The sequence below is a fragment of the Microtus pennsylvanicus genome, chromosome 4, assembly GCF_037038515.1.
Source record: "Microtus pennsylvanicus isolate mMicPen1 chromosome 4, mMicPen1.hap1, whole genome shotgun sequence".
In the NCBI taxonomy this organism is placed as follows: domain Eukaryota; kingdom Metazoa; phylum Chordata; class Mammalia; order Rodentia; family Cricetidae; genus Microtus; species Microtus pennsylvanicus.
The window spans coordinates 107,639,237-108,747,831 of NC_134582.1; the positions used below are offsets into that span (position 1 = coordinate 107,639,237).

Consider the following 1,108,595-nt stretch of genomic DNA (forward strand, 5'->3'; position numbering starts at 1 on the left):
AATGACCATAAAAGGCTTATGTGACAGCAAATATATGAGAAATAAAGGGATTCTAGTTTTAAATTTTTCCTTTTTAATAATGAAAACAGGTGAATCTTTACCCCTAAATTTTGGTTCTTTGACTTTTTTTTATCTTTCTATAAAAGAACCTATTTGTGGTCCTTAGTCATTTCTTTCCTTACTGATCTTTAAGAGGGCTTTGGATTATAGAAAAATAAGTCTTTGTGCAGCATATTATTAAATACTTTTCTTATACCAAGAAGTATAGACTTCTTTGTCTACACACACAGACACACACAGACACACACACACACACACACACACACACACACACACACATCATGTCCAGCACATCCTACACACACAGACTCACATCATGTCCAGCATTTAGTTCTAAGACATAAGTGAAGAATCCATGTTTTGCCACTAATTTTCATTTCTAAGTGGCATTTATTTTCTGTTTCATTGTTTCAAAAACTCTTGGATACGTAAACAGGAAGTGTTAAGGTATTATCAATTAAAACACACAGCAAACAACTTTCTCAACCTCTTCCTCATATGCAAAGTTAGGACGCTGGGAACTGTATGGAAGATTTTTGAGGCTATGTGCGAGCCAAGGTTGGATTGTCTGTTATTGACCCCTAATGTGCACCTATCATGCAACAGCAGCTTTGGAAAGGTGCATTGTATAAATAAGATATGACTGTCTGTGTTTTGAAACCTGTCAGCTTTTTCCAATATGCTTTTGATTAGTTTATTTCTGGACTCGGTACACAAAGGTCTAGCAATCGTTCAGGCATAGCCATGGGTTTAAGCAATTAATTTTAATTGGATTTGACCAACTTTAACTCTTCTAGAACATCAAGGTACTAAATTAAGGTGAGGGGTTGTAAATTGTTTTTTCTTTTCCTTCAGGAAGAACATTAGACTTTCTAATATTTTGCTAACAGTAGTAAGCTGCTACAAAGAAAACTCTCTTAACTGCAGCTTGGATGTTCACACACTTAACTTCTTCCTTACTTAATAATGTATATTTTCAGCAGTTAGATGCATAAGGAAATCCTGCTCAGACACTACGCACAGTTAAGGCAGAACAAATACAAGCCAGAGAAGTTACTAAATACCAAACAAGATGGAGAAAATGATTCTGTCTAGTTTGGGGTTGGAGCTGCTATCATTTAGAATCATGTGAGAGAGAACTCATGTGGGTTCTGGTGAGACACTGATGAGAGACGTGGTTATGTTTCCTTGACACGGGAATTCCTTTAAGCTGAGAACATGTAATTCATTTTTTTTCTCAGTATCTATCACAAAATGGTAAGTCCTAATTACAGTGATGAAGAGACACATCCAAACTTGAGGCACTTATGTCTTAGAAAACAGGCATGAGTTAAAGAAACACAGATGTACACATGAAACAAAATAGATCGTAGAAGTGGATAGTAGCTTTCTGACTAAAACAATTGCAGTTACTACAAGAGCATTTTGATTGTAAACAGGCAAGAGAGAATATGGCAATCTTCTTGCCAATTTCATTTTAGTTTTGATTCGTGGATTCTTCAATCACCATTTATTGAATACCTGTTTGATTCCAGGAGTTATATGCCCTCAGATGGTTCTCATTCAAGTGCAGGGCTCCTAGTGCACTGACTGTCACAATAGGGAAATGATTGGGATAGACATTCCCAAGATGTAACTGTGACCTGGGTCAGAAAGGCTTACCAGAAAGGGAAAAATAGATTTTCATTGTTCATTGTGAATCATCTGGAACTTAGCAGCAGGAAGACCCAACTCTAAAAATGGAATGAGATTTTCCCTGGCTATATTGGCTCTATAAAAATGAGGATGTGTGCTGGGAATGCAGACACCAACGAGTTTGGTCAAAGAGTAGAGAGCATCTCAAAGGCTTGACTGTTCATATTTTGCAGGTAAGTCTGGGTTCAGATTGAAGTCGATTTATTTAATATATATACCTTTAGGGCATCTTTAGTGTGCCATTTCTATGCTAGGCAGTGGAGGCAGATAGGCAGATAAGGCCGATGTAGCCCCAGCCTTACAATCTCATAGTCAGCGTTCAAAGAAAGACTAGAAAGAGTTTGACAAACTCATTGAGAGCGAGTGGAAATCAAGGAATAGTTGTGGGAAAAGGATGATGAGGGTGAATGCAGATTTGATTTTGGATATCTGGAATCTCAGCAGATAACAAAGAAAAGGCCATTGCGGAAGAGACAATTCTCTCAGGTCATCGACAACTCAAGCCTGGGCTCCAGTACCAGAACTCTCACCTAGGGCGCAAAGGATGGTTGCTCAGGTGCTACAGCAGACGAGGTAGTGTGTGTGTGTGTGTGTGTTTGTGTGTATGTGTGTGCGCGCGTGCATATGTGTGTGTGTGGAGGGTGGGAAGGACTTCTACTCCCCCTTTGAAGATACCTGGTTTCCTGTAAGAGAACCTAGCAGCCTGTTCTACTTTCTCAAGAAGAGCTCAGGCTTTCTCTGCAGACTTCTATCCCTCCCTGAACTCTCTGTTGAAAGAACTGTCTGTTCCCCACTGTTTATTTACTAGCCTTCGCCGCCCCCCTGCACCCCGTGCTCCCCCACTGTCATTTGCGTCTCTATTACCTGCCACATTTGTTGGAATACTGATCTACATAATTCCTCCTACATCAATAATTTTTGCCTGAAATAAAGAAAAAGAATTATTCTTTAGATGCTAAGAGACTTTAGGAGAAGTCTGTTTATGAAATAGGAATATCTGTCCTGCATGCTGATAATAGTAAAAAGAGATAACAGGGCAGGTACCTGATAATGTACCCAGATCAGCATCCTGGTAATGCAGTGAGTTCTCAAGAAATGCTCCTTGAAGATGCCTGAGTGGGTGAACGGCTGTGTAGACTCATTAGTATGGGGGACATTGGCACACTTGTGTAAGCTTTCTGAAAATTAAGCCCTTCAGTGTATTTCCTTGTCACTGAAGCTAGAGCTGTCTCTGGCTCTGAGCAGCCACCACTCTGAATATGCTCCAGTTTGTGCTAAACACGGGGAGGCTGGGTTCACGTCCTACTCACCACTTTCAGACTCAACTTATAGGAAAAACTATAATTTTGGCCCTGTAAAACTTGATTTGAATTGGAGAGATTAGTAGGAATTCAAGCATACACACATGTGCACACACGAAAGATGGACAGAAACATAGCGTGTCGTTTTGTGTGTCCTTGTGCATTGCTCCTCGGCACTCCGCTGAGAAGGATTAGAAGCAACAAGACCCTAGGAGTCAAGGACATTTTTAAGTGTCCAGATCTTATCTTCTAAATATCATTGTCCAACAATAAAACCAGAGTCTCTTGATATAAATGGCTTATTCCATGGTTGTGGATGGAAAAAAAATACATGGCAAGCTATGCCTGGCTGAGAAACCCAGAGGGAAAGAAAGAGCCTATAGAAAGGAGAAGGCATGTAATGGGATATGGGAGCTCCAAAGAGTTCCAGATGATGGTGAGAGTAGAAAAGCTGAGCCATAAAACAGGCAATCCCGAGTTAGACTGTAACATAGCTTGTCAAATACAAATACACCAGCCTACACTTAAAAATAAACAACTTTCTGAATATCTTTGAGGAGGATATATTTCTTTGCAGAAGAATCCCAATCAATGTAAGCAAAACCTTTATTCCACAAGACTCGGCTTGGTCCTCCCTGGTCACCTTGAGTATAGGCCAAGCTGACTTCTAAATAATAAAATAAGAAGAACAGGGAAATAATGACCATATAGTGGGTGCACCTGGCCAACAACACCTATCTAAGTGATTCAGGTTGATCTTATAGATGGTCATAAGGCATAATGCACCCCAAATAGGAGTCTAAAGAAGGACATTTCTTATTTGCTATTTTCTAAAAAAATATACTATAACCCTGCCTCCCAAAAGAAAAATATTAAATATACACTTTTTTTGAGTGAGCTGCATGTTACAGATGTCAAGGTTATGAAAAACAAGGAAAGACTAAGAAGTTGTCATTGACCAAAGGACACTACGGAGATGTGAAGAGTCTTAGTCACGGTTCTATTGCAGTGCAGAGACACCATGGTCAAGGCAAGCCTTATAAAAGAAAGCATTTCAATCACTCAAACAATTTCAATGACTTAGTCTATTATCATCATGATGGGGCACATGCTTGCACTAAGGTCTAGGACAGTAGCTGAGAACTACATCCTCATCTACAGGCCAAGGGAAAGAGTGACACTGAACCGGCTTGAGCTTTTGGAAGCTCAAAGCCAACCCCCAGTGAAACACTCCCTCCAATAAGGTCACACCTGCTTCCACAAGGCCACAAAGCTTAGTCCTTCTAATCTGTTGAAATAGTGCCTCTACCTGGTGACTAAGTATTCAAATATATGAGCCTATGGTGGATCATTCTTATTCAAACCACCATAGAACTAAATGGAATGTGTACGAAAAGCAGGTGCTAGGATAGGATGCTAGTGATAAAACTAATGATACCTTTAATTAAGCCTGGAGTTCAGTTAAGAGTCATGCAAATAAAATAGTTTAATGGCACTTCCTTTAGCTCTGACTAAATGATGCTATGCCTATGCTAGGGATACTAAACTCAGGTGAGGGGTTTATCCTCTGTGTTGTTCTAGTAACTTTTCTGTAAATCTGATATTGTTACTGGAAATTTTGGGAAGACCCACCTGGGATGCCATACATTATCAAGAAAACTGAGGATTTTTTTTTATCTTGTTAATCAAAGAATTTGAGAACTGATTTAGAAAGAAGCGTTGGAACAATTTTGTTAGAATTTAAAAGGAAAAGCTTAGGGCAGGCGAATTGTAAGTCTCAGTGGCTGCCTGGAGGAGGGAGATGGAGACCAGGAAGAGATAAAGCCCTGCCATTTGAGTTAGCCATGGGGGCTGCATAAGCAAACAGGCAGTCTGAAATGAAGCCAAAGGGAACTTCAGAGAAAACAGGAGGAAGCCCACAGTGTCTGGAAAAGCACGCCTACACTTTGGCAAGTATCCAAATGAAGGAAAAAGAAACAAAAATATTAAATTTCTGAGTAATTCAGAAAATTGGCAGACTTAATCCAGCCCTGGCTGCAGCTCTGTGAGGGACTGCATGAGATGTGGAGTTTCTGGGAAGAAGATGCTTATTATCTCCTTGAAGGGACAATTATTCCTCCCATCTCGCCTTAGCATGACTTACTGCCAATCAACCTTCCTGTGAATATTCTCTTTAACCAGGTGCTTGACCAGCTTAGCTGGGTTAATGCTGATGTTTTGGGTAGCTTGACTTGTTAGAGCTCTATCCAGACCAGAAAAAATAACTTTTCCTTATTGGACCTCCAGAGAGCTCGAATCCTGGCTACTGTAACAAAATTGCTGAAAAGTAAAAAGTTCATTAAGAGAAGAAGAGCTTGGGGAAGAGTAGATATTAACATCTGAAAGTAGCATGAGCTCACAAGCTAAGGGCAGCATTGTGAGCAGAAGAGCAACATCACCTGCACAGGATAGAAGCGACTGAAGAGTATCAGAAAGACTTCTACTTTTGACCTTGAGGTTTTAGCCCTAGCTCTGTGCAAACTAAGAACCTGAATTAGAAGAGATGACAGATTTTTTTTTACATAAAATAAAGTCCTAAAACAACGTGTTTATTTGCCAGCCACACAAGAAATTATCACATGTCACTTCCATTCACTTAAAGTGCAGACCAACTTCTTCCCAGAACCATGCATGTCAGCTTCCTGTGACCCTGATCTCAGAATGCCCTGTGCACCACACATGCATTCTCTCGGTGTCAGAGGGCTTCTGGCTCCTATGGAACTGGACTCACCATGGAAGCTTCTTTGAAGTCTGCCTGCTCCCTAAGACAGTGCTCTTCCTCCTAGCAGGTTTCTGGATGCCTGAGAGAACGAGAAGGACCTAGCTCCACAGAGGTGTACACTATCTGAACATGATTTCCTTTCAATGTGTGTGGGAGGGGCACCAGTCTTGCATGTGCATTTGAGATTCTGGTATAAGGAAGATGTCTACAGCACAGTTATAATTGAGAGTGGTCTGCTAATGGCTACAGAGTCTGCTGGGAATTTCAGGACTGGGGGGCCAGGGGATGAAGTTGGGCAAGAGAGAGCTAGAGTTGAATTTTAGTCTGTAAGCTGTGGTGTAAGGCAATGTGTACAATGAGGCTTTGTGCACATAAACATATACACCAGCTCCAGTCATTCTTCTGTCTTGTATGCAAAGAGAAGGGTGAGGAAATGCACCCCTTCCCTAAAGACTATTTGTGTGCACTCTTTGCAGTGCAGACCTGCACATTTTACTTCTCCCTTTTCTTGCTTCCCCGACCCTCATTTATACCCATACTGTTTCCCATATGCTTACATCCTAATAAGGAAATTCATGTAACCTTACTATCTTAGCATATAAAATGTAGACAACAATATCACCTCAACAATATTAACTGAATTAATATATATGAAGCACTTTGGTCAGTCATTAGCACATTGTAAGTTATAGTTGGTCTATGATGATGGTTGAGAGGATAATTAGCATCTCACGGGGGAGAGTTGGGAATTGTTTTATAGAGAAGATGGAAGTTCAGAGGAGCTTGCAATGCATATGCTGTACATACCACTCAGCATCCTTAGTTTCATCACCTAAGACTCTCAGGGTACTTACATGAGCTACAGTGGGCAGAGTTGTCTAACACAGAGCCAGTTTATAATGCAGGGCTGAGTATCTTATACATACATACAAATATGGGTGTTTGGTGGACATAGTGACATATGAAAACACCGTAGCCCCAAATGTTAGCAACAAGGTATGGTAGTGTGTAGGTGTTCCTTCATAGGTGATTGGGAGGTATAGTCACAGAAAAGATGAAAATTCAAGATCCAGAATTCAATTTCTGCTGACTGCATATTCGTTTTCTACCAATAATGAAATAGAAAATTTAGAGTTCTAACCATTGTAAGCCGAGGATCATCTGTTCTGAGTAATTCCACCAACACGAAATTCAAGAGGAAAATTTTATATGAAAGAACTGATTCGTGGTGGCATTTCAGAGTAGTGGCTATTTTGAGGCATTCACGGGTTTGTCATAGGTAAACCTAGGGGGCTGAAGATGTATTTGCATTTCCATATGAGTGACTTGAACTCCATGGGAATAAAAAATGGTCTTGTATGCTTAAAAATATATATTCTAAATATAATTTTGAATAACAAAAATAAAAATGAACAAACAAATAAACAACAAAACCCAAACAACAACAACAAGCTGACACATGATCAGAAGTTTAAGAAATGACTGCGGTGTAATCTAGTTTTAAAATGAAGTAAATATTTAATGCTACTTCTTCCTGGTGATAGGATTCTAGCTGGGTGTTTTGGAAACACTCAAAGCAGCCTCAAAAACCCACTGGGTGGTGGGGACACCAAACACATCTCTGAGGGGAGAGGCAGGAATGCCAATCCTTTTTATTGCAGCTCATTCCTGGAGTAGTGACTGGAAGCGATTTACTACCCTCTCTAGTGTTCCACTTTCTCCATGGGAGCAAGAGTTCCTAATGGAGCCCGTGCCTTATGATTGCATAGACAACTAGATAAAATGAAGACTAACCTCTCCCCCCAGAGTCTGGAAGAGGGACTCAGGACACACCACTTACTGCCGTTAAGGAAAGCTCAAGGCAGAGAGCCCTGAATCTGGAGAAACCACCTCACCTTTCTGGATTGTGTGCAGAGATAGAGACTGGTAATGGGCATTTAGGGAAGAGGGAGAAGGTCTGGAGCAGTCTGGGGATAGTGAAGAAAGTTGCTGAGGCCGCTGCAGAGGCAGGGGTTCAGGCTGCCCAGCAGCTCAGGGTGTCAGTGAGAGGAAGCTGAACACCTCCAGATGAAATCCTCTCTGCTCCCTCCCAGCCCAAGAGCGCTGTTGAAATGTTCCCAAGTTGGCATCTGAAAAGGGAGTGAGTGCTGGCATGTGAAAAACCCACGGTTCAAATATCAGCATCGCAACGGAAAGAGGGAGGTCAAAGCGGGGAGATAAAAAAGTGAAATCTGGTGTGTAGGCTACCTGCAGAGTTTGCTTAAACCATCAGGCATGGCTGAGCACTGGGTGGCCAGCTTTGGATATGGTGCAAATATAGCATGATGCTTGTGGCTGTTATTAAAACCCAAACCATCTGCTGGCATGATTTAAATCAGGAATGTCCCCAAAGCCTTGTCGGTTGAAAGCTTTGTCCCCAAGGAAAGGTTCAGAGATGAAGCTTTGGGGAAGTGACTGAGCCACGGGACAGTGACCTCATCAACGAGTCCACCTATTGATGAACTCATAATTTGATAGGCTACTGCTGAGTGATGAACATCCACGAGGCAGGCTCTAGTTGAAAGAAGTGGGTCTTTGGAGGAGTAAACCTTCCTCCTGGCCCCTGCCCTCTGCTTCTGTGTCACCCTAAGAGCTGCTTTGTACCCTCCCCCATACAATTGCATCTTGACATCTTGCCCTATCACAAGCCAAGTGATCATGGTTTGAAACCTTTGAACATGAGCCCAGCTGAACCTTTCCTAATTCTAAATTCCTCTCTGGGGCCTTTTGTCATGATGATGATAGACGGACTAACATGTTTGCCTTCCTACACAGGGACAGAGTTCCTTCCGATATCAGGTAGTAATTATGATGAGACATTATCCACATGTCATTTGACCACTGGAATTCTTTTCACTTAAAATTAACTTTTCTATAAATCAGTGGAATCTACAGCTTCTTGGGAGGAATTAGAGAAATTTCAGTGACAGTCAATTACTGAAGAAGCATGAAATACGTCCCCTGTGCACTTGTCTCCATTTTTCCTCTCAAGAAGACAGGTTTGTGATATTTAATATCTTGTATGTGTACATTTCTCCATCTCTCTTTCTCTCCCCCTCCAAATCTCTTCCTCTTTCTCCCTCTCTCTCCCTTCCCTTCTCCGTGTGTGTGAGTGTGTGTGTGTGTGTGTGTGTGTGTGTGTGTGTGTGTTAGCGATGGGGTGAGCAGAGGTCAACCTTAGGTTTCTCCCCTCAGATGCTGTCCGCATTGTTTATTTTGAGACAGGGTCTCTGTGTGGACAGATTTTATGTCACGATGATAGAAAGTAGGAGCTTATTGAAAGAAAGAATCTTAATTGAGAAAAATATCTCTATAGGATTGGCCTGCTGGCAGATCGATGGCATTATCTTGACTGATGTCCAGACCACTGTGGGCAGTACCACCCTGGGCAGGTGGGGAGAAAGCCAGGAAGCAGCATTCCTCCATTGCATCTGCTTCAGTTCTTGCCTCTAGGCTCCTGCCTTGAGTTTCTACTGTGAATTTTTGGGATGTTGTACTGCAAACTTTACGATAAAATAAATCCACTTCTTCCCAAGTTTCTTTCGTTCTTTGTCGTAGCAAGAGAAACCACAACAATTTCTCACTGGCCTGGAAGTCACTGACGAGGCTAGCTGAGCAGCAAGCTCCAGGAGCAAGGATAACAAATCTGGACCATCAGGCCTAGCTTTATACATGGGTCCTGGGGGTCGAAACTCAGGTCCTCATTCTTGTGTGCCAAGTGCTTTAGCAACTGAGCCATCTCCCCAACCCCCGATATTTAATATTTTTAGGCATAAAATTAATATACATTGGCTAAGTCACAAAGTATTATAGGTGACTTCATTCAAACATAAATAAAATATTTTAAAACCCAAACCTGTTATTAATGCATAGACTCATAATTCAAAGGAAAGGGGTAAAGAATTATTTGAATAGGAAGCTCGTGAAAATCAATACTGTGAGCCTTAGTTTAATACTGTACTCTGATCTACAATGTGTGGATAGAATTATGTCAACATTTATAGTCTTGTCTGACCACAATCCAACTAAACGTTGCCTAAAATGATATGATACAAGAGATTCTTAAAAACCATCTCAAATAATCACGATACTGACAATAATCTAACTAGATATCATTTTAGCCATATTTTAATGTATTATAGGTGTATGTGCATTGTAGGTATTGTGCTAATCATTGTATATATATTTTCTTGCTTTACTTAGAAAGCTTTGGGAGGGTGGTATTTTATTATACTCATCTGGCACAAAAATAAACATATAGATCAATAGTATAGAACAGTGTGCCCAGAAATATGTCTACAGAACAATAGCTGAATGATTTTTGATAAATAATCGAAAAATATACACTGGAGAAGTTAGCATCTTTACCAAATCGTTCTGAGAAATCTGGGCATCAACATTTGGAGGAATAAAACTTGGTTCCTATATACCCCTGAGAAAACCCTAACTATATATGAATCAAATTCTTCAGTGTAAGACTTGATACCCTGAAGTGGCTAGAGGAAAGAGTAGAAGATGAGCTTCAATATGTATGTACAGGTAAAAATTTTCTGAATAGAACTCTGGTAGCATAGTAAAAAGCAAACTTGCCAGATGAAACCAAAAAGTTTCTTCATAACGAAGGGCATTGTTAGTGAAGATGCAGCTCAAAGAAGAAATTATTTGTCACTTATACCTTTAATAGAGGATTAGTAGCCAGAATATACTGGAGGAAAAAAAACTCTTTAGAAAGCCCAATTTCAAAAGAATATGGAACTAAAGAGTTCTCGAAAGAAATTACAAACCCTGGGAAACATTCTAAAAAGTGTTCAGCATCCCTTGGCACCAAGGAACTGCAGGTTAAAACTACTTTAAGCTTCCATCTCATCCCAATCAGAACAAAAGGCCAAGGATACAAGTGGCAACAAATGTTGTCATGGATTCGAAGAAAAGGGAACCCTGATGCACTGCTGGTGGGACTGTAAACAGGCGCATCCACTTTGGATATCACTCTAAAGGTTCCTCAGAACACCAGAACTGGATCTACCATGTGACTCAATCATAACTCTCTTGGACATCTACTCGAAGGACTGTATACCCTACCACAGAGACACCTGCACATCCACGTTCATTGCAGCTCCATTCACAATAGCTAGGGAAGAGAATCATTCTAGATATCCATCAGGTGAAGAATGGAGAGTGGGAACGTGGTACATACATGCACAGAATCTTATTCAGCTATAATGAAAATTATATTATAAAATTTACAGGAAAAGTTATACTGAGTGAAGGTAACCCAGCTCACAAAGATAAGTACAGCATGATTTCCTTCATAATGCAGATTCCAGCATTGACTCTATAGTTTCCAGTTCACAAACCACTGAGCAAATGAAGCTGGGTCTCCCTTTATAACATTTCCACAGGGCCTAAAGCCTACTGGAAAGTGACATTCAGAGCAGAACCCACTCACCTGGGGAAGGGGGTAGAGATGACACTGTGATTGGGCAGCATCCTGCTTGCAAAATTCCAGAGCATGGCACACCACATCAGCATTCATAGCTTCACCGAGTCTGGTGGAAAATGGAGCAAAGCAAAAGCTATTAAGATCTCTCAGGCATCAAGGAGCAGAAGCACTATCAAAGGAAGTTAAATCCCCAGAACGGATTCTGATGCCCTCACAACCCAGCCTTAGAGCTTCACCCAGCTCAGCTACTGCATTGTGTTTTCTAGCAATACTCATCCCTCCTGCCTCTTGCATAAGGTCCCGAGGACAGGGAGGAACACAATCCCTGAGCTATGAGTTTGCCTCTCAGAAGAACATGTAAGAAGCCACGAAAACAATCAGGAAAAGAAAAAAAGAAAGGATATGATTAGATGGGAATAGTATGTTGAAATTTATTGGATTTAATAGAAAAACTACTTTACTATATAAACATTTATTCCCTTAAAATTATTTTCTTAGATACAACCCAAATCATATATCTTTTTCTTATGGAAGAAAAATATTACTCTGATGTGCTTCTTTTATGGAGAAATCTATAAGAACAGGAGTCTTCAAATACTGTGGCTGTGACTAGATTCGAAGGAGCTAAAACAGCATGCGATGGCTCATCTTCTTTGTCAAGTTTAGTATACTTAAAATGATCTAGGAGAAGCATCCTTCATAAGGGCATCACAGAGAGGTTGAACCTCATTGGTACTGGCTGATGGGCTATTGGTCCAGACTTAATGAGAGAAGAGAAAGGAGGGAGCTTTCTGAGCTCTCTCTCTCTCTCTCTCTCTCTCTCTCTCTCTCTCTCTCTCTCTCTCTCTCTCTCTCTCTCAGCTTTTTGAACACTGAAATCACCCCCTCCTTTATTAACTGACAATGCAGGTGACCCTGACTTACGTTTTCACCAAAGCAATCAACTTCCCTCAAATCATGAGCCCAACAATTACTTTCCCTTTTAGTTTCTTCTTGCCAGGTATTTGGTCAGAGCAGTGAGAAAGTGGCTAATGCGGACAGTTGTTACTGAGAGTTCACTACTGTGACTTCCTGACTGCATGGTGCATAGGCCTTCTGAGCTCGTTTACAGAAGAAATGGAGAAGAGATTAGAGCTGGAAACAGAATAATGAGTAATTCTTACAAGAGTTCATAAGACAATACTGTACACAGAAAGCATAGTGAGTCAGAAAGTATTCTATTTATATGGTTTATACAGAGGAATAAATAAGAACTACCTGAACCTAGGTTAAAGGTCATTTCTAGTATATTATGCCAACTAACCTGCCTTTATTTTGTTCATCCCCTAAAACTCTGAGTGAGGCTGAATTCAAAAGTCATGAAATACATTGTTTGGTGAAGGAGATGTCATTATTCTATTTAGACTGTGACATGATTATTGCTGCCTGCATTTAGTGAGGTTTAGAGTTCAAAGCAGAATGCTATGAAAAATATTTGGATTGGCAAACATGCAAAAATTTGTGGTTGGCGACAAGGTGGTTGTGAGCAAAGCCTCTTTAGTTCTTAGATTAGCACTATTGAAAATAAGCTGTGAGTTTCATAGTGACAACAGGAGAGGAATCAGAATCCCATATATTAAAAGCTCCAGGGCATAGCAGTGCAAATTCATTTAAAAGGAAGGCGTCTGAAAATATAGAGACTTTAGGTTACATGATGGAAAGAAAGGCAAGTCAGGGAAGTATTTCTTTAGGTCCAGCCATCAACTTCGGGGCTGCTGCATCTGTGGTGCAGGGGAGCTGGCTGCATTTTAAATTGGCCGCCAAACTTGGCATTGCTCACATGCACAACATAAGAGCTAATCTGCTGACACCTTGGTCTTGTGCTCCAAGCCTTCAGATCTCTGAGTGGTAAGCTTCTGTTGTTTCCAAAATTTCCAGTGTCAGGTAGTTTGTTACAAAAGTTCAGACAGATCAGACACTGATGGTGAGTTTAAAGGGAATGTCTTATTTCTCAGGTTCTCTGTCTTTACAGAATCCTATGGCTATGGCTGTGGGTAGGAAATGCAATTGCTACATAATTAGTTCAGGAATTATTGAGAACTGACTAGTATGAGATAAAAGAAGAAATGGCCTCCAGGTCAGGAAATCCATTTCATATCGGAAGGCAGCTATTCAAGTAAAATTAAATCAAGAGGTTGTCATTTTGAGGGCAAGGCAACTTCAAGCTGCTTCTGACTGTTTAAAACAAGCTGCAAGAGGAGGATGCATGTAAGGAGAGATCCCCAGCAGCATGGAGCTGATGATGGGGTGCTGGTCCTGACGGGGTGCTGGCACTGATGATGGGATACTAGTTCTGACTGGGTGCTGGTCCTGACGGGGTGCTGGTCCTGATGGGGTGCTGGTCCTGACGGGGTGCTGGTCCTGACAGGTTGCTGCTCTGACAGGGTGCTTACACTAATACAGCCCTGGAGCTGACAGGGTGCTGGTGAGAGGAGGGTGCTGGCAATGACAGGGTGCTAGACCTTTATGGAGAAACAAGTGGTGGGCAGAATCATTCATTGCATCTGTCTTACTTCAAAACAGTCCAATCTCCATCCACCTCTGCTTCTTTCCTTCCTCTACCTCCTTTCCATCCTTCTTTCTTTGACATATAGTCAGGATTTTTCTGAATACCTGGAATTACACACAAAATGAGTCAAATGTTGTCCTAGGCTTTTGAAAGCTGTTGATTTAGCAGGGACTCAAAAGTAGAGAGGTAATTAAATTGTAAACAAATGTCTTAAGTGCTATTGTAAAGGTTTGCACAGCATACTGTTGTGCACATATGGAAACGTGTGTGTATGTGTGTGTGCCAATTTGCTTGGATGTGGTACAAGTGGAATATCCATATTAGCTTGGAGAGGATCAGGGAAGCTTTCAGAAGAGGTGACCTGTATATGAGCTCCAAAGAAGTAGGGTAATGTGTCTGGATGCAGGTTTAATATGTATGAAACACAGGAAAAAACTGTCAAAATATTTAGGCAAAACCTGCCTGTAGTGCAAGAAAAACACCGTGGAATGTGCTGAGATATGGCAAGGGACGGATTTGCAAGGGCCACCAGGACCAGTTCATGAAAAGTCTGTGGATGGGGCCAGGAGTCCTGAGGAGGAAGTGTAGATTTTGAAGAATGTTATTAAAAAGGAATGCCACAGTTAGCTTTGCATTTAAAGACACTATTTTTTTTCTGTATTGGAAGATTTTGATTTTAATTAAAACTTGCAAGTCCATAGGCCTGACTTCAGTTCATAGGCCATGACAATACTTGTGGTTTAAGGTAAAGGATAGGGTCCCTGCCACAGTCAGAATCCAGAATAAACCATTTCTGTAATAGGTAAGTTCAGTACTAATAGACACTTGTACGCGTGAGGAGCACAGATCTGTATGACTCTAAACATCTGCCTTTAAACCTCTCTGGCTCTAGGCTACACTATTTTAGATGGTGACAATGTCTTTTAAGCTTCACCACTATATACCCAACTTTTGGGCTAAGCACAATTTATTATAGGAATATTGAGAAGAGCACTATATACAAGGAGGGATCCAGAGGAAAACCTGCATCGCCATTAGTTGTAGGACACATGAACAATACCCTAGAGATACAATTCAGCATCACATGGCCCAAGTGAGTGTGCTACAGTTCACACTTCAGTGGCACAAATGAAATGATAGATAAAATGTGGCACCATGTTGAAAGCTAAAAATATATATTTTGCAAGACTGTACATAATGCATACTATATATGTATATATGTTTTTATTATTATTCTATGTAGGGTGTGTCATGGCTCAGATATGGAGGTGAGAAGACAGCTTTGTGGAAGAAGTTCTCTCCTTCAACCTTTACGTGGGTCCCAGAACTTGGGTGGCCTGGATAAGCCATCTTGCTGGCAATATATATATAAAATATAGAGAGCTATATATTCATATATGGTATAAGTACATGGAGGGAAGGATGAATACAGAACCTAGGATGTCCATGGGGTTGTAAAAGATAAAACGGAGCAACTATAAGGTTAGACTCAGTTGATCATCATGGTCCTAAAGTTTGTTTGTGGGCGTGGGTCTGGGTGCTTGTATAACTCAAAGGAACTGAGTAAATAACTAAGACATAAACATAAGACCACCAAGCATGGATGTAAGCCTGGCAGAAATTAAACTATTCTAAAGAAGCAACTTGTGTCCCCCAATCTGACTATCAGACTATTAAAAAATGGATCCCAACAATGGGAATTCCTCCAAAACTCTCCTACTGGGAGAAGAGGACTGAAAGCCTGCTTCCATTCAGAGGGAAATCTTGTTTCCTGGGGCAGAGAATATGACTCATCTTATCCAATGCTGCAAAGAGTGGTCAAAACAGAAGGAAGAGAATAAGAAAGAAAAAAAAAAACAGATCATCATAGAGGGGCTAGGAGAAAATAGGTTAGAAAACCTGGAGGACACAGGGTTGGAGGCCATTGGAACAGAGCAGGGCCAGTACTGAGAGCTCAGAGACAGATCAGTTACCACGTCAGTGGATAGCGTAGGGTTATTTGTTGTTGGTGTCTGTAATTCCTGCATGGAAGGTTCTTGGAGAGAAAGGAGTCAGATTTTCACCCTGTGCTTTTAGAGAAGCCTCTACTGGAATAACAGCATTAGGAGCTGATGTCAGAATCTAGTGTCAGCTTCCCTCTATCAATGGTGACAAAAAGAGCAGGGCCAGCCCTTCTCCAATGAGAAGAAAGCTGCTCTCTGCCCTGTGCTAGCAACTGAGTCAGATTCCCATGTCATACTCACAGTTTGATGATGTCTGGTCCAAACATCTGAACCAAGAAATAGCAGGTGGTTTTCAAGAAGAGTTTTTCTAAGAAAAAAAGGTGAATAGAATATTCTTAATTATCATAGTTTAAAACATGTGTTAGTGTTTATAAATAATATTAAGACTGAGTGAGTAACAATTAATTTAAGTACTAGTTTCAAGGTTGGTAATTTCAAAGTTACTGTGGCTTTAAAATTTCATATCTAGGAGTTGGAGCAATGGCTCAGAGGTTAAGGGCACTGGTTACACTTCCAGAGGACTTGGGTTCAGTTCCCAGAATCCACATTGTGACTAGCAACCGTGTGTAGGGCCAAATCCAGGGGATCGGATGCCCACTTCTGGACTCCTCAAACATCAGGTACAGAGTGGTCCACAGACACGCACATAGGCAAAATACTCAAACCCATAAAAAATAATCTTTCCTATTAAAGATTCTGCAGATGATTGAAGAGCATTGGTTTGCTATAAAATTATAGATTTCATATTCTTTTCTTACATCAAGACATATCAGAATGGTAAAGAGTCCAAGAATAAGAATGTAAAAACATAGATTTCAGAAATAAGAATGTAGAAATAAATATAAAGTTGTATGCCTAGAAGAATGAGAACAGACTGTTGGTAGCTTTCTCAGCAGCTTAAAGATTAACTACAAATATGGGTTTCTCCGCTTTACAATCCATAGCTCTATTTACAAGGCTGAAGCATCTCTCTGCAAACTGAGAGCCTAACGCCCCAGCCATCCTTGATTAACACAGATATGAGCTGAGTCAACTTTTAGAAGACAGATATATGACCTCTAGGTTAGGCATTATCCCTGCTATGTGAAACTGGCAGCATCAAAGGGGAGAGCAGTAAACACCACCTGGAAGTACTAAGGAAGACAATAGATTAAGTACAAACAGTAGTTTAACTGAAAAACTCTCTTAATAAAGATTGTAAAGCATGGCAATCTGTATCTGAGTTTTACCTCGAGATTGTAAAAAACTCTTTGTGTAGACCCAATGCTTGATGCCCCTACTATAAAAAGGTGGCTTCAGAAACCGACCTTCACCATAGCCTTACAAAATCCATCTCTGGCTGTGGTCTCAGTTAGCTGATAAGCTTTTTGTGCCCCATGGAGAATTTTTTTTTTCCTGGAATCTGGTTTCTGGAATAAAGTTTGCTTTGGTTTATTTGACTTTGATGGTCTGTCCCCATCTTTGCATAACCCCCGTGGACCCAACAAATGGTTAGATGAAATGGGATCTCTTTTCTTGACTGACAAGCTTATCGAGAAAGAAATTAGGGAAACTCCCTTTTACAATAGCCTCAGAAAATAAGAAGTCTTGAGATAGCTCTAGCCGAGCAAGTACATAATTTGCATAATAAAAACTTTAAGACCCAGAAGAAATGAATTGAAGAATACACTAGAAGATGGAAATACCTCTTTTCCTTGGTAGGATCGGTAGGAATAATATTGTGAAAATGGCCAGTCTATCAAAAACAATCTACAGATTCAATTCAATTCTCATAAAAATTTCCAGCACAATTCTTCAAAGAGATTGAAGGAAAAAAAACTTCACTTTCATATGAAAATACAAAAAAACAAAGGATAGCTAAAACAGCCTTGAATAACAAAAGAACTGCTGGAGGTGTCACTCTCTCAATTCCAATTGTAGAGCTATGGTAATTTTTTTTAAAAAAAATGCCTGGTATTAGCATAAAAACAGACACATTGATCAATGGAATTGAATTAAAGACCAACATGTAATTCCACACACTCATACACACCTGATTTTTAATAAGCAAAAACATCACATAGGAGAAAAGATGGCATCATCAGCAAACGATGATGATAAAACAGGAGCTGCATGTGGAAAAATGGAAATCTTACATGTATCGCCTTACACAAAAATCACCCAGATGGATCAAGGACCTCAACATAAAAACCTGCTAGAAGAGAAAGTAGGAAATAGGCTTGGGCTCGTTGGTCCAGCAAAGGACTTTCTTAACAGGACATTGATACCACAGACATTAAATCCAACAATTAAAAGGTAGAACCTTGTGAAGCTAAAAGCTTTGTGTGCACCAAATGACAACATCATTAGAGCAAAGTGTCAACTCATAGAATGGGGAAAATCTTTGCTAATTACTCATCTGATAGAGGATTAATATCTAGAAAATATAAAGAACTCAAACTCTGCACATCAAGAAAATAAATAACTTAGTTTATAAATGGGGTATAGAACTAAACAGGGTTCTCAAAAATTTAAACACAAATGACTGTAAAACAAAAAAAAATCTTCAATATCTTTAGCCATGAGGAAAAGGCAAATTTAACCCACTTTGAGATCTCTTCTTGTTCTAGTCAGAATGGCTAAGATCAACAAAACAAATGACAGCTCGTGATGGTTAGGATGACGGGAAAGAAGAACACTTGTTCATTGCTGGTAGGAGTGCGAGCTGGCAAAACCACTATGGAAATCAGTGTGGAGGTTATTTAAAAACCTGAAAATTGATATACCGTAAGCCCAGCTATACCAAAGTGTATACCAAGAGGGGCAATATTCCAAAAAGACTTTGCATCTTGATACAGAAATAGCTGTTCACCCATATTCAGTGTTGCTCTATTCATAATAGCCAGAAATTGGAAGCAGTCTAGCTGTCCATCAACTGGTGAACGGATGCTGAAAATGTGATACATTTACACAATAGTATATTATTCAGCTACTAAGAAAAATTAGATTATTAAATTTTGAGATAAGGGATGGAACTAGAAACACTTATCTTGAGTGATGCAACTTAAACCCCCCAAAAGATAAATATTGGATATTGTATTTTATATGTGGATGTCAGCTTTTAAACTTTGGATGTGTGTATTTCAGTTTGAATAATCACAGAGGTTAGGTAGCTAGCAAGGGACCAAAAGGAAGGAGGGGATATTCCAAGGGAAGGGTAATAGAGTATAGTGCTATAAATAGGTGAAGGGGGAACTAGATTAGGAGGATTAAACAGCAAGGGGAATGGAGGACAGGACAAAAGAGGAAATATGGAGAGGGACCAACATTAAACCTTTTCTGAAAAGCCACACGGGAATCTACGACTGCAGAAACTTCCTAAATTATTTCCATATTTGAAAGGAAGGTAAAGGGAGTCACTGTATAGCAGGACAGATGGAGCCCCAACTAAACATCTTATGCCACCAAGTAAAATTTCCAGTGACATTTACATTTTGTTGAGTTGTTGGCCAAAGGGGTCCCATAGATTCTCCTCCAAACACCACAGGCTATTTCCAAGGTTATTGGTTATGCTCCATAACCTGATGGTAAGACTCGATCGGTGAAACAGCAATTCACCTATGCCACCAAACATGGAGAAGTTGAGCTGGCCCCCAATGAAAAGCTTAACTCTTACTTTGGTGTAGGAAAAGAGAGAAGGGGGTAATCAATTTATCTCAGCGAAGAAACCTGTGGCCTACAACAGTGACCTGCCTGCAGGACACACTGATGCAATGTGACACAAATGACACAAATTTTGAGGGACTAGTCAGCCACCTTTTAAAAAACTGGATTTAAAGCCCATTCCATGATATAAAACCACTACATGGTAGATGAAGTCAACATTACATAGAACACAGGCATGGGGGAAGCCAGTGTTACTATTGTGCTAAATACATGTAGAAATAAAAAGACACCTAGGGACTTATCGCTATACACATTGAGTAGAGCACGGTTTGAGGAGGCTACTCATTTATTTCCTGACTGCCCAGACCCAAAATACACAGAAACTGTATTAATTGTAATACTGCTTGGCCAATATCTTAAGCTTATTTCTAACTAATTTTTACATCTTAAATTAACCCATTTTTATTATTCCGTATTTTACCATGAGGCTTGTGGCGTACCTGCACAGGCGCGCAGGGGTGTCTTTGTCCTCTGGCGGCTACATGGCATCTCTTTGACTCCTCCTACTCTCTCTCTATATCTCTATATTTCGGTCTGGCTTTGTTCTGCCCTGCTGTAAGCCAAGGCAGCTTTATTAATTAACCAATAAAAGCGACACATATACAGACGCACCTCCCACATCAGAGCACCACGCAATACTCATGAATGAAACTTCTTGCAATAGATGGGCATTAACTCAGAGACCCACAACTTGACAACAGGCAGAGGGTGAGAGAACTGGAACACTCAGCCCTGAATGAGATGGTTTTCTCAAACCCCTCCCCTCATCTATGAGGTGGCAGAAAGACTGTAGGAGCCAGAGGTGGTGGGTGACTCTGAGGAAACTGTCTTCCAGGGACAACAGGACTGATATACATAGGAACGTGCAGAGACTGTGAAAGCACCCAGGCCTGCACAGATTCAAGACAGACCAAATCACAGCAAGAGAAGGGGAAGTAGAAACAAAGTCTCAACCTTAACCGAAAAGCTATTTGCAATTGATACCTGCTGGGGAAAAGAATATCAATTTCCTCCAGAGGAGTGTCGCTGGGCAGTTTAACTACTGGAAAGTTTAACCAGAAATAGTTTCTCAATACAAAACAGACATTACATTGTGTATGTGTGTGTGTGTGTGTGTGGTGTGTTTGTGTGTGTACCTATGAGTGTGTATGTGCACATTTTGTTTTGTCATTTTTAAAAAAATCATATTGATTTTCTTTTTATAAGTTTGTCTTAATTTTGTTTTTTGAACTGTTTTGTAGTTTTAACTATTTTGTTTTGTTTTGAGAAAGAACATGTAATTGCATGGGTAGTAAAGCATCAAGAATCTGTGAGGAGTTGGAGAAGAAGAAATAAGAAGATCAAAATGTACTGTATGAAAAAACTAAAGAAAAATTTTAAAAGATATCTTTAGGAGTTAAAAAAAAATCATGGCTTGTATTCCTTTTCTTACTCATTTAAGGGAAGAGTTCAACTCCTTTTTTTTTCTTCTGGTTTTTCAAGACAGGGTTTTTTTTTTTTTTTTTTTTTGATTTTCGAGACAGGGTTTCTCTATAGCTTTTGGTTCCTGTCCTGGAACTAGCTCTGTAGATCAGGCAGGCCTCAAACTCACAGAGATCCTCCTGCCTCTGCCTCCCGAGTGCTAGGATTAAAGGCGTGTGCCACCACCGCCTGGCCAAGACAGGGTTTCTCAGTCTGTCTTGGAACTAGCTCTTGTAGACCAGGTTGGTCTTGAACCCTCTCATAAAGGTGATGCTGAATAGAATGAATGTCTAAGAACACAGACAATGCATACACATGCCTATTAAGAAAATATTAAAATCTCTGTGCTGGCTGTTTTTTTTTAAACAACTTGACACATTAGAATCATTTTACAGGAGGGACCCACAACTGAGAAAATGCCTCCATCATATTTGCCTTTTATGGACCTCTGTAGCACATTATCTCAATTAATGTTCGATGTATGTGTCAGTTTGGGTTTTACTGCTATGAAGAGACACCATGACCATGTCAACTCTTATAAAGCAAACCATTTAATTGGGGCTGGCTTACAGTTTCAGAGGATCAGTCTATTATCATGGTGGCATGTAGGCAGATGTGTGGTACTGGAGAAGTAGCTGAGAATTCCATATCTGGATCAGCAGGCAGAAGGAAGTGAATGTCACACTAGATTTGACTGTGCATTTGAGACCTCAAAGTCTGCTCCCTACCTCCTCCAAGAAAGCCGCACCTGCTCCAACAAGGCTGTGCCTCCTAATCATGTCATTCCCTATTAGCCCGTGGGGGTATTTTTATGCAAACCATCACAGCGTGTTAGAGTACAGATTATTGTGTGTGGTACCACCCCTGAGCAGGTGTTCTTGTGGTATATAAGAAAGCAGACTGAGGAAACCATGGGAAGCAAGGCAATGTTACTCCATGGCTTCTGCTGCAGTTCCTGACTTCAGGTTCCTAAAGTGAGTTGCTACCATGACTTCCTTTGTTGATTAGCTGTGATATGAAACAATAAATCAAATCAATCCTTTCTTCCTGCATTGTTTTGCACATATTGGTTAATTGCAGCAATAGAAACTCCTCCTGACTTCTGGAAATACAGAGAAGTTTGGTGGATGGGTCCATCTCACCATGTAACATGTTAACTCCATTTCTCTGCCTTGTGGCTCTACCGTGGAACCCTAGTAGCTAAACTTAGATCTATAGACAGGGTGGCTGCCCTTGGAAGAAATGGAACCCTGGCAGAAAATTTTATCTTGCCAAACTGGATCTACAACTTCAATAATCCTAGTTCATTTCCAAAATAATCCTAATTCATCTGCAGAAATTTATCAACTGATTCTAACCACCATATGAACCAGAGTAGGTTTTTTTAAAAAAAATCTTTAAAAGAAAAACAAAGAAGACTCAGACTTCCCAATTTGAAACCTACAAAACTACAGTAGCAAAAATAATGTTGTATTAGAATGGGAGCCATGTGGGCAAATGGAATAGAATTAAAGACTGGAAACCCTGAACACAATTATGGTCAAGGCATTAGTGTGCCAAGACAATTTCAGTGAGGAAATTTGACAAATGACACTGCAGGACCCAGGGCAGTGAGGCTACACATGAGACCCAGGCAGCACCAGGTTCCAGGAAAAGTCCTAAGCTGGCACCACCCTGGAACAGACCATCCAAAGGAGATTCCTAACGTGCCAACCATGGTAGTTAGGATCACCTGCCAGCACACACCCATTGCTTTTCACCAGGACACCCCTAGACAAATGTCAGCCAGTCGGGAGTCCTGAACCTTAAAAATCCCTTACACCTACCTTTGCTACTGTAAAAACCCAACTCCAGCTGAGCTTGGGGCTCACAGACCATTCCAATATATTGGACACACAGAGAGTCTGAGTTTGCATACTTGTGTAAGTGTAATGATTTCTGCCACATAAGGCTGATACTTCTGGGTTCTGCAGCCATGAACGTGCAGAGGTGCCTGAATGTTAAAAGGCCCTGCATGATCCATGTGTGCTCATGCGTGGTTACATCCACAATGACTCAGCTAAACCCTTGTGCGCAGGCGTGAGCCCATCATTTGCGTCATCTGCTTATGACATAGTCATACCAAACCCCTGTGCACATGTGCTAGGCAGCTTTTAAAAAGCTGGATTCTCTCTCTCTCTCTCTCTCTCTCTCTCTCTCTCTCTCTCTCTCTCTCTCTCTCTCTCTCTCTCTCTGCACACCGATTCCCCAGGCCTGTAACACCCCCTCTAATAAACTCCTAGGTGGGTTTGTAGCTGTTCCATGTTTCCTTCTCTCTCATGCCAGGTAATTTTAGTAAGAATAAAGGTTCTTTGCTTTCACATACAGGACTTGGATCTCCTAGTTGGTTTTGAGGGGACTCTGTGATCTGGGCATAACAATATTTCAAAAACTGACAGCTTGTAGGTGGATAATCATGGGCTCTTTTGGGTTGAAGGAGTCTACAATTTTCTGTTTTAGAAAACATAAGTTCATGAAGATGCAAGGAGTTTATAATTAATTTTCCCCACTCTGAGACTGCCTTATCTTGGAGTCATGGTGGCTGTTTTGGCGAAATTTTAAATCAGATAAAATTGTTCGTTTTGGGGAAATTTTAAATCAGATAAAATTATTCATTCTCTAGGTACATTGTAAGAGAATCAGAAACTCCCAGGAACTGTGAGAATGATCCCCCTAAAGCAGTCCTCAGAGAATTCACTCCCTGGACAATGATCAGCTAATATAATTAGTACCAGTTCTTTGATTTATTGCTTCTTACAGTGGAAACTCTTTGTCAGCACAACCTCTCTCAATTCTTATCTATCTGTTCTGCCAACTAAATGTCTTTTCCTTGCCTTCAGAGGCTTTGCCCTCCCCCGACGTGTGCATCCCGACTTCCCGGATGCAAGAGTTACAAGTGTCCATTTTCAAACCTATTTCTTTCTCTGTACATGAAAGAAGGAAAGAGTCTGTCCTTGAAAACTTCTTCAATGACCCAGGGTCTGTGTGACAAGCCTCTCTTCCTATCCAGGTTCTTTAATGTCTTGGCAGGGTTTAGAGCTGACATCCCTCAGATTACCAGCTAACAGCAGTTTAGGGCAGTAACAGAAAGGCTGATCAAGAAAAGGGAAAGGATCCTTGACTCCGTTCTCTTGCTGATGTGAGTGAAATGGTCAGAAGGCTTTAAAATTTCTCAGATGGATCCCAAAGTTGATTGATAGTAATGTTTGTCTGGGAAACAAAAAAGAAAGTTGAAGTTCTCTTGTCCTCGTTGACTCTAATGTCATGACAAGTATTAGTTACAGGAGTTTGGTAACACTCAAGGATCTGCGTTTAACTGTTATCAGAGATCCATACACTTGAAAACTAATAAATGGACACACTGTTGCACTGTCTTTGGAGGCTAATTTTGTTTAATGAACAATTTAAGAATAATCAAGAACGGGTAGGTGAGCTGAATATAAATGGAATGGAAGTTTCTGGATGATTATTTAATATGTAATTTGATAATAAAGATAAATAGTGTAATGATCTGTCCTGTTTCTTTAAGAGAAAAGCCATGCCCACTTCCTCCCCCTTCCACCAAGGCAAGCTGATCTTCAGCTTCCAGTCTGAGTCCCTCCTTTTTCTGTCTCTCTCCCAGAGAGGTCTCTCTCTCTCTGCTCTTCCCCCTTCTCCCCTTCCCTTCCACAACCCACCAAATAAATATCCAATTTCACTCTGCATGGCGTCCCTATCCATCTTGGTCTCTCACCCACCATACACCTTCCTTCCTAGGACCTGGCTGCCTTTGTGGACCACAATGGCCTCAGGACCCACTGCCCACTGCCACCACTCGGGGACCTGCAGCATGGCTTGCCGTGGCCTCGTGGCCCTCTGCCCATTGCTGCCATTCAGAGACCTACAGCGTTTCTGCTGCTGCACCCCTTGGGGGAACCTCAGCATTTCATTTAAACCATTACAAATAGTACAATTAAAAATACGGCAAGCATATGACTATGCGGTTTTCTAGTAGTACACAAATATGCAACAAATGCTTCAAGGGGAAAATATGCTTGTCTATATCCAAACCTAAGTGAGATACAGTCCCTCCTACTTAGTGCTAAATAAAAAGTGATGATAAGTGTTGAAAGTGAATAACAATTAAAAGTTTCAAACAGTAGCAGAATGTGAAATGGTGCAGCTTCTCTGGTAAATTGTCTCAAGGTTCCTCAAATTATTTAGCTTAGAGTTGAGACAATTTAACCAGGATCCAGAAATTCTACTCCTACATGGAAACCAGAGAGAACTGAGAATACATATTCAACCATCAATAAGCAGCTTTGTTTATTCCAGTCCCTCAAGTGTTCATTAACTAACAGGCTGATAAACACAATGCTGATGTCTATACAGTGGAATACTATTCAGATATAAAAAGAAATGAAGCTCTGTTGCAAGTGATATGAACTTAGTAAGTAAGACACGCTCAAAGTTATGCAAAAAAACCCACTGTGCCACTGTCAAAATATCAAAAGGATATTGACCACAAAAGACTGAACATTGTATTATTCAGTTTATATAAAATATCTATAACAGAGAAATGTAAAAGACAGGAAGTAGATGAATGGGTTTTAAGGATCGGGAGGATGGGTATTGGAGCATGATAGCTAAGGGACATGTAGTTTATGGTTGTAGTAGTTTGAACAAGAATGGCTCCCATATTTGATGCTAAATCACCAGGAAGTCAGCTGTCTGATAAGGATTACAAGGATTAGCAGGTGTGGCCTTGTTGAAGTAGGCATGGCTTTGTTGCAGAAAATGTGTCACTGGGGGTGGACTTTGAGGTTTCAAATGCTCATTACAAGCCCTGTCTGTATGTCTGTCAGTCTGTCTGCCTGCCTGCCTCTCCATTCCCCCCCCCCCCGCCCTTCTGCTTCCTGACTGTAGATCAGGATGCAGAGCTCACAGCTACTGCTCTGGTGCCATCCCTGTATGCTGGACTAACCTTCTGAAACTGTAAGCTAGCACCCCATTAAAGACTGCTTTTAATAAGCATTGCCTTGGCCATGATGTCTCTTCTTAGCAATTGAACAATAACTAAAACACTGGTGTAATGAAAACACTCGAAACAATGGTGATAGATGACATCTCTGAACATATGGAAAGCCACTGTGGTTCCATTATTAACCAGTGACTTGTGATACATGTGAATTTTAAACCAATAAAATGGTCAAACTCTGCTGTTCCCCCCTGTCCATGGTCCTCCTATTGAGGGTTACTATTGCGGAGAGGGTTAAAATACTCAGAAGTCACCTAACTCAAGAGACTTGGATTCCAGCATCAGCTCACTGAACTCAGACCTCAGGGAAGTGCCTTATCTTCCACAGGCTTTGTCTTCTTTATCTGAAAAGGTGGCCAAGCCAGTCATTGTGGGGCATACCTTTAATCCCAGGGTTCAGGAGGCAGACACAGGTGGGTCTCTGGATTTGAGGCTAGCCTCTTCTACTTCACGAATTCCAGAGCAGACAGGGCTACATAGAAAAACACTGCCTCAAAAAACAAAAGTAAAAGAATAAAAATAAATAAAAGAAACTGTGGTCATGTTGGTTGGTTGGTTTCACTGTAGCATTGCATGGTTAAAGGAGGTTTTAAAGAGAGGGTCATAATTAAGTGAGGTGGAAGGCGGTTTGGAAATGTTTAAAGTCATGCTAATGTTGAAGTAGCTTAGCCTGGAGCACAGCAATTTAAAAAGCAACATTACTGTGTTCTTTGATTAACTTGCATTACTGGCTGAGAGGCAGAGAAAACCCATCTTCCTTGGGTTTGATGAGAAGCACTGTGAGTATGTTTCTATGATTGTTTTGCTCCACTCAAAGTGAACCACTGCAGGGCTCTCATTCAGAGCATCCCCTTCTGAGGAATCTCTTTCTTCACCTGGATTCCTTGATGCTGACTCAGGAGGGTGGAGCCGTGGTGGATGTGAGAAAAGAAAGGATCCTCCCAGAGATAAAGTATATGCTCAGCATGGGAGAATATGGAGCAGAAATATGCAAAACCTCTGGTAAAGAGATAGATGTACCTGGAGGGCTACGATGAGATGGTACTTCAAGTGTCATTACAGCCAAAGTAGTGACCAGCCTAGGCCTAGAAGTTTTGATAGGAAACTGTGATTCTAATGCGTCCCTATAAGTTCTGTGACAGGAAGTTACTCCTCATACCATAATGTTGGAATCTAGAGACTTGCTCCTAGAGATGGATAAATGTCACGTTATGGGATGACACAGCAGGAAGTATGACATTTGACTCCTGCACTTGGACTTTGGGCATCCAGGACGTCAAGATAAGTACATTTCTATTCATTATAGTCTGTACTGTTTTGTTTTAGTACCACCAGATATGGAGGATGCTTTAGGTAAATGCTGTGAGGTAGGTGTGTGTGTGTGTGTGTGTATGTGTGTGTGTACACAGTGTGTTTTACTGGAACCCAAATTCAGGGCTCTGTGCATGCTAGGCAAGTTTTTCTATCACTGACCTACATTCCCAGCTCTGAAGAAGATCTGAAGCAGAACCTTTCCTATTAGATCATGCTTGTGATCTACAGGTGCAAGAATATCCCTGCAGATCTAGGGAGTGAAGACTGGAATAGAATATCTTGTCAATAAAAGAAAACACAGCCATTCCATAGCGCAAAGAAGAGTTTGCAAAGGATCCCTGGGCAGCCCTCAGGTATGCGGGCTAGCACATGTGTATTTGCAGTTGAAACCTCAGCTATTCCCATATGCAAGTCATGTAAGGTGGCTGTCAATTCCTTGCTTTCCAGACTCTTCTGAGCTGATGGGTGTCTTTACCTGCATTTACTTTGTAATCAGGAACACCAAGGGCGAGAGAGCCCAAGACCACAGCAGTAGTCAACAATTTAGCTAAAACTACAGAGATTTTACTCCATAGGCCAATGCTGTTCATAATGTTCATTTCAATCTGCTGAGGGCATTTTATTTGACACACTACCTACCTCAAGCAGAGCAGGTATTGTTAAACACTGTTAATGAGTACCTTGAAGCACAGACAACAGTTAACCACATTAACTAGCTCTGTGGCTTCATATTCCAGGATGCATACGCTGCTTTGCTCTTTTTAAGGCTAGATGCGTTCTTAACTATCATATTTAATGGAGATAGGATTTCTGAACGGGCGACCAGGGAAGTGACGTTCTGGTATGACACTCAGAACATGTGATTTTGTTGACTGCTAACCACAATGACTCCATATCATTTCCCCATTGATGATTCTGAGATTATTCTAAAGTGTTTACTAATGAGAACCATATGTGAAAGCTCAGGTGGAAGGGAAGGCCAGAAAGACATTGCCCTGTTTGAAACATCAGTTTGTTTGGGTATTGAAGGCTGAAATCTACCCAGACATCATTCTCTAGAGTGCAGCTCACAGGCTGTGTCTGCTAAGGCAAGGGATTTTGTGTTTGTTTAGCTTTAGGGGCAAAGAGAATACTTAGAAATCATTTTTAATAAATGTGTGTTTACATGCATAATTTCATCTTTGTCTATTCCTCCTGCTTCTGGATTATCACACAGAAGTCAGTATTAGATCCAAGGCAATACTATGGGCTGGGCATATTATGTTTTCTAGGAGAAGTCTTAGCTAGGAGATAGTCTTTTCGTTATTCCATACATTCTGCGCAGGTTTTTTACAGTCACTGAATCAGAATAGAATGTCACAACTGTCTTTAAGTCTGTCAAGAGGTGTGACGATTTGAGCTGAACAGCATGCTGGTTTCCATACCAAAGTCCCCAAATTTCCTGATAATATCAAAAAGACCCCCAACACCTTTTTCAATCACTGGAGTTGCCCCACTTGAGTAGGAAACACACCCTAGAAACCCTGTTGTCTGCTCTACTTCCCCTGTGCCAGACCAGGTTCCCAATCAGTAGGCGTTCCCTTTCTGTCCTTTGGGCAACATAACTTCCTTGGAAAAAGAAAATGAAAACTCAAGATGCAAATGGTCCATATGACACTGAGACAGTTGCATGGAAGGAGCAAGTGGCAGGGCAGGTTTAGTGACAACTGTGACCCCCTACAAAGTCCTCCTTTGGAAAATGGTAGTAATGTTTCCCTCTTTAGCCCAGAGATGTGAAACGTGTCACTATAACCAATGTGTGCAGAGAGATCCTCACTCAGCTCTCAGTGTTGGAGGCTAAGATGAGGTGGCTTCATTTGTTCATTTCTGTCTCCTTTCTGCAGAAGAGAACAGTAAAGGGGAGTCAGCACTTGCACGGGAGGCCAGAAGCAGAGTAGGAGGGGCTTTTGCAAAAACTTGCTTCTTTAAAAAGTGTTTAGATTGTTTCTCTCTCTCTCTCCGTCTCTTTTCTCTGTCTGTCTCTGTCTCTCTCTTTCGTGTGTGTGTGTGTGTGTGTGTGTGTGAGAGAGAGAGAGAGAGAGAGAGAGAGAGAGAGAGAGAGAGAGAGAGAGAATATGGGGGTGCATGACATGAGGGGGACACAGGTACCACAGTTCACATGTGAGGTCAGGATAACTCCATAATATTTATGTGGGTTCTGGGGGTTCAACCGGGTCATCAGGCTGTGCTGCAAGCACACCCAGTGCACAGTTTCCTTGGCTCCCACGAGAGTTTTTTTTTACTGTGTAGAGACAATGCCTAAGCATGTTGCACAGGACCTTCACCTTCCAAATAGTTGATACCTCAGGTATGTGCTAAAATGCCTGGCATATCTGTTCTTTTTTCTAACAACCTTTTCTGAGGTGCAAATTATCTCCATAATCTCAGCACTAGTCCCTTCTTACCAGGGTGATACCCACAGCTGTATCACCTATGTTAGACTATGACACAAAAAATGTACCACCACACTGGAGACAAAGCCTCCAGTACATGAATCTTTGGGGGGACATATTCAAACCATACCCAAACTGTAGAAGTGAGACTTTTTGACAGATTCTGAATGTCAACTAACAAGGAAGGGTATAAATCAAAGACATAAGATGTTTCCATGATAAAAAAAAAAAAACATTGAGGAATTGTCTTAATGGATATAGGTTTTTAAAACATAATACAGAATGAAAACAGGATGCTGTAAAGGAACGCATAACTATTGATGTAAAGTTAAAACCTTAGCAAGGGACAATACTAGAAAGGTAGCCAGGAAGCAGTGGTGCTTTGGAATCTCTTTGACACCTCCCACCAAGGCTAGCAAAGTCCAGGGAAAACAGTTAAAACAGCTTGAGGAACCCCATGAACATGGCACAGTGTTATGCAAAGACGGTTCGTCAGCATTTGTGCCAAAAGAGAGCCCAGAGGTGTCAGGGGCTGACTCCAAAGCTGAATGAGTCAGCCAGAAGATGGCAACTGAGCCCAGGAATTTTGCCCACAGCACTTAAAGTCAGAAGGATTCATGAAAATGAAATTTGAAATTTATGCCCTGGCAATGCTGAAGCATGCATGTGCAGCCTGTATATGGCGGTTCTGTTGAACTAGTCCAAACTGGGTTTCATGGTCTAAGTTGATGAGGATGCCTGACCAAGGTTTCTTCCTCAGGAGGGCACCAAATCTCATTACAGATGGTAGGGAGCCATCACGTGGTTGCTGGGAATCGAGCTCAGGACCTTTGGAAGAACAGGCAGTGCTTTTAACCCCTGAGCTATCTCTCCAGCCCCAGGAGGATTAAGGAGTTAGATAAAGGAGTTAGAATAATCTGATACCCATAAACTCTGAGAAGTGGACCCCCATATCCCTTGTGAGCACTGCCCATGATCAGGGGAAACTGCTGGTTTGCTTAAAAATACAGATGAAGGAAGCTCCTGGTGAAAGTGGGCAGGGGAAAGATGTAGAAAATCTGAGCAGCAAGCAACCTGTACTTTAAACACTGCACAAAAGCAACAAAGACAGCGCTATGAGCATTCAGAAACTCTATTTCGTGCATTTCCTTTTCAGAGTTTTAAAGACTAATTTCACAAAAAAAAAAAAAAATTAAGCAACAGAAATGTATCTAGGTCAACTCCCATACAAAGCTATTACAAGGAAAAAAAAGGAATAACATTCCTACAGATCATAAAACCACATTAGAAACCACGACAAAAGAAAAGATTAAAGCAGAGTTTCCAAATGAGAGAAGTTGTTAATAAAATGATATAAGACATGAAAAGAGAGAAAAAAAATTCATGTTAGAAAAAGCTCGGATACGGGATAAAAGAAATCAAGAAAGACTAGAAATCATAAAGGAAATGAAGTTTAACAATAACAAATACAGAACAAATGGAAACAGCAGACGGGGCCTTCAGAGAATTCGGAGGTGAAAGGAGGAAGATGTTTAGTGCTAAGACACAAAGACGGTGTGGGTTACAGTCCATGAGAGCTCTGGCCAGTGTACATGGGGTCCTGGGTTCCGCCACAGCACTCAGCACACCCACACAAAGAGAGACAGAAAAGGACTCAAAGGGGAGGTAAAGTGTCAGACAGACAATGAAGATTCGATATATGGATTAAAAAAAAGAAACCCAAACCAAGGAAATGGAAGAAATAAAAAGTCTTTCCTTCAGTTAGGAAATGTATATACTTGAACACACTGCTTGCCTGAGAACATGAACATTCAGTGATGAAGTCTGAAACATGTTCTGTTTAGATCACTAAATTTCACAGAAAACAAAAAGAAAAATATCTTTTGAAATGATTGTCAAACAGAACAAGTGACTTTTAAGGGAAGAAAAAACTAGATCCAAATTAACCTTCTAACTTATTTTCATTTTAAAAAATATTTATTCATTTTATTTTATGTGTATAAGTGTTTTGCTTCCATGTATGAATGTGTACAATGTGTGAGTCTGGTGTCCAGGGAGGTTAGGAGAGGGCCTTAGAGCCCCTGGAATTGGAGTTACAGGCTATTATGAGCTGCCTAATACCAGTTCTGAGAACCAAACCTGGATCCTCTGCAAGAGCAGCAAGTGTTCTTAACTGCTGAGCCATCTTTCCAGTCCCACACTAGACTTTTTAGCAATTAGGAGTTTCATGGAAAGAACTTGTATACCAAAGAATTTTTGGAGTGTGTGTATGTATTTGTGTGTATGTACGTGTGTGTATGTACGTGTGTACATGTGTGTACATGTGTGTGTATGTACATGTGTGCGTGCGTGTGTGTATGTACATTGGGACACACATCCATGCACATGCCTGGAAGCCAGAGGAAGACACCTGGTGTCCTACTCTATCGCTCTCCATTTTATTCCTTTGAGGCAGGGTTTTCCATCAGTCTTGATGCCAGACTGGCAGCCAGCAAGCTCCAGTGATCCTCCTGTTCCCACATCTCCACTCTCATAGTCCTGAAGTCACAGTGAGTGTAACATTTTGTGTGTTTATTAGGGTTTTGAACGGAGACTTGTAGCAATTGCTCCTACCTACTCTGCTATCTCCAGAGACCCACAAAGATTTATATCCACAAAACCTATGGCTTTCAAGTCTAAAGTTTGCAAACAGCCTGTTATGAACATGCAAGAATTCAGGGGCCAATTTCCCTAAGGATGCTTCCTGAGGAATGAGCTTCAGGCATCAGTTCCGCTAGAGGGACAGCCATAAGAGAGGTGGGGTGGACATGAGCCACGCAGCTGGTGACTGGAGAGGTATTTCAAACAACGGCATTGTGCTCAGATCATATAGGTCAATGTTTCTAAAAGGTGGAGAAACGGGAAAACTATATGCAAAAACCAATCTTAATTGCTCTCAACAAACGTGAACTGCATGAAATAAGAAATGGGAAATATACTGGAACTGATACTGTGGACTGTGAGTGTGTGGTAAGGGGCAGTGAATGGGAAGTTATGGGCTATGTAGTTCTAGCCATCACTTTGACAATAAGGACTTTACAGGAAAGAAAGAGACACCAACTAAGAAACAAAATCAATTAAGAAAAATAGTTGTAGTTTTGGATTTGAATTGAAAGCGGCACCATGAACTCATTAGATTTATATTAAACATTATACATGTTAAGTGTATACGCATGTGTTTTTTTAAATCCCTGTCCACAGATGAGACTGAGATAAACTGACCATTAATATAATCAGGATTACCAAGTGCCCAGACTTTAGTTATAATGTAGGAATTGTCACTAAAAAGGCCCTCTTAGATTTCTAAGAAAAATGATTGATTTCAAGCCCCAGGAGTGAACAAGACATGGCTGGAATACCTGGCTAGTCCAGCTACTGAGAAAGCTGCTAGGGTGATTTGAGCTCATCATCAAACTGAAAAGGAGGTTCTGACCTTCTGGTCAAAGAAGGGGTTATTTGTGCTTCAGTAGGATAATGGTTGCAATTGACTGAAATCTCTCAGTTATGTTTAAATCATGACTCTGTAGCATTTTAAAGAAAATGATTGCTTTTTCAATCTCTTTAAATTGCTGCTAAGTAAAGAATAAAGCATATGTCTTGGTTTTTCAAATTGAACTAGGTACTATAGGAAAATATTCAAATAAGATAATGAGGAAATAGGTTAAATATACTTCAATTAATGAATGATACCAATGGTATACCTCCCAATAAGTTGATACTTCTCACCCCCATGAAGCATCAATAGTTGTTAGAATTACATAACGGGCACAGAGAGGCAGGGAGGGAGTGAGTGAGGAAGGGAGAAAGGGAGAGAGAGAGAGAGAGGAAAGAGAGAGAGAGAGAGAGAGAGAGAGAGAGAGAGAGAGAGAGAGAGAGAGAACCTTGTATCATTTTGCCAAAGGAATCAAGTTGGCAAATTGGGAGTGTCCAAGCTCTGGACTTAGGTTCCAATTCTGAGAAATCACAGAACTTAGAAGAAACATGTTCTGTTACACCACAGGTATACAAGAAGTCAGAAAATCCTGTGAGAAGAAAAGGCTGTGGAAAGAGTTACAGGACAAAATTCATAGCTAAGTTATATGGGAAATGAAAAGATGAAAAGTTAAGTTATAGATAGTAAAAGACCTGGGAGACACACCAGAAATGTAAAACAAGAAGATAGTTATGATAAAAGTGAACAAAATCATAAAGTAACATTTACTGCAAAGTTAGACGTTTTCCTTTGGGTGGACGTGGACACGTGACGAGGACCTCTGGGAAAGCTATTTATCTGCTTTTGCTGACCTGGGTTCTTTACGGAGGAGGTTACCTTTCAAAATGAAAAGTTATACGCTCACTTTTTGTGGTTTCCACAACTGTTTTTGTTTTACCAGAAATTGTTTTAAAAGTTGCTAACAAAATAACTACAACTTACTTCCAGATCCAGTTGAGCAAATATGTAAATGTGAAATCCTGTAAAACAATATTCATTAAGCTCATTTCTCCTTCTAGGGAGTTGGTGGAAAATGGAACTGGGGCAGACAAAGCCAGAAGGTGTTTCTAGTTTATCTGCTATGATTTAATTTCTCTAAAGACTTAATATAAATAGATTGAGATCTTAACAATGATCCATCCGAGACATTACAAACAGGTGTGTGTATACTATTCTCTTGTAGTCTTTCTTTTTGAGTTCTAAATATTTTATCTTGTAAGTTCATATATTGAACAATGCAATTTTCAGAAAATGATTTTTTTTTGCTACTGACATGGGGTAGCATATAAATCAAAGACACAATCACTCTCAGGCTGGATAACATACTTAATAGTGTCAGCCTTCCTGGAGAATTAGTTTCTACCAGGAGAAGGAAAATTTGACTCTCAAATACATAACTATGTACACAGAAAACAGAGCAAATATTTTCTTTCTGCCGAATCTGAAAAACAAATACAGAGCTTTCTCAAACACCCATCAGCTCCGTGGATTGCATAATGGGTGAGAAAGTTAACTGAGATCCAGGTGAAATGGAAGGGGTGTCTCTGATATCTTCCTATTTGGGGTGTTGAGATCAGAAATCCTCCCAGCCTAATGTCTATATTAGTAGGACTCTGTGTGTCTGTGAATGTGTGCACGATAAAGAAGAATTATTCATTAACTTCTTAATATCTAAGATGATTATCATCAGGTGGGGAAAGTCATTGTTATTGTGATATGCTAGTGGTCATTGGCCTTTCAACATTTTCTCCCTATATGGCCTCAGTGATGTCTGCCATGGGAGAGAATGTCATACAGAAACTCCCTGGAGTTGACATTTTATTTCAGTCTCTATCTATAAACACCATGAGAATATGAATCTAAGGAAAGCACAAGCAAATCTCCCCCATCCCATAAGTCTTAGCAGGGTGCAATCTCCATCTTGGTAATTCACAGAAGAGAAGAGAAGCAAGACACGGAGTATCAGGGATCAGGGCCCTTGCAGATTTACCAGGCAGGTAGCTGCACAGTCTCTCCATTGCCACCTGGACCGAAGAGTTGTGAACTTGTGCCAGCTGTTCAATCACAGACACCACCAGCACACACCCTGCAGGGAGGAGAAGAGCATGTTAGCAGGTTACAAGGGGGCTGGAGGGGCTAGGGAAGGAAGGTAGAAAGACTGGGTCCTAAAGAACACCAGCGGAGGCAGAAAACTTCCCTTGCTTTTGCCCTTAAACATCTATAGCATACATAAATGCACTGGGATTTACAGTCAAACGAGAAGTGAGATGAGAAGACTGGGCTGAGGGCTCAGAAAGCCGGGGTTGTCAGAGTAGCTTCACCACTTGTGAGCTATGTGACTTGGGGGAAGTAATTAATCTGGCTTAAACCCCAGAGAAATTAAGAGAAAGAGATGATATTTAAATAAGATAGGGTGAGGAACGTTGTAGTAGTTAGCTCAATTTGGAAAATAACCAGGTTAGCTAAAAGCTAAAAAAAATCATATTTTTATTTATTATAAGGGGGAACTCGTGAAACAGGAATGAGAAGTCCAAGCTCAGCTGCGCTGTGAGGGAGCCACAGAGAGAGGGCACCTGGGCCATGTGCTGTTTTTCTCCGGGTCCCAGAAAGCCACCCCCTTACTTGGCCCCACCTCTTGAAGATAATTGGTTTGCAAAGATTCCCCATCAGAAAGTTGTACACAATCCATAGGTACTAGCTTCTCAAATCTCCAGTTTGTTCTCTGCAGTAGGTGTCTTTTTTAGTGGTAGATCATTTCTGTCCCACATCATTGTGGCCTGGGACCTAAAGACAGATTTCTAAATTTCAAATAGTAGTGGAAATTTCCCAGAAGACCTAGGATTGAGTCCTGACTTTACAGCCTTGGACTCAACATCCTCTTTTTTTTTTTTTTTAACATCTTCCCTTTTTAAGCTTTGGTTTCCTTAACAAGCAGGAAGTAAGATTTTTCTACAGTGCAAGTGTGATGATTAATTGGGATGACGATACAACTGAGTGTGCCTTCAGAATACAAGTCCCTGGGAAACATCTCAGGCTAGAGAGCTCACAGCGAAAAGTATGAACCCAATATGGGTGTCCAGAAGAAATCTTGAGCACGTTAGGAATATATTCTTTCCCTTACTTTGGTACAGGATATGTAGACTCCCAAGATTGCTAAGCTCACGTTTATCGAAGCTTCTATTTCTTGCCTCAATCTACCAAGCTGCTGAAGGAGTTCAAACATTATTTTCCTATAAGGAAGAGACTCTTTCTTTATAGAAAAGTATTGTCTTGACCCAAGATCTGTAAGTGGTGAGAAGATGCAGACTTCAGTCTCTTAGGAAAAGTGGGCACTACTTAGCAGATTTTTTTGCTGCAGAGTTCCACCTGAAGAAGCTAATTAGAAGGGAGACTGAGAAAATCAGCAAGCAGGAGCCCTCAATTTATATACTAGTGTCATTAAAGCCAAATTCCCACCATGGACCCTGCAAGACAGTGAGCAATGCCATTGGGCATTTCTAGACAGAAAGAAATAAAACCTTCTATAAAACTAGAGAATGCCATGAAGAAATGAGAGATGGCCACCTATCTAGATACTTAAGTGCCTGGTAGCACTCTGCTTCCTTTGGCTGGGGAGATGGTGCTCACTAGACATGAGTACTGAGACCTTTGCAGCCGTCATCTTCCTGGGCCGACAGCACCTACTTGCTGGTGTGTTTAGTAGCATCAACCATCAAGTCTGATTGACTATATCTTTTAAATGAAGAGACAGCCTTTGAGGGTTTTCTTACATTGCCATGAATTCAATAGCTGATGCCGATTAACATTCTATGGCCTAAAAAGCATTTTCATGTGTATTCGTTCTGTTTTTAAAATATAAATCCAATGCAATCTCATTTTAGAGAACAGTGAAGACATGAAACAGGATAGCAAGGTGAGAGGCCACTCAGCTTATTTGTTTCCCTTGAGACAAACAGCAGATTCTTTCAGAAATGTGCAGAACATGCAGCTCCTAATCAAACCAGCATGTGCTGGCGAGCAGCCAGGGAGGCTCTGAAGTCACTTCTTGCATCAGGTCATCAGTGAGCTGTCGTGATTGGTGTCCAGAAATGACTCAAAAGGTAGTGAACATGGGGATTTGGAAGTGACATAAAAGGCTTGGTGCTATCGCCAAGCAGAGATTCCATTGGGAATTACGTTCAATATTCAGACCATTAACTATTATGATTCTGGATACCTTAAATACAAAGGAATTTCATATTACCCCACATATAATTCGCTATAGTTTTCATAAAAATCATTTTCATTCTGAATCCCCAAGTAAACACAAAGAAGCATGGGAGATTTTCATGACTGAAGTAGACTATGGGTACTTAAAACTTAGTTCTAGACCCACAGTGAGAATGGGTTTATATTTATCAAAGGAATAAGGCTAAAACCATCTTGATTTGACAGGATTTTCTTGTTAAAAATAAGATGATAAAGGAGCATAAAAAGTTTTGTGAGTTGTAAGCTCATTTTAGTCCCCCGTCAATGGTCACTCTTTACCCACTCAAAATCTCCTACAAAATCCTTTTGAAACTTTATCTTCTCTATCTAATCAGTATGCTTATCACTGTCTTCCCTCATCTCAGAACTCTCTACAGACATCTCCCTTATCTGTGACAGGTGAATTCTAGAACCCACGTAGGTACCAAAATCTGCAGTTGCTCAAGACCCTCAACCTATATACACTCTCCTAGATCCTCTAAGTCACCTCTCAATTACTTATAACAGCTAACATGATAGTATAAGTTGCAAATAGTTGTTATACTGTATTGTTCAGGGAATAATGAAAAGAGAAAAAAATCTGTACATGTTCAAAACAGACACCTATAACACATTTTGCTCAGAGGTTGGTTGAATACATAGTTCTGGGAGCCATTGACATAAAGACCCACTGTACTAACAACCTTGGACTGGCACTCCATACTGCTCTGATATCAGCTTCCAGAGTTGATAAGAGCAGAGTCAATCATGTCTTTCTTCCAGTCCAGGGACAGCACCGTGCGAGAGCACCGCACTTGTTTACTAAGAGAGAGTGAAGAAAACAGTCTTAGTGGAAGGAACTGCCTCTCCAAGAAGATGTGCCTCAGAAAACTATGTCAGGATATTGGTGGCTAGAGAAACTTGCTCATGGGGTCTCTCTTTTCTCCAAGTATTGGGCAAGCATGGGAGGGAAGATGACAAAAATCTTTAAATAGTTTCTCCCAAATCAGAGGAGTCTTGTGACATTGCCTTTAACAAAGGAAGCATGCATCCAACCAAAGACACTTGTTCTAGGCAAGAAAATGCTAGAACTTGATGGGGACCCCAGATAAACAGTGTAGTCTCTAGTAGTGTTATCCTCGTCTATGGGGCATTCCCAATATACTTCCCAAATTTCTAACGATGCAAATTAGCACCCAAGGATACCTGAGAGGCTACTTTGCCGAGGCCACGCAGAGCAGAAGGGGAAAAAACCTTTTCAGCAGAGACACATACAACCTGAAAGAGTATGGTGGATTTCTCCACATTTCCTATAATTTAGTGAGGGGCAAATTTTCTTTCTCCTTCCTACTTAAAAATCATAGTTTGTTATAAATTAATGGCCTAATAGACAGGCTAGGATGCAAGGTGTGGAAAGCAAACATTCATTCAGATCAGCAGGAATGTTGGGAGAACATGGGACACAAAGGGGTGCTTCTTGGAATTTGATTTTAAGAATGTCCATTTCAGGGGAGCCATGGGTTGGGAAATCCACACCAACACTTATTTGCATTTGTTTTAAGCCACAGCTTAAAAGGCTGCATACAAAGTGCCCTGGGCTCCGCGGAAACCAGCCAACTTCTTTGTAGTACAGGTACAGGCTTTCCTTTCGACTCTGACTCAAAGAAATCCCATCAAAGACTCGTGATGGTTCCAGTCCCTTAGCACTGCTGGCTAAAATTGGAAAAATCATTAGGTAGACACAAAGGAGCCAGGCCCCAGTGATAGGGAGAGGAAAGATAAAGAATGAGAAAAGCCAGTTGTCGCTGAAGACCAGGTGAACCCTCCCACTCTCACCACTTTGCCTAGTGAAGAGTTGTGATCAAAAGGACCCCACAGATGTGCAGGTAATGGGGTGTGGAACACTGAACACCCTGGCTGGGAAGAGCTTTGATGTAGGGGTCCATCTTCACCTCCCTCCAGCAGGTTGCACTCCCTTGCAGTTGAATTGTTAATTTAGGGTCTGTGGTGAAATGTGTGTTGGCCTTCTCCAGCAGCAGTAATGGAGGGATCCTATAGTCTAATAAGAGCTTTCCCTGCCTTGACAAGCTAACAATTGTTTTCCTGGGAGAGACGGGTGCTGAGTAATTCCTTCCATTACAGATTACTTTCTGGTCTCTGATAAGAGGCCCGGTTTTGCTGAGGAGTTTGTTCAAGCTGTTGTTGAAATAAGAAATGTGGACAGGGCAAAGCTACGCGTTTTACTCTGTGGTCCAATCTAAGACTTCATATATAGAAAATCCCTTCTTACCTGGAGTCTGAACACAGTGACTGTCATAGAAGCAGACACCCCTCATCTAGTGGGGAGAGACGCAAATGGGCCTGAGTACAAGCGGCCACAGGGCCCCACTTCTAGCCAGGGACCTCAGCAGACCGCGCACTGTGGCCTGGAATCTTGCCTGTGTGGTACATTAAAAATGCCGACCAGGTCAGCCTTTCTTTTCGAGGGGTGGAACTTAGTTTACAGCCCGTTAAGTCTGTCCATGTGACTTGCTTTGGCAAATAGAATGTTCAAGAAGTGACAGTGGCTTGGGATGAAACCCGTGCCTCAAGAGGCTTTGTGATGTTTAGTGACATTTGACCAAAGGTACAGCCAGGAATGTGAGCTAACATGCTCGAGGGAAATTAAGGCACCTTAGCCTTAAGCATGTCAGCTACCAGTTTATGAACGAGACCATTCTGGATCATCCATTCCTGCCATTTCCCCATCTGCCAGGTGTGCTGGAGTGGACCCAGGGTCTTTCGGTAGCAGTCATTCAATAGGACCCGTCCCACAGAACCCTGAGCAAGCAAATGACCCTGTGTGAGTGGGGGTGTTTGTAACAGAGCTGCAGGGATACAGTGATAACAGCAAATGCCACCGAACATGGTGCCTGCCGCAGGAACACATTTAACAAATGTTCCTTCCGCTCTTCTGAAGCAGCCACAGGGGACAGACAGACAGACAGACATACTTTTCATGAACACTTCTGAAATCAAAGTTCAGAATTTTGTCTGTGAAAAACGTGCAGTATTACTAACGCTTTTCCTTTTCTAGGGCGGAATTCACTTTTGTTGCAGGTAACTACTGTTTTTCTACATTTGGTAGATTCTAAGGCTCTGTGTCCTAACTGCCACTTGAAGTGGTGCTTTTGATGAGAAAATACTCAGCAAGTCCCAAACTGCCAGCTGTGCCAAGTACACTGGAAACAAGAGAGCACCGTATGAGGTAGTTACTAGTGAAAATGTGAGCTTGGGGGCAAGCAGAGGCCAAGGAAGGCAACGAGAAGAGGTTGAGCTGCTGTGGGACATAAAGTAATGCTGTACCCAAGTCACCACATACTGAAAGTGAGCCGTGGGGCTGAAGAGCTGGATGAGCCATAAAGAGCACTGGCTTCTCTCCAGAGGACCAGATTCAATTCCTAGCACCCACATGGCAGCTCACAACTGTCTGTAATTCCAGTTCCAAGGGATCTGACACCCCACACAGACATACATTAAGGCAAAAACACCAATGCACATGAAATAAAAATAAATAAAAGATATTTTTTTAAAAAATGGTGATTCATGAAAAATTGAAGTTAAGATAGCCCTCAACATCAACCTCTGTCCATACCATCAACCCCCTTACTTAAGCAACACATACAAGTTAGCACCTCCAGGATGTGCTCAGAGGCTGGAGAATAGGTGAGCGGGACAAGGTTATGTATCTACATTTGTAAAATCATATTCTGTTAACTTCTTTCTTGGTGATGTCTGTTGGATTTGACTTTGGGGCAAAACATAATACAAGCGATGTATTCCTTCCTCTTCTATAAAATTGCATTTATTAGAATTATTTTTAATCTTAGTATTTTACGGAACGCACTAGTGAAACCCCCCGGCCTTTGAGATTTCCTGTGTGTGGTTGACTAGTGTCCCCCCAGTGTGTACTCTTCCAAGGGGTCAGTAGAATGTTTTAAAGCCTGGGGGGTGAGAAAAAGGAGTGTGGTCCCAGGTGAGAATCCACGCTGGGAGAAAGGAGACGTGAAAGAGACTGAGGCGCTTCAGTCCTTGAGTAAACTACATTTTATTGGGTAATAAGAATTACTATGTAGATGTCAATTTAATTAGTTGCAAAGTATGTGATTTGGGACAGATTGTAAATACAGCAGTAGAACAGTGAAGGTAATTCCTCACGTGGATGTAAATAAATATGAACACCAGTGATCTGTTCCTATGCACGTTCACTCAAAAAGTACACAACCAAGCTCTCCTTTTAACTCGCTGTTGATAATTCTTTAGCTGGAATATTTTTCAATGACAGCTCTATTTCATTCAGTTCTTTTTCCACCATATATTTAATACCAATGTAATATATTTAGTGGTGAAAACCTAATTGATCACATTGTTTTAATTTTCACATTAAAATTTTCTAAAAATTGAAATAAAAATGAAAATTTAATAAGTATGACTCTAGTAAATTCTAGATAGGGTTTCTATATTAATAAAGCTAACATGTAAGCAGAATGCATTCCCAATATAAAAGAAATTATTGAATAATAAGGCAATTTTTTTTTTTTTGTTTTTCGAGACAAGGTTTCTCTGTGGTTTTGGAGGCTGTCCTGGAACTAGCTCTTGTAGACCAGGCTGGCCTCGAACTCACAGAGATCTGCCTGCCTCTGCCTCCCGAGTACTGGGATTAAAGGCATGTGCCACCACCGCCTGGCGGCAAATTTTTTATAATTGTATATCTTAATGAAATTGTTAGGTATTCTAAATTAATACCGATATCTGTTAATGAATATAACATATCTATGTAGAGACAAAATTCAGCATAACTTTTGTTGGTGTGGTTTTTTAACACATGCAAGTGCAGAGAAAGATATTTCGTAAGTAGACGAGAATAGTGATATTTTCATATTGAAACATCACTCAGTTCTTTGAACTTACTCAGAGTTAAATATCAAAAATCTAGAATGAGCTCTAATCAAAAATTACTTGAAATGATCTATAACCTGGCAGCCTTATTGTTTCCTCTAGTTTTCCTGAAATAACTAAAAACTAATTGACTTGAAAAACTGTTGCTAATCAATGGAGTCTTTCACTTTTCTGGTTTTTGATAAATATACCTCTAAATTAATTAACATTTACCTTTTAATTATACTTGCTATATTTTACTCACATCTGTTAAAACTAAAAATTTAGGAAAGTGAACATTTCTATTTTTTAATTCATTTTTGTCTCTATGACTTTAACCAATGTTTTTTGTGTGTGATGGGGCTGGTGAGGGTGGAAATCCTGCCTGACTCTTGATCTTGGAAGGAAACCATATTAAATCTGCAGTGAACAGTGGGGTTCTCATAGGTGTCTTTTTTCAGGTTGGGGGAGGCCATTTCCTTTCTTTTACAATTTGTTGAGATATCTTAACAGAGTTTGTCAAATAATTCACATTTCTGCTTGGTTGATAATGCAATTATACCCTTTATTTTGCTAATTTGGTGCACTCCATGAATCAACATTCAGATCATAAGTCAGCCATGCATTTCTAGCAAAGACACCATTTGGTCATAAGGTACCATTTATTTAATTCTATGTTGCTGAATTTATATGGTGGGTGTTTTAAGAGATTTTAAGTTTATGTTTATGTAGCAATGTTCTGTTAAAATCTTTCTTGTGGTATCTGTCTGGATTTAACACTAAGGCAAAATATAACACAAATTGGAATATAGTCCTTTCTCTTATTTTATGACAGGAGTTGCATTTCACTGGAATTGTTTCTTTCTTAATATTTTATGGGACTCAATAGTGAAAAGAGCTCACCATGAGATTTCATAAACTTGACTGACGTCCCCTAAATGCAGGTCCTTCTTGGAATTTGATCATATGCCTTGTTTGAAAATGGGATATTGCTATTGTAATAAGTAGAGATGAGGTGTGCTAGAATAGAGTAGGCCCATAATCAATATAGCAAGTGCTCTCACCAAAAGAGGCAACCACACAAAAAGAAGGGAAAGCCACGTGACTATGAATGCAGGGGTTACACATCTATAAGATAAAGAACAAGATGTCATGTTGCAACCCCAGAAGCCAGGAGACAAGTATAGATGACTTCAGACCTTCAACCTCCAAAACTGTTGGAGAACCCATTTCTGTACTTGTAGCACACACAATCATGGTTGTTTTGTTTTGTTTGCAGTTTAAGAACACTAATACAACTTCTAATTATTAATTTAATTTCTTGACTTGATATAGGTCTATTCAGTCCTTTTATTTCTTCTTAAGTTAATTTTCAGTATTTTGGTCTTTTTTTTTCCTTTTTCTTTTTCTTTCTTTCTTTTTTTTTCACAATTTTCTCATCATGTCTTAATTCTTGATTTTCATGACACAAAATTGTCCATAATGTTCTATTACAATCATTTTAATTTCTTTTGGATATACAATGATGCTTTCTGTTGAGCTTTTTAAAATCATGTTTATTCATTTTAACAGGTAAGTTCCTTTAAGAGTTCATTGGTTTTGTTTGTCTTCTCCAAGAACAGCATTTGATTTTCATTAGTGTACTTGTTTTCATTTTATTAATTTTTATTTTGATGTTTATTTTCCTTCTTCTACTTAGTTTGTGTTTGAAATATTGCTTCTCTAAATTCTTGAAGTTGAATGCAGGTTAATGACTTTAGATTTTTCTTCTAAATAAATTTATACATTTCTCTCTAAACATGACTCGATTGGCATAATATATATGCAAATAATATAATACTACATCAAATAAAAGACTATATATAATTTTCTTTACAATTCTGTCACGATTTCTTATATTTTAAGGATTTTATTAATTTCACATACATAAGAACAATACAATATACAATAGTAATATATAACAACTTATCTTTGGTTGGTATAATAGTGTCATTATCATTACAAAAGAAGCCTCTGCTTTTATACTTTTCTATAGCTTAAGGCATATTCTGTATCATAAATTAAGAAGTCTTATAGTTACTCTTTCGGTGTCAAATCTTTTCTCATCCTTTTATTTTCAACCTATTTATGCCTTTAAATCTAGGCATGTCTCTAGTATGCAGAATCGAATTGGATGTTACTTTAGAAAAAACAACCTAGTTCTGATTATCTTCACTTTTTAATGGTAGGTGTGGTCCCCACAGAGAATGCCAACTATAAGATTTCTAGCTGTGTAAGTGTGTGTGTGTGTGTGTGTGTGTGTGTGTGTGGTGTGTGTGTAAACAAGTGTCTTTCAGTATTACTTTCTTCCTGGTGACATTTTTAGTAGTGTTTTACCAGAATATTTCCATTCTCAGTGGGCCCTGAATAATAATGTGCAGCTCCAATCTATCATAATTTATACCACGCTAATAGCACTTTAATTAGCACAAAGTTTACAGCTTTGCTTCTGTGCTGTTTTATTTCTTCCTCTCTCCTTTGAGCTAATTCTCTCATAATGTAGACAAAACAATACAGTGTTTTAATTACTGTTTTAAGCATTCTCGCTCAACATACTCAGAAAAGTATTTGTGTGCATAAATATATCTTCTTTTCATATGTACCATAACCTGAGCTTTCTGTCTCTCTTCCTATGACTCTAAGTTACCATGTATTGTATTTTCTTTCTGCTTAAAGAACTTCTCTTTTAGTTCTTTTTTATTTTAATATGTGTGTGTGCATGTACATGTATGTGTATATACATATGTATACAAGCATGTATGTGTGTATGAATGCTCTAATATATGTGAACATATGTAAGAAGATGAATATGTGTATGCATCTGTGAACTCCCACATGCAGAGGTCAAAGGTTGACTTCTGATATTTACTTTGACGATGCTTCTTCTTATATACTGAGGTAGGGTCTTTCACGTGAACCTAAAGCCTAAGAATTTGGCTAGTAGAGGCAATCGATTTGTCCTGAGGATCCCTTATCTCTGTCTTTCAAGTGGAGCCTAGAGGCAGGCCACCACACATGCCCACTCTTTACAAGGGCAGTAAAGACTGAATTATGGGCCTAACACTTGTGCAGCAAGAGCTTGCTCACTAGGTCATCTTTCCAGCCCTTACAGCACTTATTTTTTTAAGAGATTTATTTTATTTTATGTGTATAGATGTTTTGCCTGCATGCATGGGTGTGCATTGTGTGCATGGCTGGTGTCTATATGGTTGTGAGCCACCATGTGGGTGCTAGAAATTAAACTTGGGCCCTCTGCAGGAACAGTAAGTACTCTTAACCACTGAGTCATTTTTTCAGCTCTCTGCTTGTACTTCTTATATTACAAATTTACTAGCAATGCATCAGGAAATGTGTTTATATTTTATGCTCACTTTTAAGTTATAGTTTAATATGGCATAGAATCTGGGTTAATAGCTTTTTGTCCCCTCTCAGCACCTTCTGTCATTCTACTCCTCTGCCTCCATCCACACGCTATAAATTAAACGGTATGAATTACTTATACTGTTTTCCTGTAGGGGATATGTCATATTTCTGTTGTTGTGTTCAAGGGCTTCAAACGGTATTTGTTTTCAGGATACTGGCTATGAAGTGCCAAGATCTGCTCTGTATTTATTCTGTGTGAAGTTTAAGAGTCTTCGATCAGTAGGTTAATATTTTCCCTCAGTTTTGAAGCAGTGTTAATATTTAGTTTTTTATGCAGTTTTACAAGCTTTTTCTTCCTCTCCTCTTAGAACACTCATTTCATAGGTACTGAGATATAGGACATTGTAGCACATGTTTCCGAGGCTTGGCTCATTTTCTTCAAGTCAAGTTCTCCTCCAGCTTTGTTTTGGGTCATATCCATTGATTGGTGTTCTAGCTCATGGACCTTTCTTCTGTGAATTCTAATCTGCCCAGCCTATCTAGTGAATTATTACTGATTTTCAAGTCTAGACTTCTCATTTGGCCCCTTATTATCATCCTGTGTGTCTGTTCAAAGTCTATTTGCTGAGCATTGGCAAAATACTTTCAATGTGATTGCATTTGAAGTCGTTGCCAAAGCTAGTCGAAGATAAGGTAATTAGCCTTCAGACCTGTAGCCTTCCTGTCTCTCCATCGTCCTGCACTTCTAATCAAGCAGTCTCTGCAGACACAGCCTCTTTCCAGGAGATTTTGTTCAAGCTTTGGTAACTGGAAAACAGCTTATCAACAAAAGGCTATGGCATTGGAACAATTTGTTTTTCTTTTCAAATTTGCATGGTGAAGTTTTTGAGTAAAAGCTTAAATATAAAAGTTTCCAAAACTAAAAAAAACAATCCCATAAAACATTCAAGAATCCCAACAGTAAAACTCACCAAGACAGAAACCATTCTCTAATCACGACCGGCCACATGTGCATAGCTTTTCATGTCTATTCGAGGAACGACTTTGGGCATGCTCTACGGATCCTCTTATGATATTATCACAGTATTCAGTTTGGTGGCCTTTGCCCTTTTTAGCGTTTTAATGCTTTTTCATCAGAATTATAAGGCTTTTGTTCCTGGTGTAGTCCTCTGAGAGAAGGTTGGTGTATTTGATGCCTCTTTGCTCTGTTGTATCACGATAACAAATGGATTTGTGTATGGAATTGGGATGCTAACCAATTTACTTGGAGTAACTCTATTTTCTGGAGTGGGCCTGAAATACTCAACAAATCCTTTTAAATGTCGAGTTTTCTCTAGGTGGTGCTGGACAGAAAATAAAGCAGTGTGTTGCTGACTTCTTATGCTAAGCAGCAGCCTCTAGTCACTGACAGATGGTAGCTAGTAAGCAAAGGGGCCCTGATTCTACTAATGGGAGGGTGGAATACTGTCAAAAGCCACTGAAAGCTGGGTCCTAAATGGGAGCTCAGCCCTGCGGTGGTTTGAATGAGAATGCTCCCTCTCCTCCAGGAGGCTCATAGATATATTGAGTGTTTGGTAGCAAGGATTAGGAAGTGTGGCTTCCTTAGAGGAGGCGTGTCACAGGTGGCCTTTGATGTGTCAAAAGCCCATACCAGACCCAGTAGCTCCCTTTCTCTCTGCCTTCTGTTTGCAGATCAGAATGCAAGCTGTCAGCTACTGCTCCGGCTCCCTGCCTCCCTGCCTGCTGTCATGTTCCCTGCCCTGATGGTCACGACTCACCCCGTGAAACTGTAAACAGGTCTCCAATTAAATGCTGTCTTTTATAAATTGCTATGGCCACAATGTCTCTGCACAGCAATAGAATGGGTTCTAAGACATGACCCCTCTGACACCTCAGTTTCAACCTTTTCAATCCGTAGCAAAGAACCCAATTACATTATGTCCAGATGTCTGATGTACAGAAACTATGAGACAGCGAGCATGTGCAACTTTGAGCTTGTTAGCGGAGAACAATTTATTACACTGCACATCTGTAGAAAGCCATGCACCATGAAGTCATCTTATCCATTTTTAAAGTTTCTTAGTGTATGTCCGCTGGACACAGTACTGTGCTGTGTCAGTACATTTTCCTATCCCAGCCTGTCTACAGAGGTCAGGGGAAAATTGGATAAATCAGTTCTCTCTTTGCAGCATGTGGGGCCTGAGGCTCAAACTGCAGGCTGCCTGCCTTGGGGCAGGGAGTCTTTTTGAAACATCTTCTCCCCACTGTTTCTGCAGAGTGCCATGGGGAGATTGCCAGCGTCTATATTCTCTTTGCAGCTGCCACGCAAGGTTTCCGTGTTCCCCTCACCTCAGTTCCTTTTCTTTTTAAAGCATTGCTACTGAGAGTCCATTAAGGACTTTCTGAGACTCTGTCTTAAGTGTGGCTCTCTTCACTTCCTCTCACTGGGATGGGGAAGCTCCATAGACTGCGGCAATCCCTCCAGGGTAGACTGTAGATCTGTGAAGTCACTTTGTTACTCTAGATTTGCTTAGTACAAAACTACAAGTTTAACCACCACCCACCTCTGTAGGCAGCTGGTACTCCAATTGTTCGCTTTATTTCCTAGGAACTCAGGATGCTGTATCTGCGTGTCATTCCCATCTTCAGGAAACGGCTGTGACATTTCTTTGGAGAGGATCTGTCCTTTAGACCCTCTCCGATTTCCACAAGCTGTACTTTTACATGTCATTGTTCCGTTTCCTTGGACTCTGCATTGCAGTAAGTCTCATTTCAGAACTTTTGGAACACAATTTCAGTATATTTCTTTCTTGATATTCAGGTTTGGATCATCACAACCTTTTTGAGTACTTGTGGTGTGCCAAGACAATGCTAAGTCTATCTCTGCCGTGGTATCATTTCCTTACCCCGTGTCATTCTCATCTTGTTGGGTAGGAAGGTACAGAGGGTTAAGTGACACCCTGAGGCCACATATGTCGAGTGGCAGAGTCGAGGTTCATCCTTCTAAGAGTCTGGACTTTCTACCCTTTGCTCTTCCTATTGCACGCATGTGAATAGCTAGAAAATTCAGTAAAGTTCTGGACAGAAAATACAGACCACGAGTGACCTCACAATTCAGAGAGAACTGTGTGATTGCTGCAAACCGGCATTCCTATGTTCATTCTTTCTGGGAAGGTCTATTGAGAGAGACTGGCACATTATAACTTCATGGGGATTTCATTTAATACTGTGCAACGTTTTCATTCCTTCCTCTTTCCTGCACAACACTCATAAAAAGGAAAAGAAAGTATTATTAATTTTTCCCTAAAGAATAAGATGCTGCCACCACTTTTTAAAGCCCTGCTCACTCCATGACCTTGTCCCAAAGCCACAGACACTTCCTTCCTCTGTTGTGTCTCTCTGGTTTTTGTTTTCAAGACTTTGAACCCAGGATACTACAGAAAAAGAAAGTAGACAGGATGTAGGCAGCTCAAATGATCAGTAAGCTTCCATTTGTATAAAGACTGGACTAAATTCAATGATAATTTCAAAGTAAAGACAGAACACTATGGGGAGAAGAATACACAAGATTACTAAAGTGAGGGATGAATGCAGAGTGGCACCCTGGAACCAGGGTGTGCTCTGGCTAAACCCTGAGGGTCTGTAAGTCCTTGAACAGCATGTGAGAGGCAGAACAGCAGTGGGGGGAGCGGGCACAGGATTGCTGTGAGATGGCCCTGTGAGATAGCCCTGTGAACTCTAGAGCCTTGGGCCTTGGGAAGAGGAGAACCCATGATACCCAAAAGGAGCATAGGAGGCAAACACTTTCTGCTGCCCATAGAAGAGGTGTCTGCAAACTATTGCCCAGTCAGTTACAGAGAAACAGAGACTGAAGAACTAACAACTCAATAAATTGTCAATAAAGAGAATATAGACAATCTTAGCCTGTAAATCATTCTGTACTGAAACTGATGTTTTAGGGAATGGAACCTGGCTTATTACTGATTCTATGACCTCTGGAAGGGTGAGGCACAGTCCAGTGTGTACTTGTCCAGAGGGCAGGTGGAAAGTGTGAATGACAGGAAATTCCTGCAGCTTGCTCTGACTCAGAGTGAAGTCAAGACCTGTGTTCTCGGGACTAATGTTCAGTTCTCCCAGTGCAAGGCTCCTGGTTGGAAGCTAAGGTTGCTTGCTATTGGTGTGCGGGGTGGGGGGTGATGTTGCTCCATAGCCTGACACCTGTGGTGGCTCTTTTTGGAGAATCTGCTCAGTTGTAACAAAGCCACTCCTCCGGGAACTGTATCTGTGCCTAGGGCTTTCTCTCTCTTGCTTCTCTATTCAGTGGTGTGACGACAGCCTGGGTTCTCTCCAGAGCATGAAACCAGGATTGGCAACCAGATGGCGCGCCCAGGAATCTGTGAGGTGTACCACCACACAGACCTGACCAAAGGGCAGAGAGCAACCAAACCAGCTCATCTGCAGGACACAAGCACCGAGAAGATGCCCAGGTGACTGGCATTCACCATTTCCTGACACCTGGCTTGATTTTTAGCATCCACTGTTTCTCTGACTTTTGATTCTAAACTTCATCTCTGGGGTTATCCTAAGAGAGTTTCCTCCTTTTCAGGCCCATCTTAACTCAATTAGATTCCTTTATTCATTTGGGGGCCGTGGGAACTGAATCTAGGGCTCCACACCTTCCAACCGTGCACGCTGCTTCTGAGCCTGTCTTAGGACCAATCCAATTCCTCTAACTTGCAGTCTAAGTGGGCATTACATGGCTGGTTGCCATATGCTGCTTAGGGATTCGGTGTCTGGGAAATTAGGTAAAGGGATACACATATAGAAACTAGAGTGATTCACTGACAATGGCAACTTGGAAGTATGGTTATTACTCTATTACCTCAGAAGCACAAGAGACAAAATTAAAAAAGGGGACTCACTACAAAGAAGTTATTCTAGAGGGGACATGGTTATAAAAGTGAAGAAAAACCCACAGAATAGGAAAAAAATATTAGTAGTATAGATTTGACATGGTATCTCCATCTGGGAATATATACATATGTGTGTGTGTGTGTGTGTGTGTATTAAAAACTGAAAAAAAAAAACGCCAATGAAATCATGAAATTTGGAGGTAAATGGAAGAGCTAGAATATGTTGTACTGAGTGCAGTAACTCAAACCCAGAAAGATAAACACTGCATTTCGTATTTGTGGTTTTTAGCTCCAGATGTGTAGAGGTGAATATGAAGTAGAGAATAGCCACTGGAACTAGAAAATAAAAAGGGACCAAGAGGGGAGGAGCCATAGAGTGGGGAACAGCAGGACAGAGATACTATGAAGTCAGAAATGGAAATATGGGGGGGCTATTATCATGGAGGGGATGGAGGATAATACAGAAGGAGGTGGGAGGGAGAACAGATAAAAACACTAAGGATCCTCAAAAAACACATAGAGTCATTATTTTATATTTACCTAAAATTACATCTGTTACAAATATGTGCAGAGTACATGTAATTTTTTTAAGAGTTGGGGAGCTGCAGAAAAATGGCTACAGAACAGGAGATATGTCAGAACAACTGTGATGTTTAAATGCTCATGTTCATGAAAATGGAGGCACTCCGTCCATTGAGCACTATTATATACAGAAAGCAAGAACTACTTCCACTGTGGGGAGGCATCTATGAACGTTTGAGTTCCTGTGAAGCTTTGTTACTTATTTGATTTTAGTTAAAGCAGGGACACACTTCCTTGGCCAGGAAGGGTTTTGTGTTGAGACTGTAGATGATGACTACAAAGATGAATTCTCCTGCTGTGTTGGACTGTGGACATCCACCTGCTTACTCTCTTGCTCCACACAGTTTCATTGCCCTGGGTTCCTGAGAGGTGAGGAATCTGCTGCAGCCTTTGAGATAACTGAAATTACCCTCTTACACTGGTCATCTTTCAATAAGAAAATTTCTAAAATTATGAAATTATTTCTTTAATTTATTTATTTTGATTTTATGTGCATTGGTGTATGTTTGTGTGAGAGTGTTTGGTCCCTTGGAACTGAAATCAAAGGCAATTTTCAGCCACCCTGTGGGGACTAGGAATGGATTCAAGGTCCTCTGGAAGGGTAATCAATGCTCTAAAATGCTGAGTCATCTCTCTAGCACCAAAACACCATCATGTCTGCCACCTTCTGGGGACTTTGTGAATAGATGGCGTTTAGTTGCCTACTGTTGCTCTGGCTGGCCTCCTGACCCTTGTGGCTCCACCTCCAGCAATGCAGTGTGCAGGCAGGGTGTGTTTAAGTCACACTCAGTGCCGACATTTCTTCAGTGAGAGGAATTTTAATCTTTACCAATCTCTAGATTTTTCTCTAAAATGGGTAGTAACTTCCCTGAAGACAGACACTTTAAAAATTCTTGTTATTTACCTTTGTATTCTTGGTTCAGAACCCAGAGCCTGCCATTTGTTTGCCATTCAGGAACCATGTAAGGAACTAGTGTGTTGAGCAGCTTGAAGGGACGCTTTCTCCGTGAGGGTTTAAAGTTTTTATGGGAAAGTTGTTAGGGTGTTAGCAGCAAGGCCGGACCAGCGGGATGCTGCCAGCATAACCAATCACCTCCTCCACGAAGCTCTCCCCACAACCATGAGCTGAAGTGACTTTACCTCACTACTTCTAAAGACATTTCTCAGATGTCCTATGAGCAAAAAGAGCCCGGGAACAACTTTTGGAAATATTCAGTCTCTTCTTTGCTTCTTTGACTATTGATCTGAGGCATCACAGTGATCCCAAGTCTCTTGCCTACATCATATAAAGACACCTCAATAAGAATAAGCGCCCCCCTTTTGGGAGAAGGTCACACCTAGGGGCTGTTTTGTGGGAACTTGTGCTCCCTCACTTTTCCCCCCCAAGAATACTCTACAATCAACTTCTGCACAAAATTGTCTCTGTCTACTTCCTTTAAGGAAGCAGCTTCAAGCAGCAAGACACCAGCCAACATGGACCACTTTCACACCTGAGTATACAGGCCTCAGTTAAATATTAATCACATAAATAAATACCTTACACCTACGTTCTTTGTTATCATGACAAAGGTGAGTAAGTCACCCAGCAAACTTTGCCAGAAGTTCTGAGTTATACCAGATAGTTGAATGGCAGGAGTTTCCAGAATGGAACCAGGAAAAATGGAAAGCTTCAAGCTCTCATCATTTGGAATCCTCTCTCTGGGATTGCAGTCATACAGCAAGTCATCCCCTCCTGGGACCCCTGAGAGTAGATGCTCTGAGGGATGTTCCTAGATGAACCACACTTCTAACTATCCTCCACCTCCAGGGCACTAAACACGAGAATGAAGCTCTCTTAGTTTCAGACCCATCGATCCACCATTTCCATATCTCCCATCAACTCCGTTACTCCTACACGGCACAGGAAATTACCATCAAGCTCTGCCCAAATTCCTTACCCATAAAATCTTGCTACAACAAATTATTATTATTTTCAATTGCTCTGCAACAGTAGAGATGCAGAGCAAATTCCTGGAATTCTCTTAACACAGTTTCCAACTCCCCATAGACTTCCTGGGGACCACGCAGGGAAGGAAACAGAAACCTTATGTCCATTCTGATGTGACAACCTGAGGATCTCAGGGTAGATTGCCGAACCAAACCCAGAAAGTCCATTTGTAGCCACCCTGGAAATGGAACTAACTCTCAGGAGCTTTTCCCCAGTTATTCTGTTTGACAGGCTTGCAAATTTGCTGGCAGGAAAAGGAATTGGCAGTATGTTGTGATTTTAGGAAGGCAAAGACTGGATGGAGTGACCCACCTCACCTCCTAGACTTGGTAGGAGAGCAAAGTCTGCATGGAGATGACCCCCCACACACACACCTCCTAGACCCGGTAGGAAGGCAAAGTCTGCATGGAGATGACCCCACACACACCTCCTAGACCCGGTAGGAAGGCAAAGACTGCATGGAGATGACCCCCCACACACACACCTCCTAGACCCGGTAGGAAGGCAAAGTCTGCATGGAGATGACCCCACACACACCTCCTAGACCCAGTAGGAAGGCAAAGACTGCATGGAGATGACCCCCCCACACACCTCCTAGACCCGGTAGGAAGGCAAAGTCTGCATGGAGATGACCCCCCCCACACCTCCTAGACCCGGTAGGAAGGCAAAGTCTGCATGGAGATGACTCCCCCCCCCCCCACACACACACCTCCTAGACCCGGTAGGAAGGCAAAGACTGCATGGAGATGACTCCCCCCCCCCCACACACACACCTCCTAGACCCGGTAGGAAGGCAAAGACTGCATGGAGATGACCCCCCCCACACACACCTCCTAGACCCGGTAGGAAGGCAAAGACTGCATGGAGATGACCCCCCCCACACACACACCTCCTAGACCCGGTAGGAAGGCAAAGACTGCATGGAGATGACCCCCCCCACACACACCTCCTAGACCCGGTAGGAAGGCAAAGTCTGCATGGAGATGACCCCACACACACCTCCTAGACCCGGTAGGAAGGCAAAGACTGCATGGAGATGACCCCCCCCACACACACCTCCTAGACCCGGTAGGAAGGCAAAGTCTGCATGGAGATGACCCCCCACACACCTCCTAGACCCGGTAGGAAGGCAAAGACTGCATGGAGATGACCCCCCACACACCTCCTAGTCCCGGTAGGAAGGCAAAGACTGCATGGAGATGACCCCCCCACACACCTCCTAGACCCGGTAGGAAGGCAAAGACTGCATGGAGATGACCGCCACCCCCTCCCCCATACACTCTCCTGTTTCCAAAGGAACCAGTGAACCTTGTTCCTTGGGTTTTATTTTTAAAGGAGTATTTGGATCTAGAGATGAGTTCCCTAATGTGCATAATATGATCATGGCTTTGGTAAAACACAACTAATTCAGACTTTTTAATATTGCCTCTTCACAGAATTCCTAAGTGTCAGAACTTGTGCCCAGGTTGTCTGTGTGTAGTACTTGACTATCACACTTATCCCTAGGGTTCTTTTTGTTTAAGATTCCATACTGTTTGCAGAGTAATCGTTTCTAATTGAATCTATATGGCTCAATCACCCATGCCATCTCAGTTCCCTCTACTGTTACAAGCTCCATGTATACTATGAATTTGGAAGGTGTCATAGTTAGGCTTTCTATTGCTGTGATGAAACACAGTGACCAAAAGCAACTTGGAAAGGGTTTATTTCAGCTAATACTTCCAGGTTAAGAGCCCATCCCTGAGTGGAGTCTTGGTAAGAGCCCATCAGGAACCTGGAGTCAGGAGCTGATGCAGAGGCCATGGACATGGAGGAGTGCTTCTTTCTGGCTTGCTCCTCATTCCTGGCTCAGCTTGCTTTCTTATGGAACCCAGGACTACCAGTTCAGGAAAGGAATTACCCATAGTAGGCTGGTCCCTCCCCCATCAATCCATAATTAATAAAATGCCCTACAGGCTTTCCAATCTTACAGCAGCATTTTCTTAATTGAGGTTCCCTCCTCTCAGATGGTTTTGTGACAAGGTGACATAAAACTAGCCGGAACCAAAGTCCTCGCCTTATTTCTTACTATACTCAGAAGACACAAAGCAAATACAAAGAGAAATTGAAAATAAAATGTTCCTATAAAGGAGAAGTAACTAGGTTATATCTCAGCCAGTGTCCAGAGTTTCTCCTGGGCCACTAATAGGTAGATTCCCAAAAGAATGAAGGAAGCTGAGGAGGCTGAGTCCTCCTAGTATACAGATGTCACATACATGGATGCATGATCTTAGTTCTCACAGTTCCCCTGTGAAGTACACATCATTAGCCCTGTCCATTAAGAAGGACACAGGGGTAGGGAGAGGGCTTGGTAAGAGCCAATGAAAGATTAGCAGCAGGAGGAGGAAGGGGATAGACATCTAACCCAGATGTCTGAGGTCAGAGCCATGAAAAGAACTGAGAATTTAAGACTGTTAGGAAAGCCGATCCAAAAGAAAACCTGTCCAATAACAGAAAAGAAAAAAAAAACATTTTGCTTGTTTACTTTTGAGACAGGGTCTCAATATGTAGCCCAGGCTAGCCTCCATCCGGTGAGCCTCCTGCCTCTTTCGGTTGAGTGCTAGGAATACATGTAAGTACATACCATCACATCTAACCTTGAGGGTGAGGGATTATCGTGCAAGCAAAGTATCAGACTTCATTGTTATGAACACATAGAAAAAATTAAAATGTACATACCTACACAGCTGTGACTATCAGAGTAGCTGGCACCTGGCTGGTTCTCATAGGGTACAGAGGCCAAAGATTGGGAGAGCAGAAGAAGAAACAGAGGGGTGGCCTTGAGAACTTTCCAAGAAGACTTCATCCTGAGATGTATACCAGGAGCCGTTGTCTTGTCCACAAGATCACTCTTCTTCTCAACCCTCCTCGACCTCTCTAGAGTTACCACCTCCGAAATGCACACTGCCATAAATACACTTTGCAGCAAGTGTGCTGCAACACGTGTGTGTGTGTGTGTGTGTGCTCGCACACACACACACACACACACACACACACACACACAGCTGGATATTTTGAGAACTCTGAGAGAGACTCAGATGTCCAAGGCTGGCAAGAGCTGGAGAAGTCCTTGGTGGGCAGTCCCTCTGAGCAAAGACTTCAGGAAAAAAATACCCAAGTTGCACAGTGACAGCAACAGCCCTTCCGGCCTCTGGCTGAAGTCAGTGACCATAAACCACATGGACCTTGAGGTTTGCCCAGAGTACTCTGTTCAGTTGGAAGAGAGAGGCCCTTCCCCTTTCATTCTTGCAAAACAAAGCCAAATGAAAACTAAAACCGAAGAAGAAAATACCACACCACATGCACACAGTCCTTCAGCAACCTGATTGGCAGCACCCACATAGCGAAGAAGTTGCAGCTGTAACGCAGAATACTTACGGCTACAATATGTAATCAGAATTATATTTAAACTTATTTCACTTTCCTTTCAATGATTGCATGCTTGAGGGTGGACTCCTTGCTTGGTCAGAGAACCTTCTGGTTGAGTGGTGACTCTCCTCTGACAAAGAGAGACTATTGCTTCCCGGGCCCAGCTTTCTGAAAGCCTTCCATTTGGTATGCAGAAGACAATGGGCTGTCAGCAAGCCTAGATTTTAAATCTAATAAGAAAAAAGGTGTGAGTTTGTATTTACTTGCCTGGGCAGGGGCATCATTTTCCCTCAGCATTTCAAGATGTGTTTGCTTCCCACCTACTGGGGACTGGTTCACTTTTGAGAGACTGATTTTTCTGCTTTGACTTTGAGAATCTGGCACCATTTTTTCCGGGGAAAGCAATCTGAAAATGGAGAGGGCTTTAAAATAAAAGACACCTAATCTGAATGCCTTGATATTTGTTTTCTTAAATAGGTTACACCAAAATTATATGCAGCACTCAGACAAGCTCAGATGTTAAATTACCCAAGTTCAGACAAGAGTAGAAGGTCGTATAGACTGTCCCTTCCTGCTTGGGGTCTGAGAAAAACTTATTACAGACTTAGGATCATGGGAGTTGCTTAAATTGGTTAGCACTTTTTGCTTAATAACATTTGGTTATACTGATCCCCACTCCACATGCACTCTGCCTGGACACACAAGCTTGCCCCCTTCTCAGCCTCAAGTCCCTTCTGAGGACAAATAGCGCTGCCTACTGAATGGTGATTTGACCTTGTGCAGGTCTGTCACTAGGCCAAGGTGCTGCTGCGTTTGGTCCCTGACCTTGTGGTCAAGAGAAGCTTTAAATAGAACGATAAGGTGACTGAAAATGAAGGCTCATGCTTGACTGTCACGTCGACCTTTACGTGAGGAGTGCATTAGCCAAGTGAGTCAACTTTCTTCCTCCAGTTTCTTCAGCTGCCAGCGGTAATGGTGGTATTGCCTTACAAGGTTATAACACAGAATCAGGTGATGTTGAACCCAAGGCACCATGCCAGGCAAGAAGTAAGTGCATAGTAAATTAAAGCTCTGGCTATTACCCCGGTAACGATGCAACCACATCTGTGGCCCAGGCTCAGCTTAGAGAGAATTGTCAGGCTGCATGGTAGTTGCAGGGCATTATGTAACGTTTGGGGGAAATTTGAACACAAAAGGGCAGAATTTATTGAACATATTTTTTTTTTTTTGGCTGGGCCAGTAAAACCTCAAGAGTGCACGATCAATTCTGTCTGACCCAGAGACTGAAGAAATATTTCAGAAAAGCATCTGGAACAGTCTCGAGGTGGTCTCACTGCACAGCTGCAAGCAAGCATGGAGAACCTCGGGGTCAGGATCTGTGCAAGTGGTATGTGCTTCATCATCTATGTGTGATCCAGTCCACTCCACCCACAGCCAGCCCGGGGGCTGGGAGCTTTGAAAACATCTGAAACACCTAGGCTTTGGGTTGGGCCAGTAAGTGACCCTGACTTAGTCCTACAGAAGTGAGCAAGTACCTAGCCCTCTCACTGGTGACATGCCTCTGCTAGAAAAGGAGTTAGGATGCTTTTTCTTCAGAGGGCTATGGGAGGGTAGTACCTACTAAAAACAGGTAGTGAATAAATGGCCGTGCTCTTCACACTTGACAGCTGACTTCTGAGTGGGCAGTGCCAAAGGAACACAGGAAAGGCAGGCGATGCTGACGGCTGACACTGGAAGCGACACATACATGCACACACCACCACTAACAAAACCTCAGTGGTCCCCAGCACACAAGTGTGAGCTCTCAGACTGGCAGCATCGTTTCCCATCATCAGGTACTGAATACAAATGACCTGTATCTCTAATTAACCTGGTGAGAAGCCACCCGCAGTCTGTAAGAGCTGGTGGCCCCGTGTGATGTCCCCTGAGGAGCCCTGCTATCAGATGCTCCCATTTTGATTTTCTCAAAAATCTGTTCTTGAGAATGAGATTTCTTCTTGCAGTACTTGTTCTCTCTGCTCCTTGAGCTCAGATGCAAACTTCGCCCTTTCTCGTTGCAGCAGCAAGCTGGGGATTTGTGATCCTGAAAACTGCACCCGTGGTTCAGGCTTGTTGGTTATGAATCCCTTTCTGATTACTTCTGACCTGCATTGGCCTCCACCTCTCATTCACAGCAATTTCTTCACCAAGAAAAAAAGAAGTAGAAAAAGATGTAAATAAGAAAAGAAGGCATAGAAGCTGGGTTGCTACAAGGCGCTCCTCACTCCATTGTCTCTCTCTGTGCTCGGGTTCATACCGCCCTCTCCTAGGTCTGGCTCCAAACTTGTTCATGCTGACTGGCTAGACCCAGGCCCCCTGTAGACAGCTCTTCTCCTAGTCAGAGCCCCATTCTATATACCATGTATGATCTGCTCGAGAACTGGCAAATTATTTCTGACAATGAAACACGTGGTCTTTCTGAAAGATCTCCAGAGGTTGGATAGAGAAACTCATATCATTATCATCGCTTCACCATTTAGTAATGATGCACCCTGAAAACAGCAATCTATTTAACCATAGAGATGTAGTTATTCATATTTTATGTGTAAGAGTGTGTGCCTGAGTGTATGTATGTATACCACATGTAGGCCAGAAAAGGGCGTTGGGTCCCCTAGAATTTCAGATAGCTGTTATCCAGCAGATGTGTGTGCTGGGAACCAAACTTGGTCCTCTGCTGGGGCAGCAAATGCTTTTAATCCCAGAGTCATCTTTCCAGCCCTTTATTTAACTATCAAATGCCACTTATGCTAACATTAAGATTATGAGGATTAAGAGACTGTAATTTTAAAAAAAACACATTTTAATGCTAGATAAATATAATGCTACCAACAAAGATTGACAAAGATCGGAGGTGATATCCATGCTAGCTTCCAGGTGTGGTCATCACACACTGTATACACATATTGAAATGTCACATGGTATTCCGTAAAAATGTGCAATTGCTATGGATCGATTAAAAAATTCCTCATTTATAAAATGTAGAGCTGACAATGAATCAACATTTTTGTTCTCCAGTGATATGCTGAATGTAATATTTTACTTGCATATTAACTCAGAAAATTTCATAATCCTTGGTTTAGTAATACAGGCACAAAACCCACAATGTTTCATAGGGATTCAGAAAACCTAAGAGAAATATGTTTTCAGTAAGTGGGAGTGATCTTCATGCTTGAAAGATGAGTTCTTATTTCTGAGTTCACGGGATGTCAACTGGCAGGAATTGTGGAGACCAGGGCAATCCACTCCTACGAGTCACACCAGTGGCTTACAGGGAAAAGCCAACTACCAGGAATGAGCCAGGGCTTCTCAGCGCCTTGTGAATGAGCAGTAGACTGCAGCATCTGCAAACTAGCCAGTGGGATTTGTGCTCCTGATACTCCTGCCCCGCCCTCCAATTTATAACTCACAGGCTCATTCACTTTGAGATTCTAGAGTTTTAGAAAAGGAGATGCATCTACTAAAATAATGGAGGTTTTGTGATGCTTTTGATCAGTTTTTAAAAATATATACATCCAAGGGAACTGGAGGCACGGTTCAGTGGGTAAGAGTGTTTACTATGAATGCAAGAGGACCTGAGTTCAAATCCTTAGCACTTACATGAAAACTGGGTATAATTATGCATTCCTGGAGCCCTAGCATTGGGACACAGATGAAGGTAACCAGCTAACTCTGGGAGCTTGACGACAGGCCTACCTAGCTAAAAGCAAGGGGAGAGTATGGAGGTTCAGCTTCAGTGAGAGATGTACCTCAAAAGCTGAGGTGCAGAGAAGACACCTAAGTAGAGCTGAGGTAGAGGAGAGGAGAGCAAGGATGGAGGAGGATACACTGGGGTGCTGTTGGCTAGACAGACATGGGGTGGTGTTGGGAGGTTGAGTGGCAAAGACCAGTGCTATCAGGAATCTGATGGATTTGTGATGTTCCTGTGCACATGGTAGAGAGAGGACGAGGTGCCCAGGCTTTGTGGAAGGAGATCCATGAGTGGCTGAGTTTCCTTTTCAGAACGGAGCAAGACAGAGCTAAGAGAGACTGGCAGAAGCAAGTATAGAGGTGGGCAAGGCATGCAGACACAGGCTTCACGGACTCACAAGTTATCAGAGGAGGACTTGAGATTCTCATATGTGACAAAGGCTAGGTGGATTTAAACCATCTTCTCCTGGCTTTCAGAGCTATACAGTCAAGTGTGAATGCTCATAGCCAAATAAAACAAATACAGCTTTACTAAGAATGGAGTTCATTCAATTCTCTTTAGATGAAGGAATCCAAAGGTCATCCTACTATCCTAGGACTGGCTTTTACCTTCAGGAGTAGCCCACAGGTTTAAATGACTGCTAGAACCTCAGCCACCACGTTTAGGCTACCAGAAGGAAGCAGAGTAAAAGGCAAGCGTCTTGTTCCCTTAGCAGAAAAATCTCCTTTATCATTTCTGCTTGCATTTCATTAGCAATACCTAGTTACAAAGCATGCTGGGAAATGGAGTTAAATGTTCTCTCAAAACTGCTAGAGAAATAGGCATGAGTAGTCTCTAGACTGTGGGCAATGTGGTCAGCAAAACACACAGTTAATAAAAGCTCAGAGACAGATATTGGGGTTGAACCTGAAGACCAGAAAAGCAAAGCAGCCAGTCACTGGGTCTTACTTCGATCTCAGTCCGAAAAATGGCGATCCTGCCTCCAGGAATCTCAGAATGAGACTGAGCCTGAGAGCTGTCTCCTCCTGTTTTATAAATCATCTTTTGTTCTGGGATTAAAGGTGTGCACCACTGGGATTAAAGGCATGCACCGCCTGGTTTCTATGGCAACTAGTGTGACTGCTGGGACTAAAGGTGTGTGTCACCACTACCTGGTCTGTAAGGCTGACCAGTGGGTCTGTTTTACTCTCTGATCTTCAGGCAAGCTTTATTTATTAAAATACAAATGAAATATCACTACAATCAAGCTTTGAAAAATGTAGTATTGGTACTGAACTGTATTATATAAGCCATATGTAAGTGTATTATCTTTTATTACAAGTTTTAGGAAGGTGGATAGAAACATAGTTTTGCCTATTTTTATACTGACTTTTTTTTTGATGGGCAGTTAGAGATGCTCCCTGGAAGCATTTTAACCCACATCCTGGGTTGTTCACAGAAATGAAGCTGTCAAAAGCCCAGAGGAAAATCTCAGTTGAGGCTCACCAGGGTGGGGCCATGTGTGTAAGTAGGCTCCTATCATACTGGGAGTTTGCAGCTACATTTCAAGAACTAAAACTACAGATTAGCTACATCCATCCTGATGCTATGATCACAGAGGAAGCTGGAAATTAAGGAAAACAACCTAACCAGGCAGTGGTGGCACATGCCTTTAATCCCAGCACTCGGGCGGCAGAGGCAGGTGAATCTCCGTGAGTTCGAGGCCAGCCTGGTCTACAAGAGCTAGTTCCAGGACAGGCTCCAAAGCTACAGAGAAACCCTGTCTCGAAAAACAAACCAAAAAAAAAAAAAAAGGTGCAGAAATCACGCCTTTGTCTGAGCTTTTCACCAGCGTTTCCACTGGGAGGAAAAGTTGAAGGAAGTGGGGGTAGGGGCGATACATTCATAGATTTGGGGAAGTGGATATCCAGTACAAAGATCTCCCCACATGACCTCCTGCTGAGATAAACACAGGCTTAAAGAAAGAAAGCCGCAGGAATGCAGCTAAAGATGAAAAGGAGTGGAAGAAGCAATGGGCGTCTTAGCCTGAAGGACACATCACGGCAGTCTATTATTTAAGACCTCCAAGCTCTCCGGTGCCCATCACAGCAGGAGTAAAGGTCTTACACGGTCTTGCAGATCCGTGTCATCTGGAGCCAGTTTGTGCCTTCACTCATGTTTCTGGTCACAGTTCTCTTGTGCATTGCATTCTGGTCATGCTGAATTATGTTTGATGCCCCATGACCAAGTAGCTGTGCCCTGCTGCCTTTGCATGTGCTACCAATTGCTGTGGTAGCCCTCTGCGGGTCTGCAGCCCGCTCCTTTCCCTTCAAAGTCACCCTTCTTAGAAGAGCTCCCTGTCTTCTACCCAGCCTACTTAGCTCCAGTGCTGGTGTTCCCCAGAACCGCTCCTGCAGTGCGGGTCACCATCCACAGAGTATATACTCTACTCCTGGCAGACACCCAGGGAATATTAGTGGGAAAAATGGGTAAAACAGAACAAAATAGAAGAATGTGTAGTACATATTACCATCAGCAAAGAAGGGAAAGAGGTTTTTAAGGTATTCTTGGGAGAATTGGATAAAAGAAAAGCATTTGAGGCTGTCGTGTGGGCCTCAGTACTAAAGGTTGGTGTCCACGATGAGAAGAGAGGTCAGCACTGGAGAGAGTAAGGGCTAACGCTGAAGAGGGACTCTGGGGCAGTCCCAGAACTGGGCAGAAAGAAAAGAGGAAGCCAGAGGGCAGCGCCTCAAGGTTGTAAGGTCCCAACTTACATAATTTCCTCCAGTTCTGTCGAACGTTTTGTATCAAGATGGCAAAGTTTATTCCTTTAAAGACTTGTGCCTGCCCCATTCAGGGCGCGTGAAGGACACCCCGTGACACTTTGCTGAGCCCAGATCCTCCGAACCAGCTGCTTCTGGAGTGGGAAGACAGCCCACAGCCTGCTAGTCAGGAGAGAGAAGAAAGGGTGGCCTCTATGTGTACCCCTCCAGCCACAGGCTTCTTTCAGCAAGGGCATGTCTCTATGGCAGTTGCTGGACTCTGCTGCATCATGCCTTGACGTGAGAGTCACGTGTGCTGCGGAGAACAGCTAACCTGGACCTGTTCGACAGAGCTGCCTGGGAGAGGCCGTGACCTGCACCCTGCTGGAAGGGAAGGAAGTCTGTTTGAGCGGGCCGTGCTCTTCTTTTCCAGCCACTCTCAAAAGAGAACTTGAAAAAGTGACCGTCGTCTACTATGGTTTTCCAACATGCTTGTTAAGGAAAATCAAAAAGGGTAGGAGGTTCTGTGTGAGAGCCAAAGTTACATTTTAAGTTTTAATTACTATGCCCGAGAGATCCGTGAAACAAAAATATCTCTGATCTGTGAGCCCCTTTCCCATGGACAGACAGTTCGTGAAATGCTGGAGGCTGTTGCTCATGGGAGATAACAAGCCACATGTTTTTCACTCCCCTGAACATGTTTGACCCATCTGCAGTGGATGAGCTTGATCACTTGTGGATGAGAGGTTCACAGGCAGGAAATACGTCAGGATGTATGTTTGCTCCTGATTGGATGTAGGCAGGAAAGGCATCAGGATGTATGCTTGCCCCTGATTGGACCTGATGGGAAGTACTTAAGCCACTGCAAATCCTGATTCAGGGCTCTTTTCTGGAAACCCAGAGAGGCACCTGGCCAGAGGCCATCTACCTGGCTGGTATTTCATTAAAGCTTGCTTCAAATTTGGCTTTAAATTGTGGTAGTGATCTTATTCTCAACCGGTGGGATTAGCATTTGATCAGAAGAATAGTGTTTCAGTAGTGAAAAGGGTTTGATGGAAACTGAATCCAAATTCAAGATACATATCAAAGACTTGTATTTGTCTTGAGACATTTAATTACTATTAGTATTGTTTGCTCAGGATGGAACCAAGGGCCTTGTGCTTGCTTGGCAAGTACTCTGCTACTCCTACATTTCTAGCCTTGTGCTAGGGCACTTAAAAGAGAGTAAGGGAGCATTAACTTTATTCATTTCAATTAAACCAATCCTAAAACACAGGCGACGTCTAGCAACCAGAGGTGACCTTGTGTGTCCTAAAGAGATAAGCCAGACTCAGTGAAGAACTGTGTGTACACGATCTCCAAAGACAAGCATTGTCAAGCGGGTCTCTTCATAGTACTGCTACTGCTTGTCATTACTTCAGTAGGACCAGGAAGGAAGGGAGGAAGCTCACACAGTCACGTGACCAGGGCTGTTGCCTTAGGGTTTCTATTGCTGGGAAGAGACACCACAACCCTGGTAACTTTCATAAATGAAAACATTTAATTAGGGCAGGCTTATAGCCCATTGTCATCATGGTGAGAAGCATGGCAACATGCAGGTAGACATGGTGCTGGAGAGGTAGCTGAGAGTTCTACATCTGGATTTGCAGGCAGTACAGAAGAGAGAGATACTGGGCCTGGCTTGAACCTCAAAGCCCACTCCCAGTGACATACTTCCTCCAACAAGGCTACTTCTCCTAATAGTGCAGCTCCCTAAGGGCCTATAGAGGCCATTTTTATTCAAACTACCATGGCTGTTAAATGTGTTGTACCTAGAGAGGAAACTGACTGTCACCTATAAATGCACAATGGGGTTAATGTCCTACCCTAAGTTGGCAAGTGAAGCATTTGCCTTGACTCCATCCTCTCCAGAGCTCAGGGAGGTCATGACTCCAGAATCAAGTTGGTAGTTTGAAGCAAGTGCAGACTACTGCAGAAAGAGATGGCAGAGAGTTTGAGGTGACTGTCTGGGGCCAGAGGACAGAAGCCCTCTTCTTGCTTCTCCAACTGGAGGCAATCTGCTGTGTCCTTTCATGTTCCTTCAAGTGCTCTCACTTCCTGCTCTTTCCAAAGGACCATTATGGAATAAATATTTAGCAAGAGGATGTAAAAGTAAGATAAATTGTTGGATGAATGGAAATCACATGCCAAATTAGAATCAGAATAAAATAAACCTTTTCTTTCTACATGGCTATTAGATTTCACAATTTGAAAAATCATTCTTGGTGATATGCCTTGCTAAAACAATCACCAAATTGTTTCCTCTTTTACTTCTATATACTTAGGCATTATTCTGGGATTTTGTCGCTAGGCAAAGGTCAACATTTTGGTTAGCCTCACCCATTAGTCAGAGATAGAAAAAGGCAGCCCCAGGCCCTTATCTGATTTTCCCCAAAGCAGGAAAGTATGTTACCTATTCATGCTGCAGAGGTCTGAAATGATCAGTCTCTTTGCAGGGAGATCCTGCCTGCTGGTTTAGCATCTGGGTATGGCTGCTTAAGCTCCTGCCAAACAGGTCCAATCCTCTTGTTAGGTCTCTGCTACCATCTCTCCTCCTCTCTTATCAAGCTAGAAGGACGACCCTCTACCTCGTGTTGCTGAAGTCTCATTGAAGGAGCCGAAATTCTCAAAATAAATCTTCCTGCACACCTGTCTTTGAATGTGTTATACTTTGCCTTCTGTTAATGTGACAAGCATCACATGTATGTCTCTGAAAGCAATTTGGAGGAAAGGGTTTATTTAGCTTATAGGTGCCGGTCCTTCACCGAGAGAAGCCAAGGCCAGAACTCAAGGTAAGAGCTTGAAGCAGAAACTGTAGAGGAATGTTTTGCTTACTTCCTCCCTCTCTAGCTTTCTTATACAACTCAGAAAGTCCTGCATAGGGATGGTACCACCCTCAGTGGGCTGGGCCCTCCTACACCAATTAGCAATTTATTTATTTACTTATCTTTTTATTTATTTAAAAAGAAAACAATCTTTTTTTAATTTTACACACCAATCCCAGTTCTCACTCCCTCCCCTCCTCCCCTTCCCTCCACCTCACCCCTCCCACCTCACCCCCTATCCACTCCTCAGAGAGGGTAAGGTACATTACTTTGGGGAAGATCCAAGGCCCTCCCTACTATATCTAGGCTGATCAAGGTATCCATCCAAAGAGAATAGGTTCCAAAAAAGCCAGTACATGCAGTAGGGATAAATCCTGGTGCTACTGCCAATGGCCATGCAGTCTGCCCCAGCCATGCAACTGTCAACCGACTCAGAGGAACTAGTTTGGACCTATCTAAGAGCAAGGGAGATATTTCCATTTTTTGGTATCTTCTTCAATTTCTTTTTTTCAAAGACTTAAAGTTCTTGTCAAAAAGGTCTTTCACTTGTTTGGTTAGTGTTATTTTTGTTATTTGTGGCTATTGTGAAGGTTGATGTTTCTGTGATTTTTTTCTCAGCTTTTATATCATTTGTATGTCGGATGGCTACTGATTTTTTTTGAGTTGATCTTGTATCCTGCCACATTACTGAAGGTATTTATCAGCTGTCAAAGTTCCCCAGTAGAGTTTTTGGGGTCATTTATGTATGCTATCATGCCATCTACAAATCTTCCTTTCCAATTTGAATCCCCTTGATCCTTTTGTTGTCTTATTACTTGAAGTCAGAACTTCAAGAACTATGTTAAATAGATATGGAAAGAGTGGACAGGCTTGTCTTGTTCCTGATTGTAGTGGGATCACTTTGAATCTCTCTCCATTTATTTTGATGTTGGTTGTCGGTTTGCTGTATATTGCTTTTATTATGATTAGATACTTTCCTTGCATCCCTGATCTCTCCAAGTCCTTTATCATGAAGGGTTGTTTGATTTTGTCGAATGCTTTTTCAGCATTTAATGAGATGATCATATGTTTTTTCTTTCAGTTTATTCATATGGTAGATTACATTGATAGCTTTTCATATGTTGAACCATCCCTGCATCTCTGGGATGAAGCCAACTTGATCATGGTTTTTGGTTTTTTTTTTTTTTTGTCGTTGTTGTTTTGTTTGTTTTTTGATGTGTTCTTGGATTCAGTTTGCCAGTATTTTATTTAGTATTTTTGCATCTATGTTCATGGTGAGACTGGTCTGTAATTATCTTTCCTGGTTAAGTCTGTGGGTAGTTTTGGTATCAGGGTAACTGTAGCCTGTTTCTATTATGTGGAACACTTTGAGGAGCATAGGTATTAGCTTGTCTTTGAAGTTCTGGTAGAATTCGGCACCGAAACTATCCAGCCCTGGATTTTTATTGGTTGTGAGGCTTTTGATGACAGCTTCTATGTCCTTGCAGGCTACAGGTCTATTTAAATTGTCTGCCTGGTCTTGATTTAATTTTGTGGTACCTATCCAGAAAATTGTCCATTCCTTTTATATTTTTTAATTTTGTGAAATACAGGTTGTTGTAGTATGACCTTATTTAATATGACCTCTGGATTTCCTTATGTAATATGACCTCTGGATTTCCTCAGTGTTATGTCCCCCTTTTCATTTCTGATTTTGTTAATTTGGATGTTTTCTTTCTGCCTTTTGATTGGTTGGATAAGGGTTTGTCTATCTGTTGATTTTCTCAAAGAATCAGCTCTTTGTTTCATTGATTCTTTGTATTGTTTTTTTTTTTTGTTTTGTTTTGTTTTGAAATTTGGACTAGCTGAACATAGCGGACAATGAGGAAGAATGGGAACTCAAGAACAATCGCAGTGGGTTTTTGATCCTACTGCACGTACTGGCTTTGGGGGAGCCTAGGCAGTTTGGATGCTCACCTTACTAGACCTGGATAGAGGTGGGCAGTCCTTGGGCTTCCCACAGGTCAGGGAACCCTGATTGCTCTTTGGGCTGATGAGGGAGGGGGACTTGATCGGGGGAGGAGGAGGGAAATGGGAGGCGGTGGCGGGGAGGAGGCAGAAATCCTTAATAAATAAACAAATTAAAAAAAAGATTTTGTTGATTTCAGCCCTCGATTTGATTATTTCCTGTCTTCTACTCCTCCTGGGTGAGTCTACTTCTTTTTGTTCTAGAGCTTTCAGGTGTGCTGTTAAGTCACTAGTGTGAACTCTCTCCACTTTCTTTATGTGGGCACTTAGGTTTGGATATGTTGTGCCTTCATTTTCGTTGAATTCTGGGAAGTCTTTAATTTCTTTCTTTATTTCTTCCTTGACTCAGAGGTGGTTCAATAGAGCACTGTTTAATTTCCATGTGTTTGTAGGTTTTCTGAAATTAGTGTTGCTGTTCAATTTTAATTTTAAACCATGGTGATCCAACAAGATAAAGGGGGTTACTTCAATTTTTTTTTTGTATCTGTTGAGGTTTGCTTGGTTACTGAGTATGTGGTCAATTTTAGAGAAGGTTCCATGAGGTGCTGAGAAGAAGTTGTATTCTTTTGTGTTTGGATGGAATGTTCTGTAGATGTCTGTTAATTGCATTTGAGTCATTATATCTGTTAGTTCTCTTATTTCTCACTAAGGTTTCTGTCTGGTTGACCTGTCCATTGGGGAGAGTAGGGTGTTGAAGTCTCCTACTATTAGTGTATGGGGGTTTGATGTGCAATTTAAGCATTAGTAATGTTTCTTTTACTTATGTGTGTGCTCTTGTAATAGGGGTATAGATGTTCAGGATTAAGACTTAATCTTGATGGATTGTTTCTGTTATGAGTATAAAGTTTCCTCCTCACCTCTTTTGATTGATTTTAGTTGAAGTCTATTTCGTTAGCTATTAGGATAGCTACACCCACTTGTTTCTTAGGTCCATTTGATTGGAAAATCTTTCTCCAACCCTTAACTCTGAAGTAATGTCTGTCTTTGAGGTTGAGGTATGTTTCTTATATATAGCAGAAGGCTGGATCCTGCTTTTGTACCCATTCTGTTAGCCTATGTCTCTTTTAGGTGAATTGAGTCCATTGATATTAAGAGATATTAATGACCAGTGATTGTTAATTCCTGTTATTTTTTGGTTGTAGTGTGTGTGTGTTTCCCTTCTTTGAGTTTTGTTGGTGTGAAGTTACCTGTTGCCTGTGTTTTTGTGGGTGCAATTAGCTTCCTTGGGTTGGTGTTTTCCTTCTAGTACTTTCTGTAGGGCCAGATTTGTGGATAGACATTGTTTAAATATGGTTTTGTCATGGAATATCTTCTTTACTCCATCGATGGTGATTGAAAGCTTTGCTGGGTATAATAATCTTGGTTTGTATCCAAGTCTCTTAGTGTCTGCAGCACATCTGCCCAGGACCTTCTTACTTTCATGATTTCCATTGAGAAGTCAAGTGTAATTCTGATAGGTCTACCTTTATATGTTACTTGACCTTTTTGCTTTGCTCTTAATATTCTTTCTTTATTTTGTATGTTTTGTGTTTTGATTATTATATGGTGAGGGGACTTTTTTGATCCAGTCTATTTGGTGTTCTATAAGATTCATTTACCTTCATAGAGATATCCATCTTTAGGTTGGGAAAGTTTTTTCTATGATTTTGTTAAATATATTTTCTGTGCCTTTGAGCTGAAGTTCTTCTCCTTCTTCTATTCCTATTATTCTTAGGTTTGGTTTTTTTCATGGTGTCCCAGATTTCCTGGATGTTTTGTGTTAAGAATTTGTTGGATTTGATGTTTTCTTTGACCAATGAATCTATTTTCTCTATAGTTTCTTCAATCCCTGAGATTCTTTCTTCCAATTCTTGCATTCTGTTTGTTATGCTTACCTCTGTAGTTCCTGTTTTTTTTTTTTTTTACCAGATTTTCCATATCCAGAATTCTCTTAGTTTGTGTTTTCCTTATTGCCTCTAATTCAGACTCCAAGTCTTGAACTGTTTGTCTCACCTGTTTTATTATTTATTCTTGGTTTCCTCGGGTTTCTTTGAGAGATATATTAATTTCTTCCAATTTTATTTGTCTTATCCTCCATTTCTTTAAGGGATTTTTTTATTTCCTCTTTAAAGGTTTCTATCATCTTCATAAAGTTACACTTAGTATTGTTTTCTTCTGCTTCTCCTAGATTAGGATGATCAAGTCGTCCTGATGTATGACCACTGTGTTCTGGTGTTACCATGCTGATTTTTAGGTTGTTGCATGAATGCTTGCATTGGCACCTACTCATCTCTCCCTTCATTTTATGCTGGCAGTGTCTTTGTGTCTTGGTCTAATCCTTGCAGTTGTTGTCTGTGTCATGGGAACTGTTCTTGGTCTGCTCTGTACTGTCATTGTCAGTGTCTCAGGGGTTTTGAAGCAGCCTACCTGCAGGAAACTTACCTGTTGGCTGGCTATACCAGTCGAGGCAGGTGGGGGAGGGGCTCAGGGTTTCACCCCAGTATGGAAGGCCTAGAGAGTGGCATATCCCACTGGGTGGCTGGTCATTCACCTCTTGGTCCTCTCTGTATAGTAGCAGGCTGTGTTTCAGAGTTCCACTGAGGTTGTGGGGAGATCATCAGTTAGCAATTTTTAAAAATGCCCCACAGATATGATTACAAGGCAGTCTGATCAAAGTAATTCTTCACTGAGACTCCTTCAGATAATGCTGGGCTGTGTCAAATCGACAGCTGACAGCTGATGCTAACTAGCAGAACGTGTTATTTATTGCCTGCAACTCAGTTAAACTTATCTCTTAGGCCGGACCTTCCCCATTATTGATGTCTTGTGAAATAATCCCTGACTCTCTGTACCCTTTGGATCTGGACTGATTATTTTCCCAATAATGTCCCACCACGATAGCGTGTTGAGGTCAAAGGGGACAATCTCCCCTTTGTGCACATGGCTTCTGATCTTTTCCAGCTTACTGGTCTGCACAGCTGAAGTCCAGGTGCTTTTGCAGCTGATACCATCTGAATTAGAACGTCCCAAATGCTGACATCACTCAAGGGAGACTAATTTGGAATTTGTTGTAAAGCCTGTGAAGTCCGTTGTTTTGCTTATGACCGGGTGACTAATCCTCACACCAACGGCAGCTGCCATGCTTTCTCTGATTAAGAATGACTGTCCTCAGACCCTCATCCGTCCATCTTCAGCAACTTGACTCTTGGCGAACTGTTCCCTAGAGCACCTGGCCCCGCCCTCAGTGCTTTGCTCAGGACTCTCAGAGTGCCCTTCCCTGCCGAAGCCATGCTCTGCTCCATGATCTGTGCCTTTATGACTTCGCTCTCCATTGCTCATGCCTAAAGAGAATGGTTCATCCTATCTGGTGCTCCAGAGAGTAGAAGACCCCTTCCTGCAAGCTAAGCAATGTGAGTAAAACACCAACCGGAACTTCACTTCAGCTATCTGAGGAGACTTCTCTCCCCTAATCAGTTAAAGAATGCCTATGGTTTCATCCTTAAAATAGAAAGTCTTATTTGGGGTTTAAAAAATTTACTGACACTCTTTGATGTGAGTAATTGCTTAGAAAAAACAAAAACAAACAAACACCCTGAAGATTGGAAGGCCGCTTCTTGGAGGTGGGCTACGTGAAGATTCACGTGTAGAAGCGATCCACACCAGCTTACACCAAGTAAATCTGAACAGCCTTCAGAGTTCAGTGTTGGAGAAGTCAGACACCTGTGGACAATGTGCTTGCAGGCCCCTGTGTAGGGAACTGGAATATTCTCAACCACTGGCAACAGACTTTTCACCCTGTCATTGACAACTCAAGACGTAGACATTTTGTTCCCGCCAAGTCCTGCATTGTTAGGTTAGGAATAAAAAGAGCCAGATACTGGCCTTTCTTCCTCAGTTTCTTCCATATGAGATTTTTTTTCATGTAAATTCTAGGGAATTGTACGTTGAAACAGTCAAAATGTTTCAGTGAACAGCTTTTAGACATTCAGTATTAAAACTATTATGAATAAAACTTATATGCGGTGGAACTATCCTTTTCTACACTGTGAATCTGTGTGAATATCATTAGTTAATAAAAGCTGACAGGCCAGTAGCTGGCAGGAACTTAGGTGGGAAAACCAAACTGAGAATGATGGGAAGGAGGGTAGGGTAAGGGGAGAAACCAGCCAGCTGCTGAGCAGGCAGGATGGGTAAAAGATTAGGTAACAAGCCATGAGCCATGTGGAAAAGCATAAATAAAAATATGGGTTAATATGGTAAAGTGTAAGCGTTAGGCAATAATAAGTCTGAGCTATCAGATGAGCATTTATAATTATATAAGCCTCTGTGTGGTAATTTGGGAAGCAGCTACTGGGTATTTGGGACTAGGCATTCGGGATAGGAATTTACACTTATAATTTTTACACTTAAAATTTTGTCTTCAATGTCAGTATATATTTTTCAATATCACATATTATATATAATATATATAATATCTATCTTACTAATGGAAAAACAAATGCAAAGTCAGGCCTAACTTCATTAGCTTAACTGTCTTCCTAGTGGGCTAGAAAGCAGTGTTGATTCATTCACCCAGTGCACACTTGTTGATTGTCTCCAGGCAGACACTGTAACAGACATGAAAGTTAAGAACATTTGCATAGCTTTCTGCCATTCCTGCTGACTTGCAGCACCATCTGGCAAACTGATTTATTTAAATATAGTTAACTCACTTTTGCATTTTGTCACTATTTAGCCACATGATCAGAGCTGACATTTACATTAAAAACCCAACCTGGGGACTCTCAGGAGCCCACTGCTGCAGTAAACAGAAAGTTGAATTTGAACTGCGATATCTTTTGCTGTGGTTGAGGCTAACCTCCAGCACCTATGTACAGAATAATCCCTGTGTTGATGGCAGCATGTGCCAGAATAAAACAAAACAATCTCTTACAAAAACCTAACCACAGTGCTTTTTATCTGCTCCTAATGATCCACAAAAAATCTTCTTTTTTAGAGTCATAAACCTCTTAGACAATATTGTGAAAACTATCCTTCTTCTTTCTGGAAAAAATGGACATAATATAAGCACATTAAATTTTAAAGTAATTTTCAAATTATTCTTTGACCATTTCATATATATATACACACACACACACACACACACACATATATATATATATATATAATGGTACCTAAACATTATACTCATTTATTAAATTTTGACCATATTCACACCATATCCCCTTTTTTCTCTTCTTCCTACTCTCTCTGGAGGCCTCCTGTCCTAGTTAGGGTTTCTATTGCTGCAACAAAACACCACAACCAAAAAGCAAAGAGGGGAGAAATGGGTTTATTTGGCTTCATTTCCACATTGCTGTTCATCACGGAGGGAAGTCAGGACAGGAACTCAAACAGGGCAGGAACCGGGAGGCAGGAGCTGATGCAGAGACTGTAGATGGATGCTGCTTACTGAGTTGTTTCCCATGGCTTGCTCAGTCCACCTTTTTATAGAACCCAGGACCAGCAACCCAGGGATAGCACCACCCACCATAGGCTCGACCCTTCCTTATTGATCACTAAATAATAAATTGCTTTAGAGCTGGATCTTACAGAGGCATTTCCTCAACTGAGGCTCCCTCCTCTGATGACTCTTACTTAAGTCAAGTTGACAAAAAAAAAAAAACAGCTTTCTTTCAACACATTCTGTCTCCTATGTTTGTGTCTTTTTAAAAAATATAACCTATAAAGTTTACTTGCTTACAAGTGTATGGCTGTATGGTTATTTACTGGGTTGTGGTCAACTTGACAGTGGCTATGCCACTGAAGTAAAATTATTCCCCTTCTCCCACAAGTTACTACCTGCCATAGCTTCTCAGCTTCACCTATTCATCCCCCATCCTCGATGGAATGTGGATGGACTTAGTCTCATGTAGGTAACCACAGCTCTGGGAGTTCACAAGCGCAGCGGCCACGTTCTATGTGGAAGACAGCTTTCTGCATCACTCCTCCCTCTCCTCTGATCCTTACACTCTTTCTCCCTCCTCTTCTGGGATGTTCCTGAGATCTGGGGTGATTTAGGGCTGAGCACTCAACAGTCACTTCTCAGCATTTGACCAGTTATGAGTGCATTAACTCTGACCACTGAAAAGAGAAACATTCCTAACCAAGGCTGAGTGCAGTACTAATTGAAGGCTTACATTAAATATTGAGAAGGCTGACGCTGGAGAGATGGCTCAGCAGTTAAGAGCACTGGCTGCTCTTCCAGAGGCCCCGAGTTCAATTCCCAGCACCCACACGGTGACTCACAATCATCTATAATGTGATCTGGTGCCCTCTTCTCTTCTGTCTGAACCCCTCTTCTGTCTGATCCCCTCTTCTGTCTAGCATGCATTCATGCAGATAGAGAACTCATATACATAAAATACATAAATAAATCTTTAAAAATGTTTAGAAGGCAATTGACAACATGTCTGACTAGTAAAACAACAGCTGCATGCTCTCCTATAGTCTATGACTTCCCCAGCATGGGTTCTTGACCAGATTTATAGTACCAGGCATGAATGAATTTATCACTGAGGAATATGATTCAAAACGAGTCAGAAAACTTTTGGTTACTCCTGCAATGATCATGTACTGTTTTAATCATAGACATTTTGCCTGGTGGGTAAATACTGCAGCATTCTAGCATTTGGGGTCAACCAATTGAGTAAGCCCAGAGATGATTTTTCTTCCTTAGTGGCCTGACATAGTGAAAGCTACCAGCAAGGAAAACTTGTTCATTTCTGGTTTGCTTTTATTTCTTGCAACCAAAGTTATACGTAAATTTTAAAAATCTTGTAATTTAATTGTTTGTGAATCTCACCCAGCCAAGAACAATTGGCCTGGAATATTTTTCTTTTTTTACGTACCCGTTCTCTATGTCACAGATGTGAAAATTCCATGAATGAAGTTCCTCTCTTTAAAGTTAGTAATTTGGGTGAAGACATTGTGTAAAATCCCTGGCATGCTATTAGGTGCTGGAACATATCCTTCTTGTTGAGCAAGATCTCCAGAGAGCAGCTCTTGGTGACAGCTGTGTTGATGAGATGACTTGGTGTGGGGGAACTGCAACCCAAGTGCTGCTTTTTTGTGGTTTTTTGTTTTAGCAAGTTAGATGCCTGGCAGTTGTGCTCACTTCGTTTCTTCCTTCCAGTTTGTGGCAACAAACCCATGTTCCTTTGCATATTTATTTCATATATTTGACATGCTCTTTTGTGCAAGTTTGTTTTCCTCTTTTTTTTTTTTTGAGAAAATCTGATAAAGGCAGGTAGCTGCCCACCACTGTAGGTTGTCTCAGTTCTCATGGTTGTAGGTGGGATGCTTTCTGAGAGTAGAATGGTGACTTTGATTAAGAATTGGCTACGGAAATTATTGGTCAATGTGGGAATGACTGTGGAATGGCTCTCCAAAGATATTCATATACTAACCTGGAATCTGAAAAAAAAAACTCACTTAGCAGGCCAAAGGCATTTATGTATTGATTTTAGATTACTTTGTCTTAAACTCAGGAGACTATCCTGGAACTTTCAAATTCAGTTGTATTATTTCAGAAGTTGTGGGAATCAAACACAGGACCTCGTGTATTCTAGGTAGGAGCTCTAGCATTTAGCCATATTATGGAAGAGAGGCAGAAGAACCACAGTATGAGTAGGCGATGTGACCAGGAAAACAGAGCTTGGAGAAGCATGGAGAGGCAGGTGCTGTGGGTCAAGAGCATGGGCAGCCTCTGAAAGCTGGAAAAGCCGAGTGGTCCTTCTCTAAATCTCCCAGGAGAACATAGATCTGCCAATATCTTGATTTAGGTCTACAAGAACAAGACCCTCTTGTATTTCAGACATCGAGATACATAAGGTAATAAGTTGCATTTTAGCATAATTTTGTAATTTATTATAATAAAAACAGAACATTAATATGGCCAGTAATGATCTAATTCTGAAAGAATGAAAGGTTAAATTAGAAGTAAGATTAAATGTGCAGGCTAACTGATCAGTATCATTACCTCATTTCATGGATGAAGAGACTAGGATCAGCCTGATTAACCTGCGAGAGCACAGAGGCAGGATTCAGACCCACATATATATGATTCTCAAACCTGTTCATTACCCACTGGGCATCGGGTTCCCTCACCCTAGCCTGGCTGCTACATGGGTCATGTCAATTATCAATTAGTATTAACTAGTAAGTGAATGCGGAAAGAAAGAGTGGAGAAATTGCTATCAAAAAGCTACATTGATCTTAATATATGCCTAACCAATGGCAGAATCCAACAAAGCTTTCATGGTGACTTTTGATAATACGTATTATTCAATCCCAATACAAGTGTTTCCTTCATGCGAGCTGTCTACTGATGAGAGACTTCTATCATTAGCGGGCAATGAGGAAGTCACATCTCATTAGCCTAAGCAGTTGGGTAGTTTGTAGAATTTCTGAGCCCAGTACACGTGGAGACAAAAACAGGTGTCTAGAATGAATGAAACCCTGTAAGTGGAGTCTCCTGATCAAACTCATGAGTAATGGAGAAGGAGAAGATTCCTGCCAGAAGCCTACAAGACAGACAGGAACACAGAGCCAGGAAAGGCCGCTCAGCTCACAGGATGGTAATCACGAAGAGATCCAAAGAGGATGGCTTGGTTACTCAGTGGGGAGCATGGATGTGAGGGTCTCCTAATACATAAGATCAAGCCACAGAAGCCTGCAACCTTTCCCAGGTGTGCTGCTTGCAAGTTATAGAACCATTGATTCAGGAAAACCTAAATCTCAGTGGAAAAATGATACATAAACTCATGGATTCTAAGAACAGAGAGACCATTAGGTCCTAACAGAGGCACAAGACTAGAACAGTATGGTGCTTAATCTATCATGAATGATGACAGCAGCAGTTTACAGACTGGGGTCCTGGGCTGAAGAAAAATGAGAAACAGAGCAACAGTGTTCTCTTCCTGATTGACACAATGGAATCATCTGTTTCATGCGTCTGCTGCTCCAGTTAGAGCCACGCTTGCAAGCACATCTCCTCTGTGATGATGGACCACACTCTCAAACTGTGAGCCCAAATGACGCCTTCTTTCCGAACTTTCTTTTGTCGGGTATTTTATCATGGCCATGGAAAAGTAACTAATACAGGAAATCAGCACCATGGAGTGGAACTTCTTTGTGATAAACCTCACTGTGTGGCTCATAAACCTTCGGGGCGCCTTTGAGAAAGGAATTTTGAAGAATTTGAAGCTGTGGACTAGAGAAGCCTTGAATGCTGTAAACAGATTGTAAAGGCCATTCTGGTAGGAATTTGAAACACCAGAATTGTAAACAAAAGGCAGCCAATGGAGGCCCTGATTGATGAGGTTTTAGAGGAGAACAAGGACTCTTTAGGACTCAGCTAGAGACTGTTTAGGTTATATTCTAGTGAGGAAATTGGTTGGACTTACTTTGACGATGTCTTGAAGATTGGATTGAAGCTAAATTCAAAAGTAATGGACTAAGTTGTTGGCAGTGGAAGTGTCAAGAAAAATAACATTCAGGCTGGTGATATGGTTATTGCTCACTCTTCTTGGTCAACGTTACAATGAGAAGAAACAAAAGCATATGAAAATGGACAGTTTAAGTTTTAAAGGTGTTTGAGCAATTTTAAAGTTGCAGACAGAGCCAAGTGCAGAGAAAGCGGATGTAATTACTGAAAAGGATTAGCATTCACTGGGTAATGATTTCCTCTTACAGTGATGTTTTGTTTGTGTTGCCTGAAGCTTCAGAGTTCAGAGCTAAGTCACTAGAGGTCAGGGAGTGGTGGCACACACCTTTAATCCCAGCAGCCACACTAGCTATAGAGACTGGGTGGTGGTGGTGCATGCCTTGAATGCTAGCACTGGAGAGGACTATAAGGCAGGATGAGACAGGAACTCGCTCTCTTTTCAGTCTGAAGATTTCACAGAGGTAAGAGCTCTCTAGTGTTGGCTGCTTTGCTTCTCTGATCTTACAGTTTAAAATCCAGTATTGTCTCTGGTTTTTACTAGTCATGCTACATCCTCTGAATTGAAACATCCAGTCCTGGCAGGAGAAGGGGAGGCAAATAAGACCCAGGAAGTACACAAAGTTCACAAGGTCCAGGAATTTAGTGAAACCCACAAAATCCACAAGGTCCTTTTCTAAGGTTGTACAATCATTTGCCAGTTGCTGAGGATAGAAGGTACTCAGACAAGCTATTAGCTATCTGCAAGTCCTGCTGGGAGATGCAGGGATTCAGCCCTCACGAGTTATCACCTATGCTTGGGTGAGGTCTCCAGTGCTACAACTTTCTTTGAGTCATCCGTGCTCCTGTAGGTAATCCCTCACCCGTGCTCTGAATGTGAGTCCAATAAACTCACTGGTTTGCCAATTTAGACTTTGGTAGAATCATGACTCTGGTCTATTATTAATGTCATATCTGGGTAAACAAACATTTGTTCAGGTTTCCCTGGGGGAAAATCACACAAGAACATTAAAAGGGACACTTTGTTGTCTGTACTGGGACAATAATAAAGATTCCTCAAGGGCAAGCATAGCACCTTTCAAAGGCTCTTACTTGTGAAAATACAAATCTACTTGACAGTAGAGAAAATGCTGCTGAAGGGGTTCCCTGACCAAAAACAACAGCGTGGGAAATATTATTTTATATTCAGAGGTCAACATGACTGCAGTGAAAGGGAACCAGAAAGCATTCTGAGATAAGCAGAAAATAGCCTTGTGGTTTTGCAGGCATGCAAAATGTACAGGATTCATGTAGGAGACAGAGGCTCACAGAGGCCTGGACTAAGGTTTCAGGAAGCCACTGAGGCCAGGAAATGAGCAGCAGAGTTGTCTTCCCTGCAGGGAGCCCCTGAGAGCTCTCTGCCCAAATGGGTGAAAGTGAAGCCTAAATTGCAATGGCGACCCCAAGGATATTGGAGCTGTCAGGACCCAAAGAGGTCTGCTGAGGCAGCTGTAGTCACAGGGTGCGGTTGGCTCGAGAGAATACCATACCTACTGCAGGCAGCAGGACTGGAGAGGCAAGCCTAGAGTGTGGTATTTGCTCTGCTTGGCTCAGTATCTGTCTAGTCTGATCTTTTATTGCTCATTCTGCCCTTCCCTTTTGTGAACGGGCTCACAGTTAGTGCCTCTCAGGAGACACTTTGTACTTTTGAGCAGTGTTGAAACTGTTAGACGGTGGGTGCTTTTGAAATTAGACTAAAAGCATTTTTTATTATGAGATGGCCTATGAGAGACCGTGGGAGCAGAGTGAGACATAAAGGTTTAAGGATGATATATTTGACTGCTATTGGGTATACTTGTGAGAGTTGATCTTCATTGTCAGCCTAATTGAATTTTAGAAACACCTAGGAGACACACCTCTGGGCATGCCCACCTGAATATTTCCAGAGAGGTGTAACTGAGAAAACTCCCCAGTGCAAACGTGGGGGACACCAGGGGTTCTGGACTTCAGGGACAAAGAGAAAAGTGAGTTGTGCACAAATATTCATCTCTTCCTGCTTCCTGACAGTGGGCGCGATGTGAATAGCCTCGTGTTGCTGTCCCAGGCCCTGAACAGACCCTTCCTTCCTTAACTTGATTTTTCCAAATGCTTCGTCACAGCAGTGAGCAAAACAAGCAATTCAAAGCAAGTCCTCTGTGTTTCCCCAGAACTTCTGTTCTGTTTGTCCTGATAAACTTTGGAACAACCACAGTTCTCTGGTGCTGGGGGCCACAGCACCTCATAAGCTTACACGTCTCAGAGTCAGCGTTTCTCGTCTCATTTTAAATTTCTCCTGAAGAGATGGGTTAGTCTCTCCTACACTGGCCAACTCTAGACAGGAGAAGAGGGAGTCAAGACTACAAGACGGCTCTCAACAGAAACCCTGTAGGAGGGAGGGAGGACATCTGGGCTGTGAGTAAGGCAGTCTGGCCTCCTCCCCGAGGCTGCTCAAAAGGGCTGGGATTCTCCCCAGAGCGTTGAACAAGTTCTAGAGAGAAAGGAGAAGTGGAAGAAATCCGGGACCTTCTTCATCTTGTACTTGAACTTGGGAGAGCAGAGTCAGCAGACTCTTGGATGGTTAGTCAAGAAACAGAGCTGCTGGAAACAGCTTGACTCACTGGGCACATTTCTGTCACTCTTTCACCATATTACAGTAAAGAAATTAAGGGAAAATGGAAAGAATAAGGCAACAGAGATTACTCAAAAGCCAAAAATTGGTTAACCATTGTACTGAGATTTCACATCAGGTGACTGTACTGATTTCTCCTCATCTTAATGAGTCTTAGGGAAAAAATTATATTATTTTAATGTAGTTTTAATTGCTTTATTTTCAGGTCAGCTCGAGAAGTTTGTTATGATATTAAATTATTCATTGCTATAAGAAACACATGTAAATAGAAGCGGAGACGAAGTCCAGTGTAACATTTAAAGACTTTAGGGGAGGAGAAAGGAGAAGGTGAGAACAAAGAGAAAGGGATAAGTGGCTTTAAAAAAACATGGTTTTGATCCTTTCCAGAATTATGAAATTGCAGAGAGATGACCTCAGTTGTCCTAGGCAGTTTGACACTCATCCACATCCTTCAGCCTAGACCATCTAGAATGTTCCTGTGCTCCACAAAGTTAGGTCTATGTACATAGCTGCAAGGCACACTGCACGCTGAGGGAGCTCTGGGCAGCCAAAGGAAGGATTAGGCAAGTGGTATACAATAAGGCTTGGTGGTTTGGTGTATGTTGGTCAGATTTTGTAAATTGGGGACTTTCTGGAAAGCAGGGGACCTTGTTTTTGAGACAACGAGATGTGTGCAGTTGCCCCTGGGTCAACTGCTCTGACGTCTTATCGTGGGACACATCTGTCTGAAAAGGCTGACATTCAAGGACTTGAAGATTTAGATTGCTTGTAGTGCCCACCTTGGTATGGTCTGCACAATTTTCTGTTTTGTGAGTGAGTGGCACTCCTATTTTCTAAACTGTAACTTCTGCTTCATCAAGCCCTTATTCTCAGCTCCCACTGTCCCTCTCCTCCAGGCTAGCTGCCAAAAGTCTTTTTTTTTATTTAGTCACCTTTTCTAGTTCTGTGTAGCCATGGTCATTTTGCTAAAATCACACATGTATAGCACAAATAGACCTACATTCAAACAACCTCCTTCTGTAGTTTGCTCATATAAAAGCTTCTAGCACTCAGTAAGTCATCTTATTATTGCCTAAGAAGATCTAAACTGGAGTGATGTGTGGCAGATGTTCTTTGCTCCAACAAACGACTCAGCTCAACAGATGACAGAATATGGAGCATATCGTGAGTTCAGAGGATCATTCCCTCTATCCTTCCATCCAGGCTCTTCTGGAAGTCTGAACAGGACGCCAGCATGGCAGGCTGCTTCGTGGGTGTGTGTCCTGTGGAGGGCGAGTCACATAAGAGAACATCAGAAAGATACTACCACACACCCATTGCCAGGATGGCTACTCTAAAAAGACAAAAATAACAGCTACTGGGAAGGACATGAAGAAATTGGAGCCACTATAAACTTTGAGAGGGAATGGAATGCTATGCAGCTGCTACTGGAAACAGTGTGGCTGCTCTTCAAAACTATGAGAAAAACTGGCACAGAGCCAAACAGCACCATTCTGCGTATACCCAGAAAAACAGAGGTGCGATCTCAGAGAGATACACATTCACAGTAATAGTTACTAATTCCACTATTCAACAGCCACAGTAGACAAAACAAGTGTCCATTGATCTTGACTAGATGAAGTGTAGAATAATCACACGGGGGAATTCCAGCCACTTTAACAAGAGAATGGGTGTCTTACAGCATATATGCACCTCAAGGACAGAGTGCCAAGGGATATAAGCTAGTCACAATGGACAAATGTATGCATTCACATACCAGGGGTCTCACATGACCAGTAGATTCCTAGGCAGATGCAATGGTGGTTGCCAGGGCCCAGTGAGAAATCTTTCCGGAAATGACTCCTTTTGGAGAATAGAAACTTGTTTCACAAGTTCCCGAGAAATGCTTGCTTTTATCTAATAGACATTCCAGAATGATTTCTACAGTCCAGTTTGAATTTATGGATACACAGACTACCTGAGACCTAAGAATTACTTTGCTGTTGCTGTAATAAGATATCACGGGCAAAACAACTTAAAGAAGAAAGGGTTTATTCTAACTTACAGTTCCGGAGGAAGAGAGTCCATCGTGATAGGAAAGCAATAGTTTGGCAACAGGAATAAGAAGCTGGCTTATCACATATTCAGTCACACACAGGAAGCAGAGAGGGCACAGGAAGTAAGGTGTGGTTATAAAGCCTGCCTGTAGTGACATACTTCTTCCTATAAGGCTACCCCCTAAGGGTTCTACAAGCTCCCTAAAGACTACCAACCAGGTAGCAAGTGTTTAACTATGTGAATCTAAAGGGACATGTCCCGTTCAAAACATAATGATAGTTATATACTATCTAAAGAAAATGAAGTCAGTATGTCAACAAGATACCTGTACTTCCATGTCCATTGCACCATCAATCATAAGGTCCAAGGTATGACAAAAACCTAAATGTCCATCACTGAATAAATATCTAAAGGGAATGTGGTAGATATACTCCATGTCATACTAGTCAGCCTTTTTAAGGGGAGAAGCCTGTTGTTTATGGCAGCATGGATGTATCTAAAGGACACAAAGCTAAGCAAGCATCATGGCAAATTCTACACGATGTCATGCATGGAATTTAACAAAGTTAAGCTCAGATGCGTAAGGAGTAGGATGGTGGTTACCAAGAACTAAGGCAGAGGGAGGGAATGTTGATCACAGAGTACAGGAGTTTGTATAGATGAGAACAGATTCTTACAGAAAAATATTAGTCAGCAAGAGACTATCATTTATTTCAAACTGACTAGAATGAATTTCCAATTTCCCCATGACAAAAAAAGACTAGGTGAGAGAAGTGTTTGGTGCATTGCTTTAATCTTTATACTTTTATACCACGTATCAAAATACCACAATATGTCATATCAATATATATAATTATGGCTTGCCAATCACAAAGAATATTCGTACTGTTATGATTATGCTGGCCTTCCCTGTCTGTACCCTGTCTCTTTAAGAGACTAGCTATGCCCACTTCCAATCTCTCCCTTCCCTGCCAAGGCAAACTGTCTCTGTCTGCTTGGTATATTCTGTTTCCCACCCTTACGAACCACGCACCAAGGTCACTTGAGCAGTAAGTCTTACAAATACTTTTTTTCTTTTTTTGTTTTTCGAGACATGGTTTCTCTGTATAACTTTAGTGCCTGTCCTGGAACTAGCTCTGTAGACCAGGCTGGCCTTGAATTCACAGAGATCTGCCTGCCTCTGCCTCCTGAGTGTTGGGATTAAAAGCCTGCACCACCACCATCCAACTACAAATACTTCTTTAAAAACAAAAATAAAAATTGAAACAAGTATACATGTTTAACTTTGTTAGCTTGTACTGATATCAAGTGAAAATCTTCATACTTCTGACAGGAAACAAAGGATCTTCAGTGAAGATTTTAGACAGGCTACAGTTTTTCCAGTAACATGGACTGAGAAGTAAGGTCATAAATTGCACCTTCCCAGTGGTTCTCAGCCTTCCTAATGCTGCATGCAACCTTTTAATACAGTTCCTCATAGTGCGATGACTCCTAAATATGAAATTATTTTTCTTGCTACTTCATAAGTGTAATTTTGCTACTGTTATGAATCATAATATAAATATCTGTTTCCAGTGGTTTTAGATGACCTCTGTGAAAGGGTTGTTTGACCCCCCCCCAAAGTGAGCCACAAATTGAGAACCACTGTTCTAGGTTACTTGAGCTCTTCTGTGCCCGTGAGCAGAGCCAGGTGGAAGTGAGCCTGTGTTAAGAGCAACTAAAAAGTCTGTATCAGCTGATGAATCCAAGCTTTGATACTAATGTTGTTCTTACTTCGTGATTCTCCTTAGCATTGTTTCTTTGAAGCCTTTCCTCCTTGCTTTTGGATAAATAAATTGCTTTCATGTTATATTTACAGCTTCAGTTAGCTTGCAAACTATAAACTTTTTATTATTTGTTTACTGGTTTATGGGAGGCGAGACCTTTCAACCTCAAGAATGTTGAGATTTTGTGAGCTGTGAGGGCTGCAGTGTGCTCTGTAGGATGAGTGCCACCTTCTGCCTCTACCCAGTAAATGCCCTCTGCAGTCTCACTACGCCCACCTCCCACCACTAAGTGTGACATTTCAAAATGTTCCTTGGGGAGCAAACATGCCCTTGGTGGAGAACTATTGATCTACAGATTGTGATGTGTATTAATTTCTAATTATGTCACTTTTCATCTGATAGAAGGACATTGTACATTACTAACCCAATTTAGCTCCTCTTTCCTCTTGTTCTAGCCTCCCAAGGGCATTCATTAAATTTTACATTATATCAGACGCTTTACATGTAACTGCTATACATCATGTATAATATAGTGATTTTATACAATCCTCACTGAGGTTAACCTTAATTCAGTTTCTTATACCTTTATTAATATGATTCCTATGGAATCATTTTTACTCTCCCTGAAGGTATTTTGTTTTGATGTATGTGAACTTGCTTATGTCGAATCTTCCCAGGTTTTGCATATTCACCAACACTATTTTCATCTCTATGTTGAAGGAAATATTCTGTTGTCAGTTATTTTCTTTGAGCTCTTTAATGATATTGTCCCACTGTGTTCTGAATTCCAGTTTCTGCTAAAATACAACTACAGACTAGTTATAATTTATTTGGATGCAATGCCTATTTTATTCTCTGAAAACTTTGAAGATGTTTTTTGGTTTTGTTTATTGTTTTCTGTGCCTATGGTTTCCCTCACCCACGGTTTATTTGTCCATGTACGGGACCTTTTTTCTTTTGTTTTGTTATCAATCCTACACAGTGGTTCCTGAACTTCGTGAACCTGTTTTAGGTTTTTTTTTTTTTTTAAATTATTAGCTTTGAGAAATGGTTTTGACGGTGTCCTCAAATATTGTATCTTCCCATTCTTATTCTTTAGTTTTAGACATCAATTGCACATTTCATGTTCTTTTTTTTCCCTATTTTTTATTTCCATCCCCCCCCTCACTGCCTCCTTTTCCATTTAGATATTTTCTGCTGACCAACTTCCTGGTATCTGCTTCCTTTTTCGGTGTCTGCTATGTGAATAAATTTGTCTTCTGAACTCGTATTAGAATTTCCATTTTTTTTATTATTTTCTTTTATTTTTTTTTCCTTTATTTTACATTCCAGACATGGTTCTCCTTCTTACCCCTTCTTATGCCTCCTTCCCTCCAGCCCACCCCCCATCTACTCCTCCCAAAGAGTAAGTGCTCCCATGGGAAGTCAACAAAGTCTGGCACATTAAATTAATGCAGGACCAAGCCCATCTCCTCTGCATTAAGACTGAGCATGGCATCCCACCAAAGGGAATGGGCTCCAATAAGCTAGCTCATGCACCAGGGATAGATTTTGGTCCTACTATCAGGGGTCCCTCAGATAGTCTAAGCTTCACCACAGTCTCCTACATATGGAGGGTCTCGTTCGGTCCCATGGAGGCTCCACAGCTGTCGGTCTAGAGTTCATGAGTTTCCCCAAGCTTGGTTCAGTGTCTCTGTAGATTTCTCCTTCATGATCTTGACCTCCCTTGCTCATATATTCCCTCCTCCCTATCTTTGATTGGATTCCCAGAGCTCGGCCAGGGGTTTGGTTGTGGATCTCTGCATCTGTTTCCGTCAGTTGCTGGATGAAGACTCTCTGATGATAGTTGGGGTATTCACCAATCTGATTACAGGCTGGGTAAATGAACAGTAATACAGATGCAAGCATAAAGAACAGAATTTAAGAGTCTCCATTTCTTAGTCCTAGAATTTCCACTTGAATTTGCCTGGACATTCTGGCATTGTAATGAAACTCTCCATACTTAATTTGCTTTGTTTTCTTTTTACAGTTAACTACCTTAAAGGGGGGCTGGAGAGATGGCTCAGAGGTTAAGAACACTGATTGTTCTTCCAGAGGTCCTGAGTTCAAGTCCCAGCAACCACATGGTGGCTCATAACCATCTGTAATGAAATCTGGTGCCCTCTTCTGGCCTGCAGGCATACATGCAGACAGAACACTGTAAACAAAAATAAATAAATAAATCTTTAAAAAAAAAACTACCTTAAAAGTTATACTTAGTAATTTATATACTTACAGTATTCTGTTGTTATTCTGTTTGCTGGACTTTTTAATCTCTTAAATTGCACTAATTTCTTCCTGTTTCTTGTCATATTTGCTAGGTGTTACACTAATATTGAACTGTATTAAAATAGAAAATAGTGGGTATCTGTGTGCTGCTTTTCGTCTGGATGAGACTGTTCTTCAGTTGTCAGTTGAGGAGATGGCCTCTGCTGGTTAGTTGGGACTGCTGAGGTTGGTTCTCACTTGCTGGCTGTATCCTTTGAGAGTTTCGAAGAGAAGCCAAGAACTTCATCAAGGCCCCTCATTTGTGTCTTTAACACATCTTTTTTCTCTCTCTCTGGAGCCTTTCAAATGGAAACTTCTGCTGAATATTTGTTCTCCCAGCAGTCACTTTCTGCTTACATAGTCTCACAATCTAAGGACAGTCAGTGTCTTGAGGAATGTTTTTGTTCAGAAAGGCTTTTCCTCATCCAGAGTCAAGGAAACTCAGCTTCTTTAGTGTCTCTCTGATGTCTTCTGGTGACCTGCTGCTTTCTTCTGCTTAGCCTTTGTAGTTACTTTCAGTGGAAGTTCATCAGGTACCAAGCACTCTGTCATAGGCAGCAATGGAAGTCCTACCGTACTTATTTTGTAATTGAATCAATATATTAGACTTAAAAATGCAAGAATTTTTTTGTAAAAAGGGACAATATTTTATGTCATTTGTATGCATGTTTTTGTCTGCCTTCAAATTTCTGAGTTATGCTGTATATAGCAAAATGTGCAGACCTTAAATTTACAGTTTGATAAGCTTTGACAGATGTGTATACTTATGTAAATATGCCATTTTAATTTTAAAGGCATTTTCTTTGTATTAATTAACCTAATCAAAACTAAACAGTTTTGACATCATAGTCAAAATTCATAAATCAAAAGCTGTTTTCATACATTGGATTTTACACTGTTTACTTAAGCAACTGTGAATTACCATTTTAATATACATTTCCAAACGTAGCTTTTGGGAGGAGATTAAACGTTTTCTAAATTTAAGCCAGTTTCTTACTTTGTTTTTAAATTAAGTTTCTCAAATCGCTACTTTCAGTAATAAATAACTCTCAGTCTGGAAATTTTGTTTATTTTTAAACTGCTTTTTTATCACATAGTAAATCATTTTATTGTTCAAAGATTAAAAATAAAACTAGACAGAATGTCCTCCACTAAGTCTACTCTCAACAAGTCTATTCTGAATGTAAACAATATTTACAACTCAATATATGCTTCCTGATACTTTATACATTTCATTTTTAAAATAAAAATACTATTCATAAGTGTGAATAAATTATTTTCTCTTAAAAATTTTCAGTAATAATTTCCCTCTTATCTACAATTACATCTCTCTTTAAAATGAGAATTTCAGCATAAAGAATCTTACATGAAGGATCTTTTCTTTGACAGTGCCCTAGTTTTGAAAATGTGGATTATTTCCAGTAATTTGGTTGTATATTCCCAAACTGAAAAAAAAAATAAACTAAACCATAAAACCTGCTTCTACTGCTTCTTAAGATTTATGTCTGTAGATTGCTTAGCTAAGGTTATGAATGCTTATCTTTTAAATCATTAATGTTGTACCTTGTCAAAAATTTGAAGTATGGATTCATATAATCATGTGTTATCTCCTCAACCTGTTCAGATGGTCAATCATCTGATTGATTTTTAAAAATTTTTAAATAGGCTTGTTTCCATATAATAAACTAGATCTGGCTATGCTATAGGATCCTCTTTACATACTGTTGAATATAATTTGATAAGAATTTCATGAATTGTATATCTGTAACCTTGACTGATACTGAGTCTGTGTGGGTTTTTTTTTCTTTTTGTGAGCTTGTTTTATCTGAGTATTATAATCACAAACACTTCTGAGGACTTTTTATTTTTACATGTGAAGATTCTTATGAGAAATCTTCACCAGTTTGTACTTTTTAGCCTGTAGAAAAGGTTTTATTTTCTTCTTCATTTCATCAACACACTTAGACAGTATTCCATGATTTCTGTCTTTTCTGTGGAGGTTGGGTCTTTTTCTCCTTTTTGCCTCATATGTATGTAGATATACCCATTTCTAGAGGTCTGAATACCTGCTCACACCCTCCGTGCACTTTGGATGTTCGTGGTGTTCATTTGTCAGAGCTTTCTCTATGAAAGCCCATGCTCACTGAGGATGCCATCTCCTGACTGTCATCTGTTTTTTGGGCATATTTGGGGTTACAGCTCTGGACCTCAAGCTTTAACAGGCTAAAGGGCTTAGGAGGCTGAAGTTGAAGAGTTAAGTCTCAGGCCAGGCCACTTATGGGCTGGCTGCTTACACAAAGGACTGGGGAACTTCTTACAAACAGAAAAGATTTTGATTCTAGGACAGTCAGGACTGTTTCACAGAGAAACCCTGTCTAGAAAAACAGACAAACAAACAAACAAGATTTTGAAACCCACAGGAGGTGGAGCCTTCAGGTTCTGCTGGCTGATATGAGGTAGGTGAGAGAAAAGTGTGATATACCTGGATCATGTCCAGAAGCCTGGCCTAGGGCAGTGTGTTGTCTCCTGGTGCCTCATAATAAGCATGAATCTCCAAGTTAAAACTGCGGACCACAGTTCCTGATACTGGGGGGACTGTCCAGTGAAAACCAAAACAAATTTTAAAAAATCAAAATGAACTCACAGCCAGACCCCATTCGAACGCTCTCTTCAATGCCCTTTGGACATCTGTGCCTGATTGCACAGTTAATTTTAATGACTTTAGTTGTTCTGTTTCTCAAGAACCTGAAGAACCCCCAAAGCATGAAGGTCACTATTGAGCCACTCTCTGTGTCTGGTAAAGAGCTGGGACTTTCCTATGACTCTTGTCTTTTTACCTTCCCTCTTTTGGGGTTTGTGTGACCCTCCTGACTGAGGGGTTTGTAGTTGGTTGAGTTCCTCGTGATTTCAACAAGCGGCATTCGTGCCTTTGCTGTTGTCAACAATGGATAAGGCAGCTTTGAGCCTGGGCTGAATGGTGCAGACCCTAGGGAGGAAACACTCTGATTGACACCGGCGTTAGACCTGTGGCCACACAGGCACCGTAGGTACTCCATAGCACCCAGCTTAGAGTTAGTGGGCAAGAGAACCTGCTAGGTATGAAGCAAACAAAGGCAGGGCTGTCATGGCGCCAGAGTGACTGAAGTGATGCCAGGAATGGTCCTGAGCAGAAAACCTTGCGGAAAATTCAGAACAAAAATCACCTCTCAATTCTATTGTTCCCAATCCTCGGAGCTATTAAAATGTTCACGTTTGACTAATTTCACAAATCATTAATCAGCCGCCATGGACTCTATAGAGCTTGTGGCCACATTAGAGCCCCCCAAGCAATTAAAATTCCTCCCTCCCATGTAGCAAGGTCTGTCAACATGGCTCGAAATCTGAAGTGGCTGGTCTATGTAGGCTAAGCTGCTGCATCGGGGCTTTCTCTGAAATGCCTGAGATACATGCATGTGTTGCTTCTCAATTTTCTTTTCTCGCTCTGCAAAAATGCTGAAGGTCCTACATGTTTTAATCAAACTGTCCTGGGTCCTTTGGAGTCAGGGCATGAAGTCCTTTCTTTTTATTTATATTTAAACATTATCATACACCTTATTTAGGCCTTACCTCACCAAACTTAGATAATTCCAAGATGAATGAACTGAGCCCTTGCCCAGGAGAAGCCAATGGCAGGTCTATCATAATGTACGAATTCATACCCTTGTTGCTACACAACTGCATCCACTGAGCATCTTCTATGAGGCCACAAAAAGGATGCCCATAAGTGCGCTGAAGCATCACATGGGATTTTGCAGAACTGTCCATAGGGCTTGCAGCAGTAGTCAAGACTGTGGGGATGCTGGGAAATGGAGAACAGTGTGCACAGAGGCACAGCGGGATCCTGAGGTAGCGACTGGAGCTGAAGATTCCTGGCAAGAAAGAGCAGAGGTGAGCCTGGCTGTGAGGAAAGTAGTGGGTTAAGAAGAGGCCATGACACGTGTGTGTATTTTCTTGTAAAGGAAAGCAGGGCTTTGGGGTCATAGCGAGATGTAGGACATGACTAGGGCATGGGATAGGGAACTTGTGCTGGGGAATTTAAGTTCTCAACCTTAGATTCCGTTCCATTATTAACATCAGATGATTCTGCAGTCTCTTTAAGGAAGTGGGTTCTGTAGCCAACCAAGGCACAGGTCTGGGACTTTGTTTGCACTTACACACACAGGGTGGACACTCATGAGAACTAATAGTGGGGCAGATATAACTCATTTAAATATGATCCACAAGGCTTCGTGATGCTCTTTTATTTTGTTGACATCTTACTGCATTGACTTTTTAGAAGTTATTTTTTTGAAAGTTTTTTTTTCATTTTACATACCAACTACACAGTTCCTCCTTTTTCCTTCCCCTCCTCATGCTCCCTCTTCTCCCTACCACCCCCTTCCCCCATCCACACCTCAGAAAGGATAAGGCTTCCTATGAGGAGTTAACAAAGTCTGGCATATCAAGTTGAGGCAGAGCCAAAATCCTCCCACTTTATCTAGGCTGAGCAGGGTATCCCTCTATAGGGAATGGGCTCCAAAAAAAGCCAGTTCATACACTAGGGGTAAATTCTGGTCCCTTTACAGTGGCCCCACAGACCACCCAAGCCACAGAACTGTCACTCACATTCAGAGGGCCTAGTTAGGTCCTATGCAGGTTCCCCAGCTGTCAGTCCAAAGTCATTGAGCTCCCACTAGCTTGGGTCAACTGTCTCTGTGGGTTTCCTATCATGATCTTGATGCCTTTGCTCATATAACCCCTCCTCCTTCTCTTCGACTGGACTTCTGAAACTTGGCCCAGTGCTTCGCTGTGGATCTCTGCATCTGCTTCCATCAGTTACCAGATAAAGGCTCTATGATAATAATTAGGATGGTCATCAATCTGATTACTGGGGAAGGCTAGTTCAGGCACCTTTTCCACTATTGGTTTGAGTTTTATCTGGGATCATCCTTGTGGATTCCTGGGAATTTTCCTAGAACCAGGTTTCTCCCTAATCCCATAATGGCTCCCTCTATCAAGGTATCTCTTTCTTTGCTCTCCCTCTCTGTCCCTCCCCCAACCATCCCATTCTCTCATGTTCTCTTCTCTATCCCCTTCACTCCCTCCCCAGATGCTCCCAATTTACTCTGAAGATCTTATCTATTTCCTTTTTCTGGGCGTATCCATGCATGTCTCTCTTAGGGTCCTCCTTGTTATCTAACTTCTCAGGGATTATGAATAGTAGCCTGGTTATCATTTGCTTTACTTCTAATATCCACTTATGAGTGAGTACATACCATGTTTGTCTTTCTTGGTCTGGGTTACCTCACTCAGGATGGTTTTTTCTAGTTCCATCCATTTGCCTGAAAATTTCAAAATGTCATTGATTTTTACCTCTGAGTAATACTCCATTGTGTAAATGTACCACATTTTCTTTATCCATTCTTCAGTTGAGGGGCATCTAAGTTAGTTCCATATTCTGGTTGTTATGAATAATGCTGCTATGAATATAGTTGAGCAAATGTCCTTGTGATATGACTGTGCATCCTTTGGGTATATTTGCAAGAATGGTATTGCTGGGTCTTGAGGTAGATTCACTCCCAATTTTCTGAGAAACTGTCATACTGATTTCCAAAGTGACTGTGTCAGTTTGCACTCCTACCAGCAGTGGAGAATGTTTTCCCACATCCTCTCCAGCATAAGCTGTCACCAGTGGTTTTGATCTTAGCCATTCTGACAGGTGTAAGATGGTATCTCAGAGTCCTTTTGTTTTGCATTTCTCTGATGACTAAGGATGTTGAACAATTCTTTAAGTGTACTTCAGCCATTTAATATTCTTTTGTTGAGAATTCTGTTTAGATTTGTACCCCATTTTTTAAATGGGACTATTTGTTATTTTGATATCTAGTTTCTTGAGTTCTTTTTATATTTTGGAGATCAGTTTTCTGTCAGATGTGGGGTTGGTAAAGATCTTTTCCCATTCTGTAGGTTGCCATTTTGTCTTATTTACTATATCCTTTGTCTTACAGAAGCTTCTCAGTTTCAGGAGGTCCCATTTATTAAGTGTTATTCTCAGTGTCTGTGCTATTGGGGTTATATTTAGGAAGTGGTCTCCTGTGCCAATACGTCAAGGCTACTCTCCACTTTCTCTTCCATCAGGTTCATTGTAACTGGATTTATATTGAAATCTTTGATCTACTTGGACTTGAGTTTGGTGCTTGGTAATAGATATGGATCTGTTTGCCTTCTTCTACGTGTTGACATCCAGTTATGCCAGCACCATTTGTTGAAGATGCTTTCTATTTTCCATTGTACAATTTTGGCTTCTTTGTCAAAAATCAGGTGTTCATGGGTGTGTGGATTAATGTCAAGGTCTTCTACTCTGTTGTAGGTTGAGTGGTAGGCTGCATCCTGCCGCCCAGCTAGCTTAATCCCCCCAAAAAACCACAGAGAAATTGTATTAATTTAATTACTGTCTGGCCCATTATGTCTAGCCTCTTCTTGGCCAACACTCACATCCTGATCTAATGCATTTCTGTTAGTCTATGTATCACCATGAGGTCGTGGCTTACCGGAAAGATTCAGCATCTCTGACCTGGCAACTTCATGGCAGCTTTCTCTGTCTGCCTTCCTCCTCCCAGCATTCAGTTCTGTCTTCCCTGCCCACCTGAGTTCCACCAATGAAACTAAACACAAATAACCAATGAAAGCAACACAAATACAGAAGGACCTCCTACACTACTACTCAATTTCATTGATCCACATGTCATTTTTAAGCCAGTACCAAGTATCACCATTCCTGACTTCAAGCTATACTATAGAACTATAATAACAAAAACATCTTGGTATTGGCATAAAAACTGCATCGAATTGTGAAGCCTTTTCAGCCATAATTCACAGTAAGAAACACACTCTATGCCTAATCCAGACCCCATATACTAATTCCACTGAGAACTACAGTTATACTATGATATCCCATTATATTTTAGTTATCTAAAATTGCTAGTCACTGGCCGTCCTAAATTGATTTCATGCCCTATGCTAGATTGAAAGTTCTTCCCTTCCATGTAGTTGAGGGGAAGATGTAGCTGAAAGCATGAGATTATAGCAATGGGGAGATGGTGGATGTGCTCACGGAGGAGGGCAGTGTGGCCCAGAGAAAACTATTGTACTCACAGAGAGACAAAAGGAGCAAGAGGACATCACTAAGAAAGGGAAATATTCTGCCCTAAATTAAAAACAAAAACAAAAACTGATGTCTAGTAAAAGTATAAAACAGTATTGATGAAACTGCTACATGAAAGATTTTGAAATAATAATAAATACTCCTTAAAATTGTTGAGTAATAAAACAAGTCTAGGTAGCCCGGAACTCAGTATATAGCTGTCTTAATTAGGGTTATTATTGCTGCAAAGAAATACCATGACAAAAGCAATTTGGGGTAAGGTGGGAGGAGGGTTTATTTGCCTTACCCTTCCATATCACAATCCATGATTAAAGGAAGTCAGAATAAGAACTCAAGCAGGGTAGGAACCTGGAGCCAGGAGCTGATGCAGAGGCCATGGATGGGTGCTGCTTACTGGCTTGCTCCCCATTACTTGCTCAGTCTTCTTTCTTATAGAACCCAGGACTGCCAGTCCAAGGGTATCCCCACCCATAATGAGCAGGACCCTCCCTCAAGAATCACTAATTAAGAAAATGCCCTACAGGCCTGCCCACATCCAGATTTCATGGTGGCATTTTCTCAAATGAGATTTCCTCTTTGACGATTCTAGCTTCTATCAAGTTGATATAAAACTAGTGAGTACTGTAGCCTGTGCCCTTTGTAGAATGGGTTTCAAGTCCAATCAGAAAGTGGTTTGTTACTCCCATGACATTTATGCCAGTGTCACACCATTGGACATATCTTGCCGGACCTGTCATTGTAGGTCACAGATTTCACAGCTTGGTAAGACTGTAGCATGCATAGCACTTTCCTGCCTTGTGGAAGCTCACTAATAGTGCTGTAGCTCCTGTGTGAGCACCAGCTTGATTTCCCCATGTTCTATGAGTCAAGGGTGTGCTGTGTTCAGATATAGGGTCTTACTGCCAAGTTCTGGAAGGTAATTGAGAGAACTGACAATAGATGGTACTGTTTGTGACCTATGGGACTTTATTGACTAATGATTTCAAAGGAAGTAATCAGTTCTTGGTGCTGAAGTTTATATTTGTTAGTCATGTCTAGTAGGGGCATTGTTGCCTTGTTACAGGGTAATTCCATTTAACCTTTTTTAATACATGCATATGAATATATTTTAAGAACATTCTGGAGGCTGGAGGGGTGACTCAGAAGTTAAGAGCATTGACTATTTTTCCAGAGGTCCTGAATTCAATTCCTAGAAACCACATGGTGGCTCATAACCATCTATAATGAGATCTGATGCCCTCTTCTGGCATGCAGGCAATCATGAAGACAGAAAACTGTATTACTGTTTTGCTCAAAAACAAAGAAAACTGAACAGACAAGCTTCAGCTTCCAGAAGGAGAAGAAACCAGGGCAACAGTGACGCTGGCTCCCAGTCTGTTACCATGACCCAGTTTGCCTGCAGGGTCAAGTGGCCCCAGAGTCCACCTTTATCCTGCAGTGCCCGTGCTCCCAGGCATAGGGCTATTGGGTTCTAGGGGGAGGTTTAAAGGTAAAGCGTGCCCTACTCTGGAGTTCAGGGATATTGCCATTGGACTGAAACCTGGCAATGGCTTTAATAGCAATGCCCAGGAGCCAGCCAGACACCCCCTGGAGGAGCCACATGCTGCCCAGCCATATTCACTGCCATGCCTGACATCTTGTAACTTGATCAGGTTTCATAAAGCAAACAAAGAACCCAGGCTGAGCAAGCCACTGGGGAGCAAACAAATAAGCAGCAACTCCTCTATAGCCTCTGCAACTCTTTCTCCCTTGAGTTCCTGACCTGGCTTCTCTAGATGATGAATTATAAACTGTAAAACAAAATAATACCATTACTTCCCATGTTGCTTTTGGGGGTGTTTTATCACAGTAATAGGAACCATACCTAAACTAAAAATTGGTACCAAGTCATAGAGTATTGCTGTGACAGACCTGACCATCATCTGTTTTGGGGAGTATCATGGTGGCATTTGAAATTTGGGATGGAAAATCTACTAAGAGCACAAATCTTAATGAGTTGGTCTACAGGGGCTTGGAAGGCAATGCTGAGAGCAATGTGCATGACAGAGGCTGGACTTGTGACGTTTCAGAGATAAACAAGTACTCTTCTATGGCCATTTGTGTAATACTCTGAATTAAGAAGTTGTGGTTCTGGTCTGCTGGGGATGAATAATTGGCTACAATTAACAAGAGACCAGCACCACTGAAGTAAAAATCATTATATTGCTGGAAAAATTGGTGCTGATTTTTGAGGGATGGAGATTCAGCTCTGATTAAAGGGCAGACCTGTGCCATTAAGGTTCAAAGGAGCTAATGCCTGCCCCCACCAATATTTTGGCCTGTACATGGATCAAAACAAAGTTTTTATAAGGTTCCAAGATTATTTAACTCTTTTTACCTATGAAACATGACACTTCTTTTTCATATGTCAACACATGCCTGTGGTTTGATGATGCTTAAAAGGTCATTGAAAACACCCATATGAAGACATACATGTTTATGTCAATGTGGAGTGTTTTGAGAACTATAGAAGTCTTGACATACAATGATTCAGACTCAATCTCTACATAATAGACAATAAATAATAGTTTGGTTTCTATTATTATTATTATTGAGAACTCTCCAGAGAAGACTATTCAGACATGGTTTACAGCCAATGAAACATCTTTAATCCAGTTGGCTGAGACTACACTCAGGCATTCAGGACTTAAGTGTAGCACCAATAATTTAGAGAAAGGTATTTTTTAATGGCAAAAAATCACATCCTGTTATCTTATTCAAAAGCTGGAATGGGAGGTTTTGTGCAAGCAAACACCTTAACAGAAGCCAAGATAAGCTGTTAGCTGTAGTTGGGAGTTGCATAAGCAGGCAGTTGAACAGAAGCCAAGATAAGTTACTTAGGGAATCTTGACTTCAAATTCATAGAGAAAGGTTGGGTAGTTTTCCATGAGGCTTTCCATCATGGAGATCAAATTCTAGTCAAATCTAAGATGGCCTCAGGAAGAATACAAAATGGAGGTACCTCTGCACCGTCTTGCCCTGCCACAGTATCCATGTGCCCAATAGGACCCTGACTTTCTCTTAAATTCCTTCTAGAGGAAGTTTAGAGTCACAGAGAAAATTTGCTTCTTGTTCCGGTGAAATCTTCATGTGTGATTCTTCCCTTCTTAGAACACTTTGTGGGAAGGGCTTAGATATGGTTTCTCTTCATGTTCAACATGAAGACCATGGTTAATAATAGAGTGATATACTCAGGTTTTCTGCTTCATGAGAAGAATGATCTTGCCAAAATTGAAATAGACAATATGTGAGGTGATCTGTCAATTTATTTCACTATGTTAATATTTATGTACATAAATATACATGTATCTCATAGAATTGTGTCTATATTAAATATGTACAATAAATTTATTGAAAAGATGAGAATACCTGACAAAAGTAACAAATAAAGGGCTCACATTGTGGGTTTGAACTCCCTGCAATGCTGGAAAATCTCAGGACTGAGAGCCATTTCTTTGAAAAGTGCTCATCAGGAAGGACAGGGATGGCCTCTCTGCAGCCTTAATAGGAGGTTAGAGTTCTAACTTTCACGATTGACAGCTCAGAAACATAGCTTCCTGAGAGCATTTCCAATCACCAACCTATTGTGATATCTCACTTCCCCCTACACCGAGCCTCTGCTTGTCCTGGCTCTATTCATTCAGTCTGCCCTTTAATAAGGCCAAGCATCCCATGGAACATCCATGTGGAGCTCAGTGTTTTCCCTACATTAGTAGTTCCTTAATAAAATGTTTCCCCATTTTACCCAGTGTCTAGTTGTGTTAGATAAAATTGTCTTAGACAATAGGCACACACATTTGTATTTCAATATGTGTGGCATAAACTTGACTTTAATGAAGATCAAAAAAGAGAGCTAACACCCACATAGGGATGTGAAACGACTTATGAGGGTGCCATATGAAGGATGTCAGGTTACAAAGAACTAGGGAAAAGAAATATACAAACGATGATGATTAAATTCTTTAAGGAAATAAGCCAGCTTGTTTTTAGGAAAATAATCAATTAGTAGTCATTCTAGGAGGAAGTAATTCTTCCACTAGTAAGTGGGAAATGGTTTCTATTTTCAAAAGCTATCCAAGAGGGATATGAGGTAAATGGAAACAGGCTGAATCCACAAGAAGAAGCAGGCAGTGAGGCTTGAAAGAGGGCAGAAGGTTGGGAAAAAGTACCCAGTGACAGATTGGACCAAGGACACTAAATAGCAGAGATCAATCACTCAGTTTGAAGCTCACTACTGTGAGCTTGGAATCCTCACCCCAAATCTGAGAGCTGTAACCTGTCTGCCAGTATCCCTGCTTCTGGATATAGTTTTTGTCCCTCATGAGCCAGAGGCATGACTCAGCACTGAGTCACATCCCCTCAAAGGAAATTTGCCTCACAAATCACCTTCAGTTTCAGTGGAAGAGGGTGAAAACTACTTGGTATTGCACAGTCTCTTTTAATCCCTCCTCAGCAACTCCCTCTTTACAGACCTCACTTACATACTGGACCTGTTGCTAACAAAGCTGTGTAGACTTTTCCTGGCCATACATAAAGAAGTATCCACTCATCTCGGACAGGGCTCAAATTACAGATGAAAGAACAATTCTATCAAACTCCAATGTGGTGACTTAGCTTATTTGCAGTAGTATTGGGTAATGGGTTACTTACTGGAGCATGGATGACTCAAATATAGCTGCGTCACTGAAAAGCCCATACCAGAACTGGTGATGACTTACGAAAGTTGCAACCCTAAAGCTCTCTGATGTTTTTCATGAATCTCCAAAAATTCGGGAGTCTCCTCTCCACAGCAGTCTTACTGCTTATGTGGCCATAGTAAAGGAGAACCCTTGTAAATCTGGTAAGTTTCAGGACTTCCTAAGACTTGTGGATTGTTTACTTTCTGTGCTGACTAGTTTTTGTTTTTTTCTTCGGCAAACTCTTGAGAAATTGTCTTTGTCATACTGGCTAGTGGGGCATTTTCTTAGTTGGGGTTTGTTGTGTGAAGGTACAGACCACTGTAAGTGATGCCCAATTCTTGGGCAAGTTGATCTGAGCTGTATAAGAAATGTAGCTGAGAAAACCAGGTCTCAGACCAATAAATAGTATTTCTCCATGGGCTCTGCTACAATTCCTGCCTCCAAGTTTCTGCCCCAACTTCTCTTAGTGACTGGACTGTGGCCTGGGAATTGTGAGATGATATCAATCCTTTCCCTCCCAAGGTGCTTTTGGTCAGTGTTTTATCATTGCAAAAGAAAGAAAAGTAGGACACTTCTGAAATTTTCATTAGATCACTTACAAGGTCGATGGTTCAGTTCAATTCAGGGGAAGTTGCTACACAACATAGTAGAGAGACATCCTTCCCCATGATAACTGTACCTTCTATAACCTGTGCAGTCACACAGAGACCCTCACTCAAGAGGCACTACATGAGATATAGTGATGTAACTATACTCTCTTAGAAGTATGAATAATTTTGATTTTCATACTTGAGACTCATGGGATGCTGAAGAATGTGCAGTAGCATGGAGGACGCATGTAATATGAGTATGTTGTTCTTTTTCTTCTTATCCTCAGAGAGTTTGTAATACATCACCAGCATAGACTGCCAGGGGCTCAATTTGTGGGAGTTTAGCAAGAATCAAAGTGAGGCAAAAGAAGAATGTTACAGTGACCACTGAATAAACAAAGCACCCACAATTCCACTTTCCATTCACATCTGAGCTTGGATTCAACACAGAAGAAAGTCAGCAATACTCTAAGAAACACTAGTGACCAACATCCTTTTAAGTCTTTCTAGATTCCAGATGTTAGTGAGCAGAGGAGAGCCTTTTATTTATATTTCAGTCTTTGAAATCAAATGCCAAGGAAGGCTCCATCTTGCTGAAGGAAACCTGAGTTACAACTTTATCATAACTCCCAGAAGTGTGTTGTTAGAAATTAGTTCCTGAACATAATATAACTTCAGTTATTCTTGAGGCGGAGTCAACCAACAATAATCCTTATTATCTGCAGGTGGCTCTCTTTCATATGGTGATAGAAGATTCTAGATGGCTTCCTTCCCCAGGCCTTTACTCTATGGGTATTCTGTTAAGTTTTAGGACTTCCTGGTTCTTGTAATCTAGGAGAAGATCTTGGAGGATCTGGGTTGGGAGGTTCATGTGGGTTATACAGTACTGCTGCTCACATTATGTGGACTAGAACTCAGTCACATGGCCACACCAACAGCTAAGGGGTCTTGAAACATAGTCTTTTCTGTGTGTCCTAGAAAATGAAATGGGTTAGATGAACACCAGTCATTGAAGAGGAGAATATCCAAGCAGTTCCACTGGAGAGAGCAGTGTGGGAAAGTATATAAAGTGAAGGATTTTATGGTGTAGGCAGGGAGCTATGTGTTACTTTTGTCAGAATACTGTTTGAAAGGAGGGGTTTCAGATGAATGTCAACCATATAGTGCTCAGTGTAGACAGAGACTGCTCGTTTGTTTCTCGGCCACCCAGACCCAAAATAATCATACAGAAACTATATTAATTACAACACTGTTTTTACAGTGGCTCAGGTATATTCTTGACTAACTCATATCTTAAATTAACCCATTTCTATTAATCTATGTATTGCCACAGGGCTGTAGCCTACTGGTAAGGTTTTCCAGCATCTTTCTCCTTTGGCAGCTACATGGCATCTCTCTGACTCTGCCTACTCTCTCTATATATATTTTTTCCAATGGGGCTATATTCTGCCATGCTACAGGCCAAAGCAGCTTCTTTATTAACCAATGGTAATAAAACATATTCACAGAATACAGAGGGGAATCCCACATCAACTCAGTACCCATCTCTAGTATGGGGTCAGCAATGTCTGAAGCATTTCATGAAAAAGAGTAAAATAAGAGCATTCACAAGTTGATAAGGATGTCTTACTCGGCAACTGACCACATATAGGAGGGGGTTCCATGGGATTATAACAGAGCTGGGAATTCCTGTCCCCCAGTGATACCACACAGCTGTCCCAGCACAACATCCCACCAAAGGGTCAGAGATAATTGTAGAAACAAACTTATCATGCTACCGGTTGCAGGGAAGTGTTGCATAGCACCTAACAGTGGGTAATGATTATAAGCAGCTCTGTTTATGTTTCTCTGCTGTACTTTCTGTCGTTATTTTAGAATATACTCCTACTTATTAAAGGATGATGGTAAAAACAGTCTTTTGTTCTATGCTCCTGGCAGCCTCACGTATCTAATGCTTGCCATACCTCTTGATTGCCTCAAAGGTCCCCATTGAGTGACTAAGTAAGCCATTCGCATTAGTTTCAGTGCTATTATGCCCACATACTAAAACTATCTAACACAATTCTCAGATTGCAGCTTCATCTTAAAAGACACTTGGACATATTTATGAGTTTTTATAGTTGTGGGGGTGGAGAGTTTCCCTCTTCGCTTTCTGCCTTCAAAGACAGGGAGTGGGAGCAGAGAAGAGGAGCCTTAGCATACAGGGCAGACTGCAGTCAAGCCACAGTGCCCTGTATCAGCACACATTCTAACAGCTCAGCCCTGCAGACACTCCATCTTGGAGCTGGCACTCTAGTTGTTAAGAATTAGCAGGCAATGATGTGTTCATTATGATCATCTCTTTATATGCACAGGCAGATGTGGCTTTTGTGACTGGACAGAAAAGGGCAGCAGGATTCGCACTTTAACTAATGCCCGGCAGGCATGTTAATAACCTAACTATTTGTCCAGGCACACTCACCCTGTCAATGGATTCCACTGTATTGTTTAATCTCTTTATGATGCCTAAAGAAAGAGCACAGAGCCTTCTACTGAAACAGTGGCATCCTCCTGGGAGTGTAACTCATGGCCAGTGTTAGGTGGATTAAAGGGTAAAGGAAACAGCCATCTGCATTAACTAAGTCTAGCCAAGGAAATTGTTTCTGTCTGCCCAGACTTGACAAATCAATTGAGCTATTGCATCATTCCTCGGCTTTCCTGAAAGCAAGGGTGTCAGTTTTCTGCAGAAATGTGTTCCCACATTGAACCTGAGCAATTGACAGGAGGTTATCAGCTGATAGAAGAGGAGAGAACTTTGCTTCAGCATCCCTTCGCAGATGAAATAGCTAGAACTCAAGCTACAGGGAGGAACTAAATTTTACACTAGCTTGCCTTGTTTTGTCATCTGCCCTTGCTATTCTTTGTAGTGCACTGCAAGTGGACACTAGCTAATGCCACCATCCAAACTGTCTGAAAACTCTATGTTTCTGAATTTCTATCCCTGCCCTCCTCATACCACAGACCAAGTGTCCTAAAGCCCAGTGAACAGACAGTCTGTACCTTCACAGGCACTGGCTTCCTGTCTAACAGTTCCCAACAAAAAGGAAAAATGTGGCGCCCTTTGTTTCAAAGGAGGAAAAAAAATGTATCATTAAATTTTCACAATAGAGCTATTTTTTTCTTCTATAATTTATGTTGGGTCTTGTTGATGCTTTTGAAAATTTTGTTTGTTTAATATTATTCAAAAGTAAAGAAAAATTAAACTTTTCCACTGTTATTTGAGTTTTTACTATTTGTATTTGTTTTGTGTAATAAATCTTTAAATGTAATTATAATATGTAAATACAAAGATGAAAACATGTTTAAGAATGAAATATCCATAATCACAATTCAAGTTCCCGAGCATATGCCTGCACAGATTCCTCTTTCCCTGATGCAGTGCACAACAGAAACAAAGAAAAACCTCTGGTCTTATTTTGCTTCTTAAAAAGCATATGCTCCACCAACACCAAAAACCCAGTTGCTGACAAGGAAGGCAAGACTGAAAAGAAAGATAACTCTTCTCTTGTCCCCTTCATTTTGAAGTCATCATTTTTTAGTATATGGTCATCTACTGCAGAAAAATAAGGATGGTGGGAAAAGTGTTTGGTACAATCCCTTAGCTGCTCATATTTCTTAGAGGTCCGTTGCCTTCTTTCTCTTTCATAGCAAGCTCGGAGTGGAAGAGGGAGCATGCTCCCCAGAGACTCTCTACACGTCATCTACTCAGCTGGAGACACAGCACTCACTTGTGTCTGCTGAGCTCCCAGGCTGTGGGTCCTCTAGGTGTCTCTGCTCATGGTGCATAAATCTCAAAAGGCTTTATGCTGACTTGGAAAACAGTACACTCTGCTGATTGCCCATGTTCCAGTGTACCACTGGGTTTGCAAAAACATAAGTTGAGAGAAAAGTTCTAAAATTTTCAGGATGGCTATAGCAGAGCATGATGCAAAATGTGAATCGTCCTGAGCTTGGCTCTTGGCTGTCTGCCTGTTAAGTCAGCCTTGCTGGTGGAGTATGCCCAGATAGAAAGGGGCGTCATGCAGAGTCATTCCTGTCAGATTGGTTTTCCTACCACAAATATTGGGAGCTGTAGTTACGGTGTCAATATATCTTACATTACCTGAGCTCATTCTCAAACTCTTCTGCATACATTAAATGCACTAGTGATTAACTCTGAGTCATCAATGATGCATCTGTGTTGCACTGGGGAGAGAAATAGCAGTACTTCACCCTTGGGGTGATCTAACCAAGAGAGAATCAAGATTTAAACTCTCTACTTCATGCTCCCTATGTCTTCTGTCATCCATGTATCAGTTGTCTGAGTCTGAATCTGTGCCTGGCATAAGGCTGTCTTGTGAATCTGTCCCTGTGTCTGTATATGTGTGTGTGATTGTGTGTGTCTGTCCCTATCAAAGGACTTTGCTTTGTATTTATTGAACAGCACAGAAAGCATTACACGGGGAAGGAATGAGGGATAGTTTACAGAAATATTTAACAGTTTTACAAGGGTTTAAGTCATTGACTCCAACTGACCCTAAGTGACCCAGATAACAAACAGTACTACAAACATCATGCTTATCCATATCTATGAACACAACATTTATGGCAGATACTTATTTTAAAAGATTATTTTCAACCTCTGTATTTGCTGCTTTCAGCAAAATGATACACATGCATTGTTATGGGTCGGGGCACTGAAGAGTATATACTATAAGATTACAGCTATGTATTAGCTTAGTTTGTAAAAGCTCATTATATGGGACATACAAGATAAGTAACATTGACTGTTACACTGTTCTCTTCAAAAGCAGGTTAAACAAAAAGCCTGAATTCCCAGTAAGATAGTGGTCTTAATTTGAAGTGTCATCACGATGTATGTTACCTCTGGCTGTGAGGTCTAGCAAAAGTTCCATTCCCTTAGCATGTAAGTGATATTTTTTTTATCACAATGCATTGCCATATTGTTGGATCTTGTAGATACAATGAAATATAAGGAAGAAATATAGCCTATAGTTATGACACTGCTAACTTAAATATCATTATGCTCATATTTTAGAAGATCATTCACATGATTTTGATATTAATTTCACTGAAGACCTGGTGAAAATCCCTAATCTGGCATTACCAGTGAATGATGTAGTCTGTTTCAAACAGTCTTTGGTCTCTGAGGTCAAATTTTGTTCCTGTTTCACAGCAGTCACTGGCAGACTAACCATCCTTTAATTAAGACCACATATCCCCCCTCTGTTCCTTTTGCATATTGGTTCATTTTCCAGGACCCAATAGTTAAACATACTTTGCTTATGGGAGCTAAGATTTTATGAGACCATAAAGTAGAATTAATTCTTGGGCAGGAGTTGGTGGAGGGGAAACTTTCAGGCTAATAGACAATCACATATATAATATTATTGGTATTCGACATGATTCTGATTATCTCAAGAAAAAGGAAATGTTTCAGGAGGTGGGTAGCTCAATAAATTGAATAAAAGGACTACCAAACAGACTTTTAAAAGTCTAGGCACACTTAATTATTTGGTAGTGCCCTTCCATTGTCTGCTAAAGTGTGTGCATGAGTCGGTGTGTATGAGAGAAAAGAGAGAGAGAGAGAGAGAGAGAGAGAGAGAGAGAGAGAGAGAGAGAGAATGAGTGTTATAATTCTGATGACCTGCCCTGTCACCTGAGTACCCTATCTCTTTAAGAGACAGACTCTGTCCACTCCCAATCTCTTCCCTCCCAGGAGGCAAGCTGATCTCATGCCTCTTCTCCTCCTCTTTGTGCTCTGTCTGTTCTTCTGAACAGGCAGCATCTTCCTTCTCCTCCTCTCCCCTCTCCCCTTTCCTCTCTTTCTGTTTCCCTCTGTCCCTCCTTCTCTCTTTCTCTCTCCCCTCCATAACTCCCCTACCTTTATACCCTTCCCAATACCCACTAAATAAACTCTATACCCAAGCTCTCTCAGCATGGAGCATCTGTCTGTCTCCCACCTGCCTTGGCCTCCAGTAACCTGCTCTATAAATCATAACAATGAGTTGAGCCATAGGTTTAGTTTGGGGATGTCATGGTGTGGAAGTGGCTGTTGGTTGATTTAATGACGCCACACTTAATGGAAGAATTTTGACATTCCCTCTTTTATATTAAAAGTAGATTTTTTTCATACAATATATTTAGATTACAGTTTCCCCTCTCCCAACTTCCTCCCCCGCTTCCCCATTTACCTCAATCCACACCCTTTCTCTCTCTCTTAGAATACAAATAACATATACATACATATATTTAAAATAAATTAAGAAAAATACAAACAAACAAGAATAGGACAAAATAAATAGAGAAAGAAAAGCAAAGAAAAGCAGAAGCATTATGGATGCTGAGGCTCACTCATTTGCCCACACAGAAAAGCTGTAAAAATAAAGTCAGAAACTATGATATCTAAGCAAAGGATTTAGTAAGGTAAAGAAAGAAGCTGCTCAAAGCATTGTGAGACAAAAGTGTCCAAAAATACCACTACCTTTGTGTGGTGTTGGCCCTCTACTGCTCAGCGTGGGGCCTTCTCTTTAGTGTGATTTATATATCTACCGAGACTCCATTGCAGAAGAGGAATTTTTCCTTTGTGAACAGTTCACTTGGAGATAGCTTCTGGGTTAGGGTTGGACCTTATGTCTGCTTCCCTCTCAGCACTGGGACCCCATCTAAGGCCCTTGTTTTTTGCTAGACTGCTGTAACAAGACAGAACACACTGGGCTGCTTAAAGCACAGCTATTGCTTTGCTCAGCATCAGACTTGGCAGTTTGCTTTCCTCCGTGCAGGCAGCCAGCTGCCTTCTCACTCATCTGGCATGGCCTGTTCTCTATGCCTGTCCCTGCTGTATAAGGGCATCACCTATAACGAATCAGAGTTCCACTCTCACTAGCTCGTTTAAAGGCCCCACCTCCACAAGAGATGTGGTAACCTATGAATCAGGAAGGGGCACAATTCAATCCATAATGCTTCCTAGGCAAGGTATGTCATTATCTTGAAATGAAGAGAAAGACTTGCCAGGCAGGCCAGAGCGTAGGTGCCTTTTATCTTATCCCCAGAGTTGTCATGGTGAACACAAGGGTGCTTGGCTCACCTGTGTCCTTACGTTCCTGGCATCCTTTGGTTTTGGTGGCATATGTATATTCAGGTTGCGAGAGCGAACTGCAGGACTTCTTTTCCATTGGTTCCCCATGTATACCCCTCCCCACTCTGCCAGCTGAGCAAAGGGGAAGGAGATATGGAGAGAGAGAACCCTGGGAAGCAGAGAGCCAGGGAGATGCCAGGGAGACACTGAAGAGATCCCACATGTGGTACAGAGTAGAGGAAACCAAGCCATGTGACAGCATGTAGATTAATAAAAGCATGTTAGCTTAAGTTAAAAAACTAGGAGGACAAGCTAAGCTGAAGGCCAAGCTTTCATAGTTACTAGTAACTCTCCATGTCAAGGGCAGTGTGACAAGGAAGCTTGCTGCAACCTGGTCTAACCCTCAAAAGTATGCCTCCTGCCAGTATTTCCTACAGTGAGATCTGTGTTCTCAAATATCCCTCAAGACAGTGTTATCAGCTGGGGACAAAGTGTTCCAAACATGGCTTCTAAGGGGGCATTTCCTACTCAAGCCTAATAGAATAGAAAGGTGTTTTGTTTTACTCCGTCCTTGTGCTCTGTTTACTTGTACACTCCCCCTGGATGTAGTGAGAACTGATAATCACAGGCAACAGAGTGTGAGAAGACGCTCCAGCAATGGGAAGTGTGAGTTCACTTTTACACTCCCCCTGGATGTAGTGAGAACTGATAAACACAGGCAGCAGAGTGTGAGAAGACACTCCAGCAATGGGAAGTGTGAGTTCACTTTTACACTCTCCCTGGATGTAGTGAGAACTGATAAACACAGGCAGCAGAGTGTGAGAAGACGCTCCAGCAATGGGAAGTGTGAGTTCACTTTTACACTCCCCCTGGATGTAGTGAGAACTGATAAACACAGGCAGCAGAGTGTGAGAAGACACTCCAGCAATGGGAAGTGTGAGTTCACCTGGCGTTGTTTACAGCCATTGGCTTCTATGCCTCTATGGAGAAAACGTTTATGCCACATGCAATTTGTCCTCATGGTTATAGACAGCTTGAGCTCATGAGAACTTCACTCAGGCGACCTTTCTTAAATCTCAGGGTGTAAAGTGATGCTCTGAGTAACGCTGACTGTTGCTTGAGACTTCAGTGTTTCTCATTTCTAGGCTCCTTTCTCCCAGGTTCAACTGCCATTCTAGAGACATAAACAGTAGAGTCCTCCTGCAGTTCCCTATGCTGGGGATGAGGATTGTAACTGCGCAAAGACCCAAACAGAAGTTCTGAGATGATAAACCCAAAGCCGTGTGGAGTCTCTAGAGACACTGGAAGGATTAGTCCACCATCAGAGACCAGAGAAAGGCAAGGACAATTATTCCAACCACAACCCAACTCCACTGTTTGGCTGCTACAAAAGGCAGATGGGTCTCAGAGTAATTGTGGATTCTCACAGGCTTAACTAGGTGATTACAGCGATCACAGCTGTGGTTTTGCATATAATATTGTCATTGGAGCAAATGAAAACCCACTTTTGTCACCTGGTCTTCAGCTATTGGTTTGGGAACAGTCTCAAAAAACAGGCAGGAAATGTGGCTCTCAGCCCCACTGGTGTTTGTTCAACAAACCACAATCACAGTGGCCAAAGATACAAAAAAAACGGGTTGGACATGAACTTTTTCTCCTCGCAGCCATTTGGCCAGAGCTGCAGCTGACTTCCCAGCATTCCAATAGTTGAGGACAACTGCAGGTCCCTAATAAAGTTCTGTCCCCTCAAGTGGGGCAATCCGTGTTCATGGAAAGAAATAGTAACATAAGTATACATGTGTCTTCTATCCTTAAAATTCTTTTTCTTAAGTTCAATGTTTCCTTTAAAATTTGTGTGTGTGTTTGTATGTGTGTATGTGATGTGATGTGTGTGTGTTGCATGAGGGTGCCCATAAAGACCCGAAGAGGGTGTTTAGTCCCCTGAACCTGGAGTTACTATTAGTTGTGAGCTGTCATGAGGGTACTGGGAACTAAAGACGTCTGGTATTCTGCAAGGGTCACAAGCACTGTTAACCTTTGAGCCACTTCTCCAGCCCCATGTCAGAATTCTTAGACAAGTATTTCTTCTTGTGAACCTGCAAATGCGTTATCCTTTGACATCTATTGCAGGATGTAATGATCATCTAAGCCTCTGATGTGGTGGGGTAGGTCGTGACAATGTTTTTTTGCTTTTAGCACTAACTGTTCTTTTCTGGCTCCCATAAACCTTATAAACTGTATGAGCAGCCAACATCTGGTACCATCTTCCTTGGAAATGGAGTACCAGGTTTATAATCCAAGGGAAATAAGAGTGCCTGGGCTCATGTTTGATTTCCTAAGAGTTAAGCCTACCTTTAGGTCATTTTGAGGCTCCTCACATCTCTAAACTAACAAGCAGTCTGATAGTCTCTATTTTGGCTAAGCTGGTTAATACAGTGAAGTTGTATTATGAATAATGCTGTAAGTCAGTAGCCAACAGAAATACTTGTTTAAAGAAGCCAGGCTCATCAATATACCAGAAAAATAGGTTGCTGAAGATAAAGGTACATTTCATTATCTGTGATTTCTCCTTAAAAGAATCAGAGGGCAAACATCTGAAGATTTAGAAACAGAAGTTACTCTACCCCATCTCTTTCAAGAACAGCTTCTGCCAAGATGATCTTTCATCCTGGCACTCAGTATTTGGAATCTGTAAGGCTTTCATAGTCATCTCTGTAATTTGTTTCTCATATTCTACATAATCTTTATTCATAGTCACATCAGGGTTTGATGATTGTCCCATAAAGCAAACACAAGCCAAGAATCATATATGCTTCAGTCAAGACTAAAACAATTGCCAAAGTATTTTGCTATTTGCCACACTTTTCTACTGTGGTCTATTTCAGGATTCTTTAAACACCATGATGCTGCACTAACGGTATGTTGACTTGACATTAACAAAAGTTTCCACCAAATTCTCTATCCCACTGTGTCTCTCGGTTATGCTATGGTTGCAGTTCAATAATGTCAAAACCATAGGGTCAGGAGTGGTAAAGCTGTAGTATCAAGGCAATGATGTGATTGGATTGCTGTGTTGTTGTTTTTTTCTTCCATTGCCAGAGCCAGAGGGGAAGAGGGAAGTCCAGCTGTCCTTTTTCTGAGAATAAAGAATGACATCCAGGAAACCCACAAAGCCACGCTAGAAATCAAGGGCAAAATAGATCTATCATTGCAGCAGCTGAAACTGACCCTCAGCTGCAGGCTCTAGCTGCAGGAGGGCTAGTGTCAGTTTTGAGGTGGAGATATCCAGTTCAACTTTGCTCTGTTTGGTCAGATCTAGGTGAAACAGCTATGGATTTCAAATGGTCTTCACTGGTTCTTCTCTTCCTCCAAAGGCAGTGTTGCTGATAGATTATAGCTTTAATAAAGAGTAGAATGCCTCTCCAGCACCTATGAGCTGTGGGATTGTTGTAGGTTTCTGTTGCTTCAATAAACACAAAGACCAGAAGCAACCTGGGAAGGAAAGTTTATTGGCTTATGTATTCCAGGTTACAGCCCACTTCAGCAAGCTCAGGCAGGAACTCAGGGAGGGCAGGAACCTGAAGGCAGGAACTCAAACAAAGGCCATGAAGGAGTGTTGCTACTTGTTTGGTCCCCTGGCTTACTCAGCCTGTTTTCTTATACAACTCAGGACTACCCGCCCTCCAACATCAATCATTAATCAACAAATATGCCCTACAGACCTTCCTACAGGCAACCTAATGGATGCATCCTTTCAGCTGAGGTTATTGTCAATCTCCGTGTCTATGCTACTGGTGTTATATTCAGGAAAGTTGTCTCCTGTGTCAATGTATTCAGTGCTATTTCACACTTTTTCTTTTATCAAGTTCAGTGCAACTGGATTTATGTTGAGGTCTTTGATCCATTTGGACTTGGATTTTGTGCAAGGTGATAGATATGGATCTATTTTCATTCTTCTACAGGTTGACTTCCAGTTATGCCAGCACCATTTGTTAAAGATGCTTTCTTTCTTCCATTGTATACTTTTAGCTCCTTTGTCGAAAATCAGGTGTTCAAGGGTTTGTGGATTAATATCTGGGTCTTCTGTTCAATTCCATTGGTCGACTTCTCTGTTTTTATGCCAATACCAAGCTGTTTTCATTACTGTAGCTCTGTAATAGAGTTTGAAGTCAGGGACGGTAATGCCTCCAGAAGTTCCTTTATTTTATAAGATTGTTTTGGCTATCCTGGGTTTTTTGTTTTTCAATATAAAGTTGATTATTGTTTTCTCAAGGTCTGTGAAGAATTTTGTTGGGATTTTAATGGGGATTGTGTTGAATTTATAGATTTCCTTTGGTAGAATTGCCACTTTTACTATGTTGATCCTCCCAATCCAAGAGCATGGGAGATCCTTCCATTTTTCTGGTGTCCTCTTCAATTTCTTTTTTCAATGCTTCAAAGTTCTTGTCAAATAGATCACCCATCCCCAAACTGCCTAGCTTGATTTAACCTACTAAGAGGCTTTTTGCCAAAACCCTGCCACAATGGAGCTATTGAGCAGCAACTTGGCAATTTCCCGGGCTCATGCACTCTTCCACTCCACTGCTTTCTCTGCTGTGACGACTTTTGCAGCAACTTCCAGTTTGTGTTCTCTGCTCACGAGCTCTGCGCTCCTTGATATTCTGGCCACCAAAAAACTCTCTGCATGTACAGAATTGATTTAATTGCTCTAAATTCGTCAAGCAATGCATATTTGTCAGTATTTAACCAGACACCAATGTGAGAAACCAAAGTGGAGCTAAACAGTTCTGTAACGCCACTAACCTCACGACACCTGATGGCCAATAAATATTATTACACCTACAACAATTTACTAAAATATAGTTAACATAATTATAAATATATTTCACATTATATAATTATATTAACTATATAATTTATAATTGTAATTACTATAAATTATGTGCAATTAATATATAAGTATGGATATACTTATATTAAATATAAATAAATTAATAAATTTGAAAGTTATACAGTTGCAGACAATATTATCATTCAAGTATTTAATAACCTTTTTTCTTATACTATAGATGATAGTCTGAAAAGTTTATAAGGTTTTTCTGGTACATCCATTTATTGGATATTGGAACTTAGCTTTGTTTTTCATATTGTATCCTTAAGAAAATGGTTTGATAACAGGGCTAAGAATGAGGCACTTTTAGAAGTTGCACAGTCTTTACAGACTAATAATGAACAGCTAACTGACAGGATTAATACCACCAAAAATAATACGTGCTTATTCTATAACCAAATGCCACTACCTGCAGGGAGTAACCCAAAGGATACTCCAAGGAATGAAATCTGGTAGATGGATGTCCTCCACTTTACAGATTTTGGAAAATTAAAATATGTACACCATACCATTGATACTTATTCAGGTTTTCAATGAGCAACTGCTTTGAGCTCAGAAAAGGCTAATTCAGTAACCATGCATTTGTTAGAAGTTATGACCATCTTGGGTATACCTGCACAAATAAAGACAGATAATGGTCCAGCATATGTCTCTAAGAAAATGAAACAGTTTTTTGCTTATTATAATATTAAGCATATTACAGGTATACCACACAATCCTACAGGTCAGGCAATTATAGAAAGATCAAATTAAACTATAAAGGATATGTTAAACAAACAGAAAGGGAAATACCCCCAGATACAGTTTGTATAATGCTTTATTGACCTTGAATTTTCTTAACACTAATGAGAAAGGAACAATGGAAGCAGAGAGACATTGAAGAATAGAAAAACTTTCTGAATTAAATCAACCAGTGTATTTCAAGGATGTGTTGACTTCACAATGGAAACCAGGAGATGTTCTCCATAGGAGAAGAAAAACTATGGGTACCATCAAAATTAATAAAGATTTGGTTTGTGGAAGCAAGAGTGGCCAGCAGCAGTCCCCATCCACATCCTCACAGCACTCTGTTTCAGAGCAAAGATAGGGCATCATATTCTACATCTCAGTGTGTCAAAGTAGATCTGTTTTCTTATTCAAGGGACAAGGCACCAATCAGCAGCCACTCTCTGAGGTGTTTCTTTAACCAGGAGGAGGGACTCTATGTCTGGCCCTCTCAAGATCATATGATTGGGATGGGGGGTGCCTATGTCTTTAAAGGGGAGGGATAAAGAAAGGATTCCTGACAGCAAAACAGAGCAGAAGAAGAGTCCAGCGATTTGCCAACTGCCCAGCTATTCTGATTGTCACAAATAAGCCAAGTTCTGATTCAAAGATAGAGAAATGTTTTTTCCTGAATTTTCACAAGATTTTATTCTTCACAGTAAAGAGATTATTCCCTAAAATTCATGTGATTTAATATCCCTAAAAGCTTTTATATAAAAATAAGTTAGAACTTGTGAGAGAAAGTATTTGTCAGACCACACATCCTGATTTAGAGCTCAGAAAATGTGGTCCTTGTCATAGGTAACGACAGCAGGCCACGGGCAGCTGGGTGCCTGTCATCCTTCCACCTGCCCACCTACAGGGCTCTGTTTCTTGGCAGGGAAGCCAGCCTGCTTGAGCACTCATGAATATATATTTAATGGTGCAACATTTATATGATGCCAAGGAGACTCTGAAATGACTAAATTTAAAATAAATCTTAATACCTACAGCAGAAAAGGGACGTGGAAGGAAAATGGAGAATCCTGTGTGAGTTGAGAAGACACAGTGCAAAAAAGCTCAGACCGTGTACATCAGGACTCTTGTGCTCTCCCTCTATTCCATGAGGACAGGTTACAGCCGTTGCAGACTTCCAGCTTAAGGAAGGAGAAAATGGAAAGAGATGCACCACACCATTTCAGATTAGGCAAATAAAGTGCAGACTCTACCTTGCTATTGTCACCTACCTGAAGGAACCAACAGGAAACAGAGTGAATTGGACACAGGGGGACAGTCTGACACAGTGTGAGAGGAAGAGCTGATTAGGTTTTAATTGGGCATCATGTAACATCATTTAAACATTACCTTTAAATCAATGTGATGTCACTAATAAGTGACGGATTTAGAACTGGGGGAGTGACTCAGTGAATATAAAATACTGCATTCATGTGAAGACCTGGGTTCAAGTTCTCAAAAACCACATAAGGCTGGGCACAGAAGTTCCAGGCTAAAGTCCCATTCTTCCCAGGCAAGATGAGAGGTGGAAACAGAAGAATCACTGTATAGCCTGGAAAATACACTGGTTTAGAACTGAAAAGAGAGCCTGTCTCAAACAAGGCAAGGACTGACACTTTAGGTTGTTCTTTGCCCTTCACATGTATGCACTCTATGTGACTGCACTCACACACATACATTACACACACACACACACACACACACACGCATACATTACACACACACACACACACACACACACCACTCACTCACACAAGATGACTAATTTAAAAGTTACAAAATCTAGCACCAGAAAGAATAATACATTAGAGTAACGCCAGACTGAGAAGTGGGGGCCCATGTAAGAAGATACGTTTTGTTATAATGCTGGCTCTTAGAAAATTGAAGAGAAAGAAAAATTCAATGAAATTGAAAACTCTTTGGGAAGTCCAAGTGGCTTTGTGTTTGCCTTCCTGTGGAGTTGGTGGTAGGAAGAACAGTTGTGGGGGGATTCTAATATTCCTGATCAAGAGCGAACAGAGTGGCATTCACCAGGACATCAAATGCACATAGGAACAGAAGTGCTGTACAAAGGGGAAATCTACAGAGTCCGTCAGTGCTACCCCTTTGAGCTCTAGAGAAGCCTCTTCTTGAGATACCGACAGGAAAGTACCCACTGTGATAGTTGTCCTTGCAACAGTGAGAGGCAAGAGAGCTCTGAGGAACAGATAATTGAGGTGGTACTGTGGAATGAAGAGATAATCCAGGCAGAAAACACAGAGTCACTTCTAGTAATAGGAAATAAATAAGATAGAGTCGTCCATGGAAGCAAAGTTAGGAAAGAGTTTTTTTTTTAATTTATTTATTTATTAAGGATTTCTGCCTTCTCCCTGTCACCACTTCCCATTTCCCTCCCCCTCCCCCGATCAAGTCCCCCTCCCTCATCAGCCCAAAGAGCAATCAGGGTTCCCTGACCTGTGGGAAGTCCAAGGACCACCCACCTCCATCCAGGTCTAGAAAGGTGAGCATCCAAATTGCCTAGGCTCCCTCAAAGCCAGTACGTGCAGTAGGATCAAAAACCCATTGCCATTGTTCTTGAGTTCTCAGTAGTCCTCATTTGTCCACTATGTTCAGCAAGTCCGGTTTTATCCCATGCGTTTTCAGACCCAGGCCAGCTGGCCTTGGTGAATTCCCAATAGAACATCCCCATTGTCTCAGTGTGTGGGTGCACCCCTCGCGGTCCTGAGTTCCTTGCTCAGGACCGAGCTAGGAAAGAGTTTTAAAACAATTTGCGCTACACTGTCAAATGATGATGCAAAGGAAAACTAGACAAGTACTGTAGACTCTTCTGTGAAGCTCCGTGTTCAGGGCACAAGAGTTGGCATGGTGAGAGGAGTCCCAACAGTGTTAGACCTGGATAAATGGAGGCAAGGGATGCACACAGTGCTCTGGGCATCTGGCCACAGGTTGCTTTATTTATTTTAATAGGAAAGTATTAAAGATAAATGAGAGCAGAGAACACTTGCTGAAGGAAACAAGCAGAAAGAAGAATTGAATGAGACTCTGGGTCCAGGGAAAGGAAATAATTCAGTGGCAGAGACAGTCTCATTGACTCCAAACATGACTTTTCCCTTTGGGAGATGTAGAAACAACGCCAGAGAAGAGCAGGAAAATCATCCCAAAGGTTAGACTCAGCCAACCAAAGACAGGAAGGCAAAGCTAGAATCTGCTGTAAGACACAAACTAACACTTACAAGGTCTGGAAAACTCTTAATCATAAGAACAAAAAATACAATATGAGTTGACTTAGAGACAATGAAATTAGTTTCCTGCAGGTACAGCATGTCTTTTTTTAAAAAAAAAATTTAATTGATTTTATTGAGCTATACATTTTTTTGTGCTCCCCTCCTTTCTTCTCCCCTCCCCTTCAATCCTCTCCCATGGTCCACATGCTCCCAATTTACTCAGGAGATCTTGTCTCTTTCTACTTCCCATGAAATTAGATCCATGTATGTCTCTCTTAGAGTCCTCGTTGTTGTCTAGGTTCTCTGTGATTGTGATTTGTAGACTGTTTTTCTTTGCTTTATGGCTAAAAGTCACTTATGAGTGAGTACATATGATATTTGTCTTTCTGGGTCTGGGTTACCTCACTCAATATGATGTTTTCTAGCTCCATCCATTTGCCTGAAAATTTCAAGCTGTCATTATTTTTTCTGCTGTGTAGTACTCCATTGTATAAATTACAACATTTTCTTTATCCATTCTTTGGTCAAGGAGCATTTAAGTTGTTTCCAGGTTCTGGCTATGACAAACAATGCTACTATGAACATAGTTGAGCACATGTCTTTGTGATACAATTGGTATATCCAAAAGTGGTATTACATGGTCTTGAGGAAGGTTGTTTCCTAATTTTCTGAGAAATCACCATACTGATATTCAAAGGGGCTGTACCAGTCTGCACTCCCACCAGAAATGTAGGAGTGTTCACTTTGCCCCACATCCTCTCCAGCATAAGTTGTCATCAGTGTTTTTGAGCTTGGCCATTCTTACAGGTATAAGATAGAATCTCAGAGTTGTTTTGATTTGCATTTCTCTGATGACCAAGGATGTTGAACATTTCCTTAAATGTCTTTGAGTCATTTTAGATTCCTCTGTTGAGAGTTCTCTGTTTAGGTCTGTACCCTATTTTTTTTATTGGATTGTTTGTTCTTTTGATGACCAATTTCTTGAGTTCTTTGTATATTTTGGAAATCAGCCCTCTGTTTGATGTAGGGTTGGTGAAGATCTTTTCCCATTCTGTAGGCTGTCATTTTGTCTTGTTGACCATGTCCTTCGCTTTACAGAAGTTTCTCAGTTTCAGGAGGTCCCATTTATTAATTGTTTCTCTCAGTATTTGTGCTACTAATATTATGTTTAGGAAGTGGTTTTCTGTGCCAATGTGTTCAAGTGCACTTTTCACTTTCTCTTCTCTGAGTTTCAGTGTGGTTGATTTTATGTTGAGGTCTTTAATCCAATTGAACTTGAGTTTTGTGCATGGTGATAGTTATGGATCTATTTTCATTTTTCTATATGTTGATATACAGTTATGCCAGCACCATTTGTTGAAGATGCTTTCCTTTTTCCATTTTATATTTTTCTGCTTGTCAAAAGGAAGGTGTTCATAGATTAGTATCTGGGTCTTCGATTAGGTTCCATTGGTCCTCCTGTCTGTTTTTATGCCAATACCAGGCTGTTTTCAGTACTATAGCTCTGTAGTAGTGTTTGAAGTCAGGGATTGTGATGCCTCCAGAATTTCCTTTATTGTATAGGATTATTTTGGTTATCCTGGGTTTTTTGCTTTTCCATATGAAGTTGAGTACCGTTCTTTCAAGGTCTGTGAAGAATTTTTCTGGGCATTGCATTGAATCGGTAGGTTGCTTTTGATAAGATTGCCATTTTTACTATGACAATTCTACCTACCTAAGAGTATGGGAGATGTTTCCATTTTCTGGTGTCTTCTTCAATTTCTTTCTTCAAAGATTTGAAGTTCTTGTCATACAAGTCTTCCACTTGTTTGGTTAGAGTTACTCCAACATATTTTATGCTATTTGTGGCTAATTGTAAATAAAGGGTGATGTTTCTCTGATTTCTTTCTCAGCCCATTTATCATCTACATACAGGAGGGCTACTGATTTTTTTAAGCTAATCTTGTATCCTGATACATTACTGAAAGTATTTAGGAGTTGTAGAAGTTCCTTGGTAGAATTTTTGGGGTCGCTTATGTAAACTATCATATCATCAGCAAATAGAGTTTGACTTCTTCTTTTCTGATTTGTATCCCTTGATCTCCTTTTGTTGTTTTATTGTTCTAGATAACACCCCAAGAACTATATTAAATAGATATGGAGAGAGAGAATGGACAACCTTGTCTTGTTCCTGATTTCAGTGGGATCGCTTAGAGTTTCTCTCCATTTAGTTTGATGTTGGCTCTTATCTTGTGGTCAGCCAGTCTGTCTTACCAGCTATGAAAAGATTCATTGCTATTTCTCTCTCTCTCTGTCTCTCTCTCTCCTTCTATGTGTGTATGTGTGTTAAAAAATGAAAATTAAAACAAACAAAAATTTAATAAGACAATAAGTGCCAAAAACAAAACAAAATGTTTCCTTGGCGTCATCTGTAGTCTCTGGCTGCTACTATCTTTTTGCTTTCTCTTCCACACAGATCCTGAGCCTTGATGGGAGGGCTTTGATGAAGTCATTTTATTTCTATGCTCCTTTAGTAGAATAATAGTAGATTTTCTTCTCAGCCTATGACCAGTCTACTCATAGGTTCTTGACCATATGAAGTTGCATGGCTATGGAGGAAAAAAGGACTTTAGATGAGTTAGGGGAAGGGGAAAACATGATAAAAATATATTATATGAAAAAAATCAATATAAAAACATGGAGTTTGTTTTGTGTTGACCAACTACTCCTGGGCACGGGGCCTGCCTGGGAGTGTGTTTGTTATACCCAGTGACATTCCATTGAGGAAAATTTATTTTCCCTTTGCCAGCAAGCATCAAATCCAAATAGCTTCTAGATTAGAGGTAGAACCATGTGTCCACTTCCCTCTCTCAATGCTGATTCCATCTGATTTAACTTATGCAGGTCCTATGTGTGCTGCCACGGTCTCTATGAGGTCCTGTGTACATTGGTCCTTCTGGGTCTGGAAGACACTGTTTCCTTGAAATCATCTACCACCTTTGGTTCTCACAATCTTTCTGCTCCTCTTCAACATAGATCCCTGAGCCTTGAAGAGAAGGGTTTGATATAGAATCCCATTTAGGACTATGCACTCCAAAGTCTTTTAGTCTATCTGTTGTCCGTGTGGGTCTCTGTGTTAATCCCTATCTACTGCAAAAAGAAGCTTCTACTATGAGGGCTGAGTGATAAGATAATCCATTGTTACAGTAATATATCATCGGGACTCATTTTATATTGTCATGTTCCTTTAGTAGGAAAACAGTATGCTTTCTCTTAGGCTCATGACTTATTTTGTCCTAAGTTCTTGGTCACATGAAGTTAGATGGGTAAGGAGGTAGGAAGGACCTAGGAGGAGTTGGAGGCGAGGGAGGATCATGCTCAAGATATATTATATGAAAAAAAACTAAAATAAAAAAGACTCAAAACTTCTTTTAAAAGGATGGACTGAAAGAGAATCATTTGCATTCTCCCATCCCTCAGTGCCTCCTCAGGTGTGTTGTGCAGTAAATCACAGTCTCTCTGACTAGGGTCTGTTCCCGTGTCTGTGCCCCTTTCAAGTGTGTTCTGCAGTAAATCATGGCGCTCTCTGACTAGGGTCTGCTCCCAGTTCGTGCACCTTGATTTTCTAATTCTCTGAGCTCCAACTCGGCTGCTAAATCATTTCCCTGGGGAGCTTTTAGACATCTGCATCCCGGCTTCATTATGCTCTTTCCTTATATCAATGGTCTGTGCATCTCAGATTGTGCCTTATGGTACCCAGCTAACTAATGCATGGTTCTGAAAGTGTAAATATAAATACGCATAACAAAGTGCATTGGAAAGGAGCCACAGATTTTATCTGCCTAAAAGCTGCAGGTCCATCAGTATGCTCGACACTGAACCTGTAAAGATGAATTAGCACTGGCTCCCGCAGGCCAAGGGATGCATGGAAGTGTCCCTCAGCACAAAACTTGATTCAGTGTTGGTGTTCTGAGGCTATCTGGCTTTCTGTGTGCTCCCACGCAGCCATTACTATCAAATGAGAGAAACAGGCATAATAAACTATGACGAAAGAAAGGAAGGGGAGCTAGACATGTGAAGGGGCAGAGCCTGACAGTCACCACAGCAAGAATAGGCAGAAGCCCAGCCACCATGGGCTCCAGCCCTGCACTACAGAGCATGTTTTGCTGAGTCATTTTTAGCGGGTTGTTTTGTTCTTTGTTTGTTTATTTTTGTTTGTTTGTTTGTTGTCTTAAGATTGCAATGTAAGATTATGAGCTGACAGATTTCCCAAGACGAAACCCACTTTCTTTCTGTTCGTCTCCCCTCTGTCATTTCTTTTGGTATGTTTATACATTCTACGTTTTTTGTTTTTTGGGTTTTTTTTTAAATATGAGGTATTATGTTTCTAGTTTTTAGATTTATTAATTTTTTTTACTTCCCTTACCTAGGTTTCTTAGTTTGAGGCACATTGCTTACACATTCTCTTTTTCTTCACTAGTATAGTTATCAGCTTCTGCGCCAACCCTTGACTAACTCCTGTGTATGGATAATTTGAGGGTCCGTCTCCCCTGATAATGCTTTTTTTCTTGAGAATGTATCCTTTCCTTTGGTTATTTGCATGTTTTTAATAACTTTGCATTGCATACTAGACACTGTGACTATAAAATTATGGAGACTCTATGGTTTGTTATTAGCTTCAACAGGAAATCATTAACTGAAATCCCTACTTCTTTGGGGTGACTGCTGTTTCCCATCCAGCCATCTTTTCTCTGCACCTGAGTTCCTTCTCATTGACACTGTGTATATGTGGCTCATGGGTCAGCCAGAGCCAAGGGCTCTGAATTCAGGATGCTCTCTGACCCTTGGAGCATCCTAGCTCTTCCCAGGAGCTTTGGTTTAGATCTAGTTTCTTGTTCCTCAGACCAGCAGGATTGTGATTTCTTTCTACCAGTGTCCTGCCACACCGTGGACCACATTGAACATAGACTGTGAATGAAATACAATTTCTCTTTCTCTGCTCTCCCAAATCTGCTCATTTTGCTCCTTCTAAATGACTTAAAGGGGCTGCTTTTAGTATTTTGTCCAAAACTTATCCTTACTATACTCAGAAAAAAATCAATGAAGTCTTTATCGGCAAAAAAGAAAATCTCACATTAACATGAAGTTTATTTGAACCAGGATTCAGCATAATGAAAGAGGGGGCAGAGTGAGTAAGGGACCCAGCATACCTAATCTTAGCATCTTCCAGCCTTCCTCTCACAGTTCCATAGCAGCAGGCTTGGACGTTTTCCTCTCACAGTTTCTATGAGCCGGCTCGGACTTTCTTCTCTTACCGCGGAGAAGACTGAGCTGCACAGAAGGTTAATTTGGTAAATCTCACATAACTAGGATGTGTGGAGTACCCGAATGGAAGAGCACCGCTCTCCAAATTTACTTCGCTTCCTTGGCACCACACTGCATGCCACTCTTTACAAATCCATAAAAGCATCAGGCTAAATTGGGATTTTTTTTCTTAAAATATAGAATTGAAACTTTTCCAGTGAAAATTATATTACTGAATAGTAGTCAAGCTGCTTTGGCCAAATCTTTAAAACTTCTTATTGTAAGTTTTCCTGTTGCACTAGGAAGAAATAGTTAAAATCCTATACGTGTAAGATTTAATTAAGCCAAGAAAGCAGGAAACCAAAAAAATATGGGAAATAAAATTTGCATTTCTTCATTATGGAAATAAAACTGAAACACAGAAGGAGGAGCAAGGCTAAAAAATTTTTTCAAGTACCACCTCACACATTCCCTTCCCACGGAAACACTGTAGGGATCTCCTTCTCGGATGTGCTCACCAACACGCATAATGACAATGGTTCCAGACTTTACTATGCTTCTCTTAAAATCTATGTGCACTTTGCCTTTCTCTCTGGGCCTCTGAAAAGAAATCAAGAGAGTACTGCATCTCATGTAGACAGGAAACATTAAAGAGGATAGAATGTCTCTTGTGGTACTGAGACAATGACAACTCAAAATTGTCAAGTCTCTTGTTTTGTAAAGAATACACCATTGATCATGGTGATCAAGGAGCATCCAGGGAAGTTAGAAACAAGCGGTGTTCCAGCTCTTCAGGAGGAATGGAGCAACCTGGAAGACATTGTCACCTCCACTATCTTCAGGGCTCAACTTTGGTCACTTTTGCTTCTCTGCCCACCAATGTGGTTTGGACACAGACAGTGTCTCCTGGAGTCTCATGTACTAAATGCTTGGTTGATAAGATTATACCATTGGGAGATGTGGAACATTTAGGAGGTGGAGTCTAGTGAGAGGTCTTTACGTCACTAAAAGCGTGCCCTCCAAAACAATGTGGGATCCTTGTCTTTTCCTGCTTCTTGGCTCATGATGTTGGTGTTTTACTCCAGCATATGCTCCTGCCATGATTCCCAATGTTTATAAGTGGTCCAAAGCAATGGGGCCTCTCTGTCTTGAACTAAACCTCTGAAGAGGTTACCAAACCTTTTCTCCTTGTGAGTGAATAGCCTCACATGCTTACAGCGGCACAAAGCTGCCTGATGTAGCTTCATTCTTTTCTGCTTTCAAGTATTTCTCTGCAGATCTTTGTGTCTTGTGGCAACTGGAGATTTTGCTGAGAACTTAGCCGTTAGGATTCCTGCCTTTCCACGTTAATTCCACAAATAAGAGAAATGATGCTATTACCAGATGCCACTTAATGCTGCAGAATACAGGGAATGGCTCCTTGCTATTAGAAAAATCCAGCTTCAGTAGAGGCACTAGATTGGAGAGATGGTTCAACCTCTTAAGATTCAGTAACTACTGAAATCCCAGTATCTTCATGCAGTCACAACTAACTCTCAGACATAAGGAAGGCAGGCACAGCTTGCAGCCCTTGCATTGAAAAGATTCAGGCTTGATATCTACTATATGCTACTTACTGTTCCAGGTCTGTGGCATGAAAAAGTCATGTCTAGTTTGGATTCAAGCCTGAGGGTAGGGATCCGTTACTCTTTACACTGTAACCTGAACACTTCCCACAGCTTTAAATACGTAGAAGGTACTTGATAAATACATATTTTTGAAATATATGTGTCTTTGGTGTGCTTTGAACTGAAATTTCCAGAATTTTTAATTGCCCTAATTGTCACTCAAAAGGCAACATTTATTAATGTTTCCAACATAGCCACTCTGAATCTCAGGCCAGAAGTGGAGATGGTATTTTCTTCAGTGACTCTCTAGATCACTGAGCTGTGATCACATTAATGTGGCAAGACTACAAAACTTATAATGACCTATGGATTTCTTGGGCAGAACCTCATGACAGCATGAATAATGCAGTGGGGACAGCAGCCAAATGCATATTCACTCTCAGTCCTGGTTACGAACTGTCACATGATTTCAAAGGCGTGTGGTTCTTAGGCCAGTGTGAAAAAGTCAGAAGAGTTCGTATCTCCCTTCTCGCTGTTGCTAGTATTCCTGAGGAAAAGGAGCATTGCAGATAATGTTAACTTATAACTAAGGATTCCATGATTAATGCTGCATAATGTGGGGAACAGATTCTTTCTGCTAGAACAATACAGCTTCAACAGAGGCACTGGGTTGGAGAGATGGTCCCATCCCTTAAGATTCAGTAACTACTCAAGCCCCGGTATTTTGATGCCATCACGACTAACTCTCAGGCATAGGAAGGCAAGGAAAGCTTGTGGTCATTGCACTGAGAAGAATCAGGCATGGCAAGGATTCTGCTGATGAAACTGAGAGGAGCTAAAAAGACATCTTCTAAAATATCATTTTAAATGAGGAATTCTAGAAAGAATCTGTATCTCTAATAACAGGGAGTTGGGTAGACAAGCTATGAAAAATTCATACAATCAAAAGCTTTTCAGAAGTAATAAATGCTATGTAGAGATGGGCAATTACCTGGAAAGATATTAAAACACATTGTTAAATGAAAACAATGAGTTATAAATGTGTATTTGAGTAGCTCTTGCCTGGAAAATACCCCGGCTCATCTCCTCTCCTGCTAGATTATCAGTCACTCGTCAACTTAGGGCTACACAGAGAACTGCACAGCCTGGCTAGCTCACTGTGCAAAGGTTATGAGGCATTTTAGGTTTATTTCTCTTTTTTTCTTTTCTTCAAGTTTTTGATATTGTTGCTGTTGGGTGTGTCTTACTTTTAGAGAAAGAAAAAACAGGATGAATAATAATGAGCTAGTATTAGGTGGAGAAAGACAAGGCCAATGGCTGGGGGAAGAACTTCCGTTCTGACCCCCAGAGTCACCTTCAAAGTGACTTGGCAAAGCTACAGTAGTTCAAGCCTGTGTCTTAACAGGTTTGGCTATTAGTTGTCTTTAAGCTGCCTTGCAATATAAACCAAAGCATGCCTATGTCTGAGCCCTGCTCAGACCCCCGCCTTCTATATTCAAGGAGCCACAATACAAATATATATATATATATATATATATATATATATATATATTGCTTCTCCTGATGAGTGGGGCCACAGATGTACAAATTTTATGAATGGTTGATTGGTACTATTTTACTATATAATGTGTGTGTACCTGTAACACACTTCCCTATAATACATGTACAAGCTAGGAGTTAACTGTCATTTATTAATGATCCTGATAGTTTTTTGACACTTAGATATGTTTTTTTTAGCTCTGCTAGCTGCCTTATTATGCATATTACATAGAAGTGGATGTGTACGGTCATATAATATTTCCAAGTAAAATTTCAGTAACTGAGACTTCGCTGTTTGAGAGCTTCCTTGTGTGTTTACAACTTTAATATATAAACAGCATATTCAGAGTTGCTTCAAAGCTAGTTCTCCTTGAGGTAAATCACTGTTCATGACTCAGTGGGTCTCAGTGGCAAAGGTACAAATAAAACTCATTTGGTTTAGCTAAAGATTTTAATCGAAGATGGGATGCTGAGGCATGAAAAGGACTAAAGATAACATTCCCGAACTGAGGGGAAGGTGACGCCCAGGAGAAGGGTCACCCAAGGTCACAGGCAGCCTAAAGTCCAAGAGCTCAGGGGAACAGAAGCAGGTAGGTAGCTGATGGATCTGTCTTTCTCCCCTCCAGCTTCTCCTGCTTAAGTCCAGTTGAAAAGCCCCAGGAAGTGCTCCAGCGGGGTGCAAAGCCCCAGGACTAGGAGAGTGGGGAGGTAAAACAGAATGGACACGGGTGCTGAGCGGGGAACAAAGAATGAGAAGACGGGCGTGTTCAGCTTATTCACGCGTGGATCTTTTTCAAGTGATGGCTCTGTCCCAGACACTAAGCAGAGATAGGCTTAACTCAAGAAGTGCTGCTTGGGCTTTGTAAGATCACTCAGGCACAGCCATCAGGGCAGCTTCCTTTCTGGAGACTTCTGTTTACAGCTTTTCGATAGTGGCCGCTCTGTGCGGGTTGGACTGCCAGTGAGGTTGACTACATCTCGCGTTTGCTTGCTGTTCTGCATAATGGAGCTCTCTGAAAAGCCTGACCTATAGAAGGGCAGCACTTTTGGTAATTAAACCTGGGATAAAAACACAGTTGTGTTTTAGAATATGACGTAAGGGAGTTTTCTCGGTTCTTTGTTGGCTTTAAAGGAAAAGGGCAAAAAAGGCACAACCCAGGAGAGGCGACAGGAGGCAGGAACAAAAGCAAAGGGCTCCCCACTGTCACACTCAGCTGCCCGAGGAGTTCCCCTAGATACTTAGGGACCTGGATTCAGAGCAAGCACAGAGGAGACTCTCAGGACTACCCTGTTGATGAAGCAGAGGTAAGGTTTAATAAAGACATTTTAATATAGGTTTGAGTACAAGGTCAAAGGAAGGGGTCAGCACTCAAAATGAAAGAGACACAGCAGAGTGTAGGTATGTGACTCTTCATTAACAAGGGGCGCACAAATCAAGACATACATGTGGGTGCGGACTGATTGCTTTTAACAATTGTCAGATGCAGGATTTGGGTCAGGTTTGATGTTACTGTCTTTACAGGTTGCTAAGAAACTTAAATGAGAGTCCCGGACAAGACTATAACTGATAAGACTCCCAAGATGTGCGGAGGCAAGCTATTTTCACTGTGAACATTAATGCTTCTGCCTATAATTCACAGGTATGTGTGAATTAGGGGGGAGACATGACCCTGCCCCAGGTTGTGTGATTTCAGGCCTTGAACCTGGTTCACTCCTGTTCTAACCTAAGTGTATGTGGAAGGAATATAAACTCTGCGCTGGTAGCCTTATAGCAAATGATGCCGCTCGTAAAGGAACTTGCTTCTTTGCTGGTGAGCCGTTTTACCCAGACTCCCAGGTGAGAGTATCCTTTTCTCCTGTCTCAATATCTGCCTGTTCTCTCTGCCTTGCCCCCTCTATGATGACGAACAGATGGCACAAATCAAATTCCCTCAAGATTAGACAAGTTCAGTCTGTAACTTTCCCTGAGACTGAGTTTCAGAACTACCCTGTGTCCTTGAGTTGCAATGACAATGACGTTGCATTGCTAATCCCAGGCTTAAGGTCTTGCTCTCTCCCCAGCTGTGATGATCTATAAACAAATAAAGCACTACTTAATGAAGAGAAATGCCAGCAGATATTTCAGAAGCATTCAAGTTTAGAAAATCGCTTTTACAATGTGAATAAATTAAATATGTCTTATTAATCTTTCTTAAAGCTATTTATTAAACATTTGGTTTCTTGTGACATGATAAAGAGGTACAGCAGGATGATATTAAGAAGTCGCTGGGAGAAGACCTCTCCTTGACTTACTTTTCTTTTTTTAAAATTTTTATTTATTTATTTATTTATTTTGACTTACTTTTCCAAAGAACTTCTAGATGTTGAAAATACATTATTTTCTTGCCATATCTAATCATTGATCATTTGTAATGCGGCAAATCCAAATGAGGAATTAAGTTTCAATTTATTTGAACTAATTTTAATTTAAATTAATTTTGGACAGCACACCCTTACAGAGTCTTCAATGTTCCCATTTGGAGCAGAAAATCCAGTCCACTTTCTAGAGCAAGATTTTTAAAAATATTTATTTGATAATTTCATACATGTATATAAAAAATTTCAGACATTTCCATTCCCTATTACCCTCCCTTATCCCATCTTTGTCCTGCTGAAACCCTTTCCCAGCAAGTTCTACTCTGTCTTAGTTACTGTTCTATTGCTGGGAAGATTCCATGACCAAGACAGCTTATAAAAGAAACCATTTAACTGGGGGATTCCTAACAATTTCATAGAGTTAGTCCATGATCATCATGTCAGCGAGCATGGCAACAGACAGAAAGGTATAGTACTAGGGTATATAGCTGAGAACTTACATCTGAACCATATGCAGGAAAGAGAAAGAGAGACAGAGAGAGAGAGAGAGACAGAGAGACAGAGAGTGTCATGGGCTTTGGAAACCTCAAAGCCTACCCCAATGACATAACTCCTCCAAAAAGCCCATACCATCTAATCTTTCCTGAACAGTTCCAGCAACTGGGAACCAAACATTACAATACATGAGCCGATGGGACACATTCTCATTCACACCACCAAATTCTACTCCCTGGCCTCTTTAGGCTTGGTAGCCATATCACGATGCAAAGTACATTTAATCCAACATAAAACAAACAAACAAAAAACCACAGTCCTTCAAAGTCTCTTTTGAGACTCAAGAAAATCCTTAACTATAATCTATTATAAAAATAAAAATCAAATCACATACCTCCAATATGCAATGGAACAAACTGTATCTAACTATTCTAAAAGGGAAGAGAAGGGACACATCAAGGAAATACAGTATCAAAGCAAGACCAAAACCCAGCAGGGCAAACTCTAAATCCTGACTTAATTGGCTCCTTGGATCTCTTAGTCCATCCAGTTTTGTTGATCACAACACACTTGTCTTTTCTGCTAGTTCTACATCCTGTCTGCATTTCTCCTTGACAGGTATCCCACAACTCTGGCATCTCCAGCATTTTGGGGTCTCCAACACAATCCAGGCTTCACCTTCACAGTTTCACACAATGATCTCTCAAGACCTCCATGCAGGGATTCCCTGTCACATGCCTGGCCTTTGCAATTTTTTTTAACCATCTAGGAATGTTCAACAACCCTCTTACTCCAGTATCCTTGACTTTAAAGCTAGAACCACGTGGCTGAAGCTGCCTAGTTCCTCTGCTTAGTTGACCTGGAACCTGGTCCATTGTGGAATATTACTTTAACTGTGTAAAGGTGTGTTACATTTGTTTATGCTTTGGACTATTACTTTGACTGTATAAAAGTATGTTTATGCTGCATTTGTTTAATTATGTAAAGATGTATTGCTTTTGTTTCATCTTGCCTGCCTAAGGCACCTGATTGGTCTAATAAAATGCTGAACAGTCGGTAGCTAGGTGGGAGAGGGGTAGGTAGGGATGGCAGGCAGAGAGAATAAGTAGGAGGAGAAATCTAGGCTCAATAAAGAAGAAGGAGAAGAGAATGAGGGAGAAAGAGAGAGACATGCCTAGGGCTAGAAGCCGGGCAACTGCCACTCAACCAGACATTGGAAAAAGCAGGAAACTAATGTACAGAAAGAAAGGTAAAAAGCCCCAAGACAAAACATAGATCAATAGAAACAGGTTAATTTAAGTTAAAAGAGCTAGCCAGAAATGGGCCTAAGCCAGGCCAAGCATTCATAACTAATAAGTTTCTGCATCATGAGTCAAGAGCTGGTTGGTGACTCAAAAGAAAAAGGTTGATACACTGGTTCACTCATGACTTACACTGATATAGCTTTGACTTGCTGATGGTTTCCTTTATTGAATTATCTGGGTTAGGGACTTGCCCTGAGGGCTCCATTTCTTTTATTCCATTTTGAAACAGGCCTTTCTTTAAACATTTTATTTCTTTGAGCAAAGGAGTTGACTCCAACAATACATTTCTTGGTTCTCCTTTCCTCCTCAAACTGTGTATTTCATATTTCTCCTTGCTCAGCTTGCTCCTTTTCATTACAGATCTGCACAACAGGGATCACTAATAGCCACACAGCAGAGTCATCATTATGCTACCGTGAGATCTCCTCTGCTAATGACATCAGTCTATCAGATTTGTTTGATTTAGCCTCTAATAGATTTTTTTTTTTGACAAGAGCAGAAAGCAGCCACATTTTCTGCCAAAGTATCACAAGAATGTTCTCTAGTGTTCCTCCCCTCAGAAACCTCTGGAGCTGAGCGGCTACAGTTCATATTGTTCCCCACAGTACTGTCTTCCAGGCTTCTTCTAGGACTCCCCATTAAGCCCCACTTATAATGTTCAACCACTTTCCTAGTCCAAAGTCCCAGAGTCTTCTCTATGTCCTGCAATCAAAATCTGTGATATCTTCCATCAGACCACAGTTAACCTGCAAGCTCCACCTGCTGAAGGATCAGGAAACTTCCTGGAATGCTGGGTATTGTAGTGCTATGGTAGCAGCGTGGTTTTGTCCTTAAAAGTCCCCATAACACATGTCTTGGGGCAACTTGCTAGGAATTCCAGGGAGTGGTCCTGACCAAAGTCCATCCTGTCAGTATTTAATTAAAGCTTGTGGGATAACCATTCTGTATGCTGTGAAAATGTTTTATAACCATTGGTTAATAAAGAAGCCGCTTTGGCCTATAGGAAGGCAGAATAAAACCAGGTGGAAAATAATAAAAACAGAGATACAGGGAGAAGTGCAGAGGAAGAGGAGATGCCAACAAGCTGTTGGAGCAACAAGATATACTAGAGAACATGAAGCCATGTGGCAAAATGTAGATCAATAGAAATGGGTTCATTTAAGTTTTAAGAACTAGTTAGCAATAAGCCTGAGCTATAGGTCAAGCAATTTGTAATTAATATATGTTTCTTGTGATTTTTTGGGACTGGGTGGCCAGGGAACAAAAGCACTGACTCTGTTCACAAAAGCTTGCTTCAAATTTGACTCAAAATTGTAGAACTTGTTTTTTCCTTACAATTCTCAGGATTAACACTTTAGCAATAAGAATTTGCCCATTTGTTCTGATGGATAACCAAGAGAAGTGGTGATAATCTATCATTTGGGAATTTTTTTTTCAAGACTGGCACTATTGACATTTGGTGGTGCCTGAGCATTAGAGGACGTGGAAGCATTCCTGGCCTCTCCCTAATGAATGGCAACTACCAGCCTCTTTACCCTAGTTGAACCAATGAATCCAGACATTGCCACATATCTATCATCTGGAGGGTAACTTGCCCCAGGTTTATAGTTACTTCTCTTTGTTCTTTACAATATTTTTCTAGAAATTAGCCAGAGACCAGGTTCCTTTCCAAGTGTATCCATTAGATGAAATTATTAGGAATTTGTTGTCAGCAGCCAAGTAAGGTAGATGCAAGCAAGGGCAGACTCCCACATTAACATATGTTCAAAGTGCCCTGCCTTTTGGTTTGCACTAAATCTAAATTCTTCTCCTTCTCCTCCTCCTTTCCCTCCTCCTCCACCTTACATTTCTCCTCCTAAGTCATGTGACTGAAAGTGTTCCTTTTGCTTTTGAACATCTTCTCCATGACATTAAGATAAGCATGGTCCATTCCCTCCAACACAGTGCATTCACAATCTTCTCTTCTTGAACTATAACCCTAAACTGAGAATATTCAGCAATATATATCGTATCATAGCGTGAGCATGCTTAGGAATGCATACCGAGCTACAGTGTGCTTTCTAATATGAATATACCTGGTCTTTGAATTAAAATCTTCAAACTTATTTTGTCCCAGGAGGACACTGCTTTAAAAATAACTCCTGTGTTCTCCTTGTCTGCTGTAGGTAAGAAATCTTTATCAATTATTTATATTCTGGTTGTACTTATTGGCTTTTTGCTCATTAAAAGGAGACCCATTGAGCTTAGATACAGTATCCATGCATTTTATGTCTGTGATTCCCTTGCCAGTCTTTGTGGTGAGTTTGGTAAGGTCTCGGAGGGTTGCAGGAATGGGTTCTTATTCTCTGTGGATTTAAAGAATAAGAAAGCAGTAAAGGGAAGGTCTCAAAACTCAACTTAGTTTTATTGAAAGTAAGAATAAATAAATATAAACACACATACATACACAATGAGAGAGAGAGAGAGTGCACACGTGCAAAACACACCAAGACAGTCTTCCAAATTGGGAAGGGGATATGGACCTCAAATTTCAAGTTTGTCTGGCAAAGCCAAAACTTTTTTATACTTGGTGATGAAATTAATTCTCTTTCCCCTAGGACTTATGGTATGGAGAATTCTCCTAGAGTTGATGGTTTTGACAGTCACAGAGGACACAGAGGATTGAACAATACACACACACACACACACACACACACACACACAGAGAGAGAGAGAGAGAGAGAGAGAGAGAGAGAGAGAGAGAGAGAGAGAGAGAATTAGTGGTTAAGAAGGACATTTACTGGGGGTAAGGAAACACACATGCAATAGACACACAGAGAAAAAAGATCTTCCATTAAGCAAAAGGGTACTTGACTTGAGAAGTCAAAAAATTCAGTCTCTTTTCTAGAGCCTTTAAAGCCTCTAATGAGTTTTCATCTTCTAAGTTAGGGCTAGCCAAGATGACTGATTGACCCACAGCTGTTCTCTGGCATGTCCAAAGCAGACCTTGAACTTACTGAGCCAGTCCATCAGCAGGGGGCCTGCTGGTGGGAAACAAAAGCCTAAAATGCCTCTGTCAGGTTTTTAACTCAAATCAGGAGGGTGAGGAAGAAGTCAGTCATCTTGGTGACTCATCACCTTAGTTACCTAGTCATGACCCCTTTCCTATCTGTCTGCCTCCAAGGCAGCTCCCACCACAGTCCTCCATGGGGGAGATTTGAAAGTCTCATCAAACAATTTCTTAATGGGAAAAAGCCACCAAGTCTTTGTTTTGGTGAGGGAGAAGCACCGAGATGGCCATTTTAGATGTGTAAGTGAAGAAAACTCTAACCCACCTAGAGCCTGTTTCCCTGTCTCCACTAAGGAGCTGTCTGCCTCCTGGCCCCTCGTTTGAGCTTGTAATAACACTGGCAAACTATTTGCTACAGAACTAGGTGGAACTAATCTAGTCTGATGAAAGTGTTCTGAGTTCTGAAATGAGAGAAATGGGGTTCATTTCCCAACTTTGTCAAAAACTAGCTGTGAGGATTTGCAAGTTGATTAGTGTTGTTTCTCAGCATTCCTACCTATAACAAGAGTGATTACAGTAAAGAGATACTTGGGTTAAATACGGCAACATCTAAAAATGCTTGCCTTTATAGCAACAACAATAATGATAATAATAACAACACACTACCCTTTCATTATCTTAATTATTATTAAATATGATTTTTGATAATTTGATTTGATAGGCACAATATGGTGATGCTCACATAGACAGTAACTTGTGCCCGAGGCAGTCTTGGTGAGTGAGAGGAGAGAACTGTATACAGAGAAAGAGTCCCACACAAATAATTCCATGCTTTTATCATGTGTCTTGAGACCCCAAGCACATTGTACTGTCTAGTTTTATGTCAACTGGATGCAGGCTTTAGTCATTTTGTAAGAATAAAGATCAACTGAGAAAATACTTTCACTAGATTGGCATGTGGGAATGCCTGTGGTACATTTTCTTAACTGATGATTGATGTGGGAGGTTCCAGCCCACTATGGCCGGTACCACTACTGGACTGGTGGACCTAGGTGTTATAAGAAAGCAAGCTGAACAAGCCATGGGGAGAAAGCCAGTAAGCATCACTCTTCCATGGCCTCTCTATTAAATTCCTGCCCTAACTATCCTCAGTGATGGAGTGTGACCTCAGAGTTGTAAGATGACATAAACCCTTCCCTTCCCAAGTTGTTATTGGTTGTGGTATTTTGTCACAGCAATAAAAACCCCAACCAACTAAGATACAAGTTGATGACAAAAGTGGATATTGCTGTCACAGACCTGGCTATGTTTGGGGAGGATTGCGGAAGGACTTTGGGACTTTGGGCTAGAAAAACGATTGAGTGTTTAGAGATTAATGGGCTGTAGCAGAAACTTTTAAGATGAGATGCTGAGAGCAATTCACATGAGGGAGGCCTGGTTTGTGATGTTTCAGATGGCTGTTTGGGAGTCTTTTAAAAACCTGCAGAAAAGTAATTCCTGTCATATTTTGAGTTAAAACCTACTGAAGTAAATTCTTTGCTTTGCTGGGACAATTAATGGTTGTCTGAGATGGAGAACTTAGGTAAGAAGAAACTTGCATCATTTAGGTGAAATATTCTGGGAGTATTTCCTCAGGGTCGGCAAACCAAATCTTTGATCCAGAGGGGGTCAGGTCTGCATCTAATGCTAACAGCTGAACTTGGTGATGTGTGAGAATCACCTAAGTGGTGCTTGTTTAGAAGGCAGGGAGAGGTCATAGAGAGCAGGTGAGACTTGACACTGTGGAATCCTGAAAAGAGGTTGGGAGGGGCCACCGTTGAAGAAACAACCATAACTGCAGTAGAAGGTCCGTGATTGAAAGGGTCATGGAGAAAAGTTGAAGCTTAGCACCGTCTGGCAGTACAGGAGTCCCTGAAGAAAGCCCAGGAGAGACTGTTGTTGAAGAAGTCCAGTTGCAGAGGTTCCAGCATTTTGGAGAAGACAGTACCATTAGACAATCATGAAAGACAGCAGTAGCCATTATGTGGAGCTGGGCTGGGCCTAGAAGATGAGCTGCATGTGCTGTAAGTGGTAGAATCAGAGAAGGGGATTTGTTGAGGCCTTTGGAGCCTAGAGGATCAAGAATGATGCTCATATGTCTGTTGGAGTTCTGTTTTGCTTTGACTTGATTGGGACTGTACCCCGGTTCTTCTTTCTTTGGGTAAGAGGGTAGAGACTTTGGAATTTTTGAAACTGAAGTTTTACAGAGATTTGGAGATTTTAGAGAGACAACAATATTTTAGAGACTATTTTAGACACTTTGGATATTTTAAACGGTCTTGAACTTTGAACATTTTAAAGAGACTGAATGTTTAAAGTGTTTGAATTTGTAAAGACTGTGGGACTTTTAAAAGTTGGAATGCCTTCTTGGAAATAATAAGAAAGGAAAGGTTATGGCTTAATAGTGATGATTTTGTGTGTCAAGTAGACAAAGGGTCAATTGTGCTGGGTAGTTTTACATCAAATTGGAGCAAAACAGAATAAATTGGGAAGATGGTACTTGAACTGAGAAAATGTCCCCACCAGGTTGGCCTGTAGGCAAGACAGTGGTGCTGATTCTTGATTATGGATGTGGGAAAGACAAGCTCACTATGGTTCGTGCCACCCCTGGGCTGGTGGTTCTGGTGGCTATACAAAAGTAGGTTGAGCAAGCCGCGGAAGTAAGCCAGGAAGCTGTGTTTCACTATAGCTTCTGAATCAGCTCCTCACTCCAGGTTCCTGCTTTGTTTGAGTTCCTGTGCAGACAGTGATGACTGTGCTGTACAATTGTAATATGAAATGAACCCTTGTTCCCAAACTTTCTTTTGGTCATGGTGTTTTATCACAGCAATAAAACCCCTAAGCTACATGGGGGATTTTATATGATAATCATGAATTTACACAACCATAAAGAGATAGCTAAAGGAGAGGTAGGACATGCAGAGAAGCCGTCATCTAGGATCTGGGTCTGAAATGCTAAATCCAGGAGTTCCTAAGGAGACCACACAACTTCTGAAGACCCATGTGCTCTGGTACCTAGATACCATGCTCAATCTACTTTCTTATAGCCTCCTCAGCAGGATAACAACCCCTGTTCCTTTTCATCGCTACCTAGGTGGAACAGGTAGAGATGTCAAGTTCATATAGGAGAAAGTCATCCAGCCACCAGACTATAGGTAGGAAGATGGTGTGTGGGAAAAGCAGTAGCACAGAGGCATCCTTCATTACCTGTGGTTCCAGATGACATTTTTTTTTACCTCTTGGATTCTTTGTCTATCAGTATTGAACAAAGTAATAGTCATTAAATGTTTCTCATGTCATCAGAAGCACAGTGAACGCTTAGTTAATATTGTCCATGCACTTCTAGTTATAAACAGGGAACAACTACTGAAATTTGTAATTGTATAACAACTGGACATATTTATAGGAAATACATTATGTTTCAATACATGAAATGTTTTGATATATGTACATTATAATGTATACATATTTCAATACAGACAGATTTATGTTTGATGGCTACCTGTTCTGCAAGCTCTTGAATGTTTCCATACAAATGGCTTTGGTAGAGCTGAAATTTCTTGATGTCCCTTAATGCCCTTACTTCTCTTATTCCACAATAGCTAAGTCTTATGATGGCACAAGTGAAGACATTTCTGCCCTTCTGAGCCTGGGCATGGTGATCTCTTCTAGCTATTAGTGGAGAGATGATGCCAACATGTCCAGGTCTCGCCTGTTATAGGACACAGGTCTGTGTCACTCTTCCACTGTCTCCTTCTTGATGGCTGCAATGGGACATGTTGCTGAGAACTGTTTTAGATCACAGGTTGACAGCTATGATGAAAGCCTGTTGAGAAAAACATCAGGTAGAACTGGGCTCCTCTTCCCACTGGACCGAAGCTTCAGACAGGATTACATGGGCTCACACCATGAGGCAAAGAGAAATAAGCTGTATCTGCTTGCACCCTCCCCCCACATCTATTTTGCTGCACAGCAGCTTGGCTTGCCTTCTAATTTGTGCCGTTGCATTCAGAACCTCCTACATAATTCCCCAATTATGCTATTAAGGCATCTTCTTGGAGGGGTGTGAAAGTGAGCTTGAGGCAGATTTCAAGTCAGAAAGGCCAGGATCACACACAGCTGGCTAATTTTAGTCTGAAAGACAGGACTTGGAAGCGGTGGATGAGCCCAACAAGGGTAAGGCTGGGGAGAGGCCTGAGTGTCAGGCAGCAGCTGAGATATTCCCCTGGGAAAGCAGGTGTCCCCGTAGAGAGCGGCTAACCTGCCCCAGTTGGCAGGAAGGCTGATGAGAAATGCTTCAGATGCAAGAGGCAGTGACATTTCTTGGCTTTCATGGGCACTGCTAGTATTAAAGGCAAACAAAGGTGACGGATGCAGCAATACTTCCCACAGCCAGGCTGGGGTGATCATTTGTGTTTAGCAGACCTGCACATGTGCTTTCATCGATAATCATAATTTAAAGATCCTAAGCTATAAAAGCATCATGGTGAAATATCGTTCTGCCTTCAGTGCAGGGCTGGCCTCACAGGCACAAGGAACTAGAAGGCACTGCCCCCGTTGTGAGGGTCCCAGCATGCATGCTGACTGCAGCGTTGACGACATCACAAACTCATCAGTTGTACAGACGTCCTTTCTGTGGACTGTGAGACACGATGAATTATTTGTCTTTGTACTTTCTGCTCTTAGGAGAGCCAATAAATATTTAAATGAACCTAGTCCAGCCTCTTCACTTTGTAGTGAATCGTTCAAAGTCAGAATTAATTAATAGTAGGGAAAATGCTACTGCTTGTTTGTCTTGTAAGATGAAAGGTTTATTTTTCCTAGGCCCCAGATAGTAAAGCAAACTGTATATTAGGAGTCTTGTAACCCAGGTCTACATAAACACACAGAGATAAAACACATAAATATATGCATAAAACACGTGAGTAGATATAGAAAAGCACACCAGGAAATACAGAACTTATATAGCCTATGCACACAACACACACAAACAAATATAATGTTACATATTAAAACTTCATGTGACTGAGGAGTAATTGCTTGAAATTTAAAGCAGTCCTGAATATGGCTTGCGTAAACAGATGGCATATACTCATACTAAGGATTGTTTGGGACGGGGAGATGGCTCAGTCAGTCAAACAATTGCTGCACAGGGATGAGGATCTGAGTTCAAATCTCCAGCACTGACATAAAAAGCCTATAATTCCAGCACTTCAGTGGTATATATAGGCAAAAGGGCCCCAGGATTTGTTAGCCAACCAGTCTCGTTGATCAGTGAGCTCCAGGTTCAGAGAGAGCTGTATCCAGAAATCATAAGGTAGAGAAGAAATTAAGGAAGACACCTGGTGTCAAACTCTAGCCTCTACATGTACTTACCTGCATACACATATAGAAACACACATGCACACATGTACATAAAGCTCACATGAACACACATAGCATTATTGGGTGATTATTACATGAAGTTTTAGTTTAGCCATGCATCTGCATTTTTATTTGCTAAATTTGCTAACTTTTATATAAACACACATCCAAAGATCAGCAGAAAATTTATTTATGAACTCCTATGTAGACATACATACAAAATCAAAGTGTAGATTTGTCTAACAGATTCTGCCATTACCAAAGTCGTCATTAGAATATCAGTTCCTTTTTCATCTCAGAGAGCCGGGAAGATTCCAGGGTGGAATGAGGGATGTAGAGGATGATGTGCTTTGAAAGTGATGCAAAACTCTGAGTCTCTGTTCACTGTGGCCCTGAGTGGTAGAGGGAAAGAGCCCAGTTCTGCAGTGACATGAATAGTTGCTCTATCGAAGATACTTTCCCCAACACCCACACTCACGCACGCACGCTCACACACACATACGCATCACAGCATCTGCAATTACAAGCATTAATAGGAACTCCAATTCCTCCACGTAGTTTTGTAAAGAGATTCAGATTCCATCCAGCAAGGAGCTTTATTCCCTAAAAACCAGATGTAAAGTTTACAACTACTCTTGGTAGTAAACAATGCAGAACCAATGGATGAATCTGTGTGTGTGTGTGTGTGTGTGTGTGTGTAGAATACAGCACATATTCTATAGGAATTCATTATGTCTGTTTATGTTAAAACAGAAACAACAATTTAATCATACCTGCAAGGCTGAAAACCCAGTAGTTGCTCCATTCACAAGGCTAGGTACCTCATCAGTCCCATTGTGGCACTGAAAACCTGGAAGGTCCCTGGAAAGCTGATGGTTCTTACTCTGGGATGGAAACCTGGAAGCACTTGTTCCATCACCAAAAAAAGCAGCAGCAAGAGGGAAGGTTAAATGAGCAGAGAGGGTATTGTCCTATCTTCTTTCTCCCATATTCTTTTATCTGGGCTGCTACCAGAAGGTGCAACCCAGAGTCAAGGTAGGTCTTCCCAATCAATTAAGACAATCAGGATAGTGTTCCTGATGAGACTCCCTACTCACGTGATTCTAATTTGTAGTGAGCTGGCATTAAAATCAACCATAATAGATGTAGTATTCTAGTTTAATATTCTACCTCTCTTTATGGTGCCAGCAACTCCTAACTTAGAAATCTTCTGTGGATTCTTGGCTTTGCTTTCTTTACTGTCCCTTACCTCGTGATCATTACACATCTACCAATATCCATTGAGAGCATGGCAAAACTTCATAGACATGATTTCGCTAAGCTGCTTATGGCCAATGGCCACTCTTGGCCTCTCACCATCTCTCACCTGGATGTTGACATCATTTCTATTGCCTCACTCCAAATCTATCAAATAATTCATCTTCTGAGAAGTTTCCAGAATGATGCCCTTCAACATCAGAACTCAAACTGCGGCTCCCATCTTCTTACCTCTGGCGGTCAGCCTGGTCTCACCTGAATGAATTATTTTTCCCACCAACACCCAGCCTCTTCCATAGCTCTTCCTTTCTCACACCATTCTCTATGCATGAAGCATTCTCCTCCTCCACTGACTAGTGAATTAATTATCCTTCAGATCTACTTCAAATATACTCTCCGACCTCATCTCTCACTGCCTTCCACTCATGTGGAATTAATCACTCCTCCTCTGTGCACCCATGACATTTTGCATAAAATGCTTTCTCTCTTATCATTATGGTTATTTATTGACGTTTGCAAGCCTCTCAACAAACTTGTGAGCTCTACTGGGGCAGGGTTAACTCTTATTCTTATGTATAGACTGTCTAGACTCCAATTATTCAAGACAGTGCATGCCACTTAGAAAGTGATATTGTTAGAAGAATGTTAGTGCTGGCATTTTGCACTAGGGGTTTTCAATCAAAGAGATCAGTATTCAAATCCAGAAAAAAATCTACTTACTAGCTCTAAATTTGTAATTATTCTGTGGTAGGAGGAAGAATCCTATCACAACTTTATTTCTGGAGGCTGAAAATATATTGCATGTATGTTAGAGAAAAATAATAATCAGTCAACTATGGGTCATGCCCCCTCCACTCAACAATTTTTTTCTGTCTTTGGTGACCATCTAACAGTCTTAGGGTCTCCAATGTGCTAGGGTGTTATGAAAAATAGTTTTTATGTTAACTCAACACAAGCTAAAGTCATCTGAGAGGAGAGAACCTCAATTGAGAAAATGCTTCCATAAGACTGGGCTGTAGGCAAGCCTGTAGGGCATTTTCTGAATTAGTAATTGATGTGAACAGCATCGCATTTTGGGTGGTGCCAACTCTGGGTTGATGTTCCTGGGTTTTATAAGAAAGTAGACTAAGAAAGCCTTGAAGAGCAAGCCAGTAAGCAACCTTCTTCCATGGTTTCTGTATCAGCTTCTGCCTCAAAGTTCCTTCCATGTTTGAATTCCTATTCTGACTTCTTCTGGTGATAGACAGTGATGTGGAAATATGTGTCAAATAAAATTTATCCTCCCCAGTTTGTTTTTGGTTGCAGTATTTCATCGCTGCATTAGTGATCCTCATTAAGACAAGTTGGTACCAGGAGTTGGTACCAGGTGTTGCAGTGACAGACCTGAGCATGTTTAGGGAGGACTGTGGAGGGACTTTGGAACTTTGGGTGAGAAGAGCCACAGAGTGTTGAGAGTTCAGAGGGCTATTTTGTTGAAGACAAAAATGTTGAGAACAGTTGATGGAGGCCAGGTTTGTGAAATTTCAGAGGGAAGCAAGTGGAAGAATTCCATTTTCTGGCCAGCTGGGGCTGAAGAATTAGCTGTGATTAACAAGAGATAAGAACTACTATAGTAAAACCTTTGTTTTACTAAGACAATTGATACTGGTTAGCTGGAAATGAGAAATTAGAGATTATTACGAAGAGATCATCACCATTTAGGCTAAATCTTCTGAGAAGTGTTCCTGAGAGTCCCCACATGGAGGCTGCATTCCGGAGGTTTCCAAGATTGTCTCCCCACATTGGCAGCTGAATGCGATAGTATAAGAGTCATCCAGGTGGTACTGGCTTTGAAGGCATGAAGGAGTCATGAAGAACAGCTAAGTTTTGGCACTGTGGGAGTCCAGGAGAGTCCATTGGTGAATGTGCAGCCTCAGTAGCAGTTGAAGGTCTAGGATTGAAGTGGTCAGGCAGGGAAGTTGAGGCTTGGTACCACAAAGAGAGCCTAGGAGAGGCTATAGACGAAAGTGAAGCCCAGTTGCAGCAGAAGACCCCAGCATTGTAGGGATGCCAGGGCCATGAGATGACCACCAAGAACAGCAGCAGCAGTGGAGTAGATCCAGACAGAGCCTAGAAGACAAGCTGTGTGTGCTGCAGAGGGAAGAGCCCTAGAGAGATGACCCAAGTCCTTTGGAGGAGCCCTGAATATTAAGACTTCTTGATATTGCACATTGAATTATTTACATTATTGGAAATTTGGTTTTGCTTTGATCTCATTGTGACTGTGCCCTGGTTCTTTTTTCTTAAAGTAAGAAAGTATTTTTAACCTAACTTTTATTTTTACAGGAGTACACAGTTGAAAGGTTTTGAACTTTTAAAAAGAGATTTTAGATTTTGAAAGAGACTGGATACTTTAAAGGGACTGGCCTTTTAGTGTGCTTGAGTTTTTACAATATGTAATGACCATGGGACTCTTAAAGTTTTTAATGTGGCATGTTAAGGACAAATAAGAAAAGTCAGGTTGTAATTTAACAGTGATGTGTTTGTGTATCAAACTGACAAGCAATCAATTGTGCTAGGTAGTTTTTTATGTTAATTTGACACAATCTAAAGTCGTTTGAGGGGAGGGAACTTCAATTAAGAAGATGTATCCGTAAGATTGGGCTATAGATATTGATGGTGCCCTTTGTGGCCTCTATATGATGTTGAAGGTAAATTGATGGTCACTGAATATACCATGCACTTTTGACACAGGACCCAGTGTATCTAATGTGGGATGGGTATAAGAATATGTATATTTTTGTATGTATAGGCAAATATACATACACATAGCATATCATGTATATTTACATATTGTATTGTTATATTATATATATAATACATATACATAATACATATAATATTTTTATACATAACATATATAAAAATTCTTGACTCTACACATATCCTAACTGTATATATTATGTATATAATATGGAATATGCATATAATACTGTATATGATATGATATAGATCATATACACATAAAGACAATCTGTTATGGCTATATAATGATACCTATATGCACATGTTTTCAGGGCAATTGGTGTGCTCATCTCTGGGAAAGGCTATTCTCCTGCTCTTGGATCTCCTTAGCTGTCTGTAATACCTAGTTTAGAGTTAAGGTCTCATGAGATTTCCATGTTTGTATGGCTTTTGGTGTCATACTTTTTCAGGTCATGTCTGGGCAGCTATGTCAGTTCACATTTATCTTCGGAAATTACTAGGAGACACAATCTCACAGCAAACTCGCTGTTTCTCTTGCTCTCAATGCCCTGACCCTTTGTGCAATAACTCCTGTGCCATAGGTATAGGAGCTGTGTTGGACATGTATTAGTTGGGACTTGGCTCTGCAACTCTGCAGTTCGATTGGTTGTAGTTTTCTGTAATGGTTTCTGTCAGTTGCAAAGGGAAGTTTCCCTGATGAGAAGTAAAAACTACAATTATCTTTTCTCATCTTGTATACTCACTCATATGTTGATCGATATCTATGCTGAGTCCATAGCTTGGCTTTTGTAATAGCGCTGCAGTAGACAAGTCTATGCAAGTACCTCTGTGTGTGCTGACTTAGATTCCTTCAGGTACACAGTCAGTATGGGACAGCTGCATCATATGGTGGGTTCCACAGTCATATTCTGTTTGTTCACTTGTTTGTTTGTTTGCTTGCTTAAAAAATATCTCACCATGTTATTCTGGTCTATGTATGTGTGTATCTTAGTCTGGCCTCAATTGCCGGGGTTACAGGCATGCACCACCTCAAAGAGAGAAAGCTTTCTGAGAAACTCCCATACTGATTTTCAAGCTTTATTCTTAGACATATCAAATCTAAACTTTGGATTGTGGGCACACTTACATCCCTCTCAGATCCTAGCATACAGAATTATGACTGCACGTCTGGAAGATGTCTTCAACACATGGATGGATAATCATATAAACTTGTAACTCATGGAATGAAAAGTGATTCTCAGTAATTTTTCTTCTGTGATCATTTTACTGGTTGAAATATGTCCTTTGTCTCAAGAAAGTTTAGAGTTTTGCATATGACATGCAACAAAACTCACATAATAAGAAAGGAACATGAAGTCATAATTTCAGTGAGAGATATTGTGAAACTTGAATAATAATGGGCCACATTATTACCATAGTTACCATTGCTCCACAGAAACTGAAATATGTGTACAGGGAAATAAGCTAGATTCCATTAGCCAGTTTACCCATCATGTACTTGAAATACACTTTCAGTGTTTTGTCTTAATATGACTTCTGAGATTAAAAGTCTTTGTCAAAGTCAATGCTAACAGAAAACATAAACATCTTGAAAGATCTATTTCATCACAGTTTGCGAAGTAGGTGATGCTTTAAAAATAAATTCCTGGCTCTACACATACTCTAGCTTGTAACTACACAAGCACACCATGTGCCAACCTTTACACATGGCTATGACGGCCTCAGGCATTCATATTATGATAAAGCTCACAAAAAGCTTAACTGAATGTTTAGTGGTGTGGTCAGCTGCCACTCCACCAGTTTGTCCGTCTTCTGATAGAGTCATAGAAATCACTGTTCATTCTGAGTTTTGCATCTTTTCTGATGATCTGTCCCAGTCTTATTTGGAGGTAGGTGCCATGGAAACAAGAAAAAGAACAAAGGAAACAAGAAAAAGAAGCAATAAGGGAAATGGGAGGGACAATTGGGCAGGAAGGGGTAACTGTATGCTATGCTCACACTTGGAAAATGTTAGCACCGGAAGCTCTTCTTAGTGGAGCAGTATGTCAGTTGCTTTGCTGTGACAACATACATTACAGGAATAGTGTAAGAGAGAAAGAATTGATTTTGACTCCTTATTATTTTTGTCCATCATAGCAGAGAAAGCACTGTGGAAAATAGTTCATAGTGGTGGGAATATGTGGTAAGGGTTCCTCACATCTTGGTGAATTAGAAATGGAACCAGATACAGGTCTGGGCTTAACCCTGCTCTTTGTAACCTACTTCCAGCATCCCCAGAGAGTGACACCAGATAGAGATCAGGTATTAGAGCCCATGAACCTGTGGGGATCATTTCAGAGTCAAGCCATAACACACAGAAAGGAAGATGTGGTCTTTAACCTGTAGGATGACTGTGTTCACCACTGTATTAGTTATTTTATGTTGCCGTGGCAGTACATCATGTCCCAAAGGGACTAGTGGACAACAGGGTTTATTTTGACTTAGAGTTCCAGAGGGAAATTCCATAAACGCAGGGGAGGCAAGGCAAGCGGCAGAAGCAGGAAGCTGGGATGATTACATCTTCAACCACACTCAGGAAGCACAGTGAACTGGGAGTAGGATGAGGCTATAAATTCTATTTTTAAAAAACATAATTTCTCCGTTGATTCTTTGGGAATTTCACATCAGGTACCCTAATTCTACTCACCTTCCAGTCCTCCCATATTCTCTCCTCATCCCTGCAGTAGCCTCCAAAAGAAAATTTTAAAAAAGCAAAAGAAAACAAAACAAGCAAATAAACAAAAACAAGGACAAAAGTCAGGCAGTGGTGGCACACACCTTTAATCCCAGCACTCGGGAGGCAGAGGCAGGCGGATCTCTGTGAGTTCGAGGCCAGCCTAGTCTACATCAATGGCCCTTGGACACATGTGTGGGCACTGGCATCCTTGTGACCATTGGTGGCAACACGGACTATTGACAGCCACACAGATCCTGGCTATGGTAGGACCAGGGACCCAGACATGCCCCTTGGCAGCAGCCCAGCCTGGATATCACCACAGCCCCAGGTGGCAAGTAGACCCTCCCCCATCAGCCTACACCTCAGCCCTCATTTCTTTTTCTCCGCCTCTTCCCACAGCACACGATCCATTCTGCTTCTCGTTCTCTCACTTCTCCACCCATATTTGCTCCTCATAAAGGGACCCAGCTGCTAGATGTCTTCCTGCTAGTCACTCCTTGAGGGTCCTGGCTACCCTGTGCCCATCCAGCCCCTTTCCTGAGCAGAACTGCTGAGGCTATACATTCTTAAAGTCCATTCTCAGTGGCGTACTTCCTCCATCAAGGCTCCACACCCAAAAGGTTCCGAAACATTCAAAACAGCCCTGCCAACTGGAGACCAAGTGTTCCACTATGTGAGCCTATGGGGGTGGGGGTTCCATTCAAACAACCACAATCGTGTGTGTGTGTGTGTGTGTGTGTGTGTGTGTGTGTGTGTGTCTGAATGGGAGCTGGGGAAGTGTTAAATGATTTGACACAGTGGTACAACCAGCAATAGATTCAAGGAAGGATGCCAGGCCTGTCTGAAGTGCAAAGTCTTTTGTATATAAACACATAGCAAATGTCAGCTGGGTAACTGGACAATGAGCAATCACAAGCATCTACGTTGCAGTATGGGGGGCTAGAGTAGGAGGGGATGATTCCATGGGACAGTGGCTTCACTCACTGTGGTTCTGTGCATGTGGTTCTGTGTGAGTCTGCAAGAAGAGATGATGGCCAATTGTGGGAGGAAACAGAAAGTCTCGGAAACGGAGTCATGACTTGTACTTCTGTTTACCTGCCTCTTTCACTTAACACACACATTTCAACCAGAATGCGATGGTTCTGTACCACCAAGTATATGGCATTGCTGGTTAAGTCTCAGCTCCAACTTCCCAGCAGACCTTCCCTGCTGGTTTCATGTAGTATGAGGTTGGGGTAAGAAGCCTTGCTGAAGCAGAGATCCCGTGTCTCGGCTCACATTTGTGTGTTACAGCTACTATTACTATTATCACACAGGTAAGAAATATATGTGGAAAGGTATAAATAAGCTCAACAATTCAGAAAAGATGAGCAAATCAACAATAGTGTATTATAGAACTTAAAATGGCTTAAAATACAGGAAAGAAGATGGTTGCTGGCAGCTCTTTCCCTAGGACTTCCAGAGTTAGTCAGTTTCCAGTGAGGACATTAAAATTCTGAATAGCACAGTAAGTCCGGTATGTATATATCACTTTTTCATTAACAAACAAGAGTTTAGTCCTGAAAAACCTAAAACAAAAACACACGGGAGATTCAAAACTTTTTATACTATTTGTTTTGGGTTTTATTTTGTATGTATGCGTGAGTCAGAAGTCAGCTTAAAGGAGTCCATTACCCACTCCACCATGTGATGCTAGAAACTGAACTAAGGTCATCCAGCTTGTCATTAAGTTCCCTTACCTGCTGAACCTTCTTGCTGGCCCACGATTATTTTAAACAAAAGGTGAATTACCACTGTGCCACTTTTAGTCATCATCTCTGAGATTTGATGATGCTAGGTTCAGGTTTGTGTGTGTAACTCTCCGAATCTACTCCTACAAGCATGTTACAAAAAAGGATATTTTCTTATGCCCTCCAGAATATAGTTTCTTTAGACAGGTTTAATATATTTCTGATTAAATCTTGGGTTCAGAATTTTACTTCTTTGTTATATTTTCCAACAGGCTGTGATGGTATTGTCTATTTGCAGAGAGGCTACATATTTTTATTATTACCCATAACTGCCATACCAAATTCTCCCATTTCTGTTGATGACTATGGGTCTCCCAAAGTGTGTGGGTCATTGTAGTTTATAAAAATAATGGCTATTTCACTTCAATAATCAATTTATACTTATTTTTTTCTATCAAGTCACATTATCCTGCACTTTCAGAACAAGGTTTGCTATCAGAGGTCATTGTGGGGGTGGGAGGGGGGCATATGGCCCATGATTAACTTTGGTAGTTGCCCCTATTGTTTTAGTGTTAAATATGATATCCAGAATTTCTTTTTAATCACATGACCTGGATAGATGATGATTTTGTATTTTTTTCAATTTATCAAAAATTTACATAAAGAATGAATATTGACATCTGGAGAGACCCCAGTTGGGTAAAGTCCTTTCTGGGCAAGCATGGGGACCCATGTTTAAATCCTCAGAACGTCATGTAAATCTAGGTGTGGTAGCACGCACCTGATCCGGAACCCTAGTGTTTCTGTAGCAAGAGGGGAGGCAAAGAAAGACCAAAACCTCAAAAACTCACAGGTCAGCTAGTTTGTACTGCAGTAGTAAATCAAACAGAGACCCTGTTTCAAAAAATGAGGAGGGGGTGAAGAACGATGCTCGAGGTTGTTCTCTGGCTTCCACACATGCACGTCAACACGCAAGCACCTGCACTCTGTACACATCACACATGCCCACAGAATTTTAGAGAGACGACAGGCTGGCACAGTGGCCATGAGGTAAGGGCTCTTGTCCAAGTGCTGATGACCTGACTTTGACCCACGGGACCTAAATTGCATACTGGGAGAAGATAACATGCCCTGCAAGCTGTCCTCTGACAATGCTCATGGTCATACTCACAAGTGGACACACACTCACAACAGTTAAACGAATAACTGTAAAAGAATAAATGCTGAACTTTTTCCAAATGTCTTTGGAGATCTAACTGAAATCATTATATGCCCCTCCCATGATCTGTTTATAATTTATAATAAAATCACATTAATGTTTCAATTAGAAAATAATTTTAACGTATACTGCAGAGTAATGTGGTGGTGAATATCTGATACGGAATCAGAAATGGAAATGGGGATGGAATCACAGGTGGAGAAGGCCATCCCTTCAGAATATCGGCCGTAGAAGGAGAGGTAATTGGAAGGAGAACATTACCAAGGTGTGGAGAACCATTAATATGGCTCCTTATTTGAAATACCATTGAATTTTTTTGTTATAGTTACTAAAGCAAACGCTTCACCATAGTGAAAAGATGAATAGGGCAGTCAAATTTCTTAGAGACTGCAGTCTGACAGGATGGAGGGAAATTTTTCAGTTTTTCCTGTTAATGTTTGCTTCGTGCCTGCAATGTGATTGATTTTAGAGAAGGCTCCATGCGACCCTGAGAAGATCATCTCTTCCTTATCTGTTGATCTAAGTATAATTTAGCTTTAAGATTTCTTGGCTGATTTCTTTGCTAGATCTACCTAGATGTGCTAGACCACATGTGGCCTTCTGGTCTTGTGGCTTATTTTGTATTGTCAATATTGTTATTGTCTTCTTTGTCTTAAATCCCCACCAGAATGATTAATAGAGTAAACATCTCTGTTACTACCCAGAGTTCCTTTCTTAAGGAATTGTTCTTCTCCCTACTACAAAGGATGCTGCTGATCCCCAGATAAGGGGGATTCAGGCCTGAAGCAGCTCACTCGAGAGCTGGTACTCAGGAAGCAGAGATGAGCAGTGACTGTAACTGAGAACACCACTTCCAGCATCCCAGAGAAAAGGCTGACAAGCTCTCAAGGCTGAGCCCCGACTATCCTTTCATGATTCTTTCACGTATTCTTGTGGGAACATTGGAGTCTCTCGATGGATAGTTCATGTGGAATTGTGACAACCTGTGAATGTATTTCCAGATCGGCATTTCCGTTAACTAGTTAGGTGCAGTTAAGGGAAACATTCTATTTGTTTATTTATGCCTTGCTCCTTTAATAAAGAAAACATGAAATGATATGAATTTCCCTCTAAGGACACTTGTCACTAGAAAGTATTATAATTAATATTTCCAAGGTAGTTTGTAGCTACAATTGTTTTATTCTTTAATTCTGGTTATTTTGTAGAAATAATTTTTAGTTCCCCAACCTCAAAAGAAGACTTGTTAAATTTAATTTTCCTCAGAGTTTTTTTTTTTCCTGGCTCCATTATCAGTACTTAGCACACTGCTTGGCGAACAAGAGCTTCTCTTAAGTATTGGATGAATACACGAATCAGACAGAATGGATCTCGTAGGATTTCACAGAATTTCAACTTTTAAGCTTGTTAATGTTGTATTAGTGACCCGCTTTTGCAAATGTTTCAGAAATAATTTTAAAAGAGCCAATTTTGGTATGACAAACAGCCCCATCTTTATTTTCTTGAGCAGAACAGTGTTTCAGAACCTCTAACTTGGTATGTGTTTTTGCCTTTTTGATCTTTAAGTTTATGAAGAAAACTATTTAAAAATCTTCAATCGTGTTTTAAATCTTGCTAAATAAAAGTGAGACATGATTTCTCTGAGCTAGAATCTACCTTGGGTCTTCTGAAAGCAGTAAGATGGGCGTCTGGCAGCCTCAAAACACTGAATGCAAACAGTACAAGCTTCAACATTTAGCTGCTATCAAAAGTGATTTCATCCCTCTGCTAAGGAAAAGAGAGAAAGAGAGAGAGTCAGTCTGCGGATTTTCGTTTGTTTTCTTGCTGCTACCATGAGTCTCACAGTTTTATGTTATTCTGGTTTCCTTGAATTCAAGGAATGGTGATAAGGGGTTTGTCTTGGCAGAAGGATTCTGGGGTCAGTGACCTCTACCAGGTGGCTGTCTCTGAGGGAGTGTATCCTGCTCCTTTTTACTGTTCCTCCTGACGTGGAGCTAGAGTGCCCAAGGATACTCCCAAGTCACATGCTCTTACATTTGAAATACTTAGGGACAACCTTGATTTGTTTGTTTGTTCTTTGTCTCCAGAAGAAACATTAAACAGCAAGCAAGCATCATTTCCAGACACAGAGAGAGTACTCAAAGGAGTTTTGCATGCATTTCATGGTCTCCCTGGGAAGCAGTATGAGGCTTGGAAAAGCTACTACAGTTTATTAATTCCATTTGTTTTCAAGGAGAATGGTAGGGTTTTATTTTGTTGTTGTTTTTTTTTTCATGGCAATGCTAAGGAGCCTAGCCAACAAAAAAAGGTTTACCAGTGTTTTCCCATAGCTATCACAATCATAAGTGTTTGTTTGTCATGTTCTCTTTAACCTTATTTCTGTGACTATTATTTTACATGTAAAGTGGGTGCCTGCTATGTTTCTACTGTAAATTATACTTTTATCCGTTTTAAAAATAAACTCTTTATTCTTTGCTTTTGCATCAGATTCTACATATTTGTGCCTCACAGTCAATCTCCGACTCAGTCTTCTATACAAAACTTCCTGGTTGTTTGCTATTAGATGTGTTTCATGTCAAAACATATCTTATATGATCTAATGACCTTCATCTGGAGTAGAGAATGTAGTCTGTGCTCGGCCTGTGCCCTCCTTCATGTTCTTTCCAGTGAATGTAACCTTTTCTTTTCCACAGTAATAGGTGCTTCTCGGTCTTGATACACATTAATATGTTTTATTCCATCTTTTTATTTTAGCCTTGTCAAAAGTTAAAACTCTTTCTTCTGTAAATTGAATGTTCTATTTCTGGCTTATGAATTTCATCTTCTGTCTGTTACTCATTTTCTTGTTAAAAAGTATGAACCATGCATCTTTCTTCTTTATGAAGTATTGTTTTTGTTTTAACTAAAATGATGTTTTTTAATGGGAACCTGATATGGTTAGAATTACACTACACACACACACACACACACACACACACACACACACACGCACACACACACACACACACATTCATGGGTCATCCTGAACTGGAAAGTTACAAAATAACAAAGGTAACCGTAGGTAGAGGCTGTTTTAGAACCTGGGGAGCCAGATTACTTCTTCCTGCCCTCCCACTGGTGCCCACCCCTGAGCCCATCTTGCCAAGGCACAGAAGCCTCTGTCCCCCACCACCACCCTGCTCCACACAGAGGACCCGCAGTCCCCACTTCAGCCCTGGCAGCTCCCCTGATCATACCCTGCTTTTCTACATCAATCGTCTCCATAGTTACCCCACATATGAGATCCTTCTGGTCCCCTTCCTTGGCTATCTAGTTTAGAAGCTTTACAAGGGGTTGAATTTATTTATACAAGAGCAGTTCATGTTCTAACACGAAGGATTCAGACATTTCTAGGACTCGGTTCATGGCTGTCCGCCACCTCCACTAGAGAATCTTTCCCAGCCACCACCACCACCATGCTACCTTCTCCACAGCCTCCACAGCTGTGAGTCCTCCTTGCCCTCAGCTTCCACAACCATTTCCACCACATGACTGAAGTCAGCCCTGCAGGTAACAAATGAAACCTCGATAGGATTCCCAGAGAATTCTTTACTATCAAACTACTTAGCACCGTTAGCAGAAGGTGGGTCATCTAATGTGATTGTTACCTCACCCTTCCACCTGACAGTTTCCTGTCTGTATGCAAATTAATCACAGGCTGTCCAGTATGCTTATTTGTCTTAGTAATTCCAATCTGTCAGACATAATCAACCACAGATTCAATTTTAACATCTTACCGAAACCTTGCACAAAGATGGTGTTGTCTGAATTATCCTGTTTGCAATTGTGATTTGATCCTTGATCCGGAGTCCCCCCAAATTTATTGAAACCATCCCAGTTACTTCTGCCCATGCCACCTCCACTTCCACAGTCTTTGCGTTCATAGCCGCCACTGCTGCGGTTGTAACCACCTCCCTAATCCCTGTCACGACCCCCACTGTACTGACGGGGTCCCCTGTAGCCACCACACACTATTACTCTGGTCCTCATTGCCATAACTACCACTGCCACCAGAGACAGAGAGGTCGCAGCTGCCTCCGCCACTTCCTTCCACTGCAACTGCTGCTCTTGGTTCTGCTATCCACAACCCCGACAGAGGTTAGAGGAGCTTTGCTGCCGTTCTTGGTTTTGTTGCTGCCCACTATAGGCAGATTGTTGTCCATATTGCCTCCACTCCGGGACTGCCCATAGCCTCTGCTCTGAGAACTGCCGCTAGAACTTTCCGGAGGGGCTGCTAGGAGCTGGCTGTGGCCATAGGAAGGGTAGGGGACTGCTGCCCATAAGAAGATTGAGGAACTCTGGCTGCTGCTATAGCCTTCAGTGGAACCTTGTCCCAAGAGGCTGACTATCACAGCTCGTGTTCTATGCTTGTCCGTTTGAACCATAGCTGCTCTGATGGGCAATAACCATTATAACTCTACTGGCTACAAGGCTAACTGCGCTATTGGGAATAGCCCTCCCCAGGCTGGGTAGGACAGGATGCACAACTTTGAACTACTTGCTGGGTTTAGTTGTTTGAAGCCACACGTGTGCACACACACTCGGGCCACTGAGATACAAAATTCCAGAGGACTGTGAGCCAGCACAACAAGAACCAAGCTGCGAAGCATCTTGGCTATAACTTAACTATTTCTTTAGAAGTGGGTTGGTTCATGCTCCTGGTTATAGTCAATCTCTCAATTATCCTTATTTGCATTTTGAATTCCTTCCTTTATTCTATTGATTAGTAATTTTTTTCAGTGTGCAAATAATTGTTTCTAAAAGCTACTGTGTTGATAATGTGCCATTTTTGAGAAATTTGGTTGATATAATGATTCTTTTGGAATTATTGAAATCTGTTTTATAGCCCAAGAAGATGGTTTTTGAAAATATATTATGGATGATTTTAATAATTGTAACTCACAACAGCTAGCAAGCTTGAGATATGAGGTTATTAGGGACATTAATTTTTAAAATCCATTGTAATTTATTTTTCTATATCAAAGTATTCTATTAGATGCTTTACTTTAAATCAACTCCTGTTTCTAATAGGTTCTTCAATATTTTAATATTCTGTGATCTTGGATAGATTCAACATCACTGAAGACTATTTTATATTATTAAGCAACTCTTTATCCCATTTGGCACTTTTCTTTCAGTTTTATTTGATGATATATTATTATATTATTATTGCCATTCCTATTCTGTTTTTGTGTTTAGTGAACCTTCATTAACCTCATCATTTTGTTTGCTTGTTTTATATTTCCCTTTCCTTCCATCTTATTACTTTTAATTTTCCTCAATTTTGAGTTTCTAAAAAATAATCACATATAATTGTGGTTTACGTAACTAAGATGCAGTTTTTATTTCTAATGTTTCAAATTCATTTATTTGTATTCATTTCATTGATCTCATTCTGATCTTGTCATTTCATTTTATACTTTTAAATATTTCCATTATCTTGACTACTTTATTTTCCTTTTTAGCTTTTTATTGATTCTTTGTGTGAAACATTTATCTAATTATTTTTATCAATAAAAACTCGAGAGTCAGATATCAGGGTGAGAACTTGAGTGATCAGAGAAGCAGTGACCTCCTCTCTCTCATTCTCAGATCAAAAAGGGCAAAGGCCCTCTCTCAGCCCTGCCCTACCTCTTCCCCATGTCTATCTGCCCACAGTCCTACAAAACTTCTTTGCTTAATTTTGTCAGCTAATAGCCCTCTGATTCAAAACAAGCCCATTGGCAGTCTTGGGAGCATCAGAAGGCAATCAAAATATCACGCTTGTTAATTTCACATCATGCACCCTTATCTCATGCATCTCCCCATCCTTCTATATCACTCTCTGCCCTTGCAACCTCCCCCAACAAAGAAAACAAAACAAAAATAAAATAAAATAATGAAGCTGGAGAGATGGTTCATTTAAGAGTTTAAGAGCCCTGACTGCTCTTCCAGTGGTCCCGAGTTCAATTCCCGGCAACCACGTGGTGGCTCACAACCACCTATAATGAAATCTGGCGCCCTCTTCATGCAGGCAGAGCACTATACCTAATAAATAAATAAAATCTTAAAAAGCAAATAAATGAAAACAGTCTCGTACTTGTCACCCAGTACCCCCCTTTGCCTACACAGCTTTGCTTGCAAATGTTCATCGCACTGGGTCATTGGTCTGGTTCGAGGCCTCTGGCTTCTGCTACACCATCAATACTGGGTCCCCACGGGACTCTCCTCGGGTATCCTGTTCTCACCCTGTGTCATGAAGACCTTGCAGCTTTGTTTTAACCGGCCTGCCTCCTTCACATGCTCCAGCAGTTTTTAGATGGGGTAGATGTTGGGGTGAACCCACTCAGCCCTAGGCCTCGGAGGTAGCTGAGTTGGTCAGCCCACCTGTTCTCCTGCTCCCACGCCACCAGGGTCAGCTCCCCAGCTTTGCCCAGCTGAGGAGTGGAACCAGTTATCCTGTCTGTGACTGTCGGCAAGGGGTGGGACCAGCTCTTCATTGCTCACCCCTTGGGGAGCAGCGCGCTCTTGTACCCACACCACCAAGGTCAGCTTTCCAGGACTGCCCTAAGAGGAGCAGTGCTGGGTCACCCGAGTGCCAAAGACAACAAGGAGCCGGGTCCTCTCTCATCCATCATGTCCTCAGGGCTGGTTCTTTCATGCCCATTACTCCAGAGCCAGCTCTCCCATACTGCACAGGCAAGGACCAGGGTAGCTAGCCCACACCAGGGGCATTTGGTGGTAACATGCGTCACAGACAACAACCCAGATCCCTTTTGCTGCAGGGCCGTGGACCCAAACATAGCCCTTGGTGGCAGCACAGACCTCAGGTGTCAGCGCTGGCTACTCACATCAGGCTGTTCCTCACCACCCTGGCATCTCCCCTTCCACCTCTTTTCATAGTGTTCAAACCATTCTGCTTGTCTTTCTATACCTTCTCTCCATGATGTCCTTGCTCTTCTTAGTGGTACCCAGTCCATCTGCTCCAAGTGGCTGTGGATGGCGATCCTCTCCAGAATCTGCATTTAAGTTGGTCTCCACGGCAACTTCTCTATAAGGTGCCAGGCATTCTTTTTTGGCACTGAGTCAATTCTACTTATTATTATTGCCTCTCTGGAGTTTGTCTTCCCCAGCTGACTCCAAACTTCATGAGAGCAGGAAACTGCATCTGTCGCGTTCCCCAACACAGGTAAACACCCGTCAAGGCCTCCATTTCTGCCTCTCTCAGTAGAGCCCACCATTCCATTTTCCTAACTTTCCCACCTCTCCTTCACGTCTTTGTTCTGTGTAGTGGTGTTCGGCATTGCCACCTTGGGGTCCTTGATGGTCTCTGACTTTTTTTTTCTTTTTATAATATTGACAAATTGTTCTGATGCTTTCCCCCAAATTTTTAGAAATTAAGTTTTCATTTGTCAATGATAATATTAAAGCTGGGAAAATTTCTTGTGTCTTTTAAATGTCTTTAAAAGTACAGGGAATTTAATAAACCCATACTTCTATCTTCCTCCCTTCTACCTACATTTCAATTCTCTGCATGTTTTACTAATAAACACTGGACATTCCATTTGGTTCGGTAATAGCAGTGATTCATTTTATGTTGTGAACATTAACTTTACTTTAAAACTAATGAATTAATTATTCAATCAAATTTTACTTCAATTTAACATCAGTTGCTTATACTAATGTGCTGCTCCATCAGTACCACTATTAATTCTGTATCTGCTGTGGTTTGGATGTGTTTTCTCCCCACAGTGCTGCATTCATGCTCAAAGATGGATGCCCAGTGTGGGGGTCCTCAAGTGGGGAACCTTTAAGATGTAGGGTCTATTAACTGAGGTTTATGTCCTGCCCGGTCCTGCAGCCATTTAACCCAGAGAAATACACAGAGGTCTACTACATTAATTATAATCTGGTTGGCCTATTAGCTCAGGCTTTTTATTAACTCATATCTTAAATCTTAACCTAGAATTTAGCTGTTCATGTTGGCTCCATTCTGTTAACAGAGGTTTCTGTCCCTCCCTGGTCCTGTAGCTGTTCAGTCTCAAAGAAACACACAGAGGTCTATATTAATCATAAACTGGTTCACCTATTAGCTCAGGCTTCTTATTGATTCTTTCTTGCATCTTAAATTAGCCCATTATTCTTTTCTGAGCTATCCATGTGGCTTGGTACCTTTTTCAGCAAGGCATTCTAATCTTGCTCCTTCTGTGTCTGGGTGACGACTACAGACTGTGTCTTCCCTCTTCTCAGAATTCTCATTGCCCTGCCTCTACTTCCTGCCTGGTCGACCCACATATACTTCCTGCCTGCTACTGGCCAATCAGTATTTTATTAAAATACAAGTGATAGGGTACAGACCATTGTCCCACAGCAAGGGTCTACTAACTCAGAAAGATAAGACCCACATGCTCCCTCTCATATGCATGGCGTGTGTGTGTGTGTGTGTGTGTGTGTGTGTGTGTGTGTGTGTGTGTGAATGCGGGTAAAGCCTAAAAGAACAAGAAAGGAGACCAAGAGGGTAACAAACGGTGAGGAGGAAGAAGGGAGTGTGCAGGAAGACACATAGGATATGAGAGAAGGAATGAGACTTGGGGGGATAAAAGAGGAGTTTAGGGTTAGTAGAAGGGTGGGCGAGAAGAGAACTCTACTAAAAAACAATTTGTTCAAAAGTACCACGATGACATACAACACTGTGAAACTTGATTTAAAACAAATAACAAAAAACAAGTGAGTCTAATGGAATAGAATGAGGTCATTAGGAGTTCTGCTTTCAAGAGGAGTTTTATCTCAGCACCTACATTGCAGCTCAAATGCCTTTGTAACTCCAGGCCCGGAGAATCTGATGCCTTCTCCTGGCCTTAAAGGGCACTGCTCACATGTGGTATACAGGTATATATGTAGATAAAATGCTTAAACATTTGAATAGATCTTTAATACAGTTCTGTGGATGAACGAGTCCTCAGGAAAGTGTGCTGTTAGCAAACAGGACCATTGCATGAATTTAACTTTGTCCGCAGTTGTTTTCCTTCATGTTAGTCTACCATAGCCAAACAGAATCTTCCCAGGAGCCAAATTAATGAGAACATCTGATTTGGAGCCGTCCTACCCCAAACTCTGATCCAAGCAAGCCTTCTTCATAAAGTACCAGTTTCATACACCATTTTTTTGAATTTTAATTTTTGATTTTGTTTTGCTACAACAGAAGGCAGAGTTAGTTTCATATTGAGTACATCATCCTTTCAATGCTTTAAACAGTTTTTATTAAGGCAAAGTATGTGGTATGTGTGTGGGAAATGTTTAATTCTTATATGTATCAGCCTTTCCTGGTATTCTTTTGTGATCCTTCCATAATGGTATTTTCTCCTCAAATGTGATGGCTATTCCTTTAAATTTTGGCACTGGGTATCTTTTTTTTTTTTTTTAATTCTCCTGTCAAAAGAACTAATTTATATTTAGAAAAATCTTAATTTTAATCTATGGATAGCTAAAAGATTTTCTTTTATGTCTTTTGTGCTTGCCTTGTAAATGGAGGGACTGGAATTCAATCCCCAGAAACCATATTTTAAAATGTGGGTTTTTATTTACTATTCCAGTGTTAAGAAACAGAGATAGGCAGGTCCTTGGGGCTTGCTTTCTGGTCAGTCTAATTTACTTGGAGAACTCCAGGTCAGTGAGAGACCTTGCCTGAGGAATAAGATGAATAAAAATGACACACAAGATTGGTGTCTGGTCTCTATATACATATGCAAACAGATGTATGCCCACTTGCCCATTCTTGTGTCTCCACATATATACATACACAACCACACACACACACACACACACACTTGGGGGGGGTAGAGGCATGTTGTTCTTTTCTTTTATCTGAGCATTCACACACATAAAATAAATATATGCTTTTGTTTTTCTATTATTTGTAAGTAAACTTACTGCTCCTACTATTTGTGCAATTTTGGCTTTCTTTATTCAGCAATAGATCATGAAGGTCTTTCCCTGCTAGCTTAGGTTTCCTGGGAAACAGCAGCTGAGAGGGAGATTTGTATGTGTGACTCATTGGCCCTGCTATTTAGAATAACATCTGTGGAAGGTAATGGAAACATCATTTCATCAGAAAGACAAGACCAATCACAAGGCTGCCACCAAAGGGACTTGAGCCACCTTATGGAGTTGGTGGATGTCTTCAGACTTATTTTAAATGAACACAAGTAGTTGTTTATTACTATTTGGAATTTAGGATGATTGTGAACTACTGGTGGGAAAGGGCCATGAATTCATACAAGACAACCCCTTAGCCAATGTCTGTTTGGGGACCTCAATAGAAAGCCTCCTGTAAAGCGGGGAGATCATTCTTTCCTGAAAGGACACATAAAGAAGAGCACCCCAGCACCCACAGATCTCATGGTACGAGATTCAGACATGATAATTTTTATGGTCTACTATTCACAAATAAATGAATACTGTGTCATTTTAGCTGCCTGTGTGGAACAGAGTATCAGTGAATAGAACACTTGTGATCGCTTGGGTGCCATACTACAATAAGAAAAATATTATATGAATATTTTCAAATGTATCAAAAGATTATGTTGAATGTTACGGTAGACTATCTGGATAAAGTCCTAGAATTATGTATTGATTCAGCCTCTATTTTGAATACAATGAAGATTTGCTCATTCTAGAAGCCAGTTTTAGTCACTTTGATTCTGTAGTTCTATCTCCTTTTAGTTCCTCAAAGTGACCAGTTCAGGTATCTGTCCTCTACCATATCTGCTGGCACGATTTCTGTCTGTGACAGCTGACTAGCTTGGCTCACCCCACTGATCAACATGCTCTACACAGACTGTAGGGATGCCAGTGGGGTCACCTGTCAGTCAGTGTGACTCTGTGGACCTTTGCTAGTTTGCTTTATTCACTAGGAAAGGCTGTAGAAGGCTGTAGACCTACAGTCCCTTGCTTTTTCTTTCTTCTTTGATCCCTTCTGGGTGGCTGGACAGATGTATCTCAGACAACTTACCTTCTTTTGCTTTCAAGGCACATAACTGCCTTCTCACCAATCCATAGGTGATGTGCTACTTTTGCTGTTTCATTATTTTGTTAATGGACCCCGACTCTTACCTGGTTGACACACCTGAGCCTAAATTTTTCTTAGACCTCATAGAGATAATGATCATCGTGGTAGAAACAAACAAGATGTCTAAGACAAGAGTCGTAGTAACGTCTGCCAGTAAAACAAGCTTCCTCAGAGGGAACACAGTCATGGTTGAACACTCAGACACTAAGCTATCCACTATGATAAAGAAAATCCCATCAAGAATATACTATAAAATAAAGAATATAGTGTAAATATCCATAACTATCAGTAGCATCACCAAGAATAAAAAGATGGCAAGGATAGAGCAAAAGAACAACAATAATCAAGACTTTGTCAATACTTAAGAAATATTTCCCTTTGTTTTTGTTTGATATATTTTGAAGCAATCTCAGACTTTCTGTCAATATTACCCTAAACATTGAAGTCTGTGTGTCTTAACTAAAAAGGGAGTTTTTTACATTATCACCATGCCACCATCACACCTAGCAAACTTGACAAAAGATTGTTGGTATCAGAAAATATTCAAAGTTCTGATCTGGCTTCTCTGAGTATTTCTAAAAGTGTCTTTTGCCTTGGTTTGCTGATCTTCCATGTTGTTCTAGACCAGAGTGGTCGCACACTCCTCCAGCCTTTTGCTTTATGATAGCTCAGAAATGTCTGAACTCAGCTTTGCATCCTTTTGTAGACTAGCTTGTCACCCTCCTCACCTGTACCTTCTATAAGTGGTTTGCTTTAAAGGATCACATAGATTTCATTTTACCACTTTGGGCCAATCCATCAGAGGTGGAGCTGTATGCTTCCCACTGGGCCACATCAAGAAGCAGAGCATCTGGATGGGTGGCTTTGTTTTGAATGTCACTTTGGAGATGTTCCTGCTCTGGCTAACACAATGGTTTTACTGCTGAAGCTCTTGCCAGTCCTAGCTTGCCCTTCACAGAGTCTTTTTTCTCTAATGATGACAGCCATTGCCCACCATCACTCAAATCAGCTCATATACACAAAACTCCACTAACCCAAGTTTTCGTGGTTAAGTAATCTTTTTGCTTATTGTCTGAATCACTTTTCCGAGTTACAGAAGTCTCTTCAGTCCAGTAAGATGCTGAATATGTTTTTTTTAAATATATTATTTGTATTTGGTCTTTGTTAGCTTCTTGTATTGGAAAGATTTTCATTGATTCCTTCTATAAAGTTCTTTTTTAAATAAAGAAATGTATTGAATGATAACTGTGGTTTTTTTTAATTTGCTTACCTAGACAAAGATGAATCTTTCTTCTTGGGCTTCAGTCTTACATAATAAATGGACAAATGTGGCAGGGACAAGAGTTATCATTAGAAAGTGAGTACAGTAGGCTTAAATTATTTGCAGGCTGAGGGTTTCCAGTCCAGACAGACTGTGGGAACAGCCCTGGCTTCTGACTCCTCACCACTGAGACTGTGAGAGCTACAGGGTTTGCGGGAGGGTTAGGGTGGGATTGAGGTGGGTGTGAGGTCACCCTATCCACTAGCCAGACTATTTCCTAATATTTATTTCTTTGTCGTCAAAATTAGGTAAGGGAGGGACTTAAACACAAGGTCCTTCTTAAACCTTTTTAAGTTCTTCAGTTTAGACAAGGAAATATTGTGTGTGCAAATACAGGATGATCTGTGAGCTGTGTCTATGACTGCAAGGCCATGTGGTGCTACAGCTAGAACATGTGTCAAAGGAACAGAAGCATCTGGAGTACAGCAAGTTCTGCGGCTACCTTAGCCATTTAAATGCCTTCTAAAACATTCACCTCTTCATTTTCCCCATCTTTTTCCCATTCCGGGCTCTGCTGGACTACTTCAGATTCTGTCTCCATTTCAGCAAAATGAACTTCCACTGTGGAACAGAGTCTTCTTAATTGCTTTATGTATTTCCATTCCTCACCAAGCTCCAAAATCTTTAGAAGTTCTATTATACCAAAAGACAGCATCCTCTGAGAGGGATCAGGAGGCTCACTTCTTGGTTCCTCCCTGTCTCTTTCTCTGTAGTGTCTAAGCACCTGGTAAGTAATTCCCTTTTCACTAGGTTGTTTTTTGGCACTGGAGACCAAATCGCAAAACTAAAGTTTGCCAGGAAGTGTTCTACAATTTATGTAAAACTATAGCCCCAAACATCCTCTTATACAATATGAATTGTCACTGGGCGGTGGTAGAGCACTCCTTTAATCCCAGCACTCGGGAGGCAGAGGCAGGCAGATCTCTGTGAGTTCGAGGCTAGCCTGGTCTACAAGAGCTAGTTCCAGGACAGGCTCCAAAGCCACAGAGAATCCCTGTCTCGAAAAGAAAAAGAAAGAAAGAAAGAAAGAAAGAAAGAAAGAAAGAAAGAAAGAAAGAAAGAAAGAAAGAAAGAAAGAAAGAAAGAAAGAATATGAACTGTCTATTTCCAAAGAATCCAAGATGTGGATTCTTTTTTCATATTAATAATCAATACATGCTGTGAGCTAAGAGACAATTTTTTAATCTACCTATGTAATAAGACATTTTTGAACCATTCATGCGAATGAAACACAGATCTCACCAGGGCAAATTGACTTCCTACTCGCCTCTGTCAGAACAGTGCCTGGAAAATGTTCTGCTTTGGGTCTTTGCTCTCATGGGGACCCATCCTATACATTTCAACTCTGATACTGACTTCAAAAAGTTTCATCATTATATGACTTCATGATATAAATGTGACTGGTGGGTACACAAATCAAGAAGTTGTGTGGTGTGCCCACCCTGCGCTCCATCAAATCTGGGCATGCACAAACCCCCAAGAAGGAGATATCTGCAAGGAAGCCATTTAAAACTCTAGCTGGAGGGTGAACTTGAGAAGTGGAAACTGCATGGTCTTGGCATCAATCTTGCTTCCCTGATTCCAGCTTTGCTGAGTTTCTGCCTTCTCATTTATAGAGTGATAATAACAATATTGCTCTGGGTGTTACAGAAGAGCCACAAGTAAAGGCTCACCCAAATCTCCACAATGTAGTAGCTTTCACATTTCTCATTTGCAAATCATTTGTTCAAGTCTATTTTCCCACTGTGAAACTGGCTCACAAGAGTCCCTACATAAGTACGGGATGAGGATGTACTTTGAGGACCCCACATTCCTGTGTTGATGCTGTGACTAGCCTGTGAGGCAGGTATTTTACTATTGCTGTACAACTGAATGGAGACCCTCCACACACAACCTCTTCAGGGGCCACTCCAGCAAAGGGGTTCATTTCTTTTGGTGAACAGACACACAGAGACATGCAAGGAGGGGGAGAGCTGTAGACGAAGCAGTCTCTGGTGCCACGCTGGTCTGGAGAAATGGGGGTGGTCTACATAGGATTGAAAATCTGATGTGGTTTGTTTGGGAAGCATGTTTGGTCTTCTCTGGCTGTTCTGAGGTGGGAGGCAACTGAGGCAGCTGGCCTGTCATGTGCATCAACTATAAAGGCTGAGCTTTGACTTTCCTGGGTTGGTAGTCAGGGAGCTGGAGAGTCAGCATTCCCCTGTCGTATTTAGTCTGGCCGCACACATTTTGTTTTTCACTCACTGTAATGCCTTGGGCTGTTTGTGCCTCAGTTCCCTGTGCTGTAATAGTAAGGATGACAGACTATGCTGACAATGACATCAGACCTAGTGTTCCAACCATAGGACAGCAGCTGTTCCTGACTGACCTGGTCCTCCACTGCCTTTCCCTGCTGAATGTAGGAGCCACATCAAGTGGCTTTTCCCCCTCAGCCTTCCATCCCCTCATGAAGAAGGCAATTAGGAAAACAGCAACAGCAAAACAAACGCCAGTTCTCTGACAGAGCCTTTACAAGAACCAAGGAGAGAAAAGTTGTAAAGTGTCTGGCACAGACAAGACATACTGAATATGGATTTTATGGGATTTTTTTTTTGAGAGAACACACACACACTTTGTAAAGAAAAGCTATATATGAAAGTCCAGGAACTCGTGCTTGGACATGTAGTTGATAATTTGTGTCACCATATCTTGCCGTTGCCGTTTGCTTTTGACAAGGAGCTTGGAGATATTTGCCTGGAACGTCTTCTAGGCAGCTCTCCTTTGAGTACGGAGCTTGGCTGGATCTACTCCCTACTAATTATAGGAAAGTGTCTGAAGCCTTGCGCGTTATTACTCCAAATCATTTTCATTGAGATTGCTACAGCTTCAAGTCCTTTCTGCTGTTTCCCTTCTCCTGGCGACCCCCGCAGTGGCATCTGCCTCCTATTTACAGAGCCAAGCCCACGGAGTGTTAGCTGCTCTGATTAATCAGAAATTGCCATAGAAGGATAGACTCTCTCCCTCCCATCCTTGAACACAACAGTGCAGTTTTTTATATTCAGCTCATGTCCCCCAAATTAAACCATTTGGCCTTCACAGTCGGGATATTTCAGGCCCCTTCAGAAGCTGATACCGTGCCTGATGGCATTCCTGGTGAGGTGTGGCTTCCTGAATTATGTTGGGGAGTGAATGACCCGAACCCAATTTTGAAGAAGCATAGACCGAAGGAAGAGTTGGAATGCAGGTGTCTTTGAAGCAGCACTAGCTCGGAAGGTTAGAGCCATCTGGGGAATGAGGTCTGCAACCCAGCATGTTGTTCAGAGCAGAGACCTGCTTCTGGCACTGCACACACCTGCCATGCGCACTGTGGGTGGGCTGCAACCTTGGAGAGGACATCGTTCAGTCACTGGTTGTACACTGTTTCAAAGGAATAACCAATACAAGGTGTGCTGGCACAACTCCAGCCATCTCAAGAGCAGAATGATTTTTTTGCTAATAAACATCCAACCAACCAGTGTAATGACTCCACAGTTGTAATTCATAAGAGCTCAGGGAATAGATTTAACTGAAGTTACTGTCAAAACTCTGGTCTTAGAAACAAGATACAGAGATCATGCCTCTGAACCCCAGTCTCTTCAGTTCAGATGTTCCTCAACTCCTTGTCCTCTCTGTCCTTAAGGTGACCGGGTGGGATGCTGAGTGAAGAGTTCGGATGTTCTCCCATATCTTGTCATCTCCATCCTTAAGGGGGCGAGGCAGGATGCTGAGTGGGGAGGGGACTTTGAGTTGTGCCTGGCTGTGCACCTGAGGCTATTCCACAGTTTTTTAATCATCTCATTTGTTACAGTCTGTGGGATTTAGAGCCTAGGTTTCACTATGAACAACTCTCTAAGCCTGTGGGTGGTGGCACACTGGCCTTGAGGGATTGAACCGACCAACCATCAGGAAGGGAAATAATGTGTTTTCTCTTTTGTGTTCTCTATTTCTCGCCATGACCCAAAATTAGCTCTCCTCAGTCATTCAGCAGTCAAGTGGAAGGATTTAAAGCCAGACCTATTTGTTTCCAAAGCAACTACATCTCTTAACTACGTCACATGGAACTGAGGACTCTGAAAAGACATACTCAGTCTGCTCCAAATCAAACAAAATCAAATCACTTAAACTCTTGGCTAACGTCAGAGCAAAGAATTTTTACACCATAACAAGTTTTTGGTGTAAAAATTCAGATGCTTTGTTGTAAGGAGGCTGCTTGTTTGTTTCTAGCTACTTGGCTCTGAAATAATCACATAGAAACTGTATTATTTAAATCACTGCTTGGCCCATTAGCTCTAGCTTCTTAACAGCTAGCTCTTCCTCATAAATTTAACCCATCTTCATTAATCTGTGTATCGCCACATGGCTGTGGCTTACTGGCTAAAGTATGGGCATCTCTCTCCAGAGGGGCTACATGACTTCCCTCTGTAGCCCCTTCTTCCTCCCAGTTTTCAGTTTAGTTTTCCTCACCTAGCTCTGTTTCCTTATAGCTCTGCTATAGGCCCAAAGCAGTTCCTTTATTAACCAATGATATTCACAACATACAGAGGGGAATCCCTCATCACCTCCCCTTTTCTGTTTAAATAAAAAAGGAAGGTTTTAACTTTAACATAGTAAGATTACATATAACAAAACAGGTATCGAGCAATAATTACAGTTACAACATTTATATCTACTTTATCTTTTATCATAACTAAGGAAAACTGTAACTATAAATTCTTCAACTCCATCAAAGACTTCAGAAGGATATACTATTACCTAAGTAAACAGGAAGTACACTGTAAGCAACTTCCAGAACTCTAGAATTGACAGAGACATCTCGCTGCCTGGACAGTCACCCAAAGTTCTTCTGTACCATTGGTGCATCCATCTTCAGCCTAAAGCTCCATGGTATCCAGCCGACTTTTCCATGAAGCAGGAAATTTCAAGGACAGTTCTGCCTATATTGGCAGTTTGTCAATCACTTTTTCTCTGTATCCTGAAGAGTGTCTGGCAGGCTCTTTCATGTAGCAGGAACCCTGAAGGATCGTCTCACCTTTAGGCAAGTTCAGCAGTCATTTTTCTGTAGGTCCTGCATGTCCAGTTCATCAAGTAGTCCAGGCAAGAGCAGTTTCTTGCCCAAATGGCTAACTAACTCCATAAGGAGAGTCTTCAGTGCCTATCATCCTCTTGAAGAAGCTTGGTGCTGCCAGGAGCAGATGTGTCTCATTGTCATTAAAAGTCCCAAGTTCTTAAAACATTTTAAATGCCATATTCTAAAGGTCTCTAAAAGATTTGAAGAATATCTAACTAACTGGAATATATCTCTGTACATCTAGAAAATCTAACTAACATGACTACAAACTTGACTATTATAGATGATTATCTATTAACCTATATTTCTTAATTATATTATATGTGTATGTATTTTGGATTTCTGAGACAGGGCTTCTCTGTAGTTTTTGGTGCCTGTCCTGGAACTAGCTCTTGTAGACCAGGCTAGCCCCAAACTCCCAGAGATCTGCCTGCCTCTGCCTCCTGAGTGCTGAGATTAAAGGTGTGTGCCACCACCGCCCAGATACCTTACATTTTTAAAAGAGCTGAACAAACATAGTTCCTTAATCAAGAGCAGAAATATACATGTAAGAAAATTGACCTTAAATTTGTAACAATAAATCAAGGTCCATACCAATGCAAAGTATCCATCTCTATAGCATATCCCCTTTAAATATAAAAAAACATTTATAAATAATATTTGGGAATATGGGCATAGTTCTCTCCAATTTGCTTCCTGCTTTTTGTTGGGCAAGGTAATTTTTGGAAATGTTCACAGCAACATTCTTTTAGAAGGTCTTGGTCCATCAAACCACATTAATCTGGGAAGATTTCACAGGTTTTCATCATCTGTGGAAACAAAAGAACCTCTTTTCCAAAGCAACATATCCCTTGGTCCATATTTTGAAATCAAGATACCTTTAAAGTATATATGTTGGTTTAACTTAGCAATCCCCACAATCAAATGTCTCTCTTCAGTCCAAAAAATTCAATAAAACTCAATAATATACATAATCCAGAGTCTCTGTGAATTTTCCATATTTACATGGCTTATTTTCCTTTACTCCTTTTTATCTATGACTATCTGTACTCTGTCTCTTTGAAGACTGTGTTTCATTTTTTATAAACTATTTACTTTTTTTTTATAACTCTCTATACTCTTTTTCTTCTCTCCCCTAAGCCTACGTTGATTTACCCAACACTGTGACCCATTTAGAGGTCTTTTCCACCTGTCATTATTGTGTATCTGTAACTATTTACTGACCAGAAGCACTTCTTAAAATGGTAAGTACTTAAGAATCTAAGCTGAGGCATTACTAGGGTATATGTGGCACTGCCTGCTCATCCTGCCTAGCCCAGCATGGTGAAGCTGCTCTTTACTTCCGAGACCCTTGCACCATGCCCCATCTCTAGGAACATAGCCAGTCCATGCTGCCACCAAGCAATCCATGGCACATTGCTCACAAACCTCATTCAAATGTTCAGTCTCTTGAAAGAGACAGAGGTTGTACTGGCGCATAACCCAGAAAGCATGGCTTTTTTTCTGCTGCCACTGAGTCAGGAAAACCTCTCTTAAAGAAGATGCAGCATGCCACCAGCAAACAGCAAGAAGCTGTGTTAAACTCTGTATTTTTGCATCTAGAATTCCTTTTCAAGACCTCTCAGGTTTTAAATCAATTTTAGTTGGCCACGTGGGTGACAATCTGTTGCAGGAAGCTGCTAGTGTGGTCTCAGCAGCTCAGGCCCAAAATAAGCACACAGAAACTATATTATTTAAATTACTGCTTGGCCCACTAGCTCTAGCTTCTTATCGGCTAGCTCTTGCATATTAATTTAACCCATTTCTATTAATCTGTGTCGCGATGTGACTGTGGCTTATCAGCTAAAGTTCCAGCATCTGTCTCCAGCAGATTACATGGCTTCTCTCTGACTCTGCCCTTCTTTCCCCTAGCATTCACTTCAGATTTCCCCACCTAGCTCTGTTCCCCTATAGCTCTGCTATAGGCCCAAAGTAGTTCCTTTATTAACCAATGATACTCACAGCATTTAGAGTGAAATCCCACATCAATACTTTTGCAAAGAGATCTGCTACTGAAGGAAGGCCATCAAGTTGTCCCCAAATTGGTTTACAAATATAAGTTTATGAGAGAAAAACCAGTTCCATAATTTTGAACAAAGCTTTAATTAAATATCAGTCAGAATGATGGACTCTGGCCAAATCTGCTCCTGCGTTCCTAGGAAATGGCTACAAGTCACATTTTGCTTACAAAGGGCAAAACCATAGGGCCACTATATTTCCTATCACGTCCAGTCAGAGGCAAGTATAGATCCTGATGTAGTTTGTGTCCACATACCTCTCACACATGTGATCAAGCATTTCCAGTGCAAATGGGTCAAACGAATATAAAACAAACAGGAACTTAATCTTCACTGCAAATAGAACTCTTAACCTGCAAAGTATTGGTCTCACAGTCCCACCTCCAAACTCCAAACCTTGATCTCGGACATGACAGAAACAACTACTTATGGGCTCTAGAGTGGCCAGTCCCTTCATGTAAATGTCCCTCTCCACAAATCCACATGGATTATTCCTTTATCACCTTTAAATATACATTTAAACCTTGACTTGATTTTTATAAAAGGTTTTTATATTTATTTTCATGCTGTGTGTGTGCACACTCATGTCCATGCATATGGATGCATGTGTGTAGGTATGCATGTGTGAGGCAGTGTGAATGTGGAGGTCAGGAGACAACTTGCAGGAATCATTTCTCTTTATCACATGAGTACCAGGAATTGAGCTTGGATCTTCATGCTTGGAGGCAAGCCTTTTTACCTCCTGAGCCACGTATCAGCCCTTCCATATAATTTCTATGCCCATTGGCTATACCCAAATATAGTATCAAAGACGACTTTCTTGACCTCCTTATCTTACTTCTCCCACTCCACACACATGATGGTTTATATTATTCTATTATTTCCTGTGGCACCTTCTAAAGCAAAAATTCTTATTTGTTATGCTAACAGATTATCATCTCTCTCTTTCATTAAACAAGAAACCCCCAAAGGAAAGGATTTTAGTCTATTTGCTCACTTTACATACTTCATGTATCCCATACAATACCTGACACATAGTAGATGATCCAATATTTAATGAATTGATTTAGTAAATACATTGACACAGTCTTTGGGATTGCTCTCAGGTTATATCTTGTTACTGTCATAAGCCATGACATTTAGTCAGGAGATGCCTCACTCACAAAACTGGACTAGAGGACAGGTAGTTTGAAAACATGAGAAGTAGCCTGTGGATTTTGTATAAACTGACCACATGACTGCCAACTTGGTTCAGTTAGGAGAGGTGGGACCCTTGGGAAGGGGTCCATTTGTGCCCCTCCTGGTTTCCAGCCCCATATGTATAAACTGACATTATCACTCCATATTATGGTTAAGGGGAAGGTTTATACTGTGGAGAGGGAGGGAGAGAGGAAGAGAGAGAGAATAGTTAGTGGCATCTGGAAGAATCCGGAATATAAAGAAAAAGAAGTAGACTGAACATGGTCATCAGACTGGACATGGCCAGGGCTGTCTATGAGAGAGGGAAGAACAGCAGGAGATGAATAACGACAACATAGCAGAGAAGCAGGGTCATAACAGTGTTGAGGGGGAGAGAGAGAAAGAGAATCATGAAAATAATAGAGGCTTATGAAAAAGAAACTGTTGGGGAGGGAAATGAGTGAGTTATAGACGTTTAGGGTAGAAGAGGAGGTGAGAAGAACATGGGCTCTGAAATGTATAGCAGGTACTTGGGATACTGAGGGATTGTGGAGACCAGAATGTGCTTTGGTATACTAATAGGCGCCACAGATACCCATGTGTCCCATCTGCCAGTGAAAAGGGAAATGACTCATTTTGGCAGAGGGAAACTGACTTCACGAGTTCTTGAGGAATGCTGGTTTTTATCTATCTGCCAGAAATTTTCCAATAGTCATGGCTGAGTCCATTTCTGGATAGATGGACCACATTTTGGAGTTTGGAGAATTGGAATTTCCTGTTTTATTTGTGCCTTACAAATTCAGTGTTCTTGTTTGTTTTTGTTTTTGAGGTTATTTTTGCCTGATTCTTTTCTTTGTTTGCTTTTTTTGCAAGTACAACTTTAGATCTCAGAAGGATTAGAAAATGTATCTTTGGGAGTCCATCTAAAACACTAGAAAGAACAAATTTCTGCATCAGACATAATAAATCCAAAGCCCAATTTACACACAAGTTGTGTGATGTCATATCAGCAACAAAACCTCAGCTTTCCTATGTCACTATCTAGTAGTTTCCAAACAATATTCAGTGAGAAAATGGATCTGATAGCTGCTCCTTTAAAGACAGAGTTCAGGGCTGGAGAGACAGTTTGGCTTTTAAGAGTGTTTATAACACTCTATTGAACTCTTTAATTTTCTTCCTATAATTTTAATTGACACATACCATTTGTACTTAGAGTGCCAGAGGATCTGGCATCTACAGCAGGCAGCACCACTACCTACAACTTCAGATTCAGGGGATACAAAGACTTCTTTCTTCTGACCTCGACAGATTCCTGCACACACATGACATACATAGATATACACACAGATACACAAATGCAAATATAATAAAATTTTATTAAAAATTAAAAGTGAATACCATGAATATCTACATCTAGAGAAATTTGGATTGAACAAAATGACACAGGTTTCTTTATCTAGAGGAGGTCTCAGGGGGCATTAATACATTTTTCCATGCTGTGCTCAATTGATATGGTGCAGTATTTCCCATTTGTAATTGACAAAAGAAAATGTTTTGTGGAACCACTATATTTATTGATTCACCATTTGAAAACTATTTTTAATAGTTTTATAAACTGCTGTTACATTATTTAAATGTTTGTTTTCATTTTTGACACAGAGCACGAGGATCTATTTTTAAAAAATAAACATCTAAAGAAAAAAAGTCAAGCTTTGTCTAGTGACAAAGGCCTTCAATCCCAGTTACTTGGGAGGCTGAAGCAGGAGAATTTAATTTTTTTTTAACTTGGCAAAGAAGAGGTTTATTTGTTTATGCTTTATTCATCATCAGAGGCATTCAGGACAGGAACTCAAACAGGGTAGGAACCTGGAGACAGGAGCTGGTGCAGAAGCCATGAAGGGTGCTGCTTACTGGCTTGCTTCTCATGGCTTGCTCAGCCCACTTTCTTACAGCACCCAGGAATGTCAGCCCAGGTCTGCTCCCTCAAAGGTCCCAGATGGACACACACAGAGGTGTCTGGATCCTGCCTCTACCCTTGTAGGTCCCAGACTCATGCCTGGACCCGCAGAGGTCTCTGGCTCTGGCCCACTTCCTCAGCGATTGTTACCCTGTATCTGCTCCTGTGGAGTTTGCTGTCTCAGGTCTGCTCTGGCCTAAGTCACTGGCTCAGTCCTGCTTCTGCAAATGTCCCTAGTATGGATGTGCTCCTGCTCCTGAGGAGTTCACCACCCCAGGCCTGCTGAAGCCCAGGTTGCTGGCTCAGTACTTGAGAATTTAAAATTTAAGGCTTGCCTGTGCTACTAGTGAGTTCAAGATCAACCTGGACAATTTAATGACATCCTATCTCAAAATTAAACATGGAAGAGGGATGGGGATGTATCTCAGTGCCATAGTACCTAAGTGAACTAGGGTCAATTGCCCAATAGTGTTATAAGCAAACAAACCTCATAGATGTTGGAATGTACCAAGGGTTTTGTGTAAGGGGGAATTGGAAAGACGTTGGTTAATGAGTAAAAAGTATCAGTTAGACAGGAGTAAACTCTTGTGATCTGTTGAACCACAGTGACTACATTTAGTAACACTCTATTGCACTCTTTAGTTTTCTTCCTTATAATTTTAATTAATTATAACACTCATACTGCTGGAGAGAAGGGATTTCTGGTGTTTTCACTACAAAACATGTGGTAAAAGTATAAATAATATAAAGCAATGCCTATTTTAATTTTCTGAATTTGTCTCTGCCACAATATATATAGTTCAAAATAGCATTTTTAAAGTAAAGAAAAAACAAAGGAAAAAAGAAAAAGTAATTTTTACAACTACTAAATAATTGGAAATCTTTAACCAAGGAGGAACACAACATTCATTTTTTAAACTCTATTTATTACCTGGAAATGTACCCCAAAAGCACATGTAATTTATTCTTAAAATTCTAATAAGGATAAATAATAGGCTGTTTTGATCAGCTAAATTGACAAATCATTATCAAAATTGAACAAAAAGCAGAGCCAATACAGAAGTTACTAAAAGTATAAAAGAAAGCAGTGATAGTATTCAGAGTAATATGAGGAAAAAAAGATTACAAGAGAATATCATGAACACTTTTAAGGATTATAGAAGATTGTGAACAAGTCTATGCCAAAGAGTAAAATTGCTCTGGAGAAATGGACAATACACAGACTTACAAAGAAGACAGGAAAAACTGTGCGTGGATCTAAATGATCCAGTCCTAATAAACATTCTAAAGAGAACAGAATTTTATTTGTAATTTAAAGACTTCCCACAGAGCAAAGGCAGGGTCTGCAGGGTCTCTCACAGGTCCTGATGTAGAATCAAAGAAAAGGTGACTGCAGTTCTAGCACTGCTCCAAAGATAAAGACAGGAACACTTACTACTCATTCTATTTATCTAGAATTGCACTGGTACCCAACACCGATGCTATAATAAGAAAATAAAATGACAATCTAGTATCCTTCATGGATTTAAATACAAAATACGAGTAAATCAAATTTGGTAGTGTATTAACAAGACTTAGGCTTATGACAAAATGCTAATTCTTCCAATGACACCAGGATAATCAAGACCAATGTGATACACTACATTAGTAAAATAGAAAAATCCATATAAAAAGAATTTGAAAAATACAGACTTCTTGCATTAAAAAAAGGAAAAAGAGCCACTAAACAAATTAGAAATAGAAGAGCAAATCCTCGTTTTAGATGACATGATCTCATATACAGAAAGCTCTAAAGGGGCAATAATAATAACAAATTGAAGGTACTGGAAAGATGGCTCAGTGGGTAGAACACTTGTCACATGAGGTGGACACCTGATTTCAAATTTTCTGAACCCACATGAAGCCAGACTCATCTGTACACATCTGGAACCCTGGGCTTCTCCAATGAGACCAGAGACTAGAGAACAAGGGAGATTCATGGGCCAGCAACAGCGGCTTTGTCAGGAGCAAACAGTAGCAGGGACAGCAAGGGGGCAGGCAGGGCTTATTAGGGTTAAAGACAGACTGAAAAGAGAGCACAGTTTCCCCATCTTTCACATTATATCTCTACACTTCATCCTCCTATTTATGTTCCCCATCTCCACTTTCCACTAAATCAACACTACTACTGCTTTCTTGTGTTCTTTATTCTCTTTCTTCATACTCATACCCTCAATAATTAATACACTGGTATACATAATACTGCTGTTGCTCATTTACTCCCTAACATGACTAGGTACATAACAAATGATTTGGTAATAAGGTATTTGGTACATAAAGAGTTTTGCAGCTGAGTATTGCTCCATTTTTATAGTTAGTCTACTTCTTGATAGTGACTGTTATTCAGATAGTATTCTACTCTTTTTTAATTTTGATTAATTCTTTGGGAATTTCACATAATACACCAGGTTCACACTTTTTTCTCAGTCTTTCCATGTCTGTCCCCCACCTCTGTGACCCCCCATACACAAAATAAAAAAGAAAAATTAATAAAAATAAAATCAAGTCCAATTTGTGATGTCTATGTATGCACTGGAGTATGATCAAACTCTCAGTGGCTTTCCCCTTAAACAGAACTGAGTCATTCCCCTCCTGTACCCACACCAGAAGTCATCAACTGAGGAGAGCTAACATCATCATCCTTATCACACTTTTTAAGAGTTCTTTTCTACTCTTAGGAGGAAGGATAAGGCTAGGGCCTGGTGCCCTGGTAAATAGTCAACAGAAAATGATTTGCTGAACCCACTACATCCTAGTCCATCCTTCACATTACAAACATTTCCACTGGATATGCTGACAAATAAAAAGGAAACCAACTCATGATCCAGCTCCAGATATGCACATCCCAAAGTGAAAGCACGTATACCACAAAAAGCCAAGATAACACATAGCATCCCAAAATGACCAATCGCACATTAACAGTGCAAACTGAGTGTCTTAGATGAAATTCCAGACAAAAAGTTCCAAAGAATCATGAAGAAAATCAAAGAGAAAAAATCCTAAAGACACAATCAAAGAGCTTAATAAAAGAGGAAATAAAAAAGTCAATGCCTGATATGAAAATGGAGTTTAATTAAGAAACAGATAGGGAAGAAGATACAAACTGAAATCTGGAAATAAAATCTTAATGAGTTAAGCACAAATCTCAGTGAAAACTCACCAATATAATAACTCAGGTAAAAGACAGAATATGAGGGTTTAAAAGCAAGATAGGGGAACTGGAGCATTCAGCCCAAGACAAAATAAATTATTAAGTACATATGGATGGAATATGCTAGATGTTTGACACATCTTGAAAAGATACAGTCTAAAACTGATGAACATTGACTAGAACACCAAACATATAGGACTGGAAAAAGACATTCCCATACCACTTTATAATTAAGACACTAAATATTAAAGAAGAAAAAGCAACCAAAGCAGTGTATTGAAAGTTGCAAGAAAGAAAACATGGAGTCATATATCAAGACAGACCCATCAAAATAAACAATGACTTCTCAGCAGAAACTTTAAAAGCCAGAAGAGCTTAAAACAATGTACTTTAAGTTTTAAAAGACTCCAACTACCAACCCAGGCTATTTTGTGCAACTGTCTACCATGACTGAAGGAAAAAGAAAGAACTTTGATCAATAAAAGCAGACTTAAGTAATTTATGAAGCCTGCTCTATGGTGAATACTGGAAGAATTCTTCAGGTTGAAAAATAAAAATAAACACATCCAAAAGACTACAGAGAAAAAAAAACAACAAGAGAGTCTAGAAGGACAAACAAGGATTAAGAAAACACCAGACACTACATCAACAAAATGACTTCCAATAATAACTCTGAATATTAGTGGTCTTAATTTGTCAATAAAGAGATACAGACCAGCTGTTGACTGAGGTTTTCTGTCCTGCCCAGTTCCTGCAGTTGTTAAGTCCCAAAGAAATCACACAGAGGTCTACATTAATCATAAACTAATTAGCCTATTAGCTCAGCCTTCTTATTAACTCTTAACTTACATTAGCCCATTATTCTTGTCTGTGTTAGCCACATGGCTCAGTACCTTTTTCAGTGGCATACTCACAGCTTGCTTCTTCTGTGTCTGGACAGGATTGCAGAGGGAGATTCCCTCTTCCCAGAATTCTTTTGTTCTCATTGACCCACCTCTACTTCCTGTCTGGTTGTCCTGCCTATACTTCCTTCCTGGCTACTGGCTAATCATCATTTATTTAAAACATAATTGACAGAATATAGACAATTGTTCTACACCAACCAGCCGACTGTATCAAAAAGCAGGATCCCCCTATTTGTTACCTTTGAGAAACACATCTCACCATTAAAGAGAATATCTTATAGTAAAAGAAAGAAAAATGTATTTCAAATGGGATTAGAAAACAAAGTGGGCATCACCACAATATCTGACAAAACAGATTTTTAAAAAGTTGTTTAGAAGAAATAAAGAAACTCACTTTGCATTGACAGGGAACAGCCACCAAAAAGACAGTATAATTAAAAATAGATGCTCACCTATCACAGGTGCACTCAATTTGATAAAACCAACACTTCTAGATGCAAAGTCAGATTGATCCAACACAGTAATGGGTAATTTTAATGTCTGATTCTAACCCATAGACAGATCATCATGACAAAAATAAACCGCAAAACATTGGATTAAGAGGCATAATATCAATTGCCCTTAAAACCACACAATGTTCTATTCACACTCTACAGAATACGCATTCTTCTCAGCAGCCTTAGTGCTTTCTCTAAAGGAGATTATATAATAGGACAGAAAGCAAGTCTCAACAAACAAAAGGAAATTGAAATAACTTCTAATATCCTGTCTGAACCACACACACACAGTATAATTTCATGATCGATGGGATAATTTACAAAGCAAAAAATGGTTGCTATTTTCTAATGCCAGCGCCACCTTTCAATTGCAGAAGTCTAGCCCAGGGTCCATACCGTGCCTGGCTCAGAGCCTGCTTCCTGCAAATCCATAGGGGATAAAGTGGCCAGGAAAACAACAGGTTACAAGAGCCGGTCTCAAGCTCTACCAACCTGTGTGCTAATCCCTGCCACAATTATGCCAAAAGATAACCAGTTCATATGCTGAATATGTGGAGAACATGCTTAAGAATCCACAAGGAGGGAAACATTTCATTCTCAAAAAAACACATTTCCCCTTCCCATTCTTCTTGTTATCAGTGGTTCTGAATGTTCAAGTTTTGCTGTGATGAAACACTATAAAGGAAAGAAACTTGGGACAAAAAGGATTTGTCAGGCTTATGCTTCCACATTCGTTGCTGAAGGAAGCCAAGAGCAGGAACTTGGAAGCAGAGGCCAAAAAGGATTTGTGCTTATGGCTACTTCCTCATGGCTTATTCATTCTGATTTATTATAGAATCCAGTATCACCATCCCACTGGTGGCATCACCCACAATGTGTTGTGCCCTTTCGCATGGCTCACTAACTAGGAAAATGCTCTACATGCTCGCCTACATCCGATATTATGGAGCAAATTTCTAAGTGAAGTTGCCTCCTCCCGGACTACTCTAGTTAGTGGGGACTCGTCATAAACAAGCCAGCACAATGGACCTCTTCTACCAAGTGGTATTGAAATAGCCATTTGTGGATGCTTCCCTGGGGAAAACTATTTTTCCACTCTCAGCATTCCTGGGTTGTCCTTAGTTCTTTGCCTAGAGTTGAGGCCTAGTGAGCATTCCCCTATCCGTATTAGCACGTCTGTTAGTGTCATTCTTTTTCAGGTCGTGTTTAGGCAGTCACAGTGGTGAGACTCATGGGTGTAGCTTTTGGCATTCCTAGGAGACACAATCTCAAAGCTAACTGCACATACGAACATATGGTATTTGTAAGGTAGCTTTCAGAGGCTCTGATAGTCCCTATTGTCCTGTGGATCTCTTGGATCTCTTGCTCCAGACGAAGCTGCATTTACGGCCATGCCTTAGAGAGGCCACCCCTGAGATAAATGACATTTCCTGCATAACAACACAAGTGAGCCCTCAACTGAGTCCTGAAGTAACCATAGATTCTTAAGAGATGACAATTCCTCTGACCAGAATCGCCTGTGAGACTCAGAGAGAGCAGGGAGCTAGACACCAAAAATACCAAACCCACAAAAACTGAGAAAAGAAATGATTGTTTTCACCTGCTAAGTTTTAGAGTAATTTACACATGCTATTAGACAACTCATAAGTCATTCCAGTTCCACTGTAGAAACGTCTGTCTTCAGAACTTGTAATATAGCAATGCATGCATCAATTAAAAGTGTATTACTTATATTCTAAAATATAGGTCATTAATTTTCAACCATATTCTTATTTCCTCCTTATTTCCGCAAACATCTAATCACCAACAGTCTCTGCCCCTGCTTCAGGCTTCAAGAACAGGGTGACAAACAGGTGACGAAGTCCACACTTTGTGCAGGGTTCAGACAGACTGCATGCTCAGGGATGACACGAACTTAGTGGTAAATTCCATAGAATAAATAAATGCTTGGTCTGCATGGAGGTAACTAGTTGTGAGACTAACACAAGGTAGCATCTCTCCTACGCGGGTCAGAAGGCCGCTGTGAGGAACGGCACTGGAGCTGAGATCTGAGGTGGAAGAGTTTGCCATGAGAGCTCCATGCATAAGCATCAGGGCGAGGCCCTCAGTTGGCAAAGCGGACCAGAAGGAAGCTCTTCCAAGTAGCTACCAGGGCAACTCTGTGACTCCTTCCCAGCACTCCCAGGACCCTGGTGGTCAGGTGAGCAGCTGTGCCCTCCACGTGGCACCCTTTTCTCTCAGGACACTGGTGGTCAGGTGAGCAGCTGTCCCCTCCACGTGGCACCCTTTTCTCTCAGGACACTGGTGGTCAGGTGAGCAGCTGTCCCCTCCACGTGGCACCCTTTTCTCTCAGGACCCTGGTGGTCAGGTGAGCAGCTGTCCCCTCCACGTGGCACTCATTTCAGCCTCGCCACTCCTCTTCTGTTCCTTTCAACATTGCTCACCCTTTTTGAAAAGTAACAGAAAATACTCTTGCAAATTAATTTGTTGACATGTTGCATGGTCTAGGAAAAATGTATTGGGTAATATTTGACAAATTCTTAATTCTTCTTAAGTGACAGTTTTTAATAAGCCTGCCTTATTATCTCTGCGCCTTATCTACCAGTTTCTCCCCAATCTTAAGAAAGCCATGCCTCTGTACTGCTTAGCTTATGTCTCGCAGCAACTAATTTAGAGGAGATCGTGCTTTACATTGCACGTTGCAGCACAATGGTGGAGTCAATCACTGCTGTCAATTTGATGTCTGTACCGTGTGTACTGGGGTGAGCTATGGAAAGCATTGTGACCCTTGAATAGGCGGTGACATGCATGCAAGTCCTGTTTCATACGACAGTATAAAGCCATTGAAGAACTGGTTAATTTCTATTTCCTGTCCCCTGGACTCCCTACAACATAAATTATGATGCTGTATGTGTCACCAGATTGGTAATTGAAAAAACACTTGGCATCTTCCAATGGGGAGATAAATCTAGCCGAGCTCTGCTGAACTGCCCTTCCCAGAAAGCTCCTTGCTCCCGTCTGGCCCAGTTACAAACTGAGTCATGAAGTGTGATTTCTCCTTCTACGAAGAGACAGAGATTAATGAGTCAAAACTAATTGCTGCCACAAAGAGGACGCTTTCCAGCTGGAAGGGAAGTCGAGACATAACGAGGATGCTAGTTGAACTGACTCTAAATCACATTGTCTTAAACATAATGACTATCAGAGAGGATTCTGCAAAGATCCAAGGGGTGCTGACATACTGTGTGAAATGAGATAGGTATTTTCTCTTTTTCCCTCAGGACATCTTTAGTTCATTGTGTGCCCCTCTTGATCTGATCACAGAACTACATTTACTTATAGAATGATTAAAAAAATAATCAACAGTTCAATATCAAAATAACAATCTCATGATCTGAAGAATTTTCTTAAATGCAATATTTTTGAAATCATTAATCATAATAGGAAAACTGGTGAACTATGTTACATTCAAATTGAAGATCATTTCAAAAGATACTATTAAGGGAATAAAGGGGGAGTATATATATAGCATATATACTCCCGCAAAGAATCAGATCTGGGACATAAGAAATTCTAAAAATTAAATTAGAATAAACAGACTTGTAGAAATGTGAAGAAAAGATTAAATGCACATCCCAGAAATGATGGGCTCCTAATGGCCAATAGTTCTGTGAAAATGTGCTGAACTTTAAATAGTTACTAGGTAATACTCTCAAACTGTATTCTGAGAGTAGGAGATTTACCCTAGAATGTCTAACATGAAATAGCCAGACGGTCTTTTGTGCTGGTGATGAGGGAAGGAACTGTAGCAAGTACGCACTGCTGGGAAGAAAGTCATTCTCCTTTTGAAGATTATCTATTAATATCTATTTAACTGAGCATGTGAATACACCAACGGCCAATGATTTTACTCCCAGACAAACACGAAAAATGTGTATATAGTCACTGAGAAACCTATAGAAGAATTTACGGTGACCACATTAACAATACCTAAAAGTGGAAACCCAAATATTCATCAAGAGTTGATTATGAAACTCTGGTGTGCACAATGGAAAACCAGAGAACACAAAATGGAAGCAACTACAAGAAACCAATAATAACCTCGCAGACATGGAACAGAGTAGAAAAACTGAGTACAAAAGACGACAAATTCTGTGGCTCCATCTGTAAAAGATGTTGAAAGGGGCAAGACTGACTTTAGCATAGAAGAGGTTGTAGTTGAAGAAAAACTAGAGACTAAAAGAGGATTCTAAGTCTCTGAGTATTCTGGTGATATCCTGTTGCTTGGTTTGGGTGCTGGTGACTCTCTTGGCTAGAGTTCTTCAAGAGATGAATTTATGATTGACATCCTTTTCTGCATGAATTCTATACTTTAAAACTTCTACTAAAATACTCATTGCTGGAGAGATGGTTTAGTGCTTAAGAGCACTTGCTTCTCTTGAAGAGGACCCAGGTCCTGTTCCCAACCTCCATACGGCAGTTATTCATAACTCATTTCCAGGGGCTCTTAATGCTCTTCTCTGGCCTCTGCTTGTGATATGTCTACATACTCACAGGCAAATAAATACACACACACTCATACATGAGGAAAGCAAATAATTTTTTAAAATTTCTCAGGCTAGGGACATAGCTTGTGGAGGGCTTGTTTAGCATGCCTGCAGCCCTGGGACTGCTCCCCAGCTCATGAACTGGGACATGGCAGCAATGACTATTGTCCTTGCACCCTTGAAGAGGAGCAGGAGGATCAAAATTTCAAGACCATTCTTAGCTTCCTAAGAAGTTTGAAGCCACACCTATCCCTCTCCTACCTAACTATTGGCCATTCAGCTCTTGATTAGACCAATCAGGTGTGTTAGACAGGCAAAGTATAGCTTCATAGAGTTAATCAAATGCAACATAGAAGAATGTAACACATCTTTGTATCATGAAACAAATGCTCCACAGCATAAACAAATGTAGCATATCTTTAACTAATATTCCACAACAGTAAAAGTCTTTCCTGGTGCTAGAGTATTTGCATTCAAGGGCTCTCCTTTCCACAATACCAAGACATGGATTCCTTATTTGTTAGGCTACCTAGATCATATGAACTAGATAGTACAGGTTTATTGCATATCCTGTCTCAGTAATCATCACCTTTTCACTGAGCATGGCTTTGTCACCTAAATCTTTGTAGACCAGCAGTGAGTAAACACATTTAAACATACTAAGCCAGTATGGTTTAGTTAAGCCAATTTTTATATACATTATATAGTATTAAAGCTCTGATGTTTTTAATAGTGTCCACAAATTCATGTCTATTTCAGAATACTTGTCTACAATAGGCCATTCATCAGGAAAAAGCCAATATGTGTCTTCTTAACGGACATGAATCAAGGATCTTAAGGTTGTTTGTGTTTTCACACCTAGTGATTCATTTGTGCTGTTTAGCCAGGTAAATTCCAAGTGGGTGCTTTATCCCTGTGAAACAAACGTGTGCAAAGGACAAGAGAGGAAGTATCTCCATACAGGTACTCACTGAACACAGATATGACCATAGGCACAGAATCTGGGGTGTCAGCTTCCCTCTTTCTCCAAACCTTCCTGGGGAACAGAGAAGTACTGAGTTATAAAACTCAGTCAATCTAACAAAGACTAGATTGTTGCTCTGTTGCTCATCGTAAGGCACGTTCCTCTGTCTCATTCCTTTTCTTCTCTCACCTCTCCTCATCTTTACTTATCCTCGGTGTCAGAGCCTGACTCTGGATAATATCCTTAGACAGAACACTGATCCGTGTATGGCCTTGACCAATGGAAATCAACTGGGGAGTTCTGGTCTGGAAACCTCTCTCTAAATGGTATGGGGCTGTATACAAAGGTGTTGAAAGTGGGACAATGAAAGCTATTGGGTTGTTAAAACAAGGCCACCCTCACTCACTTTCCCCACCAAGTTCTCTCCAAAATGTCTACATTATCCTGTAGGGATGCAAGTGTGCAGAAAGGAGGGGTGAGGAAGAAAAACTGGGCCACCTTGCCTCTCCTTGATTAGCTTCCAATTCTTTGAAGAGGAACGTGGCAAGCCAGAACAGGTGTTTTTCCTTTAGTGACACTCCACAGAATTAGCTACTGTCTTAATGTAGCAGAAGACAGCTTCCGTGTTTAGAATCTGTATTCTATAGCGCGTTCTTTCTGTCTTAGAGTCTAAAGAGGTTCAGCCATCACAGAAACATCTATAAGGATGCATAATAACACTTGAAATGATTTCCTAATGATTTCCTATTAGAAAAAGTAGCAGAGACTTGTCACTCCTGACCCTAAATCCTGTTCCCCAGAGCAGTCATTCATGATAACTTCAATACTTTTACAGTTGTATAGAAGACTGGGTAGACATGTGTAAGTACAATAGAGTGATTGTTCTCAAACTTTAGATCTTTCAGTCCTAAGAGGCTTGTCTAACGTGCAAATGGAGCATGGAGCACTAGGTTTTAGGTTTGACAGACATAATGATGAGATGTTTCGCAGACCAGTTTCCCAGCTGCCGAAGGAGCTGTCCCTGTTTCTTATTTCCTGGGATACGTGTCTTGTGGTTCCTTTCCCATAATTAACAGGGTTGGTTTTCATAACCAGCAGAATATGGCAGATGCAGTGAGTGTCACTTCTACTCAATACCTTCTAGATCATAAAAGTTATCGAAGCTTCTATACTGTGTGCCCTGGACCTCTCTCCTGACAATCAAAGTCAGCTGTCATGCCCTAGGGACACCCAGGAATTTTATAGATCCCGATTGAAAGAAACTGAGGTTTCCCACCAACAGCAAGCACGGGTTGTCAGTCTTGTGAATGAGTCGTGTAGGAGGCTGTTCCTGGACCCCAGACTGTTCCATGGTTGAAGGCAAAACCAGTGAAACGAAGGTGTGCCAAGGACAGGATAGGAAGTATGGAGACAGGCGCTCACTGTACACAGATGTGGTTATCTTAGGGGTGGTCTTCAGCTCCCCCTACATTGCTGACCCACAGAAACTGTGAAACAGCAAATGTGGTCATTTGGGGGAGGGTAATATTATAAACCAGGAAAACACTACTCTGAAACATATCAGTGGTCCCCCCAGGCTGCTTTCAAAACAGTCCAATGCCTCCCACTGGAACACAGATTGACACTGCAGATGGTCTAAGGCAGCATCCAATACTATAAAAGGCTGGAGTTTCACTTGCAAATGTTAAGAATACTAAACATTAACACTCTAGAGAGATGACTTCTTGCTTCTACTATCCATGCTATAGTTAGACATAGGTCTCCTCATAACCCTCAATGGTTTTCTTAAAACATTTTAAGAAAATAAAATTGTTTGTGATTCTTGGGATGCACCCAGGGCCTCCTCCATGCTCAGCAAGTTCTGTACCACTGGGCTATACCCATTGTACAAGTTTGCTTTTAGGTCAACAACAGGACAAATACATTCACGTAAGTAATCCACTGCACACTGCATCTCCCACCTGATCTCTGTCTCATATATGAGAGGACTGGGGTTCAGAGACACCTGTATATTTTAGATACAGCTTTTGTTATCGCTTTTGATTTGCTACTGTGTCCACAGACCTCAGTGGGAGATGGCATAGGTCACTCTCCACTGGAATACTCTCTATGCATACAGCAATCACATGGATGAGAATCAGTTTTGAATACTTGCTGAGTGCCAGGCACAGTGATGAACTCTGGGAAGATTTTGGTAGGGCAGTGAACATGGACTGTGCTTCTGCAAAGCACGTAGATTAATTTTTAATAGTTTGTCTTGTAACATTGAAGTGGGAAAGCAGTAACCAAGAAATGGGACTCCTTATTTTAATAGCTTTTTTCTTTCTGTCTTTTCTAAAGACACGGACTCAGGTGAAGGAGGAATCTGGAAAGGGTTGGGGAACATGAAATAATATAACAAAAAGGTATGAAATTCTCAAAGAATAAATAAAACTGAAAATATAGAAGGTTGAAGAGTGAATGAAGACATAATTTAGTGAGAAGACACCCTCAAGCAGAAAAAAATTGTCAAACACCAATTAATCAAAAATTACATCAAAAGGATAAAATTCATTTAAATGACATATAGCAAAAAGCATTTTCAATTTGAAATAGTAAAAACAATCACGACGATGATGAAAGTCACAAGAAAACAAGCTACTGTTTGCCATGGACACTTTTGAGCATGAATGGTTCTTTGTGGATTCGGACTGAGGTCCTCCACACCGAGTGCTGAGGTCAAGCTACAGTACAGCCTCTTTACCAGAACTTAAAGGTGGTCCTACCAGTATAGAGCCTAAACCAGTAGCTTTCCATGCTCCCTACTCCCTACATGGCTAAACATCTTATTGTCGGCTTGCTATTTCTTCTTAGATTCTTCTATGGCTAGGGTTTGGTTTGTCTGCAAAGGTCTGTAGGCTGAGAGCTTGCTCTCTGTGGTGGTGCGGAAAGGAAGCACCTTTAAAAGGTGGTGAAATTACTGGGTGCGAGCGAGGACAGATTACGAAACACATAACGAAACACACTTTAAGAGTTTATTGGGAGCCAGGTGGTGGTGGCGCATGCCTTTAATCCCAGCACTCGGGAGGCAGAGACAGGTGGATCTCTGTGAGTTCGAGGCCAGCCTGGTCTACAAGAGATCCAGGAACCAAAAGCTACGGAGAAACCCTGTCTCGAAAAATAAAAAAAAACAAATTAAAAAAAAAGAGTTTATTGGGAGAAAGACATGTGGGCAAGCCTGAGGAAGTTGACTTAAAAAGACAGCTTGGAGCGGGTGTGTCCAGCTTTTAAAGGCTACCTAGTGCATGCACATAGACGCTTACATAGCTGTGCCATGCGTAGATCACATGACCATGCTGCACGCAGGTCTTGTAGGGCTTGACTGCCCTGGGTAAATTGCCTGAGCGCTTGATGGTGCGTGGCGGCCCTCGAACCCGGAATTGCTAGTGCTTGGGGTGACTAGACATTTTGCCAAAGCTCTGGGTGATGGAAACGTTAACAGGTGGGACCTGTGACCCTGGGCCCACCCTGTGCTTTCCCACTTGATCTAACTTGGCACAGTCATGGACCACAACCTCATTTTACATAGTAGAAGGGGACAGTCCAACTCCTCCACTGGTTAACATGAGTCTGCAGCGACCAGGCTTGGCAATTCCTGTCTTGGGTTAACACATGTTTTATTCAAAGAAAGACTGAGACAGAGTGAAAGGCTTTAGGCCAAGAGGCTATTTAATAATCCATGGCAATCCCTCCCTGCCTCTATACCGCCGCAATGGAGCAGAGCAAGCCATATATTATTTTTATTAATACAGGAGAATTCCAGTCAAGGGACCGCAGGCCATGGCCTGGGAACCTTTTCTCTCACTAATCTGATTAGATGCTCAATCTTCTGTTGCTATTTTGATCCTGGCCAGCACTGAGATACATGGGATTTCAGGGCTCTTGAGAGACACAGTGGGGCTTTCCTTGCTTCAAGGCGTTTTGAGCTTAGCATGCTGAAAACTGACAGTTCCGGAGGGGTTTACCAAGGTGGGAAAAAAGATGCCTCTGCAGAGACTTCTGACAGCAGGCTCTGAGTCTGGCATTCCTGGGGAAATCACTGGTGCTTGTGTGAAAGCAGCTTCAAGTGGATGCCTCGCTGACAGTAATCAGATTTAAAATTAGCCCTAATGCGCCTTCATCAAGGAAGACTTAATTGCCGAGCCCAATCAGTACGCAACATACTCCAATGACAATTTTGCTGACAGTGTAATTCTAAACAAACTGGAGGGTTTCAACATGTGGGTAAAATCTGGTCTGTGGAAGCACTGAGTTTTTGGTGTCACAGAAGCCTGCCTCCTTTTAAACCCATTTCCTCATGCTCTAGGATCTGATTTATAGATGGTACGTCTAGAAGTCGTGGGTGATTTCTACCTCCCGGCAGCATCTTTCTGGGTGGACAGGCCATTGGAGCAGAAGGGACTCTGGTGCTTACCTGCTGTGTCTTGGGCAAGCACTCACCTTCTCCGAGCGTCAGGTTTCTGACTTTTAATGAAAGGGAATAAGGTTGACCTTCAGAGGTTGTCAAAAGGACTAAGTTAGAAGCTAAGCTCCATCTGTCCTTCCTGTCTTTCCAGCCCCAGAGACAGCTGTGTCTCTGAGCTGTAACATTCTCAAACACGCTGCCGAAACACCTATCATTCGCATGGCTTGCTTGTCTAGTTTAGTGGCTCTCGACTTGAGGTGATTTTTGTCTCCACAGGGACAAGCAAAAATGTGGGGAGCTACTTTTTCACAACTAGGGAAAAGGAGGAAATACTATTGGCATGGTGGGTAGAGAGCCTGGATGCTGCCAATCACCCTCAAAGTACTGGTCACCATCCACATCAGTGTTACCTGGTCATAAATGAGCATCAGTGCTGAAGCTGAGAAAGTTGTTCTGAAGAGGCCGAATACTGTAATCCCCATGTTCCCTGAATTAAGGCACATGCTTTCTATAATTCCCTTTCTTGTTTTTCAGTTAGCTTGTTCTGTTTTTCTGTTTGTTTTTATTGTTGTTTTTGAGAGAACACAAAATAGTCTCAACATCACCATTTTAATGCCTCCACTTCCTCAACTGAAGGGATTGTAGGAATGCACCACCCTGTTCATTTTATCTTCCATTCTAGCTCTCTCTCTCTCTCTCTCTCTCTCTCTCTCTCTCTCTCTCTCTCCCTCCCTCCCTCTCTCTCTCTCCCCTCTCTTTCTTTCTTTTTAAAGAAGGTTATGGAGAAATAAATGGGATTGCAGAGAGCACACCTTATCAAGTGTCTTATCCTCTTTTCTGTTGTTGTTGTTGTGCAATACTCTGACAAAGCAGCTGAAGGAAGAGAAGGGTTATTTGGCTCACAGTTCCAGATCACAGTCCATCATGGCAGGGAGGCCATGGTAACAGGGACTTGAGAGAACTGTCACATTCTATTCATGGTCAAGGGTAGAGAGGAATGGATTAACGCAGGCACCCCAGTGCTCAGCTCTTCCTTCTCATTCAGTCCAGAGTCCAGCCCATAAAATCGTGTGGCCCATTTCTAGGTGAGTCTTCCCGCCTAATTAACCTGATTAAAAAAACTCCTCACAACATGTCCAGAGACCGACCTAGCCTGAGCAACTCCCCACTGAGACTCCTTTTCCAGGTAATTTTATGTGTGTCAAGTGGAAAATCAGGATGAACCATCAAGGAAACATAAAGGAGACAGATAGAAATTCAGTCTCAATTCAGGTTTCTAGACCCACTCTTTCTTCCCTTTCTATGCCAAATGGAGGCATGCCCTGCAGCATCTCAGCTCCTTTTGGTTCGAAGCATTTCAGTCAGCTTCCCCTCATGGAATACATGGGCTACTCTTTTCATGTGTTAGTACTCAGCATTGAAACACGAGACATGTTGCATGTGAAGGTGTGATCTCTAAGTACGTTTTCAGAAGAGCCTGGTGCCACGGTCTTGTGAAAAGAGATCTAGAGGGAGATCGCTGGGTCGTTACTGTGAACCCCAGGACATTTGGTTAAACAGGGCAGTTATGTGACTTACCCTCCCTGGGGGATGCATTTAAGTTTGTGATTCAAAAATGTATAAATATAGACTATATTCTCAATTGTATATGCCAATGTGGGGAATAAATGAAAATATCAGTGATAGTTATCATCTTGATTACAAGTAATTTTTCTATGGTATATGTTTTTAGATTCTCCAAATTTTTGAGTTTTTTAAGACATATTAAGATGCAATGGGGATTGTTTCGAAAAGAATTAAAGAGTCATCTTTCCCATAACTTCTTGGATCTTACATTCTGAAGATTTCTCCTCAAAAGTGGCACATTAAGTGTTGGCAAGCTGCTGCTAAGAGATAAATTGCTCTCCTGCCTCCCCAGCTGGGAGCCACATCTGGGCAGCAGTTGCTTCGATAATGACTTTATTTGTGATAGATGGATTCTTGCTTTACAGATGCTGAAATAACTTGGTCCAAATGAAACTGTATGTTTGAGTGTTTATGTCTCCTTTCTCCTCTCACAGCAGGTGCCAGGATAGGTGGCTGTGGGACAAGGAAGGAGAGTGACAGGACATTGTTTTCCTCTTCACGCAGGCAAAGTCAGTCAGCCATGGGCTCCTGGAGAGCCCGCCGCATGGATGACCAACCCACAGCAGCAATGCGCCCAGCAGCACGCATGGCTGAGGGTGAGGCCTGCTCCCACCCCTTGTGCCTTTTTACTTTGTGTTTTGTCATGGTAACATGACACTCTAGTCCAGAGAAAGACTTTTCTCACCTGAAACAGAGCTGCTAGTGTGCAATGGAGGGAATGCAGGGAAGCAGTTAAGAACCCTGTACAATCTTTGCCACAGGGGAGTGATTAGACAGCATTTACTCTATTTTGAAATTATAAATTCTCTATCTATCTATCTATCTATCTATCTATCTATCTATCTATCTATCTATCTATCTATCTATCATCTATCTATCTATCTATCTATCATCTATCTATCTATCTATCTATCATTTGTCTATCTGCCTATCATCTATCCATCTACCTATCAATCACCTATGAGTAGTTTACTTTTAACTATGTGTATATGTGTGTGAGTATGTGCAGATGAGAATGAATTCAGGTGCACAAGGATGCCAGAGGCATCAGAGACCCTTGGAGTTGGAATCCCCGGCAATGTGAACCATCTGACACATGTACTTACTCTGCAAGAGCAGCAAGTGCTTGTAACAGTATGTTAACAGGCATATAGCTTTGAATCTAACCCACTAAGAAAGCATTCCCTCAAGTTTTCATAGACTACGGTGATCCCAAAGACAATAAAGAGGCATCTAAAGAAGTTACTCAGGATTGACAGAACTCACAGAAGAACCAGGAAGAGTTGGGAGAATAGGATATATCAAGATTTACAGGAGATAGTGAGAACAATGAGAAAATTCGCTTAAAATTTCTGACCAATAGAGGACATTATAAAACATAACAATGGGTGAAAATGTTTGGAGGACTGATCCAACTGGACACATCCCAGGTCAGAGGGTGAGCAGATGAGGCATGGAGCCAAGGGATCTTCATTGGGGTCCCTTTCTCTTCCCATTAAAGAATTAGGGAAAAATATTGAGTTCCATGAGTAGCAGTGGAGAAATTTCAATGACTGCAAACAGGAACAGATAGACTCAGCAGTTTAAAACAAAACAAAACAACAACAATAAACAAAAAATGGCTTTTAGTGGGGGTGATGAAACTTATGTGCAACATAGATACACAGAGAAAAAAACCTTCTGCAAAGCAGAGCAAGGATCTGGGAAGCTGAAGAACCCAGTCTCTCCCTGAGGGCTGGGCTTTTTAAGTTTCTGAATTTCTAGTTTAGGGTTGGTCAGTTTGAAGACAGAGAGAATGACTAATTGACTGCCAATTGCTGTGGAACACGTTGAGCCAGGCCATCAGCAGGGAGCCTATGGCCAGGAGAAAAACCCACCAGGGGGTCTCAGATCTGGAGGGAAGGAAGAAGGTGGCAGTTCACCATCTTTATTACCTAACCATAGCCCCTCTTCCTATCTGATTATCAGGGGCTCTAACTCCTAGTCCTTAAAGAGACTCCAATAAGGACTGAATGAACCCAGGCACACTGGAGTTCAAAGCATGCCTTAGAGGCTTTTTACAAAGAGGCTAATGGATCTAAAGATAAGGGACTCCACTAACAAAGTGAAGTGCTCTGTTTCTCCTGCCCTAGAGAAATACAAGGCTCCAGAGTTAGAATATTAACTCCCCACCCTCAGAGGATGCCCTAAACCATGGATAACAACAAATTATATATGTGTTATGTTGTTTCCTATACATATAAACTCAATTTATAAATTATGCCCACTAAAACAGCCACAATAATAAAATACAATGATTCTAACAACATACCATAATGAAATTGCCAGCATCACTAGTCTTGCATTTTGTGGCCATAATTAAGTAAAATAAGTGTTACTTGAATACAAGCCCTAGGTTATTGACTGTGGCAGTCACTCTGATCTTTGGGATGTTTACTGCCTGACAGAGGGGCTGGTGTTTACAGCATAGCTGTGCTAAACATAGGGACAGTTACATTTCGGGTTGGTGTGGAGGAATGGTGTGAGATTTTATCATGCTCACAGAAGAAATTGCAATATTAAATTCATGAATTTTTACAATATGCAATTTTACATTTACTACTATTGACCACAGGTAACCAGAGCCACACAATGTAAATTGCGGAGAGGGAACCATCCTTTCCATCAAAGACAAAAGAGCACAGTGCCTTCTACCAGACAACCAGTGAATAGTAGCTACTTGTACTCATGGCAGACAGAGCTCAACAGCCACCAGAGTCCCAGATCCAGCAAAGGTGAGCTGTGTAGATCTTACAACTATTTTTTGAAGCAGAAGGAGTTCCTTGTAGCCGCTATCTATGTTGTCTTTGCTGGTTCTGTACAATGTTTGCACATTTACTCAGTTTGTGTATTTAGTTTTGTCTCTGCAGGTTGAGCCACTGATCCTGGTTTTCCAGGTCACTTCCCAAGCCTGACCCCCCTGTTCTACACATGGCACTATGATGCTGTGTACAGGAAGTTGGGTATAAGGTTTGGATTGGGAATTCATGGTGGAAAGCAGGAATAGAATTTGATCTTATTCTCAAATTCACAGGAACCTCAAAGTGGACATGTACTTGACTTTGGGCATTGGAAGGTCTAACTGAAAGTATTTAATGTGCATTATTTATTGAATATTTATTACATGTCAAACATAATCCACTGAAATGAATAAATATGGAATAATATAATCATTAAATATTTTGTTATTTTTAAAGGACTGCACAAAAATTTAATGTAATATTTTGATATTTGAGACTTTCATGGTATTTATTTTGATCATATTACCACTCCTCCCAGACCCACTCACACCTCCTATTTCGTGTCCTCTTTTTCTTTTAAGTAACCTATCAAGTCCAATGTGTGGTATTTATGGTTGAACTACCAAGGACCACATACGCTTTAAGGAAATTAGCTTTCCCTAACCCTAAAACCATCAATTTAAAGGTTGACTTGTGCCCTTAGGGACTTGGTTCAGTGAAAGTTACTGGTGTAATGAATGTGCTTATGTCCTTGTTTATATTTGGATTAGTCTATAATAAAGGGAACATTTTGGTGACTACTTGAGTCTTGGGGGCCATGCTGTTGGGTCCACAGGGGGTCATGCTAAGATGGGGACAGACCACCAAAGTCTAATAAGCTAGAAGCAGACTTTATTCCAGAAAAAAATAAAAAAATTAACAAAATAAATCTCCATGGGGCAAAAAAGCTTATCAGCTAGCGGAGACCACAGCCAGAGATGGACTTGTAAGGCTGTGGCAAAGGCCGGTTTATGAACTTCTCCTTTTATAGCAAGCATTAGGCAATAACAAAAGAATTTTTACAATCTCAAGGTAAAACTCAGATACAAATTGTCCTTCTTTGCAATGTCTATTAACAGGGTTTTTCAGTTAAACTAGTGTTTGTTCTTAATCTATTGTCTTCCCTGGCATTCCTTGATAGTGTTTACCGAGGCCCCGCACCTCCCAGTTTCGCATAGCAGGGAAGAGTATGGGATACTATAAAACCAAAAAGTCAAAAGTCACATATATCCCATCATTTAAAAGTTAGCTCAACATACATCAATTTCTGATCATGGGTGACTGGGGGGGGGGGGTAACTAAAAGCCGATCCTCAGTTTGCAGAGCCACCCTAAGTTTGTAGAGAGCCACTCAGCCCGGCAAACAGAGCTATGGTTTGTAAAGCCGAGTAACCCTCTGTTAATAGTTAATCCTCAAGCTGTTGAGAAAGCTGTTGACAGTCTACTCTCATTCTCCTAGGCTTACAACTTTATGTTTTTTATTTTTATTTTTGGAATCTACATTTCCATAGTTTTATTTTTGGACTCTTCAATGGTTCTAGCAAAGACTGACTTGAGAATAATTTTTTTGTAGGTGGATGGTAGTTTAAATTAATGATGACTAAGAGTCTATTAAACATCATTATCCATATTGGCAGGAGTCCTCTTTGCTAATGAAAACTTTGAGACATCTGGCACAGACAAATGAGGAGTGTAAAGAGGGGTGCAGCTGCCCACAGGCTACAGGAGGGACTGATCAGAGAGGTAGGATGAGTAAAAGATGGCAGAACTGAGGTCAACTAAACTTAAGGGGACCTAAGTGATTGCCAACCGTAAGTCGTAGTCAGGAGTCCTGAGGATTGGGAAGTAGCATGAAGCAGGATGAGTGACTGCAGAGGAATGGTGAGGTGTGGAAGAGGATTTGATTTTTTTCTTTTGTTGTATTTTTTTCATTTATTGAAAATAGTTTTTATGTACAATATACTGATTTGGCGCTCTTCCCCCCTATTTCTCTCAGTTCCTCCTCACTTCCTTGTACCTGGCCTTTTCTTTTGAACCGCAAACCAGATCCCAAGTCATGACACAGAGGCTTAATAGTTTTGAATGCTCAACTTAGCTTAGGCACATTTGTGGCTAGCTCTTTTAATTAAATTAACCTGTTTCTCTTTATCTTATTACCTTACTTACTTCTGTATATCTTTTTTCACTGCTTTATTTTTATGTCTGGCTGGTTGGCAGCTTCCTGCTTCTGACTCTGGGGATCACCCTCATTCTCTCATCCTTCTTCCCTTGTCCCTCCATTTTTTGAACCCAGAGTTCTCCTCCTATTTATTCTCTCTGCCTGTTAGTTCCACCTATCATTTTCTGCCTAGCTATTGAACATTCAGCTCTTTATTAGACCAATCAGGTGTCTTTGGCATGCAAGGTGAAACAGATGCAACACATCTTTACATATTTAAACACACATCCTTACATCTTTAAACAATTATAGCATAAACAAAAGTAACACACCTTTACATAGTTAAAGTAATATTCCACAGCCTAAACAAATATAGCACATCTTTGCCTATTTAACACCTCAATAACTTTGCCTAGTAAAGATACTTCTGTAAGCATCTCCCTTCCTATCTGGATCCACACCCTTTCTGAAAGAGGAGTTTAAAATGCAACTCTCTAGAAAGTCTGGAAAGTTGGCTTGGTGATAAGAGTGCTTGCTGCACAGTCATGAGGACCTGAGTTCAGATCCCAGTGCCCACTTAAAAGAATAAACCTGAACAAAGCTATCAATGCAGGCTTGTAACCCCAAAACTGCAGGGGAGACATGAGGCTCTCCGGGGTTTACTCTCCACCAACAGCCAAGCTCCAAATTCAATGAGAGACCCTGTCTCAAAGGGAAAAAGGTAGAGAGTGATGGGGCAGGACATTCAACATCCTTCTCTGGTCTCCACAAACATAGACATGTTTAAAAACTAAGTTTGCTATTATTGTGATTATTGTGTGCATGTGTCTTGTGTGTGTCTGTGTGTGCCATGGTGTACGTGTGCTCAGAGGACACTTTTAGGAGTTAATTCTTTATGTGTGTGTGTGTGTGTGTAATGCATTCTGATTACTCTCCTCCATACCCTTACTAGTGCCCTTTCTTGTTGATGGGAGTGGGTTCCTTGTTTGTCCTGGCTGCCCAGCTAGCTTACACCTGAAATAATCACACAGAAACCTTATTAATCAAATTACTGCCCGGCCCATTATCTCTAGCCTCTTACTGGCTGTCACATCTTGATTTAACCCATTTCTATTAATATGTATATATCACAAGGTCGTGGCTTACCGGGAAAGATTCAGTATGTCTGATTCTGGCAGCTCCATGGCGATTCTCTGACTCTGCTTTCTTCCTCCCAGAATTCAGTTCTGCCCTATCAGGCCTAGCAATTTCTTTATTGATTAACCAATGAAAGCAACACATAAACAGAAGGACCTCCTATACCACTTTCTTCCCCACAAATCTTTTCCTATATTCACTACTTTTTGTCTTGTTTTTGCTCACTGAACTTAACACGCACCATCTGTGTGACTATGAGTTGAAACTATCCACTAAATCCTGCTGGCTTCACTAATGGAAACCCAGCTAGACTTGCCCACCATTAAAGATTCTTCTGCTGGAGCAATGAGCCAAATAAACTCTTCTACAATTTACCTTTACCACTACAACAAAAAACAATTAACAGCGTTTTTCCCTGGTCATCTGACAGGCAAACCTTGTTTGTCATTCTTATTCTTTCAGGCCAGCCTTCTCCCAGATGGAGGCAGTCCCCTCACATGCATTGTACCAGCTCAGCAGGTGCACATCGTGGTCATTTTAGGCATGCACTGCACAGTCTTGTTTCTATTTCCAGATTGCTAGGACAGGCAATTTGAAACCATAGCCTCATGTTATGGGCACTATGGACAAGTGACTGGCCATGGAAATTCCATGGAATTTTGCACTATTTGTCCCATGACCTTGTTCCATGCCAATGACCTGTCTTCTAGCTTTGGCAGCAGCACATGCATTTGTGAACCTTTCTAGGGCCAAGCTTTCCTGCTGGTTCTACTTTTGAGATTCCTTTCCTCAGTCTCTTATGGATCACTTTGGATCACCTTGAACTCATTCAAGGGCTCATGTAGTCCCTCTGGAGAACCTACTTGCTTGCTTTCTCAAAGGGCCAATGGATACATCCTTCACTCTGTGAAGCTGAGTAACAAACATGACCTGCTAAGAGGTATCTATTGATTGGGTATTTTAATAGAATGCCTTCTCCCAACATTGGTGCTTGGGAAAGGCATTTCCTTATGAGTATAATGTTGTTTAAAAACAGGAGAGCAATATACTGCAATCTGCTTCCTCATTTATTCTGGCTTCCAAGAAGACCAGATTTAGGTTTAGTACTCAATAGAGTGACTATCCTTATATCCTCTTATATCTGTTTTTTTTTCATTTTTTTTTTATTGAGAAAAGGAAAAAAAACAAGTTTCCGCCTCCTCCCAGCTTCCCATTTCCCCCCCCTCCTCCCACCCTTTTCCCCCTCCCCCTACTCCTCTTCCCCTCCTTCTCCAGTCCAAAGAGCAGTCAGGGTTCCCTGCCCTGTCCTTTCTTTCCTCTGAGTGTGTTCTGATTTTTTTTAATTAAAAATAAGCATTGTGCTTGAAGTGATCATTTTACTTACACAGTCCCACTGAGAAGAAACGAAATTACATTTAAAAATTAAATCTAATTTTATTTGTGTATAGGATTATGCCATCCATCCTTTTCTCCTGGACTTATTTTAAATTGTGGTTTTATTGTTTTATCCCAGATCTTTTATTTAATATATAGAGTTTTAATTTTCCAGTTTTTTTCTCTCTCCCTCTAATTCTTCTCAAATGAGCTGGATTGCTCGAAACATATGAATAGTGATAAAGATCCTAAACTCAGAAGGTTGAGAGTAACAAAAGAGAAAGAATGGGGGTAAAAGGGTGGGAAGGGAGATGGGGGAACCTACTTTTTGAGCACGGACAGTTTGCAGACATTCATTTATACTCCCAAGTGATGAGATTCCCATTTTGGAAACTAGTAAGAGGCTCACAGTGGTTAAGTAGCTTAACCCAAATTTTATTTTTCTTTTTGCAGAAGTTCAACAAATACAACAATCTCATTATCTCACTTCATTGTCCTTTCCTAAAATCTCCCATTCTGCCTTGCCTCTTGGTTTTAGCCATTGGCCTGGTCCTGTTATCTGCTTCCTCGTGTGTTATTTCTGAAGCCCAGGAGTCATCTGTACCTTCCCTCCCTCGCTCGCTGCTTAATTAGTCTCTGCTCCCAGCTCACACTGCCTCTTCGATGACTTCATCCCCCTCCATTTTCCAAGTGTAGATTTGAAAGTCTGGGCCCCGAAGGTTCTTGCTTGGGACTACCTCAATAGCATCTTTGCTGTTATGTCTGCTTCCAATTTCTTCTACTCCAGTCTATCCTGGGCATAGCTGTTTTTTCGTATTTCCGAATCCCAAAACAGACAACACTCTTAGAGTATTTTATTTTGTCCTCAAGTTAAAGTCCCCTGCCACCTCTCTCCATGAATTCTCCATCCATGACTTTATTCTGCTACAGCAGCAGTTCTCAACCTGGGGGCCGCGACCCTTTCAGGGGTCAACTATCAAATAGCCTGCATGTCAGATGTTTACATTATGATTCGTAACACTAGCAAAACTACAGTTACGAAGTTACAATGAAATAATTTTATGGTTGGGGACATCTCAGCATGAGGAACTGTATTAAAGGGCTGCAGCATTAGGAAGGGTGAGAACCATTGCTCTTCAGTGTTAGAGACTTTCGCCTCTGTGTGTACCCTATCTGCCAGTCAAGAGAGGCTTGACTGATTCCTGAGTGGTCACAGGTGTTCCTACCTCCTGCCTCTACACTCTTTGTTTTACCTGGATGGTTCATTTATTCAATGGTGAGTATCTCTACTCTTTTAAGACCCAACTAAATTTTCTGCCACTCATTTTCCATTACCACAGTGTTTGCTTTTATTTTTTATCTTTTGTAATTTTTTTTGAGGAAAAGTTTCACTGTGTAATCCAGGCTTATGTTGAATGTGAGATTCTTCTGCTCAAATTATTGGTGTGTGCTCCTCATCTCTGTAGCCCTGGCTGGTCTGGAACTCACTATGTAGACCAGACTAGGTTTGATCTCACAGAGATCGGCCTGGCTGCCCAAGCGCTGGGATTAGAGATGTGCCCTACCATGACTCACCTGATCTCACTTGCTGCACTGGGCTGAGGCTTTCTGATTTTATGTGACAAAATGACTTACAAAAATGTTTCATTGCTAACTGGAAGATTTGCACATGAGTTCACAGAACATTTAGCACTGCACATTTTTGGTTCAAGTAACCATTGGTTTTCTCTGCTCTTAAAATATCAGCAAATTTAGATTAATCGGACTTCACGCCAAACAGGTTTTTTTGTTTTTTGTTTTTTTTTTGCTTTTTTTCTGCATTAAAGGGACCATGCTTGCTTGGGCTAGAAGAACCCAACTGGAGGTACTGGGCTCACTATGTGTGAGAAAGGCCTTGAGCAGCTTCAAGAGAGGTGAGGTGGGTGAATATGAGTGACAACCGTTTGCCACCTTGCCACAAAATAAATACAGAGCAATGACAGCTTAATCTCAGGATGCCGTCGATGTGTGAAGAGGTGTATCCTTAGCATATACAAAAAAGAAATGACAGCTTGTTGGGGAAACCTGCACTCCCATTTACCGCAGCAGGATTCGCAAAGGCTAGGCGATGCGGAGTGAGTGTGGTATGTGTAGGCAATGGGATATTATGCATTCATAAAAAGACAAAATACAGCCACTTTCAACATCATGGGTGGGACTGGAAGACAGCAAATGAAATCAGGTCAAGTACAGAAAATGAAAGCCCCCATGAAATCCGGAGCTGCCGAGAGAAGAATAGTGAGTACAGACTGCGGGCTGGAGAGAGCAGAACATGGAGCAGAGAATGTATGGGCCAGCGGGCACAATGACAGTGGTGACAAGGGAGGGATACATTCTGAGGTTCTGCAGCACAGTCATGTGGATGCAGCTCACAAGGTGCTGCACATCTCAAGTTCTCCAGAAGGGATTTCACTTTACAGTGTATTGAATATGGAGATAAAAGGTTACAGCAAGGGAGAGGGTTTATCTTTACCCGGTGTACACGTGGATCAAAACACTGTATTGTACAACAAATATGTAAAATTATTAGTGGCAATGGAAAAGAAAAATTCTATTACTGGAACAAAGTAGGAATACCATAAGGGGATGAATTCTTCTCAGCCAGGCCATAGGACAGATGGATCTCTTAAACCTCCAAATAAAAAGTGGTATGCCTCTATTGACTTTCTTTTACCTAACATCACACAGCAGGTAGGACAACAGATGATCCTGGCAGGAAGGATGTGTGTGTTAATAACATCCGAGCCTAAAGATGAAAGAAATGTCAACCTGACACTCAGGTGTGGGCACTCTGGTGTAAAGAATGACCCCTGTGAATGACTATAGATTTTGTAATTTATGGCATGCTCTGGACCATGTCATTTGAGCCCAGGCCAATCTGTAATTGACCATTTTGACAGCCATAAAGAGCAGTTGCCTGCATGTGTCTACAGCTTGGCTGCCAGCTCAGAGTGGCTTAGCTGCAATGTACTGAATTCTGTCATCTTTCCCAGCCTTTAGAGTTTGTGATCCGTAGGACCCTTGCAGGGGAGCTAGCTGACCTAGGAAGAATTTTCTATTGGGCATTGACCATTAACTTATTAGCTCACTGTTAGACTTACTTGGTTTTGGTTTAACTGATTTCAGGAGTGTGGGCTTGCATTCTTTTCCCATTGTTAAACGTGTTCCCCTCAGTGTCAGTAGCATCTTTAATTGGACTGACTCTATAAACCACGAACTGGTAAGGAGGAAATAATGGGAAAGTGTGTTGAGGAGGCAGCAATGCAAAGTGAACAGATCCTACCTATGTAGAGTGAGTCTCATTTCCTTGGTGAGTTGGGGTGTGCTTCCTAGAAAGGATATGGGTTGTGCTTAGAGCCAATGATCAATGCACCTTCCCAAACGAACACCCACTCACATAGCCCAGTTCAGAAGTCTGGAGGGGCTGATTAGTTTTGCATCTCTAACAAGCTCCCAGGTGATGCTAAAGACTGAGTAGCAAGCACCCACATTATTAAATCAAAACGCCAGCTCCCCAACTCGTCACATTTAATTTTATTCCACAGCATGTTGAAGGGAATGTTATTCTCAGGAAGATGTTTGGGATTAAAATAATTAAAAACAAACTGGAAAGTACACACATTTATGTATCTCTTCTTTTCATTAAATATATATCTGTTCGGCAAAAAAATGTTAGACTCTTTTATACAAAAACAAAGCCAAAGACAAAACAAAACAAAAGAATCCCAAACCCTCGTAAATTGTAAAGACCTAGAATAATTACAACGATGTAAACTTGGATGTCTGACAGCTTGACTACCCTGGAGAACCCGGGTCGTAGCAGGAGCCCCAAAGACAAGGTGACATGGAACCGTTGGATAGCAACAGCCAGCTGCCTTAGAGGCTGTTAGGTTTAGTCTATTTGAGATGGTGCAGGATTACTAACTTCATTTGTGCTTTCTGCTAAGGGGCTGCTGGGAGCTTGAAGAAATGAAGAAGGCAGGTCTGGGCTGGGGTAATAAGGAGAGGAGGCCCAAGACTAGATAGTGTGACAGAGAGGTTGGTCATGGTCATGGTCACAGTGCAGACAAGGAGCAGGCATGGGCTCTGTGGACTGTCTGGGAGACCTGGTGCTGCAGAGGACTGGAATGAGGCTGCTGCTGCTACACACGGAACCAAAGTGGACCAGAGCAAGGTCAAGGCCAGGAAGGGAGAGAGAGGAGATGCGAAAGCAATCTCAACTCACAGAGAGCTGATGATGTGAGTTGACCCTAGAAAGAAGGGGTAGGAGGTGGCGGCCTTTGGTCTTCTTGTCCAGTAACAGAGCTATTTTACCCAATTCCGGCCTTAGGCATTTTTCATGGTTTAGTAAGCAAATTTGGGGCAGCATGGGGCTAATTGGATTTCCTACTCCAGGCAAGAAGGAAGAAGGGCAGAAGGACATGGCCACATCAGGTTAGAATGAGAAGATTATTGACTTCCTTACTAGTGGTGGTTTTTGCTCATGACCCACCAGTGTGCGGTAGCAGTGGAGTGATCTGAAATACTGAGTCAGGAAGTAGATTCAAGGAGATGGTAAGAAGCCAAAAAAGAAAAAAAAGCTAGGGCTAAAAATGAGGCCAAAGGAAGGGTTGACCTGCAGCTTCCCACCACCAAAGAATGGTCCCAACATGTGGGTGTGTTTGCGCTCCTCTCTGCTCATAGCTAGATCTTCCAGTTTAGGAGGAATGTGTCCAGGCCCAGCCACTTCAATTACAGTCATAGACAAAGTCATAGTTGCTGGGCTCCTTGGGGATGGGTGGAGGAGCATCCGGGATCTGGATGTTTTCCAGGTCCAACAGGCGGAGCTTGATCTCCATGCTCAGCAGGGTGTCTAGGTCATTCCGCGTCAGGTCGCTCATCATGTCCTTCCCAAGCAGCGCGTTCAGCCCATCTGTCCAGATGCAATACTGGTGGGAAAGAAGGTGACAATGAACATCACCGAGGACAATTACAGGCCCAGCAGTTACTGGAACTAAGTACACGATATATGCCAGACTGTCTACGTGTTCATCTCATGCCCATAGCCTCTCTATGAAGCAGAGACTTCTATTCGCGTACGTTTTTAAAGCTAAGAGAACAAAAGCACAGAGGAATGAAGTGATGTAGGAGGAAATGGAATGAGTAGGATTGTAACTCAGGCAACTCAACTCCCAAAGCTTGTTCTTACAAGAATGTTTCCTTATGGACACAAAAAATCGAATTCTCTTGACTATGCAATAGGATAGCTCTCTGTAAGACACATGTAAAATGTATACCAATATGTCTGCACTTAGCAGCACATCATTCTTGATACCCATTATAGTTCCCTGTTTAGTATCTAATGCCTTCCTACCATGTCTAATAGTTAAGCATAGACACTGGCAACTCAGTTTCATTGTGGAGCCAAGGTAGCCTTCGTACTTCTTAGCAAAACAGAACTAGAAATTGGCCTTCAGTTGCCCACTGTTTGATAACCAAAATGGCTAACATCATCTGTTATCTTGGGAAGATATAGGTTGACTGCCTGTCAGGACCTCCTGTATCTGGATCTCTAGTGCCCGGGGTTCGAGTGGTTGATCCCTGCGGACATCATCTTGCTTGGAAAACACTCTGGAGTACATTACTAAGGTTTTCTTCTTTCTCTTTACAAAATGAATGCCAGTCTTTGCCTCTTCAGCAGACTATAAAATTCTGGGGAGAAGGAACCATGTCTCATTTATCTGAAGACCTACATTAATCTTGGCAGATTCCCCTTCAGAAAGTAGAGTTCTGCTCTAACTTCAAAAGAGAACCATTGGTGCTTGCAGAAAGAGCCAAGATTTCAAAACAAACAAAACAAAACCAAAACCAAAAAAAACTGCCTGTATATTGGTTGCTGCTCATTCACCTGATAGGTGGTCCCTGGTCCTACACAGGAGTCTATGCCGATAATTGTCCTGTTTCTTGCCGGCTTGGAATTCTTCCTAATATTGATTTGCTATAAATTCCATCCTTTCCTGTATTCACTGGGTCAAGTTAAAATTCCAGATAGTGACGAGACAAAATGCTAGATGGTTACTTAGGCTGTGCCCGCTATGTGATGCAGCATTTCAACAGAAGCAATAGATGCTACAACCGCTGTGTGTGATGTGATGAAGAGTCTGCCACTATGCACGTCAATGACATTGAGGTGAGCCATGCCCAGGGAGCAGCAGTAAGCTGTGAAGACTTCTTTCTACCTCAGCTGTGTGACCCCAGACTCCAGTGTGGTGCTAAAACACTTCCGGAAGCACCTGTGTGCTCATGAATATCTCAGTCATTTTCTGACCATTTCCAACCAGCTATCTGCTCGCAAAAAAGGAGAGAAATAGGGACCTACTTCCCAGCCTGGAGAGAACCAATTCTGCCAGTCGGGGTGAAGAGACTTTCTTTATAAGAGCTTCTCAGGCCATTCTGACAAACACCCAGGTGTGGGTACCATTGAGTGCTGTGCTCCAGAAGGCCTTCACAGCTCTAGCAGCATGTCACAGTGATCCTTAAGTCCTGGGACTATTGTCCCTTGAACAAAGCTTTCCCAGCCTTGGCCACCTTCCTGGTACAGATTAACCCACAGGAACATTGCTTTTTGAGAAGCAGCAGGCAATGACCTTTTCATCAAAAATTACATTGACCGATAAAGAAAAATCTGGTACTACTGAATTTGAGTTGGATTTCCCAGCACTATTTCATGATATATTTTATGGTAAAAAAAAAAAAAACCCTCACCTTTAGCTCTATTTTCCAAAAAGCCTAAAAATTATAACCAAATTGTAATAATTTTATCTTTTTTTTTACCAAGATTGTGGTGGCCAATTACTAATTCCTATTAAAAGTAACTAGGCTTGACAGAGAAAAGGCAGGAAACATACAAGGTGAACCTGGACTATCTTGTCCTACTAGAAAGCCAGAAAGTCATCAAAGAAATGGAGCCATGTTGTTAAGAGTCGTAAGACAACTTAGGGTAACCAAGATACTAATACAGACAACAATAACATCGAAAGACACAAAAGATCTTTCAATTTTGACTTCAAAATGATACTCAAACATCAAACAAACCCTCTTGATCTTCTTTAGGAAATGCTTATTATCTTCAAAATTTACAAAGAAATCAAGTATTTGTCCTGCCATCATGCATTCCAATTTTAGGATGCAAAATGTTATTGAGACCTGATTCTCTGCATATATTTCACTAATAAATAAAAATGGGGTGGTAGAATTGAGACATAGCCTTTTGCAAACTCTAGTGAATCCAAGAATTAGGCATCAATCATCTGTGGATGCTAAATTTGAAAACAGAGGCAAGACAACCAGAAAGAAAGCGCCACGGATATTATTTAAAAGCTGAGTTTGAAAAGTCTTAGGCTTCTGACTAGAAGTATCAACAAGACACTTGGGGAAGAGTGATACTGTAATGATGCTGCTGCTTGGGGTAGATGGACCATCCATCTTTCACAGATGTCGACATCCTACTCCCAGGACTCTGGGCAATCTTAGGCTACGTGGGAAAATCGAGGCTGTTGCCAGCTGACCATAAGAGAGAGATTATTTTAGATTATCTAGGTGATCCAATGTAATTCCAAGGGCCCTTAATGTCAGAGAGAAGGAAGGGTCAAAAGAGAGTAAGATAATGGATTTCACCATGGAACAGGAAGTGAGAATGATTTGAGGAGAGAACTCAAGTTGTCATTGATGAAACTGATGGGGGCCAAGGATGTAGGTGGTCTCTGAAGTAGAAAAAAGGTAAGGACACAAGTCTCCCTCTGAGAGAGAGAATGCAGCCTGCTGCCTCCTTGATACCAGCCCAGGGAGACTGCTGTCCTGTAAAATGACTATAAATCTGTACTCTATTTAATGGGGGCAGGTGCGGAGAGTTGCAGGGTACCTATAATTATTCTGTGTAATTGCAAATGTGCGTGTACACATGTGTGTGTGCATGCATCTGTGTAGCAGTTAAAGAGGAAGAGAAAAAGCCTTTGTGTATGTGTGTTGTGTGTGTGTGAGTGTAGTAGTTAAGGAGGAAGAAAGAGCCTGTGTGTGTGTGTACCACTTTGTGTCTTTGTGTGGGTAGCAGTTAAAGAGCAAGAGAGACAGCCTTTATGTGTGTGTGTGTTGTGTGTATAACAGTTAAAGAGGAAGAGATAGAGCCTCTGTGTGTGTGTGCATGTGTGTAGCAGTTAAAGAGCAAGAGAGCCTTTGTGTGTGTGTTATGTGTGTGTGTGTATGTGTGTACCACAGGATGGAAGTGTCAGTCCTCATCTAGTTCTTTGTTAGAGACGGTCACTATTTTGTGGTTCACTGCTGTGCACACCGGGCTGGTGCCCCATGAACTTCTGAGGATTTTCCTCCTCCCATCGTACCACAGAAGCCCTAGACGTGTGCTACGGTGCCTGACTTTTGCATGGGTCCTAGGTATTGGAACTCAGGTCCTTACACTTGCACAGCAAAGACTTTGCCCACCAAGCTATCCTTCAGGTAACCCCTGTTACCATCCATTCATTGCCAAGTATTCAGTTTTGGGAGGCCTCTTTCCCGCTATTTGATAAGTGATGCATATGTAACAGAATGTTCTTCTATTTTATGTAGCAATTATGAGAAGAAAATGATTTTGAAGAAATTGGAAGTGCTCACGAGCATATAGAATCTACAAGAAGTGGTAGCTATGTTAAAACACACACACACACACTTTTGGCAATCCCAAGCATTTCTCCATATCTGGAATTAATACACATGCTGGGGAAAATAGCTTGGAACTGACTTAAGTAACAGCCCAACTTCTTCTATTTTTGGTCGTTTTCTATGTCTCTTATATATCTTGGCTATGTTGGCCTGTTATAACCGCAACTTTATTTAAAAACAGAAATGAGAGGCTATGTATCTATTTTCAGACAGATGAAGACAAAGTCTTACCCTTCTGCAAACTAAATGTCAAATGACACAATTATATTTAAGCACCATTCTAAATGCAGGATTTGTGTCTAATCTTTCCTCTTTCTTTGGGGTGGATAATTTTATTCAAAACCTTCAAACCATTGAAAACCAGACGCTAAATACCTTTTAAATGAACTGACTCTCCTCAGGGAAATGAGAACAAAAGTCAGATTCTATTAAAATGTTCCTTTCCTTCTAACAGCTGTTTGTGCAGTTACATGCAAAACAAAAATTTGAATGGTATTACCTAAAAATAAAGTTTCAAGCGTGATGCTGGGGTCTAATTTACAAGAGAAAAAGTTAAATCAACCATAACTGCTACTTTATTTTACAAATGCATTTTTCCTAGACTTATGCTAAATATTTTAAATATAGCTGACAGTGTGCTTCAAGAAGAGGAACAAATTATACATATAACAAGATGTCAAAAAGGAATAAAAGCATCTTGGAAATAAAATTCCAACAGTAGAGACGGCCCTGAACCTCTTAAAATAGCTTGAAGAGACTTGGTGGAGAAGCTACTTCATCAGATGGTCCACGAATAGAGACACCATTTTATCTGGGGAAGCTCTAGAGCAAAGATTAAATATTCAATGTGCATCAAAGCCCTAGCCAGGGCCGCCTCTTCCTCCGGATTAGTTAAGCCCTTGCTGAGCCTGAGTCATTTGCACATCAGTTTTCTTTATGACCATCCTCCAGTTTAGACTCTGAACTGTGTTAAAGGAGAACTATTAGGAAAGACTGGCACTTTCAGGAGGTGGCCCCACTGGAAAGAGTTCGGCATTTGGAGGGCATATCTACATAGGGGATACTGAGACACTGGCCCTTTCCCCTTTCCCTGCCTCCCTGTCGCCATGAAGCAAGCAGGTTCCCCCTCCATGTGCACTCATCTAAACGCAACTCAGCGCAGACTCAAACCTCAGAAAATAGAGGTCCAATGTAATCTGTTATTCCAAGTGACGTCTGGCATTTTGTTACAGCAAAGCTGGATAAGACACAAGCTGGTAAGAATTCTGAGCTGTGGTAGCTGGTGGTTGTCTAGGTTTCTGCTCCATGTGGATAGACACCCTTTTATTCATGATTTCCTCAAACAGTATTCAATGAGAAGTGGCATTTCTTTCTTGCTAGAACCTTTCCTTCTTATTTTTCTCTCACAAATTAACCCGTTACCAAGACCCCTTACCTCATGCTTGTCAGGCGCAATAAAATTCAGTTGGCAATTTGAGTCATACAATATGGAGAAAGCAAGCTCAAGCACCTCCTGTGAGAGAACAGAGAAAACAGCGCAGTAAACAAAACGGGAGCTCTTAATATTACAGATGGTTGAGCTTAAACATGGAACACGACTCGTCTTCTGTTGGTATTAGAAGAGCATCCATGAGGCTGGTGGGAGAAGAGGATGCATTTCTCCAGGTTTCCAGTATGAATCGTCCTCTGGATTCAGCACAGGCCTGCATGAATCATCTCACTCTCATAAGAAGACATCAAGCCTTATCATTGCCTTTTGATGGGCAGGGTTTTGAGAGACGGCTGGCACCTGGCCAGCGCTGTGTATCTCCCTCTTTAACAGCACTGAGGGCTAATCAACCTTAGCCACTCCCACCAGACACCTCCATTGGACGAAATATAGATGCTATTCCAGAGGCAATGAGACTTCTGGGTAAATTCCTCTCTTGATACCTATCCTTGGATCTTTGTACCGCCATAAACAAAGGACATAAGAATCCAAGATGTATCCACTAGAGGCTGTAGGATATGGAAGAGGAGCGTAGAGGCCAGCGTTAGAAGACAGGCTCAGTCACTGATGTGCACTTGCTCAATGGGCCAGACCAAAGGTTCCAAGAATTAAAGGACACTTTCTTTCTTTCTTTCTTTTGTGTGGATAAATTTGGACGAAACACCTAGTATCTTATCAAATACATATGTTATACTAAAAAACACTTCTTAGAGTGGGTGTCATACCCATATAGGGTAGCACAGTCACTCCAGTAGTTTGAGAAGTTGGCAGAGTGAATGAAGTGTCTGGAAGGTAACAATCAATAGCCCATATCAGAAGCCCTCAGTTCCTAACCTGGACGGGAAGGGTCAAATGTATGCATACCAGCACTCTGCACCGTGGTAATGCATGGTCTTGCGTATTTTCTTTGCACCTTTGCTGGCACCACCGATTGTGACCTTTGCCCTTTTATGATCTGGGAGCAGCTCTGCTGAGAAACTGAGCATAAAGCATTTTTTCTTTAGGAAGCCAGACCTCTCCACATCATTCTCCACCTTGATTGTGTGTGAGAGGATTTGCCTTTGGCAAATGACTCACATCACAATGCCTCAGAAAGAATATTTCAGATGAATTAAAGAATTCTTCCAAAAGAAATCCCCAAAGACCTTGTGTTAGCTGGACCCACTCTGAACGCAGCCTCCTGTCAAGCTCTTCTGGCTCTCCTGGAATTCTCCATCTGGCTCACCTTCAGTTGTCCTCTCACGAGGAGGGGACAGCTCTGCTTTGAGCCCAGACAGCCATGCATCTCACATTCAAAGGGTCCCCTCACTCTGCCAGAAATAGAAACCCTAGAGGAAAAGGATGCTGAATCATGGATGCACATCTGCATAAACTCCTCTCTTCATTTCTTATTCACTTTCTTCCTCAGCCCTCCATTCAGCCTTCAGCGGTGTTATGCAATAATAAAGCACATTTTCCATCGAGTTTGGCACCTGTTTCGATAACAATTTCTAGGCCTTTAAATTTATAATCAAAATGGCAGTAGTCATACTAGTGGTACCATAAGTTGGTGTCATCTTTAAAAAAAAAAATCAATGAAACAACACATATCGGCAACCGTGAATCCCACTCTTGGGAGTATTTTTAAAATTACCCAAGCAAGCCAAAGTTATATGTTATTTCTTGTAAGGAAGTTATGAGAAATTAAATCTCTCCTGCTCCTTTGGGTATTAAGGAAATCACAAATAGTAAGATAATTATGAAGGAGGATCTGATGTTACGTGAACAAAGGCAGGAGAAATGTGTCTATTGATCACAGTTGTGGTAATGGGTAGCCATTTATTAGGAGGACTCTGACTCATATGTGAACGTGAGGATGGAAAGGGGGGGCTTTGTTCTGAAACTCCAGCTACAAGGATGTCCCTTCGCAAATAACAGGACAATGTGAATTGCACCAAGGTCTCTCTGCTCAACCCTGTGTAGCAACTGTGACAACAGCTGGTGTGAGCAGCACACAGCCAACACGCATGCCCTTGCCCAGGTGCTGAAGCCACTGGCGACCAGGGAGTTGGAGCTGAGATGTGCAGAAATCAAGAAGGCACACAGGAAGGGACACAGTGACCTTGGGCTTTGCCCTCCTTTGGCATGCATATACTTGTCAGGACATGAAGGATCTGAGCTGTCACGACCTAGATTCCTGATAAATACAGGCAGGAAATGGGAAATTCGTGAGGATGTCAATTCCCACTCTAATCTCACCAGGGCTGCCTGGGAGGGGTGGGAGGAATTAATTCTCTGAACTGCGTGCCTGCGTGAAAGGGTGCTATCATTTTTAATGGGTTTTATTGACATCTCTGGCTTGCTGTGAGTGAGTCATTGGTGAAGGTCAGCTCTCTGACACTTCCAAAAGGGAGGATGCAAAACTGGGAACAATGGCACCTCTTAGGCCAACTCTCCAGAAACTGCCACCTGTCCAAACTGCCCTTAAGGAAGATAGGCTCCAGGTGGCAGTTGAACAGGCTGTCACAGATCTGGGACAGTGTCCTGCTCTGAACCTCTCTCTCTCTCTCTCTCTCTCTCTCTCTCTCTCTCTCTCTCTCTCTCTCTCACACACACACACACACACACACACACACACACACACACACCACTCACAGATACCTAATGCATGGGAGTTTTGCTGTTCACCACTGAAGGTCTTCTGTTCCTTCTGGACTTATTAAGTGAAAAACTAGAGGTCATAGCAGCTCCTCTCCACCCAGCCCTGCTGAGGCACACTGCCCCGTTGCCTCGACTAGGAAGGCTTTGAACGGGCCTCGCTGTGGGGAGAGAGGGAATAGGATAGGAGATTGCTAAACATTTCCTCACCTGCTGAGGTCTCTGAACTCAGTACCTTGCACTTGGTTCTCTAACTCTGGGCGAGACATGCAGAGTCAGGAGACACTCGGAGAAATGGAGCCTTAGCATAAGGAGGCATCTGAATATGCATTTTCCCTGGGTAAATGATGGGCTGGCACTATGAGACAGAGATTTCTACAGTGTATCTTCAGTGTACAGAGTTGGCTGCCATTTTTATATTGCTTTGGGTAACTTAACACTGGCCGTTTCTCCCAGAGCTTCCATAACCAAGTGGGTTCTCCATCTACCCAGTCACATTAAGGGCTAAGTGTTTTCATGGAAGATACATGATACTGTTTGGCATGTGTGCGGATGTTAAGTACAACCATAGATGTAGTAGTAGATTTCCCAGCAGGTCATCCGCACACCCATGCACTTGACTTTCTAGTTTAAAAGGAAGAAAAGCTGCCTTTTATCTGTGCAGCACGGAGAGTTCCCTCTTCGCAAAGGTGAACCTCTCAACCCTTCTGTATTCTCGAGATCCCATCTCCGTATCTGTGTCCATGTGGTGACCTGGGTCTTCTCCTTTCTCTACTCCTCTTTCCTTCAGGCTACGGCATAACCAATTTTCTTTATCTTTTCAATTTGGGTTTTGTTGAGTTTTCTCCTGTTTTCAGTTTCATTATCTCTTCTCTAATTTCTATCCAATTATTTCTAATTAAATTTCTCTGCTTTTCTAGTGTTTTACGATAGGGACATTAATGATTTCAGGGTTTGCTTTTCTCCTAAATACTTACTATAATTGTCCTCATAAATGCCGCTTTCACTGCATCCCACAGAATTTATATTTTGAATTGTATATAGCTTGATACACATTATTTCTCTTATGACTTTAAATTATTGGTTGTTTGGAAGCATGTTGTTAAATTTCCAAACATTTGCATTCCCACTCTCATTCTGTTATTGATTTCTACTTTAAATGTACTGTGACCCAAGAATATGCTTTGTGAGATTATTGTTCTGAGAAAATAAAGCGTTTCATTTTTGTCATGGTGAAAACCAAACAAAAGATTTTATGGCCCAATGTGGATCTTAGTGGATATTTTTGTGAGCTCAAGAAGAACATGCATTGTGCTTCTGGCTGGATTATTCTATTGACAACAATCAGATCAAGTTGATTGATGGTGCTGATAAGAGACCCAGTAGGAATCTGATTGCCATCTTGCTTGATCTCTATTGGTTATTAAGGCAGTGCATCCTCAGCATTGAGGCCCCCTTTTGCTCTGAGTTTCCAGACTCATGTATTTTGATACTTCTTGTTAAGTTCACGTGTGTGTAAGGTAAGACTGCGGTGTCTTCTAGGAGAAACAGCTCCTTGATAATATCCTCTCAACTAAGGTCTGATCTCTGTAAGGTTAATAGAGACACCCCAGCTTTCTTTCGACTAGAATCGGTATGTCTTTCTCCATCGCATCACTTTAAACTTACACTGAAAGTGGAGTTCTTAGAGATAACATATAGTTCCTAATCTAACATAAAATTCATTTGTAGTTGCTGTGCATTCTCCATGTTCCTGTTGCCATGACAGCAGCTCAGAGATTGCTTCCCCAAATCAGTACCCTGCCACTGCCAGTGTCCACAAATAGGGTGCCACCTGAGGCCCTGTGGGCAAGAGGCCACAGCAGGATCTAATGATTCACAGAATGTCTGATGACAAAGCAACTTCTGTGTTCCCTGAATCAGATGAACTTTCCAGAGGAAAACGGACCATCCGTGAAGCACTGTCCAGCTGTGAAGACCTGAGGTATAACCACCATGGAGTTCCAGTTGTTAGCTTTATAACCACTCAGTGCTCCTCACACCCTGCTACCATCCAGATGTGGACATCCAGGGCAACATCTGCCTGGACACCCATCAGAATACATGGTCTGCCCTATATGAGGTCAGGACATTTTGTTCTCTATCTAGAACCTGTTAGAAGAACCCAGCACAGCCCTTTGCACACACATGCTGCCAAGCCCTGGAAACTCCCCAAAACTAAGGTGCCGGACCCCAGCGGGCCAGCCTCCCTCCCATGGTATCGCTGTTTTTCCTTAGGAAAAAAAAATAAGGCCAATCCTTTCCCTTATCTCTATATAGGTTTCTGCTTCTTGAGCTGTGGTGTTATTTCTGTTTTCTTTTTTTTTTTTCAAAATGAGTTTGCTTGAGCCTTTACAATGTATATTAAATAAGTACGCTTTGATCCATTTTTGTATAAACGGCAGTTTGAAAACTGTTGTCTCTTCATTGATGCACTTGGACTGTGCTGAAAGTTATCGGCGATGCACTTGATAGACACGAGCACGCTGGTGACACTAGCTGTCTGTTCTGTCCCTTCCCGCCCTCCCCTCCCTCTCCTCTTTTGCCTTCTTTTTAAATGTGAGCAGGGCAATAGTTTCTCTCTGCCTCTTCAATCTAGCTCCCATTCGTTCCACTTACCCAGTTGCTTTACCATGCAATAGACTCTCTACTACGATCTTCAGGAACACTCAGCAGTCTTTTGCATAGGTGATGAAAAGCTGATGTTTTTATTTTATTTTCACCTTTTCTTTCTCTGATACAACTCCCGCTTTTACCTCGATCTAAGTTTCTAGTCCATATCATTTCCATTCTGACAGAACCAATTCATTTAAACACCACTTGTAGAATGTCGACTTTTTCTATTTTAAATCATAGTTACAACTTTCCAATCCGACAAGCTCTACATCTGTGTCATTCTGAAAGAGGCGAATGATTTACACTACCTAACGAGAAAGCAGAGCTCTGATTCGGATGATCGCTCTGTTTCTGTAGGATGTCTTGCCCACCCCGCATTTTAGGGTAAGAGGAGGTATACTTCTAACTTCTTTTTTTGGGACATATTAGGTAACAGGAAACAAGAGCCAGGTCTTTAGACTGATAATTTATGTTAATAGAGCAAGACAATTGGGCTTTTTTTTCTTGCAGAATATATGTGTGGCATGTATTAGTATCTGTGTATGCATGAATGTTCACATGTTTGGGATCTATTGTATGTGCTTTCTGGTGTGTATGTACGTGTGTGCCTAAGCATCTGCATGCTCAAAGTTGATATGAGCTGTCTTCATGGATCACTTCCCACTTGACTTACTACCGCAGGGTCTCTCACGAAACTTGTCCCTTTGTTCAGCTTCTTAATGTGCGGAGGAGAGTGACAGCCCTCAGGACCCTCACAAACTGGGGCAAATGCAGGAAACGTCTCTGAAAGTATTTTACAGAATTCCCGTTTCCTAGTCAGCATGTTCAAACCCTGGTAGACTGCTCTACTGCCAGCCAGCCCTCCCAGGCTTCTGGGTTAGACTCTTGTGTTGTCAGTTTGTTCACATGACTTCCTGCTCAGTTCAAGTGCTACATACCCACAAACCTCTCTGGAGCTGAGCAGAGCCCGTGCTCTCTGAGACTTAAGAGCGAACACCTGACATGCGGAACATATGGCTCTCCCTGCTGGTGTTGAAGGAAGGCAGCCTCACAAGAGGCAAACCATGAAACCTAGGACTTGTTGCCACAGTTTATAGTGCTCTTTGGAGTCTAAGGACAACACAATCCTCATCTCTCTGACATGGAAACTCCCACAAGTGCTTTACAAGAGACCCCCCAGACTTTAGTGCCTCCAGCATCCCTCCATATTATGATGTTTGTCACTGGAGTACCTTTTTGGCTTGTGCTGGGGTGGGCTTAGCAATGAAGAAATGCACAAGGCCTTGAGTTGAATTGTATGTCTATGTCACAAGGAGCAAGGATCTTGCAATCAGCATCCTTGCCTGTATCTTTCCTTTCTGGCATCCTGAACAATACTCTCACAGGACTTTTGGTTTTCTTTGAGTATAGTCGTTGGGTAATGACCTTTTATCTTCATTTGGAATCAGAAAACAGGGACCACTTATGTTAATCCTGACTGTTAAGCAGAATATATGAGTTTTTAAAATTCCTTTTAGACACTGTTTTGAGAATCAAAGAAATAAACTATTGGTTCATGTGACATTTGGTACACAGATGTCTAGAGCAGCCAGGTAAATCTAGATTTGTTTTGTTTTAGAAAGACGATCTTGCTATGCATTCCAGGCTGGCTATGATTTTCTTGCATCATCCTCCTTTGGGCTAGGATATCAGGTGTATATCACCACACATAGCCAAATCTTTATTTTCCTTTTAATGGATGGTATATAAAATGCCAATGGGTAAAACAAAGAATTGGCTCCTTAATGCATCCCTCTGACCTAGAAACAGAGGACATTTTCTATCTTTCACGATTGTGTTCCCTCCCTGTTTCCTCATAAAACAATGTGGACCACCATGGTGAAAACTTGCGGTAAACTAGAAAGAGATGGAGAGAAATATTGCACTTAACAGACACCTAAGTATGTATTCCTGAGTACTGCTCTCCTTTGAGCTAAATTTGGATACTTAATAGTCGACTTCCTATGATGTTGAAGGATACAAGGCACTTAATATTTCATGACATTCTTTGAGTCAGAAGTCTGTCTTGGGCTTCACTGAGACTCTAGTGAAGCAATGTAGGGAGCAGGAATATCATGAAGCGGAGATGAGAAGAGGCCTAAAGAAGGGTTGACGGTGAGCAGAAGAGACTCATACAAAGACAGAGTGAGAACACTCACTGTAATTTCTAGGGTTGGAAGTAGATAGGAAGTAGAAGAACAAGAGAGAAGAGGCATTACAAAGGTGATCAGGCAGAGGGAGTGAGCGCGTTAAGACAGGAGAGCAATGGCTCAGGGAAGAGAAAGGGAGAGCCGAGATGTACAAGTCGATATACAATGCCCTTGGTTCCAGGGTGAACCCTCCAACACATGCATGTCCATTTCTGTGAGCGAAGGCTGGGATCACTATGATGGCCCACTGCATTGTACAGACAGCCATTTACAACGATCTAGAAATCATACCTTGTTTTGTTTAAGGGCACCTTTCTCTTTCATGTGAGGGCAGTCCTTTCCCGTCACCACCGCTTTGATATCTGCCACCGGCACTGCAATTCATAAAAACAATGAAAGTTATGACACCATTGAAAGCTTCAATGTCAATACAGGAACAAAGGTACTCATTGAGTCTGCTACCATGGTTGGCACTGCCCGAAGCCACTACAAAACAAAAAAGAAGCGAAGTGACAAGAGGAAGAGGTCAGGCAGCGTTCAGAGACTAGATACTCAAGCATACAATGTTCTGGTAAAAAGTATCTCTAGCATGCTAGTTCCATAAATATAATTTGGTTCACTAAAAATTAAAATGAGACCTACCATAGTGGTGCTGTTAGTGATGGTATTATAACAGATGTGGCATTAGGTAATAGTGGTTATGGCAATATAGACACTGTAAGGCTTTCTGTGTGCTAGGATCAATGCCAAAGGCTTCATATAGATTGATACCTCTAGCTAGCATTTGCATCTTTGTTGTTTGTTTCTGAGTGGTGGATAAGCAGAGCAAGTATATCTAGCCCAAATCACCTGTCTGACTCCACAGTTCGGAACTCGCCTCCAAAATTTCTCCCTTCCCCAAATCGTTAATTCTCATAACAATTCCTTAAGGTAGGTTTAGCTGTCCTTGTTCAACAGGCAATGGAAATAAACTCAACACAATAAAGGAGCCTTCCCTTTCCAATAGAGCCTTTGGAAAATAATGCAGTTAGATAGAACGATGTTATCTTAAGTCTTGCTTGGGAGTAGGAGGGAGATAAGAAGCAGAAAAAGCACCGCATTCAAAATACTCTTTAAGATCAAATGAGAGGGACAAGGACGAATCAGATGGTTCAGAACCTTGATTTAAAAAACAACACTAAGTTATCCATCCTTCTCCAATCCCAAATCTGCCAGCCCCACAAATAATTGTGAAGCCAGCTGCAGATGCTGGCAGACTTGGCTTTGCTGAAGGAGAGTTGGAAGCAATCAGTTCCCTACACTTCCTTAAAGGTGGACATAATGGCAGATTTCATAGTTTAAGCTTGTACATCCGCACTGAATAAACTGATTATAAGGTTGATAGTAAACAATGAAATTATAAATTTACAGAATATTAAAACACTAGATCAGGAGGGTCCCTTAAAAGCTAATGTCCCAGAATAACAAAAACGACTGAGAATTCTGCCTAAGTGTGATAATGTGCCCAGAGCTGTCAACCCAGAGAAGTGGGGAAGTGAGGAGCTCCTCCAGAGTCTCTGGAGGCTTCTCCATCATCTACTTCACAGCATCACTTCCTCCGTCATGTAGTCAGTCCATAGTTGTACTCAATTTTAGTATCAATTCCTGGCTTCTCTTTCTCCCTTCCGGGCACAAGGAAGACAATGCTTCCCAGCAACTTTGCAGTTAGCTGGGGTCTTGTGCTCTGGCCAATGAAATGTAAGAGGAAGTACCAAAAAGTCCCTGTCTGCCATTTCATTCTTCTGTGTTCCAGCATGCTGATACAGGTATATATGTAAATGGCTTGTGGCCGTAAGTGACTGGGGTCCTCCTTCATCACCATCACATGATGTGGGAGTGTCATATATCAATCTGTTGATTTCATTAGCTAAGCAATAAAGAAACTGCTAGGCCCATTGGATAGGCCCACCCTTAGGTGGGTGGAGTAAACAGAACAAAACGCTGGGAGGAAGAGGAAGTGAGGTCAGACTCCACAGCTCTCCTCTCGGGAGCAGAAGAGAGGCCATGCTCCGCTCTCCCAGGCAGGCGCACGCAATGAAGCAAGCCACCAGGTCAGACATGCTGAATCTTTCCCGGTAAGACCGGTGCTCACAGATTATTAGAGATGGGTTGATTGGGATATCAGAATTAGCCAGTAAGGGCTAGAGCTAAGGGCCAAGCAGTGATTAAAAGAATACAGTGTCTGTGTAATTATTTTGGGGCATAAGCTAGCCGAAGCCGGCGGCTGGGGTTTTTGGGGTCGCAGCCCCGCCGCCCCCCTATTACTACAATCACAGGTTAGAAGTCTTTTGCTGTGCTAAGACTCAGAGGTGTAGGGCTGCCTGCTCCTGTACCACAGCAGAGCAGTGTGGCCTCTCCTGACCGATTCAGCCCTATATCTCAGATGCCTTTTCTTTCTGACCCTCTCCTGACCTCCTCTGATTAAACACCTTGTAGGTGGGTGCTAAGATTCCTGAGCCTACCTTGAACACTGGCTTCAGGTCTCACAAGTCCATTTTCATAACCAAGGACTGGCCTTGCTGCCTACCTGGCTGATCTGTCTGCAGGGAGTATCTGAACACTAGGAGAAGCTGGTTGCATTTGCAATGGAGACACTGAAGGGAATTTTAAATCTAATTAGCAAGGCAATTTAAAATTCCTCTTAAAGCTTCATCAGGAGTTTGAATCACAAGTATATTGTAGAGAATCTTTTGTTATAAGATATGAAATGCTTAATGAACTCCACAGTGTCTATCCTCTGCAAAAGTAAGTTACCCCTCGGCTTTGAAAACATGTAGAATGGGACCAGGAAAATACAAAACTGCCATGGATCAGTCTTTTGAATCCTCAATGCAAAGGCTTCACAGAAGGGAATCTCTTTTCAATGGATATTGTGGCTGTACATATTTTATATTTAAATATCCATTGTCCTCTATCAGGGAGATAAGCTGCTGTGCCGCTCATGGGATTATGACTAAAATGAAAACACAAATTCTAAAAATACAGTCCCTTTGAAAAGCTGGTTTTTTTTTTCCTTTCTTTCTTTTCATAGCTTTTCTCTAGCTGCACTGGAGGATTAGACACGGGGAGAGCCATAACCAGTGTCTTCTGGTCCAGGGGCAGAAACCAAGGGCTCATGCTCACACCATGGGGAGGGAGCTCACAAGGGCTTCAAAGCCAAGCTAGCTTTTTGATTTGGTCTTTTGACATGGGAGAAAGATAAAGAAGTAGGGCAGAGAGCTGGGAGAAGCAGGAGGCCATCAGAGAAAGCACCCTTACTCTGGGGTACACCTTCACGTCTCATAATTACTCAGTTTAGGGAGGATTGGGGTGAATTGCCATTCACCACCATTTTGCATTCGAGAAGAACCCCTTACATGATATCACACAGCTAGCCAGGAACAGATCTGGTCTTAGTGCTCCATGCTCCCTTCCTAGGCCACCTTTGGGTTTGGAAGGTGTCAGTATCATAATGAAAACAGCCACGAATGTGGGCTTCACTCCAAGCACATTCAGGAAGCTCCTTGCTAGTATCTTAGAAGAGATTTTAATTATGATTTAAAGAAAAAATAATACTGAAAAACCAACGTGGCCACAGCGATGAGAACACTTCTAGCTTTGTTTTCCTGGGGTCAAGTCAAGGCAAAAACGTCTCCAGGAGGCAGCTCACTCTATGACTTTCGTACCTGTGTGCAGGTATCCTCCGTAGACGCTTCTGTGACAGGAGACAGGGTGGAGGCAGGTCACGCCAATAGTTAGTACAGAGCCTGCTCTCCCTAACCTAGCAAATCAGTCTCATAGCACTGAGTGAGGGTCCATTCTGTGCCTTTGTAACCAGAAACCAAGGCTTTGGGGGCTCATTCAGCCTCTTGTTCTACCACTTTAGGCTTAAGCTCTCAGAGTTCCAGACGATTTTTAGCTCAGGCAGGAAAATGGTAAAGTAAAATTGGCCGTGGAGCTGTTTGGCTGCCTGCAAACATCCTTATCTCACTGTTTACTAACCCATGACTGTCAACTAGCTATACTTAATGCTTCTCTACCTCGCTTTCCTTATCTATAAAATATGGATGAAATGCCCCTTCGGGATGTACAGCAGATAACTTGTGTAAGCTCTGAGCACCGAGCCTAGCATACATTATGCACTTAGCAAATGCCACCTGCCATTATTCCTATTACCAATAATCTGCATTAATTCTCTCAGTAGATGGAGGGACTGAAATTCTTCGCTGTGATTTCATGACCCAAATCCCCCACTTTCCCTGGCTGTCAGCTGCTAGCCTCATCCCCTATAAATAGGCTTAATCTTTGAGGAGGGCACTGGCCTGTGCTTTCCCCTGAGGTGGGGGTGAAGAACACTGGCCTAGATTCTTCCAAACTGAGGCCTTGAGGGGCCCCAAGCGTGGGTAGGGAGCAAATGAGTCTCGTGTTTAATGGGAGTGATGGTGACGACAGCCTGGAAGCCCTGAGAGGGAAGCAGAGTAAGAGGGGATGCGGGGAAATGTGGATTTTTCAAGGGCCCCGTTTCCTAGCAATTAGGAAGAATATGGAAAGCATTGGCTCAGCGCTTAAGGGAGAAGACAGCTAAGAAGAATCCTTCAGTCCTCACTAATACTAGCTGTTGTAGAAGGTCCAGTTGAACCATTTGACTCATCAATATCTTACTATTTAGCCCTGGTTAAGTCAAGGGTGGAAGATAATTCCCCCTGCCTCAGGAGAAGACAAAAATACACGGCAAGGCAATGACTCTTACCATTAATTAAGGGAAATGATCCTTTTCCTTTTTTTCTTTTATTGAAAATGGATTTTTTTCATAAGTTATATCTTGATTGCAGTTTCCCCTCCCTCTACATCTCCTATTTCCTCCTCTCTCCCCTCCCATCTTGATCCGTCCTCATTTTGTCTCTCATTAGAAAACAAACAGGCATCAAAGGAATAATAATGAAATAAAATAAAGTAAAACAAACACATAATAACAGAATAAAACAGATAGAAGCAAAAGCACCCAGAAAAAGATATAAGAAACAGATGTAGACACAGATTCACTCACTCACATACCCAAGAATCCCATCAAAACACAAACCCAGAAGCCACAATAGATATACAAAGAACCTATAGTGTAAACAAAAGATGAAATTGAAAAAGAAGAGAAAGGGAAAAGTCCTGACACAGCATTATGAGACAAGGAACCTTCAAAGATGCCAGTGAGGTCATTTCCTGTTGGCATCTATGGCTGGACACGCAGCCTACCCTTAAGAGTAGCTTGTTTCCCTAATGAGACTTCCTTGAAGAAAACTAAATTTTTATTTGCAAGTGTTTATCAGTTGGAGAGAGCTTCTGGGTTAGGGGTGGGGCATGCGTCCACTTCTCCTTTCATCTCTAGGGTCCTGTCTGGTGGGGAGCCATACAGGTCCTCGGCATGCTGCCTTCGTCTCTGTGAGTTCATATGTGCTTGGTTCTGGTGTGTTTAGAAGGCCTCATTTCCTTTGTGTTCTCTGGCTCTTACATTCTTTTCTTCTCCTCTTCTGCTGAATTCCCTGAGCTTTGAGGGGAGGAATTTGATGGAGACATCCCATTTAGGCCTGAGGTTTTCAATGTCTCTCACTCATTTTCTCTAGTGGAATACATTTTCTGCTTTTAACGGCCCAGGTAGAATGTAGAATTGGCACAGAAGGAAACACAGGTGTGTGTGCTTGAAGTTGCAAATTTAGTTTCTTAGGGCAGGGCAAGGCAGGGCAGGGCAGGGCAGGGCAGGGCAGGGCAGGGCAGGGCAGGGCTTTCCTAGACACAACTTTATTTCACTTTATTATATGAATATACCCCCTTCTCTGACCCCTACACAGATAGATACAATCTCACCAACCCACTCTCCCCAGACAAACACACACCCTAAAAATTATATAATTTCTACCTTTCTTTGCAAGGGATAAGGCGTGATACAGTCTTTGGAATTCTGCATCACCGGACTTTAAAGGTCACAGAGGAAATAGAGAGACAAGACTGTTGGAGGCGTCCACGGGAGGAGGACTGCTACCTTCTCCCAGATGTCAGCCCATGGCCATTACCAAAACCTGTGCGGAGAGTGGAGATTCACAGCTCTGGCTGCACTCATCTGGGACCACCCAAACCAGGTGGTCTCCTTGCATACCCAGCTGTCTGCTCAACTCTGGGGCTGTGGAGGTGAGGGGCCTTGTTCTGTGGGAAAGCCAAGTAACTGTCCTTTTATGGGGTTCAGGTGCTGGTCAACTGCTAGAATTTTCCCTAGGTGTAGGGCTGCTGGTTATCTAAGGAACTGGGTGCACTGTGCCTAACATTGACAAATTGCCAGTTACATGCCCATGTTCAAGTTGAGACGTGGATTATATATCTGTAGGTATGAGGACAAATTACACATTCAGTAAGAGGAGAACAGATTCTTTGGGTAGGCTCAGGAATATGGTGGATTCTTCAGCCAGGAGTCCTTTCTCCATCTCTTGGCCAGGCATAGAAGGGCCTGGGAGATGTCCTAGGCAGCTGCAGTTACTTTGGCCACCAGAAACTTCCAATGTTCTTCCAGATCACTGGCCATGAACACTTCCTAGCTCATGAGAGGAAAGAGAAAAAGGATACCAGAGTGTGTTCTTCACACAGCAAATTCAATGAGCAGAAAGGCCTGTCCTTAATTCTAAGATTAAGCCTTTCTTACTGTGTGAGAGTGTGTGTTTGTGTATAAGAGAGAGAGAGAGAGATTGAGATAAAAAAGAAGTGATACTAAAATCTTAGTTAAGGTTTAGTTTTTTAACATTCTTTCTTCCAAAAATCACAAGTTGACAACATATTTTCATCTTTTTTTAAAGAACCTTTTGGTGAAAGTCATGTACCATGGAGCCATATTCGGCAAGATCTACACTAACATCTGTAAAACTTGAGAGTGCACCAGAGCCACTTGGAGGCTCCAGTTCTCACAGCAGTGTTTCTGCTTTGTGAGGACTGAGTGAGGCCACTGGGGTTCCACTTTCTAAGGTCCACAGCTGGAGAAACACAGACCGGCATCAGGTGACAGGCTGATTCCGCCTTGTCAACTCTGACCATAGGGCTCTTAGCTTCATGAAGAAGACTAAGAGATAGTATTGGGGTGTGGATGGAACAACAGCCTGTGTTGGGGGAAAGCACAGCCTATGTTGGGGGTACAGCCTGTGTTGGGGGCACAGTCTGTGTTGGGGGGAACTGCCTGTGTTGGGGGAATAGCCTGAACTGGGGGCATAACCTGTGTTGTGGGGGCACAGCCTATGTTAGGGGAATAGCCTGTATTGGGGGCACAGCCTGTATTGGGGACACAGCCTGTGCTGGGGGGCACAGCCTGTATTGGGGACACAGCCTATGTTAGGGGAATAGCCTGTATTGGGGGCACAGTCTGTGTTGGGGGAATAGCCTGTATTGAGGGCACAGCCTGTATTGGGGACACAGCCTGTGCTGGGGGGCACAGCCTGTGTTGGGGAGGCACAGCCTGCAGCTGTGGTTTCAGATTACTTTTTCCTGCTGTGGGTATCAATAATGCATGCTGGGAAAGCAGTTCTTGTGTGGATGAGAATGAACCGTATGACACTACAAAGGCCAGACCGTCCCATTTTTAAACCGGAGGGAGAGAAAATGTTCTAGGCTTTCTGCCTGAGATGTCAGCACAGTCTGAAAGTGTCAGGAAGTTTCCCATTCATGGTTTATTTTTGCTTCCTGTGGTCTAGAGCTGTACAGCAGGCAATCCAGATTTGACTTTCACGGGCCCTGGGGTGATGGGAGGGCAGATGTGAGACAGCAGGTGGTCAGAGGTCAAAGGCAATGCCTGGGATATGCCTATCTAAACACAGCAGGATCGATGGAACTTCTGAAGGTTATTTAAGCATGTCATGATAGCTGGCCCTTGGTTGATTTCTCTGACTAGAGTGTTCTCCGAGGATATATTACTTCTGTCTCATTTCTCTTCCAAATTAATTCACCACCCTGGCATTTTCAATGCAGTTTTAATAATTTTTAGTCTCTCACACTGAGCTCTGAACCTTAGGTCTTAGTACCTGACTTAGTATTGGGTTAAAAGGATCTCACATGTTACTATCTCTTCAAAATCATGTGTTTAAACAAAGCAGATGGCAAAGGCTAATGGACAGAAATAATGCGTATCTTGGAAGACTACTGTGTTTCTAGAAAGCCACTTATCCTAAGTTCCCAAAATATCTGAGTGCTCAAAAGTAGTACTTGAGTCTTTCACTAACTCCACTTTGTAATTATAGGACACATTAAGTCATAGGTGGTAGAGGTTGTAAAAAAAAAAAACTATTTCACAGGCTATTCAAAATATAGTTGACAAATTCAGGCTTATATGTTTCTAGCTCCTTGAAACAGCCCTAGATACATACTATCTAAAGTAGACAGAAAAGGTGTGTGAGAATTCCTCTGACATTTGCCCTGCTCATCCATGAGCCTCAAATCCTTCCAGGCCGTGCACTTGATGGGAATGCTCAGGCTGAAATTCAGGGATGAGTCAAGTTCAAAGGTTCATTAAAGCCAAGCGTTCTCTGCATGGTACACCATGAATGAAACATAACCAACCAATCAAAGTTCAGGTGTGCTGTACCAGGAAGGGAGCCACTTACATTTGTCCTGCAGGGAATCATGGGGCACTTCTCCTTGGGGGCTCTCTTCCAAGTCACCATAATGTAAGACCTTGTGATTTGGTGAAAGCCGACAATACCAAAATTTGTCTGAGGAGAAAAACAGACGTTCACAGTGTTAATGATTCTAGCTTTGAAAAATATTGCCAGTGCTGTTAGTGCTACCTGGAGGAGAAAAATGACTCATTTGATTTTGGACCTTAAGACCGTAAGAAATCATGGGTTTTTAGTGTCCTGAATGGTAAACCCCCCTGATTTGGGCATTTTAGTATCACCCACTCTGCTCTGCAAACGTTGGTGACCGCAGGAGATATCAACAAACCTAATTCAATGACAAGGTATTTTCTAAGAGGTTCATCAGTGCCTGTAACCACCGACGGGGCTAGTTCTTAGCCACGGAAGCTGGGCAATGTAGGAGACGGGTGAAGAAGAACAGCTTTTGGGGCCTCGAGCTGCTTCCAATTTGATATCCAGCCTGCTGCCATCTTTAGTTGGTGCACACACCTGTTCCTTGGTGCTAACAGAGCACATCCACGATCTGTGCATGAGTTATCAGGACACGAGTGATACACACGGGGGTGGGATTCGTGATAAATCATCTGAATGATTCAGAATTTACGGAAAGAATGAAGGTATTCACACGCAGCCTCCTTCCTAACCACTTCAGAGTAGTGGCAGGATGGGAACGGCCGAAGCTTTAGTGTGGTTCTCACACTGCACTCCCACAATTTGACCCCCTCTGCCCTCAAATGTAATGAGAAAAGGTGAGCAAGACTACGGCAGGGGGAGGGAGGCACATAACACTTTTATAGACCTATAGATATACAGATTGGGAACTTGAACCATGACTGTGGTGTTTGGACAGATGCAAAGGCTCAGTTAGATGGTGGGTCCTCCAGAAAGGCTTCTTTGCTTACCATTATGAACTGAGCTTCTCTAGAAATTACTTGCACCATTAACATCATGGGCTGACATTTTGGTACATACATATTAGTCCTATTAATGTTCCCCATAGTAAGACCCAAGATAAGAAATCCAATGGAATGCTCCCTTGATGTTGGAAAAACTGGAAAATGAAGACTTAAGGAGACTTGGTTGAAGCACAGCAGGTGCACAGCATCTGTGCCCTACCAGCCTCTTGGCAGTTCATGCCCCTGGCTCACCCTATGGTCTTGGTCAAATCCCTTCAATACTGTCCCTGCAGTTCCAAATTACTTTGAAATGACTCTGATAAAATGGTCTCTGTGATTCTTGTCCCACTCATGTATAAAATAACTTAACACTGTTTAAAAAAATCCCTGATTGTTTCAAAACAAGGCAACCATGAACTTAAAGGACTCTGAACTGTGGTGAAAGCAAAAACAAACTATTGAAAAGGAAGAAGAAGATCATTTAATTATTAGGGCTTGCCAACATATCAAAAGTCATTTTATACATACAGCAATCACAGGTGGTTACGGAGCAGACTTTAAAGAGAGCGAAGCAAGTCATTCCCTCACTAATTCACAGCCATTCTAATAAGCTAATGGAAAATTACTGGGTTTCCATGAGAAGAATGCATGTGGGGGGGGGCTGAGATGGAATTTACAATAGGAATTATGAAGTCTGGAGGACATCGAGTGTTGTGCGCATCACAGAACATGACATAACAAGACATGGTGGTCCTCTCTGCACACAAGGAACGCATGGCCTACGGCCTGGTCTACACGGACTATGATGAGCACAGTTTGCTGTAAGGTATGCTCCCTGAGTGGATTTGGAGGCTAAGGGTGAGGGGAAGGAAGCCAGTGAGGTGTGACACTGGGATATTCAGCTTTTCTGTTGATTAAGATCTGTCTGTTCTTTAGAGGAATGACATCTTTGCATCCCGGAGCTATCCCATGACTCAGTGGTACTATGTGAAGCCAATGAGTCAATAATGGCGCAGTGATTATTTATATTCAATAAGGTCTGATGGGAAGAATTAAGAAAGTGAACTAGTTTAACACAATATGGAATGAACTGTACGATGTATATTCATCTATAAAATAGAGTAAATTTTAAATTGCTTCTTCCGTTTTCAGGATAAATTAGTTATCTAAAAGTATTTTCAATAAGTTGGCGATGCATCTACTACTCCTCCTCAAAAAATACAAGAAGCCATTAAGTAAGGGTAGACATGAGAGACTAAACTTGGACCCTCAATTCTCGGTGGCAGTAGAGAGTTGGACCACATAAATGCTTGTGTCCAGGGCTGGGAAGTAGAGACAAACACGATCTAGATAGGAATGGGGAATTTCTCTTGCTTACAGAATGCATTCTTACTCAACAAATCAATAGAGAGCAGTGACTAGCTCTTACTTATCCCTTGACAAAAACGACCACCTACGTTGGAAAGTTGGATGGAAGATTATTTAAAAGAAGCACACAAGTCTAACCTGGAACTATGGAAAGTTGGATGGACGCTTATTTAAAAGAAACACAATAGTCTTACCTGAAACTCTGGCTTGACTGTCTGCTTCACAATTAAAGACTGCTTCTTCCTTTCTGAGACTTAGGTTACCTTGAGCTACAGGACACCACCTTTTCCTGGTTTTCTTCCTACCCCTAGCTAGTTCTTCTCTTACTCTACACAAATTCCCCTTACTCTGTCCACTGCTACAATGGTCATGAGCAAAAAGGTCTGTGAATGCCTGATGGTAGCAATGTGTTATTGAGATTCTCAGCAAGTAAGAAGTTTTGGATGGATTAAAAAACAATGAAAAGGGGGCTGAAGAGGCTGAGAAGCTTGTCTTGATTTGTGACCAAATGTGAAGACGCTAAGGTAACATCTTTCTTCTGAGATGGAAGCTGCAGCCCTTTGGTTGATAGGCATCATGACGTGCATAATTCTGTCTCAAATGTTGGGCTTTGGAAGGGAGTGAATCTGCCCACGCCCACCAGTACAGCACACAGCACACCGACATCGGTATCAGTCAACAGCAGCAGCCTGATTTGTAGTTTTCTTTTGTGAGAAAAAAAATGTGCATTTTCCTTTTAAGACTCAGCATGATGCTATGAGTTCCTCAATCCCTTTGGGCAATAGAAGAGTGGATCTCGTCATTAAAAGCAATTAGCAAGAAGCAATGAGAACATTATCAAAGATTGTTTACTAGCATCTACAGAGGATGTGAGAGCTAATGTGGAGGCCTTGTAGTCAATACAAATTAGAATATATTAACAGTTGTCTTTCCAACTCCAAACTAGAAAATATGGAGGCAATTTTCCGCTTCAAGCTTTTCCTTTATTCTTATTCATACCGTCTTTTTGTCTTTCTCTCTTTTCTCCTTTCCTTTGTCATAGGTCCCTCTTTTCTTTCCTTCCTCCATCCTCCTTAGCCTTGTTAAGGATCGGAGGGAGTAGCTGGTTTCAGAGCCCATATTTTTGTTTCTTTTCTGTACTGTAATAAAACACCCTAACGAAAGCAACCTATGGTGGGTGGGAGAGCATCATTTGCTTTACATTTCCAAGTCACAATCCGTCATTGAGGAAAACCGATGGCTGGACGGGAATCATGGAGGAACCGCTGCAATGGCTTGTTCTCCGGCTTGCTCACAGGCTCATACTTAGGTACCTTTCTTACATTGCATGAGTCTACCTACTTTTCTCAGGGTGAGGGGAAGGAAGCCAGTGAGGTGTGACACTGGGATCTTCAGTTTTTCTGTTGATTAAGATCTGTCTGTTCTTTAGAGGAATAACATCTTTGCATCCTGGAGCTATCCCATGACTCAGTGGTACTATGTATAAGCAGCAGGATGGTGCTGCATATAGTGGGCTGAGCTCTCCTGTATCAATCAGGACAGACAACAGAGATGCCCATCGGTCAGTTTGATCTAGGTGATTCTCCGGGTGAGTCTATGTCAGGCTGACAGTTCATGCTAACTAGGACAGCCCATAAACCTGGGAAGAAGTCTAATTAAAGCTATTAATGTATTGCTATAAGCTAAAAATCACCGAGAAGTGAAATTATTATAACACTGTCCAACAGTCAAAGTGATGGGTATCTGTTTTATCCAATAAGAAAACAAATTAAATTTTTTTCTTCATTTGCCAACTTAGCCCCAGGTACGGTAATCATGCCTCTTGGTCTTTAGAGGAGACCAGGTCATTAAGTAATAGTTATTACTACTGGTGTGACATGCTGGATGTTACATGAGGGGTAGGAATTGAGTCTGATCAACTCTGCTTAGGAAACAGGGAACTTCCTGGTGTTGGGTGCAGAGTCATGTCTGGTAGCAGGCTCTGGGAATCCCTTGTCACAGAAGTTGGGAAGCATTTCCTAACCTATACTGTTAGAACACTGCTAGCAGAATGTTTGGTCTCTCTAAGATGCCCTAAACTAAACAAAACCATCATTGTGTTCAGAAAGTCCATATCTTGCCTAAGATTCAGCTTTCTGAATCAAAGAACAGTTCTGGACAGTGCCTGGAAAGGGAAAAGTCACTTTCCCAGTGATGAGATCCACAAGTTTCTCCGTTGGTTCAGGGAGGGGGATGGCAGCTGTGGGTGACCGTCAAGGCCGTTCTGCTTTCCAAACACTTCCCAACCCACTGGATGTTCTTCAAAGCCAGAGACTGTGTGTGGAGTTTGAATGCTGCCTCCTTAGAGGCGGTGTGTCCTTCCCTAGTTTGTGAGTCTAGAACTGTCACACACTCAGCAAGATCGCTGGTACAAATGGACACTGGGTGAACACAGACCTTGCTTACACACCTGGTCCTGGCACTCTGTGATAGCCTTGAGCAAAATAATGAATGGAAAGCTCTCTGTTCTTCACCTACAAAGAGATAGCCTTAACTTCATGAGTAATACATACATGAAGGATCCATCCTGCCTTCTCCACAGGGCTGGTTACCAGCACTGGTTCAGTCAGAGAACATGACCACCCCCTATTTACCCTTCCACCTGTTTGAAACGGCGCTCACTCATTATTTGGATCCACTGAACGCCTTTCTCAAAGTTCAACTGTTTTCTCTTATCCAAATGGAAATACCTGACTTTTTGCTAAGATGAGCTAATTAGGTTTCATGAAGCACCAAAAGAGAAATGTAATTAAAACAATAGAGAGAAACAGCTTGCTGCCCGGAAGGGTTGAGAAAGATGCAGCACCTGATCCATGCATTTGGCTCCAGGGTTCTGACAGGGTTACAAGACTTGTGTGAGGTACAAAGGCCTTGCTGACTGAAGTGGGAAGACATGTTATATCCAGCACAGAATTTTGAGATAACTCGGTCACGTTGGTACTTTAAGACAGGACGCTACCAAACATCTTTAGTGAGAAGCAAGCTTTATGTATCATATCTTGAAATGGTTCTATAGTGTTTAGCCCTGGGGTTATCAAGACTACTCAATGCAAGCAATTCTGAGAAAACTGAATTTCTAAAATGTAGAAAGTAGAGGGGAATGCTGAAGATTGCAGTGTCACAAAGCAATAATAGCTGTACCATAGACAACCTTTAAGAACGTATCTTGCTGTCCTCGTCAGGAATATGTGGGACGAGAAGCATGGTGGAGCCTTACATGTTGTCAGAACAGAAGGCAAGAAGCAGGCATGAGACATTCAATAGTGTGCTTCTTGGGTTTAAAAATTATATGCCAAGTAACTATAACCCCAAATAGTCATAAGAGTAGGCTTCAATGTTTGATAACCATCATACTAAGTGCTAACGGTAGTTTACTTAATCTTTGCAACTACCTACTTAATGTAGGAAATTGTACCATCCTTGTGTGACAGAAGCCGAAAAGAGTCCAGGTTGATGAGTAGGTTGCCAACAGCTACCCAGTCCGGAGTGGGGAGGCTGGAACTTAAGCCAGGTTAATATGCATCACATAATTTTCTGCCTCTTAGGGCTACTGTGGCCCAGACTTGTCATGTTTGCATCACTTGTGGATGAGACAGGAAGAGACAGGATGCAACTGCCAGGCATTCTGACAAAATGTAGCAAAGGAAAAGATGCTTTTCAAACTCCTCCCCTTCCAGTTCTATGAGCCTGGAAGCTCTCACATTTTCTCCTGTAAACCAATGACTCAATCAGCTCATCTGTGTCCTCTTCACTGTGAGATGAGTTGGAAGGCTGTGGTTCCTACACAGGGCGTACCAGACCTAATCTGTGATGAAGTCTCCTTGAATACGCATACACTTATAGTGGCAGTGATCAATTTCAAGCCCCAGCCTACTGCTAGGCTGGACGAAACTAAGTGCAGTGTTTTGATGAAGTGATGGGAAACTCAAGCAGTGCAGGCAGAGGGCCGGTAACCAGAGTTAACCCACAGGCTTTTCTGCTTGCAGAAGGAGAATCTTGTATTAAACTGGCCCCGCTCTGTCCAGATCTTTACTAACTCATCAGCTAGATACTAATGCTTTTGTTCATTATGATGTTCACCAACAATGAGGGCTAAATATTTTTTAAACAAGAATCTGTAATTATCTAGATACGAAGATTCTGGTAGAGTCAATGTATTTCAGCCTAGAAGGAGACATCAGATAGTGTAGTGGACTGGAAGGTTCAGTGTAATTGTAAGTACTAGGAGTCAGCGCTGAAGTGTCTCTGTGTGCTTTCCCCATTCTAAATACTTCTGTGTCTTTTGCCCAATCTCAAGTACAAGAAGAAAATGTTTTAAGTTATGTTTATGGGCCCATATATCTTGGATATTGATCTTCCAGAGACAATAAGGAGATGAGGTCATACAGCTAACCATCTGGCAAATAGTTCTCAGATCCAAGAGTGCTAGACTCCCATCTTGAAGGGTTTTCAGACATCAGATGTCTGCCTGAAGACACTAATGGGGCCAGCTGCAGAGACAAGAAGTTCATGACCAAGTCTTCTCTCTCCCAGACCTGTTTTTATTTTCTTTTTTAAACACAATTTTTCAGATGAACAGTGCTCCTATTGGCTCTGTTTCTAGGACCTACATTCCCAACTACCTTTATTTCTTGAAAAAGTCTTAGGAAACAGGTATGGATATTGATTAAAAACTGCTCGTCTATATACCCGGACAAGGGCAGCCAACCCTTAGCACTGTGGTATAATGTCTCACTTGGACCTGACGCCCAGCACAAGGAATGCAAAGAGCAATGGGACTGGGCTCATTCTTCAAGGGCTAGATTTAGAGGATGAGTTCTCTCTTCTTTTATAATGCAAACCTTTCTCAGTAGCAGGGCCAGCTAGCCTTTCACTGGTCTGTCCCCATGCTCTTCCCAGGCCTATACAAAGCTCTTTGTCAGGGATTCACATCCTCTCCAAAAGCCCCATACTTACTCCAGAAAGTTCTGCTTTTTGAAATCCTTCAGTGTAATTTTCAGTGGTAGCATCAACATATTTCAATTATTGAACACTCAGCACAGAGCAGCTAAAGCAAATGGCCAGAGAGATGGGCACAAACACAAATTGATTGCTATCATTAGTGGGTGAGCTTTGTATCCGAGCAAGGCATCCGCTGGGTTTCAGAACTACCTGCCAGAGTCGCCCCAGCTCATAACTAATATCTCTTCTTAGCACAGTTGTTAAGGCCTCTGCTTTTGCCCAGCTCTTTCTCAATTTCTTTACCCTTTCGCAAACCTTATTTCTCTGTTCTGCTTCCCAGCTGTTTTCTTCTAGGACAGTATGACATGAATACTTGGTGCAATCAGAATCGTGTCAAGAGAGCAAGAAACAATCAAAGCAGAGAAACAGCTGGGGCTGGTTCCTGTCTAGTGTGCCTAGCCTACCGGCACCTTTTTTTTGATTTGACATTTTGAGGTCAGAAATCAGAGACAATTCAGAAATCCATCTTGAAAGATTCTGAAAATGGATTCTATCTCATCTTAAATTGCCGCTGCTTACACCCCCCAGTGGGAACAGCATTGATATGGAAAGTTTGAGAGTACGGTCCACCTATACCGCAAGGACCAAGATCCAAGCAGACAGTGACAGTTTGCCTGTTGGTGCAAGAGCGTCATGCAAAGGAAGGATGTGGGTAAGGCGAGTAAAGGCACTTGTTGTGAAGGTCTAATGACTTGAGCTTAATTCCTTTAATTTACAGAGGCAGAAAAGGCTCACAAAAGTTGTCCTCAGACCTCTCTTTGTGCACCATGGAGTCTGTATACCTTCGCCCACACATAAATCATATAGACACAAGTACAATAAGGACAAACAAAACAGACACTTCAAAAGCAAAAACTAGAAGGAAGGGCCTGAAACTTTAGAGGACGAACCCTAGCTCTTCTGTAACTTTACAAGTTACTCAATCTGCAGGATCCCTGTTTCCTGCTGTGTGCAAATGTGCACCGTTACACTATATACTTCACAGGGCTACTCTGAGGATGAATTGCATCTATCCAGTTATGTGTGCTTCAACAATGGGGCTAGGTTCTGAGAAACGCATCCTTAGGTGATTCTGTCATGTGACTGTCACACAGTGCATTTAAACACAAAGCTCCTAGTGACCACCATTGTATGTGTGGTCCCCTGTTGACTGGTATGTGGCCCGTGGCTATGTGCGCATGCGTGAGTCACAGCATGTTTTGGCAATTGTCAGCACCGCCACTAGTAGCCTTGTAGCACCACATGGCAAAGAACAGATTTTTAGATCCACGGCTTTTCCGGTCATTTTGCACTTTGGTTCTCCCTACACATGAAACATGGTCTTACCTAGACTGCCATCCCGTCTCAAGCAAATGCTGTCCTTCAATGACACCATGCCTTTTGATTACCCAGAAGCAAGCTACTATCGTCTCAGCCGGTGTAGAGAGCTCCTAAACAGTACCTTGTCTCCGACGAGCGTTGAGTTTCCTAAAGCAGGTTCCTTCCACGAGGCGGTTCAGGCGCTGCTGTTTGATCAGCTCTAAGATTTCTGGCTGGATCTTCTCCTTTAGTTCCCTATTGGAGGACAAACACATCACATTCCACACCGCACCTAGAGAAACAGTCCCCGGTGGGTAGCACTGAGGGCTGATGGGCAGGGAGCCTGAGTGCCTGCTTTCAGGAACACCCTAGGACCTCACCAACTGGCACTTTAGAGAATCATTTAGAGATTTTTCTAAGTGCTGTTGGGAAAAATCTAGGCCAGGGTTCCCGGGAGAAACAACACTATCGAGACTCTGACATTTACAGACTATCCACAAAAGTAACAGCCAATTTTGTGATTTTTTTTTTTCTCTAGAACAAAGCCATCTGAGAAATCCCTTCTTTTACAAAGTCACAGATACAGCTTAGGCAAAACCCCAAGGAAACAAATTCCGTAGTTTCTCCCGTGTTGCAAAAAGCAAATCAAAATGGAAAAAAAAACCTACATCAATTTTGGGATGTGACCAAGTATGAATATTGGGTGATCATGCAATTGCTACATCCCAAACAAGGACCACCTTTTATTTTCTATTCCATCTGTCACAAATGAGAACCATAAGACTGTCCTATATTCCAGCCCACAGAGACTGGGATAATGATGGAATAAATTAGTATTATTTGTAACTTGTCTCAGGACAATAGACTGTCATTCAGTTTTAGATGAACCATGCTGCAAAGAGTCCACGATAGAGTGCAATGGTTTTCTAAACATTCAAGGAACTTTTACGCCACTATGAAGTTATATTAGCATTCTGGCATCTGAGGCTAGTAAAGTCAGAATAGTCTAGTCAAAGTTGTACAGGGAGCCACAGAGCTGAGCCCTCAGAGACCTGTTGAGAGTACCGTCTATAACAGAAGTCAGGAAACTTGGGTCCAGTTGAGGCTGTGTCTGTGACTCTTGTTTCACATGGCTCAGCTGAGTCCCAGTTTCCTAACTGGGAAGGGATTAGAACTCTGCCTGAGGAAATGCTATGGCTCCCGAAGGAGACAAGGCTAGCAGAAGTCTAGAAACACTGGCTGGCAAGGGAGGCATGACTGAATTTACCTTGGTGATCACTTTCTTTGGCCCAGCTAAACACTCCAAATGATCACTATGACCTCACTTAAGGCTCAATGGTGAGCTTTGATCTCAAGTCTGCCCTTGCTCCGGCCCTGGACAGGACACTTGTTCTCAGCTGCTCTGGTTTGCAGGTGGGCAAGGCACTTGTGATTGGCAAGTACCCAGAAGAGTGCATTGTGTAATTACACCTCACCTGATTTCACTTCTCGAAGACTAAAATTCATTTGGAGGATGAGTATTAAGGTCAACTTTTCCACCCTACAGATGAGGAAACTCCTCAGAAGGTTAAGTTTAGAGTATAGACTCCAATCTTATGCTAATGTGAACAAAAAATACATGGAAAACCTGTCTCAAAAAGAAAAGTGAGTCTTTAAAAAGATTAGTGAGTAGGGCAGGGCAGATGGCTCAGCAGTTGTGAACACTTGTTGCTCTTGCAGAGGACCCAGGTTTGGTTCCCAGCTCCCACCTGGTGACTCACAACTTTGTATAATTCCAGTTCCAGAGATCTGGTGCCCTCCTCTGGCCACGGTGGGCAGCAGGTATGCATATGGTGCATATACGCACATGCAGGCAAAGCAAATTATATAGAAAATGACTAAATGATTTAAAAACTTTTTCTTAAAAAAGAAAAAAGTAACATAAAAAGGATTCGGGTATCTAACAAGATGCTTTTGTACTGCACTAATAGGACAGTCAAACTTAAATTTCAATTTGATGTAATCACTGGATAGAGTTGTAGGAGATAGTCTGATTAGGTTAGTTGAGGTGGGTGGACCTGCCTACTCTGGCCGGTACCATCCCCTGGGGTGAGATTCTAGATTGTCTATTAAAAAACGTGAGCTCTGCACCAGCGTTCTTCATTCTCTGCCAAGCTTCCATTGCTGTAACTTTCCGGACACGCTGTTCATTATCCTCGAACCATGAGCAAACGAAGCCCTTTTCCCCTTAAGTTGCTTCTGTCAGAACATCCTGTCAAAGCCACAGGAGACGTCACTGGATAGCTGTGCACATCTGAGGCTGAGATGGCCTTGAGGGCCTGTGCGATATAGCAATGCTACACACACTAATGATACAGCGTGCAGAATCTGCAAGGCCTTCCTTCCGTGCACAGGCATCTGAGGTCTCAGCTCAGGATTTCAGATCACTATAACTCTACCAGTTCTCATCTTCTATAAAATAGACTCAGTGAATCAAGCTTTGATGAGCCCTGAAATGGAGAAGAGGCTGAGCACTGCATGGGCAGCTGCTCACGGCAATAAATTATTGCTTCTGATTTCTACATCTGGGTAATCGGGCAAAGAAGAAAAGATAACCTCTGGGGAGAGGAAGGGAGGAAGAGGTTTGGAACTCAACAATTTTGAGGATAGTTTTGATAGGTTAGGCTTAAGGTATTAAAATGCAGAGATGAGAATCATGAAGATGAAATTTTGAGAAATTCTAATGGATGTTTCATGATGTTTTGGGTAAAATTTGGATATACTTATCATCACACATGTCTTGACCAAATCCATTAGATGTACTAAAAGAAGTGAATCTTTTTTTCTCCACGAGAATTTATACAAGAGTCTGTCTCCCTTCTTAATGAAATTCTGAAGACTCCAAACATGATTGGACAAAGGGAAATTAAAAAGCCTTTTCAATACTATTTTTTGACTTCTTCTGTTTCCTTGCAACTAGACTTGGCTGCCATGTATTCATGACACCAAGAAATCCCAGACACCCTTACAATGTGTTTCTGTGACTGAGACATGACCTCTTAGGCATGCCAGGTAAGAAGACTCTAGCTGTAACCCTGCTCTGAAATATTTGACTTGTAGTCACTGAGGCTGGGGCCATGGTTTCACTGGCTGACATGTAAATGAAGGAGAAAGCTCAAAGGAGGGATGGTAAATGAGTTTGTGCAAAGCAGTTCAGCCTAGTACACTGGTTCTCGACCTTCTCATGCTGCGACCCTTACCACAGTTCCTCCTGTGATTTAACCCAAAATCATAAAATTATTTTCATTGCTATTTCATAACTGTAATTTTACAACTGTTATGAATTGTAAATAGCTGATATTTCTGATGACCTTAGGCAACCCCTGTGAGAGGGGTAGCAACTCACAGGGTGAGGACTGCTGGTCTAGTACCTTACTCCGGAAAACAATACTAATCCGGGCTCAACAAGGCCAGTGCAGTACACAGAAGACATTCAGAACCTCTAGACTCAAGTCACCTCTTAGCCTGGAGTCTACCCAGCTGAGTCACCACTCCCCATTGGTTTGGCAAATATTCTCTATAAAGCATCAGATAGTAAATGTTTTAGGCTTTGTGGGCTTCTAGACTTACAAAAAACTCAATGAATGTGGCTTAATTTTAATAAAATTCATTTGCAGAAATCAGGAGTGGGAAGATTTGGTTCAAAAACTACTACTCAAGAACCTCTAAACTAGGAGGGCCCTCCAGACGCTTCCGACTGAGTGACAACGGCACTTCCATGGAAACGGATCTTTTGCTGTCTCAGTTCTGGAGAATGTCAGGGCCCATTCCCTGGACTACTTCTGTTCCTTAACTAAACAGACCCGTGGCTTTCATTACCACTTTCATTCTGACAGCTCTCGAATTTGTATTTCCAACCTAGACCCACCTGCTGACCTCCAAACTCACCTGCCTGGCTGCCTCGCTGGGCATCCCATAGCCTGGCATATTCAGAGCTGAACTCCTGAGCCCTGGCCCACATCACTGCACCCCAAAGTGCTGCCCTTTAGTTGTTTGGGTCCCACATCCGGAGCCCATCTTGATTCTTCTCTTTATACAAGTACAACTACAGCCAATCCACCAGGAAATATCATCTCCTCTTCTCTCCAAAATATAATTAATGTAGAGCAAAAACTAATCTTCTTATCTCTTGCTTAAATTATTAAAATAGCCTCCTAACTGGCCTTCTTGCTTCCAAATGTGCCTGCTTAGAGTGTTTCCAACACAGAACTCCATGCTAGCCATCCCTGAAACCCCGAATGGCTTCCACCAAAGCCCCAGGTTCTAGATATGGTCGTAGGGTCACTTCCTGTTGCTGCTGTCCTCACTTGTTCTGATGCTGCCGCTTTACCTCCTGGTTAACTGAAAACTCAGATCGACTGTGACCGCAGGATGCTTTCACAACTAATCCTTCCTGCTTGGAGTGCCCTTTACCCAAATATCTACTCGGCATGCTCTCTGAATCCCTAATACAAGCTTCCTTCATATGTCATCATTATAACTAAAGGTATCTACTTTTACCATCTTTAAAAATATACTTTATTTCTTTTATCATGTCCTATGGAGACATTCTATCACCACTTAACTTTCTGTCACCTTACATATATTATATATATAATCACGCATGTATATTATCTATTTTCCCTCTCTAAGATTTAACACCACAGGGTTAGGGTTATATATGTTCTATTCATTGCTAAATCATAAGCATAAAGAACAATGACCAGCTTGTATCAGACATTGATAAATATTTGTCAGATGTTTGAACACTGAACATGGTATACTTATATAGACAAACCTACTGGAATAGGCTTTGAGTGCAGCAGTAGGCTGGCGGGCTGGTCTTTAGGAAAGCTGCCGCTGGTAATACGTATGTATCAGCTTTGTTTCTCACTCTTTAAGAAAACATTTTCTTTTTCATTTATTTCTCTTGTACATTCTTAGACAATGTGGGAAATATACAAATACACCAGCATCAGGGTTCCCATTTAGTATACTACTAAAGGCACAACTTGTTACATTCTGTGTTTTGTAATAAGAGTGATCATTTATTCAGTGCATATCATAAGCTGAGCATGTGCTGATCAGTTTCCTACACTATTGTTTTGGACCCTTGTAGTAGCTTAATGTTGTGAGGGCTTTCACTGTTTTCATTCCCCAGAGCAGGGAAACGCAGGCTTAGAAGGGACGATGCGACTTCTGCAGAAGGCACATCTGCAAAGGGCTGCACCGAAATTAGAACTGGTCTCAGAACTCCAGCTGCAGCACATTTTCCCTGCCTGTGTTACTGCTTTGCTGTTGTCTCTTCTCTTCTTCCAACTAAATGACCCACTTCTGGACTGTTTAAGCTGTTTATCTCTGTTAGCCTGTACCAATAACAAGGATGAATTTATCTTCTCTGTCAAGTGGCAAATCAAAAGCATGCCCTCTTTGAAATCGTTCATCAGAACCAGGACGTAAGCCAGGGCTGCTGTTCCCCAAACATTTCTTCACGTGGTGCTAACTTTTTCCTTCTTGGGATACATCACCATTTTTATCAAATGCAGTTGATGGAGTTTGTGCCAGCTGAGGTTTGCCACTGTGCGATGTGTGATATGCAGGCGGTCGTGGGAGGGACAGAGTGCTACGGAGTTGGAGAAGCTAGAAAGCCAGTGGAAGGCCACGTGATCAGCTGCAGCCGGGTTGCTGACTTTGTTTGCTGAGTAAAAGGTTTGAACTAGGCAGCCTTAATAGTTGCTTCTAGCTCTCCCACTCAGGCATCCTAACCACTGAGCTTGAATAGATGCAGTTCCTGGGTCTTTTTCAAAATCTAGGTGTGCTTCCTGTAACTGAATACCGAGCAATCTGAGATGAGTCCTCCCCACCCCCCAACTTTTTAAGATTGGATACTGAGGCACCTAATGCTTCTCAGCACCTTGGGATGAGCCTACCATGGAGGGATTGCCTATTATTTGTTAAACTAATAAAACAAAGAAAAAATTAGCATGCACGATCCTCCTCTTGGGTGACTTTGCTTATCATGAGTCACGCTGGAAACAGTTCCCACTCCCACAATGAGCTCCCGTCTAGAAGATCACAGTAACAGACAAAGCAGATACCCAGTGGACAGACCATTTCCGGCTTCCTGCCTGCTGGTTTCAGGGGGTGTGGCTACAGGCTGGCCCATCACCTGTCACCTCCTTGGTTTTCACAGTTATATATACACCAAAATTCCCGTGAGGCCTGGTGCTTTCTAGTCTCCTGGACAAGAGTGTTGCCAAAGTCACACCCGTGCAGGCATAGTCTTTCCACTGGCATTGTGTTTCCCCACTCAAGAAACATCAAGGCGAGAGTTTCTTGTAATAAAGGAAAAGGAAACTCCAGCACGGTGTCAGAGTCTTGCAAAGAAAGAAAGAAAGGCAGAGTAGGGTAGCATCCACCCTGGGCAGGGCTGAGAATGACGTTCTCCCCTGGGACAGTCACGGCCAAGCACTAAGAGTCAATGCTTTGCTGGAGTGGCAGCAATTTAGAACCACTTGGCCTTCACTTAATCGACTCTCCAATCCTCCATTTAGGTTTTAAGAATTGTCAAAAGCATAATAAAGCGTCCTTCTGTTTGCACATTTGTTGGGACTGCTGACTTAAAATCCAGCATTTTGTGAAGGTGGGGCCTAAAAGGGTGAGGTGCCACACTTCCTCCTCATAGATGAGAAACGGCTTCTCTCGGGCGCTAGCTGGTTGCTGCAACAACTCTGTTTTGGTATTTCTAACTACGACTATCTCCTGGCTGACAATCAAAAAAAAAAAAATCCCAGCTGGGTCTGTTATAAAAGCCATTATTAGATGTATTACGGTATGTCTTAGGGTTTACAGTGATGTGAACCCAGTCCCCTAGAAGCATTTTCTGTCCTCTGCGGATGAACTCCATGCCCACTGAAGTCTATAGCTTTAATGCAGTTTCTGGTGGTGTTTGGAAGCAAATCGTCCGTGTCACCACCTGGCTTTTCTAACCTGCTTAACTTACTTTCAGCATTGCACATGCAGAACCAGTCTGACGAAGCAGTAGCTGGGAGTTAAGGAGTTTCAAGGCCAGGTTCTTTCCTAGGCTACTTCCACCTCTTTGGGAATAACACGTGTGCCTACCTCAAGGATGTGAGGAAATGAACTAGAATAAAGCATACTTTGTGGATTGTCATCCATTAAAAAGTATCATGTATATGGAATAAAAAAAACACAGAGAGAGACACACACAGAAAGGAGAGAGAGAGAGAGAGAGAGAGAGAGAGAGAGAGAGAGAGAGAGAGAGAGAGAAAGAGAGAGAGAACAAATAGTAGTAGATAATGAATACGAAATCCCAGAAGTCACTGCTGGTCTTTTGATTACAGAGTAGGAATGAATAACTGGCAAGTCTCTTCCCTGCTTCCCACCTTACTCCTGTGTCCTTTTCTATAAAATATAAAAGCGATGAATCTAATCTGGTTCTTAGCAGAGAAAAACAGGTCAGGTCTCAGAAGAGATGATGCGAGCAAAGGAATTCTTGTTTCCCAGATTCAGAGCATTTTAGGGATGGAGATGTGTGAGGCTTTGAAAAGGTTGCCAGTGACATTTAATGCAAAGCCCTGTAAAGAGGCCCTGCTGTTTCCCCACTTGGAGCCCATTGGCTTACAGTCATAAAGGTGACAGGGGATGCTTGGAGGCCAATCGCTGGCCATCCCCTAAGGATACAGTGGGCTCGTCCCTTACCTCTACGGCTCTCACTGGAACTTATGCTATCTCAGGATTCTCAAGGCTTTAATGATTGGTGAGCCTCTCTCTGGATAGCATAACACTTGCAACTCAAAGGTGTGACATACAGTTTTATACGAGAAAACAGAAGACATCCCCTATACACACATCATTGTTTAGATTCTAAATGTGGAAGAAGTCAAGTGTATTTTAGCTACAGATCCTGAAGGATCATCTGAACAGCTGCCCCCACTCCACAAGTCCCAATCCAGGTAGTTACCAAAAGGCATCCCTTACGGGCTATCATTTTGGAAGGTCTTTTGCTGACTCAATGAGCTCGCCACTAGTCCTGCAGTTACATCACGAGATCACTAGGGGTCAGTAGCAGTGATGGAGGACAGAGGTGGGTAACTCACAAAATCGGGCGAGACTGGAAATCTTCCTGGTTCATCCTCTCAGACTGGCGGATTTTCAGGATTTCAGTGTAGCTCAGGTTCTGCAGTTTGCTCTTGAACTGGTCCAGGGAGCTAGGCTTGGTTGTCAGCGCTCTCATAACCTGCTCCTTCACCACCTGCATTACCTGTCAAAGAAAGGAGGGTCATTATACTCCCAGGCTAAACTTTCCATCTCAGAAAAGACTCCATGTCAAAAGCTCCTTACTCCCCCCCCCTCCCCCGCGCCCGTGCACAGTGTGACCTCTAGACCAAGTCTTGAGTGTGCTTTCCTAAAAGATAGACTTCCTTTTTGTAAAGCTCTATTTTCTCTTACGCTGTGGGAACCACACGGAAGAAAATGGACTGGGTTGGAGAGACAGGCAGGGGAGCGTGCCTGTTTGCTCTCTGTATTATGTGACAGGACTGACACAACCCTATAAACAGTACAAACACAAGAGTCAGAAAGGAGCAAAGGCCAAACCACAGCTAGAAGTCTGCATATTAATCGCTCCTTCCAGGAGAAAATTGCTGCGATGCAATTAACTGTGAGGTTTGGTTGGCACCGATGCAAATGGATGTGCATAGATACCCACACCTCCCGGACCTGAGTGTTCACACAGGTTATGCAATTGGAAGTGGGCATGTACTCTTTCTCTTTGAGTCAGCAACTAGACAGAGGGTTCGTTATATTAAAGCAGACATACAACATTGGAAACTTCAAGAGAAAGAAAGAGCATGGTAATTTATCCCTCTGGACAGGTCTAGTTCACAAGAGGCCATTAACCATTGCCTCTATTAACACAGATTCATCTTCAACAAAATACATAAAGCAAAAAAAAAAAAGGTCAGAGGATCCAAAGAGATCCAAAGGGCTTGTAACCTTACTGCTGCCTTCATCCTCCATTACAAATGAGAGCAAATGTCACTCTATACCGAGTATGTGCCAAGTCCCTGATGCCCTGAGAGACACTTTATACGGGTGTGTGCCACATCTCTTCCTTTACCACTTAAATCTACAAGCAAATATTACCAGCACTTCAACTCTGCAAAGACACTTAAGCTGCAGAACATTAAGAAACGAGTTTAACATTAATCACATACCAATCACAGAAACTGGGTATGTAGAAGAGCTGAAATTTGGTCTCAAGTTTGTAAACACTTTACCACTTCAGAGGCTACCCTTCCTTCCTTAGAGCTGTTTAGGAATTTAAAAAATATTTAAAAAACTAAATGTGTGTGTCTACTTTATGATGAATATGGTACTAAGTACTTTGATATGCACCATCTCATTTATTCCTCCCTCCAATAGAAAAGAATAGGACGTGAGTACTGTACACACAAAGGAACAGGAAAAATTGATGACTTGCGAGACATACACATCTAGAAGCATCCCAAGGGAGCGAGCGTGGTGGCTATACTACAGACTTGATGTTGAACAAATAGCACTCAGATACAGACTCTGCCTTCTGGGAACTAACAGTCTAATGAGAGATAGGGACAAGGCCCAGGATCATCAAGGAGGAATTGTAGAAAAGATGGATAGTGAGGCTGTGTTGGCAGGAAGAGACACTTTATTCCAGACATTGTTGATATCATCTTTAGAGGAAGAATGGGTGATCTATTGGTGTACACTCAGACATAGGACCCGGAACACCTCCACACATCAGCAGTTCTGAACCTGGGCTACAACTAAATCAGAACCAACTATCTAAGCATCACTTCGTGCTCCAAGGATAATGAGATAGGACACGTTCCAAATGACCTTTAGCTGCGTCTGCTTTTCTACTCAGGCAAGATTGTTAATTTGGGATGCTTGACAAGTTTTGAAATTCTAAACATTTCATGCCATGAAGCGTGATCAATGGCTAAATTTGGTCAGGACTGAATTATTGTGCTTTGCTCCCAGGGGCAACCCTCTTTCCATTTTGGAGCCTTGGAGTGCAGCCAGGGGGGTAACAGTTTCCCGTGTTATTTGCTCTTCTGGTAGATGGTTGGATGTACAAGAGAGAAAAAGGTATAAGGATTAAAATAAAGAAGTGATATTTTAAAAGGGACCAGAACAAAACTCAGAGTATGGAGCTGGCTACATTCCCCTTACTTTATAAATGAAAAACGAGAAGTTCAGAGAGTGAGGTGATTTGCCCCCTGCATGTTATTTAAGGAGGTATCCCAAGAGATGGCAATTTCCATATTATAGCTGCCTAGATCATGTGGTCCAAACTGACCAATCAGCACCCTTGTTCAGATTGTTCCAATTTAACCTGAGATACAGTCAAATCCTCGGTTTAGAGGATGATGGGAGATTGAGAGAATACAATACAATCAGGCAAAGACAGAAATGAGAGGGCGGGATAATGGTGGCTATCTTTCTTCAACCAGAACAACACCCTCTCTTTACATTTTGGTATTTTGGTACATGAATCAAATTCTACTTTCTTAAGTTGATATGAATGGGATTCTTGCCACCTGCAACAAGACTCCCCAAAAATATCTAGGAAAGTCTAAAAAGAATACCATCCTGTGGGTCTGAGGTAGCCCAGACAGAAGGAGAAAGAGAGAAGATGAAGAGAGTTGATGATACTACTTTAAAATAGGAAGATAGTTAGGCTGGAGAAATTAATTACTCAGTGATTAAGAACAATGGCTGCTCTTCCATGGGATTAGATTTGGTTCCCAGCACCTACATGGTGACACACAACCATCTGTGACCCCAGCTCTAAGGAACCTAATGTTCTTTGGATTCTGTGGGCACCAGCCATACAAGTGGTACATGAACATACTTGCAGGCAAAACCCCCATATGCATGAAGTAAAATTAAAATACAAAGAAAGAAATTGACTCTTAAATTCAACTTCCAATATATGCCATTGTTGAATTCTTGCTCGGAAACAATAATGGTCTCTTACCATACTCATGGACACGCTCTTAGTCATATCTGATGCCTAGAGTATCATTAATACCCTGGTGCAAGACTACTGACCCCACTGGATGGAAGAGTATCTAGCAGAAATGCCCCTTAAATGCTCCTTTCAATTTGCTAAAAAAAAAAAAAAAAAAAAAAAAAAAGAATAGAACTTTTCCTAAAAGGAGGCGGGTTGACTGCAGCCCTGCAGCCAGGAGGGAGAAAAGCAGCGGGTAGGAAGCTCACACCAGCAGCTGGCAGAGTCCACTTTCGCTTTGTGCTGGCCTTAGCGAGTTCTACTCTTCCTCTTTATGCCAAGAGAAGAAGAGGCCATGGGTAGCTTTCCGTTTGTTTTCTGTAAGATGACAAATATCAAGCAAACACCTCTCTGGGCCTTTGTAAATTAGTCTCTAGCTTCTGTAGTTTTTAATAATTAATGGTGTGAATTCTCAACGTGTCACGTATAAAGTAGGACATTTTCAGTCACCATTGTTGACTGTGTCTTCTTTGGAAAACATGGCACGGCTTGCGAGTTATTTGAAAAACCTTCAGATGATACGGCAGAAGTTTGAGCAAGTGAATGGTGAGATATTTTACCTAGGGTGCCCACACTGCCACAGACACTAAAGGGAACACACTCTTGGAATCTACACTTGTTGTTGGCATTGGTCTAGCATTCACGCGATGTCTGCAGTACGCGGGCAGTAGAGTATGGGAAGTTTTCCGAGCACATGCTGTGCTCTGTAAGGCCTTACGGAATAAAAGTGGGGGATTCCCATAAGACATCTATCTGTACTTCCCATGGAGAGAAGCTTTGGCTCCTTGGAAGACTGTTTAAAACACTGAACCAGACAGGCCTTGGGTCAGTCAGTCTAACTACTGTTCATTTAAATATGCTCCTGGGTTCTACTCCAAGAACTCCTTGTGTTCTAACCTAGTATCCCCAGGCCTTGTCTTTCTGTCTATAACCTTCTTACATCATCAGTCACTCTTTCGCCCATCAAATATTTTTTAAGCACCCTCTCAGGGCAAGGCGCCGAGGGACAGAGGGAGCCTTGTGCTAAATGAGCTCTCAGTCTACACTGGCCTCCTGGAAGAGACAGAGTGATGTCACAGCACAGCGAGGGCCCACACATTCATTCCACGAACACCAAGCCGATCTCAAGTGAGGTCAGCACAAGGACACCACACTAGGCCTTCGGCTATGGACTGAGAGGAGGCCACATGCAGACACGCTGTGGTAAAGGGAGGCCATTCTTGAGAGGAACAGCATGAGTGAAGCTTTGAAGGCAAAGGCAGCACTGCTGGATGTGGAGAAGCGGGTGCAGTGGTCTCCTTGGCAGTTTGCTAAGCAGTCCTAAGAGTCCTTCAGAGCCAGCGTTCACTGCAGAGTCTGGCTCCACCACCAGCAGCAGCAGCAGCTGGACTGGACAAAGGGCTTAGCCTCTCTGAATCTGTCTCCTTATCTCTTCAGCGGAGATATCACCTGTCCTAGCTGTCATTGCTGTGATGAAACACTATGACCAAAGCAAACTGAGGAGGGAACGGTTTTTCTGGCTTCTACATCCCTGTTCATCACTGAATGAAGACAGGACAGGAACTCAAACAGGGAAGGGACCTGGAGGCAGGAGCTGATGCAGAGGCCACGGAGGGGTGCTGCTTACTGGCTTGCTCTCCCTGACTTGTTCAACCTGTTTTCTTATAGAACTCAGGAGTACCAGCCGCACCTGGACTAGACTGGGTCCTCCCCTATCAACCACTAACTAAGAAAAGGCGCTGCAGGTGTGCCTTTAGCCCAACGTTATAGAGGAATTTTCTCTATTGTGGTTCCCTCCTCCCCGATGACTCCAGCCTGTGTTAAGTTGACATAAAGCTAGGCAGTGCATCATCTGTGGTCAGATTTAGGAGATGCTGAACACTGAGGGCGGTATATTATGAGGCTCCCTCTTTGTTAAAATGTGAAAGATAGCTTGCCTAGAAAATCTAATCTCCCTTCCAGCCTCCGGGCATGCACACCTCACGTGATGACTGTACGCATTCCCAGCACTTAGAGGGCAGCTCAGGATTATGTTCAGGCTGCTCTGCACAGAACTGGTTCTGACAGATTCCACGGGGTATTTTCATTAAACAGTGTGCCCACTCTCATCTTCTGCGCTTTCAAGGTTTTAGGTTTTTTTTTTTCTCACTCTTCTGCTCTCCATACTGCCCTGGCATGAGCACCATATATTCCTCTGGCATGAGGCCTGGCTGTGCAGGCTTACTGTAGATAAAGAGGGCCGCTCTGAAGTCACAGGGGCCTCTCACAATTTCACTGTCTCTGCCATTACAGCAGATGTATCAGAACCATTTCCTCCACTGATAAATGCAAAAATATTCTTCTCCATCTCACGAAGGATATGATTTCCTTTGGCAGCATTAACCACACTCTGTCTCTGTTTCTCCACTGTGGTCCTCACGGGGCTCTGAAACCCCTGCCTTTACCATATCTGTCTGAAGGAGCAAAACGGTCTAATCTGTAACCAAAAACCTGTCTGGGTTTGATGTGGGCAGTGAGGTCCTTGTCCCTCTTTCTCTTTTTTCATCACTTCATAGTCTAATAAATAATTGGCATCTATGTAGGTGGCACATTCTGTCAAGGAGCTAAGGATCATGAGTTGAGAAAATGAACAGTTTTCTGGAGACTAAGTCTTCCTGATGGCTTTACTATTTTTCAGTTAGAGTTCTGAGATCTCATTCATCCACAAGCAGAGGCCTGTTCTCTAGGGACCACACACCTGTACTCACGACTGTCAAGTAACCTCGATGGTGAATTCTGAACAGAGGATCATGAAACACGGAACCATTAGAGATTAGGAGGCTCCAGGCTTATTAAAGCTGGACGTTTGCTCTGGGACCAAAACTGTCAAGTGTAGTGTGGTGAGATGCTGACTCTGCCTCCTGCTAACATCACATCACTTGTACCAGCCCCTCCTAGGACCACTGTCCCCATACCTGTCCTGGTTTGTCCAGTAGGCTTTGAGCTTCAACTCCGTCCTTCCCGGCCTCTCTTCTTAACTGCCACCTCCTTTCAAAATGCAAAGCCAGGTCAATGCTCTTAGAGTGACTGAGCACTGCCTCTGGGGTGTTACTAATGTATATTACTGGCTGTGATAGTGTTGATTGTCAAGTGGACGGAGGTCTAGAATCACCAGGGAGATGGCCTTTCGGGCCTGTCTTTGGGGGATTATCTTGATTATTTTAATTAAGGTGGGATGACCTATCCATGAGGGTGGCACTAAACACCTAGGCAGAATATTCTGGACTGTGTAAGAGCGGAGAAAACGAGCTGAGCACTTGCATGCAGACACTGTTGCTCTCTGTTTCTGTATATGGGTGTAATGTGCCCCTGTCCTAGCGTACCTGTGACTTTTGGGGTCTGATGGGCTGCAACTTGGCTCTGGGAGCCAAAATAAACCTTTCTGCCCTAAATCTCTTTGGTTGCAGAACCGTACAGAAAGACCATCCCCTACAGCGCACTGTTTTCCTTGAGCCCGGCTCTTGAACTCCACGACATCACCACACCAAGAACCCCTCAGCACCTTGACTTTCACTCTTTTGCTTTCCTGACTGCTCTCTTTCCTCCTGCCATGGGGAACTTCCTTTTAATATCTGCTCTTCTTTTAGGTTCTGCCTTCAAAGACAGCATGTCTGATAGGCCTGCCCTCCTCCCACAAACTGAGATCCATTTCCCCATCGTGGTACTGCTTGTAACACAATGGAGAGCCCTTGTCTCCTTGGCTTACTACCCTCCAAAACCTGTGCAGCCCAGTCTTGCAGTAGCAACTGGGGAAAACATCTGTTTTTATTTATGTCTCAAAGGCTCATCGTGTGGTCAAAAGAACGAATCAGCCTCTAAAGTTAGGAGTTTCTAACCTTCACCGAAAAAATGGAGTTTAGGGTGATTTTTGTCTGACTCAGCCCTTGACTTTGCTTCTAGAATGTATCCCAGAAGTGGGTTCTATTTCTCCAGTTCCTTCAAGGATGCCAGTGTCCAGCTGGAGCTGAGGAAGGCAGCCTTGAGAAAAGAGGGTGCAGAAAAAATAGGTGAGAGGTCTGCCATGGCAGGGAAGGATGGCAGGGCTGCTCCCGCCCTCAGCATGCCTGTCTCCTGGGGCTTGTGGATGCCATCTGAGGACTTACCTACCAGTCCCCTAAAATGTGGATGCATCAGTGTTCTTGTCAAGGGTAGTCAGGTACCAAGAGCAATCAGCTATACCCAGGGAACTGGCTGCTCCTAGCCTCTTTGGGCAGGTTTCTCAGATGCCACTTTCAGTGGGATCATATCCTGTTTCCTGTGATGTCTCTCTCAACAGTAGCTATAGAGATCATGTTGAAGTCATCTGGCTATTTCAATCAAGGGTGTTTTAAATAAGGGCAGCCAACACTTTCCCAAGAAAGTGTTGGGCAGCAATCAGGGTTAGCACCCCAAAATTCTTGATTAGAGCAGGACAGCCATGTGTGTTTGTTAACCCTGAGCAGGGAAGCTTGCGACTGGCGGAGTCCAGGCAGGGCTCAGAGAGGGCAAGTGAGGGAGTATTAAAGGTGATTTTTCAAGTGTCCCCTGGGAACAAAGCAGATGGTGTCTACACTGAGAAAGGGAGAAGCTATTCAGCTCTTCCTGACTCTGCTTTTGTGCTTCTTCTAAAGCAGGGCAGCTTCAAGCATCCTGCCCATACAATCATTGTCCGGACAGAGATCTCGGAAGACCTTGGTGTTAGCCCCCGAAATAGCTCGTTATATAATGGCTGACCCTGCAGCGCCACGCAGCTGGCGATACAGAGTTCCAAGACCAAGGTGGGTAACATTGACAGCTGCTCCGCTCTTCCTGAGAAAGCCTTTTAATTTGAGGTTTAAGGCATTTTTATGGCCGGTAAAAATAGTAAACCTTTCAACCAGTGATTCATGCAAAAATCAATCAGCGCGAGGTTCACAGAAGAGCAGCAAACAGGGAAGCACATCTCCTCCCCGCCCTCGGCCTCTGCAGGAAGCCCATCCACAGCAGTCCCAGGACAGGGGAGGTGGGAACCACAGCCTTCTGGTTGCAGCTTGTCTTTGAGCCCAGTGAGAGCAGGGAGCAAGTAGCTGTGTGACAAAGCTCTCTGCCCCACTGAAACAGAGAGCCAAATTAACACGGGCAATCAGGCTAAATTTGCTGGTTAGCTAATTGACGGCCCCAGTGGGCAGCAGAAACCTGTTTTCACCAGCATCTGATAGAATCGGCCTCGGGCAAAGAGGGATCTGTACCAATCACGTTAGAGGGTGCCTTTTAGACCACAGCTTTAAATAAACTAACAGGTAAAGCAAAGCGGTCAAAGCCTATGAGTGTGTGTGGAGAGGGTAGGGGGTTCTTGTAGATTTTCCACTACTGGGATTGGGGTAAAAGGGCAGAATATTTTTAGTAACTACACTACATTTAGGTCCTCTAATGCCTGCTCACAACTCTCATCCACACACGGTCAGCACAGGGCCAAAGCAGTCTTCACAAAGCTTTCCGAATTTACAAAGCACACTCCCAGCTGGAAAGTCTGCTGACAGAGAGCTGCTGGGGGCTGGGGGCTGGGGACTGGGGGTTGGGGACTGGGGACTGGGGGTTGGGGACTGGGGGCTGGGGACTGGGGGCTGTTCTCTTTTAACTAAGGCTGTCTGATGATGGGGAAGGAGAAACAATGAGCTGGATTTGCTGAGATCCCTCAAGTTAGGAGAGGAAATTAACTGAAGTGGATTTTCCTTTTTGATTTTTATGTGCATGGGTGCATGGTATATGTGTGTGTGTGTGTGTGTGTGTGTGTGTGTGTGTGTGTGTGCGCACGTGGAGACCAGAGGTCACTGTCAGGTGTTCTCCTCAGTCTCTCTCCATGTTATTTGTTGAAACCTGTTTCTCCTTGAAACCAGCATTGAAGACTAGCCTACTCTGGCTGGCTAGTTATTTCCAGGGATCCGCTTGTGTCTGTCCCTACCCCCAGCCTTGGAGCCACCCACAAGGGTTGTTACATCCAGCTTCTTTTCCATGGGTGTTGGGGATTCAGGATCTCATGCTTGCTCAGGAGGCGTTTTCGTCCTGCCTCACCATCATCTCCTCAACTGCTCTTTGCACACAGTTGTGGGTTCTAAATACAAGATGATTAGAAACAACTAAGAAGTCACCCCCCCCCTTTTGGCTGGGGAATACACTGTATGCACGATGCCCCTCTCAACATTACAGCTGTGGGCAGAACATCCAAGATCCACCGCTCCCTTCTTCACTTCCTTCTCAAGGCCTGGAAAGGGAGTTAATGGCCACGGTGCTGCTCGCTCCTTTTGTATGTCTCCACAGCTGAAGGCTGGGGCTTCACTCAATTCATCTTTAGGCTCCTGACATCTTGTTGTCAATTTTATAAACATTTGTGGAGTGAACGGAGGAGAAGTAGAAGACAGTGGGCGCAGCTAAAACAGCCTCCCATGACGCTGGGATTCGTCACCATTAACAAGTAAATGAAGTGTCTCTGGTCTCATTTTGAGGGTTAAACCTGAAACTGTGCTACTTTAAATCTCTCGGCCTGCTTTGAATTCACTATTAAATAGTGACAAATGAAATGGGACAACCTGCCCCACTGGAAGGGAGATTTAATAAACTTTAAAAGCAGTCTGCTTAGACACGAACACGGGGGAAATGGAGTGGGAAAGAAAATGTCTGGCTTCACAAAGAGGCCAAGGCAAGGCTGCCCCAGCATCCTCCAGAAGGAGCTGGCATCCAACATGAGGATGCTCCTCTGCAGACAGATGGATGGTGGATGAGGGGCCCACTGGTCAGTATTCAGCTACACATATATTCACCCTCAGTGTCTGTGAGTGATTGTTTCCAGGCCCCTTGTGGATACTCAGATCTGAGAATCTGCATCTCTTACATAAGATGGCAGAGTTTTTGCAAACGCCTACCTGTATATTCCCCTATACTGTAACTCACTTGCAAATGAGTAGCTAATACAACATGAGTGCTGTTCAGTAGCTGCCCTGACAAACTGTTTATGGGACGCTGTATGTACTCTGCACAGAGACAACCCCAACCACAAACATTTTTGATTCCTTTGGGGATGACACATAGTGGACATGGGAAGCTGGCTGTCCTCACTATCCATCTCTAAATACGCCAGCCCCCCATTTCAGAAAACATGAGGCTGGTTGCAAAATAGTAAATGCTCTAGTCTTAGTTGGAACATTGAGAACACCATGATGTGTGATTCAATTTACAAATCCAGCTGATTCATCCTAAGAATAAATATACTTTGGTTTTCTAAAGTTTATCTAATAATAAGTCTTGCTTCCTGGGATTGGTGTTATGTGATTTGTCTGTTAGGTGGTTGTCTGGTGGTGCCTGCTGGGAAGAGATGCTCAAGAGGCAAAGCAAGAGCGTACATGTGCGAGGCGAGCCTGGGCCATGGAGGTAGAGCAACCAAGAGGACAAGCTGGAGGAGAATAATGTGATACTTATGTATGAAGTTCTCAAAAACAAACTTTTTAAAAAGAAACTTTGGAAATACAATCAATCCTGCCTCTGCTCCACTAATTTTTCTTATGCACCAAACACACGCTCAGCACCGGGTGAGGTACTGGCCATGTCAAGAACTGAATCTAGTGCCCACTCAGCAGGAGAAACCTGAGTGGAGAAGACGGTGCATAAACTAGGCGCAGGGACTTCAGAAAGTGCTACTGCGGATATGGATTCTTCATATAATTTAGGGGAAGGGAAATCAAAGTCAATTAAGCTAACATTGACTTCCTCACCAGAAGAGTTCCATTCTTACCCCAGGTTTCGCCAACTGCACTTCTCAGAGGACCCTGAGACGATTTATTCACTGCTCGTCTCTCCAGTAGGACCTTGACAGCTTCACAGGCAGAGACGATATCTCATTAGCCCTTTTTTTTTATCACCGCTGAATTTTAAAATCCCTCCCACCTAGAAAAATTCCCCCTTGGTCCAGTACATTGAAGGTCAACTGGATGATTTTTCTAGAGTTACATGAAAAAAAAATTGATTTCTGGCCAGTCTTTGTGAAGGCCACGGACAAATCCCTGTGATAGTCTTAAGCAGGAGGGAAGAAGGTTTATAGCAGGAGCAGTGATAGATTGACTCTGGTAAGCACACGGCCACACTGGCATCTTGCTGTATTTCTCCCAGATGGTTGGAATGGAGACATCTCATAAATCCCTAGGCCTTTTCTTTGCTTTTGCAGGTTATTATAGTGTCCCAGGGCAGAAGAACATTCTGCAAAGTAAAGTAATAGTGAGCCATTTATTATGTTTAAAGGAGAGCCTGCCATCCATTACAGCCACAGTGCGCAGACAATTAAAGTGGCGGAAGTGACTATGGAAAACGTGCTGTCACTTGGTGTCTGAACTCAAGGAGCACGTGGAGAGCTGAAATGGCTGTGTTCTCTTGGCTCAGTATTACACCACTCACAGCTAGGAAGCACACTGTCCCTGTGACTTCCAAAAATGCGCTGGGTCTGTCATGGTTTCCCCTCAAATGCAGTTGCTCTTTTTGTTGGTGCATCCAAATCAAGGAACAGCCCTGATGGCAATTATGTGACATGTACACCAGCATTCTTCTTTACCACGCCAGTGGTAGACATCAGTCATCGACGTCTCCACTTTTTCCTGTTGAACTAGGACGCTGTGTGTTGTATTCAGCAACTGAATCTCATGCACAAAGTCAAAACACTGGTTAATCTTAATGAACAGGACTGATCCATAACTTTGGATCAAATTTTCTTCAAGTTCCAATCTCTACTAAAATATCTTATTGATTAGTTAAAAATTATTAGAGCATGAGCTTGTATGCATTTTTATATGCTCATGAATATTGGTTGTTTGGTCTAATAACTAAGCAGTTATTAGCATGTTACATTAGCACAATCTTGGTCACTAAAGCTAACATACATATCTCTGGAAATGGTACAATATTTGGGGTAAAGAACACTCATAGGTCACATAACCAAGTAATCAGGAGAGGAAGAGGAATACCCCTGAATGAACAAAACCATGAGCAGACATTAGGCCAAGTTATAGACCTTCTAACACCTAGAACAACTATCTTTACATTTAAAAGTTCAACATTTTATAATGCTAGAAAAAAATAGAGGATATGTAAATTCTAAGAAATGGTTATACTTCACAGTTTTCACTGTCATTTGCTGGTTCCAGATAAGGTACTCTGGATAACAATGATGACAGTTAATACTGATTGTCGATTGATGAGACCTAGAATCAGCACAGATTAAAAAAAAACAAAAACAAAAACGGGGCATTTCTGGGACAGAATTTCTGGATTATAATTAGAGTGAAATTAAGTTTTTAAACATATATATATTTATATACCAAAGATAGTCTTGCTCCCTGTTCACTAAAAGACAGCTGGAATTTGAGGTTTCACAAAATAAAGTAAAGAAAAAGAGGAAAAAAATCCAACATCCTCTACAAAAGAAAAATTAATAAATAAATGAATAACAGAAATGAAAACCACCAAATAAAATGATTAGATCCAAAAGGATATAACCCATAGAGAGTCTAGCTACTCCTATGCTGCTTGAGAAGGACCGTGTGTGAGACAGGGTCTTGGAAAGCTGTGTCTCCCAGTGGTACCACAGCCGCCTTAGTGTAAGTACATTTGAGCATGTTCACAAAATGATAGGATCACCTAACTGCTTTCTCGGCAGTCATCCTTGCTGCTCATCAACACGTTACTCAAGAATCCATGTCGTGATAAATTTTGGTACGTTTTAAAGAAGAACAGTATCAAAGAAAGATGTTTTGTAAAAAGGCACACATCATGTAAAATGACAACTAGAGCAAGCTTCAGGAATAAATGCATGTCAAGCTACACTATGGCAGCTCTAAATTCTTTTCCTTCTTTGTATTTGTTCTTTGGTAATTTTGCACATGCTATAATGCATCTTGGTCACATCTGTGTCAACTCCTCTCCCCTCCTCCTTAATACAAACCTAAGCCAAGTATGTATCTTTGCTTGGACCTTGTTATGTATTTCATTCTTAACTAGAAAATACACTTTTAAACTGAGAGCAAATTCAATATCTACCCTTCTCTTCTATGTAACTTGACAATTATGTATATGCAAAGCATTTTGTGTTTTGTGTGTGAGGGTTGCATATGTACAGATGTACATATTGCTGAAAGTGTAGATGCCAGTGTAGTGCACGGTGAGAGGAGAACATAGCTGTCTCGCTGTCACCCTCCACTTTATTCCCTTGAGACGGGTTCTCTCATTGAACCTGAACTAAGGTTGATAGTCAGCAAGCCCCATGAATCCTCCTGTCTCTGCCCATTCCCCAGCACTGGGGTTATAGGTGTGCAAGCAGCCACACCTAGATTTTTGCAGTAGGTGACTGGGATTAAACTCAAATCCTCATGTGTACACACCGAGAGATCTTATCCACCAAGCCGACTTCCCAGCTCACAAACAAGACAAAACAAAACCAACCAACCAAACAAACAAAAACCTTCTTTGCCACTGGTAACAGCACAATGGCTGCTAACATTTACAGGCACCCACTCAACATACCCGTATACATAATGTGTACATGTAAGTGCATATCTTCATTATAATCCTCCCAAGTAGGAGGATTTTCCTCAGTTCTAGAAACAAAGTTTGGGTGGGTAGCAGGGAACTCAACTGAATCCTGTGAAGCCCGTGTCTTAAACTGTTACAGTATAAATGTTGAGCTTCAGTTGATATTGGAATACTAGAGTTGAAAGGAAAATCTGTTTCACTTTAACTCACAGTTAACAAATGCCTCTGTACTAAGTACAAGATTAGAGAGCAATACTGTAGCACAAATGACAAAAACCCAGAGACAGACATTGGGGTTCAAGCTGAAGACCAGAAAAGCAAAACAGCCAAGCCATTAGAGAAGTCTTACCTCTACCCAGGCTGAGTGACTGCAGACTGAACCCTGTTTCCTCCTGTCTTATATTCCCCTTTAGTGCTGGGATTAAAAGTGTGTGACTCCCTAGTACTGGGATTAAAGGCGTGAGCTACCACTACCAAATCTGTTTCTGCATTGATCCTGTATAGCCCAGGGTAGCCTTGATCTCACAGAGATCTGCCTCTGTCCCTCAAATCCTGGGATTAATGGTGTGTGACACCACTGCCTGACCTCTCGTGGCTTAGTTTTACCCTCTGATCTTCAGGCAAGCTTTATTTACTAAAACATAAATATAATATCCCTATATCATACACATCAAACAAGCTGGGTGGTGGTGGTGGCCTCTGAGTTCAAGGTCCTGGTGAGTTCCAGGGCAGCCAGAACCACACAGAGAAACCCTGGCTCAAAGCAACAATACACCAAACAAAAAAAGTAGCCATCATAAATAAAAGTCACACAACAGGATATTTTACTTTTGCCATTATTGTAAAGGCAGGCTCTTGGGATAAGCATGAGTATTTGACAAGAAAAAAAATTACAATTCAAGGTTTTTGTTTGGGGGTGTATGGGCAAACATGATTCCTACTTTGCAAAATGGTGTCTGCTGTTCCAATGTGCAGAACTACCCCTCCCAAAGTGCATACCTGAGTACCCTCAGGAGGGAAAGGGACGCCAAGCACAGAGGCGATGTGCTCTGGGACTACCATAGTGCTGAAGAGCTGCTAGCTAGTAGTAACCCATTCCTCTACTGATGTTGGGGGGCATGTTTCAAAGTGCTTGCTGGTATCATTCTATTAAAGGGACTTTTTTTCATTTATCTTTGTTATATATACAATGTCCCCCCCCCCAAGGATTTAATCTAAATGAGTAACTATGCTTCCCCAAAGCAGACTGAGGCCTCCAGAATGTTCAGGAAACATTGGAAAGCAGCACGAATATTCAATATTAGTAATAAATGAAAGCATGAGCTAGGAAACCAACAAGTGAAGAAATGAATGGGAGAGGGATGTAGAGTTGACGAGCGATGGGTGTCTCAACCTATTTAATTGCCTTTCTGCATGAACATTCTAGACATGGGGAAGGACACAAGTCACAGACAACTGTATCATATGCATAGATGCATGTGTATCTCTAATAAGTTGAGAATCCTGCAATTTGGGGCAGAATGCTAATTTAACATCAGGAGTCAGGCTGCAGCAACTGAGAGACAGAATTCTGTTACTTACTCAAAATCACATTCTAGAAAGTAGAAAAGCCTTGATGTGAACCTAAAGTTTACAACCTGCATGGTTCTTATTGTCTGCTGTGCAGGCACTGATGCAGAATGATCATGTGCTCTGTGGGTCAGAGGAGGAGCCTCGGCCAGCTGGACTGTCCAGAAAAGCTCTGTGAGGTTCCTGAAGCTGGGTTAGTCTTACTTCTTGAAGGAAGAGAGGTGGCTAGGGCTTCTTCTGACAAAAGGCTGCTGCTGGATCAGTCTGACTTTAGAAGAACATCCCGGGAAGTGTTGAGAGCCAGAGTTGGGTCAACTAGATTTGATTCCTGGCTCCCTCACTTACCGTCTGCGTGTTCTTGGAAAAATATCTGTTTCTCTCCACGTTCACAGTAAACTGGACGGTAGGGTATGGACCTTGCTTTGTTCCCCCCGTCTCCAAAATTAAAAGAGAGAAAATTGTCAAGAAGCTCTGAGAGTCTTGGGCACAAATGGTTGTTGCCTGTTTTTCATTTAGGAAGAAGCAGGCAATTGAAACTGGACCCTTGAACTAGCTACATGCAAAGATACAGTTTGATCTGAATCTTTGTTTTTTGTGGTTTTTCAAGACAGGGTTTCTTTGCAGCTTTGGAATCTGTCCTGGAATGAGCTCTTGTAGACCAGGCTGGCCTCGAACTCACAGAGATCCGCCTGCCTCTGCCTCTCGAGTGCTGGGATTAAAGGCGTGCGCCACCACTGCCCGACTTGATCTGAATCTTGCAGATGGTGGTGGAAAGGTAAAATATCCATGTAGAGGGATGAATGATAAAAGTCAAAGATCACTAGTGAAGGCCAGGCATGGTGCCCTGCGTACCACGTTTCAGTTTTCTCTGTTTTGCCCTTTTGCTAACAAGGCGTATCCTTACATATCTTTATGTTATTTCTGTACTTTCCCCACATGAGCTTGGTTTCCATATGGCTTATGATCTGAGTACCATTGACATGTCTGTTAGAAGCCCCACCTGCAGACAAGAGTGCATTTGTCTTCAGGAAATAAATAATCTTAAAGCCCTTTCTCCGGCATTGTCACTGGACTCAACACTAAACGGAGGAAGTTGTTTCTTCCAGAGACAAACATCAGCATTGTGATACAGAGAAAAGATGTCTAGTCTATAAAGTAAAATAACTTTTAGAAGCTTTGTGCCTAACTTGGGCTCATTCTCATTATGAAAAGAACAACATTTTCTGTACAATTTAGAAGTCATCATATCTCTTCCTGATGCCCTACCTAAATAACAGAAAGAGACAAAAAGGAGAATATTAAAGAAATGGATGTAAAAACAGCCTGGTACGTGCGAAGAGGAAAGCAGAAGGGAAAGGGAAAGAGATGAGAGAGGCGCTGTTGGCACAACCAGACCGTATCAAGGCAGTTGGATGTGGAGTGCAAGAGTAAAGAAAGGTACAGCTATAAACCATCGTGCTGTGTCAGACGATCTTTCCAAGTGTCTCAACAGAATTTTGATCTTTTCCGGTGCTCATTCTATGTGGCATGGCACCCTGTCTTGCTACTGGGGAGTGCCAAGTCTGCCAATCAATTTTGGGGCCAAGAGATACGACACAGGCCATTATACCAGCAAGATAAACTATTTGTGTAGATCAAGTGCATTTAACATACTTTTTAAATGGGGCCTCACTATGTTGCCCAGGGTAGATTCAAATTCTCGTCTTAAGTAACTCTCCTTCCTTCTGAGGAACTAGGATTATTGGCATACCCCACTGTGCCCAGCAACATTTACTTTTGACCTGTGATGTTTTCAACTTACCGTGGGTATCTCAGAAGATGGCCTCATCGTAAGTCAATGAACACCTGAACATCAACAATATGCTGAGTATCTACTACATAATTAGACTCCCAAACATGATCAACCATGGGCCAGGCTCTTCCCTACCTAGATAATAGGAAGTTATACTGGTATCTGAGAATGATCCCCTCTAGTGCAAAGCCCGCCTCCCCCTTGCTCCTCAGCCAACTTTCAGCGATTTGTCTTTGCGTAAGTGGGTTTCTAAGGTAGCTTTGCACACTGCTTGCTCATTGCACACCATTAATCAGTGCCAAACTTAGCAGGCTCCAGGCCCAGCTGAGAATACAGGCAGCTTGGCTCATCACCCCCACACCTCGCTAACAAACAAGAGTGATGACTGTTGGGTAAACACCTCCCAGAGAGTTCGAGTCGGCTAAATGAGTATTGCTTTAGATGTGACACCGAAGAAGACCGTATGATAAATGTTGATATCCAAGCTGGTTTAGACATACAGTAATTTTCCAATGTGCTGAACTCGCTGGCATTTACTTAGAGTGTTAAGCTGTGAGAGGGATGAAATTTGGGTCATTTAGTAGTAAAACCAGCAACTTCTGTGCTACTGAATACAGGTATTGGTGCTATAATAATCATCTTCGGGGAATGGAGCTGCCAGAGAGTTTGTTACAAGGGTTGTTAAAAGGGGACAAGAGAGATCGTGAACGCTAAGAGGGGCTCTTTGCTCTCTGTCTTCAGAGGAAGCACTCGGGTTTAGAAAGCATGGAACATCCTACTGCAGAGACATGAGGATCAGCCATGCGATGGCCTGAATGCCAACAGGGGCTGGCTGTGTAGAGGAAACCAAGAGATAGTCATGAAGCCACATACAAATGGATTTATTTTGAAATTCCTAGAGCATTCCCTATAGTCAGAGCTGTTCACAGATAAGTCTGATGGATGCTGCAGGGCATACGCTTCTCTGTGATGGACAGGAGAAAAGAGACGGTGAGAGGAGGAGAGGGGGTGCCAGCAGGAACTAGATGCCCATCCTCGTTCTCCCTTTATTTCTCCTATCTCTCCTGAGGCATGTTCGGTGATGGGCAGTAGAAACAGCATGACTGTAAAAGCAAGGAGATCTTTAGCAATTTCAAACTTCTGAACCTCTGCAAAAACTGAGGCGATCTCTACCTCACAGACCGGCGAAGAGTTAAATTAGACGATACAAGTGAAAGAACCCAAGTGTTTCCTGGCATACAGTATGTGCTTGATAAACATTAGGAAGTTTTTTGCCTTTGTTTTTCTATTTATGGCCTTTGTAACATTTACCATTCATAGAGCTCGTTTTATATATTTTAATTAAGCTGGGGAAGCATCCAAACTTCAAAGTTTATCTCTGAAACACTCAGCCACTGCTCAGAAGAGATACAGCCTTGGAAAAAAGACTAAAGTGCTCTAGTAAGGGACGGCGTAGCAAGCACATCATGGAGCTTGAGGTTTGCTTCTCTGCTATTGAATCACTGGTCTCCTTCGTTAGCCTGAACTCATTAAGGGACACCGAGTATACACAAGCACTCAGGAGACGGTAGATGACAGAATAATACTGCTATGTATGCATGGGGAGACCTTTGATTCAAAGGCAGCGGCTGCATTGGAGAAGAATGCCAATAAGGCATGTGCTTGGAAGAATCGAATAGAATTCATTTGGGGAAGACTTAAACAGGGCCTGTGGGAAAGGAGTTGAAACTTACATGTGAAAACTGCAGAATGTTTATATTCTTAGGACAACAAGACTGGATTGAAGTCTGATAGAGTTTGACCAACTTATGAGCAGAGGAGATAGTGGGAGATGAAGAGGGTGCACACCGGTGCTGCTGCCTTTATGGCAGAATTCCTGGATCCCCGCCTTGTTCAATGAACTGGCGAGAGCATATATAAGCTACTGAAAACCCAGAGAGCCTGAACATGTGCTCTCCCCCCAGCCTTGGAGGAAAGTCTCAGAGCACTTTGAATTGGGCAGAGAGTGGAGTGTGAGGACAAGGCTTTGAGTAGTGTGCCCATGAGGGAAAATGAATCTGTGCACTACAGCTTACAGGTATTGTCAGCTCCTCTGCCGACTTCTAATCATGGACTGTAGCGAGATACAACCCTGCCCCCATCAGGAGCAGCTGAGGAGGGTCCTTCACAGCCTTCCGACATAGATTTCAGCAGCTCAAAGATTGTTTGGAGCATGAAAACACCATGTCATGTTTTTAAACAAGGATTAATAATGAGGAGTTCTCCAAACAACTTGCAACTGTGCCACACTCTCTCAACGGGCACAAACATGTTTCTCCTCCACTAGGAGCTTCCAGGGGTCTAGAGGAAGCAGGCATAGAAGCTGGCTACCAGAGCCTCTTCTGAAGGAAAGGATGGGAAATCAGTTCACAGAGAAGTCTGTGCAGAGGAGAGCACATAAATCCAGCCCCTCTGATACCCATGCATATCACATGCATAGGCTGGGCCTGGGTGGATCCATGCAATAACCTATATACATTTGGATTTCAAAACCGATACTTGATTGTAAGTTGGGGACTTTTGCTTCTGACTTTGTTTACGTTGAATACAAAGGATAGAATCTACCTCCGAGTTAACAAGCTGAAATAAACAGTGCATATAAAAACTGCATGAGCTGGCATGAGCTAAAGGAATGCACATGTTTTATCCTCCATTGTATCAGAAACATTTGAGTAAACTGCCCTGTGGCATAAAATACAAGATCCTCACCATTCAAGCAGTGAAGAACAGCCAGCTTTTATTTAATAGAGAAGTTTCTTAGTACCAGTCCTAATAAAGTTCCTGTTCTAGTAGCTACTGTGCTTGCCTTGGGATGCTGATCGTAATCCATCCACACATGAAACCTTCTCAGCCCTGTACTTCAGTATCTCAATCATTTAAGACAGGAGGAGAGGATGACTTCAGACCTTGCTACATTCTGGTTAAGGTGTAAAGCAAAGATAACTCCAACTAGAAGTACGAAAAGAATGCATGAATGAAGCGAGGAGGTCAAACAGCAGCAGCAGCAGCAGAGCCGCAGCACAGCAGAGCAGAGGGCCGCAGGGCCATCTCCCAATCTTCCCATCCGAGACAAGCTAAAAATAGCACTGCCCTGTGTTGCCAACTCAAGAAATCAAAGCAGGAAAGATGCCGCCAGCTGAGTCATGGCAAGTGACCTCAGCGATAAGGAGGATGGATGGAGCTGTGGGTGACAGATGATGAGGCCGGAGGTGAGGACCGCATGGTTGGAAGGGATGGAGGAGTCGAGCAGATGCCTAGTGAGAGCCTGAGGGCTGACAAAGGGCTTCCTTCCTAAGGTGCAAGTACTTCAGTACAGTTCTCAGGAGGCGAGTTCACATGAGGCTTGTGCAGTCAGGAGCCAGCAGCTGAAACAGCACTGGGGTTGAAGCTGGAGACACTGGGGGTGGGGCACAGTGATGTTTTCCCGCTTCATCTTTGAGGCTTCATTCCCTCACTGTGACAACCCCTTCCTGGGAAGCCCTAAGGAAGCAACAAAATGAAGCACCTGACATGGCGGCTGCCCCAGAACAGCTGTTTGATAAATGGGTGGAGGTTTTCCTCCCAAGACCCATTTTACCCAAATCCTTTTGTGATATTTTTCCTTTCCAGTCACTTCCAGCCATAATGTCTTTGCGCAAGCAGAGGGATTAGAGGCCCATCTTCCACCATGCTCCTGAGGGCTAGCCTTCTGCCTCCTGCTGGGAGGGAGTGTGTGGTATTCAGCTTTAATTACAAGCCGTTTTTTGTCACAGCTATTAAAATGAGCCTGTCTTATGAGACTTTATAAATTTAAGTGATGCAACTGTTTTTTTCTATAGTAAAATACTATTTAAGTGTGTGTGTGTGTGTGTGTGCGCGCACGCGCGCGTCCACTTTCTACTAGGTAGCTTAGTTCTCTGATATACTACTTCTCAACCTCCCCCTGCCCCCGAGGTAGTAGGACTTTCTCTCAAATAGATTCATACAATAGTTAACAGTTAATACATCTAATACCCAAAGCCAATAAAGTAGCGTTTGTGTGGATGAGTTTCAGGAAGGGGGCTTACGTCCAGTTTCCTTTCTGGTCCTTCAGCTTCCCCACTTCTCTTGTATCTTTGAGGAACGCAGAGAGCTCCTTGGAGAAACATGGCATGCTGCCCCTACCTAGGAGCCATGCCATTCATACACTACCTCCACTTCCCTGGACAAAGCAAAAATACAACAGAGTATGGGCGTTTGTGCTACTTACGCAAAATGGCTCTATTTGGGTACAAATAGTAATTAGTTTAATGAAAGCCAGAGCTATAATTTCAACTAGCTTGGCTGTAATGCAATTTAAGATACTTTGCGAGAATTTAGGGGCAGAATGGAGAACTCAGTGGGACTGAATGAGAGGCTACAGGAAAAGTTTTGAGAGAACTCTGAGGAAAACTCAGGAAATATTTTCAGTACACACGATACATGATTGCTTTAAAAATGTTGTGAGTATCATGGTCTAAGTTGTAAATAGTTAATTATCGAGTTTCAAGTCATGCTACTGAGTGGCATGAAATAATAATTTCCTCATTTGCAATGAAAACCTCAATCCTTATTTGGAGTAGAAAATATTTCCTAAAAGTGATCCCAGAGTCACTGACCATGAAATATAAGAGTGACAGATCTGCCTGCTTGACATAGAAAGAATACTTGACAGAAAGAAGATGTCATTGATAAATTATCAAATTACAAATTAGGAGCTAATTATTGTATCACTTGAAACTAACATGGGATTTATACTGAGACTATTAAGAATTAAAAGTAGATAAAGAACACAAAGAACCAACTTACAAAAGGAATGTTAGATAAGAAAAATGTGAAAAGATGCCCCAAGTAGCAATCCAAGGAATGGAAACCAAAGTAATAAAATACCACTCTCAGCTAACAGAATGACCAAGGGTGTTTCATAGCAAGTACTGGTAGGAAGGTAAGGAGATGGGGCCTCTCACCTACTGCTTCCATTCTGGAAGCCAACCTGAAATTAAATAGGCTTATATCATGTGACCCAAGGATCTAACTCCTGGGCACATTGAAGAAATAATTTCACATAGATCCCCAAAGGTCACAAGACAAGGATATTAGTTGTGGAATTCTTTGTGGCATGAATGTTTATCAACCAGGGAAAAAATAAATTAAAATGGGATGTGTGTAGACAACGGGACATTAGGGCAGTACTGAAAGTCTACCCAGCAACACAGCCATTCCCAAGAACATAATAAAAAGTATTCCTGGGGCCAGGTGGTGGTGGTGCACACCTTTAATCCCAGCACTTGGGAGGCTGAGGCAGGTGGATTGCTGAGAGTTCAAGGCCAGCCTGGTCTACAGAGCTAGTTCCAGGATAGACTCCAAAGCTACAGAGAAACCCTGTCTCGAAAAACAAAAACAAAACAAAACAAAAAAAGTACTCTTGACTGTTGAGTAAGGGAAACAACAACAAAATAAAGGTGGGGGTCTGTGTGGACTTGTGCAAGCTCTAAGCTGAGACGTACTCACTCCTTATCTGAGAGCCAGGTGGTTCTTTAGACATTATGATTTTCTGTGAAGATTAAATGCCACGTAAGTCATTCCCTGGCAATATCAGGCCTATTCAACATGTATTGCTTCCCTACAGTTCTTAGGAGATATAAAAGGATGAAGGTTCCTTTTCTCTGTTTTGTAGATGAAAATATTAGCTCAAAAAAATGAGGAGCTTAGACCACATTCAGGTGTGTACATAGAGGACTGTTTTTTGTTTCTGTTTTTGTTTTTTTAAACCAGGGTGTTCATTTGCAGCAGTCAATGGTTTCTAAAAAGGATACGGACAGCCAGGCTTAGTCCTTCTACTCCCCCCAGCACGGGAAAAAGCAGACTGTCTACGTGGGATTTGGGGGTGGGATGGGAGTGGGACAGGAGTACGAGGGCCATGGCTAAGTCTGGGAGCGTGTCCATTTGGATATCAGCCACTCATGCTCTCTCAACTGCTGCTGTCAAAACCTTCAAGCTTTTTCTAAATTTGAGTGTCTCAAAAAGAAATTATTTTAAAGCACATGATGAGTGTATACAACACGATGCTCCGTCTGCCCTCCCCAAATACTTAGATTTTTAGAAAATAATGTTGTAGATGGGGCTATAAATGGCTACCTCCCACCAAACAAAGCAGACTTGCTTTAAAGGGGTGAGGGGAACTGTTTTTCCTTTGGCTTGCCTTTTATTAAGAGAGCTAATCTACAGCGGTGAGCAAACACGTCTCCGTTCTTCCAGGCAGCCAACACCCAGGCTAACAGAAAGTGCTTTATTCTGAGTTTGCACTGATCGTTCACAATAATGATAACTTGCACAAACTCAGCACTTTTCCTGGTAATAGCAAATTTCCAACAAGCAAAGGTGCACCTTCAGCTGGACAATAGAGAAGCCTAAGGGTGGGATGCTTCCTGTTGGCTGTCACTTTGCTTCATTGGTATCTGCCATGCAGGGAATATCAGCTAGGCTATTCCCTGCAGCCACAGACCCCGCAGCATTCAGCACATGCCAGTCCTTGTCACTGTTGTGCTGCATGGATGCCAAGAGACAACTGGATAAGTTCCTTAGGCAATGTCTCTGGACAGTGATTCAACCTCTGTGGCCTCTGCATCAGCTCCTAACTCCAGGTCCCTCCCCTGTTTGAGTTCCTGTCCTGACTTCATTCAGTGATGAACAGGGATGTAGAAGCCAGAAAAACCGTTCCCTCCTCAATTTGCTTTGGTCATAGTGTTTCATCACAGCAATGATAGCTAGGACAGGTGATATTTCTGCTGAAGAGACAAGGAGACAGATTCAGAGAGGCTAAGACTTTTGTCCAGCCCAGCTGCTGCTGCTGGTGGTGGAGCTCTCATCAGAACCTGAGACCTTCTTAAAACCCACCATCAGCTTATCTGTCCATGAAGTCAATGCCCATGCCAATAAATCCCTCACTGATCAACAAAGTCTCTTAATTCTATTAGGGAGTCAAAAATTTGTCCATTGACATCAACAGGCCTAGATTGTATGCTTTGGCTCTTCCCCTGGACATTCTGTTTCAGACTCCCAAGAACTTTCCATTCCAAGGACCAGACCTAGACTTCAGTTCTTTAGATTGACCAGTGACACCTAGCTCCTGCCTCTTCTGCCCTGGTTAATGTGCTCAATGGCCAACCCATAGGAATTGGGACCTAATACAGTTCTTTGTTAAGTAAATACATCAATAAAAATGAGTGACTGTGTAATGAAGTGAGTTATTTTTCATCTCCGAATGAGATCTGGGTTGATTGGATGCAGGATTATAGCCCAATGAAGCAGCCATCACCTGGCACTGCCTCCGGAGAGACAGGCGGAACCCATGGAGTTCCAAAGGATTCAGTGTTTCCCATTCAGCTGATTTGTGGACAATCAGAAGAACTTCTACAACGTCCCAAATAATAAGGTCTTTAAAATTTAACCAGAACATTGTCTCTGGTTATGTTACAAAATAGCATACCTCACCGGATACACTAGTTTATATATTTCTATAATAAAATTCATGTATATATGCAGATTTTAATGAATCTCAATTGATCATTATAGTTTTATCTATTTAAAACCTTGGCATAAAGCATTCGTACTAAATCACTTTTCAAAATGGCAACAACAGAAAAACAAAAGTTTTTCACAATTGTCCACTTAATTTTCTGCTGTCTGACTACCTTTCTCTTGTGGGATGCCCTTTGCTTGACTATCCCTTTAGCCTCTCTTTGTTTCATACACCTCCTAGGCTTCTAGAAGCACATTCAGCCCATCAGTGTGGGGCTCTCTATGGTCTGAAAGTTACTATCTTCCCCAAATAATATGCTGAAATCTACCCCCAATGTCACAGTGTGAAGACGTGCGGTCTTTAGAAGACAACTAGCGCTGTCATAGAAGAGACCCAAGGGAACTTGAAAACTGCTTCTGCCATGTGGAGAAGAACAAAGAAGATGACATTTGAAGAACAGAGAGTGAGCGTGGCCAGACTTCGAACTTGCTGGCTCCCTGAGAAGCAGGGGACCTGTAGTCAAGAACAAGCCAATAATAGGCTCACTGGATTGGACTTTTTTTTAAATTTTTTTTGTTAGAACTTGACTCTGCAAATAATTCACTTCTTGGTTTCAGCCATAAAACAGAGATAATCACAGTACCCTATTTAAAGGAGTGTGAAAATAGTATGATCTAATGTGTAGGCACTGGTGCTTTGACAGTAGAAGCAGCAGCAAACACAATGGCGATGGTTTTATTATTGTTACTTCTGTCTTTCTGAGTCTGTGAAACCTGCAAGAGTCTTTCTTGCAGTTGATTCAAAGTCAAGTGGTGGTGTTGATATTCTGCAAGCACTTGGTCACTAAATACGCAGCCCACCAGTGTACAAACAGGAAATCTATATGCCCAAAATGTTCTTCAGGGAGCTGGCGTAGGGCAGAATTCACCACTTAAGCCCCATTATTAAGCGTATAAACCTTTGAGATTGTCCACCAGATACGTCTCCGGAGAAAGGACTGCATCGGAGGTGTCTGCTAGGCTTCTGCTACTGGGCTGTGCTGATCAGTAAAGCCATATCACGTAGAGTAGCCGCCCTGCTCCCCACTGGCTCGATTACCAGTATCGAGAACGCTTTCCTTCTTGTGGAACTTATCCCAGACAACTGAAATTCCAACTATTCGCTATCTTCTAATTTAGGTATGAGGAAATTTTTATGAAAACAAAAGTACAATAAAGGCCGGGTGGTGGTGGCGCACGCCTTTAATCCCAGAACTTGGGAGGCAAAGGCAGGTGGATCTCTGAGTTAGAAGCCAGCCTGGTCTACAGAGCAAGTTCCAGGAACACAGCAAGTTCCAGGAAAGTGATAACTACACAGAAAAACCCCGTCTCAAAAAAAAAAAACTAAAGTAAAATAAACCAGTAAAAAGTTCAAATAATAATTAACAGGAGTCCAGTTGTCTCATTTAAAGCGATTCATGACAGAGACTTCATGAAGGATGCTGTTTTACAAAGCAAACCTAAAAATTCAATAGCTATCTTACTACGAACCCATTTTCTAGCAATCTGAAAATTCACAAAGTTCATGAAATTCTGTTATTTTATGTTATATCTTTAAATATTTTGGTATCTTTTTTCATTTTAACATTCATGTATTACTTATTTTAAAAAGTTCAATAGACAATGAAATTTCTTTTATCAGCCTCCTCCAACAGGCATTTAAAGAGCCGTTTTGCTTATTTTCTGGCTTTGGGGGAAATTTCAGCCCACATATTATTTTTCTCATTTTGGTCAATTTGTCATTATAATCAGTTTTATGCTTGGATAGGGGACTCTTTTGCTTATGAAAATTAAAAAATCATTCTCAAAATGACTTTACGAAGATGGAAAAAACTAAGATAGAGAAAAGAATGAATATCTCCATTTTATAAGTTAATTTGTCTTAACCATGAATCTGCTGTAGTTGGGGTGGAGTGTCTCTACAGGAAAGGGGCTAGGTTTCACGGAGGCATAAAAGCTTCTGCTTGGATGTTATACTTGGCTGCCCGCATCAACCAAGGTCTGAGAACTTCCTTCCCATCCATCTTCCACAATTGCTTTTAAACAAAAGGCAGCTTTGGCTCTAAAGCTTTCATTTAATGACATACTTCTATGGAAGGTTCTTGTGTCACTTTTCATTATACCTTATGCCATTATTAAAGATGATAATGACAAGAAATGACCACCATCAACACAGTGCGGCAGGATGAATAGTTAGGATGAATCCAAGGTGTATGTACCAGGGTACAGTGGTTAAGATTATCAATTTGGCAAGATCTATAATTACCTAAAAGAAGATTATGTGGGCCTGCTTAGGAAGGATTGCAAACATTAGGTCAACTGAGGGGGGAAAGCACTTCTCAAATGTAGTCAGCATCATCCCATGAGCTGGGGACCAGGCTGAATAAACAGGAGAAAGCAAAGTGGACAGTAGTGTTCATCTCTACTTCTTGATTGTGGGTCCAAAGTGACCAGCTGCCTCAAACTCCCGATGCTATTAAGTCCCTACAATGATTGACAGGAACCTTGGACACATAAACCCCTCCTGCTTTCAATTGTTTTTTGTCATCCACATATGTCCTCTCCCAATACAGTGTCTCCTCTTTCACTCCTTCAATACGTCATCTCCTTCAGCAGGTTGATCAGTCCCCAGCACAGGGTTCCCTAGCGCATGATTTGTGCACAAGCAATGTCAGATGAAGTATGAGTATTAGAAGTTTCCATTGCACTGTGAGCTCTTTGTGGTGGAATTGTAATGTTTCTACATCTCCGAGAGCCCATTAAATAAAGAATGAAAAGATATGCATTAATTCAATGAGATTCAAATTCCTAGGATAGAAGATGCCCTTATAGAACTAATGAGTTTGTTAATTTAGCAATGAGTGAAATTCTTTCGGAAAATGGGCCCATGTCCTGTGGGAGTATCATGTTTGCCAATGTTCCATTTTCATGGAAAAGAGTAAAGGAATAAGAGGAACTACAGCTCAAGCTGAGAGAAAACAGTTCCAAGATGCCAAGGTCACTGGGAAACTCTCAAAGCAGGCAATCGTGACAAACAACCCTTGGAGGCAGGGAGCAGTAGCAGAGAGCCTCATAGGGACTTGGGACTGGATAGAGGTCTCTGAGAATCAGGGGAAGTCTTTTCTAAATAGCAAATGTGAGTTACTTCTGTGACTCTGGGATCACGCCCCAGTCCAGTTCTCTAGGCAGAGAACAGCCACTCTGTGCCCAGATGAGAAGTTCCTAGAAGAGCAGCAACAAGCAGTTCCAGCATGTCAGGAGTCGCAGCAGTATAACATCAGCACTGGGCCCAGAGGCAGCACCCAAAAAGATGTGTAAATCAGGCTAAGAGTAAGTAGGAATTTGCCAGGCAGAAGGGAAGTGTGGGACTCTCTAGCTAAAGGTGAGAAAGAGCCTGGTAAGTCTGGAAATCGAAGTGGTTGCCCCCCACATCTGTCTGTGAGAAACAGGTCCTCAGGGGAGGCAGACAACAAGCCTATGAATCAGGCCCGGGCCTCACCACCCAGGCAAGGAGGAACACTCAGTGGCTCTCAGCAAGGAGTTATGCTGTCATCCCTGGAGCTGTGCGTTAGGATATTGCTCTGCTAAATATTTCTGGTTCCAGGCAGATTCTACTTCCAAATTCTAAATTTAGATCCCAGTCCTGGCCTTGACATTATGGCTTATTTTCCTAAGAAAATAGTCTCTCTTCTTTGTAGAAATATTGACGGGAAGTGGGGGTAGACTTGCATAGCCATAGTCTGGGAGCTGTCCACTAGGTACACTATGTGACAAGGGTACTCCTACCAGCAAGCCATGTCTCTCTGTTCTCCTAGGAGTCCAAATGCTGGGAAGGGGAATATCTGAAACAGCAGACCTGTGGTCAAATGTGGACGGATGGCTCTATACCCATGCCCACTCAAACGGCCTGGTTAAACCCGGTGGGCCACACAAACAAAAACAAAACTAAAGGGCACAAAACTGGCAGGGATCTGTTGAAAGGAGAGTGGGAGAGAAAAGAAGAGAAGGTATGTGTGCCCAGGTGTACGTGGGGGTGACCGTGACCAGAATGCATTACACCCATATATGAAATTGTCAAAGAATAAATGAACAAGAATAACAAACCACAGACTAGAACCACAGCGGCCTGAAGATGAGCGTAGCCTCTGGGCCCCATCTTTGAATACACACATAAACAAAGCCAGCAGAACACACTGAGTGGAAATGTGTTTCTACAGCTGAAGCAGCACATTTGGCCAACTTTCATTTAACGGGAATACAGTTAGTAAATACAATGCAAACACTTCCTGACAGATCGGTGCACACAACGCTTGCATGGGGGTGGAAGGAAGGGAGAATTCTTTCCCTGTGCTGGAGGCCAGCAGAAGACAGGGAACAGTACCCCCGAGGGAGGGGGCACAGGGGACTGGAAGAAAAGAGGACAAGGGAGACACCAGAGCATGAAGGCACGGCTGACAGCAGAAGGAAAGCAAGGCAGGAACTGCAGAAAAGGTCCAGTGTGCTGTGTCGAGGGTAGAACATCAGAGACCAAATGACTTTGAATTTAGGACAGGTGTTTCACCTAGGGACGATTCTGCCTCCAGAGGACACTTGAAAGTATGTGGTCCTCCTAGCTGAAAGTGGGGTGCTATTAGAATCTACCTGGCAGAGGTAAGAAATGCTATTTCACATCACAAGATGCACAAGCAGCCCCCCACCCCAGAGTGTCAACCCCCCATGTCAAGGGTGATAAGGCTGAGAACCTTGACGTCCTAGGAAGTCCCTGCCTATGCCCACCCCTGGCTGCACGAGTCTCCCTCCCCTGGCTGCCTCTGAAGACAACTGTCAGTGGATTATAAAAACACAGTCATGTCTAAAAATAAAACCATTTTTATACTTCAAGGAACAAACAGAGCGATCATTTCTTCGTGACTCTCGGAGTGCTTGAAGGTTTCCAGAGTCTGGGAAACCAAAGCCCTGCAATCTATACATAGCTCAGCCTCAGATCCACCACCCGTCCGCCTGTCCCCGCCCCCGAGGCTAGCTGCTGCACAAAAGATAAAACTTTAATTTATGAAAGGAGGCTATTCTCAGCATGAAATGGCAGAAACTTGCAGCGAAGGCTCTCTTCCTCATGAGCGGTGGCTCCCAGCTCATCTTTCCATCCCTCACATTTGGTTCCAAGGTTACCCCCACCTCATCATTTGAATCCTTCAGGGACCCAGTGCTGGACTTGAAAGCTCAGCATTTGATCCTTCCTTTCTTTCTTTCTTTCTTTTTTTTTTTTTGCTCTGACCCTTCCAGGTGATTGCTAAAGATAGGCTAGAAAATAAATTTTCTAACAAGAATTTTTTTTTTTAAAGCAAAAGGTCCGAATGGCATTAAGAACCCAGAACTAGCCTTGTGATTACATCAGACAAATCACCTACTGGTAATTTTCTTCTAACAACCATCTGTGAAGGCTGCTAGGATGCAACCAAATGTATTATTTAATGACAGTCTCTGGAAAATGAAACACTGAGCAATGGTGATGGAGGTGTCTCCCCTTCAGACCCTTCCTAAGGCTCTTCACCTGAGTGCAGCCCCAGCAGTGACCAGGAATTCCCAGCACAGACGAACACCAGGGGAACCCATCTCCACTATAGGCTTGACCCATTCCTTTCAACTTCTTCTTGGGTCCCCTTCATCTTCAGTCTTCTCTTTCCAGAACCCAACTGTGGGGTAATATTTTTACCTTCCTGTCCTCCTTTTCCTGAGTATGTTACATAAGAGAGATCCCAGCTGCCCAAGGAAAAGAGGTGGAGGGAGGGAGGGAAAGAGGGAGGGAAGAACTCCAGCTTCTGGACGCAGAGTCCATTCCCTTCTCTATACAAGCCCCTGTGCTCAGGACAAATGACACGAAGAATGGGACTGATTCTGCCTGACTCAGACAAGGTCACAAAAGGTGACAGGACTGGGGCACAGGTGACTGGACTGCCATTTCTCTACAGAGCACACCTGTGTATGTGCAGTGAGTGGCAGGGTTAGCCTTCTCCACAGATGCTGCGCACTACAGGGAAGACAAGCACTCACCACTGTGGTCGGAGTCCCAGGTTTTACCATTCTTACCTGCAGAACTTGCTTAGACTGTACCTAAGCTTTTGGTTGCTGAGTCTTTCCCCTTCTCTACAGAGCAGGGTGGCAGTTATGTGTTGGTTTCTAGATGCTCCAGGACACCTTCAATGACAGCTCTCCATGGCCTGACACCAGGGCTACCAGCCCACCCACTCACTGCCAACAACCAAGGCCTGCCCTTGTGGCTCTCAAGAGTAAGGCTAAATTTCCTATTTTCTCTATTAACTGGGAGCTGGCTGCCTATAACAACTTCACTGCTACCCCAGATCAGTGCATGACCTTCTGAATTTCTTCCCAACTCCTTGCCTGCAGACAGGGCAGGGCTCTGACAGCAAGGCTTGTCCTTCCCCTACTCAATCAATAAGACTTTAAGTCAACAGGAACTGTCAGGTGTAGAAGGCAATTACAGTAACATCAGCAATGTAAGGATGGCATTGGATGGCTGAAAAGCTAGCATCTGATAAGGATGATATAATATGCCATCTTCTCTTACCAGCCATCCAGGAAGCACTGACAAGAGATGCCAGAGGCAACAACATTCTGCCACCAACAGTGAAAGTTGACATCTATACCCAGTCCTGTTGACCTACTGTTGCTGGGTGACTAACAGTCACATCCAAGCAGCCCAAGCAGGCAATCTTCTGTCTAGCCTTCACACATCACAGTCCAGACTGGAAATATTAACGATAGTTTGAAATGAAGCTAGGGATTCCACCTATGGAGTCTGCTTGGAAATGCCCCGGGGAATCAGACAAGCCACAGGGAAAGGAGGGACCTTTCTCTTCCAGATGGAGTGTGAAAAGGAACTTTTCTGAATGTTTCAAAGCATACACACACTTAAGCACACAGGGATGATCGAGCTGAATCAGAACTGGGCAACCGAGAACAGCATAAGCATGTCAGCCATGGACAGCTGACATCTACAAACACTTGCTTCAGCCAGCCACTGGGTTAAAGGCTTTATGTATCCAAGTCGGGTATTTGAAAAAAACATAAAAGTTAAGAGTTTCACTCAAGGTGTGCTAGGAGCAGACAGGGAGCCCAGACGAGAGACAGGAGGTATTAAAACTTTGCCACTGTTTTGCTAGGAAACTGAAGACTAGGGTGAGGACTCCTGTTCATTCCCAGAATCTTGTGGCTGGTCACACCACTAGTCCTGTACCCCTCATCCATGAAGGGTTAGAGCCTGGCTTCATACCCCTTCCTGTGTGAATGAAAGGGATGGTGTGGTGTTGCCACCTCTTCCTAGGTACCCGGAGCTACTCCTGGAGCCACTCCTTCTGCCTTCCTGGGTCTGAGCAGATGAATGCATGCCAAGACACTGAGCATAAACTCTATGGTAGAATTAAAATGATCCTATAACTTACTAATGGACAACCATACCAGGACTCTCAGCCTCATATGGAAAATCCTCTAAGCACCATAAAGGTCCTACCTCTTCATGTTCAGCATGACCCATTGCAGGATGTTCATCTCCCAAAACACTTGTTGAATAAATGAACAATTACTGTTCAAGCAACAAGTGATTATTTTTTTAAGTCTTGAGAGTTGTTATACAAGAATAATATAAACACTGCTGGCAACATGTACAGGAACATGAAATATTAAAGTGTGTGATGTTCAGATCAGTTGTGATGATTTTCACAGGCTAGCTTTCATACAGTTAGCAATGAAGCTCCTGGGTTAGTTCTCTGGATTTGGGTCAGAGCTTTTCTGGCCAATGATTTGTGCCCAAAGTGTAAATAAGGAGGTTCATCAGCCTTGTACACCCTTTGGGAGTGATTGAGAAAATGAACAGTTTGCTGCTCTAAGAGATACAAGTGGCCTAATGAAATAATGCATCCCCACAAGGCCCCAAATCATGTTATTATATTGCTCATTTAGGTAGCATCCCTGCTGTGAGGAGATCTGAGCATCCCACAGCAAAGAGATGTGGGAAGCAGCCACTGCTGAGCAGTTCTAAGTTCTCTTTACATATAGTACAACTGAACTAACTTACTGTTCAGAATTGTCCAGCCCCAGGGCCACCTACCATTGACTGGAGAATAGCAATGCCCACTGGGTATGTCCAGAAACTCTAAGGTAGCTCTTTGAGGCTCAAGGCAGTTATGTTAATAAAATCAGTAACGGACCAATGTGAGAATAATTCAAAATCTATATTTTTTTTAGAATTACAGATTTGGTGAATTTTATCCCACATGCATATATTGTCGTATTTTAGGAGTTGTCATTTTAAGATGAAAAGAGTACAGTGTCTGGCTTCATGTAATTTCCCCCAAGTGAAAGCTGAGATTTCCCAACCTTTGAAGGTTTATTTCTCTTAGGCTGTCATTAAAATCATCTATGCCCATAATTCGCTGAGCTGCATTTAGCAGGAAGTCTCCCAATCACATGCTGTGCTGTGCTTGCTCCTGTGCTCCAGGGCATTGCTCCTCACAGCCCATAGAGAAGGCACTGACATATCCCAGAAGACAGGAGAAAGCCCTCCACAGAGCAGGCTCAGGCAAAGCATTTTTTAATGTTCTGCATTTAGAAACACCTCACTGATTTTTAAAATAAAATAAACTTAACTGGATTCTTCCCCCTCGATGAGCAAGTTTATCAAATCAACCAGGTCAGGTATGCAATTTCCATGTTTTCCAGTGAGGGAAACAGAAAAAGAAAAAAGAAAATAGTCGGAGCCCCCTTTTTCCTATGTAAAAAAGAAACTGTTCATGATGAGGGCGTGTAGGGAACTACCAGACCTGTGAAGAAGAATCACCAGCCTGAGCTCCATTGGGTCAGGCTCACTTTGTCTCTGTTGTTCTTTGAAAGTGGTGAGAATGGATTTAAGAATCTGGCTTTCCCATCGCACTTGATCAGCGAAGGGATTAGGTTTCGATAGTGTAGAATCTAGTATTAGTTTTCATTACTTCCCTATTTTTCCACCCTTGCTCTGTTCTTTGATTAACTGGGATACAAATTAAAATTAACCCAGAATTGGAAGTCAGTCAGCAAGAGGGAGCATGTGCTAAGAACCCTTTATTGCTTCTGAGATGGAATACAAAAAGTGCAAAAATTGAAATGTATTTGCCTTTAGTAGGGAATCTTGAAATGCACAAACATCAGGGATACAAAAGTCACTAATTCAAAGTTAAATGTTGTTTCCTCTAGCAGAGGTGGTGGTAGACATCAGGGAAGAGTCAGGTGCAGCATGGCTACGTTTCTCTGTGAGGTGCACTGCATGTGTTGCATGTACTTGCTAGTGCATGTACGCATGTGTCTATGTGGGTTTCAAGACCAGAAGTTGATATTAGATGTCTTTCAAAGATTGCCCTTCACTTTTGTGATGTGACATTCTCCTCTGTATGCTGTGAATACCTTTGGTTAATAAAGAAGCTGCTTTGGGCCTATTGGAGCACAGAATAGGGCAAGGTGGAAATTTCAAATAGATAGAGGAGGAGAGTAGGCAGAGTCAAAGAAAAGCCATGTAGCCACAGCAGGAGACAGATGCCGGATGCTAGACAGAACCTTACCAGTATGCCACAACCACATGGCGTTGCACAATTTAATAGAAATTGGTTAATTTAAGATGTAAGAGCTAGTTAGGGATACGCTAGAGTCATTGACCAAGCAGTGTTGCAATTAATATAGTTTCAGTGTGATTGTTTTGGGTCTGGGCAGCTGGGGAATGAACAAGCAGCCTCCAACTATGCCTTTGGTTTTTGAAACAGTCTCTCACTGAACCTGAGGTTCAACCATTCAGCTAGAAGAGCTGAACGAAGAACTTCAGGGCTCTGCCTGATTTCCCCACCCATCTCTGAGGCTAAATGCATACACTACTAAGGCTAGCTTTTTGTGTGGTTTCTGAGGATCTGAACTCAAGCCCTCAAGCTTACAGAACAGGCACTTTGTGAACTGAGCCATCACCCCAACCCCAAGGCTGTTTCTGTTAGGTGGAGAAGGCAAACTGAGAGCCATGTGAGAAGAGGCACAGAAAGCCAAGCAATCTTCTCTGCTCTTACATCTTATGGTCTCTTGGGTGTCTCTGAGGGGAGGGACCCTTGGAATCTCTTCGGCCTCATGTGTCAGGCTAGAAACACCCTCAGTGTTCCATTCAACACCAAGAGCTTGTGCTCAGTGCCTAGCACAGAAAAGGGTTTACAGAAGGTTGTCGGTGCAGCAGACGAATGGGAAATACCTGATCCACTCATCTGTGACAATGAACAAGAAAGAAATGCTTGCTTCAGCATCTGAAGCTGTAGTTAGAGAAAAGCCTCCCCAGGCTGCTGCTCCTCTCAAGGCTCAATTGTCCCAAAGAATCAGTTCTACCCCATTCTTTGCAGACACCAGTACTACAGTTTTTGAGATGTCAAGGTATCCTTTTCCTCAGTTAACTCCTTCCTCAAAGCAGCACCAGAACATACGAAGATAGAAAAGATCTATTATTCACCGATCCCTACCAGCGAAGACTACAGGACTTCAGGGTTCAGACTAGGAAAGACTGTATTCCAACCCTGCTTACAACACAAGCAAGCATAAGGCTTCCTTTGGTTTGAGTAGTAACACACAGCTTTCCTAACAACACCTGAAATCCTGGGACCTGCATTAGGCTGCATATATCCCAGCTTTAAACAATGGGGTTAAGTTACTTCTCCCTTTTAAAGCTCTGATTCTACTCAGAGATGTTCTGGAACACATCCTGACACCAAGGGAGACAGGCTGATCAAGTCAGGACTGTTCTAGGGCACATGCCCTGAGTGAATTTTTAGGTAGAATCTCATCTACAATCTTATGCCTATGCATAATTGGTTATACATTTGATTAAATCAGATGCATCATGGGAAAGGACACTGCAGTAGAGGACAGGTTATATAACCCAAACCTGTCAACAGAAGAGCCAGTCAGCAACCAGCTCCCCTTCTCTTGAGCCCCATAAAAGGAGACCCTCAGACAATAACTGGGACCTTTGTGTGTCCTTTCACTCATGTCGTCTGCTGCCTCACCTGGCAGTGTGTCTAAAATCTGTGCTTTCTCTTCACTCCTAGGAAAACTTCTTGCTGCTTTACTTCCCTGCTTCTGTGTCTCCCACTTTGAACAACAGGCTAAGAACCCGGTACAGTAACTACCTTGAAGACTTAAATATGACAATTAACAATTCCATAGACTTTCTTTCCCTTCCTTCCTGTTTTATTTGGTTGTTTTGTGAGACAGGGCTATATGTAGCTAAGGTAGACTTCAAATTTATTACATAACAACAGATGACCTTGACCTCCTGATCTGCCTGCCTCTGCCTCCCAAAAAGAGAAATTACCAGCCAGCTCGCACTTCCATCTTTGGTTTCACAACTTTCTACAGTGTGACAAGAGCCTTCCAAAAGACACCCTATGATCATTAGCTACTTTTCTCAACCCTGAAACAAAACAGAGTCAAAAGCCCCCCCCCCCTTTTTTTCTTTTTTGGCTCTTTTGAGACAGGGCTTCTCTGTAGCTTTGGAGCCTGTCCTGGAATTAGCTCTTGTAGACCAGATTAGCCTCGAACTCACAGAGATCCGCCTGCCTCTGCCTCCCAAGTGCTGAAATTAAAATAAAAATGTGCGCCACCACTGCCTGGCTTGACAGAAACAACTCAATGAAAGAAAAGTTATTTTGCCCTCAGTCTGTGGGGAGAACGCGTCTTAAGGAGAAATCGTGGGAGAGGGAGCCTGATACAGTCACACTGCACCTGCAAGTAGGAAGCAAAATGGTCATTGGGAGTAGTTAGTTCCATTCCAGCATTCTAGCTCATAAAATGGCAACACTCACACTTAGGAAGATCTCCCCATGTCAGTTAGCTCAATCTAGAAAGTTCTTTACAGACACATCTAGAAGTTTTGTCTCCATGGGGATTTTTAATGTCAAATTGATAATTAAAACTCATTACAGACAACAAAGCCTTTGGCCCATGTATGGGTAGGAAGGACAGGCTACTTTCTCCTAGAAAGATGTGATATTTCTTCGGTGAAGCTTTGCGGAGGCTCTAGGTCTACCCTCTTCTCTTAGTGCTTGAGTGTGGGGGTCTCTGCCAACCAAGCCTCCTAGTGAGAAATGAGCTACAAAATCTCAATTACATGAGAATTATTTTACAGGTGAGGTGTAAAAGCCCTTTGTGTTGGGGGTGCTCTAATGAGAGGCCTCTGGTGAACATGTGTCCGGGGCCAGAGAAAAGAGATAAAGACAAGAGTCTCTGGCAGAGTGGAAGAAGGCTCTGTGGGAACAGGCTCTTCTGAACACGTGGCAAAACCCAGAGGCTTGGGGTCTTCAGCAGAGCGGCAGGGGTCAGAGAACAGAATGCAGGAGCAGCTGGGTATTCTAGTCCTACGGGCGCATCCACAGGATTTCAAGTCTGTGCCTTGTCACGGCATTAGAAAGAGGCAGAAGGATTCCAAAGAGGTGATGTGAGCTGAGACCGTACAGGACCAAGGGGCAGGACTTCTTTGTCCCTTCCATCAGAATGGCAACACCTCACTTTTGATGCTTTGATCTCTGATATTTACTACGTTTCCTCTTTTTCTTTAAAGATAGGGCTTGGCAGTGGAAAGGTTTGACATGAATTGGATGGTAGTTGTGCTGGCAGGATCCCAGTGGCTTTGGTGGGTTGAAGATTGAAAAGAACCTTCTGTAAATGAAGTTTAGCATAATTGGAGATTGTACTAAAACCTGGAAATGTATGGTTGAGCACAAGCCCAAATGTGCAGAACTGATGAAGTCCTGAATAGGTGTGTGTTTGAGCATAGCCGTGTCCAGGACCCCAATGCCTCAGACCCATGGGAGTGGTCCAGAGAGCTCATGAAGCCTTACTGTGATCTGAGTACATATGTTAACAGTGTATGTAGAAACTATCAACCTCAGCTTCCTCCTCCTTCAGGAAGACTGTAGCCTGAGACTGTTCCCTTACAGAGAGACATCCTACAGAGATTAGCTAAACCAGCCTCCTTGTTCAGCTGTATATAATAAATCCACCTCTCCTCAATTCAGACGTATACAATGAACATACTAAGGTTCTACGCTGCTACCGAAGTTGGTGCCCTCAATCAGAAGAAGCACCATTCACTGAGCCCCAGCTTTTCTGTATGTGTTTCTATCCTTTCTTCATCCCCTCATCACCTCAGTTAGGTCAGTCCCTGAAGCCATGCAGAACACTGCAGTAGGCTGGATGAGCAAGGTTTCAGAGAAATTGGGCAAACAGGCCAAGGAACCCAAGAAGGTCAAGGCCAAAGGGGAGTCCAAAACAGCAGGCTTCCTTCTGGGCAAGCCAAGAACGAGGCTGGGATGAGGCTGGGAGCACTTTCTGAAGGGGCTCAGGAGTGACTGGGGAGGGGCTTTGGAAGAATGAAAACCTTCATCTTGGATTCAGAAGCCCTGCAGGTCAGGAAGGACATTAGAGTTGATAGTGTCCACCCTTGGTTTCACTCTCTTAAACTCATCTGACACCGTATCTGGCCTTCCAAGGCAAGTGGGAACTGTTAGTCATGCCTGGGAGGGCTCAGAGCTGTTTATTTCTGGCCCTTAGGAAGGTGATAAAATTAGGTTTCTTTCTGCTTAAGATGTAAATAACTGAAATGATTGAAATGGAAATGAAAACATGAACCTTTGATGACTGGAGATTGAAAAAAGCAATTAGTTTGAGGGCTAATAATAGGCAAGATTGATCCTTCCCTCCTTCCTTTCTTCCTTCTTTCCTATGGTTGGTCCTTCCTTCCTTCCTTCCTTCCTTCCTTCCTTCCTTCCTTCCTTCCTTCCTTCCTTCCTTCCTTCCTTCCTTCCTTCCTTTCTATAGTCTTTCCTCCCTCCCTTCCTCCTTGCTTCATCTTCTTAAGAGAGTAGAAACCCATAAAAGGGAACATCCTTGAAAACCTTGTGGGTTTTGCAATTCTCCTCTAGTGGTTACTAGAAAATGCCTCAGATAGCCAAGGGCCAAAGCAATTCTAAAAGAAGCATCTGGAAAAAGTTTAACTCTTCTTGGAGCCAAAAGCCAGGCTGTGCTGCTGCACAGGCTCCATTCTGAGGAGCCCAGCCTTGCTCTGGAGGACCTTACACAGCACTCAGCTGCTGCATATCCTGCCTCAGGAGTTGCAGTTACTCCTCTCAGATCCAAACAACCCAAGAAGGAGAGCCCCTCTTTCTTCATGCCACCTCTCCTGGAGTGCCAGCCTATCTGATGTCCTGAGCAAATGGTCCCATGGTTCTCTGGGAAATGTCTATGCTAGGGAGATCCTCCAGGCAGGGGCATCTCCTAATTCTTTCTCATCCCCCAGTGATTCTGCATTTCACACTGCGATCTTGTTGGGAAACACAACCAAGGGTTTGGATGATCAAGTCTCTAATAAGCTGTCACTGTGAAACCACTGCCCCAGTCATTTGAAGTGACTGGTCATTCTAGTACAGGATGAGGTGGCGACACACAGAAGAAAAGTGTCAAAAGCCATCTCTGTGAAGGTCAGAGGACACTTAGCAGCTGCATGCTTTTGCAAAGATGTGGCTGGTTCCCGGAATCTCGTGGATTTCATCTGTATGCTGAGCACTGCTGCTGCTGTTGGTGACTGGCCCTCTTCCTTTCTTGGAGAACACTTAAGTCCTGGAGTCAGAGTGGTGCCAACCCTTCAACCCCCATCTGCCATCTAGATGTAGACTGAACTGGTCTGCCGGTTCCTTTTCCTTTGATGGTATTTGTGTTTGATGTGTGAGTGAGTGTGCACAAATCTAGGTAAAGAAGACGTGAGGGTTGACTGGGTGATACCATGAAAGTTCTTGCTCCTTCTGGATCCTGCAGTAGCCCATCGGGTTGGGGAGGGGTGGTATGGAAGTGCCCCACACTGCTACCACTGCTTCCTAGCAGCGGGGTGATAAATCTGCAGCAAGGGAAGCACACTGCTAGCTGCAGGCCCTGAATCACAGCAGTGCTGAAGTCTACCCAGGATTGTATTAACACCCAAGTCCATCCTATTTTTGGCTTCTGCTTAATTAGCAAACGTGTATTTTTTTCTAGTTACAGACCACGTATTTTCTGTTAGTTGTAAATGGAGGCTCACGACATGACAATTACACCTGTTGTGATTTTGGTGAATGAAAAATTAACAATGAATTGCAGGCTGTGTGTGTTTAGCATAGGACTGAGCAAAAAGCAAACAACAGGACGTTTCTTCTTCTCACTAAAGTTTCTTTTTCTGGGCTTCATGACCTGACCTCAGCTGCGGGATCCTCCAGGGAATGTATTAAGGTTCTTCCCAGACTCTAGCATTACAAATGTTAGCATCATTCAGTAGAAGTCTTGAGGACTTGAAAGTTCTGAGGCCAGGGAGCAGAACTGGTCACTGCAGATGTAAATGGTGAAGATGAAGTCTCCTGACTATTTCAAAAACAGTGTCACATTCAAGGTGCTGGGGTCTAGGAGTCCTATGTCTCTTATGCAGAATATTACTCTACTCATACAAGTTTTGGGTTTTTAATGCAGTTCTGATCCTTGGCCCCAGCACCCTCAAGATCAAGGACTGCCAAAGGCTGCTAACAATTCATCAAAAGTTCCCAGGAGGCCAGGAAAGCCTTCCTGGTAGGGTGCAGAGGCCCTGTGGCCTTGCAGGCTCTGTGACTTTACACTTCTAGCTTCCAGACAGTGCAATGATACATGGTAAGCCACCTGTTATTTTAAGCCACCTCCCTCCTCCCCGTCCTCCACCCCCCTGGCACTCCATCACAGCAGTCCTAAAAAACCATCCCAAGTGCCAACTCAGAAACAATGGAATGAAACTGGGTGCCAAGCAGACAATTTAAACTGTGTGTCTTTATAGACATATTTAAAACTGCTACCAGGTGTCCTAACAGCAGCAATTTTGTGCCAGGCTGCTAAGGGGTCCAAGATTTCCTCTCCAATACACGCTGTGTGCATTGTTTAAAACACTCATCGTCTAAGTATCCTTTCTGCAGCTAAACACAGCTCCTACCGATCACGGTGTTACTCTCTCTGCTGCGGGAGCTGATTAGATGCACACCTGTTGTTCTCTGAGTCACTCTTAGGGTTCCATGGAATCCAAGCTGGAAAATACTTTCTTGAGGGACACAAATAATGGGTGCCTATCACCACATTCAAGAATGCAGCAGGGATTCTCGTAATTTAGCTGGCTTGCTTGAGTAAGAAACAGACACAGTTCTTTCTGTAAAATGTGTCGCCTGATGCCCAAGCTGACACTCCAAATGAACGTCAAGCTTCGGGAGTGTCCCACACTTCTGCTCCCGCCAGCTGTGATGTGATTCTTAGGAGTGTCTGTTGTCAAACGGGATTCTGACAGTTACACTTGTTGTTGTAATTATGTAACTTTGATTGCATGTTATATACAACGAGGAAATATGAATATGAAAGGGAAAAGCTCTTACTTGGATGAGCTTGCATGCTGTCAAAGGCGAGAGGGAAACAAGCTGCAGAAACCAAACCAAAACCATGACTGAACCAGCAATAGGTGGGTCAATCACAGACAGTTAGAAGATTCAGTATCTAGATTGTGCCGGAAATGTTCTAAACATTAGATTTCATGAAAGAAAGGGAGGGAGGGAGAGAGGAAAAGAGAGAGAGAGAGAGAGAGAGAGAGAGAGAGAGAGAGAGAGAGAGAGAGAGAGAGAGAAGGAAAGAGAGAAAGAAAATCTCCTAAACTGGAAATAACACATGCCATTTTAAGCAAAGTTTGATAGAATTAACAAACAATAATTAGGAAACCTAAGAAATGCCTTGGCCCCACTAAACAAACAAACAACTACCTTGTGACTGAATGTATATGCTTATATACTTTGCATTCAAACCAATTATTTAAAGACGTCACAATCCACAACCATTGTTCTGTGTTGAATATTGTTTGTTCCCTCTAAAACTTGTGCTGAAAATCAAATAATTTTAGTAGTTGGGAGTGCCTTGAGGGGTGGTTAGGTTTCCAGGGATTAAACCCTTCCATGTATGTGTTCTCACTTCACGTCCTGCAGTAGCTACTTTGAGAGTAGGTTGCAATGAGCTATCTCGTTTTCTGATTCCTACCATGTTATAAGATAATGTGGCATCTGCTTTGGGCTTGCCAGCCTCTAGGAGTGTGATGGCCCCAAATTCTTTCTTGCCGAGTGTTAGGTGTTCTGTTATAGCAACAAAAAGCAGACCAAGAATGTTGGTCAGCTTTTGACTAATGAGCTACAGGACTAAGATGAACAGACTCTCCCGCAGTTACTTCATTTCAGGCACTGTTCTTGAATAGGCAAGTGCCACATTTTATGCCTGCAGTCAAGAGTGGCAAGTTCCATGAGAGAGAGGATTCCTGTGCTGATGAGTTTCTGTCTCCTTGACACAAACCAGAATCGTTTGGGAAGAGAGAACCTCTATGGAAAAAAATGCCTCCATCAGACTAGCCTATGGTCAAATGCAGATGGGGCATATTTTTGATTATTAATTGATGTCAGAGGGCTCAACCTATTGTGGGTGGTGCCATAGCTGAGCAGGTGATCCTAGTCCACATAAGAAAGCAGGTTGAGTAAGCCATGGAGAGTAAGCAGGGAATATGTTCTTATTCATGGTCCCTGCTTCAGTTCCTCACCTGTCTTCCCTTCATGGCGGGCTCTAAGATGTAGCGAAAAATAAATCCTTTCCTCCTTCAGCTTCTTTCAGTCATGATGTTTATCATACAGCAGCAAGCTAGGACAGGGCTTAATTGTTTAGTTCAGTGATGTTACTTATAAAACTTCTGAGTCAAAACATCACAGACATTTTAGGGATGCAAACATGCAATTTTTTATCTATGTCATGAAATAAAGGAAAGCCACAAATCATCTTCTTAGGAATATAGGTATATATTTTGACACACCTTAGGCAGGAATTCCTGAAGGCTGTTTCGCTGTTGATAATGTCTACGGAGCGGCCCCTAATCCAACTTCTATTCTGGTTTGATTTCACTCACAGTGAAAAGCTCCATTTTCTGGACATTTTGCGGTAAGGTGGTAAGCGAAACATCTTGGCAGCCCTACACCATCATGCAGAAAGCCCCATGTGTATTTAGAATTCAGGGACTCCATCCCTCACAGGAGATCTCTCCACTCTCAGAACACACCCAAGAAAGACACAGAAGCAAGAATTCATTCTTCTAACTTTGCTGTTTCTGAGACCTGGAGCCTGGAGAACCAAATGGCTGGCCCGTGGTATCTGACTTAGCAATAGCTCAAAATTCATGTTTCACTTGCCACTATGCTACGTTTTCAACCAGGAGCAAACTAGGAACAAGAATCAAAATAGTAAATGTCTTCACTGCCCACTCTATCCTTAGAGCTGACGTGTGCCCAATAACACTAGCTGGCTTCACTTCTTGATTCTAGGGTGGTTACAGACAGAATCACAAGTGTGGACCATCAAGCCTCTGTAAATGGTAGGAATCTGGATTGGCATGTGTTGTTGGCATCCTTGCAACCCCATTAGCAGCTGGGCAAGTCGAGAGCAAACAGAAAATCATCTCCCAGTTCAGAAGCTGTGCTCCCTGGAGGGACTTTCTAAACAAGAACACTGCCTAAATTGGCAATTAACCCAAGCTTAACAAGGGTTGAGAGTCACAGTCGTTAGATGTGGTGAAACAACCTTAGACAAACAGGCCTAGGAAAGCGGTCCACAACCAGACCACCTGGGAGAAGTGATTGTTGTGTGGCTTCGAGTATTGACTACAGTGAGACTTGTGAAGAACAGAAAAGTTCTTCGAGTTCCTCTGAGGCCACACTTAGGGGTAATATTTATGTTCCTTTATCCGGAGGAGCATAATTTCTTGATTGGATGGGGAGCTGGGTGAATCAATGCCAGTTTGGAATACTGGTTTTGATACTTAGCAAGCTGTTATTTAGTTTGATAATGTCTCTGTTTCCTTAGAAAGCTAGGAGAAGGAATACCTACTTTGAAGCATTGTTGTGAATGAACTAATAATTCAAAATGACTAGCACAACGGTGCTGAATAAATACTGAGTTAATAATACAAATAATAATGGGAAATCAAATACAAGAAGCTCACTGACAGGTGATGCATCTGAATAGCTAGACACCATCTGAGTTTCCAACTCATGCCAAGTTCTGTACTAGGCACTGTGGAATCCCATAACATGGGTTTCTTTATCATATGCACATAATTATATGGTAGAAAATCATAAATGCACAAGGGCAGAGAGGTACATTAAAATATAGTAAGTGGTCAGAAGGGGAAAAAAACAATCCCTTTTTTCTTTTGCTGAGTGTGTGCTGGAGAGCAGTGCTGCAGATTGGATTCACGGCCTTGCATACTCCAGGCAAGGGTTCTCTCACTAGACACCCCCACCCATCCTGAGCATAGCTTCTACGTTTGTACTAGCACAGGTGTCAGAGTTGAGAACAGTTATGTTAGAATTCCTAACCTACATTTTCCAGAGAAGGTTCTGCACTATACCAAGCTACAATACGCTGAGAAAAGGGGATTGGGGAGGAAAGAACATTATGATCAGAACTTCTGAGACATCCTCTTCTGGAGGCTTACTATGCATGTCATCAACATACATAAGTCATATCCATTCAACTTCTGAAACTGAGCGCATCACAGTGGCCTTATGAAATGTTTGTCCTTTAACAGGTTAAGAGCTGTTAAATGAATGACTCACTTTCCAGTTCACCCTTGAAGATTGATGCCGTGATAACTGGCTCCATACTGATCAAAACCTAAAGCCAAACCCAAAACCTTCCCAGCATCTTAACATCCAGAAAAATTCATTTGCTCTTGGCGTCAGTCTAGTGACCACTTCTGGGTAAATGATCAAAAATGAGCTTCCTCTGAATTACTAGAACTTTCCATTTAGAAGAAACTACCCACTCTCCCAAAAGATCCTCCTGGTTTCTGTGAGAACACTCTAAGATGGGTCTCATGCCTCTCTTTTCATAGATAGCCCTTTCGAAACTCATCAAGATAAGCCAACCTTCCTAAGACCACACAGCGCAGGAGTTGAATTCTTTTTGCTAAGCTTCCCTGTTCACCCCAGCTCAGCTGTCTTGGGACACAACCATGTCAGTAAATCATCACCATGACTGGTTCCAGAAAGCAACAACTTGGGCACAAAGGTAAGTCAGCATCAATGTGCAATTGACATCACAAACCAATGACTAGTCACCATCGCAACGACAGCTACATGAAGCTGTTTTCTTCCGTTGTGAAAGTACAAGTATCTCAAAGCAGCCACTTGTTAAGTCAGAGTCTACACAGTGGCTCATGACCTGCTGGACACTGAACAAAGAGCTGCAGAGGCCACCAAGTTTGATTCACCATGGGGCCCCTCCTCTCTGCGACAGCTAGAAGGAAAATCCTCTTATACCGCAAAGAGTAGCATGTGACTTCTAAGAGTGTCTCAACTTTATCTGGAGAAAACAAAATGATTTTCCTGGAGCATGTCAACAAAGCTTAAAATAGAATTGATTCATAATTACAAGTGACAACCCTTGACATGTGGAAAGACGCAAAGCTGTGTTCTTTGTCTCAGGAGACAGGTGGGGGAAGCTGCTGGCCTCTGAGGAAGCTTACAACACAGCATGTGGATGGTAGGTGAGGTCCTCTCACTCACCTGAAAGATAGTGAGGGACAGCACCCCCTAGGAGCACCTGAGAAGGAAATTCAGGATCCACAGGTGGTATCTGGGTACCAGTGCACTGGGCCCCGTGCCAGCCTGCTGCCACTTTGAGGACTGTAGATTTTACATTTACAGGAAGCAGGTTGAGACAAATGACAAGATTTCATCCAGCTGAGGGAAGCCCTCACTTCGATGATGGGTTCACTATTGCTTCAGCCCAGAGGAATAGGAACTTGAGATCACACGAGGCTTTGCATGCTAATTAAGAGATATAATTCTCCCGCCAGGAAATGTTTTTGCTTTTGTGGAAAAACTCTCCCGGCCCACAGATCACTTCGTGACAAAAAGGAAGGCAGAATTCAGGAAAACCAGCAGCCATTACAGTGATCTTAGGAAGGAGACAAGAAGACATCAGGGCCAAAAGGACAAAAGGTGGTCATTACAGGAGGCCACTAATCGGCTTAGTTCAGGATGATTAAATTAGGGTTAAAGATGACTAATGAGAAACCTGCTCAGATAGTACCTGGCCCACAGTAGATACTGGATAAAAAACAAGAGCCTCCTGAGTGTCCCTGCAACAGAACCATCATGACCAATTACCTTGCCTTCAGAGTAGCAGCAAGCTGCCAGGAGCACAGTGCAGCGGGACCCAGACAGATGTGACCTGTGGAACCTGGATTTTCAACTCAGGTGCCCCTGGGCACCACTTTCCCTCACTGTATTTGAGCTCTGGCTTCTTCATCTGTATCAGAGGGTCACTATAACCACCTGCAGTGCCTAGAGGAACCTAAGCATACAAAGAAGATGGAAGAAAGTTACCAAAGTTATTGCTAGGCTTTGAATATTTATGTTTGTCCAAATTCCTATGTGAGAACTTAATTCCCATAGTATTAAGGGAGCCTTTAGTCTCACTGTAATTATAGGGACATTTGCATTTACAAGAAGGAGTCAGAAGTGTGCCCTAGTCCACTGGCCCTGGAATCTCTTATGCCATGTGAGGCTGTATGTAGCAAGAGGCATCATATTGGACAAGGAAAGCTAAGTCTTGAGGAGACACCAGACTTGCGGTTGAACTTTGTAGCCTCTAGAACTTTGAGAAATACATTTCTGTTTCTTATAAACTACCCAGACTGTGGAATTCTATTTTCGGAGAAGAAACTAAGCCAGTTATTCCATCATGTGCATTCTTTGTCATGAGAGGTTCTGAGGTTTTCACCAAACCTCTCTTCTATTTGTAAACACAGAAGGTGTTGTATAAACTCAGTCTTCCTTCCCCATCCCTTCTCTTAGGTTCTGCCTTAGCTACGGTGTTACGGGAGGTCCTCCCACTCCTCCAGCCTATCGCCGCTGAGATACCAGCCCCTTGGGGCGTGGTCTCTCTCCCTTTAAAAAAGCGGCCACTTCCCTCTCCTCTCTCTCTTCACTTCCTGCTCCGCCGGTGACTTGACTTCCTTCCTGGTTACGCAGAGGGCTGACAGTGATCTGTAAGTTTTTTCCCCTTTAAATAAATACCACCCTATTAATCATAATTCCAAACTGGTGTGGCATTGTTTATGACTTACGCCTTCATTTGGCGCCCAACGTTTGGTTTTAGAACCTCTCCCGGCTCGCAGCCGCGAGTTCGGCTTGGCGGCCGGAAGTTCGGCTTGGCGGCCGCAAGTTCGGCTTGGCGGGCGCTTGTTCGGCTTGGCGGGAGCCCTTGCTTCCTCAGCCGCTGCCTGTGGATTTAAACTCCACAGGCCCGCGTAGTCTCTGCCCGCGTGATTTGCTCTTTTCTGAGTCGTTTTCAAATCTCCCTTGCAAGCACAGCTCTTAAGTGGCGCGAACCAGAGCACGCGGTTGCTGAAAGCTGCAACCCCTCAGGGTGACTCTGTCACGTGGAGGCATAAGTAGCTTCCAGATTGCTCTTCTCTACCCCTGGATTCTAGGTTTCTGGTTCCATCTCTGGAATTGATTTAATTACATTTACTTTGTTGAGCAACTTACATTTTCCAGTTTTTAACAAATACTAGGCGGACTCTGAAACAGGACCGTGTTTTCGTCGAGACTTGGCAACAGCGCCACCTGCTGGATAATAGGTAATATGGCAGTTCTCGTTTCCAACGCGAATTTTACTGTTCTGGTTACCAATACAATGGGTTATATCATGCAAGGTTTATATGACTATGGGGATAACTTAATTTACTGGTTACTAGGTTTCAGTATTCTTTTGAATATTCTATCATTTAGGAAGATCATGGCACTCCTAAGAACCATACAATCTTTACTAGAAACTCATGCAGGTCAGGAGATTCAGGATTCAAAAGAGACAATAATAAAGACAATAATAAGAAGACTTGAAATGATTGAAGAAATGATTGGAGCTGGTGAACAGAGTAATAAGGCACAAGGACAGGATACAATGCCAACACCAGCTATTAGAACTGGATTATCCAAGGTTTTAGCGGCATACCCTATACTTAATTCTGACAAAGCGTCAACTTCTAAAGGCTCAAAGGGAGTCAGAGAAGCTAGATGGACGCCAATAGCAATGAATGATCTAAAAGAAATTAAGCAAGCTATTGTTAATTTTGGCTTGCACTCTGCATATGTAAAGGAAATGATAAGGACTTGGGCTTCTAATGCTAGAGCTACCCCCCATGATTTCCACCAGTTAGTGTCTGCAGTTTTAGATAATGGACCTTCCTTGATGTTTGGAATTTATTTCAGAGAAGAATCCAAACATATGGAACAGCAAGGAAGAGCAAAAGGTATTGAGGTTTCCCAAGATCAAATTCTTGGTGCAGGAGAATATGCTGATCCACAGGTCCAAGCTCTTTATGATGATGAAGTACTGTGTCTATGTCACCAAGCAGCTTTAAATGCTTGGAATAGGATACAAGATCCAGCAAAAAGGGTTGAATCATATACCAGAATTAGGCAGGGACAGAGAGAACCCTTTATTGACTTTTTGCAAAGATTAATTAAGGCTCTAGACATAGGGGTAACAGACCCAGAAGCTAGACGAATACTTCTTGAATCTCTAGCTTTTGAGAATGCAAACATAGAATGCAAAAAGATAATTGGGCCTTTAAAGTCTAGATCAGCACCTATGGATGAATGGATTCAGCATACGATGAATGTTGAGACGTTTAGCTATAACGATGAATCTTGGGTAGGAGAAGCGATTTCCACAGCAATGAGGAGACATCAAACTGCCAGGTGTTTTAATTGTGGTAAATTAGGACATCTGAAAAGGGATTGCAGGCACAGAATTTCTAGGAATATTATCTCCTCTGGGAATGACAAAGATAGGAGACCTAGGCCTTCAGGTATATGTAGGAGATGCGGTAAAGGCCGACATTGGTCCAATGAATGCAGGTCAACAACAGACAAACAAGGCAACCCGATACCGTCGGGAAACTCCTTGAGGGGCCTCTCGCAGGCCCCCAAGCCAACAGTGGCCCAGTCATTCCCAGTCACAGTGGAGAACGTGCCTCACCAAGAAAATTAAAAGCTCCAATTTCTGCTGTAAAAAGTAATACTGGTCTAAATGATGAAATCCATGTGGAGGATGAGTCAAAAAACCCAGTTGGACAGAGTAAACGTATATTTTGGCAGACTTCTATTAATGATCAAAGACCAAAGCTAAGAGTCTGTATAAATGGCACTTTTATTGAAGGCTTATTAGACACAGGTGCGGATGTAAGTATCATTACCCCAGAATCTTGGCATCCGAATTGGCCTCTTCAAGAGGTAGATGTTCAGTTCCTGGGAATTGGAACCCTATCTCGTGTAAAACAAAGCACAAGATGGGTTGAATGCATAGGGCCCGAAGGGCAAATAGGAAGACTAAGGCCATATATAGCCAATATTGCCATAAATTTATGGGGCCGTGACCTGCTACAGCAATGGAATACCCAGATTAACATTCCTGTAGTTCCAGGAACTCATAATTCTGGGAAGTATATGATGAGGTATTATGGAAAAAGGTCACTAGCCATTCAGGCTGTACAAGAACATACAGCAAATACCAAACCTTTAGAGGTACCAACAGCCCTACCTTTAAAATGGCTAACTGAGAAGCCAATATGGATCAAACAGTGGCCTCTAGCTGAAGATAAACTACAGGCATTGGAACAGCTGGTGCAGGAGCAACTAGATGCTCACCACATTGAAGAATCAACCAGCCCTTGGAATTCTCCTGTGTTTGTTGTAAAAAAGAAATCTGGTAAATGGAGAATGGTGACAGATCTAAGAGCTGTCAACAAAGTAATTCAACCTATGGGCTCACTACAATCTGGAATTCCTTTGCCTTCTCTGTTACCAAAAGGATGGCCTCTTATAGTTATTGATTTGAAAGATTGTTTTTTCACTATACCATTACAAGAAAAGGATAGAGAAAAATTTGCCTTTACAGTGCCTACTTATAATAATTCTCAGCCCAATAGGAGATATCAATGGACTGTCCTCCCACAGGGTATGCTCAATAGTCCTACACTGTGCCAATATTTTGTAAGTAAGCCATTGGAAATAATTCGTAAACAATTCCCCAAGTCCATTATTTATCATTACATGGATGACATCTTGTTATCTGATTCAAATAAAGATACTTTAGAAAGGATGTTTGAAGAAGTAAAGAAAGTCTTGCCTAGGTGGGGATTACAAATTGCCCCTGAAAAGATTCAAAGAGGAAATTCTATTAATTACCTAGGTTACAGAATAGGGTTAGAGAAAATTAAAACGCAAAAGGCACAAATTAGGAGAGACCGGTTAAAGACTCTTAATGACTTCCAAAGATTGTTAGGAGACATTTCCAGTCTACGACCAGCTGTTGGGATAACACCTGATCTAATAGTCCATTTAAACAAAACCTTAGATGGTGATAAAGATTTGAATAGTCCAAGAAAACTGACAGCTGAAGCAGAAAAGGAACTGACAATGATTGAGGAAAAATTACAGGAGGCACATGTGGATAGGGTGAACCCAAATCTTAGCTGCATCCTAGTCATATTGCCTTCCAGAATTTCTCCTACAGGGATTCTAATGCAGAGGGAAGATATTATTTTAGAGTGGATATTTATACCTAATAAACCAAGTAAAAAATTAAAAACTTATGTGGAAAAAGTCTCTGAATTAATTATAAAAGGTAAGCTGAGACTTCGTCAACTAGCAGGTATAGACCCAGCAGAAATTATAGTGCCTTTTACTACTGAAGAAATAAAAAAGTTATGGGAAGACAATGAACCGTGGCAAAGAGCTTGTGCTAATTTTTTGGGAGAAATTAATAGCAACTATCCCAAAAGTGGTAGACTTAACCTCATAAAAAGAACTTCTTGGATTCTTCCTAGAATTGTGCGTGATGCTCCAATAACTGGAGCCCGTACGTTCTATACTGATGCAAATAAATCAGGGAAAGCAGGTTACAAGTCAGATGAATTGAGTAAGGTGGAACAAAGCCCTTATAATTCTGTCCAGAAGGCAGAATTATATGCCATTCTTATGGTGCTAAGGGATTTTAAAGAACCTCTTAATATAGTTACAGATTCACAATATGCAGAAAGAGTTATCTTGCATATTGAAACCGCTGAATTTATACCAGATGACACAGAGTTGACTTCATTGTTTATCCAGGTACAAGACATAATCAGGAACAGGCTTTGTCCGATGTACATAACACACATCCGGTCCCATACAGGTCTGCCTGGTCCTCTAGCCCAAGGCAACGCTGAGATTGATCAATTATTGATTGGAAGTGTGTTGCAGGCCTCAGAATTTCATAAGAAGCATCATGTCAATAGTAAAGGCCTAAAGAAAGAATTTTCCATTACTTGGCAACAAGCTAAGGACATTATAAAGAGATGTCCTGCTTGTTCTTTCTATAATCAAACACCGTTGCCTGCAGGGAGTAACCCAAAGGGCACTAAGAGAAATGAAATCTGGCAGATGGATGTGTTCCACTTTATAGAATTTGGTAAATTAAAATATGTACACCACACCATAGACACGTATTCAGGTTTTCAATGGGCTACTGCCCTGAGCTCAGAAAAGGCTGATTCAGTAATCACACATTTATTGGAAGTTATGGCCATCATGGGTATACCTGCACAAATAAAGACAGATAATGGTCCAGCATATGTATCTAAGAAAATGAAACGCTTTTTTGATTATTATAATATAAAACACATTACAGGTATACCAAATAATCCTACAGGTCAGGCAGTTATAGAAAGATCAAATCGTACTATAAAGGATATGCTGAACAAACAGAAAGGGACCGAAAATACCCCCAGAAATAGATTACATAATGCTTTATTAACCTTGAATTTTCTTAACGCTAATGAGAAAGGAACGACAGCAGCAGAAAGACATTGGATAATGGAAAAGTCTGCTGAACTAAATCAACCGATTTATTTCAAAGATGTGCTGACCTCTCAGTGGAAGCCAGGAGATGTGCTACGTTGGGGAAGGGGTTTTGCTCTTGTTTCCACAGGAGAAGAAAAATTGTGGATACCATCAAAATTAATAAAGTTTCGATTTGAAGAAGAGAAACCTCTTGGAAAGGAGAAATGACAACTCATCCACAATGATGATATTCATACAGGTGGTAAGAAAAACATATAGAATGGGGGCAGGGTTCTGTTCTTATCGCCACAGGAAAACACTCATCTTTGAGAAATTCAAGGGACCCTGGATGTTTGGATACTGACAGATGGAAAAATACCTGCCCGATAGGAAATATCAAGAAAACTGAATGGGTTGTGTAAGTAATATTAAACCATATTTCTAAATTTATAAAGCTGGTTTTGAAGTTGGACTCTGGCTCAGTCCCTCTCCAATTCCAAGCTTGTTAGTAAGAGAAAAACCCAGAGTTTCTGGAGTTTCTGTCTCATGTCAAGAGCCATGATGTGGGACAGAAAGAAATATGAGTTTAGAAAACATCTTTGCTTTTCCTCATATTTATCACACTTTTCATTGAATATATCTATCATGTCTTTCATTGAATATATATACATATGTCTATATGATTAATGCTTAAGTTTCTCATAATGAACAATGAGTTTTTCCTGAAGTGACATTTGAAGTTTCCAGGAAGAAGATGGGGCCCCATAACAACAACTCCACCTGGTTGATATGACGTCATGATACTGATAGCGCTACAACAAGACCTGCTTTGGGTACCAGCTGCACAAGACAGTTCCAACTTGGTTAGCTGAAATGGTGCACATCTTATACAACATTTTGGCCAGACCTGCACAAAATACTCAGAGACTATTGGCAATTTTAAAAGACATTGATCTTGAAATTTAACCATCATTTTACTTTCACAGGATCCCCCAGAAAGAACGTCGCCCCCATGACAGCTGGAAGTAATTCTAGAGGACGACGTCCCCTCTCCCAGTAAAGTTTGCCCTTGGGTTTAGGGACATCATTTAGGGGTTGATTATAATTAGTATACGATTGAGGGTTGGGGGAGGAATTTTATAAGCTCAGGGATCATTTTGAAAAAAAAAAAGAGGGATGATGGGATAATAGATTTGTAATTGTGAGTTACTGTTTTTAGACAAATATATTGGTATAGATTCTTGTATATTGATACAAAGTTAAATTATATTGACTATTGGATGCATGCATGTTTCTACCTTGTTTAAAACATTTTTATGTATTGACATATATTGTATTGTATATATTTACCATATTGCTGTGTACATTTCTACCTCTGATTAAGATACTTATATAATGTTTGTGTATTGATATATATTTACCTACTGCAATGTATATTTGTACATTGTTTATATTTGGAGGTCATTGTCCTCATTTGTTTCACAGTTGTTTATTGTCTTAATCTTTAAGTTAGATAGATATTGAGAATTATATAGACTAATAGTCATCTAAGTTTGTCATTTATAATTAGACTAATCAGGTTCTTTAGATATATAGAGATTATACTCAGTATAGATAGATAGTCTTCAACTTCTTCAAAGAGCTGTAGAAAATGGCCTTTAATCTAACTCAGAGTTTTGTGGTAGTGAGACCCAATTGCTCCTGGCAACACCACTCTATTCCCGAGAGAATGTTGAGCACCAAAGACACTCCACCTGGAGCCTTTCCTTTTGGCAGAACTGGCCTTGGGGCAAAGAAATGCCCATACCTCAACCACTGACAAAGATACAGAGCATGCATCAATGGATAAAACAGGGCTGTCTTATCCTGCCAAGACAGGGTAAGATAGTTTTGAAAAGTTGCTTGCTTTTGAAAATGGTGTGTCAGTTATGTTAGGCCTTAGCCAAAGTTGGTTGCTTCAACGCTGCTAATGTGACTTTGGGTGATTGCCTAGGTAGCTAGTTGTCTCTGTGATTTGTTGCATGTTTTGGAAGTTGTTTTACTGAACTTCCTAATTAACCAGGTAACATTATTTCCCTTCTCAGATCTTCGATGGGGTTGAAGACTATATAGATGTAGTTACTTTTCTCTCATGACTTGGCCAAGTTATTTATTATACAAGACCTAAGCTAGTTAGAATAGGATATTTGTACTTATTGTATATAATTTCATAGTAGGTTTAGAACTCTCTTATTTAAACAAAAGGGGGAGGTGTTACGGGAGGTCCTCCCACTCCTCCAGCCTATCGCCGCTGAGATACCAGCCCCTTGGGGCGTGGTCTCTCTCCCTTTAAAAAAGCGGCCACTTCCCTCTCCTCTCTCTCTTCACTTCCTGCTCCGCCGGTGACTTGACTTCCTTCCTGGTTACGCAGAGGGCTGACAGTGATCTGTAAGTTTTTTCCCCTTTAAATAAATACCACCCTATTAATCATAATTCCAAACTGGTGTGGCATTGTTTATGACTTACGCCTTCACTACGGTACTGGGTATAGCACAAGGCTAATGGGTGTCCTCTTCCCATCTGTATCTTGATCTTCATGCTAAGCAGACTATTGCTTAATTGCTTGTATAACCAATTTTCATTCATTGACTTTTACCAATTTGAATGGATTTAGAATTCTATTTCTACCCTAGGTCCCAGAACACGAGTAAAGTGCAATTACTCTATATAAAATTTAGAGCAAATAACTGGAATATTTGCTTACCATCTTGAATAACTGAAGTACATGAGCTTCAGTTAAATAGCTCAACCACGTCTTATTCAATAAACACGGATAATACTTCGGTTTTCAGAATATCATGCACTCATTTTCCTCTACAATTTAAGAACTTATTTTTATACCTGCAGACGTTAATCGCTAGTCTGCCTAGCATAACTCATCTTGTCCTCTCTTCTGGGTCCTCAAGGGCTTCTTCTTGGCTCTGTGTGGAACCAGCACAAGGTTCCCTCTTAGGGAAGAAAGTAATATTGCACATAACACTTTATGAACATGGTAATATTTGTGATTCCACCATTTTCAAATGATCAAGAAGCTGCTTAGGAAGAATGAGAGTTAAAGTCTGTGGTGGAGACGAAGGGGCTGAGGGCAGGGCATTCTCAGTGCCACCTGACATAGTCACAAGCACATGTGAAACAGGACTCATGGTGTTCAAAAAATGTCACACATTAACAACTATTTACAGCTACCGTATGTGTTTACTTAATTATTTGTGCTTGGGATTTAACCCAGGGCAATGCTCTACCACTAAGCTACACACCACCTTTTCCCAATCTAAAGTTGGGCACACAAAGACAACATCATTTGCTATGAATCACTCTGTAGTGCACATCAGAGTGGAGATCTGAGCCTGGCATTGCAGTTCCTGCCTCCTTGTTGGCATTTCTGTTGTTATAGCACTTCTTGGCTCTGAAAAACTAAAGAGTTCAGTTATCACTACCTATATTATAAAAATGAAAATGTCAAAGAGAGTCAAACTTGACCAAAATCCAGCAGTTGACATTGAAGAATGCACACTTGCTAATGAAAGTGGCTTGATTTTAAAGTCCCACACACTTTTCACCATGCTACCAGGACCTCCTGTTACTATCTTCTTTATACATGTTTAGCGCATGGTGATTCCTGCTCTTCTATGCTTGAATCTTGTGTTGGATATTAAGCTCGAATTTTAACGTGAAGACTTCTCTAGTTGCTTCTTCAATATTTAAGCTATATTCCCTGATATCCAGGACTCACTAAAGCTACCACTTTCCCACACATATTTATCTGTTACTTGCTGGATGCCAAACACTGTAGAAAATGGTCAGGATGCACAAGGACATAACATGTGTGTGGTTTCCACAGCTTTAATGGAAAGAATAGGCCCTCGTGCACAGGAATGTGTCTTTCAAACAGGAGGTGCAAAGGATAATGAGGCTAGTCCCTGAACATGGAGCTACATCCAGCAAGTGAACCCCCAGCAGAAGAGCAAGAAACCATGCATTGTTTTGTTTTGTTTTGTTTTGTTTTTTTTGGTTTTTCGAGACAGGGTTTCTCTGTGGTTTTGGAGCCTGTCCTGGAACTAGCTCTTGTAGACCAGGCTGGTCTCGAACTCACAGAGATCCACCTGCCTCTGCCTCCCGAGTGCTGGGATTAAAGGCGTGTGCCACCACCGCCCGGTGAAACCATGCATTGTTGTACATGCAGTTTCCCAGGAGTGCAAACAGAGTGAGCTCTGAGAGTGAGAAAATGTTCTCTTGCTACACTCTCCAATGCCCAGTGTTGTCCTCCTCTCTTCTCGGTGTGGTTCTGGTGTAGGAGGTTCTTCTGTTTATGTGTTGCTTTCTTAGTTGAATAAAGAAACTGCCTTGGCCTTTTGATAGGGCAGAACTTAGATAGGTGGAGTAGACCGAAATGAATGCTGGGAAGAGGGGCAGTATGGCACATGCCATGGTTCTCCTGCCAGAGATGGATGCTGGTTAGACTCATGCCAGTAAGCTACAGTCAAGTGGCAATACACATTAGTGGAGATGGGTTAAACTAATATGTGAGAGTTAGCCAAATAGGAGGCTAGAGCTAATGGCCAGGCAGTGATTTAATTAATACAATTTCTGTGTGATTATTTCGAGTATAAACTAGCCGGGCAGGATGGAACAAGGGGCCCCGCTCCCTTCAACATGGTTTACTATTACTCCATTGTCCGTGGTGCCACTATTACTCCATTGTCCATGGTACCACTGTTACCCCATTTCCCGTGGTACCACCATTACCCTTTTGCCCATGGTTCTTTCCTACTCCAGTCCTCAGTACCACTTTGCTCTCAATATTCTGTCCACTGTGTCTGAATGTTCAGCGTCTACTGTCACCATGTATTTTTGCACAACACTGGTAGTGGACATTCTCTGGTTAGTACTGTTACATGGATGTCTCAAAACTCACTTGCATTGGACCTTGTCTACTTTATAAGGGGCTTGGGGGAGGGGCTTATGATAAAGTACTCCAGACTAAGGAGCCAAAGAAATAATCAGAAGCAGAAAATGAACAGTAAGGAGGGGTGAGTTATATAGCCCAAGTCAGAGACTGGCCTCAATAACAAATGGAGTATATACTTTAGCACCAGTCTGTGGGTCTCCTAGCAAGCTCACTCAGAGAGTGGCCATTTCACTCAGCATTATTCCAGCTTGGGGCTCCTAACACAGAAGTGCAGAATGCTTCTCTATTTTGCCACACTTCCCCCAGCTTTCCAGATGGAGTGACGTGGCCACTGGGCAAATATTCTCACTGGAATGACTCTCTGACATGAAGGGCTTCATACCCCGATGCATCCCTTGGGTTAGAGTCTTCTACCACGCACCACACACAATAGCTTGACATTCTTTTCAGAGTCTTTGAAAAGACTATTTTTAGCAATCCAGCCATATGGCGCACGGTCCACAATGACTATGTCTCGTTCCTCCTCGTTTTCTTTTCAGTAAGGTCGACTTTAATTAAAAGAGGCCAATAAATTCCCAGATCAGACAACTTCTCACTTTGACTGTAAGACCTGCAGAAGTGACATTTTTAAGAAACCCCTTTGGAACCAAGGAATGGAAGGCACTGGAGGGAGGTTTCAGAATGATTGATCTCTACCTGTCCCGTGTCTGCCCGCCATGTCCCGGGGGGCATGGGCAGTTGGCTGCATCACAGCAGAGGGGTCTTGGCTCCAGCAAGAGCCAAGCTAAGCTGACAGCTGTGCTTTTCTGCACTAAGCATCCTGGGAAAAGTCAACGCTTGGGCAGTCCTGCTGCCATCTGTGGAGTTTCTACGGCAGACGGGTTATTTATAGAAACTTGTTTGTGCAAAGCCAATATTTACCTGTCGAGGTTGTCAAAATTTACAATTCATCTGTGCCATTAGCCTGCAGTTTCCCTGTCAATAATGGAAATTTCCATCATCAGGAAGGGAGACCAGGGGCAGCCGGGAGGACTGCACTGCCCTCCCAGTAGGTGAGAGAATGAGTGGTATTAATGGCTGGAGGCTAAGTGCATCTGTCATTCCTGCGGCCACCGGACACTCCCACCAGACTGTGAAGATAAAAGGTCTCAGTGACACAAAAGTAGAATTCTCCCTATCACTTCTTGGGGCTAAATTGTCAAAGCCACCCTTGGGTAGGATGGTAATTCTGAGACACGGTTAGTTTTTCCAGACCTTCTAAAAGGAAACTGTCTATAATAAAAACAAGTGTCTATGATAAAAAGCCACTGTCTGAAGCCATCAGGATCCAATATTTTCCCCTACAAACAGCCACCCCATATACCTCTCTTGATTATGGCAGGAGTCTTTTGGGGTTCATTTTCTTCTGCATGACCCTGAAGAGCAGGTACAGAGCCCTGGGCCCTCCTTCCCTTCTCTTCACTTTCTGTCTCAATGATATAATCCATTCGAACGACTTAATTTTACCTAATTCCTGAATCTCTAAGTCAATTTTACTTTCTAGACTCTCCAGGTTTGCAAAAGAGAAATTCTCTGCTTGCATGCACCTAAAGTCTTTATATAAACAGAGACTTCATCTTCTGTCCTCCCAACCCTGGTTTGCTCTTGTTCCACCCATCTCCATTAGAGGCACAGATGTAAGCATTCCTTATCTGAAGTTCCCGGGACGTCAAGTTATTTGCATCTTGGACCATTTTCACGTACATAGTCAGATATTTTAAGGATGGGACCCAAGTCTAAACATATGTACCTTACACACATGTAATGAAGATAACTTTATACAATATGTTTAGGTAATCAGCATTTTTGGTTGTAACTTGCCACATGAAGTCGGGGTAAAGTTTTCCATTTATAACACGATATTGGTACTGAAATGTGTTGGAATTTGAAGCATGTTGAGTTTGTGGTTTTAGATTACAGAAGCTCAGTCTCCTCCAAAATTTGCTAAGAAATCACCTTCAATTTCTAAGTTATCCAGCTCAACTTCAATAACATGCAATCATTTGTTGACTCCATATTCTAACCCATTCTCATTTTTGGCCACTACTCTGATTTAGACCGTTTGATCTCCTTCTCAGACTTGGCAACAGACTCCTACCTTGGTCTCTTTTCAGCAATCCATGTTTTTAGCTAGAGAGGCATTGCTCAGAAGTGTAAATCTGAGCACATCTCTCCCAGGCTTAACGCTTTTCTTTGGTCCATTAGAGAAACGTTTCTATAATCCTTGGCTGAAGTCTCAATTCCACAGCACCTTCTAGGAAGCCCTTCCCGAGGTCTGGCTCAGTTCGCTCATACTCAGACCAGCGACCTGAAGGTATGGGCCCCTCCTTCGGCTTCCACAAGTTCACCATGCTTTATCGGCCTATAGACCTTGCGCCTCCTCCTCTCTGGGGAATCTTCTCATGGCCACTTCTGATTGGGGGGCGGGCATACCAAGTGTATTTACTAAAATAATACGGTAGAGTTTATGAAGGTGGATGTCAAACTACAGTGGATGAGTAAACACTTTCCATACAAAATGAACCTAGTGAAGCATTTTGATTTGCTATGTATGCCTAATTTCTATGATACAGTAGATGCTCAATAAGTGCAGCCTCAATAGACAAGAGAAACTTGATTTTATATGAAATAATTACTCATCTCAAGTCATGTTATAAACACTGTGGAGGACATATATTTTCTTCTTAAAACCATATGGTAAGAAAACCATGGGAGGAGACCTAGCTTCCCTGTACTGATGCAGAAGATGAGGGATACTAGGTCAACATTCAGCTCCAGACTTCACAGAACTGTGTACTGAATCCAGAGTCTGCGGACTAGATTCTGATACAAGAAAACAGCATATGGGAGTGCATCAGCTGCTTATTAGGGTCTTTGCATGCATTATCATTTTATCTTCCAAAGTGTCTGTCCTTTTACCTCCTTCTAAAGATAAAAAAACTAAACTTTCGAAAAATTAATACACTTCCTAAAAAGATGACTTTCTCTAAAAAAAAAAAGTTTCTACCATTAATTGAGCACTATGCGCCAGGGGGCTGTTTGGACCATTTTAGATGATTGTGTTTGCTCTCCTAGTAATCCTACAATTATCTCTTTCCTTTGAAGAACAAAATGAACTCAAACCCAGTACTCACTCTTCCCAAAGCTATATTCTTCACACCACATCAAGGTGAAAATGCACATGGATGGGGTTTAGACATGTTCCCACAATACTACAGTACCTCGAAGACACATTCTCTACACAAGGCTCTGCTCACTTACTTTGCATGTAAACTCTGTGCAAGTGCAAACACCATTTATTCCCTTATATCTCCCTGCCTCACCTTGCCTAGTGCCTTGCAAGCAAGAAAGGAGAGTCATAAACCATAACTGATTTCAGTGAGACTAAAACAAGCATGAGAATTACAGGTAGATTTGACCTTACTTCTTCATCTGCTCCCTGCGATGACAGGGCTAAAATATGTCATCGAGTACAGATGGATCCACTCTTGGTGGCAAATAATATCCTATATTTTGTGGATCTTTTTTTTTTCACAGGATCGCCCAGGGCACCTCAGCATTGGCACAGCAGACATTATGCCAGACAACTCTCTGTTGTGGGCTTCCAATGGCTAAGAGGATGTTAAAAGCAGCCCTAGCCTCGACCCACTGGATGTCAGTGACTTCCTTTCACCCAGCTGCAGTGAACAAGCTACATGAAGATAGTGCTAAATTTCCTACCCTCCCCTGTCATTTGAAAAGTGCTGGTCTAGCCTCAGGCCACTTACATAAACATCATAAGTATCTTTCTAAGGCAAATTCTCAAGGTTTTCTGGTCGAGCTAGATCAATTCCTCAGATAATTTTACCTTCTTTGCTTGGCTCCCTGACAACCCATTATCTTTGTCAGGTTTTGGGGGGGGAGGAGGGGAGTACAACTGTAAAACACAACCTCTTTATCTGGGAACTGATGTGGTTAACAATGAACAAAGAAGTACCATCAATAAGTGAGTCTGGAAAACTGGGAAGGACCAATGCGTGACTGACAGGCGTGAGAGACAAGGGGTTTTCTACAGCCTTAGGGTTGAGACTGAGGAACGGCATAGCCCCCACACAGCGTTGTGAGTTGTCATCCTACCTTCTCTGAGGGAGATGAGGAGTTCAAGATCTGTCCTCCCAGCTATTTCTTCCTGAAATTCCCTCTGGACAGCAGTGGAAGGTCACAAGGCAGCTTGCCATGGAGCAGATTCCTCTAGCTTCCTCCTTTTCTGTCACTGCTACATCTGCTTCTGGCTTTTGGCTGAGCCCCTACTGGATGTCTGGGCAGAGTTTACCTTAGAGGATTTCTCTCTCTTCTTTACTCTTTCTTTCCTAAGGTGAAGAATAGCCCTCAAGCGAGGCTGATGACACTTGACCCCTTGTCACTAGGAAGACAGCTGCTCTTCTGGCAGCACAGTTATGCAACTCGTCCTTGAGTTACCTGGCCTACTATGGTCTGGATCAGTTTCTTAGACGAACCATGCCTTTCGACGTCTTTGTCTTCTTTACCCTCTGTGGATAGTGCACGTTGGCACTTACATGACTTCCTCCTTCCCATCCCACAGGCACGGCCCAAATCAGTGATTTCCAGACTCATGTGGGCCCCAGAATCTCCTGGAGTGTCTAATGAGTCAAGACTTAAATTGATGGAAACAGGGTCTGAGAGTTCCAGAGAATGCTGGTAAGAATGGGTCTGGGACCACAGGATTCTCTGACCACATTACTTGAAATGGGATGACCCATATCTGATAAATTTTGTATCCTCCCTCCTTTGTCCCCTCGGAGCCCTTCTTACACTTGAGGACATATCTGCTTGTTTGGTTCTGCCTTTACATGTCCTCTCTGCTACAATGCGAGATGTATGGGTTAGAACTGTGTGTCTTTGACTTAGGGTTATGCCCTGGTGACTAGTTCAGAATCTGGCATATAACAGTCTATAAATATGCGCCGAAGAGTGGCTAATCGAAGGTTTAAAGACCAGAACACTGAAGTGCACTGAGCCTGAAGCTGTCTTTATGGAAAATGGGCAGTGAGTACGTTGAGAAGGAGCTGGCTGGGGACCAGGGGGCGAGGTCTGTTACCAGCAGGATATCCCTGGCTAGGTGGGGAGCACTGATGGATGAGAAGAGCTGTCCTACTGGGAAAGTCCTGCACACAGATGCTCAGCAACATGCTGAGGTCGTCTGCACCCCTGGGGGCTGCCATTTGGCTCAGCACCGAACACAAATCCTGAGATGCAGCTTCCAGACGGTCCAAGGATCTAAAAAGAAACCTGTCAAAAAGGCCATTGGAGGTCCTATAATTAAATGTTCTGCTTAATAACCTCTTAGTGATCTTTTCCTATACCCAGGGGGGGAATACAGCGCATGAGGAGGGAGGCGAGAGACCGAGAGAAGAAGAGCCAGAGACCAAAGTGATGGTGGCGTTTTAACAAATGCCACCGACAGCTCAAGGTGGGGAGAAGGGTGCTATGGAAGATGACACTAATTAATCGAGCTGTGTGGCCTGTGTGATACATTCCATACAGAGCTAACACCTGACCATCGAGCCTGGCTGTGAGGCCTGTGTGATACATTCCATACAGAGCTAACACCTGACCATCGAGCCTGGCTGTGAGGCCTGTGTGATACATTCCATACAGAGCTAACACCTGACCATCGAGCCTGGCTGTGAGGCCTGTGTGATACATTCCATACAGAGCTAACACCTGACCATCGAGCCTGGCTGTGAGGCCTGTGTGATACATTCCATACAGAGCTAACACCTGACCATCGAGCCTGGCTGTGAGGCCTGTGTGATACATTCCATACAGAGCTAACACCTGACCATCGAGCCTGGCTGTGAGGCCTGTGTGATACATTCCATACAGAGCTAACACCTGACCATCGAGCCTGGCTGTGAGGCCTGTGTGATACATTCCATACAGAGCTAACACCTGACCATCGAGCCTGGCTGTGAGGCCTGTGTGATACATTCCAAACAGAGCTAACACCTGACCATCGAGCCTGGCTGTGAGGCCTGTGTGATACATTCCATACAGAGCTAACACCTGACCATCGAGCCTGGCTGTGTGGCCTGTGTGATACATTCCATACAGAGCTAACACCTGACCATCGAGCCTGGCTGTGAGGCCTGTGTGATACATTCCATACAGAGCTAACACCTGACCATCGAGCCTGGCTGTGTGGCCTGTGTGATACATTCCATACAGAGCTAACACCTGACCATCGAGCCTGGCTGTGAGGCCTGTGTGATACATTCCATACAGAGCTAACACCTGACCAATAAGCAGCGGCCCCCATGTCATCAGTTTAACCTGCTGAAGCTCCCAGGTGAAGGTGACTGCAACATTCTGAGCAAGGGTCACAAGAAAGAAATCAGTCCAGACTCACTTGGGAAATAAATGAAAGGAAAGGCAAGTGTGCTAACTCTGAAAAAAGGAAATGTAACACATTCTCTTCCATCACAGAGTGAGTGTCTCCAGGTCTGCTTCCTTAAGAGAAATGCTACTTCCTGGGAACAGCAGAGGAGGAAAACCCACACAGAGGGCACAGGAACAGTGCCTGCCTTGACAGGGGACAAGTCTCTTTACTGCCCCTCAAGTATTTCTTGGGGTACCCACAGGCTAGTGTTCAAGCCTGAGGACATCTGAAAGACATGAAGTCAGGATGCAAGAGAATGCAGCTCTGTAGACATAAAGCAAGGTAGCCCACAAAGGCCTCAATTCTCCAGGAAACGTATTTTTAGTCCTTCAGCTAAAGAATAAAGGTCCTGGGCTGGAAAACTGGCTCCACAGAGAACGGTGCTTGCTGCCAAGGCTGACGATGTGAGTTCAATACCTGGGAGCTACAGAGCTGAGGTGAGAACCGAATTCTACCAGCTGTCTTCTGGACTTCACACACATACTATGGCACCTAAGGCCCCGCCAAAAATATTTTTAAAAAGAATCAGGGTCACACCTAACATAAGCTGTAAGGCATATTTGTTTATTATTAGAAAAGTACACTAAATTTGATAGACTATAGTATAGATAACCATAGTTTTAAATGATCTTTAATTCTACCACCCACATAAAGCTTTTTGGCATATATCTAAGAGTTTTTCTAAACATAGTTTTAGCATATAATATGTGTGTGTGTGTGTGTGTGTGTGTGTGTGTGTGTGCATGTTCATTCACCCTGCATTTATGGAAGGTCCAGAGGCCAACTTTGAGAGTCTTCTTCCTCTATAGACTTACACTTTTTTTTTTTAAGGCAGAGTCTCTCGCAGAACCAGATGCTCACTGTTTTGGCTTGACTAGCTGGCCAGCAGGATCTTTGCTTCTGCCTCCCGGTGCTAGACTACAGATATGTGCCACTATGTCCAGCTTTTATAAAAGGAAAAGATCTAAATGGCACAATTACATATTACCATTGTTATTCAGAAGCTAATACTATAGTTTCCTCTTCCCCAACATTTTGCTTTTTGGAGTTTCAGTGACCCATGGTCAGCCATTTCCCAAACATATTAAGTGAAAATTTTCTCAAGTAAATGACTTTATGTAGCATCTCTTATAGTATTCTATCAGAACTTTTTTATTTATTAGTTCTTGTTGTTCACCTCTTACTGTGTTTTACTTTGCAAATACAACTTTGTCACAGCTATGTAGATAGGAGATTAAAAGAAAGAACACAGAGCCGGTAGGGTTTGTTTTTGGGCATCCACCAGGGATGGTCATATATCCCCAACCATCATGAGGACTAAGAGTCTTCTAGCAAAATCCAACAGCTGCTTTGTGCTTTCAATCTCTTACCGAAAATTTGGTCCTTTCACTCTGACTCCAAAAAGAGCATCCCTAATACACAACTTCACGGGAAAACAGAGTTCATCATGGTCCGACCAGCAGATAACACACAGCAGATCACACAGCATACCCTGCACCCTGCCACACTGCTTCATCATCACAGCCATGCTACAAGCTACAGACGTCATCCCCACTTACAGTTGAAGAAACAGAGACTGGGAAAACAAGGCAATGGCCTGAGGTCACAGTACCACTGAGTATCATGATTAGGGTTCAAGCACTTTCTACTGCATCACAGCCATCCCTTGAGGCAGGAGAAGGGAGAAGGCAGAGGGAGGATGGGATGTTTGGGAAGGTAGAGTCAAAGGGATGAGAGTGCAGCTGGGTGTGGCAGCTCTGAACCTGACTGCTATTACTGCAAAGGCTCTCAAGCCAGAAGAACCACAGCTTTGATCCTTCACACAACACCCAATGTGAGTTTAAGGTTTATATCCCATTTTTATTTGGAGTAAAATGATATAACTAAAAATCAAACTGTAGTGTGTCTCAAAGACCCTAAAAAGCTACAAATGGGCATCTTAGCTTTCTCTCAGATGAGAGAAGGTTTTATTAATGGGTTGTTCTCCATGGCTTGCTCCCAGATGGGAACTTGACTAGAGTAACATTTATTCCTCCCTCTAGGAGTCTTAAATTTTTTCTGAGGCTAATAAGGTGTCATCTGTAAGACATTAGTACTCCTTTGAGTACTGTGGTAGTTTCAATGTAATTGGCCCCCATAATCTCACAGGAGAGCAACTATAAGGAGGTGTGGTCTTGTTGTAGTCTTGGAGAAGGTGTGTCACTGTCAAGGTGGGCTTTGAGGTCTCATGTATGCTCAGGATGTTGCCCAGTGTCTCAAACCACCCTCTGTTGCCTATAAGCCAATATGTAGGACACTTGCCAGCAAAGTCACCAGCACCTTGTCTTCCTGCACACCACATTAGTTACACCAAGGTGACAATGAACTGGACCTCTAAACATGTAAGTCATCACCTCATTTAAATGTTTTTCCTTTATAAGAGTTGCCATGATCATGGTGCCTCTTCACAGCAATAGAAACCCTAAGACAGGCAACATCAGTCATCTCAGATTGGGAACCAATAGTGATTTTAATCTCTTGGTGCAATCTCTAAATTCTTCTTTATCACAGCTTCCCTGAACAGGTTGTGGAATGAAATTGAGAAAGGTCCTCAAGCTTTGTCAACCAAAAACATCTGTTAACTGTGATGCTTGTAAAAAAAATGTCAAGTCCCTGGAACCACCTCTAGGCTTTTTGGCCCAGTAGAACTGCAATTGGGTTTAGGAATGTTCATGTTTAGCAAACATCCCTTGTTCACAATAGATGGACTATTTTAAAGAAATTGACCTAAAAGCCCCCACCCCCCTATGCTTCTGTTCCCCCTTCCAGGGTCCCACCCCATTGTTTCTGTCTTGGCTTCCCTTGGTGATGGATGGTAATCAAATAATGCCTCTCTCAAAATAAACCCTTCTTAGGTTTTTCCTTCAACCTTCTGCTTCTATTACTATACTACCCTACTGTTTTCTTTTTCTTTACTATATTTCATGGTCCCCACTCACCAAAGAATGGAAAATTCATTTTTTAGAAAAGACTCATCGTCACTGTATTACAGTTGGAAGAACACCACACTAAGCAGGTGTAAAGTCTTCTTTTATAGAAATACCCACCAGATAAATTAGACTCATTGTGAGAAAAGCTCCAATTCCATTATTAGTTCACAAGAACAACCTGATCCGTGAATGTCTCTCAGTACATAAGTAACAAAAGTGAATGTTCTCTATAACATTTTGGAAACAAAAACATCTTTTTATTCTCTCTAAATCTGTCAAAGGTAGTGTTCTAGGAACCTCAGTTAGAATTTTTTTTCAAGACTGATTGTAGCACAATGGTAGACAGCCTCCTAGGCACATACAGGGCATTTAGTTCAGTCCTTCACCCTACAACAAATGACTATAAAAAAATCATTCTGTATGTAATGACCCAAGTCCCTGGGAGACTTCTTTTTGGTCCCTTACAGATCTCAAAGGCTCCAAAGATGTCTTATTTGTGCTTCCATCTAATGCTCAGACTCTTTCCCCTTTGTAAATCTCTTCCTATGTCCTTGATCTTATTTCTATTGAAACTCAGATGATAAATATAAATTTCTATCCAAAATAGGTGAATTCTTAATTATCTATCAAAGTTCAGCAGTTCCAACACCTCCATTCTCTTTAAGTTTCAGCTCTTGTTTAGTGAGCCACCCCCACATTTTCTATTATAGAAGTCGAAGCTAACTCACCGACGTTGAGCATACACTTTCCTCAGCTGGACTATGTGTACAGTGCTGTGTGCACAGTGGTACCCAGGTCATATTTATTCATCTCAGTATCTGTTCTTTTTATGAAACCCTTATCTAGGGCATCCGGGTGGCTCTAAACATTCATTCTGGATCAGATCAGAATGCAATCTATATTTCTCTTCAAATTTTGAATTTGCCTTCTTTTCTGAAGGAAGATCATTAGGTCAGAAATTTTCAAAAACAAGGTCTTATTTTCTTGCAAATCTAAGAAGTAATTTTAGACCCAAATGCCATCAAATCAATCAATGTTTTCTATGTTTGTAAAGGACATTTTTGAAATATGAGATTATGTTTAGGAAAAAAAAAGGTCAACAAATCTCATTTCACAGCTCTAAAAGGCACCCGGGCATTCAGGAAAACTAATTACGTAATTACGTCTTTAAGATGGCCAAGCGAAGCTACCTCATGATGGACTATAATAGGAAAGTTTCTAGTAATGCTATGACAACAATGTAAACGATGAGTGGTGATTTACATTGACTGTCAAGTCCACAGGACCTAGCATCCACTCGGAGACAAGCCTCTGGGCTTGCCTCCACAAGACTATCTAGAATAGGTTAGCGTCTGAGCCCCCCCTGAAGGTAGGTGACATAATTCCCTGGATTTGCTTTCTGGACTGTGAAACAGGAGACCTGGCTGAGTAGCAGCTTGCAATGCCCCTTCCTTCTAGCCTGCAGACAGAACATGGCCAGTTTCTCAGGTTCTGGTTGCTGTGATTTCTGTCATGATGGATTTATCCCCTGAGCTGGGAGTCAAAATACATGCTTCTTCCCTTAAATTGTTTCAGGCAGGGTATCTTAGCATAGCTACAGGACAAGTCACTAAGACTTCATACTTTTCCTACATAAAAAAATATCAGTCAGCCAATTTGTTTTAAAGTGAATACTTTGGAATGGGAAAAGCAAGAAAGCAGAATTTATAATAATAATTTATAATAATAGTGAGTAAGTAGCAAGTGTCTATGGCTTTGGTTATAACACACACACAGAGTGTGGAATCATTATTACAAGCACGTGTCCTCCGCAAGTACTGCTTCACCAATAAACTAGGATTACCCTGCAGGAGAGATGCTCTGCTGGCAGTGAGAGCTTCCCAGTTCAGAGTGTTCAGTGGTGAGCAAAGAAAAATATTATTTCCAAGTTATGTTTCATGGTAATGGTGTAGAGTTCGCTCCAACTGTGATCTCCCTAAGAGACAGCCAAAGCTATTTCAGGACTGCCAGCCTTGAATCTGAGGAGAGGATATACCAGCTCTTTTATAATGTAAATGTGATGTGTTCTCCATGAAAACGGTGTTTGTTGAAGCTTTCAAGCATCCTAATAATTCTTAAACATATTTGGACAAAGAACCTATTCCATACATGACTTTTAATCTAAGGGAGGTAACAGCAACTCAAGGAGTGGTTTCTGAAAACTGTATGGCTGCCCTCAACAAAAGGACAGTATTGAAGCAAAAGGCCATCTCTGCTCCTCCTGCTAAACCCTTCCCAGTGTCCTCTCCAGAGGCTGCAGGCTGCGTAGCTGCGGCTGCAGCCACCCCTGTCCTTCTTCAACCCTTCCCACCTCATTACCAGAAGCAGTAGACGGAATTCCCAAGCAGCTGTTTGGCACAGAACATGTAACCCTCCAACCCAATCAGCTTGTCTCTCCTCTCACTCCTGTTTGCAATCAATGGTGGAGCAGGAGGCAGGACTCTACATGGCCCTTCCTACAGCAACCAGACGCTTACACACCCACAATCCCAGGGTCTCTGCTGATTCCCTGATCTAAGATCTTTCCTTCATTTCTCCTCCCAGAGTGTCCAGGGTGTCCTCTGGAAACCAGGATCTGCCATCAGTGGCTTCTACATCTTTTTTGTGTACTGGCCACTCTTTCTGGTCCTGATACAAGCCTGGGTGACTCTCCGGGGCATGGCTATTATTTCACTGTCTTCTCTGGTTTCCCTCCAACAGCCTAAGTATTACTCATCTTACTGTTTGTCTTTCTTGGTCTTCAGGGCTATGCCTCTACTGAAGTCTTCTATTCCCTAACTTTCTGTTCATTTCTTGCTCACTTTTCCATGAGAGAATACTGCCTTGCTCCTCCTACGCTCTTCCTCCTCTCCTGGCCATGTCACAGTTTTTTTGGAGATGTTCTTGCCCTTCTTTTTCCTCAGTTTTGTTCTTGGTAATTATAAAGAACTAAGATGTGAGTCTTCCAAATTTCTCAGTCTGTGACCTCCTTAATCAAATGATTCTGTCCTTTATAATTTCCTTTGTAGCTATTCACCATGGCTATCCATTATACCATAAACCTTGCCAGGAGAGTCATCACCAAAACTTTAACCACAGCCATACCCATGGCCTCTCTAAGCTACTCTTTCTGCATCTCCATTGAAAACATGTCTTTGAGCCAACAGGTTTTTGATACTATCCTTTCTTCCTTGTCAATCTGTCCACATCTCTGTCTTATAATCACCCCTTCATATTCATTTCCAAAGCCCCAGCACCCTTCCCACCATAGTTAGATAAACACTGATCTTGCTTGAACCCTGTTTTCTGTTTCTACTTACCTGAGCAGCTTTAATGCTTAGGAAGACAACGCAATGCATAACATTTCCGTTTTAAATTTATAACCTTAACTACCAGGAGGATTCTTAGTTTATCCAGAAGTTCTATTGTGTTTCCAAGTGGATTTGTTCTTTAGATTACTATGCTATGGCTTTTCTATTTACAGAGGTTTAAAGTCTCTCTGCCTTCCTCCTTAGTTTTCACAAGACAACTTTAATTCTCCTTTCACGAAGAAACTAAGACCAATTACAAGAGAACTCCTCTAATCAGGCAGTGTATTGGGGCTGAAACTGCTCTGATCATAGGCACCAAGGACTTCCATAAGACCGAATCTGATGCTTTATAATCTTCATTTCACAGTAGTGCTTAAGGTCTGGCTCCTACAGCTTCTCTTCTCTGAAGACAGATTTTCTATTTGTGTTGTTGTGTGCATAATTCTCACGCCCAGCCTCCCCTCTTCCATTTCTTTTTTAAATCAGATTCCTGTTCTCTAACTATTGAAGTACTCTGCAATTTCTTTTTGGGGCTCTACTCTGACATCTTTAGATGGTCTGATCTAAGGCAGGCTATGTGTAGACACCTCTTCCTAGGACTCTAATACATGTATTCCTCTGTGTTCTCCATATCTGCATTAGGATATCAATAGACATTTCATAGCCAATAGTTCCTAATTCAATTTTTTCTTCCTTCACTATTCCTCATCTCAATGAATAGTATCACTAAACCTAGTGTGCTACTGGACTTCATTCATTCTCCCCCACCCAGCTCCTCATCTATCATAACCAGACAGAATGTCTTGTCATATCTGCTCTTAGAAAGCATCAGCTATACCCATGAAGCCTCACTAACATGGCCGCCTAAACATGACCTAGACAAGGATGGCACCAATAAAAATGCTACTTTGGAAGGAACAAAATTCACAGAGGTCTCAACTCTACATAAAGAATTACAGGCGATGAGGAGGGTTGAAAGTGGAAGAGTTTTTCCTGGGGAAGAGCACTCCAAATGGGGAAGAGAGCATCCAATACCAAAAGGTCAGCCTTGAAAACATAAACATACGAGTCACATTGTAAGACTGTGTTTAGGAATACACACACACACACACACCACATTTGGAACAACTAAAGAAAAAGAGGCCATGCATTTGAAAGAGAACAACTGGGGTGTGGTGATATGTTGTTTGTGCTCTAACAAATAAAGCTTGCCTGAAGATCAGAGGGTGGAGCTAGCCACTAGTTAACCATAGAGGCCAGGCAGTGGTTGGTGGCACATACCTTCAGTCCCAGCATTTGGGAGGCAGAAGCTGGAAGATCAGAAGTTCAAGGCCACACTAGGCTACAGGAGATTTAAGATGTGTCTTCCATCTTTCAAAACTTCCCATGGCTCCCTACCTCAGGAAAAATGAAAGCAAATATCTTTTTACCATAGCTCATGAGGCCCTGCAAAGTCTGGCCCTTGGTTAATTTTCTCATCCAATTCCCTACAGTACTTTTTGTCCATTGTACCCCCAGGCAAATGACGGCTTGCTTTGAAGATTATTTTATATATTAGCTAAATGTTAAATTAAATGAAAGCTTTGCCGTGCTTTTCTTGATTTACCCTCAAGCGTATCTATCTCCCTCCCTGCACTCTCTCTCTCACTCTCTGCACAATATGCATATACCATTCCTGCATCCCGATGTGAGCAGATCCATGCAACAGTCCAGGCATGGAGGCCAGAGAACCTTGGTCCTTGCCATCCCTATCTGAGACAGAGTCTCTTTGTTGTTTTGTTGCTGAATACACCTGGCTGGCTAGGCCTGTAAGTTTCTGGGGATTCTCCTGTCTTTGCCTCCACCTCCCCACAAGACCTGAAGATTATAGACACTTGTGCTATGTCTGTTACATGGGTTCTGGGAATTAGAACTCAGGTCTTCATGCTTGTGTGACAAAAGTTTACCCACGCCCATCTCTGAAGGCCACCTGCTCCATTTGTTTTTATTATTTCTTTTATTTTTAAGATTATAATTACACCATTTCTTTCTTCCCTTTCCTCTCCCCAAACCCTCCCATATCCCCTTCCTTTCTGTCTTTCGAATCCATGGCCTCTTTTTTCATTAATTCTTGACACACACACACACACACACACACACACACACACACAGAATCAGAATCTGCTCAGTTTGTATAATGCTATTCTTATGTTCATTTTCAGGGCTGATCATCCGGTACTGGATAACTAATTGGCCTGCTCCTCCCTGTGGAAGACTGTTTCTCCTTCTTTAGCATCCCTGTTACCTGCAGCTCTTTGCATAGGGTTGAGGCACCGTGGGCCTTTCCTGTCTACTTAGGCATGTCTACTGCTGTTGTCCTTGTTCATCTCATGGTTAGGTGGTCATGTGGTTTATTTCAAATATTCTGGCTTTACTAGGAGACACACTCTCACAGCAAATCCCTGAATCATCTGGCTCTTACACTCTTTCCGCCCCTTTTTCTGCAATGTTCCCTGGGGCTTAGGTACAGAGGAGTTTTATAGATGCATCTGCTGGGTCTAGGCTCTTCCACAAGTCTTCATTCTGATTGGTTGAGATTTTCTGTAATGGCCTCTATTGTAAAGAGAAGTTTCCCCAGTGAGACCTCAAAGAAACATATAATAGTTCACATTTGGTTTCCTTTTGTACAACAGTTTGTTGGTATGTATGTACCGCCTTTCTTACAAGAATACAAAGAACTAGAACATGCCTGTACCTTTAGGCCAGCTTCCACAGCCTGATTCAGGCTAAGCCTCCCTGAAGTTCTTTCAGATAATCGATCTTTGCTGTGATGTGACACCTTATGGCACCTGGATCCTCCATGCTCCTTGTTATACCTGCTGTGTTCAACTAAATCATGCGATGCAAACGGTCCCACGACCTCTAACAGGTAATAAAACATCAGACCTTTCCTTTGTTATGGGGATTGGTCTGTTGGTTCCTTGTGTGTAGGGGACAGGGAATATGGGGGGCACCTGCTTAGGAGATGGCTCTGAAACACCCCCTCCCCAAAATTATAAGAGGCTCCTCTGATCTCCTGCTGCTGTCCCTCTCAAGCTTATCTGTCACTCAACCAACCTCTCTCATTCTCACTCTTAAGAAAGCTTCTCTCCTGGTTGGAAAGGGAAGCCTCATGCTTAGATCTCCATGACGTATTGTCTTGGAGCTCCTTTCGTTCTAATAAGCCTCACTCCTGAAGGAAATTATGAATTACATGTTAGCTTTCTTTCTGAATGAGTCACTAATAGTTTTTAGGCTTTTTTTTTTTTTAGAAAACCTGACATTTACATGTCTCAAAGGAAAACCCAGAACTTAATGCTTTAACAAAATTGATACAAAATAGCCCCTTGCTCCATACTATAAGGAATGCTTGCTCTAACAATGGTGGCAGCCAGTTGGACATGCAGGAATCTCTTAGAACACGCTTCCTTCTTCCACTACCTGTTTTACATTAGCAGGGAAGCACACGCACAAGTAAATGAAAATTTAGAAAAGGCCCTAACTTGGCAGGGAAAGCTTTACTACCTCAAAAATGGTGTCACTTAATTAAAATAGTCTTCCTAAATGGGAATGACCCTCTGATCTGTATACTTGCAAACGGGCTGGGTTTTGGGAGAATGTATTTGAAAGTTTTCCTAAAATAACCACACTGTGCTGGGTAATTTTAAGCTTTGGCTGGAGGAAGTTTCCCATCTGTAGCTGGCTCCTGCAACCTAGAGGGGACTCCAAGCAGATCAGCATGTCCTCAGTGCCCATTTGGGGACCCACAAGGGGCCCGAGATGCTGGCCCTAAAACCAATGAAGTGGTGTGAAAAATCCAGATTCCCAGACCTCATCCCATTGGCTTAACCAGAAATAATGGCCTGTGTGTCAACGTTAATGAATTTGAAGTTTATCTAGAAGGAAGTTTTTGAGCCATTGAAAACTTTGAGGCTGGGCTCACTATTATTAAATTAACATTAAGATGAGATATTGAAGATGTAGAGTTGAATGCAGAGATGCAGAGGTTTACAGGAGGCGCTAAAACCCAGAAGAGAGATCCTGCAGCGACCTGGAGAAGCTAACCAGGCCAGACAAGCATTGTGGGCAGAAGGCAGGCATGTATATGCGGGGCTTTCTGGGAGGCACAACACAAAGACTTTAGTGACTCCTGGTCATGGTATGTACTCAGTTAAGGGGAAGAATGAAATGCTACCCATGCTCTGGCCTAGGCTGCTCATCTAAGGAAACTGATGGATGGAAGCCTGGGTGGGAAGACAGGAAAAACAAATGAAAATGTAAAATTCATTGACTTGCTAAGTGCTGCGAGGTACCACACAGTGTCAAGTGTGAACAAAAGGATAGCTCGGCATTTCTACAGCTATAGTCAATCAGCAAAGGTCTCAAATAAAAGCCCTGGGAAGGACTGTGACTCCTAAGAGGTAGAATTAAACATCACTGCCCACTGTAGAACATAAAAGTGCTATAGAAATTTCTGGAAAAGTGGGAGGAACGGCCTTAAACAACGCTTGTTGCAGCATTGCACCTAGGTGGGAAGCTGGGCAATCTCTGTGTTCACTGTGAATACTGCTCCCAGGCCTGCTGGCGCACCAGCATAGCAGAGTTGCACAGCATCTCAGAGAAACTGAAACAGGGTGGCATACCCCATATGCAGTGCTCAAGAGAGCATGGACCAGAGGGTCTCAGGACGGTGGATCTTATGCATTTTCCTTTTGTTATATCTATATTTTGTCATTTCTACCCAGAACTTTTCCATATAAACACATACTTAAGTAGTTGTTTTTGTTTTGATAAGGTTGATTTGTCCTGGGCTCTTGACAGTGTCAAGTGTGAACTGAATTAGTATCAACTTCTTTATCTACCCCAAATGATGTCTCCGGGGAACCTAACAGACATGCTCCTGGGTACTAGGTGCTTAGTCCTGACTATAAAATACCCGCAAACTTGGCTAGCTGCTTTCTTTCCTCTCAACTTGCAATGCCCCCAGACTCATGCTTTTAAGTTACACCTGTGACAGAGAGAAAGTTTCACAAAAGCCCATCTCTAGCTACAGCAACAAGTCGTCTTGTATTTAGGTGGAGGACTCCTTGCAGGTGTCCTACAGGGACGTGAACCGCGAGAAGAGTTAAGAATGAAAACCCAGTGCAGATTGATTTTGTCAACCTGAATCAGACTTCATGTAGTCTAATATCAGGCGGTTTATTCCCAATGTATTTAAACTCAGTATAGTTTGGAAAAGGTTTGCAGGTGTAATACAATCCCCACTGCACAAGGAAGTGTAATTACTGTGAGACTCAACTCAGGGTACATGACATTACTTCCAAGAGGATGGGTTCTAGAGATAGGCTACCTGTACTGGCTTAAGAGTCCAAGGGTCTGACCTGGTCTCAGTCATACAGATCGTGTAAAGGTCATTTGTACTACTAGTCACCTCTGGTCCTGGTTGTGGAACTTGGGGGAGCCTCTGGCTATAAGGGTCATTTAGATTACTAGCCACCTCTGATCTTGGTTGTAAAAGCTTGATATGGCCTGACCCAACAGATAACAGATCACCAGGCTATTAATCATTTCCAGTTCTCAGCTTTGTGGATGAAAGAAAAGGTTTGCCATCTTTCTCATTGGAAAGACGATCCTGTGTGCTTAATATTCCTGGTTTCTCTCGTGATCTGTGGGTGCAAGGACCTTTGTACTCTGCTCCTGACATATTTATACCTCCTGCCTGTGTGGTTTTGGTGCATGTTCATTGTGTGTCCCGCTAAACTGCAAGCTCCCAGAAGGTAGAATTTATGTCCGATTAGGATTTGTTATCCCCAGTTTGCATATATTAAGTATTCAATATTCATAAAGAGAATTATTGATATCTCTTACATAAGGCCCAATGTAATACATTATATTTAGAATTTAGCACTAGGCATTTCTTCCCTCAAGAACACCCTGACTGTTTGATGAATCACAATTATGTAAGGCATCATTTTGCTTCCTTCTCCCCGCCCCCTTTCTTTCTTTCTACCTGGACTGTGAGGAACTACTTTTTAAAATCCTTAATTTGCACCATCTAAAGCATGCTACAGTTTTAAAGATATAACTGCCTTCCTTCTCCTTTACATGGCTTTGACTTCAACATAGGCCCTGTAGAGCAGTTACAGTAAACCCTTTTAGCCGTTGACAGGATAAGAATGCAACAAACTCTGTTCTATGTAGTTTAATACAACAAATAGAAATTAAAAGCTGATTTACAACAAATAAGACACAGTGAATTTCCATCACATATACCAGGTATTCCATCTCCTGGCCTGTGCCAACCCTTGAACCCAAGAATGGGATCTAGCTGCCTGGTCTACCTGATGGGACTGGATATCATCTAAAGACACAGCTTTTCTCTCTGACTCTCAAACTCGTGAAATCATGAATCCAAGAATTAGACTCTGCCCTGGAATCTCCAGCTGGGAGAAAAAGAGCTGCTACCCTGGAGGCAACAGCAGGAAGAACTTGTCTGCTGGAGGAAGAGATACAACTTGTTGGTTGCCCTTGTGGGAGAGACTGACCTTGTAGGGGAAACTTGGAGCTATAACAATGGTAGGTAGGGGAGAGTTGGAGATATAACGATAGGTGGAGGAAAACCTTGACAGGGCTGCTTAGTTCTACATGTCTCTTGCCTTCTATTTACCTTCATATCAGGATCCCAAAGATAGACTAGCCCCTTTGTGGATCTCTGTCTCTCTTTCCACTGTGGCCATACTGAAAAAATGACCCCTTTATGTTTTTCACTATGTGTTTGGCATTTTCAATTGGTTTATAGGAGACAGGTGGCCCAACCTGCCTGTTGGGACACAGGTTATGACCCTAAACCCTGTAGCAGTACGAGAACTTTCCTCCAAGAAACTTTCTAACACTTTCTCTCTGGAACATTTTTCCCCAAGCTTTCTACGTAGGCTCTCTTCTCTACATTTGAGTTTCTATGTCAGGTCTTTCCTGCCGATTCTCCCTAACTGGGATGTCCTGTGGGTCCCTTTCCATGCCCTTCATCTTCTTCAGAGGAGTGCCCACCTGCACCTCCACAAATTGCTGTGCTCTGATCAGGACAGGCATTGTCTTTCCTCTTCATTGCTTCATTCCCAGTGCTCAGAAGAGGGTCTGGCTTATCATAGGGCCGGAATAAATATTTGGGAAGGAGTGAACACTGAAGGCATTTCCTCCCAATTTGCAGAGTAAACTGTTCTCTTTAGCTTGCCTAAGGAGGGAAAAAGACAGGCACTAGGAAAACAGCCCAGCAGGGAAATCACTGGGATAGATATCCATCCTGGTTTCCATTTCAGTATAGAGTTCCACTCGATTTGAAATAAAGGTTTGACAGCGAAAATAAAATGTGAAAAGCAACGATCAACATAAATGATAGTCTGGGGGAGGGAATCACATCTCTAGTCAGTGATAAACATTGGCATTAAATTTCTATTAAAAACCCAATCCCAGTCCCTGGATGGTTCAGTCCATAAAGATGACAGTAGGAAGGTATGCGAGCAGAACCCATGTCATTTCATCAGCATCACCCATTAGATTATTCACAATGCTTAGAAGCAGCACACCTGCTTATATGATCTGGCTTTAACTGGAGACATGTGTATCTCCTCATGTACGGTATACCTGCTAGATACAATGCATACGCTTTTATGTCTTGATTGCCCCATTCTGCTTATGTTAGGGCTTCATTTTCCCCCCTTACAGAATCCCTTCAAAGAAAAATTCTGAAGGAAAAAAATGAATACATTTCATTTATTTTTAAACTCTGCCAAACCATCTCAGGCAGGCAATAGAAAGGAAAGAGGCAAGCGCGTGCTGTAATAGAGCTGTATTTTTTTTCCTGTAGGTCCGCCATTAATTCCCAGAACCTCTGGCTGCCTTCCTTTCAGAGTGCACCACCATTCAAACCTGACATTCCCTTGCCTCCTTTCAGCCATTCATTACGGTGGAAGTCATGCACCATGGCATTCTGCCAACCTGAATTTTAATGTCACTTCAACTCTAACTGACTGTAGACCTGGGAAGCCATTTGTGGAATGGGGATCAGCCCTGAATCTACGGTCGGCTAGACTATTCAGATTTTTGAATCCTTTGTTGTAATATGGACCACTAAGATCACAGACTTCCATGTGCCAGTCCTAAAAACGTGAATCTATATACTGATCCCCGAACGACACTGCTTCACATGACAAGGACTCTTCTGAGGCAGAGTCTGCAATGGAAAGGAACCGCCAGTCTGCGACTCCGCAGCATAAAGGCTCTTTCCTTCCTCCATCGCTAATGCTGGCGAACAGTCTCTACAACTTTACAAGAGAATGGCAAACGACTAGGGCAATGTGCTGACTTAATATGAGTTTTCTCCTCCTCCCTGAATGGATGATTAACACCAGCGAGTTGAGTTAACGTGCCATTGGACAGTTCTGAACAAAGAAGTGGTGGCAAGAGCTCACCGAAGACTACTGAGTAATCATGAAAAGAAAAAACTTGGACCAACGAAACAAATTATTCCACGAAAGGGACCAGAATAGAAACACCAGTTAGAATTAGGGCCAGTTTTATTTAAGGGACCCATTAACCATCTGGAAAACATGCTAAGCAGCATGTTGATTCAATCAGCAGGCTGTTTCGAGTGGGCTGACTGGCTGGCGACTGGAAAATCCAAGGTGATAAGGCTAAGAAACGTGCAGGGAGACTAATGAAGCAATGGCCCGGCCTGACAGGCTTCCCTGTGATCTACGCAGCCTCACTGATACACAGCAGGGTAAGATTCTTCATGAGATTTCACTCCATAGGGAACCAACACTAAGTTGGTTTATAGGAATACATCATCATCTTTCTTCTAGAGCATAATAGACAATTCAGATCATTAGATGACAACTTGGATATCTCATCACATGCATTATTATCTGAAAAGAAAATAAACATTTCTGGGTCATCATTGCGAGTCAGAATCCCATCAAGCATTGTTCACAAGTGACTCGATTTACCTGTCTGGCTTCACTTTTCTGTCCAGATTTTGGGGTAAGCTAGTCTAGGAGATTTCCTAAATGACCGCTAGGGGGAGTATTGGCCAAACTTTGCGCATCTGGAAAACAAGGGTGTTAAACCCCTCAGACTCATAGAAACCATGGCCGGACTAAAGAGGGAAAAGAAGCCCCTGTTCCTGGGTGGGTAATAACAAGCGATGTTTCCGGTACAGATCCATGGGTCTGATAATAAACGCTGATGGTCTTCTTCAGTTAATAACAGAAGAGTCATAAGGAAAACAAGGTGGTTTCCCAAAGCCCAGAGGTTGTGGATAGAGACTGTCTTAGCTCACATCTTTCCCAAACTCTCCCTCTCTGCCACACTCTTGCAGGGAATGGGAACCATACAAGCCACTGTGGGAACAAAGAGATTTAGTGACAACCCTAGCTTGAAATGCTGTGCACAATGCCTTCCACATGCTCTTTTCCTGCTAGTAAACCTCTCCTATTATTTTATACTAAATTTCCTCATTTGCTTTACCATCCACTGAAAACATAATTTAGGGGCTGGAGAGCTGGCAGTGGTTAAGAGCACTGGCTGCTCTTCAAGAAGACACAGATTTAATTCCTAGCACCCTCATGGCAGCTCACTACTGTCTGTATCTTCAGTTCTGGGGGATCTGTCGCCCTTTCCGGCCTCTACGTGTATCATCTGCATATGGTGCACAGACATGGATGCAGGCAAAACTCTATACACAAAAAATCTTATATAAATTATAATACTATTGAAAATATGAAATATGTAAAAAAAATAAGGAAGATGGTAAAGGTCACTTATGATCCCGACACTTAAAATATGTAAGCACTATGGTTTGGAGTCTTGAGATTTACTTCTGTGTTTATAATTCCATGGTTGTGTGTCTAAATGAAATGCTTGTATAGTTTTATTTCCAGTCACAGATTTAATATAATAGCATGCTCCAGGATCATCAGCTTTCTGAAATTCTTGTCTTAAGAAACATAACACGTATTCTACATTTGTGGACTTCTTGGGATAAGTTACTTGACTTAAACGTCAAAGAAAACTCAAGAAATTTGGAAGTTACTGCCATTTTCTGTAAGGCTGTATCGATCTAGATGTGAGCCAGCAAAGTAGGAGGCGACTCTACTAAACTGTGTATCGTTCAGGGCTGGTGAGAAGGTTCCGTGGGGAAAGGCGCTTGCATGCAGGCCTGACAACCTGAGTTTAATCTCCAGATCCCAAAAGGTAGCAGGATTGACCCATTTCCTAGGAATTATCACATATCCATATGTGTGCCACTGCATGAGAGTGGTTGCATTTTCCAAGCACCCTTGCATAGTGGCACCCAATATGTTCATTAATAATCTTTTAATCGCCTCTTATTTTTATAATTTCCATTGTAAATTACCAGTTATTTATGATTAGATAAATTGCCAATGTTTTTCATCTATATTGACTTATTTAAGAGGTGCAGTTCTTGGAGTTACCTACTGAATCAATTTTCTAATTTTCTTTTAAGAGGTTACTGCTATACCTCACCTGTTGCGTCTTTGAGGAGCTTTCATGGTTACTCCCTAACATGAATTCAATCTTAGTTCATTTTTTCAGACTTTCTAAAGATAATTTTAAAAACCAATGGCTTTAGGGCAATCAGTGCATGAGCTGAAGGCAGCCTTGGCTGCACACGTTAAGTTCTACCATATGATGTTTTCACTGTAACCATTTTTCAAATAGTCTCTAGTAGTGGTTTGTACTTTTTTGGCTCAACGACAACAACACAGAATCAACTTTAGCCAAGTAAGTCACACATTTTTTAAAAGCTGAGTGAATACTGAGGCATACTCTCAATGTTTGGTATCAACTCATTACTCGTTATGGACCTATTTGTGGACACTTATTTTTACCTTTTTTTTTTTTTTAAAGAATCTAATCCCAGAGGGCCTCACTTCTCTGCTCCATCTTGCATGCCATCAAGGACTCCAGGACAGCTGGTGTGATGCTATGTCAAGGAACAGGCAGGCAATTTTAATAATTTATTTATCTTTACTTTATGTGCATTGATGTTTTGCCTGAATATATGTCTGTATGAGGGTGCCAGATCCATTGGAACCGGAGTTACAGACAGGTGTGAGTTGCCATGTAGGTGCTGGGAACTAAACCCAGGTCCTCTGGAAGAGCAGTCAATGTGACCTTAACCACTGAGTCATCACTCCAACCTCTTGTGGACACTGATTAACTACACAAATATATTTTTGTAGTGCAATGCTGAAATCATTAATAAAGTCATCACAGCCATGTGTTTGTCTCCTTATAATTCCATTTTCACTGACATTTTGATGAAGATACAAGTAAAGATTCATTTTTATCTTGAAGCTTGCACCTCATAATCTATATAATGACTCTTGCTCTTAAGGCATTTGGGCTTTATGATATTCATATTACTCTTCCAATTTTCATTATTTTCATTTATTAGTTCAAGCTCTTCTCAAGACGATTACTGTGTGCAGCAAAGGACGATAATCACTGCTTTAAATAAGACCAAAGTAAATCCCTGCCTATGTTTCTCTGATAATTAAAGTCATGACTGAAAGACCTACTTTTAAAATGTATTTTTTTCTCTTTGTGTCAATACTTGAAGGGCTTTTGTTTTATATCAATATTTAAAAAATATTTTTCGAGAATTCACTTTGATGATTAAAAGTGTTAAAATGTTAGTACAGATTGAAAGTAAAAATGTATACAGACTAATATTGTTACAGTTTGTGTCCCCACCAAGGCATGGTTCCCAGACTGTGTTGCTACTGGGCCATGATGGAACCTGTAAGAGTTGAGGTCTTCTGAGAGGTCTTCAGGTCATGGGGTGTGGGATATGCCCCTGAAAGTGATGCTGGCACTCTGGCCTCTTCCTCCCTCCTACCACATCCCCCCTCTTTTGCCTTCCTGGTCATGAGGTGTTACGGTTTCATTTCTGTGGCTGTGATAAAATACCCTAAAAAAGCAACTTGGGAGATAAAAGGTTTATTTTAGTTCAAAGTTCCGGATTACAATCTATCACTGCAGGCAAGTCAAGGGCAGCAGGAGCCCGAGACAGCTGTTCACATTATATTTATATTCAAGAAGTAGAGAGGAATAAATTAATGCATGCAAGCTAGTAGACTTTTATACTGTCCTGGACCCAAGCCCAAAGAATAGTTCTATCTACCTTTAGGCTGGGTCTTCCTGCAATAATAAATGCAATGCAATCCACAGACATGCCCACAAGTCAAGCTGATCTAGACAACCCCTTATTAGACTCTCTTCTTGGGTGATTCTTAATCACAATTAAACTATGCATCATAAGAAGTGAGTAGATTGGATCTGTTTTGATAGTAACGTGGAAGACGCAGCCCAAAGGTGAATGGCGGCATTCCCTGGGTGTGGGTCCTGGAGTGCATGAAAAAGGAACCCCCTGCTGTGATGGCAGGCCCCACAGCAACAGGGCCAACTGACCACATACCTGAACCTTCCAAACTTTGGCTTTACAGCTATGGCCATCCAGGTACAAGGTAGCAGCCAGTCACACTTAAACCCAAGAGTTCAGGCTTAATCTAGACTGTTTTGCTGAGCCCTGCTCACAGGGAGGCTGGGAGGCAAGACCAATATGTCCTGATGGGCAGTAAGTGTGAAATATAGCTATAATAAATCACTGGGCTTAGTAAAGTTCATTAAAGAAGCTAAGCTTTCAGGAGCACTGTAACAGCGTGCTAAGACAGCGTGATGAAGACGGCAGACTGCATGGCCTGAGCAACAGAAACCATTCTCACGGTGTCAGCAAGGCCGGTTTCTTGAGGGCTATGGGGCAACTCCAGGCCTTTCTCCTCAGAGGAGTGGATGGCTATGCTCTCCCTGCATCTCTTCAGATAAGCTTCCTTCTGTGAGTGCAAGTCTGTACAACCAAACATATATATATAAACAATACTGAACTAGAGGCCATCTTTTGACTTCAATTTAACTTAATCTCAAAATAAGATCATTCTAAGGTTAGGACTCCAACATATCAACCTGTAGTATGAATTCAGATCACAAAACAGGTTTCAAATATCCACTCAGAGGCTGAAATCCACAATCAGTGCAGGTTCCCGCTAATCAAGAAATGTACAAAATAACAGGCCCTCCTTCTTCTTCCTGGAAAACTGCTCCTGACCTCTAGACCCCAGAGCCCAGGCTGGCTTGGAGAAGAGCCAATTATTGAAGAATTTCTCTAATCTGTATGGTGAGCCCAGAAGTTAAGAGGCTGCTGCTTGATAATTCGCCGTGAGGGCTCCATGTCTGCATCAGCTACTTCTCCAAGTTGTAGAAAAACAGCTTCACTGAGAGCCATGGGACTCATGTGACCCTTGCTTGGCTGTGTGAGAAAGAAACAAACTCTTGTCCATTAGAATGGTCTTGAACTCTGGAAGCCATATACTTAACTGTCTTCAAGAGTAGCAGCCTCCCAGCTTCCTACCCTTAGAAATCAATGCACCCCCTTTTCTTGGCTTCCTTTCTTGTTGATGTGACAAATGCCCCGACAAAAGCAATCTGAAGGAGAAAGGTTTTGTTTTGTCTCACGATTATAGGTCACCATCCATCATGGCAGGGAAGTCAAAGGGGCAGGGGCTGAGATGACTGCTCACATTGCCCAGGCAGACACGAAACAGACTGTGATGGAAGCACATTGCCTCTCATCTCCCGTTCTCCATGTACGCAGTCATGAACCCCAGCTAGGGAATGGTGCCATGAACAGTGGATAGGGCTTCGTACTCCAATTAAGGAATCAAATGACTGATTTCCATCCATGCATGCCCAGAGGCCTGTCTCCCAGATGGTTCTAGATTCTGTCAAGTTGACAATTAACACTAACCATTGCCTCCTTATACATATTTAAGAGAATAGTGTAAACATTTTCACTGAAATTAAAACACTTTTAAATAATGTAATTTTCAGTATATTTTAATTTGAGCATTTTATAAAGAAAATATCATGTCACCCTTTTAAGTGTGATTGTTATTTACAATAATGATCAGAGCTCTGTGCTTATTTAAAAGCACAAATAAGTCCTTCAAAACCGCTGGAAATGTTACATCAGTATTTGTCATCTTGAATAAAGTTAACAATGTTTTTGTTTTGTTCTTGTAAAAGCCTTACTACTAAGCATTCACTCAGAAATCACTGTTGCAGTTATTCAACTCTGCCTCTCATGTTAAAGCCTGGGAGTGGTCAGACTTGGACCAGGAGGTGTTCATGCCTGTTGCTGTTTACAGTTCTTTCCAGGTGGTGTGGAATCACAGCACTTCTTGATCACCATGGCTATACGTTTTCCCTCAAGACAGTTTCCAGTTAACCAGTCGGACAGCTCGGCAAACCTGGTACAGGGGAAAGCCTTCGATTCACCCAAGCTTCATTATGTAGGCTGCTCTGTGTAACTAAGCTAGCAGACGGCTCGAGTTCACTTTTACAGTTTAATTTCTTAGTTTTTCAGAAGGGAAGGCAGAAGGCAAGGACAGCCATTGACTACCTTGTTCGTTCATCACTTTTAAGTTGGTTTCGAATAACCAGGTCCCTATTTTACTTAAGTAGGTACCTTTTTCCCTACTATTTAAATGGAATGGAAATGAGAGAAAAGGGAAATGTGCAGATGCCTTAGTGAGTATATAAACAAATGTGATTTGTTGGCCCTTTTTCTCACCATAGCCTCCATATTCTGGGAAATCTGAATGGTAAGGCTAATTGTCTGAAAAAAAATATTAACTCTCAAGGTGAAATAATCCACATTCACAACCTCCAATCTTGAGGTTAGTTGATAAGTGGTTGGTGCTAAGGTTAGTTACCTGATAAGTGGTTGATAAGCAAACACCAGTAGTTGAATAAATTGAGAGCAAGAAAACATCATCTTTGCTTCTACTGACGGAGGCATGTTATTGGTTTCTCTGGGGCACTCTCCCTTCCTATGTAATAAGGTAACACCCTCCCATTCTTTCCTATAAGCCCACTGGGCCCAGCTTAGTGGGCCTTAGACCATCAAAACACATGGGTTCCAGGCATCTACATGGTTTCCCTCAGTTCAGGCTTCTTTAAGGTCTAGCACTTTATGGACTCATATTAAAGAAATGGGGAGATGTGCAGGAGTTAGAAATTACCCTTTTTCCCCTCTTGACAGAATGCATAAATCAGGGGTGGCCTGTATACGGCAGGTGAAGTAGGGGGAGAAAAACATGAAGGCCAGGACTGGACCCTGCAAACAGAACACTAAAAGTGTACACATTTCCCATGCCTTATTTTGCCTTCAAGAAGAAGAAAGGTGCAGGTGGATTAAAGTGGGCAAGGCTGGGCTATCAGGATAGATTTATGGGCTCTCTGCAGACACCAAGAACATGTTGATTTACAAATGTAAAACCCACTGATATTTACCACAGGTCATAGCTCCTGGAACGCCACATAGACTCTCCCTGGGAGCACAAGCCTGTTTGATCTTGATTGGCTTCCAAAGTCAGAGAAGAAAACATCACCAGCCCACAGCTTTTGCTATTTTGGCTCCCCAAACAGACTTCTAATAGTGCTGCTGCAATAAACCAGGCCCAGTTGTTGAAAGACATAAGATTTGGAGGGAAATACTATTAATATTTTATAGTATAGTCCACAAGACATGTGTCACTCTCTAAACACTCCTGTATGTCAGTTATAGGATCAGTCCGGTAGCAACACAAGAAACACATTACACATTAGAGAGGCAACGATGGAGGAGCCTACATCTTACCTGATGACTACATTTAGACTTGGCCCTAGCGTCTTTTCTATGAGTGTGGTTCCTGCTCTTTCTGGGTAGCCTCAGTCCTCTTCTGAGCAGGCGTCTTCTATGGGGCTATAGTAGAAAGATCTGAGAACTGAGAGTTTTCTGTAGGCAGTCAGCAAGATAGGAACAAATAAGCAGCTTTGACCCCCGAGTGTGAATGTGATCACACTGACTTGACCCAACACAGCACACACACTGCTTACTAATCCTTCACACTGATAAAATTTCTCTTTAATTTTATTACTATTCCTCTCCACGAGAAATGTGCCTTTGCTTCCATTTTATAGACAAGGAACACAAAGTTCAGAGGATTTACACAGCCTATCTACACAGGACGTTTCAGAGAAGGCAGAAGATGCTCCTGAAAATGTTCTTTAAGCTTTGCTGGTTTGTTTTTCACAGAGATGTCTGAACAAGGTTCAAGGAATCAGAGATTGTGCTTTTATGCCTTGATCCCAACTCTCTAGTGTGGAGCTCCTGGCACTAAGTGGCCTTGGTCCAGGGAACACGAGCAGTGTAACCAGATTAGGAACCACTTTGAAACTTCTCTCTCTCTCTCTCTCTCTCTCTCTCTCTGTCTGTCTATGGTAAAGTTTCTGAAATATATGTTTCAGGTGGTTGGTCCATGAAACAGGGTAGGCTCTACTACACTGGCTAGGATGTGGCCTGGGTGACTCTGAGTTGCTCTGAGGGCCTCTGAGCTGCCAGTAGGAAGGCCCAAGTTCCATTAGTTAATGAGTGCATCTATCCAACCAGGCGAGTGGATGTTAGAATCGCCCCAGATGCTATCTTCAATGTTTAGCGGCAAGAATTCCAACTGAGTCAGAACGAAACTTTATTTCATTATACTTCCAGGTCTGGGAATGATGCCAGTGAACCGTTCTCCTTGACAGGTCTCTCATCACTTACAGCTCAAAGGCAAAGAAAAGTGAGCTCCAAAAGTGCCAGGCTACAGCCCTCCCTGTCAGATGGCAGCACCTCTCCAGAGCAGCTGAGCAAGAGGATGATAAAAGAGCTGGTACCACCTTATCTCTGAAGCCAACATTGATGAAAACTCCCCACTGGCTCCATTGCAAAGTCTTCGCCAAGGCATGGAGCTGGAGAAAGGAGGACAGGAATTCAAAGTCTATGTTAGCCATAAGCCAATTCTGACCTCAGCTATAGCTGGCTTGGTACTACATGAAGAAGGATTCTGAGGTTCATTGGAAAAGATGGCTAGAACCACTGAAACATAGGCCTAGAATGTTCAGAAATTTGATACCTATTTAGCATACACTTCATGAGATCTAAACTCTCCCTCACCCACATGAAGATGCTGGTGAAGACAGGCCAAAGACCTTGCAAAAGTTAGCTAATAACCTAGAGGCATAACCTGAGGCCTTAGGTTATACATTCCTATCTGTAGGAGCTTGTCTAGTCCTGGAAGTTAGTAGACCTCAAAACATTGTAGTAGTTCCAAGATAGGTATTGTAATACTAATCATATGTTTGTGATAGACAGCTGTCTCTTAGAGCCTCTCTACTCACTTCAATCCCAAACCATCTATCTTTCATTCATGACCATTTAAGCCCTTGGCTTGGTCAAATAATAGCAGAAATAAGAAGTGACTTATTCTGCAATTCGATTAACCCCTACCCAAGGTTTCCTCTGTGTGGTCTGCCAGTGCTGCCACAGGGAAGAAGGTCCAGTCAAGCCACAGTGATACAGAGGTCAGAAAGAACACACACAGTTCACTTCAACAAACACCTGTTGAGTTGGAACACACCAGACATCCTCCTTGGGGACTCTGTCACATGCAGGAAATGGGGACGTTTGGAGAAGGATTCCCCGGGCTTTGAATATTATTGCACTGTATGAAATTGTTGTCCTTTGTGTGTAAGGGTGAATAAAACTCCTTAGTAGAGCGAGCTCTGAGAAAACTAAGCTTAGAGGGAGCTCCTTCCTTCCAGTTGACGGATGCGGGACGTTTTTCAGGTGCTGAGAATAAGCTAAGGAGGCTTCTCAGCATGATTTTTACCTTATTATGAGAGAGTCTGATGACTAGATGTTAGTTTTACATTTAAACTGTCTTTTGGGAGAAGACAGAGATATAGAAAACTATCTGCTGAAGGCAAGAAGACCAACTCAATAAAGACATTATTTTTCAGCTAAGCAAACTGCAGGACTGGAAAGGAAGAGAGGAGCTAAACTGCTCCTGGTTTTCACTTCTGTTCACCTTTGTAAAGAATTACTGGTTTGCCGCAGAGTTACTTCCTCAACAATGGTTTGCATAGAATCGAAGTGAAATCCATGCATTCTTTCCTAAATTGAGAAATGCTACAGTTTGAATGTGTCTACTAAAGTTCCTGTTAAAAATCTTAATCCTCTAATTCAAATGTTGATGTTCCTGGCCCTGGGGAAGTAATTCAGGCTAGGTAAGGATGTAAGTGGGAGGAATGGCAAGACAGAATTGACCATGTATGCTCTCTCAGGCGATGGAGAGCTTACCAAATGCTGGCACCTCACTGAACTCCTACTCTCTACAGCTGTGAAATTTATTTCTTTTCATCATGAATTACCCAGTCTTGGGTGTTCTGTTGTAATAGCAAGAAAAGGACTAAGACAAGGGAGGTGACATTAAAGTACAAGGTTAATTTATTTAAGGACTGAAAAATGCTATAGAAGGAGTGATGTTGACTTTCCTCAAAAGGAAGGGGCATACTATCAAGATGTAGCTACAGGACAAGTTTGCTATAGGAACTGATAATGGAAATGCTTATACATGTTTATGAATGCTAGATGCAAGTCTCTGTTACCAGAGGAGTCTTCCAGACATCTCACGGAGAGTACAGATACTATAGCACAATGATGGTCTCGCAGCAGTGGATGGTCGGTGTCTGCTCAGAGTGCTCCGCAGCTCCAGATTACAGTCTGCCTGTGGCCACAGTGTTGTGGGGGCAACCATGACTGTGCATATAAACCTCCACTTCATTTGATTCTGGTTAGTTCCAACGAAAACAAGAAAATAAGCAAGTAAACACGCATCAGATACACAATTCAGTTACCAGGAAATGTGTGTGGAATAACTTACACAGAGATCCACTTTCCCCACTATAAATTTTATGAAGTGAAAACCAAAAACAAAAGTGAAAATCCAATGCTCAAATTGAGCTAGGCTGTACGATTTCACAAAGATTCAAAGACCTAACATGAAAAAATTCAGTATAAATATTTTGCTAATAATTTTATAGTTATACTAAAATGATAAGTCAGACATAATAATGGGTCCAGAAATATCTTACTGGAACTACCTGGCCTACTTTTTAAGGTAATTATGAAAAACTTGTAATTATATATAACTTGTATATACTTAGTATCAGAGAATACTGGTCCATAAAGAGATCTGTCAACATCCACACACACCTACTATGCACAGTAGAATGTGTACAATATTAGGCATGCACAGCAGCTAGCCCAAGTTTGTTAAACAAACCCCTATAGACTCCCATCCCAATTGGCACTGCAGGCTTCTTCCTGGGTACTGCTCTTCTACTGCTTTATATGGTGAACGGAAAATTCTGACAAGACCAATAGCTTTTCTTCCTGGTAAACAAACCCCCTTTCTTTCATATTTTATTAATGTATTTCCACTGTGAATGTCAGTTTATAAATCAGAAGTGGAGATGCTTTGTGGGTGTGGTAGTGGAGGATCCATCTGCTTCCTCAGCTCCACAATAACCAAGCAGCCACTAACTCTCTCTAAAGCTCAGTGGAATGTGTTTTATCAGATGACTTTGTCAAATGATTTCCAAGGCTAATCTTCTATGGAACCTTGGTTGCTTCATCAGTGGATCTGTGCGATTACTGTAGGAAGCTGAGTTTTCAATTGGGCTGGTGACTTCTACTCACAGGTCTTCAGAGAGCTTGGGAGCTCAGCTGATTCCCATGCCTAGGTCAAGCACAGCCCCAGGCTTCCTGTTCCATCCTCACAACTGTTCTGAGCACCGCAAGTCATCCCTGGAACACACAAACTAAGACGAGACGGGTAACGGTAAGGCCCTGCAGCTCTCCCCGACAGCCAGGTAGAGCACAATTCCCGCCTCGGCCAGTCCAGTTAAGTGTGTGCAGCAGTAGCTGGGCACTGTATGATGATATGAGGGGCTAACCAAAGGGGCACTCAGGGACCACTCTTGCTTAGCTTGAATGTTTCTTCTTTAATAAAATTATTAGTACTTCCCTCAGCCATCTCACAGTGCCCTTTGCATTTGATTTAAATAATTGCAATGATTGTTTAACTCAGTTATCAACAGACTGACTCCAACCAGACAGACTGGCAAACTGACACTTTTCCCAATCTACTCACTGTCTTTCCATCTATGAATGTAGCACCCAACAAAACAGTGTGCTAAACCAGGAACTTGCCAGTTTTTAGAAGAATAAGCAGGTCCAGTTTTGTAACATCTTGCTGGCTCAATATCTTCATCTATGAAATAGGCATTAAAAATAGTTCAGGCTGGGCATGGTGGCATACACCAGGAATCCCAACACTCTGAAGTCAAGGGTAGGTGACTTGCTGTGAGTTCTGGGTCAGCCCTGGGCTACAGAGAAAAGGAGACATTGTCTCTACTCTCACATACCCCAAAAAGTACAGTTAGGCCCTTGGGATGAGATTACTATTATTATTTCGCTAAATGGACATAATATTACACCACCCTCTTACTTTGTCTATTCCCAGAGTTAATGCAACTCTCCATTCTTATCAGAGAAATGTCTTTAGGCAACGGGTGGCAAGTCATGCAGAAATCCACAACTGATCTAAAGGATGCGAATGAACGTCAGTGGAGTTCTCATCCACAAACAGAATATTCCACTTCTGCATCACTTCCCCACCAGGCTCAGGTACATTGAAGAGGGAGAAGACAGATCGCACAAACAGAATATTCTACTTCTGCATCACTTCCCCACCAGGCTCAGGTACATTGAAGAGGGAGAAGACAGATCGCAAAAGCCACAGATCATAGAGAAACAGTATCTTCCAGACACCCTAAGACCCAACACTGTGCATGAGCTCACAGAGGCAGCTGTGCTTGCCTGCAGAAGTCCTTCAGACGAGCAAGCCAGTCAACGTTCTAGCATGGACGGTGGAGGGGCTCGTGAGCCCAAATCCCTAACTGAGGCGCTATACACAGCGGATGGTTTCTGGGGTCAGGGAATCAGTTTTCTCTAAGGATGTGGTACCTAGTCGGTTGACCATACTCCAGCGGATGGCTCCACACTCATGAGTATGTGTGCAGCACAAAGTGGATTCAGCGGGTTACTAAAAACAAAAAAAATCCAAAGAGGAAAGGAAGTTGGGAGAGATTAGAAAGGTCAAGGGTGGATCTGGGAGAAGTTAGAGGGAGAAGTGGGGATTGAATATGATCCAAGTACAGTGTATGAAATTCTTAAAGAATTAAAATATAGTACAATAGTCAAGAGTACTGGAAAGATCCCATTATTCTTTTAATTTTGAAGCACCTAACTGTACTGAGCATACAGTGACAGTCACAAGTTAGGAGCACACTGTGGATAATTTTACAACAATTGCCGGGAAATGTGAAAATTCTTGTTCAAACTCTTAATACTTAATTTCAGGGATAAAATCCAATATATTCATATTTACTTAGGCTCCTACTAAACAGTAAGTGAATTTGTTGTATTTTATCCTCACCTTTATCTTTCCAGGATTTCACAGGCTACAGACAGCAGCAGGAAGCAATGGAAAGCAGCTTTCTCTTTCAGGACTGAGCAGACTACTCACAAGGCACGGTCCTCACACTAACACCAAGGGAACAACTGAGGTGCAAACTCCAAGAATCTGGTTTGTCAACCATTCGCGAAGCTCAGGAGACAGAAAACCATCGTGGGCATCAGATCCAGGGCCTCATGGACAGTAAGCAAGCTATCTGCCTCTGAGCTGCAGCCCTCGCTAGCTTCAAGACTTTTAATTCTAACACGGGCTGACAGTATGGAGAATCTCATTCAGAAGCCAATGTTACTGCCAACACCAGTAAGGCTGAGGGAGATGCGGATACAGTGGGATTTAGTGCTCACATTTAGAAAACAAAGAAGTTGATGGGGACTTTGTGCATAAAAAAATGGTTTGCTATTCCCAAGAAAGAGCTTTCCTCCTCCTCAGAAACTGCTTGTTATCAAAGCGTGAGAGAATTATGCATAATATATTTTCTTGGGGGCAGGTAGGAGGTTCAAGGCTTTCATGTTCTTAAAGAGTTCCAGGGACCAAAAATAGGCTGTGAACTACACTTTTAGAATTGTTTGAAACATTTTTACTTCATCCATAAAAGGCTGTTTTGCTTGTTTGTTTTTTCTCTCATTCTGGCCAACAGGTGCCAGCGTTTTCCTCACACACAGTGACACTACTGGGGGAAGAGAAGGGGCAAAAAGTGGATGGGGCACCATTCCAAGATGACTGTTCCTGAATAGGTATCCACAAGCCAGCAGGCTTCCTCAAAACCATGCATGCACTGGAGTGGGCGTCAGAGTGAGAAGCTTCGGGAAGAGTTCACTTGCAGAGAAACACACTTCTAGCACGTCTATCAGGTGAAAGACTCAATGCATCTCACCACCTGGAGCCTCTTGGGACCAGAGGCCAGCCTGCATGTCTAGAGAGGATGTCAGCTAAGGAACAGGTCACTGCTCTGGTAGATGACCAGGTCTACAGTGCACTGTCACCCACAGTCAAGAATTCCTCCCCAGGACCAGGCTGCAGGAGGCTGAGGGAGAGAGCAGATCTGCCTCATCCAGGAGCCCCTCCCAAGTCCCAGACAGCCAGAGCCTGCCTAGTTCTTTGTTTCTTTACTAGTTTATCACAGATTCCCACTCAGGACACAACAGATTCCTTTTTAGATCCATCTGAAGAGCCACGACCCTCTCCAAGCAAAAAAAAACAAAAACAAAAAAAACAAAAAAACACTCTTTATAAGGGTCCAATCAATGCACTCCCATGCACCCCTGTTTCACACAATTTTCTTTATAAATTCAATGATCACGCTTTCTCCTCCCACCCCCATCCCCATAAAAGATTCCAAAGATACTATAGCACTTTTCTCACATAAAATAAGAAATCACATTCTTATAAAACATGACAGTGATGAAGCCTCAAACATCAGAGACAAGAGAACAGATCTTAGGCAGAGATGGAGAGTCAAGTTCAACCTCCGCTCTCTGCATCCAAGCTGAAGGAAACACCTTCTCTCTCACGCTTGCCAAGATCATAGCTCCTGTGGAATTCTGCATTGTGCCTGGGCGTCCTCCTGACACCTATCTTTTTAAGTTTGTGGCTAGGAGGTCTGCCAGGGCAGTGACCTCTCCTCTCTCTGTGCTGATCTTCACCACTTATTTACAGTATTGTTCGCTCTGTGACTACTGAATATTAAAAATGTTGTCACTAGTGTCAGAAATTTAAACCCCAGGGAGCAGAGTATTAGCTCGGAGCACTCCACGTCTGGACCAGAGCCAAGGTCTAAGCGTAACTTTGCAAACCCCCTGGGTTTCAGAGGGCTGGAGAGATGTAACACAGAGCCCTTTCACACATGCTTTCTGGCTGCTAAAATCTTCCTGACTGCATCTCAACTCATCTCTGAAATTGATTTGGGAAAGCTCATTTCCATTTGGACACTGGTTTCCTGAAAGGGGTAAGGACATGACCTAGCTCAGTCGCACATTTCTGAAACTGAGAACAGCGCTGCACAGAGAGGAGATGCTTCCTTCTGCGGCCAGGGGTCTGAAGAGTGACAGACGGTTCTCATAACGTCCCTCTTCTCAATGCAAGCGCCAGCTATACCACCTGAGAGCTTCGAGCCCCATGCCCGCACTGTTCTCTCCCTTGCAGCATCATGCAGGGTTAATTTTTACTAATTCAGTTTTTCCACACATTTTCTTCTAAATGAACCAATACCCAGGGAGACTGGCCAGAACTCCACTCCTCACGCCAATCCTAACTAGATCGCCAACATCCAAATATAATTTACAATCAACTACAGATCCGACCAGGAGCAAACAAAGCATGCAGCCTTTTGAAACAGTCGCCCACATCACGGGAACCCTTGCATGGGTTTCCTTCCATGTGCTCCCTCCAAGCCGGCTTTCTAGGCAGACAATAGAACAAAGCTACATTCTATTTCAGCCTGCTAATACCAGTGCACAGATGTGTAAGACAGAGGTTTACTCACCAAGCGTCCATAAGTCCATCTTCCCCAACAGCACACACTGCTTCTAAGCTGCTGCCACAGATAGGACTTAGAGTCGTGCCCCAGAAGGACAGTGTGCTGGAAGACCAGATGGCTCCCCAGTAAGCTTGTTCAAGAAACAGGTTTCCAGTTGAGCCATGTGAACAGAGACCCGCTGCACACCTTCGAATGGAATACGCTCCGAGTCCAGAAGAATAAGCATGTAGCTTTGCTTATGTTTATGGAGCTGAAGCCCAGGGGTGCTCCGATTGGCAGGAGTTGTGGAAAGATCAGCCAATCAAAGGGAGCTTCCATTTCAGGGAAACTCCTGCTCATTTATTTAGCATCTTCAGAGATCATCGGCTTTTCTGGGAAGAGCTTTTCTCTGATCTGATACTATAACAAGGAAAAAGATCACTTGTAATTTAATTTCCTACAATCTTTGTCAAGACACAGATAGCTCTCTTTCTTAGTCATTCTCAATGCCTCTCTGCCTTTTCCTATAAAGGACTTAAGAAAGAGAGGGAAAGAAGAGGAACAAGAAGGAGCTGGAGATAGTTCACATTCATCAGCCTCCACCTTGGTGGGAAGGAGGGTGGGGGGAGTGCCAGGGCTCAATAATTACTGATTCTGTTGCCATGGAAACAGACTGGCTGCAGCGAGTTGGATTCGTGTAGAACATCTGCTGCCAGACCCATAATCAACTGCAATCTCATCTCTTCCCCCCCCCCTCTACTTTTATTTGATTGTAATGCATTCTTCCACCTTCCCCTCACATACAGTTTCTAGACAGAAATGCTACGCAACTGCCTTTCTTTGTAAAATACGGCGTGAGCATCGGGGATGCTCACACATCCAGAAATGCACACAGAAAAGAAGCGTTCATCCCAGCAGGGGTCCCACGAGAGGATCCATACTCTGATTCCTGCTCAAGATGCAGATGAACCGAAACAGCTTCTACCCTAACTGAGATCCATAGGAACTTCTGACCTAACAAACGGGTGAAATATCTTTAAGAAATAATTATTACCTAATAGTCCTGGAAGACCTCAAATAAAAGTTTGTAATGGTGTCTCTCACAAAGCATTACCTTGGTGCCTAGAAAGCCTTTAAATATTGCGATGGTTGAACCAGAAGAATTGTGTGCACACGGAGTCTTAGACTAAGCTCTGTATTAGCGTTAGCACTTCACCAATGCACCAGACAGGAGTGACCTCCCTCAATTTTCTCAGCACATTTTCATTCCTCCCATTTATTCCCCTTCTGCTTGCTTTAAATTCTCCTGGTTGCATGCAAGGCATGATCAGAATTAATGTCAGATTCTGCATGTGCTGCTGTCTTTTTCATTACCAGCAGGGGCTGCCACTGAGCAATAAATGGCCCTGTCAGGTTCCTTCGAGAGTGGAATCTTAGACATCAATCTCTCATATACATGTCTGTATATACAGAAAATAACAACCATGAAAAAAATCAAAGCTATGCTATGACATACATGTCTACATATATATATATATATAGTTTTATATATATATATATATATATATATATATATATATATATATGCTAAGATCTAAGCAGATCTGCTGTCAATAGCAGCATCACACCCTTAAGAAAAACTGTCTATTCCATAAAGTTCACTGCAAGTATGAGACCTCTGTGGTTAACGACACAAAGCATCTTTCTGATAGGGCTGATACTGAGACAACCCACTGCATATCTCTGGCTCTGTGAATCAAGGTGACTTACCTACTCAGCACCTATCCAGTAGCTCAGAGCTCCCTCAGCTCCTACTGTAAGAGTGACAACTGGCCCAAATGCCATGCCATCCATTCCCTGGTGTTCATCTCTGCCCCACAAATCACAACACTGGATTTACTCCTTGAAGACTATATGTCCTATATCCCACTGTCTCTTTTGGTCACCGTGCACTTAGGAAGGAATTCTCACCAAGTTCTGCTTGTCAGATACCCAGCTCCAATACTGGCAATATCCTTCACTGTTTTCAGATTTCTGGTGCCGTCGACCGTGTAGCTTTTCTGGTAATCACCTTGTTGAAAACATCCAAATATTCATTTGCCACGCGGAAATATTTTATTCCACCCAGATCCTCCACCAAACAAAATCCATTTTTTTCCAGCAGCTATTGACTGTGTCAGGAAGGCAAGTGACACCCTAAGTGACAAGGCTTCTGCCCTGCAGCTCTTGGTCTTGAGCACAGCAGACTAAGACACAGGGCAGTGGACCTGTGGTGTATGGGCACAGACAGCAGGTTGGACCTAGTGACATCAGGAAGTAAGTCCTGGAAGTGACGCTATCTGATCTGAGCCAAATCCAAAATCTTAAAGCCAGTAAACTGGAGGGGAGAGGAACTGTATTTCAGATATGAGGAACTCACACCTACACAGGTGTGTGGCGTCTTGTCTGGGGCAAGGCGAGTAATCAGAGTCCTAGCCACTAGGCGAAAGCTCAGGTTTTATCCTGTAAGCAATGATAATCAGTTGTGGTACTCCATTTAAATGACTTCTTGCTCACCAACATATCAACTTGAAAGATCCCTTAGTTAAGCTTAATGATATATTAGCAGTCTATCAACGCGATTGAAGTAGTCTATTCTACAATATTCTTAATTTGTTGGCTTAGCCTAATGGACATGACAAAGCTCCAGGAAACATCTTAAGCATTTCACCTGGGTTAACCGATTTAGTCCTTACTACAACCCTGAGAAATATTATCACCATTATTACACAGGTGAGTGAACTAATAAGGTAGAATTTGAACACAGTTGGGATTTGAACCAAAGGATTCTGGTTTCAGTCTTTATAAATGTGCTCCATGGCAAACATCTGTATTACATTGCAGACTCCTGGGCTTTATTGCTTCTTCTAAACCAAAACCTCATGGAACAGGATCCCAAGAACTCCAGAGGATTCTTAAAAACAATTCAGTTTGAAGATCACTGCAGACATACTTGTACAGAGGAAAAGATGAGCAGTCTTCAGTGTATGCTATACAAAAGGGCATTATTTTGAGAATGGGTGTGTGTGTGTCTCACTTTTTCAGGCCATCTCCAAAGACCCATTCTTACAAGGACAAGGTCAACTTTATTGTGGAGACTGTAACTTCCTGTAACATTGTGGGACTCAAAATTAACTCAGGCGAGTATTCAGCACACTAGGGTACTCAGTAGCTACCGTAGTGAACAGGCTTATGAAGAAGCACTGAGGCTTCTAAATGCCTCATTTGCCAGGTGGAGGGGTTTTTACAGCAACCAGTAATGAGCTTGGTAGATCCTGAAGTCACAGACAGTAAGTGAAATGCTGTAATCACTTCGAGCAACATTATTTCCCCAAGAAACTAAATTTTGAGTCAAAATGCAAAGCTGGTCTGCTAATATTTTTAAAGCTGAAGTCCCATGTATTCCTTCTTGTTTATTTAATCAAAGGTGACCAAAGTAGTTCTTTGACTAGCCTACTTACTCGCAGATCTAATTTAGAAAAATAACCAGGCTCTCTGATATCTCGAGAGGGACTTTTCCTAAGAAATAGTCACCAAGGAAACTTCCATGACTTCCTGTGGAGTCCTGTCCAGTAGTCCTGCTGCTTAGACCACAAGACGGATGGATACTCTGTTTAGCTCCCTGGGTCTTGGTAGTTCTCTCTAAGCTGGGAGATGGAAGAGCATCATAATTAGAGGTACCCGGTATCTCGGTGAATTCAAAGACAACTCCTTCTACTCAGCTATGCACTGAGCCAGTGATCTTTGCTCTGTTTTGAGTAAGCAATACCACTTCCCTAGTTCTGAATGTTCCCAGGCAGATTTTATGCTTAATTTATTTCCAGAAACATGATTGTTTAATGTATTACAGATACCTTTGTAATGCTGTTAAACTCTGTTAGGTGATAAACTGTACTTTTCCCCCCACAAAAATACAGTAATTGCTACAGAATGTTTTCTAAACTGACTATTCAAATTTACAAAAAAAAAAATAAAACAAAACAAAAAACCTGATACTTGTTTCATTAAGCATCAAAAAAGGAGAAAGATGGTTTTATTTACTTCATTGCAAAGAAGTAACAGTACTAATAACCAATCCATCTGTTTTCAAACTCTTGGTCTAAAACATGTTGCTTCTATACCTTCAGCATCTACTTCATCCATATGCACGTGAATCATGACAATGAACATGGTGATGATGACCTCACAGTGAAAAATACAGTTCTGCTACATGGCTTTTTCTTTGGCTGGCTGGGTCTCTCTATAAAGTCTTGAGGGTCATGTCGAGCTTCAGTGAAATTCCAAACAGTGTGTATGTATTTTTCAACAAGTTTACCTGCAACTGCATCTTCATCTTCTCAATACACCTCTCTTGTATACACACCACACACTACGAACACACCACAATCTATATACATCACACACAAATACTGCATACATACATACCACATACACACCACATACTACACACACACCACAATCTATATACATCACACACACATACTGTATACATACAAACATACCACATACACACCAGATACACGCCACATACACCACAGACACACACACACTTCACTTCTAAAACACAACCATGCTGACTACAGCTTAGACTAGTCCATGTGTATAAGGCTCTCTGGTCAGAAATGGAGACGCCTCCTAAATGAATGAAGGCAAAGTTACTACTGACTCAGTTTACCTCATTCCAGAGATATGAGAGATAAAGCTGTCCAGTCATTTGGGCTGAGTAGTATAATAATGTGATTATTTTGCATAATATATTTGAAATACAAAAGCAAAATCTTAATTGAACAAATCAGAGTAACTTTTTTCCTCAGGGGAACAAGATCAATAAGTGCCCGCAGAATTATTCTACACAAGGATAGCTGCTTGCTGTCTCACTGACACGGAAAGACAATCATAAACAGAACATACAAAACCTGACACTCTGCCACTGTATCATGAGGTGCCAGGCCGGTAAGCTCTTTGTGACAGGGCCAGACATCCAGAGGGGCACAAAACCAGCAGCAAATGAATGTGCCCATTTCCACAAGCTAACATCATAAGGTCTCCGCTTCCAAATGGAGAGAGTGAGGTTCAACACATTTAAGCGCCTTGTTGTCAACCTTGTATCTAGAGTTGGGGATTTTCAGAACAAAGACTCCAAAATCTGTCTGAGGAGATAGCATGACACTGTCACACAACTCCCAAAGCAAGCCGCCAGAGCGGGATTGCTCCCACTGCATCGAAGGCCGAGTTACTCAAAATGCGGCAATAATCTGGCAGTATTTCTTCAGACTTTGCTATAATGTTATTTCCCATGAAAATGCCCAAAGTGTAGGCAAATTCTACAAATGCTGTGAAATAAAACCAGATCCACAAAATACAAAACCATTTTAGAACCCACACCTTCCTTCATTCCTCTCCCGAATGACAGGTGATTTCCACTCGCGGGTTAGAGGGCAGGTATGGGACCTTTGGGACAAGGCAGGCTTGACGGGATGGAAGGGGCTGACCTGAGGAACATGCGAGAACGGAGGGGAGGACTGTCTGATGTGACACATTTCTAACAATCCTGGGTGTCTTGGAAAGGAAAGCTGGGAAAATTCAGAGCTCAGCATCTTGCCAATTCAAGTTTTCCAAACATGCCAGGGAAACATGTTCCAGAATTGAATGCTGGAGAGAACAGTGCCAAAGGAGAAATGAAAATGCCTAAATTCTCAGTTCAATATTCCCAAGCGTGTCCCCAGCAATATGGTGGCAACAAGCTACCGGGTCAACAGCAGGCTATTCTATCACGATGCAAAACGGAATCGGTCTCTGTGCCATTGTGAAAAGGGGGTTTTGGGGGCTCTTACCACACTCTTCTCAGTTTTCAGGCCTTTGTGGAGTTCATCTTTCCTAACCCTCAAACACATCAATCTCACATGGAAGTATTTTCATCTTGAGGAAGAAAACACTAGTTTTTGATATTCTCATCCTAAAGACTAATTTCATCCAAAATGTTAAAGATTAAATCTTGGCTACTCTGTTTCATCAAATTTGTAAGCACTAGAGGCTACTGCTTCCTTAGACTTTGCTGTTTGGGTTTGAAAGGCACATCAGTAGGCCAAACGCGACATATCCTGATCCTGTTGCTGCATCTGAGTAGGGTACAGTAGGCCTATGGGAAGGATGACCAGAGCGAAACAGAAGAGGAACAAGAAAATGGAGCAAGAGAGTAGACTCCTTCACTCAGCAGGTAAAGACTAGAGCAACATGCAGGAGAGAGTTAACCAACCAGAATCAGAGAAGCCACGTGGGAGATGGAGACAATGCGGATGGGTTTGCGACAGACCCAACAGTTCTTCAAAGAAACACAGCGGGCTGTGTGCATAGGGGTGCTACAAAGAGCAAAGATGTCACCTATGGGATTCTAAAGGGACATAAAAACAGTTATTTTTATTTTAACCTTAGGTAATGAAAGTGGCTTTCTCAGAAGTTAGCACTGTTACAAACATGTGTCTGAAGTTGCAATGAATAGCAGCAAGACCTCTCAGCACACTAGAGACATGATCCCGACAGTGTGCTTGGCCGCAGCTAAGCACTGCTGCCCTCACAATGATGGGCTGATTGATCTCAGCCCCAATCCTTCCCCATCAACTGCTTCCAATAGCCATATGTCTTCAAACTGTCCCCCACCCACTTTCAGCTAAAGGCACCTGTGAGCCACGCCCCCTGGACAAATCATCTTGACTAGGTACTTCCAGCCTTCACAGGGAACATCCCCTACAACCTTCATTAACAGAAGTTAAATTCATATAAAACATAATCTTTTTATCACTTTGCTACTGTTTGCATATTTAAGTTTCCAACTTCAGAATGTGGTTAGGTTGATGATACAAATAAAAAATTGGTCCCAAGAGCAATATGCAATCCACTAATACGCAGGACAAAAATGTTCCTCTGCTCTGTCAGGTCCTCCCAGGGAGAATATCAAGTGCGGTTTCCAAATAGCTTGTCTACAGTTCTAGCAGCTCCCCGGCAGGCACGAGAATTATGGCGCAAATAGTTCAAATAATCACCAGTGTTGAATCATGGATAAATGTTCTTGCTTGGGCTGCTGTGGAATCTATTTTATACTAGACATCTAGGCTCTTCGGAAAGTACACTGAAAAAATATATCTCAACAAAAACTTCAGTCTGGGGTAAGGCAACTGGTCTTAAACTAATATTTAGAAAGCACTAATAGCATGCATTCATGTGCTGGTGTGTGCTTCTTTCAAGTCTTCAGAGTTGGTTAATTTTTCCTCATGTATTCCATTGTATTTCATTTTTCCCCAGCCTCTCATAGACTTGTTTTCTGCCCAATGAGCTCTGAGTCATAGGTCAAAGCTCTCCTAAAGGTAGTACTTTCTGTATCTTTGGGTCATTTCTGTATAATGTAGATGCTATTGCTTTGCCCATTCTGTGAGGTTACACCCACCCAGAGCTACCCCGGGTACCCTTTAGAACTCAATTTATTATCTAAACCCCAGGAATGCCTCTAAGTGCCAGATGGAGGATGCTTCAGCCATGATACGGATTGTTCTGCTCATCGTCATGGACACTGAGGAGATGAGGATCTCTGAGAGCATCCTGGTGACTCATGGCTTGTCTTCCCCGCCTCCTACTCCTACCGCTGCGCTCCAGCCTGAGCAGGAGGAGGGTGTTCTGGGAAGCACTCCTGCCCATCCCCCACCACGGAAACCCAGCGGTGTCCTTTCCTCCGACACTTGCACATCTGCTTAGTGCTTCTTTCCAGTTAGTGAATAGATTTTGAATCCAGTCGCAGATGACTTCTGATTTTAGCACCAATCAGTTTCAGGATAAGATGCCAGGCACTGGCTGAGCTACTCTGACCAGGCTGTATTTCACATAATAATCAACAACTGTAGTCAAAGTTTAACATGGAGGACCAAGGTCAAGAAGCCCCCCAAGACTCGCAGAACCACTGATGGGACCACACCTGTAGCCTGGTAACAATTCTGCACCCACAGAAGCACACATTTCCTTTTTCTAGAATGAAGAGCATGCATATTTCATGCAATTGTAATCTTGGAATAAACTAAAAAATAAACACAGTGTAGAAGAAGTCCTTGTTAAAATCACTTAATCGTCTATGTTTTGACATAGTTGATATGTATTTTTGCATCCTGTGTCCTATATTCCTCTTACATAAAGTGTTTTCTGACATTTAGATAGTCACAAAAACTCTGAATGATGGAAAATCCTAACATAGAAAGAAATGTATTCATAGATTACTTTCATATACTTGCTGCTTTATGGGGGGCACTTTTCTGTTTTTCCCTTGAAGTCATAGAGATATAAACAACTGTGAACACACGCTTGTTTCACTGTCACTCCGCCTACCACACACATGACTCTCGAGTTCTAAAGACCTGCTTTGTAGTGGAGACCGTCAGGTGCTGGTTTATTTCCTAACAAGAACTTTATCTCCACAGACTTTTGAAAGGTTTAGTGAAATGTCAAGGTTTCTGGCAACACACAGCAAGGGGTTACCCATGGTCCATGATGGTTTGCCAAGGACAAAAAATAATGCAGCTCCTCTTTCGTTTTTCGGGAACTTGTGGTGTTCCAGGAAGCCAACCGCTTAACCAGCTGGTGGCCCTGATCCTTGGTGGCACAGTGATGTGTGGGGTGTGAGTATGCTTGTGAACCTCCCAGCTTCCGTTCTCCTTGAGGTCACAGGCCAGTGCAGATCATCAAGAGGCTTTTGTCAGGTAGTAAATTCCACAAATGAAAATCTAGAGGTGTTTTTAATACGGAATAAGATCTTTATCTTTTCATCCAGAAATACCAATCTCCCCCTCCCCGTCTTCAAGAAAACCATCACAACTAAGAGGCAGACTTTCCAGTCCTGTTTTTGCCTTTCACTTGTTGGCTTGATCTGTTCAAGTGCTGTAAAGTACCTGTGGAAGTAGTATCAGTCTACTGAAAAACAGAAGCGTTTATTAGCTCCTATCCTCATCAATTTCATCCAACTTAGTCAATATCTGTTGACCATTTAGACCATTTATAACTTTTATTTTGCTTTTTGTTATATATCCTGGGGTAAAGAAGTAAGAATTGGTTCTCTAGAATAGAGTTCAGAAGAAGAGGGCAGAAAGAAAGGCTAGATAATTGTGTCCAACCTGAGACTGTTTTCTTTACTTTCTGGAATTCTACAGTGGAGTTTCAAGGTGGTATGAGATGGGTCAGGAGTGATGTGATCCTCCTTTGAACCAAAGACAAAAAAAAAAAAAAATGAACCTATGGTTGTGTATTCAGTGCAGCAAGACAAAAAAAAAAGTTAAGGCGTAGAACAATGGGGCAGAAGGATTGAAAGCTCAAGAGCTCTTGGGCTACAGAATGAATTGAAGGCAAATTTGGACAATTTAGTAAGACGTTAGAATGAAAAATAAAGATGGACTGTGGATGTAGCTTAGTAAGGGATTCCTAGCATGTGCAGGGCTCTGGGTCCAATCCCAGCACATTACAACCAAAACTGTATATATTTCAGTTTTCATTGCCTGCCTCAATGAGAGGGCCTGCAGAAACTGAAAAGTAGGTATCAAAATAAATAAATAAATAGATAGATGGATAGATAGATAAATGAAAATTAAAAAGGATTGAGAAGGTTTTGACAGCTAGGAGACCATGGACAAAAACAGAGATTTGGAAGTGCAAAGAATACTTAAGCAAAAATCAAGATAATAAATTGTAGGCTAGCCAGGGCTGTATGACTCGATGACAGCCACACTGTTTAGAAAGTGTTTTGGGACAAAAGTCCAGTTTTGCTACAGTACAAGAGAGGAAGCTGAAGTGTTTGAGGATTTAGTGGTGTGTGTGTGTGTGTGTGTGTGTGTGTACCATGTGTTTGCCTGGTGCCTATGAAAGATAGAGCAGGGTGTCATATCCCCCGGAACTATGGTTAGAGATGGTTGTGAGTCACCATGTGGATATTGGGAATAGAACCTGGATACTCTACAAGAAAGCCAAGTGCTCCTAACATCTGCGCCATCTCTCTAGCCCCTGAAGAGTTTTGAAGGTGGTGAGATAGCTAAGGATCGTCCAAGCCCAGATTCAGGAAACAACAAAAGGCAAACAGTCTGCAGAAGGCATGGAGACTTCTGCAGAGTCACAGCACCAGATGGCAGATGGCCCTTTCTCAGATACTGGCAGTTGGTAGGATTGGAGACCCCCTAGGAAGGAGAAGTAAGAATCAGAGACCATTCCAGTCAAGGAAATGGATAGGCCACCAAGGGGCTCTTAGAGTTAGAGAACACTAAAAGCCAGATGGGACGAGAACAAAAATGACAAGACTCATGCTTGACTTACCAGCTGGAGAGGTCTGTGGACTAGCAATGCAAATGGAGTTCGAAAGACTCAAGGGACTTTGAGTGGGCAGGAGGATGTAATACAAGAGAAAAGCAACAACAAAAGGGACAGACTTGAGGAAATGTTTATGCTGAAGATGTTAGAAAGTGGTAGAGGCAGCATCGCCTGAGTCCAACATGTCAACGACCCCAGGACCACAGAGGCAGGACAGCCAGGCTGTAGGAATATGGGATGGGACTAGTTCTGGGGAGAGATCCTCCAACCTGGCAAACAGGAACTGGCTGCTCCTCTAGACAGGCACCTGCAGCAGGGACAGCATTCTTTCCTGGAGGATTTGCCCGCAGAGACAGAACAAGGATTGAATAAGACCTCAGAAGAGGAAGAGCATTGGGAAATATATAAGGATAGGGATGGCTTGGTTCAGGATGAAGAGAAGAGATTAGAGTAGGAGAGATGCAAATAAACATGGTAAGGTAAGGTCTAGTTTGCCATTGGCTGTGTCTGCCTTTTTCATCGGAACTTTATCCCAACCTTACATTCACATCAGCTGTACAATTCTGACCCCATTTTTGTCCTGGACGGCATGTGTTGTAGACCACTGTGCTCTGGGCACGGGGTGGGCCTCCAGAGTTCACAGCATTAGTGATTGCTCACAGTCCACTCGTGGGCCACTGGACCTATGACCTTTCTGTAGTGGAGTGAGGAGAAGAGCCATACCCCACCACACTCCCTTCGGGGGCTATCGTGTAGATAATAATTGCTGACAGTGGCAATCTGTTCTTTGGTGGTTGACATAGAAGTTGCTCCTACCTCAGCTATGTTCCTGCAAGAAACTCCAATTCAATTCATTGCTTCACAAAGCTAGACTTGAGTAGAATCATTTCTTTGGTCTGTTGTTGAGGCTCTGTGCTAGATGAATGAATGTTAGTTTACACCTCCCCAGGAAAAGTTAGGCAACAACACAGCATGTCTTTTGTGGCTAAAGAGGTATTTCAGTGTGAACTATGCACTCCTGAAGGTTAGCGTCCTGATTCTCATTTTGAGCATAGTTTATAGTTTCGCTTATCTTTGATTTTTCTAAAAAACACACTAGTAATTGAATCAACAATAATTATTTTGTATCTTGCATATAGCTTTTCTCCACATAGGTCTCTGCATGTGTATGAGTACTGTGTGGATCCTCTGCACCTGTGTGCCCTTTGCAAGCCACCATATGAGAGTCTTCACAGGGGAGGACAGGAGACCACTAGGGCCAAAGCGCTGCAATGAAGAAAAAAAAAGCCTGAAATTTGGGACTGTTCTTCAGAGGTCTCTCTGCATTCATCTTTCAAAGCTGGTAGATTCTGTGACTATACAGATTTTCAAGGGCCAACAATTAATTTATAATCAAACTTCTCTTCCTTTGCTCTGATATACTTTTAGTGAGGGGAGGATAGAGTTTTCAGTAGATGAATATGTAAAAAGGAAAAAGGTAGAAGAAGGTAGCTCTGTGAAGGTGCCTGCCTTGGCATGATGCAAGTGTAAGTGGGGGCTTCCGTGCATTTGTAGGGCACTGAGAGGAAGAGATTGGTAATCACTAATAGAACTGATAGCTGGCAGAGCAGCATTGCAGAGGTGGCCAGGAGAGCACAGTTGAAAGCACAGCAGAGCTGGCCATGCAGGTGTCTGGGACACAAGCTCTGCCCGGGAGACTGGTGGTGAGGGCAGATGCTAGCCAACTATGAAGAGAGTTGAGGTAGAACCCATGCTTCCCTATGCCCCTTCTGGGACCTTTCCACTTCCAGAAGGCAGTGCTTTACATACATTAGTATGAGCCAGAGGGAACAGCTAATTTTGCATTGCATAAATGGTTTAATATTGGCCATTCCAGGTGGTTACATCTCAATCGGCTCATTTAACACTCACAGCTATTCTATTAAGGTTCGTATTTGACAGATAAAGAGACAAATAACAAGACAGGTTAATCACCCAATAAGGAAATGCTGGAGCTGGGACTGAACTCCATTCTATGGGCTCAGAGTCAGTACTGCTAGACTTCATGACACTATTTTATCAGGTAAGTGATCACAGAACAAGGCATGTAAAAGAGGAAAGAGTACTGTGGAAAAGGCAGGAGACTGTTGGGCATCCGTGGTCAGTTCTGATGGCTAACCAAGGGCGCACCTATGTGCCACACAGTTATAAAGGTGAGCCATTTCACATTGCTGAGTTCTGAAAAAGGCATACAAGGCCGGGTGGTGGTGGTGGTGTATGTCTTTAATCCCAGCACTCGGGAGGCAGAGGCAGGCAGATCTCTGTGAGTTCGAGGCCGGCCTGGTCTACAAGACCTAGTTCCAGGACTGGCTTCAAAGCAGCACACAGAAACCCTGTCTCGAATAACCAAAAAAAAAAAAAAACCAAACAAACAACCCACATAAAAGTAACAAGTAACCTTATACAACCTGAGTGGGCTGGCTTTTAAAATGTATCAGTGTGTGTTATGTGTGTATGTTTGTGTGTGTGTATGACTGCGAGTGTACACAAGTGTGTGTGTGTGTGTGTGTGTGTGCATGGATAAAACAACAACTGATGAAAAGAAAGGTCGTGAATTTGAAAGAGCAAGGAGAGATAAATGGGAGAGTTTGGAGGGAGGAAAAAAGGGGAAAATGCAATTATAATCTCAAAAATGGAAGAAATAATTTTTTAAATCATCAAGTTTAAGATGATTTCATAGGGTTCTTTCTAATCCTCTATTTGGGAAATCTTAAAACTTGCCTTGGAATTTTCAGGAAGAAGCTAGAAGGGGGAAGGGGCAAAAGCTGAGGGGTGGGTGACATCATCAGGTCTCCCGCACCAGCTGACTCTGTTGTCATGTGCTTTATAGCTTGAAAATTCTAGGGACTACAAAGTTGTGGCAAACTGTTAAACATAGATATCTTTTACTCATAGTCTTTTTCTGGTACATGCACAAATAAATTTCTATTTATCTGAAACATCCAGAGAACAGCCGTACCTCACTGGTGTCTGTTCACTTAGGCTTAAGGGCAAACATCCTGATTGCTCAGTGTCCACAATAAAACAAGCCAGGCAGACTTTCTGCCATGCCTGAGGTCACTGACATAGCCATTTCACGCAGACCTTGCATCAGGATAAATCACCTACGTGGAAACAGCACACCTGGGAGAACCACAGCTTTCACCCTCTGCTGCTTTAAGGGCACTTTGCAGCTAGGATGTCTTCAGACAGAATCCCATGCTCCGTGATTCATGAAATGGAAATCTGGCATTCTATGCCAATGACATTTCCTTCGGTGGCAGTTCAAGCAGCAAAAATCCATATGCCACTCACTTCAGATCCAGCCATGCCACACCAACGGGTATGCCAACTAGAACTAAGGAACATGGGGACCAGAGCCCGCCAAGAGAGCCTACTGCCTTAAGCGCTGCCTAGACACAAATTATATCCTATGTGTGTGTGTGGGGGGGGGGTGTCTGAATTATGCCATTCTGGGGATAATGCAGTTTTCTCCTAATTTAATAGAACACTGGAAGCAAAGGTAAAACACAGTTGGCAATTTTTGTGATGAGCTCAACACGCTCCCATTTGTCAGCTGTGAAGCTCCGCCCTCACACTCACATTCTTGGGTCTGGTGGGTGGCACCAGTCTCCTAGAAGGGATAGTTAGTCAAGCTGTGTTTGTCCTCTGCACTGGAACATCTCTTGACAGCCATCACGGGAAAAGATAAATGTTATTATTGACATTATTTCCCCTCTATGGCCCGGAAATAGGACAAATGGGAGACTAGAGGGGGAAGACTAGACAAGCTCCCTGATTGCGAAGGTGTGGGGGTTAAGCGCAACTAACAAATTGGAAAATAAAAAGGGTTCCAACTGGGCTATTTGGAAAAGAGAAACTGAGTTTATTTTGCAGTGGCTCAATTTCTCGGATGCTATCTATCACTTTTCATAAAGCTATACTGGGAAAAAAATGATTATTACTGCAACTTTAAGCAACCAATGGCAAAATTATTGTATAAGTCTCTCAAGGTATTGATACTGAAGAAGGAATTTGATGTATAGATTTAGAAGAATTTACTGATAGAGCTTATTGACATCTTAGGCATGATGGGTTACTCTGTTGGCTTGCTTTGTTTTTTGATGAAGTGTCTAGGCTGACTTCAGACTTGCTGGCTTTGGACTCTTGATCCTCCTGCAGCTACATCCAGACTGCTGGGATTATGGCATGTGCTTGCATGTCTAACCAAGACAACTCTTTAGTCAGCAGAACTGCAAAAAACTTAGTATCTCTGGTTCCAGGAAACTGAGCAACAGAACAGTCATTCTATATTAAAGTGATGCAAATCATTTCAACTTTTGGCCAGAAGGACCATTTTAAATGATTAGTCAGATATTTCTGATCATTCATTCAGGATGTAATCCAAATTAATTAAGCAGATACTTACAAATCATCTAGAGAACACAGAGACAGGAAAGTTCTGCATCCATTAATACATCATCGTAATTTGGAAAGTTAGATTTATAATTAAATAACTACTGTAGAGTTAGAAAGTATTTTCCAGCAGAAGTTTTGAATTCTGCATTGTGGAGGCAGAGGTGCAAAGCTTCCTACTGCATAGAAAGGGAAACGGTAACTATCACACTGAGGTGGCGTTTGTGCAAACTCCTAAAGGATAAGGAGACTCTCAACAGGCAGATGGGAGAAGGCATTTCTGGCAGAGAGAATGAGGATGAGCTATCACAGAGAGATAAAAGTGTTGCAGCGCATACAAAAAACCAGTGGGCATTCAGGATGTGTTGGCAGCCTAGGAAAGGTAGAGAGTGAAAACACGGGGTAGAGGCAGGAAAAGTATGTTCGCTTGAAACTTTCTGAGTTAGGTAAGAGATTAGAAGTGACAATCATGCGGTCAGACCTGTGTTAGGAAACGTTTGCAGAGTAAGAAGACTTCAAAGACAGAAGCTAAGTAAGTGTAACAGCTTGTGTCTTAGTTACTGCCATATAGATGCTGTGTAACAAGCAGTCCTAAAAGTTAAGAAGTGATTCTTATACTCATAGGTCTATAGGTCATCTGAGATGGCCTTTTTGGCTGACCCTCTAACTCTGTGGGTTGACTACAAAAAACTGCACCCCATATGGCTTAATCTGGCTTTATGAGCCAAGATGTAGACATAGAGATAGCTGTGATGTCTGTATAATAGTTGTGAGGTAATTTTGAATGTCTTTTTAAATCTCAGGCACAGTGCAAGACTCTTAAAAATATAGACAATTTGAAGATCTGCTCCCAGGAAACTTGAGAATTAATAGTTCATTGCCATCCATATGTGATGTGGGAAGTCCGTCTGTATGTGCGTTGCTTTTATTGGATAATGAATAAAACTGTTGTGGCCAATGGCTTGACAGAATAGAACTAGGTTGGGAAAACTAAACTGAATTCTAATAGAAAGAAGGTGGAGTCAGGAGAAGCCATGTAGCCGATGCCATGGACAGATGCCCTGGAACCTTGCCAGTAAGCCACAGCCATGTGGTGATACACAGATTAACAGAAATGGGTTAACCAAAGATATAAGAGCTATCTAGCAATACACTTAAGTGATTAGCCAAGCAGTGATTTGAATAATATAGTTTCTGAGGGCTTATTTCGTGATCTAGGCAACCAGGAATAAATAAGCAAATTGGTATGCCAACATGATCAACTATATTCACATAAAACCTGAGAAAGCCTAAAAAGGAATTCTAGTTGGTAGCAGTATTTTCTCAGGTGGGCTCTGTTTGCTAGAAGCAAGCAGAAGCACAATTCTTTTAAGAGAAAACTTCCTGACTTAAGGGTAGTAGCAAAAATTGCACGGCCCCTTTAAGAAGGTTTCCTGGTTTACTAGCTCAAATGCTTTGACTCTTTTGGGAGGTTCAGCTATAGAGTATTTAAATGGTGTCTTTGAGCAGAGTGCTACAACTTGTTTAATGGCAACATAGATCTGCTATGTGCCTAAACATCGGGCAATGTATGTGGTTCTCAGAGGCAGCGATCACGCCTCTGCCATGTTGGACTAGGTGGAGTAAGCAGGTAGGGCCATGTTGGTCCTAGCCATGTGCTCTTAGCATTAAAAATAAGGTACTTCTGGTCAGAAAATAATTACAGATACACAATAAAGACAGATTCAAATAAAAACGACCTGTAAATGGGTCATAGAGTTGGAAAATTGTACGTAGGCTTAGGAGAGAGAAGAAAGCAAGTATAGAGAGTTATAAAAAAAAGTAAATGGTTTTTTTTAAAAAATAAAACAAAGTCTTTAAAGACACAGAATATAGACAGTCATAGATTAAAAGGAGTAAAGAAAAATAAGCCACATAAAGATGGAAAATACACAGAGAGTCTGGATTATGTATATTGTTGTGTTTTCTTTTGTTATTTTTTGACTGTGAAAGAGCTAAGTACAGAGAGACATTTCATTGTATGGGCTGCTAAGCTAAACCAACATATATCTTTTAAAGACATCATGACTTCAGAATTTGGGACTAAGGATTTGTTGCTTTGGAAAAGAGGTTCTTCTTTTGTTTCCACAGAAGATGAGAACCTGTGGATTTCTTTAGGACTAATGTGGTTTGATGGAACAAGACCCTCTGAAAGGTTATTGTGAACACCCCCAAAAAATTGCTTCGCCCAATAAAAAGGAGGAAGCAGTTTGGAAAGAACTACACCCAAATTTCCAAATATTGTTTATAAATGTTTATTTTCATTTAAAGGGGGATATGCTGTAGAGATGGATACTTTGTATTGGTATGATCTTGGTCTATTGATACAAATTTTAGGTCAATTTTGTTATATGTATATTTATGTTCTTGATAAAGGTATTGTGTTTGTGCAGCTCATTAAAGATGTAATGTATAATTAAGAAATATAGGTTAATAGTTATCTATAATAGTCAAATTTGTAATCATGATAGTTAGGTTTTCTAGATATATAGTTAGATAGATAATCTTCAAACTTTTCAAAGAACTATGGAAAATGGCATTTAAAATGTTTAAGAACTTAAGACTTTTAATGACAATGAGACACATCTGCTCCTGGCAGCACCAATCTACTTTAAGGGAATGATGGACATCTAAGAGACTCCTCATAGAGTTTGTTAGCCATTTGGGTAAGAAACTGCTCTTGTCTGAACTGCTTGACTGCATGCTGTATAAACTGGACATGCAGGACCCACAGAAAAATGACTGCTGAAGCTGTTTAAAGAAAGTGAGACAGTCCTTCAGGGTTCCTGATTCATGAAATTGTCTACCAGACATTCTGCAGGACACAGAAGAAAGTGACTGACAAACTGCCAATATAGGTAGAACTGTCAAATTTCCTGCTTCATGGAAAAGTCTGTCAGATACCTGGGCCATTAAGCTGATTATAGGTGCCTCAATGTTACAGAAGAACTGTCCAGGCAGTGAGATGTCTCTGTAAATTCTAGAGTTTTGGAAGTTGCTTATAATGCACTTTCTGTTTACTTAGGTAATATAATATCTTTCTGGAGTCTTTGATGGAATTGAAGAATAGATAGGTATAGTTTTCCTCAGTGATGATAAAAGACAAAGCAGATATAAATGTTGTAACTGTAATTCTTGCTTGATACCTGTTTTGATATGTAATTTTACTATGTTAAAGTTAAGAACCTCCTTCTTTTTTAGACAGAAAAGAGGAAATGGTGTGGGAAGTCCTTCTGTATATGTGTTGCTTTATTGATTAATGAATAAAACTGTTTTGGCCAATGGCTTTGCAGAATAGCACTAGGCTAGGAAAACTAAACTAAATGCTAGGAGGAAGAAGGTGGAGTCAGGAGAAGCAATGTAGTTGCTGCTGGGGACAGATGCCCTGGATCCTTGCTGGTAAGCCACAGCATGTGGTGATACACAGATTAATAGAAATGGGTTAACCAAAGATATAACAGCTAGCTAGCAATACACTTAAGTGATTGGCCAAGCAGTGGTTTAAACAATATAGTTTCTGAGTGGTTATTTCGAGCCTGGGTAGCTGGGAACAAACAAGCAGCCTCCAACAACACAAGTGTTATAGAAAATAAAAACTCACAGAGACAGAGGAGAGTAGTGGCATTCCAGGGACATCTAGTTGTCAGTAACAGCCATGGGCATCAGAACCTCCCTGAAGAAGATGTTAGCCCAACTGGGGAAATGATAATGGAGCTCGCTACCTCCTTAATTATCTCCTCCCAGCTAGATTCACTGAGAACCACTTCCTTCAAACATTTCAGTCAGCAAAACACAACAAAAGAACAAGAAGGAAGAGGGTGAATAAACAAACAACAATTAGGAGCCAGAAACTCTCAAATTTATTTGTTAACATTCATTTTTCTCCCTTTAACACTTGTTGCAAAACAACTAAAGATACACTGATAAAATTTGTTCCCTTTGGCTAGTCCTATCTCTCAACATATCTCTGTTCCTGTTTCTGGTCTCTTGACACAGAGGCCTAGGTCTCTATGACTGGTAACAGAAGGCAGGTTGGTGTGTAGCCTGAATGAGGCTAATCAAAAAAAATATTTATTTTGTGTATATGTGTATTTTCCCTGAATGTATGCTGTGCACAACGTATATGCCTGGTGCCCATGAAGGCAAGAAGAGAACATTTGTTCCCCTGGAACTGCACTGGAGTTATTGGAGTATCATAAGCTAACATACAGGTTCTGGGAATTGAACCTAGATCCTCTGGAAAAGCAGCCAGTGCACTTCACTACTGAGCCATCTCTGCAGCCCAAGATCTGGCATTTTTTGCTGGTGTCATCTAGAAATCTCACTTGGGGTTTTCTAACTTCTCACAGCTCTTGTTTTGGATGGTTTGCAAATGACTTCTGGTCACTCTTTCATTCTCACCCTGTGGTGAGTTAAACAACAAATGGTCCCATAGGTTCCTTTACTTGAACACCTAGGGTCATCAGTTGGTGGTGCTGTTTGGAAAGGGAGTGGAACCTTTAAAATTACAGCCTTGCTCAGGGAAGAACATCACTGGGCTTTGAGAGCTTATAGCTTCATCTCATTTCTGGTTTGGAACTGGCAATCTTGGTTGCCAATTTTTACTACATCTGGAATCAACTAAAACCCAAACAGTTAGACATATCTATGAGGGTTTGTTTGTTTGATTTAATTGGATCATTTGAGGTGGGAAGACCCACCTTAAAGCTACACCTCCTGGTGGCAGCCCACATAAAAGGACATGAATGAAGGAAGTGTTTGTTTTCTACCTGCTTGTCTTCATTCTTACCTAGCAGGTTCATCTATCCTGTTCCTGAACTGTTTTTTTTTTCTGCTGGTGTTAGAACCTACTCCATCAGGATTCCAATGCAGACTGAAAACAGCAGCTCTCTAGGACCTCCCTAGGACTCCAACAACGAACTGGGACTGCTGAGAAACCTAGTCTCATGGACTGAACAACTACCAGATCCTTGGCCTTTCTTTCAAGAGACAGCTACTATTGGACTAGCTGGACCACAGCCTGTGAGTCAGTCTAGCATGTGTGGTGCGCACATACACACAAACACTTTCATTTCTTCTTTAGAGAAGAATTTTGAGTAATACATGGTGGTTTTTTTTGTCCCTGCTTCCTGTACCTGGATAAAGATGGAATCTCTTAGTTTCCTGTTCCTGTTGCCATGCCTTCCCCACTATTACGAATATCTAACCCTCTGAAACACTAAGGAAGTTATTTCGTTATGGTGTTTTTTTCACAGCAGCAGAGCAGTAACTAATACAGACTCTTTATCTTACCTCATGTTCCTTCTTTGCCCTCAGACCCCTATCTATCACACTGGCCCTTTCAGGTGACAACAGGGAGCAACTACATGACATAGACGTTACCTTCTCTCTATTGAACTTTTTATGACTACATTTTTTCGTATTTCTTCAAAGAAAACAAACTATCTTTTTCATTTTACATACCAATCCCAGTTCCCACTCCTTTCCCTCCTCCCATTCCCTCAAACTTTTCCCACCCCCATCCACTCCTCAGAGAGGGTAAAGCACATTGCTTTGAGGAAGGTCCAAGGCCCTCCCTACTATACTTTAGCTGAGCAAGGTATCCATCCAAAGAGAATGTGTTCCCCAAAAGCCAGTACAAGCAGTAGGGATAAATCCTAGTACCACTGCCAGTGGCCCCACAGTCTGCCCCAGCCATACAACTGTCACCCACATTCACAGCTACATTTTTAATCTTCCATTAAACATAATTTACTTTGCAATTACAAGATAAATATTTTTTGATCAATGAAGACTTAAATTTATGAGAGAGTAGTACCTAACAGTACCCTTCCCAGCTAAGCAACTCTGATTCCTGTCTGCTCTTTAATTTAAAATGCTTTCATCTCATTATGCCTTACTTAAAATGTGGGTGATTTCCTGTTAATTGGACATATACTAATAAAATGGTTTCTCTGCCATTACCAAATCTCTCGTATAATTCACAATGGAGTCTGGAATTCAGGTTACAAGAACTTGTTAAGCGCTCACAGAGAGCCCCCAAACACAGTTAATAGAAGGGAAAGGAGTTTCAGAGGTGGCTGAATAGTTATGTAAAGCAGTCATCTTGGTGAATAGTGACTGCTCTCCTGCCAAGGGATGGTCTGTAATTGAAGCAAGGGACTGACAGATAGCACTGTTGTCCAGTGGAAGAACTTGCTAATTGTTTCCTTCTCACAGCTACCAAATCTTAAAATAGCAAAGAAAGTTAGACAGGCTTAAGAAAGATTTTAGAAGTGGGAACTCTATGCCAGGGTTGGATTACAGAGGTATACCCTCTGAATTTATCAGCACTGTTGGGCTTAACCTAGAATGATTTGTGAAACTCGTGGATTTTATACTACACGTGTTCAGTGGTAGATATTTCCAGAACGCAACAAACATTAGCCATGAGTTCAGCAGACTATGGTTACAGTTAGCCTTTCAAACACATTAATCAACCTAACAATTTTTTTTTTGCTGCAAGTATATGAACAAGAGCAACACTATGAATTATTGGAAGACTCTGGGTCTCCCTGCATTCTCATTTGTAAGTGTGGGAGCAGTTGTGAGCAGGTGGAGGATACCTGGAAAGGTCACCTCTAGGTTCTTCATGAATGGGGCATGCTCCCTGTGATGCTGGAACCATGGCAATGAATGTTCTATTCAGGATTGTTCTGTCCAGGCAAGAAGACTGTCCACTTTTCCTGAAAATGTTTGCAGTTAAAATCTATGGCATGTGGTCTCACACCTCCATATTACTATTGCCTGACACTGGCTCCCATCCGGAACTGAAATACACAGTTCATGTATCTGTGCAGCGCAGGAGTACAAAGCCATCCTGAGTGGTAGATAATGTTCTTGTTCCTGTCTCACAGATAAGAAATCTGAAACCCAAAGGGTAGAGTTCCTTGCATAAGGTGATCCAGGTGTAAGCAAGAAAGGAAGACCTGAGCTCTTTAGTCACCATTGTGTCCAGTACTGAGTGACCTGTAGTGCATTTGGGGGTGAGCTGGAAAAGGGAGACCTTCAATATCAGGAACCTGGAAAGAAAGCTCCTTCCCTTGGGACTGCGTTTCTACTGTGGGCAAATTCCCTTTAGGATTAAGCCAAATTTCAGTGGTTCTCCCTATGAAGGCAGGAAAAAACATATATTACTGATATTTGAAAAATCTATCTTGGATACAAATATTCAATACTCAATATTTCTGTAATTACAATTTCAGGAAAAAAAATTAGGGAGGGAAAATGATCTAAGAAGTCTAGTAGGGGTGTAACCCAAAGGGGCTGCAAAACAGCTCCACACTGCAGCCGCCTGCCTGACTCCGGCAGCCTCAGGTTAGAGGCTATCAACATCAACACATTTCTGTCTTATAAAGCAAACACACTGCAGTCTATTTCAATAAATGCTTTGTACAAAACCGAAGCTAGCAAAGTCACTCTTGATCTTTTCTGCTGTCCCCAAAATAGTGTAATTGTGACTGATGAGGACAGTCTAATAAAAAAGTGGCAACGTCCATGAACAAAGCCCAATGGTACCTTAAATTAACAGCTGAAAACTACAAGCACAGGAATCCATTCGCCACTCTTCAACAGGAAGCATTAAAGGAAAAAAAAATACATCTCTTCATACAAAGCATTGGTTCTAGAGGAGAGCTGGCTGCCTGCATTGCAAACCCAGAAACCTATTGTGGCAGATGAGAAGGCTTTTGAATAAATACTTGTTAATAGCGTAGACAGTTAAAAGAATACAAACATCCCATTGCATGACGTGAGAGTTCTTTAAAAGACATCTCCTCTACTTAAATATTCATGTTTCAATTAAAATGTACACCTACTTTATTAGCCACACCAGGTCCAGCTCAGATCAATAACAGCAGCACTAGATGGAATTCTAATGAAGATAAACAACTCTGAGTCCTCCCAGCTCCCCCTGGGCACTGACACACAAAGCTGCCTTTCATGACTTGCTGCAAGATATTTTACAGTCACCTGCCTCATGCAAATGAGGAGGTTCATGTTTATTCATGATGAGAGTTACAGACCACCTTTCATTCCATAGGCGGGCTCAGTGAACCTAAAGAGCGCCTTTTGCCCAGCTATGGAGCGGAGCATGCCTAGGAAGAGGACTTCTGAATATGCAGTTGTCTTCTGTAAAGCACACACTGAAATAGTAAGCCAAAAGCAATGCCAAAAGCAAGCATTCCCCTTTGAAGTGCAGGCTTTTGCTGGCTTTAACATTTTAAACGCCATCCCATTTTACGCCACACCATAACCCGCTAGAGGCTGGTTATTTTCTATGGATCCTCCTCAGGGGATTCTCAGAATGCTTCCTTCTGGTCCATTCTCCAGTTCTTCCTAATTGGGATTTTCTCCCCTTGACACAGATGAAGCTCACAGCTTGGCCATGGGCAGCTGCTTTGCTGGGCCTGGGTTGTCCCAGAGCAATCTGTGATATTTTAAGCATCCACGGCTTTTCCTCCGTGAGTTTAAGCTTCCAAGTGTGCCTCGCTTATTTTGCTGTGGGATCAAGTTCCAAAATAGCCCTGTGACTCCACAGTAAGGGCGCTTTTAAAATTGTCTCTTCCAGTTTGGTACATCGAAACAGGCAAAGTCATGTGTTCTTTGTAATGTTGACTTTGATAGTGCCAACAATGCCATAAAAATCAGGTAGTTGACGGTTCCTAGAATGGCTTAACCATCATCAAATATGTCTGGACACATAGTGAATGGTTGAAGAGGCCTTAATTCTCACCAACTGTCATGGACATAAGATTCCTGACACCTGCTGGTTTTCTATTAGGCTGATATCATAGTGTGCCAACATGGAAAACCAAGGCAGTTGATAAAGTGGCTGGAAAATAAGTCACCGAAATCAGCAGCCATTTATTTTTGTTCCCGTTAGAAGGTTAACAATTCAGCTCAGGATTTAATGGAAGGGTCAGGATCGTCTCCACCATCGGCTATCATTTTACCATAATCTACTAAAAATGAAAAAGCTGTTTACTCATGCTTCACAGAAGATATATCTTACGATTTCTAACAAGAAAAAAAGCCATGTTACATCTGCTTATGAATTTACTTCCTCAAAATATTTTTATATTTATTACTTCAATTACTATAACATTGCTATAGGAGAGGATGAGATGCCAATTCTATTCTTAAAATTTCTGTTAATTTCCAGGCAGAAAATTCTTGAGTAGCTAACGGACACACGGTCACAGCACTCTATTAGTGCAGGAAATCTGTATGAGCTGGAGATAGGTGTGGCACAAACTAACAGATAGGAATCCCATTGACAGAAATCACTTTAAATGATCAACTCTAGCTTCATGAGAAAATCCATGGGTAGCTTTTACCAGCTCATGGGTTCAGCCATCTGTGGTTCAACTACCCGCTGGGATAAGAGGCCCCAGGTGCTTCAAATGTACCCAAGGCTGAGGAACACTGCCACATAGATCCGTATTTCACATGTAAGCCCTTGTTAGAATATTTAAAACGCAACAGTAATAACCCACAAAAGCATAAAATATCCTTGTACTCAAAAAATCAAAAGTGAAGGCTTCCGATGATGGTTGGGTCACTTGTGAGGGGAGGTAGCTAGTGGCGTCTTCCCTGACGCCCATGAAAATGAATAATGCATGCTCTAAAATATTGGTAATAAAAGGCAAAAACACAGAATACAAACTCAATGGCCTGAATCAATGGATTATTCTGTAGACTGCTATATTGAGAAAAATGAAAGTACTTCTCAAAGCATAAATATTTTAATCACTCTCCAATTCTACTTCGCTTACATAAATAAGAAAAACATTCCATCTGCTGCTTCTCAAGCCTGGAAGAGCCGCAGACAGCTGCTTATCCAAACACCTTCTTCAAGCAGTGGCATTGATAGAGGCATTAACCAGCATAGCCCATTCTAGACATCTTCAGACCAGGTCCAAGCCATGGGGTTAGCGGAAGCTATCCCTGCCGCTGATGATAGAACATGGCATATGTCGACAAAACTAAAATGTTGAATTAAGGACCTTGAGGTACCCAATTCAATCTGCCTTCCCTGCTATGTACAAACCGACCAGAGCCTAAGATCGGATCCAGAAGAGTTCAAAAGCAGGCTGGGTTCTTTTCAAATATTTCTTGGATTTGAATTTGGACAGTCTCGGGAACATGAAATCATTTAAATCATCTATCAGGAACTCCGAACCCACATTTTTTCCTCAATTCAATCTCCTCTGCTACCGAGTTAATAACAAGAAGAAAAGTGGAAACTGATTTCCATTTCAGCACTTCTCTCTCTTTCCATTTACCACTGAGTAAAGTAGCACAGTGGCGGATACGCAGGAAGCAAGAAGAAAAGAAATAAAAAAAAGAGAGAGAAAGACCAACTTCAAATTGCATTAGTGGCGTTACATTGCACCCTCCCATTTTTTCTTTCTTTTTCTTCTTATTTTTCTATAATAAAAAGGTTACTACAGGCATAATAGGGACACAAAAGAAAAGGAACAAAATTATATCTGTATTTGAGCTGCTACTAGCAGAACTGTCAAATTACGCCAACCAGTAAAAATATCAAGCAAAAAAGCTTACCTATCAATATTACATTAAAAGTTGTTATTAACACTTCAAGATCAAATACAGACACAAACAAAATGTCGGCTACAATGGACAGAAACACGCCCTCCAGGGATGCCCATGTTTTAGTCCCCAGCACCTGTGACTGTGCTACAGGTCAAAGTGTGATTTAGATTACAGGTAACAACTTCAACAACCTTAAGACAGAGCGGTTATTATCCTTGATTACCTACATTCCATACAATCCAGGGATTCTTAAAAGATGACATCAGAGGGATGGGATGGCACCAGAGATGACTGGACCCACAGCTATGGCTTTGGTGAGGGAGAAACAGGATGCAAACCAAGAAATTCAGCAGCCTCTAGAAGCTAAAGAATGCAAGGCAACAAATTCTCTTCTAGAATCGCCAGACAGAAACAGAGCTCTGCGGAAGCTGTGACTGTCACCCAATGAGACACCGTTAGCTTCTGAATTATAGGACAGTCAGATAAGAAATTTATATTGTTTAAATCTGTAGTCATCTGCTGTAGTAGCAATAGAAAATGAATACATATGCTATTTACCATTTATATCTGTGTATCAGTCTATTTATATTTCAATAAATCTAGGTATGCATTTATATATCGATCTTTGATAAGCTGTTCGAAAATAAGCAGGAAAAAAGCATGACTGAAAATTAAAAGGCTTTCCCATCTTGACCCTTCTCTGACACTCATTCTTGAATCAGTGTTATAATATATGACGGTGAGGCTGTCCCCCGCAGCATATGAAGTCACACTGAACCAGGGCAGAGTGGCCCAGCCACTTTGAAAGGCTGTGATTGACGCCTTTTCCGAATGTAGAAGGCCTTCTTTCTCTGGGGCGATTTGCACCTGAATGGCCGAGTCTCTCACAATCAAGTGAAGTACAGGGAGGGGGCTGTGGCTGTGATTGCGAGTGAACTAATGGCTCCTTTCCTCCCCCTCCTCTCTGAACCATGCCTGCTCAGGCAATGCTGACCACATCCACGGTGACTCTGAACTGCAACCTGCAGATCAGCACTCAATGTGGGGCACATTGGCACGACCAGATTTCAGCAACCAGTACCAGGAACAAAGGAAAGATGGTAGACACTACAGAGGAAAATACCCCATGGGTGAGGTGACTACACCCAGGAAGATGGGAAGGTCAGTGCCTGACTGAGGCTTCAGCTCTTTTCCTGCTTTTCTTTCTTTTTTTTTAAGCCTGTAGTGGTTCGAGATGCCACAAACCAGAATTTGTGAACGAAACAAAATGGATGTGACATACATTCAGAGAGAAGGCACCAGGAAGGCAAGTGCAGTTGTAATTTAGATATGATATATGCACCAAGGCTACGGAAGTGGGGCACCAAATCCTTAACCTCTTAAAGACAGTTACGATCTAGAACCAGGAGGGTAGGCTTGGGTAATCAGTCAGAGCCTTATTTAGAAGCAAGTTACAAGTTTTACAGGCTAAACTATATCTGCACAGACCCCCAAGCTCATCCTCATTAGCCATGACTTCACTATTATACATGTCTATTGATGGATAGAGATGTTCTTTGTCCCTAAAAGCAGGCAGTCTATTTCTAACGCCTGCAAGTTAACCAAGAAATTTAATGAACCTTCTCACACCCATGGAAATAGAAAAGGAAAAGCCATACTCTTGAAAGTAATGACACCAGGAGAACAAAGAAACAAGTCCTGGAGAGATGGCTCAGCAGGTAACGGCACCTGCCACCAAGCTTAAAAACCTGCGGTCAAGGCCTGGAACAAGCGTGGTGAAAGGAAAGAACTGGCTGCTGCAAGCTGTCCTCTGCACACACACCTACACAACAAATACATGTAACGAAAATGTCTAAAGGTTCCACAGCATCTTCATGCGAATAACCAAATACTCTAAACCAAGAAATGGTACATGTAACCCTGTTTCCTGAGAGAGATAGCCCCTCTCTGATAGCAAGACTTCTTACTTGGACATAGAAGGCAGATGATCTTAAGACCTTCACACCACACAATGACACCACTGTGCAAGGCATTGCCTATCTGGTTGTGTTGGCTCTGTACTTGTCTTCTACATAGGTTCCCTAATAACCTTATACCAGTGACACGGGGTTCTGTACCAAAACCACAAAGGATCAAATCACTGTAACAAAGTTTCTCCAGAAAGTATCTCTGTTGGTGGCCTTCCTTAGACAAGGGGCCAAGGCTGCTCCTAACAGATAGATGGCTAGTGGCTGCTTCCATTTTTGGTACAATTTAAAATCACAACCCTTTCCTTCTCTTCCCTTGGAGACTACTTCAACGCACAGCTGAGGAAACACAGTATACCATGTCGGAGGCATGAGCTCCAAACCAGTCTGACGACATGACGCACACCAGGCTACCCCAGCCACCTTACCTTGTTGAAGTCTTCAGAAGTTGCCCTCATTTCCTTCCATGTCTTGTTCAGGAGCTGGATACAGATGCAGAAGAACTCCTCAAAGGCTCTGTCGTGGGTGAAGAACATCGGGTGGAAGTCATTGCAGGTCTCGCTAGCTGGAGGAAAGAGAAGCGAACAAAGGCAAACATTTTACCATAGCCGAATGTGGAGCCAACCCACATCAGGTGTCCGCAGAGACAAAGGGACATACCTTTGATTACACAGCCATGGAGAAAAGGACCTTTGAAAAGGCACCAAAGGGCCGCTCCCGCCCTTAAAAGCTGAAGGCCAGGGTTTCAGAACTATTCTTAGGCACATGTTTTGACTGTAAAATGTCAGTTGCTCATCCACCCCAGAATGTGACCCCAAAGGCTTTGTTCCAGGAGCGCTGGGATAGGTGACCTTTGAGAAACTATTCCAACTGTTTTCTGAGGCACAATGCTTTTATCACCCTAATAGGATAATAGGCAGAAGATGGGCTTTCCTGAACATACAATTAATTCCAACTTTGAAAACAGCATCTATGATTATTTCTCCTGGGGACATTTTTCCCCCCTTATAGGCGAGCGGGGCCTATATATGATCATTCGCCATCTGATGCCACTGACCATTTAACTTTACAGGCCAGGCACAGATGGCTGGAGGTCAAAGCAACCCGAATGCTCTGAATGCTGCAACATCCAGTTCTCACAGACAACCAGGAAATTAGTTAGGACTATTTCCAAGCCCAACTCTAGTGATCTTCCTTGGGAAAGATCCGGGCCAACCTTCTCCCTCCCTCTCTCCCCTCAGACCTGCACTCCAGGCCCCTTTTCACCTCCCAGCAATCTTCCAACCTTGCACTTTAATAGTCCTTTGAAAAACAAAAAGAATTATTTTTTTTATGTGTTAAATGCTTCACCTACATGTATGTAAGTATCCTGTACATGAGTGCCTAGTGCCCATGAAGGCCAGAAAAGGAAATCAGTACCTGTGTCATGGAGAAGGATATTGTAGAGTTTGGGGAACTCAGCTTTGCAACCAGCTCCACCAAAAACAAAAACGAAAACAGAAACAAAACCCCAAGATTTAAACACACACACACACACACACACACACACTTGCACACGTGATGGGGAACCTTTGCCAAACAATTATCTTTAAGAGGTGGGACCAAGTTAGGGTGTGGCTTTCTGGGACCCAGAGAAAACGATGCATGGCCTAGGTGCTCTCTCTCTCTAGGTGGTTCCCTTGCAGCACAGCTGAGCTTGGACTTCTCATTCCTCTTTCGTGAGTTTTCCTTTTATAATAAATAAAAATATAATTGCTTTATCTTTTAGCTAGCCTGGTTATTTCCTGAATCAAACCAACTTCTATGGTTGGTGCTGAATCGTGAGGCTCTAGCCAGCCATAGTCAGGCTCCACTGTTCATTTGGGAATAGGATTCTCATGCAGCGCCCGTGAGTAGCCGCTAGCCACGGTCCTTCATATTTTCTCATTAAATGCCTCAAAGCTGCTCCAAGTACTCAGGCACCTTGGCCACCCGCGACGGCACAGCTGGCTTCTGGGACCAGTTTTTTCCAGCGCTCGCGGGAGCTCAGGTAGGACACAGCCTTCCCCTGGTGTCTCTGTTTGGCATTGCTCTCTTGCTCTCTTTGTGCTCATGAGGCTGCTGACCAGTAAGGGACTTCCGTGGAGTATACGGTCTGTGATTTACACTGAATAATTGTTTTTAATTTGAGCATATCTTTCAGTATTTAAAGCTAAAATCTGATTCAAGCTGGTCATGCGGCTACAAGTATGCTGCAACACCTATTGACAGGTAACAGTTATTAAACCTACTCCAAGGGCAAGATGACAGACAATTTAACAATCCAAGAATTCAATAGCTTTTTTACTTATACCATGTATGATGTTATGCAAGGTTTACATGATTTCTCTCCTACAGAAGGTGCTAAGATATTGTCTGAGAGAATTCGTATTGTTAAATGTATTAATCAGACTCTGACAAATGGTTAGGATAGATCGACTGATAGAATGTCTCTCCAGGAAGGTAATATGTATGCTATAAAAATTATGTCCAAGGATGAGACGTTATCTTTACTGGACAGACTTCACACCTTGGAATTCTCAATGAGGTCATTAAAACAGAACCCTGGACAGGAGATCAAGACTTTACAATAGGCAATGGTTAAAAAAAGATTTAAAAAGATTGAGAAATTTATCAAATTTGTTGGCCAGGGACAAAAGGTACAAAGACAAAATGTAGCCTCATCAGTATGTACCAAACTCCAGGGTAGCTTTCCCAGAGTTCTCCTACCTTTCAAGCTATATCATCAGAAAGAGCACCTGGCACCAAATATCCTAAGGTAACCAAAAAATATACATGGGATCCCATATGTATAACTGATATAAAGGAAATCAAAGAAGTAATTGTATCTTAAGGAATACATTCATCCTTCATTAGAAACATGGTCAACCTGTGGGCTTCAAGTAACAAGGCAACGGCACAAGATTGGATTCAGTTAATTTCAGCTTTCGTAGAAAATGGACCCCAGCTGCTTTGAAAGTGTTCTTGGAGAGAAGAAGCAAAAATTTTAGAGCAACAGGAAAAAGCAAAAGGACTTCAGATTTCCCAAGATCAAATTCTGGGTGAGGGAGATTACTTTGATCCTCAGGATCAGGCTCTTCACGATGAATACACCTTGTCCCTATGTAGCACAGCAGCTTTAAATGCTTGGGACAGGATTCCAGAACTAGAAATGAGAATTAAATCATATATTAGGGTTAAATAGGGTCAGAGAAAATCCTTTAGTGACTTTTTACAAAGATTAATTAAGGCTGTATAAATAAGAGTAACAGACCCAAAAACTAGACATGTACTAATTGAATCTTTGGCTTTTGAGAATGCCAACTTAGAATGCAAAAAGATCCTTAGGCATTTAAATATCAGATCAGCACCAATGGATGAATGGATCTTACATACAATCAGTGTTGAGACACTTCACTGTAGTACTGCAGCTTGGGTAGGAGAAGCAATTTCCAATGGTTTGAGGAGACATCAAAATACCAAATGTTTTAATTATGGTAGAATAGGACATCTGAGAAGGGATTGTAGACAAGAAATTCCTAGGAATAATGTCTCCTCTGAGAATGGCAAAAACAGGAGAACTCAGCATTCAGGTAAATGTAGAAGGGAAGGTTAAAGGCCGACATTGGACCAATGAATGTAGGTCAAAAAAGACAGACAAGGCAACCCGATACCATCAGGAAACTCCTTGGGGGGAGGTCTCACAGGCCCCCAAGTCAAAAGTGGTCCAGTCATTCCCAGTCACTGTGGAGGACATGTCTCACCAGGAAAATTAAAATTTCCAGTGTCTACTGTAAATAAAACGTACTGGTCTGGATGATGGAGTAGATATGGAAGATGAATCAAAAACTCCAGTAGGATATAGGAAATGAATATTCTGGCAGACTTCTATAAATGTGCCAAGAAGAAAAACTCCACGTGGAGTGTCCAGAGGGGAGAGACTGGGCAGGTCAAGAGCAGAGCTTACTGCAAAGAACTTCTCCTGCAGAGAGTCAAGCTGCTTGCCATGCATGTGAACATCCACTTCACTTTTGGTACAACCCCCTTCTGGTACAGGCCCACAGCCAGTGACCTCTAACATTCCTCCAGAGAGGATGTTATGCTCTGGCAGCTGTTATGTGCCACCATATACATCCACAGGCTTTATGAGTATAGTGATTCTATACATCTGCCCATCTAAAGCAGCAGCAACTGGGTGTATTTGTACAGCTCCCCACTTCTGAAAGGACAACTTGATATGCAGATAAGCAAATGTCACTGTACATCAGACAGCATGAGGACAGAGGTTACCAGCAATGCAGTCATGCAGAAAGGACCTAGAAGCAAAGATCTGGATTCATGTCCAGCCCATGCCAAGCAGGGGAAAGTCACTTAGCCCATTTTTAGCCCATATCATCTTAACTAAAATGTAGAAATGAAACTCACTCTGCTTTCTTTTTAGGCTTTAGAGAGAGAATCACATACCACAACTCATTTTTAAAAATGCCCTGGAAAAGATAAAAGTTAACATAAACGTGGAGAGAGGTGCTGGTCATGACAGCAAGCCTTATTATATGCCAGCACACCATTCCAAAGTCTTTCCTCTATTTTCTTGTCAAGTTTGTTCACATCCCAGCAATGAGAAGCAAGAAAACACAAATAGAGTCACTCCACCCCAGAGAGGCACCAGCAAATGTCAAAGCTTGACCTGAGACACAAAGGTATTCAGGAAGTGTGGAACACCAATACAGGCCAACTGTGCAGCTTGATGTCCTGGTCAATGAGCCGTCAGTCTCCCTTTCATGAGCACTGGAGCCCATGAAATTTACAAGTCTACAGAAGCAACTTAAGATGCTATTACCATCCAAGAACTCATTATTAATCACATTATCACAGTATCATTTTTGAACCTAGTATGATTATATGTGTACTTTATGCCCTAGTTAAATTTTTATAGCATTACTGGAGCTGAGGCAGCTCCAAAACTCAGGAGCCCCATTTTTACTTGGATGGAGAGAGAGGAGAGGAAGCTCATAATAATAGGCAGTATTTATTGGATCTACATTATGTGCTTGGTGCCACAGGCACTATCTTAGTAACAACCCAGGAAGGTGGGCATTATGGGTATCTTCATTTTATACTGAAGGAAGGTAAAAGTTGCAGAAATGCAACCTTCCATCGTGAGCTTTTTTAGGTGGCTCTAAGTAAGCATTTGAAACCTACAATTTAACTGGCCTAACAGTAGGCTCCTAGCCTTCACTGACATCAAGAGTACAGGGAATTTCCTGGTGGTTGCTGCTTAGAAAATTAATTTCTCCCTGCATGTTCCTGGACTTCCTGTACCCCTCCTTCAACAAGAACCAAGATCATGACCTGCAATGCAATGGGGCTTTTAGAAAATGCACAGCTACTGCTTGCTGGTTGAGAACGCATGGCCTTGTTATCATAGCAATAAAGTCAGCAATTCTACCACTGTGAACCCAAACTGTACGGTGGTTTTGTCTAAGTTAGAGTTGCTTACTTACAAACACATGGGAGGTGTATTGGTTTCTTTTTTCCTTTCCATTGTTTCCTCTTTAAGAAAATAAGAGATTCTGAAAGATGAGATGACTTTTCTGATGCCACGATAAAACCCAATAACCAAGGCACTTAAAAGGCAGAGTTGAATGGGGGCTTACAGTTTCCGACATTAGGTCTATGACAATCATGCTGGGGAGCTTGACGGGAGGCAGGTAAGCATGGTGCTGGAGCAGCCGAGAGTGAACATCCTGATCCACACTGGAGTGGGTAAAACTAATTGGGAATGGCTTGGGCTATGAAACCTCAAAGCCTACCCCCAGTGACACACCTCCTCCAACAAGGCCATACCTCCTAATCCTTCCAAAATAGTTCTACCTTCTGAGGACTAAGCATTCAAATATATGAGTGTAATGGGAGCTATTCTCATTCGGATCACTATACACATAGATTGTGTTTCTAGGATTAAAACTTGGGTGGAAATGACTCCAAAGCCAGTCACTGCTGTTCTATTGTGTTCTATGTTCTTAGTTGGGTTTGTTGGTTAACTGCCTCTGCTGAACCTACCAAACATAAATCTAAAGCGATAACATTTTTTATTCATCACATTTTTACAAAGTAAAATCTTTCAAGGGGTCAACTTTAAATACTTAAAGCACATTTCAGGGCTGTGATTCCTCTGCTTTTGTTCTGTTACTCATGTTCCAAGAAGAGGTCTGGTTGCCAGGGACACTCATTTCTGAGCCTTTCTTCTCTTTTTCTTTGGGTCTAGGTCAAATTTCATCTTGATAGCTCTCTTAGATACCAGGAAGATCAACTTAGTACCAAGCTTCTGGTACATAAAGATACTCTTGGTGTCTACCACATACCAAGCTACCCCTGTGTAGTCAGTCACCAGTGAAGGTACACTGGATAAATTTATGTGATTGATGTATTTCAAGAACCTTATAACTTCAGGTGCATGTCAACAGAAACCCAATTTTGAGTTTGATAATTTTACAGGTGGTTATAAAATACCATTTTCAGCTTCTCTTTTAACAAAGAGAAGTCACATGAACAAATCATAACCAGTGACAAAAAAAGTAGAAATTGCTCAGTAGAGTTTCCAGGAAAGGATCTTATAGGGGAAGGATTGATTTGCTTATGCTCCTTTACTCCTGATTTCCTACTTAACCCATTCATGTTGGAAATGTGGGATGATGACTGTATTTCCACCATTTTGTCAACCTAAAAATGAGGGCTGTATTGTAGATAGCTGGAAAGAGTTTTTGGTGCTACTGTGGAGATACCCTAACAACCCAAACTTGTTTTTCTGGAATTCTTTGCTTAAATCACTGTTCTGGGGGTTTGGATTTTTGTTGTTATTATTTTGCTTTGCTTTACTATGCTTAGATACTAGCTATTGATACAGAAAGTTGGAGTTCAGAAAGCCCAAAGATAGTAACTTAAGAAAACACATTCCTAAAATTATGTGGCAGTCCAAGGGGAGGGGGAGACAGTAAGTACAAGAGCTATGGTCAAACGTATTTGTATACAAACATCAAATTTGATGTTTCCTTGCATGCTGTATATCCTTAGATGATTAGGCTCCTGGAGCATGTCACATCAACTGTGAAATGCAATCATATGAGATGTTGAAAAGCATTAAATTAAATCATTTCTATCAAGTACATGCTAAAGAGCTTGGTGCACATTCTTTGCTATCCCATTGTCGCCAGTGACATTCCATAGCTGCATAGAGACTCTAACAATGCTAGGGATGCAAAAGGAAGAAGAGTCTGAGGGCTAGGCCTTGGGGTCCAGTAGATATGGAGGGGATGGGGTCAGTCACTCTTATTGATTATGTTAAAACATGTGGGAGTACTGAGAGCTCAGAGGAGAAATGTCCCATGTAGAGGGAGCACTGGGCTGGAAACTCTTCTCTGAGATTTTTGTCCTTGGAGGTACTCCCATCATCCGCCCTCCACACACAGAAACCAATGGAATAATGGAGTTAGGTACGCTGCAGTGGAGAGCCAGGAAGAGAACTCAGTATCTTTCTGTCTGTGGAGCATTTTCAGACTATCCGTGAAAGAACTGCCTTGTCATCTTTCTCCACTCCTGTTTTGTTTTTACCCTGCTTTATTTGAGGCAAGGTCCCTCAGAATTCCTCAGGTTGGCCTTCCACACACAGTCTTAACTCAGCCTCCTGAGAATCTAAGCATGTGCCACCATGTTCAGTTCAGCCTCTGATGTTTTAAGACTTGCCCTTTCACTGAGGAGTAGGCAGGCAACAAATCAGGGGCAAGTTAGTCCTTCACAGGATATACGAGATACAACTAAATCACTTCTATGGGCTCTTTAAGGATCTTCCCACATTAAAAATAAAAATAAATATTATTAGTGGTAGACTTTAATATCTAAAACTCTCAAAATGCAGACATTCAGGGCCTGCCCTGGTTTGCCTTCTGTGGTTCACCAGGACTGAAAACAACTTAGGGGCAGAAAGGGCTTACTTCATTTTACAGGCTGCAGTCTGTTGATCCGGGAAGGCCAAAGCAGAAACTCAAGGCAGGAACTTGAAGCAGAAACCACAGGACGCTGCTTATTGGCTGGGCATCTGGTTTATGCATGCTCAGCTATGTTACTAAAACAACCAAGGTCCACCTGCCTAAGGATGGTGCTGCCCACATTGAGCTGGGCCCTCTTACATCGAATAGCAATCAATATGTCCCCACAGACATGTCCACAAGCCAGTGCTGATGGAGGTAATTCCTCAGTTAAGGTTCCATTTACCCTGGTGTGTCACACATTGGCAAGAAGATTAGCTACCACAGAGTCCATCCAAATCATCTGCTACACTTGAAGGTAACAGCTATCAGAAAGACAAAGTGGTATATCAAGACTTGATGATAACAGAAGGGTCACAAAGATGCTTTCAATTCAACTACTGAGGTTCAAATCCTAGCTCTATCACTCAGGTTACACAGGAAAGTCTTTTCATGATCTCTGCCACGGTCTTCTCATATGGAGCACTAAAGAACATTTTATCAAATAATGGAGAGGATGGGAATAGCAACCAGAAGACTAAGCTCAATGTAGTTTAGGTCAAGAGGATTACTAACCTCATCAGTCATGGTGTAGATGTCTAGGGCTACCCACTTAATAAGGAGAGTTTGTAGATGATCACAAGGAAGTACTAGGTCTCAGGAGAAGTCTTTAATTCAGAGATTTAAAAAAAAATAGAAAGGGTGAGCTTACTATTGTCTTTTAAGGAAAACAACAAGGGTTATTAAAGAAAAAACTGAAGTAGCAGGCAATGATTTTATAAATGAAATTTAGAGAAAAGCATTCAATGAGACAAAAATAGTAAGACATTTTAAAAGCCAAATTGTTCTTAAGCACGCTATTTTTAACTCGGTGAGATTCCACTTTATACAGGAGGATCGACTCATTGGCCAATTTGGAATATAAAGATACTTTCAGGGTTATAAGTCAGAATGCTAATTTGCTGACATTTAGTTCATTTGTAAGTAGCTATAATCTACACATGTAGCTTTTGAAAACAGTAAGAATGTGGCACTCTTAAGTAGCACCTTGTCTGTAGCATTCTCATCCCATTTGCTATTGCTGTAAGAAAATGCTGGATGCTGGATGCTCTGCAAAGAGATGCTAACGCCACTCACAGTTCTGAGGGCATCAGCTGCGCCTAAGGCCATTGACTACGTGACAGATGGAAAAACTGTGGGAATGTTTGCGTGAAAGAGAGATTACATCCTAGGACAGGAAGCCATATTTGTTTCTCTAAAACCCCATTCTCAAGGGAGAACTCTCTCTCTAAACAACAAGCAATAACCCTAACCACAAAAATGCCTCCATTTCTGCAAAGTTCCACTTAGTGAGGTTACAATGAGGAATTAGCCTTCGGGACAAGAACTCACAAAATACAGAAGTCATCCAAAGCAGCAGCCCCTGCCAAAGTAGATGTGTTCTTATTTCTGTTGGACAATATGAGATGAGGCCCTCTCGTCCTGTGGGTCTCAGAAAATGACGGCTGTCGTGCTATAATGAATAAGCTCTGAGCAGGAAGAATGCTTTCTAAAATTGCCGTGACCATGCAACCTCCCACCTCTCATCAGAGTTCCCTTCTCAGGTAACACTCTCGCTCTCACTCCCCCTCCACGCACAATGCACGCACACATATACACATGCACACACGTATGCATGCACACGTAAGATAGTGCATTTTTCTTTTTCACTCTCTAATGCTCATAGAAAGCTAAGAGAACTTAGAGACTGTCTGCACTGAACCTCACAGCTTTTATCCATTCCTTTAGAGACCGGATGGTCTTCACATTTTACTGTGGTGTTAACGAATCAAAGTGACATTAACTGGCTAAGCTTAGTGTTTTCTGTGTGAGTATTTATTCTTCATAAGAAAATTGTTATTTTTTTTATACCTCTTCATACGAGCTAATGTAGACCATTATATAAGAAAATTAGCTAACTAAAGATGAAATGACAAGATGACACTGGCAAGCACAGACCAATTTTGCTCTTTCATGGTAATTTTCTCAGACACATGTAAATTTTAAAACGCTAAAAAGCTCTCCATGACCTGAGTTATGCAAAGAGAGTCTTTGGACTCATTTGGAACAACTGGGAGACATAGGCTTGAGAAGCACTGGGGAAATTATACTTTTTCTACCATGACATTATGAGCCATTTGACTAGCTATGATCTTTGAAAATGTGCACTTTGAAAGATTAATAAATAGGGCTAACACATGTGGCATTTTACTGTAAAACTACAAATTACAAGGAAGAGAAGGAAGTCTTATACACTCAAAAGACTTTAATTTATGACAATTGCCGGAGCAATCAGAAAATGTCAGTAGCTATTCACGGCAGAGAAACTCACCTTAGGACTATCTGGGGTTCTACTGTAAGTCCGAATTACACATTTATGAATCCTCGGATGCAAATGCACACATATACCTTCGCGGGAAAATCATCTTGCTGTCCCCTAGAAGACCTTGGGCTTTCTACATTTAGATCTGGTATTCCTTAACTGTTGGGTTTTGCAGAGCAACACTGTGTGGGAAGATGCTCAGAGTTCAGAACCTTTTGTAGGTAGGAGAGGTGAGGAGAGGAGAGCCAGGGCAAAGAACTTTCAGTTCCCTCATTTCCCTAAGTTCAGCCAATATAGAAGCTACCACCCCCGCCCCCGCTATTTCAGACAGAATCAGAGGCTTTAAACTCTGTCAGCACTTCACGGCTCCTGAAGCTGGCTTTAATAGAACTCTGGGTAGTCCTTTTTTACCGTCTACCCAGCCTAAAAATAGCATGAAATCTACAATGACAGACACAGTAGTGAATCCAAGGCTTTACTGTTCGCTTTCCCTCCAGGCCTTTCTCCAGGTCTTAGAGAAAAGAGGTAAGAAATACTAAACCAGTGTTAGCGTTAAAAATCAAGACACCCACCTCACCAAAAATCTACTGAGGCTGTGTCTCAGGTATGGAGACCGGTTACAGAAGACCAGAGGGACTGCAGGTGCCAAGCCTGGTATTCCCACAGAGTAGCAACATGACCTTGAGTGTCCTCTGGTCGTGCTGGACCTTAATTGTCTCATTAAAATAAGAAGATATCTTTGATCTCACTGAGCTGTTAGGGTTAGACATTAATGTAAACTGAGTTATATGATATCAAAAATAAGTATTACAAAGATAAATATAAGTATCAGTTGTTACCAGTTTCAATAAAGAAATTAATGTATATAGCTCAAATGGTAAATTTAGAAGACCCAAAGGCATCAAATACAAAGGCTTATAAAAGGACAGTACCAGAGTAATTTTGGGGAGACACTACTCGTACATGGATGGAAAAATAAAAGAAGGAGGAGAACTCGGGCCTCCAGTAAGAAACCTGCATATCCACTCAGTGAATTTAGGACATGACAGGAGCGGAGGGAGGAAAAGGAGGCATCTGTCACGTATTAAGTGTTCTGCACATGCTAGCCACATAAAACGTACAGCATAGAGCGTGGCACTTTCTTGGAGCCAACGTAACTTTGGTTTAAGTTGTGGTGAAGTCTTACTGAGTCAGCTTCCCACAACTCAGCCCCAGTTCTTCTGTTAAGTCATAACGTAACACTGACAAGGTCGTCTTGTGAGCTATTTAGCCAAAAGTGAATAGAGAGAAATCCCAGGAAATGAAGATTTCTGATAACAGAAGTGAAGCGACCCCTGGGAGTTTGCTTGTAACTATAAAATGATCGTGCTGATATGGCTTGCTCCTGTCCTTTGTCCGCTAACTCAGATCAAGAAAAGTAGGAAACAGGATTTGAATCCCTGGTAACTCATCTATCGGAGGAGGAGAAGGAAAACCCATCATTTCTGGAGGGACTTTCAAGTGTGAGACCGTACCTTTTGGGCCTGAGGAGAAAAGGGGGTAGAGGAAACGCATTTATTGGAAAGGAGAATCAATCCTGTGAGTTCGCAATGCCCACCAGAGTGCACCATTCTTAGCCTGCTAAATACAAGCCACCTGGCTTCGGGAATCAGTGTGAAGTTTAATTCTGTGGGTCTAGATGGACTTTCTCTGGTCTGTAGAGGTGGTTCTGGAAATTACCATTTGAATATATACAAGCTGAGTATACGACAGCTTGTCCTACCTCATGTGGGTGGGCGCCCACCCGCCCACCCAGTGGCATCCACCCAGTGGCACCCACCCAAGTCTAATAGGACAAAATTTAGAGATAGGAGGTACCTGGGTCCATTTGTCCTACCCAACTGCTTGATCTGCGACATGTCAGCTCTGCTTCCTTCCGTCAAGGACTGCGTCTGACATATCAGCTCTCCAGTTCTCAGTCCCTCAGACAGAGATCAAATAATGTCACCAGTTTTACTGGGTTTTCTATTCCTACGTGGCACATGCTGAGGCTGTTTGGTCTCCAATGACTCTACCAGTTACTTACTGATGCACTATTACTAAAAACTCAGAGAGAGAAATTGGGGTTCAACCTGGAGGTCAGAAAAGCAAAACAGCGAGCCACTGGCTCTTACCTCTACCTCAGTCTGAAATGGTGATGCTGTCTCCAAGTATCTCAGAATGAGACTGAGAGTGAGAGCTGTCTCCCCCCACCCATTTTATAATCATCTCCAGACCTGGGATTAAAGGCGTGCACCACTGGAATTAAAGGTTTGCACTGCCTGGTTTCTATGGTAACTGATGTGGCTACTGGGATTAAAAGTGTATGTCACCACTGCCTAGTCTGTAAGGCTGATCAGTGGGCCTGTTTTACTCTCTAATCTTCAGGGAAGTTTTATTAATTAAAATACAAATGAAACACTACTACAAATACCTCATAATAAATCTCATAAATATAAATATTGAATATGCATAAATACATACAAGTTTAATTATGAGGATATATATATATATATATATATATATATATATATATATATATATACACATATCACCTTTAGGCCTCACTAACTGAAATACAAAGGCCTCAGTGAGGCAGCGAACTATGTTCTACCGAATACTGCCACTTGTAACTGTTTTGTTGTTGTTGTTGTTTTGGTTTTTTTTTTTTTGACCAGTGCGTAAGCTCTTAAAGTCAATCACAATTGATATATCAAACACCCCACCCAATTGTGCCTCCACGTGCTCGGCTGTGTGAAGCCCACTGTGTTAGTCACCTTCTTCCAGACCAGCACTTTGCTGTGGGCCCTGCACCCCTGAACCTCCCATAGACTTAATCTTCTGCACCTGCTAGAGTCCCTCCAAGCAATGAGCCAATGAGAAACAGGACTGTGATTTAGTCATGTCTGGCCTTTTCATACCCCCCACCCACTCAGCCTTTCGGGAGCACACAGACTCCCACCCCTTCTCTGGGCTCCCATCCTCCTGTGCCTCCGGCTTCACACCTCCCTTCTCTGTGGTTCTGATTGTGCCGCTCTTTATTTTGCCGGACAAGAAGCATTTCCCCAGCAGCTTTTGTGCAATCAGCTCCATCACAGCCCTCCTGCAGTGGAGCAGCAGACAGAAGGGGACTTGCTCAGGAAAGTGCCACATCACACACCTCTACTGGATGCATTAAAATAGTCCATCCTCCAAAATGACACAATGTTTGTCTACCCAACCTCAACTTTCGTAGATGTTCGCTTAAAAAAGAACAATGGAAGAAATTAGCTCCTAAGTTCAATTGGCCAGTGTTTTGACAACTCTTGGTATATTTTATGCCCATTCCTTACAGCAATGAATTATTATTTTTATTTTATGAGTAGTAGTATTTTGCAATGGAGTTGCTGGTGTCTGTCTGGCATACTTTATCCTATCTCTGTGTCTCAGACTTTCTGTTCAGTTTGATTTACTCTGACCTTCTAAACAATGTAGGGAGCCAGTATAAAACAGAACAATAAAGAATATTGTTAAAAAATAGTATAAATTCTGTAGCAATCCTGCAAATTGGATCCTGCAAAAAGGACAATGAAGACTATTATAAACACTGTAGAGGCACCCTCAAAAAAAAAAAAAAAAAGACAAAGAACATTACCAACAGGGTAGAGAACCCCTCAAGAAAGAAAACAATGAAGACTAATGTAAAGAATATTATAAAGACTGTAGAGATCCTCTTAAAAAGAATGAAGACTATTATGATGGAAGCAAATTTATTATACAATTTTAGTGGAAAATATATCTGATTATGGTTCTAAAATACAGAGAAGCATCACACCTGTGCAAATCAATCCGCAGCAGGGGACTCCTGTAGTAACCGTCCCCAAGGCTGCACAGGAGCATGGGTTTAGTGCTCACTGCAGCCCTTCTCTTCCTGTCACACAGTCTCAAGGCTTGCTGAGTATGTAACCAGCGCTTCAACCCCAGGGGGCAGAATTAAGGGAGACACAGGTGACTTTAAGGGAGTAAATCTACTGACAATCATGCTTTCGCCAATGTAGGATTTTGGAGGATAGAGATTTATATCAGTAAATAAGCAATGAGTTAAATCCCTAACATTTTACCTCAAACAGTTGTGTTCAATCCCTTAAACAGGAACACATAAGGACCACACTCTGTGGGCCAAAGAGCATGTGAGGAAGCCTTGAGCCAGGCAAACAGAGGTCTCTTAACACCTGGACAGAATAATAACTGGCTAAAACATTTAAAAAGTATATAATCTTAAGTCCATGGCACTTGGGGCCTTAGATATGGCCAAGTAGGAAGGCTGCCTGGAAACACAAGGACCAGGAATTGCTTTCTTACACAGATTTCCTTCCAACTTCCTAACAATTCCAAGGGGTGCCACTGGTCTCAGTCCTGTTGTCTAAGGCAATGAGAAGGAGCTCATTGCCTTGGCCAACTTTGTCAATTGATAGAACCTGGAGTCATCTGCGAGGAAACTCCCAACTGAGGAACCGCCTAGCGCAGACTGGCCTGTGGACATGTCTATTGGAGATTGTCTTGATTGTTGACACTGTAGAAGGGCCCACGGTAGGTGGCACCACTCCTGGGCACATGGTCCTCAGCTGTCTAGGAAACCGAGCTGATCATAAGCCATTCTCCTCCATGGCTCCTGCTTTGCTCATGACTATACAGTGAGTTCACTGGTGTGAGGTAATGAACGCAGTGTGAAGAGCAAGCACGGCTGCTGCCTTTAAGTCTCTGCCTTGATTTCCCTTAATGGTGGACTGTAACCTCGGACTGGAAAGCAAATAAACTCTTTCCTCCTCTATGTTAACTCTGATCAACATGTTTTAGACTAGAAACAAAAACTAGGTACTCATTCAGCTCACTGACCAGAAATAACAGGAGACAGAGCTTAAGGGGTCACGTGGGATCAGAGTCCTGACTGAACTACAAAGAGAGTGAGAGAGTTTCTATCATGGGAAAAAGATTAAGGTTCCTTAAGATGTTTATCTGAAATGGTTTAATACTACCTAAATAAATAATTATTAAATCACATAAACACACTCACTGTCTGAGGTAGAAGGATGCTCCTAAGTTCCATGATAGCCTGGACTTACACATAGTGAATTCTAAGGCAGCCTAGGCTACTGCTTAAAAAAAAAAACAAAACTAAACAAAAATCCTTTGATTATTTTACTGAAGATTCACCTCTCCATCTCAGGTGGGTTTTGAAATTACAGTGCTTGGATGTGGGAACACAGCTCTGCATTTTCCACTCTTGCTGTGTTAGTGCTTGGAAAAACTGACAAATTCTGGACTCTCAATTTCAGGGACTGTCAGTTTGTTCATTTGCCTAATAAAGATGACACAAAATGTGTCTCCTTTAATGCAAGGTTAATACAGATTAAGGAAGATTAAGAAAATTGACCTAATCAAACCATTGAATTTTTATCACATAATTATGTAGAATGTCATATATACCAGTCTCTGTTTTTGGTGCTTTATTTTTTTACAGTTATTATTCAATTTTCACAGGACACCCGTGAAAAAGGTTAAATCCTTTTTGCTTTGCTTGATTGAGACATGGTCTCACTAAGTAGCTCTGGCTGGCTTGGACCTCTTTATGTAGACCAGGCTGGCCTCAAACTCATAGCAATCCACCTGCCTTGGTGCCATACTCTGCCAAGTGCTGGGCTTAAAGGCATGCGCAGAGTTAGACTCGAAGTGGCCTTCTGTCCAGAGCAGCAAAGCCAACAAAGTCCCTACATTAGAAAGTTCTTCATCTCCTCGAGTGGACATATTGTCCTAGAGTACTCCATTCCGGTTAGTGCTGGCTAATCATTAAACACCCCCTTCAAACATAGAGAAACCAAACCTAACCACCAGAGAAGCCTCTGTGGAGACCATGCCCACACATTTTAGGTCCTGACTTAAAATAAGCCAGCAAGTGTGTAGGCCTCACCACCATGCTGTCCTAGGGAAGCTCCCGCCCATATTTAAAAATAGACTTGTTTGGCTTGCTGCAGGCTCCTAGTTCCAGGATCGAATGAGTCACTAGAGAAACATCCCGGTAGGCTGCTCCCTGCTGATTGGCTGCCTTTGTGTGTTCTAGGTGAGTCAGAAAGGATGACTCATGGTTCATTCGAATGACAAAAAGAGCATGCTCTCCTTTCCTCTCCATTAGCCATGTTTTTCAGGCTTTATTGGCATCATGAAAAACATCCCAGGGAGCAAGGGAGAGGAAAAGGCGGGGGCAGTTGGAGAATTGGCAGCACTTATTTTCAACAGGCATCGCTATTTAAAGCACCTTTTATTGAAGCAGCAGAGACATTTGGAAGCCTGAGCCAAGAAATGATGCTCAGCCTCCTCCCTGGAGGTCAGTACCTGGCTGTTGGCACTGTACTGTGTCCATCCAAGGGGGACATTTGCAGGAGGTAAAGGCAAGCTCAATGCACCCCATGCATGACACCCACTCCTCTTGGAGAAGCTGATGATAAAGTGGCTGGTTGGATCATACTCTCTTGTCTGTTACATCAAAGTCTTGGCCAAGAAGAGACTTCTTCAGTATAGTCAAGCAGAGAGTCCGTGGAGAGGGCAACGTAAGCAGTCCTCTGCATGCCTTTCAAGGGACTCAAGACCTCACACCAACATGATAGTTAGAACACTAGAGATCAATTCCTTTCTTTCCACTCCAGAAAAAATTTTGGGGTTATTAACCACAGAGGTGAAATTGGCAGAAAAATAACAGAATGAAGTATAATAAGCTATGGATACACTTCTTCTTATTATCAAGGGACACATCCCATGACCCCTGTAGGAACTAGAGGACACTGATACTATTAAACCATCCTCATACAGTAAGAGACTTTAATTTTTCACTTAAAAAAAGCATCCCAACTGTCAGCTTTAGTGACTTGGACCATTGTTATGGAAAATAAAGGTGACCCCGAGCACAAGCACTGTGATGCTATGGCAGTCAATCTGACAACTGAAACAGTTACTATGTGACTAATGCCTGGAAAACATACACAGGTAGGAAACACTGAGCAAAGGGAAGATCCTAGAGAGGAAGCCCTGGGATGCTGCAAATGATTACAGTTATTATAGACACATTAAGTAACCTAAAAATCATGCAATGTCTATTTCTATAATTTTCTTTGTGTGGGTGTGTTTTTACGTATGTGATGTTTGTGTGTGTACACGCATATATGCTTGGGAATGCTCAGACATATGTATGAACATGTGAGTGGAGGCCAGAAGTCATGACAGATTGTCTCTCTTTATTGTTCTTTACCTTGTTCTTTTGAGACAAGATAGCTTACTTAACCCGGAGCTCACTGATTGGCTAGGCTGGCAAAGAAGCAAGCTCCACGTTAGGGTTCTACCTCATTCAGCTTTCATGTGGGTACCAGGGATCTGAATCTGGCTGTTTGTGTTTGTGTGACACATATTCTACCAACTGTGCCATTACCCCAGCATGTGAAATTTTCAATTTAGTAAGTTTGGAGGCTGGTTGATCATGGGTAAACAATGTCACAGAAAGCAAAACCAAAGGGAACGGGAACAACTGTACCACAAAAGAGCAGACAAAGGATTCCGAGCCAGGGGAAGGAGGACCTGTTTCGACAGCATTGGTATTTATTTGACTAGCATAAGAAGACAGGTGGTCTCAAGCCCACCAAATTCACGAGTGCATTGTTTTTTCAGAGCAATTTCCCAGTCAGGCTCATTCCAGACTCCACCGACATTCAGACTCCACAGTCCTAGGGTCACTGTCACCCGGAAACCTTGCGACTGAACATGTACACATCCTCTACAAAGGATGAGCTTCTGTCCCTGATCTGTTCTGTCTGTCCAGAGTGAGGTGATGGATAAAACATGTGGAGCAGAGACTGGCTCAGCCCAGGCTCTCAGCTTTGCAGGGGACTGGTGTGCAGTAAATTCTGTCTCTGCTTTAAGAAAATGGGGTAAAAATACTTGCCACCTACTCATCTACAGGCTTGTGCTCACAACGCTCTGAAATGTTCAGGAGGAAAGAGCTTTATGAAAGCAACGTTTATCCTTTCAGGGACGGCTGGTGAGAATGAGACAAGGCCAGTGTCTAGGACACACACAGGCAGAGTGAGACATATACCCTAGAGGCACAGGATTCCGACTGCTGACAAGTCAGCATTCCCCATCCAAGGCTGAAATGTCCATTCCTGGGAAGCAGGGCTACAATGGCCTATGCACTTAAGGATGCATGGAGAGATGTGATCTGGAGAGGAATTAGAGAGCATTTCCCCCCCGTGATTCAGTACCAGGGACGGGAATATTGGAGAATTTAGGACATATGAGAGATAGTCCATGATTGCCTGCTCAGCACCCAGGGCAGAAAAGGACTGATGCCCCCAGTACTCAGTGGTGCTGAGCAAATACATTGGGCAGTAAAGGGAAGGCACAAACAGGCCATGCATAACTCTGAGTTAGAGTTCTGGGGAGAGCAAGCGTGTATAGAATAATTGCCCTGGATTTCAGAGGGCCCAAGTCATAACTCTGCTCTGACATAAAATAGGTGTTATGTTTAGAGGGTGAGTTGTTTAATTTCCCAACACCTCACAGAGTTAAGAGAGTGGAGAGACAAGATGCAAAATAACACGGACAGAGTTATGGCTCCTGAAAGTCACAGGCTAGATTCCACGCTCTCGCCCTAGAGCCCCCCCCCCCCCCCGTGTTAGGAGAAAGAGCCTTTAAAGAGATGATTAAGAAAAAAACTAACTAACATTCTAATCCAATGTGGCTGGTATCCTAATAGGAGAAGGAGGTGCGTGGGACACTGGGACAAAGGAAAAGCCTTATAAAGATTCAGGAAAAGACAGTGTGTCTAAACCAAGCAGAGAGGCTCCACGGAAGAATCCAGCCCTTCTCAAACCCCGGTCCCAGCCTCCCAAAAAAAGATAAATATAAGCCACAGAATCTATTGTATTTCATTAGACCTGCTTTATAAAACTTACATATCTGAGCTATTGGCAAAGGGGGTCACATGGAGATATGCAAACAACCTGGGCTTATGCTAGAATGAGGGTTGCTCTCTGCAAAGAGACAGAGGGGTCTCTTTGCTGAGATAATATCCACATACTCATTAAATGTGAAGAGATTGAGCTGGTGCCAACCATCTTGGAGCATTTAACCATATATTCTAGTCTCTTTGGTGCAGGAAGGCACTCTGAAAACTATACAAAGAGAAACATAGACACCAACCCAGCCACAAAAACCTTTGACCTACAATCTGTCATGCTTGCAAGATATGCTGGGGCAATGGTGGCACAGAGCTTGTAGGAGTGGCCAACCAATGTCTGATTTAACCTGAGGACCACTCCACAAGAGGGAAGCCAAGTTTGAAACTTGTTAGATAGTCAGGAACCAGAGAGACTGGATAGTCCAGAGACCTAAAATAAGAACCAAATATTACTGGTCTTTAAAAAAAATCAATGGAATGATTCCTAATAATTTTCTGCTATACCCACAGATATGTCCCTTTTCCAGTCATCATTGGAGAGGCTTTCTCCAGCAGATGGGAGTAGATGCAGAGACCTACAACCAGACATTATTTGGAGAAAGAGTCTAAACTGGAGGTCTCCATTGGCTCCTACCCTTGGAGCTCTGAGTATTCTGTGGAAGAGATGTTAGAAGATTGGAGGAGCCAGAGGGGATAGGGGACACCAGGAGAACATGGCTCACTGAATCAACTAAGTGGGCCCATGGGCTCACAGAGACTGAAACAGCCAAGCACAAGGCCTGCATAGGTCTGCACCAGGTCTTCTGAGTACAAGATGCAGCTGTTAGCCTGCTGTTTTTGTGGGACTCCTAACCGTGGGGGTGGGTATGTCTTGGACTCATTTCACTGTTCTTGGGCCTCTTTGTACAACTTTGGGTGGGGACTTTTCCCTTGTCTTGTTGTTAGGTTGTTATCTCCTTTCTGAAGGGAGAGAGAGGGAGTGGACCAGAGAGAGAGAGAGAGAGAGAGAGAGAGAGAGAGAGAGAGAGAGAGAGAGAGCTGGAAAGAGTGGAGGGAGGAAACACGGGTCAGGATGTGTTGTATGAGAGAAGAATCTATTTCAGTTAAACACATGCATACGCACACATATGCACATACATGAGCGCGTGCGCGCACACACATACAAACACACACACACACCTTACATATCATCAGTCCCTCTAGAGAGGTCTGATAGCAAACAAATGCTAGGGCGATTATAATTTGAGCTTAAGTCTAGGAATGAGAGCAAATCAAGAGACCATCTATAAATGAGAGTGACACATGTATTTTGGTTGTCTAATTTTCTTTAAAAAGGAAGACACAAGACAGTAAAGTTCAATGAAGCTTATGTCACAGGTCTAGTGACACAGCAATGACCTCACCAAGGTTTGGACCCCCATGGCAGGAAGCATTCTAAACAGATTTTCAATAAATTTATGTGCAAGAGAAAAATAAAAGGAACAAAGGTCACCTCACAGCCTGAGTTTGTAGACATCGTAGAGGACTAGGCAGAGGGAGAGCTATGACGGCACGAAAAGGAGGAAGGGTGGCACTGTCAGCAATGCCAGCGTGTGAGAGCAGAACAACCCGAGTGTGTTTACTATAGTAAACTGAGGTTCATTATTAATTTATTGAAGGTTTCTATCCACAAGCTAAACCCACGCCACTCGCCATGCCAGCTCTCCCTGCAGAGGGTAGAACATGCCCTTTGTGTTTTAACAAAAGGGAACCACAGTGAAGTGGCTTTTCAAGGGACTGTATCTGATGCCAGCGGTTCCTGAGTGCCACACGGACTTCCTGTTGCTTTCAATGACCTTAAAAGCTGATTCCACATTGATAGTTATGTTTCCATTTCCTTCCTTGAATCATCCAAAACCGGACTGACCATTCTCTCCCTGGGTTTCAGTCAATTCCATCAACTAACCCTTACAAGTCAGGAAACAAGTAGATTGCTGCCACCTGCAGCCAAAGACTTACTAGGCAGTGCCCCAAACTGGACTATGGGACATCACAGGCTTGTTGCCTTCAACAAGTGATGAGGGATGAAGACAGAAAGGTTTGGTGGAAAACAGGTTGGAGATGAAGAGTTCTGGGGTAGAACACACAGAATCGCTCATTCACCAGACTTTTCACCAATCACAACTACATAGTGGGGGATTATTATTTTGTCTAAATAGATGATATTGAGATGCACGTGAAGAGGCATTAATGGCTGACTTCAAGATATGGTTAGTGTATTTGCTGATATGATAGTTTACATAAGCGACCCCAAAAGTCCTACCAGGGAACTTCTACAACTCATAAACACTTTCAGTAATGTAGCAGGATACAAGATTAACTAAAAAAAAAATCAGTAGCTCTCCTGTACACAGATGATAAAAGGGCTCTCAAAGAAACCAGAAACAACACCTTTCACAATAGCCACAAATATAATAAAATATCTCGGAATAACCAAACAAGTGGAAGACTTGTATGACAAGAACTTTAAATCTCTGAAGAAAGAAATTGAAGAAGAAACGAGAAAGTGGAAAGACATCCCATGCTCTTGGGTAGGCAGAATTAACATAGTAAAAATAGCAGTCTTACCAAGAGCAATCTACAGATTCAATGCAATGCCCAGCAAAATTCTTCAAAGACCTTGAAAGAACGGTACCCAACTTCATATGGAGAAGTCAAACAAGATAAGCATCCATCAAAGCCCCTGACCAATAGCTAACCTGAAGCTTTCATCTCGCCTACATCAAGCTCATCCCTTCTGTTGGCTCCATTGTCTCTGCTTAAAACATTCTTGACTTTTCTCTTGCTTACTGGGCTCTTATTTTATGTGCCACAGATTCTAAACAGCCCCAGGTTCATTCCAGCCTTGAATTCTGCTTGCTTCAGACCCATCTGGGTAGGCTCCTATAACCCGGGCACTGCATCCTGGCTCTGCCTTCACCCCTGGGAACTACTGCTTTTATTTTATGGCATAGCTTGAATGTGAGCAATTGAGTACACACCAGTGCTATAAAGCATGCTCGCATTAGTTTGGTATGGACTTTCTCATGTCCATTGATTCTTACCATAAAAGCTGCTGCATTACCTGAATACTAAACATCAATTGCACCTTAAATTCTCCGAGAAGTCTCTCCTTCCATTTCCATTCTCAACTAGAAATAGAAAAATGAATGGCAATCTTCTTCCTTGCTTGGAGATTTCCTTCTAATATTATGCTGTTAGATTCCCTGAATTGGTCTCATGTAACAGTATACTTGGGGCTTGTGAGGGCTCTCTTCCTAGCTTGTGGATAGCAGCTTTTGAGGGAACAAGGGTATCTGGGAATGAATACGGAGCCTTATTTCTGCTCAGCAAATAGTCTACTACTGACAAACATTCTCCACATCACACCTCTTTCTCTCTGTGTGTTCACATGGCAATGAAGAGAGGCAGAGAGAACACACTGTCTCTTTATAAAATCCATTGTGAGGGTCACACTCTCATGATTTTATCTAAATCCATAATTACCTCTCAAAGGCTCCATCTTCAGACACCACTGCCCTGTGAATTTGGCCTTCAGTGCATGTACAGGGTGAAGTATATGTGTTTATGTACCGGGGTGGGGGGTAGAGGGAACCTGGGCCTTATATATTATCATCAACTAAATGGTAAAGCTTCCAAATAACACTTAATATAATGAGTTACTGCTGCTCTAAATAGTTTAGTTCACAAGGACAGTCCCATGGATGCCCACAGGGTGACAAATGGAGGCACTTTATATCATATACCTACCAAGCGGGCAAGACACACAGATTATAGCATGCTGTGGTCTGTGTTAAATGGTTTAATTTGCTTTGCAATACCGGTATTCTTTTCTAGGAGGACCTACATTGCTTCTCTCCTCCAAAAGCTTCTTATCACTCTGACTCAGATCACAAATCAAAAAAGATACAGTGCTGCATCTACTCCAGTAGGCTTCTTACAGTGAGCAGGACACTCTGGGTCCAGCTGACTTAAGCAGACAGGCACTTAGCACTGTGTCTGGTCCTATCTGCATAAAACTGAAGAACAGATTCACCAATCTAGCTAGTCTTAACACAGACGTAAAAGAAGCAGACAGAAGGGAGGGCCATTTGATTTTCCAGAGACCTACATGTTAATAGCCACTGCATGAGCCTGTAGAACCATTCTACATTATCACGAGAGAAATAAGCAAAATAATATGCCTTTCCTGCATGGTTTCCTTATGGGAAATTTCCCTGTTGAGTCCAGGTGATAGTAATTAAAGCATATACTTCATTCTACTTCCTAAGCATTGACAACTTCCATTTAGATAAGTACAATTTTGAATTTTACTTACTGACAAAAATTCCTCTCCTCATGTCATCAACACTTTGGAGATTTAACAGGAAATGTATGCACTAATCCAAAATAATTAAAAAGGGCATTTTTTTCATTTTTCTTTCGTTTTACTTAGGAAAGGCATTGCACTATAATGCTACCCAGTAGAACTTTCTGTGATGATGAAAGTGTGTGTGTGTGTGTGTGTGTGTGTGTGTGTGTGTGTGTGTGTGTATGACATTTGCAACATTTCTAGCACGACCTGCTGGATTTTAAAATTTTACCAATTTCAACTTGGTTCCTATTTAAATAGCCACTTGGGACTAGGAGGTGATGTAGTGGGCATCACAGTTTTAAGATCTGACATACACAAAAACATGAAATCATCCTCAACCTTATTGTCAACCCTAGGGTAATGGTTGTACAGGTGGCTTTGTTACAGACATTAATAGCTGCAGTTCTGTACAAATAGTTCTTGCAGAATGCAAGCTGGACAGAAAAGAATCTATAAGTAAAGGAAATCATATGATAAAAATATGAATGGAGATGGAAAAGGCAATGTAAACAGCAGGTGTGGTTGTTGGGTCAGGCTGATACGGGTCCGAGTTAATCATTCAAGAATTTATGGATGATGAATCCCTCCTGCTTCTCCAGGTGATGTCATTGTCTGCAGCGAGTCTTGGAAAAGGCACAGCACTGCAGCCTTGAAGTAGTACATGTTTTCCAAGCCTTGTTACTTCATGCCTTTTACAGGTTTCTCTATCAGGGAAGGGCAGGACACAAGTGAAGCCCAGCGGCCTGCATGGCAGTTAGAAGAAACATGCCTCCTTGGGTTTAGATCACAGGGACTCAGTAGTTCTAAAATCTATACTGGAATAGGAATTTGGGCAAATGAGAGAGAAGTAATACATGTAATAGGCAGTGTCAATGCACCGCAGGGAAGGAGAAGAAAAACTGCATTCCGGTCATATTGCTGCACTGACCTTGGCTGTCCCTATAATGACCACAGGGGAAAGAAACAACACAAAGATTAATGCTACCATTTGTCATTTTACAGCCATAAGTCTGAGACTGCTGAAGGCCATATTCATCATAGACAGATTACAGGACCCTGAAATATAAACAGGAAGCTCTTTGCCTACCTGGATGACCTAGTGTAGGCTCCTCAGTTGATGGCAGAGTGGTCTGCGTGGTGCAGGAGGCACAGAGAGCTGAGAGTCAAGCCTCTGTCACTGCACTTAGGTTTAGTTCTGTGCATATCTTTTTAGTTCATAATTCGTGCTTGTGTGTATTGTCATTGCCTTCTTCTGCTAACCGGCAATACTTCAGTCAAGTGTTCTACTATGGTTCATCTCTGGATGCTTACAGATCTAGTGAAAGGATGGGGAACAATGCAGACATGCTGCTTGAAAACCATAGCAAAAGAGACAAGATGATTGTACCACGCCCTGAGGACTGGAGGAAAGACTTGGGGGGTATGAGCACTGGCTGCTCATTCACAGGACCTGGCTTCTGTTCCTAGCTTCCACAGAGCAACTCACAACCACCTGTAAGGCCAGTTTCAGAGGATCTGTTGCCCTATTCTGGCATTTCATATGCATGGTACACCCTTACACATAAAATAAACAAAATCTCAAAAATAATTTTCATGTGCATATCTTTAAAATGAAGTTGCAACCTCTAAAATACTGGCTGAAGCTAAGGGAAAATCAGAGCATCAAATAATGGATGGTAGTGAGCTTCTAGCCAATGCAGAAGTTAACGGGTAGAGTCCCAGTCCCACCCAGGGGCAGACTACAGAGGAGTGGCTGTTCACTGAGTACACAGATACGGTCACACATCTCCTGGATTTTATTCTCAATTTGGAAGGAACATACAAATCTAACCAGACTTTTAAAATAAAGAGCTTCATGATTTTTGTTTCACAATACATGTGTTTCTTTTTTTTATATGTATTTATTTATTATGTATACAGCATTCCTTCCATGTATGCCTGCAGGTCAGAAGAGGGCACCAGACCTCATTACAGATGGTTGCGAGCCACCATATGGTTGAAGGGAATTCAGGACCTTTGGAAGAGCAGGCAATGTTCTTAACCTCTGAGCCATCTCTCCAGCCCCCATACATGTGATTCTTTTCCTGTACTCTTGACAGCTCTATTTTACTTAAGACAGTTATGTATTAGCTGGCAATGCAAGCTTCCTACTTTGCTGTCTGCTGCATTAGAAAGTTGTAGGGAGAGACATACCTTGTGAAAAAACTAACAGATTTTCTTGGGTATATGGTAGCAATTAATTGGAGATTTCCATATCTTAACAATTAATGCTGCTAGGAACTAAGAAATGCCAGAGTCTGATTCCCTGTGTTTATTAGCAGGAGACCTTAATCCAAAGCTAAGCTACTCAACTGTCATGTGCCATCACAGCTGTGGCTACTTGTCCATGGGCTCAAAAAGCTGGAATCCCAGTTAGTTGGTGGAGATCTCTATGGAAAAGATGTAGGTTCTATGGGGTGAGGACAGTGAAAATTGATCACAAGTGAACTGAAGATGCCCAAATCTGAGAGATTTTGGATTCCACCCTCCCTCATGCCTCACTCCATCATCAGCGAGGCCAAATAACACATCTCTAAAGCACACCCATGAGCCTACTATCATCTCTCTTGGATTGGATGCATTACCCTACAAATATTATGTCTACTCCTCCAGTCATGATTTATTTGTCATGGAGAAAACAAGATCCAGGAGCACCAGAGGGAGGCTGGGTATGAGATAGCCAAGCTGACCAAAGGAGGATGGGAGCTCACAAAAACAATAAGGCTAGTCTTTCCAGATTGGGCCTGGGTCCCGTAAGTGCCTCCTGGGGGCTACTTCCAAGGTGTCACTGCCCTGTTCCCAACAAACTTCTAAGCTTTATGACTAATTACTCATATATGCATCCCTGCATCTAATTCTAGTAGAATGAATTGTAGTTAAGAATACTTTCTAAAGTATCTCCCCCTACTCCAAAAATGGGACCACTGAAGACCATTCCAGGGTGAAAAAAGCCAGAACGAGATTGTAGATCAGGACTTGTAAATCCAGGTGAATCCAGGAGTAGCCCTTTGCTGTTGCTCCTCTGCCCAGTCACTCCACCCTGGAGGGTAGACTTATTTGGCACATTCACCTCTCACTGGGTAAAAGAAACCTTGCTTATCTTGTTTGCTTCACCTGTGTCCTGCATGCATGGAGTTCTTTTGGAGCACAGGAGCAAAAACTTCTGTGTCTGGGACTGGAGAGAATGCAGGAGGAAGAGTTCTTTATTTCCAACCAATCTCCCACAGCATATCCTCCACACAGTACCCAATGTCATGGGATAGTAATGTAGCACATACATTATTTTCCTGTATTGGATGGTATGCTTGACCAATTAGGTAAAATCTCTTATGGTACTGAGAGCCCCAGGAGAGGTGGCTTCTGCTTTTACTCTTTCCTTAAACACACACATGTCATTATCTTATAATCACAATGTGCATTCTTATCATACGCTGGATACAGAGCACTTAAAATTAGGAAAAAGAAGGGGCTGAAGAGATGGCAGAGAGGTTAAGAGCATTGACTGCTCTACTAGAGGACCCTGGTCCAATTCCCGCTACCCACATGGCAGCTCACAAGTGTCTGTAACTCCAGTTTTAGGGAATTTGACACCCATGTCAAAAATCCACCAATGCACATGAGATAAAAATTAGGAAAAAGAAACCAATTACTATCTTTTGGGTCCTTGCTCCAAGCTTTATTCTAGAATTGCGAGTAAATACCTGCTGCTATGGGTATGAACTCATCTTCAAACTTAAGCACAAAAATATCTACTGATAACAAAATGGTTAAAAACACATGTAAAGTGTGTGTAAAACCAGCGTGTATAAATTAGAAAGACAAAGCAAGAGATGCTGTGCACAAATTAGTTAACACTGCCATTTTCTGTGCCTCCCCTGAGCTAAGTGTTGCCTTGGTTTTGCAGCTGAGGTGAGCTATGGGATAAAGGTGCTATTATTAATCAGGGTGAGGCTCTGAATGCTTTACTAGAGAGATCAATAAAAACCTGTGGAAAGAATAACCAATTGATCCACAGACTCCCACTAGAACCTGAGATTGAGTGTAAATCAGTGACTGATTCAGGAACAGGAAAAGTACATTACACAAAAACTGAGAACGGCTCTACTTAACGTAGCCATTAGTAACGGTACCAAATGTACTAACTCATAAGTAGTCAAAGAAGTCAAAAACCTGATGAAGGTTTTATGGTCTCTCTGCTACCTTTGCATTTTTCTTTAAATCTATGCTGCACTAAGATTAAATATTTTGTTTTATCTACTAGCTGCCCCAACTTATGATGTGGCCTTATAAGAAACAAAGCAACCCCCATTCCTCCTGCAAATTATATTAGTTCAAAACATTTTTCTGTTACTTGCTCACTGCTCTTGCTCAGAAGCAATTTCCCTTTCCTTTCTTCTCTATGAAACTTTATTGTAGAAAACATAAAAAAATCACTTGTCTGAGCTTAAGAGAAGAAGGTATGTTTTTATATATTTGTGCAGCACCTCATCCCACAAAAGGACAGGAGAAAGGGTAGTTAGTAACCCTCCTTCCCAGGTCCCCTACAATCATCAAAGATTCTGAAACATTCACGGGCATCTCACATGCAGTCCTGCAGAGTGCAGAATGCATTTCCTACGTACTTCCCATTTTTCTTGATGACAACTATGAGATTCAGAACTATTCCTCTCAAGGGGGCAAGGAGAGGTGATGTAAACCTTCCTAGTTCTGTAGAGCTGGGGACTGCCTGCAACAGCTGTGCTCTGTCCCCCAGCCTGTGACCCTCCAGTTCATGGCAGCCTCATGGGAAGCAGCCATAAGTGAGGAATGTCCACTTGTGCACCGCCCCAAAATCTAAAGCTGTCCTAACCTTTTAATTGTTATGCACACCTTTCTATCAATCAAATTTCACTGGTCAGCTGTCACCTATATTTTTCTTATCACCTTAAAACTGTAGACCACCCTGCATGACTGCCCTGCAATTATACACAATTCAGAGACTATTCGAGGTCAGCTTTTGAAGAAGAGAAACCGCTTCTATAAATAGAAAATCAGGTTTGTTAGAATCGGACTGGCAAAGATAGGTCACCAGAAAGATCAACCATTATGTGCACCTTTCTCCATAAGGAATCCCACGGTATTAGCACTTACTAATGGGAAGAGAAGTGGAAGGGCCCAGGCCTCTCGAGGTGACCTTCTTTTTGGAGAACAACACAGCATGGAGATGTTCCCCTCAGAGCTTCAGAGGATTTGGGGTTAGATGAGGAAAGAACCCCACTGTGGCTGCTCTCATTAGACCAGGGGTTAAAGCGCTATGGTTTGATATTTCGTAATCACTGATAAATCAAACAGGTGAACAGGAATGATGAAAACAATGCAAGACAGAGAGGAATCAAAGCGAGGCAATCAAAGGAGAAAGCCAATGTACACCATTACCCCTCATGCTCTTCAGTGCACAGAGGGATCAAGGAAAAAGCAACAATGTGTACCTAGCATAAGCTTGTGACAGAGCCGCAAGCAGACCTCTGAATGATCAAGGGGGTTTCTAGAACGGTAACAGCTGCCATAAATTCACTGTCTGATCTTAGAAAGGGAACCTGGGAATGCTAAACAATCCCAGGACAAAGCACACATGGTTCTGGGGGAGACGGAGAGGATGGGAACTCACATGACAAAACAAGAACTTCTCTCAATGTTCACAAGCTGTGAGTCCCTGTCAAAGGAAACTACAACCTAAGGTAAATCAAACTCAAGGCTTTTTTAAAGGACGTTATCTTCGTCAGTTGCTGCTATCGCTTAGCTAACTTGCAGAGGAGAAAGAGCAAGAGTAGAGGCACATTAGTGCATGTCTACAAGGGCTCACTCACCTCCTGTCCCCAGCCTTTAACACCGTCTGCAGTATATGTTTGCTGAATACAAATGACCTGGCATTTCATTTTATAGGCTAATTTAGGAGGGGGAAAAGCTTGTTAAAGACAGAAATAGCTCATTAATTGGTGTTACCTTCTGGTTGCAGCCTCTCCTCTCTATTGGCTGATATTTATGTAACAGTTTGAACTTTGAAACTGTCAAAAGAACTGGAGTGACCACAGAGGGTTCTAAACAGACAAGAACAACAGGTTGGCCTCTGTGAGGCTGTTGAGAACTTTGACATGCCAAAGAGAACATTTATTTAAGGAAACAAATGCAGCGAAGACATCCATGTGTCATTTGGTCTCTGTGAGATTGGTATAGGGGAATATCAGATCTTCCAAGGAGGGAAATTCAGGCTGAACCACAGCTATAAATCTTCTTGACCATATCTCCACTAAAAATAGTTGGAGTTTGTTTTCCTAAATAAAGTGTTATGGACTTTAGTGCATAAACCTTAAGTTTCCTACTCATCAGCAAGAGGTTTTTGTGCCGTTAGTTGATGCTTTTGGTGAAGTGTCCCCAGGAAATACTTTGTATTATAGATGTTTTAGGAAGGAAGACAGTGGGGTTTTTTTTTGTTAATTTTTTAAAAAATCTTAAAACACAGGGTAACAATATGGGTCAATAGGTAAAGACCCTTGCCACCAAGGCTGATAGACTGAATTCAATCCCAGGAACCCATATGGTAGAGGGAACTGACTCCTACAAGTTGTCCTCTGATATACACACAAGCATTGTGTACACATACACACACATACACACACGAGTCAATATTTTTTAAAACTTAAAATTAACAAACTCTACTTTCATTGGTCAGCTATCAGTTGTGTGAAATATTACTATGGCATTTGATTCAAATATCCTTCTACTTTACTGCAATCACCAGTTGAGGATTCTGACAATGTTTCAGTGCAGACCAGGAACTCAAGCCCAGTGCTACTGATGCTTGTTGAGGGGAACTGTCTAGGTCACACTGAGAATGCCCAGGAGCTTCCTGGCCTTTACCCACTTGGATGTCAATATGATGCTACAGCAGTTATAAAACTTGCAAATGTCTCCAGACAGTGCCAACTATGTCCTCTGACATGAAATCATCACATTCTCATTACTAATATAAGAAGAGCCTAAGCTATAAAAAATATAACAGCATGCTATATGTTTTAAGCATGTTACTTATACAGAGAAAACAATAATAAAATAATATATTATTTGACAGATACAGAAATCAAATTCAGAGGCTGGCTAATGTGTTTTATCTCAAACTTGTCTCAACATCAATGGAAAAAAAATCATAGCCTGCTCTTGCTGGGGTGTAACTGCTGTCCAGGGAGGCAATTTCAGCACAGAATCCTGTCCAGATAGAGGGTCTGGTTTGATTTGAGGATGCCCTCTGCCACTGTGGAATTTCCTAAGGGAATTCTTTCTTTGATATGTGTGTCTTCCTCCTGGAGAAAGTACACAGGGCTTGATCCTAGTCATTCTGTGACCCAAGGACTGGATATTGTTTTCTATTTGAGTGGAACTGGGTGGCATAACAGCTTTGGAAGGAACTCTAATGCTCAAAGGACAAGAAAACAAGAAGAAATGGACTGTGTCTGCCTGGCCTTCTGATCACGCTGGGTGAAATATGACCACTAGAGCTTTTCAAATAAGTGTCTTACCTCTGGAGACTATTTCTGAATGACAGGAAGAGAATTACTGAATGAATGAGCTACTTCTTGGGTGACTAGTCCTCATTCGGATGATTTTTCCAGGACTAAGAAATCTGACCTAGAGCTTGCCCACTCATTAGAAGATGATTTAAATTATGAACTAGCATGAATTCTCTCACTCCTAAAGTTTGTTATAAAAATCTTATCCAATCACAGAACCACAACACGTGGATCTAAATGAATGAATGCTTACCTTGTTTTATTTCCTGAACCTTATTCTTCATTTCCTCTTTTATTTTGAAGAGTTTACATTCCACAATCTCTCATGAGTTAAGGAAAACACTTAGTAGCTGTATAAATGAGTGCAGCAATGTTCTCTCACATTTTACTCATGGAATTCTGTCATTAAAAACTGGCTATAATTGGTGAGTTTAAAATGGTGTCTTCTAGGCAGATCTTTACATAAGTTAAATGTCACTAAATATGGATCTCTCTGTCATCCCTCTTCCTTACAATCTATTCTCTTCTCTCCCATGTACTAGTTCCTTTTCCCCCTATTAGTTCTGAGATTTCCAAGGTCTCCTCACTTAAGGTCTACCTCATTACAATTCAGTTCTCTGTTCTCACAGAAGCAATGCTTACAGCAATGAATTTCCCTCTGACTGCCTGAGAGTTCTAGGAAGGCAGGAACACCCCTTTCTACCTATCTAATAGTGTCCCCCTCTCTTCTGGTGAGCTCTATTCTGCCATCCCAGGGTGTTGTTACAAAGACATTCTGTCAATGTAGTTCTTCTGAGTTATCATATGGTGACCTTTATTCAAAGATATTTCATTTCATGCAAAGCATGTTAAAGAATTGACATTCAAGTTACCAAAAACCACATGATTTGCATAAATGAGATTAACCTCAAAGCATAAAAGGAAAATCTAATTCCCATACCTAGTGAATCAGTGACTTCACCAAACCCTTAAAATGACCTTCCTCAGGGAAAGTCCATCACAGCCAATATTTGCTTTCATATCTGTGCTCAATAAGTCAATAGGCATGCATCATGCAAAGACTTTAAAACTGATAAGCTTAATAAGTCACCATAGACCTATAATCCACAAATGTGCCGCCTTCCTGTGGCAGCTTCCTCTCAAATCAAGTGCCAGTTGGATTTAGGCAAAGGCAAGCAGCATTATCAGACAGTTCAGTGTAAGGATGCCATCTATGAGAGCAGATACCATAACGTGGAAGCAGATGATAGGGCAAGAGTTGAGATCTCAACTGTTGCAGGGTGGGATAACCAGTAAAAGCAAGCATTAACCTGGGAGGAGGCATGAAAGATGGTGTCTAGATTCAGTACCAAGGACAGCTCCAAGGCCAACCCTGCCTCCACTCAGGGCTAGCCAGTTTGTCCCCATTTCCTCTTCCTTAGCTTTGAGATGTCATTCCCTCTTTTCCAAGTGCTTTTCCAGAGGTTTCTTTACACTGCATACCCCAGAATGCTTCCTAGTAGCCTAGCCATGGTGTGAGAAGGGCATATTTAATGGGACACTGCCTCCTTGGGTCTGGAAACTTCTGTAAGCGGAGCATGGCACCTCACTGATTTGACTCATAGCCATTTCTATAACACGGCCTGCATGTGTTACCACTTCATTCTCAGTACTTTTATCCAAATGTATAACGACTCCTAACTTCCACTCCTGTGCAACTGACATACAATCTTGGCACATAATTCCGTCAAAATTAAGACGACCATGAGAGTTGACTCCTAGCTTCGGTCTATGAGGACATAAAAATTATTTAACTATGAAAATGCTCTCCTCTTGATTTGGAGGTCTCCTAAAAGAAAACACTGTTGTGAAATGTCTGTATGCTTTCATGGAAATTGTGGATTCAGTCTTTGAAAAAGTGCCATCCTTGATAGACCCATTCTTAGAAATTCTTCCAACACATGTATGTTTAATACATATGCTTTATTTTCAAATATCTGGGAGAAGTGATATGTGGGGTGGATTGGTTATGGATCCAAATCCCTCACTATAAGAACAGAGATGACATTTGCCATGATACAGTAACAAACAAATGTTCAAGGACTCGTTTTGTTTTGATATTAGTGATAACAAGTCAAATGTGCTAATGTTTTATAAATACTTTATGAGAGTATTGAAAGCTTCTTGCCTTTTGCATAACCCTAATTCAAGGCAGTTTAATTTAAGAACTTGTGTTTATTCATAGTGTGTCCAATTACGAATTTGTTCAATCAATTTGTCTCATACATACTCTGTGGTGTTTTTGAATCAGGACTTCAAGATTAGCAGCCATTTATTCACCTGTTTATAGCATTTCAAAAGGGGGCTTCACTGGGTCAGTGACTCTAGCTCCCTGCACTTTCAAGGAAATCCACTAAAAGGATCTCAGTTTCAATTGGCCGTTGATGTGAAATAGGCAAGCTTCTTCAATTCAAGCATCTTCCCAGCCATTTATGCACACATTAGCATATGCATCGCACTTCTTGTCCTGGCAGGACTGCTGCTGCCTGCAAACAATAGAACTGAATACATTTCACCACCTAGAGATGGATTTCTAAGGCATTTATCATTTAACCTCCTAGGATATCCATGTCTCCCTGCCAGCCATGTCAAAATGCACTTTCAGCTCATCCCAAAACATAAACACTGAACATTAGGATGAATATGAGTACATGGTTTCTGTGATCAGTGAACAACAATGCAGAAATTATTATAAAAAAGCTCAAATATCTATAGGAAAAAAAGACAAATAAACATCAATACTAGAAGTAGCATGGTGTACTGTGAAGAACATAGCTTGAAAGATTTGCATGAATTTAATCTCCTCAACTAAGCTTTGTGCATTTGAATAGGTCCCTTCCTGTACCCTCAGTTGCTTCCTGTTTTAGAAATTCATACTATAGTAGAAGCGAAAAAGAAAGGGGGCACTTCTAGGGTGAGTACGACAGATTCCAGAATTTCAGATAATGTATATTAAACTACAGACAAAGCATTAACAATCAACATCCCTGCTTCCCATGTAGCTCAGTCCCAGATATCCTCCCAGGAACCAATGAAATGTGGTCTCAAGCTAGCCATTGGCCCAACCAGCCTATGAGTTGATATTATTAATAAGTATTCGTCCCAGCCCTCCAGCAGGTGGAATCTCTCAGTAGCTCAGTAGCCTAAAATAAGATAAAACATGAACAAATTAAGATAAGACAAGGAACTGCTTGAGGATACACATGTCACTAATCTGTATTATTTTATCTACATGACCAAAGTACAAGTAGGCTTGGACCCTAGTAAGTGATGCAGGCCTAGTAGTTTTTATGAATGATATAGCCTAGCTATGAGTGGACGAAGACAGTGGGCCACCTCAGTCTTTCCAAAGTAGGTCTTTTGCTCAAGCCTCAACTGAAAGGGCACCCCCTCGTGGTCAAGTTTCAGGACCGGTGATACATTACATTTTAACACTGAGTTTAGCATTAACCAGGAACAAATTAACCAAAAAGAGATTTGGTAAGCATTGGTGCTTTGTGGGGGGAAATAAGAAAGTAAAGCATAATTCTACATAGAAAAATTCAATTTCCTGTAGCCTGGCTTTCTTTGATATTTCAAGAAGATTTTGATTCTAGTAAAAATTTTTATGGAAAGGTTTTTACATTAAAGTGAAAATGATTTATAAGTCCAAGCTTTTTTTTTTTTTTTACTATACATTTCTAGCCAATTCTTTACAAGGCCTGTGTACCCAGGAGAGAAGATACACCGTGTTTAAAAAGCCACTACAGTCACCATTTCTCCTAAGTGAATTTCTTGACAGGGGTGCACAGTCAGGTCATCTTTTCATGCATCAGTTCACAATGAGATAAATAATTCTGGTCACATCATCTTTCAGAATTCTTACTGTAACTACTTTGCTCAGAACAAACCCAGATCCTCTGAACATTGTAAACCAGGTGACAGGTCATCAGAATTGAGTGTCCATGCCTGTTGGAGAACTAGACAGGGAGGTTGGGATGTAGCTCAGAAGGAGAGTCTTTATCATGTGTAATGCCCTAGGTTCAACACCCAGCACTGCAAAAACAAAACAAGCAAAAAAAGCAAAGGAACACAAGCAGAATCTCTTTAATCTGTTTGTTTGTTTTTTAGGACGTACATAATACAGGAAATAGAGAGAAAGGGGGCTAGATCCTAATATACTACTCCCAAGGCCACATCTCCAATGGTCTAACTCCCTCCCACTAGATCCCACACCTTAAAAGTTCTACCATCTCCTCAAAGCACCACAGGCTGGCAGCAAGTCAGACATGTGAGCCTCTGGGGTGTGAAATGTTTGCAGAGTCCAGTGGCAGCAACTGGTCTCACAAGATGAATTAAGAATTAAATGAGATAATAAATTCAATATTTCTTAACATAATTTCTAACACATGGTAAGCATTAAAACATTTAATTCTTGCTTTTAGTATTATGTGCACAATACAGAAAAAAGAAGATGATGATACTTAACGAATTACTGGTAAGTGGATTTAAACAAACTTAATAAGATAGACATTATAAACATTTTTTAAAAAATTATATTACCAGTAGAGTTTTTTACACAATCTTATTATTTTTATATTTTCTTTGATGGGCTTTGCGTTTGGACTCATAAGAAGTTAAAGTAACTGATATCATGCTGAATAGTTGTCATAATTTAAAAATAAATAAATTTGAACAGCCTTCTATGCCAAGACAACTTTAAAGGACTAAAGAAAAGGAAATGTTAGAAAATTGCCTGCTCAAAATCCCACGGGGGCAAATCTCTGTATGCAGGTGCAGGTGAGACGTGCTGTGTGCAGGTGAGACATGCTGTGTGCAGGTGAGATGTGCTGTGTGCAGGTGAGACATGCTGTGTGCAGGTGAGACGTGCTGTGTGCAAGTGAGACGTGCTGTGTGCAGGTGAAACGTGCTGTGTGCAGGTGAGATGTGCTGTGTGCAGGTGAGACATGCTGTGTGCAGGTGAGACATGCTGTGTGCAGGTGAGATGTGCTGTGTGCAAGTGAGACGTGCTGTGTGCAGGTGAAACGTGCTGTGTGCAGGTGAGACATGCTGTGTGCAGGTGAAACGTGCTGTGTGCAAGTGAGACGTGCTGTGTGCAGGTGAAACGTGCTGTGTGCAGGTGAGACGTGCTGTGTGCAGGTGAGACGTGCTGTGTGCAGGTGAGACGTGCTGTGTGCAGGTGAGACGTGCTGTGTGCAAGTGAGACGTGCTGTGTGCAGGTGAGACGTGCTGTGCGTGCTGTGTACATGTGAGATGTGCTGTGTGCACGTGGATGTGCTGCCATTCTGTGAGATGTGCTGTCACTGTCTCTGTGCACCTGAGATCTGCTGTCACTGTCTCTGTGCACCTGAGATGTGCTGTCACTGTCTCTGTGCACCTGAGATGTCCTGTCACTGTCTCTGTGCACCTGAGATGTGATGTCACTGTCTCTGTGCACCTGAGATGCGCTGTCACTGTCTCTGTGCACCTGAGATGTGCTGTCACTCTCTCTGTGCACCTGAGATGTGCTGTCACTGTCTCTGTGCACCTGAGATGTGCTGTCACTCTCTCTGTGCACCTGAGATGTGCTGTGCTGTCTCTGTGCACCTGAGATGTGCTGTCCCTCTCTCTGTGCACCTGAGATGCGCTGTCACTCTCTCTGTGCACCTGAGATGTGCTGTCACTGTCTCTGTGCACCTGAGATGTGCTGTCACTGTCTCTGTGCACCTGAGATCTGCTGTCACTCTCTCTGTGCACCTGAGATTTGCTGTCACTCTCTCTGTGCACCTGAGATGTGCTGTGCTGTCTCTGTGCACCTGAGATGTGCTGTCACTGTCTCTGTGCACCTGAGATGTGCTGTCACTGTCTCTGTGCACCTGAGATTTGCTGTCACTGTCTCTGTGCACCTGAGATGTGCTGTCACTGTCTCTGTGCACCTGAGATGTGCTGTCACTGTCTCTGTGCACCTGAGATGTGCTGTCACTGTCTCTGTGCACCTGAGATGTGCTGTCACTGTCTCTGTGCACCTGAGATGTGCTGTCACTCTCTCTGTGCACCTGAGATGTGCGGTCACTGTCTCTGTGCACCTGAGATGTGCTGTCACTGTCTCTGTGCACCTGAGATGTGCTGTCACTGTCTCTGTGCACCTGAGATGTGCTGTCACTGTCTCTGTGCACCTGAGATGTGCTGTCACTCTCTCTGTGCACCTGAGATGTGCTGTCACTGTCTCTGTGCACCTGAGATGTGCGGTCACTGTCTCTGTGCACATGAGATGTGCTGTCACTGTCTCTGTGCACCTGAGATGTGCTGTCACTGTCTGTGCACCTGAGATGTGCTGTCACTGTCTGTGCACCTGAGATGTGCTGTCACTGTCTCTGTGCAGGTGAGATGTGCTGTCACTGTCTCTGTGCACCTGAGATGTGCTGTCACTGTCTCTGTGCACCTGAGATGTGCGGTCACTGTCTCTGTGCACCTGAGATGTGCGGTCACTGTCTCTGTGCACCTGAGATGGGCTGTCACTCTCTCTGTGCACCTGAGATCTGCTGTCACTCTCTCTGTGCACATGAGATGTGCTGTCACTGTCTCTGTGAACATGAGATGTGCTGTCACTGTCTCTGTGCAGGTGAGATGTGCTGTCCCTCTCTCTGTGCACCTGAGATGTGCTGTCACTGTCTCTGTGCACCTGAGATGGGCTGTCACTCTCTCTGTGCACCTGAGATCTGCTGTCACTCTCTCTGTGCACATGAGATGTGCTGTCACTCTCTCTGTGCACCTGAGATGTGCTGTCACTGTCTCTGTGCACCTGAGATGTGCTGTCACTGTCTCTGTGCAGGTGAGATGTGCTGTCACTGTCTGTGCACCTGAGATGTGCTGTCACTGTCTCTGTGCACCTGAGATGTGCTGTCACTGTCTCTGTGCACCTGCGATGTGCTGTCACTGTCTCTGTGCAGGTGAGATGTGCTGTCACTGTCTCTGTGCACCTGAGATGTGCTGTCACTGTCTCTGTGCACCTGAGATGTGCTGTCACTGTCTCTGTGCACCTGCGATGTGCTGTGCTGTCTCTGTGCACCTGAGATGCGCTGTCACTGTCTCTGTGCACCTGAGATGTGCTGTGCTGTCTCTGTGCACCTGAGATGCGCTGTCACTGTCTCTGTGCACCTGAGATGTGCTGTGCTGTCTCTGTGCACCTGAGATGTGCTGTCACTGTCTCTGTGCACCTGAGATGTGCTGTCCCTCTCTCTGTGCACCTGAGATGCGCTGTCACTGTCTCTGTGCAGGTGAGATGTGCTGTCACTGTCTCTGTGCACCTGAGATGTGCTGTCACTGTCTCTGTGCAGGTGAGATGTGCTGTCACTGTCTCTGTGCACCTGAGATGTGCTGTCACTGTCTCTGTGCAGGTGAGATGTGCTGTCACTGTCTCTGTGCACCTGAGATGGGCTGTCACTCTCTCTGTGCACCTGAGATGTGCTGTCACTGTCTCTGTGCACCTGAGATGTGCTGTCACTGTCTCTGTGCACCTGAGATGTGCTGTCACTGTCTCTGTGCAGGTGAGATGTGCTGTCACTGTCTCTGTGCACCTGAGATGTGCTGTCACTGTCTCTGTGCAGGTGAGATGTGCTGTCACTGTCTCTGTGCACCTGAGATGTGCTGTCACTGTCTCTGTGCACCTGAGATGTGCTGTCACTGTCTCTGTGCACCTGAGATGTGCTGTCACTGTCTCTGTGCACCTGAGATGTGCTGTCACTGTCTCTGTGCACCTGAGATGTGCTGTCACTGTCTCTGTGCACCTGAGATGTGCTGTCACTGTCTCTGTGCACCTGAGATGTGCTGTCACTGTCTCTGTGCAGGTGAGATGTGCTGTCACTGTCTCTGTGCACCTGAGATGTGCTGTCACTGTCTCTGTGCACCTGAGATGTGCTGTCACTGTCTGTGCACCTGAGATGGGCTGTCACTCTCTCTGTGCACCTGAGATGTGCTGTGCTGTCTCTGTGCACCTGAGATGGGCTGTCACTGTCTCTGTGCACCTGAGATGTGCTGTCACTGTCTCTGTGCACCTGAGATGTGCTGTCACTCTCTCTGTGCACCTGAGATGGGCTGTCACTGTCTCTGTGCACCTGAGATGTGCTGTCACTGTCTCTGTGCACCTGAGATGTGCTGTGCTGTCTCTGTGCACCTGAGATGTGCTGTCACTGTCTCTGTGCACCTGAGATGTGCTGTCACTGTCTCTGTGCACCTGAGATGTGCTGTCACTGTCTCTGTATGCAACTGAGATGTGCTGTCACTGTCTCTGTGCACCTCAGATGTGCTGTCACTGTCTCTGTGCACCTGAGATGTGCTGTCACTGTCTCTGTGCACCTGAGATGTGCTGTCACTGTCTCTGTGCACCTGAGATGTGCTGTCACTGTCTCTGTGCACCTGAGATGTGCTGTCACTGTCTCTGTGCACCTGAGATGTGCTGTCACTGTCTCTGTGCAGGTGAGATGTGCTGTCACTGTCTCTGTGCACATGAGATGTGCTGTCACTGTCTCTGTGCACCTGAGATGTGCTGTCACTGTCTCTGTGCACCTGAGATGTGCTGTCACTGTCTCTGTGCACCTGAGATGTGCTGTCACTGTCTCTGTGCACCTGAGATGGGCTGCCACACTCTGTATGCACCTGAGATGTGCTGTCACTGTCTCTGTGCACCTGAGATGTGCTGTCACTGTCTCTGTGCACCTGAGATGTGCTGTCACTGTCTCTGTGCACCTGAGATGTGCTGTCACTGTCTCTGTGCACCTGAGATGTGCTGTCACTGTCTCTGTGCACCTGAGATGTGCTGTCACTGTCTCTGTGCACCTGAGATGTGCTGTCACTGTCTCTGTGCACCTGAGATGTGCTGTCACTGTCTCTGTGCAGGTGAGATGTGCTGTCACTGTCTCTGTGCACATGAGATGTGCTGTCACTGTCTCTGTGCACCTGAGATGTGCTGTCACTGTCTCTGTGCACCTGAGATGTGCTGTCACTGTCTCTGTGCACCTGAGATGTGCTGTCACTCTCTCTGTGCACCTGAGATGTGCTGTCACTGTCTCTGTGCACCTGAGATGTGCTGTCACTGTCTCTGTGCACCTGAGATGTGCTGTCACTGTCTCTGTGCACATGAGATGTGCTGTCACTGTCTCTGTGCACCTGAGATGTGCTGTCACTGTCTCTGTGCACCTGAGATGTGCTGTCACTGTCTCTGTGCACCTGAGATGGGCTGCCACACTCTGTATGCACCTGAGATGGGCTGCCACACTCTGTATGCACGTAAGGTGCACTACCACTCCCACAACTGGCAGATGATGGTTTGCCATGTGGAGGTCTCAGATATGAAATTCTCGCCAAAAGAAATTCTTTCATGACCTTTTCTTAATAAGACATTCATCATTCCATCTTTTATATGTCCCCAAAATGTTAAAACTGTTTCCAGCTCAGCCATGACTCATCAACAACGTGGATGAGGAAAAGTCTGTGTGAGTCTCTGAAACCCACACATGTGCACAGCTACACACACACACACACACACACACACATGATACGCTCACTTCTTATCTCAGCCTCTGAAGCTCATGTATGCGCATAGTTCTACACATGCCCACCACGAGCTTGCCTCTTGTATCAGCACCTAAATCTCACACGTGCACAGCTGTACATGAACCCATTATGAACTTGCCTCCTGTCCAACTTTTGAAGTCCACACATGTGCACAGATGCACATACACTCACTAGGAACTTGCCTCTTGGCCCATCAGTGAGAGTGTTTCTCTTCGTGTTTCTAAACTTCACCTAGAAACTGATAGAAAGAAATTGGTGGAGGGGGATTCTGTTAAGAAATGACCTCTGTCTGAGGAGTTCTCAGATTTGAAAATTCTTTTAAATTTGACTGCTGACAGGGCTACCAACTTCTTATTGTGTCTAATAACATCGAGTAAAACTTTGCCTGCTATGACCACAGTAATGAAAGAGTAAGTCTAGGAAGATGGCCGAGCACGGTTCCTGAAACAGTGCATGAGTGCTGAGAAAGAAATGAAAAATAAAGTGTTCTTCGAGCATGCACATGCGTACACCCGTGCATGAACACAAGTGAACACACAAACATTATCCATCTGTCACATGTCACTGACAACCTGGGAATTATGTGCCAGGCCAGCAGGATCTCCATGTGGAGCTCTGCAAACTGCCTTAGTGCTACGATCAAGTACTCCTCACTTTCTCTCACTCTGTGGGGCTGCTTCCACATAAATGTCTACTCCGGTAGGCACCTCTCAAGTCAAAGCGACAGAGATGCAAGGCTTTAAAATTTGTGGGAGGATTTTAGCTGGCGTACTGCATTTTCATTGTAGATTTTATAGTTCATATAAGACCAGTAACTCCCTCTTCTCCTGTCCACAGGGCACAGCTCTGCTGTCCTATAGCAAGAGGGATTATACTCAGGTGGCAGGCAGGAGGGAAGAAAGGGAGAGGTAGAAGAAGCCCTGCCAACCTCTTCTCTGACCCACTGATAACTGGCAGAATAGAATTATGTGAACTCCATGACGGTAAACACCACCAAAAGTTCGAAAATGACTCACCTCCTATCAGCAAAATACAGCCCCTCAACCCCTGAGAATTTTAATTAAGAGATACCTAGGGAGACCACCATAAGGTTATGCCGAGGTTTAAGAATTATTTGAGGAAGCCACAGTTAACAGTCTAATTTCATACACACCCACAAGGACATCTTTTAATACATTCCTGTTTCCTTACTTTCATAGAGGACATCTATGATCTATGAAAGAATCAAGGGCCTTGGGGAGAGGCAATGCCCTAGCTGTCCTAGTATTACTGTTAGGAGGCCATCCACTGGAGTTAGGATTTCATTAAGGCCTTTGGAGGTGATACACAAAGTAGACCTGGAGGTTAGAGTCTTTCCATACCCACTGGACCAAATATGGCAGCTCTTCTTCACTGTCTCTATTGATAAATTCTCTCAATGAATCTAAGGTGGGCAATTCCAATCCAGTTCTTACTTACCCACAGTAGACGCTCAATGCCTGTTCATCTCTGAATGTGTGTTTTCTTGTTCCCATCCTTGTGATGGTTACCACAGACACCTCAAGCACTGACGTCTGTCCTTGGGCAAGCCATATATTCATCATCCCCTCCTCTTTATCCATTACTTGCTCAGATGCGTAATTTGGAGCCAGAGGGAGCAGTTGATAATATGAAAAGCACCAAAACTGCTATATTACTCTGAGGCCATGGGGTCTCTTGAGAAAACCCCAGATGGTGAGTTCCAGGAAGTCATGGCTGTCTGCAACAACACCCATCAAGACTGGGAGCTAAATGACTGTGAAGCAAGAGTGCAAGACATGGGCTGTGAATTGCCTTTTAATGTAAAATACTAGAAAAAGCAGACAACTTCTTGTGGGAAACTAATAGTATGTGTGTCAAACTTGCAGTGTATAGGGGTGGAAACTATTTCATGGTCTATTAATTAGCTGTTGTATTTTCCGCTTTCATTGTGTGGCAGAAGCCCTTTCTGTGTTTCACTGTATTTTCAGTGGGGAACACCATCAATAGTATCTCACAGAGCCCAGAAATGATTTGCTATTATGTTAATCATTAGGAATTATTTCTAATGGCAAGGAGATTAAGCCTTTAACTCCTACTTACAGAAATGCAGCTTTGAAGTCATGTGCAGGAGGCCCTAGACAGCACAGCTTAAATCTAGGCAGGCATCCTTTTCCTTTATTATCCTTTTCCTCCCTCAAACGTCCCCATCAGAGACCTCGTGGCACCAGAGCAATAATGGTAACAACGTCTTTCATTTTCTCATTAGTTCCCACCGGCTTCAAATTACACATCTGAGCTAGGAAGGGAGAGAGGGGAAGGAATGATAAATAAATGACTTGCCTAAGGGCAGGTCCAGACCTTTGGGTATTTTGTTATGACAGTCATCAGGGTTTGAATTGTCTGTGGTGCCAGGGCAGGAAGGAGCAGGCCTTAGAGAAAGACTTGTGTAGAGCACCTGCCGTGGCCACTACCCTCGGTTAGGTGCTTTCCTACCAGATTGCTTTTGACCTTCATGACAGACCCCTGGGTTAATAATTATTATCCATGTTAATATGGCCAGCGGAGAGTCTAAATTAAGTAGCTCATCAGATGTTACAGAAGCAGCAAAGAGTATGTCTGCTGCTGAGAAAGCAATGGAATTCTCTCTTAACGAGCATTTCTCTTTCCATTTTGCTTAGAAGGTCTACAGAATTCTAGAACAAGTGAATCTGAGCATAAAATTTTCGGTCAAGTTTGAGCTTTGCTGTTTATTAAAGTATGCCATTGTCTTTATTTTCTTTATTATGTAATTAAACCAAGCCATAATTATTTTTTCTGAGCAGGTGGACCTTGACCCCACATCACCGGACTGTAACCCTGTGGGACAATGAGCCGAGAGAAAGATTCTAAAAGGCTCCCCAGCCTGAGATTCAGATTTCAAAGTACATAACTGTCTTTGCCAATGAGTATTCTTTTCCTTTTCTAAATTTGATCAATATTTACACTGTGGTTTTGCAATGGGAGATACTTGCCATAACACCAGGTTTGTTTTAGCATAAAATCTGCTCCATTCAGCTGTCATTGAGTAACACCAGGTAGCTGGTGAACCAGAAGCACTTAGATGAACAGAGGAGGGGAGGAAAGGAGGGAAGAAGGGAAGGAAGGGAAGGGTGGGCACTGGACAGGGATCAAGCAGGAGAGGAAGAAGTGACGAGAAAAGAACAGACGGGAATAGTGACAAAGGCTTGCCATCTCCTGTTTAGCAACAGGCAATATTTGCATGCGGCAGCCTCCTTCTGCAGCACGGGTAAAGGCACAGTTCATATAGCTATTTTATGGGGTGAAATGTACTAAAGAGATTTTTTTTTAGGCTGAAGAATCGAAGAAAATGACCAATTTCCTCTCTACTCTTCTTTTCTGACCTTGTATATAGCATAGATACTGAGGACTCCTGGAGAACCAGATAATGAATCAGTATCAGTACTGATAGACTACAGAGTAAGCAGTCGGAAAAGAATGCAGTTAGTAGGTATTCAACAGTAGGGCCTGCTGTAGTCTTAATGCATTCTCCCAAAATTCATTACGTAGAAACTTAATTCGTACTGCAATACGTGTTGGCATGGGAGCTGGGGACAATGAAAGGTGAGAAGGGAGGATGACATCATCTCTAAGCTACTCTGAGAGGTTAGCTACTGCAGGCGTGGGTCACATAAAAGGATGAGCATGCTTTCTCCCCTCCCCTCCCCTTCCCTCCCCTCCCCTCTCCTTTCCCCTCTCTCTTTTTATTCCCTTCTATCATGGGATAGGAAGCACAAAGGAGTTGGCCAGATGCCAATGACATGCTCTTCTACTTTCAAACCTTCAAAACAATAAGCCTAACAAATCTCTGTTCTCTGTTCCTTATAAAGCGCCTAGTCTGAGGAATTATGCTATAGTAGCAAAGACGGACTATGGCAGTGTACTTAAGGAGGCTGTATTGTTTGTTGCAGCAATGATAAACAATGAGAGTAGGGTTATTTTCAAATAAAGGAAAATATAAATTATATTTAAGTGGACATAGTAAGATATTAATATTGTAGGAATGTCTCAGTGAGTCAAATATTTGAATTAATCACCACCCAAAAACATTCATGTATTTTACCTTTTTTTTTCAGAATATTATTTTAGTTCCTGCAATTCTATGACTTAACCCCAAATGCGCTTAATCTAACAAAACAGTCACAATCAAAGAAAAACCTGTCACTGTAGAAATAAACACTCTGCCAGGGTTATGTTTCATCTTGTGGGAAGTGTTCAGCATTCAACCTGCAGTGTCCTAGTTGACACAGCCCCATCCTGTAATTACCCCTAAAGGCCATTTGATTTGGTAATATATTCACCAGCATGTTTAATTTACATAATGTTTTACAATTATCTATTAATATGCAAATGGTAGGCTAAAGATTACACAGCCTAGAAATGCAATGCAAGTACTTCTCTGCCAATCATCCTGCGTGGCTATATAGACACCCAAGCTTACGGGCCTTGCAGTTTCAGGGAAGAAATGAATAAGCACAATATTTTCAATTTGCAATTCACTCACCATAGCATAGGAAGCCAACTGAAGGTTCAACAAACAGTATAAAGATGATCATTGTCTCTCTAAATTTCTGCATTAGTCTCCTCATGTTTGAAAAATCCATTAAATCTTGCAACAAAAGTGGGAAATAAGGTTTAGACACACGCATTCTATGGACATGTAATTACCATGAAATAACTCCCTAGGAGAATATACACAAATCGGATAAACCAGCCCATGAAATTATATCTACATTCCTCAACAATATTCTATCCAAAAAGGGAAAAGAAAATGAAAGTGAGAATAGGAAGAAGTATTTATGTCACTATGGCATCATTGCTGATGTATTCAATGTACAAAACCCAAGAAATTCGGTTATTGTTTTTGTAGCAATTGTAGCTTGCCTCCTGGACCTGGTAAATTGAGTTACAAAAATTAATCGCACTTAGAGTGTAAGGAAACAGGACTAAACATGGGAAGCCACAGTCAGGTTAAGCATTGTATTAAGTGAGCAGCAAACTCTCTTGGAGAGGAGATCCAAGGGTAACAATGTTTGCATTCACAATGCACTGCTGGCTATTTTTCAGGAAGAAAAATATCTTCTCTGACTGGCACTGCCTCCAGGGAAGAGTACAGTGAGTGAGAGCCCAGGCCTTGCAGCGGGATCAAAATCGGAGTAACAGATGCATTTCCTCTGCACACCAAGGCAAGGGACATGAATTTATTTCACCCAGCCAAGAAGGAAAGGGGTTATGATACACATGGTATAACTTACTATGACTTATAAATGTCATTTTTCTTTTTGAGGTTTCAGTAAAAGAACAGGACAGAAACAAATGGAGAGATGTGGAAGCTATGTGAAGGTCAAAGTTGCATAATTGCCATTCGAATTGATGAGGCTCACCTTGGCCCAAGTCTGATTATACTACTCAAGCAGGGCTGTAGACTGTATTGTAATCAGTAAGCCGCCTTGGGCAGATGACTGAACTTAATGAATACTATCCAATTAGGATATATTCATTCACTATGCCACGACTCATTTTCAAGTTCTCCAAGAAGGAGTTGAAATCTTCAAAATAATATCTGCCTAAAGATCTTGAACTTTGGTATTAAATGAAATTTATATACTTTCTCTCTTTGACAAATATAAGAAATTTATATACAAAATGAGTTGTAAAGGTTGCCTGCAAAGTCAGCATCATGTGAAGAAGTTAAATGACTTGTTGTTTAATAGCAAATACCCTAGAAAATATCCATAGTCATAAACTTCCCCTTCATCTCGCTTTCTGTCATCATCCTGGACCATTTTACAATCTATTTGTATGGTCTTTGACTGCATCTTCAAGGATTACTGTGTCCACTCACTGCTCTGACGACACACACTGAATGCAGAGTATGAGAAAATGCACTGTCTCCAAAATTGATAGATTACAATGCTCACACTTTCAAAGATGGCCTCCTCTCTTATCTTCTTATTCAAATCTTCTAAAAACTGAAGTTCTTCAGTCTCATCAAAGGCTCCGATTCAATTAACTCCTCCTGCCTTCACAATTTTGCAGATTCCGAGGCCTGTTACTATTCTTTTTCTTCCCAGTTCCCTCGATTCTTAAATTTCTCCAGCCTCCCTTTGATCAGTCCCAGTCTAACTAGAGGAGCCTCTCAGGCTGCTTCTCTACACCTGAACAGAGCAGCCGAGGAGCCTGTCAAAGCACTCCCCCACACTGTCTCCCAGAGTCTCATTGTTCCTTTAGAACTCTATTACCAAGTCTCTTAGCACTACCTGGACACTTCCTCCCGTGTCTCTACTCCCATACCCTAAATACCTCAACATCATCTCATACGCTTTCTGCTGTCATCTCTAATTGCCCTCTCCAGGTCTAAGGGGATGCTACTGCATTCTTCCTAAAGGGAACAGACTCTTCAGCAGGGAACCCAGGGCAGCTTCCTGCTATAGAATCTGCAAGTTCTCTGGGATGTAGCACAGATGGCAGGTAGGAGGGCTGGGATGTCAGATCATGGGAATCAAAGACTGTCTCTGCATTTTGACAGCTGTGGGGCTTTGGGCAAACTACTCTGTGCCTCTGACTGTTCATTCATGAGCCCATAATGAGCTACTTGCCTCAGTACTATAGGAGATAATTCAGGGGAAGCACAAAGAACAATGTTTCACATACAACAGGTACCCAGGGTTGTTAGCTCGATAATCATCATTGTTCCAGACCTTGATCCTCTCCTTTGACAGTTTTTTTTTCCTTCTCTTAAATCCTTCCTCCTCTCAGAAGTCAACATCCACATCAGTACAATCTCCTTCCACACCCTCAGGACCAGGCCATTGGCTTCATCTCTCTCTTATACACCTTGAGTCTTGTGGCTCTCTCATAGATCCTGTCTGTCTGCTTTCAGATGTGTGCATCAATCAGTATTCTGATCAATGCTTATTGACTAGCTTTTGATGGCTATGATAGAAGTAGACTGTGTTCACCAGTTTCAGTGATATAAACCCTCCCACTAGAGCCAATTTTAAGCTGTCAAACATTTTGCATCTGACCAGAAAGTTTGCCAAAATATTAATAGCTTAAAACTTAAATACCACCATGAGTAAAAATAAAGGGAACACTCTCCCAGGATTCAAATCCTCTGTCTCAGATAACCTCACAGTGATGGTTCTCTTTTGTAGCCCCACGTGGCTGTCATCTGGGGCAGAAGTGATGCCATCTTGGAAAGAGATGCCTCTATCAGTCTGTGTTATCCAGGATGGAGTCTCGTTCCATTCTGTCTCCCACCTCCATCTCTCTTTGGAACTACTCTTGCTATCCTGGACCTCTGTGTTTCATACTCTAAATTCGTTGCAGACAATATTAACTGATCTCATGACCTCAGTGTATTGCAGGCAAGAGATGTTAATTTGTTTCCTCTGTCAGGGGCATTTATTCTGTGTTCTCCCTTCTGAATATTTATCTATTAGAAAAGTCAAAACACTCCTCCTAAGCATTGGGAGGATGTAGACAAGCATAGCAATATTGCCAGTCTTGAGCAATATTCAGGCTATCTTGAAAGAAGACATTCTATAATCCCTAAAGACAGTCAACCATGCAGATCACAGGTACACAAAGAAGAACTAAGAACAGCCGGCAGGTCACTGTGGCATGACCATTAACACAAAAATGCATGCCCTGTTCCTCTGAACCCAGTATTCGGCAATTTAAGAACAGTATCTGTACTGCAGAACTCAATTTCCCTCAGTACAAAGTGACTACAGGACCAACTTCAGACCCTTGGTTATAGTCACTAAAGTGACCCTCACACCCAACGCCCAGGCCTCCTAGGTTCACTATCATGGGGGTACAGGTCGGTGGCCTTTAGTGCTTCAAAGAGCTATTGATGCAGAGAAAAATGAATTCAAAAGCTCATCTCAATTTTAGACCAGAAGAATTTTAATTTATAAGATAGATAAATTGGAGCGCATCATGTTTATGATTTGTTTTGATACTTGGAAACTCACTGGGCTGTAAGAAGTTTGTGCTGAGAAGAGCAGGCACACTGCAATAACCTACAAATGTTTTGAGTGATTACAAAGCACTTAGAAGTAAATTATCTGGTTAATTTCAGAGACAAAGACCTGACTGTATGAACTGCATCTAGGAAGCAAACTTGGCAACAATTTTTAAAAGACCACATAAAAACCAGGATCTCTGTACTGACTGGTTTTGTGTGTCAACCTGACACAAGCTAGAATCATCAGAGGAAGGAACCTATGCCTCGAATGGATCGAGCTGTAAGGCATTTTCTTATTCAGTGATCAATGGGTAAGGGCCCAGCCCATAGTGGGTGGTGCCATCACTGGGCTGGTGGTCCTAAGTTCTATAAGGTGGGCTGAATAAGCCATAGAAAGCAAGCCAGTAAGCAGCTCCTCTCTGTGACCTCTATATCAGCTCCTGCCTCTGGGATCCTGCACTGTTTGAGTTCCCGACCTGACCTTCTTCAGCGACAAAAAGCAATGCGGAAGTGTAAGCCAAAGTAAACTCTATCCTCCCCGGCTTGTTTCTTGGTCATGGCGCTTCGTAGCAGCAATCGAAACCCTAAGACAATCTCTGAGGCAGCAGCTCAATGTGGATGAGGAGGTGGGATGCTCTGGAAGGAAACACCCTCACATGGTGTTAAGGTGCTACATCAACTGAGAAGGCAGAGAGTAATCAGAGTGACACCAGCCTGCTGGCACTTCAGGGGGCGTGTCTTCCTCCTCCAGAAGGCCCATCAGCTGCTAGCACAGTGGTGAATAAGGTGTCTAACCAGACACCCTCCAGACCTGACAGAAATGTAAATCTATTAACAATGGCTATCGAATGATGTTCATCCCCTTTCACATGCCCAAGTTCCCAATTAGGCAATTGTTTAGTATCTGTTTCATTACCTGAAAAAATATATCAGAAGAGATTATTTCAATAATGGTTGTAGACTGTAAAAGACTAAACCATTTTTGCTTCTGTCTTAGCTATCTCTATTAACTATATATTCACAAAATTAACAAACCAGAAACAGAAACTGTCTGGAACAGGTTGAAAACATTTATCACTGTCAAAGACTGAAGTTCCTTGTTTTCAGCACTGGGAAGGTTCAAGAGTTCCCTGGAACTGAAGGTTACAGGGCTGATGAATGCACTCTTGTGTCTTCCCCTTGGGCTAGACTCCTTCACAAATCGCAGAAGGACAAGCTGGGATATGAACTCCATACATGCTTCTCTCGGTCATACATAAAACAGGTCGAATTCTGTTTGACGTTGTGAGAATCCCAAATTCAGTTATTATAGATTCCCAGAAAATCCACATTTGAATGTTAGAGAGAAAACACTGGACTAAGAATGGACAGGATGAGATGATAACAGGCCACACAATGCCTTGGCACCTGTCAGCTGCACAAGAGTGGAGCTGATGAGGTCCCCTCCTACAGTTTGTCACGCATGAAAGTCGCAGACCTGACACCTACCACGGGTATGCTCTAAATTAAGTCTGCATGCCAAAAGATGGGTGAGGCAGTTATACATAATTCCAGTAGCCCAAGCGACACTCAACTCTATTCTCTTCTTGAGAAATCATATTAGCCAACAAGAAAGATCACTTGAAGACACAGTTCTTGAACCTCCCCTAGAAAGACACTGCAAGCTTAGAAATTGGGATAGTGCTAGTAGCGAATTCTTTGTAACTACCCTGTGATGATGTCATAAACGAATGTGGCTAATGTATATGATACTTGCTGTCAATATTAATTTCCAGAGCATAAGCACACCTTCTTCTTAATGTACCTTCTAGCATTATTACGAGGCCCATGTCAATAGGGAAGACATACTTGAATTCATGTCTGAGTAAAACATATATAAGAAAATCAACCTTTTGGAAAGTCAAAACTTTTATGGTGCATTTAAGTCTAGAATTAATAAATTAACATTCCAAACTAAGGGAATAGATAGAGAGGGTTGCTATAGTGGCTCACTACTGGATGGAACAAAACTCACAGTGCTTAGGCAGGTTTACAAAGGAAGGGTGATAATTCCCACTAAGCATTGATATCTTGAGGGAATACCCACAAAAATCTCCTGTAGAAGACTTGGCCCTTCAAGACATCCTTCTTGCCCCTGGGATATCATCACATGGTCACCAAGGTAATGACTTCAAGATGATGGATACAACTTAATGTAAGAATACAGGTTGAATTTAGTAACAATCCTACCCCTGGAATATAAACATATTAGTAACTCCATTTATAATGATTGGTGAATCATTTGTCTCTAAATGACTATTCTGTCCTATGATTCAGGACTATATTCTCCAGCAGCCATACAGTGACTTCCAGGTGGCCTGAGATAGCAAAACTCTTTCCTTCATAGAAAGCTCATCATGAGCTATTGCCCCAGGCACCATGTAACGCTGCAAGAGTGTGTCAGCCTTGACAAAGCTGAGCCAGTGACCCTCGTCCCACCCCATGTCTCCCAGAGATCAGCAGGAAGACATACAGTGCTTCACCTGCATCCAACAGGTCCGCTCTTAAGACTGCTTTGTTGTGAAGAAAAGGGACCTGTTTGTCCATCCAAATCAGGAGAGCTGGGAATCCCACCTCCAGGCAGAGGGCAAAACCAGAACCCACACCATCACTTCCCAGTTCCATCACCTCCAGCCATCCTAAAATTCCACACTCAGCAGAACCAAGGGCAAGAGCCACACCACAGCCACAAATATGAGTTGAAGAATCCCGCTGCAGAGGAATCCTCAGTCTGCGCCAAGAGTAAGTCACTACTAGGACTAAACTCTAAAGCCTTCCGTCTCATAACACGCCGATTTTAAACTCATTTCAATTTTAGCTGCATGTTTGGGGGAATCAATTGAAATGGAGCCCATCTCCAATTGCATCCTAAAAGTTAATGAGAAGATGGGTCTCGGACTTAGTCATCAGCGTGAGGAGAACGTCCCTCAGACTGCCGAACTCACAGACTGGAAGAATTCTGGAATCTAATTCTGTGTTGTCGTCTATTTTGCTCCCTCTTATTCGCATAACTTGAAATTTTTCTCATGTGAAGTCACTCCAATTTCCCCCTTTTAACTTTGAGAACACGAGTCAATTCGTGCGCTCACTCTGCATATTTATATCGAAATCCTCGATTCACTAAAAAAATGTGAATTTTATCAGCTGTCAGAGGGAATTTACCACAGAATGGTGACAGAGGGAGAAAATCAAATCTATTCCAGCGAAACCTAAGCTAGCTCCCATCTGGCTAAACGTCAAGCTTAAAATAAATGCAATTTTCTTTTTTCTACCCCATCCTACTAGACATGGAAGATATTCTTGTAGGGGATGAGAACAGCAGCCGGGGGAGGTGTAAACAAGGAAACTGGAATTCTGTCACTCTGCATCCTCTGACCATCCTGCCCGGGCACCTTCTGATGGTAGCAGCCATTTCACCTGCAGAAGCTCGGAAGCCTTCCCATGCCGCAGGGGTGTGGTAAGGAGGAGGGGGTGCGCTGAGGGAATGTCATGTCAGGATGCGATTCTCTTGATTTCTTCTTCACTTGCAGAAGAGGGCTAAGACCTAAAACAGGGCTTGTCAGCCTGGTCAGTTGATTTTTAAAAATTACATGTCTTAATTTCTACCCAAATCTATGGACTCTGGGCATGCCTTACACTCACACAGTGTTTTGTGAGCTAATTTGAGACAATACCTATAATTTAGAAGCAAATATCAAATAAGGAGGCTTACCACTCTTTCCCTATCCTGATTTTCTCTCTTCTCTAAGTCCTTGTGTTCTTCAGCTGGCCTTCCTTATCTATATGTGGCCATGGCTGGTTCTATCAAGTGATAAGTGGCTGTTTTGGAATGATGAGGAGTGGCTGTGCTCTGTAGTCAGGGAGAGGTGGCCCACCGTGTGGAAATAACTAAAGTGGAGCTATCCAGGCGAGGGGAGCATCCGCTGGGAAACGTTTTCTCTGCTGGGCCATTCCCTCCTACACAATTCACAGGACAGGGCACAATCACAGTAAGGACAAGATGTGTGGTTCTGAAAAGCTGAATTGATGAGGTTAGAGCCAATGTCACTGTGTCCTGTGATCTTCTCTGGGCTGAGAACTACCAGTTAGATGGGCAGAACGCATCTTCGGGGGACATTTTCAGCAAGCGTGAAAGTGTAACCCAATGAGCAGGTGTAAGCTGACACACATTTACCAAAACAAAGGAAAAAATGTACCCTGAAAAACAGCAAATTTTACTGTACTGAGTATACTTCAAAAACGTGTAGTTAAAAGGGAGAAAGGAAAATGCAATCTAAAGCTCTCTGGCCAGTAAGCCAGTACTTCCCAAACTCAGAGGCTGGAGTGTATAGTTACCCAGAGTGAAAGAAGCAGGCACACAAGGCTCCCCATTATAGGATTCCAATGCTACAGAGAGTGAGAGACCACAAAGAGCGAACCATTGACTGCCAACACACACCTTTACACACACACACACACACACACACACACACACACACACCTTGGCACGCACTCCTGGGACTACTCTTTACTATAATACTAATCCTTGAGGAAAAAACATACTTTCCCCAAAGTTTGCCTATATATCCAAGAAGAAAATACTACCAAGAAAATTTCTGCAATGTATTTGAGTCTTGAGTGAGAAGCAAGAACAGAATCAGTTCTACATGATTTGAGAGTAAGTGCCCCAGATGCACACAGTTAGTCTACACCCTACCCCAATTTAATTGGCTCCAATTTTTAAATAACCATCAAACAAAGAAGACAATTAAACATGCTAACATTGTCGTTTCTTTGGTGTAACTTAAAAAGCAAGCAAATGAAAAGTAAAGTGTTATTCTATCATACTTTCTCTACTGGTTTGGTCCACATCTCCCAGGCCCTTTCATTTCTCCAGATAGAGTAAATAAAGTTCTTTGAAGGTAAAAGTTTGTGTTCTCAATTTCAAACATTTTAGGTTATAGACTCATCTCATCTAGGGTATTATCCAGCCATTAAAAATAACAACAATATCACACACACACACACACACACACACACACACACACAAACATATTATATTGTACATAAAATGGAAATAAGACATAAGAGATCCCATCAACTGGGCATTGCAACTCAAGAAGACCTATCAGTGAGAAAGGGTACTGTTCATCTTAAATATCCTCCATGGTTTAAAATACTTTCCAACGTCATAAGATATTCTTTCAATAAAAGTTTTTAAATAAAAAGGAACTAAAATTTTAAACATTAAATACTAACCAAACTACTCACTAGGCACCACTAGAAAGGGAAGTGATCAGTGGTTGAACTGGCATGGCGGGGGCTTCATGTAAGGACTTTGCTGTTGTCTGATGATCAGTTCAATGAACATGTAATGAAAACTTAATTTCCTAAGACAAATCTGACGGCATCTTTGACTTAGAGAAAAACATGAAGGCAAGTTCCCATCTCATTAGGAGGAAGAGGAAAAAGAGAACACGGAGACAACGGAGCTGCCCCATTGGCTCCCTCTGCCATGTCCATGTGATGCGCTCCTCATATTATATTAGGATACAGTAAAGGTTTGTTATGCAAAAACTCGTGGTCAAGAGTATCTGGCCTTGGTAGAGACCAAACATTCAAGTTATAGCAGGCCAATGCCACAGCTAAGGGACCACTCCTTAGATAAGTAGGTTCACCTTAAGCCATGCTAAAGAGATGAGTGGAATAAACATTCCTTCAATGAGATGTTGTACTTTCCTTTCCCAAAATTCCAGCCCACTAGAGAAGTTCCTACAATCAAGCAGCCATGAGTTCCAGCTGGGCCTACCCACCTGAGTCCTAACTCAGAAAGCGACTTTTTCTTTTCTGTCTCTGTAGGATGTGGACTAGAACCTAAGTATGCTTTCTCTGGTACTTTGAATTTGCTTGATCTTTTTCTAAAATCCTCTCCCTGCAATGTAGCTGACATCCATGCCAATTTAACACAAAGGGTATGGTTTTTCCCTGCTCTCCATCATTTTCCTCCTCTGAGCAGCTGCTGCGGTCAACAGCCCGCCAGCTCTGGGATGACTTCTTTCCAACTTTAATAAAGCCATCCTTGAGCTTCCATTTGAGTCTATCCTTAAATTGTTTTATTGATGAGAATAGGGGTCCCAAGAAGGGACCCTGATTTCTCAAGTATCAGATATAGGCAACAAGAAGGTTCCCGATGTAACACCTCAGTCTGAACCTCCTGACCCCCAGCACAGTAACAAGGAATGATCTTTCACATCTTAGTTCCTAAGAGAATTCCAATCAAATAGTTCCTCTGTTTTAGCAGTCTAAAATATTGAAGTAAAACTGACACTCTGCTGGTGTTCCAAATAAACATCGCTTGTCGCCGGGCGGTGGTGGTGCATGCCTTTAATCCCAGCACTCGGGAGGCAGAGGCAGGCGGATCTCTGTGAGTTCGAGGCCAGCCTGGTCTACAAGAGCTAGTTCCGGGACAGGCACCAAAGCTACAGAGAAACCCTGTCTCGAAAAATAAAAAATAAAAAATAAATAAATAAATAAAAACATTGCTTGTACATCACATTATTTTAAAGAAGCAAGCCTCCTAGTTCCTATGTCAATAATATGTCACTCATTAAATTAGAGCCTGAAATGAGGGCATACTGATGATTTTTCTTATGTATAAAAGTATAAGGCATGTGTCACTGACGTTGTTAAAACAGAACCATTTTAAAACAAAATCTGGACAATACCTGCACAAAAATGTTATTTCTCATACAGTTCAATGGTATATTCTTTGCATTTAAAGCCTGAATTGATAGAAGAGGTTTTGTATTTCTGCTGTCTTTTTTTATAGTGAACTCAATGTGGTGAAATAGGCACTGCCTCCCATCTCCTGATATATGCAGGAGGCTTCACAGAGTGTAGGGCGTAGTAGCTTTCTGATCCCTTAGGGAAGAACACATCTACTGAGTAGCAAATTCAATTCTAGGAATCTATTCCAAGTAAAGGATGGAAAAGGAATTCTCTGAATTCATTCTGGTAGCAAATTTAAGAGGTTTCTGCAGTAGGAAATAACCTAAAAGACACAAAGCATATATCTGTTATATCTGATAAATTATGGTATATCTATACACTGGAATGTATATAATATAATGATTGTAATAATATAATCATTAAGATTATATCCCCCAAGGAACTTATTATAATAATGATTCTGAATAATGAAGAGAGAATTCTGAACTACAGAGGCAGTGTGGGCCCATGTGTTTATATATGCATGTATATGTAAATTATGTATACAGAAAATCTATACAGCTACAAATATAGCGAGCATAGGCTTGAAGGGAACCCACGACAATGCCTACCCTACCCCTCAGAATGGTAGCACAGTTGTTCAACACAAGTGCAATGACTTCAGTGAGTTTGGAGGGCTCCTCAGGGCAGGAGAGACAGCTTGAGCCTTGGCCACAGAGGCTGGGCCACGTTAGATCACAGGCAGCTAGGGAGAGAAGTGGCCAAGGCAAACATGTGGTGCTCTGACTTGCTTAGGGAGTTCTAAATGGGAGCCAGATGAACAAAATGCAAACTGACTTTGGTCTTTGGCTTAGGCTTTTTTTTAAAGTTGCCTTAGAAAGCGAAGTTAGAAAAGCAAATGGGGCCAGGTTATAGAGCCTTCCAAGGCCCAGTGCATACGGGGCTCTCCACAGACCTGCCTTGAGTAGGAATGAATCTTATACAATGATTTCCTTAGTGCCGGGGACCTCAAAATTGCTTTCTCATGCCCCACTTCCTCCCATTCCCTTGGCTGTGTGTGAAGTTCAGTAAGGAGGAGGGATATTCATCATTTAACCAGTCATTCCTGCCTGGGTTTAGATATGAGGGTTTTGAGTCACGGCTTTCCACTTGGAAACACATTAAACCCAATATCCATTTTCATATAAAACAGTGAAATGAATGAGCAACACAAAAGCTATTTTGACATCTAGGTCCTGCAGCTGACTCCTGTAGATAACTGTCCAGCTAAAAGGATGTACATTGCCCCGTTATTTAAAGATACATCTCCGGGCTCCCTCGGATGTCCATGTGAGAAATGTCATATGACAGATTACATTTTTTAATCTAGAAGTTCTTTCCAAGAGGGAAAGACCTTGGCTGTCACCAGAGACTGGGAGATCCAGAGACCAGGTGAGTAGAGAAGGCAGTGGTGAGAACCAGACTCATTTACATCACAGTGCGGCAAGTAACCCACTCCCCAGAGAGGGAAAACAACCCATTTGAAACAGAAATAAAACCAAACCAAAACAAAAAAAAACCATACATTGCGGTGGGAGCAGACAATGCCCTACTGAGTAACTTCAAGGTGAAGTGCTTGCGTTGGGCAGGGGTTGTGGGAACTCCTAAAACTTTCCGGCTGAGGCCTACATCTTTGTACCCTTGCATACGAATGGAAACGTTTCATGAAGCACGTGCCTTGGCTGCTTGTGCACGCTCTACCATCTTAAGCACACTACTTAGAATGCCCCGAAGAGACTTCCTTCTCCACACCCCACCCCATGAATCACTACTGGCAATTTCTTCCAGAGAACAGCCCACCTGACTACCTCATTCCACATACTGTCATTTCTTCTTTCTCGAGATAAAATGCCCAAGAGCACATATCATGAACTATTCAAAGTCAGAAATCAAACAATTCAAGGTAGTGACTCAAATAGAATATTCAAAAATGATAGAAAAGATGTTGTTATTTAAGTCTAAGTTCAGCCAGTCCATGGCACGGGATATGGCAAAAAGGAGAAAAAGTCCAGGAGAGGGCCCTTCTTCTCTCACGGCTCCAATGAGCAGCATGCTGAGGGAGGAGCAAAAGTCGTTACTAAAGAGAGAGTTAGGTTTACTGTCATACTGTTGTGTGTGCGTGCGTGTGTGTGTGTGTGTGTAGCACACATGTTCTGACACTTGAAACTCTTATCTTCTATCCAGCCTCAATGCTGATTTCTTTTCAGAACTAGGAGTAGCTGAGGAACTTGGGCTCCAGTCTCAAGTAGCGAGAAGACAGATCCAAATCCTACTGGTTAGACTCACCATTGCCACGCCATCGCTACCACCACCACCATCACCAGAAGCAGCGGCACAGCTGGCCTCAACTACCGGTGTCTGACCTTACCTGATTGCTAGTGCCACATACCATCATCTTGAAGCTTTCCTGTCCCTGACAAACATTACCCAGAGTGGGCTACGGCAAAGCCCTGGCTAGCCCGATTCCTATTGCTGCTACCAATCCACAGGAATGACAGCAAGAATCCGGGCTGCAGGTTCTGCAGCCAATGCTGTCTTCTATTTTATGTGACTGGGATGTTCTATTGACTATCAGCTGCTTCAACCATGGCCACCCAGACAAGGACTCAACTTTCTAATGTAACTGCCTTTCATATAGCTCAATGGTACCCACTAACTGTCCTCCATTCAGCCTTTCATATACGTTATATGCATAGCCTTTCATACATATTGTATTGATGGACAACCTTATACTAAAAACACGGCGGAACTTCCTTATTGAGACAGATGAAGCTGCAAAGGAAAGTCTTTAAAGAAAGGTAAGCAAACATGCAATTCCAACCCACAGCAAGACACAGCTCCAGGCTGAAGGACTGGGGTCAAGCCTAGGAGAAGAGTGCTGCTGGGAACAAGGCACAGGTCTGGGTCTGAATTGGGAGAGCAAAGGGAAGGAGAAAGAACCTTCTAACATGAAAAGCCAGTGTGGGGATGAGGCCATGGTGTAGAGCCAGATCATCCTGAGACCTGTGAAGTGTGGTATGATGAACACAGGCTTGGCGTATATCTGGAGAGGAGGCAGGTGCCTACAAGGGGTTCGAACCAGTTCTTGGTGGAAAACAAGCGTGTAGGACCAGCAGGGACAGAGTAGAGGAGGCACGTGTGGAAGAGGGATGGCAGGGAACCGTGGTGACGGAAGCAAGGGCAATGGTAGCGAAAGTGCAGGGTGATCAGGACCTGAGGGACACCAAGGTGTCCAGTGGCGGAGCGTGTGGAGCTGTGATGGAGGTGACGGCTTTCGGGGCCTGTCACCTGGGTCAAGGTCACAAAGGGATTGGCAGCAACAGCAAACTGTGGGACAGCAGAAACTATTGAGGCTTTAATTTCTAAAGACGATTTTTCTTTATGGCAAGAGCCAAGTTTTCCTCTTCTAGCCCACTGCTCATATGAGAAGGGAAGAAGGCGAGTCCTCCCTTTAACTGTGAGGAATCATGAGCAGTTACAGATTCGGTTTGGTTTTTCCTCTTTCACTTTGTATGCCATGAGTAATTCTTATACCATTAAGGCCCTGTCTAAGCAAGGTCTGTGATCTCTGAAGAGATCCCTTACAATATTTTAGTGGCAATTAATTTAAAGTCAAAAGGAAAACAACAATAACACATATACAATAATGAACTCAGCAGAGATATATTTTTTAATAGCACAGTTAGAAAAACACAAAGCTTAATAAGGTCTTACAGATTAAAGGTCTCACCAAGGCAAAAGCATCTAGCACCTACCAAAGTCACAGCACGGCTACAGCTAGATGCTCATACTGATCTCTACCGTGTCCACAGCTGCCAGTCTCTGTTGCTATTCACTAGTTACTAACCTGTCTCTTAGCGTCTTACTAAAAATGGTCACCATTCCAGTGTCACCATCCAGCCAGACCTTTCTCCAGCCACAATCTCCACAGCGGTTTAAGTCTGCATCAAAGCTGTGTCTGCTCAGCAGAGGAGGGATCCTGCTGCATTTCAGGCAATCAATTGTGTCAAACCATAAAAGATCCTTAAAATATCAAGCCATTCAACACTTGCCTGTGTTCTGTGAACTGGTCCTCGGTAAATAACCAGATGAAAAGATAAGGATGTTCACCAGGGTGCTATTTCTCACTAAAAATGGAAACACCCCTAAATAATCTGCCAAAAAAAGTCTAGTAAATTAATTATAGTCGATCCAGCCATGAAATAATGATATCATTATATCTCTGTTGTTGTGGAAACATAGGCATAATATATTAAAAATAAAGAATATAATATAAATATAGTATAGCTTAATCCTATTTTAATATCAAAATGTTTGAAAAAACATGATTTTATCTTGATGGCAGAATAAAGGATGGTTATTACTTTTGCTTCCCTGCATTTTAAGACTTTTCAGAAATGAGTACAACTTTAGCCTGGAGTTTAAAAAGATGCTGAGAATATATACAGTCTGGTTTCAGGATACACTGCAGACATTTCACTGGGGAAATCACTAAAGGTATGTGTAAGGATGCAGCTATGTGTGACTATTTCAGTTAGCTGGGCATGGCAGTGCTTGCCTCTGTACCCAGCACTGCCTACGTATTTATGTCACCCCTTCCTTTCAAAAGTAACTGAAATACAAGAGATTACATAGAGATGGTTCTCATGCAGAGTGCCCTGATGCTATCTGAATGTGTTCTGAACTTGATTATTACATTTTGTTTCTATTTGTTTCAGACACCGGCACATTTCACAAGTCTGAGGGGTTAAAGAATGGAGAAATGTAACCCAGCTGTCTAAAGTGTCAGCTGTGCTAACTCTTTGGCTAGCTGAAGACTGAAACAGCAGACTCCAAGGAACTAGACTCTCCCCAGAAATCTCCTACTGGGAGAAGAAGAGATTGAAACCCCAGAGACAACAGGAGAAGCAATGTCATCCTGGAGATAGACCCTTAAGGACAGCCTTGAAGCAAGCCAGTGGTGGCAGACCACACCCTGCCTGCCTGTTTAGTTATGAACATCTCTTACTTCCTATTTAAACTTCACTCTCATTCCAGCAATCATGAAGACAGATTTGGGGAGTCTCGGAATCTTTATTCCTCTTCCCAATGAAGCCCCATTGAGTAAATCTCTTTACTTTTCCTGCTTTTCACTATAAAAAGAGAGAGAGAAAGAAGGAAGGAAGGGAGGGAGAGAGGGAGGGAGGGAGAGTGAAAGAGGGAAAGGGTGAGCTGTGGAGACACAGGTCTTCTTCACTGTCAAATTTCCTTTTTTATTCTCCGCATAATCTGTTTTATGAGCATACAAACACATACAGAATATTCCAAACAACACTTGATGGTAATATTCTTCCACTTCAACCGGTTTATTTTACTATGTGGCTACTTCCCTTTAAACAGTCATCCATTGTATCTGTGGTAAAGACTGGATTGTTTCACTTTTCTCATCTCTTGTTTAGAAACCCATACTATTTCAGAACATACAGCAAAACTACTCATTAGAAAGCAGACCATGTGTGCGGAAGCACCAGCAGTTCAAATTAGTGCACAGCTGCAAAGAGCTTGCTCGGCACACGCTCCTCGCCAGGTCCAGGGCACACGAGGCAGCCTTCATTTCTATTCTGTCCTGTCACCTCTCTCCGCCATCTTTCCTGTTCCTTTATGTTTTAGAGAGGGTCCATATAGGCAGCTCAGGCTGGCCCAGAACTCACAGTCCTGTCCAAAATGCCAAGGTTTGAGAATTCCTGGGTAAAACCAGCCCAGTAGAAAGGAATGAAGGGAACAGGCTGGGGTGTTCTTCAGTGGATGGCACAAACTTAGCATGGGCAAGGCCCTGGGTTCAATCTCCAGCACGTGTGTGTGTGTGTGCGCGCACACACACACACACACACACACAAAGTAGGGGCACGGGGGTAGGAATTGTGAGTTCCATGAATTCATTGTCAGGAAATGACTCTTACTGGCAGCAAAGTTGAAACTGAAATGTGTAACACTAGGCTCAGTTTGCAAACCTTGTTGATTAACCACATCATGTCACAGTGGAAAAGTCCACACTGTGAAACTTTCATGAATAAAGTTAATAAGAATATTAGATGAAATTAAATTCAGACCATGTATATAGGGCATATGTATAACCTGAATGAATTTCGTGTTTCCACTTGGGTCCCACCTCTGCGATACTTTATTTTCTATTTATAGATATGTTACATATCCTAAATCCTAAACACTTGTGGTACAAATATTTCATAAAAGTGATATTGAATATTTCAAACCCGAAAATTTTTCAGAGTGAGAAAGCCACAATTTCCTTAGTTCTCTCCCCAAATAGTGAGGGAATGAGACCTGCCTGGGAAGAAGTCCTTTGACCCATTCTGCCAGGTCTCTTAATCTAAGCCCATATTCCTTCTTATCAAAGCACTTCTTTTATTCTCTTGTGAAGAGTTTGGTAGCCAATACAGGCAAGAAACATTCTTTAGAACAGATGGTGGTACTGGTGGGGATGTGGCACACTGGCAGAGCGCATGCCCAGTGTGCATGCTGTTCTGGATCTAATCTTCAACTCTGCTAACAACCAACCAACCAACCAACAAATAAATTAAATCACCACTCCACTACAGTTTAAATACAAGACATCCCACAGGCTTGTGTGCTGAACACTTAATCTCCAGCTCATGTTTCTGTTTCAAGAGATTCTAGATAGTAAAGGAGTTCTGGTTGGAGACAGCAGGTCCCTGGTGTCTTAGAAGGGTGCATCCTGCCCTGGGCCCTTCTTTCTTTCCGTTTCGTGTCCAGAGATAAAAACCTCCCTGTGTCATGTGTTCCCACCATGGTAATACTTTGCAGCAGTGCACAGCACCTTGCGGCCAGGAACTTAATCTCTGGGACCTGCTTTAAGCTGTTCCCTCAGAAGTTTTTGTCACAATACAAACGTAGCCAATACACCCACCATCAAAGAACAGACAGTGGAAAATTCCTAGCATTACTAATTTAGGAGTTAGGATCACCATATTAGTTAAACTAAAAATAAGGCTCCATTTCACAGCAGCTTTGAAGCTGGGAGTCACCTGGGCACTTGCAGGGCTTGATGAGAGAGGATCATGAGGACCACACTGAGACCTGGCCAGAGCTGGTCAGTAGTGAGCTATAAATAGAATCCTAGTCTTCCAGTGCCTTTCGAGAGCCATGTGCCCTACGGAAATGCACATTTAAGCACAATCTAAATCAGCACAGGAAAGCAGGTATAAACTCAATGGGCCCCAGTCCTGTCCATCGTCTGGAGAGAGTGTTTAGCATGACACCCTCTGGAGTTCTATGCTGAACTTTGAGTTCTCCAGCAGTTCCCCAAGTGGATCTGACACACAGTCAAAGTCAGGAATCAATAGACCAGGTTACATAAGACAGAAGAGCAAAGAAACCAGACTTCCACTTTAAAAAAGATGCAAGTCATTCTTCTTACTCATACTATGAAAAAAAAAACAACAACAACATGGGAATATGCAATTATAAAGCTCAAAATAGCTCCTTCAGAAGGAAAAATATGATTCACACTTCTAAAGATGCTCAGGCCACAGCTGCAATCTGTTCCTGCGGCCCAAACCCTAGGAAACCCAAATTAAGGGAAGCCATAGCAGGCTGGAGTACTTGCTGAACTCTGTCTTGCACTGCTTTATCTCCCACACAGGTCAGAAATCCTCTCCGGGAAGCAGAAGCAAGTCCACTCAAGGAGACAGACCTGTGGCTGTGCTGACCCACAAGTGACGAGATGGAAAAACTCGACTTTCCTTGGCTTGTAGCCGCCCTTGCAAAGACTCTCTGCTTCTAGACTGCTGCTCATGCAGCTTCTTAGAGGTGAGGGTATCTATGGAGAACTTTTGATTTTCTTTAATCCCTCCAAAACTTTCCTCGGGCTCTGCCTGGAATCAGAGAGAAATCTTGGTGCTAAAAATCTAAGATTTTTTCTCTAAAGAGAATGGGGAACAAGCTCAGGACAGCCTAGAGAGAGTTGGGGACATAACAGATTGGGAAGTCACACTGATGTACATTCTGAAATACAAGATTAATAATAGATCATGTTTCTTTTTTGGGGACCACACGGTAGTGCTGACACTTTTTAATTCGCATGTGAACCCATGGTCCCTCACCAGATTACTCAGGGGGAGAGGGCTAAAGAATTGCTCTATGAACCTCCCTGCCAGATAGGTTGGAATAAAAAAGCATTCAGTACCTTCTACCATAAGATGAAAAGTTCAGGGGGGAAAATAGTGATGTGAGTTTGTAATCGATCATAAAGCTAACAGCAGCTACTGCTTACTGAATGCAAACTGTCTGCCTGAACCACTGGGGTGAGGGTGGGAAATGAACTCACAGGGACTCAAGCCCTCAAGGCGTTTACATTTGGTAAGGTGCACAGGACAACGAAGAACAGGAAACTGGCTGTTACCACTGCACACAGTTAATAGCAAGGGACACAGAGCCAACAGCAACTAAGGTCTGTCTGTCCCCACCTGCTTAACCTTGTCTGCCTCACCTTTCCATGTCTCTGGTTTCTCATTTGTAAATGTTTAAAGTTTCACACAGATAAATTCAGGGAATTCTCGACCTTACAGAGCTGTGGGAGCCTGCGAACATGGATTTGGTCCAGCTCCACCTAAGGTCAGAGAATTCAGGCTCTTTCAAGGTTATTGACAGGAGGTTTGGCTCAGGGTATGGTTCCTTGATGCTTTGGGTTATCGAGAAGGTGATTATTCTGTTCCTTATGTCTTTTTTTAAAAAAATATTTATTTATTTATTTATTTATTTATTATGTATGCAATGTTCTGTGTGTATGCCTGCAGGCCAGAAGAGGGCACCAGACCCCATTACAGATGTTTGTGAGCCACCATGTGGTTGCTGGGAATTGAACTCAGGACCTTTGGAAGAGGAGGCAATGCTTTTAACCTCTGAGCCATCTCTCCAGCTCTCCTTATGTCTTCCCCTCTTCTTTGGACTGGGGTATATAAAACCTATGAGAAATAAATGTGGGTGGATTCCCTGGGTTGCCCTCCCAACTCTATCCTGTGTCCTTGTCTTTTCTTTTGTATCTCTCTTTTCTATTTGTCAATTCTTAACCCTCATGCTTCCCTCCAAGCATGAACAAATAAGCCCTGGGTGGGACCCAGGTAATGTTGTGGCCCAGACTTGGGATACAAACATCTCATAGATAGATAGCAATCTTTTAAAAAGTTAATTTTTTAATCTACCCACCACAAGGCAGATCTCTATGCCCTGAGGCTGCAGGCTATGGGTAGGGAATAAAAGGCCTTCTAGAGCTCTCTCAGCTGCAATGGGCCAAGCCTTGGGGACTCCCTGTGGGCCTGTGGCAAAAGAAATCCAGGAATGTCAAAGACTTTCACTGTGAGCACGTTTCTTTTCTGTTGTGATCTGCTTTTTTTAGTTTGAAAAACTTTATGTATTAGTATCTGTCATCATTTTAGGCTATTTCTATAGTTTTGGTTGTTGTTGTTTTTTTTTTAATCTGTTTGATCTTCTCAGCTTTATGCTTAAACTTTGCTCATTTTTTCCCCTTATTCCCTTCCATTTTAATGTAACTTTTACAACTTGGACTTGGAGGTCATGATCTGGTCTTTATGACCATACAATAATTTCTGGAATGGTGCCTGCTGTTCTAGAAGAAGCAAGCAAACAAAGATCCTGGGGCTCCATGCTTAGGGATTTGAATCACAGAGGATTTGACAATACCCCTTTTTGGAGTAACTATAATACTGATTAATTTTGTAGATGGAACATGTTGACAATATGCAGGCAAGCAGCCTTCTTTGAGGACTGAAATCTATTAATTTTATGTTTTTCTTTATTTTATGTTTTTCCTCTCATAAGAAGCCACATAGATCATATCTGCCCATGTGTATAACCACTGACTTCAGACAAGCCACACACACAGAGCGAGGGCAGACCAGAAGTAAAGGTGGTGTACATTGGTCAAAAGAAGGACCGTGAGAGGCACCCCTGATCCAGCCTCTGCTGGTCGCACAAGTTGCAGCAGGGCACAGAGATGCCTCTTAGGTAGCAGTCATCACTGCCTCCCTTCCTCCTTTTCTACACAAGGTTTCTGGACTCGCTAGGTTGGTTCATTCCTCACAGATAAGAGGCCAGAACCGAGTCTAATGTGAAGGTGTTTGTCAGTTTGTTTCCTTTTGTGGAGGGTCTATATACTGAACCCAGGGTCATGTGTCTGCATTCCAAGCCTATGAGTGGTTTGTTTGCTTGTTTTACTTTTTCTTCACGTATTTTGAAAACTTCTTTTGTGCTGCCCATAAGAAACATATTTTTCATAGTTTAAACACCAGGTGTGTGTGTGTGTGTGTGTGTGTGTGTGTGTGTGTGTGTGTGAGAGAGAGAGAGAGAGAGAGAGAGAGAGAGAGAGAGAGAGAGAGAGAGAGAGAGAAGTGCTAATTGTAGCAAACAAACAAAATTATATTTTGTGAGTCTGGGTAAAAGGTCTATTGTCTGTCTGTGTCTCCAAAGCTGGCCTGTTGGAAACTGAATCCACAATGCAATACTTTCTGGAGCTGAGACCTTTCAGAGACCAGTTCTGACTCTTACCATTACTGGGAGTCAGTAGTTACCTTAGGTTCCTGGGAAAGGCGGAGCTCCACCCCTTCACACAGCCCACCTGTCCCATGCAGCCCTCCTGCCTCTTCTACTTTCTAATCCAGGGATTCTCTGGGAAGCCTGTGCCAGATGTGGTCCCTTGATTTTGAACTTCACAAAGGCTAGAACTGGAAGGATAAGTGCATCTGTTCCATATACGTTACCTGGTTTCAGGTATTCTGCTGTAAGAGCTTAGACTAGAGCTCCCAGGCTTGGAGGAGTGGTGCTTAACGCAGTATCTTTTATTGAACTATTTTATTGGTATTCTTTATCAAGTTTTCATTACTGATTCTGGCCTTTTTCTCTCTAATGAACCCTTCAATCAGTCTGTGACATTTCCACACTAATTCCCTGTGCTACTTACTGGAGGAGAGATGTGAGCCAGCACACTGATTTGGGACAACTTCTGCACTTTTCACATATTAATATTTTCCTATGAGGAATAAAGTATCTGCTTACTTATTTTTTTTAGTAAAACCTTATAGTTCCTTTACCCTTCTAAGGTACTTTCCACTGGGATTATTTTCATTGCCATCTCCACTAAAATCCTTTCTTCTACTTTATAGTGACCTTAAGCATCAGTTGCATACAGAAAAGCTACTAAGTTTATTTCTCCGGCACCTGCTCTCTAATTGAGTTCAGTTCTAACAGCTTCTCCTTAGGTTCTGCAGGGAGTTCTAGATAGAAAGCCTTGTTATGCATAATTCAAAACACTGTTCCTATGGATGAAGTCTACCTCTGTTGTGTTCTCCTGACCAAGGTAAAGCAATATATGTGAATGTCAGCATCTTACTGCATCCCGCTTTGCCTCCTAAAACTTTTCACAGTTTTAAATATAATGCTAATTTGTTGGCTTACAGCAGCTTTTTTTTTATGATAAGAGGATGATCCTGGAGCTATGGAGATGGCTCAGTTGCTAAAGTGCTTGCCTTGCAAACAGGAGCCTGACTTGCATGCTCAGAACCCACATAAAATAATAATAATAATAATAATAATAATAATAATAATAATAGCAGCCTTGGGGAGGCAGGGATAGGCATAGTCCTGGGACTCACTGAGCAGCCAGCCCTGTTTTCTTGGTGCATGCCAAGCTGGTGAGGGACCTGATCTAAAAAGCAAAACAGGGCAAGAGAGATGACTCAGCCTGTAAGAACACCGGCTGCTCTCATAGAGGACTCAGGTTAGGGTCCCTAGTAGCAACACAGTAGCTCAAAACTCATCCATAACACTAATTCTAGGAGATCTGACCCTCTTTACTTCTTCCACAGGAACACACATGGTGTGTATACATACATGGAGACAAATATTCATATACATAAAATAAAAAAAGGAAGATGGTTCCCCAAGGAATAATACCTGAGGTTATCTTTGGGCTTAAACACGCAACACACACAGAAAGAGAGAGAGAGAAAGAGAGAGACAGAGACAGAGAAAGAGACAGAGAGAGAGAACATACACACACAGAGTCGTCCTATTCCAACATCCTTCATGCCTAGTATTAAATGTCAAAAAGTATTGATTTAACGTTAAATAAAATTAGTGTTTGGATTTCTATGGAGCTTATTCTCTCGAGATGGTGCACTGCTCTGTTTTATAAAACTAGATACACAAAACACAATGTCCTTAGAAATGAAATTCACAGTCAAATCCAATGTCCAGTAGAGGTAAATCAAAGGCTTCTATAGCATGCACTTTGCAAAGACAAATCACGAGCATTTACAGTGTATTTTTATTTATTGATGTGTGTTAGTTTAAAAAAATCTTAAATTTTTGAAAGTTCAGTGTTCAAGGGAAATTGACCACAAAGATGAAGCAAACAGAAACAAGTGTTAACAAGAAGTCAGACATGGACCAAAGGAGACAAAGATAAAAGGCTACCCGTATTTGAGGCAGACCGAGGAGAGGACCAGGAGATTCGTGCATGCCTGATGCTGAGATGCATCTAGACAAGGGTTTCTATGGGGCAGAAGGAGCAGCCAGTGGGAGGCCAGGCATTTTCAACAGGCCTGTATCTCTCCTCCCTACAAGCCTGGGCAAACCTGCAAGTTCACATCCCAATCTGAAACCCACTCAAGCATGCAAGAGGAACAGACCCTGATGTTTGCCGTTCACACATCATTTCACAGATAGCATAAAATGTGTTAATAAAAAGCCGAGAACAAAAATAAAGCACTTTATTTATAATGGAGATATGCTGGATGTAATGTTCTTTTAAATTACCAAGTTTCAATTTCTCCTCACAATCAAGTCTTATGAGGATAAACTTTTTTATCGTAACTTCAGAAACCTACGAATATTGCCTTCACCAACATGGACAAACCACAGAGGTGAACGTTTATGAAACCTAGAATATGCAGAAGAGCTAGCCCTGCCGTCACACGCAGCTCAGCGTCTGCTAGTCCATGTACAACCAGATGCAGACCATCCCCTGCACATGGGTTCTTCACAATCCACAGAGACCTTCCTGCTACAGTCTTATCAAAGGATTGTGCCTAGGGGGCGGTGATGATGATCTCACGTCTCTGATGGGGGGGGGGGGTAATGAGCGAGACAGCATTAACCACCTTGACAGAAATCTACATGTCAACCATGCCTACTAAGGGATGTGAACTGTGAATGTCAGATTTTTAATGACACCATTATAAATCCTGTCATGGCTTGGACAATAATTGTGAAAACCATCTCAATCACTTTGATATTTTTTTTCCCCATGGACCAAACTACATACAATTTTATCAAGCCAAATTTGAATGAAAATATTTACTTTGTTTTTCCTTGCCGTTTTGAAGGTTGAAAATGGCATAAGAAAGTCAAATACAATATAAAAGGTCTAGGCAGACTCAAGAGCTGAGAGTTTTCAGCTTTCTAAGGGTTAAGAGCACAAGCTAGTATTAGGAAGGTGGGGGGGAGTCCTTAATAGATTTAATTGCCAAAACCTAATTTTCTTGTCCTTTCTCCAACTAGAATGTTGTGCCTAAGAATGAAAGTGATGGATTGTAGCTCTCAACGTTCGCAAACACCAATGTCCCAGAGTTAAGTGTCTGTTCTAATTGCTGCTGCGTGCCAGAGAGTCCATCCACGTGCTCAGGGTGTTATTTTTACTTGCTAAAGTAGAGGTGTCTTGGTGATAAATGGAGCAAGGTGCTCCACTCAACACTGCAGCTGCGTTATAATAAATATCACCCTGAAATACAAAGTCTGGGCGTGATCATTATTTTCATGGTGTGTTGTAAGTTTCTTCCTCGTTAATTTTTCTAAACAGAAGGTCATTATTTGATCTGACTGTAAGTGGTTAAAGAGGTGAAGATAGCAAAGCTGAGGGAATGATGGAGCCTTTCATCAACAATGCATTCATTTTGTCCTTCAAAACACATTTTGGACTGATTTATACAGGAGCATTTTGAGGAAATGGGAATATCTATTTCCTAACATGAGCATAATGTAGCAGAGCCCCAGTCCTTGTATCTTGGTGATGGAGAAGAAATGCATTATAATCAAACCTCAATTTCCATTTTTCTGCAACCTTTACTATTGCCATGACCCCCCCAAAAAATCCTTAGTGCATCTGCCCAATTCCCAGTAAAGAGGAAAGAGGGCAGTAATCTGACCATACTTTGTTGTAGTTTTCTGCATCTGTGAAAAAAATGCAGAAAAATCCTTTCAAATATAAGGACAGAAAGGGTTCCAAGTCATTATTTCTGCATCAGAACAGAACTGGATGCTCTTAGCTATGGTGAGCATCTGGTAGCGGCACACAAAGGGGAGGTTTGATGCCTTTCCAGTCTCATTAGCAGCAATGACTGGTCTGACCTGGGCCAGCCCCATTCCTGTTCCAACATCTAGGTTGGGCAGGAAGAGGCCAAGATATTAGCCATTGATACATACAAAGTAGTTTGTAGGAAGACTTCTAGAAACATGCACGTACACAGAGACACTTCCCTTAGGAAAACAGCCAGCCACCGTGTAACAGAAGCTACTCTTCGGCGGCCAGCAGAACACAAATGGAAAGAAGTGGGATTCCCAAGGGTACCACTGCGAGGTTAATCACCCTGGGGCCTGGTTGACTCTGCCCTCATTCAATCATCTGGAATTTCTATTGGCTGCAGCTGAAATCATCCCCATAGCTGCATGATCAGGGTGAGGTTTGCTGGATGTCACCTTCACACCGTTCCCAAACCTATACATTAGCATTCTTAGAAGTCCTCCTCACACTCAGTAAACAATGAAATCCTAGAATGTAATGTTAAGGACTAATACTACAGCATTTTGTGTATCGAAGTCTTTCTATTGGTTCCCATGGCCTGTATGGTCAGGTCCAAACCTCTTCCAATGACAAATACTTAGGATTTCACACTTCCTTCCGCAGCTGGTATCTCCTCCATTTGCTTGTTCCCTTAAACCTTCCTCTTAACTATACAGAACTACATTCATACATTTTCTATATCCTCAAGATGCCCACAGGCTAACTCAAATGTCCTTCACATGAATTAATGATAGCGAAAATCCTTTCCCTTCTGTAGTGTTTCATCAACATCAGACTAACATCTCTCGGAAGCAGTATTTTCTATTTTACAAATGAACACGGGTGGGGAAGGTGTGCTAGAGAGGCATATGAGCTTGCGACTGTGGGCATCATAAGAACTGAGTGTGGTAGAACTCCAAGAATATAGACAAATAGGTTTCACTGCGGCCTGGCACATGTAGCTGTTGAAAACCCCAGCAAGGAGAAACCATAGGTAGAAATTCTGAGGGTTCCGAGAAAATACTGCTTCTCTAGAGGTGTTGGTCTGATGTCAACGAAACACTACAGAGGAAAAAGGATTTTCACTCTCATTATTCATGTGAAGGACACTCGAGTCAGCCTGTGGGCATCTTGAGGACACAGAAAATGTTCTAAATTAATATTATGGTGACTAATAAGATCCTACCCTGTAGAGAAGTGCCCCAGAGCTAGAGGATGAAGCTATAGGCATGGTGTTACAAGTCCAATAGGTAAGCAATTATTCTACTAGCAGAAATTAAGTTTCCCTCATTCATTTATTCGAGGACAAAGGTTATAACAACAAAAACTGCACAGCTATCTCTGTTTTTCTCTACTTGGGAGCTAATATCTTCCCAAGAACTCAGTGCTACAGCAGTTATATAGATTTGCCTATATTCTTCCTTCCTGTAAGAAGAGGCACCACCCCCTTCCCACCTCCTTCACAAACCCCAAGAAAATAAACACGTAATTCCTATTTTGAAAGCTTACTCGTCCTTCCCCGTCTGCTTGATTCTTTACACTGGGATTGCTGATTACACACCCTGACTCTGGGTATATGTGATCATATCCAGCTTTGTAAAAACTCTTTGTGATTTCAAAAATGGAAACTGAGGGAAATATGTCTTCCTTTCAAAGGAGTCTCAAGAATGTTCTTTGCTGTCCACTGGGGAGAAGCACAAGTCCAAGGATGCTCCAGAACCTTCCATAAAATGGTGCGGTGCTGAGATATGACCTATGTGTAACTGCGCATATCCTTGAAATGATTTCTAAATGGACTACGATAATTAACATAATATAAATGCTATACAAATAGTCATTGTTGTACTGTTATCTAATACAATGAGAAGGGTAAATGTTTGTGCATGTTCAGTATGGACGGAATTTGTTTTCCAAATAGTTTAATCCCATAGTTGGCTGGTTCTATGGACTGAGATTCTGTGATGGAGGCCGACTGTAGCTAAAGTGAGCCATGTGTAGAGTGAAGAAACAAGGTCACTGCTCAGCTCCCTCTAAAGTGGAAACTTCAGCCCCCTCTCATTTAACCTTCCCTTTCCTCACAGAAAGCAAGACTGGGAGACTTACAAAGAAAGAAAAAGAACCTTACTGGTGTTTCAGCTACAGCCATGTTCATTAGTTCATTTAAGCCCCATGAACTGTGTAATAGGTATTATTTTATAGATAAGGGTCAAAAAGCTGAAAATAGTGGAGAAGCATGCTGAGACACCCAACAAGTAGCTGAGCTGTGTTCCAAGCTGGTTCCTTCAGATCTCCACCATTCTCTTTTCCTTCTTCTTTCTTTGAAGTCACTTGGATATCCTCAGTCAAAATTTAGTGAGTGACTCCATACACTATGTCATCAGAGCAGGGCCTCCTTCATTAATAAACATAGACATTATTGATCTTGGGTGTTACAGACATCAGTTAAATAACCTAGATAAACTGTTTCTGAGAACAGAAATAGATGTTATTTTAAGCCATACTATCAGAGATAATATTTGTCACTTGACATCCCAATAACTAGGAAGCAGAACAGAGCATGTGTATATTTAAGCTACCTAAAGAGAAAATGTTCACATACATTTGGTATCTGTAATTTAAGGTGTTTGCATTAGATACAAAATTATAATTGGCACTTTCAAACTAGATTTCTTCAAGAGACCTAAAATTAAAAATGAGGATAAATAATTTCAGAAAATTAACTCTGTCTATTTATGAGCATCCTTTTGCCCCCACCCATTAGATTTTTAATCAGACAGTTCTTTTGGCTTCAGAATTGGTTAACATAGTTAAACTGACAATGGTTTTCTAGGTCAGTTATTCACACAAATCTGAGTTCTCAGAACTGTGAACTTAGGCGTAAGAAGGGGGAGGGGGGAGCAAACAAACCAAGAGGAAATGAATTTGCATGGGAAACTAATTTGCCTTAGAAGAAAAATAGGTATCTCCTTCAACATAAGGATGCATTCAAATCTGTTTTTCATATTAGTAACTTATTTAATATGGCACTGGGCAAAAGGCAATCCATTTTAAAAAAGCAATTTTCCTCTTTCCATGGGGTGTTTTATCATTTGATGTCTAGCACTCAATCAGAGTACAGCCATCCTTTCATATTTTATGAGCAGAAAACAACTTAGTTGGGCATGTCTCACTTCACAGAAGTGAAAACACTGTGAGCCTTGAAAGATGCCCAAAATGGCCCTTGCAAGATGATGGCTAGCAGGTGGTCAAATTGGAAAGTTAAACTCGAAGCGATCAAAATATTGGAAAAATTGTTCTGTATCACAAATAGGCGTTATTTTAAAAACATAATAAATTTAAAATCACAGGATGAGTTATATCAGTCCCAGCTCATCTTTTCACTCTCTGAAGTTTAAGAAAATTCTGGAAGTTCCTGGGGGAGAGAGGCCCTATCTGCTTCAACCATAGCTGCAGTATGCAACACATTACAAATGTTCAGTAGATTTTTACTGAGCAAACGGATACAAGTATCCTTATGTTTGGTGAAGGGGCATACCACCACTCTGTCACTCAAGTCCAGCCTCCATGCAGAGGCAGCTCGAGGACCTGCAGGGTGACCTGTAGAGAATGCCAAGGACTTTTCTTCATCAGAAGCTAGGAGACAGAAGATCAGCAGCTGCACCACTGTGCCGAGTCCACGAGCTGTTTGCCTTCATCGCTATACCCTGCTATCTCAGTTCACAGGACTGCGGTCCCTTCATTATCCTGACTGTACACTGCCAGAAGCTAAAACCTCTGACATCCTCCAACTCAATCTCATGCACAGGCACCAAACAGAAACTCGTTAGATGGCTGCGACCTCAGACTATTGCCATCTTGGTTCCTCTCCCTTACCAGGATGGCCCCACTGACGAAAAGGCCAGGTTTCCAGGTCAGGTCAGGCCCATATTAGTCATATCCACAACCCACTCCAGAATCTGACCATGCCTCACAAGCTAGTCCCTCCAGGTTGAGTATTATGCCTCTCACGGGTTCGTCACACTGACATTTCTGTGATTGCCCAGGTAGTCAGTTGTCTCTGTCATTTGTTGCACATTTTGGATATATCTCCCATTTGTTAAGTAATATTTATTCCCTTCTCAGATCTTTGACGGAGTTAAAGATTATTTAATTGTAGTTACTCTCTACATTATTTAGACTCCTTAAGATAAAATGTCTAGCAAAACTTTTGTTCTCAATATTGTTTGTTATATTTATCATTTGTTATTATTGTTTATAGTTGTATTTGGTTTAGTTCTGTCTTATTTAGACAAAAGGGGGAGATGTAGGGTTATGCCAGCCCCTTTAGGGGGCAGGTTTGCCTCGGGCGAATGTATACTGCTAAATCGGGCGGGCGGGAGGCTGCTCGGCCATTTTCCTGCTTCCTGTGCTACGCGGGAACCTCAGTTCTGTAAGTTTATTTAAGCATTAAAGCTGTATATATTCTTTACTATCTGCCTGCATTTATTTACGCCACTACACAAAGCAAAGACAGTACTTAAGTCTCCACCCCAAACGCTGCCATTCTAGGTGTTCTATTCTGGGGACTATGAATGGCTAGGGCAGCACAATGACCCTGGTGAGTCATTACCAGATACAGAATACAGCTCCTCTGCATTGCTAACATCTCTTTCCCTGCCACCAGTCCACTTTTCTGACAGACTAATGACATCAAAGCAAAGCAGAAAGTGGTGCAGGGAACATCACAGCACAAGGGTACTCCCCCTGTTTCCCAACATATGGTATTAGAAAGATGGAAAGGGTGGGTAAAAGAGGCAATGTAATTGAGTAACTTGAATACAGAATGCCTGGTGCCTCTGGAAAGATTCAGAGGGCCTTATTAGTAAGTGACTTTAAACAGTCCCCTCCATGAAACTGAGATAAATACTAGATCGTTATCAGATGGAGAGATTCCAAGGGGGTTGTTTGATTAGGGCTTACATTCTTAAGTTGAACAAACAGTAAGGGATATCAAAGACAAGAGTCTCAATTAGGGAAGAGGCAGACACCTTTTATCAGGGATCCCTAAGGGCTGCAACCTAAACACTCAGTGAAGAGCACAAATTAACAGACTGCCTTGGGTAGACTGTCCCCATCCCAATGCAATTCCTCAGTATTGTAGCCTCATAAGCAATGACCTTCATTGGCAGTTCTATGCCAGCATTGACTTCTTCACCTAACGGCAGCCAACGGTCCAATAACTTAACTTTTTAGTTTTTTCTTTATTAATTCCTAAATTTTCTCAACATTTTCTATATCTTGCTCTCAAATGTAAATAAAACATAACCCCCTTTTCAATTTGATCACAGGCCCCTTCCCATTAATTACTCTACACCATTATCTTAAGCTCTCAAAGCTGTGGTCACATATCTATGCTTTTCACAATAGAATCACATACCACCTCCAATATTTTTCTGATATAAGCAGTCTTCTCTAGTACTAGTGTTAGTAAGCCTGAGAGGAAGGATTCATCCGTGTGTTCCAGTTCTGTGGATGGGAGAAGTGAGAATTGGCTGCTCAAGGAGACTTGGCATAGGCAAGGACAATGGAAAGAGATTAAGTCATATCTGCCTCATGTTAAAGCTAGAGCACACCAATGAGCCAACAGGCAAGGATATTATTATCTCTCTTCTTGGATGTCCTCTTAGAAAGTTAGTCATGTAAGAAAAAGAGCCCAAAGCGTATTTCTAGCCAACCTTTCATTTTCAGACACCCATTTTCTTCAATAAGTCTTTCTTTTTAGAGTAAATATTCCCCACAACTGAAACACTGATAGCAAGAGAATTTCATTATAGTATTCAATTTTTTTTTATAAAAAAATTGTTTCAAAAGAAAGCAAGGAAATGGTCTCAAGAAGCCTAAAAAATAGAATGCAAGGAAAAAATTCACAACAGATGTTTTACCTAACCAAAACTGAAGCACGTGGGACATGTACTAATTTTTATAATATTGGAACCTCTGACACAATACCCACTGAGTCCTCTCTTCCTGTAGCGTTGAATGTTTCTATACAGAGCAGACATTTAGAAATACACACACAGGAAGCCCGAGCCAGAGAATGGAGCTATGGTAATGGCATGTGAAGGTTGGCACTCTGGAAAGTCATCTCATGGGTAGGGGAAGCTTGGTGCCTGCCGACATTTGCACCCACGGGGCACATACACCGTTACTTACGCAGCTCGCCCACTTTCAGGATCTCGCACAGCATCTTGGTCAGTTCTATACTGCTGCGGCCGAAGGGACACTCGTGTTTGTCTTCCCGGCTGCTGTTCTCAAGCACAATCTGTGTGGAGAAGAGGAAAGTGGTCAGAGAAGGTCAGAGAAGATTCTGTGACCAAGCACATCAAGACCTTTGGCTTACTCCAATAAAGACGTAAGGAGAATCACCCTGACCTATGGGGTCATCAACCAATGAATGCTGAGGCCAGGACTAAATAGAGCACGGAGAACATAGAACCTAAGACTTTGCTATTTCTCAAGCCTCCTACAGCCCTCTGACCTTCAGGAAGAGGTTTTGCTTGGCTCGTTGGTTTTCATTTGCCAAGAGGTGCCTGTGAAGAATTTTTCAAGACAAAACAGTACAGATTTAATACTTAAGTGACAGGGCATCATTATTGTCTCTTATGCCATTTCTCTTTCTAAGGAACAACAAGCTTGTACAACTTCACTGTCAACATTTTCATGGCTTATTTCCTGTTAAAAAATCCATATTTTGCATGGTCTCACTGAAGCATGTCTGGGGAACATGTGAAGAGGATCAAGCACAGTACTTCCTTGAGACTTCCCCAGTTAAATGAATGGTTTATTTTTCTTGTCAACTTGATTGGATTATAAACTTTCTGAGCTCAGGGACACACAGCTCTGGTGTCATAAAGGCATTTCCAGAAACAATTACTGGAGTCAAATGTGGGGGACATGTGTCCACACAGGCCCTAAAAATGCGTTTTGAATGAAAGTTTCAAACACACAAACACAGAGTCAGACACGGCTTACTAGTCCCACAGTCTCTTGGGTAGGCTATAGTGCTACAGAGATAAGGTGTCCAGCTGATGCCCGAGGGCTTAAGCCAGCCAGCGCCATGTGTAGAGTCATGGGGTGGCTTAATGCTTGGCTCACATGCTCAGAGAAGGCTGCAGGTACAGAGTAAAGCAGTCCATACCAAAAGAATTTCTAAATAGACATAGCAAAAAATGGGGATAGCAAGTCATAGAAAAACCAAACAGTTTAAAAAGAATAAAGTCTTAGCCTGGCAATGGTGGCTCACACCTTTAATCGCAGCACTCGGCAGGCAGAAACAGCCAGATCTCTGTGAGTTTGAGGCCAACCAAGTCTACAAGAGCTAAGTAGTTCCAGGACAGGCTCCAAAGCTACAAAGAAACCCTGTCTCAAAAAACCAATGAACCAACCAACCAATAAATAAATAAAGTCTTTAAAGAAAGTGTAAAGTATTAAAAAAAAAGATAAGCACATAGGGTGGAAAATATATAGGGCATCTGGATCCTATATGGTGTATTGGTGACTCTGAATTTCTTGAATGCTGATGAGTGAGTGGCAGCTGCTGAGAGACATTGGATTATTGAAGGGACTGTTGAATGAAGCCAGCTTATATACTTCAGAGATGTCTTAGCTTCTAAATGAAAGTCGGGAAATGTGTTGCATTGGGGGAGAGGTTATGTTTTTGTTTCCACAAGAGATGAAAAGCTATGTATTCCTCCAAATTTAATAGAGATCAGATTTAAATAGGGGGGAACTCTGAGGATCTTGGCTATAGACATGAGGAGAAAAGCCAAAAATAAATAAATAAATAAATAAATAAATAAATATCTATAAGAAGGGTGACATACATGCTGATCCCTCTGCATGGGACCAGGTCTCAGACTGGGTAAGATATAATAAATCTTGTTGGCTACAGAGTCCTCATGACTTATTATTGCATGCTATTTATTCATATGACATGAGTGTAGGTTTTATTATAAAGTTCAAGCAAACTTAAAAAGTTAAGTTTTTACCTGCTCAAACATAAAACAAAAATGTCATCCTTGGGATCTGGCTGGCAGGACAGAGAAAAACTATCTATCACATCACAAGGCTTGTCTAATCAGTGGGCAGATTTCTTGATAGAACCAAAAGAGAACAGTATTTTTTAAAGATGGTGAAATGAACTGGGAGTATAAATGTGGGCTATATCTGTCCCTGGATGCTTCCTGTATTCTCTTTTCTCCTCTTCTTGCCCACTATGATATTACCTACTTTGCTTTGATATGTCTCTGACCCCATGATGGCCTGACACCTGTGCAGCCATAAGTCAAAATAAAAAGCTATGTTTCCTTCAGTTCTTTCTGTCAGACAGTAGGCAAGTCACAGTGACAAGAATAGAAACTAATGTAACGGGGAAAGCTGGCCTCCCCATGCTGACAGCATCCATGGGTAAGAGCTAAAGAATTATACGGATGCTAGTGACAGAGAAAGTAAAATAGAGGGAGCGTCTGTGAGTCCCAGGTCTCCTATTCTTCATGTAGAGGATACTTCCCTGGAGTCAAAGCTTGGCCTCTCAGTCCATCTTCTGAAAATCTGCTTTTCATAAGAAATTCTCCTGTCTCCTATAGCTAGCTCAAAATGATCTCATGACTTAAACCTAAGGGAACCATTTTTCACACAGATAGAACAAAAACAGAACACACCAGCTCTCCAAAGTAAATAAAATCCAAAGTCAGATGTCAACAAAGCAATAATACTTGAGGAGGCTGCTTACTTCACACACACACACACACACACACACACACACAGAGAGAGAGAGAGAGAGAGAGAGAGAGAGAGAGAGAGAGAGAGAGAGAACCACATTATACATATCTGAAGCTATGGTTGAAACTCTTCCTGTGTAAGGCCAGACTCCTATTCCCTCATCTGCCATTCCTCTCTAGATGCTGGCCTCCAGGGAGAATCTACAAGGATGCTGTGCAGTGTGTGTTTCAGGTTCTTCTTTATTATAGTTTGGAGATGGTCTTAGTGTGTGCCCTTTCCCCCAGCCAGGTTGTGCTGAAATTTAATACCCACTGTGAGGGATTAGGACAAGTGTTTAGGGGAGGGGCCTATGGTGAGTGATCTGGTCCAGATCAGGTCATCAGGACAATATCCATGACTGAATACTGATAGTTTTATAAGGGAGGTAGGAAGAATGGACAGATAAAAAGACAATAGAGGGAGTATAGGTGTGTGTGTGTGTGTGTGTGTGTGTGTGTGTGTGTGTATGCACGTGTGCTTTTTGGCTATTGCCAGGTTATATGTCCTGCCAGCAAAACAACCATCACCATACATGGGACCTTGGCCTTTTAGTCCCAGAACTGTCAACCAAAATGAATCTCTTTCCTTTGGAGCTACTCATGCTCAGACATTTTGTTATAATAGCACAAAGCAGATGAAGGCACCACTCTAGACCATGAACTCTTTGGTGTCAGGGATAAGGACTTTATTCATTTTGCCACCAGTATTAATCTAGCACCTATACACTCCCAGGAAGATGGCTGGACATCATCGGATAGGGAACAAGTTGGAAAGAGGACCTGACTTCACTATGAATGCATTCTGATAAGAAGAAAGGTGAAAAGCTAAGGTGCAGCTCCTACCCACCACACATGCCGTGAAGAGACGAAGCCTGGGAGTCTGTGTCAATAGGTCAAGAATGCTTCCCTGGCTGTTGAGAGACAGGACCTAGGTCTATGAGCAGGAGAAGTTCCCAAGTAGAAGTATCATGGTTACATCCCTTGAGGTAAGTAGGTATCAGGAACACCAGGTCTGGCCTACTAAGTGATGGGCCTGGGTCTGTAGGGAGGCATCTGGAGCACAGAACCCAAACAGACCAGGCTGGAGCAGAGTGGCCATGGAAACGCAGATGACAGGAGAGGCACAGGCAAGAGGATGAAAGTGAACAGGGCAATCTGAAAGGAGGGAGACCAAGGCTGACTTATCTCTGCACACAAGACCACTGCCAAGAGCACAATGACGTGGACCCTCATGGCAGGGTCCTTTCAGACCCGGTCATCTCCTGAGTCCTTGATGCCTAGCTCTCTGGCCAGGGTATGCTGTCAACTGTCTCCTCAGACCTCATGCCTAACTCCCCACTTCTTTTGACAGACTTCTTTCTGGTTCAAAGCAGGGATTCCAGGATTGAAAAGCAGGAGAGAACGGCTGCACTCCCATCAATCAGAAAATCTTGTTTCTCTTTTTAAAAAAATTGTAACTGAGAGAACAGATCAGGGAGCAATGTGAATCTCCTGATAATGAGGAAACAAACTGAAGAAAACAGACAGAAGGCAAAGGCAGAGACAGGTAGCTCACGTCCAGCTCCAGGCTCCCAGCGAGCACATTACCTTGTATTTCACATTAACATCCTATTAACATTTCATGAGTGCATCAATATTTAATGAGGACGTGATCCGCATACACAGTGTAGAATTACTGCAGCCAATAAACGCTCAGGAAACATTTCCAAGGCACGGTTTATTAGTAGGCACTAAATTAAGCAGTAATCTAAGTAATCAATATGTAAATCACTCGGAGAAGCCCTTCTCTTTCTTTCTTCAATGCATCATCTATGTTCTCATATTTACCTGCCCCAGGAAAAACAAACCTTCATTCCTGATTCTTGTAGTCAAGGCAGGCAGAGTCTTTAAAGTTCCTTGTTCGAGTGTTAAGGTAGGAAACTTTACAGGAATAATTTAGAAATTATTATCACAACTATTACTAATGAGGTTTTAGCACAGTGAGAGAACCTACGGGGAAGTAGGTTTCATTTTTTAAACACACTTCTATAACTAGACCCAGCTTCAATATTTTGAAATAAGCCGCGTTTGCCTGAGTCAGTTAGAAAAGCTCCATTTGGAAATATCAGTGCACACTTTTTCATCTTTATTTTCTCCTTTACTGTTAAATTATACTCTGGGACTGTGTCTTAGTTAGGCTTTCTACTGCTGTGATGAAAGGGTTTATTTTGTTTATTCGTCCCTTATTATCCAAGGCAGTCAGGACAGGAACTTGGAAGCGGGAGCGGATGCACAGGCCATGGAGGGGAGCTCCTCACTTGCTTGTTCCATGTGGCTTGCTTCTTATAGCACCAAAGCCCATCAGCCCTGGTGTGGAACTATCCACAGCAGGCTGGGCCTTCTCATGTTAACCACTAAAGACATATCAGTTAGGTATGGCGGCACATGCCTTTGATCCCAGCACTTGGAAGACAGAGGTTGGAAAATCTCTAAATTCAAGGCTAGCCTGGTTTACAGAGGAGCTCCAGCCAGAGCTGCACAGAGAAACCCTTTTCAGAAAAACAGATAAAACCAAATAAATCTACACTGGAGTGTTAGGGAGACACTCCTTCAGTTGAAGCTCTTTTCTCTCAGACAACTCTAGTTTCTGTCAAGTTGACTTAAAACTAGACAGCACAGACAGAAACCAAAATTAAAGTCTAAATGTTTTACTTACTTTAGTTTTCATTATGGGGTGCATTAAGTGAACATGAGTGCAATGCTCAGGAAGGCCAGAAGAGGACACTAGATTCCCCAGAACTGGAGTTGTAGGAAGAGGACACAAGATTCCCCAGAACTGGAGTTGTAGGAAGCTGTGAGGCACCTAAGTGGATGCTGGGAACTGAACTCAGGTCCTCTGCAAGAGTGGGCTTAGCTTCCAAAAAGTGAAAGCTTAAAAATCACAGCTATGGACTATCTCAGAATATGTCACGTACCAAAAAAAAGTTACACTTGTCTGTATGTTTTACAAATAAGAACACTGGATACCTGTTTAATATTAAATGAACTTTATACAATATATAATATTTTGTAGTTTACAGACTGTCTTTCCTGTTGTCTATCCACTGGTCCCCAACATGTCCACAGGACTAATGAATGTGTTAACTTGTAATATCCTCTCAAGGCTGTCGGGATGACAGCAAGACATGAGTTCTCAGATCAGAGCTAGCCTCTGTCCAGCATGGAGTTCAGTTTTTAAAAGTGCTAACTGGGTGTGGTAATACAAGCTGCCTGTGATCCCAGCACTCGGGAGCCTTAGGCAGGGGTATTTTGAGTTCAAAGCCTGTGTGGGCTACACAGTTAGACACTATCTCAAACAGCAACAATTTTTTCTTTCTTTTTAATCTTCCATTACCAAATCTCTCCCAGCCCCATACACTGGCTTCACACACCTGGAATGAAAGTGGACTTAGCTCAATTAGGCTAACGGAAGTATCTCTCCCAGCCCCATAAGAATATACACTGAATTCACACACCTGGCATGAAAGTCAGTGGATTTAGCTCATTAGGCTAAGAGAAGTTGTGTGCGTGTGTGTGTGTGTGTGTGTGTGTGTGTGTGTGTGTGTGTGTCTGTCTGTCTGTCTCTGTATCTCTGTAAAACAGCTCCAGGAACTGAAGTCCCCCTAAAATAGACAAGTCTCACTAAGCTGCTGTGGCATCCCAACAGGTTTCCACACACTCCACAACCCCATGGCATGCTGGGAACACCTGATTTTTCCAACCTGTTGCAGATGGGGGGTCCATTTGCCTTGGGCCTGACTAAAGAAAGGGGCTGTACGCTCACTACCAGGCAGCCTCACAGTTCTGACAGACAGGACTGCTCACACAAGCCTTTATTTTCAGAATCCCTTTGCTGATCAGCACTCAGTGTGCAGCCTCTCACACACTTGCTTCCACCATCCATGCCCCCCAGGCTCTCACCACTGCTAAGTACAATAGGTTCAGGGTTCTTGAGGCCAGCCCTGGAGTTAGCCCTTTGGCTATTAGTGTCCTTAATCACCAATGTTTTTTTTTTCCCTCCTACTCTCAATCTTCTTTCTGTTGCTTTAACTCTAACTGAAGGTGTGAGAAGGCAGGGTTCTGTTCCCACTGGCCCTGAGGACAGTTTGGAAGGTCTGATTCTGCTGTTTCCAAAGAGGAGGGACTGTCAGTACTACCCGAATCTGACACAGGACCAGGCCAATGGAGCTGCTACTAACCCAAGGGGGCTTGTACAAGACACGCACCTCCAAGGTCTACAGATCTATTCTACAACACCCACCTTACTGGTGTGCTGTGCCTGTGAAGTTACCTTATGGAGTCAGGATTCGTTCTCTCTCTACTTCACTCCACCTTCTTATCCCTCTGTGGTCCTTGGCCAGCATCTCGTGCAACACTTTTACCAGCAACTAAACTAAACTCAGAACTCTAAAAAGATTACCTCCCTGGTGACAGGCCTCTGGGCACACATGAAAGCAAGCCGGAAGCCTTTTTGTTCTTCTACTATAAGGGGTCTAGAGATCTGGTTGGGTTCTCACCCACTTACACTGCAAATGCAGGCAAGGAAGTCTTATGCCCTATTTCTGCCAAAATCCACCCAGAGATACAAGGTGGAGCAGCATAAAGATGAAAAGGGAACCAGAACAAGTCCCCTCATGGCACCCAGCTTCTGGCATTGAAATCCTAATATTAATTATGTAAAGCCACACTGAAATACTTACTCTTAGAACTGTTAGTGACATGAAAACATACACACATACACACACATGCACAAATACACATACACACTGTAATCCCATCTTCTGCCCAGATACAGAAACACCTATGTCATCCCATAATAAACCAAGAAGTAAATTAAAATCCTAACTTGTAGCAATCAGCTTTCACATACCCCAACACAAGGGTGTTTTTGCAATAATAACAATATCAGCAGACACCGTGGATAATGTTAGATTATGCCTCCATCACCAGATTCCTACAAGGCCAGAGAGGAAGCAACTTGTCCCCTCTAGAAAAGGTCGGCAGCCAGGAAAGAATTCTTTTCTTCTTACCCTCAGTGAAATAATGATTGGTCCTCAGAAAGTCAAAGACTCAGAGGAACACAGGGTCACCTCATTGAGACTGTACAAAAGGTAAACTGTGATCATGAATCTTAAGCAAGTTCATGGGATTAAACAAACATTCCGAAGTCCTAAAAGGAGAGTTTGAAGCGGGAAAAATAAGAGTTCTGTAATTATAGAAGGTATTCATGCAGGCCAGCGCACCACAGGAAGTCAGAACCTGGGCTGATAGCCTGCTGGAGTCACATGGCCACCAGATCTGCAGGTGAGGGAGTGAGGCTCCAGAGAAAAGACACCTAACAGAAAAAAAAATAGCCTTGAGAATTCAGGCGAGACAGCAACAAAAGATAAGTATCCACCCCAGAGCTGCTCTCCCAGACCTTGCTCCAAGAGCTTTGCCTGGTTACCTCCTTTCACTCACAGGCTACGGAACTGAAGTATGACATCACCCCACTTCACAGATGGGGACACCTGCAAAGAGATGCTCTAGCAACCACAGGAGCTCTTTTTCTGGGTGGTTAACATCTGGATTTCCGAAACAGGCTTACGACTCAAGGGCAAAGTGGTCTCAAAAGATGAGAGTACGCAACACGCGGCTGCTGCGCACTGTTCACTACGGCAAAACTAGGATGGGTGGGACAAACACTGGCTCTGACTTAGATGGTTCTCGTCAATTTCAACTTCAGTGTGTGCCAGATCTGCTGGCAGCCTGGCTTAACAGAGGCGCTGCCTGCTGCCCGTGAGATTCCATGGCATTGGGTTAGACTAGAATCCAAGAAAATATGCAAGCCAGGAAAATTAACAATGAACTTTTGAGACACTGCTGGGAATAGGGACTGTTAGAAGAACATGTAAGGCATTATAATATAACAATATTTTTATCAGTATAGTCCTAAAGACAAAGACAAAAACAAAACCTACCTGAGTCTCAATTTGCTATTTAAAATTTACAGGCAACCGTATAGGGCTGAAAGTCTATGAATAAAGCCTATAATGTCCGGACTGAAACTCTAAAAAGTGAGAAACAGCCAAGGTAAGAGTAAGTGTAGCTAACAGCCAGGGCAAGGTGTTCCCAGTGCAGAGTGTCCAGAAAGTTTAGGAGCTGTATCTGAGGGCAAGGTGTTCCCAGTGCAGAGTGTCCAGAAAGTTTAGGAGCTGTATCTGAGGGCAAGGTGTTCCCAGTGCAGAGTGTCCAGAAAGTTTAGGAGCTGTATCTGAGGGCAAGGTGTTCCCAGTGCAGAGTGTCCAGAAAGTTTAGGAGCTGTATCTGAGGGCAAGAGAACGATACAACGCAGGCAAGAAAGGAAGAGAATTCACGAGAGGTCAGACTGGTGAAAAAGCAAACGCAGCAAATACACACAGGGAACTGAGATAAATAACAATCTAGACAAATGAGAAAAATGGAATAAAATCCAGTTAATGAGGTAAAAATGCATTTAGCATGGAATTAGGCAGTTGCACATACCAAGGCGTAATAAAGGCCATAAATATAAGATGGCAAGGAATCGACTGGGTAATGGTGTGGTAATTAAAGCCTGGAGGTTCATAATAGACCTCGAATTGAACATTAATCAGCCAAAAAGAAACACTCCCTGCACTCTGGTACAGTGCAACAAAAGCCAGACATGTGGAACACATGAAGCAATCACAGCACTCGCTGTCAGCCCTCCCGTGTGAACAAGGTGTGGGGGGGGAGGGTAGGGATAACAGCGCTGATAATGGGAAAAGATGTGTCTGTGTGTGTCCACTGACCCCAACATCAGCGAGGAAAGCCAACAAATGGACTCTTCTCACCACCTGAAAGCTAACAGTAACAGCGGCATTGCTGCTTTTCCTCCAGAGAGCAGGGCTTCCATGCTTCTTCATGTCTCCCCTTAGATATGACTCAAATGGCAACTATTCAATAAATCTTTCCATAACCCCTTCTTCTAAAAATCTACAGTTCTTTCTAGTTCTTTTCCTAGAATATCACTCACGTTCTGTGCCCAGTTGGAATGAAGATATATGCACTGGCTTTCTTGATGGGATCAAAGCCTTGACAGGGCTAGCTAGCTCAGCCATGAATTCCTCACACCGGCAGAGCGGCGGTATTAGCAGGCCCTTGCTAACACAGTTACTGAACAAGTGAGTGGCGCCATGGAGAACAGTTCTGGCCGTGCAGGGAAGCAGCAGCCCTGCCATTCACAAGGAACTCCACTATACTCGATCTCTACATGACCTCCCAGAACTTGCTATTTCTGTGCGTTCACTGTATCTTAACCACAGTGAGATGTGGCAATCTTCCTATCCTCTGCTTTCCACAATCTGCCTTCTCTTTCACCTGTGGAGCGTGCCTGGGTTGCAGACCTCCAATCTTCCTCTTCATCATGAGCCTGCCTCGGGGCTCTGGTGTCACTTAGCAGGGTACATGTCTACAGACTGGATCCAAGCTCTGAGGCAAAATATTCATGGAAGCCGCTGTACTCCCTGTCTGTGTCTGTTGTGTTCCCAGGGGTGCTGTCTCCAGGTAGAAGAAGGACTTCAGAAGCAGGTCCTAACCTGGTCAAAGCCTACACTGCAAAGGCCTGCTCATGCATATTGAGCTCAACCTTCTTTGTGGATTGTGAGGAGAGAAACGCTTACATAAGGCTGGAATGTGCAGAGATGTCCTAGCTGTGGGTTTCTGGGAAACACTTGGCCAGTGTTTGCTATAAATGGTCCCTGTAAATGCTGAGTGGGAAGCAGAACAAGACACGAGATGATGGGGAGCCAGCTCCCACGCCAAGGAGGTGTCCCCAACACGTCCCACCTGCTGCCTCCACAGTAGCACCCAACCACCCACAAAAGCTACCATGGGAATCACAGTGAGCGAGGTTGCAGTAGTCACAGTCTGTGACCGGACACTGAGACACTGATCCCCCGCAGGCACTGAAGAAAGTGAAAGGCACTTGTTTCCTAGAAGATGCTCTCCCTGGGCTTCTTGCCCTCCACACTCACCGGAGAGCACGTAGGCAGCACGGCCCCTGTTCTCGCGGGAAATCGTCCCTGTGCGCACTCTGCTTTCCTGGCCTTTTCGGGTAAATGGTGAAAACACTCAGGAAATTCCTGAGGAATGGGGCTAGTGAGGAGATGTCTCCTAATTCCTCTATAAAGGATGGGAATTTCTGACGCCGTATTTGGAGGGGAAGAGAGTGCAGCAGACTAAGGAAATGGATGCCTGTGGCTTTCCCAGGAAGCAATTTAAATGCCCCCAGGAAAGAACCCCACAATCTTCAATCTGCCACACACTGGCATCACAAACAGGTGGTCTGCTTTTGACTCCTGAGAAGTCAAGAAAATTGAGAGTGTAGATACTGAGATACTAGGTAAGCCAAGCTTCTCAGACTCATATACCAAAATGGCTTCAGTGTTTTTCAGACCTTTAAAGACTCACCAAAAATGAATACATTTATTTAAAAAAAAAAAAGGAAAAATTCAAAATTGTGGTTAAGTCTGCCACCATGGCAAAGGGGTCACACTGCCCGATGGGCACCTGTTTATTCAGCACAAGATATGGGATTTGGTGTTTCCCACAGGCCTGAGGTCAGGTCCTGCCCCCACCGACACTCCTCACATGTGCAGCTCACCAGAGCCTAGGGAGAGCATTCTCCCACAGCAGTTACATGCTGCTAATGCCTTGCCACTCATGCCTCAGCCATGGGAGAGCCTCGCCTGCTCGTGAAGGCCCATTCCCTCTTCCGTGCTTATGCAAGGGTCCTGTGGTACAGGAGCATCACAGTTCAAAAGCTAAAAGATCGGCCAGGCTACTTTCCTGTTGTTGGTAATAGCAACTTTATAGACAGATGCTCTAAGGGTTAATCATGCTTGTCAGCTTGGCCAGAATCAACTAAGAAACAAGCTACTGAGCACATCGGTGTGGGAGTTTCTTAAGTTAACTGAAGTGGAAACACCTACCCTAAATCTGGGCACCGTTCTCCAGTGGCAGTCCAGACAAGAAGTCCAAGGGAAACACTTCTGTTCTTTGCCTTCTTGTCGTGGTACCTCACTGGCAGGTTCATCTACTCTGTTGTTACTGCTTCTGCTGCCTCTTCTTTACTGGTCATAACCCAGTTTCTCTGGGCTCCACACTTGGACTGAAGACCAGCGGGAATATGTTTAAAAATACATGAAAATACTGCCCATGATTTATGATTTTATACTAAAGTTTAGAGTCTTGCATTGTATTAATGCAGAATGAAATGGGATTAAAAATTAGGGTTAATATAAAAATAAAATTACCTGGCAAGGTCACACACTCCTAGGTATAACAGGTCTGTCTACTGCACAGTTCCTAAGGTAGGAGAGCTACTTCTAACTAATATAATGCGATTTGGGGCACTATTACCATCTAAATTTGATAGCACCAATACAAAATGACTTCTGATTCGTCAGGCAGGTGGTGATACTGGCTGGCCTAGTATTATATGGTCACATGAATACAATTCAAAAATGGAAATCAGCAGTGAGTCACCCAAGTATGAGTTGCCAGCATATCTGGGGCAAGGTCATCTTGCAGCACGCTCCCTCTCTTTGGTCCCAGTGCCAAGACAGACACAGGCCAGAAGGGCAGGTGCAGCCAGGAGAATACTGTTTCTACTGCTCCCTTCCTGAGGGTAAATTCCGCCAGGAGGCACGACACCAGAACTTTCTGGAAGGGCCCTGCCACTGATTTGGTTTGGGCACTCATTTATAAACAATATAAACAAGAGCTAAGTTCCTGCTCTGGGCTGCAATGATGACACTGGCAGCTGAGATCCTCTCTCCCATGGGGCTTCCAGGTTCCTGAGGGCTACCAGGAAATGGAATGAACAATAAATATTAATGCCGGGGGTGGAGGTGGGGAGGGTGCATCAGGCTTGTAGAGGAGGAGTGGGCAGAAAGCAAAGGGGTGGAAATTCTATGGAAGTCTCTGACAGCAGAGGAAGTGGGGGAATGACCTCCATGTCTAACTAACAGATGTCCAAGAGAAAAAGTCAGAAGAATGAAACAGAGCACAGCCAGTGGTACCCACAAGGTCGGCAAGCATGCTATAGAGAAGACTGTGCCTCTCCATTGTATCTAGCAGCCCTAAGACTCTGAGCACATGACTACATCTGAAGAAAAGACTAGTGAGGCCTGGGGGAGGCAGAGGCAGGCGGGTCTCTGTGAGTTCAAGGCCAGCCTGGTCTACAAGAGCTAGTTCCAGGTCAGGCTCCAAAGCTACAGAGAAACCCTGTCTCAAAAAAACAAAACAAAAAACAAACAACAAACAAACAAAAAAGACTAGTGAACAAGTAATTGAGAGAGGTGCGGGCAAGAGCTTGAGCGTGAGACATTAGTCCTGGTGCTCTTACAAGGCCCGACACTGGGATGGACCTTCCCTGAGGGATGAGTATGCAGAGAAGCAACAAGAGGGCAGCTATCTATACACCAGTAACAGAGAGGGACCTCAGGAGAAACTACCCCTGTTGACACCGTGATCCTACCCTGCCAACCTCGGAGCTATGAGGAAACAAATCCCTGTAGTTTAAGCCATCCAGCCTGGGATTATTTAGTTGTGTGAGCTCCAACTGACGAATACAAAGTAGCAGTGTCTGGAGTTGAGTGGGACAGAAGCAGAGGACACAAAAACAGAGCCACGATATGTTGCTGTGACCCCTAACATCCCCCATCAGAGGGAGGAGGGAAGACTCAGGAAGTAACTAAACCTCAGGCTACTGGGAAAGGTGAAAGACAAGAATCCTGTCACCCACGATGGCAGGAGGGAACAACTGCAAAGAAAGAGGATTCTGACCAGTCCAGATGTCTGCACATCATGCAGACAGCGCCAGGGCTGCAGCTTCCATGAGTCATTCCCCATGTAGGGATGAGCTTCTTGGTGATACAGTTGCCTTTGAGTGCCATCAGTGCTCCTGTAAATAACCAATCACCCCTATTCCTATAAACAACTCCAAGTTTACTAGCTTACCACATCGGACTTTAGCAGAGTCTATGCTGGTATCGGTTCCCCACCTTGGGTGAGTAGACTCCCCAAGGAAAGGCACACAATAAATGTAAGCAAGATATAAGTAGTGGGTGTCCTAGATGGTACTTTGCATCAGAAGGGAACCACTTAGGGTTGTGACAGGGCAGGGATGCTTTGGCCAAGCTTGGAAGGATCTCACCGTATCTTGACAGTGTGATTAACATGGCGAGAGCAGATGAGGGAAGGGAAGCTTGCAGCAGCTAGAGCCGGCTAGTGAGTTGTTAACAGTACTGTAGGAGAGAGAGCTGACATGATGCATTATTTTAGCAGTGTGTGTGTGTGTGTGTGTGTGTGTGTGTGTGTGTGTGTGTGTAAATGCAGGCTGTGAACATTGTCTGAGAGTAAAGTCAACAGGCCTTGCTGGTGATGTTCAGCTTACACTCTTCATTGCAATGAAGAATAACCTTAAGCCCGAGATTTCCAAGTCACTGAGAAAGTAGAGCAAAGCAAAGCACATCCACTTCCAGGACACAAGTGCCAAGGAGGTTTAGCTAAGCCAAAATCCTGCAGGAGGAACAGCTTCTACAATTTCACCAGAGGGAAAAAAAAAAGAGAGAAGAAAAATTAAAGCCCAAAGAAAGGAATAAAAGCAGGAGTAGAAATCTATGAAATTGAAAGCAAAATCAGTAGAGAAACCAAGGAAATCAAGTTGACTCTTAGTTACAATCAGGAACAATTTTAACATACTAAGGGGAGGAACAAAGATATAAAGCTAATTACAGACAGTGAATGTGAAAAAGGAGCCAATGCTGCAGAATGCGTGGACTTAATAACCAATTCCCACAGACAGCTCTATGCTCACACAGTCTATGTTCAGACGATTTAGAGGAAAGGACTAATTCCTTTAATGACACAATGCGCCAAAACAGATCATCCAGGTACTTCCAGGTCTATTAAAGGAATTGAATCAATAACTAATAACCTCCCTAACCATAAAGCACCAGGCACAGATGGTTTCATGGGTGAATTTTATCAAACAGCTTAGGAATGATATGAACTGATTCCCTACAATTTATTCCAGAGGACAGAAGCAAATGACTCCTTCCTAAACTCTCCTGAGAGGCCAGGTCACCCCAACACCAAGGCCAAAGGCATGGCAAAGGAGAGACCAACAAATCTTTTAACATACACGCAAAATTTCCCCAGGAACATTTAACACAGAGAGCTAGGACCTCAATGCTCACATAGACAGCTGCATGCATATATTCATGATGGTTTTATTCATAATTGTCTAAACTACAAATGAATCATGTTTGTCAATGAGTAAACAGTAAAACAAACTGTATCATGGATTCATTGAACACTACTTATAAAAAAAAACAAAAGGGAACATTCTTGTTACAGAGAACCTGCACCTTTAGAGACCTGTGCCCAGTGCAGAAATCTAGCCCCAACACTAAATGTGCACGACTCCATCTATGTAACATTCTTTAAAATCATAAAATCACAGATATGGGGACCATGTTGGTGATTGTGATCGCCACAATAAAGAAAAAGCAGTGGGGAAGAAGTGAACGGTTAAAGCGGTATAGCATGAGGGGGAAACAGCTCACCACTCCTGACTTTTGTGGTGATGCCAATTATACACAAAGTGCATGCTATACAATGTATAGCACAATGACATTGTATCAATAAAGGAACTACAAAACATTAAGTAGACTCTAACTATGAATAAAAAGAATTACACATCACAACTGAAAATCAATTGATACAAACCAGAGCATTAACAAGTTCAAGATCTACTAATACCAATAAAACAAAAAAGCACTGAACAACATACAGCACCCATCCAATGACAAAACTCTCATGAAATTAAAACAGGAGGAAATTTTATCAGTTTTATAAAGAACGTCTATAAGAAAATAGCAACAGCTAACATCATACATAAAGGTGGGACATTCATCACCTTTTCCTCAAGACTAGATACAATACCCCCCCCCCCCACATTCCTATTCACTATCTTATTGGTAGCCGTAGGTAACTAAATAAGGTAGTAATGAGAAAAACTGCCTCAGATTGGGAAGGAACAAACAATCTTGTTGCACTTGTTTGCAGATGACATGATTTCTCAAAGCAAAACTCCCTACAACTGTTAAGCAATTCCAGCAGGGGCTCAGGATAGTAATTATTCTATAGCCATTATTCTATAGCCATTAAAAACTGTCCCCAACTGCAGAGGCCATCAATAGAAATAACAAAAAGTCAAGAAGGACTGTAGCTCCCCTATCTCTCTATGAAACCTTTCCCTCTCCAAGAAAGAAGCAGGAGTGGGTTTTTACTCTGAGCTCCTGCACTGCAACTACAATACAGGCAGCAATGGGTGCCATGCAGAAGGAAGAAGCTACAAGCCCCAAGAGAGCTCTCTGCACAGGCCACACAGATGGACATGCACTTGCAGGAAGGGGTTCATAATCACAGCAGAAAGAAGCAGGGCTTGTCACAAAGGAGGGATCCAACAAACCTTTAGCTACATCACCAAGTAAAAAAACAGAACAGACAACATGGAGGAAAGATTGCAGAACTAAGAACCCAACTGGGCTTGAGGCAGAAGAACCACAGCAGTCCCTGAGAGGCAGCAGCTAATGCCAATAGGGCCAGAAGGGTGGCAGCTACACATAGACCTTCTATAGCTTCAAATTCACAACAGACTTAAATTTGTAATGTGCCAAGAACATCTTTTTTTTTCTCTAGCAAACACACCAATAATTTAAAGTCTACTGCTTCTGTTTGTTGCTGTAAGTTTAACCCAGGGCCTCCCACTTGGTAATGGTATATAAGCACCATGCCAGTCCTTCCCAGGGCTTTAAAGTTGACTAGAAGACACTGCATAAATCAGTGAAAAACTTTGAAACTGTATCTCAGCTTGGTCTGGAACGAAGAAAAACTAAATCGGAGACATAGCCATGTTGCAACAGAACTCCTGACATTTCAGACACTGAGAGGAAGGAGCAGGAAAGCAGGTGGGGCAGCAGGTGGCAGGTGGTCTAGGGAGGCCATATATCCATTGCATCCATCGGTGCATCCCTGCGTGTCTGCCCTCAGTCCCCAAGCACCAGTCCTCTGAAATAAGCCAGGCCCATGTTTAACAATGATCTCATCCTAAGGACTGAAGCATTCCATTCAAAGCTTTGGCTTTGGAAGTCAGAATTTGTGCTTTCCAGCCCAATTAGTAAATCTAATCACATGCATTCACACTCTCAAGGGGTCCCAATTGTTTGGCAGTAACAGCTTGCGGATTCACAATCAACGAAATTAATGCTGCTATTTTTAGGCTTGAAAAAAAAAACCCTGTACATAAAAACAAGCCTCCAAGCTATGGACCTTGGTCAGAGAAAGAATAAAATAAGAAAATAAGCGGCAAAATAAAGTGTTTACATGAATTATTAGACAAAGAATCATTTTGTAAAGCCCCTGCAAGGCTCTGCCAAGGGGTCCTTGCTATTCTAAGCTGAATCTTTTCTCTGCATCACCTAGAAGGAAAATGTCACTCAAATAAAAAAGGTTCCTTTACACGAAACCGTGTGTTTAAGTGGCAACATATAATTTTATTTTAAAAAAAATTAGGAGCAATTGCTGCTGAAGCTACTTCGGGGACAAGGGGAGGGGAAAATCTGTCAGTGCTATGGGAACGAAAAAATGATGTTCCAGCAAGCTGTATTCCAATCATTTGCTTCATAGTTAAGTTTAATTACATATTACACACTGTCCTGTAATTATGCTGCTTGGAAAACTGCCAATTTCCCCCTTTGAAATGTGAAAAGTTCCTTAATTTACTTTGAAGAGTCAGCATCGCCCCCACCCGCACCCGCCCGAGCGCAGGCACGCGGCCTACCGGCCTACTACACTAGATCCCGCTTCCCTGCAGGACGGGCTGGTGGGCAGCAGCTAGCTTCGTTCTCTATTTCTTAGAGCCACCAGGTGCCTGATGGTGCTCACAGCTCCAGAACACAAGCCAGAAATTTTACAGAGTGGACAATGTTTTATTTCCTTTCAAATTTACAGCAGGAGAAACTGTGAGGCACAATCACTCCCAGTCCCCTTTCCTCCTCACAAAAGCCTGGCGTTAAGTCCTTTATTCTCAGAAAAGGAATGAACAGACAGGACAAGATGAAGTCCTGGTCTCAGGGAGTTGCCTAGGTTAGAGAAGAGCAAACAGGGAAGGCTGAGAATCTATCTGAGCAGTGACAAAGGGCACAGCCAGTGCAATCATACGAAGACCTCCTGGGTACCAGCAACAGGCTGAGAAGTTCAGTCAGCTGGAGAGGATTCTTATCAATGGCCACCAAGATACGCAACACAGAAGTACCAAGAAGACACAGAAAGAAAGAAGAAGCCAAACAGAATAGATTAGGGAGTCGAGGTGACTCATTAACAGAGGGAGAATAAGAACTGCTTCCGGGAAAATCAAATTCTCTTTCCTCAGACAATACCGGGCTAGTGGGGCAAAGAGCATCTAAAGGTTCACCTGAAGTATGCCTGAAAGTGCCACATAAATCTCCTAGCCCAGATTAACCAGATGTAACTGGTGCAGCCACTCTGGAGATCAGTGTGTGAATCCTCAGAAAACTAAAAATAAATTACTATATGACCCCTACCCACATGGCATACGCCCAAGGGACTCAGCATCGTATTCCACAGATGCTCGCTTGGCCATCTTCATTGCTGCCCTATTCACAATTGCCAGAAAAGAAACCAACCCAAATGCCCTTTAGCAGGTGCATGCTAACAAAAATGGGATACACAAGCACAACAGGATGCTATCCCACTGCAGAGAAAAATAAGACCACACACTTGGATCACTCCACTTAAATTTGACCTGAAAGCATCTTTCTTATGGTCAGACTTGCCAAAAGAGGGTAGAAATTAAGTAGTCCTACCAAGATGCAACACCTAAAAACCACAACAATGCCAGGTCGAGATAAAGGTACAAGTAGTGGCACTCCCAAGTTAGTGGCAACCAACTGTTGTCTAATTGTATTTCAGGCTCACCCAACAAAAGGTGAGCCTAACCAGCTTCCCAGGGCTAGACCGCAGAAAAGAATCTACTACAATATCTTTGCTAGACCAGCATAATCCTAACTACATTCTAAATCTTAGCTATATACTCCGAGATAAATGTCGCCATCACACTCATCCAAGAAGCTCACTCTGCAGCACATGGAAACCGTCACTGAAAACCTCAACTGGACTGAGTGCAGAGATGAATGGATCATGGGGAGCCCAGCCCCAATAGATGTATGTCCATCACAGCTCCTGCTCTATAGCTCAGGGAGCATCCTGGAAGCCAAGGCAGAAGGATTGCAAGAGGCAGACTATCAAGATGTCTGCCGTGAAACTGTATTGATTGCATCAATCGCTACATTGTGTTCTGATGAGGTTTCCTGTGACGGTTCCCATGTGTTGTAGAGTAAAGCCTCTTTAATGAGGGGGATAGCTACATTTTGTGTTTTATACATGTAAGTGTATATTCATATAGGTTTATGCACACACATTTATATGTAACAATAATCAAAGAAAATAAGCTATTAATTTGAGGGAGAGGAATGTGGGAGAGGCTGGAGGGGGAAAGGAGAAGTGGTTATTATATTTTAATAAGAATACATTTAAAAATCATAAATTTTAAAAATTTAGCTCTGGTATATCTCTAGCTCTGTGACCCTGGGCAGGCTCTCTCTGTGTGTCAGTTCCCTCAAGCATAAATAGGGAAAGTACCAACTGCAGAACAGTATGGTGAGCAATTAATGAAGACCTTGCCGTTACCTCCCAGCAAGCTCAGTTATAAGTACGTGCTTGCTGTAATAACTGTGCAGGAGCTCTCCGGCACTGCTAGGAGGAAACTTGACGAGAGCATCCCTGCTAAACTGAGGTGAGCCTCTATTGACAAAGCAGAGGGATATGTAGACAGAAGATAAGGTACAGAGTCACCCGGTCATCCTGCACTGAGGAGGGGATCACAATGTTTTCCAAGACCCCAGAAGTGACACTTCTCATCTTTCTCATCCAGAGCACTCTGAGGTTTCTGTCTCAGTAGCCTCAGATCAGTATCCAACTACCTAGCCTCTCTCATCTTTCTCTTCTGTGCTTCTTCCTCCATCCCTCCCTTATTTACCTTCATTTATTTAGGTTTTTGAGACAGTGTCACTAGCGGAGACCAGCCTTGAACTTGATCCACCGCTTCGTCCTCCCAAGTACTAGGATAGCAGGGATTTGCCACCATTCCTAGCCCTGCCGTCTAAAATGTATTGCTAGGGGGATACAGTGGAAAAATTCCACTTAATGAATTTTTAAATATAGATATACTTTACATAGTTCATTTCTGGAAAATATGGCTCTAATGAAAAGTACCTTGAGAAACCCATTCTTAATTTGAGATATACATCGTTCCTCACAATCTCATACTTAACACATTATCAATATTTTTGTTCTGATTTGGCATAATATTATAAACATATATATTCACTGGCCTGCAATTATGTAAAACTAGTATAATTAATCTTATTTTTAAAAGCATTTCTATATTCCTCATCAGGAAATTCATTATCGTCTACTATAGTCACCTAGTGTCCCATGATATTGCAGTGGATAAAATGCTAGTCATAAACTAGGAAGTATGATAAAGCAAGAATTGCAGGGTACTCCACCAAATTGCATACATTAATTATGCAAATTGTTTTCATAGACCAATTATACCTCGATTAAAAAAAAAGGATTGCAGGTTATGTAAAGAACAAACCAGTGCCAGTGTTAACTTTTCATTTTGATCCTGGAAGCCTCCAGATCTTATAAATCCTGTTGAGTAACACCTTTGTTGGTGAGAGTCTATAAATCAGTGAGGGAGCAGCTTCATTAGGGAACCATATTTACGATACAGCCCCACAGAACTGAGGCGGAACAACGAGTTAGGTCTGCTTTATTCTACACTGACCAACTGCCACCTGGTTTCTTCAGAAAGTTGGGTCATTGTCTAAAGTCAGGTCACAGGAGGAAGTCCTCAATGTTAGTCCTCTGATATAGCTAAACAAGATACGTCCAAAAGTTGTGAAAATTGACGTGTTCCACATAGTGTGAAAAACCTCACACTATCAAAGAGAGCTTCTACCACTTATTAGAGGGTTCCCAGTACTGTGTACGTCTAAAACCCCCTAAGGAGGCAAGGAATTTCCCAAATGGAAAGCAATTATTACTGTTGCGCGCGCGCGCGCGCGTGTGTGTGTATGTGTGATTATTTCTTCTGTATAAGAGCCAAATCTTAGCTGTTATCCTTACCACCACATCTACTGCACATGGCACCATGTCTGCTTGGTGTTTGATAATATTTGTGAATGAGACAATGAATGAATGATTGTAACACTGAAAAAAAATAATTTAGTGCATTTTCTTCAACTTTCTTTTAGCATCTAAGGAAATATGCCTTACCCTGCCCCCAATACCTTTTATATTCTCTGATAATATACAAGCAACTATAGAAGAATCTCACTTGCGTGCATTTAGCATTGATTGTTGCACATTTAAAACTCATCTAGTTCCTGTAAGGGTCGGTCTCATGCCTGACAACAGGTTTTGAATATTTGGATTGCTTCTTCGTGTCACTTTTCATGTCACTGCTTTGAAACAAGAGATCAATCAAGAATTCTCTGCTATGACACTTTTACTGGGCGCTCTTGTTCCTTGAAATAACACTGTTTGGTGCTAATCAAATGTTTGATAATATGATGAAAGATTCATATCTGAAATCGTGGTGATTTCACTCCACACTCAGTGAGATGCTCAGGTCTGTAATTCCTCCTCGGGTCTGTGCCCACCCAACTGTGGGGTAATTCAATTACATCTGCAACTTTCACTAGAACACAGTTACTATAGTTTTATTCAAGTATTACATAAGAAACCTAGCCACCCATCAAGAAATTCATGTGGCAAACAATATCTTTAGAAGTATGAAGGCCATGAATTTCAGATGAGGACAAAGAATAAAGCTAAGAAAATTCTGTTCTTTTTTTCCTTAAGAAAGTTTTTCATGCACTACCTTTTGATTATATTATGTCCCTTCCCCTAACTCCTCCTAGATATTTTCCACCTCCCTACACACTCAATTTCATGTTCCTTCTTTATTTCTTAAAAAAGAGAAAACAAAAATAAAACAAACAGTAAGACAACAAAAATATACCCAAACAAAATGAAACAAAAAGCATATAAAAACAAACAAACAAACATGGACTCTATTTTGCATTGGCAAACAAGTTCTTTAACTGCTTGATCAATAACGAAATATTGGAAGGTACTAGGCACTAGACAGTGGGCCAATAGTTGGAAATGTAAATGAACTTCAGTGTCTGCTCACACACTTTATTTCAGTCAATTCCAGGAGACACGAAGCACAGGTAAATATATTTAAAGCTATAAAAGGTCACAGGAATTCGATTTGAGTGTCCAAGGAGCAGGGTCAATAATATCCTCCAGGAAGAAGGCCAGGGGTTATCTAAAGACAAGTTTTGCTTAGAGAACTGTCCATCAGGCAGAGGGCATGAAACATTCAAACATAAGGGTGTCACAAATGCTCAGGCAGAATTTATAACTGCCTGGTTAACATGTGGACTGCCATAATTTTGTTTTGACAAAGGGTTAGTTAGGTGATAGCTCAGAGGACAGAGAGAAAGGGATGGGTAGTGAGAGACAAAGGCACAGGGATGGTCTAGAAGGAGAGTTTAGCAGTCATACAGATGCACGGACTAGAGAAGGTGCGCATCCTTAAGAGGTGGAATACAAATAACGCCAGGTCCTATGGGTTTCAGCTCCGCACCTCAAGCTCACTGTCTGCCTCACAGAAACACTCAGGTAGATGGTCAAAAGGCACAGATCAGGAAAAGGACAAAAAATTGGGGGTAGGGGGCTCTAGTGGCCAAAGTCAGCACTGTCACCTAGGTCCCTCAAGCCCAAAGTCCACCTCTTCTTTGGATAGCCAAATTTACTTTATCTGCAACCAAACTGCTTCTCCCCACTGGCACCTTAAGTCAGGTTAACATCACTTGTCTACAATTTCTTAACTTCCTAAGCCCCCTTTCTACAGCATATCTGTGGCCCTAGCTCCTACTCCCCACCCCAGCTTCTTCACCGGCCTCTAGCCTCTATTTCTCATGTTGGTTTTGAGCAAGAAAGTGCTTTTCCTAAAATCATCATCTCTGCTTAATTAATTCCCTTGAGAAAATGTTTAGGTTTATTGTTTAGAAATTGTTATATCTACTTGGAAATGAAGTTTAGGTTCAAAAAAGCACATTAACATAGTTTCAAAGGTCTCTAAGGATGTGTCTCCAATTTGCCCATTGGGCTAGGGCCGCCCGTGCCACTCCCATCTCACCTGGGCTATCTTGGTGTTCACTGGCTCCCTGAACAAAGCACACACCATCACACCCCCTCTCATTTCCCCTTTATTTGACAGACCCACCTCTGTCTCCCCTTCATACCAGTATGATGGTTAACATTGTCATTTTGACAGAATGTTGAATCACACCAACAGGTTTGGAAGGATTCCCTTGACTAGATTAGCTGAGGAGGGATGTCTACACTAAAACTGGGCAGCACCATTACCTGGGTTTGGATCCTAGTCTGGCTAAAATGGAAGAAGCTAGCTGTTGACAATCACTTCCTTTTCTTGACTACAGCAATGTGACCATCTGCCTCAAGTTCCTCCTACTACAACATGCTTGTCATGATGGACCATAGTCAATGGCACTGTGAACTGAAATAAACCCTTCCTCCATCAAACTGCTCTTGTCAAGGTATTTTATCACAGCAAGCTGGAAAGTAACTGAAACACCCAGCTAATACCATGCAGTAGCTTGAATGAGAACGGCCCCTAGAGGCTCATATATTTGAATGTTTGGTTCCCAGACAGTAGAACTATTTGAGAAGGATTAGGAAGCATGGCCTTACTGGAGGCAGTGCATCACTGAGAGTAAGCTTTGAGATTTCAACAGCTCACACCAGACCCAGTCACACTCTCGTGCTGCCTGCTGCATGCGGATCAGGATGTAAGGCTCTCGGTTACTGATCCTGCACCATGTCTGTCCACTTTCCACCATGATGATCGTGGACCAACCCTAAGTATCAACAGAAGGGCAAAGGGAAGGAAGGTCTGCAAAGTGATGGGTGTACACATGCAGGTGACCAAGGTTGCTAAGACAAAGGCAGGGACCTAGGGCAGATGGCAAGACAACACCTAAGACCAAAATGATCATGGAAACATGAGAGAAGAGAAATGTCAAAAACAAAGGGAATAATGGTGGGGGTGGGGAAAAGAGGAAGAACACCACACTGCCTCTCCTTCCCCATTTTTTCTCTTGATTATTTTTGAAACACAGTTTCTCTAAGTAACTGTCCTCACTGTCCTGGAACTCACTCTGTAGACCAGGCTGACATCAAACTCACAGAGACCCACCTGCCTCTGCCTATACCTCATCAGTTCTGGAATTAAAGGTGTGCACCACCATATTCTGTGCACACTTTCTCTTTTTAAACAAATCCCAACCACAAATCTGAGTGAGAAAGAGCATGAATGGCAAGGCTATATTCAAGTGGAGAAGATAAATCTATCAAATAATACACATAATAAATGAATAGCTGAATACATACTGGAGCTTTACCTTGTTAAAAAAAAAAGGAGTGGATTTTATTTAAAATAAAAGCTTAACAAAGAATCCAGAGGTGGTAGATGACTTAAGGGAAACAACGTTTTCTGGACACAGCAAGGCAGATGTGCCGTGAACTCACAGAGATTGTGTCTGCGTGCCTAAGAGCTGTGTGAGCTAACACCAGATGAAATCCTTCCCTTAGCTGGGTATTATTGGCAATGGATAGCTGGTGGGAGAGGCAGAATTGGTTTTCTTTAATAGTGAAACCTCTGATATATTAGTCAAACTCCCAGGTAGACCTTACTCTCATGAGTACTCGGCCAGCAGAAACAGGACTGGATGAGGAGTGAAGAGAGAATAAGAGGTTGCGTGGGGCAGAGAAGTGGATCTAGGAGGAGTTAGCTTTGGCCTTCCATCTAGTAGTCAATGCACCAAAGTTACAAGAGACCTCGTGGAAGGAACTCTTGTGAGAAAATTTAACAATATATGAGGTATACATATTTCAACCCATAAAGAAACGGCAGAAGAAGAAGAAAGACCCCGCCTTGCTTTGTCCCTAAGCTTCTCTTCAAGTGTCTTTGTTAGATACAAAGTTCTTTCAGGTTGCCATGGTATTGATTTCACTTATCAGAGTGTAGAAAATGCATTGAGAAATCAAGCTTAAAACATTAAATTACTTTTCATAAGACATATGCTTCTCGTGCAATTAACAATACATTTGGCATCAGCGAGCTCTGATCTTAGAGGCATTTATCTGCAACCATCAATCAGTTGATGTGAAATTCAATTTCTACTTGGCTGCTACTTTTCCTACTCAATTCTCTGAGGCTAGATATTGTGTGGTCTCTCGAAATACTAATTTTCCTGTGATGAAAACAGATTAGACCAACAGAAAATGCCTGTGCCGTAGGTATGTGTATATGTAAGTGAAATTAAAGAAGGTTTTTTTGTTCTTTGATTTTGTGGGTAGGGGTTCTTGTTTGTCTCTCTATTTACTTTGAGACAGGCTTGCACTGTGTAGCCTTGGATGGCTTGCGACTCACTTTGTAGACCAGGCTGTCCTGAAGCTCACAGAGATCAGCTGCTTCTGCCTCCCAAGCAGAATTAAAGGCATATGGTCACCAAGCGTGGGCCTCAGATCCAAGGTTTACAGAAAAGCAATTATGTTAGAAAAGACTGAACTTCTGGCTACGTATCAGACTGCAAACCTTTCAGAGAAATGACCATAAAGATCTTCATATATTCAAACTACAAATAGCAATTCACAATAGGTCAAAGCTTCTCAAACTGCAAACATTTAAAATATGGGCCCTACAGAGAATACGGAGTTCAACATAACCTCATTCAAGGGAGTCACTGCTGAACGGTACAATTTCTCACTGCAGCTTACACAAATATACCCAATATCTTCCCACGGGCACAACAACACTCACTGCCAAAGACCTGCTAAGGAACTGTCATGGCAGAGCGCCCCCACATCTCCCTTGTTTATCAGAAGAAACTTTAGCCCAGACACAATGGAATCATCCACATTTAAATCACTAACTAGTAACAGTGCCGGGAACATCTCCAGAAGACTGAATCCACTGAAAGTCCAGCGGAGAATTCCCCAGCACACGGAGGACATGCTCCATTTTCAGCTCAGTCCGATGCTTCTTACTTTTGAGCAATTCATACTTCAAACACTTTCTAACTTCTGGGCTAGTCATCATTGTAGCCACGTGCCCACTCCCTTTTCATTGACATCCCTCCTGGATGTCAGCCTTGCATCTATTCCACTCAATTACATCTGTGCTCTCCTCCCTGAAGACAGGAACACATTGTCACCATGAATCCACGGCCTCAGATGTGCAACCCAACGGACAAGTCTTATGTCACTGTCCCCCCACTCTCTTCTCTACAGGGCACTGCCCAGGCAGCAGGTGGAACCTGCTATTACACAGAAGCACAGAGGTCCCCACTTCTTTCTGCCTCCCATCAACAACCTAACACAGTGCCCGGAGTATGCTCAGGCTGTTACAAAATGCGGAAAGATTCTTCTCCACAACTATCCCATTTTTCTCTTTATTTGTGTTTATTAGGTTTTTATCTCTTAACATTAGACTGAAATGAAGCAATGCGGCACTGAGGATCCTGGGCCTCTTTCCAACTCTGGAATAAGCCTAAAGGGAATCTCTACCAAATGTGAGGTTTTGCAGGATTTAGGTATGTAGTTCATTTCTGTTCCCTTAATTCCTTAATAGTTTTTAATCACACTTCTATATTAAACTATAGAAAACATTTCCCAGTAGCAACTGTATTGTTTAAATAAATGGAAGAAATGTATAAGTTAAGTATCCTTATTTTAGCCCCTTGGTCAATTGCATTTCTTTAGTTTACTGCTGATAAAAGAAAATTCACTGGATGACTCAACTAATAATCTCCTCTGTGCGTAGGTCTGAAAACAGAATTCCGTAGAACACTGGCAGTATCTGAGAAGAGCCAGCACACTTACCCGGATGTATGCATCCTGATGGTGCTTAGCGAAATACAGCATGTTGTCCAGAGCCAGCATGCCAGGAGGCGTCTGTGTGAAGTCCATGGCGGGATTGACATGATTCTAGAAAGAGAACAAGACGTTTTTGGTTAATTTTTCAGCAAACATCAGCAACCACAAGGGAACTGAGATCCTCCCCAGGACTGAAACATTACAAGGTGAACGCCAAATAATCAAAATGGTGGCATTGCTTGTCTCTGTGCCGACACACATTAATGGGAACTCTCCCAGCGTCTCAGGTTCAGGAAAAAAAAATCAGCTTCTATACATGAGGTTGGGAGACCCAGTTGGAGATCAAATATAAGATTAGATAAGTAACACATTAAGAAAAATAAAATAACACGTGAGTTATAATTATGGTACTCATCCTGAAATGAAGCCATTGGCATCTGGGAGATGCCACAGTTCTGTCACTTATGCTAGAAGCTAACCACAAGAAGCCACAACCCACCCATATGAGGCCAGCTATAGTCAACACCTCTTGGTTGGTTTGAGAACTATCCCAGGTATCTGAGTACAGGCAATGGGAACAGTGGAGATATACACAGGGTTCTGATATCTGATTCTTAAGAAGGGTATCTACATGTCAGTCACCACACACAGCATGTTGATGACTTAATGCAATTATGCCTATGAGAGGTTGAAGCCTGAATTATCTGCTCTCCCCCATCAGTTACCAAAGCCAGGTCAGAGTACACTGATCTAAATGATGATGGAATTCAAGAAAACGGTGGTTTTTCTTTTTTGTATTATCAAGTCATCGTCAGAGGCTTCATCCAGAAGCAGAAGGGAACATATGCAGAGACCCACAGCCAGGCATTATGCAGAGAGAGAGATGTGGGGGAGTCTAAATTGAATGTCTCCATCAAACCTCTCCCCTCATAGGCCAGGGAATCCTGCAGAAGAGGAGGTGGAAAGCTTCTAAGAGGCAGAGGGGATGGAGGAAACCAGGAGAACAAGGCCCTCTGAATCAACTAAGCAAGGTGCCCACAAACTCACAGAGACTGAAGCAGCAAGCACAGGGCCTACATGGGTCTGCACCAGATCCTCTGAATATATATTACAGTTATCAGCTTAGTATTTTTATTGGACTCCACACTGTGAGAACGAGTGAGACTCTGACTCTTTGGACTGCTCTTGGGGCTCTTTTCCTCCTACTGGGTGGCTGAGACCAATTTCAACATGATAGCTTTGCTTACTCTTATTATACTTTATTTTCTCATACTTGGTGTTATCTCTTAGAAGCCTGTTCTTTTCTAATGAGAGACAGAAAGGGAGTGGTTCTAGAGGGCCGGGGAAGGTAGGGATGAACTTGGAGGAATCAAGGAAGGGAAAAACTATAAGCAGAATACATTATAGGAGAAAAGAATATTTTTTAAAAAAGAAATAATTTAAAGAGAAAAGAAAAATTAAAGTTGAACTACAAATAATCAAATATGATGGGATTTTTTTGTTCCGTGTCAATCTAGACCTCCTTAAAAAATCTATATAATTTGCATGAAACAATTATTTTCATTTGATCTTAGTACTCTCTAATAAATAGTTTAATTTTCTGTTTTCAGAAGAAAATTTGGTTAACAGTGATTCTTTCTAACCCGAGTATAAGAAAGCCTTTTTACTCACTGCTTCGAGGTTCAAACCACCCACAATTTTCCACAACTGAATAATGTGTTCATTTAAATGAGAGTTCATGTCACCTGTCTTTTCCAGGATGACCCAGAGTTTTATTTAAGGACTGATAAAGACTAAAATCCTGGAAGAGCAGTTCTGTCTGTAGCCCAGAGTTCCTGTTTCAAAGCAGCTAGTTCATCATGTGTATTCAGGGGACCTCATTAACACAATAGTTTGCACGTTATTATGGCATTCCATCCTGATTCATTTGATAAAACACTGGCAAGCCTTTAAAATACCGAGAATCCACCACTGATGGGAAAGCTATATGTACCCAGCTCATGAAATTAAGGTAACAAAATAATCATTTGGCATTTCAAATAGAGTGCAGTTCAGTCTTGTTTTTTTTAATTAGAAGTCTTTGTGTGCAATTGCGTGGGTTTGTGCACCTGTGAGTGCAGGTGCCTTCAGAGGACAGAAGACGGCACTGGGATGCCTAGAGCTGGTGTCACAGCTGCTTACGAGCTGCCTTATATGGTGTTGGGAACTGAATTCTGGCTGCAGACAAAGAAATGCACACTCCTAACCACTGAGCCAGCTTTCCAGCCCCAGTACCATCTTCATTCGATGTTTACTGGAGTGAGAGGGTCCGACTCATATCAAAGTACAGGAGATAACCCAATAGAGACTTCAATGATTTTAGTTATTTGGCAAAAAATAAAATAATATAAAAAATACAAAAATAAAAAAAATTTAGAATGTGAAGACCAAGCAGGAGACAAAGAATCACATGCCTGCCCTAGGATCGCCGCCTTCGGCCAGGAGCAGACAACATGGGCTCATCTGGTGCCTTGTGGCACCAGACAATTGGACTCTATTATGGTGAGTAAATACAGGGAGAGGGATAGAAGAGAGAGAGGCAGAATGGTTCTTGCCCTATGGAGAGAGACAGTCTGAAGAGGTGGTAAGGAGTGAACTGAGGTCGGTGGCTTGCTTGCTACTCAGGTTCATGGTGATGTATGGGCCTGGGCTGCTGCCAAGGGCCATGTCTGCACCCACAGCCCTGCCGCAGCCTTGGTTTGAGTTGATGTCCAGGCTCCTGTTACCACTGAAGGCTGAGAGAATAGGGCTGCACAGAGTTGGCCTGCGCCCTCACTGGCTGCAACACTAGGTAGAACTGGCTCTCCCACTCAGCAGCTGCAGCACTAGGGAAAACAAGCCCTGCCCTTCACCTGGGTAGCACAATAGAGCTGACTCCATTGACGGGAGCATGGACAGCCACCCCCTAAGAATGTGAGGTGAGAGATCTGGTCCTGTTTCTCACCTGTCATATGATAGTATGGACAAGGGAGAAAAGACCCCAACCCCTGCTCCTCACTGCCTGTGACAGGTAAGGGGAGCTGACCCTGGAGTCATGAAAGCAGGAGAGTTGACCCTGTCTTTCACCAGCGGCAGAACTTGGCAGCTGGCTCTGGTGATGCAGATGTGGGTGGGCCGGTTCCGAGGGTGTGAGAGCAGAACTGGCCAGCCCCTTGCTCCGTGCTGCATAGGATGAGCTAACCAGGGTAGTGCTGAAGAGTTCACCCTGCTATTTAGGATGAGGACGAGCTGGTGGGCTTACCAACCCAATAACCTCCCAAGCCCAAAACCAGGCTATGAGTTGGAACATCCCAACATCTACCCCATCCATGATCTGCTGGATCACATTGAAGGGGCCAGTCCTACACATCAAAGTTGCAGGAGCTCCATGACATATGACAACAACAGGATATTCAAGAGGAAACCCAATGAGGAACCAGTATCAATAGTGTGGCAGAAACCAGCGGCCTCAAACCAGATCAATGACTCATTGCAATGAACACTTGCAAGTAAGATGTATGGACAAAACAGAATACTGTCTGACTTACTGTGACACACTACAGCTTCCATGACCAAATTTTTATTTTCTTTTAAAACTTTTTTTTTTTTTTAAAATTTTAAGGAGAAGGTTGCAAGGGCAAAGGGTGGATGCAAAGGGACAGGGAGAAGAGTGAGATCGAAATGCATGATGTGAAAGCCACAAAGAATCAATAAAAAGTTAAATAAAAATAGCAGAATGTGTCTCATGTAGACAAACGACTACTCTGATGCACCTGAATTTCCAGAGCCAGGCTACCCACATCACAAGGACTTCTACTTACTGAGTAGCTTAAGGTGCTATTGCTACCTTGAACTTTGTATGCACTCAGTCTTACCACATCCCATCAAGCAGAGAGGTCACTGCTCTCCTTGTGTGACTCACAAGAAACTGTGGCTAGATGCCTCCAGAAGCCTGTGCAGGACCTCACAGCATAGCTTTGGCCAAGACTTGGTAACATCTTCTTTGGGCTCAATACTTCAACCATCTTCTGTTCCTACATTTCCCCGCTACGAGTTTAGAAGGTGAACTCACTTTAGTGCTGTTACCATTTGAAATAAAAGAGGCTTTTTCACAAAAGTATACACTATCCAGTGTTGACTACCATGTAGCATGGACCAGGTAACAAGGCAAAGTGATACAAAGAGAACCAAACACGTTGCTCATTTCAGACCTATTCCTAGTATTAGCCCATTCCTCTATTCCAACAATAAACACAAAGGAGATCAAGCTGTGCCTGGTTATGCAATCGGGTGGCTGAGGCAGGAGGATCCCATGTTTAAGACTTGTCTGGGCTATAGAGGGAACTCAAAGCCATCAAACAACTTAGTGAGGGCCTATCTCAAATAGGAAATACTATGGAGAACTGAGGGTATACCTCAGAGATAGAATGCTTGCCTAGCATGTGTGGGACCCTGGGTTCAATCCCCAGCACTAAGGGAAAGGTACTTATCAGAAAAAATACTAATTTTTCTGAATTCTAAATCTAACAACCCACTAAAAGTATTGCTGACTAGGCCCCTTGAAGCTTTCTCCCATTGACCACATTCTTTCTCAGCCATATAATGTGCCCTCTGGTATTCAGAGGGCCCTTAAAGTAAAAGAGAGGAAATGAGGGAGGGAGGAAGGGAGAGAAAAAGGAGGGAGGAAAAGAGGGAGGGAAGAAGGGAAGGAGGGAGGGAGAGGAACAGGGAGACGGAGGGAGGAAGGAAAGAAGGGAGGGAGGGAAGGAGGGAGGGAAGGAGGGAGGGAGGGAAGGAGGGAGGAAGAGAGAGAGAGAGAGAGAGAGAGAGAGAGAGAGAGAGAGAGAGAGAGAGAGAGAGAGAACAATTGTCCCCTGTGTCCATAAGAGACTGGTTTCAGATCCTCTCTGGGCAACAATATCTCAGAATGCTTAAGTCCTTCATCCAAAATAGCATAGAGCTGTATAAACCTAAGCAAATTCTTTGAATATGTTAATCCCCTCTGGACTACTTATAGTATCTAATATAATGTCAATGATACAAATGATGTTATAATGTATTGTTAAGGAATAACAATAAGCAGGAAGCTCTATTTGTGTTCGGTACAGAAGAAACATCTTTCGGGTATTTTCAACCTATGGCTGGTTGAATCTGGGGGTGAGGAACCCATGGATTCGAAAGGCTGAATGCAATTGATGTTTAGAGATCCTTTAAGGTATCATGTAATCAGTTGGTATATTATGAAATCACTTATGCTGCAGACTTTGTGCCAAGTGTCCATCAAATGCTACTTCTTAATCCTCATTGAACCTTAAGCAGGTTCAAGAGGTTATTGTCTTCTTTTGACAAAAAAAGGAAACAGAGGCACTGACGGTTTAAATAGCTTGTCAGTTTCAGAGCCACTGTATGTATGTCAGAGGCAGAGGGCAAACCCAGGGCGCAGGTTTGAAGCAGAATCTTGTGATGTCAAGATGTTGATCAATCAGACATTGCTGTAAATTTCACAAAGATATCCAGTGCAGGTAACTAACTGTCAGTTCTTCTGAGGCCACATAATTCCCTCGAGCAGAATCCTATTTAGCAAGAGCTATGTCTCCATCATTTCCCGACATTGTTACAGACCAGACTCTTTATGTACTATTGGTCTCCAACAAATAGGCTATTGCTACACAGAAGTCAATAAGAAAATTGCTTTTGATTATTCAATAATTTGTTTTAACTAAGAAAAATCACAGAGAGGAGAGAAAGAGGGAGGGAGGGAGGGAGGTATGTAGAGGGAGGGAGGGAGGAACGGAGAGAGGGAGGGGCGGGGCGGGTGGTGGTGATGCACACCTTTGGTACCAGCAATGAAAAGGCAGATGCAGATAGATCTCTATAAATCTCTGTAAATTCACAACCAGCCTGGTCTACAGAGTGAGTTCCATGACAGTCAGGGCAACACAGAGAAACCCTGTCTTTAGAAACCCAAAAGAAAATTTAAAGAAAAAAAGTACACTTTAGATGGAGAATATCCTATTATAGATGGGTGGACTGTTCTTTCTGTCTGATTCCAAGTATCATATTCCCAGTCTCCTGAAGTAAAATTTTGGTTTCTGTTCTTTAATAGTGAGTGAAATCATTCTACATCCATGGATTTTTTTATAACAAGAAAAGTAACAGAACGACAGGCCTAAATATCTAGAAATATATGCCCAAATATTTGAAAATTTTCTACACACACACACACACTATGCGAGATCTCAGCAAGGCCAAGAGCTGGACCACTCCTTCCTCATTGATGAGATGCTCGGCGAACAGATTTCTTTTTTCTTTTCCACCTGTTATTTTTTCCCACCTGTCTTGAAAAGGAAGGCACAAGGCTTTGATGAATAGCCTAAAATTTCCGCCTGTTTTCCTGTGCAGCCTGTGCAACCCTGTACTTTCTTCTGAAATGTCATTTGTTAGCTCCCAAGGAAATGCTGCTCCGTGAATCACAAAAGACAGCTCTCAGCTCCCAGGGGATGGGGAAAGGAAAAACTGCTTCCTTTTCCCAAGTGCCAGAGTCTACACTTTGGGTACAATGTACTAAGCAGCTGGAGATAGAGCAATTTACTTTACCATGACTACCTTCAGCATTTACACTTCGGTACCTAGGCCTGTGGCATCTGGGTATCTCCTTGCCCACATGCAAAATTTTCAGATGAACTACTCCATCAATACATCCTAGGGGTTACAAGCTCAAGAAGATCTCTGGACCAATTCTGGACCCCAAACCCCTAAGTTCCTGAAGAGAGCATTGGACTGTGCACCTACAGTTAAGACCAGACCCTTCCATTGAACACCCTGGAGTGGAGGACAGCATTTGCTCAAACTTCTAGTAGGCTTCAGGATTCCCAAAGTGCTTACTAAAGTAAAGACTGCTGGGGTCATTGTCAGAGTTCAGTTTATTAGTGCCATGAATCAAATTCTCTATAACAAATTCTCAGGTGATAGACCTGCTGCTGGTCGGCGGGCCTCACTCCGAGACCTGCTGGAGGGCACAGTAGTTCATCTCCGGTTACACAGACATGGGATGGAGAACTGGGTATCCCAGTATCCCGGATCCCATACAACAAATACTCCATCACATTTAACTCGCTGGTTCAACAGTAACACACACGCTGTTCACCTGCTGTGTGTTTAGACTGTTCATTTAAAATGCATTCATTCAGAAAGGGGGATTACAATTTAAAAGCCTCATATTTATCTCCTTTTCTAACAGAAATAGTGTGCCTTAACACCTTGATGGGAAGTGATAATCACTCAATATTTCCTGCTCTTCAGCGCTTCCTGGTTGGGGAAGCAGAGCTGGTTGTAAGCTGAATGATTTTTAAATGATCAGTGTTTTTCAATTACCAATGCCAAGCTAGTCCTTCATTAGTGTGGATAATAAAGAGATGATTACAATAATGCCTACCAGATGGTATATCATGGGGAAAACCTTGGAGGATTTAGGAGTTAATATTTGTTCTATATGGGTGTCTGCATTTGTTCAACAAATATAGTATTACAAGCAACCTTTAAAACAAATCACATTGAGTGAATGTTCACTGACCATAGGAAATGCCCCATTCACGATACTGTGTAGTCAGGCAGTGGAAGGGTGTGTTCTCCAGGGGAGAAGGAGGGCCATGTAGGAGCTGGAGCAATATGCCTCTCCCCTCACCTCTCCACTCAGGGATACTAAGTGCATGCTATTGCATCAAGCTCCGCAGGGCTGGAATATAGCCTCAGCTAGAGCTGGGAATTCACTAGGGAGCTGTTAAAAATCCCAATGTGCCGCCTATATCCCAAATTAGTGAGAAACTAGCTGGGAGCCGAGCAATTAGATTCTTAAAACTCGCACATGATTATGATGCCCCAAAGACACCGAGAACCACTTTTCCAAACCAGTAATTCTCAAACTAGAAGGAATTTCAGAAGCTCCCAGAGGCTGGGCAAAGCCAGGCGTTTCTGGTTTAGTGGGATCAGGGCAGAGCTCAATAGCTATTTAAACATAAAGCTATATGGAAACCTATGTTCCTCCAACCTGAGGAAAACAATGTAAACGGTAGAGAGATTGCTGGTGGCATGGGAGGAAGGCAGGAGCTGTTGGTGCACATGTAGGATTCGGGGCGAGAAAAGGGCATAGGATAGGTCATCCGAAGCTAAATGTATACAAAGAAACTTTGTGGAAATTAGTTTATATGTTCTATATGTTCATTTTAAAATATATATTTTAAAGTAGTTTGAACATAAGTACCCTTCAGGGGTGGGGTATGTGGTCAGGGAGGCTCCAGAGGCACCCAAAACAATGCAGGCCACTGCTACTGCTGTTTGTTAGCCACAATAACTACGTGGGAGGACGTTTCTGCTGAAGACTCCCTTTGGATGTAAGACATAGAGAAAACAATCTTGAGCTAGCCAGGAGAATCTCTCCCTTCCAGAAGATGCCAGGAGAATCTCTCCCTTCCAGAAGGTGCCAGGAGAAAAGACATCATCTTACTCAGCAATGGCCTTGAATGCTACGGTACTGACCTCCCTGGCAAGTTGTGCCCACTGGTGCAATAGAGGTAGGACAGCTGTGGGGATAACCAACTGCTTTCCAATTGGATACGAGGTCTGTTCCATAAGGAAGATGTCTGGCACTGTAAATTGGTCAGAAACCCATGACAAGGGAGATCATAGGCCCTACGGGATAGCCTACTAATTTTCTTTCCTAAATGTTCATGTTGTCAAACTGTCTTCTAGATACTTATGTTTATGCCAATGCATTTGTTCGGTCCTCCACTTTGGTCAGAGATGCTTCTTTCCATAGGAGGTAATGGTTAGCTCAGAGACTCACAGTGGTCCAAGTACTGAGTGTTCAGCTGGGGGTGTGTCATCTCTCTCTACCCTGGCTCAGCCAAGGCTCAAAGAACATCACATAAGAGTGGGAGAAAGGGAAGTCGGAGCTGAGATGGAGAGGGGAGCTGTGAAATCCTGGCTCTAACATGCCATGGCTGTTGAAGTGTACCACAGCACTTGGGGATACCTACACACAATCATGCCAGCCAGAACCCAGCATCAATGGGAAGACTCTTCCCTGAGCAAAGGAGCAACTGACGGATGGCTGCTGAGGAAGGGAGACTCACTCTCCTTTGGGGATATAGCAGCTGGCAGGTTATCCATACCCACTGGACATTACTAATTGGACTTGGGTTATTAACAACAGAAAAGGGAGGACATGAAGTTGGGATGCAGATGAGGTAGGAGAACCACGAGGACTTGGAAAGAGTTATGGTTAAATTATGCAATCAATATGTGTTCTATAAAACTGTCTAAGAATAAATAAGAATGTTATTAAAAATAAATTCAAAAGGTCAGAACAAAAATTAAAAGAACTTTCTCTTTATCAAGACAACTCAGGATTCTTAAAAAAAACGGGGAAATGAGTAAGAACCAAAAAGAACAAAAGTTCTCAACCACACAACTCAAAAGCATTATGTTAAATTTCACTGTATGTTTTCCAAATAAACTTCTATGCATTTTTAAAAGCTTCCATTTGTGCAGGTGTACTGAAATGAAATTCAGCAACATGTATTTTGAAAAGTACTTCTTAATTCACAACTGAAATGTAAATTGCAAAACAGCTGAATTCTTTTATAATCAGCACTTTTCCAAAGCCACCATAACAAAAGGAAGGGAGGTAGGGACTGCTGTTCTTGATGATGCAGTTGGAACCCTTCATGTCCTGTACCAGGTACTGGGAGAGACTGGACCTTTTCTGCAATGGCTGCTCTTGGCAGAACACACATTCCGAGTTAACACAGCTCACAATGTCTCACCTGTTGTTTTCCCTCGTTTGTATAATGAGGCTCTTGGAAATATTTGCCCTCACAGTTTCCCACATAGATCAGTGTCTTCAACAAGTATCACTGAAGAATTTCCCATTCTAGTAATTCTCTCTCCCTCCCTCCCTCCCTCCCTCCCTCCCTCCCTCCCTCCCTCCCTCCCTCCCTCTCTCTCTCTCTATTAGATTCAATAAGAACCTATAGTTTTTCTGGTGGCAGCTCATGACAATGGCAGCATTGGGAAGGTGGAAAGCAAGTGGATGTTACCGCAAGTTTGCGTAAAGACTGAACTGCACAAGGACTCTCAGGCCAGAGTGGGCTAAACAAACAAAATCTCATGCGGATAATAAAGAGGAGGTGGTCTGTCTAATCATGGAGGGGACTATAGCAAACATGATGAGCAGCAGAAAGATAACTGACCTGTTCGGGCACTGGGAGTGATAGGCAGCATGCCAGGCTCTGAATTCAGGATTTCAGATAATCCTCCAAGTCCCCATTGAGACTTGAGGGTTAGAAAAGGGGGATGCTATCCTGATCTTTCAGATAAGGGTCAGGACTTGAGACTTCCACAAAGTCACAGTTAATAACTGTCACCACCTTGACAATTTTATAGTCTTGGTTTTCCCCTCTAACTTAGGTTCCAAAGAGCTTCAGAGAGTAGGAAGCAAGAAAGGACTTAACCAGAGAAATAAAACATGATCTTTGGAAATTTAAGCGTACCTCTCCAGAACAAGGGAAATCTGGCTTAAGAATAATTGATGAGAACCCAATTCCTCATCGTTAAAAATTGATTCTTTGAATAATTCACAAAGGGTTCTCAGGAAAGAAACACCCAGGATGCTGCTGAAGATCCAGGCCCTAGACTTTCACCTCACAGAAGCCTATCAACCTTTTCCTTGGCTGAAGTTTCATCCAGGCCCCTAAACCCCCTAGTACCTTTGCAGACCTCTCCAAGTCTGTTCACCCCCAGCTACATCCTGGCCCTCAGACCCAGCTCTCTGTCTCCTTGATAATTTCAAACTAAACTGCTGGACAATGAATCTAGTGCAGCTAAACTGTGGACTGTCTCCAATTACCACTGCCACTAAGGGAATTTACTCTCTGGGAATGTCCCACAGCCTAAGAAAGTCTATATTTACCCATATCCATAAGAGTTAAGACTAAAAAGGTAGGCATTAAGTTCAAGAAGGCACTGGCATGCACACACATAATTTACATCTTGTGAGCACACATGAAAGACCCTTCATCATGAGGCTTGGAAGGAGGCTCATAGGTTAAGAACACATAAGGCTCTTGCAAACAACTTGAGTTCGGATCCCAGCACCCACGTCAGGCAGTTCTCAGCCACGTGTAACTCTAGGGATCCCATACCTTCTGTTAGACAACCTAGGCTCCAGCACTCACATGTGCAAACCCACCCCATGCGTACACACATGATAAAATGAAATAAAATCTTTGAGACAGAACCTTTCATTTAATACAAATCCATATTTGGGGCCGTTGACAGAGTTCAGTGGGTAAAGGTGCTTGCCACCAAGACAGATGACCCGAGTTCCATCCCTGGGACCCACATGGTAGACTGAGAACTAATCCCCTTGGTTGTGCTCTGACTTAAGTATGTGTGTACACGCATGCAAATATACTACACACAAATAAATAAATATTAAAATACACACTTAAAGGAAACCAGGTGAAAAGCACTGCTTCAAATTAGCTCTACAGCACCAGGAAAACCTTTGCCCTATCGTGGACACAATTCATGGAAATCTGGGTTGACTTGCTTCATTATCCTGAAGATACAGAGTAGAGACTCACTGAATAAAAGGATCAACAGAAGCATAGTTTATTTGGTATGATGATTCAATAGGCAATACACAGAATTACCATAAAACTCAATTAAAATGCCTTGGGAATAAATTTTCTTTAAAATGAAGCTAGCTAAAGTTTTCTTAAGCCTTTATGAATACGAGAATTGTGTGGTCAGGGTTTATAGAGATACCCACATTTTTTCTACTCAGTCAAACATATATGGGGCTCTGGACAACCCGAGGGTCACCCTGCATCCAGTAGCATCCCTCTCTCTCATCTGCTCTTACCTCCCTGCTCATTACTGTTCCATTCCCCTTTCCAACCATTGACGGAACTCTAGCCAGTCGGAGCATGGCAAATATGGCTCTGGCAGGCCTCCCCCTTCCCCCATTCCGTCTTCCTTGCTAAAAACCTTTAGATTGCATTCCTAAAGCTAGCCACCAAGATCTACTCCGTTATTTGGCCAGTTGCTCCTCCTGAGGCTGATCACCAAGATCCAGCTATCAAAGTATTGCAGTCCAGCAACCAAATTAAATTTAAATACCTTCTCCTAATATGGGGTCTCTCTTTCTACCTTTATAAACTGCCATTTGCCTATGGGCCATGTCTGTCTTCTTTCTATCCAGAAAGTCCTTTGTCCCTGCAGCACAAATATCCCTGCTCCCTCCCCTTATCCCTCATCCTCTATCTCCTGTCTTTGTATCTTATTCTCTACCCTCTGTCACACTGGGAACAAATAAATCTCCTTTGTGTTAAGAATTGGTCTTAGGGTGCCTCGTGCAAAACACTGGTGCCTTTAACTGAAGGCGTAAGTCACAAACAATGCCACCCCAATTTGGGATTATGATTAATAGGGTGATATTTATTTAAAGGGGAAAAACTTACAGATCAATGTCCCAGGCAACAGCCCTCTACGCGACCAGGAGTCTAGTCGCCGGCGGAGCAGGAAGTGAAGAGAGAGAGGAGAGGGAAGTGGCTGCTTTTTTAAAGGGAGAGAGACCACGCCCCAAGGGGCTGGTATCTCAGCAGCGATAGGTTGGAGGAGTGGGAGGACTCCCGCAACATTTAACCACCGTTTATCACCCCAAAACAAGGGGTAGAGTAGGAGCCGTCATTATTCCTGCTTAGGAAGTCCTCCACCTCATTTCCAGGAAGGGCACAGGCTAAGCTATCCAGCACAGGACACAACCATTGTGCAGCCATCCCTGCAGGTCACTTATCCATCACCAGCCCCTTTTCTTGGAGTCCAGCATCTCCATCCATCTGTCTGGGCAGCTTCTGGTAAAGCAAAGACACTGGCATGAGAAACAAAACATGCCACGAGGGACCCAGGATCCCATCATGCTCTAGCTGCTATCTCTGCCAAGACATCCTTCCAGGCTTTGTTTACAATAGTAGAAAGGCTCAGATGGTGCCAACAGCAGGAACAGAAACATCCACAACACAACACGTTAATGGATGGCAAGCCCTGATCCAAGCTGGCGGTGGGGCAGGGCAGGACCGCGTGTACTTCAAGAGCCTAACTGGGTCCCATTATTTGGTTTTGTACAGATGTGCATCTAGGCTTTTTTTTTTTATTTTATAACTTTAAATAGATTTTTTTTAATCAAGCAGCAAATAATCTGTGGCCTGCAAATTACATGGAATTCAATTCCCATGTCTATAATGAAGGGTTTTTTTTGGAACTCAATCATGCTCATTTGTCTAGGGCTCATTTGTAATAAAGACCTTCAGATGGTGAACAAAGCCTAAACATTTGTCACCTGGCCTTCGCGGAAAGCATTTGCCAGCCCTTGTTATAAATATGGGGTCCTCCCAGCAACGACATAGTTTAAAAACACACAGTTCCCACTGACCGAAAATGAAAATCCTAGTGTTTCACACCTCGGACAACACCATGGCTCTTTGTAAGTGTTCTGAGTGTTCACTCAGGTGCTGTAATGGTATTACAGGCTCCGGGGCATTTAACTGGACAGACTGTCCTAGAGATACCATAGTAAACCGAGTTCTTCAGTAGCCTTCCCTCTCAAGAGGGTCCCCTCCTCCTTTCTCTTGCCAGCCACTGGCCACAGTGTCTCATGCGCCCAGCCGAGTGTTTCTGAGCCCAATTTCTATACTTTCTGAAAATGAGCTTCAGGTGGGGCCTTACATATATTCAGATGGAAAAGATTGCCTGTAACTTGGAAGAATTGTGTTTGGTAAGTATTCTGCTCCTCTTCCCTTCCAAAGAACCACATTAACATGGCAGAGGCTGACTTTTCAATCTGAAGAGCATAGCTCCTTTCCCATCACAAGCTCATTTTAAATATTAACAAACCCTTGAGTAGAGAGAGCTTAACCATCTTGCCCACATGAACGTTAACCAGTGTCCTGGGATTTGACTTCAACAGCACACAGTGTGTGCTCGAGATTTACGCCTTATAGGAAAACTTAGCTACGCAGTGGAGCATTTCTTCTGAATGTTTCAGCTTTTCTATTATTTTCATAGAGTAGTTATTACATAAGACAAAGGTAGACAGTGTAAATTTATGTCAACTATATTTCTGTACAATTTCTATAGTAGGACATGTTATTTCCTATGTATATATCATCCATAATCTTCTTTATATTCTTATTAGATAAATCAAGATAGATATTTTATAACTGCATTTTTAAAGCACTAAAAACTAAAAGGGAATTGACCAGGATATTTATAATGATTTGTAATGGCGGGAAAATGGATAATACTTCTTGGGGTTCATTTTTTCCTAATTAAGGTACATTGATTTTTACTTAATATTTGACTAAGGGTGTTGCACAGTGTTCTAACACGAAAACAAATTCATTTCATAGTGAAACATGAAAAATAGCCTGAAACTTCATCATGCGCCACTTTTTCAAGAATTTCTCTGTGGGTCAGTATCCAACTATGCCAGAGAGGCATGCTTTGATAAGAAAAGGGCATAGATGAAGCACCATTTCAGTCAGCATAGATGAGGAGGATGCTTTTATTTGGAGGGAGGGAGGGAGGGAGGGAGGGAGGGAGGGAGGGAGGGAGGGAGGGAGGGAGGGAGCCCTATAGGATCACCACCCCCACTGTAAGAACAACCCCAGATCATCAGGCCTCCTGAGACTTGGGCTGCATGGGGATGTTTGCTCCATTTGCCTAACCTGCCAGAATCAGGACTCCAGCCCGGGTCAGCTTTTCAATACCAATCATGCCATCCTAGTCCAGTCTCCAGGAACGGCCTGGCAGTGTTGGACAGTAGAATGCTGATGTGGTTTTCCAACTCCTATGCTCTCCAGCTTATGCCGGTGGGTGAGCAACAGAACTGTCGATACCCCACCCGCCATCTTAGTTCAACCTAAGAACAGCTAAATTCACAGGAACCACCTGTGTAGCATTGAAGACTGAAAGGCAACGGCTGTCTGAGAGTGAAGCAACCCTAGAGGGAGTCAGCCAGGGATGTGAGTAAAAGACCAGATCGCCATAGTTTTAGTTTGAGCATCAGTATAAATTTTAAGTTAACTTTTTAATTGCACTTGAGATACCACACTCTAAGGCTAGCATTGTAGGAGCAAGGCCTCAAGGTTCTGTCTTGTGGGCGAGGCTATTGCACTCATGAACTCTCTGCGGCTCTGGTCACCTGCACAAGGCTTGCACAAGAGTGGGCCCACCAACATTCAGTCATGGCTGAAGAGGGGGTTTATAGGGTCTGTGGTGGCTAATCTTGATTGTCAGCTTGACATATCTGGGAAGACAGATTCGCAATTAAAGGATGACCTCCAACAGGTCAGCCTGTGGGCACATATGAGGGGCATTTACTTGATTACTAATTGGTATAGACAGACTTAGCCCACTATGGGCAGAACCATACCTAGGCAGTGGGCATGAGCTATGTAAGAAAGGAAGTTGACTGTCAGCTTGAGAGCTAGTCCCCAGTTTCTGCTCCAGTTCCTGCCTTGAGTTCCTGCCTTGGCTTCTCCCCAAGGTGACCTGTAACCCTGAAAGGTGAAGTAAATCCTTCCCTCCCCGGCTTTCTTGTGCTTAGCGTTTTATCACAGCAGCAGAACGAATCCAGGACAAGGTCCAATTCCTTCCTGAGAACTACGGGAAGCTGACAGAGGCTAAAGGAGGGCGGAGAGCCACTGGAGAGTAAGACATGATCCAATGGATAGCCTCACACTCGTTCTCATAGCTGTTAAAACTTGGGAATTACAAAATAAAAAGACATGATAGTGGGAGAGGGACTTGTTGGGAAGGGAGGGTAGGTAAAGAGGGTGAGAAAGCTGGGGGCAGGGAGATGAATGTCGCCAGAATGGATTATATACATGTAAGAAATAGTCAAAGACTAAATTAAAAGCAGCAACAACAAAGAAGCCCCAGCAAACGGAGAGAATCGAGGCCAGCGGTCTTGTTTCAGCTCATAAAAATCTGCCCAGCCACACAGAGAGCCGTGCACCTTCCTTAGTCTGGAGTAAGGCCCTAGGACAACTATCAATAACAAAAACAATAAATTCTCAAAAAGAATAAGAAGTGTCAGAAATGTTAAGTAAATTCCATGGAGATGCCCAGTGGCCCCTAACCTTAGCAAATGGTTTAAATGGAATTAAGATTTATTATTTATTCTAAAGCTTTTGTTGTTCTGCTGACCTTCATGTGACATGGTCCCAGGCAGAACAGAATGTAGCTGCAGGATCTGGGCCTGAAATGAGGCAGAACAAACTAGAAGGGATCAGCGAAGTTCTGAAAATCCACAAATGCCCATCTGAGCACACAAGGACTTGGTTCTCAGCTGGACAGAAGGGAGCTTCATGGGAAGTCAAGGCTCAGGGTGGGAGGAAGAGGGCTTTGCTAGAACCGAGTGAGAGTTTTGGGCAGCTGGGTTAGGCACCTTGAACAAGGTTTTACCATGATTTTCCAAACACCGTGAGTAACAGCAAGTTCAAATACGGAATGCAACAAGCGACACAGCTCTCCATGTCCCTTTGGGCACAGCAGAGATCATGTGGACCTTAGCATGTGTATGCATTTCATGTGTTCCTCTGCAGGCAAGAGCAAGAGCGCATTTAGAAATGGCAGACAGAGTTTGCTGTCTTACTGCAAAGAAGGGAGCGTATGAAGAGGAAAATGTCCTTACCTGAGGGATGAAGCAGGAGAGGCTGCGTGTGAAAGAACTTGAAATGACCAGAATTCATGATGAGAACTTACATATAAATGCATTCGAAAGGACCTGCATATGTTCACATAGGACTGTGAATATGCCTGTGATATGTTGAAAAGCAGAGAAGCAAGCTGTTGTGTGACATATATGAACTGGCTGTACAGGGGGAAGGACAAAACAAAGCAAACAAGGGCTTTCTGTGTGTACTGGAGCTGCCCGGGCCAGAGGGACACCCCATGGGCTGTGTGCAGATAGGCATGCAGCCCAGAGCAAGGCATGGTGGGAGGAGAAAGGAGAGCTACCTTCTTAACTACAGCTGAGTCTTTTTTTTCTTTTACTAAAACAACTTCTCACAAGTAGGCATTTCGATAATTAAATCTCACAGAAAATTTAAATTATTCTTAAGTCTCTAAATTGATAATGTTACTTATAACACGCAGTTAGCAAGAGAAATTCTCTTAATGTTGCCACAATCCTTTTTCAAAGTGTGCAAACGTGCAGGAGAATAATACAGATCAATGGTGGATAAACAAGTAAAGAAGAAAACCAGAGGACTGAATGCATCCGCAGCTACCCTGTTCCTCTTCCTTAGTTACCATAAACTAGTCAGATGTGAAGGAAGCTTGAGGAGTGAGTGAGCATGGACATCATCACTGGCATTCTGTTTTGCCCAATGCTGAAAATATTAAGACATTAAAATTTTAATTCAGAAAATATACTTTATGATTTATGCATCTGACGCTTAAAGCATAATTAAACATTATGACCATAGTGAGGTTAGGTAGTTTGAATTACTTCAGGACTTTGCACTTTAAATATCACTGAATAATACAGTCAAAATAAGATCAAAATGTGGCTGGCGCTAGAAGCCCGGATGTGTATTTACTTTCAATAACACTTCAGTGCTGAACGGCGAGCTTCCCCAGCTGCTATGTGCTGGCAAATAAAGGAGGACTGAATTGTAGCTTCAACAACGAGGAGGGGATACTCCAAAGACGACACTGGAGATGAGTTTTCATATTATATTTTGTGATATCCAGTAGATGCCTCTGTTTCTCTCAGATAAGGAATATTAATAGGAAGAATTCAATCCTGCACAAATGAATCCTTTCTGAATAGACTCGGTGTGTATGTGTGCAGGCAGCGCTTGTAGGGCCGCCCTCAACATATTATACATCCTTCTGTCTACAAAAGAGCACATTTCCCTCCTCCAGTCCACATTTTCTAGTCAAGGGCTGTTTTCTCTTTGGCATCTGGTGGAAGAAGCGTCTGTGGATGCGTCAAACTGTAGCACAGAACCCAGAGTCCATGGGTGGCCTTGCTCAGTCACAAGTATTCTTTCTCATGGCAAGAGACGACAGGCTCTTTCTGGTAATTCTGGCGGCATGGGGTAAAGGGCTGCTGAGATAAGTCAATCAAGGGAGAGCCCAAAACGCACAGCTGGCTCCCCAAAAGATGCTCAGGAGACTCTCTTTTCTGGCACATGTGCTGAAGCTTCCGTGACCTCTGCCCTTCAGAAGATTCCATGTCCTTAAGACAGTGGCCCTGCAGGCCTGGAGGTCTTTCTCAGGGAGAGCTGCTGGCTGACTGAGCTGACCTATCCTAGCAGGGAAGGAGGCAGCAGGGCGTCCGCATCAAAGCACCACCAGGGTTCCAGTGTCATCTTTTGTATTAGCTGAGAATCTGAGAACAGCAAGCTCACCTGTCTAGAAATTTCACCTCCACTCACTTCCTTCCCTGGTCTGCTGTGGAGTCTCTCTACCTTCTCACTGCCCTGGCATGCAGACAAAACCAGAAGAGGCACAGAGCAGCGGGTGGGCCCTAAAGAAATAGTAACAGCGGACCAGTAAGTTACTTTCACCCTCACAGCCCTCCACTGCTCTATTGCTCCCCAGGGGGCAAATCTTCTCCACTCACTCTAAGCTTGGAATCCTTTAGGATCTCAACTGTTTGGACTTCCCATGTCAATGGAAGGTTGGCCTTTTCACTACATTCAAAGTTCCACTTCCAGGGACTTTTCTGAGTCCATGCTGACCCCAAGACCTTGCAAACATCCTCCTAGCGAGCATTCCTGCCTGACTCCATGACATCATCTCCCCATTCCCAGGCTGCTGCCAAGAGGACCAGATAATACTGATTAAAAATCAAAACTCCCCCAAGGATGGCGGATGTAGTCTACCTTCTCTGACTCCCTGCATTCAGGCGTGGAAATTTCCAGTGTCCCATGGGAAAGGTAACTTGTTCTATTTATAAGGATTTCTGGCAAAGAAGACTCAGTAACATTTCTCAATTTTGACACATGGATAGATTCAGCCACATTTCACCTAACTTCCAGGTGCCGGGTTATGTAAGTACTGCAGTAATGTTCCCAAAGTTGTCCCTCCGACCAGAATTAAAGACCTAAGTCACTTCAGTCATGGGGTACTTTAACTGCAGGCCGAGTATCCCTAAGCTGACAACCAAAACCTGAAATTAGAAATTTTTGGAGCACCAACATGTTATTCAGGGACTTTTTAATTTTAGACAATATCAGATTTAAGACTAAAGATGGTCAGTAAATAACATCTATGCAAATACCCTAAAATCCCAAAACTTCTAGATTCTGAACTACTTCTGGTCCCAAGCACATCAATGACAGATGTCCAACCTATGCCATCCTGGGAAAATGGCTTGGTAACTGGATAAAACTGGTACACTATAAAAATATACAAGAAATTTCTTCTTACTTGTTTCTATGCATTTCACTGTAGAGGATTTTGCCAAATTGCTACAGAAAACCCTCAAATAACCAAAGAAACATCTACCTTGGCAAAACACAGTTTCATTTTCTACAATAGTCCAGGTGTGGCAGCATTTCTAAGTGACAGAGGGAGGGGCACAGAGGAGAAAGGTATGAAGGGAAGGCTAGAAATGAGAGTCACAGAAGAGTGGGAATCACAGTGTGCAAAGTGCAGAGGTTTGAACTCAGCTCAGTGTCTTAGAACATTTTTCTTCGGCTTACTCTAAGTTACTCTGAACTAATGAGTTTCAGGGGGTTCTGAAAACAGAATGGCTCCAAGCTCCCTGGAAAACAAAAGGCAGCTGTTGAGAAGCACTTCCCACAAGGAGTAAAAGGCCCCCGCTGTGGAAGATAAGAGAACACAAACGCTTTCCCTAAGGCTGCCTGCACAAGCACATCCCTAACTTCTGAAGTGGGTGTGCTGGTCCTGGGTGTCTCTCTGCACACCTTCCAGGCCTAGCTCCTGAAATTTTCATCCACACAAAAAGAATTACTGAGAAGTCGTATTAGAACCACTAGATAAAATCTAAGCTATGAATAATCTCAGACACCTGCTTCTGAACATGCTAAACCCGCTGCAGGAGGCACCAGCCACAGTGGGCAGTCTTTAAATATGAATCCTAGCAAATGGAAACTCTATGTGACTTCAAGAGTTTAATGACAGATGAAGCAAGTTTCTAGACGTTAAACATGGGACTCCTAAAAACAGTAAACATGTATAAAGATTTGTATAGCTTAATATTGAAGAACCTGGCAGGGTGCTAAAAAAGGAGTCTTGCGGTTCAAAGGTCAGTTTGGGGTGGAAAAGGATACATTGTGTTTCCAGAAGGAACTTGACGGCAAGGTTGCTAGGTTACCTGGAAAGCTACAATGTTCTACAGAGCACTACAACCTTTGCTGTTAGCCTTCCTGTCCTACCAGTCACAGGTCCTGGCCCTGACATTCAACTGCAGGCTGGCTGCTTAGTGGACAACTGACAACAAAGTCAGACATTAGACAGAATGAAGTAGTCCTTGAACAGGCTTTTTAAAAATGTTTAATGAGACCCTGAAAGGAAATGCCATACTAGCTTTTTTGCTTTATTTATATTTCTAAAAAGATGACAAGCTATGGCTACAAAATTCACACTGTAAGAGAAAGCAGCTATGACTTGAGATGTGCCAGGGAGCAAAAGCTGACATTTTCCCTGGATCTTCCTGTTTTTAATTAAAAGAATATCTTTTAAGTAGGATTTTTAAGAGTAAAAACAAGCAGCTGACTTATTAAGAAAAAAATAATTTTAATCCCTTATTTAAATATGCAAATTGAGTCACTCCAGATGTTCTGAATGCATTGTTAATATCTGTGAGCATCGCAAGAGAACGGTGCTTTACATTAGGAAGTGAAGACACTTCAACTCTTAGAGCCTGCGATTTACAATTTTGAATTATGACTCTTACAAAACTCCACAATTCAGAGATGATTCTCAGCTCACACTGAAAATTCTGTAAGTTCTATTTTTACTTAGTAGGATTCAGAATTATCACTACCATCTTTCATTGATTCTAAGAAGCCTTTTCTCACTCCTCCAAATTTTAGTGTTTCTAAACTTGGGGGAGAAAGATTTTTGCAAATTAATTTTTGTCAGATAGATAGCCATCATCATTTTCTCTGCATGTCCATGTGTGAATATCAAAAATGTCAGTATCAAATGAGCAGAGTGGGTACCAAGCTCTAGATGATAGCCCGAGAGCACGCGGAAGAGTTCCTAAGGCCAACAATCCAAGTGGCTGCCAGCCTGTTTCTCTCCATCCTTAGCCCAGAAGTTGTCAGAAGTGTGCTGCTCTAAAGACTCACTCAAGTGTAGCTTGAGCACTAATGGGCTTCTGCTCTGCTTCAGATCCTTTTAAAGCTATGCCGCCAAACCTCACAGCAGCATCGGGGACAAACACTGCAGCGATGTTGAATCATTCAGACATACTGGACTCAAAAGATAAGACTATCAGGAATGGGGCTGGAGAGATGGCTCAGTGGTGAAGAGCACCGGCTGCTCTTGCAGAAGACCGGGGTCCAGTTCCCAGCACCCACATGGTTGCTCCATATTCCAGAGGATGCAGTCCTCTCTTCTGGCTTCCATGGTCTCCGGCATGCGTGTGGTGCATATAAACAAAAATACACATATACACACACATAAAAATTAAAGATAAATAAAATACTTTAAAAACACACAAAAAAGAAGCTTCAGAGACAAGTTGCAGCTGAGATGTTTCCCTTGTACTTTTTGTTTATAAAACTGCTAAATGTACACATTTATGTATCTCTGAGTCCACCGGAGCTCATACAATGGACATAATATTTTTTAGAATATCTAAACAATAATAGGCATTGGGTGATAGTTCAAAAGATTGCACTGGACATAATGTGTCCTTCACTCAGAGTGGCATGTTGCACAAGGACATATGGCCATATACATGTAGATACACAGAGAGAATCAACTTATTAATATTAACTACAAGTAATTCATTAGTTTATTCCTAAAACCAGACCTTGTTTCTCTTTTAATTTATGAGAACCTGTAAAGTGTACAGAGCTTAAAGAATGTATTTATACCTCACCTTCCCCTGAGTATAATCGGTGCTAAATAAAAAACCTGAAATTCGTCAAAAAAGCCAGGAATAATCCTTGCCTCTATTAAAGAGGAAAACAAGCCCTAGAGGAAAGTGCTGGGAGATTCCTACTGTGTCAGAGCTTTGGAACTGTACACTATTGTCCGTCCAGGAAAAGAAAAGCTTCGAGATTAATCACATACTATTTCAAAAACATTTTAGAACACATAGAGGATACAAACGACCAGATAGTACTAGGAGCCAGGGTGAGAAGAGCCCCCAGCAACCATCCTGGAGATAATTCTCAAAGACAGTGTGTTTCAGGGCCACGGTGAGGACAACATCAGAACAAACAAACAACAAACAGCAGTTCCCTATGGACACCACTGATTCCAGATGGGTCTCTTGTCACCTTCAGCTCTGATCCTCTTCTCCTTTGAAATACCCTGTTCTTCAGAATTGTGTGAAGGCTGAGGTGAGAGAGACTGTGGTTTTATCTAAAAATTCCAACCAAAAAAAAAAAGGTCATTTCAAACTGAAGTGCTCTTCCGAGCCACTTAAGATATTTCAGAAACAAAACTAACTCGTAATGCCCAGGAAATGCTCTCTTGATGCTTTAACATAAGACTAAAAGGCATTTCAACAAGTTTACATTTCCCTGTCTCCCGGGGCCCCATCCAGACACTGGGATTGTTGACTACACTTCTCTCCCTCTTTTGGAGGCTTCATCAGTTAAATGGGAAAAAGGTAAACTCCGTCTCATGAGTGACAACATGTGCCCAGCTAAGCTGTGTCAGTCAGTTGCCAGTGACTGTTTCTGAGCTGAAACATTATCAATTCCAACAGAACTGGAACTCACGGCAACGTTCAGTCTCCTGTCAGCAGCCTGCAAGCAGCCTGCAAGCATGCTGAGAGAAAAAGGCAGCAGCTCCTTGGGACACTTGAGGCAAGCCAATAGGATCCAAGTATTCCTACAAATACTCAGTACAGCAAATTGAGGTCCCAAAGGCGACATTCACAGAACCCACCCTGTTCCCCATCTCAGTGAGCTCTGAGCAAGTTGATCGTTGCTGTGGGGCCAAGGGGGTAGAGAGCCGCAGGGAACCTGGGTCCTGGTGAGGAGAAACGTGGGAATGGACACGCAGAAGCTTCTGTTATAGCAAACACATTTTGCAAGACTTTACTCTTCAGTGAAATGTGAAATGCTATTTCTGTATTATAACGTAATCTGACTTATACAATATCTCTAAGAATTACATTTACAGTAGCTCAGAATTTAAAACATACTCCTTTAACTCTAGAGACACACTCTGCAGTTAGACTGGAGGACAGCAATATCATGCCCTGTTCTCTAACTTCACCAGTAGGAGAACCAGGGCTGGAGCTCCCCTTGTGTGTGACACTATCTGCTTGGCCTGAGTGACCACCTGAGTGTCCAAGGAGGAGACATATCACAGTGACTATGGATGGAAGGAAGCAATGCATTCAATGTCTAAAACTCCTTTGATTTCCATTGGAATGTACGGTTTCAAATATTCCTGTGGTTATAAATAGGACCAATAATCAGAGAATTTATTTCAAGTGGAATAAAGAAGATATATTTCAAAATCTCAGAGTCCTGATAATACTTTTGAGATAATAATTAAAGCAGGGTCTCCGAAAGGATTTTGTGACAACCATGGACTTCCACCTCCTCTGACTGCTTCAAGGCTTGTGACAACATCTGGCCTCAGTAATCCTTAAGGGATATACATGGGGTAAAACCCTGCTTTGATATCAGCTTGTTACATGCAAAGCCTAGAGAAAATTGCATTCCTTCTAAAAGGCCGCTCTCTTCCCTGTTGGCTCCATACAGAACCTCGACGACCATAAGCCAGAAAGATCATTGAACACAGCCTGCACTGGTGGCTTTGGAAAGGTCAAAGACAGACCACCATGGTGGAAATGATTCCAAGCCTGCATGCTCACATCTGCATATCTTTTATATTTTTTTTAACAGAAGTAAGCTTTTATTTCCATGCTTCTCAGACTAAGCTATCTGAGTTGGTTGCTTTGAGAAGGTTAGTCGAAGAGACAAAATCGCATATCCTTATCTGATTCCTCCAACTCTTCCTTGCTTCAGCCTTGAATGGGGCTACAGTAACAGCAGCAGCAGGAGCAGCAGGGGTGGCAGCAGCCACAAATGCAGATGGATCAGCCAAGAAGGCCTTGACCTTTTCAGCAAGAGGGAAGGCATATTCAGTCTCCACAGACAGAGCCATAACCTGCTTGGACCCATTGATGATCGAGTGTGGCACCAAGCAACAGTCGGGTAACCCATCTGCAGCAAACACTGGCAACATTCTGGACACCCTATAGTGAGAGTGCAGAGTCTGGTCTGTGATGTCAAGCACTTCCGGGTTGCAAATGCTGCCATTGTCCAACACCTGCTGGATGATCAACCCAAAGGAGAAGGGGGAGATGTTCAGCATGTTCAGCAGCGTGGCTTCACTGGCTCCTACTTTATCTCCAGTTTTTATCAGTTGCACATCACTCAGAATTTCAGTGCGCCCCTGGAGATTTTAATGGTGATGCCTAAAGCCTGGGGGAAAAAAGAGGTCGTCTTGGGCTGCAGACCAGTGTTCTAGGCTGGCACAGTGACCTCACATGGGGCAATAGCACCAACATGGGCAGCAACTGGTACCTTATGGGCCAGCAGCATGTCGCTCATCTCCGTGAGGTCCTCCTTGGTGAACACAAAGCCCACATTCCCCGGATATGAGGGAACAGTTTTTCCAGGGCTGGGCTGTTTTCCAGGTGCCCCCGGATGGCCTTCCGCATCTTGGTGTTCTTGCCCATCAGCCCCACAGCCTTCCCTCGCAGGGACATGCGGATCTGCTGTATCTGTTTGGAGCCCACATTGTCTGCTCCCACAGCGAAGCATTTCGGGTAATCATCCAACAGTTGGATGATCTTAAGGAAGTCGTTGGACTTCCAGGTCATCCTGTCTTCCCTGGGAATCACTGCAGTGAATCGGGGATTGCCACGCAGGGCTTAAAGACGATGTCACTCTAATGAGGACGCTGGCGAGAGTCACATCTGCGTATCTTTTGGCGAAACATAAGTGACCTAGCTTGTGTCATCTATAAAACCTTATAGATATAGAAAAGATTGTAACACACAGCTCCACTCCAGTCCTGCATCTGTTGGAAGCACTTACCCAATTCCTTAATGAAGTGCGTGAGACCCTGACTAATGGCTTAAATCTTTTGTCATGAACCTTGCCCAGCTTACCCCAGCTTACATACACATCTCAAGAAAATGAGTTATCCATCCCAGGCTTCACGCCATTCCCGCCCTGAGGGTGTCAGCAACCAGCTCACTTTTCTGTTGTTAGTATAAACACTAAAAGGTCCCACTTCATTGAGACACCCACGAAAGGAGGCAAGCTTACTTCTGTTTATGATGCCTAGGGAAAGATATTAGCAATCCGGTTTAATCATCAAAACTTGAGGCCCTAAGCTTCAGCTGGAAAAGAAATTGAAATGGCTTGTGATTGTTTTCTAAAGAGTCAGCACAGACACTGTGCCTCAAAAGAAAAGGATCAGTTTACCCCTGGGCATCTGGACATGTAAGCCTGAAGCTTCGGAGCTCATCAGCCATCTGCATTGAGCAGCTGTCTGGGGACGAATGTCAGGTCTCTCGTAATCCAGCATCAAGCAATTGAGTTTAAATGGCATTGCTGGCTAGATGTCCAAGAGTGTGTGCGCCCACTGGGTCCCTTGGGTAAAAACTCCGGACGCTAGCACCTGGTTCTACTCATTGAACAGCAGCCACGCTATGATCTACGGCTGAAAAACTGATAATTACGTGGCAGAGAGAGGTCAGCATCTGGCTAAAATGAAGTCAGCTGGCCCACAATACAGTCGAGTCCACCTGAGACACTGCATTATCACCCTGAAAGTGCTCACACGGGGCCACACACGGCAGTCTCGCCTCTGTCACCGGCCTCAAAATGCCATCCCCGAGGCCTATAGTTTTCCACTATAAAAATCAGACTGCCTTAGAACACTTCAGATTTAAACTGGTTTCCCCGACGGGTTAAGAATGCCCCCAAACATGGCAGAGTGGGGAAAGTCAGAGGAGAGGGAACACACAGCAAGGCAGGGGGGAGGACAGGGAGACAGGGAAAAGAAAAACAGCACATTACACTTCAGAAGCAGGAAAAACAAGGAGGAAAAGGGAAAGGGATTGGGGGAGAATGTGAGGGTGAGCATATCAGTGTTTGTTCCTTCCAAACTTTTAATCTGGGCTTCACAGCAGGCTGTCACCCGGAGTGACCATCTCACAATACAAACTGGCCACTGCCCACACTGCTTTAAGATGGTTCAGCAAACGTCACTGTCCAGCTGGAACGGGACGACAACACTGGCACATCACGGAAGGCGTTGTCAGGCTTGGAGCAAGTCCTCCCTCCAGGGCGAGGGAAACCAAATCGCCGCTTGGTCCAATTGCCCTGCCACAGACCCATACACAGAGTCCCCTTCAAACACTTCTCAAACCTTTGCTCCCCCTCTTCCCTTCGACCAACTCAAAAGCCAGCAAACGGCCCATGCTCCTCACATTAGAATGGACAGCATCTCCAGTCTCCGTGCAGAAGAGTGGGCACGCTTTTAACTGGAAGTTTGCCTGTGACGTTTGAAAGTGACTGTTAATGACAGGAGGTGACATTAGACATACAACCTCTGAGTAGTATTTGGAATGGCAGAGCAGAGAACAAAGCTAGTTTCTAGGGCTTGCTATGGGAGAGAATACACGATTTTTATTTTACCAGAAAGAACTTCTGGGGATAGTCCAGCAAGCTGCATACATTAATTTCAAGGTGGCCTTTTACAACTCTGTACTTGCACAAGCTCCCCAGAGACTCCCAGACACGATCCCTTCACTGCCATTTCCTTTTCAGAACTTCCTGAAAACGGCAAGGCATCACATAATAGGACTGCTTCCGGATGAAGGCCTGCTTATCTCCTGATCTCTGGCGGTGACAAAGGCCTTCCATGGAAGACACTGCTAAAGAACAAAGAGAGCAGAAGGCAACAGCCAGACTAAGAGCCATGAACATTTTCAAACACCCAGGTAATACACGCGGAAAAGAGAAGCTGTTAAGAGCAAACATGTTTGGTTGACTTGCGTTTATAAATAGAAAATCACAGAACCACAATATATCGAATAAGTAAAAACATCAAAGCTGGACCGAAGAGATGGGATGGCTCAGGGTACTTTCTGCTCCTGCACAGGATCCACGCTCAGTTCCCAAGACCCACACTGGAAAGCTCATACTGCCTGTAATTCCAGATTTGGGGAATCTAAAGCCCTCTCCTGATCTCAGCAGACACCACACACAGGCATGCAATGTGCATGTGATTAAACATAAATTTAATATTTTTTAAATATCAAGATGTATGGCCATGCATCAACTCAATGAAGGGAACAACTTTAAAGTGACTGGGAATAACAAAAACAAGAAAACACTGTGGCATGGTGTGTCTAGTAAAACAGAATAATTTCTCCTGGTGATGATAAAACCTAGAAAGAATCAGAGAATAAAAATAGCAATGGAAACCTAGAACCAATCATTGTCTTGTCACTGCTACTGGTACAAACACAAAAATAGCAAGAAATATTAAAGAAAATATTTCATGGCTTCAGAAATATGTATAGTTTATGCCAAATGATTCTGATAAATCAGTGGGAATGCACAGCTCAGTGACAAGGCATAGAGCTGCTATAGCAGCAGAAAATATTTAGGGAGCACTTTGGGTACATATTTCAGGGGGGATGGGGCCCCACACAGAAACAGACACACCCAGTATGTTTAATATCAGGTAGGAAACAGGAGGAAGTGTTCTCAATGGGATTGAAATGAAAAGCCTCAAGGAATCACAGGTCGCCTTTCCAGCTGGGTACTTTGATGGATGGTCAGTCCTCTAAGCACAGCCTGCTCTAAGGAAGAGTGGGGGCTGACGTATATAAACTTACTTTTCTCTGCCCTGCCTGGAAGCCTTCTGCACATATGTAGCCGGCAAATTCTCCTGACACCATAGCACTGGCTATGAACCACTCACCAAGCAAGAAACACCAGCAGCAAGAACAACAGAGCAAGGAGGGCGCAGAAGCACCACGGGAACAGGGCTTGGTACCACCGTTCCCCAGCAACAGAGCAAATTAATTTTCCTTTCCAATTGGAAGCATAGATGATTAGTGATATTCAAGTTACAGCACACTAATTTTGAGAGCGTGCCAGGAACCATAAGCGGAATGAAACCTTAGGAAATAAACAAAGGTGACCTTCTAAATAGTAGCTTCATTTTGAAAGCCTACCCATATTTGTTTTCCTCTGCTGTGGGTTTTATTTCATTCCCGTCCCCGTGCCGAGGACATCGCTGTGACAGTTGTCCAAGGTGCACTGCCAATGAGTGGCTGACTGAGCCGCTGGGGAACTAAGTCCTGAAAGTGCGTGAGCTCCTCCAGCCCTTTAGGTTGACTTGTTGTTTAATACTCAGTATATACGAAGGCCAAGAGGAGTCATGAGTGAATGATATAAATCCATACCTATTTTACTTCTATTTCTGGGATATATATATATATATATATATATATATATATATATATATATTTGATTAAAATCAGTTTCCAGAACAACTCACAGACAGAAATAAATTTTCTCCTCTCAAAATCAATGCCGGTAGGGTCACTTGGATGGGAAGTCAGAAACTGGAAGGCTCGCTCTAGTAGGATGGTTAATGGGATGGCTAATGTCTTCATCTTTTTTTTTCTGTTCCTTTAAGGAAATGCCACTGATTGAATACATTATTATTGATAGAAGCTAATTTGGCCCAATATTCCAGAGACTTGGAAGTTCAAGATCAATCTGGTGAGGGCTGTCCCAAAGGCTGTGTGGCGGGAAGAAACAGAGCATGTGGTAGATAGAAGGACGAGGCCTTACCATATCCTTTGCGTCCACGCCAGTGATAAGCTACTCTTTCAATAATCCCCCTAATCCATTCATGAGAGTGGAGTCTGTATGGCTGAATAACTTCCTTAAGGTCACACTTTTTTTTTCTCCCAAGACAAGGTTTCTCTGTGTAGCTTTGGAGCCCGTCCAAGAACTCTCTCTGGTCTCAAACTTGATCCACCTGCCTCTGCCTCCCTAGTGCTGGTATTAAAGGCGTTTGTCGCCTCCACCACCTGACAAAGGTCACGTTTCTTAATACCATTACGATGGCAATCGCATTTCAACCTGATTTGGAGGGGAACATTCAGAACACAGCAGCTAATTTCGGCTGTCAGCTTGAGTAGACCATGTAATTGCCCACATCTGGTTAAGCACACTTCCTTCATAGGTCTGTAAAGTAGGTGACCCTCCCAATATGGTGGTCGCCATCTAGTCTAGTAAAGACTCAAGGAGAACGAAAAACATGGAGGGAAACAAAATCTACACTCGCCTTGGCTAGAGCATGGGTCTTCTGCCCTAGGGCTCCTACTTCTCAGACCTCAGGTTCATTGGACTCAGACCATCAGCTCCCTGTGCCCCGGCCTTCCATGACAATGAGCTGTCCTGGGTTTCCATCTTGTAGGAGGCAGGTGAGAAACTCCTAAGACCCATGTAAGCAACTCCTGATAATTAGCTCCTCTCGCTCACTCCTGCGTCCTGGAGAACGTTAATTAATACTGAAAATCACTTCACTTCTCTTGTGCTTTTTGTAGGAATTTAGCTCAGAATCCACCGAGAATCACCCTAAAAATCCCGGAGGAGCATTCAAGACTTGGTATATTTTGCCAACATAATATAACCATGCTTTTCAGGTAGAGGTTAAAATTTGCAAAAGAACTCGGAGCAGATGAAGCAACACTCTGGTTTTGTATCCTGACTCGGAGTGTCCCCCATTTTATACAGAGAGTTAAAAGCAGAACTCACAGTATTTCACTTTAAAGAAATAGGAATTGAACCACAAACTACAGAGCACAGGAAGACCATAAGAACAGTGTTAAAAGTCAAGAGACAGCACACATCCCTTCATGCTGTGATGGAGGGTCCTTGCCTCTACTCTGTTCCTTTAAAAAACCTAACTGGAGTCTAATCAGGATATAATATCAGTCAAACGCAAACGGAAGAACAGTTTCTGAGGCACCTGACCAGAATTCATGAGAAGGCAGCACACGCTGCTGACAAAGAAACACAAGGAGCTTGTCTGGGTGGAAGGAGACGAAGATGTGGCAGCTAGTGCAGTTAGAATCCCCAAAGGAAAGGTAAGCATTGGTAGGAAGCCCAGGGAAACTAACCTGTGTTTCGCAATGCAACAGAGCTTTAACCTTTAGCTGAAGCCTTAGATCTCTTCTTGTGTAAGGGGTTAGCTAATCACACATCAATTCCAAAATAAACGTGCATGAGTTCAAAGCAGCAGAGAACTCCTCCTTAGGAGGAACAAACAGCTGTGACTGTCTGTCCATGCCATTTAATCCACAACAACAAGAGCAGAAACATTTTCATGCCAAGTTGTTATCAAATTCATCAGGCTGGGTCAGAAGAAGCAAATATTTAGGAGAGGTTGGGTGAGGGGCTGGAGAGGAGAATGCAAGGCCATGCCACTTCCTCAAGAGCCTGCTCCTGGTGTCAGCTGGAAAATAATGACCTAAAGAAGTCACGAGAAATTAGCTGCAAAGCAGAACTGGAACAACCGACTTCTTCTCAGGTAGAAGCAGGACCCTGCCCGGCCGGGGAAAGTCAGACTGAAGGGTGGGGTGCACAGTGATGCCTCCTGCCCTGGAAAGATGAGAGCCCAGCAGGGGCCTCAGGAGTTCGTGTCCCACTGAAGGCGTGGCCTAGTTTTCACAACCACTCTCACTGCAAACTCCCGTTCAGTATCTGAGAGGTGAGCACAGCAACAACAAACTCCGCAGTGACGCACAAAGAACAGTGGCTTTACCCAGAATGCATCATGGCAGACCTTTCCATTCTGCCTAAGGGTCCTGATGTCATAAAACTCTGGTTACAGACTCTTGAATACAAAGTTAAGCTGCAGATTCTCAACGTGCTCCTGGGGAATTAAATCTGTTATTGCTGCATCCCATGGGAGTAGAACAGGTTTACACAGTAAAACTAAGAAATGTCACCCCAACAGAATTTTGGAGGAACTGTATGATTAACAATGTTTACAAAGTTAATACTGAAAATCAAGATACATTTCCACAGAGCAAGGATAGCCTAAGATACAGTAGAAGCCTGAACATCTGCAAAACAGGCAGTGAGCCGCACTCCTCAGGACACACCAAGGTCGAGGAACACAAAGGAAATCGGTTCTGTGGGTTCTGACAGCAACTGAGTGCAGAAGGATCCTGCACCAGGGAAAAACATGTGAGCGACACTTGGTGAAATCTGAGAAAGACGGAGTATTGTATGAACCGTAAATTTTCAGGGTTTACAACTGTACCACTGGCCTTGTTAAAGAAGTGTAAGCCACAGTCTCTATGGACACAAGGCCCAGGGCCTCACCATGCCTGCAAAAGTGTTAGAGTGGAGGAGAATGCACATGTGTCTACGCACACATGCAGAGACACAAAGGCAGAACACACAAACCAATGAATGAGCAATGGAATGGGAAGGGTGCATTTGGTTGACAGTTATGAAAGATTTCCTTCTTCTTGGACTATTTTTATACCTTTTCTCCAATTTGAAGTTATATCAAAATGAGAAGCTAAAGTACAATGGTTATTGGCATCAGGGTGCTGGTATACCACATTGTGAGTGCAATGAATGAATTCTTCTAGGTGGCTGTTTTGTGTGGCTTATCACAATAAAAATAATGATTACAAGCACCCATGTCACAAGGCTCACAACTGCCTCTAACTTCAACCCCAGGGAAGCAGGCACCACTGGCCTCCACAGGCATCTACACTTGTGGGCACGTATACACGTACAGGTACATACAGGTACACGCAACTTAAAATAATACAATTAATTCTTCAAAAATAAAAGTAATGAGAGATTCCAAATCCCTGATTTGGGAGACCACAGTTTCTGTGGCTATAAGTATAGATATCCTTATATATGGCCAGAAGTAGCACAAATAAACTTCCCTGGAAGGACATCTGCCTGCCCAGTGACCAGTGACATGCCTAAGACAGGCCCGGCTCAGAAGCCACCAGATTCTCCACATCTGTCCAGATGTGATAAAGTATGGGTTTGGGGAGTGGTTCTGCCGCATGTCTCAAATCAGTGTGTTTACCAAGCTGCCCTCCCTGTGGCCATCCCATTTATTCAGTGTCATTTGAACAGCCTGCCATTGCTGGAGATGTCTTTGCCCTAAACACATAGGTGGGGTCGCCTTTGAAGTTCTCTATACCAGCCAGGGGTTTTGACAGACATACACAACTAGTTAGCAAGCAAGATCCCAGTTGATTTTAAAGTAAACTGATAAGTGTATATAAAGATTTGTATCTAGGACACGGCACTGCATTCCACATAGAAGAAAAACGTTTATCGCTGAGATGGGTATTGAACAAGGCAGCCAGGACAGACGGAATTGGTTATTTTATCAGAGAAAAGAATACTATATACACGTATTCACAAAGTATTAAATGTTTTAAATGTGTGTGATATCATGTAAGATATATTTCTTCCCTCTCCTCCGCCCCATCCCTTACAAACGAAGGATAAAGCAACTTTGCTGTTTGGTTTATCCAAACTGAATCAGACTCACATGAGTGAACTAGGGAGGGGCTTGGCGTTAACCTGCTGTCTGCTCTCATCTCTGCTCAGAGGCCCAGGGAGTGTGTGCAAAACTATGCGAAGATGCTGCCATCTAGTGGCAGCAGCAGGCAATAAGCTTCACAAGGAAGGTCTCTCTCTAAGCACCCCTACCTAAGACATCCCTGCCATTTGATCATAAACACACACCAAAAACATTAGTCCCTTTCTCTCCCTGGGTCTATTGTTCCACAAGGAGCCATACCTTTGCTGGTCTTCCTTTTGTCACATAAACCTTACAGAATATCAGGAGGGGTGGACACCTGATAGAGTCGTTTACTATGCAGGACCTAAGATGCTTGTGGTTCAGTGTCTGGAGGCTGACACAGCAGAGCGATCAAGAGTCAACAGATACACTACAATATGTGTAATCATTTTTCAGGGAAGAAAGTTTAGGGAGGAATATCACAAGAATCATCCTGAAGGATGAACTCAGTCATTGAGGTTGTTGAGGAAAATGCTTAACACAAAAGTAGGGATCGGGGAGAAAAGGCAGGTCCGTTTATAATGGCCGATATGTTCACTTTTAGGGATGAGTATATACAACCTGATTGCTAAAATAGTAAATATTCTTCCATCATAGTAAGTAATATGGCAGGAATTAATAGGATTTCTTATAAATCTCCCTTAAAGCATTAGCAATACAGACGTGAGAATTAGGAGAGAAAGTCAGAAGGGGAACAGTGGTGGTCAGATCGAAGCTTTGCTCCTTTGTTCAGCCCACACTCGGCTCTGCAGGGAAGAGGACAGAAACACCCGAGGCTAAACTACTCTCAGGGCCTCACAGCAGAGAAAGCCAAGGACAGACACAGAGCTGCTCTCCAAAGGCCTGACACATAGCTGCATAAATTAGAGGGTCACATCAAAGACAGAGGAACCAGGGTCCTCCTCTGCAGCCTAGTTCAAGTCTCTCCCTTCACTGTGCATACCACCAATCTGGCTTCCTCGAGGCTACCAAGGATGAGGTCTACCAGATGAAGCAAACTGCCCTATCTGCTTCTACTTCATCAGTGCAAGTGGAAGGAGCTGGAAGACTTCACAATTGTCCTCGTGTGGGTCAAGAGTTTACATTTACAGATTCATCACCTACTGGGGAATTTTGGGAACTAGACTTTTTATTTCTTGAGTTTCCACTTGGCTGCTTCCCACAGTTTCTATTTCTCTCCTGAGACTCCTCATTTCCCTGCTAAGACTTTCACTCATGCAAACATGTCTGTTTTCCCTGTGGGGTTGCTTCACAGGCAGACTTCCATCCTCCGCCCGTCAGTCTCAGCACCTGGCTCATCATGGGGTTGGACATGTTTGGTTTCTTTGGTCTTTGTGCCTCATGTGCCAGAGAGTTCTGGAACACTCTGCAGATGTTGTCAGTGTCCAGCTGTGGAGATCCTGAATTCTGTTTGTTTTCTCTGATGAGCAATGCTTTCTTTAGTTTGGCGGATAATTTCTGGTCTGTGCTCAAAATGAAAACTGTTTCTGGGGCTGCTGCCTTGTCTCAGTTGAGATCGTTCGTCTATGGCTAGATGCTCTGAGTCTGCCTGTGTCAATGGTGTGGGTTGATGGGGTTTCAATGGGATTTGAACCAAGCCTTCAAAGGCAGTGAGGAAAATACAGACACGTGCACTGTGACAGTGTTTAAACAGGCACACACACTTAAAAGTAGGCAACTGTCTGAAGGAGCATGGCTTGTGATGTGCGGAACAATGCTACTTTAAGAATTATTGATTACATGAAAAGATCCAAAATAAATTGCAATAGATAAGTAATTCTTAATTCAAGGTGCACAAAAAGCAGACAGCAGAAATATGCCACATGACCTTAGAAGAAATCAGAATCTCTCTCTCTCTCTCTCTCTCTCTCTCTCTCTCTCTCTCTCTCTCTCTCTCTCTCTCTCCCTTTCTCATTCCCTCCCTCCCTTCCTCCCTTCCTCATTCCCTCCCTCCCTTCCTCTCCCCTTTCTCCTTCCTCATCATCATTTAGACCCCCTCCAACCTCCAACCACGCTGGGACTAAACCCAGCACTGTGCTCTTGCTAAGCAAGCATTCTACTATTGAACAAAATCTGCAAACTCCAGACTTCTTTTCTGGAGCGGATGGAAATACTAACATGCATACTTTTTCTTGAATACTGGAAGATGCTTCTGCATCCCTGAATGGGTCCACAGGACTCATGAGATGACATTCACCTGTACTCTGAACTGAAAGAAAAAATGGTCTCCATAACATGTGCAATCATGCAAGGAAGATACAGTGATGGCAGACGGTTGCTCTCAGAGGCTACACGCTTATACATCTGTGGTCACTCTAAAAGCTGGTCTTTGGTGACTACATGGAATAAGACCGTCTCTTAGTTAAGTGATATCTCCTAGATAGATGAAGAATCTGGAGGAACTCTAGACTCTTCAATAATTGATCCTAAAAATGTAAAAATAAAGCAAATGGCAGGAAGTTTCTGCGGAATAATAAATCAAGCATGGTTTTAGCATGTTATTTGATCATTTCTAGTCTGATCATTATGATACATGTCACAAGTCACGAGGCTGAGTAACGGGACACAACTGCTTAGATTTTATGAATCAAATAAAATTCAAGCCTCTCAAAAAGCTCGAGATTTTTATGTGGTCAGACCACCTTGCATCATCCCACAACCATACAAACAGTCGTCTACCTGGGGATTTACTTTTATCCTTTACCTATGCAACAAGGAATGATGATATTCGCCAGAGGAGAAGAAAAGATCAATAGGCTAATATTTACAAACTTCAATTCTGGTGATAAAATGTCTGCAGGAGCATAGAGCAAACATTATGCTAACCACAGGCTGTTGGTTGTAAAGAACAAGAGCGCTCAGAGAGACACCTTGCATTTGCTTGGTTGCACAGACAATGAGCTCAGATGGACATTACAAAATCACAATAATCATTCAGTCATGAGTTCCTAGACCAATGTAAGAGAAAAGCCTGAATATGGTTTCTGCAGGAGGGGGAAAAGAGACATACACAGCCAAACACCTATAACTGCCTGTCTGATAAAGCTAAGCCCACAGCACAAAAGTCATCTGTTCTAGCTCCTCTCTTGGAAAATATATGGTTTATTTTCATTTGGTTTAAAATAAATAATACAATTATATCACAGTGGAATTATAGTCATTTCAATAATCGTGAAGAATATCTGAAAATACAAATCTAACTTGTTTTTGTCACACACCGCGTCCCCGTGTCTGCGCTCTGTGTGCTATTACCCAGTTCGCGAGCTTCGGGCGAGGGAGCTGGAGGTTAAAATACACAGACACACACAGACAGAGAGACAGCGACACGGGTCATCCTTAAATTCCCCAAGAATGCCCCCTTTATTGTGTTCAGGAGCAGATTATATAGAGATAGCCATGCCCCAGCCAAACCCACCAGAAACCACTCTCCTGTCGTCGGGAACTCCTGAAGGTCTCGTGCTCAGAGCAGCTGCAGGCACTCAGATCAGGGAATTACAAGAAATTCATGATCTGGGGTCTCACTGCTCCCAACAGTTTTGAGGGGTGCGTGCGTGCGTGTGTGTGTGTGTGTGTGTGTGTGTGTGTGTGTGTGTTTAATGTGCAAAGGAAGGTGGTTGGCTTTTCTCTAAGTCATTTCAGTTATCTAGAGTTTTGAGTCGTCCACAATGAAAACCTCTTTTGGAAATAGAACAATTTCAATAGCAAATACAAATTACAGTGATTAGGGGCTGGGCAGATCACTCAACGATTAAAAGTGCCTGTTGCCCTTATGGAGGGCTAGGGTTCAGTTCACAGCACCCACATAGGAGGGGCTCACAGAGGCATGTAGGTTCAGTTCAAGAAAATCTAGTGCCCTCTTCTGGCCTCTGCAGGCACCTGCACCCATGTACTTTAAACACGTGTACACACACACACACACACACACACACACACACACACACATGCACACACACAATTAGAGCTTTTTAAAAGAAATATCAAAATAGTTAATTGAAAACACAAATACAAAATACTTAAAACAATGACTAAAAATCTACCTTGTACTAATCTTTGTCAAAATTTTTTGTATCAAGAAAAATTTTTAAATTAAGAAGTACAAACAATAATTTCAAGTTAATTTAAGAGTTCCACAAGCATTCTCACATTTTTGACTGACGCCTATGATTAATTGTTACCAAGGAAATAATCTTAAATGTGGTCAAAAGTTACTCAGAAATGTTTACAGAATCCTTCTGTGAAATATAAAAATGTCCCCACATGGGCACAGGTATGGAAGAACCCATTCCTAAAGCATGGGCCAACATTGTTATGAAATGCTATCTATAAAATTACCTAACTTTATTGATAACATATGAACATTTGTGGTGCACAGTTCTGGAAGCTAGGTGTGGTAGGACAAAACGACAGAGTTGGCACCCTGTGGTCTGAGGCAAGAAGCCAGCCTGGGCTCTACAAAAAGACCTGAAAAGCAAACAGACAAACACACAGTTCTGCCAGGCATAGTGGCACGTGCCTCGATTCTCAGAACTCAGGAAGAGTGAGACGAGGGTATCACTCTTAGTTCTAAGCCAGCAAGGCAAAATAACGAGACCCTGTCTCAAACAAACAAACAAACAAACAAACAACAAAAGCCCCACAACAACAACAAAAACGAATCCCACAACTCAGTGAAAGCAAGTGAAGGAAAGGTGTGGGTCTTGTGCCCGGCTCACTTGGTGAAGGTGGGGTTTTCCCTGAGCGTTTGTTTTGCTTTCTCATAATTTCTTCTCCAAGCCTCCCCTGTAGGGACATCATCATATTGATCTCCAAAATAAATGTTGTTAAAAAGTGTAAAGAAAACATTCATGGGCTAAACACACAACAAAAGAAAGCTGCACATGTGTGCGCAGACACGACTTTGTGAGGGATCTGAAAACCTTTTCAAAATACAACAGTGTTCCCTGGGTTAGTACCACCCTGTGATTCCCCACTGCCTTGGCTGCCTCTGCTTCGGACTCTTTGGAATGGAAGCAAAGAATAAATCTAAGAAAAGAGACTCGGAGAGGATAAGCCCCTGTGCCAGGTAGAGCCTACAGTGCCAATTCCACACAGTGGCACAGGCTAGACCTTATGTCTTTTCTCACGAGAAGGAGAGGGTGCGAGAAGGGTGACACTATCACACAATTAGGCAGAGAGGAGAGAGGGAGGCACTGACTGCAGAGATAAAGGGAGCATCCGAATGACAGTGCCAGGAGTCCCCACTCAGGGTAGCTCCCTGCAGGACCAGGATCTTCAGTGTGGCTCCTTAGTAACAAGGAGCTTTATGCAGCAAACTTACTCATCCTTGGGACTGAAAATAATTGAGCACCATATACAGGGCTGAGTCACTAGGAAACCTAAAAATAGGACAGCGCCAATGGCTTTTTATAGGAGACTATCAATTCTTTCTGTTCCCTAATTCTTACAACAGATTAGTTTCAGGCCATCCCATTTCCAGTTTTCTCCCATAATGTTCCCTATTTCTGGTACAGAGATACATGAATGATCACACAACCTTAAAAGGCAGACATAAATACATGACCACACGGAAACACGAGTCTAGTACACACACTCTCAGACTCTACCCTGAGCATTCAATCTAACTGTCTTACATGTAAACACAGGAACTGTAGCGAGCTGCATGGAGCCACATCTGATAATCAACTCCTATGGCTAAGACCTGACTTATGCTATTATCACGCAATGATTGTCAGCTGCTTGTATATGTGTGAACCTATGGGCAGTGCCCACCTGGCAATACGGGGTTGGTAGCCCATGCCTACTTAAGGGCTGGGAGAGGTTTGCCCAGGGAGAGAGAGGGGAAAAGAGAGAGAGATACAATTGTTAAAAAGGTCCTGAATAAACTGTCAGCAGGAAGAGCTCCGGTGTTGCATCATCCTTGCGGGTCAAGGGTGAGACGCGACAGTTGGTAGCCCGTACGGGGAACCTCCAAACCTCTCTCTGTGGAGCCCAGAACTTTCTGCAGTCAGGGGGTGCACTGGAAAGTCCTCAGGTAAAGGCTGGGGATCCGCGAAAAAGCGGTTTTCCGCTCTCGCCGGTAGAAGAAGGGAGAGTGGGGGTAATAGGGCCGCGACTAAAGCAGATGGATCAAAGTAAAACTAAAGGAAAGAATGGGATTTTAGAATGGGTGCTTCAACATCACACCTGATTTTTCTGGCTCTTAACGAGCTGTTACGGAGCACATTGGAGAGGATTTTTGTTGAATGTCACACAATTGCCTCTTGGTTTGCCGTCTCTGGCAATCTTAATGCGTCATCCTGGGACAAGCTTGGTGGAAATCTGAATTTTGCTGCCGAACAAGGTACGCTAAGGAAGGGAGTTATATTCATGTGGTTTGAATTACCGAGACCTCCTGAGTTTGCAGTGGAGCGTGAGCAGCTGCGGCAGCACAACCCTGCTCCGCCTCTCCCCTGCTGCTGTGACCCCAGTCCGAGCTCAGCTAGAAAATGGCAGTAAATTGCAGTAAAAACCCGTAAGAATGCAACATCCCTGCTAGGCAGGAAGTAGCCAGACAGATTGACAACGCCCAAATTCCCTAAAACATGGTTTAAGTGGGGCCCTTTCAGAGCCGAAGCAGGATCAGCTGGGCTGCTAGGGAAGCCAAAGAGGTGCACAAGGGACAGGTGTCTTCCATGCACTCAGCTGACAGGAATAAATGAGCCACGGGGGTATGGCAGCTGGGGTATGTTATTTAGGGGACTGCTGAAGGAACAGTGGTTTCTGACTGCTCCTGGGGTCATGGCAAAGCCACTCCTAATGACAGGAGCAGGCAGAGGAAAACCAGGGAGGGGAAAGCAAAATTGCCTCCCCTTCCTCTCCTCTGTGCTGGCCCCTCTGCTACCAGTTCTGACTGCCCTTGCTGCCGCCGCAAGCACAACTGCGGCTCTGGCAATTGGCTCATCTTGGCTGTGAATGGAAGTATCTGGGGCTGTGTGTGATTTGAAAAATTTAAAGAATTGTCTAGCTATCTTTTAGGTAATTGGTCTGGTGAATTCGAACAACAACTGGAAAAGCTGCGGGTGGCGATGGTGACTGCAGATTCCACACGCATGGATACCAGCCTGGCAGAAGAACTATCTTCCTGGATCACTCCATGGATCATCTGAAGGAGTGGGCGGGAATAGGAGCCATGGCAGGCTTGATGGTGCTTGCCTCCCTGGTATGCCTATGGTGCATTTGTCACATAAGGGTTTCACAGGATTGCAATGCAGTTATGATCATTCAGGCCTTCGCGGCCATTGAAGCAGGACAGTCTCCCCAAGTTTGGCTAGAGATGTAAGTGAGCACAGGATGCGGGGCTTGTGCACTGCACTTGGGGCAAGCATACATTAACCTCAAGAAGAGCAAGTCTGATTGCATGTGGGCTGGTGTCTAACTCCCACCTCTGTAAAAAGGCACCAGACAGGTCTAGTGTTCTCTGAGTGGATGACACCTGGACAGACACTAGTACATGTTCCATTTTTAACAGAGATCAGACCTCTACTCTTACCTGTTGCTTTACAAAAAAGGGGGAACTGTAGCAAGCTGCGTGGAACCACATCTGATAATCAACTCCTATGGCTAAGACCTGACTTATGCTATTATCACACAATGATTATCAGCTGCTTGCATATGCGTGGGCCTATGGGCAGTGCCCACCTGGCAATACGGGGTTGGTAGCCCATGCCTACTTAAGGGCTGGGAGAGGTTTGCCCAGAGGGAGAGAGAGAGAGAGAGAGAGAACAAGGTCCTGAATAAACTGCTAGCGAGAAGAGCTCCGGTCGTTGCATCTTCCTTGCTGGCCGAGGTGAGCTGTGAAAAGGAACTAGATGAGAACTTCAGGTGTACACAGGAAGGGGATGGAAAAGGACATATGTGTGCAATCAAGAGACAGGAAGGACATGTGTGCGCTGAAGGGGGTGAAGAGGACACATGTGCACAGGAGGACATGGAGAGGACACGTGTGCACAGGAGAACATGGAGAGGACACGTGTGCACAGGAGGACATGGAGAGGACACGTGTGCACAGGAGGACATGGAGAGGACACGTGTGCACAGGAGGACATGGAGAGGACACGTGTGCACAGGAGGACATGGAGAGGACACGTGTGCACAGGAGGACATGGAGAGGACACGTGTGCACAGGAGGGAGAAGAAGAGGACACGTGTGCACAGGAGGACATGGAGAGGACACGTGTGCACAGGAGGACATGGAGAGGACACGTGTGCACAGGAGGACATGGAGAGGACACGTGTGCACAGGAGGACATGGAGAGGACACGTGTGCACAGGAGGACATGGAGAGGACACGTGTGCACAGGAGGACATGGAGAGGACACGTGTGCACAGGAGGACATGCAGAGGACACGTGTGCACAGGAGGACATGGAGAGGACACGTGTGCACAGGAGGGAGAAGAAGAGGACACGTGTGCACAGGAGGACATGGAGAGGACACGTGTGCACAGGAGGGAGAAGAAGAGGACACGTGTGCACAGGAGGACATGGAGAGGACACGTGTGCACAGGAGGACATGGAGAGGACACGTGTGCACAGGAGGACATGGAGAGGACACGTGTGCACAGGAGGACATGGAGAGGACACGTGTGCACAGGAGGACATGGAGAGGACACGTGTGCACAGGAGAAGGAGAGGACACGTGTGCACAGGAGGACATGGAGAGGACACGTGTGCACAGGAGGGAGAAGGAGAGGACACGTGTGCACAGGAGGACATGGAGAGGACACGTGTGCACAGGAGGACATGGAGAGGACACGTGTGCACAGGAGAAGGAGAGGACACGTGTGCACAGGAGGACATGGAGAGGACACGTGTGCACAGGAGGGAGAAGGAGAGGACACGTGTGCACAGGAGGACATGGAGAGGACACGTGTGCACAGGAGGACATGGAGAGGACACGTGTGCACAGGAGGACATGGAGAGGACACGTGTGCACAGGAGAAGGAGAGGACACGTGTGCACAGGAGGACATGGAGAGGACACGTGTGCACAGGAGGGAGAAGGAGAGGACACGTGTGCACAGGAGGACATGGAGAGGACACGTGTGCACAGGAGGACATGGAGAGGACACGTGTGCACAGGAGGACATGGAGAGGACACGTGTGCACAGGAGGACATGGAGAGGACACGTGTGCACAGGAGAAGGAGAGGACACGTGTGCACAGGAGGACATGGAGAGGACACGTGTGCACAGGAGGACATGGAGAGGACACGTGTGCACAGGAGGACATGGAGAGGACACGTGTGCACAGGAGGACATGGAGAGGACACGTGTGCACAGGAGGGACATGGAGAGGACACGTGTGCACAGGAGGACATGGAGAGGACACGTGTGCACAGGAGGGAGAAGGAGAGGACACGTGTGCACAGGAGGACATGGAGAGGACACGTGTGCACAGGAGGACATGGAGAGGACACGTGTGCACAGGAGGACATGGAGAGGACACGTGTGCACAGGAGGACATGGAGAGGACACGTGTGCACAGGAGGACATGGAGAGGACACGTATGCACAGGAGGACATGGAGAGGACACGTGTGCACAGGAGGGAGAAGGAGAGGACACGTGTGCACAGGAGGACATGCAGAGGACACGTGTGCACAGGAGGACATGGAGAGGACACGTGTGCACAGGAGGACATGGAGAGGACACGTGTGCACAGGAGGGAGAAGAAGAGGACACGTGTGCACAGGAGGACATGCAGAGGACACGTGTGCACAGGAGGACATGAGGAGGACACGTGTGCACAGGAGGACATGGAGAGGACACGTGTGCACAGGAGGACATGGAGAGGACACGTGTGCACAGGAGGACATGGAGAGGACACGTGTGCACAGGAGGACATGGAGAGGACACGTGTGCACAGGAGGACATGGAGAGGACACGTGTGCACAGGAGGACATGGAGAGGACACGTGTGCACAGGAGGGAGAAGAAGAGGACACGTGTGCACAGGAGGACATGGAGAGGACACGTGTGCACAGGAGGACATGGAGAGGACACGTGTGCACAGGAGGACATGGAGAGGACACGTGTGCACAGGAGGGAGAAGAAGAGGACACGTGTGCACAGGAGGACATGGAGAGGACACGTGTGCACAGGAGGACATGGAGAGGACACGTGTGCACAGGAGGGAGAAGGAGAGGACACGTGTGCACAGGAGAAGGAGAGGACACGTGTGCACAGGAGGGAGAAGGAGAGGACATGTGTGCACAGGAGGGAGACAGAGTATATTGACAAAAGCTCCCAATTTCTGTGAAAGTGGCAAACCTGTAGTGTTTTTTCCCTTTTTTTCCAATATATACTAAATTTTTCATAACAAAACAATAGAGCAACTATAATAAAAATAAATCTTTTCATTAAAGGTGGTCAGCCATCCAGAAACCCTTCATATTTCCAGCTGATTCATACCAGATAGTCTCATGGGACATTGGTTCAGCCCTACATACTTCTGAAACTCCTTTCTCTAGGGCACCCGAGCATCTTCCTCTTGCTGGCTCTGCTCCAAATGCCGCAGCCCTCTCAGTTCCCATCCGTGTGCTTCTCTCTGTGGTATTCACAGCTCATGATCCAGGCTCGGTCCTGTGGCAGCAGTTTCCTCATTGGCCTTGTCCTTGGCCAACTATCTCCTCCGGTTCCTTTTTCCTCTACCTGAAGGCAGGTGCTTACACCCCCATGCAGGTGGTGCTGGCCTCCTTTCTTGGCTGAATATAAACTCTAGCTTGGGCAAAATCTTAGTTGGGTTCTCATCCTCTACAAACCAGCATGCTCTCTGGCTCATGCTCTCATAAACAATTGTAGTGATGTTTAAAGAAAAGCACCCCAGACCCAATGTGTGGGGTTTATACCAGATATAGGAAATTCTCCTTTCTTTTTCCATTGAAGCTTTCTTTTTTAAATAACAAAACACTGCCTAGATAGTGTTTCATGAGCAAATATTACTCGGTCTTTGATGGCTTTCTGGATACTGTCAAAGAAAAGGCCTGGAGTCATTCAGAGGTCCTCCATCTCTGTTTGGGCTGCTGTCATAAACCACTTCAAATAGGGTGACATCAGGAACAAAGCTTTCTCTGCAACAGGTCAAGCTACTGAGAAATCCAACCTCAAGCTGCCAGCGGATTCTCTGCAACAAGGGCTCAAAAATGGCACCCTGAGTGCTGTCCCCGTAGCAAGGAAGGGGTTAATAGGCTCCCACTGAGCTCCTGCATAGGAGCAGGAATAGCTGCTATGAGAATTCAGCCTCACTGTGTAGATCTGGGTTGTGGGAAGCACATTCAGACCAGAGATGCTGATTTCCACAAAGGAAGAACTCATCTCCTGGGTCAAAGCTACATGCCCTGGATATGGGAAGAGTCACCCCGTTTGCCGTCCATACAAGCTGTTCTACATCGCACAGCCTGCCACCAACCCTGACATTCTGTACCTTCGCTCTCACATCTATCCTTTCCTTCCTGTTCCCACAGTCCCTGTTCCTGGTCTTCACCAACATCACCCCCAGGCTGTCCCAAGTTCCTACCACACTCTTCACACAACTGGGAAATCCTCCGCTTTAGCCATAATAATCAAAAACAATTTCCTACTTTAAAATTTACCAAACGCCAAATGCTCGAGCAAATGTATTCCATGACCTGGATTAAAAGGAGCAGAAATAGGAAGATAATTCTATTCTTCAATTTGTTAATCCTAGTTCTTCACCCCTGCTCCCCACTTCAACACAGCTACTCACACCCATCATTGCTTTCACTAGAACATTCCACGGATTCCACTAACATGGTATTCTTATTCCCTTTGTGAATGTTGAGGACTCTTTATAGTCTTTATTTTCCATAATATATATATTTTCATATATATATGACTCTACTTGAATGTATACACAAAGTAAACAACTGTTCTTTTTTAAATGAAGAATTAGTTACTGATCCACCAATTCATTCGTTAATTTGTTCATTTAACATACACTCAGCACATGACTACTGAAGATGGAAACTATGCTGAGTGACAGGGATGCAATGCTGTGCCAAGTAAACAAGGTCCTAGTGCCATGGAGGGTAGCGAGTTAGGAGCAAGTGCTAGCAATGCAGCGATGAGAGCTGAACTGGGAAGGGATGAGAGCTAGCGCGGCCCTCGCTACGCTCTCCTAGAGAAGCAATAGCAGGCCGAGAACTGTGGAAGAGAACGACATCAAGCAGAGGAAACTGTATGTGGAGGCCCAGAGTGACTGCGTGGTCATCAGCTGAGTTCCAGAGAGGCCTAGGCTTTCCCTAACTCACCTTTGAGACTAGAAGCTCATTGATTCAAAGTCTTAAATATCATAAATGCTAATAGCTAGGTATTTTTAAATGAACCAGATAATTTGGTTCTTACATTTAGGGCAGATTAAAAGCCCACTTGACCATATTCCATCCCATGATCTATAAAGGTAGCATACAGGTAACCAAGAGAGATGCACTCTCTTGGTGATCCGGACAGCTGGAACCCATAAAAGCTCCTTAGCCTTTGACACCTGGTGCGTATTCTTACCCACAAGCAACCAGCTAGAGATGGAGCTTCAGAGCTTGCTGTTTTCCTCAGAAGAGAGTGAAGGGTGAGCCCTGAGCTGTCTTCTCTGGGGTCTCACCTGGCTGTTCTCCCGACAGGCCTGTTCCCAAACGTGCTCTCTCTGGTGACCCTTGGGATGCAGAGCCTCACTGATTTCCACACGCCAGCCCTCCTCGTTTCCTGAGCTCAGGAATAACAAGGAAGCAGCTGCCCTACAATAGGCAAAGCCTTTCGGTGGAACTAAGAAGTAAGATCTTGGTGCATCCCTTCTCAGGTAAACATAGACAGCCCTGCAGACTGATCAAGGGAACCAAAATCAAAATTTGTAACTTCATTTTGTGTGAACAATGAGAGATGGGAAAAATAAAAACTGCACAAGACCAGCACCTGGGTTGTGGCTGAATAAAGAGTGATGCGCTGTTACGAACTGAATCTTCAAGACACTGTCTTTTCCCTTTCGTTCACTGCTTTGTTTGGCTCCATAGAAGGGTGAACAAGAAACGGAAAAGGGTCTCTAAGTCAGGGAGAAGAGTGGGAAAGAGAAGCAACGAATGCAGCACTGAGAACAAGCGCTGACGCTGGCTGCTGTGACATTTAGGAAGGAAGGTTTCCTAGCACCTGCGGGAAGCAGGCTGAAGGCTGTTGAAACAAGCAAGCACTCCTCGACTTCGGACCCAACAGACCTGTGACCTTGCTCCTACAGGTTCCGTTTGAGAAGTGTCGTATACACCCCTCATGGAGAGACAAGAGAATTGGAGTTCATTCCTCATTGACGGTAATATTATGCACAACAATATAACCCGAGGGTAAAGCAAGCATTTGGTACTTTTTCAAGGACTCTAGAGGGCATGGAGAGTGTCTTTCATACCCCCTTACAGTACTGGGAGCCACAGAAAAGCCATACAATGATAGCTGTTTTCATCTCCTCTGCCTTGCCTCCATTGCAGTGTAACCTTTGGTTAAACATCAAAAGAATGAAAACAATGTCTTGTATGTCCTTATCCAGCTGAACACTGAAGCTCTTTAAGGGGGACTGCAAACTTATGAAATTGGAAAGTCATGATTTGTTCCTATCTACATCAGATGTCTATGCCTTGTATCTCAGATGAACTGAGATATTATCGCAGGATCCCTACAGGACCGAGGTCTTGAAAAGCTCCCGAAATGCGGCGACTCCCAGGGCAGGAGATGCAACTCTGGGTATACCATATCTAGTGGTATGAAATCAGTAAACCTCCCATGGACTACCTAAAGACCTACGAACAGCAGGCTAACTACTTGGGGAATGCAATCATTATCAGTACGTTGTCCCAAGCGCCATGTCAGAACAGCCATTCAAATGTTAGCATGTTTGCAGGAGCACACGGAAAATTCCCCCCTACTCCACTCTCTTCTTCAGAATGAATCACAACAAAACAGAGAGTGAACCAAGCCTGCATGGGAACTGCTCTTATATAACCATGTGATTCTCAAATTGGTTCTGTCCCTCCCCATCAGAAAGGTTTTTGAACATCTTCCTACACATCCAAAATGCCATCTCCAGAATTAGAATCCCACGCCATGGAGCCAGCTCCCAGCTCCAGCTTCCTTACAGACACGAAACAGATGTGTCCAAGTGAATATGGCCAGTAAGTTCACATCACACAGAATTCAGAGTGAGGAAGGACACTGGCAAGTGGCGAGCGCTTGGCAAACAGGAACAATATGAAGTGTATTGCAACCGTGCAGTGTCCCAAGACAGGGCCAGAAACAAGAGGCATGTTCAGCTCACGTTGGACTCTTCAAAGCGGTCAGAATCAACATCAGTGGAAAGCTGGTGGCTCAGTTATGAGACTCTAATCTGGTCATTTCATCAGTTCTTACCTGTCCCCCCACAAAATGCCCAGCACCGTGCTCTGGGATGCCCTGATATAATTCTCCAGAATCCAAATACCACTGAGGTAGCTGCAGCAAAGAGCCAGAACCTCTTAAATACTCATCATCAGTTAGACTCTAGTCATGCACAGTGGTCCTGGTGCCATTCATCCTAGGACTTAGGTGTCCCCAACAGGGCTCTGTGGCAGTTGGGTGTGGTGGTGCACGCCTGTACACCTGTAATTATGGCACTTTGCAGGTGAGGCATGACTATGCACTTAAGGTTAGCCAGGTCCACACAACAAGACATTTTCTTCAAGACCAAAAATATATCATGCATAGAGTCATTTTATGTTATATGAAGCAATACGCCATGGTTTTGAGTCTTTCCTGCTTTTATAAATCCTGCCTCCATGAGAGCAGATGCTCTAGGAGATTGGGTCTACAGATGCATGCCTAGTGATGTGCCCAATGCTAGAGCCTCACTGGAAAACAAAAACTCCTCCACTATGAAACATTTATGCTAAGTGGTAAGAAAAAAAAGTGCTATTTTATAAAGATTCTTAGGAAAATTCCCTAGAATTCACGGATTAGGGAATGTGTTGTCCCCGGCGCTGGGTCTGGTGTTGAAGCCTCCTGTTTTCACTCCTTAACTCACTTGGCTACGGTCAGATAAAGAACCGCTCCAGTCATGCAGCAGGGCCAGCACAGGTGCCAGTCCATCTCAGCATCATCTACAGAGAGCAACAGCAATAGCAAGACTGGGACAGGGTCAGGGCTTCGCTCAGTAAGTACCTGCTGAACAAGCCTGCGGACCTGAGCCGATCACCAGTTCCCACACAGAAAGTGGATGGGCTTGCAGTCAGCTCAGCTTAGGCTGCTGTGCTGGGGACATGGGGACAGAGGATCCCTGGGGCTCACCGGTCAGCTAGTGTAGTCTAATTAGTGAGCCTCAGATACCATTGAGGGACCCTAACTCAGGAAACAGGATGGAGAGCGCCTGGCCGTTACACTGGGAGGCTAGCCTGTGGCCTCCACATGTGTGTGTGCGCGCGCGCGTGCACACACACACACGGGGTGCATGACAATCTGCTTAGGGTGAGGCCGGTTCTGGTGTCTGTTAACTCATCATTCTCCATTACAAGCCTAAGCAGGAAAGGCTACTGTAGCCTCCTTGCTAATGCGCCATTAAAAGGTTAAACGGTGCATGGTCGGTCAGCAACTAAGAAGCAATGGAACAGAGATGCAAAGCCTGGAGTCTGGTGCCAGTCGTAAAAACATAATGCGCACCGTCTGCAGTAAAACTGGATTTCTCCCAAGAACACCATTAGCCTCTCCTGTTTTCTCATTTTCACCCCCCATTCACCATCCCTTCATTCTCCTGATGGTGCCTTTTTGCTCCAGAGTTCCGTTTACAAAGAAACGCTGCCAGGGTTGTATGAAACGAAAAAGGTGAAAATGTTCATAAGTTGCCTGCCATCACAACCGTATTATAAGGGAGATTCTTATAGATTTAAGGCTAAAAATGGAAGAAGAAGACTACAGACTGGGAAAATTCCTCCTGAACCTTTTAGAAATACATACATCGCAGGTTAAATGCCCCTTAAGAACAGAGTTGCTCTTTCTCATCCTTGGAGTTTCGTTACCTGACTTTGTTCTGAGCGCTCCCTAGTGGCCAAAAATCAGATCGACTCAATAGGGAGAAAACCTTCCATTCCGAGGTCTGCAGCAGCAGGTCCTAAATAGAAGAAAGCTGGGAAACCAGAAGTAGAATAAACCTGTTTCCTCTTCCCACTTACAATAACCACCCCGATAAACTTTGTCTAGAGCCAAAATTAATTTAAAAAATTAAAAGCTACAGGAAGAATTAAACTCAGATATTGTCATGGCAATGAATTCATTGCTTTTACCAGTTTCCTTCAAAATGCTTCCTTTAAAATAATCAAAGCACTTTAATAGTACAATTATCCACGTGTTCTCTTTCCATATAGTAACAACTGCAGATTGCTGGTGGCCCTGAACTGGGATTATTCCACATTGCAACTATTGTTCCACCCCCTTGCTGCGTCAAGAAGCGGGAGTAACATATTGCACTCATAAAATCACCAAATGGACAAAAATGCAACCAAAGGAGACAGGGGCTGATCCTTGACCTCAGAGAGTGACAATCTGGGCCATTATGTTCCGAGGCAGTGGGACAGCAAAGCTGGATCAGGGAAGAACAGATCCACAAGTTATGAGTGACTTTCGGGTGTTTCTCTGCACCCTGGGATATAGATAATGCTGCCCTGTGGTAGAAGCGGTCGGCTAGACCGCAAGCATCAGTAGGTGGCGCTCTAAGCAGAACCCTGCTAGTGTTGAACTGCACCTGTTCAGTTCCACCGTGAGGAGCGAGGCAGACGATCTGGGTTTCCTGGGTTCTGGAGGACAGCTTTCCACCATCACTTTCTTCTGCCGCTTTGTCAGCTATAACTTTAGACAACCGTGGTCTCTGCACGTGAAGCCAGGGTAAACTACGACCTATGTTATCTAGCCAAAGCCAAGCAAGAAAGGCCACAGGCCGAAACCCAGCCCATACAGTTTAAAGGAAAATGTTGAAGCCTGATTGCCAAAAGGCGCTACTTAGACAAGAAATGCCGCCAGAGCCAGGCCCACGTTTCCAGACCACTGCTCAGCTTCCCTGCGTGCTGGCTCACTTCGACTCATGTGCCACTCCTGACCTCTCGGTGGCACTGCTGCCACATGGTTTGGGGAAGTGCATTTTAAAACCTCAAAATATATTCTTCGTGTTGTTTAGCCAATAGTGACTTGGATTTTCCGTTTCAAGTACATTTGGCAACATTTCCATGATAAGACAGAACGACAAAATAAAACTAGCTGCACTATGCCACGTTTAGAAACTTTCATGGCAGCAGAAAGAGAAGTGATCAAAAATGAGACCCCAGAAAGGAAGGTGATAGATTATAAAACTCAGCTCCCAGGTGCAGCGGGCAAATTCCACTTCACATGGAGGACCGAAAGACATCTTAGAATGCTGCTAGTCCCTTCCAGGGCACCAATGCAGGCTTGTTGGCTCCTGCACCTGCTAACTCTGCAAGCTCTCAAGCAATGCACCCTAAACATGTCAAGCCAGAGCTGGCAGGGTGGAAGCTGACGGCTGTGCTTTTGCACCACCTGGTGGCTGTTTCTGCTCTGCCTTTATTAGTGATTAAACTAGCTGGTTTTTTTTATTGTTCTTTTGTTGGTTTGTTTGGTTTTGATATAATAATTTTGGTCATGTTTCCCCCCCTCTCCTAAACTTTGTGAGGCCCTCCCCCCACTTCTCCAGCCACTCAAATTCATGTTCTGGGTTTAATTCCATGTTGCCTCAATTTGAACCAATATTGTGTCGGAGGCCATAGGTGACAACGAGTGTTCAGATGTCAACCCACAGAAGAATGATTCTCTGATGGAGAAGAATTCCAGTTAGGCAAGGTTTGCAGGACCACTGACTCAGGAAATTGTGGGTCCTGAGTAATTTTACATGGGCAAAACCATTTACGGTGTCTCCTCAATACCTATACTGTAATGTGTAATCTCAGGTGATATATATATATATATATATATATATATATATATATATAAAATCTACCGATTACATCTCAATCTTATGGACACATATATCCGTAGATGGTCAGGAAAATGACTTCTCATTAAGCTATGTAATTTTGATATATAAAAGATACTAGTATATGCTTCATAGCTAGCTCTATTGTCTCACGAGGACTGTAAGACAATTTAAAGCTCAATTTGTTCCTTAAACTCAAACTAACATAAAAAATTTCTCCCCAGTATAAGACAAACCTACACACCCATTAGCTCATTTTTATCTCAGAACAAGTTCAAACCACACTAAATATTCAAGCTAGACTGAATGTTTCTATACACAGATAAGTTAAAAACTTCACAGATATACACAAGGACAAAGTCACAGATGTCTGGCCAAGGTTATAAACACAAAGCAAACTAAGAGACTATGCCAGTTCTTTGCTTACTAAAGTTTGGCTGGTAAAGACCTGACTCTCTGTGCAGATCTGTCTGCTTCTTGTCTCACCGGGCACATTGCCCCCAGCCACTGGTCACAGTCTTACACCCGAAACCTTAATATCTTAGGTTGCATGATAAATGGCTCTGCCCCTTACTGCTTATTCAAAAAATATACTATAACCTTCAAAGACAGCTTTGTAACTTTTTCTATTATTGCAAAAAGCCTCCTGTAAAACAGATACATACCTATGTAACAAAACTTAAAAAACTAAAAACATAAAAATTGTAACTTAAAATTAAAATTATAAAGGTAAAATTAAAACTGTAACTAAAATAGACAATAAATTTAAGAACACATGACTCAAACAGTCCATATGTAAATTTACTCCATACTTCTCAAATAAAAATCTTTAAGTTCAGTTTTGTTGCGCTATAGACTTTCTCCTGAAACCCTAGATGTAGCCTTGAGAGCTGGTCCAGAGATACAATAATATTGTACCTAGGAATTATTGGACCTAGTGCTTGACACCAACATGTCCGATGGGAGGAGAGGGTACACAATCAGAGTGAAGAAGCATCAAGGATGTTGAGAAAGGTGGTAGTTGTTCCCCAAGAACCAGGCCCACAGTATCTGTGCGTTCACAAGCACCATGTACAAAGCTGGGAATGCCTCTGCGGCCTTCAATCCCAACACACCAGAGGCAGAGATAAGATCTCTATGAGTTCAAGGTTATCCTGGCCTACACAGCAAGTTTCAAACTAGGCAAGGCTACATAGTTAAACCTTGTCTAAAACAAGAAAAAGAACAAAATGAAAGAAAAGAAACATGGGAATCACACACTAGGTTTCTGAAAATCCCTTTGTATGCATCCCCATGAGTTCCCTGGGTAGGAAGAACAAGATGGAGCCTGTATCCTCACAAATACTAGTCAGGATTTCCTCACCGAGAACCCAGGGACCTCCAGGATTCTATAGACCTAAAATGTACAGAATTTTAAGAAGTATGATGAGCCTAAAAAGTGTTATTGTCCTTCAGCTTTTATGATCTATTATTTAGGGGTACATATGTAGCTAAGATATAAGCCATGGCGATTTCTCAAAAAAGTAGGAAACAACCTTCCTCAAGACTCAGAAATACCACTTTTGGGTATATATCCAAAGGATGCTCAACCGTGCCACAAGGACATGTGCTCAACTATGTTCATAGCTGCATTGTCTGTCATAGCCAGAACCTGAAAACAACCTAAATGTCCCTCGACTGAAGAATGGATGAGGAAAATGTGGTACATTTACACAATGGAGTACTACACAGCAGAAAAAAATAACATTTTGAAATTTACAGGCAAATGGATGAAGCTAGAAAACATCATATTGAGTGAGGTAACCCAGACCCAGAAAGACAATTATCATATGTACTCACTCATAAGTGGTTTTTAAACATAAAGCAAAGAAAACCAGCCTATAAATCACAATCCCAGAGAACCTAGACAATAATGAGGACCCTAAGAGAGACCTACATAGATCTAATCTACATGGGAAGTAGAAAAAGACAAGATCTCCTGAGTAAACTAAGAGCCTGGGGACCTTGGGAGAGAGTTGAAGTGGAGGGGAGAGGCAGGGAGGGGAGCAGAGGAAAATGTAGAGCCCAATAAAAATCAATTAAAAAAAGATATAAGCCACAGGACTGACTAATAATAACACCCCATTATCACACTCTTCCAGGGGAAAAGTGTTCAGCAAAGCTCATTCTGCGCTGTGCTTTCTGTAAACTCCTTCATGCAAAAAAGGAGACAAACACCACAAAAGTGAGAGCAATGTCACAGCCTAAGTTCCCTGACCCACAGTGGCTTAGCCACTCTTACTAGTGCTGTCCTTGTATTAGAAGAGACCGAGGCACATGGGCAGTGAGCAAACCTGCTCAAACCCTGGTGGCACCATGCTAAATCAGCAGACAGGCTGCTATGGGCTGAGCTCTCAGCTTGCGACAGTTTTAGAGTAAACGCATCCAGGCGCATGGACGTGGTATTAGGTTAGCAGCAAAGCACTTCCCAAGGCATTTTCTGCTTCCAAATACACAAATCAATCCTCCCCACTCCACCTTCCTGTACTCTCCAAGATCACGAGGTGTATGCAGAAACCCTGTAACTCAGGAAGGGGCTTGCTCTCCACTTTCCACGGACAAGACCCTCTAGGGCATTCCTCTCTGGCTACATGAGGATAGCAACCAAGTACATCGGATTCTCCTCATCAGAAGCACTCATGATGTTTTTCAATTAAACATATGTGTGTGCACAGCACAGCCATGGAGGTCTGAGGACAACCTGCAGGACTCACTCTTCTTCTTGTGGGTCCCCGGGCTCCTATCCAGGTCTTCAGGCTTGGCAGCCAGCACCTTTACCAACTGAGCAATGCCACCTTCTCAGTGATGCTTTACACGTCACGTCACGGCAAGCTCTAACCTCACAACTGCACGGCTCCTGGGGCAGCACGGGCCTAGATTCAGGTGAGCCTCTGGTCACGAATTTATCTGCTGTTGTTAGCGCTGCAGTACTGCAGCTTCCCCGTCTGAGTGTACTTCTACTTAAAGACACCTGATTTAATATTTATGGTTCATTTGCTTCATTCAGCATGCAGTCAACTGCATCGTAAATCCACGTCCCAAACACACATTCTGCATTTTCTCCACATAGCACATCAAAGCCTCCTTCTACCTAGGAACCGCAGGCAATAATTCAGTGCTACGATATTAAAAACAGGGAGGGGAGAAAGTGAGCTGAGGCAGGCTGCAGAAAGCCTGCTTGCAGGGTGCAGGCTGACACCCGAGTCTGCTCAGTGTCAGGGGAGTTGCATCCAAACATGAGCCAAGCAGCTGCCGGCCAGCATGTATACGTCTGAGAATGACATTGAAACGCATCTGGAATGTTCATGTTGCAGTTACAATAAATTTGGACAAGTAGGAGAATTATTAAGGATGGAATCCAGGAGTAATGAGGCTTGACTGTGTAGTTCAAACCTTTTTGAATATAAAAATCTTTATAATCTTTCCCTCACTCTTTTTCTTTCTACACAGCACAAACGCTGGGCATGCGAATGGTCAGCAGTTTACCAAGCGCACAGTGCACTCTCTCACTGAGCCCAGGACAACCGACAGTTTCCACATTTTCCTGTCCCCGCATGTCACGGTGTCTCAGTCACTGGGCACCATTTCAAGAACATTGCCCGTAGCTTTCATAACTTCACATAAAACCATCTAGATTTGTGGATTCTTTCCACGTGCTAACCATCACTCAACAATTGATTAAGTATCCAATAGTTTAGGATCATCAATTTATTGATAGAGATGGCTATTATATCTTCCTTGGTTTTATTTCTGTATTTACTAATTAGCAGTTTGGAGGAACTGAGCCCAAGGCTTTTAAACAAGCTGATCAAATGCTTGCCCATTGGGCTATGACCAAGTATCTTATTTGAAGGTGTCAAAGAGAGAGAGAAAGGGGATCTGACCTGCATTACTACACAGACTAAGTGGGGGGGGGGTGAGAAAGGGTGTGAGCAACATGGATCCAGAGCCCGTGTTTAATCTCAGAGTGGCATTCTCATAGTAGTTCCATGTAATAGCATATAAAACCAACGATGCAGCCTTCGGCAGCGTGGAGACTGGAAGGCAACGGGAGGTCAGCACAAACACAGTCCCTGTCAGTTCCTGCTGTCTACTCTCAGGAAAACATATCGAGATGACAGCAAGCCCTGCACTTGTAATTATGTATAATCATATCTGTAAAACTGCATAATCACCTCCTATCACTCAAGAAGACAGAGAGCCTCCTGAATATCTGGATGTGAATATTAATTCTGAGGAAGTATATTCATATCAATGATTATCTTTTCTGGAAAAATACATGTTTTTATTTTATATGTGTGTACTCTGCATGTACACCTGCAGGCCAGAAGAGAGCATCAGGTACCATTACAGATGGTTATGAGCCACCATGTGGGTGCTGGGACTTGAACTCAGGACCTCTGGAAGAGCAGCCAGTACTCTTAACCACTGAGCCACCCCTCCAGTCCACTGATTATCCTTTCTGCCTTCTTGTTTTTTTTAAGATGACTACAAAAAAGGTTAAAAGAAATGTCTAGAAGTTCTCACGTTAAAGCAAATTAGAATGGTTGAAAGCCAGAGTGTTTTATTTTCCATTTTATATTCTTAGCTGAGGCAATAGAATGGGGAAGCACCAGATAAATAAATAAGAAGGAGACGAAGAATTTTAATCAATTATCTGCCCTGACTGACCAGGAAGCAGAATGAAAGTCAAGCTAGAAAGAAACTCTGACAGAGTCCTGATCGGGGCTACAAGTGTCACCAAATATTAAAACAGTTCCCCATAGACTTTACAGGCAGTGGGATGGTTTGTACCCTGGTGGCTGTTCTACAGATGACCTCGTGGCTCCTCCATTTCAGTAAGAATGTCAGCAGCCAGCTTCTCCCACAGGGACCTGGCTCTTCCAAATCAGGAGTCATGACCACCTTAGAAGATCAAGTAGCTTTGTTTTAAAGCAAGATGTCTTTCTCTGTTGCTACAAACCATACAAGCCACACAGTAACCTTATATCAAGATTCTGGAGTTTGGGACACTCTAGTGAGACCCTGTCTTTATACATACATTTATAGAATTCTTTTTATTAGGAAGCCCTGTTCTTTGGGGATGCTGGGCCAAGGAGTGTGAAATCCATCTACGTCCTCCATCAAACAAACTGTCATACTTAAAAAAGAGTGCCCTTTCTGCCTTGTTGGGGTAGCAGCCCCTTCTGAGTTGGTGCCATGGATGGTTTTAATGTCAACTTGTCATTAAATCATTGTTTTGGTAACTATCCTCAAAATCTACTTACAATCAAGATTTGTTCTTCATACCATAATTTTTTTAAGCTGTGTAACTTGGTTGTGAATTTATTAGAACTATGTATAGCCCGGGAAGAACATTTTACTTGATAAGTCTATGTGAGGAAGGAGACCTCCAAATTAGCACAGAGAATAAATGATTTTCTGACTTCAAGATAAACTGCACCCTTCTTCCTTAGGGTGCCACCAGAGACTTGATGCAGTTTCCAAAGAATATTTCTGAAAGTCCCTTCTATCAGTATTTGGTATTCTGTGATGGTTTCTGTTAGTCATTTTATTATTGCCTTGAAAGGTTTAATTCATCTCTCTTTGCTGTGATTCTTAGAAGATTAATTGTCCCCATTACTTATCTTTAAAGGATTTCTCCTTGAGAACAGACATAGTCTTGTCCTTTATTGAACTTACATATTGTTCTTTGAGAATCAGGGAGGTTTCACCAGAATTTAAATCGGAAAACAAGATGCCATCAGCTTTACCAATTTGTTTTGCTATGGTATTTTCTAATTTTGAAAATGTCCTAAAAGCTAATCTTAAACTGCTTATATTCAAAAGCATGTGGTTGATAGGAATGTATTCACCAAACTGCTTGATTCAGAGCTAGTCATTGCTGAAAGTAGTTAACGCTAATTGCAGGACAAATAACGCCTACTTACGCTTCACAAAAAAAAGGAAAGAAAAGAAAAACATCAAATCACCTGGGGGTCTCGACATAACTATCCCAGCTGTCTTAACACAGGTCTGCTGAGACCACGGAGGGGAAAGTTGCCAACAAGTCTGCAGCAGTTCCGCAGAGCGGCCGCTAGGTGGCAGAACGAGCCTGTGAATCTGTACCCAGGCTTGTTTCTGCCAGGACTGGGGTTCACCAATGAAGCATCAGCGTGTCAACATTGTTGGCTCCTTTACAGCATAGCTCATTCCTCAACGGTCTTCCAACTTCTCAACCCTCTGATGCAAGGCCCTGGCCTCGGCCTGGGGAGACTCTTCTAGGGAGGTTTTTAAAATAAAAAAATCGTGGAAAAAAATGTAGGAACGCAGCGTTCCCTCTGGGATATTCTCTAGTGAAAGTCTCCCCCCCCCCCAAAAAAAAAAAGAAAAGAACTTCTTGAGTCTTCGCCGATACTGCCACATAAATTTGAGAGTCCTCAGAATCACATCAAATTGACTTTCGGTGAGAAAGCCCCACCCTTGCCCATCGCATACTCAAGAAACGGAACACGTACAAAACAGAAGGTCAACAGCCACCTACACCTGAAAACGGAAGTCGGATTGGATTTACCAATAACGCTAGGGCAGACAGCACAACACAGGGAAAATCGCTCATCCCTCGGCTCAGGATACAAATCCACAGGCTGGAAACACCACCCAGACACCCTGACTTCTCTCTCAGAGACACCCAGCCACCTCTGTTTCCTGCTCTCCTCTGGCCTCCTTACTGCAGTCTGGATCCAGCAGGACCTTGGGCAGATAAACAGGACACAGAGCAAACACTGTGTTGATAGCTGGTACATGATTCAAGAGAGATCCCTGCCAGGATGAGTTCCATGTGGCAATTCTGATGATTTGTGTATAAAACAGACCAGATGATCCTGCACTGCTTCCAAGTAAAATAGATGTGTCTTGCTCTCCCCACACAGAAGGAAACCTTGGAGGACAGAGGAGGAGAAGTGGGAGGGGGATGGGGTCCACCTTAAGGCAGTGGAGGCAAAGTGGGGAGTAGATGGGATCCACCTTAAGGCAGTGAAGGTGAAGTGGGAGGGGGATGGGGTCCACCTTAAGGCAGTGGAGGTGAAGTGGGAGGGGGAGGGGGTCCACCTTAAGGCAGAGGAGGTGAAGTGGGAGGGGATGGGGTCCACCTTAAGGCAGTGAAGGTGAAGTGGGAGGGGGATGGGGTCCACCTTAAGGCAGTGGAGGTGAAGTGGGAGGGGGATGGGGTCCACCTTAAGGCAGTGGAGGTGAAGTGGGAGGGGGAGGGGGTCCACCTTAAGGCAGTGGAGGTGAAGTGGGAGGGGGATGGGGTCCACCTTAAGGCAGTGGAGGTGAAGTGGGAGGGGGAGGGGGTCCACCTTAAGGCAGAGGAGGTGAAGTGGGAGGGGGTGGAGTCCACCTTAAGGCAGAGGAGGTGAAGTGGGAGGGGGTGGAGTCCACCTTAAGGCACAGGAGGTGAAGTGGGAGGGGATGGGGTCCACCTTAAGGCACAGGAGGTGAAGTGGGAGGGGGATGGGGTCCATCTTAACTGGGCTGCACCCCTGTGAAAGGATTAAGGCAAATGTGAGAGAGGTGACACCTATGGATACCAAGACACAGGAAGCCCCACCAGTCAACTCAATTCTTCTAAAGATATGAGACGTGGAAGAAATATCGCCAGAAAACATTTTTAAATAATCTGCAAAGTTGAATACGTTATCTTTAAACATTCTTATTTGGAGAGATCTACACTATAAAACCAATAGCTTGGACTTTTTTTTTTAATTAAAGAGACATTATGAAAGGTTGAAAAATGGTCACTTTGACCCATTCTAGATAAAATGTGAATGACTGGATGCTTATTGAAAGCAATTTGGCGCAATCAAAAGCTAGTTGAGATTTTTTTCCAAAGAGCATCTGAAATAAAAACCACTGCCTAGTGATTTCTAACCACTAAAGCCAAAATCTTACTTGTGTAATTAATGACGGAGGTTGAAATGGAAACTTAATTTCAAGTTAGCTAAAGGTCGCTCCCAAACTTGTGGCACTCAGGGTAAGAGTAAAATGCAGTCGACAACCATAACAGCAGGACTAGACTCGAGACAGGTGTTCTGATTTGTAAAGTGTGTGTGTGTGTGTGTGTGTGTGTGCGTGTGTGTGCACGTGCGTGCGCGCGTGCGTGTGGTGTGTAAACCAACCATTAACATTCGTAGCAAAATAAGACTTAAAAAACAAACTGTGTATAAATCTCATCATGACTCAGTTCCAGGAGAGGTCCGGCTCTCTTTCGACAGAGAATCAACTGTGTGAGCAATCCAATCACCAGCCCAGTAATAAGACGCATCCCAGAACTGCCATCGCTCACTCAGCCTGGGAAAACCACAGCATCTTAGGAAGGAGGCTCACTCAGGAAGGCTCAATGCATCCCGGGCTAGCTACTCTCGGTTACACTTAAAATCAGAACTGCATAAACAAGCCCAGTATTAGTCACACTTGTGTAACTTATTCCGTTTCTCCACAGCCAGAAGAGATCTGCATGTGATCCTATTTAAACCAGCGAAACATCTGGAAATGTGGAAACTATTCTGTACAGCACAAGAGGACCACACGTTCGCTGTGACTGAGGTCAGCCCCGGGGAGGAGCGGAGGGGTGAGCTCGCTGGAGACACCGTACTCACAATGAAGCCAAGCTTTTTGTAATCCCGCGTGTACATGGACTTGCGTTTCTCCATGCTGCCGCTGCTGTGATTCGGCTCCGACTCGGCATCGAAAGCAATTCTTCGAAGTTCAAAGATGATGTCTCTCTGAGCCTGAAGGAGTTAGAGAGGGGGAAAAGGGCATAAAGGAAAGCTGCTTTCACTGTGTGCTGTGACATAAGAACCCCGCTTCCCCCAGAGTCTAAGTGAATCACTGCACTCAGGCGAAGCAGAAAAGAGACGACCCATGTCCTAAGTGAGAGAAGGCTCTCTGTGCTGTGCGGGCTTGGCACTGATCTACAGCTGTCCTTCAGCCAAGTCCCTTGCAGTTCTGATAACAATTAGCCAGGGCAATCCTACGTAAAAGCCCCAAACACAACACAAGGGCCGTGACGGGAGGAGGCTAGGTCGGAGAATCTGTGAGCAATGTTCTGTCTGAAGCAAAGTAAGAGGTTGGTGAGCAGCATTTGAGCTTTGATGGATCTCCCACCCCACCAAGGCCTGACTCATGGAAACTACCACACCGTAAAAATAAAGGAAGAGCCCAAAGACAGAAACAGTGCCACGTGGACTTCCAAGGGTGAGACTGGTTACAGACATACATGGGGTATCGCTCAGCCTTAGACAGGAGCGAATTCTAATACATTACCATATAAAACAACCTTGCAAGTATGCTGTAGGACTGTGTCTTCTAAAAATATCAGGGAAGCTACAACAATGAAGTCTCACCAACGTGGCTGCCAAAAGAACACCTGAACGAACAAGGACAATGCCAAGAGACGGTGCTGACATGGAGGGGAAGCTCCCAAGCCTCCGCCTGCACAGACAACTACAGGAAACTAAGGGATACTAAGTGTGGGGGAAGCAGTCTTCCCCAGGGAAGAGCACACCAACTGGTTATCCAGTATCCGATGGTCAGCACACACAAATCACACACACACACGTCACGTTATATGGATGGACAAGGTTGTATTTATGTACTTCAGAATACACACACACATACATAAAAAGAACTAAAGAAAAAGAGGCCATGAATTTGAGAGCAAGGGAAGTAGGTACATACGAGGGACTGGAGGAAGAAATGGGATGCAGAAACAATGCAATTATACTGTAATCTAAGAAATGAAAAATAATAATAAAAACAGTGTAGAATAGTCTAGCTACAAAGTGACAAATATTTTTTTACTTATTGGGTCTTCCTAAAGTAGTCAAATTAAAAGGGACAGGAGGCAGAACAGTGATTTAGAGGGAGCCAGAAGGGCGGGGAGCAATGGGAGGAGAGTAAATATGGTTTCATGGGTACAGAAATTCAGTTTGGCAACAAAAAAAGAGGCCTGGAGATGACCGCAGCAAGATTTACAGGAATGTGAATGCAGTCACTGGTTAAGATGATAAATCAATAAACAGGAGGAAGAGTTTCCAAAGAGTGCCACTCCATACTAGGATACACTGACCCCTCCCTCCACACTAAGATGCACTGACCCCTCCCTCCATACTAAGATGCACTGGTCCCTCCCTCCACACTAAGATGCACTGACCCCTCCCTCCACATTAAGATGCACTGACCCCTCCCTCCACACTAAAATGCACTGACCCCTCCCTCCACACTAAGATGCACTGGTCCCTCCCTCCACACTAAGATACACTGACCCCTCCCTCCATACTAAGATACACTGGTCCCTCCCTCCACACTAAGATGCACTGGTCCCCCTCCCTCCATACTAAGATACACTGACCCCTCCCTCCACACTAAGATGCACTGGTCCCTCCCTCCACACTAAGATGCACTGACCCCTCCCTCCACACTAAGATGCACTGACCCCTCCCTCCACACTAAGATGCACTGGTCCCTCCCTCCACACTAAGATGCACTGGTCCCCCTCGGTCCAAGCAGCAAGATAACTGTCTTATCTCCCTGGGATTACCAGGCTTGGCCTGACAAAAAACTTGGGGCACGACCCTTGGCCTCTCTAAGCCTCCCCATCGCTCTTCATCACACAGCCTCTCCCCATGGATGAAGGGCAGCAGCAGCCACACACTCAACACGTGCGGCTCCACATCTGCAACAGATCAGGCCCTCACGTGCCAATAATGAATGTTTTCCTCTGCAAAGCTGCAGGGCTCTGTGAGCTGAAAATGTGTACAGCGGGGGCTTGCGAGGCAGGGTTTCCAGCTGTTTCCTCTCACTCTACCCTCAGTCAGGGAAGCTGCCTCAAAGCCTTCGGGATGGAAACAGAATGTTCTATATGCAGTGAGAAAGGTAGCAGGGAGTTAGAGCAAACAGCCAGCCAACAAAAATGTCAGCCTAGAAATGAGAAGTCGCCGAGGGAAAGGAAGAGGTCTTTCTCTCTGCCCAGGGTCTCAGTTACTAGAGGATGGAAATTGCTCCCCGCTTGTAGAAGCGATGCCACACATGGCTTTCCACGCCCTCTCAGTCGCCTGGGAACTTGACTCCATTCAATGTATTGTGGTCAAGAGCCCAGGGCTTTACCCTCAAGCTCTTGGCCAGAAACGAAGAACACATATGTGCACAGGGCCTCAGGGAAGAACCCGTTCATTTTATGTGCTGATCCTAGGTTCACTCAGACTTTAAAGTCACATACCCATGTCCTATAATGGCAATAAAACGATTATAAAATCTATCAAACTTCTGATTTCAGAGTAGCTCAAGGAGGGGTATTTGATGATACTGTCTCTCTGTCATTGCTTTCACTTGTGGGGAGCCCCCACTCACCTGGTCCTGGGGGTCCATCTTGGTCATCATCCTGTCTTCCAGAAGGTTAAAGGTCAGCACTTGGAGCACATACAACTGGTGTGCCATCTCATTGTTGATGGCCCGCTGTGCTCGGATGACATGCTAGAGACGTGGTTGACAAATCAGATTTTTAAGAATTAGTAGAGAAAGGCTTTAGAACACAAAGTTAACTCTTGTCGTGATTCTGAAGTTCTGACACATGACTTCTTCCTTACCCAGAAGAACCTTCACCCAAACCCCATGCCACAGGAAGAAAACTTTGATGTGCAAACGAAGATGGCTAAGGCTACCCTCTAGTGTCCTGAACACCCAGAGTCCGGTACCGTCGGACTAGACACAACCCATGAACTCTACAGCCCACTGCAACCACCAAGCTAGTCAATCCTGAACCTGAACAGCCACTTTGCTGGAATGTGTTCCTTGAAGCATCCCTTCCCTAGGAAATCATGGTACAGGCTCTGGCCCACATTTTCCTGTGTCTGTCTTGTACCCTGGGTCCTCCTTCTTGTGTGGCTCCCACATTCCTTTTTGTAGGACATGCCACTCCTTCAGTGAATTTTGTCACCAGTTTTATATGGTGGTAGTGGCCTTTTAATCTGTTTTCTTCTCCATACCGCAACAATGTACCTGAACAATGACAAAACACATGTGTGTGTTTAAGTGTGTGTGTGTGTGTGTGTGTGTGTGTGTGTGTGTGTGTGTGTGTGTGTAAGCTTGCAGAACTCCAGAGTTACAACATCAGATTGGGTTGTTGCTGTTTGGTAGTTTGATAAACATTAAACTTGCTTCCTCCCAATAACCAGTAAGGAGGTAGTAAAGAACCCTCTCTGTTTGGTTCATCTCTTAACATTTACAAGGTTAACAATATGAGCTTCTTTTCTGCTGAAGTTTAAGGATCTTCTCTCAGGACCTTCCATCCTTCCAACTAGCTTCCTCATCAAAACCAGAACAAGCTCATACTGGTGGATTGGTTGAGCCGAGGCGTTCCTGATTTCCTTTTTCTGCAAAACTAAGCCCAGGGACCAGCAGTCAAGCTGATGCCCTGGTTCTGTTCTGCTTGACTTCCTCCAGCAGGATGACTCTGCCCTCCAGCGACAAAGGCAGCTGCTGCAGTAGGGCACTGTCTGTGGCAATTCTAAAACACTCTCCCTCTCCCGGCCTGGCCCTACTGATGAACTCCAGTGGCAAATCCCAGAACAACCCACAAACGCCAGGTCATCTCTCCCCGGCACAGTGACTTTGGCACACATAGGTACTCACTGTTAAAATGATGTAGCGCAGCTGCTTCTGAGCCAAGATATTAGCCATCTCCTGTGAAAGAAAAACATGGCCACAGAAGGCTTCAGTTAGAAAGGCTCCCTTCGATACGGCAGGAATGACCTCATCCTGGGGCGTGTTTCTTCACTGTATATCAGCAGTATTTCTTAGGAAATAATCCATTTAAATCAATTTTTGTACATTCCACTTGGATTATAAAATCCAGGTCCAAAGGAAAAGTAAGATTTTTTTTTGAATTTCTGTTTTTTTTTTCTAGAAAAGAATTAAAAACTCAAACACTCCAAAGGACAGAAATGGTTTGCCCCCATGAGGCTGTCTCTGTCTCCCACAGTTCCTATCACTACATTTTAACTTCGTAAATTTACTTAGAGAAGAATAAATAAGCAGACCAACCAAAAAAATGGAAAGTAAAAGTCAAATGTTGTATGCCAAAAGCCAGTTCATCGTAATTTGTGCAAAATGAGAATGAGGACCCCAGACCCTAGACTTGGAGGAAGCTATGCTAGGGAACTGGGTCTGAATTATGGAAGGACTAACAACTAGACAGAGGCACTCGGCTGGCTCAGCCTAGCTTCTCTACTTTGCACTTAGCATTCGGAGGATTCCATTGCACTGGTTCCAAGGATTTGGACTTGTAATGGCTAATCCTGGTTTTCATCCTGACACACCTAGAAAATCAGAACTTTAACTGAATAAGTGGTTGGACCAGATTTACCTGCGGGCATGTCTGTTGGGCATTTTCTTGATTGCTAACTACATGGCTAGAGCTATCCCCAGGGAGTTGGGGCTGGATGCTTAAGCTTGCTGATCAAGGGCTTGGGTGCACACCAGCAAGAAGAACGCCCACTTGGTTCCTGCTGGAGTTCCTACCCTGGCCTCCCTCACTGTGACTTGTAAGCTGAAATAAATCCCTTCTTCCCCAAGATGCTTTTGGTCCTGGTGTTTATCATAGACACAGGACGTAATCTGGAAAAGGCCTGATTCAAAGATTATCTTTAGAAATACTGGCCAGCAAGTACTCAGGGAAAATTAGTAAAAACCAGCCTTGAAACTTTCAGAGAATATAAAAATACTGCTTATATTCAGGAAGACACCCAAATATTCCTTTTTGTGGTTGCTGGGGAGTATTGTTGGCATTGCAATTTTCCCTAAGAAGAAAGGCACCAAACTACCACTACAAAGCAAAACTATAAATTCTACCAAGATTAAATTAAATTTGCAGAAAGCTGGGAGAATCAAGAGCATGGGGAGAGAAGCTAACAGGGGTCATACAGGCAAGGAGGGCAGGAGCAGAACGGGAGAGCAGGGTCCATTTATCTAGGTTGACAAAGGAAACGTGATGACTTACAGTCAGAGGACAATCAAGGATGTCAACATTGCTCTCTACATCAACCTAACAGCGCCAGCACCACCACAGAGAGGAACGCAAGCAGGAGAGAAGAGGGGATGGAAGTTCAGAGCGTGCTCCGTTAGAAGGGGGCAGCTAGGGTGTCAGGCCCTGCCGGCCCTCAGCACTGGACAGCCTAAGTGACTAGGTGGCCTCAAAGTCTAGATCCAGTCCGAGGTCCTCTTCTGTGCTCTTAAAACCCAAACGAGGACCATGTATACCTCCAGAAACAATGTGAGTAGCAACCCAGAAGACCCACCCTCCATGCTGGAGAAAGCGGTATTCTCTTTCCACATAAACACAGGGCCCACTGGCTTCTTCTATATCATATTCCTTCTCTTGGTCCAGATTAAAAAAAAAAAAATAGAAGAATCAAAGGATCCCACCGCTCTTTTAATTTTTTTTAAAACTTCATAAAATTATTTATAAAATCAAAGTGCCATTCAATGATCAGGCCCACAAAAACAGGGAAACAAATGTAGCTAGCTCATTGTTTCACACAATTTAAAAGTGAGTTAGAAGAAATAAGACAGTTTCATCATTTGCATATTTGTTTTCACAATTCTTCTGATTGGGGCACCTCAAGGATGCAGAGGACACCTCATTCTTTGTATTCCAAACCCAAGGGTTGATGTCTAACACAGAACAGACAAAAAAAAAATAAAAGGTTTGATCAAAGATCAAAAGTATTTTATACAATTCTCTTTAAGAATAGGAGCTAGATCAGAGAGGAAACAAAAGTATCCTTGTTCTCCTCATGGATATATGTCTAATATCAGTGAACTGTTTGAATAATGATGAGAGCTTGCAGGGACCATATTAAAGCCTTAAATGATACATGCATACATACCGAAATATATAGGTATACTGACATGGGAATCGGGCCACACATATCTTTGTTGGGTTTTAAAAGTAGTTTTGTAAATAGAAATGGCTAACTTTGGTGGGAAAAACACATAAGTGGAAGAAATAAACGAAGACTAAAGAGGTCGTAGTGCAGGAATGGGTCTGAGCAGTGGGAGCTGCAGGGGGCCACCCTGGGACCTTTCAGTCTTCTGCAGTTTGAATTTGTCTTTTCTGAATGTGTTACATAAAAGACATTTTCAAATAATTCTTATAAAACCATTATGTATTTGTAGAAAAACTTGGAAGACATCTTCTCAACACGTCTTCCATTAAAACAGCAAGCAAAGAAAAAGATCCACTTGCCCAGCAAGCAGTCACGCCTCTTCCCTGACAAAACCAAAGCACAAATTCCCTTCATCTGTGCAGCAAAAAAGGATTCCCCGTGGGGCGGTGGTGGCACATGTCTTTAATCCCAGCATTTAGGAGGCAGAAGCAGGCAGATCTCAGTGAGTTCAAGGATAGTCAGGACTGTTACACAGAGAAACGCTGTCTCAAAAAGATCAACAAAAAAAAAAAAAGGAAAGAAGGAAGGAAGGAAAAAGAAAAGAAAGGATTCCCCAAGGGGAGGGACAGGACAACCACTACCCCAAGGAAGACACCAAAGCTTAGTTATTCCAAATTCATTGCATACATTTAGAAAATAAAAAAAAAATCCTGATAATGGAGTGCTCTGACCATGTCTGGCCCCCAAGCAGGAAAGAGGCATCAAAGGCAAAGATGTTGACTGTAGCAGAATTGATCCAATGCCCTAGGCTTAATCATCGATTTTTTAAAGGGAGTATTCTGTAAAAATTGAAAGCACAAACACTTAGCTAATAGTTTAATTGGAATGAGAAAGCAGACCTTATTTCCTCGTGATGTCTGGGAAGCCTCTACTGTGGGAGACTCCCGTTTCTTCGCTGTTAAAAGCGAGTAGGAGGCGGGGCTCCCAGCTCTGGCTCTCACCACTGTGGTGACCACCAGTCACTGGTCAGGGTCTTTCCTCCCTTGGAGCCTCAGTTTCCTCATTTGTAAAATGGAAATAACATGCTTTTCCCTTAATGTGAAAATGATACTAGAAACACTACCAATATCAATTTAGACCAGCTCAAATGCTATTGTGCATTTAAGGTCAAATTCAGATAAAGGTGTTCACCCTCAGCTGTCGATACAATCCACGGCAACCCAGGTAAGCAGTTAGGGTAATTACCATTTTACAAGCCTCCACTGAGCATCCAAAAGTAGGGTCATCATGAACGTGGGTATTGATCTTCTAGGTTTGCTCTCCTAACTCACTCAGGTATTATTTTACATTTAAAATCCATAGTACTTCCCCTGTTCTGATGAGCAAGTCTTAAATTCAATGACTTATAGAGTCAACATTAACTCTGCATAGAAGATAAAGACCTTATTGCTAATTTATTTCAAATACTAGCTAGTCGTATAATAGTCTGCAGATTTCTGCTGGATTATACCGTTACATTGATTGGTTTATTAAATGACTTAAGGTTATTAATCTATATTTTGTGATGGTTTGTTACTACCATAACAATGTTTGGTAAAAATGTGTGTGATTCCCATTTGAATAATTTCAAAAAAGGATTCACATAATCCATACCTAATTTGTTTTTATTTCCATCATATTTCCACTATTTGTTTTTATTTCCATTATTATCAATGACCTGAAATCAGAACAGATTGATATCTGATTTCTTGTTTGCCCAAGATCAGAGAATTCAATTCAATAAGGCAACAATGGTGTTCAGTATAGGATACAAAATAACATAAGGTATATGCATTTTACTCAAGTCCAACTCCAAAGATCCAAGAAAAAAACAGAGATAGGCCTTGGGCAGTCATACACTCTCACTTCCGTTTACCCTGGTCTAAAATGTCCATGAACTTCTAAGAGTTCAGACCGGAATGCAAGTTTGTAACTCAGGAATCATGTGGTTTTGTTGGAAGTCCTTGATTGTATGGCGAAGGGACAATGTTCCTCTAATGCACGGTCGGTGATATACCTTCTTCCCAGGCTGCTTGGGACTTATCCTGAGTTCAGCAAACAAGAGTGCACCCCACCCACAACTCCACTCCAACCTGCCAAGTTCACCTTCAAGTTAAGTCAGAATCTATCACATTTACAGGCTACAGTTTAAAACCCTAGGAAACAAAAAAATAAAATAAATTCAGGAGCACGTTGCCTTTCTATCTTCCTGAAACAAGGTCTTGACAGTGCTGTGGAACTCTTGACGGCCTTTCTAGAGATAGGAAGAGGCATCCTTCCACCCAGGCTTTCAAAGAAGAGAATGTTGCTAAACAGAAAAGCGCTCTGAAGTCTGAGCTAGAATCCAAGATGGCAAAATGCCACTTTCCCCAAATCTGCCTCAGCAATGGTCCTTTCTTCATTTAAATAACAAAAACTATAGACCAAGGAAAGCATCCAATGATTAGTTTTATATGGGTATAGTTGAAGTGTTCCTCCTTTTAATGGTCTCCCAGCCACATTCACAAACCCGGAGAAGCACATCACCAAGCAGAGAGTTCCCTGACATTTGAAAGCGGTGATCTCAGCCAGTGAGCAATCTAGGAGTCCCTTTTCATTCTCACCTGCTTCTCTACCCATGACTTGGGCCAAGTAAAGCACCCACAAGCAAATGGGGATCCCACTGACCATCCAATGATAATGACAGATTCCAGGGGCTTCCACATCTGACTCTACCACAGCAGCAATGCTTCTGCTTCTTCATGCTCCCAGCCTATGCCCCGGATCACACTGCTTCTCCGTCTTCATTTTCCCAGCCTGTACCCTGGATCACACTTCACAGGAAAAGACTTTCTTGCTGCCACACTCTTAGTGTTCCTCCCCAGCCAAGCATTTATGCATCTTCAACTACTTTCTCCTCCCGTGTCCAACCTGCATAGCATGGCTGCTCTGTAGCGCCCACCTTCAGACAGCTTACAGAGGGGAAGAAGAAATCATGTCTTCGAGGAGAGTTCCCAGCCCCAATCCTCATCACAGCCTGGGGACTAGAGAACTGTCACTCACCTGCCTCCTCTCATCAGGGGCCTTCAGGAAAAGCGCGTTGATTACAGCAATAGTGTAAGTCTGGATTTCTTGATCTGTCCTGGAACAACCCAAACAACACAGGAAATGAGAAGAGGCTAGCCCTGAGTCAGCCCATGGGAAGGCAAAGTATCACACTAACACCGCAGTCCTTCACCAATGAGAAAGGTGGTGCCTAGAAAATGTAGGTAGCACTGGCAATGCATTCCCAGCATGCCTGGGCTGGACAGAGCAGAAGCTCAGCTACTATTCTACTAGGTGATCAAAGGAGACCAGTTCATGAGGCTAGTTGCCTGACTCTGCTTTCTTTATCAAGTACCAGATAGTGTAAGGGGTGTTGTGTGTGTGTGTGTGTGTGTGTGTGTGTGTGTGTGTGTGTGTAATTTTCTGTTCAATGTCTGATACACGTGAGGGAGCAGCTGTAGATGTCTCAACATTCCTGGGCTTATCTAAAAGGAAACAGTTTTGTTCCCATGGCAATGTTATATATCCTATAAAGTAGTTGACAAACAGAATCCTTGTAATAACAATAAGTGTTGACTTTTTTTTAAAAATTTTTTTATGGTTTATTTAGCTTTATTTTATATGCATTGGTGTGAAGATGTCAGATCCCCTGGAACTGGATTTTCAGACAGTTGTGAGCTGCCATGTGGGCACTGGGATTCGAACCCGGGTCCTCGGGAAGAGCAGTCAGTGCTCTTAACCGCCGAGCCATCTCTCCAGCCCCAAGTGTTGGCATTTTTATTGTAAAAGTTTGCTTTTCACTGGGAAGAGAACAGAAATTCCAAAGGAAGCAAAGATCTGGGGGAAGCCAAGTGGCAGCAGGAAATAAGGGCTCAAGGCAGAAACCACGAGCTTCAGAGCTGCACTTAGGGAAGATGCTATTTCCTAGGGTTGCTGTACAGAAGACAAAATTAGAAACTGCACCTCCATGCTTAGCACAGCACGTAGTGAACAACAGGCTCCTTTTTTTTTTTTTTTGTAGTGAACTGCACTGCAAATGAACATTTGTGGCCCTGAGATTCAGAAATAAAATTTCGAACAGGGAAGTTCACATTCAGAGACAGCGAACCAGTGTCATTTTCAGGGAGGATGCATACAGAACTGTCCTTCTGGGGAGTGAGCTGAGTCACAGGGGCCAGTCCACAGCTTCTCTGACTTAAGTTTGAAATTCTGCTCGTCCCCGTACTTCCAAATAAATTAACATCTACTGTACTTTTGTGGGTTATGCTATAAACGTACGTCAGCATCTTCAGTGTGTAGAAAACTGCTGGACTGACCCTTACATTGCTCTTGAACCACCATCCCCCATGGTCCGGTTAGGCTAATTCTTAAGAATAAGCAAATACGATAGAACGTCGGAGATAACAGAGGTGAGAGACCTTGGGAGCCAGGTCCCCTTGATGCCGGGCAAAGTATTTCCTAAAACACATCTCCTTAAATCATTTCCGGTCTCTACAAGGCATCTTCATGACCTCCTAACTCCCTTCTTGTGTGAGTTAGCTCACAATGTTTTCTTGCACCAGAAGCGACCAGTATTTAAATATAACAAGCCACATTACACAACAGAGTACCCCTCAGGGTTCTCTTCAGAGGCACCCTTCTAGTTTACCAAAAAGTAGAAAAATGCGGAAAGCCCCAAAGACTGCAGGACTTGAGGGTAACTGTCTAACTTCCACACCCTAATTAGGCTTTTAAGCAATAAAATGCATGTGTTTTATTCATTCATCATTTTAATGGTGAAAGAAGCCTCCCTTTAAATATCCCTAGTAACGGTAACCCAGACTCAAAAGGACAAACGCCTCATGTGCTTTCTCATATATGGATCCTAGCTCCAAATCATTAGGTTTCAACACATATTAATCTGGAGTAACTACAGAAGCCAGGAAAGTAGAGACGGACCATGAAGGGAAGAGGAAAGCAGATCTAGACTCGGAGAGACAGAAGATGAAGTGGGATGGATAGCAAGTGGAGAAGACCTGAGAGGAGCTGGGGGAAGAGAATGAATATAATCCAAACACATTGTATGAAATTCTCAAAAAAATGTATTTTAAAAATTAAATCTAAAAGAAAATGCTACTTAAAATGCCAAGGTAATCATAAAAATAGTCCCTGTGCAACAGAAAATATTCTATAGGTAGGGCAGACTGTTGAGACCCTAAACTAGAAATGATCCTAGTACGTCTTCTAAGAAGGACAACTCAATCGATGTCTCTCAAAATTCACCAGAGCTGAGTGTGTCCCACGGTCTAGGCACCGGGGACTGCAGATGTGGAGCACAGAGTCACTGTGCCATCGCAGTGTGATGACGGATAAGAGGAGCACCTGGTTTGGTACCAAGCCAAAGCTTTTTGTGCGTGTAACTAAACCAACACACAGTGTTTATCAAGCCATCCGAGTGATTGTCCTCCAGAAACACGGCACAAGAGTGCCTAGCGTGCTTACCCCTGAAGATGAGGAATGAGTTGGCCGATGGTGATCTCCTGGGCTACCTTCTGGTAGAGATCATGGCTGTTGAGAACCATTGACTCCAAAATGGCCAAGGACCTCTGCAGGATTGAGATGTCTATGGCAGACTTGTTCACAAAGCTTGCTATCTGAAAAACAAAATTAGGGCACAAATGACTACCCGTGCATGGGTGGTAAGCCAAACAAAGAAGTCCAGAAGGGAGCAACTACAGGAATCAGGGAGCTCAGTGAAGAACAAGGCCCTGTGGATGCAATCTACTGCAAAAAACCAAGAAACACGTGGAACTAACAATGTCCATGAGTCATCGCACAATGCAGCAATTTTTTTATGACTTAGCAATGACTGACTGCCTCTTCTAAGGACCATCCTACCAGGGTTGATATTCTGATGTTCCACTTTCAAAAACAGACTCATGATGAGGCCTCTTGTCTAAAAGAGCAATCTCAACTTTGCCGATGGCCACTCTTCCCCATGTCCTAAATTGCTCCTTTAGCCACATAATCCAGACCCGTGACTTTAATGTTCTTACTGTGTTCCTGCTACGTTCTTAAGGTGCTCACACAAATCATGCTTGCCAATATAATTTCACCAGTAAAGTTCTGCACCTGCCCACTCTTCTGGCTATTCTTAAATAATAATAATAATAATATATATATATATATATATATATATATATATATATATATATATATATATATTCTTATGCTTTCAATTTCCTGTGGCTAAATTAAACCTTTCTCTTGAATCATGCTAGATGTAGCAAACAGAAGTCACTGAAATTAGAAGTGCTAGGAAAAGAGTCTAGTATGTAAAACATAGTCTCTAAGAAATCAGTCAGCAAAAACCTAAATACAATAAATCACAATATAAGAGGGAAGCAAAGCAGAGGGTTAGAATAACGGCTCATAGCAATCCTAACACATGAGCACCATAAAGGTTTTATTGTGAAGACCTCATTAAAAGTTACTGCTGTCTGTTGACAGCTCCTACTAAAGACTGTTAATGACATCAACACAAGGATGGCTTCAAAGCTGCCTGGCTTAGTTCTATGACAGTCGACTCTGGGCTCCCTCTGTCAACACCAGTTTCTCCCTTTGTGCCGTGCCCTATATACCCCTTTCCCCTCAAACCCTTCCAATCCTGAACTTCCATACAAAGGTGCCCTGGCAGTTTCCGGCTGCCATGCCATGGTTTCCGCGTGAGGGCCAGTGGTGAGGCAGGGATGGGGTCTTGGCTGACTCTCCCGCCAGATCCATGTGGCAACAGGAAGCAAGGAAGCAGTTCAGCGCCATGAGGTTTAACACACCACACACTGTTTTTATAGCATGAACTGCAGGAAGTGTGCGGGGATTTTAAGATCCTTAAAAGACCATCTCAGTTCCTCTCGCTCGAACGTGTTTACTGTCCCTGGCATGCTCTTGCCGCAATTCTCACATCTGTTACAATCTACAAAATCCACCATGTGCACACCATCTCTCTTCCTTCAAGTCCAGTGTTTCTGACAAAAGCCCAGCTGCCCTCACAGTGTTGATGTCTATGCACCACTTATGTACCTGGTGCCCACAGAGGCCAGGCAGGGAGTCAGATCTCCTGGTTGTGAGCAGCAGCGTGGGTCCTGGGAACTGAATCCAAGTCCTGTAGAAGAGCACCCAGTTTCTTAGCTGTTCAGCCATCTCTCTAGAACCTGGCCAACTTTTTCATTAAATGGAAATTTACCACTTACTTCCATAAACAGCCTCTGACAATAATTACTTCCTCAAAATATTCCATTGGTACTCACAAATGTTTTCTAAGATGAAGTATACCTTCTTAAGATAGGTTTTCAACTCTTTGCAGAACATTAATTCTCTCCTCACACAACGGGACAGAGTGGGGGTCACCTATGATCTTTGCTTTCATTAAGGCATTAGCTTTGTCACCCATACTTCGCTTTTAGGTGCCATGCCTCCGTATTTCTCATCTAGGAACTAACTGTTCACCTTCATTTATACTCTTTATCATTCTTTTCTATGAAATCACCTCTCCTTTGACACAGAGTAACAACCATTTATGCAACCCTAAAACATTTCACCTAAAGAGCATTTTACATAAGCCCAGAGTTGGGAACAGGCCTGGTAGGAAGTGTGTGCCCAGTTTATCAGAGTACTCACACAGAGCTGATGGAAACATCAGCCAAGCTTTAAAACTGGCCTCTTCCCTGTGTTGTTACCTAGCAGGGGCTGGAGCCAGACTTTGAAATGTCTCAATACTTTCAGTAGGGAGTGATCTAAGCAAATGCAATGACTGTCTTCTTCCAGGAAGCTAGAGACAAAGTCCTTAGGGAACGTACAAACATCCTCAGTGCCCAGTTTGTAAACTACAGATGAGAAAACAGAGAGAGGAGCTTACAGATCACCAGGTTAAATTCTAGATTAACAACACTTCCTGTACCTTTCAGCCTCTCCCATGTATCACTGAGCCTTCACCAAGGCAGGTGATGCAGCTCAGGCAGGCACAGCACAGACTGGTGAAGGCAAGTTTGTATCCAGAAGGCAGTGACACTGGACGAGTTTGTAATAAGTATGCATTCAGCTTTCCTCATGCCACTCATTTATGCAAATCAGTAAGTGAGAGGAATATTTGAGTAACTTTTAAAATGCTAAGGGGCAAGGCTGCAGGCTCAGTTGGAAAAGTGCTTGTCTGGCAAGCATAAGGCCCTATGTTTGATCTCCAGGACCCATGTGAAAGGTCAAGTGTAACGGTGTGGGCCTGTCATCTTATCACTGGGAAAGGGAAGCAGGTGGATCCCTGAGGCTTGCTGGCCTGGCATAATTGGTAAGCTTCAAGTCTTTGTCTAAAAGTCTGAGATAAATGGCTCCAGAGGACCAACACTCAAAGATGACTTCTGACCTCACCACAACACACAAGCACATACACCCACACAAGAGTGTACAACCCCACCAGCCCATCACACACACACACAATCTAAGGGACATCAACAGTAATATAAACCAATGGTAGCAAAAATACTTTTTAGGTTTCAAATGTCTTGAATGCTATTCAAACTTTAAAAAGCCATCCATAGTTATCAGGAAGCTGCACTGTCAAATTTGCAGGGGCTCAAAAATCTCTCCAGGTTCCAAAAGGCAAAACTCATTGGGTCAAAGAAGAAGATGCTTGAATGTCTGCAGCAGCATGAAAAGTATCTGTAAGGTGAGCCAGGTCTTAGGAGCTTCTGTATGAGGTTTTCTCTCCAAGACAAAACACTGATATTTTATGTGGCTAGGAGGAAACCAACTCCTAACACTGAATGTTCTATTCTTTCCTTCCTTTCTGATGGTTGCCCACTCTTTCTCTAAGTATCAAGTCTTTGCAAGGCAACCACATTATACACGTCAGTACAGGATGGAGACGTATCTGAGCTTTGTAAAATGAGATCTGCTGCAGCAGTTTGCAAACTAGAACCCAGAGCCACGCTGACAAAGATAAAGTCACAGGAAAAGAGGCAAAGGTTAGCAAGGCAAAGCTGTTTCTGCAAACTGGTGCGTGAATTTGGCATTGGAAACCACAGGGAGAAGCAGCTTTGTGTGGTTTTTACCTAGGTTTTATTGAGATATATCTCTTTTTAGAAAAGGTCCCCGCACACAAATCCAGGTGCTCACAATGTTGAATTTGGCCCCGCTAATGAATAAAAGGGAGTTGACTTTCTACAACGTGAGTAGTTTTCTGTTGTTTTACAAATTCTCTTATCTAAGAAGCAATGCAATGGAAATTAGAAGAAGAATTTATAAAATACGCTGCTGCTAAAAATACTTCAGTTTTGATTTAAAATGCCAAGACAATTAGCTTTTGCATCCTTAGTTTAAATGTGATTTCAAATTTAATTTCAAGGGAACTGGAATCATCATAACTAGTTAGAAAACTCAATTACTTCCATTGTCTCTGAACACTTAACTCACATCATTTAAAGAAACAAAGCTTTGTTATTGCTGACTCCTGACAAGGAGCATTTTACTTGAAGATACATTTAAATCAAGTTTCACCATGTTCCTTCAGTTTTTTAACTTCAAAGATTTAAAAAAAAAATAAATGTTTCTCTGGCTAGTTAGAAAACTCAATTACTTCCATTGCCTGTGAACACTTAACTCACATCATTTAAAAAAACAAGACTTTGTTATTCCTTACTCCTAACAAGGAGCATTCTACTTGAAAATATATTCAAATCAAGTTTCACCATGTTCCTGCAACTTTTCTTTCATTTTTCAACTTCTAAAATTTTCTTTTAAAAATAATTGCTTCTCTGGCTTGGAGGTGGGTCATATAGAAGCAAGAATCCCTGAAGTCTGCTGGGAAGACCAGGGAGGGAAGCACAGCAGTCAGGGTCAGATAGGAAACCACCACAGATGTAGCTAAGGAGAAAGAACTCTGGCCCATGCCACCAAGGAGATTCCCCTTCACCATGACCCTGCCGACCTCCAAATCACTGTCCTCACTCCTCATAAAAAGAAGCTAGGTTTAGCTGCACAAGAGAAGGAGGAGGAGAAGGAGGAGGAGGAGGAGGAGGAGGAGGAGGAGGAGGAGGAGGAGGAGGAGAAGGAGGAGGAAGAGGAGGAGGAGGAGGAGGAGGAGGAGAAGGAGGAGGAAGAGGAGGAGGAGGAGGAGGAGGAGGAGGAGGAGGAGGAGGAGGAGGAGGAGGAGGAGAAGGAGGAGGAGGAGGAGGATGAAGAGAAGGAGAAGCAGGAAGAAGACAATGATGATGACAATGACAACAGTGCCCATAACAACAGTGAGAACCGTGACAGCTAATGCCACTGAGCAGACGTGACTGCCGGGAGCTCCCACTCAAACGGTGTCATCGCTCCCGAGAGAATCTCTGGCACGTGATGAACAGGACATTTGGATTGGAAACAAGGCCTACTATAAATTCAGAAACTGTTAAAAAAAATTAAGTATAAAATTCTAGAAAACCCAGTTCCTTTATGTGTAGATTTGTTTCTCTAGAGCTTATTCTAGGAAGACAAGGCATGGCAATTCATGTTCTAGTCTCAAAATATATTGCCTACAGCGCCTGCCACCACCAGCTGAACGCTTTCTGACACAGGAATATGCTTTTGATTATATCATCTATAGTAGCTTCTTTTTAGCAATTCGGTCAAACTGGCAATGCTGTGATCCTCTTTAACTTTTCCAACCTGAGTTCATAGACGTATGACAGGAAATATTTAGAAATATATCAATAAGCCCCTTAGCTTCCAATTAGCTCTTACCTTAAATAACAGTGCAATGTCCTGCAGACATGGGATCTGCAGGGCGTCCACTGCCAACACCCTGTTCCAGAGTTTCTTTCCTGCCTTATTTAAAGTAGTTTTCCAAGAAGAACATCAAATGGAAAAACCAGTAACATTAGCCCTCAAGCAAGTAGGATGGTCTGAATGAAAATGGTCCCGATAGGCTTTTATATATGCATGCTTCGTCGCCAGTTGATGAACTGCTTGGAAAGGATTAGGAGGTGTGTCCCTGAAAGTGGACTGTAAGATCTGAGAAGTCCATAACATTCCCAGTTAACCCAATCTCTGTCACATGCTTAGGTCTTAAGATCTGTAGCTACACCGTGCACTTATTGAAGCAGAGAACTTTGATTTCTCCTTAACTCTAGGTTCTCACATGCTACCATTTATGATCTCTGTGGGGATCAAAATACAGTTTTCATACAGCATTCGGGGGCCCTGTTCCCCATATAATAATACTACCAAAATCATTCCATCTTTCGACATAAAGAACTAAAGGAAGCAATTATAAAGCACCCACGATGCAGAGAAAAGGAACAGTGTTGAGCTTAGGAAAGCACAGACTACATTACCTTCTTTATGAATGCCACTGAGAATGTATCCCATGACACGATGCCATGGTCCATGAGCTCCACAAAGGCTGTCAAAGTGAAGGACAACATGTCTCCAAAGCTGCAAAACAAGAGACATCAGAGTCACTGACCCTAATATGAGCACCAGGAAAGATGTAAACATGAGATGGTTTAGGAAAGTCAAATGATCAAAGACCATAGGGATAAGAAGCCAGACACTAACAGGAAATACTCATATACACATTGTGGGAAAGGGCAGAAACCTAAAACAACCAAGCAGAGTCAGTGACTGGACAGGTTTGCCTTATGCGGGCCACACTTTGGAGAGCTGGGTCACATTGGCCAATTCACTTGACTGCTCTGAGACTCTGTTTACTTCATGGGGAAGCTGGATAATTGCTATGTAACCACAAGATGCAGACAGAGCACTTGACCGAGTGTGAAGGGTAAAAGTGTTCAGGTTAGCTTAAGTGACTTCTCAGCAAACAACAGATGAATTAAAAGAGGAAATGTATGGGCCACAGGAATCAGGAAGAAAACTTAAAAACAATTATGCTAAGAATACTAATGTGACAGGCCAAGACAATGCAACTCTTCTTCCATCTTATATTCTTGCTGCTTGCTTGCACAGAGCCCCCCTACCAGCAGCTTATCTTAGCTTCTTTTAAAATGCTTGCTTGTGCAAATCCCGCCCCCACCCCCAGATGTTGAGCAAGACAACGAGATATGAGTTTTGCCTTTAAAACCCCTTGGTCTAAATGTTCAGGGCTTCATATAGGTCCAAATACCCGAGTGTAGGCCGCTGGCTACAAACTGTGTCTGTGTGGCCATCTCTGGTGGGCTCCCTGCAGCACTAGCCCTTGAGACAGGATTCAAAGGCAATGAAAAGATGGCTCAGGGGTTAAGCACTCCTGCTGCCCCTGAAGAGGGCCAAGAGTTCAGTTCCCAGCACCCATGTTGGGTGACTCACAACCACGTGTAGTGGAATTTCAGCTCCTGAGGAATCCAAAGCCCTCTTCTGCCTCCACAGGCTCTTATCCACACATGAGCATAAACCCATGTATACAAATAAGTCAAAAGAAATCTCAAAACAGCATTCATGTGCTCTATACCAGTGATTCTCAACCCCTTTAGAGTCACATATCAGATATTCACATTAGGATTTATAACAGTTACAAATTTATAGTTATGAAGTAGCAGCAAAACAATTTAATGGCTGGGGTCACTAGGGTCAAAGCATTAAGAATATTGAGAGGGGCTGGAGAGATGGCTCAGTGGTTAAGAGCATTGCCTGCTCTTCCAAAGGTCCTGAGTTTAATTCCCAGCAACCACATGGTGGCTCACAACCATCTGTAATGAGGTCTGGTGCCCTCTTCTGGCCTGCAGGCATACACACAGACTATTGTATACATAATAAATAAATATTTTTAAAAAAGAATATTGAGAATCACTGCTCTCTATGCTTGCATGTATATACACATATAAGTAAACTCACTTGTTTTAACTTAGCTAGGATTTTATCTTTAGCCATTGGGTTTTAAGGAATGTCTGTATGTGGGAGGCATGGAAGTTCTTGTGCTCACAGATAAGTACTGAAGAGGCCCCTGGACTCTTATTGTGAGCCTGTCTGTCTATAGAACCCATCTTTGTGGAAGACATCACATGTTGTCAATCTACAGAACCCATATTTATAGGAGATGTCACACGTACTCTACAAAGCATTTTAATGTAGTCATGACCTATGCTTTATTGTGCACATGGGGCTGAGTTTGTCACCAGGAGAGATAGGACCTAATGAGCTGTCGTTACATCACTGGGGTTATGCTCCTGAAGAGGGAGGGCAGTGAGGCCCTGTTCTTGTCCTTTTTCTGGCACAAGAAGGAGTTCGTGCTCAATTCCGTGTTCCTGCCACAGTGAGCTATCTCACCAAAGAAACCATCACAGAATGCTACACGTGACTTCTCTACTACATTGTATAGTAATGTGAATTCCCACACTTGGTTTTAGTTGGTTGTTCAGACTTCACATTTACAGAATAACACATCATATTAGTTCTCCATTTCCAAGTCCCATAACAGAATTCAGTTAAAGTTCCCTATTTTCAACTAATACAGTAAAAAAAAAAAAAAGAGGTTCGCGGCTCATCTACAGCCTCGTCCCCACACCCCTCCCTGCTGCCGTTCTGCTCAGTCCACTTTAAAAAGCAGCTTTCGTCTTGGAAGCCACCGTGCTGAAAGGATCCCACCAAAATGGCAGTGACTCTCACAGGACAATAAAGAGGAAGAGACTCGCTAAAAAGAAACAGTTAGGTGGCCTCAAGTCATGTGGTAAAGGTTGGGCCTCCAGTTCTATATAGCAAGTGATCCCACCATCCTGGCTTCAGTTTCTTCACTTATTAAAAGCAAGTGAGGAGGGAGTTCTTATGACGATAGCGCGGTCCCGACCCCAGAAGTGATTTAGAAAAGAGAAGCCAGCTAATGTGCCTGCCCTTCAAACGGTACGGAGAACAGTGAGCAGCAGACGAGGGATGGCTAATGCCACCACATAAAGGAAGTATTCCGAGAAACAACTGAAGCTCAGGGTTTCACACACTACACGCCCCACTGTGTAAAATATAGCCTGTTCTTAGAAGCAGGAACAGCACAAGGATCCCCGATCTCTCAGGTGCCCCTAGGTGGCATCAAAGGATCATGCCTCAAAAAAACTCCATACAGAAAATGCATTATTGGAAAGAGCAAAAAACTAGAATGAGTAGAAAACAGGCTTTTAAAAAGAGAGAAAAGAACCAAGGGAGGTTAAATAAAACTGTAGAAGTATCCCTAAATACAATAAGTCATGTGAAAAATCCATTATCGGCCCCTAAAAGAGAAAAATGCTTTAGGATATAAAAAGCAAGTAACACATTCAATTAGTAGTATTTATTTTATTACTAGACTGGGTAGGTATCTGTATTGCTGGGAAAACATTATAATGTACGTATTGTTCAGAAGTAATACTGGCTATTTTGTTTATTTGATTACAAGGCATAGAACAATCTGGCAGTGGCTTATACCATGTGCTAAAGGTTCACGGACATAAAAGGGTCTGCCACATCTCTCATAGAAGGATCCATCCTAGCCTCTGCTCGGCACCAAAATGTCTGACTTGGTGACTCAATAGAAGAATCAACCAAAGAACAAGAGTAGCCCAGGAAAGCATGCACTGCTAGCTCAACCCTTCCTTTCCTGTCAGCTACCTGAGCCTGGGAGTATCCATGGCCTTAAGTTCAACATTTGTCTTCATTAGGTCCTTTAAAAACTACAGAAAAACCATATATATTCCTTCTAAAGGGATCTACAGGCCAAAATGACTCAGCTCCCCAGCTGTAATCTCATTCCAAATGGCCTTAGGGAGATAATCATTCTTCCTTAGAATGTTCAAGAGCTCTACAGATTCCTCAACAGGCTTCAAGTCCTAGGAAAGGAAGATGGATGGAGAGAAGTGTGCTGGTTTCTGAATCTCCAAACTGAGCTGTCTAAGACTTCAATCTGAATAACTATTAAGGAGAAAGAGCAGAAATTCCCAGGCAGCAGATAGCAAGCTCTGAACTTGTCAGTCATCATCAACACTGATGACCAACAAGAACAGAAAGGCTGTATCTCATTATGTGCCTATCACGATGCTCTTGGTTCAGAATTGGCCCATTCACTAAAGCAATAGCTAGATGACTGACTGATAGAATCACACAATGTCCTCCTAAAGCATTTGATGTTAACATAGTAGTGTACTATGTGTGCTATTTGGTACACTATACAACACACATGCACACAATACACCTTATAGCATATGGTTATACATATATTTCAAAAATAACATAAAAGTCATTATGGCTAATTGCTAAGTGACATAGTATGTTTCCATAAAGACTTTTTCACAATTAAACTACAAAACTTCAGCTGCAAGGAAAAGATACCATGCTAAATTTTTATTCTATTTTAAATCAAAAGAGTTTCTTTGAATGAAGTGGAGATAGCAGCTTTTATTGAATGCTGATGTCAATATTTACTTCCACTCCTGCGGGAGTGCCTCAGACTCCACAGAGGAAAGACGAAAGCCCAGGTTCTACTTTTGAAATCAATGCTGAGTGGAGGATCAAGCCTTAAAAGAATGACAAATAGAAAGAAACCACGTGGTACATTCCAGAACATATTTTAGTGTGTGTATGTGTGTGCGTGTGCGCGCGCGTTAGGCTAAAAATTTTGCAGTAGTGACTGCCACAAACTGCACGTGCTAGACGACAGCGACTCTCCCAGCTGACAAACCATGTGTGCTGGAATGATTCAAATAAATGTTTCTCATCAACTTGTAGATGAAACCTTCATTCCAGCAAAACGCAGCCAATCTAAAAACAAGCGTGTAAACTTAAGCTGCTAATTTTGTAAAAGTTAAGGCCTTCCAAATGTTTTCTTAGGATAGTGTGCCCAATAAAGAACCAGAGAAATGATGAACATAAGGAAAACTTGTTAAGCTATTCGTGAACAGTAGCAAATAGTTCCTTAATTGTCACAGGCTAGAGTCCCCTGTTTAGGCTTCCACGTACTTTCTATCAAATATGGGTAACATTTATCTACGTTGGAAGTTGTATATACCTAAATCCCTAAATTGACAGTCTACTTATCCTCCAGAATCAATTTCATTTGTATCAGTAGGCACGCTCATGACTTCTTTCCTGAACTTTTAAATTGGTTATATTTCTATTGGCCTACCTGCCTGTCTTCCTTAGGTCAATATCATACTGTCCTGATAACCAGTCTTACAGTGAATCTTATGGACACCTTATGCAAGCCTCTGATTTTATTATTGACTATTTTGGCTATTCTAGCCATAACATGTTTCAACTAAAATTTTAGAATTTTCTCATTTGTTTTGTTTTTATTTTTTAACATTTTTTTATTTATTATATATGTAGTTTGAGGGAATTTTATTTTTTGGTTTGGTTGCTTGTGGTGTGTGTGTGTATGTGTGTGCGTGTGTACATGTGCGTGTGCACGCACATTTCATAGCACACATACAGAGGTCAAAGCATGACAGAGGTCAAAGGACAACTTGCAGGAGCTAGTTCTCTGCTTTCACCATTAGTTTCAGGGACTGAAAAAAAGTTCCCTTACCCAGTGAGACATCTCACAGGCCCTCATTTTTTTTCAGTGATTTGTATAGCATTAAACTAGAATTTGTAGAGAATTAGTATCTTCAGTATTGTTTGTCAATCCATAAAATGGTCTTTCCCCCTTGATTTAAGTCTTTAATGGCACTTAGCAATGCTTTCATTTTTCAGTGAACACATACTGCCCATTTGGGTTGAATTTATTCATAAGAATTTTCCCTTTTCTCATTTTGATACTCTATGAATGGAAACTATAATGTCACTCCTATTTGTTTGCTGTAAACAAGAAAGAACACAATATTTTATACAGATCTATTATATCTCAAGACCTTGGTGGATGTCATTACCACACCTGCCAGGCTCTCTGTAGCTTTGCTAGAATTTTCTACATAATTGGGTCTTCTATGCATGGAGATAATTTCATGCCTTTCTGATACTATGTCTTTTAACTTCTTTCTTGGCTTTTCACAAACAGTAACAACTCATACAGAACTCTGCCAAGTGGAAGTACAGGAAGAAAACGTATTTGTCTTCTTGCTAATTGTGAAGATAAGAAAACATTAGATTTTCTGTCATTAGTTTGATGTTTTTTTTATAATAGATGGGTTTTTTTTATCAAGTTGATGTAGTTCTTTCTGCTGAGAGCTTTTAACATGAATGAATATTGGGTTTATGGTCTTGTTCTCTATAAAATAATTACTTTATCTGATCGCTCATGTGTTTGTTAAAAGCTGAACACTAATTTTCAAATGTTAAGCTGTTTCTTGCATAAGTCACACGGGTCAGGATGTTAGACTCTTTGGTAAATATACGATAAAGCAATCTGCAGGAGGAGAGCATTACACCGGCTCATAGTTCTACACATGTCAGCCATCATCAGAGGTTGTTTACCTCAGGATGGCAAAGAAAAAAGGGGTGGTGTGTGTGTGTGTGTGTGTGTGTGTGTGTGTGTGTGTGTGTGTGCGTGCATGTGCGCAGAAAAGGGGGGTGAAGAAAATGGATAACTACGCTAGCAGTTTCCTTTCTATTTCATTGGGCTCTCAGTCTCTTGGAATAGTGTCCCTCCCATCCCCACTCGTACTTCTGTTTGGAAATGACATTATTTACATACACATATTCAAACATGCATGCATGCACACAAAACACAGAGGCAGAGAGACACAGAGAGAGAATAATATAGTTTTTTATTGTCCAGGTAGTTTTCAATTAAATCAAACTGAAAATAGGAATTAACTATGTTCCCTCCACATATGAAAGGCTGCTGAGGGATAACATTCTTGACTTAGGACTGGTATCCATCAAGATGCATTAGTCTTTTATGCAATGCTTGGTTCTCTGTTAATACCTTGCTGAGGTCTTCTGTACCTCTTTTCACTGGAAGACTGGTCTATAATTTTTGTTTGTCTGTTTTTTGTTTGTTTGTTTGTTTTGAGACAAGGTTTCTCTGTGTAGCCCTGGCTGTCCTGGACGTCACTTTGTAGACCAGGCTGACCTTGAACTCACAGAGATCCACCTGCCTCTGACTCCTGAGTTCAGAGTTTAAAGGTATGCACCACCACTGCCTATCCTGGTTCATAAATTTTAATTCCTGTATTGTCAAATGTAAATATTTGTGGAATGATACATGCCACATAAAGTTGCTGCACACCGTTCCTCTCTATTTGTTATCCATTTGGTAATTCTTCCACAAAGGTATGATGTAATTTACTTATGTAATTATTTTTTCACACCGGCAAGGTTTTTTTTTTTTTTTAAATAATGATCTTAACCACCTAAGGAAACATGAACTACATGTTCATGTACATAAATCATATAGCTATTATTTATCAGGAGCCAGTTTTAATATATAAGTTTTGCTTTTCTAAGAAGCAGAGGCTGGGATAGAGTTAGGAGACTGAGGGGATTATTAGAAAACTAGGTAACATCTGTGACCTAAGTGGATCAGTCAGCAAAATGCTGATCTTGCAAGCAAAAGGACCTGGGCACGATGCTCCTGCTACATGTGTAAAATGCTAGCTATGGGGGTGGCACGTGAAACCTCAGAGCTAGGGAAGCAGAAACAGGAGGGTCCCTGAGCTGCATGCACCAGACAGATATTCTAGCATACTTACTGAGTTTCAGGCCAGTGAGAGACTTTGTTTTGAAGGAAGTGGACATCCTTTCTGGGAATAGCAATCAAGGTCTTCCTCTGGACCCCACATGCATGCACACACATGTGAGATGCACACCCCATACTCATGCAGACACTTGCACACAAGTAAAGAAAACTATAAAGCAGAAGGTAGGATTGGGTATGGTAAGTTTGCAGAACGAATGTAGATTAGATGTCTGAGAGAGGAAGGAGATAAATACCTATCAAACTGATGGTAAATTCTAGAACAGGTGAGTAATAAGAAGCTTCAGAATAAACTGCAGCTGTTGGAAGAGTCCCACCATGTGCAGAAAAATAGGTCCTAGTACTTTCCCCACGCTCAATGACTAGAGGCTGCTGGGAGATAACAGCCTTGACCTAAAGCTGGCATAGATCTAGAATGTGCTTTAGCTGAAAGCTGTCCAGTGCTGAACTCCTCATGACTGAGAGGCAAGTGATTCTTCAAAGGAGATCAAAGCCGTGTGTTTCCACAGTAGGTACATACAGTGATTTCTATTTCATAAGGACTTCATGCATTTTATCTAAAACTTAAAATTTGCTAGCAGAGAAACATTCCCAGTGTGCCTTCATCTTGCTCTTAAAATCAGCACTCTGCAATGATATACTCTCTGCTCTTCCTACTGCTCACCTCTGTGACGACCTTACTCTCAGAAATCTTCAAATAATTATTTTCTTAAAATTTCCTTATGATTTGTCTCTTTCTTTTTTCATCAATTGCTATTTTTATTCTCTATTTAATACGTTCAAATGTCCCCTACTCACCCAAGTATAAATTTATATGCCTGATTTGTCTTTTAAATTTCTTTTATACACTATATTTTGATCATATTCTTTACTCTCCCTCAACTTCTCACAGGTCCTCAAAAGCAAAACAAAACCAAAAATCAAAATACAAACAAACAAAACCCAGTAAGACAAACACCACCAGTGTCACCCCCCCCCCCCAAAAAAATACACGGTGTTCATTTCTATTGGCCCACTACTCCTGGCCATGGGCAGGACCAGTTACATTCCACTGACTTTCCCTTTTACAGAAGGCGTCAATTCAATTGTAAATAACTTCTTGGTTAGAAACAGGACTTCGTGGTTGCTGGGAAGTGAATTCAGGAAGAACCAGAGTAGCTGAAGAAATAGATCAACATTAAGAGCACCATGTGCTCTTCCAAAGATCCGGAGTTCAATTCCTAGCAACCACATGGTGGCTCACAACCATCTGTAATGAGATCTGGCACCCTCTTGAGGAAAAGACCTGGTCAGTCATCCTCATCAACTTAGACTATGAAACCTAATATGGAAAAGATCAACAGAATCGCCATAGCCAGGGCATAAATTTCATGCATTTTCTTTTTCATTTCCTCTCAAAGAACACCCTGTGCTCTTAGCCGCTGAGGCATCTTTCTAGTCCAGCAAAGTGATTTTCAACTTGTGGTTCATGACCCCTTTGGGGCTGAATAATCCTTTCACAGAGACTGCCAAAACATAGATATTTATATTATAATTCATAACAATAGCAAAATTAGGGTTATGAAGTAGCAACAAAAATAATCTTATGGTTGAAGGTCACCAACCACAGATCCCTATTAAATAGTCATAGTATTAGGAAGGCTGAGAAGAACCACTGCTGTAGCAGAATAATGAGTTTTCCCCTACGCCAGACTTTAGTCTTAGGTTCTTGGCTGCTTTAGCAGTGCCAGATAGGGGTTCTATGTCATGGAGTGGGCCTTAAATCTAATTTTAAGAAGTGGTTGGTTACACCCACAACATCTGTGCCACTATAGCACCAGTGTATCTTGCAGGCACATAGCTCTTGTAGGTTTCAGCGTTGGTAGCTGCATGGTTGCTTTTCTCCTCTAGTAGCATGCAAAATAACTTCTAGCACCATGAACACTAGTCAGTAAGGGTAAAGCTTCTAGCGGGGCACCAGATCGATTTTTTTATATTTAATGATATAAGAAAGTGTTGTCTTCAGCAATAGGGCCTTACAGATAAGGTTACAGAGAGTTAACAAAAAGTCTTGTAGATAGTCTGTGGTGTTTGGAAGTGTCTATGGGGCCCCACTGGTCAATAACCGAGAAAATTATAACCCATTCCTATTACTGGTGGTTTTATTTGGAGGCATAAGAAGTTTAGTTAGACCATCATCCCACCACCACTCCCATTATACGATGACTCCATTTAAGTGCCTTTCATATATGTATTTATTTTATGAAGCTTCTACAACAGTCAGTTTTCATGTGGCTTTTGAAAGGCCTTTAGTGCTACCTGTTCCTACCCATAATCCCTCCTCTACCCTGACTTCCCATCCTTTCCCAACAAACCCTCCTATCTTGTGTTATCCCTGATTTTCTTAATATTTTTTCAGTATAAGCATTTAAAAGTGCACACTTCCTGCTAAGCACTGACTTCACCCATACACACAAAGTTTGGTACCATCACTTAAAATTGTTTTGTGCTTTTGATAAAGTTATTGTGCTCAACTCTTAGATAAATAAGCATGTTTTCTAATTTCTGACCATCTTCACTTTTTAGCTATTTATTAATCATTTCTGGTAAATGTCCTTGGGATAAAAAATATAATCTATAAAATTCCAACTATTTCAAAATTTTTGAGATTCATTCATGATGAACATTTCACATATACTTGGATTTGTATTCTTCTGTTGCTTAGCATTACACTTCACGAACAACATTCAGTAATGTCAATTACAGCATCTTTATGTTACTGATTTTACCTTGTTTTCCTATCCATTAGGAGACAATCAACTTAAAAGCCTCAATTAGGAGGTTAGGTTTATTTACTTCTATCATTTTTTGTTTCAGGAATCTTGCAGAATATATTAGATTCATATATATTTGATTTTTATGTTTTGTGATGATTTATTTTTACTATTAGTTATAATTTTTTTCACTGACAACATATTACCTTTCTTATTTTGCCTGATATTAATAAAATTATTCAGTGTATCAGCATGTGTATGATAAGTATTTTCCATTTTAACTTTTAAATTTGTATGTTCCCCTCTTATATTTTATAAACACTCTATATCTGGGGTCATCTTTTTTTATTTGTTCTGACAACCCTAGCCTTGTAAATAAAGTGTAAGTCCACTTACATTTACTGTATTGTTAAGATTAAAATATATTTGTAATTGGCTTCTATCTGTCCTAGCTATAATTTGTGCTGTTTCTCCTTTCTCACCTTGCTTTTAAGTTAAACAAATATTGTTTAGTAGCTCAATTTAAATTTTTTCCATTGGGTTTTCAGCTACAAAACTCTTGTGATTTTATAGATTGCAAAATGAACTATTAACACAAACTAAGGTCTACTTCCAGGGAAGATTATACAAAAGGAAGCTTGTTGGAGTATACTTTTCTATGTCCCCATTTCTTGTTCTACTACTCCTAATGTTATATATTTTAAATCTATGATAGGCCACAAATCCCACAATAAAACAGTATTTTAACTTCAATTTATAAAGTTACATGTTTTCAAACAAGAATGTAAATTTTATTTTATCTTCATATAGTTGTGCACGTAACAGTTTCCAGTGGTCTCCATACTTTCCCTCAGAGCCAAATTTCTATCTTCTGCCAAGCTCTTCAGTTTGAAGAACTTGCTCTTTATCTCATACAATGACTGTATGCTGACAAGAAGCTCTATTTTTAGTTAGTTCTTTGACAATTTCATATAATGCATTTGGGTTAGTATCTCCCCTCTAGAAACTAAAAGATTATTCCATTCACCTCCATTTCCAGAGAAGATTATATCAATCGCAAAATTCTGGTGATAGCAGAATTTTTTCAAAAAAATATTTTTCTTAACATGCTGCCTTCTGGTCTTCATTATTTCTAGTAAGAACCCCTTTGCTCTTATTTTTATTACTGCAATGTAGTAAGTTCCAAGGCTGACCTAAAGGTTTAAATTTTAGCTTGGATTTCAGAAGTTATTATGTTCCCAGGTGTAATTTCCTTTGTATCCATCTTTTATGGGTTTCATGAGTTTATTAACTCTATAAAATCTCCATTAATTTTAATTTTTCTGTAATTATCTACAAATATTTTTATGTCCCATACTTCTTTCTCCTCTTGAGAATCCTTTTAGGCTCTAATTAAGTATATTTAAGTCATTTTTGTGACTTCATAGGTCAAGTATTTACTATGCAGGTTTTTATTTTTTAGCCTGAATAATTATATATACTGCAAAGCTAGGTCACATTTTTTGCCACCTTCAGATCTCATACAGCGAATTTTTTATTTTAACTATTTCATTTTTTAGGGTTTTTTTAAACGACTTTAAAACTTGTTTGAGATTAATAAAAATTTTGATTGTATGTATATAATTGTTCACCTGCATGGATGTCTATGTAGTAGTATGCAGTGATCATGGAAACCAGAAGAAGGCATAGGATCCCCAGCAACTGGAGTTACAGACTGTTGTGAGCTGCCATGTAAGTGCTGGGAATTGATCCCAGATCCTCTAGAAAAGCAGCCAGTGCTCTTAATCATTGAGTCATCTCTCCAGCCCTTTACTATTTCAGCTTTATAAACGGTATCAGCTTGCATTTCATGCTTTCTATTTCTCTGTTAAGACTTCACAACAGTTCATTTATTATTCTGTATTTTATTTTTCAAAGCATATTTTAACTTCTGATAGAGTACAAAAGTAATGAGTTTCATTATGACATTTTCCAATGTCTTTCACTTGACTTTTGTTCAAATTTATACCACCATTGCCTTCCCTTATCCCCTATTCCTTGCCTCTATCACACAACCACACACACACACACAAACACCACCAACACCACCAACTACTACTATGACTGCTATTATTACTATTAGAAAAAAAGTTCTAGAATTTTCACCTGCCAATATCAATACCTGGTCTTATTGGGTTCAGTTTTCTACTAAGGATTCTTTTCTCCCTCTCTTAAATATGGCTCACCCTTAATGTTTTTCTTCTATATAGTAATTAATGATAGAGTAGATATTGAATAAGATTGTCAGTCTTCATAACTCAGACTTTTGTTCTAGTAGGTTAGCTCAAATACATTCTGCAGTGACAGACAGCTCACATCTCTGAACAATCCTTTGTTTTCAGTCAGGACTCAGCTTTTTTAAACCAGGCTCTCTGGAAGTCTACACACATGCATTTACACTGCCGAAATGTGTGATAGATTCCTAAATAAGTCATATAAAGATGAAATATCTCAAAACCTGAGCTTTCCCCCACCCCGTGGAGTCTCCTTAATATTCTGGCAGCCTGTTGTCCCCAAACTAGTAACTGGTTAACCCTGAGGCTCTCTGTTACCTCATCTGCTGGGCCCAGCATGTATTCTGCAACAAACTAAAAACACACAAATCTCACTGAATCCCATTTGTTCCCTCAAGGACTGATTCCTTCTATGTTTTTCCTTTAGTATCATCAAACAGGAGTTTCTAGATGCTTTGATTATAACACTTGATAAAGATATTTTTCCATCATCTGTGCTAATCTGATTACACTACTCTGTCATAGAAGAACCAGGGTTGTAGTTAGAGACTTTTGTTCATAAAGACAAAGGAACACCATTACATTGTTCAGTGGTTCAAAAACACAAAAGTTAAAATTAGCTGGCAATTTTTGAAGAAAATGTATTGGCTAAGAATCCCAATTCCACTAACTTAGCAAATTTAGGAGGTTGAAGGTAAGTTTTTATCCTCACTCTACCATATATCTGATTTTAACCTCTGCACCACAGAAATGACCCTCATTATTCTGACCTTGTGTGGTAGATTTAAATGTAGGTTAAAAGTAATGGGTTTAAAAACTAAGATGGCATGCTCAAGATATATCACAAAAGACGGTTTCTATTGCTTTACCTAGATACTCCTACTATGTTAAAATGTGTGAAACTAAAACTTAGAAACTTATGCAGAAACACATTATCCCATTCCACCATATAATAATTTAATACACAAAAAGTTTCCAAACTAATAGTCTTCCTTTGTGGGAGCAGTGGGAGAGATTACTGCCCTGAACTCATACTACAGAATTAGGTAAACAATATTCTGTCTGGAGAAGTGGTTCTCAACCTGTGGGGGTCCTGACCAATGGTAAAAAAGCATATTGCCAATAGTCTTCAGAACTGAGAAAACACTCAATAGCAAAATTACAATTGCAAAGTGACAATAAAAATAATCTTATGGTTGGGGTCACTGTAACATGAGGAACTGTATTAAAGGGTCACAGCGTTAGGAAGACTGAGAACTACTGGTCTGGAGGCTTGAACGTTGAAGTTAAGCCAGGTGGTGGTGGCCACACCTTTAATTCAGCACTCAGGAACACCGTGGCATGCAGATCTCTAAGTTTGAGTCCAGCCGGGTCTATAGAGCAAGTTCTAGGACATCCAAAGCTACACGGAGAAACTGTCTTATGGGGAGGGGGTGTACATTTTGAGACTGTTTTCAGCTTTCTGGGTCAAACTGAAAATATCTTTTTGGTATCTTAGTACCACAGAAATGTATTCAATCTGCTTTAGCAAGTTTGTTAGACATGTATGGACATACTCTGCTTAGTAGATTTTTTTAAAAAAACTAACTTATAATGGAAAATTTGAAAAAAATTATTTTTATTTATATTTATTAATGGTACACACTGTATATGTCTGTGTGAGTATCTACCATGTGTGTGTCGCTGCTGGTAAAAGTCAGAAGAGGGTGTTAGATCCCCTAGATCTGGAGTTACAAGCAATTGTGAGTTTGCCCAAGAAGAAGTGCTGGGAACCAAACTTGTGTCTCTGGAAGTGTACAGTGTGTGTTTGCACTCTTAACTGCTGAGCCATCTTGCCAGTTCCCAATAGAGAAGTGTTAACTGGAGAGACAGTAGAATAAATGTGATCTTAAAGCAGTGTAGAATAAATAGTGGGGATAAAAGACTAAGCAGGGTTGGCAGTGGGGAAATAAGGGAGGAGAGATTATGAGTTGGTTAACCACAGCCAAGGATCTATAAAAAGGCCTTATGGAAACATGTCCTAAATGGGACATGCTAGGGCTGGAGAGCTTGCTCAACAGTTAAGAGTACTTTCTGGGGGCTGGAGAGATGGCTCAGAGGTTAAGAGCATTGCCTGCTCTTCCAAAGGTCCTGAGTTCAATTCCCAGCAACCACATGGTGACTCACAACCATCTGTAATGGGGTCTGGTGCCCTCTTCTGGCCTGCAGGCATACACACAGACAGAATATTGTATATATAATAAATAAAATAAATATTTTTTTTAAAAAAGAGTACTTTCTGTTCTTCTGGAGGACCCAAATTCAGTCCCCAACATCCATATTTGGTGGCTTACAACAACCTGTAAACCCAACTCTGGGGCATTCAACTCCCTCTCTAGCTTCCACAGCAGACACACACACACAAACACACACACCCCATATAGTCATATGTACACACACATATACATGCGATTAAACAGAATTTTAAATGGAACATCCTTATTAAACACACGTGCACACATGTGCTCACACAGACACAAACAATGTTCAGGGAATGTTACAGAATGGGACACTAGAGAGAATATAAGGAGCAGAAAATGGGGGAGAGTGCTGTGAAATGCTCTCCTAGAGACACGCTATGGCTACCAAACTCATGAACACACAGCAGCTGTGATTATCAGAAGACCCACACGAGATCAAGCCGTAGATGGGAGAGGCACTGTTCAGTCCCTTCCCCTTATTGAGGAACTATGGGCAGTTGGTAGAGACTAGGGAGAGAAACACATTCTTTTTTGATGGGCGTGATCACTGGTACCATGGTCCATTGTGACCCTCTATGTATGTACAGGGAAGCAATGATTAAACTTAGTGGTTATCAAAACAAACATACCTACAAGCAAACATGAAACAAGTTGGGAATAACATACCAGGAAAGTTGGAGGGGATCCGGGGTGCAAATGATTGTATTTCATTGTACACATGTATGAAACTCTCAATAAGAAAGAAAATTATTTTTAAAAAGGTAGCTTCTAACATCTCTAGACATAAATGTAATGCAGGCAACTTAATACATAGGAAATGGGTGAGCAACCATTTTTTCAGACTTAAACAATTTTCATTCTATGTACAAATCCTTTATATAGAGAGATCTTTTGTTTTCTAAGCCACTGAAGAAAGTCAGACTCTAGCTCTGAATGTCACATAGGCCACAAAAGAAAACATTTTATTTAAAGTAATGCATAAAATTATGCCTATCATTGCTCAAGGAAGACAGCAATTCAGCTTTGATCACTTGGTGGTAACAATCATAAAATACCCTTTCTGCCACAAGTAAATAGCAAAAGGAAAAAAACTAAGTTGTTTATAAGAACATCAAACAAAAAAGGGGAAACACTCAAAATATCTAGATGCATAATTATAAAATAAGAGGTCACAACTTAATTATGCAGAGTAAATAAAGTATAAAATCACATCAATAGAGGATGTATTCTTACCAAGGCTTCATAATCTTCTGCAACTTCTGGTATCGGCTGCAAAATAAAAAAAATGAATATATGTATGAGAAACATGCTTCAAAGTAATGATTTCTCCAAAAGAAACCCATCTTAAAAGAAAATTCAGGATTAGATACAGGACAGTAGAAACACTTGTCCATTTCAAAGCATGAGCCAGAATAATCATTCAATAGTAACAATAATAGTACTCAAGAGACCAGGATGGGCCCGTATTCAATGGCGGAAGACTACCCAAGGAGAGAGAATGGGTAACTTTGCAATGGGCCAAGCTGTGGCAAAAGGACTAGACCAGAAAGAACCGATTTTCTTTCTTCAGCAAATCCCCACTGCTCGTAATCTCTTCCCCCTCTCTTGAGAGCAAGTGCATCCTCCCGGGAACAACGATGATCGGTTAGGATGCCAGGACTGAAGCTCGGAGATGGGGCTTGTGACAGACAACCCTAACCGAATAAAGGCCATGTGGGCTTCTGAATGTGTGTGCATTTTAAAAATATTTTACACTTACTGATTTTAAGCCAAGTCTCCTTTATGGAACCCAGGCTGTCTTTGTACTTGCAAGCACCCTATTCTCCTGCCTCAGCCTCTGAGTGCTAGGACTACTAAACCAAGAAAAGAACAATTGAGAGGCAAGGGACACCTCCCAGGCTCAAGAAGACAGAGAAAGACTAATTTTCTCAAAGCACCTTCGATTCCTCTAGTCAGCCATATCAATCCAGCCTTAAATTTGCCTTCAGTGTGCTGTTTTGTGGATTAGTGTCTGCCCCTCTTTACAGTTGGTCCCACCTATAAGAAACAGACTGTAATGTTCCATTTTCAGTACAAGGTTTGCTTGGAGTTCATCAGTTACAGACAAAGATAGGCAGGAGGTGCTAAGTCCCTCTTTCCTCCAGCTGCAGCTGGTGCCTGCTTCTCTCGTGACTCTGAGACTTGGAACATCCCCAGTGGTCTGTGTGTGACTGAGCCCACCACTAGAAAAAGGAGAGGATCTCGAGCCCCAGAATATTATTAGATAAGGCTTTGTATCCTAAACTTCAGAGATGGGTATTTAGGAAGGGGAAATATCTTGACCTATGGGAGAAGACAGGAATTTCTCATGATTGGGTAACTTCAAAAACCACTATCTTAAGCCTGGCGGTGGTGCACTCATTTAATCCCAGCACTCGGGAGGCAGAGGCAGGTGGATCTCAGTGAGTTTGAGGCCAATCTGATCTACAAAGTGAGCTCTGGGACAGTCAGGACTGTTACACAAAAAAGCCCTGTCTCTAAAACAAAACAAAACTACTGTCTTGTGCCAGATCGGCACACCAGTCACTTTTGGTTTCTCTCTGTTTTCAGAGAGCCGGTACCACTGTTTTCAGAGCAGTATGCTAGAATGTTGTTTTTTCACTAGTCTCTTGAGATTGCCATCTCTTATTTCCCGCACATTACCCCTCCACACATCTGACTTTTAGGCTACTTCTAGGAGACTCCCTGACATTTGATTTTCGTTCCTCATGACTGTCAAAGGCAACAACATGATGCAGGCCATTGCATCTGTAAGCTTATTGCTTTTCCAATCCTTTGAATACCACAGCTTCTCTGTATAAGGACAAAGAGACAGAAGTTCAGGTGCACAGCTAAGTACTTAAGTGGTTGTGGAATGATTTCACTCTTCAGGAGAAATTACGGTCTAAATGGAGTATTGAGGCAAGAAAAAAAGATGGGAAAAGTTGGGAGTACATGAGAAGGAAATAGACCCTTTATTTAGGAATCTGGTTGAAGTCTCTTGCCAATAAAGAAGAAAGAATCCCACCAAATTAACAACTGCTTAAGCCTTCTCCCTTCCTAGACACAAGCTCAGTTTCCTACAAATCTCACTAGGAACGCATTTCAGGAAGGTGGCATGTGCTAAAGTCACTGCAAACCACAGTGGCTCCTGGTGTTGTTTTATAGACCATAATTCCATGCTGGACATCTCCAAAGCTTACTCACATATCTCACTGATAAAAGAGAGGAAAGAGAAAAATGGCTTCTTAGTAACATTTGAGAGCCACCAAAATAGTATGCATGGCTAAGGCATGCATGACTCTTCCTTGAGGAACCTGTACCTACACTGGTGTATGTCTTCCTCTGTGACTCTCCCCAGAGAAGCCCATACCTGCACAGGTGTATGTCTTCCTCTGTGACTCTCCCCAGAGAAGCCCATACCTGCACAGGCGTATGTCTTCCTCTGTGACTCTCCCCAGAGAAGCCCATACCTGCACAGGTGTATGTCTTCCTCTATGACTCTCCCCAGAAGCCTGTACCTACACAGGGGTATGTCTTCCTCTGTGACTCTCCCCAGAGAAGCCCATACCTGCACAGGTGTATGTCTTCCTCTATGACTCTCCCCAGAAGCCTGTACCTACACAGGGGTATGTCTTCCTCTGTGACTCTCCCCAGAGAAGCCCATACCTGCACAGGTGTATGTCTTCCTCTATGACTCTCCCCAGAAGCCTGTACCTACACAGGCGTATGTCTTCCTCTGTGACTCTCCCCAGAGAAGCCCGTACCTACACTGGTGGTGTATGTCTTCTGTGACTCTCCCCAGAGAAACCTGTGCCTACACTGGTGCATGTCTTACTCTCTATGACTCCCTTGAGTAACCCATCCCACACTTGTATGACAGTCTCTTAGAAAAGCACATCACATACTCTTACGTATGTCCTATTTTATCTGACAAGCTCTTTCTCTCAATTGCTATGCTGAGGCCTGTATAAAGATGTACTTAACAAAGTCTCCAATTCCCTTTATTGCACCAGCAAGTCCAAGACCTGAATGTCTGGTCCATTACTGATAATGTCAAAGTCACATATCTGGGTTTGGCTAATGTCAATGCATCTAAAGATAAAGGAAATTATAGGCTGCTGAGGGGGGACAGTATGGAGCTGTCTCTGTTCCCACACTGCTGAAAATTCCTTCAGAAACTCAATAGCCACATGAAAACTAAATTCTAGTAGTTAGTAAAATGAGATAGTGAAAAGAATATGTTTTTACACTTTTCAGTTTCCCTTCGTTTATTTAAAACAATATTTATTATTTTACTTACTTACACCATCAAAAAGCCATAGGTAGAATCAAAGAAGTAAAAGAAGACTGGCCTGAGCATATATCTTCTAGGAACCTTTGTAAGAACTCGTAGAACTATAGAGAATAGAGTTTCTTTGGAAAATGTCTCATGCTAAGGTTTTTTTTTAATTTATTTATTTTATTAAGGATTTCTGGCTCCTCCCCGCCACCGCCTCCCATTTCCCTCCCCCTCCCCTGACCAAGTCCCCCTCCCTCATCTGCTCGAAGAGAATTCAGGGTTCCCTGACCCGTGGGAAGCCCAAGGACAGCCCACCTCCATCCAGGTCTAGTAAGGTGAGCATCCAAACTGCCTAGGCTCCCCCAAAGCCAGTACGTGCAGTAGGATCGAAAACCCATTGCCATTGTTCTTGAGTTCTCAGTAGTCCTCGTTGTCCGCTATGTTCAGCGAGTCCGGTTTTATCCCAGGCTTTTTCAGACCCAGGCCAGCTGGCCTTGGTGAGTTCCCGATAGAACATCCCCATTGTCTCAGTGTGTGGGTGGAATATACCCAAGAGAGGCCCTATCATACAACAAAAGTATATGCTCAGCTATGTTCATAGCAGCATTGTTTGTAATAGCCAAAACCTGGAAACAACCTAGATGCCCTTCAATGGAAGAATGGATGAAGAAAGTATGGAATATATACATATTAGAGTATTACTCAGCAGTAAAAAACAAGGACTTCTTGAACTTTGCACACAAATGGATGGAAATAGAAAACACTATCCTGAGTGAGGTAAGCCAGACCCAAAAAGAGGAACATGGGATGTACTCACTCATATTTGGTTTCTAGCCATAAATAAAGGGCATTGAGCTTATAATTAACAGTCCTAGAGAAGCAAAATAAGAAGGTGAATCCAAAGACAAACATATAGGCATTCTCCTGAATATTAACCTTCATCAGGCGATGAAAGGAGACAGAGACCCACATTGGAGCACCGGACAGAAATCTCAAGGTCCAAATCAGGAGCAAAAGGAGAGGGAGCACAAGCAAGGAACTCATGCTAAGGTTTTTTTAAAAAGGAGATAAAGGGAACATCACGGTGAGCCAGAAAAGAAAGAAATGTTCTGAAAGTAATGGGACAGTCAGAAGGACACAGACTGCGTAGCCATGGGGCAAGCCTGGGACAAGAGGAATAGTCAATCAATAATACTAGTGACAGAGGACAGCCTACTAAACAAATAGGAATAAAGGATCTGCTTGGTTAGAAAGAGTGATGTGCCCATAAAGTTTAAGGACAAACCTCTGGGGTGGTCACAGAAACATGATTTATGACATTTATGACGCTCCACTGGGTCACAGTGCTCAGCATGGTATCCGTGAGCTCAGACCTAGACAAGCTGTAGAAAAAACGACACGGAGCTAACCTAGCAGCCCATTAGAAATCAACGGATGAGACAAATAAACACTGGCACATAGAGCTGCTGGACAGAAGGAAGGAAACATAAGATACAGAGACAACAGCACAATGAAGGGCTCATGGACCATCACTGACACAAGCGTTTGAGGGAGACACTGAGATGACAGGATCATTTCCATGATTTCACGGCATTTTCCTGCAAATTATGTATGAATCAATTGCAAATTTTGGATAAGAAAATGTCACAATAAAGATACCTAGTCCTAATCAAGTGACCAAATGCAACATGGTCAGTAAGACAAAGAGACATCACGTGTCAATAACAGGGTAAAATTTTAAAAGACCCAACAGGCATTTGTGATAAGGGCACAGACTATGAGTCTGACCTTGAGAAAACAGTAGTTAAAGCTGGAAGAAAACACATGGGTTTCCATGGGCAACTGAGGAAATGTGTGCAGTAAGGCCTTCTGCACTCTCTGGCCCTAGCCCGCCTTCTGCACTCTCTGGCCCTAGCCCGCTGACTTGAAGGCATTTTAAAACTCCACAAACTCTGAATAACTAATGGTACTTTCCCCCTGTCTCGTGCTGACTTAATTGGCTTCCTCCCTGCTTGTGGAAAACCAGTTCTGTATCCATTTGCAATTCATCTCAACATTCTTTTGCTCTTTATAAATCTATGCTCTTTTGACTTTTCCTTGAAATATTACAGCCTGTCTGGCTCCCTCATATTCTACGGGTAAATTCTTTTAAGGCATGGTCATGTCTATATCTGTAAGAAACTTACAATGTCACCTCTCCCTGAAAAGTATCTTTAACAAACTACTATTGAACAAGCCTTATTAGTGAAGAACACTCTAAGAAGTTTCTGGAAAGAAGCCACACCTTCCACTGAAACTGTTGCGAGACTAGTTTACTAATGAGTCCCATGATTAGCCATGCTCTCCCCACCTCTGTATCTGATCTAACATCCTTGTGACTATTAGGTGAAACCTTTTCAAATGTTTTAACTTAGCAGACCACTAGTCCTTGCCAGCCCTAGAGCTAAGAGTGGCACCAGATAAGCACCAGAAGCTCATGACAGGCTCCCCAGCTTTGCCATAACCTGCCTCTCTGGTGATGCCACCAATGTATTTAAAAAGTGTTTTGATTTATTATTTTCTATGCTGTTACATCATGAAACTGCTTCCACATCAGAACATGGAACTTGGGGTGACATAAATCTGTGTTCCTGGGCAATGGTCACTAATATTTAGCCCCAGGATAAACTCTCTCTTGCTCCTTTTGAGGTAAGAGTTGTGTTTTTGTGTCAACACTGATAACCTACCTTATTGAAATATATCAATCATGCAGGAAAGAAATGACTGTGACACTCTTCCAGATCTCAGAAGACTGTCAGGAGACAGGACAATTGGGTAGGGAATGTTACCTGAAGTCAGATCCTTCATTTTAGAAGATACAACTAGTTAGCATGGTAGCACACCTGAAGTTTCAGCAGCCGACAAGCTGAGTCAAGAGGATTGCTAAGTGTGAGGCCAGACTGGACTAAATATCCAGCAACACGCACACAGACGTACACACACACACACACACAAACACACTGTAGACAGATAGGAAGGTAGATAGAGATAGAAGGATGGATAGATGATAGACAAATAAATAGACAGATAGATGATAGATAGATAGATAGATAGATAGATAGATAGATAGATAGATAGACAGACAACTATATTCCAAAGTCTGAGTAGCAAGCATTTTTAGGTTTTTCATGTGTCCCACTGTTATCAAACTAACTTGGAGTTACACCCAGCTGTTCTTGAAATGAGAGCAAGAGAAAGAGAGAGAGAGAGAGAGAGAGAACACGCATAAGAGACTAACTATCTCACAGAAAGACTAATGTTTTAAGTATACTGTTCTGAAAGGAGGATCGATGGATAGACGACAGACAGACAGACAGACAGACAGACAGACAGACAGACAGATAGATAGATAGATAGATAGATAGATAGATAGATAGATAGATAGATGGATTGAGATAGATAGACAGACAGACAGGCAGACAGATAGATCTCAGCCAAGTCAGAAAGCACTTACTAATTCCCAGTTTAGAGAGAACTACTCCTGGGATGCCTCAATGTTCCCAGGAACAACAGAAAGTGTATGGAATGCCAGCCCAGCAGTAACCAGGAATTGGAAACTGATACGTGTCCAAAGTAATGATGAAGTATCAGGACAGTCCAGCAAACTACTAAATTGTTCCTTACTGGGAAATGGTTTAAAATCCCTATATTCTTTGATCCAGTAGACTTATTCTAATGAATTAATTTAAAGACAGAGAGAGAGAGTGTGTGTGTGTGAAAGAGAGAGAGAGAGAGAGAGAGAGAGAGAGAGAGAGAGAGAGAGAGAGAGAGGGAGTAATGTTCAGGCACGTGTGTCTGCTTGAGTTATATGTAGCACATGTGTACAGGTGCCCAGAGGCCAGAGGGCATCAGAATCCACCCCTGGAACTAGAGCTACAGGCAGTTGTGAGCTCTCTGATGTGGTGGGTACTGGGAATTGAACCTGGGTCCTCCGCAAGATCAAGCTCTTATCTTCTGAATCATCTTTTTGCCCCCTACAAAGAGGACACAATTTAAATAGTCACAATTAGGGGCACAAGAAAAGCAATCAAAAATGTTCACAAAACACCCTGAAAATAATGGAAATCCTTTACAGTGTGGTCACAACTAACCACTGTGGATATCCTTTGAATTAATGTATCATCTGCATATCAACTGAACAGACTAGTTTGTAAAAATGAAAGCATATGTGGACAATTACAATAAGGGAAAGAGTAACATTTAGTGACATGGCTACAAAAGGAATATTGTGAAGGAAATGACTGTAATCCTACTTTTATGAACCTTATGCATATGTGTAGTTAAAATAGCATGGTTATACACGAAAATAATAAATGTGGTTGTTTGTGGATGGGCAGAATACAAAGTATTTGTTCTCCTTTGGCAGATTTGCACACATTTAACAATAAATATGATTTCATAAGGAAGAAGATTTAATTTCAGTAAAGACTGGGTTTTTCGGAAGCAGAGGAATTGCTTTCTTCAGTCTTGGCTCTGCTGTCCAGGGCGGTGTTCTGGCTTACTCATAGGCCGATGGTGTCATACTGCTTTCAATCAGCCAAGTAGGAAGGGAACTCTAAGTGGTCTGCCCTCCATTCTTGGAAAAAACTCTCTGTTGTCTGCCCCAAGTGACAGCTAGCTGCTGAACAGGGGAGGAATGATGCGTGAACAGCAGTGTGTGTGTGTGTGTGTGTGTGTGTGTGTGTGTGTGTGTGTGTGCGTGTGCACTGTGTGCATTGGACTTGCGATGAATGGCAAATATTTTTCTTCTCTGGAACCAAGCCAGAGATATTTCCAGTCTCTGAGGAGCCGCCTTTTGTTTTCCCTTCATTCTTTAGCATCCTTCCCCTCGCATGGGTTGGGCAACATACTTCCCCAAAAAGCTATTTGTTTCCATACCTGGATCAGTGAGAACCCAGGAATGGAAATTCAAAACTCCACAAGGACGGAAATGTTAATTTCAGGCTTTAAGTGCTGCTTTCTGCCAAAGCGACACTGTGCTGCTATTTTTGAGTGATTTCAACCCAAGGTGTCTCCTGGTACCATATGGGGATGGACCTTAAAGAAGCCTTGGGTAATAGCAAGCAGCTGTAACGGTCTGAACTGAACATCACCATTACTAAGAGGAAGGAGAAACTGTTGAGCATTCCCACCTTCCCAGCAGGCCGTCTGCCCAGGAGTCATGACTGCAGGGCTTTCAGCTGCAGGAGCTTCTACTCCCAAGTTTCCTGGTACTTAATCAAAGTCTTCTCTGCCTTTAACTGAGAATCCACTTTACCTATAAGAGAAATAGCTTTTCTTTCCTTTTTAATTTGAGCGAAAGATCAGAAAAGTGTCTGGGGATCAAATAAGTTACCTCTTTCCTGAGATACAGGACTAGCAAAAGGGAGAAAAGAGACCTCAGAGTTTCATGCCTACTTCCTCAGTCTTTGAAACCACCAGGGCTTTGAATTTATGCAAAACAGTAAGAGAAAGCAGAAGGACCCCCAAGAGATGGTATCCTTTCCCAGAAAAGTGGCATGATGGGAATGTGGAAGAAAAATGCCAAAGAGAATTCACACAAGATCTGGTCTCCTGCTGCTTAAACTGCCTGAAACTCGACAGAATGTGTCAAGTTGCAATGGCTGATTACAAACGATTATCATGTTAATGAGTACGGCATTCTTTTGAAAATAAATATAAGTACTGAAATGGATTGCTCACATATGAAATGGATTGTTCACAAGGAACATCTGGTGTTGACAGTCTCTCGCAGTGTACATGAGCAGTGTGATATGATTAAGGCCCGCCTTTGACAACCTGGAGTTAAGCATAGGGATTATTCTGAATAACTCTAGGTTATGGTGAGCCATGGAGAAAGGCAATGAGATAGATGAGAAGCATCTTAACAAGGTAAGCACATCCAAACCATTTGCACATTCTTTTCTTATAGAACAAAAGTGATAGTGATTCTTTGATGAGTGTTTCAGGTTGTGCTATGTCTATCCCAAAATTCATATGTTGAAACTGCAAACCCCAAAACTTCCGGATGGAACTGTACCTGGAGACAGGACCTTTAGTTTGGAATGAGGCCATTGGAATTAGGAAGCCTCATGATCCAATCTGATGAGTGTCTCTTCAAGAGGAGTAAATCTGAATACACAGATATACTAGAACGTGCAGGCATGTGGGAAAGGCACATGAGAACACCGGGAGAAGGCAGCCATCTGTATGGTAAGGCTAGACCTCAGAAGAAACCAACCCTGGTGATGCCTTCCAGCCTTCGGAGGGGCATTCTTTTGTTTAAGGTATCAGTCTCTGGAACTGGGCTATGGCACCCTTAGCAGACTGCTGCCATGGGAAACTAAAAAGGAGAGGGTCTTGATATGCAGGCTTCATTGGCAAAACACAGTGGCTTGCACAACCTTGTACTCATGATGTGCACACGGATCCCTGACTTGGGGACCTTTCCTATTACATTTGCAATTATTATGGCCAGCATGGTAAATTCAGACGTATGCATACTATCTGATTCAAACTGTAAAGACTGAAAAGCGAATGTGCCCGGATACCTAGGCTTATGGAAAAGAACCACTAATGTCAGTGGCATTACCACTGGCACTAGAACACACCCCTTGATGTATAAGTGGCTGGCACTAGAAAATATCAGTGAAGGTAGTAACTTTAACATGCTAGCAAATGTCCCTGAAGCAGAAGCCCCAAAGGTTCACTGTCCCATGAGGACCAGAGGTCATCTGGAGAAGACATGCTCATCCCAGTCGAAAGGGATTCTCCACTGCTCACTGGAAAACAACATGAAGAGATGGGCAAACCTGTGGTGGTCAATGTCAACGTGATGAGCTCTATCATCCCCTCAGGGATGCTCTCTGGCCATACTCTGAGGAACTGTTTTGATGAGATTATGATTTAGGAAGACCTACCCACTGTGGGTGGCGCCATTCGCACAGTTGGGATCCTGGGTTATACATAAGGGAGAAAGTGAGCTGAGCACCAAGCACCCTCCGTTCTCAGCTTCCTGACGAGGGAGGCAATGTGACCAGCTCGCTCAGGTCCCTGCCATCTTAGCTGCTTCACCATGAAGGATTTCACCCTGTAACCAAGGCAAAATGAGCCTTTCCTCCCTTCAACTGCCTTTAGAAAATATTTCTACATTGATTTTTAATTATGTGCATATGTGTGTTCTGTGGGGGAGGGGCATGTGCACTGTAGCAGAGCCCAGAAGAAGGTACCAGATCCCCTGGAGCTGGACTTACATTTGGTTGTGGGAAGCCTGATACGGACCCTCTGGAAGAGCAGTATATGCTGTTGACTGCTAAGCAATTTATCCGGCCCTAAGCTGCTTTAGTCAGGGTATTTTCTGACAGCAACAGAGAAGTAACTATGACAACACTCCACCCTCTATTTCCTCTGAAACGTCTGTCACGGGAGCCACTTTCTTTTCCTTGTCAAATCCCTTGCTGCCAACTCATTCTCAACTTCTTCCTGGCTGTTTCAAGCTCCACCATGTCTTGAGGAGAGTTTTAATCATGACACAAAACAAAACAGCCGCCAAAGGGGACTGCCTACAGTGGCCCTTGTCCAGACAACCAACTCTTGCTGATGTCCTTAGATTGATTTGATTTCCTTATTCGGGCCTACAAATTATTTCTTCTTGTCTGTAAGACAAGATTCCCAATTTTAAACTTGAAAAAAATGTTATGAGATGGAAATCTCAGCACTATGGTAAAACGCCCTGTCTTTGAATGGAAGACAAAGACTCTTTCACCAATGCTAACTGCAAAGGTTAAATAATGCCAAGGGTAGGAAGAAGAAGAGAGCACGGAAAAGGAGGAGGGGGAAAGCAGACAGGTTTCTGGTGTGTACAATCATCCCTTTGTTCGTTGTATGGCAGAGAATGGAAGGGAGAGTTAAAATACCAGATTTGAGCCCCAGTCCTCAGTAATTCCTCTTCTTATCAGTACACTAACTTGTAGTTAACTAAGTCAGTATTGCCATGTGCTGTCAATGCCACCAGCAGCTGAGCCCATGGGCGGTCGTTCTGACCCCCTCCCTTCCTGGTGAACAGGCTGACCCCCTCCCTTCCTGGTGAACAGGCTGCTCTCCCACACGAGGAAAGTGAACCGGCCATGCTCCTTAGTCTCTGCAGTCACACCAGAGACAAAAGTCTTCACCAGAAGGTCAGCTCACTACCAGAAAAGCAAACCCATTCTGCTACCGCGATGAACTCAAGCTTCCGCAGACCTCACTTACTTACTTCCTCATCCATGTAAAAAGCCTTTTATGATCTAGCCGGCCCAGCCTCTAGCCCTCTGACCCCCATAGGAACCAATAGCCTTGAATTCTGATTATATAATAATCTCCACCAATTTTGGGAGGCCATGACTCATACTTAATGTTTTTTTGCCACTTATCACCATTTTGTATACTACAGTAGGTACCCAATAAATATTTATTATTTTAAAATTTAAGCTACATTTGTTTTTTAAGTGCTGTTTTTCTCATTCATTTTATTTATTTATTTATTTATTTATTATGTATACAATATTCTTTCTGCGTGCATGCCTGAAGAGGGTACCAGACCTCATTACAGATGTTGTAATCATTACAGATGGTTGTGAGCCATCATGTGGTTGCTGGGAATTGAACTCAGGACCTTTGGAAGAGCAGGCAATGCTCTTAACTGCTGAGCCATCTCTCCAGCCCCCGCTACACTTGTTTTAAACATGAAAGTGTCCCTTTAAGAAAGTATTTTAAGAGCGCTCTAAATGCTTCAAAACATACGATCATATTCTGATTTATATTCCAGTCAGAGGAAGGAAGTTCTCTTGGATAAGCAAAGGGTTTGACGGATTAACAGTCGAGATAATTATAGTTTTAATGTTGGCTATGCCTTCTGAGGTAACAACCTAAGGTTCTTCCTCTGGACCCTGAAAACTGAGGTGTTCAGGGACTCTGAGCAGCTGGCATGTGGAGGACGCAGCTTTAGGAGTCACAAACCCATGACCCGCTGCTGTCTTCAAGCCACTTTTCACAGAGTCTGGCCAAGGTCTGGTCTTTCCATCTGGAAACTTCCAGAATAGAGAAGATAGCAGACCGGGGGTAACATGATAGACACTGCCGTGATAAAGAATGCAGTGGACCCCACAGCTTTCGAGCGGACGGAGGGAGGCATCGGGGTTGAGTGCACTTACTCTGTACCACTTTCCACCATCTGAGTGAGGAGTGAGATGCCATCCAGGTTGATGAACTCCTGAGCAAAGGTAACATCCCGGGAGAGGCTGGCCAAATCCTTCAGGGCTTCCAGCTTGGCATCCATACTTGATGACTGTATTCGTTCATGGAGCTGCTGGGCATTTTGAGCCTTGGGAAGAAGAGAAGGGAACAGAAAGAAGATAAGTATATGTTATCAATTTGTCCTTCTTTAAAAAATGAATACAGTAGCACAAAACTCACTGAGTCCCTGGGAAATAAATATGCATAGGCCAGAAGCATCGGCTCGAAGCATAGGAGAACAGGGGATCCCAGCAGCAGGTTTCCATTGGAAGACCCCCTCCCTCCAGTGATCCATTCTTCCTTCCAACTGGGAAATAACAGGGCCCGATTCACGGAAGAATGGAGAGCAAGGGCAAGTGCACATGAATATTAAAACTCCCAAACTGATAGGGTGTGACAGATAGACAAGAGAAGATGTTTACTTTTTCAATAAAATTATTATCTAGAAGTGACAAAAAAGCTATTTGGTTAGTTAAGCAATTACACAAATTTATACATCATGATTACCCATTCAGTCAAAACTCTGAGTAATAACTGCCTGCTTTCAAAAGCTTCATTAGACACACAAATGAGTCTTCGCAATTTCCAACCGCGTGTGTTTCTCACGCGCTGGCTACTTGCTGTATGAATTTAAAACAAAATAACTCTATGTACAATTAACAGCTCTTCCTAGGACAAACGTTCTCCTTGCTGAGGCTTCTGGATTTGGGTGTTGCATGTGGAGCAGAGAGGAATGTAAGTGCATGGCAGGGCTGAACTTCAGATAGCCACTTGTCCTCTGTCTTTCTCTTCCCATCAAGGTAGGCGGGGCAGGCGGTGGGACAAATTACACCCGTCTCCACCCTCTAGTTTCTTAACTTGAAGCCATAGTCACTGAAGCATCTGCCATCCTCAGGCTTCTCTGGAACCGTTGTTTCCTTTGATATTTTGTGACATTGCAAAGATACAGCAAGGTGGGGCGCTATGATTTGGAAGTGGTTTGTCCCCCAGAGGTTCATGGGTTGGGAGCTTGATCCCAGTGTGGACAAGTGGTGGGACTTAAGAGGCAGGACCTAGCGAAAGGGTTGTTTTTGGGTTTTGGTGCCTGGCTGAAGATGCTCTGTTTGCTTATTTCATACATGCCTCGCCTCTCCCCCTTACAGGCTCTTCTTATTATGGCTTCTACCATGAGGGCCGGAACAGAGTTAACGGAGCCAAATTCTAAAACCTCTGGAACTATAAACTAAACAAACTCCTTACTTTTATAAATTACCTAGCCTCAAGTATTTAATTATAATAACAGAAAGAGCCTAATTCATGGTATTCAACATTAACAACCAATTAACTCTGCTGAATAGAAATTAGTCACAAAACAAGTGAAGAACAACGCCCTGTGATCTATAATAGGACCGGGTTATAAAGTAAAGGGTGAGAGCAGCCCCTGTGGAGGGCAGCCCCTGTGCAGAGAGGGAAGACAATAAAGAACCCCGGGGAGTTGTTCTGGAACCCAGACAGACGAGAACATATTACATCACATAGTCAGGGTGTCCTGGGGTTTCCCATTACACCACAGTCAGCAGCAGAAATCAGAACAGAAGAAGGAAAGGGGACAAGGATGAAGGATGAGAACTTGTTCTTAGGCAAATGACAGGCCACAAGTCACTAAAAGCTTATTTTCTGAATGTGGACCAGTCGCTCTTTTAACATCATTTAAAGATACAAATATTTATGGATATATAGAATTATGACAGGTATTCCAAATTTGGATGTTTTCATGAATATTTCAAATTGATATAACACTGACCTAGTATAATTAATCAAAGTGAACCACTCTGAATTCCTGGGAAACTACTTTTATCCACAGAAAATAATTTTCTCTACAGATCACAGCTCGGAAACCATCTGATTGCCATTGGCAGCACTGATGAAAATTGCAGTGTCTGATGCCATTGACATGATTAACAACTAATTAGACCTACCATGCGTTATCACCTATTATTATAATACCTTCGTGAAGTAATTCATTTAATCCAAACTGAGTCCAAGTACAGAGATACTTTTTTTTCTTCATCTGACAAAGTAAACAGAAGTGGCAAGAAAGCTGTGACAGACACGCCCCAGCTCACACGGCTCATCAATATTGCTGAGAAAAAACCAGAGTAGCTGAACCCTACAGATCAGCTATCAACAGAAGGCTCCCAAAACACACAGAACCCGAACAGCTTTGAAAGCCACAGATTCTTCATTCACTCAATTTCCGGATCTGAAAGCCTAGATTGGGGTCTCTAGAAACATCTGTTGAACACACTCAGGTTACCATGTTGCCTCATCCCAGGCTGAAATGACTGTTTCACATCAACCAGACCCAGTATCCTGCAGCCATAGCAGGACCGTGCAACACTGGTTCTGCTGACCCAGCCACCCGCTTGTCCTTTCCAGCTGGACCACTGGGACGTCTTTAAGCTCTACTGTACTAAGAAGAAAATCAGTCCACCCCTTTAAGACTTGTGTGAAGAATGTATTATGTCACTCTTCCCATTCGCTAATATGCCTTCGATAGGGACTCACTTTGAGGTTCATTAAGCAATTAGTTAATTTAAAATAAAGAGGAACAACCACCAAAACTTGGGTAGAGAAGCCAAGACTGAAGAGTCCCAAATCCTGAGACCACGAAGGCGATGCCAGGACAGACAGAAAGAGCCTGGATGAGGATGGGTCTCAGCCGCAGACTGTCTCAAGGGCAGCATGGACACTCCTCGGGATAGGGTCGCATGTTCACATCACATAGACTCCACAACCCTATACACTCCCCTAGGACAGTTCCCTCTGTCCTCATTGAGCAGAAGGCCTACAAGCTGTGTGTGCAAGTTCTGGGTGGTGACTTTTCCTTGAGGCAAGTCATGCTACTTCCTTGGAATTTACTTAAGGAACAACTGCTGTAGCTCTGCCCCTTGTTTGCTTTGGGGAAGTCTTCATCTACTTTTCAAGACTTACTTAAAGCATTGGAGAGGTCTCAAAGGAGACTGTGGGGCTGAGGCCACCCAATGTGGCCTCGTGAAAAGCCCTTCCTTAGCTCTGTCACTGACCTTTCCAGGGAGACAGTGAACTTCCCTTCCTCTCTTTTGACCTCATTTTCCTCATCCAGGAACTGTGTTGGGATTCCCCGAAAGGTTCCCTGCAGCCCACAAAGTGGCAGACTGCTTCTCAGTTGGATAGGAACTCCCATCATGAGTGGACCAGGAAAAGAGCTCTGGACATGTGAGCCACAGATTTGCCCTCCAATCAAAACACTGGTGGAACTGAGGGGCCCTGCTAATGCAGCAGCTATGCAGTTGGAACTGGAGCAGGGTGGATAGGTACTCATTTTCCCACATCTCTAAACGATCTGGATACAAAACTTTCATTCTGCAGAATAAAGGTGAAGAAAACAATTCGATGCTCAAACTGGCTTTTAAAAATAATATCCAGTTTCTGTTCTGAATTATCAGTTACAACAGAAAAACACATGCATGCAATTTTGCTTAAACTTGTCTCAGATAAAACTTTCCTAATTATCAATTAAAGCAAGTTAGTCCTCATAATAATGATCTGCCAACTAATCGATACTTCTGGGAAGTTTATTCTGAGTCTTGCACATTTGAGAGACAGCAGCAAACAAGGCTTACCCAGCTCTGGGTGAGAGAAGTACACTGTACATCAGTAGGAATAAAAATTAATGTGATGCTAAGTTTTATGGAAAACATTAAGTGGATAGCTATGATAGAAAACAACCGGTGAGTATATTACATGGGGTGCTCTAAGGCCAAGCTGCCTAAGGCAGTGGCATCCTTGCAGAAGTGAGACAGAGCCCACACACTGGGTTGGGAGATTAGCATAGGCAGAAAGGCTGGTGAGTACCCAAGCCCTACATAGAAGCAAGCCTAGAGTGTCTGGAGAGACATGCCAAGACCCATGGAGGAGTAACAAACATGGAAGGAGGGAGGGACAAAGCCCTTGGTTTCAGGACTATGGGGAGCTGCAGGCTTCTGGGGTGGTGATGTGTTTGTTCCCTCACATCTGGACATCTGATGCAGATGTCTGCTGCACTGAATGGGAGACCTCAAAGTAGCATTTATATTCACACACCAGGTGCCACTGGTCAACACGTGACACGATGAAATATGTGAAATTAGAAACCAGATTCCAAGAAAGTATGAGATAGAATAGGTACATCTTTTGATAAGACTATTAAAAGCAATAGCCAGGCTGCAGCTGTGTTAATGTGTGCCCACTAGCACACCAACTCCAAGAGAAGAAATATGTTACATTTTCTGACTAACATATTCCTAGAATCTGGGACGGTACCTGGCACTCACAAGGAGTTTGAAAAAAAATTATACATATATGCATGTATGTGTGTATATAAATAGCCAAATATGACGAATCAAAATGTGACATGTTTAATGATGATAATTTTCTTTGTAATAAGCTTGCTTTTATTTTTCCATAATTCTGTGCCACTTTTACATGTGATAGGAAAGAACTGTGGTTATTAAAAGTGTGATGGCCTTGGCTCTGATTTTCCAGACTCAGCATCAAATGAAGACTTTGACAGCTGTATGCAGGACCATATCAGATAGCAAACTTTATTTCCTTGGACTGTTCCAAGGACAGAAAACAAGTTTCACTTCATGCCACTCACACAGGTCAGATAAATGGGAAGGTTCTGGGCTTCACTCAGGAGCAGGGGTCCATGAGGAGTCACCTGGAAACAGGGAAAGGACCCAGACATACGAACACACAGAACTTGTCGTCTCTGTTCTTGAAGTCAAAATCATGCCCCTCAAACTTCCAGCACATCCTGGGGTTCATGATGTCAACTAAAAAGTTGACTAAAAACTCAAGTTCATTAATGTTTGAGAAACTCCCAAATGTACATTTAATGTTGCCCACGCCTTCAACTACACTGTCTTCAGATGTCCGCTGTATGTTGCATATATGTATTAAACTGTTTCCTTCCTGTCTTTTTCTTCTCTCCTTAAACCTCCCCTAGTTTCAGCACATCTGTCCCTGCCCTGCCCCTGCCTCTGTTCCTACCCTTGATTCTCCCTCACCTGGCATTAAGGAAACCAAAGCAATCAGCTAGGTACACCTTAGTCTCCCTACTAAGAGTAGCCAGCAGCTCTCCATTATTCTGCTTCTGCAACCTCATGCTGAGAAGCAAGCACCCTCCTCCATGCCAGAGATCAACCTGTCTTTACCTCCAGAGTTCGCTCCTATGAACCAAATCTAAAAGTTTCCCCTGCGCCATCTTTGAGATTATGGGTTCTCAACATACATGCATACACACACAGACACTTAACACATGCACACACAAGCATACACACATGAGCATACCTATACACACATGCAAATACACACGCACATGTACACAAACATATACATACACACATGCATATACACAAGCATACACCCCCACACATACACACTCATATACACACGCACATGCATGCACACACATACACACCCAATTCCTCTGTTGCATGGGCTCCCCATTCTCTGAACCTGTAGAGGAAGGGAACAACTCTGAAGCTGCTGTCTCCTCCTCTCACCTCTCCTTTCTCTGGGGAGGTCTCCAGGCCCATCCATATTGGAGAGCACCCCCTTTCCACCAGCAGGCTGTGCAGGCTGTCCAGCAACCATGTTCCTCTCCTCGTCTTCCCTGTCACCTCCATAGTCATCAAGCCCCTGAGAGTGTCCCCAGGTTCTGCCCTGAGCCCTCTAGAACTTCTTGACAGAGGGAGGAGGGTGCTGTCTCCTATTCCACAGCTCTACAAACTGTATACACACAGAAGGGACTGTACAGCTCTGTGCCCAGACTATCCATCAGGACACGTACCTCATCGCCTAGTGCATATGGTACAGAGTTGACTTCTCACAGGCTCTGTCTCCCTACTCACAAGGGTATACTCAGAAACAGTACATCACACTGTGTGCCAAAACACAGGACTCCTTCAGCAAAGAGTACCACTTCATGAAGCCATGGGGCTTGGCCTTTCACAAGGTTCTCCCTCCCAGAGGCACCCCACATGCTATGATACCTAAGTCATGAGCATCTTCATGTCAACTATGCCAGGAACACCTAACCAATCCCTTGCTAACCCTACAACCTGTTCTCTCCACTGGTTTCTTCTCCAAAATTAGGTCTCTAAAGTAATGGAAGAAAAACAGAATACAGATACTTGGTAATTCTTGGTCAGTTTTTCCATAGGAGGCTCTGAGGGCTTTGTGCTCACAGATAAGCAGTAGGGAACCCTGCAATGTTAAGCACACAGGGGTGTTCATTCAAGGGAAGGATGTGTTTTCCAGTCTGGTGACTGTTGCACTATCCGTGTGGCCAGAGACAGCAGTGGAACCCACACCCCTACTCTGAGACTTTTTTCATAAACTTGTTCTTCTTAGCCAACCTGTAGAACGTCTTTATGGAACATGTCATATGTATTTGACAAAGAGATTCAATGTAGTCACATCTGATCTTTTTTTAGTATCTTTTCTTGCTCAAAGAGATTTATGCATGCTTTGTTGTATTGGAAGCGTTGAGTTACTTATTAACAGAGATGTTTTCGCCAAAATGTGCTATGCTTAAGTATGCCCAAAATAAACCACTCCAGATCAGACTCCAGAAGTTTAAGCAGCACCAGGTACTGAACCCTACTGAAAGGAACTGCCTTCCTGCCTCCCATGGATCATCTCTCTCCAGGCATGCCATGGCTTCAGAGACCCCTTCCTTTTTCAAATCAGGGCAGATTTTTAAATCAGCTATTAATAATATAATAATACATGTTGAGAAGAATCCCTGACAACCTGAATCCATGGAATGACTGGCATATCAAAATCTTTTTTATCACCACAGGAACTAGGCCCCAAATCCTCTGTGGCAGGCCTTTTCTGATCTAGACGATTCTCACAGTGGACCCAGAATACCAGAAGACAGCAGGGAGGCCTATCCTTGGTGATGACAAGCCAGTAACGGGTACTTAATAAGTAGTCTGGGTTTCTCTGTGTACAAGGGAGGAGAAGAGAAAGCCGGGAGAAGAGGAGCTCGTCCATACAGCTAATGGCTCGGGGCACAGGTGCATGGACTGGAAAACAGAGGCGTTTCCAGACGCAGATGCGATGCATATACTTTCTGCACTCTTCAAAGGGTTCACATTGCCCTTTAGAGAAAAGCAACACCAAAGAAATGCGGAGGTACTCCAAGAGATTATACGATAAATAGTGTGCCACTAAGCACTTCCTGTGGTATCTCTAAGGGGCATTGTCATCCTTTTATCAGAATTTATGTTTTTTTTTCATTTCTATAAACAGAATAGTCATTTGTTGTACATACATTGTTCTGCCATCAAATTTGCACATGGTGATGTTCTTTGGAGATGCCTCCAGGGTGCTAAATACCAAATTCTTACCTAAATGATAACTGGGTCCCAAGTTTTGGTCACTAGAAGAAATGCTGTATACAGCCATGCCTAGATGCACGTATGTGCTGTATCTGCCCTGTAGTTATCAGGTAAATTTCTAACTAGAGAATTAAGATAAAAGTTAATGTTTTTAACGTACTAGGCTCCCTGCCAAAGCCACAACAGTTCATATTTGGCTTCACAGCATCCTCTCCTTGCACTAAGAACATAACTCCATCCCTTTTGAAAAAGAGACTGAGATCTCTGTGCATATGATGTCTACATATACATATGGATATATAATGCTCCCTTTTTTGCTTCTGCTAAACCTATGACCGCACATATTAAAACAGTCTCTATCAGTCAGAAAGGATCCTGTGAATTAAGAAATCAGCTCAAGGATGCTGGGTGGTGATGGCGCCCGCCTTTAATCCCAGCACTGAGGAGGCAGAGGCAAGCAGATCTCTGTGAGTTCGAGGCCAGCCTGGTGTACAGAGCAAGTTCCAGAACAGTCAAGGCTACACCAAGAAAAATCAAACAAAAAATCATCCCTAGGTTAGGTTGACTATCACCTGCTTTTTCTGGCACACCATTCTTGACACTGCGCTTAGAGTTATTTCCAAACACAAAGGCTTTGAAGATTTTATGTTGGGATAATTAAATGTAACAACCTCTTTTCATGACTTCTGGAGTTTATACTACTGCATAGTATCTACCCACTCCAAGAATGCACAGATATTCATTATGAGAATTTTGGGGGTAGTTTTTCTGAAAGAGGGTCTCTCTATGTAAGGTGAGCCTGGATAACCTGGAACTTACTGTGTAGACCAGGCAGGACTCATACTCAGAGAAATTTGCCTGCTTCCGTCTCCCAATGCTCAGCTGATTCTAAAATTTGCTTTTTTAAAAAATTAAATTTCAAGAAAATGAAAACGATAGTCTGGCCATCTAAACTTCTTCTAATAGGAACATAGCCAAGATGTGCTTCACACCGTACCTGACCTCAGGCTCAGTTTCTGGCTATGAGCAGAGGAGAAGGACAGAGGCACAACTCAGCTGCCAATGAGCTCCACAGCCCACTCTGGAGCTCACAGATACGTACACACACTCCACACTTCACCTAAAACTAATGTGTGAGTGCACACATGTGCATGTGTTTATATATGATTACAATCATGCATACATGTCTGTATATAGCTTTATATACACTTGTGTACATTGTTATCGATCTTCAAGGAGACAGGAACCACTGTAGAAAAGAAACTTTATGTAATTGTGTAAAAACATCTAATGGCTGCATCACTGCACACTAACACTTCCTAACAAATTCATCAAAGACACTTCTTTACAGTCCAGGCATGGTGGCGCATGCCTTTGATCCTATCACTTGGAAGGCAGAAGCAAATGTCTGTGAGTTCAAGGCCAACCTAGTCCACATAGGGAGTTCCAGGACAGCCAAGACCCTGTCTCAAAAAACATACACAAATAAATTCGTTTAAATTTAAAGGGAAATTTAAATGCATGCTTCATCCATTTTCATTTACACACACACAAACACACACACACCACAGAATTCAGCAATGAATGAAGTTTCCAGCGCCCATATAAACTGCTGTGTAGTAACACCTAGTTATAGTCCTGTGGCACAAGAGGCTTCTTTAAGTAGAGGTGCCTGGGTCGCATTCTCCTGTATTATGGCCCAACCTTACTAGCCAGACTAGGCATCAGCATCTCTAAAGTCCCACGGCTGATCCTAGTGTAGGGGCTACCAATGCGGAAAACACAACGTGGTCTCCTGTGAGTGGCCTCCTCCTTCATACCAGTGCCCTTTGGACTGCCTCACCCACCTTTCCACTCACGACCTGGAGTATGAGAACCATTGTTTTACAAACACACACCCACTGTCTCTAATGAAAGCCTAAATCACTCTCTTTTCAGAAAAAGGAACTCACCCCCATACTGAGCCTTCTTTTATTTTTTTATGACATGGGATTATCTTCAGGGAAATACATAATGTACTCTGAGACTATTCCTCACCCCACCTCTCTCTCAGTAGTCCTCTCTGTTCCCAGTTTTGCTTCCCCTTTCATGTCACCAGTACATATGGATTTTATTCAAGAACCCAGGGCAAAGCACAGAGTCCTTCTTTGACATAGAATCAGCCTAGATAAAACACGGAGCCTCTCTATAGATTCGAATTAGCAGAGAAAGGGGAAGCATAAAAAAACCTTGAGCCAATGAATGAAGACGGCCACTGAAAGGCTGGTGACAATCTGTCAGCTCTTCTTGCAGCCACTCAAACCCACAGGCAAACTGTACTGTCTATGCACTGGCATGAAGGCACTGGACGATGGCTCCACCAATGCCAGCAGACAGGCCGCAGAGCTCATCCTGCGTTAGCTTCAAGATGCTACGGGATAAAGTGTTTGAGTTTTTAAGGCCCTAATGCAATTTTCAATGAAAAGAATTTGTGGTGGCTACAGTACCCACACTTTAATTCGAGCCAGATGCTTTTCTCAATTTTTAAATTTATTTTTAGCCTAGCACATGGCTTCAGTGGGAACTGAAAATGATAGATATACACTCATTTCATCACGCTCGCAGTGTGAAAAGAGTAACACTTGCAGCCCTTTGTGTGCACTGGCTTTCAGGAAAGCAAGGAATCGCACTGTGAAGGAATGGACGGGAAATCTGCTTATGTCGTTATGCAGCTTCTCTCTATAGAAGGACGATCACAATCCCAGCCAGAGCCTAAATACATTGCGGCATCCTGTTTAGCAGTTTTTATTCGGAAACCTTCAAAGTTTTTACATAGAATCAGCTGAAAAGAAAACAGCATAAGCAAGCAATGCTCTTGAGCTGATTTTTAGGAAATGTTTAATAACAGACCTAGGGTAGAAAATAATACCCACCCAACACACACACACACACACACCACAGAGAGAGACTTGAAAAGCAGTAGTAGGCTATTGGGGTTTTTGTTTCTTTGGTTTGGTTTGGTTTTTTTTTTCTGTTCCATGGCATCGGATGATGTGTGGGCAAGTGGACCAAATCAATCAAGGCAGCCAGTGCCCCATCTGTACGACGAGAGCTGCTGTTGGGTTGGGATTACCACAAATTTCAAGTCTTCACCATCCATTTCCTTGACAATACCCTGAGACAAAGCCCCCTGCCTGGCAAGGGAAAGAGAAAGCAGAGTGCTCCCTTGAATCTAGAACCAACCGGTCTGGGAGGATGCTGCGCTCTGGACTCTGCAGAGGTCGCTCACACTGCTCTGCACCCACCCTCACACACAGCAGACCTAGTTGGGACACTCAATGAGAGGCGGTAAACTAAGATCAACTTACCGGAGACGTGGTTAATAGAAGGATAGATCCGTTCTTTATTTCATTGCGATTCTGCAAAAGATGAAAAGAAGAGCTTTAGTAAATCTTTGAGTAGAAGTTTGATAAAGAGGACAAAACCAAATGTATCTCAACCTGGATTCTATGTGGCAGGCATTCTGATGATTTCCTCTGTTTTTATTTGTGTAATTTTTAATTATTTGTACGAAGAAGCTTAACTCAAATAATAGGAATATGAGACTTCAAAGTAACCAAGCAAAATAATAACTGTACAATTGTATTCGGAAAACATGGCCTAGAAATTCTACACCTGATAGAAGTAAAAACATGTACACAAAAAAAAAAGGCACAAAAAGCTTGTATACTGACATCCACAGAAGCATTCATTGCTACATCTAAGTTTTTCAAAAATTAAGTGTAGTAATAGTTGTATAACACCCTCCCAAACTAAAAAGAATCAAATTGAAATAAATAAAATAGTTAAATTTTGCTCTGTAAAGCATATCTCAACAAAGCTGATTTTTTAAAAGGGTTTCTTGGCATTGGCTGGTTTCTTATGCATGATCCTTTCAAACAAGGAACAAGTAGCAAGAATGAGCAGATTTCAGATCAGTCTGTGAGCATGGAGTCTCCCTTGGCATCCTTAGCACTAAAGATTGAGTTTCACTATCTATTCCGGTTCTTTCCATGAGCTTGCAGGAGTTGGCAATCAGAGCACTCACCCTGGCTGTAGCCCCAAGGAGCTCTGAGACCAGTGGGCTCCCTTTCCACATCCTTTGAAACAGCACAACAGGTACACAGAGCTGGTGGGAAATTCCTCACTGCTGTGCCAAAGGCCTATCCATCACTGTTTGCTTGTCCAGTTCTCAGTAGTTATAGACAATAAATTGTCTACAAATAAACTAGCAGTCAGGGACAGGATTGCACACTCCCTCCCAAAGAAAAGTACTTCTGGATACCTCGTACCATGCCCAGGCAAGCTTAAAGTCCATCCTCAATGAAAAGAACAAGGGCCTTCCATCCCTAGCTAGAATGTCCCAGAAACACCAAATCACTCTGGAGGGTGTCATCTCTTTATTACCAGATGGATAAGTTGGGGCCCAATGACCACAGAGTAGGCTGGCTGGGAAAAACAATGTAAACAGATCATTTCAAGCTTAATCAATCTATAGTCTATGAGAATGAAGGACTTCAGCAAATACTAGTTGGAGGGTACTGGGGAAGCTGAACGTCTACCATCCCTCCCCCATGACCAGCTTCGGAACACACACCAAGGAATCAGAGTTGGAAGATGGAGAACTGAAATTCTTATTAACTAGGGATTCTGAAGAACAGGCAGCCTCATGAAGTAGGGCCCTCGGATCAGGCAAGACTGAGAGCAGGCCACCTTCCAAAGAATATCTGAACCTTCCAATTTGGGATTGGAAGAAGCCAGAAAAGTCTAGAGATATCTTCTCACAGAAAACTGAAGTGGGGAGTTATTTTATTCTTATTGTGCATAGGGTTGAAGATCTTAGTTTTTCATGTTTATCTAATCACAGCAGTAACTCTATGCACACTTTCAAGATAGAAACCAGAGCTCATCTTGACCCAGCATCACAGGAGACCGGAAGGAGTCTGACCTTGGTGACCTGACAGCAGAGGCTTTGCTCTACTTGTTGATCCTGTTTCCTTACTGGGGCAGCCCAACCGCCAGTCAGCTGGTATGAAAGCAAAGAAGAGAGGATGAAGTGAAGGAAAGCCCTGTGGCTCCCCATTGTTTCCCTAACTAGTGGGGTTCTAGTAGGAGCTGGACTGGAAGAAAAGAGAATCTGCCCCTAGGCTCTCCTATATCCATCTACATGGTAATACATTCCTAGCTTTCTGAAATCAGAGCATGACTTCTATGAAGATAGAGCCAGAGTTTGGTCTGTTCACTTGCTTAAAGCCAAAGTATTAAAGCTACCGATAGACAGAGCTGGTTTCAAGTATCTAGCTAGCTATTCTGATCTGATTCTTCTTCCTTGCCTGATTGTATGAAAGAAGCAGGAGAGCCTGGCCTAGCCTGGGACTGTTTAAAATGAAAGCAGTTTCTGCTGTTCTTAGAATGGCAGCCATCCCTCTGCCCACATCCCTGGGTCAACAGCAAATTCTCCTTTTCTGCCTAATGCATGGTTCATATTTTGCATAAAAGAGGTAGGTAGGTAGGTAGGTAGGTAGGTAGGTAGGTAGAGGTAGGTAGGTAGAGGTAGGTAGGTAGGTAGGTAGAGGTAGGTAGGTAGAGGTAGGTAGGTAGAGGTAGGTAGGTAGGTAGGTAGAGGTAGGTAGGTAGAGGTAGGTAGGTAGAGGTAGGTAGGTAGAGGTAGGTAGGTAGGTAGGTAGGTAGGTAGGTAGAGGTAGGTAGAGGTAGGTAGGTAGGTAGGTAGAGGTAGGTAGGTAGAGGTAGGTAGGTAGAGGTAGGTAGGTAGGTAGGTAGAGGTAGGTAGGTAGAGGTAGGTAGGTAGAGGTAGGTAGGTAGGTAGGTAGAGGTAGGTAGGTAGAGGTAGGTAGGTAGGTAGGTAGAGGTAGGTAGGTAGAGGTAGGTAGGTAGAGGTAGGTAGGTAGAGGTAGGTAGGTAGAGGTAGGTAGGTAGAGGTAGGTAGGTAGAGGTAGGTAGGTAGGTAGGTAGGTAGGTAGGTAGAGGTAGGTAGGTAGGTAGGTAGGTAGAGGTAGGTAGGTAGGTAGGTAGGTAGGTAGGTAGGTAGGTAGAGGTAGGTAGGTAGGTAGAGGTAGGTAGGTAAAGGTAGGTAGGTAGGTAGGTAGAGGTAGGTAGGTCGGTAGAGGTAGGTAGGTAGGTAGAGGTAGGTAGGTAGAGTTAGGTAGGTAGGTAGGTAGGTAGGTAGGTAGGTAGAGGTAGGTAGGTAGGTAGGTAGGTAGAGGTAGGTAGGTAGAGGTAGGTAGGTAGAGGTAGGTAGGTAGAGGTAGGTAGGTAGGTAGAGGTAGGTAGGTAGAGGTAGGTAGGTAGAGGTAGGTAGGTAGAGTTAGGTAGGTAGGTAGGTAGAGGTAGGTAGGTAGGTAGGTAGATAGAGGTAGGTAGGTAGGTAGAGGTAGGTAGGTAGGTAGGTAAAGGTAGGTAGGTAGGTAGGTAGGTAGAGGTAGGTAGGTCGGTAGAGGTAGGTAGGTAGGTAGGTAGAGGTAGGTAGGTAGAGTTAGGTAGGTAGGTAGGTAGAGGTAGGTAGGTAGGTAGGTAGGTAGGTAGGTAGAGGTAGGTAGGTAGGTAGGCAGGCAGGCAGACAAGCAGAAGAGCTATTACTACAATCATTACAAAGTTTCAGGTCCTGGGAGAACACCAACTGGCTTCGGAGAGAATGACAGAGCTTCAGCCTTCCTTCCCAGACTACATCCTATCTGGAATATCAACCAGATCACACCTTGTTCACCTTGCCTGTAAAATGCATTAACAAAGGGAAAGGCTGGAGCCGTTCCTGTTTCCTGGATCCCACCACCACGGCACAGTGAATCACTCAGCAGCAATCTGCCAAGAATGGAAGCTCACTCCACTTCCTAGCTGGGAACTCCCCGGGGCAGGCAGGTGGGCCAGCTTCCTCAAGTCATCAGAAGCATTCCATGGGCTGATCCACGGGTGCTGTTTAGAACAGGGCTCACACATTGAAAATACTCAGGAAAAAAATCAAAATGTGTATTATTAAACACCAAAGCTAACACCCACAAAGTATACTGTTGGACACTTTTATGTTTTTAGCTGGTCCCTACATCCTGTTATGGTTTGAATGTAAAATATCCTCCAAAAGCTTGTAGGTTTGGACTCTTGGTGACCGGCTGGTAGCATTGTGTGAGAAGATGATGGATGAGGAGATGGAATCTTACTAGAAGCACATCACTGAAACGGGGAGTTGTGGTTTTACAGACAAGCCCCACTTCCTGTTACCTGCTTCCAGCATATGCATGAAATGGAACCATTCCGCTTCCTAAACGGCAGGCCAGCCTTATGAGCCTGCTCCCATGCCTTCATAGTCATGATGCCCTGTATACCCTTTGGTACTATAAGAGCCAAAAAAAAATCCTTCTGCCCTAACTTGCTTTTAGTCTTGGTATTTTAATATAGCAACAGAAAATAACTAACAGACAACCCAATAAATAAATATCACAGCACACTCTACATTAACCTAAAGACATTAGCAATTCTGTCAGAATAATAAATATTAACAAGCACATGCCTCTTCAATAAGCAGGTCAGCATGGCTATGGAGGAATTCTGCTCTAGAGGTTCTTCTCGTCAGAAGCTGTGTCCCTCTCATTCATTCATTTACCCTACTCAGTCCTCCTCGATGCAACAGCATAGTGTGTGTGTGTGTGTGTGTGTGTGTATGATATTTTATTATCTGCTTACTCGTTGGTCATGCATGTCACTTCAGCCTAGAAGAGCATCTCCATGAGAGTCACTAGTGAGTGCCTCACGATAGTATCGGTCCGTCTAGAACAGTGACCTTACATGGCCATGTCAGAGTTCAGTAGATACCTGCTGAAGAAATGGCTGCACTACTATGTTCCAGGTCACAACTGAAGCACTGGAGCAGATCCAGATGAAAATGATTCCCATTCTCTAGAGAGGCAACTGAGAAATCCTCACCCTCACCTCTTTATTCTCCCAGGAGTCTCCTCCTGGGGTCAAAGGCACGGGTGCACACTGCAAGAACTTCCTAAAAAGTCCAGAAACTCTAAGATAGAAAGCATCAACTATCTTCAACCCAAGATTCTTTGAGCCCTTCTTCAAAATTCTATTTCTACCAGTCCTAGGGTGGATGTAGTATTGTGATCTACATGTTTTAAATACCTATCTAAACCAACGTTCTAGTTCTCAGTGGATTCCAGCTTCTCCGACGGTCTTGTAAACTAGATTAGGCTGCTTGATATGTCAGAGGAATAGACTGCTATTCAACCAAATACTGATCTTGGTGTTGCTGGGCAGTCTTTTGCAAATACTCAACATAACTAATCATCGGAGAAATGTAAATCAAAGCCACAGGAACTTATCACCTCACTCCTATAAGAATGTATATTACAAAAATAGACTAGCCAGGTGTCTGTGATGCACTCCTTTAATCCTAGCTCTTGGGAGGCAGAGGAAGGGGTATCTCTGAGTTTGGAAACGGCCTGTTCTACAAAACAAGTTCCAGGAAAGCCAAGGTTACAAAGAAACTATTTTGAAAAATCAAAAAGAAAAAAAAAAGACTAAAGTGCTGCTAAGAATTAGGAAAAAATGGAGCCCTGTACACAATAGACAAATTAATACAGCTATTGTGGAAAATAATAGAGGCTCCTCAAAAAGTCAGAAGAAGATGTCCCACATGGTCTAGCAATGCATGCATAAGTATATAACTGTGTGGAAGAAACATCTACACTTGAATATTTCCTACAGTGATATTTTTGATAGCCAAAAATGGAAGCAACCTAAATGTGTGTCAATGATACAAACACATAATAGAAGACCAATAAGCCAGAAAAGGTGGAACTGTATCATATCAAACAAGGATAGAACCAAAATTACTACTCCAAGGGAACTAAGCTAGGTACAAAATGACAAGCACCACAGGATCTCATCCATATGTGAAATGAAGGCCCCACGGCAGTGGAGAATGGTGATTCCAGAGGCTGTGGAGGAGGAGGAAGCAAGCATGTTGGGGAGAGAGAGGAGAAAGGTTACTGAATGGGAGCTAAGCCATGGGATACAGAAGTTAGGATTCTGATGTGGCACTATACAGGGGGTGACTTTATGTAACTATTATTTACTGTGTATCTCAAACAACCAGGAAAGGGGATCTGCCATATTGTCACCATTTAAAAATGATAAATATCTATGGAAACAGATTATGTAAGGGCTGGGGAGATAATTCAGTCAGTACCGTGTCTGCTTGGCAAGCATGACAACCTTAGTTCAATCCCCAGCATCTACATAGAAAAGCAAGTAGTAGTAGCCTATGCTGTAATACTAGCCCTAGGGAGATAGACAGTGGTGAATTCTTAGAGCCTGCTGGCCAGCCAGTCTAGCGTCATCAATAAACCCCAGGCCAGTAGAAGGCCTACCAAAAATATAGAGGTGGTAGATGTCTCATGAGAAATGACACTCAAGGCTAACCTCTGGACTCTCTGCACATATACAGGTACATATACACATGCACACCCGTGTGTACCCACCTAAACACTCACACACACACACACACACACATACACACACACACACACAATGTGGGATTTCCCGCTGTATGCTGTGATTACCATTAATGAATAAAGAACTGCTTTGAACCTATAGCAGAGCAGGGCAGGGCAGAGCAGAGCTAGGCAGGGAGGACTGGACTGAATGTTGGAAGAAAGAAGGGCAGAGTCAGAGAGAAGCCATGTAGCCCCACCAGAGCCAGATGAAACTTTTCCGGGTAAGCCACAGCCTCATGGTGACACACAGAATAATGGAAATGGGTTAAATTAATATGTAAGAGTTAGCCAATAAGAAGTTAGAGCTAATGGGCCAAGCAGTGATTTAAATAATATAGTTTCTATGTGATTATTTCAGAGCTGAGCAGCCGGGACAAACAAGCAGCCTCCTCACTACACACACACACACACACACACACACACACACAGAGAGAGAGAGAGAGAGAGAGAGAGAGAGAGAGAGAGAGAGAGATTGTTGACCCTGATCTAAACATCACACAACACATAAGGGTATGAAAATATCATATGGTACCAACAATATGAGTAATTATTATGTGTCGGCTAAAACTATAAATTTAATTTAAACTTTATGAAAATAAAAAAGGACCATCTTATTATTTAGAAGAAACCTTCTGAATTTCAAGGTAACAACGTCTGCAGTACACAGGCCTCCTCATGCCACCTCCACAAGCATGAAGAGAAGAAAGAGGCACGACAGGGCATTTCTGCAGGGAACTGCCAGGACAGCGCACGGGGTCTGAGGAGAATGACAAGCGGCCGAGGGAAAGCAGTGACAGTGCTGTCATATTTACCCTCACAACCCGCTGCAGCCTGCACTGGCTTCTGACATCTACGGGCATCCTAACAGGATGTCTGTATTTCTTTATGTAACTACCTCGTCCACTCTGTGAGGCCTGGATGACAGGATCCTGTGGAAGAATGCCTTTGTGGTCACACCTTCCTCTCCAGAACCCATTTTCCTCAGGATGGTAACTATCTACTCAGGTTAATCCAGAATTATATCTGGTCAAAAGCACAAATGCTCCCTCTTAGGTTGCTTACCAGAGACAGCAGAGAACCTCGGTAGGTAGAGGGGCTCCCAATATTACGGATATTGGCCCTTAGCAGGTGGATCCTTCCAGGGTCCCTTGCCACCTCCTCTCTCTATCATTGTCTGTTTTGCCTCTCAGTTGTGAGGAGCCCCTAACTTTAGATGTTTTACTCTACGATAACACTATTGCTCTTTAGTACCATTGCTTCAGCATCAGACAGTGTAGTTCTGCATGAAAACACGACCCTGTTAATCCATCATATGTCTGTTTACTTCTTTCCCATCTTGAGGCTATGAAACAACCAAGGGCAGTAACACATTGGTTGCTAAGCTACGGAGCAATGTCTGCGGATGGAAGACAACATTGGGAAGGAGTGTTAAAATACCCTGAAGTAAAATCTGAGCACTCATCCCCCTACAGTGATCTGGGGAGGGGGGATTGAAGTGGGGGTGAAGGATAAAGAAGCCCATTTCTCACAACTAACGCGTGGCTCTGCCAGAGTCACTGGGCAGAGATGCTGCCCTTCCCGCTCCAGCTGCAGCATGTCACTTCCTCTTTTGTCATGTCCAGTTGTCACTGCTCTAATGCTTTCACTTAGCACAGCAGCCTGATACCGGGTTCTCAAGTCTGAACACTGACAAACTACAACGAAGATCAAGGCCTACAGTCAGAGTTGTTAAGGTCCTGCAGACTGAAGACCTGGCCCATCAGATCTACTATCCACAGAAGATCTGATCCATAAGGACTAGACAGGGGGAGTCAGCAGCTCCCAGAAGTCCAGGGGTGTCCTACAACAGGCAAGTCTAAGTGAACAAACAAACGAGACTGTCTATCCCCTCTGGTGTTTTAATCGAGGGCCAAAGACATAGATAAAAGAACAGTATGTTTTTCTGGAGACAAACAAGCTTGTCTTAAAGGAACAGGCACGACTTAATGACTGTTAATGTTCAAAAGTAGGAAAGTATATTTATTTTCACATAGCAGGAAGAGCCCAGGCCCTGAATCTAAAATTCAGGGAGAACGCACTTCAAATCCCTGTCCTTCAAGCACCCTGGAATGATGTGTTCACTAGAGAATGGGATGTGGTTGTGACGATACTCAAGAGAGTACAGGCCATCTCCACACACAGAAGCTCAGGGCACAATGTGAACATTCCATCCTGTTGACATAGGGAAAGGCATAGTCGGAGAAACAGGGGACGAGGTCAAGTGTCAATCAAATCTCTCTCCGGACAGGTGCTGTGCAGGAGAACAGTGGTGGCATAAGGAGGCCGGGCCCACATGGTCGGAACTGTACAATGGACTGAGAGGAAGGACGCTCCGGGTTGGGTCTGGGCCAACTGCTCTCAATCAGCTTATTTCCTTATCGGCAGGAGAAGGGCGAAGGGACCAGTGCCAGACGTCAATGCTCTTCTTATTCTCAATATAGCAAAAAGGGAGGAAATATTTAAGGCTCTTGGGCAGGACTGCTGATATGCTGAAGGAATCTCAGGGAAATAAATCTGTCATATGAGGTGAGTTAGAATAGGAGAGAGTAAACATTCAGGAAACGAAGCCTGGAGACAGAGGACTGGGAGCAACTGTGTGCAGGTTCCAACCCCAGAGATGCAGGCCCATACAGCACCTCCAAGTAGCAAAGTGAACAATCCAGGAGATAATGCCAAGCTACCAAGAGTTAATAGGCAATGGGTTCCATGATTAAAATGTATGACTTTCCTTCAATATGGAACATCAAGGACAGTCAACAAGGGACACAATTTTAGTGTATAAGTTTTGACATGTCTGATAATGGCTTTGAAAATGCTCAGATTCAACATTTATTCAAGGTTGCTTTTTGTGTTTTTTTTAAATCAGAAAATGTTTAACTGTTTTTATTAACATTTTTCTCCATTCTCTTACAGAAAAATAGAAGGTGCAAATAATATTTCATAATTATTCATAATCCCCACACCCACATTTAAAGTAGAGTAAGAAATTAATGGGTGAAAGGTTTATCTAAATTGTTCTATTATTAATAAAAAATTGGGAATCAGATAATGGGGTAAAAAACCTAATAGATGAAGGAAGTGGGGGAATAACCAGCTGACCCTCTCTCCATGCTTCACAGATCAAAAAGGCCCTCAAATTGTTCTAAGACCCTCCCTACTCCTTCCTGTGCCTCTCTATAATATCCTGGACCCTAAAAAATCTCTACAGCTAATTTCATTCAGCTAGTAGCTGGCTTCACCCCAACTCAAGGTTAACTTTATTAACAGTCTAAGAGTGTTGCAGTGCAATCAAACATCCTGCAGCAAAGCTCCAAACTGCACAGATGAGTCATTTGCCTGCTTTCTCTTAACTCAAAACCCACTGACCCTGGCCCTGCTTTGCTGAATTAAAGCTGGACCTCAGCGTCTTTCCCTTGCCACCTGGGAGAATGTTGTATTTCACCAGCAGACACCAATGAGGTGAGCTTCTCCCAGTGTTATTCCCTATGTAGGCTCTCAGATCTGCACGCCCCCACACCCCTTGGCCAGACCCTTACCAAAAACCACTTCTAAGTAGCTCTGAAACCCAACCCTCCAGCAAGAAAACAGTTCTATGATCCAGCACAGGTTAACTTTCCTCTAACCAATCTGTGAATGGCAGGCAAGTGGAAAAGCTCCTGCAGCAGTCATACCCTCTGCCAGAGCTACACAGGGAGGGGCAGTGCTCAATCTTGATCTTTGGCTATATGGTCTTCTTCCTCAGACTCAGGACCCCATCACGTTTCTGCAACTATCCCATCTAGGTTCATCAGAGCCCCCATGACCCTGATACTCATAACTAACTAGCTCTTGCTATCACCCAGTTATCTAAATTGAATTCCTACTAATTCGATGCTAATATGGTTTCTGTACCCTGATTAGACTCTGACTGATACAGTAAGTCTTCCAAATGTTCCTTAGCACAAAGGAAAATATAAAGAAATGATAGTTAAGCATGGTAGTTATATAATATAGTCACTAAAGTATTGCTGGAGAAGAATGCTTGGTGTTTGAGAATAAAGGACTTTTTACTGTATGAGAACACGGGAAGTGACAGCAACCATACTAGACTATTGGTCTAAATGCAGAGAACACATTGGGTACATGCTGAAGAAATACTGACGCTCTATTGGGTGACCCTACCATACACTGTTCCTCATCTGCAATGTGGGAAAGAGGACAATAAGAAGAATGCCTGACACACAAAGCTTTGCCCATGTATTTAAGAGAGAGTAACTGTCAATGTTTAGGGCAGAAGAATCCATACAAACCAGGTGAAAAACATGGAGCAATCCAATACCATTGGAATGAAGATGAAATTGCCAGTCCCTGATCCTATCAGCTTCAATCTACACTCAACCAAAGGTCATGGGCTAGGTTTAAACCTGAGTTATGATGGGCAAGTTAGAGCTTGTAGTCCCAGACACAAAGTTCTGCAACCTACAAGAAAGAAATTCAAGCTTGGAAAAGACACTTTAAAAAGGCCAATTCCAGTGGCACTGGCAGTGATTATGGGGACCCTAACGGTGGGGAAAGTACCAAGTTCACATTCTGTCCTAGGCAGCATCAGTGCCAACAAGTCCACAGATGAAAAATGTTGTACAAACCTTCACAATGGAGAGCGAGGGAACAAAATGATGGAAACGCTTAGGAAAAGAATAGTGTCTAGGTGTGAGTCAGCCTGCTGCCAAATGAAATTATGAAAATTAGAAATCACATGCAGCTATCAGGGAGGCCTGAGACAATCCTTCGCTTCAGTGACAGCAGCTTTGCCATCTGAGCACGCACTACTCCTGGCACACGAAGACGAACCCTAAATGCATGGCATGTTGCTTGCTTGTATTGTTCGGGTTTTAAATATTTTATTTATTTTATGTGTATGGGCATTTTGCTTGCATATGTATGTCTGTGTGTGTCGTGCATCACATGCATGCCTGGTACCATAGAAACCAGAAAGGGTATAGGATCCCTGGAACCCCGATCACCTTGAAGAGCACCAAGGGCTCCTAACTGCTCAACCACCTTCCCAATCCCCTACTGGTGAGCTTTCATTGACTATTTGCCACAACCTAGAGTCACCTGAGAAGAAGGAAGCTCAACTGAGGAACTGCCTAGATAGAATTAGCATGTGGTAAAATCCATAAGAGATTGTCTTGATGACTTATATAGGATGATACAGGAGGTCATTCAGATACAAGACCTGTGATGCTCAAGTCCCTTATGTTAAAAACAGCACGGTGTTTGTATCTTACCTCTGCGCACCCTCTTGTATACTTTAAATCATTTTAAGACTGTTGATGATCCTTAATGAAAAGTTACTTATGAAAATGGTTGTTAGACTGTATTGTGTAGAGAACATAGACAAGGGGGAAAGTTCTACAAGGGGCGCTTAAGAAAAATTACACACTGAAAGTTGTTTGAATCCTTGGATGCAGAAAACATAGGTATGAAGCGGCAACTGTACATGTGTATGACATTCCTCAGTGCTACATGAAGTTAGTCACAATCACTCTACATAGTGTATTATCGGGTTTACATCAGCCCTCAAACTAACATACTAAGTGTGCTATGACTCAGTTATACTCAGAGAGAAGTTGGATGTAGTTTGGTGATGTATCTTGAAGAAATGGAGGAGCTGCCATGGGGGAGGGCATGAATCTTAGGCAGATGAACCCAACACAGGTCAGCTCATTCATTTGATGCCCCTGCCTAAGAAGCTGTGCACAAGGATTCCTTTTCTTTTCTTTTCCCGGTCTTGGATGTCTCAGAAATCTGAAGTCTATGGATCTCATGTCTGAACAACGTTTTTGAGTGCATTAAATAAAACATGTAAGCTTGCAAACAAGCCAAATGGCTACTTGAATATTTTTAGAATGTATTATGGTAGAACATACTCTGTGTTATTATGCAGGGGTGGGCAAACGTCTTCTGTAAAGAGACAGGCAGGACTTCATGATTGTGGCTCAGAAGGTATCCATGGCTAGAGAGAAACACGGACAAAAGGGTACCACTTGCACTCCAAGAATCTAAACATGCCAAAATGGGTGGCAGCATGTATTTGGTTCATAGGCTTTAGCTACTGACCTCATGTGTTAAAAACAGAAAAGTTTTTAGGTCTAAGAGATAGCACAAATTCTAATGAAGTACAGTGGTCATAAATGACATTTTAAGATTCCTACAATGAGAGTAGAAGATAGCTCTGGTTTGTCCTGGTTCCAAATGCCCAGCTACTGTGTATATGATTGTGGCTTGCTGGGTACCTTCCTGATGGAGTAATGACTGTCAATCTGACTTTTTCACATAGTTGCAGCTCTCACCCCATTCAAGCTCCTGGACAAAAGTTAAAATAATGGCTCTCCATAATACTTACAGATTCCTACCATGGCTTCAGAAGGCTCAGCTGTGTGTCCCTAGCCAGCATTTACACTCATATCTGATATCCCACCCACACCAGCCCAAAGTCCTGTTCCCTTTTGTTCTCCAGCACATGGAGTTCTCTCATGCCTCAGGGCATGAATACTGCCTATTCTGAACTCCACAGCGCTGTGCTCTGGCTCCCTTTTGTTCTTTTTAAAGAGACAGTTCTTTGTGCTTTCAGCAATCATGGCCAGGATGGACAACCAGGGCCTTCCAGGGGAATATGAGTTACCCAAGCACCACCGCATAAGCAGAACACAGACCCAGAAGGTGGGTGTGGCCACAGGTAGCACACATCCTGTCAGCAGAACTCCTGCCTCTCAGGGTGTAAGAACATCTCCTGAGACCCGTGTGGTTAGAGAACTAAGAGCTATGAGTCTCCCACTTTCAAGACCAGTTGCACCCATCTGTAACCTTTCTTCATTTATATTTGCATTACTGTAAACTTGAAGCTACCCAAGTCTAAGTTTGGGTCCATTCTTAAATCTATCTCACACAGTCACACTCCCAGAACACACTAAAGTGGAAACACACACCACACACTACCCAGATGACACTTTCATGCCAACTCCAGATAAAAATTAAGACGTTGTTCATATTTTAAATACTACTGGTCTCTCTTTCCACATTCAGAGGGGCATGTGTTTAAGAAGAGTGAGCATCTTCTGTGATTATTTCATCATTAATGCCTTAAATATACTCAGTATATGCTTTCTCGATGAAAGGAATGGGTGTATTAATCATGGCAGAACCTGGAAGAGGAGGCAAAACACATCTACAAACCAAAGCTAATAGACCACTTAGGACTTCAAAGACAATCCTCCTCTCTCTGTATAACTTAAGTCTCACACCCTTCCCTATTCATGACCTTCAGTTATCCAGGGAATACTTATTTTAACAGGCACAGATGTCACAAAAACTGAGCTCAAGTCCCACCACTGAGGCCTGTTTCTACAGTGAGTCCTACGTACAAACAAGCCACACCCCTCTCTCTACACTGCTAGGCTAAGTTACACAGAGCTTCAGACATCTACAACTTCTGGGCTTTGAGGCTCAAACTCTGTCTAGGTCCATTCCCAGAAAATCACCATCCCAGCTCTAAAGAGGAGTGCCCTATGTAAAAGTAGGCCAGAAAGAGTATTCAGGAAAAGAGAGCAGAACAGCCCAGTCCAGGAACCCACATCAGAGAGTACACTTTCACTGAGGCTCCACTCCAGCCCCCCTTCCTCCGTTTTTCTCTTCCCCTGCTTGAAATTAGAGTCTAAAGAGGCATTTCTAGCAGTTCACAGTCTAGCTCAGCAATCCCAATAGCTAATGGCTATTTTTTTAAACATTTATTTATTTATTTATTTGTTATGTACACAGTGTTCAGCCTCCCTGTATGCCTGCAGGCCAGAAGAGGGCACCAGATCTCATTACAGATGGTTGTGAGCCATCATGTGGTTGCTGGAAACTGAACTCAGGACCTCCAGAAGAGCAGTCAATGCTCTTAACCTCTGAGCCATCTCTCCAGCCCAAATGGCTATTTTTTTAAGACAGAGTTTGGCTGTCCTCTGCAGCTCTGGCTGTTCTGGAACTCACAGAGATTCCTCCTGCCTCTGCCCCTGCCTCTGCCCCTGCCTCTGGGATTAAAGGCGTGCGCCACCATGCCCAGCTTCTTCAAAGACTATTTTCAAAAAGACAAGAACTGGCAAATGCTGAGGAGGCTGAATCAAAGAGAACTTTGACATTCTTGGTGGAGATGTCATATTAGAATAGACATTACAGAAAACTGCTTAGAAGTCTCTCAGAACGCTAGAAATAGAACTATTATATGCTCTCGCAATTTCACTCCTGAGTGCATATCCAGAGGAAATGAAGCTGGCGTGCTCAAGAGACATCTGCATTCTCGTGCCAAGAGCAGCACAGTTCACAACAGCCCTGATACCATTCATCTAGGGCCATCAAGGGAGGAGCGGATAAAGGAAATGTGATATAGATGTGTAGCTACATAGTACTACTCAGCCATAAAAAGAAAGAATGCTATAAAATGTATACACAAAAAACATAACATTTTTACTACAAATAAGAAAAATGATTACACACCAATTAAAGAACCATAAAAGCATTGCCAATTCATGTGGTATTCAGCACACTGTATAAGCACTTCTCTCTCCTTTTCTTGAGAGCAGCACACTGGGTGCTAGGGCGAGTCTCCACAACTGTCTGTTGCTCAGGGGACCTCGACCTACACGCACCCAAGTGTAAGTAAGGCAGTAAGCACAATTTTTAAAAGTTAATTCAATTAGGACTGGTGTTTTCCTTAAGAACTCAACTGGAGAAAATGGCCAGAGAAAACATTTATTGGTAGACTTATTCCTTGCAGAGAATATGCCTGCCTAAATGAATTAACTAATTGTTATTAAGGACATCTATTTAGTAAATTAAATGCCTTATTCACGGAAGATCTGGAATGAGATTGGAGTTTCTTACTATAAAAAGATCCCGCTAAGCGAAGCAGCATTGAGTCGGAGAAACACTGGCAAATTTGAACGGAAAAGATGTCAGCAAGACAGAAAGATTCAGATAAAACTGAGTAAAAGTCCAGGATGCACAGAAGGCTATTCCCACAAAACCAGAGGCAGTCACTTCATCGCTTTGATGCTTGACTCTGTTAATCTACACAAAAGGGGGAATGAATTCATAAACATATCTCTATATTTGCAAAACTTAAGCTTAAACGAAAACATCCAACAAATGGTATACAAATAGCTAAGAATGGTACCATGTATAAAGAATAAAAAATATGAGCTTGCTGAACAATACAAATAAGACTTTTATGGAAAAAATGATAAATCTTTATCAATCAGTGCTCCAGTACATGGAAATATATGTTGCCATCATGGGTGATATAGTTAATAACCTCAAGAAAGCAATTTCCCAAAATGTTAAGCCATAAATTAAATTCTATTTTTAATCAAAATACTAATGGGATTTGGTAAGCAACTGTTAAGAAGTATATGGTAGAGTAAAAGACTAGGCTACTTGATTTGCCAGGAGAAGAAGTAAGAAAATGAAGAGGAGAAAGGGGTAAAGGAGAGGAACATAAGGAGAGGTCCCAGAAGCAGATTCCATTCACTAGAAAGTTGCAAACAAGCAAAGCTGTATAGTAAGAGAACAAAATAGGCCTGGATACCCCTGATTCACAAAAACTTGACACGTTGCACCAGGGACAAGGCAAACCAAATACAGGAAGAGGTGGGCAATAAATATTCACATAAACGATGCTCGCATGACAAGCTGTCTCCATTCAAAAGGATGAAAGCAAATCTTAGCCTCATTCATGTGCACAGATAATTCAGAGTGTCAGACTGGATTAATGACCCACATGAAAAATTAAAATTTTCAAATTTGTGAAAACATAGAGAATAACTTTAAAGTATATAAAAAAGAGAAAGTGCTTTGAAAATACTGAAGCCAAATGACAAAGAAAAAGGAACCACTATGATCGTATGAAAATTATTTTTATACAAGTCTATTTGACAACACTACAGCCAATTCCTTAAAATGGCTATGAAAACAAAGCTCTCACAAGCCGCAAATGGACAAAGATTTTACGGGTCATTTTAGAAGAGAAATCTGAGCAGAAAATAAACACGGAAAAATATGCGCAACCGCAGCAGTTGGGTAAATGTAAGTTAAAGCCCCAAAAAGTACGACAGAAGCCCCATGCAGCTGGCTTAGGACGGCAGGAGAGTGACCACATTAGTCTATGTGAGAGAATAGAAACTTGCTGCCTTGTGGGTGTGGCTGGTAACTGGTGGACCCACACTGCAAAGCCTTTTAGCACTCCATGTTGTAGCAAACCAAATTTTCTACTCTAGGAAAACTTGTAAATGGTTCCACACAAACACATTTCCAGCCCAGCACTATGACAATGAAAGCGAGGGAGCAACTGATTATCCACAAGGAAACGGCTAGACCAACGATTTGGTTCATGCCATGGGACACCTTACATTGTTCATCTCACACATATTACCAAATGAAAAAAAAATCAATTACAATTTCAGGAGATAGCAATTATTTACTTTTTAAGGAAAGATGTCTTTTTCTCTTATGTGTGTGAATGTTTTGTCTGTGTGCATGTCTGTGCATCATGTGTAGGCCAGGAGAGGATGTCAAGCTCCTATTGGAGTTAAATTTGTGAACCAACATACGGGTTCAGGGAACCAAAACCAGGCCCTCGGAAATAGCAGCAAGTACTCTTAATTGCTGAGCCATCTCCCCAGCCTCCCCTAGTTCAGTTATTTAAGGTTTAAAACATAAAATACAGTATATCTATACAGAACATACAGATATGCAGAAAACCTATCAAATATTGAGAAGACTACCCACCATCTTTAGGCTTGCATTTCCTTCTTGGAAGGAAGACAGAGAAAGAAACAGGAAAAATGATAAAGCAGGGTTGTGGCAATGGTCAAAGTGCTAGCTAGCATCTCGTATGTAGATGGTAGAACATAAGGGTGTCCTTTACACCATTTTATATACTTTGGCTACATCTGGCCCAATTAAAAAGTTTCAAACTGCCCTGTAAGTAACTTCAGCTCTTAAGAAAGCCACTATTACCCATGCAAACCTCCTGTCTGAATCAACATCAGTGGCTGGGTGTCCTCTATGTATACATTACTCCGTATGTAATGAGAAAACAAAGATAAACATATATTTTAAAACAATGTACTGATTCTAAGTTGGCCTCATACAATCGTGCTTTTCTTTCCTCTGCCAACAACTACATTCTTAAAACACCACAAATGTAGTCTTCTTTACAAAGTGCCTATTAGCCAGACAGTGGTTTTCAAATAATGAAACCCATTTTATTCTAAAATAGGGAGAAAAAAAAAAGAATCTCAGATGATGCCTCAGAACCAAAAATAGACAAAGAAGCATTGCCTCAGTACCAGTCTGTGCTGATGGGCTTGCGAATGCCTGTTTTAATGAGGCAATCAAAAGGAATAGTTAGACCCTCTTATTAACATAAAAATTCAATAACCAGCAATACAGCTGATCATTATAATAATACACCAATATTCGTCATGCAATTTGGTTTTGTGTTCTGTTGTCTGGCTCAGGGTGGAGGAACTCTGCTCTCCCTCCTTGGTGTCCTGGTTTTCTAAGGCTGTCTAATAAATTATCACAAATCTCAGTTTCTATTGGTCAGAAGACAAGCTTGCCTAAGAGAAACCTTCCACTCAGCGACTCTGGGGCTGAAATCAATTGAACTGATCCTTATCTGGAACCTGAATCTTCGCCAGAATTCACTTTCTCTGTCTGCATAGGAAAAAGTTCCTATGGCCGCATTTCCCAGCCCCTAGCTCTTAGCCAGGGAGCATTCTCAGCTTAGAGAACAGACTCTCTAGACTGCAGATCTTGGCCCCTGCTGTTGCCCAGTCCTCAGCAGGCAGTGTGCTGTGTTCCTCCTCAGGGTCACGGAGTATCTCTCATGCTTCTCTCTCTTCTCCAGGCCCACAGGATGATCCCCCTTATGATTAATCCACAGCCAACTGATGGCAGACCTTAATCACGTTAGGAAAATTTTATGCGGCACGTGGCATGGTCACAGCTGTGAGATTCCTTCCTACTCATCAGTCCCTTTCATACACAAGGCAAGAGCATTACACATGGCATTTAACAACAGAGCTGAGAATCTTGGAGCCATCTTAGAATTCCCAACCCTCACATAAATTGGCCACTGTTTATGGTAATCATTAATAGCCACTTAGAGTTCTCCAGATGCATGGAAATAAAGGAATGGGTCTACCTCTGTCTCTCTCCCTCCCTTTCCCATCCCCCAAAGTCTAGATAGGTAGGGGGAGAGAGAGAAAAAGGGAGAGAGAGAGAGAGAGAGAGAGAGAGAGAGAGAGAGAGAGGGTTGGGGGACGCATGGGCACATGCGCATACACACACACACATACACACACACACACACACACACACACACACACACACACACGGGCTGGGCTTGAACTCTTCAGTCTTTTACCTCATCTCCTCACTGCTGAGAGTATGTCACCATGCCCAGATTTTCCTCTCAAATTTGCCTCCCTAACTTCTAATCACAGTTCTCATTCTTGAAAGCACATACAGGAAACCTGACACAAAAATCACCCAACCCTGTAGAACATCGCACAACTGGGTTTTCACCTTTCCTGGACATCTGGCAAGACTCCATGCCAGCAAGCTTCCAACATCCCCACCTATCTCACAGTAGCCAAGCGCATCAGGAACTGAAGCTAACTGACTTGGACTTTTCTGTTTGAGTGAATAAATGCCTGACTTAAAATAAAAGTCATCTTCCCAGTCAAGCACACATTTGTAGGAAGTGTGAGCCATGCACCATGAAGGAGGAAATGAAATGGTTCCTACTGACGTAGCTGAAATCCATGTGATCAGACTGCTGCCCAGAAGAACACCGGCTTTCACAGAGCTCCTGGCATTACATTTACGTGGGTCTGTTAGTGCGTCAGCTGATCATTTTATTCATGCTTAACTCAAAACAGTTATAAGTCTCTATGAATAAAATCCTATCGTTGCTCAACTGTTTGGAAACACTGGGGACCTTGCCTTCAGTTCTAATTTTGATGCTTCATAACTTCATGACCTGAAATTCCCCCAAAGTCCTAGGACTTCTAAATCCTTAAACAAAATAACTCATAAGGTGCCTGGCACCTAGGGGCTTGCCAATAAATAGAGGCTACCAATGATCCTGGGTGACACATTTTCTGAGAGTTAGCGTTCAACTTCCACTTATAGTTTATAAGCATAATTAAGGAATTACCAAAACACTTTATAAACTGAATACTTGGGCATTGCTTTATGAGAGCAGAAAGAATGAACAAAATAAAGAATGGTACGGCTCAAAGTGGCAAATACAAATCAGGTGTCAGCCAGACTGAAATGGCTATTTTTCATTCTTTACAAAGTTTGACAATAGAAAACATGACTCACTGTGGAACTACACTATGTTGCTAGCATTATTTCATTTAATCTTCATTACATAGTGAAACAGACACTGTATATTAACGCATCTGCCCTGTTGTCTTTTGACTTCTACATGATGCCTATGTATGGTGCACACCCCCACACATATAAATAAATAAATGCAAAAAAGTCATTTTTAAAAAGAAGAGGCCTGGGAATTTAGCTCAATAGTAAACATATTAAGCACATGCTAGGCTTTAAGTTCTATCTCAAGCATACTCACAAAAGAAGAGGACAAAGAAGGAGGGGGAGGATGAAGAAGGAGGACAAAGAAGGAGGAGGAGAGGATGAGGAGGTAGGAGGAGGACGACAAAAGAGGACGATGGAGGAAGAGGATGAAGGAGGACGATAGAGGAGAAGGATGAGAGAGGAGGAAAGTGGAGGAAGGTGAAGAAGAAAGAGGAGGATGGATGAGGATGAAGAAGAAAGAGAATGAGGATGGAGGAAGGTGAAGAAGAAAGAGAAGGAGGATGGAGGAAGGTGAAGAAGAAAGAGGAGGAGGATGGAGGAAGGTGAAGAAGAAAGAGGAGGAGGATGGAGGAAGGTGAAGAAGAAAGAGGAGGAGGATGGAGGAAGGTGAAGAAGAAAGAGGAGGAGGATGGAGGAAGGTGAAGAAGAAGAAAGAGGAGGAGGATGGAGGAAGGTGAAGAAGGAAGAGAAGGAGGATGGAGGAAGGTGAAGAAGCAGCGGCATCCATTGGACAGAGTAGGAAGAGAAAATCTTTTTTATATACAGCTGGTAACCAATGGACAGTAGGGAAGAACTGGAAGAGAGTGAAATCAGAAGGAGGTCACAGAAAAAGGAAAGGCAATTAAGTATAAGGAAAAGAATCTGAAAGGACAGAGAATATGCTAGAAAAGCAGAGAATGAAAAAGAGAAGAAATACATTGAAAGAAAATTTAGGGGACTGGAGAGAAGGCTCAGTGGGTGGAAGCAATTGTGGTGCAGACCTGATGACCTGAATTCCATCTCCCTTTCCAGTTGACAGAGAGAACAGAATCCCAAAAGTTGTCTTCTGGGCTCTGCATGAATGCCACGGGATGAGTGCGATTATACACACACACACACACACACACACACACACACACACACACACAGTCACTCAAGCACAGAACACAAATAAAAAAATAAAGCAATTGAACAGGAAGTTATCTCTGTCCATTTATAACACAATGAAATAAAAATTTGGGGATAAGACCACAAACAAAAAAACTTTAAAAAAAAAAGGACAAGATCTCACTATATAATCCTGGCTGTCCCAGAACTCCCCTGTAGACCAGGCAGTCCTAAACTCACAACGATCTTCCTGCTTCTGCTCCCCAAGTCTGTAGCAGGTGTGCTCCACCAAATTTTGCACAAACAATTAAACTTTTAAAGTTCACTTTATTGCCTTTTCCCCCATTTCCATAAAAGAGAAGGTGCCTTTTATTATACTTGATAACCAAGGTTACCCTGACTTCTGTCACAGTAGGCTCAGGATCACTATGAGCCACAGCACCAAGTTTAACCGTGACAAGCAGTTACTGAAACCAAGACAGAGAAGAAAGGACCCAAGAAAGCTTCCCCCAAACCTGCATTCAAATCCAAGCGCCTAATAAATGCTGCTGAGAACACACAGCTCTGTTGCTTTCCTGCCTCCACGGTTAAGAAAGGTCAACAGGAATCTTTTCTGTCTCAAATTTATCTGTTTGTTTACATTCATATGAGTGTTTTGCCTGGGTATATGTCTGTGTATCACATGTATGTCTGGTACCCAAAGAGGCCAGAAGAAGGAATTTATGTAAATGTACATAGTATGTATGTATGTACTATGTATGTGTGTGTGTGTGTCTGTCAGTGTTCGTATGAGTTTTTGCTTGGATGTATCTCTGTATGTCACATGTGTATCTGGTATCCAAGGAGACCAAAAGAAGGCATCAAATCCCCTGGAATTGGAGTTACAGGTGTTTGTGAACCATCATGCGGGTGCTAGGAATATCCCAGGTTATGTATAAGAGCAGCAAGTGCTGTTAACTGCTGAGCCATCACTCCAGACTCAAAGACATTTCCTTGTGTGCCCATCATTCACTGCCACCATACATTTTTATGACATATGCTTTCTTATAGTGTTTCCTTTTGTTCTTTCTCTCTGCTTAAGCAGTTGGAATCTATCAAAAGTAGAAGCCAGTTTCTTCTTGGATAACCTCTGGAAAGATGTCTACCTAACTACTTTTCCCTGACAGAAATGGCAAGAATGGCAGGAAGTTTTTCCAGCAAGCCCTCTAGGTTCTTTACTACACCTTCCATGGGCAAGAACAGTCTAGATCTTGGCCCTTGAGTTTGGGCAGGCCATGAGTGCTTAGACAAACAGAATACAGAAAACAGTAGTCGTGACTACTACTCAGGATCTCTGAGGCTATGCCACAAGAAGCCACACGGCTGCTGCTTTACTCTCTGCAAAACAGTCTCTGTCTAATATAGCTGTGCCTGAGAACACTGCCGCCATGCCAGGAGAAATCCCAAGCCACATAGGAATGTCACAGGGTGCTAGGGAGCAGAGATCTCAGTTTACCATCCTCTCTGAGGCCAGTCATTTGAGTCATCACAGCCTAGGAGCTAGGCATGAGCACTTCTATACAATTCTACCATATGGCTTCCAACCTGTGGCCCCAGATGCCAAATAATGAAAAGTCACATCCAAATTCCTGACCAACAACCTTAACAAGCATAAGCTAGCACTGCCACCAGGAATGAGTTTTTGTTTTGTTACTAATTGCATAGGGTTTTGGAGGGTGTGACTGCAAAAGATAACTAGAACAACGGAAATCAGTAGGGAAAAATTACATTATACAGTAATTATTATATCTTAACTGACCATGGTGCAAAGAACAGAAACCTAGAGGTCCATATACCACCTCTATAACCCTGCAGGCACACTGCTTTTCCTAGGAAAGACAAAAATCTCCATCCTCTGCTCTTCCCACAGGCTCCTGACCTAACTCTGCCTTTCTTCCTTTCCTCCCTTCCTGTATGCTCCTGCCCATGCCTGTCTCTTACACCGGACCTCGGGTTACTGGCTTATGACAGTCACAGATACCCATTCTTCTATGAATTTTCCATTGAGCAGAGTTCTAGACACTGAGATAACACAAGGTGAGGGCATCTAGCTTGGGTTTTGATCTTGGAGGGCAGAGAATAATGAATGGTTTTCCTATTGTTAAACATAACCATTAGTAATCATAAGTTCCCTTTGACAGGTTCTAGCAAATGCTTTAAAAATATAAAGCAAGGTAGAAATAATACACTACAAAAATCAAAAGGGTCACTTAACGCAACAAAATAACGTTGTGTTTTTAATTTCCTACACACACACACACATACCAAAAACAAAACAATATCACTCACATAGGACTTCCATCCTCACCCTGAAAAAGAAAACCTAATAAGTACTTAAAAATAAATTTTCTGTCCCTAGCATAAAAACACAAGCAGGGTTTTCTTAGAAGCTTTGCAATATGACGCTGGCTTTTGAACATGTGATAATAGACAAGGCCATGCATTGAACTGATCGCTTCGAGAATGAGTATATGTGTCTGTCTCACTTTTGCCTGTTTGGATTTGGGAAGGGTAGGTTAGAGTCTCCAGGGTCATTTGCAGTCAGGGAGAAATCTGTCTTTGGAGGAAGTCAGGGAGGCAGTCTATCTTTGAAGAAAGTCCACGGGTCCCTCACTCTGCATCTGAACACCACACAGTTAAATGTTTCTGCGACTGAGTCAATCTATTCATTGGTTTAATGGCCAAACTGGAGAACACGGAATCATCATGACCTCTGGCATTTGTCTTGGCCTGTAATTCTAGAAGCCGCCATATCTTACCAAGCACAAGCCACAGAGCCCAGGCAAACAAGGCTTCCATCTATGTAATCATCCCGTTATAGCCCATATCCACGAGGCAGTGGTAAGCTTAAATAACATGTCAAAAAACCCACTGCTATCTGAGCAATGCCGATGGCATCACTGCCCTGCTTGCTCACGCCCCCTCATTTATGGTATTCAACTTAGACTGTCTTTTTCCTTCATCTCCAAGTTTATGCATTTCCAAGGCCTCACTAAAGGAAAAACACTGAGTAATTCAAAATGAGAGCTGTTATCCAATTCTCAAACTGTAATTACAAAGCTCCAAAACCACCCCAAAAAATGTTTTTAGAGACTTCAGAATGTTTACTGCAAATTTAGTTTGAGTCACTAAGAGCCAAGGCACCAGAATATAGGCGGGGTGCCACTGACAGCAAGGGCGGTAGCTGGCTGGAGAACAGTGCCAGGGCTGCATAGTCAGGACAATCTGAGAGACTGAGATCTTGTGTCACGCCTGATGGATTCAGAAAGGGCAGAGGGAGCCCAACAGCCCTAATTTTATTCTACTGCGGCTATCTTTCCAGAACCAAGTAGCAAGACATACATTCTGTAACTAGCATTTCACCCTTGACTGAACCCCTGCCTTTGATCTTCAACTATTGAACCGGGAAAAAAATCCAATATGCTCTTAAAGTAAATATTAATACTAACAATCTTTGGGACTTCCAATTAGAGAAACTCAAAAATGTAGGGGGTTGGGAGTAGCAATTCTTGGCTTATGGTTCGCATGTTGCAAACAGCTTACAAGAGGACCTATTTCCAACTGCTTTTCCTGGAGCGGCTCCGACCTCCGTTCCTAGTAGCTGACTCCCATAAACAGTGATGTCCAAAGGTTCCAGCTGTCGGAAAATGTGTCACATGTGACTTGCCCTTTATTTAATGAAAAATAGTATGTGGCCTGGGGGAAGGGTGTCAGCAATACTTTAAGTCAGGGTCAAAGCCTTCCTTTCTGGAAACTTCAGTATGCATAGAAGCTGATGAGTCTCTTGGATGTTCTATATCTTCGGATTCAGAGTCTATGCCTCCATCCACCAGAGCACAGCATTATGCTAGGGAGATCCTCACTAGTTAGAAGTGTCAGCGTCTTCACTATGAGCTGCTGGACAAATCTTAGTTCTGCCTTCAAGTCTGAGAGCTGCTGTTTTAGAAGATAGAAATGTCCTGCACAATAATGTCATGGATTTGCTAAAACGATAGAGCAGGACAGAAAAACTACTGCACTGTTCACTTATGGAAGTCATCTGAATAACAATGGCCCCCACAGGCTTCTACACGTGAATACTTGGCCCCCAGTTGGTAGAACTCTTTCGAAAGGATTAGGAGGTATAGCCTTGTTGGTGGGTGTGTCACTGAGGATGGGCTTTGAAGTTTCAATAGCCCAAGCCATTCCCAATTAGTGTGCACATGTTCTCTGCCTCGGTCTCTGTCCCTCCCCCCCCTCGCGACCCTCCCCCTCTTTCTGCCTGGTGCCTCTGGATGAGATGCAGGCTCTCAGTCACTGCCCCAATGCTATGTCTGCCTACCAGCTGCCAGGCTCCCTATCACGATGGTCAAGGACTCATCCTTTGAAACTGCGAGCCCCAAATAAATTCTTTTTCTCCTTGAGTTGTCTTCTCATAGTGTTTTGTCACAGCAAGAGAGAAATAACTAAGACAGCTGTATTTTAGGGTGTATGAACTACAGCTCAATAGTAACATTAGAGAACAAGAGCAGAAGCATCACATCCCACACGACAACAGTGTTTTCATAAGGCACAGAATTATAATGGTTCGATCATCCACCTATAAAATTCAAATTATTTCCATAATAATCTTAACTAACACAAGGTTTTTCTATCATCAGGTGATATCAACTAATCTGTCTCAAGACAGAAACTTCAATGGGGACTAACACTGTGTCTTAATTATCTCACTCAATGCAACACACACTAAGCTGTCAAATCTAAAAAAACAAACTCCTCTTTCCTATATTCTGCATACTAATCTATGGGGAAATACTGCATGTATTTTTTTCTATTTTTTTTCCTAATCTAACTTAGAAAATACATGTATTTGAAATTAGGAACACCTGTATCCCAAGTGATTTCTATAACAGTATAAGTACTGACATTTTATCTGGCTATGAAAATAAACTTATTAAGAAGACATCATTTGAAATGAGTAAAGAGCACTTTGATTCAAGTATAAAGTCTCATTATAAACATTAGTAAGCTGCCAAGGAGGTGATAAGCAGTAAGCCTTATGAAGGCAGATATTTCTTCCTTATTTTTTTTTTTAAAGAGCAGAGTCTCACTCTGTATCCCTAGCTAGTCTGGAGTTCTCCATGTAGACCAGGTCTACTTCAAAATCACAGATCCACCTGCCTCTGCCTCCTGAGTGCTGCAGTTAAAGGTGTGCACCACTGCGCCTTGATGAAAGCAGGTATCTCAGCTCTCCTATCTGGTCCCATGTTATCCTTGGATTCAAGAATAAAGCCAGCATTTGTGTCGGTCTCTCTGTGTATTTCAAGCCAACCTTGAATTCTTTTACCATCCACAATGAACTGGGTTTTCTCACGGTTTCTACCATAGACTGACTGACGCTTCCAACAAAATCAGAGTATTAACAGCCCAAGCATGTGTGGTCAAGTCCAGCTGAAAATTACCTCAGAGCTTTCATTTAGTTTTAGAATAAAGCTACAGGTCTTAAAACACCATGAAAAGGCCTGTAACAGTTGTGGCTTATGCAAAACTGCTCAGCTATAAATTAGCCCACCTCAGTCTTTCTTTCTTCCTTCTCTTTGCAAGTAAATAATCTGGGTCTGTTGTTTGTGTGGTTTTATTCTATGATTGAGTTTGGCTTTGTTCATCTGAGACAGGATCTCAGTATGTAGATCAGGCTGGCCTCAAAAGCAGGGCAATATTCTTATAATAGCCTCCCAAGCTCTGAGAGTTCACACCCAGCTACTAACTTGAGTCATTTTACTGCTGTCTGTATCTCCACCCTCTGTTCTCTTTAGACCTTCGCCTAAATGTCACTTCCTGAAGACTTTATTTCCTCTGTGGCACTTAATGTCAATGTAATCAAACGATACAGGTGAGTATCTGTCTGTGAGAATCAGGAAGGCTGGGACCATGGAACTGTACCCAAAGCTTAGCCCAGCACCTGAAACACACTGGACACTTGACATGTTTCTTTTATTAAATGTATTCATGTGTGTCTCTTTCCTCCCGGCATGGCCATTTCATTCTGGCCACTCCAGATATGAGCAATGAGCCTGAGACAAGCAGGTTGACTATAAGAGACCTTTGCTTGACAAAGGCTGAGATCAAATACGCAAGTAGCTAACATGGCCTCTGTCAGCACTGTTAACACATGTCTGCTTGGGTCACAACACAAGCACGGAGTTCAGCAGCATATCATGCTTTGCAGAAGATACACCAGTCTGGAGGGTCAGAGTGGGAGGAGAGACCAAGGAGAGAAATGCCTAGGTTAGGGATCCCACAAGAGCTGAAGATGAGGTCCAGGAGCCTTTCTCTTTACTTCCATGTGCTAAGAGCTAGGCCAACTGGCCAGCTCCTCAGGTGTCAACAGAGCACAGGCTGAGGTGTAAAGTTTGCTGAGCAAGCAACAGTGACTCCTAATCAAAAAAATCCTGACTCTTACAGAAGAACCTTGCTGGCCTAGGAAACTTATAACCAGCCGGGGCTTGGGCTTGCTCAATTTGAAATGCCTGTCTTTGAGAAGGTTCTTGACCTGTCTGTCGATCACAAAGATCAGTACACAGAGGTTTCAGTCAGGGGCGGGGTTGACTGGCAGCCTCCACAGGTCCTCTGACAAGGATGAAACTCAGGCAAAAGAAACCTGAGGTGGAAATCAGCACAGGAAGCTTGGCTCTCCATTGCTCTCACTGACTCCCACACCGGCTTTCCTCTCTGCTTGTCACGGAACTTCGGTGCTTTCCGGACACTGGTTTTACTCTGATGACATATGACTAAAGTGACAATGGAATTTTCACAATAATCTCCCAGGACAGGATGCCCCATCCCAGAGGCCACACAGCGCTGTCTGACAGGAATTCTGGAGCACAGGCTGAGAAACCAGAGGACATCGAAGGGGACAGCAGAACACTGGTGTCCCCCAAACAACCATCCTTCCTCCAGAGGCTCCAGGGCAGCTTTGCAGAGACACTGCAGGAAGCTCATCACATCTCTGCGATTACCAGATAACAGATTTACTGAATTTATGCTAATGAATCTCTCTAGTTCATACATAATTGAGTTGGTCTTGACAGAGAGTAGCCAAATACCATTTCACAAATATGGCACAACCTCAGTTATCCAAAAGTACATCCCTCACCATGTTTCCTCCACCCCTTTCTTCATACTTAAAGAGAACAAGGCACTTTTCTCATTTCCCTTAAAAAGAAAAGATACCATTAGTACAATCACAGTACTTTTCCCTCCGAGAGCCACATAATCCATAGCAAAGGCAGGTAAAAGGGTTTATAACTCTTTAGTGAGTTCACAGAGGTTACACCTGATATAAATGCCCACAATGCACCAGGATAAGGAAGTCACACACTGACACTGCTAACAGTGGTGCTGTTATCCTGTGACTCCTGAGGCAATCTGGATGGAGATGGCCAACCAGATGTCAGCAAAGAAAGGGTATTCCTCCACACACAAGCGCCCAGGGAGCAGAGAGATTCCCACAGCTCTGGGAGCAGGGCTACGGGGGCCAGGCTGGGCTTGGTCACCTTTGCTGTGTCTGGCCTAAACCAATCATCCTATAACTTCCCTTATTTCTCCATTTAAATGAAGATGCTTAGCTCATGAGACTATGATGAAGGTGATGGCTAAAAAGTTGAACCCTCTCTCACTGCCATTTTTACTCAAAAGAGAACTTTCACTGAAACACAGTCACATATGTGTGTATGTACAGGCACATATGTATGCGTGCTTTCTCTCTCTCTCTCTCTCTCTCTCTCTCTCTCTCTCTCTCTCTCTCTCTCACACACACACACACACACACACACACACACACACACACACACACACACAAACTCATGAACATACACACCATTCATCTATCCTGCAATTTATGTTTCTGGGCCAGAATTTGAACTTGCAAATAGATACTTTTTAAAGTCCCCTACACTTTTCATAATATACTTCTACAAAATGTTCCTTAACATGACATTGTCCCCATGCAAATGAGAACTATTTTAGAAAATGGGTTCAGATAACATGAGAAAAGTAGGTGGAGGAGGGGTTCCTTATTGACATTCAAACATCCCTCAATCCCCTCACGTGTTCCCCATGATGGGCCAGGGCTGGAGAATATTTTCCCTTTTAAATTACAGGTGATTTTTGTCAGGAAGAGGACAACCATTTCATAGCAAGTGAAAGTCAGAAACTAATGGCATCCACAAGTTTCAAAAATTAGTCACCGGTAACCATGGAGACGCAGATATTACCTAACAACTCACCGGGCTGTAAGTAACGAGAGGATGTTAACTATGCTATTTTAAGAATGGAAAAAAAGGTCCCTATTTTCAGAGAGAAGCAATTTGCGAGAACTGAGATACAGACTGAGAGTAACCCAGGTTTGACCCCCAAGGGGTCAAGATCCACTGTGGTGTCCTATGCTGCACATGGCTAGCTCGGTGCTTGCAGAAGCACGCACAGCTGGACGAGAGAGTGGCGAAACGCTATTTACAAACCAAGGACGAGGACTGGGAGGATGAGTTTTCTCACTCTCTAAACTCTTCATAAAAGGCTAATCTCTGCGACTGTGGCTGAAGAACTTGACGGCAGACACGCGGGCAGTTCCTTTAAACCCAACGGTAAGAATCTCTTAGGCAACAAGATCCCCCTCCAAAAATGATTACAATGCCTCAAAAATACTGAGTGTACCCCTGTTCTTAGCAGTTTAGGTTTTCTGAGTGTATATGAATTTCAGCTCAAAAAAAAAAGATGATACAATGCTATATGACGGTATTGATAGTGATTTTAAAAATCACTCTAAGAAATGGCAGTGCAAACATATACTCCTCAATCTAGCATTGTAACCACTTTGGATCAGAGCGCACCTTGTTCCATGGGTTTAGGTCGAGCATTTTAGAAAAGAGACCTGTCTGTCCTTGAAGCACAAGGGCTCTCTCTTCTTTGGGAAATCCTTGTCTATACTACAGCAGCATTTCCTGCAGAGCTCCTTAAATGGAAACATCCAGGACCTCTCCAAAGTTCACCCGTTCAATGTCTGGTGTTTGGATTTGAAAACCTGCCCTTGTGAGAAGTTCCCTCTCTCCCTGAGATGATTATGCTCAGGGCCTTTCTTTGTTTAGGGGATATAACAGCCACAGGTTGACACAAGTCAACATTCATTAGTCAAAGACGGGGCCATTTGTGAACAAGCTTATCACAACACGGGTTGAAGAATCAGTTCAATCTACATGTTCACTATGCAGGTATATGAGGAAAATATTTCACAAAAACACAGGATATACACTCTAAGAGACTCTATTGTATTCTCATGTTTAAGGCTTTGCCCATGGCCGATGATGAATAAAACCACAGTGATAAAATGTAACTGCCAACATTTAACTTTCCTTTATTTATATCCTCTTTATCTCACAGAGAATAGTGTGTAAATTATATAGATGCAGCAAAAGTAAAACATATTCAGAAAAATTTGGAGGAAAACTAAGTTTTTATGGATTAAATTAAAGAAACCAAAGGTATACTTAAAGACAGCTAACACCTTCCAGGAAACCAAGTCCAACTACTAATTCTCCACCTGCAGCCAGCAATATGAAAAAAAAAAAAAAAAAAAAAAAAAAAAAAAAACTTGGTCACTCTTGAAAGTCCCAGAGTCCTTCTGGGAAGAAAAGGTAATTTCTGAAGGCATTTCCAGGTATCTAAGTAAAGTAGTCCTGATAACCAAAGGGCCACCGCCTGCAGGGACAGCCAGTAAGATCCAAGCAGGACACTGCACTGTTTTCACCTCCCACCATCTGACTCATGAGGAAATCCCAAGGTCACCCCAGAAACTGCTGACTGGGACAAATAAGGTCTATCACATTTTAGAACCTGAGGTCACCCAATCTTCCCTTCTCAAGGGCATTGTGTTCTCATTGGTTCCAGCTCCAGCCAGGGGACCAGGTGGCAGGAGCTGACCGGTCTCTTCCCTCCTTCGCCATCAACACCACAAGATGTCCATCCATGAGGACACTCGGTTCCTTTATACCTCAGCAAGTGCTCAAGAGTTTAGTGGGATCCTAAACTGTTTCAGAAACTTCCGAAGATGAAATTCTAGATGCACAAAGACCTTAAGCTCCTTCTTAACTTCAGAAGTCCTGTATTGATCTAACCACTTGACTCCAGTGATTGTTTTTATCAATTAACCAGATAAAGTCAGTATTCTTATACTGGAGTTTTATCTTGAGAAAAAATTAGCATACATACATGATGTGCTTACTTCAGCTTCTGGCACACAACAGGAGATCAGTCATTGCTAATTTCTCCTTCCCATACCAAAGAACTTGTTTCCTTTCTTTCAGGGTCCTTCATAATCCTCACATATCTCTACACCTAAGCAAACTTATTAAACAGAGTTCAAATCATGCACAAAAAAAGCAGGCTCCCAAAAGCCACGAAACAGTGAGCGTCCACACAACGTCACACTTCACATGACTATTTTGGTAATTGTTGTAAGTACTTTCAACAAAAACAAAACAATGGAGAGAGAAAAATAAAACCCTGAAAAAAGAGAAGTAAACGGTTATTAAAATATTTGCTGTAGAAGATGGATCAGCAGGTAAAGGCACTTGTCACCAAGCTTACCACTCAAGCTTCGTTCCTGAAAGTTGTCCTCTGACCTCCATACCCTCACACCCCAACAAATAAATGCAATTTAAAAGAATTAAAGAAAAAAATGTGGTTTGTTAAAACTAAGAAACCTACTAGAACTTCACTCTTTTTTAAATTTTTTATCTTATTTTTATTTTTGTTTTTTAAGATAGACTCTCTCTATGCAGCCCTGACTGTCCTGGAATTCTTTACGTAGACCAGGCTGGCCTCAGACTCATAGAGATTCACGTACCTCTGTCTCTCCAAGTGCTAGGACAAATGAACTTCACTCGTGAATGAAAAACACTATGTTTCTAATACTAAAGTAGCAGTTTTTGCTCTGCAGACCCTATTGTCACAGAGGGTAGGGACATAAAATTTTGACCAGCCCTAAACAGAAGAAATAAGGCGATTGACTTCCCTTCAGTATGAGTGCCCAGACTATATAACACAGGTGCCTACCTTTTCCGTGATGTAGAAGTTTGAGCTATCAGCATGCTGCAGTGCAAAGTATTCATGGTTGGCAAGAGACCACCTTTAGAAACACAAGTATAAGTAATCAGAAACATGAAAGTGGCAATTTCTGGTTTAGCAGTTTTTATAGGACTGAGATGAATTAAACTCTCTAGAATTAGAATTGGCAGAACAGTACTTTTTACAAGGCAGTAAGTTCCCAAGACAAAATGGTATGGCCCACCCTCACTACCCAGGCCCCAACATTGGCTTACCCTCACTACCTCACTACCCAGGCCCCAGTCGTCTCATAGGTGATTGCCTAGGTCTAGTTCTACTCTTAGCATTTCATCTCTAACACACTAACACGGGGCGGGGGGAGGGGGGACCAAGGCAACATTCTTCACTCTTTTAAGACTGAAACAGAGAGTGAAAAGTAAAGGACATAAACACAGTTTACATTATAGGCGATTAACACTCTTCAGCTGTCTCAGAATCCAAACTCTCACTTGGTATAGCTGACACCTATTGGATCACTCCAATTAAGTGTTTCAGGTCTTACACATTTATAGGGAATATTCCAGATTACCGGTTCTGCTGTGCCTGTCAACACATCGCAGATAACTTTCAAATGTGTTCTCCCCTTGGATTGTCAGCTCACGCAGAGAAGTAGGAGAGCCCCATGGCATATGAGGTTCTGCATCTTCTCTGACACATGAGTGGTTTCAGTTTTTTTCAGATGGAGTGTGTGCTTAACCCCAAGAACCTTTAGATTGCTCCCTACTGGGAAGGCCAAAGAGCATGACTCGCCAAAATAAACAAAAGCAAGCCTACGGTGCAGAACACCCGGCTACTTCACAGTCGGCCCTTGGAGGAAGAATGTTTCAGACTAGCAGAATGGGGTGCAGCCTGCACACAGCAACTGTGGGTGACTCTGGACAGACTGAGTGGTGAATTAGGAACATATGGATGACTAGCACTTATTTATAATGCTGTGAAGAATGTTCGCTACTCCGCTGCAAGCATTTTATTTGCCTAGTCTACACAGACGAGAAGGCCTCAGCCAAGCCCCCAGTGACAGTGACACTTACCCATCACAGACTTCCTTTATTATTGCAGACAGTGGTTTTTTCTGGGAGGGAGAAAAAAAGGAAATACGGTCAGTTTCATTTCAACATTTTAAACAAAAAAGAAGCTACTAATAAAAAAAAAAGTTTAAGCGAGGAAAATTTACATTTGCTGCTCGTAGCCGCCAATGGGTCTCTTACTTTTCTCGGGGTAACAAACCACGAGGTGCCCGATGAAATTTAACTATTCATTACCACTCTGGTCCTTGGTTCTATACTGAGAATTATCATCATATTTAAGTTTGTCTTATTATTAAATGGGAGCCTGTAAGGTCAAGTTGTCCATGAATCAGGCATACAGCCCTTTGGTTTTTTTGCAAACAAGCTTTAATTCATAGTCTCCTATTAAGATTTATTTTATCTTTTATTTATATGCTTGGGGGGGCGGGTTCATGTGCACCCAGAGGTGACTGTAGCCCCCTGGAACTGGAGTTACAAGTGGTTGGGAGCCACCTAATGTGAGTACTGGGGAACTTAACTTGAGTACTCTCGAAGAACAATGAGAAATTTTAATTATTGACCCATCTCTCCCGCCGCCGATCCATGCTAATTTTATGAGAACATGTGGCAAATGGGACTTGGGAGACAGAGCATTGCTCTTGCAGGTATGTAGACTCTTCACCCAACTGTGGTCCCCAGAGAAATGCGATTATGACACCATGTGCCGCTGCGTCAACTGGCGGCTGACCACAGCTGTGCTATTGCTCTAACTGCCACAGCTGTGCTCTGCCTGCCCCCACGCAGAAGGAATGCACTGAGGAGAGACAAGCAGACACTAGCTGTCAGCAAGGGAAGAGGGATGAGAGGAGGGTGTCAACCGGAAGAAACCCCAGACAAGGAACGGATACCAGAAAGAGAGGACACAAATGCCAACCCACAGTTCTGGGCTGGAAAGGCACCCATTAAAAAAGTGCCCCTGCCCCTCTGAAGAGCTAGCGGCGTGATACCCAGAAATTCTGACTCAGACTGGCAAGCTGAGACACTGGCAGCCTACTGTGTCTGCAGTGTAAGGTGTTGTTAGCTTAATCTTCTAAACATCACTAACTGATCTGTAAATGAGGAGAGCTGCTACCCAACCTGAAGGCTGTTGTGAAAATTAAATGATTATAGCTAAATAGGAATTACGTTTAAAGAGTAAAGGGTTCTAAAATGGTTGGGTTCCTTGCCCGCCAGTGTTGCTGACAAAGCTCATCCTTGGCCTTGAGCGAACGGCTGCCTGTCTACAAAAGAGCTCGAGGCGTTGCTCCTGTGGTCCTCCACAGGCTTCAGTAGTCCCCTGAAGGACTGAGCTGATGAGCAGGACTCCAAAGGAACTTCACCACCACATTCTCCTCCATGGACACAACGCGATGTCTGTCTCTGCCTGCAGCTCTGCACGTAGTGGGTGGGGAAATGGAACCAGATGGCTTTTTTCTTTAAGTTTTTCTTTTGTTTAATTACTTAGATACATATGCATAGACATGGTATCTGCACTTGTTTGGGCTACAGCATGACATTTCAATACATGCTATACAGTATATAGAAACTGGCTCCGGGTAAATACATACATGCATGCATATATACATACATACATATTTCCCTAGACACACATCATTTCTTTGTGTTGGGAACACTCAAAATAATTTTTCTAGCTGTTTCAAATTTTTCAAGTAATTCTATTTTAACACAACTATCCCACTGTCCTTCAAAACATTACAGATTGATTATTCTTTTTCCTGGGCTAGAGAAAGGCTTACTGGTACATCATCACATACTTTGAGGGTTGGGTGAGGCTCTGGGTTCAGCACCAAGCACCACACTAGAATTAGCCTCTTCTATTCAGCTGCACCCCTGTCCCAACTAACCATCCTCTCTCCGTACTGTGTACACACCCCATTCTAGGCTCCAGCAAACACTATTTAATTCTCAACTTGAGATTATTTTAATGTTCTCATAGTACTTAAAACTTTTATTTGGCTTTTCAAGTCTGACTTATTTCATTCAGCATTATGTCCAGGGGAACTAAGAATTCTTGGGGAATGCCCAGAATCTGGTATTTTCGACATCCTGAGTTGATTGCATTTTAGAGTAAGAAAGAAATCTTGACCTGACTCTAGAGTTCAGTTACATGTTGTACATGCCCTCGCCCTCTGCCAGGGCCTATCCACTGACTGCATCTGTGAACTGGAAAGCAAATGTGTTCTTAGAACCAAATGGCAAGAAACTTTATGAACAAAATTTTCTCGGATACAGGTCTCTAATTCCAGGATTCTGGAGACAGAAGCAAGAGGATCTCAAATTCAAGCTCAACTTGGGATATACAGTAAGACTATCTCAAAAATTAAAAACAAAAAATATCAAACAAACATAAAAGTCCTTCTGGTAAGATAGCAACTTTGTATTTCCAGTTGGTAGACCCCTTCAGAATATGAGGACGTAAGGATGGGTTCTAGCAGAGAGTCTTATGGCCCCAAATCTTACTCCTTGTGCCCTCAAAGACAAGACCTAAATAACAAGACCAGGCTCCAGTCTTAAACCATACTAGAGAGGGAGATCAAGCCAAAAGGGCATGGTTGCCGCAATAGGACAAGATTTCCAAAGCCACTGTTCCGAAACAAGCCAATCCTCTAAATCTAGGACTCAGACAATGACTTGGATTTTAATTCACATCAGATTCATAGACACAGAAGCCAGTTTAAAAAGACTCTGGGATACTATTATATCTGGAACATTCTGAAGGTGGATATATGAAAAGAATAAAGACCTTAAAGTCGAAAAAGCTTGCAAACTCAATACAAAAAGATGAAACAAAAACTCTCACTGACAGAGCAAAAGGAACAATGGTGAGCTGAACATTCAAAATTCATCTTAGCCAATTAAAATGCCTGTTACATAAGAATGGGACAGGATCTATGGCCCACTTTTTGACCCTTCCCATATCTGCTCTAATCAAACAGCCCATAGCAGTTCACAGCTTCCTTTTCCTGTCAGCCTCAGCTGACACTGTTGGTTGCTCTAGGAAATCATTAGCTCCCACTTTTTCAGGTCAATCAAATCTGATATCCGGTTGTAGTGTATGTGCTGTTGATAGTCACAACAATACGTCACCCTAATCACTTCCTTCCTCTCCTCTTCTTCCTCCTCAGAACTCCTCTTCTCCAGAACTCCTGCTGTCTCAACCAAATTCCATCCTTAGATGAAGCCTTCAACAGCACCTGCCACCATGGCATCCTGAACTTGCTTCTCCAGAACAAGAAGCTTCTGTAACATCAACCCTTAATTAGTAACTGCTTCCATAACTTTACAGTCAGCTCAGACTCATTGTCTACAAATTCCTACACTCCGGGTACTTAATTTAGCAGATCTTCCAGGCACATTTCTTTTTTTTTTTAATTTATTTATTTATTAAAGATTTCTGTCTCTTCCCCGCCACCGCCTCCCATTTCCCTCCACCTCCCCCAATTAAGTCCCCCCCCCCCCTCAGCCCGAAAAGCAATCAGGGTTCCCTGTCCTGTGGGAAGTCCAAGGAACTTCCACCTCCATCCAGGTCTAGTAAGTTGAGCATCCAAACTGCCTAGGCTCCCACAAAGCCAGTGCGTGCAGTAGGATCAGAAACCCATTGCCATTGTTCTTGAGTTCTCATTAGTCCTCATTGTCCGCTATGTTCAGAGAATCCGGTTTTATCCCAGGCTTTTCCAGACCCAGGCCAGCTGGTCTTGGTGAGTTCCCAGTAGAACATCCCCATTGTCTCAGTGTGTGGGTGCACCCCTTGCGGTCCTGAGTTCCTTGCTCGTGCTCTCTCTCTCCTTCTGCTCCTGATTTGGACCTTGAGATTTCAGTCCTGTGCTCCAATGTGGGTCTCTGTCTCTGTCTCTGTCTCTGTCTCCTTTCATCGCTTGCTGAAGGTTAATATTCAAGAGGATGCCTATATGTTTTTCTTTGGGTTCTCCTTATTAAGCTTCTCTAGGATCACTAATTATGGGCTCAATGTCCTTGGTTTATGGCTAGAAACCAAATATGAGTGAGTACATCCCATGTTCCTCTTTTTGGGTCTGGCTTACCTCACTCAGGATAGTGTTTTCTATTTCCATCCATTTGCATGCAAAATTCAAGAAGTCCTTGTTTTTATTGTTGAGTAGTACTCTAATATGTATATATTCCATACTTTCTTCATCCATTCTTCCATTGAAGGGCATCTAGGTTGTTTCCAGGTTCTGGCTATCACAAACAATGCTGCTATGAACATCGTAGAGCATATACTTTTGTTGTATGATAAGGCCTCTCTTGGATATATTCCCAAGAGTGGTATTGCTGGGTCCAGGGGTAAGTTGATCCCGAATTTCCTGAGAAACCGCCACACTGCTTTCCAAAGTGGTTGCACAAGTTTGCATTCCCACCAGCAATGGATGAGTGTACCCCTTTCTCCACAACCTCTCCAACAAAGGCTATCATTGGTGTTTTCTATTTTAGCCATTCTGACAGGTGTAAGATGGTATCTTAAAGTTGTCTTGATTTGCATTTCCCTGATCGCTAAGGAAGTTGAGCATGACCTTAAGTGTCTTTTGGCCATTTGAAGTTCTTCTGTTGAGAATTCTCTGTTCAGCTCAATGCCCCATTTTATAATTGGGTTGATTAGCCTTTTACAGTCTAGTTTCTTGAGATCTTTATATATTTTGGAGATCAGACCTTTGTCAGTTGCGGGGTTGGTGAAGATTCCAGGCACATTTCTGAGAACTTGTCCTGCTTTCGCCTTCTTCTGCTCCCTTCTATGACACAAACATTTACAAAACAGCACATCTTATGGGGTCATTACTATTATCACAACCTCTTTCTCTTTCCGAGTTGTACCTACCACCTTCGTTATGGGGTGTAAGTCCCAGAGGCCTGCAAATTAAGTCTCCACATCTCTAGTTTTATTTAAACAAAATTCAAATTTTCACTCAAATTTTACTCGTGTGTCTCTTCTAACATCTTACATGGATTTTTAGTGATCACTGCTATCTATGAAGTATATAAATTCCTAAGTTTGACATGCAAGGCCTTCCACGGTCTGCTGCCAAGAAAGCCTTCTCTGTACTAATGACCTATGCTTCTAAATACTGTGGATGATTAAAATAAATATGCTAGATTCACATTTTCACTGTCATGTGTTCTGTTGAAAATGCCCCCTTTCTCTTTTAACAACTGAGCTCTTACAAATTATTTATCATCCACATCAAAGCCACCTTCTCCAAGTACATATCCCTGATTTTGCCAGAAAGACGTAATTATTCTCTCTTTTTACCTGGAACAAAAATGACTCACTCCTGAGCACTTTGCATATTGTCTTTTCTTCTTGTCCCCTGAAAACGGGGCATCTTAGTTCATCTGTGACTTCTTCCATTCTCTACCCTCAGGATAAGTATCACAGTATGTAGGTGCCAGGACAGAGACTCAACGGTTAGGTTAACTGGAAATCCATAAATTAACTGGTCTTAAAAACCAACATGTTCATAGAGCATTTGCCTGCTTAAACTGAATCCTGGGTTCATGTCTAAAACCACTAGTCAAATAATCAAGATAAAAGAATATATAAGTAAGAAACAAACTATTTTAAAGGAGAGACGGGGATAATGGACAGGTTTTCCACTTCTCACAACATTCTCCACTACTGGGTGGCTCTTAGCAGCTGTTGGCCGTAAGCTCCCAGATACACAGAAGCTATGGCTACTCAGCACAAATCCGGTCTCGGGGGAAATGCAGTGCATGGCCTGGAGCCAGACAGCTGATGAGGAGAACTCTGCGGATGATAAACGAGATGCAGACCACAGGCCAGCACCATCAGTGTGCAGTACCCAAAAGACAAGACAAGCTCCGCTCAAGTCAGACTAAGATACCAAACCGGAAAGTCCAGGGCTGGCATCATAGTTTTCTCACTTCCTGTATAAATCTTTGACTTAGGCATCAGTTGGCTCACTGGCCCATGAGTTCTACGCCGATCACCATTTTTGTCAATGGTCTAGCTAGGTAACACTTGTTTAAGATGTCTTACGAGTTGTCACTGTCTACAAGATTGGGAGAAGAGCGACCTGAGCAACACATTCGGCCATAGCTTTCTAAGATTTGCTGAAAACTTCTCCTTTCACTCGGCGTCCTAGTTCCTTCCTGCTGCTCAGATAAAACACTACGACCAAATTCAGCTCGAGGAGGAACAGCTTTCAGCTCACACTTCCAGCTCTTAGTCCATCGCGGAAGGAAGTCAGAACAGGAACTCAAGAAAGGAACCTGGAGGCAGGAACCGTGAAGGAATGCTGCTTGCTGGCTTGTTCGCATACCCATGAACTTGATTTCTTATAAGGAATGCTGCTTGCTAGCTTGTTCAAATGCCCATGAACTTGATTTCTTAGGAAGTTCAGGGCCACCTGGCTAGGAATGGTGCCAACAAGACGTGCTCTCCCGCCTCAAGTAAAAATCAAAACCAACACGCCCACAGGTCAATCTGACCCAAGCAAATGCTCACTTGAGGCTTTCCTCTCAGGTGACTATAGCCTATGCTGAGTTTACAACTAAAGCTAACTAGAAAAGTCATTGAAAGAAAAAGCAAAAAACATTAGGTACTATGGAACAATCTTTGTACACCGTAAATATGTGTTGCTCTCATTGTTAATAAGAAGCTGATTGGCTGATGGCTAGGCAGGATTTGGGGGGCAGAGAGAATGCAGGAAATCGGAAGGGCAGAGTCGGAGGAGCTGCAGGACAGACTCAGAGAAAACAGGACATGTAGAAAACGAGGTAACAAGTCATGAGCCATGTGGCAGAACTTAGATAAGAAATATGGGTTAATTTAAATTATAAGAGCTAGCTAAAAATAAGTCTAAGCAATTGGCTGAGCATTTATAACTAATATTAAGTCTCCATATGCTTGTTGGAGAGCCAGCTGGCAGGACAGGGCTGAATGTCGGGACACAGAGAAAGTCTGCCTACAATTAGGTCTAAAATATATGCCAACACCCCTCCCCAAGAACTAAAAATCAGTTTTCGACTCTACTGGAAATCATTTGGATTCAAATGTTGGAAGTAAATTATTTCAACTGCTTAAGTATGGATATATATATATTCACACTCATGAAGCTAAATTACTGAAGCTTTTTGTTTGAAAGTTAAAAGTACCTTTCCCAACTACACAGTACATTATTAAGGCGAGAAAGGCAGCCCTGCATTTCAGAACCTGGAGCACCAGACCATGGCCACGTTTGTGCATGCAAGAGGCCGCGAGCCTCAATCTTTTCTCCTTTTCTTTCAGTCAAAGCGAGCTGACCCTTTAAATACTGTAACACATACTCTTCTGTTAAACGAACTCTGTGTTTCCCTAGAAACCTGATTGGCAGGACATCATGTGCATATATACTTAATGACTGAGCTTCTTATTCTCGGGAACTTATTTATCGTCTTCCTGTGTGTGTCTGGACTTGTGCCTTGGACAGTGCACATGCTGGACAAGTGCTCTGCCACTGAGTTATGCCACCGGGAAAAGGGAGCCTTCCTTTAATGGACTTATTCTTCTCATTTTATCTTTTACTCTCCAAGAGAGCTCTTCGGTTTCATTTAATTGATCCAAACCTGCAAGTCCAGAGAGTATATTTTTCTTTAAAAAGATTTCTAGCCACTTTTCTTAAAATTAGCTAAGATCCCTGAAATGTCTCTTGTTCTGGCAGTTCATGTCTAGCCTGCCTCTCTGGTGTGGCTCTCAATACCTGTGTGCTGATTCTCGCTCTCCTTAACCTCTTCACCTCCTTTGCTGCCTTAGAAAATTGCAGTAGCCCCCATTTAAGAATCCTCATCTCCCTTCTAATGCTTCTTCTGAAGTCTGAGCAGAGCCGCTGCACAGATCAGCGGCAGCTCTACGGAGCTATCCTGCCACCCCTTAAAAGGAAACCTTTCCCCTTAAAAAACGAGCTTTCTCTTTCTGCCTGACTCTTCTCTTTCTGCCTGACTCTTCTCTAAAACAAAACAAAAACAAACAAAAAAGCCCACTCTGTCAACTCAGGGCATACATTCCCTTAAGGCATGAGAGACCTGCTGAGGGCTGTTTATTTAGGAGGAAGCCACACCAGCCCACCAGGAGGCTCTTTCCCAGGAGATTCCTCAGCTGTTATCCTCCATCAGCATTCCCAGGGTCAGCATGAGCAATTCTTTCCACTTCCGACTACTCAACCACCTGTTACTGACTGCTGGCCAAAGCTCCTGGCCTGAGGATTTTACACATTCCCTTGTTCATCTTCGAGCTCTCCAATCTGCTGCTGTCCATGTGTCTGCCTTGCCACCTGCCTGCTGCAGCCGGGGAGCAGCCCAGCTGATATACAGACACCTGTCAGTAACAAGGCATTGTGGGCTGCAGTTCTCCGCTCTGACAGTCGCACTTCAGGCTCAAGGGTATCTTTTAGAAACAACACTCAACTCCATCAATATATCCACTCGGAATATTTTTAGGACACAGAAAAACACCATCAAGGGATGAAAATCACTTGGGATGATGATCCCTGCCTAGTTCTCCCAACCTTCTCTTGACTAGAAGCACTTCAGAGAAAGACGTAGGGGCTGCACCCCAATGTTTGCAGTTCCTGGTTTGGTAAAGTTAGATTCATTACTGCAAACAGTATTATATTAATTACAACACTGTTTGGCCAATGGTTCAGGCATATTCCTAGATAGCTCTTACATCTTAAATTAACCATTTCTATTCATCTTGGTGTCGCCATGGGGCTGTGGCTTACTGGTAAGGTTCTGGCGTCTCTCCTTCAGCAGCTACATGGCATCTCTCTAACTCCACCTACTCTCTCTCTCTCTCTCTCTCTCTATATATATATATATATATATATATATATATATATATATATATATATATATGTTCAGATTTCCTGGTGGTTTTAGTTGCGCTGCCATAGGCCAAAATAGCTTCTTTATTAACCAATGGTAATAAAACATATTCACAGCATACAGAGGGGAATCCCAGATTATATTACAATTCTTTAAAAAAACAGAGCAAAAGCTATCTCTTGCACATGGTAGCCTCATGAAAATTGAGACAATGTTGCCAGATCCTTGGCACAGCATATGGAGCATAGTAAGACGTAAATGTCACCTACAAATAGGTCCATTCAATGTAATCTCCCTGCTTAGACATTCATAGGTACTTTTTAAAGAAATTCAATAAATTCCTGAATATCCAATCCTTCTTCATGCTCCAAAGCGACTCTAGCCTGTGACGATGCAGCTTTTGCATCATAAACTGATACAAAATTGATATGCAATTTATGAACCCTGAGGAGTCTTAACTTCTCTTTGCAGTCTCTGACTATTCCTGGAGCTAAGATAAGTAGCTAAGGAGGACACAGCCAGTGAACAAAGCAGCCTCTAGCCCCCATCAGTCACTGACCTTCCCATACCATCATTAACTCACAGACCTTTAATTGGAAAACTATTTTCCACAAAGACCTCAAGTTGTTGGTCCTATATTCTTAATCCTTTCTGCAGTGCTTTAAAAGAATCTGGCAGCGCTTTTTTTTTTTTCTGACACTTTGAAGAGTTACTGCACAGCACTGGGGATTTTCCTTTGCTTTATGATGGCAAAACATTGAACAGATTCTGCACAGCGGCTCTGTGTAATGTTGGCCCAGAAAGAAAAGAAACCCAGCTTCCAAATGTCAGGGTACCACAGAGAAAGCATTCGCATGTTGACTGCAACTTACACAATACGACTGGGAGAAACTTTCATGTACAATGACCCATCTAGTTCCTTGACACTGGGTCAAATGACAACAGTTGCTCTGTTAGCTTTATTGTCCTCCAAAGATCACGTGACTGTTCCGCACTTCAGAGCTGTAGTGTAAGTGTGGCGAAAAGTGATGTGTTCTGAGAGCGGTGTGTACATTCCCTGTCTTCATAACAATATCTGAACTAATCTGAAAGATAGTAACAAAAATCACACTTCCAAGAGGCAAATTTGGCCGCTTCTTCCAAAATGAGTATTTTGACAACAGTTGCAATGCGAATCACTGAACTAAAAGTCCAATAATTATAAAAAATGACAGAGGGTCTCACAGCAGCCTCCCAAGATTAATATGAGGACCTGAAAGATGACAAATAGGCCTCCTATTTATTGACAAATAATTCACTCCAAAAATCGTTTACTAAAAAGGACTTGTTTCAAGTTTCATAAACTAATCAAATATTTTTTACCAACATAAAGTACAATATTCATGCCAAAGACACAAATAGTTAGCACTCCAATGCATTAGTGGGCTAGCAATAAACAGTTATCTCTTTTAGAGGGCCTTGCACATTCTGTAGAAACAGTTTCTCCCCTTCAAATAAAAAAAGAAGCTCCAAAAGAAAACTGAATCAAAACACTAAAATTCTTGTGTCATCTATGATCCCCTGAGTCTCCTTCTAACTGCTCACTATTTTATTTTGCTAATTACCAATATTTCCTAAATTTCATTGTCTCTGACAACAAGAACCAATTTCCTACTTCCCTGTCTCTCAACTTTCCTCACTATCAAGCCTTCCAAGAAGTGCTTCAAGACGACACCAACCTGGGTTCTTCCCCACCCTTAACCATCAATGTCTCTTCCAGTACAGAAATGAATGGTTACACTGTGAATTATGTCAAGTGTTGTGATCTGCTTACCTGCCTCTATGTCAAATAATATACTTACACTTGTGTCAAACTCAAATGCAGAAGGTTAACCATATTCATGTGTAGTTTGAAAATAAGGCGTCAGAATGACAAAGTGTGACTGTACACCCTGACAGATGAGAAGTGATTGGACTAGGTGACTTCCTATGAATAAGCCTCAACGCACAGTAGGATCCAGGTTCAGTTTAAACATGGGATTAGCGAAGCTGTGTCAACTGCAAAGAAGATGGAAGTAAGATGCCACTCTTCTCAGTTAGGGTTTCTATTGCTGTGACGAACGAAACAACACGACCAAAGCAAGCTGGGAAGAAAAAGGTTTGTTAGGCTTACACTTCCTAATCACAACTCTTCATCAAAGGAAGGAACTCAAGCAAAGCAGATTCCTGGAGATGGGAGCTGATGCAGAAGTTACAGAGGAGTGTTGCTTACTGGCTTGCTCTCCCTGGCTTGCTCAGACTGTTTTCGTATAGAACCCAGGATCCCCAGGCCAAGGGTAGCACTATGTACAATGTGCTGAGCCCTCCCACATCAATCACTAATGAAGAAAATACCATACAGCCTTACTTACAGCCCCATCTTATGGAGGCGTTTTCTTGAGATTTCCTCCACTCAGATGATTTTAGCTTAGGTCACCTAGCACAATGTCAGTCAAAAGAACACAGGAGTGAAGTGATTGATGGCAAAGGCAATCTGAAGAGGGTAGTTCAAATTCCTCAATTTCTGCCCTGTGACTCATCTCTCTTTCACTGCACAACTAGCCCACATGCTTGCGAGTGGACACACTATGCCAACTTACCGTCCCTTAACTCTAATGGGTTTGTTGAGCTATCTGCCAGCAGGCACTGGAGAGACTTTGGGCTTCTTAACCTGAAACGAATGTTCCATTAATGGGAGGGTGACAACCTGAGGCAGAAATGCAGGCTTGAAGAATATTAAAACCGCCTTTGCAGGGAACACCCAACACGTGCAAGCAGTGGCCACAATGTCTCCGTATGTCTGTATCGTCAACAAAGCGCTAACGCAAACTTTTACTATCTGTCCTCACTTGACCAGTCTTGTGATATAGGGCAGCAGTGGCTGCTTGCTCATCACATACTCACACACGAGGGTGTCACCAAGCCTGCTGCACTATGGAGAAAACTATGAGGCCGCGTAGTAAAACGCAGCACAGGTGACACCATCGAATGGAAGGACACTGTGACTCTGGGTACCTCGGTGCTAATTCTCTGTGACTAATGTCACTTAGTTTATAATCCTTTAGTGTGTCCACGGGACTAGCGGATGATCCTTCCTCACACATTAGCCACAGCAGTCTTGATAAAACGTGATGTTAACTCTGGAACATTTAACATTAGCTTCTCCGTTCCAGCTCTTTTCTTGTTTTTAATACCCAAATCACCACTTTCAAGCCAGCTGTTCCCTGAGGTCCTTCCTTGTCTCGGGCTGCTTCTAAGGTGTGTATATTCACCCACAAGCTCAAAGTCAACTATTACCTCCAAACTCTCAATTTTCAATGTGCATTTGTCTACTTTGGACGCTTACCAAAATTATAGACCCGCAATAAATGTTACATCTTCCCTATCCTTCACACTGTAGTGTCGGGTCCCAATTCTGTCAGTTTACTCAAACTTTCCTCTTTATTCTGCCTATAGACAGAAAGAAGCAATAAACAGCGAGCACCATGTGAAGATCCTCAGGCATTTCTGCCTGGAGATACAATAAATGGGAAGGAGTAGTTAAAGGAACTCCTATGATGAATGGGAAGAGTTGGCACCATCACAAGACTACAGGAGGCTAAAAAGGCCAGCTGGAAGGAGAAACCATCTAGGTCATATACAGATACTCTTGAAATCTTGTTCCATCACAGGTTTTTAGATGGAAAAGTGGCATAACTGAGTATGTATTCTCAAACCACAGCAGACTGTGCTGGTGGCCAAGAGGCCATGAAAACCCAAGAGAATCCTGAAAAAGGCAGACACGGAACAAAGTCCAACCTGAGGCAGAGATTGCAGAGGGAAAAACAGGCCATGGGAGGCACAGTAATGATACTGTCCTCTCTCTGGGAGACCCAGCTCTCAATTCTACCTCCACTGTTATCAGGCCATGACACAATTATCTCTTCACTGGGCCATGACAGGAGGAGGCTATTTCCATTCCATTTTGCAATTCACCAAATAATTCTCAACTTGGGACTATCTGAAAGGATAAAGCACCATGTCATTCCCCTGCTTATGTCTTTTGATCTACCATCTCCTGGACAGAGAACTATATCCCCAGAGTTCCACATGAGAAAGCCTTGATGCATCCAGTCATTCAAAACCCGTTCTTCCTCATGGTCAAATTTCCTTCCAACTCCAAAGAGATAAAATATGAGGTAGAGTTTCTTTAAACACTGCCTCTCTTCCATGCATTCCTTCTCTCTGGATTGGTAGAACTGGCTACTGACCCTAACTTGGCACTTTGCAGGTGGAGCCTGACATTCATAATTTTCATTCCTTCCTTTTTAGGCTATCTTTTGGATGAATCCCTACTTTTATCTTCTTTCACTAATTCTCTCTTTAGTTAAACCAACTTTGTGTGTTTAATTCTTTTGAATAGTTAGTATACTGTACTTGATATTTCATTTGCTATCCATACTGTTTCATTTCTATGGTTTCTAGTTTGTTTTTCCCCATGCTCACTGGTTCTAGGTTCGTCACCACCTACTCTGTGCCCACTGTCTTTGTTTGTGTAGTTCTTAGCATCTCTCATCGTTCTGCCCCTGATGATACCTGACATGCTATTATACAGTTTTCCTGGGCTGCACTCCTCAATGCTGACAAGCACGGGCAACAGGTGTGATAACGGGAGATGAAGATGGAGGGGAAGCTTCCTACAATGGCTGTGGGGGAGAGGAATCCAGGAAGACACACAGTTTCAGCTTAAGCAGAAAGAGTAAGGTGACCCCTTATCAAGGAAAGAGGAAGAGAAGAAAAGTGCACAGGGGCAGCGGGAACCATGGAGTGGAGAACATTTATCCTCACAAGGCCTTCACAGATACATTTAGAAACCTTAATGAGGACAAGGAAAATGATGCCCTCTCTAAAGCCGTTCCTTCTCACAGCTGTACTACATTGTGAATAAACATAGAGAATGCTAGCATCAGCTCATCTCTCTCCTCTACTCAACTAATACAGCTTAGAGTTTGCAGCTATGGCATACACTAGATACTGAGAAGGCACAAAGCACATCCTGCAGCAATGTAGAACATCATACAATGGGCTTCAAGGCCTTTTTCTCCCCCAAAGTGATGGACAAACCTCATCTTAGTCACATGCTCCCCAGGATAAAGTACATGCTGCCTTTTGTAGAACAATTAATAAAAACCCACAGATGGATATTGGGGTTCAACCTGAAAACCAGAAAAGCAAAATAGCCAACCACTGGCTCTTACCTCAATCTCAGACCAAAATGGAGATCCTGCCTCCATGAATTCTCAGAATGAGACTGAGCCTGAAACCTGACTCCTCCAATTTTATATTCTTCTATAGTGCTGGCATTAAAGGCATGCACCACTACCACCCAATTTCTATGACAAACTAATGTGGCTACTGGAATTATAGGTGTGTGTCACAACTGTCTGGTCTATATAGCTGATCAGTGCAACTGTTTTACTCTCTGATGTTCAGGAAAGCTTAATATTGAAATGCAAATGAAATATCACTTCATTTCCCCTTTTGTCTAAAATAAAAATGTCTATAGCTAAAATAAGAAAAATTAAAAATAATAAGCGAAATGGCTACATAAAATATATACAGTCAATAAATACATCAACAATGTCTAGTCCATTTGCATTTGACAAATTCAGAGAAAATACTCCAATCTAGCCTACTAGGTATCAAAGTCTTGTACCTAATTTACTTTCCATCAAAACTTGCTTTCTGTGTCAGGTAAGCAAGAAAACTATAACTATCTAATATTCAACTCCCTCAGAGGCCCAAGAAAGAAATAATATTAACTGAATAAGCAGGAAGTGCAAGCAAGAGACTGCTAAGAAATGTGAGAAATGACAGAAACAGCTGGCTGCCTAGACAGTCACCAACATTCCTCTGCAACAATGGAGCATCTATCTTCAGCCTACTGGCCTAGCATACTCAACTGACTATTCTGTAAAGCAGAATACTCTGAAGGGCTGTCCTTCCATGCCTTGACAATGTTTGACAGTCACTTTCTTTTATGTCCTGCTTGTCCAATTAAGACAGCATACTGCCAGCAGTTGAGGCGACTGTATTTTCTTGCTCAGTGGTTTACTTTTGCTACAAATAAAGTAACCTCCATGTGGATTCGATGCCCATTATTGTTTCTGAACATATCCTGGTGCTGCCAAGAGCAGCCATGTCTCATTGTCATTAAAAAACAAAGAGCCGGGCTGGAGAGTTGGTTCAGCAGTTAAGATTACTTGCTATACTTCCAGAGGTCCCGAGTTCAATTCCCAGCAACCATATGGTGGCTCACAGCCATCTGCAATGAGATCTGGTGCCCCCTTCTGGCCTTCCTGTCTACGTGCAGGCAGAATACTGTATACATAATAAATAATAAAAAAAAACAAGGAGCCTATGTTATTAAAACATCTTAAATGCCATATTCTGTAGATCTCTGAAGTGTTTGAAGATGACCTGTCTATCTAAAATATATCTTTGTTTGACCTTGAAAGCATACTTAATGTGACTACAAGTTCAATTATATTAGGTGACTAATTACTAATTTGTGTTTCCTTATTATCCTAGACAGTTGGTAATAACTTTCTAAGACTAGAAATTTGCATTACAAATTGTTAAATGAGCTGTATGATGGCAATACCTTGAACAAGATTAGAAACATATGTACAGTATGTTTTAACAAAATCTCAATTTTGTATCAAAATACAAAATTTGTATACAATATACAAAAGTCCAATCCAATATAAAAATTTAAAACTAGTAGTTATTTTTTAAAAGTAGATTCAATAATCTACCTTTTTATCTTATGATATCTATATCCTCCCTTTTATGTTCTTAGAGTACATTCAGTAACCTACCCTTTTATCCTATCATATCTCTAGTTAGTAGAGCATAAGACTTTTAATCTCAGGGTCATGGGTTTGAGACTTAGGTTGAGCACTGTTTGTAGACAGAAGCTTCTGTCCTGCCTGGTCCCATAGCCATTCAGTCACAAAGAAACACACAGAGGCTTATGTTAATTATAAACTGTTTGGTCTATTACTCATGCTTATTATTAACTAGCTCTTACAACTTAAATTAACCCACAGTCTAGTCAATGTTTAGCCATATGGCTTGGTAGCCTTCTCATCTTGTTTCCTCTGCATTTGGCTAGTGACTGTGTCTCTGTCTTTTATCTTCCCAGAATTCTCCTAGTCTGGATGCCCCACCTATACTTACTGCCTGGCTACTGGCCAATCAGTATTTTATTAAACATATACAACTGACAAATCTTTACAGTAAACAAGAGCATTATCCTACAGTAGCCTTTATTTACAAAGTAATAACTTCATCATTCTGTAGAATTCTTCACACTGACGTGTGTGTGTGTGTGTGAGTCCCTGTCTGTGTATGTCTGTGTGCATCCCACCATACACTAATCTCTAGATAATCTATTTTTTAATAGTAAGCATGAGGCATGACATATACAAAACATTACAGAAATTAAGAAGGTTTTCATCACAAAGTTTCAGTTAAATACTGTTGATCCAAAACTCTGCCCTCAGTTGCCAAAACCTTACTATGCAACAATCCTATGGGAGAAGGAAGTTGGCAGACTACCTCTCTACCTACACAGAAAGCATACTCAATATAAGCTATTCTATTCTTCAAAAAGAAGAGCACAATGAATGTTGGGGTTCACTCTTGCTCAATTAAACTGTGTTTTCAGAGGTAAGAAATAAATTGGATTTCTTTTCCCATACATGTAATATTCAAAGCTCATACGAGGTTCTATAGAATATCCTATGAGAGAAAGAGAAAGGGAGGGGGAGAGAGGGAGAGAAAGAGAGACAAGAGAGAGAAAGAGAAGAAGAGAGAAAAAACAGAAAAGGAAGTTCCCCGGGCACTTTAGTTTAGAGGAAGTTTAAGAAATAGATGCTAAGTTACCAAAGTCAAGCATTGCAACAATCAGATGAGGGATAACTTCCTCCACTAATAGCATTCTAAGTCACCACAAATGCCTAATGTAATATCATAGGATTATCATATATTCCTCAAGTGAGTTCTTAAAGGTGTTATGTGTGTACTCTATAAAGTAAGCATAGGCTCAAAATTATTAGGATACTGTTATTAATGGAGAAATGGAAGCACTGGCTTTAAGGGAGACACTGAAATTTACTGTGGGAGCCAGAGACATTGCCAGAAGATTCAGTAAATGTCCAGGACCTCACAACAGTATTTTCCAAATGCGACAATAATCATGAGATCATCCCCCAAGAGAATTTGATAAAAACAGTAATCCGTGGACCTTGAACCACTCATCCATCTTTCCATGTTTTCAATGGCTCCTGGGCAATCTTGATGTAAAGCCAAGCTAGGGATTTTACTCTGGTTCATTTTCAAAAAAGAGGAAATTCTATCTACTGCCCAAGGGATATTTGGCAGTGTCTAGACACTTTTGCTAATCACACTGCAGGAGAGGTACCACTGGCATCTACTGAATAAAACCAGGATGTCCTTAAAATGCTAGCAGTCACAAGACAGGCTCAGCACCAGAGCTGAGCATCTAACCCAGGCACTGCAAGGAAATCCCATTGCTTCTAGTGTTTGCAGCACAGGTTAAAAAGCAATTCTCTCAAATTTCTGCCTGATGATCTTCATTCTTTGTTATCAAGATCCTCATCTGAATTCAGGTGTTTTTATTTGGAGCTCAGTATCTGTCAGTTGCCTCTGACCACGCAGTTAATGTTTAAACACTTTGGAATTTGTGGACTTCCAAGTTGAAGAATTGGTTTAATGTACTCAAGGAGAAGTTTTTATTACTGGCTCCAAATTTGCCTAAAACATGAGATGCTTATTCTACTCTGTGTAACAGGAGAACGAGAACTGGCTGCTTCTGGCTGCATTATTAAGCAGAGAGCCGAATGCTTATCTCACAGCAAGCAAGGAAGGACTTAAGAATGCTGCCAATTCTTCCTTACAAAATTGGAAATTGCTCCTGGTCACACCCAGGGGAAGTGTAAAGCCTGACTTTGAGTCCAATTGGTACCCACCAAGTCCACATTCTTAAATACCTTGCTAATTTGCCTGCTGAGGAGCCCAGCTCCTGCATGCTAGCCTGTTAGGCCATATATGGCTTTGCATGGTCTCTACTGTAATAATCCAGTCCAATGGGCAGGTGCCTTTGGATTTTAAGAAAACGCAGCCTTTGCTTTCTTAACCCAACAAGTCCCTGAAAATGTCAGTGGTAGCAGTGGAGCAGGCACACCAGGGATGGTGTTCACTTCTGATCAAACCTGACTGCTGTTACTGGGACATAATAGATGGAGAGGCTAAAGCAGAACCAACCAGCAGAGAGACCTAGATTTATTAATGTCTGCCTGCACAGCGGTGTCAAACAGTGCTGGATTCAAGGCAGCACCTTCCTAGCAGAATGCTCGTGGCCAAATTAATGAGGCTGTGAATAATTATGAAACAGGAAAGCCACACAGAACTTTTAGAGCTATAGCAACATGACAAAACACTGCGTGCAGTGCACTTACACCGCCTGGCACAGTGCATGCCGACTAGATGGCAGCCATTGTTTTAATTTTTTTTCTTTTTTTTTTTTTTTTTTTTTTTTTGCTGCTCTTATGGGAAGGATCCGCAAAACCCTGAAATGTCAAGTACAAAATGTGAATGCACTTTATTTAACTAATGAGCTTTCTGAACTGTCTGGTCTAACTCAGATTTGCACCTACTGGATTGTACCTTAAATATGGTATAAAAACACAACAGCTGAGGCAAAGACACAAACAGTTTATACTTGGTTACCGAAAAACGTATGTGTTTCTTTTGTGGAAACAAACTTCCCATCAACATATGGAAAGGAACCCTTTTAAAGTGTGGCAAATAAAGAATAGCAACATGTTACTTTCAACTTAGCTGTTCAAAATTCAAGTCCATGGTAGACATACAAACAAAAGAGAGTCGTATGATAGACCCCAGGCCACAAACATCCTAAACCACATGCTGACCACTGGGAGCTCCTAATCAACTTCAAGAGATGTGTATACACAGGAGAAATGCAAATTACAACTGCAAATAAAAGCAACAGGCAATGAAAATGGCTCCAGAAAATAGAAGGCTGGCAAAAGGGCTGTATTATAATGTGTTCAGAAAAGGGCTGGGTAAGGAGACGGATCTGTGCAGGAGCTCAGATTCGCAGCATGGGCAAGCCAGGGACAGCCGCGGGAGAGAAACTGGGAGAGAAGAGAAATCTATGAACACACTGTGACGCAAGTCAGAAGAACCAGCATTTACTAAACTGGAGGGGACTTCAAGACTGCAGCTCTTTTGGATACGGATTGCTGGGGGGGGGGGGGGGGGATTACAGGAGACTAAGACACTTTGTTTAGGATTTTGATCGGAGACTCAGGATCACTGGAAAATCCCATAATCATCTATAATCTTTTTTTTTCCTTTAGCATTTTGCGCTTTTCTCAAACAAAATCCAAATCATCCAAACAGGAAAATGGAGCAATAAAGATTCATTCTGGCAGCAATGAGCGAGGAGACCCTGAAAATCCAGAAACCAATTAAGAAGTACCAGTCAAGTTAAGACTGGAAGCCAGACCATCTATCTCATCTGATGTGCAGCAGGTTTCCGTGAGGTTGAAAGTCCATCCTGCAGAGAAGCTCCTTAAGACAGGAAGTAATAACTCAAAATGGTGTCAAGAAGTCCCTGAAACTAAGCAGATTCACTAGGCCCCTCCCTCCTCTAAAGTAAACAGTAAAGACTGCTTGAGAGTTCTCTCAGAAGAACCAAGCTGCAAAGAAAACTCTGAATCAAACCCAGGAACCTGGAAAAAGCAAGGACCAACCAATTGCCTAGAAGAAAACAAGGACAAGCTGAGTTGCCTGAAAGAGGCTCAGATAACCAGTCACCAGGAGAGGACACTCTCCAAACTGCTGAACTGCCTTCATGCTGTGAAGTGAGGTCCAGGTCTCTAGCCTTTACAAGCTGTCACTCAGGATGCCATCAACTTTAGTGAGGCATCTCTGCTTCTGTAAGTAACACCCAGTAAAACCCACTGTTCCGCCAAGATGGACTTTGGCTCTATCTCTACTTGCATTTGTTGTGGGCTGCCTGTCTGGAATGAGTAGATGCATGTGCCGTGTTTCCCCAGGAATAGCCTGTCACACATCATCAGCACCCTCTGGGTTTCGGTCAGCAGGACAGCAGCCTCTCTGAGTATTTGTCTAGCACACAGTTAGTGAAGATGACTGGCCCCTCACCTGACCTGCACACTCTCCTTGTACAAAGTCCATAATTTGTACTCAGACGCTCGTCCATAAATGATCCCCTAAGACCCTTTATTTCACAATTAGAGAATTCCATCAACCATCTGTATGTTTTCTAAAGATAAGTGATGGTTTGTACGTTTGTATCATGCTTCATCAAGTAGAGATTTGGTGCCAGATAATGGCCCACACTGGTGATAGACGCAGGTATCACTTAGACGGGTATGAAGTTTAACGTCTGAAAGATTGTAGGCCTATTATTTCTATTTGGTGTGGCAGCCAGGCTCTAAAGCCATAGTCAGTATCTTAGGATGGTCAAGTAGCCTACCAGACAGGCTTTCTTAACCTAACAAAAGGTCAGGATGCTGTTGCTCCTTTCTTTGTAATTTGATAGAGATGCTAATTCAAGCCTAGCAGACACAGCAGGCAGGTAGTTGTGGACTTGACTGAAAGCCCTTCACCTGGTTACCTAGAAAACACAACGCTAATGTATTTCCCCTAAGTTAAGTTTTGGTATAAAGGCTGTTTGAAGAATAAAAGGAGGAATTCTTCAGGATGTGAACTCAGGACTTCATGAGAGACCACTGAGAATCTCCTTCCCGATAAAGCCATGTGAGCTGTGTCTTTATTCCCGTGCCTCCATGCTGGTCCAGAGAGAGACAGTTTATGTTGGGGTCTGGTTCAGAGAAATAATTTATGGTCCAGGCTTGCCACCAGACCGCGATAAAAGGAGATGCAGTTAAGACCAAACCTGTCAATCCATGGTGAGCACACAGACTAGAGGGCTGACGGTAGAAAATATCTGGCAGAGTAGACTAGGATCAAGGAGGAAACTCAATACAGTAGAAAACAGCAATGAAGTCCCTCAGGAATGGTATCTGAGGGGACGAGTTCAGGAGGATTCCGCATAAAATTAGCAAGAGGGAGGAAACTGAGGCTGAGGAAAAAAAACAACTTGGTTGAAACTAGTAGATACTACATCCATAAAGCCAGCTTCAAAGGAAAGAAGGGTGCTGTCCATCCACAGACGGTACCATGACATTACCAATACAAACATCAAAGTAAGCATGGTAATGGAGAAACAGTAGTTAACAGGAAGAGACTGCAGGTGATGTGACAATTTCCCACGGTAGGAATCAAAGGGCTTGCTGTGGGAAGAGAGAAAGGAGCTTGTGAAGAGGTGAAGCACTGGGCAGGACAGGCTAAAAAAGAAAAGGCTGCTAACACTACAGAGACAGGGCTGGCGTAGTCAAGTGAGAGACACAGTCCACTCTTCTGTCTCTCCTGGAGAAGGAAGGCCAGCTGGCACAGGGCAGGTGCCAAGAGTCGGCGTTATCACGTAGGACTCAAGGCCACAGCATTCTCGGGCACAGCAATGATGCTTTGCTGGCTCAGGGTCTGGTAAAGACGGAGTGAGTGGGGCCCAGGCAAGAGATGCTGGAGCTCGAAGAGTGTGCTAGAAGCAGAAGGACGGCTGTCTGGAAGTGGTGGTCTGGGTGCAGATGTTCCCTCAGACACAACAGAAGCAGAAGGACGGCTGTCTGGAAGTGGTGGTCTGGGTGCAGATGTTCCCTCAGACACAACAGAAGCAGAAGGACGGCTGTCTGGAAGTGGTGGTCTGGGTGCAGATGTTCCCTCAGACACAACAGGTGTCAGTGGAGGAAGTTGCTCCTCCTCCGGTTCATTAATAAAATGCCCACGCATCAAGTAAGAATTGGTCACTAGGCACTCCAGCAGCATTTGAGGCAAGGCCACAGTGCCATAGCTGTTTCTCAAACTGTAGAGTTGCCCAGGAATGTGGGTGGGCGGAGCAGTAGGGAGCCAGGAACTATTCCACAACACTAACTGCCTGCACATATAGCTAGGAGTTTCCTGTTGCCAGGTGATGTCTCCCACTTGCCCTCCAGTTTTTCCCTCCTTCCTAAATGACTGGGAAATTAGATGGGACGGAAACAAGGTGGCTTTCTGGTGCTGTTCTGGAAGGACATGCAGGTAAAAAGGAACTAGACTGCATAACAGACACTTGCTTAGACTAAGAGCGATAATGGCTACCTTGGCAATTAAGACTCTGAGCCAGGCAATAAACTACATGCTTTTCATAGATTTTCTTTAATCTTTGCAATAACAAATTATTATAACCTTCCCCTTTTTGAAGCAAGGAAAAGAAGGCTCCACGAGGCAAACAAGCTAGTTCAGAAATCAGGGCCCTGAAACTGCTTATCTTGGAATGTATATATTCTCAATCCAGGCTGAAACTGAGCCTGCCGTGGAGGCACATGGCAGTGGAGCCTTGAATGGCTGACTAGATAAGGAAGGCAGGGGAGGCTGGAAAGTGGCCCAGAGAGTCAGTCAGTACCATGGCCTATGGGAGGAGTCATCGAAGAAACCTGTGATAAACCAGGATCCTACCAGATCCTTAACCACTGCTGCTTTGGATTCCCAGCCTCCAAAACCAGGAGCAAGAAATTTCTGTTTATTACTCCATCTAAAATACTATTTTACCGCAGCCGAAACAGCAAGCAGAGACCATTGCAGGGTCTCAGTACTCCTGTTCTGCCCCGATATACACGTACGCTGTCCATATACACGTACGCTATACACAGCCACCACCCTGCGCACCACACTGCCATGCAGGAAGCGCCTCCAGCCTGAAGCTCAGACTCCACAGACACGCGGTATTTATTAGGTGAAAGGTAACTAAAACGGAAAATGTGGGGTGACTGTAGCGTCTGCGTATTGCAACCACCACCCTCCTCAGCCTCGCATCTGCTGGCTGGAACAGAGTCAGGCACCAAGAGAGTGGCTAACTTTGGAATGTGCCATGTGGCCCGGCAAAGTCCATTCACAAAAAGATCCTAACGACTCTTCCTGGCGAGTGGAAACACGGAAGAATCTGCTCAAGGCTGACAAAGAATGTAAACAAGGCCACTGTGAGCAGATGTCCTCATTCAGCAGGTGTCATGAGAGGACAGCCGGGCCCTGGATAACTACCGCGGTGGAAGCTCCTCCCCAGGATGCATTGGTGAAACGCCCATCATCAAGTAAAGACAGATCACAGGATCCTGGGAAAGCAACATTTAAAGACAAGCTCACCCTATCCAGTAGGTACTTTTCAAACTGTAGGAAGTCTGGTTTAGATTCGCTGGTGCTTATTATATTAGTACACGTGTGTGCACACACACACACACACACCACCACCCTTGTCAACAGAATAAAAACCTCTGCAGCTAGACACTGCATATTTTATATGAACTTCCTGGATGATTCTAGCACAAGGTTCCAAGGCCTCTGCTCACAGTAGAGACAATGACAGCACAATGTGACAGCAGAAAGCCCACAATGCCTAACCCGACCTCTGAAAAGCTGTTAGTGAAATCGTGATTATCCAAGCTTAAAGGAAGCAATGAGCTTCCCAGCACTTCCGCTAGCATTCAGTGGGCAAGAGGCAGACAATACGACCCGGAGCAAAGGATGCAGAAACGCAGGAGAAACTCCAGGCAATCATCCTTTCGACTACTCAGTGCATGTGGAGATGTGGTCCCAAGTCTCAGGGCAAGTTCTCATTGGATCAGGAAACAGTGGCTGACAGCCGCGGCTCTGCCGTGGCTCGGCTGTGATACAGCCAGGCAGGAAGAGCCTGGGTTCCTCATTCTTAGTCTGCCTCAATCTGGAAATGCCAGGAGGACCATAACGTAGATGGCCATTTAAAAGTTAAGTCTTAGGAGGAAAGGAAGCCTGCAGTCATGTCCTGGTCCATCACGGACTGACAAGCCAGGCGGCTTCTCTGAGCTCCCATGTTCTCGTCCATAGCACTGGGATAGTGAACAAGGCTGAAACAAAGTCATCTGAGAGCTCCCTGGCATGTCACCCTGAAAAGCACACAAGACCATTTCTCTGGCACTTTAGCCCAAAATGCAAAACTCAAATCTAATAGATAAGAGGCACCAGGGAACCCCAAACTGAAGTGCTTTCCATAAAACAGCTGTCAGAAATGATGAGAGACATGTCAGACAATGGAGATCAAAGAGGTACAATGATAAATATAATACGTGATCTTGGGTGGGCATTAAACAGTGTAAAAATGGTTATAAATGACCCTGCTGGGACAACTGATGAAATATGAACATGGACTATACACTGTATATTATGTGATTATGGACCAAGTGCCTGAAATTATGTGACAATGTTAATGTTACAGAATACTAAATACAAGGGAAAAAATGTAAAAGCATAGAATCTTTGCGATTTTTTATAAATCTAAAATTGTTTAAAAGTACAGAGATTATTTTCTTTTAAAATTGTTGAAACTCATACACACAGCAAAGGCTCCCCGGGCAGCAGGAATGTGCATCAAAGTCTGTCTTAACACAGAGGACCACAAATTCCACCAACCATGGTTAAATCAATACTAAATAGCTCATTAGAACCACTAAATGAGACTCACTTAGAATAAACCAGTGGCTTTAGTGATTCCAATGTGCACCCTGGCTTGGGTACCACTTGCCACTCAGCTATGCACAGGGATACCCTGGGAATCTTATTACCATGCATATCTGGGTCAGTGGTCTAGGTAGGGCCTGAGAACCTGCATTTTTAAGGTCCAAGCTGCTGTTCCTGAGTCCCACATGCTGATAAAGCAAAACAACCTGGTAGAACACACTTAAACCCATGCCTCAGCAGAGCCCAGAACTGTGAGTGACAAACCAGCATTTGCTTTGGTTGTCATTCTTTTGGACTGGCCATACCTAGTCCCAACCACATTTGGTCTATGTCAGATATCACCAGGCAATCTCTCTTAAAGGCAAAACTCGACTAGCCCTTTGCAAACCTCATGTAAAGAAGGCTGAGTGTTGGCTTCCTGATCCCTACACAAAGCTACTGGGCATGTATACTTCATTTGTAAGAGTCTCCAGTGACCTCAGAGGACAGTGAAGATGACAGTGAGGTGCTGGTTTGATGGGCGGGTTTTAACAATCTGCACAATGTGACATTTCTTGCACGCAAATTTAAGTCTACTTATTCTGGTTTGACCCGTGGCGTCTGTTTTGATTACTTCTTGGAACCCACACATTGCCAAGTAACTCTTGCAGTGATCTTCAACCTGATAATAAAATTAAAATCTGACCAGAAAAAGAACTGTGAGGATAATGATAAAGTAGTATCAAGAATATAATGGTTAGTGTTGCCCTGGTTTTCTAATTGAAAATATAGACCACCACTATGCTTCCTGAACTCCGTAAGTATAAATTAAGTCTCATCTGTCTTCCCTCCCATTACTTGTTCCAGAATGACTTCGGGGAATGAGAACCGACCAACTTCCCTGGACAATCTCTAATCAAAGAGTGAAAGCCAGATCACATGACTTGTCAATCATCCAGGCTCACAAGCGAAATGATTCTTATAAACCCCCTTGATATATTTTTCATTCAGTACATATTTCCTGATTCTATCTTATATTTCAGAAAATCTGCTAGACATTCAGTGATTTTTATGCAGTAAATAAAACTATAAAGCTATGATGGGCTGGGCTCCAAGATGAAGCCCCTCTGTATTAATTTTATTATAAACCTGTTAATACAACGAAACACTTGCTGGTTCTTCTGGAAATAAGTTTTTTTAAAGTTAAGTTTTACATTGCCCATAGTAGAGCGACCTGCTCACCCATGAGTCCCTGCAAGTATGCTGGGACAGCCCATCTGTCCTACTGAGCAGCGCCCAATCATCCTGTCCCTCTAGATGGTAGTGCGACTACTACGGACAGGAACCCAGTATTGACACAGTCCAGCAGATGGGGCAAGACTGTAAGTGTACAGACTGCACTGTGGCAAAGACTGCCCAGATTTTACAGTCCCTTAGAGAACGATGGAGAGGTATCCAAAGTCTCCAACCACTCAGCGTGGGGAGAAACACCGTTGTGAGCTCTGCACTCTGGCCCGCCTTACTCACCTGGTCAATCTCCATGAATTTAGGGTAGGCGCCGGGCCATTTTATGGCCACCTTCACGATATCCGCAGGCGGCGGCATTGTGTGACAGAGGAAGTCCGGAGCCGGTGGAAAAGGGGATCCTACTGCGTAGATCGTCACACGTGGCTATATCTAATGAGGAATGACAAAAAGAAAGAAGTAGCTCAGCGCAGATGCAAGGCGAACTTGCTTCATCACTTCCTGTTTTCACTGGTCTGAGAAAAGCTCCCCTTGGTGCCTGGGGACTGAAGCCACAGGGGCACAGCCAAAGCACCACATGTCCCCAAAGAAAGATGGAGGCTGTAAAAGCAGGGGAGGCAAAACCTCCAGCAGCCACTGCCCTGGTGGTTAGCTTGCCACGTTTTCAGGAACAAAGCAGCAGCCCCTTACCACATAAGATGGAACCCTGCTCTCATTGGCGCCCAGGCCTGAATGAGCAGGGATCTCGCCCAGACTGCATGTAAACCTTGGCGCTCAACAGTCTCCGGAAGAACACATTGCCCAGGAAGTCATGGTCAGGAAGCAGCTTTTATTTAAAGCATTTTCTATGTGTCACAAATAGATCTGTGCTATAGCAACCAGGATGTCATGAGGAAGGAGAAATTCCCCAGGAGTTCACACATGCTCACACTCCTTCCCCAAGGCCAGTCTTCCAGAGGGAGAATACACACGTGGCCTGGGAGCGTTCAGAAGAACCTTGAATTCTGTCACAAAAAGAGTAACATTTTTCTCTCCTGTGTCTCCATTTCTTTATCTCACTGATTATTCAGCTAGATGAAGCAGTGTCGTGGGTATGAATACACAGTATGGAGGCTCCCCAGATGTCACCCCACCCATCAGCACCTTCTCCTTAACCTCAACAGTTTTTCATTGGCTCTTGGTGCTCTCCTTCAGAATGTCCTCATGAATGGAACACAAACACAGAACTATTTTCTGCCGTTTTCCCATTTCTTTCTACAAAAGCAACATCCTGTACTATTTTTTACTTTAGTGCTTTTCCAGGTCTCTCTATGTGTCCACAGAGAGGTAATACAATACTGAGGCAGACTCATTCTTTTCACAGCTGGTCATCAGGGTGTGTCCTCCCTGACGAGCCCGACCCCTGCAGTGGGTTGATCCTGTGCTTTCTCTCCTACCTCTGGTGTTACAAACAAGCCTACAAGGCATAAAGTCATGCAAATATAACTTCAGACATGTAAAAATTTATCCTTAATAGATTCACAGAAGTCAAACTGCTGGGGCAAGAGAGTATACTGTCTAAATTTTAATTGGTATCTCCAGAGCCCCTCTGTAAGGTTCTACCAACTTGCCCTCCCTCCAGCAATGCCCGAGGCTGCCTGCTTGCTCACAGCCTCACCAACAGATGGAGTGTGTGCCAGTGTGGAAACTGACAGCCTGGAAAAACCCACACCTCAACGTACTTTTTAGCTTGTATTTTTCTCATTGCCAAGTATAATGATGGAAAGTCTCGTGTTCTTTTCCTATCCACTGTCCAAACTCTGCCCTTTTCTATGGGTCTTGGCCTTTTTTTTTTTCAGAAATACAAGCCCATATGAAGACTTTAATCAAACATGTCTTTGATCTTTATCAGACCAACAAAGTCTTGTCCATTTTTCTACCCTGATTTCCATGAACAGCGCATCACTGTGATGACAGGGATGGCAGAGTTAATGATGATACCTCAGTGATACCCGCAGTTGTTTGCATAATTAACTTTGGTGGAGCCGACCAGCAAATGAGGTAAACCCCAGCAAAGCTATTGCTCCTCCTCGGCTAAGAAGAACTGGAAAGCTTGCTGTGCGGTGCTCATCAGCGGAGCCCAGCAAGGACAAACCCACAAAGCCCTGGTTTAATCTTGCATCCATAGATTGCCCCTGCCCCTCCACGAGGTGCAACACTTGCTTTCTGTGTTGAGGACACAGGTGCAGAGTCAATGAGAGACACAAGAATGGGTAGGGACTCATCAGCACATGCTGGCATCGGTGACTTGGAGGTGGCAGGGGAGTTGGGGCAGATAAAGGGATGACAATTGCAAACATGAAGGCAGGGGAAGGCTGACTGGGGCTACAGCGTTGGAGTAAAGACCCGGAGAAAGGTGAAAGCAGGCCCTGTGGACAGCTGAGAAATCACTCCCTGGACCAGGAAAAGGTCAGTGCAAGAGCCCCGAGGCAGAAACATTCCTGAAAGATCCCTAAAAGAGGCAAGCCCAAGAAACCAACTAAGACCAGGCAAAAGAAGAAAAAGAAAGCTTCAGGGAGCAGCTGGTTCATAACTTGGGAGGTTGCTCCCCAGATTCCTGACCCTGCACACACTCTTTCACCATTGTTTCATGACTTCTAGGCAAGAAGTACCTGTTCCTATACAGCTATTTATCCAGTCAGCTACATTGAAAAACCCTCATGGTTTGCATTATGTTTGAGTAACTTAAATTTTCTAGGGTGGTATCTTGAAAAAAAAAATAATTGTCAGAACAATACCAAATCTTGTTTTGTTTAAAACTGCTCAAAGTTGAAAACAATAGGGGCTTACTAAATAATTACAGTGTCTCACTCTACACAACCTAAGCTAAGGATGGGACGGCTCTGCATTGCTTCTGCCTTGCTTGAATACTTGAGAACATGAGGGACACAAACCCCATAAGTACCAAACTACTTTACTGGGGATCCACATCCAAACGCAAGCCCTAGAACCAAAAGTAAGAAAAAGACTCTCGCCAGGCAGTTGTGGCATGCACCTTTAGCTCAGCACTTGGGAGGCAGAGGCAGGTAGATCTCTGTGTGTTCAAGGCCAGCATGGTCTAGAAAGAGAGTTCTAAAACAGACAAGGCTACACTGAGAAGCTATACTTGAAAAAAAACAAAAAGAGAGGGGGGAGGAAAAAGAAAGGGAGGGAGGGAGGGACGGAGGGAGGGAGGGAGGGAGGGAGGGAGAGAGGGAGGGAGGGAAGTAGGGAGGGAGGAAGGAAGGAAGGGAGGGAGGGAGGGAGGGAGGGAGGAAGGAAGGAAGGAAGGAAGGAAGGAAGGAAGGAAGGAAGGAAGGAAGGAAGGAGTAAAGAAAAAGAAAAAGGCTCTGATGAGAACAAAGGTTGTGTGCATATTGGGTAACTCATTCAAAGCAAAGAACACCCAATCCTGGGGGTCCAGAGAATGGACTGCAGAAATAAAAGTGCCCTGAGCACTCCTCCACCTCTCCACAAAACAGTCTAAAATTACACAGAAAGAAGTGACTTGGCCTAGGAATCAAAGGCCGGTCTTGTTTTCTTCCCCTTTAACTGGTCTTTATTTCTGGGACGAAAACCTGCTGAGCAGGTGAGAACACAAAAGCAGGGCTCCCCAGAGTCTCCCTAGAGAGCAGAAGGACAGCACACACAACACAGCCATTGAAAGGAAGAAGTTAGGGACTTCCCTGGCTTGCTTCCCAGGCCAGCTAGTCTTCAAGGGCTCTCCCTGTAGAGACAACAGCAGGAGAAGGCAGGAAACACCACAGCTCCCAGGGAGCGGAGCTGCGGCCACAACTGCAGGGTGAGCAACCCATCCCACATGCCCCACATAGGAATTCCTCCTGGCCTATCTACGCACAGTCTCTACTGCTCCAAAGCAGTATCTCAGTGGCTTTGACTTCTTACCACTTGACAAAGGTGAGACCTCTACCAGAACTCTGTCCTATGCACTGCAGCGTGGTGGGCAGCATCTCGGACGGCTCCTCACTACTAAAAGGAAGCAGCTCCCCTTAGTCATGAGAGGTTCTGCGGCAGCAAACCCTCTGGGAGGGTCCCTAGTGGTCAGGACAGTACTGCTAGAACTACACAGAACAATCTGATTGGCTCTGCAGCAAGTGTTAACACATACGTTAACTGCCCCAGTTCCAATTTCCAGATGGAAACACACTTTGAAGTCTCCATCCAACAAGTCTGGTCTCCAGGGACCCTTTGCTCCCTCTAGCAGAGCATCTGTAACACTTGACCCTTGCCAGTTTCTTCGAACATGCTGGGACCCTCCAACAGGAGAGCCACATCATGTGCAGTTACACCCCCAGGGCAAGGTCACAATTTCATAGATGGCTGCCAGCTGACCACATTGGCTTCACGACTGACCTTTCATGAGATCTACCAACACAGGAAAAACTAAGTTTATAACACTCTACATCTCCCAAGTAATGTGCAGGTTTCCTGACATCACCCGATTACTGCAATCGTTGCGGAGAGTCTGGTATAATAATTCTTCCTCGGATTGAAATCTGAGGATCACTGAGGGCAGAAACAATAGAGGAAACAGTCTTATGCAGCTGGCGAGACAGCCTACCGGCTGCTTTCTAAGCTAACTCCAAATCTCTGGAGTTAGCCAGGAGTGGGTGGAGAATTTGAAAATGCCCCTGCTTGCCTGCTAGATTCACTTTATTCCATATGTAAAACTGAGAGTCTGTAAACCTCATGCACACATTCAAAAGCTTGTGTACACTTGAGTATACGCTATAGAGGAGATTCTTCAGAAAGGCATTGGTTACTAAAGGCTACGTCTTAGTTACACGCGGGTCTATAACCATGGGTAGGTTTACTCTATCCCTGAAAGTCTCCTTGAGTCATGTTTCCAAGATAAGGGCAGAAATCACTCCGTCCCTAACTAGGTATCTGTCTTGCTTTCCAATCATCACAGTGAAAGAACCAGACAGAGGAGGCTGGGTCAGAACAATGGGACAAAAAAATGAGAAGCAACATAGGGAAGGACCCACCTCAACCCTTCTCTCCTCTCCTCTGACCTACTCAACAGACATTATTTCTGGTGACAGAAAACGGCTTTCAAATAGTGCCTATGGAGATAGCCTTGCTTTTAAAACGTTGTGTGGTTCCCAGTTCCGTTTGCCTTGGGCTGTAGAAAGGGGAAGGACTCCCACAGAAAGCAGCCACAGTTCACTCTGAGGCCCACCCCATCTTCCTGGAACTCTCTAGCTTTCATGTTTGAGGTTGTTGCCTTATGTGGGCAGGGTTCTTCAAGAAGGCTCCCGTCAGACAGACAGGGCTCAGTAAAGCTTTGTTCTTGGGGCTACATCATTCTATTCCGAACAGACTCATTCCATCGCATTATCTACCAGGGTTTAAATAACCCACAGACTTACATGCTAGGCGCACAGTCCCCAGCTGTGGCACTACGGGGGAGATGGTAACAAGAGGTGGAGCCTAGAAAGAGGAATTTGGCGACTTGAAGCGTGACTTGGAAGTTATACTATGAAGGTTAACCTACGCTCCTCCTACTTGCCTCCTCCCGCCCTTTCTCTCTTCTCTCTCTACTCCAGCCTTCATGACGTGAGCAAGATTGTTCCACCATGATGCTCTGCCTCACAAGAGACAGCAGGGCAACCAACTGAAGCCTGAAACCTCTGAAACTATGACTCAACTAAAGCAAGGAAAATCTTGCCTCGTAAATTGTTCAGCTCATGAACTTCAAGTCTGACCAGCAACGTGCCTTCAGTACAAGGCACTGACTCAGCGACACATTGACACATTGGCGCACTGACGCAGTGGGGACAGACGATGGCGCCCAGCCTAAGTTGGAGTGGTGAGTCCCAGTCTTGGTGAACCCTACCTTTGTTTCTCCTCCGAAACAAATTTCACAAAGGAAATTCTGTAGCAAGAATCCATGAGACAGCGGAATGAATTCCCACAACCTTCTTTTTGATAAATCATATGGATAAACAGGGACTGCCATGGAAGTCCATGGGACAAGAGGAAAATATGTGTCCCTACCCTGGAGGGTTCCAATGGACCACATATGGTGGAGACTGATCCTACGAATTGATTCCATCTCTATCTGGGATCTGAGGTCATTCTCAGGACCCAGAAGATCACAAAGGAAGATCTAGAGAGCCCTGGAGACCAGGGAACACTGTGGAATATGGAAACATTGGGGGGAAGGTGAGGAAAGGGAGAGATGAATCAATGTGCAAGGCCAGCTTTTCATTTTATGTAAATGCTGTTGACAGACACCATGGGCAATAATCTTGGTAATAACTGCAGCTATTTACTTGCCATGAAAGAAAATGTGCTATTAGCTAGTGTTGCCATGCAATCTGATGGGAACTTGAACAGAAAATCTCTTTTCCAGCATCTTGACTTGCCACCCTGAGTGGAATAGGGCAGGTGTCAGAAGGAACAGTGGCCGCGATCTGAGAGGAGTCAAAGGCTGAGCACCTTCTTCTACTTATTCATCGTCACAGCTCTGTGTGATGGAAGTTGTTATTTGCTGCGAACAATGAAAACACTACATCTTGGGGAATTTAACACTATAGGGGCTTAAGAGTATTTAAGAAATAACTTAAATGTTATTTCTTCCAAATGTTTCCACATTCTAAAGAGGAGAAGCCCCCTCAGTGGCAGCTGTAATGGACTGTGACCCCTCCACACTGGCTCCTCTGATGGAGTCCTAACCCCCACAACCTCAGGATGTGACTGAGTTGAGACAGGGCTTCTGAAGGGGTGATGCAAAAATGAAATTCTGAGGTGAGTTTTTACCCAGTATGACTTGCGTCCTGACAAGAAAGAGGGCTGCCTGGCTGAGGCAGGCACACCGGAAAAGCCCATGAAGCTGTAAGTCAACCTGAGAGGCCCCAGAAGGAGTCAACTCCAATGACACCAGGCTCTAAGACTCTGTTCTCAATAACTGTAGGAAAATAATTTCTGTCAAAGCTGGGAAACTGATAATTATAACACCAAAAATGGGGAGCACTGTAACAGCTCATAGATAGGAGCTGAAACAGCTCTGCATTCAAAAGCCACTATAGGGGCTTAACAGTAACACCCTGAGAAAGTGCTTACGACAAAGGGGACCCGACAGTCCCCTTTACAATAATCTCTCCTGAGTTTATTAGGAAAACACTTGCACGGCCTAAGGAAAATGAACAAAGCACTCTCTAGAAGGGGAGATGCATAATTAATACATTATGAGGCAAAGAGGGGTGAGAATTAAAATCACAAAGCATGCCTGTCAATCATATTTATTTAAAAAGTTCACTGACTGAGAGACTATATAAAACATAAAAAAATTGTATTCATAGACTTATTTATATATAGGTAAGGTCTCGTGTAGACCAGGCTGGCTTCAAATTCACTACGTAGCCAAGAATAACCTTGAACTGCTGAACTTCTCACTTATAAGCATGTGCCACCTGGTGTAGTGCTGGGGGTGAAACTCTGAGCTTCATGTTGCTAAGCATCCTGCCCAGTGAGCTCCACCCCTATTCATATACAATTACAATCAAGGCGGAAAAAGTCATAAGCAAAGCTCTTTTAAAAGAAATACAAGTTTTAGGCCAGGCAAGTGGTTGTGGTGCACACCTTTGATGCCAGAATTCAGAAGGCAAAGAGGCAAACAGATTTCTGTGAGTTCAAGGCCAGGATAGTTTTTAGAGTTATTTCCAGGAAAGCCAGGGCTACACAGTGAAACCCTGTCACAAAAACAAAACAAAACAAAAAAATAGAAGAAAAGAAATAAAAAAAGGAAGGAAGGAAGAAGGAAAGAAAGGAAGGAAGAGAGAGAGAGAGAGAGAGAGAGAGAGAGAGAGAGAGAGAGAGAGAGAGAGCATTAAAGTCCACAGTTTGGAGAGACACATTTAGTCAGGAAACTTTCCAGCCTCACAAATCAGCTGATGCAGGGTTTCTTAACTACAGAATCACACAACGGGCATTTGGAACCGCACGATCCTTGACAAAGGTGTGTGTGTATCAGTTCACTGTATGCTGCTGACAGTGGCCCCACCTCTGCCCACCAGAGGCCAACAGCACCTCCGTCATGAAATAACAAAATGTCCTCAATTAGTGCCAACTGTCCCTTGGCAGGGCATGTGGGGTGCCGATTAAGAACTAGGGCACTAAAGGAGGTTGATTCTAATCTCACTTTTGAACTTTTGAGAACACTCATTATACAGACTAGCTTTACAAGGGGACATTGATAGTCTCGAGTGTATAAAAGGGAGATGAGACACAATGCAAAAACTTGCTGAAGAAATACACGTGTTTGTTTTATAAGCTGCTGAAAACCGACGGGAAAATGAATTCAATGTGAAAACATGAACCTACAAAACATTGGAGGACAGGGATCAAACCCAAACACTTTCTGTCACACACAGCTGTCCAGACGCTACTCTACTGCTCCTTTGGGGTAGGAGGCCCCACCCCAGTAGCTACTGCCTGACCAACGATATCTGGGTCATGTCTCCGGCACCAGCTGGGCACGCAGAACAAACAGGACCTAAGGAAGTCTGCTTCTGATGACTGCCCATGAGCTGTGGGAGGAAAGGATTCTTCTTCTTCCTGCCAAGGCCAGGAAAGCTAAAGCTGTCTGCAGACCTGTCCTTTTTGTGGGGTAGGAGTCTCTGCAGAGGCAAGAAGGGCAGAAGTCAATGGAAGAAGGGATGGCAGAAAGGGGTGTGAGGGCTGGGTCTTAAGGATCAACCCTAATACCCTTCCTAGATGCAGGAAGCAGAGTCCCTGTTTTGCTGTGAGTTTGAGCAATGGTTCTGTAGCTGAAGCACTCCTGATCCATGAATCCTGCCCCGTTTGTTTACTGCCCTGAGTTATTACCACTTCATTAGAGGACTATCATAAAACACAACTAAAGCTTGCCACCCAGTGATAATTGACTTTGGTTCTCCAACTGCAGAGTTCCTGCATCACCTAGCCCTCGGGGCTTAGGAGCTATTTTTCCACTCTGGGACCGCTAACTGGAGTCATGCATCGATTTCTAGAATTAGTCTCACTCTGGCGTCTCTCACACAACATGACTCCTCTGAGATATTAACGAGTGCAATGCCAGAAAAAGAAAGAAATGGTTTTTTAAAAGAAAGTCAAGTCTCTTGGAAAACACGGAACTGAATAGTAGCGTCTACAAACTGCTGTATGCCCTGTACGCTTTTCCTAGCGCTGTTCTGAAACAAGCACTGTTGCAGACAGCACAGCGTGTCCTGTGTCTCACATCCACAGATGCAGCCCAGCTGGGCAGAACACACCTGCACAGACTACACCTGCCTGAGTCCACAGCCCATGATGCAGTTACCATAGCGTTCTTTAGAGGGGACGGTGGGGGAGCTGCTGCGGTACTTCTCAGGACTGCAGAATAACATATGTGTCCCATGCACTTTCCATAGCCAATCTACAATATTTGCAAGAGTATCTGTCCAGATTTTTTTTCACAGATCATCGTCTTTTGGCGCTGACTTCCCATGGGATATTAGGAAATAATGAACCAAAGCTGCTTGCCTCCTCCATTTCTGAAGAAAGGAGAACTGCTGGATAGATTTGGGCAGAAATTAACGGAACAGAGCAAAGGAAATTTTTTCCTATGTCCATACTGAATTACCATCACCTGGTGGAGGAACCGTCTCCAGGAAAACCTCCCAAATCTTCCATGCAATTGATTTCAATACACATAATACAGAGAGAAACCTTGCACAGCCTGCTTTCAAGTATCCCCCTGTTCCCCACCTCTATGCCCCACAGGGGGTTGTCCCTCATGATCAGCAACAGTTCATTCCCAATGCCTTCCTTCCAGCAGAAGAGCTCAAGCAGGCAAAGCCCTCTTACAGACTCCGTTCTCCCTTCTCCCAGTGTGGTGGACAGTAAGACAATCTGTGGCAAAGGTTTGCTGTCTGTCTCCTCACCAGAAACCTGCTGTATCCTGAGCCGGCCTAGTGTCTCTTCCTTCTGCCCTTCATCTGCTTCAGAAAAGCCTACCCAGATGTCCACACCAGCGGTACACAGCAGCTTCCACAGAAATTAGACTTCAGAGTCCCACGATCTAGAACTGCCAGAAGACGCGTTCTTGTGGGATGAGAAGGACCCACAACGCAAGAGCTCTTCTCTGTCCTTGCTGTATTAATTTGTTTATGCCAGTTGCCCAAGGGTAAGAATCCTGTCTTATTCACCTCTGCAGTCCCAGGCTGCCCCAGATGGCATGGCTTAGAACCACTCAAAGTTTTCCAGACAAACAAATCAACGAATGAATGAATCACTGGCTCCTTAAACACAAATTCAGAGGCTGTTAAAAATGTGGAGGAATACTCGAGCCAATGATTTATTTTTAAAATCCAGAGTTTCTTGCATAGAAACCCTCCAGCATTTTTTCCCTAAACAGCAGCTATTCAGTTGTCTTCTTAGTCAGAAATAGAAAGGGAGCCAGCAATTCCGAGGTAAGAGGGGCCTATTCCAGATTCTTTTCCTCCTGATGAAATTCAATAGCAAACAGGATAAGACATAAGACTGACCGGGGCTGCTGGGCCTCTTCCCCTAGCTCTGGGTTTCCCAGCTTTGGGAATCAGCATTTCCACTGGAAAGTTCATTATTTTGCAAACTATTGAACACACTTCCTCCCTTGGTCTGGTTTTTTTTTTTTTTTTTGGATATTTACTTTTCAAATTCCCTTTTCCTCTGCTATGCCAGTGCTGCTCCCCTCCTCCCCTCAAGGGGACACGCACACATTCCCCACTGCAAGGGGCAGAGCCCAGGCCCCATTCCCTATCTCAGAAGACAGACTGACAGCCACAGGAAACTCTGCAATCTTTCCACCAGCTCTCAGCCAAGTACTCAGAGTTTCCAAACCTGCTGATCAAGGAAACAATATGTGAGCCTTCTCTCTCCACCTCACTCCGGGACACAGAACTCCACATCCAGTCCTGAAAACTTGTTTGCATCAGACTGATGGGACGGGCTGGGCAGAACAGAGTGCTGGCCTCCGTCTGAGCCCCCACACAAAAAAATAGCGATCCTCAGCAGCCAAGACAACCCGATGACACACGAGCACACCTCTGCACCGGTCTCCACCTCTTCCTCCTTCCCTTGGGTCCTTCGAGGTTTATTCTCCACACAGGTACAGGTTTGTCAAGGAAAACTCTAGGGCTCTGAACAAGTTACATAATGTCTGACTCTCTTCTCTCATCTGCAAACTGGAACAACAATGGCAGTGCTGGTCAGAGAAACACACCCCAAGTATTGTTAGTCTGCACCCTGAGGACTTCGATCGACTTAGGTCTGAAGGTCATGGGTGAGCCCCTGTCCCTGTTCTCCTTTCTCTGTACCCTTTGTCCCCTGAAGCAGGCCACAGAAACCAGGCAGCCTCTTCCTAGGGTAAGTCATAGACACCAGGACGTTTCTCCATCAAAGCGCCAAGGCAATCCTGGAAAGTCACTCTTCCCTTCTCCTTTCTTCCTGGGGATGGTTATCTTTGTTTGTTCTTGTTACTGGAATACCCTGACCAAAAGGGACTTGGGGAGGAAAGCCTTTTGATTTCACACTTCAAAGTGACAGATCATTGTCAGGGAAGCAGGGGCTGAAGCAGACACCTCGGAAAAACACTCGGAGAAACACAGCTCACTGGCTGGCTCTCCAGGACATGCTCAGATTGACTTCTTGTACAATCAACCTGCCAAAGGGCAGTCACTCCCATTGATCAACAAAATGCCCACAGTCACGGCCATGGGCCAATCTAATGGAGGCAATTCAAATGAGGTGTCCCTTTTCTTAATCTGTGTCAAGTTGACAACAACTAGGCAAGAAAACCATCATTCCTGGAGGACTGAGTGCTACAAGAGAAACTAAAGAGAATCTGGAGAGTTCTGCTGGGTACAGTCCATGGCCAGCAAGACAAACTGTCTTCCTCAATCGCATTTTACGAGCTGTCTGCCCTCCGTCAAGTTGCAGAACAAGTTTTCCTTCGGTCTATGGGTCCGAGTTTCTGAAAATTCCTGCGACACACAGAACTTTGATGAACAAAGGTCGTGTTTTTCTTTCCTTGTTACTCCTTCGTTTTTATAGCTTGCCAGCAATGGCTCATCAGAGGGTGAGAAAAGGCATCTCTCATATGATGACAGCTAGGAAGATGAAATATTTATAAAGCAATTAGAGGAACACCTGCCCTGGTGTTCTTGTTTACCAACCACAGGGCACTGGATGACTGAAACATGAAGAACACACTAACAGTGTCGTCTTATGGTACACAGAGTCGCCACTGCCCAGGAACTCTTACACGTTAAAAACTCAAAACACTCGGACATGACAGGGGCACAATACAGGAGAGAAAATGATGACATCACCTGAAATCCAGGGAGAGTTGTTTGATTTGGAGAGAATTTTTTTTCTGAGTTTTAAGAGAAACAGAATGTTCCAGGAGGAGAGCTATGCCAGGGGGTAAATTGGAGGGTGGGTACTACAAGTAAGGTCCTGGGAGGACCAGCCTTCCTTGCAGAGCATTGCCTGAACAGCTGCATGATAGAACACGAGAGAGCCATTTTCTCTCCTGTTGCAGAACCAAGTACCTTAGGAAGACTCTGTGAGAGAGGTGACCTGGGCTCAACTTGTTCTAAATCCTTTCTCCCCAAGAAATATCTTGAGTCTGACATAATTGAATACCTGGAGAAGCAGCAGTACACAAAGGGGCCCTCCCCATGACTACTGCACAACTTCCTCAACTGTGTCCTCCCAGCTTCCCAAGGTGCCATCTGTTTTCTCGTGTCTGAGGGACAGATATCCCAACAAGGAGACAGAGGGTAAGCATGGCCCACTTGTGCCTCCTTAGCTTCCTGCTGCTCAGAAACTGCGAAGACCAACGAAGACTAAAAGGATTGTGATTACTCAGTTCTGTGCAGAAGCTATCAAAAATTCTTTCAGGAAAGATCAGACAGAAAACACAACATTCCCTGATGTTTAGGGCTTGTGAGTTCCCCATTTATGGTTTGACCAACTGTACACTGAAACTACTTTTTAATTCATTTTTTTTTTATTAGAACACGGGGACTCCTCTGGAGAACCGGTGGGAAAGTCCAAGCACTTAGCACAAGGCACCCCTCTTATTCTCTTCTTGTGAACCCCTTTGCTGTGCTATGGATTACATCCAACGGCATGGCCATTTCTTCCTCAGTCAGGGGAAAAGCAGGAGAGAAGAACCAGTCACAGCCAACCTGCCCTCCTCTTCCTCCTCCTCCTTACTCTTCTTTCTCCTTTGCCTCTTCCTACTGTTTAAACAACAGAAGTATTATTTTCTGACAGCTCAGAGAACTAAAGGTAGAAGATGAAACTGGTTGGTTTCTTCTGAGACTCTCTCTTCTTGACTCATAGACACTCCTATTGTCCTCGTTCTTCATAAGGTAGTTTTGAGTTGATCTGTCCAATAGTTTCGCACATGTATATAGTGCATTCGGTTGCTCTCGTACACACCCACACACAAACCTCTCTGGGCGCCTTTCACCACTGCCAGCCCTTCTTTCTCCCAAGCGGTTCCTTTCCCACAGTCACGTTGTTCTCTTTTGCTTTGTATTTTTTGACCCACTGATTTTAACTAGGACCATCTGTGTCTGATAGGCTCACTGTTGGGCATACAACTGAAGACAATAACTGTCCCTCCCCAGGAATCTATCATCAGTCAATAATTCAGCAGGGAGGGTAGAGTCCCAGTGGTCTCCTCCTAGACCCAGAGACGGCTGACGGGCCAGGTCTTATAAGTGGACCCAGTACACATGCTGCCTGTCTACTAATCTGAGTTTCACTGCTTTCTAGAAAGTGGATCGCTTCACTTTAGTTTGCTCAAATGCAAAATGGAGAAAACCACAGCACCTATGTCACGGGCTCTTCAGCATGCACACTGGTGATAGCTAAGACGGTGGTGACGAAAGTCACACTATAAAGCTTACTGCTAATAGTGCACACATATTCACACACTCGGTCCACACCACACGACAGCCAGAGGACACAAGTGCTGTCATCACCCCCACTCTAAGAATGAGAAATGGATTCCTTGAGAATGCCAGCTAGCAGGGGTGCTGATTTGAAGTCCATGCTTCTCTAACCTTAGAGCAAGAACCACCACCACCATTAGCCCGAACTATAGCACAGCAAAATCAAAACTCAATGTGCCTCTCAAAAAAAGACAGGAGGCCAAGCACATTTTCATGACTGAGCAGTCCTCATTCTAATACAATAGCCCCTACAACCTCAGGAGTACGCCTTCCCTTTGTCTTTGACGTGTTAAACAGAAAGTCAGTTCTGGCGTGGGATTCTGATGCTTAACACAGACTCAATCCTGAATGCTGTGATAGAATTTGCAACTTAATACTACCTCCGAGAGCCAGTTCTACAGGAAAGACACCCCCAAAACACCCCAGAGCCCAGATCAGTTTCAATTGTGGTAAAACAGGGATCTATTCAGGACCCCTATCTTTGTACTTCTTCACTCAACGAGCAGCTGAACTTTTGTCTGAGTTGACTCTACTTCCTCACCTAGAGAAAGAACAGGAAGATTCTTTTATAAGCAGGTAACATGATTTTATTTCCACTAATAAGAAATAATCTTAATTGACATCTAGCTCTTCAGAGCACAACCCCAGAAAAAAGTACTTAAAACAGAAATAATCACTTTTTAGTAGCAGGTTTCAGCATTTAATGAGCTTATTACGGAAAAGAACCTAAATAGCAAATCAATTCACTGGGGTACAAGAGAGTTCACCGGGAGTTATACAACTTAAAGTGGAAGTTTATAAAAACTGACTGAAATTGAAAAAGAAAAAAGACATGGTTAACATTTCAAACATCTACTTAAAAATTTTCCAAGCAAAAATTAATTCAACCATATATAAAAAGCACAAAACTCTCTGGGCACAGCAGACACACAAACAAGATTTTGGGGGAAAACAACAACAACAAAAACCATCTACCTGTGGGTATTTTGGGGTCCACTTAGAAGGAGGTAAGTTCACCCAACACTAAGCTCAACCAACTAGCAAGACCTGTGATTTAAGTAGAGTGAAGAAGAACTGCATGATGCATTTGTTTGTGTAAGTATCCCACTGGCTTCACTGCTATCTACAAAGTTGACGACTGCAATTTCTTTATTAGGAAAATTTTATTAGCAAACATAACATTAAAGGATTAGAAATCTATACAAAACTGTGTGGTAAAACTCTAAAATGGGAGCCAGGCAGTAGTGGTGCACACCTTTAATTCCAGCACTCTGGAGGCAGAGGCAGGCAGATCTCTGTGAGTTCGAGGCCAGCCTACAGTCTACAGAGTGAGTTCCAGGACAGGTTCCAAAGCTACAAAGAGAAATCCTGTCAAAAATTTTTTTTAAAAGCCAACTCTAAAATGGGATAAGCAAGCATTTTTAAAATAACTAGAAAAAGCAAATCAGCTGGGCTGGTGAGGTGACTCAGTAGTTAAAAGCGCTTGCGGATCTTACAGAGGACCCTAGCACCCAGATCCCATGGTTCACCACCTATAACTTCAGCTCTAAGGGATCTAATGACTCTGGCCCCTTCAGTCACTGGCATGTGGATATACCACATATGTAGGCACACAAACACACACATAATTGAAAATAATAAAACAAGTGTTTAAAAAGTCAAAAGAATCAGTGACAGCAAACAATAGTCACAATATTTTCATCCTATTTTCATCTGTAATTTTTATCTATTAAGGTTTACATATTCATTCGGTACACCTATCCTACAATGGCAAGAGTTTAGAATTCTCATATATTACTGATAAAAAGTTGGAATTCTCTTAAAAAATTTTACTTTCTAATAATATTAATACATTTATTCTAAAATCCAGAAATTCCAATTCCAAAGATTTACCTAAACTCAGTGAAACATGTTTACACAAAGAAATGTATATGAATGACCTTACCATCTTTATTCATAAGTGTCAACTAGGCACATCTCATCAAATAATGAATGGATCAGCAAATTTCACAATGAAATACACACAATGGATAATGACTCAGCAATTTTAAAATAATGGATTATTGATATATGTGTGTTTGTGTGTGTATATATATATATATATATATAAGTCAATTCTGCTAAATTGGGTATTGACACACCTCACGCTGTGGGATCCAGTCCTCTGCCTATTTTTATAATCGAAGTTTTATGAATACAGAGTCACACCAACTCTGTTATAAAGTTTTGAGCTCAAAAACTGTTTACCCAGTTCCAATATTTTGTCAAGCTGAGTACAACCAACAAGGGAGAAAGAGAGGCCTCAGAAACAAACCACTCTCTGATCTCATCCCATCTTCCTCTTTCTAACGTAACTCTCATCCCTCCAACCCGGGGTGGGGGGAGTCATGGAAACCAGACTCTCGGTTTCAGTCCTCTTTTTCCCTAGAGTCTGCTTATAAACACTAGAACTGCTGTCCCCCCAGACCATCATTTCATTCATAACGGTCATTCTCTCCCCCTTTATCTTTGAAAGCGTCTCACCCTTGCAAAGTCCTACTTAGGAAGAAGGAATGCCTCAGAAAAGCTGAAAAGAAACGAAGCAGCCAACAGACCCTGCTGGTTTACCTCACAGTCTCCTACCAATAGCCCAAAGTCTACATAGCTACCCACTCTCCACCAGACCCAACCTTAAAAGTAGTTCTCTTGGTGGTTTTGAGACCAAATTTCGAAGGTTCTTGTATCACAAAAATTTTTAATTAAATAAACACATTATGTTTCCTTTCTTAAGCCATCTTGTATTCTGTAATTCTGATTGGCTGAGAGCCTTATGAGTGGTAAAGCAAGGCCACACAACTTCCTTCAACACAGTATGGCCTAAGATCATCTGCACTACAGCCAGCCAACATGGTTGACAGCTTCAACAAAGACCACATTGCCTACAGGTCTCAGACACTTTCTGAAGTTCTCTCTGGGGAAAGTTTGTTAAGTCAACAACAGGAACCTTTGCTGAAGCCAAACATAAAAGACAACAGATTTTATACTTTTGTTTAAAGAAAACCCTAGAAAAGACAAAATTACATTGCTATAAAACTTACCAGTGGTTTTAGGGGCAACAACTGTCTGCATGAAGCACAAAGAACTTTTTCATAAGGTAGACTTTTTATATTTCTTTATGTGCATTGGTGTTTTACCTGAATGGTTGTCTGTGTGAGGATGTAGGATCACCTGGAGCTGGAGTCACAGACATTTGTGAGATGCCATACGGGAACCAGGGAAGAGCAGCCAGTGCTCCCAACTGATGAACCATTTCTCTAGCACCCCCCCCCCACCTCTGCTACCAAGGGAATTTCAGAGAACGATAAAAAGCCAGTTTCTTGGCTCTGATGATAGTCATGTAACTATATGTAGTTGTTAGTACTCAGTGAAATCTGACTCGCTTTACTATTCTTTGATAAAGGCATCTAAATGAATATATGAGATGAGTCAAAACATGCAATTTATGAACTGCTGCCTGCTGCTAGGTATTCAGGTATCAGGGATCTGACATGAACAAAACAGGCTACATTGCTGACCAGATAGAGCTCACATTGTCCCACAGCACATGTGGTAAACCTGTGAGGCCACCATTTGTAAAGATCATTCAGACCCACCAAGACCTCAGCTTAGTTTGACTAACATAGATTTACTTATTTATTATGTATACAGTGTTCTACCTACATGCATATCTGCAGGCCAGAAGAGGCCAGAAGAGGGCACCAGATCTTATTACAGATGGTTGTAAGCCACCATTTGGTTGCTGGGAATTGAACTCAGGACCTTTGGAAGAACAGCCAGTGATCTTAACCTCTGACCCATCTCTCCAGACCTGACTTCACCTTTTCTCTAGACACACTCTAGGCAATCAAATAAATTTGTTTAAACATACAGAAAGTGTTCTATCCTGCCTAGTTGGTCCTCTCCCGTACTTTTTCACTTTCCTTCCTTTCCCCTTTTTTAAAAAATCCAACTGTCTACTTAACACACTTGCTTAGGTAGCTCAGAACCGTCTCAAATAACATTCCTACTATCAGTTTCTCTTTCAGAGATTCTCACATTAAAAATGGAGTTTGTGGCGGAACTTTACACAAACTTTTCTGTTCTTCATTTTTCTAGGCACACCAGGGGATTACACTTCTAGCCTCTGATAGGCTGGGACAGTGTGAGGGTATGACTTACTGAGGTCAACACACATGAGTAGAAGGACCGTAGGCTTTGGGAAGTCAAGACACAGCCCCCAGTGTTTTTGCTTCTTTGGCATAGAGAACACAGAAGAAGCTATGTTGAAATGGTGAAAGCCTAGACCATGGAGTTTGAAAGACTGCCACCCTAGGTCACACAGACCTGTGGCACACAACTTTGGTACTGTTGTCAGCAGAGCTGATTCAGCTTTTTAGCACAATCTGGGACCCCTGGTTTTCATGTCAGAATGAGGAAGTCCCTTTTCACACCCCTTTCTTCCTTTGCACACGACTCAGACGCAATCCAGCTACACTCCCACTGATTCATGCCAAAGCCTCCACTCACTCTCATGTGGACTCTTAAAACTGTCCTTCGCTCGATCCTCTATGGAGCCACAAAACTAGAAACTGCGGAACTGTCAAACAACACCCTGCTAAAATACACCCACTGCTGTGGGTCTTAAATATAAGCAAAGGCCTGCACAATACAGCTGTGGCCTACCTGCCTGCCTCCTCTGCTCCATCACCCCTCCCATTTTAACAGCACACCGAGGCTAAGCTATTACACAGAATTTATTCTCTTCCTTTTCCCTTTTGCCCTCAAATATTAGGAAGTTTATATACAGACTGTAATAAAAAAGAAAAGAGTTAACCCTCCTGCCTTTTAGCCCCTTTTATTCCTGTATTCTTTAGTGTATAACGGGCAAGAATTAACCTTTGGGGGAAAAAAATCTGCTCTTGCCTTGCTTATATCTGGAAGATAAGAGGGTTTGCCATGAACTTAAATCTCAGAATTCCTGATGCTGAAGAATCTAAACACCTTAAAATGAAAACAATAGAAGACACACCTCCAGGTTCTGAGAATTCCAGAAATAATTAGACATAACTAGGAGTTAAAAACATAAATAAATAAAAAGGACAGTTTCCATGGACAATTACACTTTAGAAAGGAGACCGGCAGTAAGAAACAGCCTACCCAACCCTGTCCTGAGAAACACAGCATCTCCCCAGAAACCCCGCTCTGAGTTCCCTTCTAACTATAACCCTGTTCTGGCTCAGGACAGCTGTGACAAAAGGTGTGTCCACAAAAGGTGTGTCCACCCCACAGAAGGCCAGGCAGCATCCACAGATGTCCATATTGTATCTTTCCATGACAGCAAAGCAGAATGCCCAAATCCTCTTCCCTTTAGAACTGAAATGAAAAAGCATTTTCCACTATCCCTTTATTAATACCAGACAAAACATCGGAGATAAGGCCCTTTCACATGGTGGCATGTCTAATATATATTCTGTCAAATATAATATTAAACATAAGACTAAATGGGTTCTTGGTTCACTTAACAAGCCAAATATTGACATACATATTCTGAAATCATGTCTCTCCTGAACAGTTCAATTCAGAGAACCATTTTTTTTCCTCATCGTAAGCATTAATTAATACAACCAGAAAACGAGACTTACTTCTTCTTTCTTTTAAAAACCTGTCTAGAAAAAAAAACTTAAAGGTTCTATAAGACACGATTTAACTCTGGTTTAATATTTTTCATGCTAATTAACCTTTGGTAACTAAGAGGAAACAATCCGAGTCCCACCAAATTTCCTCCTATCATTGCACTGGCTCAAGCTATCGTAAAATCTTGCAGGTTTGGCTGGAGGAAGAGAGCAGACACACAGAGAGCATTTGTGTTCACACTCTGCTTCCGCGCTGCCTGACAGCTCAGGACATTGGCTTTTCTATCACCTTCGATGGAAAAATAACAGGAGGTGAATCCTGCTGATGGCCCCTAACAAAGCTCAGGATGTTTTTATAAACTCTGTGTGTCAAGTCACTTGTAACGTGTTGAAGATCATGTGCAGACAGTGTTCAAACATCTTGCGTTTGACAGTAGTGGCCATCCTAATAAGAAAAGTAGGGCATGGGGTGGGGGATAATTAGCTTTTATCAACAAAAGCTAAATTAGCCGTCACAGGTTTAACTCTGAGAAGACACAGGACAGGAAAGCAATCAAATTGTTCTGTCTGCTCCAACAGGAGTCAGAGAAGTCACTTCTAATGACAGGCCACATTTTCACTTTATGTCCAAATTCTCAGGAAAATCAAAGGCTGGGAAACTTAGCGGAGTGGAGCGTTTTCCAAAGGGGTGCCAGCCATGAAAGGAGTGGGTGAGCACCAGTCAGTTGCCACTTGCTAGAGGAGACTCCACTCAAGTGCAGCCGAAACCAGAGCAAACGGGGGAGCTGCAGGGTTCCCCAGAAGCAGCTGGTACTCAGGCTCCCTCTGATCAGCGCTAGTCAACTCCAAAGCAACTGCCCAGAAGAAAGGACCACCAACAAGCTGCTCAGCTGTAGCTCTGGGGAAGCTCTCCCCAGTAGGGAGGGCAGAGGGTGGAGAGGTGGAGAGGTGAGAGGCTGACTTGCAACTCAGAAGTGCCAAGAGGGCCAGCCTCTACCACCGCCATCTCATTCATCTTCTCTTCCGGAAAAAAAAAGTTCTTTTTGATCTCAGCAATGCCCAAAGTTCAAACCCAGAGGGAAATGTGGCTTCTGAGATAAGGCAGGGGACTGAAGCGCTAACCGGCAGATTAATTAGGACAGGCAGCTGAAAAGTCTTTTTCTCTCAAGAGTGGCCCTCTCCTCCCAGTGACTTCAGTCATCAGCTCAGCTCACTCGTCGTCTCTCCCCAGGTAGGGAGACACAGTGCAGGGTCACCACAAGGCCTGTCCTCCCTCCAGGATTGTCATGCAGCGATCTCAACTTCCACAAAATATGAAAGCGTGAAATAGTTAATCATCATGGTAAGGCCTACAAATATCACAGCGACTGCATTGATAAGAAAATATCTGGTGGCTGAATCACCAAACTGAGGCCGCACTCACCAGGAGGATCCAAAGGTCAAGAAAATGACTCACAAGTTGTTTCCATGTTTCCACAGAAACCACGGTCATACTCCAAGGCCCAAAGGATGAGAAACTCAGAGTGCCTTTACCTCTGCCCTTGGCGTTCCTACATCATTCTTCCGTATTATTCGTCAGGTATTTCTCTCTTCAGGATTCAATTATGTTGTTTCTCACAAAACAAACACCACTAGTCAACACAATCTTCTATCGACAGCATTGATGAAGAACATATTGGGAAAAAAAAAAAACCCAGAGAACAGAAACTTCGCACAGCGTCATGAGAAGCAAGAGGAATTTCTGTCTACTGGTGAGAAGCAGATGGACACACAGTTCTGGGGAAATGCTGGCGTTGCCTAGGGAAACCGAAGTGTGTATGGTTTTCGTGATATCAGGATGGAATCGCCTCCTTTGTGTACGCATGGTAGAAACACTGTAGTCCTGTGCTCTAGGAGGCAGACAAAGGAGCCATCCACCTCCCAACACCAAGAAACAACTCACAGATGTCTACTCTGGGAGAAATAAAACACTCTCTAGTCATAGAAACTGTGTGCACTCTCAAGGACAAAGATGAACCCCTAACACCCCAACACGGGTGAAATCACAGATAAAATGCTAGTATTGAGCAAGCCACTGAAAATTTCAGGATAAAAAAAAAACTGTATTTCTATAAAGTTGAGAAACATGTTGTTTATATGTATGTAACCTTAAAGATAGACAAATGAGTCATTAAAATGGTATTCAGAATGATTTTTATTAGAATGAGGACTGGAACAAAATTCAGGCTTCACTTAGTGGTGATGTTCTGTTTATTAGGCTGGGTGCTCTTCCCTTTTACTTACATACTCAATGACAATTGCAGATTCCTTCGTCATTTATTACCAGCTGCAGCTTTTGGTTGTCATTTGCTAGGAAAGTTTACTTTATGTAAAATGTCAAACAAGCATGACAGAGAACAAGACCTCCCCTTTCGAAAATCCCTGAAAGTCCCTTGAACAGACTTCAGTTAGTAGTCGCGTGGTGCAGAGGCCTGTGTGATGGGCTAAAGAGTCATTTCCTTCCTACGGGGTAAAGACACAGGTTTCTTAGGTTCGTGCACTCAGCAGCTCAAAACGATACCGCTCTGCAGCTGCAGTCTCGTGGAGCTGCTTGCTCTCTCTGAGAGGCCCTCATCTCCTCACCCACTATCCACTTTCAGTAGTCCTTGCTGCCTTCAGAAGTTACTCAGAGCACCCGCCCCTCTGGGCTTACAACGAATCACTGAGTAGCTCCAGGGAGGTGACAGGGCTGGAGAGGAAGTCTCAAGAGGGGAAAACCAGAACAGCTCTAAAGTGCAGGCCCAGAAATGCCTTTTCTCCAAGACCCTGTTACAAAAACTGATAAAAAAAATTTTCAAAGACAAAATCCTACAATGACTTAAATTGCAACAGATATGAGTGGGGACCACCACTGAATCACTCTCCCGACCTGGACCTCGACCAAGAGAGTGTGAGGAACAGTGGCTGTGCTACTGACGCTTAAAAAAAAAAACCAAGGAAATGGCAAGGAGCCAGCTCTCAAGTACTGATTACAGGGAATCTGTTCTTAACCCCACATTGTAAAAATAAAGAAATTAGCCAATAAACATAAACAAAGAGTGAGGGGATGAGCTCTGACATCAGGACTAAGTGGGGCCTAGTCCTACACCAATTGACCAGGTAATTGGATAAGACCTTAGTTTCCCTATCAGTAAAATGGGAACAAAACTCATACCTTAGTTTTCCGGATAACTACTAACTCCAAGAATTCCAAATGAGTCCTTGAGACACAATAACAGCTCAACAAATGATCTCTTTTCTTCTCGGAGATTACAGCAGCAAGCAGGTCTCAAGCATAATGTTCCACAGATACATTTTTGTGTTTCCCCCTCACCTACGCATCTAATCTTGAAAGTCATCCCACCTGAGTAATTAGTCCTTATTATAACTTTGAACTGGGCTAATAAGCTTTTTACTTCTCCTCAGAGCCAAGAGAAACATATGCAAGTTCGTTTCAAAGTAATAAAAAACATAAGTATTCAACAGAGAACTGTCACTCCCCTTCTGCCGATCGGATCAGCTAGTTTGAACGTTTAATCAAAAGTTTCCATTGTGCTTCCCGATAGCTCCCTCATCCACCAGAGGAACTGGCCCTTGATACTTTTCTTGAGCACTCTTGCTCATAATTACCTTTCTTTCCAACCCAGCATGGGGCAGACAGGAGTGATTATCACGAGGCAGCATCCCTTTCTCACTCTGACAGGCTCTTTTCTTGTAATCATTTATTTATTTGTATTTTATGAGCATTGTGTCTTGCCTGCATGTGGGACTGTGTGGGGTGTCAGAACCCCTGGAACAGGAGTTACAGACAGTTGTGAGCTCCAGTGTGGATGCTGGGAATTGAACCCAGGTCCTCGGAGAAGCAGCCAGTGTTCTTAACTGCTGAGCCATCTCTCCAGCCTCTCAGATAGGCTCTTAATGATGGCGAATGACACTGGAGCCAGCCATATATTCCGAGGCTTGTAAAAGGAAGACCCAGAACCACACAGTGGACAACAAGTGGCGTAGGAGCCATGACACCTGTAGGGACACATGACACAAGTGGTTTCTCCTGAAAGACCACACTTGCCTGGAACTTAATAGGTCACCTGTCGGTGACCAGATCGGGTGAACAATCAAGATGGTGCCGGCAGAGATGCGCCTGAAAGGCGCTTATTTCTCATAGGCCACGAGCAAACCATCTCGGCAATCCAATAGGCAGAGTGACAGAGTAAAAAATACAGTCATTCATGGGGCAAATCCCTGTGTGGAATATTTTGTTCCCTGCCTCATTAAAAGAAGTTCAAGGTTTATTAGTTCATGGAGCTGCTTTAATTCAAGCAGGGCTTTCCTTTTAAGAGGCTCAACACATTATCGAGAACCCTTAATGGCTGTGCAAACAATGGTACTTGCTGCCAGCCAACACAACTACTGATACAAGTTCAAAATGTAAAGAGAAGCAAGCCAGAATTCTCAGCCCCTTCTTCTGCCAGGTGCCTTTGGAGGCCCATTTTCAGTTCCAAGACATCTGAAAGTGGGAGCATCCAATCAGTGAGTAAATAACACATAATTTCTTATTTAATATTTCCAAAACCATGTTCAAGCCATTATCATGGGGAAAATCTACACTGTGTTGGACTCGTTTATGCCTCTTTTCTAATTGTTTTTCATTTTCCTCATATATGGGGTAAGGGCTCTATGTATAGTTCCCAAACAGCTAATCTGGCAGTGGCTCAGCTTCCTTCTGCTTTTCCCACAAGCTCTGCTTTATTGTACTCTGAGATTTTACTGAAATATTGAGCCCAGCATGGTGTATGTAACATCCAATCAGAATGGATGCTGGCAGGAACATGGCAGTGAATTCTGCCTGAACACCAGCTCAGGGCAAAGGAGGGCTGTGGCTGAGGCTTTACTATTGGTAGACAGTCATTTATGATCCCATTTCTCTGTATTGCCCAAAAAATTTACTAGTGAATTCTTGGAAGTCTCATTAACAGCTCAATATTCTATACCCAAAGCATCCCTACCACAGGGCACATAAGACCACGTTCACTAATGGCATTGGCTTGGTGTTCCTATCTCCCTGGCTCCTACCACCCTCTCTCTACAGAAGCCCAACAGCTCAAAGTAGTCTAATAACCTCCAACAGTATAGCTCCCTGCTAAAACCTCGAAAACTAGAAGTCCCAGGAACAACTTCCCACCTCATGAGCCAGTAAACAGGTATTCAACTGTTTTCTCACCCAAAGCGCCAGTTCACACCACACAAAGGAAGAGTGGAAAAGACAGTTTTAAAGCTCACAATTCCAGCCGGGCCGTGGTGGCGCACGCCTTTAATCCCAGCACTCGGGAGGCAGAGGCAGGCGGATCTCTGTGAGTTGGAGGCCAGCTTGGTCTACAAGAGCTAGTTCCAGGACAGGAACCAAAAGCTACGGAGAAACCCTGTCTCGAAAAATCAAAAAAAAAAAAAAAAAAAAAGCTCACAATTCCTCTGTTGGCCATAGGCCTGACCCATTGCTGGGTGGTGGGCGTTTTGTTTGTTTTGGTTTGGGTGTTTTGTTGTTTCGTTTTTCTTCGTTTACTAAGGATCAAAGAGTTGCAGGAAATCTATGAACCAGGGCTGACAGCATCCCTTAAGCTTCTCTTAGTTAGAGATCTCCTTCCCCACAGTATGTGGCAATTCTCAGAGGTCTCAAGTGCTCACCTAAAGACATTTGAATCAGGAATGGATTCACAGAGCTGGCCTCACAGACCTGTTCAAAGGCAGCGAACCAGCACCCCTGAGAGGGTAAGACCCTAAGAATTGCCTCTTCCAAAGTCCCCTGGGAGGCAGAGCAGGTTAAGGAAGAGGTGCTGGTCCATCCCCCAGGACAGATGAGACCTTTCCTTTTGCCCTTTAGCCTGACTTGGTTCTAACTGAAAAGAGACTTAGGGACTAATGGCTCAAAGTGATATAAAGGCCTCTTTAAGTTGAAAACATCCTAATGATCAGCAATTAAAATGGTGTGGGGTGGGAAGCCTTTCAGGATTTGAGTAGAGCCCCTGGGAAGTCCTGCAAAGGACTTTCCAGTTTGGGAGAAGACCAATCCTACTTAGCACCAAGAAGTACATACAACTCAGCTGCCATCAGCATCAAAAAGCCCACGCCTGACCCTGCAATCCCAGCTACTCCGAAGTCTGAGACAGGAGGATCAGAAATTCAAAGCCAACCTGGGCATATTATTGAAAGCCTGTCTCGGGAAAAGAAAGGGCTAAGACCTTGAGATACAGCTGAGGAACACAGCAGTTTTCTCATAGGAACAAAGCCCTTGGTTAAATTCCCGGTACTGGAAAAATGAATACTGAGCAAAGTCCATTAGGGCCTTTCATTCTACCTCACAAAAGCTCTAAACTATGTCTTTAAAAAATTAAAGTGCAGAGGACCCTAGACTGGTTACGAGGATCTAGTTGTGAGCGGTTTACAACCACCTATACCAAGCTCCAGAGATCTAATGCTCACTTCTAGCCTGAGGGCACTTGGCTCACGTGCACGTACACACATAGAGAAAATTAAAAATATTTTTAAAAAAAAATGGCATGTAAGTCTTTACCTCTGGCTACTCAGCTTCTCATTATACCTGGCACTTTTTCTACTCAATCCATTTCCTGCCAGTGTATTCGGTTCCTAGGTCCCAAACCATGCATGCTTCTGTAGACAGAGAAGAGATTCCTCCCTGGCAAGTTCCAAAGGCAGGAGTGGCCAGAAATACAACCAAAATTCAGAGACAAAAAATGTGCGAGTGTCTGTGAGCAAGCGAGTCTGCTGGTAGCACAGCAGGAACCCAGATCTACCCAGATCCCAGTTCACCTTGCTGGGGCTGGGGAGCCTTGCTGGGGCTGGGGACCAAGGCAGCAGTTAACTCCGGGATGCTCTTACTTCAGGAGGATGATGCTTTGGCACTGTGTGAGCAGTGCAAGGACCAGACACAGATGAGGTCCACATTCCTCTTTTTTTAAAAAAAAAAAAATTATTTATTTATTAAGTATACAGTGTTCTCCATGCATGTCTGTGTGCAGGCAGAAGAGGGCACCAGACCTCATTACAGATGGTTGTGAGCCACCATGTGGTTGCTGGGAATTGAACTCAGGACCTTTGGAAGAGCAGGCAGTGCTCTTAACCTCTGAGCCATCTCTCCTCTGACATCCTGGGGCAAATGTGAAACCTGCACCCAGAAACTGAAGAAGCCTGCAAATAGGCCAAACCAGGAGACTGCTGGTGACTCTATGATTAATGATGCAAAAAGAACACTCGGAAAGCTGGTGAGAAAGGAGCCAGTGTGTCCTCCAGTTTACACAGATCCACAGGGAAAAGGACACCAATGAAGGAACCCGCATCCAAGGTGGAAGGTCCCCACTGCCAGGACAACGCGGTGAAAAGCAAACACTAGTTATAGTTTTCTGTGCTAATACACTGATCTAACTTGACGAATTCTTGATGCTGCCCCTCTACAATCTACTTCTCCAACACTTCTCTTTCAGAGAGTGGCATCCCTGTGCAAGCAGCTTTACACTCACTCTAAGTGGGTCTCTTTTCATCCTGAACATTCATTCATACTTGCTGCTAAGACTTTCAAGCCCAATCTCCTAAGGTCCCTTCCAACCCTGTCAATCTCTTTTCATCTCCACTGCCACAACCTGCACCAGGGACACCGAAGCAGGCGCCCGACGGATGCCTCGTGCTCACTGTTCTTTCGCAGAGACTGCACAGGGGAAAGCATCCCTTCCTGCTTAGATTCTTCCAATGGATATCTAGGGCTCTTCAACTCCTCCACAGGCCCTTACCTTGCACCAGATTGCCTGCTCACACTTGCCAGGCATAAGTCCTCCTCTGCAGGTCAGCTCCTCGGGCCTGAAAAGCTCTTCTGCCTCCTTAGAGTAAATGGCCTCTTTTCAGAGAATTGTCCATGATTCACCTGCTAGCTCCTCAGATACTCATTCTGCTACCAGCTTCTTCTTTTCCCTTTCTAGAACTGATCAAAGTGCAAAGCAATACGTTTTTGTGTGCTTATTCATTTTCTATTCTTCTTTTTCTATCCACTGCAGTCTCCATGAAATCAGGGACCATGCTGGTTTTATTTCCTTTTGATATCCACTGCACAGCACAGTACCCAGAACCATGGTATATGAAATCACCTGCTGAATGCTATTGAAAGGAAGTAACTTAACTTCCCTGTGAGCTACAACAAGAAGATCATACAATCAGTGTGCCCAGGTCATGGAGAACAAGCCAGTACACAGCACTCCATGGCCTCCGCATCAGCTCCTGCCTCCAGGTTCGTGCCCTGTTTGAGTTCTTGTCCTGGCTTCCTTTGATGATGAACAGTGCTGTGGAAGCATAAGCACAAACCCTTTCCTCCCCAACTTTGGTCATGGTGTTCCATCACAGGAACAGCAACCCTGCAGTCCAAATTGACCAAAAAGCCTCTTGTTTGCTATATGAGGGATGAAACAGAAAGACCAAGCATGGCTCTGTTCAGCCTCTGCTGAGAACTTCCTAGTAGGAGAGACACAAATCTTGACCACTCTGCTTGTATGCACGTGACCACAAAAGCACAACAGCCCCTGATCTGATGGTTGCCAACAAATAATAGAGGACATCTTCCGTACTTGCTGGTAGGCGAAGGAAGCAGCAGGATGAGAGAGTGAAATTCAAGCAGGTCCTGGGAGGACTGCAGACTGTTAAGGGGCAGAAGAATCCATTTTGCTATAAGTGGTTTTAATTATTGAAATCCACAATCTAATACACAAATAAAAATTCGTTAAGACTTAAAGGAAAACACCAGCAAGTAAGTAGTAGTAGAATTATTAAAAATAAGGGGTTTCCATAGATACAAGTGACTTGCCTAAGGTTTCACAGCTGTGGTTGGGTAGAAATAGACACCAGGTGTGAGAACTTTGCCGCCACTCCACCCATCCACTATACAAGTCCTATCAGGCAGATGCACTGCATGCTTTTGGTACTGTTATCATTACCGCAGGGAAAACCACCCACAAATTTCTAGTCTACCAAAGACTGGGGAGAAAGTAGAATTAGGGAGACAAAACTTCATGAGGTGAACAGAAGTCTAACAAATCTGGTAGGAGCCTACCACCCTGCACTACTGGAGAGATAAAACACAGGAATATTACTGTTACTGCCTCTTCAGCTACATCAATGTGTCCTTGAATATGTATGTTAGAGAATTAAATCACGTGCAGCATTGGAGGTGGGGACTCATGTTTATTTCTCTCAGGGATGGGTTAACGTAAAGTGTAAAAGGACTTTGCCAGTCACCTGTCTCTTACCCAAAGGTGCCTCCTACCATGTCACATGAGGAAGACGGCTCCTCACCAGGGGCAGCCCTCAGTCTTAGATTTCTTAGGCTTCACATACAAGAAACAAACTTCTGTCCTTCAAAAATTGAGTCTTATGCATGCTATTTTGGTAACTGTGATGGTTAACTGTGATTGTCAATTTTATGGAATTTAGAATCACCAAGGAAACACCTCTGGGCACGCAAGTGGTTTTCTAGACTAGATTCATTGAGGTGGGAGGATCAAGCCTGACGTAGGTAGCATGTTCCATGGTTTCAGGCTTGGACTGAATGAGAAAGGGAACACAGCACAAGGTCCGTTGCTCTCTGTTCCCAAACCAGGGATGCAATGTAACCAGTGGCCTCACATTCTTCAACCGCCACACCTTCCCCACCATGGCGGACCCCGTACCTTCAAACTGGGAGCCAAACTAAACCCTCCCTTCCTTAAATTGCCTTTGTCAGGTTTGTTGTCAAACCAAGAATTAGTGCAGTAGCACCAAACAGACTAAAGCAATCCCTTAAGTGATAATTAACCAGATAATACCAAATTAAATACAACAATGACTGCTCTCACAATAAATGAAGGCTCTGCCATTAGCGCAAATGGAAACTCAAGAGAAAATAAAATTAAGAGTCAAAGTTTGACCCATCTACAAATCACTCTCCAGGCATATTTATAGCCATAGCATAAGAAATGCAGTGTTCATTCACACTGTCTCCCGGGAATTCCTTCGGAAAGGAATTTCTTCTTAGCAGAGTTTTGTTTCTTCTTTAAAAACATATTCAATAATAATGGTGGTAACCCTGGGCAAGTTTCTGAGTGCTGTGTACTAAATATTTTAAGTTGCCTATTAGCTTTCTCTACAAATCGGTTAATTATGCATGTAAGATATGCTTACGATGCCCCACTGTTTCCTACAGGCTCGTTAACCTTATCAGAACTCATACCGCTCCATGGACAAAAGATAATGTTGGAAATATTTTTAGGCACTTGATATAATAAGTTTAAAACACTCTGAGAAACACTTGCCTTTCTTTCAAAAACAAGAGGAAAACTACTTCTTATTATTTAGAAACCACTAGTTTATACTCTTTTATAATCTGGACATGCATGAAGCATACTGGAAACACCTATTAAACTTATTTGATAGGATGTCCCTCCAATTGGGTTATCAGCAGTTTGCAATGCAATTCAGGTTACCACTTAGGGTAGATCCACCACAGGCATGAGAGTACATCCACAGAGATTTGGCTCATTAATACAGGTACAAGCTTTGAATACTTTCTAAAGAAGGATTCTGTCTTATGAGTGCATGAACTTTGACTTCCCATTCAAATTACAAGGCATCTGAGACAAGAGTTTCAAGACTTCGCAGATGAGATCATGTATATAGCTTCTACTGTTTGCATTCTTATATTTTTCAAGACTTTATTTGGAAGCTTCGTCTCTATTTTCTGTTTGTTTACTGAGTACCCTGTTTCCTTTTTATCTTATGACATGTGTTACAGAGACCAACTCTAATCATGGATTCCTCAGGCAACACTTAAAATGACACAAGTGTGAAGTGTATTTTCCAACATGGAGGTATTTGGTGGCTTCTGTGTTTTCCCTGTGGCATGAAGAGGCTGTGTAAACACTGTCTGCTCGGTGCTACTTGAGCAGTACTCTGTAGAACTTGGATCATACAATCTGAAACCTCATGAAAAGATTTAAGATGTTGCTATACCATTTGATTATTTAGAAATAAGCAAGATAAATGAGGTGAGACAACCTTAAATAAAGAGCGAGCATGAGGCAAAAAGACCCAGCAACTGTAGATAAGAGTGAGCAAAATGATTAGAAAAGAGAAAAAGTGTAGTGTTTCTATTTTAATGCTGGGAAAACACTTAAGTTATTGATCTATTCAAGCAGGTGTCTCAGAAATGTGACCCTGCCAACTGGTTTCTTCCACACTTATCTCTAATGAAATTCAGAGGTTGTAGACAAAAAGGCATGAACAAAAAGGCACACAGACTTGTCTGAATTTGTGACCGTGTTCACACGGCACTGCAAGTGTTACATAGGGAAACAGACAGCAAAAAAGCATTCCGTTCATATACTGGTAGAGGGGAGCTTGTTTTTGTTTTGATTTTGTTTGTTTTTCGTTTTTGAGATAGGGTTTCTCTGTGTGGCCCTGGTTGTCCTAAAACTTGCTCCGTGGACTGGACTGGCCTCAAACTTAGAGATCACCCTATCTCTGTCTCGGGATTGAAGATCTGTACCATCATACCTGATGGCGTATATTGTTTTAAGTCCAGCATAAGAAGACACTTCTTTGGAAATATTTTGAAGGCTATTTCGATTTACTATTTTAACTGGAGTGTGTGTGTGCCCCTTGACCACCTGAAAGTCTGTCTCAAGCTGATATCTGACTTGAGTCTTACCCGCAGTAGTTAGCACTCCAGAGTGAACCATAGAAACATAAGTCAGATCATGTCATTCTCTATCCAGAACCTTCAGAGGCATCCCATTCTATTTAACAAAATGTTCACAGCACCCTGGCCTCGGTGTGTTCTCTTTAGCTTCACTGAAGCACCTCTGACTACCTGCTAAACTCTCATCGGTCCCCGCCACCACCAATACCACCACAGTCCCTTGCCAGCCCACACAGCTTAGCCCCTGCTTCTTTAGCAGCAAATGGAGAGATTTTAAAAAGAATATTTAGGGACTGGGAGACGGATAAGAGCACTTGCTTTGCAAGCATGAAGACCTAAGTTCAAATCCTCAGAAACCCTTCCTGTAAATAGCTGGACATGGCTGGACATTTCTGTAACTTCAGCAGTATGAGACAGAGACAGCCAGATCCTGACAGTTCAATGGCCAACCAGTCTAACCGAAAGACAAGCTTCTGGCTCAGTGACCAGGCAGAGACTGACAGGAAGAAACGCACAGTCCGTGTCTTGTGACCTCCACGTGTACATACGACACCCACTCCTTGGATTCTACTTCCAGAGATGACATGAGCTAGCCTAGGATGAGGTGAGGCATCTATAAGAAGAGCCTGACTATGAAGCTTCAAGAACAGGGATATGGGCTTAGCCCGATTTTCACTGAAGTCGAGAGGAGAACAGACATGTTGTCAAGAGCTGATCCAGCAGAGAACCACGGACTTGTGGCTCCAACAGGGGCACTTTGCTGCTTTATAGTTCTGGGGACTGGAGTGCAAGATTCAGGTGTCAGCAGGGTCAAGATCCTTCTGCAGGAGCTAGGACAAACCTGCCTGAGCCTCCGCTAGGTCCTCCCTACAGGGCAGTCTTCAGTTCAACCCATGCATGCTTCTTTCTCTCCGTTTCCTTCTAAAACCACCAGTCATACTGGATCTAACTCCCACTGCACTCCAGGACACTGTCTTAAAGAATTGCATCTGCCACGACCCTACTAACTAACAGGCACATCTTGCAGTGACAGATGCAACTTAGGTGAGACGCAACTCTAATCAGAAAAGGCACGAAGAGTCTTAGTTCAGTAATGTTTGCCCAGCACGTACTTAGGAACATATTTTCACAGAAAGAGAAGTTGGGGCAGAGGACAGAGAAGGAGCAAAAAAAAAAAAAAAAAAGAAAAGGAATAGGAAGAGGAGGAAAAGGAGGAGACAGAAGAAACTAAAATGACAGTGTGGACAGATGTAACCAAAGCCTAGAAAGAACAGAAGTGCCAGCCATGATAGCTTGGAAGATAGCAGCTGGCATGGAGGCTGAACAAAAACATTCATGGATACTCAAAAGCTAACTTACTGTAGCCCCCCCCCCAAAAAAAAGGAATTTTACAGTGTTGTAGTAAACAGTAACCACATTCTGTAGCTATCTGCTTGGGTTTTGAGGGGAGAAGGTCGTTTGTTTAGTTTTGTGCTGGAGCCTGACCCCCAGGGCCTGCTAGGAGGCTAATCTTTCCATCATTGAATCACACCCAGCCCAAATCCTGTTGAGGAAGCCGACACTACAATCCCTGGGCCACCACTTCACAAAGAAGGCCACTTCAGCCCTCTGAGGAGTGAAGACTGGAGAAAGGAATGCAGTCTTATAATTTGGGGCAGGGCATGTTATGGCTGAGGAAACCACATACCGTTCTGACCCTCACTAATATCAGGCTATCCACTAGGGCTAAACAAACGTGGAGAAAGTGACTGACCTTGTTCCCCCCCACACACACCCATCAGGAAGGCTCACATTAGATCTGTAACACGGCATATCATACACGGAAGAGACCCGCAGCACACTGCTGCCAACTGTCCACGAAGTAGCCCGGGAGAGGTACTTATAGTAGCACATAATGGAACATTCTGCTGCTGCTTTGAGACATGTGGCTCCCAAAACAACACCATGTCATTTCCATGTGTTTGAGGCAGGCCTTCCCTGAACAACCCTGAAGCCCAGGGAACCACCAGGCCACTCCCATACCACAATGCTTACTCGTTTTCAGGTTTTCTCTTTTCATAAAAGTTATGTTTTCATTTTAAAACTTTAATTCAAGGAAAGAAATTACAATGCAAGCCCAAAGCACTATTTTCCACAGTAGCAAATTAGAGAGAGCTAATCTGTGGCCACACTGTGCCCTGTTATCTGTACCTTGTCACTTTAATTTAGCACAACCCCAGCCCAGCAATGCTATTCTTTTTGATTTCTCCACACAGCAGAATTTTAGCCTTCATACCGAGTTTCAAAGAGTCCATAATAAAACCAGCCCACATTAAGCAAAACAGCCACATAAAACCTTTCCTTTATATATGGAGAAAAGGGCTTTCAAGTTTCAAAAGAAAAATTCTAAATGCCAAGTAGTCTTAGTGACATTTTAAAAGGGTCCACTTTGAGAGGTTGAATTCTTGTCTCCACTGCGTTGATTGGCATGTGTGTCTTTCCTCCGTCAGAACCAAAGTGGTTATTACTGAAAACGTGCACGCTATATTACACTGAGGAGACACCTCAGGTATTCAAGAGTCTCCACATGAAGAACTGGCAAGCTGGAAGATAAACTTCCCGTTTTGCCGTCTTGTAGAGCATTAAAAGGCACAGGAGACAGCGTGAGCTCTAGTACAGGGGCATACTAGCTTTAAGACCCTAATACCCAGCCTTTGTAACTGGCAATCTAGCAATCCCTCAATCCTAGGAAGCAGGCTATCCAGACTGCAGTAGAAGCAAATGTTTTCGTCTCCACCTATGAGAGTGTACATAGCACTAAGCAGCGGAATTTCAAAATCATCCCTTATTGGGTTCATGCAACCTCCGTGATGCAGAAATGCTCTCTGCAAAAAAAAAAAAAAAAAATTACCATTATAAACCATCTCCCATTGGAAGTCACCCACCTTCCAGTTTTTCATAGCCTTCCCATCCCACCTCCCACTCATCTCCTAAAATTGAAAAGAAATTCCCCAGCATTTCCAACTCCTACAGCGCTGCACATGAAGTACATATCATCTGAGCTCTCACTCTGCAAATCGTTTGGTTAGAAATACCAGTGATGGGCTAGTTGTCGAGAGCCTATCACAGCAGCGAGCGGCACCAGCCCATCCTTAGCAGGAAAATGTAGACTTTGAAGTTGCAAAAGGTGACTGGAATTCAGAACTGGTGGTCGAACCACAAATCAGCACTTCGCAGTTATCGCCGGGAGCCAGAAGTTGATTCCTTAACTATGCTGAATTAGATGTCCCTGACAAGGAGCATGTCCTCTCTGCACGGTCAGTTCCTGGCCGCTTGCATGAAGGGATCGGCTTCTTATCAGGCCCACACACCCTCATCTGGCAGCAGACAGCAGAACTCTATCTACCAGCAAAGGGGACTGGGAAAGGAAGAGCTGAGGAAGGTACCTCAAGGAATCCATAGCTTATGACACCCTGCCTTGCTTTGCCTGGATTCACAAATGCACAGAAGCCTAGATACAAAGGAAAGAAGATGTCACAGTCTGTGACCTCAGGCCCCACCTGCTCTGAATAGCCTATGTCAGGGGATTCTATTTCTAATCCTTTCCACTGGTCCACAGCTTGGGGCTCACCACAGCTTCCAGCTCAAGAAGAAAACACAGAGTCAGTGACTTGCTCCAGGGTCCACACAAAGCTTGCTGGCTGTCTTGTTTCCTTGCAAATGGAAAGCAAATCTTTTGAGGTTTGAACCTTGCCAATGCTTACCACCTCATTGTCTAGGCTTCTTCTCTATCCCTAGGTGCTCAGGACCAGGAGTTCCTCAGGAAAACAAGAGCACGGACTGGTTACCAGCATCAACCTTCAGAGCCCAGGTGGTTAAACCTTGACAACAAGCTGATCTAGTGACCAAGAGATGCTATCTTCCTCTACAGGAAAACAAGGGAGGAGAAAGTGGACTTCTGCTTCAAGTCTGAAACGTGGGGTTCAAAGTACACAACACAGAAGGGCCAAGCCAGGCACAGGAGTGGCTACTTGTAAAGGCACTGGTATGAAGCTGTACAGAGACATAACAAAGGAACATAAAATTAGTCAGCCGAGAACCTGTCACCAGTAAGAAGCACTATCTCAGTTCCAGTCTGTCTGTCTGTCTTTCTGTCTCTCTCTTTCTCCATCTTCTTTTCCTTTCCCCAGTGTCTCTGTGTGTATGCACGTGTACATGTGTGTTTACCATCTGAAAAAATCATAGCAAAATGACAAGGTTATTATTATACCAGCTTGCATACATGGCCTTTGTCCCTTACAGAAGAACCCAGATGCTTCTGTCTGGTGTCTAACCACCCAGCAACAGAAAGCCCCCAGGTGCGGGCTGACTTACAGGTCACAGTTTCCAATATCAGGCTCCAAATCTCGAGCACTCATAGAACACCTCTCAGACAACAAGTGGCTTTTATCTCAAAGCCATTAGGGACAGCAGGCTCCAGGACTCAGTACCCAGGGGGCCTAAAGCAGGAGAGGTGGCCGTCTGTTCAAAGAACACAGGAATCTCAAGGGAAGGGCGCAGTGAGCTGCAGGAGGGTGGGCATCTCAGCCGAGAACACTGAGTCGAGCACTGAGCTGCAGAAAGTACTGTCATCACACACCAATACAGCACAACCTTAGCCCTGGGGAAAGGACAACCTCAGGCTGTCAGGGAGGTAGAGTGTTCCCGATAAAGGTGTCTATTGTGATTAAATCTCTCAGGTGCAACCCAAGAAAACTAAAGATATTTGGAAGAAATCAAATACTTCAATACAGTAAGCTTTTTATTATTTTTTTGTATTGCTTTTTATTATTATTAAAATAAAACCCTTCCCTTCTTTTTCTATACTTGAAAACTTCCAAAAGGTAAACAGGAAGAAACAAGGTTAGTTGCTGCTCCAAGGCTAAACCTCTCCCTAACTGTAAGACACCCAACGTGGCAAGCAGTAACTCTAAGGAACCGGAAATCAGCTGTATCCACGAGCTAACATAACCAACTCAGAGAGAAGGCACAACTGCAAGCCTGCAAAGGCACTGGTCTTAGGTAGGGTTATTATTGCTGTGATGGAACACTGTGGCCAAAGTGACTTGGGGAGGAAAGGGTTCATTCGTATTACAACCCCACATCACAATTCACCATCAAAGGCAGTCAGGACAGGAAGTCAAACAGGGCAGGAACCTGGAGGCAGGAACTGTTGCAAAGGCCATTGAGGAATGCTGCTTACTGACTTGTTCTTCATGCCTTGTTCAGCCTGCTTTCTGAAAAAAAAAAAAAACAACCCAGGACCACCAGTCCAGGGAGGGCTCCACCTAGAATGGGTTGGACCCTCCCATCAATCATTAATTAAGAAAATGCCTCACAGGCATGTCAGCAGCCAGACCTTAGGAAGGCATTGTCTTAATTGAAGTTCCCCCTCTCATTAAGTCTATCTTCTCCAGCACAATATTTGAGAGACTTGGGCTCTACATTCAACAGAAGAGGTAGCCACGAGTTAAAGTAGACAGAATGGGAACCTGTTAGGTTAGCACAGCTCTATCCCAGGTAGGGTGAAGCCCAGCTCCTCCTGATTCACGCCTGTCTTCACATCGCATAGCCAAGCATGAGGCCCATCAGATAGGGGACTCCAGCTGCCCAGCATGGATGTCTGGATGTCTGTTGCTGCCTGATCATCACGCTCAGCTCCTGTTTACCCAGAACTCTCCAGGCTCCCACTCAGCTTCCCTTGCAGGTTGCCTACAGATTAAAAATTTGCCTATTGGCACAATGAACCATCAATCCGTATCCTGTTCCCCAGTTCCAGGAAGCAGGCTAACCGCACCGGAACTGGGAGTTGCCATGTTCTGAAGCAACAGATGGTAAAGGTTGAGGAAACACAGGCTGAGGGTTTCCCCTTGGCCACAGCACATTCACCTGTAAGTCATCCCAAGGTTTACCCAAGCCCCAGCTGCACACATTCCATGACCACAAATGCAGGACATCCCACCATGGGAACAGTGTGCAGGGGTCAATTAATTCCTTTCTTTCAAATTCTTTGTAGCAACCTCAAATTTAAAATAAATAAATAAAAGCACAGCTTCAGTACAAAGAGCCATCATTCATCTTGGAACACGTAAGGGTAATCTGCCAACCAGATGTCTCATCAGCCACAAACACATTAACGCTCACTCCATCATAAGCACAACATGGCCATCAAATCGGAAAAAAAGACATCACTACACGTTTCCTTTGCTCCTTGGCCCCCATTCACATTCCACCCAAAGCCTGCCACTGTGCCTGATAACAAAAGGAAGCAGCTTAGCTTCATCTAGTGCTTTTCACTGCTCGGTCTTGAGCTTCATTCATGCTGAAACACTTCTCTTTGCCTTCCTTTGGTTTTCCTGACCTTGACACTTGGGAAAATTGCAGGCTGGTTATTCTGCATAATACCTCTCAAGTTGGGTTTGCTGGAGGTTTCCTCTGCTTGGACTCAGATTGTGCATGTGGGGAAGAAACACACAGGAAAGTGAAGTAGCAAACTTTTCCTGACTTGTCCTCAGGCGGGGCCTAGCTTTGATTTGCCCCATTGTTGACACTGTCCCCTTGTTCTCCAGTCTTTACTATCCGCAGATTCCTGAAAGCCCAAGGAGACTGGCCATGAGCAGGCAGAACAAAGAGCACTGGGGTGTATCTTGTATCTCCTCTGCCTTGTATGGTGCAGATCCGCACTCTGCCATGGAACGGTTACCAGAGATGGGATAAAGTAGTGGGAAGGAAAGAACAGATAGGATGTGTTTTCAGGAGAAAATAGAGAAAGGTAATTCTTCCTTCTTATTCATTTATCCATACCACAGACAAGTGTGGAAAGCCTCTTCCTTGGACACATGACACTAGAGCCCAGTGCAGAGCCCAGTGCTCCAAAGGAGAGTACGGCGTGTTACAGAAATACTATACCTAAATTAGTGTGGGACAGCACCAAGAAAGGATGTTTGACCCAGGCCAGTCCAACACAAGGAAGAGTCCAATTCTTTATAACACATGCAGGCACCTGACCGTAGACATAAACAGAAAGGTAGGTCTAGTTGTGTGTAAAGGTGCACCTCATTCAACAGCCACAGGAACCACCGAAGCGTTGGAAGCAAACTGACCAGACCACAGGGACATGTTTGTGAACAGTATGAGGAAACCAGCAGAAGAGAGCAACAGGAAGCAAAAGAAAGCGAGGTGCACAAGTTTGTACATGAACAGACATCCGAAAGGATGGCTTCCAGACTAAAGGCCAACAAACGCTAATCTGGGGCAGAACAGTTTCACAGAAACAGGGGCAGGCTCTGTGGAAATGCAGGCTCCACAGACTTCTACAGGAGTAAGGGGTAGAGGAAGGGGAGACAACAGGATGGCCCAGAGGGCTTCTGCATCAAATACATAGTGTGGCAGCCTTTGACTATAATGAGAGAAGTGTGACTAATTCAACACTTCCAGATACAAAAGCAACCTCCTAGTCTCTCAGTCATAGAAGCGGCATCGCATCCTGACAACGAGAATACCTCAAGGACAAATCTGAGCTACGGATGGGCATCAGGGCATGCTAGGTTACAGCTTATCATTTCATTACATTTCTCTCCAGTGTCACGGCTGTAAGAAGTACCATGGGCGGAGCTGCAGGCACTTTCATAGTGTTGTCCTGGGAGACCTGTGGATCCTTGCTATCCCTCCCCCACTGCCATCTACTTGCATTTCCCTAATAACTGCAGTAGCACTGGAGTTGAGCAGCCTATCGAGAGTCTGATTTTATAGTCTATGCCCCATACATTTGCTCTGAAGCAAAGGAAATTATGTGCAACTTTGCATGATTTCACAAGATCCTTGAAAACACCTGCCAACACGCTAGGGTGTTAAAAAGCTAACCGGGGAGACTGTAGATGTTTTCATTATGATTATTTGTTGGAAAGTAGAAATGTCACATTTGGAGGGAATCAAGAGGTACTTATAGCTCTTTTCTCCCAACATAATGTGTATGTGATTTAGTTCGTGGAAAGCAAGAACCTCTTTTTTTTTTTTTTTTTTTTGGTTTTGGTTTTGGTTTTGGCTTTCTCAAGAGAAGCCAGGGTTTCTCAGTGTAGTTCTGGCTACCCTAGAACTCACTTTGTAGACCAGGGCTGGCAGCGAACTCATAGCTTGCCTCTGCTTCTCCAGTGCTGGGAATTAGGATGTGCACCACTATTGCCCCCTCTCTGTTTCTTATTTTAAGTCACTTCTCCTTATATAATCAATCACCAAATACTCAAGTCTGAGACCAAGAATGGGGACATTTGAAATCTGTGCAAGGCTACAGTGAAGAAAAACAACGATGCAGATTCACAGGCTTTATTTGATCTGTACAGAGAAAACACCACAGCGTCATAAATATTTCTTGAGTATTTTCAGTCTTTTCCTTGTGCGTATTTCATCCTTTGAATTCATATTCTTCCACTTGCCTCACTGCGCCATCCTAAGCTGTAGCTTGCCACTGCTGATGCTGGTGAGACCCCAGTGTGTTTCCATGGTAATGGAACCTAGGACAGCCAACAGTGGGCCTTGCTTCAGATATGACCACTTCTTCTGCATTAAGTGACTTGAACACCTTTCAATTCCTGTTCTCCCTAACGACACTGGAGACCACAATAAGCTCTTGTAAGAAGACTTACCTGAACGTTAACTTGCAGAATGTAAGCGAAGGCTTCTAACCCAGACCTAGTGTAATTTTCTGATTTTCTAAAGTTAAACACTTGAGTCAAGCGGTGGTGATGCACTCCTTTAAACCCAGCACTGTGGAGGCAGAGGCAGGCAGATATCTGAGTTTGTGGCCAGCCTGGTCTAAAGACTGAGTTGCAGGATAGCCAGAGAAACCCTATCTCAAATAAATAAATAAATAAATACATACATAAATAAATAAATGATCAAGCAGCCAAACTTGGGACCAGGTATACCAGACGGTGATGGAAAACACCTTTAATCTTGGCACTTAGGAGCCAGAGGTAGGCAGATTTCTGAGTTCAAGGTCAGACTGATCTACAGAGTAATAATTCCCAGGAAAGCCATGGGTACACAGAGAAATCCTGTCTCAAGGAAAAAATAATTTAAAATTAAAAGCTTAATGTAGACAATCAGGAGGAGTGTGTATAAGCCCCTGCAGTAGTAGAAACAATAGAGACCCTGCCTTAAAAAACAAGGTAAAAAAAAAAAAGACAACTACCAATACATTGTCCTTTAACTTCCAAATATATCATGGCATGCACAAACCCACATTCACACCACACACACACACAAGCAATGGCCATTAACAGCATCTGTAAGCAGACTCATCAGCACATTCCTGCCCACACAGTGACACAGCAGCATGGGTCCTGATCCCCAGTGACCTCCCTGTGTGCAGCACCAGCTCCTCTGAGCCTCAAGTTTCTCATGAGCACAGCGAATAACATACATTCATTAGAACTGCCAAGAGAATTTAAGGACCTCAGATTGCAGTGACCAGCACAGTGTCTACCAATACAATAGAGGCACTGTTTACTGCCCTTTTCTACTCCCAGGGCTACTTTTCATTAGTGTATAAACATGTAAAACGCAGTGAAAGACTTCTGAGCTAGATTCCCAATCAGTTAGAAAGTAAAAACATTAGTATTTTCCTTCCTGTCCTTCGAGACCTTATAGTTTCTACTTTAAGCTCAGTCCACACGCCATTTAAATGTGAACATCCAATAATTATGTCTCTTTCATCTGAAGCTATCTTCTCTATCCCACTCCAGAAATGGAATAAGAAAATTGAGGGGAAGAGTAAGAAAGGACTGGTTTGCTGACTCTGTTTATACCCTGCTCTGTTAGCTTCTTCTGTGTTTACCTCTCAGCAAGCATTTCCTGGATACTTGAAACAACAGAAAACCTTCCTAGTGAGCAGTAAGGAAACCAGGACACCCATGCTTCCTCCGGAGACGGGTGAGAGGTCAGAGAACAGCATGTAATGCTATTCCTGTCACAGCATGCTGTGTCTACCTGCTGTCACCCCTGGTGCCCATCAGCCTTCTATCACTGACAAAAATACACGAGAGAACTTAAAGGAGGAAGGATTTAATTAAGTCGGGATTTCAGTGCCTAGTTGTGTGACTCCCTTCGAGTTGGGTCCATGGCAAAGGCAAATAGCATGGTGGGGAATCCCATGTCAGAGCAAAGTAGCTCCCGTCCTAGGGCTAGGTACCATAGAGTTGGGGTGGAGGGGATAGGAAGGAGGATCCCAGGGCATTCATTCTTCAAGGACCCACCTACAATGACCTAGTTACTCTAACTAGGCCTCGTGACCTAATGTTCCCACCATCTCTTAGGCAGCTTCGTCGGCTGGACCCAAGTCTTCACCACATGTGACAGACCACGTTAGAGAGACATTAGTGGGCCAACCACAACACCCACTAATCCTTCTTAGATAATAGAAGAAGGACAGCTGTGGTCAGAGCATTTTGACACCCATGTGTCACTACATGCCAGATGCATTCTAAGATGTGCCACTAGATGAGCTGTGCTCTGTACAGTATCCTGGATACATATATATGGTATAGGCTCCATGACGCCTCGAGGTGATTGATAATGGTAAATAAGACAAATACTATGAATACACTCTAAGATGACTGAAAACATAGTGTAGAAGGGACTGGAGAGGTTCTTCAGTAGGTAAGGGTGCTTGCTGCTCTTTCAGAAGACCTGGGTTTGGTACCCAACATCCACATGGTAGCTCCCAACCATCTAAAACTCCTGTTCCAGGGATTTAATGTCCTCTTCTGACCTCTATGGGCGCCTGCACACTTGCATGTACACCTGTATGCACTCGCACGTGTGCAGACACACACACACAAGATGATAAAATATCCTATAGTAAATACTTTAAGAACATAGTTTATTCTTAAACTACTTTGATACACTCATCTGTTAACAGCAACATCAAAAGCAAATGTGTATTTCATGGGACTATGACCTAGACTACAGTGTCACTGGACAACAGGAATTTTTCAGCACCCTTATTATCTTACAGGGTCACTGATACATATGCACTGTCATTGGTCAAAATGTCACGAGGTGCAGACAGTTGTATCTCTAAGCAGAGTCTCTGCTAGGCCTGATTAACGGGTGTGCAATCATCTGTGAGGTCTCAGCCTCATCCCTAACGAGCACAAGGAGGACTTGCTCCTAAAACACCACAGGCTCACAGGACAAGGAACTGTTCTAACACGTATCATGAAGTACACTCACCAACACAAGCCAAATGCTTATCTGAAGGCCTGTTATGGCAATCTCTGGTAAGGATTCCCAGTCCTATGTCTTAGGTGAACAAAGATCTTCAGGGTTGAACTGAGTGTGTTCTCCCAACCAGGACGTTCCTTAGACCTAGTTGGTGTTCTAGGTTCTGACTCCTGCTTTAGTCCCCTCTCCAGAGTCTGCCTGCAACTGATAATGAGAGCCTGTATCGTGTCCTGTATTTAATTCACTCAGCAAACTCTTAGGGTGAGGGAATATCCCCAGAGGGCTGTGATTTTCCCGTCTATCAATCTGAATCCCACATAAATGCTTTTAGGTCAAGAGCTCCTGTGGGAAAACCTCCAGGGCCCCAACTCACATTCAAGAGGCTCCTCCTCCACTTAATACCTAATGCCCATTCAGCCCAAGCAGAGGGGAAACCCAGTACAGCAGCTTCCTTATCTATAGGCTCCACTCCCACTTACTCAATCAACTAGTGATCATAATATTTGAATTAAAGACTGTGGCTGTGCTGAACTTTAAAAAAAAAAATCCCATCATTACTCTCTAAATTATACAGTATAACAACTATTTACATAGTATTTGCATTGCATTAGGTTTTACAAGTCATGTAGAGATGATTTAAAGAGTCCCAGAGGGTATGCATAGGTTACATGCAAATTCTGCACCATTTCTAGGCAGGCATTTGCGCATCCAAGACATTTGCTATCTGAGGGGCTCTTGGAACCAATCCGCTGACACTGAGGGATGACTGCATTTGCATGTTAGCTACTAGGCAAGTGTGTAAAAAAGGAAGAAGAAAGGGTCTTCTCGCCTCTGGTCACCACCCTTTCAGACAATGCATGAGACTGTCTCTCCTAGGGTTTCGGTTGCTGTGAAGAGACACTATAACTACAGCAACTCTTATAAAGGAAAAAAAAAACATTTTCAGAGGTTTGGTCTATTATTACCATGATGCAACATGGTTGCACACATGCAGACATGGTGCTGGAGCTGAGAGTCCTGCATCTTCATCACCAGGCAACGGGAAGTGAACTGAGATACAGGACAATGCTTGAGCATATCTGAGGCTTCAAAGTCCACTTCCACAGTGGCATAATTCCTCCAACAAGGCCGTACCTACTCCAACAAAGCCACACTTCTCAACAGTGCCATTCCCTATGAGCTTCTGAGGGCAATTACATTCAAACTGCCACACTGTTCCACCTGGAACTGCAAGCAGCTGTTTAGATTGGAATTTTGCAAATTCAGAGACCTAATGCACTGTGCTCAAGTCACCTGTGGTGACACTCATGAGATCGTGACAAACCCTGCAAGGATGCTCATTCTCCAGTTCTCAGTCCTCAATCTGCTATGACAGACATGGGGACACTAATGTCCCTCCAGCCACATACCGCCACATACCAGCGTGAATCTCTTCCTCCCAGAGTCCTCCGGAAGCTGAAATGCAAATCCGCAGGTTATTTGGCACAGGATATGTGTTCCAACACTTGCTAATTCCCTCCCCCGCACCATGTGATGAATGCCAATTAATTGTACAGAAGCAAAGCTATTGATTTAGTGACAAACACACAGGCTTCTGGGGACACTTTAGCTCTGGTCCTGCCACACCCTAGCTATTTAATATGGCACATATTTAGTGTGTCACTGCCTTCCACAGCAAAATGGGGTAACAGTCAACTTCATGGGGAGTCAGGTGCTGTCGGTGAGAAGAGCAAAGGACTTCACACAGCATATGCTCCTTGAGTTCTTAGGCCCTTTAGCTGTCAGTCAGCAAGATTCTTTACTTGACTATGCCCCCAGTGAGCCAGGGAAACCAGCATGCTCCCGTGATAAAATACGAATGACTATTAGTATATTGCCCATATATCACAGATGCTGTGTAAACAAGCCATGAAGCCACTGTGGTCGGCTCCAAAGAGAAAAGGCTGCTGCTCCACGCGGCAGCCTATTCACCCTTAGGAAGCACAACATCGCCTTTTATTTTTATTTTTATGTGTTTACCTATTTTTAAAAGTTCATAAAAATCACTTGGGGGCATAAATGCCAATTACAAGGCATTTTAACTAAAATATGTTTTTAAAGCCTCAGGCATTTGCTAGCACAAATTAAGTACTACATCAAATATAGAATGCTCATTTGGAAAGTCTGCAGACTTCCCACAAACATACAAGCGAACCAGGAAAGGAAGGAAGACATCAAAAACCACCCCTGACAACACTCGAGGACGATGGATAAGATCCCTTTCATCAGGCCAGGAAGGAGCAAGTCTGTGACTGTGGCGACCAGCACGCCAATCTCAGTCCAACTCCTTATCTCACTTTCCAGACCAACACCTTGTCAAGGAAGAACTATGATTTAAACCACCGCAAAGACGGCACAGAATCCTCTGCTTTTAGGGCAGAAGACAAACCTAGGCTTTGTTAGGTTTCAGCACAGGACGCATCAGACCTCACTGCCACGCCATTTTATAGGCGCTAAAGTATCCCTCCGGGAATAGATCAGTGAAATGTCTCTTTCAATCTGGGATTAAAAGGGTGAAATTCTCAAGAAAAGGCTCATAAAGATTTTGCCAAAGGACTTAGAAGAGAAACCAAAGCCCTGGCGTTCCCTTATCCAGAAGGTTCAGCAGAGAAAGGAACTTCCATCTACTCAGATGTTGTATCTGTAGCAGGAGCCACAGTCATCCCATCCAGAGGAAATCAAGGAGCCCTGTGGGCTGAAGATGCGAGAGCAAGCATGTCCAGTAAGCGGTGGAAAACCAGAGTCTAGCTCTCTCTATCCCTCAGTGAGAGGCTAGGAGTTAGTCATATTCCCTGCTAGGCAGACATAGAAGGATAGAGCCATAGATAGGTAATAAAAATGGCCAGCTTCTTCCTTGCTTTCTTAACTTGAGACAAAAAAACTTGTTGAATGAACAAAAGAAATAAGAAAGACATGGTTGTTCCTAGGTAAAATGGAGGAGAAGGTTTATTGTAGATATGAGGGAGAAAACAGAGAGGGGCAGAGGCACATACATCTGGGAGAGTCCAGAGTGAACAAGTCCATGTGAGTGATCTGGATCAGGTGAGGAGAAAGAGCAAGAGAGGAGCCACCAACCAATAGTGCAGCCTGGACCAAGACGTCCTCTTCTCTGTGAGTGCAGAGTGAGTGAATTCTTTATCTGGCTGAGAAAATGAACATGATCAAGACCCCCAGCCTGTGTCATCTGCATTCTTCCTGTTGGGACACCTAAACTCAAGGTCATGGGGTTCTGAACATACTGCCCCCAAATTGGCACAGCAGAAACAGGAAGGTCACTCACACCCATTCCTCATCATTGCCTCCTGAAATGGGTCATAAAACTTAGAAATGCTTTTCAGATCCCCCCAGAAGCAAGTCAGATAAGCGCCAGTGAGGGGTGCTTCTCAATGTTTCAGGAAGGGCCTGAAGCTAGAGAGTGCCGAGAAGAGACTGAACAAACAGACAGGCCTTGTGAAGTCTCCCCAGCTCATCACAGTTAGATCACACTCTATATCCAATCACAGTCTACAGGCTGTCCACTCTCTGGGGTTAGATTCCGCTAGAGTCGCAGTATCTGCAGCAGCCTTCCCCCTTACAGATGCTACCGAGACACTGGGAGTCCCTTGCTAATAGACTATCCCGGTGCCAGGATTTCTCACGTGAGAAGTGAGTTAACATCAAACGTCAGATACATCCTGCTCCCCAACTCCATTCTTCCCTTCAGCCTGGGAATCAGAAGGTCTGACTGCGGGCTCTGACTGGGAAACCTCCAGGATTCTCGCAAAGCTGTAAGAACAGTCTCCCACCTTTGCCATATGGGCTATTTCTCTCATCAGAGACCCCAGTCAAGCTGAGTGCTGGAGCACCCCTACCACTGAGCGCACACACACACACACACACACACACACACACACACACACCGCCACGCAGTTGCCTCTCTGTCCTTGGTGTTAGTAACTCTTCTATTTAACTCTCTATTCTCCAACAGTACATCTCAGCATCCTCTTGAACTCTCCCCACCCACCCAAAACTTAACAATCTGTGCTCAGACCTATTTGTGCACACAGGCTTGCCTCCATCTCCATGTCATGACCTAAGCTCACAGTAAAAAAACTCTGAATGTCTCTCCATTATTAGCCTGCCTCTTGTTATAGGAACGGCTAATATGAAGCTGGAGGAGGGTGCCAGAAACATATTTTACCTCTGCAATACTGCCCTAATGAAAATAGGAGGCCTGGCTGTTGGGGAGAATAATCTTTGCTGTCATTTAGACCTGAAATGTCCTCAAAAAGGACCATTCATTGATGAAATCTTTAAGGACCATAGCGTGAGGAAGGCAGATGTATTACCTATCTCTCTCTGTCTCCTGGATTTTGTCTTGACTTCCCCATGCCATGAGGTGGGCAGGCAGATCTACTACATGCTCAATGCTATAATAAAACTGTTTCAACCATGGTCCCCAAAGCAGAGCCAACTAATCAGGAACTGAAACCTCTAACCCTATGAACCAAATAAATCTTCCTTCTCTCTAGCTGATCATCCAGGGATTTCATTATAGCAGCAGAATATAAGCTAACATTAGCAGAAACCATGAACAGATGTTAGAAAGATGCTTTTAAAAAAAAAAAGCCAAAAAGCCTGTTGACTGCCCTCTATACAGCTAGAATGACCTTGAGATCCATTCGGAGGGAGTAGACATCACAGGATCACTGCTGAGGAGTTCCGGGTGGGGGATTCCACTTGTCCTATTAGAGGGACAAAGTAAGAAGGAGTCTACTGGTATTTCATTCATATTAAGTACATGAAGACATGATGCCTGTGCTAAACAATCATGTTTCCAGTGCGGGGACAGAGGGGAAGGAAAGGATTAGATCTATGATGACATCCTTCAGTTACTTGATGAACATGCCCTGGACTTCTGGCTCAGTGAGCAACCGACACTGGGATCTTTGCTCACTCAGTATTTCAGACCAGGCTACTACACATTAAGCAGCACCCGCGTTCTTCCACAAATTATATCTAAGGTTGCCAGACGAAAATGAAAGAAGCAGCGGGGAATGATAAAGACATGCTGGAAGACAGTCTGGCACCTTACATAATAAATACGGTATAACACACAACCCAGCAATTGTGCTCCGAGGTACTTACCTAAGTGAGTTCAAAGTGTATGTCCACAAAACAAAACAAAACAAAAAAACCTGTACACTGATGTTTCTAACACAAGTGCCCCAAACCGGAAGAGCCACCAACACGTCCTTCTATAGGCAGACAGACAGATATGCTGTGGAACAGAAAGCCACTTTGAGAAAGCTGCATGCTGAATAATTCTGAATTTCTGGCCTTCTAGAGAAGATAAAACTATAGAGTTAGAAAGGGTAATTACCAGGGGTCTGGAGGCCAGAAGGAAGGAGGGGCAAAACAGACCAGAGGCAATGTTCTAGGCAGGAAAACTACTCTTTCTAACACTGTAAAGGTGTACATGTGATATTGTTTGAGCGCTAATTTCTCTAACATGAAGAGCAGCCAGATCCCCAGACTCATCTCTAAGCTGGGTGGCTCTCCGCTTCCTGCTACTGGCCCATGAAGACCTCAATGGTGTTTCAGGCTCCCACAGGCTCCTTTCCTTCCTCTCTCACTTTTCTCTTAGCTTTCCCCTCAGCTTGCAAGCACATCCCAAGGGCTCCCACCAATAACGACAACTTTGGCAGGAAGAGAATCCTTTCAGAGGCTCCCTTTGTTTCTGGAAGGAACAACCTAGTAAATACCAATCTCCCAGACGGTTTCTGCAGAGGTCCTGATAATGCAATGCATATTTCAGCACGCCCACCTGTGAGGCCCAGGGCCTCTGCTGTGGAAAGGTAGCTGTGTTTTCAACCTCATTAGGAAAAGAAGGTACCCCAGTCCCAAACGCTCTCTGGACCTTTTCTCACATACTTTTCTTTGGATTTTGGAATGACAACTTAAATACTAAGTTCTAAGTTGATTGCAGCTGTAGGGATTTTTTTTTTTAAATTATTGCTTGGCTATGTCTTTTGCCCTTTTTTTTTTTCCTGAATAAAAAAACAAATGGCACAAGACCAGGAGGCCTCGCTGAGCGTTCCAGCACCATGATATATGCCGGAAGAAAGCCTTTGCTGACCAAAGTTCCCTGAAGAGGCATCACTGGGGCCTGATCAATGAAGCAATGGTAATGGATCCACCAGCTGGGCAGGGACATGGTTTGAGAGAGCATCATTCTGAGAGATGATGAGAGTCTATTGCGATGAATCTCCCCTAAGAATAAGGCATGGCCATTCTGAATACCTAAGAGTAAAAGAGCACCAAAACCCAGTAAGGCACGATTTCTTTCCTAAGTCAGCTGACTCCTGTCCATCCCACAGATTGTTCCCTCTGCCTCTAACAGCCTCTCCCAGCAGTCTCCTCCCAACGACAGGCCTCACCCTGCCCCCACCCCGTGGGTCACAGCCACAGGCATTATTCGGAATACAGCAGGGGAGTGCCTCCAATTGGAAGCTGTTCCAATTTCCCCAGACTAAGTTATTCAGTTCTTCCTCTCTGCCTGGTAGCTCTCTTCTCTCCAGTGACTGCAGCATCTGTCTGCAGGGAGTTGGTGAGGACAGGGCCTCTCTGTGACAGTATGCTGCCTAGCATAGGTCACCCACAGATGTCTGCTCAATACACGGATTGAAGAAGCAACGCATGGAACTCTCCAACAGGCCTGTGTGCAGCAGCGGGCTTTAAAAGTCCAGAAGGGAAGTATTTTCCAGCAAGAAATACTTTTAAGCTTGATAAAACGTGCACATGGTTCATACTCATCATTTAGCACAAAACTAAGGCCACAAAGGTTAGCTGTGAGAAAGGCCTGCTTATAGGCAGTCACTCTTCTAAATCACATAGAGACTCAAGAAAAACAGGTCTTTCAAGTAAAACAAAAATGCTTTTAGTTTTCTTGGACTGACACAAATATCTAAGATGAGATAAAGTGCATGGGATCACAAATGCTGCCTCCTAGGCACTGTATTCCTTTACTTCACAGCTGTGGCTACCATAAAGCAATGCAGCACGCCTGTGTGCCCAGGGTACTGCAATCAAGTAGAAGACCTGCTGGGGTGACGGCTGTCCTTAAGGAGCCATGAAGGTGGGGAACTGGTGGCGTGGCAGTTTGAATGCAGACCGGCTGCCAATATTCCAGAAGCTTTACAGAGGAAACTAAGTGTTCTGCTAGCTCCAGCCAGGAAAGTTCCAACAGCTGGCCTTGGAGAAGGTAGCCTTAAGGAGGCTGGCCTGGGGAGCAGCTAGGGTCCATCCTCCCCAGAAAAATGTCAATCCTTTGTTCCCTTATCGGCAATTCCAGTTTGCTGCAGCCGCAAGGCAGGAATGAGGAAATCACAAGCTGCAGCAGAGAGGTTGTGGATTGGCTCGAAGGTGTGTATTCTCAAGCAGTCTTTCAGGACCTGCTCCTTCCCCCCCCCAACCCCCCCACCCGTTGCTTTTTAGGGCTCATCTCTCCTTTCATGCAAGCACCAGGGTGCCCTCCCTGGCTGCCTGTGGAAAACAACTGGGAAAGAGGACTGGAGAGACGAGGGCTCAGCAGTTAAGAGCACCTGCTGTTCTTGATGAGGGTCAGGTTTGGTTCCCACTACCCACACGGTGGCTTACAACAGCCATTAATTCTGCTTCCAGAACATCCAACACTCTCTTTTGGCTTCCTTGGGCACCAGGCACACACCCAGTATATATACATGCATGTAGGCAAAACAGTCATACGATAAAATTAAAAAATATTTTATTGTTAAAGATGAGAAATCCGTGCTTCATCTTTTTTCTCTGCTGTGACGCCCCACCCTCTCTGCACAAACTTGTCTGTTTGATGAGATGCTAAAGTCAGTGACCAGACAACGAGGGACACAAAAGAGTAAAGCAGCGACATTCTGTGGAAAGAACAAGAAAGCAAAAGTAGTTCCGAAATAAGAAAGTTATTCTGGGGGCTGAGAGATGGCTCAGAGGTTAAGAGCACTGCCTGCTCTTCCAAAGGTCCTGAGTTCAATTCCCAGCAACCACATGGTGGCTCACAACCATCTGTAATGAGATCTGTTGCCCTCTTCTGGCCTGCAGGCATACACGCAGAAAGAATACTGTATATTTAATAAATAAATAAATATTAAAAAAAAAGAAAGTTATTCTGTTTAATGTTCTGTGTGTTTAAAATGTATGGATGAGGGCTGGAGAGATAGATGGCTCAGAGGTTAAGAGCACTTCTGCTCTTCCAGAGGACCTAAGTTCAATTCCCAGCAACCACATGGTGGCTCACAACCGTCTGTAATGAGATCTGGCGCCCTCTTCTGCTATGTGGGCATACATGCCAGCAGCACATTGTATGCAGAATAAATAAATAAATCTTTAAAAAAAATGTATGGGTGAGTACGAGATTTCAAAAGTCCTTCAAAGAAGACAAGATGGTGATGCAGTAGTAATGAGGAAACAGTAAAATAGCATGTAGACATTTTACTTCATCATAACTCAGGCAAAGGCGCTGGTGGAAAGCAGTACATATTGGCCAGCAATGTTGATAATCACCCAATAACGCAAACAGTTCCCCCTCCAATGACTAACCTTAAATATCAGCTTGACTAGACAGAAAGGTGCATAAGAGGTTACTAAAGCACACTTTTGGGGTCCCTGTAAATATGTTACCAGAGGCAACTGGCATTTGAGATAACCTTGGGGTTAAGACTCACTGTGCACTGGGTCCCATCACCTTACAGGCTGGAGGCATAGTAAGAACAACCTAGAAGAAGGAGGCCGACCAGGTGCCAGCTGAAGTCCCTGCTTCCTGAGATGAGCAGCCCTGCTCTGCCACACACTGCCCACAGTGATGCTCTACACTGCCACAGCTGAAAAGCAAAGGGTGCCAGCCACTCATAGGCTGGCACCGCTAAACCAGGAGCCAAAATACATTTTTCCTAATTGGAATTCCTTAGCTATTTTTCACACTGACAGAAACTCGCATGCTCATCCAAAAGAATTATCTGGCCCAAAGCATAAATAGCACTAAGGTTGAAAAACCACATTCTAGCACTCCAGAATAAACTAGTTCTTGACAATGCAGCTAAACAACTTCCTGGCACCAACTTTGCCTTCCAGGTAAACAGTTACATCATACAAGCCACTGGCTGAAGAACGGGTATGTGTGGTCCAGCCTTGAAGCATAGTGGGTCACTCTTCCTCTTCAAAGCCGTGTCATGTTGGCTTCTCATGCACCTTGCTGTACCCTCTGAGCCCTCAACAGTTGGCATAATCCTGACATCCTACACATCTGATTTGCCTACAGCATGATGACTTTATGAATTTCATACTGCAAAACTCAAACGGCGCCTTTGTTGTCCCAACGCTGCCTTCCCCGCTGCCAGCTCATTTATATGCTCTTATTTTTCTAGTTTTTAACCACATTATCATTTGCTAGTTAGTGAATACAAATTGCTATTCCCTCTAAAAAAATTTATTTGCGCGTTATGTTTTGGTAAATTGAATTACGCTTTAAGTGAACTAAAGTGGGTCATTCTTTACACGGATTTGCTAATGAACCTTGTAAAAGTTCCCCATCACATAATAATCTCAGCCTCGTCTATCTGCTGCTTTAACACTAATAACTACATGTCAGGTTCTGTTTAAAATATATGCAGATTAGAACTTCTTAATAACTCACTTCTAAGCGGGAAAAACTCCCTGTTTACGGATGTGTGTGTTCACTCAGGCGAACCAGAGATGAGACTGAAAAATGTCGGAAGTTAAAAAAGAAGAATAATCAATAAATTTCCTACAGAAGATGAACAAAATTGACTGAGTGACTCCAAAGACAGTTTTTTCGAGCGTATGCTATGCTGCCAGTCACCAAGGAGAAGGTCTGCAGTTAGGGGGTATGGGTTCAAAGTGGCAGCTCCACGCTGTGGCCTAAAACAGTTCAGAATCTTGATTAGGTCGGTACTTAAGAACACACAAACAATAAAATTTTACTGAACTATAAACTCAAATATAGACACGGTCTAGGTAAAAATGGATAAAACACTAGTTAAGCCCATAATCTCGTTGATTATATTATGAAATAAAACTTTCCTGGTCTTGAAAAATGTGTGTAAAATGTAAGCATTGCAAATTTTGAGCTTAAGGGATATCTTTCTCTTTTTCTCCCCCTTCCCCCCACTCTCATATGGGGTGTGTGTGTGTGTGTGTGTGTGTGTTTGTGTATGTATATGTGTGTGTATGCAAATATTTACAGCAGCCTTATCCGTAATTTCCCAAACTCAGCAGCAACCAAATGCTTGTGAAAAGATGAACAGGTAAACTGTGGTACCTGCACACAATGAAATGGTACTGAGCAAGAGAAAGGAAGCTATCAAGCTAGGACAAAAGGATAACATAAACTCACACACCTATTTCTGAAGAGAGGAAGCAGTCTGCAAAATCAGACGGTAAGTCTGATAGCAACTTCATAGTTGTTTATAAAAGCAAAACTACAGAAGCAATAAAAGCATGAGTAGCAGACCGGGATGCAGGGAAGGCAGAGAAATTCTCCAGTGCAGGGCGTTTCTAAGCTGCCTGATCTCCCGACCCTGAGAGAAGAGCTTTCCAAAAGGCTCCACTGGGTCACCCCGTCAACTCCAAGTAAGCACAGACAAAGCAGGCTCCCCCAGTCCTGCTCAGAATACAGTTTCAGGGGCAAAATTAAACTGTTGTTGATGGGTATGATGGCTGATATATGTAATCCTAGTAGGAGGCAAAGAATCCAGAGATCAAGGTCATCTTCAGTTACAAAGAAAGCATGAGGCCAGCCTCAGCTACACGAGACCTCATCTCCAGAAAGCATAAATCAAATAGATAATAAAACAAAAACATAGTTGTTTTAGAAGCCAAGGAGTTTCAGGATTATTTGTATACATCAGTAAGACTCCAGGACAGTTGCCTCTGAAGTCACCTAGAGAAGCTGACTTAACCAGAACACTCTAGTTCTCTCCCAATGGCTGATGTCCCTGCTGTGCTGACCTCTCCTGGAGCAGCCTTCTGCTGCTACTCAGGCTTGTGCTGAGCTCAGCAGACTCTGCAGGATCAAGGTTTGCTCCGCTTTCAGAATTCTTCTAATATCCAAAATTCCAGATTATGCGATATAAAAAGTCACACTCTGCTATTATTTTAATTAAAAATACTTATGTTGCTGCGTGTGGCGGTGTTTTTAATCCTAGCCTTGTAATCTGAGGCAGAGGCAGGTGATCTTTGTGTGTTTGATGCCAATGTGGTCTACCTAGCAAGTTCCCAGTCAGTCAGAGCCACATAGTGAGACCAAGTAAGCACTGTGCCCTCCCTCCCCTTGTCCCCCCTCCCTACTGTGCTCTCCTTCCCCTCATTTCCCCTTCAATGCTCTCCCTTCCCTCATCCCCACTCCATTCCAATCCTCTTAGTCCCAGGGAAAGAAGACTGAAAAGTAGTGGTCATTATGTCAATAGGAACAAGAAAATACAAAGAAACCTTGAGAGAGAGAGTTTTTAGCTCAATGAACTTCCTGAGCCTGAGGACCTGCTTGGATCCTAAGGGCAGTACACCAGAGAGGAGAGGATGCCGGGTCTATGCCTGTGCTCTGCTGAAGACATGAGACTCCCACTCCACCATTTTCATAATAGAACCCCAGCTGCCAAACAGGAAGTGAGCAGGAGGAGTGTTTGGCTGGCTTTAGAAAGCCATTTTAAGAAACAATTACCAAGACGCAGAAATCGCATTTCACTAATACTCTAAGTGGGAAATCCCACGAGTGCATTGACTTGCTAATAAGCACCCTGTCCCACACACCTCTGTGAGCAAGATCTTTTCTTCCACCAGTCACTGGTTCCCCTCTGCTTTCCATACACACAGCATTCCTCTTGTTTAAAAGAAAACCAGCGGCATGCTTTCTTTTCCAGGAACAAGTGGGCACCGGGGATTGTTGAAACGAAAAAGTAGAAAATGACAGTGGAGAAAAAAATTAACGTTCTTATGCTTTTCAACCTCAACATTCTTAAAATAAGGTGTTGCTTTTCTGCTCTTCCCTTTAAGTGTGTTAAACAAGAGAGAGGCAATGTGTTCTATGCTCTAGTGGGCCAGTTTCTCAGTTATATCTCAGAGTCTCTTTTCATGCAAAGAAATGTTTTTACTTGGGAGGGGGGGTTGTATTATTCAGAATGATATGGGTATACTGAGAGAACTTATACTCATTTGTGAGATAAATGAACATATTTCCTTTATCTGTTAGATAATATGTTCCTCTTCCTTCTGGTAATTATGAAAAATATTTATGCAAAACATTTGTCAGAACACTGCCTCCCACCCCGGCACAGGGCACACTGGTGTGAAAACAGCCATGGACGCTAGAATGCTACTGATACTGGGAGTGGTAATATAGAGTCAGACTTTCTTCTGGGGCCGCCAGCTCCCAAATAGCAACACAGAGACTTCTTATCAATTATGAAAGCTTGGCCTTTAGCTTAGTCTTGTTCCCAACTAGCTCTCCTAACTCAAAGTAACAGGTTTCTATTAATCTATGTTCTGCCATATGACTTTTTAGCTCTCCTCCATTCTGTATGTCCAACTTGGTCTGCGTCTTGCTGGTTTCTCTCTGCATGCCTAGATTTGTCTTCTCCTCCTTTCTCTCTCTGGAAGTCCCACCTACCCTTTCTTCCTAACTATTGGATATTCAGCTCTTTATTAAATCAATCAGAAGGCACCCTGCCAAGACACATCTTCACAGTGTACAAAAAAAGTATCCCAGAAAAGTGGTGCACACCCTTCTCACCAACAATCCAGTCTGTATTTCAGTTTCAAGGACAGTCATGAGTTGAGTTGCAAGACAGACCTACTGTGGTGAAATGGACTAAAAATATCAGCACACACACAGAAGAACATACACTGGATAATGTTACACACACACAAACACACACGCATACACACACACACACCCTCTCCACTTCTCAGTCTCATTCAAGATCCTCAAACTCATTCAAGATCCTGCTCCCTTAGCTACTGGGATGAGAGGAGTGTGCCATCATACCCAAGTTCCTGCCCCTCTGGTGATTACATCAAGAGGCCACTTGAAGTGACTGACTGATATCATCTTTATTCACACAAGAACATGTTATAATGTACACACAGTGGGACCAATGCCTGAGTCCTCATGTATCACAGAACTTGTCCCTATTGTGAAGTGAAGTATGACTATACTTCTAATATATGCTACCCCCAGGAAAAGACCTCACTGAACTTAAATCCCCCACATCACTCTCAACTGCTTCTTCTCACCAAAGAAACACTATTGACAATCATTCAAGGCTGCAGCTCAGTGTAGTACTTAAAATAGAGAAAATAATAGTTATAATGAGAATAGATTTGCAAAGTAGCATGAAATCCTTGAACAAGGATGAATTCTTTAGAAGAGCAAAGTGGGTTCCAGAGAAAAATCACAAAAGAAATGGTTCTCAACCTCTGGGTTAAGACCCCTTTGGGGACGGAATGACCCTTTCACAGGGGTTGCATAATAGATATTTAGATCATGATTCATAACAGTAACAAAATTACTGTCAAGAAGTAGCATCTAAAATAATTTTATGTTTGGGGTCACCACAGCATGAAGAAGGTTGAGAACCACTGCACCAAATGGATGGATGGATTAATCCACAGAGGGGCTTCCAAGAAACTCCCTTCTTGGGGTCCCAGGTGTTTGTGGGACCCATTTGGGCACTGAGGAAGGCTTTACCTCAGTACCAACCACATAAGGCCACTTTCCCTGTCTTCTGTAAAAGTTTCAGATTGTGTTGTTTTTATAATTTAAAAAAATAAGTACTTTAGTAGACAAAACTTTATACCATAGTTTGCCACCAAAAAAAGCCATAGTACTGAACTACTTATGAATACTTGTGTAGAAAGGGTTTTTTTTTTAAAGAAAAAAGCAAATGCAGATATTGTTTTTGTTTCTGTCCTATTTCAAGAATGCTTTTGGTCTTACAAGGTGCTGGCATTTTTCAGGCCTTTCCCTTTAAGAAGAAGTGCTAATAATGCCTTCTCTTACTAAACCTACCTTAGCAACCACAGCTCTCTGGATATTATCTGACCCCTAATGGCCTATAATAGAAGCTTCAGACATGGCACCATGAGGGGTATCTAGTCTTCAGGAGGTGGGACTTTATGGAAAGAAGTTAGTTACCTGGAGACTCAGCTTTGAAGAGGATATTGGTTTAGCCCCTCCCCTTCCTTCCTTCCTCTTGGATTCTCAACCACAGCAAGCTGGCACACTTCTTCATCCCATGGCCTTAAGCCTCTAAAAGTGTGAACTAAATCAACCCTCCCTGTTACAAAATTGATCAATTTGTGTAAGCTGTCACAGTGATAGCTGACATCTGAGTCTTTCTGAATATATAGGATATTTAGGCAGACACTCATGGGATCTCCAAGACTAAAGCAGAAGAGCACACAGTCACCAACTGACCGTTTCCTCTCTAGAAGAGACCAGCTGCAAGCAGCATCTCCAGCCTGCACAACTGGACAGGCATGTGAACTTCTGACTCCAGAGTGACTCTGGCATCCTTGGACCACTGTCTTAGTCTGGGTTTCTATTGCTGTGAAGAGACATCATGACCACAACAACGTTTATAAAGGAAAACATTTCTTTGGGACTGGCTTACAGTTTCAGAAGTTTAGTCCATGATCATCATGGCAGGAAGCATGACAGCAAGCAGGCAGGCCCGATGCTGGAGAAGGAGCTGAGAGTTCTACATCTTGATCTACAGGCAACAGGCAATGAACTGTCCCACTGGCCATAGCTTAAGCTATGAGACCTCAAATGACACACTTCTTCCAACAAAGCCATACCTATTCCAGCAAGGCCACACCTAATAATGCCAATCCCCATGACCAAGCATTCAAACATAGGAGTCTATGGGGGTCATATTCAAACCACAACTTCCCTTCAGATGACAGAGACCCAATGACATCTACCTGCCTCCTCTAAGTAAGAAACTCTTAGGGGGTAAGTACCTGGCTAAGTTACCCCTGGACCCACGACCCCCTAGAGCTGCAAATAGGAACAGAGGCTTGCTACTGGTCAAGCCACTAAGCCTTGAGGGTAACTGGTTCTACAACAATAAACCACTAATTTTAATTGGATTGTTTTCTTTCTGTTTTAGCTGTTTTACAACATTTGGTCTCTAGCCTAACAAGATTACCCTTTTCTGAATACTCTACCTGTCTCCCTTATCCAATCAAATGTGGTTCTCTTCTACTTAGAAATCCCCCTCCCTCCACTGAATGGCTAAGCCTTGACTCAAGGCTCCCATCACACTGGATCTTTGCATCACAGTTTCCGTGCCACTGTCTGATCTCTGTGACCAGTGGGAATGACCAGGATGGCTGCATTTCTCCTTTGACTTTGAACCCATAAAGAACACCTCACCCATGACCAGCTCAGCTGAAGCCCTGAACAAAAGAGCACAGAAACACAGTTGGTGCTATAAGGCAAACGGCGACTGACAAATGAGGCGAGTGATCTGTAGACGGTTTTCACTTCTCAAAAGAAATCCCCATGGCCAAAGGCAAGTGCTCAAAGGGCACACGAACTGCAGCCAGGATTCTCCATTTCTTCTGCTGAAAGCCCCAGCCTGTGACACAGTAAAACACCCTGCAGCATTTCCCTGAGATCTGAGGGACATTGCAGGGAACGGAAAATAATAATAAAGCAAAGTCAACTTATATCCACCAAGATACTTTATTAGAAATTAATGGCAAGTACAAATGACACCAATAAATCACAGCACTCGTTTTGCTGTGAAAATTCAAACTAAAACTTGCCTTTGATGTGAAGAACTAAGACTAATTGCCTTACCAGGTCTGCACAATGCCAGTGGCAAACTGAAGTGTGCAGCGTGATCCTGCCAGGAACCACTTTAGACGGGGGTAACTGTTGGAAGAGTCACCAACATCTCAGGGGTGGGGGAAGGCAATAACCCTTTACACGTTACATGCAGTTGCTTATTTTTGGTGGTTTACTTGATAGGGCACGATGGGCAAGTCCTTCACCAATGAGAGACATTATCAGCCCTATATGGAAAACCTGAAAATTGCTAGGAGAAAGACCAAATCCATGACTGTCCAACTAAAGCAAGCTTCATCAAATACTGGCCAGGAAGATGGATACTGGCCAAGAGCATCCCCTAACTCCCAGGGAATGGCTCATTAAGACAGAACCCACCTTTGTCCAATCAGGAAGAAGCATACATTCTGATGTTCTTCCTGCCTGTAAACATCCCACCAACACGTGATCAAGCACATCCTGTGCAGTTGGGGGAACCAACCTTGTTTATGGAAGCGAAAACACATGACTTGTTATCTTACATGAACAACAGCCCCAGCATTCCAGGAAGTTATCTGTAAGTAAGCAGGGCTTACAGGTTAATTTTAGCTCTTCCAGTAATATATATAAGATGGAGGAAGAGGCAACTGATGTGTTCATTCATCTAATTTACATTTAAGAACTGGGAGTTAGCTCAATCAGTAAAGTGTTTGCTACACGGGCACAAGAACCTGAACTCAGATCCCCAACATCCATGTAGAAAATCAGGTATGGCAGCACACATGAGTAATCCTAGCTCCATGAAGACCAAGATGAAGACATCCCTGAAGTTTGCTGGCCAGTTAGTCTCACTGAATCAGTGAGCGACATGTTCAAAGAAAGGCCTTGACTTGAACAAAATGGCGGAGAGAGGGAGGAAGGAAAGCATCCAGTGCCTACTTCTGGTCTCCTCATGTATGTATGCACATATGCATATGAACATATGCACAAGAATACAACACACACTAACACTAAATAAGTCACTAACAGGTATTCAAGTGACCAGCTATCATAAATACCTGTCACTACCTCTACCGTCACCATACACCATCTCTTCTTCCAAAAGCTTACTTTATTCTGGCATTTCCCCATGACTACCTTGCTTGCTTGCTGTGGACTTCACCCATTAGTATCTCCCAGGCTCAACCTTGCCTGGCAGGGACAGAAACACAAAAAGGAAGCAAAGCCTAAGGACGTAGAGAACAGGTGAGGCAGCCTGATTCTGCGGTTCACCTCGTCTTTAACCTTCTCCTGCACAAGCTTCTGCTGCTTAACTAATCTGCACTGGGTTTTCTGTCAGTTACCTTCAAATTTATCCCAACTACGATACAGGAAAATTCCATAATAATACCTTCCTGAGGGCATGCAACGATTCTCATCCTGCAAGAATAAAGATAACAATCAAACAAGCAAATACCCAACAGAAACCCTTAAAAACCCAGATGTGCCTTCTGTTCCTTCTCTTGGAGTCTGCACAGCATACGGCATGTATTAAAAACCTTTTGAAATGCCGGCAGCTAAGAAAAAAAAATTGATTTAACTTTTTAAACTAATCACCTAAATTACTTTGACCTTGGTGCTATTTAGTTCACAAAATCAAGTACCAAGTGACATTCTGAAACAAATACTCTAGGCCACAGTGTTTCTCTTGGTGACAACTGAGTCAACTGTCCCTTACCTATGTGTATGACCTATGAATCTTTCAAGTTAACAATAATTTCTCTCCCAAGCCAGAAGCCTAGTGGACTAATTCCCCTTGATTTTTAGCCACTACTTAGGTAACTTAGCACAAACGTCTCCCCGAACCAAGCAAGCTCAATTAATAATAATAATAACAACAACAACAACAGCTCCAAAAATCATGCTCCATGACAATGCAGAGCCCACTGGAACCACTGAAAAAGCTCTGCATTACAACCATATTTCTCTCCTGAAACACACATGTGCACCAAGTCTTCGCTATTAGCAATGTAGTGTTTAGCAGCTAAGGATCCAGCATCGCATCAGCTAGGTTCAAGTTCTGGGCCTATTATTTATAAAAGTGTAGTCTTAGCAAGCTCATTCCCGTAAGCCCCAGGTCATTATTGCCAGGCCCAAAGACCCCTTCCCCCCAAATGACAGAGCTGGTGACACTGTCCTAAACAGAAGGCCTGGAAATTGAAGGATTGTTATCAGATAAACTCACCTAAAGTTTTCTTAGAAAAGCGGGTCTCTTAAGGCAGCTGCTGTCACCTTGATCTTCTGGAAATCACCCTTAGCCTTCCCCCAAAGGTCAACTACCTCTGGCAAGTGGTTCTGGGTCAATTCAGAGAGTCTGTCAGAGCAGATCCGCACCTTGCTGTCATATAAAATCGGCTTGCTTTCCTGACATTTTGCTCCTCTCTTTGCCCCCCCACCCTGTTTCCAGAGATGGCCTGGGCAGTTTGATCCCCAATAAATATGTCCTCTGCCCACGGAGCAATCTAGTTCGATTGTTTCACTCTACCATCACTTGTAATTGTCAAATGTTGTGTAAGTTATAAAAGCAATATTTGAAGTCTACAACTGATACCCAAATCAAACAACAGGACCAGGCTTGGGGACACAGGCCTTTCATGCCAACAGTAAGGATGTAGAAGTTCAAGGACAGCCTAGTTTTCTCGTTTTGCACTAGCCAGGGCTACAGATCCTGACTTAAAACAAAAATTAAAAAATAATAAAAATCTAAGGAACTCTCACAGTGTTAACATATAAGAAGTACACAATATGTTCCTTACTAGGGCTGTAATCATTCATCCTTAGCAGGAAAATACCTAATATATTAATACATGAACAGTGTATTTTCCAAAAGATTATCAAGACTACGGGGAAAAAGAAATAGGAATTAAAGTGATAATAACTCTCAATGTAAAGTAAATAGATACGACACACATGAATTCTTGCTTATGTGCCTTGGGAAGAGAGCAGAGCACAGCGTGTAACACTTCAATAACTCATGAAACAGTAGCTACTGTGCCTCCTCAACGTGTTTCTGCATAAAATTTTCAAAAAAGAAACAATCAAGCTAAAATACATCCCATAATGAAATCTATAGCCCTCCTAATTTAAGGTCCTGAACCATTTTAACTGAAATCTACAAACTGCACTTCTGCTTCCCAGCACCACTGAATGAGCAGGCAAAATCTGGGCTCTGTTTTAAGAACTGAAATTGATTTGGAAGGAAAAATGAGGGAAGTATTGCTAACTCGTCAATTGGGCTCCAGTGAAACAAAGGCCTTCAACAGCACTAACTGTTTTCTCTATGAGATATGCCACAAAACACTCATTTTTATCAACCATCTATACAACTGATATGGTGAGCCTCACCAAGATAAAGCAGGGAGAACAGTTTGACCCTCAGTCAATGCCTGGTTTAATCTAAATGCTATGAAACATGTTATTTTTTTAATCAGGCCTCTCACTCCCACTACATAACTAAACAAGCAGACTACCGCTTACGGTTCAAGAATCGTACAGTGACAAAACTACACCAACTTCACTGAACCCCAAGAAGGACCCACAGCCTGAACTGTCAGTGCAGGATGGGCCTCTGCACACAGAGCACCACTTGAATGGTACCCCTGGAATGAAGGTGTGCAGTACACCTGTCTCCAAGCTGGAACCTCAAGAGAGATAGATGCCCTTGTCCAGCTCAGTGCCCAGGTTCTCTGGCACCCGCTTTAAAGAGCAGCTGAAGAGTTTCCTAACAACCAAATGCATTAAGTGCCCACAGCAAGCTTGAGTGCAGGAGAGAAAAAACTGCTCACAGTAGTAAAGAAAGGCTTAACTTCTGGCTATGTCTCATCATTAATGCGTGTGTGTGGCCCATGTACTTCTGAACTTCCTCGTGAAACCAAAAGATTAGAAGGGAGTAGGCAGAAGTGCTAAGCCCCGCCTTCTCACTGTGACAGGCACTGAGCCAAACACGATCTCATTTAAGTCTCACAGCAGCCTCTTAGACAGCGGTTGTCAACCTGGAGGGGTCATGACCCTCTTGGGGTTGAACAACCCTTTCACAGGGGTCACCTAAGACCGTCAGAAAACACAGATATTTACATTACAGTTCATAACAGTAGCGAAATTACAGTTATGAAGTAGCAATGAAAATAATTTTATGGTGGGGGGGGGTCACCACAACCTAAGGAACTGTATTAAAGGATCACAGCATGACGAAGGTCGAGAACCACTACCCTAGGAAGATACCATTACTACCTACATGTGTAGTCAAGGAAACTCAGGCCCACAGCTGTTTTCCTGATGGCTGTACCACTGGAAATGGAAGACGAAGAACGAATCACAGATAGCTGATGTTCCTTTTTGTCCACAGAAAACATGTGCCCATGTCCTAAGCCTCTATCTGTGACAGAGACTGCAAACACTACCGAATTAAAATGCAGTCATCAGGGTGACTCCTATCCCACCCTGTTCTGGTCAAAATCAAGCAACACTATATAAAGACAGAGCCACACAGGAGATGGCTGTGTGGAGACAGAGGAAAGGTTCTGCCATCCAGCAAACATCAGAGGCTCCCAGGAGCTGGAGAAAATGGGCACGTCTCAGAAGGAACGTAGCTATGGCAGCACTGGGATGCCTAACTTCCAGAACTGTGACAGTGGCAGTTGCTATTGGGTTAAATCATCCCATTTGCTGCATTTTGCTATGAAACTGAATGCCCTGTCCCAGGGCTCTCATCAGCTACCCTTCCCTACAGACACTAACCACTCTGTGAGATCTGTGTGCTAAGGGAAACTAGCGTGTGTATTTCCTGTTCCTTTCTGGACTTGAGTTTGCAGATAGAGTGTTCGACGCACTCTAAACTATCTGCAACGTTTGTTTTTGTTTGTTTGTCTGTTTGTTTTCTGGAAGGGTTTGACTCCTGAGTGTCCTCTGGAGCTGCTTAGTCACTGCTTGTACACCAAGCTCTGAGGAACTTAAAAACGGAACGAAGTGCAGCATCTAGTGGCCTGGCCTAGTTCACTGCAATGAGGTGAGGCCCATAGGGAGATCTGGAATTGAGTCTATGCAGGCCTCTGAGCTCGGCCTCTCACAAAGGAGCGAGTTTCAGCATCTGGAAGCACATATGCTCTCCCAGTGGAGCTCTATCTGGGGAATAGCAGTCCCTTGGATGTGCCAAGAGGCAGCTCAGTAACCAGGCCAGCATGAAAAGTAGCAGGCAGAGCCAGGCATTGAGGTAGCAGATCCAGGAACATAGGATATTTCCAAATATAAGCAGGCAGAATCATGAAAGTCTCCAGGTGGACACTACAGAGGTTATTGTCACCATGCTGGGGTGGGGTGCAAGGCAAACTTCAGTTTCTAAGGTCAAGGGTTACTAACTCAGACAGGGAGACCAGTTAGAGAGCAAAGGCCCAGCACTGACGCTAGAATTCTAATATCTGGCCTAAGGCTAAGCACAGAGTGCCAGCCAAGTTGGGTAAAAACATATCCAAGGTAACTGAGATATCTCTGGTGTTAGTACTCAGTCCTAAAGACTTCCCAGAGTCTATTCTTCAGACGTAGAGTTACGTACGCTTACTGGGAAGAATGGGGAGAGTAGGGACAAATACCCAGAAATGGGCAGCTTCTGGCATGGAGACAGATGGTTTCAGAGTAAACATCTTCGAACACAATCTTCGTCTAGAGTTAATGGTAACACAGGGGGCACTTACTACGTTCTCAGCCCTCCGCTGTGCCCTGCTTGAGCACTTTCTATGCTGGTCACAAGTACTAGACACCAATGGGCACAGGCTCTGTTGACATCTATTCCCTATCTGAGAGGAGATTTCAATTCAGAACAGGTGAAGAATTCAGGGAACTGAAGGCTTCTCATCTCCTGGGCACTGCCACCTCCCTCACAAACGGTCACAGACACAGAGGCCTGAGTGTTCAGACATTCCCAAATTGTTTCCCAGAAATTCTAGAGCAGTTTTTACTCTGAAGGGCAAAGCGACAGTAGCTGCCCCGACACACCCCTGCCAGCACTAAGTGCTCCACTGGGGCGCCAAGCAAGGGCAGTTTTATTAGGCTATGAATCAGGGAAAACACATTTCATATTTGGACATCAAGAAGCATAAATACATTTACCAAGCAGCCTAAAAAAAACTTGCACATGATTGAGCCCTGCTCATCCTCATTATATAAACAAGTGCTGATTTCAGTGCCTAGTTTTTGTTATTTTCTTTTTTAAAGTAACATTTTTATTAATTTTTTGAGAATCTCATACAATATATCTTGGTCATATTTGCTACCCCATTTTCCCCCAACTCTTCTTACATCCATCCCCTCCTCCTGCCCTTCTCAACTTCCTATCACCCCCTACCTATTTTTAAGGAAGAGAATATCTTAAAATATTCATCTTAAGAGGAGCTGGAGAGAAGGCTCAGTAGTTATAAGCTCTGGCTGTTCTTCCAGAGGACCCAGGTTTGAGCCTAGACCCCAAGTGGTTGTTCACAGCCAATTATAACTCCAGTTCCAATGCCCTCTTCTCATCCCCAAGGACACCAGCCATACACATGGTACACAGAAATATATATGCAGACAAAACACCAATACACATAAAATAATAATTTTTATATTTGTTTGTTTGTCTTTGGTTTTTTGAGACAGGGTTTCCTTGTGTATGTAGTCCTCGCTGTTCTGGAACTTGCTTTGTAAACCAGGTTGGCCTTGATCTCACTGAGATCCACCTGCCTCTCCCTCCCAAGTGCTGGGATAAAAGGCGTGCATAACCACTGCCCGGCAAAAACAAATGTTTTTAAAGAGCCTATAACAAAGCAGATATTTAGGTCCTATGGCTCTTACTATCTTTCCACCTCCTTTTCTGTGATGTTCCCTGAGACTTAGGTATAGGGATTATGCTATAAATATATTAATCAGGGGTGGGTACCCAACAATCAAGTTGATTTCTGCATTTGGCTTTCTGTAACAATCTCTGACCACTGCAAAAAGAACGTTCTTTGATGAAGGATGAGAGCTACACTTACCCAAGAATACAAGGACAAATATTTGTGTTATTTTCCTAAACTGAATCCACAGACCCTGATCCACTATTGTTTAGAAAAACATTTGGAGTGGGGCAGAGACAACATGACATGTTCAATGTATCAATGGCATTTTCCACAAACATACCACTAAAATTTATTCCCAGAATCTCTGCATTTGCCACAAACATGACTGACGAAAAGAACAAAGGTGGCCTGCAAGTGAACACTGTTACCAAGGGCAACCCACCTGACCAGAAGTAGACTTTGCGGTGATCAAGCACTACATCCCACCGTATTATATTATTAATATTTTGGGGCCCTTTAGATTGAACAAAATGTTTAGGAGACTGCCGCATGGAACCATGATCCCATCCTAGAGATCAAAACAACAGATAGTCACTCATGCTAAATAAACTAACTTAGCAGTGTACTCTTGTAAATGCCTGTTTTGGTCAGTTCTGGCAGCTGAACTTCAGTTAATTGCAAAAGGCCAGCTAATTTGAATAATGTAAAACAGTGAGCTATAACTAATTAACCGATTATGCTATAACCAATTAGATCACCTCTATATCTAATTTCTGCTTTCTGTCTCTGCCTGATCATATTGGCCTGAGTCTTCTCTTGCTTTGCATCTGAGAACTAACTGATTTGCTCATTGTTTTGTTTTGTTTTGCTTTGCTTTTAATTGCTCTGCACTACACTCTGTAGAATTTAATTAGTCTAAGAGATTTTCCTTTTAACATTTGTAACAGCATTTAGCATTAACTAAGTGACTAAAACAGCAAAGGATTCCAAGAACATGTCACTCAAGTTGTGTGCATCCTTATGGCTCCCTCTGCCATGTCTGCACCCCAATTACCTTGCTAACTTGGCATCTTTTGTTCTTCTTTCCAACCAAGCAACAAAGTGTGCACATGTGAAGCCAACAACCTTATATATTTCACTGCTGGAAACTCGAGTTTGCTGGAACATGCAGTCATAATAAAAAAAATTGAAAAAATTAAAAACAACAACAAAAACCCAGCAGCCCAGGATGCTTGTTACCGCTTCCTTGTACAAGTCTGCTCTGAGCAGAGGCTCAGCTCCTCTAATACGAGTGAGCAACTTTACACAATTCCTACCACACAGTTTAGAACCCCGAGTTTTCTGCAAAGAGGCACAGATGTTCATATCCCTGACAACAGCCAGAAGCTGCTGCCAACACATCAGCCTATTTCGAGAGAAAAACAAACACAAATATCAAGTATATGCCAAATTCTCTCCCAAACAGCTTTCCTCCCCATTTTCTTAATCCATCCAGCTTGACTCTTTTTTACCTTGCCTACCGAGTACTTCCAGATCTCCCAGGCACACACAATTTGCAATTACCAGCCAGCAGGGCTCAAATCTGCATGCACCCTTCAGAAACTCAGTCTGTTCTAGCTCCACTGCTCTTAGCAAAATATCAAGGTTCATTTGGGTCATATGTCATGTTCTCGCCCCAGATGCGATACATCTTTGCTCCTGTGGCTAGTCCCCCAGATATCAAAGCTAAGAACACTTGAGCTTAGAGATTCTCGCATATAATCAAGACTTCTGAACTCGCTGCTGTTTTAAAGCTGCCAACTCGGTTCAACTCTGGCTTCTTTGGGATTTGAATATGAAGCAAGGTGGATGAAGCTTCAAAGGAAGAGGTGGTAAAGTCAAGTCTTTATAGAAATAGGGGATCGCTGTAGGTTTCACTGGATGATCTTCCAACAGGCAAGGATGAGACCAGCGCTGCCTTGTCTCTTCAGCAGGAGTGGGTTAGCCGCGACAGTTTAACACCACTGGTCCACATCAGTTCCTCTGCTTGGCGTGTACAAGTGCAATGAAATGAACTTCAAGGGCCTGGAGCCAAAGTTGGAGGTAGCAGTGTTTCTGAAATGTCCTAACTTAGACCAGAAAACACATACCCCTTCGAGACAGACACATGGTGCCTCTGTCCCCATAAAAATGGTGACCTCTAAAGAATGCAGCTCGCAATCCAATTGTGTTGTGCAACAGAGATAACTGTGGCTCGTCGGGCTGCTGGGCTCTCCGGCTTAGAACATCTGGCTAACAAGATTACAGCCAATCCTAGCATAAGAAAATTAGCTTTCCTCTATGTCAACATCACAGACTTCTCACCCCAACTTGATTCACTAAACAAGCACACAGTATTTATCGATTGCTGGTGATGCGCTCCACATCTAAAGAAAGAAGTGTGACACGGAAAAGAGCCCGCATTATTCATCAAAGTCTTTTCCAGCCCTGTCAGAGTCTTATTTCTGAGCTTAAAGAAAAAAATTTACATCTCTCTGGCTGAGAAGCTGGATGTTATTGGCTTAATTCATCCACTCCACCCCCCAGCTCCCACCCCACCTCCAGTCTGGGCTTGGCTTTGGCCTCAGGGAATGGGTACAAGTCACAGCATATGAGCGGCATTAATGCAGATGCTCGAGTAGCTTGCCTGGTTCTTTTGAAGGGTCCAGCTGCTGGTAGGAATGTGCCAAACAGGATTTTGTTTACTCGTGAGGCTTGGCTTTCAGCGTTCTAAATGTTCCGTTGGATTTTATTAATACCGAAGCAGGTGTAGAAGGACAGAGGGGCTTGGCCACATTGATCGATTTGATGAGAAGGCATTTAGAATAGTAAAGTGATTCCACAGTCTTATGCCCCGAGGCAAGAACCAAACCTCACTAAAGCATGATGTCACCCTAGCTGAGGTCATTGAGCCTGCGGGCACCCCAAAGGGCGTTTCAGAGCTCCTTTCTGGGCCGGGCAAGGGGCCTTACTACTGCTTAGGTTTCCCAGGAAAAGCTACCATTTGTTGGACTCTCCCGTGAGCCATGTATGTTCAGCACTGCACGGCAGAGTCTACGGTCTGCATTACCCCCGTTTTACAGCGGAGGGAAGTGAAACTAGGTAACACTACATAGCTCACTTAAACCCACCGCTAACTAAACTGAAAGGGGAGCCAGTGCTGCCGCTCTCAGGATCCAGGCCCCACGCTCTTTGCCCTGAACCAATGTCTTCCCCATGACTGTTTCTCCTAACAGTGCGTAAGGAGAAAGCTGGTGCTGCTCCTCTTCAATCGTGTATGCCACGGCTTCATCAGACAACCTGGTGCCACAGTCACAACAAAAGCCACATTGCTAGCTAGCTCCTAAAAGCTTGTTCTGCTGAAGCCAAAGAAAACTAACAGTTTCCCGTTTACTTTACTACTCCAAGTATGCATGTCTGACGTTCTGTGATCCTTAGAGCCATGCAGAATGAAACCGTTCTTCTCGGAGAAGTCTCCTCTTGAGGAACGAGGTTTCCACAAGAACCTTAGAAATGGTTTTGAAAGCTGGCGTCAGCTTCGCTTCCCTCTCTCTTCTTCAAAATGATAAGTGTCCTCTACCAGAGAGAACGCGTCAGCAATCTCTAAAGTACTACTGGCTGCAGCTGATGACACCACGCCCTCAACTAAATGATCGGCTTTCTCCAGTTGTTTGCCCAGGGCTTACTGCTCTGCTCTGCTGCATGGTGATCCATGGACCCTGTACGGAGAGCACCCACTGAAGCAGGGAGTTCCCTGTAAAAAGAAGATCAAGGTCCACAAGAAGCCCCTTCTCAAGGCAACGCACACTGTAATGGACATTCAGTTTACTCTACCTTCCTGCTAGCATTGACCACGTAGGAAGCTCGGAGCCTCTAGCATACAGTTGTCTCCTGCTGGAATGGCATTAGCCTTCTCCCTTGGCCTGAATCCTAGCACACATAGGGCAGGGCTGTGCAACCTTCTATTAGTTCCTTAGTACTCATGGGAAAATGAATGTCACAATGCACAAAGAAAAACTGCCGACTGAACATATTGACTAGTATCCCCTAATTTAGCCCATGGAAAATCGTTCCCAAAGATTCTGGCTTCCATTGAATAAATGATAAACTCCTCATCAACAGATATTGGTATCAGCAAGCTGGGTGAGACCTTGAAGACTGATTATTTTAATAACATGGCCAAAAGTATATGTGTGTATATATATATAAGACACACACACACACACACACACATATATATATATATATATACATATATATATATGTCTTACAAGTAACAAAAATAACACAATATAGCAATATGGAGAAACTTATAGACATGACTTTCAAATACAGCTTGTCACATAAATAACCTGTCCTCTAATGAGTGTCTAAAGTCAATGCTATTTAGAACTGGGCTTCCCAACTGTGGTGACCACCAGACAAATCTACTTCAACCTGGGGGTCTCTTAGAACATTCTGTTTTCAATTTGCAAAACAATAGCACACCCTAAAACAGTTACTATTAAGTTAAATTTAGTTACAGAATAAATGGGGGGAAAATCCAACTTATCAACAGACTGTTAATTTATCCAATAAATATTTATTCAAGCCTGGTTGCTGCTGCGCCATACAGGAAACCAGGGAGATGAAGAAGAACGATGAAGAGGGCATGCCCTCTGTCGTGAGAACGCTCAGAACAAGCGGGCATTTCCAACCTCTCTGTTTTTGTTTCCTTACAGGATCTAAATGCCGTGACCTCAGGCTTCAGCGAAATATTTACATCTCTCAGTCAGGAGGCTGGAAGCCTAAAAGAGTTAGACGCCTATGTGGCCACGTTCTGGGGAAGGACCTCCTCCAGCTGGGACACTGGAAACCTCAGAGAGATGAAGAGGGTTCTCTGGGCTCCCTACCTGCAGGACCCCATCACTCTCAATGCCCTACCTTCCAGCACTGTGACGTCAGCAGTTATTATTTTACGGTATGGACTACGGTGGTGCAGAGGTGGTGGGATAGGAAACACCTAATGTGGCTGTTGCTGAAAACCATTTATATGACTTTTATAAATTTTTCTTCTTTAGTTTTTCATTATAGTTCCTAGAATACCTGGGACACAGCAGACAGTAGATGAGGATCTGCTGAATGAACAAACAGCACCAGCTTTGCCAACTGCTTTATGTGACTGTTAGCAAGTTATCACGGGTCTTTGATTTTTCCACGTCTAAAATGTGTTAAAAGAATAAGACTATGTCCTAAATGGGTTTTTCATAGAATATAAAGTAAGTTTAATTGGAGGAGGGAAAAAGGTTATGGTTAAACAAGGTCGAAAACCACTAATATTACAGAAAACAAAAATTCGACTGTAAGCTCCCACATCCTCAGCATGTTGAGGTAGAGAATTTCCCCAAGGGTGTCCTACGTGGCCTACCACTCTGATAGGGCGACAAGCCCTTGGTAGACAGGGGGCTCCAGAGCAAGTCTGAGGTTTCTAGCACCTGCAACAGTTTAGGACACTTTGTTAGCCCTGAATAAATATTGCCCCTATGGGCTTTTCTAATCCCTTAACAAAGGAATTAATCTTAAAGGTCGACTTTGATGCTAGCTGCTGCCACTGGGTTTGGGTGGACGGAGCTGCTACCCATTTTCCCATTCAGCCTGGAGAAGGCTGTGGTCCATGGAAGTTACTCACTGTCATCTAGGGGACAAGAATAATAGTAATAAAATGATGTATTATAAAGAAATCACTTTATCCTCCCCAAGCAAATGCTCCACAGAGGACAAGAGATTCATGCTAACCAGCAAATCTGTCTGTCCCTCCCCAGCCTCCTTGCTTTGGCTGAGTGACATCAGTGCTTCCCAAACTCTCCTTGGAACATCATTTCGCAGACGAATTATATTTGGTATGCCTCTTAAAATTACCGTAGCCTAGCCTTATCTCACACAAGAAGTCAGTGAAATCCTAGATTTAATGTGCTTGCTATACTTTTTCAAACACACAGGACAACGAATAAAGAATTGCATAAGCATGCTTTAAAAGTCAGTCTCGCCAGGCGGCGGTGGCGCACGCCTTTAATCCCAGCACTTGAGAGGCAGAGGCAGGGGGATCTCTAAGTTCGAGGCTAACCTGGTCCAAGAGCTAGTTCTATTACAAGCTCCAAAGCTAAAAAAAAAAATAAAGAAAGAAGGAAAGAAAGAAAGAAAGAAAGAAAGAAAGAAAGAAAGAAAGAAAGAAAGAAAGAAAGAGGAAGGGGAAGGAAGAGAAAAAAGAAAAAAGTCAGTCTCGGTGTCTAACCCATTTTCTTCATATTCTGAAAATATCAACTTGAGATTTCCATCCAAAACCTTGCCACCGATGTGTGTGCATCTCTTCTGAAAATTCAAACTCACCTTTGAAACCTGTCCCAGGCAATACAGTGGCCCAGAGCACCTAGGGGTCCTCCTTAGAAGCTATATCAACTCATTTAACACCTGGCATCACTATTGTTTGGTTCTTGAATGTCCCCCACAGGCCGTTGTTGTCAGCCTGTGACATGAGCAGGTGGTGGGAGAACCTGAAGAACAGCCTTGAGGAAGAAAACAACTCACTGAGGCACACCTTGAAGGGGACATGGAGACTTGAGCAGTGGAGGTGGCTGCTGCTGCTGCTGCTGCTGCTGCTGCTGCTGCTTCCTGCTTCCTGCTGCTGCTGCTGCTGCTGCTGCTGCTGCTGCTGCTGCTGCTGCTGCTGCTGCTGCTTGATGCTGCTGCTTTCTCTTCCCTCCCCTACCTCCCTTCCCCCATCCCTTCCCTCTGTTTTCTGGCTGCCCAGACAGCTCTGTTCTGCTGTGTGTTTCCAGCTTTATTATGTTGCTTTCCCCAAGCCAAAATGCAACTGGCTCAAATCACTATGGTCAACACCTCTCAAAATGTGAGCCACAGTGAACCTTTCCCCCTTCAGTGGATTGTCACAGGCATTTGCCACATGACAGCTGATGAACAAAGTCCCAGAAATGACTCATGGGGTTTTAAAGAAAGAATGCCATGCCCAGCTCTCCCTTAAGCTCAAATACTTCAATCATTTTCCTGTCAAGCAAATTAACATATGTAATTATTTGGAATTAAATGGTTTGAATAAATGAGCAGGTTTTCTGAAGTCCAGTTGACAGAATAAAGCAGCATCTCTGTAATGTGCTAAATTCGCTGAGAGATGAGGCATTTTGAAAAATTTTGTGCATGTGTTCATGAGGGCACACACGCATGCATGTGTGTGTGTCCCCATGTCATCCTCGGTCACTCTCTGTGGTAGTCTGAATGGGAATGGGCTCATATATTTGAATACTTAGAGAATGCACTATTTGAAAGGATTAAGGTGTGTGATCTTGTTGGAGAAGGTGTGACTTCGTTGGGGGAAGTATGCCACTGGGGTTGGGCTTTGAGGTTTCAAAAGCCCAAGTCAGTCCCAGAGTGTCTTTTCACTTCCTGCTGCCTGCAGATGGATGGAGACACAGGACTCTCAGTTCCTTCTCCGGCACCATGTCTGCCTGCATGCTGCCATGCTTCCTGCCAGGCAGATAAGGGACTGACTGAACCTCTGAAACTGTGAGCCAGTCCCAATTAAATGCTTTCCTTTATAAGAGTTGCCAATGTCATGGCATCTCTTCACAGCAATGGAGCACTGACTAAGACATCTTGTTTTAGATATTTTTGCTTTCATATTTACTGTATAAGTGTCTCGCCTGCATGTATGCATACACATCGCATGAGAACAATGCTCGCAGAGAAGAGGAGGGAATTAGGAACCCTGTAACCAGAGATGGTGTTTTTGTTTTATTGGGTTTTTTTTTTTACAAAATATTTAATTTATTAAGCATCCATTTATTTAATCCACCAACCTCACAATGCTATTATTAACCCCATTTTACAGGTTAGGAAATAGAGGCACAGTGGGACCAATTACCTTGCTTTAAAATCCCACAGAAATAGACAGAACTGTGCTACGTACACAAGCCACCAACCCCAGTCTGCTTAACCACTGACATGGCATTTTTGTAATCTGCATTTAGAACTTTTTCAAATTCTAAAATTCACAAAATGCAAGCAATAAATATGATGGCACCTGGCCAAGAAGGAGACCTCTCTTCCCCAGCAAACGCCTATGCTGTGGAGACCTGATCACCAGAAAGAACGACACCGGTCACCTCCCCACTACAGCAGCCAGACTGTCAGAGCTCACACCGATAGATGGTCACTCTGCTTCAGATGTCCACAAAAACCATAAAGACGAATAATTATTACCAAACTAGTCATATCTAAATTGACCTAGGATGGTATTTTGCATGCATTTTACAGACTCCAAATATTTAGCCCCTCTGTGAGTAAAAAATGAGTGTAAGTATAGATGATAATATCTTTGCTTTTAACTGCAATTATTCCAAAGCCCTTTTAATAGCTGCCACTTACCCACTTCCAGCCTGCAGCAAATTATAGTTCAAGGAGACAGGAGCTGACAGCTCTTTCTCCTGTGAGTGGCAGGCTCCTCCATTGCAGAAAGGACCCTAAGCCTTCATTTAGGTCTATCCACCCTGGGCACACAAATGGTGCCACAGGGAACAATAACAACATTACCCAGGCTAGTCTGCTGACCCAAAGAAGCACCCAATAGGGATTTACCAATATGAAAGATGCACACAGTGGAGATGGGGGGGGGGGGGTGAATTTGTTCGAAAGGAATTAATAAGGAGACATTATTAATATTATAAACTTCATCTTCTGAGGACACAGAGCCCAGGGAACAGAGAACTGGGTCAAAGACACAGTATCCATAAAAAATAAATTATTTTCCAAGCTAAATTAGTACCTAATAAAAGAAAAAATACTGAATGATCACTTTTGGCACTTAGGAAATGGTACAGCATGTCTCCAAATATTAAAATTATATGAATGCAAAAATAACGTGTAAGAGCTTGCAAAACTCAAAGTAACAAGCCCTGTTATGTTGCCCGCTAGTGGCTATGGCTACATGGTAATGTATTTCAGACAGGGACTGGGCAGAACCAGTTAACGAACATGTGTACACTCGGTGCCCAGAGTTTCTGTCATCTGAACAGTGATCAGGACCCAGATTCTCAAGATGAAATTCATTTCTACAAGGCTGGCTGTTTTTCAAGTTAACACACAGTCTAAAGATCAAAACAATAAAATGAAAAGGCGCATTAGAAAGACCTCTAGGAAATACATTTCACACTTTGTGTTTTCAAAAATCCAAAGACTTGACAGATAAAAGGAGAGCAACATACAAACTGATCGCTGCTCAGAAGATGAACATTTTACTTTTTAATTAACATTCTGTCCTTAATGCAGAAGCAAAACACAGACATGGCATTTATGTCTTCAAGGGAAGTGTTACCTTTCCCCCCTCAGGCTCTCTCTATTCTCTTTCGAATGTGTTTAAATTTTAGAAGCAGCCTTGGCAATGTGTGGAGCTCCGTTACGCAAACAGCGTGGGATGGTGCCACCCAGAAGCGTGTGGAAGAGTGTGTGCGTGGGAGTACACAAGGAAGTCAGTCTTCCTCCTCCCAGGGAGGTTCCGACCATCTAGGGGAGGACTTGGGCACACACTGTAGGCTCCTTTTCAATGGGGCAAGAGAGGTTTGGAGGAAGGAATGCCAGTTATAATGTGGAGTTGCACAGCAAAACACCTAGTTTAAGATGTCAGCACCTCACCTGCCTTTACCCCCAGGGCCTTCCCTCCACGAGTGAGAAGCAGCAGTCTGCACAGCCTGCACACCTCAGTGGGCAATTCCAAATACATTAGCATTTCAAAACATTTCACTGTTTTATTGTTTAATGGGGCTGGGGTCCCCTGCTAGGTAATTGCTTCACTGAGCTACACCCATTGTCCAACCTGGAACACTTCAGTCTTTCCTAGAGGTGATGCAGTGGCGGAGATATGGTTTAAGTGTGCCCTCTAAAGTGTCCACATTGGAAGCTTGGTGCCCAACGTGGTGATGCTAAAGTGTTCGGACCTTTAAGAGGTCTCTGGGGTCATCGACCTTGGAAGGGATTAATACAGTTCTCACAGCTGAGTTCTGGTTTTCTGCCATGCATCCCTGTTTCTGGGGGTGGCATCTTCCACAGACCTTCACCACAGCCACACCGTGGCTCTGAACCTCCAGAACTGTGAACTAAGCAAAACCATTTTCATCACAGACTATTCAGAACAGATGTCTCATCACAGTAACACAGCATGGCTGAACACAGACAGGAAGAGGCAAGGAAAGGGCTGGTCAGTTTCAACCCTCTCCCATTTAGCCATCTTTGAGAATCTCCTGGTGGTTAGAGGCTCTTTGCCAAGCAATGGGGTGCACAGTAGATTAGATGACTGGCAGGATACCGTGGGTAGAGTCACGTGCTCCCAGGCCAGCTGTGGAAATGAGGAAGTGGCTAAGCATAAGCAGTTTACTTTTTCTTTCTTTTCGTTTTCCTTTTCTACACAGAAGCATGAAACAACCCACTAGGGAAAACTGCCTGTTTACAAGGTCAGCACAGCTTCATGAAGAAGACCCTGAAGATAAAAGCAGGTAGAAAAAGGGATGAAGGAAGGAAAATCTAGAAATCACTCAGAGATCTGCAAAGGCGGCTTCTTACAATGGTCACCTGGGGTTCTGCATAACGTGAATGCTAGGAACTCTCCCTGAATCAGAATTTCTGGTGCCAAGATTCAAATTTAACCTTCCACCTGCTGTGTGGGATCTGGTGTGCTCGGTGAGTTCTTTGGTGACTTCTTGCTCCCAAGCAGCTGACCAGTCTACAGCTTCCTCCTTGCCACCCATCAGCCTTGTCTAGCTGCCTCCCTCAACATTCCCAGCTAAGGGGGCCATGAAGCAGGACACAGACAACACTCAGTGGCAGCCCTGACATTAGGACCTCTTCACCCCAAATTCAGTGCTTCAGCACTGGACACCAGAGAGCTCCAAGAGCAGGACTACCCACTAAGCACACCTTGGCCTCCTGACTCAGCCTGCAGGACAACATCAACCAAAGACACTGGCTGTGCCCCTGACTACTCTTCCTTCTCTGGGAAGGCAAATCACTCCACTGGCTCGCATTGAGTGCTCAAGGAATAACTAGATGAATGACATCCATAATGGGGCTCACAACAGTCCTCAGAGCATCAGGGGCATATGAGGGGGGTGGTGTTTGTCCCACTCAGACTCGGGAAGCAAAGTCTGGTTCTAGAAAAGCCAGCAAACTTGAGATTCACATCATTATGCAAAGAGCAGAAAATGCTGTGAATTTTTTGATTGTCATAAGCTGTTCAGTGACAATGACATTTCTTTCTTCCTGAAATTAAAATACCATGTGTTTCAGACTGCCAACAGACTTTAAGAACATAGGAAAATAGTCAGAAATGGTCTGTGCTGTGAGCCCACCAGTGACTTCTAACATAATGGGGTTAAATGTGTGGCCACACACGAAGTGTTAGCCACAAATTTTTAGAGGTTAGGTTAAATATATATTTTTTCTTACATATGCTTTGAGTAATTGAAAATACACATACATACATACTTATATAGCAAATATACCTTCTGCAAATCCAAAGAGCTCTCCTGTTCATTGATGATACTTTTCTTTTATCTTGACCACACATGGGCATAACTTTATGTATACACAAGCAAACCAGACTTTTAAAAGCTTATAAATTGACCCTAAACAGGTGACAGATGATTCCAACCAGGATCTGTTTAAGTCGGGATCCTCAAAGATGTTTAAAGGGAGTCCATGACAGAGTCACCAGGTGAGGTCTCCCAAAATGCGTAGCAGTGTCAGCACTGCAAAGGGAAAAGTGTAGCTCGCGCAGGCCTGAAGGTCTGCTAGGTGATCGTGGTAGTCTAGAAAGAGGGGAAGTCTGGGAAATCACAATTATTTGGACATGATCTAAGACCAATCCCCAAGGGTGATTTAAAATTTAATCCCACTGCAAAGGGATAAGGGAGTAGAAAGTTAATCTAACGGTGGTTTCTAAAGGTAAGGAGATGATTAGAATTAGGTCACAGGGTGGTTGTTTCACGGGAGAGGCCAAAAGAGACGCGTGTATACTTTCTTTCTCTTCCCAGCATAGAAATCGGCAGACATACCAGATGCAGGCTCAACCTTGCATGCCAGAACTGTGAGACAAAAGAAACATCTTTATGAAGTTGCCTAGCCTTGGGCATTCTCTTACAGTAATGAGGAAAGAGACTAACACAAAAGTCTACAGAATGCTCACTTGGTCTGTATGAACAGAAAAGCGCAAGCTCAGGTTAACAAAGGGCAAGCCTGAACCATAAGAACAAAGTGTGGGCCTCTCGACCAGTTCCCAGTGCAGACCCAGAAAGAAAGGCAAGGTCAGTTTCCTTTGAAAACGAATGCTACTCTGCTGCCAGAACCGTGGCCTGCCAGAGTCTCTCTGCTCGGGATGTACACACACAGTGTTTGCGCCCAGATTGTCTGGGTATCGGAGAAAAGGAACGAGTCTGGCCTTTCAGGGACTACTGGACAATGGCTTTGATGACAGTAATTCCAGAGACCCAAGAGCCCGCTGTGGCCCTAGCCAGAGAAGGAGCTTATGGAGGCCAAGTGGTCTGTGGAGTCTTGGCTCAGGCCTCTCTTTCTGTGGGTCCCTGAAACCATCCTTTGGCTATTTCTTCATTTCTGGAGTGAACAATTAAAGCAGACATCTTCAGCGACTGGCAGCACCCGTATGCCAAGGAGGCAAGGGGTTGTCTGTTTTTCTGCAGGGGGAAAACTATCTGGAGAGGGCTGGCACATGTGGTGCCGAAACCCAGGTCTGCTCTGTCCCTTTCAGAGAGAAGGCAGAACATCTAAGTTGCAAGTTGCTATGTGGGCACTATTTGGTTTCACAGAAATGGGCTCAGCTCAGCACTTGGACATCAGGATAAATCATTCCAACAAGGAAGAGCCCAGGCAACTATCAAATTTCAATTGCTAGCTGAAAACCCTGATAACTGCTCCAGATATAATATGCAATTATAGCCCAGAAACATAAATTATCAAGGCCGTGGTCCTTTCAGAATATAATAAATGAAGTGTGGGCAACCACATATGTGGTAAAGATCCCAACCCCCAGACTGTGTCACAAATGCCTGATCACCCGCAGGAGCTAGGGAAGAATGAAGAAGAAGGAAAAAGAAATCAGACTCTCCAAGTTCAGCCCTGGCTGTCCTCAGGACAAAGGTGAAGAGGCCAGAAGAGCTACAGTCTGACCCATAAAAAGCTCTGACATTCTTGCCAGTTGTGGTCTTCTCTGTTTATGCCCCCAAGGACTCTGTATGACTAGGAGATAATCACAGGGAGGCAAGCAAGTACTGACCGCTTCAGCTGAAGTAACACAATAGCAGAAGGGCGGAGCTCTCTGCTGGCAAGCTCCAAGTCTGGCAGAGATCTGGACCCAGTGGAAGGACACCACAGTGTTAACTGAGGCCTCCAGGGGATTGGACGCTCCACAGCCAATACATGTGCTTCCCCACATCTGACACCATCTCTGACCCACAGCCAGAAGCTCTTCTGTCACAGTGACCTCAGGCAAGACTAGTCTTCAACAAATTTGGGGACAAGGAGAGTCACATGCCAGTCATTCCTGAATGTACTGCTCCTGGGGCCCTGACTCAGACACATCCAAAAAGGCATCTGAAAGTCTGTCCCGAGATTCCTGTAAAAGAACACGGAGCACACGCATACGTGGCTAACGATGCTTCCTTCGACACAGGCCCACGGGTACCTCTTAGGGGCTTACTTAAAAACTCCAGGTTACTAGGGGGAAAGTCATTAGCCAGAAAACAAGGTGACAGGAGCACTGCCAGCACAGAGACAAGTGTGTCCAGGGACCCAGTGCTAGGGAATGCCGGAAGGCTCCAAGAGAAGGGGACCACCTAGTGGCACCATGTGGACCAGAGGGAGATGTGCACCCAGGCACTTCTGAGACCCTCTTCGTGACCACCCCTAGAGACTACAGGATCCTTTCTGTGTGGCTTCTCTTCTGCCTGACATTTGCCCTTCACTTTCATCTCTCTCTGATTACAGCTAAGCAGGAAATCTGAGTTCTGCTACCTGCTTGATGCAGATCTATGTGCAGCCCGGTCTCTGTCCCTCTGGACAAGCATAGAAAACAGGAAAGTAAAAGAGAGACCATGCCCCTCCCCAACTAATTTTCACTGTGTCCCTGGTCCTCCACGCCTGCACACAGCTCTCTATTGTGGCAATTGTGAACTGAGCGTGCCGGGTATAGTGAGATCAGCTTCCTACTGCAGGGCAAATCCGGTCATATCCAGAGAGGAGCCTCTCCTCTCCTTCACCACCCAGGCCTCTCCGCCCCACACCTGCCTGTCAGCTGAATCCAGGACTCACGGAGAAGGGTTCTCACTAAGCACCAACAAAATGAAAAGATCGCAAACACAGACGGAGTGAGCCAGAGTGAGGCATAAAGCTAAGAAAAGAGCCACACAGGAAAGGATTAGAAAATAAATGAGAAGAAACTTGAGGGATTTAGAATCCATTTCAAGTGCACTGGAAGAAAATCCCTCCAGAATGGGAAAGGAGCCCAGGCTGAAACCTGGACAGCCTCTGGTCCCACCCTCTGCCCACTGCACGCTGAGGTTTGGACTTGTCTGTCCGGATTCTCTTCTCAGTTCCTACCAGAACAGCACTTCTCTCAAACTGGAGCCTGTTCCTCTCTATCAGAACCAGCCAGAGCTGGCTGAGATGCAGTTTTTGGGTCCCCAAAAGTCTGAGGCCTTCTGAAAGCCAAGAGCCGCAGAGTCGAGTCCACTCTCATTCCTAAGGGCTGCCATGCCCACACTGACTCATTCTTTAAATGGCTGCTTAAACGCTGAAGGATTTAAACTAATGACTAAATTGATTCTTTTAGAAATTGTTGGATTCTAAAAGTAGTAATAGCAGTCATATTGTGACCAAAATGAAATGATGTACGGTTTATACCCTGAAGCCAGGAAGGGCTTTTCACAGCAGAGATGTTACCCTGTCACTCCTCAGGGAAAAGACACGGGTGACCTCTCACTGCCCTGTAGATAAGGGTCCAGACCCACAGTCCCCCTCAGCCTGCCTCCCAATTTAACATAGGGCTACAATTCTCCCGGCCCGAGAATTCGGGACTTCAGTTCCTAAAAAACCAAAGCTCTTTTCACTGCCTTTGGCAAGAACACCTCTTTTTCTCCCAGTAAAATCCCTTCCCCATCCCCCATGCTGGCAGGACTAATGCTCCTATAGAACCCTCACAGCACCAATAACTTCACATCACATTCCTCGATCCATTTGAAATGTCCCGCACAGGGGCTAGGGAGATGTTTCACTGGGTAAGAACATTTGCTATTCTTACAGAAGACATGGTGTTCCATTCCCAGTACCCATACAATGGCTCACAACCAAACACAACTTCGCTTCCAGAAGATCCCATGCCCCCTTCTAGACCTCTGCAGGCACCAGGCCTGCATATGATGCACAGCCATGCATGCAACCAAAACACTCATACACATAGAATAAAATAAAAAAATTAAAAATGTTTATCAATATATAGCTTTGGAACCCGATGACCAATACATTTCTCGCCTAGAATTGTATGTGTGTTTGCATGTTTGCATCTGTGTTCTGGTGCAGAGCTGGTGCTCAATAAATATATGTGAGTAAACACGTGAATTTAAAAGAAACTCCAAATCAAACACTGGGGGTGTATGTGGACTGAGAAGCAATTAAGGATTTAAACTAGCTGGGCATGGTGGCACACACCTTTAATCTCAGCACTCAGGAGGCAAAAGCAAGCAGATCTCTGAGTTTAAGGTCAGCCTGGTCTACAAAGTGAGTTCCAGGATAGTTAGGGCTACCACAGAGAAATGTTGTCTCAGGAGAAGAAGAAGAAGAAGAAGAGGAGGAAGAGGAGGAGGAGGAGGAGGAAGAGGAAGGAGGAGGAGGAGGAAGAGGAGAAGGAGAGGAAGGAGGAAGAGGAGGAGGAGGAGGAGGAGAAGGAGAGGAAGGAGGAGGAGGAGGAGGAGGACGAGGAGGACGAGGACGAGGACGAGGACGAGGACGAGGACGAGGAGGAGGAGGAGTGCATGTATTCTCTTTCCCGGAAGCCGAAGCCTCTGTCACTGGTTTGTTGACTGATCGGTCAGAGATGCCACAGTGACCTCTTTGCTGCATATGGCCCTACACACTCTCTTTGCATGTGTTTCAAACGAATGGGCCCCGTTCTTCCCAAACAATTTCTAGATTTACCACTGTTAAAGCTGGTATTAGGCCATTTCTCTGGGCCTTGGTCTGATCTGGTTATGAACCTTTCAGTAAGCTATCCACTACTGATAGAGATATGGACATTGAAATAAAAGCTGATGTGGAAATCTCCACAGGGACTTCTTACAAGTCTTCATGGTCTAGGAATTTTCATCGTATACCTTCATATTCTAAATTTATTAGCAGCACATTGGAAAAGATTTTCAATAAACTTCAGGCAGCAATAATTACAACAAAATGTCCACCAGGAACAACGTCTTCTGGGAACAGGAATGGCCATTCTGCCCTTGCAGGCAGCTGGCGACAGCTGGGGTGATGGCCTTAGGAAGTGACTGCTCTTCTACATGCTCCTGAGGTAGTAAGACTCTTCAGACAAATGGCTCCTCATCTATGGTCACCAAGTGCTCTGACCCACGCCACATAGCATTCCAAAGCTACATGCTCAACCAAAACAAAACTGAATGTCAGAAACTGAGGGGACACTGACAGCTGGCAAGAGCCTCTTAAAATATACTGCAGACAAGGGCACAACTGGAAAGAGAGAAAGGGAGTCAAGGTGCTTGGAATCTTTAAACTGCTGGCTATGTTGTATGAGTAGAATTCCTGTTTCCACAGACTTCCTATATTTTATGACACAGGCCTTTCCATGAGTCTTTAAATATGTTTGCCACTGGATTCTCTTCCTAGCAATGCACCAAGCCTGACAGGCAGTAAGGAACCACTGCTGCATAACTCCTGCAGAGGCCGGAGGATCTGCGCCACTCTACCTGGGAATAACAGCAGCGAAGGGCTGAATTCTCTTTTTCTTTCTTTTTTATTTATTTATTTGTTTTTTTGGGGGGACAGGGTTTCTTTGTGTAACACCTCTGGCTGTCCTGGAACTCATTTTGTAGACCAGGCTGGCCTCAAACTCAAAGAGATCCACCTGCCTCTGCCTCCCAAGAGTTGGGATTAAAGGCATGCACCGCCAACACCACCTGGCTAAAATTTTTGTATACTGAAGATAGTATGTAATTTGTTGGTGGCTTTTCATGACTGCAGTCATGTCTCACTTCCAAAGTAAAGTCTACAGAAGTTCTTTCGTTTGAACATTCCCCTCTCAAGCCTATGCTTCAATTCATGACAGCTAATGTCTACACTGAGGTTTGTCTTTCTTTCAATCCACTCACAAAAGCCATTGCTAAATGACTACTTAATGGATACAGGAGCTACTGTGTAAGACTTTAGTATGCTAGCTGCTGCCTTCCTAGAGAAACTTACCGAGCAGAGTAGGAACCCAAACAAACAATGACCAGAGCTACTGAATAGAAATGAAAACCATGGCACTGGCTTAAAGTGGACATTGAATGAAATGTTCTCCACGGAATACTTTGAACAGTGAGAAAGCTGGTACAACTAATTATACTGGTACTTCAGCGCTTTTGTGGGTCTGTCCCGTTGGGCCATGGTCCTCCTCTTCTTCTCTTTCTATCTTATGCTTTGAATGACTTTGATTCTGGTTGCTAGTCTAATGATCCAGCTCAGGTTAAAGAAGAAAGCTGAACCTTTTACACCCACCCACATTCCATTGACACTTTAAGCAGTCACTTCCTTCCCAGAAGGTTGTAAGTGATTCAAAGGGGACACTTATAAAGTGTCTGGGGACCACTGAGTTTCCTTTACAAACAATGCAATCATATAAAACCCAGTTCATCCGAATTCAATACCTGTCCATTGCTACTCACTAGGACCCAACTAAGTAACTTGGGAGTTTCTCACAGAGCTCCTGCCTGTAGCAGGACAGATATAAACAGCCCTTTTTGAGAAAGTGAGAACCAAGGGATGGGGAAGAGGCCCAAACAACAGCCTCCAGTCTCTATCCCCAGTGGCTCAGCAATGAAGTGAAATCCCATGTTAGCTGAAATTGAACTAGAGATACGTATCAACTTACATGGGTTTGTGTTTGAATTCACCAAATTCGCAGCATCGTCTATTATGTTGGTTCCTTTCAATCACAAAGGATGATGTTTATCTGAATATGGCAGTTTTACACTTCTGTTTCTGAAGCAAAGATGTATGAAGCAAAGTCTAGTTGAGTATTTAAGAGGAATGGCTCAGGCCTCTTAAAGAAAATTAAATAATCAATGTAAGTCTTTAAATAAGTGTAGCGAGATTTGGGTGTTAAAAACCTGCATAGAAACTACTGATATTGGGGGAGTGGGATGGTTGAGATGGAAGAAGGGCAGATATGGGAGCAGGGAAGAAGACATCTTAGTTAAGGGAGCCATTTTAGGGTTGGCAAGAGACTTGGATCTAGAAGGATTCCTAGGTGTCCACAGGAATGTCCCCAGCTAGGACCCTGGGCAGTGGAGGAGAGGGTGCCTAAACTGGCCCTGCCCCATAGAGTGATGACTATCTTGAATATCACCATAGAACCTTCGTCTGGCAAGAAATGGAGATAGAGACAGAGACCCACATTGGAGCACTGGACTGAGCTCCCAAAGTCCAGTTGAAGAGCATAAGGAGGGAGAATATGAGCAAGCAAGTCAGGTTGGTCTACCCACTGAGACAGTATGCCTGATCTAATGGGCGCTCACCAAATCCAGCTGGACTGGGAATTAACGAGCATCTGATCAAACTGGACTCTCTGAATGTAGCTGACAATTGGGGCCAACTGAGAAGCCAATGATAATGGTACTGGGATTTGTCTCTACTGCATGTACTGGCTTTTGGGGAACCTATTCTATTTGGATGCACACCTTCCTAAGCCTGGATGGAGGAGGTGGGCCTTGGACTTCCCACAGGGCAGGGTACCCTGCCCTCTCTTAGGACTGGAGGGGGAAGGGGGAGGGTGAGTGGGGGAGTGGGAGGGAAATGGGAGGAGAGGAGGAAGTGGAAATTGTGAATGGTATTATTTATAAAGCAATAAAAAAAGAAAGTAAAAAAAGAAACAACTACTAACAGAGATGTCATCGACAACAAGTAAACCAATGCACCAAACCCACTTTAAAGTCAATATTAAAGCTGCCAGGTCAGCAGCTCCAGAGACTGCAGATTTGCATTAAACCACCTGACGGATGTGAAAACTGAGGCAGAGGAAGACAATGAACTTCCCCTACCCAGCTGACACTGAAAAACCAGCTAGAATCCTCAATTAACAAGGGCCAGTTTGTTTAGTTCCAAACTTCAAAAACCGTTCTTTTTCCCTTTCCCAAATCCAATCAGTCACCAAGTCCTCCATTTGTTTCCATCAGTGGGTGGCCGCGACATCAGGACTGCATACTGCCCCCTACTCGTCTGCTCTGGCTGGGAGCCAGCTGTGGGATCTCAGATGGGTAGTGGGGGTGGGGCCGCCTTCCGCTAGCAAGCTCACTGTTGTGTTTATTTATTCCTCTCCCCAAGACTGGGTGTTTATTTGGGCAGGTCTAGAGGACAGAAGCTGACAAGGTGCCTTCCTTAGTTTCTCCTGCCTGCCGTAGTAGCTCATCTTCTGTCCAGGCTGCAATGGGACAGAGTCCTTATCAAACCTGGATGGCTGCTGGCTTTCTTTTCCATCCAACCCAAGGTCTAGCTCCCAGCAGAACTGACTCCAGGCCTCCCCCCCAAACAATCCCCCACCACGGACTGCTGAACTCCTGGAGCAATCTTTCCTTAAGTTTTCTAGATCTTTCCCAAACCTGTGTACGTCTTCCCCCATGACCGGCAAACCTGCAGTACTGGTAGTCACAATTATCTCTTAACTGACTTCCTTCTCACTCATCCGTTCCTAGCAAAGCTCCAGATGTGGAGTGCCTTGACCACAGCTGCAATGGCTGTGGCGTGGCTGACTGATGGAAGCCTGGCTGAATGAAGAAGGGGTGAAGTTCTGTGATGGGCTAAGGCCAGCAATAACAGTGCAATTTAAGTCTTTATAGGCATTTAAGATCCGTGTGTGTGTGTGTGTGTGTGCATTCTGTTCAAATGCTGAGAACAGAACTCAAGCCTTTGTCCAAAGTTATCACTCAACTATGTCACACCCCTCTCTGCTTTTTAAAATATAATTTAAAAATCAAGTTTTTCTATGCTTCTTTTATGCAAATCCAGGCACATATTTTTCAAAAACTCTATAAACAGAAGAACAGTGATTGAGAAAACGGTGCCTATGAATCTAAGTCACTCGCTGAGTGGAGTGGGTCCAAAGAGGATGGAAATGTGTTCATTCCTTGAGAAACACTTTGCTTTAACACGGTTCCCAGTCGGTGAAGGTGGCAAGTGTTGGAGAAAATAGAATTTAGCAGCTAGCATCATCATTACTCTGCTTCAAAGGACCCTGCATTATGAGGTGAGGTGTGCTTGTGTGTGCGTGCGTGTGTGTGTGCGTGCATGTGTGTACGTGACACTTACTAGTTACTACAGGAAAGATTAGGTCCCATTTCCCCAAGCCAAAATGTTGAACTAGTAGTCCTTCCACCAAGTAGCACATAACTGGAGTAATTAAGGTACCAGTCCACTACAAAAATCTAGGGCATGAGGGCATGGTAGGGCAGAGTGGTGTGAGGGTGGGCAAGAATCAAGTTGAAACCAGCCTTACTGAGTGTTATTGGAATTCACTCTTCACTCAGCCAAAAATGTGCAGTCTAACCAAAGTACTCCACTGGCTCAACTTCCCAAGCCACACGTCTTCTGAAGGCCACAGGCAACGCCAGCTGTGGTTTATACATTTGGGTTAAAGAGCCCCAAAACAGAAAAAAAAAATATTTTGAAATACATTATACTTCAAAATGAAGAGTAATTGTGTGTAGCAGCCTGGAAAATATATCTCATGCAGTACACTGAGCCACTGAACCCCAGAGCACAGAACTCTGGTGCTCCAAATGCAATCTCAAACTGAAAATAAAAGGTACAAAGGGCGGAAGGAAGGGTGGAGGGTTGCTACCAGGCTGTGACTCGCAGGAGGCTGCTGCCTTGGGAAAGCACAGCTAACGTATAAGCCAGCGATAGTTCCATGCAGTCTAAGCCTCTAGCTATCGCTCTGGACACTAGAAAAGCCAGGGGAGGCAAATAAAAGGTTGACATGTAATTACGTAAGAAAATAATGTCATAAGATTACACAAAATCTAATACACTGAGAGGAAAGGACTTCATTTAAGCCAATACCTTTTAAGTTTCACCGTGACCTGCCACAAGGTCCTAGCACACTGATGGAACTTCCATATCCATTCCCGGCTGACCGGCCAAGGCGCATTTGCCAAGCCCAGGAGCAGACACCGTCCTCTGTCCTCAGTTACTGGACTCCAAGCAGCCATTTCTTGACCTTGTGACGAGGCCTCTGGCTGAGCCAAGCTGACAGCTCCTCACCACCCTGCTCCATTCATTTACCCTCTAACGATTGTGTAAAGGTTACAGAGAAGGCAGTAACCAGTCGTCAAAATCAAAACCTCAAGGAAACTGGGACAGAAACTTGCTTTTTAGCTTTCTTCTGCCCAGGCTACAGGATGGACACTTAAGTCAGACTTGGGAAGATAATTGTCATTTAGCAGCGAGGGAAGCTAGGGGGAAACTAAGGCAAATGAATGAACATAGTGAGTGAGTTCCCCGTCTGTGTGTCCACTGTCTTAGGCTTCAGGGAATAACCAGGGGCCGAAAGCTGGGACACTTATACCTGCTGTTGAAAGTCTAGTATCAGATGCTCAGATTGCACGCAGATGTTCTGATCTCAGGAAACAAAGCAGAGGTTCTTCACCAAGAAGGGGAGGGGAAGGGAAGACTGGGGTTGGCCCCTGAACCACAGACTTACCAACTGTAGAGACAGTTTTGGTTGTTCTCAACTGAGTGGGACTGTTGGGACCTAGTGAATAGAGACCAGGGAAGCTGGTGGGCATCCAGAAAAGGGAAAGTTCTCAATGGAAACAATTATCCACTTCAAATGACAATGGCCCCAAGGCTGAGACTACCCAAAATATAAGGGGACAACAAAAGGGGAAATGGTCTGTAAGTAGAAAAGAAGAACAGCAGCAACCTCTGCATTGCCCAAGAAGAGGCATCCTGCTTATGGGCTCAGGTCTCCGGCTCCCCAGGGGTGTTATTCCATGGGAAGAAGTAGCAAAGCTGTGACAAACGGACAAGAACACCATGAAGAATATTCCCATCAACTGGTTCCCTCCCAATGGGTTCCACAATTATGCCTGCGCCATAAGTCATCTGCATGTTGGCTAAAGATATGTTTCCGTTGATAAAGACATCTCTCTCTCTCTCAAAAAATTGCCTCACCCTCCAACTCATCCTCCAATATTGTGACCTTGGCTTATAGTTGTGTGAGAGCCCACAGATGGATCTAGATTCAAGGATAAGGGCAACTTGAGAATGAAATATCCAGAGAGGGATGAACTCTGAAATTCTCTATTTCAGTGGTAGGAGAGATAGCCCAAGCTAGATGTCATGGTCTCCTGAGACACATCCATCTGAATTAAAGGGATTTCTTCTGTTCGTTTTCTTTTTAAGGCACTGAGGGTCAAACCTAAGGCCTCACCTAGGCCAAGCACATGTTATACCACAAAGCAGTACCCCTATCTGAACTAAGGGCATATCTTATTTCTTTTCTATTTAAAAAAAATTGCACTGGGTATGCCATAGGGAAAAGTGTCAGCCAAGCCATGGAAAAAGTCACACCAAGCTCATGAGCCAATCCGGCACGCTGCTCCATAATGCTTTACCTGGGTACCCTTCCCCCGGCCCACTGCTGCTTCTCCGGAAGTATCACCCACCCAGCACAGCTGTCCTAGAGTAAACAGTGAGTTGCCAGCATTTCCTACTCAGGAAAGCTGTGCTCCCTACATTAACCGTTAGAACTAAAATAGCCCAACTGTAGCTTCGTTGCCTAAAACCGAAGTTCCAATTATAATCTTGCTCAGATTCTGGAAACCAAAGTTTGTGGGGGCCCAGAACATGGAGGAGCATCTTTTTCTATTTATACATGTGACTAATTTCTCCACTCAGCACTGGGCCAGGTTGTTGCTGTGGCTAATTCCGTTTGATGAGACAGCATTCCCTCACCCACGTATATTCCCACCTCAGTACTTAACTGTTTGCCTCACTTTAGGCTGCTGAGAAAATTCTGCTCCAGTCGTACCTGCACCAATGGAGGGCTGAAGCACGCGGAGTTAATTTAATCACTGATTGTGGCAGGGTTTGGCAGGCTTCAGGGCTGCTTGCCACAGATAAGTTGCCATTGTTAACACTCAGACAACCTAGATTATCCAGGAAATTGAGCACAGCAGCCAGTGTGCGCCCGGGGTACGCCGACTGGCTCTGGTGAACCTAAAAGCACTATGCTGCGAGCTGGAACGCTTTCCAGGGCCACACATGTCACAGAAGCCTCACCCTGTCTGCATGGCTGGCCTTCATGACCCTTCTGATTTGGACACTGTGGAAGTTCTTGGCCTTTCACTTTGTTCTTTGGCTAGCCAGTCTTCAACCCAAGCCAGCAGGAATACCTAATCTAATTATCCATCACAGTGCTGTTAGGCTACTACCAAAACAGAAAGGTTGCCCCTGCAAATCTCCAAAAGTAATCAGAATCATGTACACGGAGACTACCAGGGGTAAAACTGGAAAGGAAAGGTTCAGGAGAGCACATTTCCAAAAGCTCAAAGCTAGCACACGCCAGAAAACGGTAGGTACTTTTGATTTCCCTCTGAGTACAGCAAGAGCTACTAAGGATGGACGGCTTGACTCAGCACCTATGCAGGCAAGAGCTGGTCACTTGGGTCCCCTGTCGCTCTAAGACATCGGGGCCTGGCACAACGCTGACTTCTATAAACACTAAGGTTTTTAGGGTGAAGTCAAAGGCCCACACTGCACGTGATTCACTTAGAAACAGCACCTTTCATAAGAAATTAAACTACCAGTATTTTGTAGAAGGGAAACTGCTAGACACTTCTGAAAGCGTGGCCCTGTGGATTCATCAGAATTCCTGACAAGTTGGTGAAAAAAAATTCTCACAATCTCTAAGATTATTAAAGCAAACTTTAAAAACTTAAACCCGTATGGAACTACATATTCAGTACTAAAGATCTGTTCTGTGTGTCTTTAAGGGCAGAACCCATGACCTGGTGCATGCTTGCTAGCATATATATACACCCCTGAACTATACATGCTCCCCCACCTCCTGCCCTTGTTTCTATGGAGCGGCATATTGCTATGTATTTCTAGCAGGTCATGAACTAACTAGTAACTGAGAGGCTTGCCTCTAAGACCCTTTGGCCTCAACTTCCTCAGAAGGCTGGCCTTCTGCTTCCTTCAGTTTGAGTTTTAGACGGCTGATATGGACCTGCTAAGTGGGTCTCGGGCTCTCCTCCTGGGCTGAACCTGAAGCAAACAAAGCCCTGTGTTCGTTGACTTGAACCGAGTTACACAACTCTTGCAAGCAAACACTTGAGGCTTTGTAAGGCAGAAGGGTTTAGTAATCTCCCACCTTCTCCACATTCAACAGGATGTCTACACCAAGCTATCTCTTTTGGATGGCTGCAGGCATTAACCAATAAAACAGCGGCCCACTGTTCCGGAGCAGGATGGCAAATACTATTCTAATAGGAACGGCCCTTCTGAAGCTTCAGCGCTGGACCAGGTGATGAAGCAAGCACTCATGCGCTGGCGCACCACCTGCCCTCCCCCACCACATCCTCTGGGCCTGAACTTCAAAGCCCTCCCTTCCTGCACACACCTCCCCACCCACATCACACCAAATACCCAAAGCAAGCAAATTGCTTGAGAACAGTCAAGTGCTGACTTCTCGTTGGTACTGAAGTCTCAGAACTGCTTCCAAGCCAGCAGCTCTTACAGAAGCCCCTCATCCGCCTGCTTCTTTTTCATCTTCTCCCTTTCCAAGGGCTTTTTCTTGCTTCTTTCCTTCGTCTGTCTTCCCGATTTTCCCTCTGCCTCCCTCTCCTGGCCCTGCTAGCAACCGCTACTCCTCTGCCTTCAATTCAGCTCCATCTCTGTGAAAGAGGGAGGAACGGGTACACATGTGGAACTCTCGCTGCTTCAGCTAATGCCCGTCCTCCAGAGGAGTATTTCCTTGACTTAAAGCAGCATGGGCTTTGAAAAGACATCCTCCGAGCGGGGAGGTGCTATAGCAGATCGGGAGCAGTTGGGCTTTTAGTCAAGTGCCCGGCTTTTTATACCCTGCCCCAAGCCATGTCCTCTCTGTATCTCTCCTCGGCCTGCAGTTCTGAGGAAGGGCTCTAACAGGACTGAGGAGGCTCTGAAATAACAGTGGCAGAGCAGGGAGAAGGGGACTAGGGTAGAGTAAAAGCCTGGCTTCCTACTCGGCACTGATACTGTGTGATTTTTCTCAGTATGTTTTCCCAGTGGCCTCGGCCAGCATGGGCAACTCCCTATCTGCCAGCCAACAAAATACTGACTGAGCACATCGCAACCCTGTGCTGGGAGTTATCTAGATCTGTGAACAAGGTCACCAGCCTGCTCAAACTTCCATCCTCATGGGAGAGACAATAAGAAATAAACAGGTGGATATGTAATGCCAAGGAGTAATAAACACTGAGAAGGAAACCTGGGTAACACTAGAGGACCCGGGACAGCTGTCCACAAAGGCCTTTTAAACTGACACCTGAGCAGAGAGCCTTAAAGGAAGCAAAGGATGAGTCATGAGGACATGTGAGGGAAAGCTCCCCAGGCAGAACAGTACGTGCAAAGGTCCTGGGGAGAGAAAACAGTAAAGAAAAATGTCAGGAAGTCAGAATTGCTGCAGTTAACAAGGACACACCACTGTGCGGACATGGCAGCCCATCTAGGACCACCCACCCTGAGGCCAATGACTATTTAGGCACAGAGTCTCCACAGACAGCGGTCTTCCCAGCTTCCTATCCCCCAGATTTCTCCGGCTTACTCTTCCTCCTCACCAGGAGTCCTCACAGTTGGGGTCATCCTGTCAGCTGACCACTCCATCTAACTTTAACAAAAACCGAATAGCAAACGCAGTAAGAGAGGCCATAAGCACATTTATTCACAATTCTGAAGCGATAGCGAATGTACCATAGTGAAGAGCAGAAGATCAAAAGGGCAGCGAGGGAGGGAGGGAAAGACGGAGGGAGCGAGAGAGGGCAGCCAAGAAGAAATGAGTATGGAGTCTTCGTCACAAGCCTGCAAGTGACCTGGCGCTAAACTCACAAGGATCCCCAGTCCTGTAAATTGAGGAGTGGAAATAGTAAACCTTGAAATAACCTTGGAGAGCTGCAAAAGAGGTGAGACACGTGGAGACCATGATCAGAAGCCTCTAATAGACCCTCTCTGCAGCCAGCTTTCCCAACCTAAGAGTCATTACAAATAAACAGGATCCTCCAGTCCCACGTTGCTCTCAAAGATTTTGGTATGTAAACGCTGACTGATTATTTTTATTTTGTACATCAAAAAAAAAAAACGAAAACAAAAACAAAACAAAATTCAGAAATTCTTCCCCGGTTTCCACCAAAATTCCAACAACCCCCTCTCTGTTTCTCAGGCCAGAGGCAGGCGGCCCACAGTCTCTGGGTGCATTTCATGGAGCTCAATGTGCCTCGGGAGCTGTCCAGAGGCCCCCGGAGCTGTCCCTGCTTGTGGCCAAACTCTGCAGCGTCAGGTCAATCCAGGTCCCACAACCCGTGCTCCAGCTGCCTAGTTCAAAGGGCCCAAGGCAAGAGAGTCAGTAGAAGTGAGCCCCCACCCCCGAGGGGCAATGGGAAAGAACACCCCCCGCGAGCGCAATGACGCGCGCGAACACACACACACACACACACACACACACACACACACACACACGCCTGGCGCGCGCCCGCGGCACAACACGGACTTCCCAACCCCACACAAGCGCACCACGGCTCGTTGAGTTCTGGGTTTCCTCTTCCTCAAAGCCGCGGGGCTACCGCGATGCGGAGCTCGCTCTCTCCCTCCCCAGCGCCTCACGCCCGCCGATCTCCGGGAAAGGCGCCCGGTCCGCCCTCTCCCACGCCAGCCTCTCCATCGAAGCCCCCCGCCACCCTCCCTCCCGGGCCCCACAGGGAAGCCCCGCGTGGCCCCGGGAGGCGGGTCTTCACCAGCGAACGCTCGCAGGGGTCCCCGCCGCCCGTCGCGCCCCAGCCCGGGAGCGCGCTCTCCGGGGGTCCCCTCCCATCTGCGACGCCCAAGCGAGCCCCGGAGTCTTCGCCGCCCACCGCGACTGGGCGCAGCCTCCAGTCTCTCCGGCCCCACTACTGCTGGCCGCAAGGTCCCGGTGCACTCTGCTAGGTCCCAGCACCCCTACGCCGGTGGCGCAGCCCTCCGGCGCCCCCTCCAGCCGACCCTGCCCGGACCACCTCCGCGGGTCCCGGCTGTGAGTCCCACTCCGGAGCTGCCCCCAGTGTCCACTGCCCCCGTGCCTCTAGTCACTCGGGACCCCCCTCTGCCTAGACCTCCCAACTGCAGCGCGCCCGCAGTCTCCGCCCGCCCGCACCGCGGGGCCCCGGGAGGAAACAAAAGTGTCTCGGCGGCGCCCTCGTCTTGCCCCGGCCCCCGCCCGGGCCGCCGAGGTCAGCGAGCTGGGCGCCGCGCCAGCCCTGAAAACTTTACGAACCTGCCCGGGGTCGCAGGACGCGGTTACGAGGGCTCCCAGGGGCCGGAACGCCGGGGCGGGGGCCGTAGACCGGTGCCCGAGGTTCTGTCGCCCCTCTCGGGGCCGTGGACGGCGGTGGCTCTGCCTCTATCTCGTGCCCATCCTCGCCCGCCGCCGCTGCCCGAACGCACGCACTTACACTCGGGTCGCCGGCCGCTGCCGCCGGCTGCCGCTGCTCTCACTTCCTCTTCCTTCCTCCTGCTGGCCAGAGACACATCTTGCATCTAGGAGCATCCCGCGAGCTGCCGCGAACTCTCCTCCTGGGCAGACGCTGCGGAGTTGCCGCCGCCGCCCCCGGCACCTGCGCGCGGACACGCGTGGTTGGCGCGTTTGCTTCCCGCCCCCGCACTGCTTCCAGCCTCCCTGTAAGGTGACTAGGGCCCGGTGCCTACGAGTTTTTGAAGTCCTTATACTTAAAAAGAGGGGAATGTCACACAGTATGCATACTTCTGCTCTGCTATAAATAGTGTGTACTGAGCATGACTTCTCTGATGAGCTCACAAACCGTGCTTTACAGTCACTAATTAACTCCGTCACCCTCCTAGCGCCACCTCTGGGGTACCCTTTTTATAAGCTTTCATTTTGAACAGCTTTTTGAGATTTTCCACCGAAGGGGAAACTTCGGTGGGCTGATTTAAAACAATTAATTTCTCTAAGAAGCTCCCCGTATATTTTATTTCTTGACACATTTTGTCGTGGGCAGCAAGGCAAAAATGACAGCCCGTTTCCTTCTCCTTCATTACCTATGAATTTACTGTAGTCAAAAGTACCAGGATTCCTTCAGTGAAGCCAGAGATTCTCTTGTGTGGTACATCATGGCATGAAGCAACATGTACTACTCTGAATTTGTTATTTATGGTTATTTTATTATTATTGAAATCACGCAGTCCTACTTCAGTAGTTTTCAAAGAAGAAATCAAACACAGCTAACTCCCAGTCTAGGAGGCAGGAGGGAAATGACAGTTGGAAAGTTCAGAAGCACCTGTCCTGTTGGAATTCTGCACTCTCTGAGGGAGCCGCTGTGCCTGCCCTCATCTCTAGAAAAGGAGAGGAGCTGGGAATACACTCCAGAATCTAAAGCAAAGAGCAATGCTCTCTTTAAGATTAATCCCAAGAAGAGTGAACTGGGCTTGGTATGTAAATTAAGATTGTTTTAAAAATTAAAAAAAGGTTAGTCACAGAAATATTTAAATATGAACCCTGTGCTAACTGTCCATTAGCACCCATTGGGTACTTTACATGAAAAATAAAATAACCCATTGTTTTTATAATGATTTTATCATTTAGTGAACAAAAGTTCCACAGTTTATATGTAATAAATCAGTGAGATAGTATATCAAGTTAGGATATACGTGTATAATTAAAATTAATTCCACCACTTTATTTATTTGTTTGTTTGTTTGAATATTTAGATTTTTGAGACAGGGTTTCTCTGTGTAGTCCTGGCTCTTTCACTCTGTAGCCCAGGCTGTCATCAAACCCATAAAGATCCACCTGCCTCTGCCTCCCCAGTGCTGGGATTAAAGGCATGTGCCATCACCACCTGGCCTCACCAGTTTATTTTTATTGAATTTTTTCATAAAATATATTCTAATCATCCTTTTCCCCTCCCCAGACTCCTGAGAGACTCCCCACCTTCCCACCGACCCAACTCCACGCCATTTCTTTTTCTCTTGCTTTAAAAAATAAGCAACCAAAATAAGAAAACAAAACATAATAACCAAACCAATAATAATACCAAAATAAACAGGAAACACACAGTTATATTTAAAAACATAAAAATACAAAAATGAAAAGCAAAACATACAAGCAAAAAACAATAAGACAAAAAAATGTCCAAACAAAGCAATTTGAGACAAAAAGTCTACAAAGCATTGAGTTTATTCTGTGTTGGCCATCTATTGCTAGGCATGGGGCCTACCCTGAAGAGTTAGTATACGCGGTGATACTCCACTGGAGAAAAATAATTTTCCTTTGGAAACAGGAGTCAGTTGCAGATAGTTTCTTGGTTAGTGGTAGGAGCCTGTGTTCACTTTCCCCTCTCGGCACTGGGAATCCATCTGGCTTGAACCTGTGCACACCAGTGCATCTGCCACAGTGTGGCGAATTCCTGTGTTCTGTGGTTGCTGAAAGACACAGTTTCTTTGGACTCATCCACACCCTCTGGCTCTTACCTTCTTTCAGCATCCTCTTTTGCCTAGTCCCTTAAGCCCTGAGGAGAGGGTTTGAAGAAGATATTCTATTTAGGAGCGAGTGCTCCAAACATCTCTCACTCCTTGCATATTGTACAACTGGGGATCTCTGTGTTAATTCTCATCTATTGCAAAAGGAAGCTTCTCTGATGGTGGCTGAATGAGGCACTAATCCATGGTTATAGCAGGATGTCAATAAGGAGTCATTTTGGTGCTATATTTAATTTAGCAGAAAAACACTATTTGGTTTTCCCCAAGCCTATCCAGTCTCAGCTTCTTGACCACCTGAGAAGTGTGTGGTATGGGTTCCATCTCATGGAGTGAGCCTTAAATCCCATCCCAGAATGGTTGGTTACTTCCACAACATTTGTACCTCTATGGCACCAGCATATCTTGCAGGTAAGCCACCACTGTTACAAGTCACTATTGCAGAACACAGTTTTTGTAGTAGCAAGCACACAAAGTATCTTCCAGTACCATGAACGCTAGTCAGTAGGACTGAAGGCTCTAGTTAAGTACCAGCTAAACCTCTCCGTGTTTAATGAGATACTATCTTCAGCAAGATACCATTATTCTTGGAGAGCAACCAATAGCCTTGATAATATATTGGCCAATTAATCAGATGTAACCCATTCCTGGCACTGGAGGTTTTACTTGGCAGAGTAAGATACCTATTGGGGCATTGACTGCCCAGTTATTTGGTGACTTCATTTTGATTTCTTTCATACATAGGTATATTTTAGGAGGTTTCCTTCTACTGTATTGGGCTTCCACATGGCCCCTCAAATGGCCTTACTGTTAGTTGTCTCCTTCCCACCCCCATATTCCCTGCCCCTCCTTATTTATTACTCCCACTCCAATCTCTGCCTTGTCTCTACAGAGCATCACATTCTATTGCACTTCCTTGGGAGTTCCTCTCCTCCTCCCTAATCTTTTATTGGGTACCTAACCTCTGTGGTTACACAATTGTAGCATGCATATCAAAAGCTTGCAAGCAAACAACCGCAAGTATTTGTTTTTTTGGAGTCTGAGTCTCCTTACTCAGAATGATTTTTTTCTAGCTCTATCCATTTACCTATCAACTTTATAGTTTTGTTTTCTTAAAGAGCCAAATAATATTACATTGTGAAATGAGCTATATTTTCACTATTCTTTCACCAATTGATGGACATCTAGAAAGTTTCCAATTTCTGGCTATTATGAATAGAGCAATAGTGAAGATGGATGCGCAAGTGTCTCTATAGAAGGACCGAGAAACCATTGGCTGTATGCCCAAAAGTGGTATAGCTAGATCTTTTCCAAACTTCCTGCGGAACTGAAGCACTGATTTCCATAGTGACTGTACTAGTTTGCACTCCCACCAGCAATGGATGAGTGTTCTCCTTTCCTCACATCCTCTCCAGCATGAGCTGTCATTTGTTTTATTGATCTTGGCCATTCTGACTGGTTTAAAATGAAATCGCAAAGCAGTTTTAATTTGAATTTCCCTGGTGACTAATGAAATGATAGGGAACATTTCTTTAAGTATTTCTCAGTCATTTATATTTCATCTTTTGAGAACTCTCTGCTTAGTTCTGTACTCTATTTTTTGTTTGTTTGTTTTGTTTTTACAAGACAGGGTTTCTCTGTGTAGCCCCGACTGTTCTGGAGCTCTCTCTGTAGACCAACCTGATCTTGAACTCAGAAATCTGCCTGGCTCTGCCTGTTGAGTGCTGGGATTAAAGGCATTTGCCACCTCCACCCAGCCTGTACGCTATTTTTTAATTGGCTTATTTGTTTGCTTAAAGTCCAGTGTTTTGAGTTCTCTATATAAATACTAACCCTCTATCTGATGTGTAATTGGTAAAGATATTTTCCCATTGTGTAGCCTGCAATTTTGTCTGAATGACAGTGTTTTTTGCCATACAGAAACTTTCCAGTTTCATGAGATCCCATTTATTAATTGTTGATCTAATTGCCCGAGCTACAGTGTTCTGTTCAAGCAGTCTTTTCCTGTGCTGGGTTCAAAATTATTCCCCACTTTGCCTTCTATCAGATCCAGAGTACCTGGTCTTATGTTGAAGGCCTTGATGCACTTGGAGTTGAATTGCTGACAAGTAAGCATGTATTTGCATTCCTCTACAAGAAGCCATTCAGTTTGACAAGTACCATTTTTTGAAAATGCTGTCTTTTCTCCAATGTGTATTTTTAGCTTCTTTTGCAAAATCAGTGTGTGGATTTTGGATAAGATCTGGGTCTTAATTCCATTCCATTGATCCAAGAGTTTGTTTTTATGCCAGTACCAGGTTGTTTCTTCATTACTATATCTCTGTAGTACAACTTGAAGTCTGGGATGGTGATACCTCCTAAAGTTCTTTGATTACTCAAGAGTGTTTTTACTATCCTGTTTTGTTTTGTCTGTTTGTGTTCTTTTTGTTTGTATTTTACATATAGCTGAAATTTTTTATTTATATAAAGAATGGTGTTGACATTCTGAAAGGATTTCCCTTGAATCTGTAAATCGCTTTTGGTAGGATAGCTGTTTTCACTGTATTAATCCTACTGATCCATGACCATGGGATATTTTTTCATGTTCTGATTCTTCTGATATCTTCTTCAGGATTATTTTTTGTTTGCCTCTTTGTTTAGAGACAGGGTCTTTTTAAATAGCCTGGCTGTCCTTTTTAAAGAGCCTGGCTGTCCTGGAACTCACTAGACAGATGAGGCTATTGTCAAACTCACAGAAATTCCCCTGCCTCTATCTCCTGAGTGCTGAAAGCATGTGCCACTATACCCAGTTTTCTTCAAGACCTTAAAATTTAGTTACACAAGTTTCTCACTTGCTTGATAAGAATTATCCTGAGTGCTCTTTTTTGGCTATTGTGAAAGATATTATTTTCTTGATTACTTTGTTAGTCTGTTCATCATATGTATAAAGGAAGGCTGCTGGTTTTCATGTGCTAATTTTATAAACTGCCATGTTCCTAAAAGTGTTTATCAGCTGTAAAACTTTCCTGATGGAGGTTTTAGGGTTCTTTACATACACAATCATATTGTTGGCAAATAAGGATACTTTTGACTTCCTTTTCTGTTTGTGTCCTCTTGATTGCCTTCAGTTGTCATATTGAATAGACATGGAAAGAATGAACACCCATGTTTTCTGTCTGTTTTTTATGAAAATATTTTGAGTGTCTCTCCAGTTAGATTTATATTGGCTGTGGTCTTGCTGTATATTGCCCCTATTATGCAGAGATATGTTTCTTATCTCCTTAGTCTTTTCGGAACTTTTATTATGAAGGGATGCTGGATTTTGTCAAGGGCCTTTTCTTTGTTTAATGAGATGATCATGCGGTTTTTGTCTTTCAGTCTGTTTATGAGATGGATTTGCATTTCTTTATTTACATATATTGAACAATTTCACATCTCTAGGATGAAGCCCACTGAATGATGGCAGATAGTATTTTGATATGTTCTTGAATTCAGTTTGCAAGTATTTTTAAGAATTTTTGTATCTATGTTCCTAAGGGATATTGGTCTGCAACTATTTTTTTTTGTTGGGTCTTTATGTGGATTATACCAGGATAAGTGTGGTCTAGGAGAAAGAATTAGGAAATGATCCTTCAGTTTCTATTTTGCAGCATAATTTGAGGCATATTGGTGTTAATTCTTCTTTTATAATCTAATTCTTCACTGAACCCATCTGATTCTGGACTGTTTTGATTTGGGAAGCTTAATTGCAGCTTCTGTTTTGCTAGGAGTTATGAGTCTATTTAAATTGCTTATCTGTTCTTGATTTAACTTTGGTAGATTTTATGTATCAAGAAATTTAGCTATTTCTTAACCTTTCCAGTTTGATGGAGTACAGATATTTGAAGAATGCCCTTATGATTCTCTGGATTTCCTAGGTGTCTGTTGTAGGGTGCTCCCCTCCCCCACTTTCATCTTTTTTGTCAGATATCAAAATGGCTACATCTGCTTGCTTCTTAGGTTCATTTTTTTAAGATTTATTTATGTATACACTGTTCTGTCTGTATTTATGCATGCCAGAAGAGGGCACCAGATCTTATTATAGATGGTTGCAAGCCAACATGTGATTGCTGGCAATTGAACTCAGACAGTGCTCTTAAGTCTTAGGTTCACTTTCTTAGAATAACTTTTTCTATTCTTTTACCCTGAGAGGATGTCTATCTTTGAGAGATGATGTCCTGATTTTGAGGTATGTTTTTCAGATGCAACAGAAAGAAAAATTTTGTCTTCTAAGCCAATTTGTTAGTTTGTGTCTTATTATTGGGAAATTGAGAACATTAATATTGAGTTACCAATGACAAGTGTTTATTGATTCCTGTTATTTTGTTATGGTGTTGCTCCCCCTTTTGGTTTACTGTTCTGGGATTATTTATTCTTTTTCTTTTCTTGGATGCGATTAACCTCTTCAGACTGTAGTTTTCCTTCTAGTAATTTCTGTACAACTGGATTTGTAAATAACTATTTCTTAACTTTGGTTTACTATAGAATATTTTTCTTTCTCTATCAATCATCTTTAATAGTTTTGCTTTGTATAGTAGTCTGGGCTGGCATCTACAGTCTCTCCAAGTTTGTGAAACTTGTCCAGGTGCTTCTGGATTTCAGATTCTCCATTGACAAGTCAGGTGTTATTCTGATGCCTTTATAAAGACTTGGTCTTTTTCCCTTTTAGCTTTTAAAGTCCTTTCCTTGTTCTTTACATTTAGTATTTTGATTATTATGAGTTGTGGGGAATTTCTTTTCTGGCCCAGTCAATTTGATGTTCTATATGCTTCTTGTACCTTAATAGGCATCTTCTTTCAGTTAAGGAAATTTTCTTAAATCATTGTGTTGAAAATATTTTCTGTGACTTTGACCTGAGTTTCTTCTCATTTACCTCTGCTATTTGTGGATTTGGTCTTTTCACATTGTCCCAGGTTTATTGACTGTTTTGTGCCTTGATTCCTTTTTGTTGTTGTTGTTTTGTTTTGTTTTGTTTTTTGTTTTTCAAGACAGGGTTTGGAGCCTGTCCCAGATCTCACTCTGTAGACCAGGCTGGCCTTGAACTCACTGAAATCCACCTGCCTCTGCCTCCCAAGTACTGAGATTAAAGGCATGTGCCACCACTGCCCACGTTTCTCCCATGTCTTATACTCTGTTGGTGAGGCTTACCTCTAAAGTTTGGATTATATAGCTTAAATTTTTCATTTCCAGTTTGTGTTTTCTTTAGTGATTCTATTTATTTTTAAGATTATCTTTCCATGTCTTGAATTGTTTTCATTATTTCACCCAACTTGTCTTTTCATGAACCACCTTAATGGAATTAGTCATATTCTCTTTAGGTCCTTGACATATCCATAATTGCTATTTTGAAGTCCTTGTCTTGTGTGTCAGTTATAATGGATTTCTCAGTGCCTTCTGTAGAAAAGGTTACTGATTTCTGGTGAAGACATATTATCTTGGTTGTTCATTTTTATGTTACTGTGTTGGTGTCTAGGCGTCTGGAGTTATGACACTTGAGATGTTTCTAGGTGTCGATACCTGGTGTTGTCATTGTTCACTGGATGTTCTTTTCTTTGGTTACTGATGCTTTCCCAGGATCTCAAGCAGTGTAGTAGTCCTGGGGTTCCTGATAGAATATTTCTGCAGTTCAGTGAGTGACAGAGAGGAATAGAGATGGGTTAGGATTAAAGGTTGAGAATGAGTGTGAGAAAGAACCAGGGGGATCCAGGTCATACCACGAGGTGGAGTTCCCTGGGGGTGGAAGTATATGGTTCTCGAAAATAGGTAACAGTAGTACAAAGTATACATCTGGAGAGACGGGGATAAAAGGGCTAGAGGATCCTGGGTCTGTACCAGATAGCTGAGTTTCCAATGAATGAAGTTGGGATGAGGGGTGGGATGCTGCACCTGCAAACAGCCTGCTACAGGAGATGAGCCTGGAGAGATTGTAATCAAGGACAGGAAAATAGTGAAAAGTACCTACCTGAGTCTCAGCCTAGTGTGGCTACTGGGAGTCCTTGGTAGAAAGTGTTTCTGGGTATCAATAGTTGGCCAAAAAGAATAGTGATGGCTAGAAGGGAAGGTTGAGAGGGTCAGAGTGACAAACTAAACTGGTTCCATTTTCTAGAAAATACAAGATGGCCCATATGGCTCTCATTAGTGGCTCACATTATATTTCTAATGAACAGCCCTCATCGTAACCCTTATTATAAGCAAATTCAGTAGGAAGCAGGAATAACTGTGGCCAGATGGTGGTAAGCTATTAGTTTAAAGAAGGGTCATTCCAGGAAAGAAACTGAAGTTCTCTATATCCTCATCCACAAAATTGTAATGGCATTTGATATGACTCAGTAAATGGAAACTTCTGTACAGATGCAGTGTCATGGTAGTGTTAATAGTGAATTTGATCTACAACTTCCAGCTAAAACATACAGGGACCTTAACTTCAGTGCACAGTGTGAGCACTCGGTATGTATGAGAGGGTGTAATTGCTCCCAGTCACCAGAAACTAGCAAGGAGATAAGTATGCTGCCATGTCACCTTGTCTCTAGCGTTGCTCTTTGCAGTAAACACGGAGTAAGTGCTACCCTTCCTCTAGCAGATGGGTATTTCAGATCTTTTACTGTAGTCCCTCAAATTCTACATAAACACTTTCCCAGCATTAAACATTTTGTTACTCTGACTTCTCATCATGAGAAGTAGCTTCGAGTCGTTTTCACCCTTGACAAACACAGTACGTCTGTTGGCTAGTTCCAGTTAACTTTGACAAAATCTGGAGATACTTGGGAAGAAGGAACCTCCGTTGAGGAATTGCCTCCATCACAATGGCCTATAGGTGCAGGGTCTAGCCTTGATGGGCTTGTATGTTCCACAGTAGGGACATATGGATTAGAAATATTAGGCGGAATAGACAAAAGAAATAGAAGCATTTCCCAGACTTCAATAGCTCCACCCAAATCATCAGCCTTCTTTGTGTGTTCCAAACCCAAAGACAGGAGGGGTAGCTTATCAAAATGTCACCACAAAACTCTGAAGTGCAAAAGTGGCCTCTTGTACTTTTAATCATGATGACTCATGTTGATCAACTCTATTCTTGCCAAGTATTCACAATAATTTATAACCCATTAAGTAAAAGCATTTACTGAACTCTAAATGGGCCATGTACATTTAATGGTACATTTAGTGATCTGCTTCAGAATTCTGTCCCAAATCAGCAAAGAGGTCATTGACCTATATCTTGGAGGAATGATGCCATTTTCCTGTGTCGGACTCAGGCCCCTGACGTCTACCTCTAGTCATCAACAGCTTCAGGGCAGAGACTATGTTTACAGTTCCAGGAAGCCACAACCCAGGGATAAAGAGTTCTGGACAACAGGCAGACACCTGGGATTCAAAGTCACTAGGCTCAGCCCTGGGACAAGCAGCGAGACGTAGAAGTCTGTAGGAGGCATTTCTTCACTGGTCATCAGTTAAGTCAGTGTGTGCAGAATCTCTTAAAAGGAGCTGAAATGTAAGAGACGTAGTGGGTACAAGAGAAATACGGTGTGCACTTTTTTTGACTCTTCCATTCACCCTGTAAGGGCTGACTTAGGTCAACTTGACACAACTAGAGTAATCTGGGAAGAGGAAAGCTGGATTGAAAAAATGCCCCCATCAGATTGGCTTGTGGTGTGTGTGTTTTATCAATTATTGCTTTATGTGGGAGGGCTCAGCTCCCCATGAGTGGTGCCACCCTTTGGGTAGAGGTCCTGGGTGCTGTCACAAAGCAGGCTGAGCAACTCCTGAGGAGCAAGCCAGGAAGCAGTCCTCCTCCAAGGTCTCTGCTTTAGTTCCTGCCTCCAGGTTCCTGCCCTGTTTGACTTCCCTTTGTGATGGACTGTGCCGTGGAACTGTAAGATGAAACACACTCTTTCCCAAGTTACTTTTGGTCGTGGTCTTTATCACAGCAATAGAAAAGCACCTAAGAAGACAGATTTTTGACTAATACAATAGCAGCTAAGGAGTGTGACAACTGGGAAGACAGGCTTGAAGTGCCATATTAAGTAGGGGCTGTTGACCCTATCTGCAAGTCAGGTCAAGAGGAGCATCCCCTCCTCCAGGTCCCTATGACTGACATGTAAGTGGGAGCGATAAGCAGAGGATGAAAGTAGATGGACCAGAGAGGAGGGTTTTAGGTCCAAAAGTCCCTTTGTATGAAGGTCTGGAGAAATTACAGTGTAAGAGAACCTTTGAAATTGATGTAGCTAATGTGAGGAGTATCAAAATTATATTAATGAGAGCAGTGGGCAAAAGTCAAAATGTTGAGACCACTGAGGATCATTTCACAGAATCTGGGCACAGTAGGGTAACTGAAAGTCACTGGGAAGTGTTTCAGGCTTACTCTCACTTCCCCTGAGATGCTGTCAGTGAGACACCATCACAGTCAGCTCTGTTCTGAGCTGCCTTGCTAACCAGCTAATGGAATGAAAGGGGGCAAGAACATGCACTTTGAGCAAAGGTCTCCTGTTCTATTCAAGATGCCATAACAGAATCTCATAGACTTGGAGTTTCATGCACTTCTAGGACTAATTCTTTTTTGCTTGTTTGGTTTTATTTTTATTTATTTTTTCTGAGATAGGCTTTCTCTGTGTAGCCCAAGCTGGCCTCAAAGTCAGAGATTCCCTTGCCTCTGCCTTTTAAATGCTGAAAAGGTATGTGCCACCACGGCCCAGCATTCTAGGGCAAATTCTTATAGGCATGCATTCTTTACAAATTATTTCCATTTTCTCTGAACCTATAACAGGATAATGTTACATCTTTTAACAGTGCTCCATACACAGTAACTGCTCAGTAAATAGAGCTAAAATGAAAGCTAATTGCTATGTACTTACCATGTTATTAGTGTGTTACATGACAGATTAAAATATCATTATTCTTATTTTATACTTTCTAAAATATATATGTACCTGTTGTTTTGATTTTAAGAAAACAAATGAATGAAAAGTAAAATTTGTTCATGCTTATCACAAGTTTTAGTTTGTAGCAAAGAAGATAACGAAGATCCTTAATTATCTGTCTTGAATTCTTTTAGTAATTAATGTCATAATTCTAAATGGCTTATACTTTTTTTGTTTTTTTTTTCAAGACAGAACTACTTCAGGCTGCTGCCAGAGTATTGAGTGATGACTGCACGTGCCTATGCACACAGTTCCAATGCTTTTAGGGGCCAGCTGGGACTTCTGTTGTGATTATGTCAGAGCCAACTTCTGCTCGTCTCTGCATCCACTCTCCTCAAGTCCCGGCTCTAAGGACACTCCGTAGTGAATATCCTGTGTGCCGATTTCAGTTTCCTTTCTCCGCTAAGACATTGGCTGCTCTTAATTTATCGGCATAACGTTTCTTCTTGTTGTGAAGATGTTAATGCTATTACTTTTCAGATTCTTCTATTAACTCGACTAGCTCATATTATTTCTAAGCCTGATGACATCTTTGTTGTGCATCTGATTTTGCATAGGTGACTCTCTGACCCCTGCCAATGCATTTTCTGTTCTATATAACTTAATACTGCCTGTCGGCTCTCTCTCCTTTTCTCCCTTTTTTCCTCTCGTAGATAGAGAATCTTCTCTCCATATCTTTGCATTTGTCTGGGTATTTGGAACTAGAGGAAGGAAGGTGTGAGTTATTAGGACACAATTACTAAGTTTTATTTAACATTACTGTTAAGTTGGGAGCATAGCCCCCAGCCCCTGGCATCCATCCCAGCCTCCCTGACCTGGGAGTTGCTTTGGTCTGGACTCCAAATCCCAGCATGCCAGGTCTTGACCCCTCCCTGGGGAAGGTCAGGACCACTCCTGGTGTAGGAGGTCCTTCTGTATTTGTGTTGCTTTCATTGGTTATTAAAGAAACTGCCTTGGCCTAGTTGATAGGGCAGAACTCAGGTAGGCGGGGAAGACAGAACAGAATTTTGGGAAGAAGGGCAGTGTGGCAGATGCCATGATTCTCCTGCCTGAGACTGACTCTGGTTAGAATCTTTCCTGGTAAGCCACAACCTCGTAATGAACACAGATTAATAGAAATGGGTTAGACCAAGATGTAAGAGTTGGCCAATAAGAAATTAGAGCTAATGGCCCGGCAGTAATTTAATCAATACAGTTTTCTGTGTGGTTATTTCAGGGTTAAGTTGGCTGGACAGTGGGACACAGCCCACCCCTTCTACTATACACTTCCACAGGGTATTTAAGTGGGTTCTCAAAAGAGAAACATGTGGTTTGGGGTTTGCATGGGCTCCCTGCTGTCCTGTCTCCCTGACATGCTATCAGCCACCTGAGAGGGCAGAACTTAGGTAGGTGGAGAAGACAGAACTGAATGCTGGGAAGAAGGGCAGAGTCAGAGAAGCCATGGATCCTCCGCCTGAGATGGACACCGGGTAGAATCTCCGGTAAGCCACTGCCATATGGTGATTCACAGGTCAATGGAGATGGGTTAAACTAATATGTAAGAGTTAGCCAATAAGAAGTTAGAGCTAATGGCCAAGCAGTGTTTTAATTAATATAGTTTCTATGTGGTTATTTTGTGTGTAAGCTACCCGAGCAGCTGGAACAAACAAGGGGCCCTCTCCTTACAACAGATGGGCATTTGATTTGATTTCATTTGACCTAATTGAACTTTTTTGTGCCAGCAGAGTTGCCCTTTCTTATTATTTTTTTCTTAACAATTACTTCTTTTATGTTCTAAATATTGATTACACTTGCATTCTGTTGTTTTCTGTCTTGACATCCATCAATCATAAGGTTTCTTTGTAATTGATGTTTTAGCTTGAGGGGAAATTTCCCTGTATTTTCTTCTCAACTTCTATACTGTTTGTTCTGGAAATTCTAAGCTATCCTCCTATTGGAGCTTCTGTACTAGCTGTGTGCCTCCAGGACTGGGGAAAAGGCTCAGATCTGTAAGGTACTTGCTGCTCAAGCATGAATGGGCCAAATTGCCTGTAATCCCAGCATTGGGAAAGCAGAGACAAAGGAGTACCTGGAATTTGTAGTCTAGTCAAATTGGTGAGCTGCAGATTCAGGGAGAGACTCTGTCTCAAAAACTATGAAAGATAATGATTAGAAAAGACACCCAACATTGACTTCTGGTGTGCACACGCATACAAACATATGACACACATATGAACTCATACAAACAGACAGACTCTCATACACATATATGCACACACACACACACACACACACACACACACACAGAGGGAGGGAAAGAGAAAAAGAGACAGACAGAGAGAGAGAGAGAGAGACCAATACATCTGACTTTCTTTACTTCCAGTTTAAGCTTTCTGTTCTGGAAAATGTCCTTGGATTTCTCTTGTTCCTTGATTTAAATTCTTTTAGTATCAGTATCCCTGTTTCTTAGTTCTTCTGATTATTTCCCTTTTTCACAGCAGCTCATTAATATTTTAGAGATATCATATACTCTTTAATTTCTTTGGCAATTTTAATTAAAAGCTATTGGTATTTTTTTATTGTTGCTTTTATTTTTAAATTTTGTCTTGCTTCATGAATACTCAGTGAGTTAGTTGTTGGATCATTTTCTTTGGCCTATTAGCCTTGGTTCTTATCTCTGTCACTGGTGGCTTCTTTATAGTCTAATGCTCCAAGATCATTAGTTTACATTCCTTGTATTTTTAGCTGTGAATATATACAGTGCTTGTGTGGGTGTTTTCAACTGTTATGAAATTCCATTTTCTCAGAAAACTTCTCTTACAGCCTAAAAACTACCTGGCAGCCCTGTAGGTGGGGTTGAACAATACTCTCTTTTTAAACTAAACCGAGCCATTGCTAGACACCTTTTCAATGTAACCAGAATTCTACAGTGAGTCTTGTTCCTATCACTGCCTCCCGAGACGATTGCTTCATGGTCCATTCTTGTCCCTAGTTGCATGTTCTGTGCTGGAAGTCACATGGGATAGTTACCCTATGCATAATTACATTTTATAAGTAGCATACAGGGAGTTCTGATTTTCAGCTCCATTTTTCCTTTCATTGAGCAAGTGCTCTAGGGGCAATGTGGAACTTCTTCAGTTATCAGTTTCTAACTTGTTTGTTAACCTTATGCCTTCAGTATTAGCAATGAAATCCTAACTGCTGTGACTAATATATAGGGTCAAGGTATATCTTCTCATAAAGCACTGCATGCTCTAGCTTTCCCTGACTGTTCTTTTCACTGTTGTTATATTGTGCTGTCTTTGTATTTCAGTAGAAGCTGGGTCTGGTGAGCTTCAGATGGCTTGTTTTTTTTTTCTTTTTTGGCAAAAGCAAACCATGGATCAATACCAGACATAGCAAGCACCTCATTGTCCTAGTTCCCATTACCTGGGATGCCAACTTCACATCTCTCAAATCATGGTCACAAAGTCTCTTGAATAAGTGTTTCCTTTACGATCCTAAATATAAGTAGGAGGACATTTTATTCTGCACAAAGATTAAATTCTTTGAGTAATCACTCATGTAATGGTTTTAGTCTCTACTTATTATTCTTTATAATTACAATTTTGTTCTAGATTGCTTTCTATTTTTTTATTTTATGTGTATGAGTATTGGCCTGCATGTATGTCTGTGCACCACAGGTGTGCCCAGTGCCTGCAGAGGAGAGAAGGTGTATTTTATCCCTGGAACTGGAGTGACAGGTAGTTATGAAATACTCTCAGGCTACTGGATATAGAATCCAGGTTCTTAGGAAGAACTAACTCACCATGTGAGGCATCTCTCCATCCCAGTTTTCTATTTATTTTACTTACTTCTCCAATTCTGACTTCCAGGAACCATATTTCATGTCACTACCAATTCCAGGCTCCTGGAATTGGCGCTTTACCCCATTTTCAGCTGCTCTTGTAAATCTAATTTTGTTGTGCTGTTGCAGATTCTGCTCATGCCCCTAATGGAAAAACAAAAGTTCTTCATAGTTTCAGTCCTTCATCCTTTACAACGCAGGAAACCACTCCTTCTTCAGAGATAAAAGGGACTTGGACATACTGTACCAAAAGACCTATGTGTACCTGAGAATGTCATTAACTGCTACCACTATACACTTTCTGGTGGTATAGCGAGAGCTTCCAGCAAGTTTTCAGTAGAAAATGACATTGTATTATGTCATGAAAATGTACCAAGAGAAGCAACCCAATTATTCCCTTTTGGCTTTTTGCTAGTACAACGTACTAGTAGGGTGTAATGAAATATTTGATGCTGGAATATTATATCAAAAAGACATGATGATCAGCTCCCCGTGTCCCTGTCATAATGTATGGAGAATATCATTGCAGGGGCAGTTCTTGTGAAAGCAGCAGATTACATGGTGTGCTGGTTAGTTTTTTGTCAACTTGGCACAATCTAGGATCATCTCAGAGGAAGGAACCTTGACTGTGAAAATGCTTCCAGAAGATCGGACTGAAGACAAGTCTGTGAGATCATTTTCTTGATTAATATTTGATGTGGGAAGGCCTGGCCCACTTGGGGCAGTGCCTCATTTGGGCAAGTGGTCCAGGATGGTATAAGAAAGCAGGCTGAGCAATCCAGTAAGCAACATTTCTCTTGACCTCTGCTTCAGTCCCTGCCTCCAGATCCTTGCCTTCCCGATGTGCTGTGATCAAGACAAGCAAGCCCGTAAGCCCTTTCCTCCTCAAGTTACTTTGCTCATGGTATTTTATCACAGCAATAGAAAGCCAACCAGGACATGTGACAAGACAGGAGGACAGAATAAGGAGCTGGCCTCACTCTTTGGTAGCCACTCTTTCTCAAGAGCTAATCAGGGTTCCAAGTTCTTCCTTAATCTTTGCTGAGAGTAAACCTCCCCCCCCCCCCAAAAGAAAAAGATGACAGTTTCTTTGAGCTGGACTACATCTCACACAGGTTTTACTGCCTCCCTATATGCTGCTTGGTGGGAAGCAAGCTTCCCTCACATAATCCCATAGGGATACACTCAAAGCATGTAGAAACAGGCACATAGAGATTATTTCATGTCTTCCCAATTGAAGGAAGCTGGATTTTCCCCATCAATATTTATTTCGACCATCCTATTGTATTTCCTTGTACATTCACTGAATCAGACAGATTTTCCTTTTGGACCTCAGGTCACCACGCACAGCTGTGTAAAAATCACAGACCAAATGGCAGGGCTTGCACACTAACTTGCTGTCTCCTGGGTCTCTGGTGCTGCGTTGACCCAGGCAGCTTTCTGAAATGCACAGAGTTTATTGCTTTCTTCGGAACGTTCTTTTTTTTTTTTCTACCTTTGGGATTCATTATTTTTCATGCTTTGGTTCCGTGAAACTTTATTCCTTCTACTTTAGTTCTTTTTTTATCTTTTATAAACAAATTTATTCTCTGCTGGTTTCTTATTTTCTGTGAAAGTAAGAGCCTTCTATTCTAAATTAGATGCCATGCTCTTTCCCCATTTGGGTCCAAAATACTCTACTGAATCTCAGTGAGATAAAATCTTCTATCCCTTGATATCAGTCATGCACATCCACCCTGTGCACTCACTTAGCCCTAGGTAGTCACTAATGTGCTTCTTGACACCGTAGATGAACTTGACCCTCTCTAGAAACTCTGCTTACTCGCCCATGGAACCACATAACAAACACACTTCATGTCTTATCCCCTCCCCCTGCTGCAGTTTTGAGATTCATTTGTTGTTTGCTACTGTTGAGTAGAATTATATTATATGGATGTTTCTTCAATTGTTCATGGAGTTATATAGTTGTCTGTGATTGGACATTTGGGTAGCTTCCAGGTTTTAGGTACTGCCAATTCAAGTGCTAAAAGCACTGATGTAGCTCGTGTGAGCATACACTTTCATCCTTCTTGAGAAAATACCCTATCGTTTGAGTGTGATGATGATTGTTGGTTGACCAAACGCTTCAAAACTGGAAACTTTAAAGGAGTGCATTTTATTTTGTGGATTTCTGATTATGTAAAATGATGTGTCATGCCATGGGTTGCTATATAGCAAGCAACCCAAGTACCAAACTGTATCTATGACAACTTCAGTGAATTTCTAGGGGATTGCGTTAAATGGAAAACAACCTACTTTAAAATTCACATATTATATGTACTACATGATTTTATTAAATAACATTGTTGAATTTTTTTTTTAAAAAAAAGGGTAGAAATGGAGAACGGAGGGGTGATTTTCAAGGGCCAGAGACAGTGACGAAAGGAAGAGCATGTCAGTGTGGTGACCACAGGAGGAGGCCTCGTGGAGGTCATGCTTAAATATGACACTACAGTCCTGGCTGCTATCTATCTAGTCTTACCATGGGGAAAACTGAATAGCTGTTACTTGGCATTTTTCACTATCCTTTTTCTCTACCATGCTTTCACAAGAATATATAAAAAGCTTTGAATTTTGTTTCAGGTATAGTGGAGCATATACAAAGTCCCAGCTCCTCAGGAGGCTAAACTTGGTCATCACGTGAGCCCAGGAGTTGGGAATAAGCTTGGGTAATATGACAACAAAGTGTCTCAGAACAATGATAGCTCACTTAAATTTTATTTACAATTCACCTTTCCCGCTGCAGAGCACTCCCTCGCTTCAGAGGCTGCTCTTGGTTTCCCTGTGACGCTGGTCTCTCTGCAGGCACAGCACTGAAATCAGATTCTTGAACCATTTGGCTTCTACACCCTGCCTCTCACACACAGGTTCTCCAGGAATCACAGCCAAGCTTTGGAACTTCTCCTCTTGGGTCATCCCTCCAAAGTTCTGAGAATCAGTCGGCACAGCTGGACTCGTCCATCAGATAGGCCTCTCCAAAGACATGGAAAGAATTTAACTCATCTGTAATTCCATAAGCATAGATTAATTTTTTTATTTGCTTTTTGGATATAGAGCACAGATTCCTAAATTCTCAAGAGTAAGATACCAATTTTATTTGAATATCAATGTCTCAGTTTTTGTAGTTTCTTGTCAATAACCTGTGCTGTTGACTCTCAAACATGAAATCATTTTTCCTTTATTTCCAAAGTAAAATATGTGAGAGGCAAAAAGGAATAAAAATGAAAAGAAACCTTAAAAACAAAGTAATAATTTTATAGTTAATCTTCTCACCTAAGGCATATGACTAAGTGGTCCTGAAATGCTGTAACAAATGAAGAAAATGTTTTGCTACATATTTGAATAAAATTTGGGAAATAACATTATGCCATCTTCCAATAAAATAGCTTTTATGAACCAGACTGTAGATTCCTGCTTACAGGCAGGTGCATTTGTCCCCCTAGGACTCTAGTATTTAGGGCATGAACAGGGAAAGTAAAAGGTTAGTAAAATTCCCAACTTCCTAGCCTGAAGGCAGAAGTTCTAAGCAACATTTTCTGTCCATGAACCAAATGTTTTAGGTGTACCAAAAAAAAAAGTGTTTCAGTAAAAAGCATCATGGATTTGAATACAGGATCGAGCTGAGTTAGAAGCAGAAAGTGATTATGCTCCTTTAAGCACTCATAATTGAAGTGGGAGCCTCCTCAATTTGCATACGCACTTATGAAAAGAGAAAAGTTTTGTAATATTTGGGAAGGGCAATTTTCTGCTTTATTCCAGAGGGACTAATTATAAATAAAATGTTTTAGCATTTAGGCAGGTGGTTGTGAATATGTTATTTTTTTTAATTAATATAAAAAATATTCTGCATTAGATACTGACATTCCTTCCCACACCTGGAGAGACAAAAATTAAGTCGAGAAAAGGCTCTTTCTGCATTTAATTTCACAGTAACCAAAGAAAGATGTTTTAATGGCCCCATCTTACAGAGGGGACAGTCAAAGGTGATGTGGTTTGCCAAAATCACACACCAAGTAAGTGTCTGGTCAGGGCTGGAAGCAGATCCCCTCATCTGGATCTGGAGGCCATTCTGCTACAGAGGAAACCCATGTGGCCAATCCCAGCACCCAAGGCTTAGAGCACTTCACATAACAGGGACAGAAAGATTGTAATAGCCAGAGGACCAAGAAGCCTGCTGACATTGTGTCTCTTAAAAGTGATAGAGAAACTACACTCATGACATCCCAACCATATGGTTGCCCAAATAAAACCCAGACTATGGCAAATCCAATAGACACTAATAGGAAGGGAGAAAAAAAAAACCTCATGAGATCCTACCCCTGGACAAAGAACTACTGGCAACCAAGGGATGCTGACCGTGGGGGTAGTCTTTCTCTGCGGAGAAGTCCCCCAGCTGACTATTTAACAACAAAGCAAGTCATGCTGCACTTGCATTAATTTAATGTCAGATACATATTTACCGAGTACCATTCTGGAGCACACACTGTGCTTGGATGAAACCTGGGCTCTGCTACTTTTCTAAGTTCTCCATAGTAAGGAAGCTGAAGAAGCAGGTACTTTTAACTGGTGAACCTCATTTTAAATAGAATTTTCTTTAGGACCCACAAGTGGATCGTAACGTTAAGATGACACTGGTGTTGCATATAGGGGGACCCCAAAGGCCGAGGAGTTGAGAGCTTGAATTCCAGTTTGTGGAATTATGGAAATGTGATGCCATCTTTAGGAAACGGGGTTCCAAGTAGAAGGAAGACAACTGGGGACTTGCTTTTCTTTCATACAGATGGGGGCACCCTACCCACTTCTTGGCTGTCTCTGATCTCTGGCTGCAGGATGAGCATAAACTGAAATCTTCAGCCAAAATCAACCCCTTTGAGTTATTTTGTCACAGCAGTAGAAGACTGGCAAACACAGATGGGCACATGACTATTAGCCTAAAGGTGGGAACACTCTAAATATACTGTTTCTTATCTGCTAGATTTATTGCAAAAGCATTCCAAGGTGAACAAATAAGAATGTGTATCATTAGCCTTAATTACTTCGCAGTGTTTTGGCTAATGATACCTACTTAATTGTGTTTCATCTAATAAATTGCTTTGGGTGTTTAGTTTGTGTGCTTTCATATTATAAGTAGTAACCCAACAAACATCACTGCATAGACTTCAAAAACTTCTTACCTCATACCTGCCTACCATGTAGGAAGCTCTGAGTTCAAATCTTAGTGTCCCATATTATGACAATTACAAATAAATTCCTAGGAATGTGATTGTTAGACCAAAACATGGATATGCTGCAGATACGGCCTCTGGAATCATATCAAAGCCATGGTACATGGAGGAACTTCTGGTGCCTATCCACTCTTTTCAATCCCTATTTCTCATTTGCTGGCTGATATTCTCAGAGAGCTAGTTTGTTTATGTATGTGGTTTAAACCTGCTATCAGCAAATTATTCCATTCAGTCTTAGACCGCCCTGTGCCCTATAGTTTCAGTCCTCCGACTCACCTAGAATATCTCCAGGATTTGGGCAAGGAGATTCACCACACAAGTAAATTTTCCTTTAATATGAGCTGTAAAAACTTGACTGTTATCTCATAGTTCATCATTATACAATAACAAAAATCCAAGATATAAACTATTCACAGCCCTCAACACTTGAGGTTTCCAGTCCAATTTCCAGTAGCAGAGTGTAGGCCATTCAAGTCTTCCCCCACTCCAGAGCCTCCAGATGTTTCTGTGTAGCTCTGCTTTGCTTCTGTTCAACTTTCTGATTAAAACCATAGAAATGAAAAAGCAGGCCAAGAGCAAGGAAAATATTTGGAAATATTTCCTATGGGTATGAGTGGGTTGCAGGTGTTGACATACAACAAGCTCACATCATTAACACTAAACCTCTAAAATCTTAGATGAGCCAGAAATGATAACAGATAATTAGAAAAGAAAGTAAGAAATGTGGCTTACAGAACTCAGAAATGATTGAATAAGGACTTCAGATAATTATTAAATACCGTTTCCTGTATCACATTAATAAATGCATTAGCTTACAATTTACAAGTACTCCAGTCCAGTGTTTAGTGAGGTGGACAAACTTACACTGTAGACATAGAAATTGCTGTTGTCTTTTTGGAAACTGATTTGACATGCTCATTCTTTTCATGAAGCTGTTTCCTCATTCCTAGCAATAGGAAGAAATCAAAGATGGGGTATAGATGGTCTACACAGAAGTGTTTACCTCAGCTTACTTTATTAGCAAACAGAAGTTCCATGGGGTAAGTGTGTATCTGGAAATAGCTCTGGAGATAAGAGCACTTGCTGCTCTTACAGAAGAACCAGATTCAGTTCCTAGCACCCACATGGCTGCACACAAGTAACTGTAACTCCAGTTCCAAGTGATTTGATACCCTCTCTTGGCCTCTATAAGTATCAAGAGTGTACATAGTATGCACGTATATGGTGTGGGACAATTGTCTGTATTCTGTCAATTATATTTTAAATAAATGCTGATTGGCCAATAACCAGGCAGGAAGTATAGGTGGGACAACCAGACAGGAAGTATAGGTGGGTCAATGAGAACAGGAGAATTCTGGGAAGAAAGAAGTTCCTTCTGCAGTCCTGACCCAACCACAGAAGAAGCAAGATGTGACTGCCCTGCTAATAAGGTACTGGGCCACATGGCTAACACAAATAAGAATAATGGGCTAATAATGGACTATATAAGTTATAAGAGTTAATAAGAAGCCTGAGCTAATGGGCCAATCAGTTTATAACTAATGCAGACCTCTGTGTGATTTCTTTGGGACTTAACAATTGCGGGAACTGGGCAGGACAGAATACCTCAGTCAACATATATATGTGCAAACAAATAACACATATTTTTAAAAACTTGCATAGATTCCAAATAGCCAAGATTAGATAAATGCTTAAACACTCATTTAAACGACTGACATACATGAAGGGCTTTTAATAAGGTTAGGAACTATACACTGTGGTATGGAGTACAATATAGTATTAAGGGAATAAATGGAAATTTGCTGTACACTATACACATCACCTGGACAGACGCATGCCTGGAAACAAGGCACTTCGAGTAAATTGTGTGTGTTTGCTTTACTTTTTTTCTTTGTAACTGAATCAATAGATACATACATTCTTTTAAAATTGCAAAAATAAAAATTAATTTATATTATACCTGTGCCAGAAGTCTTCCACAGTCTGTCACACCTCTTTCCTATTTTCTCTGATCCCTATGTTTTGATGTCAGTCCTGGTTAGTTTTTGTCAGTGTGACACAAACATAGACATATCTGGGAGTAGGGAACTTTAAGTAAGAAAGTGCTACCAAAAGGTTGGCCTTTTGGCAAGTCTGTGAGGTATTATCTTGATTATTTTCTGTGAGGTATTATCTTGATTATTTTCTATGTGGGAGGGCCCAGGCTATGGTGGGCAGTGCCATCCCTGTGTGGTGTCGCAGAAGTGTATAAGAAAGTAAGCTGAACAAGCCGTGAACCACAAATGGGTAAGCGGCACTCCTCCAGGGCCTCTGCTTCAGCCCCTACCGCTAGGCTCCTGCCTCGAGCTCCTGCCTGACTTCCCTGGATGATGGAGTTCAAGCTGCAAGATGAAATCAAACCCTTTCCTGCCCGAGTTACTTTTGGGCTATGGTGTCGTTTCATGAGCAGAAACCTTCACTAAGACAGCGCCTATCACTCCAGTGGTGCATGGCTATTAAACCAATAAAAACTATTTTCCTGTGGAGACCACAGATTTTTTTTTATGAGATCAGGATGCTTCTCTTGCAATGCTGAGGTTTATAAGAATAAAATTATTTGCAAAATGACTAAATACACAGAAAACCACATTCTTGCAAATCTTAGCAATTTCATAGAGTTGTTTGACTTTGTTCTTTGAAAAGACCAGTGTCTTAGTTACTGTTCTATTGCTGTGAAGGGGCATCATGACCAAGGCAACTCTTACAAAAAAAGAGCATTTAGGTGGGGCGTGGTTACAGTGTCAGAGAGCTAGTCTTTTGTGTGTGTGGGGGGCATAATTTCTTCTTTTTTATTGCTTTTATTGGGCTATGTATTTTTCTCCACTCCTTTCTCTTCCTCCCCCTTTCCCTTCTGCCCTTTCCCATTATCCCCACTCTCCCAGTTTACTCAGGAGATCTTGTCTTTTTCTATTTCCCATATAGATTAGATCCATGTATGTCTCAGAGGGCTGGTCTATTATCAGAGCAAGAAGGATGACAGCTTACAGACAGGCATGGTGTGGAGAAGTAACTGAGAGTTAGCTACAGGCAGAAGCGGGGGTGGGGTTGGAGGGCTGGAGTGGGATTTTGAACTCTAAAAGCCCATTCCCAGTGACACTACAACCTTCTAACTCTTCTTACCCTTCCCAAAGAGTTCCTCTAACTAAAAACCAAGCATTCAAATATATGAGTTTATTCTCATTCAGACTACTACAACCAGCTATTGGTACAGGGCTGAATGGGTCTTATGTGGCATCCGTCCTCCATAGATCAGTAATCAAGATAATTGCTCTAGGTGTCTCGTTTGCTAAGGTATATTCATGCTTCGTGGATCTCTCAGTTGAAGTATGAGTCTCAGTTTCCCCACTTGGAACTTGTCTTCACTAATGTAAAGCAGTACTTTGATTAGTCAAATGTTTGGGGAGCTTTTTTTTGTTCTTTAACATACCAAAGTCTATTCCTGTCAAGCACATTTTCGTGAATCCAATAGACCAGAACGGTCTGCTTCCACTCAGACACTTCCTTTCCGAGTTTCTTGGGCATGTAGTCAGAGGCCTTATTTAGAACATTTAGTCTTAAATATTCTGGATTCGGTGGTGGTTGGTTGTGTTTCCTCCACTCTCTTCCCACTTGTATATTTGAAAAAAAATAAAATCCCACCTACAGCCTCCATTCATTTATTCTCAGCTACCAGCAAAATTACCTAAATTACGTCTGAAGATTATTCATCAAAGATATTTATTCTCTTTTGAAATTATTTAGCAATTTGAGAATGACCATATTTAAGTGAAGATGGCTATGATTCTAGTCTTTATGTCATGAATCCTTTTTTTTTTCTATCCTTGATTCTTATTCCGCAAAGGGTGGGAATGGGAATATGGATTCTGTAATCAGAATCTGGGTCTCCATTCTGACTGCCGAGCAGCACTTAGGATTCTCATGGAACTTTCTTACCCTCCAGTGCTTGGGCTTGTCATCTATAAAGTGAGATAATCAGAATATTTTTTCTCCCAGGATAGCTTCAAATATTGAACAAAATAAAATATTTTAGCTGGAAAATTTTAATTGCTCATAGAATGTCAGCTATTATTAGTTCAGCTGGGGAGGATAACATAGAAAATACAAAAAAAAAAAAAAAACCAGTAATGAACAGATTTCTCCCACACTCATTCCAATTATTGTAAATGCTACTGTTTGATCTTTGGATCTTATATGGGGAGCGGGCTCAAAAAAGAAGTTTTACAAAATGTTCAGAGCAGCTCAGTGAGGTATGTGGCACATGCCTGTAACCTCTACACCGACTTTATGGTAGCAAACTCAATCTTCAAATAATAAAAGAAAAATAAACAAATAAATAAAAGCATATCTTGTATGCCTAATGGGAATTGGCAGAAAGTGTTGTCTCGGCAGAACGCCCATCAAGATCCAAGTCCCTCCTAATCTTTCCTTCCTCAGCTGTTTCCTGCAAGTCAACTAACTATTTGGCCAGACACTTTCTCAGCACATCACTGAAGCTGTGTTGATAAGGCTGCCCACAGCTCCCAGCTCAGAAGCATCTGCGGAGTGCTGCTGTGCTAACTTTCCTGGGATCAGCCAGGCAGTGGACTGTTGTTCCTTCTGACCTTGCTCTGCTTTTGTTTTCCTTCAAGCCACATTCTTCTTCTTGGGGTCATTTGTGAACCCCCCTCCTCCATCTGACCGTTCACTGTTTGGAGTGTCTCAGAAGTTGTCCTGGGTTTTATTGTGCTCCTTCAGAGTGATCTATCTGTTCCTAGCCACAGCATCTAATACCAGTTTCAAATAAATAAATATCTCTCAAATTAAATCTCTGGGCCAGTTATTTTCCACAAGCTATAAACTCATATATCTCCAAAGTTCATATATCTGCCTGTCATCTAGAGTGTTTTATGTTCCACTATCCCGTATCTCAAACCCAACTATCTATAAACTCCAGACTCCATTTTCCTCCCCATCTTAGTAAATGGCACTACTATTCAATTAAAAGGTCACACACCAGTCCCCTCTCACATCAATCTTGCAAAAGCAGAAATAAGTTTCTGTCACAAGCCATACCTACTTTCTGGATTAGTAACTTCAGAGCTAGGGTTGTCTATAACTGGACTGCCTAACTAGCTCAGCCCCATTGGTATTTCTCCTTGTTGAAACCTTCATCCATTGGCCCAGGTACATAGGCCTTTTATTTCCCCTGAACAGATAAGCTCATGCCTTTCCCAGGGCCTTTGATCATGTTCTTCTATTGGCCTGGAATGCACTAAACCTGGCTTCCCCACAGCCGACTCCTCACACTTTAGGCTGCGTGTTAGTTCCCTTCCTGGAGGATTGCCTTGACCACCCGATGTGACGCAGTTCTTTACATACTGTATGTACACAATTCTGCTTATTTAGGTTAAAGCTCTGTCAAAATGACTTATTTTAGGTAGTACATGAGATTGGGGGCTCTGTGAGGACAGGACTGCTGGTCCACTCTACTGAGAGGATGGAGAGGATCTGGCACACTTCATTGAGTGGGCGCATGCCACAGTGATCTAAGCAAAGGGCTAAACAGCAAGGAAATGCAGGCATGCACACTTTGTAGACATTGTCCCAACAGTGTTGCAATCTGGGATGGAAATCACAAAGGCAGAAGAGAAGCCACTGAAGCGGTAACAGCCACATGCAGAAGAATGTAAACCTGATGGGAGGCAGAGCAGGGGAGAGGGAGGCTGTGTGACCCAGGTAAGCACTGTTAAAAAGCCCGGGCATATAAAGAAGTGTGCCATCATCAAATTATTAGCTTGAATATGCTTTTCAAAGCAGCAAAATAAAGAGCCACGAAATGGCAGTCAAGGCCTAAATAAAAGAGCAGAAGGTGGAGGAAATGTTTAAATTTAAGTAGAAAATGCATTTTCATAATTATGGTTTATTTAAGCTACTGGTACTAAAAGCATACATAATAACAAATACCGCTTAACTGTGAATAAACTAAAAAAAAATAAAAAGCCACGAAAGGACAAATAATTTGAAATGGCTTGGCATACAGTGAAAGAATTCTGAGACCAAGCACAGTACTTTTTGACATGGTAACAGCAGACATCCTAATGGCATTAACCCTCTAGCAGAATGATCTCACTGCTTTCGGTTCACTGCAGTATGACAAACAAAGTCCTGGGTTCTGTGCGTGCAGTGGGATTAACAAATAAAGAATCTTAGGCATCCCTCCAGGAGACCATAATCTAATAACAGAAATAATAGAAACACAGGTACATGAGTAGGGTTTAAAAACAACAACAACAACAAAATTCAATCTCACTAAAAATCATGCATAAAGAGTTGTGTAAGGAAATGGACATTGCTTTTTTAAAACATTTCGACTGGAAATGTGCACTAAGTCAGCCCCCTTTTTATGGTGATGCCCAATTGGATCTATATTTGAGAAGGACCCTCTGCTGGACAGTGGTGGCTCACACCTTTTATCCCAGCACTGAGGAGGTAGAGTCAGTCAGATCTCTGAGAGAGTTCCAGGCCAGCCAGGACAGCATGGAGAAACCTCATCTGGGGTGGGGGTGGGGGGGAAGAGGAGGAGGAGAAGGAAGAACTGTGTCATGGGGAGCTTCAGAGAGCGAACGAATTTAAACTACTGAAAAGTGATTGTTTATGGGAACATCACTTTATATCATTTTCCATTTATAATTGGCATATGCTTATTTTAGGAAGCACTTAAGAATAAAAAGAAAAGATATAAAAATATCCCACACGTTACATATACATTTTTATTAGGCATTTAAAAACTAAACTAGGACTAGTTCTTTTTTCTGTAGTGTGTGGCTTCTTTTTTAAGAATCATTTTGAAGCCGGGCGGTGATGGCACAAACCCTTATTCCCAGAACTAAGGAAGCAGAGGCAGGTGGATCTCTGTGAGTTCGAGGCCAACCTGGTCAACAGAGTGAGTTCCAGGACAGACAGGACTATACATAGAAACCCTGCCTTGAAAAACAAACAATCAAACAATTTTGAGATTTGTTTGTGCTGTTGGAAGGAAATCATGGCAGGTGTTTGAACTGAGTGGTACCAGTTGTTAACCACCCAACTCTCGCCCCAAAACTTGACGTCCTAGAGCAGTTTTAACTTCAAGTTTCCCTTTCATTCAGATGGAACATGCATTTTAAAATGCATGAAGTGTCTCATACATTTTCCAGAATCTGTGTAAATATGAAACTCTTTTTATGTTTATTTCACACTGTAAGACGCCATCTTACGTGTGATAAAATTCGTCTTACAATTTTCTCCCTCATTTTGCCTTTGGCATTTAGTGTCACCAAGGGAAAGATGAGGGTCGGCTGGATTTTCATCCTTTGCGTATGAGCGACATTTCTCCTTCCAGGCTTGTTTTTCCTGTCTCTGCAGTTTTCACAAATCAAGTGTTTGTCAGAATGTGGTGATTCTTGTGGGAGCGTGGTGAAACTTACTGAGATTCATTTCCCCTTAGCTTTTGCACTTTTATTTTTTAATCTGAGAGAGGATTCTGCCTCTGTCTGACTCCTGCTTGTGCCTCATCATCGCAGCTCTTTACTGGGTGTCTCAAATTCTTTCTCGGAGCATTCTCCGGGCTGCTTAACACACAGATTATCTTCACCTTCCCTTTTCATTTCTTTATTCCCTGTCTTGTCCTAACCGCTGATTTGCTTTTCTGAGCTGTCACTCTGATTTTTCCCCATAGCTGGACTTTTCAGGCCTGCCATTACATCTTCTCCTTCCCTGCTGGCTTCCACATCTTACCCAGCTTCCTTCTGCCTCCATAGTCTGGCCTGTTGCTACACTCATTCCCAGCCTACCGAGGTGGCATCTCCTGTCTGTAACTCATCACTGTGGGCATATCCTCCTTTTCTCCCCCTAGCCTGTCCCTCTTTGTAGAGAAGGGATCTGCAGATGCTCAGCCTCAGGCTGTCAGCCACCCAGGAGAGGAAGAAGTCCAGAAGAAGGCAGGCTTGTTAGGTCATGGCACCTCGGCATCTGTTGCTGAGGCATGACTGCACTTTCTGACCCAATCCCATTAGCTTGACAGTTAGAGAAGTAGCTTCAATAAGCTCACTAGCAGGGTGGTGGAGAGTCTTGGCTTTGAGGGAGTCGTTTGCCCTCCCTCATATTTTCACTTGTACTTTGTTTTTGTACGTTACGGAAAGCCACTTTGGACCAATAACCACATGAGAATTTTGTCCTTCTTGGCACTGGACTTTTCATCAATGTGACAAGGACCTCACACAAAAAGTTAAAGGAGGAAAGGTATCTTTCAGCTTGTGACGTTGGAGGTTTTAGTCCATAGTCTACAGAGTCCCTAGGTATTGCAGCAGGAGGGTATGGAGGCACAAAGTTGGTCATCTCCTCATAGTCAAGAAGCTGAGAATAACCCAGACACAGAAAGACAATTATCACATGTACTTGCTCATAGGTGGTTTTTAAAGCAAAGAAAGCCAGCCTACAAACCACAATCCCAGAGAACTTACACAACAATGAGGACACTAAGAGAGACTTACATAGATCTAATCTACATGGAAAGTAGAAAAAGGCAAGATCTCCTGAGTAAATTGGGAGTATGGGGACCTTGGGAGAGGGTTGAAGGTGGGAGGGGAGAGGCAGGGAGGGGAGCAGAGAAAAATGTAGAGCTCAATAAATATCAATAAAAAACAAAGCAAAAAAGAAACAAACAAACAAAAAACAACAACAACAAAAGAAGCTGAGGAAAGAGACTGAGCGAGATCAGGGACAAGATACAGCTCCCAAAGATACACACTGCTCAGTGACCTATTTTTTTCCCTAAAGTTTCCAGCTCCCCCAAGTAGTGCCACTGGCTGGGGAACAGTTTCCAGCATATGAGCCCTTATGGGAATACATTATATCCAAGCTATAGCATGTTCCATGAAAATAGCTTCTTGTATCATTGTTCCTTTAACATTCTGGACTTTTCCTGAGGGATAACAGACTCCCTGTGATGTAACACAGATAAGATCTTTCTGCTATCACCAATGGTTCTAAGTCATCCTCCTCTTAAAACTCAGAGCAGATGGACCCTCTGCTTCCCTGGCCAGGACCAAAAGTGCTTCCAGGCTGTAGCAATAGTTCACTCGTCTTCAGTTTGGGACTCCTTTTCTTGGTTTTGAGTTTACAGTGGCCTGGACTTCCAATCCTGCTGTTCCAAGCTCTGACAGAGTCACCAAGAGAAACAATCATTTTGCTAAAATGATAAACTAAGCCCACCCACACCTTCAGTAAGGGAACTAACAATACTCTTGTCTATCACATTGCAGCTACCTTTTAGAACTGAGGAGATGGAGAAATTAAGCAATAGCACTCTTCATTAAAGATTCTCTTGTGGTGGAACTAGAGAGATGGCTCAGTGCTTACGAGCACTGACTGCTCTTCAAGAGGACCTGGGTTCAATTTCCAGCACCCAAGAGCAGCTTACAATTGTCTGTAACTCCAGTTCCCGGGCATCCAACATCCTCACAGAAACATACATATAGACGAAGTACCAGCCAGTGTTCATAAAAGAAGATAAACAGATTATATATATATTTTTTTAAAAGAAAAAGATTCTCTCATGACGTATTTGGCTAGGAGCTGGAGGCTAAGGTGCGTGAGTCTTGGATCTTTAGTGAATTTAACTGTGTGGCCTTGGCCAGATTACTTAATCTCTCTGTGCTTCAGCATCTCTCTCTCTTTTAAATGGGAGCAATACCAACCTCATAGAGTTATTCTGGGACTAATTAGAGCGAATGTCTGTAAAGCATTTAAAGTTCTTGAAGATTCAAAACACTATATAAACATAAAATAATATCTATTAAAGTTGCCTCATTTGTGAAAAAAAAGAATATAAATAAAATATAGGAATCATGGCAGTTGGGGGCAGGGAGAAGGGAGGTAAAGACCCGGAATGGCTTTCCATCATCTGTGCACATGAGCCTTCAGTCTGTGCTCTCCGAAAGCAAGGATGCCTTTGTTACTAGAATCAGCATCAGGTGGTCGGTGAGCATCCTCCACCTTGTCTGGCCAGAGCAGGCAGGCGGAGGCAGGTGTGTGGAAAGCAGCAGCCAGTTTCCAGGTGCACCTAACCACCTACAATGTAGACATGGCCTCTCTCTCGGGGTCATCTTACCATCTGCCACATACCTCATCCTGCTTTCCAAATTCTCTTCTTTAATCCTCTGCCCTAACATTAAACACCATGCTTTTGTCCCATTTTATTCTTTATTTTCTATTATATTTTTACCAAGCACGTGAACTAACATATACATGACCTTGAAAATGACTATTTCTTCCTTTCTATGGTGTCAGCAGCATTAACAGCAGCCTGGCTTTGCCCTAACAGAGGAGTCAGCTGGTTATTGCTATGTTGGAGGGAAAGACAATCATCTTGAAGGCCTCAATAAGCCAGGGCCACTTGGTCTGTCTGCCTTCAAAGGGACCATTCCTTATCTCAACAAGTGTTTGTTTATATTTTCAACCTTTTATTGAATTACGTGATACCAATTTATATGACAATATTGACTGTACAATTATTAGACAACTCTGTGACTAAATATTCTTAAAAGTTGAAGTTCATATATGATATGGATTCGTTTGTGATTCAAGTGAACTTTAAATCTCTATCTAATTAACATTCAAAGATAAGCCATTGTGTATCTCCTATGTGCCAGGCACTACCTCAGGCACTGGGGTATTGTGTACTAGTAAACAAAATATAATCCCTTTATTATTATTTAAACTTGAGATAGTGTTCACCATGGCACAGAAACTGCCTTCTGAATACCTGGCTCTCAGAATGAGCCATTGATACTGGCATGTGCCATCTAGCTGGTCGTCTGTCTTGGCCTTAGCCAGCTCCCTGTGAAACACCCATCATGACTTGGGAATGAGGATCATTCAGTCAGACATCCTTAACAATATAATAAATAAATAAGCTCGTTTACTTATTTATTTACCTCAAATAATCATGAGGTTGGAGCAACTTAGGATGTGTCTGAGAGTTAAAATGGTCTGGATCTGCAGGCCTTGGCTTCTGTTTTCTCGGCAGTATTCATTCTGTAAGCAGAGGGTATGTGCTATAATGGTTAGAAGTCAGGTTGCTTTCGTCACAGGGAAAGTGGTAGAGAACTCACCATTTCTCTCTTCCCATGAACCTTGAATATCTAGGAACAGCAGCTCAGGGATCCTTCTGAGCTGAACACCCATACTGTGAACACACTGAAGTATTTTCAGTGCTTTCTCTTGCTATGCCTGATCTCAGAGCCTGGGAGCTCATTCTCGTGACCCAATGATTACCTGATCAAATTCTGCCTTCTTGGCTTCTTACAAAAGAGAAAAAGTACGACCAATTTAACCTCTGAAGAAACTTATCATGGTGACTATCCATCTTACAGTCTGCTATTTGGCACTTCTATATTGGGCCTTCAAAATTTGAAGACAAATATACAGAGGATCAAAGTTCTCCCTGAGATGAATAGGTCCTAGAGATCTCCTGCTTCTGTGTTCAATGTAGTCAACAACACTGTGGTATACTTTTGCTGTTGTCTTTGATATAGGAGCTCTCTAAATAGCTGGGGCTGTCCTGGAATTTACTATGTAGACTAGGCTGATATGGTTTAACATAAAGATATCTACCTGCCTCTACCTCCCTAGTGCTGGGATTAAAGGCGTGAGTCACTACGCTTGGTAGTACTGGGTATTTTTTTTTAACAGTTTGTTAAGAGGGCGGATAGTTTGTTGCAATGTTATTAACAATGGGTGGGGAGGTCAGTGGGTGCTTGGATGGGGGGGTAGGTGCGTCTGTAGGTGAATGGATGGACAGATGATAGGGACAAATGAGCAGAGGAAACTTGTTGAGACTTCATACAATGACCTCTCAGGGCCTCTTTGCAAGGACTTTGAACTCTCAACACAGCCTGGCTTCATAAGCTTTCTAAAACCATGAAATAAGAGAACATGATTTTTCGTCTTTCGTGCCTAAACGTAAATGCCAATGGAAAACGCTGCCAAGCTCTGTTGCCAGGATGGGGTGTATCTTCTGACTGCACCCCCTGTCTCCCTCCCACCGCATCTACACCAGCTCTGTGTGCTGAGCCTTGAGCAAATACTTCTCTAGGTAGCTGATATCAAGCAGTGGGGAACCCCTTCTACCTTAGCCTCGTTTGAGTTTGTGTTCGCTCCCTTTGGGTGTGTTTGGATCTTGACAACACAGAGTTCCTGATAAGTGAAGCCTCGGCCTCGGGACCTTTCCTGTTGTCCCCTGGTAGTTCAGATGCTTCCCTTCAGTGGCGCTCATCTTTCTGACAATGACAGGTGCCTTCTCAGCGGCAGCCCGCATGCTCTCCTGTCCTGAAATTTCTTCTGGCAAACAAATCAATCCATCACCTTTAAACTCAGGGTCATTCAGTTTCCCAGAAAACTGGCAGAGTAAAACAAGATTTTTAGCCAAAATATCATACAAAGGTCCCCAGTCCAGGTCCTAATAGAGACCTTGATGCCCCTCAAAAGCTCATGAGCTGAAGCGGACGTCCTTTTACAGCAGAAGTCATGGCAGGGTCCGAGGAGCCTTGCTGGAAGACCAGAAGCAGTTTTCGTTTCCTGGGCTGAGTTAGGTCTCGAAGGGATAACCACGCCCCACCACCTCATGTTGACCAAAGAGTGCTGTGTACCCTGAAGCTGGAAAAACACCGACTTCCAACCAAGCCCCTGTTGATTCGTTGCCGCTAGGTTCAAACCCACCTATCAGTTCAAAAGTCCGATCTCCCGATCCTGGAATAGACATAACTGTGCCTAAAAGGCGCTTGCTTGCTCCTCTCGTGATCATCGCTATTTTACATAAATGGCTGACCCCTACGTGTTAGAATTTTGTCTTACGAAATAAATGTTCTTGTTAAGTGCATATATGAGCAGTGATCTTTGTGGAGTGGTCTGTGGACCCCAACAGAGCCAGTCTCCACTGTCCACCTTTCTCTAGGCTGTCTTTTCTTTCCAGCTCCCCCACAATAGCCCATGAAGTTCTGCTTCCAGCCTGCTTGGGCTTTTTAAGCCCCAAGTAACAAATTTCCATACTGTAGCCACAAAACAGTGTCCCAAGCCCAGGAACCATGTAGTCAGATGTAACCTCACTTCTTGGGTCCAGTTGGCCTTTGATGTAGTTTAGGTCTGAAGGGTTTTGTTGTTGTTGACTTTTTGTTTGGAAAACCTATTTAAAGACAATTATGTAAAGACTATTATTGTGCCAGGATCTATCTGGACTTTCATGACCTTTTGCATTTGTTTTTATGAGATTGGGAGCCCCAACTCGTGGAAGAAATATTTACAGTTGTTGCATTTTCTTGAAGACTTGTTTCCTTCACTCCATTTTAATAAATGTACGTGATGTCTGTGACATTCTTTTTTCTTTTTTAATCAGATTTCAAGAATAGCCATATCAGCTTGTTTTTACATTACATTTGCTTGGTAAGTTGATGTCTGTCCTTTACTCTGAGTCTGTGTCTTTGCCAGTTAAGAATGTTTCTTGGAGAAAACAGATAGTTGGATTTTGCTTCTTAATCTGGTCAGTCAGTCTTGTCTTTGAATAATGAATTGAGGATTGAGGATATTGGTATCTAAGGACAATTTTATTTACTTCTTTGCTAATGTTTATGTGCTGAATTGGTTACTTTATATATCCGTGTATTTCACTCATCTATGTAGTCAATAAATCTTTTTAAAACCAGGACTTTGAAATATTTTTGTCAGTTCAGCAATTTCATTATCTTTGACTTCCAGTATTGATGAATTATTGTCAGTTTGTGGAATTGTCACCGTGGCATGCTCTCTCTCTCTCTCTTTCTCTCTCTCTCTCTCTCTCTCTCTCTCTCTCTCTCTGTTTCTTACACACACACACACACACACACACGTGTGTGTGTGTGTGTGTGTGTGTTTTCCTTATGTTTATCCCATATTTATGGATAGGTATATCCTCTAGTCTTTTTTTTATTTCTGTTTTATTCTGTCTCTGTGTGTGCTGTATGCATTTATAAGTGTTCAGGTGTGTCCCTGTATGTCTGGGGCGTAAGTGGATCTTTGATATCTTCCTCAATTACTTTCCACTGTGGGAGCCCACAGAAATGGATCCGTTCTACCTTGATTAATGGTCAGAGAGTTCAGACTTATTCTTGCTCCTTCAAAGTTATGCAACAGGAGGTTTGACTTAAGGTGTGGCTACTAACAGAATGTTTGACCTCAGGTGTGGTTACTTGATGTTTTGGCGATTAAGAAGCTAATTACTTTGTTCTTTGTGTCTTGGTACAGAAGTCTTTTGCCTTTCCCCTCCTTTTTGGATTGGGGTATATAAAGGCCATGAGAAATAAATGCAGGACTTGTCTCCGTGTTTGCTGGATGCCCTCCCATCTCTATCTGTCTCTTGTCTATTTCTTTCTCAATTCTCACTCTTCCCTCCAAGCGCGAACGAATATACCCGGCCAGACCCAACAGTCCACCTAGTTTGGGGGGGGTAATAGGGTCTCTTCACAACGCCTGGAGCTCACTGATTGGCTTGGCTGGCTAGACAGTGAGAGCCAGGGAGCTACTTATTTCTATTCCCCAGTGCTGGAGTCATAGATATCATGACTTCCTGTAATTGTGAGTGTCAGGCCATCATGTTACAGAAATCACGTTACACATTGATCCATCTGCCCAGACCCAGTTTTTACTTTTTCTTGCTTCTTTTTCTTTTTGGTTGTTTGATTTTATGTGTTTCTTCCTTGTGAGATGTTTTAAGCTGGGTTTATGTTGTTTGCTACTCTTTTGGGAAAAGCTGACAGCAGTACGAGATACAATAATTTGAACACATTTCTGTTATTCTTAAAATATGGGGGTCCCCCCCCCCCCCGCCCGGTGGGCTCACGGAGCAGCAGCAAGCTCCGGCGGGTCCCCAGCGGTGCCGGGCGCCGCCTCCAGAGTCTGGCACCAGAGTGGTGGCAAAGTTCCCATCAGCGGGAAGCCACGCAGCAGAATTCCCAATGCATGGCGGTTGTGAGCAGACCCATGGACACAGAAAGTAGCCATAAAAGCATTTATTGAGGGAAAGGGGGGGGGGGGAGAGAGAGAGAGAGAGAGAGAGAGAGAGATAAGAGGAGAGAAAAGAGATAAAAGGGGAGAGAGAGAGAGAGAGAGAGAGAGAGAGAGAGAGAGAGAGACACAGAGAGAGAGACAGAACGCGTGCGCACAGCAGAAAAGGAAGGGCAAGATGGCTGCGGGCAGGTCAGAGGTAATGGGAGTGGGCGTGGCTTGTCCCTTAAAGCGACAGGAAAGCACAACAATTTCTGCTCTTCGCATTTAATAGAATAAACCTGTGACAGCAGCTTTCAAATACTGATTAGAAAATACAGTTTATAGTTCTTATAGATTTGGATACTAATAATTCAGTGGTAGAATGAAGATGAACAGGAAGGGGACGAAAATAAGGTGTGAATGAAGGAGGAAGTTTATAGGTAGAAAATAATAGAAAAAATATTATAGAAAAAGAAAGGGCAGCTGAGGGCTGGTGAGGTGGCTCAGCAGGTAAAGGCATATGCTGCCAAGCCTTACAACCTCGTTCCATCCCTGGAACCTACGTGATCAAAGGAGAGAACCAGCTCCTGCAAGTTGGCAGCTCTGGCAAGTTGTCCTTTGATCTACACACCTGTGGGGACCAACCTCGACAAAATACCTCTTTCCAGGGTGGGGGCATGGGGGTTTAAAAATATTAGTAAAGAATACAAAGATGTGTGTGAAAATAATAAAACAAAAACCATAGAATAGTACCAGGAGGAAGTTCCAGTTCAGTGAATACTGAAATCGCCCATGTTTAATTTCCAATTGCTTAAAATACCCTAACCCCAAGAGGTAGGAGTAACATCTAAAACTACATTAACACGATACAAGGAAATGAATAGACCAGTTGAAGGTCGCAGGCTGTGTCCATAGTTAAACCATAGTTAAACGTTCTGTTGCTAAGAGAAAACAAGTCACACTCACACCCTAGACCAAAACATTCTGTAGGCAAACCACTCCCTAGGTGGAATCCAATGTTATCTTCTTAAAGGAACTGGAACCTTAATTTGATCCTTAGACTTTTGTTTGAGGTAGAAACATATCTGCCTCTCGATTCCTGAAATACAAGGTCAGGATATTAGCCGCACCTGTTGATATTAACCTGGAGAACAGAACCTAGGTGGGACTTTTGTTTGAGGTAGAAACACAATAACCTTGAAGGAACAGAGGTAAGTTCCAACTCTCTGATTTTGATCAAGGTGGAAATAGGCTCACGTTTTTGGGCCTCCACAAACACCTCTACTGTGGCACATGCATGTGCACACGCGCACACACACAAATGAAGAAACGCGATTTTTTTTTTTAAAAAAAGAAAGAATAGCCAAGTGGTGGTGGCACACACCTTTAATCCCAGCATTTGGGAGGCAGAAGCAAGAAGATCTCTGTGAGTTTGAGGCTGGTCTGATCTTCAAAGCAGGTGCTAGGACATTCAGGACTGTTACACAGAAAAACCCTGTTTCAAAAAACCAAAAAATTAAAAGCAAGCAAGCAAACAAGATCAGTCATAGTAGCCTATTTAAGAGATATTCAAGCTAAAACAAAATAAGAAATTTAAGTAAAAATTAAGTGAAATAAAACAGGGAATACAATGAAGTAGAAGACAGAACCTCAGTATTTCTTCTTAGTTGGAAAGAACAAGGTTATCTCCCCTGGGCTAAAAACTACTAGTCTAAGTTATCAAATGCATCTTAGGGTAATCAAACACATCTTTACTGTTGGGAGGGGCTTTTGAGTGAGGACACCACCACCTTAGTCTCTTAAATACTGGGGTTGAGAACCCCTGCCGGCCTTTAAATTTTATCTCTAGGATTTGGGATTCTTTCTTCCCAGGCCCCTAGGGCCTTAGAGCTGTTGCAGAAGGCCAACCCACCTGTGTTTACCCCTCTCCCCTGGGGGTTCTCTTCCCAGCTTCTCCCTTAGCACACTCTCACTTTGGTGAGCTGTCATTCACCTAGGCAGCAGGTGAGGTGGGGATGGGCTGCTTCCTGGTCCATATTCTTGGAGCATCTCAGTGTCAGTTTCCCCATCACCCTTCTGTCTTCCTCTGTCTCCTTACTTCTGTGTTCTTGGCCATTCCTGCATATGCAACAGGTATTCCCCAGCTCTCTGTTACTGGGGTCCTCATGTCTGCAAGGGGAGTGAACTTCTGTTGTCATACAGGACTGATTGGTTGACTGGCAGTCATTCCCACCATTAAGATCTTGGTCAAGATCTCACCATGCCATAATTCCCTTCTTTACAACTCTTATTTCACTCCTAGGAAGAGAGTCTATAGTTTTTTGTTTTGTTTAATCTGATATCTTCTCCTTCCTTTGGTGCCACAAAGGCAATTTCTAATTTGCTGTCTTGCCCTGATCTATGGCTTTTTATGACTGTTTAAATATGGTTCCTTTACTTACAGGGGTTCTCTGTAGCTTTAGAGCCTGTCCTGGAACTAGCTCTTGTTGCCCAGAGTGGCCTTGAACTCACAGAGACTGGCTACCTCTGCCTCCTGAGTGCTGGGATTAAAGGTATGCGCCACCACCACCTGCCTTAACAAAACGTTTATGGTTTCTTCATAGTGTAGCATTTCTCAATATTGTGTTGCCTTCCCCTTCAATGATACCCCTTGGTATGTATATACCATTTTTTTTTATTTATCTTTATGGTTATTGTATATTTGGATAGTTTCCATCAATTTATTCTTACAAGCATGTGCCCACAGATATTCATGCGCAGTTTTTAATGTGTTTGGTTTGAAGCATCACCTCAGCCCCTGGCATCCATATGTACAAGGAATCTGGAATGTTGGGTGGAAAGTTCCATTTCAAGCTCCTACATCCCTGGGAGTTGCCACAGTCCAGACTCCACCTCTAAGAAAGCCCACCAAATGGTGACTCCTCCCCAGAGAGGCTCAAGACCACTCCCACAAGGTATTTAAACTGCCCCCCAGAGAATAAATGCATGGTCTTCCCAGGTTTCCTTCCCCCTCTTTGTGTTTTCCTGGAGGGCCTCCCAGAAGTGCTGGCATTCATTAAACCTGGCTGGGCCTTTTATTCTAATTTGGCCTGATTTGGTCTAATTTGGATTATTGCAATGGTGGAGAGGTTTATCAGGCCCCAAAAAAACCTTAACAGTGTGAACAAATTTTTCCATTTCTCGTATATACCTAAAAATTAGTAGAAATTTTGGGTCAAATGTTAATTCTATTTTTGACCATGTTAATTCTATTTTTGCTGAGCTCCTAGTGTTCAGTTTTCTGAACTGGTTATAACATTTTCCATTCTCACCAGAAGAGTCTGTTCCCTCCTCACCAACATTTGTTTTTATCTGACTTTTAATTGTCATCTTTTACACGTGGTTTATCACACGGGTCTTATCACGCATGGTTTCAGCTGCATTTTCTTAATAACAACTGATTTTGAGCATCCTTTTATTGGATCTGTCTGTCTGTGAAGAAAACAGGTTGAGAGCTTTGGTCCATTGTTAAACTGGGTTATCTGGAGCTTGCTGTCACTGAGTAAGGGGACTTACTCTGTGTATTCCACACATGATACCACTAGCAGGCATGTGATTTACATGTGTATCCTTCCACCCTCTGGTCCGTTTTCATTTACTTCAAATGTATTGTGACATACACGCTTTTTACCTGACCCAGTCCAACTTGCTTTCTGCATTTTTCTTTTGCAATTTATGTTGTTGTTGGTCTTTGTTGTTGTTGTTTGTTTGATTTTGTCATTTTATAAAAATTTATTGTCAAATCTAATGTACTGAAGAATGATTCTTATGTTTTCTTGCATGATGTTTAGGCTTTTGCTTATTTGGAGTTAATTTTATTTTTAAATTTGTGTGTGTGTTTGTGCGTACGCACACGTGTGTGCACACACATGCACGTACACTTCCACATGCTGCAGTGTACTCGTGGAGGTCAAAGGTCATTTCTCTTCTTCACTGTGTGAGTTCTAGAGATTGAAGTTAGGTTTCCAGGCTAGGCAACAAGAGCCCTTACCTGCTGAGCCATTTTGCTGGCCCAAGGAGTAAATTTTTAGTAAAATTTCTACTTTTTTTTTGTTTTTTTCCCCTTTACTCTTAGGTCTTGAGATATGAACTAATCATAACTATGTAAACCAAATTGAATGATGAGTGGAAATATTACTAGTCACTGTGTTGAAAAACTGTGAGACTTAGGCCAAAAAGTTAATTTTGTGATTTTTGTGCCATGTCACGTGATCTATACGATGCTTCCTGGGTGACTTCATGCTCACACAAAACTCAGAACGCCTAGCTCCAGTTCCTTCTCACAGGCAGGCACGTCTTCAGCTCTCCTTATGAATATTCATACCTTGTTTCTATTCTTGTTATACAAGCAATTCAGTGTTGCTTACATAACCCAACTTTTGTTCTCCATTTATTAATAAAATCTCCTTCCTCCACAACCATCCAGTCCCCTCTTCTTCTCCTGTCTCTCTCTCCCACACAACACATACACACATGCACGCACGCACACACGCGTGCACATGAACACTTATGACTGACTACTCAATATGTGTGTGCATTGCCAGCACAGTGTCCTGCAGTTCCCCTTCTCCCCCAGCTATGAACTTCTCAACTTCTAAACACACCTGACATTCCATAGTTGTTTTACAGACAGATTTCAGCAATCTGGATGATTTTTTTTTAAAGTCACAATGGAAAGGCAGAATAAGATAACTAACGTACAGTACTATTTAGCCATTCCTTCATGTTTTAGTATAAAAATGTAAGATTCAGCCACAGAGCAAATTGATGCATAATTATCACATTGGGATGCTAAACACAGACACTGGGTTCATTCTGTGCATAGTGAGATCTGGTTCACTCTATAGAAATGCAGGTTTTACTCTCTCCCCACCCCCCGCAGTAGAATAAGTGTGTGGGAGTGAAGGGAGACTGACATTCTGAGGATTCTTTCGGAATACTAAAGCCCACAAAGGCAGTGGCAGTGTTGCATTGACCAGCTCCCTCTGCATCACACTGAGTGGAGGCTTTCTCTACTCTTTGTGGTTAGATGGCTTTTATAGTAACAGCCCAACAGGTCTAGCCAGCAGGTAATCCTTTTGCACTGTTTTGGGAGCAAACATTGTCCTTATTTTTTTGTTTTTTAAACTCCCATTATGATACTCAAGTCACACAAGTCACATCAGTTAAGCATCCTTCTGTGTGATCTGAATGTAATGCTTGCAGAGGGGGAGGTCAGTGAGCCTTGGTGATGGAGGGAAAAGGGTGCCAAGAAGATCATGGACATGTGGGCTGGGTCTGGACTGCAGAGAATGAAAGCAATTTCAAAAGGCAGACACACAAAAATTACAAACGAGTAGGAGGGTACACCCAGTCACATGCAGGATTGTCAGAAAAGGCACCTAATACAGAAGTTATGTAGTCACTGGGCAGAGGACTCTTTCTGTTCAGGTTCACAGAGTTTTCAAATTCTGGAAGTGAGACACCATTACTTTTTGAGAAGTTTTGTAACTTGTTCATGGTGTCATACCTTCTAAGCAGTAATATGGTTTTTGGGTGAAAATCATGGAATCCCTTCTCCAGGATTAACAGTCCTGGAGACTGGAATTATTACTAGTTATTTCTGTGTCAGCTCTGAACACAGCCTCTGTCTCCTGCAGCCTCCCTCCAGCTTGCTGGGCAGCTCTGCAATGGGAAATCCGTGCTTCAGATCAGTTCTGGACCTTGCTATCAGGTCAGGAGTTAAAACACTTCATGAGTGTGGCTTCCAGGATAGACTTTACAAAGCTGAATGTTTTGAGTTGAGATTTTTAGATCAGTCCTGATTGTCTGTAGACCCTACTTCATACCATTGTCCAAGTAAGCATCAGTACAAGTCGCCTATCTCTTACATGCATGGACAGTGAACACATTATCTAAATCCTTTGTTAGTCTGTCGACTTGATGACTGTGAGGTCCTTGTCACCTTGCATCATTAATCTGCATTACGGGCATGGTCATCCTTTGGTAGAAATGTGGGTTTCTGAATGAGAAAAACGGGACTGATGGACTTTTCACAGACAAGAGGTCACTTGAAAACAAAGGGCATTTGCGTAGGACTTGTGGAAGGCAAACACCTAGCTCCAGGCACCCAGAGAGGATGCTCACACCATTCTCTTCTCCCTCAGACCTTCCTTTGTTCTGGTCTGAACCACTTCATAAAGCTCAGCTCAGTCATTTCTCTTTTTGCTGTCAACTACCAATGCTTTCAACATTCTTTGCAGCTGTTGTTTTCTGGAGCAGCAGAGTGATGGACAGACTCTTGACAAGTTCCCGAAAGCAGCCTTCTGTAGCTGCTGAGTGTCAGGAGTATAGAAGATGCAGGCAGGTAGGCAATCAATACACTTTCTCATGATTAATTCCATTTGTAACATGATTGAAAGTTAATTTGCCCATGAGGTTTGGGTGGATTGTGTTCTTCGAAACAATCTAAAACATTGTTTGGTCTAGTTCCAAACTGGAGTTCTTGATAAAGGGGTCCTATGATTTTTCTTTTAGTTCCTTTCTCCAAGGTGCTATCTATCTGACCTTAGACATGTTAGAGATTTGTGGTAACATATTTTGAAATGCTGGTGTCCTCTAAATGGAAGGGTGCTTCAACTGTATGCACAATTATTAGTGCAATGAAAACAGAAAAGTCAGGATGAGATTCACCCTTGAAGCGTCTAAGGGGTGTGAGCTGGCCTTCATTCATGTTTCGCCTCTGCATTTATTATTCTGTTATTATAAAATGTCACTTTGCCTATACAGTATTTCACCTTGCTGTCAGGTTTTATTTGATTCAGCTTTCAAGTCAGGAACATTTGTGGCTGAATACGCCTATATGTGCCAAAGGAATTTTCCATGCTGTAGTGTGTGTTGGTTCCATAAACACACACATGCATTGTTTTTCAAGGCTAGAACAAACATTCATTAACAAACAAGCAAACAATAAAATGACAGCCCACCCCAAAGCAAAATACAGCATGCATAAAATCCAAATAGAGTTTGACTCAAGTCTGATAGGAACATCTTGTATTAGAAAAGATAAAATTTAAAAATTGCAATTAGGATTTATTTGGGTGGGAGAAAAAACAGAGAGTCACTAGAGAGGACACATTGTTTGGAGCCGACAGAGGAGTTCTCCACAGCATTGGCATTCGTGAGAAAGCTTTGCCGCGCTATCCTGGCAGCTCCATACCCCACCCACCTTCCGTTTCTCCAGCCCCTCCCCCAGGATCCATCTCTCAAACCTTCCCCTCACGTTTGCAGCTGCTGTGGCAGAGGTCGATATCAACCAGCCTGGCTGAAGCTTCCCTTGTCGTCCTGCTTTCATTCAGCTTCTTGCTTGGCCAAAACTCTTCACTCAGTGAACTCCCCCCATGCGGGTTGAAGGCAGCAGCCTGGGGTTAGGAGCACATCTTTTCCCTTGGCCTGAAAAATGGAAAAGTAAAGGAAATGCCAGCTATCTTGAGATAAATAGTTTGGGCAGAAATAATCTAGAAGCACTCCAGTTAATTGACAGATTGAAGATAAGGATATATTGTTCTGGTCTTTACAACTGTGTCTTACACGCAGGAGAATATACATGGGTTACTTTTTAAGAAAGCAAAAACTTCTTATATGTATTAATTTTTCAGGTGTGTGGGTAAAAGACAAGATGGTTTATCATTGCGTACAAGGACATACATGCTTTTGAGAACTATAATTAGCTAACAGATTATTTTATTTGTTATCTAAGAAGGGGTTTGGCTCCAACAGGGTTTTTTTTTTTTTTTTGAACGACCCTGTCACAGATGAAATTCCTGCTTTTGTCAAGTCTTGGGTGTACTGCTTAGACCACCCTTCGGAACATCTCCCAATAGCTAATCGATTGTCAATAGTGACAACAGATGATAATCAACGGCGGATGGCAAATGCCATACTCTCCTGTATATAGTTAAAAAACTGTCTCTCTTCCAGCCTTCCTACTTGTCAGCTGGCTCCTGCCAGCTGAGATTGTTCTTTGTATAACCATCATTTGGGCTGCCATGTTTCCGTAGAAATGAAGACCAACATGAAGGAAAGAACCGGTGGACAAACAAGACCCGAATGAACACGATTCACAACAAAATGTAGACAATTTGCTGCCACAATGCCTACATGTCTCAGGAAAGCACCGAGGCTTGAGCATTTTGTCTTGAAAAGCTTTTCAATTGCTCTGTACCAGAGCCCAACTTTGTTTTATAGAGTAGGAGCTGATAGATGTCATATTAAAAAAAAAAAGAAAGAAAAGAAAAAAAAGTGGTGGCAGCTGGCTGAAGGAAGGAAAATTATTTGAGAGGACTTAATGCAATAAAGAAACACCTAAGAAGCAAAATAATTAGCCTAGGGGCCATTGAACTCCTGAATTTACATAATCCCTAAATTGAAAGCCTTTGAAACCAGAAGGGAAGGTGAGGGAAGGGATTACACCTTTTGCCGGAGACTACAGCAAAGTGGAAATGAGTAACTCACAGAAGAGCTCAGATGTCACAAGCAGCAGACATCCCTAGCTCAGTCAGCCCCCCTGATGGCAATTTGCAAAGGTGGTTTTTGAACTAGGTCCAATTGTCTTGATAAATCGTGGAGCTGGTGAAAACCTCCTGGCAAGGAACCTACCTTAATTGAATAGATCTCCAGGCTGGCTGCCATACTCCCAGATGCCTGTGCCTGCTTGGCAGGGCCACCAGCTGCTCACCCTGCCCACCAGGCCCCTTCTTTCAGGACTGGGGGCTGCACTCTCTTTGGAGAATTCTCATTCCCTGCTTTCCAAGAGCAGTCAGCGTTCAGCCTTCAGTGTGTCCACAAAGCTGCTGAGCTGGCTCTCCACAATTCTCCCATGCGTGGAACAGACAGATTCGGTGTGGATTTTCATTTCTGTCTCACCAGAATGGGTTTGGGGCATGAATCACCTTTATTGTGGTTTTATCCTCGGTCACTTAGCCATGTAATAAATGATCTTTTTGAGGTACAAGCTAAGTCTCCTAACCCTTTGACTCGCCATTCTATAAACCAGAAAAGTACAAGCGTACTTAGCTATCTATTTCCATTGTCACCAACAGAGCTTTTGGCAAGGTGACAATGGAGGGTAAAAGAAGGCTCTCAGGGCCATCTGCAAAATGGTTCAGAGAGCTTGTGCAGGATAGCTTGTTCCTCAGACTCGTTGGCTTATTTTCTTCACAAATCCTCCTAGCGGATCTTCCACCTCTGAGTTCAAGCTGTGCTTCCTTCCAATACTTGCCCCCCACAGATTCCTGCCCAATCATGATTGTGATGAGAGAGGTGTTTCAGGTTTTGTTTTTGTTTTCTTCTACAGCGTCAGTCCCAACTGAAGTAAATTGTGGGAGCTTCCTGAATCAGCCTCATTAACAAAACAAAGCAGTTTGAGTTCCCCTCAACTTTCCAATGGGACAGAAGGTTTGAAGACTGCTGTAGGTGGCTTCAGAGTGAACCTTTAGGACACTTGCTTGTGACTCAACTAGTGCTTCAAGTCAGTGTCTCACTTTCAAAAAGTTTATAATGGTGTAACAGGGCAAGACAGAGCAGAGGTTCCCCCATCTTGTATCCTTGCTGAAGCCATTTTAGGCTTAACTAGAATTTGATCCTCTTGATAGAAAGCCTCATGGAAAATCACTCAACTCTATTCTAGTAATTCAAGGTAACATAGCTTCTATTAAGCTGATTGTTTGTGAAAACCACCGTGAGCTCTGTTAAGCTGCTTGCTTGTGCAAAACCTTCCCTAGGAACTCGTGAGTGAAATACCAGACTGAGGTTTTTGCATTTAAAAACCTGTTATCTTAAACACTTAATGCTACACTGAATACCTATGGGAGTGTTGTTCCAGACAGCTGGAATGAAGACTTTGAAATGGCTATAAACTGTGTCTGACCGGTCATCTCAATGGGCTCCTCCTAACTTTAGTTCAACGGAATTTATGAAGAACAGATTTCTTTCTTTTTTTTTAGAAGAAGAAGAAGCTTTTTAAAAAAACATTTATTTACTTTATTATGTATACAATATTCTGTCTGTGTGTATGCCTGCAGGCCAGAAGAGGGCACCAGATCTCATTACAGATGGTTGTGAGCCACCATGTGGTTGCTGGGAATTGAACTCAGGACCTCTGGAAGAACAGTCAGTACTCTTAACCACTGAGCCATCTCTCCAGCCCTGGAAAAGTACTTTTCTAATCAAACCATCTCTCCCAAGCCTTGTAACTTTCATTTTCTAAAAAATATTTATTTTATTATTTTATGTGTACAAGCATTTGCCTGTGTGTCTGTCTATGCACAACATGTGTGCCTGGTACCTGTAGCGACCAGAAGAAGGCACTGGATTCCCTGTAACCGGTATGACAGGCAACTTTGGGCTGCCATGTGTGTGCTAGGATTCAAATCTGGGTCCAGAGGAGGAGTAACCAATCTTTCCTTTTTTTTGTTGTTGTTGTTTTTTTTTTTTTCTCCCAAAACAGGGTTTCTCTGTAGCTTTGTCTGTTTTGGAACTCATCTGTAGACCAGGCTGGCCTCAAACTCAAAGATCTGAAAGTTTTCAGAAGCAAGTGGCCTCCAGATAGATTCCTGGGGGAATTCGAGCGGTTGAACCACAGACTCAGGTTTGAGTAGCTCACCGGTCCTCACACAATTATAAATGGCATTCATTTCACATGAGTGCTTCCTCAAATTGATGGCAACTCCCCCAAGAGGAAACTGGATTGGTTCTAAATTACCAAATGAAAAGAAAAAAAAAAACTAAAAACATGGGTTCATTCTCCTCACAGGCTAAAATTTGGTAATATCTTAAAACTCTTTATTTTTACAGATGCACAAGCAACTGCAAAAACAGTACCAAGAGGTCCCATGCTCCTACCACTCAGCCTTCCCCAGTGATGACATCTTCAGTACAGAAGATGTAAAAAGCAGCCAGCTAGCAAGTGAGAAGCATGAACAAGCAGCCGCATGCCTAGGTCTTGGGGTTTGGGGTTAATAGCTGCATCAGGAATGACTGGAAGTGACAAAGAAGCATGGTGCTTCTATGCTCCACAGAAAGGCAAGCGTCTCAGGAAAAGCATCCTAGGCCATGCTGGAGTCTAGTCCCACACAGCAAAAGTTCTACAAAAGGCAATGTGTCACTCGGGAAGAGAGGTCTTCAAATGTGTGGAACTCCATCAACTTCGGTTCTCTAAGGCATGTTCTTGTCTGATGGAGACCCCGCTGGCATATGTCTATATTTTGAATACTGTGTTGACTGATTTAAGAAGCTTAGGTCAAACAAAAGAACTGGCTCAGTTAATACTGTGAACATTGGTTTGTTAGCAAAATATATCAACATTTGTTTATCCAAAGAAGTCAAGGTCTTGAATTCAAGCAGGGTAAATGGACGCCCCAGGCTAACCAGAAGATGCCTTGAAGCAAATTATCTGACTGCTATAAGGCTCAGTTGAGCGTCTCCCCAGCCCCCTGGACATATTTTCAATGTTGATTCACTTAAAATGAAAAATATTTTCTAGCTTTGTGTTATGAAAGGGAATAACTGCTGTTTTATGTAAAAAATAATTTTGCTTTCCATTGTAGTTATTATTTTTAAACAAGCAGTTGCTCAATATCCCATAACACGTTATAAGTCATTGTATAACCTTCATATTAGAAATTGTTTGTTGACAAATTACTTGTGACAAAAAAAGTCTAATACTGGATCTTAAACAGTTGCAGCATTGTAGAGCCGAAAATTAATATAACCTACTGTAGGGGCTCATCCAACTAAAGTCAGTTTAAATAGTGTTAGTGTTGCCTGGAAAATAATATCTTTTTTTTTTCCCAAAAATGTATCAGGGACTACTGGAAAAGCTTGTAACAAAAAGTCAGTCATCCATGTATATGTGCAGCTATGTATGAGTATTAACTGGTTTTGGGAAATTGTATTTATTGTAAAAAGTGACTCTATCGGTTACCATGGCTGCTTGTGTCTTGTGCATAATCGTCTGTTTCCTCTTCCTAGCTGTTATAGGCTGCTTTAGTAAGCAAGAGCTAATTAACCCTTTCTAACACCAGTCCAACTTTAACTAATAATTAGTTAATAAATTCCTGAAATTTGCATGCAAACATGTTCAAGCTTAGATTTCCAGGTGGATGCTGTCTTCCTAAAACATGGCTGTTTCTTTCTAAGTTTATCATTACATCCCCAGTTTTATAGCCAGTTAGTATACTGGGGAAAAAAGGTGGCTTCTTTCAAAGATTGAATGTGAAGACTTACCAGCCAAGGAGCCCTATCAGAACCAAGGGAGCCCTAATTATGACATTTGGAGGATTTGTTTCCAGATAATCCGATAATGCTGAGCTCTGTAGACTGCAGCTGTGCCGGGCTACACCTCAGAAAGCAGGTATCTTGGCTAAAACTGCTCCCTGTTCTCATTTGGACATCAACAGGAATATCTCATAAATCACTCTTTGACTTCTTACCTTGATCAGACAAGGGGATCTTAGGCTGGTGACATCCAGGCTGAATTTCAGGTCCCTGAAAAGTCCTCTGGAGGGGGTTCTCACTAACGAGCTTGAGCTATGTGTGATGAGTGATCATCTTGTCATGGTAACCAGATTGGCGCACCTTGGTGAGGGCGAGGCGCACCTCTGAGTATGACTGCAGGCATCTCAGGAAACTGAGGGGGAAAGCCTAACTCTGGGTCTGGGTGGATCCACCCCTGCGCCCTGCATCTGGGTGGATTCACGCCTGAGCCAGGGCTGCGATGCAATCAGAGAAGCAGGACAGAGCCAGCTGGACTCCAGGCACCTTTTTCTCTCCTCCCTAAGTCACCAAGAACTTTCTTGCTCTCCCATCGTCCTTTTTGAACCCCTGAGAGTGAAAACAGAGCCTTCTTTCTGTCAGGCCTTCAGCACAGTGACGCAGCTGTAACTGATGAGCAATGATTTTCCCCCCATTTCTGTGAGAGGCTGAAGAGAACAAACTTGATGCTTTGAAATTTCTATTTGCCGAGTAACAGAAATGTCAGAAAGTGTTTGTTTCCAATTTGTTATACTAACAAAGTCTCAGGCAGGTAGAAGTCTGTAATGGGCTGGCAATGGGCTCTTGGAGCTGAGCTGACAGACTGATGAACCAAGGGAAAGTTTTCAAAGGTTAATATGGTGTAGACCTTTGCTGAGAGGATGGCTCATTCAGCACAAAATCCTAGGAAGGGAACCACCAAGAGAAATATCAACATGTTTGACTGCACAGGGGTGAAGAAATCACCTATGTTCAAAGTATACAAATAACTAAATGTCAGATAGGAACAACGTTTAGCCACTATTCAGAACCAAGGATGAATGTTTTCGGTGTTTAACAAATTTATATAATAGGGGAGTCAGTCCTTTGCAAATTAGGGAGAGATGCTATTGCCTCTGGAGGAAACAAAACTGGCCAATAACTGTCAGAGAAGTAGCTGATAATGAAAGGACGAACTTAAAAACAGCTATGAGATACCTCTTTCTTTTATCAAATTGGCCAAAATTTCAATATTGTGTGTTCAGTAAATACTGGCAAGCCTCCCCCAGGCTCTAAAGCTTCTAGTACCTGAGTTCACAACCTGATAATGTGGCCTTAGGGTTTAAGAGTGGGTTTAAGAGACTCTACTTCATATTGCTATGGAAAAAGCTCAGTGAGATGAAAAGCTGACACACTGACTATGGTGCCTGGCATGCAGCCAAACCCCGAGTAAAGGATGGAGGGGCCTGGTTTCTCTATGAGTCTCCTACGCTGAGGAGAAAACCTTAGTTGACAAACCTTAGTCAGATTGGAAGACTATGGAGCACCACACAATTGAAAACTTGGAACATAAAGTCTACCTTAAAGAAACTTTTCAAAAACACAACACTTACAACAGTCACCAAAACAGTTTCATTAAATGTGTTTTCATTAAATGTTTCATTAAAATTGTGTTTTCAAGAGACTTTAATGGCATAGGATATGTTTAAGAAGAAGCAGTAAAGTGAAATAAATACATACATACATACATAATTAAATCAGAGCCTGTGGAGGTGGTGGTGCATGCCTTTAATCCCAGCACAGAGGGAGGTGTATCTCTGAGTTTGAGGCCTGGTCTATAGAGCAAGTTCCAGGACAACCAGGGTTACACAAAAGAAACCCTGTCTCAAAACAAAACAAAACCACCCCAACAAAAATAACAAAAACACAATTAGTGAAAAAGCAGAGTATAAAGCGTGTAAGCATCTCAATTGTGTAAATTTGGGTGCAGGTTAAAGACAAATATAGAAGCTGGGCTTGGTGGTATATGTTATGGTTTTGGTCCCTTTAAGAGACAAGCCACACCCATTCCCCTCCCCATCCGCTGAGGCAGGCTGATCTTCAGCTTCCGGCCTGAGCTTGCTCTCTTTTCCATCTTCCTCTCGGAGAGGCAGCTTTGCCTCTGCCTCTCTCCCCACTTCTCTGCTTCCCCCTTCTCTGTCTTTCTCCTCTTCTCTCTCTCTCTCTCTCTCTCTCTCTCTCTCTCTCTCTCTCTCTCTCTCCTCTCTCTCTCCCCCCCCGTCCCCCCCTTCACCCTTCCACCTCCATAACCCCCTGAATAAACATTCAACCTCACCCTGCATGTCTTGTCTATCCATGTTTCTGTCTTCTGCCCGCCCACCATGTGTCTCCCTGCCTGGAACCAGCCATTGCTCAGGGACCAGCAGCCATCTCTGCCTGGGGTCCACTGCCTGCTGCCACATGGCCCACCACCACTGTTCTGGGACCAGCAGCTGTCTCTGCCTGGGACTGGCTGCTCCCAGGGCCCGCTGTCTGCCGCCACGTGGCCTGCCGCCACCGCTCGGGCCGCCGCTCTGGGACCGGCAGCCATTTCTGCCTGGGACTGGCTGCTCCCAGAGCCTGCTGTCTGCAGCCACATGGCCTGCCACCACCACCGCTCGGGCTGCCGCTCTGGGACCAGCAGCCATTTCTGCCTGGGACTGGCTGCTCCCAGAGCCCGCTGTCTGCAGCCACATGGCCCACCACCACCACCGCTCGGGCCGCCGCTCTGGGACCGGCAGCCATTTCTGCTGCCTACTGCCATGGGGATCTTGTAGCATTTTTAAAAAAAGAACAACATTTTGGTGCCGCGTGACTCGGATGATTCGCCTGCCCCAGACTTTCACCTGGGGCCAGAGTTCCGGCTGTAGGCACCGTCCGGGACTCTGAGCTCCCTCCTGGGGCAGAATCAGGACTCGAGGACCTTCTCTACAATGACCCACGTGTTCCATCTGCCTAGACGCAGCTCCTCCGAACAACAAATCAACTAATCGTGAGTGTCCCCATCTCGGCTAGCTTAACCATCTCTTTTAACCCAAGGGATTGACCGTTGAGCTCCCAGAAACCCTTCACGGTTTTTAGGGATGGGGGCACCTCCAACCGCGGGCTTTCAGGGCCTCTGTTGTTCCCTTCGCTGGCATTCAATTCGGCTTGTCTCCTGTGCTAAGCCTGTGCCTGAGACGGCTGGCCTTAGCCAGCCCCTCAGCTCACCCGCGCCTGGAGGCCCGGGGTCTCCAGTTCTCCCTCTTTTTCTTTTTTCATTCCTTTTCTTCCTTCTTTTCGTCGTAACTGCTGCTACGGTGCAGCACGCCGCTACGGTGTGGCCTGACCTTGGCTGAATCCCTCATGCCCAGGAATCCCTCTCCTGTCGGAGGCTCGAGTCGATTCAGCCAGGTTATAGCACCCCCCCCCCCCCCCCCGTGAGCTCGGATGCCTGTTTACAGGGCCTGGGTGTTCATGCCATCTGCATCTCACCTTAACGGGGAGCCGTTCTCGTTGTAGGCTTGAGGTGCCATGCTTTTTGCGGGTGTTTTCACGGCCTTAACCATGGGAGCCAAGCCATCCAGACCTATCACTCTGGCCTCATGCTTTAAATGCCTCACACTTATCAGTCTCTGTCCAAAATGGCCCCAACTACCTTAAAAAAAAATTTAAACGGCCGTTTTTTCAGTTCCAGCCTTTTGCCCCTCCCCTCTGCGGCTTTTTGTTATGGCATGGCGGCTCACCAACAGAGCAGACAACACGTGGCGGTCGCCATCTTGGCTGAGGGCCAGATGGGTCAGGTGACTTTTTCCACCATCTTGGCTGAGGGCCAGATCACGTGACCACACTCTCCTAGTTTTACCCTGCCTCTTCACTTGGTTTTCACTAAACTCCTCATGCTAACTCTGTTAAATGTGTTTGAGCAATGGCATGTCTCTGATAGGGCCCATCAGAGTCATCCACATTGCCCAATTCCTGTTCACTCTTTCTATATATAATAATACATATATTTTAAACTGGTGAGAGGTTTTGCAAGGTGACTTCACCAAACAAATTTCAAACCAAATTTTTCTCTTATGCTACATTCATTATATGTCTAAAACTTCTGTTTTCACAAAGCCAAGGAGTTCTTGTGAGTTCCAGGGAGCCGAATTAAAGAATCCACCTTAAACAGGTCAGATACATCCCCCTCAATTCCCTGGTCCTAAAATTTTTTTTTCCCTTAATTTAACTTTGTTCTTTGTTCTGCCAATACCTTAGGGACACCAGACATTCCCATGCCACAGACATCAGTCAGAAGCAAAGAGACCAGCTATGCCAGGATGTGACCAGCACCCAGCCTTCTCTCGTGCCCTCCCCCAAAGACGACACCCACAATCAGCCGGAAGCAGTCTTGAGAGTTCGCCACCCCAGTTCCTTTGGGCTGTGGTGCCTGGTCTCCTGCTTTTTATTATAAGGAAGACCTGGGAATGTTGTGCTTTCCTGTTGCTTTAAGGGACAAGCCACGCCCACTTTTATTACCTCTGACCTGCCCGCCGCCATCTTGGGCCCTTCCTTTTCTGCTTCCTTGACATGTGTGCTTTTTATTATAAGGAAGACCTGGGAATGTTATGGTTTTGGTCCCTTTAAGAGACAAGCCACACCCATTCCCCTCCCCAACCGCTGAGGCAGGTTGATCTTCAGCTTCCTGCCTGAGCTTGCTCTCTTTTCCATCTTCCTCTCGGAGAGGCAGCTTCGCTTCTGCCTCTCTCCCCACTTCTCTGCTTCCCCCTTCTCTGTCTTTCTCCTCCTCCTCTCTCTCTCTCTCTCTCTCTCTCTCTCTCTCCTCTCTCTCTCTCTCTCTCTCTCTCTCTCTCTCTCTCCCTCCCCCCCCTCTTCCCCCCCTCTGTCCACCCCCTTCATCCTTCCACCTCCATAACCCCCTGAATAAACATTCAACCTCACCCTGCATGTCCTGTCTATCCATGTTTCTGTCTTCTGCCCACCCACCATGTGTCTCCCTGCCTGGAACCAGCCATTGCTCAGGGACCAGCAGCCATCTCTGCCTGGGGCCCACTGCCTGCTGCCACATGGCCTGCCATCACTTTTCTGGGACCAGCAGCTGTCTCTGCCTGGGACTGGCTGCTCCCAGGGCCCGCTGTCTGCCGCCACATGGCCTGCCGCCACCGCTTGGGCCTCCGCTCTGGGACCGGCAGCCATTTCTGCTGCCTACTGCCGCGGGGATCTTGTAGCATTTTTAAAAAAGAACAACAGTATACACCTTCAATCCCACTAGAGGCAGGCGAAGCTAGTTCAAGGTGAGTCTAGTCTACATAGGCCAATCAAGGTTACATAGTGAGATTCTGACTCAAAAAAACCAACCAACAAACAGAAATATTCAGTGAGACTGTGCACATTTAAGATATATATATATTTCCTTTCGTTATTAAAGAGCTCAACTTTCGTACTTTTCTACAGTTAAGATGAAATGACATCAGAAAAGACTTAAGAGCTCTTCTGGTCTCTTTGGCCTTGGCAGCAGAAGCAAGATGACGAAAGGAACGTCATCCTTCGGAAAGCGTTGCACAAGACGCACACGTTGTGCCGCCGCTGTGGCTCTAAGGCCTACCACCTTCAGAAGTCTACCTGTGGCAAATGCGGCTACCCTGCCAAGCGCAAGAGAAAGTATAACTGGAGTGCCAAGGCTAAGAGACGAAACACTACCGGGACTGGGCGGATGAGGCACCTAAAAATTGTCTACTGAAGATTCAGACATGGATTCCGTGAAGGGACAACCCCTAAGCCCAAGAGGGCAGCTGTTGCAGCATCCAGTTCATCTTGAGGATTTCAATCTGTCATAAAATAAATGTTCTGGTTTCCCCCTCCCCCCCCAAAAAAGAAAGAAAAGACTTAAGAAAACAGTGTGATATGTGATCTCATTAATTTTGAATACCTTTTCAGTCTTCGAGATGAAGTAAGCCCTCAGCAGCAGACACAAATAACCCATTTTTTTTTTTTTACACTATATGGCTCTAGTTTATCTTGTGCCCCACCCACAAGTAAGTTTCCATTTGTAACTTTCAGGGCTAATTGTGAGCTATCCTCTTCCAGGCATGAAGCCAAGCCGGAGAGACCACCATTGAGTGTGTATTCAGGATAGCCTAGCAATTCCAGGAGGAGTCATCTCCACAAATGAGCTGGACTCTGTATTTACAGCCAGTAGAATCACTGCCTTCGTTCATTAATTAGAACTATAAACACTATGTGTCTCTGTTCACTGGAAGGAACGATCTTTAGGATCTTTAGGAAAAGACTTTTCCATGTGTGTGAGGTATTGGACGAGGCTGAGGTAGAGGGAGTGCTTCCCCGGAAAGTTCTAGAGGGGACAGAGGGTCGAGAGCCCAGCGCTGACAGCTGGGCCGCAGGCCACAGAGAAGCCCATTGTTGTTCTGGGAAGCTGTTGCTTTTGTTTGCCAGCTCCTCCGCCCTTCCCCGGAGCAAGCAGACAAACAGCGACAGCGCTCAGACTGTTTCTTTGTGAAGTCTCAGCATTCCTCTTTTGTTAAACGTCTCTACCATTTAACGACCTTGATAAAGATAGTTAAGCAATAAAATTAAGTCTAGGAGAACTCGTTCGAGTACAGAAAAAGCTTTGCCGGCGAAGTAAGAATAAGCCCTCTCCGCATTCTGCCCCGTGAGGTCCGCGGTCACATGTACATTTGTGTCTGTGTGTCATGTATGGTGGTCTTTCTTTATTCACAGGTTGCATCGTCCAAGGCTTTAGTGACCCAAAGTCAGCTATTGTCTGAAAATTCAAAATAGAAAATCGCAGATATAAGAGAGTCCTAAATCTAGGTCCTCTTGTTAGCCAGAGCCACTCCCCCCCCCCCTCTCTCTCTGGCCCTCCCACCCTGCCTCCCCACCCCAGGCTCTCTCTGTGTAGCTCTGGCTGTCCTGGAACTCACTGTGCAGACCCACCTCTGCTTCCTCATTGCTGAGATTAACGGTGTGGACCATCACAGCCTTCCCAGTGCTCTTTTACAATCTACTGTGTTGTTTTAGTAGAGGGTGTTAATCTCTTAATGTTAATGTGCCCAGTTTCAGACAAATTTTGTCACGGTCGTGTGAAGAGGAAAGCACAATATCACAATAAGGTTTGGCAGTGACCAAGGTCTCAGACATTAGCTGGGTAATCTTGGAAAATGTTTGTGGAAGGTCCTGTAGATACATGCACTCCTTATTTGTGGAATTCTCCAGCACACTCAGACATCTTTGTGAACCGCAAAGGAAATGCTCTGTGCTCCTATTAGCACTGAACAATGGTAGCTGTCAGGTGCGTGTAACTTGGGGGGTCCACAAAGCTTTCCTACAAATGTTATTATTACTGCTACGACTAGGAATAAATTAGAAAGATTTGTTTGAAATAGCAATTCAAATACTCACAAGGCAATCACCTGCAGTTTCGCCCTTTGGGAAAACAATTCAAAGAGAAAAATAATTAAAAAGCAGAGCCGAGGAGGCAGCACAAAGTGGCTTCCATGGTGTGCATGGATCAAGCCCATGTCTGCTGGCCTGTTCACCTCCATCCTCTGCTGTACTCTCTTCTAACAACCTTAACCTGGCTGCCAGCTTCCGGCCCCTGCAGGGAAGGGCCTGTGTAGAAGGACCTCCCTACCTCTTTGGGTAGTTTAGCGACCCGAAATAGTAAGAGAGAGTAAGGGGGAAATCCGAAAAGCGTGAAGTGTAGGTGAATCATTCATAGATCAAAGCTGCCTGGGTTTCTGAGGTGTAGGCTAGAGCAGTCCTTAGCGTGCCATCGTCCCTGCCTGGCAGAGCAGGAGATACCTCTGCCTTTCCAGCACCGGCTGTGAGTTCCCAGGCGCGATGAATCTGCATGGATACGTTCAAACATAAACGAGGACTTTGGCACAATAATCAGCGGTCCTTCAAAGATGTTTTCCTCTGTGAATCAAACTCAAGGGGAAATAAATTGCCTGGGTGAAAGGAAAAGCGCGTGGGGTGGGGGGTGGGGGAGTGGTGGTGGGAGAGGACTTGAAAGCATCCACAGGGAACTAGCAATGAATTTCTCCAGACTCCAGAGATCAATGCAATTACTTCAAAAGACAGATCAATGCGGTTTAACGTTTGAATATCTAACATTAATATCACCCTTTCTTCCCAGAAGAGAGTCATTTCTAGTACATTATACAAAATATATTTTCCCCCCTCTGCAAAGCTGCAGCAACTGTCCAGACACCCTATCACATACAGGATTCAGTCTGCCACTCTGAATTCTCTTGGATTGCTAATCACTATAATTTCTCAGGAGACTTTGCCAGGGAAATCTGTGACTCACGCCGTCCTTTCAAGACGCAAGCAGCAGAAAGCTTTCTAAGCACTAACTAGAAACTTATCCACGAACTAGAATGTCTTACGAAGGGAGTCGCTGAACAATCTGAGTTCAGCTCTTAAAGTTTTGCGTAGAAAACAAATGTCAGCTGGGAAAGGGCACTGGCTTCTCACTGCATCTCCCCGTGCTGGTTGGCACCTTCTGGTGCGGGAGGGTGAGGCAGCATGGCTGGTCTTCAATTGGCACCTCTAGTGACGGCTGACCTATTGAGACATCCTGGTTATTTAAACTGGCCTTTTCTTTCTCAACATCTCTCAATCTGTTGTTGTTATTGAATGCATTGGATTTAAAATAGTCGCCTCTTTTCAAGCTTAAAATTACCCTCTTCTGCCTTTGAGGCTGTGAAATGAATGCACCTGGCCATTGACAGTTTTCTTAAACTTGAGCACACCACCTAGCGAGAAGAGATGTAACTGCAGGCTCTTCTGGGTGCAAAGTGATTCAACTGTGGCTGTAATTCAAGGAAGACTCAGTAATCATATTTTTCCGTTCAATATTCCAGAGATGACACAGACTATCTCTAAACTCTTCAAGGCACCTTTAAATACGAAGCATTTAGTAAAGGTCTTAAATAATTATAAAGAATTTGTTGTTGGAACAAATGTTTTGTTTAGGATAAAGTTTCGTAAATATTGATATCTTTATTTGGCCATTTTTATGTGATAGATACATATTTTATTTTCCATCGAGAAGCCTTGTACAGCCATTATGCTCAACATAACCCCAGTGTTTTCTGGAAGTCTGCCTACTTTCTGCGCTGAAATATAGGGTAGCAGTGTTTTAATGTTCTGAGTTTCCACCGGCCTTGCAGTTACATCTTTGCATTTGTGGGAAGATGCTGGCCAGAGAGCTGGCATGCTCTGTGCTCAGCTGGTATTATAAACCCCCGACTCTCAGGTCATTTCATCTCATCAGAGACAACTCGGGTGATGTGGTACACTGTGCTTTTAAAGACAGGCTGCCTTTTCAAGGGGCCCAGGAAAATAACAGCTTTAAAAGCTTACTTGACAAATGACATCAGATAGAAAACTTAATTTTATGCTGAATATAAAGCCACAGGCATAAATGGATACTGCGGCATTTCCTGTGCTAAGAGTACAGGAATAAAATAGGAGAAGCCAAACGTGTCCTTGTTCTAGCCAGCGCCATAAATTAGGAGTGCATCTCCACAAACACTCGGAAAACTCTGCCTTACTTTAAAAAGAGACCACTTAAAGATGATACCATCACAGATGCATATGACGAACATGATATTATAAATAGTTCTGAGACCATGAGAAGAGAGGCGTTGCCTGTTCTTCCCTCCTCTTCGTGAGCCATTATATTCTTCCAAGTTGTCTTAATTAACTGCCACCCATGAGCACAGCGTGACTGTAGTCACAGATGGGTGCTATCCAAAACAGCCAGCAATTCATTTATATGTGTCCCCAAGGGAGAGATCCTTATTCATTTAATTAAAAGTACCGCTTGACTGAGGGGGTTAGCTCACTGGTAGAGTGTTTGACCAGCATGCACTAAACCATAGGCTCAACCTCTAGCAGCAGAAAAATAATTCTGGAGACCAGAGAGATGGTTCAACAGCTAAGAGTGTTCACTACTCAATCATGAGGACCAAAGTTTGGATCCCAGCATCCATGACTGCTGACCCTGCAAACGCTTACAACTCCAACTCCAAGGGATCTGACACACTCTTCTGACTCCTACAAACATCCACACACATGTGCACATACATTCACACGCACTCAAGCTAAAATGAAAACTTTCAGAGGACTGCCTGTGAAAGACACGTGGTTAGAAGTGGAGAAGAGGAAAAGACCTCAATAGGCGATCACTTTGGTTGTGGCATAGCAAGAGCATGACCTATTGTGACAGTTGTCCTTTATTATATCATGACATTTTGGTGTGGCTGGTCTGCCATTGTAGGAAAGGGACTGGTTCCAGTACATCAGGCACCATTTCTTCGATGTGTGTACATCAGGAACTGTGTTTACTGGGAGTGCTTGTATAGTACCAACAAGACAATTCTTAAAACTCTCTGTTCTGCAACCAGACGTGCTCTTAGAGGAGATCTCACAGCATTCCATTTAATTTACATGAAAAATATAGAACAAGCAAACAGGAACAAAAAGCACATTATTTTTGTCAGTGATTGGGGGAAGAAAAGAAAAAATGGCTGCCTGAGAATATGCAGGTGACAAAGATAGTGTCAAAGATAGCACAGCAGTGTGGTTATCTTCAATGTCACTCAATTCTTCTTTTGTCATATTAAAGTGCAGAGAAGGCAGTGACAATTATATTTATACTCAGGTGCCATCAGTTCCTAGTCCTTTCTTCTCACTTGGGAGGTGGTGGATATATAACTTCCATGTTGCAAGATGGTTGATTATATTGTGTAAAGATATGCCATTGTGATTGGTTTAATAGAAAGCTAAATGACCAATAGCTGGACTGAAAGTGTAGCTGGGACTTCTGGACAGAGAGAGCTCTGGAAAGAAGAAAGGCAGAATCAGCAGCTGGATGTAGAAGGAGCAAGACAGGCAGGAGGAGATGAATCTAGGCTTGGGAGAGACACCAGAGGACACGAACAGAAACAGACGGGGAGTAAAGAGGAAACTGAGCCACATAAAGGAGTGCAGATTAGAAGATATAGGTCAATTTAAGTTCTAAGAACTAATTAAGAACAAACCTAAGCTAAGGCTGAGTTTTCATAATTAATAATAGGTCTCAGTGTCCTTTCTTTGTGAGCTGGTGGCCCAAACGAAAGACCGACTGCACTTCCATCCACTTCTAGCCCCTTTGTTCTTCTGTGGTGCTGATTACACATCACAGAGGCGCACAGTTTTATTTGGTTTCTGCTTTAGTTAGGTTGCTCTTGTAAAACACCATAGCCAAAAGCAACCAGGTAAGGAAACGGTTTATTTCAGTGTACAGCTTGTAGTTTGTAAAGTCAAGGCAGGACTGTAGGTAGGAACTGAAACACCGACCAGGGAAGATTGCTGCTTATGGGTTTCTTTCTCATACCTTGTTCAGCCTGCTTTCTTATGTCACCCAGGGCCACTCACCTACTTGTGGCACCCACTGGGTACTGTGGGTTGATAAGCCCACCCACATCTGTCTTTAATCAAGAAAATTCTCCATAGGACTGCCCACAGGCTAAGATGGTGGAGGCGTTTTTTTTTTGTTTGTTTTGTTTTGTTTTTTTCCCAATTGCGGTTTCCTTTTCCCAAATGTCTCTTGCCTGTGTCAAAGTCACAAAAACTATCTAGCACAGCCTCACACCCTAGACTTAATTCAGTGGGTGAGATTACCCTTTCTTCATAGATGGACAGATGGATTTTGCTGGGGACTGGGAGGAATGACCTTTCACAAAATTGTGAAGGGTCAGTGATACAAAAGGGAAGAGAAACACAAGGACAGTAATGGAAGCTTTGCCTTCAGTATGTGTTTTGCTGAGTCTGCCACAAATGCCCTTGCAATGATAATGGGGTTCTCAGTTGTCTTGCCCTTCTATAAGTCTCTGCTCTTGCCCAAATTCTTTCTCTGACCCTTATTTCAAATCTTTCCTCTGTCCTTTGAAAAGACTCTGTCCCACGCCCAAAGTTTAGTGTCCTTCATTCCCCGTTCACATGTCTGTCTCCTCTATCCATTCCTCCCAGTTCGAGTAGAGACCCACCCTGGGAAAGCTGGAGTGGGTATACATATGTGTTGTGGGGAGAGGTAATCTTCCATTAGCAGCTCACAATTCCCCAAATTTTGAAGTTTGATTATGCCATTCTAAATTTTGGTATTTATGCTTTTGGCATAAAACATGTATAACGACATCATGGAAACAGCATAGCTGGCATTTTATAATTTGCTTATAAGCTTAACTGTATGCCATAGACAATTCTTACCATCAAGCATGGACAGTCACACACAATCCTTAATGGTTATGTGCAACTTCTTTGTATGTCTGAACCATCAGTACCGAAACTCATTTTGATGGATGAAGATGTTATTGCCCATTGTTGTGTGGTGAACACACACCTACAAATAGATGTTCTTCAGGCATTTGGAGTATTAATATTTCATTCTTTAGAAGTGGAATAGTAGCTTATGAAGGGAAAGTGCCATTTGGAATAATCTTGTTCAGAGAAAGGCCTCTCTAAAATGGATGTAACCATTAAGCACACAGGAGTCATCTCTCAGGCTTTCTGTCACTTTTCCCTCTGACTGTGACATCTGCAGTAACTAGATAACTGTACTGTGTTCAAAGACTCACGATATGCTCAAGTTAAGTGGCTATTTGACTCATTTCATGGACATTTTTGACTTGGTTTTAGACTTTTTTGTATATATATATCCTTTACCCTCTATTGGTCCTGTATTCTTACTCCTCAATTTTATGATATTTCTAAAGCTCAACAGTCATTGATCTTTAAATAAAGTAAATTGTCTCGGAATGACTTGACTCTCTTTTGTGCCTGCTCAGAGCACATTCAGGGTCATGTGCATCTGTGTCTCCTGAGTGGTAATCCTTAAGACCCTAGGTTTTGCTCGACACTCTCAGAGCTTAATTACCAGACATTGAATGTGTTCATGTAGAATATTTTTTATGTATTTTTCCTAATTGACTTCCAAAATATTTTATCAAATGCTTGTAAACTTTTCTCAACACTGGACATTTAAGAGCTTCGATAGGTGAATATATGCTGGTAGTTAAAATAATATATAATTTCTTTAAAAGCTGGTATTGTTTTTTGGCACTCATTGCTACTTATTATTGCCTTATTACATTTTTTAAGCTTTTATTTTTGAGACAAAAATCTCATTATATAGCCCTGACCTGTCTGAGCTCACTGTATAGACCAAGCTGGCCTCGAACTCACAGAGATCTGGCTGCTTCTGCAAAGTCCTGGGATTAGAAGTGTGCATCACCATGCCTGGGAATTTAATTAACTTTATTTTATTTTTGCTCATTTTTTTTTTTGAAATACGGTTTCTCTGTGTAGCCCTGACTATCCTGGAACTCACTCTGAGGACCAGACCTTGAAATCAGAGATGTGCTCGACTCTGCCTATTGAGTGCTGGGATGAAGGCCATGTGCCACCACCGCCCGTCTGCATTGAGGGAATGTTAAAGTTATCATACAAAACAATGGTTTCATAGATATGCCATTGTGTTCTTATTCTCCTCTCCTCCTCGTCCTCCTCGTTGCTGCTCATTTGTTCCCCTCTTCTCCTTCCACGACACGTATTTTCCATTACCCTCTATTACTGCCCTTTCCCTTCTCTTGTGATCTCTTCCTCCACTCCTTCTGTGTTCTCTTTGCTATCATATTCTTCATACATATTGTATGTATGGATCTAGAGTACGCATTTGAGAGATAACAGACAATATTTGTCTCTCGGAGTCTGACTTATTTTCATTCTGCAAATGTCACAGAAGTTTTCTTTCTTCTTTTTAAAATGGCTGAATAAATTTCCATTGCAAATATAAGCCACATTTTCTTGACCCATTCATATGTTGAGTTCTAATAATTTAGTTGCTGTGAATATTATAGCTACAAGTATCTCTACTGTAGACTGACTTATAGGTCAATTTTCTTGGTGACCATAATGTAAAAACTCCCAATAAAATACTTAAAACATGGATGCAAGTTGGGTTATAATGTGCAAATCAATAAATATAATAGAGTCCATAAATTGATTTAAAGACAGTATTCGCACAATCATATCAATAGGTGTAGAAACGGTATTTGACAAGTCCAACATTCTTTTATATTTAAGTAGATATAAAAGCCTTGAGGATAGAGGTAAAAGGAAATAACAAAATTAAGGCAATATACAATAAATTATAGTAAGTGGGGGAAAACTGGGAGCATTTTCTTTATAATCAGCAATGCAATGAAGAGGCCCAATCTTTCTGTTCGTATTCCATATACTGCACTCCAAGTCTTGGCTAAAGCAAGAGATAGGAATAATGCTTTATTTTTCCTGTGAGAAAAAGCAGCTATACAGCTTCTCTATAACTTGACTAAAGAAAATAACGGGACTGAAGATCCAGCTCAGCAGTTAAGAGTGTGCGCTGTTCTTAGAGATGAGTGGAGTTGAGCTCTCAGCACTCACAGCAGACAGTTTACTGCTGCCTGTAATTCCAGCTCCAGGGCATTAGACAACCTCATTTGGACTCCATGGGCACCTGTATTCCTGTGCACATAGCTGCCTCAGCTTAGCTGGCACATAGTTGGTGAACATTTAGATAACTTGATCCCTGCCCCCCAACCAACCACCCAACCGCCTGGGATTCTTTGTGTAGTCCTCGCCATCCTGGAATTTACTGTAGTCAAGCATGACCTTGAACTCTTAGAGATCCACCTGCCTCTGCCTCCCAAGTGCTAGGATTAAAGGTGAGTGCCACCACTGTCTGGCCAACTTAAAAAACAAAACAAAAAACCAAACCTTTAAGTCATAGAAAAGTAAACAAGCAGAAGTGCAAAATCACACCTCTGTAACTTTCCTATGCCAATGTGTCAGTCACGTGATTCACAGAGCCTGTGAGTAAACAAGAGGAAGTGCAAAATCACACCTCTGTAACTTTCCTATGCAAATGTGTCAGTCACGTGATTCACAGAGCCCGTGAGTCTGGGGTGAGGATGATGGTTTCAGGGTTAGACTACTGTTGTGACAAAACATCAGGACCAAAAGAAACTTGGGGGGAAAGGGTTTATTTGGTTTATACATCAAGAGTCACAAATCATTGAGCGAAGCCAAGGCAGGAACGCAAACAGGGTTGGAAACAAGGCAGGACCTGATTCAAAGCTCTTAGAAAATGGCTCCTTACCGACTTGCTCTGCCTGCTTTCTTAAAGAACCCAGGACGACCAGCCCAGGGGCGGCATCACCCACAGAGTGCTAGATCTCTCTCCCATCCACCACTAATTAAGAAAATTCCCCACAGGCCTGTCTGCAGCATGATCTTAGATAGGCATTTTCTTAACTGAGGTTCCCTCCTTTCAGATTGTATCAAGCTGACATAAAACTAGCCAGGACATTGACTAGAATGAACTGGGTAGTAAATAGATTTGAAAATATCATGGATTTTTATTACAACGGACACACAATATATTTAAAACTACATTTAAAGTAGAGTTTGAAGGTAAAGATTATAGATATGAGATATTTTATGACTCTTGCCATTTAAACATTATAAATAAAAGCAAAAACATTTTATAGTCAGGAAGACATTTTTAGTCTTTATTAAAATGAATGATTAATGGAAACGAATAAGAGACTAACAGAGAAATGAGCTAAGGATATTGAGACACATTTTATATATACTGATTAAAGGAATGATATAGATTAAATCAGCAATAGGACTGATTTAATGGAAATTTATCCATTAAATTGTAGAGATTTAAAAATTGTGAGGTGTCAGGAAACATTTCTGGTGGAAACAGAAATGCGACAATAATTCTGAAAAGCAATTTAATAAATCATAACCTTCTAACTAGGGTATATTATTTAGCACAGAAAATTCCATGAAGTCATGCTCAACTCTTTATCCATTCCACATAAAATACTGTCATCTTCAGAAATCTCAAGGTCCAAATCAGGAGCAGAAGGAGAGAGAGCACGAGCAAGGAACTCAGGACCGCAAGGGGTGCACCCCCACACTGAGACAATGGGGATGTTCTACTGGGAACTCATCAAGGCCAGCTGGCCTGGGTCTGAAAAAGCCTGGGATAAAACCGGACTTGCTGAACATAGCGGACAATGAGGACTATTGAGAACCCAAGAACAATGGCAATGGGTTTTTGATCCTACTGCACGTACTGGCTTTGGGGGAGCCTAGGCAGTTTGGATGCTCACCTTACTAGACCTGGATGGAGGTGGGTGGTCCTTGGACTTCCCACAGGGCAGAGAACCCTGATTGCTCTTTGAGTTGATGAGGGAGGGGGACTTGACTGGGGGAGGGGGAGGGAAATGGGAGGCAGTGGTGGGGAAGAGACAGAAATCTTTAATAAATAAATAAATAAGTTAAAAAAAATACTGTCACCTTTCAAACCATCACTGCTGCCATCGCTTGTACCCTCTTGCTTTTTCTCAGAATTGTATATGCTCAGCATTTCTTTAGAGGATGCTATTAGTTACGTAATGGTATTTATGTAACTCAATTCTGTAAGAGAAAACAAATTTATCTTTGCTTTTTACCAGTAGAGAAATAAATATAATATCACATGGATTAAGAAATTGGCTCATGGTAACTATCAAACCAGATTTGATCTCAGGTATCCTAGCATCTCCATGAAGGTGAGTTTTTACTGAAATGAGTTTTCACAGGTTTCTTTAGTAAACCATTCAGAAAACTAATTTCATTAGGTATTAAGGATATTCTATTTCTCTTGTATGCATTGGATTTTTTAAAATTATGATCCCCTCTTTTTTACTTTATTTATCTTCAGATTAATAAATCTCCTATTGGCTCTTAACACACTGTAGGGAGCCCATTGGGCTGCTCATAACTAACTGCACGGTGATCCTCATGTTTCACAGTCTTAGGGAAGACTTCTTAGACTTTCCTGGGCTTTTATTTAGGGAATTTTTGCTGACTTGAGATTGCCTGACCCTCTGAGTAAGTTTAAGACTTACCGTCCCTGACTCAGATGTTACCAATATGGGGCCTCTGTGTACCCTCTAGCCTTCCTTATGTTGAGCACAAGCCGCCTTGGAGCTGGGGAGAGAGGAGGGCCCATGGAATGTCTCATGATACCATAGCATCTTACCAACATCTGCCCAAACATTGAGTGGACTGTGTAATGGAGATCTGATTTAGGAAGTTGAAACTGGAAAAGATGAAGTTCATTTAGCCCAGTGGTTCTCATCCTGTGGGTCATTACCCTTTTGGGAATCAAAGGGCCCTTTCACAGCTCGCCTAAGACCCCCCGAAAACACAGGTATTTACACTATGATTCAGAACAGTAGCAAAATTGCAGTTATGAAGTAGCAACGAAAATAATTTCATGATTGAGGATCACCAACATGAGGAACTGAATTCAAAGTTCACAGCATTAGTACGGTTGAGAACCACTGTTCTAACATATTTCACAGTGGAGGCCTCTGTTGTGTTCAGAAACAAAACAGTCTTTCCCAGTCACCCTGTTCAAATCAGCTAGCTAACTTTGGAATTGGATTTAGAAAAAACCATCCCAAATTCTGTCAAGCTTCCAAGAAGATATATATTTTAGGAAATATTGTGACCGTGCTAATTTTTTATGTATCTGGAATTACAAAGCAGATGAGATTTTTTTTTTTTTAAAGACAGAGTTTCTCTGTGTAACAGTCCTAACTGTCCTGGAACTAGCTCTTGTGAACCAGACTGACCTCAAATTCATGGAGATCCATCTGCCTCTATCTCCTGAGTGCTGGGATTAAAAGGCGTGTGCCAACCACTGCCTGACCAGATGGGATTTTTAACCAGTTCTTTGGAAAATTTGTACAACACAGTCCGGTAGCTGTTTATCCGCCTTAAAACAAACACAGCGAGCTACTTGACAATTTCCACATGAGAAGCTTGATTTTTAGAAGCGTGATGCAAAAGAATTTCTGTTCGAGTTCTTGACTTCAGTGTTTAAAGGCACTTGGACATTATTGCAACAGTTCTGGAGCAGCCAGCTACACTGATGGATTGCCTAGATTTCCCTTAAGAACTTCTGCAAGGGTGGGGAACATTCTTTATAAAAGACTGTGTACATGCATGCGAGTGTGTCTATAAGGTGATGCTTTATGAGATCTTGATTAAATTAACAGAAGAATACTGATAACTGAAGATTATATGTCCCCAAAGGAGCCCATGGTCAGGCAGTTTCTGTCCATAAATGTATCAGGCACTGTGGTTACAGCTATGAAAAGAACAAAGCCAAAATATTGAGCACACAATGTTCTTGGGGGAAAAAATGGCATTTTGCTAGGTCAAAGACATCCTCAAGTAGCTGCTGTTTCTTTTCAGTCAGGCCTGGCTCTGACGTGACTCGGTCTGTTAAAATGGATTTGTCTCTAAAGCAACGGTATTGATGTAGGCTGCAGCCGTGATGACTCAAGATGAGTGCCAGCTTGGCATTCCCTGAGGTGACTACATATGTATTCTTTCTTGTTTCTTAGTTTAATCACTATCCCTTTCCTCCTGGATCAAATGAAAATAATGCCAACCCTTTAAAATTAGACTGTTCTAAAATGATTTCATCTAAATAAACAAAGCTTTATAAATCCAAATACCTATTTTTATTTCAGCTCCCATGGATGTAACCCAGTTCGTGGTCAACCATGTAGCAATTAGCCATTGGCATCATCTCTTTGTAACGGGAGCAGAGTAGGGGAGCAGAGCAGAACCCAGCCCATTGGGTGAGGGAACAGAGCAAATGACCTCCCCATGATACCATTAGAAAGATCTTTAGGTTCCTTCTACTACAACAATCTCACAGTCTAGTGTGTGCTGGAACTTTTCCCTCTTGTATCGAAAAGGTTTCCTATGTCTCAGCTTATGCAGTAGCAACTTAGAAAATTCTACTTTTCTTGAACACTTCATCAATCTGCCTAACAACACAGTTGTAGACTTACTGCTTGTGACTGGATTTCAATGTCACTATCCCAAATCAAGTTCTTATCAGTTTTGTATATTCAAATCTAGTGTCCTTTCTAGGCATATTTTACAAGCTGGCTCTTTCATAGATAGTTATCCTATTGTGAAGAGTAGCTTTGGGCCCTTCTCAGTGCCAGCAACTGATACAAGCCACTTTACATTTTAGCTCATTCATTTTTTTCAGTTTTTTTTTAAGGTGGATGTCAGATTTTGCATTTTGCAAATGAAAAACTGAAAATTTAGGATAGCTAATTAGCTTGCCAAATTCAACACAGCTCATTAGCAAAATCATGTTGGAAGCCTTGGTTTCCTTCACAATAAACAATTTAGTTGTAACACAAAATTCAGTCACAGACTACTATAATATATTTGGCACATATGTCATACCATTAGTTTGATTCTAGGTTTTGGTGACAATACGTAATATTTGTACGAATTTTTTCTGTTATTTGTATCACGTTTCAGGATATGTACTAAGAATATGTATATTAGCAAGTTTATCATAATTGTCGTGGAATACCTGAGGAAATTCACTCACAAAGACAAGTTCGTTTGGCTCACTGATCTGGAGGTTGCAATCTTAGATTGAGCTGCCCCACGCTTTGGGACATTGGCAAGGACTTTACAAAATTTGATGAGAGTAGACCAAACAAAAGATTCACTCCACTATTCAGGAGCCAGAGAAGAGGAACAGGAAGATACTGGGGTCCCACAATCCTCTTTGAGGACACACTCCCAGTGATCTAAACCCCTCCCCAAACAGGTCACATCTTTAGAGTGTCCCTTAAAGACCCTAGAGGTACATTCTGCATTCAAGTTGCGGTAGTACTTCTTTCAATAAAATGAATATAAATAAGTCGAATACACATAATTTTATAGTTCTTGATACATATTCCCAAATTGCTTTGCAAAAGTACTTTTTCAATTTATGCTATAGCCACTGTTGATGACAGACTACGAATTGTCCTATCTTTCTCCTAAAGCTGTTCTTTGAGGGCTATGGTTATAAAACAAAGTGTAATTATAGAACAAAGAATCCACGGGAAGGTTTGAAAACCCACTTCTCAGACAGCACTGTACTGGCCCAGGAGCAGGGAAGGGGTGGACGGCAATGATGGGCACCAGTGTGTATTTTAAAAACTGATACAGAGTGCACATGTTGGGATGGAGATGACTTTGCATGCTTGCACAAAAAATTGAAAACAATTCAGAAAAAAAACCTCTATTATGAAACCAAGGAAAACTCATGCATCAAGGTTCAAAGAGGGAAAGCAACTGAGCTGGGATGAATTCTTATAAACTGGATGATGTAAGGCAGAGAGTCACACCTTTGGACCTAGAATGAAATAAAAGGGACTGAGTTTCAAGCAAGATCAAACTCAAATTGCTTCTCTCTTCCACCTGCTCTCTGCAGGAGTTTGATCAATGACTACATTCCTGCTTTCTAGTTTTCTAATATGTGGGGTTGGGATGAAACACATCTCAGGGCTGTTGGAAGGACTAAATGACATAAAATGATGAAGTAATGCCAGGATGGTGATACCAGTGGTGGCGGGGGAGGGGTGGGAATGTGGGAGGGGATTGACTGAGCAGGGCAACAGATGAGCCCTAACTTTCATGGGAGTAGCTTGCATTTTTCAGGCAAATTCAAAAGGTCTGAAGCAAGAACAACTATTGGTGTTTTAAATCTGGTCACAGCGCCTGTCTCAGAGGTTTCTGTATTTCCTTTGCTTTTAATTTAGAGAGATAGTAGTTGTACATGCAGAACACTCAATTCAGAGTTAGGTATTTTCTGTTACTGTTCTTCAGAAGCTGAAGGACAGTCTCCAAATGAAAGTTGTCTTTGCTAGAGCAAGCCAAGTGACATGTGCCTCAGAGGAGCTACGTGTCTGCTAGGGTCTCTGATGAAGAGAATGGGGACACACCCACTCTCTTCCAGGACACTGATGAACACGCATATTCCAGCACAGCTTGCTTTAGCTTGCCTGTGAGGTTCCTAGACATGTTGTTCTGCCATCTGGGTTCTGCGGTAAGACACCCTTTCTCCATGGGATTTTTTTTTTATCACCCAAACCTGCTTACATTTCAGTTTACTGTGGCATACAGCTCCTGCCTATGTGTGTGTCACCATGATTTCTATGTGTTTATTTAGTCTAGAGTTTGCTTAGGTTTTCCCCATGGAAATTTTGGCTTTAGGGCCTTGAGAGTAACTCCCATGAGAGTTGGCTTGCCTGAAGTTTGCTGTAGGTTAATTGCATTGTGCAAGAGGCAACTGATCGATGATGTATCATAAATGAGACAGATCTGTTTTTAATGCTGCAGCAAATATCCACATAACACACAGCACATAATTCATTTACCCAGACAGGGTTTTCAGATGCTAAAATCACAGGGCTGTTTAGTTGCTGAGTTGTTCTCTTTTGATCACCTGTCTTCCAGTCTCTCTTCCATTCTACTCTCTTCACCTTGATTCAAGGGAGCGTGTTTGGAGATAGAAATTAAATGAATTAAGCCTGTCTTGATATGCACTGTTAAAAAGCCTTTGCCATTTCTACACAGAAATGCTTATTGTTCAAGCATGCTATCTTTGAAAGCAGCATTCTCCTACTGCCCAAGGAGGAGTAAAACCATCTCCCGCCTTCCATTTATTTATTTTTTTATTTTTTGCAGTGTTAATGTAAGGAACACATTGCAATCAGCTCACTCAGGAATATGCATAGAGGGATTTCAGAATGTTTTCAATGTAATAAAATTGCACATAAACAGCAGACAGGTATTTATGGAAATTAGGCAGCCTTTCAAATCACTTATCAGAGTGCTTACAGTTCCCATTTCAAGGCAAGTGAAATAATAACGGACATTTGGGGCTTGAACATATTCAGTGCACTAAAGAGCAAAGCTGTCTGTGCCTAAATTGTTTGGCTAAATGGAAGAACCAGAGTTGATTAGGTAGATCCTGCAGTTGCCATTAGTGCCATTTAACCTCAGCAGCCAGTGGCAGACCAGGGACCAGGCAAAGAGAGTTAATGCTCCTAACTATTAAATGGAATCTTCCGTGTGGATCCACATGCCACAATGGCAGATTCCAGCCGACTTGGAACGAGAAGTCAAAAACAAAATACAAAAATCACAGGTAATCCTGGACCTTAAATGAAACAGCACAGCAGCACAGTTTTGGCTTCTGGAGAGAGAGAGAGAGAGAGAGAGAGAGAGAGAGAGAGAGAGAGAGAGAGAGAGAGAGAGAGAGAGAGAGAGAGAGGAGAGAGAGAGAGAGAGAGAGAGAGAGAGAGAGAGAGAGAGAGAGAGAGAGAGAGAGAGAGAGAGAGGCACGGAGGGAGGGAGGGAGAGAGGGAAGGAGGGACCCTCCCCTCACCCTATCATTAAAATGCCACATTCTTCCTCGACTGTGACTCCAGCAATGTTCTTTCAAGCCACAAAGCAATCTCCTTGACGTAATTATAGTGCAGCAAGGCTAACTTGACAATATATTCTAGGAAATCAAGGTTAAAGAACAAATCAAGGAAAGGAAGAATCTTTACTGTTAATGCTGATGTGAATGTCAACACTTTGATGGGATTTGGTTATGGCAACATTGCTTAGCTGGGAGGAAGAACATTTAGAAGCCTGAATCCTATTAAGCACACTACAGTGTTTCTGTAGATTTTCCATGGAGACTAAACACAATTCTTGTGTCCATTTGTGGGACTATCAATAAAATTATTTGTAGAGTACTTTGCAAAATGATCTGGTAAATGATGTACAGCCAAATTAAAACAAAGAAGACTAGTTAAGTCAGAACTCCATTATGACCACAGAAACCAGCTCTACTGAGCAATTACTTTTAGGTGATAATTTAAATTCTGTGATAATTTAGCTAACACACTCTGTGGGAGAGTCATTTGTTCTCTGTCCTCTAAAGTAGCTCTCTTGGAAACATTTTTTCTTTTGGGGCCAAAAACATTAAATTAAGACAACAAATTAGGGGCTGGAGAGATGGCTCTGCAGTTATGAGCAATTGCTGCTTCTGCAGAGGATTTGGCTTCAGCTCCTAGCATCCAAGCTCACACCTGACTGTAACTGCAGGGCCCTCTTCTGGTTTCCATAGACACCTGCATGTATGTGGTGTGTATACATACTCTTAGACACATGCATGTACACATAACACAAAAGCAAATCAATATTTAAAAAATAAGTTTTATTTTTTAAAACAGATGAAACAATACCCCCCCCAATAGACATACTCCATATACCACACCAAGTCTGTGTGGGGGTTGGGGACAGTCGTACCACCTTGACTCTATTCTTCCCTCTGCCAGGCATTGCTTATATATCCTGTGAGTTAAAAAAGAAAGAAAAAGAATGAGGAAGAAAGAAAGGAAAAAGAAAGGGAAGTGAGAAAAAAAGGGTGAAGACAAAAACGTGTATTTGTCTGAGCTAATTATCCCTCGAGTACAGAGGTTTGGATGCATCTGGATGTGATGAGCCTTTTTTCCTGGTGGTTCCTGTGGGTACATATGCCTAGAATGAGTCAGGTATTTATTTTTCTTTTTCGTTTATTTATTTATTTTCCTATTTGAAAAAAATGTGCTTAAATATATGTAAGTAGAAAATATGATATTAAGTTACCATTTTAATCACACTGAAGTAGCACCACGGTCACCTTCCTCAGAACTTCCTTCACCTTAAGAGACTAGAATTCCAGATATTAGAAAGGAATCTTCCAGTTCTTTCTCCCTTGATGCTGCCACCTGCAGAATATTTGTTTACATTGTAAAGATGTGTCTCTGCCTAAGGTGCTTTCTGATTGATTTAATAAAGAACTGCATGACCAATAGCTAGGCGGAGAGAATAGGCGGGGCTTCCAGGCAGTGAGAGAGAAACTGGGAAGAAGAATCTAGGTGTATGGATGTGCCAGCAAGACATTGAGAGAAAACAGGAGGTACAGGAAATGGAGTGGAAGTCTCCAGGACATTTTTCACAGGTTGGCGTTCCCAATGAAAAAGTATGACTACAGCCACCATTTGTGTCTATGAGTCTGGAGAGTTTGGATACAGACCTCTCACAGGAGAGATCATGCATGTTGTAGTCTGAATAAGAACGGCGCCCCTTCCTCATAGGCCCATATATTTAAATGCTTGGTTCCCAATTGGTGAAACTTTGAGAAGGATTGGGAGGTGTGGCCTTGTTGGAAAAGGTGTGTCACTAAAGAATGGGCTTTGAGAATTCAAAAGTCCACGCCATCCCCAGCTAGCCCTATCTCTGCCTTGTGCTTATGGATCAAGATAAAAGCTCTCAGTTACTGTTCCAGGGCCATGCCTGCCTGCCTTCTGCCATTTCCTCTGCCATGATGGTTATGGATTCACCCTCTGAAAGTGTAAAACTCCAAATAAACTCTTTTTTTTGTAAGTTGTCTTGATCACAGCTTCTTATCATAGCAATAGAAAAGTAACTAAGACAATGCGGTATTTGCTATTTGTTTTTGTGTGTGTGATCAGTGTATATATTTAAGGCTATAATAAAACATGGGGATTAATAGGTGAAAATGAAGAAAGACGAACTCAGGAACATGTCAGAGTTTAGGGACAAACATGAAGAAGAACAAAGAAACCCAGTGCAAAGGAGAAAGAAGAGTGCTGGAGAGATGGCTCAGTGGTTAGGAACACTGGCTACTTTTCCAGAGGACCCAGGTTTGATTTGTAGCACCCACATTTTAGCTCAAAACAGTCCGTAACTCCAGTTCATGGGAATCTGACACGCTCTTCTGACCTCTGTGGACACATGAGGCTCACATGTAGTTCATCAACATACATGCAGACAAAACATCTTCATACATCAAAAAAAATTAAAAAGAAATGAGTAGTGTAGGGTGTAGAGAATCCTGGCGGTGTGATTTTCTGTTGAAATTCCATAATCCCAAATAAACACAGAGTAAATCGGTTATACAGACTGTGAAACCACCATGTTTGTGAGTACAGTTTGAGTCTATGTTCTGGTTGCGGTATTATCCCATTGGTGTTCTTGTAGTAACCAGTTTTCTTCAGTGCACTTTCTCATCCTGGAAACATTAAGTACAGGGAATTTTTAAGAAATGTATCTTAATTGGTTGTGTGCATGTATGTGCAAGCATGTGAGCGCAGGGGCCCATGGAAGAGAGAAGAGGTCAACTCATCAGCTCTTCTGCAGCTAGCATTAGAGGCAGCTGTGATTCTCCTACATGTGTGCTGAGAACCAAACTCACAACTCCTGTAAGACAGCCCCACAAAAGAAGTGTTAAGTGGCACACATGACCACATTTTCCCAAGCATATAGTCACTTACCAGCTAATTTTCATGGATGTGAACTTGCACATAGAACCTCAGTTATGTGTGTTTTTCCTACTCTTGGAAACATCGTAATTACCTAGTGTGTGACCCCACTTAAAACCCAAGGATATGCCTTATTTGTCACTTAGTACTTATTACTCAGCAGTTAAGAGCACTGCCTGCTCTTCTAAAGGTCTTGAGTTCAATTCCCAGCAACCATATGGAGGCCCACAAACCATCTATAATGAGATCTGGTGCCCTCATGAGGAAGAGACCTGGTCAGTTGTCCTCAATAACTTAGACCATGAAACACAATATAGAGAAGTTAAACAGAACCGTCATATATGGACTGTCCATGCATGCTTCACCAATGCCAGGGGATAAATTTCACTCACTCACTCACTCACTCACTCACTCACTCACTCACTCACTCACTCACTCATTCATTCACTAATCACTTAGCTATGTCTCTTTAAGGTAAGACTTTGAAGGGAATCTGAAATTCCTCAAATGTAGAGATTTGTCTAATTGTCTAAGGGATGCCTGGGGACAAACTAAAATCTGTGTTCCTTTTACCAAGCACAGGTATCATCAATAACCAAACGACAAGAGGAAAACACATTCATTTTGATGTAGCTACCGAGAGTTGCTGTGATTCCCAACAGCATGCGTATACTATACTCCTAGCCTTTAGAGCACAGGTAAGCGTCCCTGCATTCCGTTCCCTCCATTGGCATGGACATTCTGCTCTAGTCTGGACCCTTGGTATCCAGGCAGATATGCATTGTTCTCCTTCCTTCAGCTGACTTTTTTTTTATGTTTACATTCAGTCTGCAGTCTTTGTTATATTCAGCACTTCTAATATCAAGTTGTTGACTTCTGTTTCCTTTTCTTCTGCAAGTTCCCACAGTCACCGGAGAGGTGATGTTCTCATTCAGCACGCCTATTGGTTATTTAAACACAAGCAAAGGAAGAGAACCCCTTTCTCATTGTTGATGCTGGCAGACTCGAATTGGGGGAATTGAGTAGCACTTCCAGATTGGTGGACTGACAGAAGTTATGCTCTGGAAGAGTCCCTTCTCAGTCTTGCTAATCTGGCCAGTGCTTTCATGACCATGGCCCTGTCCACTAGCAACTGATTTCAAACCTTAGACTAAAAGTCATAGCTAGTGGTTCGGAGCCCAGGCTATGATCTTCCACATAAAACTCCTTCAGTACTTGCCTTTCCATTACTGCAACAGAATTCCTGAGACAACCAACTTATATAGAGAAAAGTGCCGGAATGACAAGCATGTTAAACAAGCACTCTGCAAACTGAGGTACATACTCAGTCTTACCTGTGAGTTCCTTTCTTAATCTTTTTTTTTAATATGGGAGTTTTATTGTGCTAAAGGGAGTAGCAGAAGGAAGAGAGAAAGAGGAAGAGAAAAAAGAGGCAGGTAAAGACCAGTCTGCCTCTTCAGAGCAGCAGGAAAGAGAGTGGAAATGGGCAGAGCTTGTGTCCTAACGGGACCTTTTGCAATGGCTTATCTTTCTTAATTCTTACTTCTGGTACTGGATTGACTTGTGGTTGGCGAAATGGGGACATGCAAAACATGGGGACAGAAGACAGAGAAAGTAGGCGCACATTAGTCTACAGGAGGGTCCACAGAGAACCTGATGCTCTGAGCAGCACACAGTTCTTTTGCCTTGGTGCTCCCCAGTCTGGGCCTGAGTCACTCAAGAAATGACAGCCTGGTTCTATTTCACTCCCTAATCTTAATTTTGTCTGTGACAACCTTTCAGAACAACTTGTCCCAAAACTTTTTGGGTCCGTGATGAAGAAAAGCTATCAGAAGGCTGTATGATGTTTGGGAATCTGGGTGAATACTTGGTTTCCTGAAGACTACCCCTCTGTCCTTTTTTTTTCCTTCTCACTAGTTAATGGATGAAATTTAAGAAAAGTTGCCTGACATAGCATTACAAATGACCAATTCTAGAGAGAAACATACCTGGAAGTCGTATTCCTTTCACCTAAAATACTTGATTAGATGCCAAATCCCTCGCGTCCTCTCGGTAAAATGAGGTACTGAGGCTTGCACATGTTGTAAAGATCGGCATGCGTATAAAGACTGGGTAACATTCCACTTGAGAGTTAATTTGAGAGTGCTAAGCATTGAGAGTGGTGTGATGAAAAAATTCAACAAGTATTCCCTGTGGTTTATGCTCCTTTTGGTGACGACATGATAACATCCGAGGCTGACATATAAGAACACTGAAATGGGCTCATCAATGGCCTCAGCTAGAGCTCCTCCATCCACTGCTTACTAATGGTACTGTGTGACTTAGTTTACAAAATTCTTCCAAACACATTATTTGACCAGATTCCCATAGAAGTCAAGCAAGTAAGACGTGGTACACAGTAGTACCCATCTAGTCTTCTGGACAGGTTAAAGGGCACGTGCAGTGTGCAGAATTATGAGAAATGTCTCTATATTTCCTGTCAGCTTAAGTCACATGTTTAAAACTTCATTAGATCTTAAGCTTTAGAAGAATGGAACCAATTTTTTTCTTTTTTGAGCTCCTCCATTATTTTGGTCTTATACCCTAAACTTTTTCAAGGCACTGAGCTGCATGTAGCAGGCGCATTGTTTGTTAGAACACCTTGGTTTTACTAAGGAACAAACCCAGTTAAGGCAAAAGTTTTAAAAAAAGAAACATTCCAAGAATAGAGGGACCTACTCATGCTGAGCATCCAGGAAGGCAATAGACATCCTTTCTCCTTTCCAGGCTATGGGGAGTCAGCATAAAGAGCTCCGGCATATCTCTGCCTCATGTGGCCCTGCCAAATTCCTCATCTGTGAAATGCAACAATTTATTAACTGAGTCAAATGAGGACGAGAAGAATGTTTTGGTATATATCAAGGGTGCAGTGAATGAGAACAGTGTTCTAAGGAACAGGGCTGAGAGTGGATTTTGTTATGTTAGTATCACAGGCTGCAGAATATTTACAAGTATTTAAAGTCTATCCATTTTCTGAAATCTGTGTCCTACTCCACAGCATAGGTTATAAAATAAAGATAAAACAAAATAAAAATAAAACACACTGCTGAAGACTCACCTTCTCCAAGCCTGCCATAAAAGTGATGTGTGTATTTACTAGCGAAGCCAGCTGAGCCTGCTCCATTAAATGCTCATCTGAGTTCCAAGAACACCTCCACATCTTTGTAATGTAGATCACTCCTCCGGAAACCCAGCAGAAAGCTATGGCTTCACAGTGCTCTCGTTCTCTCCATTTTTAGCTTGACCTACTTTCTTCCGTAGAGAAAGACACACACAGCCATGACAGTGTGTGTAAGCAGGGGCCAAGTGCGTGGGGTCCCAGGGCTACTACCCACCTGTCTGCCCAGGTGCGAGTGTAGAATGGAGATTTAACTCTCGTAGTAATTGCTCTAGAATTCCTTGTGAGATCTGCCTGTGTTGAGAAATGGTTTTATGTTTTCTATTTGTAATTGGGGCATCTTAGCCCATGCCTATATTCCCAGTACGTGGGAAGCAGAGGCAGGAGAATTCCTACAAGTTTGAAACTAGCCTGGACTACATAGTGAATTTAGGTCACAGTGAGACCCTGTGCAAAATAATAAATAAATAAATAAATAAATAAATAAATAAATAAATAAATAAATAAAAGACTCCCACCCGGGGTAGAAACAGTTTCCAGAGTGGGGAAGAGGACAGGTATGCAAACACATAATGACATAATGGAGGGTGTATTATCATCTTCTAAAAGAATAAAACTGATAGAGTGAATGTATATAGCAACAGAATAGATGAGCCTGACATTGAAAATGAGGGTCAGCAGGCAAAAAGCAAAAGCTTCCTTCTTTCATGTCTTTTTATGTGGGTAAGTATGACTCAGATTTAGGGTGGGTCTTCCCACTTCAAATGAGCTAATCAAGACAATCTCTCACTAACATGACTTTTAGTTAATTCCAGATGTAGTCAACCTGACAACTAAGATTAGCCATCTCAGAGGCAGAGAGAGAGAGAGAGAGAGAGAGAGAGAGAGAGAGAGAGAGAGAGAGAGAGAGAAGGAACTGTTTGGACTGAGGCAGAGACCATAAGCAAGAGAGGGGATATAGGGCAGTGTCATAGGCTAGGTGATTCTGACCCTTTCTCTGGGTAACTTAATATTTATGGAAAAAATTGAAAATTACATGTAGAAAGGAGTGGGCCACTTGTTCTTCCCAGCCTCCTGGCTAGCTTACACCCAAAATAATCACACAGAAACTGTATTCATTAAATCACTGCTTGTCCCATTAGCTCTAGCTTCTTATTGGCTAATTCTTACATCTTAATATAACCCATTTCTATTAATCTGTGTATCATCATGAGGTCATGGCCTACCAGTAAAGTTCCAGCACCTCTATCTCTGGTGATGGGTCCACAGCGTCTCTCTGACTCTTTCCTTCTCCCAGTGTTCAGTTTCATCCTCCCCACCTACCTAAGTTCTGCCCTATCAACAGGCCAAGGGAGTTTCTTTATTCATTAATGGTAATTACAGCACACAGAGGGTATTCCCACATCAATTACATTTATTTATTTGTGTGTGTGTTCACATACACTTGCTTTTATTCATTTGAGACCACTGAAGAATAGGATACACTAATAGGTAAGAATAGACAGTAGTCATGGCACAATTTAAAAAATTGATGATAGACAATGGTGTAAGTGAGACTTATGGTAGCCTACACATTTAGATAGGCTTTCTATAATTCTTGAAAGCCCCTAGAGCAGATGCATTTTCTCAGTGTTGTTTTCTCGTCCAGGTGACTGACATGCTCACTCTTATGGGAGGTCATAATAGTGTAAATTTGTTCTTCTCCAGGAAGCCTCTTCTGGGCTGGATGGTAATCTTACATTCTTTGGGGCAACTTTGAATGCCAGTGTCCCCACACAGGGCAAACAAAGATCTTTATCCCATGCTTTTACAGGTTCAGGTCCTGTTTTTTACCAGCTTCTGATCATGGTGCTTTATCCTCAGAAACCTTCAAGCCTGATATACTTGCAGCAACAGGAACTGGGTGTTAGCTGTTGGTTCTTCCACACTAGACCAGCCACTCTCTGGGTTTCCTTCCCTATCTTCACCTCAAGAGTGCTCAGTAAATAGTGGTTGAAAGGGGAAAACCAGATGGCACTGTGTTGTACTTGACTTCCCCTTTTCCTGAGGGCTCAGTTGGCTTACATTTGTACCCAGGATCACACGATGATGTAAATTCTGAAGAAGATATTCTTGTTCCTTTTTTTCCCACAAGCATACAGTAGTCTGAGCTCAAATCTCACCTCTAAAGAAAAAATACTAAGGACCTCATTGCCATACCGTGCATCAAAGGAATGAACTTCAGGACAAAGAACTCTGCCAGACCCAGAACAGGTGGTGTATTGGCTGGTTTTGTGTGTCAACTTGACACAAGTTAGAGCCATCAGGAAGGAAGAAACTTCAGTTGAGAAAATGCCTCTGTGAGATACAGCTGTAAGACATTTTCTCAATTATTGATCAATGGTAGAAGGTCCAGCCGATGATGGGTAGTGCTGGGTTCTATAATAAAGCAGACTGAACAAGCCAGGGGAAGCAAATCAGAAACCAGCACCCTTCCATGGCCTCTGCATCAGCTCCTGCCTCCAGGTTCCTGTCCTGTTTGAGTTCCTGCCCTTGACTTCCCCCAGTGATGAACAGCAACATGGAAGTGTAAGTCAAATAAATCCTTTCTGTCCTAACTTGCTCTTTGGACATGGTGTTTAATCACATCAGTAGAAACCGTAAGGCAGGTGGGAACCTCATAAGCATTATTCTATGGACGCCTTGGCATTCTTTTCTCTTTAAACACGGAGAGTGATTGAGACCGAACACCTGTCCAAACTTGGACTTGTGTTAAAAAAAAATCTATCTCATAACAGAGAATGGAGCCAAGACAGTCAACTTGGGACCCAAGTCAACTTCTTCCAGGAAATCATGGGTTAAACTGTCTCATGGCTAAATTTGTATTCCTTCTGACTTTGTCTCATGATTTTCTATAAGGTATAAGCTGATCACAGGCACAGTGGGGAGGAAATTAGATGTCTCCCCAGCCTACCCCCACTATTTGGCTGAACTCTAAATAAGTCAATTTTCACTTTTTAATTTCTGCTACCTAATTTATTTCAGACTAGAGGGAAACTGAAGCAATAATTAGGGCCTCACTGCCCTGGAAAAGACTAGCACAGGGTTCCTTTCTCAAGGACTGCTGCTGACTTTGAAGATTCTGTGGTTATCTTGTGTTATCTCTTTCTCTACTCCAGCTTAAAGCTCAGTGTTGATGTTTGGGAATGCCTTCCTGGGATCTGTTCTCAGGCTCATTCCTGAAACATGCAGGCCATATTGCTTCCGTTCTCCACTTCATGGACCTGGCTTTGCCTCAGGTTTGCTTGGCTGGTGGGATGGTTCATACTGAGGTTCAGCTGGACAGGACATAGAATCACCTGGAAGGCAAACCTCCTGGCTTGGCTGTAAGGGAGATTTTAGATTGTGTTCACTGAGGTGGGAAGGTCCACCTAACTGTGGGCGACACCGTTTCATGGGTTAGTGTTCTAGGCTGAATAAATACAGCACGTGAGATGAGCTCTAGCAGCCACCACTCTCTGCTTCCTGACTGCTGTTGCCACGCGAACAGTTGCCTCAGGGTCCTGCTGCTAGGCCTTCCCTACCATGATAAACTGCTTGGACTGTGAGTCAGAAGACACCTTCCCTACCCTTCAGTTGCATTTGCAAATGATTGCAACACAGGAGACAACTAACTGGTACATCTGGGCCCTGGTAGCTTTCAAGGACCTCCTGCCTTCTGCTAAGGAACATGGTGGTGGGAGGCGATCAGGTTTAGATTTGAATTGTCTCTTCAAATTGCCTGGGAGACTTTAGAAAATGGTTTTTTTTTGAGTCTCGGTTTCTAGTACATGAAGTGTTGAAGATTTTTACCAGTGTGAAGGGGTGAGGCTGTGGACACGATATCATGCATGTGTGCACTGATAGCTACACAGGAAGGGCCATTCATTATTGTCATTCAGGTTCTGGAAGGCCCACCCTTCATGGCTCATGGGCAATTCTGGTACAGACAAGTGGAGCAAAGGTAGTGTGTTGGATGTATATTCTTTTGAGAAATCTCACCAAGAAATGCTCTGACACTGGCTAGGCATGTCACGACCCACCTAAGCTTGTGTTCATGGTGCTCCAAGGCTGTTGTACAGCTTTATACTCCTACTGACCCAGTCTAGTCTGCTTCCAGTTCTTATTCCTAGATAGGTGAGCTTCCTGCCCAATTAAAGAGGAGGAAAGATGTTCTAATTTCTTCGAAGCCACTCAAAAGCAGATTCTGAGGCAAAAACTTGGGCGTTGACGGCAGGTCAGGAAATAGAATGGACAAAGAGGTGGTGAAGTGGAGAAAAGTATGTTACTGAAGGGGGCCTGTGGGTGTAAGTGAAGCCTGGTTCCTCTGGGGACTGTCTGAGAACCTGGAGTTTACACCAGAACTCGAAGCCAAGCTGGGGAGACAAGTTGACGTGTAGGCTCCGAGTCCCTGGACTGCACCGGTGGCGTCCACAATACTTCTGCTGAAGTAGAGGCAGTAGATGCTTGAGGCTGGAAGCTGTCTCCGTGCCACACTCAGAGCGTGGTTGCAGCAGCAGAACTCAGAGGAAGGATGACAGATAGTGTGAAACACTGCCACAGGCTGGGGTTCTGGATAGAAGTTTGTAAACAGGGAATATTTTCAGGGCTATTCCTGATAGGGATCAACATCTGGAGGAAAAGGGAAGGAAGCAGCTTGGGCTGACACTTGTTTGGTTGGGAGGTCTTGGCTAACCCCACAGGGAGATTAGAAACACAGATAGCCTGAGTTGGAGCAAAGAGATGTGGTTTTTATGTCCCCGTACATACAGTCACTGGCAAAGAACTGCCTTGGGCAGGGTAGCTCCCTGTACCCTAGGCAGGACCCAAGGTGTCTGAGAGCAGGAGGCTATTTGGCTGGTAGCTCCAAAGGCAACAGGAACAAAAGATCCCCATTCTGAAAGAATCCCAGGCTAGTGTACCTTGTTATCTACTCCAGACATCACACTGCCCCAGACATGGGACTTGCAAGAGAAGAGATGGAGACAGCGGCAAGGCCCCCAGAGAGCAATATTTCCTTATTAATCTCAGTGGAGCTCAGCAGTGGAGAACTCGCTCTTACTTAGGGAAATAAAATTGCCAAGTTCTATCCACTCACAATAAAAGCCCCGTTCTAATCTTTTCTCAAAAGTTGCTCATTCTTCTAGGACTTTGGTGGTTTTTTTTTTCCTTCGAGACAGGATTTCTCTGTAGCTTTGGAGCCTGTCCTGGCACTAGCTCTTGTAGACCCGGCTGGCCTCGAACTTACAGAGATCTGCCTGCCTCTGCCTCCCGAGTGCTGGGATTAAAGGCTTGCGCCACCACCGCCTGGCTCTTCTAGGACTTTGGACGTGAATCTGGCTTGCTATTTGGTGTGATGCAGAAACATGGCTTTCCCCAATCCATGTCTGGATAAAACGTCCTGAGAAACCCATAACTTCTAAGAGTGGGGATCATTCTCTCCAAATCTAACGGGGACAGCTTTCAGCAAATACATGTCTGCTGGCCACTAAAGGGGGTTCTAGAGTGAGGACCCAGAACAGACAAGTGGGCTTGGATAGTGAAGAACTCATGATATGGCGTGTGCTTCACAGGCTGGGGGAAGGGTCGTGGAAGTAGATCTTACAGAGGTGATGAAAGAGAAACTTACACTCCTCTGGGTTTCCCCAAAGCCAGGCTGGACTGGCTTTAATAAGAGGCAAATAAGAGGCCATTTTTGAGCATCTTATTAGTGGACAAGAACAAACCATTTTTGTTGATTGAAAGGATTGCAGTGACAATCCCAGTGTTTTCAGGGGCTTGGGCTTTGCATCACATAGCATCACATACACTGACCTTCACCCCCGATCTGTTCAGAGCACATTTACAGTTCGGTGCCTCATAAACGGGCTTCTTCGGTTCTCTGTGGCAAAGGTTGTCACGATTTCTTATCATGAGAGAGCAGCTGACAAACCGGCTGAGGTTAGGGACCACCCACATAGAGAGACACTCTCTCACCATCTGTGATTCATTCCATGAGGCGTTGACCAAACTGCCTTATCTCAGGTAAGTGGGTACAGCAGGAAAGGATGGACAGGGAGCATGCTTTACTGATAATCACACATTGGAGAGCTAGGAGTGGAGGCGTGCTAGGAGAGAACACATTTCTGTCTTTAGATAAGATCCTGGGATATCATTATTAAAATTCTTGGTCCTAGAGGCAAAGGGTATTTCACTGTCTTGGAGGGAGTGGGTGGAAAAGGAGCAAATAGTTCTGTTATTGGTTGTTTTAGTGGTTGTAGGTTGGACCGTGGCTATTGTGCCCTCAAAGAGATCACACTGACTTTTTATGACTATTTTATTTTAGCATTTGTGTCCATTCTGGAAATGTAGCTTTGGGGCAGGGAAGGACAAATGTCTGCAGTACGATATAGTACGGAGTTGATGCAAATATTATTGGCTTGTTCTCTAGACCACTGGTTCTCAACCTTTCTTGTGCTGTGACCCAGTTCCTCATGTTGTGGTGACCTCAACCATAAAATTATTTTTGTTGCTTCTTTATAACTATAATTTTGCTACTGTTATGAATCATAATGTAAATATCTGTGTTTTCAAAGGTTTTTGTGCTCTAAACAGTCAACCACACGGGTTCAAGGGAACCAAACAGCCTAGAGTCTTTGAGAAACCCCTGAATGCCCAGCAGCACAGCAGGAGTACCTTTGGCAAGGGAGGATTAAGAATAGGTAGTGCCGCCAGAGGAGCTTTCCATCCTCATAACTCTATAACCTTGGTGGTCCTTTAAAGGACTTGTGATATAGTATGGGAGTTGATTTTATTGTACCAGTTTGATTGATTATGGGTTGATGATCCTGTATGTGGCTAAATGTTGTTTCTGATGTGTGAATGAGGATATTTAGGGATGAGACTAGAATTTAAAGTGGAATGAACAATGCAACTACTCATTGTAGGTGGCGTCTTTCAGTCTTCTGAGGGTCTTAATCGAATACAAAGCAGGGAAAGAAGATTTCACCCCAGTGGCTGATCATTTGGGCTGGAGCATCATTCTTCTCTAGTCCTGTGGCTCAGACACACTTAGCTTCTCCAGTCTCAGCTTTGCTCAGCATTGCCTGCTGCCACCAACTTTCTCATGTCTCTTATCTTGCAGATGACAGACACAACAAACTATGCTTTTTTTTATCTTCTATTGCTGTATGAATCAACTCCTCATATTTTTGTTCTCCTTCTTCCTTGTTTTATTTTGCTTGAGAATCTTGACTAATAAAGAGTTAGTGCTATGTATTAAATATTTTTTCTTTACCCAAATTAGTATGTTGAAGCCCTAATCCACAATGCGATGTTGTTTATGAATGTGGCCTGTGGGAGGTAATTAGGTTATATATATATATGGAGACTTTGAGATATAATTCATGTCCTTTTATCAAGCAACATGAGAAAAGCATCTCTTTTGCTACCATTTGAGAAAAGAATATAAAGCAACTATTCACAAATCAGGACTCTGCTAGACACCAGACCTGCTGATATGGTGATCTTAGGCTTCCCATAGTCAATTGGAGAAACAAGCAAACAGACAATCCCACAAATGACTGTATTTAAGCCAGACACTTCACACACTTTTATTACAGTTTTCCTATATCACTATAATCATTTTAGTATCACAATGGGGCAGTCAGGGCTGTGGGGTGGGAGGTGCTTCTCTCCAACGCTGATGCAGAAAAAGGCCTGCAGAATAACTTGCACTGGGAAGTCAGAGGTCTGATTCTGTGTTGTGCTCTTTTAGAAGAAACCAAAGTGGTGTAAATGGATGTCAGCATGTAGAAGAATGCAAATAGACCCATAACTATCCCCATGCACAAGACTCAAGTGCAAATGGATCAAAGACCTCAATATAAATCCAACCACACTGAACCTGATAGAAGAGAAAGTGGGAAATAATCTTCAATCCATGGGCACAGGAGACCACTAAATATAACCCCAGTAATACAGACACTGAGAACAACAATAAATAAATGGGACCTCCTGAAATTGAGAAGGTTTTGTAAAGCAAAGGACAGTCAATAAGACAAAAAGGCAACTGAATGGAAAAAGATCACAAACCCTACATCAGACAGAGGACTGATCTCCAAAATACAGAAAGAACTCAAGACACTAGACATCAAAATAATTAATCCAATCAAAAAATTGGGTACAGATCTAAGCAGAGAATTCTCAACAGAAGAATTTCAAGTGGCTGAAAGACACTTAAGGAAATGCAAATAAAAACTACTCTGAGATACCATCTTACAACTATCAGAATAGCTAAGACCAAAAACACCAATAATAGCTTATGCTGGAGAGGACGCAGAGTAAGGGGAACACTCTTTCATTGCTGGTGGGAATGCAAATTTGTACAACTACTCTGGAAATCAGTATGGCGGTTTCTCAGAAAATTGGGAATCAACCTACTGCAAGATCCAGCAATACCACTCTTGGGCATATACCCAAAGGATGCTCAACCATACTACAAGGACATTTGTTCAACTATGTTCATAGCAGCATTATTTGTAATAGCCAGAACCTGGAAACAACCTAGATGCCCCTCATGCAAAAAAATGAATAAAGAAAATGTTATGCATTCATACAATGAAGTACTACTCAACTGTAAAAAACAATAACATCTTGAATTTTCAGGCAAATGGATGGAACTAGAAGAAACCATCCTGAATGAGGTAATCCAGACCCAGAAAGATGGGCATGGTACCCACTCATAGGTAAATACTAGCTGTAAAGCAAAGGATAAGGAGCCTATGGCCCACAACCCCAGAGAAGTTAAGTAACAAGGAGAATCCTAAGAGAAATATACATAGATTCCCAGGGAAATAGACAAGATCTCAGAAAACTGGGAGCATGGAGGTGAGGGGAGAAGGGAAGGCAGAAGGGAAGAAAGAGAAGAAAAGGGGTGAGGGGAAGAGAACTAGAGGGAAAAGGATGGTGAGATGAGGGAAGGACAGAGATGGAGAACAAGGAAAGTGAGATCTTGATTGAGGGAGCCATTACGGGGCTAGCAAGAAACCCAGCACGAGAAAACTTCCCAGGAATCCACAAAGATGACCTCAGTTAAGTCCCTAAAAAATAGTGGAGAGGGTGCCTTAACAGACCTTGCCCTGTAGTCAGATTGATGACTATCTTAAACATCATCATAGAATCTACACCAGCAACTGATGGAAGCAGATGCAGAGAACCACACTGGGCTGAGCTCCCAAAGTCCAGCTGGAGAGAGGGATGAATGAGAATATGAACAAAGATGTCAAGATCATGATGGGGACACCTACTGAAACAGCTGATGGGAGCTAATGGAAGCCTTCCAACTTTGGCCTGCCAGCAGGGGAACCAGCACAGGACCAAACTAGGCCCTCTGAATGTGACAGTTGAATGGTTGGGGCAGACTGAGGGGCCACTGGCAGTGAAACCAGGATCTTTCCCTACTGCTTCTTCTGGCTTTTTGGAACCCATTCTGTCTGGATGGATACCTTGTTCAGCGTAGATATAGTGGGGAGGGCCTTGGGCCTGCCTCAATGCGCTGTGCTGGACTTAGTTTACTCCGCATGGGAGGTTTTACCCTCCCTGAGGAGTGGATAGGGAGTGGAATAGGGTGTGGGGGGAAGGGTGGAGGGAGCAGGAGAAGGGGAGAAAGTTGGGAAATGGATTTGGCACGTAAAGTGAGAAAAGATAGTTTTTTAAAAAATAAATTTAAAAAAATAATAAGAAAGCAGTGACAACAGTGACTTGTCCCTGGAGTGTTTGACCCAGTCTCCAGTTTGTGCATTCTCAGAGCTTTCTTTCCACACTTCCTCCCTGACCTTTTTCCTCCCTGCCACTCTCCCTAATCCGTGTCTTTCTATATATGCCTGCAGGAGTAGACATGGCATGGAAGCTTGTCTTTTAAAGAAAGACTTGACTGTCACTGGTAAAGCATTAAAAAAATTAAAAAACCTGGGCTGGAGCGATGTCTCCACGGTTAAGAGCACTGGCTGCTCTTCCAGAGGACCTGGGTTTACTTCCCAGCACCCACATGGCAGCTCACAACTTTCTATAACTCCCGTTCCAGGGGATAGAACACCCTCACACAGACGCACATGCAGGCAAAACACCAATGTACATAAAAATTAAAAAATAGAAATAGTGATATTAACATGCATGTTGAGCAGGCCAGTAGCAGCAGTTCTTTATGGCCTCTGCATCAGGTTCTGCCTCCAGGTTCCTGCCCTGCTTGAGTTCCTTTTCTGACTTCTTTCATGATGAATAGTGATGTGGATGTGTCAGCCAGGCTGACATGAGTTGCTTTGATCATGGGATTTTTATTACAATAGTATCCCTGACTAAGACAATTGGCCTTTCAGTTCAGGGATCTTCTGGACTTTTTTTTTTTTTTTTTTTTTTTTTTTACTGTGGACTGTTTTGCCATAGTGTAATAGCAGGGTAATAGCAGGGTGTATGATTAAAAACTCCTTTTTGTTAAAATGACTAAATAAAAATGTTTAGATAGTCAAAAAAAAATAGTGATATTAAAAAAATAAAAAAAACCCCAGTACTCAGAATGGGTTATTTCTTTTTGAGTTGCTGGCCAACAGGGTCCCGTGGACCTCCAAATATCACATGCTGTTTTCATTGCTCATGGTTAGCCTTCAGAACTTGATGGTAAGTTCTTATTGCTCAATTATCACAGACTTGGGCCATAAACACGAAGAAATTAATTAGGTAGTGACCCAGAGGCTTCATCCTTACTGGCCAGTTTTCCGAGTGCTGGGTACGTCTATATAAATTACTAAAGGAGAAAAATAGTCAACAGCCTTGCTCAGCTCTGAGCTCTGCGAGGTCTAATAACCGCTAGTCTGACAACATATTCCCAGGGGTGCCACAGTGACAAGAAACTGTGACTGGACAGGTCATAAACCTAGGAGAGAACTGAGAACGATTGCTCTACTAAACGGGCACAGCATTAAAACAGCCCCCTAATAAGTTACTGTTCTACACATACGCCAGTGACTCTCATCAGAGAAGCTGCTTCTTGCAGCCGAGGACAGTTAACACAGGGACCCTCAATTGGTTGACAAGCAGAGAATAAGAGACCAAAGAACACTCAGACTCTAAATGGATGTCCATATCACATGGCAGGAAGACTGTCAAAGGTGGTAGATGACCACAAGGCCACAGCGTTTTCCAGATACAACCAGGCAGTTGCACATAGGAACTTCCAGAGTGTGAAAGCTTGCAAGGAACAACACAAACTCAAGCCAGACAATACTCCACCACTGGGAAAAGGGTGGGGGTGTGGCATGTGGCATGAAGTCCCACCTTTAGCTAAGGAGATAGTGGTTCTTGATAGGTGTTGAGAGGAGGGAAATCAGCTTCACTTCATTTCACTTCCTTCCCTTTTCTCTCTTTCTTTTCCTTAAAAAAAATTTTTTTTTTTTGAGATAAGGTTTCTCTGTGTAGTTCTGGTGTTCTGGGCATTCAGTCTATAGACCAGATTGTCCTTAATCCCAGAGATCCATCTGCCTCTGTCTCCCGAGTGCTGGGATGGAAGGTGTGCACTACCACACCTGGCTTGAGAATCAATTTTCTTTAATGGGGTAACCCCCAAGTGAGTTGACCATGCTGCAGGGACAAATGTCACACCAAAGAGTGTTTGAGTAACACAAATTGGACTCTCAATTTTGCTTTAAAGAAGAATGAGAAAAGAAATTGGGTAGGTAAGGAGGTGTGAGTGGGTCTGGGAGGGTTGAAAGAGTAGGTGGATATGATCAAAATATGTTGTGTAAAATGTCAGAGTTAATAAAATATTAGTAATTTTTTGAAACGAATAAGTTTATGATTTGTTGATAATTTACTCGTAACACAATATTTGATCTCTATTGAAGTGGAAATACTCATGAAAATTCCGTAAAAAAGAGCAGTTTTAACTTGATCATTTAAAAACTGTAGACACTGAACTCATACAATTAGTGTTCTTTTTTGGATGTGAAAAATGACTGTGCTAAACATTCTGTCCATTCTTTCTTCTTCTCCTCAGGAGGGTCTTAGTTCAGAAACACTTTCTCGATTGGTCATTTGAGTAACTCTATTTACTTAAGTAGAACATCTTCTTAGGCAAAAATTAACTTGAGAAGATGGACTATTTTTAGAAATGACAGGGCATATTGGATCCTTATCATGGGAAAGCAGAGAAAGCAAGCTCTACAAGACTGTAATTAACTTGCTTGGGTCTCCAGGGAGGAGCACAGGAGCTCCCCACCTCTGTGCAGAAATCTCTATCACAGACCAGAGAGAGTCTAAGGAGAAAGGCTCCGCGGGTAGGGCTGTCTGTGTATCACACAGTATGGTTGCTGGCGTTTACCGGTCTACAGAGCGAGTTCCATGACAGCCAGAGCTACACACAGAGAAACCCTGTCTTGAAAAAAACCCCAACCCAACCAAACCAAACCAACAACAACAACAATAAAAAACAACAACAAACAAACAAACAGAAAGAAAGAATGAAGGAAGGAAGAAGGAGCGAGGAGGTGTTTGTGGCAGCCTTTTTGTCAGCTGGAGTTTCTCACCCTTGCGTTCATGCACTGATGACGTGCTCCTCAATGTGGCATCATTAAGAAGCAGTGAGGCCTTCAAGAGATAGGGTCTTTCTTGCAAGTGGTGGGCAGCTCATTGGAGAGACAGAACTGATGGGGGGCTAAGCCCAGAAAGGGATTAATAGAGTTCTGGGGGATACCACTCAGCTTCTGTGTGGGTGTTGTCATGAAAAGAGCAAGGCTGATTCTTTTGTATCTCTTGCTTTCCATCTGTCCCCATGATCCCTCTCACTGGCAACCTCCTCATGAAGCCAGCTACCACGTTGTTACATAGCCAAAGGGATCTTAGCAGAACAGATAAGCATCAGGCTCTGGAACCCACAAAACCGTAAACTAAGCTGCATTTCTTTACAATTACACAGCCTCAGTAATTGTGTTAGAGTAGCAGTAAGTTTTAATGCTAACCATAACTTAGCTATGAATGAACGCTCTGAGAAAAGGACTGTGCCTTTTGCCGAGCCTTCTTCAAAGCCTTTTCACCGATTAGAGTTCCAGGCATTGTAGAGAGGTTGGAATGGTTGCAGGTCCAGAACACAATTAAAATTTATCTTGGGCTATCTTTATCCGCCTTATTAGCTATTCCTTGTTCACCTTTGTGTAGAATCTAACACCCTGTGACTAGCAGGAGAAACCTTCAAAGGTGTAATTAGCTAACAGGCCATTAGCTTCCACAAACCTCCAAAACCAAGAGTATCACCAAATAGGATCTGAGGTCTTATAGCATAGGTCTTCCCAGCTTGCTATAATCACCCATCAACTGTTTCCACCAGTGTATTTGAAAAGTGCCTAGATTTGTGATCTTTGTTCTGGTTCTAGAAAAATGTCACGGAATTTCTACTTCATTGGAATATGATATTTGAGGTAACTAAAGTCTGTGTTCCTGGGCCATGGTCACGTTTATTTTGCTCCAGAATATGCCATTTGCTTTATTCCTTTGAGGTCCAAGATGTTTCTTTCTTTGACAGTTCTTGGCAGCTCAACTTGAGGTCCCAAAAGAACAATCCATTTTTTGCTTGATGGAACAAGCAGCAGCAGGGCCAGGTACCAGCACAGGCTCCCTTGTAGCTGGCCTTTTGGCACTGTTTCCTTGCGTGGAAACTGATGAGTTCTCCCTTGGGACTTGAACCTGCCTGGGTTTGGTTGATGGACTATTGCTTTGTTCTGAGCTGAGGGTTTTAGGATCCTTTTTGTGTGGTGGATGCATTTGTTTGTTTGCTTGCTTTCAAACTGTAGCCTTTGAAGGGTCTGTTTTGGTTCTTTTGGAAGGATGCTGCTTTCTGGTTGTTGTGCTTGTTTTGATTTGGGTAGTTTTTATACCTTTGAGGGCATTTTGGTTTCTATTTGGTTTGTTTCTGTTTTGTATGCTTGTGTAGCATGGGATTTATAACTTTTCCACCTTTGTCTCTTGACACTCCTCCAGCGGTGAATTCTGCATCTTCCTGTGGCTTCTACTTATTGCAACCTCTGCCTTTAGTTTAGGAATTATATGAGTGCCGGCTTATAAAGTCACTGAAGATTAGAGGGAATTGTTTCTATCCAGAAGGAACTTTATTGGTTCATCTGGGAAAACACATGTAAGGGCTTGATCACCCAGTGTCTTGAGCAACCTCATGTTTTCATAAACATGCAGGACAATCCTGAGGCCCAGTAGGAGAGGATGGTCTCAGTGTGAAAGCTGATAATGCAATTCCCAAAGCGAAGATGCCATCCCTGAGCTAGTTTAGAAAGGCTTGCAAGTTTTTAAGCAAAAAGAAAAAAAAAGTGGAGGTGTGGGTAAATGGGGGTGGGGAGGATGGGCGACAGACGCAAGGCTTCCCAGGAGGGCATGTTTGGAGATACACCGCCAGATGGTATTCTAGTCGGCTTTATGTGTGATAATCACAGACATTCAACTTGCAAGTATTTGGAAAAATGGGGAGACATAACCAAATATAATTTGATTTTATGGTTCTTCTATGTGTATTTTTACACACAAAACAGTAACTTTTAGGCAATAAGGAACGATAATGAATGGGCAGCTCACTTTAATTGGAATTTAGAAGCCTAAAAGAAGAAATGAGATTACTAATTTTCTGGAAATGATTAAGAGAGTTCTGGAAACAATATCAGGATTAAAGAAAAGACAACAAAGAACAGGAGATTAACAAAACCAGAGATTGTGTCAAAAGGAAAGATCAATTCCAATCACCCTTACTCTTCTCCACCCTCTGCCCCACCTCTCCCGCTCTACCCACACCTCCTCCATGAGAACTTTAGCTTCCTTCTCCTTCATCATCTGGCCTCTTACCCTTTTTCCTGGCACTTCCCAAGAGGACTCTAACACTTCCCAATGGGTTTAAAGAATTCCTAAGGGAAGCAAAATTCTATGCTGAAAGCAAAAATTGTATGGATTGTTTTCAGATAAAACCCAGTGTGACAGTGATCTAGATACCTAGATACCCTCCCTGAACAACAACAACAACAACAACAACAGAGCTGAAATCATTGCTCATGGGCTCCTTGACCCATGTTAAGACACTCTAGGATTTGCTAAAGAATTTTAGGTTGTCTTATTGAGAAATGAACCGGGGTTTTCAGGCTTACACTATGAATTCAATTATTGGCTTTAGGAAGTAAGGAACAGTATGGTTTTGCTTGGCAGAATGAAGGAAACCCCTTAAGGACTTTAATAAAATGGATGCCGATTCTAAAATGCCTGCTATGAGTTGGGGATCTGCCTCTGGGCTGTGATATTGAAGTTGTCCCCACAAACTATTGACTAAACCAAATATAGCAATGTAAGGTAAGATTAGGAATCACTGAATTCCAGGTCAGGTGTGGAAGCCGTTTAAACAGTAATCATGGATTTCGCCAAGAACATCAGGGATCACTGAAGTGACGCCATGTTAAATTTTGCGCTTCTGGAAGCACTGGGGACCATTTGGCCACACTGGTCAAATGGAATAACATAGTGGAATAACCATTTTCCACTGATGCCCTTATTGCTTTATCTGACCAACCTTAAGAATTGCCATAAAGAAAAGAAAGGAACATCACTGCAAAGATTATGAGTTTTCAATTCAAGCGGGTAAGTTCCCGGGCAAAGAGATGTATCCAACTAGTTCTGTTTGGGAAAAGACAGTTATTTGTAACTGTTATAAAGGGCTTGGCCATGAAAGAGACGTGAGAAACAAAAACAGGTGCTTTCTCAAAAGGGGCAACGGGTTCCTGAGAGAGAACTTAAAAGACCATCTAGCTAGAACAGATGAAGGGCTCTAGCAGGTTCAATCAAGCACGGTGAACATGGCACCCACAGGTTTTGCTCTTCCCCCTTCTCCCCCTTGGTAAACTGTTAGGTCACATTCCTAAAGTGAGTTCCCAAGATCCATTCCCTTATTTGACCACTGGCTCATTCCTGAGACTGATCACCAAGCTCCAATGATTAAAACATCAAGGTCCAGCAATTAAAATTTATTTTTGACTAACTTAATCAAAATTCTCAATCAGAACTTGCCAATTCCTTCTAGCTCATTCTAACACGGTCCTCCCTTTATCCGTCTTAAAACTAACACTTGCAAAGCTGTTTGCTGCTATTTCTGCCTGATTTAAATTCAACCACCTTGTCTCTTTGCCTTGCTTAGTAAGGAATCTCTCTATGTTTGGTTTGTACTTGGAAATTGGTGTTTGACTGTGGTTTGTGCCTAAGAGGGCTGCTCTGAAGGAATCCAGGGAGTTTTTCTTGTTTCCTGATCAACCCTTAGGACACATAGGAATAATTGTGTTTGTTTTGAGACAGGGTTTATCTGTATAGCCCTGGCTGTCCTGGAACTCAATATGTAGACTAGGCTAACCTCGAACTCACAGAGATCTACCTGCCTATGCCTTCCAAGTGCTGGGATTAAAGTGTGTACCACTGCATGGCACATAGAGATAATTTAATTATTAATAAGAGGACAAGACAGGATAGTATTTCTGGCGTATGTCCCTCATGAGGTATTAGTATTGGAATAAATGCCACTACAGGACCAGAATCGGTGATGCTACGATGAACATGTCATCAGCCCGTGATCAGAGGAAACAGAGAGAATGTGGGTTGTACCACTTGATAACCAAAGGGCAAGAGTGACGACAGAGGCAGTGAGAAATGTCAGCAGGATGACTTGGCCAGGCGAATCTACCGGACTCAATAGAACACTGGCTCTTGAATAGCAGCCTGAGGTCCCGTCATGGTCCACAGGTACCTTTGGAGTCTACATTATCTGGGGTCTCCACTGCAACCTCAGAGGAGCCAGTAGCGACCCAGAGCTTGCACAGGCACTGTGGATGCACACATCTAATCCTGAGACTGCTGCTGCTGCCGTGGTGGTGGACAGTACAGGCCTTCGAAGATCTGGTGCTTTTACTGACACTAAGTCCCCGCAAGAGGGGATGTTTTGTTTTCTTATTCCCTGGGAACTCTTGCCTGTGGCTCTGACAAAATTTGCCGGAAGTTTTTTCCCCACTGGTTAATATGAGCCATTAGTTTGGTTGTTTCAGAGTCTAACACGAGGTCAGGCCTGCCGTGTAGACCTTTGACAGATGTGAGACCTTGGCCGTCAGATGTATTTCTAAGGCTGAGCAAGAACAGGATCAATAGCTTAAGCCAGGGAGGTTTGGTTTCTTGAATTCGTTCCTTTGGATGTCTCTTTGGGAGATCATTAGCCTTTTCTGCCTTTCCAGCGGATGTGGCTTCTAGATACGATGCAGAAGGTACTGAACCCCCAATGCTTTTCAAACCCTGAGTGACTTCTGCCTTGGAAGCAAATCCATTGCCACTCTGGAGACTTTTATATAGCCCAGATCAGGGGATTATTTCTGAGAGCAACATCCAAGTCATTTATTTGTGGGTTCCCCCTCCTCTGTCTGAACAAGCCTCTAGGCCTCCTATAAAGGTGTCTGCCAGAGATACTTTGAAATGGGCCAGCTGCCAGTCCTCCCCAGGGTAAACGTCCTGCTTTTCGATCCCTTGGGGCTGGAGCTGTCTGTTTAAGGAGTTGTTTGTATCCCTGTACCATTTGTAAAATGTTTCTTCTAAGCCCTGCCTTGTGAGCATCCTTTTCGTTAGGACGAGGGGGGTTTTCCTGTCCCAAGTGATGCAGATGATTTACAGATTTTGAAGGCTTTTCACTGACTGCTGGTTATTAGGAATAGCTAGAGGCCAGGTGACCGCCCATGTTAGAGGTGAAGGCCATTTATTTGGAAAAATATTTAGAGCTCTTGGGAGACAGCAGTAACCCCTCAAGAAGATGGGCACCTGGGTGCCACTGAGTCAGTCTGTTTCCGGGGTCCAGGATCTTAGCTACTTGGGTAGGCAAAATGACTGCATCAGGAGCCCAAAATTTGAATGCTTTATGGAGGGTCAGTCTGTATTTAGAAGGCCTCTTTCCTTCATCTGATCACATGGGCAGGGAGGATGAGGAAGACACATTTGTAATCTGTTTGGATACTGGGCTCTTCTCTTTAGGGAAAGTTTCAGACCTCCTCAACTGTGCTAACTGAACTCAAATTTCTAGATATTGATCTTGATTTGAGTACATGAAAGTCAGAGCCTATTGCATATTCAACATATTAGATTCCTTCTTTCCTAGAGGAACTTCATCAACATGGAAAACCAGACCAGGGTTTTCTAAGGGTTGATACGAGAACGCAGGCTGGGCCGCGTGTGGTCCAGGAGGATGTTTTTGCAGGAGTGGAGAGGCTCCTCCTACTCCTTTGGGAGGTAGCTGGATTCTGGATTTTTAAAAATTTATTACTTTTATTTTATGTGTCTGTAAACTGTGTGTATGTCTGTGCAGCATATGCATGCAATGCCATGATGGGGGGCTTAGATCTCCTGAGACAAAAGCTATAGATCGTTGTAAGCTGCCATGTAGGTGCTGGGAGTCAAACAGTGTCCGCTACAAGAGCAGTCAGTGCTCTTAACCAATAAGCCATCTCTCCATTCCCATGGACTCAGGACGTGACAGGTAATCTTTGGTCCCTCTAGCATAAGCGCCTGATATTTAAGTAGCTTGTTGTCAGTCAGCTATATATTGTCCTTAGACTTCAGATGCCCCCTGTGTCATATGGCTGAGGGGGCTCAAGGGTAAACTTGGGCTTCAGGAATCAGGAGTTTAGCAGTGGCAACCACTGGTAGAAATTGGGTTATTCCAAGTTGTACCTAGCTTATACCTAGCTTAATTCCTTACTTGGGTAACCTACAGGATGAAGAGAAGGATCTATGAACTGCCTAATTAACTCCAGAGCCCCATCTTTCTTTTATTTATTTATCTTTTTTTCGAGACAAAGTTTTTCTGTGTATCTGTGGCTGCCCTGGAACTCACTCCTGGCTGGCCTCAAACTCAGAGATCCATATGCCTCTGTCTCCCCAGTGATGGGATTAAAGGTGTGGGACACAACTGCTCAGCCAAGATTGTTGAAGTTTTTGTTTTGTTTTGTTTGGTTTTGAGACAGGGTTTCTCTGGATAGACTATACTGCCCCATATTTTAGTCTCATCTAGGCGAAATCTAGACTGAGTGGGCAGACTCAAAGCAGAAGGCTTAGTGTGCTGGCTAGTTTTATGCCAACGTGGCATAAACTAGAGTCACTGGAGAGGAGAGAGACTAAATTGAGAAAATGCCTCAAGAAGATTGGGCTTTGGCAGGCTTGTAGGGCATTTTCTTAATTAGTAATCAATGGGGGAAGGTCCCGCCTACTGTGGGTGGTACTACCCCTGGGCAAGTAGTCCTGGGTTCTGTAAGAAAGCAGGTTGATTCATTCCCAGTCCGGCTGGAGTTAGTGAGCTCCCATCAGCTCAGGTAAACTGTTTCCGTGGATGAACCTGTCACGGCCTTGACCTCTGCTCATAGTCTCATTCCTCACTCTTCAACTGGACTTTGGCAGCTCAGTCCAGTGCTCTGATGTGGGTCTCTGCCTCTGTTTCCATCAGTTGCTGGATGAAGGTTCTATGGTGATATTTAAGATATCCATCAGTCTGACTACAGGGCAAATCAAGATTGGGCCCTCTCTCCTCTATTGCTTGGGGTCTTAACTGGAATCAGCCTTGTGGATTCCTGGGAATTTCTCGAGAGCCAGGTTTCTGCTAACCCTATAATGGCTCCCTTAAACAAGATATCTCTTTCCTTGCTCTCATCTCTGTCCTTCCTCCATCTCGACTATCCCGTTCCCTCAAGTTCTCCAAACTAGTCCCTCTGAATGTGGCTGACAGTTGCATGGCTGGGGAAGTCTGAGGAGCCACTGGCAGAGGCACCAGGATTTATCCCTACGGCATGTACTGGCTTTTTGGGAACCTATTCTCTTTAGATGTATACTTTGATCAGCCTAGATATAGTAGGGAGGGCCTTGGACCTTCCACAAGGCAATGTGCCTTACCTTCTCTGAGGATTGGAGGGGGGGTTGAGTGAACATATGATGTCTGTCTTAAAGATACAATCTTTTTATTATAGCATCTAGCTGACAAGGGCCAAAAAGTATCAAAGGATAAAATGCAATTTAGCCAACAGAAAGTTAAGTACTATGTCATAGAGTGACTCTCACAAGATTGTTCATAAATCCGTATTGTGCTTCTGTTAGATACCTTCCAAATAACAAAGAAAAAGTATTAAAGGGACTCTTAGAACTATCTGGTTATTGCTGAAACTACATTCCAAACTATTCATTAATTGTCCATCCCTACATAAGAAGCATAAAGAGGACCAATTAGATACTACCATTTAATAGGCCTAGAGGAAGAGATGATGATTAAGACTCCAAAGATAGATTTAAAAGGAACACTTGCCCCTCCCTGGGCACCTAATAATCTTCCCTTCTCCTGTTCATTCATGAGAAAGAAGGAACTTCGTTAGGTGTGCTGACTCAGAAGCTTGGGGAAAGAGTCAGGCCCAAGGTATTTCAGTCAATATTAGAACCCATAGCCAGAGGACTTCCTCCTGTATGAGGACCATCTTGGCTACTGCTGCTCCATTAAATTCAGCCAAAGGAGTTGCTCTAGGCATCATCTCACCATTGCCCCCTCCTCTCCATAGAACTTTCGCTAAATTCCTGTCATACCTGGCATCACTCCGGGAGTCTAATTCTCATGAGATGCTTCTGCTTTCCTTCCCTAATGCTTCCTTGGTCCAGGGCGGCTCTCTTGATAGAACTTTCGCTAAACTCCTGCACACCCAGCATCACTCCCTGAATCTAACTCTCATGAGATGCTTCCTTGGTCCAGGGCGGCTCTTTTGAGAACTTTCGCTAAACTCCTGCACACCCAGCATCACTCCCTGAGTCTAACTCTCATGAGATGCTTCCTTGGTCCAGGGCGGCTCTCTTGATCCTGTTGTCTTACTCGTGCCACTTCCTGACGACTTAAAAGAGGACAAACATGATTGAACTCAGATAACTGAGAGACGTCCTCCCACTTGGAGAGACCTATGAGAAACTCCTATAGAAAACGTAGGGCGGGTTTTGTTTAGAGATGGCTTTTTATTTACGAGATGAACAAGGATATTTTCAGGAAGCTTATGCAGTTACTTCTGCTCTTGATATACGGGGGAGTGCCCATTTGTCTGGTATTACATCTGCTCAGATGGCTGAACTTAGAGCCTTAATGAGAGCGTGCCATTTAGCAGAAAGAAATCCAGCTCACATTATTCAGCCAGTCAGTCTGCCTTCGGAGTGGTACATAACCATGGGATGCTCTGGAAACAAAGGATTTCTGATTTCCCGTGACCAGTCTATTCAATAGAGTCAACAAATCTCAGCATTATTAGATGCTTTTCATTGGCCCAAACAATTAGCCATCCTTACAATCCCAGGACATTCTGAATCGAATGCTGAAGAAGCAAAGGGCAATAATTTGACAGATAAAGCAGCAGAAAGAACTGAACTGCACAGAGCAGCTTGTTCTGAAAGGGTGTGTCCTGCTCCCTGTGGCTGTTCTATCTCTGACCTCCTTCAGCTCAACAGATGGTACAACAGCAAGAATTGGACTCCTGGCACAGAAGGGTTGAAATTTCAACCTGCAAAGCAATTTTGATTGGGTCCTAATGGGAAGCCACTAATACCCCTAAGTGCCCAATTACCTCTTCTGGAATGTATACCTAACTTAGCTCATTGGGCACCCAAAACTGTGATCTCTCAGAATAAACAATGTTTTTCGAAATCCTCCCTAACAATAGCTCACCAGGTATACTCAAAATATTCTATTTGCCCCAAATATAGCCTGTGGACATTTTACCTTGCCAAAATGGCCATTGGAAACATGGTAGTCTTTATCTAAATGCCTCTAACATATTGGTAGAAATAGGTCTTAGTGAGGGCTAGAGAGATGGTTCAGTGGTTAAGGGCACTGGCTATTTTAGACGACCCTGAGTTGATTCACAGTGCCCACCAACATAACAATGTATACAACTATTTCTAAATTCATTCCCAATGTAAGTGCCCCCTCTTCTGGCCTCTTTGGGTACTGCACACATATAGTGCGCAGATATACTTGCAGGCAAAACACACATCCACACAAAAATACATGAATAAAAGAAGATAAATATGTTTTAGTGCTAATTTATATTTTCACATTTAGTTGAAGTTTTCTCTTGTTACAGGAAAAACTCTGTTAAAAGGAATTTTCCCTCCTTGAGTAGTGATCATGGTTCTCATTTAATAGGACAAGTGTTGAAAGTTATCTATAAAATTTGACTTATTATTTAGCATTTTCAGTTTGCCTACCAAACTTAATCTCCTGGCATTGTTGAGTGAACAGTTGGCACCATGAAAAAACAATTGGCAAAGTTAACTGAAGCTTTCAGCCTCTTTTGGCCCAAAGTATTCCCCCTAGTACTCTCTACTAATCCTTAGATCTAGCCCATTAGCAAACATTGGTTGTCTCCTTCTGACACGGCCACTGGATGCCCTCTGAGAACGGAAGCATCAGATGAGCCATCTCCGCTAACAGGAGGCATTATGCACCATAAGGGACTTTTGGAAATGATAACTAAAACATTCAGATTGGTTATATATTCTTTATACAACAGGCTCCCAGGAGATGAAGGGACTGGATGAACTGAGAGCAGAGTATTTTATACAAAGGGGGAAAAAACACATCAAGGACTTGCTTTGGCATCACTGGAAAAGTCTGTCACTTCCTTTTAACTGTCTCTTGTGCTGTAACAGGTAATGGGGTAGACTCTTAGACTCTCATGTCCCACCTCGAATGTTCACTGCCTCCTCCTGAGGACACATCTACCTTGATTTCAGAAGGGACGACAGATACTAACTTTTGATCTTATTGTCAATTATAAATCACAAGTAAATGAGCTCAAAATTATATATATATTTCTAATATATGTGATATATTAGAAAACTTCTCAGAAACTTAAATTTTATTTAATATATTTCCTTAGGTAATAGAAATCATGAAATAATGCTGGTCTTAAAGACTAACAATATTATGCTATTTTGTTAACTATGCATTTGTTATAACTGCTTCCTTATCAAAACATCCTATTTCACTTGAACCATGTATTTATGCTTTGAAAGTTTTAAAAAAAAGATTCATTACTCCAATGGGAGGACTCCTGTATTATTCAGAATAATTTTGATAAAGAGAAAACATCCCAGGCTTTAAGAAGTGTTTTAAGAACCCATGATCCTCAATTAAATGCATCTTCACAGTTAGCTGGAATTGGAAAAATAATAGCAAAAGTAAGCTGAAAGGCAATATTACAAAACAACCCCTGTTGGAGTCTCATTTGCCTCTCTGGTTGTGAGATGAGGCATAAGGTTTGGTTTTTCCCTCCCCTCCAAATCTTATGAAATTCTTACTACTCACAGGGTATTGTCTCTGACTTCCTTCCTTCCTCCCTCCCTCCCTCCCTCCCTTCCTTCCTTTCTTCCTTCCTTCCTTCCTTCCTTCCTTCCTTCCTTCCTTCCTTCCTTCCTTCCTTCCTTCTTTTTCTTTTTCTTTTTGAGACAGGGTTTCTCTGTGTAACAGCCCTAGTTGTCCTGGAACTAGCTCTTGTAGACCAGGCTGGTCTTGAACTCACAAAGATCCACCTCCCTTTGCTTCCCACATGCTGGGATTAAAGACATGAGCCACCACCACCCAGTTTGGTCTCTGGTTTCTATACCTGTCATATTTGTTAAGTGGGTAAAGGTCAATTCTGCTGGGAAAGAATTTAAAAAAATGGCTCCTTATTCTTATGTGATTTCGTATGTAATTTAACTATCCATTTACTCCCCCAATGTAGAATGTAGGGCAACACCAATAAGACATGGACATGAAACTGTGAGACAGAAAAAGGGGGTTATAATACCTCAGATGTTTGTCTTAGTTAGGGTTTTCATTGCTGTGAAGAAACATGGCCATGGAAACTCTCAGAAAGGATAGCGATTAATTGGGGCCGGCTTCCAGGTTCAGAGGTTTAGTCCTTTGTCACCCTAGCAGGAAGCACAGAATCAGGTAGATGTGGAGAAGGAGCTGAGAGTTTTACATCTGGGACGACAGGCAGCAGGAAAAGAGAGCGAGCCACTGGGTCTGGCTTAAGCTTCTTCCAACAAAGCCACACCCACTCCAACAAGGCCACACCTCCTTATAGTGCCATTTTCTGGTGACCAAGCATTCAGATCTATGAACCCATGGGAACCGTTCCTATTCAAACCACCACAGTATTAGAAGATACTTGAAAATAGATATAAGCACTACAAATGAGGTTCTGACTCATGGAATCAACGTGGGTAGAAGAAACTGGAATTAAAATTAAAAACAAATTATTTCAAGTGCTCCAAACACCAATTAAATGTTTCATAAAGTGCGAACGACTGTTGACATGGGGGTGGCAAAACATAGTCTAGTGAAGGAATAGGGTAATGCACGCAAAGGAATTGTTGATTGGTTGGTTGCAATGACTATTTCAACCATCTTCTGCCTTCATTTCATTAGCCCAGACTGTGTTCTTAATTAGCATTCACTATAATAATTGTACTGTGCATCACGTGTAAATGTTATGTCACATGAAGACAGAAAAAGAAGCAAGAGTGAGATCCAAATGATGACTGTTTTTTGCTATCCGAGAGAGTTCCCTCTTTAAAAGCTTTACCAGATAGTCCTCTCTCCCAAATACTGCTGTCTTGCCAATACTCAGTCTAATCTATGTTATATCATGCAAATAAACCTGATTATGAGGCATTTTGAGTTATATTTAATAAAGGATGTTTTCATGCATAAAATGTAATGCTTTTCTTGTGGGGGGAAACTATGAACAAAAGTTTCTGGAAAGAAACCCCATCTTCTCCCACTGACTCTTCTGCAAGGTTGATTAACTGAATAGAACTTCAGGGACTGTAGAAGGTTGGACTGTTTCAGGTCCAAATCCTAATTAAAATTTTTCTTGGCCTGTCTACCTGCCTGTAAATTACTCTGTGCTCCACCCTGCTTGGCACTGAAGGGAGGATCTTACTGGAACTGTCAATAGGTTGCCCAGTTCTCTTTCCACTCCTGCCTGCCCATCAGTAACCCAATCTACCACACTACATCATATGGAATTCAATTGGAACTTCTGTTGGCCACTGGGCCTACTCCTCCATCTATCTGTTTCTTTTTCACCTCATGTACCTCATGCACCCAGTCCCAAAGCCCTGGGGAGTTCAACCTGGAAATTCAGGATCACTTAAAAAATCCCGTGAGCCTTCTTCAAACTCATGAAGATAGGTATAGATAATCTCCAGCGTCTACAGAAGGTTGATTCCTAGGTTCAGAAAGTGTACTAATCCTTAGTTGAATTGAAACTTGCTGTGGGACAATGGTTTGTACCCTGTCAATTGTATTGTAATAAAATGCTGATTGGCCAGTAACTAGGCAGGAAGTAGAGGTGAGTGATGAGAACAGGAGAATTCTGGGAAAAGGATTCTGAAGTCTGCAGTCGTGACCCAGCCACAGAAGAAGCAAGATGTGACTGGCTCGCTGAATAAGGTACCAAGCCACATGGCTAACATAGACAAGAATAATGGGATAATATAAGTTATAAGAGTTAATAAGAAGTCTGAGCTACTAGGCCAATCAGTTTTATAACTAATGTAGACCTCTGTGTGATTTCTTTGGGACTTAACAGCTGCAGGACTGGGAGGTACAGAAACCCTCAGTCAACAGAGACCAATGCTTAGAAGCCATTAGTAAACCAATACACAGTGGCCTCATGACTGGACACCAACCATCATTCAGCTGGTTCACAAGTTGACAAGTTGGGGTCATAGCAACCAAGGATTAAAAAAAAATCACTCATCAAGGAGAAGCTTATATATCCACATTAATAAACACCACAAATGCCCTAAACTAAGATGCCTAGGACCAGTTGCCAAATCACACATAATGTAAATGATTATAACAATATGTCTTCTCCAGACTCTAGCCCCCATATAGAATTGATCCCTGAGAACAGGACAATGAATTCAAAACAACAATTATAAATATGTCCAAGGAACTTAGAGGATAGTAACAAATACTTGAATGAGGACCAAGAAAACACAGCTCTTTAATAAAATAAGAAAAACAAGACATAAAAACAGATTTTATTAAAGATATAGAATCTCTGAAGAAAAGTCAAAATGAAACAAAACTCAAAATGAAAAATTCAAGAAGTCAAAGAGCTCAGAGGAAAGTCTTATCAACATATTGGGTCAAATGAAAAGGAGACTATCAGGTCTCAGAAGTAAAGATAGAGGAAATGAATCACCCAGTCTAAGAAAACATTAGATCTAAACCAAAGCCAACAACAATGAACATCACATAAAGGAAATGTGGAATACAATAAAATCCAATAATCAATAATAAGTGTATAAGAAGGCAAGAAACTTTGGTCAAAGTCACAGAAAACATTTTTTAGCAAAATAATAGAAGAAAATCCCCCAATTTAAGGAAAGAGATGCCTGCCTATTAAGGTCTAAGAGGCATGGGAAACACCAAATAGACAGGGCAGAAAAAAAAAATCCCATGTCACATAATAAAATGCTAAATGTCCTGAAAAAAGAAAGTATATTAAAAACAGTAGGAAAGACTAAGCCACATATAAAGACAGCCCCATCAGAATAATATGACTTTTCTTTCTTTTTTCTTTATTTTTCTCTCATACAATACATCCCAACTGCAGTTTTCCCTCCCTTTTCTTTTCCTCCCTCCCATACCCACTTCTTCTCCATTTCCCTTCAGAAAAGGGAAGGCCTCCCAGAAATATCAGCCAAACATGGCATATCAAGTTGCAGTAAGATTAGGCACTTCCGTTCATATTAAGACTGGATGAGGAAACCTAATATGAGGAATAAGATCCCAAAAGTAGGCAAGAGAGCCAGAGACAGTCCCTGCTCCCACTGTTAGGTGTCCCACAAGGAGACCAAACTACACAACCATGACATACATGCAGAGGATCTAGGTCTGACCCGTGCAGGCTCCATGATCGTCAGTTCAGTCTCTGTGAGCTCCTATGAATGAGCTTAGGTTGGTTGGTTCTGTGTTTTTGTTGTTGTTTTTTGTTTGTGGTGTCCTTGATGCGTCAGTCTCCTATAAGCTTCTTCCTTCTCTTTTGCAGGATTCCCCAAGCTTTGTCTAATGTTTAGCTATGAGTCTCTGCTTCTGTCTCCATCAGTTGCGGGATGAAGCCTCTTTGATGATAATCATGCTGGGCTATAGCAGAATGTCACAATGTCATTAGGAATCTTCATCTGGGCTGCCCAGCCTCTGGTTCCTGGCCCTCTAGGCAGTGTCAGGCCTGGGCCCCCTGTCATGACATGGGTCTAAAGCTGGACCAGTCCGTGGTTGGTCACTCCTACAGTTTCTATGCTGTAACATCGTAGCACATTTTGTAGGCAGGACAAAATATAAGTCAAAGGTTTTTGTGGCTGGGTTGGTATCCCAATCCCTTGATTGGAAATCGTGCCTGATTATAGGAGATGGGTGGTTCACGCTCCATATCCCCTTCTTAGGAGTCTTCGCTAGAGTCACCCTTGTAGATTCCAGGCAGTTTTCATTGCACTAAGTTTCTACCTTGCCCCTCAGTGCCTCCCAATTCCAGTTGTCTCTCCCAGTATTCTCTCCTTCCGTTTTCCACCCACCTCATCTCTCCTGTTCCCATCTCCACTTGCCCTGAGTTCATCCATGATATCTATCTATTCTATTTCCCCTTCCCAGAGGGATTCATGCATCTCCCCTCCTTAAGTCGTCTGTGTTACTTAGCCTCTGTGAGTCTATGGATTATAACATGATTATCCTTTATTTTATATCAACTTATAATATTCATTTATATATAAGCTAATATCCACTTATAAGTATATACATACATGTTTGTCTTTCTGGGTTGTCTCACTCAGGATGATTTTTTTTAGTTTCATCCATCATTTGCCTGCAAATTTTAAGATGTCATTATTTATTCATTATTTCTTCTTCTTCTTCTTCTTCTTCTTCTTCTTCTTCTTCTTCTTCTTCTTCTTCTTCTTCTTCTTCTTCTTCTTCTTTTTCTTCTTCTTCTTCTTTTTTTGAGAAAGGGTTTCTCTTTGTAGCTTTGGAGCCTGTCCTGGAACTTGCACTGTAGACCAGTTTGGCCTAAAACCTGCCTCTGCCTCCCGAGTGCTGGGATTAAAGGCATGCATCACCATTGCCTGGTAATATTATTTTTTTAAAACAGTTGAGTAATACTCCATTGTGCAAAAGTACCATATTTTCTTTAACCATTCTTTGGTTGAGGGAAATCTAGGTTGTCTCCAGATTCTAGCTATTATGAATAAATCTGCTATGAACATAATGGAACAAATGTTCTTGGGGTATGATGAAGCATCCTTTGGGTATGCGCCCAGGACTGATAGAGCTGGGTCTTGGGGTAGATAGAGTCCCAGTCTTCTGAGAAATCACTTATTGGTTTCCAAAGTAGCTGTATAAGTTTGCACTCCCACCAGCAATGGAGGAGCATTCCCTTTACTCCATATCCTTGCCATCATGAGCTGTTACTTGTGTGTTTGATCTTAGCCATTCTGGCAGGTGTAAGAGGGACTCTCAGAGTTGTTTTGATTTGCATTTCCCTTATGACTAAGGATGTTAAACATTTCTTTAAGAGCTTCTCAGTCATTTGAGATTCCTCTGTTGAGAATTTCAATGGAAACTCTGAAAGCCAGAAGAGACTGGATTGAGGTTCCAAAAGTTCTAAGCAATCACAGATGGCAACCCAAACAACTACACCAAACAAAACTATTAGTCATAATCCAAGAAGAAAGAAAAACTTTCCATCATTAAAACTGATTCAATTTGCATGCATACACATCTGTATAAGTGTACTGTACACACACACACACACACACACACACACACACACACACACACAGAGAGAGAGAGAGAGAGAGAGAGAGAGAGAGAGAGAGAGAGAGAGAGAGAGAAGAGGAATCCTTTAAAACTAGTTTGAGCCAAGTGGTGGTGCAATCTCCCCTTTGAAGAGAAATGTATCAGAGTTTGTGGATACATCTTATAATGACTGCATACGCTAAAGACTGAATAGTCACAGTGACTGCTTGTTTAGGGGCACAGGGCTTCAGTTTACGTCTCACTCCTTCTCAGTTGAATGGTACTCTGGTTGGAACTGACTAAAGTGAACGTGCATGGGAGTGAGCTCACCCCTTTGATGTCGGTCTGCAGAGACTCATGTCAACCATCGCCCTTTCTTTGTCTTGTGACCTTTGAGATATGGTGCTGATATGGCTTCAGAACACCATGTGTTATGACCCAGAGGAGGCCTTGCAGTGATAAGCAGAGTCTCTTTGCTGATGGCAACGATCTGACCTCTAAAGACGCCACAACTCCCAGTAATTTAAAGTACCGTTCTTTTTGGGCCCATCTCCCATACTAGCTAGATTTAATTACTCTACTAACATGTCTTCAATAAAGATTTAATGAAATGGTGTAGGCTGGCGAATGGGGTGAAGTTTGTGTGGATAACTTTTGAAATATACAAATCTCAAGGTTAACAGTAGTAATTTAGATAGCTTAAAAATTTTAATACTTGTTTTGGGATATTTTAAAAAATTTCCAGTGTTTATAGCAAACATAACTTTTACTATCTTTGAAATTGCGAAATACTTATCTTATGAAAGAAATGGATCATGGTCCCTAAATTTTATTTATAGCACTACTTTTATTTCTGTTTTTTTTTCTTAATTTGGTAATTTATTGTCTTCAGTCTTTTGGTATCCAGTCACCAAAATTTATCATATTAGTAGTTAGGAAAGCTAATTTTAAACACAATTGATTCAGTTACTAATTACAAACCATGTCAAACTCAGTTGAGAGTCTTCCTCAAGCCAGCAAGAATGGTAGCTGGAGGAGGGGTAGGGAAGAGAAATATTGGGAAATCTATAGCCTCACCTGGGATATAAGGGGAAGCCAGGCCCTGATGTACGAGAGGTGAGAGAAGGCTTTTTAAAAATTAGTTTATGTGTGTAGGTCTTTTCCCTCCATGTTTTCCTGTGCACCACATTTGTTCTTGTTGCCAGGAGAGACCAGATGATGGCATCAGGGCCCCTGGAACTGGAGTTACAGATGGTTCTGAGCCACCATGTAGATGCTGGGAATTGAACCTGGGTCCTCTGGAAGTACAGCCAATTGTGAAGCCATCTTTCCGGCCTGAGAGATTGGTTTTGGTGGCACCCATTAAGTCTTGGTTTAATACTTGAATTTTGTGAGTTTTGCTTTTTGTTGTTGTTTTCAAGTTTCATAGTCTCCCATCGTAGTGATGTTTTCTTGTCATCTTCTGTCTTTGTGTTTCTCTGGTAATATTTCCTCACAGTCACACTCTCCATGTGTTTTTGACAAGTATACACAAAAATATTCTCTTTAGATCCATTTTTTTCTTGTAGTTTCCTTCTTCCCTCTCTCCTCCCTCCCTCCCTCCTCCCTCCCTCCTTCCCTCCCTCCCTCCCTGCCTCACTCCCTCCCTTCCTCCTTCCCTCCCTTCCCTCCTTTCCTGTTTCCCTTCTTTCTTTTTTCTGCTATTGAAGGTCATTCTTAGTTATTTTCTAAGTTTTAAGGAAATGGTCTTTCCCCTATTTTTCTGTATATTTTTTGAACGAATGCGTAGTTTTCAAGTATTCATTTGCATGCTCAGGCTGGGGATATGAGGTGAAGCTGGGGACAAACAGTGAGAGGATGCAGCCGAGGGCCTAGGAGAGGGATGAGTGAAGACAGGAGGCAGAAGGCATCGGCAGGGCACGCTTTGGGCATGCTGAGACCTGTGGACTGTGCAGAGCAGAAACAAGAAGTGAGAGAGCATGTGAAGATTCTGACCTTTTAGGAAACTACTCATAGCAAGAGATCACCACAGAGGATGTGAACAAGAGAGAGGCCCTTGACCAGTGTGATTTCATGTATTCCTCCTAAGACTACAGGAGACTCTTGTGAATAACAGCCAGATGCTGCCAGTTACATCTGAGGACGTACAGGTAGGGTATAATGATAGTCAGTGGGGAGGGCTCATGAGGTCCTTCTCTTCTGGGTATCTATAGCTAGTCAGTTGTTGCTAGGAGACAAATAGACAGTTTCTTCAATTGTAAGGAGCTCACATTCACCAAGACCCTGTAAGAAATCCTAATAAAATACAATGGGTTACCGAAAGTGAAGCAAAGCAAAGGAAGACAAAACAAAAACCAACCAGCTAACCAAACAACAGCAAGAACAACAAGAAGAAGCCCATCCCCCACCAATACCCCTATGAACATAGACAGAGAGTTCATTGAGAAGAGAAGTCATCAACAGGAGACTCGCTGTGGGAGCAAGACAAGAGAGGAAAATGGGGGATAGAAACAACAAAAATGTTATATACATACATGAAAATGCCTTAATAAGACTCACTATAGTGTCTAATTAATATATATTAGTAAAAGGAAAAGCATCATATATACATCTTAATGAGCATGGTAGACTCATTAAAGACTGTGTTAAAGTTCAGGATGCTTTGTGAGCCTACACCTGGGCACAATCCTCCAACCTTGAGCACTAAAGCTCAAGTGCTTCCCAAGCACTAAATCAGGATAGCTGTGCTGGGATGGATTTATAAGGCTGCCCTATCTGGTGTCGATATGTGATGGTCATTCAGAAGCATCCATTGAGTTACTTTCCTTCCTCCTATTTAAAAATAAATCTTTTCTTCACAAGATGCATTTGTAACATCCCTAGATTGATCTTTTTATTTTAAAGACCGTCTTAGTTAGGTTTCTAGCACTGTCATAAAGAAGACAACTAAAAGCAACCTGAGGAGGAAAGACTTTACTTGGATTCCATATCCTAGGTCACAGTCTATTGGGAGAAGCCAAGTCAGGAACAGAGGCAGAAACTGAAGCATGGTCTTGGAGGAATACTGCTTACTGTCTTGCTTCCCATGGCTTGTTCAGTCTGCTTTTTTTATACTACCCAGGAGCCATGGATGGTAACCACCCAGTGAGCTGGGCTCTGGCACATCGATCATTAATCAAGAAGATACCCCAAAGGCTTTCCTACAGGAAGCGTTTTCTCAGTCGATGCTCCTCTCCCTCAATTACTCTAGCTTGTGTCAAATTGGCAAAGAGGTGAATAAACCAGAACAGCTGATTCTGTGAGCTTATAACTTGTTTACAAGGCTTCCTTTGCCTTGCAACAACCTGAAAGTCTACAGCAACCTGCAAGTCTATACTCAGGAAGAGAGGAATGCTGCTTTACTTTAAAACCCTGTAGCCAGGTGTGGTGGTGTATGTCTGTAATACCAGCACTAGGGGAACTAAGGCAGAAGGATCTTAAGCTCAGAGTCAGCCTGGGCTACATATCAAGATTGTTTTCCAAAAACGAAAATCAAAAAGAGCAGAAAACAATGTACTTGCACATGGCCTTCTCCTTTGTTCTATTTTTTTTCTTTGCAGTTTTAGACATTAACATGCAGCTCAGTTTGTGTCCGTCGCCTGCTGTCTACCTGCTGAGAATTGGACAGCTGTGCAAGAATGTCAGTGGTTGTACAACCATGTTTGTACTCCCACCATCAATAGATGCATGTTCCCCTTGCTTTACATCTTCACCAGGATAAACTGTCGCTTTTGTTATTGATCTTAGTCATTCTGACAGGTGTAAGATGTAGTTTTAATTTGAAATTTTCTTGATGGTGAAGGATGTTGAACATTTCTTTAAATGCTTCTCAGCCTTTTGAGTTTTCTCTCTTGAGAATTTTCTTTTTAGATTTGTACACCATTTTTTAAATTTGTATTATTAGATTTTTGATACCAAGTTTCTTGAATTCTTTAAATATTTTGGATATTATTCCTCTATCAGATGTGGAGTTGGTAAAAATCTTTTCCCACTCGGTAGCTCCCATTTTGATTGATGGTGTCCTTTACCTTACAGAAACTCTTCAGTTTCATGAGGTCCCATTTATTAATTGTTGATCTTAGTGCCTGTGCTATCGGTGTTCTGTTTAGGAAGTTGTCTCCTGTGCCTATGTGTTCAAGGCTGTTTTCCACTTTCTCTTCCACCAGGTTCAGTACATCTGGTTTTATGTTGAAGTCTTTGATCCATTTGGACTTGACTTTTTTTGCAGAGTGGCAAGTATGGGTCAATTTGCATTTTTCTACATGCAAACGTTCAGTTTGTCCAGCACCATTGTTGTAGATGCTTTCTTTTTTTAAAATGTGCATTTCTGTTTTTTTGAATATTTTTATTAAAGTGTGTAGATTTATGTTTGGGTCTTGAATTTTTTTGGGGGGTGGTTTTTAGACAGGGTTTCTTTGTAGCTTTGGAGCCTGTTCTGGAACTAGCTCTTGTTGTCCAGGGTAGCCTTGAATTCACAGAGATTCACTGGTCTCTGCCTCCTGAGTGCTGGGATTAAAGGTGTGTGCCACCACCACCCGGCTTGGGTCTTCAACTTGATTTCATTAATTAATGTGTCTATTTTAATGCCAGTACTATGCATTTTTATTACTATAGCTCTGTATCAGAACTTGAAACGAGAAATACTGAGACTTTCAACATTCCTTTTATGGTTCAGGATTGTTATAGCTATCCTTTTTAGATTTTGTTTTTGTTTTTCCATATGAATCAAGAACTGTCTTTTCAAGGTCTGTGAAGAATTATCTTGGAATTTGATGAGGATTTCATTGAATCTGTAGATTGCTTTTGATAGGATGGCCATTTTTACTGCGTTAATCTTAGCAACCAATGAGAATGGGAGATCTTTCCACCTTCTGATATCTTTTTCAATTTCTTTCTTCAAAGACTTTAAGTTTTTATCATACTAATCTTTCACTTGCTTAGTTAGAGCTACCCAAATATTTTTTTTTTATTATTTCAGGCTATTGGGAAAGGTGTTGTTTTCCTGATTTCTTTCTCAGTTTGACATTTTTATATAGGAAGGCTACTGATTTATGAGTCAATTTTGCATCCAGCCACTTTGCTGAAAATGTTCATCAGCTGTAGGAGTTACCCAGTGGAATTTTTAGGGTCATTTATGTAAACTATGATACTTTGCTATCTTCCTTTCCAATTTGTTGATCTCATTCAGTTGTCTTTTTGCTCTAGCTAAGACTTTAAGTGCTATATTGAAAAATATGGTGGATAACCTTACTCTCTTCCTCATTGTAGTGGAATTGCTTTGAGTTATCTCCATTTATTTTGATGTTGACTAGGCTTGCTGCAAACTACCATTATTATGTTGAGGCATGTTCCTTGTATCCCTACTCTCTCTAGGACTTTGTCAGGAAGGGCTGTTGGATTTTGTAAAAAGCCTTTTCTGCATCTAATGAGATGATCATGTGTGGCTTTATTTCTTGTTTGTTTATATGGTAGATTACATATATTTGTTGCTTTTCATTTATTGTTCATTTTAGTGGTACCTGACTGCTTAGGCTGTGGGGCACTGGGAGGGCTTGTGGCTCTGATTGTCTGGACCATTCCAACATAATATTTTTATTAGTTTTGGGGGGAAAGTGGAGGAGAGAAAGAGAGACAAAGATCGAAAGAGAGAAAAATGGGAAATATAGAGGAAGGAAGAAAAAGAGAGAAAGAGATAGACAGAAAATATATAGAGAGAGCACTTTGGTCTCTTCTTTCTGGATACCACTCTTGTATACATTAAGACCCCACCCTTACAGCCTCTTCTAACCTGAAGCACTGCTCTGAAGGACTTACCTTCAGATACAGTCACATTGTGAACTGGGGGTTCAACACATGAACTGAACTGTACCCAGTTCAGTTCAGTTCAGTTCAGTTCATAGCATGGCCGCCTGGAGGAATGGGCATGGAGCTAGAGGCTAGGACAGCCCAGGACTAAGGATTTGCAATTTATTGTTTATGTTCCTGAGAATTGCGCACCAATCCGAAGCACAGATTGTTTCCGACTTTCCCCAAAGGCTCTGCTTTGGAAGCCATATGTTCCTGAGTATAAAGGCTCTCCAGAGATGGAGACCACCACGGGGAGAAGTCACCTCTCTCAGAGTTCAGTGCAGCCTTTCTTCCCTCCTTTAGAACAGTAGCCCTGTCCATGAGCTCTGTGTGGTCCTGGTAGTGGCCCAGTGTTTCTCATTCCTCTTTTCTTGGCTTATGGGGTGGTAAGACCTTGCCTTTTCTTACATGGTGAAATTTTTAAGGAAAAATTAAAATGTTTTGAATAAATTACAGCTATTTTTAACCATTGCTTGAAAGACCTGTTTCTGATTTTATTGTTTTTTTGTTTTTTGATATTTATTTATTTATTTTTAATTAATTAATTTATTTATTAAAGATTTCTGCCTCCTCCCCGCCACCACCTCCCATTTCCCTCCTCCTCCCCCAACAAGTCCCCCTCCCTCATCAGATCGAAGAGCAATCAAGGTTCCCTGACGTGTGGGAAGTCCAAGGACAACCCATCTCCATCCAGGTCTAGTAAGGTGAGCATCCAAACTGCTTAGGCTCCCACAAAGCCAGTACATGCAGTAGGATCAAAAACCCATTGCCATTGTTCTTGAGTTCTCAGTAGTCCTCATTGTCTGCTATGTTCAGCTAGTCCGGTTTTATCCCATGCTTTTTCAGACCCAGGCCAGCTGGCCTTGGTGAGTTCCCGATAGAACATCCCCATTGTCTCAGTGTGTGGGTGCACCCCTCGCCCAAGCAATAAATCAAGGGCCATGTTTTCCAAAGTACAGTTTCTAAAAGTTGGGTCCTAAAATTTTGGAAAAGAAAATTTTGTGGAGAAATTATCTGAGAAAATAAAGATATTTTCATAGATATTAACACTGTCGAAAAGTAAAAACTGGAGAAATATTGCAACAAAAAAAAGAAACCAAGATCTTTTAAATGTTGTTTTACCCAAGTTCCCTCAAATTGTATAACCAAAGAAGGGACTCTGATTTTTGGGAACTGAGTCTCCAGTGGAAATTATTGGTGTAGTTCCTTCTGGTTAGATCAGAAAGTATGGACAAAATTAAAATGTAAACAAACAAACAACAGAAAGTGGAAACTCTCAACAAAACCATAGATTCTGGGGGAAGTTCCTATCGTCTTATAAATGATGTCCCCCAGCAGAGCCGTCAGCAATTCCAGGTAGGTGGAAGTAGTCACACCACAAGGACACCTGTTCAGCCACGCTCACTGCACTTTACTCCCAATAGCCAGAACCTGGAAACAACCTAGGTGTCTCTCAACAGAAGAGTGGATAAGAAAAATGTGGTACATTTACACAATGGAGTATTACTCAGCTGTTAAAAACACCATCAATTGTGAAATATGCGAGCATATATATGGAAATAGAAAAAAATCATCCCGAGAGAGGTATCCCAGAGTCATTGTCAGAGCTCTTCTTCACAGCCTCCTCCCACTGTTGCCAGGCCTGTGTTGAAGATTACTTTGAAGTCCTTCGGAATTGTATTTGGAAACATCTTTTTCTCTCTGTCCTAAACTTAGGAAAGGAACGTTTTGTCCTAATCAAGCGGCTGGTAAAAGGCCTCATCCACAACTGAAGGTGAGAACTGTGATGTGCGTGGCTACCAGGTCTCTCTGCTCATGCTAAGGGAGGTCAGAGTCAGCCTTTCTTAGGGAATGGGGTCATGTTTTGTCTGCATTTCCTGATGTCTGTCTGTGTTCCCTCATTTTCTAGTGGGGACAGTTAGCAGTGCTGGCATCGCCTGTCTCCAAGGTTACCAGCTAAGATGCTTATGATAAAATACAGAAAGCCCTTGTTTGCAAAAGAAGTATAATTATGCAAGTATAAATAAATTGCCAGAGTGTGCCCTAATCCAGGAAAGAGTCAAGATCAGAGACAAGACTTAAGTCTGTCTGTCCTGGGATGGACAAAGAATTGAATGCCCTGGAAACATATAAGACAACACTGTGGAAAAGGGAAAATAACAGCTTTATCCTTTTGGGATGGCAGCAGTTCTATCTGCTAGTTGGACACTCTCTTGGGTCCTTCATAGGGCCCATGGATCCCCCCCTTTCCCTATTGGTCCTGTTTAGATCACTGCCCATGTGCCTCTCACCCTTTCTCCTTGCAATGTATTTCAGGTACAAGAAGCCATGATCTCAGGAATCTGACATTTTCTTGTTGTCCTCTAAACGCTCCTTCACACACTGTGCTGGGGAATGTGGGGGTGTGGAAGTGGAGGGACACGAGGGACAAGCTAATGACCCGATGACTGAATCTTTAGGTACAAACAAAACGGGCTGTTTTTGGTAAATCTTTCGCGACACTAGGGCAACCTAAAGTACTTCAGAGTCTAGAATTCTGTCCTTCTTAGCTTCGAGTGTCAACTTAACACAATCTAGAATCATCAGAGAGAGAAATTTCAAAGATTAGATTGGCTTATGGGTATGGCTCTGGGGGATTGTACTGGTTGTTAATTGATTCAGGAGGCCAGCTGAATCACTGTGGCAGAAACTGTTCTCTGAGTGACCCTGGGCTGTGTAAGAAAGTTAGTTAAACACTGGTGCATGAGCAGGGCAGCAAGCAGAATTCTTCCACGGTTTCAGATCCAGGTTCCTGCCCTGACTTCACTCAATAACGAATGACAACCTGTGAGCTAAAATAAAGCCACCCCTCCCCTAAGCTGCTTTCGGTCAGAGTGTTTTATCTTAGTGACAGAGAGCGCCACTGGAGTGGGTTCTAAGGAGACACAAAGGATGCAGGCAGGCATTTGCTTGCTTTGTACTTGGCCTGGAAATGACGGCTTTGGTGAATTGAGAGAATCACATTGTCATACTAATGACAACTGAGGTGTCTCAGTGAGCCTCACCTGAAGCAGTCAGAACCCAGGTGAATAGAATTCCAAATATTATAACACGTGTGGCATTTCAAAGTCTTTCCTGAAATAAACAGATTGAGAAGAAGCGTGGCAACTGCCATCAATTTTGCAAAGTGGCGAAAGCTAATTAAAGAATAATCATTATGTTAACCTGAACTTCAGGCTTGCTTCCAGCTTGGAAAATCATGGACTATAAATTTATCTACACAATTTGACTCTGTGTGTATGTTTATACACATCACACACCCATGATAATCTAAAAATGAAAATAACTAACTTATAACCTATTTTTTATTCACTTTTCAAAACAGGTTGTGTGGGGGCAGCTTATGTGTTCTCAGAATCTGTTGTTGTCTCCACTAACATGCTCTGTCATACGTGCACAAGAACAGTCACTCTGGGGTTTAGACAGCCCAGGGGAAATTCCTGCTGCTTCTTTCTAGCTCTATGATTCGGGCAAATTGCTGAACCTCTGTATCTTCTTTATCTCTGGAAAGGAAAACATGGAGAAAATACAGAGTACTACGAGAGATTGCAGAGAAGGAGGAATGGCCGTGACGGTGCATCCACAAAGCGCTTTTAGACAGCTCCGCTCTTGGGGGATAGTGGAGGAGAACGGGAGAAGGAACCAGAAGGGATGCTGGAGCAAGCTCAGACAAGATCAAGGATTCTTTCCTTGAAATTTTCATAAGCTCTGAAGAATCCTAATATATAGCTCTTTTTCACTAAGTGTAGTGCACCACACCTGTCTACGCTCTATGTGCTACCATACAGTTTGTGAATTGGGCAAGGGGCTGGAGATTGAAACACACAAAGACTCACAGACAGAGACAGACATGGGTCATCCTTGAAACAGGAATGCCCCAAGAATGCCCCCTTTATTGTGTCCAGGAGCAGCTTATATAGGAATCCTTAATTGATAGCTATGCCGCAGCCAAACGCACCAGAAACCACTCCCCTGCCATCAGGAACTCCTGAGGGTCTCGTGCTCAGAGCAGCTGCAAGCATTACAAGTTGTTTACCAGAAATTCAGGATCTGGAGGTTCACTGCTCCCAACAAGTAAGGAAGAAGACACCAACTAAATTCCATATGATAATCTGTCTATATATACTACAAAGAGAAAAAGGGTTCATTATTCACAACACAATGGAGTTATGCACCATTTTTCTAGCAATGTGCTGTTCAAACCATCCAGCACTGCCGTGAAACCGGAGGATTGACACAGGAAATTGCTGTCTCCTGGTGTCTCATCTGTCTACAGCAAGGCAGCTATAGAACTATCCACCCTTTCTCCCAGTCACCTGTGAATTCATTTGTCCAGTCGTGCAACCCTCTCCTCAGGGGCAGCCCTGCTGAGGGTGCTGGAGTCTGGATATAAATAAAATACAACCCCCAAAGAATATATAGTCCAATTGGAAGATGTACATACAGGTAGGTGAACTATGGGCCCAGTAGGCCCAGTGCTTCTTGACAGGTGGGAATAGATCATGGGGCCCATGAGGGGAAGTGGAGAGGGGTCACTGGAATGAACATCACCTGAGTCCTCAGGGGTGAGCACTAGTTATCGGTGGCTTACATTTTGATGCAGGAGTCCCCTCTGTGTGGTGTGATTGCCATTAATGAATAAAGAAACTGCCTTTGCCTGTTGATAGGGCAGAACTCAGGTAGGCGGAGTGGACTGGACTGAATGCTGGGAGAAATAAGGGTGAAGTCAGGGGATGCTATGGAGCCACCACCACTGGAGACAGCCATGCTGAAACTTTGCTGGTAGGCCACGACTTTGTGGTGATTTACAGAATAATAGAAATGGGTTAAATTAAGATATAAGAGTTAGTCAATAAGAAGTTAGAGTTAATGGGCCAAGCAGTGATTTAATGAATACAGTTTCTGTGTGATTCGGTTTTTGGTTCTGGGCGGCCGGGACAAACAAGTGGTTCTTTGCAACAACATTTTTTTTTTCTTTTCCATTTGGTATTTTTTTTTTATTGTTAAAAGGAGAATAAAGAAAAGAAAGAAAAAAAAAACAAATTTCCACCTCCTCCCAGCCTCCCATTTCCCTCCCCCTCCTCCCATTCTTCTTCCCCTCCTCCCACCCCTCTCCCTTTCCCCCCACTTTTCTCCCCCTCCCTCTCCAGTCCAAAGAGCAGTCAGGGTTCCCTGCCCTGTGGTAAGTCCTAGGTCCTCCCCCCTCCGTCCATATCTAGGAAGGTGAACATCCAAACTGGCTAGGCTCCCACCAAGCCAGTACATTGCGTTGGATCAAAACCGCGTGCCATTGTCCTTGGCGTCTCATCAGCCCTCATTGTTCGTCATGTTCAGAGAGTCCAGTTTTATCCCATGCTTTTTTTGGTAACAGTCCAACTGGCCTTGGTGAGCTCCCAGTAGATCAGCTCCACTGTCTCAGTGGGTGGGTGCACCCCTCGTGGTCCCGACTTCTTTGCTCATGTTCTCCCTCCTTCTGCTCCTCCTTGGGACCTTGGGAGCTCTATCCAGTGTTCCAGTGTGGGTCTCTGTCTCTATCTCCATCCATCGCCAGATGAAAGGTCTAGGATGATATGCATGATATTCGTCAGTATTGCTCTAGGATAGGGTCATTTCAGGTTCCCTATCCTCAGCTGCCCAAGGAACTAACTGGGGGCCTCAGCTTGGGCACCTGGGAGCCCCTCTAGGGTCAAGTCTCCTGCCCATCCTAAAGTGGGTCCTTTAACTAAGAAATGGGGTTCCGTGCTCCCCTATCCAACCTTCCTTTATTCCGATCCTCCTGTTTCCCCAAGTCCCCCCTCCTTTCCTTCTACCTTTTCTCTCCCCATCTCCCCTTACCCCCATCCCACCCCACCCCCAACATCCCACTTTTCTCCCCGGGAATTTTGTCTACTTCCCTTATCCAAGAGGATAACTATATGTTTTTCCTTGGGTTCACCTTCTTACTTAGCTTCTTTAGATTCGCCTATTGTAGCCTCTGTGACCCCTATTTATGGCTAGAAACCAATTATGAGTGAGTACATCCCATGTTCATCTTTTTGGGTCTGGGATACCTCACTCAGGATAGTGTTTTCTATTTCCATCCATTTGCATGCAAAATTCGAGAAGTCATTGTTTTTTACCGCAGCGTAGTACTCTAATGTGTATATATTCCATACTTTCTTCATCCATTCTTCCATTGAAGGGCATCTAGGTTGTTTCCAGGTTCTGGCTATTACAAATAATACTGCTATGAACATAGTTGAACAAATGCTTTTGACATATGATAGAGCATCTCTTGGGTAAATTCCCAAAAGTGGTATTGCTGGGTCGAGGGGTAGGTTGATCCAGAATTTCCTGAGAAACCGAAACACTGACTTCCACAGTGGTTGCACAAGATTGCATTCCCACCAGCAATGGATGAGTGTACCCCTTCCTCCACAGCCTCTCCAGCAAAGGCTATCCTTGGTGTTTTTGACTTTAGCCATTCTGACAGGTGTAAGATGATATCTCAAAGTTGTTTTGATTTGCATTTCCCTGATTGCCAAGGAGATTGAGCACGACCTTAAGTGACTTTTGGCCATTTGAACTTCTTCTGTTGAGAATTCTCTGTTCAGTTCAGTGCCCCATTTTTTAATTGGGTTAATTAGCCTTTTAAAGTCTAGTTTCTTGAGTTCTCTATATATTTTGGAGATCAGACCTTTGTCTGTTGTGGGGTTGGTGAAGATCCTCTCCCAGTCAGTAGGTTGCCTTTGTGTCTTAGTGACAGTGTCCTTTGCTTTACAGAAGCTTCTCAGTTTTAGTAGGTCCCATTTATTCAATGTTGCCCTTAATGTCTGTGCTTCTGGGGTTATACCTAAGAAGCGATCACCTGTGCCCATCTGTTGTAGGGTATTTCCCACTTTCTCTTCTATCAGGTTCAGTGTTTTCGGGCTGATATTGAGGTCTTTAATCCATTTGGACTTGAGTTTTGTGCACGGTGATAGATATGGGTCTATTTTCATTCTTCTACAGGTTGACATCCAGTTGTGCCAGCACCATTTGTTGAAGATGCTTTCTTTCTTCCATTGTATACTTTTAGCTCCTTTATCGAAAATGAGGTGTTCATAGGTTTGTGGGATTAAATCCGGGTCTTCTATACGATTCCATTGGTCGACTTCTCTGTTTTTATGCCAGTACCACCCTGTTTTCATTACTGTAGCTCTGTAATAGAGTTTGAAGTCAGGGATGGTAATGCCTCCAGACAATCCTTTATTGTATAGGATTGTTTTGGCTATCCTGGGTTTTTTGTTTTTCCATATAAAGTTGATTATTGTCCTCTCCAGATCTGTGAAGAATTTTGATGGGATCTTGATGGGGATTGCATTGAATCTATAAATTGCCTTTGGTAGAATTGCCATTTTTACTATGTTGATCCTCCCAATCCAAGAGCAAGGGATGTCCATCCATTTTTTGGTATCCTCCTCAATTTCTTTCTTCAATGCCTTAAAGTTCTTGTCAAATAGATCTTTCACTTCCTTGGTTAGATTTACCCCAAGATATTTTATGCTGTTTGTGGCTATCGTGAATGGAGAAGCTTCTCTGATTTCCCTCTCTGCTTCCATATCCTTTGTGTATAAGAGGGCGACTGATTTTTTGGAGTTGATCTTGTATCCTGCCACATTACTAAAGCTGTTTATCAGCTGTAAAAGTTCTTTGGTGGAGTTTTGGGGGTCGCTTATGTACACTATCATATCATCTGCGAATAACGAAAGTTTAACTTCTTCCTTTCCAATTTGAATCCCCTTGATCCCATTATGTTGTCTTATTGCTATTGCTAGAACTTCCAGCACTATATTGAAGAGGTATGGCGAAAGTGGACAGCCTTGTCGTGTTCCTGAGTTAAGCGGGATGGCTTTGAGTTTCTCTCCGTTTAATTTGATGTTAGCTGTCGGTTTGCTGTATATAGCTTTTATTATATTTAGGTATGACCCTTGTATCCCTAATCTCTCCAAGACTTTTAACATAAATGGATGTTGAATTTTGTCAAATGCTTTTTCAGCATCTAATGAAATGATCATATGGTTTTTTTCTTTCAGTTTATTTATATGCTGGATTACATTGATAGATTTTTCGTATGTTGAACCAGCCCTGCATCTCAGGAATGAAGCCTACTTGATCATAATGTATAATTTTTCGGATGTGTTCTTGGATTCGGTTTGCCAGTATTTTGTTGAGAATTTTTGCGTCAATATTCATGAGTGAGATCGGCCTGTAATTCTCTTTCCTGGTTGAGTCTTTGTGTGGTTTTGGTATCAGAGTAACTGTAACTTCATAAAAGGAATTTGGTAATGACCCTTCTGTTTCTATATTGTGGAATACATTGAGGAGTATAGGAATTAGGTCTTCTTGGAAGTTCTGGTAGAATTCCGCATTGAACCCATCTGGCCCTGGGCTTTTTTTGGTAGGGAGGTTTTTGATAACAGCTTCTAATTCTTCGCGACTTACAGGTCTGTTTAGATTGTTCACCTGGTCCTGGTTTAATTTTGGTAAATGGTATTTATCTAAAAAAGTGTCCATTTCTTTTACATTTTCCAGTTTAGTGGCATACAGGCTTTTGTAGTAAGATCTAATGACTCTCTGAATTTCCTCTGTGTTTGTGGTTATGTCCCCCTTTTCATTCCTGATCTTATTAATTTGCGTGTTCTCTCTCTGCCGTTTGATTAGTTTGGATAGGGGTTTATCAATCTTGTTGATTTTCTCCAGGAACCAGCTTTTTGTTTCATTGATTCTTTGTATTGTTTTCTGTGTTTCTATTTTGTTGATTTCAGCCCTCAGTTTGATTATTTCCAATCTTCTACTCCTCCTAGGTGAGTCTGCTTCTTTTTTTTCTAGAGCTTTCAGGTGGGCTGTTAAGTCTTCAATATGTGCTTTCTCTGTTTTCTTTAAGTGTGCACTTAGTGCTGAAAGACCCTACAGACCCCCTCCTCAAAACCCGCAGCTAGCATGCTCCCGGGGGAACGTCCTGTTTGTTTTAAACAAATCTCCGGATCAGCAGCCAGCCTGCTCCCGTAAGAACATCCCAGGTGCCTGAGAGAACAGGAGATAGAGATAGGAAGACTGCAAGGCAAGATGTCAATAAGATAGGATGTCAACAAAGCAGGTTAGTTATAAGATAGGAACAGGATGACTGTTGCCAGGCATCCATGCTGAGAGAGGAAACCTTTCATGCCCCCCGCCACATTCCGATAACCACGCTTTTGCTTCTGTAAACTTGCTTCTTGCTGACACCCATGCTAAGAGGGGAAACCATTCATGCCCCCGCCTCATTCCGGTCGATCGATAACCACGCTTTTTCTTCTGTAAACTTGCTTTTTGCTCTTCCCTATAAAAAGCCCGTCCTCCAGTTGGCAGGTGCGCAAGTCCTCCGAAAGACTTGCTGCCCGCAGGTACCTGTGTTTACTCAATAAACCTCTTGCTAATTGCATCCTGTGGCCTGGTCTCGGAGTGTCCTGGTTCTGGGGTCTTCATCAGAGAGGAAAGGTCCTCTCTGAGGGTCTTTCATTTGGTGCATGGGCCGGGAATTGAAGACCTTCACCCAGGAGCTACCGACCCACCACCGGGAGGTAAGCTGGCCAGCACCCATTCGTTAGTCTGTGTCTGTGTCATTTGTGTTCTTTGTTAAGCTCTGTACGCTCAGATCTGAGTGCTCTGAATCTGGCGAGGTAGAAAGGAACTGACGAGTTCGGACTTTCCCTCGCAGCCTTTTGGAAGACGTTCCAGGGGCGTCTGGAGCCTTCGGGGCTCAACCCGTGTCGGAAAGATACGTGGATCTGGTTGGAGAAGGGAGGTCTGGACTCCCATTGTCTCCGTCTGAAATTCTGCTTTCGGCATTACGCCGAATCCGCGCCGGCGCATCTGTATTGTCTGTGTATTTTTGTGCTTAATATGTTCTTTGTTTTGTATATCTGTTTGTACTCGAGTCTAAATCTGGTACCATGGGGCAGTAAATAACCACCTCTTTGACCCCAACTCTATGAAAATCCAAAAGGAATGCTGACAGTCTGCCCCTCCTTTACTTCTCTAGGCTGTGCCTTGCTGAGGCTGTGATGCTGAACTGCCCTGCTTGCTATTGCAAGGGGGGAGGGAGTAGGGCTGTGATCTCCTGGACACAGCCTGGAGCCAGGCCTAGGCGGGGCAACCAGCCTCTGAGCAAACTTCTCCGCAGGACGCAGGGCGGGGCATGGCAGCAACCCTGGCCCAAGTCAGAGAAGGGGGCAGCTGTGGGCACCCCCTGATATCCCTGTGCTGAGAGTGACGTCCTCTCTTGCTGACCTGAAGTCCACCAGCACCGCAGGGGAGGACTGGGGAAGGAGGGCTGCCTTAGACAATCCAAGGTGTTCCCTCCCCCTACAGCCAGTGCAAAGGTCTTCACAGCTGCTACTGGCAGTGTGAGGGCTAAAGAGGAACTGAGTTGAGGCTTCCAGACGGTGGACCAATCCTGACCTCACAAGTTCCCTGGAGGGAATTCCTCCTGGGGCCTCTGGAATCCCATTCAGAGAAAAGCTGCTAGATTGCTGTGAGTACTGAGGTGGGGTATGGGAAGCTTGTGCTATACAACTAGGAGCTCACTATGGACAGAGCTGAGACTGAAGCCAGGTCCTGGGAGGATCCCCAGTGGGGTTCCCTGTGGAGAAGGCTTGTTTTCCCTGGAAAATAAGGTGCTAGAGATTGAATGGCAGCCCCCATCTGCAAATGCCATGTAAAACCTTGTGCCAAAGATCTGTGGCCCTTGCCCAGGGGAAATAGCTGGTGCTAACGCCAGGGTCACGGAACTAAGGCCTCCTGTGGAGACACATGCCAGCCAGTTGGGTCCAAGCTGGTGCTAATTCCTCCCCACAGGACCCAGTAAGCCTGGGAACCTACAGTAGGTTATTTCTCTGGGGTCGGATACCCTATTAAAAAGCAAAGGTCCCCTAAAGAACCTGGACCTTTCCATTTTGGCAGTAGGGCAAGAGATTGCAAGTAAATATCCCTGTGGCTGTTGGTAAATGGTGAATGTGGATTCAGGAGTGGCAGGTAATGGAGTAAGCTGACATTAAAAGGGCCTACCAGCCCTGATAACATCTGTCTTCTGGGGATGCTCTGTTCCAGTCATCATGTGCTGTATCCAGGTAAAAGCCTCTGGTTTAAAAATTGGGAAAATTAAATTAAGTCACTTTAAAATAATATGCTTATAAAAAAAAACTACAGATTGTTGGTTTCTATATTTCTTACTATGCAGTGTGTCCAGAGGAAAGTAAATTCCCAGCTCTGTTTAGATGGATGCAGGACTACACTGTCTTCAAGAACTATTGCTGTAAAAGGCCTGGCACAGGGCCAGGACCATATGAACAGCCCAGCTGACCTTCTAAGCCAGCCCATGTTTAGATCTGAATTTAACACTTGTCTGCTCACAATGCTTGTGATAAGGTGGGGGCCCCGAGTTGCCCCACAAGGCAAAGATCTGCTAAAGCCTCTCACCCCACTACGATGGCAAAGGGGGTGTTACTGAATGATGAGGTTGAGTTAAAATGGCCCTTTTGACTCTTTATAATGTTTATGGCTATTTAAAAAAAACATGGCAAAGATTCTCATTTATTATTAATATAAAAAGGTGCATTTTGGGTTGTTTTCAGATTCTGTCAATGATAATATAAAGGATGTCGCTAAGTTTTTAAGGTAATATGTTATCTAATTCTGAAAATCCACCATGCTAATGTTCAAAGTAGCTGTAAGCATAAATTGTCAAATGATATCTTGGTCAGTTTTACAGGAATAAGATAAAATCTCAGAATTATTTAATTTGCATTTCCCTGATGATTAAGGATGTTATATTTAAGCAAATTTTAAATATCTTTCAGTCATTTCAAGTTCATTTGTTGAGAATTTACAGTTTTGGTCTGTGACATAATTGTACTGAAATATTTGTTTTTATGAGGATTAAGTTCCTAAGTTCCTTATATGCCTCATGATACCTCCCCATTCTACAGGTTGATATTACATTCCGTTGATTATATCCTTTGCTATACAAAAAGCGTCTCAGTTTTAAAAATCTTATTTATTGATTGTTTCTCTCAACGTCTATGCCACTGAGGCTGTGTTTAAAAATGAATTTTAAACATTTTTTCCTTCTATAAAAAGTTCAATATTGTTGGTTTTATGTTAAGGTCTTTAATTTGTTTGGATTTCAGTTTTGTGCATAGAGATAAATATGGATCTATCTTCATTCTTCTACATGATAATGTCTAATTAATTCTTAAAGGGAGAAACTGACAGTCAAAATGCTGGGCTCATGGCAAATCTCAGGGGGGGGCTGCAAGGCACCCCACTAATTCGGCCAAGGTAAGAGAGGTTCTCCAGGGACCAGTTACAATCTATGCTCCTTAAATGATTAATAAAAGTTTACAGGCATTTTACCCAACCTCTGAAGGTCAGCAGACAGCAGTAGCCATGGCCTACATAGGACAGGCAACATCAGATATAAGAAAAAGTTACAGCAAGTAGATAGGTCACAAGATTATACCTAGTAAAATTTGGAGAGACCAAAAAAAAAAATGTTAAACGAGGGACAGAGAAAGGGAAGCGAAAGAGAGAGAGGCGGGAAGCAAAAGAAAGATAGGACTCAGACAGATTAGGAGCCTGGGCAACAGAAGATCAAAGACAAATAAAGAGGAACACTGGAACTGAGTAAAGAATACAAACTGGACACCGTACGAACTAGAAATTTGGGAAAAAGACAAATAAATGACTCGTTCCTCCCTGGTCACTTCTGAATGTATGACCAAAGCCTTTTGTTGACCAAACGAGGGACTTTTGCTTTCGCTGCTGTTTTCAGTTCTGCAGGAGACGCAGGCTGCTTGTCTGCCTCTGCCTCTACCACGCCCTCCTCACCAGGATGACCACCTCTCCCTGCCATCACCGCTGAAGAAATCCTCACCTCCTAGCAACTGCCTTGGTGCTGTGCTTGCTCTAAAGCCTGCATGAGCTCTGACTGCTCACTCTACAGTCTTGCTCCCCTCACCCATGTCAGACTGTGATACAGCAGTCACCATGCTACCACAGGTGCCCTCCTGTGCCAGACTACTGCTCCTGTGCTGGGCTGACGTCGATGGACTATGGATCCTGCCAGCATCTGCATAAAGGACAGGCGAATGGCAAAATGGCAGGCTAAGCTGTGCCAGGCAGAGCCGAAAATGAGGGCGAAGCTTGCCAGGGGCACAAGGCTGGCGGTCCGAGCTAAGCAGGTACACAAGACTGAAGGTAAGCGGAAGGCGGGGGCAACATTGGTGGACAGGAAGCAAATGATCTGGGCCAGTAACCTCCCTTCAGGGATGGCGGCCCGACTGGAACGCTGAACTTGTGGCTTTGATACAAGCTCTACAGATGGCAGAGGGAACGTCTATACTAACAGCAGGTATGCTTCAAAGCAATATACAGACAAAAAGGACTGTTGACATCTGCTGAAATTTTGAGCCTCCAGGAGGCCACACATTTGCCAAAGAAGACAGCCATCATACATTGACCAAGATTGAAACATCCAATGTAATGGCTAAGAAGATCATAAAAAAAAAATCATCCTAAGGTTTGGGATGCCCAAGATAATCTTGTCCCATAATAGACCTGCCTTTGTTGCCCAGGTAAGTTAGGGTGTGGCCAAGACATTGGGGATCAATTGGAACTTAAGCTTACCAACCCCAAAGCTCAGGTCAGATAGATAGGATAAATAAGATTCTAAAAGAACAAATTGACATAGTTGGCCCTGGAGACCAGCAAAAATGACTGGACAGACCTCCCTCCCTCCTGTCCTGTCCTGGGTTCAAAACACCCCGGCAATCGCTGCCACTAGTTCTGTTGCCTGGCTAGTTAGCTGCTGCTCATGTATCCGCTGACAGTGGCTGACCCTGGTGATGAAATCCTGAGCTCAAGGCTGACACAGGGCAGGCACATCCGCTATAAGGTGGGCTTACATCACCTTTAAGGCTCTTCTTTCCTAGAGTCAGAAACCCACAGGGCTCTGCTCATTTTTCTTTAGGGTCTTTTGAAGCACAATATCAGACAGCAGAAGCAAAAGGCAATTCTGTTCTGTTCCTCCACTGTGTGTCTGGGACTTATTGACAGGAATTATTTTTTTACAGTTTGAGATCTTTCCGGATCAGACCGTTTGTGCAGATAACTTCAGAGAAAAAGCAAACACACCTAAAGCTTCCTTACCTCTTGATAGGTTTTGTTTTTCTACAGGAAAATCTTGTTTTAATCTGTGGGGTTATGAAATGATATGGCTTTCAAAAGATAAACAGATATGGTTTAATATATGATAAAATAGATATCAATGGGATGTTAAAACTTTTTTTAATGCTGTACTTACAAATGTAAAGCCTGAGTAAGTCAGGCTCAAAAAGATATTTATGTCCTCATTCGCTGTCCTCTGGTTTTAGGGCTTTTTGTTTTGTTTTAAACATTTGTCATCCTGTATTGTATTTTCTCTCATTGTTTGTTAAAGTTCTCACAATGGACACAACCCTGTACATTTGGATAAAGCTGATGCTACAGGATGCAATGGAAACCTGTAGATGCCATGTGGTGCCAGCTGGACCGAAACTGACTTCTCAGGCACATTCTCTGGAGTTGAGGAACAACACTCCCGGTGTCTACAGCAAAAGAGATTTGTATTCATAATACTGAACTTGCCTCTTATGAGAAGGCATCCATGTGTTTCTTAGGGCTGAGTTAAGCTCTTTGTAGTCAATAGACTATTATTGCCACAGTGTTGGGTGCTATTCTCGGGTCTACAGTGGTTCACAATGTCTACCATGTAGTTACTTTCAAGCCTCATTCAGATAATTTTGTTAAGAGCTATGTACACCCTAGAGATGTTCTACTATCTTCTCCCAATACTGCTCTGTAAAGTATAAGTTATTTTGTCCCATCAGTTGTACTAGTTTTCATATGGCTATTGTCTGAGCAAATCTTTCAGAGGTGGTGCTCCATAACAGGAGGGGCCTGGACCTGTTGCTTTTAAAGAAAGGGAGTCTTTGTGCTACACTCAGGGGAAAATGTTACTTTTATGCTGACCATACTGGATTGGTTAGAAGATCCATGACCAAGCTTAGAGAGAAGTTAAGACAGAGACAAAGCTGTTCGAATCACAACAAGGATGGTTCGACGGATGGGTTAATAAGTCTCCCTGGTTTACAACTCTATTGTCTTCTTTGATGGGTCCCTTGATTATCCTCCTTCTGCTACTCTTGTTTGGGCCTTGCATCTTAAACCGCCTGGTCCAGTTTATAAAAGATAGGCTGTCAGTCATTCAGGCCCTAGTACTGACCCATCAGTATCACATGTTACCACAACAAGATACCGAGGTTCTGTAATTGCTTTGAGTAAAAGATTTAACTCATTAACAAAAGAAAAAGGGGGAAATGAAAGACCCTACAGACCCCCTCCTCAAAACCCGCAGCTAGCATGCTCCCGGGGGAACGTCCTGTTTGTTTTAAACAAATCTCCGGATCAGCAGCCAGCCTGCTCCCGTAAGAACATCCCAGGTGCCTGAGAGAACAGGAGATAGAGATAGGAAGACTGCAAGGCAAGATGTCAATAAGATAGGATGTCAACAAAGCAGGTTAGTTATAAGATAGGAACAGGATGACTGTTGCCAGGCATCCATGCTGAGAGAGGAAACCTTTCATGCCCCCCGCCACATTCCGATAACCACGCTTTTGCTTCTGTAAACTTGCTTCTTGCTGACACCCATGCTAAGAGGGGAAACCATTCATGCCCCCGCCTCATTCCGGTCGATCGATAACCACGCTTTTTCTTCTGTAAACTTGCTTTTTGCTCTTCCCTATAAAAAGCCCGTCCTCCAGTTGGCAGGTGCGCAAGTCCTCCGAAAGACTTGCTGCCCGCAGGTACCTGTGTTTACTCAATAAACCTCTTGCTAATTGCATCCTGTGGCCTGGTCTCGGAGTGTCCTGGTTCTGGGGTCTTCATCAGAGAGGAAAGGTCCTCTCTGAGGGTCTTTCAAGTGCTATGAACTTTCCTCTTAGGACTGCTTTCATAGTGTCCCATAAGTTTGAGTATGTTGTTTCTTTATTTTCATTGAATTCAAGGAAGACTTTAATTTCTTTCTTTATTTCTTCCTTAATCCAGGTATGGTTCAGTAGTTGACTGTTCAGTTTCCATGAGTTTGTAGGCTTTCTGGGGGTAGCATTGTTGTTGAATTCTAACTTTAATCCATGGTGATCTGATAAGACGCAGGTGGTTACTAATATTTTTTTGTAACTGTGTAAGTTAGCTTTGCTACCGAGTATGTGGTCAATTTTCGAGAAGGTTCCATGAGCTGCAGAGAAGAAGGTATATTCTTTCCTGTTCGGGTGGAATAATCTATAGATGTCTGTTAAGTCCATTTGCTTCATTACCTCCATTAATTCTCTAATTTCTCTGTTAGGTTTCTGTTTGATTGACCTGTCCATTGGTGAGAGAGGAGTGTTGAAGTCTCCTACTATTAGTGTGTGTGGTTTGATGGCTGCCTTGAGTTTTAGTAATGTTTCTTTTACATACGTGGGTGCTTTTATATTAGGGGCGTAGATATTCAGAATTGAGACTTCATCCTGGTGAATTGTTCCTGTTATGAGTATAAAATGTCCCTCTCCATCTCTTCTGATTGATTTAAGTTTGAAGTCAACTTTGTTAGAAATTAGTATGGCCACACCTGCTTGTTTCTTAGGTCCATTTGCTTGATAGGCCTTTTCCCAGCCCTTTACTCTGAGTAGGTGCCTGTCTTTGTGGTTGAGGTGGGTTTCTTGTAGACAGCAGAATGTTGGATCCTGTTTTCGTATCCAATCCCTTAGTCTGTGCCTTTTTATAGGTGAGTTGAGCCCATTGACATTAAGTGATATTAATGACCAGTGGTTGTTAACTCCGGTCACGTTTTTAGTAGTAGGGTTTGTGTGTTTCCCTTCTTTGAGATGCGCTGGTGAAAGGTCTCTAGATGACTGAGTTATTGTGGGCATTGTTGGACTCCTTGGTTAGTGATTTTCCTTCTATAATTTTCTGTAAGGCTGGATTTGTGGCTACGTATTGTTTAAATTTGTTTTTATCCTGGAAAATTTTGTTTTCTCCATTTATAGTGAACGAAAGCTTGGCTGGATATAGTAGCCTGGGCTTGCATCCATGATCTCTTAGTTTTTGCAGTACATCTATCCAGGACCTTCTGGGTTTCATGGTTTCCATAGAGAAGTCAGGTGTAAGTCTGATAGGTTTACCTTTATAAGTAACTTGGCCTTTTTCCTTTGCGGCTCTTAATATTCTTTCTTTATTCTGTATATTTTGTGTTTTGATTATTATATGGCGAGGGTATGTTTTCTTTTGATCCAGCCTATTTGGTGTTCTGTATGCTTCTTGAACCTTCATAGGTACCTCTTTCTTCAGGTTGGGAAAGTTTTCTTCTATAATTTTATTAAGTATATTTTCTGTACCATTGAGCTGCACTTCTTCTCCTTCTTCTACTCCAATTATTCTTAGGTTTGGTCTTTTTATTGTGTCCCAAATTTCCTGAATGTTTTGTGATGAGAATTTGTTGGTTTTGCTGTTTTCTTTGATCAGTGTGTTTATTTTCTCTATGGTATCTTCAGTGTCTGATATTCTCTCTTCTATCTCTTGTAATCTGTTGTTAGTACCTGTCTCTGTCATTCCTGTTCGTTTACCCAGATTTTCCATCTCCATTCTTCCCTCGGTTTGTGCTTTCTTCATTGCTTCCATTTCATTCTTCATGTCTTGAACCGCTTCCCTAACCTGTTTGATTGCTTTTTCTTGTTTCTCTTGGTTTTCTTGCGTGTCTTTGAGTGATTTATTCATTTCCTCTGCCTTTTTGTTTGTAATCTCTAATTGTTTATGGCAGTTTTCCACCTCCTGTTTAAGGTCCTCTATTATTTTCATATAGTTAACTTTTGAGTCGATTTCTTCTATTTCTTCAGGAGTAGGGTGTACAATTATTCTTATTTCGGGATCCCTGGTTTCTGGTGGTGTCATGTTGCCTTTCAGGTTGTTGGAGGAATTCTTGTATTGGCGCCTTCCCATCTCTTCCTTCAAATGGAGCCAGGAGAGGCCTGGTCTCTTGGTCCAGTCTTTGCTGTGATTGACTCTCTGGGTATATCTCTTCAGTGTAGAAGTAGGAACCGTTCCCGACCCGATGGGATTACTCAGCAACTAAACAGGGCCGCCAGTAGCCCAATGATCCAGGGCCAACAGGATGAATGGAGCAAGGGGGGGGGTGGTAACCAGGAGCTCACAGGAAGCCTGGCGCCAGAGCTGAAGGTGCCCGGCTCCCTTACAGGGGACCCTGAGGCCTGCCCGGTAGACAGGCACTCACCGCTCTGGGTGGGTCGCCTTAGTTTAGGAGCTTAAAACTGTACTTGAGCACTGGTCCTAGCATACAGCAGGGCAGGGTTGGGGAGGGGTGCTGGGGGGGCTGGGTCGTGCGAAAGAAAGACAGCCCTGCAGAAGGAGCTGGGGGAGGGGGTTTGTGCTCTCTTCCGGGACAGTCTGCCCCTGGATAGCACACACTCACCCGTCCTGATGGGATTCCTCAGCAACTAAACAGGGCCGTCAGTAGCCCAATGATCCAGGGCCCTGCAACAACATTTAAATGTAAACTATGTGCAAAATAACACATCTTGTTTATTTACACTGAGTGCTTTCATGGCAAATGAGAGAAAGCACTTTATACTTGCTTAAGGCCCACGTGAGGAAGCTAAGACTCAGCAGTGGCAAATTTACTCTTGTAAGCATTGGTTAATAAGGAGGCAAAGGTGGTTTGTGGCTTCTAACTGGGTTTAGATAATTACCATAGCAGTCCTAAGAAAATGAATTGTTAATAATAAGATACAGTTTATGGGACCCTTACTGTGTACTAGCCACGTTTCTCAGGATTATACATATTAATATGAAGCATTATATATTCATATAATTCTCAAGTATATCCTAAATTATAGGTGCGATTTTAAGTATTTCCATATTAGGTATGAGGGAATGGAAGCAGACAGTTAAAACAATTTATGTCACAGCTTCCCTTATTGAGACTGGCAGAGTCAGGACTTAATCCGGGGAGCATAGCTGCAGAAGCTAGGCTCCAATCTAAGTGACACAATTTCAACCAGGTCGCACAACCAGTACCTGGTGGCCCTCCAGTCCATGCTCAGGCATAACTAAGGGAAAATCGCATTACAAGAGGGATTTAAAAAGGTAGCAAAAAGTCATCTGTACATAAAAATCTCACAGAAGTACAGTTTGGGGGATGTGCTGCCTAAAGCACATGTGTGGTTTCATGACTCCATTGCAATGAATGCATACGGTAGCAGATCTCACAGAGGCACAGATGTCTTTAGCTAATTTTCCCCATGTGTTTCCTTAAAATACTTTTGTGTCCATGTGTGTTATAAAGTGTGTGTGTGTGTGTGTGTGTGTGTGTGTGTGTGTGTGTACGTGTGTGCTTGGCCACTCAACCCTAGCCTCATGAACTGGCTAGCCGGAGTGGCAGTGACTTTATGAGGCTCTTGTCCCTGCAAACTCAGGCACTAACCACTAGAATTTCAGGACTGTGCCACCATTTCTGGCTTTTACGTGAATTCTGGGACTCAGACTCAGCCCTCATGCTCTGCAGCAGACACGTGAGCCACTGAGCCATCTCTGTGGCCCTTGTGTTTCCTCCCCAACCCAAAAGCTGCCTTTCTGAGTTGGTCTCCATTGCCATTTTAGACTCGGAGTGATGGACAATGATTTTAGCTCACTTTAGAGTGGAGCTGTCTTTTCCTGGCATACAATCATTGATATGATACTGCTGCCTTATGAATTTTAAGAATATTTATTCTATTGCTGCAAACGATGTTTTTGGAATTTTTAACAGGGATTATGGTGAATATAAAATTTTTGACACTATAGCAATTTTTACATTATTAATATTGTTGATCTGTGAGCACGGGGTGTCTTTTTGATTTTTCCTCACTGTTTTAAAGTTTTCACTGTAGAAATCTATTTCTTTCTTGGTTAAATTTATTCCAAGGTATTTTCTGAAGCTGCTTTTGATGTGGTTATTTCCTAATGTCTTCTTCAGCATGCTTGTTATTGACATATAAGAAAGTTACTGATTTTCTGTTTTGTTTGTTTTTGCAGTAACAAATGTTAAATAATTTGATTCAATCATTCTATAATACGTGTATATAGCAAAATACCATGCACATTATAAATATAAAGATTTCCATTTGTCAATTTTTCTTTTTTATTGTTTTTATTAAACTACATATATTTCTCCACTTCCCTCTCTTCTTCCCTCCCTCCCCTCTCCAATTTACTCAGGAGATCTTATCTTTTTCTACTTTCCATGTAGATTAGATCCATGTATGTCTCTCTTAGGGTCCTCATTGTTGTCTAGGTTCTCTGGGATTGTGAGTTGTAGGCTTGTTTTCCTTTGCATTATGTCTAAAAGTCACTTATGAGTGAGCACATATGATATTTGTCTTTCTGGGTCTGGGTTACCTCACTCATTATGATCTTTTCTAGATCTGTCCATCTGCCTGCAAATTTCAAGATGTCATTTTTTTCCCACTGTGTAGTACTCCATTGTGTAAATGTACCACATTTTCCTTATCTATTCTTCAATCAAGAGGCATTTAGGTTGTTTCCAGATTCTGGCTATGATAAATAATGCTGCTATGAACATAGCTGAGCACATGCCCTTGTGGTATGATTGAGAATCCTTTGGGTATATACCCAAAAGTGTTATTACTAGGTCTTGAGGTAGGTTGTTTTCTAATTTTCTGAGACATTGCCATATTGATATCCAAAGTGGCTGTACAAGTTTGCACTCCCACCAGCAATGCAGAAGTGTCCCCTTTTCCCCACAACCTCTCCAGCATAAGTTGTCATCAGTGTTTTTGATCTTTGCCATTCTGATAGGTGTAAGATGGAATCTCAGAGTTGTTTTGATTTGCATTTTTCTGATGACTAAGGATGTTGAGCATTTTCTTAAGTGTCTTTTAGCTGTTTTATATTTGTCTATTGAGAGTGCTCTGTTTAGATCTGTACCCCATTTTTTTAAAAATTGGATTATTTGTTCTTTTGATGACCAGTTACTTGAGTTCTTTGTCTATTTTGGAGATCAGCCTTCTGTCTGATGGGGGGTTGGTGAAGATCGTTTTCCATTTATTTTGATATTTGTGTGCTGCTAGTTTGCTGCACATGTTTATCACTTTTGAGGGGTTTTCTGGTGAAGTCTTCAGGGCCTTTTACATTGAGGATCATTGTGTCTGCGAGATAAGACAACTCATGTCCTACTTTTCGATTTGTGCCCTTTCTATGTGCTTCTGCTGTCTAATTGTGTTATTTAATACATCAAGCACTACTTATGTAAGAGAAATAAAAGACCCTCTAGTCTTGTTTCTGATTTAGTAAAAGAGCTTTATTTCCTTCTTTTAGGATAATGTGGACTCTAGGTTTTTGCTAATAGATTTTATTATAAAGGTATATTCTTTGTATTCAGAGACTCTTTTATCACACAGATTTTTTTCTGTGTCTATTGAACTGATGATGTAATTTCTGTCTTTGAGTCCATTTACAGAATGTGCTGTAGCAAGAATCTAATTGATCTTAATAATAAAAACTTAGAGTCACATATTAGGGGGTGAAGGCTGAAAGATCAGAGAAGCACAGCAGCCAGTTCTTACCCCTATGAAATTCTCAGACCAAAGGAGATAAAATGCTGTTTTCATGAATCATCAGACTAAATGCTCAGACTGAATGGCCTGAACTCCTGCTTCCTCCTGCCTTATATTCCTCTCTCCATCCAACCATGTCCTTACCTCTCTAGTGCTGGGATTAAAGGCTTGAGACTCTCAAGTACTGGGATTAAGGTGTGAGCCACTACCACCTGGCTCTCTTTGGTCGTGAACTCACAAAGATCTGTCTGTCTTTGTCTCCTGAGTGCTGAGATTAAAGGTGTGTGTCACCACTGCCTGGCTTCTATGGCTAGTTACTGACTAGCTCTGCACTCTGATCTTTAGGCAAGCTTTATTTGTTATATCACACCAAAACATCACCACAATAGCACTATTGACTGAGTATGTTGAGCCATCCTTGCAGCCTTAGAATGAAGCCAACTTGATCTGGTGAGTGGTTTTCTTTAGGTATTCTTGAAGTGAAGCTGTGAATTTTCTACTGAGAATTTTTTTTTGTCTATGCTCAAACAGATTGGCTTATAATTTTGATATTCTTTTGTTATTGTTATAGTGACTTTGTCCAGTTTTGGTATCAGGATAATACTGGTTTTATAACAAGAGTTTGGTAGCATTCTTTTCATTTTTATTTATGAAATTGAGGAACACTGGTGTTATATCTTCTTCAAATGACTAGTAAAATTTATTTTTTTAAGTTAGAAGATTTCTTTTATTACTGATGTAATCTCATTGTTTGTTATACATCTCTAAAAGTTGTATATACATTCTTATTATTTGTGGCTCATATGTGCCTAGAAATTACTTCATTATTTTAGATTTTCAACTTATTGGAATTCAGGATTTTGAGGTATGCCTTAATGGCATTTTGATTTTCATTGAAATGTCTTATAATGTCTCAGTTTTTACCTCTAATATTACTAATTCTCTCTGTTTATTTTGAATAAGTTGGTTAAAAGTTTGTTGATATTGCTTATCTTTTCAAATATTAAGCTCTTTTTTCATTGATTTGTTGTGCTTTTTAAATTTTAATTTCTATTCTGATCTTTGTTACTTATTTCTGTCTGCTGATTTTAAGTTTGATTTGTTTTATTTTTCCAAGACTGGAAATTGTATCATTAAAGTATTTGTTTGTAACCTTTTTTATTTTTTATAAATATGTAGGCATAAGGGCTGGTTGTGGTTGTACACACCTTTAATCACAGAACTCAAAAGGCAGGAGCAGGCAGATCTTTAAGCCCAGCTTGGTCTACAGAGAGATTTCCAGGACAGCCAGGGATATTCAGAGACCCTGTCTCAAAAAGCAAAACAAAATAAAACAAAAATGTAGGCATGTAGTTATAAACATTATTCTTTGGACTACTTTCATTTTGACTGATTTTAGAATATTGTGCTTTCATTATTATTTGATTTTTGGAATTTAATGTTTTTTTTCTTTGTTTTTAAATCTTTTTTTTTTATTGAGAAAATGAGAAAAAAAACAAGTTTCCACCTCCTCCCAGCCTCCCATTTCCCTCCCCCTCCTCCCATCCTTCTCCCCCTCCTCCCACCCTTCTCCCCCTCCCCCCACTCCTTTCCTCCTCCCTTTCCAGTCCAAAGGTTTCTTCAATGACTCATTCGTTGTTCAACAGTGTGTTGTTCAGGCTCTGTTAGTTTGTACATTTTCTATCATTTCCTTTTCTCTTGATTTCTACGTTTTTCCATTGCAACCAGAGAGAATGTAATAAATTATTTCAAATTTCCTGTATTTATTCAGATTTAATTTGTATCCTACCATATGATCTATTTTAGGAAAAGTTTCAAGCCTTTTTTAGAAGAATATGTATTCTATAGCATTTTGGCAGAATGTTCTATAGGTATCTATTAGGTCCATTTGATCTAGAATATCACTTAATTCAAGTGTTTCTGTATGGTTTTGTTTGGATGAGTTCTATTGGTAAGAGTGGGGTATTGAAGTCACTCACTATTATTGTATTGTGATTAATGTGTGTATTTACATCCGTTAGTGCTTTTTTAAAAAATGAAATCAGGTATGCTGATGTTTGGTGAGTGCAGGTTTAGAATTACCCTGTTGATGGATTATTTTTTTTAAACAATATGAAGTGATCTTTATATCTTCTGACTAGCTTGGACCTGAGCTTTATTTTATAAGGTCTTAGACCAGCGCCAGCTACTTGCTTTCTAGTTCCATTTGTTTGGAGTGCATTTTCCCATTGGCTCGCTCTAGTGATGTTTGTCTGTGCTGGCAGGGTACATTTTTTTGAGGCAACACATGGATGGATTATATCTTTTACCTAATTTGATAGTCTATGACTTTTTGTTGGAAAATTGAAAACACTAGCATCCAGTCATTGAACTACATTAGTTCCCGTCATTTTGCTGATTTTTTAAAATGTTTTGTGGTTTCTTGTTCCTAATTTGCTTTTATCTATTGTTTTTTTCTTGTTTTCTTTTATGTAGCCTAATGGATGTGTTTATTTATTTATTTTTTTAGTATATAGTATCCCCTTTAAAATCTCTGCAGTGGTAACTTAGCAGTGATGAGTTTTCATTAATTCACATTCTTAAATTTATGTTCTATTTTTTTCTTTGTCTTTAGATAGACTTTAACACAAAGCATGAATACCTCCTGTCACTTCAAATGTATGACATTAGGCCACAGCCATGGGGTAGACTTACTTTGCAAATAGCATATTATTTATTTGAAAGAATCTTCCTTTTAACTTCAATAACTATAGGCGATAAAGGAACTCAGATAGTATGGTATATCAAGATATTTGTCAGTAGGTTATGAGCAGAAGGAAAATAGGCTGAGGAAAGATAGTGATTAGTATTATATCCATTAAGGAAAAGAGACAGGATGGAAGCGAGAATTTTGTGTCTTAGTCAGTATTCTATTGCTGTGAAGAGACACCGTGACCATGGTAACTCTTACAACGGGAAACACTTAATTGGGGCTCACTTACAGTTTCAGAGGGTTAGTCCATTATCTGCATGGCAGGAAGCATGGTGGCATGCAGGCAGAGGTAGTGCAAAAAGAGCTGAGAGTTCTATTTTTGAATCCACAGGCAGAAGGAAGAGAAAGAGAGTTACTGCACCTGGTTTGGGTTTCTGAAACTTCAAATCTCACATTTAGTAACATGCCCTCCAACAAGGACACACCTCTTAATCCCTCTCAAATTGCACACACTCCCCAATGACCAAGCACTCAAATATACTAGCCTGTGGGGACATTCCTATTCAAACCACCATAGTTTGGATATTGTAAAAGGTAAAAGATTTTATTAAAATTGTGGAAAATCATAGTTAAGAAATAAAAAGAGAAGCCATGGGGAAGAAAGAGTGAAAATGAGTTAGTAGTGACAGGGAATGCACAGGGGTTGTGCGTGGGGAGAAGAGTGGAGAGTGCACAGAAGAATGGGTGGAGAAGCCTGCAGAATGGCCAGAAAACCTGACCGAATAATGCAAAAACTAAAGTAAGCTCAGTTAGAGATAGTAGACAAGGGTTAAGGTGAAAAAGACAAGGTGAAATGAAAGTAAATTAGATTTAAAAACACAAACCAAGTAGCAGCTTCGGTCTGCATTTCATCTGTGGTTGGGTGGGTGGGTTTAGATTCTCCCGTCCCAGTGCTATTATGTCGTGTAGGAAATTCCTCTATGTCAGAAGTGCAGCTTGCAGTCACAGCTCAAACCATAAATCCAGATTTGTGGGTATATAGTTTCCTAGTGTAGCGCAAGTAATTACCTTTTGTGTTGGCCCAGGACAGGGAATCTGGAAGGAGAAAGGGAGGTCTCTTTCCTCCCAGCGTCCACTTTCAAAAAACACACTGACTATTTGCCAATCTAAATTACATTGCTATCTCTTGACTTTTCTTTATAGAATTGAATTCCTAGCGTATTTGACTATTGCTTAACCTCTGTTCCACTTACTCAAAAAGGTGGTGAATTCTTTCACTCATGGCTTTTTCCCTAGGGACTAGAAAAGTTCCTGGTACAAAGTTCAACAAACACGATGGGAACCAAATGGCATGCATTTAAGACTCTTCTTGGTCTACTAAATTCTGGTGCAGCAGGATAATGGTTAATGCTACCCAGTAAGGGCTATGCAAATTGAGTGAGGTTTATTTTGTCTTTGTTACCATTAGATTTTATTTTGTTCTCACACCCAATTTTATTGGTTGAGAAAATAAAAAAAATTCATTTTAATCTGTATTTTTTTTTACTCTATTCTCCCTACCACCAGTTTTTAATACAAAAACTGTAGCCTACTTACTGCCTGGCCCTCTTCCTCCTGACACAACTTTTCTTTTAGAAGAGAGATTATTTCCCAGGACAAGGGATTCCCCTCCCCTTGGGAAGGAGCTTAGCACAGTGGTACATTGTCAAGTCTCCTTCAAAACTCCCTGTCCTAGGTTAGGTAGTGCCCCTGGCTCTGTGACATGGAGGTGGAAAAACAGCAAGCATCTAAGGATACTAAAAACACGTCCTTGGGAACAGTTGGAAGGCGACCCATTTCTAACTGACATTGCTGTTGTTTATCATGGTACAAAATACATAGTGGGAACAGGAAGCCGGAAGCTCACTCATGGAGGGAGCGAGCTCCAGCTGATTGCTTCAGCTTCCCTAGATAATTTCTGCTGGTGTTTGCAAGCCATGATTTAATGATGTTCTGTTTATCGGCTCGCTCCATGAGGCGACTTCAGTCTTCGCTGTTGGATGTTGTAAGCTCCCAGCTCAATACTTTGCTGCCTATCTGCTGCTTGTCTGTTACTTGTGATTTGTTCTTTTACTTGTGCTTGCTATGTATTTAATAAACTTACTTATTCAGAATCCAAAGTGTGGCTAGGATAGATCATTTTCCAGACATCCAGAATAGGGAGTGGGTAAAGGAATGTGTGCATGGTATGTGTATGTAGTAAGTATATGTATGTATGAATACACCAACTACATGTTGTCTTATGCAACTTTTATATCAACTTGTCTAGGAAGGATTCACAAGGTAGAAACTGAGCAGAAATGAGATGGTAGGGAAAAATGAGCCAAATATTTCTGGAGAAAGACTATTTGAGGCAGAAAAATTAAGATTTGCATGAGGTAGAGCCAAACAAGTGTAAAGCCTGCGGCTGGAGGATGACTGAATGAATAGATGATTTTATTTTTTTGCCATAAATACCACATCTAGGAAACCACTCACAGGTCCGCCTGTAGCACGCAGCCCAGGAGGGTGAACAGCACCATGATGAGCAGATTATGTGACAGAGAGATGGAGGATAAAGAGCTGTGGAGAGAGGCAGAGCTGAAGATGGGACGATGGTGAGGAACAGGCTGATGTGGGTGGCCTGGGCTGCCACCTGGCACCATGTGGTATCTGTGCTGCTGCGCGGGCCCATGTCAGGGTCCATGGCCCTACTGCAGCTGGGGTCTGTGTTGATACCCATAGCTCATGTTACCACTGAAGGCTGTGGAGATGCCCAGGGTCTGACCTGCCACCTGAGACCATGCTGGTGTCTGAGAACCATACTCTTGCAGGGGCCACACTGAGTGGCCTGGGCTCCCACCTGGGGTTATGGTGATGTCTGGACTGAGCTGCAGCCGAGGTCATGTCTAGGTCTGTGGCTCTACCTCAGATGGAGTCTGTGTTGATGTCGGTGGACTGTGTTACCACTGGGGGCCGTGAGAGTGCCTGTGGTCTGGACTGCCACCTGAAGCCGTGTTGATGTTCAAGGGCGGTGCTGAGCTGACCCCAACTCTTGCTGGCCCTGTCCCTGTGACCTGGGCACTAGAGAGCTGCCCCCCCCCCACGTTCCCAGAAGTCACAGCTGGAGGGCTGGCCCTACCACTCATAAGAGAGTTGGTCCCGCCCCTGAGATAGCTGGCTCCCCACTCAGCAATGCTGCAGCAGAAGGGCTGGTTCCTGCCAAGGCTGAACTGACTGAAGGGAGTAGTCGTAGTAGAGGCCAGACCAACCGAGCTACCACCCAGGTACACATCCAGGGCTTTGGTTTGGCACACCCCAACATCTAGCCCATCTATGACTAAGGCATGTGAAGGGACTGGTCCTGCAGGATCTGCATGACTTGGGACAACGGCAGGATTTCTGAGAAGAGTTTTGGTGAGGGCCCAGCACTGATGATGTACCAGAAGCCAGAGGCCTTGAACCAGACCAGCAACTCGTAACAATGAGCTGTTAGGAGGTAAGGATATCCTGCCTGATACGCGCCAGCTCCCAATGACGCTACAAGGAATGACTGTGTGACAGAGAGGTGGGAAAGAGGAGGAGTGAAGTGATTTAGTTTACTATTACTGTTTATTTCTTTTATGGTGCAGGAGGGTAGAGGGCAGACATGGAGAGACTGGGAAATGAGTGAGACTGGGATGCATGATCTGAAATTCCCAAACAATAAAACTTGATAAAGTTCTCTATTTTATCTTTTGAATTTATTGTTCTTTAAAAAACAAAATTGTGGGTTTTCTTCAGTGACTTGCTTTCCCCATTGCTTTGTGTGATGCTTTTTAGATTCATTCATGTTGCTATAAAACTGTAGTTCTGATTTTTCCCTGCTGCAGTTTGATTATTGAATTAGAGTAAGCCCTCTACTGAGGTGGCTGTTGGACGAGTAGTGTATTCACTCTTGGGGGAGGGCGGTGCTTTTACGAGTATCCTTGAACACGTTTCATGCGATTTGTTTTTGTTATAGGCCTGGCACATCAGGGCACAGCAGAAAAGCGCAGCATTTGGTCAGACTGAAGGGGTCAGATGGAAGGACATGTGGGGTATTTTCATGAGTCTTTGTTATGAAAGAGATTTTTGTATTTGATAATTATATTAAGAAAGTGAATTTATTTCTAAAAACGCTCCAGGTGATTATTTTTTGCAACTAGGTTTGGAACACAGACTTAGGAACGGTCCTTCTGCTTCCTAGGGTCATGTATTTTCATTACTACTTGGTAGAACCTAGTATTTTACTAAGCGGTTATGCCTGGTACCTGCCTTCAGGGCATTTGTGCTCCTGGCCTCTACTTCTCTTCTTCATCCCGTGTTGGTAGTGGCTGTAAAATCGTATTCTCTTGTGATTTTTAACTTGTTTTACCTTGTCTACATTGAGTTTATTTTGTATGTATTGTCCTTTCCTGTTACCTCTTGGAAAATATCTGGGAAATACCTGTTCAGGTCTTAGGCTTATTTATTAGAATATTTGATTTTTTCCCTTGATAATCCATAGGCATCCTTTCCTTCCAGGGATGTCATCATAGTTTATGCTGTAGCCATTGAAAAGTGCTGCCTATTTAAATGCCTATGTGTTCAGAATGTTTAATTCTTTGCATTATTAATTTTAATTATGATGCCTCTGATATTCTGATGAACTATATAAAGGCTAAGCAGAGTGGTTGTCCAGTTTCTGTGGAGTCATTGTACCAGGACAACCTTGCCTTACCCACAGATGACAAAATTCAAAAATGCTGAGGTTCCTTCTGTAAAATGGCAATATAGCCTGTACCTATCTCAGATTACCAATAATACATAATAAATAGCATATATCTCTAAAAAGTCCATACACTACAACCTTTAGGAAATAGGGTGAAATGTCTATACATTCAATACATAAACATTTTTTTTCAGTTAAAAGTTGGTTGAATTCATAAATGTAGATCCCCAAAATATAGAGGTTCACTATCTATCTATCTATCTATCTATCTATCTATCTATCTATCTATCTATCTATCTATGACACAAAAAGTAGTTAATTATTACTAATGATGTCCTCTAAAAACATTCTATTTCTAAAATTTTAAGAAAATTCTATTTAGTATTCAAAAATTCTATTCTTAAATATTAAAAAAACATTCAAAACCTCACAGAGAGGCCATCAAGTCCCTAGAGTTATCTAATGACTGTAAAAGGCTTGTCTCTCAAATTTGCAGGGCCCAGAGGTTACAGCTCCTGTTCAGCAGCCCAAGTTCACCTTGAGAATTAACACTATAGTTTTTGATTATTTTGAAAAAAACACCACATATTTATTCAAAATAAAGACAGCATTAAGAGGAGTCCAGGTTCCTTGGAAGTACAGACTGGGCTTGAGAAGCTGGGAGTGGGGAGATTGGGTCCCCAGAAGGTGTCTAGGTACCCTTGTGGCTGCAGATCAGGAGGTGGCTATCTGAGAGACTGTTGGATCCAAACAGATGTCAGTGTCCAGGAGTTTCTGCTCTTTTCTCTTTTATGAAGGCAAGAAGCTGAGCAAACCAGCAGGGGACAGGTGGGCTTTGGTTGTGGTGAGTGGCCTTCCTTGCAGACTGGTAGGCACTAGACATGATGGTGACACCTACAAGCCTTTTCTTGAGCACAGAAGGATTGCCAAAGGGCTCTGCAATCTCCATGTGTCCGGACCTCTTTATCAACTGCCTTTTGAGCAGTGTTTTTACAAAAAATAAATAGGTAGCTTGAGTCTCAGGACTGCAAGACCTCTTGGTTTCTTAGGAAGGTATTCAGCCTCACTGAAGCTCATTTTTCTGACTTCAACTTTTTGTTTTCAAGGTTTAAATCATTTCAAAGGAGACCAGCTCACAGATGTCACAATATCTTTTGTTTTCTGTTACTTTTTTAGGCAGGAGTTGCTTCCAGGGGGTGAAAGCAGGCAGAAGTTTACTGTCCAATGCCCTCATAAGAATAGAAACAACCAAACAGAAACAAACCCATTCCCGTGTTGAGCATAAATCAGGAACAGCACAGAACCAAGCCTTTAGGTGAATTAATGCTCATTCTGGAAGATACGATTGGTAGAACAAGCCTCATTCAATGTGTGGGGCTAGTTTTGCATTGATGTTCTGAAGACTAGAAAGAGAGGTCTTTTTTTTTTAGTTTTTTTTGTTTTGTTTACCCCCACAAAGTTGGAAAAGAATCTTCTTTCATCCAGAAGAGAAAGGATTTTGTTGAGAAGAAATGGCAGTCAGTGTTGGAAATCATAGAGAATCCTGTGGACTGTGGAGGGGGTATTCCTGCTCCGCACTCACTGGAATGAGTGTGTCTATGAAGTTATTGTAATTTTAAATAAGACAATTGATTCGAGATTTAACAAACTGTGATTTGATAATCATTTTTTCCCAGATTACTTTACTTTCAAACTTTACAAATTATGGCTGACACAAGTCATGTGATTTGGTTTGGAAACATGGAGAGCACACCCAGCTGGGCTCTTCTGTCCAGGAGGCCATGCTGGATCTTCCCTGTACCTGGTGAAATCAAGGGAAGATCAGCATGACACTGTTGGTGTTCATTACCTCCTTTGGCCTACTGGGGCCAGAGCGAACGTGTCCACAAGAACAAGGCAGCACTGTGGGTGAGACCATTAAAGCTGAGACAAATGCTGACTGGCTGAGCAGCTCAAGGATCTCAATGGGTCAGACCTAGAACCAATTCAGAACTCAGAAAAGCCAAGACCTAAGGGGGTCATCACTTGAGAATCTCGACGTGACACAGAGCATCTCTATAAAAAGATGAGTCACACATTTAGTGTATGCCTTTTGGCATTCTACTAACTTAGTCAAAATTTCACAAAACTGTATAAAACCATTTGTGATGGGGAAAAGGTGTTCCTGGGGCAGATAAATATTTCCAGGAAGTGTAACTGCTGGGGAGAAGAGCCTGAACGAAACTCAGGGCTCTCCGCCCTGATTACCAGGACACTGCACTGTTAAGCATTTTAGAGATTTGTGTTGCTTTCGGGTCATTTTGACTTCATAGCTGAGGCCTATTCTGATGGTTGGGACCAGAGAGGCCAAGAGAGCACATGCTAAAGGCCATATTTCCTTTGCAGGTAGCTTTGAGGTGTAGGCAAGGCAGAGAGTGAATAACAAGAAGACTAAGGAGCTGAGGAATGCATGTGACCACCTTATACCTTAACCCACTCCAGGCTGACCTCTGCAAATGCCTCTGAACCTCCCAGTGTCTCCAGCTTGTTTCCTTTGGGTGGTTTCTCTTTATGATGAAGAAGTGCTTGCTATGTAGTCCATTGAGCAGAGTTGACCTATGCAACTGGAAATAATATAACAGAAAATATTGACAAACTCTTAATTGTCTGGCCAAATCCGAAGAGTAAAATATAGATCTTCCAAATTAAAAACCATTAAAAAAGTCACTCAGATTCAAATGGTACCAACTTGATTTTCTGCCATTTGCCCTAGTGCTACTAGAGTAGACTAGTGAATGCCCTCTGCCATTGCCTGGAAATGGGGGTGAACCTTAGGGCTAACCGCATTAGAATTTCTACAAGGGATTTTGTTCAATTGTGTGTTATTTTAATATTCATTGCTGCTTAAAAATTTAAAGCTTTTTATATAACATACATCATCCAAGATATCTTTGGTCATATTACTGTGCTTGTGTTAAAAAATCATGTTGGAAGCTGGTGACTTTGTTACAGAAGTTGAATAAAATTCCATTCCACAAGCTAAAGCCCACTGAAGAGGCCAGGAAGCAACTTTAAATGAGTCCCCAGGGGAAACATCAGAGAAGATGCTTAGAAACACAGAAGTCTTAAAGGACCAATGTGCTGTTCACCTGTGTATAAAGACATTTAAATATTGTTCCTTCCACCTTGCTTTATTGTAGCTATTTATTATTTTTTTGCTAGAAAAATTACTGCTGTCCTACAAAAGTTTTAAATTATTAAATTATATTAAATTATTCAGGCATTTATGCTTCACACAATGATAATATGTTGTGCTTACGTGTTAAAGGCTGAATTGAGTATTCCACCAGACGTTGGAGTTCTTGCCTTTAGTGCCTGTGAAGTAAGGTGTTTGTCAATGGTCAGGGTAAGCTGAGACCAATAGAGTGGATATTCAGTCATGATGCCTATTATGGCTGAGGTCTTATTTCTGGTACTATTTGGTCACAGAAACTAACACATATGGAGGGAGATGGTGCAAAGACCAGGAGAATACCATCTTAATGCCAATGACTGCCCAAGACTCCCAGGAACCAAGGGCGTTCTGGAGAAAATTGTTCTCTAATCTTAAAGAAGCCAATCACACCAAAACCTTGATTCTAGACGTGTACCTTTCATCCATGTTGGACAGTACATTTATTTGGTACTTTGTGTGGCAGCCTTAGTCAACTAAGTGACCTTAGATGAAACGGCACAATTTGGGCTCGGTACCACAGTTACATCTCATCAATTGCATCATGCCAGTGGTCTTAGTTCCTCAGGTGTGTTTCCAGGACATTGGCTCCCTTGAAGCTGAAGACTGGGATTTGGAATAGCCTTTCAGAGAGACTGACAGATAACCCCGCTGAGACAACCAGAACCTTCCCAGTGGTGTCTACCGATAATCAAGCATAGGTAAACCAGTGTGAGCAATCGGTGGAGCTGAAAAGCCCTAAAGAGGTCAGAGGTAAAATTCATCCTGGAACTTTTGTTGTGAGACAGGGCTGTACAGAAAAAGAAAGGTGGGGCTAGAGGCAGAGGTGAAGGCAGATGTAGACTTATTGAAAGGATGAGTTGGGGCAGACAGGAGGGGGTCATAGCATAGGCATGTAGGAATATGGGGAGACATAGCAGAAGTTCAGTAAAGTACTGTACAGGGCCAGCACACTAAGGAGAATCGTGATACAGCTTCAGTGGGCATACGCATAGAGATCTCCAGAACAGCCAGCACTACATAGAGAAGCCTTGTTCCAAAAAAACAAAACAAAACAAAACAACAACAACAATGAAACATGAGTAAGCAGTGTTGCCCATGGTCTCTACTTCAATTTCTGCTTCCAGGTTTTTACTTCATTTTCTGACCTCAACAATAGGCTATGTAGTGGAAGTATAAACCAAATAAATTTTTTTTCCTCTCCAAGTTGTTTTTGGCAGTGATGTTCATCACAGCAGCAGAAAGCAAATGAGTACACGTAGGTAACATTGTAGAGAGGAGATGGGAAGAATACAAAAGCTAGAAGACTGAGAAGGGCTGAGAATGCCGACATCTGGGAAAGAAACAATGATTGCAACCTTAAAATCATAGCAGCTCTGATGCTCCCACTGGATCTTTACAGGAATGGGTGTGCCAGCAGTCAGGCAAGGAATGGAAAGGGACTTGGGACTCTATTCCTCACTGCTGAATTAATTTAGGGAGAGAGTAAGTCATGCTTTTCATTTATATACCCACTGATGACCTACTAGGTTCTAATACGTCACATATATGGTCTGGGTTAAACTAAATGTGTACGAAACCAAGCCAAAAGCCATGAGTTCAGTAAGGGGATTGTAGAGAGGGGGCCGATATGAATGGGAGGAAGATAATGGGGTTTTGGAGACAGCAATCAAAATGCATTATACACATATATTGTTAAAGAACAGGAGCAATTTTTTAAAAAGTTAAAGACATTTTTTAAAAAACGAAGAGTGTCTAAGCAAGACATCTTAAGTCAACCTCTGGCATCCATATATATATATATATATATATATATATATATATATATATATATATACATGAATGCACGCACGCTCGCGCACACACACACACACACATACAAAAGGCAAAGCTGGTTATAGTGATGCATGCATGTAATTCTAATACTTAATTCAATGTCAGCCCGAGCTACATAGTGAGTTGAAAGTGATTTTTCAAACAAATATGATCACCTTTATCATGGACTCGAGAAAGATCCAGTCATGTTGCCACACGAGGAAAGTTTGACTTATTTATAGGACAGTGGTTCCATAATTATTTTATTGCCTACTGACATCATAGCCATCTTTGTTTTTGTGAATACACTCTACAGTGTCCACACAATGACAAAATTATTTGCTGGTGGACTTCTCAGATCATATAGCCGTTAAGTGACATGTGGCTGCATTAATGATCTATGGTGCTATCAGTCCAGAAAGTTTTTATATGCCACCGTGATTGCTCTATAAGATGCCCATATATCAGATTTAATACTATTTCTGGGTGTTTCTGGGAGTGTTTTAAGAAGTTAGAACCTGAATGAGTGGACTAAATAAAGCAGATGGCCTTCTGCATGATGTTCTTTTATCTGCTGGAGATTGGTGGGGGAGGGCTGCTTCCATCCTCTCTGCTGTCTGTTGCCCTTGGTGTTCCTGGATCTCTGACCTTCAGACTCAGTCTGGTGTCTACACCATCAGTTCACTGGGCCTGAGCTGCTTTTGTGAGTGCCCAGCTTACAGGCCAGAAATATTGGACTTTTTAAATGTGGGCCAATAAGTCACATACAGGCACACTCAATTCTTTACTTTTTCTCTGAGAAATCTGACTAATGTAGAACCTGGGCTTTCCAAGCAGTCTTCAAGGTAGTCATTGTCATGGGGTTCTAGAGAGATTGTACATGGGGTTATATAGAGATTGCACATTGTCTTGGAGTTACATAGACATTGCACATGGGATGAAAGACCTACTCCAAGGTTGCCTCAAAATGAATCTCATTTTACAAATGAAAAACTATGCAGAGAGAGCATGAGATAACCAAAATATGGTTCTCTATTCAGTATGTATCTCAGCATCTTACTTCCTGTCTTAAAATGACCTAGATTAGCAGCTCCTGGACCTGTAAATTAAGATTTTTATCACCCTAAATACAGCCAATTAGCAGGCTAATTTTCCTTATACTTTTTAATTGCTTCTCAAACTATCCAGACTCATGGAGTCTGCCATCCTGCTAATGGGACTTATAACACTATATAGCCATTCTGCTCAGTAGCTTTCAGACTCATCTGTTAGCTCATATAAAACAGAATTTACATTAAATGAGATTTGAAAACCATCATTATAGACCAAATTGAACATCATTTGATGGAAGGAAAAAACATATGTTGGCAATTTTGCTTTTGCTTCTTGGCTTGAGGCCATTTGAGTTCTGGAGATGATATCGTGTTATATGGCTGCCTTAGTGGTACTCCTCACACCTCCAGCTTTTGAGAGCAGCCGCCATCTGGGAGCTGATTCGATTTCCTTAGAATAGACATTCAAATTTTCCCACTCAGACCTATTGTTTTAAAAAAGCACTTCTACAGCATCAGCCACAACTCAGCTGGTACAATATCAGTTTTTGCTTTGCTTTATTTTATTTTTTTAAGCTTCTACAGCTTGGAGAATAATTGGCAACATTAGGCAAGGGTTGAAAGAACAGGAATGAACATTCAAAATCTGGAAAAGTATAATAAAATAGAGCCAAGAGCAGACTTTAGTGTGTGCTTGTTTGATCATTAGATACTAGAGATATTGATGGGATTTGAAGTAGGGAGAGCTACAGTCACAGGGCTGTGTGGTGTGTGATACTCCACAGATATCTCACACGACCCTCTAAATCACTAAGGATGAGGAAAATCATTTTACTAAGTTTAGCTAGTAAAGAGCAGATAAAAAATTTCAATCATCGATGTCTAATTAAGCAAAGTATTCCATGAGTTGTCCAATGTAACTGATGATGCCTTTTATCTTCTTGCTAGAGGCACTTCTCAGGGAAAACCCCGTAAGTAAATTATATAGTTCTGTGCACCAAAGGAAAAAATTATGGGGAGATTCTCACATAGTACAAGATATAGGAACACACAAAGTGAGCTGGAAAGGGATATCTTAAACTGGATCATTTGCACCCCAAACTCTTACTCATCTAAATTTTATAAACTTTCTGTGCATAAATACATCGTGACTGTATTATGTGGAATGATTTGGATGACTGCCAGAGCTAGCTGTAGTTGTCAGTTTGGCACACCTGGAAAGAGAGACTCTCAATTGAGGAAATACCTCTGTCTTATGGACCTATGAGCATGTCTGTGAAAACATTCTTTTAAAGGCTAATTGATGCAAGAGAGAACAATGCAATAAGGGTACCATTCTTGGGCAGGTGGTCTTGGATTGCAAGAGGAAGGTAGCTGAGATTGCCAGGAGAAACAAGATAGTGAGCAGTGCTCCTCTTTTGTTTTGTGCTTCAGGTTCCTGACCTGATTTCCTTAATGATGAACTGTTACTTGGAAGTGTAAGAAGAAATAAACCTGTATTCCCCACACAACTTGTTTTTAGTCAATGCTCTATCATAGCAACAAATACAAATTGGGATAATGACCATACTCAGTGTGCCACTACATTTAAGATTACACACACCATCTTTTTCCTGTTTTCTGTCTAATCAAAAAGAAAGATTTTAAATTTAACATCGTAAAATTACATATAGCAAAACAGTTGTAAAGCAAGAATTACAGTTACAATATTTAGTCTATTTGTATTTGGTAAAAATTAAGGAAATACTTTATCATCTATCCTACCTTTGTAAGTCTAAAGTTTTATATCTAATTTATCTTTTATCATAACTGAGGAAATCTATAATTATTTAGTCTTCAACTTCATCAAAGACCTCAGAAGAATATAAAATTTCCTGAGTAAACAGGAAGTGCAAGCAAGCAACTTCCAAAACTCTAGAAATGACAGCTAGAGTACTGAAAACAGCCGGACTGGCATAAGAACAGACAGGAGGACCAATGGAACTGAATAGAAGACCTGGATATCAATCCACACATCTTCAAACACCTGATATTTGATAAAGAAGCAAAAAAAATCAAATGGAAAAAGAAAGCTTATTTAACAAGTGGTGCTGGCATAACTGGATATCAATATGTAGAAGAATGAAAATAGATCCATGTCTATTACCATGCACAAAACTTAAGTCCAAATGTTTCAGAGACCTCAACATAAACCCAGTCACAATGAACCTTGTAGAAGAGAAAGTGGGAAGTACAATTGAACACATTGGCACAGGTGACTACTTCCTAAATATAACCCCAGTAGCACAGACACTGAGAGAAACCGTTAATAAATGGGACCTCCTGGAACAGAAAATTTTCTGTAAAGCAAAAGTCACAGACAACAAGACAAAACGAAGCCTACAGAATGAGAAGAGATATTCACTAACCCCACAGCAGGCAGAGGTCTGATCTCCAAAATATACAAAGAACTCAAGAAATTGTTCATCAAAAGAAAAAATAATCCAACAAAGAAATGGAGTACAGACCTAAACAGAGAACTCTCAAAGAAATGCAGATCAAAACAACTCTGAGATTCCATTTTATACTTATAAGAACGGCTAAGATCAAAAACACTGATGACAACTTATGCTGTAGATGTTGTGGGGTAAAGAGAACACTGCTGTATCGCTGGTATTAGTGCAAGCTGGTACAACCCCTTTGGATTTCAGTACGGCGACTTCTCAGAAAATTAGTAAACAATCTTCTTCAAGACCCAGTAATACCACTTTTGGGTATATATCCAAAGGATGCTCAGCCGTGCCACAAGGACATGTGCTTAACTATGTTCATAGCAGCATTGTTTGTCATAGCTAGAACATGGAAACAACCTAAATGCCCCTCGATTGAAGAATGGATAAGGAAAATGTGGTATATTTACACAATTGAGTACTACACAGCAGAAAAAAATAACATCTTGAAATTTGCAGCAAATGGATGGGGCTAGAAAACATTATTTTGAGTGAGGTAATTCAGAATCAGAAAGACAATTATCACATGTACTTACCCATAAGTGATTTTTAAACATAAAGCAAAGAAAAGCAGTTTACAAACCACAATCCCAGAGAACCTAGACAACAATGAGGACTCGAAGAGAGACTTACATAGATCTAATCTACATTGGAGATAAAAAAAAAAAGGCAAGATCTCCTGAGTAAATTTGGAGCATGGGGAACATGGAGGAGGGTTGAAGGAGATGGGAGAGGCCAGGAGGGATGGGAGCAGAAAAAAACGTAGAGCTCAATAAAAATCAAAAAAAAAAAAAAAAGAAAGAAAGAAAAAAGGAAGAAAAAGGAAATACAGAAAAAGTAGAGCCAAAGTGGTTCATGAGCTAGAATGATGTGGAAGCACATTGGAAATGCAGAATCTCACACCTGTGTTCTTCTGGCATTTTGGGGTGCACCATTCTATAGTCTTAAGTTGATTCGAGGTGCATCAAATACATCAAATGCATGTCAAATGGTTTCATCCATCCTCTGAGTTCATTTTGTTTGATCTCAGGTTGTGGCTGAGCTCAATGATAAAACTAGGAGGTTAGATCTCTGCAGTGACCAGGTGAGAGGCAAGACTGCAATAGGAGTAATCAGATCTGGCCTTATAAGAGTTTGACAACTTGTTGGGAAATACAGTAGACTGACTCAAACTGAGTCAATGAGCCAACCTCAATACACAGGTGCTGAGTTAGCAAAAACTACCAAGCCAAATCAAATCCAAACTATTTTAGCTTTAGAAAAGCAGTATCTAAGCTCTTACCCATGACATCAGGGCAAATATAAAGTAGTTGAATATTTTTACTGCCAGTGGGATTTCCAAATCTATATCCCCTGGGAGTCAGAGCAGTTCTTCCTTTCCTTGTAGTTCAGTTCATGAATTAACTATATTTCTTCTGAAATTTAAGAGGAAGAGTTTCCCTGAGCAGAAAGCAATTTTGTACCCCTCTCATCTATCCATCTATCTATCTATCTATCTATCTATCTATCTATCTATCTATCTATCTATCTATCTATCTATCTATCTATGTATCTATCTATCTATGTATCTATCTATCTATCTATCTATCTATCTATCTATCTATCTATCATCCATCATCTATCTATCTATCTATCTATCTATCTATCTATCTATCTATCTATCTATCTATCTATCTATCTATCATCTATCTCTATCTAAGTGCAAGTTAGTTTGAGGCTCGGTGACACCCTGCTCAGTGGAGATACTACTCCAGGTTGACCTTTTTCTCTTAACAATGTCACCTTACAGATGAACTGGAGTCTCCAAACCAGGGGATAAAAGGAGTCCTAAAACTTGGCATTTTCTCAGCTTATCACACTGAGTTTTTGGCAAGTCCTTCAAACTGTGTTTGCAATTTTCCCTAATATAATTTACCTCATCGTGTCCTCCAGAGGTGGTGAGTGAAGGTTAATGAGGCGATGCAGCTGCTTTGGTGTCCTGGAGAGGCTAAAGAAGCTTATAAATACCTCAAGCACAACGGTGAGATCTAGATAGCATTTAAAGAGGGAAGTATCTACCATGAGTGCAGTGGTATATTCGCATTGATCATGCTGTTATTAGGTCAATCCTATTATAGGCCTAGCCTTAGGAGGCATTTTGATGAGTCTGCACATGAGAGGGGGATTGCTCCTCCATAGTTATTTATAGTTATTTCCAGTATCCTGTAGCAGACCTTATAATGCATTGCTCCCTGAATGAATTATATGTTAAAATTTCCTTGTTTCCTTCAGCAAGCTCATCTTATCACCTCCTGTCTTTTCTTCGCTGTAAGGCTTTCTTTCTTTTGTTCTTCATCTTCTCTAACACACCAGGATCTCTTCTTTCAGGGAACTCGCCTGTGCATTTACTCACTGTTCTTTTTAACCTGTAACTCTCATCTCCCGTTTCCCCAACATAATTACCTGACTAGTTCTCATGACCTGCCAGGTTTCTGTTGAGATGAGCCTTCGCTGAGAAGGCTTGGTGACCTCTTAAACTGGGGCAGACAGGGCTTCATGACGGTCCATTTTACCATGTGCTTTTCCTTTCCGAGTGACCCTCTGGATTGGTGGATCGCAACCTCAGCTTCACACTTGCATCACCCCGTGTGCACACATGTGCTCGAGAACACACGTTTAAAGACTAGCATTTCTGTAGCATTCTCTAGATAAATCCAAGACACAAATCAATTTCAGAACCACTGTACTGGGACTTGAACTCCTAATAATGGGAATAGTTTTGCCCTTTATAAACAGAAAGCTTGTGTGCTATTGGCATGTAAACACTGACATGCAATCCTATGCTACTCTTTCAGTAAATTCATGTGTCCTTATAAATTTGCACATCCTGAACTTTGGCCATCTGCTCACTTTTGGAGAATTAGGCCTTTGAGTGTCTGTGGCCTCTTCTGCATCTACTAATTAATATAATTAATTAGTATAGCTAATCTAAGGCAAGTGTGGTACGTACCTCTGGTCCTAGCCCCTTGGGAGACTGAGGCAAGAGGATCATAAATTTTAGTGTCCCGTATCTTACACAGGGAGACTCTGTTTTGAACAAAGCAAAATGAAAACAAGTAGATAAAACTAATTAATGTATTTCCAGGAAATTAAACCATGCTTACTAAATATTTTTCCTATTCTTCATTTTCCCTAGTTCTCTACCATGGCTCATTCTTGTTCAGCAAGGAAGTTTATTAATAAAGCCAAATTAAGGTTAGATAAGAAAAGGAAATGATTCGAAGGGCTTTTGGGATGTTTTTCCCTGGAGGTGGTAACTGTTGAGTATGAATTTTCTATTGCATAGATCCTCCAATAGGACAGTACTGACATTTGACATAGTTTGCTGATAAGCTTTGAAATCACAGTGCAAAATATCATTGAATACAACTTGTTCCCCCAAGGAGTCCTTCCTATGCCTTTATGATTGCATTGGACAATAGTAGTACAACGCAGGATGGGGAGCTCCCCATCTGCCTCCCTCAGACTCTGACGTTGCACTGGTATGGTGCATGCTGGGCATTTCCACCTCTTCAAGGCTGACACAAGTTCTGGCGCCGTCATTGCATCAGTGATTAACTGAGACAGCAATTAAATTATAGTTACTGGTTAGTTATCCTCTGTCTTCATTGTAATAGAAAACGACTTGAGTCTGCTTAAGCAAAACAAAATTTACTAAAGGAATTAATGCAGTTCATAAGGTAAAAGCCAACACCAGGAAAACAAAACCCATTTACCAACCCAGCCCAAGAGCAGAAGCCTGGGGAGGTTGTCACCATGGCTCCTTTGAGAACTCCTGATGCTCTTCATCACACTTGGGCCCACTCACCCCTGATTCCCTTTCTTGTGCTGTATTCATTCTCTCTTTCACAGGTGAGCTGGAGACATGGAGTGGGCACAGGGGAATGTGGTACCACTGGACCTACGGCTTTCAACTCCTACCTCCAGAGAAGACAGGCCTGCATCTTCCAAGCTTATGCTATCTAACTCCCAAGGAAGAAGTCTGATTGGACCAGGATAAAAAGGTTGTCAACTCATAGTCAGCCACAGAGGCTGACTACATACATGACTGAGCTCAAGAACCTGGGTAGAAGGAAAGTTCTTCAAAAGAATAATCCCTTCATTCTACAGTGGTACCACTGGGTACTATGCCGTTGTTCCTGGAGACCTCCCGACCCCATCAGAGTAGACAGGTAAATAAATTATTGGAGAAAAACAATGAGAGCTGAATATTCTGTAGGTAGATTAAATTATAATAATGAAGGAGAACCCTTGATTTTGGTAAATCATAGACTAAAAACTAACATTTGTAAATACTTACCTGCTTTTATAATCTTACCAATGTTATGACGACATTTATTCCAGAGTGTCCAAAACCTGGTAATATAAGATTCTGATGGTAAAGTTTGGCCCTAATGAAATAATCAGAGGGCAGAGGCAACTGTATTGCCCTGGGACCAGTCATACTAATTGTTCATATAACTTTGATGGTTTTGCCCTCAGACAGTGGTCTGTGCAATTCAGACTGAAGACCCTGTCTTTATCCAGGGGTGATTGTGCAGTTGTTTGAGTACCCCCTGAAACATTGTTATGAGGAATGGGAAATTTAGACACTTGGATAATTTTCTTTCCCTTATTATTTTGAAGTTTTCATTATATTGCCAATGGAAGGCTTTAAGGCAATCTTGCTTAGAATAAGGACTGAGGGTGGTTTTAGATCATTATTATTTGGTGACATTTTCTGGTAAACCAAATTTCCAAAAGCAGGGCAGAGAAGGAGGCATTGGCCTTCTCCAAGGTAAAAAGGTGAAATTACCCTAGCTACAAGAGGCACCTGTGACAGCTGTGTTGAGGGAGAAATGCCATGGACAGGGGCAAGTGACAGAAATGAAACAAATGAAAAACCCTGCTCATATTATAGAGAGCATTGGGAACGAAAGCACAGAAAGCAGAGGTTCCTGGAAGAAGAAGAAGCCCTAGAAGGGGTCCCGAATCCTGGCAGAGAAAAGAACAAAGTAGGGCTTTTCAGGGGGCTTAAGACCTGGGCCCAAAAAGACTGAATAGAGCTGTCAGCTGGAGGGCTGGGTGAAGAATGTAAATGAAGCCGGGTAGATAACAGGGTCTGAAGAGCGGGGTGGAGGCAGACTCTTTACATCTTCTCAATTGTCTGTTTTTGTTCAGGCCAGACACCCAGGAAAATGTGCCGACAGTAGCGTTCTTCCAGCTCATTTTCAGTAGGACTGCTTTCCCGGGGCAGGCTTGGCAGACAGTTTCCATACAAATGGCCCCTGTGTGCCTGTCACATTTTAAATAGGGCTCTTTGGTGAAGTTGCAGTTCAGAGTAGCAAGAATGTAAAAAAAATTGCCTTAAAACAAGCACTTTAGCTGTGCCTCTGCCCTCTGCTAGCATAGTGGCTCTCAAGGGGCAAATGAATTTTCACTTAACCAAATGAATTAATAGGTAAGTAGTGGCTATGGGGGCAGCCTGCCCTAACATATGCACAGAGCCGTGATTTAGAGGCAGAGGGCAGAATGCAGAGAGAACTGGACGGCTCTGCATAGGGAACTGAGTTGAATTCAGAATGCATGGGGGGGGGGGTGCAGAGGAAAAGGAGCCAGCTGAGCTGAGCAGAGGGTCAGAGGCTGGGTCTCGAGAAGAAATGACCAGTGAAAAACAAACAAGGGGCCTGGTTCTTCTTCTGTAGGGGCCCGTAGGGACTTCTAAAAGCCACCGCATCACCGCCTTGCTTTTCTTTCCTTTGGTAAAGAGAGGTCCCAAAGAACAAGTGCTGGACTATGTCATTCCTTTAAAAACCACAAGGCCAAACTGAGTTTTAGTAAGTTTAGATGTCAAAACACATGAAGGTTCTATGTCTCTATATTTAACCATTGGTAGGATGAAAATATTTTGGAAAAGGAATTGTGTTTATATAAATATTTACAATGCAAGCTTTCTCTTGGCATTATTGCCTGCACAGACTAGTATAGTGACTATGTAACACTTACTGTGTTTAGCATTTTAGGTAAGTGAAAGATTATTTAAAGACATGGGTATGTGTAGGTTACATGTAAATACTGCACCATTTTATTTTCAAACCTTGAACCTCCACAGAACCTCGGTGCCCACTGACACCTGGTGCAAAGCTCCTACAGACATGGACAGATGACTGCATTCGCTTTTTGTTTCTCCTTCAGAGATGTGCAAGAGAAAGCTACCCCCTAACCTTTGCTGGGGGACAGTAGTAAACTGCCCGTGCCGAGTGTTTGTGTGAATGGAGAAAGAAGCTGCTCTGGTCTATGTTTGCGTTACTGTGGGGTGAAGGGGGGCAGCATGGACAAGCAGGGTAGAGTGAACCTGCGTAGATGGTGGCCCTGTGGACCATTGAGGATTCCAAACAAGAGCACAGGCGGCAGCAGGGAGGAGGGACAGGTGCAATAGCCCCCGTCATCATTAGGAAAGGGGCTGCATCTGCTTTTCTCTGTCTCTTTGTTTTGAAGTCTTTACATTCCAAGTTTAAAAGCATCATTTAGAACTTTAACTGACATAATAATTGCATCCTGAAAAAAAAAAAAACCTTCAAGCATCCTGAAATACCGAGAGAATAGATCTCTATGCCCAATGTGTAGTCAAGAATTATTAACATTGTGCGATATTTATTTTGTTTCTCTTTCTCAGTAAATGTTTTAAAAGTTTTATTACTTACTGTGTTATTTATTGTCTTATGGAAACATTTGCATGTAAGTTGCAGAATATTGGGCCACTTGAGTACTGTAGACACAGACATCTATTTCCTAAGTACAAGCCACAGTCACGTAAACATTAAAGGGCCAGTAACAAAAGGTTGAGGCACTCAGGTGTCTTGATGAGGAACTCTGTCAACCAATCACAGCTAATTAGGGCATGGCAACCTGGACCCCAGGAAGAAAAACTGGGAGATCCAGGTGCCCACCGGACTGATGGGAAGTCAGACCACTCTTATAGTGTGAATTTCCCCTCTCTAACCATTAAAGTATAACTGTTTTTCTTGAGCTACCCTGGTTATTTATCGTATTGACCTCATTTGCAACACTTGAGTGTCTCAAGTGGCTGATACCATAATTACAGGGAGGAGAGGTAAGGCCTCCGGGCTCTCAGGATGCACGGTATAGATAGGTGCAGTCTGTGCACACTCTGCTCCCATCAGCGTTACTGCGGAGTGAGAAAATGGCCTCCAAGAGGTAGCCATTCTGAAAACAGCTTTTCCATCTTCCCTTTTCCTCTCCCTGGATACTTCTCCACTTTCTTTTCTTCCGGAGTCTGCCTGTTACTCTTCCTGTGAGAAGCACCTCTACATTGCGCTCAGGCCACGTTGGGTCCCTCTTAGAAGGGAGACAAGGAGGAAGTTGGGGTATATCAGCAGAGTAAGCAAGTGATATTCTGAAGAAAATTAGTTAGATCTTAGTTATCTTTTAGGCCAGTGGAGCCCAGTTCAGGCACTGATGGAGGAAGTTTTCTGCCAGCTCAATGTCTTTCTGCCAATCTGCTCTGCTAGGTGGGCACACTCTTCTGTACATAATTTGCTTTCTCTAGAAACTTCAGGCATCATAGATCTCATTTTCTGTCTTTCTTTCTGGTCCTCCATGTCTTTCTAGTCTACCTCCTTTCTTTGCTAGTTTGTATCCATCATGTTCAAATGTTATGGAACTTTAAGAAGTCTTTTGAGGCAGGAATAGGACACAACACTCAGTACTCACTCTTCTGTTAGGGTCGATGGTGTTCAGAGAAGCATTTTTGGGGCATTTTAAGGGCAGGTAGTATATGACTCTGAAGAATAATGTTGGCGATAAGGATAAGGAAGAGGACACAAACCTCTTAGTAATTTTGTTTGTTTCCAAATGGGTATAGTACCTATAGAATAAACAAATACTTTATATACCAAACTCTTCTTTCATTTCCATATGGGCTCCTGGGTAGGAAGGCATCCTCTCTGTACCATTTAAGGCATCAGGAAGAGTCCTGCTAAACACATCAGTCATCCTGAGGACTGTGTGAACACGACCTTGGCTGATAAACTGGACTCCTCACACATTCCTCCAGCTTCTGTAATGTGCCTGTCAAGCTCACGACTCATCACAGGTACAGAATCTGACTAGAACGTTGACACCGCAGAGAAGCACTGGGGAACAAAGTGAGGTCATAGGCATTTCCCATTGTGTATCATTTTATCTCCTGTGTAGCCATAGGCACCAGCATTATAGGAGCGACTTGGGAGACTATGCTGGCTTTGCAGCACCTGAGTGGAGCCTTAAGTCTAAGTTGTGGGTTACAGGCTCATGCAGCCAAGGATAGCTATTAGTGCTGTCCAAGATGCCAGAAGGTTAAATGCTTTGCACAGTGTTGGCTAGGGCTGTAGCCTAGTGATAGAGCTTGCCTGGAATATACAAGGCATTGCATTTCATAACTAGGACTTTAACAAGAATAACAAAATCTTTCTAAGGATTAATATTTTGTTTTCAATTTTTTTAGAAATGGTTTCGTAGTGTAACTTTGGACCCTGTCCTGGAACTTGCTCTGTAGATTATGCTGGCCTTAAACTCACAGAGATCTGCTTGCCTCTGCCTTCTAAGGACTGGAATTAAAGGCATACATCACCACCGCCAAGCCAGGTTAAAATATTTTTTAATTCCACTGAAATTCAAATTTTCTACAGGGAACTTTATAGATGGCAATGTCTTGCTACAACACCAATAAGCAGGAATGCTTCTGAGAGGGAACACTTTTTTCCCCCCATAAAACCCAGTGTTAAGGATTGAACCCATGGCCTCATTCATGTTAAGGAAAAGATCTACCACTGAGCCACACCCTACAGAGGGAGTGCTTTGTCAAGGCAAGTTACTTAGGTCTACTGTAGATAATGCCAAGGTCACAGCATCTTTAAATTCTCAGTGACTGCATTTATTGAGAGCTGATTGCATCCTACACCCTCTGGATTTATAAGGGACTCACCAATGACATATGCTAAGAAAGGCACAGAAGCAAAGACATGCAGATGGGGTGAGAACAATCGGGAGCCCTTTCTACTAGGGTGACACAGTAGAACTTTGAGAAATGAGTGTAGATTTGGTTGTCCAAAAAGAGGGACAAATGGGCGTGTAAAGAAGGCTGCATACATAAAATAGAGCAGAATAGACTGTTCTAGAAGGTGAGAATAAAAGTTAGACTAATGGTTTAGAGCTTTTTGATAGGAGGTTAGAAGAGTCTTTCTGGGAAGTTTAAGTGGGAGCCATTAAAATTTCCTTTGTGATACAGTTTACACATTGAATGACTCCAAAAGTCCATGTGTTGAGGGCTTGGCCCCCAGGCTATAATTATTTGGGAGATGTTATGGATCATTAGGAGGTGGGGGTCTTCTGGGAGTTTCTTAGGTCCCTCAAGGAAGATTGTGGGATCTTGAACCATCAGCTTCTTTTTGCTTCTTGACTATGTAGGTAAATATTTCAATCTGCTACATGCTGCCACTACGATGTCCTGCTTTGCTGGAAGTCTAAAGCAATGAGACCCACATAGGCCACGACCTGGAACTTCAAACTGTGTTTTGTGAATCATATCAGTTATTTAATCATAGTGATGAGAAGCTGACCAATGCAGCCTTCTTTCTGAAATCAGGATACTCTTTAGAGTGGGTGACAGTAGAAAATGAGGGTTTTAGTGCTGATCTGGGCAGTAGAAGAGAATGCAAGGCTTAGTTGTGAGTGGTGACACTGCCATCAAAGTACTCAAGGAAAGGAAGAAGTGGTAAAAGTTTGAGACTAGGCCTTCATACTATACCTTAAGTGACCTATAATTTTAGCTGTCTTCCTATTACCTTCCCTTCTCCACTTGATCCTTCCATTCTAGTCCGCCCAACATCCATCCATAACTATCTATTTTATTTCCCTTTCTAGGGAGATCTGTTTCCCTAGTCCATTACGCTATACAGTAGAAGTTTCCTAAAGCATATACATATATAAAAGGCTATATATATATAAGCTTAAGAGAGATAAATCCCTAACTGGACATCTCTTGTCACCAAATGAAATTTCCAGTACAGGGAATAGATTTGCATTGATGGTCAGAGGGGTTCCATGGAAATTCCTAAACAAAGCAGGCTGACTATGGGCTCCCAAAATATAGATTTTTCTCCACAAACTAATGATAAGGCCCTATTGCTGAAGACAACATCTATATAACTCATTAAACATGGAGAAATTGAACTGGTGCCTACATAGATCCTTCATTCCTATGTCCCAGCATCTTTGATACAGGAAGATATGCTACCAAAAGAGAAATGTAAACACCAACTCAAACACAAGCCCTGTAATCTATAATGGTGCCCTGCCTACAAGATATAGTAGTGCAATAGTGATACGAAACTTTTGGAAGTAACTAACCAATATCTGATTTGACTTAAAGCCCACTCCATGAGATGGAACCCATATACCTGACACAGCTTCGGTGACCAAGAACCGGAGACATCTAGTCCAGAGAGACCTAGGGGAAAACCAAATATTACTGTCCTTAAACAGCAACAGCAATGTAGCAATAAAATGACACCCAATGAGAGTCCTGCTATACTCATAGATTGGTTCCTTGCTCAACCATTAGCAAAGATACTTCTTGAAGCAGATGGAAACAAGATACAGCCATACAATATGCAGAGTGTGAGAGACTTTGGAACACTCTGTCTTAAATGGAATGTCTCCATCAAATCCCTCCCCTCAGGGCTCAGAGCTCAGGGTTCAGGGATCTTCTGGAAGAGGAGGTGGACAGAGTGTAATAGCCAGAGTGAATGAAGGACACCAAGGAAGCAAGGCCCTCTAAATCAACAAGATTGACACATAGGCTGAAGTAGCAGTCACAGATCCTGCACTAGTCTGCACTAGATGGGGTCCTAGCACTGAAAGAAGTAGACAAATGCCCCATTCCTAACTCAGAAGCACTCTTTAATTGATATCTACTTGCAAATGAAAATTTAGTTCTCTTCAAGGGAGTCTCACCGGGAAAACAAACTACTCTTAAGGGTAGGCTACATGCCCAGCAGTAGATGGCCAAAATAAAAGGAAGTCAATGGCATCTTTGGAGGTTCTTTGTCCCATAACATTGTGCCAGGGCTTTAAAAAATATCATATTTAAAAATTATATATATGGATATATGCATAAATATTCGCTTTTTTACCCTATAGGTTCTTTGTGTATATATTGTGGCTTCCAGTTCAGTGTTTCTAGGGAATTCCCGAGTGTGTGAAAGTGGGTCTCTATGTCTATGTATTTCTTGTGCCTTTTCTTGGGCTCTTTTCCTTTTGTTTGCTAATTTTGTCCTGTTTTGATATATTATGTTTTTGTTCAATTTAATTATACTATATTATATGATATTATAATCTCTTGGAAGCTAGCTTGTTGCTCAGGTGGTGGTGGTGCATGCCTTTAATTCCAACACTCGGGAAGGAGAGGCAGGTGAATTTCTGTAAGTTTAAGCCCAGCCTGGACTACAAGAGCTAGTTCCAGGATAGGCCTCAAACCTGCAGAGAAACACTGTCTTGAATCTAGAAAAACCAATAGAAAAAAAAAACAGAAACAAAGAAGAAACTTGCTTTTTTTTTCTAATGAGAGACAGAAGGGGTCGCAGTGCATCCAGATGAGAGTGGACATGGGGAGGAACTGGGAGGGAGAAAGGGAAAACTATAGTCAGAATATATTATGTGAAATAAAAAATTCTATTTTAAATAAGAAGAAAAAATAAATGAACTAAACAGAAAGAAATATTAAATCTTATCTGTCATAAGATATAACTTATTTGTATGTGTTTAATATTTATTTGTATATATTTCAGTTATGGATCTTGTGTATGATGTATGATTTCAAAGGGTATCAGAGACATGGAAAAAGAATCAGAAGAAATAAAAAACAAAGAATATGAGCAAAGAGAAAGTTTGGGATTAGACTGACACCAAGATATTGTCTTTAAAGAAAATCATGACCTTGTGGTTAGAGGCAGGCTCAGTTATGAAACTGATCATACAAAGGGAAATAAACAGCCATGCGGACCACAATGTTCACTTTCTTTCCCTCTCCCTTCATTATAACCGTCTTTTTTTATTCTTTCTTTTTTCTTTCTTCATCTCCTTTTCACAATGTCTAGGACGTTAGAATCCTACCTCTCAGCCTAATAAAAGGTTTGCTCACTGAAATGGCTGGCCCTTTTAAGCCGCCGGGTCACCCCCCCAGTTTCTGCATCTGTCCATGCTGGGCATCAACCCAGATAGCAGACTCAGCACTTGGCTGGTTCCCTGCTAAGAACCCATTAATAGGAAGGCATTGGAGGGCAATTCAGACATCACTGAGGAGTGCTAGCGGACAGAACAAGATGTTTATATCAGATAGACCTAGGAAAATCCTTTAAAATTTCCCATTAGATGTTTCTGTTCTTTAAAGTTACTGGCTTGAAGAAACGGTTCCCTGACAGCAGCTTTGCTTCCTCTCCACACAACATCCACCTGCTCCCAGCTTCTCTGCATCATTTCCTTCCATTAGCAGAATTTCCTCTGAATTTTGCCACAGCCACTAGCTGCAATTTGTGTACTTAGTATTAGGTGGCTCTAATCCAGGTCTAGTAGTATCTTTGCTATCTGAACATATTGTGACAATTATGTAATAATTCCTTCATGGGGAGCTAACCTCTAGAACTTTATGAAAGTAATTAGATTTGCAGAGCTTGAGTCTGGTATCTTATAGCACTGAGGCATCTCAACGCCCTCAGATTTGCAAATAAAAACCTGACCTGTCCAAGGGCAAGAACTAAGCACAGATTGATTCTTCTATCCAATCAGCTCGGAAGATGATGTAAGAGGCTTTGATGGTAATGTTGGGATTCTGCCTACAGTGTGGCCTCTATCTGGAGAAGGCTGTTTCAGTTTGTGTCTGTGCCTTGTAGGTATTGCTGTTAGTTGTATGCCCAAGCATGTTTAGCTCAAACTGAAAAGGAAGCATGGGCACACAAGAAAAAATAGAGTGCACTGTTCCTGTATTTGGTAGCAGTGGCTGTAAGCACGGAGAAGTGGACAGTGAAATCCTGTAGTGTTACAGGCCTCTTGCTGTCTCAGCTACAGTGACCCTGCTTGGCGGTAATCCGTGCAATGGTTACCTTGGGTGGTGACAGCTCTCTGGGACTCTTCTGATGACAAGAGTATGCAGTTTCTCTTTTCAGGCTAATTATACCTTTTGTTCTTTATTCGTTTCAGTTTTCTACTCTATTATTATATCTGTATTTCCATGTCTTTCCTGCTCTAGACATTCTAGAACTGTCACTAGGACACTTGGGTACCCACGTCTTTCTGGACTATGCTTTGGAGTCAGGACCTCTAGAAACTGGAGCTGCTCAGGAAATGGATGCTAGATGCTTTGGTTGCTCAGTAGATAGCTCTGCTTGAGAGCTGGAGAACAGAGGCGAGCAGGCTAGTCTTGGTCTCAGCTTAACTGTATCTGGAATGAACTACAGTCCACAAATGGAGGGTATACTTGTGATATGTGATCTGTATCTTGAGGCTGGAAGACACTGGCTTTTGATCTGGATCTTGAGGTGGGAAAGACAAATGTCTTTAATCCAGATCTTGAGGCGGGAAGGCACACTTTTAGTCTGGGTCACACCTTCTTCTGGAAGGCTATGTATGTGTACACATACACACACACACACACACACACACACACACACACACACACACACGGACAATGGAAGAAGGGAGGGATTGTTTCTTCTTTGTTCTTTGCCTGCTTGCCCTCACCTTGCCAGAACATCCATTCCTTCACTGGCATTGGAGTCTTATTTTGGGGGGACTCCAGTATATACAGAAGATCAGCTGAGACACCCAGCGTTGTGGGACTTCTAGGTTCTTAGACTTTCTTTTCACAGCTAGCCCTGATTGGACTAAAGCCTATAAATCACTTCAATTAATTCCCACATATATATATATATATATATATATATATATATATATATATATATATATATATATACATATACACAACTCTGACTAATACATCTTCCCAAGGATAATATCTGTCTTCAGGATGTACATTTATTGAAATGCCCTTTTAAAAACTTATTCTATTTCTTTTCTCTGGCTTAAACTTTTCCAAGATAACCCTGAGTACCTTGCTTTATCTGTCTTTAGCTAATATTTCTGATAGAATATATACATTTTATATAAAAGATTTTGTGTGTGTGTATGTCATGTGTGTGTGTGATGTGTGTGTGTGATGTGTGTGTGTGTGATGTGTGTGAATGCACACGAGGATGTGAAGGGCATTTACTTGCGAGCCATAATGTGACAATCAAATGTGGCAGAGTTAAAAGGAATACCCACTCATTGCTGCTGAGTTCCCAGGCCCGTCCATGCTGCCTTGCCGCTGTTCCCTTTCCTCTCCTAATTCTGAGTCTGGCAATATTCTGGACCACTCTCTCCAAATGAAGCACTGGTAGGTGGGCAGCTGCTTCAGCACAGATGTGGCATTTCATGTCTGCCATTATGCTGTGTTGCAGAGCCAATAGTGGAAGCAGAAGCCCTTCTAATTATATAGAGCACTAAATGTTTAAAGTCAGGCTGGGGTAGGCCTAGCATGTTTTTCATCTCAAGCGTTAGTAGTGAAAATGCCTGGATATGCGTGGAGGCGTGGTAGAAGTCTCAGAGAGGTTCCAGATGCAATCTCTGGATTTGTTTTTATTTAAAAATGTATTGCTTTCTCTGTATATCTGTGTGCTGTGTGCCCATAAGTGCGGGTGTGCACATATCACTGCAAACATATGGAGGTAAGAGGATAGATTTGTGGAGCCAGTCCTCTCCTTTGTCCTTTTATGGGGGTTCTGGGGATCAAACTAAGATCATTAGGCTTACACACAGGTGCCTTTACTCATTGAACCATCTTGCTCATCTAGTTTCAGGATTTGAAGGAGCAAGTGTCTGAGTAGACCTAGGAGTGACGCGTAGGGAAAACCCTGTTACCTCTGCTTCATCCTTAGGCCTCAGATGTTTGTCCCAGCCTGCAGAGGATGATATGCCTGTGTTCTCCTCCCCTAGGACACTCAGCTCAGTTTGCAATGGCAAATGCTTTAATATAATGCCATCAAATTTGTCCCACACCTTCAATCTAGTCAGATTGGGGACTATGTCTAGAACAACGCTAGGCACACAGATTTTTCATTGCAGGAAGAAAAATAAGAAATACACACTTACTACTATATACTTATAAGTTAGTGCCAACTTATGGCTCATCATTAGAAGTAGCTGTGGCTGAACATTACTAATAGCCGTGTAGCACACGTTCATAAATTTCACAGTAAATCTGAATTAACTTTCCTCATCTAATTTGTATTCTAAATAAAATCTGCTCATTTGGGGTCTGTGTTTCTCATGATGCCCCAGCAAGTGCCTGACGTGCAGATGTAATTTGCATGTACAACTAGAAAATGGGCTGTGGAATGCACCGTTGTTCAAAACACAAAGTGCAGGCTGACCTTTTCAAAAAACAAGATCGCTAATTATTCTGTAATAAGTCTGTCTTCTCAATGGTAGTGCAGTTAAAGGCTTATTTTTATAGAAGATGAAATAAATGAAACAGCAGCATAAATGAACCACAAATCACTTGGAATTTGAAGGATATTCAAGGTTGGGAACAAAAGGTGTGATTAGGGAAAGAAAAATACGTTGGTTCCATTGATTTCCCACTGAATGAGAAAGTGAGTACTGATTTAAATAACACCTCGTTGACAAAACCCAGGAGCCATTGTGGTAGATGGAAAGGCCGGGTATGGAATCCAATACAGTTCCCTTGTGCGGAAAAGCAACCTTCACCGGCAATATTTCACAGCATGGTTAATAAAAAAATGAATCATTATTTGAACAGAGAAGAAAGCATCCCTTATTACAACCTATCAATAATGCATTCTCTTGGAGCTCATCACAGCACATTCTATAAAGGCCAAGTAACACAGAGGAATCATTCTTTGCATATATCTTTGTCTTCCTGCCTAAGAGTTCAGCTGGTTATTCTGTTTTAGTTCAACTACTCAAAATTCTCAAGGGTTTTTAATGCAGATAAATCCAATGACTGTGTGTAGCCATCTGAAGAATTCAGAATATAAAGGGAAAGGTAAATAAACAAACCACTCCTATCTATTTTTTCATTTTGGTCAATCATTTGAATATTTCATTCTTTCTAAAAGGAAGATTTTTGCTTGGTTTAGAACAAATCTATTTTAGGAAATGCAAGTTCTTATTAAGATGAGAGTACAGACAAGTATGCCCAAATATGTTGAGCCATTTGAAGTAACATAAATAACTTTGTGCTACCATTTTGGATCAGCTTTTACGGTTAAGATGAAACTGTTGACTAAGGCCTCAATGCTTCACCAAAAACTACAAGCCATTGTGTAAATCTAGAGGTGGGAGAGGTGGCCCTCCCCAGGGAAGAGCATGCCAACTGGTTGCCCAATGCCAAACAGGCAGCCCTGAAAAGATACATTCAAATAAAATTATATAGACTCAACTATTTGTATTCTTATTTACGCAGTCATCCTCCCAGCAAGGTATATTTTGCTTAATGACTCAGATATCTAAGTCAAATTATAGTTTTATCTTCAGAAAAATGGTCATTAAGAATGTGCCACCTGTGGCCGCAATGATCTCAACAGATTTAGTAGCACTTTCACAGTGCTTGATGCTTACCTTGTACCTATGTATGGTGTGTGTGCATGCGCGTACACACACGTTGATGAGGACTAAATACAGGGCCTTGTGTGTGCTTGACAAGTGTTCTACCATTGGGCTGCATTCCATTCCCATGTCCATGCTTCCATTCTATAAATAATCTCATGATGTATTGGGCTGTTGAGAGTGATCCAGATTCCTAAACTTTTTGGACCTTGGTCTTTTTATATAAAGATGGAGGGTAATAATTTGTTAAGAGTCAATGGGATAAAGTTAAGGGTGATGTTTAGAAATATGAGAGATAAGTTACATTAATTATCTTCTTGATTACCTTAGTTAGGAGTGATACTCTTTATCGTTACTGGATACTGCACTACGGGGACATAAGAGCTCAGGGACAGAGAATGATAAGCATAGAGAAAAACAGAACAGGTTTCGATTAGGGCTATGACGTCATGTGTGCAGAGCACCTGGCCCACTGAACTGTCTGGTGAAAGATGAGGCATTTTCAGTACAAGGAGAGGGGTCTGGATGAGACCTGTGAGCAACAGAAGCTCCCAAGAGGACAGTGAGCATTACCATTTTCTAAGTATTGTAGAAAATTCTGTCCAAATTTGAACTATAGCAGAGGAGGCAACAAGAGGGTTGGTGGGGTGTGAACAAGATCCAGATGATTATGAATTTTCCAATACAGTTTGGATTCTATTGTATGAGCAGCAAATGGTATCTCAGTGTGGTCTTTAAAGATGGTACTTTGTGCTGAGATTATAGAAGTTTTACCTACTCACTGTAGACACTGACAACATGAAAGGAAATGAGCTTTCCTCATCCTCATTTCACCTAGAGGTAACTGGCATTATTGATGTAATTCTATCCATGATTGAAATAATTCATTATGATGGCTTTATTGTGTAAACTGGAAAATGCAGTTACTGAAACCAAAATAAAACAGCAAAATTTTAGGTGGTAACCTTATAGAACTGTAACATCAAGTCAGAAAATTATTATCTAAAAAGGGAGAAAATGCGAACAGTTGCTCTTATTCATGAGTTGGAAAAGGTTAAGCCTAAATCTAGTAAGACTTTTTTCCCCCTAAGAATGGAAAAAAATAGAATGGGAAATATAATGTTGACAGAGAGACATTTTAGTATACCTCTTATTTAATGGCTTTAACTTTGGATTTCTAGATATTATTTACATAATTATGAGTAAATTAATATAAAAAAGAGGCAAAATAACATGAATGCGCCCAACTAGACTGAGTTGTAGAAAAAATGATTTAAGTGTTCTTAAAACAATGAGTTACTGGCATATTCCTTGTGGAAAGATAGACCTAAGGAGACCATTCACAACCGTGGAATGTAAAACTGTGCTTAGGAATCATAGTTTTAATAACATTGTCAGACTGAAACAAAGTTCAACATGTATATATGTATTTGTGTTGCTCATACATGTGTATGTGCACATGGTTATAAACATGTATATGCTGAAGTAAAGGAAGTGATGTTCGTTACACTAATTTAGGATTTAAATCAGTATTTTTAATGTAGGAGGAAAGAGAATAAAATATGAAGTCAAAGAAATTTTCCAGCTGTGTGTGCTGCTGAATTAGACTTTTAAATGCCACCGTGGACTCTGTAAACAACCAGTGCTTTCTTTGTTTTGTTTCATTTCGTTTTTTTAATGGACAAATCTCTGTAAGAACAAATGCTTTAGAGTGGTTTACCGTTCTTGTTAGATTCCCCTAGGAAGTCAATTAGGTATTTAATTATTTTAGATTGCCACAGATCATCTTCCACAAAGACGATAACATCACACTGCTCTTGGCTCCTGAAAGAAGGTCCTGAAGCCTCCTCTGTACCAGGAGTTGTGTTACATGCAGGCGCTCTCTTCCTCTTAAGGAACTTGTAAGGTAACTGAGGTCACAACACACCACAAATATAGCCTAATACACATGAATCATAGAAAAAGCTAGCTAGTAAACTTTGTATAGGATCTGGAATGAGGAGAGGGAATCTTTTTTAATTTTTTTAAAAAAGAAAACAAATTATGTTTTTTTCATTTTACATATGAATCTCAGTTCCCACTCCCTCCCCTCCTCTCATTCCTTCTATCTCCCCCCCCCCCACTCCTCAGAGAGGGTAAGAAACATTGCTTTGAGGAAGGACCAAGGCCCTCCCTACTATATCTAGGCTGAGCAAGGTATCCCTCCAAAGAGAATGGGTTTTAAAATGTCAGTTTAAGTAGTAGGGATAAATCCTGGTCCCACTGCTAGTGGCTCCACAGTGTGCTCCAGTCATACAACTGTCACCCACATTCAGAGAGTCTAGTTTGGTCCTATGCTGGTTCCTTCCCTGTCCAGCCAGTTGTTGAGCTCAGGAAAGCTGTTTCAGTGGGTGTCCCATCATGGTCTTAACCTCTTTGCTCATATTCTCACTCCTCCCACTCTTCGACTGGACTTTGGAAGTCCAGTGCTCCACTGTGGGGTCTCTGTCTCTGTTTTCTTCAGTTGCTGGATGAAGGTTCTATGGTGACATTTAAGATAGTCATCAATATGACTATAGGGCAAAGCCAGTTTGGGCATCCTCTCCACTACTGGTTAGGGTTTTAGCTGGGTTCATCCTTGTGGATTCCTGTGATATGGGAGTCCCCTCTGTGTGCTGTGATTACCATTAATGAATAAAGATATTGCCTTGGCCTGTTGATAGGGCAGAACTTAGGTAGGTGGGGGAAACTGGACTGAATGCTGGGAGGAAAAAGCAGAGCCAGAGAGATGCCATGGAGCCACCAGAGTCAGAAATGCTGAATCTTTGCTGGCAAGTCATTGTCATGTGGCCATATGCAGATTAATAGAAATGGGTTAACTTAATATAAGAGTTAGCCAATAAGAAGCTAGAGCTAATGGGCCATGCAGTGATTTAATTAATACAATTTCTGTGTGATTATTTCAGTTCTGGGTGGTCAGGACAAACAAGCAGCTTCCTCCTACATTCTTGTGAGATTCTCTAGTACCTGATTTCTTGCTAGCCCCACAATGGCTACCTCAATCAGGATATCTCTTTCCTTGCTCTCCGTCTCTTTCCTTCCATCTTGACTATCCTGTTCCTTCAAGTTCTCCTTCCCCTCTCCCCTTCTTTCATCTTCCTCCCCTTCTGCCCTCCTTTTTCTCCCCATCCACATACTCCCAATTTTGTCAGGAGATCTTGTCTGTTTCCCCTTCCCAAGGAGATCTATATATGCTTCCCTTATGGTTCACCTTTTTTTCTTAGCTCTCTAGGGTCATGGATAATAGGCTTGTTATCTTTTGCTTTACAGCTAGTATCCACTTATGAGTGAGTACATACCATGTTCATCTTTCTGGATCTGGGTAACCCCACTCAGGATGCTTTCTTCTAGTTCCATCTATTGGCATGTAAATGTCAAGTTGTCACTGTTTTTTACTGCTGAGTAGTACTCCATTGTGTAATTGTACCACACTCTCTTTATCCATTCTTTGGTTGAGGGGCATCTAGGTTGTTTCCAGGTTTTGGCTATTATGAATAATACTTCTATGAACATAGCTGAACAAATGTCCTTATAGTATGGTTGAGAATCCTTTGGGTATATACCCAAGAGTGGTATTGCTGGGTCTTGTGGTAGGTTCATTTCCAGTTTTCTGAGAAACTGCTCTACTAATTTCTAAGTGGTTGTACAAGTTTGCATTCCCACCAGCAATAGAGGGATGTTCCCCTTACTCTGCATCCTCTCCAGCATAAGGAGTTTTTGATTTTAGCCATTCTGACTGGTTAATATGGTATCTCAGAATCATTTTGATTTGCATTTTCCTGATAGTTAAGGGTGTTGACAATTTTCTTTTCTGCTGAGAATTATTTGTTTAGATCTGTATCCTATTTTTTAACTGGATTGTTTGGAATTTTGATGTCTAAATTCTGAGCTCTTTATATATTTTAGAGATCAGTCCTCTGTCTGATGTGGGGTTGGCGAAGATCTTTTCCCATTTAGTAAGCTGCCTTTTTGTCTCATTGACTGTGTCTTTAGCCTTATAGAGGCTTCTCAGTTTCAGGAGGTCCCATTTATTTATTGTTGCTCTCAGTGTCTGTGCTAATGGGGTTATATTTAGAAAGCTGTCTCCTGTGCCCAAGCATTGAAGGCTACTTCCTACTTTCTCTTCTGTCAGATTCAGTGTGGTCAGAATTATATTGAGGTCTTTAATCGATTTGGACTTGAGTCTTGTACATAGGGAGAGGCATGAATCTATTTGCATTCTTTTACCTGTTGATATCCAGTTACGCCAGCACCATTTGTTGAAGATGCTTTCTTTTTTTCCATTTTATAATTTTTGCTTCTTTGCCAAAAATCAGGTGTTCATAGGTATGCGGATTAATATCCTGGTCTTTGAGTCGATTCCATTAGACAACCTGTCTGTTTTTATGCCAATGCCAAGTGTTTTTCATTACTGTAGCTTGATATCAGGGATGGCAATGCCACCAGAAGTTTCTTTATTATACAGGATTGTTTTGGCTATCCTTGGTTTTTTGTTTTTCCATATGAAGTTGAGTATTGTCCTTTCAAAGTCTGTAAAGAATTGTTTTGGATTTTGATGGGGATTGCATTGAATCTATAGATTGCTTTTGGTAGGCTTGCCATTTTTATTATGTTGATCCTTCCTATTCAAGAGCATGGGAGACCTTTCCATTTTCTGGTATATTCTTCAACTTCTTTCTTCAAAGACTTAACATTCTTATTGAACAGGTTTTTTCACTTTTTTTGGTTAGTGTTACCCCAAAACATTTTATGATATTTGTGGCTATTGTGAAAGGTGATGTTTCTCTGATTTTTTTCTCAGCTTCTTTATCATTTGTATATAGGAGGGCTACTGATTTTTTTGAGTTGATCTTGTATGCTACCACATTAATGAAGGTATTTGTCAGATGTAGGTGTTCCCTGGTAGAGTTTTTTGGAGTCACTTATATACACTATCATATCATGTGCAAATAGTGAAAGTTTGATTTCTCAGTTTTGTCTCTGAAGAAGTCTAGAAACAGCTTGAAGAAAATGGTTATCTTAGGTGTCCAGTTCATAGTTCCTAAATCCTTATTCTCATAAAGGGAACCAAAGCTGTCTCGAGAAATAACAGTTCCATGTTTGCAGTGGCAGTTATGCAAAAATGAGCCTGAAACCTTAGTCTGGCAGGCTAGGAAGTTGTTGGAAACTATCTAACGGATTTTAAGACAAGAGGCTGCTTGTCTTAAAAAGGGGATATCTGGGATGTTGATATGGATATCAACAATAATAACTTGAAAACTATCAAAAATATTTAAATCCATGAGTCCATAATGGTACTATGAACTGCAACAACTTAAACCTAATGAACACCACTGGAAAATGAAAGGAAAACATTTATTCTGCCATTTGTATGCTAACTATAAGTTAGGGTACCGAATGTATACCCATACACACATACACACAAAAAATGGCTCATATCGACAATGAACCTTTCAAGGTGAATCTATGACCAATGGTAATACAGAAAAAAATACAGTCAAGAGATATCCTGTATCTCTTTAATGTGCCACGAAGCATGAACTCTGAAATATTCTTTCCAGATGTCAACCCCAATCCCTTCCAGCCTGCAAATGCTCAGGGAGTTCCAGGGACAGGAAAGCAAGTGAAGCAGTGAGTTGTTCCTCACCCAGAAAGTTTAGTGTGTGGAAGGCTAGAGAATGACTGATCTCCTTGCTTCACAGGATGAGCCACACAAATTCTGGGCTGCATCAACCAGGATAAATGGGCACCTTGCTGTAAAGGTGAGCACAATGAGAATCAACAACCAACAAAAGTCTCTATAGAATGTTTTGGAAAAACTGAGTTCTAAATGAATATTTCAAGATGCTATGACTACTAAGGCACTGCTTTTTTTCTGAAAAGGAATTGGAGGAGTAGATGTGGGGAAGAAAAGAGGTGGGGGGACCTGGGAGGATTGGACTGAGGGGAAATTATGGGTGTGATGCATTGTATTAGAGAAGACTCTATTTTCAAAAAAATTTAAAAAGATACAAAGAAGCTATTATTTTAGGTGTGAGAATAATATGTTAAGCTAAAAAGAATTCTTATATTTATGACAGATACACTTATGAATAAAATGATATATGTGATTTTCTTCAGAAATGTAATTCTGGAACAAGAAATAATGGAGGTATAAATGAAACAAGATCTGTGTCATATTTAGAATTATTGAAGCTTGAACAGTGGATGCTTGCAGTTCCTTGTACTATTATTCACATTCTTATACTTATTTATAATTTTCCATTGTCAACACACACACACTTGATGTGGGATTCCCTTCTGTATGCTGTGAACATCACTGATTAATAAAGAATGTTCTTTGGGCCGATTGCAGCGCAGGATATGACAAGGTGGGAATTCCAAGCAGATAGAGTAGGAGGGAGTAGGCAGAATCAGGGAGAAGCCATGTAGCCACTGCAGGAGACAGATGCCTGAGGCCAGCAGGAACCTTGCTGGTAAACCATGAGCCTCATGGTAAAATATAAAATAACAGAAATGGGTAAGATCTAGCTAGAAATATGCTTTAGCTAATGGCCAAAGAGTATTGCAAATAATATAGTTTTTGTGTGATTATTTCATGTTGCAAGGAACTGCTTATTCCTCCTGGCTCCCCAGAACCAAAATAATCACACAGAAATTATATTAATTAAATCATTGCTTGGCCAATTAGCTCTAGCTTCTTATTGGATAACTCTTACATTTTAATTTAACCCATTTCTATTAATTTGTGCATCACCATGAGGTAGTGGCCTACCAACAAAGTTTCATCATGCCTATCTCTGGTGGCAGCAGCTCCATGGCATCTTCCTAACTCTGACTTCTTTCTCCAAGCATTCAGTCCAGTTTTCCCTGCCTATCTAAGTTCTTCCCTATCAACAAGCCAAGGCTGTTTCTTTATTTATTAACGGTAATCACAGCACACAGAGGGGACTCCCACATCACCTCCCCTTTTCTGTTTAAATAAAAAGGAAGGTTTTTAACTTTAGCATAGTAAAATTACATATAACAAGATAGATATCAAGCAAGAATTACAGTTACAATATTTACATATACTTTATCTTTTGTCATAACTAAGGAAAACTATATTATTACTATCTATTCTTCAACTCCATTAAAGACTCCAAAAGGATATAATATTACCTAAGTAAACAGGAGGTGCATTATAAGCAGCTTCCAAAACTCTAGAATTGACAGAGACATCTCGCTGCCTGGACAGTCACCCAAAGTTTTTCTGTAACATTGGGGCATCCATCTTCAGCCTACAGGCCCATAGTATCCAGCAGACTATTCCACAAAGCAGGAAATTTCAAAGACAGTTTCACCTATACTGGTAGTTTACATCACATTTTCCTGTGTCCTGCAGAATGTCTATCAGACTCTTTCATAAGGCAGAACCCACAAAGGACCGTCTCACCTTTAGGCTAGTTCAGCAGTCATTTCTCTGCAGGTCCTGCATTTCCAGTGAAGCAGTCCAGGCAAGAGCAGTTTCTTGCCCAAATAGTTAACCAACTCCATAAGGAGCCCCTTCAATGCCCATCATCCTTTTGAAGTAGCTTGGTGCTGCCAGGAGCAGATGTGTCTCACCCTCATGAAAAGTCTTAAGTTCTTAAACATTTTAAATGCCATATTCTGAAGGTCTCTAAAGGATTTGAAGAATACCCATCCAACTGAAATATATCTCTCTACATCTAGAAAACCTAACATAACTATAATCTTGACTATTATAGATGACTCTCTATTAACCTATATTTCTTAATTATGCATTACATTTTAAAATGAACTACACAAACCCTGTACCTTAATCAATTGCAGAAATATACATATACAGTATAACAAAATTAACCTTAAATTTGTAGCAATAAAAAAAGGTTCATACCAATGCAAATCTCTATAGCATATACCCCTTTAAATGTAAACAAACTACTATAGACAACATTTGGGAGTATGGGCATAGTTATTTCTCTCCAAACTGTGTCCTTCTGTTTATTGGGTGAAGTATTTTCTTTGTAGGGGTGCTCATAGCAACCTCCCTTCTCACCGTAGGAGCAGCAGCAGTGCAGAGTCATGTGACATCACAGGGCTTTCAGGACTTCTAGAAATGCAAATTTGCGCCCTCATGCTTGCTTGGCAAGCATTTTACTCACCAAGCCATCTCCCCAGCCCCCAAACACTTTGATTTCATCACTTCCTTGTGCAGCAGTAAGGATTGTTATTCCAGCTTTCAGGATTTGACTCTAGTCATCATTTTCTTTCTGAATCACATAAAGACAAAGCACATCCTTATAAACCTGCAGTTGCCCATACGCCATGCATGCAATCATTTGACAAGCGCAAATAAGTAGTCACAGAACTGCTTGCTATGTGTTCTAGACTGGTAAATGCTTTAGGGGCGATGGGTAAGTAGAGTAGATACAGGATCTTTTTCTTTCTGAATGTGGCACACATAAAATGCTCGGTGCCTTAGAGAGCTACCACGGAGACTGGCATGCTTCCCCCGATGTGTGCCTGCTGTCTAAAAGAGAAGGTTGTAGTTATTGCACAAAGACAACAACTTATATTTTCCTGGGGATTGAATTCATGTTAGCACCAGGCATAGAATGTCAAATGAACTTTAAAAGACAGGATTGAATCTAACAACTTGGACTTTTCCTCAGACCCTTATAAGGGTCCTGAGACCCTTAGATACGGCTACTGAAGACTCACACTGACACATACTCAACATTATGCTAGGTAGTTGAAGTTAGGAGTATTTATCTAAATGATTTGTTTTGCTGGGTCATTACTGAAATTGTACTATTTAACAAATGCATGTGTGTGATGCGTGCCAGGCATGACATTCAAAGAGGCCACACATTGGAGAAATCACATACTGTTTTGAGCAGGCTAAATGATGGTCTGTGAAAAAGATGGTGATTTGTCAAATAAATATACATATATATACACACACAACTACAGCCTACAACACATGCTTTAAATAACAGCTTATTTCTTTTGGGGGACTGTGTGAAAAGCAACCAGTGATCCTGAGCAGCCTTACTAGGGCAGAGCTGTATATTGACTGAGAGCTGTGTGAGATGCTTGACTCCAAAGGGTGCCCACTTCGATTTCCAGGTGTCCATATACCAGAACAAGAAATAGGGCAGGGACACATGGTTAGGTGTTAGAATCAGGAACCAGGGCCTTTGATCAGCCTGTGTTTTTCTGCGCATGCGTTGTTAAGATGCCAGCCTTGGTGAAGAGCTTTCCAGTCTGGTCTCTGCCTACCAGCTTCTTCCCAAGCTAAATTTGTCTTTACCATCATCATCTTTCTCTCCTACCACATAGGTATTGTAAGACCAGTTCTACAGGGCTGTAGCAGTTATTCAAAAGCTTTGGAGGTGAGAAAGCAGCAGTTGTACACTTTGAGGCAGAGGAGGATTAGACTTGGTTCAGTGACACAGCTTCACACACCGTAAGAGCAAACACCAGGCTTATCTTTTGGGGAAGGAATCTGACTTAAACCCAGGGCAGCCATGCAGAGCTGATGCTAAACATCTTCAGATCAGGCACTGCAGCAGGCTGATCAGGACATGTGGAACAGGCAGACAGCTGAGCACAGCCAGGGCGGGCAGTGCTGTGGGCCCCTCCCTTGTTTGTGCACGTGTGTCTGAGGCTTGCAGGGTGAGATGACCTCGGAAGTCACTCACTCCGTTTGTTTGCCTTCTTCCGAGGAAGGGCACAGAGCTGGTAGAGACATTTACTGGCTATTCAAGTAGCAGACAGCAGATGATTTCTTTAACCAACAGAGATGTGCTTTAAATACAAAATGGAAAAATGGATTCAGAGCTATTGGATAGAAAAATCAGGCTGAGATAAGGAAGGAGAGAGCAGGGCAAAAAAATCTTAATCATCCTGCCTTATTAGACACCTTAATCAATAAATCTACAAACAATGTGCTAAGTGTTTATATAAACAGGGAATATGAACTTTACAAATATTATATTTATGTATACATATACACACTGTTACATTAGTTGACTATATGTTGTTTCTTTTGAGAATTTCATGACTAAAACATTTATATAATTTCTCCTCTCCTCTCTAAGTTTTCTCATGCCTCCCCCCCCTTTTCAAATTCATGGTCTCTCATCTGTGTTTGTTTTTACATTTATATGAGTACATATTCATTCATACATTCTGCTGAATTCATTTAGTGTTATTCATATATATATATATGTATATATATATACACACACACATATATATATATATGTTTAGGGTTGACTACTTTGGGTTGGAAAACCTCTCCTGGGCTTATCATTGAATAAGACTGATTCTGCCTCATTTAGTTGCCATTAATTGTATGTAGTTCATCATCTATGGGCTGGGCTTTGTGAGATTTTTTTCCCCCATCCATCTTAGCATGTCAATTGTTATTATCACTATTCAGGTTTTGCTTAGGCAACCACATTGCTGAAATTTCTTGGGTGCAACTTCCCTGTCATGCACAGATGACACCACCTCACAGAAGACATTCTGATTCTCTAGCTCTTACAATCTTTCCACTCCCTCTTCCAAGATGCTCTCAGAGCCTTAGGTGTGGGGGTTGAATTGTGAATGCATCCACAGATGGCAGGCACTGCATGGCTAGTTGGTCCCTGCATTTTGATCAGTTGTGGTTTTTTTTAATGGTCTCTACCTGCTGCCAAAAGAAGCTTCTTGGTAACAAGAGACAGCTACATTATCTGTGGGTATACAGATAAGTTTTTAGAATAAAGTTAGGAGTTATACTGCTTTAGGGAAATGGCAGTAGTGGGTTCTCCTCTAGGACCTCTAGCCTTACCAGCCGTGGGTAGCAGGCTAGGTTTACACTGTCAAGCATAAATTTCTTCATGTTGAGTAAGCCTCAAGTCTAATGAGATGGTTGCTGCTTTGCCCCCTAGGATATAATGCCTTTATTGAACCTGTCAGGATAGTTTTCTATCCTGGTCATTGATGTTGTTTGTAGGCAACAGCTGGATAGGGCTCTCGATTGCTTTTCTCCCTTGGCAGCTTGCACGGCTCCATCCAGTAGGATGAGAGCTGGTGTTCCAGGAGAAGGCTTCCACGTCAGTTCTGCTCTATTCCTCATAATCCTGTGTCTGAAATGTGTGATATCTTCCCTTCGGTGTCTGGGAGACAACCAAAGGCAATGGCTGTAGCGTAAATAGTTTTGGGGGGCTCCTCTGAGCAACAGCTTGAATGGAGGTTCCTCATGCCAGCATTGGAGTTTGTGTTAGATAGTCTGTGGCTTTGATGGAGAACATTGTCACCCCAAATGATGTATCTTCATTTAAACTGTATGAATATATATGCATATATACATGATAAGTATATTGTATGCATATATGCATTCATTATATATGTAACTTTGAATGAACATAAAATTATATGATTTATTATGGCTTTTTACAAGCATCTTTAACCCTCTTTTCCCCTCCCATTTTCCTCACTGTGAAAAATGCCACATATAATTCATTAGGAAGGAAGATTCATTTTGGCTCTTGGCTTCAGTCTGCTGTCATTGAGCCCTGTTGTTTCGGTCCTCTGCGGGTACAGTGTGTCATGGTGGAAATTCGAGGGAGAGGAAACCAGTTCACTTAGTAGCAGCAAAAGCAGAGAGAAATAGCCACCCACTATCTTCTCAAGAATGCACCCCAATAGCATAACTTCTGGAGGTTAGGACCTCTTAAAGGTCCCACCACAGACCTAACCTCTCTCTCTCTCTCTCTCTCTCTCTCTCTCTCTCTCTCTCTCTCTCTCTCTCTCTCTCCTATATTTGCTATATTTGTATGTATCATGTACACACACACATTTTACTCAAATCAGTTATTAAGACTTGTAAGTTCCTTGTGTCATTGTTATTAATTTTAACCCTCATTTTATTAATCACAAACTATAAGTCATTCTAATGACCTCGGTCAGTGTTTGTGCTATTTTTATTAAGCCATACAGTAATAGAGATTATATGGATGTTCTTAGCTGTCTCATCTGTCTCGTCTATTTTGGATGGTAGAGCTCAATCCAGAGGATTGGTCCTGCCCTCTCCACTGTGACAGCCCTCTTTAACCCTGTTGCAGTCATAGACATCAGCGCTCTTTGTCCAGGCTTGGCGAGCATTCAGCCTTTCCCTTCATGTCTCTATTATTATTTATTGGGTATGCATGGCTTTGGATCCAAAAACTCGATTTTATCCAGATACCGCTTTTCAAAGCTCTCCTATTTTCCCCTTGACTCTCTCAGGTGCATGCAGTCCACACTGCATCTGAGTTCTTCACGTTGCTTTCTTGTGAGGCTGCCATATCTTTGGAGAGTCCATTCAGTTACAAACTGTGGGAAGAAAAAAAAAAACCACCCAACAACTCTGACCTGCTTTTTATAAGCAACGTATTATCCCTCAAAGGTATCTTTAATTAAAACTTTGTTTTTAACAAACATAAACAATCAAATAACCAAAATCCCGAGAATGAAAAGTTCCCACTGCTGACACCATCACATATTTTTGTAGAAAGAGAGGCAAGGTTTCCATCAAGCCGTCATCTCCTTGGTGGCCACTAGGAGACCAACTGTGGATAAGGTCGTCTAAGCTGTAAGGGCAGTGAAATAGCAAGGCCTGATTCCAGCCCCTCGCAGTCAGAAGCACCGAGAGAATAACTCAGAGCCGGAACCATGATTTTGGCTTTACTTTTGACTGTGTGAGAAGACTGTACAAATCAATAAATCCTTGCAGTTCAGTTGTCTCTATTAGAAAATGTGTGTGTGTGTGTGTGTGTGTGTGTGTGTGTGTGTGTGTGTGTACACACATGTATGGTACAGGTATGGTTTGGTGTCTGAGGTCTTCTTTGATTTCTCTCCTCCACTTATGTGCTTAGGCTAAGCCTTTTACTAAACCCAGAATGCACCAGTTTGGCTAGTCTACCCAGCTGCTCTGGGGGCCCCTTGTCTTTGCCTGTGTAGCGGTGGAATTGTGGAGGAGCCGTTGTGTCGGTGCTGTGCTTTAGGATCTGAACTCTCTCTTCACACTGTGAAGCAAGCACTCTTAAAATTTTTGTTTGTTTGTTTGTTTTCAGAAGACTCTGCTCAGCCTTCCACCCCATCAGAGGCCAGGCCAGCTCCCTGAAAATCAGGTAAAACACCACCTCACCCCATCCCTGCCCTACCTGTGCCCAACCCCAAGTGCCCCTCTTTTCCCTGTCACCTTATCCTGGCCCACATCTCTGGCAGAAGTTCAGCCAGTATCCCGAGGCTCAGGTAAGACTGCCCCCACCCCGCCCTGCCTGCACCCACCCAGAATAAGCCCAAGGGCCTCTCCTTACCTTCACCTTATCCCGGCTCACACCTCTGATAAAAGCCTCCTTCCCCACCAGAAGCCAGACCAGAATTTTGAATCTCAGATTCCCTGATCAGAACAGAGACCACACACATAGCCAGAACTCCAACCCCAAACTTGGGCAGCAACCCCCTGCTGCATCAGGGGCCATCCTGTTTCCTCATATCCCATCTTATTCCTCATACTGGGTTGCCTTACCCAGCATTAATGCAAGGGAAGGTGCTTAGTCTTACTGCCACTGGATACACCGTGTTTTGTTGATACCCATGGAAGGCCTGCCCTTTTCTGAACAGAAATGGGAGATGTGGATTGGGAGCGGGGGAGAGGGTAGGTTGGGGGAGGGACTAGAAAGAGGGAGGGGAAACTGCGGTGGCATGTAAAATAGACAAATAATTTAAAAAAGAAAACCTTGTTATTTCTTTCTTATGTATTGATTACTAGAAGTCTTAAGTGTAAAGCTCATTCTCCAAATATAGAATTTGTAAGATCTCTAAGGATCCCAGATATTTGACTCTCATTAAACAAGTATGTGAGCATTTTGAATCTCTGACATAAAATAATACTTAGCTCTAATGAGACTGTGTATTTGAAGCATCATATGAAATCCAAGAGTAAACACATTTACATGCAGTAAAGATTGCCTTTATAATTGTTAGCCGAAGATAAATGTACTTTGTATAATTTAATAGCCACTGAGTATCCTCATCTTTCATTTTAGAGAAATAAACCATTTTTATGATGAAACATGATGCAATTATTTTTAAAAAGCCAACAATTTAGAGACAGATAAGCCTGGGTTAAAAATCCTACTCTGCTAGCATTGGACTTTGGTGTAATAATAAACTTTACTCTTTTGGCATTTTAAAAATGAGGACATAGTTTTGCTGTGAGGAGTAAATTATGCAAAGTACCAGATAGAATATCTGATGTAGATACAATATATAGTCAAGAAATGGTGGCTTCCTTCTTGAATACCCACCCATCATGTGTCTATCCCGCAGGATAGGATATCATGCTCTGTGCTACTCTGAGACTAAATCACTAAATATTGACCCTCTGCCTTCAGGGCTTAACTCCTTCCACAAGAAGGATATTAAAATGAGAACCTGCAACAAAACAATGGCCCCATCCTGCCTGATGTGCTACCAGAGCAGGACACAAGGGCACAGGCTTGTATTGCCCTGGGGAATACTTGCTATGGTTCTATCATTGGGTAATTATGAACATTTTATCACAGTTTCTTTGCATTCTCTCAGCTCTTCGCTGCATATCTGGGAGCTTTATATTTCAGGACCGGTTTGGCCTAGAATATTTGGAGATTATTATCTAACAGATACAACCCCAGAAGGGAAAATGACGTTTTTAATGCCCCACATTAGAAATCAATTTATAGACTAGGATCCAAGAACTCTGATAAACACAAAATAACTGCAATTGCTCTCTTTTCTAACCTATTTGATTGTAAAGAAAAGATACACAGAGGGCTTTACAGTGCTGTTATCCAAATGAGTGAGGTCTCTCCCTTCAGTCAGCAAAGTGAGCCTGATTATGTCTGCAGTCTACTGAAATCTGAACACACACACGCTCACTCCAGTCAGGTATATCAGCTGTGATGCTTTTTCACTTTTTAAAAACTTTTGTTTCACTGAGAATATCTTGTAAGAAGCTAATCTTGGTCTTTTAAAATTATATTATCAACATTTTCCTGGATTTTTTCTCTTTTCTATAATGTGTTTGGCTACCTTTTTTGTATTTTTCTAAGTTACATTAAGGTTGTTTATTGCAACAAATGCTGTTTGGCTTGAGGATTCCCACTTTTCAGACCCTGGAAAGTTCTAGATACATTTTGTAGAGTTCATTACTTTAAAAATTCTTGCATTCTGTGACCGCTAAAGCACAAGTTTTTAAAAAGATTTATTTATTTTTTTACTTTATGTATATGAGTGCTCTATCTACCTTATGCCTGCATGCCAGAAGAGGGCATTAGCTCTAACTATAGATGACTGTGAGCAACCATTTGGTTGCTGGGAATTGAACTCAGGACCTCTGGAAGAGAAGTTGAGGCTCTTAATCAACTATCTTTCCAGTCCATACGTAAGTATTAAATAGAAAAATACATTAGTTTTGATATTAATATCGAGTTATGGGTACATAGCGAAACAAAGTGCTAGCTGGTATACTGCAGCAGAAGATTGGCTTTGACCACAACGAATGCAAGAGCTGGGGATGGGCACAATTACTAAAATGTTTAAGAATATTTATTAACTGTACTTTTGAGCCTAGGAATTTGCTTTACAAATAGTATTTCCCCTGTTGGTTAGCTTAGCAAAATGTTTTGTCTTTAGCCTACGTAATTCTGAAAACACGCTGTTAATCAGCCAGATGTTAAAATGATGTCCCATCAAATGAGTTCCAAATGAGGTGATCTCAGGTACTGAAATCAGGCTTCGTAGATTATGTAAATAAAATAATGGTGAGAAAGTCATAAATTAAAACGATGAGTTTTGTTGCCGACATATTTGCTTATAGATAAGCACCGACAGTATCTTTCTGTTTCTTCTTTCCTACATGGAAAATGTGAACCAAATAATTGTTTGAAATCCAGGCCTCCATTTATTAAATCCTTTACTGTCACCTCTGAAATAAAAGGTATTCTATTTGTTATGAGGCATCATGAGCACCTAGACAAGGCCTCTACTTAGGAAGGAGGTTTTAGAAGGGACAGCAAGATTTCTTGCCTCACAATAAAACAATTAAATGAGATTTTCTGAATGGTTGCCAAGAGCAATCAAGAAAGATGTAGTTTTTTAGGCAGAACATTTGCTGAATACTTTTGCATCTTAGTCAAAGCAGCCAGTCTCATTATTTATTTAGATTTATCTGGCAGTTATTCTCTGAAGAGCCAATTAGAGTAAATTATTCCAATACCATGTTCATTTACAGACTGCTATTTATTCCCATGCTCATTTCTGTGTTTTGCAGGTTTTTCCACGCTGTGACTCTCTTAAATCTGGTCACATCTGTCTACTTAAAACCCTTCCTGTCCCACCCAGGCTCTTAGCATCCTTGCCTTGCCTGAATGAAGTTGAGCATGTGCTGATCCCCTCCTCCATTATTGCCTGCTGTACCTGTCCTCTAGACCACAGTCTCCTGATGCTCTTTGTTTGTGAGATTTGTTGAGATGTGATGTGTATACTAAGCCACCCAATAGCTTTTCTGTGTAGTTACAGTTACACAGCTATTGCAATGGAATAATAGGACACTTTTATTATCCCTCAAATATATTTTGATTTTAGTGCATTTGATGCTATGGTTAGGAAATATTTTATTGAACTAAAATTCAAAATCATTAAAAGGTTAAAGTTCACAAGCAACAGGAAATGAATTCAGAAGACTGTATCGATCTCTATTTTTTTTAGCAAAGGATCTAGAGGAGTGATTTGCAACCTTCCTACTGTTATGGCCCTTTAATACAGTTCCTCATGTTGTGGTCATCCCCAACCATAAAATTATTTTTATTACTACTTCATAACTATAATTTTATTACTGATCAGTGTCTCAGATCTTGAGACCCATTGGAAATATGCATTTTCTGATAGCCAGGTTGAGAACTAGACCCACTAGTTTAGAGGGAGAAGAGGAAGGAAGTGATGTAAACATATATATATATATATATATATATATATAAAGTTTTGCTGAAAAATAATAAAAAATTCCATAACATTATATTCACCACTTTAAATTATTATTTTCTTTACTTATTTACAAATTTTAATGCAATGTATTTGGAACACGTTCTTCCCCCGAGTTCTCCCAGATCTCCTTCCTTCTTACCCATGTAACTTCATGTTCTCTCTCTTTCTCCCCCTCTCTTTCAGAAAAAACCCCCAAATATAAATCCAAACCCAAACCAAGAAACACCCCTCCACACACACACACCAAGGTGGCCAGATACTTCTGAGTGTCAAGCCTGCTCTGGAAAGCAGGACCATATATCCAGGGTTACTACATTCAATAAAATAGGTTATCCTTTACCAGAAGGTAGTAATTGCACATAGCTTCTTGGTTAACTTTTGTGCCCACTTCCCCCTTCTTGGTGCTGGAATTTTGGCTGCTTTGAACTTGTCCATGTCCTGTGCATGCTGTCACCATCTCTGTGAGTTCATATGAGCATCAGCCACGTTGTGTCTGGAGGATGCTGTTTCTTTGGAGTCACCCACGGCTTCTAGCTCTTATAGTCATTTCGCCTCCTCTTCTGTGTGGATCCCTTGAGGGAGGGCTCAGTGCTCCAAAGTTTCTCACTTGAAAAAATTAGTTCTTTGGGAATTTTATACAATGAAGATTGACCATGCTTCCCAGTTCTTCCTCCCCTCTTCCATAGCCTCTTCCCCATTCATTCAACTTTGCATCAGGGGCTACACCCATAAATAAATCCTGCCCATGTCCCCAGCAGCTATCAATAGTCAGTTTCCCCTTAGGTAGGGGTGGGACTTTATGCCAATCTCCACTCTCCAGGCAGGGGTTTTGTGTGGCCTGAGGAAATTGAAACAGTCTAGCTGTCTATCAACTGATAAATGGATAAAGAAATGTTGCATTTACATGATGAAATATCATTGGTCTGCTAATAAAAATGAAATTGTGGTGGCGCACGCCTTCATTCCCGGCACTTGGGAGGCAGAGGCAGGCAGCTCTCTGTGAGTTCGAGACCAGCCTGGTCTACAGGGTGAGTTCTGGGATAGTCAGGTTGTTACATAGAGAAATGCTGTCTCAAAAATTGAAATTATGAAGGTTGCAGGTAAATGGATCGAACTGTAAACAATTTTTCTGAATGGAGTAACCTCGAGCTAGAAAGACAAACATATGTTTTCTCTCATTTAGGGATGGTAGCTTTGAATCTTTAGATATGTTGTTCCATTTGTATTAACCATAAAGTTCAGGAAGTTAGTCTGAGACCATGCATGGGTGCTCAAGAAAGAGAGATAGCATACAGTGGTATGAAGATTAAAGAGGGATGATGGCTCAGGAAGAGTTTAATAGGTACGGGAGGACAGCATCATTGAAGGAATACAGTGCGAGGTGACTAATACTAATGTATTAAAACAACACAGAAACCTACTTCTGTAGAAGCTTTTATAAACATACGAGTTTAAATAGAGTTCTCATTTTAGATTTTTACATGTGGTTCTCAACTTTTCCACAAGGTTGTGCTGTGAAGACCTGGAACTAAGGCTGGCCTGGAACTCACAGAGGTCTGCCTGCCACTGCCTCCTGAGTGTTGAAATTAAATGTGTGTGCCACCATGTTTGGCCCAGTTTCATAGTTTTAATTCTTATGTTTATAAAACATTGATGTTTTGTGTATTGTGGGAGAATGAGGGTACATCTTTTCTCTGCCTTGCAGTGGTATCCACTACTCTATCAACATATTCTGTCATTTCTTTACACTTTCACACATATCAGTTGAATAAAATTGAAAAGTGCAATTTTGGATTATTAATTCTGTTTTCTTGATTTATGTCTCTTATTCTTATCTCATGTGCCATGATAAGCTTTAAAATTGGGGAATTTCCCTTGTTAGAATTTTGAGTAGTTTGGGACCTTTTTATTTTTATATGAATTTCAGGGTGGGCTTGTCAGTTTACAAAGCAAACAGTTTAGGTTTTCATAAGCACTGCTTTGAGGGGATGTCAAGACGATGCAGTATATTAAAGCTAGGGCCACCAAGCCTGATGATCTGCGTCCGACCTCTGAGCGTGTAGCAGAAGGAGAAGATGCACTCCTGAAAGCCGTCCTCTGAATTTCACATGTGTCTTGTCACATATACAGGCACACATATAAAATAAATGAATAAGATGTAATTTTTAAAAGATTGCATTGAATTGGTAGATCAGTTTGGGGAACATTGACAATAGTATTAAGCTTCTGAGCCATAGATATTAGATGTTTTTCCATGGATGTAGACCTTTCTAATTTCTTTTAATGCTGTTTCATGGTTTTACAGTTTTATTGCCTCATTACTTTATACTATAAAAGATCCCACAAACAGTATAAGTTTTGCATTTCTTTCCCCAAATATGTTCATCTTTTATTCTTGGTGAGCTTTTGTAAGCAGGATTTTCTCAGTTTCGTCTTTGAGGTGTTTGTTTCAGCTGTGTGAAAACACCCTTAGATTTTTTGTAGGTTATTTTTGCTTTCTGTAAATTAGCTTAAGTTATTCATTAGGAATTTCTTAGAAGGATCTTCTGTATGAAAGATGATGTTTCTTGAAATCAAGGCTGCCTTCTCTTTCGTGAGGTAGAGTGTCATTGTGTAGCCCTGGAACTCACTATGTAGACCAGGCTAGCCTTGAAATCACTTAAGAGTTCTGATTAAAGGAGTGTGCCACCACAGCCAGTTCTTAAAATGATTTTATAGCTTTCTTCATAATCTTGACCTCATGCTTTATTATCTAGTGCTGTGTCTAGACTCTCCCGTGCATTGTTTGGAAGAGCTGTTGAGAGAGCAGCCATTTTTAGCTTGTTTCTGATCCTGGGAGGAAGCGCTCACCTTTACAGTATTGAGTCTGACATCAGATGCTGCCAATCAAAGAGAACATTCTTTTCTGATTTGTTGCATGTTTGTGGTAGAAAGTTGGAATAGGCGAATACTTCGCTGTGGTTATTGAAATGTTAGTGTAATTTTTCCCCTCTCTTTCTTCTGCAGATGATACAGTTTCTACTGATGTATCTCGGTGTCTGCAGATGGTTTTCTTCTATTGAACCTGTATGATAAACTAATTTCAACTGTTCTGCCTTTCACATTCAGAATTTGGGTTTAGGCCTCTTGACTTTTATCTCTTGATAGTTTTACCCGGTGAGGGGTTGTCATCATATTTTTCTGTACTTTATAAACAAGCCTCATTTTCATACCTTTGATATTATAATAGTTATTTTGAAGTCTTTTTCATGTAAGATCAACATTGAGACCCCGAAAAGATATTCCTTGTCTGCTTTTTTCCTTGTTTACGTACGACACTTTCCTCTATACTTTCATATCTCACTGATATTAATTTTTGTCAAAAATAGGTGCTTTGATAATGCATTGACACCTTCTCTGCCCCTCTCTCGAGAATGTTTGCTGCATGCTCACTCACTTGCATATGAATGTAATGACAAGAGGGTGATCTCAACAGAGCATATCTCCGGATGTTGCACCATCTAGGGTCTGAGTTCGAGCCTTCAAAGAACAGCACAGTTTTCCCGACTCCCCTTCTCAAGCATCATCACAAAGGCTTGTAGTCAACTAAAATCATGTTTGTCTTCCTCAGAATACTGCATTGGCACTTAGGCTAATATCATTCTTAGCTCTTAGCCTCCACTAATACATAGCTGCTTATTATTTCGGTAGTAACTCAGGCTGTCAATTGCTCACAGTCTGGTTCAACTAAAAGTGAAGCCACATTGCAGGAGCTGTGCTGTGTTTTACTCCCCAGGGGCCCTTCTTAGCGAGTTTGTTCCCTGGTTTTCTTTTCAACTTCTAGATGGTTTGCCGCTCTTCCGTTGCTATCCAAGCCTTGATGATTCTGCTGATCTCATTGTGCCTTGAGCTTGAAAGCCCCTGGTTTTATCGTCAGCAAGGAGTTCTCTGTTTAAAACATGGCCACTTGTTACTCTCCTTGTTTGCTTCACTAATTTTTCTCTGTAGTTTGTACACTGATCTGACAATGAACAGCTGTACCTCCAAAAAGAAAAGCATCCATAGCTAGGGTTTTGTTTCTATAAACAGCTGACGATTTTGGAAAGCTTCCCAAGTCTATAGCTAAATAATCATGTTGGAAAAATGAAAATTAGAGTAGGTTGGACTGGTATAATGTCCTAAACAGAGAAGAAGTGAATAATAATTACAATGGTGATAAACATAACAAAATTCAGTAAATACTAATTTAATGCCTACAGTTGACTGACCCAGTGCAGCTGGATTCCCTGTCTTATTTAATGACCTGTAGCCTTGGGGAGGCTACAGTTGTGATTGTTTCCATAGCACCCGTGGGTTCCAAAATAAGTGGGTGTTTAAGGCCTGCATATAAAATAGAATGGTGTTTGCATTTGACCTATACACAACCTACTGCAAAATTTAAATTACTTCTAAGTCACTTGTAATGCCGAGCACCACGTCAATGACATGTAAATAGTATTATACTGGATTGTCGAGAGATCAAGGACGAGAAACGTTTGTACGTGTCATTTTAAAAGGGCATTTTCAATCTGCATTTGACAGAACCCACAGCTGCCACAGAAACCATCACTGCAGAGGACCAATTGTATTATTTATTCAGTAGAAGCTTTATGGAATACAGAAGACTGAAACAGGTAAAGTCAGGGCAGAAGCAAAAGTAGCAAACGGCAACCCTGGATTTCTAGAATTAGAAGTTAGACAATTAGAGGTACTTCATCAAGAACGCTGTGGCATCCCTAAACATACTTCAGGCTAGAAATGTATAAAATGGCCAAACTAAAGGAAATAAAGCCAGAGTTAGAAGGCCCTCCCATAGGTGGAGGTCAAAGTGAAATAATATTAGTTTTTAGATTTGGATCTTTTGTTTATCTCTTAGCATGGCTTCAGTCTGCTATGAAGTCCATTTCCCCCAGAAGATTCTGAAGGAACCCTGTGAGGCATCTCATCTGTGCTCACAGTATTACAACTGTGCACAGAGATTCACTGTGGTCGCACCATCTCTTGCTGAGCTTCAAGCTTTCCACGGACATCATGTCGCTGTTCCCCTGCCCCTGTCATCTAACAGTGCACTAAATTACAGGCTTGGAGTCAGATTGTTAATGTTTCCTGAACATAGATAGGGGAATTGCCAATGGTATTATAGTTTAAACTTTATTTAATATGTGGGACTCTAAGACACTCTGTTCCTGTGTAAGTTTAAATTTGAGAGTGTTTCTCACAAAATGGTTTTTACTCTATTATTATTATTGTAGTTGTTATTGTTGCTCTCATTACTTGTGTGATGTGCATGTATGGATATGAGCATCCCTGCCATGGATTGTGTGGAGGTCAGAGAATTGCCTTCAGGAGTCAGTGTTCTCACTCTACTGTGGGATCCAGGAGTCGAACTTGACTCATCAGGCTTGTGTGACCACATCATTCAACAGCTGGATTTTGTTTTACTCTTGTATGAAAGTTCAGACTAGGCCTGTTGGCTGAGTATTGGCAGACATTTAAAGCTAAATTCCATCAGCTGTTAAATGTCTTTATATAGACTTACAGACACACACATACAGTCTCCTTTTGAATCCAAGCAAAACTGTGGTACTAGCTGATTCGTGGAAGTGCATCAGCTAATCTTGGTCAGATATTGGCCAATCTTCGTATGGAGCAGCCTCAGTTGTTTATTGCAATGCTGATGTTCCTTACACTGCATTGTATTTCCACATCTAGTGACTCTGTCAAATGCATGTGCTGTTTGCAGCATGCCAGGGAAGCAGTTAAGAGAGCAAACCCGAGACTTGAAGTTTGCTATGCTAGTGTTCTTGAGTCTAGAGCACATGGCCGACGATGAGAGTTTTCATCAGTTATGGAATATGTAGGCTTTTACTTAGGGCAAGACTATAAGAATAGTACCCTTAAACTGGACCCAGAGATAGTGGGATTTCACCTGTGACAAAGAGGAATAAAATATTATCCCCAAACTACAGAGGTCCAATCTTGTTGCAGCAAATCATTAAAAATACATAAAAGCCAACATGTGTTTCCCTAATTAGTTATTAAGGTATAGCGCGTATTTCCCTAATGAAATTAAATTAATAAAAAATCTTGAAGCCTCTAAAAATTCTTCATCTATAAAATGGAATCAAGATCTCAAAGGATCATTTTAAAGTTTTGAAAGACATAAAAACTATACGTCGTAGTGTCTTTATAATATGCAAGGACACATGCAGCACATATTGTCTATATATGGGAGAGCGAGCACGCTGCTGATAAAGCAATCCATATTTCTCATCCAAAGTTGTCTTTTGCTGACAAGAATAAGTGAACTCTGAAATATCTCTTCTAGATGGAGGACACAGCATTTCTTCTTCTGTCCCAAATTTCATCAACAAAACTGAAAATTGTGTTTTTAAAAGAAATCAACGCCAACAGTGATAGAAAAGTTCAAAAATGTGCAGTCACAGGAGAAGAAATCACATGCATTGTAATCCTGGAGGAGGCAGAGCTGGAGCAAAAACAAATAAAACAAAACAAAAAACCACAGTGCTAATATAAGCTGGAAGAAAAGAATCTCACATGGGAATCTCCCTTCTCTAAACAGCTCCAGAGAAGTTTGAAAGCCAGTGCACAAACCCAGTCACCTCCAGTAGAGGCAGTGCACAAACCCAGTCACCTCCAGTAGAGGCAGTGCACAGACCCAGTCACCTCCAGTAGAGCCAGTGCACAGACCCAGTCACCTCCAGTAGAGGCAGTGCACAGACCCAGTCACCTCCAGTAGAGGCAGTGCACAGACCCAGTCACCTCCAGTAGAGGCAGTGCACAGACCCAGTCACCTCCAGTAGAGGCAGTGCACAGACCCAGCCACCTCCAGTAGAGGCAGTGCACAGACCCAGTCACCTCCAGTAGAGGCAGTGCACAGACCCAGCCACCTCCAGTAGAGCCAGTGCACAGACCCAGTCACCTCCAGTAGAGGCAGTGCACAAACCCAGTCACCTCCAGTAGAGGCAGTGCACAGACCCAGTCACCTCCAGTAGAGGCAGTGCACTTACCCAGTCACCTCCAGTAGAGGCAGTGCACAGACCCAGTCACCTCCAGTAGAGGCAGTGCACAGACCCAGTCACCTCCAGTAGAGGCAGTGCACAGACCCAGTCACCTCCAGTAGAGCCAGTGCACAGACCCAGTCACCTCCAGTAGAGGCAGTGCACTTACCCAGTCACCTCCAGTAGAGCCAGTGCACAGACCCAGTCACCTCCAGTAGAGCCAGTGCACAGACCCAGCCAACCTCCAGTAGAGCCAGGGGAAGGCCTTCCTTGAAAGCACTGGTCTCTGCTTGTACACCTCACCTGCCCCCATGGGTACTTCTGTAGACAGTGGGGGTGTACTGAGAGGTAAGACACAGGCAGAACCTTGAGGGAAGATGCATAGCAGAGCTGGAAGTGGAGCAGGAGATGCCAGCCACCTGCTCCTAGAAGAAAGCCAAGGTGAGAAGCTGACAATACAAAAACACTCAAAAAATATTTTGTCGGCATACAGAATGGAGAATGCTGTTCTCTTCACATGGCCAGCTCCCCTCCACCTTGTCTCATCTGTAGACTCTCCTCTCACCAAAGGCATCTGCCTAAATCAACACTTCCCACTGCATTCCCACAGGGGAAATGGACTTACCTTTTGACTAACGAGAATCTGTTTGTGATAGATAGTATTTTAACCTAAACTCAACTGAAAAAGGAGAGTAGATTTCTACAACTTCAAAATTAGAAACTACAATGTGAAACAGACCTGGGGTGGGGGATGGGACAGGACTGTGTTCCTTGGTGGAACAACAGAAAACATTAGCAAAAGGGTCCCTAACTTATGAAAACAAGTTATTAGAAATTAAAAAAGAACAATAGGTATTTTAAATAGCAGAACGGATATAACTAATGATGGATGGATCAGTACTTCTAAAGACAAAAGGAATACTCTGTTGCTTGCTTTTGGGACCCTTTCCTCCTAAGGTTTGCCTTGTCCAGCCTTAATAGGAGAGGAAGTGCCTAGTTTCACTGCAACTTGGTAGACCATAGCTGGCTGATATCCATGGGAAGTCTGCCCTTTCCTGAAGAGAAATAGAGAAGTGGATGGGGTGGGGAGAGGTAGAGGGGAGGTTCTGAGAGGGGAGGAAGGAGGAGAAATTGCAGTAGGGTTGTAAAAACGAAACAAACAAACAAACGATAAAAGTCAGCAGAATTTACTGCAGAAAGAAAAATAGATACAAGTTGGGAGACTTCCCCCCCAAGTTAGTTGGCTTTCAGTAACAGCAAAAGAATATCAGAGGTAATAAATTTATAGAGTTTATAGAGAAGAATAGCTTACTTTGGCTCAGAGTCCCATAAATTTCAGCCCTTGGTTACATTGCTTTTGGACTTGTTAGGCGCAGCATCACGGTGGGAGTTTGGGACAGAGAAAGCTGTTTAACCCTTGGAAGCCAGGGACCAGAGTGAGAAAAAAAACAATGCAAGGCTAGATTTCCAGTCTGCTTTTTGGGTTCATGCCACCAACAATCAACTTTCCTAAAGGTTCTGCCATATCCTAATAGTGCCTTAGGCAGAGGACTCAACTTTTAACATCTGGTTTTTGGGAGACAATTATCCAAAAGGTTTTAATCTCAAATCATACGAAATGAAAATTGTTGTCTGGGTCACTGATACCATCAACAAAGCTATTGTGTTCTGTATATTCAGACAGCTGTGTACCAGTAAATAATGGGAAACGCCAGGTGAGGTGAACTCTGTGTATTGAGTGTTGGCTTAACAATTAATTTTTATGGGAATCTATCTTCTTTTCATGTTACTTTTTTTTTTCTGTGCTAAGGTTTTGCTACTGATCAAGCAAATGAAAGCACAGTTGTGTTCCCCAGTGTGAATGGTTCATTAGCTCACTGTTTCCCCCCAACACTGGCTAGGTGATTAGTGAGATGGATGCCAATGGACCCTTGTGGCTGGTTGTTTCTAAATGTCTTCTGGTGATTGTTGGTAATTCATGTAAATCAGGACTCAGAGTAGCTCTCTTGTACTTAGTACCAATCGAGAAGCCAGGCTCAAGATATCTTTTCTGCTGTGGTTGATGCAGGAGATCAAATGCAGATGTTGCAGCTTACGAGGAAAGCGGTGGATTTTGTGATAGCAACTCTAGGCCATTTACAAGATAAAACATTCGTACAGGTGTTTGAAACAACCTCCTACTCCAGTCTGATGCCTTGACAGATGGGAGTGTTCTGTCAGATCATCAAGGCAGATCTGAGCAGGAGAGTATGTCCCCGGGGAGCCACCTGTCTGAAGCAGCTGTGCTACAAGCTTTCTTGGGCCCATTTATAGGACAGGTGTGACAAGGATGTACTTTCCTCTTATGTTTTGAAAAGGTGAAGAAAGGAGGTTGTTTCTTTGACAATATTATCTAAAATAACTAAAGCGTAAGAGTTTTGAAAGGGAATTACTGTTTTAGGACAGCCACTGGCTGTCAAAAAGGGGTCACTTTTTTTTTGACACAGTTTGAGGGAAGGGATAGGAAACTGATTAGGGAATGTGTTTCAAAATATTTATGAATTTTTCAAAAACGGTGTAATGAGATCACTTTACAAAGACCAAGTCAAAGTGGGCATTGCGGCACAGTTTAACAGGACTCTAACTTAGATGGGCAAGTCTGTCTTCTGGCATTTTATAGTGGAATACAGATACTCACATTCATAGGCAGCTGCAGTAGCCACAAGGTGATACTCAGGGAAATTCTCTAAAGGCTTGGGAGATTTTTGTTCCTTCTGGTTGAAGAGCTATGGTGAGTGCTGGACCAGTCATGGATACCAGCTGGAGAGATGGGCAATGTCAAGTTAAATGAGAAATTTGCAAAGTGTTCAGAGTAACATTTAGAAACGGATGTTCAACTCTGCCAAAGCTTTAGCAGTGAGCTATATCCAGTGTATAGACTTAGAGAGTACCAAAACCAACACCAATGGATGCAGAGGAAGACTGTCCACTCTCCCAAGATGCTGGAATGCCAGTGATGGTGTTTAATAATCAGATAAAGTTCAGCAGTTTGAAATTTTTAAGCAGTCTGAAGGTTGGTAATACTGAATTTTGCTACCTACAGAACCCATATAGCTCCGAAAGACAAAATTAGTGATTACATGGTTAGTGGCAGAAACAGTTTTCTGACCCCTGCCTAGAATACCCCAGAGCACACTCCCTGAAGATGCAAAGGCAGAAGAGTGGCAGATACCGATCCTCTACACAATGTGAATGGGTCCATTGGTGTGGATGAAACTCCTTCAGGTTCATTTTGATTAGTGGAGCTTTGCTGTGATCCCATCCAGGGAAGAGCCCACAGCTTAGATCATAAATACTAATTCATGGATACTATGAACTGCACTCTGGTCCTTCTTAGGAGTGTGTCTGTAGCAATGGAGTCTGTTGGTAGCATGGCTATTGATGGTCAGTCATCCCTGCATGATTTTTTATGGTTATGGTGTAATGCACAAAAGATGGAGATTGCCCTGTGTCACTATTGGAGTATCAGGGCCTGGTAGAGTCTCATCATGGCTGCTAAGCAGTCTCCTTTTCAGCATTGCCATCATCAAGATTAAGGCTGATCAGGATTTGGATGAATTATTAAGACGCAAGTCTTGATAATGAAAATATAGACCATTTAACTGAAGGAAGATGAGATTTTCTAAGAAGAGTAGAATTTTGGATTAACAGAATTTTATGGAGTGCTAGTTGTGTATGGGTTTGTGTTAGTCAGCATTCTCTAGAGGAACAGAACAGCAGAACTGACTGAATAAATGTATATGTATATATGGGATTTACTACAATGGCTTACAGGCTGTGGTGCAAATAGTCCAACAACAATAACGTCTCAAGGTACAAATAGCAAGAATCAGACAGTTGTTGAGTCCAGGACGTTGTGTATCTCAGCTGGTCTTCAGTCTATATTGGAGTCCCAAAGAAGTAAGTTCTAACAGCAGTGAAGAGATGTCTTAGGAACAGGATAGGCAAACTTACCTGTGAGAGTGATGGCAAGCAGACAGAGAGCAAAGCTCCCTTCTTCAATGTGAGCTGCCATCAGAAGGTGTGGTCCAGATTTGAATGGTCTTTCCAACTCAAGCAAGCCAATCAAGAATATCTCCCACAGGCATGGTGGATGCTTAGATTGTAGTTGATTCCAGATGTAGTAAAATTGACAACCAAGATGAGCCATCACAATCATATCAGACCTTCCAAGTCATGTTTTGGAGAATGTATACTTTGGCAGTCATCTTTGCTTAGGAGCTTTCCAGAAATGTAGAAAACTCTTGGGGAAACCAAGACAGATTGGTCAGATACCAATCCTTTACAGAATGTGAATGGGTCCATTGGTGTGGATGAAACCAAATCATGTTTATTTCAATTTGCAGAGTCTTGCTGTGATCCCACCCAGGGAAGAGCCCCCAGCTTAGTTCATAATTACTAACTCACGAATACTATGAACTATACTCTGGTCCTTATTAGGAGTGTGTCTGTGGTAATGGAGCCTGTTGGCAGTATTGCTATTGATGGCGTCCGTCCTGCATGCATCAGCAATCCAGATTCTTTATGGTTACGGTATAACCCGCAATAGATGGAGACTGTCCTGTGTCACTATTGGGGTATCAGGGCCTGGCAGAGCCTCACCATAGTCTCCTTTTCAGCGTTGCCATCATCATGATCAAGGCTGATTGGGACTTCAGTGCATTATTAAGACTTATACATGAAAAGTAGATCATTTAACAGAAGGATGGCAGCTGTTTTTTTAAAGGAAACATTTGAGATCACGGACAAAGCAGCAACAATAATCCTGGAGAAATCTGAAGGTGTACATGAAAAATCCACTGTCATGAAAGAAACAGGAAAGGGGAAGCAAGCCTTAGGAGTTGTCATGAAGCATGGAGTGTTTCAGCTTCAGAAGAACAAAAATTTCTAAGTGAATGAACTGGTCTTTTCCAGACATCATGGAGGAGAGGAATGTGGAAGAGGGGAGACCCTCACAGAAGCAGTTTCCAAATGTTTGTCTTAGTCAACTTGAGCAGATCAAAACAAGCAAGCAAGCAAGCAAGCAAGCAAGCAAGCAAGCAAGCAAGCAAGCAAGCAAGCAAAATCACCTAAGACAAAGCCTTTGAGGCCTCCTACACTGTTTCATATCAGGTACTTGGTTACAGCTGGGAGAAAAATGACTAATAATAGACTTCACTATGTGAATTGGTATGCGAGCAATTCATTCAGTCTACAGACACAAATTTCATTTTTTCTGATACAGTGAATGAAAAAATAAAAGTCCATGAATAGGGCCTGTATATTGAAGCCCTAAAATATTAAGTTGGATTTTGACCTTTTTGAAAATGCAACTCAGACACTCACATTGGGAAAAGTTTGAATTTTATGCTTCCAGAAAATGTATAATTTCACTCTGAGAAATACTCTGGTTCCCAGGCATAGGAAATGTGGCAGAGCACAGTGAGCTGGCTTAGCGGGCAAAGACACTTGCCACTAAACCTGATGACCCGAATTTGGAATCCTTATGGTGGAAGGAGCATAACAAGGTTATCTTCTGACCATGATGTGACATATGTGCTCTAATATGCACTACTCATAAAAAATGTAAGAGAGAGAGAGAGAGAGAGAGAGAGAGAGAGAGAGAGAGAGAGAGAGAGAGAGAGCGCAGTGATGAAATTGTGTACATGGTCTGCATTTATTTCCCTGCTCTTCATTGTCATGGCTGGACTGTGTGGTTCTACATCCCAGCTGGACCAAAATCAGTCACAGCGCACACTCGGTCATTTGGTCAGACACTTTATAGAAGAAATAGCTCCCAGTCTGCTGGTGACTCCTGGAATCCTGAACTTGGCCTTGGGCCTTTTTCGTTAATAGGACATCTGTGATGGATGTCCAAGAGTCCAGGAAAATGTCTTCTCTCTGCATTTACCCTTTCTGCCACTATGTGAAGAAGTCAAGTCTGACCTCCGCAAGTGTGACTGACCACAAAGAGAAACACAATCACCTCTGCAGACTTGGGTATGCTAGTCAGGTTCCTGGGTCCCAGCCTGGTGAGCACCAGTGTTTAAGACCACGCAGGACTGCTAGTCCCAGCTGAGTGAACCATCAGGTGACCACAGAAATGGACCAAACTCAACAGTCCTGCTGGACCAAGCTGTGACAAGTGAGGCTTGTTGTTTGAAGTTATTAAATATTAGAGTCTTTGTCATGTACAAAGCACCCTACACAAAGCAATGACTCTAGGAATCTTCTCATTTGGCTACCGGAAGTGAGTGTTGTAACTCTTCCCATTGTCTGTGTTGCTGGTTTCCCTCATTAAGAAGTTAAGATTAATGCATGTTCATTGTACAAAGGGGTAATCAGAAATGTTCTTATTCAGGTGTATATACTTCAACAAGATGTGCCCCTATGAATCTCTCCTCTCTCTTTTTCTTTCTCTTGTTAGGTACCGTTATCTTCCTAAACAGTCCTCCTCCTATTTTCAGCATGCGTGTGTGTGTGTGTGTGTGTGTGTGTGTGTGTAATCTAGTTTCCAGTCTCCACATGTGTGTGAAGATATGCACGTTTGTCTTCCTGGGTCTATCTTATTTTGTTTAAAATCAAGTTTCAATAAAGTGCTATAATTTTATTATTCTCTATGGCTGAAGAAGACTACTGTGTCTTGTTTATATATCATATTTTTTAAATCTATCACCTGTTTATAGCCACCTCTGCTAAGGTATTTCCAAGAGAATGACCAACTCTACTGTAGCTACTATACAAGTCACTGGCACCACATAGTATATCAAATGATTGTTATTTTCTGAAACCCAAAGTGAAACAAACACTAATGTTAAATCACCAATAGCATCAGCATGCTACCACTGATGCTTTTTAATTTTTTTATTTGCTTCTCAGTGGATCTTACTGGAGTTTTGTCTTCACTCAAGGCTCTGTACCAATAGAAAGCACATTTGATGTTCAATTTACCTCATGGGAGCCAAATATGTAAATAAGGAAATCTGTCACTGAGCCACTCCCTAATGAACCTGTGCTGGGTTCTATGGGCAATGCTGCCATTTCTAGGAATACTATCAGAATTTTCTTAACTTTACTTACTCTTACCTTGAGCGTAGGTCTTTAGATGGAGAACTCAGGATGCTGCCAGGAACACAGGTTTCATTGTTGATTCTGAAGTCCAAGACTCCATTTTTTGACTGTCCACTGAACTGTACTGGGTTGTTTCCATAATACATTGCCCTGAGTCAAGTGAGCAACTGAGACAGAGATGGAATTGTTGGAGATTTTGCTGTGTGACAGCGATTGTTTTGTAGGTGGGCTTTTATTTCATTCCCACCAGTTCCCAAATAACTGACATGGAGACTTAATATTAATTATAAAGTCTTGGCTAGTAGCTCAGGCTTATTACTAAGTAGCTCTTTCAACTTAATTTATATTAATCTACATTTTGTCACATGGTGTTACCTCTCTTTCATCTTGTACTTCCTGTTTCCTCTCCGTGTCTCGCTAGTGAGTCCACTGATTCTGCCTTTCCTCTTCCCAGTGTCCTCAGTCTGGTTCTCCTGCCTAACCTTATCCTGTCCACCTTTTGATCAGTCAGCTTCTTTCATAAACCAATCACAGTGACATATATTTACACAGTGTAAAGGAATATGTCACATTGTTTAGAGCATTTTAGAAATGAGTTATGTTGCCTGGAAACCAAATAGGCTATTTCATGGGTTATGTTCCATTGCCATGAGATTGAAATTCACAGGCAATATTTAAGCCATTTTCTAAGTACTACCCAGTGAGAGATGGTCCAGCGAGGGGTTTGGTCATCCATGAACACAGGAATTAAAAAGTTGTTACAACTGTTAAGATAGAATTACTAACTACTGATTTCTAACTCTGGGATTAGTGTTCTCATTTATCCTGCAAATGGGTATTAATGGTGCATATCTTGTTTGTGTAATAAAATTTTATTGGAACACGACTGTACCCATTTATTTTTATATTGTCTATCAGTACTTTCATCCTTTGCTGGCCAAGTTTGCTAGTTTCAATAGAGATCAGCTGCTCAGCAATGCTTAAAACATCTATTATCTGGTACTTAAGTCGAAAAGTCTACAACCCTTTCTTTCTACAGCTCTTTCTTAATCCAGCCTAGACTATTTGTTTTATTGTCTATATTAGTTCATTTGTCATTACAAATGTAATGTAGCAAAAGGCCCGAGGCAGATTGCTTTATAAGAAAACATCTTTATTTGGATTGAGTTAGAAAGCCAAGAGTCTAAACAGCATGGCACAGGCTGTGATTGGAGCCCCGCTTGACTGCACTACATCATGGCAGAGCATGTATATTTCTTTGTCTGTGTGTTCTCTTTTTTTTTTCAAAAATAAATCCAGCACAAGTCAGTCAAAGGAGCCCCATCATAATCTTATCCAGTTTAATCTAATCACTTTCCAAATGTCACAAGTGGATTAAACTTTCACCTTCTCAGATCCGATTCCTGATTAGTTCTTGGGTGGGCAGAACTAACTTTCTTTGAGTCATAGCTTACCCTAACAGCTAACCCTGGGGGTACTTGTACTTCCCCCCTCTCTCTTCTCTGTTTCTCCCCATTCTTTCAGTTAGTGTTTACATACTTTTCTTCTTTTAGATCAAAACTGTTTGTTTTCCAGTGAGCCCTGTTTTTTTTCCCTCTCCTTTACAGTGCTGAGTTTGTATGGGGACAGACTTTTACTTTTCCTGAATCATGTGCTGGGCATTTGATAAAGAAGAACACTGCCTTGTCACTTACATTTTGCTTACCCTAGTGTAGATGGAAGTTTCTGTCCTGCTAGGTCCTGCAGCCATTCAGTCCCAAAGAAACACACAGAGGCTTATATTAATTATAAACTGTTTGGTTTATTAGCTCAGGCTTTTTATTAACTAGATCTTACAACCTAAATTAGTCCATAATTCTTGTCTATGTTTAGCCACGTGGCTTGGTACCTTTTCTCAGTAAGGCATTCTAATCTTGCTTCCTCTATGTCTAGATGATGATTGTGTCTCTGCCTTTCCTATTTCCAGAATTCTCTTAGTCTGGTTGCCCCACCTATACTTCCTGCCTAACTACTAGCCAATCAGCATTTTATTAAACTAATACAAGTGACAAATCTTTACAGCATTTGAAAGCATTATCCCCCAGCACTCTAGTTGAGTGTTTTCTGAAGATACAGACTTGACAGTATAGTTCTTTTAAGAGTCTCATAATCACCCTTACTCCAAACCCTGTTTAGAGTTGTCAATTAGCTTGTATTCGATTCTTTATCAAACATAGACCAAGTCCCTGTTAGATCTTGGGATAGAACCTCGTTGATCTTGCTGTTGGTAAAGTGTTGAGACAGGGTCCTGTGTAGAGCAAACAGTTCTTACAAAAGGCTGAGGATGATGCTGAACCCTTGGTCCTCCTGCCTTCATCACCCGAGGGTCAGGACTACAGGTGTACCCTGTATCAGCTTATGATAGGCCCTCTTGATCACCAGTAACTGTGGTGCTGCCCAGAAGCAGGTATCTTATTTAAAAGTCAGATCCATGCTGTGTTAGGAGAAAGCTGATTGCCCTGCATTCTCAGCTAAAAACAATAGTACGATATATAGTACAATAGTGTGTGTGTGTATGTGTGTGTGTGTGTGTGTGTGTGTATGTGTATGTGTGTGTGTGTGTGTATGTGTGTGTTTGTATGATGTGTATGGAGGAACATGGGAAGGAGGAATCATAAGGGGGAATACTGCAATTTTATATATTTAATTGATTTTTTTTCATAAATATGTTTTGATCATATTTCCTCTTCTCTAATTGTTCCTAGATCTTACCCCTCCAATTTTATATTCTCTCTCTCTTTTCCTCTCTATTCAAAAAGAAACAAAAACACCAAAAAAAACAAAAATTGAAAATCAATACAACAAAATGACAAAAAAATACTAAAAGCAAGGAAATCCATAGTAATAGTAAGTCATCTCTCTTTCCCTCCCTCCTTGTTCCCAGCCCTCTTCCTCCCCTCCTCTTCCTCCCGCCACTGTCCCCCTCTTCTTTCTCCTTTTACTAATTCTCAGTTTCTTTCAGGTGCATATCATGTGTAGGGTAGTGACTGTGTTTTCCTCTGCAGGCGTCCCTTTAGATTTTCTTACAGGCAGTTTTTTTGTGTCCTCTAGCACTGATTAGTCAGATGTCAGAAGAGAAAATTTGTTTAGGATTAGATTGACCTGGTTAAATAAGAAACCTTCCTCCTGTATAGTGGAGCGCTTGTGTTTTAAATTTTCAGTTGGTTTTTGTCATCATAACCTCCACTCAACCTTCCCTTACTTCAGAATTGGAACCAGTGTGCAGCCCGAGAATGTCTCTTTTTTGAGTGTTGAGGAAGGTCTCCAGGGTTGGGACTCTGGACTCGGTTGACTCAGCAGTTTCACTGGTTCAAATGCTGTTTCTCTATTTCAGGATACTTGGAAAAGTAATTCCAAAGGTTCAACCTTCTCCTGATGCAGGAGGCTCTGCCACCAGGTGGGCCCAGGAGTGGGCAGGGCTGCTAGCTGTGGGAATGTACCATTTTAAAGTCTTCTGAAAGAGAAAACATCATCTTTCAGGGAAGCACAGACAAGTCTACTGCAGTTACTTTTCAACCTGGGTTCTTAGCTGTGTTTTGGTCTCCCGTGGTGGGCTGAATGATGGCTACCAAAGAAAACCCCCTCAGCCTCAGAATGTAATGTTATTAAAAATAAGAGTCTCTGAAGATGTAATCCAGGAAAAGATATTGAGGAGAGGTCACCTAGAGATGGTAGTCTTGAAAGAGACAAAACGAGAAGATAGAGAGTGAAGGACTTGTGGAGTGGAGGAAGATAGATGCTTCCAGAAACCAGGGAATCTGGGGTACCCAAGAGCTGGAGCAAATAAGGCAAGATTTTTCTGTAGCTCCTGCTGCTGCCACCGGGTCAAATTCCAGACTGCAGGGATATTGGAAAACACATCTCTACTCTCTCAAAGCATCTAGTTTGTGGCCATTTGTGTCAGAAGTAATTTTGGAAGCTTTGGTGACATCATGCAAGGGGTCCAGAAGAAAAGTGCTTGGGTCACGGTTGTCTGCGAGATCTTGGTTATCCCATAGCGTTTTATTTTATTTTTCTTTTCTTTTTAAAATTTCTGCCTTTAGTTTAAATTCTGACTTAGAATTTTGTGCACCTAACACACTTCAAAAGAACAATAAAAAAGGAAATGAAGAAAGGTCATAGCAAAATGGTCATAATTTCACAGGAGAGTACAAGCCCAACTAAAAATTTTCTAAATGGGCTTACGGACATAAATAGGCCTGTCTCTTAACCTACTATGTTATTTATATTTGGCCCTATGGTAGGACTCTGCACACTTTGATATTCTAAATGAGTCAACAAAACTATCCCACAGTATTTTAAAAATGAACAGTGACTTTTTGTTCTCATTGACGGAGCATGTTTTCTTGCTCTAGCAAAACAGGGATGACATGACTAGTGATTTTCTTTTCTTTAAACAGAACAATCACATCAGATTTACAGCGCCAAGTGTGAATTTCTTCCTTAAATCTAATAAGAAAGTGGTTGTTTCTCTCCATAGCATTTGTGCCACAACTGTACCCATGGACACAGCTTGCCATGACAGTCATTGTTGCAGCTCACAGCATTCATGGCGCACAAAACTGTTGATGGCCCTTCCCCGCTCGTACTTGGTTGGCATAGCGCATTCCAGCACTATGAGACTTAGCTAGCAGGGATTCAGCTTCTCCACGGCCAAAGCGCATGGCGTTTCCAGCAACCAGGTCTTACCATCAAGCTCTGATGGACAACCAAGTGTGCTGGGAGTAGCCTGTATTGTTTGGGGGTGTCTCTAGGACATTTCTGACCTCAAGAGGGAGGTGTCTCATACCTGGCACTGGTTATGCAGATCTCATAATCCCCAGGGGGGAAACTATAACTATTATTTTGCTAACTAGATGAGTCTTGAACTGCTCTGTAAATTCATATCTCCTTGCCCTTAGATTAGTGTAGCTTCCAGGCCTCATCAGAGAAGTTTCTTTGTTCAGTGGATGACGGTCAGTTTTGTACAAAGACAGGTTGCCCTGAGCTGTCCGAACAAAGTTGTAAGAGGAAATGTCCAGCAGCCTTCAGATCATGTCTGCTGGAGGCGACTCACTGCCTGCCTTCCCCATGTGGTTTGTCTCCAGTGGTTGTAGAGCTTTATCAGAAACAACAGCCTGCTTTTTTTCCCCCCTTAAATATGTTTAGACTTGTATGCCTTTTTGGGGAAGTAGGTTAGCTGAATTAACACCAACATGGGCGCTCTTTTCAGGCTTGTATAATTTTTCTGAGGCTGATGGGACTGTTAGCCTTGCTGGACTAAGACCTCTGGGATCAGTCTTTGTGATGTTCCTTAAGGCACCAACCCACTGGTCAGATCACTCAGCGAGTCAGCTGCAGGATGGAATCTCGTCTCTTTGCTACTAGAAATAGAACCCTCTACTACTAAGTGAGCAGATTAATGTAGGCACTCAAGCAATTTGTGCTTCTGTAAGGAATTTAAGAGGCAATGTTAGCTTAAGCACTCTTGTATTAGGTAAGTAATTAAAATTAAAATTAGCGTTCTAACAAATCATAGTGGTTTAGGCTGTTACTGGCACCTAGCAGAAGAGCCAGGAAACAGGAAGTGGTCAAGCGCCACAGCTGTAGTTGCCCCCGCTAAGGAGCCTCTGGCAAGATTTAACTGTTAGACAAATTTACAGCATAGGGGAATGAGAAACCTGGCAGTCTCCTTCCTGTGGGTTCTTGTACATCTGTTGGGGATTCAAAACAAATCCTCCACAGAGTGATAATCCTCAGGATCTTTGGGATTTCTGTGCAACTGGGAACAGGGCAAGGCTCTTGTTTATGGCTTAGGTGTGGTCACAGAGATCACTGAAGAATTCTCTGCCAATTTCTTGTAAATGTCAGACTTATTAAATCTCAGTTTCATATTGAGTCCCACTGTGCATGGGACTCCTTGTGAGCACAGCTGCCTAGTCATGTGGTCACACCTGCTCTGCTGGGGTCTGCCACCTCAGGGCAGCAAAGTGGAAGCAGGTTTTCCACATGCTGTGGGGTGCCGCATGGAACCCTGGGACAATTTGCCTTTAACAGCCCCCAAAGAGATTTCTGAACATCTTCAAAATCAACAGAATTTGTTTGTATCCGCTGTACAAGCATTTCATGGCCTTACGATCAGAAGATGTAAATTTTCAGGACAGGAGTATAACTTCTCCCTATATTTTGAATATCAATATACACAGATATTCTTTGAATCTACCAAAAAGACCCCAAAGTTGGTTATAGAAGTAAGAATAAGCCTTCTTATTCTTCAGAGAGACCAACGCTAACCGTGAAGTTCTAAAAATACTGTTTTGAAGCATTTGTTTGCTGACATTGTGTTTACTCTAGAAGAGGGCTGCTGTGTGGCCACTGATTCCAAATAATACTGTGTCTGAGTTATATGCATGAAATATTGAATAGTACATCATGGGTGTGATGCAGATAGTCCTCTCTGCCCTCACTTGCCCCGGGGCTCATACTGTTGTTGATGTTAACATTAACAACTTGGCACAAGCTCACCATCTGCACCGCATTAGCAAAATTAGCTAGATGTACTCAAGTATTTATCTCACCAGTCCACAGCCTGCGGGGAGAGGATTGTTTAAGCCTCTTTAGTAAGATGGCCATCCAAAATCTTCCCCATGAAACTCATAAATCAGTCTCCCTTTAATCATTTCCATGGCTTCTTGAAATGCTGGTATCTTGGGTAAGTTTACAAAGCCGAGTTTAGTGTTTGCTGTAACACGTAAACATTCGGATGCCTCTACCATGACTTGGTGCCCTTGAAGCCTGTTTCCTTACTGTCATTTTAACTACACTCCTGCTTGCTTCATAGACTCAATCCAGAACTCTCCCTCTTCCTCCAAGGAGTATTTGTTGGGAGGCTGTGTAGAGTGGAGCCATTAGAGAGGTGTGCTCCCTCTGCCCAGTGACTCTGTCCTTTCTGTGCAACCACAGGGGAAGCCAGGTATTGGAGGTGATGAGCAGGTAGCGCAGTTTCCTCTATGGCTGTATTGGTGAGCAGTGGTGTTGGAGGCTGTCTTCCTTCTGTTGAAAGACTTTACATAGCCTCCTCTGGTCTCTACTAACCTTGCATTGATATAGCTACTATATTTTGAATTCAAACCTCCAATCTTGAGTGTGTGAGCCAGAGTTGTAATACTTATTCTGTGTTTTATGATTTTATGCTTAAAGCGCTGGGATGGAACCCAGAGCCTTAGCATGCTCAGTTGAAGTTCTGCTACCGAGCTCTTCCCCCACCCCAGTATCTTTAAAACTGATGTAAATTTTCAAGTGTAATCACCAGTGGATTTTGGAATAAGTTCTTTTGTTTTTGTTTGGCTTGGTTTTTTATTTTCTTCATCATGCCCCTTAGATTACAATATAAAATATTGATGCCTGAGTATCAAGTTTAGAATACTGTAAACATCAGTGACACACAGATCTATGACACAAGCCCTTCGAGTTTCAGTTTCTGAGAGTGGTACCCAGTTCGGATGCTACATTTCCATTGTAGCTTTTCCTGTGTTTATGCTGCAGACAACAGTGGCCATGACCCCTGGGCTTAGTTATGTAGATGTAAGGGAACGATAGGTTACTTTTGTTCCTCATGGTAAATTGAGTCACAAAGGATCAGTTCTTGTTTTCTACATAGTCCAAATTCACACTTGGAAAAAGAAAACAATGCCAATGAAAGTTCAGTAAATATAAGGGATGTACTCTTTCCCTCACAAGCCTGGCAATAAGTCTACATTCCCATGTCTCATGCAGGTGTCTTGTGCATGGCAACTGAGAGGAGCTAAAGCCTTCCGAAAGGTGCAAAAGCCTTCAGACATACTTCAAATAAGTTGCAGTATGCAAGGGTAGTTTTTGATTAATTTTCTTAGGATTCTACTTAAATACTATTGATATTTATTTAGCTTTGCTAATATAACCCTGAAAAGAAATTTACATTTAAAGTGTACATGAAGAAAACGTGAAAATTCTCTTTTTACCTCTCAAATCTTATTTTTAACTCCTGAAGCTGTGATCTATAATTTTACATGAGCATATGGACACATGCCGAAATTTTAACTTTTCCCACAGGAAAGTTAAGTATATATAATCACTCTCTAATTTATTCTTTTCTCTTTCAATAAAATACTTTTTATTATTTTTGTACAATAATATACTTCTTTCTAGAAATAGAGTTCTGTGTTCGATGTTTATAATTTCTTTTACCTTTTGCTGCTGATGACTCAGCATTAGGATATTATGTGGGTTGGAAGAGATGGGCTTGAATCCAAGTTTTAAACACAACTGAACTTGGGCATAGGACATACTCTATATGCTTCAGTTTCTCCATGTACACCTGTATTAAGGTTGCCAGAAAGAGCCTATATAGGTATATTTAGCAATCATTTGAAAATTTGCCATCGAGAATGACAAACCTTGATACTCAAATTTCACTGACTTCTGGGTAAGATGACAGGCCAGAGACTATCTCTGTGTCAGCAGAGAACTAGAATAGAAACATAGTAGTGTGTGTGCTGAAGAGAGAAATAGAGGAAGAGTTTCCAAAATTATTGAAGGAATTGAAGGACCACTATAAAAGGATCAAAGAAGAGAAGAAAGCTGAACACAGTCTCAAGAGCGCAGCTCCCTAGTGGATAACTCCTATCCTCAAGACAAGTCTATCTCCCTCAAAGGCCCCGAATTCTGTTGCAGCTTTGGAGAAACAATGGTTCCTTTTGCAGGAATGTCAGCCAAGGACAGAAAGCCCAGTTTGTTGGAGGGTGGTGTTCAGGGACCATCTTGAGAGAGAATGAATAGCTGAAAACTATGCTTCATGGGGAACCTGCCGTTAGGGAACACATGCAGGTGAGGGAGCCCCGTTTTGCCTGCCACTTCCCCCGAGCGAGAGGAAACCTAGAGAATATCTGGGCTGAGCAGGAGGGCTACATAGTGACATGCTGGAGGGTGCAGGTGGCAGGGTCCAAGCTGCGAAGTGCCCAGGGGGAGAAAGTCCTGCCTTTGGTGATCAAGTACAGATAACACCAACAGGATCAACCCTGGAGTTTGATAGCTCTCAGCCTGATTCCAGCACCGGATCAAACTCCTGAACTGGTATTCACTGATGTAGAACACAAGAACTCTGAAGTTCCATGGCACCTACAACCTCAGTGCCCCTAGGAAACAATCCTCAATGAAAACAATTGCTCCAAGAAGTATGATCTGGAGGCTCTCGTCAGGGTGAGAGACTCTACCAAGGAAACAATGCAAAAGTGAGGCCCCACTCTGAAAAAAAAAGTATTATATGGAAGTCAGTTCTTGCAGACATCAGCCACTTGCTCAATACAGACTCAGTAACAACCTTAAACCACAGCAAGGAGCCCACAACTTAACCCACCACTTTCATTTCAGTAAAATAATTAGGAATCCCCAATTTTTGAAGACCTAGACGGAAGTTGCTTGTTCTGTATAATTTCCTTGCACAAAAGAATCTAACTACGTTTATGTTTTAAAACAGAAATTATAAAGGCAAGCTGGCATTGCTATTCTGATATATGATCAATAAACTTCAAATCACACTTCCCTAGAACTGGAACGATTCCTAAAAGATATAACAATTATAAAACTTTCCAAATATTCATAAAACAAGCAGCAGTTAATATAAATAAGGACATATAACAGATAAAATAGTCTGTGATTTCAACATCTCCATTCTCAGTTCCAGACAGGTCAGCTAAATTAAATTCAACTAAGAAATTGTGGCATTAAGCTACATTCTAGATCAAAGAATCTCTCTCTCTCTCTCTCTCTCTCTCTCTCTCTCTCTCTCTCTCTCTTTCTCTGTCTCTGTCTCTCTCTGTCTCTTTCTCACACACACATTCATGCATACATACAATTTCACACCCAAACACACAAAGCTCACGGAACCCTCTCTATTCCAATTCTAGGTCTTATAATAAATAAAGTCTTATTAAATATAAAAGAATAAAAAGTCTCTTGTTTGGTGAGACCATAGTGCCATAGAACTAGAAAGTTGAATTGTGGACTCTTGTCACCCCTGTGGTCTCTGGTGGTGCCGAATTTGTTGTTCCATTGAGAATTTGCTGAACTGTAGTTTTCTAGGTGATAAGACTTCCGTCACAAGGATGGTCTTCACTTACGTGGGTTTTAACTTTAGGGCCTGAGGAAGATGTACTCAAGCAAGTGAACACGAGCAGTTCAGGTGTCTGGACAGGATCAGAACAGGTCCTGTGACAGAGCAGAGAGCAAGCCTGGGTGACTGAGCCCGGAGACACGGTGCATTCAGGGAAGACCTTTCTGAGGAGGTGGCTATGTGATAAAAGACACAAAGCAGCTGGTAAGTTTGGGATTACAGGAGGAACACTGGACATGGCAGGTCCAGGATGGGAGTCTTGCCGAGGCCATCCATGGCATGACTATTGTCAAACTTGAACAGATCTATTTGTAATATCATCTAGTGGGTCACACTTTAGCTTCTCCATTGGATGCCTGCATCATCCCCATCTCTTCCCGTGAAATATTACAACTTCTTGCAGCTTAGTTCTCAGCTTTCTCATGGAATGCCTTCATTTATTTTTCATTCTGGATCATGACTTTGTAAACATAGATAAAAATGGCTCTCATCTTGAAGGAATAAGACCCAAATTTGTTTGTGACTCTGACTGGCAGCACAGATTTAGTTATGCCAATACTATGTTCCAATGCCTTAACTGTTTTATGAAATTTCATAGTAACAGGACGAATAAAATCCATAATTCAAGGCATTTTCAAATACTTTTGGCTGAACTAGAGACATATGTATTCATCTGTCTAAGAAAGCCCTCCATTTGGATGTCTAATTGGCATCTAAGACTTAAGATGTTGAGAACTAGATCCTTACTGTTTTCCAAACCCACGCTTCCTGTGGATACCCTTACCTCAGTGAAGATTGATGCGAATAACTTAGGCCTGAAGCTTTGCGCTGGCCTTGTCTCCTCCCTGTGTCTATCCTGTATCTAATCTACTTTCTAGTAGTTCTGAATCTTTCAGTTTTCACCATCTCCATGGCTAAACTCCCTTGCAGCATAGTTAGTTACTTCTTACTATTCTGGCCCGTTTTCAGTGACGAGGCAGCTACAGCTGTCATGTCATCACAGGCTCTAGGCCAGTGACAGAGGATATTATTATTTAGTCCAAAATCTCGTATGGCTTCCTATATCACCGAGAGTAAAATAAAAAGTTCTCAGTATGACTCATAAGTTCTTACACAATCTGCCTAGGTTGCTGCAGCGGAATACCACAGACTGTATGACTTTAAAAAAGCGATTCTTCTTTATAGTTCTGGAGGACAGGGAGTCTGGTATCACAGTCATGCTGATTTGACCCATAGTGCAAGAACCTCCTGCTGGACTCTTGCTTTGTCCCTCTGTGGTAGAGAGCAAGCTCTGATCTCGTTTCTTCCACGTATAAGGACACTATTCCCACTTTCAAACAGGATCACCTTGGAGTTGGCTTTTAACACACTGATTTTGGGGGACACAAGCATACATACAGCTCATGGCACTGCCCAATGGCACTGAGTTATCATATAAAAAATAATAAAATCATCAGCGACCATCAAATCCTATCCTCATCGCCTTTATAATGGTGTCTGGACGTTTGCAGTTGCTTGGTGAAGGCACTTTGGTGATCCATGGGACTCTCTTTCCAGTAATGAGGAACTAGATCAATGGGTGTGATATAAAGAGATTCTATCTCAGTTAGACTGTTTCCAGGAAAACAAAAGATTTTTTCTAAATGTTTACTTCCTCAGTTGGCTAGGGAGGGACAAGTGTGAGGAACTGAGAAGATAAACTTATTATCTTCCATCTATACTGACATACTCAAAGGACACCTATGTGTATAGTATTAAGGAGCACACAGGATGAACACAAGAAAACAACCACCTTCCAGGGTTGCCTGAGTATGATGTACGACAGCATTGATTCAATAGTAGATAATTGGATTATACATTAGTACACTCTGGATAACATAATACTAAGTTATGATATTGTTTATTAACAATGTTCTGGATAGACTGTCACAATGCCCTAGTTTATTTCCTCATCTATAAATTAAGACTAATTATTCATGCCCACAAAATTGTTGTAGTGACAGTATTTAAAGAACACATGGAACTCTTAACTTTCTTTTGGCGTGCAGTTAGTAAGCAAACACCGAGTACATACAATATGCAATGAGTGTTGTGTGACTGTCAATCAGATGTGCGTAAATCATTGTCATTAACTTCCCAGAACCCCCTTACTAGGCAAAAGCAAATGTTGTATGATATATAATGTAAATGAATTATAAAGTTTTCTGTGGTGTTAGGAATGGAACTCTGGATACTGCAGTATCTGACCACTGAGATACATTTCCAGACTACAAATGGTTTTTTTTGTGGTAGATCAATTAATGTATGTTGTGTAGGATGGGAATGGTAAAGAATGAGAGAGTGTGGGAGAGGGGAGACTGATGTAATCGATGAGGGAATTCAAAGACAAAGAGATTTGTCTAGCAGACTGTTGGCCTCCTCAGTGTGGCCTAAGAGTGATGTTCCACAGTGGATGACAATTCTTCAGCCACAGCAGAACTGAAGGCAGGAGTGACTGTGAAGAAGAAGTTTATACAGAACTCAGAACAAACAAAAGGGTTCTATAAAGCAAGATTTTTTTTATTTTTGTTTTTGCTTTTGTTTTTTAATGAGAACAAGACATTTGGGGAAAGACCAATGAAAAGGCCTCTATGACTGCTGTATTTCTCTGGGAAGTGAAAATGATTCTCAGAGTAAGTCTGGGGCCTCTCGTTTGAGGATGGGCTAGAGATAAAAGGAATTGTCCTGAAAATAAAATCCAGGCTATGGTCCCATCAGATGAGGAGACTTAAATCTCATACCAATAAAAAAAATGAATCTTTAATGTTAGGTAGCAAAAGGCTGTATGGATGCAGATGGACAATAGCTACTGGAAATTGGTTATGTGACTCGGGGTTAGGTTTGGGCACTATGCTGCTGCCATGCTGATCTGGTAGAAACTCAGGTCATGTGATATTTGAATAGCTCCAGGAGCAGAATACTCATAAATGGACTGGCACACAACTGGAAGTTTTAGGGGGCTAGTGGAAAACTTGAACCTCAGGTCTATTTGTTGGAAATTTTTCATATTTAATGTAAGTAGAGTGGTCAGGGGCAAGAGTCAAAAACTGTAAAAGGCTGGAACAAAGTAAGTTTCATAAACATCAATGTCAGGGTCTTCTCAGAGAATTGCGAGTTGGTAGAAGACATGCTTATATGTAATTTCTTTGAAAAGTACTCTATAACAAACGAACAGCTTCATTTAGTGAGTTAGACAACATGGTAAGTATTTGGTACAGATTTGGAAGAACCCTGTAAGAAGGAAGAAATTAAAAGGTGGGGGACAGGAGTATGGAGGAACTCACTCAAAACCTCACTACTTTTTTTGTTTGTTTCTGCAGATCCTGGTTACCCATGTGGAGAAATGAAGGTTCAAGTCAGACAAGAGCAATGCTACTGAGACTTATAAGGGAAACAGAATATAGTGTTATAAAGAGATAAAGGGGGAACTATAACAGGATGATTAAGTGATGAGAGGAATGGGAAAGCAAGATAAAGGAACAGATATGAGAAGGGACAACTAGTGCTCAAGGTTATTTGAAAAGCCATGTAGGAACCTGCCACTGTAGAAACTTTCTAAATATATACATATTTTAAAAGAATTAAGTTACCATATAATGGGGAAGACAATTCTCTAACTTAATATCTTATGATATCAAGTAAAACTTCCAGTGCCAGGAATAGGTTAAATTTTGATGAGCTGTTGGCCAAAGGTGCTCCTTAGACTCCCTAAACACCACTAACCATTGCCAAGGCTCTGTTGCTGACAACACCACTTACTCATGCCATCAAACATGCAGAAATCTAACTGGATCCCAAATAGTAGCTTCACCCATAGCTGGTGCTAGAGGTGCTCTTCATGCTGCCATAAGAGCAAAGTAATCATCAATCTCACTCAAATACAGATGCTGAGGCCTACAACAGCTACTACCTGCCTGCAAGACATACTGGTGCAGCAGTGGCACAGATGTTGTGGGTGTAACCAACCACTTTAAAACATTGCATTTAAGGCCCACTCCATGAGATGGAACCCATGCCTGACACTGCTAAAGTAGCCAAGAATATGACTAAATAGGTGTAGGGGGAGATATTACTACTATTATTCTGTAAGGAATATAGTAATAGATGATTATTAATGACATTTTGCTATACCCATAAATCAGTACATCACTTAACCATGTTAGAGAGGCTTCTTTTTGCAGTAGCGGGGTGCTACTGGCTAGTGTATAGAAAGTGAGAAACTTTGGAGCACTCAGTCCTAAATGGGATGTCTTTATCAATCCCTCAGTAATGGGTCAGATATCTGTGTGGAAGAGGTAGCAGAAATAGTGGAAGAATCAGAAACGGTGGGTGACTCCAAGAAAATGTTTTTTCTGTTTTTCAGACTTCTGATGCTTCTATGAAATCCAGAGACTGACAGCATGTATAAGACCTACACTGATTCCAGAAAGACAAAATCCCAGCACAGAGAAGATGAAGTGTATACCAAGTCCCACCCTATTGAAGAAGCTGTTTGCTATCTGTTGGGAAGGGGAAAATTAGTTTTCTTCAAAAAGTGTCACTGGGTGTATGACCCACACTCCAGGACAGGCCCCACCCCTAGGAACTAGTGGGCCAAGACAAAACAGACTTCATACTGTTTTGTGGGCATTTTGTTTGACTTTAGTATTTTTTTGACTTGTGGAACTTTTTGTTTGGTTGGTTTGATTTCTTTATCCCCTTCTTTCCTCCTTCCCTTCCTCCTTCCTCCCTTTCTCCCTTCCTTCAAAAGAAAGAGAAAAATAAAGAGGGGAAGAAAATGAAGTTGGGTAGGTAGGGAGGTGAGGATGATCTGGGAGGAGTTGGAGAAGGGGAAAGAATATGATTAGGAAATTTAAAAGTACTACTGGTACTTTTAGGCCTGTCGGGCAGGACTCTTTCCTCTGTGAGTATGTTATAAGTTAGAGATAAGGGTCTATAGAAAAGGTTGCATTTCATCTTGTAGTTTCATTAAAACTTTTTAGTGCTAGGATTATGGCAAGATCAAGCAGACAGACATGGGTTAAGTGATCACGTAAACGATGGTCTGAGCATCAAGGAGCACTGAGATTTTTGTACTTCTCAGATCATTTCCTGGCTCTTCAAACAGTCAGATGTTATCTCACATGCTCACTTCTGCATGGCCCCAGAACTAAAGCCAGTTCTTCTATGGGACTGAAATGGTTTTGAAGCTCTGTTGCAGAGTTTAGCCAGAGTCTGTACTGCACAGTGAGTTAATGAGTGAGAATTGGAAGCCCGCAGATGCCATATGCAAATTTGCTACAAATTGGCTCTAAACATGGATTTGGAGATAACTGTTTTTGCACTTATTTTAGTGGAGATAACACAGCAGCTCAGGCTATTTCAAAATGAGGAAGGGGATGTTTCAACAGCATGTTCCAGAAAATGAGCTGGCCTGGCACGCGAGGAATCTGGAAAAGAAAGACAGCTGATCTCAAGACCTTAGGGAGAAGAGAGAATGTTGGCCAAACTACCACTTAGGAATAATGGAACTGTGAAATAACCACTTACTGAGTTGCTGAATTTTCATTGTGGCTCATTAAAAAATATTTCAATATTTAAGTAGAATGTATCAATAGAAAAGCAACAAATCACCAGGGATCAAGTTAAGCAGTCACCAATTCAGACAGCACACAGAGTCCCCCATATTCTTCCCACTAGTCCCCAGTGACCTTCACTGGCCAAGTTTGCAATACAGTGCATCAATTTTGCCTGTAAGTAAACTTTATAGAAATGGCCCCACACAAGAAGTTCTTCAGTGTCTGGTTTCTTTAATACAGTATCAAATTTCCGAGTGTTTGTACATGTAATCTCATTTCTCTCATTTTGATTACTATAGAACAGCTCTACTCATTCCAGTCTACAGACAGTCAGCATCCAGAATGTTCTTTCTATAAACTGATTAGTTCTTCACCTTCTCCATAAAGATGTATGCATTAGAGAACATTCATTTCAATTTTCTTCCTCCTAGCCCTTTTCCTGTTAGAACTAGGTATTTTGATACTGTCTACATTTGGAACCCGGGTAGCCATTATTTCCATTATTACATTATATCTCCAATGTTTTAAGGTTTAGCCTGCATTTACTTTCTCTTGTACTCAGCTCCACATGTCCCAGCTTCAGTCTGAGGTCCGCTTTGCTCATCCCAAACTGCTGTTTTTCCTATTGTTGCTCGTTTGTTACTTCCCTTACTGCCTGTCAGTAGGATACATGTTGTTATCATTTTGATTCACCTGAATAATTTAGCAGATAGTAGATATTTTCAGTGGATTAAGTACTCTAAGTTGACAGCTATTCTCATCCACAATTTGAATGATACTATTCCATTTTCTCAGGATCTCACTGCTGTTTTTTAAAAAACAAAAAAATATTTCATTGTTAATTGTCATTCAATTAAAAGTGTTTTGGAGGGTGTGGAGACACAATTCAGTCAGTACAGTGTTTTCCTTATAAGCATGAGGGATGGAGTTTGATTCCCAGCATCCGTGGGAAAACTGGCATGTTACCATATGTTCACAATTCTAGTCCTAGGGAATTGAAGACAGGTGGAATTCTGTGTGGGCTGTGTGGTCAGCCGGCTGAGTCTAAACGGAAATTTCCAGATCTCTGTGAGAAATATTCTGTCCCTGCAAAACAAGGTGGATGAAGCACAAGAAACAATACTGGAGACTGAACTCTAGTCTACACACACACACACACGCACGCACATGCACACACACACACACGCACACACACACACACGCACACACACACATGCGTGCACACACATTCCCCACACTTGAGTACTTTTGAAAATGTGTATTTATACTCACATTCTACAGACACACAAATAGATTTCAACCTTGAAATTTATTTTAATATTGTTTTCTGTTTTGACTCAGTAACTTTGATCGGGGCATTGCTTTCTGTTCTTCCCACTTCGTTTCGGGTTCACCTGTTCCTTCAACCAGTGTCACATTTTAGTAACGGAATCTTTTCACCTAAAAAAAATCTATGCATTCTTCTCTCACACATTTGACCACAGTTTCCCTTCTCCCCACTCCTCCCAGTCTCTCCCCTGGCCCCCAGCTCCCATTGCTCCTTCCAAGTTCTTTCTCAGGTACCAATTGCAAGCAAAACGGACTCTTCTTCTGTGTCTCTAGTGTGATTTTTTTTATATAAGTATTATTTTATTTTCCCTGCCATTGTTCTTTAACCTATTGCTTTCTACTATGTCCTATAAATTGAGTATTTAATTTTAGATGTAATCTTATTTTTTTTTAGTTTCCAGAAATTTCCATCTCATTTTAAAAGTTGAGTCCAGTAAAACCTCTTTTTATTTAATTTCCTTTCTTCAAATTAGTCATTGTTTTTAAGCTAATCACTTCCAGACCTCTCTGGGCATTTGTTTCTATTTTCTATTTATCTTCATGCTTTTGCAACAACAAGATAGGCTCACCCATTTGGTGGGTGGGCAGTCAATAAAAATAAGAAGGAAGTAGGAGAGGGAAGAGACTGGGGTGTAACTCCTCAGTGGTGTAGGATCTGTGGTTGATCATCAGAACACACACACACAGAGAGAAAGAGAGAGAGAGAGAGAGAGAGAGAGAGAGAGAGAGAGAGAGAGAGAGAGAGAGAGACTGACTAGTAAGAAGAGAACAGAGCAGTGGAGAGCCTCCTAAAGCTGTGTTTCAGAACAAGGCAAAAAAAAAATGGTATTTGCTGGAGAGACACATGCACACCAATACTGGAGAGATTGGTCGTTACATGTAGTGACAGTCATGTTCCTGCACAGATGCAGCTTATGATCATGCCTTGTCATACACTGCATGTTTAAAATCTTTAGGCAAGAATGTCTCCAGGCAGAGAGTTTAACATTAGAATTGGGTTACAGTGAACCAAGGGTACTCACTTAGCAGATGCTATTCATGAACTAAGCTAGTTTAACTATGTCCATTACGGTTTTCTTTGGAGGGTCTTTTCTGAGACAAACAAACAAAAAAAACCAAAGGGGGAAAAAAAGCAAAGCAAAGAGCCAGTTAGAAGGTGTGTTAGCAGTCACCACAGGCGCTGGCTCTTCTGTCTGAGTACAGTGCTCTCCCTAAAGCTCCTGTGTAACCTTACCCACTGAGACTGAGCACTGACTAATCTGGATGGTGACGTCATCATTCAGAGCGCAGATTTTTCATGGTGGACAAGAGTAGCTGTGTTGATTGTGCCCAGCCCCTAATCTTTCCAGTAATTCCACAGTTATCTACCTCACTCAGTAACTTTGTGATTGGGATTTACACATATGATAATACCCATTCCTAGTTCATGTCTTCTCTGAGTGCAGCACTTTTGGAGTTTTGCAGAGCTAACTCCTCTGAACTCTTGCATTGTTCCTAAACTGGTGTCTTTGCTGCCTAGTGTCTCTGCTCTCTTTCTGGTTTTCGTGGTCCTCAGTACTAAGCTGGGACTCAGCCCTTCCCTGAGGGGAGAAGCATGTTTGGGAACCTGTTTATACCTCATTTCTCAAGCTTTGTTCCTTAAACCCTTGGTGCCTAGATAACTTGCTGAAGATCCTCCTTTAGTTCGCTCCCTTAATCTACTGAGTCTATGAATGCTAAAAGTGGGAATCCCTCTCCACGACTTTGTTTTACTGTTTCAACATTTTAACTCATGTGACAGAGATGCTACTTACCTTATTCAAGACTTCCCTGGCTTTAAAGCCTTTTCTTCAAACTACAAATCAGAATACTTGTATTATGTGGCCATTAGAGCTACAAATGCACTGTCTAAAGCTGGCTTAAAAATCTAGCATTGCAAGGAGATCAGAAAACTCCAGAAATTACCAAAGCATGTCTAACTAGGGCCTTTAAAGTAAAGAAAAATCAAGTTTAGTATCAACCTGGTGCCTCAAAATACCTTTTAAAAATACTGATATATCTAAACAGCTTAAAATACAGGTTTAAATAATAAATATTACTTAAAAACAATTTATAACATAGATTTATAGATATTTTTATTTACAAGGTAATGGTAATCTTAAATTTTGATTTAAGGCCCACTCTGTGAGATGGAACCTGTATCTGATACTTATAGGACCAACAGTCTGAGACTAGATACCACAGTGACCTATGGCAAAACCAAGTACTACCAGTCTAAAAAATGTGATAAAATGGCTTCTAATGATATTCTGCTATAGTCATAGTGAGTTCCTTGTTCCACCAGAAGCTTCCTCCTGTAGCAGATGAGAACAAATACAGAGACCCACAGTCAGATATTACCCAGAATGTCAAAGTCCTTGGAATACTCATTCCTAAATGGGATGTCTCCATCAAATCCCTCCCTCAGAGCTCAGGGAACTACACAGAAGAGGAGGTGGAAAAAAATGTAAGAGTTACAGGGAATGGAGGACATCAAGAAAACAAAGCCATTTAAATCACCATGAACAAAGCTCAAATGAACTCACAAGCTACTGAGGCAGCAAGCACAGGGCTTGCACAGGTCTGTACCAGGTCCTCTGTGTATATATTATGGCTTCCAGTTTAGTGTTTTTTGTGGGATTCCTGAGTATTAAATTAAGTGGGTTTTTGATTCTTGTGCCTTCCCTTGGTCTTTTTTTCTTGTTGGTCGACTTGTACAACTTTGATGTGAAGGTTCTTGTTTTATTGTATTTTATTTTTTTGTTATGCTTTAAAAATGAACAAACAAATGAATGAATGAACCAATGAATGAATGAATTAATTAATGAATGAAAACCTAGCCACTAGAGTAAAGTTTAATGACTGAGCTGTCACTTAAAATCATTCTTCTCCAATAGAGAGACAGTGGGTATATCAATCACTCCAGGATAAGCCTCATGTCCAGGAGTAGCTGACTAATACATTATTGTATGCCCAGTTTCTTTCTTTCTTTCTTTCTTTCTTTCTTTCTTTCTTTCTTTCTTTCTTTCTTTCTCTCTTTCTTTCTTGTTGATTTTTGGTGTATATTTGTGCTTTTATTTGATTTCAGTTTGTTGTTTTTGCTTTATTTTGTTTTCCTGGTTTTGGGGAGTTTTAGCCTTGATTTGGGTTTTTGTTTGTTTTTTGAGAAAGAACTTAAATTTGGGTGGGTAAAGAGTGGGAGAGGATCTGGAAGAACTTGTAAGAGGAAGAATGTTATCAAAACATATTTATATTAAAATTATTTTAGGTAATAAAATCTAATAAAAATTATATAATTTAAATAAAAAATAAAAATAATTCAAACTTAAGAATAGTAATCTTTAGCAATGACATAAAGCAATACATACATTAGCATAATTCAAAGAACTTACTTTCCTTTAAAAACCATATAATATCTTTCTATGCCTATAGATATTTTTTAAGGTTTTGTTTAATATAAAGAGTGACCCTGGGACTGAGGAGGCTCAGTGAGTAAAAGTGTTTATGATACAGGCCTGTGACATGATTTCAGCCCTGGTCACCCTAGTGGAAGAAAAGAACCAGCTCCTCAAAGTCGTCCGCTGACTTCCAGGCAAGCTCTGTGGTGTATTCATTCCCATTCTTCCCAGCTCTTTCCCCTGCTTCTTTCTCTGTGTCTCAAACACACGACAACAACGATAAATTGGTGGATAAAAATGACTTGGTGCACACATGCCCTCTCCATCCATTCACTGCTAGAATGTATTTAGATTTTCAATTGTCTTTCTATTAATGACAGTTTCTTATTTTGGTCACTGCTGTATATTAATAAAGATATCAAGACAAGAGCTAAGCCCTGAAGTTAGAAGAGAAGGAGCCCTGGTTTACCCTGTGCAGGAAATGCTACACACATACAAACGTGCACACACACACGCACACACACACACACACTTATGCGCGTACTTCACCCTGAATACAATATACACAGATTGTCTCCTGTTTCTGTTTTGGACAATATCACCTTTATCTCTTATTCTCTACAAAGTTTGGTAAGAAATACTTAATTCTGAGTAATAATAAACCTTAATAAACATTTCTTGACAGTTGACCTTCCTGTTGTTTTTACCTGGGAAACTGTCCATCATTGAGAACTTGTTCTCTCTCTCTCTCTCTCTCTCTCTCTCTCTCTCTCTCTCTCTCCCTCCCTCCCTCTCTTTCTCTCTCTCTCTTTCTCTCTCTCTCTCTCTCTCTCTCTCTCTCTCTCTCTCTCTCTCCCTCCGTCTCTCTCTCTCTCTCTCTCTCTCTCTCTCTCTCTCTCTCTCTCTATCTCTCTCTCTCTCTCTCTCTCTCTCTCTCTCTCTCGTGTGTGTGTGTGTGTGTGTGTAGTGAGTCGAAATGGCTTTGAGGTTTTGTGGTCTGTTGAAACCTTGAGGAACTCAGAGCCCTTTAGCTTCCTTTCGCTCAGTGGGCAGTTCAGGGCTCTTGTGCACAGCGGAGGGTGGCCATGCGGAAAGAGACATGCTGCTAGAGAGGAACCCGCTGTGAATCTCTACCTGTCCCTGACTCTACATCCACACTGAAATCTGACTTTTCAAGGTGAGTAGACAGGGGTAGGGGGTCCCACAATGACTGGGGTAAAAAGAGGCCTCTCGACGTTGTCTGCATCTAGTCTAAAATCTTCAGAAACAGACGCTATGTGAAGGAAGTGCCTCTTTCTGACCTCCATGATACAAAGAATTGCCTTCTCCTTCCTGTGTGAAGCACTCGCTTCTGAAGATGAAGTCTAGTTTGTATTAGATATTAAATATGGAAAAAATTATTTCAGAATTTCCCCCAAAGAAAAAAAAAGAAGAAATAAATTCTGATTTCAGTATCATGGATTTATATCCACTTCTTCAAATACTTATCTTGAAAATGATATGGTTTTTAGTGTCAAAACCCTTTACTGATATGCTTACAATATCATCATATGTCATCTGAATCCATTCTGGTAACCCTAATCAATACAAAGATATTATGATAGCAGCCATATGCTGAGGAATTTCTAAAGTTTCTGTTCAAAGTATCCTGTGAGATAAAAGTTATTTTAAGTCCTTCCTATTGTTTTACTTTTGTATTTCTGGGGGTCAAACCTAAAGCCTGCTGAGACTAGGCAAGCACTTGGTTACGGGAACTGAACCCTCAATGCGTTGCAATCACTGTAATTCCACTTTTAAATCATTTGACAGAATTTTCGAATTTTTAAAATCATAAATAAAACTTAAGAACACTTGTTCAATTAATTATATTTTAAAGGTCCTTTTATCCCATTATCTCCTGTCTACGGTAGATGGTGTCTTTCCAATATGTGGAAAGAAGAAGCAATAGGTCATTAACACACAATCTGAATTTTAGAACCAGCCTGGCCTCTTGGAAATGTGTTATGTCAAGGCAGCAAATCCACTGAGCTTTAGTTTTGTCACAACTGCAGAATGTTACTGAGAAATTCCTTCTTTGGTTTTATAACTCCTTACTCTGTTTTCTAAATCAGTTCCTAAGTCAGTATTTAATCAATAGGAGGAATAGGAAGACTAGGGGCTGATCAATCAGGTGTTGGCAATTCTGTTTCTTAAATTCTGTTTGATTAGGGAAATATTATTTAAACATTCTGGTACAGAAATTTGACAGACTTTTCTTTTTTCTTTCTTTTACTTATTTTTTCTTTTTTATTTCTTTTAATTTTTTAATTTGTTTTTTATTGATTTTTATTGAGCTCTATATTTTTCTCTGCTCCCTTCTCTACCTCTTCCCCCTTCAACCTTCCTGCAAGGTCTCTATGCTCCCAAATTACTCAGGAGATCTTGTCTTTTTCTATTTCTCATGTAGATTAGATCTATGTAAGTCTCTCTTAGCGTCCTCATTGTTGTCTAAGTTCTCTGGGATTGTGGTTTGTAGGCTAGTTTTCTTTGCTTTATGTTTAAAAACCACCTATGAGTGAGTACATGTGCTAATTGTCTTTCTGTGTCTGGGTTACCTCACTCAAATTATGTTTTCTAGCTCCATCCATTTTCCTGAAAAATTCAAGATGTCATTATTTTTTCTGCTGTGTAATACTCCATTATGTAAATGTATCACATTTTCCTTATCCATTCTTTGGTAAAGGGACATTTAGGTTGTTTCCATGTTCTGGCTATGACAAACTATGCTGCTATGAACATAGTTGAGCCCATGTCCTTGTGGCACAATTGAGCATCCTTTGGATATATACCCAAAAGTGGTATTACTGGGTCTTGAGGAAGGTTGTTTCCTAATTTTCTGAGAAACTGCCACACTGACATCCAAAGGGGCTGTACCAGATTGCACTCCCACCAGCAATGCAGGAGTGTTCCCTTTTCCCCACAACCTCTCCAGCATAAGTTGTCATCAGTGTTTTTGATGTTGACCATTTTACAGGTGTAAGATGGAATCTCAGAGTTTTGATTTGCATTTCTCTGATGACTCTCTTAAGTGTCTTTCAGCCATTTTAGATTCCTCTGTTGAGAGTTCTCTGTTTAGGTCTGTACTCCATTTCTTTATTGGATTATTTGTTCTTTTGGTGACCAATTTCTTGAGTTCTTTATATATTTTGGAGATTAGCAGTCAGTCTGATGTTAGTGAAGATATTTTCCCATTTTTTAGGCTTTCATTTTGTCTTGTGGACCGTGTCCTTTGCTTTACAGAAGCTTTTCATTTCAGGAGGTCTCATTTATTAATTGATTCTCTTATTGTCTGTACTACTGGGGTTATATTTAGGAAGTGGTTTCCTGTGCCAATATGTTCAAGTGTATTTCCCACTTTCTCTTCTGTAAGGTTCAATGTGACTGGCTTTATGTTGAGGTCTTTGATCAATTTGGACTTGAGTTTTATGCATGGTGATAGCTATGGGTCTATTTTCATTCTTCTACATGTTGATATCCAGTTATGCCAGCACCACTTGTAAAATATGGTTTCTTTTTTTCCATTTGATATGTTTTGCTTCTTTGTCAAATATCAGGTGTTCAAAGATGTGTGGATTAATATCCGGGTCTTCGATTCAGTTCCATTGGTCCTCCTGTCTGTTTTTATGCCAACACCAAGCTGTTTTTAGTACTGTAGCTCTGTAGTAGAGTTTGAAGTCAGGGATTGTGTTGCTTCCAGAAGTTCTTTTATTGTACAGGATTGTTTTGGCTATCCTGGGTATTTTGCTTTTCCATATGAAGTTGAGTTCTTTCAAGGTCTGTGAAGAATTTTGCTGTGATTTTGATGGGCATTGCATTGAATCTGTAGATTGCTTTTGGTAAGATTGCCATTTTTACTATGTTAATTCTGCCTAACCAGGAGCATGGGAGATCTTTCCACTTTCTGGTGTCTTCTTCAATTTCTTTCTTCAAAGATTTAAAGTTCTTGTCATACAAGTCTTCCACTTGTTTGGTTAGAGTTACTCTGAGATATTTTATGCTATTTTTGGCTATTGTAAAAAATGTAGAGCTCAATAAAAATCCATTAAAAAAAAGTTTGACACACTTTTCCATAAAAGCTGGATAGTAACTATTTTAGGTTCTCACAGCCAGGTGATAAAGTTGAAAACAACATTTATTCACACAATTGTTTAAACAGCAGCAACAAAACCACAACTTTCCTAGTTCACAGAATATACAAAAGTGAGAAGTGAGGTGCATCTTGTTTGGGGGACATTGTTTGCCCCCATGTCCCCTGTCATTTTTCACAGTAATGAAGTAAGAGGTTATCAGAGTTGTTCATTTTAGCCCCCAACTGTCTACAGGGTGATGAACTAAACTCCTGAATTCGTCTACAAAAGTTGGAGTCTATGCAAAAATGTTTTTAGTGGGACAGAAAGACACATGAATCATTGATTTCCACGGTATCTGAAATTCCTGTTCAGGTGAAGAAACTCATAGTCAGTGGGCTTACACAATGTCTTTGGTATCTATGTGTGCCAGCCATTGTGTTAGCTCTTTTAGAAATATTGCCTGCTGTCACTGAAAGCATAGGTCCAAATATATTATAAATGTTATAATGTATTTGTTCGCATTAATGAGATCCATCAAGGAGGCTTGACGAAAGAGTACAAAATTGCTCAAATATTTATTTTTTATTGTAAATGTATTTTATTTTGCAATTAATAATCAAAAATTGCTTCCCCCCCCCCCCAAATGGGATCTTAGAAAAATTCTTTCACTTTGATATAGTCTTACACAACTTTGGAATCTTCAAAACCCTGACTAACGAAACAGGAGTAATTGTGTAACTGAGACCAGCGATGTCACAGTGCTGAAATGACACCACTTGTCTCCCACTTTGCCAAATACAGTTGCAGAGTTCCTTTCATTGACTGTGAGCCTTAGAAACGATGGGGGAATAAACACGGGTTGGTGTTGTTGACAACTTTCTATGTTGCTTTGTTTAAATGCAATAGGATGCGGCATTGTTGCAAAACGCTAGACATTAAGTACATCCACATTTTCTTCAAACAGTGTTTGGGATCCTGCTTGCTAACATGTGTTATGTTTTCTTCTAAGCCTTACTGCGATTCTTGGTCAATTCTAACATCTCTTTTGGCACCGACTCACTTTTTACAAAGTTCACTGTAATTCTGAAGTCAAATCTTCCCCCCCAGCTCTTCTTAGGCAAATTGAACAACATCTTCTGTTTCAGCTCATTTCTACAGAAAATTAACATTGAGTTTAGCTCACGCATTTATGTCTGGGTAGATAGTTTGTTTCTTTCACCCACACTTAAAGTTGTCTTAGTTCATGTTATAAGGCTATCCTCATGTTAGAACTAGTCAAAAGGAAGGCATTGATAACAATGTTTCCTTTTAGCTCTGGGATCCACAACCTCTGTCACAGCTTTCTGGAAGTGTCAGCACTCTGCTGAGTGTTGATATCCACCCAACCTTCCAACAACCAAAACCAGGGGGACTGTGTACCCACTAACAACAGTCCCTGAATCCCTTTTTGTTTCAGCATATCTGACATTGTGGTTAGGAAGACTGGACCAACAGTTTCTCCCCTGACACGGAAGCACAGTCATACTGATGGTGTCACCATCAACAAGTTCTAGAAAAGCTAGACGCTTAACTTCCATTGGAACCCTAGGATGGCCATGCTTTGTTATCCTTAGCAATGTTAAGGAAGAGATACAAACTTGTTGTGCCGTGACCATGGCAGGGGGCCCTGCCCCAGTACAGGCATATGTCTTCCATCTAAGGAGTCTCTCCCCATATTTACCTGCAATTATATCCCTTTGTACTGTGGAGCTTCAAGTTGTTGAGTATAAAAGTTTTTAAAAATTAACTTGGATTTCTGATAATTCTGGCGGGTACAATTTTTCCTAGGTATTTTTTTTTCTATCCTGGCCTTTCAGCCACAGTTTCCTGAGCAGCATCTCGCCTTCAGTAAGGATCTGGATCAGAGAACATGCCACCAGTCGAGTCAGCCTGAGCCCATCCAAGAGAGTCACCCGTCTGCAAATATTCCCCCAATACTACCTTTTAAAGTATCTGAAAAGTTAGTTCAAAAGTTATGCTAAGTTACCTTCTTACTTTTCTTCCGGTCTTTTTATTTTAGATGCCAATGTTATATGTGACAGCAACAACTAAGCTTTTGTGGCCAGTCTCTTTCATAGAACATGCCGTTTAACAGCAGAGACTTGCTTCTCCCATCTTTGGGTTCTAAAGCAGTATTTGGTGCTCAATAAAGAAGAAAAATCCTTAAAATAGCTGAGTGAACGAGAAGATGAAACTTTAGGGCTGAGAACATGTTACGCAAACACCAAAAGCCTGGAAATGCTGGTGCTCAAAAAGAAGCAGCTGTAGAGTTAAAAGGCTGCTTTTCTTTTCAGATTTGGATGTAACTGATTTTGAAATACGTGGTTGCCTGAAGATCACAGTTCCTGCAGTCTGTGGTCACTTTTTAAAAAGAGTGACATTTGTTGTAGTTGGCTCACATAGGAGAGAGAGATAGTTTTTGCAAACTTGTTGGCACTATAATTTCTGGGCTGGGTTGGGGAGTGAATTTTTGCTAATTGCATCCTGCCTGCCCTATCAGGGAATGGATATGATATCGCACCATGAAGCATTGTGCATAAGCAGCAGGGCTTTTGCACAGACTCTTTTGCATGAGAGAGAACCGGGGTGCCAGTCTGCTCCTTGACAAAGATGCTCAGACTAAACTCCGCCATTAGCTCATCTGATGGTACCTGCTGGTCAGGGCTTTCTCGCAGCTTGATGGAGCAGGGGCTTGGCGCGTATTGTCCTTTTTGCTTCAAGAATAATCTTATTGAAAATAAAAAGAGAATCAATACATAGTAGTGAGTTTGTTATTTACTTAGTTCCCAGAGGAAATTAAAATTTTATTTATGTATTTATCAAAGATACTTCACTTAATATATGGAGATACCATTTACATATTAAATAACAGCATAAAAATAATTTGAGACAGTTTTAAACAGAAAAAAAAATGGGAAATACTTCAGGTTACAAACTCCTTTACGTTTTAAGATGAAAAGAATAGGAGACATAGTGAGAATTTGTGTTATATCTTTTTCAGGAAAGATAAACAAAAAGGCAGCATTGTACTGTGCTTCTGGCGTTGTTTCTGATGCCTTGTCATGTGAAATGATGCATCTCATCTATCCCCTGCTGCTGCTTCTCCACTCCAGGGGGACCGTCAGAAATGTACATTTACTTAGTGATAGGTTTGTATTGTGAGTGTGAACATCATCCCTTGGTAAACAGCATCCATTGCTCCTCTGTTTAGCAATTGTACGGAAGACATTTTTTGAATATCCTTGCAGAGATTCATCCTGCTGCCTCCCTGAATGTTGTCGCCCTCCACATGAAGTTACTACCTTCCTTCTTCCTGGTTGGAAATCCCTCTTCTCTGCTTTCACTTCCTTAAACGAGCTTTCCCTCTGACCTCTGATCATGTGCAGCACAGAATAGAAGATGTTCAAAGTAGGCAAGAGAAACTACTGAATAGGAATGGGGCCTGAGTCAGCTCCAATATTGCAAGTGGCTCCTCCTTGTCTCACACCACCGGCAGGGCCAGCAGGACCTTCCTTTCCTCCCTGAGGAGAGGCTTTGTGCAGACGGCAAATCCCTTTTCTTCTGCTTTTAAAAGTATAGTTATGGTAGTGTACACAAAATGAACAGCTTTACACATTCTTAATATAATTCAGTTGCTTGTTATATTCATTCTATTGGGCAAACACAGTAAAGACATTGCCCATTTCAAGAAGATTTTTTATCTTCCTCAAGTTAATCTGTACATATTAGGCAACTTCCCTGATTTCCTTTCTCTCTAAATCCTCCATAATCTCTATTCTATGTTCAATGTCTATGATAGAAATTGATAGAATTAGGACATTTGATTGAATGTCCGTGTAATATTTGCTGTTTTCTATAATGAAAATTTTCTTGCTTCCAAGAATCACATTAAAAAAATGAATGAACTATGTATCCTTGGCTTCCTTCATCTGTGGTTAGGAAGTATAGGACTGTAGCCTGAGAGAATCTCATCATGAGCCTTTCACACATCACCTACCACTGCTCTCTAGCCTGCTGCCCTGAACGCACCAAACTCTCTCTCTTCCAGAAGGCTCCAATCAAGGGAAATTGAAAGTTTAGTGTCAAATTTTATTTGTGGGCAGAAATCAGAAACAGGCCCATTAAAACCTTTGCCCTTGGAGGAGACATTTATAGAAAAACAAAGTGGTTATATAATCCTCGCCATACTAATATTTGTTGGCATAATGTTGGTTAGAATAAATATGAAGACTATGGAAAAAACATCATTAGCCAAATAACCGGGAGAGTGCCTAGTTGATAGCTGATTTTCTAGAGTAGGATGTTTTTCCTTCTGAGTTTCTTATTTGACACGCATACAATGCGCTTTGATTATTTTCTCTCTCCCTTACCCAATTTCCCTAGCTCCACAATCCTTCCCTTACTACCCAACTTGTACCACCCTTTCCCCATTAAGGTCAATTTGTGTTGCTTAAATAACTTCCACCAGAGCATGACCAATTTATCAGTTGGCTTAGGCTGTTCTTTTTCTCTGTCTTTTCCTCTCTCAGCTAAATACTGTTAATACCACCTGGCTTTTGATGGTCATGTCCAACTCCTCTCTTCCTGTTGGGATTTGGTCTTGCCTGGGCTTGCACAGGTCTTGTGGATGCTGCTGCATCAGCAGTGAGGTCCTGGGAGCAGCTACGATGTCATAGCCTTGTAATCAGCCATGGCCTCTGGCTCTCATCCTCTTTCTGTCCCCTCCTCTGTGATGATCCCTGAACACTGGAAGGAAGGGATAAGGTGTATATGCTTCATTGATGACTAAGTGTTCTCTAGTCTCTTATTCTCTGCACTTTGGCTGGTTGTGGGCTTCTATTTTAATCATCATCTACTACAATCAGAAGCTTCTCTGATGAGGGTTGAGACATGCATGAATCTGTGGGCATAGGAAGAAGCCATTAGGGGTCAGTTTAAAACTACATAGTTTAATACATTTAGTAGAATAGTAGTAGTTCCTTCCCTAGGTTCTTTGACCCCTGTATAGCCATAGATTCTTGGCCTGGTGATTGTAGTAGGTATGAGTTTTATCTTGTGGAATGGGACTTAAACCCGATCAGAGAGTGATTGGTTAATCCAATAATTAATTGTTGTTAGTTAATGCTTGTTCCACTGTAGTAGCAGTGGGCAGTGTGTGTATAGGTGTATTTTAGGAAGCTCCTACATTAGTAGGTTTCCACATGACCTTTTTGAAATGTCTTTCGTGTTATTTCTCTCTCTCATTTTTTCTCTTCCACCCTGTCCTTCCTTCTCCCCCCTCATCTTACCGTCTCTTGTTCCACAATTACTTTTTAACCCTTTACACAAGTGCATTCTATTTTCTCTCCCTAGAAATCCCTTCCTGCAGGGGTCTATGTGATCTTCGCTGACAGCCCAGAGATGAACACGGGAGGCAAGAAGGCAGTTTGGTGCAACATGACTCCGTAGCCAGTGTTGTTCCAAACTGTGGGAGTCTGACCCCTATTGGCTTATTTTAGGCTTATTTAAATACAACACAGTCCAGTGGGAACTATTCCTTTGATGATTAAATCAATCACACATGTACAATAAAGCATGCCTAAGGCTACTTGAGGAATAAAGAAAGCTAAATATAGAACAGATGTGACCACACCAAAACTCTTTATAAAGTACATGGGATTCCGTTCATAAAAGCAGGTTGTACAGATTGACTGAGAAAAACAAGTCTGCAAGAATGGGTCTGGAGACGGGACTTCAGCCACACAGATTGTGCAAAGGTCACCAGTCTAGAAAACACAACCGCTTCAGGCGTCTGGATGAAAGCCAGGCTTTGTATTCCTTCCCTTGAAGGAAAAGCTCTGCGTGTTTAACATTTCAGGTTCCCTAGTACAGTTGTTCTCAACCTGTGGGTTGTGACCCCTAATAAATGACCTCTTCACAGGGCCACCTGAGACCATCAGTAAATGTAGATATTTACACTATGATCCGTATTAGTAGCAAAATTTTAGTTATGAAGTAGCAACAAAAATGATTTTTTTTATTTTTTTATTGATAAAAGGAGGATAAAGAAAAGAAAAAAAAACAAATTTCCACCTCCTCCCACCAGCCTCCCATTTCCCTCCCCCTCCTCCCACTCTTCTCCCCCTCCTCCCACTCTTCTCCCCCTCCTCCCACCCCTCTCCCCTTCCCCCCACTCCTCTCCCCCTCCCTTTCCAGTCCAAAGAGCTGTCAGGGTTCCCTGCCCTGTGGTAAGTCCTAGGTCCTCCCCCCTCCATCCATATCTAGGAAGGTGAACATCCAGACTGGCTAGGCTCCCACCAAGCCAGCACATTGCGTAGGATCAAAACCGCGTGCCAATGTCCAAAAAAAAAAATGATTTTATGGTTGGGTTCATCACAACATGAGGAGCTGTATTAAAGGGTCGCAGCATTAGGAAAGTTGAGAATCACTGCCCTAGTGCGTGTCTGTGGCGGCAAAAGAGCTCTGGGCCTTCCACACTCTCCATGGGCTCTCAGTAATTTACTGACTTCTGTGAATATTCCAAATGTGACACATATATCTGAAAGTTCAAAGTTAACATTTATAAAGGAGAGAAAACATGTGACACTTGTCTTTCTGGGTCTGAGTTACTCACTCTGGATGACTGTTTTTGTCTCCACCCATTTACCTGCAAATTTTATATTTTTAATTTTAATAGCTGAGTAATTTTCCATTGTCTTAAATGTATCATATTTTCATTATACATTCATCGGTTTATAGACAGGCTGTTTTCATTTCTTGACCATTATGAGCAGAGCATCAATGACTGTGGATGAACAAGAACCTCTAGAGTAGAATAGAGAGTCATTTAGGCATATGCCCAGTGTAGTGTAGGTGACTCAGGGAAATCTATTCTCAGCTGTTTGAGGAACCTACGCACTGATTTCCAGAACCCTTTTGCCCTTTCGTCTGAGCTGACACAAAGCTTGGAAGACATTTAAATGAATAGAAATTCAGTATCAGCTCAAGAAATGCCCAAAGCAGAGCTCAACAAGGCGGCAGTGGTCAGCTGGAAGCTCTGGTAGGAAAAGTCCACTGGACCTTGGCACTCTATGTAGATGAAGGGATTATAAGACTTTTGGGAAGATTAAGGGATAGCTTGATGTGGGACACAGTAAGTCCTCAGTAAATGTTCAACATCTTTACTACCAGATCCTGAGCACATCAGCTCCCGTTAATGGGCTCCTTTGTATAAGGTGTTGCAACGTCTCAGCTGCAAGACCACCCAGCCCCACTATGTCAATCTCACCTGTAGCTGAAGCTGAGGCAAGGCATTGTGCACACTCCGGGGAGAATTTCACTCTGCTCTGCTGAGCTCGTGCTATGCCATGCTTTCAGTCCAAAGAACTCTGTATTGGAATATCCTGTTCCTCAACTGTGGACTACACAGAGCATTGCAATTCACAAATGCAGTATTGCATGGTGATGTGAGTTAATTAAGCAACCCCCTAGTCTTATAAGGTCCACATTACTTTAAGATATATGCTCCTTCCTGCATGATTCCTTAATGCCCAGACTCCAGCAGTCTCCCTAGTATATTATCTGTAAGTTGAGAGTCTAGGGACGTGATAATCAACTGTCGCATTGCCATGGGACTAAAGGAGAGGGCACAAATCCCCTGCGGGAAGGTGGGCACTCGTGGTTGATGGCCAGATGGTTGTTTCCTTTTTACATTTTCCTAAAGCTTTTTTCAAACCTCTCCTGACCTATCTGGGAAAAAAAATCCATTTTTCTCTCCAAAGATCTTACCTTTTCTAAGACAGTAGTTTTCACAGGTGGCTTAAGGCCGCTTATGTATGCACACATCAGTTTCCCTATTTTTTAGTTCCTATTGGGCAGTTATAGAATTTAATTATTTTTCTTCTAAACGTTTTGATTTTTAGTGTTTATTTATAGAAAGCCGGTTTAGATTTATTCATGTATATACAGTTTAATAGTTTGCTTTATAGCTTAGATTTTCTTTCTTATATAATTTTCCTTCTTTCTTAACTATGTCCTCCATGTTTTTCTTTAATGAAGGTACAAGATTATTCTCTTTCAATTTTTTGTTTGCGTAAAAGGCATTAATTTCCTTACATTCCTCAGTGACAATCCTACCAAGTATACCTTGTCACTGACGGTCATCTTCCCTTGCTATTGGGATATAGCCTGCCCATCACCTGGCTTCCACCATTGCCTCAAGAAGCCTCCTGCCTTTGAAAAAGGTTTTCATTCTATCAATTTGTCATCTCTAACAGGCTGTCTTCATGGTCAGCATCTCCTTTCCCTTGCAATCCTGGGATTCACGATGCTCTGTCTGGATGTGATCTCTTTTTAAAATTTTACTTAAGAAATGTTAACCTTTATCAAATTGGATAAATGATGCTTTTCTTCAATTCTGGAGAATTTTCAGCCATCATCTCTCTAAAAAACGTATTTGCTTTACTCTCACTGTTGCTCATTCTGGGACAAATTTAACCTCCATGGGTCTCTTCTTTAGTGATTTCCATTTTCTTGACAGGATCACGAGGCAGTTGCTAGGAAACGGAACTGAAGCTCAGTCCTTTGGGCTGGAATTGTGGCTGCGTCTCTTTCTCAGCAGCTGTGAGAATCTGGGTGAGTTCCTTAGTCTTCCTGAGCCTTGATGTCCTCAGTTCTAAAAATGCAGAAGCTGCAGCGACCTTCATGACATCTCCAGGACTTAAGAGACTGCAACACGCTAAAGTATGTGCAGGGTGTTTGTTCCAATGTTTCTGTGCTTCATTCTGAAAAATCTTTCATCTTTATTGCGTATAATTCACTAGTTGTTTTTTAAAAGATATTTATTTACTTTTATGTTTATTGTGCTCTATTTGCATATACACCTGCAGGCCAGAAGAGGGCATTTAGACCCCATTATAAATGGTTGTGAGCCACCATGTGGTTGCTGGGAATTGAACTCAGGACCTCTGGGAATATCAGGCAATGTTCTTAACCACTGAGCCATCTCTCCAGCTCCCACTAGTAATTTTTATTCTGTGTTTAGTATTTCCCTCAAGATTCTTGGTTTATCACTATATTTTTTATTTTCAAAAGTAAGCTTCTGAGAAAGTAACTTTTGGTTGTTTCTTTAAAGAAGCCTAAGCAATGATTTTTCACAAGACCAGGCTTCTTAAATTTGCTTTAAATACACTCTTTTATTGCTTTATCTATTCCATTAGACTCAGAATTTTCCCCCCAAGTACTCAGACTCCTTGGTCAGCTCGTACTACGCTTTCATCATGTCTTTGAGGGCGTCTGGATAATGCAGCCTTCCCTGGTAATTGTGAGCTTTCAGGTGTAATTGTTTAAGGAGAATTTCTTTCTCTTCCCTGAAAACGAGAACCAAAGCAAGCAGGTGGTCTGTGTCTTCCACCAGAGAGGGGTTTTCTCCGAGCTTCTCTCCTTTTCCCAATTCAGTTTTGTGTAGCTAATACATTTTGACTTTAACTTTGTCTCGGACCCTGACTTTGTCAGCTGCATTCTGGTACACTGATCTGTTAGCCTTACCAGCCTATATTTCTGGATATTTTTCTTCCACAAGGAAGTGTTCTATTTATTTTGTATTCATCCATGAGTTTTGAAGGATTTTTAGAGGGCATGGTATAACTAGTGTGACCATGCTTCCCTAGTGGGCACAAGGCACTGGGTTCAATCCCAGCAATGTACTTCTAAAACAGAGGGGGTACTTTCAAAAAAATGATAGTTGGTGGCTTAAGATACTTGATATTAGCAGAAGGTCATTCTTACTTTATTGTCCTATAGGGTCCCAGCCTGGGTCATCATTATGTTATCATGAGAAGCTTACTTCAATGCAGACACTTTTAAAAAATAAGAATATATGTATATATGTCAATAAAATCTTGCTGTTTCTTAGGTTCTTCTCCTAAAAGGCCAGGAACTTTGATTTTCATTACTTACACAAACAGCTAAAATATGTTGAAGTTGGAACATGGAGTCAAAGCTCTGAATGGAGTGAATGATTACTACTTGCCACTTTGAGACTCTCCCAGTTACACAGAAACATAGCAGATCTGAGGGCAGGATAATCCCTAAAGGACTTTCTCATGGAGACAGCTGCCATGCAATCTGCAGGTTCCGTAGTCCTCAGCTCAACCAACCGGTGCAAACTGAAAATATTTAGGAAAAAACCTTGGTCCTGAACATGTGTTTACAAGGTGCTTGCCTTGTCATTGCTCCCTAAACAACACTACAACTATTTCCAAAGCACTTATATAAAACCCAAAGACTGCTAAAATTATATAGATACGTTTCAGAGTTTGTGGCCCCCAGGAAAAGACCATAGAATTAATCAAGTTATAATTAAAATTTATTGATTAACTGCTAACAGGACAACAGCCCTAAAGTCCAAATCTCAGTCATGTTGTGAAGAATGGGGATAGACAAAGTTTCTTTTTTTTTTTTTGAGAAAGTTTCTTTGTTTTGTTTTTTTTTGTTTTGTTTTATTTTTGAAGGTGAAAACCACAAGAAGCCTTTCAATACCTACATAAGAAAATGAAAACTGGTCTTTTCTTCCAAGGTGACTCCAAACAATCATTGGGTATCTGTTTAAGGAAGTGACAGAAGCAAAAGAAGCAGTTGGTCATGTAATAGCAAATAGATAGTCATGGCTGTACATTTCTGGGTAGTGGTCACTGAGTCAGAGTTACTGGGAACTTATCTTCCAGGGACTGGAGTCATAGACAAAGGACTAGTGGATACCAAAATGGATGCCTAGCATAAAGGGGAATGTCTTTAGCCATCACAAGCAAATGTGAGTTGAGTAAGTAGGCCACATATAAACAGTAGCATTTTATACAGGAAACAAACAGCTTCGGATCTCTATATCCTCACAGAGTCTCAACCTCTTGAAAATATCAATGTGAGATTGTGTTCAAGACTTTGCTTTGACCACCAGATAAACTTGTGGAGCCCACATCATTGACAAGATAATTGAATATTAGCATGAATACACCTATAGATCGCATTCTTCATTCATGATGTTTCTATTTTCTCAGTAGAAAGTTCTGGTGAGTTTAATATCCAAGATAGATTCTGACTATCCCTAAATTTAGAGTTCTGACATTGACAATTGCTTATTCTGACGTCTCCTCAATGTATTAGGAAGATATATTGAATATAAAGGAATGGATTATTTGATTTTATAAAACACTTGAGGTGATCATGAGAAAGAAGAATTTGACAGAGAAGAGATCCATATTTGAAGTTAAAAACACCAAGTGCTCATGAGAAAACTGGACATGCTTGTGGTGTTTCATATTGGAAGGGTCCCGGCATGCCAATTCAGAGGCTGCAGCAGCATGGGAAGGATTGTGGGAGGAGAGGCCAGAGAAACTCATGCCCTGTCCAGAAATCAGGCAAAGTAGGAACCCCAGACTACAGTCGCTTGTGCTGGGGCCAGAGTGGTTTGGATCAAGTCTAAAGAAGAACTGAAGGCCTGGCTTCTCCTGAAGTTGTTGGGCCTACATGCTGGTGACACAGGAAAAGAGCTCCATTTCAGTTCCACCCTCAGAGGGTCAATGTCACTTGTCATTGCTAGCATCTAACAGCAAATGCTGTATGTAACCAGGGACTCAGTGGGATTCATGGAAGGACAATGGTCAAGGGTCATTATAGTTGAGAACCACTGCTTTGAGGAAGATGAGTATCCAAACCCAAAGTACTCATGGTCCCAGGTGTAGCATGAATAATAAAAACCCAGAAACAGATACTGGGCTTCAAACTGAAGATCAGAAAAGCAAAGTGGCCAGACACTATCGCTTACTTCTACCGTAGACTGACATGGGCAATTCTGCCTCCACTAATCCTCAGACCGAGACTGAGTTTGAGACCTGTCTCCTCCTGTCTTTTATTACTCTCTAGTGTTGGAATTAAAGGCATGTACCACCATTGCCCAGCTTTTATGGCTAACTAGTGTAGCTGCTGGGATTATAGGTACTTGCCACCATTGCCTGGCTTGCATGGTTGCTGTGCCCTCTGATCTTCAGGCAAGCTTTATTAATTAAAACACACATAATACCCAAGCCCATCATTAAATTTGTAACATTGAAATGTGCACAAAAGCATCTATACAGAATCAAGAATAAGGTGTGAGCTTAAATCTCCCAACAGAGAGAATGATGATCAGCTCTAAGATTTATGGGAGTTTCAGGCAAAAGTGGGTTGGTTCCCTTTCCTCCAACCGTTACTTTACTTTTCCTAGTATTTTGCAAACCTGTTCACATCATAGGCAGATAAGAACCTGAAGGTTTTGGTCCAGTAACTTACAGGTCACACTTGGCAGAGGCTCTGGCAAAGTAGTATTCATGTGGAGAGGTGAAAATGTGACCTTAATCAAAGGGAAAATGTATTTGATGCCAAAAGGTCCTGTTGTTTGTTCTTTTGCCCCCTATAAGGAACAAGTGGATTTTATGGTGTGTGTGTGTGTGTGTGTTTACTTTTCACATAGATCACAACTGACTACAGACTACAAGGCTGTACATAGACAAAGGATCACGAGACATGGATTTCTATGAGTGACTGTCCGACTGCTCCCCGCTTTCATAAACAACCGCCCCCCACCTGTCTGCTCTACACTTTATCTCACTTACTCTTCCTCATTTTCTTTCTCCCTCATGTCTCCCTCAGTCACTTCTCCTTTTCTTCCTTTTAGCCCCTCCTGTTAGAGTTTAGTGGAGGATGCAGGTGGACTGTGCTCAGCCCTGGATGGTTGTTCTCAGGAGCAGAATAACCTCAGACAGGAGCCTATGGGAAAACACAGCCTTCGAGGCTGCCAGCTGCATCCAAAACCCCCAGAGCCTCGGTGTCATGATATTAAATGTTTATCTCTTGCCACGATAATTCTAAATTTTTGTAAATTTGGTGCAGAGAGCTAGGACTTACATATATTTACTATGTTACAAGGTAGATGTTTTCATCTGATTTTATAGATGAAGACCCGGTAGGCCTTGTGAGGTCCAATAGATATCCAGACCAACAGGCAAGCTTTTCACTGTATTCTGACTTTCCTAAGTATAACTTTTCAATGTCTCTAGTTTGGACATTATAATTTTTGAAGATTATTGACAAGCCAGTAGGCTAGACACATGGGAAGGTGGTATAAGACTTTCCTTCTCCTTCTCACCAGCAACAAACATTTATCAAATGTCTGCTCCCAAAGTATGTTTTAGGTAGATTTTCTGCATGCATTTATAAAACGCATCATGGAACAATTTGCAGATGAAGGAAGCGTTATGATCATCTCAACTTAATAATGCAGGGCATGTTAAGTACAGACACCCATGTGGGTTTCTCAAGATAGTTCGGCTAGTAAATGAAAGCAGCGAAACTCCAGAGCTAAGTCTATAGTAGTCACATACTGTGCTAACAACTTACATCCCACAGTAACGAAGGAGGGCACAGTTCAAGGGAAGAAAGGCTGGGGGCAAAGCAAGAAGAGAGAACTCAGCTGATGGAAAAACAGTGTTTGGAAAGGAAGAACATACTGTAATGAGAAAGCTCCTGAGACTAGCTCAGTAATCACAGCGAGCTTGCTGCACAGAAATCAATTACTTTTCATCTAACAATGCCACAGATGGCCTCTGAAAACAAAGCAAGTTCTCTGGCCCTGGGGGCTTCTAGATACTAGAGAAATCCTACACATGGAAAAGAACATTAGAATGTGGCCTTAAAGCTAATAGGTGACCTCTAGGGTGCTTTGACTGCAGATGTTAGTGTGTTGGGACTACCATGGCAGACCAGCAGGTTTAGAAGTATAATTTTATGAAAGCTTGAACTGAAGCATAGTGAGGACAGATGTGGAAACCAGGTGAAGAATTCATTAGAGTCCCGACTCTAGTCTCTAGTGCTACAGACATAGAAAACAAAACAAACAAATGAACAACAACAATAAAAAATTGTGTTCCCTGAAAATGTTTTTGAAGGAAAACCTGACCCAAATAAGCCTCTGTTTTAATTAAGTAGAGTAATTTTTTAAACTTAGTTTTACACTGGGAATAGGCATTTCTTCCCCCCATGCTTTTGCAAGCACTAGCAAGGGGGCAGCAGAGTGAGATGCCATCTTCCGGGAGCAACCAAGTTCAAATGAACCTGGTAACTCCTGGGAAGTGAGCGTTGTGCTGTGGGTGAAGCATATGCTATCCACCTGCAAGCAGAAACATCCTGGGTTGCTCTTGGGATAAGGCAGATTGATTCAGAGTGCTGTGCGTGGGGAGGAAACAGGGGCATCTGTAGGGCATCAACTCAATGTGTATTGGGTCTGTCCCTTGAATTGGAAATGACGAGAATGGTAATGCAACGTGAAGATGTAAAAGTTCAAGGCCTTGCTTGAGGAACTTATTCAAATCTGACACAATAATGGCTCTTATTCTTTTCTTTCTATTGGTTAATTTTGCTATTGATAATTTCACTCTTGCATATATTTTGTTGACTCTCTCTCCATGTTCTTTCATCCTTCTCCTATCTCTATCAACCTACCTTTTCTCATCCCTACCATTCTCTTTCCTAGAATTGAAGACTTTTGTTTTACTGACCCCTTTGATTTAACCAGAACCCTTTGGATAACATTTAAATTGGAACTAGCCTCTGGATTCTAAGGAAGTCATTAGCAAAAAGACAGCTGAAGACAATGAATGAGTCCCACCATCTGAATCTATTAGTAACTGTTCTAGGAGGCCGCTTGTTCGTTCCTGCCTGCCCAGACTCGAAATAACCACACAGAAACTGTATTAATTAAATCACTGCTTGGTCCATTAGCTCTAGCTTCTTATTGACTAAGTCTTACATCTTAATTTTACCCATTTCTATTAATCTGTGTATCGCCACGTGGCTGTGGCTTACTGGCAAGGTCCTGGCATGTCTGTTTCTGACTGCAGCCACATGGCGTCTCCCTGACTCTGTCTTCTTATCTCAGCATTCAGTTTAGTTTTCCCTGCCTACCTATATTCTGCCCTGCCAGGCCCAAGACAGATTCTTTATTCATTAACAAATAAAAGGAACACATATACAGAAGGACTTCCTACACCAAGTAACAAAGAGTTGGGTATGGAGGAATAGAGCTCCCGAGGGCCCCGGTATCCATGATGGGCCATCGTATATAGATCCAGGGCATCTACAAGCACTGTAAGTTTGTGACTGTGGTAGCCATGTCTTCCCAGAAGATGATATTTCTCAGCCTTTCTCATTATCTTCTGGCTCTTAAATTCTTCCTGTCATCCCTGTTCTGCATAAACTTAAGAGGGGATGGTACAAATGTCTTGTTTGGAGCTGAACACTCATCCATTACTTGTTCTTAGCATCTTTAAAAGCTATGAGTCAGCATTTACCACCTTTCTGTTCAGAGGCTTCTTTGGTTAAGTTGGAAAGTATATTTGTGTATGGATATTAGCATAAATAGTTAGAAGGCAGTTTGGCAGTCTGCCAATTAAGCTGAGTAACAGTATTTAGTTTCCTGTCAGGCCTAGGATCTCTTTCACCATGGAGTGTTGACCATTTTAGTGGTATCATCTATGGGTTCCCTTTTGTAGATGATCTCATGTTTGTTACCTCTACAGCAATAGTGCTGCTATAGTATAAATGGGTGAATGTTGTTTGGAAGGTTGGTCTCATAGAGTGTAGGATGAGTAAGAACACTGATGCCCTTTCTCCTCCAGTAGCCTGCACGACACATTCAAAGACTGAATGTTAGCAGGCAAGGACAAAGCTTCCAGCTCAGTTCTAACCTGATTTCTGTCCACCATGCACACATGGGATATGATTCCTTCAGCAAAAGGGCCTTATCATTTAGTTTATCTTTGAATTTCCTAAAGATGGAGAATTTATTAAGCTATGTTTAAGTAGATCCAAGAAAAACGATATATAGATGCAAATTCCATACTATATCCGAGAATGATATTTTGTTAATGACATCAGAGTTATTGCCATTAATGAAGAAATTCAGCACAAGTTTGTGTGGTTGAGAATTTTTCATTAGTAGCTTAAAAATACTTGTCTTCCTTGTTTCTCAGGTGCATCTTAGATTATTGGCCCCATGTTGGGTGCCAGATGAAGGCGTAAGTCACAAACAATGCCACACCAGTTTGGAATTATGATTAATAGGGTGGTATTTATTTAAAGGGGAAAAACCTACAGATAACCGTCCCAGACAACAGCCCTCTGCACAATCAGGAAGAAGTCTAGTCGCCGGAACCTGAGCAGGAAGGAAAAAAAAGCGAGAAGGGAAGTAGCTGCTTTTTTAAAGGGAGAGAGACCACGCCCCAATGGGCTGGTATCTCAGCGGCTATTGGCTGGAGGAGCGGAAGGACCTACCACAAGATTAGATTTTACTTATATTATTTGTAACATCATTTAAAGGAGACAGTAGCCCATATAGGTGAAACATGATTTACATGGTATTTACATGTGTTCTTGAATATAGATTACACATTTTTTCCCATGTACTGGTTTTGCTTTTTTATTGCTCCTGGGAAGCACTCTTAACCCAAAATGAACATGAATGCTCTTGATATGTGCTACCCAGTGAATTTATAGAAACGTAGTACTGACTTCAGTTCTGTCATGTTATATATTTTTTATCATTTCTAACACTGAAGTTTATCACAGTATCTTAATTCACTGATGCTTAGGTGAAAGGAACATCACTTCTGTTTTCACTCATTTGCAAACCACTGAGAGCAAGGTGAATTAAGCTTGTCAGAACAGTTCATCAAAAACATAAAGATCCATCTCTACTAGATAATCTCCTCTGAGTGCAAAGATCATACAACCCCATGTCATTCTAAATATGCCAAACTAAATACTTAATAGTGGTGTGTTCCCAGCACTGAATACAAGAATATGGGCCTTAAATATGTCTGTTGTTTTTCAATTTCCTCCTCTCCTCCACTTAGAGTATTTTTAATTGGGGGAGCAGTCAGTGAACACCTACTGGGTGCTCCCATGCAGGCGCTAAGCATCCTCTCACATTCGTTTCATGGCATGGGGCCTCTGCCTCCCAAGCCTGATCTGCAGATGGTACAGCAAGAAGCCTCCTCCAAGCAAAACACTAACATGCTTGGTGGCCTAGTAGTAGCCCCTCCCTCCCGTGTAATGTTTCTCTCGGTGGCATTCACCGAAGCCATATTTTACTCTGCAAGCTTCAGAAAGAAAAATAGAAGTGTATCTATTTGTCTTAATCATTTCATTAGTTTAGGCTTCTGTGTTTTGTTTTGACATGTTTTCTGCCCTTATTTTCAGTTTCCAGAACGCTAATCTGAAAGTGCTATTATGAGATGCTTCTGTCATTGCCGTATTCACGGTTCTCTTTGCAGTGTGCAAAATGAACTTTGAACTTGTTTTCTTTCTAAAAAGATATGATTACAGGAAATTTGAAAGCACAGATTAGGGATACTATGCAATTATTGTCCAGTTGTACTTGGCTGCACTGATGAACTTCAAAGACATTCAGGTTTGATTCACCCATCTCATTTCCAGCCTTCACAACTACATCATTGGGAAGAAACCCCAGGAAAACAGAGATTATCATTTTACCCATAAGCAATATTTATACATTTATATATGTATGTATATAACTTTCATCATATGTATTTAAAACTAGATTGCATTTGTAAAATAATTGTTTCAAAATCATCAAGTAGTGTCCTTTCAGAATTTCTCTATCATCTCATTCCCTCCTCTTTGTTTCCTAAATAAGCATCCAAATCAGATCTATGTATTATAGGATTTGATTTGTAATTTGCATATATTATTTTGAAGGCATAATTCTAATTCTGTTTTCCCCAGCATACAGCTGGGTGTATGTATATGTATGTGGCATATGTGAATAAGTGCATGCGAGTTTGCATGTGTAATTATTTGTGTGGGGGTGTACGTACACATTTGCATGTAAAAGCCTGAGGTTTATGTTGTGTGCCTTCATCTATCATCCTTCACCTCATCTATTAAAATTGGGCCACTCACTGAGGCTGGAACTCTCATATTCTATCCGTCTGGTTGGCAGCTTCATCTTCATCTCTCAGGATTGCAGGTGGACTACTGAGCTTGCCTGGCCTTTACATGTCTCTGAGGATCTGAATTCCTGTTTCTCACTCTTGGCAAAGGATTTTCTGTTTTAGCCATCTCCATAGCTTGCTGGAGGTAGCTATTATTTCTTTCAGTGTCCCATGCTATTGAGATGAATGTTATTTCTGGACAGAAATAGAAAGTGAGAAATAGGAGATGTTTTCATTTCACTTATACTATTTTAATTGGTATTTATTTACATAATGTTAGGATGTGTTTCTCCCTCTGGATGGATATTAGAATTCCACATGTCTTAGTCAAATACTCAGTGCCATTAATGTAGTTAATATTGTAATCTACAGTTTTTAGAGTGATAGTAGAGGTGGCCCATCACTTGATCTGGCTGCTAACTCTTGCTTTATTCCTGAGACACCATGGATTAGAGAACACCCTGCGAGCAAAGAGATTATATTATTTAGTGCAAATTTATGAAAAAAAAAACAGATTCAGAAATGTTTGTATCACCTGAGTTTACAACTTTACTTTGCAGGCCGATGCAACAAGGCAAAGATGTGAGTGACTCCAGGTGACCAAAGTCAGTGTTTCTCAGATAACATACCCAGGGCTCATCATCTGAAGGGCTTGTTACTGTGTTGAGGGTGACGTAGTGACACTAGTAGTCTCAGTGCTATGACACAGAGGCAATAGTCTACATGTTACGTAATGAGCAGGCACAGAGCATCCTCTACTCTTTCTGAAATGCTGCTGCACCATTTTGAATAACTTCTGGGAGCAGAAGCTGAAGTCAAGATCTGTGGTTTGGTTCAGGGCTTACCTACCTAAAACAACACAAAGGAAAACTCAAATGCCTATATGAATCTATTTAGGAGTTCATTTTTTAAAATCATGGATTCAGTCTTTTCAGGGGTAACTCCTCTTAGAAAGTCTATTCAAAAGGAAAAAAGTTCTACTTGTCTAATGCAAATTTTAAGCTATTATGCTTGACTTCAGTCAGCTTTAGCCAGTCTCTCTGTGAAACCCCACGAGTCTGCCTCTTCTGATCTAGTGGCCATGAATATATCCTACTGGATTGACTCAGGCATCCTCAAACAGGAAGTGGTCTGGAAAACTAGAGATCTCAGGGCCACAAATTTTTAGTTACATAGAAAATACTGCACTGATTTCCTGGAATCGTGACCCTGAAGTTTGATTTGGTAAAACAGAAGTGCCAGAGGACTGAGATGACCAGCCCTTCCTATATCGTAGAAATACATCATCAGCAATTGAGAAATTTCAGTCTAAAAACCATGCCTAGACTTGGAAGTTTCTAGAAAGCTTTGTAATGTTCCCTGATGAATCATCTGCTGTATATCTCCCTGTCATCTGTTTAGCAGTAAAATCTATAAACCAAATGAGAAGGTCTTAGGAAGACAAAAAAAACTGCCTTTAGAGAAGAACCAAGGGAAAGAACACACTGGGCAGGACTGGACTTTTAGAGACAAGTAAATATAGAGGGAGGGATTGTTTTCTTACAATGACCCCCTTGAGTAAGTGCGTCACTGCTATATCCCCTGGGCTTGCCCTCATAGGTTATATATTCTTTTATAGAAAGAAAAGATTCAAGGATTAAGGGTCAGTTGTATAGGGACTCTGGAGGTATATACCTGGGGAATAGGGTTGGATGGGTACTAAAAAGCATGGAAAAAAAATCTGATGAGCACCTGAGTTGTTTAATACTGCATTTGTTTTAATATTGTCCACGGAAACTAGACTAAAATATACTACCCATCTCACCTGTGTCCATGCCTAAGTCATATGAGTGTATAAGGCTACAATTCACAGTGTTTTAAAGTAAACCTGATACTTGAAAGATGGCAAGAGTGTTTTCCCTTCCATTTGTAGTTTTGGTTGTGAGCCTAGCCTTTTAAGGGCAGAGCTATCTATTCAGTTCTCTTCCTTTTATACAGGAAGATGGAGACAATAAATTTAAAAAAAAGAGCTGTTAACGCCATTATATCCCATTAGGTACTGACAGAGAATGCTGTGTCCTGTGTCATTAGAAGACTCGGCATCTTAAGGAGTCATGACTTGTCTTTAGATACCCATGCACCACCGGCTGGGTTTCAGCCATAAGGTCTGAAACTTCAGGGTGTCTCTGCAGATCCTAGTGGAGCCTGCTCCCATGACTGGTGTTTGTTGATTGTGTATTATCCTCAATGTGTTAGGTCTGCTGCATGGTGCCTTCTTGTGACCCAGACTTAGGGCAGCACACTGTTCTTCTAGTAAGGATGGAGGCACAGGAGAAAGTATACCAACATCCACTTCTGAGGCCAAGTTTGGAACTGACACACTTTCTTCAAAATTTATTTATTCAACAAAGGAAGTCATCCAGCCAAACACAAAGTCAAGAAACCACAAATACACCTGTTTCTGCAGTAGAAGGAGCCATAGGACCACATGTGCTGGTGCTGGGGTTGTATATATATAAGGCAGGGTAATGGATTGGGCAAATTTGTGCTAAGAACAAAATTAACAGAAATGCACAAATATGCATGGTACTTATCAATTAAGTAAATCTTGTTATATATAAGGAAATTTAGATAAAACACAATTGTGTTAATTTGTAAAAGTTTTGTGTGGATAACTGAGAAACTAATTTTAGTCAATGTGGTTCATATCTATTTGGTCTCATTCAGATTTATTTTCTTGCTTTGCTATCAAGATTTTTCTAATTCTCTGTGTTTCTCTTGGTCCCAATGAAGTACCTGTCTTCATTAAACTTCATTAGCCAAGGAAACATCGCAGACTTTATATCAGTAATTGTGTAATCATTTGAAGTACATACTGTATTCCACATGGCTTCTAAAGCACTTCCATTTCACTCTCAAAAATGTTGGTCTGTTATTTGTCACATGAATGAAGCCTTATTTCATTCTTTGAGTATTATGATTCTAGCTAGTTGTTATTAATCACTTCCCTATGTAAAGCATTAAGCAGAATTCCTACATCTCTGTATTGTCCCTTGTACAATCAGAGCAACCTTGTGACACTGATAGCACTTTTTTTATATTACATTGTACTGTAAGAGGAACTGGTAGCCTCAGAATTTAAATATGAGTGGGGTGTTCTTTTTTGTGAAGTCACTTGTTCTTTTTTATGTATGTCTTCTGTTTCAGTGATTCCCCCACCCCACATACACACTTACTTTTTAGATTTTCTGAGAGAAAAATTAGTGGATTTTATGCTGATAGGTTGGTGGGAAATGTGATGGAAATCCCGTGTTTTACTGTCTTGGGAAGCCATGGGCATGGCAAGTATTATATCATTATTCTCCAGAAAGCTGAAAGGGCTGATAGTTTGAAGTAAAGAGACTTAAAAAGTCATAAGGTGGCAAGGCTGGTACATAGGCTCCTCATATTTTCCTACCATATCATGTAAAGTATTATATTTCATCATGGTAATTGGTGCAGCAGTGGCACAAATATTAGGGCACTAACCAACCACTTTTTAAAAGTATTGGATTTGAGACCCATCTTTTGTGATAGTACCCAATCCTGATACTGTTAATGAGGCCAAGAACCTGAGATGGCTCATGGATCCTAAGGGAAAACCTGCTATAATTATTATGCTAAATTAACATAGCAATACAATAATCCTAACTGCATGTTTCTATACTAATAGAGCAGTATGTTGCTTAGCCCTCAGCTGAGAAGCTTCTTCTTTAGTAAATGATAATTAGCGCCGAGACACATCTGAACAATGTAATCATGGTAATTGGTAGTGCGCCGCTCCATAATTTTACTGATGGAACTAGCCAATTAACTTGGACTCCTAAGGACTACATTTTCCTCTAAAGTTTCAGAATTTGTAAATAATAGGTCTGGGTACTTTTCACAGTCCGACAACATAAAAATAAACCAGTAGAGGAGAATTGCTATGTAGCCCCATAGTACATGTCCTAGAATAGGAATTTTAAATAACTTGATTCTCTTAGTAAAACAAAAGTGTTTGCCTCCCCCCTCCATTTTTATGTCTGTGTGTTGTCTGCCTGTGTATATATGCATATGGTTGTATGCCTCTGTGTATATGCATGTATATATACATACATATTCATGTGGAGGCCAAAGGCTGATGTTGGGAATTATCCAAACCCACCTTATTCACTGAGACAGGGTCATCAGTTAAACCCAGAACTTGTTGATAAGCTAACCTCCTCATTCTGGGGTTTCTGTCTCTGCCTTCTAAAGCTGGAATTACAGGTAGGCTACTATACATACTTGCTGTTTATGCAGGTTTCTGAGGATTTGAACTCAGGCCCACAAACTTGTGTGACAAGCATTCTAATTGCTAAGCCATCTTTCCAGACCCTACATAAATTTAAAGGAATTGAATAATCCAACCAATATTCAACTTAACTTACATTTATTAAGGTAACCTTGAAGAAAAGAGTTTATATCATGGATATTTGTCAAGGAACTTTTCATTTTAAAGACATGGTCCAAGAAATCAAACTTCTCCTACTATATGCTATTTTGGTATCCCCCTTGTATAACAAATCCCATTATACTAGTCTGTCTTTCTTTGGGGTGCAGAAACAGGATGTAAGCGTTTACATTTTTTTTTTTGCAATGGCTTCCCAGTAATCTGTATTACTGTTAGGCATTTCAGAGAACCCATGGGGTCTTCATTTGTGTTAGTTTTATCCTCATTAAAGCTGGAAGATATTTATTCAAGATTTTAAAATATGCATTGCTATAAGATTTGCTTTTAAAGACAAAGCCCTCTAGATGTGGAAAAAGAGAGGAAAAGTATTTGTTTGTGGAGTTCTTGTCCAGCTGAGCTGGTTCTTTCATGCCGTGTGCCTCATTACAGACGGAGACATCACAGCAGTTTACGCTGATGTAATCAGGGCAGGAGTCTGATTTACCTTTCTTCTCTGTTATAATCAGACTTTGACAAGTTCAAATCTTAGTAGGTTTTTTTTAACCTTAGTATGGTTTTATTTCACACTAAAACACAGTTGCTCTAGTAGCTACCAGGAGACATTAGCACCCTGAGGTGAGGGTTAACCTCGTGTGTTGGCTTTTGCTGTGGCAGTGGTCTGACGGCGGCATTTCTTGACCTCGAACAAACAGCATCACACTATTTCAAACAGGAGAGTTTGCCATTGTTCAGCATCCTGAGAAGGAGCCATGGCATTCATTCTGATTTCTCATCTTGTGCTGTATGTCCACGATGAGCTGATGATTAAGGATGAGGTGGGAGAGAAGACACGCAGGTCAGTTTAGCTTAGAACATGTTCATAACCCAGCCAAGGAGCTGAGACATGGAGTAATTTTCTCAAATGGCATGCATCTTGAAATGGAGACAGAATTTGAGGAGGCAGCAATGAATGAAGTCTGGAGAGACAGACCTAAGATGACTGTTTACACTGTCATTCCTCCAGTGAAACAAGTAGACAGCAGCCTTGCTAAGAACTGGAATGGTGACACAAAAGAATTAAAATTCCTGCCCTGGGTATCTATACTTATTGTGGAGAGAGATGGTAGGTAGTAGCTGTAGTCAAGGATGGACAGGTGTGGTAGTGTAAATGTGGTGCTCTTGTTAGTTAGGCTAGTTACATACGGGGAAACATAATGGAGCATTCCTGGAAGAGATCCAAAGCCACTAAACATGACGAGCTAGTAAGAAAGGCTTTCAGCCCTGGGTGAGGAGTTGTTTAGAGAAATGGGGCACAGAAAAGAACAAGCCTTGTGAGGCAACAAGAGGAACAGAGAGATTAGATGACTAAGAAATGCCCAGGGCTTTGGTAGAAATCAGAGGGCTCTGAAGGCAAAAATCATCCCCAGTTCACCATTTCATTCAGGTTAATTTCTCCCTAGAGAGATAATGAAAATATGTGGGCAACAGGATCATTGATTATTGGATGAAAGTGGTATCTTCTGTATTCTTTGGTGTATCAGCTCTGCTTGCTCAGGGAAGCAGTGCATTGCAAAGAATCTTCAGTTTCTATTGTTTCTTTGCAGAAATTTCTATTTCAAAGTAAGCTGTTGATCCACACATTTATTTCTGTTATGTTTTCATAGAGGATGATTGAGTGTTCAACTAAGTTTTCACCTCAAATGCTTTGTTTCCAGTTACCAAGGTGAGGATTTTCACTTTTACCAGTGGTTCTCAACCTTCCTAATGCTGTGACCCTTTAATACAGTTCTTCATGTTGTGGTGACCTCGACCATAAAACTGCATTTCTTGCTACTTTATAACTGTAGTTTTGTTACTGTTATGAATTGTCATGTAAATATCTGTGTTTTCTAGTGGTCTCTGGGGGTCATGACCCAGAGGTTGAGAACTACTGATATATATCCTAGAGATAAAGTGTCTGTGATGGGAGGGGGGACCCAAGGGTACTGTGAGCACTGAGTAGGGACTTTCTCTATATAAGGGTCCTGTAAGATACAGAAGAGGCCTCCTAGCCAGTGAGCTTCAATTTTCCAACACAGATACTATTTTTTTGAAAAAAACTATGTTCAAACCATGGACATACCTGAAGTCAGATGGCCTTGTTTATTTTGAATATTTGTAAGTTCAAATTCATCTAATTTCTTACTCATGTAATAGAAGGGTTGAGACTAGGCGATACAGAGATATAGATACACCGATATAGATGAGGCACTGTGAGAAGAACAGACGTTGATGTCAATATACCAAAGAGAAATCTCCTTCTTTTACCCCAAGGCACACAGCCCAAAACCTAACTAAAAAGAGAACTGAGTATACTTCTTCTGGCTGCTAGGGCTGCTGTGGACATCTCTGAAACGCTAACGCTAGCTTGTCAGAGTCTACAGAGATTGTGAATGTGCTGGCTGCTGCTTTTCCGATCATAACAGAGGAGAAAACCTGACTGTTAACAGCAATTTCAAGGCTGGCATTTGTCCTTTGTGGCTAACTCTGTTCCATGACCTGACACTTCTTTTCTCCATCTCGTTTTTCTCACCCCTACTCTGTCTGCGCACTCCTTTCTGCCCTCCGATTCTATTTCAGTACAGTGCCTATTGTATTGCTCTCTTCCCATTTGGCTTAATTCCCACCTATGCTTTAATGGCACAATCTTCTTCCATCTCCATTTCTTCCACATCATCTGTCTACTTCTTAGAATTGCTTGAAGAATTTGGCTGCATTTACCTTGAGTCCTTCATTTATTATCATACAATTAATTATTTTCGCTGGGACTAGTACAAAATAGCTGACGGAGGTAAGAAGGAAAGAAGAGGAAAAGGAGATGTTTTCTTCTTTTAATTTCATGTGAAACCTCAAACCATGACAAAGTGCTATCCAAGGTCAAGGTGGCTATTCCCATCTTATTTGTCCTAGACAGTCTTCACTGACACATCCAGAGGACTTTCCTCTAGGACTCTAGATCACGTCAGGCTGACAATACTAACCAGCATGGCAATCTTTACACATCTCTTGAGTAAACATCTGAATTTTAAATAAAATACATGTTTTCATACTGTTCAGAAAGAGGATTTATAATAAATATAACAGGAAATGGATATTCTGGTTTCAACATCAGGCACAGTGTTTCTCCATCTCTGGGCTGAAGTAAGTAAGTTATAAGGAAAGTTTCCACCATTAAAAAGCATAGAAGCGGAGAGGAGAACAAAAAAGACAGCTTAAATTAAGCAAATAGCTCACAAAGCATGCACTATTTTCTAGGTACTCAGCTTCATATAAGCTAAATGGTGATGTTGACTGCACTCATGGAGGTTTTAATCTAGTAAGGAAAGTAGTCGATCAATACGTGAAACAAAAGCATTTACAGTTAAACATTATATTCATTGATATGAAGAAGGTAAACAGTAATTAAAGACAAGACAGATTTAAAGAAAAGTAGGTCTAAAAGTTTAATTGACTGGTGATAACACTGGTTACTAAGCAGCCTATATAAAACAAATTCAGGAACCAACTCTCTGCCAGTTTGTTGGGAGGGGCCTTTCAGAGGTATAAAGAAAAGAATAGATTCCTTGTTTTGTACATGTTTCATGGGCATATCTTGATTTTCTTCTGTAATCTGAAAAGACTGTGATATAAATATAGTTAGTTTGCTTTTGGAAATGTCTACAGAGTTCTGGGTAGTTCAGGTATCCCAGAATCAGAAGTAGGGCAGGGGTTATTGGTTGCTTAGCAACTGATGCAATCACAGAATAGTTGTATTAGTTGAGTTTAAGGAGGCAAGGAGTGTGGACTAAGAAATGGAACAAAATAGAACTGTAAAACCCAGGTCTCTGTCAACACGTAAAATCTCAGGATTGGCCATCTTGTTGGCCACTAATCCAGCAGTACATTTACTTTATTTCTTTTTAAAATTTCTATTTATTTTTTTCACACAATATATCCCAATCACATTTTCCCCTCCCTCCACTGCTCCCAGAACTCCCCTTCATTAAGGTTGGGCAAGGCAACCCAGTAGGAGGAAAAGGATTTCAAGAGAAGCTCTTCAGTTTCATGAGGTCCCATTTATTAATTGTTGGTCTTAATGTCTGTGCTATTGGTGTTCAGGAAGTTGTTCCCTGTGCCAATGCTTTTAACTCTATTTCCCACTCTTTCTTCTGTCATATTCAAGTGTGTCTGGTTTTATCTTGAGGTCTTTGATCCAGCTGGACTTGAGTTTTGTGCAGGGTGATAGATATAGATCTATTTGCATTCTTCTACATGCAAATAGACATAGAAGATCAGTTAGAACAGTTGAAGGTGTTTTCTTTTTTCCATTGTATAATTCTGGCTACTTTATTAAAAATTGGGTGTCCATAGGTCTGTGAGTTTATATCTGGCTCTTCAGTTCTATTCCATTGATCAACTTGTTTGTTTTTATGGCAATACCATGCAGTTTTTATTACTACCACTCTGGAGCACAGCTTGAAATCAGAGATGGTGATACCTTTGGGTATTCTACTATTGTTCGGGATTGTTTTAGCTATCCTTGGTTTTTTGTTTTCCTATATGAAGTCTAATATTGTCATTTCAATGCCTGTAAAGAATTGTGTTGGAATTTTGATGAGGATTGCATTGAATCTTTAGATTGCTTTTGGCATGATGGCCATTTTTACTAAGTTAAATCTACTGATCCGTGAACATGAGAGATCTTTCCATTTTTTGATATCTTTTTCAATTTCTTTCTTCAAATTGTTGATTTTTTGCCATATAAATCTTTCACTTAGCAATACATTTTCTATGCACACATTTTCCAAGAAAATCTCAGTTGATCTTTGGTCCCTTCTTTACACAGTATTGACAGTCGGTACTTTGTTTTAAACACCCTAACTTCTCTAACATATATCTCACCCTGTTTCACAATAGGAAAGTTGGCTTCAGCTTCTTGTTGAGATGACCAAAAATTTCCCAGAAACTAGGTTTCTTTCTTCAGAATATCAATAGTCATCCTTTGCTGCAACATCTGTGAATCATGAATTAATATTCAAAGAAGGGACTAAATGTCAAATCTTAGAGAATTTAGAGGTCACCTTAGCCCTGTTAGGAATATAGCACAGGGGTACCTGGAGACAAACCCAAAAAAGACCTGAAGATTAGATGGGACACAAAGGTAATTTGCCACCTGTGGTGGTTTGAAAGAAAATGGCCCCTACTGCGGGTGGCACTATTTGGAGGTGTGGCTTTGTTGGAGTGGGTATGGCCCTGTTAGAGAAGCCCACCCCACTGTGGGGGTGGGCTTGAGGTCTCCTTTGCTTAAGCTATGCTCAGTGTAGTAAACAGTTCAGTTTCTGTTGCCTGTGGCTAAAGATGAAGAACCCTCAGCTCCTTCTCCAGCACCATGTCAGTCTGTACACCACCATGTTTCCCACCATGATAATAATGGACTAAACCTCTGAACTGTTAGCCACTCTTGCATGGAGGCTACTTGTTTGTCCCAGCTGCCCTGAACTGAAATAATCACACAGATGCTGTATTCATTAAATCACTGCTTGGCCCATTAGCTCTAACTTCTTATTGGCTAACTCTTACATCTTAATTCAACCCATTTTTATTAATCTGTGTATCGCCATGTGTCAGTGGCTTACCAACAAAGTTTCAGCATGTCTGACTCTGATGGCGACTCCATGGCATCTCCCTGACGCCACCCTTCTTCCTCCCAGCATTCAGTTCCATCTTCCCCACCTACCTAAGTTCTGCCCTATCAACAGGCCAAGGAAGTTTCTTTATTCATTAACCAATAAAAGCAACACATAGAAGGACCTCCCACACCAATTCTCCAAATTAAATGCCATTGTCCCCTTAATAAACAGGCTCCAGATTTCTTTTTATTTTATTTTAAAATGCAAGGTTTATTGGCAGAATATAGAATGAGTACTGCAAAAGCTAAAATTCTATCTTCACCTTATTAAGCCATCCAGAAAAAACTGACATGTTCACATATTCCAAGAGGCACCACATTTCTGCTGTCTCTTGCTGCTGTTGGCCCTCTCTGACTTTGACACCAGGCTGAAAGCTGAACTACTTGGTGGATTATATTTGTTATCAAGATGGAAATCAGCGACTTCTTCAGGGCTCTGCTTGGGTAGGAAGGGAATTAGGTGAACAGAAAAGGCCTTGCAGAACTTCTAGGGGAGCTCTTTCCTGGAGGAGAATGAGCGCACAGAGGACTGTAAGCTAATGTTTGGCTCCTGGGATAATAACAGCATTTCTCTCATAGTTTCATGGTAACTATTGCAGAAATACGCCCCCAAGAGCAGCAAATAAAGACTGTTAGCTGACAGAAAATGCCTGGATAGAAAGCAACTTAAGTTGACTCTCTAGGAAAGACTAACATTAGAAAAGTAAGAATAAACCCTTGACCTTAGATAATAGTTGGTATGTTTTGAAGTGAATCAGTTTGGTACTATAAGTCTATAAGCTATAAATCTATATTCATAAATACTTCCCATCATATAGCTAACTCCTTTTCTGCACATCACCTAGAGATTATGTAAAATATAAGCAAAACAATTCACAAAACATTTGTCATGATTATTTATGATGATGCCATCCAAGTCTTAGCTATCAACTCTGGAGGCAGCTACTCTGTGCAATGTGGTGCCATCATTTCAAAGTGTGGACACCTCAAGGCTCAGCACCTTTGATGCATTGCTGTTGAAAATCACTGCTTGAAAACTGAAGTACAATAGGTCATAACTGACACAGATGAGGAAAAGATACTAAGTAGCACGCTGAAACCTTTAAGACTTCTGCTAGCTAAAGGAATTTTTTTCCTCTGTTTCTTTTAGTTGCTTTTTTTACAGTAAGATAAAAAAGACCCAAACATAGAGACAAGAAAAGGAAGCCCTTTCCATGAAGTAGACCCAACATCAGAGCCGACAGGCAGGTGGATAGTTGATGGAGGAAGGTCATTTGTTAATTATAATAAAGAAACTGCTTGGCCCTCATAGGTTAAAACATAGGTGGGAGGAGTAAACAGAACAGAATGCTGGGAGGAAGAGGAAGTGAGCTCAGAGGCCATGTTCCCCTCTCCCGGGCAGATGCAATGAAGCAAGCCGCCAGGTCAGACATGCTGAATCTTTCCCGGTAAAGCTAGCAGGTGGCCAGGAGCCAGGCTGTGGGAAGAGGCCCGTAGCTCCTACAACAGATAGTAGCACACATTGTGTGGATGTTGGAGAAGGAAAGAAAGCCTGCAATGATGCTGTAGAGGAAACTGGCTTAGAGCCAGGCATAGGGAATGAGTACAGGGGAGCAGCCTTTATTTTCCGGCTTGCTGATTCTTGCTTTCTGATGTCTTGGTGCTTCCAGTCATTAGCATCCTTGACTGCAGGAGCTCCCTGGATCCTTGAAGACACACTCGATGATCCCACTGCATGACTGAATCTTCAGGCGATGCCAGATGCTCTGGCTTCACAGCTTGTCCTCCTAAACCTGGCCCTTGTATACTCTGGGGCTCTAACTTCTGAATTTTGAATACGGGAGCAAGATTAGCAAACGTCTTCCTTGTCCATAGTCTTAGACACAAAATGCTTTCTTGCCATTGATTTTAGCAACCTTCCATGATATCTTTCCTATCTTTGGTTCAATAATTGTCATCTTTTTAATCAAAGGGAACACATTGCATCTTCCCTTTGGCCTATTGTGCTTGTCAGCTAGTGCTTTGTGGCCGTTAAGTAAAAGCAAAGGCTATGAAAACTAAAACAGTAAAAACTCCAACAGTAGATCTGATTCCTAGCAACCTCTCAGTGAGGCAGGGGCAAGTAGTGTCATGGCACGGACACACTGAGTAAAGGGATGAATCATGTCCTAGGAGGGAAGGAGAGGATGATGAGATTGCATCAACCAGAATGGCAGACAACTAAATTCATGATTCCTTTCATTTTTTTATATTTATTTATTTATTATGTATACAATATTCTGTCTGTGTGTATGCCTGCAGGCCAGAAGAGGGCACCAGACCCCATTACAGATGGTTGTGAGCCACCACGTGGTTGCTGGGAATTGAACTCAGGACCTTTGGAAGAGCAGGCAATGCTATTAACCACTGAGCCATCTCTCCAGCCCCTCCTTTCATTTTTTGAATTTTCCATTTATCATTTTTTGACGTTAATAGACTGTAGATTGTACCTTGGAAAAGTTACGTTGGTCTGGCCTCACCTCCCTTAACTGTTCACCTAAGCATGTTTGCATGGCATTCTGTGTTTCTGTGGGGTTAGAAGATTCAGCAGTAAGGGTGCCAAGAAGGCTAAACGGCCCTGAACACGCAGGAATTTTAAGCACAGCACTTCACGGGCTTATAGTTTGAGAAGAAATCAAATGCCTGGAAATGAGATTTCTTTGAAGTCAAAGGGCAGGGGAGCATCTGCGAGGACCAGAATTCACAAGGCATCTCAATAATGAGACCTGAAGCTCTGTGCAAAGCTCTCCCAGGAAATGGAAGAACTGGGCTGCTGTTCCTTCTTATGGAGAAGCAGGGGAGACCAGTGTGTCGCTTGCCTTTTGTACAAACACAAAGCTCATGTCTGTCAAATTCATGGGGTTTACCTCGCTTCTACTTTACTCCAAAGAAAACCAGAAGGTGTCTTCACACTGATTAAAAACAGAGGTAGCACATTTAACCCCTCAAGAGAGAGAAGTAATAGTTTGAACCAGAATTTCTTTCTCTAGCTGCAAAGGGAAATTTTAAATTAATTCATATTGTTTGATAATTTCATACATGTGTGTAATATATTCTGGTTACATTTATCTCCCTACCATCATTTACATTGCACTCTATCTAGTCCAGTCCTTCCAGCCTCTACTAAGTCCTCATTTTTTTCACATCTTTCTGTTGTTATTTGGATTTTTCCCCCCACTGGATTTTTTTGTTGTTGTTACAGAGACTCCAGGTCTCATTTCACTGGAAGCTGTTCTAGAGGAGATTTCTTTTTATAGAAATTGATTTTGAAGAGCCAGGTGATTATTCTCAGGATGCAGAGGAAAATGACCACCAGAGAGTGAAAATATAAAAACAGTGTACAGGAAGGGAGGCTTTTATATATGCTCCTCCCATATGTTACTTCCTCAAATGGATTTTTCTAGCTTGATATGTTTTTGTTGTGTTTCACCTGCTCTTGGTATTTTTAGATAAAGTTGAGGTTTTTAGGTAGGCTAAGGTGCTCCCTAATGTGGAATCTGTCATTCCAGAATTTTCCTTGGTACATTTTGGATAGATTGCTGCCGATTTTCCAAGAGAGATTAAACAAATATTGGAATCTGGATGTGATTCGTGGACTGGACGAAGGTGGAGGCTAACCCATTCTCAGGAGCCCTTTCTGTGATTTCTGTCTTAGCTCCAGAATCCCGCATGCTCACAACTGGTATAATAAAGGTGGAGTGGGCTTAAGACAGGCTGCTGACGCACCATGGGTATTTTCTCTCTGGAGCAGAACAGAGATCTGAGATTAGCCTGTGAGTGCCAGCTCTCTTCTGCAGGTTTTTGTGTGGATCTCAGTGCCTTCTGTAGTTTCATCAAAATTTCCACATTAGAATCTCCAGTTTCACAAAACACCGTGGTTCTGTGTTGTTTGTCTTCTGGTCTGTAGTACTTGTGTTCCTCATGCCCCAGAGATGGAGTAGGGTAAGGCTCCGTGGAGAAAGGCAAGGGAGAAGAGAAGATGCAATGAAAAGTGCTACACAGGAAACAGCTGGGTAGGGCTGAATCCCTGGAGCTGAAAGTCAAGACGCCAATGCCAAGACACAACAGGAGAGGAGATCCCAGTGCTGAACCAAGAGCAAAGAGAGGAAGAGATAGAACCAAAAGTACTGGGACAAGTACTCAGAGCTCTCTGAGACTGACATCACAGCCATTGAGAGCTTCCACGAGGGCCACTGTGATTCATCATGTCCTTCGTCTATCTCAAACCAGTCCACTGCATCTCTGCATGAGCCTGTTTCTGGGACTCCGAGGAGATGGATCCCAGGCATTTCTATGTAAAACATGGCTCAGGTTAGGCACAATCTCCCTTGATTTATTTTTAAATTCTTTCAAACAGTACATCCTGACCACAGCTTCCCCTCCCTCTACTCTCAGTTCCCTCTCTCCCCATTCTTCCAGATCTACTCCTCCTCATTTCCCTCCCAAATAGAACAGGCCTCCCAAGGACATCAACAGAACACAGCATAACAAGTTACAATAAGACCAAGCACAAACCTTCATATCAGGACTGCACAAGGCAATCCAGTAGGAGGAAAAGTGTCCCAAGAGCAGGTGACAGGGTCAGAGAAACCCCCACTCTCACTTTTAGAAGTCCCACAAGAACACCAAGCTAACAACTATGACATATATGCAGAGAACCTAGCGTAGACTCCTGCGGGTGCTGTGATTGTTGGATTAGTCTCTGAACCCCTATGAACCCTGCTAAATAGAATGTTGATTGTGTAGGCTGTGCTCTTCTGGTGTCCTGGACCCCTCTGACTTTTGTATACAATTTATTTCAGGTTTTTTTTCTATATTACACAATTCTAGAAATAACTTATCTTAAAAAAAACAGAACAAACAAATTACATTTCACTTATACTGATTAGGACATTCAGCTTGTTAACTTTTTGGGTTGTGTTTTGAGATAGAATCTCATGTTGTAACCAGGCTGATTACAAACAGTAACTGGGTCAGTTTTCAGTTGCTCAGGTGCTGGGATTATGGACACATCACCATACTTAGCTACGTTTGCTGTTTTTGTTTGTTTTGTTTTTATGATGTTTGCTTGCTGGTTTTCTGTTTGCTTTGGTCCTTTCTGCCTTGATAAATTATTTTTCCTTCTCATGGTTTGTAAGCCACATGTGCAGCATCTTTTATTGATTACTTGGTGGTTTTGTGCTTTCCTAGAATTCATAGGATGCCTGGGTTTATTCATTAAATATTTATTTATCGCGAAGATAATACAAAGCCCCAGGGTCAATTCTATAGGTTAAAATGGGAACAACGTAGATTTGCTTTTGCCTTCAATTCTAGTGTAGTGAGCAATAGGATGAATAGGCAAACAAGCAAAGTACTGAGCAACACACCAATAGAAAGCAGTTGAACAGGCAAAGAAGCACGTAAAGCTTGGACATGTGCCGTGGAGACTAGTAATGAGAAGGGGAGTGTGGATGGCAGCATCTTTTCCAACAGGAAAGAAGGACAGAAATCTCTGTGGAAGGACCTGAGCATGAAAGAAGCCCGCAAGCTCAGCAGCTATCTGGAGAAGAACAGTCCCGAAGAAAAATTTCTATTTATGTACAAGGGCTCTGAGGCAGGGGCATGTCAGCAGTCATGTTCTGTTGGCATGTACTAATGAGGGAAGAGGTAGGTGAGATTAAAGGCACAGCTAGTGGGAAGGACTCCCTCAGGGCTATGCAGAAAGCTTTTAAGTTTTGGTGTGATTCCGAGTAAGGGGAGAGGCCACTGGAGAACCGTGGAGAAGCCATCTGACTTCCCCTTTGCAGATTACCCTGGTTGCTGAGCTGAAACAGACTACAGGAAAGGCAGCGGAGAAGAAGGAACTCTTGAGTTTGTTGGAAAGATTTGGGTGAAAGGTGATGTAGATTGTCAGTCATAGTGTACATGGCAAGAATGAGTCTATCCCAGACTAATTTTGCCTAATTAAAAAACATTTATTTTATAAGTAATTCTTTGCTGACCATTTATAGGAATCTTATAAAAATGAGGTAAAGAATTCCAATATTCACTCTGCCCAGATTCTTCGATTGTAGTTTACTATATCAGTTTTTCACATTTTGAAGGTATATGTATGCTTCAACTTTTTGGATTAATTTGAAGATGAATTGGATGGATTTAGGTTTTTATTGTTGGCATATTTATAATTATTAATATAATTGTAAAATGATGGATTCTATTGTGACATTTTCTTACATGTGTATTATGTACTTCTAATACACACCCTATTTAACCCTCTCATTTCCTCCTGCTTTCTGGTAGTCTTTCCTTTGTCCAAAGAGTACTCATTCACTCTCGCATTAGCGCATGTGTGTACATGTACTTATGTGTGGTACTTGCATGCATGAATGCATGCGTGTATATGCAGATATGTATGCATGTGTGTGTGCTTAAAGCTAGATTTTGCAAAGGAAAGAAAGTATTTGTCTTCCAAGTCTGGTTTACTTTGATTAACTTGGTGATCTCTCCTTCCATTCATTTTCTTGCAAATGACATGAATTCATTCTCCTTTGTGGCTGAAAAATACAATTCTCCAAGTATTCTTACCACGTCTTCTTCATCCCGTCATTGAAGACTGGTCCCATATCTTGACTACTGAGAATGCTGCAGTACCCTCGGCTATTCCTGCTTGCTGACTTCTATTGCATGTTCAGGAGTGATGAGGTGGAATATATGGCTGTTGAATTTTAGTTTTTTTTTTTTAGAACTCTCAGTACAGACTGATTCCATAGTGGCTGTGTTGATTTGCATTCTCATCAAGAATATGTAATTGTTCCACTTTCTCTGGTCATCTTGAGCATTTGTTATCCCTTATTTCCTTTAATTCACCATTCTTACCAGAATAAGGTAGAGTCCCAGTGTTCTATGTGTATGTGCATGCTTGTTTTCATTTTACATTTTCTCATTCTTTGAAATTAAATATAATTACACCATTTTCCCACTTCCCTTTCTTTCCCTTAACCCTTTGCAGGTAAGCCCTTTGTTCTCCCAAAATCATGACCTCCTTTAATTGTTGTCACACACACACACACACACACACACACACACACACACACACACACACAGAGAGAGAGAGAGAGAGAGAGAGAGAGAGACAGACAGACAGACAGACAGACACACACCCTACACAGTCAGATCAACATTATTTGTATGTATGGTCCTCCCTGGAATAACAGTGAGTCCATTTTCGATTGCTTTATTCAAGGCCTGGCAGTCATCACGGAATTCTTGCTTCTTCCTCAATTTTATCTCCGGCTCCTCCAGTCTATACTGTCTCCTGCCCTGCCTAATAATCATCACAGCAGCCACACCCTCCCTAGGATATTGTACTTGACAAAATATTAGCAGAGGCTGAAAATTAAGTAATACAATTGCACCAATGTTGGTTTCTAACATGGGTCCTTATATGTGGCTAGCCAAAAATATCTTCCTTAAGGAACTGTATGCTGAAGACCATAGGAATAAGTAAATTAAACCTGTAGAGACAAATAATCCAATCAATTAATGTGCCAATGAATTTGGGTGAAAGGTGACAATAGCAGACAATTCTTAAAATAAGAAGTAAAATAGCCAATAAATATATAAAAAACGCTTTACATCTTTAGCCATCAGTGTAATGAAAATTAAAAGAACAATGAACTACAGGCAACTAAAGAGTGCTGAACGTGGGAAACCATCTTCCCTGGGGAAGAGTCCCCAGTGGCCTTCCAACCACTGAATACCAGGTGGCCAACCCTGAAATTATACACTTTCTTATACTCATAGAATAAAACAAATGAATATTAAAGACAATATTTTTGTGTATGATTGTTATGCCTACATGGGTGCCTATGTACTTGAGTTGCTGGTGTCTACAGAAGCTGGAAAAGAACATAGGGTGCTTTGGAACTGGAATAATGGATGTTTGTGGGCTGCTGTGTGTGTGTGCTGGGAAGTGAACCTGGGACCTCTGGAAGAGAATGCAAGCTGCTAACCACTGAGCCACTTTTCCAGCCCCTTGAAGTCTTTTTCACATCTCTTTCTTCTCTCTCCCAGAATTTTTAAAACTACCTCTTCCCTGTTAGGAAACTAAGTAGCAGCTTACTACTTTTGCCTTAGGAATTTTCCGTTCTTTTAATGTAGCATTTATGGTTTTTAAGTACCCAAGAATCGGATCTTGTTTTTCATGTTTGTATTTGGCACAGCACTGTCGTTGTTTGCTCAAATCGCACACCTTTCCCTCCATCCCACTCGCATTTCTTTCAGCATTGGGCAAATTCTTCCAGGGGTGCTGACCTCTCCAAACCTTACATTATTTAAACCTGATGAACACGATAGCCATTCAGTGATATGACCTTGTCTGCCTGGCTTTGTCTAATTTTCATTCTGTTACAAAAAAAAAATAGCTTTGAAGGTAAAAACCGGAAATGTCATTTGTTATTCTAAGATTCCCTGCATCTTTTATAATTTCAGGCAAAATAGGAAATGCTCACATGGCCACACACAGAGCATTTGGTGAAGCTTCTTAGCAGAAACCTGTGCTCTCTTCGTGTTTCTGATGACCCAGGTATATCAGGCGACTGGTAAACCCCCACAGGTACATTCAAGCCTTTGCTCAGTGCCTCATCTTTACCTGGAAGGATTTATTTTCACCTTGGCACAAGCAGAACTTTAAAGTGTCTTTCAAAATTTGGCACCTGTTACAAATCTGTGATAAACATTTTTTATTCCTTTACTATATATAGAAATTATAATTACATAATACACCCATCCCTTTTCTCTTCAAGCCCACTATATACCCTTCCTCTTCTCCTTTGACTCATACCCCAACTGTTATTGCATGCATATATGTGTGCATATATATATATTCATAAATATAACCTGCTCAGTGCAGGCGCTTGTCCCATTTCCATCTTTTCTCAGCTACCCTTGGGTAAGGTTGAAGCCTCATGGGCTTTTCCTTATCCACCGGAATGTTGACTGGTATCATCCATATTCAGTTCACATTTGGGCAGTCATGTTGGTGAGACTTTATGGGTACAGCTTCTGAAGTTACTAGGAGGCACATTGACCCTCTGACTCTTACAGTCTTTCTATGCCTTCTTCCACGTGATACATTCACTCTCTATCTTCAACTTACAACTCTTCTTTTTAAACTGCTGTAACATTTTTCATATACATAGGGATAATGCTAAATAATTTATCTTCCTGTTTGTCTTCTACCACAAAGAAGGAAATTTAAATGCAGAGATGTGCTTTATCCATTACAGAATCTGTGTTACCTACTATACAATAAACACGTAAAACGATATTATTTAACGACTAATGTAAGAGGTCTCAGTGTAGACCAATAGTTCCTAATCTGTCTGTAGATGGAAAGATGTCCTGGAAACAGGCTATGCACCCATGAGGATGAGGGATTGAATAACGTTACTTTGTAAGATTCTATAACATTTGTAGACTCCTATTTTGTAGGCTACTCGATATTGTTAGTTCTATCATGTATTCCTTAAAAGACAGTCATAGAAACCACTTCCAATCTCACTTCTGATTTGAGGTAGTCCTGATAAAATAGACAATGACCACACAGTCTGAGCGAGCTTGTGGCAAAGCATATGGAGGGAACTGGCAAGATACACGGAAGTTGTCTACAGCTGAGTTTCAGGCAAACCAACACAGGTGGAAGTTCAAGAAATCATGTACCAGCCCAGGAGAATTCTCATGCTCTAGTTGGATTGGGGGGTTGGGGGGACAGGCTTAAGCTTACAAAAGTCAGTGGGTTCTGGTCTAGGATATCATACTAATAAGTGAATATAACCTTCATACATAACAGGAGGCCAGGGCAAGCCTCTAAGGGGAGAATTGGAATAATTTATGATGCAATTTGTACTTCCCTCTGGTTGTCTAGCATTCATTTGGAGTGCATAGGAAAAAAGAAACAACCTGGAGGAATGAAAGAGAATATTCTTGGATTGGTAGGCCTGGGATCAAGATGATGGTGAAAGAATTGGACCATGAAAAGTAATATGACTTGAAACTAAACTGAAACCAGATTGTGAAGGTCATAAATGACAGGACAGGGTAGGTGCTCTGATTTCATTTTGCCCAACAAAAGAGATCAAGGAAGAATTTTCAAGTATGAACATGAGAAAGGGCAGAAGATGGGAGTTTGACACTAGACTTCATGCTTGTCCTTGAGGGTCAATCAGAGCCAGAGAAGGGGTCCATGGCCAGGACAGGCAGTCACTGCCCAGATAAAGAAGAGACTATACTCCTGGAACAGCTTTCTCATGGGCCACACATGTGGCCTAACATCTGTGATCCAAACATCAGTTTCTGGTCTAGAGTAAACCATGAGTTCATTAAAGAAAGGTTCAATGACATCACCAGCATTGCTTCAACATTCCTTCACCCATTCAGTTAGCAGCGCATGCTCTGTTAGAACGTTAAGTCAACGTTAAAAATAGTCAAAGTTAAAAACAAGGACACAAAAAACCAAAACATAGAGCTAAATTGAGAATTAATGGAACAAGGAAGGGATGACTATCAGACATATGCAGGTCATTCGGAGAAGCTGCTGAGGATGCATATCATCACAAGCAAGGACTTCTGGAGAAATGGCCCTAAGGACACAGTGGGACGTTCCACTGGGGGTAGAGTCCGGGAGAAGAGAAAGCCTGGTGCAGAGGCCAGGGTGACATAGAAGAACTCCAGTGATTGTTGTTCGTGTTGTTGGACAATTTCCATGGCTGCTTCTATTTCCAGAGAGGCAGGAATGCCATCCCTTACCTTCCTGAAGAGCAACAGGGATCAGTTGCCACGTGGGCAAACAGTTTCCATTTTATTAAACAGCAACCAACTAGGTACCTAAATGAGTTCACAGCCTTTCCTGGAGTAACAGCCTGGACCCAGGAAGCTGCCATAGCTGGTGCCAGGCTTACAAGTGACAGCAGCCTTGTTGTCAGGGACCTTCATTCTGCCCTCCCCATTTCTTCTGTTTTAATCTTCTTTTTCCTCTTCCCCTGCTCTGTTTTCTTAGCAAATTCTCTTTCTTTCATGAACTTATCGAATCACTACAGATCTAGTAACTATACCCCTTTTTCTCTGTAACATTCATGTGTAAGGTGATGTCTTTAACACAAACTACTACACCCCAACCATTCTATCCTGGGTGCCTTATAAGTCTGTTTCTTTGTCTTCCTGTTCAAAGTGTCTGTAGCCTAGATCTCATTCCCCATTCCTCATGGGTTTCCAATTCTAACAGGCAAATGCAGTGGAGAGCTAAGTATTTAGTAAGTCTGGATTCTAACAGAAGCCTTCGCTTTGATGGAGCTACTGCTCCTGTTACATCTTATCTACAGACACCGCTGTGTAAAGTAATGAGGCCTGCAAGATTGATATTCCCCACAGCTAACATCAAATTCCAGATGACAGTTGTCACAGATTTCAATGTTTCTGCTTCAGTCTTGAGCAGAACTCTTGAATGCGATACTGATAGAAGTTGTTTGGTCCAACATGCAATAATTTCTCCTAGATCAGAAAATGGTCTGTTTTGAATATATAACAGGGACATTTTCCTCACACAGGGGACTCTGTCACTCTTGGACTCTGCTGATACTGACATGCACAGCCACGGCTGTAAGCTGCTCATTCGTATGGGATAATGAATCACCTTGCTGAGGAAAAGAAAAAGAGGTAGAAAACTTCTAGGTTATTTAATTTAAAAGTCCCAGCATACATCCCTACAGTTACTCTATACTCTCTATAGGAAAACTACACACACAAACACACACATACACACACACATGCGCACACATACATACTATTTTTATTTCCATCCCGGAAAACAACGGGTTCTAACTTCTTTCTGATCTCCATTAATACCTGTGCTCTCAAAAGCCTTTATCAATTTATCATCTTCTTCCCTAGTTTGGTAATTGCTTGCCTTTGAAAGGCTGGTAGTCAACTTGGAGGTAGGTGCTCATTACATTGGCTGGAGTCATCTTAAAGACATCAGTAAAAGAATACATGCCTCAGAGAAAGAGGAAGAAAGTTTTCTTTGTTTTGTAAGAAACCACACACTAGACAGAAAGAGGTTTTAGCTTCTGTTTTCTCATTGTCTTACCCAGTTTCATCAGGTCTGGTGGCTGGGCAAGATATGAAGCAAGAGTGCACCCCCAGCAGGCCTACTGAGAGAGGCCAGAAGTAGCTTAGTGCGAGGGTCAGCTTTGCTGAGAGCCCTGTGGCAGGATGGAGGAGCTGTACCTTGGGTGAGTCCATCTTCCACAATATCCTGATTAGCCGTGAGCAAAGCGTAAGTAGCGACAGAGTCATAAACTGGCTAAAAGCTGGGTTGAGATTCAAATGCTAGATGGGAAAAATTTGGGCACTGCAGCACTTGGAACAAGGCCAGGGTAGCCAGGGCACGGAGGGAGACTGGAGAACATTAAGGAGTCTATTCGCTTATGCAGCCATTAGATAACACACCTCCAAACTGACAGTGCGTGACAGCATACATAATTTATAAATTGTAATGGAATCATTCAATAAATAGTAGAACTTTTACAAAGTCAGGAAACTAATCTCTGCATGTTAGAAGGAAGGCACCTCTCTTTTGAGTAGAATTCGATAATTCTAAAACAGTCTTTCCTGTGCTACCCAAACACCCCAAACTACATTGGCATCTGAATCATCGTGAGGTAGAATGGCTATCAAATGATCAGATGTGTCACCATGAGTGATCAAAAATCTCAAATAAAATAGAACATAGAGCTGTTGATACAGACTAATGGCAAATGCTTACTTAGCATGCATTAGGCCCTGTGTGCAATCCCCAGCACCAAATTTAATGAAGTTAAATAAAATATAGAATTTATTTCCCTGAATTTGTATCCAATGGAATGAGTAAAGTAGGCAGGCCTACTGAAGAGAGAACTCAAAGAAGTAACCTAAGAAACTTCTATTCCAGACTGACCATTTTCTAATTCAGGGCTACAAATTAAAATTCTTCTGTAATGTTATGGATTCTAGAGTGAAAGACCACAATCCTGAAAGAGAAAATTTCTATAAAGTATGGTAGAGAAAAGAATGGCTTTCTAAGAAAAGACTTGAGGTAAGTGTAGACCAGTGATGTTCAACCTTCCTAATGTTTCAACTCTTTAAAACTATTCTTTATGTTATAGTGACCCCCAACCTTAAAGTAATTTCATTGCTACTTTATAACTGCAATTTTGCTACTGCTGTGAATCATAATGTGTATTTGATATGCAAGATATTTGATATGTGTTGCCCCAATGGGATCATGACCCTCAGGTTGAGAACCGCTGGTCTGGAGCATTAGCTGATAATACCCAGGACAATGCTTTTGACTACTGTTGAAATGAATAAGGAGTAAAGTAATAATCTAAGCCTTGTGGAGACTGAATAACTGTTATGTGTCTTCCTTTGGAGAGATAGGAAGAGCCTTTTATGCAACCTAGATAAGAAACAAATGACAGATCAAATACTTGATTCTGGTCACATCTTGGTTAGTAAACTAATGAGTTTATGAAAGCTACTTTCAGGACTATGGGGGTCTGGTTGTGGCCAGAGGGTGAATATCTCAAAGACAGCTGTGTCACTGAAAGTCAACACATGGGTAATGATTCCCAGAAACTGCTCCGCTGGAGCACTCTGCAGGACTTGCAGACAGCTCAAGAGACTGGAGAGCCTCATCTCGTCTTCGCTGTCTACATAACCTGGGAGGAATGCCATGTGAATTCTGTAAGTTTTAGGATCTTCCTTAGGTTTGCAGATGTTTACTTCTTTTTCTAGGTTGCGATATTTAAACGTAGGGGGACTGCTCTTCGGGCTGATGAGGGAGGGGTACTTGATTGGGGGAGGGGGAGGAATATGGGAGGCGGTGGAGGGGAGGAAATGATACACAGTGCAAGCCATGGTTCAAAATAAGCTGTTATGGAGTTAAAGGTAATGCCTACTTGTAAGAAAAAAAAACATTATCTTTGCATAAACTTTAATTAAACTTTGGAACACCGGACTGAAATCCCAAGGTACAAATCAGGAGCAGAAGGAGAGAGAGCACGAGCAAGGAACTCAGGACCGCGAGGGGTGCACCAACATACTGAGACGTTGGGGATGATTTACCGGAAACTCACCAAGGTCAGCTGGACTGGGTCTGAAAAAGCATGGGATAAAACCGGACTTGTTGAACATAGCAGACAATGAAGACTGCTGAGAAGTCAAGATCAATGACACTGGGTTTTGATCCTACTGCACGTACTGGCTTTGTAGGAGCCTAGGCAGTTTGGATGCTCACCTTACTAGACCTGGAAGGAGGTGGGAGGTCCTTGGACTCCCCACAAGGCAGGGAACCCGGACTGCTCTTCGGGCTGATGAGGGAGGGGGACTTGATTGGGAGAGGGGGAGGAATATGGGAGGCGGTGGACGGGAGGAGGTAGAAAACTTTAATAAATAAATAAAAACTTTGCATAAAATTTAAATTCCAGAAATCAATATTAAATTACTAGATCTGAGAAAGGCTATGATTGTGTAACAGAAAAACAAGAGAAATTTCATAGAAATAAATCTTAAGTGGCAGTACCAAGGCTTTTAAAATAAGGTGATTAAAATATTTAAGAGTTAGAAGAAAATACAAAGACAAAACAACATATGGAAATGTTTTATAAACAAAATAAAATTTATGAATCAATATAAGCACAATCAAGAACTGAAAGTATTTCACGATGAACTCAGTCATTTTAATAGATGACACAGTGAATTATAAGAGAAGTGGACAAAAACAACTGAAAATATGCAGCTGGGAGAAGAGATGGAGAAAGCAGAGATAAGAGACACAATGAAAAAGTCTAGCATAAGTGAACTCTGAGGGGAAAGAATGAATTGGAACAAAATGGGGTCTCTAGGGTCAGTGTTAACAATTTTCCTAAGGTAACCAAGAATGTCAGGCAACTCATTTACGATGAAAAGAGAAATCTCAAGTAGGAAAATCAAAGAAAAACCGCAGACATGAGACTATGCTTAGCACAAGGAAAATCATTCACTTTGCATAAAGCTTAAGAAAAAAGATGTACGATATTAGCAGATGCGAGAGCTGCATGGATAGTCAAAGCGCCAAAGGTGAAAGCTCGAATACAGGACACAAGACACTGAAAGAAAGCATTAAAATATGCTGCTCTGCCATGAAAATGTCCCTTCAAATGAAGATGAAATGGAGACGTTTTCAGATGCACCCACACACAAAAACTAAGAACTCTCAGTCTTTCACTAAAAGAAATGCTAAATGGAGTTTTCAAGTGGAAGGAAACTTACCTTAGATGGAAACCAGGAGAAGCATGAAGAGATCACAAGCAATGGATAAAGAAACTGAGTAGATAAATACAAATACGGAGGAAACATTTACAGTTATATTGAATGAATATGTGTGTAGAATTTGATTCTTACACATATGAGATGATTGCAGCCAGAGCCAATGGATGAGGTCAAACGGACATGAGAGCCGCTGTGCCCAGAGGGCCATAAGGAATCCAGGTTCCTGGCATTAGAGTGTTGCAGTTTTTGAGAAGCAAGGACAGTTCTCAGCCCAGGTGCTTATGATACTGGACACTCAACGGTTACCCGACTTCAACCTGAAGCGGTGACTTCTTGTTTCATACCAACAAAACTGAAAAAAACTTCAGACACCCGTGGGAGTAGGCAATGGGGAAGTGAGCTTTATTAAGGGAAGTTGACGAAAAGTGAGAAAGTAAGGAAAACAAAGGGATACTTCCAAGGAAGGAAGAGTTCCCAAGAGAGGATGAGCTGCTGAGCTGGTTCATTTCTGGGTCTCTAGAAGCTTTCTGGTAGAAACTGGACAAAGACAGATACACCTTCTGTTGAGACTATTTGGCATTCTGAGCTATCATGGGCTGAGCCAGAGAAAGACACATACACTATATGCATGCAGCTTTGGCACACGTGACTGGTGATCATGCTCTATTGATGTTTTTCACCCAGCTAGGAATGAGTAAAAATCCCCTTCATCAATTTCTAAGTCTCTCTTTGTTAACTGGCAACCTGGACGGTCTGCGAGATTTTACCCACTTACGGTCAACCTTCCAGCTGTTTTGCTGGCTATAAACTATCCTACACTGTTGTCACATTTCTGTGATTAACTGTAGCTTCACTGTGGGATTGACTCCTATCACAGCTACCAAGATGGAACTGGAGTTGTTCTTGGTTACCTACCATTTATACCTTGTCTCTTTGGGAATCAATTTTCCCAAAACAGATGGAAGCTTTTTAGAATTCATCCTTACAGCTGAATTTGCTTCACTTAGCTGCAAGAGAAGCCGGCAAGGGTGCCTTACACATGCTCTCTGAGGAAAGAGAGCCCTGGGGAGCCAGCCAGCCTGCTGACACTAGTCTAGACCCACATCCCTCCTCTTATCTGCTCATTTTTTTTGTTTTGATACTTAGAATTATTATTACTAGTTTAATGTAATATTTTAAGCTATAAATTTTAAGTGTATAAAGTGCTATCTTGGTTTTAATTTTTTGTAGTTATCAGCTTCAAAAATTGTTTTTCATACAATATATTTTGGTCATGTTCTTTTCATTCCCCAAACTCTTTCTACCTCCTTATCTACCCAACTAATGTGGTATGTCCTGTATATGTGTTGCTTTTATTGGTTGATGAATAAAGCTGAGAGAGAGTAGACAGAATCAATCATAGAGATGCCCTGTAGCTGCTGAAGAAGAAGGAAATTTTGGAATCTTAAGAACTTTACCAGTAGGCCATAGCCTTGTGACAATACACAGATAGGTAGAATTGGGTCAATTTAAGATGTAAGAGCTAGCTAGGAATATGCTAGAGTCATTGGCCAAACACTGTTGCAATTATTGTAGTTTCTGTGCGATTATTTGGGTCTGAGCAGTGGGGAAACAAGTGAGCAGCCTCCGACTACAAAATGGTCCCCACTGTCTGGGGCATGGATCCAAATAAAAAAGTTTAAAAAAAAAAGAAAAGAAAGAAGGTTTCTAGACCCACAGCTTCTTGGGAGCTGCATTTTTTCAGATGGGCTCTATTTGCTGGCCATGTAAAAGGGTGTGGCTTCTTTAAGAGCTGGCTTCCTGGTTTGTGCTGGTAGAATAAAAAGGTTCTGGCTCTTTTGGGAAGTTCTGCTATGGAGCAGTTAAATGGGGTTTGTGAGAAGAGTGCTTCAACTTGTTAATGGCAGCATAGACCCACTGCGTTCCTGAAGCTGGGGCAGTGAGCATGGCTCGCACAGGCGGTGAACATGCCTCCGACTTATTGAAAGGCCAAGAGAGGCAAAGTCAGCATTCAAGGCTGCTGTGACCACACTGCTTACCTTGTCAGAAAAGGATCACCGATACACAATAAGATAGATTCAGACATAAAAGACTTCTAATTGAGACACAGTGTGCTTAAAAAAGTATGTAGTCTTGGGAGAGAGAGGGAAAAGAGTGTGGATAGTTATAGAAAGAAGTGAAGACTGTAAAGAGACAGCAAATGTAATATAAAAGAACACAGACAGTTCTAGATCAAAAAAGTAAAGAAAAATAAGCCACATAAAGATGGACTATACACAGAAAATCTGGATTATGTACATTGCTATGTTTTCTTTGAATTTTTTGAATGCAGAGAGACATTTGATTCTGGGGGCTGCTAAGTTAAACCAACATAGAACTATCTTGACTTCAAAATTTGGGTCTAAGGATATGTTACTTTGGAATAGAGGTTCTACTTTTGTTTCCACAAAAGACAAAAACCTGTAGATTCCTTTCAGGCTAATATGGTTTGATGGAATAAGGCCCTCTGAAAGGTCTTTGTGAACCCTAAAAATACTTTGCCCAACAAACAGCAGAAAACAGTTTGGAGAAAATTATGCCCAAATTCCCAAAGTGATTGTTTATAAATGTTTGTTTTAATTTAAAGAGGGATATGATATAGAGATGAATACTTTGCATTAGTATGGATCTATTGATACGTATTTAAGGTCAATTTTGTTACACTGCATGTGATATATATATACGTATATATATATGTATATATATACGTATATATATATTTCTTCTCTTGTTTAAGGTATTGTGTTTGTACAGCTCATTTAAAATGTAGTGTATAATTATAAATTAATAGATAGTCATTTATAATAGTCAAAGTTGCAGTCATGTTAGTTAGGTTTTCTAGCTATACGGAGATTTTTTTCAGTTAGATAGATAATCTTCAACACTCCAAAGACCTGCAGAACATGGCATTTGAAATGTTTTAGGAACTTAGACATTTTTCAACAATGAGACATATCTGCTTCTGGCAGAACCAATCTACTTCAATAGGATGATGGGCATCAAAGAGGCTCCTTATGGGGTTTCTTATCTATTTGGGCAAGAAACTGCTCATGCATGGACTTGCATGGTATTCTGTATGAACTAGACATGCAGGACTCACAGCAAAGTGACTGCTGAACTTTCCAAAAGATGAAATGGTCCTTCAGGGTTCCTGCTTTACAGAAGAAACTGCCAGACATTTTACAGGACACAGAAGAAAGCAACTGATGAACTTTACCATTATAAGAAAAATTATTCAATTTTTCTGCTTCATGAAAAAGTCTGCCAGATACTATGGGCTTGTAGGCTGAAGACAGATGCCCCAATGTTACAGATAAACTGTGGGTGACTGTCCAGGCAGTGAGATGTCTCTGTCAATTCTAGAGTTTTGGGAGTTGCTTACAATGCACTTTCTGTTTACTTAGGTAATATTATATGCTTCCGGAGTCTTTGTGGATTTGAAGACAGGTAGTTATAGTTCCTTAGTTATGATAAAAGATAAAATAGATATAAAACTTTAGACTCATAAAGAAGTACTGTAACTGTAATTCTTGCTTAATACCTGTCTTGTTATATATAATTTTACTATGCTAAAATTAAAATATTTCTTTTTAATTAGACAGAAAAGGGAAGAATGATGTGGGCTTTCCTTCTGTATATGTGTTGCTTTTATTGGTTGATGAATAAAGCTGTTTTGGCCAATGGCTTAGCAGAGCAAAGCCAGGTGGGAAATCCAAACAGAAATAAATATAAAGAGAGTAGGCAGAGTCAGAGAGATGCCATGTAACTGCAGAAGGAGAAGGGCATGCTGGAATCTTAGGAATTTGCTGGTAGGCCACAGCCTGATGGCAATACACAGATTGATAGAAATGGGTTAACATAAGATGTAAGAGCTATCTAGGAATACACCAGAGTCATTGGCCAGACAGTGTTACAATTAATATAGTTTCTGTGTGATTATTTGGGTCTGAGCAGTCTCTGACCATACCCAACTTTATATTATTTCTCACTCTATTTTTCTCTCTCTCAAAAAAAAAGAAAGAGTGTACCCCTTTCTCCACAACCTCTCCAGCAAAGGCTATCATTGGTGTTTTTGATTTTAGCCATTCTGACAGGTGTAAGATGGTATCTTAAAGTTGTCTTGATTTGCATTTCCCTGATCGCTAAGGAAGTTGAGCATGACCTTAAGTGTCTTTTGGCCATTTGAAGTTCTTCTGTTGAGAATTCTCTGTTCAGCTCAATGCTGAGACAATGGGGATGTTCTACTGGGAACTCACCAAGGCCAGCTGGCCTGGGTCTGGAAAAGCCTGGGATAAAACCGGACTCTCTGAACATAGCGGACAATGAGGACTAATGAAAACTCAAGAACAATGGCAATGGGTTTCTGATCCTACTGCATGCACTGGCTTTGTGGGAGCCTAGGCAGTTTGGATGCTCAACTTACTAGACCTGGATGGAGGTGGGGGTTCCTTGGACCTCCCACAGGACAGGGAACCCTGATTGCTTTTCGGGCTGGGGGGGGACTTAATTGGGGGAGGGGGAGGGAAATGGGAGGTGGTGGCGGGGAAGAGACAGAAATCTTTAATAAATAAATTTATAAAAAAATAAAAATAAAATGCGGTGTGTTTGAGGCCAGTCTGATGTATGAGATCCCGTCTAGTTACGTTTACATTGCTATGTAAAGACCATGACCAAAAGCAGCTCGGAGAGGAAAGGATTTATCTCACCTTACAGCTTACAGTCCATCTTGAAAGGAGGTCTAGGGAGGAACTCAAGGCAGGAACTGAAGCAAGGCCATGGAGGAGTGTTGGTTATTGGCTTGCTCTCTATGTCTTGCTCTGTCGCTTTCTTAAACAACTAATTACAGGCATGCCACTATGCCTACCTAAAATTTTTAAATTTTACAAAATTATCATATCTTTTTGGTGTTTTGTTAAATTTGGAGACAATATTTCATAGTTGCACTCTGTAGTTCAGGCTGACCTGGAACTCAACTGTAGCCCAGGCTGGCCTTGAACTCACAGTAATCCTCTTGTCCCAGTCTTCCAATACTAGGATTATAAATGTATACAACTAATCCCAGCTTTAATGATACATTCTTCATAAAACTATCCTTAACACTTTATTTTTAATAAAGTGTTATTTGTTTGCATACATGGGTGCATGTGGTCATGCACATGCTGTTAGATGTCATTCCTCAGGTACCATCCATCCTTTAATAAAGTTTACATTAAAAAAAAAGAAAGAAAGAAAAAAGAAAACCAAAAAGGTAAAAACCACCCAAACAAAACAAAAGCATACAAAAAAAAAAAAAACATGGCCATTTGTGTTGGCCAACTACTCCTGAGCATCTCCTCTACCCTGAAGTGCGGCTGTTGTACCAAGTGTCACTCCACTGGAGAAAACTGATTCCCCTCCTTCCAAAAGGTTTCAACTACAAGTAGTTGCTTGGTTAGGGATGGGTCCCTATATACATTCCCCCTTTCCATGCTGGAGTTTCTGCATTGTTTCAATCATTTGTGCAGGTCTTATGTGTTCTATCGCAATCTCTGTGAGTTTACATAACTTTTCTGCCACTATGTCACTAGTATATCTTTACAGGCAGGTTAAAATTGTAGTTAATCAAGGTTTGAAGTTGAATAATATTGGTGATTTCTTTTCTCTTTTAGTGTGTGCAAAGTACCATCTAGCACCGTGAACACTAGTCAGTAGGAGTGAATCTTTTATTTGGGAACCAACTCAATTTTTCTATGTTTCTATTTTTCATATGTAAGTGATGTCTTCAGCAATAGGGTCTTACCATCAGGATGTGGAGAGTAACTAATAGTTCTGTAACATTTAGGAGGGGGAGAGTCTATGGGACCCTTTCGACTAATAACTCAACAAGATATAATCCATTCCTGTCACTGGAAGTTTTACTTGGTGATAAAAAAATGTCTAATTGGAGTTATTTCCCCACCATTAAATTGTAACTCCTTTTGAATTTCTGTCATGTGTGAATATATAGTAGTAGGTTTCCATATGGCTTTTCCAAAGGTCTTTAGTATTAGCTGCCTGTCCCAATTTTATGTATTTTATTTAAGACTAATGACAGCTTATTTTAATCTTATCAGTTCATGTCTCACATTGTCTACTTGTGGTGGCTAACATCTGCCAACCACTTCTTTGAATGCACTGTCTAGCTAGTCTAAATTTGTTTAGTTGTAGTAGATGGAAAAGTTTGATTCTCTGAACCCAAATGGGAACATTAAAACACATACTGTGCTATTGTGACTTTGCTGATAGGGACCATTTTTTTTTCTGCATGGTTTCTCTAAAAACTTCCACAAGACATATGTTTAAGTTGTTTATTCTAGAATAAAACATACATAGACTTAAAATTCATGAAAACACCAATATGTAAGGAAGGTGTTAAAAAGAATTAAAAATGCTCTGAATTTGTAGTATTATAAGAGAAGAGGCAGACACAGTCTTGTTTAAAAAGGCGTATTTTAAATCTAAGAGCCCTTAAGCCTATAACTAAAGAGAATAATAAAAAAGGCACAAAATATAGGCTCTGAACCAGTGGATCTCAACCTTCCTAATGCTGATCCTCATGTTGCGGTGACCACCAACAATAAAATTATTTCATTACTACTTCATAACTGTAATTTTTCTACTCTTATGAATCACAATGTGAATATCTGATATGCAGGATATTTTATATGTGCCCCCAAGGGGTTGAAACCCACAGGTGGTGAATTTCTGTAAACAAAGGACGCCCAAAAAATAACAGAAAGGGTAAATTTAAAAGAAAATTATAATCTGAAACATTGGAGACAGAGCCAGATACATGCATGCCATAATCCCAGCACCTGGCCAGCCAGCCAGGTGAGGCTGAGAATAATGAATCATAAAGTAGCATAGACTCTGCCCTAGATTGCTTTTCTGTTGCTATGATAAGACACAAACCAAAAGCAACTTGTGAGAAGAAGGGGCTTGTTGCGAGCAGTGAGACCCCAGATCCTGAGTTTCTTGCAATCCCCTGATCTGAGTGTCTACTGCTGCTCTGAGCATGAGTCCTTCAGGAGTTCCCGACGGCAGGAGAGTGGTTTCTGGTGGGTTTGGCTGGGGCGTGGCTATCTCTATATAATCTGCCCCTGAATACAATAAAGGGGGCATTCTTGGGGAATTGAAGGATGACCTGTGTCGCTGTCTCATTGTCTGTGTGTGTTTGTGTATTTTAACCTCCAGCCTCCTTGCCCTAAGCTCACGAACTGGGTAATAGCACACAGAGCGCAGACCGGGGTGGGGGGGAGGGGGGGCGGCGCGGGGTGCGGCAGGGACTTATTTAATCTTACAAGTTACAGTCCATCACTGAAGAATGTCAGGGTAGAGACTCAAGCAGGGCAGGAACTTGAAGCAGATACCACTGAGTAATACTGCTTGTTGTCTCATGCCCAGCTAGATTCCTTATATAACCCAGAACGCCTCTTTAGGGATGGTGCTGCCAGCAGTAGTCTGGACCCTCTTACATCGAACATGACAGTCTCTCACAGTCATGGCCGCAGGGCTGTCTGATCTGAGCAATTTGACTTTGAACTGTTTTATTCCCTTTACATTCAAAAATACTTATGATGGATGCTTAATATGTCATCTTGAAAGCTGAGATCCAGGACTTATAGTACCAGAAGTCTGCCACAATGTCCTTAGAGCAAATGGATCAAGCCAATGCCGTATTACCAGGTAAACTAATGCTTTTATATACTGACGTTCATCTTTGGCCAGCTCTTGTTTCTAGCAGCAGTCACATTCAGGAACTATGGTTTTAGAAAGTCTGTAACAGTGAAGGAAGCAAGGAAGAGTGAGCATGTGCAGAATGAACCACTCTATAGATTCTTGGTCACGCCCACTTCCTGCTCTTGGAGCTACAGAGAGGGCCTAGAGGCTGTCTTATCACCTTAAATTCTATGTCACAATATACTGCACAGCTGTGAGCCTACAGCAAGAGTAAATAACTCAATATAATATTGTCCTGGCACACAGGAATCATTTGACACTTGCTTCTGACCTTTGAAAGGCAATGATCATGGGAGTTTAGAAAGAGATTGATCAAGTGACACACCACTGGCTTTCCTCTTTTCTTTCAGGATTAGTCTCACTAAACTAACAGCTGGAGGAAACGGTGAGCAGATGTGTTGGAGGCATGTCCATGCTTGACTCAGATGGAAACGAGATCGTTTCTACTCGCTAGCACTGCCGTTTTACAGAGGAAAAGTGAAGGCAAGTGGTGAGATTACGCACTATAACACAGAAAACCCACAGCTTACAGGGAAATACGATTAAGTGGGCCACAGCTCTCGGAAAGTGTGCTCTGTGCTCACAAAAAGTGTGTTCTGTGATATGGAGTTAGGATATCATTACGTTTTAATTGAGGTAAAGAAAATACTTGGGCATTGGTCATTTTATGAGTATAGTTCAATGATGATATCAATCATCCATCACCCCAGCGTTCTCTTAAAAGCCCAACAAGTTGGGCTAGGTGTAGCTGTTTACTCTCACATTTGTTTTGAGTTTTCTAGAAAAAGAAATCATACAACATACAACCTTTATGGCATGGTATATCACTACATTTTCTCAACTTTTCATAAATTATTATTTCTCTAGAAAACATTTTTAGAGATCGTTTTTTCTAATTGTCTTCCATGTTCCTCTGAAAATTTATTATATCGGTGTGTCTGTTTAGTCACTGTGCACATTCCTCTGCTTGACACATAGAATAATATTTTTTATACTTCATTAAATTTTTGTGCCTTTAGAATCACCACCACCTCACTGAGAATATACATGATTTATACAAACCTTTTGAGATTCATCAACAATGTGTATATAATTTGGTTTAATAATGGGTTTATAATTTGGGTAAGAATACATTGGTTGAAGAGGTGTTCAGAAAAGCATTAGGAGCAATTGCAAATGTGTTACAAATGTCAGCAACTTGGAGAATAATTGCATTATGTTCCTGCTTGGTTCCTGTTTTCCTAATGTCAATAAACAAACATGTTGGATGTCATCATTACTATACATCTCTTCAAGTCAGAGTTCTAGGCTTGAGTTCTTCTCTTTTAACCAGCAAAATCCAGGCACAGTAATATAGGGAGTACTGGAATTTAAAAAAGAGAATTTCACACTGGATTTAGGATATTATTGATTTTTTGAGATGAGAAGCCATTGCAAGATTTAAATAAGAAATTGGTCGTGACTTGTGTAGTGAAAAAATGAATGATTCAAAAATTATTACTGATATCTAATGAAGAATCATTACATTAGTGGAGGGCTGGAGAAAAGGCTTCCCACTTAAGAACACTGGCTGCTCTTCCCGCGGACCCAGGTTCAATTCCCAGCACCCATCTAGGACTCCAGTTCCAGAGGACCTGGCATCCTCTTCTGGCCTCCAAGCACTCACGTGGTGCATATACACAGATGCAGGCAAAACTACCATACACATAACATAAAATAAATAATCAAAATAAGACTTTGGAGAATTAATTAGAGAGGACTAGGTACTCAAAGAGGCTTTTTTGGTTCAAGAGTCCAAAAAAGTAGTCAGAGTGAGTCTTTTTAAATTTGCAAGTCATGTAAAGGTAGGAGATGAAAGACTTGGGAGGCATGTCACATTTCAGTGGAAGAACTCACCCAAGGTCTCACAGAGGATGACGTTAAAACTATGAGAAAAGCAAGTAAGTGTATAGTTATTTACTGCTTCGACTTCCCTGAGCTTTCGTCAAACTAGCACGCATTCTCAAGGAGTTAATTATGAATATCCTTGGGTCGTTTGCTTGTTACTGAGAAGGACTTAGAGAAACAGAACCATGCTCAAAATATTTCGCATCACTTCACCAGTCACTCAGATTCCATGTGTCTCTGGGGGTAGAATCCTCATGATTAAATCCTGATGCCTTTGCAAAAAGAGGGAGAGAGGTTAGAAAAGGTACATTCTATTCACAGTCCCTGGGTTCTACTACCTCCCTACAGCACAGTCAGCTAGTGTGGCCCCTTGATCTTGAGCTATCAGAACTGCGAACCAAAATGAACTTCCTTCTAAATTCACTTTGTGGTATCAGGCTACAATAAATATCAAGCAAACTAATGAAATGGCTTGGTGTTTTAGGTGTAGCGACTACAAATATGCAGGCAGTATTATCTTCATTCTGTAAGCATAGAAGTCTAATACCATGAAAACAGATAAACTACAGAGCCGCCTTCTCAGTGTACTAGAGGAGCTGTGAACAACGGTCAGGAAGTTCGTCCAGGTACATTGGTGTTTTTGCTTTTGCAGGCAATGTTGGAAGAATGGACAAACAAAATATCTCCGAGACTTCCTCTTGTGATCCTATAGTGGCCCATCATTTGATCCCGCTTTACTTCCTAGTGCTCATTGGCGGCCTGGTAGGTGTCATCTCCATCCTGTTCTTGCTGGTGAAAATGAACTCACGTTCAGTGACTACCATGGCAGTCATTAACCTGGTGGTGGTCCATGGGTTATTCCTGCTGACTGTGCCTTTCCGTGTGGCATACCTCATCAAGGGGACTTGGACATTTGGATTGCCTTTCTGCAAGTTTGTGAGTGCCATGCTGCATATCCACATGTACCTCACCTTCCTCTTCTACGTGGTGATCCTGGTCATCAGGTACCTCATCTTCTTCAAGCGCAGAGACAAAGTAGAATTCTACAGAAAACTGCATGCCGTTGCTGCCAGTACTGCTATGTGGCTTTTGGTGATTGTTATTGTGGTACCCCTGGTGGTTTCTCAGTATGGAAATAATGAAGAATACAACGAGCAACACTGCTTTAGATTCCATAAAGAACTTGTCCGTGATTATGTACAAGTTCTCAACTATATGATAGTCATTATTGTCATAACCATTGCAATGGTTCTCTTGGGTATCCAAGTCTTCATCACACTGTCCATGGTGCGGAAGCTTCGCCACTCCTTACTGTCCCACCAGGAGTTCTGGGCTCAGTTGAAAAATCTGTTTTTTATAGGCATAATCTTCATTTGTTTTCTTCCCTACCAGTTCTTTAGGATTTATTACTTGTATGCAGTGACACATTCCAAGAACTGTGAAGACAAAGTTGCATTTTACAACGAAATTTTCTTAAGCACAACAGCAATCAGCTGCTATGATTTACTGCTCTTTGTCCTTGGAGGAAGCCACTGGGTTAAGCAAAAGATTATTGACCTATGGAACTGCCTTTTATGCCGTTAGCCAAACTACAGTGTTTATTACTTCCTGTTGGGAATGAGAATAAGCAAGGGAGGTAAGAATGGCTTTGCATTGCTTGATCAAAACCTTGCCTTGGCCCAGACAAAGAAAAGGACTAAAAAGTATCTAAGTGCTCTTTGTAGTTTGTAAAAGATGTCTTTGCAAAAATGAGTTGTGGTAAACCTATGTGGAATTGAAATTGTATTATTTTTCAAAATACAGTGTCTGCTTAGCCAATCCAGAAAAGTGGGTCTGCTGTATGCTGGAATTTTATTAGGGCATGGTGACCTCCATGGGTTTGACACATGGTTCCCCCTCCAGGCTTCCTGCTGCAACGAGGTAAAGAAGAGTCATTTTCATCCCACTTCTCCTTCCCAAGGCTAACCCTGGTCATCAAACAGCTTCAAATGGAAACAACTCAGTTATTTAACAGACAAGTTGACACAGTCAACACACACACACACACACACACACACACACACACACACACACATTCTGACAAAACAATCAGAAAAATGGAGGAGTTAGAAACTTTTCTGTATCATCCTAACTTTGGAAGAAATGTCTGGACTTCTGATTTAATAAGTTTTTCTAGCTTTGCCCTTCTAAAGGTTATGTTAAAGGACAAGGGTAATGAACTACCATCAATCACACTCTGCGAAAATTCTTCATAACCTTATTAAGATGCCTAAGTAATGGTGAAAGTCCTGCTCACAGTGAAATGAACTGCAGGATAATCAACCTCATTTTCTTTTCTTGTTCTGTGAAGTAATTTTTATGTCTTCGGCCACAGTTAATGCATTTTTCCCCATTTGAAAATAAGACATTATACTGTAGTCTTTAAGTTCACTCCAGTCTTAAAATTATATATTTTAAATAAATAAAACCTATATTTTTGAGCAAAAAGAACTTTGAGGGAAAACATAGAATAGTCCTTATTAGAATATATGAAATTAGAATGTATTAAGAGAGCTTTGAGCTTTAGAAAACATTTGAAAATGAATGTATAAATATTCTGGGAAGTATTACTATTCCATCCTTTACAATATTAAATCATATGATAGCTTCGCCAGATTCTTAGTAGTGTTTTGCAATTTGGTTCATAATTTGTGACATATGGCATATTTAACTGCATTAAACTTTTATTTGAAGAACAATTCCTGACGGAGTTCACATACAGGCTTATGTTTGTAGTTAATTGCCTTTGGTTTCATTTTGCCTTTTCCTCTTATTCATGCTCATGTCTCCCTCAGTCACATGATCTGAGAGTTTTCAGGGCACTGAACCACGTCCGTATTTAAGGCTTCGGAAACCTGAAGTCATCAGTGGTCTGAGTAGGACAGGAGAGTCCCAGGGCGCTTCTTCCCAGAAGGGACATCCTGACATCTACAAGGCTTGTCCTTAGTTGCTGCTGTTCCATAGATCCCAGCTTCTTCTGAGGGACAAGAAGTGCCCTGGGAGGCTCTGGTTTTGGTGAAATTACCAAACCATAACAGCTAATCCTAAAGAAAAAATATGTAGCAATCACTGCCAATGTGGCTGTTTCTAACTTTTCCTCTTGAAAATTTCAACTCTCCATTCCCATCTCCCCTTTAAAAACATTTCTTTCATTTATTACTTGTTTTCTATTCTCATTTATTTTCTAAATTTTTTTCCCTCACTTTGACTCAAAAAGTTTGAAAAATCATTGCTTATACCCATAAACATTTTCAGGAAATGTGTAACATCCACAAAATGAATAAGAAAATAAAGATAGAATAAAATATTTAGAATAAGCTTTACTTGAGAGAGTTTCCTATGGGCTTTCTCCTTGTGGATACTGTAAGTATAGACTGTACATCATACTTCTATAGACTGGACTATGTCTTTCAGACTTTAGATATGCAGATGCAAAGCAGTTACGCTTTTCTCAATATTATAATAAGGGACCCATCTATTTCTATTGGTCTATATATAGAATTGTTATCTATGTTATCTAGAGTATAGAAATGCAACATTCTGTAATTTCTAATACCTTGTTGATTGGGTTTCACAAAATAAATGAAATGTTTTCAAGTTGCCTAGTTGTTTTGATTTAGTTAATATAAAAATGGATGCTACATGTGAATGGGACATTAGTCTCAAAGGCCAAGGGTAGGATCTCATGGTAAGATCGGGAACTAATTAGACATTTGACCTTGCATTAAAAAGAATCATCTTGTCTTGCTGTATAGTTGAATAATCTTCCAGACATGTAGGAAGTGGCACATACGTGGGTAATTGTTGGAGCCAATGGACTTTATTCAGTTTTCATAAGGACATTTTTTTAGTTTATATTTTAAAAACAATCTTTTCTCATTTTACATACCTATCCACTTTTCTCCTGCTCTCTCTACCTTCCCCTCTACCCTACCTCATCCATTCCTCAGAGAGGGTAAGGCTTCCATAGGGTGTCAACAATGTCTGACATACTAATTTGAGGCAGGAACAAGGCCCTCTCCACTATATTTAGGCTGAGCAAAGTATCTCTCCAAAAAGAATGGACTCCAAAAAGTCAGTTCAAGCACTAGGGATAAATCCTGGTCCCACTGCCAGGGGCCCCACACACTACCCAAGCCACACAACTGTCACCCATATTCAGAGTGCCTAGTTAGGTCCTACACAGGACCCCCGTCATCAGAATGGAGTCAGTGAGTTCCCATTAGCTCAGGTGAGCTGTTTCTGTGGGTATCCCCATCAAGATCTTAACCCCTTTGCTCATATTAGTGTTCCTCCCTTTCTTTGACTGAACTTTGGGAGCTTGGCACCGTGCTTTGCTGCACATCAGTTGCTGGATGAAGGTTTTTGATGACAGTTAAGGTAGTCATCAATCTGATTGCATGGGAAGACCAGTTTAGGTACCCTCTCCACTATTGCTTAGGGTCTTAGCTGAGGTCATCCTTGTAGATTCCCGGAGATTTCCCTGGTGCCAGGTTGCACACTAGCCCCATAAAGACTCCCACAATCAAGATATCTCTATCATTGCTCTTCCTCTCTGTCCTTCCTTCATCTTGACACATCCTGTTCCCTCATGTTCTCCTCTCCACTTCCTCCTCTCCGCCTGCCCTTGTACCCTCCCTTCTCTCCCCCATCCACCACACTCACAATTTTTTCAAGAGATCTAGTCTATTTCCCCTTCCCCAAGGATCCATGTATGCCTCTCTTAGGGTTCTTCTTGTTATTTAGCTTCTCTGGGATCATGGACTATAGGCTGGCTATCCTTCAGTTTATGTCTAATATTCACTTATGAGTGAGTACATACCATGTTTGTCCTTCTGTGTCTGAGTTACCTCACTCAGTTTTTTTTCTAGTTCCATCCATTTGTATGCAAATTTCAAGATGTCATTGTTCTTTACTGCTGAGTAGTATTCCATTGTGTAATTTCTTTGGTTGAGGGGCATCCAGGTTTTTTCCAGGTCCTGGCTATTATGAATAATTCTGCTATGAACACAGTTGAAAAAAATGTTCTTGTGGTATGAGTGTGCACCCTTTGGGTATATGCCCAAGAGTGGTATTGTTGAATGTCGAGGTAGATTGATTCACAATTTTCTGAGAAACCGCCCGCACTGATTTTCAAAGTGGTTGTTCAAATTTGTACTCCCACTCTTAGTACTCTTAGTACATGGAGGAGTGTTCCCCTTAGTCCACATCCTTTTCAGCATAAGCTATCACTGGTGTTTTTGATCTTAGTCATTGTGACTGGTGTAAGATGGTATCTCAGAGTTATTTTGATTTGCATTTTCCATTTGAGATTCTTCTTGGACTATTTGGTATTTTAATATCTTAGGTTGGCTAAGTTTTGCTTACTTACCTCTAATATGATGACGGACACAGCCTAGAATGACAATGTCCCATCCACTGGCACTGTGGAGCAAAGAACCAAACCCTCCTTGCAACAGAGGCTCATTGAACATTCTGGAAATAGCTAATGAGGAGCATTCCATGGTAAAAGGCCATAGTGATGGTGCACTCTTTTTATAATGCCAAGAAAGCTCACCCCGTATGGGGATTACATGTATCAGACAGCCGAGGAATTCGAATAGAGGCAGCTGCTTGGGAAAATGAGACTGCTTCTGGAGAACCCCAAGCTAAGGGCATGCAGGCTTCGAGGAACCTTGTTCAGTGGTTTTGGACAAACATGAGGCTCCATGTGAAAGACTGACGAGGAAAATGCTTCCAACACAGGTAAGGTGATGCTGGGGATGCTGTTCGCTTTAAGTGTATCTTAGTGTTTCTTGTTATTAGCAATGAATGACTTTTCTTCCCTCCTTCCTGCCCTTCCTCCGTTCCTCCCTCTCTCCCCTTTCTCCCTTCTTTGCTCTCACTCTTTTCCCCTTTCTTTTTATTTTAATTTGAACCATAGTTCTTCCAGGAGGCATGGTGTTGGTATGAAGACATGACCATTGCCCATCTGACCAGTCATTTTAAAGGAGAATAATCATCTCATCCCCAGATGAAGAATAAAATTGCTTAAAATCTAGAGGAATCAAGATTGTCTCTTTTATTTGCAGAAAAACATTGTTTTAAGTGTCAAAAGTAAACACCAAAGTCTATACCTGCCTCCTAGAAGAGCTTCTTCAGGTCTGCCCAACTTTTGCAGGCCTACAGAGTCTCAAATTCAGAAAAGTCCAGAAAGTCTGGAATGATGTCCAGCTCTGAATCTAAAGCACAAGTTTTATGACAATCTGATTGTCTACCATATTCCCTGATGGGTCATTTCATTTCCAAAATCACAAAGCGAATTTATTCTTCTTGGCAGTGGACCGTACACTGAAAATAGTTGATTAGTCAATTAGAAGTTATATGGTTTTTAAGATTAACTGTTAATAATCAGAAATTTCAGTATATGTAACATGAACTTTTACATGTAAGTACCGAACACATGGAGAAAGTTAAAGCACAGACACAATAAAGGAATATCCAGAGTACATCAGCACAAAGACTACAGTCTCTCTACCAAGGGTTCTTTGAGCACAAGGCAAGCAAACAGAAGCAGTTTTATATCTGAACATGTTTTAAAATTTAAAGGTAGAGGAAAAAATACCAGTAAATCCACGAAAGTGGAACATGGAAAATAATTAGAAAAGAATTAACTATGTTCTTTCACAGTGTACAGCCCAGAAAATGAAGGGTTTGAGTGAAAGGTGGGGGAAATTAATACCTGTCAGATTTTGATGAAAAATATTGCTTCAAGCTCTGCAAACAGGCAAATTGTGTGCGCACATATGCTCACGAGGATATTTTGGGGGCACGTTTCTCATGATCTCACAAGAAATTACCTCAGAAACGTTGCTTCTTCAACACTCAGATCTCCAAGAGCATCAAGCCAGTTCTCCTCCCTCACCAGTCATCTTTGAAGAGGCAAAGGGCTGGCAAATCCTACACTTCCTTTAAAGTAGGATGCAGTAAGCATAGTCTGGGAGAGCAGTTCTTCCTCAATTCTTGCAGCTGGAAGCCATCTCCCTAGGGTTCCACCTCTCTTGCTTGTCTCTGGACCCTCCCACTCCTAACTGATGTTTCATGGATGTTAACATCCATGCTGATATTTCCTTATCTAAAGCAGTAAGAATCAGCAAAGAGCCAGATACATCTTCTGAATCATCTTCCCTCATTCAAAATCTTAACTTTCGGAAATTTTTTTACATGTTTAGTTTCATAGCATTGACCTCTTTTACCATCTCAAATTTTATTGTAAACTACTGACATAATTTTGGCCTTAATCTTCTATTCTATAAGAAACATGTATTTGGAATTTTATGAATAGCTCAAAACTAACCAATCTTGCCCACTATTCTGTCTATCACAGAGAATTCTTTTTATAGTGCTTTCCTTTACAATTTGGGTAGTTCACATGATTCAATACCAACAGCTTTTTGTCCCTGTTGGCATGCTTCTCAGTTGCTACTTAGCAACTTCTTATCAAGGCAGGAAGCTAACTGACAGTCATTGGTGTCAGCAGTCAGGACCGTAGAAAGCTCTCCCAGGCCTGCAGCCTCTTATTTAAGGTTATTATTGTGTTGTATTCAGTGGACAGCTCTGTGCATCTACAATGACTCAGGGTTGGGAAGCTGTTTGGTCCTTGTGTACAAGCCTTCTCTGCGCAATAACAATGAACTTCTAAGCAGCATATGGATCTGCAGATGAGAGGTGCTCATCCATAGGGAGAGTTTTGCTTATCTATTGAGAGTATTGAGAAATACAGTAACCATGCAGTGATTATTTCTTAATGTGAAATGCATTGAATGCCATATTGCATAATGTATTTTTATAATTCACTGTATTTGTATCACACCATTGTAGAAATATAATGAAAAATAATTGTGAGAATATAGTCATGTGACCCGTGAGATGGTGGTTGTGGAAAGAACCACAGACAGATAATTGTGTTGACAATGTCAGTTAGTTAGTTAGAAAAGAAGTCTTTGACCTTGATACCCTTTAATCAATCTTAGGATTCAGTGGAGATAACAAGAGCCTGCCTGGTTCTGCTCTTGCTGTTGGCAAACATTATCCCAGCTGACATACTGCTTCAAGAAACCTGCTAATGGTATTTGAGGTTGAATATCATTGTAAACATTAAAAAATGGAGCATACGCTGAACTGCTTTGAAATAATCAACTTGGGATGTATCCCATTTTAAAAAAATGAACCTGCTTCTTGTTAATATTAAAAGATTAAAAATGTGATGCTTGTCAAAGCGTGACTTGTTCCAGCTGGCATGGAATGTCTGAATGTTCTTTGAAAGGCCTGACAGGGTGCAAAGGTGCTTGACTTGAACTGTGCTGTGGGTGGGGTCACAGAAGGGCCTGTTCTGAACAACATCTCGCTTGGCAAGGAGCAGCGTTACTGGAAATACAGCGTTCACACATTTGTTTCAGATTAATTAGGTTAGGTGCAAGTCACCAAACAGCTATGGTGCATGATGCAAATGGATCACTCTACTATGATACTTTCAATAAATACAATCTTTTATATCCTTAAATGTAAGACACAGCTCCAAAAGACCAATGTAAATCATTCTTTTAGAGTAAGCATGCTTTAAAATATGAAACCATGAAATTATGAATGTCATCCCAACACCTCCATCGTTTCATCATCCCCAGTGCTTCTCACAGGTTCCCTGGAGCAGTATTTTACCACCCCCTTGACATTTTCCAATTTCAGCATGTGTACAAAAGATGCTGCAGTAAGTAGCTCGGAGCATTCAGCTACTCCCTACACTTAACGTAGGCTCACTGCTCTGCTTCTTCCATAAGCTTTGTATAATAAAATTTTCAAAAATTCAGTGTGCCTTTTGTGTCTAGCTCCTCGTCACCCATCAGTTCTTTGACCCAGTTTCACAGTTGTTTGGACACTCTACTCCATGATAGGATTTGTCGATGTTTTTGATGACATCAGTTAACATATCTGGTGGTTAACTATGAGTCTTCCTCTTAGTTTCAAATAAAGCAATGATAAAATAAATGGTCTCTTTCACTGAAATACTTCCTTCAGTTCATAGAAGTGCTTGTTCTTAAGTCATTTTTGTCTTGTACTACCTATGTTAGTTAATTTCAATTTCTATCCTGTCTTTAAAGCTTTAAAGTTTAGAGTGACACAGGACTCAGTACTCTGTGATTTTCCTGCCACTTCCGGAAGAGTTATCATGCAACCATGGCTATAAATGTTAATGGATAACATTAATATATATATATATATATCCTCCACATACTGATTTCTCCATGTTAAAGCTCTTGCCTTGTCCTCTTTCCTGAATTCTAGTCACAAACACAGAACAGGCAACTTGAAACCACCACTCATAATCATAGGCGGTTTCAGTCTAGTAACCAGGGCAGAACACATGATTTCTTCTCTCCTCTGCCTTGCTCATCTCAGAAATTGGCACCACATTTTACCAATTTGCTCAGACCAAATACCAAGAAACTATTCTTAATGATCTTTGTATCCATCAAATTCTGCCCATGAAATGGAGACCTTATGTACTTCCCCAGGGAAAATTTAATACAATGTTATTAGGAATAGTAGAAGATTAGAGCAATAAGGAAATTAGCTACTGAGAAGCAAAATACTAAAGATTACAGCAAATAGACAATATGGCCACCATTTTCAAGTGTGTGTTAGAGAATGTAATAGGAAACGAATCTGTCTAAGGCCTGCCACTCCCATCACCACCACCACCATGGACTGAAACTAAGACCTCAATTGAAAGAGTGAGCAGAGGGTCTCTGCAACACCCACTGGATAAGGAAAATATTATTTCTCAGTGCTGATGTGTTGATAGAACTCTCTAGAAAGTCCTAAAAAAGAAGTGTCTTGACAGCATGTTCCAGGGGATAAAGTGGACCTGAGACCATGCTGAAAATCTGTCCAAGACTTTGGACATCTTAGGGAGCTATGCACTGAGCTGCAGGGGCAGCTGACCACAGATGTGCTGTTGATGATTACAGGAGGTTGCTGTGAGGACCAGGTACACGAGGAGCGAGGCGGCCTGTTCCTCTCAGGCCTCATCAACATCTTGTGAAGGAGATGCTGAGTTTAGGACCACACCTATTGGCAGGGGTGATGTGGGATTCCGCTCTGTATGCTGTGCATATGTTTTATTACCATTGGTTAGTAAAGAAGCTGCTTTGGCCTATGGCAAGGCAGAATAGAGCTAGGCATAAAAACTAAACTGAATGTTGAGGAGAAAGAAGGCAGAGCCAGACAGACACCATGAAAAAGATGCTAGCACCTTACCGATAGGTCACAGCCTTGTGATGATACATAGATGAACAGAAATGGATTACTTTCAGGTATAAAAGCTAGGTAGGAATACACCTAAACTGGTGACCAAGCGGTGTTGTAATTAATACGGTTTCTGTATGATTATTCAGGTCTGGGCAGCCGGGAAACAATGCCCAGTCTCTGCTTACACAGGGGAGAGATGTTGCTGCTTCACTGCAGAACAGGAGTGAATCTGCAGCTAAGATGTAACAGGTACCTCCAACAGCCTCTTTGTTTTACCCCTAGACATATTCTACTTGCCAGCACTGACTCTGCCTTTGAATCATGACCCTCACCAAGTTCACCGCTATTGCCTGTGTGGGCTAACAGGACAACTTTCCTTCTGCCAATTTTGATGGTTGAAATTCCTCTGGAAAGAGTCATTTATTTTTTAAAAGCATAAATGAAACCTTGCTAGTATCCACTGAAAATTTACTAATGTTCCATCTCATTCTGCCCTGACCGTCACTGCATCCTATTCTGTTATTTTTGTTCTTTCCGCTTGGTATTGGAAGCTTTGTATTTGCTTTTGCTCTGATGGTGTGCACTTTCTTGGCTGGCTGGCTCCTTCACACTACCCACATCTTCTCCAGTGTCATGTCCACAAAAGCACTAATTTCTCTCTCGAAAGCTGTAGCTCCTTACCCTTTCGGCTACTTTACTGTCTTTCCCATGCTGTATAATCTAATTCCCTACTCACGTATTTTATTCTATTTCCTTCACTGCAATTAAAATATCATTAAGGAAAGCTTTTGTAATTTTAAACTTCAATGGCTATTACTATAAAGACCTTGGTGGCATTCAGTAAAAGCACATTGAAGGAATGAATGGGTGAACAAAAGAGTGACTCTGTTTTAGATCCTCTGTCAGCCATTTATAAATCTCAATTGCTGGCCAGTTTATATATTTCTCCAAACTTTAATCGATTCTTTAAAACAGTAGCTTAAAGCATTCAACTTCCAGTATCATCATGAGAATTCATTACAAGTCGGAAATACTAGTTTATCAAAGGAAGTCAGTGCTGATCGAGTCTGGGTAGTATCTGTAAAGGGGAAAGCAATGTTCGTATTCTACAGGTCTGGATGGCTCTAAAGAGGATCTGTGAGGTGGAGAATGGATGGATTAGGCAGAAGTGCTAACTACTTGCTTTTGCAGCTACAGTAAGATGCGGCGATAGAAAATTTTAGATGGGTGAACCATTAGCACTAGCGTATGAATATTCATATGCTTCAGTTAACAGCTCAGCACTTATTCAGCTAAAACTATGATGCTTAGGTTCCCTTAGGAAGCTCTTTTTGATAATAATTTTTCCCTGTCTCTTAGGGAAGATTTTAAGATTATTCTTTCAAAGAGGATAAACCATTTTCCCAAAGAAATCCTTTAATTTTTCAAGAAAGTATAATCACTCCTTTTGACTTTTTGAGTTAGTTCAATAGAGCATTTATCTGAAAAATGTTCTAGGTCTTAATGAACTCTGTTCTTGCTTTAATAATTTAACAAAAACATTGAAAGTATTTTATTTAGACAGTCTTTCTCGGTGAATCTGATTAAAATTTAAAAGTAATAAGATATCTAGGTACACAACTCTAAATGTAAAACAATAGAGAGGTCCACATATCCCTAGTCAGGTCTTCAGGACAGGAAATGTCATACTTCTCACCCTGTTACAAGTCTTGGCGATTCCATCAGCTACCCAAGATAGCAGAAAAACGTTCATCTTCATCTTGTGTAGCCCAGAATCATTGCTAAGTATGGAGTTTTATATTCACAGGAAAAAACAGGATGATAAAAAAAGACAATTCAGGGGGATGAAGATATTGATAATAATGAGTGTTGGTTCTTACAATAGTTGATAACTCAAAGAAAAGTTCATTTTGAGGACACTGGAAAGGCACTGTCTGCCTGGATGCCCTTCCTGAGGATTATAACGCTTCTCTAAGCTTGAGTGAGAAGGCAGCTATGGTACAGGCAAAGGTGTGTGGGTGCTAATTTGAATACAGAATTGTATGAAATTAAGACAATTTTTTTTCTTTTTATTTGTACTTTTTACTATTCACCTACTTCAGGTGTTTCAAGTAGAAGTCAGAGCAGTTGAGTGACTGGTCTGAGCGTATAGCCAGAAGCTGAAAGAGACAGATACACAGTCCAGCTAAGTGTCTGCTGAAAGTGCTCTGACTCCGCACCACTGCGGCGGAGAGGGGGAGAATCACTTGTTACTAATGGAAAGAAAATCTGCAGCACAGGAAGCAGAAACGACCTAGAAAAAAAAGTCCAGCCTTTCTTGGCCAGACCTGAGGTTTGCTGAGTAACAGAGAATTGTGAGCTGAGATCAGCTGATGTTCAGCTTCAACACCTCATGGCCCCTCCTAAGATTCTGCTTCTCTTGGGAGGAGGAACTAAGCCCCTGTCCTCACTTCATCCGAAGGATCTGGAGGAGGGTTCCACTATGTATCCTTTGAGATTCAGGTCACTGAAGACCAAGCTTTAATGAGGGACACAGTAGAACTCAAGCACAGGGTTAGATTTGAACTCCCTATTAATTGTTTTTGGAAAAAGATATCCCCTAGTATACTCAAATTTCTATTTTTTAAAACTGTGTCTGAAATTAAAAACCACTGTTAAAAAAGGACTTTGGTAGTATAACCAAAAACTTGTCCTGTTTAGGTGGCAAGGTTTTCTGACTTTTCTTCCTTCTTTTCCTCATTCCTTTCGTCCCTCCTTCCATCTTTCCACCCTTCCTTCCTTCCTTCCTTCCTTCCTTCCTTCCTTCCTTCCTTCCTTCCTTTCTTCCTTCCTTCCTTCCTTCCTTTTCCTTCTCGCCTTCCTTCCTTTCTCTTTCTTTTTATTTATTTATTATTTATTTATTCATCTCTCATACTGCAGTCTCCCATCCTTCCACTTTTCCCGGTTGCCCCCCACCTCCTCTCTCCCACGTATCCTCTGCTTCTTTGTTTTCCTAAACGATCAGGCCTTCCAGGGATATCACTGAACATGGCATAATAAGATTCACTAAGGCTAGGCATATATTACATCAAAGCTGGACAACACAATACTGGAGAAGGAAAAGGGTCAGAAGAGCAAACAAACGAGTCAGAGGCACTCCAAATCCCACTGTTAGGAGATGAATGAAAACCTCAAGCTAACAAGCACAGCATGCATGCAAAGGACCTAGCACAGACCCACACAGGCTCCAGTCTGTGTGAACTCCTATGAGTGCTGCTTAGTTGATTCTATAGGCTATGTTCTACTGGTGTCATCAACCCCCCTGGCTCCTACAATCCTTACTCTCCCTTTTCTTTTGAGTTCCCCAAGCTCCACCTATTATTAACTGTGGATTTCTGTGTCTGCTCTCATTAGCTGACAGGGAAGCCTCTCTGATGATGACTGAGCTAGGCATCAATGTATTAGCATATCATTAGGAATAAAGCAGTATCTCATTAGGAATCATTTCACTGATTCGTTTGTTTTTGCTTTTGTTTTTGATAGTCATGTTTGGTTCTACCCTAGGTTTCTGGGCCATCCAGATTCCAGTTCCTGGTTATCCAAGCAATGCCGAGCATGGACTCCTTCTCATGCTATGAACCTCAAGTTAGACCAGTTATTAGACCAGTGGTTGGCCACTCCTACAAATTCTGAGCCACCATTGGCCCAGCATATCTTGTAGGCAGGACAGGTTGAGTGAGTGGGCTGGTGTCACTCTCCCACTATGGAAGCCTTGATGCTAAGGCTTTCTGAGCAGTAAAGGGCAGATGTGCATATACATAACCCGGGGAACCGGCAAACAGGCAGAGTCATCTGGCAGAATAGTTTGCTGTCTTTAATCTCGGGAGCCCTTGGGGCTCATGAAATTATTTGTCCAATTTTGTATATGCTTTGTGATACATTTTCAGTCTAGAGTCCGTAATTCTCCCTAGCGTTTCTGAGGAAGCTCTGGCATAGGGGATATGTGTCACATTCTTCATCAGCCCACACAGCAATGCTGTAGCTCTCACCTGTTTTTCTCTTGTGTAAAATGAACTACCTGACACACACATACACACATGTGGGGAGAAAAATTAATGCTAGTCAAGAAATCAACTTAGTCCATCCTTTCTCTTCCTTTTTCTTTCTTTTTTTTTAAATTTATTTATTTATTAAAGATTTCTGTCTCTTCCCCGCCACCGCTTCCCATTTCCCTCCCCCTCCCCCAATTAAGTCCCCCCCCCAGCCCGAAAAGCAATCAGGGTTCCCTGTCCTGTGGGAAGTCCAAGGAACCCCCACCTCCATCCAGGTCTAGTAAGTTGAGCATCCAAACTGCCTAGGCTCCCACAAAGCCAGTGCATGCAGTAGGATCAGAAACCCATTGCCATTGTTCTTGAGTTCTCAGTAGTCCTCATTGTCCGCTATGTTCAGAGAGTCCGGTTTTATCCCAGGCTTTTCCAGACCCAGGCCAGCTGGCCTTGGTGAGTTCCCAGTAGAACATCCCCATTGTCTCAGTGTGTGGGTGCACCCCTTGCGGTCCTGAGTTCCTTGCTCATGCTCTCTCTCCTTCTGCTCCTGATTTGGACCTTGAGATTTCAGTCCGGTGCTCCAATGTGGGTCTCTGTTTTATTTTTCCACATGTGAGTGTTTGCCTGCATGTCTGTTTGTACATCACATGAGTGTCTAGTGCCCAGGAAGGCTGGAAGAGAACATCACATTTCCCTATAACTGAAGCTACAGGCAGTTGTGAGCTGCATGTTGGTGCAGAAAACAGAACCCGAATCCTCTGAAAGAGCAGCAAGCACTGTTAACTACCAAACCACCTCTCCAGCCCCATTCTTTACCCTTCCTTCCCCATTTTCCTCCTGGTCTTAAAAAAGCAAACTGAACAGGATTACAGGACAAGTAACCCTGAGTTCTGCCATCCTTGTGTTTCCTCTGGTTATATAGAATTCATAGTATTCATGTTACATGAAGACATCCCTTGGTTATAAATACTAATTGCCTAGCTATTATCCCCATCTTGTGCGGTATACCTCACCTGTCTCCTCTATGGGCCACCATACAGTTCGTGAATCGGGCAAGGGGCTGGAGATTGAAACACACAAAGACATACAGACAGAGACACAGGTCATCCTTGATGCCAAAATGCCCCAAGAATGCCCCCTTTATTGTGTCCAAGGGCAGCTTATATAGGTATAGTCAAGCCCCAGCCAAATGCATCAGAAATCACTCCCCTGCCATCAGGAACTCCTGAGGCTCTCATGCTCAGAGCAGCTGTAGGCACTCAGATCAGGGGGAAACAAGATGTTTACATGAAATTCAGGATCTGGGGTCTCACTGCTCCCAACAATGCTGCATTTCCATAACCTAGACTTTTCCATGGTTATTTCTGTCTCTTAGGTCTAAACCTCCGGCCATAATTCTGAAGCCATAATCAGGGCTGGATTGAAGGTGGGACCTGTGTGATACAAACTCATCTTGCTCACTTCAGAGTTAATGGTTTTTAGCTGCCAAGCTCTGAATCTGCTTCTACTTTGCCCTGGAGTCTAGAATGCCAACTTCTTTTTTTAGGTTCCTTACAGATCACTCGGGATCTTTTGTGAGGTACCCTAAAGCCTAGAAGGATGATGCTTCCGAAGAACAGATCTTGTCTTCTGACATTATAGTAACATGATCTAATCAAAAGTGTTTTTCACACGTGATAAGGAAGGGTCATGCACTCAGCCGCGCATGTGACTTGAGTCAAAGCTCTGAAGTTTTGCCTAACCCTTTGCCTGTTCTTTCACTTGCTTGTATGAATGAACATATTTCCAGAATCATCGCCTCGACCTACCTCCCTATATCCACCATCTTGTTTCCACCTGCTTCCTTCATTTTCCCAGATCCAGCCTCTCTGGGCCTGTCACTCTGTGAACCTGCAACCTTCTACCTAGCGGCCTCTCTGTGGGAGAGTTCCCTGAAGCATCTCTTTTTTGGAGTCTATTTTCTCGGGCTCCGCTTCCTGTCCCATTCTCTCTAATGCCTACTTCTGAGCCAAACATATCTCTGGCATCCCCACGGGACTCAGCATTGAGTCATATGGATATTTCTTCTTTCCTTAAAGGAAAACAACCACTAGCTGTGCACTTAAAGGAGGCTTAAAGAATGCATGAGGGCAATATCACACTCTCATCTTAAGAAACCATGACAAGGTTGCTATGCCTGTCAGATTCATGTTTCTTCCTTTGTGGGGTGGGGTGGGGTGGGGTGGGGTGGAGGTGGGGAGCCTTAGCACAGGAAACAAAATTATTTACTTTCTATTTTTAAAATAAAAGGACTCAAAGATTCTGAATTGTGTGCAAAGTCACACAGTACCTATCTGAGCCCAAATTCCAGTTGGCCCACTTGCTCCCAAGAGTCCAGTTCAAGCGGCATGTCAAACTGTCCATTGCATAACACGGTGACACAATGGTCTGATAGGAATTTAAAGCCATAGAGAAGGCAATGTTCTAAGAGTATCCGAGGCAGCACACTGCCCTGGGGAAATTAAACTCTGTCTCCCTGTGATGATGCCTGCTTTCTTGAGTGGGTTTTCATGCTGCAGCAGTGGAAAATGGGATCCATCCTGCTTATCACCAAGGACTGTAAGCTTTGCTGTGCCTTCCATTTACTAATAAAAGCACAAATGATACGATTTTGATTTCCTTCAAAAGGAAACTGGCCTATGTACTTCATTAAGAAAGCTTCTAAGGCTCTGAATAAAGTGTCCAGTTTGGACTGGCAAAATCCTATAGGGTTTGAGCTTTCCTTGAAAAGAAAATTTATTATTAAAGGGACCTGTGAAATTTTGAGTTAAATGTGATTAGTGAAATTGTTCTTCATTTCAACTGAAGCCTGAAAAAGAACCCGGAGTTCTGGAGTCACTGTTGTAATCAAAACACAGTAATTATTTTTCTACTTAGAAGGAACTGTGAGATTTCCCTGAAAGCTCAGGACCTGCAGGATTGGAGATGGGATCCTTAATGGATAAGGGTATTTCTTTGAGTTCTTTGAACTATCAATGTAAAAAGTAGGTCACCACTGTAGGGCCCGTTTTGATTGGATAGCCCTCACTAATCCCCATGGCTTTTATAAGACAGCCTTTTTTTTTCTAGTTTTATCATATAAATAAGGAAAAACCTTCAATCTTAAAATCCCTCGTGTAAGCCTATATTTTTCTAGCTTCGATGACTCTTTTGCCCTGAGCACATCTCCATTGTCAGTGGACAGTTTTTAAACTAACTTATTTTGTTCCATCTCAGCAAATGCTCTGTGCTGATTACATCCGACTTGCAATTCCTTATTCTTTGGATGCTTTGTCAAATCTTTATGGACCCTACTTGCCACAAAGTTGGTGAAGGGAAATGCCTGAGACTAGGGATTATTTAATAAATTGTACTTTGGATCCTGAAAGGATGACTCAGCAGTTAAGAGCCCTGGCTGCTCTTGCAGAGGACCTAGTTTGGTTCCCAGCACCCACAAGGCTGCTCATCACCACTGTTAACTTTTGTTGTAATGAATCCAGTCCCTTCTGGCTCCCATAGGCACCAGTACTAACATGGTGCATGTACGCAGATCAAACACTCATACACAGGAAATAAAAATAAATAAATCCTTTAAAAATTGTGTTTAAGATGTTGGTTTTTATACTGGGTTAGTGACTACACCTGAATCTACCTATATTTAACAACTGTCTGCTGCCTGAGGCCTGCTAGTCAGGGCCCTGCTGCTCAGGCTGAGGCCTGGAAAGACTTCTGGAAACAGGAATGGATTCAGTCGCTGCCGTCAAATGTAGTTTTTAACTAAGTCGCTATCATTCTATTTATCAATAAAGACTCAGAGTCATGTTGGGGGGAAAACCTGCTAGCTTAGAGAGGCCGAGAAGTAAGCAGCTGACCTTTCTTTTGGGCTGGAGATCTGGCAAGAGAGCATCTCTCCAGCCATCCCAGCCCCCACCCCTCAAAATCCATTAAACCCCAAGTGCCTCCCTACTCTTTCCTGTGTGTCTCTTCATTCATATTCCTGACTCCTCCATATGCTCTATGGCTAATTCTTGTCAACCAGTTGCTGGCTTCACACCCTGATCCAAGGTTGATTTTATTAACATAGTCGTGGGGTTTCACGGTGGATTTAAATACCCCACAACAGTGCCTTCTTCTGGTTCCCACAGGCAGCAGCACATACTCAGACAAAACACTAATACACAGAAAACTAAAGATAAAAAAAACTTTAAAAGCATGTGCTTTCTCTTTGAGAGAACGCTTAAATGTGGCTGGTGTGACTAAGGAAGTGGATTGTTATATTTTGCTCCGTTGTCCGAAAGATATGTGTGCAAATGGCTACTGCACGCATGGTGTAGTACTCCATGGAGCAGTCAATATTTCACATGCCTCTCGGGTGTGAGTTAGAGAAAGACGATCTCAGGACCCAGAACTGCTGAGTCAGACTCTCCATCTTATTAAGACCCCAGATGATTCATAGGCACAATCAATGGTGAGAAATGTTCTTTTGGAGGTTGATAATTTTAAGGCACTGCAGTGACATATGTGCTTGCTTCTTCTGAGTATTAGTATACTCTTAAAAAGGCATTGTGACTTTCGCCCGTCTCCCTTGCTGCATTAGTCAGATACATTGTGAATCATACCTCAACTAACTCCCTCTAGATGTAAAATCTTAAGATCTTTAGTATCTCGGGATACTGTTGGGTTTAATCTTTTGATCTGAGCTACATCTCATGTGTTATCCAAATTGCACATTACTCTCCCATGTTCTGCTCTGAGGAAATATCATCTTCCTTTCATAACAGAGAAGAACAAAGAAGAAAGGAGACTAAGCACATCATACCGTCAGGTGAAGAGGTGAGCTGCTTTTTATATGCCAAAATCAGACTGGAGCCCTATAGCACAGAGGTGATTCTCACAGAACAGTGAAGGATCTGAAATCAAAAAGAACCATAGACGTCTCTGCTAAACAAAATGCTTCCTCATTATTTACTGCAAATGTTCACGTTCTGGGGTGCTTCCAAAATGTTAAGGGATAGTAGAGTAGCCTCCAAAAAAGAAAAGATCTTTTGGAATGTGGAGGAACCATCTACCATCGTGGCTTTGAGACTGGTACCTCAGGCAGCAGTGTGAGTTGGTAAAGAAGGATGGACATGCAAGCTTCAAAGCCAGGCCCTCTGTGTTGCCTTGACTCAGGCTGGCCCTCCTGCTTACAGTTGCTGTCTGTAAAATGAAGAATTTAGGAACAGATAGCTGGGTGGGCAGGAATGTGGGGAGGATGGAAGAAAAGTTCAGGGAGGGAACAACATGATCAAAATATATTGTCTTAATTTTTTCAATAAAAAAATAGAAGAAAAAATGAGAAACTTTGATATGGTGGAGCCTCGTTTGGAACAACTTTAGCTCTCACATTCAACTCTAGCCCCAGCAAAGTTGTAAGAATGAAATGGGAAATTATGAAATCACCACCAAAAAATTATCCCACAACCACTCTTAGAGGAGCACGTATTAAACATTCGTTTAAATTTTTGAATTCATGTTGGAACTCTATGCTAGGTACTCATTCGAGCACTGGGAGACAAAAAGCAGTATGCTTAAGGTCCTGGGAAATGTGTCTTCAGAGTGTTGTAGATAAACCAGCCATTTCTAATTCTCAAAACTTTGACACTGACTCAGACTTCAATATGCCAGAGGCCCAACCCACGGAGAGACTGAAGTTAGAATATTTCAGGAAGAGAGAAGTCGGGTAATATCCATGATGAATAGATCATAAAACTGCAGGAGGAATATGACAGAGACCCAAGCAGCCTTGCAAGGCTGTAAAAGTCAGAGAGGGGGTCCCCCAGGAAGTAACATCAGAGACTGGAATGACAAAGGACAAGCTAATATGCAGAATAGGGAAAACCAGCTCTCTTTGTGCCGAGAGGGAGGCACAAAGGATGTGATGCATAAAGACACGAGTGCCCTCCAGGGCAGAGATATCAAGGGGTGACACGGTATCCTGTGAACTGAAGCCTTATCTCTTTCAGCAGTGCTTTTCTTTGGGTCTAGTCTCAAACCTCTTTCTTGCTCAACTTAAATTATTTTCTTAGGCTGAGATGATAGTTCAGTGGGTAAAGCAGTTGTCACACAAATGTGCAGAACTGAGTCTGAATTACCAAAACGTGTGTCAGCCAAGATGGGAGGTGGAGACATGAGAATGCCCTGAGGTCTTTTGGTCAACGGGCCTGCCATACACAGTAGCTGACGACAATAACAGAGAGCCTGTCTCAGAGAAGGTGGAGATTGAGGGCCAACGGCAGAGGTTGTCCTTTGAAATCCAGGGTCTGTGAACATCTGTGCTCACACTATATATGTACTCATGTCACACACACATGCACCATACACACAGAGAGAAATAAAATTTTAAAAATATACTTATTTTCCTGTCAGTTGTAAAGAACACTTTGCCAGGCAAAGATACCTGGCTAGCCTGCAGTATTGATGGAAGATTTGTTCCCAATAGACTCCTTTGATGTCAAACCTATGGTTGTCATGTCTCTTGCCCGTTATACAAAATTGGGTAGTATTATCAAATCACCGTCTCATTTCCATCCATTCAATACCTATTGCAATGCAAATGCTCCCCCAAGCAGCTCTGGCTTTCGTACACATATTTAGAATAGACAGTTTCTCCCTTTCTCCTGGTCCTGGAATCTGATCATGTGACGGCCCCAGAAGGGGAGAGCAGACCGGGCACGTACACTTAGGGAGCAGTAAACTGACAAAAGCTAAGGACACAGATGCCAGCATGAGCAACACTCAAAGTCCCCTGCACTGCATCCAGGATCCAGGGTGTCCTAGTCTCTGGGCATTCATGACCTCACAGGTCACCAGCCTTGGCATTTCCCAGGGGTTCATGATGTAGGATGTAAATATGCTTGAGAGGGATTAGTTTCTGATTTTTTCCCCCAATTTCCCAAGGACATTTCCCAGCAGCAATTTAGCAGCTGTAACAATGGTGGGCAATTTCTACCCCATTCTTTCAGGAGCAGAGACAGCCCATCTAGGGACATCTCAAAAGACATCGTCCATAGACGGGTACACAGCAGCTCCTCCAGAGACATCTGTTTCCCGTGTGTACCTGATGAGGATGTATTGACTTTTCCTCTGAAAAACAGCAGGCTAGTAATTGATGTCGATGTCAGACTCTGTCCCAGGAGGTGAGGATAGAGTACACCACAGAATGTTTTGAGGGCTGGAGAGATGGCTTGGTGGTTAAGAGGTGGTACTGTAATTCCTGAGGACCTGACTTTAGTTCCTAACACCCATGTCAGGTGACTTAAAACTACCTGTAACTCCAACTTCAGGGGATCCAACACGCTCTGCATACACATACACACATATGGGCATAAAATAAGTAAGTCTTTAAAACAGGAATCTCGAGTCTTCAGGATTTTAAAAATATTTCTGTTTGAAAGATTACTTTCATTTCAAAATCAAGGCTTCAGAGATTATCACAAACTTCCCACAGTCTTCAAGAAAACAAACAGCAGTAATGCTAGCAGGGATGCTGAGGGGACAACAGCCCTTAGATACTGGTGCAGTCACCATGGGAATCCATGTGGAGGTCCCTCAGGAAGCTAGAAGTAGAACTACCATGTGGTCCAGACATACAACTCTGAGCATACACTGGAAGGGATCCAAGCCATCATGCTGCAGAGATGCATGCACTGCCCTGTTTACAGCTGCAGTGTTCACAATGGCCAGGAGGCTGTACCAGCCTATATGCCTACCAACAGATGAATGATGAAGAACATGTATGTGTACAATAGTGTTTTGGAAATAAAGATAAAATTATGACAGTGGCAGGAAGTGAACGGGGTTCTACATCATCATGTTGTGAGACATAGACTGGGTTTTAAAAGGCAAATGTTGTCTTTTCTCTAATAAACAGTGTGTGTGTGTGTGTGTGTGTGTGTGTGTGTGTGTGTGTGTGTGTGTTTGTGTGCATGCACGCTTGTGCGCATGCGTGTGTGTGCGTGTGCATTCATATGTGTGTAGTAATAGTGGGGACTATTTAGAAGGAAGAAGGAGACAGTGAATACAGAGAAAGGATATCAGAAAAGTTAACCTGGTGAAAGCCAAGAAAAATATATAATATGCATGGATTAAAATATCAAAAGAGCATTCCTTTTGTGTAGCAAATGTAGGTAAATTCTAGTATAAAAATAAACAGTAGAAAGCAAATTGACTGTTAGGCCGACAGAAACCCTCCTAACACCTGCATCCTTGTGGAGTGGACAATATTTTGGAACAAGAACCATAGTTTTCCTCGTCTGTCCCTAACTAGTTCTGCAGCTTGTGATAACGTCTTCAGCTCTTGAGTTTCACTGACTTTTATGTTAAATAAGATCACCCTTATCCCAAAGTCAATCGCTTCTAATCCGTGGTGTTTGGGATTTGTTGTTTCTGTTGAAAGAACTATCGTGTCTGCACGGACTCTGGCTGTGGGTGGAGACAGTGTACGGTGGCTGCCTCCCTCCTGCTGAGATAGAGCGTATGCACATTGAGCAGAATTCCATGCCAGCCCTGTGAACAATAGGCGCGCCATGCAGGGTTCTCAGGTGCAGTTGTTTTATTTTTATTCTCTGCTGTTTGTTGCATCGAACCTATTTCCCAGTTTTTCTTCCTCATACAGGCAACCTCTAAACATAGTACCGTTTCTATGGGAACATGCTTTGGTGTAGAGATTCCAGAAACACGTTTTATTTGAAAAATAAAGATTGTCAGATTAATACATCCAAACCTGGGCTGTGACCCAGATTTTGTATGTTATGAATTAATTTGACTTAAAAAGAGAAGCTGACAATTGGTTGAAAATTGTTTCCGTGTGATTTTTTTTTTCCCTAGCTAAGTTGAGCTGGTAAAATTTTTAGTGTCTTAGTAAGAGTCAAATTTCTGTCCTTTGTTTAAAGTTTTATTGAAACAGTTAAGCAGATGGGTCTATTACATGTAGATTCTGTTATTTTTACATCTTCAAAGTATTGAGCTCTGTTAGACGACTGAACAGCAGACGGCACCAGTACAGGTGATGCTTATCTTTTCTGTAACAATTTGAAAATAGTCTCCGCTGATGCTCCAAAGGAGACCATAGTGAGCTTGCCTTGCAGTTAATAACATTTCAGTTGTTCTTAGTTTCTGTAGCTGAACATCGACTGGTATGACTAGGGCGTGTCTGCTGTGACAGTTGAAGGCGCGTTGGTTCCTTTTCTCTTCCTGTGGTATTAAATTCACACTTGTTTTACTTTATGCTTTGATGTATTAGGACAGCTAAAGATGGCTGAGGTTAGGACAGAAGGAGAGTCAACTCGTGCAAGAAGATGGGATCTTTGGGAGAAACAAAGGGTCGGTAGAAGTTCCAGTGGCAGAAGGCCAGTCTTTAAGAGAACCACAGCTCTACACAGCAGCCTGCCTGGGAGAAGCAAGCTGGTGAACTATGGAACGTGAAGGGAGACCATCAGAGAGAAAGCTACAGAAAGTATGTCCCCATGCCTTGCTCATTCTGAGTACAGAACATTTGGGGTGGCACAAAAAAACAGGATGAGAAACTGCATTTGAAGATCCCTCTACCATTTTCAGTTTAATTTTGCAAATAAGTCATTTTTGGTAGTGAAAACAAAAGCCTCTCCGCCAAGGAGAAGTTTTGAATCTGTCCCACTGTAGACAGAGATAAATATCCCTTTGAGCTCAGATGACTTATCACGGCTCTACATCTTGGCTGTTGGACTTCTTGAGACCACAGTGCAAGACTTGAGCTATTTCCTTCCTTCATGACCCTGCTCATGTGTCTGTTGACTGCCGTGTTAGGGTAGTCTCGGTTCCAGCAACTGCCTTTACTGCCTGCTCTCATGCATGAGGTGTCCACAGTGCCTCGGGCTTTTCCATCAGGACCAATCGCAACTGGAAAGGAGCAGGCAAGTACTTTTGGTGGCAATGTTTGGTTTTGGTAGGAGTATTTAGTTTTGGTGTTTGGTTTTAATGAGTAAACAATTACCCAGGATTAGTTACAGGCTTTTGAAAGATAATGGGGTTGTGGCCACAATGTAAAGTTTTGAGAGAAAATGTAGGAAGTTTCTGAGGAATAACAGAAGACAGGCCAGTCTCATGTATCATATCTTTGAGTACATTATAGAGGAGGAAATGATAAGATGTCAGAAAACCTGCTAGGCTCTTTAATTTACCCGTTCATTGGTTTTTAAGTTAGCACACAAAGTGTGTTTCGTTATACTTTCAATTGTGTGCGCCATTACCCTGCATGTTCTTATTCGCCCCTCCCCCACTGTCTGCCTCCATTTCCTCAGTTTGCCACTGCATACCTGTCTTCCCCCAAATTGCCCACCTTTTAAAATGTAATATTTTCTATTCTTCCTTTCTTTTAAGAAGTCTTTGTCTATTGTCATGCTCTTCTTTCCAATTTCATGACTTATCATACATGCATCTGCACATCAACACATAGATGCATGCATGTGCATAGATTGTTTTCTGTCTAGGTTCTACTTGCTGGATATGTCTTTCTGAGGCTTTTCCTGCAAAGTCTTGACTTCAGTTTCCTACGTGGATGCAATCCAAATTAATTCTTGAAGGGAGGCATCATTCAGTCATTTTCCAGCTAGAGGGAAGTTTAAATACCTGTCTCATTGTAAAGCAACTGCTTAACGGCAGGGCTATTTGTCTTTTCCCGAACTCTCTCCTCTGCCTTAGGACAGCACACTTAAACTGTGGGTCTGTGCAATGATTTAGGCTTAGTTTCAAATTAATTTCAAAATTTAAATAAATTCAAAATTCAAATAAAATTTCAAAACTACACTAAATTAGTTTCAAACTTAAATCATATATACTGAGATTTGAAAAAGACCAAAGTTTAGACACCATATTAGTATGATATTTGCTGATTTTAAGATCATCTAAAATATAGTTTTGCATAAAAGTAGGCAAATATTATATCTTTTGGATGTATGTCCTTTATTAAAATGCTTATTTTGTCTATAAATATTTAGATTGTTATGGAAGTTGTAATGTTTTTAGGTTTACTAAGTACAACAATTGTGATAGATTCAAACAAATTAAAAAAATAGCTGTTGTCTCCAATAAAAATGTCATATGTGCAGAAAAACTCCCAAGTGTTTAGATTTAGCGTATGAATGACTTCTCATTCTGATATAAATAAATTCCACTCTACCTCTCTCCAGGTGGGCAGAAGGCACATGAGGACAGGCTTTAGAGCCTCAGCAAGAAGCTGGAGCTGCCAGGAGAGCTGAGTCTTATGTTATAGTAGAGGTCTTGAGAAACTATTGTCACTTAGTGAGATGTTTATTAAATGCATATTGGTGCAATGATACTTTTAAATATCATAGCTATCCACGGTAACAGTAGAAGTCAAGAAATAAAACTGCCTCATGGTTTAATATTAAAAATTATGATTTTTTTAAAAAAAGAATCATAAAGTTGTCTGAAGCAAACTAGCTCACAGAGTGTCTGAGAACCCATTTCCTCCAGCCAGCACAGCCTTCCTCCTTCTACAGCGAAAGCTCCTGAAGCTGCAGTGGCTCAGGGCCCATTTTCAGCTTCTAAATCCAGAGCTGCATGCGTTTGCTGGGTGGCTGAAAGCCACCTCAGTTTTGTCGCTCACTTCACGATCTGCCCCTCCAACCCTCACACTTGAACTGGATTAACAACTGGGAAAACCATTCTTCAACAGCATTTCACTAAAATCGAGCACACCACTGTGTGGAAGGGTCTGGTTTAAGCAGACATCAGAATAGGTCCAGGGATCGGCATGTGCTGAGGTGCTTCTTGCCCAAAACTACCCCCAGAAAATGATCTCAAATGTCATCTGACATACCTTGTGTGATAATGACACCATCTGTGTGGGTTTTCTCTACAACTGCTGTTAATCCATTTGCCTGAAATTGATGGGTCGCGTTTTTAAATCTGATCTGAATGGAGGGTCTCACTGCAAGCAGGAAGACCTGAGTCTGGATCTTCAGGGCCTGACTAAAAGCTAGACATGGAAGCATTTGTCTGTAATTCTGGCACTGGGAGATGGGAGAAGGGTGTGGAGACAGATAGATTCCAGATGGTCTGATATTCAGACTATCTGAGTCGAAAAGTTCAAGGCACCGTGAGAAACTCTTGTCTTGAGATTTCAAGTGAAGAGTCATTGGGAAAGACAACTGATGTTGAGTGACTGCCATACAGATTTATATGCACACAAATGTGAGCACACAGGTACACAATTGATTTCAGTTACTGAGGGAGTTTACAAATTATGTAGATATTTCTCTCTCATGCTACCCCTTGTCCTCATATGTGTATATGAACATACCTGTTTGTAGAATACCTAGGGGGACAGCTCTGAACTTTGCATTCAAACAAACTCAACTTTCTTATTTAAGTTCACTCACTATTGTCTCTAGTTTGTTTGAATCACTAAGTGGAATCTCTAACAGTACTTCTTTTGTATGATCTCAAGGTTTTTAAAGGGTCCTCAAGGTTTGAAAAGTTGAATATTTGTACATGATTCATAGTTTCAATATGTCAATCATAACTTTGTAAAACTTTTGATTTAACAGTTTATGATCCAATTTCTTCGTGGCAAGCCATGGGTGTGATGAATGGAACCATAATGTCAAATGGCTCAAGCATGGACCAAGACTACTGTAATGCCTTCTGCAGAATTATTCTGATAACAGTCTATAGTGTGGTTTTATTTGGAGGCACCATTGGAACAGTTACGATGTCATATATGATGTTCAAAAGGAATAGTCAATCAGCGATTGCCACGATCATCATTAATATCATTGTGCTGCACTCGCTCCTCCTGATTAGTCTGCCATTCCGCCTCAGCTACTATCTCTCAGCAGTCTGGAAGCTTGGGTCTTTTGCCTGCCGAGTGGTTAGTGGCCTCATATATGGTCATATGTACTTTACTTTTGTTTTCTATGTGGCCATTGTCATACTTCGGTTGCTCATCTATTTTAAGAAACTCCAAATGCAACAGCTACAAAAGTTCCATGCCGTGGTTCTAAGTATTATTATTTGGATGGTAGCAAGCTTCATCTTTTTGCCAATATTTTTTTTACAGTATGGCACAGATCCAAGTTACACAGAGCAACAACAACGATGTTTTGAGTTTCATAGATCTCTCAACTGCACCGATACCATAATCATAAACTACTCTATAATTGCCATTATGATGACAACAGTTCTGTCTCTCTTTCTGATACAGCTCGCTGTAATTCTTTGTTTGATAAGAGACTATTGGCCTGATATGTGGGCCCATCAGGATTACCGAGCTCAAATCAAGAGTTTCTTCTTCCTGGTAGTCATCGTTGTCTGCTTCATACCCCACCATGCTTTCAGGGTATATTTTATTCAAAATTACCCAAAGGAAAAGAATTCTAAATTGATACTTTACAATGAAATTTGTGTTGCTTTAACGGCCTTCTGCTGCCTGGACATGTTGTGTTTCATAGGTGGCATCATCCATTAGACCCTCCTATGCCTTTATTTGTGACTGCTTTATGGAATATCATGTTGAAAATCACTCCAATTGAATAGGTGAGGTGCTGCTATAATCTTAAAAAATTCCAAGCTCTCCGTTCCTGAACACCAAATATTTAGATTTCTCTTAGCCAAAATTGTTTTCTTACTAAGACTTAGTTAACCCCTAGTCATCCCCATTTCCTTTGAGAATGCTTACAGGCTCCAAATATATTTCAGAATATGTTTGATTAACCTTAAACCAACCAAGCACACAATTCCTTCCTTTGTCCATTTCATGTAATACTCACTTCAGTCAAGCATATCTGTTGGTTCTTACAAATATTCCTGAGACATTTAGTCTACCAATTTTTGCCCTGAATGTATTTGTTTTCCCAATTTCTGTCCAACAAGATCTAGAGACTCCATAGATAGGGACTCTACAGAAAAACAGGGCTCTAAAATAGTCTTAATTTGTTCAACTTACAATTTCCTGCTGATATTGGTTTTTGGAGGGAAACATTAGTTTGGATAGAGTGATCAAGAGAGTTAAAGGAAACTCTTCCAAGACACTGGACATTGATGTGGTTCACTGTAATCAAGGCACAGTAGGAAGGCAGAAGTTACCTCCCAGTCTGCCTTCAATACAATACGAGTAAAAGACATTGGAAAAAGCATCAAGAAACTGAACATAGGCTGAGTTTTCAACAGACTCTTTGGGTTCAAATTTTTGAGGCTTTTTATGATTTTCCAAGATACCCTACACATCTGGGGACTATCATACAATTAAACAAGAGCCTGTGTCTGCCATGATCAATAAAAGCAATCAAAAGAACTTACTTGGATTCCACTTATATCATAAAGAAATTGACATGCACTTTGCTTATAATAATGCATGCTTGAAGACTGTATTTAATTAATACCATAAACAAACAATGCTCTAGTGGCTAATATGTGGGTGTAGTTAATACAATTAATTTTGAAACTGGTGTGTGTGTGTGTATATATATATAGGAGGAAATAAAATTGTGTTTAATAACCATTGAACTTTGGGTCAGATATTTACAATTTTTTCCATGGGTCCTTTGATAGAAGAGAGTGCTTAACATATAGGACTCAAAAGTGTTTGTTCTTTGTTTCTCTAATTCAGTGGCATCTATTAGAATTTAATTTTAAGATAGGGCTGTTATGATTTGATAATGGAGTATATCCTGAAAGGCCCAGGTATTAAAAGCTTGGTCTCAATTTTGGTGTTCTAGAAACATTGCAAGGCAATATCTACCTAGAGGAAGTAGGTCAAAGGTTCTTCCTTTTTTATTTTATGCCTCTTGTATTCCCATAGATGAAGATGGCTCTTTTCCACACCCCACCTTCTACAGTGATATTTTACTCAAATGTATAGTGTCAAACTGTGAACTAAAATATATCCTCCTTTAAGTTGATCTATTAGTTAGTTGGTTACAAAGATTATAAAATGACTCATAAAAGCAAATGGTACCAGAAAGCAAACTCATTGTTATTTCTATGTCTGGCCATATGGTTCTTGAGCCTTTGGAACTGATTTGTGGGTAGAATTTGGAAGAATCGGAGGATGTAGCTAGGGAGTTCCTGAAATGCTATTTGGAATAATTGGGAAGTGTAGATTAAAGAGGTTTTTAAATGTTATACATAATATTTAATATCTGGATCTGTGGGAGCTCAGAAGGCCAAAATGCTGTGTTTACAGACTGAACCCAGGCTTCTTAAAAAAGAAGTTGGAAATCTAAGGATGGACACGACCATCTTAAATAACAATTTTCAGTCAGCTGAGGTACTCTTCAACACAATACAGACTGATACCAAACTTTTCAAGAAAGAGATTGCACATCTGAAGGAAGACACTAGTACTTTGTTTAATACGCCTTGGTCAACTGAGTTATTTTTGTAAAAGGTACAGTCTAATAGTAATTCATTTAAGGAGAGATTGCCTTTCTTCTTGGCAGAACTGGTCTTTGGGCAAAGAAATGCCCATACCTCAATCACTGACAGAGATACACAATATCTGTAAATGGATAAAACAGGACTGTCATATCCTGCCAAGACAGGGTAAGATAGTTTTGAAAAGTTTCTTGCCTTTGAAAATGGTATGTCAGTTACATTAGGCCTTAACCAAAGTTGGTTGCTTCAACATTGCAAATGAGACTTTGGGTGATTTCCCAGGTATCCAGTTGTCTCTGTCATTTGTTGCACATCTTGGAAGTTTCTCGATTGCACTTCTTGCTTACTCAAGTAATAATGTTTCCCTTCTCAGATCTTCGATGGAATTAAAGATTAGATAATTGTAGTTACCTTCTTCATGATTTAGCCAAGCTTAATTTCAATGCAATATTTAGACTCCTTGAAATAGAATGTTTAGTAAAACTTTTGTTATGCATTTCTTGCTTAGTATTGTTTATTGTTTGTAATTTTATATTTGGTATCTGTTCTTATTGTATATAGTTGTATTGGGTTTGGATTGATCTTGATTAGACAAAAGGGGGAGATGATGGGGAAGCTCTGTCAACCAATCACATCTAGTTAAGGCATGGCTACCTGGAGCCCAGGAAGAAAAATTGGGAGAACTCAAGTGCGCCCCCCTCTGAGGCTCCCACTGGACAGATAGGAAGTCGGATCTCCTACTCTTGTAGTGTGAGTTTCCCCTTATAACCATTAAAATATAATTGCTATTCTTGAGCTGGCCTGGTTATTTCTTGTACTGACCTAATTTGCAACAGGGTCACTGCTGGGAGGACTTTCCCAGAGGTGGATTCTCTACTAAGGTAACTCTCAGGGGAGGGGGCTTGAAATGGATGCCAGGGGCTGGGGTGATGCTTCCACCCAAACATCTAAAAATTTGCTTTAAGTCTCAGAAGAGATGTTTAACTTAAGATGTTAAGAAATCATTCTAATTTATTAATTAATGTGTGTGTGCATGCATGTTCGCATGCACACACCATATGTGGGAAATGGTTCTCTTTTTCTACTGTATGGGCGCCAGGGATCTAACTCAGGTCATCAGGTCTGACCTCAAATGCCTTTACTCATTGAGCCATTTCGTCAACCTTTAACTTGAGCTTTTGAATATTATTGAAAATGTGAGGACTTTGGGACCTCTTGAAGAAGGGCAGAGTATATTTTCCATTCTAATAGAGACAAAAGACTTTGGGAGACAAAATTTATATTATGATTTAGATATGAAGTATCCCCCATTGAAAAAAAAACTTATGGACTAAAAATCTTAGCCTCCATTTGATGAAATTCTGGAAACTTGAAGCAGTAAGACCAAGTTGGAAGAAATATGTTAATGGGTTTGGTTTCTTGAAGATATGGCACCACTGCTCCCTCTGTTCTCCCTTTTTTGTTTGCTAAGAATGGACGACACATCCTTGCTGTATGCACTTCTCCCAAGTTTTCATCCCAAGTACTTTGGGCCAAGAAACAACAGAGTATTCAGTGCAACTAAGATCCAAAACAATCATTTTATCTCTTAAGTTGTTGTATTGTGTATTGGTCACAATGATATGAAAGTAATATTAACATAAGAGCCAAAATTTTACAAAATTCTGATCCATGTCAAAATATACATTAGAGACTTGAAATCTTATTGATCAATGTTTATTACATACTTTATTATTATATCCATTATTAAATCAAGATATAAGAAAATATTGATTTTGCCCATAAAACCTGTTTTATTAACACTATAATTATCAATTACATTTCAAAATACTATAGTCCAAAGGTTTTCTAATTCTGTTACAAAACAAGAATCAGTGTGCTCACACTACATTTTATTTTATTTTTTTAAGATTGATACATCTTAACAAGAGCATCTTCACAGTGGTTGCAATTGATTCAGTCGGTATTCAACTAACTAGTATGTCAGTTTCCATGACTGCTTTTATTATGATAGACAGCCTCTCAGAGGGATGCTAATGACTGCCACCTACAGTTAGTCATATCACTGCAAAAGCCCTTCCACCTCCTCTGTGGACTCATAAATAGAGTAGACATTCAAAGGGATACCACTTCCCAGGATAGCTTATGGTGAGGATGTGGCTTCAATCTTTCTCATTTAAGTTGATTTGTTCTGAAGGAAATCATGTCATGCCACAAGCCTGTGAAAAAGCCCATATGGCAAAGAACCGAGACTTCTTAACAGCCCTGTGAGTGAGCCTGGTTGTGAATTCTTTCCCATTAGACTATGGAATAACTGTCCACTGGTCTAGCACATTTACTGTTGCATCAAGAGAAACCCTGAGACAGAACAACTCAGTTAAGCCACTTCTAGATTCTTGTATGGAACTAGAAATGGTTCATTTGACCATTGTGTTTTGGGTGATATACAATGTTTTATAGCATATTAATCACATGTATTATTACATAATGCATAAGTAGATAATACTTCCATGTAGGGCATTGTATCTGAGTTTTATAACTCACTTGCTAGTCTCTGTTTGTTCTAGTTGCTGTTAATAACAAACATATCATTGCATATTCTCCAAGATAACTGGGGATTGGCTAAGAACTGTTAGCCATGCTAAGTATAAACCTGAATCACTAACAGTTATAGTATCTGGGACTTATATATTAGTCTGTTTTGTGTTGCACAGCACAGACAGAAAACCTTACAAAATAAACAAATAGAATTGTGAGAGACAATGAAGTATTCTATTACTGAATAATTTGTTAAGCAACGACAGAGAATTACCACACATCTAATTTAAAAATTTGATGTCATACATCTAATTGAGTTGTTGGTTAGATGGGGCCCCACAGGAACAACTCAGACTGTTGGAAAGACTAAAGTTTATGCTCCAGAAATTGACAAGGCCCCACTGTTGAGGATACATACACAATTTACAAATGAAGGTGTCAAGTCGGTGCCCACATAGAGCCTTTACCTCTATATTCCAGCATCCTTGGTTCAGGAGCACACCCTGCATGCTCTCCAAAGAGAAACATAAATGCCAATCCAGTCAAAAATGTTTTTATCTACACTTGTGTAAGACCTTCAAGAAATTCTAGGGCAATGGTGGCGTAAAGCTTGTGGGAGTAACAAACCAGTAAGATTTGACTTAAAGCCTACTCCACCAAATGGAACTGACACATACCTGATAATTCTTGAATGACCAAGAACCTGAAACTGGATAGCCTAGCATAAAAACAAATACTACTGGTCTAAAAACAATGTGATAAAATGACTTCAAACAATATTCTGCTATTCTCATAGATCAGTGCCTTATTCAACTTTCAGAAGAGAAACTTCTTTCTACAGTAGATGGGAACAAATACACAGAGCCACGGTCAGATATTACACAGAGAGCAAGAGACCATGGAACGCTCAGCCTGAAACAGGATGTTTCCATCAAATCCCTCCCCTCAGAGGTCAAGGAACCCAGCAGAAGAGGAGGCAGAAAGAGTTTAAGAGCTAGAGGTAAGGGAGGAAACCTAGAAAACAAGGCCCTCTAAATCAACACGAGCAAAACCTCTTATGAACTCACAGAGACTGAGGCAGCACGCATAGGGCCTGCATGAGTCTACACCAGATCCATGTGCATATGTTATTACTTCCAGCTTAGTGTTTTTATAGTATTCCTGAGTGTGCAAACACCTTGGTCTCTGATTCCTGTGCTTTCTCTTGGGCTCTTCTCCTTCTGTTGGTTTGTCATGCTAAACCAGGATGTGATCATTTTTGTCTTATTTTTGTTTATTTTGTTTCACTTTAAAAAAATGAACAAATGAATGAATGAATGAAAACATAACCAGTAGGATAAAGGTTAACAATGTAACTATCACTTATGCCTGCTGGGAGAGTTAAAATCAGTCTTCTCCAACAGGGTGACACTGGGTATATCAACCACTCCAGGACAGGCCTCGTGTTCAGGAGTAGTTGATCAGCATGTAAGTGAACTCTGAAAGTTTTTGTGTGTGTGAGTTTTTATTTGGTTACAGTTCAGTGTTTTGAGGTTTTGTTTTTGCTTTTGATGTGGCTTCATTTTGTTTTCTTGGTCTTTGGAGGTTTGTTGTTGTATTGGGTTTTTATTTATTTTTTGAGAAAGAACTTAAAGCTGGGTGGGTAGGAAGGGAAAGAATATGATCAAAATATTTTTGAATTTGAAAGTTGTTTTAGATAATTAAAATATAATAATAACAATAGTACAAAAATTAAAAGATAAAATTTTATTAATTCACTTGTTTAAATATTTTCACTTGAAGATATATGCAAAAAATATTTTGTAAAACTAAAGTCTTCAAAGTCTGTTTGTTTAATGAATATAGTATATCCTAACTTAATAGTCATATTTCAGTATCAAAGGCAGCTTACCTTAACGGATAGGACACTGGTGTAATCATACAGAGACCATCCAGACATAGGCACAAGAAACTTTCTCTGCAGAAACTTTGCAGCCAATGCCTTTAGGCTTTACAGGAATCTAGTATTGTCTTTCTATATAATCATTTTGTCAAATTGCTTTTTAATTATTTGTTTATATTCATAGATTTTGAAGAAACTTCTTTTTGTAGTAGGTTGCAGTTAGTGAAGGGAAACATAACTGTCAAAGTATCAAATATGAGTAGCTGTGAGTGCTCAGCTGTGAACTGGGACATCTTTATCAGCCTCCCTCTACCCAAGGCTCAAGGAGCATCTCAAAAGAGGAGGAAGAAAGGATGTAAGAGCTATGGCTAGGGAGGGAAGCTATAAAATATTGACTTCTGAATGCTACACCACTTTATACACAGCAACTGTGGTTGCCTGAACAAAATCTGCACAAGATCAGGGCAGTCAAAATTCAGGAGTGGGATGTGGGCTCTCAAGGTTCCACCTTGACTAAGGAGTTGTTGGCAGTTGATGACTGCTAAGGGAGGAAGAATCACTTGCCTTTACAGACATGGCTGCTTTTAGATTGCTCACATTCTATTGGATGACCCCATACCTACGTACATATAGGCATCGCAATTATACTCATTGTGTTGTATTTATAGCAACAACAAAAAAGGAGATCTTGAAGTTGGGAGGCAGTTGGGTGGGGGTCACTCGAGGAAGTTGGAGGGCAGTGGTGGTATCTGGATAAAATTTTATCAGTATGAAATTTTAAAAGAATAAATTATAAGATTAACATGCCTTGAAATAGAGCTATTTATTTGGCCAACTTGATTGCCCTTCTACTAAAAATAGATACAAAGTGGAAGTAGCCTATACATCAGCGAGCAGGCAAACTCCCGCTGCTGATAATGAAATGTGGTATATATGCGGTGGGATTTTATTCAACTGTAAGGAAAATTAAATCATGAAACGTGCAGTTAAATGGTGGATTAGAAAATATTACACCGAGTGAGGTAACCCAGACCTGGAAAGACAAATGCCACTTTCTCTCTCTTATGTGTGGATCCTAACTCTGAATCTTGAGAACTGAATACGCATCTTAGAGTAAACACAGAAGCGAATAAGGGACCATGGAGTCAGGTGAGGGGAAGGAGACCTAGAGAGAGGCATAGAGAGACACAGGTGCTGTGAAGAGGAAAAGTAGGGATGGATGGAGGAGACACCTGAGGAACAGGCAGGAGGAGAACACAGAAAAAGGAGAGTGGGGATGAATAACACTAAGAATGTCTGAAAAACCCATTGGGTCACATCGTATAAGCTTCTTTGAAAAGACATACAATAAGACTGGAGAGATGGCTCAGTAGTTAAAGGCAGACCCTGGGCACTTTTTGAGAGGACCTAGGTTCAATTCTCAGCACCCCCATGGTGGTTTAATTATCTATAACTTCAATTGCAGGATATCTGAAACCTTCTTATCTCTGCAGGCACCAGGCACACAGTGATACAGGGACATACATGCAGAAATCATCCACATACATAAAACTAAAAAAAAGTAAAATCCATAGTCTCTCTCTCTCTCTCTCCCCCCCCGTCTCTCTCTCTCTCTCTCTCTCTCTCTCTCTCTCTCTCTCTCTCTCTCTCTGTGTGTGTGTGTGTGTGTGGGTGTATGTCTCTGTGTGTGTGTGATTTAAATGTTGTTTTCCCACATGGGGTGATAATGGTCATCCCAGTATCCACAGACTGCCTAAAAATCTCTCATGCCAGGCAAAGAACTCTTCCCTTAGAATTGTTGGTCAGAGGGGGTCCAGTGACTCAAAAACAGTACAGACTGTTTCTGTTGCCCCTGGTTGCCTTTCAAACTTGAAGGTAAGACCCTATTGTTGAAGATACCACACACTTTGATCACAGGACTTAGAGGATTCAAAGTGGTACTGATTTTGAAGCCTCCTCCCTGGCGACTACGTCTTGTAGGTAAGCTGCTAAGGGTAAAAATGTAACAAGCAGTCACACCCAGCTATAAAGCCTCTGAACCACGACACGGACCAACCTAGTAAGATATTCTTAGGGGTGCGATAATGGCGCTTTGTCTTGGGGACAACCAGCAGCTGTCTAATTGAATGTCAGTCCTGTTTAAGCAGAGGAAATTCATGCCTACTGCTTTTCTAAACCCAGCAACACCTTGTGGCTGGAGACATCCTAGCACCTAAGAGACAACCTACTCTTGCCAGTTTCCTACTCAATATAACTCTCATGTACATTACAAATACTTATCTTTGGATGCATAGCAAACTGTAACTCTCACCCTCCATGAAAGAAACTTCTTTTTCCAAAAGATGGGAACCACAACAAAGATCCACAACAGGTCAAAATGCAGAGAATAAGTGAGCATGGGGTTCAAAGTCCTAACTGGTACAACTACAGCACAGCCCTTACACGTAAGGCTCAGAGAACATTAGGAATGGAAAAGTTGTAAAAGCCAAGAAGATTGCTGGGAGCTGGAGTCCGCTAGGCAAGACTAGGATTCTGGGTCCATCGAATTTCAACAATACGTTTGCTAGTGCATGGCATGGTTCATGACTGCACCAGCCACAAGATGCCAATTTTGATAGGGGTGTGGGTTTCATGTGGTCCCACCTTTAGATGAAGAACTCCAGGCAGTCAAAGGCTGCCAAGGTAGAGGGAATCAGTTTTCTCCAGGGTCGAGACGGCAGTAAGTTTCCCAGCCCTAAGTGCAAAACTCTAAACACATGTCCACTAATTGGCTTCAGTCAGCTGCAGATTATGCATGCAGGCAGGCATACCTGTGCACACACACAAGCTGTGTGTGTATTTGTAAAAATAATGATTACAAAAGAGGTCACCAAATTTGAGGGTTCTTGAGGGGGACACAAGAGGATTTGAAACTGAAGAGGGAATTATACAAAGAAAGGATGTATGAGGCCGCTATCTCAGCCACTAGCTTCTGATTCACAGAAGGAGCCTGATGAACAGTTCCCCTTTCCAAACTTCTTGGCTGAGCTCCAAAGCCGTTCTATTTGGCCCAGGAGTCTCATAAGCTTGTTTTTCAGAGATGTTAGCTTCTGACCTTCATCCCATGGGCAGAATCTTAGCCAGTTTCTTGATGAGTGCGCTTGAATATTTCTGATTTTGAGTGTTCTAAGCCGAAGTGTTGTTCCTTTCCCCCATGTCGTCTTTTCGGCACTCTTTCTGCCCTGCCTTGCTCTAAGCAGGAGGCTGGCTTCCATGCCTGTCTTAGAGGCTTTTTGCTATCAGGCTTCTTGTCAGGAGATGCCATCTAGTGGGAAGAGGGAGACTGAGAATTCCCTTCCCAGTCATTGCAGAAAACTGCTCATGCTGGCAGCCTGGTTCTCCTTAGAGTCTTTAACCATTGTATTTTGTCTTGCCTCTTCAGATCAGTTGGTGCTAATCTCTGGGTACATCATGTTCCTTGATGACTTCCCTATTCTTGCTCACATGTCTAGAAAGAGCAGCATCCTCAGCTTCATCCATCTAAGTTACACTATTAACACAACCTGCACTCTACTTCTTTTAAAGAAGTTGGACTAGAATTCTACAGAGTGTAAACCTATACTTTATGACAGGAATAGAGAAACAGGCCCAGCCCTCTCCATCTGTGGATGATCTTCCTCTTCTCGTGAAGGAAGAACTTTTGTGAATGTCACTATATTTAAAGAAATAACAGGGTGGGCAGAGAAGGCTGAGTTTTTGGTGGAAATGAACTCTTGGTACTAGATGAGAGATAAACGTGGGCTTTAGTGCCTGCGCTGAAGAGGACTGACTTGCTTTTTCCCCTTCCTAGGATATAAATCCATAAGGCTTCAGTTCTGAGGTAAACTCTAGTAGAAAGTTCTGAGCTGTTTTTTAACATGTCCTCACTTCTCTATTTCATCCTCTCTAACAAATACAGGAAATGAGTTTAAAAAAATTCTATTTGTCCTCATTTTACTGTAATATTATAACACATTTAAACTCTTCTTTCTTAAATTGCAGCTTCTTTGTTTTGAATACTAAGCATCCCCACATAGCTTAGTTTATGTATTGAGTACTATTTCCTTCTTTATATTACTATTTTTACAAAGGGTCCATTCCAATTACACGTGGAGAATATTCTTATAACTCACCTTGGTTTTAAGGAAGGCTAAGCAAGCATTCTGCTGGGCTGTAGGATGACTCAGAGGATAAAAGTAAGCACCGCTCTTGCAGAGAACCTAAATTTACTCCCACTACCGACATCAGGTGGACCTCTGGTCTTCACTGGCACCCACATACACATGCGCACATCTCCACACATACTTAAAATTAATGACAAGAAATGTAAATTAAAACAAAAAAAATATTGCACCAACCATTTCGAATGTGCATGTACCTTGAATGTGGCTTTAGAGTTTCTACTGCTATGAGATTTCTCCACTGAGCTCCTCAAGTAGAAAGATCACATAGGTTACTTGAAATGAGAGAAACTGCAGAGGCAAACACACAGGATCGAAAGCACAGAATACAGTATGGCCAGCACCACACTCCTGGTGCATGGAGCGTGAGAGCATACAAAAGAATGATCTGTTGCTCTGCCAAGGGAGAGGCATAGCAAGGCAGGGCAAAGACATTCCAGAGAAAGACACTTGTGTCTTTTCTTTAAACTGCCAGACTATTGAATCAATAGTCCCCAAGAAACTGGAATTTACCCAGGAACCTCAGACTGAGGGAAGGGAGAAACTAAAGTCTGTTCCAGCCAGAAGAGAAACTTGTCTCTCTGAAAGAGATTTCACACAGTTCTGACAGCTCCTCAGCCACCTTGCAGGAGAGCTTGGAGCCCAGACATCAGTGGCTCAGTGGTGAGCAGGACCACACTGTGAACAGGACTGCGTAGTGGTGCACACCTCTTGTTCCCTATTTAAACCTCAGCCTTATATCAGCACTCTGACAGTAAACCCGGCTCACCCAGCCTCTATTTGCTCCTTCTCATGTGGCTGCATTGACTAAATCTCTCCTTTCTGCTTTTTCTGTAATTGGCCTTCTAAGGATGGAAGGCAGACCAGCTTGTAGGGCTGCCAAGGCTCCGGTGCTGACCTTAACTTGTCTGGTAGCAGTAGTGGAAATTTTTCTATTTATATGCAAAAAATAAGCTAATTGCATAGAATTGTTGTTATGTAAGTGGGATATCACTAGCATGAGGATCTAAACTATGAGCAAATGTATTTAGTGCAATTGCCAAGCGATTTTAAAATTAAGGTGTATGGTGTGATACTATGAAACTCTCCTTTCTAGAAGAGTTCTAGCAATGGCACTATTCTCTATACAAAGTTCTTGTATTAAGAGAACAACTGTTCTCAGCTTAGGGAAGTATCTTGATTAAGGGCTGTGATAAAGAAGGCAGCTGGCTTCCTCATTAGCCTACATGAAGCTGTAAGTAGCAGATATTTGAAGGCTGCCTCTGAAGGTTTCAGAAGGGATTTGGGGATAGGAAAACAAAACCAGTAACCATCCACTCAGCAGAGACATACCTGCAGTGTTGTTAATGACAGACCTTGGAGAAGGTCAGTTACAGCATGCAATTCATGAGACATGGGGATATTTATTTCCCCATGAATCATATTTGTTCTATTGGGAACTTGTTTGGAGTAGTTTCCAGTTGACAGGAAGCTTGAGGAGAAAGTACAGTGACCCCATGTACCTCTTACCCCACATATTCCCACCGCTACCCCAGCATCCTTCCTCAGAGTGGTACCTCTACCACATCAATGCAACAATATTCCTTTCAGTGCTATGCAAAGTCCACACTTGCTATTAGAGTTCACTCTTGGTTTTATATGTTTCAGAGGATTTGAAACTGCATGATGGTATGCATCCACTGCATCGAGAACAGTGTCAAAGAAAGTGGAAAATCTTCGAGCTCTCTTGGTCCATCCTCCCTTGAACTAACCTTGGATTGTTTATTTTTTTTTTTGTTGCTGCTGTAGCTTTGCAGTTTTCAGACTCACATGACTAAGATTACAAAGCATACAGCCTTATAGCTTAACTTTTCCCAGCATCTTATATGGTAGGTATTATCACCTCTTTTTAGTATCAAACAATATTCCACCACTTTGATGGCTATCTGCTCACCCTCTGGAGAATATCACTTTGAAACTACTATGGGTATTCCATACAGGTTTTTAAGTAGTGTGGTCTTTCAGCTGAGTAAACACTAAGGAAGCAGATTGCTGTATCACAAGATCAAGTGAGGTTTATTTTGTAACAATCTGCTTACAGTGCCTTCAATTTCTGCTGTTAGCAGTTAGAAAGAGGCTGTATCATTTTATCCCCCAACAGCAATGAGCAGGAGCTCCTGTGGTTGGACTTGTGGATGTTGGCCATTGTAATTGCTGTGTCGTGGTACTGCATTTTCCTCTGATTGGCATTTTCAGGCTAGCATGTGACACAGAACATCTTATGTGTTAATTTGTATTATGACACTTCTTTTTATGAAGTGTGTGTTCAAGTTTTGGGTTCATTTAAAATATTTTTATGTTTTTTTTAAAAAAAATTCTTCACATATTTTAAGTATGGTATTTAGCCAACTCTATCTAGTATAAATATTTTCTCCCAGTCTTTACTTGTCTTTTTATTCTCTTTCAACGTAGATTTTGTTTTTTACTTTAATGAATCCTAGCTCATCAATTATTTCCTCTTGTCTTCAGAGACCATCAATCCTGGGTTGCCTGATCTCTCTCTTCTGCTCACTTTTGAGTTTATATTTCTGTGTTTTATGTTTTGGTATGTGGTCTGAGTTAATATATGTGAGAGAGGTATGGGTTATGGCTCTGGTCTAGTCCAGTTCTAGAGCCTCTGTTGATATATGCTCAAGCTTGTCTCTTCAGCCATGTCCAATATAGTTATTAACTATTAAAGACATTTTTTTCAATTATATTTCAGTGCTTTTGGTTTTTAGAAATATAGGTTTTTCATTCTCATTTTGGATATATATATATATATATATATATATATATATATTTATTTATTTATACTTCCCACCTATTTTGAAACTGTTCTCTATGCAGTCATAATGTTGGATGCATTCCACCATGCTACTTAGTTCTCTACACTGTTTACCTGCAAACAGGAAAGAAATTATACCTTCAATTGAACCTTCTACATGGTTGATTAACCGATTAGAACTTAAATTCCCGTGGAGAGGTTGGAATGCTGCATATCCAGATCCTAATTGCAATTTATCTGGGGCTATCTTTAGTCAATAAATAGGTATTACTTGCTATTGTGTAATAAAACCTTTCATCAGGAGGTGTGACACATGCCCACTCACTTCAGATAGGGAGCCCCTGACAGAACAAAGTAAGGAAACCATCAAGTCCAACTTGGTGAACCAATGACTTTTACTGTCATTATTGACAGGAAGAGAAATGACCCAAAGACAGCTGCATCACCAGGGTCAAACCTAGTGAGGGATAAGGCTCACAAAAGCAGAGAAACCTGGAGTAAACTGCACAGAGTGAAGGCAGCTCCACAGATTGGAGATTTCCTTTCCAATGACTCAGGTCTAAACCTCTTCCTGTCTGTGTGGGTGATGTCTCCTTCCTCCAGGCTGCTGGTCTGTCTTCAAAGGCTTTTTTTTTTTTTTTGCAGTTTTTCTCCTCTCAGCCTTCTTTGCAGTTCACTTGTCTGAGCATCTTCTTTGCCACTCAGCTTCCCTTCCTCTGAGGGGGATTCCCAGCTTTTTCTACTTATTTTGTTAGGGAGGGGCCTAATGAATCTGGTCAGTTTCAGGGACTTCCTGAAGCTATTTCAAGCTGTTTACCTTCCTGTTTAAGGAACGTCCTATAGGATGGAATGTTTCAATCCTGTTGGACACTACTGTACAATATTTTCCCACCTCTATGTTGGACATAGTAACAATGGCTAACAGATAAAGGTTAGGGGAATGTGTTAACAAAACCGAGTTCCCACCAACCAAAAGGCTAAAAGTATCTAGGTAGTATCTGGGACCTACAACAGGTTTCTCCGCTTGGCCATCAACCTACCTACTTAGGCTCCACTAATGTGTTTAAAGGGTGCCTACATTCATTACTTTCTTTGAGCTGTTATTAGAAAAGTTCATCAAACTGTTATTGTATTGGGACATGGAATGTGAGATAATCTAAATCTGAATTCCTAGGCCATAGTCAGAACAGACTCGTATCTTCAGGCACCTTACCTTTTCATTTAATTTTCCTCTGGTCTGTGTCTTGATGGGACTTGGCATAGGGATTTTTAAAAACACGGCAGCCTTGGCATTTTATAAAGGCTAGCCCGTGGTGATGAACAAAGTGTGACACCGTGAATGGCACAGTCTCATACCATGCTCTCAGAGTCTTAGTTTTCTTTACCAGTGCTCAGAGAGGCAGGGAAGATGAGAGTAAATGTCACAGGCAATACTTTAGATAGATAAGGAATGTTAACCACGGAGTAAAATCTCCGATGTCATTCGAAATCCAATTATTCATGTCTAGTCACTCAATTTTAAGGACACAGGTCTCTATAGATATCATGATTAGTTGAAATTAAAAGCAGAATCTTCTAGAAAAGGTTTTTGAAAGAGATAATTTCGCCAATAAGAAAAGACCTGCAGGGCTTTAGAGATTTCTCAGCATTGCCTTTTCTTCCAGAGGACCCCCTTTGATTACCAGCACCCACATGCTGTCACACAGCTCTCTGTAACTCCAGTTTAAAGGCATCTGACACCCTTTATAGCCTCCAAAGAGACCAGACATTCAAGACTATGCAGGCATACTTGCAGGCTAAACACCCCACACATAAAGTAATAAAAGGCTGCTCTTCCAGAGGTCCCGAGTTCAATTCCCAGCAACCACATGGTGGCTCACAGTCATCTATAATGAGACCTGGCGCCCCCTTCTGGCATGCAGACACATATGGAAGGAATGCTGTACACATAATAAGTAAATAAATCTTTAAGAAAATACCTAAAAGGAAAAATAAGGACTCTTGACCCTCTGTAGCAGTATCTTGGACATATAGGGCTTCAGAATTCAAAGGCTAGAGTGAGTAACCCTATCTCTGGCTAAGCAAGCAATCAGTGTGCTTCTGAGTGTACCATGCTTGCATTTTAGAGTCTAGAAGTTGAGGGCATTCACATATTCTTGTGAGTTGAAGATTCCATAAAGTACCTGGAATCTTTTTAAAATTACAAAATCTGAGGTTATAGTTACTTTAAACAAATAATTGCAACAGAGGAAAGTGGGAGGGAGAGAGGGCAGGAAGTACGGCAGTCATGTGAAGTCTAGAACCTAGATATACAGTGTCGGAGAAATTACAACTTTTGGGAAATTTTGGTAAATATTGAGAGGGTACAGAATCACCAGAGGCTGAATACAGAAAATAATGGGACAGTTTCTTTGGTTGTGAAGTAAAAGTGTGATGTCAAAAATGTTGGATAATTTCTACATGATCAGGCAAGTCCTTGACTATTGTCTGACAGCAAATATGTACTGCTTTACAGTCTACGTGAGCTCATTTTGTGGCTCTTGCAGCTTAGACGGAATATGTTGCAGGAATCCGGTCTCCTGTATTGTGATCTCATTATATCTTCTTAAAGATTTCCCTTCAACATCTTCTTGTTTTTATAAAGGCGCTCTCATTCCCAATTTGCTTTTTCCCTTTCATCCCCTTTATTTTCCTACTCAGGCTCAAGCCTATAATACCAGCAAGTGCTTTAGTAGCTATGCCTATGTTCAGATTCAAGGCAGTTTCCACCTACAGAATTCAGTGAAGAAAACGTAGTGGTTGCACACAGCCTGCTCTTCAAGGGCAGCTACACTCTATTGGGTCAGGAAATGTGAAGGGGGTGCTATGAGGCTGGGTTCACCATCTCACTGAAGGGATGTTGTGACTGTAAGTCCACTGACAACCTTCAGTACATGCCAATAAGTTGACAGCTTTCTGGTCAACCTCACCTTTTAAAGGTTCCAGCAACATTGACAGGAAGTCAGGACTTTAACAGGCAGCCTTTTGGAAGAAATTTAAGATCCAAACTACAGGAATGACCTTATCTACTGACTTAGAACTGTTGTCACTTTTGAATCAGCTTCTCTGGATTGACTTTGCTTCTCATTATGCTTCTCATTTGCTTCTGTTTATTTAAATGTCTGATTTTTTTTAAAGGATTTTGTGTGTGTGTTGGGGAAAGGTCTGGTCATATGTGGGTGCCCATGAAGGTCATAAAGGAATGTCAGATCCACTGGAGCTGGCGGTCCAGACATTTGTGAACCTCCTGCTATGGGATCTGAACTCCAGTCGTCTGGTAGAAATGTGAGTGCTCTTAAGTGCTGAGTCCTCCTTCCAGGTCCATATCTGTCATTCTTTAATTTCAATGACATCAAGTGGAAATTCTACCTGGCTAGATATTGACTATTTTGTGTTTTTATAATTTCAACATGCTTGGTGGGATCATGTACTTCTCCCAATTCTCTGTGAACACTGAATGGAGTTCCTACTATAATGCTGTATTCGCCTTTCCTCAGCTTGCTGGGACCAGCAGAAGGTGGGATTTCAGGGAGAGTGAATGGAGGAGAAGAGGAGGGGGAGGAGTGCAGGGGAGGAGTGAAGGGGGAAGAGTGCAGGGGGAGGAGTAGAGGGAGGAATGCAGGGGGACGAGTGCAGGGGTGAGGAGTACAGGGGGAAAAGTACAGGGTGATGAGTGCAGGGGTGATGAGTACAGGGGGAGGAATGCAGGGGTGAGGAGTGAAGGGGGAGGAGTACACAGGGAGGAGGGCAGGGAGAGGAAGGCAGGGAGGAGTGCAGGGGGAGAAGTATAGGGGGAAAGAGTGCAGAGGGGAGGAGAGCAGGCGGGAGAAGTTCAGGGAGGAGAAGTTCAGCGGGGAGGAGCATACTGGGAGGAGTGCAGGAGGAGGGATACATCTCATTTGGTTGCTATCTCCTGGTGATTACCACCCTTCTTTGCTTATGTCGAATGCCTTTAAAACCATTGTTTCTTGTTTTTCATTTTTTTCTATTGTGTTAGGCCAGAAAACAAATTCAACTCTGTTGCTGTATCTCTGTGAGAATCACAACAATTTAATACAGAGCAATATGTCATGGATATTCATGACCTTTCTTATTCTGTGGAAAGAGTGATTTATCTCAGATGACATAATGGTGTTAAGATGACCTAAAATCAAAGGCTGTAGTCAAATTTTGTTTTCTTGTTTAGTGGCCAGTGACTCAGTGGAACAGGACAACAGCAGAGGCCATCTGAACAAACGTCCCCCACGTGGCCCTCTCCCTCCCCTTTTATTCTGCTTCTTCACTCCTATTCCACTGTCACTAATTGATGGCAGAGACTTTTGTGAAATGGTGCTTTTGCAAGTTTGAAAAAGAATACAATTCCACACATAAATACTAAGGAAAAAGGCTTAAAGCACAGAAATAGGTAATAACTACTGAGTAGTCACCATAAGCAGGGATTGCAGTTTTCATTTAACCTCCACAGAAGGCATCAACCAAAGCACATTATAATCTGCAGCAAAATGTTGGTGGGATGGGAGGTCAGGAAATTTTCCCAAACTGATATGTTAGTCCATATGGCCTCATGGAATCTTCATAGGAAACATTTCCTCGGGCAGAAGACTAGCAAAAAGCAGTCACAAATGCATGAAAGTTGACTGATTTGTTGGCATTGTTCCCTATGGACAAAAGAAAGAACTCCGATACAACACGTCTGCTTAACTTAAACCTGAATAAAGTGCAGCAGGTCACTTTCTATTAGGATAGTTGTGTTTCTACTGAGATGGCACAGACAATAAAGTTTAGTTAGCTCACCTGATAAAAGATGCATGTACAGAGAATATATATATATATCATATGCAACAGAAATATATAAATATATATACATGGAAATATTGAAGATAGGAGAACATGGGAGAATGAAATCATAAGTTGGCAGTCATGCAGAACTATACCCAATGATGCCTGAAATTATTTTGTCTAACAATTACATGTATGATGTTATTTTTTATTTTGTATTTATCCAAGCATAATGTGGAGGCCTTCATATTTTTAATTTATTTTGCATTTTAAAAGTAAAAGTCAGAGTTATAGACTGAACTAGATACAATAAAGCCTTTACATATAGACTTTTTTGGTAGCATTTGTCCACAAGGATCTGTCAAAATGTCTTTAATAAAATAATCTACATAAATATGCTAAAATTATACAAAGGAGAAAATAGCTGCAGAGAGGTTTTGCTCTTGTTTGTTGCTGTTTCGGATCTTATCCTTCCCATCTGGGCCCTCTCAGCTGTCTCCCAACTCACCCACCTTCTCTGGTGACGGCCAAGTCAGCATTCAAATAATCAAGCTAGTGCCTTTTTATTAATCACTGGACAAACCTTCTTCCACCCCTTTCTTTGGCAACAGACTCTCCTCCATCCCTCACTGCCTAGACTCTAGGAAGCACTGTTGGTTCTGGCTACACTTCCTACTTTTACATTCACTTCTTGGGCAGCTTTCCCATGTGACTCCGCTGCAACTGAGATCATATCAACTCCGCGGCCTTATTGCTCAGGCCAGTTGGATCATGCTATACGTGACTACATGTAAGACTGGGCCGTTCCTGAAGTTCTCTGCCTTATCATCGTATCATTCCATTCCTTGGCTGCTGACAGCACCCGTCTCTGCTTCTCTTGCTGGTTTTGGTGATTTCTCATAGATTTCTTTTATAAATTTCATGAATTCTACCAGCTTCTAAATATTGATATTCCTGGATGCCCTCATCCTCAGACTATATACTCTGCTTGGATATGCTTTCTGCTGCCCTCACATGCCGGCTGCATACAATTCTGTAACACTAGTCCAGACATTTTCAGTTTCGTATAGATGCTTTCGTCAAATTATCTGAGCATATAAACCAATCTCCAAAGATAAAGAAGGTTAGGTGGCTGGAGGAAAGGCTCACTGTTAGGAGCGCTGGATGCTTTTCCTTAGGATCAGGGTTCAATGCCCAGCACCCATATGGCAGCTCACAGCCATCTGTAACTCCATTTCAAGGATATCCAGCACCTTTTCTGGCCTCTCTGAGCACTAGGCATGCATGCGGTATACAGATATACATGCAGACAAAACACCCATACAATAAAGCAAAGTAAATAAAAAATAAATGTTGTCATTAATTTTGCTTACTTGTTTATCTGAAACATACAAATACATTATCCCTTTAACTATATATTTATCATAAGTAATGTCCTCCTTGGCATATTTTTGGGTAACAAAGAACATACTTGTCTCCGAAACACCCATGACTTCCTTCAGAGAGCTTTCCCCGAGTCTCCATTTCCTCAGTGTTTATGGCCAACACCTATTTGGCAACACTGCATTTAATTGACATTTTCTTCTACAATTAATCAAGAATGTAGATACTGAAACCAGGAAACCCCAGGGAGAAGGAATCACCACTAGGCTGGATTTTGGTGATGTTTTGGGTGTGGGCAATCTTTTTTAAACTGTCTACATCTACACTTTTTTTTTTTTACCCTGAGGGAAAAAAAACTACTTCAAACAATTTTGATTTGGCTTTCATGTTACATGCAGAAAAGTGTTATTATGAAATGTACTATAGGCCCTTATTTTTAGATACATACTCAGATATTTTATATGTATGTAGGGGGAAGGACTTACTAAGCAGCAAAATGATGATTTTTTAATTTTAAATTTGCTGTGATGAGAATGTTCTTTCCTGTACAAATGAATTACTCAGGCTAGACTAGAAAATGTTCTTCTACCAGCCAAATACTCAATTTCAGTGGCTGAACACATGAAGCTTTGTCTCTGAAACAAAAGCCAATACAGCCATTGATATGAAGGCAGAAACTCCTTCTGCCTTATGGTTCCCAAAAAGGTTAGAAAACGAGAATGTGGAAGGAGCATTACCATATCAACATATGTAGAAAAGAAACATTTTTAATTGGCCAATTATTTGCTCAGATGTCATAGTCTGTGAAGCTACTAGAATTGTATAATTCCCAGTGTGACCCAGCGAGCCCGGACATGTGCTGAAGAGATGGCTGAGTGGTTAAGAGCACTGCTGCTCTTACAGATGACCGGGGTTTGATTTCCAGCACTCACAGGGTGGCTAAGAACCATCTCTAACTCCAGTTTCAGGGGATTCTTTCTTCTGTGGGCAGTATGTGCTTTTGGTGCCTAGACATACATGCACACAAAACTTCCATACACATATACGCGTGAGATAAAATTAAAGCTTTAAAAAGAAGGCTAGACCATGAAGGAGCTGGTTCCTCTACCAAAATAAGATAATAAATAAAATAAAGCCACAATCGTGGGGACTCCGAGCGGAGGCAATGTGCTACGCATCTCTGCAGATTTCTTCTCAACTAGAATGTCAGGAAGTGAAGTGAAGACACACCTGGCCCCAGGTGAGGTGAGGTTCTATTACTTGGGCTATTTTCTTGTCAGTTTGGCATCTCAATTTCTACACTATAAGATGAGAAGTTCTTTGCACTTCCTGAGTATCCATCAACAGCAATGGCATAGATTCAGGATAATAAACTTTTCACACTCAAAAATCCATTCCCAATTTAATCAAGTTACTAGGTCATATCTCTCGGGGCTGTAGAAGCCAGCTTAAAGAACTGTGGTTCTGTGGCATGAGGAACAACTGAACATAATTTCTCTTCAAGGACATCCAATAAGGGTCACCTTAAGCTGCTTTAGTTGATGGCGATTTTCTAAAAATTGTGATCAAGAAAGTGAACGTGTGTTTAGTCATTCCTGCTTTAGGAATACGCAGCACAATGCAGAAAGGTGAGCTAAGAGTAGTGCAATCAAATAGAAAGAAAACATTCCTAAATAAGCCAGCATGCATAATAATATTTTTAAACACTGGGTGTGCAGTTTATTGCATATTTTTAAGAGAGAAATGACACAAAAAAGCTATGCTAAGAGGAGGCTAACCTGGAGTATGCAGTGAGACTCTCTCTTCAATAATCAAGAAAGCAAACAAACAAAAAACTGGGACCGTGGGGTTCAGTGTTATGAATATAATGGAATATATATATATATATATGTCAGTATATGTGTGAGTGTATAGGAATAGGATTATCTATCTATATCTATATATATTATGGAATATATATATTTTATGGAATAGGTTAATTGCTAGAATGTCCTGCATCCATCCTCCAACTGGTATCTATTTATGATTATATCCATAGCAGAATAATCAATGCAAAGCCCTGGTGTTGGAGCCGAGAGCTCTTTGTAGCTCTGCTGTCCCAGGCTATACTTGATCCTCAGTGTACTGCAGGCAGAGAAGCTTCAGAGCCCTGGAGGCCGCCTGTGATTAGAGATATCTGTGCGACTTCTTCAGAAGCACATACTGCCACCTGATGGACATCCTGAGAAGTTGCCACTAAATGGTTTTAATTGTGGAATTCAACCGGAGACAATAAACAAGAAAACATTTCTGCAAACATACAAAAATGAAAAATTCATATAAGAATTTCAGGATGAATACATTCAGGTGAGAAGATCTAGATTTCATTGAATCCATTAAATAGCAGTAGCAAACAGAAAGTTCTCAAAGCTCTTACTATTTTAGTATTTTAGGAAGTAGGGGTCCATGAACTTCTGTGAAAGTTTTGTTAGAAAATTCGCTTTTGGTTGGCACAATAATTGGCACATCTGACTTTTTGTTGCACCAAGATCAAGCCTGGGCTTGATGCGTGTGTGTCAAGCCCTCTGCTGGGCTTTGGTTTCCCTGGCTCATCTTATATATCTTGAAGTCAAGAGGAAACAACCAGAGAAAATGGGACAGATGTCAATACACCTGCTCACTCCTTAACAAAGTCCCTGCTTTAGTTCTTACAACATGGATCTCACAAGCACATGGCTGGAATAGTCACGTGGGCATGGGGAAAGTAATGCTGGAGTATGTAGATATTCTTGCAGGTCAACCTGCGAGGGAAATAGAAAGCTGATATTTTACTCTGGGTACTTCAATTTCAAGACTTGTGCTATTTCTCCAGAGATAGAAAAGAAAATATCTTTTGAAGAAACTTGAGTTATCTAGTAAAGGACAGGCATACACCATGATTTTTTGGGGGGGCAGGGTTTGGGGGAAAAGATCCTAGAAAAGTAAGTGAGGTGACATAATACCATCTTCCTGAAGTTGATATGAATCTGGAAAAGAATTCATGGACAATCAAAAGGAATCAGAGATAACGTCAAGATAAACATTCCATAAGTATGCCTTCCACTGCTTTTCAAGAAACATAATATTCACATAAAATACTGAATATTCAAAGAGTAGAAAAACAAGAATGATCACCCTAAAGACAATGTATTTTCAGTGTCTCCATGTCTGTAATCTTGCTTTCAACACAAGCACCCTTCAGTATGACCTCCTTCTGCATCTTTCATATTGCTTTTGCTGTATTTCTTTACAGTTAATATGTTTGCTTACACAAGTAAGAGTATCATTTTCTGTGTCAGTGTCCAAATGCAGCAGACCCACATGATAGCATCCCTGACCTAGTACTCATTACTTACTGCAACTCCAGATGAAAACTGTATTCCTGTTAAACACACATAGTTACATTTTACACTAACCATATTTTGACTACTTGGCACATGGAATATGAAAAAGGATTGAGAAAATAATTGCATAAATAAACAATACACTTTACTAAGCAATTAGGTGAGGTTTGGGAATATTTACTTTGATTGTACATAAATGTCATTATTCCCAGAACTCAGTCTTGTAGATTTTTGTGTCAGCACCTGTTGATACCAACAGCAGAATGCAGCACTACAGACACATAGGTGTCATCCTTAACAATGCAGTCATACCACATTTTAGTCACTGTTCTTCTGCTGTTGGTAATATTAAAATAAGCAGTCTATACATGCCTCTTTGACACTACCTGAGCTCTGGTCTGGATTCTGGTCCAAAGAAAGCTGCATTGGTAGGAAAACTGCAGACTTCAGTTAAAGTATACACAGTAATTGATTACTGACTGGATTGATGAACCTTAGTTTTCTGGTGATTGCACTGTGGCTTTTAGCCTTAAACTTGGAGCTGACGGAAGAGTCTATGGCAACCCTGAACATCATTTTGGCAACATATTTGTAAGTCTGAAAACTGAAATAGTACAGTTCTGTGAGCCCAGTTTCTAGGAGGGAACAGAGGAAGAAGAAGGTGAGGGACAAACCATCAGGGTAGATTCAACAAAGGTGGAGTCAGCCCAGCAGGAAGAGGCTGCCTCTTCTGCTCCAATCTGAGGAATTTGTATCCTTTACTGCAATGTGTGGCCGATCACAAAGGCTCCAAAGCCTAGAAGAGATGGTCAGCTGTTCTTGAGAAGCTTCCCCGGAAATCAGAAATGCTGAGGCGAGTGTGGGGGTGGTGCGGGACACCCAGGACAGGCTCAGATACTGCAACTCAGCAGGAGGCAACGGAAAGAGGGGTCTTGAGGAGGTGAAAATCTTATTTCCGGCGCTGTGGCAGGAGTGATGAAGGAATTTTAGGCGCCAGCTGTTCTTGGGCTTGGTACCCAGTTCTACCCGCTGCGAGCAGGAGCCTCAAGCCTCCACCACAGGAAGGAAAGGGCAGGCCAGGCCTCGAGGGGGGCTGAACGTTGGTGTCTCGAGGGGGGCTGAACGTTAGTGTCTTTGCTCTTCATCTTCCGGGGGATCCCTCATCCATTTTTTAGGTGGACTTGCTGGGGAAGACGGCACAGCAGGAGCCCTCATACCCTTAGCTCAGGTGCCTGACCCAGCAGTTCAGGTACTGAACTTCAGGACCTCAGGCTGCAAAGGGTGATAGACCGCTCCCCCCCCCCCCCCCCCACACACACACACCCGGCAAGGGAGCCAATTTAAATAGTCCTTAAAGGTCCCAGTCTAGCTGAGAGGGCCCATTTTGCTCTATGTACAGCAATTTGTTAGGATGTAATCTTAGGGGCTATTCATTTCTTTCACCTTAATGTCTACTACCCATCTTTGATGGTAACACCCATGGAAAATTTATGTTGTGCTTCAGAGAACACTAATGAGTTTGTACTAAAGGCTCAATAACCTTGATGTGAGCAGATATGAAGAGCATGTTCGCAGCCAATTAACATGTTCTGCTGAAGGCGTAAGAGGCCACCACAATATTTAAAAAAAATACACACATACACCATATGACTTTACAGTACTAAAACTCTCTCTCTCTCACACACACACCACACACACACACACACACACACACACAGAGAGAGAGAGAGAGAGAGAGAGAGAGAGAGAGAGAGAGAGAGAGAGAGAGAGAGACTTTAAACAGAACCTCCTAACATTGGTTTGTTGGGAGAATCTGTACCCAGCATGCTCTAGTCTGCCTGGGACATCGACTGCTCTCTACACGCTGGTCTGAGCAGGCCAGTATTTTCTAAAGGGAAACTGGACAGTAGATTGAGATGTTGTCTGAGTCTACAAAGAGAACAATGCTTAAATTCCCTCACGTTTGTATTTCTTTTCCTTTCCCATGCAGAATCAGACAAATGGCAAGCAAAAAGCGTGAAGTCCAGCTACAGGTGGGTCTGTCCTGCCAGCAGGTCATTGCTGCAATGACACTTGCTGCATCTTACAGTGTTTTGTTTTTCACAGACAGTCATCAACAGTCAGAACCTGTGGGATGATATGTTGCTGAACAAAGGCCTAACAGGTACTGGGGGCTCTTGGCTGTCTGCATCCAGGGTTTGTCCCCAAGCATCTGGGGACACCTTGTAGAATTATGTTTCAAAAGCTGCCTTCCTGCCTTCCTCCTCACCTGGGATAGGAATGTGCCAGCCTCGAGATTCTTTGACTCTGCTTTTCATAAACCTCACCACCTTCTAGTGATTGATGTTTACCAAGCCTGGTGTGGACCTTGCAAAGCCGTGCAACCTTTATTCAGAAAACTGAAAAATGAACTGAATGAAGATGAGATTCTTCACTTTGCTGTTGTAAGATTTTTGTTTTCATTCAACCTGTTTCCTGTTACATTAGGACTTAAGGGTTCCCCAGTACTTAAGCAACCTGTCAGTCTTCACCCTAAACAATGTTTGTTTGGCACTTTTACTATATATTTAGTTCTATCAGTTTGAGAATTAGCATAATTTTTTACCTAATTCCTTTATGACTGTAAACTTTAGAAAAATATAAAAATGGACATATGCCTGTTGATATTTCTTTTACCTCTTGACAAGGTCACTATATGTCCCTGAGGTTAAGATTATGGGGAGCTGCGTCCTGGGTGTCATGGCGTAGATTTCTAGATATGTATCTATGCACAAATATTTCAAAGGAAGTAATTTCTCTTTTCACCTATTAGTTATAAAAAGTGATGAGATTGAATATCATAGTCAAATTCATTTAACTCAATTTTATTGATTATTCAGTTTATCTATATGCAGTTAACAATTGGCTAAAATATTATTGTTCAATATGCCTTTATGTGTAAACATAGTCTGTGAGCAGACATGAAACCTCCACCCGCTGCATGCTTTGGGTGTAGGCCTTCCCTGTCCTTCAAGACACCCTGGGAGTCAGTTTCTTCCCTGACCTCATATGGTTTCAACCTGCCATCCCCTTTGCGGAAACATTCTTGTTCTTTTCTTTGTCATTTTAAATTTTGCACGTGCATATCTCTGCATTTGTGTGTGTACTTTTCTGTGTGTGTCTATGTCTGTGTCTTTTTCTCTGTGTGTGAGGGTGTGTGTGTGTGTGTAAGTGTACCGAGAGGCCAGAGGTGTTGGATCCCCTGGGGCTGGAGCTACATGCAGTTGGAAAACCATTGCTTTCCTAACAAAGCAAGTGAGACAGCCCCCACCCCTGCCTCTAGTACACTATTGAAAGAGACAGTGTGTGTGCCCTAAGTGAGGGACAACCAAGTGCAATATGGAGCCAGAAGTCACCTGTCCAGAAGGAAAAAGAAACATTCTTTGGATCAGGGACTCTTGGCCTGGAGTGGAGGAGTAATGGCAGGACCAGGCAACAAGGAAGATAGAAACACAGGGGTGAGTTTGGCCACAGGCACCAAATAACACAGGGCTTGAGTTGCTAATGCATGCAGTTTGATCCTTAATACAACCGTTACAAACCCAGAAATGTTCCCATCCCAGAAAAATTGTGCGTATCTCTGTAACATTTAAACATAGGATACAGAATAAGGTGGATATTGCTTTCTCAATTATTGTGTAAAATATTGACAATGTCCTTCAGGCTGAAGCGGACAACATTGTGACTCTGCAGTCATTTAGAGATAAATGTGAGCCCTTGTTCCTCTTTAGTCTCGTAAGTACAGCATTTGTGGTCTCATTATCAGATTCTTTTGAAGTAGCAGGTAGCACTGAGAATTGCCATGGGGCTGTTTGCCACTGGTAGTAATTGCACAGTGTTTGCCTTATCTCTATCTATCTGACAAGAAATTTAATAATTTGCCTTTGGGGAGCTTGTTAAGATAGCACATACTGAACTGATTGGAGAAAAGCCTGGAGTGAGGAACCGTTCTCAGATGAGCTGCAGGAGAGAAGCGGTTCTAAGTATTCACAGATTTCGGTGAAAGTGTCTACCTGAGGACTCCCTCTAACGCCTTTTGCTCCCATCTCTACATTTACAAATGTTCAGAAATAGCGTAGAAAGCGGGGGGGTGATCTCAGTTCCTCTTTACACCTGTCTGTACGTCACCTATATTTTGCATTGGACACACAGCTACAATAGTCAGAAAACAATATAATAAATATTGTTTCCTAAAACCAGTCCACAAAGTCCTTAACCCTGTGGTAGTCAAGAGAAGCATCAGTGGAGGTAAATACCACTTGGTCCATCTTCTGGCGCAGGGTACTTAGTTTTCAAGAGCAGAAATAATTATTCACTTCGCTTCTTCTGTATAGGCTCTCAGTTTCATTAATGGCGGGCACTCTTGCAACTGCCTCAAGAAAATGAATATTGGCTCAGTTGAATAAAAATATGTTATGTTCTTGAATTATATTGAATGTATAGCACTCAGATTGTATAGTATTTTCAGCTTTTGAAGCAATATGGTCTTTGTTTAGAGTGACAGTTTTGATGCCACCTAGCCTATCTGTAGCTTAAGGAACCAGAATGAGAATCTCCACAAAGGAGAGGATTGGCTGCTCTGGAACATTCTGCCAGGAGCCTAGAAGTGCCGATTTTTTTATCCAGATTTTTGTCACACCACAAACAAAGCAGACGTCTCTCTTACTTCCTATTGCTCATACTTTAACTGCTTTGTTCTCCTTTGTTAGAATCCACTAGTTTTGGTGAATTTTCTTATTTTTTCCCACTCCACTTCTGTCACCTCAGGTCTTCAAGTAAGTTCTGCCTCTAACATCACAGTTTGGCATGTGGTTCAAAGTTTGCTTTTCAAACCCAAGTTCTCCCGTCCCCTCGGGGTTTCCTTGTCTAAGATGACACTTCACTCTGCCCTGGCTTGTGAACTCCTAGTCTCCTTTCATCAAGGATTTTCCCTCCCGGCGTACCTCATCCACTAAGCACTGGCGCTTTATTCTGAAACACACCATATCAACAGCTGCTTATGGAAGAATAATATTCCCTAACTTAACAAAACCGCCCTCCAGCTAATCTCTACTTCTTTTACTGGTCAGCTGACAAAAAGAGTATTCTAGCAAGTTTCAGCGGGGACAGCTCTTCCTGCTAAGGAGAATTGCCAGCCTGGTATCAGACCGAGAAATTTTAGACCTACAACTGAATTTCAGGCAGACGTATTCTCTTGCTCCCTCTGACTCTTTCAACAAAGGAGGAAAAGTAACTTTCACAACTGGAATTTTAATTGTGGAGTCAGAGGGATGACTTAGCAGTTAAATGCACATCACCCACAAGGCTGAATCCATGTATACACACACACACACACACACACACACATGCATGCTCATGCACACATAAAATAAACCTTAAAATAGAATGTTAATCATGTCTACAGTCTATGTTATATTCTAGCCTTTTAGTGGTTTTGGCTGAGGGAGGGAGATTTTCTCCTTCCAAGATGCACAAGGCTCCATATCCTGTGGATTTCTGCGGGTATTGAAGCCATGCATACTGGGTTCAACCCCACTTTCCCAGGCCTCTTCACTTGCCGTGTCTCCCACAGGCCCTATGACCTTGTGCCTGTTACTCCTTCTGCATAGTATATTTTCTCTTTTCACCTTCATGTTCTCTTATCATCTTTCAAATCTTAAAGTAAGAAACATTTCCTGATAGTGAGTAATACCCCAGCTGACCTCCCTGATGGGGCAAGTTCTTATGGATCTCTTTGGGTGTTCCAAGCCTTTCTTAATGGCACCTATGGAGTTTCTATTCCACAAGCATCTGCACTTTTGTGGGTCTTTTGGCTTTTTGTTATTTAATAGGGTTAGATACAAGGTCTTCCATTCCATGCCATCATGCCTGGTTCTGTGTCCATAAACAGATGATTAGTGCGTATAAGGTAAAAGACAGACAAAAGGGGTGTGGCATCTATCCTGGTTTTCATTGTCAACTTGAAACAGCAGTCATCTAGCAGGAGGGTCTTAACTAAGGAATTTCCTGAGTCATATTGTGCATGTTTGTGGATGTTCGGCTTGATTATTAGTTGATGTAGAAGGGCCCATATCCCTGTAAGTGGTACCACCCTTAGGCATGCAGTCCTAGGCTGTATAAGAAAGCTTGGGGGCAAGCCAGCAAGCAATGTTTTTCTATGGGTTCTACTTCAAGTTTTTGCCCCAATTTCCTTTAATGGTGGATTGTGCTAGAGAAGTACAGCCCAGATGAATATTCTTCTTCCCAAATTGCCTTTAGTCAGTGTGCAAAACAACAGAAAGGGAATCAGAATACTATTAGATCAAATTAAAGGCCCCGTCTAGAGTCCCTCACATTTAAAGAAGGATGAATGAGGCAGGTGTCCTGTGAGTGCTCCTGTAGGGTGATGATGTGCTGTAGGTGATGAGGGTACAGCCAGATCTAGGTAGTAGCATAAGGATGCTGTAAGAAGATGGGGATGCAGCCATACTTCTATAGAGGACAGACAATATGTGAGACTCTAATTGCTGATGCTACTGAATTGGAGTGAACTGTCCCACCACTACTACTTTCAAATGGCTGATTACAGTATCTGAAAGACGGCTGATGGGATGGGGGATCAAGGAGAGGGAACTTAGTCCAGAGTAAATGTTAATTATTGATTTCATACGAAAACGAAAGTCTCTATACTTTCCTATCTCTTGTAGAATGGTAAAATTATTGCGAAGATCCAGGGTGCAAATGCACCACTTATCAATAGAAAGGTCATTACCTTGATAGAAGAAGAGAAGAAGATTGCAGCAGGCGAAATGGCTCGTCCTCAGGTAATACGATGATAAATGTCTATTATGACTCTGGAAATGCATCGTATTTTATATATTTCTAAAGCGTCTCCCTAGCTATTTGTGTCAGGCCGCTTCTTGTCACTGAGATCAAATGGCCAAGGCAGTTGGCCTATAAAGAGAAGAGGTGTCCTGCTTCTCAGGTGCCACTCCATTGTCTCTCCTTCCTGTTGCTTTAGGGCTGTGACAAAGCAGCACAACACGGCAAGTGGTTTGTAGTGGACCGAGCAGCTCAACTCATAGGTGTTGAGAAGTGGAAAAGAAAGAGGAGAGGAGGAGACAGTGTCCCACAGGCGTGTCCCAAACAGATTATGTCATTGCAACCAGGCTCTACTTGAAAGTTGACCTCAATCGCTCACTAGCATCACAGACTTGGGCTGACACAAGGGTCTTTGGGGCACTTTATGTGAATGAGTGCTCTATGTCTAGCTGGGTACTGACATGATGCAGCTTCCTCGGGAAGCATGTTGCCACCGCAAATGAAAAGGGCTTTGGTGTATTACCTTCTATCCCCTGCTGCCTTTATTTACTATAAACAAAGTGTCTAGGCGTTCTTTGGCTATCACACTAAAGTAACTGTTCTACTTTCACAGTATGTGGAAATCACACTAGTTGACCAATCTGAAGAAGAGCTGGGGGATTCACAGTATGACAGTATTGGTGAGTAACACAAAGCAAGGTGGGGTCCAACAACTGTTTCTGCAGGTGTGCCTCTTTACAACGTTGTTGCGGCAGTGGAGAGCTGCTTTATTGGTGAGAGTCACTACATGGTTGCTCCACTGCATTGCAATTAGTATCGTTTCTATGTGATTATTTGGGTCTAGGTGGCAGGGCACAGGAAAAGCAGTCTTTGTGTACACAGAACAAACCTTTCCACTGAAAGTCACTCTTGTCAGGTAATTTATCATAGTAACTGGAAAGGTAACAAAGACAATGGCTACTTCAAGTTGGAGGTAAGAGTGCATTTGATATGTGGTAGCTCTTGATTTATGAGTTGGACTTACAAAGCACATGACTGAAACTTCACTCCTTATTAATACCGACTGGTAGCAAGCATCTGTGTGACTCAAGTGCATGAGAATTGTGTCAAGACTGTACATATGTGTATATATATATATATATATATATATATATATATATATATATAGTCTCCTTAATAACCCAGGCATAATCAATTCATATTTTGAATTGTTAGTCCTTTCATCATCCTGATTCTGAGTTAATAAAATTAATTTTTGGTTTTTCTTTTAGGCGAATCCTACAGCATAACTATTTTGAAACCTGATGCTGTACTCAGGAGAAAACATATAGAAGTTAAGGAAAAAGTAAGTTATGCTTACCAAAATTTATTTAAATTAATTACAAAATAATGCCTTATTATAAAATAGAACACACTAAATTGATGTTCCTAGCTCCCTCTAAAGAAGTTTGCTTATAAAAAAGGAACATGGGATGTACTCACTCATATTTGGTTTCTAGCCATAAATAAAGGACAATGAGCTTATAAAGCATATTCCTAGAGAAGCTAAGTAAGAAGGTGAACCCAAAGACAAACACATAGGCATCCTCATGAACATTAACCTTCATCAGGCGATGAAAGGAGACAGAGACAGAGGAGCACGGGACAGAAATCTCAAGGTCCAAATCAGGAGCAGAAGGAGACGGAGCGCGAGCAAGGACCTCAGGACCGCGAGGGGCGCACCCACACACTGAGACAAAGGGGATGTTCTATCGGGAACTCACCAAGGCCAGCTGGCCTGGGTCTGAAAAAGCCTGGGATAAATCCGGACTAGCTGAACATAACGGACAATGAGGAATACTGAGAACTCAGGAACAATCGCAGTGGGTTTTTGATCCTACTGCACGTACTGGCTTTGGGGGAGCCTAGGCAGTTTGGATGCTCACCTTAGGAGACCTGGATAGAGGTGGGCGATCCTTGGGCTTCCCACAGGTCAGGGAACCCTGATTGCTCTTTGAGCAGATGAGGGAGGGTGACTTGATCGGGGGAGGGGGAGGGAAATGGGAGGCGGTTGCGGGGAGGAGACAGAAATCCTTAATAAATAAATAAATAAATAAAAGAAAAAAAAACCAAAAAAAAAAGTTTGCTTATTCTGTCTTACAAAGACCCTGTCTCCTCCTGTATCATCCTTTAATTAATTGCTTTACCACCACTGCACAGAAACTTTCAGGATTTTAGATGTTATATGAGAGTGTTATAAATGTTCTTTTTATTTAGCTATAAGTGATGTAATATTGTTATAAACTCACATTAGCTTGCTTTTTTGTATATTATAAATAATGGCTCTTTTCAATACATGATAGTTTAAGAAGTCGTTTAGTGCTTTGTTTTTGAACCAATATATTTTTATATATGTAATATGCACCATTTAGAAATATTTATGATATACTTTTCACCGTTCCTTACATATATGTGAAATTGATCCTAACACTTTCTGTAAAACATCAAAGTGACTGTTGTCTTCTTTCTAGTTTTTTATTTAGTATCTTAAAGTGTTCCTTGTACTGACAGTGTCCCACCTGTTTGGTTTGGTTTTATCTCTAGGTATTTTCTTTTTGTTTTAATAAGGTTTTCTCTGGTTTTCGGGCATTGGCAGGTTTGCTATCAGTGTATAGAAATGCTAGTGATTTTTTTATGTTGATTTTTGTGCCTTGCTACTTTGCTGGAGTTTGTTAGCTCTAATTTCTCTAGTAGAGTCTGCAAGGTTGTTATAACCATAAGGTCATGTCATTTACAAATGGTGATGACATGTCTTCATTCCTATTTGAATTGTTTCTTTCTCATGCCTTCTTGCTTTATTTAATATTTTAAGCTATAGATGTCTAGCATTACATTGAATAAGAGTAGAGATAGTAGATAGTAGTTTAGAGGCAATTCTCGCACTGTGTCATAATGTTGGCTGTAGGTTCTCCATAGAAAGCCCTTATTATGTTTGGATGTGCTACTTCTATCTCTAGTCTCTTCAAGGATTTTCTTATAAAAGAATATTTTACTTGTCAAAGTAAATATCAACATGAAATGATCATGTTGTTTCTGCACTTTATTCTATTTATATGCTTAATTACACTTAATGATTTGTGTCTGTAGAATAAACCTTGCATCCTGCAGTGAAATCAGCTTGGTCATGATGTAGGATCTTCTGAATGTATTTTTCAATATAGTTTACAAGACTTTGAGAATTTTTGTGTTTATGTTCCCTGGGGAAGCTGATCTCTAGGTTTGTGTCCTTATCCTGCTTTGGTATTAGGGCAATACTGGCATTAGAGAGTGACTTTAATAATAATATTCCTTCCATTTCTATTTTATAAGACAGTTTAAGGAGCATCAATATTTGCTCTTCTTTAAAGGTTTAGCAAAAATCATCTGGACCTGAATTTATGTTTGTTTTTGTGTTATTGCTTCAATCTTGCTGATTTATGGATCTATCTAAGTTGCTTATATTTTCTTGATTGAATTTTTGTAGGTAATACATATCTAAGAAGTTATTCATTTCTTCTAGCTCTTCCACTTTTTTTGAAATATAAAATTTTCAGACAACTCACTAATGCATCTCTGTATTTCAGTGGAATCTGTGGTAATTTCCCCTTTTCTATCTATTCCTATGTTTTCTCTCTCTTTTAGCTATCTTGGTAAGATGTTACTCATCTTATATGATCAGAGAACTGAGTCTTTGTTTAATGGATTCTGTATAATTTGTTTAGTCTCTAAGTTAGTTTTATCTATCCTGATCCTTATTATTTCTGGCTATCATTTAGATTGTGCTTAAGGCCCAACTGTAAGTTATTTTCTTAAGAATTCTCAGGTATTTCTTTCTTTCCCTTCCCTAGATACTTGCATTGGAAACATCCATAGCTCTGAAGTTTCCTCCTACACCTGTCCTAACTACATCCCAAAGATGTTGGTACCTTGTGCTTTCACCATCATGCGTTTTCAGGAGCTTCTCAAATTTCTTGTTTGGTTGATTCAATGACTCATTTGCATTCAAGGGCATATTGTTTAGTCTGAACAAGTTTATGTAGTTACCACCCTTTTCTTACTATGGGTTTCTAGTTTAATGAGACCATGACCTTATACAGAAAGCTGCTTTTATGTATTTTGTGAGTTTTTATTTAAGACCTAGGATGTGGTCTATTTAGATACAGTTCCTTGGCCTACTCAGAATAACATGTTCTATATCTGTCAAGTGGAATATTCTGGATCTGTCTGTTGCATATATGTTTGCTCTGAGGTTGCATTGTTGATTTTCAGTTTGAATGATGAATCTGAAATTGAGAGTGGGGTGCTAAAATCACCTAACTTTTGAACTCCATTAGTGCTTGTTTCGTAAAATTTGTGGCTGAACTTTTGGTGCATGCATATTTGTTATTGACATATATTCCTGCTGAATAATCCCCTTCTTAAATGTCTTTAAGAAATCTATTCTTACTAACTTTTATATACCTTATCATATATCAGGATTGCTATGTCAGGCTGTTGTCAGTTTCTGCTTGCTTAATAAATTGTTTCTAATCATTTGACTCTCAATCTGTTGATGTCTTTACTAGTGAGATGTGTTTCCTGGAGATAACACATCATGGGATCTAGTGTTTCGGTTGAGTTATCTTTCAAAAATGGAAACATTGGAACAAAAGAAGCCAAATTAATTTTGAGCATAGTTGAGAAGTACTTTTAAGGTTCAATATTACAAATAATTGTGTGTGTGTATTTTCTTGGAATTATGTTTCTATTTTCCCCATCCTTTTATGTTAGCATTTCAAATTGTAATAAAAATATTTTGAAATCTTTTATTGAAGTTTTAAAAACATGGATTTATAGGGAGTATCAAAGGAAACTGTTTATGCATTTATGAACCATTTCAAACTTTGTGGATTTTCTTGTATACTTTACCTGAGAAGATTAAAACTAGGTTGTTATTGAATTCTGAAGTAAATAGCCCTAATTTGTTTTATGTGTTTCCCTGTGTCATGTTTGCTTCTGACCTTATCCGAATTGAAGATTATCAAAGAAGGATTTATCATAGAAGCAAAGGACAACACGTTTCTCCCTGAAGAGCTAGTGAGGGAATTCTATATTCATTTAACAGACCAGGTAAGGAGGCCATTAAAAATTCACCATGCATTCATTTACATATTCACACACACATAAACACACACATTTTTATTATAGAGTATAAAATCAATAAATCTAACTAACTGAATAAACTTTTGGTGCCTTGGTGATGTCCACAATTGGGTGATGCAATGAAAGCAGTAGCACCCAGGCAAAATAAAATGGTTTGTTCTGTTGAAGACTTCTTTATACCATGTTCTCTGGAAGTGAATAGCCAGTTCTCTTCCACCAATTTTTAGACTTGGCTGAAAGTACTCATTTCCACCTGGTATGTAGGGGTGCTATAGCCCACATTTTGTCTACATCCTTTCTCTAAGGTTATACTCCAGCAACTTGTCTTCTTCCTAGAAGAATGTGGTAAAGGCAGTGTTTCAAAAAAACCTTTAAAATGGAGGTGTGACTTTAAAAGGGAGATCTATCTTCTAAAAACACTCTGTCAATGTGATGGGCAGTAAATCCATGTGGCTATTTGAATTTAAATTCATTCAAACTAAATAACATTTAGAAATTGGAGTCTTACTTATACTACCCACATTTTAGGAGCTCAACAGCCATATCCAGGAATATTGTTAGGGAGTGCTGAGTTAATTTCTCATACAGAAAGCTCTACTAATCAACACTTTGATAACTGACGTGCCATTCTAGCTATCCCTCTTGGTTCTAGTTTCCACACATAAAAAATAAAGATTTTTGCCAGCTGTGTTCCCAATACCTGTGTACTTTTAAGAAAAAAACATTTAGGGATGGATGTCACTCAGAAGCTATTATCTCACTCAGATTTCTATCACTGTGATCAATGTATCCGAGAAAGTCAACTGAAAAAAAAGACAATTTAGTTTTGGGCAATGACTTAAGACATTTTATTCTATAGTGGCCTGGACCTGTAACTTTGTTGTCAGTGGTGAGGCAGATTATCATATTCAGGAGATTGTGGTAAACTAAACTACTCACTTCATGAAGTCATGAAACAGAGTGATTGAGAGGACATATCAGAACCCTGATAACTGCTTCAAGAAAATACCCTGTAACTGAAAAGTCTTCCAACGAGTGTCTCATCGCTCTTAATAGCAGTTACTTGTTGATGACCAGGCCTTTATTTAGTACATGGCCACCAGGGGACATTTTGGATTCAACTGTGACAGTTACCGAATTAGACACTCTGGGGATTGAACACAAAAAGATCTCCTCTCTCTCTCTCTCTCTCTCTCTCTCTCTCTCTCTCTCTCTCTCTCTCTCTCTCTCTCTCTCGTTCTTTAAGGAATTTTTGTACAATGTATTTATTCCTTTTCCTCCTTTCTCCCAACTTCTAGATTTTTTGCCTGCCTCCCCTTTCCTATCTACCCAACTTTGTGTCCTCATTAACAAGACAAAAGAAAACAAAAAGTCATCGAGTTTGTTTGTTACACCATGTATAAGAGTTGTTCAAGCTGAAACCAAACAAAATCCCAGCATGGAGATGGGAGGTGAACACGAAGTCCCACCCTTAGCTAAGAAGTTATTACCAATGACAGCTATTGGGAAAGATTTGGTTTGCTTTGAACATGGCCTTTGGACCATGCTCCAGTAAAAGACTTCCAAGAGTATATAAGCAGCTGAAGGTATATTTAACTAGCCCTGCAGATGAATTACAACATGCTAGTGTCAGGAAGTAGTTGTCTATATATCTTTAAAATTATGTTCTGTTGACTGTAAATGTCTGTTGTGCCAAAACATTCCTGAAAGCAGGTTTATAAGGGTGCCATAGCATTGCTAGTGTCCATAAAAGGGAAGATTTTACAGTGGCCACCATTTTCATGCCCCTGAATTAGGAGCCTGAGGGAAACAGTTTCTCATCTTCTTTTGTAGCCCGACTTTGAAGAGTTTGTAGCTTTTGTAATAAGCGGCCTAAGCTGTGTGTTCCTTACATCTCAAGGAGAAGAAGAAGAGGTTATCCAGGAAGAAACTCAATCTCAGTCTGAGGATGAAGAGGAAGAATTATCTGAGCATCCAGATGAGCCTCACGTTAAATTCGCACCCATGGTGGAGATGAAAAAGAAACGGGACAGGTAGCTGAGGCTAGAACTTTATCACTTATAATGTGTCACTAGGTGACAGAGCATAATGCTCAAATGTCTCAAAACCTAACGTTTTTATGTAGATACTGCAAGTTTTCCTTTTAGTTAATCTAGAATATTATACGTTCAGGAAATGGGGAATTTTTATGAATGCTTATGCTAAGAAAACTGGAAAGAGAACAGCTTTTCCTGTTGACTTTTCTAAGCCTGTTCCACCATCTGGCCTCATTTTCTCAGGCCTTGAGGGTATATCAGAACCATGCATGGTCCCAGTCAACCCTGTCCATTCCCAGCATTGCATGTTTTCAAACATCATCTAGGCTCTGTGTTTTATTCAAGACAGTTACTGGTATAAAATTGATGGTGACAAAACATATGCACATTTTGGTAGTAAATTTCTAAATATTTCAAAATGAGAAAACAATTTTCAGATTGTCGGTTTTAGGTGTTGTCTGTGACTTTTATTCCGCTAAAGACTGAGAGCCATAGTTTAATACAACAATTTTGCAGGATGCGCCCAAACGAGTAATGTGAGCAGAAGGCTTTGTAGCTTGGTCCCCTCATGCTCTGTGTCCCAGCACTACTCCATTTACTGTCAGAGAATCACAGGATGATTCCTCCTTGCTGTAAACAGAAGTTTCTGTCCCTCCCAGGCATGTAGCCATTCAATGCTAAAGAAACACACAGAAGCTTTTATTAATTATAAGCTGTTTGACCTATTAGGTCAGGATTATTATTAACTAACTCTTACAACTTAACCCAAAATTCTTATCTATGTTTAGCCTTTTATCAGTGAGACATTTTCCTCTTGCTTCCTCTGTGTCTGGCTAATGACTGACTCTGCCTTTCCTCTTCCCAGAATTCTCTTAGTCTGGTTATCTTGCCTATACTTCCTGACTGGCTACTAGCCAATCAGAATTTTATTAAACCAATATGAGTGATAAGTCTTTGTAGTGTACAAGAGAATTTCCGGTAACATTTTGCTTTATAAACTGTGAGTTTTTCTTGTGGTTTCTGGTCACTTCATATTGTATTTCTGGGCCTAGCATGTAAACCCTTCTGCATGCTACCCAAATGCTCTACCCCTGAGCAAGGTTATGATGCCATTTAGTTTTAAGTTTTAAACAGGATAGAACAAAAGAGAGGGGATTCAGTGGATGCTAAAGGGTTTTGCAAACAGTGAGAGTTACTTTCAGAGTGATAATATGTGGGGTGAAAGAAGTTCTGTATTGTATTATTAAGATCGAACTATTAATATTCAAGTTTTCATACAAGTTTATACCTTAATTTATAATAATCTTATGTTATATTTTGGATTTCAACAGTTTGCAAGAGTATTTGGAAAGACAACATATAGCTGAGTTTTGTGATGTTGAGGAGGATCCATCTAAGGTTTCTAAATTCATTGACATCTTATTCCCTGATTTCAAAACCATGAAAAGCATGCATATACAAAGGACCCTGGCATTACTGCGGCCAGAAGTCTATGAGGACAGGAAAGGTAGGAAGGGAAGCACAAAATACAAACTTGGGAGGTAGGATTGGAATGTTGAGTTATCACTTTTTCAATAATAGTGGATACAAACTCTTTAGCTGAAGAATTTACAAATTATTTTCTAAGCTGTGACTTGTTAGAGTCTGCCTCACCATTGTCAGTACATATTAAAGGGCACAAGGAGCCAGGACAGCAATCTCATGTTGGTACTACCTCAGCACAGAGTACTGGGAGAGGTTGATCAGTAGTGTGACCTGAGTAACATATTGTACCAGGTCTATTTTATTTGTAAAAATCAGAAGACTAAGATGAGAAAGCATACACAGAGTGTCTGAATGTTGGTCTTTATTGGCTCCTTTGTTTTTCAGTGCAGAGGATAGCTCTTGGGCTCTCATACTTAGAGCTAAGCTATCTAACACTGAACTACAGTCCTATTTCTAAGTGTTGGACAATTTAAAACCCATCCCATCCACAAAGTGAGAATATAGGTCCCAGATAATACCATCCAACCATTCCTTCACTCAGTCATTCATTTTTTATGCCTGGTATCTGGAAACACCATTGGCATTTGTATAGAAACACAGTGTCAGAGATATCATCAAAGAAAACTGTATTATAACCATAGATCTATTTAGATTTGGGCCTGCTAATTTTATTTTTTAAGGGTATAAGTGCACAGTTCATCACATGCTACATTGTCAAATGCTTACCCTCACTTTTGGCCTCTAGGTGTCAGGGATATCCTTCCCAAGCTAAACTGTAACAACACGAATGTCTCTAGGCATTGATTTTCAAATGCCCTGAACAGGACTGAGAATCATTGAGGAAGCTGTTATGTATCTGCTTTGGGGGACATGTACATTCTCCCTTTCCATCCATGTACTTTGGTTTCTTTTGCTTTTTCTGCTTGTATGAGCTAAAGTGTCTGTGTGATGCTAAATAGGAGCTGATGTTGAACAGGAGTAGTGAGGCAACGTATCTTAAAGCAAAAAATTCATTTTTGTAACATTTGGTGCATTTTTGACTATTGATTAAGGAAATTTCCACATTTTAAGTGACTTAAGGTGAATTTTCTTTTTTGTGGTTAATGGTTTTATTTTGCACTGCTAGGGACTGAGTTGATAGCATATCTTATTGTAAATAAATGTTGTCTTGTTTTTTTTAAAGGGACCACTTTGAGAGTAATGTTTCTATTATGATGGGGAGAGGGGTAAATTTATCTGGGTTCTCATGCTACGCTATTATTATTTTTTATCTCTATTTATTTTGTAACACTTTTCTGTGATTTTCTTTCAATCTCTGACTATTGAACAGTGTCTTGCTTAATTTCCGTGAATTTATCAAATTAATATATTTCTTTTTATTTCTAATTTCATTAAGTTACTTAAAATTGTAATTAGCCATGATTTAAAATCTCAGGACATATACATAATTGTTTGATTATCTATACTGTAGAATGTTTGCTTATTACATAGAAGAATGACCTTTGTTTCACTTCATGATGCGAGCTAAGGATTTATTTGGCTTTTAATGTAACCCAACCGTTCTGATTTTTTGTTGACCTCTGACCTTTGCATTAAATAAGAAAAAAACTCTTTAATAGAAATTAAGTGTATAAGAACATGATCTTGTCTTTTCTTTCTACTAGAACTAGAAATAAATGTCTATCGTTATATTGCAGTCTGAAGTATTTAGTAGTGAGAATTCTCTGAGAGAATTATCCCAAAAATTTAGGGCTGACATTGAGTGATTTGCCCCAAGTGGAGGGAAGATACAGCCTAAAAACCCAGGAGGATGATCAAAAGAGATTATTCTCCTTAAAATTGTCTCTGTTATCTCACTGTTCAACAAAACTGCATGTTGATAGTCTTTTCTGAGGTCTGCTGGTGTGGTCCCTTTAAAAAACGAAACAACAAAGAAAACTCGATTCAAAGCAATCAATAAGAAGAAAATATCACTCAGAATACACATAGGTAAAGCAGAGAAAGATGTTAAACTGTGGAAGGGCCATATGAAAATATAGCTTTCTTGACAATAAACTTAGAATTAATTAGCCCAAAATTCTCTAAAAATTTGAATTATTAAAGCTAACACAAAATAATTTTTTTTAAAATGACAACCCAAAATGGTCAGTTTTACAATACTTATCCAACCATTTCATGAGTTCTTCCCATCTGGTAACTTCTTCAAATTCCTTTTCACTGTCTTAATGTCACCTAGGTTAAGTTTATTCCAACTTGTTTTATCAAGCTATCATGAATAGTATTATTTCCCCGACTTTTTGTACATATGGTTGTAATTCACTAAAGAAAGGATATGGATATTTTATTCTTATTTTGTATCCCACTATAGTGTTGAACGTGTTTTTGTGATGTATACATTTTCTACTTAAGTATTTTGGGTCTTTAATTTGTTATACTATATCTTAGTTAAATAAAAATACTTGACTTTCTTTTTCTTAAAAAAATGTTGTCTTTCTAATACAACTGTGTAGTCTTTCATATTTGATAATATGGCAGAATATTTTAATTTTTGAAGCTTGACCCAGGCTTGCATACCCTGTTTGTTTTTTGTGTGTTCTTAAGCACTTTTGTGTCAGTACATTTGTTGTTTCTTTTATGATCGTCTGGCTTGGGTGTCAAGATAATGTGGAACTTACAAAATGAGGGAAAAGAAAGTCTTCCCTCCCAGGTTTTCTGGAAGAGGCAGAATGTTATTCACTTCAAATGTTTCCTAACTGTTTTCTGGGATTTGTTAGAGAAGTCATCTGGTCCTGGAATTTTCTGTTTGAGGGGTTTTACTGGTTTTTGTATTTTATCCTTTTGAATTTTTTTTATCATGGACATGCTGCTTTTTTAAATTAGTAGGCTTTATGCTTTTTTTAAAATTTTTTTTATTGATAAAAGGAGAATAAAGAAAAGAAAAAAAAAACAAATTTCCACCTCCTCCCAGCTTCCCATTTCCCTCCCCCTCCTCCCACTCTTCTCCCCCTCCTCCCACTCTCTCCCCTCCTCCCACTCTTCTCCCCCTCCTCCCACTCTTCTCCCCCTCCTCCCACCCCTCTCCCCTTCCCCCCACTCCTCTCCCCCTCCCTCTCCAGTCCAAAGAGCAGTCAGGGTTCCCTGCCCTGTGGTAAGTCCTAGGTCCTCCCCCCTCCATCCATATCTAGGAAGGTGAACATCAAGACTGGCTAGGCTCCCACCAAGCCAGCACATTGCTTAGGATCAAAACCGCGAGCCATTGTCCTTGGCGTCTCATCAGCCCTCATTGTTCGAGAGTCCAGTTTTATCCCATGCTTTTTTGGTAACAGTCCAGCTGGCCTTGGTGAGCTCCCAGTAGATCATCTCCACTGTCTCAGTGGGTGGGTGCACTCCTCGTGGTCCCGACATCTTTGCTCATGTTCTCACTCCTTCTGCTCCTCGTTGGGACCTTGGGAGCTCAGTCCAGTGCTCCAGTGTGGGTCTCTGTCTCTATGTCCATCCATCGCCAGATGCAAGTTCTAGGATGATATGTAAGATATTCGTCAGTATTGCTCTAGGGTAGGGTCATTTCAGGTTCCCTATCCTCAGCTGCCCAGGGAACTAACTGGGGACCTCAGCTTGGGCACCTGGGAGCCCCTCTAGGGTCAAGTCTCCTGCCCACCCTAAAGTGGGTCCCTTAACTAAGAATTGTGGTTCCGTGCTCCCCTATCCAACCTTCCTTTATCCCGATCCTCCTGTTTCTCCAAGTCCCCCCTCCTTCCCTTCTACCTTTTCTCTCCCCATCTCCCCTAACCCCCATCCCACCCCACCCCCAAGATCCCACTTTTCTCCCCGGCAATTTTGTCTACTTCCCTTAGCCAAGAGGATAACTATATGTTTTTCCTTGGGTTCACCTTCTTAGCTTCTTTAGATTCGCCTATTGTAGACTCCGTGAACCCTATCTATGGCTAGAAACCAATTATGAGTGAGTACATCCCATGTTCATCTTTTTGGGTCTGGGATACCTCACTCAGGATAGTGTTTTCTATTTCGAGAAGTCATTGTTTTTTACCGCAGCATAGTACTCTAGTGTGTATATATTCCATACTTTCTTCATCCATTCTTCCATTGAAGGGCATCTAGGTTGTTTCCAGGTTCTGGCTATTACAAATAATACTGCTATGAACATAGTTGAACAAATGCTTTTGACATGTGATAGAGCATCTCTTGGGTAAATTCCCAAGAGTGGTATTGCTGGGTCCAGGGGTAGGTTGATCCCGAATTTCCTGAGAAACCGAAACACTGACTTCCACAGTGGTTGCACAAGATTGCATTCCCACCAGCAATGGATGAGGGTACCCCTTCCTCCACAGCCTCTCCAGCAAAGGCTATCCTTGGTGTTTTTGACTTTAGCCAATCTGACAGGTGTAAGATGATATCTCAAAGTTGTTTTGATTTGCATTTCCCTGATCGTTAAGGAGGTTGAGCATGACCTTAAGTGTCTTTTGGCCATTTGAACTTCTTCTGTTGAGAATTCTCTGTTCAGTTCAGTCCCCCATTTTTTAATTGGGTTAATTAGCATTTTAAAGTCTAGTTTCTTGAGTTCTCTATATATTTTGGAGATCAGACCTTTGTCTGTTGTGGGGTTGGTGAAGATCTTCTCCCAGTCAGTAGGTTGCCTTTGTGTCTTAGTGACAGTGTCCTTTGCTTTACAGAATCTTCTCAGTTTTAGTAGGTCCCATTTATTCAATGTTGCCCTTAATGTCCGTGCTTCTGGGGTTATACCTAAGAAGCGATCACCTGTGCCCATCTGTTGTAGGGTATTTCCCACTTTCTCTTCTATCAGATTCAGTGTTTTCGGGCTGATATTGAGGTCTTTAATCCATTTGGACTTGAGTTTTGTGCACGGTGATAGATATGGGTCTATTTTCATTCTTCTACAGGTTGACATCCAGTTGTGCCAGCACCATTTGTTGAAGATGCTTTCTTTCTTCCAATGTATACTTTTAGCTCCTTTATCGAAAATGAGGTGTTCATGGCTTTATGCTTTAAAACGCTTTTATCAGGCCAGGTGGTGGTGGCGCACTCCTTTTATCCCAGCACTCGGGAGGCAGAGGCAGGCGGATCTCTGTGAGTTCGAGGCTAGCCTGGTCTACAAGAGCTAGTTCCAGGACAGGAGCCAAAAGCTATGGAGAAACCCTGTCTCGAAAATAAAAAAAAAATGCTTTTATCAAACAAGAACCTACTTCACAACTTCCCTGTGCACAGTTGTGCTCCCGTTTCACGTTTCTTGTTTTAACCATCTTGTATTATTATGATATATTGTTATTAATGCCATAATATTAGTGCTATACCTAAACTAAGTTGATAGTGTGTATGGAGGTTCCCTCTTAGTTTTAAATAATTCAGGTGTGGAGAGAAACACATGATAGCATTGATCCTATTGCAGATTAGGTCAGCATGGAATCTCAGGTCTGAATGTCCCTGTGCTCCTCTTTCTTGTGTATACTCTACGATATCTGAGCTCTTTGCTGTCTTTTAAGTTTGTCTTTCCAGAATGATGCCGTTGAAATCGCACAGCATACATCCCTTTCAGACTGACCTCTTCCTCTTGTCAGTGTCCACTAGGGTTCCACATGTCTTTGAAGTTTCATAGCTCATTGCTTTTTATTGCTGAATATTATTCAGTTGTAAGAATGCCATGGAGCTCAGCAGGTGACTTATTGAAGGACATTTTCCCCAGTTTCAGTTTCTCTCACTTTCATGAATGAATGGCCATAGATATTCTTACAGAGGTTCCTGTGTTGACATAAGCTTTTAGTTTAACTAGATAAATATCTGGGACCCTGATTCCTGGATCACGTGTAAAGTTGTATTTTAACTGTGCAAAAAACTGCCAGAATGCATTTCAATGTAACTATATTATGTTCTACTCCGCTGTCAAGGGATAAGAGCTCTTCTTAGCCTGTGTTCTTGTTAGACTTTGTACTGTTGATTTTCCTCTGAACTAGTAGACACTAAATGACATGTGTTTACATGTAGAAAATAATACACAGAGCTCAGCTGGACCCAAGGTTTCAGATATCCCCTGGTGTTTCAAAACTTCTCCTAAGCATTCTGCTTCCCTTTGTGCCTGGTAGAGAGACCAATTATAGACAGAATAAATGGTTACAACCAAGTCTAACTTGTTGTATCACTAGCTTTTATTGGTGTTAATTACAGGAGAATAGGCAACTCATGTGCTTCTTCTATACCAAGGGAGAGTCTCCCTTCCCTGAATTTGTTAACTACTTGTAATAGAACCCTTTAGAAGGGGGCGGGTCTCATGTGTCCTGTGGACCCCATGGGCCTCCTGAGCTTTATGCGACTTCCCCATTCCACAAGGAAATATTAGCGATCCAGTCTTAATGAAGGTCTTGTGCTGGTGACCGCAGTGCTCCAACCCTGAGACAGCACTGGCCACGTCATGCTTGGAGGAGAGTGACACAACTGAGCTCCTAGGAAGAGCCCACCAAGGATGGGGGTGGCGGGGGGCAAGTGCAGTCACAGGAATGGAAAGCATTTTTGTTTGTTGCTTCTTTTTATTTCCTCTGTTTCCTCAGAGGCATCCCAGCTCCTTCTCCACATTTTGTACCTCAGCTTGTCAACTATTTCCGTTATCATGTGCTCTCTTCACCAGTAATTAGCACAGAATATAGTCTTAGAACCAGATTAAGCCTGAGCATCTTTTAATTGCTGTCTTTATGGCATTTAAATTAAATCTCACAATCAATTTGTAATTGTGTTTCCTCTTTCTTTTTTAAAATTTGCATGATTTTTAAGTGCCTCATTTTAATTTAACTGTAAGCAAGTATGTATAATTTATATACTTCTTTTAATGGGTGGCCTACAGATTACATATAAAACAATATTAAAATGATCAAAGTTTATATGTTCTTACTTGAGATGAAATAATGCAAGCATGTTGTTTTCAAAGGCTTTTCATTTGTTCTCACATGTGTTTCCTGTATGGATATTGAACACTTCACTGAAACATGGCATAATATTGACTTTTGATTTGACAGAATTTGCGAGGAAATAGTTGTCTACCCCCAAAGACTCCGTAGACCTTACTTTGGTCCTGACTGGCCAGCAGTCAGTACTATCTCCAGTGCTTTTGGTTTTGTTTTTGTCTTGACTTTTGATGCTAAATTTTTAGATTTCATCTGAAAGACAGAAGACAAAATAATCCCAGAAAACTCACCTAAGCATTTCATTTTCTTTGAGTTTTTTTTTATTTTTCTTTTCATACATATATTTTGATCGTATGCTTTTCTCTCTTCCAACCCTTCCTAGATCCTCTCTACCTCATTCAACTTCATTTTCTTTTGCTTTCTCTACAAACAACAACAAATCAAAATACCCAACCAACCAAAAATACCTCCCCCCAAACCCCCAATAAAATAATAACAAAAAGCATGGAGTCTGCTTTGCAATGGCCAACTCCTCCTGAGCATGGAGTCCACTCTGAAGCGTATGTGATATACTCAGTGTCACTTCATTGGAGAACCCTGCTTTGTTGATTCCCCCCCCCAAACCATCTGCAATTGTTTAATTTCTAGTGTCCTCAGAAGGTTGCTATAAGCATTCTGGGTGTGTTTTAGGTAAAACTAGTAAAAGTGTGGTTAGTATCTTCCCTGTAAACTAATTGTTGAAATAAAGAGTGGGATTTTTTTTCTGATTAAAAATAGTTACAACTTTCTTCATCCATTCTTCCATTGAAGGGCATCTAGGTTGTTTCCAGGTTCTGGCTATTACAAATAATGCTGCTATGAACATAGTTGAACAAATGCTTTTGTAATATGATAGGGCATCTCTTGAGTAAATTCCCAAGAGTAGTATTGCTGGGTCCTGGGGTAGGTTGATCCCGAATTTCCTGAGAAACCACCACACTGATTTCCAAAGTGGTTGCACAAGTTTGCATTCCCACCAGCAATGGATGAGTGTACCCCTTACTCCACAACCTCTCCAGCAAAGGCTAACATTGGTGTTTTTGATGGTAACCCAGACCCAAAAAGATGAACATGGGATGTACTCACTCATAATTGGTTTCTAGCCATAAATAAAGGACATTGAGCCTAAAAAAATAGTTACAACTGCTGTTGAGGAAGTGGGGAAGACCCTGGCACTCTTGTTGGAAATGTGATCTAATGTTGCCATCATGGAATAGGGTTCCAAGGTGCTTTTCAAATTTGAAAATAAGGGCTGAAGAAATCACTTAGTGGTTAAGAGTGTGTGCTGTGTCTGCCGATGACCCAGATTCACTTCCTACAATAAACATCAGGCAGTTCACAACTCTCTGTAACTCCAGCTCTGGAGGGATCCTTCACCACTGACCTCTTCTGCCACTGGAACTCATGTGCACAAACCCATACACACATACACACAGAAACATGATTAAAAGTAAGAATTGCATGTTTTTAAATTTAAAAAATGGGAAGAACTACCTTATGATGCAGAATTCCCCTCTTGAATGTAAAGGCAGGCAGGAGAAATGAAAACAGTATGTCAAAGAAACAGGCATACTCTTATGTTATTATAGAACTGCCCACAAGAAACAAGAAGAGTAAACAGCTGTCAGTAAAATGATGGATGGATAAAAAATGTGACACACACAGTGGAATAGCACTTATCCATTCAAAGACTAAAAGTGTGCCATTTCAAGAATATAGAAGAAGGTAGAGATCATTATGTTAAGTAAAACAAGCCAAGCATAGAAAGGCAAGTGCTGAAGGTTGTCATTTGTATGTGGAGTCTTAAGTGACTGATCTTTTAGAAACTGAGAGGAGAATAGTGACTACTGGAGGCTTGGGGAAATAGTGGGGAGGGCGACTCACAGAAAATTCTAGAAATTATAGTTGTTTCTACATGTCTTGAATATATACATTCCTAAATACATAAATACATTTTAGATCATCTTTTTAAAGATATGATATGATCTTCTTACCACACAATTCATCCTTCAGAATCTCACCTCACTTATTTATTTGCTTGTTTGTTTTGCTTAGGCAGTGGTTAAATGTTATTTCCCGAGGTCACTCCTCTCTTAGTATCTCAGGAGTTGACTACAGAGTTTTTCTGAATGCTAAATCTCAGGATACTTAATTCCATACATAAGTGATATACCTTTTGCTTGTGACATACATCCATGCCACTGTGTATATCATATGATCTATATATGCAGTATGTAAGCAAAGTAAATGCTGTAAGTGGGGATTGCTCATTCATTTCCCAGCAGCCCAGACCCAAATAATCACACAGAAACTATATTAATTACAACACTATTTGGTAAACAACTTAGGTGTCTATGTAGCTAGCTCTTATATCTTAAATTAACCCATTTCTATTAATCTGTATATCACTACAAGTCTGTGGCCTACTGGTAAGGTTCTGGCAGGGTCTTTCTCCTTTGACAACTATGTCTACTCTCTCTATATATTTCTACCAGCCTGGCTATATTATACCCTGCCATAGGCCAAAGCAGCTTTATTCATTAACCAATAAGAAAAAAACTTATACAGAGGGTATCTCACAACATCTCCCCTTATATGTCTAAATAAAAAGGAAGGTTTAACATAGTAAAATTACATGTAAAAACAGGTATCAACAAAGAATTACACTTACAATATTTAGTTTATTTATATCTAGAAGTGTCATATCTAATTTATCTTTTATCATAACTAAGGAAAACTAACTGTCTTCAAATCTATCAAAGACTGCAGAATGATATACTATTACCTAAGTAAACAGGAAATGCATTGTAAGCAACTTCTAAAGTTCTAGAATTGACAGAGATATCTTGCTGCCTGGATATCACCCAAAGTTCTTCTGTAATGTTGGGGTATCCATCTTCAACCTACAGACCCATAGTATCCAGCAGACTTTTCCCATGAAACAGGAAATTTGAAGATCTTTTTTGCCTTATAATGGCTAAGTTCATCAGTTGTTTTCTTCTGTGTCCTGCAGAATGTCTGGAAGTTTCTTTTGTGAAACAGGAACCCTGAAGTCAAGATAGTTCTATGTTGGTTTAATTTAGCAGCCCCCAGAATCAAATGTCTCTCTGCAGTCAAAAAATTCAAAGAAAACACAATAATACACATAATCCAGACTTTCTGTCTATTTTCCATCTTTATGTGGCTTATTTTTTACTCCATTACTTTTTAATAGTTATCTTTACTCCTTTAATCTATGACTTTCTGTACTCTTTCTTCTCTCTCAAAACCCCATATATATTTATCTAACATTATGACCCATTTAGAGGACTTTTTCATCTAAATATGTCTTTATTGTATGTCTCTTAGCGATTTTCTGACCAGAAGTTCCTTTTTTTTAAAAAATGCTAAGCAGAAGTAGCTAGGACCAACTCTATGGCCCTGCCTGTTTGTTCCAACCGGTCCAACATGGTGGAGGTATGTTTACCACCTCTGTAAATCATTCTCACCACCCCAGCTCCAGGGACACAGGTGGTCTAATGTTGCTATTAAGCAAATTGTTACACTATTCACAGACCCTATTTGGCTCTTGTAATATAGTATCTAGAAATCTGGTCCAGATAAGATGCAGCTTCACTCTCGACAGTTCTTAGTTCTGCAACTGTCTCCTCCTGAATAGACACCCCGAAGTTGTTCCCATCTTTTATTCTGGGAATCAAGAGCTGTACCCACATTATGACCGTGTTACATTTCTCGATCAGCAGCCGAATCTCAGGTTTTACTTTCTCAATAATGTCCACCAGCTGCTGGTTGCTTTTTAACATCCCGTTGGGCATCACAAACACCTTGGTTCCTTGGAAGGCCTCTTCACATTCATCCAACCTGCGCTTCTTGTAAGTGGGATCATCCAGTCCGTCATGGCTATTGGTGAGGAGAATGGGGTCAGGGACTGGGAGATTCATGTCTGAGTGGATCTGAGTTAGGTCATGGATATTTAAGATTGGTTCCTTCAAAAAACTATCAAGTTCTAGTAACTTCTTTGGGAAAAAAATTGCCACCAAGTCTTCTGCCTCACTTGTGATCCGCTCCCTGAAAGAATCAACCTTGAGCTTCACTTCCTGATCCACCTTCAGCAACGAGGCCATGGCCAGGCAGGGCCGTGTCCGCTCCGCTGGAGGCTCTGTGGACTCCGTGGAGGGCGCCGGAGGGGCCTGAGGAACTCCACTGCCCTCGGGACCCGGCCGCCCTCGCTGGCTTGCTCACCGCTTGCTCGTTCCCTCCCTCAGTGCCGGCCGGCCACCCGCCCGCCTGCCGCCTGCTGCCTGCTAGCTCTCTCGCTCGCCCTCCTAGTCTCAATTTTTGATCGTTTTAGGTTTGTATGATTGACAGTTGATAGTGACAAGCCATCGTGCCTGTGCAGCTAATGAAACTATGCTTACCTGGAGTGCTGGTTGGTTGTCCTTGTGTATGCATTTCTTATTTTGATATGTTTTGAATCTGATTATAAGAAATTATTGGTCAGGCATAATACTGACTGGGCTCTAAGTTAAGATGTATATATTTGGTGTATCAATTGTGCCTACAGATCCCGGCATTATGTACTCAGCTATCCAAAGCAGAAAACCAGTGTAGAGCAGAGAGATTTTCCTAGGTACCTCTTTCAGCAACATCTCAGCATATTCTCTTTACACGTCATATGCTGTATATGGGTTCATTTCTATATAGTGCTTGAGGAAGGATAGAAAATGCTTTATTTTCTGGTCTTCCACAGAGAGAAGCAGGCTAGTGAGAAGGTGATTGAGAAATACTTTTGAATATTCAGCCCATTTATTTCTCCCCAAATAGACAAGTAAAAAAATAGAGCCTGCTATTCATAAATATTTATGCTGGAATTATTTAAATATTTAGGCTACCTTCTTGTCTTAGTTACTTTTCTATTGCTATAGAGAAACACGATGACCAGGGCTACTTATACTAGAAAGTGTTTAGTTGGGTGCTTGCTTAGAGTTTCAGAGGGTGAGTCTATGACTATCATGGCAGGGAGCATGACAACGGGGAAGGCAAATATGGTGCTAAAGCAATCGCTACTAGCTTACATCTGATCCTAAAGTCGGAAGCAGAGAGAGAGAGAGAGAGAGAGAGAGAGAGAGAGAGAGAGAGAGAGAGAGAGAGCTAACTGCCAATGGCATGTGCGTTTAAACATCAGAACACACGCCCAGCGACACACCTCCTCCAACAAGGAACACCTCCTAACCCTTCACAAACAGTTCCACCTTTGAGGACCAAGCATTCAAACATGTGAACCTATGGGGGCCATCTTCATTCGAGTCACCACATATCTGCATACCTATGGCACATGGGAGGCAAAAGAAATTACTCCCTGAGGCTCCTTTGTGCAAGTGTTTGTGAGTAATTGCTATGTGATAGGAAAATTTGAAGCAAATTATAATTTATAAATCAAGAAGTTTCATCCGTATTGAAGCCTAAGAAGCTGTTTTGTGAACTTTTACATTTATCAAAATAATTAGTCACATAAGGTACATCATAATGCTGTTTTGTGTTTATGGCTGGGATCTGCATGTTGGAAACTTACTTTGTCATGACTGTTTTTATTTAGATGACGTTTTGGACATTATTCAGAAGGAAGGGTTCACCATACTGATGCAGAGGCAAATATTATTATCAGAGGAAGAAGCCAGAACAGTGTGCAAGAGCTATGAGAATGAAGAGTACTTTAATAAACTTTTAGCATACATGTCCAGGTAAAGCAGTATTCCAAGTTTGAAAGAATTGTGATCTATTGTCCACTCATTTCAGTCTTTTCTTAAGCTTTCCTTTTTTTTTTTTTTTTGGCTTGGCAAACTTCTAAATTCTATAAATAGTTCCTGGCCTATGTCTTTGTCAACCTTGTTACTGTCCTCATTCTCTGCTCAAATATCTGTATCCTCTCCATTCCTGGAATATTGTTAGAACAAATGATAGGTCCCATGGACACAGACACATACCAGTTTCCAGTTGAGTTGAATGCAGAATTCTAAAGTGGGCAACATCACCAAGTCCAAACTGGGGACTGTTTGACCCTTTGAGGGGACTTTGATAACCTTGAATAACATGGATCCTGAAGAAGAAATGAGATGCTGAGAAGTTGCCACTTACCTAGAGGAGCAACTGAAATGCAGCTGAAGCAAAAGTCCTACAAGGTTACATAATCCAACCAGAGCATGACAGCCAGAAGAAACCACTCTAAAGAACTGGGACCCTGCCCTTCCCTTTCTGTCTTTCTTCCTAGCTCATGGAAGTATTGCTCTTGAGTAGATGCTAACATTTATTAATGTTGGACTCCTTTTAAATCGTTTGACATACTGTAGTCAGTTTAACAACAAACGCACTTGTGTTCTGTGTATGTCATTAGCTACTCAGACATTCTTTCATTAACCTTTGGTTTTGCTTTTTCTAACAGCAATCCATCTTACGTCCTTGTTCTATTGAGGGCAAAAGCTTTGGAATATTGGAAAGAGTTAATGGGACCAAAAACTGTTGAGGAAGCATTCGCATCTGATCCAGAGAGGTATTGCTTACAGCATGGCTCCCTACCCTTTCTCATGTAATGCAGTTTAATTTCTTCTTAAGTCTAAGATACAGGAAGTGCAGTTTTTAGTCTGAGAGGGCTTCTCAGGAAAGCTCCTGTTTCTAGTGGCGTTATTGACTGCTTATTGTAGAGATATGGTCTACATACCTCTTGAAGATGACGATGGTTTTGCAAGAAAAGGTGGGATGCTTGACTTTGACCTAGAAATTAAGAACCAAACTAATGGTTCATCTCTACTTACTGAAAGAAACATCTACCGTAACCATAGTTTCTGACAAAGAACCCCAATTAAAGTTGTAATCATAGCTGCAACATGTTTAATTGACCATAAGAGCTTTAAAATTCTTGAGAAAAATCAAGATTAAACTTAACACCACTATACAGAGAACTTTAATTTGACAAGTGAGGTCATGTAGTTAGCCAGGATCCTAGTCCCAGCCTTTTCAATGCAGGGGGTCCCTATTCTAGTTTTCCTTGGTAATATCCATTAACAATAAGATTTAAATGTTCACATATTTCTTTTCTAATCTCTGCTACCTCACAAAAGGATATAGTATATCCACGTCACTGGCTAATTACTTCCTTTTGCATAATACCTAGAGATGAAATGAATGCTGTTACATGGTGCTTTAAAAACAAATTGAATAAGTAGTGTTGCATTGCATTAGATTGCTACATTACATTTGATTTTTGACTTGACCTCTTTCCAAAGTTTATGTGCACAGTTTGCCACAGGAAATTTCCCTATCAACCAGTTCTATGGAAGCAGTTCAAGGGCAGTGGCTGAAAAGGAAATAGAGTACTTCTTCCCTCCTCAGAGCACGCTGGCACTGATCAAGCCCCACGTGACTCAGGAACAAAGACGTAAGCAGCTACTACATCACCAAGTCCTGACATCTTCTGCTTGATTCATTCTCCAAGAAGCTTTTCCCCCTGAATTTTCTAATTGAGATATTGATTTTCAGTTTTTATCCTTATTTTGGCTTATGGTCCCTTCAATGTTTCTCTTTATTGAATTCAGTCTTCAAATCCTGACTTATCTCTATTCTTTCACTCAGTTGTATATTTATATTTTCCTAGACATTACTCAAATAATTATCTTTATCAACATGGCCTTAAATTTATTGAGCAATTTGATAAAGTTTATTACCATTATTTTAAATTCTGCATCCTGGGTTCTTCTGCAGGAATAGTGGGTTTCATGGGGGAACATACTGTTTTGGCCATTCATGGGTTTTTTGTTTGTGTTTTTGTTTTTTGGGTTTTTTTTTTTTTGCCTTTGCTATTGTGATCCATTTCAGGCATGTGGAATTTTTTTCTTTGGTTTGGAATTTTTTCCTTTGGTTGTATGTCTCATATGATAGTCTAGCTTTCCTTAGATTGGGCAAGTGCAAGAGCTGTGTGGCCCGAGTTAGGCCTAGTAAAGTCGATTGATGAGCTCTTTAACTGGACCAGAGAAGCTGACTCCTGAACCATGGGTATAGAGCTATGCCAGAAAATGGGATTTTTCATATAAAAGGGTTCAAAGACACAGGTCTAGAACTAGGATTGGTGGTTGGCAGATGGCAGAGGTTTTTGGCAAGGCATGCCAATGGGAAAAATTGATTTTCCCTGGAAAGGTGGTCCTGGCATAAAGAGGGTTCAAGAACCTAACTAGAAAAGGTGGCTCTTGGGACGTGGGTGTATAACTAGGCCAGGAAAGATGCTAATGCAAAAGAACCCATTCTCTCAATTAATTATTGAGGGAAGTGAGATGACATAACTGTGGGTATTACTACCCCTAGGCAGATGGTTATGAATTGTATAAAAAAGCAGGATGAGGCAGCCATAGGGAGCAAGTGAGTAAAAAGTGCTCTTCTAGGGCTTCAGTTTCTGACTCTGGAGCCCCTGCCCTAACTTCCTTCAATGAAGGACTGTGATCCAGAAGTATATGATGAAAGAAATCTTTTCGTCCCCATCTTATTTTCAATCACTGTGTTTTTATTACAGTAAAATCCAACCCTAACTAAGACAGAAATCAATACCAAAGAATGGACCATTGCTTTGACAGAAGGGATTGTGAAAGGTCCGGAGAAACATCGAGAGCCCAGAGTTTAGTGATCCGTTCTGTGGTATCTTGGCATATAAGAATGTTGAGAGCAATGTAGATGATGGGGGTCTGGCCCGTGAAACGTCAGAAGGAAGCAAAGACCCTGCTGTGGTTGTTTGTATGGTATTTTGTGTTAAGAATCAGTGGCATGTGGTCAGCTGTAGCTGAAGAATCATCTGTAATTGACTAGAGACCAATAACACTAAAGTAAGACCTTTGCTTTATTGGGGCAACCACTCACGGCTGGTTAACTGGTGCTAAGAAATTAGCAGTGATTAAAAAGAGACTAGCATCATCGAGGTGGAATCTTCTGAGAGGTGTTTCCACAGGGTCAGCACACAGAAACCATGGTCCAGAGGTGCCCAAGGCTGTAATTTGTATTGGCAGCTGAACTTGACAAGCTGTAGGAGTGTTCCAGGTGTTACTGATTTTGAAGGCATGAATGGGGTCGTGAAGAATAGTTGAGCCATGGCATTGTGAGAGCCTACTAGTGCAGCCTCAATTGCAATAGAAGGCTGATAATTGAAGGGGTCCTTGAGAGAAGTTGAGGTTTGGTATCATGCAGCAAGGAAAGAGTCCCTGAAAGAGCTCAGAAGCTATACGTGAAGGTGAAGCTCAGTTGCAGGAGAGACCGCAGCATTCTGGAGATGTCAGTACCATGGGACAACTACCAAGGACAGCAGCAGGTGTAGAGTGGCGTGGGCCTGAGTCTATAAAACAAGCTGTCCTGTGTTGCAAGCAGCAAATTTGAAGGCAAGGGTCTCTTTAGAGCCCAGAGGATTGTGAATAGGTCTTAAGACATCAAACACTGAGACTTTTACACCATGAAACTTTGTTTTTGCTTTGATTTAACTGTGACTGTGAACTGATTCTTCCCTCTTGGAGTCAAAAAGTATTTACCTCATTTTTTATTTTGACAGACACTCACCGTTGACTTTGAACTTTTAAAGAGACTTTTGAGTTTAGAGAGACTTTAAAGTTTTAGAGAGAGCAGATACTTTAGAGACGCTTGAACTTTGGGACTTTGGGTGCTTTTAAAAGACTGGGTTTTTGAAGACTGGGAGTTTTAAAAGTTGGGATATTTGACATTGTGATATTAGTGTTACCATGACATCTGGAGGACAGAAGAAACCAGGAATCTTGTAGTTTGATAGTGCTGTGTTTGTGAGTCAAGTTGGCAAATGGTTAATTGCACTAATGTGTATTATCTTCAACTAGACACAAGCTAGATTCATTTAAAAGAAGAGAATATCAATTGAGAAAAACACCCTCACTAGGTTGGACTACAAGCAAGTCTGTAGGACGTTTTCTTTATTGATGATTGATAATTGATGTGAAAGGGCCTAACTCATTATGGGAAGTGCCATTCCTGGGAAGATGTGTAGTGAGAAGGTTGCTTGGTTGTTCCCGGCCGTTTAGCCCCAAAATAATCACATAGAAACTATATTAATTGAAACACTGCTTGGCCCATTAGCTATAGCTTCTTTTTGGATAACTCTTACATATTAATTTAACTCATTTCTATTAATCCTGTGTATCGCCACATGGCTGTGGCTTACAGGCTAAAGTGTCGGCATCTGTCTGGTGGGCTACATGGCTTCTCTTAAACTCCTCCTTCTTTCTCCCAGAATTCAGTTTAGTTTTCCTGGCCTAGTTCTGTTCCTCTATAGCTCTGCGATAGGCCCAAAGCAGTTCCTTTATTTATCAATGGTAATCACAGCATACAGAGGGAAATCCCACATCAAAGATGGCTCTAAGTTTTATAAGAACTGTAATGAGACTGAGAAAGTCATGGGGAGCAGGCCAGAAAGAAGCATGCCTCCTTGGTTTCTGTTTCATTTTCTGCTTTTTGAATTCCTTTCCTAACTTCCTTCAGTGATGAACCGTGACATGGAAATATAAGATAAAATAATCCCTATCCTCTCCAAGTTGTTTTGAATCACGGTATTTTATCATAGCAGTAGAAACACCAACTAAGACACACTGCTTTGTGACAGCATCTTGCTTTGGCCATGCCTAACTCAAAAGTCGGCATTTCTAAAAATACGGGTACTTGAGTCCAGAGATAGTTGTTTCCTGGACTGTGGTTTAGGAACCATACACATTATTCTTTAAAATGTCATTTTCTCATGATAAATTTATAGGACTGGCCCATTTCTGTTGTAGTTTTTGTATTCTCACATTTTGCTACTTAGAGGGTCTCCTGGAGTATATCCTAGATATCTTCTTATCAGCAGGAAAGACCCAGCCTTCTTCAAGTTTTCTATAAATTAGGTCTCACTTTCCTTTCCTCTCAGGCCAACACCTCTGAATATTTTTTACTTGGAGTAAAAAAAATCATTTCTTTCTATTTCCTTTGTCTGTGCCTTTCTTCCTTCCCCTGTCCCCTTCCCCCCACATCCCATCTTCCCCCACTCTTCTTCCTTTATAAGAATGCTCAGAGTCTTTAAGTTGGTTCCCCTTGATGGGGAGAATGCAGACTTCGGTGCTCAAGCGACTGATGAGATTCTGGTAGGACTCACTGTACTGATGCACTCAGCAGCGCCTTTCTACTTCAGGAAATAATTTTTGCCTTGGCTATTTCCCAGTACAGATCATACGAGGCACTGGTAGACATTGGGGCCTAAAGATGAAAAATATGTCTTCATGCTTAGCATGCCAACAGTTCTTCTTTTTCCTTTGATAATCCATAAATTAATCAAAGTGAGACATTCATGTTAAAACTTGGAACATCTTCTGACTGTTATTTGGTACTTTAAATTTTATACAATTTTGCATATTTATAAACCACAAGATGCAAGTTGAACTATTATTTTCCTCTGGTATTTTGATCTTTACCATAAACATGGAAAGAATGATCTTCAATGTTTCCTAATGTTTGTTTCCTTAGTGGAGATCCTGAGGGCCATCAAAGAGGCAGGATTTGAGATAACTATGCTGAAAGAAACGCTTCTGATTCCCGAGCGTGCCAACAAAGTTTATTTCAAAATAACAGGAAAAGAGTTTTATAAAAACGTCTTGGAAGTCTTAGCTTCGTAAGTTTCTGAAATGTGGTTGCTCATATTGTAGAAGTAGTAATTGTACACTATAGAAACTGTAGGAAACAGAAATTATTTTTAACAACTTTCTATCTAATCTGACTCAAGGAAAGACACCTTGTTAACTTTCAAAGTTTGTTTATTTTTACAATTTCTTTCCTTCCCATTTCTTCCTCTTTCTGTTTCTTTAGTTCTTCACACTACATGTAGAAGAGTTTAGGTTCTTGTTTAACCAGTGCAGAACTATGCTTACATCTCCTTTCCTGTAAAATGGAGAGGAAGCCATGAGGCCCACTTCACAGGAAGTGAAGATGACTGAGATCCTGCACCATGAACACTAAGAAAGTTAAGCTCCAGGTGCATCTGCTGTATGCACCTGGGGAGAGTTCATGACTCAGGTTAAGGATTTAGAGGATGGTGTGGGGTAGGGGAAGGAAAGAGAGGTAGGAGGGGCAGGAGGAAAAGGTCAGGGTGCTCTACAGATGACCAACGTGTCTGCTGACCAACTAGACTGTCCATTCAAGTGGTCGTGCACTGAGCTGAGCTAAGTCATTTTGCCTCAGGTATCACGCAATCACTGGATAGAGCACATCAAGGGAATGAGGGTGGTCTGGGAAAGATGACTTTCTGCAGTGGAGGCAACTCTTAAAGGACTAGAGGCTGAAGGTTGAACAGGAAGCAAAAGTCCTTGGCCCATGACAATGTTTGTGTGGTCCCCAAAGGAGTGAAACTATAAATCCATTCACGTTCATTCTTTAGAATTAAAGAAAATGACACAAAACTTGTAGAAAAGGGAGAAAACAAAGAAAGCACAAGATTATACTGTAAGGAAAAACTGTTCTGGATGGACCAGAAGCATTCTGTCTTTAGCACTGTGTGCAATTCATACCCTTAAAGGAACCTGCCTTCTGAAAGAATTGCTGTTTGCAGGGGCACATCTATAGTCATGGTCCTGACCAAGTGGAATGCTGTTGCAGAATGGAGACGAATGATGGGTCCGGTAGACCCAGAAGAAGCAAAACTGCTCTCCCCAAATTCCCTCCGAGCCAATTATGGACTAGACATTTTGAGAAATGCTGTCCATGGGGCATCTAATGCATCTGAAGCAGCAGTCAGCATCAATAATGTGTTCACAGAGGATAATCCCGAAGACTAGAACACTAGAGTACGTGAATAAAGAGTATACTTTAATTACCTTTGTTTTTTTAAATGTTATTTTAAAGATTATAATTGCAGCTTCTCTTTTCTACTTCCAAACCCTCCCATATACCCACTTTTCACTCTCCTTCAAATTCATGATATATTTTTCTACTAATTGTTATTGCATGCTTATTTGTGTATACATATATATTCCTAAAGCTGTTTAGGCCATATAAAATTGCTTGTACATATATTTTCAGGGCTGACCGTTTGGCACTGGACAACCAATTCATGTGAGACACAATCTCACAGCAAATTCCCTGATCCTCTGTTCCCTCTTTCACAATGTTTTCTGAGCCTTAGGTTCAAGAGTTTTTAGTAGACATACCCATTGGGATTAGGCTCCATAACTCTGCATTTTGATTGGCTATGGTTATGGATTTCTGCAGTGGTCCCCATCTCTTGCAAAAAAAAATTTCTTAATGAGGGGTAAAGACTACATTTATCTGTGGGTATAAAGACAAATGTTTATAGAACTGTTATTAGAGATTATGCTGTTTTAGTAATTTAATATTGTTGATTCTCTTTCACTAACCATGATTTCCTTAGCATTGAAGATTTATCTAGGTTTTCAGTACCAGGCATTGTTTTCCTCCTCTTAAACAGGTCTTGAATCCAACCTTAAGAGTGATAACCCTAAGGGTGCAGTACACTACCTCATATGCACTAAATCCCCTTGTTTCAAGAACATGAGTCATGTGGGGTATAGTGTAGGAAATTGGTGACTTTTTTTTTTAAAAAAAAATAAAACCTGTTTTCCCTCCTTATATTTAAAAGTAGACTTTGAGTATCTACTGTATGATGTCTTTGGCTGTAGATTTTTCAATAACAAACTAATCTATGTGTGGAATGTTGTCCTCACATTCCTGGGCCAAGATGAGGTTCAGTGTCCACAAGAAAGTGAGAAAACTCCATGAGGTAGACAAAACCTTTCAGGAAGGCCCCTCAAGGGATAGAAGAGCATACTCACTGTCTTGGGGTTTCTATTGCTGTGATGAAACACCACGACCAAAGCAACTCAGAGAGGGAAGGGTTTGTTTGGCTTACACTTTCATATCATACGCTATCACTAAAGGAAGTCAGGATGGGAACTCAAACAGGGCAGCAACCTAGAGGCAGGAATTGATGGAGAGGCTACCACGGGGTGCTGCTTACTGGCTTGCTCCTTATAGCTTTCTCAGTCTGCTTTCTTACAGAACCTATCCAACCATGGCGCCAGTCACAGTGCCTGGGCCCTCCTCCATCAGTCACTAATTAAGAAAATACCCTACAGACATGCTTACAGCCTAATCTTATGGAGGCATTTTTTAAATTGAGGTTCCTCTCAAATGATTTTAGCTTGTGTGAATGAGTGAATAGCAGGAGGTTTCTCAGAAGACCAACACTCTACTTAAAGCTTCTGTTGAGAGTGAGTCTTTCTCCTAACATCTGTATTGCCTTCCTTTTGTGCCAGGAGCAGCATTATCACTGATTTGGATATCTCCATCTAGTGTGTAATTCAGGGCAGAACTGTGAGGTATATAGGTCTCAGGGGTAGGAATCAGACAAGATAATATTGAAATATACCTGGAAATACAGAGGTGAAAAAGAGAATTTCGGGTTTTTTTTAAGTTTCTAAGTAGACACATGCACGGTTGCGTGCACACACACATACACACACACTTGGTGCTTGTGTGTCGATATCCTCTGTTGGATGCTGCATTTCTGTGCCTTCTGTGCTATGTAATATTACTATGGTGGTAGTATTAAGATATTAAGACCTCTTTCAGACATTTACGATTCATTTTTTTTCAGCTCTTGCTGTGTGCTGCAGAGCTAGGTATACACAGTTCTCTAAGTGCAATGAGTTCATGATGGTAAGAACAGAAGATAGGGAATGTCATGTGTCCTAGGTCTGTTGAAATAAGCAAGAGTGATTTCAGCAGATGCTTATAAGAAACAAAATACAGAAACACATAAAAAAAATCAAACCATGGTCAGGTTGACTTCATCTCAGAGATAAAGAAAAGTCCTAGTATTGATAAAGACTTGCGGCAAAATTGCAGTATACAAAAGGCTTTTCTTATTCCAGTGGTAAACTCAGTGAGAAGGAGATCAGGGAAACAGTCCCATTTATAATAGACAAATATACCTTATGCTAAATCTAATCAAGTTAGTAAAACACCTCTATGATGAAAAGTTTAAAACTGAGAAAGAGGAAATTGTGGAAGACACTAAAAGATGGAAAGACCTCTCTTGCTCATGGATTGTTACAAACCACACTGGGAAAAAGGGTCTTTCTGCCCCAAACAATTTATGTAATCAATGAAATCCCAATAAAAGTCTCCATGCCAGTTATCATAGAATATAAATAACAATCTTAAACTCACATGGAAATGCAAAAGATCCAATAGCCAAAGCAATCTTGAGCCAAAAGAACAATGCTTTAGACATTATTACTATATCTAGTCTTAAGTTCCTCCACAGAGCTGTATTAATAAAAGGAGAAATTGCATGGTACTTGCACAGAAAAACAGACATATATACATCACTTGAATAGCAGATCCAGACCTAAGCCCAAGCAATCACAACAACATTATTTTTGACAAAAATACACACTGGAGTAAATGAACTACTTAATTAGAAGACAAGCTACAGATTTTTTCAATGAATTCTCTAAAGAAGAAACATGAATGGCTAACTAGCCCTTTTTAAAATGTTCAACAGATGTAACCATTTTTAAATTAAATCTACTTTAAAATTTAATTTCACCCCCGTCAGAAAGGTTAGCATCAACAAATTAAATCTTAAAAAATGTTGGCAATGAAGTGGGAAAAGAGGAGCCCTCATTCACTCTTGATAGGAATACAAACTGATCCAGCCACCATGGGAACACAGTGTAGAGATTCCTCAAAAAGGTAGAAGCAGACTTACCATAAGATGCAATTACTCCACTTGTGAGCATATCCCAAAGGACTGTACATCCTACTGTGGGGATACGTACTCGCTCACACTTATTGCTGCTTTATTCAAAGTAGCCAGGAAATGGAATCAGTCTAGATTCCCACCGACTGGTGAATGAATAACGAAAATGTGGTATGTATACACAGTAGGGTTTCTATCCAGCTGTAAGCAAATATAAAAACTGAAGACAAATGCTGAAGCTGGAAAAAAGTTACACTGAGTGAGGGAACCCAGGAAGAGAGAAACAAGCGCATGTTCTCTCCCATTCGTGGTTTGCAGCTTTATAGCATTATTTTGTGTGTTCAGTTGAGAGTTCCTGCGGATGACGGAAGCTGGGGAAAGGCCTCTGGGAGGGGAACCTTAAGAAAGATAGGATAGTAGATCAGATCCTAGGTAATGTGCAGAGGAGATAACACTGGGGTTGGCAAATTTTAAGTTGAGAGGATGGGAGGATAGTGAGATGGAATGGGAAGGAGAGCCAACCAAAATGAAGGGGCCAGAAAGACCTACAAACTGCTCAAAAATTAGTCTAGAACATTGGCATATATATTATTAAGTATGTTTTTCTTTTCACAGAAGTTTGAGAAGGTAAATGCAGTTTTCATCAACATAAAACCACGAAGCACAGCTTTCTATGAAAACTAATTACCAAAATTCCTCCAAGAAAGAGACACGTCATGATGAAAATTTGCATGGCTATGCCTGGTAACAATAAACCTGTAAACCCTCCCCCAAAACAAGTTCAGTGTTTATGTTTTTCAGCAAGGACATAAGATGGATTTTATAAAGATGGATGGCTAATATGACAAAAGGTAAGGAGAAACACGAGCTAGAAAGAAGTCTAGTGTGGATGCAATCTAAAGAGGAGAGACTTGAGACAGAATGCTGGAAACTTCTAACACTTACAAGGTGCCCATAGGTTTGACAATAACTTTGCAGCCAGAAAGTCTAAGAAGCTGGAATATGTACAAAAAAGCTCCCCCCCTCCAATTTTTAAAATATTTGTTTTATTTTGTGTGCGTGAGCATTCTGCCTGCCTGCTTGCATGTGCGCCATGTATATGCCTGGTGCCTGCAGAGTTCAGAAAAGGATATCAGGTTCCCTAGAACTTGAGTTATAAATGGTGTCTGTGGGTGCTGGGATTCAAACCCAGGTCATCTGCAAGAGCAATAAGTGCACGTAACTCCTGAGCCATCTCCCCAGTGCCAGAGACTTATCTAATTTGCAATGTCCCTAGGGGACTGTGCAGACAGTGTTCCTAGCTCCCTGAAGGTATGATGCTGACACTATCAGCAGAGGAAGGAACAGAAGGAAATAAAAGTTTTCATCTTATCTTTTCCTCTCTCAGGTGAAACAGCCTGATATTTCTTGCAGTGAATGGCTCCTGAGCTCACACCCAGCCACTAGGTGTACCCCCTTCTCAGTCCACTCAAGAGTGCCGTGGCAAGTGAGCCAGCAGGTTCTATGACCCGTTCCATCTGATGTTAGTAGTAGATGACTCGCTTGAGAACTGGGGCTCCAGTACTGCTTGAGCGGTACTTCGTTATGTAAAATCGAGTGACGTGAGAATTGTTAAGGAACATGTTTCTCGTTTTGAAATTTCAAGTGAATTTTAACTTATTTTTTAGATTTTCACGTGAGTATTGTATTTACATCATTCTTACTACTCCCTCTTCTGCCTCCAACTCCTCTCACGATAGGCCAGCTCCACTTCAAAGTCATGACCACTTCATTAATTTTTGTACATAATATGCTGGGCAATGGTGGCACACACCTTTAATCCCAGCATTTGGGAGGTAGAGGCAGGCAGGTCTCTGTGAGTTCAAGGCCAGCCTGGTCTATAGAGTGAGTTCCAAGACAATCAGGATTACACACACACACACACACACACCTGTATATAGTAAGTATACAAGTATACTTGTAAATTTATAAATATTATAAATATAAAACCTACTGGTTCCATTTGATATTGCTTCGATGTATAAGTGTTTGGGGCTGACCAATGGAGGTTGGATAACTTACCAGGGTGCTGGTCCCTGGAGTAGGGTAGGGCTTGTGATATCCCCCCCACATATATGTTGGCATGTCAGTTGGTGTCATTTCTCAGGTCTAGTTTAGGTGACCATATTGTTGTAATTTTATGGATACAGATTCTCTGCCGTATCTAGAAGATACAATCTTCTAGAACGCTTGCTGGCCCTTTGGCCCTTAACAAGTATTTTGCCCCCTCTTACTAGATTAGATGTTCCTGGAGTCTTAGGTGTAGGGATTGTGTTTCAGATGTATCAGTGGGTGTCGGACACCCATCATTACTTGTTCTTTGAATTCTGACCACTTGTGGCTTTCTGTAATGATCTCCATCTTCTGCAAAAAGAAGATTCATTGATTAGTGAGTAGTAACAAATTCGCTTATCTATGTCCACAAGTATAAGTTATTGAATATTGAATATTAGAATGCAGTTAGGAAGTATACTGACTTAGGAGAGTGACAATATTTAAGTTCTCCTCTAGGGGCTGTGACCTGTCCATCTACAAGTTCCTAATTTGGTTTATAGTAGCAGGCATAAATTTCCACCTATTGAGTGGGATTTAAGTTTAACTAGTGGGCTATTGACTACCCCAAAAATATAAGTGCCAGTATCACATGCTTGGGCATATGTTTTGGTTCATAGACTTTATATATGGGTCTATTGATTAGTTTTTGCTCACGGCAGCTTATACAGCACCTATAGATGCTATGAGAATCCTCAGGGAAGAGACTTTCAGGTCAGTTCCAGCTCTATTCCTTCAAGGCCTATGTCTGAGGTTTGTAGCTTCTTCAGGATTAGTGTCTTACCTAATTCTGGGAAGTAACCAAGGATAATAACAATTATTGTCTAGGAGTCTCTTAGACTTCCCTGATCACAACTGGAAGAGGTATTTTCTCTGTCTGGTATGAGGTTTTTTATTAGATGGTTAACAACTTTTGGGAGAAGCATTATCACTCCAAGTGTTATAACTTTGTATATATATATATATATATATATATATATATATATATATATATATATACACACACACACACATACACTAATTTACAGGTATGTATTTCCAAGTAAACATAAAATAATTAACCCTATGGCTTTTCCAAACACCCTCAGTGTTATTCATTTCCACTCTCTCCCTCCCCTCATCCAGTTAAAATGCCCCTTTTCCTTTTCCCCAATCACCTGTGCTCTACTATCTCCTGGTCCTTTTTTACTTTTCTGATTTCTGCAATTACTCCAGATTCTATACTCACATCTGTTCAGAACCGGTGTCTTAGTTAGGGGTACTATTTTTTTTTTTTTTTGGATTTTTCGAGACAGGGTTTCTCCATAGCTTTTGGTTCCTGTCCTGAAACTAGCTCTTGTAGACCAGGCTGGCCTCGAACTCACAGAGATCCGCCTGCCTCTGTCTCCCAAGTGCTGGGATTAAAGGTGTGCGCCACCACCATCTGGCAGTTAGGGCTACTATTACTGTGCCGAAACATCATGGCAAAAAGCAATTTGGGGATGAAAGGGTTTATTTGGCTTTTATATCCTAAGTAACAGTCCTGGCTATCCTGGACCAAAATGACCTTGAACTCAGAGATCTGCCTGTCTTTGCCTCCCAAATGCTGGGATTAAAAGCATTTGTTATCATACCCAGCTGAATATAGCTTGTTTTTTCAATTGGATTGCTTGTTTACAACAGATAGGCAACTGATAAATGTTTTTAACGGAACAAGTTAATGAATAAATTTTTGTGACATGGTGAGAAATGCGAACATGCAAGCACAGCATTTTAATCAACCTTTTCAAGGATTCAGAATTGCTGGTTAAGCAAGATGACAAAGTGAACTGGAATTCAGAAATCTAGATCAATGTAACCCAAGAGTGAGTGCACATCACTACAGCTATGTGATATCTGACAAAGATGCTAAAAATGCTCACTGGACAGAAGAATGCATCTTCCACAAGTTGTGCTGGAAAACTTGATGTCTCCATGTATAAAAATGCAATTAAACTCTTATTTATTGCCCTGAAGAAAAATAAACTTCAAATGGTTAAAACGCCCCATGTGCACTTTAAACAATTTGTTTTAGCCAACTATGGTGGTGCCTCCCTTTAATCCCAGCACTCAGGAGGCAGAGGCAGGTGGGACTCTGAGTTCAAGGCCAACCTAACCCAGCAAGTTTCAGGACAGTCAGGGCTGCACAGAGAACCCTTCTCTTAAAAGAGGTAAATATAAGTAAATGATTTGTTTATTAATGTGTATGTGAATGTGCACAGGTTTCCAACAAGGCTCAAATGAGTTCCCAGAGACTGTCAGATGCTCTTAAGGTAGTGTGACAGGTCACTGTGAGTCTTCCAACACAAGTGTCAGAAACAGAACTCATTTATTCCCCAATGAGCAGCAAATGATCTTAACTGCAGAACCAACCCTCTGGATCACAGAGTAAATTTTTTTTTAAAAAAATGCATATCAAACATTGACTGTCTATGGATTGTGCTGAGAAAAAAAAAGTAGAATAATCTCATCTTCACCACTTCCTTTATGCACCCCATCACATGTGGCACTGCTGGCCTCTGTTTTACAGCCTGGATATGTTCAGGTGTTATTACATGATCCTGCTATATAGCATACTGTAATTGCCTGAAAGGTGGTCCAGAACTTCGAAAGTATGAGAGCTCTCCTAAAACTTCTATCACATTTTGCCAGCAGATGGCAAGCTAAGCCCAGTTGCATATATACATGGCTCCGTCTGTACAAAGATTTCATATGCAGCACATAGAAAGACCATTTCTTCTTGGGCTGTTAGTGTGAGATTTTTGCATGGTTTGCTTTTGTTTTATTGTTGTTTGTTTTGTTTTTCTACTTTAAATAAACTGAGAGTCACCTGAAATGAGGGATCCCTAATGGAGAAGAGCCTTCCATCATATTGGCCAGTAGGCAAGTATGTGAGACTTTGTCTTGATTACTGATTGTAATGATTGATGTGAGAGGGCCCAGTCACTGTGGGCAGGTAGTCATAGACTGCATAAAAATTCAAGCTGAGTAACCCATGGAAGAGAAATAGGGCAAGCAGCATTCCTCTCTGGCCTCTGCATTAGTTTTTCCTTCTCCTCCCCGCAGCTCCCCATCCCTGCTAACCACATCTTGCCAAACAGAACATTCTCCTGCAGTTTACTTGCAATTTTGAAGGATCCATTGTTTTATGATATAAAACTTGTTTCAGCTCATCAAAGTTTTAAAAATCTTTGTTAATGGAAACTTTTGAAACTCCTGTCTCCCTGGCCTGCCCCTGCTATGACATAGTTATAGTTCTATAAACCAGACTCTGCCTTTCTCTTGGGTGGAGAGTCATTTCTGGCATGAGCTTGCTCTCCACTGGTGACACATGAAGGACTTGACCTGAGCTTCAACGAGGAGCATTCTCCCTTTTCATGCTTGGGTTCAACAGTTTCTGATCTGCTGGGGCTGAAGAATCGGTTAACTATCAAGAGGCCAGCGCCACTGGAGCGACACCTCTGCTTTCCAGGGACGATTGTTGCTGGTTCCCTGGGGATGACAAATCCAGTGGGATTAACAAGAGACCAGAATCACTGAGCTGAAATCTTCTGGAAGTATTTCCTCAGGGTCAGCACAGAACTGTCATCTAGAGGGGGCCGATCAATGCTGCATCTCAAGCTGGCCGCCAGACTTGGTCGTGTGTGTGTTTTGATGGCGGAGCCTGCAGAGCGGTGAGAGGACAAGAGTGACCATTAGTGAGCATGCAGTTCCAGGAACAGTGAAGACCCCAGAATTGAAGGAGTCATGGAGATGAGCTAAAGAACGGTGTGCCAGGATTGGAGTCCCTGCAGGGAGGGCATAGTGATGGTGCGGCTTCAACTTTAGAGAAGGTCAAGGATTTGAAGGAATCCCATGGCAGGCTTGATTTCACTTTACCTTTCTGTTATGCAGTGACTAGAAGTTAGTGTGCAGACCCTGATTGATAGGACGCTTATCACCTTCAGAGTGAGCCCAGAGGATGCCGAGCAGGACCCTTGTGTCACTAGCAACAGCCTAGGTGCTCCCCCATCGGCCTCAGCATACCTGACTGTGCAGTGTGGATAGAGGAGAGGGAGAGGGCCCTGGGCATCCCAGCAGGTTCAAGCTGAACTAATTAGAGTTAGAGCCAAAGACACATGTTTCCTCATGTTTCTGAGGAATAGAAGAATACCTGAGGGAGGAGTAGGGATGGTTCCAGAGGAGGCCATGACCAGTCTGGCCAATAGCATGAACTGATAGGAGCAGACATCTTCTGTGGGTTGTGTGTCATTGGACATCAGTTGATTTTTTGATTTGAGCCTAAGTCATGCTCAAGGATATATAGACCTTAACTTTGAACATTTGCTTTAGAATGGATGCCATTCTCATGAGTACTGGTCACACCTGGATCTCTAACTGGTTGCTACTGGGCACATTTTCCTGGGTGTCTGAGGGAGGGAGCAGGGTTAGTTTTCCATGTGTAGACATTGGCCACTGAGTAGAAAAAGGCCTTTCTGGACAATGTGGTTTGCTTTCATACCTGGCTCCTCATGGCTCCCCCAGCCCACTACTCTGGGGCTGTGAGATCCAAGTGAACGAGCTGCCATTCAGCCAAACCCACTTAGTAGTCTTTAATACTTGAGTGCCTTGAGCTGCTTTTCCACCCCTAGCTATCAGGACATTGTGAGATAGTGAGATGGGGAGCTAGGTAATCAAGATTAATGACATCCTTGTGATTCATGGATGGCCGTGTCACTCAGACAACATGGGCTGCAGGTTTTTGCTGTAGGTGACAGACCTCCACCATTAAAAGGCTGGAGTGGGGGAATTGCATACACTTAGGAAAATGACATGTCAGGTGTGAGCAATGTAGCAGGGTGGAGACACCTGACTTAGGTCAGTTGTTTAGCAGAAGATGGAGGAGTAGTTGGTAGCTCTGGAAGATCCCCCTTGACGGCCGCACAGGTCTGCTGTTGACCAGGCTGGGTTATGGTAGAGGAGCTCATTTGGATCTGCCGTGCCCCCCCCCCCCCCACTACCGCCCCTCATGATGTGCTCACATCATTTCCCCACATCAGTAGAATGACTTTGCTAGAAGGCCTGTTTTCTTGTGCTGCTGAAAACTCACCAACTTATCAAGGCTTGTAGCATACTGTGGTGCAAATTCTAGACTCTTCGACTAGAAGTCCTGGACACTGGGTATTTCCTCCTAGACCTCAAGAAGGGAAAGCAAGAGACTGGATGCACTTGCACAGTGCTAGAGAGGAAGGGCTTGAGGAAGAGGCTGCTTCACCTTGCAGGTGTGTCTCTCCCTCTGCTGGATGCAGGCAGTACCACCTGAACTAGAAGATGGCAATGATGCAAGAGTAAGCAGGCCACCAGGGGTCATTAGCCTTAAGAAGGATGAAGACTCCATCCTCGAAGCCATGGGCTACTGTTCTTTTGCAGAGGCCTTGTGGTTTTCCTGACTCTCCCCAGTACCAGCACCTCCCCCACTCTCGCTTGCCCTTCTTACCCCACCCCTGCCTCAAAGTGGATCAAGGACACGGAGATTTGCAGGTGGGTGAAACAAGGATTTGTATTTCTTCTAATGAGCATTGTTCACAGTAACAATGCAGGACCCAGCCTCCCTAGGCAGACGTGTGCTCAAATTCCTGCCCCTCAGCAGGCTGTCCTTAGCCTCTCCAAGAAGGTACCCCTCGAGGCTGAGGCCAAGCTCAGAGTGGGGAGTGAGGAGCCATATCCTGCCTACCTGTGTGCCTCACAGGAAGCTACAGAGAGACTGAGAGGAGCTTCTGAGATTTAGCAGCTGGTGTTCCAGGGACCAATTGCCAGGACACACGTCTGTGCACCTAATGTCCTAGACTCCTCCCTTCCTCCTGACCTTCGTTCCTTTTCAAGTCAGCCTGTCGTCTTTTCCTTGTGCAACACCCCACGGTTGACTCAGCTTGCTCAGAAGAGCCTCTCACGACCCTGTAGTGCCCACCCTGCCTCCTTCCCATCCCCTCCCCCTGCTCTTTAGTTCAGTACTTTGAGCTCTCTTAATGATATAATGGCCTGCAAAGAAGAAGAGAGTTCCAGACGAGGCTGGCCTGTTTGAGGGTGGGGTAGGATGTAGATGGAGGGAAGGGATCCCAGCGCACTCCCTTCCACAGTCCTGGCACCTGGAAACCACAAGCCCATCTCGGTGCCAAGGCAGGTGCTCTTGTAGGCAGGCAGTGCGGGAACTGGAGAGGTTGCTAGGCTGCCTGCTCTATCCACAGAAGCTACTGTCCTCATGTCCTGGCTGAGCACTGTATAACCTGCTCACAGGTTCCGCTCCATTGGGTTGACATCTGGTTCCCTGGCTCTCCCTCCTCTTCCCCTAGCTATCCTCCCAAGCAGGGCAGGTGTTTGTAACTCCATTGTTTCTGTTATCTTGGCAGTCTGGCACTGTTGTGGAGACAAACCTCTCTTCAGCTCACCAGGTAAAGGATGAGAATGGAGTGAGGTGGGACTGGCAGAGAGATAGAGCTTCTTAAAGACCATTGCTTCTGTAACAGGGGATTCAAACCATATCACCTCATTTCCTCAGGAGGCAGCTGCTGCCCCTGGGTTCTAAGAGCTTGATTCCCCACACTGAACCGCTCTACTGCTTCAGCTGCCTGCTAACCCCAAACCCACCCTTACCTGAAAACTCTGCAGTTTTTCTTGCTCAGACCCTTGCCATGCTGCTGCCAATGTCTGAGACATCTATGGCAGTCCCATAACCAAGAACGTCCTTGACCCACGCTGCATCTCTACTTCAGGGACCTGCTTGAGTCCATACTGGGATCCAAGACCCTCACATTCCCTGCCATGCTTTCTTAGTAGCCCTACAGATAGTGTCCTTCCTGCAAACATCTCCCCCAGGACTCAGATCTCTTCCTGAAACTACTTGTCCTTCACTCTTTCTGGGACTTTTTCCATCCTTCCTAGGATCTTAATGATACCAGTCCCCTTTCACATCCATCTGGGTCCACAGGGTCAGCTGACATCTAGCTTGCTTACTTTCTAATAGGGCTTCTTGCATTCTGTAGCCCCACCAAGGTTGGTGCAGGACTGAAATGTGAGCTTGTCTTTGGAACCACATTGCTTTGGGGATCCCTGTAATATCAATGCTGGCCTTGGGTCCTGATCTTGGGAAAGGACCTTGGGAGGACTCCTGCTAGGGGGAAGGAAGTTCAGTTGGCAACAGGCTGAAAGCCCCATTGATTAGATGGTTTAGGTACTGTGACAGTCTCTTCAGAGTATGCTTATTCTAGTTGGAACAGTCACTATGCAATGAAATGTTATGGGACCGTCATGGGTATAGAACATCTCTTTGGTTAAAATAGTGTTATGTAATACGTGAATGTAAATTTTAAGAAAAAAAATCCATCTAGTTTTTGTAAAATAGGCCACATAGGCTGTGTGTGCCCGCTCGGTGTTATCAGCTCTCAGGTCTGTAGCCCCCGTGTCTTCTATATGAATACAAGTCTCATGCTGCCAGCTCACCATTGGATTTTGACTTGAATTTTTATAACCTTCACAATGTTTTTGGTTGCCCTCTTCGCTTCTCTCCAGCTATGTAAATAGAGCTGTGTCACGCTCAGCATCTCAGGCAGTGTCTTCCAGAGTCCCCTTTTGCCCTCCTGGCTCACAACCAATCCATTTGGGAAGATCTGTTGACTGCGCCTTTGTAATGAACCTACACTCAGGTCTTCTTTGAGTGTCTTTATTGGAAATTCCAGTCCCTTTCTGTCATGACTGGACTGGTACAGTGCTTGCAGCAGCTCCTCTGACCCCCTCTGTACTCCTATAGTGTCCATAGAGATCAAGTCCTGAGCCCCAGGGAGATGGAGGTCACTCAGTGACCACTTAGACTTTGGGTACAGCTTGTTTCCTCTGAATGTGTGAATGGGAATACTGAGGCAGAGAAAATACAATCATTCTGTTGTTTTGAGACAAGATCTCTATATGCAGCCCAGGCTACACTGAAACTCATTATTAGGTCCAGCCTGGCCTTGAACTTTTATTACTCTTGTTTCCACAGTTTGGCCTCTGGGACAGCAGCCAGAACCAACTATAGAAATTTTACAGCCCTCTGTTTCACACATGTGTTCACACTCCCTCGCCCAATTTCCTTACAACAAGAATAGGCTTTAAAGTCCCCATCACTCTAGTTATTTTTCCCGCTCTAGAGCACATTGTGTTTGCTCTTCTTTTGTTTTTAAAGACAGGGTCTCACTATATAGCCCACCCTAGCCTCGAACTTGTAATCCTACTGCCTCATTCTTTTTTTTTTTTGCCTCATTCTTTTGAGTGTTAGGGAGCTGTCCTCTATCAGGGCTTCCATCCTGGGAAAATTTCTGTATCTCTGCAGCCAGATCTTAGTGCTTCCCTTCTCCTGGTGATCTAGGGATGGAACCACACTTGAGTCTTCACCATGAGAGCCACGTGGACTCCATGCTTGAGTCTTCACCATGAGAGCCACGTGGACTCCATGCTTGAGTCTTCACCATGAGAGCCACGTGGACTTCATGCTTGAGTCTTCACCATGAGAGCCATACTATCACAGCTTCTTTCTGGACATGGCTTAAAGAGGGACTAAGGGCAGAATTTCTTTTGCTATGGGATTAGACTCTGTGTGTCGTACCCTTCAACTGATGTGACTCTCTGAGGTGCTGGAGTAAAAATTTGACCTCTGGATTACAGCTCTGACAAAAGAGGAGAGGAGAGTTTGGAGACTCACATTCTTTTTCAGAAGTGGACCACGTCTCTACTACATGCCACAGTGGGCCACTTGCTTAAGCATCTCCTGGGGATACTGGGGGCAAATCTGCCTGAAATACTGGGGTAGTATTTGGAGGCAAACTAGTGTGTGGTCTTCAATAGAGCTCTCACAGCGGGCGAATCCTGCACCCAGTGATGGGATGGAGTGTAAAAGTGAGATGCCAGGGCTGGTGAATTTGGCTAATTGCTCTTAAGGATACTCCAGGGAATCCTGATGCTAATACTATTTACCAGATGCTGGAAACAACTTTTGGATGGCCACTTGGTGGCAGCTGTGCTGCAATGTCTCCAGGGCGCAGAAAGCACACAATGTCCATTTATTGCAAAGTAGTCTCAGTCTGTTCTGAGAGATCTCCCCCCTCGTGGCTTTTCTTGGAGGCCAGCAGCATTCCCATACTTCTGGGAACTGCTTCAGCTCTTCCTTCGACGACTACAATGGAAACTGCTGGGATACAACCCACAAGGTCAGTAACATGATCCAGCCGCATAAGTGCTGGGTGTGGGCAGGTTTAACAGCCTGGTTAGGAATGTGTGTATGTTGGGGTACATCCACTTCTAGGGGCTAATGACATTTGTACCTCACCTCTGAACTTTTACCAACAATGAACGTTCACCCTTCTTTCTTGTTATGAAAAATCATGTCTTCCCAATGCCCTGCTTTGGATCTGGTAGCCTTGCAGAAGGAACACAGTTCCAAACCTACTCCTGTGCTCAGAATTTTCTCTACCATATCCCTCTGCATCTTGAATGGAAGTGGTGGCTCTCTCAGTGTTTAAGCCACCAACTAGGAAGAGGTAATAAAGTTTTCTAAGAAGTCAGAAAATCTGCTGTAGTTGGGGAAAGAAGATGAACAGGAAGGAGAAATGAATTGTTTTCTGACATCATGGTTCTGCATGGATTCTGTGCATGGGAGGTCACTGGTGGCTGCTGGCCCAACATATGGTGCTAGTCCACACCTGGTGGCCAACCTTTCTCTTTCACAGTTATCTTGGAGGGACGAAGACAGGAGAAGAGAGGTTTTCTGAGATTATTCCTCAAAGGATTTATGCCCTATCACAAAAGGTGAGCACTACACTTCTTCGGGAGTCTACATTATGTATTTGGGAGAGGTTTTAGCAGCACAGATTAGAGAAAATGTTTATTGACTAATAATTTTCCCACTGTGCTCTTTATTTATTTTTTGCATAGTGGCCTAAATATTTGAGCTTGAGCAGATTTTTTTTTTTTTTTTTGGTTTTTCAAGACAGGGTTTCTCTGTGGTTTTGGATCCTGTCCTGGAACTAGCTCTTGTAGACCAGGCTGGTCTTGAACTCACAGAGATCCGCCTGCCTCTGCCTCCCAAGTGCTGGGATTAAAGGCGTGCGCCACCACCGCCCGGCTTTGAGCAGATTTTAATTGTTCATTTTTCTATCATTTCCAAGCAGAGGAAACCAGGACAAGTTGAAATGTGGGATTCCTTTGTTTTCTCATAACAAGATTAATACACTAGTTTCAGGAAAGACATAGACAACAAGAGTATTAGGGCATCTTTGTTAATGCCCAGGATTTGAATCTGGTCCTGAGTTGTGTGTGTGTGTAGCTATTTCTTCTGATTTTGGTAGTAAAATCCTTTTATAGACTTAGGGTGCACTGGGAGAATTGTAGATAAAAGTACATTTTATTGCTATGTAGAGAACTCGAGGAATCAAAGCTAATGCCCTGTACTTGCTTGTAAAGACATTTTGGAAGGCACTGCAGGGACTTGGGAGTAGGAGAATGGAGTCAAAGGCAGAGATTGAGTGGGGTGGTATCCAATGGATTTTCCACTTTTGCTCCTTTGCTTAACCCTACCTTTTGTGCAGTCTCCACTGAACTGGTGGTTTGGTGGTTTGGAGCCTTGCTGCTTGTCTTTGTCCTTTTAGCAAGAGGCTCTGAATGTAGCTTAGTGGCTGGTCTGCATTGAATACAGTACTTGGTAGGGTAGGTGTGATTCAAGGAGAGTTAGAGGCATGGAGCTTTGAGAGAAGGCCTGATATTGGTCAGCTCATGTGAGACTGAAAAGAAGAGATATTAATTTGATTGTAGAGAGTATAGAAAACCTTGTTAAGACCAAAGCAGGACATTCAGCCTTCAGTTCTCTTTGGAGCATAGTATTACTGATGGTGCTGTGTATGTAAATGTTACAGCTCTGAAGAGAAAGGTATCCTGGTCACTGGAAGCCAGGAGATACCTACAGCTCTGTTCTGGTGAGGAATGGTTTCCCTGCAGGAATGTTCTACTCCTCGCTGAGAGAGTCCTTACTTCTCTGCTCCACTCTACTAAGGGGGTTTCACGTAGAACTATAGCAGTTCTGCTCCTGCCCTAGCAAAAGTTGTTACTTCTCTGTCCAGCTCCACTCCTGCAAAGGAAAGTCATCCCCTAAACCCCATTCAAGACATTTATTGGGCGGGAGGAATCCAGGAGAGTATCTGCCTCAGCCAAGGTGGAAAAAAGTAGCCCACAACTGAATAGGTACAAGGCTTATATAGTACTTCTTAGGGGCAGAGTTTTTCCAGGGTGAAGATTTTCAGGGTGGGAATTTGTCGGATTTCAATCTCTAAGCTTGGACAAACTCAGATATCGGCTGGATTTCATGCTCAGGGATTGGTTGGTTTCATGCTCAGGGATTGGTTGGTTTTCATGATGAGTTGGTCAGGGTCAATGGGAATTTCTTTTGCTCTGATTACAGGGCCACAGTATGTTTCTTTGGATCTGGTTTCAGGGTCAGGGTGTATTTCTTTGGCTGGTTCTTTTACCATACAGTGTATACACTGGAATATAGTCCCAAGGAAACAAGCGACTAGCAGTGAAGGCAGTGAGGTCCAATCTTAGCTGGTGTGGGAGGAATGTAAGCACTGAGAATAGGTTGTGGGCAAGGCCTAGTAAGCAGACCCAGATTGGCTCTTAGAAGAAATTTGCCTTAAGGCAAGGCATTTGTGCTTATAGAACTGACCTCTACCCCAGACTGCTGAACACAGACTTCTTAGTCATTTTCTTTGGTTTTATCTATTTGTTTGTAAGAATCCTTGGGTGAAAACTTGGAAAGTGGCCTTCACATGCCACCCCATCACTATCTCCTTGACAGTAGAGTGGGAAGGACTCTTCTCAGCAGCTGGGTGCTTATTCTCCAGAGCAGCGGTGGCAGGCTGTGGCTCTTCCCCATTTGTGTCTGACACTAGTACTGATGGAGGAGACACTGGTGCTGATGGTGTAGAAGATGCCTGGCCTCCAGACCTGCCACTCTTTGTTCTTGAATGATGGAGAACTCCTTCATTTCTAAGGCTACACAGTTGCCTTATGCCTAGAGGCTTTGTCTTCAATCTCTCTTTGTTTGATGGGTCGAAGTTACCAGGCTGTAGCTGGGATGGGAACAGAACTTTACCTGAAACAAGAGACCAAGCTATTCTGTATTTCTTTCTGGGCCCAACTTCTCTTGGATCAAGAAGTGGAACTGAAGATCTCTTTAGGGGAAATCAGTAACTTAAGGATCTAAGCCATGGGTTGGACTCTAATATCTCTTGCCAACTTGGTGTTGGCATGGAGATGGCTCTTAACCACTGCCCGCTATGATGCTCAATCAGCATAGGCCCAGAGTCTTATGTCTGGGCCTTTGTCTATCCTTCCAAAAATAAGCCTTTTAGGAGCTGTCTGCATCAGATGTTCGCTGTGTTGGGTTGCCAGGAGGGTAAATTCTTTTCGTGACCTCACTTAACACTAGTCCTCAAATCCCAAGTGTCTGATCCAATGATGCTATGGGTTTCTGTGTAGATAAGAAAAGAAAATGCCTTAGTGAAAAGCTTATTAGTGGCTGGCTATACCTTAGGAGGAAAGTTGGGGTATCCTAACTGCCAAATAGTTGGATAGATTTGGGATCCAGTCATTGAATTATTCTCTTATGCAGTGAGTTGCTTTCAGTTAGGGATTCTGAAGCACTGGTGAGCAGTGATCACCTTGGGACCATTGACTAGGAAATTCAACCAAAACACTACAAAGTCATCTGGCAGCCCTGGCCTTGGCTGTCTACTGTTACCAATTTAACTACATGGTAACAAGGATTATTGTGCCTGTTGTTCTTTTGGGTCTTGAAAATGTATCCCATCAATCCCATCTCTCATGGGCATTAGACTTCCTGGATCTGTTTTAGGAAGTAGAGAAAGCTCACTCTCCACCCACATTCACACCATTCAGGTTCTTATTCCTTGCTTTCCCCAATCTTATCTAACAACATACTTCCCGAGGAACGCAGGTGAGTTTGGGAGCAGGCTAAAGCACATATAGATGAAATTCATCAAACTGACACTGCGCATCCAGCCGGGGCATCAGTGTTCATGAGGAAAATTGGTCTGTAATTTTCTTTCTCTGTTGAATATTTATGTGGTTTGTGTATCAGGGTGACTGTGGCCTCATAAAAAAGACTTTGGCAATGTTTCTTCTGTTTCTATTTCGTGGAACAATTTGAGTGTTGATATTAGCTCTTCTTTGAAAGTGTGGTAGAATTCTTGGCTGAAACCATATGGGGGCTGGGAGACTTTTAATGACTGCTTCTATTTCCTTGGGGTCGTTACTCTATTTAATTTGTTCTTCTGATATTGATTTGACTTCGTTAAGTGATTCTATTGAGAAAATTGTTCATATCTTCTAGAGTTTCCAATTTTGTTTTTATTTTAGTGATTTTAGGATTTTAGCCCTCAATTTGATTGTTTCCTGCCTTCTCCTCATCTTGGGCATGTTTGCTTCTTTTTGTTCTAGAGCTTTCATTTGTTAGTTAGGTCACTAGTGTGTGATCTCTCTAGTTTTTTTATGAAGGCACTTAATGCTCTGAACTTTCCTCTTAGCACTACTTCCATTGTGTCCCATATGTTTGAGTATGTTGTGTATTCATTTTCATTGAATTCTGCGAAGTTTTTTTTATTTCTTCCTTGACCCAGTATTGATTCAGAAGCGAATTATTCAGTTTCCATGAGTTTGTAGACTTTCTGTTGTTCTTGAAATCCAGTTATAATCTACAGTGGTCTGATAAAATACAGGAAGTTATGTCAATTTCCTTGCATCTGTTGAAACTTGCTTTATGACTGAGTATTTGTGAAGTTTTGGAGAATGTTTCACGAAGTGCTGAGAAGAAAGTAATTCTTTTGTGTTTGGTGAAATGTTCTGTAGATATCTGGTAGGTCCATTTGAGTACTAACATCTGTTAGCTCCATTATTTCTGTTTAGCTGTTGTCTTGATGACCTGTCGATTGGTGAGAGTGGAGTATTGAAGTCTCCCACAATAAATGTGTGAGGGTCGATAAATGATTTATGCTTTAGTAATGTTTTTGTACAAATATTGGTGCCCTCGCATTTGGTGCATAGATAGTAAATATTACAGTGCCTTCTTGGTGAATTTTTTTAAATATGAAATATTCTTCTCTATCTCTTTTGATTAATTTTAGTTTGAAGTCTATTCTGTTTGATATTGGAATAGCTGCATCAGCTTGCTTCTTGGGTACATTTGACTGGAAAACCTTTTTCCAACCCTTTACTGTATGGTAATGTCTATCTTTTGTGTTGAAGTGTGTTTCTTGCATGCAGCAAAAGGAAGAGATCATATTTTCCTGTTATTCTGTTAGCCTGTATCTTTTTATTGGAGAATTGGATCCAATGATGTTGAGAAATGTTAATGAATAATGATTTTTAATTCCTGTTATCTTGGTGGTAATGGTGGTGGTGGTGGTGGTGGGTACTCGTGCATGTATGTGCACGCGCACTTGTAAGCATGCATGCACACACGCATACATATGTGTGTTTCTTTTCTTTGAGTTTTGTGTGAGGTTATTTATTGCCTGTGTTCTTGTGTGTGTAATTAATATTCTTGGGTTAGAGATTTCCTTCTAGTACCTTTTGTAGGGCTTGATTTGTGGACAGATATTGTTTAAATTTGAGTTTGTCATAAAATATCTTGTTTTTTTTTTATCTATTGTGATTGAAAATTTTGCTGAGTATAGTAGTCTGAGCTGGCATCTGTGGTCTTTTAGAGTTTGCAAGATATCCATCCAGGGCCTTCTGACTTTTAGAGTCTCCATTGAGAAGACAGGTGTAACTTTTTTATGTTACTTGGCCTTTTTTCTCTGCAGCTTTTAATATTCTTTCTTTGTTCTGTGTGTTTAGTGCTTTATTATATGTATAGAAACTTTTTTCTGGTCCAATTTAATTTGTGTTCTCTAAGTAAGCTTCTTATATCTTTTTAGGGATGTCTTTCTTTAGGTTAGTAAAACATTCTTTGATGATATTGTTGACTACATATTTCTGGGCCTTTGAGTTAGGATTCTTCTCTTTCTTCTGTTCCTACTATTCTTAGGTTGGGTCTTCTAGTGTCCCAGTTTTCCTGGGATTTTTGTGTTAGGAAATTTTTAGATTAAGCATTTTCTTTGACCAACGAATTTATTTATTTTTTGTCATGTCTAATGTCTGTAGTTCCTGTTTGCTTATCTAGATTTTTCCATTTCCAGATTTCCCTCTGCTTGTGTTTTTTTCTTTTTGCTTCTAGTCCCATTTTCAGGAATTTTGGGTCTTGAACAGTTTCCTTCACCTGTTCATTTTTTCCCCTTGACTTTCTGGTCCTTTGTTTAAGGGATTTTCTTTCATTTCCTCTTTAAGGACCTCTGTCATCTTTGTAAAGTTTGTTTTAAGGGTGTTTTCTTGGCGGTTCACCTGCACTGGATTGTTCACGTCTTACTGTTTGTTGTAGGATAGACTGCGCTCTGGTAGTGACCCTGTTGTTGATTTTGTTTTTACACTGGCATTTAGTCATCTTGGTTTGGAATGATTATTGGTCTAGGTGCTGGTTCCTGAGTTTGTCTTTGTTTTGGATGGGTGCTTTGTTCCTTGGTTTTGGTTCCCTCTCTGGTCTTCTGCCCGAAGTGGCCAGGAGTTCTAATGACTAGCAACTCTTCAGCTTCAACATGGTGTCTCCAGTGGGGATTTCGTGGCCTAAGGGACCTCTGAATTTTGGGTACCAATATTGCCTCTGTGGTTCCAAGTATCTCTGTGGTCTCTAGGTTCTAGGTCTTGGGGATTCCTAGAACAGCATGGCTGCCACACTGCAAAAGATTTCCAGCAAAGTTGTGGCCTGGGATATGGAGTTCAGGGGTGAGGTGCTATTGGAGGCTATTGGGCCAGCTTTAGCTGGCTGTGGGCAGTGTTTCACCTTGGATTAAGCAAAAATCTTCTGTTTAAGGTGTTTGCCA

At 42.2% G+C, this 1,108,595-nt stretch overlaps 5 protein-coding genes, 3 long non-coding RNA genes and 4 pseudogenes across 21 annotated transcripts in view; 7 read left to right on the plus strand and 5 right to left on the minus strand.

Annotated features, from left to right (window-relative positions):
- Aoah (acyloxyacyl hydrolase) overlaps window positions 1-56,582 on the minus strand; it is a 186,850-nt gene extending 130,268 nt beyond the window's left edge. For all 6 annotated transcript variants that reach the window (XM_075970119.1, XM_075970118.1, XM_075970122.1 and 3 more), the window contains exons 1-4: window positions 56,076-56,582; window positions 35,320-35,415; window positions 16,091-16,157; window positions 11,306-11,405 (exon numbers count right to left, since the gene is read on the minus strand). In XM_075970119.1, the coding sequence (XP_075826234.1) occupies window positions 11,306-11,405; window positions 16,091-16,157; window positions 35,320-35,415; window positions 56,076-56,307 (495 nt within the window). In that variant the 5' untranslated portion in view covers window positions 56,308-56,582. The remainder of the gene's footprint in view (window positions 1-11,305; window positions 11,406-16,090; window positions 16,158-35,319; window positions 35,416-56,075) is intronic.
- Window positions 56,583-124,268: 67,686 nt separating this feature from the next.
- LOC142848893 (uncharacterized) lies at window positions 124,269-126,864 on the plus strand. Its single transcript, XR_012910483.1, has 3 exons — window positions 124,269-124,284; window positions 124,758-124,875; window positions 126,704-126,864. It is a non-coding gene; the product is annotated as an uncharacterized LOC142848893 (long non-coding RNA).
- A 22,004-nt stretch (window positions 126,865-148,868) lies between these two features.
- LOC142849069 (RNA-binding protein FUS-like) lies at window positions 148,869-149,869 on the minus strand (annotated as a pseudogene).
- Window positions 149,870-195,349: 45,480 nt separating this feature from the next.
- On the minus strand, window positions 195,350-727,425 carry Elmo1 (engulfment and cell motility 1). Of its 9 annotated transcripts, none has more exons than XM_075970127.1 (23): window positions 727,090-727,425; window positions 633,978-634,127; window positions 607,878-607,918; window positions 606,796-606,868; window positions 574,933-574,983; window positions 564,089-564,258; window positions 551,813-551,848; window positions 536,055-536,154; window positions 530,191-530,342; window positions 527,728-527,806; window positions 523,758-523,802; window positions 522,392-522,442; window positions 521,111-521,233; window positions 518,359-518,490; window positions 458,717-458,821; window positions 431,913-432,021; window positions 355,988-356,124; window positions 234,911-235,074; window positions 226,915-227,027; window positions 218,137-218,244; window positions 209,786-209,868; window positions 201,960-202,037; window positions 195,350-196,758 (listed from the first exon to the last, which is right to left on the minus strand). In XM_075970127.1, the coding sequence occupies exons 2-23, from the start codon at window positions 634,053-634,055 to the stop codon at window positions 196,558-196,560; spliced, it is 2,229 nt and encodes a 742-aa protein (XP_075826242.1). In that variant the 5' UTR covers window positions 634,056-634,127; window positions 727,090-727,425; the 3' UTR covers window positions 195,350-196,557. The 9 variants fall into 9 exon arrangements, with proteins under 9 accessions (XP_075826242.1, XP_075826241.1, XP_075826246.1 ...); XM_075970126.1 differs by having other exon boundaries at window positions 726,912-727,405; XM_075970131.1 differs by lacking the exon at window positions 523,758-523,802 and adding an exon at window positions 681,034-681,108 and having other exon boundaries at window positions 726,912-727,108.
- On the minus strand, window positions 482,937-484,594 carry LOC142848555 (large ribosomal subunit protein uL10 pseudogene; annotated as a pseudogene).
- Window positions 727,426-780,086: 52,661 nt separating the features above from the next.
- LOC142848894 (large ribosomal subunit protein eL37-like) lies at window positions 780,087-780,405 on the plus strand (annotated as a pseudogene).
- An 85,125-nt stretch (window positions 780,406-865,530) lies between these two features.
- Window positions 865,531-944,720, plus strand: LOC142848307 (uncharacterized). Its single transcript, XR_012910398.1, has 4 exons — window positions 865,531-865,781; window positions 879,473-879,792; window positions 905,473-905,529; window positions 938,127-944,720. It is a non-coding gene; the product is annotated as an uncharacterized LOC142848307 (long non-coding RNA).
- A 439-nt stretch (window positions 944,721-945,159) lies between these two features.
- LOC142848895 (uncharacterized) lies at window positions 945,160-1,000,016 on the plus strand. Its single transcript, XR_012910484.1, has 3 exons — window positions 945,160-945,243; window positions 956,733-956,827; window positions 999,890-1,000,016. It is a non-coding gene; the product is annotated as an uncharacterized LOC142848895 (long non-coding RNA).
- A 2,063-nt stretch (window positions 1,000,017-1,002,079) lies between these two features.
- Window positions 1,002,080-1,003,498, plus strand: LOC142848896 (putative G-protein coupled receptor 141). Its single transcript, XM_075971071.1, has one exon. The coding sequence runs from the start codon at window positions 1,002,093-1,002,095 to the stop codon at window positions 1,003,008-1,003,010; it is 918 nt and encodes a 305-aa protein (XP_075827186.1). The 5' UTR covers window positions 1,002,080-1,002,092; the 3' UTR covers window positions 1,003,011-1,003,498.
- Window positions 1,003,499-1,028,388: 24,890 nt separating this feature from the next.
- LOC142848897 (putative G-protein coupled receptor 141) lies at window positions 1,028,389-1,031,905 on the plus strand. Its single transcript, XM_075971073.1, has one exon. The coding sequence runs from the start codon at window positions 1,028,415-1,028,417 to the stop codon at window positions 1,029,303-1,029,305; it is 891 nt and encodes a 296-aa protein (XP_075827188.1). The 5' UTR covers window positions 1,028,389-1,028,414; the 3' UTR covers window positions 1,029,306-1,031,905.
- A 22,295-nt stretch (window positions 1,031,906-1,054,200) lies between these two features.
- Window positions 1,054,201-1,087,540, plus strand: Nme8 (NME/NM23 family member 8). The gene is made up of 15 exons (XM_075971074.1): window positions 1,054,201-1,054,233; window positions 1,054,307-1,054,364; window positions 1,054,538-1,054,644; window positions 1,055,903-1,055,974; window positions 1,058,926-1,059,042; window positions 1,059,654-1,059,720; window positions 1,060,312-1,060,385; window positions 1,064,075-1,064,167; window positions 1,066,034-1,066,233; window positions 1,067,568-1,067,743; window positions 1,080,286-1,080,430; window positions 1,081,129-1,081,236; window positions 1,081,970-1,082,121; window positions 1,086,237-1,086,381; window positions 1,087,315-1,087,540. The coding sequence occupies exons 1-15, from the start codon at window positions 1,054,201-1,054,203 to the stop codon at window positions 1,087,538-1,087,540; spliced, it is 1,773 nt and encodes a 590-aa protein (XP_075827189.1).
- On the minus strand, window positions 1,078,247-1,079,009 carry LOC142848898 (proteasome activator complex subunit 3 pseudogene; annotated as a pseudogene).
- Window positions 1,087,541-1,108,595: the final 21,055 nt, after the last annotated feature.

What these genes read in the sequence shown, in the direction of transcription:
- Elmo1 (XM_075970127.1), bottom strand. Translation starts at nt 634,055, where the DNA reads ATGCCGCCGCCTGCGGATATCGTGAAGGTGGCCATAAAATGGCCCGGC. An exon ending in CAGAAGATTATGAAGCCTTG is followed by an intron (nt 536,155 to 551,812) that starts GTAAGAATACAT and finishes CTTGTTTTGCAG; the next exon opens with CTTTGGAGACATGTTGTCCT. An exon ending in CCCCTGATGAGAGGAGGCAG is followed by an intron (nt 523,803 to 527,727) that starts GTGAGTGACAGT and finishes TGGCGCTGTTAG; the next exon opens with GTTGATGTAGAGAGCAATGT.
- Nme8 (XM_075971074.1), top strand. Translation starts at nt 1,054,201, where the DNA reads ATGGCAAGCAAAAAGCGTGAAGTCCAGCTACAG. An exon ending in CTTTTAGCATACATGTCCAG is followed by an intron (nt 1,080,431 to 1,081,128) that starts GTAAAGCAGTAT and finishes TTTTTCTAACAG; the next exon opens with CAATCCATCTTACGTCCTTG. An exon ending in TTCGCATCTGATCCAGAGAG is followed by an intron (nt 1,081,237 to 1,081,969) that starts GTATTGCTTACA and finishes CTCTTTCCAAAG; the next exon opens with TTTATGTGCACAGTTTGCCA.
- LOC142848896 (XM_075971071.1), top strand. Translation starts at nt 1,002,093, where the DNA reads ATGGACAAACAAAATATCTCCGAGACTTCCTCTTGTGATCCTATAGTG.
- LOC142848897 (XM_075971073.1), top strand. Translation starts at nt 1,028,415, where the DNA reads ATGGGTGTGATGAATGGAACCATAATGTCAAATGGCTCAAGCATGGAC.